This window comes from Heloderma suspectum, chromosome 9, assembly GCF_057233095.1.
Source record: "Heloderma suspectum isolate Gila_16-S chromosome 9, 16-S_ref, whole genome shotgun sequence".
NCBI lineage: Eukaryota > Metazoa > Chordata > Lepidosauria > Squamata > Helodermatidae > Heloderma > Heloderma suspectum.
Window position 1 is genome coordinate 22,113,618 of NC_139466.1, and position 1,153,433 is coordinate 23,267,050.

Consider the following 1,153,433-nt stretch of genomic DNA (forward strand, 5'->3'; position numbering starts at 1 on the left):
GTGAAGCCATAAGCTATGCCGTGCAGGGCCACCCAAGACGGACAGGTCATGGCAGAGAGTTCTGACAAAATGTGGTCCACTGGAGAAGGAAATGGCAACCCACTCCAGTATTCTTGCCAAGAAAACCCCATGGAACGTATCACAAGGCTAAAAGATATGACGCCGGAAGATGAGCCCCTCAGGTCGGAAGGTGTCCAATATGCTACTGGGGAAGAGCAGAGGGTATTTCCAAGTAGCGCCAGAAAGAGTGAAGCGGCTGGGCCAAACCCGAAAGGACACTCAGCTGTGGATGTGTCTGGTGGTGAAAAGAAAATCCGATGCTGTAAAGAACAATATTGTTTAGGAACCTGGAATGTCAGATCAATGAATCAAGGTAAGCTGGAGGTGGTCAAACATGAGATGGCAAGATTGAACATCGACATCTTGGGAATCAGCGAACTCAAATGGACAGGCATGGGCGAATTTAATTCAGGTGACCATCATATCTACTATTGTGGGCAAGAATCCCTGAGAAGAAATGGAGTAGCACTCATAGTCAACAAAAGGGTGGGAAAAGCAGTACTGGGGTACAATCTTAAAAATGATAGAATGATCTCAGTACGAATCCAAGGCAAACCATTCAACATCACAGTAATTCAAGTCTATGCCCCAACCACTGAGGCCGAAGAAGCTGAGGTTGATCGGTTCTATGAAGACCTACAACACCTTCTAGAACTAACACCAAAAAAAGATATCCTCTTCATCATAGGGGATTGGAATGCTAAAGTAGGAAGTCAAGAAATCACCGGGATAACAGGCAGGCATGGCCTTGGTGTACAAAATGAAGCAGGACAAAAGCTAATAGAGTTTTGCCAAGAGAACACGCTGATCATAGCAAACACTCTTTTCCAACAGCACAAGAGGCGACTCTACACATGGACGTCACCAGATGGTCAATATCGAAACCAGATTGATTATGTCCTTTGCAGCCAAAGATGGAGAAGCTCCATACAGTCAGTAAAAACAAGACCTGGAGCTGACTGTGACTCAGATCATGAGCTGCTTCTTGCAAAATTTCGGCTTAAATTGAAGAACGTCGGGAAAACCACTAAACCATTCAGGTATGACCTAAATCATATCCCTGATGAATATACAGTGGAGGTGAGGAATAGATTTCAGGGATTAGACCTGATAGACAGAGTGCCTGAGGAACTATGGACGGAGGTCCGTAACATTGTTCAGGAGGCAGCAACGAAATCCATCCCAAAGAAAAAGAAATGCAAGAAAGCAAAGTGGCTGTCTGATGAGGCTTTACAAGTAGCTCACGAAAGAAGGGAAGCGAAAAGCAAGGGAGAAAGGGGAAGATATACCCAACTGAACGCAGAGTTCCAGAGAATAGCAAGGAGAGACAAGAAGGCCTTCTTAAATGAACAATGCAAAGAAATCGAGGAAAACAACAGAATGGGAAAGACTAGAGATCTCTTCAAGAAAATTGGAGATCTCAAGGGAACGTTTTGTGCAAAGACGGGCATGATCAAGGACAAAGAAGGCAGGGACCTAACAGAAGCAGATGAGATTAAGAAGAGGTGGCAAGAATACACAGAAGAACTATACAGGAAAGATCTGAATGTCCCTGATAGCCATGATAGTGCGGTCACTGAACTTGAGCCGGACATCCTAGAGAGTGAAGTCAAGTGGGCCTTAGGAAGCATTAGTAACAACAAAGCTAGCGGAGATGACAGTATTCCAGCCGAACTATTTAAAATCCTAAAAGATGATGCTGTTAAAGTGCTGCATTCAATATGTCAACAAATCTGGAACACTCAACAGTGGCCACAAGACTGGAAAAGGTCAGTTTACATTCCAATTCCAAAGAAGGGCAACGCCAAAGAGTGTTCAAACTACCGCACAATTGCGCTCATTTCACATGCCAGCAAGGTGATGCTCAAAATCCTACAAGCTAGGCTTCAGCAGTATGCGAACCGAGAACTACCGGAAGTACAAGCTGGGTTTAGAAGAGGCAGAGGAACTAGAGATCAAATCGCCAACATTCGCTGCATCATGGAGAAAGCAAGAGAATTCCAGAAAAATGTCTATTTCTGCTTCATTGACTACGCTAAAGCCTTTGATTGTGTGGATCACAACAAACTGTGGCAAATTCTTAAAGTGATGGGAGTACCAGACCACCTGACCTGTCTCCTGAGAAACCTGTACGAGGGTCAAGAAGCAACAGTAAGAACCAGACATGGAACAACCAATTGGTTCAAAATTGGGAAAGGAGTACGACAAGGCTGCATATTGTCACCCTGCTTATTTAACTTATATGCAGAGTACATCATGAGAAATGCCGGGTTGGATGAATCAGAGGTCGGAATTAATATTGCTGGGAGAATTATCAACAACCTCCGATATGCAGACGATACCACCCTAATGGCAGAAAGCGAAGAGGATCTCAAGAGCCTCTTGTTGAGGGTGAAAGAGGAGAGTGCAAAAGCTGGTTTGAAACTCAACATTAAAAAAACTAAGATCATGGCATCTGGCCCCATCACTTCCTGGCATATCGAAGGGGAAGAAATGGAAGCAGTGACAGATTTTACTTTCTTGGGCTCCAAGATCACCGCAGATGGTGACTGTAGCCATGAAATTAAAAGACGCTTGCTCCTGGGGAGGAAAGCTATGGCCAACCTAGACAGCATAGTAAGAAGCAGAGACATCACCTTGCCGACAAAGGTCCGTCTAATCAAAGCTATGGTTTTCCCAGTAGTAATGTATGGCTGTGAGAGCTGGACTATAAGGAAGGCTGAGCGCCGAAGAATTGATGCTTTCGAACTGTGGTGCTGGAGAAGACTCTTACGAGTCCCCTGGACTGCAAGGAGGTCAAATCAGTCCATCCTAAAGGAAATCAACCCTGAGTGCTCATTGGAAGGACAGATAATGAAGCTGAAGCTCCAATATTTTGGCCACCTAATGCGAAGAGAAAACTCCCTGGAAAAGACCCTGATGCTGGGAAAGACTGAAGGCAAAAGGAGAAGGGGACGGCAGAGGATGAGATGGCTAGATAGCATCACGGATGCAATGAATATGAACTTGAGCACGCTCCGGGAGAGAGCGCAGGACAGGAAGGCCTGGCGTGCTATGGTCCATGGGGTCACGAAGAGTCGGACACGACTGAACGACTGAACAACAACAACAACAACCACCCAAAAGTTTTAATAATATAGAAGTGTTTACTGGAGTCTTTGCTCTTTGACTTCAGGAGGCATTCTGCAAACCACAGAAACCAAGATTAAGAACAAAATGCATTACTTATCTGCTTTCTTGCACACACCTGTGGGGAATTAGAGATCTCAGACACAGGAGGCCAGCCTTTTAAAACAGATTTTGCAGCCTGTCTCCAGCCCTTAATCACCCAGGATTGCTTTCAGAACAGTTAATATCATTTTTCCTCCAGTGATCCCTAGATCAGTAACTTTACTATTGACAGATTTGTTTAAGAATCAGCATGTAAACAGTGGGGTAGCCATGCCTTCCCCTGTACATGGTTTTCCTTAATGACAAAGCAAAAAGGGAGGGAGGAAGGATGAGCTCTGTTGACAATCTTTCATTAGCTTTACAAAAAGCTGAGGCAAGGGCACTTCTTTTCTTTTCTCAAGTGTTGAAAATTCAAACCTCTAAACAGCTGAGGAAACAAGAATTTTGATGAAAGCCAAGACTGTAGGAAAGATTAGCTGAAAGATCTTCCAAACCAGATAACTTTCAAAACAAAACCATATCAGGCAAGATAGCTTTTTAACAAGTTGTCAAAAAAAAAATTCTTAGAAGAGAAGTATGCCACAGAGTTTGCCACCAAATGTCACCTGGAGCAAAATGTCAAGGTGAATTTTGAGGTCCTTGCTTGAGCAAAGTATATGAGGAACTGCTATGGAAGAACAAAGAGTGAGTTTTGAGGTAGCTAAGAAAATGTCTTGTTGTTGTTGTTGTTCAGTCGTTCAGTCGTGTCCGACTCTTCGTGACCCCATGGACCATAGCACGCCAGGCCCTCCTGTCCTGCGCTCTCTCCCGGAGCGTGCTCAAGTTCATATTCATTGCATCCGTGATGCTATCTAGCCATCTCATCCTCTGCCGTCCCCTTCTCCTTTTGCCTTCAGTCTTTCCCAGCATCAGGGTCTTTTCCAGGGAGTTTTCTCTTCGCATTAGGTGGCCAAAATATTGGAGCTTCAGCTTCAGTATCTGTCCTTCCAATGAGCAGTCAGGGTTGATTTCCTTTAGGATGGACTGATTTGACCTCCTTGCAGTCCAGGGGACTCGTAAGAGTCTTCTCCAGCACCACAGTTCGAAAGCATCAATTCTTCGGCGCTCAGCCTTCCTTATAGTCCAGCTCTCACAGCCATACATTACTACTGGGAAAACCATAGCTTTGATTAGACGGACCTTTGTCGGCAAGGTGATGTCTCTGCTTCTTACTATGCTGTCTAGGTTGGCCATAGCTTTCCTCCCAAGGAGCAAGCGTCTTTTAATTTCATAGCTACAGTCACCGTCTGCGGTGATCTTGGAGCCCAAGAAAGTAAAATCTGTCACTGCTTCCATTTCTTCCCCTTCTATATGCCAGGAAGTGATGGGGCCAGATGACATGATCTTAGTTTTTTTAATGTTGAGTTTCAAACCAGCTTTTGCACTCTCCTCTTTCACCCTCAACAAGAGGCTCTTGAGATCCTCTTCGCTTTCTGCCATTAGGGTGGTATCGTCTGCATATCGGAGGTTGTTGATAATTCTCCCGGCAATCTTAATTCCGACCTCTGATTCATCCAACCCGGCGTTTCTCATGATGTACTCTGCATATAAGTTAAATAAGCAGGGTGACAATATGCAGCCTTGTCGTACTCCTTTCCCAATTTTGAACCAATCGGTTGTTCCATGTCTGGTTCTTACTGTTGCTTCTTGACCCTCGTACAGGTTTCTCAGGAGACAGGTCAGGTGGTCTGGTACTCCCATCACTTTAAGAATTTGCCACAGTTTGTTGTGATCCACACAATCAAAGGCTTTAGCGTAGTCAATGAAGCAGAAATAGACGTTTTTCTGGAATTCTCTTGCTTTCTCCATGATGCAGCGAATGTTGGCGATTTGATCTCTAGTTCCTCTGCCTCTTCTAAACCCAGCTTGTACTTCCGGTAGTTCTCGGTTCGCATACTGCTGAAGCCTAGCTTGTAGGATTTTGAGCATCACCTTGCTGGCATGTGAAATGAGCGCAATTGTGCGGTAGTTTGAACACTCTTTGGCGTTGCCCTTCTTTGGAATTGGAATGTAAACTGACCTTTTCCAGTCTTGTGGCCACTGTTGAGTGTTCCAGATTTGTTGGCATATTGAATGCAGCACTTTAACAGCATCATCTTTTAGGATTTTAAATAGCTTGGCTGGAATACTGTCATCTCCGCTAGCTTTGTTGTTACTAATGCTTCCTAAGGCCCACTTGACTTCACTCTCTAGGATGTCCGGCTCAAGTTCAGTGACCGCACTATCATGGCTATCAGGGACATTCAGATCTTTCCTGTATAGTTCTTCTGTGTATTCTTGCCACCTCTTCTTAATCTCATCTGCTTCTGTTAGGTCCCTGCCTTCTTTGTCCTTGATCATGCCCGTCTTTGCACAAAACGTTCCCTTGAGATCTCCAATTTTCTTGAAGAGATCTCTAGTCTTTCCCTTTCTGTTGTTTTCCTCGATTTCTTTGCATTGTTCATTTAAGAAGGCCTTCTTGTCTCTCCTTGCTATTCTCTGGAACTCTGCATTCAGTTGGGTATATCTTCCCCTTTCTCCTTTGCTTTTCGCTTCCCTTCTTTCGTGAGCTACTTGTAAAGCCTCATCAGACAGCCACTTGGCTTTCTTGCATTTCTTTTTCTTTGGGACGGATTTCGTTGCTGCCTCCTGAACAATGTTACGGACCTCCGTCCATAGTTCCTCAGGCACTCTGTCTATCAGGTCTAATCCCTGAAATCTATTCCTCACCTCCACTGTATATTCATCAGGGATATGATTTAGGTCATACCTGAAAGGTTTAGTGGTTTTCCCGATGTTCTTCAATTTAAGCCGAAATTTTGCAAGAAGCAGCTCATGATCTGAGCCACAGTCAGCTCCAGGTCTTGTTTTTACTGACTGTATGGAGCTTCTCCATCTTTGGCTGCAAAGGACATAATCAATCTGATTTCGATATTGACCATCTGGTGACGTCCATGTGTACAGTCGCCTCTTGTGCTGTTGGAAAAGAGTGTTTGCTATGATCAGCATGTTCTCTTGGCAAAACTCTATTAGCTTTTGTCCTGCTTCATTTTGTACACCAAGGCCATGCCTGCCTGTTATCCCGGTGATTTCTTGACTTCCTACTTTAGCATTCCAATCCCCTATGATGAAGAGGACATCTTTTTTTGGTGTTAGTTCTAGAAGGTGTTGTAGGTCTTCATAGAACCGATCAACCTCAGCTTCTTCGGCCTCAGTGGTTGGGGCATAGACTTGAATTACTGTGATGTTGAATGGTTTGCCTTGGATTCGTACTGAGATCATTCTATCATTTTTAAGATTGTACCCCAGTACTGCTTTTCCCACCCTTTTGTTGACTATGAGTGCTACTCCATTTCTTCTCAGGGATTCTTGCCCACAATAGTAGATATGATGGTCACCTGAATTAAATTCGCCCATGCCTGTCCATTTTAGTTCGCTGATTCCCAAGATGTCGATGTTCAATCTTGCCATCTCATGTTTGACCACCTCCAGCTTACCTTGATTCATTGATCTGACATTCCAGGTTCCTAAACAATATTGTTCTTTACAGCATCGGATTTTCTTTTCACCACCAGACACATCCACAGCTGAGTGTCCTTTCGGGTTTGGCCCAGCCGCTTCACTCTTTCTGGCGCTACTTGGAAATACCCTCTGCTCTTCCCCAGTAGCATATTGGACACCTTCCGACCTGAGGGGCTCATCTTCCGGCGTCATATCTTTTAGCCTTGTGATACGTTCCATGGGGTTTTCTTGGCAAGAATACTGGAGTGGGTTGCCATTTCCTTCTCCAGTGGACCACATTTTGTCAGAACTCTCCGCCATGACCTGTCCGTCTTGGGTGGCCCTGCACGGCATAGCTTATGGCTTCACTGAGTTACGCAAGCCCCTTCGCCACAACAAGGCAGTGATCCATGAAGGGGAAAATATCTTGTTGGGTGCTGGCATATCTAGGTTACTTTTAAAAGGCTACATTTAAGATTTTGACCACTCTGATGACACATTCTGCTGCTCCTTATGCCCAGACAGCATATTGATTGTGATTCTGCTGAAGTCCAAAATTCTTCTTCCAACAAGGCCTGCCTACTATGCTTAAAGTGGAGCTGACCATGATGGCCAAAGTACCCTTAACATGGAGAATCTATGACTGAATCTCCCAATTAGAGGTGTACCTATCAGTCCATATCTGCTCCATGTTGGTTTCATAGGTATTCAGTCGTAACCCTGTTTCATCTGATTTCTGCAGCATTCTGAAAATCTTTAAGAAATACATAAATATCTGCATTTTACTATGCAACTTTCTCCAACACATGCTTTTTGTACACATTCTATATGCATCTGTGGAACTCCCTGACTGTTGATGTCAGGCAGGCACCAATATTATTTTATTTTCAGTGCCTGCTGAAAACATTTTTATTTAAATAAGCCTTCCCTGACTAACCAGCCACAGTTTTATTGGCACAGTCTGATTTTAAAGGTTTTAATTCTGTATTTTGATGATAATGGTTTCTCTTTTTATTGTTCATAGCTTGGATATTTTATTGGATGTAGAGTGGTATAAAAATCTTGTGCATAAAATAAAAAATATACACATTTGTATCTGTCACTTTCCCTAACATACGTAATTTGTATGCATACTGTATATACAAAATATGCATGTTTCTGTGGTAGGAACAGTTTTACATACAGTTCTTGAACCAGTAACTGTATTACAAAATTTGGAGAAGTGAGGAATCTGAACTGCATTCCAATCTGCATATTGGTCTGGGAAGTGAAAATTGGGCCTGCCCTATCATAAGGCAGAGTGAGGCAGACACCTCAAGCAGCAGATGCTGTGGGGAGGGGCAGCAATGAGGTGCTAGAGGACAGAGCTATGCAGCCTGCCCTGTAGCCCCCAAGTTAGCAATGAGATGTTGTAGGACAGAGCTATGCAGCCTGCTCTGTAGCCCTCAAGCTAGCAATGAGGTGCTGGAGGACAGAGCTATGCAGCCTGCCCTGTAGCCCCCAAGCTAGCAATGAGGTGCTGGAGGACAGAGCTATGCAGCCTGCCCTGTAGCCCCCAAGCTAGCAATGAGGTGCTGGAGGACAGAGCTATGCAGCCTGCCCTGTAGCCCCCAAGCTAGCAATGAGGTGCTGGAGGACAGAGCTATGCAGCCTGCCCTGTAGCTCCCAAGCTAGCAATGAGGTGCTGGAGGACAGAGCTATGCAGCCTGCCCTGTAGCCCCCAAGCTAGCAATGAGGTGCTGGAGGACAGAGCTATGCAGCCTGCCCTGTAGCCCCAGGCTAGCAATGAGGTGCTGGAGGACAGAGAAATGCAGCCTGCCCTGTAGCCCCTAAGCTGTCCTGTATCCTCAGCTGTGGTGGAGGACACTGTCCCATGGGCAGAAAGCAGTTACCTCTCTGGTCATCTTCTATATGTGGAATGGGGCAGCCTTGCTATTACTAATATAAAGAGAAGAGGAGTGTCTATTTAATCACTGCTGCTGCCCACCAGCTCCAGCAGGGCATAGAGAAGAGAGCCCATCAGGGAGCACTTTGCCCTCAAACTGCAAACCAGCCCTGCTGGGGTAAATGTCCCAGATGGTGCACTGTTTTACTGATGCCCTCTGGGAATATTGCATCTCCAGTTGACCATTTTAGTGGCTTATGCAGCTAAGCCTAACCCCAAAGAAGTCCAAGTGGATGAAAAGCATCAGGACTATGCCAGAATAGTGTGTTTTTCATCAGTGTTGCTGTCTAGACACTCACTGCCTGAAGGGACGCACGTTTTTAGTAGCCCATTGTTAAAACATCGACCGCGAATCATGGCTGTAGCAAATGGAGAGGTCTGAACCATCCAAAGGCCCCAATGCACAAGCAGAGAATTAGGCTTAGGATGATTAAATATCCATAATAAAATAAAAAAGGAGAATGATCAGTCTAATTACAATAAAATGCTTTCCACGCAGGCACCTGCCTCCATTTCTCTTGGGCCCTGACTACAGACAGTCTTTTTGTTCAGAACAAATTCCTCTCAGGACCTGTTAAGAGTCAAGGAAAATTGGCCAAAGTTTCAATTCTAGGAATCAATCACTATACATTCTCTTGAAAGTACATGGCAATGGTATATAATTTGATAACAGCAAAAAGTTCAAGCCTAGCATTCTACATGACCTTCCCAGGCTGTTTCTGAAAGCATCCAGAAGCTGGAAGAATAGAATGCACCAGCTCCATGGAAAACAGTGAATGGTTGAAGAAATGGTCCTGATCCAGATATAGTTTTAGCACCACCTTTTCCCTAGGAAAGCTTTGCATTCACACACACACACACACACACACACCACCACCACCACCCCAAGAATCTTTGCAAATGGTGGTGGCACGCCACATCTTCATTTTCTCCTCATTGTGTTGGCTCGAATCCCACATGGCCCATTTCTAATACAACAGAATTATTCCCAAATTGTATTTCAGCTGCCATGGTTTCTGTATTTGGGAAAGCCTGAACATAATACAAAATTCACTGCCAAGTCTCTATGGCAACTTGAATTTTACATACAACGAGAGAGAGAGAGAGAGAGAGAGAGAGAGAACATGCAAGCATGCCCAGTGAGTCTCAGTTGTCTCCAGTGGTAGCTAAAACCACTGTTTTTCTGCAACTCAATCTGATAAAGAAGCTTCCACCTTTCTAATCAGTTTCTGTCTTGATCACTGTGACATTCCTACCCCTGGTTATATCTTCTTTAGCTTCCACTTGTTGAAACTGAAAAACAAACCCCACAGTATGTCTGCCTCCACTTTGGTCAATTGTCCTCACTTCACCCCCACCCATTTTGTTTTATTTTTGTTGTTGTTTTACTCTCTGGGTTAAAGAGACACCCAATATGCCTAATTGGTTCCTTCTACCCAGTACAGGAGAAGTAACAAGAAAACAAATTTTCTAAGTGTAGTGCAAACACCTGGGGCTTTGTATTAAAAACAAACAAATAAAATTTATGAAACACAAAAGAGTTATATATACTATTATTAATAAATCTATACTTGGCTCTAACTTACCTACCTACTCTACCCCTTCTAAATCCTATTCCAAAAACACTACTCACTCGATGTAGATTCTTCAGTCCCTAAGGCCCTATCTAACTGACTAACTGTCAGCTCTTTCCTTTTAAAAGCTCAGAATACACATACACACACACACACGCTCCCTTCCCACCTTTCACTCACTCACAAATGTTCTTTTAACCCTAACTTAACTGGGTTACACTTAACAGTACAAGCACATACATTAAGATAACAAACATATGTTACAATCACCATCATCCTTGTCCTTGAATCGTACTGTGCTCAGTGGGGGACATAACTCTGGAGAATGCTGTTAACTTGCCACCTCAAAACAGCATTGCAAGAAGTGTGTTATATGCATTTCTATACCTTTTGGGGTCACTGGGTTTGGGCAACTAGGTTTGCCAACCAGAGATTCTGGCAGCCAAACCAAAGCACCTTATTCTTTGTGCATCACTTGCCAGAGCAGAAATCAGCTTGCCCATTGTCTGCTCCACATCAGTCACCACCACAGATGACAAGAGAGAGTACTGCAGGTACTAGCTTAGCCGCGGGCCAAGAGTCACAAATAGCCTAGTATAAGGTTTCTCCTGGTCAAATAAAGCTGCTGAAATTCATTCATTCATTATATTTACATTCCACCCTTCTTCTTAGGATCTCAGAACACCATATGTTGTTTGTGTCCCCCTCCCTTTTTTTTCTTTCCATTCACTTTTATTTTATTTCAAAATAAAGCTTTAAAAAAGAAAGGCAACAGAACAAAGAACATACATAATAACATACCAAGATCCCTAAAGAAACAAAGAAATTCACTAATTGTAATTCTTAGTCTGTCACTAATAGGTTTGCGGAATATCTACAGTAAAACCATCTATAGAGGATCTCACTATCTAATAAAGGAATAAAAAATAAAAATTATACAGCATATAAAAGGAATGTGTGCGAGTGTGTATTATTTTGTAGGTATGTGTCTGTATTTATCAGAAAAAAATATAGGCAACGGTACTTGCTTGGAATTTGAAGAAATATTTGAAGGTCGTCAGCATACAAGATAAATGCAAATCATGGGCTGTGTTTCCATGACAATAGAAGGAGAAGCTAATGGAGGAGTACTGGATTTTTTAAAAGGAATCAGCTTTGCTGTGAGCAGGGTTCCACAAGCAGATTCTCCGGACCAGTAAAAATTGCTTCACAGAACATCCTTCCTGCTGGGGGTGGGGGTTGGAGTGACCATCATCTGACTGGCAGGGCTTCTCCTCCACCCCTCTTCTCTCCTTTCCCCTGAAAGTCCAGATACATCTGCATTTCAGAAGCAAGCCTCATTGAGCACAATGGGAGTTACTTCCAAGTAGACATGCATATGCTTGTGCTGGGAAATGGGGGGGAGAACACAAAGATGGAAACCAGCCCCCATTTTAACCCACAAGACTTCATTAGCCACAATGGGAGTTACTTCTGAGGAGACAGTAATGGGTTTGTTGTGGGAAAGAGAGCAGTAAACACAAAGACAGAAACCAGCCCCCATTTTAACCCACAGGATATCTATAACAAAGCTGTGAAGTACTTTCTTCCTAAGGCAATGAATCAGAGCCTCAAGATTGCACTTAATCACATTTAAAGAATTGGGCTTTAAAATGTGCCATTTCAGTTGAGGGGGTATCTCTGTAAGTTTTTATGTGGGCATTCAAAGGCAAGCCTCATTCAGCACAATGGGAGTTACTTCTGAGGAGACACGAATAGGTTTGTTGTAGGAAAGAGACAGAAACCAGCCCCCATTTTAATGCACAGGATCTCTATAAGGAAGCTGTGAAGTAGTTACTTCCTAAGGCAATTAATCAGAGCCTTGAGACCCTGATTAATTGCACTTAAGGAACTGGGCTTTAAAATGTGCCATGTCAATTGAGGGGTTTCTCTGTTATTTCTGTGGGCATTCAGAAGGCAAGCCTCATTCAGCACAATAGGAGGAAACACCCCTTGACTGGGGTCATGGTGAAAGGCACACCCCTGGGCAGGGCTAGCATACCCAAGCTAACTGCAGGGGTTGGGGCATGCAACAACCATACCGGGGAGAACCTGACTTAAGGAAAAGAATTGGACTTTAAGCAGTCTCAGGAAATCTGGTTTTTCCCTGATAAGCTCCGGGGTGGCTGCTGGATGGCTATGATGTCATGTATCCCTAATGACCTCAACACGCAGCCAGCTTGGAGTAAATCGCTGGTGGAAACACCCCCATGGTGGCATAATATATTTCTTAAAATTAGGATTTTTTACCCTTGCAGGAAACCTGTAAGAAAGCTCAGGCTTAAGGAGTAGCTATCCCTGTGCAGGCATTCACCTGCACAAAAAAGGGTAAAATTCACTTGAGACTAGAGCACCTTCTCCCCTACCAACCTGCCTAGTCGTGCTCCTGGTGGTTCTGAATGGATCTGAAGTCTGGAGTGCACCTGGAGTCGAGCCCTCAATGTCCTGGGCTCCCACACTGTAGGGATGGCGGAGAATTCCTGGAATCCATGGCAGAATGGCCTCCTGCCCCCCCTGCCCCCCCCCCGTGGAATCCCCTGGGATGGCACTTACCTGGGGCGGATGCAGCGGATTCAGCGGCAGCGGCAGATTCGGTGGTGGCAGGGGCGGTGGGGGCGGGGGTGAGGGCGGCGGGGGCGGTGGCAGCAGCGGGGGCGGTGGTCTCCTGGCCAGCCGTGGCCGGGCACAGCGTACACAAATGGCGGCAGCTATGGCAGCCACCATTTGCATTCGCTATTTTTTGCCGTTCTAGCCTACGTAAATATTTACGAATAATAGCGAATGCAAATGGCGGCCACCATAGCCGCCACCATTTGTGTACATGTTTTTTTTTTATTTTGCCATGATAGGCTACATAAATATTTATGTAGCCTATCATGGTTAAGTACAGGGACACAAACAGGGACATTTGCGTCCCTGCTGCCCAGCGGCCGGATGTCCGGCTGCGGGCGGAGCCGGCCGGTGGCTCCATGGAGCGCCTGCCCCCCATCAAAGATTTTGGGGAGAGGGATGGAGCGCCTCCCCCCACACCGCAAAGCAGATCCATGAAACAGTAAGTGACTTTCGTACATCCCTACCACACTGTGGAACTTCCTGACTGTTTATATCAGGCAGGCACCAAGGTTGTTTCGTTTGGGGCACCTTCTGAAGACTTTAAAAAAAATTAAAGAAGCCTTTCCCGATTGACCAGCCATGGTTTTATTTTTATTATCTGATTTAAAGTATTTTAATTCTCTTTTTTTATTTATTCATTTCTATACCAACCCATAGCTGAAACTCTCTGGATGGTTCACAAAGAGCAAAACCCATTAAAAGTACATTATATAAAGTGCAATTTTTAAACAGTCAATGAAAGACAATCCAGGACCTGATTAAAAACTCAATCCATGCTGCCAAATGCCTGAGAGAAGAGGACAGTTTTAACTGGGCACTGAAAAAATAACAATGTTGGTGCCAGGCAGGCCTCATTGGAGAGATCATTCCATAAATGGGGGGGGCACCACCAAGAAGGCTTTCTCCTTTGTTGCCACCCTCTGATCCTCCCTCGGAGGAGGCACCTGGAGGAGGGCCTTAGATGCCCAACATAGAGTACTGGTCAGTTCATGCCGGGAGAGGTGCTTGTTCAGGTATTGATTCTGATTCTATTTTCTTTCTTTTATCATTCGCTTCTTGGGAATCCTGTTGGATGCAGAATGGTATATCAATCTCATACAAACATACATACATACATCTCTGTCGGGTAGGTGCATGCACCGTATATCCCTGGACATGAAAGGTCCTCTAAAGACCTTCACACATTTGGCACTAAGATTTTGACCTATCCACAGGGAACCTGCTGAACGCATCTACAAACCCTCATCAGACTTCAGTGCTAAACACGTGAAGGTTTTTAGAGGAGCATACCCAGGGTTGCTGGGGTAGAGCTTGCACACACACACACCACACTTTTAGCCCTTGTGTAAGCAGGCTGAACACTTATGTACTGGCCCAAAGTGACTGGCCCAAAGTAAGCTTCATGGGGAATCAAACCCAGGTCTCCACCACTCCCAGGCACTCTAACCACTACGCCACACTGGCTCTAATAAAACAAGTACTGCTATATTTCCTATATTTATATATAGGAAGTTGCATCATAACAAATCAAGTCCATGATCCATGGACCTGATTTGTTATAATGCAACTTCCTATATATAAGTCATTGGTAATTGATCAGTTTATTCAATTTATATCTAGGGTAAGAAAAAGCAAAGAGCCTCGTGTGGCGCAGAGCGGTAGGCGGCAGTATTGCAACCGAAACTCTCCCCACGACCTGAGTTCGATCCCAGTGGAAGCTGGGTCCCGGGTAGCCGGCTCAGGTCGACTCAGCCTTCCATCCTTCCGAGGTCGGTAAAATTAGTACCCAGCTTGCTGGGGGAAAGGTAGTCACGACTGGGGAAGGCAATGGCAAACCACCCCGCTATAGTCTGCCATGAAAACGCCAGCGCAAGCAGCGTCCTTCTAGGGGCCAGCAATGACTCGGTGCTTGCACAGGAGGAACCTTCCAAGAAAAAGCAATGAATGTGCCAAGATCAGTTTAATCCATTAACAATCTCTGCTCTATATAGCTCAGTGGGGGGTTGTTGGGGGGGGTTGCAGACCAAATGCTGAACAAATCTTCAGTGTGCATTACTGCAAAGCCATTTACTGATCTGGTATTTTAGATGAGAACTGCAAGGAGTTCAAGCATCTAGACACCTGCATCTAATATACAGACGCACAGCAGTTGCTTGAGCATTCTGCAATGCACTTAGCAAATGACAAGCTATTATTTGAATCTTTATGAAATTGGCCCATAACAGCCAATTCTGTGGCATAGTTCAATCGTCACCCTACTGGAAGACCAAGCTGCCTATCACTAGAGTTAAATGTGCTTGTGTCAATTTCATTCTGTTTGAACCCAATATTAGGGTGTAAGTTAGAACAATGAATGGCTTGCATACACATGCCTTTCACACTGGGAGGAAAGGCCAAAAAAAAAAAAAAAAGTGGCAGAATGAAGTTATTTGCTAGGCAAGACATGAGTCTGGGCTGGGATTGCAAGGTTTCAGACTTTTGCTCTGAGAGGCTACTTTCAGAGGTCGTTCTCAGAGCAAGAAGATAAACTTCAGGGTAGTCGGTCCCCCTTCCAAATTAGGCTGCTGAGATGGAAGATTGCTTTGGTGGGATAATAGGGGTGCTTCCAGATAAGGCATTTATGATCCCATTGCCTTGCCTCATTCGCAGAATTTTACAAGGGGTCCAGATAATAACATCTTCCACTCATAACCCATCCCATGTTTTCCCACCACTTCTTCCATTGTTTTTTTCTTACAGAGAAATTGCACAAGACAGAATTTCTGCACAATGCCTTCTGATCGGTAGCGCTAGAATCTAATTTCTGCACGATGCCCCTCTATCTGGAAGCATCCCAGGAGTGGATGTTTGCATGACAAGACTGTGAGCTCAGGTCTAAGACTGAAAATCAGTTCCTGCCTGGACTGAGGATGTGCACTCTTTTTCCTGAATTCTAAGTGTACCTTCTCTCTATACTAAAGCACTATTTTGCACCTGGCTCTGACTGGTGGATCTCGCAGTACTGGGGCGTGGAGGACTAAATAGATCCTGAAGTCTGCCCACCCCTGTTCTAAGTGTTCTAGACTAGATGACACATGCCAGCCACTGGTTACTGTTGCACATCTAACTTACACTAACCACTGCACAGGAGTGCACATATCCTCAGTGTACAGACCTGCACATTGGACCAAACCTTTAAATATTTGTGTAACTCACATTAGTTTGGGGACAGCAATGTTATTAATGCAAAGCTGTGCCCTCTTTCAAGCCTTAGCTTTCAAATTTGCTGACATAATTATGAAACATGTACATTACTAAAACACATGCACACTATCCACTAAATGGTTCACAATCCCTGTTGACAGTTTTCTGAACTTGATAAATGCAACAAAATAGACTCAGACATATGACGTTTGTAAAAAGAATAACAAAGCTGCAGAAGAACAACCTTATTATCAACAAAAAAAATATGCATGACTAGAGAGGCATTAGAACACATGAGATGTCCATTGATGGATGTCTGTTAATCCAACATTACAGCAGATCTGAAAACCCCACACAACTTAATACACCATCGCAAATATTGAGCAGCATAATTCAACTGGGTTGCAGCATGCTGATATAACTTAGAAAATGATGTTTTCCCCCTTTTAAGATGTGTAAGGCATTTGCAACTAGATAACATGGGTAATGGTGTGTGTGCGCACACGCACATGCGTGCGTGTGCATGCGTGTGTGTGCATGTGAGTCATTTGGCCCCAGCGCCCTTGCTAAGAAAGCCACTATTTCACAAGTTCTAGAAACATATTTAGCCAATTACTTTCCAGTATATTTTTTATGGCAAAGTCAAGTTTATTTGGCACAAAATAAAAACCAGCCCTCTCTAAAGTGTTCTCTTAAAGATTACCAAGTATTTTTATTAGTAAAATGCATTTGCAGTGCCAAAAAATCATAATTTCAGCGCTTTCTCCCCCACTTAAAGCAAGCAAGTGACAAATAGTTCTATTACCTCATTTCTTTCTTGCTTCGTTTGACTAAACAAATGCCCTAGAGTAGGAACACTTACTTGCATAGAAAATATTAATCCATCTTTTTAAAAGAGCTCTTCAATAATCTTCCTAATTTTCTAATGCCAGAGTCACAGATGACTGTCCCCTATGGTGTTTGACTTTCCAAAAAAAAATTGATCAGGGTGTCCTTTGTGTCAGCTCCAACAATCCGATGAACTGAAAAACTGATAAAATATGTAATTGCCTACCTCTGTTTTAATGCTTTCCCTCTAATTCTCATTGAGTTTTTTTAAAACTTTAAAGCCCTTTATGGCATAGGATTGGTGTACCTCAAGGAGCGCTTGCTCCAGCACAAATCTGCCCAGATGGCAAGATCTTTCTTGAAGGCTCTTCTGTAGGTCCACCTACCACCAGAAGCAAGGCAGCAGGTGACCTGAGAGGGCTTTTTAGTGGTGACACTCCATCTTTGGACTGCCCTTCCAGCCAACATTAATTTTACTGTCTCTTTGGTGGCAGATGAAGACCTACAAATCCTGGGCAAATAAAAAGAGCTGTTTTAGCAAGCAGCAGCGTAGCTGCATTGCCCCTTTCTCTGGATGTATGTTCTATACATGGAGAACGCCTCAGTGGGGCTCTTCAATCCCAGTACCAGCAGTCAGCACCCTCGGACATTTGCTCAAGGACCAAGCCCTCTGAACAGCCCACCGGTCACCATCCCATCTCCTCTTCTCTTACATTGTTGAAGCAGGCACAAACAGCAACAGAGAAGTCAGTGTCACTGGCAGGAGCAGCTGCTGTGCCCACCATATTTATTTATTATTATTATTATTATTATTATTATTATTATTAAATTTATTAATCGCCCATCTGGCTGGTCACCCAGCCACCCTGGGTGATGTACAACATACAATAAAACAGTTTAAAACAATAAAATTCTACAATAAAAACATTTTCTAAAATACCCTAACCACCCCAAATGCCTGCCTGAACAGCCACGTTTTGAATGCACGACAGAAGCTCATTAAAGAGGGAGCATGGCGGATTGATTGATATGATTGAGTTGTACCCTGCCTTTCTACCAAAAACATGGCATCAAGGGGGCTAATCCCCCCACAGTGGAGACCTCACAGAGTGTCACTCTGGACTGACACTCTGAAGGGACCCCTGATTCATTTTAGGGAAATTAAAATGGTAGGTGCAGCGTTACCATGCTGGCAAAACAAGCTTTTTTGCTGCAGTGCTGGCACCTGTTTCAACACACTAAGAGGAGGCATCTGGAGTTCCTGGTGGCCTCACCTTCACTGCCTGGTGGAAGGATTTTGCCAGCTCTAGTGCTCTTGTTGCTGCCACGGGGAGAGACTTCACAGGCTCTGCCACCCGGTGTGTGTGGGGGAGTCTCTACTACTCACAGGGTGGGGAGCTTTAAATGGTGATGAGGGCACCACTCTGGAGAGGTGCTAATGGCTGTCAAACCTGCTGCCTGCCCTGGTCTCAATAATCCTTACAACTATCCTGTAAGGTTATCAGTATTATCCCCATAGTGTTCCTATATCAGTTTGTATGGCCACTGAGCTCATCATCTGGGTCCTTCCCCCAGGTTCTCCACCATCAGATTTGTGGCAGGTGACAACAGGAGAAAGCATTTTTTAGTGGTGGCCCCCTGTTTGGGGGATGCTTTGCCCAGGGAAGCCACTTTGATCTCTTTTAAGCCCCAAGCAAACATAAATTTGTTTTCTCAGGCTTTTAAACACTCTTCATTTCTCAACTTTATTATATTTTCTGTTATTTAAAGCAGATGTATGGTTTTATTCCAGTGCTTTAGACTTGCTCCTGCTTAAGTCTTGTGATTTTTTTATTTTGTACATTTGTGAATATGTTGAACATCCCATTGTTCTCGTATCTGAACTTGTTAGCCAGCCTGGAAAAACAAAATGGTTGTTGAAGGTGTAGAATCTCTTTCAAAAATGCAAAGTAATAAATAATGTAATCTTGCAGGAATCTTGTGCAAACTGAGGGATAGTGGCTGGCCTAAGACCACCTAGTGAGTTCCTGATGACATAGGTGGAATGTAACCTAGCCAGACTTCCTGGCTCACAGCTAGCCATTACAGTAGCTTGGATCCTAAGCCAGACCCATTTTTTCTGGTCTCTTCCCTACTTCCACTGTTCCTACACATATAAAGAAACTGCGGAAGCGTCCTTGAATTAGCCACTCTCCCACAACATCCTTGTCATCTGCACTTTGATTCAATGAGCTTTAGTGGAAGAACATTGCTCCTCTGAACTTATTTGAATACTAAAATTTAATCTTGGTCTGGCATTAAGAATGTATAAATAAGCAAAATTCAAGCTTGCCGAAGTTCTCCAAATTCCATCTCAAAGCTCATTCCCACTCAAGTCTGTATCAGATTGCGAGCTTTGTTGCTTTCTTTTCATATGAAAATCCATGTGTATTTCCCTGCATATTTTTTTCCAAATGTACATATCAGCTGTGCACATCTTTGAAATGTGTGCGTTCTTCTTTCCTTGATTAAAGCATATTTGTGAGCATTTTTCAAACATACGCAGTTTTTCACGCACATTTTTCAAATGTACACATGCTGTTAAACACATGTGGGGGGCTGAAAATCACATTGCAAATTCGGAAATGTACAGACTTCAGCTGCAGATTGTGTCCAAGTCAGTGAACTGGGTAAATCCTGATCAAAAATGAACTGGAACAAATTTCTCATACATTCCTAACTGGCTTCCTTTTGGTTCAGTCAAAGACATCTGCCAGACTGGCTGAAGTCAAGAGGCTTTTCTTTTCTCAAGTCACCAGGCTCTTTTTCAAGTGACAGACATCTCCGTCTGAGGCTGAGGGTGAGGGTATTTGCTCCCACTCCAATTGGTTTTCTTTTAATCACAACACTTGCTTTTCAAACACTGGCTTATCACTGCTTTTTGTCTCTTTCATTGTGATGCTTTTATCGCAAACTGTACTCTGCTCAAGAACTCCTCTCTTCACATTCACCCTGCAGCATGAGTAAGCTAAATTGCAATGCCAGGCAAAAGGCAACCTTCAGTGACCTTACCAGAATTAGAACTATACAGCGATTGTTCCAATGGCTGGCCTTGTGCTGTGGAATGGTTCTTACACTTTGGTGTGTAGGGTTTTTTTAATGGTTCTTTCTGCCAGCTGGCCTTAAAACAATATGCCTCATTCAGTTCTCTTTTTTTCCTGAGAAAATGTTTAATTAGAGCAAGACAGAATGTAAACTGCAGTCGTCTTCAGCTTGCAGAGTGCTACAATATAGATAATAGAGGTGTGCTCCCAACCCAAGATTCAACTCAGGCCACAATTTGATCCTTCGGAAAATGGTCACGTTCAGCTTGCACTGATTCAGAGGCCACCCACTTTGACTCAGCTACTGATCCTAAATCAAGATTTGGAAAACTGAAATGTCATGCTTCCCATTGACTATCACTGTAAATTTTAAAATGGCTATAAATATTTTCTCACTTGTCAGAATGCAATGTTATTTGCAGGCATGTAGCAGCCATATCGGGGGTCAGACTAAGTAGCCTCATGCAGTCTCATGCTTCATGTTCTTGCTGAGCTCTTTCTTCCTTGAATATATTGTTGTAAGCTGACGAGACACAGGAATTCCTTGTCTTGTGAAAGGTCATACAATTGTATATCTTGTTCTCTGCTGTTCTCTTCTGTTCTCTCCTTATCATGGCTACCCTATAACCCAGTTCTTGTATTATAAACAATGGTGCTAGGAGAAGAAATGTTAAGGACTGCAACCCCACATGGGAGGGGGAGGAGGAGCTGTTTCATATGTGTCACAATGTCTATAAAAACAATGTGCTGATGTATTTTGGGGCTTCTGGCTCTTTGGAAATGATTCCAGCCTTAAGCCCGCGCGTTAAATAAAGAATCTCTTTTTCCTTCACTCCGTGGTCTCTCTGACTCTGGGTTCTGCAACAGGCACAGTAGTCACTTAAGAGGGAATAAAGCCTGTCCAGATTCAAGGGGAAAAAATAGATGCAGGGGGTCTTTATATTACATGCCTTTATATGTTGTTTTATTTATTTTTTAAGGAAACTGCTGATAACATGTTTATATCTTGACAGAATTGGACGAAAATTGCAGAGTTAGTTGCCTCTTCAGAAGGGAATAAGCCAGCCACATTACAGAACTATAGCTGCAGAATGGTTGTGCAAGAGCACCCTTGACACCATTTGAGCATATCCTAAGAGAGGATGCACTTACACCTATGCTCCTTGTGGATCATTATTCTGAAAATTACCAACAGACTAGAGGTGTCCCTAAGCAAGACACCTGCAAAGTTTCAGAAGGATAGGTGCAGAAGTTTATGTGCAAGGGGAGTTCTCAAATTTGGAGGGGAAGTGATTTGCTTCCCTCCATAGCCACTGGTTGTTGGGGGGGTGTTTTAGGGAGGGGGTACAATTTGCATGAAAATGGCACACATCATTGAGATTTCCCTAGGCAAGAAACCTGAAAAGGTTTAGAAGAATAGGTGCAGGGGCTAGAGAGTTGTGATGCCTGAAAACCAGTTTAAGGCTCTCTTTTTTTCATAATGAAGCCTGGTGACATTTAGAATACTGGCCATCTGATGGTCCCATCCTTGCCCTCCCCAGGGCACAGTGATTGAGGAACCCATACATGCACTAGTACTGGAAGATGGACCTGTCAGTCCCTCAACCAAACTCCTCCTGCCCCCCCCCAGTCATGTGTTCAGAGAAACAAAATAAAAAGACTCAGTTTCAAAAGCAGAGATATCATCTGCATCTCCAAGCACCAATGGGTAATGAATTCTCATCCAGGGCCAGGTTTGCTTCTGGTCGTTTCAGAGGGAAACCCACCTTGGAAAGCACCAGAAATGGTCTGAAGGTAGCTAATGCCACACTGGTTTGATGCTTCAGCCAAATGCAATGCACATTCCTAATACATAGGGTTATGGGGAAAAATATAAATGCACATTTGTCATGTGTTATTAGTTCAATGTTCGAGAAGAGATGGGTCCCAGGATTTCATCACAGTGTAGAGCAACCTATGCCAACCTGGTACCCTCCAACACATCTACCCATGTTGGAGAAGGCTGCTCCAGAATGTCTTGGAAATGGAATCCAGGATGAATTACAAAAATGAAGAGATAGAATTATGCAGCTAAGTGCTGGCACCATTCTCATTGTTCTACAGTCCAAACACAAGAGCTTTGAGGCATAGTTTGCAGGGTGGCACAGGTGGATCTGTGCACTAGCCCAGACACTGGGTCAAGTTTAACTCCTAGCCCAAAAGGTCATAGAAACATATACCAAGTCAGACTATTATCCATATAGCCCAGTATTGTTTGTTATGACTGGCAGCATCTCCCCAGAGTTTCCCATCACCTGACCTGATCCCTTTAACTGGAAATTATGGTGATGGAACCTGGGACGTTCTGCATGCAAAGCATGTACTCCATCACTCAATTATGGCCCTTCACAGTGTGGTGTAGTGGTGAGAGTGTTGGCCTGGGAGCTGGGAGATCTGGGTTCTAGTCCCCACTCAGCCATAGAAGCTCACTGGGTGACTTTGGGCCAGTCACAGACTCTCAGCCCAACCTGCCTTGCAGGGTAGTTGTTGTGAGGATAAAATGGAGAGAAGGAGGAGGAGGAGAATGTAAGCTGCCTTGTGTTCCTTGCAAGAAGAAAAAAGGTGGGATATAAATGCAATCAATCAATCAGTCGATATCCTGTGGATTTCAGTGGCATACTACCTCTGGATATGGATGTTCCATTAAGCTCCCATGGGTAATCAGCTATCTTCCATCATAGTTGAATGTCCCCTTTAGTGATGCTTTTCTTTCTAAATATAGAGGCCCTGTTCTCTCAAGTTCCTTTTTTTCTTTTAATTTGCCAAAGTGGAGTACATCTTTATTTGCCATTCTATCAGACTGTCATTTATTACCAACAGTATTCATAGGACTTGGCAATAAACTGACAATTTCATTGGTACAATCATCCATAAAAGTCTGCTTTGCATCACTGCCTTAATGATGAGGAGTGTTGGGAAGAAGTGTACAAATGCAGGCATTGTCTGAGGGGTGGCGCACAACTGGGGTAAAAATGGCTAGTTATGACCATAGTAGGCCTGTTCAATATCATGGGTAAACCACAGCTGGCACAAGTTAGGGTTTGGGGCAAAAGACTAAAGTTTGTATACTATAAATGTACAAAACTATCCAAATCAGCACACAGATACACTTGTTGAAACAACAGTTGCATAGACCAGGAGTGTTGAACCTCTTTCAGCTGGAGGGCCAAATTCAGTTTTGGAGAAACTCTCGGGGGCCTCATTCCAGTAGTGAGCAGAGCTGAAGACAAAATGGGGCAGGACCAAAAACAAAGAGGTATGGGGCAAAAATAATATTTCAGTGTTTTAGAATGGGGAAAACTCCAAATGATCAGCATTTAGGGGAAAGGGGTGGAACTAGGGGAAAGGGGTGAGGTCATCTGGGGAACCCTGGAGGGCCAAATTGGAACCCCAGGCAGATCAGATTTGGCTCCTGAGACTGAGGTTTAGCACCCATGGCATAGACTAAGCCTATGCATCTGCAGTTTGTACATGTACGCTATCTTCACACCTTCACCCAAACATGTTTGTAGGGTGGGAAGAGGACCAGTACCAGAATCTTACTCCCCACCCCCATGTACAGCTTCTAAGGTCCTCCTCAGACCACCTCCTCCAAGGGAAGCTTGGAAGGCAGCAACGAGGGAGAGAGCCTTCTCAGTGGTGGCCCCCCGTCTGTGGAACAAGCTCCCCAATGAGGTCTGCCTGGCAACAACATTAATATCTTTTCAATGCCAGGTTAAGACCTCTCTCTTTTCCCAGGCATTTGGCAGCATGTGATGAGTTTTAATCAGTCCTGGATGTGTCGTTAGTTATGACTGACAGTTCAAAGTTGTTTTTAGTTATATGTTGTTTGTGTATATTGTCTGTGTGCTTTTATGTAAATGGCTTTTAAACTTTGTATATTGTATTTTAGTGTTTTAACTTCTGTAAACTGCCCAGAGAGCTTCGGCTATGAGGGGCCATAGAAATGGAAACAACAACAACAACAGTAATAATGTGTTAATTCAACATACTGTGAACAGTGCTTCTACACATCCATCTTTTATAGAAGGATAGGGCCGCGGTGGCTTAGTGGTTAAGACGCTGAACTGCAGACCGGAAGGTCGGCAGGGCAGCAGTTCGAGACCCGAGTGCCGCGTGAAGGAGTGAGCTCCCGTCTTCAGTCCCAGCTCCTGCCAACCTAGCAGTTCGAAAGCAAGAAATTGCAAGCAGATAAATATGTACCACTTCGGCAGGAAAGGTAGCAGCGTTCCGTGCACCTCAGTGTTCAGTCATGCCGGCCACATGACCACGGAAGCGTCTTCGGACAGCGCTGGTCCTTCAGCTCAGAAATGGAGATGAACACCACACCCTAGAGTTGGACATGACTGGCTGGGGACACCTTTACCTTTTTAGGAGTAACATGAACACAAGCTGAGAACACCTGGCTCACAACAAATGTAGGAGTTCCAGAAAATGAAATAAAGGGAGGAGGGAGGTGGTTCATATAGTACTCTTAATCTTTGTTTTGGATCTGGCATGAATTCTATGCAGCAAACTCATCTCCTGTTGAATTTCCTAGCTAACAAGGGCATAGAAGGTCCCACTAGAAATAGAGGCAGAAAGTGTACCACCATGATGTCACTTCTGTATTCCCAAGCATATTGCCCCCACTAAACACAGCTGTTCACCTATTTTCCCTTCCTAGACTAACATCCCACAACTGGATAGCAAAAGCAGAATCCCAATTGACCAGAAAAATGTCAAAAAAATTCAAGAACCCTATACATGTTATCTGCATCTCTGTATTCCGATTACAACTTTTCTCATGCTGAAAAAGCGTTGACAGTGTGTCTTCTCATCTCTTGAAAGTCAAAACAATGTTATCCCAGTTTCTGTTACAGTATCTTTTAAATTTTACATTATGTGTTTTGTCATGTGTCTGTCCTTTGGGACCTTGCAAATGGCTAACGTGTCCTCTTGGAAGCTTTTCAAGGGAAATCTTGCATTTATCAGTCAATACTGCTAAGAGTGCCAAAAGTATCATTGATCCAGAATATGTTAAATGCTGCCATATTTTACATGCTAGCTAACCATGTGTGCCCCATAAGTTCCTTTATAAAGAATCACCATTGAAGAATCATTGTATTATACAGTTTGTGACATATCAAGCTGCATGCAGCCCACTAGCCATGTGGGGGGGGGGGACAAAGGCACAGTTGCCCTCCTGTTTTTGCCTCTTGTGTGTGACTGCAGAAATGGGATTTGTTTATCCATGGCAGGCAACAACATATTCTGGGTCAGCCACAATAAGTCAAAGTTGTCTAGGTCATATCAAGCCTAAGAATTGACAGATCTGTCAATATTGGTCTCACCAAACTTGTCAGATTTTTAAAGTCAGGCTCATTCCATCCCACCCCTGCATGAGTTTGCAACTTTATTTTACTTTTAAAATATATCTGTACTTTGCACTTTTCTCCTGACGTAGACATTTTTGTGCACATTTTTTTAATGCACACACTTTTCCAGGCACTTTATATGGCTGAAATATGTATGCGCACTTAGATGTGTGTGTGCCTTTTTTTTCAAATATATGTATTTTGTGCACATTCTCTATTATGTTCATTTTTGCAAGCATTTTCCATGAGTTGAGCTGCATCAGAATGCTCAAGAAATTGAGAATTTCAGAACACAACTCTGAGCATCTCTACACCAGCCTAAAATCCAGCGTTTAAAATGGGGCTTTCTGCTTCTGTTTAAATGCAGGATCACAACAGACTCCCTGTACACATGCTTCCTTCCCCCTTATCTGAGTCTTCCATATGTTTCATTATACAGGCACTAGATGGTGCTGTGGTCTAGTGCCTCTTATTGTGGGTTTTACACTTTTCATGAGGGTACTCAAGAGTGGTAATTTCATAGCTCATTGCCTCCAATCTTTTTTAAAAATGGAATAAAGGTCATTTAGTGTGGGAGTTGCTCTGGAGGTTAATGACATCATCTAAAGTTCCCACAAACTTCCATGAGTAACCAAGCTCAATAGCAGGATAAAAGTTGTGTGTGAAGAAGCACTCTATCTTACCTCTCTGAAAGGCTCAGGAGGTACAAATGGACTAAATCCATGAACAAAAATTGCTGAAGCAAATGTCTCACCCACCCCTAATCAAACCTCATCTAAACCTTTTGCTGTGTCATCCACTTATATTGAAGGGCAGCACATATTTTTTTTTAAATAAAGTAATAAGGCTAGCATGATAATTTGCAACAACATCAAACAATCACATTAGGCTTTTGTTTTGCTAAGAGGCAAACATTTTGGGGGGATTCAGAAGCAATCTGAATTTTTACTCACATTGAGATTACACAAGTGAGTAAAAGTCAAAGATTTTATTAAAGAGCAGGCAAAATGATACAGAGAAACATAAAACACTGATAATGAGCAAGATAGCTTACTTCCCCATTCAGTTGTCAGGAGCTCCAGGTGAACAACAACAGAGAGACCCCAGTCAAACAGCCGGCACACAGCACCTCTATGGTCCATGTCTGTGTCGAAGCTCGCTGTGGGTAAGTCTCTGGTGACGTTTATCCCCAAATTCTCCTGTTGCTACATGCAGGGTTGAGGAGCACCCTAATTAACCACACCCGGGTGATGGCCAGATTCTGAGGTCTCATGATAGTCATACATTCTTGTACCACCCAAAAGATAAGGTAAAGCAAGTGGACAGTGGCCAATCTAACTGATTCAAGGTTGTACTCTCCCAAGCAGACAATTGACCTTGGAAAGCAAAGCCTCCAGCCTAGAGGCTTGAGAGCTCTTAAGGGCACTATCCTATGGCCTCTACACAGTGGCTAGACTGCCATAGAATTTTTTGTTTTCTGGGAACCAAGCTCGGAGCTGGACAGGGATACTTTCACTTAGATTCCTGCACTTAGCAGGGGGTTGGACTCAGTGGTCTTATGGGCCCTGTCCAACCCTACTATTCTATGCTTCTATGAGTTCGGTTCCCAGAAAACTGCCTCCACGCCCCAGCCCCCCCCATAGGTGGCTCAGTTTGTCCCCAGCTCTGCGCTCATAAGAAAGGGGGAAAGGGGGTGTTCCTGGGGGTGGGGAGGGGAGGGGAAAGTAGAAGCACCAGTACAACACTTCCGCTGTGCCAGTCAGCCTCCCAACCCCACCCCACCCCGCTCCAAGGCAGCCTGGGATAGACAGCCAACATCAGCTGTCTAGCCACAAATGCAGGGCTGCTGGAACACAGAGGAGAAGATACCCTCCTAGCTCCACCCACCTTGCATTGGATAGTTGGTCACCTCTAATTCCAATAGGATTGCACCCTAAGAGGGGCAGGCTTTTAAGGTTCTCAGGAAGATTCAGGCATGCAAGGAACAACTGTGGCACACCACTCTCTTATCTCCTCGAAATACAATGGTCTTCTGGTGCATTTCCTCTACAACTTTATCCACAAGATATTTGCACAAATATCAGTTCTTTTATCAGCAGCCAATAATAATGAATAGTTAGTCCTTTATTTTTCTGGGTGTGCTATCTCTTTTTCTTTTAACCTGTGAGGATGGTATGGGCATCAGCTACACCTATGCCAAGAAACAGACACCCTTGTGGGGTAGATATTCCCAAGTTTTCATATCTCTCCAAATGCAACATACACAAGCCCTGTGAAGATGGTAAAGAGGTGGTATGGGAGCATGTAACCAGCCTGAATAAACCCACATTTTCAGGACCAGTTGGGTTACATTCTACATTATGAAATGGACTTGTGGATGCTACTGTTAGGTGGATTTTCACCCAAACAGTGCTTACCAATGATTCTTCATCAACCTGAAAAGAAGTGACAAATGGGGTACTACAGGGTTATGCCCTTGGCCCAGAGTTGTTTTGCATCTTTATAAATGGAGAAGCCCCTTCATGGATCACTGCCTTGTTGTGGCGAAGGGGCTTGCATAACTCAGTGAAGCCATAAGCTATGCCGTGCAGGGCCACCCAAGACGGACAGGTCATGGCAGAGAGTTCTGACAAAATGTGGTCCACTGGAGAAGGAAATGGCAACCCACTCCAGTATTCTTGCCAAGAAAACCCCATGGAACGTATCACAAGGCTAAAAGAGATGACGCCGGAAGATGAGCCCCTCAGGTCGGAAGGCGTCCAATATGCTACTGGGGAAGAGCAGAGGGTATTTCCAAGTAGCGCCAGAAAGAGTGAAGCGGCTGGGCCAAACCCGAAAGGACACTCAGCTGTGGATGTGTCTGGTGGTGAAAAGAAAATCCGATGCTGTAAAGAACAATATTGTTTAGGAACCTGGAATGTCAGATCAATGAATCAAGGTAAGCTGGAGGTGGTCAAACATGAGATGGCAAGATTGAACATCGACATCTTGGGAATCAGCGAACTAAAATGGACAGGCATGGGCGAATTTAATTCAGGTGACCATCATATCTACTATTGTGGGCAAGAATCCCTTAGAAGAAATGGAGTAGCACTCATAGTCAACAAAAGGGTGGGAAAAGCTGTACTGGGGTACACTCTTAAAAATGATAGAATGATCTCAGTATGAATCCAAGGCAAACCATTCAACATCACAGTAATTCAAGTCTATGCCCCAACCACTGAGGCCGAAGAAGCTGAGGTTGATCGGTTCTATGAAGACCTACAACACCTTCTAGAACTAACACCAAAAAAAGATGTCCTCTTCACCATAGGGGATTGGAATGCTAAAGTAGGAAGTCAAGAAATCACCGGGATAACAGGCAGGCATGGCCTTGGTGTACAAAATGAAGCAGGACAAAAGCTAATAGAGTTTTGCCAAGAGAACATGCTGATCATAGCAAACACTCTTTTCCAACAGCACAAGAGGCGACTCTACACATGGACGTCACCAGATGGTCAATATCGAAATCAGATTGATTATGTCCTTTGCAGCCAAAGATGGAGAAGCTCCATACAGTCAGTAAAAACAAGACCTGGAGCTGACTGTGGCTCAGATCATGAGCTGCTTCTTGCAAAATTTCGGCTTAAATTGAAGAACGTCGGGAAAACCACTAAACCGTTCAGGTATGACCTAAATCATATCCCTGATGAATATACAGTGGAGGTGAGGAATAGATTTCAGGGATTAGACCTGACAGACAGAGTGCCTGAGGAACTATGGACGGAGGTCCGTAACATTGTTCAGGAGGCAGCAACGAAATCCGTCCCAAAGAAAAAGAAATGCAAGAAAGCCAAGTGGCTGTCTGATGAGGCTTTACAAGTAGCTCACGAAAGAAGGGAAGCGAAAAGCAAGGGAGAAAGGGGAAGATATACCCAACTGAATGCAGAGTTCCAGAGAATAGCAAGGAGAGACAAGAAGGCCTTCTTAAATGAACAATGCAAAGAAATTGAGGAAAACAACAGAATGGGAAAGACTAGAGATCTCTTCAAGAAAATTGGAGATCTCAAGGGAACGTTTTGTGCAAAGACGGGCATGATAAAGGACAAAGAAGGCAGGGACCTAACAGATGCAGATGAGATTAAGAAGAGGTGGCAAGAATACACAGAAGAACTATACAGGAAAGATCTGAATGTCCCTGATAGCCATGATAGTGCGGTCACTGAACTTTAGCCGGACATCCTCGAGAGTGAAGTCAAGTGGGCCTTAGGAAGCATTAGTAACAACAAAGCTAGCGGAGATGACAGTATTCCAGCTGAGCTATTTAAAACCCTAAAAGATGATGCTGTTAAAGTGCTGCATTCAATATGCCAACAAATCTGGAACACTCAACAGTGGCCACAAGACTGGAAAAGGTCAGTTTACATTCCAATTCCAAAGAAGGGCAACGCCAAAGAGTGTTCAAACTACCGCACAATTGCGCTCATTTCACATGCCAGCAAGGTGATGCTCAAAATCCTACAAGCTAGGCTTCAGCAGTATGAGAACCGAGAACTACCGGAAGTACAAGCTGGGTTTCAAAGAGGCAGAGGAACTAGAGATCAAATCGCCAACATTCGCCGCATCATGGAGAAAGCAAGAGAATTCCAGAAAAATGTCTATTTCTGCTTCATTGACTACGCTAAAGCCTTTGATTGTGTGGATCACAACAAACTGTGGCAAATTCTGAAAGTGATGGGAGTACCAGACCACCTTACCTGTCTCCTGAGAAACCTGTACGAGGGTCAAGAAGCAACAGTAAGAACCAGAGATGGAACAACCGATTGGTTCCAAATTGGGAAAGGAGTACGACAAGGCTGCATATTGTCACCCTGCTAATTTAACTTATATGCAGAGTACATCATGAGAAATGCCGGGTTGGATGAATCAGAGGTCGGAATTAAGATTGCTGGGAGAATTATCAACAACCTCCAATATGCAGACGATACCACCCTAATGGCAGAAAGCGAAGAGGATCTCAAGAGCCTCTTGTTGAGGGTGAAAGAGGAGAGTGCAAAAGCTGGTTTGAAACTCAACATTAAAAAAACGAAGATCATGTCATCTGGCCCTATCACTTCCTGGCATATAGAAGGGGAAGAAATGGAAGCAGTGACAGATTTTACTTTCTTGGGGTCCAAGATCACCGCAGACGGTGACTGTAGCCATGAAATTAAAAGACGCTTGCTCCTCGGGAGGAAAGCTATGGCCAACCTAGACAGCATAGTAAGAAGCAGAGACATCACCTTGCCGACAAAGGTCCGTCTAATCAAAGCTATGGTTTTCCCAGTAGTAATGTATGGCTGTGAGAGCTGGACTATAAGGAAGGCTGAGCGCCAAAGAATTGATGCTTTCGAACTGTGGTGCTGGAGAAGACTCTTACGAGTCCCCTGGACTGCAAGGAGGTCAAATCAGTCTTTTAATTTCATGGCTACAGTCACCATCTGCAGTGATCTTGGAGCCCAAGAATTAAAATCTGTCACTGCTTCCATTTCTTCCCCTTCTATATGCCAGGAAGTGATGGGGCCAGATGCCATGATCTTCGGTTTTTTAATGTTGAGTTTCAAGACAGCTTTTGCACTCTCCACTTTCACCCTCAACAAGAGGCTCTTGAGATCCTCTTCACTTTCTATCATTAGGGGGTATCGTCTGCATATCTGAGGTTGCTGATAATTCTCCCGGCAATCTTAATTCCGACCTGTGATTCATTCAACCCAGCATTTCTCATGATATACTCTACATATAAATTAAATAAGCAGGGCGACAACATACAGCCTTGTCGTACTCCTTTCCGAATTTTGAACCAATCGGTTGTTCCATGTCCAGTTCTTACTGTTGCTTCTTGTCCCTCGTACAGGTTTCTCAGGAGACAGGTAAGGTGGTCTGATACTCCCATCACTTTCAGAATTTGCCACAGTTTGTTGTGATCCACACAATCAAAGGCTTTAGCATAGTCAATGAAGCAGAAATAGATGCTTTTCTGGAATTCTCTAGCTTTCTCCATAACCCAGAGAATGTTAGCGATTTGATCTCTAGTTCCTCTGCCTCCTCGAAACCCAGCTTGTACTTCCAATAGTTCTCGGTTCACATCCTGCTGAAGCCTAGCTAGTAGGATTTTGAGCATCACCTTGCTGGCATGTGAAATGAGCGCAATTGTACGGTAGTTTGAACGCTCTTTGGCATTGCCCTTCTTTGGAATTGGAATGTAAACTGAACTTTTCCAGTCTTGTGGCCACTGTTGAGTGTTCCAGATTTGTTGGCATATTGAGTGCAGCACTTTAACAGCATCATCTTTTAGGATTTTAAATAGCTCAGCTGGAATACTGTCATCTCCTCTAGCTTTGTTGTTAGTAAGGCTTCCTAAGGCCCATGTCAAGGGCTCCTTGGAGGGCTCTCTCAGTCTAATCCAGTAGCCAAGTCCAGACACAGACAAAGGGATTCTTTTCAAAGCTTTATTCTTCTTTTACAACTTACAACTCTACAGGTAGCAACTAGATCTGAGCAGCAGCATCCCTATGCCCTAAGTTGGAACAGTTGGTCCCTGTTTGAAAAGCAATTACTGGCAGACCCCTGAATATAATGACTAGGGAGAATCCCTCCCCTTTTCCCTTGGATCCTCTGGGCGCAACCGTTCTTTGAGCGCCAACCGGGCGCTATGCCTCCTTTCCGCGCTCTCCATTTGGCGCTGCTCTCTGTGTCTGCGCCGCGCATCCAACCAGTCTGCTATCGGTGCTGGGTCACTCCCTGGACTGCTTTCTAATCTAGGAATGTGGGTGGGAGGAATCTCTGTCAGCTGCAGGCCCTGGGAAAAAGGGGCGCGCTCCTCTCCCAGGAGCGACTGCTCTTCCTCCGAATCAGAACTACTCTGGGATTCTATGGGCTCAGTGTCCACCCTGACATCCCACTTGACTTAACTCTCTAGGATGTCCGGCTCAAGTTCTGTGACCGCACTATCCTGGCTATCAGGGACATTAAGATCTTTCCTGTATAGTTCTTCTGTGTATTCTTTCCACCTCTTCTTAATCTCATCTGCTTCTGTTAGGTCCCTGCCTTCTTTGTCCTTTATCATGCCTGTCTTTGCACAAAACGTTCCCTTGATATCTCCGATTTTCTTGAAAAGATCTCTAGTCTTTCCCATTCTGTTGTTTTCCTCGATTTCTTTGCATTGTTCATTTAAGAAGGCCTTCTTGTCTCCCCTTGCTATTCTCTGGAACTCTGCATTCAGTTGGATATATCTTCCCCTTTCTCCCTTGCTTTTCACTTCCCTTCTTTCCTCAGCTACTTGTAAAGCCTCCTCAGACAGCCACTTTACTTTCTTGCATTTCTTTTTCTTTCGGATGGATTTCGTTGCTGCCTCCTGAACAGTGTTACGGACCTCCGTCCATAGTTCCTCAGGCACTCTGTCTATCAGGTCTAATCCCTGAAATCTATTCCTCACCTCCACTGTATATTCATCAGGGATATGATTTAGGTCATACCTGAATGCTTTAGTGGTTTTCCCTATGTTCCTCAATTTAAGCCAAAATTTTGCAAGAAGCAGCTCATGATCTGAGCCACAGTCAGCTCCAGGTCTTGTTTTTACTGACTGTATAGAGCTTCTCCATCTTTGGCTGCAAAGGACATAATCAATCTGATTTTGATATTGACCATCTGGTGATGTCCATGTGTAGAGTCGCCTCTTGTGCTGTTGGAAAGGAGTGTTTGCTATGATCAGCGTGTTCTCTTGGCAAAATTCTATTAGACTTTGTCCTGCTTCATTTTGTACACCAAGGCCATGCTTGCCTGTTATCCCAGTGATTTCTTGACTTCCTTCTGCAGCATTCCAATCCCCTATGATGAAGAGGACATCTTTTTTTGGTGTTAGTTCTAGAAGGTGTTGTAGGTCTTCATAGAACCGATCAACCTCAGCTTCCCCGGCCTCAGTGGTTGGGGCATAGACTTGAATTACTGTGGTGTGTTGAATGGTTTGCCTTGGATTCGTACTGAGATCATTCTATCGTTTTTGAGATTGTACCCCAGTACAATTGTACCCCACCCTTTTGTTGACTATGAGTGCAACTCCATTTCTTCTAAGGGATTCTTGCCCACAGTAGTAGATATAATGGTCACCTGAATTAAATTCGCCCATGCTTGTCCATTTGAGTTCGCTGATTCCCAAGATGTCGATGTTCAATCTTGCCATCTCATGTTTGACCACCTCCAGCTTACCTTGATTCATTGATCTGACATTCCAGGTTCCTAAACAATATTGTTCTTTACAGCATCAGATATTCTTTTCACCACCAGACACATCCGCAGCTGAGTGTCCTTTCGGCTTTGGCCCAGCCGCTTCACTCTTTCTGGTGCTACTTGGAAATTCCCTCTGCTCTTCCCCAGTAGTATATTGGACACCTTCTGACCTGAGGGGCTCATCTTCCGGCATCATATCTTTTAGCCTTGCGATACGTTCCATGGGGTTTTCTTGGCAAGAATACTGGAGTGGGTTGCCATTTCCTTCTCCAGTGGACCACATTTTGTCAGAACTCTCCACCATGACCTGTCTGTCTTGGGTGGCCCTGCACGGCATAGCTTATGGCTTCACTGAGTTATGCAAGCCCCTTCGCCACAACAAGGCAGTGATCCATGAAGGGGAAAGGAAAGGTTCTTCCTGTGCAAGCACCAGGTCATTACTGACCCCTAGAGGGATGCTGCTTGCACTGGCATTTTCATGGCAGACTATAATGGGGTGGTTTGCCAGTGCCTTCCCCAGTCATGACTACCTTTCCCCCAATGAGCTGGGTACTCATTTTACCGACCTTGGAAGGATGGAAGGCTGAGTCGACCTGAGCCGGCTACCCAAGACCCAGCTTCCTCTGTGATCGAACTCAGGTCATGGGGAGAGTTTCGGTTGCAGTACTGCCACCTATCACTCTGCACCACACGAGGCTCCCTGTTCTCCATGCATTCATCCAAAGGTCTGATTAGAGCCTATATGCACACACCTGTATATACATACCCTATGTAAGTACCATTGGGAACCCTGCCTTCTACAGACACAGCTGAACACTCACATGATCTGTTCAGCCCCTGGGGTGAATACATGGTGATCAGGAGCACGGACAGCAAGCATGACACCAGTTCCTCCGACATATGGGTTCACCTGACTACAGAAGATTCATCTTACACTGTTCGCACCATGAGAGCAATCAGATCAAAAGGAACTGGGAGAAAACGAAGCTGTATGCTTCAGTACATGTTATAAAGGTGGTATAGAAAAAAGTTTAATGGAGAGTTTCTCATTCATCCCTGGTAACCAACAGAAAAGTGACAAAAAGAAACAAAGCCCTATGAAGAGAGACTGAAAGAACTGGGCATGTTTAGCCTTGAGAAGAGAAGACTGAGGGGAGATATGATAGCGCTCTTCAAGTACTTGGAAGGCTGTCACAGAGAGGAAGGCCGGGATCTCTTCTCGATCATCCCAGAGTGCAGGACACGGAATCATGGGCTCAAGTTACAGGAAGCCAGATTCCGGCTGAACATCAGGAAAAACTTCCTGACTGTTCGAGCAATGCAACAAATGGAACCAATTACCTAGGGAGGTGGTGGTCTCCCCCACACTGGAGGCATTCAAGATGAGGCTGGACAGCCACCTGTCTGACTTGGATTCCTGCACTGAGCAGGGGGTTGGACTCGATGGCCTTGTAGGCCCCTTCCAACCCTACTATTTTATGATTCTATGAAATAGGCAAAACTGCATTTTTATCTGAAGCAATATGAAAACTTCCAGTTTTCCTAGAGCCTCTCAAGAGTTAGATTAAAAGGTCCATGAAACTCAAATGTTTCTATGCTTCACTAGCAATTTAAGTTAGTCTGATACATGGCTACTATAAATGGTGGGTGGCGCTTTGATCCCAAACTTACCTGGCAGTTTCCCATAGTCCTCTTCAGTCTTTGTTGCTCAGCATGACTAAAAACTCAGCTTCAGTTAAAGTATCTAGCTAACCCAGCAGGTGCTTTACTGAAGGCCAAAGAAGCGGACTCTTCTTGATTTATGCAGGCAGGAGCCAATCAGATTCCGTGTGGGCTGTGCCCAATCTAGAATCAGAAAACAGTGGCCACACCTCCTTTCTTTTTATTAAAAAGTCTCACTGCCAGCTAAACTTTGGTCCTATAAGGCTGGAATTCTGTGTTCATCATATAACTTTACTCCGAAACTATAGGAGTAAGACCAATTGAACTTAATGGGGTTTAACCAATTGAACTTAATGGGATTTAACCTGAGCAGGCATGAATAGGTTAGCACTATTATAAGTTCCTGGCTTGAGCATTTCTGGGTTGAATTCTGTTGCAGTTTCCCTCTTCACAGCTTAGTATTCCTCCCTGCAGTTGCTACCGCCAGCTTAGCCAGTTGATTGAAGTCTAATTAGTTCTCCTGAGGAAATACCCAAAGGCCTGCTGGAGAGAAACACAGCCCTACGAAGATTTACAGAGACCCCTGAAAGACAGATCTTGACATTTACTGTAATGCTAAATGGCCCAAATTGAAACAGCCATGTATGTCTAGCCCTGTTCATATGACAAGGTTTGGCCTCTGTGTATACAGTGGGAAGCAGCAGGCTGTCCCTGCCACTGTACGTGCATTCATGGGTACATCTGCAACAGACCTCTGCATGCATGCTAGTTGGAGCATAGGCGGTGCTCTATGCAATCAGGAACTCTAGAAACGCAGGGTTCCTTCCTGACCAGGTGGAGTGTGGCCTGTGCCCATATACTTGTACACACATAGGCACATAGCACACATACCCAGGAAAGCAAGGACAGCTGGAGGCATAGCCTGCCGCCTCCTGCCAACACACAACCACAATGTTCTTTGTGATTTTATTTTTTTTACAGGGAAATTTAATTTGATGGAGCTTTTCTGTTGCCCTAGGTGATGTTCAAACCCCCATAACTGTCCATGTGTTTCCTTCTGCCTACAGCTGTATTTCATATTCCAGGCTATTATTAAGGAAAGGAAAGAAATGTGCACAGTTATGTGACCTATTTGCTATTAATCTTCTACAATCACAAGGGAAGCACAAATTCAAGTCAAGGCAGAGCCTTTGGAACCAATAAGAGAACTGCAGAGAACAAGGAAGCTAGTTGAAGAAGTAATGAGAGCTGGGGAGGGGGGAATAGTTCGGTTGTCGTATCTCACAAGGCAAGATAAGGAAGAAAATAGATTAATTTCAGTCTAAGGAATTAGGGGAGGAACAGTGGCTGTTAACATATATATCAAGGGGGAAACTCCAGAGAGGGTGCAGGTTCATTAATAAATGAAGGGGAAGACAGAATTAAACTATTCTGAAAACGCCTGCGCTATTATACATCATTGTACCCTCAATTAGGAAGAACAAAAATTGAAGCATTTGCAATATACTTTTTCTTGTTTTTTTTTTAAAGGCCGTTCATGTAAAATGGGTGTGGAAGAATTCAAAAATCATGAAGGGGGAGAGAAATTCTTAAACTCCAATGACATTGGAACAACTGACTGGGGTATAAAATTTGCAATCCATTATTTATTCAGTATCTTTTTTTTAACTATCTGGAAGATGGACTATCGACTGGCAAGACAGCTATTCAGCTGCTCGTTAATTAAATGTGCATCTGATAACAAATTGTAAATCACTGCCCAGTGAAGACAAAGAAGTCATACAATAAGCTCTGGAAAAGGTTAGGAACAGATAGTAAACCAGATGAAAACATATACGCACACACCTGAGGGGGTGGAGGGGTACAGCCAAAACACTGCAATTAAATAATGCACAACAGAGAAGATTTTGAAAGGCAATAGCAGGCTGCTCCTAAGTTTCAGCTACAGTGTTTGGTTGAAAAGTTCACCATCCTAGTTGCATCCTTCCTGCTCCCCATCATACTCTATTATATTGCAAGAGATACTATTTCCACATTTGGATGCTATTATTTATGACACTTGGATCCTGTCCTTCCTGCACTGGTGTCAGGGTAGCGTCACATGAAGGTGACCCCACTTTATTGCTGCAACAATCCTGCAAGAATAGCTGACTCAATAAATACATAAAACTGAGAATAAAACTGCCAATATCATACTGCCCTTAAATAAATCTATAGTGCGACAGCGCTTAGAATGCTGTGGACAGTTCTGGTCACCACACCTTAAGAAGATATTGTCGAGTTGGAAAACATGAGATCAATGGGCTGCAGCAACTCCCCTATGAGGAAATAACAGCAGGGATGGTTTGGCTTAGAAAAAAGGAGAGTAAGGAGAGACATGATAGAGGCCTACAAAATTATGAATGGCGTGAAGAAAGTGGATAGGGGGACATTTTTCTCCCTCTCTCATTATACTAGAATCTGGGGCCATCCCATGAAGCTGAGTGGTGGGAGATTCGGGACAGATAAAAGGAAGGACTTCTTCACACAGTGCATAGTTAAATTATGGAATTCACTACCACAAGACATAGTGATGGCCACCCATTTGGATGGCTTTAAAAGGGGGTTAGACAAATTGCTGGAGGAGAAGGCTATCCATGGCTATTAGTCCTGATGGCTTTATGGTACCTCCAGTATCAGAAGCAGTATGGCTACATATGCCAGTTGCTGGGGAACATGGGCAGGAGGGTGCTGTTGCACTCATGTCCTGCTTGTGGGTTTCCCATGAGCAGCTGGCTGGCTACTGTGTGAGCAGAATGCTGGACTAGATGGACCCTTGGTCTGATCCAGCAGGGCTCTTATGTTCTTATGGTCGAGATTACGGAGTGAGCTGATTAGCTGAGCAGGGATTTAAACCCAGATGAAGAATGCCACATGAGGCCCGGAGGCATTCTTGGAAATAAAGATGGTGCTGGAGACCAGTGCTTCGCTTTGCAGCATGTCAGCCACCCAGTTAAAAAATAATAGTTAAACAAACCTTTAAAAATAAATTAAAAATCAGAAGGGGCACAGAGTGGGCACCAAAGAGGTGTCCATGAGTATCATGCTGGGACCCCAGGAGCAGACTGTACGAGCTCGATGGGAAAGTGGAATAAGGCAGGTTCTTATTCTCTGAGATTTTAGATGTATTTTTGTATAATGTGTGTGTGATTGTTTGTCACCTTTTGATTTCCTCCAGGAAAGAAAAGTGAAAGTATCATTTCAAAATAAATATTAAAGATACATTTTTGAAACATTCCGTTAGGATATTGAGGATTATTAGAGAGAGATAGTGAGAATTAGTGAGATTACTTAGTTATAATATTCTGCAGCACAGTCAAAAGTAATACCACTATGGGCATCTCTATACCAGCCTAAAGTCCTGCATTTAAAATGGGGATTTCTGCTTCCATTTTAAATGCAGGATCACAACGACTCCCTCTTTTAATGCACTTCATTTTTTCCCCTCCCCCTCTTCTCCCCCTATCTGAGTCTTCCATATCTTTCATTGACCTCACTCCTCTTCTTGCTGCTTTTCCTCTTTTCATGGAGGGAACTCTAGAGGAACACAACAGGGTAATGTGATAGCTCATTATCCGCCATCTATTTAAAAAGGGAACAACAAAGGTCATTTAGAGCAGGAGGCACCCTGGAGGGTCACGGCATCATGTAAAGAGCCCTCAAACTTCCCTGAAGGAGCAATCTCAATCGCAGGATAAAAGCTCCATGTGAAGAAAGCCCAAGTGCGAAATACGTAGCCTTTTAATTCATTTCACATTTTCACTTTTATTGTTTATTAAGTTTATATGTACTAGATTGTTCTCTTTTTTTCTAACCTTAGCCATGCATCATTTAAGGGCAGGTTAATCAATGTATGCACATTTTCTCCTGTCATTCTCTATCATCCATTTTAGCATCTCAAATAATTTGCTTTATTGTTCAGTATCTTAGGAAACAGTATATAAATTACAATAAGAGGGGTTGTCAGATGTGCACTACAGGAACAAATAGAATTCTGGCCACCGAGACAGTGAAACTGTTTGAATGAACACCTTAATTTACTTTATTTGATGATGGATGTACCTGGTGTTTCTTCCCTCCACTTTTAACTAAGAGATCACACCAGCAAAAATTCACAGAAATTTATTAGCTTTGAAAATACTATCTAGCTAGTAGCTAGCATTTCAGGTTAATGTCTAAAAAAATGCATCCCTGATTTAAAATAAAAATATATGAGCTTCTCAATGTGGGATAGTGGATAGAGTGTCAGACTATAATTAAGGACATAAGAAGAGCCCCGCTGGCCTGGATCAGATCAAAAGACCATCTACCCAGTATCCTGTTTGCTACAGTGGCCAACCAGATGCCTCTGGGAAACCAAGAAGCATAGAAGATTGGGGTTTAATAAATACCCATTTAGTGATGTTCCTGTCGATAGAACTACTGCTGGCATTCCAACATGGCATCCATGGGCAACAATATATTCATGAACACCTCCTTGGTGTCCATCAATCTCCCTCCCTCTCCTAATTTTTATTTTATTTCTTAACATTTCTTTTAATTTTAAAAAATGTTGCTGCTTTTTTAATGGGATGCTGCCATGCTGCAAAGCAAAGTGCTCACCTCCTACACCATCTTTATCTGGGTTCAAAAGAGTGGTTTTGAGTTTTGGATGTCAGACCCTGCCTCTGCCTTTTACTTAGGTCCTTGGGCAAGTTACTTTTCTATTAGTCCCACCAGTTTGCCTTCTGGGAAAGGAGTGTTTTGGGACCAGCCATGCCTACCATGGCAGCCACTTTGAGAGAGCACTCACAATACTCTTCCAAAATTCCAAATATGTCCACTAACCCAAAAAGTTTGAAGACCCCTATGTCTAGGATGCCAAAGCTTGAAACAGACACCTGGATAGGGGATAGGAGGGTAAGACCTAGCCCAGTCAAATTGCAAGCCTTTTTTTTTTTTTTGTCTTTAGCAAGCCCATCTCTACCACCCCTTCTCAGAGGTATGTTTTGCTTCAGAAAGGGAATTGGCTGCCTTTTTTCTGACCTTTCTCAGAAAAACATAAAAATAATGAAGGCTCTCATCTTTCCTGCCACCCCCCACCCCCAAGCATTCTTTGGGAAAGCACAACAACAATAACAACAACAACCATTTGCAAATTGAGCAGAGGTATGATCAAGTACCACCAGGACACATTTATGTATGTGTTTTGTCCTTTTTTATCAGGACAAAGAATATGGCTCCTGTGCAACTGAAGACAAAGGCATTGGTAGGGTGTAACTCGCAAGAGCAAGTCTCCTAGATCAGTGGTTGGGAACCTTTTCACTCTCAGGGGTGGCATGCAAGTGATAGGCAGAACCAGACCTAAATGTATATGGGACCACCTCTCTCTCTCTCTCTCTCTCTCTCTCTCTCTCTTTCTGACACCCCCTTCTCTCTTCCCTCTCTCTCTCTCTCCCTCTCCCCATTCCTTCCCATCTGAGAAAGTTAGGGATGGAGCATAGCTCAGTGGTAGAGCACTTGCTTTCCATGTAGAAGGTCTCGGACTCAATCCCTGGCATCCCCAGATAGTGGGGCTAGTAAAGAATCCTGCCTGAAAGCCTAAAGAGCACCTGCCAGTCAACGTTGACAGTACAGGGCTACATGGACCAATGGTCTGACACAGTTTAAGGCAGGTACCTATGTTCCTACCCAGTGGGCTGCCTGCAAAAGGTTGTCCCCACCCCTCAGCAGCAGAAATGGAGGCACCACAGAAGTTCCACGGAAGGGTAGCCTTGACCACACCCCAGGCCAACTCCCACCCCGCACTCAAGAGGGCGGCTCACCAGTGCTTCCTGCATCAACAGCGAAGGGAGGCACACGTGGGCCGAGCGGGGCGAAGGGGGCCTTCCAAGGGTGGGGGGCTGCAGTGGAGGAAGAAGGAAACAAGTGAGGGAGCAGCCAGCCAATAATGTGCAAATCCCCTCCCCTCATGTGCATTTTCATGCTTTAGCCTCTAGGGGAAATGCACATTCTCAGCTGGTGTTTTTTTTAATTTTATGAATTTTTCTACAACTAGATTTGTGTAAAATTCCAGAAAGTTTAAAAAAAAAAATGGGTCTGCAAGTCCAAGGAATCTGTGTGACTTGGGAAAAGCTGGTCCACTGGGGAATCCATGGGTCAGATTCATAGAAATCCAAACTCATTTAATTCCATCATGGATTTCTACGACATCCCTTACATACTCAAAGCATACACTCTATCCCAAGCTGTGGCCTCTTCCCTAATGTCACCTGTTCAGTACCAGTTCTGGGCTTGAATCCCTCCTGACACACATACAATATAGGCCAGTTATGGGAGCCAAGTGGCATCTAAAAGGCAAGCATGTACTGGGGGGGGGGGTCTCCCCTTCCATTCAGGAAAGCTCAGATTATGTATTCTGCACTGGCAGAGAAGAAAAACAAAAACCACACAAGCAGAAAAATCTGTTTTCTTGCTTCTGTGCAGCTTGGCTGACCACCACCCAATCGACATCCCATGATGACATCCTGCTCACCTACAGTGGAAGTCCTCTGTTTTCTTCAATTGAATGCACCACGGCTTTTTAAAACCACTGAATATAGTGACATCATCCTCATTTACAATATAAGTGACAAAGGCTAAGAGAGAGAGAGAGAGAGAGAGAACAAAGGAACAAAACAAAACCTCCATTCTCGATATCATTATCATCAATAACAACTTCACACTGAAGAAAGGCAGAATGAAATAGGCTTGGGATATATATTTCTTGATTGCCTCGATTTAAGGTAGTTTTGGTGCAGAGTTTGTACCCTTGCCTTGCTGAAAATGAATCAATACACTAGTTACAGCTTATGAAGCAGGGATCCCAGGCATTTATGATGAATAACCAGAAGATGCAAGGTAAACACTCAAAACACCTTCTAATTTAAATTCATGCTTTTCTAAGTGTATTCTCTCTAACTAGATTTATAGTGTGCAGCCTCTAGATTCCATTGCCAAAAAGGAATGGAGCAAAATTGGCCTGTGTAAAAGTACCTTTTCAGAAAGGGCTTTCCTTTCTTTCTTTCTTTCTTTCTTTCTTTCTTTCTTTTGGTGAATATAGACAACAGAGAACACTACCACATACACACACACACGATTTTTCACCAACATCCCCCTGATTTTTCATATCTGATGCACTGTGGATTTGCATGAGAAATTATCTTTACCAAGTGAAGAGATTTTACCAGGGCTGCTTCTGACATGTGGCTCCCATAACTTAATGGTTGTACAATTACTTGTATCATTCACATGATGCAGTGTGTGAACTCAATTGTATTTGTATTAAATGTGTTTCTTTTCATACCTTCTTGTGTTTTGCTAGATCCTTTCTGACCATTTTATTTTACACATATTGGATCGCTGCATAGCCTTTAGGCAAGACATAGACAGCAGCATAGACAACACATCCAATAAACGTGTTTTGCGGGTGAACGGAGGGGGGAAATAAAGAGATGAGACACAGATAGGTGGTATAAAAATTGGGCCACATTTATTGAAATAGACCAGATCTGCAAAGGGCAAACTAAGTGGGCAATTTCTCTAAGCCAGACTAGCCTGGCATTGTATCGGGTGAGACATTTGATGCCCGTGGAGTGGCACCTTTGATCGCCACCCCTCAAAACTGCACAATTTGTGGACGGGAGGCCTTCCCCTATCACACACACCCCTCAGACAGCAAAACTCTGAGTGGGTGAGGAGAGATGGTCTCAAGGGTAATCTGTATCTTCCAAAAAGGGAAGCAAAAGCCTGAGCTGGATGCCTCAGGCCTTACCAGTCACCAGAAATAGTGCCTCCAAATGTTCACCAACCCTATAGCCCACCAGAGGTGCCATCACATAACTGGCTATTTAAAATGTGGCTAAATCAGCCTAGGTGATTAAATAAAACCAAAACAACCTAAATTAACACCCAAACCCAACTTACAGTGTAAGGAGGCAAAAAGACACATAGCCAAAGCCAATCAGATGAGCCAAAATTCCTAATCGTCCCCCAAAGGATGACCAGCATAACCCATACTGCATATAGGGTGGGAGGGAGGGAGCCGTGCTTCAAAGAGAGAGAAGGGAGGGGCCCCTCACCCTAAAATGGCTGGTGAGCCCCTGCCCTCCCTGGTGGTGCCACTAAGGAACGCCAATGGCATTCCACTCATCTCTGCCTTGCAGTGGAGGCTGGTGGCTATGATATCAGTGGGGCTGTGTATCCACTTCAAGTTTCAGTCAGAACCAGCCAGAACTGTCCAGGGTGCTGAACCTATTTTGGAGGTAGAGTTTAGCACCTTGTATTGGGTTCAGCTACCAGCTTCCACTGGCATGTTCTCTGCCAGGGTCATGGAAAAGCTATGCTAATCATTAATGGAATATTTAATTATGCATGCATACCTGCTGGCTTTGTTATGCATTTCCCACGTTGCGGTTGCACAGTCATTTACATTAATGTAGATTCTGCCATCCTCTTCTTCTTGAAATAATCTTAAAGTCCAGCACAATATGTGAAACAGTAGGTTTCCATTTGCTTGCACAAAAAATATACGGTTGTGTTCTAATTAATTTGTTGGCCTGACGATTCTGGGTTGTCATTTTTTATATATAATATAATCTTAGGCAAACATTTATTTCCTATTATTAATTGACTAGTTGAAACATGCTCTAATACTAACCAGTGAAAATGCCACACACCTTGCAGAAGCTCCATTCATCTTCCCAGGCAACAGGTGAGCAAACGCTATGTCTGAAATGAACATTACAAGGGCACGAGGCTCAGTGTTAGCATGAAATCTTCCACAGTCAAATAAATTATCCAGTATGTTAATTAACTCTCATCTATATTCATGTCATTAGCGCTCATTTAGTCATAAACTGTTTGATCATTTAAATAATTAAATAGCCTTGATATGATTGAGCAAACAACAAGCCACCCAAGCGGATGCAAGAGACACCATGACAGTAACTGAACCATGCGGTCTGATTCCCTTCCAGCTAAAGCTCCCCCACCTCAGCTGTGGGGGAAATGAGCCAAATGCTAACTGGACCTGTCAGCCAAGTATTTCCTACAGTGAATCAGCATTGTCATTAATAGAATCTGGGCTCTGTTGCTTGCTCTTAATAATACATAATTATTAATTTCAACAAAATGTGAGCTTTTCATATCTATGGAGTAAAATACAACTACCCATATTTAGAGCCTCATGCCTGGTGTATGTCAGCCTTTCCCAACATAGTGCTTTCCAGATGGTTTGGATTACAACCCCAGCATTCCTTACATTGACGATGCTGTCTGGGACTGATGGAAGTCCAAAAATCTGGAGGGCATCAGGTTTGGGCAGGTTGGTGTATGTACATGGTGGAAGAAACATGTTCTTGTTTGTTTTGTTTTAAGGATGTTCCTGTTTTTATTGTTTTATTATTTTAAATTGTTGCGCACCAGCATGATGGCTTTGTAGAAAATAAGGCAACATATAAATATTAATAATAAATAAAATAAAATACATACATAGAGAAGTGACTAAAAACAAAGTTTGTTCATATCAGTATGAAATATGCTGATATTCTAAATTTCTAAAAGCACCAACATTATCTAACACAGTCCAGGGCTGGATTAATTATAATACTAAGTACAGGTGACAGATCCAGCAAATCCCAGGTAATGGTGTATTATGTGTCAGTGAGAAATGGGGACTCAGTTTACTCATACCAAAGTCTTCAGCTTATAGGCTAGCTTGATTATTCACCTATCAGAAGGCCAGGTCATTTTTTTTCCCCCATCCATTAAAGAATTAGTATTAATTTAATGGTCAAAAAGCCTGCTATCACTTGTTGGTTCAAGCTCCACAAAGTAAGAAACTTGGGCGCTTAGGCTGATGCCTTAACAGACATGACCTGTTATTAGTAACGATACTGTACAATTTTACAAATTATGCTTGCTTACAACTATATGCCATAGAGATGCCCTTGGTCCTCTTCTCACTGCTTAGTGAAGTGGAATGCCTAACAATACTAAGGATAACACAAAGTAGACAATAACAATACTTGCTGCATAACATATGAATGCATTTGTCTGGGCCCACAAATGCATGCAAATGTTGTATAGGCCCATGAATGCATGTAAATGCTTGAAAATGGGAAGGTGTGGCTTAGGAGAGAGGAACAGGAAGCTTAGAATATGTCTGACTTAGGGACAGATAGGGATGCTGCAGAAATCTTCTGTGGACTCAAATGAGGCTGGATTCCAAAAAAATCCGACCTCTGGAGTCCACACAGCAGACTGGCCACACTCACCTCTGTGTCCTCGAGAGTTCCCATGGGGCGGCTCTCCAACTTCCTAAAAAAACGCGATACGCTAATGGCAGCTGCCGTTACCTTATCCCAAGAAAATTACAGCTGTAAATGGCATATTGTACACCATCTATGGCCATAAAGCACTTGCTTTTACATAAATACAGCCATCTGCAGCTGTAATTTTCCTGCGTTGGTCTAATGGCAGCTGCCATTAGCCTATCATGTCTTTCAGAAAGCTGAAGAGCCAGTCCACCAACTCCGGCAGATGCAGCAGGGCTCTGGAGAAATCCACAGGGCCCCAAGCAGCCCAAATTTCCCTGCAGCGGAACACCACCCCCAGACTGGACGTTGGGGGATTTGCCCATCCCTTGGGACAGAGACATTCAAGTCCTTCATGTGACCCTGGCCCAATCAGAACCACCTAAGTGTAGCAACAAAGGAAGCTGCCTTATATCAGGACAGACTATTTGTCCTTCTAAGCAAGAATTATGTGCACTGATGGGCAGCAGCTGCCCAGTATCTTAGACAGAGGTCTTTCACGTCTCCTACAGAGATCATTAAACTACCATTTTTATTACTATTACTTTATTTCATTATTATCCTGCTTTTCTCCATATAGTAGACACAAGGCAGGTTGCAATTCCATGACTGGAGCATTAACTGGAGATGCCAGGGATTAAACCCAGAAACGTCTATGTGCAAAGCACCTTCTCTGCCAGTGACCTAAGGCTCTTCCATAAATGTGTCTGTGTACCGCACCAGCATATCCATTTGCCATGCTGCAAAGCAACTCTGCAACACTGGCCTAGCCTCACACATCCTGATGTTGTGTTTGTACAGCTATTTTTTTTTTTTATCTCCCATCCTCAGCAACTGAGTGCTAGAGAAAAACATTTCAGGATCAGGTTACTTGCTGCTTTGTTTGAAAATCCTCTTTTAAAGGTGACCTTTTCTAATTTTGCCTCCTGTTGCCCTTTATCACAGGAGTTTATGAAGTCTCTAAAGCTCACCAATTATTTTTCCATCTGTTTTGTGTATCGTAATCAGAGCTTTTAAAGACCATTGAGCTTGTACCTTTCTAAAGATGTATGTTATGAGATGGGATCGGGACAGGGAGAACAAAGACGAATCCAATAAAAGGATAATGGAAGTTTCCCCTGAACTCCTCTTCTATTTCACCCTGGCATGCCCAGTATAAAGGCAAGCAATTTCCCAATAGAGTTTTGAAAAGGTTCCATAAAGTGATGATTATTCCTTTTCTACTACTAAAGGCATCAACAGCACACTCATTTGACTCTTCAAGCACCATTAAATTAAACCCTTAACACTACTATAAAGTGTTACTAGCACATGCAATTATACATCTTGGGTGTTTATCAGTAGGGCTCTGCACATTTCAAAAACAATACCTCCACCAGGCCATCAAGCTAGTATTGCATCCGCAATGCACCGATGCAGCTCAAGATGTGACAGTGGAGAAAGAAAGGGCATTGCACAGCCATTACTAAGAATAGCCTATTGCAGTTTTGATGCCATTGAGAAATATAGCATTGTAACATTCAGAGGTCTAGGAAATAAAGTGTATCATTAAGCAGGTAAATACAGATCAATGGAATAGTGAGCTTATATAAAAATAAAAGACAGCGTTGTCGTTGATCATAATTATTTGCAAGGGAAAGGATAATTTTCAGCCATAGATTTGGAACTTAATTTTAAATTCTTTTTTGGACTGATTTCATGTGAAGCTTATATATATATATATATATATATATATATATATATAAAGGTAAAGGTGTCCCCAACCAGTCGCGTCCGACTCTAGGGTGCGGTGCTCATCCCCATTTCTAAGTTGAAGAGCCAGCGCTGTCTGAAGACGCTTCCGTGGTCATGTGGCCGGCATGACTGAACACCGAGGTGCACGGAACGCTGTTACTTTTCCTGCCGAGGCGGTACCTATTTATCTGCTTGCAATTTCTTGCTTTCAACTGCTAGGTTGGCAGGAGCTGGGACTGAAGACGGGAGCTCACTCCATCACACAGCACTCAGGTCTCGAACTGCTGACCTGCCGACCTTCCGGTCTGCAGTTCAGCATCTTAACCACTAAGCCACCGCGGCCCATATATATATATATATATATATATATATATATATACACACACACACACACACACACATATATATATATATATATATATATATATATATATATATATATAGTCCCATTACAATATGTGGAAGTTTAATCCCCAGTAAAACCATGAAAACTCCAATGCAGAAGCCTCGTCTTTCCTTCTAATGCACAATGTATTCCTGCTGATTTATGAACTTCTCTGACACTTGATTCTCACTTTGTCTCTGTTCACTTCTGGGAACTGGGTTCATGCATTTATTATCCAGATTCTGAAATTGCTGTTTATCATATTCTGATGAGTTCTAGGCTTACATTGCAAGTTTATCATATTACGACACAGCCCAGAGTGGTAAGATAATGAAAACACAGCACAATCTCATAAAGTAATACTGAGCATCAGGATTTGGGAGCAGGGGTTAAAATTATGCCTTTCAAACTAATATCTCAGTGTGTTATATTATATAGCTTGCATCTGATTTTTAGATAAGGTCAGAATAGACTGTGGTTTATGCCTATGATGGACAATTTTCTTGGGTCCCTTGCAATAAAAGAAAGAAGGTTGAAGAAGCTGGTTGCACTCAATATTTAATTATCAGTATGATGATTTGAGAGAAATGAGCCAACATCCTTTACATTTAGACTGGAATATGAAGGATAGTTGTTTTTTTAATCCCCCAGAGTGTTGAAGGCAGTATGAGAAAGACAATCCATGGTATATATATTCATCCCATTTTCACCACTGATAACCATGATCTGCAGGATTTAGATTGTTTCAAAAACCTTCAAAACCTCTTCAACCAGCAACAACAATGATAAGTTCTGTGCACATGTACCAAGGCCAACGATGTCTCTATTTTTTTGATTCTGAGAATTTTTGAATTCTCTTTGAAACTCCTCAGATGGGAATTGCACAGAAAGGTGAGAAGGGAGGATTCTCCTCCATATCAATTATTTTCTCAGGGATCTAGGAGGGACTAAGTCTTCTGAGCACCTGAACGAATATTAAGGGAGAAAGTGCTGCTGCAGACCACCCATCATGTAGGTCATACTTTTAAATCCATATTTAACAGTTGCCTCATTCCTGTTCTGTTTTAATAAGTTCCCAATCCTGCTTGCTATTCACTTTGTCATGAAATGTTCTATGGTTCCACATCATGGTGGCTGGCTAATGCACGACTGGAGTAACATAGTACCAGGCCATAGTTCTCCATCTGTCAAGGCTGAATCAGAAGCCAAGAGTTCTGTCAGGACTTAGTGGCAAAGCCAGAACTCAGAGCTCAAGGACACACAGAACATACCAGATAAGGTGGCCAGGTGTCCTACTTTACAAAGAACAGTTCTCTCTTTGAAGGGCTGTCAAAAGACAGTCCTATACTTGAAGCTGTCCTCTGTTTGATGGGATGCCCAGACCAAGTCTGGTTTAAAGTCAAAGAACCATAAGAAGGGAGAGCAGCCAGACCCTTGAAGTTGCCCATCAAGACTTAGTACCTGGAGTGCAGACTGAGCAGACAGACAAGTCACCTGGTAAATTATCCTCAGTATGGTGAAATGTATTGTATTCTATTTAAATTACAATTATTATCTCTAAATTTGAATTTCTACATATAAATTAGCATATGCAAATGTAATGCCAATTGGTGTTCTTTTTTGTCCTCCTTCTTTGTGATGCATTTCCTCTTTTGGGGCAATGCATAAGTCACTACCCTAACACCAGAGTCAGAAAGACCTTATTGCACAGGCAAGGTCTCAGCCCAAACAGGAATGTCTTTTTAGACCTTCCTATCTAGGAGGGCCTGGTGACTAGATTGAGGGGAGTGGAGAGTAGAGCCTGGGGATCCTTCATGGTCCCAGAAGATGTTCCAGTCTGAAGTTCTGTGACTCACCTGACAATTTGGTTAGACAAATTCCTGGAGGAGAAGGCTATCAATGGCTATTAGTCCTGATGGCTATATGCTACCTCCAGTATCAGAGTCAATATGGCTACATACACCAGCTGCTGGGGAACATGGGCAGGAGGGTGCTGTTGCACTCATGTCCTGCTTGTGGTTTTCCTGTGGACAACTGGTTGGCACTGTGTGAACTAGATGGACCCTTGGTGTGGTCTAGCATGGCTCTTCTTATGTTGTTGTGTTCTTACAGGGCAGCTGCATGCTGAACCAAGGGTTCACAGTTCTAGCCCTGGAAGCTCCTGATAAGATCCCAAGTAAATCTGGTGTCCTTTAGAACTCAGCATGAACACAAAGACATGAGAGCTGTTGCCTTTCAGCAAAACAGGGGATGCCAAGAATATACAGCAGAAAGCCATGTCGTCACACAAGCTCTGAGTGCCTATTTCAGGTCTTGTCATACATTACAATCTGGACAGCTTTAGGCCTCAGGCATATTGCATGCGTACTGCAAGGGAACATGAATTTATATACTTCATTCCCAGCCTGTACCTTTTTCTGCAGATAAAATAGGGCACTTCAATTTCCAGTGCTGTCAGATGGTATCATTTACAAGCATTCCATTCACTTAACACTAAAGAAAACCAGATCCCCACACTTTCCAGGACATTTCTGTGCAATGAGAAGTCAATCACAGCTGCTTTGCCACCAGGCCCTGGATAGCCACTCTCAGTGGTATGAGTAATAACATTCTAAGCTGCTTATCTAAGGGTAGAATTCAAATTGTGAACCTTTAGGACAGAATGACATTCTTCTGACAATCTGAACACAATATGAAGGATGTTTTTTTTAAAAAAACTATTAGAGGTGTAAATTTCTGGAATGGTCCTGATCAAACAATTGTATAGCAGGGAATTTCAGTAGCTTCAGGAAAATAAATTTATGAAAGTAAAGCCTACCATCAGATGCAATGTGTGGATTATGTGTGTCGAAAATGGATCGTCCTTCCCCCTTCACAATCAACACCACAAGGAGACAGAGCTTCAGGCTAATACGACAATGTTATTTTGCTGGAAACTAGCCTTTTTACAAATGCAGATTCCAGGAAACTCTCAGGCTACCTCAGCCCCCTAAAGAACTAATCTGTGATCCCTAATTAGAGGAGATGAACCTGAGGGTAGTGAAGTTGCCCACAGTTTGGGTGTGAACTTCATGGCCAGACTTGCTTTGCAGTGATGCCCCTCCCTCCTACATTGGCTTCCAAGAGTGGTTATCCTGGCTGAGCATCCCTAACTTCTCCTGCTTTGCTTTGTGATGTGCCCTAGTGTCTCTCAAGTCATGCCCCTCTTCCTCCTCCTCCGAAACTTGAGTTCTCATGGTGAAGGGAGGGGGAAGGGACATAGCCTGGGCCGTCAGTTTGTCTAAGTCTTTGGAGGAATCTCTCCCAGAATCTTGGCTCACTAGGGAGGCTCCCTCCCCCAGCCTCTGATCTAGCTGCTCCAACTCTGATTCAGAATCAGAGCTGTCCAACATCTCAAGGTGCTTGGACTTATCCCTGACTGTGTGTGTGTGTGTGTGTGTGCACGTGCACACGCATGTGCATGCGCACATGAACGCATGCTGAGGCTAATATGACTTGAATGGTTAATGTGCATAACAACCAGCCATTCTACACACTCACCATGCTTCATGGAGAATGTGCATATAATCTGTCCATGAACATGGAATTGTGTGCATTCTCTGGCCATTATGCATGATCTCCAACAGGTCTTGGGGAATGTGCATATGTAAACTGCATTTCACACATTCTCTGGCCATTGTGGATAATCCCCAACAGGCCTGGGGAATGTGCATATCCTCACTGCTTTTTGCACATTCTCCAGGCAATATGCACATTCTCTGGTCAATATCCATAGCCTCCAACAGTCTTTGAAGCCTGTGTATATCTCAACAGCATTTTGTACATTCTCTGGGCAATATGCATCGTCTCCAAGAAACCCTGAATGTCCATACTTCAGCATAATCTGATAATAATTTGTAATTTTCCCATGAATAAGCATGGTCTCCAAGTAACCTTAGAGAATGTGCAGAAATCAGCAGCGAAGAAAAGAGTTTTGTACATTGCTCATTCAGTATGCTTTCTCTGCAAGTGATGTTAGAGAATGTTCATAAATAACTACTAAATGTGAAATTAACCTGAAGGAATAATTCTACACACTGGTGCCTTCTAGAAATCAGTCTGGCTCTAAACACACACAGACTGAAAATAAAGTCAATCTCTGGGATTATAAAAAAAAAAAAAACTCAAATAAAGCTCTCTCAGTGGGTCTGATGGCCAGCTGGTTTCTCTCTCCTTCTGCCCTCAGTTTATGGCCTAGTCTACATATAGTAGAATGGGCTGTGCCTTTACAGATTGCAAATGGTTATTATATTTTAGATTGCTCAGGTTTGTGAAAACCCAAGTAGAAAAGGATCATAGCAGGGAGCATGCTGGATTAGAGCTCCCCACCCCCACCAACCCCCCCCCCCATGTGCTAGTTTTTTACTTGCAGATTTTTTTACGTGGAGGAGCATTAAAAAAAAAAAAAGGATTCCCCTTTTTTAAGACAGTCTACTCTCATGTCAGGATTCTATAATTTAATCCTTCTGCAGGTGTAGATGACAAAAATAAACAGCATTCCTGCATATGCTTTTGTGGACTATAGGCCACTTGATCAGAAGCATAGAGAGTTTCAGATTTAGATACCGTACCTTTGGCAGAGGGGGAGGCTTGAATCAGATATTATCATTATCATTATTATTATTGCTACATTAATATCCTGGTTCTTTTTTTCTCTTTCAAGGAACCCAAGGTGGCTTACAAGATCCTCCTCCTTGCCATTTTATCCTCACAGCAACTCTGTGAGATAGATTAGGCTCAGAATTAGTGACTGGCCCAAAGTCACCCGGTGAGTTTCATAGCCAAGTGGGGACTAGAACCCAGATCTCTCGGGTCCCAGTCCAACACTCTAACCACTACACCACACTGGCTCTCACCTCATGCCTACTTGGAACAAAGGAATTGTATCATACTAAATGTGTTAGTTGGCTTAGCTAGTGCCATGATGTTTGGATTATGAGCAACAACTACACTATGAATTGTTGTTGTTTATTCGGTCAGTCGCTTCCGACTCTTCATGACTTCATGGACCAGCCCACGCCAGAGCTTCCTGTCAGCCATCGCCATCCCCAGCTCCCCCAAGGTCGAGTCCGTCACCTCCAGAATATCATCCATCCATCTTGCCCTTGGTCGGTCCCTCTTCCTTCTGCCTTCCACTTTCCCTAGCATCAGCATCTTCTCCAGGAAGATCCTGTCTTCTCATGATGTGGCCAAAGTACTTCTGTTTTGCCTCTAAGATCATTCCCTCAAGTGAGCAGTCTGGCTTTCTTTCCTGGAATATGGACTGGTTTGATCTTCTTGCAGTCCAAGGCACTCTCTTGTGGAAATTCCCTGTTTCCTGCCTCCCAGCTGAGCAGAGCAGAGCAGAGCAAGCTGCTCCAGCTGGTCCAGGGACTACAGAAGCAGGCAAGCTCCCAGAGAGTGAGCGAACAGAGCGAGCGAACAGGGGGAGCAAACAGGAGTTGGCCAGGGGAGTTGCAGTGGTTGAAGAGACAAAGGAGACAAAGGAGACAGAGGCTAAGAGGTAAGTGGGTTGCGGGAAGCCCAGGGCGCTGCCCTTTATCCTTCTGACTGGCTGTGAGCTCACCAGGAGCTTCTGAGAGCTCCAACTGAATTGGAGGGGTGTGGCCTGAGTACTCCCAGCAGCTGACTGGGCGGGAAGCTTCAGTCTGTTTCCCGCCTCCCAGCTGAGCAGAGCAGAGCAAGCTGCTCCAGCTGGTCCAGGGACTACAGAAGCAGGCAAGCTCCCAGAGAGTGAGCGACCAGAGTGAGCGATCAGGGGGAGCAAACAGGAGTTGGCCAGGGGAGTTCGGCAGGGGAGGTCAAGGGGGAGGCCCCTAACATTTTTTTTTATTTTTTTTTACTAACTTTTTTTCATTTATTTGTCTTGTAACACACACTTCCACACCAGTGGGACTCTGCTTTTAACCTCTACTGAGTAGAGGAGCAGGCACAGGCTAGTCTAGAACAATCACAAAGCTAGACACAAAAAGGGAAAAGAGGCTATGGAAGGACAAGACTCTCCAGTGGTGGTGACCTGCAAGGTGTGTGCCATGTTTGTTTTCTTGCCTGAGAACAACATTGCCTACACCTGCAACAAGTGCAAGTTGATCACGCTGCTGGAGGAAAAAGTAAGTGGACTGGAGCGGCGACTGTCAACCCTCTGGGGAATAAGAGAACATGAAGAGTTCTTGGACAGAATGGGGGAACTACAGCAGCAAAGGGCAGACCAGAAGCTTGAAGAGCAACAGCAAGATGAGGCAGTGGGAAATGCTGAGGTGAAGAAAAATGGTATAGAGGATACTCCTTGGAAAACGGTGACAGTTAGGAGAAGAAGACCTAGATGCCACTCTGCACCAGTGGAAGCAGTGGAGCTGTGGAACCGATTCCAGGTACTTGCAGATGAGACTGGAGGACAGCCTGCAGAGGAAGAATCACAGGGGAACCTGCATGAGAGTGAGCAAGAGGCTAAAGGTCAGTCAAACAGAGGCGATGAAACCCAGGCCTACAAGAAGAAGAAGAGAAGAGTGGTAGTAGTGGGAGACTCCTTGCTGAGTGGGATCGAGACCCAAGTATGTCGCGAAGACCCGTGGACTCGCCAGGTATGTTGTCTCCCAGGAGGACAGATTAGAGACGTGACTGAAAGGTTGCCTGCACTCATAAAGCCCACTGACAGGTATCCCTTTCTTCTCATCCATGTGGGAACAAATGATACCGCCAAGCGGAGCTACGAAGAGATCACGTCAGACTTTGAAGCTTTGGGAAGGAAACTCAAGAACTTTGGGGCCCAGATAGTTTTCTCATCCATCCTTCCAGTAGTTAGAAGAGGGATAGAAAGGGAATGAAAAATACTCCGGGTGAATGACTGGCTACGAAGGTGGTGCCGACAAGAGAGATTTGGACTCTGGGACCACAGGCTATACTTCCTGGAAGATGGGCTGTTGGCTAGGGATGGGTTGCACCTCACAAAGGCTGGGAAGAATGTGTTTGGCCACAGCATGAAGAACTTCATCAGGAGGGCTTTAAACTGAATCCTACAGGGAAGGGAGATGTAATGTTGGGGGTAATGATGGACATAGGCGCATGCACTGCAATGGAGAGAACAGCTCTGATAGTGCCCAATAATAGTCTTCAGAAATATGTAGGAAGAAAGTCAGACTATGAAGCACATGGTCTTCGATGTCTATATACTAATGCCCAGAGTATGGGAAACAAACAGAACGAACTTGAACTCTTAATACAGGAGGGAAATTATGACTTGATAGGTATAACTGAGACTTGGTGGGATGACTCTCATGACTGGAATACAGCAGTTGAAGGATATAACTTTGTTCAAAAAGAACAGGAGGAACAGAAAGGGAGGTGGGGTTGCACTGTATGTGAAAAATACATATCTCTGCACAGAAATACAGGAGGAGGAGCTTGGTAGCCCCATCGAGAGCATCTGGGTTGAAATAAATGGAGCAAAGAATAAAAGGAACCTGGTGGTCGGAGTCTACTACCGGCCACCCAATCAAGGAGAAGACAAGGATGAAACTTTTGAAAAGCAAATAGCCAGTGTTTTAAGGAAGCATGATGTAGTAGTAATGGGGGACTTCAATTTCCCCGATATTTGTTGGGAGACAAATTCTGCAAAACATGGCCCCTCCAGGAAATTCCTGACTTGTGTGGCGGATCACTTCCTCCTACAGAAAGTAGAGGAAGGAACTAGAGGATCAGCTATCCTTGACTTGATCCTAATCAACAGAGATGACTTAGTGGATAAAGTAGCAGTTACAGGAACTCTGGGGGAAAGTGACCATGTTGTACTTGAGTTCTTGGTTCTAAGGGAAGCAAAAGCCGAGTGTAGTCAAACGCGTACCCTGGATTTTAGGAAAGCTGATTTTAATAAACTCAGAACAATGATCAGTAAGGTCCCATGGCAAGCAATGCTAGCGAGAAAAGCAGTCCAAGATGGGTGGGAACTTTTAAAAAAGGAAATTCTCAAGGCACAATCACAAACAATTCCAACAAGAAGAAAAGGTGGAAGACAACAGAAGAAGCCAATGTGGCTTCACAAAAAGCTTAGGGATGACCTGAAAACAAAAAAGGACACATATAGGAAGTGGAAAGAAGGCCGAGTAACAAAGGAAGAGTACAGGCAGGTAGCACAGAATTGCAGGGATGGCGTCAGGAAGGCTAAAGCGGAGAATGAGGTGAGGTTAGCGAGGGATGCTAAAAACAACAAAAAGGCTTTCTTCAGCTACGTGCATAGTAAAAGGCAGAGGAAAGAAATGGTTGTTCAGCTATTAAATAAGGATGTCAAAATGATAACAGATGACAAAGAAAAGGCAGAGGTGCTCAATTCCTACTTTGGCTCAGTCTTCTCCCAAAAGAGGGTCTATGACCCCCCTGGCAAAGGTGAAGTACAGGCTGAAGGGGCAGGATTGCAGCTTGAGATCGATGGGCATATGGTCAAGGAACACCTCATTACTTTGAATGAGTTCAAATCTCCAGGGCCAGATGAACTGCATCCTAGAGTCATAAAGGAACTGGCAGAAGAACTCTCAGAACCGCTGTCTATTCTCTTTGAGAAATCATGGAGGACGGGGGAAGTGCCAGATGACTGGAGGAGGGCTAACGTTGTCCCTATCTTCAAAAAGGGTAAAAAGGAGGAACCTGGGAACTACAGACCAGTCAGTCTGACATCAATCCCTGGGAAAATTCTGGAGCAGATCATAAAGCAATCCATCTGAAAGCACCTTGACAACAATGCCGTGATTCCTCGAAGCCAACGTGGATTTGTCAAAAACAAGTCCTGCCAGACAAATCTGATCTCATTTTTTGATCAAGTCACCTCCCTTGTAGACCGTGGGAATGCTGTAGACATCATATACCTCGACTTCAGCAAAGCTTTCGACAAAGTGCCCCATGATATCCTGATGAGCAAACTAGCTCAAAGAGGGCTAGATGAAACAACGATCCAGTGGATCCACAGTTGGCTACAGAATCGGACTCAAAGAGTGCTTATCAATGGGACCTTCTCAAGCTGGGGAGAGGTAGGGCTCAGTCCTGGGCCCAGTGCTCTTCAACATTTTTATTAATGACTTGGAGGAGGAGGTGCAGGGAATGCTGATCAAATTTGCAGATGACACAAAATTGGGAGGGATAGCTAATACTTTGGAAGACAGAAACAAAATTCAAAGTGATCTGGATAGACTGGAGTGCTGGGCAGAAAACAACAGAATGGCATTTAATAGGGACAAATGCCAAGTTCTGCACCTAGGAAAAAGAAACCAAATGCACAGTTACAAGATGGGGGATACGTGGCTCAACCACACTACGAGCGAGAAGGATCTTGGAATTGTTGTCGATCACAAGCTGAATATGAGCCAACAATGTGATGTGGCTGCAAAAAAGGCAAATGCTATTTTGGGCTGCATTCATAGAAGCATCACTTCCAAATCCCGGGAAGTACTAGTTCCCCTCTACTCAGCATTGGTTAGGCCTCATCTGGAGTACTGTGTCCAGTTCTGGGCACCACACTTTAAGAAGGATGCAGACAAACTGGAGAGGGTTCAAAGGAGGGCAACAAAGATGATCAGGGGACTGGAAACAAAGCCCTATGAAGAGAGATGGAAAGAACTGGGCATGTTTAGCCTTGAGAAGAGAAGACTGAGGGGAGATATGATAGCACTCTTCAAGTACTTGAAAGGTTGTCACAGAGAAGAAGGCCAGGATCTCTTCTTGATCATCCCAGAGTGCAGGACATGGAATCATGGGCTCAAGTTACAGGAAGCCAGATTCCAGCTGAACATCAGGAAAAACTTCCTGACTGTTAGAGCAATACGGCAATGGAACCAATCACCTGGGGAGGTGGTAGGCTCTCCCACACTGGAGGCCTTCAAGACGAGGCTGGACAGCCATTTGTCAGGGATGCTCTGACTTGGATTCCTGCATTGAGCAGGGGGTTGGACTCGATGGCCTTGTAGGCCCCTTCCAATCCTACTATTCTATGATTCTATGATTCTCAGAATTTTCCTCCAGCACCACAGTTCAAAAGCATCCATCTTCCTTCGCTCAGCCTTCCTTATGGTCCAGCTCTCGCAGCCATAGGTTACTACGGGGAATACCATTGCTTTAACTATGCAGACCTTTGTTGTCAGTGTGATGTCTCTGCTCTTCACTATTTTATCAAGATTTGTCATTGCTCTCCTCCCAAGAAGTAAACGTCTTCTGATTTCCTGGCTGAAGTCAGCATCTGCAGTAATCTTTGCCCCTAGAAAGACAAAGTCTGTCACTGCCTCCACGTTTTCTCCCTCTATTTGCCAGTTATCAATTGAGCTGGTTGCCATAATCTTGGTTTTTTTGAGGTTTAACTGCAACCCAGCATTTGCTCTTTCTTCTTTCACCTTCATCATGAGGTTCCTCAGCTCCTCCTCGCTTTCAGCCATCAGAGTGGTATCATCTGCATATCGGAGATTGTTAATGTTTCTTCCAGCGATTTTAACTCCAGCCTTGGCTTCATCAAGCCCAGCACATCGCATGATGTGTTCTGCGTACAGGTTGAATAGGTAGTGTGAGAGTATACAACCCTGCCATACTCCTTTCCCGACCCAATCTTAAACCAGTCCGTTGTTCCGTGGTCTGTTCTTACCGTTGCTGCTTGGTCATTATACAGATTCCTCAGGCGGCAGACAAGATGATTTGGTATCCCCATACCACCAAGCACTTGCCACAATTTGTTATGATCCACACAGTCAAAGGCTTTAGAATAGTCAATAAAACAGAAATAGATGTTTTTCTGAAATTCCCTGGCTTTCTCCATTATCCAGTGGATATTGGCAATTTGGTCTCTAGTTTCTCTGCCTTTTCGAAACCCAGCTTGTACATCTGGCAATTCTTGTTCCATGAATTTCTGGAGTCTACCTTGCAAGATCTTGAGCATTACCTTACTGGCATGTGAAATAAGTGCCACTGTTTGATAGTTCGAACATTCTTTGGTGCTTCCCTTTTTTGGTATGGGGATATAAGTCAATTTTTTCCAATCTGTTGGCCATTCTTGTGTTTTCCAAATTTGCTGGCATATGGCATGCATCACCTTGACGGCATCATCTTGCAAGATTTTAAACAGTTCAGCTGGGATACCGTCATCTCCTGCTGCCTTGTTATTAGCAATGCTTCTTAAGGCCCATTCCACCTCACTCTTCAGGATGTCTGGCTCTAGCTCACTGACCACACTGTCAAAACTATCCCCGATATTATTATCCTCCCTATACAGATCTTCCGTATATTCTTGTCACCTTTTCTTGATCTCTTCTGCTTCTGTTGGGTCCTTGCCATCTTTGTTTTTGATCATACCCATTTTTGCCTGGAATTTACCTCCAGTGTTTCTAATTTTCTGCAAGAGGTCTCACTCTCTTGTCCGTCCTATTCTATTATCTTCTTCCGCTTCTGTGCATTGCTTGTTTAAAAATAATTCCTTATCTCTTCTGGCTAACCTCTGGAATTTTGCAATTAATTGGGCATATCTCCCCCTATCACTGTTGCCTTTTGCTTTCCTTCTTTCTTGAGCTGCTTCCAGTGTCTCAGCAGACAGCCATCTTGCCTTCTTGGTTTTCTTTTACTTTGGGACATTTTTTTCTTGCCACCTCCTGAACAATGTTGCAAACTTGTGGCCATAGTTCTTCCGGGACCCTATCTACAAAATCTAGTCCCTTAAATCTATTCTTCACCTCCACTGATATTCATGAGGAATATTGGTGAGCTCATATCTAACTGATCTGTGGGTCTTCCCTATTCTCTTTAGTCTGATTTGAAATTGTGCAATAAGAAGTTCATGATCTGAACTACAATCAGCTCCAGGTCTTGTTTTTACCAACAGCATAGATGTCCGCCACCTTTGGCTACAAAGGATGTAGTCAATCTGATTTCAGTGTCGACCATCTGGTGAAGTTCATGTATAAAGTAGTCTTAGGTTGTTGGAAGGGAGTGTTTGTTATGCACAGTGAGTTGAATTGGCAAAATTCTATCAGCCTATGTCCTGCTTCATTTTGTTCTCCCAGACCATGCTTGCCTGTAATTCCAGGTGTTGTTTGACTACCCACCTTAGCATTCCAGTCCCCTGTAATGAAAATAACATCTTTTTCTGGCATACTATCCAGTAGGTGCTGCAGATCCTCATAGAACTGATCTACTTCCGCTTCTTCATCATCTGTGGTTGGGGTGTATATTTGGATCACTGTGATGTTAAATGGCTTACCCTGAATTCGAATTGAGATCATTCTGTCATTTTTTGGATTGTATCCAAGCACTGCTTTAGCCACTTTATTATTAATTATGAAGGCTACTCCATTTCTTCTGTGGTCCACAGTAGTAGATCTGACTGGTGGTCATTTGATGTGAAGTGGCCCATTCCAGTCCATTTCAGTTCACTGACACCCAAAATGTCTATATTTAATCTTGACATCTCCCCAATAACCACATCCAATTTGCCCTAGCTCATAGATCTTACATTCCAGGTTCCGATGGTGTGTTGATCTTTAGAACATCGGATTCGTCGTTCACCACCAGCACCATCGGCTGCTAGCCATCCTTTCAGCTTTGAGCTAGCTGCGTCATCACATCTGGGGCTAGTTGAATTTATCCTCTGTTCCTCCCCAGTAGCATTTTGACCATCTTCCGACCTGGGAGTCCCATCTTCCGATGGTATACTGACATATCTCTGGTTGTACTGATCCATTTAGTTTTCATGGCAAGAATACTGGGGTGGGTTGCCGTTTCCTTCCCCAGGGATCGTATTTAGGCTGACCTCTCTGCCATGACCTTCCTGTCTTGGGTGTCCCTTCACAGTTTAGCTCATGACATCATTGAGGTGCTCAAGCTCCAGCACCACAACAATGTAATGATCTCCTTTGCTGAAGGAGCAAATTCATACACTATGAATAGCCACTGCTAAGTACTTGCTGCATTTAATTTCCTTCTAACCCCCCTGTTTACATTGCTTCACCACCACCACAATATATTCTGTATATATAGTTGAAACTCTCCATAATATTTCATGTATCCAATGAAGTGGGCTATAGTCCACCAAAGCTTATGCCAGAATAAATTTGTAAGTCTTTAAGGTACCACTAAACTCCTTGTTGCTTTTCCCTTTCACTGACTTCCTGACTAGAGCCCCCAACACATATACCTATATATGTGTAGCAGGGCTTTTTTTTTGTTCACAAGATCTGGAACCCAGCTGTATGGAGGAGTGTGCATAGAGCTCTACATGTGGGAACTCCATCCAGGGATTCAATGAACACTTGTAGCCAGTATAGTGTAGTGGTATATTTTGAAGTCCAGGTACTCGTCATGACTGTGCCCATAGCCACACCCCAAGACAAGGCCAAAAATGCAAGCAGCTGTGTTGATCCATATCAACAAAACCATTCTAGCAGTTTTATCTCCACCAGGAGCAGGCCTTTTGTAAAGCTCATGGGTCTTACTTGTCCATTCAAGACCAAGCCATGCAAAATACTTCACTTTACTTATTTATTTATTTATTTATTTATTTGCAACATTTGTATACTGCTCCACATCTAAACATAGAATCAAGACTCATAGAATAGTAGGGTTGGAAGGGGCCTACAAGGCCATCGAGTCCAAACCCCTGCTCAATGCAGGAATCTAAATCAGAGCATCACTGACAAGAGGCTGCCCAGCCTCGTCTTGAATGCCTCCAATGTGGAACAGCCCCCCACCTCCCTAGGTAATGGGTTCCATTGTCAGATTCCATAAACAAATTCCATAGTTGTGAACAACAAGAGATAAAATGAACAAAAGATAAAAAGAAGGAAACATGATATTAAAATTATTCTTTAAAAAAAAAACACAGAGTGCCAATAAAAGCAACAAGGAGAAAGACACTGGCTGTTCAGAAAATTCATGTTCTCCCAGCAGCTGTGAGAATTGCAGCTAAGCCAGAGGAACAGGGGATTCTGAGGGTGGTGGCAGATGACATCAGCATCCCTGCTAATTAAAAAAAAGTACCACTGCTGCATCCCTGTGAGCCCTGCCTCCACTACATCACTGCTTGTAGTGGAAGAAGCAGAGCCTGCCACCTTCCCCTATGTGCCTTCATTAAATGCGCAACCTAAACACCTGAATGGGACACTGACAAACATTAACAGCACTACAGCACTGGGAAGTCCCAGATCATATTCCATTTGCATCTTACTGGGTTACACCTTATTTTATAGACAAGCTCTCTCATATTTCATCAGAGCGAGTAGTATCAATGTACCCAACCAGAAGTGGGAAGCTTCCCATGCAGGCAAACTCTTATGGTGCACTCTAGAGAAAGTTAGGCACACTTATACCCCATTGAAATCAATGGGACTGAAAGACCACAATACTCGATGTGATGGATTTCAGTGAAGGTAAAAACAAATTTGTTGCACTCTTAGAGTACAGATTGCTTTTCTTTGTTAAAAACAACCACCGCCATTATGTTTATTATAGTTCTCTTCACTACCTTGACCTTAAAATCAAATACATATTACAAAACAAGTCAGCAAAATAAGAGTAATCTAAAAATCTACTCCAGAGGGATAGCCCCGTTAGTCACTTACAGGAAAAACCTGAAATAAATCTGATGGTACCTTGAAGACTAACAGAGTTATTGTGACACCACCTTCAATGGGCTAGATCCATCTTTAACTGGAATATTATCCACAGTAGGATGGATAGGTAAGTAAGTAGGTAGGTAGATCACATGCATGAGTATAGAGTAGGGATGCTGGAGAAATTCAAGATGGACTAAAATGAGCTCGGATGTCTAAGAATCCAACCTGTGGAATCCACGCAGAGTGACCCCCTCAAGCCACGTGGAGTCCATGGACTTTCAGATTTCTTTTTTTACTTTCTTGAAATTTATGCATATATATTTGTAGGAAAATATGTAAGTTTCTGCTGATGAAACATTTAATGGAATGAGGGGCAATAGGCTAAATGTTATGTACGGAGGTAAATTATGTAAATACTTATGTAAATACTTATGTAATTATTTGCAGATTTTTCTCCATGACAAAAAAAAAAAAAACATCATCTGCATCCATCTGTGGGCAGATGATGGAACAAAAAGCACCTGACAATCCGCAAAACACAGACGAAGAGGATTTTACACAGTCCATACATCCCTAGTATAGAGTAGGGATAGGTAGCCTTTGGGGGTCTATTACCACATTAGGAAATTTCAGCAACTGTGATGGGCCCCACTACAAATGGGCGCCATGGAGGCAAGGCTAATCACAAAGTACAAGTAACCTGCCAAACAACTGTAGGCAAGGCAGAGGTAGAGCCTGAGCCACAACACACCAAACAATGTCTTCGAACCCACACTTCAGCCCCCTTTTTCTTTTGTTTTTCTCTTCTTTTTCTTAGTGGCTGGGTGCACTCCAGAGCAAAGCATCAGCCTGCAGCTGCCCATGGTCTTCATTCCCTAAGAATGTCTCTAAGCCCCATCATGTAACCCGAAGGCACATTAAGAAATGAAGATGACAGCAGCTGGAGGCCCTCACTTTACACAGAACTGATCCCAACTGCCAGTAAGAAAATGTGTTACTTTTAAAAAGAGGGTCGAGTAGGGCACCTTGGCAGGAACAAAGAAAGGTGCCTGGGGGCACACTGGTGCCCATGGGCACCACACTGCCTACCCCTGATATAGAGCTCTTCTACACAAGGCTGTTAATCCACTGTATCTACTTTTAGTTTCATCACAGGATGGAGATCTGAGCTCTACACAAAGAGCTTTTCCTTTCCTGCTGTTCTGCTCCATAACCTCTAACTGGCACTGTACTAGAGCAGAATAACACAATTACACAAGTAGGAAAATAAATTATCTTTCATTTTTTACAAATAATACTCCATTTTCCCCATTCTAATAAAGAAAAAGAAAAAAATTACAACTTCTTAAAGCAAAAAACAGAAGTGAAACTGGAGAGTCACAACATCATCTAAACGATCTGTAAACAACTATGAGTAAGGAATGATGTGTGCACAATAAATGCCTCATGTAAAAAAAGCTCATAGACAGAAAAACAGAGAGAACAACACATCCAGATGGCCATTAAATGCAAAAAAGAAAGAAAAAAGTATAGTCTGTGACCTTTCTATTGAAAGATCAAATGTAAGAGCATAAGGACAGTGGCAATGCACAATGGTAGTAAATGGCAATACCACAATCCTTCTGGCTTCATTATGCTAATTTAATACCTGTAATGGGAGGAGGAAAAAACCTTGGTACAGATGAGTCCTAATTGAGCTTTGATAAATTTGAGTTCAGCAACATCACACTGGAGCTTCCATTGGAAGAACTGTGGTTGCTGAATAGCTCTTCACTGTATATAACTTCCAGAGGGTGGGGTGCTGTTTTAAGGAACCAAATATATGGCATTTCCTGGAAATGTTTCACAAATGCACTGCTTTAGGAAAAAGAAGAAATGCATTCTCTCTTAAAAACAAACGAAACAAAATTGCCAGGCATCAAATTATGGAAACTGATCAGTATTTCAGGTATCACCTCCACCTTCAGGAGAGAATGACCATTATCATTACAAAATGCACATCTCAGTCAGACCATGGAGAGTTATGCCCCACCACACTTCAGCTATAGAAGGAAAGGTGATAAATACCTAAAAATATGCCATTCTTCAAAACAGGCATACAATGCCTCTACAGGATCAACACTTCCCAAATGAGCAGCTTTTTACGATTCTAGATCACTAAACAAAGTGAGAGTTGAACCATTTTCCAACATGTGTTAGCAATTTTAATCATGCTCTGCAATGACAGACCAAACAGTTCAGCAATCCATAAGCCTGTCAGCTCCAGAGGTCATTGTTCATCATTTATATTGCACTTTTGTTATGGAAAGTGCTTTACAATTCATCTTGTTTTATATTCCACATGAGCCATGTCATTATTATTCTCTACATTTTACATAAGGAAAAATAATTTGCATCTAATTTGTAAGTCACCCTGGGAACCTGTTGCAGAACAGCACATAAATCAAATTTTAAAAAATAATTCAATAAAGAGAACTGGGACAGATAACAACATGCATAAGCTCATTCATTTGCCCTAATGTGTGTGCAAGAGCTCCAATTAGGGAAAAGTCTATTTGCCCATTTTACTTTCATCCACACTCATTTTTTTTAATCTCCTGTTCTTTCCTTCTTGCATATAAAGAACTTTGCAAATTTCAGTCAATTCCTATTAAAAATGAACTAAAACAAAATTCTCACATATCTGCACTAGCCAATTTCAATAGGTACAGCTATTCCTGGCAGAGAAAGGACCATGATGTACCTGCCTGCCATACAGCTATCAAAGATGCCTGTCAGGGGGAAAAAAGAGAATTGGCAACCCTTATTCAACACCACAATAATGGCTGTATTAATGGGGATTCGAATCCAGACTTTTAAGAGCAAAGCATTCAAAGCCATGGGCCTGGAAGGACAGATCTGTCAGTTCCATTTTGTCCCACATTTGAATTTTTGAAATCTCAAGTTCTTTTTGTCTCAGATATGGAGAACATTGCTAATTTTTGTAAATTCTTAGCAAAACTGAACTGAAACAAAATTCTCACCCATCTATAGCTCCAATGTACATACAAGAAATCAGAGATTTCTTGGTGCGATGACACTTTAGAATACTATGTACAGTTCTGGTCACCGCACCTAAACAAAGATATGGTAGAACTGGAAAAAGTGCAGGAAAGGGCAACTAAAATGATCAAGGGGCTAGAGCAACTCCCCCATGAGGGAAGGTTACAATAGCTGGAATTGTTTAGCTTGGAAAAGGGTTTAGTAAGGGGAGACATGATAGAGATGTACAGAATTATGCATGGTGTAGAGAATGTGGATAGAGATACATTTTTCTCCCTCTCTCAAAATACTAGAACCCAGTAGGGTCATCCCATGAAGCTGATTGGTGGGAGATTCAGGACAGATGAAAGGAAGTACTTCTTCACACAGCGGATAGTTAAACTATGGAATTCACTACCACAGGACATAGTGATGGCCACCAATTTGGATAGCTTTAAAAGGGGGTTAGACAAGCTCCTGGAGGAGAAGACTATCAGTGGCTACTAGTCCTGACAACTATATGCTACTTCCAGTACCAGAAGCAGTGAGCCTATGTACACCAGTTGTTGGGTAACATAGGCAGGAGGGGGCTGTTGCACTCATGTTCTGCTTGTGGGTTTCCCGTGGGCAGCTGATTGGCCACTGTGTGAGCAGAATACTGGACTAGATGGACCCTTGGTTTGATCCAACATGGCTCTTCTTATTGTTACCTCTTTTAGCTCCTAATATCACACATTTGATTTCTGTTTCTTCTTCCTCAGTCATCTCAAAATCAACCTGTGTAGGTGATTTTTTAAAAAACAAAAGATCTCGAAAGAATAATTTGCATCTAAATGCAACAGGAGGGCAGGCAAGGCTGTAAAGCAGAATCATCGATCTGCAAGATTGAAAGAGACTTTTTTGTAAATACTTACTGAGGAAAAAGAGTATCTTACAACAGATCAGGTAGACTAATCTAGCAAAGAGAAAATGTAGCAATGTCTGTCTACCTTTGCATTTTGTGTTAATATCCCTTTTCCCTGCCCTCTGCATTTCTCTCTAGAGGCCAATCTTTAACTCCACGGTGTCTGCAGAATAATCTGGATCTGGCAGGCAGCCTACAGAAGAAATCCACCACATTGAATATTTATAGTCAAGATAATTCAACATTGTGTCAACCTGAAGGTTCTGTCATAATCTGGGAAATGTACATGCAATAGTCTGTGCTTGTTGCAGCCATGCATATGCTCACTGCCCCTAGTCGGGGTCAACTAAGCATGTGGTTTTCAGAAAGCAAATCCCTTCTGCTTTGCTTTTGCTTTTTTCTGGTGCAGTGATCAGAGCCCTGGGTTAGGGCAGGATGCCCAGCTAAGGTACTCAGAGGAAAGAGAGTAAGGACTGCACAGCCAGGCAACAAATCATCCATCTGCCATTGCTCAGCAGCTCACCTGACCCACAGCTGTTGCATCTGGCTCAACCTTCTCTGCCCTGGGACTATACAATGGCCTACATTCTTTCTGAGTGTGTGTGTGTGTGTGTGTGTGTGTGTGAGTAGTAGTAGTAGTGTGTTATTACAGTTGTGTTTGTGTGTTTGATTACAAATTGATTACAATCAAAATCAATTTGTAATTTATTATAATCAAATTTGTAATCAATTTGTAATGAAATCAGTTTTGTAATCAATTTGTAATCAAATTGTTGTAATCATTTGATTGTTGTTTGATTGTTGCAATATTTGATTTGATTGTTGCAATGTTACATTGCATACCACCTTGGACATTTACATGGGTCTCTGATGTTATTCACCACTTTCCTGTGCATGAGCATTGCCTGGCCACAAACTCATTGGTGTCCCCTTCATGCACCCAAGGCATTAGTGTGAACTGGCCTTTTGTCACTGTGTACCTTCCCTGTCCTGTTATTTTCTTGGAAACTGTTACTAGTGTGTTAACAGTATACAAGGTTATACCTTGCATCTAAACTACAGGGTCTCTATGGTGTTTTTTTAAAAAAAAAAATCATAATTATCTGATGACTTTAAACTCCCACTGAGATGATGCAAGACATTTATTAAGTTTCTGACAAGTTAATTATAAGGATGAAGAGAAGCCTTAGCTCCTGCTTTGAAAAGAACAACATTAAATAAATAAAGGAATGTGCATATATACCAGCCTGGGGAGGAATCTTTAACCCTAAGCAATTAGCAATCCAAATTCGATATTTTGGAACATGAGAGAAATAAGGAAGCTTAAATACTGATGCTGGTGGGGTGGGGAGGATGGGAATAGAGCTTGCCTTGCTGCTAGGTTACTGGATGCCTTTCTGTCCTGTTCCATCATCTCTACAAGGCAACAGCTTAAGCCAGAGAGGATACATGGTCAGATAGTGGCTTGAGCACGTTCAGGACCTTGGACAGAACTACAGGAGCTCAGATTCAGGACCATGGAGAACCATCCCGCAAGCAGGTTAGACAAGTTACCCCAGCACTGGCTTAGAGAACCTGACAGGGCACTATAACCAGGCCAGGATTGTCCTTCTGGGAGTTCCAGCTCCGTGAGTGCTGCATCTGGTTTTTTAAAACCACTGATGTCATCAGTGCCCCTTCATACAGTTGCTGGCTTCTTCTGGTGGTGAGGGTCTGGTTGGCAAATGCCTCCCTGCTCACTGGAGGAATCCAAGGCACTCCTCAATGTCAGAGGGTAGCGGTGCCCACGCTGCAGATGGGAGGACTGAGGCTGAAATAGCATAGCTTGCCTAAGGCCACCTAGAGACTTTATGGCAAAGGTGAAATTTGAACATGGGACTTACAGAGTCTTAGCTCTAGTCTCTTAGTCACTGTCTTTCTTATTCTCACATTTACTTCTGAGCAATGCATAAATTGCTCAGTGCATCTCATAATATAGGGATAGGCTGATTCTTACATTACCTGTGTGGTGGTGCTACACTCATATTGCTTGACACAGGAAACACAGGAGGTGGACAGATACTGTGGTTGCTTCCAGTGGTAGCTGGATTAAACCTAATGGGGGTGGGAGACTAGGGCAACCATGCAATCGGCTCACTCCACATGTCTCAAGCTTCCACGTGCCACCTGGAACATTGCAAAAAAAGCTATGGGACAGCAACAACCATTCCCTTGTAGGTCACATGTAAATGGAGACTCTCAAAGAGTAAATCGTTGAAAGGATGAGGTTAGAAGTGGGTTGCTGTCCTTAACATTTTGCTAAAACCACTGCATGCAAAGGAAACAAAGAGGTTTCATGTCTCCTTTAGCTCCTCACACAAGCTAGAACAAAACTACAAACATACAGCTCAGTGTTGATTTTACATTGCATGCAGCATATGTTGCTTTGTTTCACACAGTTATGATTGTATATTATACAAATTTGAATGCAAACATTACAAAAATGGGGACAAAGCAGCAATGTCAAGATCAGTGTAAACAATTGCACACTATAGTGTGAGTGCATGTGTGTTTTGAAAGATGAATAACCATGGCCATCAAAGAAATTATATCTTGAATAAGAAATCTCATAGAGAATGAGCATGATTCAATCTAATTCCACATGCTTACCCAGCAGAGTAAAGGCTACACAACAAAATTCACAATCTCTTCTTTTAAATGTGCCAACATAGACAGGATCTGAGGCCAGGGGTGGGAGGCACAACTACATAAAAAGGATAGAATGCTGTCAGCTAAGAAGAATTGGACTCCAGTGGTGCAGCTGGTGAAACCTGCCATGTTTGCAAGATTCTCTTCCCCACCGCGTTGAGATTTACGAATGCTTAGATATTGCAAACCTTCTGCAGGATATTATAAATGCCATCCATCTAAGTAAGTTCCTCAGAGGTGTGCAGTATTCACCTCCCCAAAAAACAATGTGCAGTTACTAAAACTAGAAACAATTTAAGGAGGTTTTAAATAACGATAGGTCAATCAATCTATTTCTGGTCCATGTCACTTTTGCATGCAGTCACCCCTAAGTCTGCTCTGTCCCATTTCTGCTTTAATAAGTGGGTGTTTTGTTTTGTTTTGTTTTTAAGTCTGCATAAAATTAATGTTTAAAATACAATTTTAAAATGCATTCTTTCTGTCTCTACCCAGTTAACAGCACAGCTACTGATGACGGCAGAAGCTGAAATGTTTAGCTAAAAATATACCCTTTAATACTGTCTTGATAGTCTTTCTATTTTTCATTCATATATATATCTATATTTGCACATACATACATATTATACACACACACACACACACACACACACAAACACACACAGGGCTTTCTCCTGTGTAGCCCCTGGCTATGGTATGTGCTTCCTCAAGAACTATGTTTGGCCTCCACTGAATTGCCCTTCGGAAAGTGTGTAAAGATAAACCTTTTCAATTTAGCTTTTTAAAAAGGTGTAGATGTTAATGTTTTATTTGGTTTTACTATTCTTGTTTTTATGTTGCAAGGTTTTATTGTTTTAATTTGTTGTTCATCCCCTTGATGGCTTTTTAGCAGATAAAGAGGTTTGTCCGGGTTCCTCTTATGACTGACCTGGACCCCCTGAGCAACTCCTTAAGGATCACTTGCCCCTTAAGAACCCCACTTTCCTTCTTTTAAACTTCCCCTTCCTAGTAATGGGAGATTAGGCAGTAGATGTGCAATGACTGACACATCAGACACTTGGGGTATAACCACAACAGTTTACTGTTAAATTTAAAGCAAGCAGTCACAACTGTAGGTATTTACACAATACAGCTGGGTGATATAAAAGGCCTTAAAAGAAAATAAAAGTTTCAAAATGCAAGTTCCTTTACCCTAGCTGTACTTAGACTCCTCTAGGCTGCTTCTTCCAGCTGCTTCTTCAGGCTCTGGTCTCCCAACAAGTGGCTCTCTCACTCTCTTTATATACCCCCCTCCCCCACAAAATGTACTGCTTCAAATCTGAAGAAATGAAACTTAATTGGGGAAATGAAAATGAAACTTAGCCAAGGAAATCAAACTACTCCTTTCAGGGATATCCCACCACCACCACCACCACCACCACTAAAAACTTCAGTCCTCTAAGGCTGACCTTTTTTTTTCCTTTTGCCTCTGTAGGCCTCAAACCTTCACAGAGGTATATAGATGTTAATAAATGAGGCATTCTCTTTCAAGGTGCACACTTCTAAACATAGTTCAATATGTTTTTGGCATCTGAGAACTGCATCAGAACACCTGGGAATTCTGGAATCCTGTAGAAAAATAAGTTCTATACAGTAGTCCAAGAGGCGTGGATCAGATCAGGTCACTTTGTATCAGAATTCCTCAAGCATCCCAAGTTTTAAAGTCAGTGGGTTTGATCTAGAGCAATGGTGCAATCCTATGCATGTCTACTCATAAGTAAGCCCACCAGGTTCAATGGGATTTACTCCCAGGGAAATGTATAGGATTGCAGCCTGTGTTGGTTGAACTAAGTTCCCAGTGAAATTAATGGGAGTTAAGTTAAATCATGACTGACTTGTCCTTTTGAATTCCAATTGAACCAGCATTCAACTGGTTTGGTCTGGATCCAAGCCAGTGTATTATTCACTCCATGAATGGTGAGTGGATTGTCCCCATTCCATTTCTTTATGAGTCTTTCGGTTTGCTCAGCCCTGTATTTTTATCCTCCTGAATTCCATTTTAACTAAAAGAATTTCTAAAATGAATTCCAGCATTAGAGCATGCACAGCTTTTCAGTTGCATATCCCCTCCCCCTTATAGATTTTCACACAAGCATTGATAAAATACTGCAAAAAAGGGGGGGATCTCAAACTGTTCATCAGCATTCTGGCATCAAGATGATTTTTGTGCTATGTTTTATGCACCGATGTGCTCTTGTGTGTTGATAAGAAATCACACAACAAGAATTGTAATATTACTGTTGTTGTTCAGTCGTTAAGTCATGTCCGACTCTTCGTGACCCCATGGACCCCATAGCACACCAGGCCTTCCTGTCCTCCACTCTCTCTCTGAGTGTGCTTAAGTTCATATTCATTGCATCAGTGATGCTATCTAGCCATCTCATCCTCTGCAGTCCCCTTCTCCTTTTGCCTTCAATCTTTCCCAGCATCAGGATCTTTTCCAGTGAGTAATACTACTGTACATACAAGCATATTAAGTTAGCTTTTTTGTAGTGTTTTATCCAGGGGTAGGCAAACTTTTTATGCCTGTGGGCACATTTATCCCCTTTTCCCAACCTGTCACTGCTTAATTTGTGCATGTTTTGACACTGACAGCTCAGGAAAAGGGGACCAGACCACCCACTTTGCAACCTGATCCTCAGGGACGTGTTGAATTGACACTTAGGGGTACCCCGCTTCCAATGCAAACTTGCCTGAGTCTCAAGCAAGTGCTTTTAACACAGATGTAACCTCCACCCCCTTTTCCTGGCTCCCATTCTCAGTAACCATGACAGCACTTCCCAAGAGAAGGAAGGCGGGGGCAGGGTGGAGACTGACAAGTTGTTTGACAAGTAGGGAATATGGATCTGCTGAGCTAAAGGAAGTAATGTGTGGAGAGGCTGAAACTGACAAGGATGTTGACAAGAGGGGAATATGCCTCTGCTGGGCTACATAGCGGACAGGCAGACCTGCAATCATGCAAAGTTGTGCAAGAGTGGCAATTATTTTTTTAAAAGCATTACGACAACTTTTGTACACATTTCATGATCCAAAAAAATAAAAATTTTAATATTGCACAAATTACAATTTGTACAAATGGCAGAACCCAGGGGGAATGTGCAAATTGCAGCCTTTTAACAACATGGAAATCCACGTATCGGCTCCACTCGCTAAAGAGTGAGTTGATACCAGCATAGGGAAACAGAATGAAATCTGCAGGGGCTGAACCAGAAAAAAAATCCATCAGGCTTCATCCCCCAGACATCCCTACTTCCAGGAGCAAATCTGGTGGTGGCAGAGGGGACTGCAAAGAAGGCCAGGGGGCATGCATGTCGCTCACGGACTGCATGTTGCCCACCCCTGTTCTAAATGATGGCAAAGACCAGACTGTGCTTTCATTCTGCTCTCTGGTCCCAGGGCAATTGGCAGAGTGATCTTTCTCATAGGAATCGGGAAAGCAGACTCTCTGTAGCTACTCCCTCTCTGGCCAATGGATGGGTCCAGGCTGATCTTCCCCTTGCACACTCATGCATCCGTAATGTGGTGGGGGAGGGAATCTAGAAATGAATGGAAAGAACAAAAACTATAGCAAAATATGTGCACAGTGCTCTGTTCAAACTCTGGACATAAGATAATGGAACAATCAAGAATCCTGAATGCATTGATTCCAATATGGAAACAAAGCCAAGTAATTTGGCACTCCAAAATCCAGTAAGGAATTCAGATGAAGAGAATTTCAAAGAAGTCCCTATTCTGTCTTTTTGGTTTTTTTTGCCCAAGAGTAAAGTGGCTTCTTCCAAGATAAAGGACTATTACACATCTCCAACATTTCACAGCTGAAAATAGGGCCACCCTTGTGGAGTTGTAACACCTTTGCCTGCACTCCATCCACCCACCCCCACTGTGCATTGCCAAGTGCCCTTTTCTAACTTTTGCACACTGTATTCACATACATGTGCCCTCCAGACATTTAGGAGTTCAGCTCCCATCAGCCCCAACCAGCATGGCCAGTGGTCATGAATCTTGGGAGTTGTAGTCCAAAACATCTGGAAGGTGCCCGTGTGAGTAAGAATGATGTAGGGTCTCAGGCTGATATTCTGGTGTTCATTGTCAGGGCAGCAGGTTACATCTCAGGGCCATCAGCTAGTCCAGTGTGCTAGACTAGCTAATGCATATCTGTTGGTGTTGGTGTTGGGTCACTATATCACACGTAGTTTTCACATGCAGCACCAACAATTACATCAGCCTTCCCCCAACCCAGCTTCTCCAGATGTGTTGGACTACAGTTCCCACATCCTAGGGAACTCCACCCAGTGGAGTTGCTTTATACCAGACTAAACATCCATCTAGACCAGTATTGTGTACTCTGACTGGGAGGATCTTCTCCAGGATTTCCAATAGAGGTCTTTCCCCATTACTTACTACTGTTCTTTCCTTTTTTTTTTTTTTGTAAAATCGGAGGCACCAAGGATTGAATATGGGACCTCTTGCATGCAAAATGTGTGCTGTTCCACTGAGCTATGGCCCCCTCCCCATTTCACCACCACACTCTCTGGAACTTGGCATCACAGCATTTGCAAGCACAGAACATACAAAGGACCCTTTGTGCAGTTCTTCCTCATTAGCTGGAACAGCTAATGCTTTTTTTCTTTCTTTCTCCAGCTGAAGAAGATGGTAGAGCAGGTAAACAAATTTACCAGGAGAAAACCATTGATTTGAGCTAATACCACTATTATTGTTTAGACAGTGCAACGTCCATTATATTTAATTACTTCTTAAATACATATCATCTTGGGAAGTGTCTGCACAATTCAGGTGGCTTTTTCTTCAGTGTAATACTCCTCCCCTGTGACCAGTTTAGTAGACACTCAACTGCTGCACAAGGGTGCTGACTAATAAGACAGCAGCTGCTACATTGAGCCTTCCAATACAGTATTGGAATTCGGAAGACAATAATTGATTTCATTTCTCTGACCTTGGTTGGTGAAATGGAAGCTGAAAGGTAAAAGTCTACCCTAATCAAGAATATTTATTTATTTATTTATTTATTTATTGCAATTCTGCCAGGACACGTTTTTACCAATCCATCCTGCAGAAAAGGGTGCCTTTTTCATGGAAGTCAAAATACTTGCAAAAAGGCTAGCAGCCCACAGGTGGCAGGGCTTAATTTCATCTGGATTGGTCTAGGAGTCTTCATCCAAACACTGTTCCAGGAAAGCCTGGGGTTCTTCAGAAGCTTATCGGAAGTTCTTCAATGGGAAGGTCACTGGAATGGCAATTCCTCGAAAGACAGCATGCACACTATGGTAGGTCTTCCCCTGCAATCCACAACTGGGGGGGGGGGCATTCAGATGTTTCCTATGGTAAATTCTTGGATTGTGTGAGGCAATGACAAAACCAAAACAGGCCTGCTTGCGCTAACTGGGAGTGCACCTTAGAATATGACCCCAGAATCCTTTACACCACTGCTGGCTCCAGGCTTGGTGGCAAGATGAACACAGTGGGGCCCCTCTCACTTCTGTCCCCACTGCCCACTTGCCCTCACCCTCCAATCTATAACAGATGCCCTGAGAGATAGTGCAAGTCAATTGAAGAGAGCAGCTACTTCTTCTCGCTCTAGCAGTTTCTGGCCCTGTTCAGACGCATCTAACCATGGTGCATGGTGGATACTGCTAACTACTGTGACTGTTACTGGCACACGTGCAGGTAGCCATGTTTCACACAGTGGTTAGACTAACCATTCTGTAACTACCCTCCCTCCCTCAGGAACCTGCAGTCCTCTGGATGGGCAGCCATGTATCACAGCAGCCTTTGCACTTTCGGCCATTTTGGTTCTTGGTGCTGTGTTGGCCATTTTGGTGCTTGGTGGCTACTCCTTCTTTGGCCACTCTTGCCATGGAGCACTAAGGCAGCTGTCAATTAACCATGGAGGAAGTTCAGACATCACGCTAAGCCATGGTAGAGCCCACTAACCATTTTGCAACAAGTGGCTGGGTGAACATGGTTTGTTGTTGTTCAGTTGTTAAGTCATGTCCGACTCTTCGTGACCCCATGGACCATAGCACGCCAGGCCTTCCTGTCCTCTGCTCTCTCCCAGAATGTGCTCAAGTTCATATTCTTTGCATCGGAGATGCTATCTACCCATCTCATCCTCTGCCATCCCCTTCTCCTTTTGCCTTCAATCTTGCCCAGCATCAGGGTCTTTTCCAGGGAGTTTTCTCTTCACATTAGGTGGCCAAAATATTGGAGCTTCAGCTTCAGTATCTGTCCTTCCAATGAGCACTCAGGGTTGATTTCCTTTAGGATGGACTGATTTGACCTCTTTGCAGTCCAGGGGACTCGTAAGAGTCTTCTCCAGCACCACAGTTCGAAAACATCGATTCTTCGGCGCTCAGCCTTCCTTATAGTCCAGCTCTCACAGTCATACGTTGCTACTGGGAAAAATATAGCTTTGATTATATGAACCTTTATCAGCAAGGTGATGTCTCTGCTTCTTACTATGCTGTCTAGGTTTGCCATCACTTTCCTCCCAAGGGGCAAGCGTCTTTTAATTTCAGGGCTACAGTCACCATTTGCCATGATCTTGGAGCCCAAGAAAATAAAATCTGTCACTGCTTCCATTTCTTCCCCTTCCATATGCCAGGAAGTGATGGGGCCACATGCCATGATCTTAGTTTTTTTTAATGTTGAGTTTCAAACCAGCTTTTGCACTCTCCACTTTCACCCTCAACAAGAGGCTCTCGAGATCCTCTTCGCTTTCTGCCATTCGGGTGGTATCGTCTGCATATCTGAGGTTGTTGGCAATCTTAATTCTGACCCGTGATTCATCCAACCCGGCATTTCTCATGATGTACTCCGCATATAAGTTAAATAAGCAAGGTGACAATATACAGCCTTGTCATACTCCTTTCCCAATTTTGAACCAATCGGTTGTTCCTGTTGCTTCTTGACCGTCATACAGGTTTCTCAGGAGACAGGTAAGGTGGTCTGGTACTCCCATCACTTTCAGAATTTGCCACAGTTTGTTGTGATCCACACAATCAAAGGCTTTAGCATAATCAATGATGCAGAAGTAGACATTTTTCTGGAATTCTCTTGCTTTGTCCATGATCCAGCGAACGTTGGCGATTTGATCTCTACTTCCTCTGCCTCTTCGAAACCCCGCTACCAGACTTGTATTTCTGGTAGTTCTCAGTTCACATGCTGCTGAAGCCTAGCTTGTAGGATTTTGAGCATAACCTTGCTGGCATGTGAAATGAGCGCAATTGTACGGTAGTTTGAGCACTCTTTGGCGTTGCCCTTCTTTGGAATTGGAATGTAAACTGACCTTTTCCAGTCTTGTGGCCACTGTTGAGTGTTCCAAATGTGTTGGCATATTGAGTGCAGCACTTTAACAGCATCATCTTTTAGGATTTTAAATAGCTCAGCTGGAATACTGTCATCTCTGCTAGCTTTGTTGTTACTAATGCTTCCTAAGGCCCACTTGACTTCACTCTCTAGGATGTCCGGCTCAAGTTCAGTGACCGCACTATCATGGCTATCAGGGACATTAAGATCTTTCCTGTATAGTTCTTCTGTGTATTCTTTTCACCTCTTCTTAATCTCATCTGCTTCTGTTAGGTCCCTGCCTTCTTTGTCCTTTATCATGCCTGTCTTTGTACAAAACATTCCCTTGCGATCTCCAATTTTCTTGAAAAGATTTCTAGTCTTTCCCATTCTATTGTTTTCCTCGATTTCTTTGCATTGTTCATTTAAGAAGGCCTTATTGTCTCTCCTTCCTATTCTCTGGAACTCTGCATTCAGTTGGATATATCTTCCCCTTTCTCCCTTGCTTTTCACTTCCCTTCTTTCCTCAGCTACTTGTGAAGCCTCATCAGACAGCCACGTGGCTTTCTTGCATTTCTTTTTCTTTGGGATGGATTGAGTTGCTGCGTCCTGAACAATGTTACGGACCTCTGTCCATAGTTCCTCAGGCACTCTGTCTATCAGGTCTAATCCCTTCAATCTATTCCTTACCTCCACTGTAAATTCATAAGGAATATGATTTAGGTCATACCTGAATGCTTTAGTGGTTTTCCCTACGCTCTTCAATTTAAGCCAAAATTTTGCAATAAGAAGCTTATGATCTGAGACACAGTCAGCTCCAGATCTTGTTTTTACTGACTGTATAGAGCTTCTCCATCTTTGGCTGCAAAGTATATAATCAATCTGATTTCGATATTGACCATCTGGTGATGTCCATGTGTAGAGTCACCTCATGTGCTGTTGGAAAAGAGTGTTTGCTATGATCAGCGTGTTCTCTTGGCAAAACTCTATTAGCCTTTGTCCTGCTTCATTTTGTACACCAAGGCCATGCTTGCCTGTTATCCCAGTGATTTCTGGACTTCCTACTTCAGCATTCCAATCCCCTATGATGAAAAGGACATCTTTTTTTGGTGTTAGTTCTAGAAGGTGTTGTAGGTCTTCATAGAACCGATCAACCCCAGCTTCTTCAGCCTCAGTGGTTGGGGCATAGACTTGAATTACTGTGATGTTGAATGGTTTGCCTTGGATTCATACTGAGATCATTCTATCGTTTTTGAGGTTGTACCCCAGTACTGCTTTTCCCACCCTTTTATTGACTATGAGTGCAACTCCATTTCTTGTAAGGGATTCTTGCCCACAGTCATAGATATGATGGTCACCTGAATTAAATTTGCCCATGCTTGTCCATTTTAGTTCACTGATTCCCAAGATGTCAATGTTCAATCTTGCCATCTCATGTTTGACCACCTCCAGCTTACCTTGATTCATTGAGCTGACATTCCAGGTTCCTAAACAATATTGTTCTTTACAGCATCGGATTTTCTTTTCACCACCAGACACATCCACAGCTGAGTGTCCTTTCGGCTTTGGCCCAGCCACTTCACTCTTTCTGGTGCTACTTGGAAATTCCCTCTGCTCTTCCCCAGTAGTATATTGGACACCTTCCGACCTGAGGGGCTCATCTTCCAGCGTCATATCTTTTAGCCTTGTGATACGTTCCATGGGGTTTTCTTGGCAAGAATACTGGAGTGGGTTGCCATTTCCTTCTCCAGTGGACCACATTTTGTCAGAAGTCTCTGCCATGACCTGTCCATCTTGGGTGGCCCTGCACGGCATAGCTTATGGCTTCATTGAGTTACGCAAGCCCCTTTGCCACATCAAGGCAGTGATCCATGAAGGGGGTGAACATGGTTAGTCCGTGGTTAATAAACCACCACAGTTGGGACAGATACCTGTTCAGAATCACACGAAGCCAACATGGTTAGCTTAAAACTCCTAACCTTCATGGCTTAGCATGATCTCTAAACAGGGCCACCATGTGCATGTTCCAAGAGGGCACATAAGCAGGCAGCAGCAAGGAGAAGCAGAGTGAGAAGGCTCTGGAGAGTGACATTGGGCCCCCTCCAGACATGACAGCATCAGCAGGTGCCCAGTAATACCTACCCCTGATGCTGGGGCCCTACTTTAAAAGAACTTACTGAGACTCCATGACAGACATGCAAGAGTTCCTAAGCCATTGAGTGGATGGAGAAAACATTCCCTAAGGGTATAACATTTGCAAAATATTTTCCTTTGAGGGCAGAAATGTGTGTTATGTGTAACATGGCTCCCTGAATCTTTTTAGGGGCAGGATTACTTCTGCACAATGCAACTACCACTCCAGCTTAAAAGGAAGACTGATGTGGGGTATGGAGGTGGGATTCTAAACAAGGGGGCTTCTCCTTGCTTCATTAATTTTGCACGCACGCACACACATACCACATGGGTATAAATATATGTGTTTCTGCATAGAAATAAGAAGGTTATTTATTTTTTAAAAGTTGTGTAAAAAACAACACCTCTAAAAAAAAAACATGTGTAGATCCATCTTAATTCAATGACCCATACGTCTTCAAAGTTCAGACTCAAATAAATTCAGATAGCTTAGCAGATCCAGAATTGAAAGCTCTCCAACCTGTATGTCTTTGGGTCATCACTATGTCAACCTGATTAGAACTTTCTTTTCTATCTTTTCAGTGTTCTTCTCTCTTGCCACCCTCCTTTCCTCCTTCAGCAGACAAGACACACATAATTCTATTCAAATGGCACTCTGTACCTGGCTTCTCCTTCAACATATTCTTCTGCACCAGAAAAAAATGGAACTATATATGCAATCTTAAACCCCCACCACTTTCATTCACATTATTATTATTACTACTCCTATTGCCATTTTCTAGCACAAAGCTGAGAATTATACCAATGTCAGTCCACTTTCCTTTCTGGGCCCATTATCCAAATTACCACATCTGCTTACATTATCCAGAATATCTCAAAAATGTCTTGAAAACCATCATTTGGGTATTTGTGATTCTTTCCCCCACCCCTTCTTAATGATGTTGCAAAGTCAATGCGACATTATGAGATGGGGAATTGGCATGAAGTAGAACTCTTGTGATCATCAGAAACTGGCACTTGGGTGATATGAAAAAGCCAAGAATGAATTTCGGCCAAAGGTTGATGAGACTCCCATAATTGGAGGCTCTGTTGTCTCAGAAACAAACTAAAAGTTCTACACAAATGCATCTAATGACTCCAGATGGTTTGCGGGGTTGGAAGGGGGATTGACTTTTTAAAAAAGCCATTGGGTTAGAGTGGCCACTTTTGCATTGCCAAAAAAGAGGAATTCTGTCACCCCAAAAGAGGACAGATTTGCATAGAGTATGTATATGCTAACTTACAGGTATAAATCCAAGCTTAGAAATAATTACTCTACTTTCAATAGAAATAGAACATATCTCACCATAGATATCTCATCAGGGAGACTCTGATCTGTGTCCCTGCTCATTCTGCTGTCTTGGTGGGCAAGGCCCCTGTTCTCCCTTCTTATAGCCCTTCATCTTTAAACTGGACTGGGATTGGTCAGCTGTTCAAATAAAGGATGCCTTGAAACAGAAGACCGCCCTCTGGCTGCCCTCCAAATAGAGGACTGTTCTCTAAAATAGAACATATGGCCACCCTCTTGGGGGGAATAATTTTGAACCATAGCTCAGAGGTAGTTGTGCATAAGGAAGGACCCAGGTTCAATCCCTAGTATCTCCAGCTCAAAGAGGACCAGTTAGCAGATGCTGGAAAGATCTCTACTAGAAGTTCTCAAGAACCACTACCACTTATAGTAGACAAAACCAGAGTAGATAGGCTATTGGTCTGACTCAGTATAAGGAAGTTCAATATATGTGTTCACCTTTGGGAAAAGTTAATATTGTATCAGCAAGGAGTGTTTTAGTAATGAAAATCCATCTTTGTTTATTTGGTTAAAATATGTCTGACCCGCCTTTCCTGATACTCAAGGCAGCTTGTTCACTTTCAGTGGAAATAACTTACCATCATGTAGCTCAAGAGTATACAAATTGTGACCCTTCAGATCTTTTGGCCTACTGCTCCCAATAGCCCTAGACAGCATAGCCAGTGGTGAAGGATAATTGGACTTATAGGCCTAATCATCTCGAGGGCCACAAATTGCAAACCCCTGCTATAGCTGTTGGGTCTGTGATGTGAACAGAGAAGATCATGCCCCAGTTTTTGCCTGTCCAAGTGCCTTCTGTCTTAACCATTTCTGAGAAATAAAAAGTGAAAGTTAATGGAAGAGGTTAGATGCAGCACCAGCTTGAAAACAATCCTGCAGTCTTACTAAAGGAAGGTGAGGTCCCCAGTCACACCCACAGGGCCTTTGTGTACAACTTGTACACAAAGTCATGGATACAAGGCCTTTGTGGACAACTTGTACTCACATTGAGCCTCTGTGTACAACTTTGTGTTGTATACAGAGCCTTAGTGTACAATTTGCCCACATGTCAGCTGTGGTTGGAATTTCTTCTTAATGCACAGGTGAAAAGTCAAGTGCAATCCCAATTTCCCCACCTCATTTTCACTCTCAGATTCAAGCTTTGCTTCACATCAAGCTATTTATCTGTCTAAATTCTAACATGATCTCAAATGTCTGCTATACAACAAAACTGAAAATGTTTGTAAAATTTCCCTTCCAGCACTCGCTGTCAGTGAAGCAAGGAAGTCTTTGCTAGCCCAGCACATTTTTGTTGTTGTTTTAGACCCGATTTGAGGCACTCATTTAAAAAGTTCTGTGGCACTTTTTAAAAGTTTGGGCTTCATTTTCAACTAATCAAGCTTGACTAAAATGGAAATAGCTTCAGAATCTGTATTCCTAACAGGAAGTAAAACAGTACGAGAGAAGAAAATGTCGCTGCGAGAAGCATACAAATGCTAAGTTTATTGATGCAAGAGAGGAGACTATGATTAAGTTGTTTAATGTACTATGCAAAGCAGTAGAACAGCTAGTTTAATATATTTAACCGGGAGAGTTAGAACACAGCTCGGAAGTGCATTTATAATTAAACCCAATGGTCTTAGCCATTTTATTGCCCAACCCAAACCCCCCTCAGCTGCAATTGTTTGCGTGCGCTCAATTCCCTTGGATGCTTTGTTTTGTTCCTGTGTTTACTTCTGGCAGTTTGGGGGGGATTGAAATGCAGAAGTTGTGCCTGAATAAATGAAGAATATGGCTTCAAACATGAGGTCCAGCTGGTTGAGCTCATGGCTTCTCCATTTTCACGACTACTTATGAAGCAGAGTTAGACAATTAGAATGAAGTTAATGAGGTCCTTGAACCCCAGGAGTTGGCACATCCCTTTGTTAGTTTATTACAATTACAGAGCTAGCCAAAACAGACACTTCTTTCAAAGTATTGGTAAGAATGGAAAACATGAAAGGCGATCAGATTCCTTCTTCCCATCACAAAGAGAGGTTTGCTTCTATTCACAGCTGCATGAACGTGTCATGGCTTTTTCAATCAACAGCTTCCGATAATCAAAAGAGGAAAGCAAAAAAAAGGAAGGAGCAGGAGCCAGTTAACGCTTCTTTCATTGTCATGATTTTCAGTACTGCCACTGACCTCAGGCGTCCCTAGCCTCCGTACTGCACGATCCGTTACTGTCAACACTAGATGTGTTTATTAAGGTTCTCTCATGGCTGGGTGATAGGCCGCAGTCCAGGATGAGCCAGGAGCTGGGAGCCAGGAGCCAGTGGTTGAAGACAATCAGAGTTGCAGAACAAGCAAGAATCAGAACCAATAGCAGACCAGGGACAAGCAGGAGCTAGAACCAAAGAGGAAGGAGAAGAATAGAGGAATCCACCAGAGCAAGTAAGACCTTGCTGCTCAGGCAAGCAAGGCCCAACTCAAAAGGAAGCCCTTTTATAGTTTTTCCTGTCCATACGGTCCAGTGGCTTGGGACCAGGCCATCTGAAAGACTGCCTTCTCCCATACAGATCTGCCTGGGTTTTAACATCTTCAGGAGAGGCCCTTTCCTTGGTACTGTCACCATCAGCAGTGTGTTTCGTGGAGGTGTGAGAGAGGGCCTTCTTCGTGGTGACTGCTCCCAGACTCTGGAACTCCCTGCCAAGAAAAGCTAGGTTTTCCTCTTGTCCTTTTGCCACCAGGAAAATATGTTTTGTTCAGGTAGGCCTTTGGCTGATCTATTGCTGGAGCAGGTAGTTTTAAATTGGTTGGTGGTGTTTACTTTTTTATTGCTTTTTTATTTTAAATGCTATGTTTTAATTAAGCTTTTCTTTTCTTTTGTTTTATTGTTAGCTGCCTGAGGCGCCATTCTTTGACAGAAAGGTGGGATAGAAGAAATTAAAATAACAATAACAGTAATAATGGTCAGTTTGGCCATTCCACCGTAGGCCTGAGGGAGCTGAACTGTCTAGGCCACATATGAGTAACCCACAGCCTGTGGGCCACATTAGACTCATCATGGCTGATTTAAATGCAGCCCACAGACCTTTTTCCCCACCAAGGAGTGTGCTGATTTGGTGCACTCCTTAGCCATGTCCAGTGCTAAACAGTGGGGCACGGGGGCTGGGGGAGATGAGATTGCTGAGATCCCATTATGCACTTCCCTTCCACCCACTCACTAGCTGGTTAGTGCTAGAAGCAGCTGAAGACTGCATTGATTGGCATGCTTAATGCCAGCACCAATCAGCTGGACAACAGGAAGAGGTGAGCAATAGAAGTATGTGTGTGTGAGGGGAAACTGTGTGTGAGGGGGGGAGGAGAAGGGGTTTCCAGGGCAACCCACCATCACATGCCTACTCCAACCTATCTGTGGCTTGCCACAAGAGGGCTAACCTATTCCTAAAATGGCTTCCATTGTAGGTGTGGCCCATCACAAAACACTCATTTCCCAGAAGGCAAACTACTGAGACTAAAAGAAAAGTAACTTTCCCAAAAAACCTAATTACAAGGCAGAGGTGAGGTCTTGGCTCCAAACACAAAACCACTCTTTTGAACCCAAATAAAGATGGCACTAGAGGACAAGACTTTGATGTGCAATATGCCAGTGTGCCAGCTAAAAAAATCAAATAAATCTTAAGAAATTAGGAGGGACAGGGAGCCTGGCAGGTGCCAAGAGCATCATGTTGAGTCTGTAGGCATCATATTGGTCTAGTCAGGCAACTGAGCTGTATTGTGAAATGTACGCATAACTTCAGTTCATTAAATCTTCTCTATTTACCTGAAAGCTAGGCTTTCAGAGAGATGGACATGATGGGCCAAACAGGCCCAGCCCTGATAACTGAGTGTACCCCTTTCACATGAAGATTTCATCACTAGTTGATGGCTGAAAACACCAGTGGCAGTGTCCATTCAACAACATGTGTGCTTGTGTTGGCAAGTTACTAAATATCAAATAGGCCATCTCCATTAATCCAGATGTTAATTATAGCTTCAAGAAGAGAGAGATTAGAAGAACTGATGGTTCTGATATGACTAGCAATGGATATGAGCTACATTATAGCTAAATTAATTACATTTATATCCAGCCTTTCTTCCCAGGAGATCAAAGCAGAAAATATGGTTATCTCCCCTCCCACTTTCATCTTCACAACTACTCTGTTATTTAGGTCAGGCTGACAGATAATGACTGGTCTATGGAAACCCAGTGGGCATCATTGCTGAGCGGTGTTTCAAACATAGGTCTCTCCCATCCCAGTCCAACCTGCTAACCACTGCACCACATTGGCTCGAAGTGGAGATGCAGCATTGTGTTGAGTACCGGACCTAGAGGCTTCTGGCTGGCCACAATTAGAAACAGTTCTTCTGCACTGAGCAGAATCTACGTGCCAGTTATCACAATGAAGTCATCTATTGATTTTTCAGAAACATTTGGCACAGTGGACCAGTCTTGCAAATAATCTGTTATGTTTTGTGATTACAATTCCATACAGACTACTTTTGAGAAGTGGGTTGAGTTCAAATGTATATGATACCCAGAATTCCCTGAACTGCATGCCAGTGGTGAGTTTAGTGCATAAAAAAATGGCCATGGGCATTCACTTTCTGCTGTAAGTTCCAGCTCTTGGAGAAGGTCTGGCTTGGGTGGAGATCCAGAAGAGCTATTTAAAAAGAAAGTCAAAAGGTATACTGTGCTGAACCCTGCTCTCTACTTTTGTGAAATTATTCACTCCCTGTGAAAGAAACATTTATTTTTCTTCCTCTTTCACAAGGGGAGGGAAAACTTTGAAGACATTTCTTATTGGAGGTGGGGTTTTCATTTAGTTTATTATGGGTACAAAGTGGCCAAGATGTCTTTTAAGTTTAAAAAAAAAATTACATCAACATCTCAGGAAGTGCTGCTGGACTGAATGCTTGTGTGTGAAGAGTTCCACTGCATGTGCAGTGTGGTTTAAAAGTAAAAGAAGAGCCGTGATGGCTGGGGAATGCTGGGAGTTGTAGGACCTTTTCCTGCCTAAACTTGCATAGGATTGCACTATTACAGTGTAATCCTATGGCCCCTAGACAGCCATAGGATCCTGGGTATTTCCCCCTCTGAGGCTTTAGACAGTGCTAACACTTCATGGAAATCCAAGTGGGTATTCCCCCTGCCTCACCTGCCATGGAAACCTCCTCAGCAGTGTCATCTCCTGAGGTTGGGGTCACAACTTTGGGAGGAGAGGAAATGGTATTTGGGGAGCAGGCACATAGGTAGGCATTGGAGAGGCCATAGATCCACTGGAACTACAAGCCTCTCAGTTCCCATTCCTGGCAGTGCAACTCACCTAGACAGGCCCAGAGGTCCACCTAGCAAGATAAAGAGGACTGAAAGGCAAAAATAACCTCTGTTGCTCCTTCCACCCTGCTGCTGGCAAGAGCCCACCAGGCTATCGGATACATCTGAAGCCTCTGAACTTGGAAGTTTCTCTAATTTGGGCAGCAATCCCATTGGACTGTGCCTTTTCAGAAGGGAAATGGAACCCCCCACCCAATAAGAAATGTCTGCAAAGTTCTCCCCCTCCCTCTCCTCTTTTGCAGGCAGTTTCATTTCTCCCCCACCCTCCATAAACTGTGGTGGGGAAAGGAAAGGAAATGTTTGGCACAGAATCAGTCAAAATATTCCAAGGCATCCATTCCAGCTTAGATGCAGAAATAACTAAACAGCAAACATTTTCTACTGGAGACAAGTGTTGTGAATGCAATTAGAATGTAAGAGCCCTGCTGGATCAGATGAAAGATCTGTAGAGGGCAACATTCCATTTCCAGCAGTGGCCACAGCCAGATGCCTTCAGAAAGCCTGCAAGCAAAGCAAGGCATGCCAAGTTTTACTTGCTGCCATTAACCCGTTTGGAGTTTCATTCACCCAATTCGGTCCTGAAATGCATTGTGGCAACTCTTTTATTTGAAGTGGAACATAAAACTCTGTGTTGAGTCTAATTAATCCAGTACTAAGTTCCATTTCTTTCTTTATTTCAATTCTAATAACTTGTTTTACAGTTTTAATTAAAGCATTACTATAATTAAAAGTCATCATTATTAATTAGTTCATTTTTTTAATTTCCCCACCCCGCCCCAATTATATTCAATTTTTCATATCCAGGGTTTTTTTTCCCCTTTTAAACTGTTAATGGCCTGCAGTTCCATTGCAGGTTTCCTGGAGGCAAGGCAAACTTGTGCCAACTCTCTGCATAACCTCAGTAATGCTCAGTCACTCAGAACCCCTCCATCTGGGTCTCCATCCATCCACAGAACCAGCTGCTCTGAACAAATGCATTTTCTACCTTGCCTGATGTGTCAAATACTTGAGATATATTACTACTATAATTAACCATTTTCCATCCAACAACAACAAAAAAAGAAACAGCCATCCATCTATAAACATAAACAGAACACCTGGTCAGATTCAGCATTTCTAGACATCAGAAGGGCTTTTTGCTTTCGGATGTCCTCAAAAGGAAATGCCAAATTCAAAAGCAAAAAGGGCAAGGAAAAAGATTGCCATCCTTTCTTTTTTCTTAGACACAGAGTAGATTCACCCAACCAACATCACATACCTTTATTTTTGCAGTCACCAAATGAAAGAAGTCAAAGGATGCAGGAATGTCTAATGTTAAAAATAGTACAACAAAATGATGGTGTCCCTGGACAACTACAACTGGGAGAATCTGCAACAACCTAGATTGCTGAAAGAGTATTGTGGCACATATCACATCACTCATTGGTGGCCCATTTGATACCTAATCTTGCTGACTACATTCACTGGGGGACACTGGGATAGGACACAGATAGACAAAAGTCACAACTAGAGAACAAGCCAATACCAAAGGAAATACCACCAACAGAGGCATTTCAGAATTCAAAACTTGTTCAAACAAAGTTCTACTGCAACTGGAATACCTCTTATACTCTTTCCTGGCTGGGAGGAGCCAATGGGTGGAGTCAGCCTGGAAGGTTCTTCACTGAGAACTTATTGCTACATAGGACAAAACTCAGAAGTTCCTCATCATGGTCAAGTACATAGATTAGAGATGGGACTGGGAAAAATATGATGGAAGAAGATAACATCAGGAAGTTTGGATGAACATGTCAGAGAACATGTGCCTTGACTTGTATGTGATCCTAAGATTAGGCTGGCCATGTTTCCTACTTTTCAGCAGAGAGTTGTCTATTTGAAGGCATTCTATATTTGAAGGGCTTCGTAGTCAAAGTCTGCTTCAAAGGAAAAGAACCACAAGAAGGGACACTAAGGACTTTGAAGTTGCTTACCTGGATAGTCACACTCTTCCCCATTATGGTGGGATGCCTTGTAATATTATGTAAATTATAGACATTATGAATTTGCATCAATTAGCTCATGCAAATGTTATGCAGATCTGTGTCCTCTTTTGTCCAATTTTTGGTGATTTGTGTCCTCTGTTTTGGTGATGGGTACATAGTCACCCTACCAAAGATTCCAGTTCAGGGATTGCTGTTATTCCAGTTGATGTTTAATGGTGCCTCAAAGAAGAGAGGATTGCATGAGCAGTTATCTCTGGATCTTGGTTTGTGTAGCTATTTTTACCAGCTGTTAGGTCATCTGGGAGCTATTCAAAATTGTCTTGGACCATCCATTAGGGAGTCAAATTCTATTGGAGCTAGTCTGGAAGCTGCAAATATGGAGGCCTCAAGTTGCACATGAAAATGGGAATTGATCACTCTCCCCTATCTGGGTAGGAGCTTGTGTGTATGTGTGTGTGTGTGTTTAATAGATGCCATTGAAGCTGCTACAGTAGAATGTAGTAGGCAACAGTAGAATGAGTGGCATTTTAGAAAGTCAAGAATATTTCAAGTAGGGATGTATGAAAGTCACTTACCTTGAACGAAATTTTATTCGCGGTGGGGGGGAGGCGCTCCATCCCTCCCCCCCAAATCCTGGCCGGCCGGGACGCAAATGGCGGCAGCCGTAGCCGCCGCCTTTTGTGTCCCTGCAGTCAGCCGTGATAGGCTACGTAAATGTTTACGTAGCCTATCACAGCTGAGTAAAAAAAAAAAACCAGCGCATACGCAAATGGCGGTGCCCATGGGCGCCGCCATTTGCGTTCCTTGTTTTGGCACGTCTAGTCTACATAAACATTTATGTAGACTACGGCGAAAATAAGGGGAACCCAAATAGCATAGCATCTACGCTATTTGCGTTCCCCTTATTTTCGCCGTAGTCTACGTAAATGTTTACGTAGACTAGACATGCTGAAATAAGGAACGCAAATGGCGGCGCCCATGGGCACCGCCATTTGCATATGCGCGGTTTTGTTTTGTTTTTTTTACTCAGCCGTGATAGGCTATGTAAACATTTATGCAGCCTATCACAGTGTTTTTTAAAAATCTAGCCGTGATAGGCTACGTAAATCTTTACGTAGCCTATCACGTTTTTGGGGGTGTGTGTTTTTTTTTTACTGGAAATGACGGCGGCGGCAGCCAGACGGAAGACCGGCCGCCGCAGCCGCCGCCGCTGAACCGCCGCCGCAGCCACTGCCGCCAGGAGGATTCGCCCAAGGTAAGTCCCGTCCTGGGGGGGGCGGCGGGGGCAGACCGTTTCTCCACCAATTTCACGGGTGCCAGCGCATTCGGCCTCCCCGAGATTCGTGGTGAAATTCTCTGACATCCCTAATTTCAAGAGGTGTGGGCCCCAATCATATCCATTTAATAGTACTAAGAAGATTGCACCTGATGTAACCCAGTTCAAGGCTACCCAATCAGTCCTCTAGCAAAAAGACAACCAGCTCAGTGTCCCAAATGACTCTGCTGGACCACACTTCATATACCGCTGTTAAAATACTGTACAATTGCATCACTGTTTTTCCTTCTATTCCAAACTAAAAACAAGAAATTCCTAACTTAATTAGTGGAGTTTCTTTCTTTCTTTTTCTTTTTTATAGCCATCAATAGGAAATACATTTTAACAGGCAGCAATAATAAATTAATAAGCAATTAAAGTAGATCTAATTTGTTAATGTGACATGTGCATAAAAAAGGGAAATGGAGGAGAAATATAACCATTGTTGTGAATCACCATACAGTTAATTAACAGTGGCTTATCGGGTGCACTCTGGCAGCCTAAAAATGTGGCTGCCACCGTATAGATACTTGGATTTTCTGACAGAAAATGTCCACCATTCTGCAAAATCTAAGCATATTGTTAAAGTCTAAAGTGAGAGGTCCTTGTGGCTATGGCCTTTGACTAGAACCGAATTAGATTCCCTAGTTCATGGGAAGTTCCCTTATACTAAGGCACACCATTGGTCCATTAGCTCATTACTGCCTGCGCTGATCATCAGTGGTTCCAGGATTCCAGGCAGGGATCTTTCCCAGCCCTAACTGGAGGTGCCATGAATTAAACCTGTGTCCATCTGCATGCAAAGGATGTGCTGTACCACTGAGCTGTGGGCAGAGGATGCATTGGGATCTACTGGTAGGGCCTTGGGTATTATGCAGTAGATCACTGAAAGTATCTTATTCCTTAATTCTATAAACTGTTATTTTGTGCCTCTCTCTCATTGATGAGCTCTGGATTCTTTTCTTTTTTAAAAAATCCACTATATACAAGCCTAATATCTGCCCACCTCTGCCATAGTCGGTTACTGCCACCAGAACAGGCCCATCTCCTACCAAATACTAGAAAAGAGCCTGGGAGTGAAATAAGACTGGATGTTGTTAAGAGAGCCTTGTAAAACATTGGATTAAGACTCCAACATCTTAATGTGGAGACCTGACTTAAAACCTCCACCCACTGAGTGACTTTGAACCAGTTACTCTTTCTCAGCCTAACCTATCTCAATGGCTTGTTTGACGATAAGAGGGGTGTGATCCAGATTGGTGATGTCATTGCAGGAGAGGGCAGGAATATAGGACATAGGAAGTTGCCTTATACTGACAGACCCTTGGTCCATCCAGCCCAGTATTATCAACACTAGCTGGCAGCAATGGCTGTCCAAGGTTTCAGGCAGGAATTTTTCTGGCCCTGCCAGGAGATGCCAGGGATCGAACCTGAGACCTTCTGCATGCAAAGCATGTGCTCCACCACTGAGCTATGGTCCCTTCCCTGTGCCATTTCCCCACAGAAAATCCCTTTCCCCCCTTCCCCGATCAAAGCTGCTATTTGCCTCAGTTCATTATGTTTGAAATTAAAATTGAGTCAAGTAGCAGCTTTGGTGGGGGAGGCAATATTTCATCAGGAAAAGGTGCATGGGAAAGCGATGGTCTTCATCTGGACTGGGGGCTCCTGCAGCTGCTTTTTGTAGAACAGTAGATGTTGCCAGCCTACACATGTTCTTTTTTATTATCATTGCATCCTCAAGATTCTTTTGACATCTCCTTTGAAGGATGTGTGATGGGTCCCAGACCATGACAGATTTTCTGCTCTGGCCAAAGCTTGTCAATGGCACATTCACGAAATCTGTTCTTGAAATCCCTCAGGTGCCATCAAGAGCAGCGGAACTCTGGCACTCCAGATGTTGTTGGATGACATCTCCCATCATTCCTTACCATTAGCCATGCTGACTGGGGCTGATAAGACATCAAGTCCAACAACATCTGGAGAAACAAAGATTCCCCACCCCTGCTCTAGGTTCAGGAGCCACTGCAAGTCCAAGTCATTACATCCAGCATCATTGGGCCAATAAAATCAGTTTAAAAGTGAAGTTAATGTGGGAGTAAGCCACTCCTGTTTGAAATGGCAGGCATGAACTAGAGCTGCACACAAATGGCCCCTTGAGATTCTCAACCTTGTTGGTGGGCAGAGAAATTGCAGGGACCATTTCACTCGACTTCTCCAGAGGGAGGGGGGAAATTCCAACAGTTTCTTGGTAACCATTCGCACTTCTTCCTTTTTCCCTAAGGGTTTTGTGGTCGGGGCCGGTGGCTCTGATTTCAGTGGGGCTGTGACTCCATTCTGGGTTTCTGTCAGAACCAGCCAGAACTCTAAAGGAGCTCTCCAAGGCAGTGAACCTAATTTGGGAATCTGCTGGTTCCGACTGAAACCCAGAATGGATTTACAGCCCCACCGGAATTGGAGCCACCAGCCTTCTCTGGGCTTTTGGTGCCCTTTGTTTTGCTTTGCTGGCTGGCACTGCAAGTGACAACAGTAGCCGTGTTGGCAGCCTGGCCACCAGTTTGCATCCTTCTCAATGCCCCTGGAGCTGGCATTGTTCCAGAGCACTGAGGGCAAAAATGTGGCTTATACACACACACACACAAACGGAACAGAATATTTGGAGAAAATTCTGCAAAGTGGCCCTCTTTTTTTTCTGGGAGGGGGATGAGAAAAATCTCAGAAATTCTTAGGAAAACGATCTAAGAAATTCTGGTTCAGCTTGTGTGCTAATTCTAGGGATGTATGAAAGTTCCGCCACGGATCTCAGGGAGGCCGAATGCCAGTGCATTCGGCCCCCCGAAATCGGTGGCGGAACAGCCCGCCACCCCCCCGCCACCCCCCAGGACGAGACTTACCTTGGGCGGATCTTCCTGGCAGTGGCGGCTCTGGCGGTGGCTCCGGCAGCGGTGCGGCGGCAGCGGCGGTGGCAGCCAGTCTTTTCTGCCATTTCCAGGTTAAAAAAAAACAAAAAAAACTAAAAAAAAGTGATAGGCTACGTAAAGATTTACGTAGCCTATCACAGCTAGATTTTTTTAAAAAAACCGTGATAGGCTACATAAATGTTTACGTAGCCTATCACGGCTGACTTAAAAAAAACAAAAAACGCGCATACGCAAATGGCGGCGGCCATGGCCGCCGCCATTTGCGTACGTGCGTTGTTGTTTTTGTTAAAATCAGCCGTGATAGGCTATGTAAACATTTACATAGCCTATCACGGCTGACTGCAGGGACGCAAACGGCGGTGGCTACGGCCGGATGTCTGGCTTCTGGCGGAGCCGGCTGGCGGCTCCGCAGAATCACTGCAGAGCACAGCCAGCCGGCCAGGATTCCGGGGGGGAGGAACGGAGCACCTCTCCCCCCGGCCAGGATTCTGGGGGGAGGGACGGAACGCCTCCCCCACACCATCAACATAATCTGCGGAAAGGTAAGTCACTTTCATACATCGCTAGCTAATTCACACTCAAGACCCATGGAGCTGCCTTTTCCTGGGACGCAGCCATAAGTTTATAGTGCACCAATCAAGGACCTTTGGCTGTATCACTGTCCTCCAGTGGAGGTGGGTGGCTCCAATTCCGGAGGGGCCGTGAATTTATTCTGGGGTTCAGTCAGAACCAGCCAGAAAACTAAAGGAGCTATCCAAGGTGCTGAACCCTATCCCCAAAATAGGTTCAGCACCTTGGGAACTGCTTTAGAGCACTGGCTGGTATATTCATAGCCCCAGCGAAATCATAGAATCATAGAATAGTAGGGTTGGAAGGGGCCTACAAGGCCATCAAGTCCAACCCCCTGCTCAGTGCAGGAATCCAAATCAGAGCATCCCTGACAGATGGCTGTCCAGCCTCATCTTGAATGCCTCCAGTGTGGGAGAGCCCACCACCTCCCCAGGGAATTGGTTCCATTGTCGTATTGCTCTAACAGTCAGGAAGTTTTTCCTGAAGTTCAGCTGGAATCTGGCTTCCTGTCACTTGAGCCCATTATTCCGTGTCCTGTACTCTGCATTGATTGAGAAGAGATCCTGGCCTTCCTCTCTGTGACAACCTTTCAAGCACTTGAAGAGTGCTATCAGAGTCACCAGCCTCCACTCTTCCCTTCCATGACTGATGGCTACCAGGTTGGCCATAGAAACCCTGTCCAAATGTCTGGAGACGGTGAGTGGCTGGATGGGGAGGAATAGGCTGAAGCTGAACCCTGACAAGACCGAGGTACTTTTGGTGGGAGACAAGAGGAGGCTGGGGGATGTTGACCTGGTGTTGAATGGGGTACAGCTACCCTTGAAAGACCAGGTCTGCAGCCTGGGGGTCATTTTGGACTCCCAGCTGTCCATGGAGGCTCAGGTGTCAGCTGTGAGCCGGACAGCACTGTATCAACTCCATCTGATACGGCGGCTGCGCCCCTTCCTTCCCGACCATCTGCTCCCATCGGTAGTACATGCCCTGGTCTCCTCTCGTTTAGACTATTGTAATGCGCTCTACGTGGGGTTACCCTTGAAGACGGTTGAGAAACTGCAGCTGGTACAGAACGCAGCGGCTCGCCTGATTAAAGGCAGCCGCCAGCGAGATCACATCACTCCAGTGCTGAAGGAGTTGCACTGGTTACCCGTTGTTTTCCGGGCCAAATTCAAGGTGTTGGTTTTGACCTTTAAAACCCTATATGGTTCCGGCCCAGCCTATCTTAAGGAGTGCCTCCAGCAGCACCAGACAGGCCGCTTAACAAGATCAGCCTCAGATGGCCTTCTCTCTGTCCCATCAGCCAGGACAGCTAGACTGGTAGGGACGGGGGAGAGGGCCTTTTCTGTGGTGGCCCCCACTCTGTGGAACTCCCTCCCTAGGGAACTCCGTCATGCCTCCTCTTTAATGAGCTTCCGTCATGCATTAAAAACGCTGTTGTTCAGGCAGGCATTTGGGGTGGGTTAGGGTATTTTAGAAAATGTTTTTATTGCAGAATTTTATTGTTTTAAACTGTTTTTATTGTATGTTGTACATCGCCCAGGGTGGCTGGGTGACCAGCCAGATGGGCGATTAATAAATTTAATAATAAAATAAAAAATTAATAAAATCTTGTGTTGGAGGCTGTTTCAGTTTACAAGGCCATACTGAATTCCATTTCTTTCTCAGTTCAAGCATCCCACCTGCCCTTTCTCCAAAGAGGCCCAAAACCAAACGCTGCAGTTTAAAAGTCAGCCTCCATCTTTCCACGGAGGCATTAGCATTCTATTCTCAACCACCTCCTCTCTTCAATATTACCTCAGATTAATTGGCAGTGTATAAAAGATGTTGCCAGGTTCACAATGGTAACCATGGTAGCCTTCATACTATCTGCACAATGCATACGTAATTCATTCCTCAAGAAAACATAATTAGAATGTAACATAACACAGTCTTTTAAAGCATCACTATGCTATGGAAGTCAAAGGGTGGGGGGGTGGGGGGGGTGATCTGCCGAACAAGGCTGCCCTTACTGAACAGTTTTATTTCAGCCAAGTCTTTTTCTGAACCATGATGCTGCAGCAAAGCGAACTTGCCAGGGGGTCCTCTCCGTCAGTTAAGCCATCCCACAGCCAAAAGGTGGCACTGTGGCACCTGTTATCAGTTTAGCATCATCATTCAGTCCACAGACCTCTGTTCAACCTGCTGCAGACTACAGCAGTCTCGCCTGGGCAAAGGTAACCATATATCATTAACCATTTTGCATAGCTGGTCCCCAATATTGTGTGGAGGGGGTCCCACGGAGCCTTCAATAGGGATGACACGAGCTTATCAGGAAGCTATTTCAAAAGAATAATTCTGTGTAACGATGAAAACAGCAAAGGCAAGAAAAGCAGGGATTGTAAATGGAAGGTTCCAGTGTTAGCGTCTCTGAAATCTGGCAGCCGATTCCCGAATTAAATGGGAGTTTTATCTCAAATAGAAACAATATTCAATCTTTGTGGATTCTGGTATGAACTTACCTGATCTGCGAGTCCTAGACTAACATGTAGATCATAACATAGTTATCCATCTCCTTTGTGCAGGCTGAATCTTCCAGTGCAGTTCATGTTTAAAAATGTATACTGTGGGAGAAATACATTTTGAGAAGTGTATTTAAATGCACATTTTTATGCAGCTTAATGCAAAATGGGAACTAGTTGCCAAAATATTTGAGAATGGCCTTATTATCAGTGAAGTCGGGATGGATTAGTCCATTTCCAGTCCATCTCAGTTCTGCATGTGTTCATTCATAAGTGCATTCTGGTCCATTTCTGCATCAATGTGATTTTTTTTTTTTAAATGCACAAAAATGAATTTAAGTTCAAATGTATTTTCATACTCATTTTATCCTAAAATATGTTTTGGGGTGTATTTTATCATACGATACACATTTTTGTTTTTTTCTTTTCTTTTCTTTTTTGTTTTGTTTTTTGTAGTTGATAACTGTATAGCAAAATTTGGGGAACCATGAAAACCAAAGGATAACTGCATTCAGATCCACATGTTAGGTTGTTTGCTTAAAAATGTGGATTGAACTCAATTCTTGAGCATCCCTACCATACAGGCAGGGTGCATAAGCAATTTAGAGATATCATCAACAGGTTTAAAAATCATCGGGATTATTATCTGTGCTGTTTTAACCTCCAGGTTCAGAGGCTATATTCCTCTGAAAATGAGTTACAATGCAGGCAGTGCAGACAATGGAAGTCGGTTGTTGCCTTCATGGCTTGCTATGGATTTCTTAGAGGCATCTGGTCACCAATGTGGATGGACCTAGAGTAAAGGATTCTAGACTTGATAAAGTTTTAGACTGTTCCAGGAGCAAAACTCTTCTTGCAAGGACCTATTAGTAGTTCTCAGTACAAAAAAATAAAATTTCAAATCATTTCAAGGAAGGTCCTTGCTGCAGACTCTTCTGGAGTCTTTGTTCCTTCCAGTCCTCTTGGTAAGACCAAGTAGCAAGCAAGAAAAAAAGGTGAGAGCAGAGAACATCTTCCCTTTCATCCCTTAATTAAACTGCAATAACACATGTGTAATTGTGACAGAGTGAAAGGAGTTTGGCAAATTATGAAGACGAGCATATTTTCTGTCCTAGTAATTGGGATGCATGTTCATTAATGATGATCTAATTGCCATAAAGTCAACAAATGATGCCCAAGTATTTGTTTTGTTTTCTTTTTCAGCTTTGCAGATTTGTTTATAAAGATCACTGGTTGTGAGCAGGATAATTGTCCATGTATAAGCAATTTCCATCACACACTTTTTGCTTGTTGGGTCATTCATAGACATTGTATTTCTCAATGGAACCATCAACTCCATCCACCAGAGATAACAACACATCAGTTGCAGCCTGGTGAGCATCTGAACTATGCCTAGGGGGCATTCTCAGGTGTGTGACACTATCAGTGCAATCTTATGAATGCTCATTCAGAAGTAAGTCTATCTGCATTCAGTTGAACTTTTTTCCCAAGCAGCCTAAGGACTGCAGCCTAAAATGTGCATTGGAGCCTCTTGCAGGTTACATTCAGGTATCATAGAAGAATGCTAGGCATGCAGAACATTTTTGTTCCAGCACATGCTTTGTTTTACATTCACATTAGGAGCCAATTTAAAGCAAGGAGATTCAAATGGGGGAATGAAATAATGCTGTTGCCAAAAATGTTAATTACCCATCTCAGAGTATGAATCTGGCCCACTCATAATGGTCAGCTACATTACGAATCATGTAACATTGTAACTCAGTGTGGGCTGTTAACTCAGCAAAGGTCTCGGGAAAGACTAAGGGCGTATATACTGGCTGTTCCTGATTCACTAGTTCTAGATGCGTCCGCATCTTCAATGGCTACAGATGGGTCTTCCTCCTCATGAGTAGACCTTTGGTCCATGTACACCCTTCCTCCTGAGTAAACCCTGGGCATAAGGGTCTTCTGGCAGCCAGGCAGGCGCTCTGACATCCTACTACAGGTGAGGCATCACTGCACTAGGACTGCTCAGGTTGCTCTCTGTCTTCTGTGGGTAGGAACAGGGTTTGCTGAAGAATCCCACTCCTTCTCCTCCAGAGAGCTATATCGTGGGCTTGGGTCAGCCCATGACAGCCATTTAACCCCAAAGTTCCTTTCTGGCTTGAATTGTAATATGGGCAAGGTTACCCTCCATTTACAGCTGCAATGGCATTGGCATCCCATGTCCAAGGACCCCTATGACATGCTGTTTACAGATACCTGATGGCTGTACTGGGGTCACAGGGGGTGCCCTGGGAAAATAACATTTCCCAGGATCCCTGGTTCCTAGGGCACTGTTGTTGCAGTGTTCAAGGGAGGGAAGGAGGGCAGACAAAGAGGCCTCCTATGAGGAATTCCTGCTGCCACTGCTCCCAGATAATGGACAAGGAAGATCCAGAAGGGCAGTTTTCAGCAGATGCTAGGTTCACAGTATGGAGGAGGTATTCAGATCCCATCATGTTCTCAATGGTGTCATTGGGAATCCAGTAGGATCCCAATTTTGGAACTGGGCTGGGTGGGCAGGAGCTAAATTCCATTAAAAAAAAAAAAAAGCTTGATTTGCCAAACCAAGCGCTGGATCAAGCCCATGGGAGTTCCTTATCACTAGAAAAGGACAACTGGATGGTAACATTTCAAGGCTTGTACAGTACATGGTTATTTAGGGTATGAAAAAGCAGATGAAATGTCAGAGGAGACATTTTGAAAGTGGTGATGGTATCAGTTTTCTACCACTGAAGACCACTCTGTAAGTGCTGGAATGGAACAATCTTTGTCTTTAGTTGTTACAGTTTTTGATCCTTCTGATCCAAGAAGAAACCAAAAGGTCCTGATCAAGATGGGGGGGGGGGAAGTCCCATAAAAACCAAAAGTGCAGATTTAAAAAAAAAAAATCAAGCCAAAATTCAAGAGACAGTTTCATTTTCAGCCAGGCAGTGAAGAAAACCATTTTGCCAAATATCCTACACCTTTTTTTTTTATGATAGCCACCATTTTCCCCCCATGCCCCAGAATGACAGAGGCAGCAATCCTATAGGCCCTAGAAAATGTCTGGGTGGGGGCATAGGATTTTTTTTATTATCCTGGTTCTGAGGTCGGAGACAGCACTCCAACCCCAGACCCAGGAGTCTGAGCTCCCCACCCCCTCCCCCTCACAGCCAGCATGAAGAGAACCACGCTGGCTTCGTCTCCAAGGTCACAAAAGTTAAACTCAGAAGGGAGGGAAGGAGGGAGGGTTCTGTGGGAGGCTGGCTTATGAAGAATCTTCCAGCCTCCTTCCCTCAAGCCTTCCACAGAGCCCCAGCTAGATGGGCAAGAAAGCCCATCTAGCAAAAATGCAGAGCAGGACGAGCATAGAGGCAAAGATTGCCTCCATGCTCCTCTCACTCTACAAAGGATGACCAGCAGGATCCAAGTTCAGAAGCTGACAGGCATCCCAATAGGATTTTCCCCCAAGGGATTTGTAGTATCTTCAGGCTACTGCCGGGGATCCAAAATGGCAGGTTCAGCTGCACAGAAGCTGTGCTATGACCAAACACAAAAATCCCATGGAGGGGGGGATGATGTTTCACTACTGCTGTTGCTAATTGTGTCCCCCCTGCCAAGAAACTACTGTAGAATTTGGCCTGCCCCAAAGAATATTCAGTTAAATCTCTCACCCCACCCTACTTCACTGTCCGCAAATATAGTGGACAATTTCAGGCACCTATTTTTTTCTCAGCCAGAAAGAAATCTCTAGCAATTCTTCGATTAATCAAGTTGATTAAAAAAAAAACTACATTACCAAATTCAAAACAATAGTGCATTAGAGCATAAGGAGAGCCATGCTGGAATAGACTAAAGGTCCATCTAGTCCAGCATTCTGTTCATACAGTGGCCAAGAATTCCATTTCCAATGGGAAGCCCACAAGTAGGATATGAGCACAATAGCACCCTCCTGCATACTGCCTCTGATGTTGGAGGATATATATATATATACACATACATACACACACACACATACACATAAATACATATACACACACACACATACATATATATATATATATATATATACACACACACACACACACACACATACTGTACGTATATGTATACGTATACGTATACATATACATATATCCAACATGACTATATATAGCCATTGAGAGCCTCATCATCCATGAATCTGTCCCCTTTTAAAACCATCCACATTGGTGGCCATCACTATATGTTGTTATTGCTAATTCCATAGTTTAAATATGTGCTGTGTGAAGTATAGAAACATAGAATCATAGAATAGTAGGGTTGGAAGGGGCCTATAAGACCGTGGAGTCCAACCCCCTGCTCAATGCAGGAATCTAAGTCAAAGCATCCCTGACAAGTGGCTGTCCAGCTTCTTCTAATGCCTCTGGTGTGAGAAAGCCCACTACCTCCCTAGGTAATTGGTTCCATTGCCATATTTCTCTAACAGGAAGTTTTTCCTGATGTTCAGACGGAATCTGGCTTCCTGTCACTTGAGCCCATGATTCTGTGTCCTGAACTCTGGGATGATCGAGAAGAGATCCTGGCCTTCCTCTCTGTGACAGCCTTTCAAGTACATGAAGAGCGCCATCCTATCTCCCCTCAGTCTTCTCTTCTCAAGGCTAAACATGCCCAGTTCTTTCAGTCTCTCTTCATAGGGCTTTGTTTCCCCTGATCATCTTTGTTGCCCTCCTCTGAACCCTCTCCAGCTTGCCTGCATCCTTCTTAAAGTGTGGTGCCCAGATATTATGAAGCACATTATGAATGCTCTGTTCCCATGGGTACATGGGACATATGGCATCCCGATGTACATCATCAAGAGAACACATTGCCACTTCTTGGCCCTTTGTGTTTGGCTGTGATACCAGAATACAAGCTGTTCCTGCAATGTTCAGAAGGTAGATTTTAACACATGTACCATTCCTTCCCTGGTATTCTAGCCCTGGCTGCAAAGTGTACCAATAACAGCACTGGATTTCAGTTATTCAGATTCAAGCAGGCAAAAACCTCAATATGATGCATGCTTAGTTAGAAGTCAACCCAATGGAGTTCAGTGGTATTTATGTCTAGTTAAGTTTGTGTAGGGATGCAGCCTAAATCTTCTAGTGTAGTGCAACATTCTTGAATGACTGCCAATGGTATAGAATGGGCAGGACAACAAGAGCCTTTTTTTTTTTTAATGGCACTAATGTGGTACCAATTATCCTTGAAAATTACCAGTAACAATGCCACCACTTTTGATAGTACAACACATATGCATAAAATATTTTTGAAAATATGTCCTTCATTCTTGATATATAATGCTTGATTGGGCAATTCATACTTTCCATTGTGTCCACTAATCATTATGTCCCTGAATAAAAAGAAAATGGAGAGGCTGGTAGGACCATGGATTCTGATAGAAACAAAACCCTACAAAGTGGAGGCTGGAGACTTCATGGTGCACAAGATACATCCAAAGAATAGATATTAGCAAATGGCAGTTTCATTCTCTGTGGTGTACAAAAGACTTCATACAGCAACAATTATGGAGAAAAGTTAAATGTCTCTTCAGTGCTTTGAGAAAAGTTGCATAAAAGAATATCTTGCAATAATGTATGCAAAGGCATAGATAGCAATACACAATTTAAGCTTCAGCAGCAAAAATTGTGAATTTGAATCATTTTTTCCCACTTGCCTCCCACACCATTCCCCTGATCAAGTCCTACATTCTCAAACAAAGACCTAAAATGTGTTGTGTACTGTGTAGCAAACAAACGCTTATCACAATCATGCTTAGAAATCCATTCTCTAATACAGAACAAAACCTTCTGGCCCATTATAACACCATCACTATCAGAGGCATTTTCAGCTCACTGAGTGCTGTGAAGAGCCGGGGGCGGGTGGGGGGGAGAGATGTTCCTATAAGTGCTGTGAAAAAGCTTTTACAATTGGTCCTTAAGGACCATCAAACTAGATAGGGAAGCTAGATGCAGGGCTGCCATTTGAAGCAACAGTAACATGTGGTCAAGTGTCTCAGGGCTTGAACTGGCTCTGTGCAGTGGATGGAGGACAACTACAAGCTATTCAGTCTAGAAGTTTGCCATAGCATCCCATGATCCTCCTGGACTCAGAGCTCAGGTGAGGCTGGAAGCGACGTAGTGTTACTGGGAGATATGAAGACCCACAGGTTTTTCTCAGACTGGGTAACTAGTTAGTGGGGGAGGCCACTCAGTTCTCCAGATTTCTGGCTTCAAGCCTGCCTTCTTCCCATGTGTCTCTGAGGTACTTTCCCACCCCTGGCCTGACCATCTAATACAGCCTTCCCTAACCTGGTGCCTTCCAGTTGCGTTGGACTGACATACTGGGAATTATGGGAGTTGTCCATTGTGGTCCAGCACATCTAAGAACATAAGAGGCATGCAAGATCAGACCAAGGTTCCATCCAGTCCAGCATTCTGTTCACACAGTGGCCAACCAGCTGCCCACAGGAAACCCACAAGCAGGGCATGAGTGCAACAGCACCTCCCACCCAGGTTCCCCAGCAATTGGTGTACATAGGCATACTGCCTCTGATACTGGAGGCAGCATGTAGCCATCAGGACTAGTAACCATTGATAGCCTTCTCCCCCATGGATTTGTCCAATCCCCTTTTAAAGCCATCCAAATCGGTGGCCATGACTACCTCTTGTGGTAGCAAATTCCATAGTTTAACTATATTAGTGCTGTGCCAAAAAAAAAAAAAATCCCATTCTCATTCAATTTGATAGAAAGGGAATTGCTTTCGAAAAGAAATTTAAAGGAGAAGAAAATTCAGAGAAATTCTCATGGGTTAGGTTATTTTGCTTACCTTACTTAAGAGGAGGCCAAGGCATGTGTACAAGTGTCCTGTCTTTCACTGTGCAAGCATCTCTGTGGCAGCCTGTAGCCTCCTCAGCTTCCCACATTTCAATCCAAGGCCAGGGGAAGACATAATAAAATCATTCCTCCTATAGGGCTTGTTCAGATCAGGAAGCACAGGCAGCCTGGGAGGCTGCAGAGCAATTGGAAGATGTGTAATAGGAAGAAAACACACACATGCATCACTTTTCACCACATCATAGTGATTAGGTAAGCATAAAAACACCACCAAAATAAATTATAAAATGCCCTGAGAATTATGTAGAAAAGTGGACTTAGGGTACAATCCTATGGCCACTAGACAATGTCTAGATGGCCATAGGATTTTTCAGTTCTAAGCTTGGTTCCCAGAAACCTCACTCCATGCCCCTTTCACGTGGGGATGGCAGAGAATTCCGCCACGGATCACGGTGAGGCCGAATGCCAGTGCAGTTGGCCCCCCGAAATCCGTGGTGGAAGGGCCTGCCCCCCCGCCCCCCCCACGGATCCCCCCCGGGATAAGACTCACCTGGGGTGGATCTTCTGGGCGGTGGCGGCTCCGGCGGCGGCGGTGGCCTGTCTTCCGATCAGATGCCGCCGCCGCCATTTCCACTCTGGTAAAAAGAAAGAAAGAAAGAAAGAAAGAAAGAAAGAAAGAAAGAAAGAAAGACAGACATGATAGGCTACATAAATATTTATGTAGCCTATCATGACCAGGTTTTTTTAAAAAAAAAAAAACGACGTGATAGGCTACGTAAATCTTTACGTAGCCTATCATGGCTGGGTGGGTTAAAAAAAAAAATGCATACGCAAATGGTGGCGGCTACAGCCGCCGCCATTTGCATTCCTTATTTTTGCCCTCTTAATCTACGTAAATATTTACGTAGACTATGACGGTGAAAATCAAGGGGAACGCAAATAGCGTAGCGGGCGCTATTTGCATCCCTTTTTGATTCCCCGTTTTAGCCTATGTAAATATTTACGTAGATTAAGAGGGCAAAAATAAGGAATGCAAATGGCGGCGGCTGTAGCCGCCGCCATTTGCGTATGCATTTTTTTTTTTAACCCACCCAGCCATGATAGGCTACGTAAAGATTTACGTAGCCTATCACGTCGTTTTTTTTAAAAAAAAAAACCTGGTCATGATAGGCTACATTTATTTATTTATTTATTAAATTTATTAATCGCCCATCTGACTGGTCACCCAGCCACTCTGGGCGATGTACAACCCACCATAAACAATTTAAAACAATAAAATTTCACCATAAATTTTTTTTTAAAAAAATACCCTAACCCACCCCTAATGCCTGCCTGAACAACCACGTTTTTAATGCACGACGGAAGCTCATTAAAGAGGGGGCATGTCGGAGTTCCCTAGGGAGGGAGTTCCACAGAGTGGGGGCCACCACAGAGAAGGCCCTCTCCCTCGTCCCCACCAGTCTAGCTGTCCTGGCTGATGGGACCGAGAGAAGGCCATCCGAGGCTGATCTTGTTAAGCGGCCTGTCTGGTGTTGCTGGAGGCGCTCCTTAAGATAGGCTGGGCCGGAACCATATAGGGTTTTAAAGGTCAAAACCAACACCTTGAATTTGGCCCGGAAAACAACTGGTAACCAGTGCAACTCCTTCAGCACTGGAGTGATGTGATCTCGCCGGCGGCTGCCTTTAATCAGGCGAGCCGCCGCGTTCTGTACCAGCTGCAGTTTCCGAACCGTCTTCAAGGGTAACCCCACGTAGAGCGCATTACAGTAGTCTAAACGAGAGGAGACCAGGGCATGTACTACCGATGGGAGCAGATGGTCGGGAAGGTAGGGGCGCAGCCGCCGTATCAGATGGAGTTGATACAGCGCTGTCCGGCTCACAGCTGACACCTGAGCCTCCATGGACAGCTGGAAGTCCAAAATGACCCCCAGGCTGCGGACCTGGTCTTTCAAGGGTAGCTGTACCCCATTCAACACCAGGTCAACATCCCCCAGCCTCCTCTTGTCTCCCACCAAAAGTACCTCGGTCTTGTCAGGGTTCAGCTTCAGCTTATTCCTCCCCATCCAGCCACTCACCGTCTCCAGACATTTGGACAGGGATTCTACGGCCAACCTTGGTGAAGATTTGAATGAGAGGTAGAGCTGAGTGTCATCCGCATATTGATGACACTGCACCCCAAACCTCCTGATGATAGCCCCCAGTGGCTTCACATAGATGTTAAATAGCATCGGGGAGAGGATGGAACCCTGTGGCACCCCACAAGTAAGTGGCCACGGGTCCAAAACCTCCTCTCCCAGTGCTACCCTCTGGTACCTGCCAGAGAGGAAGGACTGGAACCACCGCAATACAGTGTTTCCAATGCACAACCCCTCCAGGCGGTCCAGGAGGATACCGTGGTCAACGGTATCAAAAGCCGCTGAGAGGTCGAGGAGAACAAGGAAGGAGCATTCACCCCTATCCAGAGCCCTCCTCATATCATCCACCAAGGCGACCAAGGCCGTTTCTGTCCCATGCCCAGGCCTGAAGCCCGACTGAAATGGGTCTAGATAATCAGTTTCTTCCAAGTGTGCCTTCAACTGCACCGCCACCACCCGCTCAATCACCTTGCCCAAAAATGGCAGATTTGAGACTGGGCGAAAGTTGTTCAGAACTTGAGGATCCAAGAAGGGCTTCTTTAAGAGCGGTCTTATCACTGCCTCCTTGAGGGCTGATGGCATCACTCCCTCCTCAAGGGAGGCGTTCACCACCGCCTTGATCCCCTCACCCAGTCTCTCTCTGCAGCTCATAATGAGCCAAGATGGGCAAGGATCAAGTAAGCAGGTTGTTGGCCTTACAGATGAAAGCACCTTGTCCACTTCATCAGGAGGAAGAAGCTGGAACCGATCCCACAAAACCGGTTTGCCACAGGCCGCCTCTTGCTCACTAACTGTATCCACAGTATGCAGAGTAACACACCTAATCTGATCAATTTTATCTGCAAAGTGCCTTGCCAAAGCCTCACAGGAGGCCTTAGAATGCTCCAGGGGTTCCGGAGCCACAGGACCGACCAGGCTCCGGACCACTTGGAACAGCCTCCTGGGGCAGCACTCTGCAGACGCGATGGAGGCAGCATAATATTCCTTTTTTGCTGCCTTCACCGCCACGTGATAGGCTGAAGATATAGCTCTAGCCCGTGTCTGATCGTCTTTGGAGCGAGACTTCCGCCACCGGCGCTCTAGCCATCTCACCTCCTGTTTCAGAGCTCGTAACCGCGGATTGAACCATGGTGCAGTCCGAGCCCTGTTCAGGGGGAGAGGGTGTTTTGGAGCCACCCGATCTAATGCCCCAGTGATTGCGGCATTCCAGCCACCCACCAGGGTCTCGACCGAGTGGCCGTTGGCATGCCCCAGAGAATCCCCAAGCGCGTTCAGGAATCCATTTGGATCCATAAGACGCCTGGGGCGGACCATTTTAATGGGTCCTCCACCCCTGCGGAGGGGTTGTGGAACCAAGACGTCCAACATCACCAGATAGTGATCTGACCATGACAAGGGGGTGGTGGATATACCCCCGACTTCCAGATCACTCCCCGCTTCTCCAGAAACAAACACAAGGTCTAGTGCATGACTGGCTACATGGGTGGGCCCAGTTAGAATATGGTGCAGCTCCCAGGAGGCCATGGTCTCCATGAAGTCCCAAGGTGCTCCTGTGAGGATGGCCTCCGAATGTACGTTGAAGTCCCCCAACACCAGTAAATTAGGGGACTGTACACGCACATCAGAGACCACCTCAAGCACCTCGGCCAGGGAGTCAGTCGTGCAACGGGGTGGACGGTACACGAGCAGAATCCCCAGACTGCCCTTCGGGCCCAACCTCCAGTACATGCACTCAACAACCTTGGTCTCCCGGAGAGGGGGTCTGGTGAAGACCAAGGACTCTCGGTAGATAACAGCCACTCCCCCTCCCCGATCCCCAGCCCTCGGCTGCTGTGCATACGAAAATCCAGCTGGACACATGGCTGCAAGGGTTGGAGCAGCAGCCTCGGCCAGCCAGGTCTCCGTAATACATGCCAGGTCTGCACCCTCATCCAGGATCATGTCATGGATGAGGGAGGTTTTCTGGGTAACAGACCTGGCATTGCAGAGCAGCAAACGAAGGCCAGAAGATGGGGTCACGCCTCCCCCAGCCATCCTTTGGCTCTGGACAGGCCCGGAGCAGGGGACAGATACTACACATCTCTCCCTTGTTCCCCTTAGCTGGCATGGCCTGCCCCTAGCGCTCCGCCAGCGCCTGCCGCCCAGCCTCGGTATGTTCTGGCCCCCAACACTCCCCCCACTGCCTCCATCAGGTGGACACATGCCCCCTCGCTCCTGCCTATCAGGCAGGCTACCCACCCCTAAAAACACAACAAAATCCCCCCCAACAAAATAAAACAAACAAACAAAACAATTAAAATCCCCTTAAAAATGCCAGGCAGGAGTCCACAGGGAAGGCCTGGTGGCGGTGGTAGCGGCGACGGCGGCAGCAGGCCCAGTGGCTGCAAGCACGCCTCTTCCCCGGTGGTGGTGGTGGTGGCTTCTCCTGCAGGCCCTGGCTCTCCCAGGCCACCTCAGCCAGCCAGCTTATGTAGCCCCTCCAGGGAGGGGCAGGTGGAGCAGCACAGCTGGCTCGGTACCTGGGGGCCTACGTAAATATTTATGTAGATTAAGAGGGCAAAAATAAGGAATGCAAATGGCGGCGGCCATAGCCGCCACCATTTGCGTACGCGGTTTTGTTTGTTTTTTTTACCCAGAGCCCTCCACGGCCAGAAATCCGGCTGCGGACGACTCTGGCCTGGCCGGGCCTGGCCTGGCCTGGCCAGCTGCTCTGCGGAGCTGCCACGGAGCACAGCCGGCCACAGAGGATTCCGGAGGGGAGGAATGGAGCGCCTCCCCCCCGGCGAGGATTCTGGGGGGAGGGACAGAATGCCTCCCCCCCACCATCAACATAATCCACGAACAGGTAAGTGACTTTCGTACATCTCTACTTCCACGCCACCTCGTAACCAGTGCAGTTTGTCCCCGGCTCCACACTCATAAGAGCAGTGTGGAGCAAATGAAAAGGGGGCATTCCTGGGGGCAGAGAGGGGAGGAGATGGCAGAAGGATCATTACAATGCTTCCTATGTGCTGTCCAGCCTACACACACACACACACACACACACACTGACGTGCCCTGGCTAAACATATGAAATCAGCTGTCTAGCCACAAATGCAAGGCGGCCGGAGTGTGGAGGAGAGGATCCCTTCTATGCTCTGCCCACCATGCATTGGATAGTCTATCCCCATAGGATTGCACCCTTATAGTGGCAGCAGAAAAAAAACAAAAACCCTTAGGAAAAAAGGAAGAAGCTGTGCTACATCTCCTGCCAGTTGAGTCATTCATAAAAAAACTGTTGGAGAATTTCTCCTGCCCTTGGAAAAATTCAGTGAAATTGTCCCCCCAATTTCTCTGCCCACAAATACTCTGGAGAAATTTGAGAGGCCATTTGTGCACAGCTCTAAACTATATGCTGTGTGAAGAACCAGGTAGGTGAAGGCTGATCTAATGAGTCTGGTTTTGAGATGGGAGCCTCAAATGGACCAATAGACTTTAACCTAGAGTCCCAGCCAAGGCATGGACTAATCATTAAATAAGAATACTTTATGTCATCAAGTTTACACACAACAACACAGGCTTTGGGCTGATAATGAAACACCACAAACTCCAACTTAGAAAATCCCATATATGTCAGAACAACTTGAATGTCCCATATGCTTTTTTTCTTTTAGTTTTTAAAAAGACACCCTGTGTCTTTAATAAAAAAAAAGGTAAAGGTGTCCCCAACCAGTCGTGTCCGACTCTAGGGTGCGGTGCTCATCCCCGTTTCTAAGCCGAAGAGCCAGCGCTGTCTGAAGACGCTTCCGTGGTCATGTGGCCGGCATGACTGAACACCGAGGTGCACGGAGCGCTGTTACCTTTCCCGCCGAAGCGGCACCTATTTATCTACTTGCAATTTCTTGCTTTCGGACTGCTAGGTTGGCAGGAGCTGGGACTGAAGACGGGAGCTCACTCCGTCACGCGGCACTCGGGTCTCGAACTGCTGTCCTGCCAACCTTCCGGTCTGCAGTTCAGCGTCTTAACCACTAAGCCACCGCGGCCCCAATTGTCTTTAATAGACAATTGTCTTTAATAGACAAGTGTTAATCAGAAATGCCTTTATTTCTAGCCAATCTTTCTGGAGCATAAAATTGTAAACTTTATTCTCCCCAAGTCATCTGTATACAACAATGGAAAGGATGTTACAATCCTCCTACAAAAGGCTGTTTTGGAGAGTCTCAAAACACGGCACTATAAAACCTATCGATGTGCGCAGATGTTCTCATGCTATTGTTATTTGACTCCAGCTGTGTGCTTGATGCTAGAAAGAACCTAGATAAGGTTACCATGCCTTACATGGCAAGGCCAATATAAGTACTCCCATATCTTGTCTCTCACACTGAATGATCATCATCATTCCATTTGCATATGTGTAGCCATCTTTCATGTTTCTACTGGTCCACTTTTGCATCTAGGCATATAAAAACCACAGAAGGAAATGTGCATCTATTAAGGATGCTGTCTTCCTGCACACTGGGGTGACAGCCTAAAATATGGTCAGCATACAGGCAGAATGGATTGAGAGGTTGCTATGTGTTCTTTTTCTGCTGCACAGTTGGGTACTATATGCCCCAAGTTGTTGTTCAGTCGTTAAGTCATGTCCGACTCTTCGTGAACCCATGGACCATAGCATAGGACTTCCTGCCCTCTGCTCTCTCCCAGAGTGTGCTCAAATTCATATTCATTGCATCAGTGATGCTATCTAGCCATCTCATCCTCTGCCATCCCCTTCTCCTTTTGCCTTCAATCTTGCCCAGCATCAGGGTCTTTTCCAGTGACTTTTCTCTTCACATTAGGTGGCCAAAATATTTGAGCTTCAGCTTCAGTATCTGTCCTTCCAATGAGCAGTCAGGGTTGATTTCCTTTAGGTTGGACTGATTGGACCTCCTTGCAGTCCAGGGGACTCTTCTCCAGCACCACAATTAGAAGGCATTAATTCTTCGCCGCTCAGCCTTCCTTATAGTCCAGCTCTCACAGCCATACGTTACTAATGGGAAAACCATAGCTTTGATTAGACGGACCTTTGTTGGCAAGGTGATGTCCCTGCTTCTTACTATGCTGTCTAGGTGTGCATAGCTTTCCTCCCAAGGAGCAAACGTCTTTTAATTTCATGGCTACAGTCACCATTTGCCGTGATCTTGGAGCTCAAGAAAATAAAATCTGTCACTGCTTCCATTTCTTTCCCTTCTATATGCCAGGAAGTGATGGGGCCAGATGCCATGATTAGTTTTTTTAATGTTTAGTTTCAAACCAGCTTTTGCACTCTCCACTTTCACCCTCAACAAGAGGCTCTTTAGATCCTCTTCACTTTCTGCCATTAGGGTGGTATCGTCTGTGTATCTGAGGTTGTTGATAATTCTCCCGGCAATCTTAATTCTGACCTGTGATTCATCCAACCCGGCATTTCTCATGATGTACTCTGCATATAAATTAAATAAACAGGGTGACAATATACAGCCTTGTCGTACTCCTTTCCCAATTTGGAAACATTCGGTTGTTCCTGTTGCTTCTTGACCGTCGTACAGGTTTCTCAGGAGACAGGTAAGGTGGTCTGGTGCTCCCATCTCTTTCAGAATTTGCCACAGTTTGTTGTGATCCACACAATCAAAGGCTTTAGCGTAGTCAATGAAGCAGAAATAGAAGTTTTTCTGGAATTCTCTTGCTTTCTCCATGATCCAGCGAACGTTGGCGATTTGATCTCTACTTCCTCTGCCTCTTCGAAACCCCGCTTGTACTTCTGGTAGTTCTCGGTTCACATGCTACTGAAGCCTAGCTTGTAGAATTTTGAGCATCACCTTGCTGGCATGTGAAATGAGTGCAATTGTGTTGTACGGTAGTTTCAATGCTCTTTGGCGTTGCCCTTCTTTGGAACTGGAATGTAAACTGACCTTTTCCAGTCTTGTGGCCACTGTTGAGTGTTCCAAATGTGTTGGCATATTGAGTGCAGCACTTTAACAGCATCATCTTATAGGATTTTAAATAACTCAGCTGGAATACTGTCATCTCTGCTAGCTTTGTTGTTAGTAATGCTTCCTAAGGCCCACTTGATTTCACTCTCTAGGATATCCGGCTCAAGTTCAGTGACCGCACTATCATGGTTATCAGGGACATTAAGATCTTTCCTGTATATTTTTCTGTGTATTCTTTCCACCTCTTCTTAATCTCATCTGCTTCTGTGAGGTCCCTGCCTTCTTTGTCCTTTATCATGCCTGTCTTTGCACAAAATGTTCCCTTGATATCTCCAATTTTCTTGAAAAGATCTCTAGTCTTTCCCATTCTATTGTTTTCCTCGATTTCTTTGCATTGTTCATTTAAGAAGGCCTTCTTGTCTCTCCTTGCTATCCTCTGGAACTCTGCATTCAGTTGGATATATCTTCCCCTTTCTCCCTTGCTTTTTGCTTCTGTTCTTCCTCAGCTACTTGTAAAGCCTCATCAGACAGCCACTTGGCTTTCTTGCATTTCTTTTTCTTTGGGATGGATTGAGTTGCTGCCTCCTGAACAATGTTACGGACCTCCATCCATAGTTCCTCAGGCACTCTGTCAGGTCTAATCCCTTAAATCTATTCCTCACCTCCACTGTATATTCATAAGGGATATGATTTAGGTCATACCTGAATGCTTTAGTGGTTTTCCCTACGCTCTTCAATTTAAGCCAAAATTTTGCAAGAAGCAGCTCATGATCTGAGCCACAGTCAGCTCCAGGTCTTGTTTTTCTGACTGTATAGAGCTTCTCCATCTTTGGCTGCAAAGGACATAATCAATCTGATTTCGATACTGACCATCTGGTGATGTCCATGTGTAGAGTCGTCACTTGTGCTGTTGGAAAAGAGTGTTTGCTATGATCAGCATGTTCTCATGGCAAAACTCTATCAGCCTTTGTCCTGCTTCATTTTGTACACCAAGGCCATGCTTGCCTGTTATCCCGGTGATTTCTTGACTTCCTACTTTAGCATTCCAATCCCCTATGGTGAAGAGGACATCTTTTTTTGGTGTTAGTTCTAGAAGGTGTTGTAGGTCTTCATAGAACCGATCAACCTCAGCCTCAGTGGTTGGAGCATAGACTTGAATTACTGTGATGTTGAATGGTTTGCCTTGGATTCGTACTGAGATCATTCTATCGTTTTTGAGATGGTATCGCACAATTGTACCCCACCCTTTTGTTGACTATAAGTGCTACTCCATTTCTTCTAAGGGATTCTTGCCCACAGTAGTAGATATGATGGTCACCTGAATTAAATTCATCCATGCTTGTCCATTTTAGTTCGCTGATTCCCAAGATGTTGATGTTCAGTCTTGCCATCTCATGTTTGACCACCTCCAGCTTACCTTGATTCATTGATCTGACATTCCAGGTTCCTAAATAATATTGTTCTTTACAGCATCGGATTTTCTTTTCACTACCAGACACATCCACAGCTGAGTGTCCTTTCGGCTTTGGCCCACCCACTTCACTCTTTCTGGCACTACCCTCTGCTCTTCCCCAGTAGTATATTGGACGCCTTCCGACCTGAGGGGCTCATCTTCCAGCGTCATATCTTTTAGCCTTGTGATACATTCCATGGGGTTTTCTTGGCAAGAATACTGGAGTGGGTTGCCATTTCCTTCTCCAGTCGGCCACATTTTCTGAGAACTCTGCACCATGACCTGTCCGTCTTAGGTGGCCCTGCACAGCATAGCTTATGGCTTCACTGAGTTACGCAAGCCCCTTCGCCACAACAAGGCAGTGATCCATGAAGAGGATGCCCCAAGTACACATGGGAAAATGTAGTGTCTGTAACATGAACCTGGAAGAGTGATTTTTTTCCGTTATGCACTGCAGTTACTGTGGCAGTGTAAGAAATGCTACAAACTGCAGCAACTACTGCATTATCCTATTCTGGTTGTAAGGAATATATGGTGTCCAGCTAATATCTGTTAGAGTTCAGATAAGGGAACACAAGCAAACAGTTAAATTTAACTCCTTCCAAGTTTAACTACAGTACAAATTATATAAATGTGTTCTTAGTAATGACACAGAGAAAGAGTACCAAGTTAGTTCCCTACAAAGGAAAAGTATATATGCATGTACACACGCACAAGCACGCACGCACGCACACACACAAAAACTTAGGGAACTGCCCATTGGTCCATCTAGCCCAACAGCAGCTTTCCAGTGTTCTATATAGGGGTCTGTCTTAGCCATCACCTGATACCTGCTCTTTTTAACTGGAGATCATAGAATCATAGGGTTGGAAGGGGCCTACAAGACCATTGAGTCCAACCCCCTGCTCAATGCCAGAAGCCTGATTCACAGGCAGTCTCCCATCCAAGTATTAACCAGGGCTGACCCTGCTTAGCTTCTGAGATCAGATGAGATCAGGTGCATCCAGCCCTCATGGGGATGCCAGAGATTGAACCAGGTACCATCTGCATACAAACCATGAGTGTGCTAGGGCTCTTTCCACTACTAGAAAGTCACCCACCATTTTCTAGTAGTGCAGTAAAAGTCCCTTCAAGAATTAGGGGGCTTGAACCAGGAAACACATGTGGCTAGTAGGATAATTTCCTACTGTATTATCCTACTAGCCTACTGTATTATCATGGACACTGCTCCATGGAGCAGTCTTCAGGCACAGAAGGAAATACATGTCTGCAATATCAGCTTGTTACTGGCAATCATAAAGACACCTTGGGATTTTCCATGCCTATCATAAATACTAAGAGGTTGTCCTTCAGACTTTTCTTGTCAATAGAGCAGTACTTTCTGCTTCCTGAACTTCTATCAACAGGCTTGGAGGAAATAGACTCCAGGTCTAGATCTAGGTATATGAATGCATCCTCGGTAATGACACAGAGTAAGAGAATAAAGCTATGTTCCCCAAAGAGAGAGAGAGCTGTCTTATTCTGACCATATATGAACTACCCCCATCCACAGCATGGTCTTGGCATATTGTACCACTGCACCATCTAGATAATAATTATTATGTATTATGATTTATTACATTTCTATACTGCCCTATAGCAGAAGCTGTCTGGGTGGTTTACAAAGGTTAAAAGGTTAATTGGGTGGCAGGGGGCAACCAGCAATATAGCATCACCAAGAAACCATCATGCATCGGGAATCGGAAGCACTCCACAGTACCTAGCATTTCTTCCAGTCTTATAGCTTTGCCAGACCTTTCACACCAAGGTTTAGGCAGTCCCTACTAACTTTAATTATTAAGACTGGCCAGCCAATTAACACATTCTTAATCTCTTTTTTTTTGTTGTTATTGCTTAGGGAAAAGCAGATAAATATAATACTGGGAGGTATTTGGTAAGTCTTCTAATTGCTTATCAACATTTCTGAAATTCTGACATTCCCCAATAGGGTTTTATTATTCCACTTTCCATGCAGATCTGTTAAGTGGATTGCCCATTATCACACAGAGAGGTAATAGAATGTTGGCATCTTCTTGAAAAGAGTGTGCTAGCCTAAGTTCCTGTACTCTGCCTCTCACTGTTACCTACTGAGTGCATGATTACATCCATCCAATAGCAAGCCTCGACGAAACATTGGCCTGCCATGTAACTCTCTTTGCTCATGTAACTGGAAGGCAAGTTTATTTGCAAAAGGATCTTCAATCCATGCTTAATAGCCCCTATTAGTCCATCATCCTTACACGTGGCCTGACTTATTTTGAGGGGAGGGGGAGATTGCAATAGAGAGGCAACTGTCCTAGCTTTGAAAAGTGATGTGCCCAAGCACCTAGGAGTACCATCAGCCATCCCTCCCTCTTTTGAAAGGATGTAAGCAAAACCTTTTTTTTCTTTTTCTCTGTCCTGCAGTGCAGTGCACAAGGGAGCATTATCCTTCACATTTGCCTACAGCTAGTTAATTTTAGACCCTAGACCTAATTTCTTATTGAGGTCCCTTTAGATTGCCTTGTGTATTACTTCAGCTGTGAAGCATGCAACGGACATTTCTTCCCACCACTGTCACCACTCCCTGCTTTACAACTGTATCTGTTAAAATGTTTGCCGCACCTGATTACTCTAAGTATGTGCAGTTTTGCATGTTACTCTCACATAAATCATAGCACCATCCTGACTGCAGGTATAAGATGGAAATACTGTTACCCTGATGCCTTCATCATCTGGCACTCTTCACGAGGTCATCTGGGCACCTGCAGAAGTGGAGGACCTTGGATGTCCAACCTTAGGTGCACCATTGCATAACTAACACCTTTCAGTTTCTCCCTGAAGGGTTTAGTGTGGTTTTCATTCAAGACAGACTTATTTTTTGTAGGTTTTCCCCACTATGCATTTTTAATGTATATATTTTCAAATCTTTGGACACTGTAGAATGATGTTTGGAGAATGAGGAGTTCACACATGCACTCTTGCAGAGATTTGGTACCACTGGTGGAAGAGTCCAGCATAAAAATAGAAAGAACAGTGAGAATAACCTGATAATTTTGAGACACAGCAAGGTTTTATAAATTATTTCAGATCAGTTTCAAATATTACAGTATTCAAGGAAGAAGAAGAAAATAGAGACTGAGGATTTTAAAATGCGTTTTTATATTTTTAATTTTTAATTTTTTGTTTTGTTGTGTTATTTTTATTTGTTTTCCGTTGATAAAACCCATAATAAAAATGGAAAAAAATATTTCAGATCACTTCCTATGTTTATGAACATATTTGGGAGTAAATAAAAAATAAGACAGCCATGTTCTATACTCTTCAAAACAGCTAAATAATTTGGATTATTACTTGCAAGTCTGCAAGTCTTTGAAATACTCACAAGCTCTGATGTGCCTCAGAAAACATCCCCTAGAGTTTGGTCAGGTTATTATTTCAATTACTTATATGTGATCACCAGGGCACTTCAGACAACTCAAGCAAGACTGGAAATCTGTTACACATTTCTCTATGCTGGATGCTAAATAAGCTGTTTTTAAAAAGTGAACACCTAAGAGAACTGAATAGTACATGTAGCAATTAGCAAAACCAGCCTTTTCCCATACAGTCTATCATCACACAGAGCAATCCAAAGTGGGGCAAGGGAAGAGCAGAGCAGTTGTACACCAGTTGCTGGGGAACATGGGTGGGAGGGTGCTGTTGCACTCATGTCGTGCTTGTGGGTTCCTGGTAAGCCGCTCGTTGGCCACTGTGTGACAGAATGCGGGACTAGATGGACCTTTGATCTGATCCAGCATGGCTCTTCTATGTTCTTATGTTCTTAACTGATCTCCCAACACATCCCAAGCTCTTCTGGCTCATGCCGGCCAGACCAGAGGCTGGGGGTGGGGGTTCCACTGGGCTTTTCAGCCCAGTAGATCATCGTATTTCAAGTCTGCCAGCCCCATTGAAAGCAATGGGGTGGGAGAATCAGTCAACCAAGCCAAGTAGGTAATCATAACAAAATGGACAGAACACTGACTTCTAATTTATAACAGCTAACTTCCTGATGCTACTTTACCTCTTAAACTACAGGACACAGTTTTTATACTTTATGTATTTTATGAGGGTCCTTCTTTCCTAGGACTTCTCTTTCAACCTCCAATTTCTAATGTCCAGTCTGTGGGCCACAACAGAAAAGGCCCACTTCATTTCTCACGTTCATGATGTCAAGACATTTAGATTGGGGAAACCTATCATTCACTTTGGACTGGAGACTGTGCTTAATAAGAGCTTCTTAAACACAACTCTAGTCAAGTTGGGCATGAGGCAAGGTAAGGAAGAACCAAACTGAGGTGTTAGGAGGGGGTGGTGACAAGTAGGGTAGCCTACATGTGTCCACTTCACAGAAGATGGTGCTGTATTTGAAGGTGTCTTCTATTTGATGGATTGTCCAGTCCAAGTCCAATTTAACGATACAAAGTCATAAGAAGGGACAGTAGGGTTTTGAAAAGGATGTTTATTGAACAAAGCCAATATTTGCTCCTCTTGCAGACACCCTGAGCTCCCTTCTACCATCTCTCCATCATGACTCTTTCCCCCATCTTTGTACTGGAGCTGCATGAGCACAAGTGCTTCCAGAAATGGTATGACATCATTTCCTGTCTGATCAGAGCTCCATCTGATTGCTGCAATAGTAAAGAATGTCTGGCTTGTTACCTTACCCTACACAGGCCACTCTGCCTCCACCATAACAATACGCACATTTAGGATCAGGGTGTTCTATCAATGTGTAGATATTTGCTAATATACTAGCACTTGATTAATTTACCTTAATTTTGCAAAGCAATTTTTGTTCACATATTGGTGCTGCTACCTGGAATCATCTTTCCATGGGATTCAGTATCTGTTTGATGTCTAAGCCTATTAATACATACAGAGATGAAAAAGAAAAGTCAGTCATTTTATTGCATGAAGACACTGAGATAGTCCATTGTTCAGTTAATTAGGTCTATCATTTGAGGCATTTGGTGGAATCATAATCCACAGTTTCAAAGGCCATTCACATATATGATTTTACTGCTTCATTGTATACAGTGAAAAGTTCTTTCCAAATTAATCCTGGCATCAAACAGTTACTATTAAAAAAAAAAATGGGAAAAACTAGCCAGGATATTTTCCTGACTAAGACAGCTGAAATAAATGGGAACTGCACAGGAGAGCACTAAGTAGTGATGGGTGAGCTGTCCTAGGCTCAGCTCTGAGTGGGCTCATCTGAAATGAGCTAACTTGGGCCTCATCCTAATAAACCCCAAAACAGTTCATTTTAAGCTTGGGCCCACTGTAAGATAAGGTTCTGTTGTATTTGCACTAAGGTAATTGGAAACACAAAGAAGTCTGAAGAACTCCCAGTCCCCTTGTGAGCCCCACCCTCCTCTAGTGCTGTTTTCCTTAACTGACAATGGTGGCCATGATGAAGACTGCTACCTCAGTCTTGAGTCTTGCAGGAATGAGTCCTGCCAAAACCCTAGAGTCATGCAGGAACAGTTTGCTGGACAAAAAGATCCTTGGAATTGTAGTTTTCTAGGCCTTCTGTTTAGGAACATGGGAAACTGCCTTATAATGTTTGACAACATTGGTCCATTTTGCTCCGTATTTTCTACACTGACTGGCAGTGGCTCTCCTGGATTCACAGAGGAGTGTTTCCTAGTTGGGGATGCCATGGATTGAACCTGGGCTGGGACCATTTGCATGCAAATCTATTCCATGAAAAGCATGTACTCTGCCACTGAGATAAAGCTCTTCCCCTTCACTAATAAAGGCAAAGACACCCTGGGTAACTACATTTCCCAGAAGTTTTTTGCATCCACAATGCTGCTGCAGGGCCTAATGAAGGGTACAGCAGCAACCCTTCTCACTGCCACCCCCCAACTAGGTAAGTTCAAGTAGGAAAGGAGAAGGAGTGACTGTGAGGGCGGGGAGGGCTTTTGCAAATTAAATCTGAGTCAAACTGAAACTTCAGAATACTTAGCGCTTAGCTTGTAATTATCCTAAAAGTTTCAAATGAGGGAAGTTTGTCCTTCCAAACTCCAGCTGCACCACTCCTTCCTAGTGGATTGCAACCAGTAAGTACAGAGTTCAAACAATTCATTGGCTGGGATTATACATACTTGGTTTCGCATAACAGAAAACTACCCATCTTACTCTGCCCGGTAATTTATAGAACAATTTCCTTTAACAATATAACACGTACAGGACAAAGACAAGCTCCTCTTCAAAGAAGCTGGTTTTTTTACTACCAGCTCCTTACAGGCTTTCATATCAGAGCAAATACAAGCTTAAAGGGAGAGATGGAAAACTCACTTTGTCTGTTGATGCACCATTCAAGTGGTCCCAGACGTGCTACTACTAGTTCTGAGGAGTCCTACAAGGAAGAAAGAGAAAGCAGAAGTCTCTTCTTACAGCAATTCCTTCAGTATAACAGGTACTTGGGGGGTTATTTTATCTCCTTGGTTTTTTTTTTAACTCACGAAGTGGTTATACTCTTGGAGATTCATCTTATTTTGTGCCAACAGCATCAGAAGCAGGCTGGTGTGCATTACTTTGCATTCAATAGGGCACAAGCTTTCCTTGATATGGCTTTGTCAGATTTAATACTGAAACTGTCCTCTGACATACACACACCTAGGACATTATAATCAACATTAATCTGGGAGTTCAGAAAGAAAGAGACAACTGGTGTCCATGGTTTTGATATTTCAATCAATCAGATCCTGTTCTGTCTCCAGATCTACCAGTTGCCACCCAAGCTGTGGTGTTACACTGGTCCAAGAGATCTCCTTGCCTAAAAGCTTAAGCTTGGTATTCAGTAGCTGAACCTTAAAGGACCAGAAAACAGGAGCCCATTTCCCTGCATTGGCATATCCAGCCATGCTTGCAATCCTCCAAAACAGGATGGCTTTCAGATCACAATTTCTCCTTTTTATAGCTCTTATCCTGATCCTCCTGTAACTCGCATGATTGGATTAGTTGAGGCTCTTGTATGTAAGCTAAATAAACATGATATTCTGTTAAGTGAGCTACCTGCATGGCCACATCACAAAGACACTTACTGCACAAAAGCCATGATGACCTATTGAGCCCACACATCCCTAAATAAAATGCCCTTGAGAATGCTCCTAAAGAAGGACAAGTCTATTATGTACACTAATTGTCATAGCCCTGGACTTGGACAATGCTGTCTATCAAGAAATGGGTGATCAAGGAAATTCCAGACTTCAATCACTGGACAACCAACACCTTTGCAAGCCAGAAAGTCAGCTCTCTGTACATAACATGAAAAGAAGAGGGATGGTTCCCAACAACTTTTTTCAGAGTCCCGAACAAGTGAGCAATGTCTCTCAAAGCCGCAGGACAATACAAGTAAGCAAAACCTCTCAAAGCCATAGGGCCTCGACTAGCTATGCCTGACTAGAGGATCAGGCTGGCTGTAAGGGGTGGTGGAGACCACAGACCTTTTCTCCAATCACAGAACCAAGTGTACTGCTCCAAACACACACACACCCTTTTTTTTAGAGCCTTGGACATGCAAGCAATGCCTCTCAAAGCCACAGCCATGGCACCAGTGGCCCAAGCCTCTCCAAGAGGCACAGGATAAACTAGCTACATCTAGCTACAGGTGAGTAGGATGGCAGAAAAGGGCAACTAAACTGATCAAGGGGACAGAGTATCTCCCATATGAGGGAAGGTTACAACAGCTGGGATTGTTTAGCTTGGAAACAAGGAGGGTAAAGGGAGACATAATAGAGGTGTGCAAAATCATGCATGGTGTGGAGAATGTGAATAGGGAGACTTTTTTCTCCCACTCATACAATACTGGGGACATCCCATGAAGCTGACTGGTGGGAGATTCAGGACAGATAAAAAGAAGTAATTCACACAGCACACAGTCATGGAATTCGCTCCCACAGGATGGCCACCAATTTGGATGGCTTTAAAAGGGGGCTGGACATATTCCTGGAAGAAAAGGCTATCAATGGCTACTAGTCTTGATGGCTATGTGCTACCTCCAGTATCAGAGGCAGTATGCCCATATACACCAGTTGCTGGGGAACATGGACAGGAGGGTACTGTTGCACTCATGTCCTGCTAGTGGTTTCCTGGTTGACAGCTGGTTGGCCACTGTGTGAACAGAATGCTGGAGCCTGGACTAGATGGACCCTTAGTCTGATCCCACATGGCTCTTCTTATGTTCTTAGATCTAGTTTTCTCCACTTCCTGCCACCCCTTGGCTCTGCCTACCCTGTCTTCTAGACCACCAGCCCCAGTGGGTAGCAGCTGCCATTGATCCTATCCATGCATGAAGTCTTAATTGATTTTATTACTTCTGTTCTGCTTGGTAGTTTTATAGTCTTGTTACCTGTTAATTTTATTGTTATCTCAAGGTTGATGGGATGTGTTGTGCTGTTTTGATTAGATTGCACTTTTATGATTGTACAACACTCTGGAATCCATCAGGATGAAGGGCAGGGTAGGAATTTTGAAAATGAAATAAACATATTTAGAGTTCAGAAAGTGAACTATGCATTTTAAAATGAATAAATAGAGGTATGTTTCTGATGTTTCCTAGCAGAAGGCTTTTTCCCCTGCCCCGCTTGTATCCCTATGTTTGTTAGCTCAAGCAGAAAGCTTTCTCTCTTCCCCCTTTGTATCCCTTTGTTTGTTAGCTCAAGCTGATATCCCTGATTTTTTCCCCTCCATTTCAGCTGTTCCTTCCACCACCCAGCTCCAAATTGGTCTCTCACTCTTATTTACATACATGGAAGAGGAAGTGTTTGGAGCTAGGTCACAGGAGAGTCTGCTAATGCCATAGGAGTAAGAATGCTTTCATGTGGTGTACTGGTTAGAGTGCTGGACTAAGCCTGGGGAGATCTGGGTTCTAGGTCCCACTTGGCCATGAAGCTCACTAGGTGACTTCGGGACAGACACTGACTCTCAGACTAACCCACCTCACAGGGTTGTTGTGAGGATAAAATGGAAAGGAGGAGGATCATGTACATCAACTTGGGCTCCTTGGAGGAGGGAAGGTGGAATATAAATATGACGGATGGATGGATGGATGGATATGGAAGGAACTCAATGATGGGGAAGAGTCAGTGGATGGGGGGGACATAAAATCAGGCTAAGACCACAAGCAGGCCATGGGGATTATTTATTTATAGTATGTATATACTGCTGTGGGTTCCACCAGGGCCCTCAAAGCAATGTGCAATAAAATAATGACATTAAAAACAACAGCAACATTTGTTAAAACAAGCCAAATACAATTTTAAAACCAATGTCCTGGTGAAACAAAAATGGCTAGCCTGTAGAATTCCTTCCTGGAACTTTAATTCTCTAATCCTAACTAAGGCAAAAGTCACGAATGAGGTCTATTTTAGTCCCATGTTTCTGCTGCCAAAGCAGGGTAGGGATCGGATCAGACCTTCCTGTAATTTCACACTGATTAATTCTGCATGGCATCCAAGAACCTTAATCAAGGGAATTGCTTTGGGTTCCCTAGGAGAATAATTTTCACAAAGACAAATACATCTGAGTTCTCACCATCACCCCCTCCTAAAAAATATAATGGAGTTATCTTAGGCGGTAGAATGTCAGTAAATGCTATTTTTGAATGTGCAAGCTGCCATTCTAACTTTACATGTTCAAAAAATATTTTTTAAAAAAGTTCAGTGCTTGAATGCACACTGGAAGTCACATGTAGCCAGCACTGATATGGGGCAGAGTCTGGGGTACATTGAGAGAGCTGGAACTGCCCCTCAATCCAGACACGGGAACATCCATGTCACCACGAGTGCCTGCTTGTGGATATGAAGGACATGGAGAGAGGAGGTGCTTCCCCCCATAAATCTAGAGGCCATCCAATGAACATGATGGGCAGTAATTAGGGCAGACAAAAGGAGCCACTCCTTCACACTATGCAGAATTAACTTCTCTGCCACAAAGTGATAGCTACAGACTTAGGGCTAAACTACATGCTACATTAAATACATAGCATGTAGCTGAACCTCACCATTTTGTTTACTGTAGTGTAAGTACACAGGCCCCGATCAGGACCACTGTGAATGGTTAGGGGAAGACTAAACCTTTCCACCCAGCCACCTTTCCCCTAAAATATTTCCCACCACTACTACCACCACAGGACAACAAAAACAAAAACCTCCATTAGTGGCAGAGGAGGGTTTTTTCCCCGTCTTTTTTAGTCCCCACATGGAGGAAATGAAGTCTGGGGGAAAAGTGGCTGGGAGGGAGGCTTTAAACCTCCCCCACCTGTGCATGGTGGTCTCAGTCCAGGGGGCTATCTTCATGAGCTATTTAGCATGGAGGGAGAGCAGCTTGAGTTCCTTCCCTAACAGATGAAGTCATCACCAATCTGTTGCCAACCAGCTGCTTCCCTCTTCAAAAGCCACATTTTCTGAACTCCTTTTACTCTGACTTCTTTGCTGAAAGTGGATCCCTGGAGGTTTTACCACAGTGTGCCGTTCCCCCCCCCCAATTAAATCCTGGGCATGCCTCTGTGACCTGGCAGTGATGTGGTGAAGGACACCCCATTCCCTCTTGTTTCCCCAATGGAAATAGTTTTTCCCATTCCCATTGAGAAAATCCCCAGGGGCACAGCAGTGGGGTTGGACTTGATGGTCTTGTAGGCCCCTCCCAATACTACTATTCTGTGATTCTATGACCTCTCACATTACTGCAGTAGTGGGGACACTCTATCACCATATGTAGCCTGCTTTTAATCTTCAACATACCCCCCCTTCTGTGCATGTATACTCAGAAGTAAGAAATAAATCTTGTGCTCCTCGAGTGAAAGGGTTAAAGGCTAACTTTAGTAATTCGCCCTAAAGTGCTCTTTTGCTTCTCCAATGCTCTCTTAAATCACTATTGCAATGTTTTGTTTCTTTGATGTCCTGTGTAGTTTCTCTGCTGTAAAGTCATTTCTCTGTTGTTATGTAAAGTCCCTTCTCCACTTTATCGCTTTATCACAGTAATGATCTTTTGGGTTTATGGGAGCTTCTCGTTGTGACCAGGGAGAAGGCGAAAGGGGGGTTGGAAGCAATAGACAAATTCATGGGGGAAAATGGGGTGGGAGCAATAACTCTGCAGCAGATTGCAGGGATGCAGCAAAACTGGGGTGGGGGGAAGCTCTCAGAAGCCTTCAGATGCTGTACTGGAGAACTAGGAACTTTAGTTTCTCCAGGGAAATCTGCACACATGGGGAAAATTAATTGCTCTCCATTTATAATGTAGAAGCAGTGGGAAGCCTGGACAGGGGCAAGCCTCTCACATTGGTTGAGCAGCCCCTGCCAGTTTGATGACATTCAGTTTTACTCCCCCCACCCCACCCGGAAGTATGTTCCTTTCAAGTGCTGAAAACCAGATTTTAAAGGTAGGGTATACTTGGCTTATCTTGCTTCATGTGTCCCTGATAGACCAAAGCTGATTCCATGAAAATCTGGGTAATACTCCAACGCTCTTCTCATTCTGTTGTTGTCAAGATCCCCCCACCAGGAGTGGAACCTCCTGCAGGAAAAGCAGGTATTCTGTCACCCAGTTATATTCCATCCCATATTCATCCAAACCCGATACTCCTAATGGGATAGCCAAACCTCCATCTACAGCAGGAGTGGGGAGACTGTGGCCCTCCAGATGTTGTTGGACTACAACTCCCATCACCACTGAGCTTTGGCCATGCTGCCTCAGGATGATAGGACTTAGAGTCCAACAACATCTGGAGAGGCACATGTCCCGTCCCCCCTACCCAATCTATAGGAATTCTACAGGGGATGAAATATGTCTTTGCACATTCGTATACCAGGTGTCATTGCAATACACACCCTCTACCCACACACACAGACCACCTATCATAATGACAATGAAGCACAGGTGCTGGCATACATTATCTTCATCAGGTTTGAGCTCTCAACAAATGTATTACAGAAAAAGAATGAAAACAAATGCCTTTTCTTCCTTTATATTCTGAGGACACAATGCTTTCTGGAACGAACGAACAAACCAACGAACACTCTCTCTCTCTGTATGTAGATATTCCTCTCTCTCTCTCTTTTGCTTTTTTACTTCCTCTTGCTTTTGCTTCACAAGTTAGATCTTTCATTTCCCCTGACTTTCTTAGTAATGGAGTGCACAATCAAGTTCAAGCTGTGGGCAATGCAGGAGACATGAACAGTACTATTCCTCCATGTTGGAGCCATTATAGACAACAATAAACCAGACATGCCCAGTGAAATAATCCAATACTGTATCTCACAGCTGAAGTCATCCAGGAATTTGTATTAGGTAAGATCCGCAGGGAAGTGCTGTATTCAAAGGGAAAGCCATTTGGAAAGGGTTTTTTTTTTGTTCATCTGTATCCAATGCAAAGCTACAGAGACTCAATGTGCTGCTAATAGCATATTCAAAGCTTGCCTCTGATGCAGAGAGAAATCTGGCATGATTGTCCAGTCCAGCTGCCTGCGGTCAGCTGTGTTACACTTTGCAAATGAATTTTTAAAGTCATTTGCAGTAGGGAACAAAAATGGAATTAATTCAAAACTTCACAGACACATTAAGATGGTGGTTATGATGATGATGATTAATAAACTGCATTATTAGTTGCTTTTCCAACACTGACAACAAAATAATGTTTGAGGCAATGTACACATGATTAAACATTAGTTTGAAGTTTAGGGTAGGTCATTCAAATCTAGAAGGAGTTCATGTTACATTTGTTATTTCATACAAGGCAAAAAAGGGAACATTTATTTATTGCATTTATTTCACACTTTTCTCCAAGGAGCCATATCTGGATGTCCTCACAACAATTGAATGAGGTAGGTTAGGCTTGAGGAAAGTGACTGGCCCAAAGCATTTAATGATCTTTATGGAGGAGTGGGTCTTCCCAGTCTAAAAAGGTAAAGGTGTCCCCAACCAGGCGTGTCTGACTCTAGGGTGTGGTGCTCATCTCCATTTCTAAGCTGAAGAGCCAGCGCTGTCCGAAGAGCGAAGACGCTTCTGTGGTCACGTGGCCGGCATGACTGAACACCAAGGTGCACGGAACGCTGTTACCTTTCCTGCCGAAGCAGTACCTATTTATCTACTTGCAATTTCTTGCTTTCAAACTGCTAGGTTGGCAGAAGCTGGGACTGAAGACGGGAGCTCACTCCATCACGCAGCTCTCGGGTCTCTAACTGCTGTCCTTCCGACCTTCCAGTCTGCAGTTCAGCATCTTAACCACTAAGCCACCGCAGCCCTCTTCCCAGTCTAGCAGACCCCTTTTCCCTATATGTACCCAGTGAATCCCCAACATCTTCAGAAAAGGCCTTAACAGTCATTGCACAACCAACAGAATGCCTCCTGATAATATCATGAAAGTAGTCCTACTCTGTTGTGGGACCCTCCCTCTGGAGCATTCTCCTATGCCTGGTTATGCCTGGTTTGAGTGGCAGAAACTGTGGCAAGTTTCAAATGCCTTTTGAAAACATATTTGTTTACATAGGCTTTCTCTGGCCTGTAATGGACTATGAGATTATTGTTTCTGTTCTAATGTTTTTAAATTATTTATTTTTATATTTATTTTATATTGCTTTATTGTATTACATATGCATTAGCATAAATCACATAGACAGCAATCCTATAGTCCCTAGGCAAGCATCCCAGGGACTATAAGATGGCTCAGGATAGCACTCTGACCTTGAAGGGGGAGTCGGAGATCCAACCCCAGAGCCCTCCCCCTCGCAGCCATCATAGAGAGTACCACACTGGCTGCCTGTCTGAGGTTGGGAAAGCAACCTCAGAGGAGGAGGAAAGGGGGCGTTCTGGTGGGCAGGGAGGGGAGGAGACCAGAGAGGCCAGGATAGAAGTTATCCTGGGCCTCCTGCTGCCTCTTTCCTATCCCTCTGAAGCACCTTTCCTAGACAGGTTGGAAACCCCATCTAAAAGCAGAAAAGACAGAGAATTGGAAGGCAAATATCACCTCTCCCACTCCTCTCACCCTGCTGACTTAAGGCTGGCAAGGCATAGGGGTGGACGAAAGTCCCTTACCTGTCGTCGAAGGATGTTCGCGGTGGGGGGGAGGTGCTTCGTTGCTCCCCCTGCGAAGTTCAGGCCGGGGGGGGAGGCTTCCCGCCTCGTCCCGGCCGAAATTCAGGCCGGGGGGGATGCTTCCCGCCTCGCCCCGGCCGCGAACGCGAAAGTTTAAAAAAAAAAAAAAACGCCCCCTGATAGGCTACGTGACGATTCACGTAGCCTATCACGGCTAGATCTGCAAAGTCAGCCGTGATAGCGTTGCCCTTATTTTCGCCGTAGTCTACGTAAACATTTATGTAGACTACAGCGACCAAATAAGGAACGGGAATGGCGGCTCCCTATGGGGGCCGCCATTATCCGTACGCGCTTTTTTTTTTTTTTTTTTTAAAGTCACCCGTGATAGGCTACGTGACGATTGACGTAGCCTATCACGGCTGACTTTGCAAATCTAGCCGTGATAGGCTACGTGAATTGTCACGTAGCCTATCAGGGGGCTTTTTTTTTTTCCTTTGATTGCAATGGCGGCGGCGGCAGCCGGTCGAAAGACCGGCTGCCGCTCCCGCCCCGCTCGAACACCCGCCGAACACGTTGGCGCTTGGCCCCCCGAAGTTTCGGAGAGAAATTCTCCACCATCCCTAGCAAGGCATAGGAAACTTGGAAGCCTCTGAGTTCAGGAGCTTCCAAGAAGCAAGGGTGCAATTGATAGGACTGCACCCTTAGAGATTTTATTATATTAAGCAGTATATAGATGATGATGATGACAACAACGAATAGGCCTCAGTTGTAGTGTGACATTCCAATCCAAGCTTCCACAACCTGGCATCCTCCTTGATGTGTCAGCGTACAATTCTGATCGTCCTCAGCTAGTATGCCCATGCTGTTCAGGATTATGGGTGTTGTAGTCCAACATGTCTCCAAGGCACCAAGTTGGGTAAGAGTGCCCAAACCACTGCAACATACTGACCCTTAAATGGAAGGGTCTATATATAATGCAATTCTATGTAGAACATAGCAGGTAATTGATTTTATCACCATATTGATGGTCATACATAGCACATGCTATGCTGTGTATACATTCAGTGAAAAGCTAGGATTGGTTGTGGCTTTCTAGCATGTATAGCTTGCAAGTACCTATAGTGTAAGAAATGCATGTGATGTTTCACGCAATTATGAAACATGATCGCCGGCATGTGAGTCTTCCAAGCCCAAGTGTCTTCATGTGTAAAGTAGTCTGCATAACGTCCTTCTTGGAGTAATTCTTTTTCCATACATGCATCATGCATCCTAATCCTATCTATCTTGACTCAGCAGTACATCCCACACTTCCAGCACTCCCACGTGAGTGTGCATGAGATTGCAGCCTTGTTCTAAGGTGACTGCAAACATTACGTAGGAAGGGTTAACTTCCGCACTTTTACCTAGAACTTATTGTCATATTAATTGTTGACATGATAAACTTATCAAGGAGTTACTTCTTCTGAGATGTTTAGTTATGAAAGCATTCCTTCTAATATGTCCTATTCCATGGGATGATATCTGGCATTTACCAGCTGGTAAGCTCACAGAAGGAGGGAATACCTCAGTGATAGAGCATATTCTTCACTTGCCTAAGAACCTAGGTTCAATCTCTGGCATCTCCAGTTAATGTTCTTGCATCTTGCGTCATCCAGGATCAGCATCAGCAGTCCGCATCACCACACCCCTACAGGGGTCCACTGGTGCCTGCAGAACTTCACAGTCCTACTTCCATGGCTGGCCCAAGACTTTTTGCTGCCGGAGGCAAAGGACAAGATGGCACCCACCCCCATCCCACTAACAGAAGCCAACTGAACTGGCAGTTGAATTTCCTTTGATGCCGGTGATAAGACAGTATCTTTGACTTCAGCTAAGGGCAGCAGGATACCTTAGGGACACAGGGCAGACTGCCTGGTACACACAGCTGTGTCCTCCAACACTTTGCCACTACTTTGTGTCCCCAAGTATCTGCTGCCTGAGGCAGGTGCCTCATCCTGCCCTATGGTAGGACTGGCCCTGCCTTCTGCTCTTTTTGCTTGATAGCAGTGCTTGTTGTGATGCTCTCTCTAACCATACAAGCAATGACAAGAGTGAGGAGATGCAACAGCACCCTCCACTTAGAGAGTGCAAGCAACTGGGAAGTGGTGATGGTGAAAAATTAGATATTTTTCATTTGGGTTGTCTTTGGTGGCATGGGTGGGGATGAAGCATTTGTCCTTGTTAGAACTGATTTGTTTGAATTAATTGCATTCTAACAGAGGGGACATCTGTTGCATGTGTTTGAAGGCATGCTTGTTTAACTCCATCCTGAAAGACCTTCATCTTTGGGGAAGGCTGTAGCTCAGTGCTGGAGCACAGGATTTGCTTGAAGATGGTCCCAGGTTCATTTCCCTATACCTGATTCATTATGAGAACACTTCATGTGTGGAACATAGGGTGTTGCTGTATAAAGCATCACACTATTTGTTATTCTAGTTCAGTATTCTCTACTCTGACTGACAAGCAGCTACAGCCCAAGGTCTCAGACAGCGTTTTACCCCATGATCTTTTTAACTGGAGATGCCAATGATTGAACCTGGGACCTTTTGCATGCAAAGCATGTATTCTACCACTAAACTATAGCACAATCCCAAAGTTGAGTTGACTGTTCATTTTACAGATATCTGACAATGCTCATCTATCATTTTTTGCTTTCCAGGTTATTCTCTTTCTCTTTTGTTTTTACATTGATATTTGATTCCATAGTCTAGATTATTATTATTCTTTTATGATATATACCACTGTCAAGCTCAAGGGTTTGCCAAAAAAATCAAGCTTGTCCAGTAAATCTGGATGGTGGAAACTGACCTGGACCCACTGAGAAACTCCTTAAGGATCTCTTGCCTCCTTAAGAGTCCACCTTCCTTCTTTTAAACTTCCCCTTCCCAATAACATGGGGTTTAGGCTGTAGGCATGGGGTGATGGACACTCTAGACACAGGTTTAACCACAAACGTTTACTGGTAAATTAAAGCAAGCAAATCACAACTAAACGTATTTACACAGTAGAGCTGAGTGATACAAAAGGCATTCAGAGAAAATAAAAGTTGCAAAATCCAAGTTTCTTTACCCTAGCTATACTTAGACTTCTTCAGGCTACTTCTTCCTGCTCCCTCTTCAGGCTCTCGTCTCCCCAACTCTGCTCTTACTGGCTCTCTTGCTCTCTTTATATACTGACCTCCCTTAAAAACTGAAAGTACTCTTTCAGACCTGAAGAAATGAAACTTAACTGAGGAAATGTAACTGAAACTTAACAAGGGAAATGAAACTACTCCTCTCAGGGATACCCCCTCCCAACAACAACAAAAAACAAACCCAGGCCTCTAAGCCTGACCTTTTCCCCCCTTTGCCTCTGTAGGCCTCATACCTTCACACGGTCATATTTTTGTGTGCTTCACACTAGTTCCACTTTTTTCTCACCACATGACTACTGAGGTACAGTAGGGACAAATCTTCTTAACCACTCATGTGAGATTACTGAAATGCCTCTATGTGGGGTTGCCCTTAAAATGAACATGAAAACTCCAGCTGGGAAGCACAGAATGCTGCTGTCCATCCAGCTACTGACAGCCACTAGGTATGGTTTTCAAATCCAGGTAATAGTACCACATCTACAATGGCTACTAACTAGTTTTCAGACCAGTCAAGGTAATGGTTTTGACCTATTATGGCCTAAAGCAAGTGTGGGCAACAGTCACAAAGGAGTGACTTTTCCCAAGGTGTTCCAAGAGGAGAATACTGGAACTTTCCATCATCATCATCATCATCATCAACATCAATAATAATAATAATAATAATAATAATAATAATTTGATTTGTACCCCACCTTTCTGCCAAAAATGGCACTCAAGGTGACTTACACTATTAAAATTGATTAGAACAATAATGTATTGTATACATTAAAATACAATAAATCATACCAGTTACAGGGGGGGAATAAGAATTAAAAACAGCACCCAACCCAACTGCTCCATTTACAGGCCAAAGGCCTTCTTGAATAAAGTGGTATTTGCCTTCTGGCGGAAGGACAGCAAAGAGGGAGCAAACCTAGGTTTCGGGAGCTCCACAGTCTGGGAGTGGCCACTGAAAAGGCCCTCTCTTGGGTCACCACCAAATGTGCTTCTGAAGGTGGCAGTCTCAAAAGAAGGGTCTCTCCCACCTGTCTCCACTCCATCAACTTAATGGGCAAGCTAGAAGCAGAATAAAAACACCAATGTAGTTGCTGCAGTATCAAATCTGGAAGAGGTGACTAGAAATAAGGGAGGGGGTTCCAAAAAGGAAACAGAGTTGGACTAAGACAAGAGCACTCAGGTTCAAATTCCCACTCAGCTGAACCTCAGCAGGTGGCCATAGGCCAGTTATTCCCTCTCCCTCAGCCAACTCTACCTCATAGGGTTGATGTGAGAACAAAATGAGGGGAAGGGATCATATATGCTATCCTGACCTCCTGAAAAGGTGGGATACAATTGTAATATTATTTTTATAAACACAATGAATTCAGCCATTTCTCAAACTCAGAACAATGCCTTTGGCACTAATGAGTTATTAATACATTATATAGATCTGCTGCCTTACAGAACAGAGAGGCTGGGGGGGACGGGACTCTATGCTTATTTAAAGGCACTTATAATTTAAAATCATAATTAAGAAAACAAAATTGTCAAGAACATTTTAGCAGTGTGTGGAAGTTCCTCTTTTGATGTCCCTCATTTCTCTCACATTATTTCACACCTAATTGTGGTACTATCTGTTTTATTCTGTATCTTATTCTCTTATTCAGTGGTTTTTATTCCACACTGTCTTTCCCCTTCTGTTTTAAGTTCCTAATAAGCAGCTTGATGACAAGGAACTAGCACATGAAAGGTAAATAGGACTTAAATGTGTCAGTTAAATTGTGTGTGTGCGTGTGTACCTGGTATTTTTTTAAAAAAACTTACTTTTAAGAATTCCAATTCCCAAGGAACATTTGTAATTGGTTTAAATTTTTCTTTTTGATTACATAGGGCTGCTACAATTCCTGTTCACGTATTAAGGTAGTTCGGCAGGCTGGCTTCTCCTTACATCATATTTTAGGCATTTCTGCTTACAAATGACAGGGCTGTGTGAATGTACATATTTCCTGAACCTCCTCTCTGCATGATTTGGGGCCTCAGCAATTTTAGCAACATCCCCCCCACACACTAACTGTGATCTATGTATGGATGTCAGAGAATTCCGCCACAGATCTTGCTTTCGGCCCCCCGAAATCCATGGCAGAACGAAGCCCCCCCGCCCCCCACCCTGCGAAATGGGCCCGGAACAGAGCACCTACCTTCTGCCATCCGCGCTGACTTGCGAGTGGCGGCCGTTTGTGTGGCCGCCATTCGCTTCTTCCATGTAGCCGTGATAGGCTATGTAAATACTTACGTAGCCTATCACGGCTAATGCAGGGACGCCATTTGCGTCCCTGCAAAAGCCGTGATAGGCTACGTAAGTATTTACGTAGCCTATCACGGCAAAACGTAGGGAACGCAAATGGCGGCGGCTACGGTGGCCGCCATTTGCGTTCCCTTTTTTTTGCTGTTTTAGCCTACGTAAATATTTACGGCAAAAAAAAGGAGCGCAAATGGCTTAGTGGCCGCCATTTGTGTTCCTTTTTTTTTGCTGTAATAGCCTACGTAAATATTTACATAGGCTAAAATGGCAAAAAAACGGGAACGCAAATGGCGACCACCGTAGCTGCCGCCATTTGCATTCGCTGTTCCGTTTTGTTTTTTGCCGTGATAGGCTATGTAAATATTTATGTAGCCTATCATGGCAAAATACAGGGACGCAAATGGCGGCGGCTACGGCAGCCGCCATTTGTGTCCCTGCAGGCTGCCCAGTGGCCAGATGTCCGGCTGCGAGCGGCCCCGGCCGGCAGCTGCGCAGAATCTCCGCGGAGCGGAGCCTGATGGAGAGAATTTTGGGGGGAGGGATGGAGCGCCTCCCCCCCACCGTGAATGTCACCCTTCAAAAAGGTTAGTGACTTTCGTACATCCCTAGATCTATGCAACTGATTTTCAAGAAGAAGTTAAAGTGGAAAGCTAAACCTACAAAAGCTGTGTGCAGACAAGGCAGGGCTGGAGTCAGGGACAGGAACAGTGTCAAGGGTAGGCATGGTTGGGTACCTGCCAAGGGTCTACATCCAAGCAGGATCCCACTGACAAGACCCCCCTGGACCAGGGCCTTCTCTTCCCTACTGCAACTTGCTTGTTCATTAGGCATGTATGGATTGTGTAAAATCTGTTCTGTCTGTTTTCACAGATTGTCAAGCGCCTTTTGTTCCATTGTCTGCCCAATGATGGAAGTTGATTTTTTCAGAATTTGCACAAATTTCAGAATTTGCACAAATTTCAGAATTTGCACAAATTGCACATTTGTGCAAATGTGCAAATTTGCATGTGTGAAAATGCTCAAATCCCCCAAAATATGCATTTTTCTGCTTTAGCCCATGGGGGAAGTCCACATTTTTGCCCTTTTTTATTTTGCATATTTTTCTATGAAAAAAATTGTGCAAAATTCAGAGAAATTAGAAAACCAGTTCACAAGTCTATGGAACCTACCTGAAAACAAGGATGTATGAAAGTTCCGCCACGGATCTCGGGGAGACCGAATGCCAGCGCATTCGGCCCCCCGAAATCGGTGGCAGAACAGCCCTCCCCCCCACCCCCCCAGGACGAGACTTACTTTGGGCGGATCTTCCTGGCGGCGGCAGCTCCGGCGGCGGCTCCGGCGGCGGGGGGGCAGCGACGGCTGCGGCGGCCGGTCTTCCAACCGGCTGCCACCGCCACCATTTCCAGGTTAAAAAAAAACAAAAACAAAAAAAGTGATAGGCTACGTAAAGATTTACATAGCCTATCACAGCTAGATTTTTTTTAAAAAACACCGTGATAGGCTACGTAAATCTTCACGTAGCCTATCACGGCTGACTTTTAAAAAAAAAACGCGTGTATGCAAATGGCAGTGGCCATGGGCGCCGCCATTTGCTTTCCTTATTTTGGCACGTCTTAGTCTACGTAAATGTTTACGTAGACTAAGACGTGCCAAAATAAAGAACGCAAATGGCAAAGGCCATGGCCGCCGCCATTTGCATACACGCATTTTTTGTTTTTGTTTTAAATCAGCCATGATAGGCTACCTAAACATTTATGTAGCCTCTCACGGCTGACTGCACGGACACAAACAGCTAGCACGGACACAAACGGCCGGATGTCTGGCTGCTGGTGGAGCCGGCTGGCGGCTCTGCAGAATCGCTACGGAGCACAGCCGGCCAGCCAGGATTCCGGGGGGGAGGAACAGAGCGCCTCCTCCCCCCAGCCAGGATTCCAGGGAGAGGGACGGAACACCTCCCCCCCACCATCAATATAATCCGTGGAAAGGTAAGTCACTTTTGTACATCCCTACCTGAAAAGGGAAAAGCTGGTCCTCTGTGGAATCTGCAGGTCGAATACATGAAAATCCAAACTTGTTTGGTTCCATTGCAGATTCCTTCAACATCCCTATTGTTCATCTGCCTCTCCCTCTGGCCTAGACAACAGTGTTGGTGAGAAGGAGGAGCAGTAGAGGTCACAGCCTACTTGCTCACTGGCTCTCTGCCTATCAAGCAAGCAAGTGTTAGCAATGATGGAAAAGAGGAAAAGGAGCAATAGCAGCTGTGACAATGGTGTTGAGAAGATGGACTCACTGAGGGAGGGAGCCAGTTGAGGGTGTACTTGAAAATCTGGAGCCAGCACTGATCAGAGACCCCTTCACCATTGTAGATAATCCTCATTCTGTATTAGGGATGTACGAAAATCACTTACCTGTTCGCGGATTATGTTTATGGGGGGGGAGGCATTCCGTCCCTCCCCCCAGAATCCTGGACGGGGGGGAGGCACTCCGTTCCTCCCCCCTGGAATCCTCCATGGCCGGCTGTGCTACACGGCAGCTCTGCAGAGCAGCTGGCCAGGCCCAGCCAGCCCAGAGCTGTCCGCAACCGGATTTCCGGCCGCGGAGGGCTCGGGGGGGGGGAACTGCGTATGCAAATGGCGGCGGCTACAGCCGCCGCCATTTGCGTTCCTTATTTTTGACGTCTTAATCTACATAAATATTTACGTAGACTAAGACAGCGAAAATAAGGGGAACGCAAATAGCGTAGCAGATGTGGGGGGGTTGCAGTTTGTTTTTTTTTACCCAGTCGTTTTAGGCTACGTATGTTTCTACGTAGCCTAAAACGTCTGGGTAAAAAAAAAGCGTACGCAAATGGCAGCAGCCGTAGCCGCCGCCATTTGTGTATGCCTTTTTTTTTTTTTTTTACCCAGATGTTTTAGTCTACATAAAAACTTACATAGCCTATCACATGTGTGTAAAAAAAAACAAACTGCAAATGGCGGCGGTGGCAGCTGGTCGGAAGACCAGCCACCGCCGCCAAAGCCGCCGCCAGAGCTGCCGCCGTCCAGAAGATCCGCCCCAGGTAAGTCTCATCCCAGGGGGATCTGCGGGGGGGCAGGCCGTTCCGCCACAGATTTCAGGGGGCCGAATGCACTGGCATTCGGCCTCCTCGAGATCCGTGGCGGAATTCTCTGCCATCCCTATTCTGTATAGGGATGGCGGAGAATTCCGCCACGGATCTCAGTGAGACCCAATGCCATTGCATTTGGCCCCCTGAAATCCATGGCAGAATGAAGCACACACCCCGTCCCACCACCCTGCGAAAGGCCGCAAAATGGAGCACCTACCTGGTGCCATTCATGCTGCTTTGCGAATGGCGGCCACGTCTGCGGCCACCATTCGCGTCACGATTTTTGCCATGATAGGCTATGTAAATACTTATTTGCGTCCCTGTGGAGGCTATGTAGTGATAGGCTACGTAAATATTTATATAGTCTATCATGGGGGGAAAAAAGGGAACGCAAATGGCGGCCGCTGTAGCCACTGCCATTTGCGTTCCTTTTTTTTCACCATGATAGGCTATGTAAATATTTACGTAGCCTATCATGGCAAAAAAAGGGAACACAAATGGCGGCCACCATAGCTGCCGCCATTTGTGTTCCCTGTTTTTCACCATGATAGGCTATGTAAATATTTACATAGCCTACCACGGCAAAAAAAAAAAGGGATACAAATGGCGGCGGCTACAGTGGCCGCCATTTGCATCCCTGAGCAGCCCAGCAGCAGTCGGATGTCACTGCAGGCAGCCCTGACTGGCCAGCAGCTTTGTGGACTCACCGCGGAGTGGAGCCGGCCGGCGAGGATTTCCGGGGGAGGGACAGAGAGCCTCCCCCCCACCACGGATGTCACAAAACGAAACAGGTGAGTCATTTTGTACATCCCTATTTCTGTACTGCTGTCAGCTACCTTATTTTATGAATGGAAGTTGTATGAACCATATCCACCACTGAGAGCAGGCTTCAGAATATTAAGACCCCTTGGGCAAGATGTACCAATGAAGGCTAAGTAAGGGCAGCATACACAGACCAAAGAAGTGCCTTCAGGCAGGCAGTGGTACAGCTGGATCTGGACCTTGGGGCTGAAGTCATTTAAGAGAATGGAACCAATTAGCTAGGGAGGTGGTGGGCTCTCCCACACTGGAGGCATTCAAGATGAAGCTGGATGGCCATCTGTCAGGGATGCTCTGACTTGGACTCCTGTATTGAGCAGAGGGTTGGATGTGATGGTCTTATAGGCCCTTTCCAACCCCACTATTCTATGATTCTAAGTCCAGGGCCCTGCAGGCCAGCACCCGCCCACATGACCACCCCAAGAGCAGCAGTTGAAGAGGGCAGCAGGACAGCAGAAGCAAACTCCCATTTTATTCTTGCAGTTATGGTTGAACTGAATTTAAAATGCAAAACTGCACATGCTGAATATTATTCTTTTAATCATGGTTGGCAAACAGTGTTGCTGTTGTAACAAAAGAGGGATGCTTTAAAGCATGGATTGTGGTTGGAGGGGGGAAATAAAAATGTTAGTTGCGAGTTGTGTGATGCACAACCGAAGAAATGCATCTGGCCATCTAAAGTGCAATAATAAAAGCTGAGGTCAAACATGAGATTTATCTATATTTATTCACTCTGTATGACCCATAAGACCATTAGGTCCAGAGTCTAAAATTACATGGCACCACTGAAACTACAGACAGGCAGAGGGTGGTTGGAGGGGGGAAATACAAATGTTAGTTGTGTGCAGAAACCAGGCATTCTTTTCTTACTAGAACCGAAATGTCTACCAATGAAAGCCAGGTGCAAAGCAGTGAGTGGGGGTGGAGCCAAGTACAAAATTATGGCTCAGGGTGTGAAAGTACTTATGTATTGTACCCCCATGGGCCACATACCAAGCTTTGAACTTGTATATGCAGCCCATGTCTGAGTAGGGATGCTGGAGAAATTCGAGAAAGACTAAAATAAGCTGGGATTTCTACAAAACCAACCTGTGGAATCCACTGCAGAGTGACACCCCCCCTCCCCCAGGCCTTCCAGAGTCCATGGACTTTCAGATTTTAATTTATTTTTTTCCTTTCCCCAAATTTACACATATTTATTCATAGGAAAATCCACACTTTTCTGCTGAAGAAAAATTGAATGGAAAGGGGTACAATATGCTAAATGTTATGTACCAAGGTAAATTATGCAAATTCTTACAAACCCTCTTATGGGTAATTATTTGCATATATTTCCTCATGATGAAAAAAAATCACATCTATCTGTGAGAGGACAATGGGACAAAAGGTGCCTGACAATCTGTGGAACACAGGCAGAGCAACTTTTACACCATGGGGTATGTCCCTATGTCTGAGTTACTGCAGAGCAGAGACTCTCTAAAACTGGCTAGCAGAGCCACACGAAGACCTGGTCACAAGCAACCAATTAATGTGCATGTTTTGCACGTGGCAAACATGGATGCTGAGAAAGAACAGATTAGCATACAGCTAGCCATGGCAGAAAGAACAATACTTGCAATTCTACCCGTTATTTTTAAACTACCGGGAGTCTGAAATTCTTGCCTGCAGATCACATAAAAGACCAATCAATAGATCCCAATCTACCTTCTGCCTACCACTGCCTCTGAAGCCCATAAACACGCCCTGTGCCCCAGTATTCAGCCCGTGCTTTCACTCTTCCCTCACCTGTTCACTGGGTCCTAGGATGTTTCCAGATGAGGCTTTTATTGCACCATTCTGCTGCTTCGTTCATAGAATTTTACAGGGGGTCCAGGTGACATCATCTTCAACTTGTAACCCTCCTGTATTTTCCCACCATTTCCTCCATGTTCTCACCACAGAAAATCCATTAAGGAGGAAAAGATGGAATTGTTGCACAATGCCTTCTGATTTGTAGCACAAGGAGCTCTCCATCTGGAAGAATCCACAGTCTTGGGTCTGCTACAGTGAGATGCCCTGACTCCTATGCAATGCACAGATGACTTAGGAAGGCATGAAATAGTTTCCACTTTGTGCTAAACACTTAGGACTCATGAGCCATCTATGAGCCTCTGGATCCTAGTTTTTTTTTTTCCCCCAGCCCAATCACCATGGGTGCTAAACATGTTTGCTTTGATATGGAAGCAATGCTTTTCATTGTATATGAGTAAGTGCTCATAAATTAAACATGAGTTTAATTTATTTTTTATGTATTTATTAAATGTCTGTACCATCTCCACCCCCAATCACTAAAGCTCTCTAGGCAACAGTTCAAAAAACAGAGCTAAAAACATAAGAACATGAAACATAACATAAAAACCCACACACAATAAAAATGAATACAACATAAAACCAAAGTAATGCCAACAGCAGCACTAAGCTCTTAAAAAGCACAACGCCATTTTTTTTTAAGAAGGAAAGACTAAGAATCCTGGGAGAATAAAAAGAGGTCTTCACCTGGTGCTGAAAAGACTACAATGTAGGTACCAGGAAATTTTCTCCTAAGCGGATATTCAACAACAAGGGTGCCATCACCAAAAAGTCCCTTTAAAAAAAAGGATCTTTAAGTGGTTGCAAATGCTACACAGCAGAGAAAAGAACCATGGAGAAAGAGACAGGAGAAGCAGAGGCAAGTTTTCAGCAAGCCAATCAGACAGATTCATCAGCTATGATCCATGGGACATCCACTGAGGAATCAGGCAGAACAATACAGCTAATGAGCCAAGTTGGAAAAGGACATGGATGAAAAACAAGACAAAATTTCAAGAGGGAAGTCAAAAGCTCACTGACAAATGAAGATGTGTGTTGTTCTTAGAAAATAATGAAACTAGAAACAACATGTTAAAACTTGTTGCCATTCAACTCTAATCATAACCAGAGATTGAATATTGGCATGCACTCCAAAAAGGTCCAATGTGATAGAAGCCTGAGGCTCTAAGAGGAGAAGGAAAGGAGGAAAGGAACCACAGCAGCCAACTAGGGTGAAAGAGGCCCTGTTGGAGTTTCACGCTAAGCATGCCCATGGAGGGAGTTCCAAAGCTGGGATGCCTGCTCAGGAAAGGCCCTTTCTCTGGTAGACATTTGCCTAAACACCGATGGTGGCAAAAGCTGAAAAAAGGACTCCAACAATGATCTGAATTGACAGGGGGCTTCATAACAAACAGTAGGTTAGTAAATGAAAGAAAAATGCATTTTCAAATTGTCACCTTATATTGCTGCAACCTTTTCCTTTCCAAACTCATAACTGAAATTGGTAAATATTTGGATCCCTGCTGTCTAGCTCAGGGTCCATCTGCTTCAAGGCAGGAGGAAATGAGCTTCATTCCAGCCTATTAATTGAAGCTGATATTAATATTCACCATGAACTTCAATTTGATTAATTTCACAATTTGTATGGCACAAGTTCAAACTGAGGTATTTGTCCAGGAAAACAAAATAATTGGATTTGGTTGGATTTGGCTCATTTCAATGATTTTTAAATGTTTTAATTAAATAATAATAATCAACTCTTCTTTTTTTTTAGCTGAGAGAGGCATGTGTCCCAAGAATGCTGCTTATTTACTGCTAAGCATGACAATAGCTGCAGTCCTAAAAGCAATCACATATCTTGGGTTAACTGGAAAAGAAATTGGCAGCAATTTTGACAAGTTTTACTTGGAAGTATTTGTGGCAGAATCACTGCACTCCGATGCACCAATGTCTCCAGCTGCCAAAATTTGTTAGAATTAGAGTTTGTCTAGATGATCTATGGAGACAGCGTATTTTTCGAGATGGTTTCAATTTACCCTTAGTGAGAGTCAGCAGCCAAACAAGCCACATCCCTCTTTACTTCAAATAATAAAAAAATCATACTTTTCAAAGAGAACTCGATTGTCAAGAAAGAGAGTGTTTTGTTTATTTATTTATTTATTTATTTATTTTCTATACCACCCATTGGCTGAAGCTTTCTGGACCGTTCACAAAGCAAACTTATTCATTATCCTTATTAGACATTCACCTCACCTCATTCAGTGGGGGCACCCAGAAAAGGGCCTCTCAGGATGATTTTAGGAACCAAGCAGATATATCCTCAACTTGGGTTGACTAACCTAAGTCCCATTAATTTCAGTATGACTAGGTTTGGATATGACCCATATTTTTTTTCTGGTGAGCAGGAAAAGTCTGCCAGACTTGCAATCCATATCCACTTCCTGTTGGTTTTTGTCATGGTAGATTGTACCAATGATTGTAGTATATGGCTAACATCAACTAGAGACCAATAGGAGATTGTTGGACTCATGCTCCTACTGGTTATATAGAGAAGGGCTTTTTTCCCCTTCCTATCATATAATATTGTAACTTGGAGTCATCCAATAAAATTGATTGGCAGTAAATCCAGGGCAGACCAAAGAAAGAACATCTTCATACAGTGGATATATACAGACATAACATTAACCAATGGTTTAGCATTACAAGAATAAATCTAGCTCCCCCCCCCCTGAGTTTGCATGCTCTCCCCTACCCAACCCGCCCTCCTCTGGCATGGTTACAAGAAGGAGACTGAAAACTTCAACTTCTGTTTTAGATTAACTGCAATTGTGTGTGTCATCAAAACCCTAAATGGTGGCTAAGCTTAACTATGGTTAGTAAAAACAAGCCAGCTTCATAATCAATGATTTGAACTGGGCTTGTTTCCACCAAACATAATTCAGATTAACCATCATTTGTCTGATTTTGGATGACACAGCAAGTTCCAGTTGATCTAAAACACTTTTGAACCCCTCCTCGTGGCTGCACCGGGGGAGGAGGGGGAGCGTACAAGCCTGGAGCCAGGCCAGGCTAGTTCTTGCAATGCTAAACTACAGCTTAGTGTTATGTCTGAACCACCACAATGCATAATTCATTTATGGAGTTCAATGCCACAAGCTGTAGTGATGGCTATTAGTTTAGAGAACTGGACAAATTCATGAAAGAGGTTCTTAGCAGCAGCTATCAGCTATCCTAGGTGCCCTTACTGTTTATACTACTAGCAAACTCTTTCTCCAAGCACAAATACTTATGTAGCCAAAACAGCACCACACACACACACACACACACACACACGGGAGTTACCAACAGGTTTGGGGGAACCCCAAGTTTTGTGGAAGGACAAAAAACCTTTGCCCCCCAAAAATCCCTGAGGCAGGGACCAAAATAATCCTCCAAACAGCCCAATGCAGAAGGAATATGCTTGGTGGCTACAAAATGCTGGCTAACAGTTGGAGGGAGGAGAGGTGGAAAACCAGGGAGGAGGGGGAATTGGAATGGTATATCCTAGAAAAGGGCATGGCTGGTGGGCTAGTGCCCTGAACCGGAACACTCCACACTGCAACATTTTGTTGCGGATCCCACATGTAATATCTAAATAGAACTTCCATATTCAGATACATGGGCTACTGAATACCTGTTGCTGGGGGCGGGGGATACCATGGTGTAGATATGTTGGCTTCATGTTCTCCTTGTGGATTTCCGAAAAGTGTGTGGTTGGCCACTGTGGGAAGCAGAACGCTAGACTAGATGGACCTATATCTCATCCTATATATCTTTTATATATTCTTGTGGTGTCACTTGGTAGCAGTGATAGAAAGGGTGAGTGGCTTCCATCATGCAGGTGTGCAACTGTTGAATAGCCAGCAGCATCCAGTATGGGCTGATGATAGCATTAACTCACACTGGATTCTGCTGGCCAGAAGAACATAAGAAGTGAAATCCAGGATCAGGGGTCCACCTAGTCCAGCATTTTGTTCACACGGTGGCCAACCCACTGCCTCTGGAAAACCCACAAGCAAGATGTTAGTGCAGTAGCACCCTCCACTCATATTGCCCAGCAACTGTTGTACATAGGCATAATGACTCTGATACTGGAGGCAGCATACGTAGAACCATCACGACTAGTAGCCATTGATAGCTTTTTCCTCCATGAAATTGTCCAATCCCCTTTTAAAGCCATCCAAAACAGTGGCCATCATTACTCATTCAACAACCACATCCCTGTATTACTATTCTCAAAGCAACACCCACCTGAAAAGCCATGGGGGTCTCCCTACAACTTGGTCACCACCAAGAGGTGGCAGCTGCATACTACATTCAGTCAGCCCCTACATGAGCCACCACTGATTGTATCTCTAGGGTTCAGCAGACTGAGGAAAGCAGAAGCATTCCAAATAATTAAACCACAAGTCTTGTTGGCATCCAAGCCTGCAGTCCTTCTAGATGCAATATGCTCACGGTGAACGTGACAGCACTTTCCTCTCCAGCCTGTAGCAGAGCTCTCTCGGTGGTGGCACATCTCTCTGGAACTTTTTTCCAAACATGATCTGCTGTTGATGTCTTTGGACATCAAGTTAAAACAGTTCTGTAAGCAGTGCCAGCTCCAGGTTTTTGAGGGCACTTGGGAAAGGCACCATCAATGGGCCCCTTCCCTCAGTGAGTCTAATTCTCACTGCTATTGTCACTAGTTGGAGTCCACCAGGAAAAGAGCCTTCAGTGTGGTGGCCCCCTTCCAGTGGAATTCCCTTCTTCTGGAGGTCAGGCAGGTGCCAATGTTGTGTTCCTTCTGGTGCCTTCTTAAGACATAGTTATTTTGAGAGGCCTTCCTTGCATGACCAGCCATGGTTTATTAAATACAACCTTATTGGAATTTGTCTTTTTAAAAATTGTTTTGTTTTAACCTGGTGTTTTATTGTGTTATCTTTGTTGTTCACTGCTCTGAAATCTTCTGATGTGGTGCGATATATAAATATTGTAAATAAATAAATATATAAATAGTTGCTATTACTCCTCCTCCTCTTTCTAGTCATTGCTACCACTTGCTATCTTGATAGGCAGGAAGCCAGAGAGCAAGTAGACAGTGTCATCTACTGCTCCTTCTTCTCACCACCACTGTTGTCTGGGCCAGAGTGAAAAGCAGGTGAAGAAGTAGGTTGCAATGTTGAACAGGATGAGCAAGTCCAGGGGGCTTTTGTCAATGGGCCCCTGCTGGGGTGCAGGCCCTTGGCAGCTGCCTGATCATACCTACCTTTGATCCCAGTCCTGACTGTAAGTCTTCTATCCTGAATCTCCTTCAGTCAATATGAACATTGTTTCTGTGAGTCAAGCCCTGGTACCTGACGTGTAACATCTTTTTGTGTCAATAGCAAAGGAATTATGGGTGTTTAACTGTAACTCCAAAGTCTCAGATATTCTTGCTGCCACTCTAGTCTGTAATGGACTGCCAAGTGATTGCCAACCCCCCCCCCCCGTTTTTACTGTGAAAAGACTCATTGTTTCCAATCCCCATAGGAAAAAAGGAAGATAAAATAAAAGAGCATGTATACGGAAATATAGAGGTAAAAATCATAGTACAATTTATATTTACAACAGAAACACCTACAGCATTATCACTATTTTGAATGTAAAAACCTACCTTAGAAGCCAAATGTGTACATCATTTCCAGAGCGCCATATGGATACTGTCAAAGATTAGACTAATAGTACAATCATCTATCTAGTATTATGCCCATTAAAACTCTGGAATATGAAATTAAGTGGCTCCAAGTGTTACATTAAATATCAGACATTAAACTGCTTGAACTGAATTACAAAGCCTGCATATTTTAGAGGTCTAAGTAAAGAAGCCAGAGTTAGTGTGTGTGGTGTGTGTGTGTTATAATGCCTAAATGTTTTCTCCTTGTGTTCTTTTACCTATTAATTGCAGTACTGAATGACATCTATTTACAGCGGGAGATAAATGTGTATAATCTCATGGCAGTCTAGGTTCTTTCTCCTTTATTACTACCTTCTTTTATTACTTATTCACACAATAAGAGGTGCAGATTATTCAAGGTATGATATAATGATGGTTGTTAAAAGACTACACTGATGCAGAAGCTATGTTTACATAGAACAATTTATTCTACCATGAAAAAGCATATCAAGAAAATACACACACACACACACACCTGCAGTCTGGTGGAAGGAAGAAAATGTTTAACACATAATCCCTGGTCATAGCCAGGTTGTGCAGGCATATAGGTAATTTGCATATATTTGATTATTTTCCATAAATGGCTTTAACGGCTCCTCCCCCCCAAAAAAAATATACAGAATAATTTAAGTAAGTTTGACCCTTAGAACTCGAAATACTTTTCAAGCCCTTATTTAGTATACCTTCCATTAGCTGGAGTGCCTAAACTCAGTAATGGGCTGGATGAGAGCCAATAAACTGAATCCTGGCAAGATGGAAGCCCTGTGGATGAGTGGTTCCGGAGTCTGGGAGATAGGCTCACTGCCTGTTCTAGATGGTGGTGCACTCCCTCTGAAAGATCAGGTTCATAGTTTGGGGGTACTCCTAGATCCATCATTGTCGCTGGAGGCCCAAGTAGCCATGGTGGCTCAGAGTGCCTTTTACCAGCTGGTTCGCCAACTATGGCTTCTCCTGCATAGGAATAGTTTGGCCACAGTGGTACAGGTGTTAGTAACCTCAAGACTGGATTTCTGCAATGCGCTGTATGTGGGGCTGCCCTTAAGGCTGCCCCAGAAGCTGGAGCTAGTGCAGAATGCAGCAGCTTGGCTGCTGTCTGGAGCTGCCCCTTTCCATCAGGCAACTCCTTTTCTGAGGGAACAGCACTGGCTACCTTTTTGCTACCAGGCCAGGTTTAAGGTTTGGGTACTTGTGTACAAAGCCCTAAATTACTTGGGATCAGGATACTGGAGAGAGTGCCTTCTCCCTTACCAACTTTCCTGATCACTGAGGTCATCAGAGGGCATGCTCCTGGTGGTTCCACATGGACTTATAGCCCAACTGGAGTCCACCCAAAGGAGAGCCTTCAGTGTGGGGGCACCCTTTCTTTGGAACTCACTGCCCCTGGAGGTCAGGAAGGCCCCAACACTGTGTTGCTTTTGGTGCTGCCTGAAAACAGCTCTTTCTCAGGAAGCATTCCTTAACTAACCAACCACAGTTTTTATTGGCATTCTGTTTTTAAAGGAACAATTTTAATAATGGTGTTTTAATTCTTTTTATCTTTTTTACTTTCTTAATTCCTATGTTCACTGCTCCGGAATCTGTTTTAGATATGGCGCAGCATACAAATGCTATAAACAAATAAATAAGCAAGCAAGCAAGCTATTCAAGCTGCTGAACCTATTTGGGGGCTAGGGTTCAGCACCTTGGATAGCTCCTCTAGAGTTCTAACTGGGTCTCCCTGAATGGATTCACAGCCCCACCAAAATCAGAGCCACCAGTATCCACTGATGAAAGCCAGCTTCATACACCTGAACGGTTGTCATATAGAAGAGGGCAAAGATTCTGCTGCCTTTGAGGCTAGTACTACTAGATCTAATGGAATGGTAAGTTTTGGTTGAACATTAGAAGAAATGCCGTGACAGTAAGAGCAGTTCAACAATGGAACCAATTACCTAGAGGGGTTGTGGACTCTCCCTTGCTGGAGGTTTTCAAGCCGAGACTGGGCAGCCATCTGCTGGGTCTCCTCTAGTTCTGGATTTCCTGTATCAAGTATGGGGGTGGACCAGATGGCCTCCAAGTCCCCCTCCAACTCTAGGATTCTAAGTAATATTATTACCAAGAGCATTGTTCAATATGATCTAAATGTTTGTATTTGATATACAGAAGGCATTGCTAACCACTGGTGTAGTGGTAAATTTTGAAGTGCAAGTATCATGACAGTTGCCATAACCACATTCCCAAAGGAAAGTCCAAAAATGTGTCATCTGTGTTGATCCAGATCAACAAGCTAGTTCTAGTAGTTTTATCTCCACCAGGAGCAGGACTTTTGTAAAGCTAATGGGTCTTAATTGCCCATTCAAGACCAAGCCTCCCCAAAATCCTTTGCATTACAACAGGGAACAATATATTGTTGTTGGGAAAATTCATTTCCCCACCCCACCCTGCCCCAGCTACTGTGAAAATTGCAGCTAAACTCAGAGAGAAGCAGGAATTATGCTCCAAGTGGCAGATAAAGGTCCTTCACACTGCGCTTTTATCCTGCAAGTGAGATTGCTCTTTCACGGAAGTTTGCGGGCAATTTACATGACGCCATGACCCTCCACAGCGCCTCCTGCACTAAATGCCCTTTGTTCCATTTTTAAATAGATTGCAGATTACGAGCTACCCCGTTGTGTTCCACTTCAGTTTCCTCCGTGAAAAGAGGAAAAGTGGCAAGAAGAGGAGCGAGATCAGTGAAAGATAATGGAAGACTCCAATACAGCGAAAAGGAGATGGGGGAAGGGAAGGGGGAAAGGAAGCAAAGGCTGTCAGTTGTGATCCTGCATTTAAAACGGAAGCAGAAATCCCCGTTTTAAATGTAGGATTTTAGGCTGGTGTAGAGATGCCCTTGGTCAGTATCCCCACTAATCAAGATGCCCCAGCTCTTTGACCCTGATTCCACCACACCACTGTTGCTAACTGTCTGTCTCTGTGTCAGTGGAATAATGCTTTGCACCGCAAAAGGCCACCACTGCATCAGCATGGGTCTACAGGCCCAGTGGTGGAAAATTACAGAAACGCAGTTTGAACTGCCATGCTAATAAATGCACTGATTGTGCCTAAGTAATGTCCTATGGATCCCTCATTTAGTTTAGTTGGAGTCAGAGCAAATGAAAAACAAAATGAAAACACTCTGCAAAAGACATTAATGTGCAGCAATTCTAAAAATGCACATGCAATGACCCTAACAAGCGTAACTCAATAATCTAATGATATCTAAATGGTGAATGTAAGCTACATGCTTATTACAGTACACTTTCTTTATCTAGAAAATCAATACAGCATTAGCTTAAGGAAGCAGTTTCCCTCAGTATAGCTGCCAGCATTATTTTATCCCGATAAAATGTGCATTGATGCATTTCCACAGAATGGAATTTGGGTGCCCAAATTTACCATGCTCTGGCTAACCTTCAAGTCCCACATTACCCAAAATGTTTTGTCACTGTAATTCACCTCCACTGATGTTGCCCCCCAGGAACTTTGCAGGATGTTTTCCCAGATGCCACAAATCATGTATTTTGGTCTCCAATCCTCCATCAATGAATGGGTCTTAATGTAAGAGAGAAAACAGAGAAGAGAGACACTTATAAACAGAATGCACATTCCAATCAAGGTGGCTCATTCATTCCATTTACAAATGCAGCAAATTCAAATAATGTCCTTGGCATCCATTGTAAAACCACCTGAAGCTACAGCAATGTTTTTTGCAGCAATTCAAGAGGTAAACATTCGCAACACTCCTGAGCTCTGCTGTGTGCAGACCTATAGAATTGTTCTCGAACTCATTCACGTCATATACGCTTGGGTTAGAGAGCTGGAGCTCATGTGGAATACTGGAGAGCTTAAGGTAACAGAATGTTCAAGGAAGAGTTTTGCAAGCTCACTCAGGGGCTTCGTGCAAGCCTTTGGAAGGCATCCAGAAAACATAACCAGGCAAACATTGCATGCAATGAAGCTTGAGCTGTAGCTTTCTAACCATAACACAGAACAACAATCAGGATTGTTTAGTTGCTGTGGCTCAATTCTCATTATCCAGTTCCCAGAAATGAAACAGAAATGGGAACGAACCTTGGCTGCATATGCCAGCCTTCTCCAACCTGGGCTGATGCTGGGATAATGGGAGTTGTAGGCCCGCACATCTGGAGGCACCAAGATGTGGAAGAGCAATATATGAAATAAATATATTTTTCCTTCTATTAGTAAACCAAGAAGTTGAAAATGGGTTGCCCCCTGTTGTAAAATCCAACTCTCTATGGAGATGACGGTCCAGAGAGGGAAGCAGAGGTTGAAGAAAGCAGCAAGCTACATTCCATTCTTGATCATTCACACCAGAGAACACCCCTGACCAAGAATCTTTTAAAGCTCACTGTTAGAGGACACCGAAGGCCTCAGGCTCAATCATCAGCATATCCAGTTGAAAGGATTGCAGATAGCAGGGCTGGGAAAGACCCCTGCCTTATACCCTGAATTGGCACTGCCAGCCAGATCAGACAATATTTTTCATGGATAGACCAATTTCTGACCTGGTATCTGGTTATGCATTGTCACATGACCTTCTATGACTGATTATTGAAGGCTGTCACCAACTGCAGCCATTCCAGCAGGCTGAAGCAGTAGGAGATAAGATGGGAAGCAAGGCCATCACACCAGCCCAGCTGATAGACTAGTTGCTTTTTTTTCCCCTCTTCCCTCCCCATCCCTTTTTCCTTTTATGTTGTGTCTTTTTAGATGTAAGCCTGTAGGATCGACTCCGGGAGGCTTTTTGGCTGAGGAGTGGGCTAAACATTCTTGAAATAAATGAATGAATGAAGGTTGGATGGATGGATGTCCAAGAAATTTCTTGTAGAGTCACCAGGCTGGATATCTTCTAGCTCCTTTTTAGGCAAGAACTTTTTCTGGCAAGTATTCTGGATCCTTTTCTGACATCTGCTACATTGATGACTTGCAGTAGACTTGAGTTATTATGATACCCCTGCCCTGAAAGAGACATTCTTATGCCTAAAGCAAAAGAGATTTGGGCAGGTCTGTCCAATCTCTGCTGGAATCTGCAAGTAAAGACATTCTTCTCTCTGGGCTTCTTGTTCTGTTTCTGAACTGCTTCTCCACACCCCACCCAAACTACTTCCTCAAGGAATTACTGCAGCTTTTAGAGGGTGATAAATTAGACACAGCCCTTTAAAGCCTATAACTGGCAGTGGATTTTTTCTTTCCTCTCCTAAAGTCGAAAATCATCTGCCTTTGCATTTCCAGTCTTTTGGCAATGGGCTCTAGTAGATTAATATGCTGAGTCAACATGCCGTATTCCAAATTTGGCTCTTCTCTGCTGGGAAGAATGTTGATGAGTCTCTCTCTCTCTCTCTCTCTCTCTCTCTCTCTCGTGTGTGTGTGTGTGTGTGTGTGTGCACGCGTGCGCGTGCACGGGCCTGTGTGTGCACATGGAGCTGCTTTGTGACAGATCTGGCCAGCTTTCCCCACTAATGAAAGTCATTGTTTTGGATCCAATGGTTTAAAAATTCTTTCACCAAGGACAATCTGTCCCCATTAGATAGACATAACTCGCTTAGCCTGCCTGCCTGCCTGCCTGCCTGCCTGCCAGGCTATTACTTTTCTATTGTTATCTGACTACAGCCATCAACTCTATAGACACTGGAGTGATAAAAATGTGTCCAGCTGACACACAAGCTGATATCCAGCTGCCTTTAAGCTCCATAAATCTCCCCACCACCACCACCACTGCCTTCTTCTTTCTTTTTTTACAAGCGTAGCTAGCAGTGCTGGCTCTAGGATTCTTGAGACCATTTGGCAAATATCCTGTTCCTGCCAACCCTGAGTGGTATGCCTGGGGTTAACCATTGTATCAGTGAGACTGAGGAGCTGTCCAGCAATGCAAGGAGCAGATCCATAGAAAGGTTTGCCAAAGCAGAAGGAGAGCTGTTCAGTTAAGGAGTCAGAACTAAACCAGGATGCTGTTGCACCAGCAGCATCCAGCATTGAAACACTTCTCTAGTTCATAGAACCATAGGGTTGGAAGGGGCCTACAAGACCATTGAGTCCAACCCCCTGCTCATTGCAGGAAGCCTGATTCCCAGGCAGCCTCCCATCCAATACTAACCAGGGTTGACCCTGCTAAGCTTCCGAGATCAGACAAGATCGGGCACATCCAGCCTTTGCTTGATGTCATGGAATCATAGGGTTGGAAGGGGCCTACAAGACCATCAACTCCAGCCCCCTGCTCAGTGCAGGAAGCCTGATTCCCAGGCGGTCTCCCATCCAAGTACTAACCAGGGCTGACCCTGCTTAGCTTCTGAGTTCAGACAAGATCAGGTGCATCCAACCCCAGGCAGTTAGCAAGAGGTTTAATAGATGCCCTGCCCTTGGGACCCTAATATAATTAGGGTCCTATTTCTGACTGTGCTTAGGTCCTTGCTTCCTCCTCCTGAGTAGGACTCAGAGATGGAATGTCCCAGGTTCCTATGTACACTGTGCCTTCTGGTCTGAGTTTCAGCTTGGACTCCTTGCTAACTGTGGTCCTAGAGGTGATGGTGGAGGGTCTGGAGCTGAGAGATCTGACCAGTCAGGAGACATCAGTTTTCCCTAGCAGGCTTTCCACATGGGGTGACTTTCAGAGTGGCAGCCTCAGAATGTACAACAACTCTTCTTGGTCCCAGGATTTACCGGGGCCAGCAGTGGAGTTCTTTTCTCCCAAAGAGGAGGTCTTGCTTGGTTCTGGGCATGGGCTAGTCCTGACAACAAGTCATGCTCATTGGACCCCTTAATCTGGAAAATGTGGGGTGTACAAATTGAGAAAGTCATGCTGCCTCCAACTTTCATATGGGCTCCATGCTAAGCAAGGGTAGCATTGCTGTTGAAGCAGTGAGCTCTTCGCTGGGCTTAGGGCCCAGACAAATGGTCACTCTTGCCACCTTCTAGATTGGCCCTGATAGCTAGCATTTATATTGCACAGAATAAGAATAGCGCAGACAGGTTGACAATGGAGCCAATTACCTGTGGGGGGGATCATTCACCCTCAGTGGAGGTCTGCAGACAGAGACTGGTCAGCCATCTCCTGGGGATGCTCTAGGCCTGCATTTCTTGCATTGACAAGAGGGTTGGACTAAATGGTTTCTTAGGGTCAAACTACATGTTGTGTTAATTGCATAGCATATAGCTGGGACTTACCTTCTGTTTTCTCTAGAGTAAGTGTGCATAGGCCCCATTTGGATTGGGACCACTGCACACAAGAAGTGGAGAATTAAAACTCTACACACACATATACACACACCATTTGCTTCCCAAAATTCTCCCCCCACCCCACCCCTGTGTTTGAGGATTTAAAAAAAAGGGGGGAGCCTCCATTAGTATCAAACATTTGCTATGCTTTTATATGACATGTCTAAAAGGACAAAGATAGACAATCTTATGCTTGATTGTCCCTGGGAATGCAGTATATTCTCTGACCCTTTTTATCCTTTGTTCTCATATACTTTCATTGCATCTTAGCTGAAAGCATGCATTTTCCTCAAATGCTGCAAGCTTTGCTACATAACCCATTTATTTCTTCTGAAGTTCAAATGATTTTTTAAACCCCCTTATCCACACACACACTGATTTCTTCCCCAGAAAGACTTGGAAATATTATTATTTTTTGTACATCTGGTTTACCATTTGCATGGCTTGTTATCATAAACAGCTCTAATTCCCATTTAAACCTCAGCAGCACAATTTGCTAAATTCCACAAGCAAGACGCTTTTAAATACTCGAGCTGCTTAGATTGCTTGTACTCATCTCTTTGGTTTATTGTGTTCTTTAATCTCTTCAATACACTTCGCACTCGTGATACCATGCTCTGTGTCTCCATTCTGCTATATATTAATTAGCAGGAAAGGCCAAGATGAATAGATTCATATTGTGATAAACAATTTTCAACATGTTGCTATTTCCATCTTCTCAGGCCAATGTCTAATCTGGCACGCCTAAAGGTTCCTCACAGCAACTATTCTTTTATTGTAATGTTATTGGGGAAAATATTTAAAAAGGGAGAGGGAGAGGGAGAGGGAGGGAGGAAGGAAGGAAGGAAGGAAGGAAGGGAGGAAGGGAGGAAGGAAGGAAGGAAGGAAGGAAGGAAGGAAGGAAGGAAGGAAGGAAGAGTTCTCAAGCAAACCTCAATACAAATGGGAAGGGAAGTAGCGGGGAAGTGTGTAACAAAACAGGAAGAAAGGGAGAAACTGGTAAAGATTGCTATGCAATCTACCTTTGATGAATTTAGGAACACAGGAAGCTGCCTTATACTGAGTCAGACCAGTGTACCATCCAATTCAGTATTGTCTACAGCGACTGGCAGCAACTCTACAGAGCTTTGGAAAGGAGTCTTCCCCAACCCATCTTGGAGATGGCGGGGATTGAAAGTGGGATCTTCTGTACGCAAAGTATGTGCTCTCCCACTGAGCTACGTCCCTTCCTTCTCTCTGCATACTGGGGTTTTGGTTCTGCTTTACCAGAAATGTTTACTGGAGCAGAACCACGTGATACCACAATCCATGGTTCTTCCAGATTCCCAGAGGAGTGTTTATGAAATGTCACAAGAAATTAAAGTAAAGGTTATCTGCTTTAAACAAAAAATCCTGACTAGATTCTCCAAACAAGATCTTAAAAAAGAAAAAGAAACCTGCAGGAGCAGAATTGTGGGTTTTGGAAGGAAGGAAAGAAAGAAAAAGCTCCTGAGGACTGGTATGTTTTAATTGGACTCTGCCGTTCATCCCATTCAAAAGAACCCCTGGAAGCAGTGTAATTTCATCCCATCCATCCCATTCAAAAGAACCACTGGACAGGGCACTCCCTGCTGTTAAATTGGACAGGGAGTGCACTCTGCCGTTCTTCCCATTCAAAAGAACCCCTGGAAGCAGTAATTTCCTCTGTTTAGATCAGGGGTGGGCCACATGCAGAGTTTCAGCCCCTCTTGGGTCCCTGCCATGGGTGCTGCACCTCTGGATTTCCAGCAGAATTGCACTCCCCCACCACCTGCCAAACAGTGATTCTGCAGAGCAACTGGGTGTGTGATCCTTGCACACCATTCTCTACAAAAATGGTGATTCTCCTGGGAAACGGGGAGTGCAAGGACAACATGTCTTTTTTTTCCCCAGCAGAATCACTCGGAATCTGGCTGCACGGCCTCTTCCTGCACCAACAGGTGTGGGGGGTGCAGCCTACAGTGGGTTACTGGGAGCAATCCAGCGCTCCAACCCACCATAGTTGCCCACCCCTGGTTTAGATCAGTGTGCATAAACATCTACTCAATGTGCATAAACATCCCCTCCCTCTCAAACACATCTCCAAATAACACAAGTAACAATGGGTGTAGATCCCACCCACTCCTTAAGGACCCCTAAATTGCTAGTCCCCGTATTCTGACATAACTTTGAAAGTTTGGGAGAATAGCGCGAGCCGGGCTTAGCTGAGGAGCAGATATGTGAGTAAGGTATGTTTTCGGATCTCTGGCACACAAGGACAGTATGGTTCAACCCTTGGCTTTGCCTATATATAGGCAAGTATATCTCCCAGAGGTTTTCCCTAGGACTCATTGATGGAAGGCTGCAGTTAGCTGCTCCTGGTTTCTTACCTGTAGCACCACTTCGGTTCTCTTGAGTACAGGTGCTTACTTTGACATGGTAATGCTAAGTAACCAGCTGAATTTTCCGAATGTTCATTAGTAAGAAGAGACATTCTTGGATCAACTTAGATTACCCACAGTAAATAATATTATAGTATAACTGTGTTAACCTTCTGTTTACAAATTCAAGGGCTAAGTGTAGCGCTTAAGGAAACTTCATAAAGAAATTTGATTGTGTTAATCTGGGACATAATAGGGAATGGTTTCTATGCACATTATAAAGACTTTTAGGGAGTAATCCTATCTGGATCGACGGTTGCCTCTGAGCCCGGAGGGTGACTGCCTATCCAGTGCAGGGTGGGAGGAGTGGTGAGGAGCGGATCTCCTCCTTGCTCCCCCCACCCTGCTTTCACGGCTAGACAGCTGATTTTGGCTGTCTAGCTTTGGGACCTCGGATCACGGGAAACAGCAGCCGGACAACACTTAGGATGTGTTGTTCCGGCAGTTCCAACCTCTCTGCCCTGGCCTGCCAATGGGAACGACCTGTTTTTGCCACTCTGCACTGCTGATGCGAGCATGGAGCTCTGGGCTGATTTGTGCTGCCTACGAGGGAGCGCAGGAGGGGGGAGGGGTCAGTTCTCAGGGAACCAACCTCGGAGCGTGTGTTCCGAGGTCGCTTCCCGGGAACTGACCTATCCTACGGCCATCTAGCCTTTGACTAGCAGCCATAGGATTCCCCCCTTAGTGCACTTTGTGGTTTGTAACTTTAAGGGAATAGAATGTTTGCTGTAGAACCTTCAGATATACCTGTTTAACTCTCTTTTCAGACTCAAAGCCTCCCGTTCTACTTGTAGCATCTGATGAAGTGGGTTATAACCCATTAAGGGCGCAATCCTATGCAATCCTATGCATGCAACCAGCAATACTGGCTGGGGCATGCTGGGAGTTGCAGGCCTCTTCTCTGTCTAAACATGCACAAGATTGTGCCCTTAAGCACATATTAATTCCTTAAAATATCTGGACAACTAAAACAGTTAGTCTATACGTGTGCTACGCTTAACCCTTGAATATATATTACCCAGTTAATAATTGTTCCATAATATATATATTTAAAATAATGTTTATTTTACTTAAAACTTTTTTATCTCACCTGTCAATGCAAGATTATCAAGGTGGCTTACAATATTAGAATCATAGAATCATGGAATCATAGAAGAGTAGGGTTCGAAGGGGCCTACAAGGCCATCGAGTCCAACCCCCTGCTCAATGCAGGAATCCAAGTCAGAGCATCCCTGACAGATGGCTGTCCAGCCTCATCTTGAACGCCTCCAGGGTGGGACAGCCCACCACCTCCCCAGGTAATTGGTTCCATTGTCGTATTGCTCTTACAGTCAGGAGGTTTTTCTTGATGTTCAGCCGGAATCTGGCTTCCTGTCACTTGAGCCCATGATTCCATGTCCTGCACTCTGGGATGATCAAGAAGAGATCCTGGCCTTCTTCTCTGTGACAACCTTTCAAGTACTTGAAGAGTGCTATCATATCTCCCCTCAGTCTTCTCTTCTCAAGGCTAAACATGCCCAGTTCTTTCCATCTCTCTTCATAGGGCTTTGTTTCCAGTCCCCTGATCATCCCTCCTCTGAACCCTCTCCAGTTTGTCTGCATCCTTCTTAAAGTGTGGTGCCCAGAACTGGACACAGTACTCCAGATGAGGCCTAACCAGTGCTGAGTAGAGGGGAACTAGTACTTCCTGGGATTTGGAAGCTATACTTCTATTAATGCAGCCCAAAATAGCATTTGCCTTTTTTGCAGCCACATCACATTGTTGGCTCATATTCAGCTTGTGATCAACAACAATTCCAAGATCCTTCTCGCTTGTAGTGTGGTTGAGCCACGTATCCCCCATCTTGTAACTGTGCATTTGGGTTCTTTTTCCTAGGTGCAGAACTTGGCATTTATCCCTATTAAATGTCATTCTGTTGTTTTCTGCCCAGCGCTCCAGTCTATCCAGATCACTTTGAATTTTGTTTCTGTCTTCCAAAGAATTAGCTATCCCGCCCCATTTTGTGTCATCTGCAAATTTGATCAGCATTCCCTGCACCTCCTCCTCCAAGTCATTAATAAAAACATTGAAGAGCACTGGGTCCAGGACTGAGCCCTGCGGTACCCCACTCGTTATCTCTCCCCAGTTTGAGAAGGTCCCATTGATAAGCACTCTTTGAGTCCGATTCTGTAGCCAACTGTGGATCCACAGGATCGTTGTTTCATCTAGCCCACTTTGAGCTAGTTTGCTCATCAGGATATCATGGGGCACTTTGTCTAAAGCTTTGCTGAAGTCGAGGTATATGATGTCTACAGCATTCCCACAGTCTACAAGGGATGTTACTTGATCAAAAAATGAGATCAGATTTGTCTGGCAGGACTTGTTTTTGACAAATCTATGTTGGCTTCGAGAAATCACAGCATTGTTGTCAAGGTGCTTCCAGATGGATTCCTTTATCATCTGCTCCAGAATTTTCCCTGGGATTGATGTCAGACTGACTGGTCTGTAGTTCCCAGGTTCCTCCTTTTTACCCTTTTTGAAGATAGGGACAACGTTAGCCCTCCTCCAGTCATCTGGCACTTCCCCCGTCCTCCATGATTTCTCAAAGAGAATAGACAGCGGTTCTGAGAGTTCTTCTGCCAGTTCCTTTATGACTCTCGGATGCAGTTCATCTGGCCCTGGAGATTTGAACTCATTCAAAGTAATGAGGTGTTCCTTGACCATATGCCCATCGATCTCAAGCTGCAATCCTGCCCCTTCAGCCTGTACTTCACCTTTGCCAGGGGGGTCATAGACCCTCTTTTGGGAGAAGACTGAGCCAAAGTAGGAATTGAGCACCTCTGCCTTATCTTTGTCATCTCTTATCGTTTTGCCATCCTTATTTAATAGCTGAACAACCATTTCTTTCCTCTGCCTTTTACTATGCATGTAGGTGAAGAAAGCCTTTTTGTTGTTTTTAGCATCCCTTGCTAACCTCAGCTCATTCTCAGCTTTAGCCTTCCTGACGCCATCTCTGCAATTCTGTGCTATCTGCCTGTACTCTTCCTTTGTTACTTGACCTTCTTTCCACTTCCTATATGTGTCCTTTTTTGTTTTCAGGTCATCCCTAAGCTTTTTGTGAAGCCACATTGGCTTCTTCTGTTGTCTTCCACCTTTTCTTCTTGTTGGAATTGTTTGTGATTGTGCCTTGAGAATTTCCTTTTTTAAAAGCTCCCACCCATCTTGGACTCCTTTTCTCGTTAGCATCGCTTGCCATGGGACCTTACTGATAATTGTTCTGAGTTTATTAAAACCGGCTTTCCTAAAATCCAAGGTACGCATTTGACTACACTCAGCTTTTGCTTCCCTTAGAACCAAGAACTCAAGTACAACATGGTCGCTTTCCCCCAGAGTTCCTGTAGCTGCTACTTTATCCACTAAGTCATCTCTGTTAGTTAGGATCAAGTCAAGGATAGCCGATCCTCTAGTTCTTTCCTCTACTCTCTGTAGGAGGAAGTTATCCGTCACACAAGTCAGGAATTTCCTGGAGGGGCCATGTTTTGCAGAATTTGTCTCCCAACAAATATCGGGGAAATTGAAGTCCCCCATTTCTACTACATCATGCTTCCTTAAAACATTGGCTATTTGCTTTTCAAAAGTTTCATCCTCGTCTTCTCCTTGATTGGGTGGCCGGTAGTAGACTCCGACCACCAGGTTCCTTTTATTCTTTGCTCCATTTATTTCAACCCAGATGCTCTCGATGGGGCTACCAAGCTCATCCTCCTGTATTTCTGTGCAGAGATATGTATTTTTCACATACAGTGCAACCCCACCTCCCTTTCTGTTCCTCCTGTTCTTTTTGAACAAAGTTATATCCTTCAATTGCTGTATTCCAGTCATGAGAGTCATCCCACCAAGTCTCAGTTATACCTATCAAGTCATAATTTCCCTCTTGTATTAAGAGTTCAGATTTGTTCTGTTTGTTTCCCATACTCTGGGCATTAGTATATAGACATCGAATGACCATGTGCTTCATAGTCTGGCTTTCTTCCTACATGTGTCTGAAGACTATTATTGGGCGCTATCAGAGCTGTTCTCTCCACTGCAGTGCATGCGCCTACGTCCATTGTTGCCCCCAACATTACATCTCCCTTCCCCGTAGGATTCAGTTTAAAGCCCTCCTGATGAAGTTCTTCATGCTGTGGCCAAACACATTCTTCCCATCTTTTGTGAGGTGCAACCCGTCCCTAGCCAACAGCCCATCTTCCAGGAAGTATAGCCCGTGGTCCCAGAATCCAAATCTCTCTCGTCGGCACCACCTTCGTAGCCAGTCATTCACCCGGAGTATATTTCATTCCTTTTCTATCCCACTTCTAACTACTGGAAGGATGGATGAGAAAACTATCTGGGCCCCAAAGTTCTTGAGTTTCCTTCCCAAAGCTTCAAAGTCTGACATGATCTCTTCGTAGCTCCGCTTGGCGGTATCATTTGTTCCCACATGGATGAGAAGAAAGGGATACCTGTCAGTGGGCTTTATGAGTGCAGGCAACCTTTCAGTCACATCTCTAATCTGTCCTCCTGGGAGACAACATACCTGATGAGTCCACGGGTCTTCACGACATACTTGGGTCTCAATCCCACGCAGCAAGTAGTCTCCCACTACTACCACTCTTCTCTTCTTCTTCTTGTAGGCCTGGGTTTCATCGCCTCTGTTTGACTGACCTTCAGCTGCTTGCTCACTCTCATGCAGGTTCCCCTGTGATTCTTCCTCTGCAGGCTGTCCTCAAGTCTCATCCGCAAGTACCTGGAATCGGTTCCACAGCTCCACCGCTTCCACGGTTGCAGAGTGGCATCTAGGTCTTCTTCTCCTAACTGTCACCCTTTTCCAAGGAGTATCCTCTACTCCATTTTTCTTCACCTCAGCATTTCCCACTGCCTCATCTTGCTGTTGCTCTTCAAGCTTCTGGTCTTCCCTTTGCTGCTGTAGTTCCCCCATTCTGTCCAAGAACTCTTCGTGCTCTCTTATTCCCCGGAGGGTCGACAGTCGCCACTCCAGTCCACTTACTTTTTCTTCCAGCAGCGTGATCAACTTCACTTGTTGCAGGTGTAGGCCATGCTGTTTTCAGGCAAGAAAACAAACATTGCACACACCTTGCAGGTCACCACCTCTGGAGAGTCTTGTCCTTCCATAGCCTCTTTTCCCTTTTTGTGTCTAGCTTTGTGATTGTTCTAGACTAGCCTACTCAGTAGAGGTTAAAAGCAGAATCCCACTGGTGTGAAAGTGTGTGTTACAAGACAAATAAATGGGAAAAAGTTAGTTAAAAAAAATGTTAGGGGCCTCCCCCTTGACCTCCCCTGCCGAACTCCCCTGGCCAACTCCTGTTTGCTCCCCCTGTGCGCTCGCTCTGTTCGCTCGCTCTCTGGGAGCTTGCCTGCTTCTGTAGTCCCTGGACCAGCTGGAGCAGCTTGCTCTGCTCTGCTCTACTCAGCTGGGAGGCGGGAAACAGACTGAAGCTTCCCGTCCAGTCAGCTGCTGGGAGTACTCAGGCCACACCCATCCAATTCAGGTGGAGCTCTCAGAAGCACCTGGTGAGCTCACAGCCAATCAGAAGGATAAAGGGTAGCCCCCTGGACTTCCTGCAGCCCACTTACCTCTTAGCCTCCATCTCCTTTGTCTCCTCAACCACTGCAACTCCCCTGGCCAACTCCTGTTTGCTCCCCCTGTATTACACAATATACACTGAGCATCTACATCTTCAAATAAGCCAGAAATCAGGGGGTTCAGAAACTGGCAAGCTCACTCCATTACAAGCTCAAGAACCTGCACAATCACTTAACACAGATTAGTTTAGTTATCCCTTTATGTTCCACTTGTTGCACTCACAAAAGGGTGATGGAAAAGTAGAAAAAAGAACAGATCAGAGCCAGGAGGTTTAATAGTATTTTTGAATTAATAATCATCACGGGTCTTGCATCTGTGGCCGAAAATAGGTTCATATACCTTTGCCTTCTACCTGATCATTGCTGCCCCCAACTTCTTCTTTGCAGAGAAAGTAATTAGGGAAGAAAAATAGATGGTAGACTTTCTCTCTTTTGTTTTAAGCCATTTAAAAGTGAAATTAAATTGCACAGGAGGAGAATGAAAAATTGAGCAAGACTAAAAACGTTAACAAGGAAAGAGCATTAGAAGAACCAATTACAACCAATTATTTCATACAGTTAAAAAGACATCCACTTGTGCCTAATTAGCTTTTAGAGATGGTTCTTTTCTTGTTTGTTTTGTTCTTTGGAATTATAAAATGAACAGGTTTTAGCTAATATATATTTATTTTAAAATCTGCCATTAATGAAAAAGGCTAGCCGACATTATTAGGGAAATGGCTTAGGCTCTCAAGCCTGATCATATGTTGCCAGCAACAGCACAGGGGCCAAGGAGACATGGATTGGTTCCAGCAACAGTCATGCTAATGTCTGAAGCAGCACCTTTCCCTACTGTGCTCCCTGCTGGACAGCTGTCCTGGACATCCTGATCTCTGACCTTCTGGTCAGGGCCTCCCTGGTAAGGCAGAATTTTGAGGGTGGAGCAAGTAATGGGGTTACTTCCCAGACCAGCGTCAATCGCCTCTCTGTGTTAATGAAATTCTGCCCTGTCCTTCTTCCCTGGACAGAACTGAACAGGATGTCAAAGGAACAGGAGAACTGTATTGCTGGTCCTCTTCCTTGCAGTGCATATGTTAAATCTCTTTCAGGCCAAGGGCCAATTTCAATTTCAGAGAAGCTCCTGGGGGCTGCACTCTGTGGTGGAAAGGCTGGGGGGCAACGGTAGAAAATACCAGCCTATTTTAGCTTAACGCTTTTACTGCCAGTTACAAAGTCTTAGGAGAGGCATTTCAACCATTAAGAATGGGGTGAGGGTGAGGGGAGCAAAAGCCAGGAAACCACCAGACAATTGCTAGGCAGGAAAAGGAAATGGGTAGGGGGAAGAGGCATGGCCATTTGGGGAACCCGAGTGGGCCAGATCAGGACCCCAGGCAGGGTGGATTTGGGCTGCAGGTCTGAGGTTCAATACCTTCCCAAGACCAGCACCCTAAAAAATCATGCACTCAAGGAGGCCACAGGTTAACAGGAACCTGTACAATGTTCTTCCACCCACCCTTCTGTTCCGGACCCATTGAGATCACCTCCAAGGCCTCAGGAGCAGAGGCGGTGGCATGTCCAAGAAGAATCTCAGGACCAGAGGCAGAATCTCTATCTGACAGAATGAGGTCAGCTGTCCTCATGAGGACCGAGCAAGTCTCCCCACTTAATCCAGAGTATAGCCAGGAAGGGGCAGCAGAACCAGCTATAAAGCTGCTCACTTGGGGGCTGGCCATTGCCTTATCCTACTGTGCTACCTGCTGGATAGCTGTCCTGGACATCCTCATCTCTGACCCTCTGGACAGGGCTTCCCCAGTAAGGCAGAATTTTGAGCTACACATAGGGATGTAGTGGGCATCAAATACTGGGGTGGGGTCTGATGGACTCCCCCCCCTCCACTCAGCCCACCGGACTGGGATGCATGGAGATTAGAATGGTCCATTCACACCTCTAATCTTGCAGAAATGATGGCTTTACGGCCACCATTTGCATAAAAGACCTTTTATGCAGAATAATAAGCCACCATTTTTATGCAAAATGGTGGCTCGCTAGGGGACCAGGTTGCTGGGTGGAGCTCACCGGGCACTTGCCAGGCCGTCTAATGGCTCACATAGTGGGCAGTGGCAAGGGTTCAGCAAGTGCACAGCGAACGCAGGTGAGTCCGTCCATCCCTAGCTACACAGCAGGGGGGAAATACAGAAAACTAGATTGGTACAAAGGTTTATGTAAACAGAAACAAAGTTGCCAGCTTTGGACTATTGGAAGGCACCTTCCAATAGCCAAAAGGATTCTTGTGGTGTGTCATGAAGTTGCTAATGTTTGTAATGCCTTGTTTTAGAATACAAAATGTGGTAACTCAAAATGCCCATCATCAGTTGGAGATGCACACTATGACCCTCCTCCCCACCTAGTTCTTCTCCAGCTCATTGCAATCTGCGCCAAAGCAGAGCTACTCCCTCCTGCCACCCCAATTCACACACACATACTCACAGACAGAGTGACCACCCACTCATTTATCCTTTCCTCCCCTTATGTAGCTGTGGCACCAGCAGTGGCAGACATGCAAGGTAAGCCTCTCCATCTGAGCAGCAGCAACTGAATATGGAAGTAACAGCTGCTGCCAAGGAAAACCAACTGCTGCAGATGTACTCACATGGAGATAAAAGGGCAATGTTGGTATGTTCAGTGGCCTGCAAAAATCCATGTTAATTCCCTTGTGGTGTCACGTTCTTTACTGTCAGTGTGGAAACGAGCCCATAGAGCCCCAGAGCAGTTCTGATTCTGAGGAAGAACAGCAATCCGTGGGAGAGGAGCCCACTCATCCCTCACAGGCACAGCAGCTGGCAGAAATTCCTCCTGCCAGCATTCCTGGGATAGATAGTGACCCTAGCAGTGAGAGACCGCTGGAGGGGGGCTTGCTGGACGCTCAGCGCAGATGCAGGGAGTGACGACAGATGGAGGGCGCCGAAAGGAGGCTTTCCACTCGTTTGGCGTGCAAACAACAGTCGCGTCCCGAGGACCCAAGGGAAACAGGGAGGATCTCTCCCAAGCCCATAAGTTCAGGGTCTTCCCATGGTTCCCCTTCAAATGGGGACCAACTGCCTTACCTGGAGCTTAAGCTACTCTGCTATCTTTCCCCAGTGCTGTTCCTTGCTTAGTCACTAGTGATTAGTATCTGAAAAAGTAATAAAGGAATAAAGCCTTGGAAAGAATCCTCGTCATCTGTGACCTGAGTTGGCTATTGGAGGGGACTGAAAGAGGCAGCTAGGGAGCTCCTGTCAGCTTGGTCCCTGTTCCTCTTTCTCTCTCTCTCTCTCTGCTCCTACTGCCTCTGGAGGCTGCCATGGACTCGGCGGTGCAAGCTCTCGTGCAAGAGAACCAGGCTCTTCGTGATCAAGTGGCTCAACTGACAACTGCCATACAGAGTCTGCAAGCTGCAGTTGAATCCCCACCATCTCCAATTCCCCCCCCCCCATGCAGCAAGTGCCCGGTGGCTCTGCCAGAGAAGTTTTCTGGTGAGAAAGGACTTTTTCAGATTTTCCATGCCCAGTCGGAGCTGTACATGCGCCTACGACCTGAGGATTTCCTGACAGAACAGGTTCGTGTGGGCTTTATCATTAACCTACTTTCAGACGTGGCAGCTAGATGGGCTTTGGGACTTCTTCTTGCTAATGACCCCCTGCTTGGGGACTATCAAGGTTTCATCATGACAGTGATGGTCAGATTTTTCGGTGACCCCCTGCGCATACAGATGGCTTCTCGGGAGATTCACCGCCTCAGGCAGGGCAAGGACTCAGTTTCCACCTACGCGACCATTTTTCGCTTGCTGATGCAGGATTTACAGTGGAATGATGCCACGCTGGTGGCTCAGTTTTTGGATGGTTTGAACGACGAGATCTTGGATGAGTTGGCATGCATGCCTAGCCCGCCTACTTTGGAGGACCTCATCCAGACCTGCCTCCAGATAGATAGTCGGCTGGAGGGGTGCCAGCAGACCCAGAGGGGCGTCAGGGGCCGAGATTTCCCTCCTCCCATTCCCCCACGTTTCCTGCCCCCTCCCCCACCCCTGCAGTGGGGGCGGAGGAGACCCTGATGCAGCTGGGAGCTACCCAAGCCCCACTGTCGCCAGAGGAACTAGAGCGGCATGCAGAGCACTGATACTTTCAGTGTGGAAAGCTGAGACATTTTGCCAGAACCTGCTGCGCCAGACCCGCAGCCCCACGGCCTCCCCTTCCTCTCCTTCCTCCTCCTGGTCCCCAGGCCTGACTAGGCTGCCCCCCAAGCCTGTTGGAGGTCTCCAGTGTGGGGGTCGGTTCCCCACCAGGTGGGTTCCTTCTGCAACCCCCCCCCACCCTCCCATCTGCTATTGCATGTTCACCTCCACTCCTCCCAGTGGGGTGGGGTGGAGGCCCTAGCTTTAGTGGACTCTGGGGCTACGACCAGTTTCATGGATGAAACGTTCGCTCAGTTCCACAAGATTCCTACCCTGTCTCTTCCTGCCCCCTTGGCAATGGAGACCATCGATGGGCATCCTCTTTCTTCGGGCACAGTGACCCGGATTACAGCTCCGCTCATTCTGCACACCCAGTCCCCCATTGAGCAGATTCAGTTTCACTTGGCCAAGGTTCCCCAATACCTAATCGTGCTGGGTGTTTCCTGGCTCTCTAAGCATAATCCTCAGTTTTCTTGGGGGCTTCAGCAAGTGGAGTTTGCATCTCCCTACTGCCGGGAGCATTGCCTCCCAACCAAGGTGCCAGTCCCAGCCCAGGCCTTAACCCTTTCCTCCCCCTCCTTGTCTGCTTCTGGCAGTTCTTCAACTACTATGACCCTCCCAGAAAAGTATGCGGCTTTTCGGGATGTTTTCAACAAGAAGGAGGCTGACCAGCTCCCCCCTCACCGCCCTTTTGACTGTGCCATTAACCTCATTCCTGGGGCGACCATCCCTGCCAGCCAGCTGTATTTGATGTCAGAGCCAGAACTTCGAGCTCTGTGGGAGTTTTTGGACACAAACATCAGACGTGGCTTCATTCGCCCCTCCTCCCCCACCTGTGCCCCTACCATGTTTGTGCACAAAAAATTGGGACAACTCCACCCGGTGCACAACTTTAGAGCAGGGATGGCTGAGAATTCTGCCACAGATTCCAGTAAGGCCAGATTCTTTAGAATCCAGCCCCCCGGAATCTGTGGCGGAATGGCCTCCTGCCCCCCCCCCGCGGAATCTCCCCAGGATGGCACTTACCTGGGGAGGATGCACATAATAATACAAGTTAGACATAGAACTAGGTTGAATAATGCAAGGCTGCAAGGATGGCAATGGTGGCAGCAGCACCCCGGCCGCAGCTGACCAGGAGACCAGCCGCCACCGCTTATTATTCATTATTCAACCTAGTTCTATATCTAACTTGTATTATTATGTGCAATGGAATTATTCATTTTTGCACCAACTGTATATTCCATAAAGACTTCTATTTAAAACAAAAACAAACAAAAATCCAGACATATCCCACCAGTGCAGACTTCCTGATCACGTTGTGCTGAAATGAAGGAAGTCATCTTCTTGTTTTCTCGTATCTTCTTTAGAGGATTTTACTACTGTATCTCACCACAATAGAAGGAATGCATTATGGGAGGGTTGGGGGGGGGGGTTAAGGCCCAAGGATAGGTCTTTCTCACTCTCCTTTAAGTTTTATAAACTAGCACATTAAATCAGCTGTTAGAGCTAGTTGTAGAGACATCTTCCTCATCATACTTTCCCCCCAATGTTCACTAATGTCCTCATTTAATATCATGGAAGCCCTTCTGAGGATAGTTTTACATTTAGCCAGAATACACATTACTCTGACAATTTCCACCGAGACCAATTCTTCTAGTGGAGTTCTTGCATAAACAGTTTGTCCTCGACATGGAAGTATACCTATTAACATATTATGCCCCATTTTGCCATGAATAATCTGTCAGTCATGATGAAATTGCACTACAACCACCATCCTACAGAGAGGGAGAGGAAGAGAGAGAGAGAGATTGAGGGGGAAAGAGAGAGAGATTGAGAGAGAAAGAGAGAGAGAGAGAGAGATTGGGGGTGGGGGGATGAGATGCTCTGCTTTCTTGGAGAGGTTGTTTTGAAACCTGAAAAAATTAAGCAGAACCACAAAAGGATGCTGATAAAGGTTCCCCACCCCCCATTAAGATGGAATGTTTTGAAAGATGACCCATGAACTGCAATTCTGAGCCTGATATTTCTGTTACAGCTAAATGGGCATTTATCAAATGCTTATTAAGATGACTGCAGAACAAGGTGGAAAATGATAAATGCATCATGAAGAAGGATTGCATTTTGGCTTCCTCTAACGAAATAGCATTCATCAACACATCCCCCCTCCTTTCCAGCTACCCCCCCCATTTCCTGTTGGAAAGATGCCTCTGCAGGTAGTTTTCTGCTTAGTCATCCTATCAGATGAGATGTAAGAAATCAATACTCCTGTGGGGAAAATGAGTTGCTTCACATTTACATTTGTTTTCTCTCTCTTGCCCTTTCTTGCTGCTTCTATCCATTACCCCGCAATGCTTTCCAGATGAATACTGAGTACACCTCCAGTTAATGTATCCAAAGAATTGCTGGCCATTAACTTTCATTACCACTTTGGGTATTTAACCTGCACCTTCAGCTGGAAAGCAAGCAAAATAGAAAAAAATTCCTTCAAGTTGCTTGGATTATGAAGAGATTGGGGGCATTAATCTGCCATGTATATTCATTTTAAGAGAAACAGCTCAATTTAAAAAAAAAACCCACGTAATTGCCCATAATACATGGAGGTAATGATTATTTAGAGCAGTAACAGTCAACTGGTAGCTCATGGACTGGATCAAGCCCCTTCCTCCCAAAAAAACTTAGCAAGATGTAGCAAAAGTTTAGTTCAGATGTTCACTTGTAAGAAAAAGAAGTAATGAGTCTCTTGGTGTACCTTGTACAAAATGCTGTCATATTGCTTGCTACTTCATGCATTATGAAATTACAGGAGATCTTAAAGACTAAGTTATCTTAAAGACTGCCTGCTCCCATATGAACCATAGCTGGAAGCTCCCAAAGACACATAGCAGAATGCAGAACGCAAGAACACGACAGGCAAAGAACAAACAGGCAAGCTACTGTGAGAAATCCAAAGGTGCAGAGGACAGCAGCATATGCTCCTCCAACCATTCCTATTTACCAGGGAAATCCCCATTTTCTGGGATCTGTGCCTGGTAAATCACTGAGCTTGTTGTTATTTCCTTCGGGAGACATCTTGTTAAAGTATTTAGTGCACATTGCGAAAGACTGAATTTTTAATCTTGCCTCTAGCACACGTGCATACACAAACATGTGTATGAATTCTATGGCACCATGCAGTACGCAGCCAGACATTTTACGTGCTGCTGAAGTATATTTTGCAGTGAGGGTAACTTGCAAAATATCAATTATGTCGTGGGGGGGGGGTTCTATCAGTGTAGGTTACAGATTTTGGAGGGCCTATGGGCAAGACCCTCTCAGTAAGGGCCCCTTCTTCAGTGAGTCTACCATCTTAATCAGCATTGTCGCCAGCTACTCTTCTTCCTCACCATTCCTACCAGCTGCTCGCTTGCCAGGTAGAGAGCATATAAGCAGTGGCATCTATCGTTCCTCCTTCACACCACCACCTTTGTCTGGGCCCGAGAGAGGAGGGTGAACAAGCAGCCTTCAGTGGTGAAAAAGAGGAGCAGGTGCAGTGGACTCTTGCTGAGTAGGGCCCCTGCTGAGGCGTGGGCCCACAGCAGGCACCCAACCATGCTGACTTTTGATGCCCGTCCTATTTTCCATTATTACCTTTGACTGCAAGAACATGCACTATCCCGACTTTTAAATCAGTGGCAGACGGGTGATTGCAAAGTACATGAATACAGCAAGCAGCCCCAAAGTTAGGGAGGGGTGCTTGGGCACAGATCATTGCTGTGAGAATGGAAAGATTACAAATGTGTCCCTATTTTAGACTGTGAAATGCTGGAGGGTATGCAGTGCATTGTTGAATGCCTATACATGCCATCTGCTTTGCACGTGATGGAGCTCCATAAATAGAGGCATAGGAAACTGCCTTATATTGAGTCACACCATTGGTCTATCTAGACCAGGATTGTGGACACTGACTGGCAGCAGCTCTCTGGGGTTTGGGGCAGGATTTCTTCCCAGCTCTGCCTGGATTGAACCTGGAACTTCTGCATGCAAAGCATGTGCTCTACCAATTAGCTATGGACCTTCCCCTAGATATAAATAAATGCAACCCATGTATTTCTTAAAAGGCCCAATCTCTTCAGACAAAGTTATCTTGAATTCCAGAACTTCAGCCAAGGGAAAGCTGTTACAAAGTTCTAGCTAACACAATGGACACAAATTCATCACTGTGAAACAAGATCAGGCTTTGTTTAGTATGTATACACACACACACACAGAGAGAGAGAGAGAGAGAGAGAGATTGTTCAGACACATTAACACTTTTGGTCCCTTTTGGGGAATCCCAGTCAGGACTAATCTTCTTTACATTTCCCTAATGCTTCCCACTCCCACTCCCAAGAAGCTCTACCTTGAGACCAGCAAAGTCAGGCTTGTCTCTGGAAACCATGGTTGAATTAAATCCCTCCAAGGTATCTGTATACTCATATTGCTTTTTATATCAACCTCCTGTATTTCCTTCCAGACCAGAACTCCTGTAGGAAAGTAAGATTTCCATATCAAAATTCAAATCTAATATGCATAAATCAACACTGCTACAGTCTTTGGGACTAAAGACAGCACTGAGAAGACTGCCTCAAACATATGTCCCTTTGAGTTATCTTTCTTTGGATTTTGATATTTGGGCTTGAATATTACCCCCCAAAGCCTGTGATCTGTACAAAGCTAATTATATGCAGCTATTAAAGCAGATTGCATGAGATGCTAACAGTTGGAAAGGCCTAATGACCAGCTGGGATGGGAAATTTCTGTGTTGTCAAAGGGTAATTCTGCCAAGATTTTTATGCTATTTTATTTGCTACCAACATGAATACCTAAGCCCTGGTTTTAATGTATAATAAGCAATCATTTGGGACTCTGTTTTTACAAGGGGGGAGTGCCATAGTTTTGGCTTTACTTATGATTCTCCAATTTTAGAACTCTGAAGAAGTCGTGAAATTTTCTTCACCCCCACCCCACCACCACCACCATCAAGCCTGCATCTTCTTGGGATATGTAGCTGCCCATATGGTATACATTTCCATGCAATGATAGGGAAGTGGGTATTTTTGACTGCCAGTCATACAGACAAGGAAAGCTTCCTCTTCTTATACTATCCATGATTTCAAATCCATTTTTCAAGAAGACTCTCGAACTGCAAGACCAGTTTCAAAGCCAGTTTGAGGAGTTAGTGTGGTCCTGTGCATAGAGACAGCCAGACCTGGAGCAGGGAGACTGGGCTCACATCCCTCCATTTAGGCTGAGAGTCATATGCTCTCAGCCTAAACTACCTCATAGGGTTGTCATGAGGATAAAAGGGTTTAGCCCACATGTTTGCTGCTCTGGACACCTTGAAGGAAGGATAGGATGAAAATGTGGTGATGATTATGAAGATGAGACAGGGATAATGTGAAAACTATCCTTAAACATAAACATGAAAACTTGGCCCACATTGCAATCCAGACCTGAAAAAGTTGTGACCCACATCAGAAGCTGCCTTATACTACTGGTCCTGGTAGCCCAGTATTGTCAGCCCTGAGCTGGGTCGCATGACATGAGGTGACTAATTAGCCACAGAGGCTTGCTAACCACCCCGGTGCATGCCAGTCACATGCCAGCTCTTTTCCTTAAGTACCCTTGCCAGGCACAGTTGTTGTGACCTGCAAACAGAGGGAGGGCCGGTGAGTAGTTAACAAACCACCAGGAACCCACTTTCTCTCGTAGGGTTGCTAGGTGGCTTGTTAACCACCCCATCCACCCACCCTCACTGGGCTTGCATGTCACAACAACCTGCACCAGGTGAGGATAATTAGGGAAATGAGCTGGCATGTGACCAGCATGCACCGGGGTGGTTAACAAGCCACTGTGGCTAATTAACCACCCTCATGTCACGTGAACCAGGCCAGTAACTGGCAGCAACTCTCCATGGCTTCATGAAGGATTCCTTCCTGGCCCTGCCCTGGAATTGCTGGGGACTGGACCTGTGACCTTCTTCATGCAAAGCAGGAGCAATACCACTGAACTATGGCTCCCCCCCACCCATCTATTTAACATGGCCTCTCAGGTTCCCAATAAGCTTCCTCCTTTTGCTGCTGGCCTGGATTGTCAAGCATCTGGCAGGCCAATGACCCATAGCTGTCAGGCTACATTTAGTTTGATGGATCACAGGCCTGGTTTAAGTAAATAACTTGGTGGAATTTAGAAAGTAGACTGATGATTGGCCTTCACACTGAGAAACAGAAGGCCCTGATCCATCAGCAATCATGGGCATCTAGTCACACATTACATCAGTGTCCTTGGGTGCATTGGCATCTCCATGCTCCTTGAGCTAGTTCAGTGGGGCTCAGATAAGCATCATGATGTGTGCATATGCAGCTGTACATCCACATTGTCAATAAGTGTGACAGTGCATATATGGATCTCTCTTGCTGGATTGGACCAAAAGGTTCACAACATTAGTATGGGAAAACCAAGTTCTGGGGCCCTGTGCTGATCATGAAATATTTCCTGGGATCCAACAACTGTGGCTCCAGCTCAAAACTAAGCTCTGCTTGAGGAATGAAGGAAGTGCAACATGTTGGCAGCTCATGAGAGCCAGTGTGGTGTAGTGGCTAGAGCGTTGGACTGGGAGCTGGGAGATCCAGGTTCTAGTCCCCACTCAGCCATAGAAACTCACTGGGTGACTGTGGGCCAGTCACAGACTCTCAGCCCAACCTATCTTACAGGGTTGTTGTGGTAAGGATAGAATGGAAAGGAGGAAGATTATGTACGCCACCTTGGGTTCCTTAGGGAGGAAAAAAGGTGGGATATAAATGTAATAAATGAAATCAATGAATGAACGTTGATGGACATTTTATCAGCTCCCAGAAGAAGTGACTGTGTAGAATTCCATTCCAACCCATCATATAATATATGTATTTTAATGTTCTTCAATACAGAAAGCTTATGTACAGTCAAGCAGTAAAATATATCAAGAAATGGGATACACCATCTCCTCTACTTTTCAAGAAATACCTTTCTATCTTGGCAGCTCAAACTTTGGCTCACTGCCTTTGTCCGTCAAAGCAGGAGTACCATCTGTCTAACTTTTTTTTTTTCTTAAGGCCTTGCCAAGTCTGAAATCCAGACACTTGGTATGAGACACAAGAGAGAATATTTCAATTACATTTTGCCATCCAGACTGCTTAAGCTGCTGACTGACAGCAGTTGAAATCTGGACTGGCTAGCCAAATGTTTCCTAAAAGCAATACCTATATTGTTATCACAGTTCTCCGCCGCCGCCGCCACCAGAAAAAAAAGTTATTTCTGATTGCAAACTATTCCAGTACTGTTGATCATTATACTGCAAATACTATTACTGCTTGAACAAACTGGCTTAAATTGGCTGTCATTACAGTGAGTGCAAGTATTCTCACAGTATGCAACTAGCTTCCCAAAGGAGGCTCTTTTTGATTCTTCTTCAGTGTATGTGTCAAGAAAGGGCTGGACAGGCACCCCTTGGAGACTAGATGTTTGTAGCCAAAGAATTGGCTAGTTAGTTTAAATCAGTATATGTGAAATTCACCTCCTGCCCTCCATACACACATATGCACAAAGACTGCCAGAACCAGGTATAAAAGCACCACTGTATAAACAACCTTTAAATGAAAATATGAGAGAGAGAGAGAGAGAGAGAGATGCAAATCATGGTTATCTTACTTTCACACAAAAACTTAACTGAGATCAATTTTAAAAAAGTGCTTTTTACAAGTGCAGAAGAATTAAAATAATTACTTGAGGAGAAATCTGTCAAGACAATCACACAGCCCAAATGGTTTTCCAGTAGGACCTATTGGATAGGCCCCACTGAAATGAAATGAAACCTCTTCCTTCCCTCTGTCCAATGTGCAGCAGCTCTGAAAATAGCCCTTCACGCCTTATGTCCCTACAACACAAGGGGAGGCTACGAAAGAAGCGAGCTTTAAGATATATAGTTACAATCCATTTAATGAAGTCATCCTGCAAAACCAAAAGCCCATCAAACTTTCGACATAAAATCTATGCCTGCTTAAATCGAACGATTTTCAGTGCTCATTGTTAAGACGCTCTCTGCAATCCCTGAGTAATGTAAATTCATTTAAATTGTCATTTAATGAAACTGTTCCAATTTACATGTATAAATGGAAATAAGAATGACGCTGCGTTACCCTGACCGTGGTGAGATTTTTAGTAGTTAGCAAAGGTCAATGCACACATAAGCTTTTCCTAAGAAACATGAAAAGTGATACATTATTTGTTACACTTAGAACTTCATGATTTTACTGATATTAGCTGTAAGTGAGTTCCATTTTGTTACAAAAAACAGAAGGTACCAGTCTTTGCCCCTTTACAGGGTTTTGCCTTGTGATGAGAATAAGGCGGCCATATATGTGCCACTGTATTTGATGGCATCCTCTATGGAATGGGCTGTCTAGTCCAAGTACAGTTTCAAGATAAAGATCTATAAGAAGGGAGAGAGGGGAAAGCTTGGAGTTGCCCATCAACAGATGTTAGACTCTAGAAGACTAAGCAGGCACAGAGGTCACCTAGCCACAGTTTTCCCCACTATGGTGAGACACCTTACATTTCTATGCAAATCATAGTAATTATTTCTAAATGTGCACCTCTACATATAAGTCAGAATATGCAAGTGCTATGTGAACTGATGTCCTATTTGGTCCTCCTTTATGGTGATGCATTTTCTTTGGTGAGTGTGCTGGAAATTTTGGTGTCTTTGTAATATCTGTTTATTTGAAAAAATATATGTATTGAACACAGACAAGCACCCAGGCACATCATGGTAATCTGTAAAGCTGTTATCAGTTCCCCAAAGCAAACAGTATGTCTTTGGAGGCCCCCAGTACTATAAATCCTGCTTTCAAACCAGATGCAAAATCCAGACCTGCCTTTCCTTCCACATTTCAGCTCCAAAACTGCTACTTTTTCCTCTGCCACACACAGTTAGAACAAGTGCAGGTAGATTGCCCATTGAGAAAACTTCCCCAGGTATCTACTGCTGTTAAATAAATATCATCCCTGGCCATTAGGAAAGCCACCAGCTTAACAAAAGATGGTCCACTCAGCAGTTGGTACAATAATGTGATAGGAGAGACCATCTTTCTCTTACATTTATGTAAGAGATTTATAAGCTGCCTTTTAGGGAAAACTCTCCCAAGATGGCATACAAAATTTAAAACCACAGCACACAATAAAACAATGATAAAAACAACAAAACAATATGTCTTGTGGGGAAAAGGGGTTAGCTTTCACTAGATTCTTGTTTAGCCTGCTAGTCAGTGTGGTGAGATATTGGCATTTCATTAATGGCCAGTATTGATTGGTTGTATCATTTGATACACATGAGGATGCAAATCTGGAATAGAACTGAGGTGCTCCCAAACAGAGGGTTCCTTGTGCTAACAAAGGGCCAATCTACATTGCGCCCGCCATCGCAATGAATTTGGTGTCCCGTCAGGTTAAACACTCTCACATTAAAACATGATTATTCACACTCACCCATTTTCCCCATTGCAGTGCTTCATCGAATGCGCAAGCTCAGTTCACACTCGAGCGCTGTGCTGTTTTCCTGAGTGTTTTTGTCTGATCTCGAATGCTAAGCGGGGTCGACCCCAGTCAGTAATTGGATGGGCGACCACCTGGGAGTCAGGCTTCCTGCATTGAGCAGGGGGTTGTTCTATCCCTTCAAATGAGACTAAGTTTTACCCCCTCCTATCCCCCGCTCTGGATTTTTTTTTTAATTAAGGCGTTATCCTCGCAGAATCGGGGCTTCTCCACGATGTTTTTTTTTCTAATTCAGGCATGATCTTCAAAGATTCGAAGTTGTGAAGTTTGTTCCAGCCCTTTGCTTGTTGCTGAGGAAACAGGGGCTCCTGAGGAAGCTATGTGATCAGTAGCCAGAAGAAGACATGGGGCCATCAAGAGCTGTGATTGGACAGGAGGAAAATACAAACACCACCATATATAGACAGGTGGGGGAGGGAACTATGACCGGATATGGTAGCGAAGGTGGAAAATCAGAGCACATTAAGGGGAAATACCAGGATATTAGGGTATTGAAAGCGGGAGCATGAAAATGGGAAATTCCGGTTCCAGTTCAAGGCGGCTACTGCGTAGTGTGAAAGGAGGGCGGTGAAACCTCATTGGAAGCGAAAAAAGGCAGTAAGTGTAGATCCAGCCAAACAGAATACAATGTGCAGCTTTTCTGCCATTCCTTCCTTAACACATTTTTCTTCTGGTAAAAAAAACTGGTGAAAGAAGCAGTGGGAGAACACAGGTGGGCTACAAATGGAAGATGGTGTCTGGACACACACACACACACACACACACCAGTACAGTTCTAGAAATGAGCCTGGAAGCACCCTAGGTCTTTCTCACCTTTTCAGAGAACTCTTGAGGAAAACATAGGGTTCATAGAATCATGGAGTTGGAAGGTTCCTCTAAATTCATTTAGTCCAACCCCCTGCAGCTACAGCATCTCTGACAGACAGTTATCCACCTCCGCCACTTAAATGTCTCCAGCAAAGGAGAATCCCCACCTCTCAAGGCAGTCTGTTCCACGGCTGAACAGCTTTCGAGGAAGTTGCTCCTAATGTTTAGACAAAATCTGATTCCCTGCAATTTCTACCTGCTGGTTCTAGTCCTGCCCTCTGGAGGAACAGAGAACAAGTCTGCTCCATCTTCTGCCTGACAGCCTTTAAGGTATAAGGCTGCTATCATGCCTTCCCTTAATCTTCTCTTCTCCAGATTAAACATATCCAGCTCTTTCAACCATTTCCTCATAGGACTTGGTTTCCAGACCCCTCACCATCCTGGTTGCTCTTCTCTGGATGTACTCCAGCTTGTCAATGTCCTTCATGAAATGAGGTGCCCAAAAGTAGACACTCGGTTCTTCCAAGAGTTGTCCAAATGCCTGGAGTTATTGTGCCTGGATGAGATCCCTGCCAGCCATTCACTTGTCCCAGTCTCCCTGTCACTAGTTTCCTTCTTCCTTTTCCTTTCTCAAATTTACCTTCCAAGTAGGTGAGAAGGGAAAAGTGATAGAGAAGGCTTAGAATGGCAGAGGGTCCATCTTTAAGTTTGCAGCCTTCCATGCAACACAATGGAGATTTCTGAGCAACTAAAGTTTCCTAGTTTGCAAATGTTATGTATATTACTAGGACACCTCATAGAAAAGCATCTCAGCAATCTTAATGCAGCTACTGCCTGATATATCCACAATCTATATTGCTTTGCAATAAACTCCAAAGACTCCAGTATAGAGATGGATTAAATGCTTCAGCTTTACAGTGATAGTTACTCAATCTCAGAAACTGTTTATTGTATGCTACAAAGAAATAAACAACATCTTCTAATTATTAATTCATTTCCAAGGAGTCCTACTGACTAACATCACCTTTACGCACTACAGGATCATCATATCATGTTCAGCAAGTTCTATCATCCAATCTCAGACAGTAAAACAAATTTAATGAAATTGGGTGCCATTTATGTGATTGTGTGTGGGGAAGGTGTTTCCTACTTGGGGTGAGAAAGGCCTTAGAGAAGAGCAGTTCTCACTGGAATAGGCAGAAATGCCTATTGGGATACCATGTGACTCAGCTAGGTTGTCAGTTGATCTCCAGGAGCCTCATATGACTTTGTCAGCCTGAGCAACAGAAGCATGATATGGGTATGCTTTAGATGTGATCCAGGAACAGGTCTGGATAAGGGAAGTAACGAATGAGAAACTGCTGTGAAAGTCATCTTTGTCCAGGAAGCAGGTCCAATCCTAGCTATTGGATTTAAGCCTTGTTTCAGGCCAGGAGGAAAATGCTACTGTGGAAATTACTGTATTCTGCTGCCTTTCAATGCACAGTTGCTAAGCAAGGATAAGAAGCTTCCATGGAAGAAAATTTTGACATCGCACACATGTTCCAAATTCAATGTTCATTTTATATCTGGCACATAATTTAGATTCCCAATTATAGGTTTTTTTAAAAAAATGTGCAACCAGACACCAAATGTGTAGTTCTAAAAGAACATTTGTGCAGTTCAGAAATTCAAGTCATGCAAAAGTTGTTGTAAACAGTGACTGATAATAACAATGTGAAAAATAAAGCAAGTACAAACTGTTCTTTTTCCTCTTCACTCACACAGCCCTCCAAGCAACAAAGCAGCTCACTCAGGCAATCTTGGTGAACACACCAAAAGCACCAGAGAGGTCCAACTATCATAGAAGGCTATGTGCCTTTCAAGACAAAGCGACTAGTTAGGAACCAGGTAAGGGATTCGTACATCCCTAGCTCTGAGCTCGGTTCCCAGAAACCTGAGCTCCTGGTGACCAACCAAGAAAGAGATCTGGGGGTTGTGGTGGACAGCTCAATGAAAATGTCAACCCAGTGTGTGGCTGCTGTAAAAAACACAAAATCCATGTTAGGCATAATTAGAGAGGAATTGAGAATAAAACTGACAATATCATACTGCCTTTATATAAGTCTATGGTGCGACCACACTCAGGATACTAGTTCTGGTCACCACACCTAAAAAAAGATATTGTAGAGCTGGAAAAAGTGCAGAAAAGGGCAACTAAAATGATCAAGGGGCTGGAGCATCTCCCCTATGAGGGAGGGCTACAACAGCTGGGATTGTTTCACTTGGAAAAAGGAGGGTAAGGGGAGAGGTGTACAAAATTATGCATGGTGTGGAGAATGTGGATAAAGGGGAGACATTTTTCTCCCTCTCTCAAGATGCTAGAACCTGGGGTCATCCCATGAAGCTGATTGATGGGAGATTCAGGACAGATAAAAGGAAGGACTTCTTCACACAGCACATAGTTAAACTGTGGAATTTGCTCCCACAGGATGTAGTGATGGCCACCAATTTGGATGGCTTCAAAAGGGGGTTAGACAAATTCCTGGAGGAAAAGGCTATCAATGGCTAATAGTCAGGATGGCTATGTGCTACCTCCAGTGCCAGAGGCAGTGAGCCTATGTACATCCATTGCTGGGGAGCATGGATGGGAAGGTGCTCCTGTCCTCCTTGTGGGTTCCTGGCTGACAGCTGCTTGGCCACTGTGTTAACAGAATGCTGGACTAGATGGACCCTTGGTCTGATCCAGCATGGCTCTTCTTAAGTTGGTGTTCAACCTATTCTGGATAAGGTGGCACTCCCACTGCAGGAACATGTATGCAGCTTGGGGCTGTTCCTTGATCTAATGTTGTCACTGGAGACCCAAGTGGCTTTGCTGACTCAGAGCATGTTTTCCTAGAATCAGTTGGTTCACCAGCTTGTGGCCTTTTTTGGATAGGGATAACCTTGCCACAGTAATCCACATACTCTGGTAACCTCTAGGTTAGGCTACTGTAATGCATTATTCAGTGGGGCTGTTCTGGAAAATACTTCAGAAGCTTCAACTCGTATAGAATTTGGCTGCTAGAATTTGGCTGATTGGTTTACCTCAAGGGAGCAATGTTTTCCCAACTCTTAAGGAGTTACATTTGCTACCAAGCTGAGCCCAATTCAAGGTGCTGGTTATTACATGTAAAGCCTAAACAGCTTGAGGTCCAGGTATTTGCATGGACCCGCAGATCCAACTTCGTGGCTTCTCAGGCAGGCCCGATTCAGCTTGGGCTGATTCAGGGAGGCCCCAACCCAACTCAGCCCAGAACCTGAAGTGGGATCTGGATGGCCGAATCCCACTTTGCCCCCCCAATGCCCCCGTGTAGACCCCCAGCTCCCTACCTGGGCTGCCACCACCTCCTCCTCCTCCTCTGCCACTGCCACCTCCTCGACTGCCATCACCACCACTGCCTCCAGCTCCTGAGCCCTGGACATGCACCAGCTCTTGTTGTGGGGAGTCACCATTTTTAAAGGCCACAGTGGTGACGGCAGCAAGGATGACAGTGATGAGAGGCTCCGGTAAGGAGCTGGAGGCGCCGGTGCAGCTGGGCCAGGTTGCTAAAGCTCTGAAGTGCACCGAAGTGCTTTGGAGAGCCCCCAACCCACTTCGGGTCACTTCGTGCCCCCTCTGCTTTCACATCAGAAGGGGCCCAAAGAGGCCCGCTTTGACTTGGGCTTCAGGCTGAAGCAGTGCACAGCCCTACCATATAATCCTGCCTATGCATTTAGAACATCAGAAGAGGCCTCTTCTAGGTACCATCGGTGGGATGGGGGATATAGAAGAGAGGGTCTTCTCTGTGGTGGCACCCTGGCTTCCAAATGCCATCCTGTGACAGATACAATTGGTTCCAACTTTGTTTTCTTTTCAGCTCCAAGTCAAGATGTTCCTGTTTGTCCAGGTATTGTATACTTTAAATATGTGGACTGATTTGTTGTTTGGGATCCCTTGCAAATGAAGGACAACTCCCAGTTTTCTAAACAAAATTAATGAATAAATCCTTTCAAAGTTGAGTCTGACCCAGGACTCGGGACCAAGCCAATATTCAGAGCTAATGAACCCACAGAAACACACCAGAGCCACAAAGCTCTTGTTTCTCAGGCAATATCACAACCCAAACAGGAAGTCTTTTATAGCCCTTCTCATCTAGGAGGACTTAATGGCCTTCCTAGGTGGGCAGGACCAGTCCAGAGCAGGAGGAAAATGGTCTAAACTGCTGTTCTGATAGCTCACCACACAGGGCCACTAAACAGAGAACCAAATGCTCCCAGTAGTAGCCCCGTGCTATCATTCTCTTTTCTGTTTCAGTTTTTAGCTATTTTTCAACATGGTTCTCACTGCCACATGCAGAGGGTCAGGCTGCTGATTGCTTTCTGCCCCCCTCTCCTCCATCACCAACTCCATCCCCAAGTGGGGAGGCATGGATGGCTGTCCGGCTTACTCAGCTGATAGCCCTGACTGTGTCGTGCAACATTTCCAAGTTCCTGTTGGAAGATTAGTAGCTTCTAATGGCTCTCATTAGTTTATACGGCTACAGTCAGAGGCCATTAAGCTTCTGTTTCAGAATATAAAAGGAGCTCATAAAATGTTGGGGAAGTATTATTTAACTTAGCTTTATTTTTCATTACAGAAACACTGCAAACAAATTAATGTGTGAAACTTACAGAGGTCACCCAAAAGCTGAATTAAAGACAAAGGGGATGTGATGCTGTCGAAGTCAAGCATTTTGAAGTCCCTTTGGTTTTAGTGGAAGAGAGTAAAACAGGTGCTTAAAAGAATTCCCATTAAAATCTGTGGGGTTTAAAAAGAGCTTCACTTCAGCTGGATCAGATTCAGCAGCAACCAAAGTGTGCAATTTAGAAAAATGCTCTTTTGAGATCTTACCCATCCATACCCCAAAACTGACCCATATTCCACGTATGTACCTGAGTCCCAGCAAGCATCAGGACTTCCTGGGGACTCAGTAAGACACGGGTCACAGGCACATAGAGTGCCCATGTGTCCTCTTTTACAGAGGACTCTCCTCTATTTTGAAGATGTCCTCTATTTGAGGGTCTGTCCAGTCCAAGTCTTGTTTAAAGATAAGCTCTTCCCACCAGAAGGAAGAGCTGGCCCATCAACAGCATCTGGACAGCAGACTGAGCAAGACACACAGATCACCTGGTCACAGCCTCCCACACTATGGAGAGATGTGCTCCATTTCTATTTAAATGATAATTAATATATTAAATGTACAGGCCACCCAACTGGAAAATGCCCTTAGGGCCATTTATAATCATATGAAAACAGCAGCTAAAACAATAAATACTGCAATGGAAATATCAACATACTAAAATATTAAAACATTCAAAAAAATATTAAAGAACCAACAGTAAATGCAATAACCAAAGCAACTGATTAAAGATTAAATGCCTGCTGGAAGAGGAAGGCCTTAAGCTGACATCTAGATGTATATAGTGAAGATGCCAGGCGTATCTCCCTGGAAAGGGCATTCCATAGACAGAGAGCCACTACAGAGAAGTCTCTTTCCCTGGTAGCCACCCACTGTACCATTGTGGGTGGCAGGGCAGCACCGAGAGAAGGGCCTCCAAAGATGTCCTTAGCAATCAGGCACTGGATCAGTCCAAGGATCCACCTACTCCACCATCTTGTTTCCAGCTGTGGCTTTCAGGATGCCTCTGTGAAGTTCATAAGCAGAGGATGAAGGCAAAAGACCTTCCACGTGCTTTGCCCCCAGCAACTGATGTTTAGAGGTGCGCTACATTTGGATTTGGAGGTGTGTTTCACCCAATTTAAAGTGCTATTTTTAACATAGAAAGCCCTAAATTATTATTATTACTTATTAAATTTATCAATCGCCCATCTGGCCGGTCACCCAGCCACTCTGGGCAATGTACGAAGTATATAATAAAACAGTTTAAAACAATAAAATTCCACAGTAAAAACGTTTTCTAAAATACCCTAACCCATCCCAAATGTCAGGGTGGAAACTGAGCCCATAGAGCCCCAGAGCAGTTCTGATTCTGAGGAAGAGCAACAACGCGTGGGAGAGGAGCTCGCTCATCGCTCACAGGCACAGCGGCAGGGAGAGATTCCTCCTGCCTGCATTCCTGAGAGAGATAGTGACGCTGGCAGCGAGAGAGCGGGGGAGGGGGTCTTGCTGGATGCTCAGCGCAGACGCAGGGAGTGGCGCCAGATGGAGGGCGCTGAGAGGAGGCGCTCTGCCCGCTTGGCGCTAAAACAATGGTTGTGTCCCGAGGACCTATGGGTAAGAGGGAGGACCTCTCCATAGCCCATAAGTTCAGAGGTTTCCTGCTCTTCTCCTTCAAACCGGGACCAACTGCCTTACCTGGAGCTTAGGCTACTCTGCTAACTACCCCAGTGCAGTTCCTTGCTTAGTCGCTGGTGATTAGCATCTAAAAGAGTCATTAAGTTGTAAAGGAATAAAGCCTTGGAAAGAATCCTCTTTGTCTGTGTCTTGAGTTGGCTATTGGAGGGGACTGTAAGAGGCAGCTAGGGCGCTCCTGACACCAAATGCCTGCCTGAACAACCACGTTTTTAATGCTCGGAGGAAGCTCATTAAAGCAGGGGCCAGGTAACATGAAAGATCACTTTCTCCCATATGCACCTACCCAAACCTTAAGGTCTTCTTCTACTTCCCTGTTCCAAGTGCCCCCACCAAATGGCAGGACAGATGGCTACTATGGAGAGCTTTGGAACGGCCTTCCTAGAGAGGTTTGCCTGGCATTATCTCTATGGTCTATTTGGCAGCAGGTGAAGGCCTTTTTCTTCACCCAGGCTTTTAAAATAATGTATACTTTTAGTCTTGACCTCTCCGTTCAAAATCTATTCATTGTGTTCAGGGATGACATCAAGGGTAGGCATGGTTGAACACCTGGAGTTGCTCCTCCTCTTCTTCATTAGTGCAACCTGCTTGTTCACGTGCCTCTCACTCTGACCTAGACAACAGTGGTGATGAGAAGGAAAAGTGGTAGAAACCACTGCCTACCTGCTCTTTAGGAACATCTCTACACCAGCTTAAACTCCAGCATTTAAAATGAGGCTTTCTGCTTCCATTTTAAATGCAGGATCATGACAGACTCCCCTTACACGTACTTCCCCCCTTTCCTCCCTTATCTGAGTCTTCCCTATGTTTCATTATACAGTCACTAGATGGTGCTGCGGTCTAGCTCCTCTTCTTGTGGCTTTGCCTTTTTCATGAGGGAACTCAAGTGGAATTCAAATGCTATAATTTGATAGCTCATTATCTCCAATCATTTTTTTAAAAAAATGGAATAAAGGACATTTAGTGCAGGAGATGCCCTGGAGGTTGATGACATCATCTAAAAGGCCCATAAACTTCCATGAATAACCAATCTCAATAGCAGGATAAAAGCTCCACATGAAGAAGTCCTGGCTCTCTGCCTGTCAAGCAAGCAAGTGGTAGCAATTATGAGAAAGAAGAGGGGGAGCAATAATGGCTGATGACAATAGCAATGAGAATGTAGACTTACTGAGGAAAGTGTCCATTAAGGGTGTCTTGCCCAAGGGCCCTAGGAAACCTGGAATCAGTACTTAGTGTGTTTTAGTTGGAATAGCTTTGGTTGCTTTCTACTGCATTTTAATGTTGCATTTCTTTGTGACTTTCCCAGAGAACTTGTGTTATGGGGTGGCTATATAAATACAGTAATAAGTCAATAAATAAGGAAGTAAATAAGTAAGGTTCCATAGCTAACTGGTGTTGGTAGACCTATCTGCTGACTTAGTCAAATCTCTTTTAAACGCTGCCTCTAGGTCTCACATACATATTCCTTGCAAACACATAACAAAACCCAGATGGTTGCTTCTATTCCAGGTTCAAGAAGGGTAATTGGGGAGGGTTAAGGTGCTTCACCCTTTTCTGACCATTGCACTACAAACCCTCTCCTGAAAGCCACTTTTCTCACCTTTGGGAGTTTTTAGGAGACTAAAGTAGTCAACCCTCTGTTTCTCATCAAGGAGAGTTGTGCCTTTAAAACATCTTAGGTGCACAATGGAAAACATAATGTGTGAGCCTCATAGGTGTGTGCATGCATGTGTGTGTGGTTTAAGAAAAGGCTAAACGTTTTGCTTCTACAGTCTTCTGATAATATCTGGAGTGGAAGGGGGCATGCAAAAGTAATGTATTTAAAAGCAGCTGGAAGTGTTCTTTTCAAGCAAAAAATATCCTCCATTTTATTTTTTTAAATGCACAGGTTTCAGCAATGTAACCTCTGCTATGCAGGCTTCAAGGGGAGAAAAATGAAAGGTAACACATCCACCAATACTTTTGGTGCTGGAAAGATTAAAGTTCAACACTTCAGAGAAATCTCTTGCACACAGAAAGCATAACCTTTAAGTTTAATGCATGCAGCTGCCTTAGCAACTGGCATCAACAGGGAGGAAAAATGTTACTTAACTCCAAAATATTATATACTTGACAGTGGAACTAAATTGGGGCATTGAACAGAAAGAATAATTATAACAGGACATAGTGGTGGTGGAGGGCATCAAAAGCCAGTTGCCACAATTAGATACCAAGAGGGAATTTTAACTTTTATTCAGGATTGGCCTCCAAATGTCCCTGCTCACACCATCAAGCCTGCATTAGTTTGCAGCATTGACATATGATGAACTAGCGGGAGGGGGGTGAGTTGCTATCTAGGCTCAATGGCTGGCGTGAGAGATACAGAATGTCATCCCAAGAGGGGTGGTGAGGAAGCAAAGATGATAAAAGGAGGTCACTAGAATCAGTGTCCATTAGTGACATGTTGATACCTGATGTTCTAGCTATTTTTCTTCAGAGACCATGTTGGGGAAAATGTGTCCTAGTATCAAAGCAAGAGCAGGGTAAGGTCAGGAGTCCTGCCTGGCTTAAGTATCAAACTGGTCAAAAGTACCCAGTTCATTTCTCTTTGCCTGAGGGTTCTCTTTGACGGCAGAATTCAGGTGCCTGTGCAGACTGAACTCTTGGTAGTTTTATTAAAGGATGTCAGGTTTGATCTATAGGCAGCCATCCGAAGTGAGCTAGGAGTCAGGAGCTGTAGAATACAAGAAGCTACCTCATTCTGAGTCAGACCATTGGCCCATCTAGCCCAGTATTGTCAGCACTGACTGGCAGCAGCTATCAAGGGTTTCAGGCAGGATTTTTTCCTTGCCTTACCTGGAGAAGCCAGGGATCGAACCTAGGACCTTCTGCATGCAAAGCAGGCACTCAGTCACACTGAGCTATGGCCCCTCCCACAAAGCCAGTAATCAAGACCAAAGAACAAGTTAGAGTCAATGGTAAAACCAGGAGGCTGGAATAAGGAGTAAGCTGCAAAAGAGGATCAAAGAACTACCAAGGATACAAGAATACACCAGAACTCAGGAAGACTTTATTGCTCAAGCAGGCTCAACTGGAACAGGATGCCCTTTATACTGCATGGAAGGATCCAGTGACCACCTTGGGTGAGTGCAGGCACTCCAGGGTCTGAGCTGCTTCACTGAGAAGGCTGCCACTTGCATTTCAGTGAGAACTGCATATGGATCCAGGACCTCTGACAAAGTAAAGCCAATAGGAATATAGGAACATAGGAAGCTGCCTTATACTGAGTCAGACAATGGGTTCATCTAGCCCAGTATTGTTGACACTGGCTGGCAGCAATGGCTCTCCAGGGTTTCAGGCAGGATTCTTCCTAGCCCTACCTGGACATGCTGGGGATTGGACCAGGGACCTTCTGCTTGCAAAGCATGTACCACTGGGCTACAGCCCCTCCAACAATGGTAGTAGTAACTAGCAGCAACTACATTTATAGTAGTGGTTTTCATATTTATTAATTGATTGGCTGACTTCTATGCTGCCCTTCATCACAAGTTTCCAAGGTGGCTTACTGAATTAAAAAGAATGAAATGTAACAGTAGAGGAATACCCCGTTATAAAAACAAAACAAAAACAATGCAATAGCACTTCAGAAGGAAGATAAATTCCAGATCAAACTTTTCAAAAATAGTTAAAGCCTGGAAGAATCAAAAGGAGTTTTGCTTGGCACCAAAAAGATAATGGCATAGGTGGGCCTCCTGAAGGAGCGTAGTTCCACAACTAGAGAACCACAACTGAAAAGGCTCACTCCCTAGTACTGCCTATGTAAGTGAGGCACCAGTTCAGATTCCATCAACAGCTGAAGCCAGATTGGAATCTACTAGAAGGCAGGGTCTTATCTGTGTTGGCACATTCCTTGTGGAACACCACCCTTGCAAGAGAGGCCTGTCAGGGTAATTCCACTGGGATTTTAGGAAAGCAGCAAACTATTTAATTCTGCCAGGATGGGATTTGGGGGGGGGGGTGAGTAGAGACTGTGGGGTGCTGGATTCTTTTTCTGCTGCTGCTGCTATTACAGTTGTAGCTGTTTTTCTGAAGTGCTTAGCAATTTTACGTATATAAGCCAATTAGGGACAAACCGAACATGATTCCTGGAGATCCATGAAGAGTTCTCCCGTGAGAGTTGTTGTTGAAAGCAGCCATGGGGGAAAAGAAGCTAACCAGATCATGAGCAGTGCTGAAGGGCAGGGTTATTAAACGCTTTCTTCCCATGTCATTTTCTCAGTCTCCCCCATTTCCTATGAGCTTCATGGCTGAATGGGGATTTGAACCTGGGTGTCCCTATTCCTAGTCTGATATTTTACCCACTGCACCGCACTGGCTCTTTCTATAACAATATGGTCTGTTAAATATAAGATCCCTCACAGGCTTTGGGAGCCAAGTGGACACAAGGACATAAATTTGCAAATTATATATATACTATAACACACACACACACACACACACACAGAGAGAGAGAGAGAGAGAGAGAGACCCTGCAACAAGAACAGATCCAGTGCAATCTAGATCCCTTATTGCTCTCCTCTGAGTTATCTATGCCTTGTCAATGTCCTTCCTTAGTTATTTGATAACCAGAAGCGAGTATGCCTGACATCTTCACACTTGCTTGTTTTCAGCATCCATCTGTTAAACAAAGAAGCAATGCTCAGCTGAGGCAATCAAGGAAGACGCTGTAATGAAAAGGCTGCTTCCAGCTGAGAAGGAGTGAGTGTGAAATCTCTTCATAACCCACCCAGCCTTTTCTGAAAAAACTGGAGCCATTTTTGGCACACGTTCCCTTTTTCCAGAGACTCTCTTTGAGTTGTTGCCAACACATGCAGATCCAAGATCAAAGTGATGGAACATACAGCCCAAAATAGTTAACACCCCTCTCAAGGTCATCTTCAGTACACTTCCCTTTAATTAATTTGTTCCTAGATCACCAGGAAAAGGGACTAAAAAAAACACATTTCAGATACGTTCTATGACGCTCGACAGTCGCTTCTGAGAATGCTATTATTTCAGCAGCCAAGCAAATTAGCTTGCTTTGTCACAGTTCTGAAAAGCTGCATGGCTCTGTAGGATCCAAGGAGAAACAACCTCTGCTAAAATTGTCAGATGCACTGGGGTACCAGTTCCAGTGCAACAGGGCAGAACCGGAAAATAGCTCTAAATAACCAACTTCAGTGAAGTAAGAACAACTGGATCGTCTTCATGTCATGTGCAGCTGCCCTCCTTCCCTCCCTGGAGCCTATTTCTGGCATGGAAGAGGCCAACAATTCCTGTCATTAAGTGCCCATGCAATCGAACAAACATCTTTGCCTTCCTTCATCTGAGTATGTGCAAGTCTGCTTGCGTGCAGCACATATGTGCACATTTAGGTTTTAATCCCCCCCCCCTTAAAAAACAAAACCAGGGGAAATTTATCTTGCAGATTATATATTCATCATGGAAGTACTCTCTACCGCCTCAATTCCACGATGTCAATTGTCACTCTTGATGCTGGAGATGAAATGATACCATCTGTGAGAGGCAACTAACACAGGGAAATGAGTCATAGCCAGCTCTGGTGAAATAGCATATTCAGTCTGAGGCTGCAGAGAAAATTACTCAGGCAGGGCAATCAGAAAGGTAGCATGCTAGCAAATCGGTTCTTAATTTATACACAGGCAGTGTCTTTTTAACTTCAATGAGCGTGTCACCTGACAGACCTGCTACGCGCATCTGCAATTTTTATGATAGTTTTATGATACCTGCTAAGCACACCTGCACTTCAATGAGACATTTTGCCTGAGGGCGACAGAGCAGAAGGGCCAAGACTACCTTGGCAAAAATCAGAGGCAGGAGCAGTCAGACAAGTTCAGACTGAATGTAAACAATTAGCAGATCATTAACGGAGACTTAACCAGCCTTTGAAACCTTATCCTTTGAACAAGATTTTGAGCCAGCTCAATCAAAGAGCAGCTTTATCAACTTAAAGGATCAAGGATGTCAAAGAGAGAGGGAGGAAGGAAGGAGAGAGAGAAAGGGAATTATCAAATGCAAATTCTCTTTATAGGGATTTCCTCCTCCTCCTCCCTCTCCCCCCCCCCAGAAAATACAGCATTTTCTATATCCTGTTTCCAAATTTGGGATTGGATCCAGACTTAGTCATACTTTGAGTAGACTATGGGTTAGGCAACCTGGGGTAGTCTCCAATGTTAGTCCTACATAGAGTAGACCCATTGAAATAAATGAGACTTAAGTTAGTCAAAACTTACTTGTCACATTCATTTCAATAGGTCTACTCTACATAGGACTAACACTGGAGACTACCCCTGGTGCCCTCTAGTTGTTTTGAACTACAGCTCCCATAATCCTTTACCATTGGCCATGCTTTCTGGGGAGTTGTAGTCCAAAACATCTGGAGGGTGCTAGGTTGGAGCAGACACAATTAAATCAACAGGGCTGAGGTTAGCCATGACTGACTTAAGTGTCATTGATTCCAATGGGTCTACTGTAGGTATGGCCAAATCCGGATCCAACCATTCGTCAATTTGCATGAGTGTGGATGGGCAGGAAAAGCCGCTCAGGAAACAGTTTCTATCCAAACAAAGTTTTCAAAAACCTCTCACAATCCTGTGGCTGTAATATTTCTGAATAAAGACCAAAACCACATATCCTTGATTATTTATCTGGGCTTGAGAATAGACATCTCTAGGAAACTAGAGGAGGTTGCTTGTTCCCTTCAAAAAATCAATAGAACTGGCTTCCTTTTCAGTACGTTTAGAACCGAGTTATTGGTCACATTGATTTCTAACTAATCTATAGCTCAAGTCTATATGTAAATAGAACTGCAATAGAATAAAGAATGATTTGCACCAATGTGGTGTCCTGCACTCGTAAGCTGAGTAAATCCTTCATGTCCTGTTGCAATTCCATTCTAAAAGAGTATTAATAAGTATTACATATTTAGGGTTGTAATGGGATAGAGGACTCTCTCAGGGCTGAAACCAGGTATATGAATAATTCTTCAAGGCTGCACTCATTACCTTTCACCTTGGTCCAGTGCATCACCAAACCACTTTTGAACTGAAGGATGCATTTGGTGGCTGCTACTGGAACAGTTCCACGCTATAGCAGCACTGTGGTAGCCCTGGTCTAGCCAATGCCATCACAGGTCCTGATATTGCACATATGCAAGAGTCATTGTTGTTGTTGTTCAGTCGCTAAGTCATGTCCGACTCTTCGTGACCCCATGGACCATAGCACGCCAGGCCTTCCTGTCCTCCACTCTCTCCCAGAGCATGCTCAAGTTCATATTCATTGCATCGGTGATGCTATCTAGCCAGCTCATCCTCTGCCGTCCCCTTCTCCTCTGGCCTTCAATCTTGCCCAGCATCAGGGTCTTTTCCAGGGAGTTTTCTCTTTGCATTAGGTGACCAAAATATTTGAGCTTCAGCTTCAGTATCTCTCCTTCCAATGAGCAGTCAGGGTTGATTTCCTTTAGGGTTGACTGATTTGACCTCCTTGCAGTCCAGGGGACTCGTAAGAGTCTTCTCCAGCACCACAGTTCGAAAGCATCGATTCTTTGGTGCTCAGCCTTCCTTATAGTCCAGCTCTCTTGATTATAGGAACTTTTGTCAGCAAGGTGATGTCTCTGCTTCTTACTGTGCTGTCTAGGTGTGCCATAGCTTTCCTCCCAAGGAGCAAGTGTCTTTTAATTTCATGGCTACAGTCACCATCTGCCATGATCTTGGAGCCCAAGTAAGTAAAATCTGTCACTGCTTCCATTTCTTCCCCTTCTATATGCCAGAAAGTGATGGCGCCAGATGCCAAGATCATAGGTTTTTTTTATGTTGAGTATCAAACCAGCTTTAGCACTCTCCTCTTTCACCCTCAACAAGAGGCTCTTGAGATCATCTTCGCTTTCTGCCATTAGGGTGGTATTATCTGCATATCGGAGGTTGTTGATAATTCTCCTGGCAATCTTAATTCCGACCTGTGATTCATCTAACCCGGCGTTTCTCATGATGTACTCTGCATATAAATTAAATAAGCAGGGCGACAATATACAGCCTTGTCATACTCCTTTCCCAATTTGGAACCACTCGGTTGTTCCATGTCCGGTTCTTACTGTTGCTTCTTGACCCTCATACAGGTTTCTCAGGAGACAGGTAAGGTGGTCTGGTACTCCCATCTCTTTAAGAATTTGCCACAGTTTGTTGTGATCCACACAATCAAAGGCTGTAGTCAATGAAGCAGAAATAGACGTTTTTCTGGAATTCTCTTGCTTTCTCCATGATCCAGCGAATGTTGGCGATTTGATCTCTAGTTCCTCTGCCTCTTCGAAACCCCGCTTGTACTTCTGGTAGTTCTCAGTTCACAGGCTGCTGAAGCCTAGCTTGTAGGATTTTGAGCATCACCTTGCTGGCATGTGAAATGAGCGCAATTGTGCGGTAGTTTGAACACTCTTTGGCGTTGCCCTTCCTTGGAATTGGAATGTAAACTGACCTTTTCCAGTCTTGTGGCCACCGTTGAGTGTTCCAGATTTGTTGGCATATTGAGTGCAGCACTTTCACAGCATCATCTTTTAGGATTTTAAATAGCTCAGCTGGAATACTGTCATCTCCGCTAGCTTTGTGGTTAGTAATGCTTCCTAAGGCCCACTTGACTTCACTCTCGAGGATGTCCGGCTCAAGTTCAGTGACCGCACTATCATGGCTATCTGGGACATTAAGATCTTTCCTGTATAGTTCTTCTGTGTATTCTTTCCACCTCTTCTTAATCTCATCTGCTTCTGTTAGGTCCCTGCCTTCTTTGTCCTTTATCATGCCTGTCTTTGCACAAAACGTTCCCTTGAGATCTCCAATTTTCTTGAAGAGATCTCTAGTCTTTTCCATTCTATTGTTTTCCTCGATTTCTTTGCATTGTTCATTTAAGAAGGCCTTCTTGTCTCTCCTTGCTATCTTCTGGAACTCTGCATTCAGTTGGATATATCTTCCCCTTTCTCCCTTGCTTTTCGCTTCCCTTCTTTCCTCAGCTACTTGTAAAACCTCATCAGACAGCCACTTGGCTTTCTTGCATTTCTTTTTCTTTGGGATGGATTGAGTTGCTGCCAGATCTCCATCCATAGTTCCTCAGGCACTCTGTCTATCAGGTCTAATCCCTTAAATCTATTCCTCACCTCCACTGTATATTCATAAGGGATATGATTTAGGTCATACCTGAATGCTTTAGTGGTTTTCCCTATGTTCTTCAATTTCAGCCGAAATCTTCAGCCGAAATTTTGCAAGAAGCAGCTCATGATCTGAGCCACAGTCAGCTCCAGGTCTTGTTTTTACTGACTGTATAGAGCTTCCCCATCTTTGGCTGCAAAGGACATAATCAATCTGATTTCGATATTGACCATCTGGTGATGTCCATGTGTAGAGTCATCTCTTGTGCTGTTGGAAAAGAGTGTTTGCTATGATCAGCGTGTTCTCTTGGCAAAACTCTATTAGATTTTGTCCTGCTTTATTTTGTACACCAAGGCCATGCCTGCCTGTTATCCCCGTGATTTCTTGACTTCCTACTTTAGCATTCCAATCCCCTATGATGAAGAGGACATCTTTTTTTGGTGTTAGTTCTAGAAGGTGTGGTAGGTCTTCATAGAACCGATCAACCTCAGCTTCTTCGCCCTCAGTGGTTGGGGCATAGACTTGAATTATTGTGATGTTGAATGGTTTGCCTTGGATTCGTACTGAGATCATTCTATCATTTTTCAGATTGTACCCCAGTACTGCTTTTCCCACCCTTTTGTTAACTATGAGTGCTACTCCATTTCTTCTAAGGGATTCTTGCCCACAGTAGTAGATATGATGGTCACCTGAATTAAATTTGCCCATGCCTGTCCATTTGAGTTCGCTGATTCCCAAGATGTCGATGTTCAATCTTGCCATCTCATGTTTGACCACTCCAGCTTACCTTGATTCATTGATCTGACATTCGAGGTTCCTAAACAATATTGTTCTTTACAGCATCGGATTTTCTTTTCACCACCAGACACATCCGCAGCTGAGTGTCCTTTTGGCTTTGGCCCAGCCACTTCACTCTTTCTGGTGCTACTTGGAAATTCCCTCTGCTCTTCCCCAGTAGTATATCGGACACCTTCCGAGCTGAGGGTGTCATCTTCCAGCGTCATATCTTTTAGCCTTGTGATACGTTCCATGGGGTTTTCTTGGCAAGAATACTGGAATAGGTTGGCATTTCCTTCTCCAGTGGACCACATTTTGTCAGAACTCTCCACCATGACCTGTCCGTGTTGGGTGGCCCTGCACGGCATAGCTTATGGCTTCACTGAGTTACACAAGCCCCTTCGCCACAACAAGGCAGTGATCCATGAAGGGAAGAGTCATTGTAGGCCATCCTGAACACATTGAGCACAATCCAGAGGGAACCTCCTGCACAAGCGCTGTTGAAATAAATGGATGCCACTCAAGAGCACCACAGTAGTATCACTCTTGCATGGCTCCCTTTATTTCAATAGAACTTGTGCAAGCGAATTTCACACTGGAAAGTGACCTTTGGAGATGCCATGGTTCATAAGACTGAACTGTGTGCAGTGCTGGGGGTGGGGGGAATGCAACATGTAACATCTGAGGGCCTGAGGGGAGGCTTGTAAATACCTTTGGTCTTCAATGCCTCTGGTGTCTGCCATCAGGAGCCAAAAGCTGTGAGAGGCAGAAGCAGCCCAGGTGAGGAAGCCCTGGTTTGTAAGGTACTAATTTTGGCAGCCATTTCTGGGACAGGCTTATTTGTTTCTTTGGAGACTTGCTATAGCCCAGAGACTCAGCTGTAAAGGGCTTGCAGAGGGATGATGCTTCATATACTTTTGCCCCTTCTTAGTAACTCTTAACTCAATTCAAACTATATTATAAGCTCAAAGACTTTGGTAAGTAGGCAGGATGTAAATCCTTCAAATAAGTAAAGAATAATAAAATGATTGGGTTGGATCCAGAGTAATTTAGTTATCCTTGAGTCCAATGGGAATCAATGGAACTTAACATAGTTGTGACTAAATTTTCACCTAAATGAGACTTAGTCTGGAGAGCCAACCCAGTTTCATCGTCTCTGTAAAGGTTTCAATGTGCAAAGCACTTTGTTCCATTTCTCTTTAGACTACATTACTACCAACTACCTTAACAAGTCTTGACAGAAAATATAATAGCCTGTATCCATGTCTGAATCATTAAGGCAAGAGCATATCTGGCCCATTAGCAGTAGCAGTCAAGTGGCTTTGTAGCCTGCCATTAAGGTGCGGGACAAATGTTCTACATTTCTAAAGCGCTTTCAGGTAGGATCATAAAAGTAGCTGACCTATACCGATTTTCAGTCCCATGTTCCTGCTAAATTCTTTCCTGTAACTCTCCAATAGATTGGCTTTTCTTCACAATAGAATTGCTGAGTGTTTGGTCCTTACAGATGCTTACATTCTACTTAGCATCCCTTTCAAAATCACCTCTTGTCAGTAGGTTCTCAATATTCTCCCCTGCAACATGAGCATCTTCAGACAAAAGCCCTTCCCTAAAAATTTAAAAGACATTAGTCCAGTATCATATCAAGGGGGGATTAATGAGTCATTAAGAGCTTTGCCACTTGCCATTTCTTTGATTCCAAGGACCATTTCATAAATTAGATTGTAGATAGGGGGGTTCTGATGACCCCCCCATGCATTGAAAGAATGAGTGAGGGGGATCACAAGGCCCAATGGGTCAGTCCTACCTGCCATTTGTGCCATGAACACACATACACACCATCTACATGTTCAGCCATTGCCTGAAGGGCATGTTGTATACCGATGTACACTGAACTCTACATATCGAGCCCTTTCAGACACTGTCCCAATGCATGGACAGCAGGGAGGCATAGCCATGGCATGCATCAAGGGGTGGCGGCAGTCCATGTAACCCCACAACCCCTCATACATTCTTTCAACATGCGGTGGGTTGTCTGAACACAGACACACACCCTACTGTGACACATGTTTGCAGATGTGTGTATCATAAGATACAATGTGTGTATCATAAGTTACCAAGGAATTGGGATTGGTCAGAACACCTTGTGGCAGACTTGGGTTCATCAATGTTAAATTGAGAAGAACTGGGTACATATTGCTTTAATTAACATTTAAAGCTCTCCTACACTGAGTCAAACCATTGGACCATCTAGCTCAGAACCATTTACTTCAACTGGAAACAGCTCTCCAAAATATCAGGGAGATATGTTTCAGCCTCGCTACCTGAGATCCTTTTATCTGGAATGCTAAGGATGGAACCTGGGACCTTCTACATGCCAAACAAGGGCTCTCTGTGTGAACAAATGAGCCATTTGCTCCCACAACCCTATGGGCATACACATAGCAAACACACAGCATGCCTAAATAAGAATATAAGAAGAACTAGGGGTTTTAGAGGAATCTGGCTGTGGGGTAGAGCTCAGTGGGTTTTCGCCAGCTCAGCCCCCTAGACTCTGGCTCACAGATCCCTGAGCTCACCAGCCTCAGTGTGTGCCAAGTCAAGCAAGCTGTGGCTTCCAGCTTTTTTTTAATTTGCACAAATAGCAATTTGATCAAAATTATCGATATGAATACATAAAGAAATCACAATTTGCACAAAATCACGGCTGTAAATAGCTATTGAATAGCGCAATTTGTGTAAAATTGCAGGCGTAAATGGTCGTTTACACCTGCAATTTTGTGCAAATTGCACTATTTGTGGGTGCAATTTTGCGCAAATTGTGATTTCCATAAATATTCATTCCCAGGATTTTGTGCAAATCACAACTCGCAAATAAAACAAAAGGCAGGAAAGTTCCCAAATTTCAGGAACTGACCTGCCACTTAGCTCACAAATGCTCGCTGAGTCAGGGGTGCTGTGGGAATCCATTGAGATAGAAGCAAACAGGATTTCCCCATGACACCCATCCCTAAGAAGAACTGTACTGAAGTGAACCAAAGGTCCATCTAGTCTACCATCCTGTTTCACATGGGAAGCCGGCTAGCAGGGCACGAAGGCAATATCCCTTTTCTATTGTTTCTCCAGCAACTGGTATTCAGCGGTATACTCACTCTGGCCCTGGAAGTTCCATACAGCTATCATGAGTAGGAGCCAGAGATAGACCTAACCTGCATGAATTTCTCTAGCCTCTTTCAAAGCCATCTAAGTTCTAAAAGTGACCTACGTTTATTTTCACTGTTCTGTGCTTCTAACAGTTGTTTTGCCTCCCATATTTATCCTACTCCATGGCAAATTCCATAATCTCTACAAGACTCAAGCAAGAGAACATTGGGTTAGATGGCGGCTGAAGTGGTTCCAGAGGGCAGCGTGTTCAGAACCCCAGACAGAACTACAGGTACTGACTCAGAGACCATGGAGAGCAATGCTGCAGCTAGGTAAGACCACTTACCCCAGCACTGGCTTAGAGCAACTGGCAGCTCTACTTCCTCCAGTGCGCCATCTGATCTTTTAAAGGGCTGATGCCCTTTCGCACAGTTGCTGGCTTCTTCTGGGTGGCAGGGGTCTAGGGACTGAGGAACCAATTGGGGAATGTCCCCTAGGGCCTCCCTGGTCAGTGGAAGAGTCCAAGATCCACACCTTGGAGTCAGAGGGCAGCAGCACCTCCTGGGGATTGAGCAGACAGGGTGCAGGATTCATTGTGGAGGACCTCATTTGTGAAGGTCCAGGAACTGGTTCTGACTCCTTCTCCAAGTGCTACTAGAAACATCAGTCCCAGGGGCTCTCAGTCCTAGGCTGTGACAGTATCAGTGTATCTGCTATTAGAATGCTTCAGTCTAAAATGCCTTCCCCACGTCCTGAAAATAGCCCTTGGGGATTACTATGAGTTCAGTGCAGGCTGGTGGCTCCAATTTCAGTAGGGCTGTAAATCCATTCTGGGTTTCAGTCAGAACCAGCCAGAAATCTAAAGGAGCTCTCCAGGGTGCTGAACCCATTTGGGGCTATGGTTCAGCACTTTGAATAACTTCCATAGAGTTGTGGGTGGCTCTGACTGAAACCCAGAATGGAATCATAGCCCCACCAAAATCAGAGCCACCAAACTCCACTGCATAAGTCACACCTGGGAACATCGGAAGCTGCCTTATACTGAGTCAGCCCCTTGGTCCATCTAGCCCAGTGCTGTTGACACCGACTGGCAGTGTCTCTCAGAGGTTTCAGGCAGGATTCTTTTCTTGCCCTACCTGGAGAACCTGGGGATCGAACCCGGGACCTTCTGCATGAAAAGCATGTGCTCTATCACCCTGAGCTATGGCCTCTCCCTAAGGGGCCTTAGCTCCATGTACACTTGTACATGGAGCTGCAGTAAAGCAGAGAATCTGCCGGTGTCTTACACATAACCTCTGTTGGGGACGGGGAGTGGCAGTCCTGTCCCACATACTGCAGTGCAGTTTAAATTTTGGTTTTGTATGCTGGGGCTTTTGAATAACAAAGTCTATTATGCAGATTAAGCATCATGCCAAGTAGCTGTCAGATTCCACCCACAGGTCTGTAGAGTCATAAATGACATCTAAGGCACTGTGTCTGGTTATGCCTTTATAACTGCCAAATGCTTTGTGAATTCTGCACGGTGTACATAACTCCAGATAAAACCAGTAATAATAGAGGCAACACTTGATGCCCAGAGCTGGTTAATTCATTTTTCATTTGGGCTCTCCTTTGACTCTTCTACAGAGTCCATGGCCAATCACCAGGCCAAATCCATCTCAACAGAACACAGCACCACTTTCTAGGGATCCTCTTCTTTGATGTTGGGGAAGCTACAGGTGTGATAGCTATTAAAAATACAGGAGCACCTTTGAAGAGTGCATATTAAAAACCCAAAGTGGCAATGGAAGTTGCAGTAGCGTGGTGGGCCACATTTCTGAAACAAGTGAGAACTGCAACAAAATGCTCCAGTGTAGGAAGTTCTGTTTTACTCCGCCAGCCAGCCACACCTTTTTCCAGGGTACTCCATTCCATCCCCTGCCTCAATTAATCAGCACTCCATGGCTATTGAGCATGCTCAGACTTCTCTGGGAACTTTCAACACCCTGTAGGTTGCTTTTGTTTTCTCCAAAGACACTTTCTGTAATTCTGCAAATCTTGGGGTTCCCTTGAGCTTGCTTTTACCTCCCTTTTCAGTGTGGATGGTGCCATTTTGGCTATATAAAGATCCATACTCAGAGAAAGAACTCGCTGTTAGCATCCGGAATGAAATGTTCAGAGAAATTCAAAATCAGCCATCTTTTTAAAACTGAAAATGTTGACAATTTTCTAATTTTGATTTTAAAGGATACTTTAAAACTGGTATGCAGAGTCTCAGGCCTGGGGACCAAATCCAGCCCTCTGTCCTGCTTTGGCTGGGTAAGTCTCTAAGCTAGGCAAATGCAGTTTACCAGGCAAATATGGATTTTCCCAACAGAAGTCAGAGATATCGCCAAGGTCAAAAGAATGGAATATCAATCAAGTATAATCAGAGTTCCAAAAAGGCAATGTCAGGCAGAAGTTCAAAAGTCAATAACATGGAGTTTCAAACATGAGTCAAGATCAGGGTACAAGATACAGTAGCTGCAACAACAGTGTCGTTTCCAGGTGTGGCTAGGCTGAAACTGAAGGGTTTCAGCCAGAGCCTCCTGAGCCCCACCCAGGCCTCAGCTGTGGCTCATTACATACCTTACAGTTTATTCTTGAGGACTCTTCCTTTGTAATTGAGCCCTCCTTCTGAAAGGAGCCCTCCCAGCCTGCCTCTTCAGGTGACAATGTTCCTGGGGGTCAGAGGGTTGCTAAGACCCTGCCTCAGAGACAGAGACCCCTGTTTCTTGCAGGGAGGGGCCTGCAATCATCTCCCCTGAGGGCCCAGGCTCCTCCTGATCTTCTGACCTGGCCAGTTCTGGAGCACCCTTGAACTTTGGGAGCTCTACCTCCTCCTTTGAGGAGGATTTCTCCAGTGGAGGCATGACACCTTCTGTGGTTCCCCCGAGGGCCACACACCCTTTCCCTAGCTCTACCATCTTTCCTCTCACCGCCAATTGTTTGGTTGTTTCCCAGCTATTGTGCAGTTTTTTCCCCATTCTAAAAGGCTGAAATACCTCTTCTAAGGCTTAGTTACTGGCAGCAACTTGGCCCTGTCCACTACTGGAATGCAGACCCCAAAAGATTCTCCAAAATGGAATTCAGCCCTCAGGCTGAGATTCTGCACCCCTGCTTTAAAATATATGAAGTTGTCTTGTATTGGGTCAGACCACCATTCTATTTAACCCAATATTTCTACTCTGACCGACAGTGGCTCTTCAAGGTCTTGGGCATGGAGGATCTTTCCCAGTCCTAATACCTGAGCATCACCTTTAACTGGAGATGTTGGTGACTAAATGTGGGACTTCCTGCAAGCCATATACTCTACCACTGAGCTATTGCCCCTTCACTTCTGTCTTGTTGATGCATTTTTAACAAGCTGGTTTTCTTAAACCTTTAAATCCAACATCATTTAGAATGTGACTTCATGTATTTTTTAAATCAACCTTGAACAATAAATGAGGGTGTTTTACAAGCAATTTTAAATTAAGAGAATCATCTTTACTATGTTGCTTCCCAGTTCCATTTCCACTCTTCTCCAGCTGGTAACACGTATTCCGCACATACTTGTCCTCTCATAAGAAGCTGCCTTCTGCAAAGTCAGCTTGTTGGTCCATCTGGCTCAGTATTGTCTACGCCAGAGGTGGGCAGAAAGTAGACCTCCCAAAGTGTTTTTGTGATTTTTACTTCAACTCCCATAAGCCCTCCCAGCCCATGCTGGGAGTTGATGTCCAAAGCATCTAGAGATCTACTTCTTGCCTACCCCTGGTCTACACCAGTCTTCCTTGACTGAGTGCCTTCCACATGTGTTGAGAGTAGAACTCCCATCATCTCCAGCCAGCATGGGCATTGGCTATGATGATGGGGGTTGTAATCTAACAAAGCTGGAGAGTACCAGGCTGAGCAAGGTTGCTCTACCCATTGGCAGCAGATCTCCTGGGTCTCAAGCAGAAATATTTCCCAATCCCTAGCTGGAAGTGCTGGGGATTGAACCTCTGACCTTTTGCATACAAAACTGAACTACAGCCACTAAGCCCTATCTTCAACAGTCTTGGGATGGTTGGTTGGTTAGTATGAATACAGCATGAATAGGACTAATTCTCCAGGGAATGTGCAAGTCTCCCCAACTGCAAAAAAGGGGGGTTTCTACAAATGCATAATTTGCTCTCTTCAATGGAACTCTGATGCATCACTACCACCCTTCTTTCTTTTCTTTTTTAAACAAATCATGTCTTGCCATTATACAGGTTTTGTTTTCCTTTTTGGTCCCTACCTAGGCTTTGATTTCACCCCTTTTCCTAACAGATGGCTGCTGCTGCTGCGTAGATAAATTATCGCCTCGAACAAAGAATGAAGCTGTAGATTACTATCAAGGGAAGGAATTGAAGCCTCTCAAGGCAGAGTTATGTAAAATTCACATTTGTAACTAAAAAAAAATGAAAGATAGCTTCCAAAGGCTCACGCTTGCCATATCCAAAAGCCCCAATATTGTCGCCTCATCTCATAGCTGTATCCCTGCCATCCTCATATTTGTAATGCATTTGTTAAGTAGTGGATTATTTCCAAATGGAATATTATTGTTTGGCAGCAATGGGAAGCTAAGCATTTATCGACTTATTTCTGGATACAGCGGCCACTACACAAATAGAAAGAAATAGAGATTGTTACTGAATCAGGCAGTTGTGACCAGTGATTACTAGGTTTTGCATAGATCCAGGTTACTTTCCTCTCCAACTAAAATAAACTCTATCTCAGGGTTGTTGAGCCTCTTTCAGGTTCTTTCTCCTGTGTTGCTCCCAAACCCTGGAATGCTCTCTCTCTGGAGCTGTGACTCTCTGCATTCAGGAAGAGGGTCAAGATGTATCCGTGTAATTTGGCTTGTTAAAATTGTTATGATTCTAAGGTTGTTTTTAATGTTTTGTCATATTCATATTTGCTTTTCATTCTTGCTTTTTAAATTGTAGTAGACCATCTTGGTAGGTTCCAGTAAGGTGGTATAGAAATGCAATAAATAAATAGATGTCAGTCGGAGGACCAAATCCCATTTCAGAAAAGCTCTCAGGAGCCGCATTCCTGTAGTGGATGGGGCCAAAGGGAAAAGGGGTAGGAGCAAAAACAGCAGCATATTTTATCTTAAAGTTCTTGCTGCCAGTATCTAAGCCCAATGAGAGGCTTCTCAATCCTCCAGAATAGGCACAAAAGCCAAGAAACCACTGAACAATTGGTTGTTGGGGGGAAGAGGATGGGGCCAGAGGAAGGAGGTATGGCCATCTGTAGAACCTCAGATTGGGACCCCAGGTGGGCCAGATTTGCCTCCCCTCCCCACAAGGCCTGTTCTGTACCCCTGTTCTATCTGTGTAACAGTAGTTTTTAACCAAAGTGCAATATAGAGAGCAGAGGTAATACACAAAAAACCCACTGTTTCATATTTTAGTTAAGTCATAGGGTTGGAAGGGGCCTACAAGACCATCAAGTCCAACCCCCTGCTCAATGCAGGAAGCCTGATTCCCAGGTGGTCTCCCATCCAAGTACTAACCAGGGCTGACCCCTCTTAGCTTCCGAGATCGGGCGCATCCAGCCCTTAGAGACACAGTGTGATGTTATTTCATCAAAATGTATATTTGAAACATTAGTAACCCACTTTTCTATCCTTTAGAATCCATAAGGAAGCTTAAAAATAATATAAAACAAAGCAATTATGAATGTAGTGAAACAGCAGCACCATAAAAATAGCTGCAGATAAGGAACACAAATATTACCTCATAGGGAATATGGTCAAAGAACTGTGTAATGTCCCTAACGCCCTATGAAACAGTAGAATCTTAACCTGGGGTGTGAACCCTATCAGTGAGGGAATAAGGTTCTTTAATTTAATCCAGGGAGGAGGGAAGAAGCCAAAAATGTTTGGGGAAGGGCCATAGCTCAGTAGTAGACCACATGCTTTGCATGCAAGATGTCCCAGGTTCTACAGCAGAAGTTTCTTTTTTCCCCTGATGTTTTGATTCACTAAGGGTGCAATCCTATCCAGATAGTCACCAGCCTCCAAAATTGGAGGCTTCCGACTATCCTATGCAGGGCGGGAGATCCTCTCCTCCGTGCTCCAGCCACCTTGCTTTTTTGGCTAGATGGCTGATTTCGGCTGTCTAGCCACAGCTTCGGGGAGGGAAGGAGGTGAACAGCACAAAGGAAGCTGCATAAAGCAGCTTCCATGGTCTCCCCCCATCACACACACACACACACTCCCTGCCCCCCAGACCACCCCCTTTTCCCTGTCTCCACACTCTGTTTCCAAGAACCACACCAAATACAAGGGAGCAGAGAAAGGAGTGCAGTTTCTGGGAACTGTGTTCAGAGCCCTGGCTCCAACCTCAGTTCCCAGGAACCAAAAAATCCTATGGCCCTCTAGACACTGTCTAGTGGCCATAGGATTGCTTCCTAAAAGTGAAAAGCTACTACATCAATGCACCTTCAATAAATCAATTCTAAACTGACACTGAAGACATCTCACCAAATTTTCTTTATATTCTTTTCACAGATTTGTGACAGTTATTTGGAAGCTTGTTCTTTATTTAGGACACGTATTTACAATTTAGGAATTAAAAAAACATGGATTTATTCCTCTAAGGCTATAATCCTATGTAAGCGAAATCTCTGGGACTTACCTCTGAGTAAACACTTGTAGGATCAGCTTGTAAGTCAAGCCTTGGCTTCTCACTGATGTGCTAGCTTTCTACATGAAGGATATTTTTAATGACATTGGGCAGTATACAGTGGTGGCACAGTGATAATGCTAATGGCATTGTGCTAGCAGAAAGCAACACTAAAATAACATCATTACAGCTTGCTAGCACAAAGGGGGAAAGCGGTGGCTTGCTGCAGAATCATGACCTATTGTTTATTCATAATTATATTTCTATCCCACCGTTTTCTTCCAAAGAACCCAAGGTGCCTTACATGATCTTCCTCCTGTCCACTTTATACTCACCGCAACCCTGTGAGGTAGTTTAGGCTGAGAGTCGATGACTGGCCCAAACTCACCCAATGAGTTTCATGGCTGAGTGGGGACTAGAACCCAGATTTCCTGTCCCAGTCCAACACTCTAACATTACACCACACTAGTTCTCACAGACCTACCCCACAAACTTTAGGAAATGCCTCCTTGTTCTCACTCACAGCTTTACACACCTATCCATTAAAGATAGAAACTGAGTTTATCCTATATATTTAGCATGAGACCACCATACTACACATTTTTTAAAAAAATCCTGATTATAACAGTCTAGGGTGCCATAATATTGTGACTAACAATCATAGTTCACTACAGAACAGGCATAATTAAATGCAGCATTATTGCCTGACCTATGCCCTTTAGAAATTTGTTTAATAGCTCTCACTTTCTTGGTCATTTATCTCCCATTCCAGAATTTAACTGCATGGTTAAAATTAGATTATATATTACAGCATCAACAATGTGTAGCACAGAAATAAGCCTGATGGAGCCCTGATGTGATTGAAATAGGATTGTCATCATGCCCAAAGTCCTCAGAAGCACTTCGCTCCACTTCTCAAAGGCCTGCATACATCAGCCATATGCTTCTCAGCAAAATGTAGGGATGTACAAATCTCTTATCTGGTTCCATTCCAGGGTGTCCGGGGGGGGGGGAGGAGATCCATCCCTCCCCCCGGAATCCTCCCTGGCCAGCTCCACTCCGCAGCGACTCTGCAGGGAAGCAAATGGCGTCCGCTGTAGCCGCCGCCATTTGCGTCCCTGTCTTTCGCTGTGATAGGCTTTGTATATATTTATGCAGCCTATCACGGCAAAAAAAAAGGGAACGCAAATAGCAGCAGCTACGGTGGCCGCCATTTGCGTTCCCTTTTTTGCCATGATAGGCTATGTAAATATTTACGTAGCCTATCACGGCCTCCGCAGGCATGCAAATGGCGTCCCTGCATTAGCTGTGATAGGCTACGTAAGTATTTACGTAGCCTATCACGGCAATAATGAAGAAGCAAATGGCGGCCGCAGACGCGGCCACCATTCACAAAGCAGAGCGAGTGGCACCAGGTAGGTGCTCTGTTTCGCGCGCCTTTTGCGGGTTGGTGGGGCGGGGGGCTTCATTCCGCCACAGATTTTGGGGGGCTGAATGCACTGGCATTCGGCCTCACTGAGATCCGTGGCAGAATTCTCCAACATCCCTAGTGGCAGGTCCATAGAGCTGCTGACTGGGGCCGCACCCAGCCGGACCTCCATCCACTGCCAGGCAGCCGCCATTTGTGTCCCTGCATTAGCCGTGATAGGCTACGTAAATATATACGTAGCCTATCACGGCTAATGCAGGGACGCAAATGGCTGCCGCTATGCCATTTGCATCCCAGTGTTAGCTGTGATAGGCTACGTATATATTTACATAGCCTATCATGAAAAGAGCAGGGATGCAAATTGTGTAGTGGTTGCTATTTGCGTTTTTGCTGTGATAGGGTACGTAAATACTTACGTAGCCTATCACGGCTAAAGTAGCGAGGGAAATGGTGGCCACAGACCAGGGCCCCCATTCACGGCCACAGACAAGGGCAGTGGACGGCCTACAATAGATAGGATCCCTCCCGGGGAAGTTTTGTGGGGTGGGGTAGGGATTGCTCTGTTCCGTCACGGACTCCAGGGGGACAGATTCTAAAGAATCAGGCTTCACTGGAGTCCGTGGCAGAATTCTCTAACATCCCTAGCAAAATGCTAGGAAAATGATGGAAACATTGCGCTGTAAATCCCTGAGTGTGGTATCACAGCAGTATCAGGACCCTGCTTCCCCTTCTATCTAGGGCTGAACCAAAAATGGCCCCCACATTCACTGTGCCATTTGAGTAGTTTTGCCTGGGACCATTCAAACATATCATCACTTACCTACAGCCCATGTCCTGCTCTAAACTGAGTCCTGGCCTTTTGATAAGCAAATACAGGGATTAGGGATGTTGGAGAATTCCACCACGGACTCCAGTGAGTCCCCCAGACTACCTGGCAGAACAGACTACCCCCCTGCCATCCCCCAAAATCCCCCCAAGAACTGACCTACTTGGCAGCGGTGGCAGCTCCGGCTCCGGGTTGTCTTCCGGCCGCTGCCAGGCTGTGGCCATAAATGGCACCAGTTGCATCCCTCCCAAGCCATGATAGGCTATGTAGATACTTACGTAGCCTATCATGGCTTGGCAGGGACGAAAATGGTGGCCAGCATAGCGGCCGCCATTTGCAGCCGCAGCTTGGCAGTGGCCAGAAGTCCAGCTGTGGCCGGGAAGGATTCTGGGGGGGATGGATGGATTGCCTTCCCCCCACACCGCAGACTGCCAGCCGGAACGGGGTAAATGTTTTGCACACCCCTAACAGGGATGTATACAATAGAGTAGTCAATTTAGCAGGCAAATGGTCAAACACAGTTTAACAAACACATAGGGGTTTTTTCCCAAAGCAATGTCTGAGACACAGCCAAGGTTAAAAACCAGGAGATCACTCAAGTAAAAACACAGTCTGAAAGCAGAGACAGGTAGAAGTCCAGAGGTCAGTAACACAAAGGTCTAAACACACAGCAATATCAGAGAGGCTACAAAGACTAGAACTAAAGTTCAGACATTGCTTCCAGCAGCTCTGAAGTTACAAGTGAAAGCTGGTATAGCTAGAGCTACTACAGCCCCACCCAATGCTCAGCTGCATCACATTAGAGGCTTGTCAGATGTCTTCCCCATTAGGAGAGCCCAACTCATGAGTAGTCCTCTTCAGTAAATGAGCACTTCCTCACCCAGACAGTGAAGGATCTTAAGGTGCTGGCATTCTTGGAGGCTAGGTGATTGCCTCACATTCCTCTCTGCCTCAGAAGTTGAGCTCTCTGCCTCTCCAGGAGGCATGTCTAAAGGCATGACCCTTGATGGTCTCAGACCATCTTGGGTAGTGCCAGGGTCTTCTGAGGGGCCAGCTGGCTCTGAAAGTCCTGGCTCCTCCTCTGAAGTTGACTCCAGTGGCGGCATGACACCTGGGACCATGACAGCCCATCCTGGATAATGACACTTCCCTCTCACAGGTCTTGGGTGGTAGCCCTGTACTTACTTACAGACAGCTGCCCAACCTGCTACTCAGCAACAATAAACCATGTAACAGAGGTGCAGACACAGAAACCAGACACTGTGGCAGACCCAAATGCCAACTCTGTCTCCATGTCTAATCAAAACCTAATTATGTCAGCTACATTATCAGGAGTTCATACACCTGCCCATCTTCCAATGTGATATATGCCATTATCTGCCAGCAATGTCATACTGCATTCTACGTAGGACAAACAGGTGAGTCTCTATGCAAAAATGATTAAACAAAATGGTACTATTCAAAGAACAGGAGGGGGGACATTTCAGCCTTCCAGGACACTCTTGTCACTGACCTTAAGGTGGCCATTCTTGACCAAAGGAACTTCAAAGCCATATTCTAATGCAATATGGCTAAACTACTATTCATGAAGTGGTTCGACTCCATCTCCTGTAGCTTGAATAGAGACAAATGGGTTTTGTTTTGTTTTCCCCCATCAGTTCACCAATGCAAGGATGACTGTTTCATCACTCAACATTTTTTTTTGTTTTTGTTTACAGTGGCCACTGTTAATATGGTGATTATTGTTGGATAATAGCAACAACTCTGCATGCTTCCAGACATTAGGGGGCAATAGAAAATTTATTTATTATTTATTTATTTATTTAAAACATTTATATCCCACCCTATATCATTAGGATCTCAGGGAAGGTTACAGATAAAATCAATTTAGACACTATAAACAGCTAAAAACAAATTAAACCATTAAGCAAGCTAATACCAATTTAAAATCTAAAACAATAAACAGTTAAAACAGTGTGCTACTTTAGGGAAATGTCCTTGTTGTCTGATCAGTTCCTTTTTCCTGTTCCCTCCCCTTCTTCTTCATTCTTCCTTCTTCTTCTGCAATTAGCAAGTGCCATGTGCTCTTTCCAGAAAGGAAGCAAATAACCATATATTATGCCTTCACTTACTCATAAACCCAGCTTTGGGGGTGCATGTAGTTAAACAGTGTTAGCCTTCTCTTGGATGATGTGTATAAAAGCACTAATAAAGTAAGGGTGCAATCCTATGCATGTTTAGATGGAGAAAAGGCCTACAATTCCCAGTATGCCCCACCCAGGATTGTTTTGTTGCTGTTGTTTACTCGGTCAGTCGCTTCTGACTCTTCATGACTTCATGAACAACACCAGAGCTTCCTGTTGGCCATCGCCACCCCCAGCTCCCCCAAGGTCGAATCTGTCACCTCCAGAATATCATCCATCCACCTTACCCTTGGTTGGCCCCTCTTCCTTTTGCCTTCCACTTTCCCTAGCAACCCAGGATTGTGCCCTGAGTTTATTTGAATTCCTTTTAAACTGGCTGTAGCCTGTGTTGATCACCTCCATACTAAATGCTGTGTTGCCACGCTTTCCCCATATAAGGCACCTCTGCTGTAAGTCACACCAGACTTTACAAAAATTATCACTTTCTGAACATTCTTGCAATTCATTTCCTTCTGACCTCAGTTGTTTACAATCCCCCACCCCCAACCATGTGTGTATATGTACTTGTAACTCAGGATAATGCTTCATGCATCTGAGGATGTGAGGTGTAGTCCACAGAAGCTTCTGCTGTTATAAATTTGTTAATATTTAAGGTGCCACAAAGCTTTCTTTTTGCTACAACAGACTAACACTGCAACCCCTCTGGAAATTCCTCCAAATAAGGCTGGTTAATTGCTGTGGGTGGGGCAGCAGAAAATGGTCCAAGGGATAATGTCATCTCCCCAATAAGAGCTCATAAGTAGAGGGTGTTAGGCTCACACAGCACTTTGCATTCACTTCATCCATTGAAGATGCCACAGGAATCAAGTGCATACCTCCAGAGGTTTCCTACACCTAGCTAGTGAGGCAGACATCTGGAAAATTCATCCAGCTGCAGTGTACCATTGTCAACTGTCTCAAATAAGTCAGCTTCATTAGTCTAGCAGTACAAACAAATAGTGTCCATAGTGGGTGTTGACCACTCTCTTTCAACCAGCCCATCCTTCATTGTTTGCACCTGAAGGTTTTGCATGCAAAATACTTTTGTTTTGTTCCACTGTAGAGATCATTGGCAAACTGGCAAACTTAACTGGGAAGCTATCAGTGCCAGCACTATCCACATTTGTTGATTTGCTTAACTTTGAAATGATCAACAGCTCTTCTAACAATCCTAGAATGGCCATATTTTATGCTGTACCACTGTGAAAATGAAAATGTACACTTTGCATATTATTTTCTGTTAATGCTGCAACAATCTATCGTTTCTGAAAGGCACAAATGCTAACACATTTACCATGAAAAAATATGCAAAGAGATTGCAGTGGAAAATCAAGAGATAAGCTAATAATTTTTCCCCTTTTCTCATCAATGCGGCAAATAATTTGCACTGTACAACAACTTAAGTAACAAACAGGAATGGTAAAAAATAAATATGAATGTTAAGTCAACAGAGGCATTATTATGCCAACGTGTATGAACCATTAAGGGCATCTGTATGAAAATGGCTCCCTGTTCACTAGAGATCACCACTTGAGGCTCTCTACTTAATATGTTAACACAAGCAGAAGTGTGTGAATATTTCAGATGACAAATAGAATGAACTGTGGGTTTTGTCCACATTCAGTATGAATTGCCAAAGAATTAGAAGCATGCATTACTGGTGGATTCTGCCATTCATGAAAAGAACTCACGAGCCAAGAAATATTTTGGAAAAGAGCAGAGACATTTTGCGCCTCTGTGATCTCTTATCTTTTAAGAAACCTGAGCATTTTTTCTTAATTTAAAACACACTTAAGGAAAGTGCCACAATTCTATCAGCAGACAGAGTTTTCCTGAGATTTGTAGTGCAAATTTCCTGTTGACTGTTCAGGAACCTACTGTTTTGCAAGTGTCTATCCAATTATTTATAAACTTTTCACTTCTTTGCAGCATGTGTTTTAACTTTAAGCTCAGGAAACAGCAACTCAGGAAAAATAACCCTGACAGTAGGAATCAGTTCAAGACACTTTACTGCATAATGAATGGGGAATACACTAAGGATACAATCCAATAAGAGCTTCTCCTATGGAAACCTATTTGAAACTACGGAGAGTTGTGCTATGCTGTTGTGCAGCTGGTCCCATTAACTTAAATAGGGCTTGCACATCAGAAGCTCTCACTGAAAAGTATCTTGACTCTACAATAGGGAAGGCAACTCGTTGCAGTTTTGCTCAATTCCTAAAGTTGTTTTGCTGATATTTTTATCCCAAGGTTGAGTCAAAATGGCTTCAGGGACATAATTTGTGAAACAAGATCACCGCTCCTGCAAATATTTTGGAGAGCCTTGAAAATGGCGCAAAAAGTTTCTCCCATTCAAGGCACGAAGTATTGTCCTCAGTCTGATTTGGTTTCATGTTGTTGCTAAATAGCCAAATCTGACTGATTACATAGTGCCATGATGTTATCATGTAAGCTATATGCAGTGGTGTAATGGAGGCAGGGCCCACAGGGACGCAGCTGAGGCACTTCTTCATTAGCAGGGACTCTGATGTCATCTGCCACCCCCCTCAGAATTCCCTGTTCCCTCTGAGCTTAGCTGCGATCCTCACTGTAGCTGTCAGGGGAATGCATTTTCCAAGCAACATTATATTGTTCCATGTTGGAATGCAGAGTATTTGGGATGACTTGGTCTGGAGTGGGTAGTTAAGACCTATTCACTTTACCGAAGACGTGCTCCTGGTGGAGATGAAAACTCCTAGAACTGGTTTGTGGATATGCCTGAAATTTTTGGACTGCCCTTGAAGACTGTCACAATGAGCTCTTGCATTTCCAAATTTACCATTACACCAGTGTGTGTGTGTGTGTGTGTGTGTGTGTAGTTCAATCCAGCTGGGTGTGTGGACATTTCTGTTGGAGGGGGAGGTGGAAGATATAATGAAGGAGCTTAGGGAAGGCTAATGGGTAATGTTGGGGCACTAAGGGAGTGTGCAAGGAGGCTGTTTAAATGAGAAGGGATCTGTCCATGAGGGCTGAGTTGAGAGGGTAAAGCTTCCATAGAGTATCATATTTTGAAAACCTAAAATGTTTGTGTTTGAGTGAGTGAGTGAGTGAGTGAGTGAATGAGTGAAAAAGATTTTAACACCCCTGCCTTTTTTCTCAGATGTGACGTCCAACTGAAATACCACTGCCTTACTCTCCGCTGCACTGGTTTTGGATCCCAGTTGAAGGGTGCATATCTTACAAGATAAGGCGATGTGGCTGTGAGGGGGTGTGGCTGTGACTGTCACGAAGGGAACCTGAACTTCTGAATTTGCCACTACACTACTGACTATATGATCCCTCATTGCCTAGAATGCATAGCCAGCAAGAAAGAAGAATCCATCTTAAAAAATCCCCTTTTTGCATTGGAAATGTATGTTCATGAAAATTTGGCTAAGGCCTAGTTTATACATATAATTTTTGAAGTGATGCAAACCATTCAGTTCAATGGATACTGGGCTCATAAATCGTCATTAGAACCTAATTGGAATTTCCAACTTTTTTTTAACTTGCTTTCAACCTGTGCCAACACAAGGAAATCAATCAAGTGAAGCGTTTCCTGGCATAAAGACATGGAGAAAAGTTCAGCATCATCCTATCATTCTGCTGTTAAAAGCACGGGAACAGGGCCAGTAAAAAGAAGTTGGCAACTCTAGCAATACCACCCCCACCTCCGCAGATTAAAATGAGGTTCATGCTTACTTTGATTAAGAGAGCAGGCAGGATATTAGTTGAAGGACATTTTACATATAGAAGTTTTGTTTGTGTGGTGCCTTTCTCCAGAGGAACCAAACAGTTCACGACCTTTAGTGATGCAATAATCCCCAAAATGAGGGGCCACCTAAAGGGGAGAAAGATGTTTCATACTTAATATGGATTGAAATTTCATATATATATATATATATATATATATATATATATCCCCTAGCTCCAAGCTATTTCTCAGTGAACAGGAAAAAGAAAAAGCGGGTGGAGCTGGAAGGCACATTTAGGGTCATGACCAGCAACAAGAAATGAGAAAGGGGCCAAAGTTGATGCTGCTTCTGCCAGTGTTGCCCTTTCTGCAGCACAGAGGAATAATTCCACCTGAAATGAGTTTTTACGGGAAGATGAAATTAGATGTGATAGCTTGATTAAGTTCAATAACAAATTAGTTAGGATTGCATTTGTGCCAGGAATGCTAATTAGCCTCACCTGGGACTTTGGAGAAGGGTTCCAGGCATCCTTGATGTCCTACCTGACATTTGAAAAATGAATAAAATATTAAGCATAAATAACTCCTGCAGAAGGCAATTAAATCTGAAAATTATGGCAAAAAGTGCCATATTTCTTCACAGGTGAAACCACAGAGAGAGCCAGAAATAATAAATAGAATTCCCTTTTCAAATGTGATGATGAGAAACCAATGAGCTAGTTCACACATGTAGTGATGTGAACTAGTGTGAGCTAGTGTGATGAGCTAGTGTGATGTTTTCAAATGATGTGAAGCAATGTGGAAGTTCTATCGGTGGTATTCATTTATTTATTTAAAGGTTTTTTATCCCATTCAGAGCAGCTTACAATCAATCAGTAAACAAGACAGTTCCTGCCCATAGACTTACAATCTAAAAAAAGGCATGACACACAAGAAAAGGGGGATGAGGAGGGAAGAGAAAATTATAGATATATATGCACACGCTCACACACACTGGCACATTCAGACATGCCAGTCATCACTTAATGTTTTAATGATGGACATGAGAGTGTTCATCAAATGTATATAAAGGAAGTTTATGGGATTTTTTTTACCCCAGTGACTAGCAAATAGGAAAGAATCCATGTGTGAAACTTGTCCTGGTGCTTGCCCCAACAGGGACCACTTATACAGTTGCTCATGAGAAAGCCAGCAGTGGGAGGGGACAAGGAAGTGACCCACCTGCCCTGGGTTGTAACAGATGTCTTTTGCACATTTGTTATCTGACTCTGGATTCTTTGTAGGAAGTAGGAGCTTTATCATTAAAGTGCTACTACAAGGGCACACGAGATTTATGCAAAGATGTACACTACATTAACACTGCAGGCTTACTATGCATTAACACTGCAATCTTATGCAGGCTTATTTGTATTCAATGGGGCTTACTCCACAGAACAGGAACTGTGCCCTCAGGTTGTTAGTGGACTCCAACAGGCATCAACCAACATGACCAATGGTCACAGATGACGTAGTCCAACAACTGCTGGAGTCTGGAGGTTCCCCATTCCTGCCACAGAAAGCAATGGATGCTGGTGGCTCTGTGGGGAGGTGAATCTGCTCTGGGTTTCAGCCAGAACCCTAAAGGAGCTACCCACTGACATCAGAGCCACCAGCCTCCACTGACAGAAACTGTGTTCAGGATTGCAGTCTAAGTATGCACTGAGGGGTCAGTCAGCACTGGCAGGGTCCCAATGGCAGACTGCCCAGGGTCCCCAAAACCTGGAAGCGGATACAGAGATTTTCCTATGATTTCTCCCCAAATTGGTCAGCATAGGCTTCATCAAGCACCTCATTATCGATAACTCTTGCTACCGATTTAGTCATGGAGAGATTGTTCAAAGTGTCGACACCAGAGAGGATGAAACAAATTTGTGAGCAAGCCTCTTGCTTTTAAATAATTGCACCGTGATTAAAACAGCAAATGGCTCACATCACAAAGGACCCAGAAATGCCACCTCGCCAAAAATAACATCCAGAAATGTTATTTCGAATCTATATCTTGCACAGGCAGTGCGTGTTTCATTAATACATATTGTCAATTTAAACTGGAGTACCAAAGGAGTCTCAATGCTAGGGAGGTTAAATATATCTTGTGATTTGGCTGTGAGTTGGAGAATTGACCCTTTGCTGGATGTTGAACGTGCATCAAAAAGTTCTACACATAAAACTTGGACTGTGATTTGAAAATCTCACAGGGTTACTGCTAAGAAAACCCTACATATGTAACAGATTGGGCCTCAGACGTTTGCCATGTAATGGATTATAGTAAGTAGGAAAGGAAATCCAGAAAGCTTGATGGATATTAATTTGCATATTTTAGTGTGCTGGGTTATAAAAGTGTAGCAGAGAGAATGTACAATGTAAAGTAGTGTTATATTATGCTGTGCCATGGCTTGGTGGGGGTTAATACATTTGACTTATGTGGGTGTGCTCACCTTGACCAAGCTGGGTATTTAAGCCTAAGCCCTTATTTATTTATTTATTTATTTAGCACCAATGCACATGGCACTGTACATAATAAGAATAAAACAGCAGGTCCCTGCCACAAAGGTGGACATTCTAATAAAATCACAAAATAAAACCAAAAGGAAGGGAAGGGAATACACGAAAACGGGCACAGGAAAACACTACAGTACTAATATTCAACATTCCCCACAATAATAAAATCTAAATGGTAATTCTCTTTGGAAAAGAGAAAGGTTTTTAACTGAGTTTTAAAAGCAGTAATTGAATCAACAGTCCTCAAATACCCTGGAAGAGAATTCCAAGGGTGGTGACCATCAAGAGAGAATGGACAGAGCTGGGAAAGGGAAGAAGAAACCCTTGGACGGTTAAGAAGCATAGGGCAGATAGAGAACCCTTAGAGCAGACAGAGGAGGAAGAGTGTTTCTGTAGGTGCTGCTAGTTCTTGGGAGACTTTCAGTGAAAAGGAGCATTATGGGCAGAATGTGGCTGATTTCAATAAGGAACTAAGGGACAGTCCTAGCTTCTTGCAAGCTGTGATCTATTTTCTTGCCATCTGGAAGAAAGAGACTGCTGTACTGTTTCTGCTTGGGCCAGAAGCTGCTTTGTGTTTGAGGAGCTGAGAGAGCTGTTTTCAAGGAGTGAGAACCATGGCTGTTGCTAGGCCTAGACCATGGAGCCTTAATGTTAGTGTTATTTAATAGATTTATATACTGCTGACCATATCCAAAAATACTTAAAGTATCTGAATCTATTCCCTAGAGCAATGTTCTTCATTGCAAGCCCAATGGCAGCTCCCAGTCATCTCATGAGCAACTCTCTACCTCTCTCTCTCTCTCTTCTGTCATGCCCCGACTGGAGGAGTCCTCCTCAGAGGAGGAGCTAGAAGCCTAGAAGCCCAGGGTGCCCCAGCCCAGGGATTGCCACCAGACCCACAGGAGCCTGAACCCTCTGGGGAAGTCATTGCAGGGCCATCCCTGTCAGGAGAAAGGGAATCTGGATAGGGATGGCTTTGCAACACTTCCCCAGCGGGTTCAGGCTCCTGTGAGTCTGGTGGCAGTCCCTGGTCTGGGATACCCTGGGCTTCTAGGCCTCTAGTTCCTCTGAGGAGGAGGGCTCCTCCAGCCAGGGCATGACATCTTCATTCATTCATTCACTCACTCACACTTCCTCTCATTTTTCAGTAGTGCTCCCTTTCAACAGCTCCTTGCTCTCTAGCTTCAGCTTGTGATTTGCTTTAGCAGTAAGCTGGTAGCTGTGATCTGGGCTACCCAAAGAGACTTCAGGGTGGGCAGTCAGGAGACCTGCCACTTGAAGGCTGTAAGGTGGCTGGGTGGGGGTGGAGCAGAATGCAGAAGCATTCTGCCAGTGGCTGTGCTAAGGGAGGAGTCCAAGAGGCAAAGGAGCAATGTTAGCAGGCTAGCTGCATTGCTGCACTGCACAGGCACTGAAGGAGGAGAGGAAATGGAGTATGTGGGCGAGAGAGAAAGCAACATGGCCTTGCGCTGGGAGAGTTTGCAGCACCGAGAAGAGCAGAGCACTCTCTCGGTGATGAGAAAAGGATCTATCATGATCCAAAGAGCAAGTGAGCCTGTCAGAATTTGCCTGCCTGGTGACTGACTGACTGACTGACTGAGGTCTTGCTTGGATGACATGGAGGGGGTCGAGGAGGAGACACCCCCAAAGACCTCCAGCTGACTCTGGTGCATGGTATTGCTGCTTGACCAGGAATGCAGGAAGAGGAGAGGCCACCCATGGCCCAGGAAAGGCCCCCAGGTGGCCCTTAGTGGTAGTTTCTGGAGCCAAAGTGCCTCCAGTTTGAAAAATAGTGACTATCACCACCCTAGACTTGAGCATCCACTGGTGCTAATAGAAGCATTTTGTCCAGCTTAATTGCCATTCAGGTGATGACTTTCAAGGGGGATTGAAGCTGGGGAGGAAAGTGTTAACCCTCTCCTTCCCACATGGTGCAATATACACACACGCACGCACACACACACACACCTTGCATGGCAATTAAGCTTAAAAGAAAATGCTTCCATTGGAGCCAATAGAAAGGTTTTTTAAAAAAATAAAGTTTTAATTGCCAATCATGGGGAATTTCCATGGGGGTATGCACATTTTATGCAAATTCTTATGGGCTGGGTCCCAAATCTTAAGAGCCTAGCAACACCCCTGTCAAGATCCCATTCTACTGACCAGGATCTGGTGGCAGTTACAGAGCTGGTGTCCGCTGAGCCAATGCTGAGAGTGATTACACTTCTTCTTTTTTTAACTTTGTATTGCCCCGGCCGTAGGCTACTAAGATTTGGAGGTGCTGAGATAAGGATAAGCCAGATCCAGGTTTGCTTACAAGGAGACTTTATTGAGTACTTACAGCACACAGGCATACCCAATGGTTGGATCAGACAGCTTCTCTGAACACAGAGACAAGAGGTACAATGGGTCTTATACCATACATGTTAGCAGTGAGGCAGCATGACAGCAGCAAGCATTAATTAGCATTCATCTGCAACTTTCCCAGCATAGGCTAACAGCCCCATGTACAGAGGGGAAACAATCAGAACTTTCCCAGCACAGACACCTGTAAACATAGCCTAAACAGAGCCTCACTTCTCAGGCACTTCCTAGGCCCTGATAAGATAAACGGTAGCTCATTAGCATGGAATGTGCTGTGGTGGCAATATCGACCTTTGACTTACCAGCCAAGAGGCCCACTAGGAAGAGAATTGCACCAAAGCAGAAAGCATTATGGATCTCTAGGCCCCTCTAAAACTACTGGTGACTTGGTTACAGGCCTGGGGCCATTACATACTTTTGTAACTGGCTACTAGACTTTGCTTTGTGACCAATCCATCCATGGAAATTTGAGGAATTCTGCTATGCCATTCAGTTGTATTTAGTTACCCAGCAAAAGGTTCATTGGGATTGTCCTCACATGATATTCTACTGGGTTTCTGTTTAATGTGTTCTAATAAACCTCCTGTTAATTGACTTGCCCTTGGCCAGAAATTTGAGTACACCCTGGTTTGTAAGCAGTGAGACCCGGATTACACATATGGTGGAGGGTCTGTGCTTCATTGTGACATCTGTAGTTGGCTTCCAATGGGGGTCAAACATATTGGATAGTAAGTAATCCATGGTGCCAGCAGCCTCAGAGAAGATGTGACACTGGTGTGGGTCAATCTAGACAACTGACATGGGTAGTCAAGTTCAGACTCAATAGTGCAGGGTTCCCAACCTCATGGAGGCTTCTAAGCAAGTTCAGCCAAACATACAAAGTACCTCCCAGCAGACCTTTGGCCTCAATGCACAGTGGTCAGTGGTGGCACCAACAAGAACAGCGACGTTGGAGAGGTCGTAACACATGCAGTCCTCCACACTTTGTTTGAATGTATGAGAGGAAAACTTCTGAAGGTGACTTACTTCATTTCTAGAAAGCAAACCAGTGGAGAAACCAACCAGTTCACTAAACATTATCCTTCAAACCCCACTCAAAATCCACCTTTTCCTTAAATACTTCAGCACAAACCCTTCATCTTAATCCCCAATCAAAATGAACCCTAAGCACGTGTAACTAAACTGAATAGTTCTTCTCCCGTTTACCCTCACTTCCCTCCCCTGCCCCGCCCCGCCCCGCCCCATCACTGTTGCCTGTCATGTATCACATTTTAGATTTGCAGGCTCCTGGGGGCAGTGACCTGTCCTTTTATTTTTATTCTGTAAAATGTCATACACAATTATGGTGCTATATAATCTTCCCTGTGGAAAAACAAGTAGGAAATGCACTCCTGCAAAGTATGCTTTTGTGTACAGTACTGAAGTTAAACAACCTTGCATAGCCCCTAGGAGATATACCTGGCACATGATTTATTATTCATATCAACAATGAACAACCTACGAAGATCCCATAGGTCACTCGAAGCCTGCTTATTTGTAAACACGAACAGTTTCTGAAAGACTGGCTGTAGTTGATGAAATTGTATGAGAGATAAAGCCTATTCAGGCATTACAAAATGGGTTAAAATAAATATGTGAGAAGGAGCACTCCAACAGTGATCTCTCCTTCATTGCATTCAGTACCCTCTGCTCATGGAGGGTGACTTTGTGAAGAGGAGAGCCTCCTGTATCTGCGAAAGCTCTCCATGTGATTGAGAACATTGGAAAACCTGGAATCCATTTGTAGCCTTTCTTGTCTGAGAGGGCCCAATGGCCCCCCTGAATGGGGGGGGGGGAACCAGTCCATAACCTGAGAATAGTTCCCTGTCCAGCCTGATGCTCCAAATCAGCAGTTATTTGACTCACCACATGGGGCAGCAGTAGATGGAGCTGAGAGCTCCTGGTCGCAGGGGCCCTTGGTCCAAAGTTCATGCAGCCAGAAGCTTACTGTGAGGGCCGTCAACAAATAACTATTCCTCCACAGCTTCCTATCTGCAATACAGGGATAATGATAACCTGACCAAATTTATGGGGTTGTTGTAAGGATTACTGATATGTGTGGCATATTGTGAACCCTCAAAACCCACTATGTATGAATACTAAGTATTATCATCACCATTTTATCCTTGTGAGTAAATGAAGAGGCTCTGACATTATCAGTGGTTAAAGGGGCTTCTACAACTGTATTTATGACCTCATGCTGCCTTTACAACTCAAGTGATTTACGACCCAAATTAAGTATTGCTTGTACGTTTCACTGTTAGCATTTTAATTTGTGCCTTGTTAGGTTAAAGGTTATTAAAGAAAATAAAAAAGAATATGCTATGAACAGTTTCTAGCAGAGTGCAAGCAACAAAAGCCCATAAAACCCTCATATAAACAAAGCCATCCTAATGTTGTACTTTCAGGCTCTGAACACAGTAACCCATTACTTGTTTGCATTACACAGGCTGCTAAATCCTTCACAAAATATTGCCATACTTAAGGAAACAGTTCATTGTGTATTCTGCCCCAATTATGTGTATTAAAAGGAGCAGTTAGGCTGTTTAGTGAAAAGAATGAAATTAATGAGGTGTAATCATTGCGTTGCAAAATGAGTTTATTTTCCATTTATTTTAAGGTGGTTTTATCCCACTCATTAGGAGACAAATGTTTCAAGTGATTCCAGTATTATTTAAGTGCCTAAAAGCTGTCATGAGGTTAAAAGGAACGTTGAGATAATAGAATCCTCTTGCCCAAACACAGGAAAGGTTCATGGTTTAGCAGAGCCTTTTCAGGTGTGGAGGGAAGGGAACAAGATCAGCACTTCAGGTCATCCTGGGAGGATATTGTGGCTCTATGCTTTCAGTTCACCACAAGTGCTGGCCATGGCCACCAACTTGGATGGTTTTAAAAGGGGGTAGACAAATTCCTGGAAGAGGAGTCTATCAATGGCTGCTAGGCTTGATGGCTATGTGCTAGCCCTAGTACCAGAGGCAGTGTGCCATGTAAACCAGTTGCTGGGGAACATGGGCAGGAGGGTGCTGTTGCACTCATGTCCTGCTTGTGGGCTTCCCGTGAGCATCTGGTTTGCCACTGTGTGTACAGATGCTGGACTAGACAGACCCTTGGTCTGATCCAGCAGGGCTCTTACGTTATGTTCACCATATGCTTCGGATCTGGCTTTGGGGCAGATGTCCAAGGCCAGACTTATCAAAATGCAGCACAGCTGGCTACATTTTGAAGTAAATGGAATAATACACATTTGGGTTTTGCTTCTGTTTTGTTTTTCTTTACTCATTTATTTCTATATCACCCAATAGCCAAGGCTTTCTGGGCAGTTCGCAACAACTCACACACACACACAAACACACACACACACACACACAAAACAACCATGACATGATACACATCACGCAACATCACATAATACAACATTATAATAAAACACAAGCTAAACATCTTAACATACAAAATTTAAAACAATTTAAATAGCTAAAAACAATTTCAGTACACAATTTCAGTAACAGAGCTGTTCAAGACAGCAGACATAACATGCCATTAAATGGCTGGGAGGAGAGGGTAGTCTTAACCTGGCACCAAAAAGGTGACAGTGTTGGCGCCAGGTGGGCCACTGTGGGGAGTTCATTCAGAGTCGGGGGGCCACCACTAAGAAGGGCCTCTCCCATGTTGCCACCTTCTGAGCCTCCCTCAGAGGAGGCACTCAGAGGCAGACCCCAGATATTGATCATAGTGTCTTGGTAGGTTCATGTCAGGAGACATGAGCCATCTAAAAGCATGAACCATCTAAAGAGGCAGGGCCCTGTAAGACCATTAAATCCAGATTCTGAAATTACCTAACTGCACTGCTGGAAACTGGATAAGGTAGGCACTGTATTTATTTTAAGAAGTTATATGCCTCCCTTCAATATAAATATTTCAGCACCATTAAAACTGACAGTTTAAAGGCCTGGGGTGGTGGGGGGGGAAGAGATTGCCAAAAAGACAACAGAGTAGGCACTAAGTGAGCTTCCTTGGAGAGAGCATTGCATAGGTAGGATGCCACCACTGAGAAGACCCTTTCCCCCATCACCACCCACTTTGCTTCAGATGGAAAGGATTCTGAAGAGGATCTCAGTCGGCTTTTGAAGGGGATCGGAAAAGGATCTCAGAGTTGGAGAAAGTGAGCCTTCAAGTGACAAGACCATTTAGGGCAAGGGCGTAGAGGCTCAGGAACTAAATCTAGCCCTCTGGGGGTCCCTAAAAGGCCACACTCACTTCTCATGCTCCCACCCCCTTTCCCCCAACCACAGATCATTTGGTAGTTTTCTGGCTTTTGTACAATTTTCCCCCCATTCTAAAAGACTGAAATGCCTCTTCTAAGGCTCACTTACTGGCTGCAAGAGCTTTAAGCTAAAATGTGCTTGTATTTTTTATTTTTTTTTTTGTATTTTGACCTCACCCCCTTTGCCATCTGCCCTGCCTACTACTGAAATGTGGCTCCCAAGAACTTCTCCAGAATGGAAGCCAACCTGCTAAAAGAGGTCCTGCATCCCTGACTTAGGGCTTTAAACAGAAATATAATAAATATGTAGGCAACTGTCATTACAAGACCTAACTATGGTATCAAGAGCAATCTTGGATGGGGACAATCTTGTTTATTACATTTTTATCCCTATCTTTCCTCCAAGGAGCTCAGGGCAACTTACATTGTCTCCCCTCCCTGCAACCATTTTACCCTCAGAGCAACCCTGGTAGGTAGGTAGGTAGGTAAGCAGAGAGACAATCAACTGTCATCTTCATGGCTAAGCAGAAAACTGGAGATGAGACTCCCCCACCTTAAGTTCAAGACTGTACAATATACTGCTCTACCTCTCCAGCATGGCATCCTTGGGTACAGCAAATTGTTACACACCCCTCCCTTTGCTGAGTTGTAAACTGAAGGGCACAGCTAGACAGGGTTTAGGTTCCTTCATATTAGAGAGCCCTGAAGAATTATTATGTCGTTGTGATGTCCATTTTATTTACAAATACACGAGCGGCACAGATGTTCTTGGTGGCTGACCCTTAATTCTGGAGTTCCTTTCCCATTGAGATCTAATCCAAGTCTGTGGCTGTTTCCAGATGTGCAATTGCACTGCCTCGTTGACAGAATTTTACTGGGGTGCGGGGACTCTTCAATTTATAGCTCTCCTGTACTTTCCAACCACTTCCTCCAACTTACCAGAACAAAATCTGTTAAGGAAGAAAAGACAAAATAGCTGCACAATGACTTTTGATTCTTAGCACTACTCTGGAAGTATCCAAGGTGTCTTCAAAAAAAGGTGCAACCAAGAGTTTTTCATCTTGTTAGATTTAGGGGTGGAGGCAAGATTGCATTTACTTAGGAGTCTTGCGATTCATGTGACGTTAACCATACAAAAATATCATTATTATAGCGATTTGCATTTTTAAACCTGTACTTTCTCAGTGGAGCTCAGGACAGTATGCATGACCTCATAACAAGCCTGAGATTGTGAGTTATTGACTCAAGGTCACCCAGTGAGCTTGCTGAAAAATCCAATCAAAAGGATCTCAGACTGCAGGTTTGGGGCTGTAGGTTCAAGATTCTTGAAGGAAGAAAGGCGGTGGGTCCATAGGATGGAGGGAGAGTAAGTGCCACCATCCAGAGAAGAGCAGAAATCAAACTGGGAAACAAAACATTTAAGGAAAATCTCCTAACTGGAAGAAAAAATACTTGCAAAACTTCAAGTGTATTCTCCTGTGATGTGGGATTAAGAACACAATTCTGAATTATGTTGGATTTAGAGGTTAAGAAAAACAGGCTGTTAAAATGTATTACAACACATCAAGAGAAGAGCCACAATTCAGTAGAGCACATGCTTTGCAGGTTCAGTCACAGGTTCAGTCACAGGTTCAGTCACCAGCATCTCCAGTTAGAGAATCTCAGATGCTAGGACTGGGAAAGATACTCTCTGCCTGAGATCTTGGAGAGCCACTGACAGTCAGAATAGGTGATACTGGACTACATGGACCAATGATCTGGTTCTGTCAAGTCTGGGCCATAGACAGTAGTCTGAGGCAAACCAGGAACTGTGGGACAAGCCAGTAGTCAGAACAAAAGGACAAGCCAGAGATCAGGACCAAAGATACAGGAACACACTCAGAGCCCAGATAGCTCATCTGGAATAGGAAGTGCTTTAAACTTCTTCCTGTTTAGGAGGATCCAATGTCCAGCCTATTGGGAATATTGCAACCTCATCTGCAAGTTACTGGAAGAGGACAGTGTTACAGTTAGTTAATTCACAGGAATTTTGACCACAGCTAGCCTTAGGATGTCTATAGCCTACCATGTGGTTTCCAGTGACTGTTGCCCCTCCTCTCCCCCCGCCTTTCTCTCCTACATTGCTGGGAGCACATGTAGTTGCTCTTTCATTGCTGCCGTGGATCACAAAATGGACTGAATAAACTCTTTTGAAACTCTACGCTGTACTTCCATTGTATATACAAGAATATTTGTGAGTAAAACTGTTTTCTTTCCTTCGCTGAAGAAGAGCATGGTCTCTTTTTTATTCTAAGACAACCTGTGTGCATGTGGGACTGGTAAATGCTCATTCTGTTTTGCCTTTTGTTTTTTCTCTGCTAACTGCCTTTCTAACAGGAGGCATCATTACTAAATAATCCCATCATAGCCTAATTGGGCAGAGTCAGTCCAGGGCCTGAATGTACTTCACTGAGAAGGCTGCACGTACAATTCAGTGGCTCACCACACAGGGCAGCTGTCCACAGCAGGAATGAACAAACCTGTCAGTTTAGTTTTCTCTCAGTTTTTTCTTTCTTTCATTTTTACAGTCTTAAGTTTGGTTCATCCCTGTTTTGGGTTTTTTAAAGTCTGCATGAAAATGTTTATGCATTTTTGTGCACCTTGCTCCTAATGCACGTAGTTTTCTCTAATTTACACACTTTTGCAAGCAATTTTCCTAATATAATTCATTTTAACATCCTTTTCACCTATCTCTGCATTTTTGTATGCTTTTATGATGGGAGAACTCCACTGCAAAATTTGGAGAAGTATGAATTTCAATGGATAACTCTGTTTCAGTTCACGTATTGGTGCAAAAGTGTGAAATTAGTAAGTTTGCATTAAAATGCAAAGCCAACAAATTTCTCCTATATCCCTAGTCCACAGACCATGGCAGCTTCATCACAGCCACTATAACGGAATTGTTCTGTCTAGTACCCAGTTGGGAGACAATGAATCTCCCTTGCAGGTTCAATTCATTCTTCTGTCATACTGTAATTGTGGGTATTTTCTCCAGCTGCAGTCTTTTCTTCTTTATTTCTTCCCTTCTTCTCAAATTCCCAGCCTCTGATCTTCGCTTACCTACTCACAGACAGGTCCCTGCATAGCTGGCTTGGCTTAACAGAGTGACAGAAACATGACTTACAAGAGGAGCAAAAGGCTGCTGCCTCCATTTCATAGCCTAACCACCCATTCCTTTCCTGATAAAGCATAAACCAGTGGGAATATTCATCAGCATCCAGCCACCCTGAGCCCATAACTGATGCAAGCATTGCAGCTGCTGCAGTGCAAGACCAACCTGTCCTGTGTACTAATAACCAGCATTCTTTTGCTTTGAATGCTTCATACTGCAGTAGACAGTAAACAAGGAAAAAGAACATCAATAGCTTTCACCTGCGATGTGCAGGGGCCACTTACAGGTTCCATGTCCTTGTCAATAGGCAACTGAGAGATTTCCTTGGAACTGGATTGCAGACAGTAGCCTTAAAAATGATGGTGGGGAACAAAAGGAAGAAAGAAAAACCCAGAATGCTTATCTGGGAGGGAGAATAGGGCATTTTCTACTGCTCTTACTGGACCTGAATCGCTGACACAATTTAAAGCAGAAATTACATGTATCCCAGCATGCCCCAACCTCAGTCATGCTGAATTCAGTGTCAGATTTAAAGGCAAGCAATCCAGCCCACTGTGTGAGGCATTGGCTTGAGAGTGCCTGTCATGAGCAACCTTACTCACCAACTGAGACAAACAGAATACAAACAGCTCATATTGCATAAAGACGCACAGGGTTACGTATCCCAGCATGCAAAGTTACCAAGTTATATCAGACAAGGATAAATCACATATGCAAATTGTGCATCAAAATTATGAAATACAATGCAAAATAAGGGGTGCTATCCAATGTAGTTGCTCCATGGTGCTTCCATTCACAGAAGGAGAGTTGCGCTCACATGGTGACCTCATCTGCTTATGTGTGCAACTCTTCTTCTGTGACTATGCTGGATCCCACCCAAGGTATTCAGGTGCTGAACAAATCAAAGAGGTGTAAAAAATGCACTTTGTCTGGGATGCCAGATGGTCAAGGAACAGCTCATCATGCTTTAACCCTGGTTTATTTTCCTGGTTTGTTAAGTGGCATTAGCCCTGTTCAGGCATTCACCTGAACACGTGAGTGCTTGAAGTGCGTAGAGTTGGAACCATGCACACTGTCCCTGCCACCTCACTTCAGACCTTTGTGGGTTGAATCAGCAAAGTCTGAAAGGGAGTTCTATTCACTTTCACTTGAATGTTGAGTAGAACATAAGAAGAGCCCTGCTGGATCAGACAAAAGGTCCATCTAGTCCAGCATTCTGTTCACACAGTGGCCAGCCAGCTGTTGACCAGGAATCCACAAGCAGGACTTGAGTGCAACAGTACCCTTCCACCCATGCTCCCCAGCAACTGAGGTACATAAGCTTACTGCCTCTGATACTGGGGGTAGCATATAGCCATCAGGACTAGTAGCTATTGATAGCCTTCTCCTCCAGGTATTTATCTATCCCCCTTTTAAAGTCATCCAAACTGGTGGCCCTCACTACATCTTGAGGTAGCATAGTTTATCTATACACTGTGTGAAGAAGTACTTTCTGCCTTATCAGGGTTCCAAATCACGTGAAGAGTTCTACTCACATTCAAGCAAGTGTGAGTCGAACCCTTTCAGACCATGCCGATTCAACCTGAAAAATCTGAACTGAGATGAGTGGGGCTGGTGCACCTGGAGACATAGAAGGAAGGGCTGATATATGTGACCCCACCCTCTGCTCACTTTAAGCTCTCATGTGTTCAGGCGGATCCCTGAACAGGACTATAAAGCCAGTTGGATGCAATGTGGAACTTTGGATTAGTGCAAGGATCTTCATGCCAGTGGGAGGAGGGAAGGGACAATCATTAATTTGAACCAGACCAGTATTTGAGTTTATTTACAAATATAGAAGCTGAGTATAGGCAAGGGCAAGCTTAAGACTCCTAGGGTGCTTCCAAATGGAGGGCTCCTAATGTTAACAGCCAGATGGCACTGTGCCGCTGTTCCATATTTTCTTTTCTTTTTTGAAAATACTTTTTATTCTATTTTTTATCTTTATAAATGAAATAAACAGTACCAACAACCTAGTCATTATCTACAGTTTCCAACAATACAGTATTCTTAGGAGGACACAGCAATAACGAAAAAGAAAAGAAAACAGAAAACAGGAGAAGAAAAATGAAAAGGAAGAAGAAAGAAAGAAAGAAAGAAAGAAAGAAAGAAAATATAAAAAGTTACCTAAAAGAATTAAATTTAAACTCCATCACACACAAACTTCAAATACCATTCTTACTTAAAAGTTATACCTATAACATTGCCAATATTACAATTCAGTACAGCATAGATAATCAATCTTACATTTCAATATCATATCATCAATCTTATAGCAAGGGAGCAGGCCTACAATTCATTTCCAATAACCATATATTGCCCTTCAGTTAACAATTAACAATTTAACCAGCCAAAAATATTACTAATCAAAGTCTCATAATAATGATAGTAATAATAATAAAAAGGAAGGAAATTAAAAAGGATAAGTAATAATAATAACAAATCACTAATACATTTTATCCTATCTATATTTTAGATATTGTCATTTCTAAATCTATATATGAATGTATACATATCTATACACACACAAACAGGAATTTTATTATACAGTATATCATGTCTAATGTAAAAAAAAAAAGGAAGTAAGAAAAAGTGAGAGGGGGGCGGATATATGTAAATAGTCCTCAGCAGGATATTTGATATGATATTGCAGATTCATTTGTCTTGCCTGATTTCTCGCCTTGGTAAATTTCCTTCTTTTCTCAGCAATTTCTTTAGTGTAATCTGGAAATAACATAACTTTGTCTCGTGTTGGCCCCCAAAAAAGTTCTCCCACTTCTCTTGCCAAGTGCAAAATATGATTTTTTGTAGAAACTCTTGCAAATTGAACTATAACTGTATAGGCAGTCCCTTTGTTGCCACAAACTGGACCTGGGACATGGTATGCATGCTCAATATTGAGTAAATAATCAGATGGCAGAGCGAGTAGCTCATGCAGAAATTTATCCAAAAATTTAGACATACTTATATCAACAAGCAGATCTTTGATACCAAGGATGCGCAGATTTGCTCTATGAGTATATGCCTCCAGCTGGGAAATTCTCGCAGTCAGGATATTATGGGAGGCATGCATAGCCATCTCTTGCGCAGACACCTGGTCTTGGAGAGCATTAACGTTCAATTCCATCTTTTGCAAAGAGCTATTAATTAAATCCACAGCCCCTTGAAGGTTAGTAATAGAACCTTGGATTGTATCCAGCCTCTTAGCCTGTTCTGCTAATTGAGAAGACAAAGTTTTTATCAGAGCTAGCAACTCCTCTACAGCTCCGGCATCTCTAGAAACCTTTGCCAAGGGAGGGGTTGGGGGAGTTGGCGGTGGTCCCGCAGCTTTTTTCCTTCCCCTTGATGCTGCCATCCTCCTCTTCCATAAAGAAAGCAAGTAAGTATAATTACAAACAAACAGTCACTTCAACAGATTTTGCAGGTCCTCAGATATTGTTGGTATTTTTAATTTATAGATACTTTTGGAGCTCGGCGTCCCTGAAGTCTCCTAATTGCATAGAGTTTCAAAACAGCTTTGCGTAGATGACGCTCCGGAAAGCTGACCTTAGAGTCTTCTTGGCTTTTAAATCATTTCATGACAGCATATTGCAAAGTAAATTAATACAGCATACAGCAGGAGGAAAAAAGCATTTAGGTGGGTGGTGGACTTGGGTAGCAATTCTTGGTATAAGAATAAAGTTCTAGAGCAGGGGGAGGCAACATGATCCAGTAGGGGTTTTTTTTACTACAACTCCCATCAACCCCAGCCAGCATGGCTGGTGGTCAGGGATTATTGGGAGGATTCCTTTATTTTTGCTTTGAATATCTAAACCTGCAGAATAATTATAATAATAATCACACTGCCCTGATTCTTTCTTTTAACAGAAAGCTGTTGTTGTTGTTGTTCAGTCGTTCAGTCATGTCCGACTCTTCGTGACCCCAACAGAAAGCTGGGGTAGAAATAAATAATATGATTGGAATTCTTGCTCCCAATATTCAATGTACTAGTTAATACAAATGTACGCAAGCTTTCTCTGGGTTTCTATTTCTCAAAGTTTCAGTGGAAATGAGGATACTGGAGATCTGCCTTAAACTAGATTAGACTATTTATCCATTGAGCTCAGTATTGTCTACTCTGATTGACAGCATCTGTCCTACATCTCAGACAGAAAGATGTCTTCTGCATCCTCTGCTACCTGAGCTTTTTAACTGGAGAAGCCAGGGATTGAACCTGGGACTTTCTGCATGCAAATCAATGTTCTACCATCTCCCTATTTGGTCAAAGATGACATTCTGAAGGTCCTGGGCACAAACCACAAGTGAACTTAAGAACATCAGAAGAGCCCTGCTGGATCAGACCAAGGGTCTATCTAGTCCAGTATTCTGTTCACGGAGTGGCCAACCAGCTGCCTGTGGGAAACCCACAAGCAGGACATGAGTGCAACAGCACCCTCCCACCTGTCAGGGTGGAAACTGAGCCGATAGAACCCCAGAGCAGTTCTGATTCTGAGGAGGAACAGCAATCCATGGGAGAGGAGCTCGCTCATCTCTCACAGGCACAGCAGCTGGCAGAGATTCCTCCTGCCAGCATTCCTGGGATAGATAGTGACCCTGGCAGCGAGAGAGTGCTGGAGGGGGGCTTGCTGGATGCTCGACGCCGACACAGGGAGCGACGACAGATGGAGGGCGCGGAAAGGAGGCGTAGCGCTCGTTTGGCGCGCAAGCAATTGTCGCGTCCTGAGGACCCAAGGGAAAGAGGGAGGATCTCTCCCTAGCCCATAAGTTCAGGGTCTTCCCGTGATTCTCCTTCAAACGGGGACCTGCCTAACCTGGAGCATAAGCTACTCTGCTATCTTTCCCCAGTGCTGTTCCTTGCTTAGTAGCTGGTGATTAGCATCTGAAAGAGTCATTAGGTTGTAAAAGGATTAAAGCCTTGAAAAGAATCCTTTTGTCTGTGTCTTGAGTTGGCTATTGGAGTAGATTGTAAGAGGCAGCTAGGGTGCTCCTGACACCACCCATGTTCCCCAGCAACTGATGTACATAGGCTCACTGCCTCTGGTATTGGAGGTAGCACATAGCCATCAGGACTAGGAGCCATTGATAGCCTTCTCCTCCAGTCTCCTTTTAAAGCCATCCAAATTGGTGGCCATCACTCCCTTTGGGAGTGCATCATGCAGAGCAGCCTTCTCCAACCTGGAATCCTCCAGATGTTTGTTTGTTTGTTTGTTTGTTTGTTTGATGTGTACCCCCCTTTCTACCATAAAAAATAGCATTCAAGGCAGCTGTTTTGGATTTCAACTCCCATCAGCCCCAGCTCCCCAATGCTGGGAGTTGCAATCAAACATCTAGAGGGCATCAGAATGCCTACCTCTGAAATAAACTACGTTATCCCAGAAACTTCATAAGCCTCCTGTGGCCTCATTTGAAGGAAACAAAACTCTGGGTAACACTCATGCTCCTAGAGTTCTCACCACCACTCAGAGAACTGGGGTGCGAAGATGTAACAGTGCAGTTTATCACATCCCCTCTGCCCCTTGACCATTCATATATAGCTTCCTTAGGGGACCAGTTCCACACCAAAGATGGGCCTGGAGTCTGTTTCAATTTGTGCTAGTGCTCAAAGGTACTAGTTGCATCCTAGTACCAAACCCTGCAAGCTGGAACTGCCCCAAGAAAGCAATTAGCAGAGCAGAGCATCCTCAAAGAGCTGGTGGCATTGTTTACTTGGGCTTGCTGAAATAGTCATTAAACACCATAGCAACATGTGCTAAAAAGAGTGAGAGAGATGCTCCCTTTCTTTCCTTATTAAGTGTGTTTTGCACAAGTACATTAACTTTTTTGTTGTTCAGTCATTAAGTCGTGTCCGACTCTTCGTAACCCCATGGACCATAGCATGCCAGGCCTTCCTGTCCTCCGCTCTTTCCCGGAGTGTGCTCAAATTCATATTCATTGCATCGGTGATGCTATCTAGCCATCTCATCCTCTGCCATCCCCTTCTCCTATTGCCTTCAATCTTTCCCAGCATCAGGGTCTTTTCCAGGCAATTTTCTCTTTGCATTAGGTGGCCAAGATATTTGAGCTTCAGCTTCAGTATCTGTCCTTCCAATGAGCACTCAGGGTTGATTTCCTTTAGGATTGACTGATTTTGACCTCCGTGCAGTCCAGGGGACTCGTAAGAGTCTTCTCCAGCACCACAATTCGAAGGCATCAATTCTTCGGCGCTCAGCCTTCCTTATAGTCCAGCTCTCACAGCCATACGTTGCTACTGGGAAAACCACAGCTTTGATTAGACGGACCTTTGTCGGCAAGGTGATGTCTCTGCTTCTTACTATGCTGTCTAGGTTTGCCATAGCTTTCCTCCCAAGGAGCAAGCATCTTTTAATTTCATGGCTACAGTCACCATCTGCCATGATCTTGGAGCCCAAGAAAATAAAATCTGTCACTGCTTCCATTTCTTCCCCTCCTAAATGCCAGGAAGTGATGGGGCCAGATGCCATGATCTTCGTTTTTTTAATGTTGAGTTTCAAACCAGCTTTTGCACTCTCCACTTTCACCCTCAACAAGAGGCTCTTTAGATCCTCTTCGCTTTCTGCCATTAGGGTGGTATTGTCTGCATATATGAGGTTGTTGATAATTCTCCTGGCAATCTTAATTCCGACCTGTGATTCATCCAACCCGGCGTTTCTCATGATGTACTCTGCATATAAGTTAAATAAGCAGGGTGACAATATACAGCCTTGTCGTACTCCTTTCCCAATTTTGAACCAATCGGTTGTTCCATGTCCAGTTCTTACTGTTGCTTCTTGTCCCTCGTACAGGTTTCTCAGGAGACAGGTAAGGTGGTCTGGTACTCCCATCTCTTTAAGAATTTGCCACAGTTTGTTGTGATCCACACAATCAAAGGCTTTAGCGTAGTCAATGAAGCAGAAATAGACTTTTTCTGGAATTCTCTTGCTTTCTCCATGATCCAGAGAACGTTGGCAATTTGATCTCTAGTTCCTCTGCCTCTTCGAAACCCAGCTTGTACTTCCGGTAGTTCTCAGTTCACATGCTGCTGAAGCCTAGCTTGTAGGATTTTGAGCATCACCTTGCTGGCATGTGAAATGAGCGCAATTGTATGGTAGTTTGAGCACTCTTTGGCATTGCCCTTCTTTGGAATTGGAATGTAAACTGACCTTTTCCAGTCTTGTGGCCACTGTTGAGTGTTCCAAATTTGTTGGCATATTGAGTGCAGCACTTTCACAGCATCATCTTTTAGGATTTTAAATAGCTCAGCTGGAATACTGTCATCTCCGCTAGCTTTGTGGTTAGTAATGCTTCCTAAGGCCCACTTGACTTCACTCTCTAGGATGTCCGGCTCAAGTTCAGTGACCACACTATCATGGCTATCAGGGACATTAAGATCTTTCCTGTATAGTTCTTCTGTGTATTCTTTCCACCTCTTCTTAATCTCATCTGCTTCTGTTAGGTCCCTGCCTTCTTTGTCCTTTATCATGCCCATCTTTGCACAAAACGTTCCCTTGAGATCTCTGATTTTCTTGAAAAGATCTCTAGTCTTTCCCATTCTATTGTTTTCCTCGATTTCTTTGCATTGTTAATTTAAGAAGGCCTTCTTGTCTCTCCTTGCTATTCTCTGGAACTCTGCATTCAGTTGGATATATCTTCCCCTTTCTCCCTTGCTTTTCGCTTCCCTTCTTTCCTCAGCTACTTGTAAAGCCTCATCAGACAGCCACTTGACTTTCTTGCATTTCTTTTTCTTTGGGATGGATTGAGTTGCTGCCTCCTGAACAATGTCACGGACCTCTGTCCATAGTTCCTCAGGCACTCTGTCTATCAGGTCTAATCCCTGAAATCTATTCCTCACCTCCACTGTATATTCATAAGGGATATGATTGAGGTCATACCTGAATGCTTTAGTGGTTTTCCCTACGTTCTTCAATTTCAGCCGAAATTTTGCAAGAAGCAGCTCATGATCTGAACCACAGTCAGCTCCAGGTCTTGTTTTTACTGACTGTATAGAGCTTCTCCATCTTTAGCTGCAAAGTACATAATCAATCTGATTTTGATATTGACCATCTAGTGATATCCATGTGTAGAGTCGCCTCTTGTGCTGTTGGAAAAGAGTGTTTGCTATGATCAGCGTGTTCTCTTGGCAAAACTCTATTAGCCTTTGTCCTGCTTCATTTTGTACACCAAGGCCATGCTTGCCTGTTATCCCAGTGATTTCTTGACTTCCTACTTTAGCATTCCAATCCCCTATGATGAAGAGGACATCTTTTTTTGGTGTTAATTCTAGAAGGTGTTGTAGGTCTTCATAGAACCGATCAACCTCAGCTTCTTCGGCCTCAGTGGTTGGGGCATAGACTTGAATTACTGTGACATTGAATGGTTTGCCTTGGATTCGTACTGAGATCATTCTATCATTTTTGAGATTGTACCCCAGTACCCCAGTACTGCCTCGTGTGGCACAGAGTGGTAGGTGGCAGTATTGCAACCGAAACTCTCCCCACGACCTGAGTTCGATCCCAGTGGAAGCCGGGTCTCGGGTAGCTGGCTCAGGTCGACTAAGCCTTCCATCCTTCCGAGGTTGGTAAAATGAGTACCCAGCTTGCTGGGGGGAAGGTAGTCATGAGTGGGGAAGGCAATAGCAAACCACCCCACTATAGTCTGCCATGAAAATGCCAGCATAAGCAGTGTCCCTCTAGGGGTCAGTAATGACCCGGTGCTTGCACAGGAGTAACTGCTTTTCCCACCCTTTTGTTGACTATGAGTGCTACTCCATTTCTTCTAAGGGATTCTTGGCCACAGTAGTAGATATGATGGTCACCTGAATTAAATTCACCCGTGCTTGTCCATTTGAGTTCGCTGATTCCCAAGATGTCGATGTTCAGTCTTGCCATCTCATGTTTGAACACCTCCAGCTTATCTTGATTCATTGATCTTACATTCTAGGTTCCTAAACAATATTGTTCTTTACAGCATCAGATTTTCTTTTCACCACCAGACACATTCACAGCTGAGTGTCCTTTCGGCTTTGGCCCAGCTGCTTCACTCTTTCTGGCGCTACTTGGAAATACCCTCTGCCCTTCCCCAGTAGTATATTGGACACCTTCCGACCTGAGGGGCTCATCTTCTGGCATCGTATCTTTTAGCCTTGTGATATGTTCCATGGGGTTTTCTTGGCAAGAATACTGGAGTGGGTTGCCATTTTCTTCTCCAGTGGACCACATTTTGTCAGAACTCTCCACCATGACCTGTCCGTATTGGGTGGCCCTGCACGGCATAGCTTATGGCTTCACTGAGTTATGCAAGCCCCTTCGTCACAACAAGGCAGTGATCCATGAAGGGGACATTACCTTTAGCCTTTGCTTAATAAAAAAGAGCTTAACTGAAGGATGGAATTTTCATAGGCCACTTACAGGCCTTATTTATTCCCAGTATAATAAGCAGCAGTTTTTCTTCATGACGCTAGAATTCTAGCCCTGTGTGTGGCTTATATAAACACCCCAATTTGTGCAAGACATTTAGAGAGATTCCATGTGAACACAGTTGGTGCTGTGCTGTTTAACATTTGGATATCATCAAGGACCATTTTGCACATTACACGACCATAAACCATGGTTTGCCACTGCTTCTCAGAATACTGCAATCTATCCCTGCTACCTCATTAGTCTACCTGTGAGCTTTTCTACATGAGGAATTTGCTGTGTGCTCATCATTCCATACTCACAATTGTTTACAGGTTCTTTAGACAATGGCATGACCCTCCAGTTTTGCTTTTGTGTCTAAAGAGCACTTTTGGCTAGTTTTTTTGTTTGTTTGTTTTCTTTTTAGAGCGTGGAAAGTGCGGTATTATTTCTGAAAGTAAAGGAAAATGATTTTCCACATGTCATTGTGCTATTCCACTATGCCACAGTGCCACCTAGAGGTCATGTAGTGGAAAAGCAGGAAAGGAAATGCTTTTTGTGTAGTGCTCAGATCTAAGTTCTGCTCCATAACCTCCTACAGCTGGATGTGCCTGGCAAGCTGAACCTGAAGGTACATCGCTGAAGCCACAGGGATTGTTAAACTCAGAATGCAAAAGCAGCAGATGTCATCTCCCATCCTCCTCAGGATTCCCTGTTCCCTCTGAGCTTAACTGCAATCCTCACAGCAGCTCCCATCAGCAGGGGAGGAGGTGAATTTGCCCAACAAGAATATATTGATCCCTGTTGTAATGCTAAGTATTTTAGGGTGGTTTGGTCCTGAATGGACAATTAAGACCCATCAGCTCTACAAAAGACCTGCTCCTGGTGGAGATAAAACTACTAGAACTGGTTTATTGATATGGATCCACACAGATGCCTCATCTTTGGACTCTCCTTGGGGGTGTAGCTATGGGGACTGCCATGAGGAGCATCTGCACTTCAAAATTTACCACTACACCATTGGAGCTAGTCTCTGGACCACTCCTAGTGAATGGTCGAGGCTTAAAGAGATTGTGTATCTTTTCTTAATTCAAGCCACACTTCGTTGCTGGGTCTCCACTGGTATGACCTATTTTGTACATCTATGCTGAGTACAAGTCTGGCATATGTTCCAATTAAACAGTTGGCTCTTTTTGTTTCCTCCCCACATCCTTGTGTCCCCCCTCCTTCTCCCTCCAGTGGTGAGACAAACCTCCTTTTGCTGGTTCTCTAATTATTCTTTTATCTCTCTTTTTGGCATATGAAACAGGCAGAACATTCCATTCCTGTGACATGAAGGGCCCTTTACTCATAATGCGTTTAAAAATGCAAAGGCATTATAAGTACCTTCAATTTAGGCTAAATGCAAATTCCAAGTATTTATGCATACTCTATTTCCATTTAGTTAACATATCAGCTGAGCCATAGAGCCCTCATTCAGCAACTGAAATCATGAAAAGAAAAATACAATTAAACACAATTGCTAAAACCACAAGCACTAAACCCAAATACACAGCCCCATTAAAACACAAATAAATACATTCTGACCAGTCACCACATCTGGATCTTGCAGAAGAAGGGGAAACTGCTATGAAACCTAATTGACTATTTCATTATGTAGTCAGCTTGCCTAAGCAACTAAACCAAGGACACAATCCTGTGCATGTTTACACTAGAGTTGTACACAAGCGGCCTCTTGAAATTCTCTGCCTTACTTGTGGTAGGGATGTATGAAAAAGCCTTATCTTCAGACCGCCATGGGTCCACGGGGTGGGGGGAGGTGATCTGTCCCTCCCCCCTGGAATCCTTGCCGGCTGGCTTCGCTCCGTGGTGAGTCTGCAGAGCTGCCAGCCGGCTCTGGCTGCTGGTGGACTTCTGGCTGCTGGGACGCAAATGGCGTCCAGCATAGCGGACACCATTTGCATCCCTGCTCTTTGCCATGGTAGGCTACGTAAATATTTATGTAGCCTATCACAGCTAAAGCAAGGGCGCAAATGGCGTCCACTATGCTGGACGCCATTTGCAGTGGAGCAGCAGATGGCAGCGGATGGACCTCACGGGCCGGCGGCAGGTAGGTTCCATCCCAGGGGGATTTCGGGGGGGTGGGGGGTAGTCCGTTCCACCACAGACTCTGAGGAGGCAGATTCTTTAGAAACCATTGAGAATTTCCCCTCCTCCTGGAGAAATTCGGTGAAATTGTCTCCCAAATTTCTCTGCCCACAAGTTAGGGATGGCGGAGAAATCCACCACAGACTCCAATGATGCCAGATTCTTTAGAATCCAGCCCCCCGGAGTCCATGGCAGAAAGGACTGCTCCCCCCTGCCACCCCGCGAAGCCTGGTCAGGACGGACCCTACCTGGCGCCAGCCAGTCCGGGTCCGTCCTCTTCATTCCGCAGCCAGCCACTGCCAGGCTGTGGCCACAAATGGCATCCAGTGTAGTGGACACCATTTGCGTCCCTGCCCTTTGCAATTATTGACTACGAAAATATTTACATAGCCAATCACAAAAAGAGCAGGGATGCAAATGGCATCTGCTACTGCTACGCCATTTGCGTCCCTGCTCTTTTTGTGATTGGCTATGTAAATATTTACCTAGCCAATCCGGTAAAGGGCAGGGACGCAAATGGCATCCCCTACGCCAGATGCCATTTGCGGCCGCAGCCCAGCAGCAGATGGAAGTCCAGCTGCGGGGGGCCCCAGCCAGTGGCTCCGCGGTCTCGCTGCGGAGTGGAACCGGCCAGGGAAGTTTCCGGGAGGAGGGACGGATCGCCTTTCCCCACCAGCGGACCTCAGAGCGCAACGGTGAGTGGAGTTTGTACACCCCTAGTTTTGGAGTTTACCTTACCACAGCTAACTTCCCAGGCAGCCAGGCTGCCTGCAAGTCCTGATCTGAAAAAGCCCTATGGGAGGAATTACCTCATGGTGCCTTAAAGGGGGCTTTAATTGAAGCGTAGGAAGCTGAGGAGGCCACAGGCAGCCAGAGACATGATTGTACAATGAAAAAAAGGACACTTGTGCTCACTCCTCACTCAGCCACCTCCTAAGTAAGGTAAGCCGAAGAAACCCAAACCCAGCCCATTAGAATTTCTCCAAAATTTTCTTCACCATTGAAAATTGCTTTTTGGAAGCAATTTCTCTTCTATCAAATTGAATGAGAATAGTTGAAAAAAATGTGGGAGAAATTTTCAGCACAGCAATAGTTTAGACAGAAAAAAAAGGTATACAACTCCCAGCATTCCCCAGCCAGCATGGCTAGCTGGGGAATGCTGGGAGATATAGGACTTTTTCAGTCTAAACATGCATAGGATTGCACCCTAAGTAGACTGAGAACATGGTAGGCACGTAGAATTACAGTGGGGGAGGGAGGGGGGTTAGAGACTAGAGGTGGTAGAAAGATGGACAGTGTGGACAGATAGAAGAAAGAGAGCTAATGCCTTTTCTATCAGGACTCCTTTACCTTTCTGTGTGGCAGGCAGACATTGAATAGCTTTCCCCATTGATGCATCTCCATGCCAGGACAAGCGGCATCATTTGGACTTCTGCCTGTTACCAAAGTCTTGCCAGAGAAATAAAGAAATAAAAGATGTCAATCCCTGTGTGAGAAACATGGGCCAGATCTATACCTCGTGTCATATCAATCCATCTCATCATGGTGACGCTATATCCTCCTTGTGCATTTATACCTTACAGCGCACACAAGGACATCTATTGTGGTATTTGGGGTAATACAGAATAAAAAGTGAGAAATAACACTAGAAAAGCACTATATGGAATGCCTAACGTGCCCCAACAGTTGTCAGTGTGCTTCAATACCAATAAAAAGCACTAGAGTCCCTGTCCACCATCCTAATAATAGTGCAAGATTTGGGGCCCAGATACATCTAGTAGCCTCATTAAAGGCAGTGTTAGGATGGTTTCAGGGATAATAATTAGTGTTGTGCCGAATATCCCCCCCCCACTTTTTCAACCATTGTCATTCCATTTGATAGAAGAGAAATTGCCTTCAAAAAGAAATTCAATAGCGAAGAAATTTCTGAGAAATTCTCATGTGCTGGGTTCAGGTTTCTTGGGCTTACCTTACTTAGGAGGTGGCCAGGGAGTGCAAATGTCCTGTTATTCATCATATCTGGCAGCCTGTAGCTGCTTCAGCTTCCCAGACTTCAATTAAAGCCCCCTTTAAGGCACCATGAGGTAATTCCTCCCATAGGGCTTTTTCAGATCAGGACTTGCAGGCAGCCTGGAAGGCTATCTGCAATCAGCTAAGCTCAAAAACACCACAAAAATACATTATAAGACATCCTAAGTGGGGCAGAACAATGGAAGCCTCTTTCATGGGGGGGGGAGAAAAAATCAGGAAATTGGAGGACAGATTTTGGCAGAGCACTAACGCCACCTCATCCCTGGAACTGGACACAACACTGCCCCCACCTGCATTGCAGTGGACGCAAACTGGGGGCCGGCCTGCCAAGACAGTTGATGCTGCTGCAGCCCCAAAACCCCTCAGGAAAAAAGGAAGAAGCAATGGGGAGCCCTAGCTGTGAGAAATGGTTGAGAATTTCTTCTCCCCCTGGAGAGCTTCGGTGGAATTGTCTCCCAAATACCTCTGCCCACAAGCAAGGTGGGGAATTTCAAGAGGCCGTGTGCGCACAGCTCTAATAATAATCCAAATGAGCCCTGTGGGTATCTGTATTCCGCTATAGATCTATGCATGGTGGGAGAGGTGAGTCACAATCACACCAGCCAGCCATGCTTTCTCAATAACCCAGCAACACTGGGTGCAGAATGCACACACGCATGGCCCATATGTGTAGATAAGGGATGCAGAACCTCAAGGCTGAGGGCCAATTTCAGCCTTCCTGGGGGCCAAATCTGGCCCTCTAGGGTTCCCCAGATGGCCAGGCCCCCTTCCCCTGACCCTACACCATTTTCCCCAGCCACCAATAGTTTGGTGGTTTCCCAGCATTTGTGCATGTTCCCCAGGGCTGGCTCAAGACATTTTGCTGCCTGAAGACACCCCCTTCCATTCCACGTACAACAGCTAAATGGACTAGCAGTTGCATGTTTCTTAGGGGTGGACGAAAGTCCCTTACCTTTCGCCGAAGCTTGTTCGCAGTGGGGGGGAGGCGCTTCGCTGCTCCCCCCGCGAAGTTCAAGCCGGGGGGGGAGGCTTCCCGCCTCACCCCAGCCGAAATTCAGGCCGGGGGGGAGGCTTCCCGCCTCGCCCCGGCCGAAATTCAGGCCAGGGAGGAGGCTTCCCGCCTCGCCCGGCCTCGAACTCGAAAGTTAAAAAAAAAACAACCCGCCCCCGTGATAGGCTACGTGACGATTAACGTAGCCTATCACGGCTAGATCTGCAAAGTCAGCCATGATAGGCTACGTGACGATTTACGTAGCCTATCACGGCTGACTTTGCAAATCTAGCCATGATAGGCTACGTTAATCGTCACGTAGCCTATCACGGGGGCGTTTGTTTTGTTTTTTCTTTTCTTGGAATGGCGGCGGCGGCAGCCGGTAGAAAGACCAGCTGCCGCTCCCGCCCCGCACGAACAGCTGCCGAACCGCCGGCCGGACCCGCCGCCGGGAGGGACATTCGGCGAAGGTAAGTCCCGTCCCGGGGGGGGCGGGGGGCAGGGGGGCAGAGGATTTCTCCCTGAAACTTGTTCGGGGGGCCGAACACGTTGGCGCTCGGCCCCCCAAAGTTTCGGGGAGAAATTCTCCACCATCCCTAATGTTTCTTCAACATTGGCAACAAGACAGCATCTTCCATCACACCTGACAGCAGCAGGCTAGCTTAAGGGGTGCAGGGCAGGCTGTATGGCCCACAGCTCTCTCCTCCAACACCTTGTTGCCACCTCTCAGCATCTGCTGCCTGGGGCGACTGCCTCACAATGCCTAATGGGAGGGCCTGCCCTGAAGTTCCCCCCGCCCCATTCTAAAAGGTGGAAATTCCTCTCCTAAGGCTTGGTTACTGGCAGAAAGAGCTTTAAGCTAAAATATGCTGGTATTTTTGCCACCTCCCCTTTTGACTTTGGCCCCACCTACCACTGGAATGTGGCCGGCTGTAGCTTCTCCAAAATGGAATTCAGTCCTCTGGCTGGAAGAGGTTCAACACGCTTGGTGTAGACCCAAAATGCATAAGGTCCAGTTAAGCAATTTGTACAAAAATGGGGTGTACAGACTGAGCCACTGGAGCCTAATGTCACTGCTGCAGCTAGAACAAGGAGCCCACAGTTTTGTGCACAGCAGAACTGCAATGCAATGAGCCATCAGTTGAAGCCATCAACAGTCTGATGATGCCTTCAACTGTTTCTTTTTGCATCAGTCTGATCATCAAAGATCTATCTGTTTGAGAAACCATGAAGATTAAAATGCTCCTTTTCCTGTATTACTTGTGTAATTATTACACTAGTTTTGTGCCAAGTAGACAGGAAGAGACCACTTTATCAGTAGAAGCGCCTTCTTACTTGCCTTTTTTGGTAGCCACTACTGGTCCACTTACTTCTGGGTGTTTGACACAAGTTGCTTGTATCAACCATCCTTCATTTGGTGTGCTTCAAGTGACATTCTCCCTTAATCTCTTTTTTGCACCATCAGGCTAACCAAAGTTCCCTCACATTCTTCTTTCAAATGGCATACTTTTCACTATTTCTGTCACTTCTTTTTATAGAGTAGGTTGACCTGAAACCAACACTCGTTGTTGAACATGTCCTCAGTATTCCTTTAGTCAAGACCAGCAGGGGGGAAATCCTTTTCATCTGAAGACGGCTCAGACTTCTTTCAAATTCTGCTTTGAACTACCTCCAAATGTTTCAGACTTAGCCACCATGAGCCAACTTGTTCCTGAAGTTCTTTGCTCAAAAAACAGTGTTAACCTGCTTTCTGGAAGGTTATTTTATTTAAGAATATGCTTATATGATTTTGTAACCACTGCATGCCTGGATAAATCCAACTCCTGTCAACTTCAGGTCAAATGACAAGTTCCCTTCATCTCCTTCTGACAGGCTTTCAGCAAGAGCCATGCCATCCATGATGCTTTGCTTTTAATATGTCGACTGAACATAACAACTTCAAAACTAGTCATTCTGCAACCAAGTCAGCTGTAAACTTGAGTCTTTGCATTGATCTCACTAGTAGACTACCTGCATAAAACGGGAGTAAGCCCTAGTACATAACCCAGAATCTGATCCATTGGGGTTTCCTGACAAACAAATTGATATCAGTAGAGTTCCATGAGGAAAGATGGGAATTCACTGTCTTCTATTGTCAAAACAACCAGTAACTATGCTGTGTAGATACCTACAGAGATGTGCTTTGATGTACTTCAGGGATTCTTAATATCTTCACATTTAAGATGCACAAGTGATTATTTTGACCTGTGCATCTCTAATAACGTAATTCTATATGTGTCTACTCAGAAGATAGCCTCACTGAGTTCAATGGGACTTATTCCCAAGTAGGTGTGATAGGACTGCCGCCTAAATACCCTAGGACCAGGGTATCTGAAGATCCACCTTCTCCTATATTTCATGTATTTGTTTTGTTTAATGTGTTTATACCTTATCCTTCAATGCACTGTATTTCCTAGGCAGCCTATATATTATTTTAATAAAACAATAAAACACAAAATGTAAAACAACAAGAGACTGAGCAGTATAAAACACCCAAAGTTAAAGTTATTTGCAAATGTTCCAGGTAAGATCACCTTCACTGCCTATAATTAAGGGGAAACTAGATACATAGGTGCATGCTACATATCAAGCAAAGATCTATACATGTCTGTTCAGAAGTAAGTCCCACTGAGTTCAGTGGCCTTACTCCCAGACTAGTAGGTATAAGATTGCAACCTTAATTGGGAGTAAGATTCATTGAACACAATGAGACTTCCAACCAAGTAACATACATAGAAGTGCTCTGCATATCACCAGAGCAGGATTTGAAAGTTTCTCTCTCAAGAAACAGGAACAAATTGAAAGATTATTATATAGCTGCTTAGGATAAGACACTATATTTTCGCTAATCCTCACACCCGCACACATTCTTCTTGTTTCTGCCCTCTTCCTCACCTTCTATCTCTGGCTCTGATAATCTTGCTGCTACTACTTCTCATTTGTCCATCTGAAATGCATCCCCATATTATCCCTGACTTAATTCACAATATGCCAGTTAACAATACTGAGATTTAGATCTCATATCCTTTTTTCCTTTCTCATGCACGTGGGAGGGTGAATTATCCTAAGTGATTTCGGTTTAGTTTAATCAAATGCAAACACAGATTAATGAGGTTCTTCAAATCAAGATCTATGTAATATATTTTCTTTAATTTAAGCTTCTGTGGCCTTATAATATCAAGTGGCAATGATTAAATGCAGTGCAGAAGCACTTCATCATAGCTCAGTCCCTAAGCCCCCAAGCTACAAAAAAAAAAAAAAAGCCCCACCATCAGCCAGGCCTGTTCTAAAGCCCACACAGAAAAAAACTAAAAACCATAGGTTCTGCTAGCCAACTCTCTTCTTAGCTTGCAAGGAGAGAAAAGGTAGAGCGCTCAAACCCAAACACAAGCACCCAGCAGCAATATGAAATTTCTTTCATGTACCATCCAACTTTCTGAAGAAAATAGACCATGTGACGTGAGGGATGGGAAAAAAGCAACAGTAGCCCATTACAAAAAAGTAAAAATAGAGGATAGCATTTCCAGCCTCTGTTTGTCACATTCACAATATATATCTCCATCCTAGTTTGAATAGCAAATGAAGCATTGGCACAAAAAGCAGATTAGCTATAGCTTTCCTGTGTAATCAGCTGGTTATTGACTCACCTATGTTCTCTCTGTAACAGAGGTGTTGGACCTAAATAGAAATGTGCACAAACAGTAGGGTGCAATTTGCATGATTTACCCAAATTTCAGCTGCAATTTGCGTAAATTATGCAATTTGGGGTTGACATTTGTGTAGATCATGCAAATTGCACCCCACCATTGGAACACATTTCTATTTATGTAATTTTTTTTTTTTTTTTAAAGGAAAAATTTCCAGGTTTTCAGAAAAAGCCCTGTGGCTCGGGCCACAACTGTGAGCCAAGGTGGATGCTTGCTGGTAGTCCATAGAGACCTCAAAGGGCCAGATTCCACAGCAACAGACATCCCTAATTATGTGTTATTTCAGATTATATTTGTATCCTGGTATCCAGAAGGAGGAAACGGTTTAAACCCATTTTAAGAAATAAGTAAAATAATAATGTTCAATCCAACAAGCTCATTCCAGGAGGTCAGTAGTGAGTGTGATCCCAATTGCCCCCTACATGCATTCATAGGATAAACATCATGGCAAGGGGAAGGCCAGCTTAGTCCCATACACCAGCCAGAGAAAGGAACAGCTGCAGGGAGCTTGTTTCACCCTTCCCAGCCAGAAAGAACATCTATAAAAAAATTAAAACTAAGAATTGGTACTTGAGTTTTGCTTTTTCATCCTCTCTCCCAATCTCTTTTCCTTTTGTGTTGTGTTTTTTAGATTGTAAGCCAGAGAGCAGGGACTCTTCTTATTAATCTCTGTAACCCCTCTGGCTGAAGAGTGGCATAAAAAATGTTGTAAATAAATGACAGCGAAGCCATTGAAGGGGTATCACTCAATGGTAGAACACAAGCTTTGCATGCAGAAGGTCTGAGGTTCAACCCCTGGCATCCCCAGGTAGAGCTGGGAAAAACCCTGTCACAAACTCCCCAAAGCCTCTGCCCATCACATACGAAGCTAAATGGGGCGGTAGTTTGACTCTGTACAAGGCAACTTCCTTCATTCAGTGTTCCGTATCCTTCAGGTTATTTCCATATGCCAGGGAACTAAAAGCCGCTACATGCATCTAAAGTTGGATTAAAACACTCTGCTCACTATTCCACTCCACATTGCCTTATGGATCAGTATGCTTCCAAGTCATTAGACACAAGCATTTAACTCTGCAACACGTTACTGAAAAAACTTCTCTCCTGAAGTGCTGAACCCAAATTGGATGATCTTTATTGAAGGAGATTAATGCATCGGAGGAAAGGAGATTAACTCATGCAAACAAAGAATTTCCTCTGCTTTGTCAATAAATCCCCATAGCTTATTCATAACTGCGTTGCTAAAGAGGCACAAAGAGGAAGACATATCTCTCTCACTGCTTCGATACTGCACAGATGACCAGTGCCGAGGCAGGCAAGAGAGATGTTAAAAATGGCCACTGAATCAGTAATAAACTTATGAGGGCAGTGGGGTAAGAGATTTCTCCATGCATGAGAGAAAATGAAAACTTATCTGAAAAGGAATCACATGAATCTGGTAAAGACTAATCTGAAATGTTGTATTCAATTCCGACTGTTGCACTTGGAAGATGTTGTCCAGTAGGAAAAATCTATCTAGTGCAGCCTTTCCTAACCTGGTGCCCTCCAGATGTCTTGGACTACAACTCCCAGCATTCCTGACCATTAGCCATGCTGCCTGGGGCTGATGGAAGCTCAAATCCAAAACATCTGGAGAGCACTGGGTTGGGGAAGGCTGATCAAGTGAATGCTGAACTCAAGCAAATATTTTTTTTATTAGGGCCCAACTAGACCTGGCATTAATTGTGTCAAGGCAAGTAATGTGTATGTTTTTGTTATGTACATAGCAGCCATGGAAAAGACTCTGCAACACTGGAACCATGTTTTCCATGGCAGTGGGAAAGGAGAGTTTAATGCTTTGGGTAGTGCCCAATGTTAGTCCTACTTAGAGTGTATCCTTTGAAATGAATGGCACTTAAGTTAGTCAGGACTAACTTAAGATCCCTTTATTTCAATGGGTCTCGTCTAAGTAGAACGAACTTTGAATACTATCCTTTCTATCCCTGCTACAGTCCTGACAAAAATCTCCTCTCCAAAGCTGCTATTGACATTTCAGTGGAAGCCTGAAAATTCCCTCTCCCACATTTCCCTGTGGAGGCTATTCACATCATCCATTGCATCCAAGCAATTAAGGTCATATCTACAGCTTAGCCTTTAAACCAGCCTTCCCCAGCCTGGTGCCCTCCAGATGTTTTGGACCTCAACTCCCATAAGCCCCAGCTAACATGGCCAATGGTCAGGAATGCTGGGTGCTGTAGTCCAAATCATCTGGAGGGCACAAGGTTGGGGAAGACAGCCTGAGACTCCCGTATTTGACCCAGAAACTTTTGCTCATAACTCTGCAAGGGTCACACTGCACAGCTGGTAGGTTAAGTCACAATCCAGAGAGCATATATTACAATGAAACCAATCCTGCCTTAAGGGAGGGGCTGTAGCTCAATGCTAGAGAACCTGTTTTGGATGCAGATAGTCCCAGATTCAATCCCTGGCATCTCCAAATAAGGCTAGAAAAGAATCCTGTTGTAATGCTGTTTTAATATAATTTTAATTGTATTGTTGTTTAATTTTAACTTCTGTATATTTTCATATGTTTCAATTGTATATGTTTTAATTGTTGTAAGCCACCTTGTGTCTCAGTACTGGGGAAAAGGCAGGAAATCATCATCATCATCATCATCTGCCTGAAACCCTGGAGGGCCATTGCTGCCAGTCAGTGTTGACAATACTGGGCTAGATGGACCCACTGTCTGACTCGGTATAAGGCAACTTCCTATGTTCCTATATTGCGAGCGGAGATGGGTTAAAGAAGACGCAGACAACAAGCTTGGGTTGAAAATTGGGCCACATTTATTGAAATACCTGCAAAGGGGTAACTAGGACGGGCATCTAACTGTGTCAGCGGCTAGGTGGCACTTCTTGGGCGAAAACATACCCAGCCTGAGGGGTGGCGGTGATCTCGCCATCCCTCCGGACTGCCCCTTCTGGGGGAGGTAGACCTTCCGGTGTCACCCCCGACCCGGTGCCGCACAACACCTGGGTGAGGGAGTAGGGTTGGTCTCCCAGGCAACCCTTATCCCCCCGCCGAGCCGCACAACCCGTTCAGGGGGCCTCAGGCATCACCTGTCACCATAAGGTGCCTCTGCATGCACACCATCCCTACTTCCCTGTTTTTGCCCATCCTAGCCGCCAACTGGAATGTGACCGATGATAAAGACCATATTCCCATACAGGACACACTCGACCCGCAAAAACAGTGTGACGTAGGCAAAAAAGATGCACAGTAAATAGGCCAATCAAACTGTGAGCCAAAAATTCCTACATGGCTCCCAAAAGGGCAGCCGGTAAGAAAACCCACACTGTTTAGGGGAGGGTGGGAGGGAGCTGCGTCGAGCCAGAGAGCTGAGATCGGGAGGGGGAGCTGAGCTTAAGGCAGCTCAGCCTGCCCCTCCTTGCATGGTGGTGCCACTGGGGTGCACCAATCAGAGGCCCCTACGTCCTGTCACCCCACCCGCCTGCAATGGCCCCCCCTTTCAGCCAGACAAGCTGGCGCCGGGGTGAGGGCACTTGCGAGCGGAGATGGGTTAAAGAAGACGCAGACAACAAGCTTGGGTTGAAAATTGGGCCACATTTATTGAAATAGCTGCAAAGGGGTAACTAGGACGGGCATCTAACTGTGTCAGCGGCTAGCTGGCACTTCTTGGGCGAAAACACACCCAGCCGGAGGGGTGGCGGTGATCTCGCCATCCCTCCGGACTGCCCCTTCTGGGGGAGGTAGACCTTCCGGTGTCACCCCCGACCCGGTGCCGCACAACACCTGGGTGAGGGAGTAGGGTTGGTCTCCCAGGCAACCCTTATCCCCCCGCCGAGCCGCACAACCCGTTCAGGGGGCCTCAGGCATCACCTGTCACCATAAGGTGCCTCTGCATGCACACCATCCCTACTTCCCTGTTTTTGCCCATCCTAGCCGCCAACTGGAATGTGACCGATGATAAAGACCATATTCCCATACAGGACACACTCGACCCGCAAAAACAGTGTGACGTAGGCAAAAAAGATGCACAGTAAATAGGCCAATCAAACTGTGAGCCAAAAATTCCTACATGGCTCCCAAAAGGGCAGCCGGTAAGAAAACCCACACTGTTTAGGGGAGGGTGGGAGGGAGCTGCGTCGAGCCAGAGAGCTGAGATCGGGAGGGGGAGCTGAGCTTAAGGCAGCTCAGCCTGCCCCTCCTTGCATGGTGGTGCCACTGGGGTGCACCAATCAGAGGCCCCTACGTCCTGTCACCCCACCCGCCTGCAATGGCCCCCCCTTTCAGCCAGACAAGCTGGCGCCGGGGTGAGGGCACTTGCGAGCGGAGATGGGTTAAAGAAGACGCAGACAACAAGCTTGGGTTGAAAATTGGGCCACATTTATTGAAATACCTGCAAAGGGGTAACTAGGATGGGCATCTAACTGTGTTAGCAGCTAACTGGCACTTCTTGGGCGAAAACATACCCAGCCTGAGGGGTGGCAGTGATCTCGCCATCCCTCCGGACTGCCCCTTCTGGGGGAGGTAGACCTTCCGGTGTCACCCCCGACCCGGTGCCGCACAACACCTGGGTGAGTGAGTAGGGTTGGTCTCCCAGGCAACCCTTATCCCCCCGTCAAGCCGCACAACCCGTTCGGGGGGCCTCAGGCGTCACCTGTCACCATAAGGTGCCTCTGCATGCACACCATCCCTACTTTCCTGTTTTTGCCCGTCCTAGCCGCCACAGGAGTCACAAGCCTAGAGCTTGTGAAACTCCCCCCACCTGCGCAGAAGAACTTCCCGCAGGCCCCTTTGCAGATCAGACAGAAATATGTTAAATACTACATGAGACATGCGGACACAGTCCATCCTGTAACGCTCCCTCCATGTCCACAGAATTCCCTGGCGGGTGGTGCATCCATCACCTCATTCACATAGGCCATAAGCCATTTCTCTGTGCACTTTCAGACGTGCCCTGCCACTGGCAACATCATTCCATTCCTTCCCATTAATCCATGGGAGCAGTGAGGGCTGCAATAGGCTACTTCCGGCCAGGTATGCTGGACCACCTGCATCTCAACCAAGACCTGTTCGATCAGGTCCTCGCACAGCTTACAGCCGAAGTCATTCCTCTCAATGTGCAGCACCTGGACCTGTGGAGGAAGATTGACAAATTTTGGTGGAACAGAGTGAGGAGGGGACTCCCACCGTATGCCACGTCTGTGAAGCCACTGGATCTTAATGTGACGGAGTGACAAAAGCTGAAGTCTGAAGATGACATACAAGCCCTTCATGCAGCTCCATACATCATAACGTGCCCATGTAAGAGCACCCATACCAGCGTTAGGGGTGGACAAAAGTCCCTTACCTTTCGTCGAAGGTTGTTCACGGTGGGGGGGAGGTGCTTCGCTGCTCCCCCCGTGAAGTTCAGGCCGGAGGGGGAGGCTTCCCGCCTCGCCCCGGCCGAAATTCAGGCCGGGGGGAGGCTTCCCGCCTCACCCGGCCGCGAACTCGAAAGTTTAAAAAAAAAAAATGCCCCCGTGATAGGCTACATGACGATTAACGTAGCCTGTCACGGCTAGATCTGCAAAGTCAGCCGTGATAAACTACGTTAATCGTCATGTAGCCTATCACGGGTGACTTTAAAAAAAAAAAAAAGCGCGTACACTAATGGAGGCCCCCATAGGGAGCCGCCATTCGCGTTCCTTATTTGGTCGCTGTAGTCTACGTAAATGTTTACGTATGGGGGCCGCCATTATCCCTATGGGGGCCGCCATTATCCGTACGCGCTTTTTTTTTTAAGTCACCCGTGATAGGCTACGTGACGATTTACATAGCCTATCACGGCTGACTTTGCAAATCTAGCCGTGATAGGCTACGTTAATCGTCACGTAGCCTATCACGGGGGCGTTTGTCTGTTTTTTTCTTTTCTTGGAATGGCGGCGGCGGCAGCCGGTCGAAAGACCAGCTGCCGCTCCCGCCCCGCTCGAACACCCGCCGAACCACCGGCCAGACCCGCCGCCGGGAGGGACATTCGGCGAAGGTAAGTCCCGTCCCGGGGGGGGGGCGGGGGGGCGGAGGATTTCTCCCCGAAACTTGTTCTGGGGGCCGAACACGTTGGCGCTCAGCCCCCCGAAGTTTCGGGGAGAAATTCTTCGCCATCCCTAACCAGCGTACGATGATTCTGCTGGTCTAAGGAATAAGCACATAAGGGCAAGCAAAGCGAAAATTGTGTCAGGAAGAAGTGGACAACTCGTGAACTCAGGCTGGAATACTGTGAAGCCCCATTTTCTAACTGCCATAACATGCCTGAGAGAAACTTCAATTGCCTTTATGTCAACAGTAAGCTGTTGAAGTGATAAAACGGAGGCCTCTTCTCAGACCCACGGCATTCCCTAAATCCCATAAGGTGCCGACGGGGCATAACTCATTGACTTGCGTTTGGCCATGGGCCACTGCCGTGCCCTTGCCTTACCGATTAGTTTGATCAAAAAATACGTAAATGGGTTACATTGGGCCAGACCTGTACCTTGAAGCATATCAAAAGCCCTCCAGGACAAGTCGGCCTTGGGAGCCCAGACCAACCCTGAATTCCTAAGGGGGGGTTGAAGAAGGCCGTTAAGGCAGCTACGTGGAACAGGGAAACGTCTTACTGGAAAACTCCAATGGAGGGCCATTACCCCCGGAGCCCGAAAAGGGTATCCGTAGAGAGAGGGTGGCTAATTTACTAAAACAGGCAACTACTGTTTCCAATCCTATATTGCACGCCGAACCCTAATATCTGACATGGAGTCAGTGAATCCCACCATTGTGGGCTGGAAGGCTAAATGGCCAGCTTGCGACTTATGGTCCCAGATAGTCTGTTGTTCCTTAAGGAGGCGCAACACTGCGGCCCATGAACTATAGGTGAGGGCCATGAATCCTATCGCTGAAGCTTTGCCTAATGCGCGGCACACCCTACCTGCTCTGTTGCAGGCGGCTCCTGTACTGAGAGCCTTGGAATGCAGGATGGCTTGCTTGGCTTCAGTATCTCAGTCTCCCATAGTACTGCAAGGATGGGATCTGGACATGGAGCACCCGCAGGGCTAAGGCCCAGAAGACGTTGACCTAATTTCATGACAAGGCAATGACAATTGAGTTTGCCTAACCTGGCACATGGTGGACCCAGAACCAGATGTTGTAATACCGACTCTGGAGCGCGAACACACTGGCACATGCCATGACCCTCCGATCTCAGGAGGACGGAGAATGAATAATGTGGTCGTGTTGACATACCGAGGGGGGGGTTACTGACTTGACTATAAGGTCATCCAAAATGTGCTTGGCGGTGGCAGCCTCCACTCTACAGGCCACTCCCCACAGCACGATCGGACCTGCCCTAAGAGTCTGAAACCCCCTGGGGTAGCAGCGGAACCATGTTAATCCAGAGTCCATCTTTGAGGAGAGGCTCACGCCTCCGGAAGGAAGGTGCCTTTAAAGCCATACTAAGTTGAAGCCATGCCCATGGATACATGCGCACAGCAGAAGTGATCCTGGTTCGATGGTGCAGCGGCCGCAGTCCCAACACTGCCCAAACTGAGCTGGTGCGAGAAGGCACGGTCAGGGGCCGCTACCCGAACTGTGAGAAGCGGCTGCCCTACAATATCTTGCATGGCCCCCCAATGGAAAACCCTAAGACGATGTATAACTGCTTGGAGCTGTGCCCAAAGAACCTGAAAGTTGTCCTGGGGGGGCGAGAAAAACACCTAAGGGTATCAAATTGTTTTCACTGAATGTTGATGTGGGAGACAGGCCCTCAGCCTTTTGTGAGCTAAGGGACACCAAAGTAGCAGGAAGGGGAGCAATACTTGCGTTAGGTTAGAACAATGTCTTTGGACTCCATGTAGCACATGCCCATCAGGGACCCGTGGCTGGGATCCCAGACCAAGCCAGCTGCCTCATTGGAGAGGTGTATCGCACTGAGCACAGATGATCAGGGATCTCGTGTTTAACAGACTGGCCCTCAGGGAAGAAAGGTTATGAATCAGGATAAACTCCCTAGAGGGTTTCCTGGGCACCCTTTGAGAAGGGAGATCCCTAGAGTAGATAGCGGGGTGTGGAAAAAAGGGAGGGGGCTAAAACCCTTCTGCCAGCACTGCCTTGTTAACCTCTCAAGAACTTGTCGATGCCTGGAGAGGAGAAATGTTGCTAACGCGGTAAGGATGGCCTATGTTGACCTAGAGAAAGGGGGGAGGGGTCCCAGAACCTAGCATAAAGCCGTGTTACAAGTTAAGACGCGTTCCCCCAGTTGGGGTATCATCTTAAAGCCGGAGTAGCGGCGCAACCTAACTGGGCATGGGCAAACCAGAGCTTCCTACCGCCTCGGCCTTTCCAAGGGAGGCCCTACCATCCCCAGGCATTGGGCAAGAGGTGCACGAGTGCTGACTAGTACAAGGGAGCACACATGACGGAAATGGCACGTGTCCTGGGAGTATGTGCCCTTGGGGCTGTATTCATGCCGGAAGCGGCATGGGTTTCGGGAGCAGGAACCTTTGGAGCTGAACTCCCAGCACAGCCAGCAGTGCTGAATCCCTGGACCATAGGCCTGGTGGCTATTGCGGGCAACAGCTTGGCCAGGATGTGGCCGCTGTAGGACCTGTCGCCGAAGCCTGGCCTGGAAGGGGTCATAAATTGGAGCCAAAGGTCCTCGTCCTTCCGATCCCAGCACATGGAGGGGTCAATGGCGGCCCTCCATGGAAGGCCTCATCGTAGGCCAGCCATGCGCTCCCTTCATATTCAGTGTAAGCCCTGTATATTATGTCGAGGTACTTGGTGAGAACCCAAGCCCTCTCAGGGAATCTCTGTTGGAGGATGCCAGCATAAATTAAAAAACCTGGCAACCAGTTCGCCCAGGTGCGAGTCACCTTGCGAGCTTTGCTCCGCTCAGAATCCCGGTCATGGGTTCTATCTTTGTCACTGGGTTCAGGCTCGCGAAAAAGCAGGGCAAAGACATTGGTAAATTCACCCCGCAAAATCTTTTCTCTAGTGGCAATGGTTAAATGAAAACCAATAGGGGAGGAAGTAGCACCTGTGGGCATAGATCCTCGACCCAGGTTGGCACATGGGTCAACCGAGGACAACTGTGGGGCTAGCATGGGATGAGGTAGGGAAGCCAGGGGGTTGCTGGCCAACTGTGGGGCTAGCATGGGATGAGGTAGGGAAACCGGCGGACCCCTGCCAAACACTGGTGGAGGCAGCGTTAAACGGATGAGGCTGGAATAGTGGCCGGGCTGACATAGCAGCATCTCCTGCCAGTAACAGTAAAGGGAATGAGGCACCAGGCCCCAATGAACTGGGTGGGCTAGCCACCGGAGCAGTTGAACTAGGAGTTGACGCCGAGGCCACTGGCTGAGGAGTACTAACTGCGGGGGCTGGAGTAACTGAAGGAAATGGGAGAGGGGGGACTGGGCCGCCCTGCAGGGTAAACCACGGCACTCAACCCCAGGGGTTGATTTGACCCATGCCCGGCCAGGCGAATTGAGGTGCCAAAGCAGTCTCACCTGTATCAATCGTGGGCGTGCTCTGATCCCCAGCTGAGAAAACCAATGCTGCTGCTTACATACCTGGGGAAGATGAGGCCACAGAAGGGCGGAGCTCCACTGAAGGCGGTGAGCCTTCTGGAAGAGCCGAGGAAGAGGAGGTGGATGCCTCAATCGCGTCCAGGCGAGCTGAAATAGAAAGGAGCAGCGAGCGTTGGGTCTGCTGTCGCGTTCGCTTGGGCTGGACTGCCGAGGGTTTTTTAGGCCTGGCCGGGGGAGGGATCCCTGAGGAATGCTCAGCAACTTCCAACCGAGAAAGAATTGATGCCAATGGTCTGTGTCCTCATCAGCCTCAGAATCGGGTCTTGGCAGAGGTCTTTTGGGGAAGGGGGGAGGGGGGGAGGGGCCCTCCCCTTCCCTTTCTTACCACCTTGGCCCTTCTTGGGAGGCGTGATGCAGAAAGTGAGTTAAGGATGGGAACGCCACTACTATTGTTTAAATAGGAGATCAGCGCTCTAGAGGTGCGGCAGGTCTTTTTTTTTTTTTTAATGTGGAGCCGCACTTGAGCGCGGGTGCCCTCAGCCGAGGGCGCCCTGGCTCACACAAAGGCAGGCGCACAACAGGCAGCCGCAGCTGCTTCACAATTCAAGTAATTAATTAATTAATTAATTTTATTATTTTTAATTTTGGGGGGGGAGAAGTCCCAAGCCCCAGGCGGCGACTGGCTGGCGCGGACGCCTGCCGGAGGAAGGCGCTGGGGCAGGCACACCACCGTCGGGAGCGCCAGCGTACGGGCAGGTCAGTCGGCGCCGGCCAACACCGGTGCCATGCTGACTGCGCACTGCCGCCGCTCGTCTCCGAGACTTAGACCTCTGAGGCCGCAGCGGTGCACACAGCCGCGGCCAACAGAGGCCGGCGGGAAGGCAAGCCAAGAGGAGGCCGGCGGCCATAAGAACGGGCCAGCCGTCAGGCGGGGTGGCGAGCCGACTGGCAGGCCAGCCGGCAAATGGGCGGGGGGGCGGCGAGCAAGCGAGCGATGGACCGACCGGTGAGGAAGCGGGCGGGCGCGCACGCCACCCCCGCTCCCGCAGCGGAGAGCTACAGGCGGCGTGTGTGCGCCACCCCTGAATCACCCCCACAGACGAACGATCCCGAGCGCCTCATCTGGGCGCACACACCCGGAGTTGCCGACGGCGCTCGCGCCGAGGCAGGAAAGGCCATCCACGGGAGAAAGGGACTCGCACACGTGTGCCGCCGCCGGGGCAGGCGCGCTGAGCAACCAAGGGAGGCAGAGCTGGCAAGAGGGAGGGGGCGGCACGATATCACCAAAACTCCGGAGCCCCGGAGGTAGCTTCCGTCAGAGACTGGCCCCACGACACTCTCTGTAACGCCAGCAACATTGGCTCTCCTGACGGCTGGCAGGTGCCGCCCCAGAGGGAGCCGCGCTGGGGCGCGCAAGACACGCCGCAAGCATTGGCAACCCGATAGCCGCAGCGCGGGAAGAGAAGCTTTTGAGCGTGCAGAAGCACGCTGAGTCCAGGTGGCTGGAACGACCACGAAGCCAGTCTCCAGCAGGCAGGAGTCCCTTGTGGATTCCAGGCGAGTCTTTAGCTCTTACTAGCTGCGTCGAGCCAGAGAGCTGAGATCGGGAGGGGGAGCTGAGCTTAAGGCAGCTCAGCCTGCCCCTCCTTGCATGGTGGTGCCACTGGGGTGCACCAATCAAAGGCCCCTACGTCTTGTCACCCCACCCGCCCGCAATGCCCCCCCCCTTTCAGCCAGACAAGCTGGCGCCGGGGTGAGGGCACTTCCTACTGGTTTTTCCCTTTGTCAGGAGTTGCTGGATCCATGTGCAGCTCCCCCATGTGATGGGCCACTGAAATGCAAGCGCCACAATGAATATATGGAGGGGGAGCATAATAACACCCACTGCACACACACACACCCCACACAACTTGATTGTGCTTCCATGTACTAAGCCTGCATGTGGACTAGCTGCATGCATACAGGTTATTTCCTCATGATCAGGGACTCCACATTTTGCAAAGTACCAGACTGAGCTTGTACGTGCACACAGGCACAATCAACGTGTTTGTTGTCCCTATATTTTTGACATGTGCATACACAGCTTTAGGGTGTCTAAGGAGGACAGAGCTTCAGCAGTTCGACCTTGAGCAGTTACATAGAAGAAATAATTTCAGTAGGTACAGCTTTTCATCACCCCTATATGACAAGCTGCATCTACCAAAATCTCTTCTTTTCAGCATAAGGCAGTGGAGGCTGGTGGCTCCAATTTCAGAGGGACTGTAAATCCATTCTGGGTTTCAGTCAGAACCAGCCAGAACTCTAATAGAGCTATCAGAAGTTCTGAACCCTATCCCCAAAATAGGTTCATCACCTTGGATAGCGCCTATGTAACTCTGTGGACATCTGTATGGCATCACTACATAATACAGACCCTCATGGTTTGAAGAATCATATGCATCGTGAGTCCTACATTAGTACTAGTTTTTATGGCACTACATTAGACCCTTCTGGATCACAAACTGGTGCTTTATTCACACTGAGAGAGTTTGGTCAGTTAAAGCAGAATCATAACTGGGGGACTGGGGGAGTGAACTGGTGGATCATCCACCAGTTTCAAAGCCCTGTTGGGTCATGCTGGCCAGGGCAACAGTGGGGACTTACCTTTTGTTTCATGGGCCACAGTAGGGTTCTCGGGTGGCTTGTAAACCATGGCTAGGTGTGCACATCACAATAAGCTGCAGCAACAGCCAAGCAGCCAGAATATTCACAATGATGGTTGGCATGCACTGCAACCCGGCATGTTTTATTTAAGCCTCAGTGAATTCTGGTAGTCATGCGAACCAACCCATTGCCTTACCTGCCCTGTTTTCCATCCCTGTTTTCCATCCCAGCACCTAAAATTGGGCCTGGAAATGAATAGGCAGCCAAAATAACTAGTGCAGAATAAGCCTACCATGATCTCAATGCCTCTCTCCTAGCTGCTGCATTCTGTACCAGTTGAAGTTTGATATATGATAGCTATGATAGCTAAAAGGAGCCTCCACAAATACCAGGTGCTGGTAAAAAAATCTAGAAGGATGAATGAATTCATGCCCTGTTTGTGAGACTCCCAAAGGAAGCTGGTTGGCCATTGTTGGAATGCTCGACTACATGGTCATTGATCTGATCCAGAACGGAAATTTTTGTAGTTCTATTGTCCCAAGACTTCTAGTAATTATGAACAGTTCTTTGTCTATGAGCAAGGCTTTCTACAATCAACACACTTCACAAGATGTGCTCTAAAATTAACTAGCTCACGTAAAGTACTCTGTGAAGATGGTGATGAGAATAATAGATTTGCCCTTTAGGAAGTTAATTGTTTGGTATTCACCATTAGGCTTGGAAGGTGTGCATTAATAAGACATGGGACCACTCTTGGAATCATGAGAATGAGAAAAAAATATATTGAATAATTACCCCCTCAGTGAACACAGCCCAATATCTGCTCCTAATGAGGCAGGCATCCTGAAGAATAAGAAAACTATTGTGTTTAATTATATGATCAAATGCTTGCACAATACACATGCATTAGGGGGCCAATTAAGTTTATATGGACAACTTTAGCTATGGTATTTTGTAACACTTGAGAGCTTGACTTTGCAACCTTGGTGTTTCTTAATGGCTTTCAGCATCTTATTAAGAAGACATAACTTTAAAAGGTAAGTCAGTTACTGCCCGGTAGCTATCTGCGGCATTGAATCAGGCGAAAATAGCTTATGCGTGTCACCTGGCAAAGTCACTGTAAGAAACAAGATATCTTGCATTCCATTCACAGTTCCTTGGCTTAATTTGGGAAGGGGATGACAGCAACTTTTGACAGTAATGATATGTACAATGAGAGGAAGTGCAACATGTCTTGCATGTGTGCACATCATTAACATCTGAAGCCAAAACTAACATGGTGCAGCTACATAATATTATTAATCCCCTGTGAAGCAAATGCAGAGTAAAGTCCTCAGTTGGGCTATTAGTTACATGCATAAATACAGGAAGTGTGAATGTCACTTTTTGTGTTCACACATCAAAATACTATAATATTTCCTTGCTCTCAGAATCTCAGAACTACTTCCATGCACCTAGGTGATTATCATCTCCTTTAATCCCCTTATACTTGCAACCAAACACTGAAAGCCAGGTTCTGAGTTCCATGTGTGAATCAGCAAAACCAAACTTATTCAGGTTCCCTGAATTCCACACTGAAGCTTGTTCCAAGTTGTGTCCATATCAGATTATGAGCTTTGCTTTTTTTCTTTTTGCACAAATATTGAGATGTAAGTTCATGCACATTTTCCCAAATGTATGCAGGAATTGTGTGCATTTTTAAAATGTACACATTTTTCTCCTGTGGATTAAAAGGTGTGTACACAGTTTTCAAAATGTATACATACTTGGATGCATGTTTTTCAAACGTATGCATTTTTTGAACACATGTATTTTGTTCCATAAATCGTATCTCAAGCTTGGAAATGTACAGACTTCAACCACAGATTGCATTCGGGTTTCCATTCGAGAGTAGGATAGGCAAACTGGGTAAATTCTGGTCAAAAATGACTTGGAATGAATTTCTCATACATCCCTAGTTCTGGGAAGTTCTGAGGCTATATGGTTACAGGAATCAAACTAATCTGAGCCGCTGATTGGAAGAAGGCTGTGAATGCTAATAGAAGGAGCCAGTGTGGTGTAGTGGCTAGAGTGTTGGGCTGGGAGCCGGGAGATCCGGGTTCTAGTCCTCACTCAGCCTGGAAGCTCACTGGGTGACTTTGGGCCAGTCGCAGACTCTCAGCCCAACCTACCTCACAGGGTTGTTGTTGTGAGGATAAAATGGAGAGGAGGAGGATAATGTAAGCCACCTTGGGTTCCTTGCAAGAGGAAAAAAGGCGGGATATAAATGCAATAAATAAATATAAATAAATAAATAAGGAATCTAACAGTGGATTCCCACAATCCATTTTTTTCTACAGCAATATGAACTCTTGGGGGGCACATTATTATGGGGACTGGCCTAAATCCTTCCATTCTGGACAGTTTGATTCATCTCCCAATTGCATGTCAGTACAAATTGGACAGGCCTGAAAACCAATTATGTGAAATCACCTTTGAGTAGGTAGAGTAAAAGTGACAACGTAACTGGAAAGATTTTGTTGTAGTTGTTCTGGGAAAGTCAGTTCACACAGTATTCTTTGTGCGGTGCGATGAGTCTTACCTATGATGTGCAAAAAGCACAGGAAGCTGTGTTAATCCACTGGAAACATTCAAAAATCCACAACCTTCAAACATGTCACAAAGAACAGTGAGCAAGCTTTTGAGTTCTCCAGAACTCTTCATCAAGTTAGATGTTAAGCAAAACGGGGGAGGTGGGAGAAAAAGCAGACTACAGAAAAGTCTGCATGTAGCAGGCTGCAAGCCCCAACTCTGAAATAATATCAAAAGTGTGATTGTGCACCTGAGATGTAGTTGATAACAAACTCTAATTTTTTTCCCTTAAATATGGAAACTACCATTTAATTACTAACAAGTTCTTTCTCTCCAAGTCACTTGAGAAAATTGAAAAGGAAGCAAGTTCACATTGATGCAATCAGCCACTAGATGTCAGCAAAACTAATAGAGTACTTTACATTCCTGCAAGGCACATTTTCTTTCAGTGCATTTTGCCACTCCTCTGCAGCACGCAAAGCTACCCCTAAAAATATGAACATTTAGATATTTTAGTTGGCTCTATATCTCTCTTAATCAGAAAGGCAAAATTCATGTCATGATCTGAGTTCTCAAAAAGCAAAAACAATAAGAAAGGCAACTCACCATGCTAACTAATATAGCTAAATGCATCTATAATTTTAGTAAATGAAGGTGTAGGACAAAATCCTTTTTTCTGGTCGATAGCTCGTTTCACTACAACTAGGGTCAGTGGAGACTGACAGCTGAATCAATGTCAGTGTCAATGTGTAGCTCTGAGCTTAGAAATGGAAACCCACTGATAATATCACTGATATTCAGAGCATTTGTATGCAAAAACCAGGACATTGGAAGGGCAACTGATGGCACTTTTGAAGTAGTAAAAGGTAGTAAAATCTTTTATGTATAAGGACATGGCACACACAGTGACAGTTACTGAGAAAACTAATTGACCACCAATTTTCTCCATGATTAAATATAACCAGGTCATTATAGAACTGAAATACATTGCATATTGTTTTTACTGTCTGCTGATGTCATCGCATCCTGCACAACTCCCACCAGCATTGTGTAATCACTGGCCATATTCCAACAGATTCTAGTTATATGCAACTGCATGGCATGGTGTGTAACAAGAGGATGAAGGGGAAATGGATTCCCCTAAGTGCCTGGATTAATTAGAGCCCAAAACATTTTAATAACACAGTTTCCTTCTTCAGGGGCAATCTAAAACCAATATTTTTTAAAAAAAACACCACAACTTATAACTAAGCTTATGAATACTCATATATTATAAAGCAAGTCTGAAAATAGAATACATATTAAAACCATTTTTAAAAAAAGACTGGATAACTTATTGACAATAGCTACTACTGGAAAATATTTATATCATCCACGTTAAGCCTCTTAGGGCGCAATCCTCTCAAGATAGGCAGCCGCCTCCAAACTCAGAGGCGACCGCCTATCCAAAGCAAGGCAGGAGAGTCATGGGGGGGATCATTCCATCCGCACCTCTCCTGCCCTGCTATTTCTGCTAGATAGCTGTTTTGGGGTGTCTATCCATGGGGGGCCGACCAGGAGAGGAAGCTGCGTGTAACATAGGGTGTGTCGTACATGCAGCGCAGCTGTCCCCTCCCTGGAACACCCCCAGCCCTGTCCCTTTTCAGTCGCTCCATGCTCCGCTTCCGAGGAGGCAGCACAGACTTGGGGGGAGGTCAGTTTTCCGGGAACCAACCTCGGAGGGCAGGCTCCAAGGTCAGTTCCTGGAAAAGAGCACATCCTATGGCCCTCTAGACAGTGTCTAGTGGCCATAGGATTACTCCCTTAACATACAAACTGGTATGTTTGGAAGCACCTAGAAAAAGACTGAAAGACTGTGTGCACCACTTCAGGTCAAAGCCAGAGTTCCGAGGCAAAGCGGGGCACTTTGGGCCTTTTTGTGAGCTTCCAAGGCAAGGTGGAAATGGTGGCTCCCTGGAACAAGAAGACCATGCCGGCACACATCCCAAAGGCCCAGGAGCTGGAAGCAGTGGCAGTGGCAGTGGCAGTGACAGCGGCAACAATGGCTCCCTGGAACAGGAAGATGGCTGCTGGCCATCATCCCAAGGGCCCAGGGAAGGAGGTGGGGGGAGATTCAGCCATCCAAATCCCACTTTGGCTCCGGAGGCCAAAGTGGGTCGGGGGACCCCCGAATCAGCCTGAATCAGCCTCTGAGGTGGATCGGGGCATCCCTGCACAGCCCTACTGAAAACTTCCAAAGTTATATTAGCACTGACCTGAGTAAGAATGCTTCTCTAGAGTATTTCTGACACAAACTGAGGATGGAGCTAAAAAGTTTGCCTTTATAGGTACTAAAAGAATGCAGGTGTGAGAGGAAGAAACCAGTGTGTCTAGTTGGAGCAAACTTCTTCTTAGAAGAACTTAGAGATTTCTCCTGTTTTTCCAAAATGCATCAGGCTGTAATAAACTCAGGCAAACTTTTGAGAATCCATTTCTCCTTCACCTTCTTGTAACACCTAATGGGCCTGTATCCAAAGATGCATCCAGACAGTTCAATGGGTTTCAGACAAGCATCACAATGTGAATGTGAATGCAAATGTGTGCCTGCGTTGACTACACATGCATAAGCAGTCCTTCCCTACAAAGATCCAAGTGTTTGTAAAGTCACTGTTATGGGTTTGCCATCTGATTATTGTGAATAGGGGGCCTATCACTGTGGGTTTGCCTTAAAGCAATATCTGGCCAGACTCTTAGATTTGACAAAGCAATATTAATAGCCCAAGACATTCAGGTGATGTCTTTCAATAGGAGCTAATTGTTAGACGATTGCTTCTTGATACAGAAACACTCTGAAATGATCTGAATAAGTAAAAGCAATGAGAAAGGGATAGGGGGCATACTCCCCCGCCCCCAAGAGAGGATGATGTAATACTGGTCTGTGTGGGAAAAGAAACAATAGAAACTGTAGTTTTGAATCAGGGACTGAGACAGGGTTGGGGTGGTTTGTTAGCCATGGCAACAACCCACCCTGCAATGGGTTTGTATGTCACAACAATGGCCTCTGGCACACTTCACAATCCACTGTGTCTTAAATAAGGGAGACAAAGATCTGGAGACCAAGCCCTATGAGGAAAGGTTGAAGAAATTGGTTATATTTAACATAAAGAAGAGACAATTAAGAGGCAATACAATTGCCATCTTCAAATATCTGAAAGGTGGTCACACAGGTGATGGAGCAGACATGACCTATGTTACTCCAGAGGGTAGGAGCTGAACCAATGGGTTCAAATTACAAGAAAGGAGATTTTGACAAAACATTAGGAGGAACTTCCTGATGGTACAAGCTGTTCAACAGTAAAACAGACTGCCTCAAAAGACAGTAGGCTCTCCATCACTAGAGAGTTTTAAGCAGAGGGTAAATGGCCACCTATCAGGAATTTCCTGCATCAGCAGGGGGTTGGACTAGGTGATCATTGAGGTTCCTTCCAACTCTATGGGCTTTTCTACTTGAGGCATTCATTGTGCACTTGTCATTCCCTGCTCATGGTTGTTCATGGGTTCTTTAGATGACATCGTGACCCTCCAGTTTCGCTTCTGTATCCAAAAAGTACTTTCAATGAGTTTTTTTTAGAGCAGGGAAAATGTGGCATTTAATTGAGAAAACAAAAGAAAGCACCATTAAGTGTTGTGTATTTGTGCTATTCCACTATACCACAGTACCATCTACAGATCATATAGCAGAAAGGCAGGAAAGGAAACACTCTTCCTGTAGTGCTGGGGTCTCAATTCTGTGACGAAAGTGAAAGTAGATGCATCAGATTAACAGCTGATTAACAGCCTTGCATAGAAAAGCTCTATGATTCCATGATTATACTAACTCTATTTCTTACTCATGAGCCAGGAACTGGCTGAATGTTACAAGTGATTGCTCCTTTTACACAAAAGCTCTTTAAGCAGCCTTTTGTTAAACTTCGAAACTGGATCTGAAACAAATGAGATTTCACAACTTAGCACAGGGAGGAAAAATACAATACTGGAAACCATTCATAATCAGGATAATCCAGAGAAAATAGAGTTTTACGTTCCACTGAAATGAACAGCTTTTATGGGGGCTTTGCTTTTCCCGACTGTGGCCAATTGTCTCAATCCAGTGACATATGTGCACTCAGATGCCAGATGCATTGTGAGCTGATCAATGTGCATTACATAAAACAACAACACTGCATCAGTTCAGTTCCTTCCCTCAAAATTAATGGGAAAGCCATTCTTGCTATGAGAGTCCCAGACCAAATCAGGAGATTGGGTTTCACCCAAGGATATGGCCCCTTGCAGAATGGTGCCTGAGAAGACTCTATATATAATATATCTTGCCATCCTTTTGCAAGAAATTCAATGAAGTGATTTAAAACAATAAAAAATTACAAATATAAAAACAAATTGCAAATAAAAAATACACAAAAAAGTGGTCCCCAAAATCATAAGAGCAACAGGAGTTCTTACGCAGCACTCAACTACTACAAAAAGCCTTCCAAAAAAGCAACTTCTCTACCAAACAATGACTTGTGATGTAGTGAGGTGGAGGTCCGTGGGGAATAGGGTGTGTTTGATGACAGTGGTACCATGACCAACAAGGCACTCTTTCTCAGACCCACCAACCAGAACTCAGATGACATAGACACTTGCAAGAGGACCTCTGATGACAATCTAAGTGCTTCCCAACCTTGAGTCCCCATCATCTGTGACAACTGTGACAACTGAGGGAGAAGGAAACAATGGAATGTTTACCCCATTCTCCATTTTTCTTCCCCTTGACTTTACAGCTTCAGCTTCAGAATCTCCTGTAGGAGTTCGAGACAACAGAGGCAAATGGAAGAAGTATAACAAGGCATGTTACTTCACTGCACAATGCATCATTTCTCCCAGGGAAACTTTTATCTTACACTGAACCATGGAAGTAGATGGAGCACTCTGTATTCCTCACCCAAACAGAAGCCAAAGACAGCCAAACTTTCTAATTTCACTCTTGGAATGTGGAAAGAGCCAAACAGCTGCTTCATGTTTCTTTTATTTGTTCTAGCATTGGAGCTATTAATATTTGCTGTGCATCAGATGATGTGGAGTGCAGAAATAAAGTTTGGGCCTGGGGAATCTAAATTACTTTTGTACGCTGATGACATTTTGTTCACTGAACAAATTTCTTCCCTCAATTTATCCACTCAGTCTTTTAACAGATCATTTTGGCAGCATCCTTGGATACGAAATTAATTGGCCCACGACAGCATTATTCCCCATTTCACAGGGTGACTGGCATTTCTATCTTGTTTTGTCTTAGAGATTGCCTCTGATAAGATTAAATATCCAGCAATACAGTTAACCCCCAGGTTGAACTATTTAGTTCCCCAAAAAAACTTTGGACTCCTAATTATTCCCATCATATTGAACACTGGGGAGATTGCATTTATCATTGCTCAGGGAAGTTCATCTGGTAAAAACAGGGCCTGAGAACACCATTTGATTTTCTTATACATATGACCACCCCTTCTTGATTTCCCAAGTATCTACTGTGGAAAAGATGCAGAAGTTGTTCAGGATGCATCTAGAGCAGTCTCTCCCAACCTTGAGTCCCCAGATGTTGTACTACAACTCCCATCATGCCCAGCCACATGGTCTGTAGTGTAGCAACATCTGTGGACCCAAGGTTGGGAACCACTTAGATCAGCATCAGAGGTCCTCTTGGATGTGCCAATGTCCTCTGAGTTACAGCTGAGCTGTCTTGAAACCACATGAAGAGTTGATGGAGGTCAGGCTGCATGTTTGAGATGCTCTTCATGATTTCTCACAAAGGCATATATACCCCATTAAAGAGGTACTTTGGTTTTTCTTTATTTTCCTTGATTTTTGCACTTGGTCTGCATTTCAGACATATCTACACCACAGACTTAAACTAGTTCATCCGTCTTTCCTAGGAGCAATATATTTGGATAAGGGAGGCTAAGGATCTTTAACAGAGAATCCGAAGTACCTTCCTCAACTTAAACTTACCAGGATTTGGGGACGTGGGTTAAGCTTTAAAAAGGCTCTTTATGCTTGTTCTGTAAATATCCAAGAATTCATATGCCTTCCTGTGAACTGTGAGCTGACAGAGCTGCCCAGAAGAAGCAGAGCAAGACATGGAAGAAAAACCAAGGCAAGGGGAAAGCAGTGGTGGCAATGTTGTAACGGAATGAGAGCTTGCAAGGTTGAATTACTGGGACTTTTTGATTAGCAGGGATCATAGAATCATGGAATAGTAAGGTTGGAAGGGGCCTATAAGACCATCGAGTCCAACCCCCTGTTCAGTGCAGGAATCTAAGTCAGATCTATCCCTGACAGATGGATAATGACATCATCCCCCACCCCCCTCCCTCAGGCTTCCCTACTTCCCTGGAGTTTAGCTGCAATCCTCACAGTAGCTGGGGAAAAATGGATTTTCCTAGCAACATATGAGTTCTCACTGCTGTCATGCCTCTATTGGAATCTGAGGAGGAATTAGAGGCCCCAACAGAGGATGATGCCCAGTTCCTGCCAGGGCCCACACAGCCACAGGGGCCTGTGTCCCTGGAGAAGCCTGCTGAGCTCCTGGCCACCCAGGAAGAGGGGGACTCTGCCTCAAAGGAGGAGGCTGGGCACTTGCAGAGTCCCAGGGAGTGACAGCACCAGAGGAGGCAGGCCCAAAACAGGGACCCTCAATGAAGTGCCAGGCTGTGGCGGAGGGGCTCTTCATGAGGAGGGCTCTGACCAGAGAGCTCTAACATACTTCAGCTGAGCCCTGGGTGGGGCAGCAGACTCTGTTGTTAAAAGCCTTCAGTGTCCACCTAGCCAGTGTTGGAAACAACACCATTGCAGCAGCTCCAGTGCCTTGTAACTTGCCTCCCAGACATTGCCATGTGATTGATGCTCCATGATAATGACCCTTGGACTCCTTTGTGAGTCTGGTTCTAGACTGTGTAATCTATCTGACTGCCAAACTATGTTTTGACCTCTGCCTGTTCTTTTGACCACTGCTGCCTTAGCCTGACTCCACATGTCGGACTGCTTGCCTGTGCTTGACCATCTGACATATTGTTTATGTCCTTCTATTAGCTAGCAAAAAGCCAGGGCTCAGGTTAGAGTGGGACACCTGTTGTAATGCAAAGAATTTGGGGGTGGCTTGGACTTGGATGGGTAATTAAGACTTACTCCTTTTACAAAAAACCCAAAATACAACATATATTTCAGACAGAGAGTGGAAAGGAAAATGGGCAGGGCCTCATGACTAGACAAGCTAGCAGAAACAGCAATGAGATGGGTGGCAAGAGTTACCACCCTAAATAGCTAAGTACCTCCAGAGAAGGTGCAACTACGAGCGTTGATGGACTGAAAGTGGGTGGCCAAAGGGTAGACAGAGCTAATTTGGCCCAGCCCCACCTGGCATCTGTTTGCATTTCTGTTGATTGGAATCAACTTGTAAGTTATTGACTCCCTTCCCTTATTTGGGGAATGAGAGTGAAGAATATGGGAGCTGCCACTCTGACGCTAACGTTGGCTGCTTGGTTTTGGCAGAGAAAAAGTGTACACAGCAGCAACAGGAAACGTCTTATTTCCTTTCATGTTAGGGCAAATACAATGGCTGACGCAGACATGGATGACCTTGACATGATTCTAGATGAAACTTTATTAGCAATTTGTGTCAGGAAATCTAAGCTATGCCCCAGAAGAGTTTAAACCCACCAGTTCAATTCAGTGCTTGTTACTGTTTTTCTGATCATGAAGGAGCCACTCAGGGATGTCAAATTGCTAATAGAATATCTCTCCCACCCACTGGCAGCTTCATTATCAAATATTCTTCTCACATTTACATGCAAGGGACCTGTTTGATACACTGGGCATTCAGCACTGTGCATCAGAAATATAGATAATTTTTGCTTGGTAACCTGAGTATGTATTCATACAAGATGGAGGTACTGTTGGTAGGTGATATGTACGTCTAGTGGAGTCCAACCTGTCTTGGGTAGGGCCATGCAGCCCCCCCCCCCCAAAGGTAAGGGGGTATTCCTAGGTCCAGCTTTATCAATGGAGATCCAAGTCGCATGGAGTGTCTTCGACCAGCTAAGGCCCCTCCTGGACAGAGAGAGATAATCATCCATGCAATGGTAACTGATCATCCATGAAATGGTAACTTTCAAATTAGACTACAGCAATGCATTGTACGTAGGGCTACTTTTGAAGACTGTTCATAAACTTCCAATTAGTTCAAAATAAAGCTGTAACAAGTGGAACCTCTCCCCCACATTCTTAATTCTATTTTGGAACTGATCTAATTCTGAGCACAATTAAAACTGCTGAGAGGGCACCCAAAGGAACAACTGCCTCTATATAAGCCTGCCATGTTCTGAGATAATCATCCCAATTCCCTAATCCAGGTGCCCCACCATCAGAAATGAAACAGGTGGCAACTAAAAGAGAGAGCCTGCTTGGTGGTGGCACCTCATTTATGGAAATCGTTTCCCAGGGAGGCCCACCTGGTGTTTACTTTGCTATCTTTTCAGCACCCTTTTCCCCCAGGCTTTTCATTGTTAAATTGAGATGATTTTATTGCTGCCAGTATTTTTAACCCACTGTTTTGTGCTTTTTAAATTTTATCTCAGAATGTGTGTGTGTGTGTGTGGGGGGGGTTAATATGTAAGATGCCCTGAGAATATCGATATTGAAGGGTGGCATAGAACTGTAATAAACAATATCATAACACGTATGTTTTAGCCAGAGTTTATGGTTTTGAGATTACTAAAATTATGAAAACTTCAGCTAGGGATACCAATTGACCTACAAAAACCCAACCCTGGTCTGTTCATGTGCTGTTAAAAGCAAACTGATGTGCAGACATAAAAGGTCAGTAATAAACCTGGTTTGGATGACATGACGTGGCTTCTTGTGGGTTACTTAATCCAATGAGCTACAGCAGTCGCAGGCGCCACTTTGCATATCCAATCCCTGCTCAGGGGTTGTCATGTTGTGTGAACCCAGCAAGAGTAGGTTTTACACGGGTTAAACACCCCACACATAATTCATGATCTGTTCATGCTCTCCAGGTTTGTGCAATAAGAACTCCTGAGCAGGGGTTGGATGTGCAAAATGGCGTCTGCACACACGGTGGGCTGTCATATCATCCAAACCAACCCACAGGTCTTTTAAAACCAGGATTCCACAAATTCACCTGCCAGGTCATAACTGGCATCTGTATATTTTGACTGGGCAAGTGCCTGCCCCACTGCAGAGTGAAAGAAGGGCTAGGCAGCCTTCTCTAATCTGTGTCTTGTTCTGTGCGCCCTTGAAGCTCACAGGGGAAGCTGGAAGCATCTGATGTCAAGACAAGGCAAGAATAAAATAGGACCTTGGATAGCTCCAAGTGGGCCCTGCTGGCTGGAACTCTTGCCAATTAAAACAATAGGAGAATGTTATCTCAGCAGGGAGCTAAAACCAACTGAAGCCTTATGTAGGTTGATAAGACCTGTAGTGCAGTTGGCTCCACCCATCCTGGAGGAGCTGACTGGACCTGCAAAGGGCCTTTGTCTGATTTTGTAGCCTGAGACTTCTGTGAGGCTGGGGAGATAAAGGATGGGTCCCCAGGAGAACCTCTGAGCCAGAGGATGATGGCAAGACTGTGTCATCTGGCCAGGAGGGCCCTGAATAAGGAACTGACTGTTATACCACCAAGGTAGTAGCCTGTGCTTTGTACTGCACACTGGAAGGTCCAAAGGCTGGGGATGGGGGTTATGACACCCTAGTTCCCTCCATATGTTTTGGACTTAAACTCCCATCATCCCCATCCAGCATGGCCAATGGTCAGGAATGCAGGGAGCTATAGTCCAAAAACATCTAGAGGACACCAGGTGGGGGAATGCTGACATAGCACTTGGCTTGACCTAATGTTGGTTGGATGCACTTGAAAGCAGTGAGAACTCTGAAGCTCAGTAAGATCTGAGGGTTGTATACCTGCCTTTCTTGTTTCTGGAACTTGGGAGAGCGGGGTGGCTTGTTTCTTCAGTCATGCTGAATTTTGGAAGCAGACAGCCCTCCCTGCTTCTGAGTATCCTTGGGGCGCAGCACTTCAGGCAAGACCCCTCCCTTCCCCAAGTCAGGGTGTGGCAGGATTGGTGGCAATCACACATTGGACTGGTTATCAAGACCGGCCAGAATGTGTGGACCCCTGTTTAAAACATTACTGTAGATACATGGGACTTCACCATGCGCAGCGACCATGTGGCTGGGATAATGTATAAATGACCAAGCTGCATGGGTGGCAACCAAGGACCTTTCCTACAGGATTGGCATCCCCCCCACTTTCAGGGCAACTGCTCATGCAGTTAATTCATTTAAATATCATCCTAGCCCATGGGAGCCACTGGGTAGGATGCATGGGATAAGTGTTTCCCATGCAGCTGGGATAACATTCAAAGCAGGAGTGCAGAACCTCAGGCCTGGGGGCCAAATCCAGCCCTCCAGGGCAACTCCAGCCCTCTGGGGTTCCCCAGAAGGCCACACCCCTTTTCCTTGGCCCCACATCCTTTCTCCTGACCACCAATCGCCTGGTGGTTTCCCAGTGTTGGTGCAGTTTTCCCCCCATTCTAAAACGTTGCCATGCCCCTCCTAAGGCTTAGATACTGGCAGTACAAACTTTAAGCTAAAATAGGCTGGCATTTTTTTGTTTTCTGGCCCCACCCCTTTTGCCTTTGGCCCTGCCCACCACTGGAATATGGCTCCCAAGGGCTTCTCCAAAATGGAATTTGGCCCTTGGGGTGAAAGAGGCTCTGCACCCCTAATTTAAAGGGTCCTATTATTTCCTCCTATGACAAACTGGTGTGTCTGCACCTCTAACCCTGTGAGGTAGGCCAGCCTGCAAGATACCCTTTTGTTTGCACTGGGGATGGGGGCATATGCAGCTAATGTCTGAACATCAGGCTCAAACTAGGCAGGAGTTCCATTGCTGGAACTCCTAAACTCTTTCATTTCTTTTCTTTTTTTTAAACAGCCAATGGGCCATCAGTGTGGACTGGGACTCTGGGAGGAAGGGAGGGAGAGTTCTTGCCCTTCGCTCCTGTGCAGCAGCCCTGATCCAAGACACACAACATTTCCCAAAGCTACTATTAGTCAAGGAGAAGGAAATGTATCATCTTAAGAGCTTATACGCCTGTATGTTTTCCCTTCAGCAGCCATTATTATTAGTAGGAAAATGGTGCGGGGAGAGAGGGTTAACCTTCTCTCTACCCTGTCCCAGAGTCCTGGTCTGGGTCATTCCCTTCTGTGGCTGCAGTTGGTAAAGCAATAATATATTGTGAGTTACAGTCAAAGGATGTGTGCATCCTATCCAGATCCACCGACAAAGTTACAGAATCTTTCCTAATATAAACCCTGAGCCTAAAACTGGGGCACTCCAGAGAAGCAAAAACCCTGCCCTAATTAATCTATAAACCTCAGAATGATTTACCTGATGGCTTAATTAAACTCTACAATTAAAACACACAAACAAACAATCTAGTTGGGATGAATTCTCAGGAGAGATTTAGTTAAAAATCTGAGAAAATCTGCAGGTCTGTATTATAGCTATTAATCCATTTCTAATTAACAGTTCCAGAACCTTAGGATAGTTTTACAGAAGCCAAATTCAAATGGAATTTTACTATCTCTCTTAAACATATGAGGTGATCATAAGTAGTTCTGTAGCCTGTAATTATCGAGTTGAGATTTTTAGAACTTTTGAAAAAGAAAAAAGTGGCTGGCTGCCTAACCATTTCATAACGGTAAAGTACTTACAGATTAGAATTTAGTGCATATGTATCCCTCTTTTCCTAAGGAGTTCACAACAGCACAAAGGGAAGTTATCCTATTTTAAGCTCACAACAACCCTTTGAGGTTAGGGTGAGAGAGGTATCGCCAAGCTCACCCAGTGAGTCTCATGGCTAGATGGGGATTTAACCCCAGTCTCCTCAGCCTAATACTTCTCCATAATACAATGTTGCTTCTCTTTAAAGGTTTCCATTGTTCCTCTTTGCAATCCACCTTGTTCCAACTATGGTGGGATAACTACTCAGGCAACTGTTTTTGGAATTGGCTACTGAGTCCTCTTTTACTTGTCCTATCTCTTGTCTTGGAGCAGACAGCAGAACTAAGGCTACTGCTCTGGCTACTATTAAGGCTACTGTGAACAAACTGCTCAGTGGTTTCCATACTTTTGCATTTGAGAGTTCAGATTGTCCCTGTCATATGTAATGACTCTTTACTTAACAATGATCTTTCCACCAGCACAGCACTCAGCCCTCTCCAGCATCACCATGATAAATTTTTATGAGCGGCTTTGAAGAATGTTTTTTTTCTTCAATAAAAACTTCCTGGAAGTATTAAATACAGGTTTGGACACTTGAAACAAATGGTTTCATCTGTACCAAAGACAGCGTCTGTCACAAGGACTCAAAGGACCATTTTATATAAGTCTGAAATGTGGCTTCAGCCTCCTCCAGACAAAGACTCATAAGAAGTGAACAATTTCAGTACTGTTCGGAACTAATGAAAGTACACCGGGCAGCCCTTGGGAGAGTTAGAGCATCCCCAGTTCAGAAGCACTTTTGTGAGATCCAGCTGAAACGCCATCAGATTTATGGATATGTCAACTCCGTATATGTATTTTCAAACTGAGTATTAATATCAGGCAAGCACAGCACAGGATGCTTGGAATTATAACTGCTGAAACCAAGTGTAATGCTTGGCTTTCAGTGCAAACAACTTCTACTGAGATTTCTTAAACCAGGTATCAATTAAGTCATCTACCATGCAAATTAGTGGGAATTGTGAGGTATAGTGGTTAGAATGCTAGATTTGGACTGGAGAAACCTGAGTTTAAATCCCAGCCATGAAGCACACAGGGCCATCTTGTACTAGTCAACACAACCTAACCTACAACCCAACAGAGTTCTTGTGAGGAGAAAATGGGGAACGTTTGAAGCATGTGTGGGGAATTATCTGTAAACTGCTCTGAGCATCCCAGCTGGGCAGAAGAGATGGTACATATATTACTATGCAAATAAATAAATAAATCCTAAGCATGTCTACTCAAACGTAGGTCCTATTGAGAACATAAAAAGAGCTGTGCTGGATCAGATCAAAGGCCTACCTAGTCAAGCATTCTGTTCCCACAGTAGCAACCAGATGCCTCAATGGGAAACCCACCAACAGGACATGAATGCAATGGCACCCTCCTGCTGGTGTTCCCCAGCAACTGGTGTACATAGGCATATGCCTCTGATAGGTAGCATATAGCTACCAGGACTAATAGCCATTGATAGCCTTATCCTCCATGAATTTGTCTAAACCCCTTTTAAAGTCATCCAAGTTGGTGGCTATCACTACATCTTGTTGCAATGAATTCCATAATTTATGCACTGTGTGAAGAAGTACTTCCTTTAAACTGTCCTGAATCTCCCGCTGTTCAATTTAAATGGGTTCTAGCATTATGAGAGAGGGAGAAAAAACATCTCCATATCCACTTTCTCCACATAATTTTATCATGTCTCCCCTTACTCATCTTTAATTCATGCACTTAGGTGTCCATTGTTAGACTCATAGACAAAGAATGCATAGGAATGAATGATCAAAGCCTTTAATGTTGGACCCCCACAATATCCAGATCTTTGGAAAAGAAATTTTGGGAGTATGTGGAGAAACTCCTAGAATTATTAGGCATCCACTGCAGGTCCACCCCAGATGGCTGGAGGGTGGAACTACAGTTGTCACCCTGCCGGGATCAGGTGACAAAAGGAGCCAATGATATACCCTCTGACACTAGAACATTGCTGACTCTTGTCTGGCCCTTCCTTCTGGACAGCTCTTCATTCATAGATAGCATTTCCCTGCTTCATCAGCCAATGAACTGTCTGCTTACCTGTAGACTAAGAGGCTTACAGTAGCTATGTAAACCTTGGCGAGAATATCCCATAGCTATTTCTCTGCATACATGTACTTATATTTAGCAGTTGTGCTTATATTTTACCAGGCAATTACAAGGGGTACATGATTTTAAAAGTACTTAGACTTGATCCTCAGATGTGCACTTTAATTGACAAATACCCCATTAACTATTTTTCAAAGCAGACTTCTAAGCATTCCTATAATTGTGTTCTTGGTACTTAAGCGCATTCCATCAATACTTAATGACAGTGCTGGATTTTTATCATATGCTACATCGCGCTTTATTCTGATTGAGTCAAACCATTCAAACAAACATGTTCACATTGTTGGAAAACAAAACATTCTTGCTAATGGCAAGCATTTTTCATTGTTAGCCTTAGAAAGGAATTTCCCAAATAAATGAAAATACTTCAAGTACCACTTTTCACTCCAAGCAAGCTTTTAATCAATAAATGCAAATCCCAAGAAATGACCCACGGGGGCACGCTGGCTCTCTAAAAATTCTCAGTGGTGTCCTGATTAGCTTGTTGGAGGAAGCAGCAGCAGCAGGAAGTTGAAATAGTACAAAAACGTCAGCAAATCAAAGCATAAGGTACTCAGAGGATGCCTTTTCAATTTAAAAGCAATACGATAACTATGCATCAATATTCTATGGTTCCCAAATCATTCAGGACCACATGAAGCTATCTATGTACATTTGAACAGGCTGTTTCATCAAAGCAAAATTTGTACAGTTTAATTTTCTTTATCCAGAAGTAGCCATAAACCCCTGAAAGCTCATGTTCAAGGCCTGCAGGTTACCTCCATCTCCTGTTGTTTATCCCCAGGAATTGGTTCCCAAAGATTCAATTTAGCTATTTGTCAGGCTTCAGCAAGGGCCAGGTTCTGCATCATCATATCCTGAAACCAGGGGAAGGGAATCTGGCTGTTAGTCCAAAATAGGGTGGGTGGCCATATGTCCTATTTTGCAGTCCTCTACTTGGACGGCTCTCCACTGCAAGTCTGGATTAAAGATAGACCCATAAGAACATAAGAAGAGCCATGTTGGATCAGACCTAAGGCCTACCTAGTCCAGGATTCTGTTCCTACAGTGGTCAACCAGATGCCTGTGGGAACACCACAAACAGGACCTGAAGTAATATATAGCTATAATGACTAGTAGCCACTGACAGCCTTATCTTCCATGGATTTGTCTAATCCCACTTTAAACTCATCCAAGTTGGTGCCCATCACTACATCTTGTGGTAGCAAATGCCATAGTTTAACTGTACACTGTGTGAAGAAGTCCTTCCTTTTATCTGTCCTGAATGTCCCACCAATGACCTTCATAGGATGACCCCCTTGGGTTCAGTAATATGAGAGAGGGATAAAATGTCTTCCTATCTACTTTCTCCACATCGTGCATAATTTTGTGCACCTCTATCATGTCTCCCTTTACACACCTTTTTTCTAAGCTATTAGTCCTAAACATCGTGACCTTTCCTCACAGGGGAGATGCTCCAGCCCCTTGAGCATTTAGTTGCCCTGTACTCCACATTTTCATAAGAACATAAGAAGAGCCATGCTGGATCAGACCAGGGGTTCATCTAGTCCAGCATTCTGTTCACACAGCGGCCAACCAGCTGCCTGTGGGAAACCCACAAGCAGGACTTGTTCAATGGCACCCTCCCACCCATACTCCCCAGCAACTGGTGTACATAGGCTCACTGCCTCTGGTATCAGAGGTAGCACATAGCCATCAAGACTAGTAGCCATTGATAGCCTTTTCCTCCAGGAATTTGTGTAACCCACTTTTAAAGCCATCCAAATTGGTGGCCATCACTACATCCTGTGGGAGCGAATTCCATAGTTTAACTATGTGCTGTGTGTAGAAGCCCTTCCTTTTATCTGTCCTGAATCTCCCACCAATCAGCTTCATGGGATGACCCCAGGTTTGAGTATTTTGAGAGAGGCAGAAAAATGTCTCCCTATCCACATTCTCCACACCATGCATAATTTTGTACTCCTCTATCATGTCTCCCCTTACCTTTCCAATCCTTTCCAATCCTAATTCTTGAGGTGTGATGAACAGAACTGTACATATTATTCCAATTGTAGTCACACCATAGTTTTATAAAAGAGCAATATGATAGTGGCAGTTTTATTTTCAATTCTTTTCTAATTATGCCCAACATGGGATTTGCCTTTTTCACAGCAGCCACACACTGGGCCAATTTTTTCATCAAGATGTCCACCAGAACCCCAAAATCTCTTTCTTGGTCAGTCACCACTAGCTCAGATCCCATCAGTCTATATGTAAAGCTGGGACTTTTTGCCCCAGTTTGCATCACTTTACACTTGCTTACAAGAAGGTAAGAGCAAGAGCCTTGAAGTTGCCCATCTACCCTTAACTGCACCTGGACAGCAGACTGAACAGCAGGCACACAAGTTTTTGGAAGACAGCCAGGGCATGTCGCTATTCTCACATATAAAATAGACACCATTCCATAATTGAATATAGGAAGCTGCATAGACTATGGGTCCATCTAGCCCAGTATTCTCAACACTTACTGACAGCAGCTCTCCAAGGTTTCAGGCAGGAGTTTTTCCAGCCCTACCAGAAGACACCAGAAATTGAACCTGGAACCTTCTGTATGCAAGGCATGTGCTCTGCCACTGAGCCACAGTCCCTTCCTCATGCCACCACTGAGAAGGCCGTATGATTAGTGCTGATAGGTTTTATCTCCTTAATAGATGGTGCACAGAGCAGCAACTTCCCAGCTGAACTCAGGGAATAGGGAGGGGGAGAATATGGGCACTAGAGAAGACCATTGTGTAGCCTCTAATATTTTACAAGGAAAAGTAACCAGCAGGGCACTGCTGCAGAGGGAGGGGTTACCTTGGCTAGAATCCTTTAGCGGAGCAGTGGAAAAAGAGGCGCTCCCCAGAGAAAGAGTTAAAAGAGGATTTTAAAATGCTAAAAATTAAAAAGGTCACAAAATGGTATGGGCAAGGGAATGAAATAATTTATTAGGGGAAAGCAAGGCAGTGGTTCCCCAAGCAATCGAAATACTCCCGTGGAAAATCCTCAGTTGAAAAACCTCGAAACAACCCTATCCTCCCAACTTTTCTGACAGCTGGCATGGCTTGAAATCATATGCTTTTTCCCATATTTTCGATAAAAAAAATAAAAATGGCATAATTAACACTACATCTCTGGAGACAAGAGTTTCTTAAAGCTTTGGTTAGCGATTATTATTTCTGATGTAAAAGCAGACATTGTTAAAATATAATCCCAGCCATTTGTCTGCCAACATTAGTTAAGGAATGTACAAACCTCATTTTCAAGTGTGTTTTGTTTTCTTTAAAAAAAGTATCTACTCAGATGGATGAAGCCCTCTGGGAATGGGAAACTAAAAGAGGTTAAAATGTAAGGTGTACCTGAAAGGCAGCAAGTATCTTGCCACATTGGGTTAAGGAGGCCATGTGTCCTTCTTTACAGAGGACAGCCCGTTATCTGAAAGGCTGCGCTGCACAAATTCCAGTTTAAAGATAAAGAACCATAACAATTGCCTATCAACTGTTGCACCTGAACAGCAAACTGAACAGGCAGGCACACAGGTCTAGGGATGTTGGAGAAATCCACAATGGAATCAAATGAGTTCAGATTTTCATGAATCTGACCTGAGGATTCCACAGCAGACTGGCTTTCCCCTGTTGGATGGATTCTGCAGACTTGTGGACCAGTTCTCTAACTTTCCCCATTGTAGGAAAATATGCAAAATAAAAAACGCGGCCCAAAATGCACATTTCCCCTATAGGCTAAAGCATGAAAATGCACATTTAGGGGGAATTTGCACATTTTCGCATGTGCAAATTTGCACAACTGTGTTTGCACAAATGCAAATTCACACAAACTTGAAAACAAAAAATCTGATTCCAGCAGTGGGCGGACAACAGGACAAATGTAGGGGTGCACGAAAGCCACTTACCTGGTCTCGCAGCTTGCTTCGCGGTGGGGGGGAGGCGCTTCGCTGCTCCCCCCGAAGTTCAGGCCGGGGAGGAGGCTTCCCGCCTCGCCCGGCCAAAATTCAGGCCGGGGGGGAGGCTTCCCGCCTCGCCCGGCCGAAATTCAGGCCAGGGGTGAGGCTTCCCGCCTCTCCCGGCCGAAATTCAGGCCGGGGAGGAGGCGCCTCGCCTCGCCCGGCCGCGAAATAAAAAGTTAAAAAAAAAACGCCCCCGTGATAGGCTACGTGACGATTTACGTAGCCTATCACGGCTAGATCTGCAAAGTCAGCCGTGATAGGCTACGTTAATCATCACGTAGCCTACCACGGGTGACTTTAAAAAAAAAAAAAGCGCGTACGCAAATGGCGGCCCCCATAGGGAGCCGCCATTCGCGTTCCTTATTTCGTCGCTGTAGTCTACGTAAATCTTTACGTAGACTACAGCGAAAATAAGGGCAATGCAAATAGTGTTGCCCTTATTTTCGCTGTAGTCTATGTAATCTTTACGTAATCTCCCTATGGGGGCCGCCATTAGCCGTACGCGCTTTTTTTTTTTTTTTAAGTCACCCGTGATAGGCTACGTGACGATTTACGTAGCCTATCACGGCTGACTTTGCAAATCTAGCCGTGATAGGCTACGTTAATCGTCACGTAGCCTATCACGGGGGCGTTTTTTTTTTTTTACTTCTATTGGAATGGCGGCGGCGGCGGCAGCCTGTTGAAAGACCGGCTGCCGCCCCCGCCCCTGACGAAGACCTGCTGAACCGCCGCCGGGACCCGCCGCCAGGAGGGACATTCAGGAAAGGTAAGTCCCATCCCGGGGGGGGGGGGGGCGGAAAATTTCTCCCCGAAACTACTTCGGGGGGCCGAATACGTTGGCACTCGGCCCCCTGAAGTTTCGGGGAGAAATTCTCCCCCATCCCTACACAAATGGCACCTGACAATCTGTGAAACACAGGTGAAACAGATTTTACACTATCCATACATCCCTACACAGGTCACATGGTCACAGTCTTCCACACTATGGTGAGATGTACTATATTTTAAAATTATAATTATTTCTAAATGTGCACATATACATAGAAATCAGCATGCACAAATTTTATGCAAATATGTGTCCTCTTTTATCCTTCTTTTTGGTAGGGATGTACGAAAGTCACTTACCTGTGATGAAATTTGATTCGCGGTGGGAGGGAGGTGCCCCGTCCCTCCCCCCAAAATTCTGGCCAGGGGGGAGGCGCCCCATCCCTCCCCCCAAAATTCTGGCCGGGGGGGGAGGTGTCCCATCCCTCCCGCCGTGAATCCTGGATGGCTGGGACTGCAAATGGTGGCGGCTGTAGCCGCCGCCGTTTGCGTCCCTGCAGTCAGTCGTGATAGGCTACGTAAATGTCTACGTAGCCTATCACGGCTGAGTTAAAAAAAAAAAAAAAAACCGCGCATACACAAATGGCGGCGCCCATGGGCGCCGCCATTTGCGTATGTGTGTTTTTAGGTTTTTTTAACTCAGCTGTGATAGGCTACGTAAACATTTACATAGCCTATCACGGTATTTTTTAAAAATCTAGCCGTGATAGGCTACATAAATCTTTACGTAGCCTATCACGTTTGTTTTTTTTAACTTGGAAATGGCGGCGGCAGCAGCCGGTCGGAAGACCGGCCACCACAGCCGCCACCGCCACCGAACTGCCACCGAACCGCCACCAGAGCCGCTGCCGCCAGGGAGATTCGCCCAAGGTAAGTCCCGTCCCGGGGGGGGCGGGGGGGCAGACCGTTTCGCCACCAATTTCGGGGGACGAATGCTCTGGCATTTGGCTTCCCTGAGATTCATGGCGAAATTCTCTGACATCCCTACTTTTTGGTAATTCATAACTGGTACTCTGCGGTGATTCATTCAACACTCTGTGGCCAGTGAGCATGATTAATCTTTGTTGAGCTGTTTTCCCTTTTTAATTTTATTTTCTGACTCTTTTGTACTTCTGCAAGCCTTCCACACTATGAGGATCAGTTTTCTATTAGTATTATAGGGGCTGAAGGGGCATGGAAAACATGGATCCTTCTGGGATTTGAGGACCTTTGCTCCTTTCAGCTGCCAACTTGCCCTGGCAGTAAATGCATTTTGGGAGTCAGGTCATTTTTCCACTTATCCTCCATGAATTTGTCCAATCCCCTTTTAAAACTTTCCAAATTGCTGGCCATCGCTACATCTTGTGGAAGCAATTCCATAGCTTAACTATGTGCTGTGTGAAGAAGTCCTTGCTTTGGTCTATCCTGAATCTCCCACCAATCAGCTTCATGGGGTGACCCTGGGTTCTAGTATTAGGAGAGAGGGAGAAAAATGTCTCCCTATCCACATTTTCCATACCATGCATAGTTTTGTACACTTCTATCATGTCTCCCCTCACTCACCTCTAAACCATCCCATATGTCGTAACTTTTTCTCATAGGGGAGATGCTCCAGCCCTTTGACCATTTTATTTGCCCTTTTCTGCACTTTTTCTGACCCTACAATAACCTTTTTTCAGATGTGTAAGACAAAACCCAGTTACATCTACTATCCAGAACAGTCTGATAAAATATAATCAGGAGAAGGCCAGAGTAAGTCTTTTGGGCCTTCCTAAAACCCCGCAGTGTTGGGGTCTGATGGACCCCTGATGGCAGTGCATTCCAGAGGTGTGGGGCCACTGAGGAAATAGCGAGGAGGAGGAGGAGGAGAGGAGGAAGAGGAAGGAGGAGAGGGAGGAGGAGAGGAAGAGGAAGAAATACTACAGATAGTGAGAACAGTAAAATCCAAGTGAATATGCCTTTTGGACAGCACAACAGTAAAGTTTAAATCCTGGAATAAAATCCTTCAATAGAAAAGAAGAAGAGAAGGTGGGGGTGTGGAGAGACTTGGTCACTGAGTCCCAGTAGACAAGGTGTATGTACATTCTTAAGCTTCACACCTGTCTGACCCCTTCTTGTGAACAGAATTGAAATGACAGCCACAGGCTCCAGCAGCCTATGCAAGACTCCCTGTACATTGGCTTGCTAAGCTTTTCATTAAGTCTGAGATCTCTCTCACAGTAGGAGGTCATCCCTGGCACACTCCTGTGCCCACCTTTTTTTCTGAGGAAATACATTTATCACTTTCTCCAAGGGAGACTCTGCAGGATAGATGCAGCAAAACCGGTAAGATCTCTCCATGCCAATAATTCCCAAACCATCATGCTGCAGCACAGAGGTTTAGTGTAGCTTATTCCATTTTGATTTATTTCCATTTCCCCCACTCCACCCCCATATAAGCCACTTTCTTCATCTCAACAAAAAAGCAGCATATAAATAATAAAGTGAATTAAACAGAACAAGAATGCTGCAAGGAACAAATCAATTAATACCTAAGAGCTCTCAAGTGCCAAAGTATTCATGTACATACAGGCTGCCTGCTGTATCTCTACTATTTATTTATTTATTTATTTATTTATTTATTTATTTTAAAATGCCTTACCTGCTTTATAATTCACGAATTTTTAAGGTAGCTGACAATCTCTCCCAATATAGAAGTACTTAAATTGTTCCCAAAATACCGACCTTTAACAATAACCTTCAACAGCTAAGCAGTAAAAGCATCAATTTAAAGTCACAAATAAAACAGACAAAACACAACAGTGGAGGCAACAAAGAAGCATGGAGAGGGGGTTCCTCGGTTGCCATAAGTGGGCGAAGGGCCTTTTTTGTGCATGATGGGACCAGACTCTGGGGCATCAGGAGTCAGGCAAACACGTTTACATGGCAGCATCGCAGTCGTTTATGCCATTTAGGGCTTTACATGTTAAAACCAGCTCTGAATTGTGCCTGGAATGGACAAGCCACCACCAAAGTTACCTTAGAGTCTAAGTCAGAAGAACTGGTGAGAGGTATTTCAACCAGCCAGTCCCATTCAGTAATCTAAGTGCTATATTTTGAACTAATTTAAGTTGCTGAATAACCTTCAAAGGCAGCCCCATGTACACTGCACTGCAGTAGTCTAGTCATGAGTCACTGTTCTGGTCTTGCCTCTCTCCAACCAGCCTTTTCTGAGTGTGGGTAATTATGCTACATTAGCTGTAAACAGATAATTCAGTCATTCCTGGTGGAGGCAGCAGAATTACCCACCCTCAGTGGCAGTTTGTCCATTGTGTCACAGCAAAAGACCCAGCTCAGGACTGGTGTCCTTTCAGTAAAGAGAAAAATAAAATTCCTGCAAAATGTAGGAAATCCCAAACTAGAGCATCCCCAACAGAGGGCTGCCAAGCCTCTGCTTGAAGATCTCCAGTGGGGGGGGGGGCAACAACCCTCTAGATCAGGAGTGGGCAACATGCAGCCCATGAACCCCATGTGGCCCCTGCCGCCGCCACCCCAGTGCAGCCTTCCCACTCCCCATAGTTTTTATTTTTTAAATGGCATCCTTAGCAGCTACAGAGTGCCAAAACAGCCACATTTAACTTGTTTGTCTGTAGCCACTATAGAGCCACTAGCATAGGATGCCCTTTGGGGGCACGGTGGGGTGTGTGTGTGAAAACAATTCAAGGGGTAGATCAGCATTCCTGATCTGTGTTGATTAAACATGTGAAGAGGGAGAGTGCACTAGCCCCGTCAGTCTCATTGCCCACTACCCATGGAGCCAGGTGTCACGTTCCCTTGGCCCCCACCTTCCTCATGCACACACACAAGAAGAGAGGCTTCAGTCTCATGCCTTTAATTCACTATCAACAGGTTCATTACAGATGCAAATCTCTGAAGACTCTCAGGCTAAAAAGGAATAACAGCAGGGGATCCAAATGGGAGCTACGATGTTGCTAGCAGTTTGAACAGGGACTTGCTGGCTAGAATAACCTAGGGAGGGAAACCCCTCCCATCCAGTGATGCTCCCCTGCGTTGACCCTCACTTACCACCCACCAGATCGACTGTCTGAGCTCCGCTTCTAACTTTTCCCGCTTGGCTCTGTGCCACAGTCTAGCATCCCTCAGGTCACACCCCATGCTCTCCTCCTCCTCCTCCTGGATTCTCATGGGGGGGGGGGCTTCAGGCCCAGCCATCTAGGTGCTACGTTCCTGAGAGGCATGCCTATCAATATCTGAACTGGCTGGAGAAGATGCCTGCCCCGGTTCTTACTGTTCCCCTTCTGAATCTGAACTGCTAACTATCTCCATACGCTCAGAATCAGTCCTGACATCAGGCCTGGCACAAAGTCTCTTGCCACCTGATGAGAGAGAAGATGTCCCACTACAACCTCCCCACACCAAACCACGCTCCCCTTATGTTTACCTTTGTTGCCACCACATCAGCTCTAGGGAGAGCCATGCAGCCAAGAGAAGCGGCTGTGGGGCTCTCACAGGAGTCTGTGCAGGTCTCACAAGACATTGCAGGATTCTCACTGGAGATCTTTTTCCACCCATGCAAAGGGAGGAGAGGGCAGGTGTCCTGGTCTAATTGTATCTAGGCAAATACAAGGACCAATACAATACAGAAGTCAATTTAGCAGTTAAAGGCTAGATCTACACTAGTGCTTTTTATCAACATTGAAGTGCAATGGTAACTGTTGGAGCACATTACGTATTCTGTATACCACTTTTCTAGTGTTATTTCCCACTTTTTGTTCCGTATTATCCAAAATACCACAACAAATGTCATTGTGTGTGCGACGAAGTATAAACTCACAAGAGGGACACAGCATCACCATGATGAAATTGTAGCGATATGACACAAGGTGTAGATCTGGCCAAATAGTCAAGCACAGTTTTACCAAGCAAGAGAGGTCTCTGGCACAGCCAAGGTCAAAATCTGGGAGATCAGTCAAGTGGAAACACAGTCCAAAGGCAGAGTCAGGCAGGAGTCCAGGGGTCAGTAGCACAGAGGTCCAAACACAAGCCATGGTCAGGGTAACAGGAGACAAGCTGAAAATAAGACATTGTTTCCAACAATGACTAGACAGAATCTCAAGGCTCATATTGCTGGAGCTTCCTGAGCCCCAGCCATGGCTCAGCTGCAGTTTGTAAAAGGCCTTGCTCCCAAGGAGTCTCTTCCTCATGAGGAGTCCTCCTTTGCAATTGAGCACTTCTTAATTGGGCCCTACTGGCCTGTCTCTTGAGGTGACGGTACTCTCAGCGGTAGGTGGTCACTCAGCCTCCACCACAGAGGCAGACCTCCCCTTCTCCTGTGGGGATAGGCCCACAGTCATCTCCTCTGAGGGCCCAGGCTCTGTCAGATTTCCAGAGATGGGTGGCTCCTTGGTGCTATTCATCTCTAGGAGCCCTAGCTCCTCGGAGGAGGAGGATTCCTCCAGCAGGGGCATGACAGCAGGTGGCTGTTGTAGAGAGCTCTGCTGATCACTCCTTCACTGAGCAAATGCCACAGTGGGAGACAGGCTGGCAGGGCTCTCTAGAGCACCTACTGGAGGCTGTGGCAGTGGGCCCTCCTGGTGCAATTTCCCGCTTCTCCCACTCTGCCACCTGATGCGGGCACCTCACCCTGCTTCATGGGTGGGCTGGCCCTGCATGGAGGGCAACTTGGTAAAGACGAGAGCCTTCTATATCCATGGAAGCCCCTGACACAATTCAAAACACTGATTATCAGATCTAGGCAAAGTACTGAAGATGAGGTCCGACTAGTGCAGAATAAAGTGGAATTATTACTTCATATGACTTGGAAACATGATTCTGCCAATATCACAGTTGCCTTTTTTTGCAGCTGCAAAAACATTATATGAATTGAACTGCTATTTACTGTATACTTTACTCTAGAGAGGCAGTTTGCTTAGGATTTGCAAGTCTAGAGCACCCTTCTGTATGCCAGCAATGAGTCCTTGAAAAGCTGCCATTTCCCCATCACCATCCCCCATCTAACAACAGAAGTATTCCAACAGCCAGTGCTGTCCTTTGGGAAGGGTGATCTGGGCACTTGCTCTGGGCACTGAGTTGAAGGATGCACCAAGTTAAGCTCGGTGGGTTGTTGAGCATACTGCCAGGAGTGACCTAGGGTGAAAAAGGCAGTAAGCACCTTTCACTGTTTTTTGAAAGTGCTAGAGCTTGTTTCAAGACAAACTATGAAAATGAGCTTCCATCAATTAGGGTTAAATACTTTTTTTCCATTACTAGTTTGATGTCATTTGTTCTAGACAAAAATCAGCAGCTTTGCGTTGCTACGTTTTGCAATTCTGCACAAGCTGCACAACTTGGCAACCCTGCAAAACTGTCTGGGAGGGTGCTTGCCTCACCCAGGATGCTATTTATCTTAGGGTTGGCCCTGCCAAAATCCCTGCCTTTTAGGGCAGCAGTGACCACACACATTCCAGAATACTAGATTTGTTGACACTAGATAAGTGGAGGGAACTAAAGTGATATCCCTGCATGTCAAGGAATAAAAAGTTACACCAACACTGAAATCGAAATCGAATTCATGGCTTGTTTCAGTGAAAACTCCGCAGTTTCTCTGCTGCCTAGAGGGAAGCTTCTTTGTTCTCTAAACCATTTGATTTTGTTCTCTAAACGGTACAAGTCAGCTGCACTAAATTGGAAAGCTGCTGGGCCAGCAAATAAATAACAAGGATGGGGTTTTATCCCTGGGCAAAAAAAGGGCTTATAGCTTCAACGAACAGCTGGCAGCCTTAGTAGTAAACCAGGATGGCTGACAACTTGATCCTATAGTTTGCTGTGCAAAAATAAAATCAGAATAAGTTTGGGTTCCAAGGTTTTCATGCAAAGCACACATTCTAGTGTTGCACACTGGTGCAGCAATTCCGGCTAGCACCACACACTAGTGCAGCTGCTGTACTGAAAACCTGGCACAAGTCAGGTGTGAGCAGAGAGCAGGGTGGAGGAGGGCCCATCCACATTAACGGGGACTCATCCCTCCCCTCTGCTTTGTAACCATGCTCTGTTGTAATTGCACGTTGACTCAAAAGCATAAGTACTGTACCAAGTTCCAAGGCCCCTAACTGAAACAAAGGATGCTGACTTGTGATGCAATAATAATCAACTCAGTGATAATAAACTGAGTATAGAGGATATGGCAAGACTTAAGTGAGCTGTTTCCTTTCTGACAGACAAAAGAGTTAGATTTGATTATCAGTCAGGCCACATGAAAACAACCAATCAAGAATGGGTATATAATGTGGTGATGCATGACATCAAGACACATTGTACGATTCCAAACTACAGCTCTAAGATGCAGTTTGATATTACGCATGCGCGACAACCTGTATCCACAGAACGAGATCGTGAATTAAAGGAGAACTATCACCTGAGATGACAGATAAATTCATTACTTTCCAAGGAAATAACTAATTCACTTGGAGTAAGTTCACCCACCGCTAATGTTGACTAGGAACATACATTGGCTAACTGGCACCAGTGGAAAACCCTCCAACACTTGACAGCCAAATACAGGGACATGCTTAAAATATGTCATACCATGATTCACTGCCCAAGAGCCCCTACTCCAAATATTTCCCATTGCAGAACAGTCTACTGCACCATCTATCTGCTGTTTTCTTTTACTCTGCAATCGTCAAGCCTTTGGTTGCCCAGAATGCTTCCATTTGTCATGATTCTTAGAATAGTGGCTTCCTAAAATTTACACCACTGAGATTCTGATTTAGAATCTAATGTTGGACTTGATCTCTGGCCATGTGTGATTTCTAGCCTTGAGAGTGTCTCTCGAACAAAGCAACATGTCGGTAGCTTTGACCGAGGTGCCTGATCTATGGTGAAATTATAAATGTGTAAAGCTAAGTATCGTAATCTGTAGGCCTACACCCTACAGGGGGCAACACACAACAGCCCCCTGGAGTTGCTCCTCCTCTTCATCATTGCAACCTGCTTGTTCACCTGCCCAGACAATGGTGGTTGTGAGAAGGAGGAGCAGCAGATGCCACTGCCTATTTCAGCAATCCTGAGCACAATGCCCATGGGCACCATGGTGCCCATAGGCACCTCTAATGGTGCCCATGAAGGGGTCCCCAACATGGTGCCTAAATTTATTTTTATTTTTATTTTTCCCCATTTTTTTAATATGCATGCATTGATTTGTATGAAATGCATACAACTTTCTAAAAATCATACATAGGCTTCAACAAAAGTGGACCAAATATCCAAATAAGTATCCATTTGAAGATTGCGCCCATATGCCACCAGTTCAAATATGGAAAGCATTATAAGGTCCTCAATCCATTGCATTATAGGAGGTGAGTGTTTATTCTTCCAGTGTTGTCATATCAGTCTTTCAGCTGTCAAAGGAGTGCAGAGAATCCATTTACACTGACCATTTGTTAATTTCCATGAAGCAGGTAAATAATTTAAAATGTTGTGTACATCAGTGAATATTAAAGACTTCCAGTACAAAATTTAACTGTATAATAACTCCCCCACAAAAGAAGCAACTACTGGACATTGCCAAAATGTCTGTTTAGAAGAAGCATTAGTTGTATTGCACCACCAGCAATTAGCCAAAACAGACAATCCCTTCTTAAAGAGACATTCTGATGTCCAATAGAAACAAAACAAAAGTTTTCGCTGAATAAGACACATCCTAAGATCCAGAGACGCAAAAGGTAGATGCCAGAGTGGCAATCCACTGATTAGGCATTTTGTGGTGGTGCCCTCAGCAGTTTCTCAAATTCCCAAATATGCCCATGGGTCCAGAAAGGTTGGGAACTCCTGGCTTACTTGTTCACTTGCTCTCTGCCTGTCAAGCAAGCAAGCAAGCAAGCAAGCGGTAGCAACGATGAGGAAGAGGATGAGGAGCAACAGCAGCTGGAGACAATGGCAGTGAGAAGGTGGACTCACTGAGGAGGGGGGCCAATGAGGGTGTCTCACCCAGGAGAAAAAGGAAAGGTTCCTCCTGTGTAAGCACCGGGTCATTACTGACCCCTAGAAGGATGCCGCTTATGCTGGCATTTTCATGGCAGACTATAGTGGGGTGGTTTACCATTGCCTTCCCCAGTCATGACTACCTTTCCCCCAGCAAGCTAGGTACTCATTTTACCAACCTCAGAAGGATGGAAGGCTGAGTCGACCTGAGCCGGCTACCCAAGACCCAGCTTTCGCTGAGATCGACCTCAGGTCATGGGGAGAGTTTCGGTTGCAATACTGCTGCCTACCACTCTGTGCCACACAAGGCTCTCGCCCAAGGGCCCTCAAAAATCTAGAGCCAGCCAGGTCATCCCTGGGTCATCCCAGGTCATCCCAGCCAGGTCATCCCTCAAAAATCTAGAGCCAGCCAGGTCATCCCTGTAACCAGTGCTCTAACTACCCAACCCAAACTTTCATAAAGATTCAGCACTTGCTAGGTTTAAACAGTCTCTGCTGAAAACTGTGTCTAATTGCCTTTCAAAATTAATGAGTTATTGTTTGGGAAGCTCTGAAACTCTGCAAATTAGTGACATTAAGGAGTGCAATTGTTCTCAAGTAATTATTGATGAAGTCCTAATGGAACAGATTGACTGCTCAAGCACTGAAAGGCAAGATGCCTGTTAAGCAAGAGCTTCTCATGAAAAAGGGCTGCACATCCAGCATCGAAAGATGCAGTTGAGTCACACCAAATGGCAACACCTTCCAGTTTAGATACAACTGTCCAAAAGACCTGCAGGAAGACCAGGATGTAGCAACTCCTTCTAGACCTCCATAGCTTCTGTACTCTTTCTCCCCCCTTTGCAGACTCAATTATCACAATGTCTTTTAAAGCCCATATGGGTAATTCCCACTGATTACAACATCACCTACTGCTGAGAGCAAAGCTGATCCACAACAGGATCTGATGTTCTTAATCTTTGTCAGCACGCTAGCCCTGTCTCACAAGGGGTTTCTTTGCTTTTTCAGGTGAAAGGGAAAAGAGACTTTCAGGCTTAAGTACAGTTTGAAAATGGAGAGATTATTGTCCCTTGAAGATGATGAATAAATGATTCCAGAACCGGGGTGTGAGAGGGTGTTATCTCTTTTATTGTTTGTTTCTCTGGTGCTGCTATTGTTCTATGCCTCTAATTGGAATACCTGAAAGGGGCCCCAACAGAAATGGTCTCCAATTAAACAAACACAGACACACACATGGATATCTATCCCCATACATGTATAATGAGATGAGTAACAATAGATACAAGTGTTTACAGGGAAATTCTCTTTATTTCACTAACTGCTGATAAGTACAAACATTGAGGTCTTTGGGGAACAAGCTGGAAATGTACCATGCACAGTATTTATTGGATTTGCTGGGGCAGGGGGAGGGGGGATTGTCCAGCTCTGTGCCATGAAAACAGTTGTAGTGAAAAGAAAAGAAGAAACCTTTTTCAAGGCCCCGAATTAAAAGGGCATATATATGTATTCTTTTTAAAAAATCATATTTTTAGCTTTTATGGTGTGCTGAAGGTAGCTCATGTTGTAAAACGTTGAAACAATACACAGTTAAAAAAAAAAACAACATGACACACAGGGCAGAAAGTGGAGCAACTCATCATTAGTGACCTCACAAGCATTATCCTATAGTCAGCCTTTCCCCACCTGGTACCCTCCAGGTGGCAAATGGCCACGCTGGCTGAGATTTATGGGAGTTGAAGTCCCAACACATCCGGAGGGCACCAGGTTGAGGAAGGCAGCTGTAAGGGCCTGCACATTGCAATGATAATTGGACAGCCATGTTAAGGCACAATAAACTATGCATGCAAAAGTTTCCAGGTTCAGCCCCTGGCATCACCAGGTAGGGCTGGGGAAGTCCCTTGCCCAAAACCCTGGCAAGCCACTGCTACTCAGTGCAGACAGAACTGAGGTAGATGGATCAAAGGTCTGATTCAATTTAAGGCAACTTCTAATGTGAGATGAGTGGCAGATTCCCACAGGAGTGCAACCTGAAGGGAAGAAGTCTTTTAGGGTGCAGTCCTGGCAATGCTCATAACCCTCTGAACCCGGAGGCTTACAGTCATCCTATGCAGGGCAGGAGAAGTGGTGGAGGCAATCCTCACTTCTGCCACTCCTCTCACCCTGCATTTTCACTAGTCCGTCACTAGACGGACTTTTTTGCCCGTCTAGTGAAAATGTCTTGGAGGGGGAGAGGGAGGGAAGGAGGCAGGAGAAGCCTCAGGATAACTCATATCCTGGCCTCTCCAGACTCTTCCCCTCCCCGCCCATTGAAACACCCCTTTCTCCTCTTCTCCAAGGCCGAGTTCCTGACCTCGGAGAGCAGCCGACATGGTTCTTTCCACACCGGCTGCAAGAGGGAGGGGGTTGGAGCTCTGATTCCCAGCTCCGAGGTTGGAGTGCTGTCTCCGACCTTGGAACTGGAAATCCAAATTACCCTATGGCCCCTCTGATGCTATCTAGGGGTCATGGGATCATCCCCTTCGAAAATAAAATACTTATACAGTCTCTTGTAACAGAATCTGTCAATATTTGATGTTGATAATAGGGATGTCAGAGAATTTTGCCACAAATCTCGGGGAGGCCGAATGCCAGTGCATTCGGCCCCCCGAAATGGGTGGTGAAATGGTCTGCCCCCCCCCCGGGATGGGACTTACCTTGGGCGAATCTCCCTGGCGGCGGCGGCTCCAGCAGCGGTTCGGCAGTGGTTCGGCGGAGGTTCGGCGGCCGGTCTTCCGACCAGCTGCTGCCGCCACCATTTCCAAGTTAAAAAAAAAAAAATGTGATAGGCTACGTAAAGATTTACGTAGCCTATCACGACTAGATTTTTCAAAAATACCGTGATAGGCTACGTAAATGTTTACGTAGCCTATCACGGCTGAGTTAAAAAAAAAAACCGCGCGTACGCAAATGGCGGAGGCCATGGGCGCCGCCATTAACGTTCCTTATTTTGGCACGTCTAGTCTACGTAAACATTTACGTAGACTATGGCGAAAATAAGGGGAACGTAAATAACGTAGATGCTACGCTATTTGCGTTCCCCTTATTTTTGCCGTAGTCTATGTAAATGTTTACGTAGACTAGACGTGCCAAAATAAGGAACGCAAATGGCGCCAATCGGCACCGCCATTTACGTATGCGTGGGGTTTTTTAACTCAGCCATGATAGGCTACGTAAACATTTACGTAGCCTATCACGGCTGACTGCAGGGACGCAAACGGCGGCAGCTACGGCCACCGCCATTTGCAGACCCGGCCGGCCAGGATTCGCGGCGGGAGGGATGGGGCGCCTCCCCCCCAGCCAGAATTTCAGGGGGGAGGGACGGAGTGCCTCCCCCCCACCGCGAATCAAATTTCATAAAAGGTAAGTGACTTTCGTACATCCCTAATTGATAACAACATCTGTTTAACACAAGTTGTTTTCAAGCGACTGACAAAGATTTTCGCTTTTTTAATATACACATCTCTGCCCACCTGATACCCCTGTCTCAATGGAGGCACAGGTGGCTCCCACTGTAAACACATCACCAGGCCCCAGGATACCTTTTAGCCTATCCCTTGCAAATTATTCTCCTGTCTAAAAGGGAGAAGAGATACAAATCTTATTCAAAAGTGCTCCAGGCAGTTTTTGGAATTAACTTTTGAAACTGCAGAATAATAAGCTTCCATCCGATTCAAGGAATCTGGTTCTTCTTACCCTTCTGTTGCCTTAGATCTCTTAACAATTAAATTATTTTAAAAAGATGGACTTATCCCATTCGCTAGACTTTCCCTTGCCCCATGTTGGGGCTTTTAATGTACAACAAGGCATTTCATCAGCTACCTGACCTCTGTGTTTTTACTATGGTTCCCAAGTTCAGAGCTGACACTAAGTTCAGTGGGGCCCTGGACAAAGTACTCATCAGCCCCTGCACAGAGTGAACCCCACCCAAAGCTTTCAAGAGGGCACATAAGGAGAGGCGACAAAAAAGATGAGTGGCAGCAGTAAAAGCAATACGTGTCTAGGTGCTTTCTACTCCTTCAGCCAGTGCTCTAAAGAGAAGTGCTGAGCAAAGCAATTGCAGCTACCATCACTTCCTCATCCCCAATGCTTCTGGGGCCTCTCCCCTGATGCGTACGTACATCAGGTTCGGGCTCCCAGAGCCATTGAGGATATGGAAGATAGTGCAGGCTGCAGTGGTGCAGCTTAGCCTGGACCTTGCAACCGAAGTCCAGGGCCCTACAGCCCAGCCCCCAATAATCACCCAGAGAGCAGCAGGTAATGAGGGCAGCAGAAGCAAACTCCGTTATTATAGACATTTATAATCGGGGGTAGCCAGTTGTACAGATGTTCATGTTGTTATTTTTGCTTGAAATATATATTTGCCTTTTCTGCAACAAAATGGCTGTTAACAAGTAAATGTGTTTTACTTACTAACAAGTAAATGTGTTTAGCACCAGGGAAGCAGAAGCAAAATGTGTTTTATTCCTGTAGTCATGATAATGCTATGATTTAAAATGCAAAAACACACGTGCTCAGAGTTGGGGGGTGGGGTGGGGGTGTTATAGAAATTTCAGTTGTAATATGTTTATTATCCCATGATTTTATAAGCTATGCTATGTCTATTCTACCTCTGTGTAAGATTGCCATGCTAAACAAAGACACAGTGCCTTATCAGAGACTCAGGAATGCCAAAAAATGTATTTATGTTAGAGTACATGACTATCTCTCTGCTGCCTCTCTCTATGCATGCCTGAGTATATAAAAGGTGTTGTCTGTTTTCTGTCTCCTTCTCAGCTAGACAAAACCAGGTGAGGCAGTGACTGTTCTGAATCAGTGCCTGGGCACGGTAATGGACTGGATGAGGGCTAATAAACTGAAACTCAATCCAGACAAGACAGAGGTACTGTTAGTGGGTGGTTCGTCTGCCCGGCTAGGTGATATTCAACCTGTTCTGGAGGGGGTTGCACTCCCCCTAAAGGATCAGGTTCGTAGTTTGGGGGTGCTCTTGGATCCAGAACTGTCACTTGAGGCACAGGTGAACTCAGTGGCACGGAGCACTTTTTATCAGCTTAGGCTGGTATACCAACTACGCCCTTATCTGGACAGAGATAGCCTAGCTACAGTTATCCATGCTCTGATAACTTCTCGTCTGGATTACTGCAATGCATTATACGTGGGGCTGCCTTTGAAAACGGTCTGGAAACTTCAGCTGGTCCAAAATAGGGCAGCAAGATTGTTAACAGGGACTGGCCAGCGAGCTCATATTACGCCAGTACTTTTTCAGCTGCACTGGCTGCCAGTCCATTTCCGGGCCCAATTCAAAGTGCTGGTGTTAACATTCAAAGCCCTTAACGGCTTGGGGCCAGGTTACCTGAAGGATCGCCTCCTCCCATATGTGCCTGCCCAGACCTTAAGATCATCATCAGCGGCCCTTCTCCGTGAGCCCCTGCCAAAGGAAGTGAGGCGGGTGGCTACTAGGAGGAGGGCTTTTTCTGCTGTGGCACCCTGGCTCTGGAATGAGCTCCCTGGTGAGGTTCGCCTGGCGCATACATTGTATTCCTTTCGGCGCCAGGTGAAGACCTTTTTATTTTCCCAGGCATTTTAGCATTTTAGCTTTCTAAATTTTTATCTTTGCTGTTTTAAATCTGTATTTTAAACTCCTGCACTGCTGCTAGGTTTTATTGTGGTTGTATTGTTCTGTATATTTTAAATTGTTTTATTGTGTGTTGTTTGGATTTAATTTTTGTGAACCGCCCAGAGAGCTTCGGCTATTGGGTGGTATAGAAATAAATAAATAAATAAATAAATAAATAAATAAATAAATAAATACAGCACAAGTGTAAGATAGCCCCCAAAGACTTTGCCTATATAAACTTCTTGATCACATTACTGGATTGTGATCTTTGTTGGAGTGTTAGCCCCAAAGGTTGCCTTATTCTGCGGAATAAAACCGTGTTGGACCAGACCTCTGCCTCCTCTCATTCTTGGTAAACAAATTAGATAAGTCTACCAGGGATAGAACACCATTTTTGTAACAGGGGGAGGCAGGAGGGTTTAAAGTAGGGTTGGCAGATAGTTTTGTTGCTGTTGTTGTTCTAACTTACCAGGAATGTAGAAGCAGTTGTAAAGCATGGAATTGTGGTTCAAGGAAGGGAAGAAGGAAGAGTAACACACATGGTTGTCTGAAAGGGGCTTAAGTTAAATCCAGGGTCTAAAATTACCAAACTGCACCGCTGACGGGCTGCAAATACCTAATCCAGCCCTCCTCTTTACAGGGCTAGGCCAGGGAGACATGGGGGGAAAGCTAGCATCAGCTATGGGGGGCCTGGACATTTGCTACACCAGAGCTGATGCAGGGCCTGCTCCAGCTGAGCAATTACATCATAGCAAGTGGATGCAAAAGGAAATCATTCTGTTTTATATCAATTTTTGAATACACAAAGGTAGTACACTTTATGTACACTTCAGAAGGGTTTGTGCATTAATCACTTGGGTGAGTGCAGTAATCACTTGATAACTTGCACATAGGTCACTGCTAGCTTCAGAATGCTCCACTTTGAGAAGGCACATTGGTTAGCCTCATTTTTGTCCTTCCTCGCCATGTGGATGGTGAGAGCTGTAGTCCAACATAACTGGAGGGCACCAGGGTAAGGAAGGCTAGTTTGTCCATTTTGTTCTTGCAGCATGAACTGGACAGTAGGGGGTATCTCTACCTAGCTCCACCCCAAACTCTGCATTTAGCCACCTCCTGTTGCACTGAAAAATGGCCAGCATCCATCCTTCCCTTATCAAGGAGGACAGGAGCAACTGCAGGGACCACACCCATGAGTCCATAGATGGCTTCCAGCTTGGCCCAGCTCAGCTATGCTGCCTCCCATATGCCTGGAACAGTGGGGATGGAGGCAGCAAAAGAAGTTAGGAAGGCATGCAGGGGACAGGACCCCAAGGGGGAAAGGGTGGGGCTTCCATCCTTCAGGAAGGATAACATGTCCCCTCTCTGATCTTGTGGAGCAGGGAGAACAGATGAATGATGAGGAACTTAACCCTCTCTGGGATGCACCAAGCCAGATGTACTGATGTGGGGAAACCCTATTCCAGAACTAATGGGAAACCTATCTAACCTGCCCAGAGTGAGAAGTGGAGGGGATCTGACTCAAAACCCCTTGAGAATGAAAACATTTCTGGACTCTTTCCTTCTCTTTGTATTCAATTCTTTCTTTTGCTGCATCCGTTTGTAAAACAAGAAGCGCCACTCTAGCTGAAAAGCCACCGTTACGTGAACCTGACATCTGTGCTGGATTCTGCATAACTTAGCCCCTTGTGCACACAGCAATATGGGAGTTGCCTCTGAGACTCCTTCCTGGCTCTATGGAGTGAGTCACAGCTGCCCTGTAACACTTGCCATTTGTTTATATAAGCTCTATTGTGTATGAACAACTCCATTTACAGGCAACACCTATTATTATTTTAACAAAGTCCAAGGTCAGGGCCTCAAGTAGGAAGTCAAGAATCTCATGCCTGGCACGGAGACTTAGCTAAGTCAGCTGACCCTGAGACTCTGCATGCACGGACCTTCAAGTACAGAAGTATCAGGAGCCATGGGGGCTAGAACCAGGAACCAAGGACTCTATGAACAGCTTCCCCGTGTGGTGAGCTACTGGAACTACAGATAAGATCATCTTCCTGGGCAGTGAAGTATTCTCCGTTGCTGTGTTGGCCACACCCACCTAGAGGAAAGGCTTCCTGCTCTTCCTGTTGGGGCTGGTGGGTACTCCTAGGCTTCCTGTTTGGGCTCAGGCGTTGTCTTGGCAACGGCCTCTTCCTGGCACTAATGCATTACAGCATGTCCCTCAGCAATAACTCACTAGCATAACTGCTGGCTCCCCTCAGACAGCTGCCTACAACTGGGTGCCTGTGGATACCTTCCATGGTTCCCACCAGGCTTCTTGCCCCTCTTCTTATTTTTATTTTATTTCTTCAGATATCTTCAATTTATTTTTTTTTTTAACTGGAAGGCTGGGTATGCTGCAAAGTGAAGTGCTGCCCTCCGGTGCCATCTTTATTTGGGTTCAAAAGAGTGGCTTGATGCTTTGGAACTCAGACCCCGCCTCTGCCTTGTCATTAGATTCTTCGGCAGCTACGTCTCTTTTGGTCTCACCAGTTGGCCTTCTGGGAAATGGGTGCTTTGTGACTGGCCATGACCACCATAGCAGCCATTTTATGAATGGGCAAGCCTTGCTCTATGGCAGCCATTTTGTGACAGCACCCACAACACTGTCTCAAAATTCCAAATGGGTCCCTCGACCCAAAAAGGTTGGGAATCCCTGGCCTTAGCTCTGACCTGAATATGCAACATCAGGCTCCGAAGTTGGCAGGCAGTATGTCTCTGGATTGGCCAGGGTTGGTGTAAATATTAGGAGTCTCCTTTCTGTTCCTGCCTGCATGACAAAGCAATATCTTCTGCACTTCAGCCTTAAACTTGAGTCCTCCCAAGCCCCATCAACTGAGATCAGAGACTGGTACCACCTCCAGGTTTTTGAGGGCCCTTGGGCAAGACACTTTCAATGCCCCCCTTGCTCAATGAGTCCACCTTCTCACTGCCATTCTCTCCAGCTGCTATTGCTCCTCCTCTCTCTCATTGTTGCTACCTCTTGCATAATTGACAGAGAGCCAGTGAGCAAGCAGGCAGCGGCATCTACTGCTCTTCCTTCTCACCACCACCGTTGTCTGGGCCAGAGCAGGAGGCAGGTGAACAAGCAGGTTGCCAAGGTGAAGAGGTGCAAGTCCAGGGGGATCTTGTTAGTGGGCCCATGCTGCGGTGAGAGCACTGAGAGCCAGTGTGTGGTGTAGTGGCTAGAGTGTTGGACTGGGAGCCGGGAGATCCAGGTTCTAGTCCCCACTCGGCCATGGAAGCTCATGGGGTGACTTTGGGCCAGTCACAGACTCTCCGCCCAACCTACCTCACAGGGTTGTTGATGTGAGGATAGAATGGAGAGGAGGACGAGAATGTAAGCTGCCTTGGGTTCTTTGCAAGAGGGAAAAAGGCAGGATATAAATGCAATAAATAAATAAGCCATGCCTACCCTTTACACCAGCTCTATCAGAGACTCTTCCCTGAAAAACACCCATTTCAAGTTGGGATTTGTGGGTGGGACACCCATATAGCCTCATCCAGCTCCAGACAGGCCTTAGACTAATTTGCACATCTCTACATGTGTTCATTGCATATGTACAGTGCAAGGAACACCTGTTCCACATTTTAAATGTCATTAAGGAGTGGATCAGGTTTCTCAGCAAGATGTAATAGCAAAGTCTTGGGTATCTTAAACAAGCAATGTGTTTTAAGCGTACCTGCTGTGGTTACTTTTGACACCTTGTCATAACTTATCACAGTGTTACTGACACTGGCTGGTCACCCTGTCCCCTTTTATTAAGCTAAAGAATTTGTGCCTTTGGCATACATACATGGTAACTGGGCCCAGTTCATTGCTCATAACAATAGCAACTGTGCAGAAACAGTGAGAAATATAGGCTCAGTGACAAGACAAGACAAGACAAGACCAGACAAGACCAGACCTTTTCCATGATGGCCCCGTATCTGTGGAACTCCCACCCAAGGGATATACAATGGGCTCTGTGGTGTACCTGCCTGGGGTTCCACCTTTCTCCAGCCTCCATCTCTGAAGCTGAGGACCAAACCCCTCAGGAAACGCCTGCTTTCACTTTGGGACAGCTGTACCCACTGCCCCACAAGCTTCAGCCCTTTTACCCTCTCTGGGTTTTAGAGAAACCCAATATACTCAGTTGGTTCTCTCAACCCGGTACAGGAGAAATAACCAGGAAATATGTATATAATAATAATTGTAGTGTAAAATCAAGCAATATGTGGGAATTTGGATTTTGAAAAACAAGCCAATAACAATTTATTTAACACAAGAAGAGTTATCTGCTATTATCATTTATTAATACTTGGTCCTAACTTTCCAACCTATTCTACCCCTTCCAAAATCCTATACACAAACCCCACTAACTAAATGTTGTTTCCACAATCTCTAAACCCTATCTGACTAACTAACTTTCAGCTCATCCTTTATATAACAGAATCCTCTCTCACACACAAGCCCCTCCCACCTTTCATTCACTCTCTGGCATAAGCCTATCTTTCCTGGGTTATATTTAACAATAGAAAAACATACATAACACAACGGGCAGATGTTACAGGCTTCTACAGTAATAGCTTTTGAACAGGCCTTGCAAGTTGAAACCCCATTTATTTCTAGCTGCTTTGAGCTGAGATTCTGAGCTGCTTTTCTTAGTGCTGATGGTTTATATTGCTACTGCTTTTGAATTATTTTCTCTCAAATTATTTAAAGTACTTTTATATGAGTGTGCCGCTAGATGGTGAAATGTCTTAAACTGCTATTTTGTATGATTGCATTTTATTGGAATGGGATATTATAGTTTTATGATTTAAATTTTGTGCGTAAGCTGCCGTGAGAGGGTTTTTAACCTAAAAGTGGCACAGAAATATTTTAAATAAATAAAAATAAATATTTTAAAGACGTCATTTTGCTGCCTAAAACAAAGCACAAAATGTCACCCAACCCTGATGCTTGGGCTAACGGTACAAAAAGTCTTGTTGCACCATTTGGATATCAATTCCTTCATTCTTCTGACTCCCTAAATTCCACCGAGTTCTTTGCTGCAGGGTAGGTCTGCCCCTGTATAGGTTTTCTTTAGGGTGGCCACTTATGAATCGCAAAACAAGAGGAAATGCATCTCTCAAAAAGAGGACACCAATTTTTATTAAAATGTGCAGACGTTAATTTATATATGTAGATGCAGATTTAGAAACAATTCTTATAGTTTAAGTAGAACTGCAGCAAATCTCACCATACTGTGGAAGACTGTGACCAGGTGACCTGTGTGCCTGAGTGTTTGGTCTGCTGCCCGGGTGCTAACTGTTGATAAGCAACAGTTTTTATGGTTCTTTATCTTTAAATTGGAATGGAACAGGGCAGCCCTTCCAATAGAGGACGGTCCTCTGGAACACCTTCAAATAGAGAACCGTTGTCTGTAAAAGAGGACATGTAGCCACCCTAGTTCTCTTCAGGAATAATTATGTGATCTGAAACACAGAGGGATATGCAGCTGCTCCCCCTGCACAACTAAAAATGTGCTCCTAGTTTTGCAAACCATGCAGATCGTCTTCCAATCTGTTAGCAGAACAGATATGAAAAGCCAGTGACACCTCCTTCTGCGTCATAATCTTCTCTGAATCCTTCCATAGCACACACGATACAAATACAGAGCAAAAATAAATAAATATAGGTTTACAACCTGCTGGACAGAGGGGTTGGGGGAAACAATCTGCATGACTGCCCCATTTTTAAAATTATTGTTTCAACCCTACCAGTGTATTCCATTGCTCTGGTTTGCTGTTTCCTATAAAACCCAATGGCTTCAAAAGGGATGTAACCAAAGCTTACATAAAATGAATATTTGGCCCGGAAAGGTTTTCGTTTTGTAATTTTTATGTCTGGCGCTATCTTGCTGCAGCTTTCATTGGCATTGGTAATTGCTCTCCAGAGGCTATCGAAGCTAGCCGTGTTGCAATTATACTGCCATTGTACTACAACCGTATCTTGTTATCCTGTGTACTATAACTGTGTTTCTCGTTATTGGGGTGATCAACATGTCAGGTGTCCGGCTCCTCAGTTTTCCAGCAAATAATTTGGAAGCAGGATCTTAGAGCAATCTGTAATACCGTTTGTATTTAAAAAGGAAAAGAAAGAAAGAAAGAAAGAAAGAAAGAAAAGACACCCCACCCCAAGAAATGACATTACCATTTCAGAGTGTACAGCAGCAATGGTGAACAGATGTCCCTCCGAATCTTGTTGGACTACTACTCCCATCATCTTTCACCTTTGGCTATGCTGGCTGGGGCTGATAAGAGTTGCAGTCCAACCACATCTGGAGTGCCGCATGATCCCTACCCCTCGTGCAGAGGAGAACCAACCTGTGTTTAAAATGTGCGTGCAAACTTTCATGCAACACAGGGATCTTCTTCCAATGGGACATGTTTTAGCACTTGATGAGCCCTTTAGGCTGGCCTATCACTTCCAGATCTATTGCTCCTCATTTAATTTTCTATTTTATTTAATTAGGGTACAATCCCATGCTGGCTGGGGAATGCTGGGAGTTGTAGGACTTCCTTCTGTCTAAACATGCATAGGATTGTGCCCTTAGGCATTTATACTCCATTTTTCAAGGCAAAACACCTTTACAAAGCAACTTTCAATACAGTTAAAATGGAATAAATACAGTCTAAAACAAAAGCTTAAGGCTGCGATCTTATACACAGTTTCCTGAGAGTAAGTCCTTTTTATCTCAATGGAGCTTGCTACTAAGCAGACATGTATAGGATTGTACTGCAAATAAAAGAACAATACAATAAAAACAGTAACTGTCTAAAACAAGAGTCCAACAAGCATACAACAATCTACTATAAAAAGCCTTCCAAAACAGGAAGGTCTTCAGAGCACATCTAAAAACAGGAAGGGAAAGGGCTTGGTGAATCTCCATGGGGAATGAGCTCCACAAGTGTGTGGCCACCACTGAGAAGGCACTGTCTTCAAACCAATACCAATTTCAAGACTTGGGCAAGTTCATGTGGGCATAGGCGATCCCTGAGCCTGTCCCCAAACTGTTTCTACTCATCACAAATGCAAATTTAGTCATCAAAATGACTGCAACACACATCCCAAACCATCCTTGTCAAATCCAGCAACAATAGCTGCAAGCATGCCTCTGGAATACTGGCACGCTACTTGACATGTGGTATAAGCTTAACAAAACAAAACAAAAAAACATTCAGAACACGTTTCCCATCCAAACCAAACAATTTACAGTTGTCTGGAAAAAGGCACTGCAGAACAGAAAGCAAGCTATCATTTTGTTTGTGACATGCTGCAACCCAAGTGGTTTGATAGAACTCCATTTCAGAACTTTTGAACAAAAAAAAATGCGGGGAGAGGAAGACGGAGTGTCATTGCATTCATCACTCATTAGGATAATCCATCACCAATGCAGCAGCGAAAACAGACAACACTTGATCTTCTGATTGCCCCGATGGTTGAATGTGATTGATATCCCATCAGCCTGGGACAGGCTGTTGTCTTCTGCATTGTTCTAGTGAATTATGTAGAAAGATGACAAAAAGTTACCAATGAGGATGCCGTAAGAAGACAAGGTACATTATGGATTGAGGTGGATGGAATACAAGGTGATGGAAATCTAGTATTCAAGTATTCCTGGAGTGTATTGTCATCAGCAACATAGCAGTAAGCCCATTTGTGCCATATGAATAGGAAATTTCAGGTCCCTAAAATATTGTCTGTTCATACATCATGGACTTGCATTATTTATTGAAACTGTTTTCAGCACCAGAGCCCTGCTTGGTACTGCAGGAAGATTGTGTGAGCGTGGACTGCAGCAGCATATTAAGCTGGCAGAGGATGCATCGAGGACTCGGTCCATTGAGCATTGTGTATGCTCAGATGTCAAGGACTTCTTCAAGCATGGAAAGCAATAGGGAAGTCAGCAGCAGCATCCCTTGTGATTGGCTGTTAGCACAAGCTTTCTGGGTTGGGTAGGAGGCAGATAAATACCAGGAACCTGATCTGCATCAAGTCAACAGAGCAGTATCTTCTGTCTGCTTTACTTCTGGCCCAAGATTCATGTCTAAGACAGTGTACAAGTCCAAACTTGTACGCTGCCTCTGACATAGCAGGTGGCTCTTAGATTATGTTTCCCTGGGCAACCATGGCAGGGGAAGCACCCTATGTGAATCCTGGTGGAAGGTGGACCTGGCCACCTGTAACATGCTGGTGGAGGGTCATGAACCAGTACTCTCAGCAGTCAAGATCTAGAGCTTTATCTCCTCCATTGTCAGCACTCTGCTTCCATTGCAAGCCTGGCAGACTGGAGCTGTGTGAGTCAAGGGTGTTGTCTAGGCTGCACTGCATTCAGTCGGCTGACCCCAAGAGTCAATCCCTGTCTACCAAACGCTACAAAGCGGGGGTGTTGAACCTCAGGCCCGTGGGCTAAATCTGGCCCTTCAAGGATCCCTTTCCCCTGTGCCCACCCCCTTTTACCTGACTGCCTATCTTTGGTGGTTTCCTGGCTTTTGCACACCTCTTTTCCCTATTCTAGAAGTTGAAATGCCTCTCCTAAAGCTTGGTTACTGGCAGTAAGAACTTTAAGCTAAAATATGCTATTAAAAAAAAAAAAAAGCCCGTTTGTCTTCTACTCTGCCCACCAGTGGCATGTGGCCCCCATGGGCTTCTCTGAAACTGAACTTGGCTCAACGCCCTTGCTATAAAGCCACAGTCTCTGAGCTAGCCCCTTAGTCTGAGCAACATGTATCTTATGTGATGATACTGCCTAAGCTTCTATTCTTTCTGTTCCTTTTGCCCTGCTTGCTGACTCTGGCTCACTTGATCCTCTGTTGCTGCCTTGGACCATGACTCCTGCCTAGTTTGGATCATGCAAACTAAATTGAGAGCCATCCCTCTCCCCTGCCCTCCCTCTGGCCCCAGATGCTGCCTGGAGGCTAACGCTCGCTGAGGCCTGACACCACCTGGTTTGTAAGGCAAGAACAGAAACACGGAACGCCTGGTGGAAACATCTTGCTATCAGGGCTGGCCCTCCCATAAGGCAGGATGAATCCCCTGTTCAGGTGGCAGATCGAGAGGGGCGGCTGATTGCTTCCCCCACCCACACACACACTGAGAAGGCCCCCATGGGCACTGCCACTCCTGCTGCACCAGCCCCACTCATCTGCTGCAGCATATGTCACAGTGGGAGAGTGGCCAGCAGGGCTCCTTGGAGTAGCCGCCTCTCCCATGTCTCACTCTAAATACTCTACCAGAAAGATGAGGGGTGGAGACTGCTTGCTGTCAATGACCTGCAAGGTTTTAATCAGCATGTGCGCACACCCTGGCACACACCAGTCCACTCTTAAGCAGCCTTACAAGGGTCTTCATAATTGGTACAAGACTCCTCTCTCGCTGTCCTGCTGATGTTTGTCACTGTCTCTGAGCAGCTGTATAGTATGCAGCTGTGTGCCAAATGCAGAAGAAGCATCTGTCTTCACCTGTGAACTCCCCCTGCATTTGAAAACTTCTTGGATTCGAGAACACAAGTTAATTAATTCCAGGAGAAAACCCCTACTGCTTCCTCTCTTTTTTGTCAGCAGCTGTGAGCTTCTTCTTCTTTTTTGCTACAGCCCTAATAAGTTCAATTAAAAACTAAGACTAAAATCAAATTAAAATGACTTTCCTCATTATTGAACATCCTGCTATCCAGCTGTTCACAGTATTAGCATTAATCTGTTTCATATATGAAGCAAATTGCCATGTTCTTCGTAGTTGTCTGTGTCCCATTGTTAATGACTTGTGCATGGCGTTATGTCAGTTTTGCTTCCTGTTTTTGCTGCCTCCTCAGCTTACATAAATCTCCGTGAACAAGAATCATGAAACGAATCCACAGATCATTATTAGCTCTAATGTCTCCCTACCTGCCACTTTTCTCTTGAAACAGTGCTCCTGCTACAAAGCTGGTGTGGCCAGAAACCCAAAAGAAACCCAGACGAAGCAGAGCTCCAGTTAAAGTCTTTTCAAAATATATATTTTTAATGAACTCAAGTTATATCCCACGGATTGTCTAAGGGCACAAACCTATGGCTGCTAGGGAGCATCTGGACAGCCATAGGACTTTTCGGTTTATGGGAACCAAGAAATCCGGCTCCCCGTCCCCTCCCACACCACCTCGTAGGAGGCATAGTTCGTCCCCGACTCTGCACTCGGAAGAGCAGCATGGAGCAGCCATAAAGGGGGTGTTCCTGGGGGTGGGGAGGGGAGAAGACCACGAAGCAGCAGTACAATGCTTCCTATGTGCTGTTCGGCCTCTCCCCGCACCCCTACTCTGAGGCGCCTCGGTTAGACAGTAGAAATTGGCTGTCTAGCCACAAATGCAGGGCAGCCAGAGCGCAGAGGAAAAAATCCCCTCCACGCTCCACCCACCCTGCATTGGATAGTCGGCCACCTCCGAGTTCGGAGCAGCCAACTATCCCCATAGGATTATGCCCTAAAGAGATTTAAACGGAGCTAGTGCCATTGCCTGGCATCCTTGAACAGCTGCCAGGGGTTCACTGTGCCCTAGGGCTTCCATTCAAAAAATCCGTTCCAACAGCAGCACTGGATGAAAGGAGTGAGCTGCCACATTAATGCCCCACAATGTTCCTGCTGTGTTATTGTGGCATTCATGCCTATTTGCCAGTGAGAATACCTTTTAAATAAGGCCTTTTCCATAGCAGGCAACACCTTCCACCACGGACAGTAACGCTGCCACCAGGACCTCTACCTCAGGTCCAATACCTTTGCTTTGTGAGACGTGAGGACTCACTGGCTTTTATTCTGACCTATATTATTCGCTTTATTGCTTTACTCTTTTGTAATCGCAACCTGTGGGCATAGGATTTTATAAGACATAGAAATATTTATTATTAATAGCCTTAAGATTTTAAACAGTAAATTGTTGTTGTTCAGTCGTTCAGCCGTGTCCGACTCTTCGTGACCCCATGGACCAGAGCTTGCCAGGCCTTCCTGTCCTGCGCTCTCTCCCAGAGCGTGCTCAAGTTCATATTCATTGCATCCGTGATGCTATCCAGCCATCTCATCCTCTGCCGTCCCCTTCTCCTTTTGCCTTCAGTCTTTCCCAGCATCAGGGTCTTTTCCAGGGAGTTTTCTCTTCGCATTAGGTGGCCAAAATATTGGAGCTTCAGCTTCATTATCTGTCCTTCCAATGAGCAGTCAGGGTTGATTTCCTTTAGGATGGACTGATTTGACCTCACTGCAGTCCAGGGGACTCGTAAGACTTCTCCAGCACCACAGTTCAAAAGCATCAATTCTTCGGCGCTCAGCCTTCCTTATAGTCCAGCTCTCACAGCCATACATTACTACTGGGAAAACCATAGCTTTGATTAGACGGACCTTTGTCGGCAGGGTGATGTCTCTGCTTCTTACTATGCTGTCTAGGTTTGCCATAGCTTTCCTCCCCAGGAGCAAGCGTCTTTTAATTTCATGGCTACAGTCACCGTCTGCGGTGATCTTGGAGCCCAAGAAAGTAAAATCTGTCACTGCTTCCATTTCTTCCCCTTCTATATGCCAGGAAGTGATGGGGCCAGATGCCATGATTAGTTTTTGTAATGTTGAGTTTCAAACCAGCTTTTGCACTCTCCTCTTTCACCCTCAACAAGAGGCTCTTTAGATCCTCTTCACTTTCTGCCATTAGGGTGGTATCATCTGCATATCGGAGGTTATTGATAATTCTCCCAGCAATCTTAATTCCGACCTCTGATTCATCCAACCCGGCATTTCTCATGATGTACTCTGCATATAAGTTAAATAAGCAGGGTGACAATATGCAGCCTTGTCGTACTCCTTTCCCAATTTTGAACCAAGTCGCTTTAAAAGCCTCTCTCGCCCTCTCTCTCCTCTCCAACACACACACACTTAATTACCGCTTTAATCCTATACACACAACTCCTAGTCACTCCTAGTCACTTCACTATCTATCTCTTCACAATCTGTCTCTTCACAATCTCTCCCCTGTCCATTCCATATCGGTTCCCTGTCTATCCCTATCTAAACTCCACAGGCACAGCTCCCTGTTTATATATCACACACCATTTCATACCCCCATTCACTCAGCCAGTGATCTCATATATGCAAATACATCATTGTTCCTGTCACTCATACCACTCTCACTCTAGATCTACTTACCAGAAAACACAGTGTCATATCATTAATACACATATATAAACCCAGATTCATAACATATATACATGTGACCTCATAGTTATCACTCCGAGGCATTGTGGAAAATTAAAATACAGGTAGGCCCTGGATTGAAATGCCATTTGTCAACATCCAGAGAGACAATGAGTTCAGTCCAGAGGAACCTGCATGCCAAAGGAAGTTGCACATGGCTAAAGACCATGCATGATTCTTTGGTGTGGAGATATAATTGTTGCTGTATTAACATATATGAAGATAACACATTTGGACTCTCTTTGGGGGCATGGCTAGGGGGATTATCATGATGAGTGCCTGCACATCAAAATTTACAACTACTCAATGGTTTATGGTAAATTTTGAAGTGCGGGCACTCATCATGGGGGGTGAGGGTTGGGGAGAGAATAGCTTTGGGAAAACTTTGTGGAGGATATTTCTAATCTTCATTGGAATAAGTCCATGCAATTGGAATAAATCCTTGGATTCCACATTGCTCCAAGAAGAATGCATTAAACTTTGCTGAAGCCATCTACAGTAGTTGAATCCAAGCTGGTTTTCCTTCTGGGTTTCAGGATGCAGCTGAACAACATAAAGCCAAAAAAATTGTAACAGTTATTGAAGTATTTCCTTAACACTAACATGAGGAAAATAGGTTACCTGATATTATTTACAACTTTGCACTTTGGCCTGTTTACAAAGCGTGTTTCAGCGGCTGACAATGAGAATGCAGTCTGAGTTGTGAATGGCACAGCTGAACATCCGCCAGGAAATGAGCACTGTGTGGTTCAAAGGGCAACTTGCCAGACCATCCGCTCAGCTGCATCAGCAAAAGAATTGGAGGAAGAAGCTTTGCAAGACAGTAGGAGCTTGCCAAAAGCTCCGGGAACTCAAACAGGAGCAACTTTAAGCAATCGAGTCTATGGTGCAAAAGAGTGCAAAAGCTCCTATACTTTAATAGGGATGTACGAAAGGCACTTACCTTTCACGGATTATGTTTATGGTTGGGGGGGGAGGCATTCCGTCCCTCCCCCCAGAATCCTCACCGGGGGGGGAGGCACTCCGTACCTCCCCCCCCCCAGGAATCCTGGCTGGCCGGCTGTGCTCCGCAGGGATTCTGCAGAGCCGCTAGGGATATACGAAAATTCCGCCACGGATCTCGGGAAGGCCGAATGCCAGCGCATTCAGCCCCCCAAAATCGGTGGTGGAACGGCCCGCCCCCCCCGGGATGAGACTTACGTTGGGCGGATCTTCCTGGCGGCGGCGGCGGCGGCTCCGGCGGCAGTTCGGCGGTGGTGGCTGCAGCGGCCGGTCTTCCGACCGGCTGCCACCGCCGCCATTTCCAGTTAAAAAACACACACACACACAAAAAAAGTGATAGGCTACATAAAGATTTATGTAGCCTATCACAGCTAGGTTTTAAAAAAAAAACCGTGATAGGCTAGGTAAATGTTTACGTAGCCTATCACGCCTGACTTTAAAAAAACAAAAACAAAAAAGCGCGTACGCAAATGGCGGCGGCCACGGCCGCCACCATTTGCGTTCCTTATTTTGGCACATCTTAGTCTACATAAACATTTACGTAGACTAAGACAGCGAAAATAAGGGGAACGCAAATAGCGTAGACGCTACCTAGCCTATCATGTTTTTTTTTTTTTAACTGGAAATGGCAGCGGCAGCCGGTCGGAAGACCGGCCGCCGCCACCGCCGAACCACCATTGCCGCCGCCGCCGCCAGGAAGATCCGCCCAAGGTAAGTCTTGTCCGGGGGGGCGGGGGGGTCAGGCCGTTCTGCCACCGATTTCGGGGGGCCGAATGCGCTGGCATTCGGCATCCCTGAGATCCGTGGCGGAATTTTCGTACATCCCTATATACTTTTCATCCCAGAGGTAAATCCCCTGAATTAATTCAGTGAGGTTTAGCGATGGTAAAGGCATAAGATTTCAGCCTTAAAAAGAGGTCTTGATGCAGAAGTAAAGGAAAAGAAATGTCCTATGTTCTTGTTTCTGAACATGTTTGTTTCTAACAGGGAATCGGTTCAAGATGACTAGAGCATTAAAATGCCAGGCAGCCATGAGACTAGGGGTGCAATCCTATGGCCACTAGTCATTTCCTGGAGAAATGACCCTCTCCCATGCCACCTTGTAAGAAGCACAGATCAGCCCCACACTGGGAAGAGCAGTGCAGAGCAGCGAAAACAGGGCATTCTCAGGGGCGGGCTGGGGCAGGGAGGTTGGAAATGTCGGTACGACGCATCCTATGTGTCACTCGGCTGCCTGCTTCCTGCACCCTGAGGTCCCACAATGAGACAGCCAAAACTGGCTGTCTAGCCACAAAAGTAGGACAAGGGGAGCGAGGAGATCTGCGCCTCACCACTCCTCCCACCCTGCACTGGTTAGGTGGTTGCCCCCAGGGTAAGAGGCAACCGTAGATCCACATAGGATTGCTCCCTAAATGACCTACCCATTTGGTATTTCTGCCTTCAGCTGTAATGTTTATCCCAGCCTTCCACAACCTGGTCTTAATTCCACAACCTGAGGAATGACAGGAGTTTTGTCCAACACATCTGGAGTGCACCGGGTTGGGGAAGGCTGGTTTATCAGTAGAGCTCTAAGATTTCTGCTCAGATGGTTAACGATAATTTGTGGAACTTGCAACAAAATGTTGCAGTGTATCTTCACCCCTTCTGGGTTCCACTACCCAGCCGTTCCTCCACTACAGGATACTACGAACTGTAAGTGGCTCAAACAGACCAAATCTCCTCCCTGGCTGCCCACACACACACATGCAGCCCAGGTTTTCAAGTTCTATTTTCCAACTGACACTCAAGATGTCACGTCTCATCAGTATGTTCAGTCCTGGACATTGGGCAGTTTTTTGAGAGAGGGGTATCCTTTTGTTTTTTGAAAAAAGTGTACTTCTAGATACTTCAGGGTTCACCTAAACATTCTGATACCTTCTTCTTGTTCCTCAGTGGCCCTATTTTTGTTTCAGGCCTATCGGCGCTCAACCACCTGAGTTTGCTATTAGAGGGAACATGAGGATATCTCCTGGCAGGACAGGCTGTCTCATGAGGCAGGGTGAGACCCTTGTCTCAGCTAGCTGATTGGGGGAAGTGGAGGACTGGGGCCAGGAGTCCTGCCCACTTGGCTTGCATCACCTCCTGTTGCCCTTCCACCACAGCTGGCATTGCCACTAGCAACTGCATCCACATTTCGTCAGCCGAATTGACTAGCCATTGCCTACCCACCTGCCCAACCCTGAGCACCACTGCTTTTGCTACTGCAGCATTTCTTGCTGCAAGAATGTAGCCAGCAGCAGTGGGGATCTCTGGAGTGCCCACCCCTTGCTCACTTTGAAGAAGAGGTCCTTCCTCAGGATGAGGCATTATGGATGAGGTCGCATGAGAAAGCACCTGCACCACTGTGGCTTTACTGCAACTGCAGCAAATGCTGATCACAGTGACTTGCAATTGATAAAGATACCGTCTAAATTGTCTAAAATGTATAAAGGTGTTTCTAGAAAATGTTGGAAATGTGAAGACCAAGAGGGAACGTTTTATCATTTATGGTGGACTTGTAAAAAAGCTAAAACGTTTTGGAAATGAATACAGCCTTTAGCTCAAAGGATATTAAAGACTACTGTAGAACTAAAGCCAGAAACTTTTTTATTGGGACTAACAGATAAATATGTAAAAGAGAAGGGGGAACCCTCTTTCTCTACATGGCAACGGCTGCAAGGTTACTGTATGCACAAAAGTGGAAGAATGAAACAATACCAACTGTGAGCAAGTGGATCATGAAAATTATGGAACTGGCAGAGATGGCAAAACTTACTATTATAATTAAAGAAGGGTCAACAACTAAATTTATGTTAGATTGGAAATCTTTTATAGAATTTGTAGAAGAAATAGAGAAAAATGATATATATATATATGGATTTTGAACTTTGAGATGGTTGATTCTCTTTTTTCTGTTGTTGTTAAAATTAGGAGAAAGGAGATAATGTCTGTGAACTCAATGTATGATATACAACTAAGACAAGAACTAGAGAAAAATAATAATAAGCATTTGTTGTGTAAGGGGAGCCAAAGGTAGATATCTTATAATCTTAAGACATATTTTAGTGTATGTGTATTGTTGCTGTGTTTCTGTTTCTGTTGTTGTTGTGTTTTGTTTTTCTTTTTTTTCTTTTTAAAGACATCAAAAGAAAGGACCTCTTCCTTATAGCACACCACTGATGGTCAAGATGGCCCAGAAAGCCTGGGGGCACCTGTGCTAAAAGGAGGGGGAGTAGATGGAGAGGGGAGTTGGGTCTGCCCGCTCAGTCCATGCGGTGTCTTGCACAAGCCTTTTCTCTTGGTTGTTCTGCATCAGAAAGTCCCATGCTGCTAGAGATGTTGGAGAAATCCGGGAAGGAATAAAATGAGTTCAGATTTCTGTGAATCCAAACTGCAAATTCCACAGCAGACCAGCTTTTCCCAAGTTTCACAGATTCCAAGGATTTGCAGACTGTTTTTAAAACAAACTTTCTGGAATTTTATCCAAATTTAGTTATACAAAAATATGTAAAATAAAATAAAAAAACACTGGCTGAAAATGTGCATTTCCCCCATAGGCTAAAGCATGAAGATGCACATGGGGGGGGGGGATTTGTTCATTTGGGGGAGGGGTTGCACATTTTTGCAAGTGTGAATTTGCACAAATGCAAATCAAAAGTACATCTGTTAGGCATCGTAATCCTTGCTAGGCATGAAGAGGGCTAAGCATAGGGATGTATGAGAATTTCATTTCATCCAAACTTCATTCACAAATCATACAGACTTTGCAACTCCAAATATGAACAAGAGCATTTTTTCATTAAAAAATATCAGCACATCCCCAAACTTGCGATCGCATTTAAAAATGTGCATTTTTTGAAATGCACACTTTGAAAATCACATTTCAAAAAATACACATTTTCACACTTTAGTAAATGGGGAGAAATGCACATTTTTAAAAAAATGTGCACAGAAATGCACACTTTTCCTGTTCTAAATGTGCACTTTTCCTGTTCGGACAGAGAAAAAGCAGTTTGCGAACTTAAGCAGAACCGAGCTTCAAAGTGACCTTCTGAGAATTTCAGCGAGCTCAGACATCCCTGGCTTTCCCATACCTAGCTATGAGGCCTAGTCTCTGATATCTAATCAGGTTAGGTTCCAGTTAGGATATCCATCACGGCGAAATCTGGCCCTTTCAGGGCCCAGCAGACTCTCATGGCAGCCCTGGCTTGGCTGGCCTTTGGACAGACTCCTCTCTCAGGAGGATATATGGGGACACCGTGACAGAGGCCATGCCTAGGGATGCCAGCAGTCTTGGCTTCTCTCAGATGGGACAGGCACAATGTGTCCAACTCTGACAGCTGCATAACTTTTTTTGAAGGTGTCGCTATATCAAACCAAGGGCAAGTCTCACCCATGGAAAGCTAGGTCAATTCACTAGTATAAAATACCATGATAAAAGAACAAATATAATATTTAAAATCAGACTTTAAAATGTCAGCAATTTAAAATGCCTGGATAATTTTTTTTAAAAAAATTGCCTGGTGCCCAAAAGATTATAGGTTCTAGGCGAGCCTCTTTAGAGAGGGTGCAGTGGAGGCTGCTGGCTCCTATTTCAGTGGGGCTGAAAATCCACTCTGGGTTTCAGCCAGAACTAGTCAGAACTCTAAAGAAGCTATCCAAAGTGCTGAACCCATTTGGAGGCTAGAGTTCAGCACCTTGGATAGCTCCTTTAGAGTTGTGACTGGTACTGACTGAAACCCAGGGTGGATTCACGGTCCCACTGAAACAGGAGCCTCTAGCCTCCACTGGGTGGGGATTCCAGAATTGGGGCATCCGAGCTGCAAAGGCAGAGGAGAACATTTACTATTAATGATCACTTACTTGGGATTAGGGATGTGTGAAACCCCCTTACCTGGTGTAAGCAGGGGCCCACGGGGAGGGAGGCGATCCGTCCCTCCCCCCCCCTGGAATCCTCGCCAGCTGGCTCTGCTCCGCAGCAAGTCTGCGGAGCTGCCGGCCGGCTCCGAAGTGCCAGCAATACGGCTGCCATTGTCGTATCGCTGCCTGGGCGGATTGACTGCGGCACAGCCGCAAATGGCATCCAGGACGCCATTTGTGTCTGTGCTTTTAATTAATGCGGTAGGCTATGCAAATATCTGCGTAGCTTATCACGTAAAAGCAGGTACAATGGCGGCCATATCGCTGGCACTCTGGAGCTGGCCGGCAGGGAGGATCCGGCCGGTGAGGATTTCTCCAGGAGGCAGAGGTAAGTCTTCTGATTGTCAGGGTGGAAACTGAGCCCAGAGAGCCCCAGAGCAGTTCTGATTCTGAGGAGGAACAGGCTCAGCAATCTGTGGGAGTGGAGCCAGCTCATCCCTCACAGGCTCAGCACCTGGCAGAGATTCCTCCTGCTGGCATTCTAGAGATAGTTAGTGACCCGGGTAGTGAGGGAGTGCAGGAGGGGGGCTTCTTAGATGCTCGATGCAGATGCAAAGAGCGATGAGCGATGGAGGGGGCAGAAAGGAGGCATAGCACCCATTTGGTGCACAAGCAACAGCCGCCTCCCATGGACCCAAGGGAAAGAGGGAGGATCTCTCCCTAGCCCATAAGTTCTGGGTCTTCAAGTGACTCTCTTTCAAACGGGGATCAACTGCCTGCCTGAAGCTTAGGCCACACTGCTGTTCCTTGCTTTAGCTGCTGGTGATTAGCATCTGAAAGAGTCATTAAGTTGTATGGGATTAAAGCTTTGAAAAGAATTCCCTTTCGTCTGTGTCTTGAGTTGGCTGTTGGAATCTACTAAGAGAGGCCGCCAAGGCGTTCCTGACACCGATCCTCCACAGACTCAGGGGGGCGGATTCTTTTGAATCCAGCCTCACTGGGGTCCATGGAGGATTCCTCCTCCATCCTTACTTGGGATGATAAAATGAGATGTGTAAATAACTTTGCACTCTTACAGGACTGTCTAAGTAACAGGGAAGTGATCACAACACTTCTATATTAGAAAAATTCAAGAATGTTGGCTTGAACATTTTAGTTATATCCTCTTCCATATGCTTTCTTGTCTCAAAAATTGCTTGGGAAATGCATGTTCCAATACCATGGTTACTTCTCAACTCCCCCCCCCCCGACCCGACCCCCAAGGGACTATTTTAAAAGTGTTACTTTATCGCATCTAAACCAGATGGAGGCCTGACACTAACTTTTTGGTTTGTTACATCCAAACTTTATACTGGCATTTAGAGGTTCTTCCAGAACCTTATACATCCATATGTGTGAAGTGGTAGTAATGGTGATGGTAGCAGCAAACATTACAGTTACATGGTAGAAAATGATTTAACATAAACAGGAGCATACTAGGCAAGGAGCTGATCTAGTGTGAAATTTGAATTTCAGCTAGAATATAAAACTTCTGTAACAGGAGGCTTGAGATAACCGTTATGGGTTACTTAAAATGTAATTGGTTGCACTGTGCTCTGAGATTGCTTTTTCATGCACAGAGTTCGACATTTGCATATCCATATGGCAAAAAAGTATGTTATGGGGGAAATGGCAACACCCGGGAAAACTGGTTTAAGCAATCAAAGTCATAAATTCACGGTACGTAAATACAGAACAAGAAGCCCATAAATTTAAGCTGATTGTGCCTGATGAGATAAAATGCTATTATTTTTATGGTTCAAAAGTTCTCCCTTTTTACTTTCAGCAATGGCCTGTTTCCCCACCCTCCTGCTGCTATCAAGCTGGTATTCTTAAGTACCTGAGCACCAAAGGTACGAACAGTAACTTTGATTTAAACACTTCAAACAAGGCTGTGAGTGCCACCAATCACTTAAGCCAGAAGCATATCTTTATCTACTTTCTGTCAACAATAATGGCTCATGCTTAGAATAGCCTATTGAAAACGTCACTTCATCCGATGTCACCCCTTCCCCCCCCCCTTTTGAGCTTTGCAAAGCGGCTTCTTGCAGAATGATATTAATCACTGTTTGCTCCATGCAAGGCACCAGCAATAACTTGATTAGCTTGGTTATTTGATGTGCAGAACTGGAAAGAAGCAAATAAATGAAGCATCAGCTCACAGCATCTGCGCTCCCAGATAGGTCCGTGATTGGATTAATTGTCAAGGTGTATACCATTTCTCAACAACCATATTTGTCAAGGTAGTGAAAATTGTCTAATAGAATAATCGCTCTTACAAATAAACTGTGGCACACTCTATATCAATTGTCATTCTTCTGTCATTGTACAGCAGAAGCACTCCAGTGGAGTTCATACAGATCGCCGTTTTTATTACCTTCTTTGTCTATAGCTGTCAGGGCTGAGTCAACTTGAATCTAGACCTGGAGGATGTGTGCTCAGGTTAAGCGTCCTGCGTCCAAGGTGGCTTGACATGGAAGCTGGGCCTTGAAGGGCAGGAAGTACGAAGTGCTGCTATGGCAAACCTAGACAGAATAGTAAGAAGCAGAGACATCACCTTGCCGACAAAGGTCCGTCTAATCAAAGCTATGGTTTTCCCAGTAGTAATGTATGGCTGTGAGAGCTGGACTATAAGGAAGGATGAGCGCCGAAGAATTGATGCTTTCGAACTGTGGTGCTGGAGAAGACTCTTACATGTCCCCTGGACTGCAAGGAGGTCAAATCAGTCCATCCTAAAGGAAATCAACCCTGAGTGCTCATTGGAAGGACAGATGAAGCTGAAGCTCTAATATTTTGGCCACCTAATGCGAAGAGAAAAGTCACTGGAAAAGACCCTGATGCTGGGAAAGATTGAAGGCAAAAGGAGAAGGGGACGGCAGAGGATGAGATGGCTAGATAGCATCACTGATGCAATGAATATGAACTTGAGCACACTCCGGGAGACAGCGGAGGACAGGAAGGCCTGGTGTGCTATGGTCCATGGGGTCAAGAAGAGTCAGACATGACTTAACGACTGAACAACAACAAAACCAATGCAGAGGCATCATACAGCTTGCCAAGAATAGTATCAGGGCTAGCAGTGCAGGAGTGGTTGAATGGATGGTTGGTTCTCCCAACTTACTCAAGCTATAGGAAATGCCAGGGGCAGGCTTTTATTTTACTATTTATTTGTTTATAAAGTACTTAAAAAATTTTAAAAACCCCACAGACCATGCCCAGAGACTTACAGTCTAAGATAACGGAAGTTAATAGGTAAGTTTCATAGTGAGGAAAGAGTCATATGATGTTTCTGAAATATTCTATTTGCAAATATACAAACTGTACATAGGAGAGCAGGGAAGCATGCAGAAGTACAGTGCTATGCTGTGAAGCAGCATTAGTTCCCACAAGTCAACAACATGCACTTCAAATACTCCCAAGGGTTCCCTCATACCAGCCAACTGCACAATCTCAGATGTATTTCTCCTTTACTAGCCAAATTGCAAAACCATTTCTCTCCAGGTCTTACCTAAGCAGATGTTAATAGCTAACCAATTATTAAAGTCCATTATGTAAGCAAATTTCACTAGAATAAACCATAAGAGATGGTGAAATTTTGTATATCCAAAAATAATGCTTAACACAACTTGGTCTCAAGATTATGTGCCCTGTAAATATTGACTCTACAATACTGGAGTGCGTGTATGTGTGTGTGTGTGTGTGAGAGAGAGAGAGAGAGAGAAAGAGAGAGAGAGAGAGATTCTTGCCAGTTATATTACTATTTCAGTGGAGGCCTCATTTGATTTTGTTTGAATAAGGAAGTGTAATTATTTTATATGTATGAAATAGGTTATCAGGTTAGGAAACATAAAACTATCTTTTTTAAAATGACATTGAAACTAGTGATTAGCATTCGGGGTTCATGTTTTACTCTTCTATAGTTCTATAGTCATTAATAATTCAGGATTAATTATCTGAAAACTCAGAAATCTGATGAGTTTGAAATATACAACTACTTCAGGATGTAAGAAATGTGCAGGGATTTATCATTTATTTAGATTATCATAAAGGTCTTTCAAAACCCATCATGCAGAAAATGCCAAATCAAAGAAATTTAGGTCTGCATTTATTCTGCATCAAGCAAACAGGGAAAGTGACCAGTGTACAGAATGCCTTGTATACAGCAGCCTCCCTCAACCTGGTGCTCTCCAGATGTTTTCAACATCAGCTCCCATCAGCCTCAGCCAGTATAGCCAATGGTCAGGAATGCTGGGAGTTATAGCCTAAAACATCTGGAGGACACCAAATTGGGGAAGGCAGGTATAGGGAATATATTTCAACGTGTTGGTTTTAATCTTTAAAGCCCTAAATGGCTCAGGACATGGCTTTCTATGGGACCACCTGTCTTGTTATGAACCTAAACACAATAACCTTCCCAGTTAAGATTTGTAGGAGAGGCACTTTTGAGAACACCATTGTCTGCAGAGGCCTGTTTGTCGAGCACCTGTGCAAGGGATTTCTCCTGGGTTGCACCCAAATTATGGGATGCATTCACACAAGAACCACAAATGCTCCCAACTCTCTTGGCCTTTAGAAACTGTATCAAGATGCATCTTTTTAATTTAGCCCTTTAAAACACGTAGTTTTTAATATTGCAATGTTTTTACTTTTTCAATGTCCTTGTTTTTATTGTTGCAAGGTTGTTTTAAATTGTTGATCACTGTCTTTTAGCAAGTTAATATAAACATTAATCATAAATATTTCCATAAGCTCAGTGAATCTCCATATAATTGTCCTTTTCCCCATCTGAATGTATTTTCAGCAAAACATCAGGCTAAATTAGCCTACTGTAAAAATCAAGAAGCTAGTGTAAGTGTTAAACAGAAGATGGTGGACACTGACATGTTTTCTAAATAACAAAGAAAAATAATCTCTTAAAATCAATAGGATTCATTTTGTGTGGATTGCTTGCTTTTAAAGTTTCCTTTTAAGTAAATTTTCTTTTTAAGTTTATCAAAAGTTTAGCTTTAGCAAGAATCTTTTGGTTTTCGTTTAAAGGACAACAAAAGGAAAGAAAGGAAACTTTGCATTAAAGGTCAGGTCTTCAAAGACACATAAACACCATCACACCCTTCTTGCTGTTCCATACAATTTCTGCATATGCGTAAAATAAGACCTGTATATGGAGTTCACCTTTATACAGCACTACTCTGGCTCTGTCACCTCATAGCGAAGACAGAAAAATGAATTCTCTGAGGTGTTTCCTTGTATCCGCACATTGCTGTGGCCTGATTTATATACGTAAGATGTGTGCTATGTATAAAAGCCCTTACATGTTTTTTTAGCTGTGTTAGTCTGTTGCAGCAAAGGCAGCAAAGAACTGTGGCACCTTAAATACTAACACATATACTATGGCATAAGCTTTCGTGGACTGATGAAATGGACAGTGCCCACGAAAGCTTACTCCCAAAGCTGGCATCAAAGAGAGTTGCAACTCAAACCTGGAGTTGTTCCTCCTCTTCATCAATGCAACCTGCTTGTTTAGCTGCCTCTGGCTCTGGCCCAGACAACACTGGTGGTGATAAGAAGGAGGAGCAGTAGATGCCACTGCATACTTGCTGACTGGCTCTGCCTTGTAAGCAAGCAAATGAGAGCCGTGATGAGGAAGAGGATGAGGAGCAATAGCAGCTGGTGACAATGGCCGTGAGAAGGTAGACTCACTGAGGAAGGGAGCTCATTGAGGGAGTTCTTGTCCAAGGGCCCCGAAGTACCTGGAATTGGCTCTGTTTATGCCGTAATAAATGTGTTGGTCTCTAAGGCTGGTCTCTTTGTTGCCCACACATGTGTAAGAGTTGCCTGCATCCTTGGTGGTCACATTTAAGCACACCACATGGGCTGGCTCATGTGTAAAGATCGGGGGAAAAACAATTACATAAAAAGATAAAACCATCAAATCACAACCATAACATTTAACTACGGGATTAAAAAAACTGGCAAAAAAATGAATAAAACAAATACAAACGCAGAGTAGCATCAAGAATTTCAGATCCTAAACTCTAAAAATGTCAGCAGTGCTATAAATCCTTAAAGGATGTTGTGATTAAAGGTAAAAGGCTTGGGGAAATGAAAAGGTCATCAGCTGGTGTCCAATGGACCGAAGCATAGATATCAGATGAGCAGGGCCAGACCATGGCATTTGGCTGCCCGAGACAAAGGAAAAAATAACACCCCTCCCATTCCACATACAGAAGCTGACCAGAGCAATACAGTAGGTGAATCTTGCTTCAGCGTTGCTGATGGGACACTGTACGCCACCACACCTGGGAACAGCAAGCTAGTTTAGGGGGTACAAGACAGGTTGCGTCGCTCTGTCCTCCAACACCTCACTGTCCTCCAACACCTCACCCTCCCCAGCATCTGCTGCCAGAGGCAGCTACCTCACCGTACCTAATGATAGGGCCAGCCCTGCTGGAATGCCTGCTGGGGAGGGCATTCAATTACCAGAGTGCCAGGTCTGGAAAGGCCTTCTCCCTGTGTGGGGGAAACCTTTTCAAAATGAAGGGGGTGGGAGATTAAATACCCTATGTCAATTCTAGCTTGACTAGATCTCTTACCTGAAAAGTATGTTTGAGTGTTTTATCCTGCCAAATGACAGAATGGCATGCAAAACATGTGAAGTGGTCAAACAAAGAATGCTGTGCATTTTCCTACCACTTCAGTACCTAAACACACAATCTGTTCCTGGCACCAACAAATTAATTCCAGACTTTATGAGAACAGGCTACCTCCAGAATAAACTGAACATAAGGGATCTCCTTTTGTTTTTATCCAAAATATATAGGCACTTGCTTTGCTGTTTTGATGAAGCCTCAGCATTGTGGCACATGAACAAATTACACAATCAAGTTCAGATGTGGATGTGAGTGCTGTTAGACCTGAACCATCTAAGTATTATTATTTTTTAATTTAGTATATTTTTGTCCTCCCAGTAACAAGAGTTCTCTGGGCAGATTACGTGATATACCAAGCACAGATTGTTCTTCTGTTTGTTATTTTGTGTTTAACTCTCTCTCTCTCTCTCTCTCTCTCTCTTTCTCACACACACACACACACACACACACAACGTAAGCTTCAGACAATGAGCATAGCTCTGAAGACAGACAAAAAGCTTTCCCAGGAAGGACTTCAGTTTCTCCTGGCATACTTTCAGAGTATACTAGCTATTTCTTTGTTCATCTTTGGAATCAGAAAAAATACACATCAATAGGGTGACCGTGTCTGCTACTTTACAGAGGACAATCCTCTATTGGAACGCGCTATCTATCTGAAGTGCTGGTTTAAAGATAAAGAACCATAAAAAGAAAGAGCAGAGGCCTTAAAGTTCGCCAACAACAATGAGCAGCAGACCAAGCAGGCATGCAACCTATCACCATCTTCCCTGTTGTAGTGAAATGTGTTCTGTTTCTTCTGAATTATAGCAATTCCTTCTAAACTTGCATCAGTACCTATGCATTACCATATGCCAATTTTATTCAGACCTGTGTGTTCTTTTGCTCTCCTTTTTGGTGGTGCATTTTCTCTTTTTCGCTGATGCCTACGTGGCTACCGTACAGATCAATCCATCAATATATAGATCTCTCTGTCTCAGGGCTAAACGACAACTGACTTTAAAGTGCATTTTTTTAAAAAAATGCAAACTGGATCAGCCATATGGGAATGGTCATACTGGTCTACATTATGGGGCTAGAGGAGTTTGCTATCAATATGGAGCTAATGAAGATTTATACAAAACAAGTATTTTACTACTGCTACACTGGGTCCTTCCTGCTCTTTCTTGGCATTTGTGCAGTCATTTCCTACTGGAGGTTTCCTCAGTCTGTGTCTTCCCTCTGCCTCCCTGATTTATTATTCCTGTCTCCATTCCTATCTCACTTAGTTCCACCTCCACTGATACACCTTTCAGAACTGTTGCAAGGTTCAAGGTGCAATCCTATACACAGGTATCTGTGAGTAAGTCCCATTGAACTCAGTGGACTTCCAAAAGGCCTTTGACAAAGTCCCTCACCAAAGACTCCTGAGCATTAGTAAACATGAAATAAGAGGAGAGATCCTTTTATGGAACAGTGACTGATCAAAGAATAGAAAGCAGAGACAAGGAATAAATGCTCAATTCACCCAATGGAGGGATGTAAACAGTGGGTCCCACAGGGATCTGTACTGGGAAGGGATCAGTGATTTCCAATTTGTTCATAAATGATCTGAAATTAGAAGTGAGCAGTGACGTGGCCATGTTTGCACCCAATTATTTAGGGTGATTTAAAAAAAGGAATTGTGAAGAGCTCCAAAAGGTTCTCTCCAAACATGGTGAATAGGCATCAAAATAGCAAATACAGTTCAATGTAAGCAAATGTAAAGTGATGCACGTTGGGGTAAAAAATCGCAACTTCACGTATATACTGAAGGGATCTGAGCTAGGGGTGATTGACCTAGAAGGAGATGTTGTGGTTGTGGTTGTGGTGGACAACTCAATAAAAATGTTGAATCAATGTGCAGCTGCTGTAAAAAAGGCAAATTCCAGGTTAGGCATAGTTAGGAAAGGAATCAAAAATAAAACAGCCAATACCATACTGCCCTTCTACAAATCTATGGTATGACCACACTTGGAGTACTGTGAACAATTCTGATAATTGAACCTAAACAATGATACTGTAGAGTTGGAAAATGTGCACAAAAGGGCAACTAAAATGATCAGCTGGAGCAGATGACGAAAGGTTATAAAGTATTTGCCTGTTTAACTTAGAGAAAAGGCAAGTGAGGAGGGGAGACATGATAGAGGTGTACAAAATTATGCATGGTCTGCAGAAAGTGGATAGGGAGATAACTTTTCTTCCTCTCTCATAATACTAGAACACAGGGTCATCCCACAAAGATGATTGGTGGGAGATGCAGGACAGGTAAAAGGAAGGGCTTCTTCATACAGCACAGAGTTAAACTATGGAATTCACTTTGACAAGATGTAGTGATAGCCACCAATTTGGATGGCTTTAAAAGCAGATTGGACAAATTCATGGAGGAGAAGGCTATCAATGGATGTCCTCTCTTTTCCTGAAATTATTCCCCAATATCACTTCTTTTTTCTGTAATATCTTACTCATATGCTTTTTGTATGATATAAAATACTTAATGATTAATAGGAAAAGGGGGGGAAGAAAATGAAAACATAGTACTTTCAGATAGTTGTTGCTCAACACACTGCATTTAAATGTTTAGTCATCCAACATTTTTTATTTTTTTATTTAATTGCTGCTGCATCAACATTTTTTTTTCCATTCAAGTGCTTAATTTGGGAAGTGCTGCAATTAGGAAGCAGACAGTATTGCTTGGTTCCCTTCCCAAAATGCCAGTGAGATGCAGCTCAGCCCACTATGTTCGCTTTAAGCGTGCCAGTGAAATTCTTAATATAATTATTAGAAGCAGCTGTAGTATACCGTTAGCCTTCTGTGTTAGCACAAATGGCAAAGTTGTTTAGACTCTAACATTTAAATGAACCCATATGCAGCTGAACAAATAGGAATACCCCTCGCCATACATACACACACAAATAAACAAGTTTAATTTAATTGGGGACAGGGATGCTTTGCCAGCTGTTTCACAACACTGTTAACTTTGTATATATTGCCCTGCTTTTCTGTTTTGTTTTTATTAGAGTATCAGACTAGAACCAGGGAGACCTAGGTTCAAATTCTCATTCAGTCATTAAGCTCACTGGATGGCATGAATACATAAGAAAAGCTGTGCTATATCAGACCAAAGGCCTATCTAATCTAGCAATCTGTTCCCACAGGAGCCATCCAGATGCCTGCGGGAAGCCTACAGCAGGACATGAGCGGAACAGCACCATCTCACTCATGCTTGCCGGCGACTGGTATTAAGAGGCATACTGGGCAGTATCCAACACTGTCATTCCACAAACTGAAAGAGCACGAGTGGAGCTATGCTGAATCTTTCCATTGCACAAGTGGCTGCCCATTGTGCCTGCACAACCAGTTCAGCAAGCAGTTGTACAATGGGTTTCACACAACAGGTTGTGCTATGGGTTGCACAACCATAATGCACAGCTGCTTGCACAACCGTGTTTGTGCAAATATAACTTTTGTTAGATTCTTCTCTGGCACATAGTTCAGAACCTAGTTTCCGCTAGCACAACATCGTTTGCGCTAACAGAATGACACAGCTGAATACTGCCCACTTCCTCCAATACCGGAGATAATACATATCCTAACTAGCAGCCATTGATAGCTTTTATCCCCCATGCATTTGTCTAATCCCCCTTTAAAGCTGCCCATGTTATGAGAATGTGGAAACGTTCTTTTCAGGAAAGGCTTCAGATATATAGTTGGAAAGGGAAACATTTTTATGCACTGCAAGTAAGCTGTGTAACTTAGAGGCACAAAGGAGGAGAACGCAGAATGCTTTTACTTGCATCCATGGCAGTAGTTTGCCATGGATGCAAAGGGGAAGATGTAGAGATGGAAAATGGAAACTGATTTTAGTTCCAATAATAAGTGATACGTGACTTGATCGTTTTGGTTGCCTTTTTCTGCACCCTTTGCAGCTTTGCAGTATCCCTTTTGAGGTGTAATGAGCAGAAGTGTACACAGTATTCCAAGTGTGGTTGCCCCATAGATTTGTATAAAGGCATTATGATATTGGAGTCTTATTTTAGATTCCTTTCCTAATGATACCCAGCAGGGATTTCTTTTTCTTTTTCCCAGCAGCTGTACACTGGGTCATCACCAAGATGCCTTTCCTGGTCAGTCACCACTGGCTTAGACCCCATCAGTGTATATGAAGTTAGGATTTTTACCTCAATGTGCATCACTTGCTTACACTGAACAACATTTGCCATGTTAATGCCCATTTCTCCAGATAGGAGAGATCCTTTTGGAGCGCTTAACTATCAATTCTTGTTTTAACCACCCTAAATAATTTGGTGTTGTCATCAAACCTGGCCATCTCACTGCTTATCCCTAACTCCAGATCATTTTTGAACAAGTTTAAAAGCACTGGACCCAATACAGATTTTATTCATGGATCTCCTGCATAATATCTAATTTAGCCCTTAGATTCTTTAGAATTAAACAAAAGTAAATAGTCACTTTAAAAACAACAAGGAAATCCCCTCCCCACTCCAAAGTGGGAAGTTTGTAAAAATGTGCTTAGTTAACAGAAGCACTGTTTTACAGTTGCCCTTCCAATTTCTCACCCCCATCCTTTGATACTGCCAAACATCCTCTATTAAAAGAAACTTGTCATCTAAAACTTCCTAAACACATTCATAAATTTCATAGATGGTATTTCCCATTACATTGGTACACTTCTGAATAGAATTGTATTATCTCAATTAAAAGGGCAAAAATATATACAAGTGAAGAGGTATTTCTCTAACCTTGGATTTTCAGAAACCCGGTGACGGCTTTCTCTCTCTCAAACTTCCACAGTCTGACTTTCATGTCAGAATCTCTCCATCACAGTCTGTTAACTTCCATTTCTGCCTTTAAAAAATTCTTCGTTTCCTTTTCTCCAACTTTCACCTGAAGTGGCTGCATTATTGTTAATAGATATGCAAGGTGGAAAGGCCTGAAATACAGCTTTGCAGCATCTCAGTGAAAGGTCTTTAAAAGGGAAGATTAGCCACCAACTCCCCCATCTCCAAGTGTAATAACCTGGTTACTATTAATTACATCAATGTAGAATGCTAACTGTTCAGTACAACAGATATTTGTCCCTGGAAAGCAGTCAGACGTATAGAACATTTTTTTTTTAAAGAGACATGCAGCTGATAAGAGAATGCTACATACAATTTTAATTAATCAGCTGGTGACTTTATAGACAGTAATTGGGGCTGTTAGTCTACAATTTGCATTACTATAAAATTCTACATGCACTCAATTTCCCCTGTGATTGAAGCTGTACTTAGGCAAATTACAGTTCCAGCAACTGTTGGCTGAGGTGAAAGGAGCATCACTTGTGAAAGCCTCTAACAAATGAAGTTGAACCAGTTGTGTTCAATGATCGGCCAATATGGCGCTTAATGTCGCATATCCCAAGTTCTTTTATCCTGGAGAACCTCACTAAACTTACTCTTAGAAAAAAAAAGGTAAAGGTGTCCCCAACCAGGCGTGTTCGACTCTAGGGGGTGGTGCTCATCTCCATTTCTAAGCCGAAGAGCCAGCGCTGTCTGAAGACGCTTCTGTGGTCATGTGGCCGGCATGACTGAACACCGAGGTGCACGGAACGCTGTTACCTTTCCCGCCGAAGCGGTACCTATTTATCTACTTGCAATTTCTTGCTTTCGAACTGCTAGGTTGGCAGAAGCTGGGACTGAAGACGGGAGCTCACTCCGTCACGCAGCAATCGGGTCTTGAATTGTTGTCCTGCCGACCTTCCGGTCTGCAGTTCAGCGTCTTAACCACTAACCCACTGCGGCCCCACTCTTAGAAAAGCAAGAGGCAAATTTGCACATGCTAATTCATAGGCATAGTTGCAAGATTAGAAATAATAGCTATAATTTCACTAGAAATATAATGTACCTCACCATACTGGGGGAGACCCTGACCTGTGTGCCTGCTCAGTCTGTTGTCTTGGTGGGCAACGCCCCCGTTCTCCCTTCTTGTGGTCCTTTATCTTTAAGCTGGACTTGGGCTGGACACCTCTTCAAACGGAGGATCCCTTCAAAGAGCAGACTGTCCTCTGTAAAATAGGACATATGGCTACCCTGGTTGGAACCATCCAACAATATTGCCTTACTGTTATGGAGTGCATAGACTGAGATATATGAAAGACATTACATAATACACACTGTAAAAGAAAAAAAAAGGAATACTGAGGTGTGGAACATCTTTATTTTTTACGTCTTGGATGCAGGGTCATGCCACCCCCACCCCACCCCTTATCAGCAAAGCTATGGAGCAACTTTTTATTACAGCTTGGTTAAAATTTGGTTGAGTCTTCAGGGTTCAGATAAGAATTACTTCAGGGGCCAAGAACAGCTCTTAAGTCACTCTTCCTCTTGCTTCCTCTTTGCCTTTGCTTGAGTAATGGCGAATATGCATCACTGACAAATAATGGACGTGACTGAATTGCTCACTCTCCATAAACGAGTGCCATAATATGGAAGCTCCTTTAGCAACTTCTGTGGAGAGGGGGTAATTAATATTCATGTGCAGATAAGGGCTTTATTTATAAATAATGATTTTACAATGCATTTTATTCCTGAACTACTGCTATAAAATGGAAATTGCCTTCACAGCTGTTACAGAGTGCAGCATTAATAACCACATGTATATCTAATCCAAACTCCATATTATTGGCGAAATTCACTTCCCTTACGCATGACCCTCTGCTATATATGGAAATTAATTTCATGAGCAGTTTAAGGGCTTTGGTACTAATCAAGCGTCATAGTTTTGATTGTACTTTTATCTTGTTATGCTTCAGAGAGTTTATAGTCCGAAAATAATTTTTTTCTAGGTCTTGAAATAGATCTCCAGGAGAGAACCGGGAGGGAGTTATTAGGACATAAACGCTGCTTTTGTTCCCAGAAATAATTTTGTACCTAGTCACCAAAGTTCCCTTTGGTTAAACAAGCTGAGTCCTGGAGCCAGCCAAGATGACTCATAAGCAGCTTGTTAGCTCTATTTAGCAATAGAAAAGCCAGCAGTTGATTAGCTCAGCTTCAACAATAACCTATCTCTGTTGCTATGCAAAATGACAGGGGGAAGACAGTTTAACTATAAAGCTCACATTCAAGGAAACAATGTTCAGCTTTAAGATTGTCATATTATGCTTAGTTTCTCTGAGGGTTGTTTTGTTTTTGTTTTGTTTTTTTGGTTACCACCTTTTTAAAGGCAATCTAATAAATAAACATCTGATGTGTATTGGCTGGGTGACACATCTAGTTTATAATACTCTCTAATCTTTCCTACAAATAATAATCCACTATGTACAGCAGGGATGTATTTAGAGAATTGCTCGTCACACATATGGTTACTATAGGATATTAATTTCCCAAAATCAGCTTTTTAATTCTCTGCCTTATGAATACGTTGTTCTATTAAATACACAGGGCTGTTTTGTACAGATGCCATGGTGAATATTCAAGCCACGGTGGGCAGCTGCTGCTGCTTATCGTGACGTGTGAACCCAGGAGGGTGGTTTGTTGCCATGGTTAACAAGCCACCGCAGAACTCTACTGTAGCCCATGGGTACTAGGAGATTTAAGCCATGGTGGGTGCTGGCAATCATACGAATTGGGTCACAGACTTGGCTTTTCTTGGCTTGATTTCCAGAACAGTCCTGAGGAGCTCACATCTCTCTGGAGGAAAAAATAGCCTCATGTCTCTTCATCATCACAATTGCTTAACTTAGCTGATCCTCACAGCATGGTCTGAAGGATGGAGTTGGGAACAAGTCACAGCTTCTAGCTGTTATTGACAGCCTGTCATCCCTACCCTCTTCAGCTTTCATGCGTGACGTGTGAACCCGGGAGGGTGGTTTGTTGCCATGGTTAACAAGCCACCGCGGAACTCTACTGTAGCCCATGGGTACTAGGAGATTTAAGCAATGGTGGGTACACACCCCGCCACCAGTGCTCAATTTCTGGGTTGATATAGTCAGTTTGCTGTGATGCCCAAATGGGGAAAACCATGCTTCAGTTAGAGCACAGTTTGAAAGCACAGGCTTGGAAATTAACACTATGCATAGTTGCTCAATTTGGATGTAATGGAAAACTACAGTTACAGCAACCTAGAAATGGAATTGGCACACAAAAGGAAAGAAGGATAGGGTAGGAGTAAGCCTATAAGCCTATAGCATGTTCCTGATTCTCCAAACCATGGTGGATCCTATGTGGTTTGGAGGATCACTTAAACTGAGCTAATGAGGGTTAGTGGCCTATGGCTGCACAGTAGTGAAGGAAAGGCACTCAGTACATGTTCAAGAGTCCTCTGGTTGGGGCCAGCCCAGAACATTTTGCTGCCTGAAGGAAAGGATAAGATGGTACTAATGCTGTGCCAAAAATTTCTCCCACATTTTTTTTTTTTTTTTTACCATTCTCATTCAATTTGATAGAAGAGAAATTGCTTTGGAAAAGAAATTCAGTGGTGAAGAAATTTCGGAGAAATTCTCATGGGTTGGGTTTGGGTTTCTTGAGCTAACCTTACTTTGGAGGTGGCCAAGGAATGAGCACAAGTGTCCTGTTTTTTCATGTACAATCTTCTCTCTGGCAGCCTGTAGCCTCCTCAACTTCCTACACTTCAATTAAAGCCCAGTTTAAGGCACTATGAGGTAATTCCTCCCGTGGGGCTTTTTTAGATCGGGATGTGCAGGCAGCCTGGGAGGCCAGCTGTGATTAGGTAAGATCAAAAACACCACAGAAATACTTTATAAAACATCCCGCATGAGGCAGAACAAAGGAAGCCTCATTCATGGGGGGAGAAAGCCTGCAGGAAATTGGAGGAGAGATTTTGGCTCCATCTCATCCCTGGAGCTAGACACCACACTACCCCACCTGCATTGTGGTCGATGCAGTCTGGGGGGCAGCCTGCCAAGACAGCTGATGCCGTTGCAGCATAAAAACCTCTCCGACCCTTAGGGGGAAAAAAAGAAATAAGCTGTTCTACAAGCCCTGCCAATGGGGAGCCCTAGCTGGGAGAAACTGTTGAGAATTTCTCCTTCTCCTGGAGAAATCTGGTGAAATTGTCTCCTAGATTTATCTGCCCACAAGTAAAGTGGAGAATTTCAAGAGGCCATTTATGTACTAGTAATGTATGGCTGTGAGAGCTGGACTATAAGGAAGGCTGAGTGCCGAAGAATTGATGCTTTTGACCTGTGGTGCTGGAGAAGACTCTTACGAGTCCCCCGGACTGCAAAGAGGTCAAATCAGTCAATCCTAAAGGAAATCAACCCTGACTGCTCATTGGAAGGACAGATACTGAAGCTGAAGCTCAAATATTTTGGCCACCTAATGCGAAGAGAAAACCCACTGGAAAAGACCCTGATGCTGGGAAAGACTGAAGGCAAAAGGAGAAGGGGACGGCAGAGGATGAGATGGCTAGATAGCATCACTGATGCAATGAATATGAACTTGAGCACACTCCGGGAGAGAGCGGAGGACAGGAAGGCCTGGCGTGCTATGGTCCATGGGGTCACGAAGAGTCGGACACGACTGAACGACTGAACAACAACAACAGATGGCATTCCTTCCCATTCCACATATAGAAGCTGACAAGCCTGGGAGCTGAATCTTACTTGGACCCTGATGATGTGCAATCATCTTCAACATTGTACTTGAGAGCCACAGTCTTGCTTAGGGGATGCAGGACAAGATACAGAGCACACACAACTCAATCTTACCCTTGCCAATCCCTGCCCCCCCCCATCTGCCACCTCACTCTGCCTAACGGTAGGACCAGCCCACTTTCTGTTGTTATTGCAGATCTGTTCCAGGGCTGGGCCCTGGGATTTAAAAGAAGTTCTTGGGTGTAGTCCTGGTTCAGGTTTATCTTGCTGATTTAATATATCTTGAATAACAAGCCTCTAGAATCACCATGTGATCCATGATTAGTTTAACTCCAGGTCAGATGGTTTCCACTGGAACTGGTCACACTGCTTTGAACAACAGAGAGAGAGAAGATAAAATAATCTGCCAGGTTCAGAAGCAAGGACGCAAAGTCAGCCTTAAATACCTGCCCTGTCCTCACCCTCCTGAGCAGGCACAATGCCAGCGCTGCTGTTGCTGAACAGGCTTAACTCATGGACACAAAGGCGCTTCATGCTCTTCACTTATTTTAGGCCAGTGGAGGCTGGTGACTCCGATTTCAACGGTGCTGTGATTCCATTCTGGGTATCAGTCAGAACCAACCAGAACTCTAAAGAAGCTATTCAAGGTTCTGAACCCTAGTTCCAAAACAGGTTCAGCACCTTGGATAGCTCCTTGAGAGTTCTGGCTGGCTCAGACTAAAACCCAGAATGGAATCACAGCTCCATAGAAATCGGAGCAACCTGCCTCCGCTGCTTTAGGCAATGTTACATCTCACGCTTCCGTAGGACAAATGGTATTGTTGCTCCTCCGTGTAATGAGGCTGTGTGAATAAATTATGCCTGAAGAATTAATGTGGCAAATATCAAAGATGTGTATGTGTTTGCAAGAAAAACACAGAGAGAAAGATTTTAGTGTCAAAGAACAGGATGGGGATGAAAACTGTTATTCATCAGGAATTTTTAGAAGAGCAAGTAGGAGGGCCATGGATTTTGCTGTGCTCAGATCTTATTGGATTCAGCGGTGGGAAGGAGCTGATGTTCCAGTAGTATGGTAGCAAACATATTACTTCCTTGACAGCATGCTTGTGGACTCTTATGATGCATGAGCAACCTAAACATATATGGATTAACACAGATGCACTGCACTCTCTAGTGCCTTCACTGCCATCAGAAACTAATCTGTTTAAAGCTGCCACTGTCCTGAACTTTCCACTACTTTTGGAAGGGGGCATATAAAAGCTCCGCTTTTCTTTGCCCCTCATTTGCCCCAAGCACTGAGAAGTCCAGGGACCGTGCAATGGGGTTGTGTTTCCACAGATGAGAGACAGAACTAAGGGTTCTTTGTGATATCTGTTGATTTGCAAATAGTGTTTATTTATTTACTTACTTGCATTGTTTATACTCTGCCCTTTAGGCAAAAGAGCGCCCAGTGCTGCTTACAGAGATATGAAGGACAACAGCCCCTGCCCTCAGGCTTAAAATCTAAATTTAAGACACAAAACACAGGGAATAAGGGAGAGGGAGGGAGGGTTTATACAATTCAGATTGTTTAAAAGTCTGTTGGAAGAGAAAGTGATAGTGACATGTACTTCCTCTTCCTCTCCAGCCCGCACACGGCAGTTGGTTGGAATGGCCTCTGTGAGGGGAGGAGGCATCCAGTTCCTGCTTCATGAAGCAGCAGCAGCAGCAGCAGCAGCTGGTGATAAGGTGATGATCACAGTTCATCTGGCTGGCTGTGTTGTGCTCTTCTGCTCACCACCCGAGCCTATTGGGAGCAAGCAGGCTCCTAAAACAGGCAGCACGACTACTAATCTATAATCTCTATGTGGGGCTGCTGTTGGGGCTGGTTTGGAAGATGCAGCTAGTGTAGAATGCTGCAGCGAGGCTGTTGAATGAAGTGCCTTCTCATGCACACATAACATCTGTGTTGAAAGAGCTGCACTGGTTGCCAATTTGCTTTCTAGCCAGGTTCAGGGTATTATTGACATATAAAGCCCTAAACAACATTCGACCAGGTTACATGAAAGATTGGCTCCCTCTATATAGATCAGTTAGATCACTTCAATCTTCAGGGGAGGCCTTGCTGTCCATGCCACATCCTGCAGACTTCCATCTGGCAGCAACAAAGCAATGGGGCCTTTTCTGTGGTGGCACCCTTCCTCTGGAACGGTCTCCCCTCTGCGGCATTTCATGCACCAATGATCCTGTGCTTTCAATGATTCTTAAAAGCTAACTTGTTTACCCTGGCTTTTTCCAACCTTTAGCTTGTCTAAATGTTGTGTTTCTATAATGTATGACTTTATACTTTACTGTAAACCACTTCAGGATTTTTTAAAATTGGAAGTGGTATACAAATATTCTAAAACAAATAGAATAAATGATGTCATTTCAGTTTCCCAAAAAGCAACTGCAGCTCAAGGATGCTTTGTTTTTAATAACTGCAGCTAAAAACTCTCAGTTCCCTCCCTCCTACCATCTCTGTCTCCGTTCTGTACATTCAGACTGGAACCTTGCCAAATTCAGATTGATATCACACCCCAAAGCCTGGACAGAATATCCAGTCCTGTCCAGTCCACTAAGGGCCATTAAGGGAGCAATCCTATGGCTGCTAGTCAGCAGCTAGATGGCCATAGGATACGTCTGTTTCCAAGAACCGACCTCGGAGCCCACACTCCATAGGATTGTGCTCTCAAGCCATTTTGTTAAGATCATTCATCAGGTTTGTCTGGCAAAACCATGGATAGGTCTATTCAGGCTAACCCATACTGCCAACCATGTTAAGCTCTCCCTGCTTCTCCATCATTTAGCAGTGGTGGCTTTATAGCCTGATCCTAACAGACTGGCCCTATGAAGACTTAGGAGCTCATAAACCCATTGAGATCAGTGGACTCAGGCACACCCAACTCTGCATAAGAATGAAGTCCTCATATTACAGCCTAAATATGTGCAAAAACTTCCTTAGGTCTCTGGGGAATAGATCCAGTGCCATGGGAAACAGATTCAAAACTAGGGCCCCATGGGCCAAGACCATGGGGCCAACCATGCCTCCGGTTGCAGATCAGAGGTCTATAGTTAACGATGCAGCATATATTTTTTTATATCCAGAAGGTTATCAGGTTGCTTCTCCACATTCAGTTTACTGGCTGTGTCAGGGTTCCCCTTATGGCCTGGAACCCCTGAACAATTTCTTAAGGATCTCTTGCCTCCTTAAGAGTCCCACCTTCCTTCTTTTACCTTCCCCTTCCCAATAACATGGGGTCTAGGCTGTAGGCATGGGATGATTGACACTCTAGACACAGGGTTTAACCACAGCAGTTTACTGGTAAATTAAAGCAAGCAAATAACAACTAAAGGTGTTCACATAATAGAGCTGAGTGATACAAAAGTCATTAAGAGAAAATAAAAGTTGCAAAATGCAAGTTCCTTTACCCCAGCTATACTTTGACTTCTCCAGGCTGCTTCTTCCTGCTCACTCTTCAGGCTCTGGTCTTCCTGACTCTGATCTTCCTGGCTCTCTTGCTCTCTTTATATACCATCCTCCATCAAAACAAAAAGTACTGCTTTAAACCTGAAAAAATGACACTGAGAGGACAATCCTATGGGGAAGCCAAAACAAGGGCACAGCTAAATCCCAGAGGGGTAGCACCTTACAAACTTATAAGTGAACAAAATACCATCCAGCAAGAACTTACAGGCCTTGCATTAACAAAGACCACTGAGTGGCTGAAAAGGACCTCAGCTGCATATTTTAAACTAACCCCAAGCTTAGAAAGGGGGAATAAGATCTGCTTAAAGCAGGAAAAAGTGCAGGTTAGCTTCAGATTGGGCTCAGTTTAGGCATAGGGTTAGGTCTTAAACAGCAGTTTACCAAATAAGGCAAGTTTAAAGGTTCAGCATATTATTTCAGTTTTAAAAAATAACAAAGAAAAAGGATCCAGATCTTGCAAACCACAGCCTTCCCACATCACCTACCCATTGTCTGCTGTCCCCTCCAATGACCCATTGAATAAAGGATCCCCCCTCAATAGGTTTCCTATTCACTACTGTTAATAGTCCTCCTTCCTAAATAGTTAACACCATTCCCTGAGGGTGGGGGGCAATTGACCTATATTCCCAGTCACTAAAAACCAGTGCTGATCACACAGCCTCCCTTGCTTTTCAAACAAGGCCCTCAAATCAGATTCACTGCAGCAGCAACTGGGCCTATCCATATAAAGAGGCATGCTTTCACGGGAGCCAGTTCTCCAAGCACGAGGAGCCTCAGTGATAAAGCATCAGCAAATAAGCGAGTTAAGCAACTGTGTGAGTTTAGCAACAGGGCGAGGAAGCCAGGGCAGTCACTCTTTTGTCCCTATTCTGTACTCACAGTAAGTAACTATAAATAAATAACTAGAAACAATTTCCCCAACTTCTTGTAGTAAACAACCAAGTTTTCCAGGGAAAACACACCCAAATAAAAAACCAGTTATGAAGGTAGAAAGCCAGCATGGGGGTGGGGGCTATCCAGTGTATTGCACTGAATGCCACACGTACAACTATCTACCTGCTAGACTATCTCCCTACCTGTTGTGAGTCTGTGCTCAGTGAAATGAGCTCCTGGCTCTCAGGGAACAAGTGTGTTCCCTTGAGGCCAAGGTTGTTGACCTGGAGAAGCTAAGAGAGGCAGAGAAGTTGGTGGATGAGACCTTCAGGTATGAGATGTAAATGTTGTTGAACCAGCTGGAAACATTGATCACAGTGCTATGACATTTAATATATATTTAAGTGGAAAATTGCCCAGGAAGTCCAACATAGTCCCATTTGACTTCAAAAGAGGAAACTTCTCTAAAATGAGGGAACTGGTGAAAAGGAAGTTAAAAGGGGGAGTCAAGAGGATTAAATACCTTCAAAATGTTTGGAGATTACTCAAAATCACAATAATAGAAGCCTAGCTAAAATATATACCACAGGTTAGGCAAGGTAGCACCTAGTCCAAGAGGTCACCAGCATGGTTAATGAGCAGTGTTAAGGGAGCTATTAGAGAAAAGAGACCTTCCTTCAGAAAATGGAAGTCTTGCTCAAGTGAGGAAAACAAAACGCAGCACAAGCTTGCACAAAGGCGATGCAAGCAGGCAATAAGAGATGCAAATAAGCATTTTGAAGAGCATATAGCTGGCAACATCAAGGCCAACAATAAAGAATTCTTTAAATATATCAGAAGCAGGAAACCAGCTAGGGAAGCAGTTGGACCATTGGATGACAATGGAATTAAAGGAGTACTGAAGGAGGACAAGGAGATTGCAGAGAAGCTGAATGAATTCTTTTCATCCGTCTTCACTGCAGAAGATATAGGACAGATACCTGTGCCTGAACTGATGTTTTCAGGAAGGGAGTCTGAGGAACTAAGGCAAATAGTGGTGACAAAAGATGAAGTTCTCAACCTTAGTGATAAATTGAAAGCAAATAAATCACTGGGCCCAGGTGGTATCTGTCTTATTGTTCTCAAAGAACTCAAATATGAAATTGCTGATCTTCTAACCCAAATACCTAACATGTCTCTAAAATCAGCCTCTATACCAGAGGACTGGAAGATGGCCAATGTCACACCAATTTTCAAAAAGGAAGCCAGGGGGGATCCAGGAAATTACGGGCCAGTTAGCTTAACGTCTGTTCTGGGTAAATTGGTTGAAAGCATTACTGAAGATAAAATTAGTAAGCATATAGAAGGACAAGACCTGCTGAAAAAGAATCAACACAGCTTCCCCAAAGGTAAGTCCTGTCTCACTAACCTTTCAGAATTCTTTGAGAGTGTCAATAACCATGTAGACAGGGGTGATCCGGTAGACATTGTTTACTTGGCCTTCCAGAGGCTTTTGACAAAGTCAAAAGGTCAAAGAAGCCAAAGACTCCTCAGCAAACTTAACAGTCATGGAATAAGATGATAGGTCCTCTTATAGATCAGTAACTGGTTAAAGAACAGAAAGCAGAGAGTAGGAATAAGTGGTAAATTCTCCCAATAGAGGGAAGTAAATAGTGGGGTCCCACAGGGATCTGTATTAGGATCAATGCTTTTCAACCTGATCATAAATGACCTAGAATTAGGAGTAAGGCGTGATGGCCACCAATTTGGATGTCTTTAAAAGGGGGCTGGACAAATTCCTGGAGGAAAAGACTATCAGTGGCTCTTAGTCCTGATGGCTATGTGCTACCTCTAGTACCAGAGGCAGTGGGCCTATGTACACCAGTTGCTGGGGAACATGGGCAGGAGGGTGCTGTTGTGCTCATGCCCTGCTTGTGGGTTCCCGGTTGACAGCTGGTTGGCCACTGTGTGAACAGAACGCTGGACTAGATGGACCGTTGGCCTGATCCAGCATAGCTCTTCTTATGTTCTTATGGATAGTTGGCTGCCTCCCAACTCAGAGGTGGCTGACTACCCAATGCAAGGCAGGTGGAAAATGGAGGGGATCCTCTCCTCCTTGCTCCAGCCACCCTGCATTTGCGGCTAGACAGATGATTTTAGCTGTCTAGCCAGGGAGCATCGGAGCAGTGGAGGGAGGCTGGACGGTGCATAGAAAGTGTTTTAACAGCGCTTCCTTGGTGTCCTCCCCTCCCTGCCCCCAGGAACACCCCCTTTTCACCTGCTCTGTGCTGCTCTTATGAGCATGGAGCTGGGGACAAACTGTGCTGCTTATGAAGCAGCAGGGGAAGAGGCGGAGAGTGAGGTTTCTGGGAACTGAGCTCAGAGCCCCAGCTGGGTTCCCAGAAGCTGAAACCTCCTATGCCCATCTAGCCACTGTCTAGTGGCCATAGGATTGAGCCCTCAACTGGGGAAATGACAATGAAACTTAACCAAGGAAATGAAACTACTCCTCTCAGGGATACCCCCTCCCAAGAAAATAGTTAAGACCTCTAGGCTTCACCTTTTTCCTTGCTTCTGTAGGCCTCAAACCTTCACAGGCTGTAAACTACAATGGAACATTTTTGCCTGATTTTTTAAAATTGCCTGAATCAAGTTTGTTCAGGAGACCAAAGCTTCAGGAGAACTCCTATCCTCCAGGGCCAGCTTCTTTTTGGGAAATAGCTCTTTATAGTTGTGAGTTGGGAACATGCTGGTGTCTTCCGTGTAACAATCTGAAGCTGTAGATACACCCCCATGTGTACACACAGACCATATGTCATTCCCTCCTCCCTTTTGTTTTTAAAAGGGTGACTGAGAACATGAGTACAGCAAGCAGAACTAGAAGTTCTCAAACATTTTGGTTGCACATATGTGTTCAGAAGTGGTAGCTTCTGTGCTTGTGTACCCATCATTGTTGCTTGCTTAGAAAATGTTGCCTTCTGTGCAATCCTATATATGTCTACTCAGAAGACTCATTGAATTCAATAGGATGTACTCTCAGGTAAGTGTGCATAGGAATATAGCCTTAAAGAAGAACAGTAGAATGCAGATCCACAAAAATGTTTACTTCACTTAGGGAGCAATCCCATGGCCACTAGACAGCGGCTAGACGGCCATAGGATATGCTATTTTCCAGGAACCGACCTCCCCCCACTTTTGTGCTGCCTCCGAGGAAGCGCAGAACAGCCTCGTCCTCTGTGCTCGCAAGAGGAGCGTGGAGTGGCCAGAAATGGGTGTGGCCTGGGGCGTTCTGGGGCGGGGAGATCGTAACTGCCTATACGACACATCCTATGTGACTTACAGCAGCCTCCTTTCCCGCTGCGTCCTTCTGCAGCTAGACAGCCGTAATCGGCTCTCAAGCTGAAAAAGCAGGCAGGAGAGGCGCAGAGAGAATGAACCCCTCCGTGCTTCTCCTGCCCTGCTTTGGATAGGCGGTCGCCTCCGAGTTCAGAGGTGGGCAACTATCTAGATAGGATTGCTCCCTTAATATCACAATGTCTGAAACAGAGACAATTTAGAGCCACTACAATGTCTCAGCTGTGAAGAAAAGAGCAAAGGTAAACGTAGAAAATAAAGAATTGCAGGTTCTGAGGTCAATAGCCACTTTTCTTCTGTCCACATCCTCCAGTCGGTCTGAAGTCCAGGGATGGAAAAACGCTTCACACTCTTAGTTGCAATTTATGAATATTTCAAATGCCTAAGTGGAAACAGGTAGGGGTGCATGAAAGTCCCTTACCTGTCCTCGAAGCTTTTCGCGGTGGGGGGGAGGCGCTTCGCTGCCTATCACGGGGGCGTTTTTTTTTTTCTTTTATTGGAATGGCGGCGGCGGCGGCAGCAGGTCGAAAGACCGGCTGCCACTCCCGCCCCGGACGAAGACCCGCCGAACCGCCGGCCGGACCCGCCGCCGGGAGGGACATTTGCCAAAGGTAAGTCCCGTCCCGGGGGGGGTGCGGGGGGTGCCGAGAATTTCTCCCCGAAACTTGTTCGGGGGGCTGAACACGTTGGCGCTCGGCCCCCCGAAGTTTCGTAGAGAAATTCTCCGCCAACCCTAGAAACAGGACCTTTCAGAACACAGGGATGTGATCCAAAGAGTAGCTTACAGCTCAGTCCTATACATGCCTTGTGTTTAATGGGCTTATTCAAAGTGGAGTGGGCATAAATAGCATTGTAGCCTTAAACATGGCTACCTTTATTTTTTGTATACAGCCAGTGTGATTGTTACCTTTGTGTTTCTCTTTCAACAGCAAACCTCCTGTGGTGGACCATAATTTGCTCTCATGCCACACAATGTGTTATGCTATTCACACTTTTAAAAAAACATGTGCTTGAACTGGCCACTTTTATTTTGAAGAAAAGTAGGTGTGGGATGCTAATCAGGAACATACCTCCAGTCCAGATCAGGGCCCCATGACAGTTTCCTGCCAAAAATCAGTGAATAAGCCCTTCTCCAGCAGCTATAAGGTGTTGTTTACTGTAAACACCATGGGGGGGGGGTAGCAATGAGAGGAAGTTTCTACAGGAAACTTTTATGGCCTCCCAATCTGGCTTGGGAGCACTTACATTCTGAGCTGAGGTCCTGGATCAACTTCCTCTTCAAAACCAAAGTACCTAGTTTAACCAGACATTAAAAATTAATAACTTAACATTTAGTTTGGCCCACTTCATAACAACAAAAGAAGCTGCCTTAGTGGACCATTTGCCCATCTAGCCCATTATCATTCTGCTCCATCTTACTGCTCCTTGTATTACTTTTATTGTAATTTGAATTGTTTTTAATGTTGCTTTTAATACTGTATTTTAAATGTGATTTTAATATTTCTATGTGAACTGCTTAGGGATGTCATTATATTTAGCAGTATAATATCACAAATAAAATAATGATAAATAAATTATTGTCTGCTTTGATTGAGAAAAGGTCTTTCCTATCACTAGCTACCCGAACATTTTAAACTGAAGATGCCTGGGATTGAACCTGCAACCTTCCACATGCAAAGCAGGTGCTCTACTTGCAAAAATCTAGGGATGGACGAAAGTCCCTTACCTGGTCCCGCAGCTTGCTTCGCGGTGGGGGGGAGGCGCTCCGTTTCTCCCCCCGAAATTCTGACCGGGGGGGGAGGCGCCCTGTCCCTCCCCGCCGAAATTCTGGCCGGGGGGAGAGCCCCGTCTCCCCGGCCGCGAATCTCGTCTCCTGCCGGGACGCAAATGGTGGCAGCCGTAGCCGCCGCCGTTTGCGTCCCTGCAGTCAGCCGTGATAGGCTACGTAAATCCTTACGTAGCCTATCACGGCTGACTTTGGGGGGGGGAGTGCTATTTGCATTGCCCTTATTTTCACCGTAGTCTACGTAAATATTTACGTAGACTAGACGTGCCCAAACAAGGAACGCAAATTTGCATACGCGCTTCCCCCCCCCAAAGTCAGCCGTGATAGGTTACGTAAACTTTTACGTAGCCTATCATGGTGTTTTTTGAAAATCTAGCCATGTTAGGCTACATAAATCTTTACGTACCCTATCACGTTTGTTGGTTTGTTTGTTTTTTTCACTTGGAAATGGCGGCGGAGGCAGTCGGTCGGAAGACCAGCCGCTGCCGCTGCCGCAATGCCGCCGAACCGTCACCAGGAGCCGCTGCTGCGAGGGACATTCGCCGAAGGTAAGTCCCATCCTGGGGGGCGGGGCGGGGGGGGCGGACCATTTCTCCACCAATTTCGGGGGGCCGATGTCAGGGTGGACACTGAGCCCATAGAATCCCAGAGTAGTTCTGATTCTGAGGAAGAGCAGTCGCTCCTGGGAGAGGAGCGCGCTTCTCTTTCCCAGGACCAACAGCTGACGGAGATTCCTCCCACCAGCATTCCTAGTTTAGTTAGCAGTCCAGGGAGTGACCAAGTACAGATAGCAGACTTGGTGGATGCGCGACGCAGATGCAGAGAGAGGCGCCAGATGGAGGGCACGGAAAGGAGGCGTAATGCCAGGTTGGCGCACAAACAACGGCTGCGCCCAGAGGATCCAAGGGAAAAGGGGAGGGACTCTCCCTAGTCCTTAAGTTCAGGGGTCTGCCAGTAATTCCCTTTCAAACGGGGACCAACTGTTCCAACTTAGGGCATAGGTACTGTGCGGCTCAGATCTAGTTGCAATCGGTATAATTGTTAAGTTGTAAAAGAAGAATAAAGCTTTGAAAGGAATTCCTTTGTCTGTGTCTGGACTTGGCTACTGGATTAGACTGAGAGAGGCCTCCAAGGAGCCCTTGACAGCTGAATGCGTTGGCATTCGGCCCCCCGGAGATTCGTGGAGAAATTCTCTGACATCCCTACAAAAATCCTCCTCCCTTAAAGGTCCACTCAGCTCAGAAATAGTGTGCCAGGTGGAATGGGGATGCACATGGTGCTGTTCAAGAATTACATGTCCAGTTCCTTAAATGCATGCAAAGAGCTGCACATTTCTTTGGGTCATTCCTGACCCAGGCCTCCAGGTAAAGGATATTATCCTTAACCCAGCTAGAGACAGTTAACACTACAAGCTGGGGTAAGTTAAGCGCCTAGTAAGAAAGCACCATCAGTGATCATGTTTTTGTTCCTGTTTAAATAGGCACAGGACTATTTTTCCCCATTATGTGATTACTTATATGTCCTACTGTGTACCTGTGAAGGTCTGAGGCCTACAGAGTCAAGGAAAGGAAAAAGGTCAGGCCTGGAGGCCGGGGTTGTTGTTTTTTTGTTGGGAGGGGGGATCCCTGAGAGGAGTAGTTTCATTTCCCCAGTTAAGTTTCATTTCTTCAGGTTTGAAGCAGTACTTTTGTTTCCGAGGAGGAGGTTATATAAAGACAGCAAGAGAGCCAGAAAAAGCAGGGTCCAGAGAGACCAGAGCACGAAGAGGGGGTAGAAAGAACCAGCCTGAATACAGCACAGGTAAAGGAAGTTGTGTTTTGCAACTTTTATTTTCTCTTAATGCCTTTTGAATCACTCGTGTAAATACCTTTAGTTGTGATTTCCTTGCTTTAATTTACCAGTAAACTGTTGTGGTTGAACCCTGTGTCTGGAGTGTCAATCACCCCATGCCTATAGCCTAAACCCCATCGGAAAGGGGAAGGTAAAAGAAGGAAAGCGGGACTCTTAAGGAGGCAAAAGATCCTTGAGGAGCTTCTCGGGGGTCCAGGTCATAAGGGGAACCCTTATAGACAATGATCTCGCAGGCATTATTACTTTGTCTGTTGTAATATTGACTGTCTTATTTGGCCAAAATTGGTGCACCGAATTTTGAAATGCTAGGACAATAAAAATGTTATATAACATTTAACTACACCCCCCAACTGAACACACACACACACACACCAGTTATAGGAAAGAACAGCTTTATGGGACAGATATGGCTAGTATACATTTTAACCATTGCCAAATGTTGAAGGGCATGTTGTATTAGCATGACAAGACTTTGGCAGAGTTGATTGGCTGGCCATGTGTCTGAGGATGGCAGAATCTGGGAGACCCAGGACACTTTTCTGGTTGGGCTTTGTTCTTCAGCCTTTGCCTTAACCCAGTGGAGGCAGGTGCCTCTGATATCAGTGGGGCAGTGAATTTGTGCTGAGTTTCAGTCAAAACCAGTCAGAACTCTAAAGGAGCTATCCAAGGAGCTGAACTACTATGGCGTAAGTATAATTGATTTCTGCATTACTGACTTCTGAATAAATATGCTTAGGGGTGCATTATTAGAACTTCAGCCTGTAGCAGTATTCAGGAGTTCTGTTCCCACTTCTCATAAATCACTTCGGTGGAAAGACGGGAACTTTTTGTCAGCCTCTTGTAATGCTATATCCAATGAATCCTTGGTGATTCTTTGGCTGTTTCATGTGGTGAAGAAAAAGAATAGTTTAGAATAGTGAATAGTCACAGATCAATACACATTAATACAATGAAACCAATAGAAGTTAATATCACAAAGAACAAAGTTATTACATAATAAGAATGATTATGATTATGAGAGCCAGTGTAGTGTAGTGGTGAGAGTGACGGACTGGGAGCCGGGAGATCCGGGTTCTAGTCCCCACTTGGCCATGGAAGCTCACTGGGTGACTTTGGGCAAGTCACAGACTCTCAGCCCAACCTACCTCACAGGGTTGTTGTTGTGAGGATACAACAGTGAGGAGGAGGATAATGTAAGCCGCCTTGAGTTCCTTGCGAAAGGGAGAAAGGCGGGGTATAAATGCAATAAATAAATAAATAAATAAGAATGCAAATAAACTCACACAGGAGCCAAAAAGGAGTTCTTCTTAATTTGTACTGAGGATTACAAGCATGTATCTACCATTTTAGTGATGTGCATAGAGTCATCCCTTAAACAGAAAGATATTAGAGTTTCAGTGAGTCTTCTGGGAAGAGTTCTTAATAGAAACAGAATCAACCTCTCTCTGGGCTCCCTATACAAACTGCAGTATAAAAGAACAAGGCCAACAGATTCTATTTCTCCGATTCCACAAGGACAAAGTCACTCATTTGAGTAAAAACTTGCAAAATCGGCCCGTTAACAAAGCAAAAGGCAGCACATTAAAACGAGTGAGCATAAATTATCTCCTGTATTTGTAAACAGTTAATTTCTGCAAGTATGAAGCTACGGCAATTCCATAATTTGAGATATTACTAAAGGACAATGGAGAACTAGACTTATCAGCTACAATTCTCAGATGGTATAAATCTAGGGGTGCTTCCAGATGCAGCTTTTATTGTGCCATCACTCTGCCTCCAACATGGCATTTTATGGTGGATCCAGATGTCACCTTCCATTTGTTGTTACCCTCCTGCCTTCCCCACCATTGTTGTTATCTGTTTTTCTTAGCTAAAACAATCCACTAAGGAAGGAAAGATGAAACAACTGCACATTGCCTTTGGATTGGTAACGCTAGGAGCTGGTCATCTGGAAGGAAGCACTCTAGGTCTATTAACTTCTGGGTAAAAGAGAGCCAGGCCTTCTTTAGGCCACAATTAACCGCGATCTCAGGGTAGAAACCTTGCATAAAAATATTCTTTTCCATAACCCACATCCAACAACTGACAAAGGAATCGGAGAGCAACAAGTGAGTGTAACTCAATGGAACAGTGGGAAAGTCAGAACATTTATCCAAACTTTATGTTGAGTTGATTATATACTCACTACCAGATACATAGCCACATTAGCCACAGAGTGGTAAACTCAAAATATTTCTAAGAAAACTGGGTTGGATTCTGTCCAGTCAAGAGCTGATGCCAGGAAAACATATAGGAATACCAAAGATAACTTGAGCCAAAGACTTGGCTGTTTAAGCTTGAAAAGCTGATTTTACGGTCTTTAATAAGCTTTAGACCTTAGACTTCCTATAATTTATAATTAAACTTTTTACTTAGGGATGGATAACTCTGTCTCTTTCTCTTTCTATAATGTTCATATTTTTTTCAAGAACATGTGCTTTCCAACAATTTAAAATTTTATTTTTAAATTCTGCACTGAAATTATATGCATTTTTGAATGCAATCTCCTCTAATATACACATTTCGGGCAAGCCATTTCCCCTAATATATGCTTTTTTTGTACCGGGGAAAAAATGGGGTTGAGAGCTGCTTCTGCTGCCCACATGTAATTTGGCTAGATGTATGGTTAAACAAATATCTAATGAAAAATATTAAACATTTGTCTATAGAGGTTTTATTTAATTTGGACCACTTAGCACTTTCGGTGCAAAAACTAGCAGCAGCTCCATCTTCTGGCAGTGGTAGACTGCAAGGTCTTTGCACCATTTCTTTGATTCTCTCATAGGTCCCCTCATACCAGTTCATAGATGTATTTATTGGTTATCAAGCCTTATATAGTTTATGCCCTAAGATACACCCAGGAAACCCCCAAGATCTATCCTCAAGAGAGGACAATCAGAACAGCAATTACACTTGCAAATTATGGTTAAATCACTAGAAGCAATTAGTGCTTAGTGATTTCCACATTGTGTGCAATGAACACTGCTTCTAACCTTGGATTTAGCCTTTTTGTTTCCATATCAACAGAAATTATACTGCCCATGCATTGATGTTCTGCTTCATCAAACAGGAAATTAGCATCTTTAAAAGTCTGCATGTATTTGCCCCTAAAGCTTTTTTGAAAGCCTCTCCACAGAGAGCAGTTTCTGCTAGTCCTTTGAAACTTTCCCCTAAGCATTACCATGTGCAAGGATCATATCAAGATTAGCTGTAGGAACCATCAGTCTTAGCATGCCTTGGAAAACTGGGAGCTTGTGTAATTGCAGGGTCTGTCCAGAATGTAGATTTATGAAAATAGGAATGACTGTTTCATGAGCTGCCCAAAGTGTGAATCAGGGAACAGTTTATGTTACGCATTCCCTGGAAAGGAATAGGCAACCTGGGGCTTCTGAAAGTGTGTAAGGCAGGGGCGGCCCTCCCATGAAGCAGGGTGAATGCCTGCATCAGGGTTGGAGCCAGAGGAGCAGTGAACCTCTGCCCCAACAGGAGGACCTGCCTCTGCCCTGCCTCCTCCAGTGGGTGCTCTGGAGAGCCCCACCAGCTGTTCTCCTGTTGCGGCATTTGCTGCAGCAAAACAGCAGCTGGCAGGACTCTCTGGAGCAGCCACCCTCCCTCTGTTTCCCTCATTGAGTGCCCCCCTTCCCCTTACTTTTGCCACCACCTCATTGACTCTATGGAGAGCTGCATGGCAGGAAGAAGTGGCTGTGGCGCCATCGCCAAAAGCTGGGCATCCAGGTTCAAGGGCGAGTCCAGAAGTACACCCAAACTGTGAGCCTGAGTCTTCAGGGGGAGTGTAACCCAATTCAACACAGGCTGAATCCCTTTTTTGCTGATCTGCCTTTTGACTAACCAAGAGCACCTCTGCCTTGTCTTGATTAAGCTTCAAATTGTTTGCCCTCATCCAGCCCATTACCGACATCAGACACCAATTTAGAACAAAAAGAGCTTCCTTGAATTTGGATGGAAAGGAGAAAGAGTTGAAACCTCAAAACTCTGTAACTCTTTCACGCATATGTAAAATAGCATTTGGGATAAGATGGAACCCTGAGGGACACCACAGACCAACTGCTATGGTGTTGAACAGGAATCCCCCACCACCACCTTCTGAGATCGCCCTTCCAAGAAGGACAGGAGTCACTATATAACAGTGCCTCCTAGGCCCTTCTCAGACAGATGCCTCAGAAGGATAGCATGGTTGATGATATTGAAAGGTGCCAAGAGGTCCAGCAAAACCAATAGCGAAACACTCCCCCTGTCCAATTCCCTGGCATAGATCATCCACAAGACAACTAAAGCAGTCTCTGTCTCATAACCAGGCCTGAAGCCAGACTGAAATGTGTCTAGATAATCCACATCATAGAGAAATCCCTGGAGCTGAAAAGCTACCACCCGCTCCAGCACCTTGCCCAAGAATGGAGTATTAGAGATTGGGTGGAAATTATCTGATACAGTGGGGTTAAGGGAGGTATTTTTTTTAATCAAAGGTTTTACCACTGCCCCTTTTAGGCAAGACAGAACCACACCTTGCTGTAAAGATATGTTCACCACTCAGCCAGTTCCCCCACACCCCCAACTGCTTTCATAAGCCAGGAAAGGCAAAAGTCCAGCACACAAATGGTAGGCCTCTCTTCTCCATGGATCCTGCCCACAGCCTTGGGCTGTACAAATTGAAAAGTATCCATTGTAACTGGACAAGCAGGGGCCAAAGTTACATCCACCAGATCTATATCAACTATGTCATCCAAGTCAGCACAAATTTGATCGATTTTATCTGGAAAGTGTTGCAAAATTGGTCACTGCAGACTATCGAGTGGCCCACCTCCTCTTCTTGCAGGGTTGAGTGTAACAGGCCTCGGACCACCTGAAAAAGCTCCACTGGGTGACTCTGTGTGGACGCAACAGTGGTGATTTCTTCACTGCCCTCTTTGCTGCAGAGTAGGTTTTCAAATGAGCTGTATCTCATGTTTGATCAGACTTATTCTGAGTTAGATGAACATGGTCAATGTCCCACTTGTTTAATTGCTTGCATTGTCCTGAAAAACCAAGGGGCTCATTTGGCTTTGTGGGACAGGACACTCAGGAGCAACTGTGTCAACTGCCTGGGCCATTTCTCTTTTCCAGAGATCAACCAGGGCTCTGACAGAATTGCCTGCCAAGGTGACAAGAAAATCCCCAAGAGCCATCAGAAAACCATCCAGATCCATCAGTCTCCTGAGGGACACCGTCTTAACGAGCACCCCAACCCTGCAGAGGTTCCGATTCCCCAGTAAGTCTAAACTCCACCTGGTAGTAATCTGTCCATGACAACAGAACAATCGGAAGTTCCTCCACCCCAGATCACCATCATCCAATCCTACGTGGAAGGCCAGATCTAAAGTGTGACTTGCCGAATGAGTGGGGCCAGATATTAATTTGGACAGACCCATGGTGGCCATGGAGGCAGTGAAGTCCTGAGCCACTCCCAACAAGGTGGCTTGAGCACATATGTTGAAGTCCCCCCAGCACAACACACCACAGAGACTTCAGCAGCATCCCTGAGACCACCTTAGCTAGCTCAGAAAAGGAGACTGCTGAGCAGCTGGGTGAGTGGCACACCAACAGAATCTGTATTCTGTCCCACCTTCAGATACACATAGTGAAAGCTGGAAGACTACTGGATGGGGCACCTGGACAGGAGGACAGGATCACAATAGACCACTCTGACTTCGCCTCCCCACCCCCAGGTCTTGCTTGCTGCAACACAGAGAACCCAGATGGGCAAAGCTGGGAGAGATTTACTACACCAGTCTCATCCAACCAGATCTCTGTGATACCAGCCAGGCACAGTCATCCAGGTTCAAGTCCTAGATGGTGGTTGTTTTTCCATTCACCCATCATAGCACCATCATGACAGGAATAAAATTCAGTTTGCTTTTGTTACCCTGATTCTAAATACATTTAGGGTGCAACCCTATGCATGTTTAGACAGAAAAAAGTCCTACAACTCCCAGTATGCTCCAGCCAGCCATGGTGGGAATTCTAGGACTTGTTTTCTGTCTAAACATGCATAGGATTGTACCCTTACTTGGAAATAAGCACCATTTTTGTCATAGAAAAGGATAATAGATATTCAAAGTAAAAATAAAGAATGAGCATCTGTAACCATGTATGGGCTGCTGTCTAACTCTAAAGTGTTTACAAATAAGTAGGAAGGACGCTGCGGAGAACGGTGTGAGCCCTGGTGGGGCCCAGCATGCCTGTGCTGGCCCAGGTGCTGATGATGCAGGGCCTGTTTGTCACTTGCCCCATCACCTGCCACTCTCTGGATCATCATTGGGCTGGGGGTTGGCTGCAGGGGTCCTGGACTTTGGCTCTGAGGTGAAGCCCCAGCTGCACCACTGATCTAACATTGAAAGTGTTCTAAAGTTGCTTATTCTCCATTCCTTTTTCATCATGTCTCATAGACTGAAAGCCATTGTTACGCAATGATGGCATCTAAATGCAGCGATCAGATAAATAAAATGAAAAGCATGTATGACTGGGGATGGTTTGCTGCCAGGGCAAAAATGAGCATCTTTGAGGGTGCACCCAAGATGCACAGAACCTCCTACATGAAATTCATTGCCATGTAGAAAATTCATCGTGTGCCCAAAGAGGCACTCCATTGCAAGAAAATGCTTAACGAGAACACTTGGTGAGCAATCTTCACAAGACTAATGAGGTACAGCTTTAAACATTAAGTTCAAATCAGAGACACTTGATGTATGCCTAATTGTCAGCTGTGAGAAATTGTGGACAAAAAGTAATGCAGGCTTGTTTGTTGCCCCTGGCAAAAGCTCAAGGGAACTTTGTTAATCAACAGAATTAGTTGCCATCTCTGCCATAGAGTGCTGAACAGTAAAAACGTAATTTTATGCACTGCATAGTTAATAAAAATGAACGTTAAGTACCACAGTTTTATGATTGTTGTAACAAGACTGGTAGTCTGCCAGTGTCGTTACCTACTGTCGAAGTTAGCAAGTGGTGTTTACAGCTATCATACCCGTGAACATCAGTGGTTGTGAGGCCTACGAGAAATCTTTGTGCATCCGATCCTTGACTGCACAAAGCCCCTAAAAAGGGGGTTGAAGGTCAGCTTGGACAGAGCATGCTTTTTTTCTGGTGGAACTTACCAGAACTGAGTTCCGGCACCTTTTCTTCTGTCTGTCTGTCTGCCTGTCTATCATGTTTGTCCACTATTTTAATGCTCTTCATTAGACTTTAATCACCATCTACTCCTGAGGAAGCATAATCCAAGAGTTCCGAGCTTTTTCTCCGGAAAAAGAGCTTTTTCTCCAGAAAAAAAAGCACTGGGCCTATTCATGTATACGTGTGTGTGTGTGTGTGTGTGTGTGTGATTTCTACCTCAAAGGGGGCTTGTGGGTGAGGGGAGTTCATTTATTCATTACATTTCTATACCACCCAATAGCCAAATTCTCTGGGCAGTTTACAAAGATCGAAAACCTTAAAAATACAGTGTATGCATAATATAAACATACAAACAGAGCAGACGCACACATATCCAAACAATATCCCATGGCCTGATTAAAAACCTATCATATGCTGCCGAACACCTGGGAGCAGAGGAAGGTCTTAACCTGGCTCTGAAAAGATAACAACGTTGGCACCAGGCGAGCCTTGCTAGGGAGTTCATTCCTTAATTTGGGGGCTGCCACCGAGAAGGCCCTGTCCCTTGTTACCACCTTCATTTCTTTTATTATTTCTTTTATTATTTCTTTCATTTCTATGCCGCCCAATAGCCGAAGCTCTCTGGGCGGTTCACAAAAATTAAAACTAAACGGCACACAATATAAAATATATAGAACATTAAAACCACAATATAACAATACAACTAGAATAAAACCTAGCAGCAGTGCAGGAATTTAAAATACAGATTTAAAACAGCAAAGCTAAAAGTCTAGAAAAATAAAATGCTAAAATGCCTTGGAAAATAAAAAGGTCTTCACCTGGCGCCGAAAGGAATACGATGTAGGTGCCAGGCGAACCTCACTAGGGAGCTCATTCCACAGCCGGGATGCCACAGCAGAAAAAGCCCTCCTCCTAGTAGCCACCCGTCTCACTTCCTTTGGCAGGGGTTCACAGAGAAGGGCCGCTGAGGATGATTTTAAGGTCCGGGCAGGCACATATGGGAGGAGGTGATCCTTCAGCTAACCTTGCCCCAAGCCGTTAAGGGCTTTAAATGTTAATACCAGCACTTTGAATCGGGCCTGGAAATGGACTGGCAGCCAGTACAGCTGGAAAAGTACTGGCGTAATATGAGCTCGCTGGCCAGTCCCTGTTAACAATCTTGCTACCCTATTTTGGACCAGCTGAAGTTTCTGGACCGTTTTCAAAGCCAGCTCCACGTATAACGCATTGCAGTAATCCAGACGAGAAGTTATCAGAGCATGGATAACTGTAGCTAGGCTATCTCTCCAGATAAGGGCGTAGCTGGTATACCAGCCTAAGCTGATAAAAAGTGCTCCATGCCACTGAGTTCACCTGTGCCTCAAATGACAGTTCTGGGTCCATGAGCACCCCCAAACTATGAATGTGATACTTTAGGGGGAGTGCAACCCCCTCCAGAACAGGTTGAATATCACCTAGCCAGGCAGACGAACCACCCACTAACAGTACCTCCTGGACTGAGTTTCAGTTTATTTTATTGGCCCTCATCCAGTCCATTACCGTGCCCAGGCACTGGTTCAGAACAGCCACTGCCTCACCTGGGTGGGTTTGATGAGAAAGAGAGGTGGAGCTGGGTGTCATCCACATATTGATGGCACTTCACCCACACCTCCGGATAAGCTTCCCCAGCAGTTTCATGTAGATGTTAAACAGTGTGGGTGATAAAACAGCGCCCTGTGGAATCCCATGGCATAATTGCCATGGCACAGAGCAATAATCCCCCAGCACCACCTTCTGGAATCGGCCATCCAAGTAGGAGCGGAACTACTGTAGTGCAGTGCCTCCAACTCCTAACCCAGACAACCTATCCAGAAGGATACTATGGTCAATGGTATCGAAAGCCACTGAGAGGTCCAGGAGAATCAACAGGGTCACACTCCCCCTGTCCCTCTCCTGGCAGAGGTCATCCCACAGGGCGACCAAGGCAGTTTCCGTTCCAAAAACAGGCCTGAAGCCTGATGGAAATGGATCTAGATAATCCGTTTCATTCAAGAATGCCTGGAGCTCTCCTGCAACCACCCGCTCAAGCACCTTGCCCAGGAAGGGGATGTTGGCCACTGGCCTATAATTGTTAACATCCTCTGGGTCCAGGTTAGGCTTTTTTAGGAGTGGTCTGATTACCATCTCTTTTAAAGTGGCCAGCACTAGGGGTGCACGAAAGCCACTTACCTGGTCTCGCAGCTTGCTTCGCGGTGGGGGGGAGGTGCTTCGCTGCTCCCCCCGAAGTTCAGGCCGGGGGGGGGAGGCTTCCTGCCTCGCCCGGCCGAAATTCAGGCCAGGGAGGAGGCGCCTTCCCTCGCCCGGCCGCGAAATAAAAAGTTAAAAAAAAACCCGCCCCCGTGATAGGCTACGTGACGATTTACGTAGCCTATCACGGCTAGATCTGCAAAGTCAGCCGTGATAGGCTACGTTAATCATCACGTAGCCTATCACGGGTGACTTTAAAAAAAAAAAGCGAGTACGCAAATGGCGGCCCCCATAGGGAGCCGCCATTCGCGTTCCTTATTTGGTCGCTGTAGTCTACGTAAATCTTTACGTAGACTACGGCGAAAATAAGGGCAACGCAAATAGCATTGCCCTTATTTTCGCCGTAGTCTACGTAATCTTTACGTAGACTACAGCGACCAAATAAGGAACGGGAATGGCGGCTCCCTATGGGGGCCGCCATTAGCCGTACGTGCTTTTTTTTTTTTTAAAGTCACCCGTGGTAGGCTACGTGACGATTTACGTAGCCTATCACAGCTGACTTTGCAAATCTAGCCGTGATAGGCTATGTTAATCGTCACGTAGCCTATCACGGGGGCGTTTTTTTTGTTTTACTTTTATTGGAATGGCGGCGGCGGCAGCCGGTCGAAAGACTGGCTGCCGCCTCTGCCCCTGCCGAAGACCTGCCGAACCGCCGCTGGGACCCGCCGCCGGGAGGGACATTTGGGAAAGGTAAGTCCCATCCCGGGGGGGGGGTGCGGGGTGCGGGGGGTGGAGAATTTCTCCCCGAAACTTCGGGGGGCCGAGTGCCAACGTATTCGGCCCCCCGAAGTAGTTTCGGGGAGAAATTCTCCCCCATCCCTAGCCAGCACTACTCCCTCTCTCAAGGAGGAATTTACAATCTCCTGGACCCAGCCAGACATCCACTCCTTGTTTGATTTAATAAGCCATGAAGGGCAAGGGTCAAGCACACAAGTGGTTGATCGGACTTGGCCAAGCACCTTGTTCGCATCCTCAGGCCTCAATAACTGAAACTCATCCAATAAAACTGGACCAGATGGTGCTCTGAACGCCTCTACCAATGGAACTGCATTAATCGTGGTGTCCAATTCATGACAAATCTGAGCGACTTTATCTTCAAAGTGCCTTGCAAATTCATCACAGCCTGCCACTGAGGGTTCCACCGTGTCTCTCCCTGGCCCAGAATGTAACAGGCCGTGAACCACTTGGAAAATCTACACTGGACGACACTGAGAAGATGCAATGCTGGTGGAAAAAAACTGTCTTTTTGCCACCCTCACTGCCACAGAGTAGGCTCGATAGTGAGCTCTTACCTGTGTTTGGTCAGACTCAGCACCTGTTTTCCTCCACCTGCGTTCTAGCCGTCTCCCTTCTTGCTTCATTGCCCTCAGCTCAGGAGTATACCAAGGAGCTGGCTGGGCTCTGCTCAGAGGGATAGGGTGCTTGGGTGCGATCGTGTCAACTGCCCGAGTCATCTCTGCATTCCACAGAGCGACCTGGGCTTCGACAGGAGCACCAGCCATACCAGCAGGAAAATCCCCCAGAGCCCTCTGGAATCCATCGGAATCCATTAGCCTCTGGGGGCGGACCATTTTAATAGGTCCCCCACTCTTGCAGAGGGGGAAGTCTGCCAAGAGTCTAAACCTCAACAGGAAGTGATCTGAACATGACAAAGGGACAGATGTTAATTCCTCCACTTTCAGATCACCATCTTCCTGCCCAGTCAAGAAAACCAGATCAAGCGTGTGTCCTTTTATATGCTTTGGGCCAATGACATGTTGGGACAGCCCCATGGTTGTCATGGCGGCCATGAAGTCCTGAGCCGCCCTGGATACAGTGGCCTCGGCATGGAAGTTGAGATCCACCAGGACCATTATCCTAGGGGTCCTCAACTCCAAGTCCGAGACCACCTCCGTCAGCTCAGGCAGGGAGTCTGATGGGCAGTGGGGTGGGTGGTACACCAGCAGAATCCCTAATCTGTACCAGGTACCCAACACAAGGTACAAGCACTCAAGATCTGCACTTGAATGAGCAGGAAGCCTAGAGAGGGAGATTGAAGTCCTATAGACCATGGCAAGCCCCCTCCCCAACCCTCGAGTCAGTGTTGGTGCTGCACTGAGTACTCCCTTGGAGGAGGCACTGGGAGAAAGACCTTAGATGATGAGTGTAGTGTATAGTTGGTTCATGCTGGCGAGGCACTCCATCAGGTCACCTCCTTTCCCACCTTCCCATAGTTGGTGCCTGAACTCCATTACCCTCAGCCCAACTCTAGTACATAAAGTGAACCAGATGAAAAATGCCTAGGGAAACGGAGTACTGGTAGGAAGAAAGTACGGCTTACTTTTGTGTCTCTTTGATTATAAAATTAGGCATTCCCCACCCACTGATTTATAAATGAATGGGGCAGATCAAGTTCTTGAGAGCTGTTGAGCATGACACCCTCCATGGGCTCCCTCCCCTCAGTGAACCTACGTTCTCACGGCCATTGTGGCCAGCTACTATTGCTCCTCATCCTCTTTCCCATCATTGCTACTACTTGCTGGCTTGAGAGGCGGAGAGCCAGTGAGCAAGTAGGCAGCTGTTCTTCCTTTTCATCACCGCCATTGTCTGGGCCAGAGCAAGAGGCAGGTGAACAAGCAGGTTGCAGTGGTGAAGGGGAGGAGCAGGGGCTCTTGTTGGTGGGTCCCTACTCAGATGTGGGCCCTTGGCAGGTGCCACCCATGCCTATCCTTGATGCCAGCCCTGAGACAGATACTCTAAGATACGAGATTGCCTATTATGTCCAGTTTGGCCCCGAGGCTCTGGGAATCCTATTGGTGTATATGCCCCTTCCCCCCTCCCCCAAACATAAGGATTTTCCTTGCACCAGGGCTACCTTTGAGTCTGAGGGGCCCTGTAGTTCTATGTTCCTCCAAAGCTAGATTCCTTACTGGATCAGTAGAAGTTACAATCTGAAATAGTCAGATCTTCTACTAATTGCTTCAGTTGATATTACTTGCCACATCTTGACCCCCAGGCTGAAAATATTAGAGGATCTTTGTTTTTCTAAATTAATAACAACAACAACAACAATAATAATGATGCACCTCTCTTTTAGCAAAAGAGAGCCTGGCAAATAGATTCTCTGGCATATACCTTCAAAACCCATCTCAGCCTTGTAAGTTGTGCAAGAATAATGCATATGAGCGTATGTACAACAGTGCCTTTTTCTCATGAATGAGTAATCACAACCAGACATCATTTATCTAGAATTAGGGGAAACACTGCAAAGCAAGAGGGTGTGACTTCCAACAGGCGCCAAGTGAGCAACTGTGATGTTGGTAGCATTCTGGACGTTGGATATCTCTTTAGCTAATGAGTAGTTAGGACTTTATCTGTGGGGAGGAGGATGTGTTTACACTCTGGTAGTTCATTGTGGTGCAGTGAGTAGAATGCTGTATTGCAGTGTGAGAGATGCAATAAACAACAGAGCAAAAATAGTCCTTAACAATATGTACCATCAACAAAAGCCAAACTTGAGGAAAATATATACCTCCAACAATATTGTTTAATACCAATAAATACAAATGTTGTAACAATAAAACATGATACATATATCAGTGTATAAAAAATTAAAACCTGCATATATAGAACCTAAAAAATATAACATAATAGGCCAAATGTAACTTAGTTATTCCTTAATACCTAAGGGCGAAATCCTATGCATAGACAGAAAAAAAGTCCTACAACTCCCAGTATTCCCCAGCTAGCAATGCCAGCTGGGGAATGCTGGGAGTTGTGGGACTTCTTTTTTGTCTAAACATACATAGCATTGCACCATGGAGTATCTTGTATCACCCTTTCCCACTCCTTTTCTTAGGAACGGCAGTAATTCAACTGGTTCACGTTTTACCTGTCATAGGGAAAACATTTGGAAGGGTAGCTTTTTTAAATGTTGCAGCAAAAACAACAAAGTGTCTTGTGGCACCTTAAAGATTAACATATTCGTTATTTTTTATTTATTATTGCATTTTTATCCCAACGTTTTTCATCTTGCAAGGAGCCCTAGGCAGCTTACATAGTGCTTCTCCTCTCCATTTTATTCTCTCAACAACCCTGTGAGGTAGGTTAGGGGAGAGTCCATGACTGGCCCAAAGTCACCCAGTGAGCTTCATCGCTGAGTGGGGATTAGAACCTGGATTCCCCGAGTCCCAATCCAACACTCTAACTGTTACACTACACTGGCATAAGTTTTCATGGACTAGAATTCAATTAATCACATACATGAGGTGTTACCCTCGGTACACATATACACCCATGTGTGTAGAGGGGAAAAATATAAACAAATTCTGACAACTTAATTAAAGCTGAAGACTGCAATGCTATATTCATACTTACCATACACGTAACTTCCATTAAACTCAGTAGCACATAGTTCTGAATAAATATGCATAGGATTCCACTAAACACTGTAACCATTCACAACAGCAGTAATCGGTGATTACACAACTATTAGGAAGTTAATTAACACCAATAGTGGGACAGAAACCCATTTTCTCCATTCATGCCCAAACACACAGAATCAAACTATTAATAACTTCTAAACTTCTAAGTTTTCACACTGTGGTCTCCCTTTAGAATTTCTTTTGTTGGTGAGCCTTAACAAAAGGCTCCTCTGCTTCTAAACTATGAACTACACTGATGAGAAGCTTGGCCTGTTGAGTTCCTGCCTGTCTTGAAAAGAACAGGAACAGGGCAAGTTTGACGTCTGTGGTCACAGATTAAATTGCATGCATATTTCCCCTCCTGTTTCACCCTGATCCCCCTGGGCAACCACAAAGCCTGTGTCCCTGGAGCTGCGCTTGACAGATGTCACCCCCCCTCCCACCCCGGTCTGCCTATCTGTCTGCCTCTATCTTTCCACCTCCTCCTTAATCCACTCCTTTTTAGTGACCGCCCTCTCATTCCCAGTGTAGGCTGGTGGCTCCTATTTCAGTGGGGCGGCGTATCCGCTCTGGGTTTCAGCCAGAACTCTAAAGGAGCTATCCAACGTGCTGCACCCTATTTCCCCCCCTCCAAAAAAAATGGGCTCAGCACCTCGGAAAGCTCCTTTAGAGTCCTGACTGGTTCTGAGTGAAACCCAGGCCGGATGTACCGCCCCACTGAAATAGGAGCCACCAGCCTCCACTGCTCATTCCTCCCCCCCTCCCCATTTTTTTCCTTCTATCCGGGCACTCACTTCCGCCAGGCTTTTCCTTTTGCGCCTCACAATCTCTCTCTCTCTCTCTCTCTCCTAAGCCGAGCTCGCGGCCTTCTCAGCCTGGAGTGAGGGCAGCGGCGCGCTCTCGCGGCTTCAGCGCGCCGAGAGCGGCGCGCGCATGCGCACGGGGCGCCCGACGCCCGCCTTCCCTCATCCCTCGAGAGAGAGAGAGTGTCTCCGTTCCTCCCCCACTTCCCCTCTGTCGTTCTTCTCAGCTTCGGCGCGGCGCAGGAAGAGGGCGCATGCGTGGGGAGGCGGGCACGCGCGCGCCGAGCCGAGCCGAGCCCCCTGACAGGCTGAGCCGCGAGCGAGCGAGCGAGCGAGCGAGGCGGCCCCCAAAAGCGTCGCGAGGCGCTTCGGGCGGGCCGGGCGCCGCCTGAGCCCGTTGGGGCGCCCATGGGGAGGGCCTGAGGGCAGGCGGCGGCGGCGGCGGCATGGAGAACCAGGGAGCCGGCGGCGGCGAGGAAGCGCCGGGTAAGATGAACCCCAAGCGGGGCGTCGGCGGCGTCGGAGGAGGCGTCGGCGGCGTGGGGCGCGTCCCTGAGGACGAGAGCAAGAACAAGCCCAAGCTGGTGAGTGAGGCTGAGGGGCTGGGCTGGGCTGGGCTGGGGCGCGGGCGCGGGGTGGACGCGGGGCTGGGCTGCGCGGGGATGGCTGAGAGGAGAACGACCGAGCCACGGCGGCCCGGCGCCCCTGAGGGAGCCCGGCTCTGAGGGAGCCCGGCTGAGGGGAGATGCCCTAGCGGGCAGGCGAGGCGAGGCGGCCCTGCAGGGCGCGGCTGCGCGCACGGGGGCCGCCCCCGGGGGTGGCTCAGAAGGTGGCAGCCCCCGGGCGTGGGGCAGGGTCTCCCTCCTCCCCGGGCTTGGCCTGGAGGCTGTCGGCGCTGATCCCCCGGGAGGTTGTGGGAAGCCGTTCCGGAGACGGGGGCGGGATGGCATCGTGGAATCCCCCGCCGCTTCGGCCGCCCTTGGCAGCCCTCGCAAGCAGAGAGTTGCTCGAACCGGGTTGCTGAAGAGGCCCGCGTGCGTTGCAAGCTCACCTCACCGGCTCCGATTCCTGTGTCTCCTGACGTATGCTTGGCTTGCCAGCTGTTCTGATTGGCCCTTTTGCAGCGCCTTGCCACAGAGGCCTGGATTGCGAAGTGGCCCTGCTCCTGTGCCTTTTGTGGAAGCTCGAGCACGCCGGCGAAACTCGTGCTAGCATAGAGATAGAACAGTTGTTGGCTGCTGCAGATCAAGCTGCTGTTAATGGGCATAGCTGCTGGGGCTGGTTTAGAAGTTGGCAATTCTATTCAAACCATTCTCAAGAGGTGTGTGTGTGGGAGGGAGATAGAGATTACTAGTTTTGTCCACTATCCTGCTCTTGTGCCTTTCACAGAGGCTTGGATTTCCAGATTTGTTTTCTACATACTACTTATTGCGTCCTGACTTTTCCCCATGAAACTCAGGATAACGTACATGGCTCTCTCCTCTCCATATTAGTCTCACAGTAACCCTGTGATGTAGGTTAGGCTGAGAGGTAGTTTTGACTGGCCCAAGTTGACCCAGTAAACTTCATGGTTGGGTAGGGATTTGAACTGGGATCTTTTTTTGTCCTTCTTCAGCACTCTACACCATACTGGCTCTAAGTTGTGCTGACTGGTCTTTTTCTACAGAGGCTAACTGCTGTTGACTAGACTTGCTAGACATCGTTTTCCACAATGGCTTGTGATGCCGGTGCTTTGACTAGGCTTGCTCCTGTGCCTTTCCACAGAGGTTTGAGATGCAGAAATCAGCTGGTGATGCTTTTCATGGAGATGAACAGTTTCAGTTGTTCATTGTTGAAGGTCAGACTTCAGTTAAGTGACAACCGTGTAAGGGCAGAAGGAAAAGAGTATGCTGAATAGTGTTTTGTTTTTTTTTAAGAGATCTAGGTAGGGATGGCAACTCTTCAGTCGCCCTGCTCCTGTAAATTAAACAGCAGCCCAATAATATACAGAAATAGACAGATAGAAAAACAAACACATGGTAGTGTGGTAATACTTAAAGACTGACAAATGTTACTGTGGCATGAACTTTTGTGGGTGAGATCTTTTTTTTGTTACATTAAGCTATAATACATTTGTACAATACAAGATTCTCAGGTTGTTTTTGCCCTCTAACAAGCTCACATGACTTTTTCTGTAGAAACCAAACTGTTGAAGCTCTTCCTGTCACTTCCATGGTAGGAAAACCTTCATTTGCTACATTTCTGCATGTTAGGCAACAGGTAGACACAAGAATAGGTCCAGTAAAAAAGCTGGTAACCCTAGGCCTGCAGAGAATCATAGTAATGATACTTTCTCTTTGGGGAGAGGAGGGACAGGTTTGAGACAGGCTTCACAATCTGGTTACTACCTGTCATCTTTTCTTGACTTTCAATGGATGTAGTTTCTTCCTGGAGATGCAGTGCTTGGAAATGCTTCACCTGTTGATTCTTGGCATGGTATGTGGCTGTTAAATACATTGGAGCCCTACTGTGAAAAAGAAGGCAGCAACTGTACCCAGAAAGCTGTCATTTTTTTGACTTGGCAATGTTCCTTGACCTTGAATAGCCATCTCATAAGTTTTTAATAGTTGCGTGTTTTCTGTCACTGCAACTCCAGACCAAGATAAGCCACACTTGTTAAATTTCTGCTGGTTACACAACTGTTACAGATGCCTATCCAGGAATTTTAAAAGTGGCAACTGTGTTTTGGATTAGTGTGGGGTTGGCTTGGTGCTTAGTATGGTTTTGGCTATCCCAAGTTAAAGTGACTGTCTTGGGATGGCCTGGATGTAGGGGGTTATGTTGTCAAAGTAGGTGGTGATGGCTTTGCTGTGGCTTGGAGAACAAGCAGGGATTGCACTTGAGGTCAGAAGGGCTGGCTTAGAGTTAGGCTTCTGGTTAACACTTTTAAAATGTACAAACATTTTACATTTGCTTGTCAGAGTAAATGCAAAGTGAGAGTGGCTATGGGATTGGCATTTAGTGGTGTGGGCTGACATGACATTTTCTTGGTAGGTTACTATAGGCTGTGTTTGGGAAGAAAAGTGGAATAGGGTTTGAGTGGAGAAGGTTGGCTGTGACTTGCTCAGATACTGTTTCATTGGGGATGACAGGGTGCAGGAATATTAGAACAGTATTTCGCCTATATTTTAGCTCATAGAGGAAGAATTTATGGTAACTTCACTAGCAGTGACACATTCAGGGGGAGGAAAGGGGTGAAATAAGGAATTCTAGCCCATATCATGGTACACAAACAAGATCATGTCTTTTTATTTGATTATATATTTAAGATCTTCATGTACCACCCTCAATAATATTTATTCCAACTGTTTTACAATGTAGTTGAAAGCAAAACAGTAGTATGCAATAAACAAATTAAAGGTAATAAACATAATTGGCATAGTACACAAAATAGGAATTAAAACTAGTGATGGGCGAATTGCCTCTGAGTGAATTCTTTATTTGCCCTGAGAGTAACAAATTTGCCTATGTGAGCTCAGGCAGGAGTTCTCCTTTAATATGAAATCTTGTTCTGTGTTTTTGAGCATGTGCAATATCAAGGTGCATCTTGGGAGCTGTAGTTTGGAATTGTGTAGTGTGACATGACGTCATGCATCACCACATTATAGCTTCTTTCTGAATGGTTGGTTTCATATGGCCTGCCTTTGTGATGATGTCATATGATGTTTGTTTGCTGTTGCTGATTGCTGCTATGAAGATGGACCCCACAGAGTCCTCCTTGCGGAGCCAGAGCTGCGGTGTGGTGGTGTTGACTGCTGCAAGTAGGTTTGGGGGGGGGGTCTAGGTGTTAAGACCTAGACCTCCCCCCAAATTTAGTGGAGGATCTACTTTACTGCACATGCTCTGAAGCCTACATTCAGTTTGAAACTCAGTAGTAAAATAATACATCTGTGCTCATTATAAAGATGAGAATTATAAACAGACAAATTTTGACCAACAAGCTGAGAGAACATATGAACTAATTTGTAGTAATCATTATTCCTCATGGGAGGTATACATATACCTTAAGTATAAGCATAAACTGAAAGCATGAGAAACTCCACTTTGACCTCTCTCTAACCCAGGTATGGGCAACTTGTAGCCCTCCTAATGTTCTGGTATACAGCTCCTTTGAGCCTTCATTATTGGCAATGCCAGCTAAGGCTGATGGGAGCTATAGGTCAAAACATCTGGAGGGCCACAAGTTGCCTACTGTTGCTCTAACCTCTCTGTGTCTAGGTGATTAAGGCTTCAAATACTACATGAACTCAGGGGGGTACTTCTGAGTAGATATGTTTAGAATTGCATTGTTAGGTGCAATCCTAAACACACTTCAGGACTGACTTCTGAGCAAACATGCAGAGGATTGCACTGCAAATACACTGATTAATGCGTAAAGCTGTTTTATATTGCGCCAGCTATTCATCTAAACCAAGATGCCTGCTCTGATAGTGATTCTTTAAGGATAATACCATCCCTGTTACCTGAGATCTTTTTAGTGGAATATACCTGGGCTTGAACATAGGACTTTCTTTATAAGTGTCATCAGTGTACAGTATACACACCAGGGCAGCATGTAAATTTAGTCTAAAGGTTGTTTCATGTGTCTTTTTTTCTTTTGGTACAGCATTCCAAGTCATGATTTACACATATGGACAGTGATCATAAATAATGCTGTTTATATTGATTTTATGCTAGGGAATCTATTTCCTAGAATAGAAATACCAAATGAAGTCAACTTTAGAAAGACACCAAAAAAAAGGTGGCAGGAATGCTGACCATTGTGTTCTTCCAGGAGGGAAGGGAATCATAAACTATTTTCTCTCAGGCTTGATTAAGACTTGCAGCTCAATCCTCTGTTGAGTTAGGTATGCCTAATTCTTCATAAAATTGGGCTGTCAAAATGAGATGCTTCATGGAGCTCTCTGACAGCAATTTAAGTGTGGGTTGCCTAAGAGATGTAATTGAGGAATATGGGATGGCAGAGTCTTTTAAGGTTTGACCCTGTAGCACAAGCATTTAGGGCAGGGATGGGCAACTTGTGTCCCTCCAGATGTCTCAGTCTACAACTTCCGTCATCACTCATCATTGGCCATACTTGCCATCCCAGTTCAGGGCTAGAACCTCAGAGCAGGATAAAGGGTGCCAGGCCAGTCTTGACAATGGTAAGTGGCTATGTTTAGCCACTGTCTTGTGCCCAAGGATATTGCATTATGACACAGGTAACGTAGTGGTTAGTGTTGGACTAGGACTGGGGAGACCTAAATTCAAATCTTCACTTGAAGTCTTGAAGGTCACTGTGTGTCTTTAGGGCAGCCGCACTGTCAGCCTAGTCTACCTCACAGGGCTATTAGAATAAAATGGGAGAGAGAGAACCATGTTTTCCTTCTTGAGCTCTTGAAGGAAAGGTGGGATATAAATGTAATAAATCCCAGTAATCCCAACTGTGTCTGTGTGGTAGTACTAAAGGAAAGGATTTGTGTGCTAGGCTTGGGGTCTATGGGACCCAAGTTACATTTCATTTTGTGAGTAATCTTTTAAATAATGCTTTGATTTCCTGTACCAACATGTACAGCTGCCATTTCCTGCAACTGACTGCAACTGAAAGTTGTGGGTCATCACTTTTAATAGGAAATGTTTCATATATGGCTTGATACAAAGCTGTTTACATTCAGGTTTGAATTAAGCCAATCTTGGAAGTAAGAAATCAGTTTGGTGGCCATCCATCTTCTGATTTACGTGCTGGCCTAGTTGATTTTTCTCCTCTATTTCCCAGATCCTGCAGAACAACACTGCTAGGAAAAAGCAGTGTTGCATTGTTTCATCTACTAGCATCACTCTTGTTTGTTTATTTATTTTATTTGTACCCCCTTTCTACAGAACATGGCACTCAAAATGGCACCATGCATTACAGTGGCTTACAGAAACAATTAAAACTGATTAAAACAATACATTAAAATATTATTAAAAACAGCACCCAATCCTCCAGACCCACTTACAGGCTAAAGGCCTTCTTAAATAAAGTGTTCTTTGCTTGCTGGTGGAATGACAACAGAGAGGGAGACCCAAGCCTCCCTTGGGAGGGACTTGCATAGTCTGGGAGCAGTTACCAAGAAGCCCCTCTCTTGGGTCATCACCAAATGCACCTCTGAAGGTGGCGGTCTCGAAAGAAGGGCCTCTTCAGAAGATCTTAAGAACTAGGCAGGCTCATATGCGAGAAGGCGCTCCTATTTTATTTATTTATTTATTACATTTATATTCCACCTTTTTTCCTCCAAGGAACTCAAGGCGGCGTACATAATCCTCCTGCTCCTCCATTTTATCCTCACAACAACAACCCTGTGAGGTGGGTTGGGCTGAGAGTCTGTGATTGGCCAAAGTCACCCAGTGAGCTTCCATGGCCGAGTGCGGACTAGAACCCGGATCTCCCAAGTCCCAGTCCAGCACTCTAGCCACTACACCACACCGGCTCTCTTTCAGGGAGCTTGGTCCTGAAGGAACCCTATTATAGCCCTATTGAAGGAAAATCAGCCCAGCCCTATAAATGGGCTTGTGACATTAAATGGCTACTGGTCATTTGAGACTAGGAGAGAGAACCTTGAGAAAAGTTACTAAAGTTATACACTGCCTTATGTGAATAGTGGAGAGGCATGTAGAGTTTGGTACTTTACTGCTCAAATGGGAACAATTGCCATGTGTTTGAATAGGCAAGTGTCAAAATGTATGGATGAATACCAGACTATTTGCATTACTATCCTCAAAGTTGGAGCCCTTTTAATCAGTCCTTTTAATACTCAGAATTGTCATTATCAGATGATTCTGCATACCAAAACATAATGAAACTGACTTAATCTAATCTACATTCATGCCTGTTCTAAATTGCATATGTAGCTTTTACTGTAAACTCTGCCCAGGAAGAATGTATGTAACCTTCCAGACCATACTACCCCCATATTTTAGTAGTATGCTACTTTGGATGTTGTGCAGAAAAGCACCTGATAGTTAAGAATTACTCTGCCTTTAGAGTTCCATCTACATTAGTAACAACAACTGTTACATTAGCATTTTAACAATTTCTCTTTCCTATTCAAGCCTTATATATAAATGAATTTGTTAGAATAGTTCTCCCAGGAACAATTATACCATTCTACTTTCAGAGAAATTCTTCCCTTGATAAGGGGAGCCTGGTGTGTTTCAGACTGCACACCTGCAGCTTCATTTGCTCACCTTGCTCTTGACAACTTTTCCAGGCTGGACACAAAGCCTTACTTCTCAGTTGTTTAATGTGAGATGCGTTGACTGATTTTCTAACCTTTAAGACAGGAACCATTATTTATAAGAAACAGCAATGTAATGCTCATTCCAATCTAATCTATTTTGGTACGCCAAAAATTGTTTTCCAGGGAAATCATAAAGATTTGTCCAGCTGCTGGGGTATGTTGCATTGTAGTAACATAAAGGAGGAGCAGACAGTATATGTACTGGTTAGCTATAGTAAGCATACAAGCATAGACCTATGTCAGCCATCCCTACCCGAAGCTTATGATGTAAATTGTGGTGTGGTGTTGGCTACTGTCACGTTCCTACCTCCTCTCCCTTTGCAATCAACACATTCCAGGAAACAAGGCTTCAGGCTAACACTATTTTATTAGTTAAGGACAAGCTTCTTTACAAATGCTGATTCTAGGAAACTCTGACTGTATAGAACTAGCTAATCCACACATTTATGAATATCAATAGACGATACAAAGTGGAAGTTACTGAAGTTGCCAGCAGTCTGGGCATAAACTTTACAGCCAGACTTGCTTTGCAGGGATGCCCCTCCCTTAGGTTGGCTCCCTTCTATGTTGGCTTCCATGAGTGATCAGCCTGGCAGAGCGTCTGAGCCTCGCTCCTAACTTTACCCACTTCGTTCTGCGATGGACTGTACCATCCCTGAAGTCACGCCCCTCGCCCTCTTCCTCCACTGAAACTTGCATTCTCATGGTGGAGGAATGGGGGAGCAGTTCAGCCTGGGCCATCTGTGTGTCAAGGTCTTGGGAAGAAAGTCTCACCATATCTGGGCTCACTAGGGAGGGTGCCTCCCTCTGTTCTTGCTGTTCCCATCCTGATTCCGAATTTGAGCTGTCAGACATCTCCACACACTCAGATTCACTCCTGACAGCTACCCGAGTTGGAGTGTTAGGGTGAAATTTGCCTAACTTAAGGCACTATCCTGTGGACTGCACTATCACTCCTCAGAAGCCCATGAACTCTTGAGATTTCTGTGCCTTGCTGGGCTGAAGCTGGCAGGGCAGGAGGAGTGGCAGAGGTGATCTTTGCCCTCTCATCCTCCGGCCTTTAGGTTTTTGCTAGACTGGCTTTTTAGTCCATCTAGTGAGGCTGCTTTGGAAGGTGAGGGGAGGAGGTTGGAGGAGGCGAAGGATAAATTCTATCCTGGTCTCTCTGGTGTCCTCCTTCCCTACCTGCCAGAACATTCCCTTTCCGAGGTTGATTTCCCAACCTTGGAGAGCCAGCAATGCGGTTCTCCCCACACCAGCTATGAGGGGGTGAGGTGGGAGGATCTCTGAATTCCCCTTCCAAGGTTGGAGCACTGTCTCTGACCTTGGGGTGGGGGGGAATCCAAGCCATCATGTGGTCTCTGGGACACTCTCCCAGGGTCCATAGAATTGCTCTCATACTCTATCTTGTCAGAGTAGTTCTGTAAGTAGTAAGCATGTGGAGATCAGACAAAGCAGTTTCTCTTCCATTTTAAAAGGTATTGGAAATTAGAATTGAAATGAGATTTTGAGAAAGTTCTCAACTTGGATGGCTTCTCAAATCTGAAATCTCAAATGTTTGATTTTTTTAAGATCCAAAAGCAAAATTCAGTTCTGGTTTTATTTATTTATTTTTTTCATTTCTATACTGCCCAATAGCCGAAGCTCTCTGGGCAGTTCACAAAAATTAAAACCAAACAACACACAATAAAACAATTTAAAATATATAGAACATTAAAACCACAATATAACAATACAACCACAATAAAACCTACCAGCTGTGCAAGAGTTTAAAATACAGATTTAAAATAGCAAAGATAAAAATTTAGAAAGCTAAAATGCTAAAATGCCTGGGAAAATAAAAAGGTCTTCACCTGGCGCCGAAAGGAATACAATGTAGGCGCCAGGCGAACCTCACTAGGGAGCTCATTCCAGAGCCAGGGTGCCACAGCAGAAAAAGCCCTCCTTCTAGTAGCCACCTGCCTCACTTCCTTTGGCAGGGGCTCACGGAGAAGGGCTGCTGAGGATGATCTTAAGGTCCGGGCAGGCACATATGGGAGGAGGCGATCCTTCAGGTAACCTGGCCCCAAGCCGTTAAGGGCTTTGAATGTTAACACCAGCACTTTGAATCGGGCCCGGAAATGGACTGGCAGCCAGTGCAGCTGGAAAAGTACTGGCATAATATGAGCTCGTAGGCCAGTCCCTGTTAACAATCTTGCTGCCCTATTTTGGACCAGCTGAAGTTTCCGGACCGTTTTCAAAGGCAGCCCCACGTATAACGCATTGCAGTAATCCAGACGAGAAGTTATCAGAGCATGCATAACTGTAGCTAGGCTATCTCTGTCCAGATAAGGGCGTAGCTGGTATAACAGCCTAAGCTGATAAAAAGTGCTCCATGCCACTGAGTTCACCTGTGCCTCAAGTGACAGTTCTGGATCAAAACACTGCAGTTGCCTATGTGTCTGAGGATAAAGTTCGTTCAGTTTATTTTTGGCCTTATAACTGAAGAAGTTGTCCTGGCAACTGCCTTGCTCACAGTTTACAAGGTTGATAAGCTGCCAAACTAATTTTGTAAATTTTGGACCCACTTTATTCCCATCTCTTTATGTAGAAGTATCACTTCCCACAAACATAAGTCTCTGGCAGCCACCTTCACATCTCAAGGGAAGCTCAGTCTCTTCCTCTCTGGAGTCTTCTCAGGACCCAAATCCCTGACCCCGGTTGTATTGGGAATGAAAGGGAGGCCCTAAGGAGTTGGTGGTGGTAGGGATTGCAGGGCTCCTTTCTTTCTCAAAGAAAAGGTTCCTTCTTTCTTTGTCCCCCACTGTGAAGAATTGGTAATCTGCTTCTGTCCTGTGCCCGTCAGTTGATCCCCTGCCTTGTAAATTTTGCAGAGTGATCATTTTGTTATGGTTAATATTGTTTAATAATTCGGAACTGCACTTGCTGTAAGTATTGGCAGTGGTTACCTTTTTGTATGAAATTTTTATATTGCCTTTCTACAACATTTCTCAGGACACTGTATGGTTTGCAACCCTATTGCACTGTATTACAATATATTTAATTTAATGTAGGTTATGCTAAACTGGTCAAATTAGAATGTACTCTTTATCTTCATGTGGTTCCCATGCCTTGAGATTTTTTCTTTTTGGAAATGGGTTTTTATTCTCTTGGCATATTTGGTTTACATGTTTATATGCTATGCATTCGCTTGTTCGCTTAACCAGTTGTATATTTGTTGTTTTAAGGATTCAGATAAATTTGTATCTATGTATGCTAATAAAATTTATATTTTTAAAAATAGAATGTAACTGACTCTAGGGAGTATATTGTATACAGGATGTAGACTGAAGCGAGCGCAAATAGCGACTCTTTGGGGAATATTGCCATATGCTACTTCCCTGAAACAACTCCTTCATTTTTGCCTGTTACGCATGGAACTGCCTCCCAGAATGGCTCTGACTTCATATTTTGAATCCTCCCTCAAAACCCCACTTTTTCGGTGAAGGAATTCATTCTACTAACTTTATTCAGTAAACTTTGCTGAACTATCGCCTTAGTTTCTATCATCTCATTGATGATAATGCCTAAAATTGTTAGGAAGTGTATAAAATAAAATTAAAAAACCCTCAGGTCCTGCATGCAAGTAACATCAATTTCAAATAGAAAGCAAAGCAAATGTCTCTTTCCTAAAGCTGGAATTCCAAATAACGCTGTTCCAACACAGGAAATGAAGCAATGTGTTCTGCAATACATAGCTTGAATACTAGTGATTTGGACTGTGCATGAGGATAGCCCTAGCAAAAAATGTCTTAAAGCTTATTAGTCATGGTTTTATCATTTGGAAGCTATGTGCATGTCTTTAAGTATTTCAGGTGTGTTATATCTTTAAGGCTGTAAAACTGTAATCTGCCTGCACACATGTAGTACTAGGCAAAACTGCCTGTTCTGCTGAAATGCAAATCTTCAGTGTTTTAATTCTATAAGCTGTCACATGGCCAATAGCTATACAGGATTGGTTGCGAAGACTAGCTGTGCACAAAGGGTCTCTCAAAATTCTCCAGCCTATTTGTGGAAAGACAAATTGGGGGGACAATTTCACCAAATTTTTCCTAGGAGAGGAGAAATTTTCCAACATTTTCTCACAGATGGGGCTCACTATTGACAGGGGTTGTAGCACAGGTTCTTTCTTTTTCCTAAGGGTTTTTGGTTTATTGCACTGCTTCTGTATGTGGCAACAGCATCAACTGTGTGGAGCTTCCACTTATAGCTGAGGCAGAATCTGAGCCACATATCTGAGGCAGAATTTTGAATTTCTTCTGATCGTATTTTTGAGCTTACCTAATCACTGCGAGGTGCCCGAGGGTGCTGTGTGTGCTTTCTCTTTGTATTACACATCTTTCCATTGCTCTGCAGCCTCCCAGGCCACCTGCACTTTCTGAACTGAAAAAAAAAAAACCCCATAGGAGGAATTGCCTCATGATGTCTTCCTCATGATGGCTTTAACTGAAGTGCAGGAAGTTGAGGAGGCTACAGACTGCCACAGAGATTATTGTGCAATGACAGAAAGGACACTCATGCACGCTCTTCAGCCACCTCATAGGTGAGGTAAGCCCAAGAATCCCAAACCCAACCCATGTGAAATATCTCTGAAATGTCTTCTCCTTTGAATTTCTTTTTGAAAGCAATTTCTTTTCTATCAAATTGAATGAGAATGGTTGAAAAAACTGTGGGAGAAATTTTCAGCACAGCACTACTATTAAATGAAATACAGCTTGTGATCTGAGTTTACAAAAGATTTTGCTCATCCTGTAAATGACTCCCCTTTCCCTAGTACATCACCTACAACTTGAGAGTATCTTTAGGGTAGAGTTAACACTTGTTAACATTTTTGCTTTGGGATGGCTTGGGTGGTGTGTGACTGACCATAGCAGATCTGATGCTGGAAACATATTTTCATCCAGGTCAAATTGCCTAGTGGAGAACCTGGACTTCTTGGGATTTTTAACTTTATCTTGCATTGTGTGACTTATTGGTCTTGTTGGAAACATCAGAAGCTATTTGTTACATAGGGACCGTGTCACAGTGTACCTGGTTTCTGCTCGCACTACCTTGCGGACTGGATTGTGTAGGTTGATTGTATAACAGGTAGGTGCATGGATGTGGCAATTAATTGCGTACCCTTCCTTTGATCCCTCCCAAGTCTGATCCCATATGGTAAAGAAGAGAATCCCTGGATGTTGCACTGCTGGATTAGTGTAGGTTGGTATTACTGTTGTAGCAACATTAATGTCGATAGTATAGCCTTCCTAATGTGGTGCCCTCCAGATGTGTTGGTCTACAACTTCCAGCATCCCCCAGCCAGCTCTGCTAGGCGGGGGATGTTGGGTGCTGTAGACCAACACATCTGGAGTGCACCAGCTTGGGAAATGCTGATCTGCAGTGCAAAAATGAGTGAAGAGCATTCTGATGGGGATACATTAAAACAGGACTAGAGAGTTTTTGTTGTTCATTCGTTCAGTCGCTTCCGACTCTTCGTGACTTCATGGACCAGCCCACGCCAGAGCTTCCTGTCGGCCGTCGCCACCCCCAGCTCCCCCAGGGTTGAGTCCATCACCTCCAGAATATCATCCATCCATCTTGCCCTTGGTCGGCCCCTCTTCCTTTTGCCTTCTACTTTCCCTAGCATCAGCATCTTCTCCAGGGTATCCTGTCTTCTCATTATGTGGCCAAAGTACTTCAGTTTTGCCTGTAATATCATTCCCTCAAGTGAGCAGTCTGGCTTTCTTTCCTGGAGTATGGACTGGTTTGATGTTCTTGCAATTCAAGGCACTCTCAGAATTTTCCTCCAGCACCACAGTTCAAGATCATCTATCTTCCTTCGCTCAGCCTTCCTTATGGTCCAGCTCTCGCAGCCATAGGTTACTACGGGGAATACCATTGCTTTAACTATGCGGACCTTTGTTGTCAGTGTGATGTCTCTGCTCTTCACTGTTTTATCAAGATTTGTCATTGCTGTCCGCCAAGAAGTAAACGTCTTCTGATTTCCTGGCTGCAGTCAGCGTCTGCAGTAATCTTTGCACCTAGAAAGACAAAGTCTGTCACTGCCTCCACGTTTTCTCCCTCTATTTTTCAGTTCTCAATCAAGCTGGTTGCCATAATCTTGGTTTTTTTGAGGTTGAACTGCAACCCAGCTTTTGCACTTCCTCCTTTCACCTTGTCATAAGGTTCCTCAGCTCCTCCTCGCTTTCAGCCATCAAGGTGGTGTCATATCATATTTGAGATTGTTAACATTTCTTCCAGTGATTTTAACTCCAGCCTTGGCTTCATCAAGCCCAGCACGTCGCATGATGTGTTCTGCGTAAAGGATGAATAGGTAGGATGAGAGTATACAACCCTGCCATACTCCTTTCCCAATCTTAAACCAATCCGTTGATCCGTGGTCTGTTCTTACCGTTGCTACTTGGTCGTTATACAGATTAGTCAGGAGGCAGACAAGATGATTTGCTATCCCCATCCCACCAAGAACTTGCCACAATTTGTTATGATCCGCACAGTCAAAGGCTTTAGAATAGTCAATAAAACAGAAATAGATGTTTTTCTGAAACTCCCTGGCTTTCTCCACTATCCAGCAGATAATGGCAATTTGGTCTCTAGTTCCTCTGCCTTTTCTAAGCCCAGCTTGTACATCTGGCAATTCTCATTCCATGAATTGCTGGAGTCTACCTTGGAGTCAACCTTGCAAGATCTTGAGCATACTGGCATGTGAAATAAGTGCCACTGTTAGATAGTTTGAACTTTCTTTAGTGTTTTCCTTTTTTGGTATGGGGATATAAGTTGATTTTTTTCCAATCTGATGGCCATTCTTGTGTTTTCCAAATTTGCTGGCATGTGGCATGCATCACCTTGACAGCATCATCTTGCAAGATTTTAAACAGTTCAGCTGGGATACTGTCATCTCCTGCTGCCTTGTTATTAGCAATGCTTCTTAAGGCCCATTCAACCTCACTCTTCAGGATGTCTGGCTCTAGCTCACTGACCACACTGTCAAATCTGTCCCCGATATTATTATACTTCCTATACAGATCTTCTGTATATTCTTGCCACCTTTTCTTGATCTCTTCTGCTTCTGTTAGGTCCTTGCCATCTTTGTTTTTGATCATACCCATTTTTGCCTGGCATTTACCTCCGATGTTTCTAATTTTCTGGAAGAGGTCTCTTGTCCTTCCTATTTTACCTTCTTCCACTTCCATGCATTGCTTGTTTAAAAATAATTCCTTATCTTTTCTGGCTAACCTCTGGAATTTTGCATTTAATTGGGCATATCTCCCCCTGTCACTGTTGCCTTTTGCTTTCCTTCTTTCTTGGGCTGCTTCCAGTGTCTTAGCAGACAGCCATCTTGCCTTCTTGGTTTTCTTTTTCTTTGGGATGTTTTTTGTTGCCACATCCTGAACTGTCCATAGTTCTTCTGGGACCCTATCTACTAAATCTAGTCCCTTAAATCTATTCTTCACCTCCACTGCATATTCATGAGGAATATTAGTGAGCTCATATCTAACTGCTCTGTGGGTCTTCCCTATTCTCTTTAGTCTGATTTGAAATTGTGCAATAAGAAGTTCGTGATCTGAACTACAGTCAGCTCCAGGTCTTGTTTTTACCGACTGTATAGATGTCCTCCACCTTTGGCTGCAAAGGATGTAGTCAATCTGATTTCGGTGTCGACCATCTGGTGAAGTCCATGTATAAAGTTGTCTCTTAGGTTGTTGGAAGAGAGTGTTTGTTATGCACAGTGAGTTGTCTTGGCAAAATTCTATCAGCCTATGTCCTGCTTCATTTTGTTCTCCCAGACCATGCTTGCCTGTAATTCCAGGTGTCATTTGACTACCCACCTTAGCATTCCAGTCCTGTAATGAAAATAACATCTCTTTTTGGGGTATTATCCAGTAGGTGCTGCAGATCCTCATAGAACTAATCTGCTTCTGCTTCTTCAGCATCTGTGGTTGGGGCGTATATTTGGATCACTGGATTTTTTGGATCGTTTTTTGGATTGTATCCAAGCACTGCTTTAGCCACTTTATTATTAATTATGAAGGCTACTCCCTTTCCTCTTGTCCACAGTAGTAGATCTGGTGGTCATCTGATGTGAAGTGGCCCATTCCAGTCCATTTCAGTTCACTGACACCCAGAATGTTTATATTTAATCTTGACATCTCCCCAATAACCACATCCAAATTGCCCTGGTCATAGATCTTACATTCCAGGTTCCGATGGTGTGTTGATCTTTAGAACATTGGATTCGTTGTTCACCACCAGCACCGTCGGCCGCTAGCCATCCTTTCGGCTTTGAGCTAGCTGCGTCATCACATCTGGGGCTAGTTGAACTTATCCTCTGTTCCTCCCCAGTAGCATTTTGACCATCTTCCGACCTGGGAGTCCCATCTGCCGATGGTATACTGACATATCTCTGGTTGTACTGATCCATTTAGTTTTCACGGCAAGAATACCGGGGTGGGTTACTGTTACCTTCCCCAGGGATTGTATTTAGTCTGACCTCTCTGCCATGACCTTCCCGTCTTGGGTGTCCCTTCATGGTTTAGCTCATGGCATCATTGAGGTGCTCAAGCTCCAGCACCACGACAAGGTAACGATCTCCTTTGCTGGAGGGACTGCAACTTAAATGCCAATTATGATTGAACCCTACTCTCTTTATACATACTAAATTCATTTACTTTTTTGGTATTCAAATATTTCAGATCCGACAGTGTGCTTGGCTGATTTATAATAAATATGTGTTACTTACACTATGACATTTGTTGCTGAAGAAGCAAGCTGAAACATTTGTTTTCTCAGTTGATGCTGTGACTTCTCCATGAAGCCAATTCACGTATTTAGTTGAGTCATCGAGTTATTACTGTTCACTTGTGAATTGGTCCCAAGAGTACATGCAATATAATCTTTGAATTCTTCCTCAATACTGTAAAGTTAAAAACATAGCTAATATAACCCTGTCACACTGTGAAGACAGAACCTTCAAACTTGATAGCCTTATAATGTTGAAGCTGAACATGCTTCATAGCCAGGATGAGGAGGAAGCCAGCAAGCCTTTGGAAGATGGTGTGAAGTTATAGGAATGCTTGTTCTATTGTGTAGTGCTGTATTTCATTATTGTGATATGCATGATTGGTGATATTTTGCTCTAAACTGCAAGATTCCAGACATGCAAAATTATGGGTGTTCTGATACTGGTATTAACCACACCCTGGTTTTAACACAAATACCACTGACAAACTTAATAAACAAGAAGAGTGAAACTGGCACAACTTTTTAATGTAGGAATTGGCAGTGTGAATTATGCAAGATAATGATGTAGAAACTGCAGAATAACTCTCCTGCTCGTGACTTCACAATGCCAGTTTAGTTTGCTCACCTTTCATTTTCTTCCTCCTTTTGAGTGAATGGTTTTATTTTTAAAACAAGCAGTTGAGAGACTTTATAGTTCTGGCTTTCCAAATACACTATGTGGATCTTGCCAATAATGAATGTTCCCCAGTGCTCTTACAACGTTTTGCATTATCAGTCGGTGTCATTGTGTTGACATAATCTGTCACTTTGCATCTTCAAACTTGGATCAGACCACTACAACTGAAGAAATTCAATTGAAGAAAAATACAATTTAAATGTCTTAACAAACGCTACTTACTTTTGCCCTCTAATTTCATCATATGTTATTTTTAGATTAGGATGTTGTAACCATGAGTTCAGAGTGATAGTTCTTTATGGCAGAAACAAGTTGCAACTATTGCAAGTTGTGAACCTCAAAAGATGAAACAAAATCAGCCAGGCTGCTCCATTAAAAAAAAAAAAACACCTTACAAAACCCATAGTCAGGGAATATCTTTATTTAGACAAACTAAAATTGTGGGCAAGCATATGTTGTTCTTGTACCTGGGGGACTAGTAACTTGGGTTAATTAGTTATCCTGTGTCTTGGGGTGCACAGATCAGGCATGGTAGCTGGAAATGTGACCACAGCATATTCCTACCTCACCCAAGTCCATGGAACAAATTGGAGCTTTGGTGGCCACATCAAAAGACCCTGGGGAGGGCTGTAGTTCTGAAACATTTATCTAAGTAGATTTGAGAATAAAAAAAGGATAGACTAGGCTTGTAGTCCTATCCAGATGTACTTGGATTAAGTGCCAGTGAATTAGGATTGGGCTGCATATAGTCCATTATTTTGGTTTGGGGCTGCTTCAGTATTACTAAAGAATTTCTTAAGATGCATACAAATGACATTTTTCAAGCAAAGGTTCCCAATAATCATCTGAAACTCTTTTGGATGTGGATTTCAGAATGAAACTACATTGCAACATGCAGAACCACTGCCCCTTTGTACTTATCTCAAGGCAGAAGACTGAAGAGTCAGGCCTTCAGATAATAATGTAGGGCATAGTCACTGGGCTCCACTTCACTGGCAATGGATTCCTGTTTCAGCATAAATGTTTCAACATATGCAGTGGCAAACTAAATAGTTAAGCAAGGGAAAAAAACACATTGCTCTAGATAAGAAAGAAGTGAGTTTGTGCAAAACTGTTCACTAAGCACAACAAAACATGTATCACTTGCTACTGTGCTCTCAGCAATGGATTGACCATAGTAAACTTGGATAAGGGCACAACTTGTGATCAAAATTTGTTCTTTCATGTATCATTGTTGATTGGCTTTGTTGCAGCTGACATTAGCTTTATAGCATATTGGAACAGCAGCAACAAACAAACAATTGAGAATATAAATAAGCTCAAGCGGCCATTACAATGAATGTTAACTCTACTTGTTTCTCAGGCTAACATAAAATTACAGTTGTAATCTGGCAGTGTGTTTAAGGATGGGTAGTGCAAGCATTTATGTGTATTACAGAACATAATTGTTTTTGAAACTTTGGGACTTTATATGGAGGCTACTGTTTAGTTTCAGTTCTGTATATAAGCTGTTTAATAGAAAATGGGGAAATGTTTGGATTGTTGCACACTTCACAGTGTACAGAATGCTCTGCCATTTAAGTGTTTCAGCAAAACAACAATAAAGCAGGAGAGCATCTGAATAGACTGAACCAATATCAGGCACTTATTTACTCTGGTTTAACTTAATTTAGTGCTTGTGAGGTGTGCCAAATGGACAGCAGTGCAGATAAAGCCATCTGTCCCTTATAAGTGGGAAATAACATACAAAGGAAAATGGTGCTTTTCCAGTTCTAGTATGACTGCACTTTAATTAAAGCATGTCATAACCACCTGTGTAAGGGAACAAACTACACCTTTTTTTTTTTTTTACAATTACCCACCACATTTTTGGGTAAAACTCAACCACTGTCTATATTATATGGGTGTATGTTCAAAGCTTATTCATCGTCTTCAGCCTGGCAATTACAGAGAAACTGAAATGGTGGGAAAACTGCAGCATTTTCAATGTGGCAAGAAATGTGAGTCAAAGAGCTCTCTGCATGAATTTTGTGGCTCATTTTATTCTTTCCTCATTGCCATCAGAAAGCACACCAAGTTTAGAAAGAAATATGGACAAGAACTTACTAGGCATATTTTGAAGCATATCAGAGTATCCAAAGGTCCCATTCTAACAGCATGGTCCTATACATATAGCAAGTACACCTACCTGCTATACATCCTCTACATTTTTGTCTCCACCCTGACCCTCCTGCAGTTTGCACTCCTGTCAGTGCCATCAAATTTGGCAGTGGCAAAAAAGCAGCAGTTTGCTGCTGATTTTTGATGGTAATCTGCTACGGAAGGCTAAAGTCCAAAACTCTGGATGACCGCACTCAACAGTTTCATGTATATGTTGAACAGCATGGGGGACAAAACTGACCCTTGCAGAACCCCATACTGGACAATTCATGGGTCCGGGAGTCATTCCAGAAGGATACCATGGTGGATGGTATTGAAAGCCGCTGAGAGGTTAAGGAGAATCAACAGAGTCACATTCCCCCTGTCTGTCTCCCGACATAGGTCATTGTAGAGGGCGACCAGGGCTGTTTCCATGCCAAAACCCAGCCTGAACCCTGACTGAAATGAATCCAGATAATCGGTCTCATTCAAGAGAGTCTAGACCTGGCTTGCATACTCCTGAAATGAATATTTTTATAAGCTCTTACCTTCTATGTGACAAAAATTTGAAGACTGTTCATCAAGTTGAATGATGAATAGTAAAACCTAGTAAAAGCTTAGTATTGCTTTTTCAAACCTATGCTTTTTCTAAGGGATATAATTAGACCATTTGTTGTCATGTCAGTTACATAATTAGTGGCTAAGCAGAGTATAATCTCTGGTGATTTGTGTACAGTTCTGTTCTCCCATTCTTGTCCATGCGGCTTGGTGTTCTTAGAAACTGTAGGTGTGGTTTGTTCAGAAAAGCTGCCCAGCTCTTACCCACTATTGTGGCTTTCCATGTGTTGTTACTTGTTACTAGTTCTGTGGAGACTCCTAGTGGGCATTTGGAATTAATTCCATGTGGTTGTGTTCACAGCCACTGAATTTAACAAGATCAGACAAAATCTTATAAAACTTTTGTATGTGGGATGGGTTTACAGGTTAGTGATGTTCCATTGCTAGGGGTATTAGCAAATTCCTTCCACACTAACTGATTCATGCGTGCTACACAATATGAAATTTAAAAATGCATGCCATGTAAGTAGCAAATGAAAGCCAGAAAAGATAATGGAAACGTTCACATCTGCAGTCTCCCCCTGCCCCAAGTAAATAATAGACAAAATAATTTGTTTAGCTGCTACAATGGAAGGATATCTTTTCAGACCAAAGAATGCTGAAATCATGTTATAGTTTTAGATTGCAAGTTCAGGTCTTAAACTGAATGTTTTGCATAGAGAAATGGACAGTAGTTAGACAGGAACTATTGGTTTGCTTAATGTGATTTATTTCAGCATTTGCAGACATTCAATTATCAGAATAGTTAGGAAAAGTGGCAGCATGATCTGTTTTTCAGTAGTTTTTTGAATTGTAAGTTTTAGATCAAAGTTCTTAATTTCAGTTTTGCAATTAGAACAAGATTAGGGTTCAAATTATTAATGGAACTAAACCTCAGTAAAAGTCGTATTTCAGGGACACTAACTGCAATAATTGACTGGTTATAGCTTGAATTTGTATGTTTTCATATGGCAACATTGATTGAACACTAAAAACTTGTTTTCCTGTTACTGGAGAAGTTAATAGTTAAAAGCAAGAAAACACAAGTTTTATTGTAATGTCTTTTTTCCTTGTTTGCTAAAACGTGAAGTATCGATCTATGTACAGTTTAAATCAGTGTATAAAACATATCAGAATCTGTTGCTTAGATGAACAGCTTCATCCCTAATACATTTACTCAGAACTAATTACCAGAATTCAGTGGGATATACCTACTGGTAAGACAGTTCAGGACTAAGCTTAGAATCCAGCACAGGTTCCAAACTTACATCTGAAAAGTCTTTGCTTTGACGCAGAACTGTTATATGAAAAACTAGTATTGTGTTGGATGTATTTTCAAATGATTGAATTTTGAGCTCATGATCCATAATGCGGGAGAGAAGAATCTTAATTCCAGAATGTGTCAATCACTGCCATGTGTATATCTGAGAGAGTGCTATTCGAAGTAAACAAAACAAAAATCACTGAATGCATCTTGAGTGAGCCTAACTACCACTTGATAAGCGTAGCATATGCTGAAGTTTCATCCAGAATAGGTTTCAGAGAAAACGTTTCTATTAGCAATGTAAAAGGGTAGCCACTTAAGCAAAAGTTCCATTGAGTTATTATAGTTCTATGATAAATCATGGGAAGTATTTGTAACGATAGAGCTGCATCATATTTTGAAGGACTTTATGTTTTTTTACGTCCTCTACCATGTAAGTGTAAAAGATTATACTGACCAGGGATTACAAACTGGGTTTCTCTTCTTAAGGCAAGCAACTGTTCAAAAGACTTCGATGTCAGCGGGATCATTCTTCAAATTACAGAGTAAGGTTCTGCCAACAAAGACAGAGGTTGAAAAGAGGAGAAAGGCTAACCTTTATACACCCTTCATATCACCTGAGTGACAATATCACTCATTGTCAAACAAACAGCCAGAAAATTATTTATCCAAAACTTCTAATGAAGGCTGTCTTGCCCTTAGTGTCTCAACATTTATTTCAAATATCGTTTGGTTCTGAAATTTTCTTCATTGTTTTGGAGCACCTGGGTGATCAAAATGGTGTGGACCACAATGCCACTTAAACAGTTTATTTTGTTGGAGCCTGTTCCTCTTTATCTATAAATATTTTGGTTTGGGTTGAATTCAGGAAACATTTTACATTAATAGAATAAAGTACTTCAGTAAGATGTAATGCTTTGAATAAGCTTTTGCTCTTTGTTTCTCTGCCAACTCCAAGTTTTTATTCTCTTTATGTTTATACAGGCCTGTCTTGCTTGCTAATGGTTACAGCTAGAAAATTAAATATCAAATAGGTGGGATTGAAATGATGAGATAAGTGTCAAGAATAAGATTTTGAAATATGTGAAAAGAGGGGACTTTACATTAAATTTTAAAAGCATGTAGAGTAACACACTTTTCTTGTTTTCTTGATTTGAATAGAACCTTCAGATAAAAACTTTGGCAGATGATGTGGTAAGATTCTCATGCGCTGGGTTTGTATTTATCTCTAGTGCATGCTGCTTGTATTGCATAGGAGTAACTGTGGATAGTGAGACATGAACAGTATGAAGTGATCCACTGAATAATCTCTTAACTTCCATAAGGCCATGGCTCCTAACCTTGGGTTTCCTGATGATAATGGTCTACAACTCACATCATCCCAGGGCAGCATAGCCAATTGTGAGGGATGATGGGAGTTGAAGGCCAACAACAACCAGGAACTCAAAGTTGGGAACCACTGCATAAGGTGACGATTTTTAAAAGAGCTGATTTCCTACAGTTTGGCTTAAGAATCCTTTCTCCCATATCTATACCATCCCTATCCTGTTCATGGAGGGTTTGGGCACTTTCAACCCTGACACTCCCACAGACTTTCAGTTGTGGATGTGATTCCAGCAAGAGTCTTTCTCATTAGTAATATCACTAGTGCCTGTCTTTCTCATTAGTAATATCACATGTGACCCTGAAACACTCTAGACCAGTGGTGGCTGATCTTCCTGGAAAATGTACTACAAGTGAAATCCAGAATCTGAGATAGTACCAGCCCTCCACGCATTGGTGTGGTTTTTGCCTCTAATCTACTAAGGTGGGGTGCAGGCAGTTCTGTAATCTTGCTTGATTCTACATTGTATCCTGATCCATGAACTGCTTAGCTCGTATCAAAGTGTGCCACTAACATCTGCTGCCTGTACCATATGTGGCAAGTGTGGCACAGTTTGACCATCTATGGTCTAGTCTAGAGCATATTTTAATTTAAAAAATTGTATATTCAATTTAACAGATAATACACCTTGTCTCATTTGAAGAAGTTGACCATTGCTGCAATTTTGCACCCTACATGCATGGAGAGCAAGGTGGAAAGCAGTTCACATAGAGTCCTAGTATAATCTTTCCCTCACTTCCTGAACTGCATCCAGGGCCAAGCAATTCATTCCAGGCTGAATTTCTTCCTTGCCTCCCTTAGGAGCATCCAGCATTCTTTTCTTCCCCAGGCCCTTGTTATACAGGATACAATCAGGAGAAGTAGAGACTGTTGTTTTGTACTAATATGCAAACATGCATGCATTGCTGAAAGGGAAAAGAAATGGACTAAACCATTCTGTTTGCAATATTGAGCCTATTAATGTTACTATCAACGAATGCCTGTTAAACTTGCAAGTGGTCTGTCTAGAAGCAGTATAACAGCTAACTCGTTAGTATAATGATGAGCACTAAAAAAGAGACTGTACTTAAGCCCTATAATGACTTCTAAGATGCTTTGACTCAAGCCTTTCATGAGCAACATAAAATAATTCATCACTCTACCATTTTGAATATATCCAGTTTAAAAACCCTCCAGTGGAGAATTGGATGCGCTTGTTGTTGCTGTTGTTATTATTAATTTCATTTCTATGCTGGCCCGAGAGCCGAAGCTCTGTGGGCTGTTTACAGAACTATACATGATGTATACATATCCTATCAGGCAGGGCTGCATGTATGCTGTGATTCTGTGAATATATTCCACAAGTATTGAATCTAGTGTTGAGTACAGAATAGCATCCTCATTCTTAGTTTTTATTTTTTTTTTATAAATGAAGCTGGTTTCTAACTTGAAAGGCCCCAAAATAGGCTACAAAGAGAGAGGGTAATGTCTGCTGAAATCCCAATGAGGGATCCTGCTTTTCCTTATGACTAGGAGCAGAAGGAATGTATGCACAATAAGCATTTGCTCAGTTAGTATAATTCATACAAACTTAGTTAGCTTTTCTTCGCTCAAAACTGAAGTTAGTCATGCAGGTTTTGGAGACTCTGAACATACAAAAAGGCAACATGCAGCCCTGATTCTAGGCCAGTGATATCTATACTCCACATTATTTGGCCTAATGTTTCATCTATTTAAAGGCATGAATTGTAGGCTGTACTGTTGTGTAGAAAGATTTCATTTTTTGAGTGAGAAAACTCTGGTTATCTGAAAGAAAGCACTTAAAGTACAGTCTCAGAACTGTAGTTGTATGGCTTAACTAACTTTGGCATGAATATTGGTGTGGTCTTAGCATGTGAAGTAACGAGTAAATGTCTCTCTTATACAACAACACTTACAGAAAATATTTCTTTTCTTTATGCAGCGTGACAGAATAACCAGTTTTAGGAAATCAGGTGTCAAAAAGGAGAAACTTCTCATTCAACACCCCATTGACTCACAGCCCTCTATAAATGAATTGCCAGTGGCTCAGCCTCTGTTTGATGAACGTTCAATGAATTTATCAGAAAAAGAAGTTATGGACCTTTTTGAAAAAATGATGGTAAGGTTTTTGCTCGGTAGGCATGTATATGTATTATGAACAGTGCATAAAGAAAGACTTCTGTGTTACCATTGTTTTCATAACTATTAGTAGTTGAGCTTCTGAGCAAAACGATGAAACCTCACCCCAAGACAGATGCAGGCACTAATTAAGTAATGAAGGGGAGGGGATGGATTTGTGTATGAGCACTCCAACGTAAGTTTGAATTTGGGTAGGGGACTGGAAAACACATTTTAGTTGCTATGGGGGATGCTGTAAAAAATGGCCTCCCTGTAAGGTCTTCACATTCCCAGTGGCCAAGAGTGGTTGGTGGGTGGAAGACTCTTAGTGCATTAACAGCAAATCATGTGTTTGAGTGAATTTTGATATTTTGGCTGGAGAGCTGTTGTCACAGGAAGGCCATTTTCAGTGGGTTCCCTATTCCAACTCCAAGCACTGAAGTAACAGTCATAATACTTGTTTATGTTTACTGGACTAAATTAATCTTGAAGTAAAAATTTATCCTGAAAATTGAAGTCTCCAACCAGGTAAAGCCATCTTCTGTCAATTATTTCCTGACTGAAATTACAGTACACAGTATAGCCTTAAAAATTTTGGAAGCAAGATTGTAGAAGACCTGAAGGCTGCTTTGGCATAAACTGACCCGTTTTTATTTTAACCCGTTCCAGAGCCATGCTAGCCTGTTGCAGCAAAAACAAAGTGTTCTGTCCCCATAAAGACTAATGAATTTATTATGGCATAAACTTTGATGGATTACAGTCTACTTCATCAGATGCATGAAGTGTTATCCTGAGCTATATCAAGATAGGTTTATTTTTAAATCACACTACATTGGATATTTGGGTTAGCAACAGCTATTTTGTGAATGGGCACTGTTAATAACGTGCCTGGTCATCACACCTCAAAAGATACTGTAGAGGTGGAAAAAGTGCAGAAAAAGGCAACCAAAATAATCAAGAGGCTGGAGCAATTTCCCCATGAGGAAAGCTTAGAAAAGAGGTAAGGGGGAACATGATGGAGGTGTATAAAAGCATTCAGGGTGTGGAGAAAGTGGACAGGGAAATGTTTTCTCCCTCTCAGTACTAGAACTCAAGGTCACTTAATTAAGCTGAGTGGTGGGAGATTCAGGATAGATAAATGGAAGTGCTTCTTCACATAGCATATAGTTAAACGTAGCCACCCAGAGTGGCTGGGTGACCAGTCAGATGGGCGATTAATAAATTTAATATATAAATAAATAAATAAAACTATGAAATTGGCTTCTACAATATGTAGTAATGGCCATACACTTGGATGGTTTTAAAAGAGGATTAGACAGATTTATGGAGGATAAGGTTATCAATGGCTACTAGTCGTAATAGCTATATATTGCCTCCAGCTTCAGAGGCAGTATGCCTCTGAATATCAGCTGCTGGTGAGCATGAGCAGGAGGGTGCTGCTGCACTCATGTCCTGGTTGTGGGCTTCCCATCTGGGTGGCCATTGTGGGAACAGAATGTTGGACTAGATAGACCTTTGGTCTGATCCAGAAAGTATCTTCAATAGTACTTTCTGTGTTTCATTTCCCTCTAACCTCCCTGCTTACATCCCACCCACCCCCAACCATGTGTATATACTTGTAACGAAAATAACACGATGCCATAATACATTTGTTAGCCTTTAAGGTGCCACAAGACTCTGTTGTTTTTATTTTAGTGTAATTTTCTGTATTTGCTGTTTCAGACAATTTAAAAAATACAATCACCTATGCAAACATGGAAGCTAGATATAATTCTAGTGTTGAAATGGCAGTAGCGTAATTTCTTTATGTAGTCATCTTGGGACAGAGCACTACTTGCTTCTTTGCTGGAGATTCCAAAGTGGAAGGTTATTTGTCTTTGGCTCTTCAACAAGGGGCTATGTCAACTCACTTTTTCATGTTAACTTGTCATAATGTAGTAGAAATGCCATGTTTTAATCTGCAATTAATTCTTTAGGTAATTCATCATAATGTTTGACTTGATGCTTTATGCAAATAGCAGGCCACTTCCTTAACTGAAGTGCAAGGTCTTCTCTGAAAGTCAGTTGGAGTAGAATTCTTTGCACTTCCATATCCCACTTCACTTATTTTCTGCTTGCATATTGCAAAGCTGAAGAAACAGAGTACACTAAAAACAAATACTAGTATCTTCCCCTTCAAAATCCCTGTGCACGGTGCTTGAAAGTACAGACCCTGACATCTTTTAGTTAATAAAAGCAATATGATATTTTGGATGGGCTGCTTAAGTATGAAGTTTTTACTGTTATACCTTTTGTGTTCACCGTTCCGAAATCTGTTCTAGATATGGACCGGTATACAAATACCGTAAATAAATCCTGGTTTAAGTAGCTCTTAAAACTTGAATTTCAAGCTGTGTTTGTGTATACACAGATATAGATAATAAAAAAACCCATACCAAATGTTGACCATCACAAGGGAATATTAACATTTTTTCTTTCATGTCCAGTAAGTGTCCCAAAATACAGAGAATGCTAGATATGAGCAACATTTAATAGTTAGTGACACCATGGAACTCTGAAACTGCTTTTTAAACTCTCTAGCATTCAAAACAGCAATTTCGGGATTTGGTAGAGAACTTGCTTAAGAGAGCCTGAGGGGATAGGGATGGAATATATAGCCTAATAGCGAATTAACTGTATGTACCTCTCACACGACTTCTCCCAACTGCTTTCTGAATTCACTGGGGCTTCACTATGGACATCTGCCTAAAAGAAAACTCTTGGAAGAACGATTGATGCATATTCTAGCGATCACATAAATCTGGATCTTGTTACTCATATTTAACTTTTTGCCAGTGGCTTAATCCTGGGAAGCAATAAGTATAAATTATATGGAAGTTGAGTAAAAAAAATACCTGGAATAGTTTATTATAAACCTATAACCAAAAGACTTGGCATTAACTGTTCTGGAGATGTGCCTTTTTACTCTTATAATTCCCACCACTTCAAAATATGTTAGAAGAAAAGCCATAACAACGTTTTGGTGACTTACTGGAATGTTGCTGAAACTCAGACCAGTGGCTTATTAATTCCCTGAAAAACAAATTGCAAACAAACTGTGCATTGTGCTATATCACAGTGTGGGTGCGCTAATTCTCTTGCTTAGCTTTGTGTATGTGTGTAATCCCCCCCCCCCAACTATAAATGAAAAGAGTTTGAGGTGTGCATTAAAGCTGCTCCTATAAACTGATAGCTTATGATATGATGTAAAATAGCCTGTCTGGAGTAAACCAAGCATCCCTGTCTTTAAATGTAGAGCAATTCTTAGCACCTGTAGTCACAAAGATTAACTAAAACTATGCAATAATAATCCAGTCTTGGCAATGTTATGCCTATTTATTTACAGGAAGACATGAACTTGAATGAAGAACGAAAAGCTCCTTTACGGAATAAGGACTTGACCACAAAACGCGAGATGGTTGTCCAGTACATTTCTGCAACTGCCAAATCTGTAAGTAGGAAACCTCCCTCCAAAAGATAGGTCAGGTTAATACTCTTAACATCATTTGCAGTTTTCAACTTAAATCTTCAGATTTCTGCTTCAGTTCATCCTTCCTAGAGTGCTTACAAAGCTTTCTTCATAAAATCCTTTAAAATGCCTTCCACGATGGATAAAAGCCTTAATTAGAATGCATTACATATCTCACAACTGCTTGGTAATCTGAAACATGATGCTGTCCTTACTGTAAACCAATAAGTATCCTAAATCCACTGCTCCAGAATAAAAATCAAGGCTTTTCACAGTATCTCTCTCACAGTTAATAGCACAAACCTGGAGATGCTGATAGTAGTTTTAAAACAAGATAGAAAAGTATCTGAACTCTCAGACCATATTCTTTGCCACTGACTGATGTCCTATGCTCAGTACTATTGAAAATCAAGGCTGGAATCAAAGAACAGCATTGTCTCGTCTGTGCATGCAGTGTGGTTTCCGGATTCATTCATTCCAAGGGCAGTTCCACATGCTGCCTAATTGGACTATTTTACTAAATTACCTGATGCAACAAGGACAAACTTTTGCTTGTGCACTAGTTCCTCCACATGCTTTAAGGGCTCTTTGAATCCTGACCAATTCTTCTCTGATACAGAATAATGGCAAACAATTAACACCTGAAGAACTGGTGTTACTTTATTTCAATGACCTAAGCAAATGGTGTGCTTGCCTGGATTGAGTCTGTTGAATTCTAGTTGGAAGCTTTCCTTCCTATGAAATAAGTGGCTGCTTTTCAGAGGTTTAGGGCAATATGTACAGTTAAGCAGGCAACCTGTGTTCTACCTGTGGCGTTGTTCTAGTCATATTCCAAGACTGAAAGTGCTGCACTCTGTGTCATGTTCATAAAAATATGGTTAACTAAATGAATATTGGCTTTTCACATGCATCGAGAGAACTCCTAAAATGTTCTTAGGAACATAAGAAGCTGCCTTATATGGAGTCAGACCATTGGTCATCTAGGCCAGTACTGTCAACTTCGACTGGCGGCAGCTCTCCAGGGTTTCAGGCAGGATTCCTTCCTAGCCCTACCTGGGGATTGAACCGGGGAACTTCTGTGTGTGAACTTCTGTGTGCTCTGCCACTGAACCACGGCACTCTTTTTAGGTGAAATGTGACTGTGCTCAGGTTCTCCCTTAATAGAAGAGTAAGGAAGTATTTTTTTCACTGGGCATAAATTGTCTACTTGTTTGCTGTTCTGTTAACAGAAAGCAGTTAGAGTTTTTGTTTAAAACATCTGTTGAATGTGTGTATATTGGGCAAACTGACACCTTTGCTATGTTACTTGGAGAAGTGAGTGACACTAGTTCTTGAGATTATTTCTAAGTACAGGTACTTAGGATTTCAGCTTTAATACAATGTTATTGTATGTGTTTTTTTGTAAGGAATAGCTTCCTTTGCCCAGGATACGCTTCCTTAAAAACACAGGTAGCAGTTGCAGGGAAACACCCGAACTTCTAATTCATTTGTTCCTTTGTCTCCTATGGTACTCCTTTGCGAGATGCTGCTGAATATCTACTTAAGCTGCACATCATGGCACTTCCAGAACAGACTAGCTGCATGTTTTCTAATTTGCGTTGCTTTCCAAGGGCAGAAATATGTTTCAAGTGATAAGTGAAATTTGCCACCAGGCTAATTTCAGTAGAATTACATGATGCACATGGCTTTACTTTGAAATTCCAATGAATTTTACCCAATTTTGTACTCAGATTATTGTTCATAATAAAGTGCTTTGGGAAACATAAACTTGCATATTCAGTACTATTTTTCAAAGACCTAAAGGCAGAAATATAATCATTCTACATTACTAAATCAGAATGCAAAATGCAGATAACAGTACATGAATAATCATGTGTTGTATTAAAATGAAGTAGTAAATGAGATTATATTTGTGTTTGCCCACTTCGTTTATAAATGTGGAGCAGATGGGAGAGGACTTGTGAAGAAATGTAAATACATAGTTAACATGGAAGCAGTGTAGCAAAATACAAGCTTAAAACACACATAACTACAGTTATTTGCAATAACTTGTTTTACTTGTTCTCTTAACTGTCAAATGAAAATGTAGAGAATTCCAACTGCTTTATTTGCTAATCAGATCTCATGGATGTCCCTTTAAAAATTCAGAGTTGAAGGCATTACATCTTGCTCTGTGTAATGCAATCAGGCAATTCACAGCCTCATTAAAAGAAATTTTAGTATTATAGACTGACTTAATATTTGTTTGGACTTTATATAGCTTTAGGAGTATTATTGCTAAGGTTAATTAAAAAAATCATTTTTGGAATCTGTGTGGGGCGAGGTAACCTCAGACAAAATGTTAATAAAATATCCATCTGCAATTCACACAACTGAAAAAAAATAGTTTAAAGTCATAATTATGGCTCTGTTCCTGTTAACATTCATTAATATGCTTGTTGTTGTTCAGTCGTGTCCGACTCCTCATGACCCCATGGACCATAGCACGCCAGGCCTTCCTGTCCTGCGCGCTCTCCCGGTGCGTGCTCAAATCCATATTCATTGCATCGGTGATGCTATCTAGCCATCTCATCCTCTGCCGTCCCCTTCTCCTTTTGCCTTCAGTCTTTCCCAGCATCAGGGTCTTTTCCATAGAGTTTTCTCTTTGCATTAGGTGGCCAAAATATTTGAGCTTCAGCTTCAGTATCTGTCCTTCCAATGAGCAGTCAGGGTTGATTTCCTTTAGGATGGACTGATTTGACCTCTTTGCAGTCCGGGGGACTCGTAAGAGTCTTCTCCAGCACCACAGTTCGAAAGCATCAATTCTTCGGCATTCAGCCTTCCTTATAGTCCAGCTCTCACAGCCATACATTACTACTGGGAAAACCATAGCTTTGATTAGACGGACCTTTGTCGGCAAGGTGATGTCTCTGCTTCTTACTATGCTGTCTAGGTTTGCCAGAGCTTTCCTCCCAAGGAGCAAGCGTCGCTTAATGTCATGGCTACAGTCACCGTCTGCGGTGATCTTGGAGCCCAAGAAAGTAAAATCTGTCACTGCTTCCATTTCTTCCCCTTCTATATGCCAGGAAGTGATGGGGCCAGATGCCATGATTAGTTTTTTTAATGTTGAGTTTCAAACCAGCTTTTGCACTCTCCTCTTTCACCCTCAACAAGAGGCTCTTTAGATCCTCTTCGCTTTCTTCCATTAGGGTGGTATCATCTGAGTATCTGAGGTTGTTGATAATTCTCCCGGCAATCTTAATTCCGACCTGTGATTCATCCAACCCGGCGTTTCTCATGATGTACTCTGCATATAAGTTAAATAAGCAGGGCAACAATATTCAGCCTGGTTGTACCCAATTCTGAACCAATCGGTTGTCCCATGTCTGGTTCTTACTGTTGCTTCTTGACCCTTGTACAGGTTTCTCAGGAGACAGGTAAGGTGGTCTGGTACCCCCATCTCTTTAAGAATTTGCCACAGTTTGTTGTGGTCCACACAATCAAAGGCTTTAGCATAGTCAGTGAAGCAGAAATAGACATTTTTCTGGAATTCTCGTGCTTTCTCTATGATCCAGCGAACGTTGGCGATTTGATCTCTAGTTCCTTGGCCTCTTCGAAACCCAGCTTGTAATTCCGGTAGTTCTCGGTTCGCATACTGCTGAAGTCTGGCTTGTAGGATTTTGAGCATCACCTTGCTGGCATGTGAAATGAGCGCAATTGTATGGGAGTTTGAACACTCTTTGGCGTTGCCCTTCTTTGGAATTGGAATGTAAACTGACCTTTTCCAGTCTTGTGGCCACTGTTGAGTGTTCCAAATTTGTTGGCATATTGAGTGCAGCACTTTCACAGCATCATCTTTTAGGATTTTAAATAGCTCAGCTGGAATACTGTCATCTCCGCTAGCTTTGTTGTTACTAATGCTTCCTAAGGCCCACTTGATTTCACTCTCTAGGATGTCCGGCTTAAGTTCAGTGACGACACTATCATGGCTATCAGGGACATTAAGATCTTTCCTGTATAGTTCTTCTGTATATTCTTTCCACCTCTTCTTAATCTCATCTGCTTCTGTTAGGTCCCTGCCTTCTTTGTCCTTTATCATGCCCGTCTTTGCACAAAACGTTCCCTTGATATCTCCGATGTTCTTGAAGAGATCTCGAGTCTTTCCCATTCTGTTGTTTTCTTCAATTTCTTTGCATTGTTCATTTAAGAAGGCCTTCTTGTCTCTCCTTGCTATCCTCTGGAACTCTGCATTCAGTTGGATATATCTTCCCCTTTCTCCCTTACTTTTTGCTTCCCTTCTTTCCTCAGCTACTTGTAAAGCCTCATCAGACAGCCACTTTGCTTTCTTGCATTTCTTTTTCTTTGGGATGGATTTCATTGCTGCCTCCTGAACAATGTCACGGACCTCTGTCCATAGTTCCTCAGGCACTCTGTCTATCAGGTCTAATCCCTTAAATCTATTCCTCACCTCCACTGTATATTCATAAGGGATATGATTTAGGTCATACCTGAATGGTTTAGTAGTTTTCCCTACGTTTTTCAATTTAAGCCGAAATTTTGCAAGAAGCAGCTCATGATCTGAGCCACAGTCAGCTCCCCGTCTTGTTTTTACTGACTGTATAGAGCTTCTCCATCTTTGGCTGCAAAGGACACAATCAATCTGATTTCGATATTGACCATCTGGTGATGTCCATGTGTAGAGTCGCCTCTTGTGCTGTTGGAAAAGAGTGTTTGCTATGATCAGCGTGTTCTCTTGGCAAAACCCTATTAGCCTTTGTCCTGCTTCATTTTGTTCTCCAAGGCCATGCCTGCCTGTTATCCCGGTGATTTCTTGACTTCCTACTTTAGCATTCCAATCCCCTATGATGAAGAGGACATCTTTTTTTGGTGTTAGTTCTAGAAGGTGTTGGAGGTCTTCATAGAACTGATCAACCTCAGCTTCTTCGGCATCGGTGGTTGGGGCGTAGACTTGAATTACTGTGATGTTGAATGGTTTGCCTTGGATTCGTACTGAGATCATTCTGTCATTTTTAAGATTGTACCCCAGTACTGCTTTTCCCACCCTTTTGTTGACTATGAGTGCTACTCCATTTCTTCTAAGGGATTCTTGCCCACAGTGTTAGATATGATGGTCACCTGAATTAAATTCGCCCATGCCTGTCCATTTCAGTTCGCTGATTCCCAAGATGTCGATGTTCAATCTTGCCATCTCATGTTTGACCCCCTCCAGCTTATCTTGATGCATTGATCTTACATTCCAGGTTCCTAAACAATATTGTTCTTTACAGCATCAGATTTTCTTTTCACCACCAGACACATCCACAGCTGAGTGTCCTTTTGGCTTTGGCCCAGCCGTTTCACTCTTTCTGGCACTACTTGGAAATACCCTCTGCTCTTCCCCAGTAGTATATTGGACACCTTCCGACCTGAGGGACTCATTTTCCGGCATCATATCTTTTAACCTTGTGATATGTTCCATGGGGTTTCCTTGGCAAGAATACTGGAGTGGGTTGCCATTTCCTTCTCCAGTGGACCGCATTTTGTCAGAACTCTCTGCCATGACCTGTCCGTTTTGGGTGGCCCTGCACGGCATAGCTTATGGCTTCACTGAGTTACGCAAGCCCCTTCGCCACAGCAAGGCAGTGATCCGTGAAGGGGATTAATATGCTACTTTACTATAATAAGAAAAGGCAAACTGAGGATTTAAAATAAAATAAAATAAGGAAAAGTGAAATAAATGGGAAAAAATAAAAATACATTAAAATAGGTTGAAGACTGCAAAACACAACTTCTCCTACTCACCCAGGCCACCAGTTTAAAACAGTTTTTTTTTAAATAAAATTTCATTTAAGGTATTTACCTGTTAAAAAATTCTGAAGTAGTTTACAACAAATAAAAAAACCCAATAAAACATTACAAAAATACGCCCATATTACAGATTGCAATGCTTCGCTGCACCACTTCATTAATAATAGGGAAAAGCCAGGGTAAAGAAATACATTTTAAATACATGTCAAGATATGATTGTCAATCCCTGATGTATTGCAGAGGGGAGGTTATTCCAGAGGGTGGGTGCTACCAGGTAATTCAATTTAATATTAATATTTAATTTAGTAAATACACTCCAGAAAGCAAAGTCATGAACTGCTGAGCTGGTTGCTACAGTTGCTGTCGTGCTGCTTTTCACAAGTAGTTTCTATTTCCAGAGGACTCACAATCTGAGAAACAAAATAAGTAGTTCTAACAAAGTAAAACCCATTCCACTCTCTTGTCAGTCTGTCTGTTCAGACATGAGATCAAGTCTCAGAGATAGATCCTGTCTGTGCTGCTTCCCATCTCCCCTAGCACGTTTTGATTTGAGCAGCAGATTGGCTTAACCATTAAGTTGCTCTGTGCAGCCTTTAACAGAGGATTGGTCAATTGTGCCCATTATCAATGCCCCTTTCATGCAAAATTCTTGGTCCTGAGGAGCCAGATCAGGGCCATATATGAGAGCGAGGCAGAGCAGTCCCCTCGTGCTCTGTCTCACCGCGTCTATCTAAATCCGAAATACCAGTTGGTGCCCTTAGAACTATGGGGGAATGTTCTAAGCATACGGACCCACTGGGCATGCTCAGTGTCAATTACTGCAGAAAATGACACAGCTGAGAGAGATGGGAATGTGCATGCTTTGTGTGCTACTTGTAAATAGGTGGAGGTTGCTGATGGGGGGAGAGATGGTGGCGGGGGTGGGGTCACCACCCTACCCGCCCATAGAATCTGGCCACCTCTAGCTATCAGAATTAAATGGGCAGTGTTTCTAGCAAAATATCAGCTGTAAAGTTTCCCGCAAACTGTATCTTACTGACCAGCTAGGGTGCTGTTTCAAAACCAAAAAAATAAGAGGTTATGATGTGCAGTAGGTTTGCAGGCAGTTTTCACTATAGGCTTGTTACAGTGGCCTTGGTAACATAATCACTGGGGCTTAAATATAGCCTGTTGTTGGGTTATTTGAGGTTGTTTCCCCCACAGACAAAGCATGCCATCCGGGTTTGGATGACATAAGTTGTGCCCACGCGGGTAATTAGGCAAATGGTGTGTGGCGTGTGTTGGCACACGCCATGGTTTAAACAATCCACTGTGGCTTGTTCAAGCTGCAATGATTGTGCAAACTGGATCGATGGCTGAGTGATAAACCTGGAAAAAATCTAGACAAATACTACTAGGAGAAACTCTTTTGGTGGGTAGTTACTCTGTAACTGGAAAAGGGTGAACACAATCTAAGGATTGCTAGTTAAACCTGAAAAACCTTTGCCTAAATATCAAATAATAGTGAGAAACCTGTTGAAGTTCCAGAAATCCAGAGATAAATATGGAGTGCTTTTGTTCATTCTCTAGGCCAGGGGTAGGCAACCCTTTTGGACTGTGGACACACTTGCCAACTTGAGAAACTGTCCTGGGCCCCACCACACAGTGGGTATACTGCAGAGGAAAGCATTGGCTTGCAGCCACCTGCATTCTTCATTTCTTAAGAATGTCTCTGAGCCCTGTGTGTGGCCTGGAGGGATTCATGGGAAAAGAAGATGGGAGTAGCTATAGGCTCTCACTTTGCTTTTAAGTAATCCCAGATTCCAGGAAGGAATTTAGTTATTATAAAAAAAAAAAAAAGCAGGAGGGGTAGGGCATCTCGGAGGGCACCAAGAAAGGTGACTGAGAGTGCATTGGTGCCCACAGGTGCCATGTTGACTACCCCGGCTCCAGGCACTAATTCAGAATTATCTGCTTGCTTGTATCCAGGGCTAGTGTCAGCATCTGACATCTTCAGCAGCTGCTGTAGCCCCATTGCAGTGCTGGATGGCTGGGTCTGCAAGCCATCCTCCATTTTAATACCCACAGTGCTCCTGACATAGTGTCACTGTTGAGGACTGTGGGAAGTTGAAATGGAGGTCCCCACAGGGCAACCTGGCTGTAGTAATACTGATGCCAGCAGTTAAGTCCACCAGAGCGGGAGGAGCGGGGACACCCCCCCCCCCCAGGGATAGTTTGCCAGGCCTCCTTCCTCAAGCCACTACATTAGGGCAACAGCTTAAGAAACTGAAAAATCTCTGACATCGAGCAGCGCTGTTGACGTAACAGTATGGGCGATAGAACTGTAAACTGGATGTGTCCATGCCAATACTCCTATAGTTCATGGCCTTCTTGTATAATGGGAGAGAGGACAGAGAGAAGATAAACTGTATGCCCTTGAAAATCAGGCATTTGCAGAAATACTGTCTTTCTGCATCGCTTCCCCTATCTGGCCTTGGTCCCTTGTCATGAAGGTTTTTAAATTCTAGTGTGGGCTGGAAAAATAAGTGTTAGTTCATATCTTAAGGCAGAGGTGTCAAACCTCATTCAGCAGAGGGCTGAATTTAATTTAGGAGGAGCTCTCAGGGAGCTGCATTCCATTGATGGGTGTGGATGAAGGCAAAAGGGCATGGCCAAAATGCCAGCATATTGTAGCTTAAAGCTCTTATTGCCATTAACTAAGTCTTAATGGTATTTCACCCTTTTAGAATGGGAAACAAAATGCAAAAGACAGGAAGCCACCAAATGACCAGTGGTCGAACAAATGGGGTGGGGCTGTCTGGGGAACCCCATAGGACCAGATTTGGCTCTTGGCTGTGAGGTTCAACACCCCTGCCTTAAGGCTTTACTACTAACAGCTGTCATGTTCAAAGTAGAAATACTGTTCTACTCAGAAGTGCTATCTAATTAGCAACATTATTTTGTGGTCTGCTCTTTAGAAGCAGTTGGCAGGAGGTCTGCCATTAAGCTCCAGGTGCTATGGCAGTTCTGTGTTTAAGCAACCAAGTGGTTCAGTTGCACTATGCAACCTGTGGAGGAGGAGGTGAATAAGGAGTCTGGGCTGACCCATTTGTCCTTGATGCACTATCATAGTAGTCATTAGCGCACAGCACAATTTATGTTTAGCAGCCATGTCCAGCTTTGTTCTACTTTACCCAATATGCTGCTTGTAGCTGTTGTGGAACAAATACCTGATTACGCCATAAGAGCCATATAAAGAATAGGACTGGATTTCCCATCAGGTAGTGGATAATCACCTTCCTGGTGCTACTTGCTTATTCTCCATTGTCTATTCTTTGGTGCCTTGATTCAAAGTTGCATATTTCTGTACCGTGCCATGTCCTCAGGCGCTAGTACCAAGAGGACATAAAGGAGAACAACCCCTTCCCGGTCATAAACTCTTCAGTCTGATAATTCTAAAAACAACTTTCCACCTTGAGAGAAGGTATGAACATTATATGTAGTCAGTTCATCATTCTCTCATTTAGGCATTCAGATGCATTTAATTCAAGTGGAGGGACACCTAAAATTAAATCTGCGGACATCTACTTTGCTCATTGTTTTGTTGAAGAAGTACTGCTGGAATTTAGGTTTTTACTGCAGTAGGCAAATCTCTAACAGGCTATTCTCAAAATATATAATTTTGACTGCGGCTGTAAAAATGTATGCCGAATGATTTGGGCGTGTGTGTCTCGTTTTGCATGCACTAATATACAATATACCCTAGCTAAATAGGTCTTAATTTCTTCATATTAAAATATTATCAATGTGTACAATTAAAATGCTGTTTGAATTATCTGCTTTTACAGCTTCTTGAGATCTGTTTATGAATATTTTCTGAGGCTTACATTAAATATCTTTTAACAGTTACTAACTACTAAACACATGGCTTGTTGTGTGAAATGCTTCAGCTTACTCATTTTACTTTTTTTTTCTTCGCTATCTCTGCTCTCCGTTGATCACTGCATGCAGTTTATCGGATGTAAAGTTCCGGTGAGTATGAATGTAGTCTCTCATAACTTGCAGATGCATGATATAACAGAAGAAAAAAAAGTGGGTTGTTTGCCATTGCTTTATTTTATATTGGCCTCTTGCATGTTTCTTTAATCTGACAAAGCAGATAGATATTGTACTGTAATTCTGGCATGAAATTAGGACAATGAAATTAAATGTAAAGTCAGGATTTTATTCCAAACTTCCTAAACAAATCCACAACTTCTTGAATTCAGCTGAGGTCTTAAGTGGCAACATTGGGAGTATGGCTGGTGACTTCATTATGGCAAATCCAACAGTTTGAGGATGGAACTGACTCTGAAACAATAGTGAATTGCCTTTAATTGTGATATTTGGGTTGTTGTGGTCTAATGTGGGTGTGTATGTTGTAGGGAGCCAGAGGTCCACACATTTTCACTGGGCTTGGTAGCCTGAGAAAAATGACTTTCTTGCTTCTTACTCCAGAGGCAAAATAATTGCACTGCTTTTGTACTCCAAAACCCGGTTTGATGGAACAAAAAGTTAGGGTATGCGTGTGTGTTTGTATTACGTTTTGTAGCTACCCATCCTTTCTAACCCATAACCTTGACACTATTTGCAAGAGGCACCTTGCCTCTCTTCGTTGCCAGTTACCAGAATATACTCTTCCTAGAAATCATATCGCTGGATTTCTGGTAACCATATGGGTGGCTCCTTTTAGGGGCCCCAGGAACGTACAACAATGTACATTCCAGCCTAAAGGGGTGGAATGCGTGGAACCTATTAATTTCATTTTATTTGTAGCTTTAGTCCAGTGTTGCTGCATCAGATGTTGACCATGACACTCCAGTTACATTATGGTGTTTTCAGTGTTAAGTTCTAAAAATGGTAGTAATTTTGAAATCCCAAGAAGGTCTGTGCAATTTTAAGATCCCAAAAGCTGAGGTCAAACTGTAGTGAATGATGGAAGTGCTTTTTCTCATAAACTGTTTCACATACATTAGAAGTCTTGATGCAGTAGGGCAGATCTTAATTCCTTGTAGTTGATATTCTGTTAGCAGATTTATAAGGTGAATGTTCCATGGCATTAAGTCACAAGGCTTACCATTTCAGTCTGACTGGCAATGTCTGCTAGAGCTGGTTGTCTATAGCTCTTGCTCTTTATTCCCATTTCTCCCCTTAAATTACTTGGTGGTTTAAGGGGGATTTCAATAAAAAGTGAACTCAGATGGACATTGAACCAGTGCAGCAGGTTGGTGGGGTTACTCGGTAGATCTGCTGGTAGTGGAGCTGGAGCTGGCCTTAAGCATACCTTTTAAAACCAGAGACTTCACTAGCCAGCACAGATTCTATAGCCCTTAACCCGGGCTTAACTTAGATCCACTATTTCTTTTATGTGTTCAGACATTATGGGAAATTGAGTATGGGAGAGTTTCATTGGGAGAGTTTAACATAACAAAACATGGAAGTGGAACAATGAATATCTTCACACAGAATGTGCTACCAGACCATATCCTGGAAATAAAACTGGTTCAAAATGCATCCTTACTTGGAATAGCGGCAAAACCCTGCACTTGGAACATTTTCCTTCCAATTCTGAGCAGTCAGTTGCCTTACAAAAAAACAGGAAATAAAGATTTTAAATAGTGTTCTGTTTTTGTATGGTGAACTACTGGAATTGGCACTGGCATACAATTTCTCTTTGGCTTTATTCCTCTTGATACTTGTCCTAGAATGATGGTGTTACAGGTAGGTAGGGGTGTGTATGTGTGTGTGTGTGGTTGCTGTTGAGTATCAACTCCAATGTCCATGTATGTGGTTTCTGCCTTTCTACTGTCTTGCTGCCACTATCTGCTGCTTGTTTAAAACTAAGTCAGGCCAGCAGGACTCCTAGTGACTTAAATTTATTTACTTGGGAATTGGGGGAGTGGCAGCTAAGCTCCCAATTCCCTGCCAGTCAGCTTCAGCCTATTGTCTTTATCTCTCGTTAACTTAAAGCTGGTAGTGCAGAGGGAAACACAACCCTTTAGTGTTACAAGAATCCAGTCCAGCTCAGGAATCCAATTAAGTGTAAAAAGGGGAAAGAAGGTGAAAGGCAATGAGCATGAATAATAACAAAAATGAAATAAAATTCTACACCAGAGGAATCCAATACTGAGCAGCCTAATGTAGCAAGTGCTTACTTGAGGGTCAGTACAGTCGTTGAAATCTCTTGAGATGGTTGAAAGATAAGTGACAAATCCTAAGGAACAATATTCCATCTTTTCTGGAATCTAATCAGTAGAGTCTTGAGTGACAGCTGGGGAGCGATTAGCAAAGAAGATGTCCATGTAGGCAAGGGATGCTAGAGGAAAAGGCAAATTAATGGCAACAATCCCCTCTAGAAGGTGAGAAGTAGGACGGAGATTACTAGTCTTTTCCTGTCAGACAGCCACTTGGATTAAAAGGGGTGCTGGTTTGGTATGTGACTGGCAGGGCATCAGGAAATGATGTCTGCTATTCTAGCCAACTATGTGGAAGACTTCAAACTGCAGGCTTTCTAGGGTTATCAATGTGTGGCATCTGGTGCTAGAAACTGCATGCACATGCTGTTCGAATTATTCTTTATCTTGAACAAACAACTCCAAAGTAAGAAAATCAGTTGATTATAAAGGTTCATTGGACACCCTGCTTCTAGATGCAGGATCGGATTTGATTTTCTGCTGATATGAAGTACTAATTGTTTATAGCACCAAACTATCACTTTCAAATGAAAACTACTGTCCCTGTGAAGCTATAAAAATTGGGCAAATTCCAGCCAAATTTAGATAATTTAAAACTTAACAAATACTTAATCCTTTCAGTGAAAACAGTGAACTGAAGTATTCTGAATTTTGGCAAGATTTGACTTCTGCATTCACTGCCTTGGTCGCCCTGTGGGATGACCTCTGCTAGGAACGGGACAGGGGGAGTGTGACCCTATTGATTCTCCTAAACCTCTCACCTTTCGATACCATCAACCATGGTATCCTTCTGGATAGGATATCTGGGTTGGGAGTTGGAGGCATTGCACTTCAGTGGTTCTGCTCTTACTTGGATGGCTGATTCCAGAAGGTTGTGCTGGGGGATTATTGCTCTGTGCCTTCACAATTATGCCATGGGGGTCCACAGGACTCTATTTTATCCCCTATGCTGTTCAACATCTACATAAAACCACTGGGGGAAGTTATCCGGAGGTGTGGGCTGAGGTGCCATCAATATGTGGATGACACCCAGCTCTACCTCTTTTTCATCAAACCCAGGTGAGGCAGTGGCTATTCTGAATCAGTGCCTGTGCATGGTAATGGACTGGATGAGGGCCAATAAACTGAAACTCAATCCAGACAAGACGGAGGTACTGTTAGTGGGTGGTTCGTCTGTCCGGCTAGGTGATGTTCAACCTGTTCTGGAGGGGGTAGCACTCCCCCTAAAGGATCAGGTTCGTAGTTTGGGGTGCTCTTGAACCCAGAACTGTCATTTGGAGCACAGGTGAACTTAGTGGCATGGAGCACTTTTTATCAGCTTAGGCCAGTTTACCAACTACACCCTGGACAGAGATAGCCTAGGTACAATTATCCATGCTCTAGTAATCTCTTGTCTGGATCACTGCAATGCATTATATGTGGGGCTGCCTTTGGAAACGGTCTGGAAACTTAGCTAGTCCAAAATAGAGCAGCAAGATTGTTAACAGGGACTGGCCAACGAGATCACATTATGCCAGTACTTTTCCAGCCGCACTGGCTGCCAATCCATTTCTGGGCCCGATTCAGAGTGCTGGTTTTAACATCTGAAGCCCTTAACGGCTTGGGGCCAGGTTATCTGAAGGATCGCCTCCTCCCATTTGTCCCTGCCCAGACCCTAAGATCACCCTCAGCAGTCCTTTTCCATGAGCCCCTGCCAAAGGAATTGAGGCAGGTGGCTACCAGGAAGAGGGCCTTTTCTGGTATGGCACCTCGGTTGTGGAATGAGCTCCCTAGAGAGGTTTGCCCGGCACTTACATTGTACTCCTTCTGGTGCCAGGTGAACACCTTTTTATTCTCCCAGGATTTTAGTATTTTAGCTTCCTTGTCTTTTAGCTTTGGTGTTTCAAATCTGTATTTTAATTATCTGTATTGCTTCTAGGTTTTTATTCTGGTTGTACTGTTATATTATGGTTTTAAGCTTTCATATTTACAATCATGTGAAAAAGAAAGTACACCCTCTTTGAGTTCTATCATGGTCTTGCGTATCAGGACATAATAAAAATCATCTGGTCCTTAGCAGGTCTTAAAATTAGGTAAATGCAACCTTAGATGAACAACAACACATGGCATATTACACCGTGTCATTATTTATTTTACAGAAATAAAGCCAAAATGGAGAAGCCATGTGGAAAAACTAAGTACACCCTTACTGCTTCCATAGGTATGAAGAGGCTAAGTAGCAGCCAGGTGCTGCTAATCAAATGCCCTTGATCAGTTGATCAGCAAGTGTGACCACCTCTATAAAAGCTGAAGTCTCAGGAGTTTGCTGGTCTCGAGCATTCAGGTGTGTGTTAACACAATGCCAAAGAGTAAAGACATCAGCAATGATCTTAGAGAAGCAATTGTTGCTGCCCATCAATCTGGGAAGGGTTATAAGGCCATTTCCAAACAATTTAAAGTCTGTAATTTAAATTCTACAGTGAGGACGATTATTCACAAGTGGAGAACATTCAAGAGAGTTGCCAATCTTCCCAGGAGTGGATGTCCCAGCAAATTCACCCCAAGGGCAGACCATGGAATTGCTCAGAAAAATTGTAAAACATCCAAGAGTTACATCTCAGACTCTACAGGCCTCAGTTAGCATGTTAAATGTTAAAGTTCATGACTGTACAATTAGAAAAAGACTGAACAAGTATGGTTTGTTTGGAAGGGTTGCCAGGAGAAAGCCTCTTCTCTCTAAAAAGAACATGGTAGCTCGGCTTAGGTTTGCAAAGTTGCATCTGAGCAAATCACAAGACTTCTGGAACAATGTCCTTTGGACAGACGAGACCAAAGTAGAGATGTTTGGCCATAATGCACAGTGCCACGTTTGGCGAAAACCAAACACAGCATATCAGCACAAACATCTCATACCAACTGTCAAGCACGGTGGTGGAGGGGTGATGATTTGGGCTTGTTTTGCAGCCACAGGACCTGGGCACCTTGCAGTCATTGAGTCGACCATGACCACCTCTGTATAACAAAGAATTCTAGAGTCAAATGTGAGGCCATCTGTCCGACAGATAAAGCTTGGCCAAAATTGGGTCATGCAATGGGACAATGATCCCAAGCACACCAGCAAATCTACAACAGAATGGCTGGAAAAGAAAAGAATCAAGGTGTTGCAATGGCCCAGTCAAAGTCCAGACCTCAGCCTGATTGAAATGCTGTGGCGGGACCTTAAGAGAGCTGTGCATAAACAAATGCCTGCAAACCTCAATGAACTGAAGCAATGCTGTAAATAAGAGTGGGCCAAAATTCCTCCACAACGATGTGAGAGACTGATAAAGTCATACAGAAAACCATTACTTCAAGTTATTGCTGCTAAAGGTGGTTCTACGAGCTATTGAATCATAAGGTGTACTTAGTTTTTTACACATGGCTTCTCCATTTTGACTTTATTTCTGTAAATGAAATAATGACACGGTGTAATATGTCATGTGTTGTTCATCTGAGGTTGTATTGATCTAATTTTAAGACCTGCTAAGGACCAGATGATTTTTATTATGTCCTGAGAAGTGAAACCAAAGAACTCAAAGAGGGTGTACTTTCTTTTTCACATGACTGTTTATTGTTTTATGCTGTGCTTTGTGGTTTTAATTTTTGTGAACCACCCAGAGATCTTCAGATATTGGGTGGTATAGAAATGAAATAAATAAATACATTTTACAGTCTATGATTGCTCTGATTGTAGGTTGCTTTTGTGACTTCTGAGCCCGGGCACTCTAGGTTGTTTAGGGCTTAAGCAGCCCAAGGACAAAATTATAGGTTAACTCTGTGAACCGGTTCATCTGTCTTTTGTCTGTAGAATTAGTGAGAGGTAAAAGAGACAAAAACAGAAGTATATGTTGGGAAGAAGAGAGCAAAAGGGACAATGAAATGAGCAGATGGGATTTTTTTTTTTGCTTTTCTTTTGTTTCCTAAAGCAGTCCATCCTTGAGCTTGTGAGCTGTTTAGGGGCAGTGATAAACACATCTTTGAAATTGCTATAGCCCATGTGGTAGGGAGGGATAGAAGTCTAATGTTTTCTCTACTGGAAAGTGCAAGTTAGACTAACACAATGCCATGTTCAGACATAATGGCAGTGACCAGCAACAATCGTGGGTTAATTACCTCATGAATTGCAGGGATGCATGCTGCACATGAGCCTCTTTCAGTTTCCTGGAACAACCTATGAATGTGGCATTTGTAGGTTGTTTCCCTGACGTCCGAACCTAAGGACTTTGAGTTGTTTGTGGGTCAAAACCTCCCAACCTAACCCATGGCTTGCCACATTTGTGATTTCCAGGAAATCAGAAGCAGATCATTCCGGCAGAGTCCATACAAAGCTAAGGAGCTTTAGGAATTGCCTATTAATAATAACTAGTCTTCTGAGATAATCCAACTTTCTGCAATTTACCAAAACCACAGTGATAATTAATTCTCTTTGGTAAAGAGATGTTAGCTCATTCTTCAAGGTTTTGAGCATCATAGCCTTAAAGACTGATTAGCTGATACTTCAGTACTAGAATATCCTTGAATTATGTATCTTAGCTATTTTTCTAGCAATGCCACCACCAGGAAGATGAAATCTGCCAAAAGCTGTTTACCGTGGCTTTGTTATACAGTCGACAAGACATGCACTGAAGTTGTATTACAAATCAGAAAAGACGTCGAATCAGTATGCAGTCATTAAACTGTGGAGAAATACTTTTCTTAAATCACTATGGTTACAGTTGCAAATGTAAGTTCTCCCTCTTTTTGTTCATCTGTTCACAGCCCCGCAATTCATGGGTTAATTAACCCCAAAATTGCTGCCGGATACTGCTGTTAGGTCCAAACAGGGCCAATATGTATTCTTTTACTTTTTAATATTACCTATAAATGGAACATAGTGATTCACCACAGAAAAAGACTGAAACGTGTTTTAATAACTTGTATTCCAGGTTATACATTTTAATTGTAACAAAGATACTTCAGTGGAGCAGTCTGAGTAAACTTCATATGTTGTTGTTGTTGTTCAGTCGTTCAGTCGTGTCCGACTCTTCGTGACCCCATGGACCATAGCACGCCAGGCCTTCCTGTCCTGCGCTCTCTCCCGGAGCGTGCTCAAGTTCATATTCATTGCATCCGTGATGCTATCTAGCCATCTCATCCTCTGCCGTCCCCTTCTCCTTTTGCCTTCAGTCTTTCCCAGCATCAGGGTCTTTTCCAGGGAGTTTTCTCTTCGCATTAGGTGGCCAAAATATTGGAGCTTCAGCTTCATTATCTGTCCTTCCAATGAGCACTCAGGGTTGATTTCCCTTAGGATGGACTGATTTGACCTCCTTGCAGTCCAGGGGACTCGTAAGAGTCTTCTCCAGCACCACAGTTCGAAAGCATCAATTCTTCAGCGCTCAGCCTTCCTTGTAGTCCAGCTCTCACAGCCATACATTACTACTGGGAAAACCATAGCTTTGATTAGACGGACCTTTGTCGGCAAGGTGATGTCTCTGCTTCTTACTATGCTGTCTAGGTTTGCCAGAGCTTTCCTCCCAAGGAGCAAGCGTCTTTTAATTTCATGGCTACAGTCACCGTCTGCGGTGATCTTGGAGCCCAAGAAAGTAAAATCTGTCACTGCTTCCATTTCTTCCCCTTCTATATGCCAGGAAGTGATGGGGCCAGATGCCATGATCTTAGTTTTTTTAATGTTGAGTTTCAAACCAGCTTTTGCACTCTCCTCTTTCACCCTCAACAAGAGGCTCTTGAGATCCTCTTCGCTTTCTGCCATTCGGGTGGTATCGTCTGCATATCGGAGGTTGTTGATAATTCTCCCGGCAATCTTAATTCCGACCTCTGATTCATCCAACCCGGCATTTCTCATGATGTACTCTGCATATAAGTTAAATAAGCAGGGTGACAATATGCAGCCTTGTCGTATTCCTTTCCCAATTTTGAACCAATCGGTTGTTCCATCTCTGGTTCTTACTGTTGCTTCTTGACCCTCGTACAGGTTTCTCAGGAGACAGGTAAGGTGCAAGAGAATTCCAGAAAAACGTCTATTTCTGCTTCATTGACTACGCTAAAGCCTTTGATTGTGTGGATCACAACAAACTGTGGCAAATTCTTAAAGTGATGGGAGTACCAGACCACCTTACCTGTCTCCTGAGAAACCTGTACGAGGGTCAAGAAACTTCATATACAGTTCTTTAATTGTTTTGTTCCTTTACATACACGATTCCAGTTATAAAGAACTTAAATATTAAGCTGTTATATGCTCAAAAGATGAATTATTGCACATTAATATAAATATTCTCCTTACCATGTAAAATGAATATATGCCTATCCATTTTTGTATAATGTATTACAGATAAGCAATTAAATAATAAAGTTAGTGGCTGAATCACCTTTCATACTTCCCATGTCTGAATATTGTATTTTTTTTTTTTTAAGGACCAAGCTTTTGCACTTCATATTAGCATATCTATAGCAAAAGAAGATGAACAAAGTAATACTGATAGGTTGCTGCAAGTTAAAAGAATATTGGGAGACGGTAATCCTGTTAAGAATTATCCAGTATGAACTGTGGCTAGGAATTTGAATTCAGGTGAAAGTCTTTGAAAATAGATTTTCAAAGCATCTTTCAAGAATATCATTTTTTAAAGAATTCAAATGCTTCAATTATTACTGCATATTTTAAAAATAGGGGTATAATAGCAATTGGAAGGGTAGTGGTGGTTTGGGGTAGAGCATTTGTTCAAGGGGTATCCTGATCCCTTCTTTCACAGAATCATGCATGCATATATGACTTCAGAAAGTTGGTTTTGAGAAGCTGTTTCTGGCAACAACTAAGTTCATTTACATATTTCACGAAGCTGCTAAAATTCTTTGTGGGAGAAAACTCTAGCTCTGAAATGAAATCCTCTTTTTGCTTTTGGCAGTTCTTGATGATGATGCCAAAGGGTTTAGATCCTGAATACTTACAGTGATAAGTCTCAAACAAAGTAAAGGAATCTCCAGATATAGAAAACATTTCATGCAAATACATACGGCATATTTTAGGACCGTTTCCAAGGAAACGGTATAATGTAGAGTACTGATTTTTATAAAATAAACACCTTTCAGAAAACCATAGCATAGAATTATCTGGAGCTAAGGGCTTTACGTTAACTGTATGGTTGTGTCAGCATGTAATGCTAAGCGACAGTTTAGTACTACATGCATAAGCAGAAAGGAGCCCACACAAAACATTGGGATTGAGCACTCCACCCCTTACACTCTTCTTCCTTGCATGGCCTAGAGGAGGAATAAACTGGTATTCCATTCACTTTGCTTGATTCCTGGCTTGTTCTTATGTGTGAACCAGAAATGTGTTAAAAACAAAAAACAACTAGTCAGTTGCTAAACAGGTCAGCTTAACAATCCATGGTTTGTAGTTTAACAATTGGCTAGAGTTTATTTTAAACCATGGTTCCTGAGTGGCATGGGCAAAGTGATACTGAATGCTGGTTAATTTCTCATCCTAGGAGAAGGGAGTATGTGAGCCGAAGGCTCTTTTCTGCATGGGCATGTAGCATTAATCCATGGTTTAGCATTACATGTGAACCTTCCCAATGTTATGGCTGCTACTTCTGTGAGGTGGTGTCCTGCAGTGCTCCCTAAATGTTTGTTTGAATGGGGAGATTACTCACTAGAGCAGCACATATACAAAGTCTGTTTTAAAACACTGATGCAAAAGTGTCTAACGTGATGGTGCGGAAGCAGCAAACAAGCTCCTCATGTAATTTAAGAAGCACCCTTAGATGTTGGAAGACACCTACTTTTAAGTCACAGTTTCACAACCTGGCATTCTGCATTAAGCTCAAAATCAGTGTGTTAAAGGCTAGTGGTTGTGTGAATTGGACTTTAGCCATTCCTTATTAATTAGCTTAATCTGACTACTTTGTAAATTTTGACAGCCTTGATGAGGCATTGGTAGGACTTGTATAAATCAAAATACCTTAATCAGGCATGTCTAACTACTTAAAGATACACAAAAAGGATTAGCATGCTTGATGTGGTCCCTGATATAATTAACTACCAAACACATAGAAATCCTGTTAGAAATGCTATGGGTGAAAAGGAATGTGAAAAATGCCTGACCTGCCTTCATTAAATTCAGGCAGAGTCCATACAAAGCTAAGGAGCTTTAGGAATTGCCTATTAATAATAGCCAGTCTTCTCAGATAAGCCAACTTTCTGCAACTTACCAAAACCACAGTGATAATTCATTCCCTTTGGTAAAGAGATGTTAGCTCATTCTTCAAGGTTTTGAGCATCATAGCCTTAAAGACTGATTAGCTGATACTTCAGTACTAGAATATCCCTTGAATTCTGTAGCTTAGCTATTGTTCCAGCAATGCTACCACCAAAAAGATGAAATCTATCAAAAGCTCTATATCATGGCTTTGTTATACAGTGGACAAGACATGCACTTGAATTCTATTAAAAATCAGACAAAAGGGCATTGAATCAGCATGCAATCATTAAATTGTGGAGAAATATTTTTCTTAAATCACTACGGTTACAGTTGCAAATGTAAGTTCCCCCTTTTTTTGTTCATCTGTCCTTGTCCTATATTTTGGAAGAGAAATTAAATGCAAATTAGTTCATGATATTGATGCAGTTTACAATGCTATAAACAGGAAGTTTATAGCATCAGCTATAAATTGGCTAAGTTGAGAGAAATAATATGACTGGGTACATCAGTGATTTTCTGAACTGTGCCCCTTTGAACAATTATGCTACTATGTTGGATGCATTTCACATTCCATGCCAGTGTGTCATTGTTCTGCCCTCTCCAATTGATAGTCAGAAGGATTATGTTGATCAAAAGAGTAAGGACTCAAATTACCTAGTGTAGTCCACATCGTTTTGGGAGCATCTTAACAGCTTCACCACTGTCAATGAAGCATAGTCTATCCTTGGAGCATAGAGCCCTGCTGGATCAGATCAGAGGCCTGTCTAGTACAGCATTCTGTTCCCATAGTGGCCAGCTAGATGCCTGTGGGAAGCCCGCAAGCAGGACATGATTACAATAATAACCCCCAGCTCATGATCCCCAGCAACTGGTATTCAGAGGCATAGTGCCCCTGATGCTGGAAGTAATAGCCTCATGACTAGTAGCCATTGATAGTTGAGTGTTCCACGAGTTTGTCTAATCCTCTTTTAAAGCTGTCCAAGTTGGTTTCTATCACTGTACCTTGTGGTAGTATATTCTATAATCTACCTGTGTCCTGTGTGTCAGTCCTGAATCCCTCACTGTTCAGCTATATTAGATGACCCTGGGTTGAAGTATTATGAGATGGAGAAAAGCTTCTCCTTAACTTCTTCCTCCACATGATGGATAACTTTATAGACCTGTATCGTGTGAAAAGAAGGGTTTTCACTGGGATTAATTCAGCTATTCTGGAATTGCAGGATAAGCTGCCAGAACAATGCATATTTATTGACAAATATCTGAGAGCAGAGTGAAATTTCTACTCTCTATTTTAGTTCAGAAAACTAAATATAAGGTGATAAAAGTTTGGGCAACACTGGAATGCAAGAATGATTCCCTGACGTCCCTCAATACGTCTAGTTTTGGGGCCTCAGGAACTCCTTGGGAGAAGGTCAAGATTCAGTTGTAATAAGTAAGTATAAATCAGTAATTGTCTCTACCTACTATAGTGCAGGGCAGTTGGACTCTAAGACTATAAATTGAGATTGATCAGGTGTGTTTAGAGATTTATGCAGTTTACTGAACCCGATCTCTCTCAGCTTTACAGTCTCTAGCCATATTATCTCTAGCCATAAGAGGGGAGACGGCTAGAACGCAGGTGGAGGAAAACTTGTGCTGAGTCTGACCGAACTCAGGTAAGAGCCCACTATCGAGCCTACTCTGTGGCGGTGAGGGTGGCAAAGAGGCAGTTCTTTTCCACCAGCATTGCATCTTCTCAGTGTCGTCCGGCGGAGCTTTTCCGAGTGGTTCGCGGCCTGTTACATTCTGGGCCAGGGAGAGAGATGGTGGAACCCTCGGTAGCACGCTGTGACGAGTTTGCGCGGCACTTTGAGGATAAAGTCGCTCAGATTCGTCATGAATTGGACACCACCATTAATGCAGTTCCATTGGTAGAGGCGTTCAGAGCACCGTCTGGTCCAGTTTTATTGGATGAGTTTCAGTTACTGAGGCCTGAGGATGCAGACAAGGTGCTTGGCCAAGTCCGATCGACCACTTGTGTGCTTGACCCTTGCCCTTCATGGCTTATTAACTCAAACAAGGACGGGTTGTCCGGCTGGGTCCAGGAGGTTGTAAATTCCTCCTTGAGAGAGGGAGTGGTGCCTGCTGCTTTAAAAGAGGCAGTAATTAGACCACTCCTGAAAAAGCCTAACCTGGACCCAGAGGATGTTAACAATTATAGGCCAGTGGCCAACATCCCCTTCCTGGGCAAGGTGCTTGAGCGGGTGGTTGTAGGACAGCTCCAGGCACTCTTGAATGAAACGGATTATCTAGATCCATTTCAATTGGGCTTCAGGCCTGGTTTTGGAACGGAAACTGCCTTGGTCGCCCTGTGGGATGACCTCTGCCGGGAGAGGGACAGGGGGAGTGCGACCCTGTTGATTCTCCTGGACCTCTCAGCGGCTTTCGATACCATTGACCATGGTATCCTTCTGGATAGGTTGTCTGGGTTGGGAGTTGGAGGCACTGCACTACAGTGGTTCCGCTCCTACTTGGATGGCCGATTCCAGAAGGTGGTGCTGGGGGATTATTGCTCTGTGCCATGGCAATTGTGCCATGGGGTTCCACAGGGCTCTGTTCTATCCCCCATGCTGTTTAACATCTACATGAAACCGCTGGGAGAGGTTATCCGGAGGTGTGGGCTGAGGTGCCATCAATATGCGGATGACACCCAGCTCTACCTCTCTTTCTCATCAAAACCAGGTGAGGCAGTGGCTGTTCTGAACCAGTGCCTGGGCACGGTAATGGACTGGATGAGGGCTAATAAACTGAAACTCAATCCAGACAAGACGGAGGTACTGTTAGTGGGTGGTTCGTCTGCCCGGCTAGGTGATATTCAACCTGTTCTGGAGGGGGTTGCACTCCCCCTAAAGGATCTGGTTCGTAGTTTGGGGGTGCTCTTGGATCCAGAACTGTCACTTGAGGCACAGGTGAACTCAGTGGCACGGAGCACTTTTTATCAGCTTAGGCTGGTATACCAACTACGCCCTTATCTGGACAGAGATAGCCTAGCTACAGTTATCCATGCTCTGATAACTTCTCGTCTGGATTACTGCAATGCGTTATACGTGGGGCTGCCTTTGAAAACAGTCCGGAAACTTCAGCTGGTCCAAAATAGGGCAGCAAGATTGTTAACAGGGACTGGCCTGCGAGCTCATATTACGCCAGTACTTTTCCAGCTGCACTGGCTGCCAGTCCATTTCCGGGCCCGATTCAAAGTGCTGATGTTAACATTCAAAGCCCTTAACGGCTTGGGGCCAGGTTACCTGAAGGATCGCCTCCTCCCATATGTGCCTGCCCGGTCCTTAAGATCATCATCAGCGGCCCTTCTCCGTGAGCCCCTGCCAAAGGAAGTGAGGCGGGTGGCTACTAGGAGGAGGGCTTTTTCTGTTGTGGCACCCCGGGTCTGGAATGAGCTCCCTAGTGAGGTTCGCCTGGCGCCTACATTGTACTCCTTTCGGCGCCAGGTGAAGACCTTTTTATTTTCCCAGGCATTTTAGCTTTCTAAATTTTTATCTTTGCTGTGTTAAATCTGTATTTTAAACTCCTGTACTGCTGCTAGGTTTTATTGTGGTTGTATTGTTATATTGTGGTTTTAATGTTCTATATATTTTAAATTGTTTTATTGTGTGTTGTTTGGTTTTAGTTTTTGTGAACCGCCCAGAGAGCTTCGGCTATTGGGCGGTATAGAAATGAAATAAATAAAACAAATAAAATAAATAAAATCTGTTCAAGACTAGCACTCAATTAGCTTGATCAAGCAATCAGATATGAAAGTGATAAAAATTGAGCCTTTTATTTAGAATCATACCATAGTAGACATCAGGCATTAATTGTTAAGAAGAATCTCTTTAGACTTCACAACAGGATATGAATAATAGCCTTAAAAAATCAAATTACTGTACTTCTAGCTTAACTTCCTTATTTTAATAGTTATAGAGGATTAAATAAGGGAGGTACATAAAACATGATGTGGTAGATCTGTGATCAGGATTTCTTGTTGGTTTGTTTTAATTCAAATTAGCAGCCCTATATAGCTTTGATTGGAGAAGTGGTGTGGGGGGTAAGGGCTGGGGAGGAGGGGTTTCCTTCCTGTTGAATCTTTGATCTAAAGCAGGATAGGCAGACTTCAGGTTTGGTGGATCTAATTTGTTTTTGACTAGAACATCAAGAACCACCAACCAGCGCCTCAAGCAAAATGGTGGCACGCGGGTGGCTTCTACACTCTTAGAATTAAGAATCAGGCTGTCTTTGAGCAAATGCTCAGCCCAATAATTTGTTTTCAGGAAGAATTGATCTCAATTCTTTCACATACAAATCTACTTTTGGTCCTGCCCCCCAGCTTCCTTCATTTTAGCAACCTATTTTAGGAAAAAAAGGCCTTTGTGTTTTTTAAACCATTTAAAAATAACAGTTACTCTTGCTGTTTTCCCCATTATAATTCCCCCTGCAAGAAAGATAGTAACTTTGGCAGGGTGGGATTTAGATTGCAGAACGAGTTAAACACTCCCTGCTGTAGCACCACTTTCCAGTCAAAGGGGAAACAAAAACAAAAGGATGACATGAGATGAGGGATTTCCCATCTCGTGTCTAATTTGGCCCTTATTCTTACGCAGTTGCTGCTGCATTTAAAGTTATTTTGGATCTGGAGGAAAAAAAAGTTCAATTCTATCTCTTGGCAAACTGGCAGGATTGAGGCTAGCACTAGATGCACCTGATCTCGTCTGATCTCGGAAGCTAAGCAAGGTCAGCCCTGCTTAGTACTTGGATTGGAGATCACCTGGGAATCAGGCTTCCTGCATTGAGCAGGGGGTTGGATTTGATGGTCTTGTAGCCCCCTTCCAATTCTATGATTCTATGACCCCAGTAACCTAGAGTGGAGGTGGGGAAACTTTCTCAGCCTGAGAGCCAAATTCAAATGTGAGAAAGGTTTCAGGGGCTGCATTCTATTTGTGGGCAGGGCCAAAGGGGAAGTGGGTGTGGCCAAAATACAATTATTTCCCATTTCCAGCCTGGTCAGAAGCAAGCAGGACAAGGCTTTTGCATATCTGCTCAGAAGTAAGCAGGGGCAGCATGACAACTCACAAGTAAGCAAGGCAAGGCTCTTCATGTTTGTTCACAAATAAGCAGAACAAACCCAAGAAGTAAGCAGAACTGAATCACTCAGCAGCTTCCTTGCCAGGCTCCATTTCCTCTCCCAGCAGGGAAAAGCTCTTACCATATCCAGGGCTGCTTCCAGGCTCTGGAACTCCTTGTTGAGCGAGGTTGGGTTGGCTCCCTCGCAGTTCTGCTTCCACTGGCAGGCAATGACTTTTTTTATACAGGAAAACGTTTGGCATGTAAACCAGTCTGCTGCTGAGGGTTATTTTGTAATGGTTTGGTTGCTGTATATTCTATTGTTCATTGTGTTTTAAATTTATTTGTTTTATGTTATATTTTAATTAAGCCATCTTTAAATTCAATTTCATTACTGATAGCCACCTTGAGTGTCATTTTTAGTGGAAAGATGGAATATAATTTTAATAAAAATAAATAATTGTTTCTGATCAGCTTTTGACTGGAGGCAAGAGCTTTTCTCTGCAGGGGAGAGTGGGTGGGGCCTGGGTAAGAACCTAGAGGGTTGGATGGGGGAACCCCTGTGGGCTGTATCCAGCCAACAGGCTCCCTATCCCTGATCTAGGGGAAGATGGTAGATTTGTCTAAGACACCATAAGCTCTGTGGATCAGGTCCAGGTTTGGATGCCTTCATGCTGTGAAGTAAGATTAGCTGCTTTGAGGAGCAGGCCCTTTACTAAGATACCCTGAAGTTGAAGCAATAGCCACCATATTAAGTTTTTCATCTCCTTTGAAAAGCAGAAAGGGGAGAACAGCTCTGTCTTTAGTAGCTGAGTATTGTCTGCCACTGTTGTTGTTTTGGCTGCTTGCACTTTTTTAATAGCATTTTAGTAGCAGTTTTAGTTGAGATTTATGTAAGCTGCCTTGCACTTTGGAAAGGTGGTATACAAATACTTTAAATGAATTAGTTTATGCAAGAAACGTACCAGGCAGTAAGTCCATTGGTTCAGAAGGATAGCAGCAAGTAAAACAACATTTTTTTTCCCCAAGCCCTAGGACAGCCTTCCTGCCCAACTTGGCGCCTACTATATGTGTTGGACTACAACTCCCATCTCCCCCAGTCAGCAGGTTGGGGAAGGATGCCATCTAATTAGAATCATAATGTAAAAGTGGAGGAGAACTGGGGGGGGGGAAACAAGTGGGGTCTGTGGCAAAATGTTGCAGTGTAGTCTCACCTCCTTTATTCAGGGAGGGCTTGTCAGGGTTTAATCTTGTAAATATTTTTTCTTTTTTCTGCAAACCTTGGAGTTTCCACAAGGATGCTGATACTTCCCTCTTGTATATCAGTGGCCCTGTTTATGCCTCCTTTTCTGTTGGCACTCACTATATGAGTTTGCTGTTAGAGAGGGTGATGTCTCGTGCTCAGTGGGGCCACTCCTGGGCATAGCTCTGTTCCGGATGGGGCTGGACTGTGATGTTTGCTCACTTGCCTGAGGAGGTATTTTTTTAACAAAAAGACAGAGACAATGCCTTGAGATAGGAGCACTGACCTTTATCTGCATAGGAGATCCTATTTGTAAGAAAGCAAAAGAAGATCAAGAGGATAGGGAGCAAATAACAGTGATAGTTGTTTAGCTGAAACATTTGAGCAGATAAGCTGTTAAAGTGTTTTTCTCTAAATTCCTAGTAGGATTGGAGTCAGTCCTGTTGAGGCAGCCACATATCTGTGCGATATTGACAGAACCACCCCCTGCTGCTGCTTCCACCTTGGCTGTGGGCTCTTTCCCTTTGGCTTCTACTACCTCCTGCTCCATGTTTCACCAGCCATGTTAGGGGCTTTAACAGCAAAAAAGAGTCTCCCAGTTGCCCATCTGGCAACTCTTCTAGTCAGATGTTTTTTATGCAAAGGGTTTGCCCCATATTTTCAGTGCAGGATTGAAAGTTGTGAGAAGATATATATATAGCTCTTTCTATTTCAGACTAAGTTCTTCTGACTGCCCCCATTGTTGGGGCTGTAATATGGCAGTAACCACTGCCTATATGCTAGTGCAACTAGTTCCCTAAGGGATTCAGCCAGCAGGGATTATCTCTGAACTCTCTTGAAATTTGTTAGAAGAAAAAGCAGTTTACACCCATTGACCTAGACTGGCACCTGCATGTTTAAGTAATACAGTCTGCATCAGTATTCTCAATATTTCCAGTTTTGAATGAAGCCCTCTACTGGTGGCTTGTCCTGTAATAAGACAATATATTAATCACAGAAGCACATTCAGAGTGCCCTGAAGAGACAGTGGGGCCTTTAATAAAGATAATGTAATGGGAAGAGTACACTGGCCAGTATCACATATTTCACAGACTTTTTTATCACTGTGGAAGGATTTTATAGCTTAAGAGGAAGATAGTTAGTGGTTTGTCTTAGTGAAAGTTTGGACGCTATATGAGCTGGGAACTCTGAATGACTAGTGCTTGAGAGCAGATTCTGCATGATCCCAATGGCTTGTGTTGCCACACTCCACAATGTGGGTCTGGCCCTCACTGTATTAAGTGTGTCTAACATTTTAAAAGTCTGAGGTCTGTCCTATTGCAGCTTAAGTACCTCAAGCTGCTTTTCTTACCTATAAGATGGCAAAACACCAAAATCCTTGGAATTTTTGCAAGGAGTTGAAATAAAAACTTCAGCTGAACTAATGTAACCATGTATATGCAATGCATGACAGACACAGACACATTAAAAATCCATTACCATAAATAGTTGCTGTTATTGAAAACCACCATTTAGAAGGACTTGGTGATCCATAATGAACGAACTGAAAAGTTAAAAGCCTCATGGGCTTAAGTGACCGATGTAGTACCAAAGCAAAACAAGGTAAATTATAGAGCTATGTCTTGTTTTGCCAGAGGAGAAAGCAATTAACAGTAATCCAGACAGAGTGGAGAAGCCAATTTTCACTGCAGAATGCTAGGGGTTGTAATCAAGCTTTATTGATCACATAATTGGTATGGGTCATGAAAATGAAATTGTGGCAGAACAATTTAGGCTGATATCTGCCATGTGACAAAGCCAGCTACAAGTTTTGGGGAATTGTTTAGAACAAGTTTTATCCTGGCAAATACTTAAGGGTCTTAAGAGCTGAAATCCAAGCTTTAGTTATGTGTGCTAAACCGTGGTTAAACCATGCAAACTGGCTAAATCATGGTTTAAGAATGAGCCACAGTGAGCCCTGGATTTGCATGCTTCCTCTTTCCTTTCCTCCGATGTAGAAATAAGCAGGGTTTTACATTGCGGTTTGAAGTTGGCCTCTTTCCACTAACCATGGTTAAGACTAACCAGTTTGTTTTGGGTTAATAAAAATGGAAGCAAAAGTTCCTGAACGCATCTCCATAGCTACACTGATGTGCGTGTGTGCGCGCGCACGCACATGGCCAAGGCTCATCTAGGCTTGTTCTCAAAATGCTAAATTATGGTTTAGAATTATGTCTGAATCAGCAGGACACATGTTTAATGAGGAGAAAGCAGTTAAACAGTCAGATTTGAGGTCTGAAGATGAAAAGTTGATATAGTGAAGCAATTGGAGCATTTTGCTATGGTACAATTGAGATTCTATTTCTGACTGCAGAACAAGAAATTTCTTTAAAAAACAAAAATGTTCTGCAAATGGACTGATGATTTTTTATAACACTAAATATTTATTTTAATGCTTCACATTTGAATTTGACCGTTGGGTAGTAGATCTTCTGTACGTTTATTTTAGTAGTCCTAGCAGTGGAGTCCCCTTCATGGATCACTGCCTTGTTGTAGCGAAGGGGCGTGCGTAACTCAATGAAGCCATAAGCTATGCCGTGCAGGGCCACCCAAGACGGACAGGTCATGGTGGAGAGTTCTGACAAAATGTGGTCCACTGGAGAAGGAAATGGCAACCCACTCCAGTATTCTTGCCAAGAAAACCCCATGGAACGTATCACAAGGCTAAAAGAGATGATGCCGGAAGATGAGCCCCTCAGGTCGGAAGGTGTCCAATATACTACTGGGGAAGAGCAGAGGGTATTTCCAAGTAGTGCCAGAAAGAGTGAAGCGGCTGGGCCAAAGCTGAAAGGACACTCAGCTGTGGATGTGTCTGGTGGTGAAAAGAAAATCCGATGCTGTAAAGAACAATATTGTTTAGGAACCTGGAATGTCAGATCAATGAATCAAGGTAAGCTAGAGGTGGTCAAACATGAGATGGCAAGATTGAACATCAACATCTTGGGAATCAGCGAACTCAAATGGACAGGCATGGGCGAATTTAATTCAGGTGACCATCATATCTACTACTGTGGGCAAGAATCCCTTAGAAGAAATGGAGTAGCACTCATAGTCAACAAAAGGGTGGGAAAAGCAGTACTGGGGTACAATCTTAAAAACGATAGAATGATCTCAGTACAAATCCAAGGCAAACCATTCAACATCACAGTAATTCAGGTCTATGCCCCAACCACTGATGCCGAAGAAGCTGAGGTTGATGGGTTCTATGAAGACCTACAACACCTTCTAGAACTAACACCAAAAAAAGATGTCCTCTTCATCATAGGGGATTGGAATGCTAAAGTAGGAAATGAAGAAATCACCGGGATAACAGGCAGGCATGGCCTTGGTGTACAAAATGAAGCAGGACAAAAGCTAATAGAGTTTTGCCAAGAGAACACGCTGATCATAGCAAACACTTTTCCAACAGCACAAGAGACGACTCTACACATGGACATCACCAGATGGTCAATATCGAAATCAGATTGATTATGTCCTTTGCAGCCAAAGATGGAGAAGCTCTATACAGTCAGTAAAAACAATACCTGGAGCTGACTGTGGCTCAGATCATGAGCTTCTTGTTGCAAAATTTCAGCTTAAATTGAAGAACGTTGGGAAAACCACTAAACCATTTAGGTATGACCTAAATCATATCCCTTATGAATATACAGTGGAGGTGAGGAATAGCTTTAAGGGATTAGACCTGATAGACAGAGTGCCTGAGGAACTATGGATGGAGGTCCGTAACATTGTTCAGGAGGCAGCAACTCAATCCATCCCAAAGAAAAAGAAATGCAAGAAAGCCAAGTGGCTGTCTGATGAGGCTTTACAAGTAGCTGAAGAAAGAAGGGAAGCGAAAAGTAAGGGAGAAAGGGGAAGATATATCCAACTGAATGCAGAGTTCCAGAGAATAGCAAGGAGAGACAAGAAGGCCTTCTTAAATGAACAATGCAAAGAAATTGAGGAAAACAACAGAATGGGAAAGTGACCAGCCAGATGGGCGATTAATAAATTTAATAATAAATAAATAAAAATCTCAAGGGAACGTTTTGTGCAAAGACAGGCATGATAAAGGACAAAGAAGGCAGGGACCTAACAGAAGCAGATGAGATTAAGAAAAGGTGGCAAGAATACACAGAAGAACTATACAGGAAAGATCTTAATGTCCATGATAGCCATGATAGTGCGGTCAGTGAACTTGAGCCGGACATCCTCGAGAGTGAAGTCAAGTGGGCCTTAGGAAGCATTAGTAACAACAAAGCTAACGGAGATGACAGTATTCCATCTGAGCTATTTAAAATCCTAAATGCTGTTGATGCTGTTAAAGTGCTGCATTCAATATGCCAACAAATGTGGAACACTCAACAGTGGCCACAAGACTGGAAAAGGTCAGTTTACATTCCAATTCCAAAGAAGGGCAACGCCAAAGAGTGTTCAAACTACCGCACAATTGCGCTCATTTCACATGCCAGCAAGGTGATGCTCAACATCCGACAAGCTAGGCTTCAGCAGTATGCGAACCGAGAACTACCGGAAGTACAAGCTGGGTTTCGAAGAGGCAGAGGAACTAGAGATCAAATTGCCAACGTTCGCTGGATCATGGAGAAAGCAAGAGAAATCCAGAAAAACGTCTATTTCTGCTTCATTGACTACGCTAAAGCCTTTGTGTGGATCACAACAAACTGTGGCAAATTCTGAAAGTGATGGGAATACCAGACCACCTTACCTGTCTCCTGAGAAACCTGTATGAGGGTCAAGAAGCAACAGTAAGAACCAGATATGGAACAACCGAGTGGTTCAAAATTGGGAAAGGAGTATGACAAGGCTGCATATTGTCACCCTGCTTATTTAACTTATATGCAGAGTACATCATGAGAAACGCCAGGTTGGATGAATCACAGGTCGGAATTAAGATTGCCGGGAGAATTATCAACAACCTCAGATATGCAGACCATACCACCCTAATGGCAGAAAGCGAAGAGGATCTAAAGAGGCTCTTGTTGAGGGTGAAAGAGGAGAGTGCAAAAGCTGGTTTGAAACTCAACATTAAAAAAACTAAGATCATGGCATCTGGCCCCATCACTTCCTGGCATATAGAAGGGGAAGAAATGGAAGCAGTGACAGATTTTACTTTCTTGAGCTCCAAGATCACCGCAGATGGTGACTGTAGCCATGAAATTAAACGACGCTTGCTCCTTGGGAGGAAAGCTATGGCAAACCTAGACAGCATAGTAAGAAGCAGAGACATCACCTTGCCGACTAAGGTCCGTCTAATCAAAGCTATGGTTTTCCCAGTAGTAATGTATGGCTGTGGGAGCTGGACTATAAGGAAGGCTGAGCGCCGAAGAATTGATGCTTTCGAACTGTGGTGCTGGAGAAGACTCTTATGAGTCCCCTGGACTGCAATGAGGTCCAATCAGTCCATCCTAAAGGAAATCAACCCTGAGTGCTTATTGGAAGGACAGATACTGAAGCTGAAGCTCCAATATTTTGGCCACCTAATGCGAAGAGAAAACTCTCTGGAAAAGACCCTGATGCTGGGAAAGACTGAAGGCAAAAGGAGAAGGGGACGACAGAGGATGAGATGGCTAGATAGCATCACCGATGCAATGAATATGAACTTGAGCACACTCCGGGAGTAAGCGCAGGACAGGAAGGCCTGGCGTGCTATGGTCCATTGGGTCACGAAGAGTCGGACACGACTGAACGACTGAACAACAACAACAACAACAACAGCAGTGGAGTAGGTTTTGGACACATCACAGTTAAGAAATAAAATTGTAAATGAATGTTGATAAGAAAGCTTCATTTAAAAAAAGCACTGAATGTAGCATGAGCAGTATGGAAATCTATCTTTTTATAGATGGAAAGAAAATAAGATGACAGATGGGCCAACCAAATTGCTTTTGATTATGGGTATATTTCTGGTCAAAATCTGCTATGGCTAGTATTAGCTGTGATTTAGCTAGCTGGTTGTATACATACTCATTGGGCTGGTTCGCATGACATGCTGGGCTCACCAAAGGTTATTTAACCCATGATGAGCTGCAGTTCATGCTTGGCACTGTTTTGAATATCTAGAGTTAACCCAAAACAAACCCTAGCTGTAAATAACCCTAGTATAACCCTACAGCAAACCAGTTACCCCTAATGAGCCCAGTGTGTCGTGCAACCCAGGTCACAAGCTTTACAGAACATAGGCAAACTGTTTGAGTAGACAATGAAAGTTTTGGGGATTCCCCCCCCCCCCCCGAAAACCCATTTAACAGCAGATGAAGAGTATGGCTGAGCTCTTGGGGAATCTTGGGAGTACCTCTAAGATTTCTGCGACAGTAGAGATGATGTATCAGACCTAGTTACCCTTGTGCTGGGAACATAAGCTAGTGTCTTCTTGTATTTTTTGTATTTTTAATGGTTAATTATTCTACACTCATGATCTACCATTGTTAAAATCAATTAAAGTAGGTATTCTGCATGTGCAGAGTAGAAGAAATTGTTATTTTAAGAAAATACTTTGCTGTTTTTGTCTTCTTTTGATGTACGTAAAGCTTTTTTTGTAGCACATACCTGTAAAATGTTTTCCTCCAATTTTTATTACTGCTAATATTCAATTTTAGAGTGGTCTTTTTTGTATTTTTTTTCTAAAGTTTTACAATTTTCATTTATTTTCACATCAACCTTACGAAGCAAGTTTGGTGAAGAGAGTGACCTTTTAATTCTGTAATACCATTTTTACTGCTTTAATTTTTAAAATTAATTCAGGAGAGGGAAGACTGGAACAGATATATGAATTCTAAATATGGGAAAAATACATCTATGTTTTCTATATGGATTATGCAATATGAGTTTATTTGAACAAATATAGCAAAATAGCTGGTAGTGTGAGCTTTGAGCCAAGAAGTCCTTCAGTCTCAGCCCTCCTTGTGTAATATTGGAAAATGAATGCTGACCTACCTTACAAGGCTGTTTTGAATGATAATTTATGTGAATCACTTTGAACACATGACATTCACTAGAGAAATGCTAAGTGTTATATTTACTAAATATGCATTGTCAGTGCTAAAATAGACTCTCACTAAACTATTAATGGCTATGGCTTTTTAAAAAAGAGTGCACATTAGTTCTTGCTTTGGAAAACAAATTGAAAAATAATTTTCTTATAGTAAAGTGGGGTGAATGTTTTCAGAACTGCATGTCTTTAATGAAAAGAAATGAAGGCGTCTAACATTTGAGCTAAATAAGATGGAAAGTAATTATGAGGATGTTGACTCATTAGAAAGCACTACACTTCTTACCTGCTCATTCCTGCGTAGACACAGGCTTTTTGTAGAAGATGGAAATGGCTTTGCCTTAACAAGCATAGAGATGTACTTGTACTGATCTGAGCATGTGCAGAATTGCCATGAATTAGAATATTAGACAGTGGGCTTGTAAACCTTAAACTATCGTTTACTGTTATGTAAACAAGCTTGCGAGAGCTTCAGGTTTGCACACTCCCATCTCCTTCTTTGGTGCAGCTTCCACTTTTGTAATTGTAGCTCCCCATTATGTCTGAATGTGGGGAACTGTTTAAACTGTGGTTCAAACAAGTCAAGATAAAATTTGGATTCAGTTTGATTTTACAGTATGAAGAGGTACTGCACTTTGCAAGCATGGGACAATTACTATAATCAGTTGTTTGAACCACGCATGTTTGGCCATGGGAAATTGTGGTTGACATCCATTCAGCTAGCTTTTTATATTTTGAAAAATTCTGGCATAAATTAATATCTCATACAGTTCAGAACCACAATTGTCTGTCTGCATCCTTTCCCCACAACATTTAATTAGTTATGGAATGACCACTGCACTATGTGGTGATGGCCAGTGTCTTGGATTAGATAAGTCTTGTACTCACTCCTGGAGAGTGTTGTGTATGTATGTTGGAGAGCAGGATTTAACTTGATTTGATATAAAGTATTGAATCCCAGATGTCAGGCCCATACATTATAGTGACTACCTCTTGATGCTTCTGTTTTTTGTAATCCCTAAGGTTGAGTATGGAAAATACTCTGCCTTTCTCAGTCTTTGACGCGCTCTTAAATTTCTCTTCTGACTCCAGGAGGGCCTCTTCATCAGTTTAAAAAGTTGTTTGATGATACTTGCAGCAGCATTTTCAATACCTTGTCTGTTACTTTCTGTGTTGGTCAACCCTCCTTTGCTGTTCTTATTCTTTATACAGTTTTATTCTGGAAACTCTGGAAGGCTGGTTGTCTCCCATAGGGTGCTTGAAATATTTTTTTTAACTATCTTGTATGCTACTTTCATATTGACCCTGACTCTTAAACTACCTTCCAAGATGATGCTAGACTTATTACTTCAGCAGTGCAAAGTGGTAGTGAAGAGAAACAGGAATTTGGCTACACATGCATTATATAATGGGGATAAAAACAGTAGTTAATAGAAGTATAAAAAGATATACAATTATAATGGTACTTGAACACCAGATGCTAAATTTCAGTACAAACTTCTTACTGCTGTTGAAATGTTTGTATTGAACATGCATTTCATGTTTACTGTTCTAGATGATGAAGAAAGGGTATTAGCAAGTATTTAGGGAGGAACCACTTCCATCCACTTCATATAGTCTGTATTGGCATGGCTTTGTCCTTTGTGTCTGTATACTAGCATTTCAGTAGAAAAGCAGTTGATTCAATTCAGCATACATTCTTTTTGTTTTTTATTATATGCTCTTTAAGTTTGCTAAAAATGTAATCCACTCTGGCTACTTTGGGACAATCAAGTCTTGGCTTAATAAGACAGGATATGCATGAGCTTTGTGAACCAATATGCAGTCCCTTTGCTGTTCTTTGTGTAAGTGAATGGGCCAGGAAAACGCAGTTAATCATAGCTTCCTGTTATTTCAGAATCAGGAAACTATAGTTAATGCATTCCAAACAAGCCAGAATTCAGAAGCCAGCTTTAAACCTTGTCTTGATATCCTGAGTTGTTTGGAAGCCATTAACCATAGTTTCCCTGCTTGAAAATAACGGGAAACTATTATTAACTGTGGCTTCCTGGCTTCTTTTTCTACACACATGAATGAAGGACCAAAGAAGGAGCAAAGGAGCTGAGTATCAATATATAAAGCTTGTGCTTGTCCTCACTTATTAAGCTAGGATTTGTTCATCTGAAGTGGGTCACTATGTGATCTGATTTTTATTAGTAGTGAGATGTGAAAATGGTCAAAATTATGGTGACTTGCTTAGTGCAGTTCTTTGTGTATTTGCTTCTGCACATGTTGACTGGTGAGATGGTGTAGTGCTTGGTGATGGCTGCTATAATGTAGGCTTGGCTGTTTTCCAAGCTTATTGGAATCTTCTCTCTTCCCCTCTTCTCAAATGGATTATACTGCTGCTACAGAGGGAGATTTGTGAACCTTGAGAATTTAAAAACTTCCTAAACTTTCTCTACATTTCTCCTTTAAATTTTATATTGTATATATCCTAGCTACATTGTACCATTTTTATATATGTACTTTATCTGGGACATAAAAATAAAGGAAAGATTTAATATGTTTTTGATCACATTTGTGTTTTGGCTTATAAACAGGCTTAAGCTGAATCCCTCCCCCCCGATTGTTCATACCTGCATTTTTCAATGAGCTCGTGAAGGGAGGAAGAGGGGTTTCCTAACTCCTGTCAGTGTACGTAGGGACAAAAGGTTGTTCAGGCTGAACAACTCAGCAAAGGTTGCCACCACCCCTTACATCCAATTCAGCTTGAGCCAGGGCATTCTCAGACCTTAGTGCAGGACAGGAAGGCCTGGCGTGCTATGGTCCATGGGGTCACAAAGAGTCAGACACGACTTAACGACTGAACAACAACAACAGGATACCCTGAAGGCTTATGAAATAGGGGACTAAACTAGCAATCTCTGTTTCTAAGGCTTGAAACCTTAAACAGTAGCATTAACCAAGAGGAAGACTCTGGATTTAGTACAGAGGCAATTTAGAATGAAGCACACAGACAGCTGGCTAAAAAAGGTTTATTGGGGAAGAGGAAAAGGGAATACAAGATATACAAGAAACAGAGTAATATATAGAAACAGTACTTCAAGACAAAAGTAACTAAGCAACCTAAACCTATCTATACATACCTAAGCATGGATCTTCCAATTGGACAGGACCAAACGTAGATACTTTGAATCCAAGGCAAAGTCAAGCTGTAACCCCCCTGGTTATATGCTCAAGCCCCTGGCAACTCTAAAGTGATTTCTGTTAGCCAGTCACAGGCTGGCTGGAATAGTTTTCTCAGGCCCCTAAAGGGAGGTGAGGGTTCCCACAGGAATGCAACTGATCACTCTGTCCAACTAATCTGGCTTTGTTCAGACCTTGGGGCTAGAGGCATCATGAGATAACATACACACAGGCGGTTGACCCCACTACGTGCAGCCCCGGCCTTTGTAAAATGGGAGCTTTCAGACTGCTAGAACACAAAAAGAAAATGGAGTTCTTAATTCCTTCAGCTCCCTGACCAGAATGAGCTAAAACTTAGTTGAGTCCCTTATACTCTCTGCATTGTAGTCGATGTTAGCCAATAAGAAGACTCATTGAAATGAGTGGGACTTAATATTGGATACAACTCAGTATAAGACCTTTCTCTAGCCCATGTGTCTGGTAGGAGTTCTGTCCGCAGCCTCTACAGTCAGAAAAGGAAGACACTTACAGAGTACATAAAATGACTGTATGTAAGCTTTAGCTCATTCGGGTCGGGGAACTTCCTTCAACTTGGTGAGAACAAGCTCAGGGATTTTACACCTCTCTTGCCCTTAAGACTTGGGAAATTTTCTGAGTTGTTCCATCTCATCTAGTCTGAGGGACTGTACTACCCCCAAACCTTAAAAATCAGTCTTTGGGAACTTGTGTACAGTGTTGTGGACAAAAAGCATTGAAATACTTGAGATTGTCATGCTATTTGTTTAGCTGTTCACCACAAAGGTGCTTCTTCATCAAATGCTCAATTTTGTTCTGGAAATAAAAAGTCCTGAAACTTTGTACCAGCTCTACTTATAATTCTTAGCCATTAGACATTGGTGTGGCTGTTCTTTTGTTTGTTTGGAAGTTATTATTCCACAGAAAATTAATTATATTTTAATCACTCTATATTGTTTATAAGTTCATCATTTTCTGATCAGTTTGTGGGTAGAAATTTGTCAAATAGTTTTCTGAAATGCTTTCATACAACTTGAATGGTTAAATAGTTGGGATTTTTTTTTTTGTTACATCTTGAGCTCTTAAAGTATTACTTATAAGCTTCCATGCACTATTGTCTGAATCGTACTGTATAAGCTACCATAGTAGGGTGTTAAGACTTCACTACAGCAAAGAGTGACTTTTATATCACTTGGCATAGCACACAAATGTGTGAATGTCTTAGATTGATTTCATTAATTGAGCTTAGAGGTTAGATTGTAACTATCTACAGACTTACTGACAACAACGAAAAATGCTGAAGATCCCATTATATTGGCATGAAAAATATGTTTTTACTTCAGCACTAATTAGTTCAGTTTTGTGACTTTTGTGCTCCATAATCAGTGTTGAATATTTGCATTATGCAAACCCTTATGATCAATGAAGATATAAAAATGTGAAGTGGTACAGAGGTTAAATATGTACATGTTGCCATTCATAAAAAATGGCTTTGAACTCCGGTGCTTGCTTGCTCCGGTGTGGCTGTAATGGAGAGCCAACATTACAGTGGGTTTTCACCCTCTGATACAGCTTATAATGTAAAGGACAGAAGGGGAAAGAGCAGATATATGCTTGTGGGAGTGGGTTGTGATAGTTCAGCAATCAACAGACTGTTGATTGTTGCACTGATGTAGCCCTCCCTTTCTTTCTCTCTTTCTCATTCACACATGTGCATGCGCGCACGCTACTTGCTCTTTCACCCTCTCTTCCTCACGTTGTGAGCTGTATCATAGGGTGATGAAATAGTACTTTCTGATGTTGAGTCCCATCACTCATGTGGGACCAGTGTTACTAATTTGTGAAAAAGAAATGCTAAGTGAGGAGAGTCAACTCAGGACACTAGATTTGTGCATGTTGCTTTAACAGATTCTGGTTTTGCACTTAATGGCAGGCTTAAAAGAAAACAACATATCCCAAATCGCATTAGTACTGCTCACAATATAAACATCTCTACATATCCCAAAATTGAAGCAAAATTGATGTGTGCTACTGAACAAATTGATATTCATTTGAGTAGCTGTGACATCTTGATCAACATAAATCCATCTTTTCCTTATCAAATTCTGAATTGTGCTGTTCAGTTTTAGTGAATATTCAACAAAGCGATAGTTGCTGAATAAGAGAGGGAGGGCTGAAAAGTGGGTAAAAAGCACAAAACTCTGAAACCAAAACCAATAAAACCCACACAAGTAAATTTTACAGACATATATTAATCAAAGTCAATAAATATGATTGGAAGTATTCATATGCATACAAATTTAAATAACTAAGGCTACTTTCAAGTTGATTTCTTATGGTAATAAGAAGTAGAAATATTATTGTGTCAACTGATGTGACAACAGCCAAATTTGTTTATACACAGAATAGCTTTGGACATGTGCTTAAGCACACTCCGCATTGTTTGTATGCATTGTGCTTTTTGACACACATACAAACACATGTCCCAAGAACATATTTCTGATAGTTTCAAGTAGCATGTGTAAAGGAAGTTCACCACTAAACATGAACCTGAACGTGGAAACTCTGCCACTTTGCGAAGCGAGTGCAAGTCATTCAGTAGGCCACAATCCAACACAGAGTTAAGCTTGCTTCAGTCATTGGCCTTAAGCACACTTAGCTTTTCATTAGATTGGGGCATTTTTTCCTAATATACATACAAACAAGATTCATGCCTCTACATAATGTTTGCATGTTAAAACATGTATGTGGATGATTGTGTTTAAGAGTTGTATTGGAAATTGCCTTGAGCACAAGTGGAAGCGCAATTCAAAAATACATGTAGAGTTGACATCTATTGAGGTCTTTAAGTCTATTTAAGGGTTCCACCATTAAAGGTGGCCTAAAATAGTTTTAAATAAATAAATGTTTTACTTTTCATATCCCTTTTGTTTAATAACCAAATAGTAATAAAGCTATACAGAATATATAGACTATATAACTATATTTTATAATAAAATATAAGAACAATGTTTTCTTGCTTTAGCTTTAACAGCTGAGAAGGATTATTGTAGCTTAAACCTATACTGAATCTAGGTTTAGTATTTTAGATGTACATATATCAGTTTCCATCTGCTTTAGATCATTTTATTCTATGTATCTCTATATATTTGTTGAGAAAGAGATGAAGAAATGTGTTTGCTGTAGCCTATTTATTTTGAATCTGGTAAAGAAACTGTATATGCAGTCCTCCTGACCCTTATACATTAAATGGATCAGAAATGGGCAGCAGGATTGTGTATTCAGCCTCTCCTCTCTCGCATAAAATGTTCAAGGGTTACATTGGCATACACCTTAACTTTTCTAGAGCTTTGTCTTAAACAGGATTTGAAATGAAAGGTTTAAGCTGGTTTTACTTTTCTGCTTAATAGCAAACCCTGGTTGGAATTAATCATGACTGAGTTGGTTCCCATCTAACCTTTAACCCTGGTTAATGTTAGCAGAGGGAGTGTGTGTGTGTGTGTGTGAGAGAGAGAGAGAGAGAGAGAGAGAAGAAGGGAGCTTATGGGAATGACCTGCACAGTCCAACAGCCCATGGTCCTTATCCCTTAACAATGGTTAAAGAAGCATTATGTCTGCAGGTCACCCACAGTGATGCATGACTTTAGCTTCAGTGGACATGCAATTGGTGACAAGAGTGAAACCCGTAGATAAGAGGAAACATAGTCTCGCTTTTTGTTCTAATGTGTGTTCATCCAGAATACTCTTGTATTCTGGACTGTTTTAAAATTATAACATGTTCCTTTTCTTCCCCTATTAAGGGAGGCCTGAAAAATAGTAAACATGAGTGCACTCTGTCGTCCCAAGAATATGTCCATGAACTGCGGTCGGGTATCTCAGAGGAAAAACTTCTCAATTGCTTAGAGTCCTTGAGAGTATCTCTAACGAGCAATCCAGTAAGGTAAGTATTGAAAAATATTATCCAATGAAATTGTAGGTAGTGATTTGTAAAATATTATATGTCAAGAGATATGGAAGGATAGAATTACTAGATCCAAATCAAAGTGCCACATATGAGAGGGAATTAGGTTTTTTTTTTGATAGAACAGTATTATCATGGTCCAAGACCCTGACCCCTATCCTCAGAGGAGCCCCTGAGTTAATGGAACAGAGAGAGGTCTCTGCTACAGAAGGTTTCCAACTCCTTAGGACCTAGTTCCTTATGAAGGCCCCAGGGATCAGCCACTGCTGTGTGCAGAGGAGATCACATTTCCATTCTCAGATTCTGAGGGCTCCCATTATGAAGATGTCATCTCACTGGAGTCACTTCTGTGTTGTCACAGTCTGAGGCTACTGAAACAGACCATTTAAGAAAGAAGGCTGCGGTCAGTATGTAAGCGTGGTTCACCAGCCTGAAGGAAGCCAAAACCATATTTAAGGCTTCTTCATGATCTGCTGCTTGTTGGAGTATCATACAGGCAAGCTTCCAGCATCATTCAGAGCTCCCCGTGATGCAACTCTGTTTCCTTCCTCCCTGGGAAACCTGTCTCCTGCTTTGTCAGAATCTACTGAACCTGACTTGTCCCAAGTCCTTGCTATGAAGTGGACCTCATAATGCCCGATGATGCTAGGCTCTCACTTCAGCAGGGCTTGCTGGCTGAAACAGATTAAATATTTACTTAGACCTTTGGAAATTGTAGGTCATTGGAAAAAAAAATGCAGCTCCTATTTTGATTCCAGCAGCTGTTGTTCAAAAATGTCTTGCATGATAGATATTCTTGTGACTAAAGCACTTATGTAAAGATCTACTTCTGTTGAAAACATATTTGGAAGATGGACCTTTTCAACCTCTGATTTGAAGGGATTAATTCAGTTATTTATCTTTGGTAAATGAGACTATGGTTGAAAATAAGAGCTCCTGATGGATAGGCTGTAAAGGGTTCTGTATGTGCAGTCAAAGGGCCCATTTGCTAATAATATGGTCTAGTGGATTCAAAACCTATACTCATCCTGTAAATTTTGGCATTTTGGAACACATTGAACTGGGCTTGACAGTTATTAGGGATGCTCTGACTTGGATTCCTGCATTGAGCAGGGGGTTGGACTCGATGGCCTTGTAGGCCCCTTCCAACCCTACTATTCTATGATTCTGCTTTTTAGGATTGTTGTGAAAAGGTGCCCTGTATTAACAGGGATTTTAAAGGAGGTGGCCTATTCATACATACCTCCTTGCATGTCAAAAATGTGGAGAGGGCACACGGTCTGGTTTACTTGGTCTACTTGATCTTTAGAATTCTGTATAACACAACGGCTGGGTCCAGACCAAGTTAGTTGCACTTCTGTTCCATTGAAATCAATGTGAAAGTTTAGTCATAATGAACTTGGGACGCAGTACTATAACTTAGTCTGGATGCAACCCAGTGTGTTGCCACAAAGTTTTTTGGTCTTATCTTATCTTATCTTATCTTATCTTATCTTATCTTATCTTATCTATTTATTTATTTAAAGTATTTCAACCCTCTTCTTAAACTAAAAGGCTTCCAAAGGGGCTTAGAAAGATCAATAATGCTTCAGTTCCTGCCCTCTGTCTTAAAATCAAAGGCATGACACAAAAGGAAAAAGGACTGGATGGGAAGAGGATTCACATTCAGGCACCAGTTCTTAGTTGCAAAGTTCTTATCACAACAATGGAAGGACACAGTTCAAAGAGAGGAAGAGCCAAAAGTTGCTGGTCTCTCAGTTGACCCAGTGGAATGGTACTGGTTCCTATGTCTCTGCTTCATCATGATGGAATGACTGTTGGGTGACATTTGGGGCAGAGGCAAAGCCTGATGGAACTGGCTTTTCAGCAGAGCTGATAGTAGCCCTGCTTTCTGTCAGGAGCACCCTAGTGGCCTCTTTCAGTACACTCCAATAGCCAACTCAAGACACAGATGAAAGGATTCTTTTCAAGGCTTTAATCCTTTTACAACTTAATGACTCTTTCAGATGCTATCACCAACGACTAAGCAATGAACAGCAGAGTAGCCTATGCTCCGGGTAGGCAGTTGATCCCCGTTTGCAGGAGAATCACTTGAAGACCCTGAACTTATGGGCTAGGGAAAGATCCTCCCTCTTTCCCTTGGGTCCACAGGAGGCGGCCATTGCTTGCGCACCAAATGGGCGCTACGCCTCCTTTCCGTGCCCTCCATTGCTCGTCGCTCCCTGCATCTGCGTCGAGCGTCTAGCAAGCCCCCCTCCTGCACTTTCTCACTGCTAGGATCACTATCTATCTCAGGAATGCCGGCAGGAGGAATCTCTGCCAGCTGCTGTGCCTGTGAGGGATGAGCTGGCTCCTCTCCCACAGATTGCTGATCCTCCTCAGAATCAGAACTGCTCTGGGGTTCTATCGGCTCAGTTTCCACCCTGACACTTTCCTTTTCTTTCCATGTTGCAGCTTTATGGAGTGGCTCTTTGGCCTTGATGATAGGAACCTCCTCTTATATTTAAAGGGTTTGGAAGTAGCATGAAGTGTGAGCATTCTCACTATTTTATAATAAAGCTGATTGTGGTTGATAAAAGAATTGATGTGTCTGGCCTTTGGTATTTAGTATGCACGCAGAAAAATGAATTTATCACAACATATTTAACTGCAATGATGTAAATAGTATGAGTTCATTAAGGAGAGAAATCACACATCACATATTATGCAATGCATTAATGCATCTTCTGAGAAAGTGGAATCCTGGTAGTATTTATTTATTTCATTTCTATACCGCCCAATAGCCGAAGCTGTCAATAGTATAAATGTAACAGCATATTTATCATTATAGTGTTTCAGAGCTATAATGATAAATATAACATTTATTTTCATATGCATTATTAGTATTTATTCTTTGCAGCTGAAATAATAAAGTAGTGTTTGTCTAGGTTGCACAGGGAATACCTCTGTCAAACTAATAAAATTAAGAATACAAATACAGACATAACTGTGCTCCTGCCCTGAGAGGTGGTTTATAAATATCTTAAATAAATAAATATTTTGCATGCCCACAGACTTGTTGTGAAAATGTAGATGCATGTTGACATTCTGAAAATTTCCCTTCTTATTGAAAACAAAAATGGGATTCCATCTTTGGAGATGAGCTTAAAATGTGTGAGAGTATCTGGTGAAGTCTATGTTACAGGTAGCAAATGGTATATGGCATAGAGTAGCAAAGTACAGCATGTGGTGAGCCATGCACACATTGAGGCATTCCGTTCCCTTCTCTTGCACCTCCTTGGAACAAGTCAGGGATTCTATAGAACAGCATGTGATGTGATATAGGTGTCTGGGGCTAGGGCAATGGTGAGATTAATGGAAATGGGTGACCTGTGTGTGAACAGAAGTGCCTTCTGCTTGTGGAGGGGGCATTATGGAATTAAAGTCATTGGGTGGGGGTACACCTACTTGTCTCCAATGGCTATTGCATAGTTCCTTCAGGCACAACTGTTCTTAGTGCCATCCTTTCCCTTTGTTATATTCTCCCAGTGTTTTGGGAGCAATAATGGAGATTATTTGAAGATAAGTATCTTGGTGTTGGGCCTGGTTCCTCTGAGGTCGACAGTAGCAGAGGAGGGACAGTAAATAAGATTTCTTCTGAAAGAATAGTTCTCTCTTGCTCAGAACAGTAAAAAACAAAAACCTTTGTAGGAGACAGTTAGCCTTTTCTGATCTGTTGACATAAGGAGGTTTCCTTAAAAAATGTGGCTAGTCTTGTGTAAATCCACCCCCGCCCCTTTTGGCCAGAGCCAGATGGTGGCACTCAGGTTAAATTTTGAACTGCCATCCTTTAGTTCCCTGTTCAAGGCCCAACTTGCTTTGATTCCTGATAATCTGGCAGCAGAGTAAATTTTGGAAAATAACAAAATGCATGCAAATATGCAACATTTGGGTGGTTGAAGAAAAAAAAGTCTTAAGTTCTTTATATAAACATAGGTGACATTGACACAAGCTGTTTTCCTGCTCAGTAGCATTGTTCAAGTTCTGTTTACAAGAACCACCAGATATATTTTGTATTTCACACCACTGCATTTGTATCCAATTAAGGCATTCAGGGTCTGGCTTTGTATTGCTTGGCATTAATCCCTGTATTACACCATCATGTACAAGTAATGCATTACTTGTTCATGCTGATGCTAACAATGCAAGACACACATAATACTTAGAGAAAGTGTATCCAATCCAGCATGTTTCTGGGGACACTTGTCCTGCTGACCAAGGTAAAGTGAGAAAGGAAACTTAACGTGTAAACATGACCTTGATGTGTCTGCTCCACTGTAAAGGCAGAGATAGGTGAACGGAGTCCTTGGAGACCTTCTTTGAAAGATTCAAACTGTCTGAGTTGTTGAGACTACGGCTGTAACCCCATTTTCATGTTATTGTTGCCCCTGCCTATTAATTGCTCTTGCATTCATCTCCCAAATGAGTGTTATCTATTCTTTTGCGAGCTTTGTATCAAACTTTCTCCCCATTTTCCCATTGTGTTGTCACCTTTCGAGTCTTAATTGTCTTTTTAGTTAAATGGTGATGTTTGGGCTTATCTATTTCTTGGTACTCTCAGTTGCTGCTGTAGTTTCAATTGCTCTCTTTGTTGAGATGACTTTCAAATCTCCTTTTAACATCCAGTTGAATTCTGTATTATTGGGTTCTATCACTGCAAATATATTCATATTTTCAATTTCTCTATGTCTGAGCCAGAAAATAGATTCTGCTGTGGTTGAGACTGGAATTGTCTTTTCTCTTTGAATATATCTGAAGGTGAGGACATAAGAAGAAGGTGTCATGCTTTATTTGAATGCTCACAGTATCATGGTTGCATTTTTATTAATGGTGTAAGTTCCTTTTTTGTATTGTATTTTTCTGTGAGCTGCTCTGGGTTCTCTGAGAAGTACAGTGGCATTTACATATTTAAATATTACATAATAATGATATACGTGGTCACTTTTTTCCTCTCTTGCTTCCCTTGAGCCTTGTTTTTTATTTAAATGTTCAAACAGACATTTTTTTATACCAAAATGTGCATAAAATCTCAAATATCCCCTTCCTTCCCCACCTGTTACCTTCACCCACTCATTTAATTCAAGACACAGTTGGAAAAATAAAGGAAAGGGGAGCTGAGGTTAGGTGATTTATGGGCATGGTTGTTGTTGAATATAGAGCTAACATGTTGTTGGTTAAATGCCACACCCTTGACTCCATTCAAATTTCAAAGTATGACAGATTTACAGGTTTCAAGTAGTATGTTAAATAATTTGAATACCACAGTAGCCCTCAGAATCCATAGACATTGATACAATGTGATTTTCCATGTTGATAGCAGGTTTCCAAGGTTTAAGTTCAGGGCAATTTTCAGGCTGTGCTAGTAACATAGTTAATTCTCTGTTCCACCTTCCTCTGAAATGTAGCAGTAATAGGACTGGAATGCTTTGACTTAGATTTCTGCATTGAGCAGGGGGTTGGATTCAGTGGTCTTATAGGCCATGTCCAACCCTACTATACTATGATTCTGTCAGGACAGAATTCTACAGCATATGCCTACAATTCCACTTGATTCTTCACACTTCCAGCAGTGACTGTTGTTGGTAAGTCCAAGGTGATAAATTTGTCCAGAGAGCTCAGACAGCAATATTCTACTGAATTACTTGTAATCTTAAATCAAAAGAAGATATTTTAATGCTTAAATGTTCCCATGTTGGCCTGGGAGAATGAGATAGGGTATGTGATATGATACTCTTCATTGGACCAACTTCTCTGAATGACTGTGGTTTTGAGTTGTAGAAGTGGGTCTTGTGAAAGGAATGTCTATATCTACATGAATTCATGAATTTAAAATTTCTACCCCGCTTTCCAAGCTAAAAACCTCCCAGTACATGTTACAAAATCATTAAAAGCATACAAACAGCATTGCATTAACTCCCAAGACTGATACATAGATGTGAGATTATAAAAGCTTGATAAGCACAAATGACTCCCTCCTCTTAAAGGTAAATCCTGGTAAAACACCATGGATATTGTTTGATGGTAACCTTCTGGGGGAAGTGTTCTACAATTACAGCACCAATACCGAGAAGGCCCTGTCATTTGTGTCCTTGCAGATTTAATTTTCCATAGATATGAAAGCCAAGGCTCTTCAGAAGATATTGAAACATGAGGGAGGCTTGTATGGGTTTTCATTGCTAGTGCTATGAACGCCTTTGGATCTCTTCCATCTTGTTATTTGTTAGTCAATAGTGTTGTTAAATCTCATGAGCTCTTGTGTCTCCTCAGGATGCATATTCTGCAGTGTTTCATGGCGATCTTGAACCTAGATGGCTCTGGAGAGCCATCTAGTGACTTAGAGTTACATAACACCAAAAACTAAATACAGAAGAACAAAAAAGCACACTGTGCATCAAGTGCTGAAATACATTGATAATTCAGCATATGATGATTGCTCTTCCTTGATGTTGCTCATATGAATGCCAAAGTCTTAGGCTTTTTATCAAGAAAGGAGAGAAATGGCTGTAATAAAAAAAATACAAGCTTGCTGTAGGGCTCGGTTGATGAATGAGATTTCTGCCTGTTTGAAGCATTAATGGGATATTATTGAATGCTTGATGTGTTTAATACTCTGCTCATTTATCTTCTACTCAGAAACTCAGTCTTTAGATGTAGGATGTCTATGATTCTAAAAATGACAACAACAGTGCTTTAGTTGCGGAGTGTTGTAGGCGTCCACTTGGTTTACCTTTTGACCACTTAAATTTGTGTGGCAGTTCTCCTGCTTGGAGGATCAAAAGAACATAGGCTTTTGATTTTTGATTTACAATCATCAGGCTAATGCTTTGTGAAGAGAGAAAAAAATAGGAAAGAATTTGTATAAAACCCAAAAGATAGGAGTAATTATTGGGAGCTGAAATGCTGAGGGATTTAAATACATTCAAAAGATCGGATTTGCCTTGGCAGGTATGTTTTAGAAAATAAAAAATAAACTAAACTATGAGGTGGTTAAATTTATGTGTGCATAGTGCCCTCTGTGTACATGGTCATTTCCAAAGTAATATGAAAAAGAGGCAAGTCCCCAAGGAGCTTTAAATTTAAGTTTAAATTTTAACAGTTCTGTAGGTTATATATAAATGAATGTGTATAGGCTCCAGAGCTGTTAACATTTAAACTATAACTCCTGGGTGTTAGAAGGTATTAACTGACAATAAGATTTTTAGTTTTGCTTTTGTTCTCAAGAGCAGCATAAACTACATTGGGGTAGGCCCCAGTGCACCCCCGGACACCTTTCTTGATGCTTGCCAAGGTGCCCTATCCCTCCCATGTAAAAATAAAACACATTTTCTTAATGGCTGCTGGGATTGCTGTGAAATAGGTTTCTGTTAGTGCTGAAAACTGTGGGTTCAAATAAATTGTTTGGGGTGTTGGAGCTCAGATCCCACCTCTGCCTTGTACTCAGTCTTTTGGGCAGGTTACTTGTTCTTTGGCATATCTCCCATGGCAGCCATTTTGTGCTGGTACTCAGGACAGTTTCTGAAATTGCCAAATGTGCTCATGGCTCAAAAAGGTTGCCTTCCCCTAGATTACACTGTATAATTTCCCCACTATTCTTTGTTTCTCCATGTAGCTTTAAAATATCACTCATTTTATTTGATGTTCAGTGATTTGGACTAAGCTATAAGATTACAGCTGGGGATGGAACACAATGAGAAAAATGCAGTCTGTTGAATACCACACATATTCCTGAATATGCAACACCATAGCCTCTGGTGTTGCACAAGCTGTGACAGAGACATCGTGATGGGGTTTACATGATCAGTGCAGCTTGTGAGCACCATCCCGAATGTTCAAACTGTGACTGTGGCTTATTGTGTTGTCTGAACCTGGTGTGGGTGAGTTGTGCAAGGGTTAAATAACCCTTACAGAACCCATGGCCTGTTTCAGGGTTATGTGAGAGTTGTTTAACCCTCACACAGTTCACGCCTGCTGGGTTTGGATGACCCAACAAGCTGCGGTTGTGGCTTGAATATTCAAAGTGGCTGCTGGTATGTCCGAGCAGGCCCCATGACTAACATTGGACTACTTTGCATGAGACTAGTTGCCTCAGAAAATGCTTAGAATCCCACATGATTTTTTTGTTATGCCAAAAATCATAATTTGTGTGCAAAGTGCAAACTTCGTAAAAACATGTTTTGTTTTGTTTTTTACTCCACTGTGCATCTGTGTTGATGGCATAAGTAACTGATGGTTTCACATATCCCTAATCTTTCCTATCTGTATTATTTATTTGTTACATAGATTTACCTTCCATTGGGTTATCAAAGCGGTTTACAGAAATGATAAAAACATAAAATCTAACATTAAAATTACACTTTACCTTGCTTTATTAGTAGTGGCTAAAACGTTTTGGAAACTGCTTCAGAAATTTCATAGTTACTTAACTAGCATTTATGCAGTAATACCTACAAGGCTACTAAAGTTGGACAGTAGTCCAAAGGTACCAAAGAATCTGGAAAATGGAAACATAGCAAAAATAAAATTGTGGCAACCCAGTGTATTATCTGGTGTTTAAAAATTGCCAGATATTATTTGCTGATTATCCATCTAGTTACAATTCCTAAATAATGGAGAAGAAGTAGGAAAACTTAGCTTTATATTTACTGGCAAGCCACTCCATTTCAAAATTGCAGTTAGAAAAAAAAAGTTAATGTCAGAAAGCAAAGAAATGCTGCCTTTGATGTACAATGTAGATTCTATGGATCAGCAACTGGATGCCCAAGGAAGGGTATAATTTGGCTCTGTGAGAGGAGTATCAGCTGGCCACCAGGTGGCAGTCTGGAAGCAAATGTGGAGGGATGGTGGCTGTATTGGGGTTTGTTAACATTTTACTTTTGGGAATAAGAATGGAATCTTGATCCACCAACCTCTGTCTTGTTCTCAGAGCAGACTTCTAACAGAAATGGTTGAGGACCAAGGCACAGACTTTTCTCTTCAGCTCTCCTGACCCTTACATCACATAACTCCTTCTCTCCTTAGATCCTGCGCTATTTTGCTTTCAGCCAAATTCTTCCACTTCTCTCACTGCATCAAAACTGATTACCAGCATTTTATTGCTGACTTTTCCCTTCAACATTGATACCTTAGCTTCCTCGTCATTAGTGCATCTGTATGTGCCTGTGTTCCTGTATTTGTAGGTTGCAGCTTGATTGCAGTCTGCAGGTAGCCAGTATTTAGCAGGGATATACATTGGATTTGGACAAAACGGAAGCAGAATCAGGGCCATTCAGACTACTTCTAGTGTTTCCTGTAGCAAAATAGGCTTCCCTCTGAAGCAACCAGAACTGAAGCTGAGCCAGAACAAGGCTTCATTACCGATTCATGGTCAGAAACACAGATGTTCTGTTTACTCTCCAAATAGCATCTTTTGGTTTCGTTTCTCTAAATCACTGATGAGAAGGGGAAGCGAGGGAATGCAGTTGAGTGACCATCAGGCCCACCTTCTAATCTTAGGGCATGTTTTACCAGGTACTGTAGTCACTGTGCTTTGGGGGAGTGCAAGACAGGCTTCACAATGAAAAAAACTGAATTGGTTTTCACTCATCATAACTCCCTAGGCCCTGCACCTATCTTTCTGAAGCTTTGTAGGTTTCTTGCCTGGGGACACCTCTATGATGTATGCCATTTTTATTCAAATTGCCGTGGTGGCGGGAAACAAAAGATATAGCAGGTTTAAAATTTCCCATGATAATCTGTGGGAGGACCGAAGCATCGTATTTCCGAATCTTGGTTTGAGTTTGGTACCAAATTTAAAGAGAATGACATCTGGATCAGTCCAAGCAGAACTGGGTTGTTTCCAAAGCATTGAATTGGGGTCCAAGTCAAATCTGGGGGTTGGTGCCCACCTCTATTATTTAATCTCTACATGAGGGTGTAACTCCTATGCATTTCAACTTCAGCTGAAATTTGCTTGGTACAGCAAGAGTGTTTTTCTTTGTGGCATATTTTTGCCGTTCATTTGCTTTCCACTTGTCTCTGTGGATTTCAGACTGGGGTGTGTGGGTTGGGGGAGGGACATGTGGATAGCCCTGCGGCTGCATGAATTACTTTGTCGTCCCTTCCAATTCTCATAATTCAACACTGAACTGTACAGTAGAGAGCTGACTTCAGACACCAGCATCTCATTTAAGTCCATATTTGCTTATTGCCCACCATGGAATAGTTACCATACTGTCCGGGTTTGGATGATCAATGGGGGAAAAGAAGCCATCATGGCTTCACTCCCTGCCCTGTGTATGCCCCTTGTTTACATAAATACCTGTGCTGCAGCATGGTTGGCCTGTCGTGCGAACCAGGCACGCGGTGTGGCAGGGGTGGCTTCATACCATCCTACAACCCACGATGTGCAGTAGGGGTTGTAGGTTGGGTACGACGCTACCCCCACCACATTGTGCTCTGGGAACACACAACACGCTAACCCACACTGCAGTGCAAGTAATTATGTAAACAAAGGGGCGGGTGGGTGCGGGGGAGAAGCCACGATGGCTTCTTTTTCCCCCTACGATCGTTGGAACACCCCCACGATCTGAAGCAAAATTTTTATATATGAGCAATACTATGTTTCACTTATATGTGGATATGTGTATGGATATGTATACACATATATATCCAACTTGGTAGGGAAATTGTTTAGAGGAAGAGGATTTCCATGAAAAAACCCCAAACATTACATGTATGTTGCTCATGTTTTTGCTGAACAATTTTCTGACCTGACGTTATAAAATGAATTCAGGGAAATCTTTTTTACTCTGCTGCTTAGCAAGTTCTTAGTATCTTGGTATATTTTTCAGAGGACTTTCCTTAATATCAGAAGCCTTTATTTGTGTCATAGATGGCTGATGAAGAGAGCATTTTGGTGAGAGAGCTGTTAGAAGTTAATCTTTGGAGCTGCTATCCAGGAGCTCTTACAGTGAATGATACTTTTGGTTTACTTAAAAGCATGGTATACAATGAACATGTGCAAAAATAAAATATTTTTGAAATTAAGAATGTGCTTCTTGGGAATATAGTATCAGCATATTCCATCCCTGAATTGGCTGTGTGCACTGTTGCTTTCATTGAAATCTTGAATATAATGGCTTTCCTATTAATTACTATTGTGTGTGTGCGTGCGTGTGTGTGCAGGTTCAATATGTGCATGAACCCCATTGGAGCTCCTCTCCCTGCATCAGTCATTGGATCAGGTTGATTAACTTTGTATGTAATTTCATAAAAGAGCAAATGTGAAATAATCCCCCCCCTTTTTTTTTTTTTACAGTTGGGTTAACAATTTTGGACATGAAGGGCTTGGGCTTCTGTTGGATGTCCTTGAAAAGCTTCTGGACAAGAGACAGTAAGTACAGAAATTACAAGGAGAAGGAAGAGGGAGAGAAAAGATAGTTAATATAGTGCCTTCAGTTAACATTACTTTTTTTTTTTAAGGCAAGAAAGTATTGACAAGAAGAATCAGCATAAACTTATACAGTGCCTCAAAGCATTCATGAATAATAAGGTAAGAATTTCAATTCCTTTTGCTTTTCACTTTGGGTGAGTTCAGTATGAATGACTATTTAAAAAAAGAAGAAAGAAATTACTGCAATTAGGAAATGGACATTTGACCTACTATTGCCAATGCTTTGCCTATTTGCCTAGTTTACTACTTCTGTCAGAAGTGAAGAATTAAGAATAATGGGAAGGTAATTTCATCATCACCATGGCGATCACTCGTGACCGAGTAAGATTGTCTTCCAAAGATAGAGTCTGTATAGATAACTCTTAAAAAGGATTAGACAGATTAATAGAAGATAGGTCAGTCAACACATTAATCTCTAGCAGTGGGTCTGCAGGTGGCTGTAAAGGCCGATTCTGGATCTACACAGCCTCCTACAGTGAGGACACAGGTTTCCAGGTGGAAGGCGGTCATGGTGAGGGTTTGCTTGACGTGCCTTCTGCTGAGCTCGTTTCTCCCTTTCGCCCTGTACTCGTGCTTCTTCAGAGTCCATAGCGCCTTTAATATAGGCTGACCTCCAGTTGGAACGCTCATGAGTTAGAGCTTCCCAGTTCTCAGTCCTTATGTTACATTTTTTTAGATTAGCTTTAAGAACATCTTTAAATCTCTTTTGCTGTCCACCAATATTCCAATAATATTCTCTTTTGCTGTCCACCAATATTCCAATCACCAATAAGAGAGCCAGTGTGGTGTAGTGGTGAGAGTGTTGGATTGGGAGCCGGGAGATTCGGGTTCTAGTCCCCACTCGGCCATGGAAGCTCACTGGGTGACTTTGGGCCAGCCACACACTCTCAGCCCAACCTACCTCACAGGGTTGTTGTTGTGAGGATAAAATGGAGAGGAGGAGGAGAATGTAAGCCACCCTGGGTTCCTTGCAAGAGGAAAAAAGGCGGGATATAAATGCAATAAATAATAAATAAATAATATTCCGTTTTCCATTCATAAGTTGGGAATAGAGTAACCGCTTTGGAAGATGAAGGTAATTTATGGGTTACTTCATTGCTTGAAAAGTGTATAAAGTATGGTAAAGACTTTTCAGTTCTTGAATTTTCTGTAGTCTTTAAAAAATGAAAAAAAAAAAAGATTTGCATTTTGTATTTCCACTGAGATATGCATCCCGACATATCCTTTTCTCTGTTTTCTGCCCCAGTGTGCCTGCACATTGGGACCTATTTTGAAAATAATGAGTGACATGACAAAGATGCTATACTAAGCAAGGAATAGAATCTCAGATCTTGAATTTGCCATGCTTATGTTATATGCTACTTTCCTGGAACATTACCACAAAAACTTGGAACTTCCTGATGAAGATGTAGATAAAATAAAACAATGTTAGGTAGATAACAGGATATCATATGTAAATACATCTTGGACAGAGTTACTTAACTGGTACATATTAAACTGGTGTCCTATGAGGCAGATTATTAAGAACTTATGTAGCACAATAGTTTTTATGTAGTTCAAGTTGGTTATTGTGTATTTCCCACATTAATTATTTTTATGCCTCTTGACTTGATGATTGTGGCTGAAATGTACAACATAGGAAACGTATTAATTACTACCACTTACTGTATTAGGCATTTTAAAAGGTTGTCTTTTTGGAAACAGAAAATAAATAATGTATTTCTTGTACAGATGAAGCATTTAGGCTGCAGTCCTATTTACATTTTTTGTTGTTCAGTCCTGGAAGTATATCATGTTGAACTCTACAGTACAGACATGTGTAAGATTAGGCTGTTGCTGAATGTAGAAAGCCAAAAAATGGTTTTGGATTATTTCTTCATACGCTTACTATATTTTATGTAAAGCTGCCAATTAACATTGTTTTATGGGCAGCTAACAGCATAACATTATAAAATACAATTTTAAAGTACAATATCATAAAGTAACTATTTAGGACATAAAAAATTCTAGTATAAAAATTTCCAGAAAGAATAAAAGTAGATAACTAACAATATATCACGTATACAATGGGCCAAAACACTGAAACCACAGATTTTTAAAAGGCCTGGGAAAAGAAAGACGTCTATACTTTGTGCCAAAATAACCATAAAGAAGATGCCATGTGAGCATCTCTGGGGAATGCTTTCCATAATCAGGGTGCCACTGCCAGGCCCTCTCCCAGGTAGCCACCCATTTCAATTTATGGAGTGGGGACACCCAGAGCAGGGCCTCTAAGAGCAGGGTTCAGGTTAGTATGTATGGAAGAAGATGATCTTTCAGGTATCCTTGCCCCAAGTGAAAGGTTAAAACCAGCAGTTCGAATTCAACCCAGAAATTGGGAGTGAGAAGGTTAATGTATAGATTTTATTTTGGGATTATAATGGTTTAAGACTGTTGACATGCTGAAGTATATTTCTTTCAAAACATGGACACCCTCATTTGAGAGAAGTGTGTGTAGAGGGGAATCCCATAAAGCTTTTTTTTTTTTTAGTATGGATTGCAAAGAATTCTAGGAGATGAAAGAAGCCTTCTTTTACTTGCCAGAGCAATTGATCCAAAGCAACCAAACATGATGACTGAAACAGTAAAAATACTTTCTGCCATTTGTATTGTCGGAGAAGAGAATATGTAAGTAAAAACAAAAGATTTTCTTATTTAGACACTGATGGTTAACATAAATTCAGTTGTGTCTGTTCTCTTTCATTTGTTTCCCTTTGGCATTTTGCTACCAAAGAGACTTCAAGAGCTTTTCTGTGATTGGAACAAAACCACCCTTTTCATGGAGGATAAGGCTATCTGCTCCCTCCAGGATCAGAGGCAGCATACCTCTCAATACCAGTTGCTGGGGAAAAACAGCAGGAAGGGGTGATGCCCTTATTTGCTATGTGTGTAGGTTTCCTGGAGGCATCTCACTGGCCACTGTGGGAAATGGGATTCTGGATTAGATAGGCCTTTGGCGTGATCCAGTAGAGCTTTCCTTACATTCTTATTGTCTTCTCTTTTTTCTTATCTCCCTGTGAATTGTGGCTTGAGGCAGGAGCTGCCTTGCTGAGTGCAAAGAAAGAAAGGGCGGAACTGGGCAGAATTTGTCATGGGACAGGTAGAAGGGCTATGTCTTATTTTTATTGGTTATTTAAAATTATTTTAAAGCCATCTGTAAGGAAAACAGTGGCCTTCCATGGCATAATTAGGATCAGCACCCCATGATAACAAGTGTGTCACATGCAAAATGCATGTATATATGGGGCAGAAAAAACAGCCAGAAGTCCTTATGTCGGAGCAATTTTTACAGTTGGCCTGTCTACCTCTGAGCATATAAAATATCACTGTGAAGAAGGATTAAAATTAGATGTTTGGATCCTATGGTAAGTTAAGGAAGTTAACCAATAGACAATTGCCATCTTCTTCTCTCTGCAGTCACCTACATTCCACAAAAAGTGCTTTCCGGAGGACCTCTGCCTCATTTTGGTTGATTCTCACTTCTGCCAATTGCCTGCTGTGCCCCATCTCTCAATGGGTAAGTTTGCACGTAATGGCAAATCATGGGTTAATTGACCCACAATTTGCTGTGCATGAGCGGGAGCGAATGTGCTGCTTCCAGTCTGCTCCTCACTTTCGCTTTCTGTAAAAAACCTACGATCAGCACATTTGTAGGCTGTGAGTGTGATGTGTGAACCCTGAGCACTGGGTTGTTTAGGGGCTAAACAACCCAGCAGTTAAACCTACAGTGAACCATGGGATAACCACTGGGTTGCTTAGCAACGAAGCAACCCAGTGCTCTGGTTTTGCACGCTACACTAACAACCAACACAGGGCAATCGTAGGTTGTGTCCAGAAAATGGAAGTGAAGAGCATCTCGGACGCAGTGTGCTCACTCATTCCTGCTCATGCATGACAAATTGTGGGTAACCTACAGTTTGCTGTTAGGTGCGAACTGGTTCACTGTTCAGGAGGGCTTCCCAGCCCTCTGGAGAGGCTTTTTGCAGGGCAAAGGTGGTTGCAGAGAGGAAGACAGGATAGGACATTTTCCTTAAGTTAACATACCTTAGGATCCAAACCAATAGCATCTTAATTTTATTTAAAAATGGGAGGGGGAAGCAAGGACTTACTTCCTGTTTTTTTGTTTTTGTTTTCATCCTGTATTAATAGAAGGTTACATTTTTGGTGTGTGTTTGTTTTTAAATAAACGTCGTATGAAAAAGACAAAAATGCTTTTAAGGAGAAGTATAATATTTGATTTTTAAAAATAAAATACATGCATATATTATAATGTATAGCATTAAAACAATACATTTCTCTTGCAGTCTGGACAAAATTTTAGGAGCCATAACAATTGCAGCTGAGAGAAATAACGGAGAGAGGTTCTCTAACATTGTGGAGGGGCTTGAGAATCATGAAGCTTTGCAGTTACAGGTGGGATTCCTCAATTTCTGACTTGGATTATTAGATGATATCAGACTATTTTGTGTTTTAACAAATGTTGTGTAAGAAAAGCTTGTGTAAAAGGTGAAGTAGAAAGTTATGGTTATGGTGGTGGGTGAGTGGGTGTGTTAGGCACTCAAATAAACCATTGCCCCAAGGTATTATTTTTTTATTTTTTTAGTACAGAGCTTGATCTTTTTTAAGGCTCTGTGTAGCTGTGTTTGAAATGACATTCATACAGTTTTCCTTCCGTATCAAAATAGTGTTAAGAAGTTTGAAAAAATATTTGGAACAGCGCCGAGTAGTTCTGATGAACGTAATGCAGTTTCTCAAATTTCACTGTTTACTAAAATATGGACCATTTTTCTTCCCTCTGTGAAAATAGAGGATGGCAAAATAAATACTTGCATTTCTGTACACACAGCAATATACATGGCGAGAGTATATGTTTCTCTTACATGGAGAATATTTCAGTGTAATAAATGCCACATTTGAATTGGCACTGGATCATCTTGAATTCCAGAGACCTGTTTGTGCACAAATATGTGTACGGAGATCCTCCACTCATTCTGTGTGCTTTGGAACCCATGGCCTGTATGCAAGTTGTTGCCATTTGTATATGAATGATGGAGGCTATTGAATTTTTACCTAAGATGTTTCTTCATCTGAATAACTGTGGGAGCTCAGGTACAGTGAAAATAAAATTTCAAGTGGCTAGTTACTGTATCTGCTGTGTGGGGGTTTTCCCTCACATATTGTATATTGGCTTTGAATCATGACAGAGATAAAATCAAGTCCTGGAATACCATCTTGTGAATGATATAATGATTGAGTTCATGGCTTCTGCCCTGTAAGGTTAAGGCCGTAAGGCAAGAATTATTTTTGTAATCTTGACATGACAGTATGAAAACTCTGAGTGATAAAAAGAGCCAAAAGGAAAGATTATGTTCCATAAAAGGTCAAGGTTAGGCTGCAATGACATCCCCTTTCTTTGATAAATCCAAGTTGTGTTATGAGCAATATAATTACCAAGTTTGTTTTCTTAAGACATTGAGGAATCTAAAATAAAACATATTTTTATTACCTAGATGAAGCTAAAATCTCCAGATAATATAATAATATTTTTTGTATAAAAATGTTATGATAAATGCGAAGATTGTTTACAAATCCAAGAAATGGCCTTGGCAGTAAATACAATAAAACATTAGCCTTGATACCTGCTGAGGCTGATGTTTGGAAATATTAATATTTTTGTACAACCTTAGACCCATGTGTTAGACCCATTTTTAGTCCTAGTGGAGGATACTTGAGAAAGTCTCCTGTGTTTAAATTGAAAATTCTAGCCAGTTCACAGACAAGAGCATCACCATTAGTTTGATACAATACTGAGCAAGGGTAGAATGTTTATTGAAATTGTTCCTAACTACCCTTATTGTTTGTGTGACAAAACTTTTGTATCAGCTTGCTGTATATTACACTCTAGTTTCTTACTACTACTTTTAAGGGGACCACTGACAATGTATTTTAGTCATCTTACCCTTTGATCCTTGTGTCATGGTATTCTTATACCTTGCTTCAGAAGGCAAGGCATTGAACTAGAAAAAATGTAACGCCAAAGGATATATTATTTTCATTGCAGAACACACAAAGGATAAGAATGGTCTAAATATTGATTGCATTACATATGCTACCCATATGATATACTCAGTTATACTGATGCCACAGTGAATGTCTTTTAAAGATTTTCTGTGATTTTTATTATTTCTCTGATCCAAACTCCTTGACTGAAGGTACAACTGCAAGACTCATAAATTCATTTTGGACTGAAATGTTCTCTTTACCACTATTAATACCAGCAATTAAGCCAGAATTTCTTCTGGCAAAAACAATCACAACAGATGGCACCTTTTCTCTCTATTAATTTCCAATTGGACATGTACTTTGGCTTGTTCGGTCATGTCATAGTTGTAACATAACAAGGATCATTCAAGCAAGTATAATGACAATGTTATAGGCATGTATGGTATTGGAAAACTTTACGAGCTTGCAGCATTCCATATAGAAAAGCTACACTCTTTTCACAGTGTCCAGGCACAAATTTCATGTGTAACTTGCACTGCTACTAAAAACTAAAGGGGAGAATAATGGCACTTGAAGGATATATTTGTATTCGGTGTATGTTCTCTCCTTCCTATCAGAAACTATTGATTACCATTCTCTGTAAAATAAAGTTTTAGTTAGAATGTACATTTCCTTGTTTAGGAAGTTGTTTTCTCCAGTGTTTATTGCTTATGTGCATAGGGAAGGCTGATTCTAATAAGCTACTTTTACCATAATTTCTAATTACAGGCAGCTTGTATGCAGTTCATAAATGCCCTTGTCACTTCTCCTGAAGATCTTGATTTTAGGATACACTTGAGAAACGAATTTCTGCGTTGTGGGCTAAAGAAAATATTGCCAGTAAGTTATTTGCAGAAGAACTGCTAATGTACCGAATACCGTGCTTGCTTGCCTTATGATTATAAATCTTGCACAAGTCTTGCATACTGCGGCCAAGTGTGACTTTAATGGTTCTTTATAATTTTTAATCATTGTGAAATGGGAGGAAAATGCTAAAGCATTAAAATGTCCAATAATGGAAATTCATTTTAATTTCTTGACGAGTGGTTAGTTATATTCATTTGTGTTGATCTAGGGAATTTTTAATGTATATTGGCAAAATTAATAGAGTAATGAACTTGTGACATGAGAGACTCAATTTTTACATCTGCTTCGTCAGACTTTCCTGTTTGGAGTGACTGTCTTTCAGGCTGAGCTCCCTATCTTAAAATGACCTACAGGAAAGGATAAGCAAGATAAGGATATCAAAACCCTTTGCAATTGTGATAGTAAACATTCCTGTTGCATATACTGTTAAATTCAAGAAACAAGATAAAATAATTGTTTTGGTAAAAAAAGGTATATTGCATTTATATATTATATAAATATGTAAATGCACCACCAGTTAGAATTTGAAGCCCTTTACGTAAAAACCTTTAAAAACATCCTAAAATTAAAACAACAACACTTAACCATTTTAAGAGGAGGAACTACTAATATTGGGTCTCTTAAAATGACGTAGTAAATAAAAAGGAACACAGATGAAGACAGTAAATGATTTACACATTCAGTGGTTCAGTCCTGCAAAGGCATTGTTACAGTGAGTTAAGGATCCATGATAGCCGGTGATGACATAGTGCTGGTTCCTGGATCTAACGGATCTAACATGATAGATATAGTTATCAAATATGAGACAAGAGTTGATTATGCTTTTTCAGCTGTGCAACTAACCAGCTGGGTGGTTTTAAAATTCAGTCCACAATTCTGATGGCACACAATATGAAAAACTAAGGGAGCAATCCTACTGGGATAGGGGGCTGCCTATCATCCCCTCTGTGCTTCAGCTGCCCTGCATTTGCAGCCAGACAGTTGATTTTGGCTGTCTAGCCACGGGAAGGTGGAGTGGGGGAAGTGGCGACTGAATGACATGTTGGATGTGTCCTATTGGATTTCCGACTTCCCTTGACCGGAACACCCCCCGGAATGCCCCGTTTTTGCTGCTCTGCGCTCCTCTTCGGAGTGCAGTGCCGTTCCACAGTGCCTACAAGACAGTGTGGGAGGGGAGGTCGGTTCTCGGGGAACTGACCTATCCTGTGTTCGTCTAGCTGGTGACTAGCGGCCATAGGATTGCATCCTAAGTTGGTCGTGGCCATGATAAGTAGTTGATATCATTTTGAATCTAAACAAGGTGCAAAGGAAAAACGTTCCTAATTTGGGTGTAGCTTGTTAGTTGCACAGCTAAAAAAACATAATTAAATCTTGTCTCATGCTTGATAATGATATCTAGTTATCATGTTAGATCTGTTTATGTTAACTGCACTATAAGCATGCTGTTACTGCTACGTAAAGTAGTGATGAAACCTTGTAGGATATTGTAATTAGAGAGCTTCAGCTATTGGGTGGTATAGAAATAAATAAATAAATAACCATCTCAAATCTGTTTTCTCTCAGAAAGCTAAGGCGATAGAATAACCTCTTTTCTTATTAGTTAATCTAATGATCTTAAGAACAGAATAATAAATACTGCTGTAGTTTTACAGTATAAGTAGTGATCAGATTACTGCTTCTGTAAACACACTACCAAAATAAGGATTATGACTCTCAGGCCAATTTCTAAAGGATCCCATACAGTGGCCCTTTGCCCACATGTCAAACAGCAAACTGTTTTTTTCTTCTTCTTCTGGCTTGTTTCTGAAGCAGTTTGAGAAGTCTAAGAAGATGGGAACCAAAAATCTAACTCGATTTGTGCAAGCCCTCAGTGGGAATAGCAGTCTTTATTTTTTGCTGCTGATTCTCACTAGAAGAACTAAATACCATGTACTTACTTAATTTATGCTGTCCTCTCTGTTAATATAAAATCAAGATTTACTTTATTATACACTTTTTCCCCCTAAATGCAGCACTCCTAAACTGCATAGATAGTAGATGTGGAAATGACTATCCACAGCAAGCGCTCCTTGCAGCACGAGCCTTTGCATTTTAGTCTGTGGCTATAATTTTTCACAACGCTCTTTCACAACACTGAACACTTGGCATTTGATCAAGCAAATGCAGTAACTGTCTGAAACTTTATCACCTATTTTTCTTAAAATCTTTAGTGTTTTAAAATATTATGACCTCAGTCCTCTGGTGAATTATTTCACTGCTAACATAGGAAATATTTCTATTTAACCAGTATGTCCTTCCTTAAGGATTGTGGTAACAAAATGATTCCTTGAGGTGATTGGAACATTGTTTCTGTAAACAAAGCTTGCATAGACTATTTCTGAGGCCATTCAAATTTCCAGTCTTGAAAAAGAGATATTAGATAAGTAATCACATACATTCCGGGTAGCATATATAAACTCAAGACTGCAATTGAAACATTTTGTGTACAAGATGCCTGCTGCATCCTTTTCCCATGTCCCAGTTTGAATATACAAGTGGGACCTGCAACAAAATATTGCAGTGCGGAGTGGTCCTGTTCAGTGTTCCAGCTTCTTCAAGGATACTCTATTTTGTCATCGTCATCCCCCCAGCTGTTTTTGTAGTTTGCATACCATGGGTTATCTCAAGCCTGCTGATATCTCCATCTTCTGTGTGGATGGTGTTGCATTTGGAGAACTGGGTTTGATTTTAGTATATATATGATATGATGGAGCTAGCACACTTCTTCAAGTCATTGCATTCACCTCCAGTTCCATTTGTTCAGATAAATGATGTGGATGATCTATGGATGAAATTGTGTGATGTGATGACACAGTTGTGTGGCATGAAATGCTCCATTGTTTACCTCTGAATACTGTGTCTTCCCCATGGCAAAAAGGGAGCCACCGTGCTACTTTATGTTGTGCCTCTCCAGCAGTTAACAAACTGTTCACAGGAAGTTATTGGGATACTGTATACTTGCATCAAATTGTGACTGGGTACAAAATGGCTTGTGACAATAACAGTTATATAAAAAACATATCCCACTCCAGCATATTTATATGAGAAAAGTAGCATAGAAAAATAACAGGTTTTATGACTGAAAAGTTAGAATAGTTGTTTACTACAGAAGCAAAGAAGGGGCCGCGGTGGCTTAGTGGTTAAGACGCTGAACTGCAGACTGGAAGGTCGGCAGGACAGCAGTTCGAGGCCCGAGTGCCACGTGATGGAGTAAGCTCCCGTCTTCAGTCCCAGCTCCTGCCAACCTAGCAGTTCGAAAGCAAGAAATTGCAAGTAGATAAATAGGTACCGCTTCGGCGGGAAAGGTAACAGCGTTCCGTGCACCTCGGTGTTCAGTCATGCCGGCCACATGACCACGGAAGTGACTTTGGACAGCGCTGGCTCTTCGGCTTAGAAATGGAGATGAGCACCACACCCTAGAGTCGGACACGACTGGTTGGGGACACCTTTACCTTTTTACCTTTTTATAGAAGCAAAAGGTTTACTAAAAATACGGCTAAGAAAAAAAACATTTTTTTGGCTATAAAATTATCATTGACTTGAAAAGTAAAATTATATATTGTCTTTCTCAGTGCAACAGGGCAAGCTTGATTGGATTGCAGTAAATTCTAATTTTGAAAGATCATATAAGGATATAAGACCAAAAAACCCCTGTTGGTATTTAATTTATTATCTTCCTTGCATTATATAAAGTCCAATCAGGATAACAAGTTAGTAGTCAAGTTCATTTCCTAACCTTTGGCTTAATTTAGATTTTAATTTGAATGTTCAGTTAAGGGTCCACATTTTAATAAAGGAATATAGAAGTGTAAAGGGAAGGTGATAGGTTACTGCAGATAATCACTCACTCACTCATTTAATAAGCAGGAAATGAGTAGGTCTGATCAATTCCAGACTGGTTGTTGGGGACAACTATTGCACAGCCAGCTAGTGAAGCATCATGACTGACAGATGTTCACCCTTAATTAAATCTTTTATTACACAACTGCAGGGTCTCTCTTTTTAAAGCCTTGAAATAAGTATAACTTGGTGTTTTAGTTAAAAAAAAATATGTGGGGCAAATTGAACTAGTTATTAATATTTGTAAAGGTAGTTTTAGAGCATAAGGCTTATTGAGGTGGAACTAAGTTTATGTGCTTGATTGAAATTAGGGTCTCAATTATATCCTAACTATGTAAGTATCTATCTGTAAAAACTGAAATGGAGGGCTGATCCTGACGTCCAGTCTGAGAGCTGGATTGCCTTTCTGTGCCTTTTATTGAGGTTAACATCAGTATAAACCACCAGCTAAGCTTTACTTGTCAACAGGAAAATTTCAGAGTTAAGTAGATTGCATATATTTGCAAATTTAGAAAGAGAAGTTAATATTTCTGATTTTCCCAGTTGCACTAGAATTCATCGTAGACCAAGGTCCAATGGGCTTTATTGTAGGTGACTCTTGCTGTAAAAGCATCATGAGTGTATAACATGTTTATGTCATATAAATTGTTTTTGTTTATGCTAGTATTTACATAACATTAAATTGTTTCATTTTGTCTGCAAGAGGTTTGCTGACTTAGGCATATGCTTAATGTTGCAGATATCCTTATATATCTTTCTATTATCTGAAAAGGTGATGAGAGGTTCTTATTGCTGCATGGTTAAATGACTTATGGTCCTTTGATTTAGTTTATTCTCTTGCTATGCAAATCAGATAGTCATTATTCGATTCAGTGAGTTCTGTTCTCTCTGGCTAACTGTGGGCTCCGCATTGCTGACATTTTTGTTGTAGGCGCTACGTCTGGTCATCCTACTTCTTCTGTTATCGTCTTTGAATGTCCTCAGTTGTGATTATCGAATGTCTTTTGAAAGCTACAAGATAAAAGGGATCATAGTAAAAGAACTTCAAGGTGATATATTAATCCCAACAATCTCTAGTGTGGCATGCTTTAAAAGTTTGGATTTTTTTTTCTCTTAAACCCCCCCAATTTTTTTATGCATGTGCTTTTAATGTGTTACAGATAAATCATCTAGTATTTAAACGATAGCTGCACTTAGGAGAAAATGGTTCTATGTAGATGTAGAAGTACTATATAAAAACCAGACTTCAAACTTGTCATACTGTTCACCAAATGTATGTTTAAATGATACATACATTGTAATTTGCTGGAGGTATTTTGCAGTCATAAACAAAAGCTGGTTAAAATCAACTACTAAACCAATCTGGAATTCTTAACAGCCAATAATTATTCACAGTTAGCATTTAAGTAAAGGAGTAATATAGCTGCACCACATAGCCAACAGCATTTTAGAGCATAGTACCCTTCAACCATTCTTTTGTACATTTAGTCAGGGTGTTAAAGAATAGTTAGAGGAGTAGATATGATTCTTTCGTCTACCGGTGGGGTAGGATTCTGATTCATATTAGTGTGACTCTGAAACCAGAGGATTGTTCTGAATTTATGCAAGGTATAGGTTTGATCCTATACATCCACCCTGTAAGTGGAAGACTTGCATCTTGTAGGATCCATCACTGGAAGTGAAAGGTATTTTTGACATTGAGTGCCACCCCAGCACAGAGATTCATCTTGAGTAGGCTTGAGATATGAATTTGATATAGCTAATCTACTCATAGAATTTAAAACTTTAAATACCATCAACACCATTCTAAATATGGTCTGCTAAACTGTAAGCAGCACATGCAAAGAGCTTTGTGATCTGGATAGAGAGGTGCCACCATTACCTCATTTGAATGAGAACTGATCAAATTGAGATTGGAGGATTATGTGGATATGTGTATGAAGACTATGCAAAGGAAGATAGCACTTTATAGGGTTTTAGGTTGATTTTCCATGGAAAGGGCAAGGGCAAAATTCCTTCATTGGGCACACTTCTTGGAATAGACACAATTGTGGCAGCAGAGAAACAGCAGCAATTTAAACAGAATTCTGAACACGCCATACTTGGGACTGTTGTGCTTGAATATATCAATGTGCTTTATTCAGATGTTCTCAATATTACAGATAATTTGTGTTAGAATAGCTCAAATCCTTTAAGATGTTTCTTGACTGTTGTACTGGATCAAGTTTCTATTTTGTCTAGAAAGCTTTGAATTGTTTATGCCTATAAAATAATGTGATAATTATTGTCATACTGTCACTTTGACTCAGTCTGTACGTATCATATTGTGGTGAAATATATCAGTCTTAAACATACAGAGGATGGAAATGTATCTGCAACAGTTCTTCTGTTTGAAACTCAACATACAACTGGTTAGCTATGCTTAGTTGTACAGTAAGTATAGAAGAGATGGAAGTATGCCAATTAAATAAGTTTTAAGATAATTATTTGATTTATTTCATGGAATACTAGGATCTAAAAGAGAAGGAGAATGAAGAACTTGATATTCAGTTGAAAGTATTTGATGAAAACAAAGAAGAAGACTTAATTGAATTGGCTCACCGCCTCAATGACATCAAAGTAGAAATGGAATATCCTTTTTAAAGATGACATTGTTGTCCATAGAAATGGATGCTAGCAGAAAAAGGCATGGTTTTGGAATAAAGATGAGTTGATTAGAGAGCTTACAGAAAGAGGAAAACACTAGTAGAAGCTAAGAATAATGTAGAATCTTTTGACAAATATATAATGGAATAGCTTTAGACAATAAAGCTAGCTACTCTAATCTCATTATTTGGAGTGTGTGTGAAGTTGTAGAGGATGAACAACTAATACATGTGTTGACATCATTACTTAAAATTGAGCACAAGCCAGTTGGGGGGTGGTGATAAATCAGTCAAACACACATCAAACTTTTATTGAAACTTTCTCCCTTGATACTAAACATGCACAGTTAATGGAACAAATTACTGTTCTTCAGCTAAAGGGTATAGAGAGGAATTTCTGTTTAAGATGATTGTTTAAAAGTTCTGGAGATAAAATATAAAGGAGACTAGATGCCTAAGAATTGGATGTTGTACATTTCAGTCTTGCCAGTATTGCCCCCTTTGGTTTGCCAAGTCACTATGCTACAACGACAGTAGTAGTCACACCTGGCAGAATTCCCAGTCCCCAGTCCTCGGAACCCCCCTTGGCCGGTCCTTTCAGTGATTCACACACCCGCTCCCACTTTCCAATTTTGTTCCAGTTTTGTTTTCTACTTAGCTGTCCCTTTTTCAAAACACATGCCTTCATTATCTCCCCGCCCCAATTTCCTGCTTTTCAGCACACTGTCAACTCTGGCCCACAAAAAGCCACCTATCCTTTTTTGTGTTCCTCTCTCCATTCGTAGATCATAATGCCCCTTGTTCCATGTACTGTGAAGCTTTTTAGAGCATGCCCTCCTACTGCTTGGCCCTTCCTTGCCTCAGTTCCCATCTCTCTTTTTCTCAAGTATTATTCTTAATGTATTCTTTCAGTTTTTCCCTCAGTTCACTGCTTACTCTGTATCCTTCCTTCCCCCCTCCTTGTCTTTGGGCTGCATTTTCCTTAGCTTCCCTGTGTTTTGGGACTTCTTTTCAGCCTTAAACCTGCCTCCGTATGTGGTGTAATCGTTGTGAAACTGACGACTTTCCCCTTCCTCACAGTTTCATGTGCAAATTAACATTTTGTGTTGTCACATCACTAAACCGATAAGTGTTGGATGCTTCACTACCAGAAGAGCAATACGGTATAGACCTTTTTTTCCTGTCATGTATGTGTCCTGAGGGTTTTTTTTTGCCATTATGTGCTTTGATGATCCTTTTGAATTTTTTTTTTCTTTTGTAAGGATGATGTGATCTTGCTTTCTTTGTCAATTTTAATGTTTTATAAAAATATAAAAACAGAAAAATAGTTTGTAAATGCTATTGCTTTTGTTAAAAAGTTCTTGAAGGACTAAATGGCTATATGGTTAAGCATAATGAAAATGAGCCTAGTTTCCTCGCAGTCTCTGTTCCTTGACATGGTTGAACGGAGGATATTAGAAGCTGCTGCTTGCATTTTAGATGAATTACAGTTTACCATATAATCTGAACCCTAAACTGGTTAATTTTATGGTTAGTGAAAACAAGGCAGCTTCATAAACTATGGTTTGAAGTTGGCTTTTCCACTAATCATAGTTAAGATCAACCACAGCTTGTTCTGCTTTAGATTTCACAAAGGCTGCTGCTAATCAGAAGCAGAAGTGAAAGCTTCTGAACTCATTGTGGCCGTGCCAGAGAAGGAGGGGGAATATGTGCGCCCAGGGAGATGTTCTTGAAATGGTAAACTATGATTTAGCTTTAAGTCCAAACCAACTCATTAGCTTTTTATAGGTAAGTAATGAACATAACACTTATGTCCTTGCTAATAGAAATGGTTAGTTACTTGTTTTGGTCAGTTTTTGTCAATTTGTCTTTACCATATGATGAAAACATATGTGTCTAGAGGTAGTTTTGGGGTGGATGAGGGTGAACAAGGTGAGACTTAATCTAGACAAGATGGAAGTGCTGCGGTAGGCAGACTGTCTACCTTGGATAGACATTTACAACTAGTCTTAGATTGAGTTACATTTCCCTGAAGGGCCAAGTGTGCTACCTGGGGAAGCTCAGGTGATGTCCAGGAGTGCTTTTTACCAGCTTAGGTCTGCAGCTGGCATACCAGTCTATCTGGAGAGTTCTGACCTGGCCTTGGTTATCCATGCACTACTGACGTCTAGGCTGGACTACTGTAATGTGCTTTACATGGGGCTGCCTTTAAAGATGGTTCAGAAATTTCAGCTAACACAGAGTGCAGCCTCTTGAGTATTGGTGGGGTCTAGGTGATTGGAAAGTATGATACCTATACTGTACCAGTTCCACTGGTTCTTCTTCGTGGTCTCTGCACATCGCACATATGGACTCTTCACCTGTGTGGAGCCCCATTTGGGAACTTCTGTAACTGAGGATTTTTTTCTGGGACCCCCCCCCCATTCCAGTGCACATGTCCCTAGTGGGTTCCTCCCTGTTCCTTCAGTTTTCTTTCAACCACCATTGTAGTAGCCTCATAGGGAACTTCACTCATTGATCACTGTTCTGTGTGACTTTCCATCACGGTAAGGGGGTGCTCTCCTCAAGATTGCATTCCTGCACAAAGTGGTGTCTGAGTTATACTTGAATCAGGACATTGTACTCCTGGCTTTCTTTCAGTCTCCTTTTACTTTGCTTGAATTTACTCTTCATACCCTGGACTTTGGAAGGGCATTGGCTTTCTATAAATTGAGGACTGTGCCATTTCGTCAGTCCCCTTGCTTATTTGTGTGCAGCAAGGATTCCCACTGTCATTGCAGAGACTGTTGTCCTGGGTGGTCTATGCTATCAGGTTGGCATATGAATTAGCTGGCCTCAGTTCACTTGGCTCATGCCATGGCTATGTCAGTGGCATTTGGGAAAGGAATCTCCATTCCTGAATTTTGCAGAGCAGCAAACTGGTTGAAACCGTCAACCTTCATCAGCCATATCCAACTTGGTGTGTGGGCCAGAGCCGACTGCGGTTTCGTAGTTCTGTCTAGTGTCTTAAAGTATGACATCGACCCACCACCAGTAAGTCAGCTTGCTACTTGCCCAGATGTGTGATGCACTGAAACCACGAAGAAGAAACACAGTTTGGTTACCTGTAACTGGAGTTCTTTGAGTGGTCATCTGTGCATTTGCACAACCCACCCACCGTCCCTTCTTCAGTGTCAATATTTATGCTGGTACTGAGACTCTGCTTGGTTCTGAGGCTGCAGTGGGTGATCTCAAGCTGCGGGAGGGTTCCTGCCAAAAATTCCTCAGCTATAGAAGTTTCCTGAACAGGGTTCTGTGCAGGTTCAAAGCCCATATGTGTGAATGCACAGATGGCAACTTGAAGAACTACAGTTACAGGTAAGCAACCTGTCTTTGCCAGTGAATTTCTGATCACAAAGTAAATTTTAAGCTTTAAAGCAGCCTTCCCTGACTGGGTGTCCCCAAGATGTCTTGGACTACAACTCCCTTTATCCCCAGCCAGCAGGGATCCAGGGAGATTTCTGGATGCCAGTGAGGTTTTGGAGCTAGAAATATTGCTCTTTTTGTCCACTGTCATATACTGAATGGCAAAATATGGGCTTTAAGTTTGTGAGTTGTAGACAAACATTTCAGTGAGAATTATTAAAAATATTTAATATTTTTCTTGAATTGTTAGTTTGGAATCCAGAGAGATGCTTTAGACATACCCAAGGACTTGTGAGCACTAAGATTAGAGTCCAAAGCTCTGTTGGGAACATGGAACACATTTCAGGGCTCTTTGGGTTCTTCCAAAATGCAGAGTTATAATCTATTCCTGTAAAGCTATTTTGGCATTTCCTTGACATTCTTTGTACTGATGTGAATGAGGTTTACCACCTGCTGAATAACATGTTGAAAGAAACAACATCTGAAAACTACTTCCTATCCATTTTACAACATTTTCTACTCATAAGGAATGATTATTATGTCCGGTAAGTCAGCTATTTTTTGCTTTTCAGTTTAAAGTTTGGTGTTCGCGTATCAAGGTAACATTCTCCTTAATTGTGCATACAAGGTCAGGTGATCTTCTAATGAAATGACCCTTGCTGCATCCTTCTTACAAGGTAGAACATGTAGACAGGCACGTCTATCCTTAATAATCGACAGCTGCCACCACCGAGTTAATTATTCTAAATCTGGACATATGCAATCCAGATCTGTGGTATTCTTGATGAAAGCGGGACAGATCTTCCAGCTCCCTTTAAGGAACCAGCAATTGCATAAAAAAGAAAAAGAACACTAATTTCTGACCAACCTTAAACGGATACAATCTCTAAGCAAGTTCAGCAGTTATATAAATAACCGCATCCATAGTTATACCGGTGACTCCTCTGGAGGCTGAAGCAAGCAGTAATTTTCAGGGCCACCAGAGTCAAAGACATGTTCATGCTACTCCATTTTTATGATAATCTAATAGTAGGGAGGGTTAACTGGCATGGGGAAAAACAAGTATCCAATCAAATTGGATCCTGGGCTTTGTCAGCCTATATGCATTGCTCCCTTTTCTTGGATGGGGAAAAGATTTTTAAGGGGACAGAGAGTTAGGACTTTGCTTTATTAGAGATCTATTAGCAAAAGTGAGGTTATTTTGGAAAAGGGGTAAAGTAAAGGGTATATTCTTCAAAAACAAGAGAAACCAGTTGGAAACACACACACACACACACCATTTGGTTGCAGGCCTAGGGAACAATCCAGTCTACACAAAAAAAGATGGGGAACTTGTGGCCTTCCAGATGTTGGGTTCCCATCTGGATTGTTGTCTTTGAAGTGAGGCTAGTGTCAAAGTTTATCGGAACTGCAGTCCAAAAATATCTGGAAGGCCACAGGTTCCCCATCCCTGCTCTAGGCTCAATAGAACTTGGTTTCCTCTTCCCCTCAGGGAATTAGGGCATCTGTGCATGCCTTCCATATAGCCATCCAGACCTCCTCCTTGGCATGATGCAGGTTACTCATGCTCTGGAACACAGGGAGGAGCGGTTGGATGAAGATATGGGATTATCATACAGAACTCCTGTTCCTAGTAATAGTCTCTTCTGCTTCCTGTGGACGTACATTTAGGGGAGAAGAGGTAAGCAGTGTATTGATTGTAGGGGAATGCCCTGAATATGAATGTTGCACCTGTGCTGGATTGTGGCCCTAATAAAAACTAATTAACTAACAAAATAATTCAGTTGTCATATGTATGAAAATGGATGTACTCTTATTGGTTGTTAAGGGCATTGAAATGTTTCTTCCCTATTTTATGTGGAATTTATTAATTGTAAAAATAATTGTATTTTTTATATATATACTAGGCCTCAGTATTACAAGATAATAGAAGAATGTGTTTCACAAATAGTATTGCACTGTAGTGGCATGGATCCTGACTTCAAGTATAGGGGAAGGTTGGATGTAGACTTCACTCACCTTGTAGGTATGTTCATTTTAGCACTACATGTTTCAATGTTTTGGTAATTATTTAAGAACTATATTTTTATAAGATCACTGTTTGTCAGTATGGGTGCGATCCAGTCAAAGGTAAGCCATCTTAAATTCCATTGATTTTAATGATAGAAAGCAAAATCTATAGGACTAAAAGGGGCTTGGATTGTGGCCTAGGTTTTTAATCACTAGAATCCATGCCTGACATACATGTCCTATGTTTAATTGTATTAATAAACATATTCCTTGTGCATTCAGAAAATCTCTTGTTTCAGCATGTAACAAATTCTTGGTCAGGTGAGATCAGGGACTGATGCCTATGCATCAGAGCTGTAGGAGCAAGTCTAGTATGTTCAGCTTCAGCAGATTCGGTAGTATCATGCTGTGTTGTTATTTTTCTTTTGTTTTTCAATTTGTTAGTGTTTTGATACATTCTTACCATTTGTTAGTGAACCTGAATGGCAAAAATGGTAAAGATCAGTAAAGACGGGCATATGTGATTTTTTTAAATGTTACTGGACAGGAACATTTGTACCCTTTTCTCACTGAAAACTGGAGAAGTTTCAAAGGTTGATACATTTTGGTTTAATGGTTCATCAGAATTTTGGATCATAAATGCTTTGGGAGGAAAACCCTGTAATAAAACATTTTTCAGTTCGGGAAATCAAGAACTGTTTTTACCCAGTCAGCATCAAGTTGCTACAAAGTTGAATTTGAAATTCAAATTTTGGATTTTTGAAACTCTGTTGAACCTAGAAACGTTGAAGCTTTGAAAATGTTTGTTTATAGTCAAAAACAGTGATATAACTCATGTACATATTTGTCTTTTAAAGTGGAATTTATGTTAATCCTTATGGTTCGAATCCTTTTAGATAGCTGTGTGGACAAAGCAAAAGTAGAAGAAAGTGAGCAAAAAGCAACAGAGTTTTCCAAAAAGGTAGGCACAAAGGTAGTTCCTAGCACTGATAATATTTTGAAACTGTTGATCAGAGGAGATATGCCATTGATTTGTTTTCTATATTCAATAACTTGCTGTATTTTTTTTAAAAAAATCATATGCTTATTTCAAGGTTTAAGGCGCAATGTGGATAATTGGCAGCCTCTGAACTCGGAACTATCCAATGCAGGGTGGGAGGCCAGTGGAGGCGATCTTTGCCTCTGTGCTCCACCCACCCTGTCTTTCTGTTAGATGGGTGATTTCGCCTGTCTAGCAGCAGCACTTTGGAGGAGGAGGGAAGGAGACTGGGGCGGCCATAGGAAACAGGGTACTACAGTTCCCTTGGTATCCCCGCCCCCCCGCCCCTATTCCCCATCTCCACGCTGTTTTCTGAGCGCAGAGGTAGCCGGTGCTGTTTTCTCCATGCCGGCTCCTACAGGGCGGGGAGCATGGTTTCCTGGCTCCCAGGTCGGAGACGAACAATCCTATGGCCCCCCAGATATTGTTTAGGGGACATTGGATTGCTCTCTTAATGTTGCTATAACATTTATTTACATGAGATTGCAATTGTGCATGAACGTGGATGAGGCGATGGACACAAAGTTTGGAAAATTAGAGAGATACATATTTATATATATATCTATGTTTCACCAGTCTAGGAAGCCAATAGGCTTCTATTATTTTAGTAGATATATATAACACTTGTGTGAAAGTTGCAGTATTAAATTTGGAGATAGATGGATGAGTGTTTCAATTTGGTGATCATTGCAGTTTGATGAAGAGTTCACAGCTCGACAGGAGGCACAAGCTGAGCTTCAAAAGCAAGAAGAGAAAATCAAAGAAATGGAAGCTGAAATCCAACAGCTACGAACCCAGGTAATCTAAAAAGATGGACTTTACGCTCTGTCAAAATGAGTTCTAGTTTGGGCGAAGTAGAGAATTAATTTTGCTAGAATGAAAGAAAATTGCTAACAGCGTGTTAAGAATGAGTGGTAGGAGAAATGTTGCTTCAGTGTTTGAAGTGAGACAGAGTGATAGGTTCCTTCTATTCATCTGTAGATGAGCAGGTCATCTGAGAAGATGGTGTGGGCTGCTCACCTCCTACATACCCAGGGCAGAGGATGTGTAAATAATTTTATGTGGACTGTAAACACTACAGTGATTAAAACAAACTAACAGTTCTGAAAGTTGCAGCATGCCCATGAAACTTCATTTCCCACAAAAACTGCTCCTTTCATTTCAGTGAAGGTATCAGGTGTGTGTGTGTGTGCGTATGCGCGTGCATGCATGCATATATGTGTGTATGCACATATGTTCCTTCCACCTAAATGAACAGGGGACATGCACTTTGTGTTTTTATAGGACTTCAGATCAATATGACTTTGAAAAGAGATAGTGTACAAATATGCTTACTTATTGACAGTGGCTTTTGTGAGTTTTATGGCCCTTTTCAATCATTCTTTAAGCAATAGTCACTTCTGTAGCACTAAACCCCACCAACACTAGATGATCTTAGCTGCAAGGCATACAAATAAAAATGAAACACAAGACTCTTCTGTTTTTTAAGATTTTTTCCATAAGCAACTGCTAAGAGTGTATTACATGCATTTGGTTTTGTGAGTATGTTCATTTTGTTATATATTCCTTTAATGTGCTTTTTGGTTAGAAAGCTTATTTTAACTGATCTGGAAATAGGTATTACTTAAGGCATACAATGTCAGCTGTACATGAGCAATTTATATTTGATTCAGTTGCACCTAAAGGCTATTAGAGGAACTGTCTTCTAAATCTTTTGGTATTTTGAATGTAGTTGGAGATAGTTAATGGAGAAATTTTTGGTGGTTGTATTAATGCACTCAAATGCTTACTGAAAATTCCTAAGAAATACAATTTCTTTTATGCCATTATGTTAGCTGATACTTAGTGCCTATAGGATGCTAAGCATTCTAATGGACATAGAGGTAATGCTGGCTATGGTTCTCAGTTTACAGATTAAAAAAACTCCACAGAATAGATTTTGTCTCTAGTGTTGATGTTTTTAAGGGGACAGCTGAAAAATAAAGGTTTTAAAGCTTATCTATCTGTTAGTCTGCCAGTGAAAGTTCACTTGCTACAGTGGAATTTATTCTAGAAAGAGAACTCTGAGGAGTAGATTTCCAGTTGACGCCTTTTCATGCCAATGATGCTGCATTTTACTGTAAGGAGGGCATGCTGATGTTTGGGCCAGGCCCTCAAAGATCTTATGGTGTTAAAAGCTTCAATTGGTACAGATTATGAACTTCCCTCATGTTACCTTCCTAGTAGACATGAACGTTATTAAAAATCACAGCCAAGACCCAGATCTTTATCCTAATTTCCCAGCCCGTACAGTTAATATCATTTAGAAGATGGATTTTCTGAGGTAGTGAATATTTAAATATGGGAACCTTATGATGATAATTCGGTTTCAGCCAGTTGGCTTCCTTTCTAACAGTTCTTTGAATACCAGACAGATAAAAATATCTTAAACCGCTGGAATGTATTTTGTTAATGGACCTTTTTTCTTGTTTTCAAATGTCACTTCATTAATTCTCTTGATCTATTTTAATGTGAAGAATTTCTTACAGAAGTTACATATGGCGCTTAGTGCTTCTCACTGTAATGTAGTGCCAAAAATATAACCCATTCCTGTTAAATGACTCATACTGATTTGAAAATGATTTTTTCTCCCATGGTGTAAGACCACATTCTCTTTCATTATAGATTTCATCTCAGTGAAATCCTTTAATAATATGTAATAGAACACAGTTGAATGACCTTGCATACTTGAATGATCTGGGAGACATCCAGAATGTGAAGGTTGCCAGATTGCCATTTGAATTACACGTGCTAGGTTCCTCTGTTGATTGTTGTGTGAGCAGAATTTTTTCTGTTCTTCCTCGCTTCCCCTCAAATCAAAAACTTGTTTGTTTTGCAGGCTCCTGTATCTTCAAGTGGCTTACCATCAGCAGGGATGCCACCTCCACCACCCCCACCACCCCCTCTTCCAGGTGGTGTAGCCTTTGTTCCTCCTCCACCACCACCACCATTACCTGGTGCTTTACCACCTCCACCACCTCCTTTGCCTGGAGGGTCTATACCTCCTCCTCCTCCTCCACCACCACCTATGTTTGGAGGCCCTCCACCACCACCATTTCCTTTTGGTGGCATACCTCCTCTAGGAGCTGCACCAGCACTGCCTTTTGGGATGAAGCAGAAGAAAAAATACAACCCTGAAGTGTCTATGAAGAGAATCAACTGGGCAAAGGTATCTAAATGTGACATTGCAAACACTTTTCCTCACTTTTGTAATCTTAAATAGGAGAATAGCAGGGATGTTGTTCTTTAATATGAAAATGTTGGTATTTAATGTATGCCCATTATTGAGGCTACTTTTTCTATAGAGTGTCAATACATTAACACGTAAAGCTTCTTTATGGGGTGGGATAATCTTAAGGGTACTCATGTCTTGGAGTTGTGAAAACCATAGATAGTGGTATCCGTGCCTGTGTAAATGTGATTGGATCATTCCCATCTGGTGCGAGGAGACATCCATCATGGGTTAACTCCTCCCACTGCCCAAGACAAGCAAGAAGCATGTGAGCATGCTTTTTGCCTTGGTCCTGGCCTCTGTGGCCAGTTCGTTTTTTGCCTCTGCCCTGCACAGATCTTGTTCTAGTTTCTCTTTCAACAAACTCTCTACTCAGGCCTCTAATTCTCTTTTCCTATTATTTATCTCTACAAAGAGTATTTATCTCTACTGATTTTATCAGGGGGTCCATGGTATCCAGGCAAAGCTGACACCTGTGCCCCACATGATGCTGATGCCATTGCAGCAACCAACTCTTGCACAATGCAGCAAATCGAGACTGATCGCTGCAGATCCCTGCCCCCGCCCCAACGGGAAGATGCAGGATTACGTGTTCTCTCTTCTGTTCCTGCCCCATCTGAAACCAGTCAGGACATCAACCCAGAGGTCTTCTCCAGGCCACGTAAGCCATTCTGGGGACCCTCATAGTGGGAAGAGACCCTGTTTTGCCCATCCATTTCCCACCAAAAAAATATTTTTTATTTTACCAGGCTTGTAACACTTGAATTCTCAAGCATACTCAGCCATCCCCAGGGGGAGGAAATAGAGGTAAGGCAGGCCCCTTTGGATGCCCATACCTCTTCCTCAAGGAAAATGGCTAAACAAGTCCTCTCCACGCTTACCAAGATCAGAGGAAGGCTCATAGCTCAGTGGTTGAGCACATGCTTCGTATACAAAAGGTCCTGAGTTCAATTCCTGATACTTCCAAGTAGGGCTTCGAAAGACCCTTCTCTGTCTGACCACCTGGAAAGGTTCTGTAACTGGATGGACCAATGGTCTGAATTGTCATAAAGCATCTTTTAAGACCCTCAGTTCTCCACTAAAGGGAAACACTGTAAGTCTAAAAGAGTTTCACCATTTTGTTAGATACAACAGCACAGTTAGAAGGAGGGGAATGGTCTGATCTGGGTTCAGTGGAAGAACCTTCCAATGTAAGGTTGTTTAATAAGGATGACTTTCTTCCCATTCTCCCCAAAGCTATGGTGTCTTTACATATTGATTCCTTCACTCAAGAACTAGCCAAGCCTCCTTCTAGAAGTGATGCCTTGTTTCCAGAGCCAAAGCCAGCTAATTTTGAAATTCCTTTTCCTTTGTCTATTGAAAAACTGGTTAAAGCTGAAAGAAATGCCCTCCTCCAAAGCGGGAAGGCCTCCATCCTGGAATAAAGGTATTACTCTTTACCACAGGGAGTTATTGAAGAACTTAAGGTGTCTTTGGTTGATGCTGCTGTGGCAGCCTTATTCTCGGGAGCCATGAATCCTAAGTGCATTGAAGCAGCGTTAAGGCTCGTGAGGCCACTGCCTTGGTGCTTAGGGCTATCTTCCACAGCTACCTTTCTTTTCTCTAGGGCTACCATTCTTTGGGTAGAGGATATTATTAACAATAAGGAGTTAGATAGTTTCACCCTACCTAGGTGTTTATTAAAACTATATAAGATACCTTTATCTTATATGCCACACAGGATTCCATGATTTATGCGGCACGTTCCGTTGCTGCGACCACAACAGCAAGATGTTTACTCTGGTTAAAACACTGTAATATGGATGCTTATTCCAAAGGAAACCTAGCCACCATTCCCTTTGTAGGGTCCCAGCTCTTTGGAGAAGAGGCCCTTAAGAATATCTTAATGGAAACTAAAGACAAGAAGAAGACTATGCCCACTTCTTCTAAGAAAGACAAAAGGAAACCTAACAGGGCCCCTTCTTCCTTTTGTTCCCCTTCAGCTCTTCCTTTTGGCCTTGTAACTATAAGTTCTCAAAGCTTATCTGGTTCTGAATCAGATTCAGACCTCTACTCAGAGCAGAACAGGTCCCTCCCAGTCCTCCAAGACCTCTCTACAACAGTTCTGACTCTCTTCCTGAATGTGTGGGAAGAAGGCTACAACACTTCACACGTGGAAATAGACAACGCTAGACACCTGGACTCTAAACACGATTCAGCATGGAGATTTTCTGACGTTTCATTCCATTCACATTAGAAGGTTTCTTCCCTTTCTAGGTCTGTCCACAAGCAATACCTGATGCCTGCACTGATTGCTCATCTCCCAGAGATAGTGGCCATAGGACCCCCCCCCCCCCCAGCAACCGTCAAGGAGGCTCTACACCGGGGGGCCTTCCTATCCTCAGTAGGCCTCATGGAGGCATACCTCCATGTTCCCAAATACAGCACAGGGGATTTCTGAACTGTGTCTACATAGGGTACCACCACCAATACAGGAAAATGCCCTTCAGCCTAGCATCAGCACCAAGAGTCTTCTCCAAGCTCATGCTTGCAGTGGTAGCTCACCTCTGGCTCAAGGTCATTCACAGCTACCCTTATCTGGACAACGTTCTTCTGAGGTCCACACTACAGACAAAGGCCTGTTCAGATCTACAGATCATGCTGTCCTGTCTCCAGGACCATGGGTTCTTAATAAAATTCAGAAAGCGCCACCTTGAATCCTCCCAGTCTTTAATTCACTTGGGAATGGTTCTAGACACCTCCGAGTGCATAATACATTTAGCACCAGACAGAATCTCCAAACTCGGACAAGTAACAAAGCCCTCCCTCTGACCCACTCAGCAGACCTTATGTTCGTAACACAAGCCTTTGATTTTTAGCACAAGCCTCATGGTTTCCTGCCATGGACCAATTTACACTCCAGACCCCTTCAGTGGCTCCTCTTCCCGTTTGAAACCAAATCATTCACAGGCACCACATCAGGATCAACATACCTCACTCAATCAGAATATCCCCACTTCTGTGAAAAGCGCTATGAAACATATCAACAAGCACATTCTTTCAAGAGCCATGTCCCATAATAGTGATGACAAATGCTCATTGCTAGGACCATCCCATTCAGGATCTCTGGCCTCCTGAAGTCAAGCACCACAGTGTAAACTGGTTGGAGCTCTGCGCAATTCATCTCTCCATGAAACATTTTGCTCAACATGTAGGCCCTGGCCATTTTTAGTAGGAGCAGGCAACATGACGGCCTTAACCCTTAAAGTATCAGGGAGGGATGAAATCAAAATCCCTATACAAGGAAACCTCCTACATCCTCCTCTGGGCAGAACACAACATGCAGGGGACCCTCAATACAGAGACCAACTTTCTAAGATGACAATTGCTCAATCCCAGGGGATGGACTCTAGAGCTGACAACCTTTCAGCTTGGGCCAACCTTTGCCATAATTTTGGCCCACTTGGTGGACCTCTTCGCCTCCCCTTTCAACAACCAGGTGTCACACTTATTCTCCAGACATCTGGCTCCATTAGCAGAGGCCATGGATGTGCTCCACTCTAGTGCTCAGAGCTCCATTCTGGCCCCTGGAGCCAGAACCTATGGTCCTCTTAAATCCAGCTGGTGCAAACAGGCCCATAGTTCCTTTCCTCGAGGACTGATGTTTTTGCACAAGAACTGGTCTGGCATTTGGACCCAGACTAGCTGCATCTAGCCACTTGACTACTGAGCACAGCTCCTTCCTCTCACTAGGCTACTCTACAAAGGTAACTAACACCCTGTTGTCCTGCAGGAGATCGTCAACCAACCGAATATATGAAATAACTCGGAAGGTTTTTCTGTACTGGTGTAGCAGGAAGCATCTGGACTGTTAGACAGAATAAATCAAGGAATTGCATCTAGACATGGGACTCAGACTGGTCGTGCGTCTCAGTTAAGCTCTCTTCTTGTCTCTAGACCATTGAGGAACCTGCACCTTCAGTGATTCCTCAGAGGGCTGGCACTGCTCTGTCCTTCAGTTATATATTGCTTCCCAACTTGGGGTCTGTATGAAATAGTATCAATAAAACAATAAAAGATATAAACAGTAAAATTTGAACAAACTAGATGTAATAGTATCAGCTTATACCAGTTCCCTTGTTGAGCTGTTGAGAACTCAGTACATTTTCTCTCTCTCAAGGTGCTATTTCTCCCAGCTTTAACATTGGCCCAAAGGGTCAAAACTAGCTATACTCTTCATGAAGGATCATCTGTGTTCATTTAACAAGGACTCTGTCACTCTTCGGAGAGCTCACAGAATGTAAGAGCTCGTTCTCCCTTCTGCCCTAATCCCTCTTATCCCTCTGAGTGGGTTTGGCATGTTAGAGGACCAGCAAAAACTACCTTAAAATCACGGAGGACTTGACATTCCGATTCCCTGTTCGTTTCTTTCCATCCTACTGCTTTGGGAAAGAAGTTCTTTGGTACCAGCCTTGCTAGGTTGTTCAAGGCATGTATCTTTGCAGCCTATGAGGTTAAAAAGCTTCTTAAACCTGCACACCCCACAGCATACTCCACCAAGGCTGCTTCAGCAGTTTTCCTCTACTATCAGTTCTTTTAGTGGACATCTGTATGGCAGCTACTTGGTTCTTATATCACACATTCGTTATGTATTACAAACTGAACAAATATACTTCGGCTGAAACAGTCTTTGGACATAGAGTATTCCACCAGGTTCTCCCTCAAATTTAGGCTTTGGGGTCCACCTTATATGATGAATGTCGCCTTGCACTGGATGGGAATGGAAAGTTGGGTACTTACCATGAAGTTCCATTCCAATTTGCTGCACAGGAGACTTCCACACCACACCCTGTGGCAGGCTGAGCAGCCTTATTAGTTACATTTTTCTGAAGGGAATGTGCCAATCCCAAAGACATGGGGTTTTTGTTTTGTATCTTCAATTGTTTCTACATTTTCTTCCTTCTTTATATCCGGCTCCTCAATCACTACTTTGTCTAGAAGATTGGCTAGAAAAGAACTGGCTAGGAGGAGCCACAGAGGCCAGAACCAAGGCAAAAAGCCTGGTCACATGTTCCTTGCCTGCCCTGGGCAGTGGAAAGAGTTAACAAATGATGGATGTCTCCTGCCCACCAAATTGGAATGGAACTTCAGGATAAGTAGCCAGCTTTCCATTTTCCATCTGAATATGTTAAAAGGCTCCTTCATGGATCACTGCCTTGTTGTGGCGAAGGGGCTTGCGTAACTCAGTGAAGCCATAAGCTATGCCGTGCAGGGCTACCCAAGACGGACAGGTCATGGCAGAGAGTTCTGACAAAATGTGGTCCACTGGAGAAGGAAATGGCAACCCACTCCAGTATTCTTGCCAAGAAAACCGCATGGAACGTATCACAAGGCTAAAAGATATGATGCCAGAAGATGAGCCCCTCAGGTCGGAAGGTGTCCAATATACTACTGGGGAAGAGCAGAGGGAATTTCCAAGTAGCGCCAGAAAGAGTGAAGCATCTGGGCCAAAGCCGAAAGCACGCTCAGCTGTGGATGTGTCTGGTGGTGAAAAGAAAATCCGATGCTGTAAAGAACAATATTGTTTAGGAACCTGGAATGTCAGATCAATGAATCAAGGTAAGCTGGAGGTGGTCAAACATGAGATGGCAAGATTGAACATCGACATCTTGGGAACCAGCGAACTAACATGGACAATTAATTCAGGTGACCATCATATCTACTACTGTGGGCAAGAATCCCATAGAAGAAATGGAGTAGCACTCATAGTCAGCAAAAGGGTGGGAAAAGCAGTACTGGAGTACAATCTCAAAAACGACAGAATAATCTCAGTACGAATCCAAGGCAAACCATTCAACATCACAGTAATTCAAGTCTATGCCCCAACCACTGAGGCCAGGGAAGCTGAGGTTGATCGGTTCTATGAAGACCTACAACACCTTCTAGAACTAACACCAAAAAAAGATGTCCTCTTCATCATAGGGGATTGGAATGCTAAAGTAGGAAGTCAAGAAATCACCGGGATAACAGGCAAGCATGGCCTTGGTGTACAAAATGAAGCAGGACAAAGGCTAATAGAGTTTCGCCAAGAGAACACGCTGATCATAGCAAACACGCTTTTCCAACAGCACAAGAGGCGACTCTACACATGGGCATCACCAGATGGTCAATATCGAAATCAGATTGATTATGTCCTTTGCAGCCAAAGATGGAGAAGCTCTATACAGTCAGTAAAAACAAGATCTGGAGCTGACTGTGGCTCAGATTATGAGCTGCTTCTTGCAAAATTTTGGCTTAAATTGAAGAACGTAGGGAAAACCACTAAAGCATTCAGGTATGACCTAAATCATATCGCTTATGAATATACAGTGGAAGTGAGGAATAGATTTAAGGGATTAGACTTGATAGACAGAGTGCCTGAGGAACTATGGATGGAGGTCCGTAACATGGTTCAAGAGGCAGCAACTCAGTCCATCCCAAAGAAAAAGAAATGCAAGAAAGCAAAGTGGCTGTCTGATGGGGCTTTACAAGTAGCTGAGGAAAGAAGGGAAGCGAAAAGTAAGGGAGAAAGGGGAAGATATATCCAACTGAATGCAGAGTTTCAGAGGATACCAAGGAGAGACAAGAAGGCCTTCTTAAACGAACAATGCAAAGAAATCGAGGAAAACAATAGAGTGGGAAAGACTAGAGATCTTTTCAAGAAAATTGGAGATCTCAAGGGAATGTTTTATGCAAAGACGGGCATGATAAAGGACAAAGAAAGTGGGGACCTAAAAGAATACACAGAAGAACTATACAGGAAAGATCTGAATGTCCCTGATAGCCATGATAGTGTGGTCACTGAACTTGAGTCGGACATCCTAGAGAGTGAAGTCAAACGGGCCTTAGGAAGCCTTACTAACAACAAAGCTAGCGGAGATGACAGTATTCCAGCTGAGCTATTTAAGATCCTAAAAGATTATGCTGTGAAAGTGCTGCACTCAATATGCCAACAAATCTGGAACTCTCAACAGTGGCCACAAGACTGGAAAAGGCCAGTTTACATTCCAATTCCAAAGAAGGGCAATGCCAAAGAGTGTTCAAACTACCGTACAATTGCGCTCATTTCACATGCCAGCAAGGTGATGCTCAAAATCCTACAAGCTAGGCTTCAGCAGCATGGGAACCGAGAACTACTGGAAGTACAAGCTGGGTTTCGAAGAGGCAGAGGAACTAGAGATCAAATCGCCAACATTCACTGCATCATGGAGAAAGCAAGCGAAACGTCTATTTCTGCTTCATTGACTACGCTAAAGCCTTTGATTGTGTGGATCACAACAAACTGTGGCAAATTCTTAAAGGGATGGGAGTACCAGACCACCTTACCTGTCTCCTTAGAAACCTGTACGAGGGTCAAGAAGCAACAGTAAGAACCAGACATGGAACATCCGATTGTGGTTCAAAATTGGGAAAGGAGTATGACAAGGCTGTATATTGTCACCCTGCTTATTTAATTTATATGCAGAGTACATCATGAGAAACGCCGGGTTGGATGAATCACAGGTCGGAATTAAGATTGCCGGGAGAATTATCAACAACCTTTGATATGCAGACGATACCACCCGAATGGCAGAAAGCGAAGAGGATCTCAAGAGCCTCTTGTTGAAGGTGAAAGTGGAGAGTGCAAAAGCTGGGTTGAAACTCAACATTAAAAAAATTAAGATCATGGCATCTGGCGCCATCACTTCCTGGCATATAGAAGGGGAAGAAATGGAAGCAGTGACAGATTTTATTTTCTTGGGCTCTAAGATCACCACAGATGGTGACTGTAGCCATGAAATTAAAAGACCCTTGCTCCTTGGGAGGAAAGCTATGGCAAACCTAGACAGCATAGTAAGAAGCAGAGACATCACCTTGCTGACAAAGGTCCGTCTAATCAAAGCTATGGTTTTCCCAGTAGCTATGTATGGCTGTGAGAGCTGGACTATAAGGAAGGCTGAGCGCCGAAGAATCAATGCTTTTGAACTGTGGTGCTGGAGAAGACTCTTACGAGTCCCGTGGACTGCAAGGAGATCAAATCAGTCAATCCTAAAGGATATCAACCCTGAGTGCTCATTGGAAGGACAGATACTGAAGCTGAAGCTCCAATATTTTGGCCACCTAATGCGAAGTGAAAACTCTTTGGAAAAGACCCTGATGCTGGGAAAGATTGAAGGCAAATGGAGAAGGGGACGGGAGAGGATGAGATGGCTAGATAGCATCACCGATGCAATGAATATGAACTTGAGCACACTCTAGGAGAGAACGGAGGACAGGAAGGCCTGGTGTGCTATGGTCCATGGGATCACAAAGAGTCGGACATGACTTAACGACTGAACATCAACAGTGTTAAAAGGATGAAAGGTATAGGTGCAATAACAGCTTTTTAAAAATGTAATCATAAACAATTTTGGTTAGAAATAATTTTCATTATACCCATAATAAATGAAGGGAATTAACTGTTTTAGGCTGTCTGTAGTGGTCTATTTGGAAAAGGGGCTGTAATGTTGGTTTTAATAACATTTGTTTCACCATGAGATCATAGCATGGAATGCTTTCCTTAAAAAACTTTCCCACACGTTAAGTGCCTGTGAAAAATAAAATGGAGAATTTTTCTTCATTAGGCATTACAAGGCACCTTTGTTGCATGCTTTGTATGGATTTGTTTACTGTTTTGAGCTCTACTTCACTGATTTAGGTTCCATTTATGAATAGGTTTATTACTATTCATTCTACTCTAGTAGCTGAGCAGCAGGAAGCTGAATGATGTGCATGGTTTTATATAAGTTCAGGACAGGAATTTCATCTAATAAAATTTCTGAAGATAATGCTTTCTGAGGTTCATGTACATTATGAATGCATAGCACAATACAATACACTTAACATTCTGTCATACTTGCAATTCAGATGTATAAACACCATTTATTATTATCCTATTGGACATGACCAGAGAATTGCATTTGAATAGATCTTCATTTTATCTACACATGAAATTACTGTACAATATAGCAATATAACTCCAATGTACTGAGTTAGATTCTGAAGAGCAAACAAGAAATAGAATAGTAATAATAATCCTTTAGAACAAATTCTGTCTCCATTCTGTGGACTCTGGAAGAGAAAAGGACTTGGAACATTTTTGCACATACATTAAAAATATTGAAAGTTACACACTCTATCTAAGCTTATTGTACCACCTTTGTGAAGAAGGTATATATCTCCTCATGCTTGTCTTCGAAATTCTTGTTTCTTACTTGATGAGGAAGATTGGAAACTATGATTGCTGCTGCCATCATATCCTTAGCTTGCTTTTAGGGTATACAGATTTAATAATCTGCCTTTGTCATGCATTTTGTTTTATTTAAATTCATAACCTGCACAGTCCCTGAGCTCAGAATGGGTAGAACATAATCAGTTTTCTTTTCCTTTTAGGTTGAACCACAGGAAATATCAGAAAATTGTTTTTGGGTAAAAGCAAAAGAAGAAAAATTTGAAAATCCAGATCTGCTTGCAAAGCTGGCACTCACTTTCGCTACACAGATGAAGGGTAATTATTTTTCTTTTCTTCAGTGGTCTGTCAGTAATAGATATGTGAATTGCTGCTGTTAATGTTGTTATACAATCCTTGTGTGTGGTGCTTTAATGAGCACATAAGCAAAAAAGACAAGTTCTTACCCCAAGGATCATACCATCTAAAATTTGAGAGGTTGGGGTGGGAGAGGGGGAAGACAAAAGAGAATGAGAAAAGATGGAGGTGAGGTTGACAAGTGAAGACTAGAAGCAAGTTAGCTATACATACATAGGCGTAGTTTCTCTAGGTGATGCGTACTTTGAATCGAAGGGCTGAATTGGAGAGGTGAGTTTTGAGGAGCTATTTGAAACAAGGGACAAAGTATGCAGCATATAGGTCAGTGATCTGCACTGTTTTTCAGGCACCGTCCCCGAGGCCACTTGTGGGCTTTTCCCGGGCTGTGAGCCTCTCCCCTCCCCTCCCCTCCCCTCCCGCCCCTTCAAGTGGCAATGCTGTGCACCGGACTTGGCTGGAGGCCTTATGGAGCCTCTTCTCCACAGTCCCCTCCACGTGGTCCAAGCAAGGCCTCATCAGTCACTCACCAGGCAGGCAAATTCTGACAAGCTCACTTTTTCCTTTGACTGATGTGGTTCTTTTTCTCATCACTGAGAGAGTGCTCTGCTCTGTTCAGTGCTGCAAAATTTCCCAATGCATGTCTACATTAGTCTCTCTTGCATGCCCAATTATCAAGAGCGCCCTAGCTGCCTCTTTCAGTCTACTTCAATAGCTAACTCAAGACACAGACAAAAGGATTCTTTTCAAGGCTTTAATCCTTTTACAACCTAATGACTCTTTCAGATGCTAATCACCAGCGACTAAGAAAGGAACAGCACTGGGGAAAGATAGCGGAGTAGCCTATGCTCCAGGTTAGGCAGTTGGTCCCCGTTTGAAGGAAAATCACAGGAAGACCCTGAACTTATGGGCTAGGAAGAGATCCTCTCTCTTTCCCTTGGGTCCTCGGGACATGACCGTTGCTTGCTTGCCAAACGAGCGCTACACCTCCTTTCCACGCCCTCTAACTGTCGTCGCTCCCTGCGTCGGTGTCGAGCGTCCACCAAGCCCCCCTCCAGCACTCTCTCGCTGCCAGGGTCACTATCTATCTCAGGAATGCTGGCAGGAAGAATCTCTGCCAGCTGCTGTGCTTGTGAGAGATGAGCACGCTCCTCTCCCATGGATTGCTGTTCCTCCTAAGAATCAGAACTGCTCTGGGGTTCTATCAGCTCAGTTTCAACCCTGACACCAATGTCCCCTCCAGCGCCTGCACAGTGCACCACTGCAGCTAGCTAGTCATGTTGCTCTTTACCTCTTGGGCTCCTCCCCCACCACAACTAATTGGCTGATTGCTTCTGCATTCTCCTCTCCCCCACACACCTAACAAGCCCAGATGCCTCTTCTAGTAGTCCAGATCACAGTAGCTGGCACAACACTAAAGCAAATAAGGGGAAGCTAGAGCTCCTGTGGAGAGTGCACAGCTATTGCAGATAGAGACAGTTTGTGAATGAAAGAGAGAGAGCTGCACTTGAGGTTATTGGAAGCCACCAGTGGCCCTTGGGCCCTGCAGTGAAGTATAGGTATCCCAGGCATTAAGACAGCAAGAATAATAACACAGAGTCATGTAAGGGACCAGTAGACCTTCAAGTAGTTGAGCTTGAGGAGTAAAGATCTTGGGCACAAATATTTTGTGATATAAGGTAAAGGTAAGATGGGCAAGTCCATGGAGGGCTTTGAATGTTAGGGTGAAGAGTGAATGATGTATTTCATTCTCAAGGACAGAATAGAATCCTAGGCTTCTGCATTTGCATGACAATTAAAATAGCTGGAATGAGACCTTTATTTCCCCACTCCAGGATAGAGGACGTTAAGTGTCTTCTTGTATAGGTTCAAATTGGGTTTCTGAAATGATAAACAGATGCCAGAAATAGGTTTTAATAAGCTTTTACTGATATGAAGTACAGTGATTTCAAATTTGCTTATTTTAGCCTTTGGATACTAGTCATATTTTTGTGTAAATTGCATAGCAGCTTAGTAATTGTGCTTCTGGGCTGTGCTAGACATGAATTTTCTCTACTAAGCTAAGGCAAATAACTGTCAAGTGTTGTCAGGTTAGTTGCAGCATTGCTTTTCCAGTCAAATTCAGTTAAGAGATCTCTACTGAATGCAACAGTGATATATCAAACTCTAATTTAGGCCTAGTTTCTCTTGTCTCCCCCCATTTCCTGTGTTATATCCAAATCATCTTATACTTATTCCTGTCAAAAATGTAAATGGAGACATCACCAAATCCTTATTTGGAAGGTTTGTTTTGTTAGTTAAGTTATGAAGGATTAAATGATGACCATACATTAGTATTAACTCAGAATAAATAATTTAGGTGGTAATTGTTATGAAGGGAATCACAAGAAGTATAGCACTAACAGGTCTAATAAACTGATGGCCACAAAGGTGGCTCAATTAATGAAATGGTAATGAATTATTAAAAAGCCTTCAACATTAAAAGTACTGCCAAAAATAATTAGTGTTATAATGTTGATTAGTGCAGATGTTGGCTTGTCAGAGTTCAAGCTGTGACATGGAGTTGCTGGGATATCCCTTGGTGTTCAAATCTGCTTTTACTATTTCCTTAACCTTGTTTTAATCGCTCTTAATTTGGGTACATAGAAGTTCAGCATTATTTACTGACTTCTAAATGTTCATGCTTTAACTGCTGTGAAACAAGAATTGTAGAGTAGTTGAAATAATAAAATGTTAGCCATCTACAGGGTTTATAATTTTGTTACAATATACTATGTTGCAGTGGTTGACACCTGAGGGTTAAAGTTTGTGATAATTCCTAAGTGTGTGTTTCCTGTCCATATACTACTGTGTGACTATGTCTTCATTATGTGTCTCTTAAAGGGAAATCAGTAGTTCTGCCACCACATCAGGCAGAATTTTATGTTGCTTTCAGAAGGTGCAATTGTGCAAATGTAGAGGTACATTTATAGCCTGGTGAGTAGAAAAGAGGCAAAACCCTTGACTTTTCCCCTTAAGACAGTAAGCATGTTTGGGAACTATAGCTACCATGGTGTCGGTTATTTTGAAGTTGCATCTGTAGGTTTGTGTAGACAAGATGGTGATTGTCAGAACCCTTGACTTTTCCCCTTAAGACAGTAAGCATGTTTGGGAACGATAGCTACCATGGTGTCGGTTAATTTGAAGTTGCATCTGTAGGTTTGTGTAGACGAGATGGTGATTGATAGGTACCATTCGTTGTAATGTTGCTTCTTGAAAAGTCTGAAACCTAGTTCTGGCAAATGCTCTGATACATTTTCCTTTTGTTAGATACTATGAGGTGGAAATCTCACCCACCACCCTGCCTGAAGGGGAAATGTAAACCTTTGCACTTTGTTTTATGAAAGAGCATTGAAAGTGGAATCCAAATGAATGCAAGGTATTTTGCCTACCAAATATGTTAAATTTGCTCTTAACTCTCTGCAGTTGCCTTTAATTTTTGAAGTGACTTTAACCTCCCTAACCTACAGATTTACCATATCACATACCTAATTACTGAGCCAAAATACTGGATAAAAGAATTAGATAATTACTGACTGTAATGGGCCAGAACAGAAGTGGCCGAGATAGCACTACTGCAAAGTTGGGCTTTACTTTAGATATTCTGCACATTACACTCCCAGGATATGGGCCACCAGGCAGGTCTGGAAAGCAGTAGCCAACCAACTTCAATTTACCTAACTGCACATATTCAGCCCACTTATCTGGGGCAATCCACACATCTTGATAGTCAACAGAAAGTTAAATGTGGAAAACTTGAGTCGATATAGTTTATTTCTTGTCACAGCTCCTCACCAAAGAAAATGTGTTCAAGCCTTCGGAATGTAACAGGATGAATTTGGCTTACCTCCTACAGCAGCCTGGCAATATCTACAACTTAAGGATATGTCAACAATACGTTCATAACCCTAAAACAGGACATGGGTTATGCGAGGGTTGCTTAACCACTAAATTTTCCAATAGCTTTAAAATTAAAGCAATCCTTGACAGTTCCTAGAATCTGTTTGGAACCTCTAACTGAACTTATACCTGGGATACATCATCAAATCCAATAATTTTCTTTTCCGACAGTCTCATTATCTCCCTCATATCATTAAAACATTCTTCACAACATTCTTGACTTGACTTGTTAATAGCCACATTTATTAATTTTTTTGTCTGGATCACATATGATTCAGTATAGCTCTTCAATCAGACAAAATGTCTTGATCAGCCTGGAGGTAAAGTAACAGTAGTAGTTAAGGCTACTTTGATGCATAAGAGAACCTTTGATTCCCAGTTATATGCTTAGATTCCTCTGGTAGGAAGGCAATAGTGCCATATATCAACCATCTAGCACTGACGTGTTATTATGCTGGTAGTGAGTTTGAAAGGGGGAATGAACATTCTGTGTCAATAGATAATTGCGTAATTTTACTTTCTGTAAATCTGTAAATGACCAATGAAAAAAATGTTCATGGTGCTATTCTGTTTTGATTTTGAAAATAATAAGATTTGAGTGAAACCAGAGTTGTAATTATCAGGAATGGATGTAAAGTACAAAATGTGTTAGTCACAATAGGGCTAGCAAAGTTGACTGTTAAATGGCTTCTATTTAACTTACCATTCTTTTGATAATTGTTATCTGAGACACACTTCCTAATAACTGAGATTGGCTAAGTTCCAAGACGATGGAAAAGGTTGTCTAGCTTCTCGCATATTCACAAAACAGGCTGGTATTCTCATTAAGACATTTTTTCTCCTCTGAATAGTGTTTTGAGGAGCTAAAAGGAAGTAGAGACTTATTAGTGCCACTGTTGTTTAAATTTCTTTGGGTCTGTTGGATTGTAGAACACTTGTGTACAGCTGCAATGTGCCTAGAATTATAAGGTGTTCCTCATTTTACAAGAAAAATCTTGTTTGTTCATATGTCCTTGTATTTGATGGAGGAAAGATGCCTGCCAGAAAACACATAGTAATTATACGGTTGAGAACTATAATTGGTCAAGCTTTACAAGGATGTGTTCGCTGTATGTTATCAAACATGTGTTTCTGTGCTACCAGTGATGGTGTTACCAGCAGTTAAACAGGAATCTGTATTTTCCATAACATGTGAAATGACCGTGAGATAAGTGAGCAATGTGTAACAACTATTCTCATGGAGCTATGCTTTGGGGAAATTCTTTAAAAACAAAAGCAAAAACCAGATTGTCATCTTTCAATACAATGTAAATAATTGCAGAGGAGGAAAAAGTTGATGGGTACCTGAATTATATTTGACCTTATTAATTTTAATTGTAGATTATTTAATAAAAGCAACATTATGACTTTGCAGGCTACAATATTCTTCATCCTTTTAAATAATAACCTTGTGAAATGTCACATACTTTGCTATGTTGAAAGAGTGCTTGATGTATTTAAACCCTTCTTTGAAGGTCAATAATTCTATTAGACCCTTTTTGTCAGGATTATGTTGACAGAAATTAACTGTGTAGCCAAATTTTAACTGATCGTGTAACTTAAAAAAAACAACAGCTAGTAATTTGGCTGACCTAAAAGATAGAAGAGGGGACTATCAGTTATACATGGGTAGGGCCCTTAAGTCGTTTTTGTAATGAATGTTAGTTATTATTATTTTAATTGTTATTTTGTTATTGAATATATATTCAATATAGCAAGGGATTGTGTTATTAGGTTACGTTCTAATTATATTCTGAGTGGTATGTCCCACTTTTTTCTTTTTTATATATATTACCGAATGGCTGGTGATGGGTAAGCAATAAAGATTTGGATATAGTTTGTGAAAATTACCCATAATGTAACCAGGCAAGCAATTCAACTTTTGGCTAATACTGGTAGTGGCATAATATTTTTACTTTGGTTAAGTACAAAGCCATATCTTCTATATCTTTTCTCCCTTCAAGGAAACAAGGCCACCTAGATTGGAGAAGGCTCTGCCTCTGAGGCCTTGTTGAGTCCTGGAGGAGGTGAGGCTTCCCTCTCTAGCTCTAGTTAGACTTCCCGCCATGTAGCAAGATGCAAACTTCGTCCTTGACTCCTGCGGCCATGTGAGAGCTGATTTTTTTTTTTAAAAAAAGAGGAAATAAGAAAGACATGATAATAGGATCATGAAAACCAGTCTAGCCTTTCACCCTCCTGGTACATAGGAGGCTGCTCGAAATTATAGAAACATGTGGGAGAGCTGTCTCCCATTCCCTCCTTACTAGATTGGGAAGGGACTGGGACCACCGCAGCTAAACAGGAGCCCCTGCTCACTCTGGCTCCTTGGTGGATAAAGCCTTCCACACTGATGAGAGAGGGTGACAGATGAGCAGCAATCACTGCTACGTTCACACCCATAGGAAGGCAGACCTAGTGGCTGCAGCACTGGATGTGAACAGGACTACATGGCCTCCCCTGCAGCCATGGCACTGGCAAGTAGATTGCCCATAGGGCATTCCAAAGGGGGAGGAAAGGGGCCCTGTCATCCCCCCCCCCATTGCTGGGTGGGAGTGCGGGCAGGGAGAACAATCAGTGTTCTTCCTCTCCCTCCTCTTCTGGAGAACAAGTGCTTCTGAGGTTTCTGAAAGCTGTCCTAAAAATGGGAAATAATCCATCCATTAGGATCCATTGCCAGTTATTCCAAATCCCATCCCAACAGACTAGAAGCAGGTCCAGGGACAGGAGTTTCTGGGGGAGGCACAGCAGAACCTGTTCCCACTCCCATGGAAGGTTCTGCAGCAGAGGCTGAAACAAGCGGTACAGGTCCTGAGCCACATCCCAGTGTGCTTCCCATTCTAGTAGGCATCACTCCCCATCCACAAGAGGGAATACAGTAAGCTGCCTTATACTGAGCCATCTAGCCCAGTATTGTCGACACTGGCTGGCAGTGGCTCTCCAGAGTTTCAGAGAGGAGCTTTTCCTGCCCTACCTGGAGATGCTGGGGATCAAATTTGGGACCTTCTGCTTGCCAAGCTGTACCACTGAGCTGCAGTCCCTCTCAGGGTCCAGGGAGGGTCCAGGGAGGAGGGGGACTCTCAGAGAGCAACTGAAGGAGAAACCCTCACAAGGCAAAACAGACACCTTCTAGGTGTCTAGTCAAAACAGAGGTTGGCCATAGATACTGCAACAAGTTCTGCCTCCTATATGACGACTTGATGAAAGACCTGGCCATGCTAAAGTTCTGGTGGCGGCTCTCACGTCAAAGACACTCATGCTCTCAGATTTGAACAAGAGGCCAACAGAGCGGCACAAGAAGTGCCTGTAGGACATGAATGAAATTATGGTAGTTCTTCAGTATCTGGGTTTCCTGATAAACGAATGGAAGAGCAACCTGTCCCTGTCTCAGTTGCTTCTGCACCTGGGAGCGGTCCTCAGCACTACCCAGGACAGTACTTTCTTGTCACCAGAATGCCAGATCTCCGTAGCCCAACTGGATCAGCCCCTACAGCCCATCTGCAGCCGTGGTAGATCTTGGGGATGATAGTCTCCTGCCTGGATTCTGTCCAATGGGCAAGGCTCCATGCCAGGGCACACCAGACCTACGTACTCCATTCCAGAACACTCCAGACCTACCTACTGGACTTCCAGACAGACATCATGAGCAATCTTAATCCAGGAATTCCCCTGCCTGCTCAGGTTTGTCATTCCCTGGTTTGATGGACTCATGCCCTTCACCTAGCAAAGGGAGTACCCATTCAGGAACCAAGATAGATCACGCTGACAATGGCTGGGCTGGGATTACACTCAGGGCACATGGTTGGAGAAGGAAGCCCAGTTGAGCATCAACCTCATAGAGCTCAGAGCTGTTGGTTGTTGTTGTTGTTGTTCAGTCGTTAAGTCATGTCCGACTCTTCGTGACCCCATGGACCATAGCACGCCAGGCCTTCCTGTCCTCTGCTCTCTCCCGGAGTGTACTCAAGTTCATATTCATTGCATCTCAGAACTGTTTGCCTCATCATAAAACAGGGCTATAAATGGGGAGGGGGGTGAGATCCAGACTCCTGATAAAGGAAGCCATGGTTTTATTCCACTGAGCCCAATGTCACTTCGAATCCCTAATAGCAGAACACCTAAAATGTGCAAGCCAACTGGCTCAGTTGCCAGAATCTGAAAGGGCCCTGTCAGAGCAACAAACCTGGTCCTCAGTCTACACCTTCACCAGGAACTACAAGATCAATGTCTTTTCCTCGTCGGAGGAGGCCTTCGGCAAGCATATCCTCCTAGTTCATGTCCGGGCTCAGTACAAAGTGCTTGTTTTTACACTGAAAGCCCTTCATAGGGACAGGGATACCCAAGGGACTGTTTGTCTCCACATGTGTCTGCCTGTACTTTAACAAAGGCCTTTCTCCAGGTGTCCCCACCATCTGAGGTATGGTGGGTGGCTATAGGGGAAAGGAATGCTCGCTGCTGGGAGGTCCACTTGGCACCTTCTTTGATATTGTTTTAGTGCCAAGCAAAAACGTCTTGTATTTTCTCAGACTTTTTAATGCTTTGTATATTTCTTTAATGCCGCTTCATTCTGCTGACTGCTTTTATACTATTTTTTAATGTTGTATTTTTCCAGTGAAGAAAGATAGGGACACTGAAGAAATTAATTTTGTGTTCTATAGATCAGTAAAGGTAATAATTGGTACATAATACCCTTTAATAGCTGTGATGGTTTTTATATAAAGTTCCATTGCCACAGAAACAATAATTTCATTATTATTTTTTCCATTTCGTATAAGTTGTTTTCATTTATTTCCAGAAACTGGAATGCAATATTAAAGTATCCTTTTATCATAAATTTGTAGTGTTGCTGTTGTATACATTTCCTGTTGTTGTTGTTGTTGTTGTTGTTGTTGTTACTATTACTAGCATATTTGCATATTTAAATAAAATTTAAACTAGTAGTATGATCCATTGGTCACTTGACCATCTGTGACTGAAAGTGGGGCTATGTTCTTGAAAGTATGCTTGCTCTTAGAAATTGTGACTCATATAAATAGAAAAAGGAGGGTATCACCATTCTCTGGTTTTGCACATTTCTGTGGAAACAACTCCATGAGGTTTACCTGTTTGGTGCCTATCTATGTTATTATTGGCTTAAAGCGTTGAATGCCTTGCAACAAATTTAGATTTTAATGTTGTTGTCAGAGACATGACAATAAGCAGATGTCTCCAGGAGAAGAAGAATTTCATCATTACATTCATTTGCATCCAGAAATGTTCATGTGCAAACTTTTATTGAAAACTAGTAATCTAAATTCGTATAGGCTTTAGTTGCCTGTGTGAGCTTCAACAGGTAAATCTTTGCACAGGTGGAAGGTTCTGGAGCTAAAACATGAGTATCTTCATTCAGGAAAAAAGAACACCCCCCCCCCCCCCGGAAACGGTAGGTCCCTTCCCTGTGTGCACATAGCTTCCTCTGATTTAAGTGAAAGCTGCAAGAGGGCACAGCTGTGAACAAGGCTGGCTCTGAAGTTGCAAATGGATGTTAATCACAAGGGTGAAGTGCTTGCTGTGATCCAGGCACAGGCTTGGGAATGTGAAATCTCTAAAGGTGATTAATAGGAATAAAAGAATAAATAACCCTCCATTACAGTCTTCTGGGTTTCAAACTGCAGGTGGCTCTCTTGATCTTCTGATGAGCTCTTGTCGCTGGCCCAGATTTTTTTTTTAAAAAAAATACCCTCCTCTTACCCTATTATGTATGTGAATACCAGACAGAGGATAATGGTTTGAAAAGTGGCAGGCTAATCTTCAACGGGAGAATAGGGGACAGAAGCATGGCAGATAGGTATCCCACAAGATGCAGATATAACTAGATGAATATTTAGATAGCTTGTGTTAGCTGAGAAGCTGAGTGGTGATCAAATTGCTTATGTTTGTGGCTTTAGGACTGTGTCATTAAGTCATCAGCAGGAATTTATTGCTACAGTTGTAGTTTGTCTCAAGTTCTTTAAAAAAAAAGATGACATTGTATTTTAGTTTTAAATTGTAAATAGTTTTCTTGACAAAGTCTCTCAACACATAATGGGAGGGTAAATTAGGATCCCAGTTGAGAATTTTTAAAGTAATGGTGTTTGTAATTGTGCTATGTGTTGCCCCTTAATTATTTGGAGTTGTAATTGCTTGCTCAGCCAAAGAACAATTGTTTTAACATTGTGAATACATCTGAAGATGGTTAGAATACCACCTGAGTGTTTGTTTACTGGTTTACAACTTCGTTTTTTCAGTCCTGCCTGATGCATGCTTACTTGGAAGTAAGTTCCATTTCTTTCAGTGGGACGAGCTTTCAAGGAAGTATGCCTATAACATCATTTTGTGTGTGGACATATTTAACTTCAGTTATGTTAAAACTTGAAGTAAACAGCAAACAGTTGTGTAATAAACACTATATATAACAGAATTAACAGAATTGATCCCCTAGATGTTGAATCTTCATTCTCATTGAGCTTTCATAAGTACTTTTTTTATATATAAAGGAGTATGGATTGCAGATTGACCTTAAGAATGATAGATGTGGCTTTGCTGCAGCTGGGCTATTGTTCGAGAGATTCATTGTGTGGGCCTCCCAGGAATTGCTTGTATGTTCTTTCTTTTGTTTAAAGTTTTTGTCTGAGAAATCACTGTGCAAACACTAGCTGCTCAATAGCACCTGCTTCTGTTGCAGGGTGTGTGACTCTTTTTTTTAATTGAGAGAGCATCAGTAGCCATTTCATTCATCCTTACACAAAAGATAAGGAGCAGCATTCCACTGACGCCAAACCAAACCAATGCTTCCAGCAACGGTCTGTGCTTGTAAACATTGAGCTTGTTCTGGTTCATCTTTTATTCAACCAGCAATTGTACTGGGATCTGTTTTTCAAAGTAAAATAGCCACCTTAGGAATGTAGATTTATCATCTTAAAAGAGGAGACTAAGGACAAAGAGTTAATTTGACTATCTATCTATCTATCTATCTATCTATCTATCTATCTATCTATCTATCTCAGCAAGACAAAGTGACGTTTTTCAAGGTTAAATTTTTTCATTGAGTGTATTTCTTAAGGCATTGCCACAAGATGCCTTTCAAACTTGTAGAGTCTCATCTGGAAGTTTTTACTTTTGCATGCATTTGTTTGGAATGTTTGACAGGAAAGGGGGCTCTGGAAATTTACAGAACCACATTTGTGTTTCATAGCATTAAAGCTGATACAATAAGTGGGACTTACTGGCCCTCTTTGAACGTAATGCTAAACCACAGTTTACTGCTATGTGAACAAACCTGTTTGGACCTTGGCTCAAGCACTCCTCTGATACATGCTAGAGGAGAAGACTGGAAGCATCCCCCTTTGGATTTAAACTAACTGCAGTGGGAATAGTGCTTAATTTAACCCATGAGTTATTGAAACAAGCCAAAATCAACCCATTGTATCTGATTGTGAATTGTTTCGAGAAATCATAGTTTAAACTAACCACAGTTCCCTATTTGGACACAACGATAAACTGTGCTTCATTAAAACTTGGAAGCAGAAGGTGCCAGAGTAAGAGGAGGAGCACTCAAGCAAGCTCACTCAAGTAGTGCTAAACCACAGTTTAGCACTACTTTTAAATCAGGACATTATCTTAACATAAGTATTGGCCATTCTCCATGAAGCTTAAACTTCGACTCTTTTTACATGTTCACTTGCTGGCATGACTGTCACTGTCCTTACAGTTGCTCATATTCGAGTTTGGGAAAGTGTACAGACTTCCACTCATATGGTTACTTCCAACAGCATGGTTACAGAATATATAGATGATGCCTTGTCACTGTAGAAGTTCATCCGCTTCTGTGTTTCGTAAATATGCTGTCAGGAGCAGATGCATGGATAGAACCATATCCATATTTCCAGACAGCCATGGACAACTGTGCAGCAGTGGCAGACATACCAGAAAGAGAACAAGTCAAGGAAGACTTGCTCTTTGGTGTGTTACGAGGTAGGGACTGTTTCTGAGCCAAAAAATAGAGAAACAAGACCTATTGTATGTGTACTACCTGTATATATTGTAAATTGCCTGTATGGATTGTGACTATCATTAGAATTAAAGGGTTAGAGTACCTTATTTTGAGAGTATCATGATCTGTCTTTGAAAGAAAAGCTGGCCCTCCAGGACTGGCCTTGACTAACACTAGAGAGAAGGTGAAAGGGACTAGAACAAAAGCACAGTTATTAAATGAATTCATCTAATGCACTTGAGATTTCTCTGCTCAGTGTTAGTTCATCCTAACCATCTTCTGATACTTGTGAAGAATTAATTTGAGAGTGATCTTGGCCAGGTGGGAATGTTATCTTGGCTACTAAGGAACACTCTTTGTTTAATATTCTCCATGTTAAAATTAAGTAAGTGGTAGAGGTGAGGGGGAATGAGTGAGTTTGGGATTTACAATCACTGAAGAGGTGCCTCAGTATAACAGTGAGCACTATATTTTTCTCAACATTGTTGGTCTCAAAGGTCCCCATTAAACAGAATAAGAATTGCTGCTTCTCAGAACTTGTCAGATCCAGGGCATACAACCTGCATGCACAATTGAGGCACTAAGGACACTGGTCTTCCTTTGTGGTAACCTTGTTTATACATTTAGAGAACATATTGACTACTGTATGCATTATTTCTGCAGCAGAACCAGAGCTTTACTTGTAAAGATTTTGTAAGAAATACACAGGAGGAAGGAAGGAAGAGACTTTGGATTCTAAAATGTCTAATTCAGTCACCATGATACAGTGCTCAAATGAACTGTGGCAAATTTAATGAGCAATCGAGGACAGAGACACATGTACTGGACACACTGGGGAAAGAGATTACGTGTACAGGGACTAATTAGCATGAAATATGAATACATTCGTATAAGTAGTCTTGATCTATGGGCCTTCTATATTATAGGGAATGATATTTGAATGAGTTTAATAAAGAGAAATTCTGAACTTTGGAGTGTTTTAGAAAATTTTAAAATAGCACTTGAGGTTTTGGATTCCAGGAAACTTAAATTTTGTGGAGAAGGTTGTATAAGTGATGATCCAAATAAGAGATCAAACATAAATAACTCTTTTTCTAAAACAAGAACATATATATACATGGACTTCAACAATTTCAACTAATAAACATTAAAGTTAGAGTTACAGCCTAATTTATGTATGTTTTGCATCAGATATCAGGTATTCTTGTAGAAGTATAGAGAAGTATACTACTGAACCCTGTCACTATTTAGGCCATTTCCTTTCCTCTTCAGTTTTCCACCCTTCCATTCCTAAGGAGCAACTTTAGGATTATCAACAAAAATGGTAGGCAGCTGTGTTGGTCCATTGGAAAAAAAGTTGAAAAGCTGCGGTAGCATAATAATTCTATTAGGACAAACTAAAATGTCACGAATGAATTTCATGATAATTCATTACTTCATGGGGAAATGATAGTAAGATTTGTATTTGGTAGGAAGCAGTTGGGGATGGTAGCATGCCAGCTTGGTAGTATGGAATTGTCCTGACACAATTCATTCAGAGGAAGGAAGATGATAGTCATTGTGTTGATAATTGCACAGTTCATACAGTCAGGAAGAAAAATAAAATCAAAATCCATAAGGGAGGAAGAAACTGTAGAGAGCTCTGGTATACCAAATATGACTTTATTTTCCATGAAGGAAATAGGAATGCATTAGATTTTGTGACATGCATCCATTATCTAAAACCATACAAGCCATGTTTGTACATCAGTCAGCCATAAATCCTGGCTTAGTAAACCATGATGTGCATGAGCAGCGTGCTTGTGCATGCAGCCCGAATATCATGCTTTGCTCCTCCCCTTGGGCGAGCGGGTAAACAAACCTGGAAGCTGCAGTTCTGCATAGCTTCCCATTATGTCCAAAATGGGGCTATTTCTAATTGCTTTCAAACAAGCCAGGATTTCTAAGCCAACTTTAAAGAAGACTTTAAAGAAGATTGTTTGGTTTGCATACCTGCTTGCTCAAAGGGGGGAGCGAAGTGGGAGTGATTAGGCTGTGTACCATAGACATCTTGCTCATCACATCACAGTTCATTAAGTTAGGATTGATGGCTTACTGCAGGGGTAGGTAACATAGTGCTCGTGAGTACCAGTGTATCCCCAGAAACCAAGGTGCCCTACCTCTCCTACATCTAAAACAAACAAAAAATAGATTTACTTATCAGAAGCTGGAATCGCTTCAGAGTGAGATCCTCCAGCTGCTGTCATCCTCATGTCCTGTGAATGCCTCTGGGCTGCATGTTTGGGCTCAGAGACATTTTTAGGAAATGAAGACTAGAAAGGATGGATGTGTTGTGTGTGTGTGTGTGTGTGTGTGAGAGAGAGAGAGAGAGAGAGAGAGAGAGAAAGACTGCATCTATGGGTAGTGATTCAGTGTGAGCAAGAAAAAGATGGAGGCAATGAATTGGTTGGTAGAAGAGATGGGGAGAGAAAAAGTTTGCCTTTTGTGAAATAGATTTCTGTTGGTGCTGAAAACTGGGGATTTAAAGGAAGTGTTAGTGTGTTGTGGCTCAGACCCCATGTATGCCTTATATGCAGTTTTTTGGGCAGATTACTTGTCCTTTGTGACTAGCTATGCATTCCACGGCAGACATTTTGTGGTGGTGCCCATGACAGTTTCTCAAATTGCCAAATGTGCCCATGGGCCCAAAAAGTTTACCTACCCTTCTCTTACCATGACATGCAAATGTGGCCACAAAGACATTCTTCATAGTCCTGGAACATACTTTTGAAGATCTAAAATAATTAATAGCTTGGGTGCCAATATTTGAAAATCTTAAGGGGCAGGCTTTTATTGTTGCCTGATAAGAATGAGTGTATTAGTTAGCAATTTGTCTTTTTTGTTTTGAGATGCTATAAATTACTTGTGGGATATAGGTGGATATGAATCTAAACATACAATGCTAAATCACAATTCAGTATATATAGTGGAGTCATTTGGGTTTCTTCAAGTGCGTCACTAAGCACAAATCTTTTTCAACTGAAATCCGTTGGTAGAGTTGAGGCTTGTTTTTTGGACAGTTATATGTGAACCCATGTGAGGGATTAAATGTGAATAATCAAAGACAGCCGCTGCCGGTCAGTGTTTGATCTCGGAAGCTAAGCAGGGTCAGGCCTGGTTAGTACTTGGATGGGAGACTGCTTGGGAATACTGGGTGCTGTAGGCTTCCTGCATTGAGGAGGGGGTTGGACTTGATGGTCTTGTAGGCACCTTCCAACCCTACTATTCTATGATTCTATGATTTGAAATGCGATGAGGAAGTAAATGATTCTAAGATTTAAACAAATAGTGTTGAGACATTGCTGTAAGCTGGCAATCCTGGTGAAATAGATGGGTTTACATTTTTTTTTTTTTACTAACGATCTGTATATATTTTTATGTCTGTGATGGCCCCTTTCTTACTCCCCCCCCCACCTCATTGGTGGGGGGCAACAATATTGGGCAACAATAGAAACTTCTGGAAAACCATAATATCTCTAATCAGTCTAACTTTATGTCCTCATTCCACACGCGTATCAGAGCGAGAGTTCACTTTCAGAATACTAATTTTGGAATCATTGGCCAAAACCAACAGCAAAGCTGAATAAAAGACAGTTGGCAGACAGCTTCCAGTGCTTATAAGTGCACTGATTAGACAATTTGAGATAATATGATGGCATTTGTTTCGTACAAAAATACCTTGGCCTGTGCAACAAATGATTAAGCACAAGAAAACTATTCATAAGATGCCCATCATAACTATAGTAATCTTTTGTATGCTGTTGTCAGATTTTTTTTAGTCATTTAACTAAAACTGTTTCTGATCATCATTAGAGAAGAATGAGATACTGATGAATAATTTAGTGATTTATTACTTCTCACATTATTTATGTAATGTTGCTATAGCACTGAGTCTTCTGTGCCTGCATTAAAACAGCCACTGTATTGCCTCAGCACCTCTTTTAAATAAATGCAGCAGTTTGCTAATGAGTACTTTAACCAGCGTATTGAGTTTGTATCATAGTGAAACTGTGTTCGGGCATGGTGTATATTTGTCATACTCAGTTCCCTATGAAGTTATCAAGCTGAACTCAGCCTAGTGGAGTTTTATCTACTAAGTATATCCCCCCTCTCCACTTTTGTAATACAGCAGTGAGAACAAGAACTTACACTAGAGCCTCTCAAAAAAAATTCCTTTATGATGGTCAAAATGTGCAATAGATGTCTATCTTACAAATATTTAAATTATGATTGTCGGCAAAATACCAGATCAGATGGAGATGAAACCAGCAAGTGACTCTGGTGTTTTAAAGGGTCCAAAGTAGCATGTATCCTAAGATTTTAATCACATCTGAAGTGCCATAATTTTATGCCAATAAATTTAATTTGAACTTCAGTATTTACACACATTCCACTTCATTAAGTGGTAGATCCAGGAATGTCACTTCAAAATTTAGCTTCCTTTGGTTGAGAACCATTGCAGGCTTATGGTATGTTTGTGATGAATCTTTATTTGGAACTTATGAACAGAGCATAGTGGAAACAAATAAAATTTTGTAGTAGGCAGTAGAACTGCTAATCTTGAAAGAGATTACCAAAGCACCAGCACAGATCCCTGCAGATTTCAGGATACTTCTAGCCTGTTAACTCCAGCTCAGATCTCTCTGACTGTGTTTTTCTTGTTTCCTCTTCCCTCAAATTCAATCTGTTACTGTTTTTCTTTTCTGAAGGTATCACCTTCAGGAGGCCAGAGAAAGAGATTTACTAGCCATCAAAGAATATTAGTGTTTCATTAAATACACCCATAGTTGCCCATCAATAGGCCCATTCACAGTAATCAATCAATTTAGGAAGAGGTATTGTACTTCCATAGATGCCTCATTTTAACACAGTTTAAAACTGTGTTAAAAACAGGGGTTATTTCCAAAAGAAATAGCATATGAGAGCCAATGGATTAATTCTGAAGTTGGAAAATGTTTTGTTACTTTTTTGTGTGTTTTAAAAAATCAATTGGATTGGTATATGGCTAGTCAAGAAGCTAATACACTACAATCACAACATGTATTCTTTGCATATTTTGAAAATAAAAGCACCTAGGGAACAGTCACTCTTACCAAATCTTTATTTATTAGCAGTATTTATATACCACTTCTTATTTGAAACAAAATCTCCAAATGGTTTACAAAAGAATAAAAACAATCACATACACACAATGTGTATCATGAGGTAGGTTTAAAGATAGCCTATGATTGGGGAAAAGCTAAACTATACAGATACGATTTCAATAAATGCCTGAAATATGCCAATGTTGAAGTCTGATGTATTTCAACTTATAACTTGCAACTTACTGTAACTTGACCTGCTAATTTGATGTAACTTTCACTGTGAAAGTAGGAATATGTGTACAGCAGGATAAAACTTTCTGTTTTTCTTTTGCTCATGAGCGGTGAAGCTTATGCATCAGGACAGAATATTGAACTTAGCCTTTTCACTGCACTAGACAACTTTATTAAACAAGGAATCCCACACTTCTCTGCTTCCAGGAGCTCCAGTTTCCTGGCTTATAAGCCATAAAATCATTGAAGAAAACATATTTTCTCCCTGCAGATTCTTTGTAACATTGCAGGTGTAATCTTGGGGATAAGTAGAAAAAGCAGTTTCGATTTATAGGATCTGTATAACATCCCTATCCAGGTTAGTGACAAAGGACATTAAAACAAACAAACAAACCCCCTCCCCCCTGAACTCAGTTAAGGTTTCAAAATCAGCACCAACCTGTCCCCCATACCCCAAACAGGGTAAACATTATATTTAACCAAAATTAAACCCCTAGTGGCACGGCTAGGTAAATGTTGACCATTTTCAGATACTCTCTGATCTACATATACCCAGTAGGAGTGGGTGACTTCTAAAAGATGCATGAACATAAGTAAGTAAATTGCCCAGTAGCACAGAAAATGAGACATTTTACTGGACTTCATTAAGATATATTTAGACTGGACTTGAGTCTGTGTGGAAGAAAAATGGAAGTGCCATGGAAGTGCCATAGAATGAACTATTTTTATTTTCATGTATAGTGGCAGTGCAGACATCACTGTTTCCAGACTCTTAATAATGTTTAGGAGATAGGGAACTTGCTGTGGGCTTGCTTCCATGCAAATTTCCCTCTCCCTTTCATGATTTGCCTTGACAATAACGTAGCAGTATCTTTGGACCACACAATGTTAATTGTTACTAGGTTTAACCAGGGTTTAATATACTTCGAGGAGCTTAGAAAGGAAACTTGCAGCATTTCTAGTCTGTTTTAAGCTTACCAGATATGCTCTACTCTGTAATGTGAGGCTGTGGTTAAGAACTTAAGATGTTGTTGCATTTTGACAGTAGGGCTGCTTCCCAAATGGAATTTGGGCAAAAGTGAAGTGATGAGGGCTATCTTAGTGGCCTGGAAGATTAACCTAGAGGCCCGAGGAAGAAACAGTGAAGATCTAACAAAGTTGGCCCACTCAGAGGGCATTATAGAACAGGGAAAGGAAGACAAAATTTCCTTCAGTAGTTGCTCGGATTTATTCAGGTGGGCAGAATCCTTTTCAGAGCAAGAAACCCTGAAGGCATCTCCTTGAGGGAAATATTCTAAAATGTTTCATCCTTCCTTCCAGAAATAAGGCAATAACTTTTAGCATTCAAAAGGTATTGAATGTTAAAATCATAATAGCTCGATCCCTTCTCAAGTTGTTCCGTACCTTTTTATTTTGGTTTTTGAATAATTTGTACAATTAAGTTAATACTTCAAATAAAGTAATTTCAGGATCTGAGTCAGTAGCACACAGTTTTCTGCAGTAATACATAGATATATAAATAAATCAAAGTGCTGGTAGAGACCAGTAATTCAGAGATAGCTTTTCTGCTACAGTGGACTTCTTATGGGGATTTTGTGTTGCCATTTTTAGATTCTCTTAAATATTTGGTTGTTGGAATATTTTTAGATGATCACAGTAGCTTGCTTGCTTTATTTGTTTTATGTAGGCTGTATCTGTCTTTACTGCTATGGCTCAGTCCTTTTCTCTTGTGCATCTAACAGTACATCAGGTGACTTATGTGCCATCTAGTGGTCAGAGGCAAAATCACTGTTCCAGTTAAGTTCCGCCTTTGAAGCTCAGTTCTGCGGTTTTGCCTCACTGAAGTGGTCGTGGATTTGCCTCTCTGCATTCTCCTGACTCCCACCCCAGTTTAGCCAGCCTTTTCCTCTTGTGCCTCTGGCTCTGCCACTTGCTATGGGGAAAGCAAAGGGAAAGTCTGTTTCTGCCTGCAAGTCTCCTCATACACCTCGCCTGGCAGTCTCCTTGGGCTCTTCACAAGCTGCCTCTGCAGCCTCCATCAGTGACAGAAAGGCGATAATGGTGGCCGTTATTGACCTTCCTCCTGTTCGCGCTGAAACAGCTTGTCCATCTACACCTTATGAAAAAGCAAGCCTTTCTGTCACATCCAGAGCACCCTTTTCTCCATCTTTGGGACAGTTTTCCACAGCAGGGCTCAACGCAAGATTGAGTGCCCACAACGACATAGTCCTGGGTGGTCTGGAGTTGGGAGTCTGGGAGGAGGAAGAGGAGGACAAGGAGGGGGGAGCCTGGGCTTATACAGAAGCCCAGTTTTTGCTACGTTGTCTCCCAGGCGGTTGGCCAGAAGGAGCCTTAGGGCAGATGAAGATGATGGAGAGGCACACATGACTGGGAATTTGGGCAATCTGTTTTTGATGCAATCTTCCCTGGAGGAGTTCCAGGGGTTCACAGACCACCCTGTGGGAACAAGGGCATCATCCTCCAGGCCCATTGCTTTTTCCCACCAAAACTCTGTCAATCCCCTACAGTTAGGCAGCAATCTGGGGGAATCGGTTTCTATGGAAATTCCACCTTCTCTGCTACAGCGTTTGAAGGAGGCTTTCTTAGCTGACCTGGATAAGGATGCCTAGGTTCATTATCATCTTTTAATCCTTTCTATGTCTGCTACATCTAGAAATGTTGTGCAGCCCTCTGGTTCTCACCGAACATCACAGCAGTCTCCACAGGCTTCTTTAGCTCCAGCTTGAGACAGAATTCATATATCTCCAGATCTTCATGATGTGCCTAGGGGGAAGTTAAAAAGAAAACATCAAACCAACCCAAATCTGGACTCTCCTAACCCAGATGAGAATGAAGTGGACTTAATTGTCCTGAATGATGAGATGTGGAGTGGTGAGTCCAACCTCGAGGAGCCTGAGTCCTGTTGTGTATTTCAGGACTCCCATTATCTTCCCCTGTTAAGTAAATCTATGGCAGCCTTAGATTTGATTCCTTCAGAGGAAGCTTATCAGCCCTCTACTTCTAGGGTTGCAGTTGTCTGTCCTGATCATTGGCCCAAGACCAAAATGGTGGAGTTGTCTACTTTTATCCCAAAAGTGATTAGAGGTGAGTTGGATTTTCCTTTGCAGCACAAGAAATCCACCATTATTGCTAACAAACATTATGTTTTAGAGCAGCCTATTATTGTTCAAATTAAAGTCCCACTTATTGATGTGCTGGTGGCGGCTCTGGTGAATCGTGCTCTTCACCTGAAAGATATGGATGCTCAAGTAAACAGTTCAGGGCAAGCTGGATACTGGCTTGAAGAAGGCCCATGAAGCAGCATCCCTGTCTATTTGGGCGGCAGCTTCAGCAAATCCAGCCAAGAGGGAGATGGTGAAATTGGCCATCCAACAGCTACTAGATATTGTAGTGGTGGAATCAGTGCCTCTAGAAGAGAGTGGATTAGGGCTCTATTCTCATTTCTTTAAAGTCTCAAAGAAAGATGGGTCCTTAAGAGCTGTATTGAATCTCAAGTTTCTTAGTCACTTCATCCATTACTGCAGGTTCAGGATGGAGACTCTTCTGTCCATCAAATAAGCTCTTTGCCTTGGAGACTTCATGACTTCAGTGGACCTCAGAGAAACCTATCTCTGTGTTTGTATCTTCCTCAACCATTGGCATTACCTCAGTTTTGTCTTCAAGGGGTCCCCTTTTCAATACAGAGCCATGCCTTTTGGCCTAGCTTCGTGTCCCAGGATATTTACAAAGATCATGATCAGTTTGGTGACACATCTTCGCATGCAAAGGATCGCAATATACCCTTGCATCAACAATTTTCTCATCCATTCAGCCTCTCAGTATCAGGCAGTGGTTGACCTGTAGGTCATCCTGGCATGCCTCAAGGATTTTGGTTTTCTGGTTAACAATCAAAAGAATAATCTGCTCCCTTCTCACAGGAATCACAGCTCTATCACCAGAGAGGATCTCCAAAATTCAAGCTGCAATCAAATTGATTGCTTCAAGAAGGCAGCCAACCTATTGCTTCTAACGAAGGTTCTGGGCCTCATGGTGTTAACATTCTAGGTAACTCCTTGGACAAGACTTCATTTTCGTCGCTTACAATGGGCCCTACCTCCTTTCCAAAATGTCATAGCTTCAAGACGTCACTTGAACATTCATCTGTCTGGGACTGTTCGAGCTTCCTTCCACTGGTGGCTCTGTGCTGTTTGGAGAGGGGGTCCCGCTCCTGGATACCCCAAAACAGTGATTACATCAGATGCCTTTCTGGTTGGGAAGCTCTGTGGAAGGAGAGTATGGTTCAAAGAACCTGGTGCTCGGGTGAGTTGTAGCTTCCTATCCACCTACTAGAACTCTGGGTGGCCAGGCTAGCAGTTCAGCACTTCATGCAAATACTTCCTCTCAGATTGGGCCTCATCCGGATGGACAATGTCACAGCCAAAGAAAACATTGACCATCAGGGAGGAACCAAGGCTCCAGGCTTCCAGGTGGAGGTGGACTCCCTCCTTCTCTGGGCGGAACATCACCTAGAATCTCTTTCTGTGGAATACCTAAGTGATGGAGAGACTACTCAGGCCAACTGGGCAAGCAGGGGATGGCTAAACCAAGGAGAATGGATGCTTCACTCAGAAGTCTTCGAAGAGATAGTATACTGTTTCAGGAGAGTCCAGGTGGAGCTGTTTGTGTCAGAAGCCAGTCACCAGGTCAGCATCTCCAGCAGTAGAGATGATGGACGCCTTGTCTTCTCCATGGCCGACCAGGCTTCTGTAAGCTTTTCTACTGCTCCCTCTTCTCTCCAGCGTTCTGTGGAAGATGAAGGAAGCAAAGGCGAGACTCATTCTAGGGGCTCCCTTTTGGCTACGGAGACTCTGGGTTCCCAATCTGATCAATCTGGCAGTGGTTCCTTCTTGGCCCCTCCGTCTGTGGGGTGACTTGTTATCTCAAGGCCATCTCCTTCACCCAAACCCTGTGTGGCTTCAGTTACATGTCTGGAGATTGAAAGGAACCATTTTGCCAAAGCAGTCCTCTCTACTGTGGTAATCAAGACTATTTGAGACTGCCTACTCACAGAATTTACCAGAGTACATGGAAGATATTCTCCACTTGGTATACTAGGAAAAAGATTTTGGCTCAGAAAGCCAGAATCTCAGACCTTTTACCATTTTTGCAAGACGGGGACCGCGGTGGCTTAGTGGTTAAGACGCTGAACTGCAGACTGGAAGGTCGGCAGGTCAGCAGTTCGAGACCCGAGTGCTGCGTGACGGAGTGAGCTCCCGTCTTCAGTCCCAGCTTCTGCCAACCTAGCAGTTCGAAAGCAAGAAATTGCAAGTAGATAAATAGGTACCACCTTGGCGGGAAAGGTAACAGCGTTCCGTGCACCTCGGTGTTCAGTCATGCCGGCCACATGACCACGGAAGCGTCTTCGGACAGCGCTGGCTCTTCGGCTTAGAAACGGGGATGAGCACCGCACCCTAGAGTCAGACACGACTGGTTGGGGACACCTTTACCTTTTACCTTTTATGGCTATGGGACTCAAGCCTAATATGCTCAAGCATCAGGCTTCCACGCTATCTACTCTTTTGTCAGAAAAACCCAGATAGGTCCACGGACTCTCATCCTTTTCTTAAACAGTTCCTGCAAGGAGCTTTTTCAAAGTCACCTCCAGTTCAACAGAGTTTCCCTTCCTGGGATCTTCATAATTTCAGTACTTCAGAAGCCACCCTTAGAGCTCCTGAAAACAGTATTTCTCTGCTGTCTTTCAAGCTTTTATTCTTGGTGGCCATAACATCAGCCAGAAGAATCTCTGACATTAATGTCCTCTCTGTCGATAAATGCCTATGTGTCTTCTGTAAAGATGGAGTGGTGGTCCTTACTAACTCCTTTTTTCATCCTAAAGTCTGTCGTCTTTTCATTGTCAACAAGTAGTGTACAAAAATAAGATGAAGGATCTGAAATATTTGTGGCAAAAGTAATTGCTTTGAAGTTTCAGATAAATAGCTGAACTATGTGAGATACTTATTTCTTCCCTTCTTTTCATGTTTATCCCAGGTAAAGTTTGTGTATTTAATTAAAATGATTAAGACTATTTACAGGTGTTCTAGTACTATGAACACAAGCAAAGGGCTGAATGCGCCTGATCTCGTCTGATCTTGGAAGCTAAGGAGGGTCAGCCCTGGTTAGTACTTGGATGGGAGACCACCTAGGAATCAGGCTTCCTGCACTGAGCAGGGGGTTGGACTCGATGGTCTTGCGGGCCCCTTCCAACCCTATGATTCTATGATAATTTTAAAAATTGAGGATAAAGTAGAATTATTCATACACATTCTAAGCAGAATGCTTCTGGCTGAAGATGTTATATCACTGCAATAAGTAGCTCTTTGGACTGAGAGTTGTGTTTGATATGGTTGTAGTTTATGTTTTGCAACAACCTGAAAACCGGTCAAAAGAAGCTGGTTCCTCTTGCTTGTGAAGTTAATTAATGAATAATTTACAGAAACCTGTGAGATGAGTGGCCTTAAGGTTTGTGCTGGTTAAAAAGGATTAAGTCTCAGCAGCTTAACCTTTTGTTATTTTTAATAAACAAAATTTAAAAAATGGGAGATTTAAGCTTGCATTTTACTAATTGTGAACCTTACTAATTGTGCAAAATTGCTAATGGAGAAAGGCACCTTTGATTTCTAGACTTTATAACTCATGATTGCAGTTTAATAAAAATGGTTATAAAGTAAGCGGTAATAAAAAAACAAGGGATATATCTGTGTCTGCTTTCTGTTTTTACACAGGGATGTGTCTTTTCTTTTTCTGTTAAACTGAGAGCCTTACTTTAACATTTAATATCTTTAAATCAAAGAAGTGGTATTTCCTCATATTAGGTTAACTTCTAACTGATGAAAAATAAGCAGCACTATTTTCCTGGGTTCAGTTTGTTTAAGCTCATTTTTTTAAAGTTTCAAGCAACAGTTTGTAATAATATGTGTTGTGCTTTGTTCAGGTATACATGAATAATCTAAAGTTCACTTCATCAGGTTGGCTGATGAAGCAAGGTAATCTGGCATGCTTTTGATTTTGTTCTTAGTACAAAACAAACAAATTTTTGTTCTTGTTTGTTCAGTACTGACAAACAAATGTAAGATTACATCAATTCTTCTTACTTTTAATGGAGCTTTTGTATCTGGCAGGCTTTGATACAGTAACTTTTGATTTACGTTAATATCACAGTCTGAAAATGAATCCTTCTTTTGTAGGGGTGGGGTGGGGTACTTGCAGGATTGTTGGCTTTTATCATTACAGGGAGGATTGGAATGCAGCGGAGACACTTTATTTTCACTGCAGGAGCTGATAAATGTGCAATTTGCTTCCCTTCCAGGTGGCATCATATGTATGCGGTTAGATCACACATCTGTTGACTTAGATGGGAAAATGGGTGTGGCGAGCAGGTGCTTTGAAAATCTGGGATGAAAAAGTATTCCAGATTCATCCTGTATCATATAGCTTTCAGCAGGTAGGGGAATGTAGATAATGCTGTCAACAGCTTCTCTCCCCCCCCCCCCCCCGCTTGCCATTGTTCATCTTTGGAGCAGTGTTGAATGTGTTGCTAATTATTGTTGAGCAACTTAGTGGGTGGCTGCCACCAAAACTGAGCTGATCAACTTCCTAATATAACTTCCTCTGAGAAAGACCTGGTTGTAATATTAAAGAAATTCCAAGCAACTTCTAGAATGTTCTTAATTCTAGCTTCTTGTAGTTAGAAGTTTAACAATGCTCAGGCCATTTTGGTTAGTAGCTATTGGTAGACCAGTTATCTGATATTTTTTCCCCCTATTGCTTTTTAACATCTAGGTGTGCTATTTTCATGGTGATCCTGGCAGCAAATTATAGGAAATAATACTGGGTATGCCACTGCAGCTTCCTTTTGAGTGAAAGTAAAAATGAACAATGATAATGGTTTTTCAACTAGTAAACCCAGGAAAGAGCATGGAGTGTGATGATGAGGCTAGAGCATTTTAGTCAGCTCTGGAAGCATTTCCTATCATGTGGAAAGGAGTACTGATGATACATTCCCCATAGAGAAAGTGGCATGCTGGTTGTGGCTATGCGTGAATATGGTTATAAGTATTGAAATGTATATTAAAGAATATAATAAATAAAGCTAAGCCTAATTTAAATAGTGTCCACATCTTTCCTAATGGGGTTACCACATGTGAATTGTTAAGAAAAGTCATTTTCAGTTACTGGATGTATTCCAAACAATATGGTTGCAGGATTTTACCCCCCCCCCCCAAGGTAGAAAACTTTCAAGCAACAGTTGTCACACTTTCTTTTAAATTACATCATGCCTCCAATTTCTAACTTAACATTGTTTTACTTGATCAGAGGTTTTAGGTATGTTCACTTTGGGATGGTGTGTGTGTGTGTGTGTGTGTGTGAAGAAAAATAAAGAAAAGGGAAATGTAAATATATATGCAAGCAGGGATTAGTCTCTCAGTGCTGTTGAAACTTAACTGCCTATGTCAATCTCTTCTTAACTGTGTAGCAACAAATGTTTCTGAGGCAAGGCCATGCACTCACATCAGTTGTTGTGGTCAGTCTAATTGTCTTGCTTCAGTGATCACATAGAACATTCTTGCTTCTGTCTTTTGTGTAGTCTTCTGTTACTTGTCAAATCTCACCTTTTTCAGCTCACCCGTTCAAGGTTTCAGCTGAAGTGGGATCAATACTTGCCACTTCACAATTTCTGAAGTGATTAATTGCATTTAAATTATCTACCCATAGCAGCCTTTTAATGACACGTAGCTTTAGAAACTCACCTTCAACAAAATATTCTGTAAATGATGCTAGATTTCAGAGGTATTTTGTTAGCACTGAATTTGAGGAAGACATGTTTTAGCTGGATGGGAGAAATAAAGCACCTGGAGAAAAGCAATTTCGAATGATGAACAATGGTATCTATACCTTCCCTAAAAGACTTTGAAAGCAGGCTCTTCTATTGTGGAGTGTGTGCATTTGGGTTCCCTTCCACTGTATCACTTCAGAGTCAAGGCTTTTCACAGGGGATGCCTTCTTCCCCCCCCATTTAGGAACAGAACTTTTCTTTCCTTTAAGTTACCTAAAAAGAGTCAGAACTGAGCTCTAAGCAAAAGAAGGCAGAGCTCCATTCTGGTATGACCCAGGAGGAATTCTGTCATGAACAATTCCTTACTTGGGGATTTGGTTGCAGTGCAGCCCTTCATAACCTTGTACAAAACAGGCAGGGGGTCATATTGATTTTGCGAACTTTATTAGTTGTATAAAATAGATCTGTAACTATTGACCCCACTTGTGTTAGGTTTTAACAGTTACTGAAATAGTTCAGTTTAAAACATCACTTCTATACCGTTTGGGGGAAGAGGATAATAATGACATAGCTTAGGTATTAAATGGTGTAGAAGAATAATATCGTAACTCTTAATTGTATATCATCCTGAAAAAGAATATGATTGTCAAAGAGCATGAATGACTTTGTATCCTGGCAACCTAATGGGGGAGAGGGCAACCACTTAACTGCAGCATTGAATAATATTAAAAGACTAATAATTGTTAAAAAATACCTTTCTACTCCCTTATTTTTGAAAACCAAGAATTAAAATGCTATCTATTTTTCTTTTCATTTTCTGCATATACTACAAATGCTTCAGAATAGTGTTTGCCACTTCTTAATTAAGTGTGGGTAAAATGTTACGGCTGAGACGTTCTCAGAAGGTAATATGCTCATGTGTTAAATCCTGTGCTTTATAACTTTAGAACAAGTTTCAAATATGATAATCATCATGAGGACATTTAAATGGTGCTGTGCTGTCCTCCTGTTATATACTCTGTCTTCTTTTCTGCAGTTGCACTATGATTTCATCATAAAGTATTCAGTGCAGCTTGCCACATGTAGTATAAACTTCCTTTACATACCTATTGAGGTTGCAACAGGAACTCCATAATACATTTTGTTTTGTTACAAGCGCAGACACACTCACTCTTTTCTAGGGTATTTACTCCCTTTTACATCATTCTTCCTACATTTGGGGGTGGGAGTCATAACCACCAAGGGAAATGGGTTTGTGGTACTGGAATATGGATGGATGAGTTTTGATTTCTAGCAAGCTCTGTACCTGAAAGTTCAGGGCAGGCAAATTTTAGCAACATATATTAGTCCTCTAAAATTGAAAAACACACTAAAGAACTTTACTAATACTTGAACAATGATTATGGTCTTGTATTACTTTTAGCGTTTTGACTTTAGGGAGAGATTTCCAATTCTCCACCATAATTGTATGAATGGATTGGACCTTGGTTTTAGTGATAAATGCAAAGAATCCCTGCTTTATTAACTCCTCTTCTATCATTCATAGTAGCCTGTATTATATAGTACAGGAGTATTAGGGACTTTTCCCAGTGTGCTTTCCCAGAATAAGTATATTAATCACATCTTAGAAGCTGTAAAAGAGTGTACAGTCCTTGCATTTGTGGCATGGAAAAGGGGTTTGGAGGCCAAAACATTTCTTGCAATATTTCCAAATTATTTCGTCCTCCGCTTATTCTTTATATTTTTTCCTGGTTCTCTCCTCATCTGGTTGCAATTTCAGTAACATATTTTCTTTGAAAACTAACAATTCCTCTTCCTAGTAATAGTGATGCCATTATGTAATCTATTAGGTTGGCTATGTGATAATGTCACTGAGAGCAAATGAAGCCAATTGAGATTGAAGGCAGTGCTTCCTTAATATTGCATTTTCCTGCTTTGTGTTAACCTGTTTTGCCCTCGGTAACAATGTCAGTGTAACTAGGAGGAAGGGTTATTTTTCAAACTGAAAATGGCACCAAAGTTGCAGCTGACTGGGGCTGTGAAGAGATTCACTATAGGGTTGGTTGCCTGATAGTATCTCAGGAGGTGGGAAATACTTTCTGGAAAGAAATACAAAAGCAATAAAGGTCCCACTGAGAGATCTCTGAAAGGGAGGCACATTTCACAAGAGAAAACATTCACCAAAATGCACCCTCCCATTTTGGTTTAGCCTTAATTAATATAATTACATAAAAATGCAGAGTAAAGTGCACTAAAACCTCCACTTAGTGCAGATGTTCTCTTGATTCTCAGGATCATTTACTATTAAATAGGCAAAGCAAGCCTACAAGCCAGCTGAATCTGAAATTTTGCTTCTTGTTGAAACGGTGGAATAATAAGACTTTTGTTTATGGTAATGGATAGGCACTGTTCATAGCTGTTGTTTAACCCTGCACAAGACTCTATTAGTGGCAGTGTTAGTTCAAGAAGTATTTAGCAGTTCACAGTGTGACAAAGATAGTCCAGGATAACCGGGGCTGCCATCCAGATAATATCAAGCCATCTTGTGTTAAATGTTAGCAGATGTTTGACAAAATCACTCATCTCCCTGTCTAGTACAACTGTCTGATTTGGAGGCTTATTTCCATGTTAGGAAAGCAGTTGCTAATAGCAGTTCTTATAAATTTCCTGAATGTCGTTCCCTGTGACTACTTCTGCCTCATCTACCACAGCTGAAGGTTTAGCTTTACAAATATATCCTGTGAAATTAAACCGCTGTTCTCTCCCTAGTGGAACCAGAGCAGTCAGTGTAGGGGGATCAAAACATTGGCTTGTTCATTCATCAGCTTAGGTTAGGAAGGTGTTGTTTGACCCAAGGTGGTCTTTGCAGGTGATACCCCTGAGGGATCCAATCCCGTCCTCATAAAAGTAGATGACAGTCTCTTTGGTCAGGTGTGTGTTGTCTGGAGTTGATGTCATAGGGATCATAGTTTGAGAAGGAGGAAGGGAGATGTATCAATTAGCTTGGACTTCTAATAATCAAACTAGCACTGTTTGACTTGTGGAATGAGAATTCAGCAGGGATATGTGATTTCATACAGGCAACACCTCTGCCAAAACATATATCAATTGGCAGGGCAGAAAATCTACATCTGGAGGTGACTACATGTGTGGAAGCAAATCTCAGTCAGTAATGGTGACCTGGATGATACACCTCATAGGCTTTCCTGTGCATCAACAGTCTCTCTTGAGTTTCCTTGCTGTAACAGAAGTCGTTTGGAAATTAAGCCTTTTATTGGCATGACAGAGTGTAGTGATCTTAGTAATTGTAAATGTGTGATACTATTTTCTAAGAATCTGACAACCTAGGTAGAATTGGGGTGACTGGATGCTCCTGTATCTTGAGTTGCTGTACAACATGACAGGCAATTCTGACAGGGTGCAGCCTCTTGAGTAGGGGTGAGGTGTACCTTCTGAAAATACTTATTCTGGTTAACAATTAAAGTACCTTGCTCTCTACTATATCTTGTCACCACTGGTGTACAATATTTTCCTTTGTCCTAACATTAGAACAGTTAAATCATGCAGAGGTAATGCTTAATGGTGTTCAGTAATTGAGTTAATGATCAGGTGTGAGAGTACGTTAGGTATTTCACAGCTGTTAATTTTCAAAACCCATGTGTTTCCAAATTTTGGGATAGGCTAATAGTGAAATTTTACTTAATTAAGTCTCTGAACCATTACAGCTACCTTTTGGGTTTTCCATGTCACCAGAACAATTGGCTGTGTTTAATTTTTCTCTAAATTTCTGGTTTACTTTGGCTAATGTCATTGTTACTTGTGTGGGCATGAAGCAGGTGTCATAACAAAACTATTCTTTCAGGGGGATACATTAGAGTACAGGTGTAGGCAATGCAAGGATATAGCTACCTCTCAGCTGCAAATGTAGTACATAACATAAGAGTACAATGCAAAACAATCTCTTACAGCATGTTGCATCAGCTTTTCCTCCCCAGCTTTGATAAACAAATACGTTATTGCTCACAAAATAGATCACAGTATTAATGGAAAACAAAATCTTGGTTGCTCACCAACAGGTTTAATTTAGATCCTCTTTTTGATTTGTTTTGTTAAGCGTTTAACTCTACCTTTCCCAACACCTGAACCTCTTTTCATTTCCCTTGGCTGTGTTTTAAATTAACGAGTGTGTTCATAGAATAAATAAAATAGAGATCAGTATTGTGTAGTTGCAACCAGTAGGAGGCTCTAATGTGCTGAAGGTAAAAATTGTGGTAAGTTAACCCATTTGCTGCCTCAGAGGCAACCAGTAGATGGGAAAGGGTAGTACAGCTACGCATCACCCTCAAATAGCATCTGTTCGATTTGATTTGAAATAGTTCATTATCCAACAGCGGCCTTGTTTTAGCATGAACTTCTTTTTGATTCCAAAGCAAAGCTAAAATGTTACTGTGTGTGTTATCCTGTTTTCCACCATACACATACATGATTTCTTGGATCCTTGTTTATGTAATGATAAAAAGTATTAAGCACGTAACATCAAACGTTCTAAAGGTTTAAGCATAACCCAGGAGTAGAAATGTTGCTTCTGTTAAATATGTACATACTCATAAATGTCCTGTTTGTTTTGCAGTTAAAAAGGCAGTTGAGGATACTGAAGAAAAGAAGATAGCTATGCCTAAGAAGAGAGTTAAAGAGTTAAGACTGTTGGATGGGAAGACAGCACAGAATTTGTGTATGTAATATGTTGTTTCACTTTACATAATGCTTATCTAAGATCAAATTTTCAGGCTTTTCTATTGTCAGTAATTTGGTATTTTGCGGTAAACATACATAGTGAAATGTCTTGGTATGGAAGCTGTCTTGATGGCATTGTCATTACTAGCAGTACCTCCTTGGACTCCATAGCTTGAGGCAAGAGCTATAGGTGTTAATATTGTCTTGGGGAGCCTGTGACTCTGGACTTTGGTAGTAGTTGAAATTACTTCCAAGAATACTCTGGTTCCATAATGGAACAAGGGAGAGACCCGATTCATGGTTATGTCAAACTTGAGTGTTTTGCACTTACCTGGTACAAATTAAGCAGAGGTAAGTGTTTGATGCCTGCGTTATTGAGCATGGACATGTTCACAGCTTCCCATACTGAAAATACAACAGAGCTAATATGTAGGAGATATGGCAGTCATTTGTAGTGCCACAGAGATGGTTTCTATCTCATCAGGACCTGTGTTCATTTTTTCTTTTCTTTAGGCAGTCCAAGAATGGAAATATTAGAACTGTCCTCTCAACTTTGATAACTAAACTAGTTGGGGGACATAACAATTTCATGGACATATCAAAACTACATGAGCATTAAGTTGGAATAATGGTTGTTTGGACTTCTAACATATATTGTTGAAGTTATAGCCTCAGTAGCACAGCTCTCTGTAGTAACCATACATCTCAGTGGTAATCACAACCAACATGCTCCTTCCATGTGTAGAAACTGCTTGCACATTCTGTGTGTTTTTGACTGCATTTTAGAAATTTAGTTTTGTAAAATTTATTCACAGACATAAGAATAAAACATAGTGCCTCTGAACCTGGAGGTTCAGTGTAGTTACAGTGACTGTTTGCCATGATAGCTAAATGCACTCTTCTGGTTCAGTAGCCATATGCATCTTAATATTAGTTGCCTGGGGAGGACTATTGCTTTCATACCCTTTTTGTGAGCTTCTTGGAAGCATCTGGCTAGCCACTGTGGAAAACAGGATGCTGGAGTAAGTACACCTTTGGTTTAATCCAGAAGGGTTTCTTATAAAAGGTGAGGAGGAGGATAATGTAAGCCGCCTTGAGTTCCTTGCGAGAGGGAGAAAGGCGGGGTATAAATGCAATAAATAAATAAATAAATAAATAAATAAATAGCTCAGAAACCACTAGGCAAGTAAAATATGTCCTAAAATATCATTCACATCAGATTGGATTTTTTTTTTGAGGGATCTGAGTCATGTATTGTTGATCATAAAGGCCCATAACTCAGTTCTTGTTACTACATTTTCTTAAGAACGACTTCATATAAAACAGAGTTTGAATTGAATTTGGGCCTTGGTTCTGTTTAATACAAGAAATCACAGCTCATTTGAAGCCATTTCACCTACATTCCTCAAAGGCATTGCATAAAACTATCCTAGAATTTAATTTGACATAAGTGGATTTATAATATTTTTTTCTAAAACCATGGCTGTAACACATCAGAATATCCTCAGACTTCTATAATGCTGTTTAAGATGCTAAAGAATGTCTACATTAATATAGACCAGGGGTACAGACCGTCTTTCAGAAGCTCTCAGGGGCTGCATTCCAAGGATAGGGTAAAAAAACCAAAAGTACTAGCATATTTTAGCTTAAAGCTCCTACTGCCAGTAACTAAGCTTTCCAACCTTTTAGAATGGGCAAAAACTGCACAAAGTTGGGAAACCACAAGCCGGTGGTTGGGGAAAAGGGGGTGGTGGCCAGAGGAAGTGGCTGTGGCCTTCTGGGGAATCCCAGAGCTCTGGACTGGGGCTCCCGGAGTGCCAAATTTGGCCCCCTGGTCTGAGGTTCTGAGGACTGTTATAGATGGTACTTAGAACATTTCATTCTATAATTTTATTACATAAAAGACATCACTGAAATATTCAATTCAATGAATGTTTTTGGGTATAATGTATACTGATCTATGAAACTTTTAATGTAATAATATAAACACATGCAATCTACATTTGACTATAGTCTCAAATTATGGTGGTGTTTCCTTTCAGCTATTTTCCTGGGATCTTTCCGCATGCCTTATGAGGAAATAAAAAATATTATTTTAGAAGTAGATGAAGAAAAACTGAGTGAAGCATTGATTCAGGTAAGTTAGTATGGCATCTCTTTGAAGCAAAATTTCACTCTCTGGAAAGCTTTTTTTGGAAGACCTGTTGGCCTGCTATGTGGCAGAGAGATCATATACCCACTCCAGGAACATCAATTCTGAAACTGGGCTGCTTGTATGCCTTCAGTTTAGCACTATGAGCTAGATACATTCTGCTTTTGAGCCACTATGTTTTCCTCTTTGCTCATTTCAAATATTATTTGATTTATCTAGGTTTTTCTTCACCCTCTTGGGAAAGCTTCAGGCCACTTATAATATTTATAGAATAACATATGTACTAGACTTTTTGTGGCAAGGTCCAACACTTCATTACAAAGACGATACTGAAAATCTGTTGGGTAGAGATAAAGCAACAGATGTGTGTGTGTGTATATATATATATATATATATGTGTGTGTGTGTGTGTGTGTGTGTGTGTGTGTGTATATATATATATATATATATATATGCGCTCGAGGACCTCACATTTCAAGTGGCAATAGGGGATTGCACTTTCAGAGTAAAGTGTTTTTCTTTTATGCTTACCTCTTCAATAATCTTAAAGTGTAAAGCACTGAAAAGACAGCCAGCGTGGTATAGTGGTGAGAGTGTTGGACTGGGAGCTGGGAGATCTGGGTTCTAGTCCCCACTCGGCCATGGAAGCTTACTGGGTGACTTTGGGCCAGTCACAGACTCTCAGCTCAACCTACCTCACAAGGTTGTTGTTGTGAGGATAAAATGGAGCGAAGGAGGATAATGTAAGCCGCCTTGGGTTCCTTGCAAGAGGAAAAAAAGGCGGGATATAAATGCAATCAACCAATAAAAAAAACCAATTGAAGGAACATAAAGTAGCAGTGATCAAGAATAGTATAAAAGTTATTTTTTACTGTACTTATTATTATAATTCTTGGGCAAGTGACGCATAATGTGTTTGTACTCGATCCTTGCCCTTCCTGGCTTATAAAAGCTGCATGAGTGGAACTGGGTATGGGATTGTTACTGCATCAAGCTTGAAGGAGGCAGAGGTAAGACCTTTATTTTAAAAGAAGTTCTTCCAGAATTCCACTGTCTTCAGTTATTTTTGGACAAGGTGCTTGAGCATGTGGTGGCATCTCAGCTTCAGGTGTTCTTGGATGATGCCAGTTTTTCTAGATCTATTTCACATTTTCTAGATCTATTTCGGTTTGGCTTCAAACCTGGTTATGGGACAAAAACAGCCTCAGTCTGCAGCAGAAACTAGACTGGGGGAATGTCTTGCTGTTGTTTCTGCTGGACCTCTCAACAGCTTTCAGTACTATCAACCATGGTATTTTTTCAATTGCTTGGCTGGCTGGTGGGCACTGTTTTACAGTGGTTGCAGTCCTTCTTGGAGGGATTTTAAAGGTGCTGGGGGATTCTGAGAGGCTTCCATATTGTCCCCAATGCTATTCAATACCTACATGAAACTTCTGGGCAAGATTGATCAGGGTTTTGGAGTTCAGTGTTATCAATATGCAAGTGACATGTATCTCTGTCTCTTTGCATCTCAGTTTAAGGAAGCTGTTGAATTGGTGCTCCTGGTCAGTAGCAAGGCAGATTGGAAATTAAGGATTCAACCTGTTTTTGATGGGGTTACATTTCCCTTGGAGACCCAGATATCTAGTATGGGGTTTCTACTGGATCCAACCCTGTGCCTGGATAACTTCATCTCAGCAATGGCTAGGAGTACATTTGTACATCCGTGGCTGGTGCACCAACAGATTCGGCTATTGGGTGGTATAGAAATATAATAAACAATGAACAGACTGCACCCATTCCCAGATGTGTCTGATCTGTGGTAACACATGCCTTAGTTGCATTGTCATATGGAGCTGCTTTGGAATGATATTCGAAAACTTCAGCTGGTTCAGAGAGCTGCAGCCAGACTGTTGGCCACGGCCAGTTAGAAGGAACATATTATTCCTGTGTTATAACAGCTTCATTGACTACCAGTTTATTTATGGGCACAATTCAAAGTGCCAGTTTTGACCTATAAATACCTAAGTGGCTTAATACCAACCTAAAGGACCATCTTCTCCTGTACAAGCCTGCCTGAATCTTGAGAGCATTCAGAGAGGTCCTTTTCTCACTATTGCCATTTCTGAACTGTGTTTGGTAGGGATGCAAGAGGGTGTTTTGAGGAGCTGCACTTTAGCTCTGGAATTCCCTTACTAAGGAGGCTCACTTAGTCCTCTCTTTCTTGTCCTTTCATTGCCAAGCAAATGCTTTTTATTTAGACAGGTCTTTGGTCTATCAAGTGGATTTGTCTTTTATACTGCATGTTGTAACTGACTGCTGGCTTTTTGCATTTTGGTGCTTGATTGGTTTTTATCTATTCTTCCACTTTTATATTGTTATGTACTGATGTTATTTTGTGTTTGTTGTAATTTGTCATCTTGGGTGCTATGTGTCAAAAGGCAGGAAATAAATAAAATAATAAACAAAGGTTTCCTTTCAGAATTAGGAGATAATTAATTTTCAGTTAACCTTACATTTTCTTCTGGCAACAGTTTCTTTCATTGTGTGCATGTTAAATATAATTTTAAAAACTGAACTATATAATGAATTGGTATCTGAAGTCTGGGCATTTTGCAGCATAGCAAAAATTTAAAACTGGTGTCTGCTTAACAAAGTCCTGGAATATTTAACTTAAAAATGTCTAAAGTGAATTAACACAGCCTTTAGCCTTGTGTATTTCATCAGAAATTAGCATAGTCTAATTTAGGTCAAAAGTCTGAGTTTTAAAAGTGCAATTCCTAGCATGTTTACCAAGAAACAGCTCCTGGATTTGAGATTCCTAGCAGTGGGGATTATTTAAACAAATAAATGATGGGTTTTAACTTAATAGATGCCCTTATTTCCATGCTATACTCTAGCTGTATTGTTAGTTCTGTTCCAAAAGGTTGTCAACAAGGAATATTAATATGGTAACTCAATCATTATACTCTTATAAAAAGATTAATGTGAAAAATATTATGTGTATACCAATATGCAATAGAGAACCTTTAAAAAATGTCATAACATCTGAAAATAGAGAACCCATCTATGTCTCTTTACCTCAAGCTATGCCAGGCCATAGCTTAGTGGTAGAGCATGTGATTTACATGAAGGAATTCCATGGTTCAGTCTTTGGCATCTCCAGTTAGAGCTAGGAAATTCTCCTTCCTGAAGTCTTGGAAAGCTGCTTCCAGTGGATAAAATACTGAATTAGATGGACCAATGTTCTTCTGACTCTATATAAGAGAGCTTCCAGTGTTTCTACATTTTTGTAGAGCTCTGTTGAATCTGTGTTGTGTACAAAATACACACCAAAAAAGCACAAATAAATCCTTCACTCCTTATTTATACAACTGAACACCATCTATATAACTAGAAGGCTATTGAGATAGTTACTATGGAGTAGGAGCAGATTTACCTTAATTCCAGGTTGACACATTTTGGAATTTGTTTAATAGTTCATTTAATAGATGGAAGAAGCAGGATGCTCCTGGACTGTAGCATTTTTGAGAGTTATCTGTTTGCGCCTGACTGAAGCTTTTTAAAGTCTATATTGTTTTGGTGCTAAAAGTTATTACTGTGAGAGAACAGAACTAATGATATCAGCAGTGGATAGGTTTGTGTGTTACAATACCAAGCACCTGTCATTTTTTGTTTCTTTTTCTTTTATACAATGAACCGATTTGCCCAATCAAAATAAGCTACCTTGGAGGGGGAAACAACCCTCCAATAACCTGTGGGTTGTAGTAGAGCTATTGGAGGGTTGTTTCCCCCTCCAAAAGCCATGTCACCTGGGCTCAGATGACATGACAAGCCATGCCAGGATGGTGATTATGGAAATTGTGCCCGAGGTGCGATTTAAATAAGCTATTGTGACTTATTTTGATCGTGTGGTCAGTGTCTCACTTTAAGTGAGAACACATTTCTACTTTCTTTGTGGTTTGAATGTCCTTGTCCTATGTAATAATAGCAAAGCTCATTTTCCAAGTGCTGATCCTTATTTAGCCAAAAACACCATCCACACAGAGAGGGGGCAGGGGGTAGCAGCAGGCTTGCAGAAGTAGGGGGAAAAAAACTTGGGGGGAAAACTAAGGGGCAATCCAAAGAACAGCCCAATAAGAACTGAGCATACTCAGGGGCTGGCTGACGTGCGGAGCGGGGGGAATGGAATAGAGTATCCTGGAAGAAGGCATATCAGACTGGCTGGAACCCAAACAGGAACACTCCCTATTGCAACATGTTGTTGAAGATCGTGGTTGTGCATTGAAATTATCCCTGATAAAAACATGAATAAAATATGACAGTTTAGCTGTTGATTTCAGTGTAACATTAAGATTAAACAGTAATATTGACATAAGTGACTAGACTTTTGCCATATTTTTAAATAATTTACATCTAAAAAGACATGACAATATACAATGTAACAGTGACAAAATCCTACCCCAGACTTCAAATTTAAATAAATGAATACAGATGCTTAGATTTCAAATTTATCTCAACAAGGGCTCATGGCAACTAACACAAAAATCAGATATGCAATTAAATAATTATTCCTCAATAAATAATGATTAAAATACTAAAATGCAAGTGTCTTTATTATAAGTTACATTACACTTGCATAACCCTAGTCATTAGAAGTCAGTTTAGATTCAAATCAAAGGAAAACAAAAATTCTGCAGAGCTTCCAGAACATGTTCAGACTGTAACTTTGGTAAGTCTCTAAATGAGGAGTTCCACAGAACAGTATGGATTTGTTACAAGAAAATGTAACAATGGAGATGATATTAGGTAACAGTGGAATATAGGAGAAAAATTGATTGCAACAGTTTGTGTTTTTAGGGTGCAGTCCTATGCATGTTTAGACAGAAAAAAGTCCTACAGCTCCCAGCATTCCTTAGCCAGCTAGGAGTTGTAGGACATTTTTCTTTCTAAATGTGCATAGAATTGCGCCCTAAAGGAACTTAGGAACTGATAAAATCTGTTAAATTTTGTTTTCTCCTTTTGTTTGTTCATAGCCAAAAAATAAATAAAAAATACTTGAACTAATGTAATAAAACTCCTATTTAGAGTCTGGCTGTGGCTATACAGATTGATTGTGAAGGCACTCAAAAGTGTATCACTGCGTATCTCCCTTTTGTCATGTTAGTTTAGTAGATACTTCAAGGGAGAAGCTGCAAACTGGTTATGGTTCCCTCCTCCCTTCACAGAGGCTATTACAACCATTACTTTTTGATCAGGAGAGGAAGAAGTGAACTGTCACAATCACCACTTAAAAAAAAAAATAGGTTTTTTGTTCTTTTTTTTGTTCTTATTGACCCTATGTAATCTGTATCAGCCTTGGAGGCTGGAGAGTGGGATGGAAAATACTTAAATAAGTAAATGGGAGCAGCTCCCCCCCCCCCATTCTGAATTGTGAATAAGAAACACAGCTGCAAAATCCCTCTTCCTCCCTCACATTTAAGTGTGTGTTTGGGGTGCATGCACACACATATTTGGTACTTGGTACAAATATTTTGATATTTGGTACAGTCATCTACATTTATAAGATTGATGGTTATTACTAAAAGTGATATATGTAATATATTTACAATATGGGTACATAGAAGAAGCCTGAGCAAAAATAAAAAGTTGATTCATCAGCTGGAGTTCTGGTTAGCTGATTCCTTTTTCTGTTGCTTTATTTTTCCTTAGACATAGTGTTAGGGGGGCTGTCATAGCTCAGAGGTAGAGCACATGCTTTGGAATTGGAAGGTCAAGGTCCTATACCTGGCTTCTTCAGCTAAAAGGACCAGGTAGTAGATGATGGGAAGATCTCCTGCCTGAGATCCTCAAGAGCTGCTGCCAGTCAGAGCTGACAGTAGTGGGCTAGATGTATTACTAGTCTGACCTGGTGTAAATTAGCTTCCTATGGTACCTACGATGCCAGTAAGTATAACAAACTGTCCTAGACGCAAAATGGTTAGATATTCTAATTGGGAGTATATTGGCAATAGCTTTGTCTATGCAGTATTTGCTTGAATTTGACAAGGATCCAATCTGTGTACATTATGATAGATTCTCCATTATTAAACCTAAATGTGTCCAAGACCTGAGTGACTTAATGAGATGTTTTGAGATAAGAAAGAAAGGTTATGTTTTGGTATGCAAGAAAGGGCACTGTGGTTCGATATCTTTACTTAACTAACCTTTAAGTGTGCAATTAACATTTAAAGAAAATAAAGTTTGTGGAATGCTGTTGAATAATTTGCAGAAATGTGGAAAGTAGTTAAATGTCTCAGTTCTGTTTAACAGGCAGTTTTTTAACATCACAGTGCTGACATACCATAAAATTAGAGCTATGAGGCATGAAAGATTGAATATGAAGTGTACTTCACTGCTGTCACAAACACTTTCTTTTGGCTTTCCTGTCTAAAACAGGATCAGTAAGGTGCCACTTGAAATGTGATTTTCTGCAAAATATTGAACTATACTATCTGTTATGCTATGAATGTGTTGAGTTAATGGGTACATGTATGGAATGTATTTAAATTAGACCTGGGAACAACTGTCACATCTTCATTGTAATGAAAGTTGCTTGTTACTTCAAGGGCTTTAGCTGTTGTTTGCCCTATGCCTAGTTTTACAGACTAGTCTGTAATCTAATGACATTTCCATCTAGGTGTTATGTATGGAAACAGTGAAAATTTCTGGAAGCATTTTGCTACATAAGGATTAAAACCAAGCACACTTTATTTCCCACTGATGTTGGTTGCTCTTAAGTACATTTTAGCTTTTTGAGTATGGATACCACAGCTATCTCCACAGCGGAATGGAGATGAGAGGTTCGAAGCTAGTTGGCAGTTGAAATGTTAGGCAGTGATAGTTGACCATGATATGTGTGAAGGAAGGCTGGAACTAATACCAACCTCCCTGCAAGGTAGGCCAGACCAACTCAGGTCTCTGTCCCCAAATGATAACCCACTAGCCACCCTTGCTGGCCAGCCGGCACTGGACTTAGCACCAAGGTTTACCCAGAAGGAAGCACTCCCCACTCTAAGGTTGAATAAAGGTTTATTAAAAGGGAAAAGTTAAGGGTGGAGGGGAAAAGTAGAATAAAAGATTACATAAAGTATGACATTCAGAGAACCTTCAAGACAGTACAACTATGCAAAACAATAAAGCGCTGGCCACCTATACATTACTGAAGTAAGGGCCTCCCGGGACAGGATCCTTGCCAGCAGCCTAACACGGCAGAATACAGCTGGGAAGAAGGGAGACCATCACACCTTTGCCCAGACTTTTATTGCCCAGCCTTGGAAACCCTGGGCAGATTTCCCCCAGACAATCTTAGGCCTGGACTCCAAGCCTCTCACCCCACCCCAGAAGGGGCAGAGTTTTCGCACCAATCCAAGCTGTTATCACTGTCTAACCTTGAGCACCAGGGACTGGGAGTTACAGCGAGATAACTGTTCACAGGTGGTTATATCATACATGCTTTCTGGGCCTAGCTTGATGGCTAGAGAAAGCCAGCCCATTGTTCTTGACAATGCAGTAGCTTTTTCTTGCAGCTATGTGGTGATGAGGCAGTCTTCTGTTCCAATACGTAGTAGCAAAATAACTCATTATGGCCTCCTGTGGCAGGTGATGGTGAATTTCATTCTCACCAAGCATCACAGCACTTATAAGATTGCTTCACATTACTGAGATTGCAGGAGAAAGGAAACCCAGTAAATACCACATAAAAATGATGATAGATATACCCTCCAAGATACTCAATGTGGCATTTATTCCACTAACTTGAGTCTTTAGTTTCTTCCCCTATTGGATCGCACATTCACATAACAAATGTATTTTGAACATATCCATGTGGTAAACAGTGTGATATTTGAAGAAAATGACAGACATCTGCAAATATGGAGTGGGCAGACAGCTGGAAGTTGCAGCTGAACATGCTCATCCAGGCATATTCATTGTGGGTTTGCAGATGCATGTTTCCCTTGGAATATTTACAATTGACTGTATGACATATCGTGAACACATTTGCCTCATAAAGCACCAGGAGTCATTTTCAACCATGCTAGGAACTATGACAGTATGGCCTTCTTTGAGATGTTTAAAAATCAGCTCAGCCTATATTGACATAAAACATAGAGATGGTCTGGGCTATTCATGTTTCTCTATATCTTTGTTAGTGAGGGGGAAAGTCCATTGGTGAGAAGACTAAGAGTTGCTGTACAGTTGACCACATCCACCCCAGCAATGGATGTGGTCAACTGTCAGCTTACTCCCAACTGGATGTAAGATCAGCTTACTCCCAACTGGATGTAAATGTGTATTAACAACTCACTACTTTGTTCTGGCACTGTCAGACTGATCTTCCTCCTCTACCATATGCTACCAATCCTTTCCCCTTGAGTTTTTTTCCATTTAATTTCTAAGCCTGAGAGCAAGGCCTGAGCCTCATTTTCATTTATGCACAGTACCTGCCACCAAAACTGCATATTGAATTTAATTGATATGAGCCACTTTGGGAGACACTTTCCCCCTGAGAAGTGGGATAAAAATATAATAAATCAGTAAAATAAATCAGTGTTTTCTAAAGGATTGATTCTTCATAAATATGTAGTGGTTAGGCTGTGTTCCACTAACTAACCATGTATCCTTGCAAGATCTATCTGAAGGCTTTCAGTGCTGTTTGACCAAACCAAATTCCTCCAAAATATTTCCTAACTAATCAGCTTCAGTTAAAGGCTGCTGGACAAATAACAACAACAACAAAAATGTCTTCAGTGTCACTAGTAAAAGAAATCCCTGGTTTTCTAGCACCCTAAGATGTTTGCAATCATGTTTATTCATGTATTGTCTTACATTAATTATCCCAATATTTTGTTGATATTCACATTAGGCACATGACATGTAGTTATTTAACTGTAATGCATTTTTAAATTACTTTATACTTTGATGCAATACCATCAGAGGAACTACAGCTGAAAACACTATAGCTTATAGCTCAAACCCTGAAGGACATATGCAGGATTGGGGATACCACCCTGTATTCTGTATTTTGTGAGTAGCTCCTGGTTATTTCAAGTCCAATTTTGATTTATCCTGGAATAAAAATAGTTTCTATATCAAAGAAAAGCAAAAGCAAAGGGGTAAAATAGTAGTATCAACACATTATTTGATTAATGTCTTGGCACCAGTTGTATATGGGTGGGGGTACACTTTACCAGGGCCCATACATCTGGGGGCAGGGGGACAGCCCAGCCTTGAGACTAAATTGTAGATCATGCTTAAGGATATTTATGGAAATGTATTTTCCTGTCTGTATCTCATGGAGTCAACCAGAGGCAGTGTTAGAGAAAAACAAGCAACATTTTGAACAGTGAGTTGCTGGCCCAACAGCCTCTTCCCTAGAACAGAGAAAGTGTGTTTGTGCAGTTAAACTAGGGCTTGTTTTGAGATACAGTTTTGTGTTTCCATATGTGATATGCTCTCTCAAGAACTACCAGTCCATAATTCCTTGTGTATAGGCAGGAGGGAGAGACAGCTGGTGGGAGGGACAAAGCACCATAATAATCTCAAGCATAGTGAGCCAGTACTGCTGGTAACAGGCCCAAAATATATGTGAGTAAATATCTAGTTCACAGGAATCATGTTCCACCTTCTCTGAAAATTATTAGAATCTTTATTCGGAAGGAATGTTTTCAATGGAACTTGCAACCAGTAACATTTGTTTTACATTTCGTTCAGCCCTAAAAGGTGTGACTTATGTATCTGAAATATTCCTGAGAATTTTCCTCATGAAATATCAGATCTGAAAACAAAAATCTTGAAGTCTACTTTTGTAAAAGATTATGAACTACCCCTACTTATCTTATTAAATGGGATTTACAAAACAAACAACTCCTGCAACTAATTTTCAGTAAAGCCTGTATAGTACTACAAATTTTTAATGGTTTTTTGCACACTACCAGTGACTGTGGCAGAAACTGAAAAGTTACGGCAACCTAGGACTTGTAGGCATTCTGCTATGTGGCAAGAACTGGTAAGCCATTTAGCTATTTTGTCTCTTGAGTGTGTGAACTTGTTAGAGAAATTGACTTTGGGGAGATAATTCATGATTTTATCATGGAAAAAGCCAAGAAAACAAAACATTAGAGTACATGAGTCTATTTATAAAAATTTTGCTGCTGTGTCTGTGGCATTGATAGGATAATACCTTTATTAGGACCAACAAAGACAGTAAAAAAATAATCAGCAAGCTTTGAAGGATTCTACTTCAGGCTGGATGTTATATAAAACAAAAATAGCAAAAGGACTGTGTGTGTGTTTTGGGGCACAGTAGAGAAGTTCCAGTGTAAGCCATGGTGTGATTTCAGAAATCTAGAAAATGTAATTTCAGAATTAAAATAGAAACTTTCCTTTCATGACTCATGGTAGCCATGGGATAGGATTGTAGTATGCGTGTGGGAGGGGGGCATGTTACAAGTTTGTACTGTTGCCTGATCCCCAAAATTATGCTTGGGCCCTGGATGTGCAGAACTCTTCACCAAAACTCTTCAGAAGCATGACTTTGTTGAGAAAAGGCTGCTCACTTGAAAGTTTGATGTACAAAACCATTTACTAAGCTTTTTAACAGTATTGGATAAAGGTGTGTATATCTATGGTTGGGAAAGTTAATGCATCTAGCCAAATTTTGTTTTATTTATTAAGACCATAATAGCTAAACTGAAAATAATCTTTTGACATTATGATGCATTTTCTACTTAAGAAAAATAAAAAAGCTGTTCTAACTTTTGTAAGGTCAGCAATTATAATACTGTTGGAGAAGCTGCCTTATATATATTGGTTGGAGAAATGGTCTTATATTTGGTATGCTTTATTTTTTGTTGTCTAGTTTTTTTAAAAAGTATTTGATAAGAAGACAATACTCCTGATTTCTCTTCCTTACACTAGAATTTGGTTAAGAACCTCCCTGAACAGAAGGAGCTCAGTGCCTTAGCTGAACTGAAGAATGAATATGATGATCTCTGTGAACCAGAACAATTTGGAGTTGTGGTAAGTTCTATTTTGTGCAGTCAGCCTGTAATTAGCATGTGCTTTCTTTAAGGTGTTTCTCTGGATTCAACTACCACAGAAGTGTTAATAATACAGATGGCTTTGTTACCTATGCAGATTCCTTTCTGAAAACTAAACATTGTCCCCCTTCCCTGACAAGCCCCAGTACGGCTTGCAAGATCTCATTTCAAGATCAGGGTTAAAAAGGCAAGGAGACATTCTTTCCCTCTTTCCCAAAGAAGTCCACTCCAGGTGTTTCTTGCTTCCCTGCAGCAGCTCCCCTTGCACAGCCCAGTCTTTAGTTACTTCTCTTAATCCATCTTTTTTTTTTTTCTTTCTGCTTTGGAAAGTGAAGCCAGTTGCAAGCTGGGCTGGAGAATGGAGAAAGACTGCAGAGGTAGAGATGCTGAGGGAAGTAAAACCAAGGGTAGAAACTACTCTCTGCCTTTCAGTCAGTCAATTAATTTACAAAGCAAATCTTCCTCTTGTTCTTAAAACAAAACAACAACAACAACAACAACAACAAAAACCAACTACATTCCATTGAAATAAAGTGGCAGGAGTTTGTTGACTGGGAGACATTTGGAAGGAATATATTCTCAGGTTGATGGGTGGAGACTGGGGCTGCAAAGGTGGAAGATAGTTCTGGGGTAGGGAAGCAAAATAGACTGCATGGGGGATGCAGCTTTGGACATGGAGAGGGAGAAACTAAAACATAATGCTGACCAGCACCACAGAGGGAATGAAACTGGTATGGCCAGCCTCTCCTCCCAGTCCACCAGTTGGATCTGCAGTATAAAGGAAGAGAGGAGGAAGGGAACAAGCCCTTGCGAACACCATTTATAACTAAAGAATGTACTCTCTCCAGCCTTCTTCCCTGAGCATTTTTGCTCACCTGGTAGTGAGTGGGTATGTCTAAGGCTGATCATTACAGTAAAATGTATACTACTTCTCTTCAAATGAGTATGACCTTGAGTCAACATAGGTACATCATATTATGCTCTGGAGCGATAAATAATTGTTGGCTTAAAAACATTAAAAGACGGGCACCTTGCTCTTAAGTATGAGCTTCTAAATTGTTATAAACCACATCAAGGGTCCCTTTTGGGCAGTATAAAAATGAAATGCAGTATATACATTTTTTTTTATAAATACAGTATGAATGCTATCAGGATTGCTAACAATAAAAAATGGTAAAACAACCTACAATACAAGAGTTATTAAAAGGAGTGGATTCAAAAGCAGAACAGAAAGTAATATTTTCAGCTAATGTGGGTTTTTTTAAGCCTTCATGAGGGCTGAAAAGACATAGGTGTCAGCACCAGGCAATCCTCCCTTTGGAGAAGATTCTGTAAGTGGAACACGACAGCCTAAACCACCCATTCCCTGGTTGCCATCCCACTTACCCCTCCACACGCACATACCCTCTGATGACACTGAGAGAACAATGACACATAGACAGGTACGTCAGGGAGAAACTTATACAGAAAATCCTCCAAGTAGTTCACAACATACTAAAATCAGTACAGAATTTATCACCCCTAAAAGTGAAAATTAAAGTCTGCATACATAAACAGCAGTATACTAATTAAAAACAGCAACAAACACATGTGCCTACCACATCAGCTTCCTGAAATGGCCTTTGAGACAGTACTGCATTCACCACGTTCTAAAAACAATGGAATAAATTGTTGACGCTCCAGTTCATACTAAAGGTGCCTTTTTGCCTGCCAGCCAGAATAGCTATCAAATAATGAATGAGAAAAGTTAATTATGTATTGGCTTGGTGTCTTCTTTGCAAGTCATGCATTGACAGAAATGGATGCTTTGCTCCATGTAGAATCACTTTTTAACAAACGATCACATGACATGGATATACTCAAAATACATTTGCTGCATCAAGGTGAAAATGTTCTAACCCTGTGAGCACTGCTATATATTTCTTAGAGATGACACAAAATAAAGTAGTGACACATATGAGAAATACGAACTGTGACATGACTCTCTTCATATAACATATTTCTCTAACCACAGATGTTAGCTGCAGTTTTCATTATGGCCAAAATGCTTCCCATTTAAAGCTTGTGACCAAGAGTCAAGAAAAATGTAAAGCTACTAGGCAAGAATAATATATTGTTCATCTAACCCGCCCCCCCCCATATTAACAGATTTGTGTACAGTTATGTGATCTGAGTGAAGCAACTCAGCTTTTGTTTCTGTTACCTTGTAAGAAGCCTCTGTTTTCCGGGGTAGAAGGTTTATATTCCTTTAGGGCTACATTAAAGTCATGTGAACGTCTGTCCTTTGAAACAGAGTAGCCATACTTTAGTGTGGTCTCTTTGGATTCCTAGGGTGTCCCAACATTGAATACAGTATTATGCATTTGACCCTGAGTAGATTTCTCAGTCATTTAATAGTTCCTTCTTTTTGACCCTGTAGTTCAGACCAAAGCATTGGATAAGGTTGCTGGTTGTCTAAAACTACATCTTAAGCATTTGATTGATACTATAGTTTTCCAAATAATTGTCCACTTCAATATCCACAAGAACATAAGAAGAGCCATGGGTGAGAGGTGTTGTTGCGCTCATGCCCTGCTTGTGGGTTCCTGGTTAACAGCTGGTGGGCCACTGTGTGAACAGAATGCTGGACTAGATGGACCCTTGCTCTGATCCAGCAGGGCTCTTCTTATGTTTGGCTATTATGTTCTACCATGTGCCCCTGGCCTATTTCCTCCCCTTCTACATTTGGGCAATCAGAAAACTTTTTCATCCTCATCCCTTTGGGATGCTTCCCAGCTCCTGTCAGCTTTCCCTCAGGGTTTAGTTTGAAAGCTGCTCTGCCACTCTTTTTATGTTTAGCGCCAGCAGTCTGGTTCCATTTTGATTCAAGTGGAGCCTGTCCCTCTTGTACAGGCCCGGCTTGTCCCAAAATGTTCCCCAGTGCCTAACAAATCTGACCCCTCCTCCCAGCATTATTGTTCACAATCCATGTGAACAATAATTACTTCTGGGTAAGTATTTTGCCATCTTCAAGCCACACTAGTGTTCTTAAATATAGGCACTAAATTTTGAGGTAGGCGTGTGTGTGTGTGTGTGTGTGGGGAGTTGTTGTATGTATCTTTGTCCATACTTCAGACAACCAGAATGAATTGTATTCCATTCTTGCACATATCAAAAGTAATTCTTCTGGACTGAATAAAGATTTATCTGATGTCGATAATAGAGCACAGACTTCAGTGTAAAATGATTATGAACTAAATGCTTTGCCTGGGGCTGTGCTTTTTATTTTCAGCATCCAGTCTGATTTCTTCTCTGCCTCTGTATTACCATGTAATCCTTTTGCTTTGTGCTAAATTTCATTCTAATGCCCCTTTTCAGGAAACTGTGAAGCTTTCTTTCAACAGCTATTTCCACCCTTTTTTGTTTGAGATATATATATATTTGTTTATTTATACCCAGACCTTAAAAATGTGTTCATGGTATCGTAACTTGACAGAACTATCCTCCTTTAAATAAGAAACTAATCTTAGCACAACCAATTATTTTGTTCCATGTCCTGCCCTTTAGGAAGAATTACCTTGGATTAAGTTGTTCTATTTTTGGCTAGGGGAAGAAATTCCAACACTGTTAGGGGCAAACTACATGTTACATACACCTGTAGGTATTAGACATCCAATGCCTTCTTTTAAAAGGAATACAACTTTTGAGGGGATTATCAAGAGAGAAGAAGGGTGCAGGGGAAGTGAAGGGCACTTTACCATTTTCTCTCCTGCTGTGTCTACACTATAATATTTCATTTCATTTATTACATTTCTATACTGTCTAATAGCCAAAGCTCTCTGGGTGGTTTAAAAATATTTAAAACCTTAAAAATACGGTATTATGCATAGTATAAAAGCATTGAGCTACAGACCTATAAACAGAGCACACACACACACACATATACAAACAATGCCCCATGACCTGATTAAAAACCTGTCATATGCTGCCAAATGCCTGGGAGTAAAGGAAGATCTTAACTTGGTGCCGAAAAGATAACAATGTTGGCACCAGGTGGGACTCACTGGGAGTTGATTCCATAATTGGGGGGCCACCACTGAGAAGGCCCTCTGCCTTCTTTCCACCTTCTGAGCCTTCCCCAGAGGAGGCACCTGGAGGAGGGCCTTAGATGATAAGCATAGTCTATGGGTAGGTTCATACCAGGAGAAGTACGTCATCAAGTATTATGGTCCTGAGTCATGTAAAGCTTTATAAGTCAAAACCAGCACCTTGAGCTGGGTTTGGAAACATAAAGGCAGCCAGTGCAAGTGGACCAAAATTGGTGTTCTATGTTATATATATGTTTGGACCTTCTTGTACCTGTCATCAATCTGGCTGCTGCATTTTGCACAAGCTGCAGCTTCTGAACCATCTTCAAGGACAACCCCATGTAGAGTGCCTTGCAGTAATTTAACTTAGAGGTTACTGGAGTATAGACTAAAGCCAGCTTATCCCTGTCCAGATAGGAGCATAGCTGGGCCACCAACTGAAATTGGTAGAAAACACTTCGTGCCACTGAGGCCACCTGAGCCTCAAGTGACAAAGATCATTCCAGGAGAACCCCCAGTATACAAACCTGCTCCTTCAGGGGGAGTGCAACCCTATCCAGAACAACTCTGAACAACCTCCATCTGGCCAGATGAACCACCCACTAACAGCATCTCGGTCTTGGATGAATTGAGCTTCAGTTTTTTAGCCCTCATCCAGTCTGTTGTCATAGCCAAGCACCAATCTAGCACATCCACAGCCTCTCCTGATGAAGATGAAAAGGAGAAATTGAGCTGTGTGTTATCAGCATATTGATGACATCAGCATACTGATGACAATGCCCTCCAAAACTCTGGTATATCACAGAGCCATGGAAGCTCCACTTCGGAGAGGGTGCTCAGAAGCAATTGTGTCAAATGCCTGGATGGTTTCTGCATTTCATAGATTGAGCAGGGTTTCAGCAAGAGTGCTAGCCATATCTGCTGGACCCCCTCCCTTCCACCCAGAGCCCTATTAATGATGATGATGAAGAAAATACTACTACTATAACAACAGCTACTAATATAGAGAGCCATAAATATCATAGCTTTTCCCCGTGTTGGGTTTTGCTTGTATATTTTAAAGGCAGTTTATCCATAAGATTTCATTTTACATAGATGTGGAGGAAGAAAATTGTATGCAGTCTGCTGTTAAGATCAGTTTTCTGTGTACTGAATGTATGCGCACTTAGAGCTCTCTGCAAAATGCAGCTTCCTGAAGCATGCATATGTGTCAATATAGGTCAATATAGTGTCAATATGGGTGTGTACACTCCAAGTACATAACTATACACATGGCATACACTTTTCCATATACACATATAAGTAATGTACTCTTTGTCAGACAGCCCTGTAAGAGAGAGAAGTCCATTCTGTACACAAACATTTGACATTGGAAGATTAGATTCTGCTTAAAAAGTCCATTTAACATGGTTATGGAGATATCCCCATTCAGGTAACAATTATAGATAATAGTTTGGCTAAAAGTACTCTTATTTATAATAATCTCGATACTGCTATTAAGAAGAACAGGTTAAGAAGCAGAGGATGATTGAAAGGCTACCTTCTCTTTGAAGTTTTTATTTTCAGAATGTGTATACTCTTTGCATATACAAATTAGGTAAGTTAATTATTAATATAAGGTTTTAATTGGATAATCAATATACCCATCAAACCTAATAAAGGTCAGAATTAGATGTTCAGAATTCATTTAGAAAAGTCACAGTTTGTAATTAGGTTCCTTATTATAACAGACTAATTAGCTTAATATTCTTATTTGTGCATGAAAATTGGAGCATCACATTTTCATTTAGATGAAGCATTAAGATGAATTATATATTCAAATTAAGTACAGTTTTTGGAGGATCAAATGAAGTTTTGCATCTCATGCAAGAAAGATGTAATTTAATGATCAATAGCAAAGAGAAGTTGCCATCCTTTGCTGCCACAGTGTGCTGTCATATGTCTTAGAGATGAAAAACCAACCTGTTATTCTTAAAGCAAAACTGTTTCTGGTGAATCAGTGTGTGATATGTATATGTCAGTTACAGACTTCATCTGATATTACTTTCGAAACAACTCATGTAATCATCTTTCCGAACATCTTTTTTTTTTTTAAATAACAACAACTTTAAGTGGACCATTGCTATTTAGCATTTTTTATTTTATTATAGCATTTAAATATTTTATTTAGCACAGAGAGTGCATCAGGAGTTGTCATAATTGCATTGTGTAATAAGATGTGCTTATGTAGTAATATGAAAGTAGCAACTTTCTTTTGATAGACATAGCCATCAAAACCAAATCATTCCTGCCATAACATAGTGAATAAAATACAAATACCACATCAGCTCCAATCCATGTTGAGAAAAGGAAATAAAGTTGTAGAGGCATTACTGATAACTCCTGGATCAAAGTTTTGCAGATCTCCTCAAATGATAGAAAGAATTTGACTAGTTGAAAGCCTAAGATCACTGTTTTGTGATTCTCTGGTTTGTATGGAAAAGAATGCAACAGTCAAAGCCAATAAGGTGTAGTGGTTATTTAATCAACAATTCCTGACACATTTTGCTGATTTTCCTCATAGGAATTTACAAGAACACATTGTCCACAAATGTACAGTTTAACCATCACACACACACATACACACACACACGTGCGCGCGCGCACCCCCCCCCCCTCAAACAGTAACTATGAAGATATTTTGTGTGCTATATTTTCTCTGGGTTTTGATGTAGCCACCTATTTTTCTGGTGTCTGGTTGGTACTGCAGAACAAAAGCAAGCAAGAAGAAAATTGGTTGGATATGTTCAAGTCTAAAATGTTAGAAGCAAACTTTTGAAATATTCAGAACCCTCGTTAATCTGGGACACAGCTTGGACAAGTTAGGTTTTCTCAGTCTGGCTATGAACTCTGTTGTACATCAAACACCTTTAGACAACTTAATTACAGTAGGTTTTCACTTCATGTTGACTGAGAAATTAAAGCCCTTGGGGGAGAAAAGTAGTTGTCTGAATCTACTATCTTTTTGGGGCTGGGGGTGGAGGGGAAGGTCTGATTATTTTGGATGGTGAGAGGAGAACAACACTGTTTGGAAATCTTATAAGTAGCAAAAGCATAAATCTGTAAGAAACTCTGTAGGGAAATAAGGTACTTGTAACAGCTTTCAAAAGCTGTCATTAATCCCTCATTTTAATATAGTGTAGGATCAACTCAAAATAATGAAATTCCCTTGGTAGTGTTTTGATGGACAGTGACCTCATAATACAAATAAACCCTTGCATAATATGCAGTTGTGGTCAGTATCCCATAGCACTTTATGTAATGAATCATAAAATCAAAATGTAAAGCATCTGAAATGCAGCTGACAACTGTCACTAGTTTCAGTCAAATGGTTTTAGGTGCTTACATAGCTTAGTCTGGATATAATGCTATTGTGACACTAGAAGTTTTTAATAATTGTATCTGCCTGTGCCATTATTTGTGCACACCCAGTAACTATTACATTCCTACCAATCCATAGTGCTTGGCTGTGCAGTAACTTAAACATATATATAATGGATTCAACACCTTTCTTCTTTTTCTTTCCTAAACTAGTATGAGTGAAATAATATTCCTCCTGTGATCCAGATCACAAGAGACTTGTTTCTTCTGGTTTTCTACTTTTATTTAGTTGTTGTTGTTGCTGTTGTCGTTGTTGTCATCATCGTCATTGTTTTAAAAAGAATCCAAATGGTGTATCCTTGGAAAACTGTCACCTCAAATTATCATGGTGAAAGTGTTGAATGCGATAATCTGTCATAAATTGCAAAGTTAGCTTGTAACAGTGATGTGCACACACAGTGCAACTTGAAGTTTTTCTGTTGCAAAACTTGGGCTGCTATTGCATTGAAAACAGAATGGCTATCCTCCCAGTTCTTTTCTCGTGAGGTGTCCATGGTGGAAAATGAAAGAATTATTGAAGTAGGAATTGGAAACCCATGGCACCTGGGTTTAATCCAGGCCCCTGGATGGTGGGGCTTGGTGTACAAGTTGCCTGTCAGAGTTTCTTCTCTTTCCTTCCCCTTCTATAAACAGCAAGTTTTGGATAGCAGAGATGTTTGAAGAGAGCAAGAGGCATGTAGTCTCTGCATTAGAGAGCAGGAAAAGGGAACTATAGATACATTGTTCAGTGATTTGCAGGCAGGTAGGGGGTAGGGTTCCAACAGTAATAAAGCTTTGCGATAGACACTGTACTATGATTATATCAAAGTAAGAGATCCTGACTGCAGGCTTACAGTTTAAAAAGACAACACTATGAGAAAAGGAGAAAAAGTGAGGAAGGAGGAGAGATTAGAGGTCAAAGGCTTGGAGGAAGAGTTGTTTTCAGTACTTGCTTAAGTTGCTGAAGATAGGGAAATAAGGTGTGAACAGAGAAGGGATATATTTTCTGAAAGAGGAAACGTCTTCAGAATTAGTACATAGTATGTGTATGTGTGGCAATATTCCAGGTTCATAATTCTTACTTGAGTGCTAAAACTATTGTGTGTCAGCAGTACAGAAAGATGTGCTTCTACCAGTCGTAGTGAGCCAAAGTAGGATGGTTCGTTTAAGTTATTGAAATAGGATGCATATATGCAGGTGGCATATGTCTGGTTCTTTTAAAAAAATGTGGAGGTGTTGCAGGTCAGATGACAGCTTTGCAAAATGAAAAATGCTGTCAAGCTTATCAAGTTGTAAGAACCGATAGGTTTCATAGGGAATTATTTAGGAAGAGGAGGAGAGGAAAAATGTAATGGATCAAGAAAAGTTTTTAAACATGTCTGGTGGGTGGTGTGTTTTTTTTTCCTCCTTCTCTTCCTTCCTCCGCCACCCCATGCCTTTTTACAAACTTCTTTTGAAAGTGCTTTTAGTTTCAAAAGTGATTTGGAGAGCTGCTATTAAAGAAATTCAAATCCAAAGTCCACCTGGGCACACACAATTGGTTGCATATTTCCTTTGATTCTGGCCTTTGCAAAGCTGAATGCCACAGTGTTGTGGAAAAATAGGTACTTTATTTTATATGTTTGTGAATACTATCAATATGGAAAAAGAAATTATAATACAAAAATAAAATTGAAATACTATTGTTATGCTGTATTGCATGAAAAGTATATTTCAAGCTGTGTCCTACCTTGCAGATGAGCTCGGTGAAAATGTTACGGCCTCGCCTTAACGGCATCCTTTTCAAGCTTACATTTGAAGAGCACATAAACAATATCAAGCCTGGCATCATGGCAGTAACGATAGCCTGTGAAGAGCTGAAGAAGAGTGAAAGCTTTAGCAGACTGTTGGAACTTGTGCTGCTAATCGGAAACTACATGAATTCTGGCTCAAGAAATGCCCAGTCATTGGGCTTTAATATTAGCTTTCTTTGCAAGGTAAGCCTAAAGTGTATAAAGATACATTATTATAGTACTAATGCATCCTTCTGGGGACATTTGGGGACATTTCAGATGCAGGCTGAAGTGGATTTGTGTTGCCAAGGCTACCTTTAAAGTTGGGTCTGGTTCCTCAAGTAATATCCATACCAGGCTTCCCCAACCCACTGCCCTCCACATGTGTTGGGCTACAATTCCCATGATTGCCTATACTGTCTGAGGATGATGGGCCATGGCTGGGGACAATGTGAGTTGTAGTCCAGCATGTCTAAAGGGCATCAACTTGGGGAAGGCTGATCTATATTGTGATATTTCTTGACAGATATTTACCTGGGAATAATAGTTTATTTTATTTTATTACCCAAATTTACCTTGATACCTTTCCACAACTGTATCAAAGCGGTGAACATTAAAATGCAATGGCATCAAAACAACAATAAATATAACAATAAAACACACAATACAAAATTAACCAACAGTAAAACTGCACACTCAACTGTGCTACAAACCATAGCTGGTTGGGTCACACTTCAGGGAACATCTGTGTGAAGAGATGAGTTTTAAGAAGACATCTAAATTTCAGAACTGTGGGGAACAATTAAGACAGTTTACTTTAACGATATGATGTCACCTAATACTTCTTTCCTCTTACGCGGGTGACCCACTTATGTGAATAATGTGATGTAAGACAGGAGGTCACAGATTTCCACTGGGGAAACTTCACATGCTCTAAATGTATTTAATGAATATGAGGAACCACAACATCTTAGATCTGTCACACCACTTACTACTGTAGATCAGGGGTGGGTGGATGGTAGATCTCCAGATGTTTGGACTTCATCTCCAAGAAGCCCCTGCCAGCATGGCCAATGCACAGGAAGGCTGGGAGTTGAAGTCCAAAACATTGAGAGATATACTTTCTGTCCACTCCTGCTGTAGGTCAGGGGTGTGTGTGTGAGGAAAAAAAAGGGGGACAATACTAAGTACTTTGTTCTTGATGTGGTACACTGTGAGTACTGAAGGAGAAACACCTAAATTTCATTGAACATTATCCAATAGAGTTGCGACGGAAACATCATGTTGAAGTTGTTTTACATATATGTTCCTTTGTGTATATTGTGTGCTCATGTGTTTTTTATGTAAATGGTTTTTAATCTCTGTACATTGTATTTTTAATGTTTTTAATCTTTGTAAACCGCCCAGAGGCCTCCTGCTATTGGGTGGTATAGAAATGTAATAAATCATCATCATCGTCTTCCTGTGTGGCAACAACAGAATTAATAATAGCTCTAATACTGATTGGAAATTTACAGAGTTCTCTTAAATACAAATGAAATATACTTTGTATTACAGGTGAAGTAGTCTGCTCAAAATATTTTGCACAAATAATTGTGGAATCAAGATGTGGGGGTGAAGACAATAATTCTCAGAATATTTTTCTGAGTTTAATTATTTCCATTATATAATACATGAAAAACATGGTTAATTATAATCACTTCATGTGTCTGGGTTGTGTTTTGATTTAAAAGCAGCAACAACAGCGAACCTCACTGGGGGGGAAGGAATGGATTAAAACATAATTTGGAAGCACAAGTTATGAAAATGGTTACCATTTAAATCTTTTGTATTACCCAGAGATGCAACTTGGTTTATGACCCCCCACTCCCTAGTTTGGCAGCTCATACTGTTATAGATCCTGCCTTAATTCAGCTGCTTTTGAGAAACTGTATTAGCCCTCTGTGCTGATACAGGTCACTGCAATGACTCAGGTGTCTGCTAGAAGCCAAACTTTTATTATGAGGCTTACTCGAGATCCTAAGGGGGATCAAATTCCTTTCTGAGACCTCAGCAACCATCCCTGAAATATTTGAAGGAATAAAACAAACAACTTAGGGAGCAATCCTATGGCCGCTAGACAGTGGCTAGACAGCCATAGGATATGTTGTTTTCTGGGAACCGACCTCCCCCGACTTCCGTGCTGCCTTGGAAGCAGCGCAGAACATCCCCATCTTCCATGCTCACAAGAGGAGAGCGGAGCAGCCAGAAAGAGGCGTGGCTGGGGGTGCTCCGGGGCGGGGAGAGTGTAACTGCCTGTACGACACGATCCTATGTGTCGTACAGCAACCTCCTTCCCCACTCTGTCCTCCCATGGCTAGACAGCCGCGATCGGCTGTCTCGCTGAAAAAGCAGGGCAGGGGAAGTGTGGAGGGAGTGATCCCCTCTGTGCTTCTCCTGCCCTGCTTTGGATAAGCGGTTGCCTCTGGAAGCGGCCGCCTATCTAGATAGGATTGCTGCCTCAGTTATCGAAGTATTCCCTTGGCATTTTAACCATACTTGCTTGTGTAAACTGGTTCCTTTGGAATGCAAGAACAAATCATTCATAAATATTAATTTCGCAGAAGGAATGTTACAGCAACTTCCTATATTTGGGCCCTTTTTTCTGCTTGTCAAATAAGCATTCTTGTGTACATCAGACATGCAGCAAAACCTTTCCACCCAAAGGTTTTTGCCAACCAAGTAAAATTAAAATATTTTGGGAAATGCAGTTCTGTTGAAATAGTTGTTTTAAAGTGAATGGGAGAGATAAAGGTTCCTATATATCAAATAGGGTTTCCACTGAACAGTGAGAACACTGTCTAGAGATAAAACAGTGTTTTAAGCAGTGACACTTGACATTTGATTGTGGGAAGTAAATATATCCATATATCTGTGCTCTTGTATGTTGGATTTGATTGAAATTTGATTTTATTGTTTTAATATTACCATTCAAAGCTGCCTTGGGGACTGTAAAGTTGAAATGCAGGATGTACAGTCTTTAAATAATAATTGCAGACTCCCGATAAGTGAATCACAGTCTTTGTTTGAGCTCCTTCTTTATCCACTTATATTGTAAATGCATAAAGTAAGGTCAGTGGATCTTGCTTTTGGAGAGACCAGTGAGCTTTAGCAATCATCTAAGGATTCAGATAAGAACAATTCATTCTCTCTCTCTCTCTCTCTCTCTCTCTGAAAGACAGCTACATTATTTCAATGGTAGTCTGTGCTTATGTTGACCTAGGCTGAATCTATACATAGCAGTTTTACCATGGTCATACTGCAGTGATAACTATTGGTTCCCTTTGGTGTCATGTTCACCAGTAGTTATTATTGCAGTATGATAATGGTCAAACTGCTAAGTGTAGATAGAGCCCTGGTTCGCACAACATGACAACCCACCATGGCTTATTACCCATGGTGGCCTGCCTTCATGTCTGAACCTGGTGCAGTGTCCGTAGGGTGGCTTATTTTTCAAGAATAAACCACCCCGAGGACCCGTGGCTTGTTGTTGGGTTGTTCAGGGTGGCTTGTCATGATGTCTGAAACCAGCAGGGTGGGTTCTACATGGGTTCTTTGAAAGGGCTACAGAGGCACTCGGCAAGAGCAGTGAAAAACCTGACTGCTCCTCTGAGTGGCCTTCATTTCTCCAGCTCCCTCCTTGTCAAGCTCGGTGCTTCATTTGACAGCAACTGCCTTTATCCCCTTGTGAGTCAAGTTAGCTATGTGTATAAGTGTGATTGACTTGTATGTCGGTAAGTGTGCACACATACTCCAATTCGGGACCATGGCAATTCAGGAGGGGGGAATTTAAGCTTCCGCCTTTATATTCTCATGCCAAAATCCCTATTGGGAATTGCTAAAAAAAAAGAAAAGAAAAAAAGGTCTGTTTTTTTTCCTTTTTTTAGCCATTCCCCGTTGGCCGGGTGTGTGTGTTTCAGCATGAAAACAGGAAGGGGGGAAGTTTAAATCTCCTCCTCCCGAATTGCCATGATCTTTAATTGGGGGCACACATGTTTACCTAGAGATACGTCAATCATGCATACATGCATAGTTGTGCTAGGATGAGGAACAGCCTTCAAGGAGCAGCCCAGGAGGCTATTTAAAAGTGTTAAGAAAGAAAATAAAACAAACCCCTTAGCCATCTCATTCTAAAAAGTAATGTAAGCCTTCTCCACTCTGAAGATATGGCATAAGTAGGTCAATGCAGGTGTTTCACCAGGCCAAAAAAAGTGGGAAAAGGGGAGAGAATCTCCTCACAGCAGGAGTATAGAGTTGTGCTGCAAAGGCCCCTGGAATACATGCAAGGAGCAGGCAGGAGGAGTAAGCCACAACCAGCCTTGGAGAGGCCAATCATCTGTCAGTGCCATCATGGATTAGTGACTGAATCACCAACCCATGGTGGCTTGTTGTCAGGGTGGCTTATGATGACGTATGAACCAGCCTGTTGTGTATTCACAAAGTTTTATTTATCAAATGCATTTTATAATGTTGTTGTTGTTGTTGTTGTTGTTGTTGTTCAGTCGTTCAGTCGTGTCCGACTCTTCGTGACCCCATGGACCGTAGCACGCCAGGCCTTCCTGTCCTGCGCTCTCTCCCGGAGTGTGCTCAAGTCCATATTCATTGCATCGGTGATGCTATCTAGCCATCTCATCCTCTGCTGTCCCCTTCTCCTTTTGCCTTCAGTCTTTCCCAGCATCAGGGTCTTTTCCAGAGAGTTTTCTCTTCACATTAGGTGGCCAAAATATTTGCGCTTCAGCTTCAGTATCTGTCCTTCCAATGAGCACTCAGGGTTGATTTCCTTTAGGATGGACTGATTTGACCTCCTTGCAGTCCAGGGGACTCATAAGAGTCTTCTCCAGCACCACAGTTCGAAAGCATCAATTCTTCGGCGCTCAGCCTTCCTTATAGTCCAGCTCTCACAGCCATACATTACTACTGGGAAAACCATAGCTTTGATTAGATGGACCTTTGTCGGCAAGGTGATGTCTCTGCTTCTTACTATGCTGTCTAGGTTGGCCATAGCTTTCCTCCCAAGGAGCAAGCGTCTTTTAATTTCATGGCTACAGTCATCGTCTGCGGTGATCTTGGAGCCCAAGAAAATAAAATCTGTCACTGCTTCCATTTCTTCCCCTTCTATATGCCAGGAAGTAATGGGGCCAGATGCCATGATCTTAGTTTTTTTAATGTTGAGTTTCAAACCAGCTTTTGCACTCTCCTCTTTCACCCTCAACAAGAGGCTCTTGAGATCCTCTTCACTTTCTGCCATTAGGGTGGTATCGTCTGCATATCGGAGGTTGTTGATAATTCTCCCAGCAATCTTAATTCCGACCTGTGATTCATCCAACCCGGCATTTCTCATGATGTACTCTGCATATAAGTTAAATAAGCAGGGTGACAATATGCAGCCTTGTCGTACTCCTTTCCCAATTTTGAACCACTCGGTTGTTCCATGTCTGGTTCTTACTGTTGCTTCTTGACCCTCGTACAGGTTTCTCAGGAGACAGGTAAGGTGGTCTGGTACTCCCATCTCTTTCAGAATTTGCCACAGTTTGTTGTGATCCACACAATCAAAGGCTTTAGCGTAGTCAATGAAGCAGAAATAGACGTTTTTCTGGAATTCTCTTGCTTTCTCCATGATGCAGCGAATGTTGGTGATTTGATCTCTAGTTCCTCTGCCTCTTCGAAACCCAGCTTGTACTTCCGGTAGTTCTCGGTTCGCATACTGCTGAAGCCTAGCTTGTAGGATTTTGAGCATCACCTTGCTGGCATGTGAAATGAGCGCAATTGTGCGGTAGTTTGAACACTCTTTGGCGTTGCCCTTCTTTGGAATTGGAATGTAAACTGACCTTTTCCAGTCTTGCGGCCATTGTTGAGTATTCCAAATTTGTTGGCATATTGAATGCAGCACTTGAACAGCATCATCTTTTAGGATTTTAAATAGCTCAGCTGGAATACTGTCATCTCCACTAGCGTTGTTGTTAGTAATGCTTCCTAAAGCCCACTTGACTGCACTTTCTAGGATGTCCGACTCAAGTTCAGTGACCACACTATCATGGCTATCAGGGACATTCAGATCTTTCCTGTATAGTTCTTCTGTGTATTCCTTCCACCTCTTCTTAATCTCATCTGCTTCTGTTAGGTCCCTGCCTTCTTTGTCCTTTATCATGCCAGTCTTTGCACAAAACGTTCCCTTGAGATCTCTGATTTTCTTGAAGAGATCTCTATTCTTTCCCATTCTGTTGTTTTCCTCGATTTCTTTGCATTGTTCATTTAAGAAGGCCTTCTTGTCTCTCCTTGCTATTCTCTGGAACTCTGCATTCAGTTGGATATATCTTCCCCTTTCTCCCTTGCTTTTCGCTTCCCTTCTTTCCTCAGCTACTTGTAAAGCCTCATCAGACAGCCACTTGGCGTTCTTGCTTTTCTTTTTCTTTGGAATGGATTTTGTTGCTGCCTCCTGAACTTTGTTGCTGGGATATGATTTTGTTGCTGGGATATGATTTAGGTCATACCTGAATGCTTTAGTGGTTTTCCCTACGTTCTTCAATTTAAGCCGAAATTTTGCAAGAAGAAGCTCATGATCTGAGCCACAGTCAGCTCCAGGTCTTGTTTTTACTGACTGTATAGAGCTTCTCCATCTTTGGCTGCAAAGGACATAATCAATCTGATTTCGATATTGACCATCTGGTGATGTCCATGTGTAGAGTCGTCTCTTGTGCTGTTGGAAAAGAGTGTTTGCTATGATCAGCGTGTTCTCTTGGCAAAACTCTATTAGCCTTTGTCCTGCTTCATTTTGTACACCAAGGCCATGCTTGCCTGTTATCCCGGTGATTTCTTGACTTCCTACTTTAGCATTCCAATCCCCTATGATGAAGAGGACATCTTTTTTTGGTGTTAGTTCTAGAAGGTGTTGTAGGTCTTCATAGAACCCATCAACCTCAGCTTCTTCGGCCTCAGTGGTTGGGGCATAGACTTGAATTACTGTGATGTTGAATGGTTTGCCTTGGATTCATACTGAGATCATTCTATCGTTTTTAAGATTGTACCCCAGTACTGCTTTTCCCACCCTTTTGTTGACTATGAGTGCTACTCCATTTCTTCTAAGGGATTGTTGCCCATAATAGTAGATATGATGGTCACCTGAATTAAATTCGCCCATGCCTGTCCATTTTAGTTGGCTGATTCCCAAGATGTCGATGTTCAATCTTGCCATCTCATGTTTGACCACCTCCAACTTACCTTGATTCATTGATCTTACATTCCAGGTTCCTAAACAATATTGTTCTTTACAGCATCAGATTTTCTTTTCACCACCAGACACATCCACAGCTGAGTGTCCTTTCGGCTTTGGCCCAGCTGCTTCACTCTTTCTGGTGCTACTTGGAAATACCCTCTGCTCTTCCCCAGTAGTATATTGGACACCTTCCGACCTGAGGGGCTCATCTTCCGGCGTCATCTCTTTTAGCCTTGTGATACGTTCCATGGGGTTTTCTTGGCAAGAATACTGGAGTGGGTTGCCATTTCCTTCTCCAGTGGACCACATTTTGTCAGAACTCTCTGCCATGACCTGTCCGTCTTGGGTGGCCCTGCACGGCATAGCTTATGGCTTCACTGAGTTACACAAACCCTTCGCCACAACAAGGCAGTGATCCATGAAGGGGAGCCATACATTGCTACTGGGAAAACCATAGCTTTGATTTTACGGACCTTTGTTGGCAAGGTGATGTCTCTGCTTCTTACTATGCTGTCTAGGTTTGCCATCGCTTTCCTCCCAAGGAGCAAGCGTCTTTTAATTTCATGGCTACAGTCACCTTCTGTGGTGATCTTAGAGCCCAAGAAAATAAAAGCTGTCACTGCTTCCATTTCTTCCCCTTCTATATGCCAGGAAGTGATAGGGTTGATAATTCTCCCAGCAATCTTAATTCCGACCTGTGATTCATCCAACCCAGCGTTTCTCATGATGTACTCTGCATATAAATTAAATAAGCAGGGCAACAATATATATACAGTATACAGCCTTGTCATACTCCTTTCCCAATTTTGAACCAATCGGTTGTTCCATGTCCGGTTCTTACAGGTGCTTCTTGCCCCTCGTACAGGTTTCTCAGGAGACAGATAAGGTGGTCTGGTACTCCCATCTGTTTAAGAATTCGCCACAGTTTGTTGTGATCCACACAATCAAAGGCTTTAGCGTAGTCAATGAAGCAGAAATAGACATTTTTCTGGAATTCTCTTGCTTTCTCCATGATCCAGCGAATGTTGGCGATTTGATCTCTAGTTCCTCTGCCTCTTCGAAACCCAGCTTGTACTTCCGGTAGTTCTTGGTTCACATGCTGCTGAAGCCTATCTTGTAGGATTTTGAGCATAACCTTGCTGGCATGTGAAATGAGCACAATTGTACGGTAGTTTGAACACTCTTTGGCATTGCCCTTCTTTGGAATTGGAATGTAAACTGACCTTTTCCAGTCCTGTGGCCACTGTTGAGTGTTCCAGATTTGTTGGCATATTGAGTACAGCACTTTAACAGCATCATCTTTTTGGATCTTTAATAGCTCAGCTGGAATACTGTCATCTCCGCTAGCTTTGTTGTTAGTAATGCTTCCTAAGGCCCACTTGACTTCACTTTCTAGGATTTTCTGCTCAAGTTCAGTCACCGCACTATCATGGCTATCAGGGACATTCAGATGTTTCCTTTTATAAGTTCTTCTGTGTATTCTTTCCACCTCTTCTTAATCTCATCTGCTTCTGTTAGGTCCCTGCCTTCTTTGTCCTTTATCTCTGATATCTCTGATTTTCTTGAAGAGATCTCTAGTCTTTCCCATTCTATTGTTTTCTTCGATTTCTTTGCATTGTTCATTTAAGAAGGCCTTCTTGTCTCTCCTTGCTATTCTCTGGAAATCTGCATTCAGTTGGATATATCTTCCCCTTTCTCTCTTGCTTTTCACTTCCCTTCTTTCATCAGCTACTCATAAAGCCTCCTCAAACAGCCACTTTGCTTTCTTGCATTTCTTTTTCTTTGGGATGGATTTAATTGTTGCCTCCTGAACCATGTTACAGATCTCCGTCCATCGTTCCTCAGGCACTCTGTCTATCAGGTCTAATCCCTGAAATCTATTCGTCACCTCCACTGTATATTCATAAGGGATATGATTTAGGTCATACCTGACTGGTTTAGTAGTTTTCCCTACGTTCTTCAATTCAAGCCGAAATTTTGCAATAAGAAGCTCATGATCTGAGCCACAGTCAGCTCCAGGTCTTGTTTTTACTGACTGTATAGAGCTTCTCCATCTTTGGCTGCAAAGGACATAATCAATCTGATTTCGATATTGACCATCTGGTGATGGAGTCACCTCTTGTGCTGTTGGAAAAGAGTGTTTGCTGTGATCAGCGTGTTCTCTTGGCAAAACTCTATTAGCCTTTGTGCTGCTTCATTTTGTACACCAAGGCCATGTTTGCCTGTTATCCCGGTGATTTCTTGACTTCCTACTTTAGCATTCCAATCCCCTATGATGAAGAGGACATCTTTTTTTGGTGTTAGTTCTAGAAGGTGTTGTAGGTCTTCATAGAACCCATCAACCTCAGCTTCTTCGGCCTCAGTGGTTGGGGCATAGACTTGAATTACTGTGATGTTGAATGGTTTGCCTTGGATTCGTACTGAGATCATTCTATCATTTTTGAGATTGTACCCCAGTACTGCTTTTCCCACCCTTTTGTTGACTATGAGTGCTACTCCATTTCTCTTAAGGGATTCTTGCCCACAGTAGTAGATATAATGGTCACCTGAATTAAACTTGCCAATGCTTGTCCATTTTAGTTGGCTGATTCCCAAGATGTCGATGTTCAATCTCGCCATCTCATGTTTGACCACCTCCAGCTTGCCTTGATTCACTGATCTGACATTCCAGGTTCCTAAACAATATTGTTCTTTACAGCATCGGATTTTCTTTTCACCACCAGACACATCCACAGCTGAGTGTCCTTTCGGCTTTGGCCCAGCTGCTTCACTCTTTCTGGTGCTACTTGGAAATTGCCTCTGCTCTTCCCCAGTAGTATATTGGACACCTTCTGACCTGAGGGGCTCATCTTCCGGCATCATATCTTTTACCCTTGTGATATGTTCCATGGGGTTTTCTTGGCAAGAATACTGGAGTGGGTTGTCATTTCCTTCTCCAGTGGACCACATTTTGTCAGAACTCTCTGCCATGACCTGTCCGTCTTGGGTGGCCCTGCATGGCATAGCTTATCGCTTCACTGAGTTACGCAAGCCCTTCGCTACAACAAGGCAGTGATCCATGAAGGGGACATTTTGTAATAAGGCTAATTAAAAAGTCACAGCTCATAATCACTGAGATTTTTTTTTAATATAAACATCTGAATATAATTGTCAAATGATTAATATTAATAATAATCTCCAGCTTTTTCTCCCCCCACCTGTCCCTTTTGAATTCCATGTTACGGAACCAACAAGTGGTACTCTTATACTTTTTAAGGGTAAAAATCCCTACTTCTTTGTGGCCAACTACTGTATACAAATGGCTTGCCACATGGGTTGCATTGAAATCAGCAACCACAATACTGCTTGTTTGTGCAAATCTAGCCTTAGACATTTCTAGTCATGGAGCACTAGGGAAGGCCATCATTCAGTGGCAGTTGTAGAAATACATCCAGGAAATCATGTATTAAACCTGTCTAATTTTAGCTACAAAACTAATGTCTTTATGTTGATTGCAAATCCTTAAAAATGCATTATCTTTCCGGATGTTATATTGCAGCATGTGGCATTATTGGAGAAAGCAATGATTTGTAAACAACCCTTGGCAGAGAGCACAGAACTTAATTTTGCTTAAATAAAGGAGATCTGCATTAGAATTCATGTACTGTATCGAGGCTGGCAAGCAGGAGCAGTAGTTTTGATATATGCAGTGAAGCATTCATGATTGTTGATTTACTGAACAGTTAATGTTTATCCAAATATGATACAGAAAGAAGCAATGTTTGAATGAAAGAAAAAAAAACGCATTCACAGTCGGGAGCTTAGCAGATCTTGTTGGTAGCTTCAAAAAGTACATAGTTGAACTGATTAGGTACTGTTGAGCCCTTCCATAACTTATGCTTTCTTAATAGTTTTTCACTCTAACTCATGCTGGTGTGTTTTACACACACACACACACACACACACACGGAGAGGGGGGATCTGGGGACAGGCCACTAAGTTTATGTCTAGTTGCAGAACATCTAAATAGCCATCAGAGTATAGCTTGGTGCTCATGTAAACACCTCATCATGGTTAGGAAATCAGAAGTGTGCCGTGGTCTCATACACTTTATTCTTTCTTCCATCTGTGCAAATCCTGCCTTTCCCTTTTCAGATCCCACCATGGTGCATCATTGCATCTGCACTTATATTAATGGTAATCCTGCTTAGCTCTGAAGTCGAGCATGTAAATGTGTTACACACTCTTGTTGACAATTGTGGTTTGAAGGTAACTTTGGTTAGTGCACTCAGAGCAGACCGTGGTTAGGAGGTCAGGACCCCCCTCCCATTATGTTATCTGTAAATCTCAGTGAAACTGAGACATACTAGTATATGAAGTACAAGTGTTCAGAGGTTTTCTTGGCCAGTTAGTATTCTACTGAAGGCATTTGAGCTGCTTTTTTGTTGTTTATTCGGTCAGTTGCTTCCGACTCTTCATGACATCATGGACCAGCCCACGCCAGAGCTTCCTGTCAGTCGTCGCCACTCCCAGCTCCCCCAAGGTCGAGTCCGTCACCTCCAGAATATCATCCATCCATCTTGCCCTTGGTCGGCCCCTCTTCCTTTTGCCTTCCACTTTCCCTAGCATCAGCATCTTCTCCAGGGTATCCTGTCTTCTCATTATGTGGCCAGAGTACTTCAGTTTTGCCTCTAAGATCATTCCCTCCAGTGAGCAGTCTGGCTTTCTTTCCTGGAGTATGGACTGGTTTGATGTTCTTGCAGTCCAAGGCACTCTCAGAATTTTCCTCCAGAAACACAGTTCAAAAGCATCTATCTTCCTTCGCTCAGCCTTCCTTATGGTCCAGCTCTCGCAGCCAGAGGTTACTACGGGGAATACCATTGCTTTAACTATGCGGACCTTTGTTGTCAGTGTGATGTCTGTGCTCTTCACTATTTTATCAAGATTTGTCATTGCTCTCCTCCCAAGAAGTAAACGTCTTCTGATTTCCTGGCTGCAGTCAGCATCTGCAGTAATCTTTGCACCTAGAAAGACAAAGTCTGTCACTGCCTCCACGTTTTCTCCCTCTATTTTCCAGTTCTCAATCAAGCTGGTTGCCATAATCTTGGGTGTTTTTAGGTTTAACTGCAACCCAGCTTTTGCACTTTCTTCTTTCACCTTCGTCATGAGGTTCCTCAGGTCCTCCTCACTTTCAGCCATCAAAGTGTCATCATCTGCATATCGGAGATTGTTCATGTTTCTTCCAGCGATTTTAACTCCAGCCTTGGCTTCGTCAAGCCCAGCATGTTGCATGATGTGTTCTGCGTACAGGTTGAATAGGTAGGGTGAGAGTATACAACCCTGCCGTACTCCTTTCCCAATCTTAAACCAGTCCGTTGATCCTTGGTCTGTTCTTACCATTGCTACTTGGTCATTATACAGATTCCTCAGGAGGCAGACAAGATGACTTGGTATCCCCATCCCACCAAGAACTTGCCACAATTTGTTATGATCCACACAGTCAAAGGCTTTGGAATAGTCAATAAAACAGGAATAGATGTTTTTCTGAAACTCCCTGGCTTTCTCCATTATCCAGCAGATATTGGCAATTTGGTCTCTAGTTCCTCTGCCTTTTCTAAGCCCAGCTTGTACATCTGGCAGTTCTCTTTCCATGAATTGCTGGAGTCTACCTTGCAAGATCTTGAGCATTACTTTACTGGCATGTGAAATAAGTGCCACTGTTTGATAGTTTGAACATTCTTTGGTGCTTCCCTTTTTTTGGTATGGGGATATAAGTTGATTTTTTCCAATCTGTTGGCCATTCTTGTGTTTTCCAAATTTGCTGGCATATGGTATGCATCACCTTGACGGCATCATCTTGCAAGATTTTAAACAGTTCAGCTGGGATACTGTCATCTCCTGCTGCCTTGTTATTAGCAATCCTTCTTAAGGCCCATTCAACCTCTTCAGGATGTCTGGCTCTAGCTCACTGACCACACTGTCAAATCTACCCCCGATATTATTATCCTTCCTATACAGATCATCCGTATATTCTTGCCACCTTTTCTTGATCTCTTCTGCTTCTGTTAGGTCCTTGCCATCTTTGTTTTTGATCATACCCATTTTTGCCTGGAATTTATCTCCGATGTTTCTAATTTTCTGGAAGAGGTCTCTTGTCCTTCCTATTTTATCTTCTTCCACTTCCGTGCATTGCTTGTTTAAAAATAATTCCTTATCTTTTCTGGCTAACCTCTGGAATTTTGCATTTAATTGGGCATATCTCCCCCTGTCACTGTTGCCTTTGGTTTCCTTCTTTCTTGGGCTGCTTCCAGTGTCTCAGCAGACAGCCATCTTGCCTTCTTGGTTTTCTTTTTCTTTGGGACGTTTTTTGTTGCCGCCTCCTGAACAATGTTGCGAACTTCTGTCCATAGTTCTTCTGGGACCCTATCTACTAAATCTAGTCCCTTAAATCTATTCTTCACCTCCACTGCATATTCATGAGGAATATTAGTGAGCTCTTATCTAACCGATCTATGGGTCTTCCCTATTCTCTTTAGTCTGATTCTAAATTGTGCAATAAGAAGTTTGTGATCTGAACTACAATCAGCTCCAGGTCTTGTTTTTACCGACTGCATAGATGTCCGCCACCTTTGGCTACAAAGGATGTAGTCAACCTGATTTCAGTGTTGACCGTCTGGTGAAGTCCGTGTATAAAGTCGTCTCTTAGGTTGTTAGAAGAGAGTGTTTGTTATACACAGTGAGTTGTCTTGGCAAAATTCTATCAGCCTATGTCCTGCTTCATTTTGTTCTCCCAGACCATGCTTGCCTGTAATTCCAGGTGTCGTTTGACTACCCACCTTAGCATTCCAGTCTCCTGTAATGAAAATAAAATCTTTTTTTGGCGTACTATCCAGTAGGTGCTGCAGATCCTCATAGAACTGATCTACTTCTGCTTCTTCAGCATCTGTGGTTGGGGCATATATTTGGATCACTGTGATGTTAAATGGCTTACCCTGAATTCGAATTGAGATCATTCTGTCATTTTTTGGATTGTATCCAAGCACTGCTTTAGCCACTTCATTATTAATTACGAAGGCTACTCCATTTCTTTTGTAGTCCTCCTGTCCACAGTAGTAGATCTGGTGGTCATTTGATGTGAAGTGGCCCATTCCAGTCCATTTCAGTTCACTGACACCCAAAATGTCTATATTTAATCTTGACATCTCCCCAATAACCACATCCAATTTGCCCTGGCTCATAGATCTTACATTCCAGGTTCCTATGGTGTGTTGATCCTTAGAACATCGGATTCGTTGTTCACCACCAGCACCATCAGCTGCTAGCTGTCCTTTTGGCTTTGAGCTAGCTGCGTCATCACATCTGGGGCTAGTTGAACTTATCCTCTGTTCCTCCCCAGTAGCATTTTGATAATCTTCCGACCTGGGAGTCCCATTTTCCCATGGTATACCGACATATCTCTGGTTGTACTGATCCATTTAGTTTTCATGGCAAGAATACTGGGGTGGGTTGCCGTTTCCTTCCCCAGGGATCGTATTTAGTCTGACCTCTCTGCCATGACCTTCCCGTCTTGGGTGTCCCTTCACAGTTTAGCTCATGACGTCATTGAGGTGCTCAAGCTCCAGCACCACGACAAGGTAACAATCTCCTTTGCTGAAGTTGAGCTGCTTACAGTGCAGTATCGAAATGTCCTGGGAACGGTTCTTTCTTTCTTTCTGCCCACCCCCACCCCCACTTTCTTCTTCTCAAAAGAAATCCATTCAGCAGAATATTGTAATCAGCCGTATGCTGTATGTAAGATGAGACTGTAACCTAGCATATATTGCCTATAGAAGAAATGAGATACCCTAAGAGTTGCACAATGGGACCAAATAATGATAACCTTCTTTTGGGTGCCACTAGATTCAGAACAGGCCTCTATCCATTAGGAAGTCACCTGGGGGCATTCATTGCATCTGCTGAAGTGAGGAGAGTACCACCAGAATCATTTCTAACACTGAGGATGATTAATGATCGTTCTAACGTCCTCTTTATCTTTTTTGCAGATTCTCTTGTAAAGGGAAAAACTGAACAAAAAACAAACACTGTTCTAACTTGCATAAAATATCTGCCTAGAAAAAATAAAATAATAAAAAAGATATTTGCGTGCCTTTTGCTGCTGTTGACACTAGGTTGGATCCAGACTTATAGAATCATAGAATAGTATGGTTGGAAGGGGTCTGTAAGACCATCGAGTCCAACCCCCTGCTCCAAGTCAAAGCATCCCTGACAGATGACTGTCCAGCTTCATCTTGAATGCCTCCAGTATGGGAGAACCCACTACCTCCCTAGGTAATTGGTTCCATTGTTCTATTGCTCTAACAGGCAGGAAGTTTTTCCTGATGTTCAGCCAGAATCTGGCTTCCTGTAACTTCAGCACATTATTCCGTGTCCTGCACTCTGTGATGATCGAGAAGAGATCCTGGCCTTCCTCTCTGTGATAACCTTTCAAGTACTTGAAGAGCACTATCATATCTTCCCTCAGTCTTTTCTTCTCAAGGCTAAACATGCCCAGTTCTTTCAGTCTCTCCTCATAGGGCTTTGTTTTCAGTCCCCTAATCATCTTTGTTGCCCTCCTCTGAACCCTCTCCAGTTTGTCTGCATCCTTCTTGTGTGGTGCCCAGCACTGGACACAGTACTCCAGATGAGGCCTAACCAGTGCTGAGTAGAGGGGAACTAGTACTTCCCTGAATTTGGAAGCTATGCTTCTATTAATGCAGCCCAAAAGAGCATTTGCCTTTTTTGCAGCCATATCACATTGTTGGCTCATATTCAGCTTGTGATGGACAACAATTCCAAGAACCTTCTCACTTGTTGTGTTGTTGAGCCACGTATTCCTCATCTTGTAACTGTGCTTTTGGTTTCTTTTTCCTTAACAGACAAGACTTCAAGAAAGCTTACTAAAGAGGATGGTGTCTCCTATAGGGCTTAATTTAGGCATGACTCACTTGTCCCATTGATTTCAGTGGGCTTGAAAGTGTGACTAACTTAGTATGGATCCAACCCATTATGATTATTCTCTGATGAAGTTTTAACATTTAACTTCTGCATTGTAGAACTGGAAAGGGTAAAGAAAAGGGCAACCCAAATGATCAAGGGACTGGAGCAACTCCCCTAAAAGGGCAGGTTACAGCATTTGGGGCTTTTTAGCTTGAGAAAAGGCAAGGAGGGGGAGGGGCTGATGGTGGTTTATAAAGTTATGCATGGTGGAGGAAGTGGATAGAGTGAAGTGCTCCCCCCACCCCCCTCATAATATTAAAACACATGGTCATTTAACAACGGTGAATGGTGGTCATTAAAAAGGATGTAGTTCACACAGCACTTAGTTACACTACAGAATTCACTACAGAATTCGCTACTGCAAGATGAAGTGATGGCCTCTTTAGGGAGGATAAAGTTATCAGTGGCTACTAGTTGTGTTGACTGTTGAATTCTTCATTTCAGCTTCATATCTTGAAATCATCTTACACTATTTAGATTTATCCACCATTTTCAAACATGAAGGGCTGCCTCAGGAGAAGCAACAAAGTTTGCCCATCTTCTTAAACTGCATACCTTTATCTCATTTACAGTGCAATCCTATACATGTCTACTGAAAAGTAAGTCTCGTTTAGTTAAGTGGGGCTTACTCCCAAGTAAATGAGTATAGGTTTGGCGCTTTAGTGACAAAAAGGACATGAAACGACTTCTAGCATCCTGAAGGCAAAATAGATATATAGGAATTAATGCTTTAAAATGTTACAAAAAATTGAAGGACAAAAATGTTTTAAAACCACATTTTATGTTTGGTGTTACCTTGAAATGCAATTAATTTATATCTTGAAGCATATGCAAGAACATGTGTTGAAAATTTATTCTTTTAGGAAAAAAAGAAGAGAAGGAAAATGTATTTCTAAGAAATAACACATTTCCCTCCTTCTTTCTTCCCATTTGCAGATTAGAGATACAAAATCATCTGATCAAAAAACAACACTGTTGCATTTTCTGGCTGAAATTTGTGAAGAGAATTATCGGGACATCTTAAAATTCCCAGATGAACTTGAACATGTGGAGAGCGCAAGCAAAGGTATATGGAGGGATACGCTATTAACAGTACAATCCTATGCATAGTTGTAGAACTTTTTTCTGTCTAAACATGCATAGGATTGCACCCTAAGAGTATTTGTATCTACTAAGGTGTGGATAGTGCTTGGAACATTTTGTTTTAAATAGTAGGATTATGTAACCTGTAAACATTAATAATCCTCATGGATAGTCTCCCCCCTCCCCCTTTCTAGATGTTTATTGAACTAGGGAAAAGCAATAATTTGTTTTGCTATGAAGCTAAATGCAGTAATAATACAGCACATTACTGTGAAGTACTTTGAACTTTAGATGAGGAACCTTGTAACATCAGTGTCATGATAATATTCAGCTCATTAAGTACCTTGCAACCTTATTTTACTATCCGTATGTGCACACAGTGTTTTCCTGTATCTGTCTCAGAACTACTTAAATCAGAGCTTCTTATTGAAACTTGCAGATACATCTTAATTTTGTAGAACTTTTAAAAATGTCTAGGGAAGTACCTCTCTCTCTCTCTCTCTCTCTCTCTCGTGTGTGTGTATGTGTAGCAGTGTGTGTTTCGACTGTTTCAAAGAGGGCTGTTCAAGTATTAAAGAAGCAGGATAAAGTTGTCAAACTGCATTTTCTATCTTGCTGATATGTATTTGACCCATATTTATTAGTGATAATAATAAATTATCCACTCTCCAGTCCCCTGCAATGACTGGAGAGTGGAGCTGCACTGTTGCCCTCCATGTCACATGCCTGGGCTAGCCCCATCCCCTGACACACATCAGAAGAAGAGCCACTATATGTGAGCTTATGTATAGAGTCTTGTTTTCAGACATGCATGTGTCAGGTTGGGGTGAGGTTAGCCTGGATATGTGAGATTGGGGACAGCACCAGCAGCTCCTCAGCTATCAAGCAATACCCCTTTACATAAGTAACATGTGAGGGGGGCTTCTATGTTGGATTCAGGCTAGGTGTTGAACTTGGGGCCCATTGAAATCAATTGGATATGTTCGTTCTGACTTAAGTCCTATTGATTTCATTAGGAACCAAGTGAAGCTAACTTAGTTTGTATCAAACTCATTGTGTTCAATGAACTAAAAGCACTGGATCCAAAGCTGCCCCTGTGTTCATGGATGGAGCTTTCTGTTTGTGGAAGGGCTCTTTTGCAGCTCAAACTAAAACACTGTGTGAGAAAAGTGAAACTGAATCTAAAGATGGCATTTCCCATGTGCAACAATGTTTGCAATCCCCTGTGCAAGGATGAACATGAGTGATGCTATTAGAATCTATTACAGCACTGTATGATCTATCTATGAGTCTGCAGAATAGTGCGAGTGGCTATTCTTCTTCCAGTCACAGTGCTTTGATCCAAATCATAGTGCTCATAACTGCATATTCTGGAATCCAGATGTCAATTTTACCAGAATTCAGCAAAGATGTTGTCATTTGCCTAGTAATGATTTACCAAATATAATTTCTTTTCTGTTTTTTTTTAACTTATAAAAATTCTCTTTTCCAAAGCTTTACTGGTTTAGCAGACATGTTTGATAATTCCTTTATTGGTTTTGTCCTCTGGCTAACACTTCAAGTTGCAGCTTCGAGAATTTTTTTTTTTTTCGCAGTTTGATAAAAACCTCTAGTGTGTGAGAGGTCAGCTCAGGGGATTAAACCAAAAGGGTTGGTAAAGTCTAATTAAAACCATTGCATCAGTAGGAGGGGGAAAGATTTATTAATGGATCTGAAGTCCTTATTCCTAAGATTTGCATAAATCTGAAGCGGGTTTTGCTTCAGTTAAATTTGTTCCATTCCGGATAAAAGCTAGTTAAGTCTTCTATAAACAGCACTAACTGATAAGCGGCATAACTTATTGTATGCTTTAATAACTAAACTCAGGGCTTACGGACCTCTATACACTAATGGGCAAGAGGCATGGGCCTTATACATAAATTTTTCATAGATTTGATCAGGAAGGGTATTCGCTTGTTGGAAAAGTAACGTGTCTGGGAAGAGGGAAACATTGCTCTATTTTTGAAGGCGCTCCCATGCTGTTGTAGCTAATCATTCTGTTACATGCCAGGTGCCATGATCCTTTTCTTCATTAGAAGGAAGGAAAACTCATGTGAGAATGAGAATTCATGAATTTGTCAAGCACAATATTATATAACCCCAAGGTATTCAAGTTTCCCATTTTTATTTATTTAGATATTTGCATCTCCCTCTCATTTATAATACAGTTTTGTAAGGTGGCTTATGAGAAGTACATCGATAAAACAATAATCTATATAAAAGACAAACATACATGATAAAACAACAAAATGAAATGCAACAGATAAAAGCATCATCAGATCAATCTGTTCAGACTTAAAATACTTTTTAAAAGCCTGGGGAAATAAGAAGGTCTTTGCTTGATACTGAAAAGATAACTAGAGCACTAGTGAGCTTCCCTGGAGAGAGCATTTCACAAATGAGCAACACCACTGAGAAGGCCCTCTCTTCAGTGGCCATCCACCGTATGTACCTCATTTGGCAGAGGCACCTGGAGTGGAGGAGAGAGCTTCTGAAGATAACCTAAGTGAATGAACTCTTAGACTTCACACTATACTTCATGCCATTTATACAAAATTAATTGTATACATGTAAAGAAAAACAACATGTTTACTATGAACATTACAAATGACAAACTGCTTTATTCTGTGTGTGCTTTTCAGAGGGCTATAAAAAAACTGTGTTCATACATGGACAATCAGATTACAAAAAAAAGACAGCAAAGTTCTTATGCTTAAGATGTCACTTAAGAGCTGAACCAGCCTGTATTTGCAGAATGGAAATTGGATTTTAATATGAAAAGGTCAGGAGGATTGGGAGAGCAAATAATATGTTTCCTGGAATCTTCAATAATTTGCTGTTAATTCATAGCAAAATCTTTCATCTTATTAAAGTGCGAAGTTAGTTGCATATCTAAAAGCTTATTCAAGAGAAAAACTAAAATAACCAGACACATAATTATTTTCAGCCTTTTCTGGAAAATGTTAAGAAGATTTGCAAGAAAATGAAGATGAAGATGCTAACAATCCTACAGCTTGCTGTGCCAGTAGATAGATTTGTCAGACATAGTATTTCAGCCCAGAACCATAGCAGAACTATAGAAGCCATAACAAATCATGATGACATAGCAGTGTGCCTCAGGTATAGCGGTTCTTCTAATAGTGACAGAAATTATGTCAAAGTCAGGCCTCTGAGAAACAAGAGGGAGATATCACCATATTTAGAGGAACATTGAGGTTTGCAGAAGTACAACAAAACTTGAAAAGGGGTCCACCCCCCTGCCCAGTTCATTTAGGAATAAGCATGGTCAGTGGGCACCAGAAGCTATGAGATGTAGAGTGTCACTTGGAAAAGGAACATGTAAAACTGAGTAGAAGTGGGGGAAGGGGGATGAGAGTTAATTGGTTTGCTTGCATTTCTGCAGCTGATAGTATCCTATAGCTGTGCATAGCTGGCCAGTTAGCTGGAATCCTGAACAAGAGCACTTTTACAGAATATGGATATACTGCCAAAACAAAAATGCAGAACAGACTTGTTGTAGTATAGTTAAAAATCAGAGAATCATCTCCCAATAACTACTTTGATACTATTTGTGTGGTTAATCCTTGTTTTATTTTGCTTTTGTTCTTTTTCATTGGTTAATGGTTCACAGCAGATGACATTAAGCTTGATTCCTTCAGAATATATTGAATAAGGTGGTCATATTAGCAGTAAACATACAGGTTAGCTGTAACTGGTGATACATTGGTTTAAGTTGGAGTTAAGCTCATGCCTGTTCTTTGATTGTGAAGTATATTTGATATGACTGTTACCTTGACTTATGACATAGTCCATAGACTATGGACTGTTACCATGTCCATAGCCCGTGGGAGTACTAAAGCAGCCTTCCCAAACCTACTGTTCTCCATGTGTCTTGGGCTAACAGTTCCTAGCATTCCTGACCATTGGCCATCTTGGCTGGTGCACTGAAGTCAAAAACATCTGAATGCGCCAGGTTCAGGAAGAATGTGCTAAAGTAATTCATTGCCTATAACATATCCTTTTGCTTTTTAAAAATTTTATTTAAGTGGATTACTAATTGGGCAGCACATTTTAACCAATTGTCCTGAAGGTTAACAGAACCTAAAGCATTTTAAATCCTGACATGTGCATTCATGTATTTACATTATTCATAGAATAGATTTACACCTGTTAAAGCTTGAGGAATAGCATATAGACAGATTAAGGCTGCAATCCTATGCATATTTAGACAGAACACAAGTCCTAAAACTCCCAGCTTTCCCCAGCTCACTTACTGGGGAATGCTGGGAGTTATAGGACTTTTTTTCTGCCTAAACATGCATAGGATTGCAGCCTTAATCTGTCTATAGTTTTTCAATGTTTTAGTGCCTTTTGTATGTTTTATTTTATTGTATTATATATTTATTTAGCTGCCTTTCAAGATTGCAGTCTTTCCAAGGGGTTTATAGTATAAAACACCCATTATCTATTTAAATATAACAATATAATTCTTAAAATCAAAATCAACTTTAAATAGCAAATTTAAAATAGCCAGTTACAATAAAATACAATCTAAAATAAGCCAAATCCAACTAACCAACAGAAGGAACAGCATGTATAATAAAACCAGCTACCAATTCACTACTTAGCCATTTTCTAGGTGTTATATTTGGTCTGTATGCCCCTAAGCAGCTCACAACCAGGTTATGTAAAAGACCATCTTCTCCCATATAGGCTGCCCTGATCTTTATGTTCTGGAGGGGAGGGGTTTGCTTACTGCATCACTCCTACTGATGTCTGTTTGGTTATGGTGATGACCAGGAAAGAGATCTTGGAGTTGTGGTAGACAGCTCAATGAAGATGTCAACCCAGTGTGCAGCTGCTGTAAAAAAAAGGGCAAAGTCCATATTAGGCATAATTAGAAAAGGAATTGAGAATAAAACTGCCAGTATCATACTGCCCCTATACAAATCTGTGGTGCTGCCACACTTGGAATACTGTGTCCAGTTCTGGTCACCACACCTAAAAAAAGATATGGCTGTGTGCTACCTCCAGTACCAAAGACAGTGAGCCTATGTACACCAGTTGCTGGGGAACATGGGTGGGGGGTGCTGTTGCGCTCATGCCCTGCTTGTGGGTTCCCAGTCGACAGCTGGGTGGCCATTGTGCGAACAGAATGCTGGACTAGGTGGACCCTTGGTCTACTCCAGCATGGCTCTTCTTATGTTCTAATGGTGCAGAGAAGGGCCTTCTCCATTGTGGCATCCACAATGTGGAATGATCTCTCCATTGAGATCAAGTGGGCTCCTAGTGTGCTGCCAACTTAGAGCACATTCGTTTGCCTAGGTATTTTCCTGATTTGTAGTATTTTTAGCTACTCCGGATTATTTTGAATGAGATGTTTTACTATTGTATTACTGTTTTATTATTTTATTGTTCGGTTTTTTTACATTTTGTTAGGGTGTTTTTTTTTCCGAGAACCACTTTGGGATTTTTTAAAAAGATCAAGTGGTATATGTATTTTCTGAAATAAATCAATACATAAAAATCTTATAAGCCAGAGAAAACAAATATGTTTTTAAAGCCCTTTTAATAATGATAACGGATGAGGCCAGCCATATATTTCAGGAGGGAATTCTGTTGGATAGGGGCTACCACTGAAATGGCCCATCCAACAAGTAGGGCTTCTGAAGATGATCTCCTCCCTCAAAGAAAGGATCCCCTCTGCCTCAAATAAGCATTTATCACTTCTGTACTCCAAACTCCTAGCCCGGCCCTGACAGATTTTATATCCAAAATGGGTGAGGACATAGAGTAGGCCTCAATCCTCCCAAGATGTTTCCCCATGTCCTCAAGTTGCAGAAGCTGAAAAGTATATATAACAACAGGACCAGACAATACCCTAGCTACATGCAGCTCTGATTCTGTCAAAAATGTCCAAGTTGCTATGGATGCAAACTGTTTTTTCCACAAAATACAACACAAATTGATCACAGTGAGTCTTTGAGTCTTCTACATTCTGCACCATTGGATACAATCCAATATATTTAGATTTTATAATGGGCAAAAAGAGTGGTGGTATGGTTGGGCTTTTTTATAATTTGATTACATCTCCGAGTAGGCTGTATTTGGTAATTGTATGGCCCCTTATCTTTTCTACTATGGAGCCAGGGTACTGAATTATAAAACATTTAGGATAGTTTCTTTTCATGTGCTTACATTGTGGAGTACTGATTAACTGTCACAGTTGTTGAGTCATTATGTATTGAAATGCAAATGCAAAAAAAGACAGGAAGAGTCTGTTAAATGAGAAATGTTCAGTAAAGGACAATCAGTGGTGCATTGTCATGGAAGTGACATGGAAGATGACATCCACAGAGAAAACATGAGTGGACATTTCAGAGTTCCTTGGTGTATAGTGTCAGCAAAGAACTCCAAGGGTAGCTTATTTGTTCAATTTAAATTTTGATATATTCATGTACTGGCAGACTTCAAAGGATGCTCTGTTCAGTATAATTAAATGCTAATTAAGTTTAATTTTGTTGCTCTGAATGTACGGACGGTGCATAAAGACACCATAAGAAAGAGTAATATGTCAAATTTAAAATTGGATTTCAATTTCTCCATTTTGTGATACTGCTATGAAAATCCTCAAACAGTAAAATAAAGTGATTTGTGAGGTGGGGAGAAAATTATTCAGAAAACCTTTGAAAGTATTAGAAAGATATACTTTCTTCCCCATTCTTCCCCAATTCTGACATTTAAAAAAAATTCGTAGGAGAAGGTTAGCTGAACAAAAAGTACTTCTTGTACCAAGACACTTTTGCAATATCATTTATTGGCTAGCTGAGAAGACTAACTGGTTCTTGATAGTGAAAGGTCGGGTATGGGTTAAACTAGATATACTTGGATTAAATGTAACCCCCCATCCCTCCCCCTTTTTCTTTGACAAAATCACATACACACATGTATATGGTTAAACCTAGCTGCTAAGTAGGTTTTATTTCTTGACCAACAATTTTTTTGTTGGCCAACAATAATAACCCTGGGCTGATGTATGCTTCAACTTCCTGGCCATCCAGTGAATATGAATAATCTAACTAATTATTTCTCTGGTGTGTAGTGGTCAGAGCGTTCGGCTAGGGAGACCCAGGTTCTAGTCCCATCTAGGCCATGAAGCTCACTAGGTGACCTTTGGCCAGTCACTGACTCTCAGCCTGACCTATCTCACAGAGTTATTGTGATAATAAAATGGAAAGAAGCAGGATCGTGTACACTGCCGCGGGCTCCTTAGATGAAATGTAATAAATAAATAAATAAATGGATGAGGGAAGGAATTGCCTTTTTTCTCTATTATTTTACACACACACACACACAGCGCATTGAATGGGTTGCAAATCTTTTTTTTTTTTTTTCCTCCCACCTGTACTGCAGTGGTTGAATCACAGGGTGGCAGTACTATCTTTTGTGTTACCCCCTTTATCTACTGTTTTAAAATGCTCTGAAGGGGGCTGATTTGTTTCCAGTCGGCTGTGAATTCATTCCCACCTGCCTCTCTCCACCATGTCTCTTTGTGGCTATGTGCTTGTCTTGTCTCCAGTTCTACATTACTGTTTACTCAGGCTATCCAGATATACCCAAGCTACGTCCTCAGGAGGGATTTGTCTTTAGAAACATAGGAAGCTACCTTATACTGAGTCAGAGCCCAGTATTGTTGGCACTGACTGGCAGCAGCTGTCTAGGGTTTCAGGCAGGATTCTTTCCTAGCCCTACTTCGAGAAACCAGGAATTGAACCTGGGACCTTCTGGATGCAAAGCAGCTGTTCTATCACTGAGCTATGGCTAGCTGCCTGTGCCTGCTCTCCCCCCTGCCCCCCGGCACCACCGGCACCCCCGGCACCACCCCCCGGCACTTGGGCTGGTTAGGTACTCTTTCCTGTCATTCAGAGTTTCCTGCCGTACCAAAAGGGTCTTAGCTGACTAGTTGAGGGAACTTGCCAGCCAAGTGGAACAGCCATACTGCTTTGAAATTTAACTTGTAGGTCAAGAGAACCCTGACTTCAAGATGAGCACATCCCTGAATTCCAGAAGGCAATGTTGAGAACAGTGTTGGTTTGGGAGGAGCTCAGGTCCAATGGCCTTCAGGAACAACATAAAAGAGGGCTGGATTCTGTCTCTTTGGGCTGGTGACCCTGTTGAGCCAGAGGAGAACTTCTGTTACAGAAAAGGTGCTTAGACCTAGCTGGTCTCTTTGCTTTTTGACGGTCCAGAATGGAGATATGAAGACAACACATTCCTCAAAATTTCCTTCTGAAATTAACTAGGGATGTACGAAAATCACTTACCTGTTCGCGGATTATGCTTATGGTGGGGGGGAGGTGTTCTGTCCCTCCCCCCGGAATCCTGGACGGGGGGGGTGCTCCGTTCCTCCCCCCCACCCCGGGAATCCTCCCTGGCCGGCTGCAGCTGGCCAGGGCCAGCCAGGCCAGAGCCGTCTGCAGCCGGATTTCTGGCTGTGGAGGGCTCTGTGAACAAAAACAAACAAACCACTTACGCAAGTGGCGGCGGCTATGGCCGCCGCCATTTGCGTTCCTTATTTTTGACATCTTAATCTACGTAGACTAAGACGGCGAAAATAAGGGGAACGCAAATAGCGTAGTGGACGCTATTTGCGTTCCCCTTATTTTTGCCGTCTTAGTCTACGTAATTATTTACGTAGACTAAGACGGCCCAAAATAAGGAATGCAAATGGCGGCGGCCATAGCCGCCGCCATTTGCGTACACCTTTTTTTTTTACCTAGTCGTTTTAGGCTACGTAAGTTTTTACGTAGCCTAAAACGTCTGGGTTAAAAAAAAAAAAGGCATACGCAAATGGCGGGGGCCGTAGCTGCCACCATTTGCGTACCCCCTTTTTTTTTATGTAAAAACTTACGTAGCCTAAAACGACTAGGTAAAAAAACAACAACAAAAAACCCTGCAAATGGCAGTGGCGGCAGCCGGTCGGAAGACCGCCCGAAAGATCCGCCCCAGGTAAGTCTCGTCCCGGGGGGATGCGTGGGGGCATGGCGGGGGGTAGCAGGCCGTTCTGCCACAGATTTTGGGGGGCCGAATGCACTGGCATTCGGCCTCCCCAAGATCCGAGGCGGAATTCTCTGCCATCCCTAAAATTAACTGGGTGGCATGAGGAGACATTCCCAATCAGGGGGAAAAAAAATGAGACCACTGTGAATGTTATTTTGTCACAGTATGGAGATGTACTGCTGCAGAGATTTCACTGGTGAAGAGGAATTATACTACTGAAAGGAATAATCCATTCTGTGTCACTGTCATCCGTTGATATCCTGGGGCGGGGGGTTGGGTGAGCTCACCATTGAGGAGTTTTTTCCTTTTGGGATACTCATAAAATGACTGCAATTGATTCTTGCTCAAGTTGCTATGGCTGTGTAAATGTGCACTATGAATTAGTAGGAACATCCAGAAGAAGTGACAGTAATCTTTTAATTTCTTAAATTTGCCTTCTTACTGCAGTGCTTATTCTGGGTCATCCAGACTTTGTGTGCCTTGCTTTGAATGCTATAACGCTATAATTAAAAATAAATAAATACAACGTCACTATTAAATTAGGGCTTTTTGAACTGGAGTGCTGTGTTTTTCCTCTGTCTTTTTATGAATTGCATTAAGAAGAAACAGTGCTTTGACATCCCCCCCAATCCTGAAGTGCTAATTAAATTGTTCTGGAACGCTACTACACTGATTAGTTTTACACTGACAATTTTAATCCAGATGCATTTTAACAGGCTTTCTGATCAGAATACATCTGGCTTCTCATTATTTCTCCTAATTCAGTGAACAAATCCATTCCTAAGCATCTTGAAAATGCAAAGCTACGCAATTATATATATTTCATGGAAGTTTTATTAGTACCTTTATGAGGTTCTGAACAAAAGCATTCTCTTTTCCAAGGAGTCATGTGGTAAAATTAATTAATACAAGAGGTTTTATACCAGGCAGAAGGTTTTTTACCTTAAAAAAATTGCTACGTATTAAGGTGTTCAGAGTAAAATGTTAAATATTTTAGATATTAAAAAGCTGGTAATTGTCTGACTCCTTTAAAAATTTAGTAATTTCATAACTATTGTAGCATGGTTATATATCCACATGCCAAGACTTGTTGGTGGCTGTGCTATAATAATTTTATTTTTGTAGTGTCTTTCATTAGTAAATGCCCAAAGTTGGTTGCATAGTGGATCCTCTGCCCTCTCTAGAATACACAGCTGTTTACACTGGCAGATAAGTAGAATCTATATGGCAAAAGTCTTTCCTCTCTCTATTTGTAGTTACAAATTAAAAAATAATGGTTTGTTGTTTGGGATACATGTTCATATGACCAAACTTATGATCAACAAACTTACTGTTGGAATTCTGTTGGGCATACCCAAATCTCTGTTGCTTTTACTTGTGCAGTGATAGCTTTATTTATGTTATGTTATTTATTTCATTTCTATACCACCCAATAGCTGAAGCTCTCTGGGTGGTTCACAAAAATTAAAACCAAAAAGCACACAGTAAAACAGTATAAAATATAAAAGCATTCAAGCCACAATATAACAATACAACCAGAAAAAACCTAGCAGTAATGTAGAGATTTAAAATACAGATTTAAAACAGCAAAGGTAAAAGACTAGAAAGCTAAAATGCTAAAATGCCTGGGAAAATAAAAAGGTCTTCACCTGGTGCCGGAAGGAATACAATGTAGGTGCCAGGCGAACCTCAGCTCATTCCATAGCCGGGGTGCCACAGCAGAAAAGGCCCTCCTCCTTGTAGTCACCTGCCTCACTTCCTTTGGCAGGGGCTCACGGAGAAGGATCGCTGAGGATGATCTTAAGGTCCAGGCAGGCACGTATGGGAGGAGGCAATCCTTCAGCTGACCTTGCCCCAAGCTGTTAAGGGCTTTGAATGTTAATACCAGCACTTTGAATTGGGCCCAGAAATGAACTGGCAGCCAGTGCAGCTGGAAAAGTACTGGCTAAATGTGAGCTCGTTGGCCAGTCCCTGTTAACAATCCTGCTGCCCTAGTTTGGACTAGCTGAAGTTTCCGGACCCTTTTGAAAGCCAGCCCCACGTATAACGCATCGTAGTAATCCAGATGATAAGTTATCAGAGTATGGATAACTGTAGCTAGGCTACCTCTGTGCAGATAAGGGCGTAGTTGGTATACCAGCCTAAGCTGATAAAAAGTGCTCTGTGCCACTGAGTTCACCTGTGCCTCAAGTGACAGTTCTGGATCCAAGAGCACCCCAAACTATGAACCTGATCCTTTAGAGGGAGTGCAACCCCCTCCAGAAGGTTGAATATCACCTAGCCAGGCAGACGAACTACCCACTAACAATACCTCTGTCTTGTCTGGAGTGCATTTCAGTTTATTGGCCGTCATCAAGTCCATTACCGTGCCTAGGCACTGATTCAGAATAGCCACTGCCTCACCTGGTTTTGATGAGAAAGAGAGGTAGAGCTGGGTGTCATCCGCATATTGATGGCACCTCAACCCACACCTCCGGATAACCTCCCCCAGCGGTTTCATGTAGATGTTAAACAGCATGGGGGATAAAACAGAGCCCTGTGGAACCCTATGGCATAATTGCCATGGCACAAAGCAATAATCTCCCCAGCATTACCTTCTGGAATCAGCCATCCAAGTAGGAGCAGAACCACTCTAGTGCAGTGCCTCCAACTCCCAACCCAGACAACCTATCCAGAAGGATACCATGGTCGATGGTATCGAAAGCTGCTGAGAGGTCCAGGAGAAACAACAGGGTCACACTCCCGCTGTCCCACACCCGGCAGAGGTCATGCCACAGGGCGACCAAGGCAGTTTCCATTCTAAAACCAAGCCTGAAATCCGATTAAAATGGATCTAGATAATCCATTTCATTCAAGAGTGCCTGAAGCTGTCCTGCAACCACCCACTCAAGCATCTTGCCCAGGAAGGGGATGTTGGCCACTGGCCTATAATTGTTAACGTCCTCCGGGTCCAGGTTAGGCTTTTTCAGGAGTGGTCTGATTACTGCCTCTTTTAAAGAGGCTGGCACCACTCCCTCTCTCAAGGAAGAATTTACAACCTCCTGGACCCAGCCAGACATCCTCTCCTTGTTTGATGTAATAAGCCATGAAGTGCAAGGGTCAAGCACAGAAGTGGTCGATCGGACTTGGCCAAGCCCCTTGTCCGCATCCTCAGGCCTCAGTAACTGAAACTCATCCAATAAAACTGGACCAGATGGTGCTCGGAATGCCTCTCCCAATGGAACTGTGTTAATGGTGGTGTCCAATTCATGACGAATCTGAGCGACTTTGTCTTCAAAGTGCCATGCAAACTCATCACAATGTGCAACCGAGGGTTCCAAAGTCACTCTAGTTAAATGACTGTTGGAAGACTGAGGATATGTTTACTACCACTCTCTCCTCCCCGCTCTCAGTCTCATCCTTTAAACAGATAGTACAGTCAGTTTTGGAGTAGCCTGTTGCTGTTACTTTTCTGATAGGCAGAAATAGATGAGTCCTGTTCCAACTCAGTGCAATCTGGGATAGACACTATATTTCTTCTCAATATGAGGTCAAAGCAGAGAGGAAGAGCCGTAGGTTTATCCCCAGTGAAGGGAACCATACATAAATGACACACTATAACTTAAATAGCAGTAATGAAAAGCTATATTTAACAGCATTTGATTACTGAAGCTTTACACGTGAGCATTTCTTATACTGAGTGTGTTGCCTGTTGGTTTGCCACGATCCTGAGCTTCACCGGCTTTCTGTGGTACATGTTGCACATCCATGTAGGTGGTGACTACACACATGCTATTGATCTTCTAGTTTTTGATCATGCTTTATGAACAGGATGGCAGTGTGGAACTGACGTGGCCACTTAAGAAGTACAAACATTGTGAACTGGGTTCATGAAAGTAGGAAGACTGGGAAGAAGAGGTAAGGATGTCTTATGAGTGAAACCCATGATTTATGGAGATGTGCTTTATGTGATGTGAAACCTTCTGGTGCAGAAATTATAAAGGAGAAAAAATAATTTATCTGTTAGCTTCATCTAAAATTTTGTCCATATCATGGATGTTCTAGATGAAAACACAGTTCAGTAATTTGTATATACCACTTAAGTCTCCTTTTGAGTTGGCGGGGATATAGTGCTGTTGGAATTTGAATAAGTATTGACTTAATTCAGAGCCAGTATATGCATTAGGGGCCGTGGTGGCTTAGTGGTTAAGATGCTGAACTGCAGACCGGAAGGTTGGCAGGACAGCAGTTCGAGACGCGAGTGCTACGTGACGGAGTGGGCTCCCGTCTTCAGTCCCAGCTCCTGCCAACCTAGCAGTTCAAAAGCAAGAAATTGCAAGTAGATAAATAGGTACCGCTTCAGCGGGAAAGGTAACAGCGTTCCGTGCACCTCGGTGTTCAGTCATGCCGGACACATGACCATGGAAGCGCCTTTGGACAGTGCTGGCTCTTCGGCTTAGAAATGGAGATGAGCACCACACCCTAGAGTCGGACACGACTGGTTGGGGACACCTTTACTTTTTTTATATGCATCTTGCCAGTTTTGATTCTTACAGAAAAGTGGATTTTTTTCCTTTGTGTCTCTCTTCTATGAACATGTCCAGTTTGTTTTGTTTTGCTCTTCTCAGTTTTGTGTTGTAAAATTGATTACAGAGCTTGCTGTTAAAATGGGATTCTATTTAACTTATGCTCATTTTTCTAGTTCACTGCATGCTGTACAAACAGAAGACCACACAGCAATATAGATTTCATATAAACACTTGCTGTGTTTCATTTTAATTTCCTGGTAATACAGCAGCTCCAAATATAAATCATCTTATGAGAGCAGGAAACATTTCTCAGTAAATTATAAGTACTATGCATTTAATTTTGAAATTAAGTTTCATAGGGCATGTGTAGATGTGACACTGCCAGTTGTTGGCCATGGTGTCATTGCTCTCTCTGCCACCCTCTCTTTTCTAGGGTCCAAATATCACCTTCCTTGCCTTTTTTGGTTGCTATATCCCAAAGTTATATATTCTATTTTGTCAGTTCTCTTGATTACGGTTAGACCCATTCAGGTTAAAATACAAAGACACAAATATTAGGACACAAGGCTACAATTTCTTCAATTTAGCTAGTACAGTCAATCAGCTGTATGCATGACCATTATTTAAAGAATTAGCCACCTGTATATGTGGGACCTTATCTGATAGACAGTGGATTACTAATCTTTCATCTGGATGCCCTGGGAAGTTAATCAGAAGACAATAATTTATAAATTATTTTGTTACTTTAATTAATTAGACTAGTAGCCCATCCCACAAACCATAGTTTGAAGTTAGTTTGCAAACCATGGCTGGCAAATCATCTGTCGTTTGGCATAATGTCTGAATAGACAAGCCATAGTTGCATCTGTATCTCTGCCTTCAAAGGCCACTACACCATAGAAGTGGAAAAGAGAAACTGACAAGCAGATCTCAATCAGGATTGGCCTGATTGTACATTTGGAGGCTCAAATTATGATTTGGGTTCTAAACTATGATTAGGACAATCATGGTTTGGCTCGGTGTTTGAACTGATCTAAAAAAACAGGTTTTGGGGAAACTTGGGGGCAGAAATATTCCATAGTTTATGTAGATTATCATTAATGGTACTGTTCTTTGTGGCTTTTTTATGTTTTCAAAATACATGTTTGGGTATATTCCTCTGGTTATATGTGTGATCGAAAAGAAATAAAACAAAAGAGTCCTCTAGCAACTCTTAGAGTTTTTTCTACAGACTTAACAAGGCTACCTTTGTGGAATGCCTTACCTTAAAAATGCATTGTTTTTCACTGTGCTCAGTGTATCCTTGGAAAGTTTTCTCCTATTTGAAACATTCCATCAAGTAAGATCTTGGGAAAGAAAGCCCTACTCTGCAAACCATCAGTATGACCTGGTTCGCACGTAATGACAACCCAGAGTACAGGTTGAGTATGGGTTGTCGTTAAATTGTGGGTTGTTGTTGAATCGTGGTTTCTTGTTATGTGTGAACCCTGCATTATGGTATGTGTTGTTAACCATGAACAATCCAGAGCTTACAGCCCAACAACAAACCATAGGTCGTCTTCCTGGGCTGTTCATAGTTAACAATCCATAGTTAAACCATAGTGTAGGGTTTGCACCTAACAACCCATGCTCAACCTATACTTAGGGTTGCCCTTACATGTGAACCAGGCCTGACAAGACCGAGGTACTTTTGGTAAGAGACAAGAGGAGGCTGGGGGATGTTGACCTGGTGTTGAATGGGGTACGGCTACCCTTGAAAGACCAGGTCTGCAGCCTTGGGGTCATTTTGGACTCCCAGCTGTCCATGGAGGCTCAGGTGTCAGCTGTGAGCCGGACAGCGCTGTATCAACTCCATCTGATACGGCGGCTGCGCCCCTTCCTTCCCGACCATCTTCTCCCATCGGTAGTACATGCCCTGGTCTCCTCTCGTTTAGACTACTGTAATGCACTCTACGTGGGGTTACCCTTGAAGACTGTTCGGAAACTGCAGCTGGTACAGAACGTGGCGGCTCGCCTGATTAGGGCAGCTGCTGGCGAGATCACATCACTCCAGTGCTGAAGGAGTTGCACTGGTTACCAGTTGTTTTCCAGGCCAAATTCAAGGTGTTGGTTTCGACCTTTAAAACCCTATATGGTTGCGGCCCAGCCTATCTTAAGGAGCGCCTCCAGCAGCACCAGACAGGCCGCTTAACAAGATCAGCCTTGGATGGCCTTCTCTCTGTCCCATCAGCCAGGACAGCTAGACTGGTGGAGACGAGGGAGAGGGCCTTTTCTGTGGTGGCCCCCACTCTGCGGAACTCCCTCACTAGGGAACTCCGTCATGCCCCCTCTTTAATGAGCTTCCGTCATGCATTAAAAATGTGGCTGTTCAGGCAGGCATTTGGGGTGGGTTAGGGTATTTTAGAAAATGTTTTTATTGTAGAATTTTATTGTTTTAAACTGTTTTTATTGTATGTTGTGCATCGCCCAGGGTGGCTGGGTGACCAGCCAGATGGGTGATTGATAAATTTAATAATAAATAAATAAATAAATAAATAAATAAATAAAAGAAGTAAAATTTGTTGTGATTCAGAGTGGGATACTTTTCAGCTATGGTAGCACAGTTGTGGGGTTTCTTTCCCATAGTGGTCCATCACCCTCCAATCTTACGTATATTCAGAAGGCAATGTGAAGATTAAAAAAAAATCAGATAAGTATATTTGAGGTAGCTTGTTTTATTATTTTCTTCTGATTTTGAGGGATAGATTAATTGCTTTGTCTTTTATTAAGTTTATGTTGTTTTAGTGAGTTACATTTCAGGATTTATGATTACAGTGCTCATGAGTCTCTCACTACCATAAACTATTAGTTAATGTGGATTATTTTTTTTGTCCTTGCACAATCTATGAAATGCCTGTCTGCCTATCTCTCTTTTAAGTCATTTGGCAGGTTTTAGCTTCTGGAACATTTCAAACTCTGTCTACATGTATCCATTTGGGTTGAATTAGCTTAATCTTGCTTGAATCTGGATAGCATTGATAAGCAATTTGAAGGACTTCAAGTTAAAACAGTTGAAAGAATGTTACTTCTAGGACTTTATCTTCTTCCTCCTCCTCCTTTGGCCTACTTGTATCTTGTTAAGTTGCTAAATCTCCATGAACGTAGCAGGGGTATTATACTTCTCGGATCTTAATTTTGCTGTAAGGCTGTTCCATGCCAAAATAAGCTACCACAATTTATTTCCTGTTCCCATTGCCTGGCACTGTTTGATAACCTTGAGTTTATAAGTCAACTTGAGATATTGTAGAGCATATGGATAAAATACAAGGTAACTCCTATGTACCCCTTGCTTTACTCATTGGAGGAACACATGAAATAACCCCAATTCTAGGTAATATTTTAACACAGTTGTTCCTCTCCCCAACCCCAATTATTTCCCTTAGGTTGGAACTGGATAAAGCTGTCTTTTGTGAATATAATGGTAACTAGTTTTGTTTGTTTATCCATTCATTTTTGTTTATCTTGATCTTATTTAGGAAAACATATCCTACCATTCCATATCATAGATACCAAAAGGGAGCTAACAATATAAGACCCCCCTTATTTAAAAGCAATCAACAAATACATCAAAAACAACTAAAACAAGACCTAATGCTGACACAAGGGCAGCTGAAATACAGATCAAGCCAAATGAAATTAAATGTGTGCTGTAATAAAGGAGTCATAGAATCATAGAATCATAGAATAGTAGGGTTGGAAGGGGCCTACAAGGCCATCGAGTCCAACCCCCTGCTCAATGCAGGAAAGGGGCTAGATAGAGTCTTCCTACGGTGGTGAAAAAACAACAAGAAAGGGGCTAGGTAGATTTCCCAGGGCAGGGACCTTCACAAAATCTTCCTGACAAACTTCTTCAGGGTTTGAGGTGGGATATGCAAAAGAGTCTGAGCTGAGTTTAGAGGATGGGATGAGGATGCTGAAAACAGTTAAACCAGTTATAATAGTTAGGGAATTGCAATACAATTTGAAAGATGGGTAAAGTGAGGAAATGACCTGGTTGGTGGAAAAAGGGGATCACAGAAGGTGCATTTTTTAGTGCTTTATTAATAACATTGTCTGCATTTTTCCCTAAGCCAGTTCTTTTGCTTGCCTTCCACCCCAACTATTTTTAATACACTCTGAGTTGTGGCCAGCTTACTATTTATTTAATCAATCTATCTGTTCATTGAAATATTTCTATACCATCTAGGTCAGCCTTAATATGCATGGGGCACATTAACTTATACCCAAGCAGTTTCTTTGTTTCCACACAGTGCAAAATGAGATATTTATCGTTTTATTAATCGGTTGTAGAATTTGAAGGGACTAGGAGAATCTGCTATCCTGCATTCCCTATCCTCCATTCAGCCTATGCCTATGGCACAATGTGGCTTGGATTGCAGTGATCAAGTATATAGTAGAAAGCTGCTTTACAGAGAACTCACTGAAATGAGTAAAGAATATGCTGCAAAGGGGGGGGGGGAACAAAACAATAATAAAAACAAACAAACAAACAGGGTAACTAGCCATTCTACTAATCCCAAGTTTGCTTTCCTTAAAATATGACATACAAAATGCTGTGGATCAGCATAGCCCTACCTTCACCAAACTGTATGCTTTTTGAATGCAGTAACATGTCACAGAGCCAGCGTAGTGTAGTGGCTAGAGTGTTGGACTGGGAGCCGGGAGATCTAGTCCCCACTTGGCCATGGAAGTTCACTGGGTGACTTTGGGCCTGTCACAGACTCCCAGTCCAACCTATCTTGCAGGGTTGTTGTTGTGAGGATAAAATGGAGAGGAGGAGGGGGATAATGTAAGCCGCCTTTGGTGCCTTACAAGAGGAGAAAAGGCAGGATATAAATGCAATAAATAAATAAAAATAATTAAGAAGCAATGGGTGTTGCTTAGTATTAAAGCATCAACCAATATTGGGCTCAGTAATGTATGTATATAATCAAAATTTGGGTGCCTGAGTTGGGTGGAATCTATCTCCGCTGTGTCAACCTGTTCAGCAGCAGTAGAGGCTTGAGGGCTGGCAAAGTGGTGTTGCTGTGATCTATAAGAATTCTATCTCATTCTCCAGGTATCTTGTCCAGTAGGGTTCCTGTTTTGACTGATTGTGTCTTATGTTGAGCAATTGGGACAGATTGCCCAGCACATTCTGCTGGTGTATTGCACACCCTGTTGCCTGGCATGCTGTCTGCCTGAGGTGGTGTGGAGGCCCCCCCCAGATGTTAGTCTTGGGGGACCTCAATATTCATGCCAAGATTTACTTGGCAGGGGCAGCACACAGCTTCATGGCTACTATGGCAGACATGGTGAGGCTTTCTCAACATGTTATTGTCCCAATCCATGTAGCAGGACACATTCTTGACTTTTGTTTTCTCAATCGGACGGAGAGTTTGGTGGTGTGAGAGTGAAGGATTTTACTATTAACACCTTGTCATGGTCATATTACTTCCTGTTGAGGCTTTTCCTTGCTGCAGTTTTGGAAGACCAGTTAGGATGATCTGCCCCAGGAGGCTTTTGGAATCCACTCGACCTTGGAGAGTTTCCAGCTTGCACTTCTGTTAATGGCCTGGTTACTTTATGGAATGCAGAGATGACTCTGGCAGTTATTTATATATTTATTTATTTCAAATATTTATGCCATCCCCAAGAGATGTAAAAAAAAGAAATGAGAAAGAAATGAGAATGTACAATTTATGGGTTATCACAGTTGAACAGGTGTCCAGCATTACTTTGTGAAGCTGTTGTGCTGTCATAAACTATGGTATCAATCAAAAGTAGCCTTGAAGAGGAAGTTCTTCAAAGCATACCTAAATGCTAGAGTAGAACAGGTAATGTGTAGGCCTGTTAGAAATGTAGGTCTACTGGAAGAGAGTTCCAAAGACTTTGAACAACCACGTAGAAGGCCCTGTCTTCTGCATGCAGACATTGCTGATCTTAACAGTGGGTACCCGAGAAGAACTCCCTTAGTTGATACTATCACACCTAGGCACCCTGTTTCTGCTGAGCAGAGCCTGGTCAAATCCTAGATATTCCGGAGAGCTGAGGGCAATGAAGCTAGGAAGACACAAGTGGCACAAGATGCCTAGTGAATCTGATAAAACAGTAAGTCAGTTATCAATTCTACTCAGTGGCTGTGTATTGACAAATAACCAGTTTCTTTCTGACGCCATTGCATCCTTACAGTGCTATCAGCAGGACTTTTCTTGAGTGGTTTTGAGTGTTCTGCAATCTGGCCCATCTAGTCATGTTCCAGAACCATCATAGTCCCCCTGTGGCACATTTACAAAAGAGATTGAGGATCACATCACTCACTTTTGTCATGATTTAACAACCAACTCAGTTTTTGCTTTTCATCTAATTCAGATGAAGTTGTGGAAATGTTAAATCAGTGAGGGCTAATAAATTGCAACTCACGCCAGACAAGGCAAATGTACTGTAGGTAAGTGGTTCATCTGCCCAAGCAAGTGATGGTCATCTTGTGCTAGACAGGGTTGTGCTGTCCTTAAAATAACAGGTTTGTAGGTTGGGGGTGTTTCTTGATCCATCCTTATTACTAGAACTACACATTGCTTCTGTGTCTCAGGGTCTCTTCACCAGCTTAGGCTTCTATGCCAGCCATGACCCTATCTGGACAGAGGTAGATAGGCCTCAGTTATCCATGCTCAGGTAGCCTCCAGGTTAGACTACTGTAATGTGCTAGATGTGACTTTGAAGAATGTTTAGAAACTAATTAGTGCAGAATGCAACTATATATCAACAGCACTGGCTCCCAGTCTGTTTCCAGGCATAATTCAAAATGCTGGTTATGACTTTTAGTAGCCTTCATAGCTTAGTACTAGTGTATCTGTAGGAGCACCTGTCTCCATATTTACCTACTCATACACTGACATCCTTAATGGAGGGCCTCCTGTGGGTGCCTCTGCCATCTGAGATGGCACAGGTGGTTACTAGAGAGAGTGACTTCTTCATTGTGGCACCCTAGTTGTCCTTTTTTATTTTCCAAGCAAATACCATTTTTTTAAATTTTCCCAAGCTTATTACATGCAATTTTAATTCTGCTAACGGTTTTATCTACTTTTTATAGTTTGGTGACCTTTAGTTTATTATATATTTTGTATTTACATTTTAATTGTTTAAAGGCACAGTCCTATGGCCACTAGAGAGCAGCTAGACGGCCATAGGATTGATCAGTTCCCAGGAACCAACCTCGGAGCCTGTGCTCTGAGGTCAGTTCCCAGGGAACTGCCTCCCCACCCCTCTCCTACTGCCTCATAGAACCATAGAATCATAGAATAGTAGGGTTGGAAGGGGCCCATAAGACCATTGAGTCCAACCCCCTGCTCAGTGCAGGACAAGTCAAAGCATCCCTGACAGATGGCTGTCCAGTTTCATCTTGAATGCCTCCAGTATGGGAGAGCCCTCCCTAGGTAATTGGTTCCATTGTTGTATTGCTCTAACAGTCAGGAAGTTTTACCTGATGTTCAGCCGAAATCTGGCTTCCTGTCACTTGAGCCCATGATTCTGTGTCCTGCACTCTGGGATGATCGAGAAGAGATCCTGGCCTTCCTCTCTGTGACAACCTTTCACGTACTTGAAGAGCGCTATCCTATCTCCCCTCAGTCTTCTCAAGGCTAAACATGCCCAGTTCTTTCCGTCTCTCCTCATAGGGCTTTGTTTCCAGTCCCCTGATCATCTGTGTTGCCCTTCTCTGAACCTCGTAGGTGGCGCAGATCGTCCCTAGGCTCTGTGTTTGTAAGAGCAGCATGGAGCGGGGTAAAAGGGGGTGTTCCTGGGGGCAGGGAGTGTAGAAGTGCTGGTATGACACTTCCTATGCACCTTCCTGCCTCCCCACCCTGCATTCTGATATCCTGTGGCTAGACAGCTGAAATCAGCTGTCTAGCTGCAAATGCAGGGTGGCTGGAATGTGGAGGAGAGGATCCCCTCCACGATCCTCCCGCTGTGATTGGATAGGCAGTAACCTCCAAGTTCGGAGGCGGCCACCTATCCCAATAGGATTGCGCCCTTATTCTTTCAGTAAGCACTGGGATTTTAACTGAGGGGCAGTATAAAAATGTAAAAAAATAAATAAATGTGCAACCATGGTAACTTTTAACACCAAGATTGTTCAGGGCTTTGTGAATATAAAACTATGGGATATGTATATTTTATAGAGATATTCGTGCCACACTCATCTCCCCACTGATGAATCAGTTTCCGGGATGTACAGGACAACAATATACCTACGTATTGTCTGACACTAATTCGACATTTACATATAGTGTCGCCAAATTTTTTGCGGCCACGATAGGTGTTGGAAGAAGGATGCTGAGGGAGCTCGGACTTACCTAGCTGGATGAAAGACAAAGTCTGTAGAGTAATGCCACTCACCCAATATGGCTGATACGCATTATATTAGTACTACACTGTGTTGAAGTGTCTATTAATTTAATTGGGGATATATGGCTGATAATTTTAATGTAGTTCCTTTTTTGAGCTGGTCTTTGACCGTAATAAAATTTTATTTTATTCTATTCTAAACTATGGGATATAATCCAGGATCATGAAATTCAAGAAGAGTTTTGCTATTGACATGAATATGATGTAGATTGTCCTTATAAATTCAATAGTGTGTTAATCAACACTATTTTCTTATTTAATGCTCCTTGGATTTAAATTGTATTAAAAAGGAGGAGAGATACATTCCTTAGAAACCTAGAGACTTCAGACACAGAAAATACATATTCATAAATAATACATGATATATAGAAAAAAAGGAGATAATTAATTTTTAAAGTTTGCTGATATAAGTATGCCTGTATTTTTGTTCATTAACAACACTTTTTCTTTCTAACTGAAATGAGTTTCTGAAAGTAGCCTAAGGTAAATTCTAAGACTGTCAGTTCCACTCCAAAGCATTGCATTGCATTTGTTATGTGTGAATCCCACTTTGTTTGAAGATTTTAAAAGAAGTCACTTTACTTGTCAGATAATGTGCTCAGTACTTACTGTCTCATTTTTAGGGGACAGGGTGAAGAGAATGCCCTTTATCTATGCTTGGTTGCCCCTTCTCTTCTTCCAGCCTAGAAATACTTGGATGCTTAGGAGTTAATACATTGGTTTTGTACCACTTGTGCTAACATTTTGTACAACTTGTGCTTGTCACCTCCTGTCTTTTAAAAAAGATAGGGTGAGACCTGAATTAGTGTGCTATGCAAACTCTGATAAGAGAGGAAACAAGGAGTATAGTGACTTACTTTATATTTTAGCAAGATAATAGCGTGGATTAAGCTGGTACGTGGCAAAATAGAAAGTCTGCACAATACTTTATTGCATAAATTGAAGTAAGAACTAAAATTCAATTATTCTACTACACCCCTATCTCCCAGGTTAGTCAAGTTTAAGCTCTATGTGGAACTAAGTATGTGTAACCCCCAGCCATCTTCTGGGAAAGTTAAAAAATATATGTATTTGGAGGAAACACACTTAGATTTACTGTGTGTGTGTGTGTGTTCATCATCTCACAAACGCTCTGGCCACTATGTACCAGGTAGAGGCCAAATAATTGCCTGACTGCCTGCCTTGCCCTGGCCTGCCCTGCCCGCCTGCCTGCTTTTTGTTTGTTTGTAGAGGAGATAGGGAACTTTGTGTTGCCACTTCTGCTATGCTGAAGCAATAGCATAGCATTTGAATGGTTTGGTGGTAAAAGTAAGCTAACATCTGTTATGACTGTGAGTTGTATTTTATTACTTAGCACACGTTTATCCTGTCCTTTCTCCAGAGAGTTCAGAATTGCCCTTCCTTTTTCAGTCTTCCCAATAGCCCTGTGAATTGGGCTAGATTAAGAGAGAGTGATTGGAGCAAGGTAACCCAGTAAGCTTTGTGACTGAGTAAGGGATTGAATCTTGGTCTGCCAAGTTTTAACCCAGTACTATAGCCACTAAACCATACTAGCTATGTATAACTACACTGAAATTAGTTTCTTGCCTCCATCTTGTTTGGAAAAGTAACAACATGCTTAGATCTAAACTTAAATCTTTAGTTTTAAAGATTTCAGTCAGGGTTCAGGCCAGTTTTTGGCCCAGAAACAGCCTTGGTCACCCTGTATGATGACCTATGTCTGGAGAAAGACAGGGGGAGTGTGACCCTGTTGATTCTCCTTGATCTCTTGGTGGCTTTCAGTACCATCAACCATGCTATCCTTCGGGGACGGCTCTCTGAGCTGGGAGTGGGAGGCACTGCATTGCGGTGGTTTTGCTCCTACTTGGAGGGTCGGCTCTAGAAGGTGGTGCTTGGGGAACACTGCTTGGGCCCGTGGATTGTCCAATATGGGGTTCCGTAGGGGTCAGTTTTGTCTCGCATGCTGTTCAACATCTACATGAAACTGTTGAGTGTGGTCATGTGGAGTTTGGAGGCATGTTGTCATCGGTATGCTGATGAAAAGGAGCTCTATTTCTCCTTTTCATCTTCTTCAAGTGAGGTCGTGGATGTGCTGAATCAGTGCCTTGCTGCGACAATGAACTGGATGAGGGCTAATAAACTGAAGCTCAACAGCATCTCAGACAAGACTGAGATGCTGTTGGTGGGTGGTTTTTCTGACCGGATGGAGGGTGTTCAACCTGTTCTGGATGGGGTTGCACTCCCCCTGAAGGCTCAGGTCTCTAGTTTGGGTGTCCTCCTGGAACTATCTTTGTCACTTGAGGCTCAGGTGGCCTCAGTGGCATGGAGTGCCTTCAACCAACTTTGGTTGGTGGCCCAGCTATGCCCCTGGACAGTGATAACATGGCTTCAGTTATCTGTGCTCTGGTAACCTCCATGTTAGATTACTGCAATAGACTATATGTGGGGCTGCCTTTGAAGATGGTTTGGAAGCTGCAGCTTGTGCAAAATGCAGCGACCAGATTGATAACAGGGACCAGAAGGTCTGAACATATAAGCCCAACTCTGAGCCGCCTGCACTGGCTGCCTATATGCTTCCGAGCTCAATCCAAGGTGCTGGTTATAAAGCCCTACGTGGCTTGGGACCACAATACCTGACAGCATGCCTCTCCCGAAATGAACCTACCCGTATGTAGGGATGGATGAAAGTCCCTTACCTGGTCCCACAGCTTGCTTCGCGGTGGGGGGGAGGCGCTCCGTCCCTCCCCCTGAAATTCTGGGCGGGGTGGGAGGCGCCCCATCCCACCCCACCGAAATTCTGGCTGGGGGGGAGGCGCCCCATCCCTCCCTGCCAAAATTATGGCCGGGGGGGAGCGCCCCGTCTCCCTGGCTGCGAATCCCGTCTCCTGCCGGGATGCAAATGGCGGCGGCCATAGCCACCGCCGTTTGCGTCCCTGCAATCAGCCGTGATAGGCTACGTAAATCCTTACGTAGCCTATCATGGCTGACTTTGGGGGGGGAAGCGCGTATGCAAATGGCGGCGCCCATGGGCGCTTTTTTTTCCCCCCCAAAGTCAGCCGTGATAGGCTACGTAAGGATTTACGTAGCCTATCACGGTGTTTTTTGAAAATCTAGCCGTGATAGGCTACGTAAATCTTTACGTAGCCTATCACGTTTGTTGTTGTTGTTTTTTTACTGGGAAATGGCGGTGGCCGGGAGCCGCCAGGGACATTCGACAAAGGTAAGTCCCATTCCGGGGGGTGGCGGGGGGGTGTGGCGGACCGTTTCTCCACCAATTTCGGGGGTCCTAATGCGTTGGCATTCGGCCTCCCAGAGATTCGTGGAGAAATTCTCCGACATCCCTACCCATATGCTACGTTCAAGATCTAAGGTCCTCCTCCGAGTGCCTCCTCCAAAGGAAGCATGGAAGGCAGCAACAAGGGAGACGGCCTTCTCAGTGGTGCCCCCCCCCCACCTGTGGAGCAAGCTGTCTGATGAGGTCTGCTTGGCGTCAACAGTATTATCTTTTCAGCTCCGGGAAACCTATCTCGTTTCCCTGGCAGTTGGCAGCATATGATGAGTTTTAATTGGTCCTGGATGTGTCTTTAGTTATGACTGACAGTTCAAAGTTGTTTTTAGTTATATGTGGTTGTGTATATTTTTATTAATGACTTTTTTATTAATGACTTGGAGGAGGAGGTACAGGGAATGCTGATCAAATTTGCAGATGACACAAAATTGGACGAGATAGCTAATACCCTGGAAAGACAGAAACAAAATTCAAAGTGATCTTGATAGACTGGAGTGCTGGGCAGAAAACAACAGAATGACATTTAATAGGGGTAAATGCCAATTTCTGCACCTAGGAAAAAGAAACCAAATGCACAGTTACAAGATGAGGGATACGTGGCTCAACAACACTACAAGTGAGAAGGTTCTTGGAATTGTTGTCTATCACAAACTGAATATGAGCCAACAATGTCATGTGGCTGCAAAAAAGGCAAATGCTCTTTTGGGCTGCATTAATAGAAGCATAGTTTCCAAATCCCGGGAAGTACTAGTTCCCCTCTACTCAGCACTGGTTAGGCCTCATCTGGAGTACTGTGTCCAGTTCTGGGTGCCACACTTTAAGAAGGATGCAGACAAATTGGAGAGGGTACAGAGGAGGGCAACAAAGATGATCAGGGGACTGGAAACAAAGCCCTATGAAGAGAGACAGAAAGAACTGGGCATGTTTAGCCTTGAGAAGAGAAGACTGAGGGGAGATATGATAGCGCTGTTCAAGTACTTGAAAGGTTGTCACAGAGAGGAAGGCCAGGATCTCTTCTCGATCATCCCAGAGTGCAGGACACGGAATCATGGGCTCAAGTGACAGGAAGCCAGATTCCGGCTGAACATCAGGAAAAACTTCCTGACTGTTAGAGCAATATGACAATGGAACCAATTACCTAGGGAGGTAGTGGGCTCTCCCACACTGGAGGCGTTCAAGATGAGGCTGGACAGCCATCTGTCAGGGATGCTCTGACTTGGATTCCCGCGTTGAGCAGGGGTTGGACTCCATGGCCTTATAGGCCCCTTCCAACCCTACTATTCTATGAGTCTATGATTCTATATTGTGTGCTTTTTTGTAAATGGCTTTTAAACTTTTTATATTTTATTTAATGTTTTAACTTCTGTAAACTGCCCAGAGAGTTTTGGCTATGGGGCTGTATAGAAACGTTAATAGCAATAACAACAACAATCTGTAGGGTGTACTAGTCTGCTCCAACAGTGAGCTATAATCTGTCTTGCTTGTTAGAGCTTGCTTTTTCTTTTTTCACTGTTCTAAGCAACTTCCATTCTAACTTCCTGTTCTTGATTTTGTTTGTTTGTTTATTTCCTTCTGAATGTATGCTGTATAATGGTGTTTGCTATCTGTTGTTCTTGTAAAGGATTTTAAAATGCAGTTCTCTGTGTGAGACTGACTGATTTTCTCAGCAATCAAGCCCTATGCTAGCACATCTTAGAAGTTGAAGAAACCATTTTTCCTTCCCACCCCCACCCCAAACCAGCATGTAGTGTTATCTGGTAAAATCTGTTTCCCTGTGTTTGTTTTCTCCCCTCCGCCTTTTAAAATTTTGGTTTACTGAGGGAGGATAGAAAACACTGGTTCAAGCCCTGTTTTATTTATTTATATTATTTCAGGTTCTTATATCCTACCGGTCCTCCAAAAGGAGCACAGAGCAGTTTACAATAGTGATAAAACATATACCAATAAAGCAACCATACAGTCATACTTTGACACTAAAATTATTAAAACAATAATACAACAGTAATAATCTGACCTAAACCCAACCAATGAGGAGACAAATGCTTGTGTAAATAAAAAGGTACATATTACCTTAGCTTACATATTAATATAGTCACAGGAGGGGCTAATTGCACCTCTCCTGGGAGGGAGTTCCACAAATGGGTGGCCACCACTTGGAAAACACATATTAAACATAGGTCACACACTTATTAATAATGCTAATTCTAGAGATGGCCCATAGTACATGTTTTGATCAGGTAGCAGGTGATGGGAAATACCTCTGCCTATGACACTGGAGAGCCACTACCAGATTAGACAATACTGGGCTTGATGGGTCAGTGTCTGACCCAGTATTAGGCAGCTTCATGTGCCCATAGATGTCCCAGTTGAAATGGCCACAGGGCTCATAGAGGTTAGACTCCCCTAGCCAACATAACTGTCAACTTTTCCCCATCTTTCTGTTAATCGATAGGGAGACTAGTGGGAAATATATTCTCATGATTAGACTGTTTCCCCTTTTTCATGACTTTGTGAGACCTGGGCATGATAGGGAAAATGAAAAAGATTCCACTCAGCTCTGTTCACATGACCCCAAGATCTGACTCTGAGCAGAATAGACAGAGGTTTGCCCTTGTTGATCCATAGGGTGTTTGCATGCTGTTTGCATTCATCATTTCTCACCATTACTGCATGTGTGATTAGGCACAGATGCAAAAAACTGATGGAAGAGGGTCGGTTGCAACGGTGCTGGGGTGAATGGGTGGAGGATCGAAGTTAGGTAGTTCAGTGTTATGGGACATTACTGGGTGAATGCAGGATTTGATCTGTACCTACTAGGATTTGTTTTTAAGACATTTGCTATGTCTCATTTCTTAAGGACACAAAAAATAGGTGAGAGCTTCCCACTGAAATTCCAAGATATCTATGAATATTTATCCTTTCATTATCTTGTATGTATGCATGTAGGTAAAATGATTTTAAATAGCTGTAGGCTGTCTTCTTAAGAACAACAAAATGCTGGATTTCAATTTTCATATTTGATGTAAGCCAGACTGTTAATGTGATGGGACTGACAGTCAGATGACATCGTTTGCAGCATTGTCCAAAGTAGCGGCTAATTAACAGCTTGGGATTTAAATGCTACAGCTTTTGAATTTAATGGGGTATATTGTACTTTCCACCAATGTAGTGAATTGGCTGAAACAGCCTGTGATTACCATTAGGGCAGCTAGTAGCTTGAGGCTTGCTTGGAAAGTTCATTTTAAGCATTTGACAGGGATGAGGAGATTAGTTCCATCTGAACTGCAAATAATCTTTGACTGGAAGTTGGGTACTCTTAAAGGTAGGTAGTTGGAGGGGGGGACGAGACCTTAATGTGATGTAAATTATATGACAGAGTTGCTGGTGTTCATTTGTTCATCATTCTGCAGTATATGGAACACTCAATGCTGCCATCCATCAAAAGAATATTCAGAAAATGTCACACCAATGAGGTGCCAGTAGCAGTCCTACATGTAGTCTGTTCCTGATTTATAGAAGGCTTGTTTATTACTATGTAGAAATGAATAAGGGAAAAAGTCAGCAACTTGTGCCATATTTTCTAAGCAATGTAAGGCCAGTTCACAGGATCAGTTCAAGTGGATAAAGATTATCATATCAAAGCTTGCCCTGTTCTTTGCTCTACTGGTAAGAAAGCAGGTGATCCTTGATAGCAGCTTCACATGATCACCCAGTCAGTGATTAGTGGCTATCAAAAGAGAATCATGTCATGAATTCACCATGAACAGCTTAATATTTTAGCCCCCACCATTATGTTGTACAGATAGGGATGCGGCAGAAAATAGAAAAAGAAAATACAAGAATAAAATTCACAGATGTTCTTTGTGTCCGGTGTGGTTATGCAGTCTTGTATCTTAATGATTCACCTGGTAGCCATAGACCAGGAATTCCACATAGCTGAGTTTCCACATAGCTGAGTTTCCATTCTAGCTCCTTTCTCCATGGCTGATATGGAAGGATAGATTTGTTCTGTCCCTCCACCACAGTCCTCTTGATAGAAGACATTTTTTAACCAGCCTATTAAGAGGCTAACTAGTAGCCTCCAGCTAGTAGCCTGGATTTCCATGCTGGTTGTGGAGGAGGGATCTTCTTTTCTTATGCAGCCAGCATGGAAATGCAGGCTAGGATTTTGGGAGGAGGGTGGGCAGGCCAGTAACTTTTGTGGATTTATTTGCAAGTCTGCATTGGTATACAAATGTTTTTGACTTTTCAGCTCATTGCATGTAAGTTGTTGTTCAGTCGTTAAGTCATGTCCGACTCTTCATGACCCCATGGACCATAACACGCCAGGCCTTCCTGTCCTCCGTTCTCTCCCGGAGTTTGCTCAAGTTCATATTCATTGCATCGGTGATGCTATCTCGCTATCTCATCCTCCGCCATCCCCTTCTCCTTTTGCCTTCAATCTTTCCCAGCATCAGAGTCTTTTCTAGTGAGTTTTCTCTTCGCATTAGGTGGCCAAAATATTTGAGCTTCAGCTTCAGTATCTGTCCTTCCAATGAGCACTCAGGGTTGATTTCCTTTAGGATGGACTGATTTGACCTCCTTGCAGTCCAGGGGACACGTAAGAGTCTTCTCCAGCACCACAGTTCGAAAGCATCAATTCTTCGGCACTCAGCCTTCCTTATAGTCCAGCTCTCACAGCCATACATTACTACTGGGAAAACCATAGCACGGACCTTTGTCGGCAAGGTGATGTCTCTGCTTCTTACTATGCTGTCTAGGTTGGCCATAGCTTTCCTCCCAAGGAGCAAGCGTCTTTTAATGTCATGGCTACAGTCACCGTCTGCGGTGATCTTGGAGCCCAAGAAAATAAAATCTGTCACTGCTTCCATTTCTTCCCCTTCTATGTGCCAGGAAGTGATGGGACCAGATGCCATGATCTTCGTTTTTTTAATGTTGAGTTTCAAACCAGCTTTTGCACTCTCCTCTTTCACCCTCAACAAGAGGCTCTTTAGATCCTCTTCGCTTTCTGCCATTGGGGTGGTATCGTCTGCATATCTGAGGTTGTTGATAATTCTCCCGGCAGTCTTTAATTCCGACCTGTGATTCATCCAACCCAGCGTTTTGCATGATGTACTCTGCATATAAGTTAAATAAGCTGGGCGACAATATGCAGCCTTGTCGTACTCCTTTCCCAGTTTTGAACCACTCGGTTGTTCCATGTCTGGTTCTTACTGTTGCTTCTTGACCCTTGTACAGGTTTCTCAGGAGACAGGTAAGGTGGTCTGGTACTCCCGTCTCTTTAAGGATTTGCCAGAGCTTGTTGTCAAAGGCTTTAGCGTAGTCAATGAAGCAGAAATAGATGTTTTTCTGGAATTCTCTTGCTTTCTCCATGATGCAGCGAATGTTGGCGATTTGATCTCTAGTTCTTCTGCCTCTTCGAAACCCAGCTTGTACTTCCGGTAGTTCTCGGTTCACATGCTGCTGAAGCCTATCTTGTAGGATTTTGAGCATCACCTTGCTGGCATGTGAAATGAGCGCAATTGTGCGGTAGTTTGAACACTCTTTGGCGTTGCCCTTCTTTGGAATTGGAATGTAAACTGATGTTTTCCAGTCTTGTGGCCACTGTTGAGTGTTCCAAATTTGTTGGCATATTGAGCGCAGCACTCTAACAGCATCATCTTTTAGGATTTTAAATAGCTCAGCTGGAATACTGTCATCTCCGCTAGCTTTGTTGTTAGTAATGCTTGCTAAGGCCCACTTGACTTCAATCTCTAGGATGTCTGGCTCAAGTTCAGTGGCCGCACTATCATGGCTATCAGGGACATTAAGATCTTTCCTGTATAGTTCTTCTGTGTATTCTTTCCACCTCTTCTTAATCTCATCTGCTTCTGTTAGGTGCCTGCCTTTTTTGCCCTTTATCATGCCCGTCTTTGCACAAAACGTTCCCTTGATATCCCTGATTTTCTTGAAAAGATCTCTAGTCTTTCCCATTCTATTGTTTTCCTCCATTTCTTTGCATTGTTCATTTAAGAAGGCCTTCTTGCCTCTCCTTGCTGTTCTCTGGAAATCTGCATTCAGTTGGATATATCTTCCCCTTTCTCCCTTGCTTTTCGCTTCCCTTCTTTCCTCAGCTACTTGTAAAGCCTCCTCAGACAGCCACTTTGCTTTCTTGCATTTCTTTTTCTTTGGGATGGATTGAGTTGCTGCCTCCTGAACAATGTTACGGACCTCCGTCCATAGTTCCTCAGGCACTTTGTCTATCAGGTCTAATCCCTTAAATCTATTCCTCACCTCCACTGTATATTCATAAGGGATATGATTTAGGTCATACCTGAATGGTTTAGTGGTTTTCCCTACGTTCTTCAATTTAAGCCGAAATGTTGCAAGAAGCAGCTCATGATCTGAGCCACAGTCAGCTCCAGGTCTTGTTTTTACTGACTGTAAAATCACCCTTTACTGATTCTTCTCCATCTTTAGCTGCAAAGGACATAATCAATCTGATTTCGATATTGACCATCTGGTGATGTCCATGTGTAGAGTCGCCTCTTCTGCTGTTGGAAAAGAGTGTTTGCTATGATCAGTGTGTTCTCTTGGCAAATCTCTATTAGCCTTTGTCCTGCTTCATTTTGTACTCCAAGGCCATGCTTGTCTGTTATCCCGGTGATTTCTTGACTTCCTACTTCAGCATTCCAATCCCCTATGATGAAGAGGACACTTTTTTTGGTGTTAGTTCTAATAGGTGTTGTAGGTCTTCTTAGAACCCATCAACCTCAGCTTCTTCGGCATCAGTGGTTGGGGCATAGACTTGAATTACTGTGATGTTGAATGGTTTGCCTTGGATTCGTACTGAGATCATTCTTTCGTTTTTGAGATTGTACGCCAGTACTGCTTTTCCTATCCTTTTATTGACTATGAGTGCTACTCCATTTCTTCTAAGGGATTGTTGCCTATAATAGTAAATATGATGGTCACCTGAATTAAAATCACCCATGCTTGTCCATTTTGGTTCACTGATTCCCAAGATGTTGATGTTCAATCTTGCCATCTCATGTTTGACCACCTCAGGCTTACCTTGATTCATTGATCTTACATTCCAGGTTCCTAAACAATATTGTTCTTTACAGCATCGGATTTTCCTTTCACCACCAGACAAGACACATCCACAGCTGAGTGCCGTTTTGGCTTTGGCCCAGCCGCTTCACTGTTTCTGGCGCTACTTGGAAATTCCCTCTGCTCTTCCCCAGTAGTATATTGGACACCTTCCAACCTGAAGGGCTCATCTTCCGGCGTCATCTCTTTTAGCCTTGTGATACGTTCCATGGGGTTTTCTTGGCAAGAATACTGGAGTGGGTTGCCATTTCCTTCTCCAGTGGACCACATTTTGTCAGAACTCTCTGCCGTGACCTGTCCGTCTTGGGTGGCCCTGCATGGCATAGCTTATGGCTTCACTTAGTTACGCAAGCCCCTTTGCCACAACAAGGCAGTGATCCACGAAGGGCATGTATATTATATTGCATATATATTATAGCAGAAATTCTTATAAAATTTGTATCAATATTGCAGTGTTGCAGATAAGAAGGTGGATCCAGAAGACTCAGATAGAGAAGCCACCAAGTGGTCGAGGAGAGATTTCAGGTGGTTTTCAGGCTTAATGTTCACATTAATCCAGCATATAATACCTCGAGTGCACACTCTTAATAGGAAGGATGTGTTGGCATGTTCAATGCCTTCCCTTACTAACATCTCTGTACTTGTGCTGTGAGCGCTTCTTCATATAGTGGCATAATTCTTCCAAGTATTCCATATGCTGATATGGGGAAAAAATATTTTTGAGTTCTTCCCCATGCAAAGCCAAAAAAATATGTATATAATGATTTGTATATTAAATATTAGCATGTCAAGATAAGTTAGAATTCTTTTCTTTGACATACTAATTTTCCTTTGGCTTGAATTCCATCCTTTCCCAATGTAGGGGTGTCCACTTCTCAATATGAAACACTCTCATGGCAGCTTACAATTAATAAAAATAATAATAAAAATAAAAATGAAGTGCAACAGTCAAATAGTGGCCCTGTTCAGATATCACACTAAGCCATGATGGTTAGGAGTTTGAGCTAAGCATGTTGGCTTAGCGTGACGTCTGAATATGCATCTGTCCCAACCATGGTGGTTTATTAACCATGAACTAACCACATTCACTAACCACTTGCTGCAAGATGGTTAGTGGGCTCTACCATGGCTTAGTGTGACATCTGAACAGCCTCCATGGTTAATTGACAGCTTCCATAAAGCTCTGTGGCAAGACTGGCCAAAGAAGGAGTAGCTGCCCATGCCTGAATGGCAGATGTCTATGGTCAGGATCTGCCTGGTAGCAAATGATGCGGCAGCAGTAAATGATGCAGCTGCCGCAACCCCGCCAATACTCTGCCCCCGGCAACAGCCCACTGCATGCCAGCAGAGAAGCGAGCATACAACTGTGGCTCACAGCCACTTGTGCCCTGGCTTGCCGCTGCCATTGGCACGCTATGGGCATGTCCAGGCATTGCTGTGTGTAATTTGTGCATTCTGTCTTCAAATTTAAAGTTAGCTCTTCTGCTGATGATCTTTTGCTGTTTATTTTGAAATGCCAGATGTCAGTTCCAGCTTTGATGAAATTGATTAGTACTTTTGGTGATTTGTCTGGCTGTTCAATTAATTGAGAGCCAGTGTGGTGTAGTGGTAAGAGTGTTGGACTGGGAGCTGGGAGATCCGGGTTCTAGTCCCCACTCAGCCATGGAAGCTCACTGGGTGACTTTGGGCCAGTCACACACTCTCAGCCCAACCTACCTCACAGGGTTGTTGTTGTGAGGATAAAATGGAGAGGAGGGGGATAATGTAAGCCGCCTTGGGTTCCTTGCAAGAGGAAAAAAGGCGGGATATAAATGCAATAATAAATAAATAAATAATAAATAAATAAATTGGTCAAAGTCGGAAATAATGCCAATTAGAGATAGGGTATACTCTAGTCTATTAACCAATTGGCAATTTCGACAGTGCCCAGAGTTTATTACTTTTTTGGGAATAATTATCCCTAGAGATATATCTTAAATTATTAAATTAAATTTAAATAAGTTGATTAACAATATTTCATGAGATATAGATAGATAGGCATCTTTAAAGTTATGGGGCAAGGTAAATGGGTTAAGTTTAATACACTTAAGTATTTATGCATTTATTTATTTATTTATTTCTTCTTCTGGGATGCCTTGCTGGGATGGGACTTGGTGGTACTGTTTTACAGTGGCTCCATTCCTTCCTAGCGGGGCGAACTCAGAAGGTGGTGTTGGGAGATGCCTGTTCGACTCCGTGGCCGTTAGCTTGCAGGGTCCCTCAGGGAACTGTTCTGTCCCCCATGCTATTTAATATTTACATGAAACTGCTGGGAGAAGTTGTCCGGAGTTTTGGAGTTCATTGCCACCAATATGCTGATGATGCCCAGCTCCACTAATCCTTTCCACCAGATTCCAAGGAAGCTGTTTCTGACCATAACCAGTGTTTGGCATCAGTAAAGGACTGGATGAGGGAGAACAAATTGAAACTTAATCCAGAGAAGACAGAGGTGCTCCTGGTCAGTCAAAAGGCAGATCAGGGAATAGGGATTCATCCTGTTTTGGATGGGGTTACACTCCCTCTGAAGACTCAGGTTCACAGTTTGGGGGTGCTCCTGGATTCAGCCCTAAGCCTGCACTCTCGGGTTTCAGCGGTGGCCAGGAGTGCTTTTGCACAGTTAAAACTAGTGCGCCAACTGTGCCTGTTTCTGGAGATGTCTGATCCGGCCACAGTGACACATGCCTTAGTTACATCCTGTTTGGATTACTGCAACACGCTCTATGTGGGGCTGCCTATGAAGAGTGTTCGGAAACTGCAGTTGGTTCAAAGAGCTGCTGCCAGACTGTTAACTGGGGCTAGTTACAGGGAGCATACAACTCCCTCATTAAAACAGCTTCACTGACTTCCAGTCTGTTTCCAGGCACAATTCAAAGTGCTGGCTATGACCTATAAAGCCCTATACAGCTCCGGTCCAGGTTATCTGAAAGACTGTATCGTCCCTTATCAACCTGCCTGTGTCCTGAGATCTGGGGAGGCCCTCTCACAGTCCCACCACTGTCGCTGGCACGTTTGGTGGGAACCTGGGAGAAGACCTTCTCGGTGGCTACCCCATGGCTGTGGAACACCCTTCCCAGGGACTCAGGGAGGCTAGGATGGCTCCTTCCTTGATGTGTTTCCAGAGGCAGACTAAAACATCCTTGTTCCAGCAAGCCTTTGGGACATAGTTGGAACCTGGGGGTAAGCTGCTAAAATGCTGTTTTAAAATGCTGTTTTAATGTTTTAATATAATTTTAATTATATTGTTTATTTTATATTTTAACTTTTGTATATTTTCATATGTTTTAATTGTATATGTTTTAATTTTTGTAAGCCACCTTGTGTCCCAGTACTGGGGAAAAGGAGGAGAATAATAATAATAATAATAATAATAATAATTCATTTCTAATTGGAATGCCCTATTTTGTCTAACCAATGGACTGCCATTTTGGTGTCTGTATCTTAGGGATGTCAGAGAATTCCGCCACAGATCTCGGTGAGGCCGAATGCCAGTGCATTCGGCCCCCTGAACTCCGTGGCAGAACGGCCTGCCACCCCCCGCCCCCCTGTGGATCCCCCCCGGGACAAGACTTACCTGGGGCAGATGTTCCGGACAGCGGCGGCTCCAGCGGTGGCTTCGGCGGCGGCAGCTGGTCTTCTGACCGGCCGCGGCTGCCGCCATTTCCAGTCTGTTTCCCCCCCCCCATTCGTGATTGGCTACATAAAGACTTACGTAGCCTATCACATCTGGGTTAAAAAACAAAACGCGTACGCAAATGGCGGCGGCTACAGCCGCCGCCATTTGCATTCCTTATTTTTGGCCGTCTTAGTCTACATAAATATTTACGTGGACTAAGACGAAGACAAGAAAGGGGAACGCAAATAGCGTAGTGGACGCTACTTGCGTTCCCCCTTATTTTCACCATCTTAGTCTACGTAAATATTTACGTAGAGTAAGACGGTGAAAATAAAGGGGAACGCAAATAGTGTCCGCTACGCTATTTGCGTTCCCCTTTCTTGTCTTCGTCTTAGTCCACGTAAATATTTACGTAGACTAAGACGGCCAAAAATAAGGAATGCAAATGGCGGCGGCTGTAGCCGCCACCATTTGCATATGCGTTTTTTTTTTTAACCCAGACGTGATAGGCTACGTAAGTCTTTACATAGCCTATCACGGCTGAATTCAGGGACGCAAACGGCAGCAGCTACAGCCGCCGCCATTTGCATCCCTGCTAGCCAGCAGCTGGATGTCTGGCTGCTGACGGAGCCGGCCGGCGGCTCCATGGAATCCCCGCAGAGCGGAGCTGGCCGGCGAGGATTCCGGGGGGAGGGACGGAGCACCTCCTCCCCCCAGCGGAACCCGACAGAGCCAGGTAAGCGGGGTTTCATACACCCCTACTGTATCTGATATCTCTATAGACCTCTGGTTATGACTTATATAACAAAATGTTTTGTTTCGGGTTTACTAGATACCGCAGTGCCTCTTTAACAAAGGTTTGTCAAACCCGGCTAATTGTTCAAGGTGTAATGCAGTGAATGCTTCTTTTATTCATATGTTTTGAAAATGCCCAATAGTTGCCTCTTTTTGGGAAGAAGTTATCATACGGATAAACTTTGTATTGGAAAGCTCTTTAATATTTACTAATGTACACGCTCTCTTAAACTATTTACCTGCCTTTTGGAACATAACACACAGTCAGCGTAAATGGAAACTCGCAATAAAAAATGGATAAACACAATGTGACTACAGAGGCAGAATGGACTGTGTCGCTGTGCCTGCCACGGCATACATGGTTGGTAGAAGTGACGCAAGCTGATTCCTGATGTCCGCCTATGTCTGTTGGTGCTGCAGGGGACACTTGAATGCGCTGTGTATTGGGGCAGTGGATTATGGTGGTGAACAGTGATTCTAGGCCTCCAGAATGGGAAAGATGGATCTCAGACCATATGAGTCCATGCTGCAGGACGTGCTGGGGGCTGTGTGCCATGGCACAGGGGCAGCAGACTGCTGAACCGCTGAACACCAAAACAGCTGGCAGCACCAAACACCAAAATGGCAGACAGAGCAAAGGCTGCTGGGATGCATGGCTGCCCATGCGGAGGACTGCAGGTTCCTGTGGGAGGAAGGGTGGTTAGAGAATGGTTAGTTTAAACATGCAGCGGAACATGGTTACCTGCACATGTGGCAGTAGCACTTGCAATGGTTAGCAGTAACCACCATACACCATGGTTATCCTGACCACCCTTTCCTAATGTGCGCCTGAACAGGACCAATGAGAAAACCACAAAAATTAGCCATTTAAGATAGCAGCTAGAAACCAACAACAATCTTAATTACCATTAAAAGCAGGAAATAACAGGACAGACTTCACCTGGCACCAAAAAGATAACAAGGGTGGTTCTAGGCAAACATGTTTAGGAAAAGAGTTCCATAGTCAAAGGCAGGCCTAAGTAAAATGCATTAGTTACCTGTCTTAGATATTAATAGAGCATGGATAACTCTGGCCAAACCATTTTTCCCCAAGAAGGGACAATGTTGGCTCACCAGTCAAAGTCACCTATCATAGTTTCTTTCATTCGTGTGCTTCTCATAAGGAGGCAGTTTGAAATCAGAAACTAAATAAGTTTATACTTCTGTGGCCCACCACTGCAAGTGCATATCATGATATGTTATCACTCTTCTGCATAATGTCAGGCTGAGTCTGTTCCATTTGTACTGAGGATATGTAGCACATATTAATACTATATTACTGTTTATGAACTACAATCAGTACTCTTACACAGGAAAATAAAGTGATACTTGCTTTATTTCAGACTGATTTTGAAAGCACATTTTTAGAAAATTAAAATGAGCTGCCAAAGAGATTTTTCCTTGAACACCATATTTCTTTGGCAGCAGAGTTTTCAAGCTGAATGTTATAGATAACTGTGAAATGCAAATACTTCCATCTTGTTTCACAGCTATCGTTATGAAGAAGAAGAAGAAGAGGTGGTGTACCCATTAAGATAAATTATGTGCTGCTTGGACAACAAAACTAGGAAAAGAAATGGAAACTTGCCCAGTAAAAGCTCAGCATTCGGGGAATCTATTGTGACATCTTTTGACTAAAGAGAGCAAAGAGAATGTATGTCTACATTCAGCTGTACTTTTTTAAATTTTAGATAACTGATAAAAAGCTGAGTTTGATAATATTATATTAGGGTTCCAGAGGTTTGGGTAACATAATGGAGTTGCAATGAGCATTCAGAACATGAAATGTGGAGATGAAATGTGTGGAGATTACTTCATATTAATTTTGGTTGTACTGTTGTGCAAGGGTGCGCATTGTAAATTGATTCATAATTGTTGTTTTCACACAAACAGGGAAGCTGCTGATATATTAAATGCAGTCTAGAATTTCTCATGAATTGTTCTTTGTTGGGAGAAGGCACCTAAAAAGGCCCTTCATTCTGGCCTTTGGCAGTGATCCTTTCTTTAGTGTTTTCCTCCACCATTGAAATTCTGACCAAACCATGTGCACTCTGGCCTTGTGACAGCTGGTACATAGACAGGCATAGATTGAAAGAGGGACTTATTTCCTCTACCTGGTCTGTATGTTACCACACTGGACAAAGAAGTAGCTTGTTTAGATTATCAATTACCTTGTAGTCCAGAAGATGGGCGGCAAGAGCCCTCCAAGCTTTCACAAGCCACAGAGTGAGTGATTGACAGATCAGCTGTTATCTACAGTCTGTTTCATCCAGATTGTTTCACCTCCCCCCAAATGTATTATTGCTTATGTACCGGCAGGCTGAAAGGTTCTTCAGCAAATCTCTACCCTTTACACTATATCCCAAAGTCTGGATTTATGCCTGATACTTGACAGAAAATATTAAACCACTAGAATACAATTCTTTTCAAAAAACCTCTTTAGATTAGGTATATTTGAGGGGAAAATACATTTGGTACTTGCTGTCTTTTGAGGCTGCCTTGGAAGAAAACCAAAAGCACTGTGAGCCTTGTCACAGCCTATAAACCTCTAGAGAGTGGCAACATTAGCTCTTCTCTGTTTTTCCATGAGAGCTAAAAAGAACATGAAAGGCACTAATGAAGTAGAAGCCTAATATTTTCATTGATCTCATGTGGGTGAATGTAAGAACCTAGCCTATTAAAAGAGACAGCTACCAAGGGAGCACAATTGCACTTAATATGGGGATTGGAGAAAACTGAAAGAAATTGTAGGAAAAATTTGCTGTGTCAGTGTCTGCATAAAGCATGTCTGAGTAGTATAGAGATGCTCTCATATATTCTCTTTCCCCGGTGCTTCATATAGTTATACATCAGTTGCTTTACCTCAGGGCTGGAATAGACAGGCAACTAAGAAGTCCCATGGGAAATCCAAGAGCTCAGTCTGTGCCTGAAGAACAAGTTGTTCAGACTGAGCAACAGGCCCACAGTCTGCAGGTTTTTAAGCCCAAGTGGAGCTCTGTTGGCCCTTGTGTCACATGGCCTCTTGAAACTCCGCTCCCTGGCAATGTTGCTACAGTGCAATAAAGAGCAGACCAGCAGTTTGTTTCTATATCAAGCCTCCGCAGTGGTGCAGAGAATAAGGTGGGTGAGTCCTGCTGCAGGAGTCTCTAGTTTGAAACCCCTGGCACTCTTCACTTTTTCTACTAGAATTCCCATCATTCTCCTTCAGCTTCAAAAATAAAATCTTTCCAGTGCAAGTTTTTCACTCCCAGCTTAATGAACAATATTCTATTTTTAAACACACATTAACACTGTCAATTTTAATTTGCCTTTCCCCTTGCCAGTGCATGTGTTCTAAATGGTGCAGTGCCTTTGCAGCACACAATTGCCTTCAGTATGCAGTTAAATTAAGTTGTCAACCTGTTTTTAATTATTAGTCTGTCTCTCACTTTATTAAGTTAAATTAGAAGTGCATTTGTCTTGTCAGAGTAGGAAGGCCTTGTCTTTTCAGTAAGCTTAATGTACAGGCAGTGTTGTTTTAATACATTAATTTAGGGCGCAATCCTAAATAAATATTCAATAACATACAATAAAAATAGATAGCAATAAAAACTGCAGCCCAGAGACTAAGGAAAGGGCAGCAAAAACAAGTGAGTCTTCAGAGCCTTCCTTAAGACCTGCAAAGAAGCAGCCTGATGAACCTCTGATGGAAGCTTATTCCAGAAGTGTGGAGCCACTACTGAAAAGCCTCTCTCCATTATATTCACCTGCCTAACTGCCCGTGGCAGTGAGTAGGTGATAACAACTTCTGCTGATAACCTTGAGAGTGTGGGCAGGCTGGTTTGGTAGAAGGCGGTCTTTTAAATTACTTGGGTCCAAACCATTTAGGGCTTTAAAAGTTAAAAACAGCACTTTAGATTGGGCACCGAATCACACTGGCAGCCAATGATGTCACATGAAAGACCACCCAGCTCTCACTATAATCAGGCAGTTGCATTTTATACTTCTGTCCCAAAAAATGATGGGATAGGAATTGTATTTGATGAACTTCTTGCTCCTCACTATACATACCTTGTCTGATAAATACTCATATTTGGAGGTTTTATTCAGTGGTAAAGTGTTTTCAGGAATGTTTGGAAATTTGTTCTGCAAATGGTTAGGAACGTTCTGCTGGTCTCCACCCTAAACTATATAATTGGCAGATTAGATGCATTAAGTGCTGGAGGGCAGAGCCTGCATTTGTAGAAGTAAAAAGAATGCAGAGCGGGTATTTCTAGGCAAGAATCACCAGGCAGGTTGGAGTGTGATAACACTTCCAATAGTAGATACTGCTCCTGAATCTGCTGCTCCCTGCACCTAGGATAATCTCCATCTTGGAGCCTACCTGGAAGGGGAAAATGGTTACAAGTGCCCTTGGTAGTGTCATTGTAAGGAATAATCAGTGCGTAGGGGGAAGCAACCATCTCCTTACCCATTGATTCTCCTCAGCAAGCCCCCACATTCGCTTTCTTTACAAGCAAACATGTATTTGCTTCATAGTTGTCCTCCAACCTGGAGAACCTCATATTTCACTTTTTAATGGCACATTCTAGACACTTCAGTTACCCAGAGGTTTGGGGGAGTATGTGTGCAGTGTCTGCTTCAGGTTCAGTGAGTAAAGAGGTAATTTTTGTTGGAGAAGTTGGAGCAGTCATTCTTTGTTCAGCTTCTCTGAGCGGCCTTTTTTCAGACCTGATTAAAGATCCACAGCTTTGCAATTGCTGAAACATTTACAAGCTGTGCAGATTGAATGAACTCTCACAAGTGTGTGAGTGTGAGTAAGAGAGATGCTGATGATCTGGTTTTGTGATTGTATTTGTTTTTTTGCTTATTTACCATGGTTGAGAAATTGCTCAATGTTCCAAACAGAGAGAGCCCTGGTGACAAAGCTCACTTGTAAATAAAAACATTAAAACGTGTTGTTTAAAAGTGTGTATGTGATATTCTGCAGATTGGTAGGAAATGTACTGTTTCATTGTGTTTGCTAATGAAAATCTGCAATATTTTTAAATAACTGGATAGAACATCAAAACTGGCATAGTGTTTGGGAATTAAAGGGATTATGGCTTTTGCTATGTTAAATTTAATGCCTGCATCTGTGACCATTCTGTGAAATATAGTGTCTGAAAATTGTTGTTCTCCCTTAAAATTAAGAACCACCTTCATGCTTCAGAGCAACTCCCATCATGCCGCTATTCCAGTAAATCACTAGTGTTCTGTGCCTATAACAGTCTGTGTGAGCACATTAGTAGAAGGAAATTAGGTACATCAAACACAATAGAGTTAAAGAAAATCGCTTGTGTATCTCAGATGTCATAAGGTTCACTGGCAGAGGTCTGAATATTGAACAATGTAGTGATTTATCATACAAGAAAATGTACTACTTTGAATTCTAAAGCAGAGGACAGTAAAGGAGATGGGGTGAATTTTGTGAACTGTTCTTTTGATATTGGTATGGTTTTTGGCCTGAGGCTGCCTTTGACCATTTTACCAGTAGTGTGTATGCACTGCACATCTTAGTTTCTGATTATGGAATTGCTTACATAACTCAGTAATAGTAGAATGAAATACTGACTGTCTTCCTTAGTTGATGATTATGCTTTTAAGGAGGGGTCCAAGCTGGCACAACCAGCTGCTTCCCTTGTGCATGGGAGCTTTTAACCCTCCCCAACTCCCTTTAAGTGACACCTCCCTCCCAAAGTCCTCTGGAGTGGCCCCCCGTAATGTACATGGGGATACCATCTGAAGGCATTTTGCCTTGCCCTCCTTCCCATGTGTGAGTAGGTGGGAGGTGGTGCTGCAGGTAGGTCTCACCCTAAATTTGCAAAGGTGAAAAATGAAATGTATGGATAAGTTGTTCCATTAGCTATGTGATTCACCAACAGTAAGCACTATTTTGCTTTGCTTTTGTCCTTTTCGTTGCTCATTTTAAAATTCCGAGTGATGCTTGACCTCCCTTCTTGATCTGGCTATAAAATGGAATGATCGACCTAGCAGTGCATTCTTTTAAAGAGTTGAAAGTTTGCATAATAATCCAGTTCAGCACTTGATTTTTACAAGAACCCATTTTATAATTTGAAGTTGTAAATATATTTTTTGCCTCTCATCCTAGCTGCCTGACATGTTAAATTATTAAAATGATTTTGCATGTTAAAATATTTAATATAGTAAGATTATTAATATTATACAGTACATTCAAATTATTTTTTGTCACTGCTATGTTTATGATTGTATAAACCTTGACAGTATGCCAAAAAAAAGTCAATTTATATCATTATTTTTATACAAATGCAGGGGAAGCTCTTCAATTTGTGGCTTGTTAAATGTAGACCAGGCACAAGGGGCACCATGAGTTGCCAGGCCATGAGTTGTTGGCAGGGTTGTTGGACACCGTTGCTTCATTTGACAGTCTTAGAGTAAAAAACTTTGCAAGTTGCCTCATTAATATCCATTCTAGCCCCAGTTGATTAGACATATGGATGTATAAGAAGTAGCCCTTCTCAGCCCATCTCTTCTGTGGAGATACTGCATTATCTAGACTTAGTGTTGTGATCTAGTGCTGTGCATAACAATTCACATACCATAGTTACTGAAGAAATAGAGGCTGTCACCACTGATCATGGAAGGGTCAACATCCTGTGGTATAATTGTGTCTTGCTATCTTTCCCCCTTGGCTTCTTTGATGGTCTGCTGTCCTTAGGTCACTGTCTGTGATTACGTTTCCAGCTTTCACCGTTTCCACCTGACTTTTAGCTAGTCAGCAAGTCTGCACACATCACACCACCACTAACTTGGTATTGCTTCAGAATCTGAAAAGCTCACAGGAATGCAGCAGTCACTCAGTGTACCTTCTTCCCATTGAAAAGTTTCAGAGAGGGTGATACACCAACATTTGTAAACGGTATTGTTGCATGAAGGAACAGGAAGAAACCTCTGCTGGCTCATGGCTTCAGATGTGAACTTCTAAGGTTCACCAGTCTCTGTTCCACAGAGCGTTCTTCTTTCTCAAACTGGATTGATAAATTTTCTGTTTCATTTTCTATAGATTATACTGTTATTGCAGCATAGACCTTTTGCACATTCCCTTCCCATTAAGTATGATCTCACAATGTCAGTTTATTTATTTCTTAGAGTGAATGACTCATGAAGTTCTGATGAATCCAGAAGCCTCCTTGGGATAGATTGGTTATGAAATACTCTGTATCTTCAAATTTGTTCTGTTCCTCCTGGCAAAGTAAATGGGCAGGGCAGTGTGAAACTAGGTGCAGAGTTTTCTCTATCTTTGACAGAGCGAGATAGTTCTGCAAAGATAAACTCCTAAAATGGAAAAAACTAACAATCACACAAAGACATGATCAGCATTTTGTATGTGTCTGATTTAACGGTGTACTTTCTTCTTGCTTGTACCTTTTTATTGTTTAAGGGTTTTTATAAAAGAAAATCCTAAAGTGCTTAATTAAATAGCACTACAGTCTGAGTGGTAACCTTTTTTAGTGGAAGATTTTTTTTCATTCTGGACATGTGAATTGGCCCTACATTGCAGAATCCATGTAGCAAGAAACATTTGTTTTATTTTCCCATATATCCCAGACTATAGGAATAGTATTTCTGATGAACTGCCCCAGAAAGAGAGAGAATCTGAAATACATTAACACAGAAGACAAAGTAGCTAGTAAACAGTGTAAGGGGAAGAAGGATACGTCATTCTCCGAGGTTCTGTAAGGACTGGAAGGAAAACAAAAATTCAAAGACATTGTGTTTAATATAGGGCTAGAACCTTATGTAATCTGATCATACTTTTGGGATCAAATCACCTCTGTGTTTGACTGTGGTGTCCTCTTTATTGATTCTGCACAATACCTAAATTTGAAACCTCCTTTATAAAGGCAAACTTATTGATGTTGAAAATAACTCCTGTTCTGCATACAAACTACCTAGAAATAGTAGTGTGTACACATTTTTCCAAGTAGCGCCAGAAAGAGTGAAGCGGCTGGGCCAAAGCCGAAAGGACACTCAGCTGTGGATGTGTCTGGTAGTGAAAAGAAAATCCGATGCTGTAAAGAACAATATTGTTTAGGAACCTGGAATGTAAGATCAATGAATCAAGGTAAGCTGGAGGTTGTCAAACATGAGATGGCAAGATTGAACATCGACATCTTGGGAATCAGCGAACTAAAATGGACAGGCATGGGCGAATTTAATTCAGGTGACCATTATATCTACTACTATGGGCAAGAATCTCTTAGTCGAAATGGAGTAGCACTCATAGTCAGTAAAAGTGTGGGAAAAGCAGTTCTGGGGTACAATCTCAAAAACGATAGAATGATCTCAGTACGAATCCAAGGCAAACCATTCAACATCACAGTAATTCAAGTCTATGCCCCAACTACTGAGTCCAAAGAAGCTGAGGTTGATCGGTTCTATGAAGACCTACAACACCTTCTAGAACTAACACCAAAAAAAGATGTCCTTTTCATCATAAGGGATTGGAATGCTAAAGTAGGAAGTCAAGAAATCACCGGGATAACAGGCAAGCATGGCCTTGGTGTACAAAATGAAGAAGGACAAAGGCTAATAGAGTTTTGCCAAGAGAACATGCTGATCATAGCAAACACTCTTTTCCAACAGCACAAGAGTCGACTCGACACATGGACATCACCAGATGGTCAGTATCGAAATCAGATTGATTATGTATTTTGCAGCCAAAGATGGAGAACCTCCATACAGTTAGTAAAAACAAGACCTGGAGCTGACTGTGGCTCAGATCATGAGCTGCTTCTTGCAAAATTTCGGCTTAAATTGAAGAACGTAGGGAAAACCACTAAAGCATTCAGGTATGACCTAAATCATATCCCTTATGAATATACAGTGGAGGTGAGGAATAGATTTCAGGGATTAGACCTGATAGACAGAGTGCCTGAGGAACTATGGACGGAGGTCTGTAACATTGTTCAGGAGGCAGCAACAAAATCCATCCCAAAGAAAAAGAAACGCAAGAAAGCCAAGTGGCTGTCTGATGAGGCTTTACAAGTAGCTGAGGAAAGAAGGGAAGCGAAAAGCAAGGGAGAAAGGGGAAGATATATCCAACTGAATGCAGAGTTCCAGAGAATAGCAAGGAGAGACAAGAAGGCCTTCTTAAATGAACAATGCAAAGAAATGGAGGAAAACAATAGAATGGGAAAGACTAGATATCTTTTCAAGAAAATCAGGGATATCAAGGGAACGTTTTGTGCAAAGACGGGCATGATAAAGGACAAAGAAGGCAGGGACCTAACAGAAGCAGATGAGATTAAGAAGAGGTGGCAAGAATACACAGAAGAACTATACAGGAAAGATCTTAATGTCCCTGATAGCCATAATAGTGCAGTCACTGAACTTGAGCCGGACATCCTAGAGAGTGAAGTCAAGTGGGCCTTAGGAAGGATTACTAACAGCAAAGCTAGCGGAGATGACAGTATTCCAGCTGAGCTATTTAAAATCCTAAAAGATGATGCTGTTAAAAGTGCTGTACTCAATATGCCAACAAATTTGGAACACTCAACAGTGGCCACAAGACTGGAAAAGGTCAGTTTACATTCCAATTCCAAAGAAGGGCAATGCCAAAGAGTGTTCAAACTACCGTACAATTGCGCTCCTTTCACATGCCAGCAAGATTATGCTCAAAATCCTACAAGCTAGGCTTCAGCAGTATGTGAACTGAGAACTACTGGAAGTACAAGCTGGGTTTCGAAGAGGCAGAGATCAAATCGCCAACATTCGCTGGATCATGGAGAAAGCAAGAGAATTCCAGAAAAACGTCTATTTCTGCTTCATTGACTACGCTAAAGCCTTTGATTGTGTGGATCACAACAAACTCTGGCAAATTCTGAAAGAGATGGGGGTACCAGACCACCTTACCTGTCTCCTGAGAATCCTGTACGAGGGTTAAGAAGCAACAGTAAGAACCGGACATGGAACAACTGATTGGTTCAAAATTGGGAAAGGAGTACGACAAGGCTGCATATTGTCACCCTGCATATTTAAATTATATGCAGCATACATAATGAGAAACGCCGGGTTGGGTGAATCACAGGTCGGAATTAAGATTGCCGGGAGAATTATGAACAACCTCAGATACTGTCAGGGTGGACACCGAGCCCATAGAACCTCAGAGCAGTTCTGATTCTGAGGAGGAACAGCCGTCCATGGGAGAGGAGCGTGCTTATCCCTCCCAGGCCCTGCAGCTGGCAGAGATTCCTCCTGCCAGCATTCCAGACATAGATAGTGGACCTGGCAGTGAAAGAGTGCAGGAGGAGGGCTGGCTGGATGCTCGACGCAGACGCAAAACGCGACGAGCTATGGAGGGTGCAGAAAGGAGGCGTAGCGCCCATTTGGCACGCAAACAACGGTCGCGTCCAGAGGACCCAAGGGAAAAGGGGAGGGACTCTCCCTAGCCCATAAATTCAGGGTCTGCAAGTGATTCTCATTCAAACGGGGACCAACTGTTTCGAACCCGGGGCATAGGTTACTCTGCTGTTCATAGCTTAGTCGCTGGTGATAGAGTTATTAAGTTGTAAAAGGAATAAAGCCTTGAAAAGAATCATTTGTCTGTGTCTGGAGCTGGCTACTGGAGTAGACTGAAAGACGCCGGCTAGGGCCCCCTGACAGATACGCAGACGATACCACCCTAATGGCAGAAGGCGAAGAGGATCTAAAGAGCCTCTTGTTGAGGGTGAAAGTGGAGAGTGCAAAAGCTGGTTTGAAACTCAACATTAAAAAAACGAAGATCATGGCATCTGGCCCCATCACTTCCTGGCATATAGAAGGGGAAGAAATGGAAGCAGTGACAGATTTTATTTTCTTGGGCTCCGAGATCACCGCAGACGGTGACTGTAGCCATGACATTAAAAGACGCTTGCTCCTTGGGAGGAAAGCTATGGCCAACCTAGACAGCATAGTAAGAAGCAGAGACATCACCTTGCCGACAAAGGTCCGTATAATCAAAGCTATGGTTTTCCCAGTAGTAATGTATGGCTGTGAGAGCTGGACTATAAGGAAAGCTGAGGGCCGAAGAATCGATGCTTTCGAACTGTGGTGCTTGAGAAGGCTCTTACATGTCCCCTGGACTACAAGGAGGTCAAATCAGTCAATCCTAAAGAAAATCAACCCTGAGTGCTCATTAGAAGGACAGATACTGAAGCTGAAGCTCCAATATTTTGGCCACCTAATGCGAAGAGAAAACTCCCTGGAAAAGACCCTGATGCTGGGAAAGATTGATGGCAAAAGGAGAAAGGGATGGCAGAGGATGAAATGGCTAGATAGCATCACTGATGCAATGAATATGAATTTGAGCACACTCCAGGAGAGAGCGGAGGACAGGAAGGCCTGGCGTGCTATGGTCCATGGGGTCACGAAAGAGTCGGACATGACTTAACGACTGAACAACAACAACAACAACATTTTATTTATTTAATACATTTATGTCCTGCCCTTCCTCCAAAGAGCTTAGGATATGGTGGTTCTTTGCTCCCCCATTCACCTTCGTAACAACTCTGTGAAGTAGGTCAGGCTAGAGAAATTGGTCCAAGGTCACCCGGTGAATTTAATGGCTGAGTGGAGATTTGAACCCAGATTTCTCCAGTCTTAATTCAACACCTGAACTGTTAGACCATGCTGGACTAGAACAAAAATTTAAAATATTGAAGTGTGTGTGTACATTCCCCCACCTCACCCCACATGAGGCAATTTCATGGGGTCAAGTATGTGACATTTACATTTTCTCCATGAGGAGTTATTAAAGGGGAAATGTTTACAAATAGCAGAGTTGTAAGACAAGACAGCATTCTCTTTGTATCTTCCCATCAAGAGAGACATTTAACATAGGACACTATCATAACATGTTATGGTTTGAAGCAAATTGATTCTGTCTTGTTGCTGAGCATGTTTAACAGAATTCTTGCTTACATAGCACGTGACATGCCTTAATGTGCCTCCTATTTGATTGTACTGGGTGGGGGAAGATACTTGCATTTTGTTGCTTTATTGCTAATATCTTCTTTCCCCTTGTTTACTAGAGAACCACTATAGAAATGTTAAACCATTTTAGGAGTTCAAACTGGGTGTAATCAGTGCAGTAATGAAAATTTACACTTGGAATACTAGAAATTGGCCTTCTGCTGTTACAAGGAGAGTAAGAACTTTAGCTGATGTTGGTGTGAAATATATATAACTGCCAACAGAGTCCTAACATGTTCAGTTAGAAGTTGTGTTCATGGACTTAAAGCCCCTTCAAGATGAAAACACCAATTAGATTCTGTGGTACGTTCTACTAGCCAGCTCCCTAGAGTCTATCCTTCAGGGTGCTTTCCAGTAAATTTTCAACAATCTGAGCAATGCCATTTTTTCCATGTCTCTTGGAAATTGGTTTCATGGCCTAATTGGTGTAATTTTCTTGAGGGGAAAAAAAAGTGCACCTATCATTTTTAAAGTACATAATTAGTTCAAATATTTGCTAGTCTGTTGCTGGAAGCCTGTAGAATTCACAAATATATATTAGATAATGTTTATGTATTAAAGCATTTAATTTTAATATGTGTTAAATAGGTTGCAAAAGCAATTATTGTTGTCATTAGACTGCTTGGTTTGAGGTGCAGAAATGCACAGATCAGCCAACACTAAAATGTGTGGCTCAGCAGATTCATTATATTTCTTCCATTGTCATCCTTGGGAAAGCGATTTATGTCCTGTTAACACTGGTGTGGTTTAGATACAACTCCAAACCATGGTTCAGTATTATAGAAATGAGTTTGCATGCACCCCCCTCCCCTTCCCCTCATTCACACCAATTATTTACAAACTGTTTTGATGTATTCATTGTTTGTATTGTATCTAAACAGCATTGCCCTCCAAACCAGGATTTCAAGGCCAGGGGGAGGCAAGAGCAGACCAACACAGGCCTTATTCCCATGCTCCCAAACCATGGCTTAGTGTATATTATAACCTAGGAATAGACAACAAGACAGTGTATCCAGTGTTCCAGGATTACTGGAATAGTAGTCAAAAACATCTGGAGGGCACCAGTTTGCTTATCTCTGGTATAAACCAACTTTTTGTATTCTGCTTTCTCTGTAGGTCTTTCAGTTTTACTATAACAATACGTAGTTCAGCATTGTTGACCATTATAGCAGTATATAAGATATACAGGCCTTGACAATAATCTTTTCCTCACTCTCCAGTATTTTTCTACCTTTGGAGTACTAGTGTCAACAGATGCCTGTAGTCATTGCAGTTTTATATATCCTAACATGGGCTCCCATTTCTGCCACAGGGGTGGCAGGGGTAACATTTTATTGTTTCCTTAAATACTCAGCATTGACCCTAACAACCTTTCAGGAAGGACTCAGGACCAGAGCGCTCATGTGAGATAAATTGACAGCACAGATAATCTGGGGGAGGAAGATGTTTTTCCATCCTGCCTCTTCTTTCTCTCTGCAGGCTATTTGTGCAGCCATAATGCTTAAGAGTCTAGTAAATGACTTGTCTAGGCAAAGAAATGAGGCTTATGACCTTTCCCATATTCCAGGCACTCACAAGGATGAATTGCTCCCTAAACAATCATCTGTTTAAAACCTAGTTATGAATTATTTGTGCTTATATGACATGATAAAGAGAAAATTACAGTGTGACAGGAATCCTTAACCTGTCTTTCATCATCATCAGGGTTGTGTTCTGGCATTCATGGCCATTCAATCAATTTTCAGGGTGTGTGTAGAAACATACTAGTAAATCCAGTTGTATTTAGTTAGCACAGACACGTTCCAGGCTGCCACCGCAAAACCCTCCTCTGTTTATAGCTATCAAAGTTAGGGGTGTACGGACTGTGTAAAATCCGCTCCATCTGTATTTTGCAGATTGTCAGGTGCCTTTTGTTCTGTTGTCTGCCCACAGACAGATGTGAATATTTTTTTCATCATGTGGAAAAATATGCAAATAATTACATAAGTATTTACATAATTTTCCTTAGTATGTAATATTTAGCGTGTTGTCCCCATTCCATTCAAAGTTTCCTCAGCAGAAGCGTACATATTTTCCTATGAATTTATATGCGTAAATTTCAGGAAAGTGAAAAAAATCATCCGGAAGTCCATGGACTCCACGATACCTGAGGGGGTTGCTCTGCAGCGGATTCCGCAGGTTGGATTCTTAGAAATCTGAGCTCATTCTGCTCTGTCTTTAATTTCTCCAGCATCCCTAATCAAAGTTAATACTAATGAATTTGACTTAACCTTCATGAATTTGTCTAATCGCCCCACCTACCCACTTCAAGGCATTGCGACTTAACAAACAAACTACAAAGAACAACTAATTGTGAGAATATGTTTGTAGCGATGATTGTGTTTGGGGAGGAAGCACTCACTTTTATTTGTACTGAATTTATTGCTTGAAAATGTATTGCAAGATCCAGAATTCTAGTATATGATGTGTGAATGAGAGAATAATTCACCTCAGACTAATTTTTCTGTGTGGTTTATATTATATTATAAACATTTATCATAGCCACCATCCCAATTTCCATTTTCTGTACTAAGAGTGCAGTCTTCTAGAGTGGCCGGGTAGAGTCGCTGGGTAGCTGGCCAGATGGCATCTAATAATAAATAAACAAACAAATAAATTTTATGCATGTTTAGAAGAAAAAACCTACACTTCTCAGCATGCCCCAGTCAGCCATAGCATTGCACCCTAAATGCACCCTGTTGGGATAGTCGACCGCCTCCGAACTCAGAGGTGACCGCCTATCCAATGCAGGGCAGGAGAAGCATGGAGCGGACCATCTCCTCTGCACTTCAGCTGCCCTGCATTTACAGCTAGACAACCGATTTCAGCTGTCTAGCCATGGGACCTCGGAGCATGGGAAGTGGCAGCTGGACGACACATAGGATGTGTCGTACTGGGATTTCCAACTTCCCCGACACGCCCCCTGGAATGCCCCATTTTTGCCACTCTGCGCACCTCTTCCGAGTGCGGGGCCATTCTGTGTTGCCTATGAGGCAGCCTGGGAGGGGGTGGAGGCCAGTTCTCAGGGAACTGGCCTCTGGAATTGACCTATCCGTCTAGCTGCTGACTAGGATTGTGCCCTTAAGCTTCTTAAGCCTGCCTTAAACTTCTTGAGCCTTTCTTCAAAGAAATCTCTGTGATAATTTCAATAGCTCTTGTTCTACATTCTCTAACTTTTATGATATCAGTTTTGTGATGAGATGACTGAAACTGCACAAAATGTTCTAAATTTTGTGATATGTATTGATACTATTGATAATGGCATTGGCACTGTTGGTTTATTTTAAATTAACATCATTTTAAATTAATAATTCTTAGTACTGAATGTGTCTTTGTCACTGCAGCAGAACAGTGAACTGACATATTCAGCAAGCTTCATGTATGATTTCCAAATTTCTTTCCTGGGTAGCTATTGCCAGTGTATTTGTATTTATTTGTGTGTATTTGTATTTATTTATATTTGAAGTTGGGATGTTACTTTTTGGTCCAAATATGTGTCAGTTTGTAATAACACAGCAGTTTCCCTATTTTGCCTCAGGCCTACTAAAGTGCAGTTTACAACATGATTATCAAGACCTGCATAGAATTGACGTTGGACATTTCTTTAGATGCTGCTGGGTGTATAATTTTTACAGGATCATTTTGCTGTGGTAAATGGAAGTTTGGGATGTTTTTTGTCTTGCTTTTAGAATAAACACCAGGTGCTTTTTGTATGTGTATGTGTGAGCCATATTGTTCATACAATATGGGCTATTTAACAATATAGGTACTTACTGATTACAGTTGTGATTGTGGAAAACATTGTCAGTGGCACATTTTCTTCTTTGCTGTGTTCACAGGAATACTATTCAGACTTTGTCATTTGCATTCTGCCTTTGTTGATACTTGTGCAAGAGTCAAGGTGCATTTATAGCTTCCAGTCACCTAGGATATCAAAGTTGTTAACTTTCATAACCATTTTTCTCATTTGAATTGTCATTACCAGGAGCCTGGGTATGGGTGGGAGAAGCAAGTGGGTGCACCATTCCTTTTCCTTGTGTGTTTTGAGGTTGTTAAGGTGGCTAACAAAGCAACATCTCTGAGAAAACATTTCTCTTTACCACCAAATACTTTTTTGTTCTTGTTTTCTTTGATATTGCTTTTAGTTCCTACCATAAGTTAAAATGCCAGCCATGGAAAAAGGTTGTTTTTTATTTGTACACATGCATATGTGCACACTTCCAGGATTTTAGGAAATAGGTTTTGCTTCAAGTATAATATCCTCAGTCATCTGGAAGACAAACTTATTCTTGGTTTTCTCCTGTTACATGCCATCGACATCATAGAAGGTCAGTGACATACGCCAGAACATATCACATTAGAGACCTCTCTGCTGCATATGTTCAGAGTAGAAGACAGAATCCATCGACTCATGAGTTTAGGCAAAGCTTCATCAAAGTATTTTGGATTAGAACTAATATTACATTGCTTTTCATGATGTGTGTGAACCTTTGTATCCCTAAATTATCTGGGTATTTGTGGTAGCAGATTGTTTAACTTAACTTTCTAAAAAGTATTTGTATATGTAGAAAAGAAGTATTTCCCCTTTTCCGAGCTTAAAATCCAACTCCCCTGCTTTGAAGGAGGAATAAGCATGTTCATACAGTCAAATGATATCAGGATCCACTAATAGCTTAATTTTATTATTAGGGCATGTTTGTAAGGTCTGGCTGGGGAATGCTGGGAGTTGCAGGAGTTTTTTCTGTCTAAATATGCATAGGATTGTGCCCGAAGAGGCTTGATGTCTCTGGTAGGGGAAATTGTAAAATAGAAATAAGTTACCTAAATATAGTATCCCCATAGTGGAGTGGTAGGAAATAGAGTTCCTAGTGCGTTGCTACTGTGTAAAAGGTAGTCACTTAAAGCAGTAATTTTCTTGGCATTATGAAAAGAATTTCTAAAGAACTGGAAGATGTGGTGGTGAGACAAAACAATTTTTAATTTAATTTTTTAATTTAATTTAACAACTTCTCAATTCACTTAAAAAAAATACATTTCTGGTCACATTTCAGAACAATGGCAAACATAATACATGCAGAAAAAATCTCAATAAATAAAAACAGTCTTGGATAGGAAGACAACGTATCAACTTTTTCTAAATCTTGTTTTTAATTTTGGTTACATTGCTTTGATAGTAATAAAAAAAATCAGGGATGGAAAATGTGTACGGTGAAAAATCTCAACAAGGTGTAATGCAGCCCCCAAATCATAAAGTATTAAGTTAAATGGGGTAATTTGTTATTGTTCATTTATGCAATGAATAATAGCCCCACGTGTAGCACGTTACAGTAGTATATCCTGGATGTTACCACATCAATTACTGTGGGCAGAAGAGATAAATTAATAAAAGGTGTTCTGTGTGCCTCAGAGGTTACTTTGGGCCTCTAGTGACAGTCCTAGAAAATACAAATGTCCCTAGACTTTGAAACAGATCTTTTAGTAGGAGTGCAATCCCATCTAGAACAAGCTGAACTATATCTGTTGAAAAGTAAAGGGAAAAGAAGATGCATAAATTCTGATCCTGTCTCACCAGTGTGTAAAGAACTGTACTGGCTTCCAGTCTCTTTGCAACTCTGCATAAATGGATGATAACCTGTTTAATCTAATTATGATTTCCCCTCTTAATACTTGTGATGTTGCTCTGGGACTACAGAGCTGAATGGAAGCACACACTGGACTCACTAGCCAGGAGGCCAAGTGCCACTGGGAGGCTGCACAACCTGCCTCCCAGAAAGAATAGTGTGGTAAGAGGAAGACCAGCTTGGCCCCTTCCATCAACCAGTGAGGGAGCAGCTGCAGGAACCTTTCTTCCCCACTTCCTGCTCGGAAAAATATTTGGCTCCAATTGCCAGTTGCTTTGGGAATGCAGAACCAAAGGGAAACATGCTCCAGAGCCATGCATTAGCCGGAAGACAAAGGACTGTTTGTGTGAGAGAGAGAGAATTTGATTGAAAGGCAGAGTATATATCTTCAAAATAAATAAGAAAATCAGTGTGCCTGGTAGAACTCATTTCTCTATCTCTCATCAAATAAGCTTGTTGTTGTTGTTGCTGCTGCTGCTGCTGCTGCTCTTTCTCTTCCACCTCTTCGGAAAAGGAATAATTGAAATTAAAAGGTAAATATAGTCTAATTAAAGTAACATTAAATAACATCAAGGGATGTATTAAAAAGGGTGTGCTATAGTTTGCATGTGTGTTCATTTATGTATTGTAATTTGTATTACCTATTTTTTAAAAAAAATTGTTTAAGGTCTGGAGGAAAGAAGCTGCAATAGATACAGGCCTATATAGATCTGGATATTGTAGCAGCAGGGGGAAAAACACACACTCTTTTGCAGTCTCTCTTTAAATCATTTACATAACCAGTTGTATGTATTACTGAGATAGAATCTTTTTGAACCTTGGTTTCTGTTTAATCTACAAATTAGATTTAAAGGAATGAAATATTAGCATTTCTATCAATAAATTTGAATAGAAATAGATTAATTTCAACTAATGGCAGAATAAAATGGTGACATTCCCACATTAACCATGATGATTTCATATATTATATTATATATTCTCACTTATTTCATGAAGAGTAGAACTTTTATGAGCAGTAATTCAGACAAATGAGAGCACATTTTAATGGAATTATCTTCACTGCCTTCACGGATATTATTTCTGACACTGCTTTTCTTCCTTACACCCAAATTTGGTTTCTCAGTTATCATATTTTCCTTTAGTTTCAGCTCAAAGTCTTAAGAGCAACCTCGATTCCATGGAACATCAAATACAGCGTTTGGAAAATGATATAAAAAAGTTCCTCAAAACAGAAGATCCACATGATAAATTTGTTGAAAAGATGATCATATCCTTTGTGCAGTGATAACACTATTGTTTGGTTTGCTAGTAAAATATGTAAATTACATTATAGTCACATTATAGTCAATTTTATGTAGTTTTACAGTTAACATGGCACATCTTTTGCATGACAAATATCAAAGCAATTAAACCTTGGCCATAACATAATTGAATGTATTGCCCCATTTTTGTAGCTAAGGATGTATAATCAAGTTACACCAAGAATATTTGAAATGTTCGCATCTTGAAACAGAATTAGAGAACCATATTGTTATTGCCTTAAAGTGAACTGTAAATCTCTTAACTATTATTTTTATACTCCCATATTTGGGAGTATGAGGGGGGACACACTAAACTAAATATCTGAAGTTGTGGTTTTTCTTTGGTTTTCAAGAACCACCTGTTTCTCCCATAGAAATTGATATGAAAGCCAATGAAATTGGTGGTTACAAAGGAATTGAGTGAAGCCCTTTCCCTCCTTTACTAAGAGATACTCCCACAATGTTTAGACAAGAATTATCACCCATACGTGGGACTGTATAGTGACTAAGGATGGCGGAGAATTCTGCCACAGATTTCAGTGAAGCCGAATGCACTGGCATTCAGCCCCCTGAAATCCGTGGAGGAACGGCCTCCCACCCCCTGCAGATTCCCCCCCAGGACGAAGCTTACCTGGGGCAGATGTTCTGTCGGCGGCGGCTCCAGCGGCAGCAGCTGGACTTTTGACTGGCTGCCGGGGCCGCCATTTGCATCTGCTGTTTGCCGTGATAGGCTACGTAAGTATTTACGTAGCCTATCATGGCAAGCAAAAAAACAACAAAAAACAGCATACGCAAATGGCGGTGGCTACGGTGGCTGCCATTTGCATTCCCTATTTTCCGCCATAATAGCCTACGTAAATATTTACGTAGGCTAAAACGGCAAAAAATAGGGAACGCAAATAGCGGCTGCTGTAGCCGCTGCCATTTGCGTACGCTGTTGGTTTTTTTTTGCCTGCCATGATAGGCTATGTAAATACTTCCTTATGTAGCCTATAACAGCAGCCTGGCTGGACACAAATGGTGGCCGCTACGGCGGCCGCCATTTGCGTCCACAGCAGCCAGTCCGCGGCCAGAAGTCCGGCTGCGCACAGCCCTGGCCGGCTGCTCCGCGGAGCTGGCCAGGCAGGATTCTGGAGGGGAGGACCGGATCTCTTCCCCCGCCCTGTCGAGGATTCTGGGGGGAGGGATGGAGCGCCTCCCCCCCCACGAATCACATCCGCCTAAAGGTAAGTGACTTTCATACATCCCTAATAGTGACTATATATCAAGCGATAACGTATGACAGTGCCCATGAAGTTGACTTTTACTGTGTCAGACTGCTGGTCTGCTACTGTGTTCTCTGATTGGTGGTTGGCTCTCCAGGGACTATGCAGGAATCTTTTGCAGCCCAGCTGGAAAGATTATTAAAGGTGTCAGAAATTGAACCATGGACATTCAGCATGCCAAACTTGTGCTCCATTGCTGAGTTGCAACTCCTCCCCATACAACCGTGTCAGAAGCCTGTGATATCTGTCTTAGTAGCAAAAAGAACTTTACAATGACTTCATTTATTCATTTATTCATTTAAAATTATATAAAATGATCTTCATCCGTATGAATACCAGGGCAGTATCCAATAATACCCCTTCATGGATCACTGCCTTGTTGTGGCGAAGGGGCTTGCGTAACTCAGTGAAGCCATAAGCTATGCTGTGCAGGGCCACCCAAGACGGACAGGTCATGGCAGAGAGTTCTGACAAAATGTGGTCCACTGGAGAAGGAAATGGCAACCCACTCCAGTATTCTTGCCAAGAAAACCCCATGGAACGTATCACAAGGCAAAAAGATATGACGCCAGAAGATGAGCCCCTCAGGTCGGAAGGTGTCCAATATACTACTGGGGAAGAGCAGAGGGTATTTCCAAGTAGCGCCAGAAAGAGTGAAGCGGCTGGGACAAAGCCGAAAGGACACTCAGCTGTGGATGTGTCTGGTGGTGAAAAGAAAATCCGATGCTGTAAAGAACAATATTGTTTAGGAACCTGGAATGTCAGATCAATGAATCAAGGTAAGCTAGAGGTGGTCAAACATGAGATGGCAAGATTGAACATCGACATCTTGGGAATCAGCAAACTAAAATGGACAGGCATGGGCGAATTTAATTCAGGTGACCATCATATCTACTACTGTGGGCAAGAATCCCGTAGAAGAAATGGAGTAGCACTCATAGTCAAGAAAAGGGTGGGAAAAGCAGTACTGGGGTACAATCTTAAAAACAATAGAATGATCTCAGTACGAATCCAAGGCAAACCATTCAACATCACAGTAATTCAAGTCTTTGCCCCAACCACTGATGCCGAAGAAGCGGAGGTTGATCGGTTCTATGAAGACCTACAACACCTTCTAGAACTCACACCAAAAAAAGATGTCCTCTTCATCATAGGGGATTGGAATGCTAAAGTAGGAAGTCAAGAAATCACCGGGATAACAGGCAAACATGGCCTTGGTGTACAAAATGAAGCAGGACAAAGGCTAATAGAGTTTTGCCAAGAGAACACGCTGATCATAGCAAACACGCTTTTCCAACAGCACAAGAGGCGACTCTACACATGGACATCACCAGATGGTCAATATCGAAATCAGATTGATTATGTCCTTTGCAGCCAAAGATGGTGAAGCTCTATACAGTCAGTCAAAACAAGACCTGGAGCTGACTGTGGCTCAGATCATGAGCTTCTTGTTGCAAAATTTCGGCTTAAATTGAAGAATGTAGGGAAAACCACTAAACCATTCAGGTATGACCTAAATCATATCCCTTATGAATATACAGTGGAGGTGAGGAATAGATTTCAGGGATTAGACCTGATAGACAGAGTGCCTGAGGAACTATGGACAGAAGTCCGTAACATTGTTCAGGAGGCAGCAACTCAATCCATCCCAAAGAAAAAGAAATGCAAGAAAGCCAAGTGGCTTTCTGATGCAGCTTTATAAGTAGCTGAGGAAAGAAGGGAAACGAAAAGCAAGGGAGAAAGGGGAAGATATATCCAACTGAATGCAGAGTTCCAGAGAATAGCAAGGAGAGAGAAGAAGGCCTTCTTAAATGAACAATGCAAAGAAATCGAGGAAAACAACAGAATGGGAAAGTCTAGAGATCTCTTCAAGAAAATCAGAGATCTCAAGGGAACGTTTTGTGCAAAGACGGGCATGATAAAGGACAAAGAAGGCAGGGACCTAACAGAAGCAGATGAGATTAAGAAGAGGTGGCAAGAATACACAGAAGAACTATACAGGAAAGATCTGAATGTCCCTGATAGCCATGATAGTGAGGTCACTGAACTTGAGCCAGACATCCTCGAGAGTGAAGTCAAGTGGGCCTTAGGAAGCATTAGTAACAACAAAGCTAGCGGAGATGACAGTATTCCAGCTGAGCTATTTAAAATCCTAAAAGGTGATGCTGTTAAAGTGCTGCACTCAATATGTCAACAAATTTGGAACACTCAACAATGGCCGCAAGACTGGAAAAGATCAGTTTACATTCCAATTCCAAAGAAGGGCAACGCCAAAGAGTGTTCAAACTACCGCACAATTGCGCTCATTTCACATGCCAGCAAGGTGATGCTTAAAATTCTACAAGCTAGGCTTCAGCAGTATGCGAACCGAGAACTACCGGAAGTACAAGCGGGGTTTCGAAGAGGCAGAGGAACTAGAGATCAAATCGCCAACATTCGCTGCATCATGGAGAAAGCAAGAGAATTCCAGAAAAAGTCTATTTCTGCTTCATTGACTACGCTAAAGCCTTTGATTGTGTGGATCACAACAAACTGTGGCAAATTCTGAAAGTGATGGGAGTACCAGACCACCTTACCTGTCTCCTGAGAAACCTGTACGAGGGTCAAGAAGCAACTGTAAGTACCAGACATGGAACAACCGATTGGTTCAAAATTGGGAAAGGAGTACGACAAGGCTGCATATTGTCACCCTGCTTATTTAACTTATATGCAGAGTACATCATGAGAAACGCCGGGTTGGATGAATCACAGGTCAGAATTAAGATTGCTGGGAGAATTATCAACAACCTCAGATATGCAGACGATACCACCCTAATGGCAGAAAGCGAAGAGGATCTCAAGAGCCTCTTGTTGAGGGTGAAAGAGGAGAGTGCAAAAGCTGGTTTGAAACTCAACATTAAAAAAAAGGAGATCATGGCATCTGGCCCCATCACTTCCTGGCATATAGAAGGGGAAGAAATGGAAGCAGTGACAGATTTTACTTTCTTGGGCTCCAAGATCACCACAGACGGTGACTGTAGCCATGAAATTAAAAGACGCTTGCTCCTTGGGAGGAAAGCTATGGCAAACCTAGACAGCATAGTAAGAAGCAGAGATATCACCTTGCTGACAAAGGTCCATCTAATCAAAGCTATGGTTTTCCCAGTAGTAATGTATGGCTGTGAGAGCTGGACTATAAGGAAGGCTGAGTGCCGAAGAATTGATGCTTTCGAACTGTGGTGCTGGAGAAGACTCTTACGTGTCCCCTGGACTACAAGGAGGTCCAATCAGTCAATCCTAAAGGAAATCAACCCTGAGTGCTCATTGGAAGGACAGATACTGAAGCTGAAGCTCAAATATTTTGGCCACCTAATGTGAAGAGAAAACTCTCTGGAAAAGACCCTGATGCTGGGAAAGACTGAAGACAAAAGGAGAAGGGGACAGCAGAGGATGAGATGGCTAGATAGCATCACCGATGCAATGAATATGAACTTGAGCACACTCCGGGAGAGAGCGCAGGACAGGAAGGCCTGGCGTGTTATGGTCTATGGGGTCACGAAGAGTCGGACACGACTGAACGACTGAGCAACAATCCAATAATATGACTATTGATAGTTATGTAAACACAAAATACAATAAAAATGATAGAATATGATCTTGAAAACAAATAAGGGGGAAGCAATGCAGTAACTCAAACAGCTGAACTTAAAATGCCTGGGCAAAATTTTAACATGGCACTGGGAGGATTGCAGTGTCTGCACAAATGTATTTCAAAAGGGAGGACATCCCATTATCAGGATGCCAAAGCAGATTTTTTTTGGGTCAAATAATGTATTGAAGGTTGTTGGAGATGCTGTAAATCTTAAGAAACAGACAGGCTGATATAGGGAAATATAGACTAATATAGGGAGGTTGCCGAAATTTTCGAGGGGAGGGGCAGCACACGAGGCCAAGGATTGTGCAAATAATTCTAAATCATAGTTTAGCTTTTTTATCAAACAGGAAAATGGGGATGTAGAAAAATGCTCTTCATTGTGTGGATCGACACTACAGACCACTGGTTTGCCATATGATGCAGCTCGTCATTTTCCCCAAAGAATAACAGTTATAGGTAAGTAACCATTTCCCTTTTACTTTCAAAAATAAGTATTCAGTTTCTGAAAAATACATCCCACGCAGTTGTATAGTTGGGAGATGACTATTTCTTGGTTTAGACACTGACCTGGTTTGCAGATAATGGCAACCCATGGTTTAATTATCATGGTTAGTTGAACCATGGGTCATTATGTGCAAACCCAGAACTGTTGATTAACTATGGGTCATTACCCACAAACAGCCCACAAAGGGAACCCATGGTTTGTTGGGTTATTTAAACCATGGGTTGTCATTATGTGTGAACCCAGAATCGTGGGTTATTCATGGGTTGTTTCGCCAGGTTGCATAGGCAGTGGGCAAAAGCAGTAAAAAAACACACAACCCAGCTTCTTTACATGCCAGTAATGCAGTGCCACAAAGGCAGTTGGGATACCAGGGGGGCAGGGGGAGTGGATGAAGAAGGAGGGAAACAACCCAGGGCCTGGGAAATCAAAGCAAGGTCTGTTCGATTGTCTGCCAGAGGAACCCTGGGTAGGGCTTTAAATAAACCATGGATTAGCATTACATGCAAACCAATGTAATATTAAACTGTGGTTTAGTGTTACAGTCATGAACTTCAGCTATGGTTTAGTGTTACAGGCATGAGCCTCAGGCTCGTGTGTTTCCCCTCGCTTCTCCTCTGACATGGCCATGAGAAGCAAAATGAAAGCTATTGTGTCCATTTCCTATTAACCACAATTTATTCTTAAATTTGAACCCCAAACCGAGGTTAATCATAACTATAGCTTAGAGAAACAGGGTGCGTGCTAGTAATTCTACATCCTAATTAAGCATTAAGGCCAGTGAGGCTATTTCCTCCTACACTTCCTCTTTCAAAGTAAACCATAGTTTGCTGATATCTGAAGTGGACAAACTACAGCTTGATTGTGTTTTCCAGTATTGTAATATGCAAGACATGTTCTTGATTAGGATGTAATAATTACTATGATTTGCCAGTGAAAGAAAACTCAACAAGAGGAAGGAAGGAGATGAGGGAACGTTCCACCCTGAGGCTTGTTCATGTACAGTAGGTCTGGACAGAGCTTAAATTGTTTTCTGTTATTTGAACAAGTCTTTCTCCGATATGAGAAGATTACACTCAAGTCTGATTGAAATTGTGTGTATTGCACACAACTGTGTATGTGGATTTCTCATAATTAAGTTCCCATGTTCTTTCATTGGTGAAGTTGAAAGAAGATTTTTAATGTGGTTCATTATAGCCGGTGATACCTGTTCTTCCCTTTTGTTTTTAGTTTATTGTGTATTCCTTGTATTGATCAAAATCACAGTATTTCAGTCATGCACTTGGAGAGAAGTATAGCTGTATGGCATGAGTCTTATGCTGGTAGTACTGAAAGTGACAACTACTTTTCATTACTTTGTGGCAGTCCAGGGTAGAACCACCCCTGCCATCTGTCAATTTCGAAACTTTGCTACAAAAGAAATAATGTAAGAGCTTCTTACTATTTCAACACAGTTGCTTCCTTTTCATACATCATGATTTGAACTGTATGCAATGGCAACCCAGCTAATAAAACAGCTTTACTTAATTGTAGTTCTCCACATTTAAAAAGTAGTGTGAAGTGCAGGTATTTGTAATTTTTTTAAAAAAAGCTTTCTTGGTTTTATAGTTTCCTGTAAGCTTTAAACATGCCATGACAATAAAAAAAAGGCAAATTAGTCAGGTTGATAAGTTTGTCAAAAAAACTACTGTTCTAGCTAAGAGTTCAGGCATTACAAGTGACATATTACCTTGAGTTCCTTTGCCTGTTTTGAAGTTATATTTGTGTGGTATCAAATTACAGTGCATAATTGAGCTTTCAGCTTACCACCATAGAGAAACAATATTTATTGTATTACAATATTTTCTGTAGAAATACTTATAACAAGTTTTAGGGAGCAATCCTATGGCTGCTAGACAGCAGCTAGGTGGCCATAGGATATCTTGTTTTCCAGGAACCGACCTCAGAGCCTGCATTCCGAGGTCAGTTCCCGGGGAACTGACCTCCCCCCACTTCCTCGCTGCCTGTGCGGAACAGCCCCATCCTCCATACTCTCAAGAGGAGTGCGGGGTGGCCGAGAAGGGGCGTGTCTGGGGGCGTTTCAGGGCAGGGAGGGTGGAAATGCCTGTACGTCACATCCAATGTGTCTTGCAGCAGCCTCCTGCCCCGCTCCGCCCTCTGCGGCTAGACAGCTGCAATCGGCTGTCTAGCTGAAAATGCAGGACAGGAGAAACGTGGAGGGGATGATCCCCTCGATGCCTCTCCTGCCCTGCATTGGATAGGCAATCGCCTCTGAGTTCAGAGGTGGCTGCCTATCTGGATAGGATTGCACCCTTAATAATCTATTTTATGAACAAATGTAATACTTTTTGCATCCCACCAGCCAAACCCAGTCCTCCAGATGTATGACAGCCCACTAGGGATTCAAGAAACTACCTTGTTTTGCTGGCTGACGGCAAACATCTGGTAGACCACAATCCATAAAATACTTTTACGAACAAATGTAACGCATGAGCTGTGAGATCATTTACTGTAATGTCCTTCATTTCAGTTCCACATTTTCCCGTATCCAAGATCCTAGTAATTGCTCATGCATGTTAACTAAGATTTCATAGCTAGCATATGCTTACTGGCATGAATTCATGCTTGTGGATGGATGGGACAGCTAGCAAAATCTGTCTTTGAGTGAAGTCCAAGGAGAGCAGAAACTTTTGAGGCATCCAGTGCCTTAAATACTAATGAACCTGGGGGACCTCCTTTGCTCCAATCCTCAGTTGTGTTGCTGATGCGTCTTAAAGGACTCCTTCAGCAACTAGTGTACAATTCTTTATCTTGAATTTGTTTTCAGTACATGTCTCGTGATTCTGGTAAAGACATTGCATCTATCAGGAATGCTAAATTTGGGTAGACGTCTCATTAAATTTGGGTAGCATGTCATTACTCCTTCTACTCCTCTTTGCTAACAGAAGCCTCGGGATAAGTAGGGGGTAAGTCTGAGGGCCCAGCATCCAGTGCGCAGTAGTCAAAGATGCAGCTTTTCCCCCTCTTCTGTGTTTGCCTTCCATTCCATCCTTGTAGCATAGAATGTAACAGTCAGGCATACGAAGGAAAGGTTGGGCAGCTATGTCATCAGTCAGTGAGAGATCCTAATTAAGCATTAATTATGTTCATTATACACAGAAAGAAAGGAAGAAAACTAGTTCAATTCAGACAGTATAATTTTTATTAAGTCTAATGTTAGCATACATTTGATAATCTGACAAGCACAAGGAATTTGTTTTGGAATTCAGTGATTTAACTCAGGTCTGTGTGTATCAGAAAACTTTCTCTGAGCAGTGCAGGGTTTTCAGTTTTGCTACTTAGAGAAAGAGGAGCTGAGGAGGAAATAGCCTGTCCAGTTAGCTCCTAAGAGGCAGACACAGAGTTCCCACCTCTATCCAAAGGAATAGGATTTTCTACTGGTCAGGTGTGTCTGAAAGACTTCCTCTGGGGTGGTCTTTATATAAATACGGCAAAACCCGCAATGCTGTTGACTCCTTGACTGGAGTGACTGAAAAGATAAGAGGATCTTCCCTACTGCTGGGTAGGAAGTTTGAGTCCCTGTGTCAGACTCTTACATCTTCTGTTCATATAGAATAGATCAGTTTTTTATTGGGCCTGAAATTTAATCTTAAAAGTAAGTAAGTAGTTGCTGACAGGAAGCTCTGGCGTGGGATGGTCCATGAAGTCATGAAGAGTCGGAAGCGACTGAGCGAATAAACAACAACAAGTAAGTAGTCAAAAATGTTATTTTTCTGTTTAAGGATTGTTCTTCACAGTGGTCAATAGGGGCTTCCTTGGATGGACAGGGTATTTGGCAAAATAGAGCAGGTGCCAGTTCTCTTTTAGGGAGATTAGTTCCCCTTCCTCAGTGCCTGGGAGTTTAAAATTTGTGGGTACTGAAGATGTTTATGATAGTGGTACTTCCTGGTCTGACTCTGGAAGCTCTGGAAAAGTCTTCGTCAGGTAGACTCAGGACTTGAATTGAATCCTAAGTATGATAAAAGGAACTCCCAGAATCGTATGTATGTATGTATGTATGTATGTATGTATGTATTTATTTATTTATTTATTTTATTTTATTTCAAGTATTTAAAACTTGCTGTTCTTTTGACATGGCACCCAGAGCAGCTTACATGAGATTAGAAACAAGATAGTCTCTGCCCTCAGGCATACAATCTAATATACGTATATGTGAGAAAAGAAGGATGAGAAGGGAAGAAGGAAACAAACAAATGTATGCACCAGTAGTTACTGACGATTTTTAAATAATGATCAGCTTCAATAGAAACAGTTCAGGGAGAAGAAGAACCAAATGGGACTGATTTCTCAGCTGAACTGATGAAGTTGCTATGCTGCCCATCTCTTCTTTGCTGCAGCCTGATGGAATGGAATGATAGTAATGACTATTATTTATTTTTATTCAAACATATTTTGCTGTCGAAAAACTGTAATATCTGAGCTGGTCTGTATTCATTCATTCATTTGTACCACACCTTTCTACCAAAAAATGACACTCGGGGCATGCCAGGGTTTGTTGAAATGCTGTGACGGTGGAATTCATTTGAGGAAATTATCCATCTGGAACCTGCAACATCCCCCTCAGTTCTACTTGGAGTCACTGGTTCATGGGGTGCTGTTAAGAGGAGATAAACCAGTGCCTGGGCTGTACCACTTAAGACTGCTGATGAGGGTGCACTTGGTGGAAGGTTCCCCCATGAAATAAAAGTTTCCCACACATAGGAAACCAGTGTGTATTAAGGGAATGCTTAGGCTGTGATTGGGGAGGTTTAGACTAGAACTGTTGCTCCCTGAAATCTAGCTCTGTGTGTATCAGCTTTCCCCAACCTAAGTACCCTACAGATACTTTGGACTACAACTCCCATCATCCCTGACCATTGTCCATGCTAGTTGGAGCCAATGAGAGCTGTAGTCTAAAATGTATGGGGGCACCAGGTTGGGGATGGCTAAGATATATAATTCCTTCATGTAACCCCCATCTGCAACTTAAAGCAATACATCTCAGACTCAGGTTTACCATCTCAGTGATAGGTGGCATTGAAGACTTCTGTGAAACTGGCTTGTAATATTCTACTATAATTTGTTTTTAGCAAGGGTTATACAGAAATGCAGTCAGAAGCTAGTTGATTCTAGTTTTAGGTTAGGAAACAGAATGGAAAGAAAATGCTTCCCAGGATGTTTCAGTTCAGTGATTCTTTGTTGACATGTGGGTCACCTCACAATTTTCCTATTTAACTTTGTAACTGTTCCTGGATTGTACTGTGCAGGTATGCTCCTATCCTGTGAATAGAAGCTCAATTATGGTTTGCCACCAGGATCTTGGCAATTTCTTCCTGCTTTTCTGCTTGAGCAAACTGTTCTTTTAATAAAGCTTCTTCTCAAATCTGCCTGGAAAGATTCAACACTGAGAAGTCTAGCTCTGATAATTTTAAAAAAGAAAAGCAATTTCAGAGCCTTGCAAACTTGGCTTTGACTCCTTATATTGTTCTCTTTTTCTGCAGGTAATTAAGGCATTTTAAAATGAAAGCCCTCTGCATTTTGTATCAGTATGTTACAGATGGTTGGTTATTCTTCATTATTGTCACCAAAGTGTGACTGTTTGTCCACATGGGATAGGGAACTATATTAAATGGTGAGGACCTGTTACTTTGTGTTTCTTTTAAAGTAAAAGGCATAATGTTATAAAGGAACTTGCTATTAGGTTGTCACAGAACCTGATAGCTGATATGAGTAAGGCTGTAATCCTATACACAGTTACCATGGAATAAGCCACATTGAACGCTATAGAATTTACTTATGAGTAGACATGCATCAGATTGAACTGTAAATTAATTTATTGAGAACTAGTCGAACATATGCTGGATCACACCGAGTACCTATAGAGTCTAGCATTCTGTTCCCACAATGGCCAACCAGATGTCTATGGAAAACCCACAAGCAGGATATGAGTGCCATTAGCACCTCCTGCTCGTGTTCCCCAGGAATTGGCATACAAAGACATACTGCCTCTGACACTGGATGGAATATACAGCCATCTTGGCTAGGAGCCATTGATAGCCTTTTCCTCCCTTAATTTGTCTGATTCCCTCTTAACACCATCCAAGTTGTGGTGGCTTGTTGTTGTGAATTCCATAGTCTAACGATGCACTGTGTGAAGAAGTATTTCCTTTTATATGTCCTGAATCTGTCAGCACTCCGCTTCATTAGATGACTCTGGGTTCTATTATTATGAAAGAGAGAAAACACTTCTCCCTATCCACTTTCTCTACACAATGCATACATTTATACACATCTATCATGTCCCCCCTTACTTGGCATTTTTCTAAGCTAAAAGCCCCAACTGTTGTAATCTTTCCTCACAGATGAGTTGCTTCAGCCATTTCGACTGACCATTCGGATTGCCTTTTTCTGCACCTTCTCCAGGTCTACAATACTCTTTTTGTAGTGTGATGACCAGAATTATACATAGCATTATGATAGTTGTAATTTTATTTCTGAACATTTCCTAATGATCCACAACATGGAATTTGCCTTTTTCAAAGCAACTTCACACTTGGTCATCGTTCTCAGCAAGCTATCCACTTCACCACCAAGTTTCCTTTCCTGGACCCTTTCCTAGTTAGACACATGTATTGCTCATGTGTTTCAGAACAAACTAGGATCCACCAATGAGGTCACTGCCTTTCCCCTCATTATTATATCATCTAAAGGTATTGTAACATCAATTGCATTAAGAGAGTCAAATGTTTTGTGATTTCGACATAATTTTATAATTGTTTCAATTTTCATAATCGTTTAGCCAAAACAAAACATGAGGCTTGAATGGTGTCCATAGAATAGAAAGCCAAAACTCTTAAATAAAACTGTAGGATTTAGGGTTTTTTGCACTAACAACCATTCTGTCAGTCCTTTAATTGATCATATAATATATTTTTGGATAATGTTGAAAATCTAATATGATGTCGAAACTGCTGTTTTATTTTCAAGAAAGGAAAAAAAACCCTGTTTTGGATCATCCAAAAGGGCGACAGAGGTCTGGCTTTGCCTAATATGTAGAAATCCAAAGGTTAATCAAAACAAGGAGTAGGATTTATCTTTAGAAAATTTATTCTACCTATGTAATGGGAAACAACTAGAAAAGCTGAATCCCTAACACTCTGTGTATAGTTTACACCATATTTGAAATAGTAACTTGATTTGTTTCTGATGCAAACATTATTTTAGCTAAAATGTAAAACCACTGATAACTGAGTATACATGGGCAAAGTCACGTTAACTACTATGCCATTTCAGGTGACAAAACTGATTTATGGAACCTTAGAAGCAGTAGATTTTATAACTGTTTTTGTTGTTGCGAGTACTGATGGTCATTTTTCATTTTTCTAGTGTTATTATGTTCTCCATATACATTAATATGTCTGAGTATATGTTTTGTAAGCTGCTTTGAGCTTCTCCTTTTTGGAAGGGAAAATTGGGCTAGCTGTCAGCCCTGATGCTGAGACCATCAGCACTATATAGCGCAGTGGAAGAAGGCTTCAGGACAGTGGGAAACAAAGAAAGAAAAAATCTTTTGTGAGTCCCAAATTACACTAAAAGGCTTCCGTCAGCAATGCTGGAACCCCAAAGAGTGCAAATAATTTTCCCAGTCTTGTTAGTATTTAAATGCAAGGTGCCCAGTCCTCTCCTTGATAAAGCGCACCATAGCATTAGCAGTATTAATAAGCCATTTGATTGTCAACTAACTATGGTGGCCTTATCACCATTATGACTTGTAGGTGGAGACATATTTACAATTTCTAAGACTTGGCTTCAAATACATGAAACAGTGCAGCCGTACCCCTGAGCTGGGGGGGGGGGAGTGAGGGGGGGATTCCTTTGCCAAAGAACCATGCAACTGTTACTTGCTCTGCCTTAATGAGCTTGCTGCATCATGTGCCTATATCACATGTCCGAAAGGGTTTGTACTCACATTTCTCCTAGTCATCAGCTTTATTGTTTAGCCAGCAAGCTATAACAGTATGCTTTTTGTTTCTCCAACCATAGTCCCTTGCATCACATGACAAACTAATGTAGAAAGTCAAGGAAGTTTCAAGAGCAATTAGCAATCAAGCTAATTGAAGGGAAAAGGTTAAAAAAAATATCACTGGGCATTCTCAAGCATTTTGGAGTGTCTAAAATAGCTATCTGAATCCAAGTCCACATTTTTAAGAATTTGGGCAAGCATGCTACATGGAATTTCCCTGACCCTTGGAATGTTGGAATGTTCCTCAACAGTTCTTTGAGATCAGAGGTGGGCTCTTTGATTAACATATTCTAAAGCACTTTCATGGACCACATGAAGGTGCTTTAAAAGGACCTTCACAGAATTATTGGATTGAAACTAAAGGCTCCGTTTCTTTAAGGGAATGAGTCTTCCTCCAACAGAAGGAGGGATCCTTTGGATCCAACCCATTATAAATCAAACACATAGGGAGATATATAGTTGGAGCATTGTGTTGCAATAGAGTTTGAATCTGAAATATTCAGCGATCGGTACTTCCCCCTTTCAAGTGTTAAGAAGTACCTCTATACAGAATCCATCTAGCACTTTTCTTATTTAATATGGTATTTCAGTGGAGAAGGCCATCTTTTACTAACTTCTGGGAAGACTGTGCTTTAGAATATGTTCAGTTTTTTAATGTTGGTAATAATGCAGTGATGTAATCCTCATCTCGTTTAGACCTGACTGCAAAGGGAAATGTGCTGTGCATAAGTGACATCTCAACATATTTTAAGTGAATTATTTCTCCATAATGAGCTTTGAGGAAATCCCAGGTGTTGATAGCTGATGGGGTGTAAATGTCATTAACATTCTGTCAGTGCTCCTTATCAGTGTGTTAATGATGCCCTCATGATCAGATACACTGAGCCCTCCTCCTGGAGTAAAGCTTTCACTAACAGATATGTCAGGATAAGGAGGCTTCCCCCCATGCCACTTGGTAGGTAGATTTGGAGGCGGGGGGATGTTTCTTCCCACTCCCAAACTTGAAAGTGAAATAGAAGTAGAAACCTTCAGGAAAAAGGGATGGTATTTAATATCATAAATGTAGATTGTAAAATTTGCTAGGGACATTTTTCACTCTTATTCTTGCTGTATAAAATGTACACCCTAGTCTTTCATTTTCCCTTTGCACACAAATGTGTTGTTGTTGTTTATTTGTTTAGTCGCTTCCGACTCTTTGTGACTTCATGGACCAGCCCATGCCAGAGGTTCCTGTCAGCCGTCGCCACCCCCAGCTCCTCCAAGTCCGTCACCTCCAGAATATCATCCATCCATCTTGCCCTTGGTTGGCCCCTCTTCCTTTGCCTTCCACTTTCCCTAGCATCAGCATCTTCTCCAGGGTATCCTGTCTTCTCATTATGTGGCCAAATGTGTTACCCTGATCTAAAAGAGTTCACCTGGAGCAACCAAGCTTGTGCAGATGGAATCCTGGCAAAATAGCGCAGAACCCTGTCAATCAGCCTTAAAGAGGGTTTTGTGTTTTTTTAAGAATATTGAAAGCTTTCTTCAGGAGTGGGCTGTGTGTGCATGCACACATGAATATCTCTGCAGTTAATAGAATGCTGAGTTTTTAAAACAAACAACTTTCTGCTGGAACACCCATTTCACTCCTGTAGACTCATAAAAATAGTATATCAGTATGACTGGCGGTGTGAGGCCTCAAACCCCAGGTAACTTTAAGTTAAAAACAACAACAAACTAAAAATAACAACACAAGCACAAAAGTAGCAGATAAAATACAGTTAAAAGTCAGAGTTTGAAATACACACACACACACACAGCACACAACTGCTTTGTGACAAGATACCAATTTTTTTTAGTTGTTTTTTAACTTTTGTAAATCACCTACAAAACCTTGGATGTACAGCAGTTGAGAAATGTTTTAAATAAATACATCACCCAATCTAAGCAATCTGTACTTTGTTTAGAGTATAGTACTCTACTTTGTGTATATACTTGAATTCACTAAATAACATCAACAAATCCCACACAAAATACTGTTGTCATCATAGCAGAAATTGTTATAACTTATAGCTTCTCCTAGACTGGTTAAACAAAGATATGTTAGGAAGTACAGAAAGTATGTGAAATGAAAATATTAAAGTGGCAACACTTGTCTCAGCTTACTTACTCATCTTGTTATATAATTTAATTTCATGTTTGTTTGCTTTTTACTGTGTAATTGAAAAGAGGAACAGGTGGTCACTTGAAATTAAATCAATTAGAATGTTATGGCTTGGTCTCCTATCGTTACAGTAATTTACTTGCTTAGGGGGAAAAAAAACCCACTTAAGTAGAGGTACAAGAGGAGGAATAGGAAGGAAAAGCAGCAAGGACTGGAAGTATGGAACAAGATAGTCAAGGAAGGGTATGTGAACATTTTAAGGGATCCTAGCCAAGGAAGGGTAAACAGGTGATACCGTGATAGTAGTGGTGAGGGGAGAACTTCACCTTGGACAAGAATATTCCTGGTTTTAATTTTAGAGTTATTTGGCACAAATATTAGGAGAAGAAATGGTTTCTAACTTAATTTCAATGCAATTCTAATGGCAAAGGCAAGTGTAGACATATCCGTCACAGTTGCATGACAAAACAATGAAATTAAGATGTATTTAGGTAAGATTTAACAATGTTGTGCTGTGAGAATAGCTAACAGTGTAGGTTCTTGCAAAGCTCATTGCCTCTTGTTTCTTTGCTTTCCTCCCCTTGTGAAACTCTGGAGACAGTATAATTGTGTAGTTAAATTAAGAGACACAAGATTTGTCAGCTATGATTATGTATATCATCCAGTAGGAAATAGAATTTTCTCCCACATCTGAGCTCTGTCTTTTTATCAAGCACACTTTTCTTACACACTTCATTCCTTCAAGAGAGCAGTATCTGTGTAAAAAAATATGTGCAAGTACATACTTCCTGCAGTAATGCATTGTGGATTAGAGTGATTAACAACATTTTGATCCACTAAAAAACAAAACCCAATTAGTTGGGCAGCAGATGTTTGTTTTTTTTAAATATATATTTGAATACAAGTACTTATAAAAAGTGCAGATGAAGAGTGCTTATTTATTATTAATACTTATATACCACTTAATATGACAATATTAAAACCATAACTTAAATTACACAATTAAAAACAATTTCAACTACAATAACAATGAAGGCAATAACATCCCCCTCCCCCGAAAACAGAGCAGCAGCATGATTAATTACAGTTACTTACAAGCCAGAGAAAGCCTGCTTAAACAAGTGTGTTTTTAGGAGACAATTAAAACTTACCACATTTTCTGCCTCCCCAACTGCACAGGGGAAGGTGTTCCAGTGGGTGGGTGCTACTGCTGAGAAGGCCCGCTTCTGAGATGTTATGTGGTGACATCCTTCTGGTTGTGGAACAACCAATGAGGCCTCCTCTGAAAATCTTTAATTTCAGCTGGGTATATATAGGGGCAGGTGTTCTGCGAGGTATCCTGCTCCCAAGTCGTTTAGGGCTTTGTATGTCAACAAAATAACCTTGAACATAGCCTGGTAGTTAATAAGCAGCCAGTGCAGTTCTTTTAACACAGGTGTAATGTGAACATGGCTGGGTGCCCCACTAAGCACCCTAGCTGCTGCATTCTGCACTAGCCGCAGCTTCTGAATCAGGTGGAAGGGCATCCCCACATAGAGTACATTACAGTAATGTAGTTGTAAGGTTACCAGTGCATGAACTACAATGGCTAGGCTAGCCCTATCCAGGAACGTCCACAGTTGGCTCACCATCTGAAGTAGGTAATAAGTGCTCTTCCAGAACAGGTAAACAACCCGTTTCCAAGAGCTGGGAACCACCCATCTATAAGGTGTAAGTCTTAAAAGGATTCGATTTCAATTTATTGGCCCTTATCTAGCCTATGATTGCATCCAGGCGCCAGTTCAGAACGTGCACGGCCTCTCCTGACTCAGACATTAGAGAGAAATATGGCTGGGTGACATCACATACTGATGACACCTTGCCCCAACTTTCCTAATGTCTGCTCCCAGTGGCTTCATATAGATGTTGAACAACACTGGGAACAAAACAGTGCCCTGTGGCACCCCATAGTTCAACTGCTAGGAGGCTGAGGCACAATCACCCAAAATTAATATCTGGAACTGACTCTGTAAGTAAGAGCTGAACCACCATAAAACGGTGCCCCCAACTCATGGAGATGGTTCAGGAGGATACCGTGGTTGATATCAAAATCTTCTGAGAGATTTAGAAGTAACAGGGCCGCACACCTCGTTCCTCTCCCTAAAAAAGTTATCCATCAGGACGACAAAGGCCTGAACCAAGAGTGGAATGTATCTGCTAAGATTATGCTGGTTGTAAGAGCTAGCTGTAAGATCTCTAAAAACATTCTCTAGAAACAAAATGTCCTCCATTTGGAATCTTTCTTTCTTTCTTTCTTTCTTTCTTTCTTTCTTTCTTTCTTTCTTTCTTTCTTTCTTGTCATATGCAAATATAGATAGATTTATTCGGGCAACAGCTAGATAAATGATCCCAAAGAAAGGAAGGTTTTGTGTGCAGAAGGAAATAACTTGTAACGTCTTATGTGCAACATTCTACATTCTAGATGGGAACAAGCAGATGCAACCCAGTCCTTACTGCACAACAACCCAGAGTTTTTAAAACGCTGCTGTATTATTATTATTATTATTACTCGCCTTTTCCCCAGTACTGAGACACAAGGCAGCTTACAAAAATTAAAACATGTATCTCTCCCACCGCAAGTGGGAGCAGCTAAACCACCCAGGCATCCTCCATCCCTTGGTTCTTTAGCATTGTGACTAAATCTGGACCTCTGGCTTGTCTCTTCCCCAACAAGCCAGATAAATAACTCAAGAACAAACCATGGGTTATTTCTAGGTGGCAGGGTGTGTGTGGTGGAGCAAGAGGTCTGGGTTCAGATACAACACAACCCTGGGTAGCTTAGTCGTGTGCACCAGCATGCATCCTCTTTTTAAAAAATTGTGGGTTGTTGTGATGTGAACTGGGCCTATGGCAACAATGTCTACAGCGCACATGTCTACAGCACACAGAGGAAATTTACAGAAGGGGCTGGTTAATTTAGATTGCTCAGTATGCGTTGTGCACATGTGCAGTCTGCTAAATAGGCAAATGCACAGTGCAATCTGAAGTAATAGGCCGCTTTGCAGATTTTTCTTCCATCGATTTCCATGAATCTACTGTAGGTATGACTAAGCCTGGATCCAACCCATTGTGCTGTAAGGGGCAAACGGTCAGACTTCGGTGAGGTTCACATTGCTATCATCCATAAAGTTAATCGAGAGATCTTGGGCCAGTCACTATTTGTCAGTGTAACCTACCTTACAGGGCTGTTGTGAGGATAAAAAAGGATATCTCCCATGTATGCTCCCTTGACATTCTTGGAGGAGGTGAGAGATATCAATGTTATACATAATCAAAACCTAATCCACCATTCTCTCTATTTTTGGTAAGAGGCTAACTTTATTTCCTTTTCGATTGAGTTACTAGCCTGGTCGATCAGTGCAATAATACCAATATAGTAACGCTTTCAACAAGGCATTGTATTTGTAAGGATTTGTAGCTGGTTGATGGACTGTAGTCAAAGAGTACTAACCAATGGCTTCTCATCAACCTGGAGAGAAGTAACTAGGGATGTCAGAGAAATTCGCTGCGGATTCAAATGAGGCCAGATTCTTTGGAATCCAGCCTCAGGAATCCGCAGCAGATCGGAACCACTTACCTCCGCTCCAGGAGGACTGGAGGCAGAATGGCACTCGGCTGCTTCTTGCCAGCCAGAGCCGTTCGCCTCCTCCCTGTCCCTGCCGATTTCCATGTCTTAAAAAAAAAAAAAAGGCCATCGGGAGGATGTGCCCATAGATTTATAAGCAAATAGAGTCATGAATCTTGCGTATAAGTCTATATGACCATAGGCTTATATGCAAGATTCATAGCTCTACTTTGCGTATAAGTCTATGGGCACATCCTCCCGATCGCCTTTTTCTTTTTTTTAAAGACATGGCAATCGGCAGAGACAGGGAGGAGGTGAACAGCTCTGACTGGCAGGAGGGAAGGTAAGCGCCCCCAAGCCAGTTCCCCCCCCCCCCGAATCCGAGCGGAGCGGAATCGCTCTGGAGAATTCCAGGGGGGAGGAATGGATCGCCTCCCCCCCCATGTATTCCCCACCGGAACAGATGGTGGGGAATTCGTACACCCCTAGAAGTAACAAGTGCAGTGCTGAAGGTTTCTCTCCTGGGCCCAGTGTTGTTCAATATCTTTAGAAATGACTGGGATGAAGGAATATAGAGAATGCTCACCAAATATGGAGAAGACACAAAACTAGTTGTTGTTCAGTCAAGTTGTGTCCGACTCTTCGTGACCCCATGGACCATAGCACGCCAGGCCTTCCTGTCCTGCGCTCTCTCCCAGAGTGTGCTCAAGTTCATATTCATTGCATCGGTGATGCTATCTAGCCATCTCATCCTCTGCCGTCCCCTTCTCCTTTTGCTTTCGATCCTTCCCAGCATCAGGGTCTTTTCCAGGGAGTTTTCTCTTCGCATTAGGTGGCCAAAATATTTGAGCTTCAGTATCTGTCCTTCCAATGAGCACTCAGGGTTGATTTCCTTTAGGATGGACTGATTGGACCTCCTTGCAGTCCAGGGGACTCGTAAGAGTCTTGTCCAGCACATGGAGCTGCCTAATTATCTTGCAAATCAACACCAGTTGCAGTCCAAGTATTAAGCTTCTTTTTGTGGAAACATAACAAATTCTTACAAATGCCTGTTTACAGGAATCCACTTGTTAGGGATTCAGGGAGTTGAACTGATGCCAGGTGGACAAAAATAAATTTTATGTCCTTAATATCTAATTTGAACTGGTTTGCCTTGCTTGCATGTGCAGTGTAGCATAGCCCAGGTAAGCACTGTGCTGGCACATAGTGCACAGGTAATGCTGAGAGTCCCACTTAAATGACACATCAGGTGCATTCAATACCACACAGACAAGTTCTTCTCACTTCTCAGCATATTTAAATCAAGTCTTGGGACTGTGAGTGCACAGGTCACCAAGCCTTCTTCAGGCAGAAATGAACAGGGGATGTGCAATTTGGAGCCTCACTGTAATTAACTGGTCATATGGATTGGATAGTCCTGGTATCAGTACTAAGAACTTGGCATCCTTTCCATGTCTCATCAACAGAGCAGTACTTCCTGCCTTCTGCACTCTAGACTATAGTTGTCCTTGCCATAGTTTTAGCCTTCCTCTCAAGGTTAAGTCCCAACTGCACTTCAAACCCAAACTGAGCTCCAATAACTGACTGCAGGGATTGGGCACTGGAGAACATTCAACCGAAGATTGCATTCAAATAAATGAGAACATGGTCCCAATACCATCTTCTCATTGCTGGAAGGATTTTAGTGGTCATGTAGCAGTTAAAGCCACAAGAACCATTCCAGAAACAAAACCAGATAATGGAACCTAAATAAGAGACTGCCTGCTCCTGTACTTCCTACTGCAATGTCTAAGATTTGCCAAGAATGATCTACTGAATTACTAACAACTGCTGCTAGTTGGCTGCTAATTTTTAAAGGGATACTTCATTGAGTGATCCCGGGCAATCAGTGATCATCGTGTCAGATAGCCAATCGGGAAGCACAAAACAAAAATCTCATAGAACACAAGTCAAATGTTGCAAAAAATACACAATTTGCAAAAAAAGGAAGAAGACGTAATTTTGCAAAGAGGACAATTGAATAACTTTAATAGGTATATAAAGGTGTTGTCACTTTTCCCCCCATACAAACGCACGCGCGCGCACACACACGACAACGTTCCCCATCCCTTTCTTTGCTGGATACTTATTCTTCAAATAATTTACAGAATTATTACATATGAAATGTTGCTAGCAATTCAACTACACATAGAAATTGATTAAGTAGTAAGATAAACTCAACTAGAACTTTTAATTTATAGATATGTTTTGTGTACTTCCACATGACAAATGCCAGAGGGAGTTAGATTCTATATTCTGCTTAGAATCTATAACCTGATTTTAAACATATTATCTTATTTTAAACCTATATTAAAATGTTGCTATAACGAAGAAAGAAAAAAATGAAATAAAAAATTAGGGTGAGTGTGAAAAACACAGCACGAACATATGTTCTGGAACACTTTATTCATTCAAGGTGGTTTGCAATTATAAAAGTATGTAGTCCCCACCTCCAAAAACTAGTTCAAAATTATGCCTGGATTCGTTTAAATCAAAGTTAACTATAGTTACATATTACACCAAACTGAGGGGGGGGGGGAGCTGTGTGTAACCCTGGCCCCTGGAGATTTATTTATTTATTTATTGAATTTCTTAATTGCCCGTCTGGCCGGTCACCCGGCCACTCTGGGCAATGTACAGCAATACAATTTTAAAACGATAAAATTCTACTTTAAAACATCTTATTTCTAAAAATACCCTAACCCATCCCAAATGCCTGCCTGAACAACCACATTTTTAATGCATTGCGGAAGCTCATTAAAGAGGGAGCATGGAGGAGTTCCCTAGGGCGGGAGTTCCACACAGTGGGGGCCACCACAGAGAATGACCTCTCCCTCGTCCACACCAGCCTAGCTGTCCTGGCTGATGGGACAGAGAGAAGGCCATCCAAGGCTGATCTTGTTAAGCGGCCTGTCTGGTGTTGCTGGATCCACACTGGATATCATTCACTCAGTTGTAGTATAAACACCACACAGCTACAACCATAACTAATGCAAACGCATATCTAGTTAACATTCAGATGCACCAGATCATTTAATATCTGTATATCTGACCGCAGGCATTGTGAGGAATGTAACTCCATAAGCATAATATCTTCTGGGCCAAAATGCAAGGAAAGAAGCTCTGATAAGAAACTCATCTCAACTTTCTTATATATCTGTTTTCTTGGAGAGTACAGGTGTGTTGTTGTTGTTGTTGTTTAAAAACAGTACAGTAGTTGCTCCTACTGTGCTTAGCTTGAAGTGCTTTGGAATATTCAATAAGATTTAAGTTTATGCGGGAAGAGAATGCGTGGATAAGATGAGGAACAAGGACAGGCTGGGCAAGATGAAGCACAGGCAAAGGGGAAATGAAGCAAATGATAATTTATGTAGCCTGTGCAGTAGCAAGGGAGAGGGGTAAGGAGAAGGGCTTACCATTTATTACAAAAAAACTCAGCTACAGGCCCAGATAGAGGGGGTGATTTAAAAACTGCCTATGGACACATTCCAAGCAAAACCTTAGAGGTAAGTGCGATTTATATATAGAAACATAGAGTTGGAAGAAACCTCAAAGATCATGTAGTCCTACCCCTGCTGATGTAGGAAATCCATTACCACAGCAGAGGCTGGATGACCAACACTAACAAAGGAGAGTCCACCACCATCGGCCACAGACTGTTACACTGTCAAACAGTTCATATCAACAGGAAGATCTTTCCGATGTTTAATCTGAATTCCTTTTCTTGTAATTCTTGTAATTCAGGTCCTACCCTCCAGAGGAAAAGAAAATAAATTCCTTCCAATGTCTACATGACAGCCCATCAAATATTTGAAGGTGGCTATCACAGTGCCTCTTCAGTGTCTCTTCTCTAGAATAAACACTTGAAACTCCTTTCATCAAAGGACTTAGTCTCTGGGCCTCTCTCCATCTTTGTTGCCCTTCTCTAGACATGTTCCACTTTGTTGATAGGCTTCACAAACTGTGGTGCCAAGAACGAGATACAGCACTCTAGGCGAGGTTTGAAAAAAAGCAGAATAGAATGCTACCATGACTTCCCACTATCCGGACACCATACCATGTAGTGTAGAATGAGCCTTTATGCTAGTTCATTGCTGATTTAACCCATAGGTTGTTGAATTCTGGGTTGTTGTGATTTACAAACCCAGCCACACTAATAAACCATGGTTTGTTAACCGTGAACAATCCAGAAAAAGAACCCATGGTTTGTTGTTGCATTGTGTATTCTGGGTTATTTAACACATGGGTTACCATTACGAAGAAGCTGAGGTTGATCGGTTCTATGAAGACCTACAACACCTTCTAGAACTAACACCAAAAAAAGATGTCCTCTTCATCATAGGGGATTGGAATGCTAAAGTAGGAAGTCAAGAAATCACCGGAATAACAGGCAAGCATGGCCTTGGTGTACAAAATGAAGCAGGACAAAGGCTAAGAGAGTTTTGTGAAGAGAACACGCTGATCATAGCAAACACTCTTTTCCAACAGCACAAGAGGCGACTCTACACATGGACATCACTAGATGGTCAATATCGAAATCAGATTGATTATGTCCTTTGCAGCCAAAGATGGAGAAGCTCTATACAGTCAGTAAAAACAAGACCTGGAGCTGACTGTGGCTCAGATCATGAGCTTCTTATTGCAAAATTTCGGCTTAAATTGAAGAACGTAGGGAAAACCACTAAAGCATTCAGGTATGACCTAAATCATATCCCAGCAACAAAATCATATCCCAGCAACAAAGTTCAGGAGGCAGCAACAAAATCCATTCCAAAGAAAAAGAAATGCAAGAAAGCCAAGTGGCTGTCTGATGAGGCTTAACAAGTAGCTGAAGAAAGAAGGGAAGCGAAAAGCAAGGGAGAAAGGGCAAGATATATCCATCTGAATGCAGAGTTCCAGAGAATAGCACGGAGAGACAAGAAGGCCTTTTAAATGAACAATGCAAAGAAATCGAGGAAAACAATAGAATGAGAAAGACTAGAGATCTCTTCAAGAAAATTGGAGATCTCAAAGGAACATTTTGTGCAAAGACGGGCATGATAAAGGACAAAGAAGACAGGGACCTAACAGAAGCAGATGAGATTAAGAAGAGGTGGAAAGAATTCACAGAAGAACTATGCAGGAAAGATCTTAAAGTTCCTGATAGCCATGATAGTGCGGTCACTGAACTTCAGCCGGACATCCTAGAGAGTGAAGGATAGGAAGGCCTGGCGAGCGGAGGACAGGAAGGCCTGGCGTGCTATGGTTCATGGGGTCACGAAGACTCGGACACGACTTAACGACTGAACAAAAATGTGACATCCATGCACATTTTGAATCTCAAAATAATTAGAGTTTGGAGGACGCATTACATGAGTTCTGGTAAGATCTTGTAGTAAAGGTTGCCCATTCTTGCTATCTGCTTTGCCATCTTTGTTGCATGGATTTAATACGTGGAGATAATTGTGTCTTTATTAATTTCTTTATGCAGCACTTGAAATCTTTAAAAGCTAACACTGTGCGTGATCACTAAACCCCTGTGGTGAACTAAGGATGTGTCCGCGCATATGTTATAGTATCTTTGTGTTCTTGTTAAGAAGGAAGGCAGTTGTAGAAAACAGGGTGCAGTGTTCCTTCCTTCCTTCCTTCCTTTCTTTCTTTCTTTCTTTCTTTCTTTCTTTCTTTGGAAGATTCAGATTCCTTTATTTGCATCAGCCATAGGCCTTTGCATTTAAAATATAATGTACAAAGGATAAAAGCAGGATTACAATTGTTTGAAGTTACCCAGATTAGATTCTAAAAATTTACATCAAGCACAAATGCCAAAATTAATAGACAATCCTTTTCACATAAAAACAAACACCTAAACAGATAAACTTCTGATCAATCGAAGGAGCTATGTAAAATTAAGACTCAGATAAAACAATAGCTCTCATTTTAATAGCACCTGCTAAAAAATTTGCAGTCTTTGCTGCCACCAGGTTATTTTGATCTGTGAGAAGAAAAGGCACAGAAGCAATAACTGACCGCCCTGGAATAGATAACAGTAGTGGAATAATCACCTCTTTCCTCAGATCTCTATAAAAATACAAAATAATAATACACAAGCTACTGTTTCAATACTGCCATCACTACATGGGCATACATGGTTTTGTAATGGGATTATTTAAAATCGGTCATCAAATACAACTGATGGCAGTATATTCATTCTTGCGTTAGTTAAAGCTTGTCTAATTTATAACTTTTAAGTTTTGCAAATAAGGTGGTGGTGTGTCAAAAAGACTGGGTGGAAACTGATCATATCATGGACAGAATTTTCTTATAGTGGTCAAATTGTTCTGTCATTCAATATCATGGAGGTCCTGTCTAATTAAATCTTAGTTCTGTAGTTCTGTTAATAAGTACAAAGTTCCATTCACTTACATAAAGATTAATTTTGTGCTTTGAAGAATTCCATCCAAAATGTAACCATCAGAGGTAATAATAATACATGGAAATGTATTTTGCAGTCTCCCTGAACAGAATGTTACATCTTAAGGTGCATTAGTTTTAAATTAAATATGCAGATAGGGAGAACTCTAATGCAGTTGTTTGGTTCTCTCTCTGCCCCCCACCCCAGCTGCCCCATTAATAATTTCTGTTACTGTAGCTTACTTTAAACCTGCATATAACTAATCAGAAGAGATTCTCAGTACTGAGGAAGCCATTTCAAATGTCTAGCAATGTAGTGAGCGTGTTACTAGAAGATGATTTGCAATTTTAAACTAGATTTATTATGAAAATAATCTTTTCATATGGGATATGCTGCATGGTATAGAGAGAGTGGGCTGCATTCAACATTATGTAAGCAAACGGCTCACACAACAGGACTTTCATTTTACTCCCCCGCCCCCTGCCCCTGGTATACCCTGTGTCTCCCGAAATGTGCTCCGGAGGCTCCCAATCATCTCTAACAGATTTAGGTAGAGGTTGCAGAGAGGAGCAGGAATCTGTTCCGTGAGTGGATGCCATTCTGCTGGTGAACAGACCCTATTGAATACAATCCAGTGGACAGAGATTTTTTTGCCTAATCTGCTTGAATTTGACATTGCCCAGTCCAGTCCTGAGAAGGTATACATATGAATCTGGTCATGGTGCGCTGCTTTCTGGAGGCATCTGACTGGCTGCAGAATGTCAGACTAGATGGATCTTTTGGACTGTTCTGTTATGCACTTTTTCTCCTACATTTGACCATATATTTCTTTACCCCAAATATACTAGGTTGGTTTGGACCGAAAGCAAACCACAGTTTAGTGTTCTGTGAATAGCCTCAGGTTCACACACTCCATTCTCTTCCCTTCTTCCATCACATCCTTCCACACAGTTTAATCACAGTTTGAAATTCTAGGACCAATAATAATTTGTTGGTTTGGATGTAATGGCAAACTATAGTTTTCTTTGCAATGGAAAGGAAATGGAGCATTTGAAGGAGGAAGATGGGAGAAGGAGACATTGGAGCATGTAAGCCCAAGGTAATGTTATTATAACGAAATCAACTCCCCATCAATTCGGTCTTCCTGCTACATGTAGGTTGTATTACAAACTTGTTGCTTATGATGAATTATAAACACAATCTCCTTACATGTAGTGTGAACTGGCCCATAACCTTGACTTTGAAGAGTAGAGAGTCAGTTGTCTAAGGAACATGGGACTGTGATCCCACACTTTGGTTGCTACCTCTTTCAAAAATATTAAAGTCAAATTCAGACCCCTAGCCAGGGGAATCACTAAAACTTCTGTTTGTGATGCATGTTGGGACTGCAGAAACATATGCATTATCAATCACATGGCTTGTTCTCAATTTATAGAGACCTCTTTTACATTGTCCTGTGACCTTCTAGCTAACTGTGAGTAAAAAACCTATGCTAGCATGAAACCTTTTCTGGAAAAGGTGAATTGGAGATACCAGATGGTTTCCTGCTAGACTCAGCACTGATCTAGATTTTCACAAAGCTATCTAGAAGAGGTGCAGGACCATGGGTATTATTTCTAGTCAATTATCTATGTGGTTTCTTCATGCTTGCCAGCCAGTCCTACTGTGGGGAATGTCTGGGAGCAAAAGAAGACTTCCTTAAAAATATGAGTAAACAGAGAGGGGTTTACTCCCCCTGTTTAGGGGACTTGTATGGCTGCCTGCCTGTTAGTTTACATGCAAGCTTGTGAAAAAAATACTTGCCAAGCATGATGTCTTGTTAATATGATTGGTCAAAACATGTGGGGTTCCCCTACCCTCTTTTTTTCTGCAGTACTTCATAGACTGAAATACCTCTACTGGACCTAAAAAAGAAAGAAAGGTAACGGACAGCAATATGTTATTACCCCGGGTTATTTAATATGGTACTTTGTGGATCCTATGTTGGGTCCAACTGTATTTAAGACCTTTATATGAGATCTGCAGGAAAAGCTAAAGAGAACTTTAATTAAATTCACAGATAATAAATTTGTATGTAATACAAACAGTAGGGTAGATAGAGCAATAATAGGGAGCCTAGGGAGAGTTGAAACATGGACATGGAATAATGAAATATGAAGTTGAATCTAAAAATTGCCCATGTAAACCCCAGAGCAAATATTACAGAACTAGGGGTGGACGAAAGTCCCTTACCTGTCCTCGAAGGACGTTCGCGGTGGGGGGGAGGCGCTTCGTTGCTCCCCCCGCGAAGTTCAGGCCGGGGGGGAGGCTTCCCGCCTCGCCCGGCCGAAATTCAGGCCGGGGAGGAGGCTTCCCGCCTCGCCCGGCCGCGAACGCGAAAGTTAAAAAAAAAAAAAAAAGCCCCCCGATAGGCTGCGTGACAATTCACGTAGCCTATCATGGCTAGATATATAGAACATTAAAACCACAATATAACAATACAACCACAATAAAACCTAGCGGCAGTACAGGAATTTAAAATACAGATTTAAAACAGCAAAGATAAAAATTTAGAAAGCTAAAATGCTAAAATGCCTGGGAAAACAAAAAGGTCTTCACCTGGCGCCGAAAGGAGTACAATGTAGGCGCCAGGCGAACCTCACTAGGGAGCTCATTCCAGAGCCGGGGTGCCACAACAGAAAAAGCCCTCCTCCTAGTAGCCACCCGCCTCACTTCCTTTGGCAGGGGCTCACGGAGAAGGGCCGCTGATGATGATCTTAAGGTCCGGGCAGGCATATATGGGAGGAGGCGATCCTTCAGGTAACCTGGTCCCAAGCCGTTAAGGGCTTTGAATGTTAACACCAGCACTTTGAATCGGGCCCGGAAATGGACTGGCAGCCAGTGCAGCTGGAAAAGTACTGGCGTAATATGAGCTCGCAGGCCAGTCCTTGTTAACAATCTTGCTGCCCTATTTTGGACCAGCTGAAGTTTCCGGACCGTTTTCAAAGCCAGCCCCATGTATAACGCATTGCAGTAATCCAGATGAGAAGTTATCAGAGCATGGATAACTGTAGCTAGGCTATCTCTGTCCAGATAAGGGCGTAGTTGGTATACCAGCCTAAGCTGATAAAAAGTGCTCCGTGCCACTGAGTTCACCTGTCCCTCAAGTGACAGTTCTGGATCCAAGAGCACCCCCAAACTACGAACCTGATCCTTTAGGGGGAGTGCAACCCCCTCCAGAACAGGTTGAATATCACCTAGCCGGGCAGACGAACCACCCACTAACAGTACCTCCGTCTTGTCTGGATTGAGTTTCAGTTTATTGGCCCTCATCCAGTCCATTACCGTGCCCAGGCACTGATTCAGAACAGCCACTGCCTCACCTGGTTTTGATGAGAAAGAGAGGTAGAGCTGGGTGTCATCTGCATATTGATAGCACCTCAGCCCACACCTCCGGATAACCTCCCCCAGCGGTTTCATGTAGATGTTAAACAGCATGGGGGATAAAATAGAGCCCTGTGAACCCCATGGCACAACTGCCATGGCACAGAGCAAAAATCCCCCAGCACCACCTTCCGGAATCGGCCATCCAAGTAGGAGCGAAACCACTGTAGTGCAGTGCCTCCAACTCCTAACCCAGACGGATACCATGGTCGCTGGTATCGAAAGCCGCTGAGAGTTCCAGGAGAATCAACAGGGTCACACTCCCCCTGTCCCTCTCCCGGCAGAGGTCATCCCACAGTTTTGCAGTTTCCATTCCAAAACCAGTCCTGAAGCCCGATTGAAATGGATCTAGATAATCCGTTTCATTCAAGAGTGCCTGGAGCTGTCCTACAACCACCTGCTCAAGCACCTTGCCCAGGAAGGGGATGTTGGCCACTGGCCTATAATTGTTAACATCCTCTGGGTCCAGGTTAGGCTTTTTCAGGAGTGGTGTAATTACTGCCTCTTTTAAAGCGGCAGGCACCACTCCCTCTCTCAAGGAGGAATTTACAACCTCCTGGACCCAGCCGGACAACCCCTCCTTGTTTGATTTAATAAGCCATGAAGGGCAAGGGTCAAGCACACAAGTGGTCGATCGGACTTGGCCAAGCATCTTGTCCGCATCCTCAGGCCTCAATAACTGAAACTCATCCAATAAAACTGGACCAGACGGTGCTCTGAACGCCTCTACCAATGGAACTGCATTAATGGTGGTGTCCAATTCATGACGAATCTGAGCGACTTTATCTTCAAAGGGCTGTGCAAACTTGTCACAGCATGCTACCGAGGGTTCCACCGTGTCTCTCCCTGGCCCAGAATGTAACAGGCCGCGAACCACTCGGAAAAGCTCCGCTGGACGACACTGAGAAGATGCAATGCTGGTGGAAAAGAACTGTCTCTTTGCCACCCTCACCGCCACAGAGTAGGCTCGATAGTAGGCTCTTACCTGTGTTCGGTCAGACTCAGCACGAGTTTTCCTCCACCTGCGTTCTAGCCGTCTCCCCTCTTGCTTCATTGCTCCGGTGTATACCAAGGAGCTGGCCAGGCTCTGCTCAGAGGGAGAGGGTGCTTGGGCACGATCGTGTCAACCGCCCGAGTCATCTCTGCATTCCACAGAGCGACCTGGGCTTCGACAGGAGCACCAGCCATACCAGCAGGAAAATCCCCCAGAGCCCTCTGGAATCCATCGGAATCCATTAATCTCCGGGGGCTAGTAGAACTAGTAGGATGATGTTTACATTAAGCAGGATTTCTGAGAGCTGTAAAAAGTTGCATGGAAGTCAGTTCACAATCAGACTAAATGTGTTACTACCCTGCAGGACATGTTCTGGTTTTGGAAGTATTAAATCAGCTTAAATAAATCCATACTATGAATATTTTCTGTGTCCTTTAACATTATTCTGTTGAAAGGTTATCGTATCTCATACTTAAAAAAAATTACTATTACTATTTTGTAAAGAATATGCCAGTATACCACATGGGGGAGTGTGCACTTCAGGGACAGCATCTTGTATTTCTGTTTCTTCAGTACAGAACTATGTGCATGTGTGTGTGCGGGGGGGGGGGGATGAAAGGAATTTGAATAGGAGAAGCTGTAAAAAGGTTTAAGCGGCTCAACAAATGGTTATGAAATTCAGACAGAAAGCACGTAACTATCCTCATTGGTGCAACAATAAGTGAAAGGTAGATAGCAGTCTCTGTGCATTTAGATGCTAAAGCCCCCAAATGTACCTTTTATTTGATGTTCCTTTTCCCCTGTACAAAGTAGATTATACATATATATATATATATATATATATATATATATATATAATGAGAAGAAATTTAAAGCAGAAGAATCCAGGCTAAACTGTTTTTCCCCAGGGTTCTGGTTGGTAGGAAGTTCTTCTAAAGGGCTTTAATCAAAACGGAGTTATACCATGAGTTCCATCATGTGTATTCTAACAAGTTATATAATAAAATGTTAGCGAGATCAGAATAGTGAGGTCTAGCTGTTGTGTTGCATCTCTTTCAAATGGGCATTTTTCATATTTTCTACCCTCAGGGAAATACTTTCTCAACAGTTTTTCTAGCGTGTTTGCTATGGACTAGTGCTCATTAGAGCATATTCTAGGGAGCATGCTCAGTTCATGCAGCACATCTGCCAAGCCTGTTGGGGCTCACCATCTCCCCACATTGGAAGCTCCCTTACACTGAGTCAGACTATTGGCCCATTTAGCCCAGTATTATTGATGCTGACTGGCAACAGCTCTTCTGGGTTTCAGGCAGGAATTGTGCCAGCCCTACCTAGAGATGCTGGGGATTGAGCCTGGGATCGTCTTCATGCAAAGTATATGCTCTACACACGTCCCGTCCCTCCTAGTCTTCCATTACTGGCTTGTCTTCCATTACTGATTTTCTCAACGAGGAACTCCTGATTAGCTTCTAAAGAATGCCAGGGTTCCTGGGAACGGTTTCACTTATAACATTAGAAGGTTGCACATTGCAAATAATTATTAGATTCTTACAGGATAAGAAAGGTCCGCCAGTAGTTTGCTCATTTTAAAGATTTCTGTGTTCTCTTATTAGTGAGGGGTTTGTTTGCTTGTTTGTTACACTAGAAGAATCAGTATGTAACACTTAAAAAACAAAACAAACAAAACCCACTTTACATATATAGTTAGTAACTTGTGCTGCCTGCAGCCCATCTTGGAAAAGAAGAGAAAGCGTGAACCAGTAGACAAATTCCTCTGGTAACGATTCTGGAAGAACTAGATACCCCCTCCTTGGCAGTTAAGGCATACAATTGACATATGACGTTGTTTAATTAACAACATTTACATGTGCAGTGACAGGTAGGTTGTATTTTTTGTTGTTTTAAATAGACTGGAAAGCACATTCCAACAAACAAAACAATTCAGAACCTGTTGGACTCCCTGAAGCCTCATAAATATGTAGCTGGCTGCACTTTATATCCCTCCATCCCCAAGATGCTAAATAGAATTAAGGCTCTTTTGCTGATTTGCACTTAGCAACGAGCATTTTACAGATACATCTAGAATATTTTTATACGTTAAAAGGTATAAAATTAATGAATGATAAAATGTTTTCATTTTATTATTCCTCTTCTAAGTGGGATGATGTTTTATATCTTTATATGGTGCCTTTTAAATGAAAAAATCTAAAGTAAAACTAGTTTCCTTCTTAGTGTATTATCTTTTTGCATTTAATGGCTTTATTGAGTTTTACATTCTATCCTAAAGCGCAGATAAAGCATTTCCTGTAATTAAAATAAAATAAAACAATTCTCATGCAAGGGAGTGGACTTTTAGATACTCTTAACCCCTAATGGAATTTTTGAGTAAGTTAGTTAATATTTCTGTTATATCCTTTCAGTGCACAGTAGATTTTCAATCCTGCATTGTTGCTGTTTTTAATTTTTTTAAAGGACTAAAGTGACCAACAGGACAGTCATCAGAAAAAGGAGGGCCAGTTGTTTGGAATATTGGGATTGTGGTTTTCTATGTTGTTTGACACAAAGTTGTTCTGCTAGTTGCCGATAATTCACACAAGTGTGGTAGAAGTGAGCAAATACTCACACACACCCTCCGGTGTAATACAGATTGTCACGTTCATGGGGAACTGGTCCATTTGAACCATTCACCCCATGCATACTGCTTGCCACTGAAACACCTCCTAGGTGTGGGTTAAGTCATGGAGTGCAAAATTGCAGTTAATGGTCATCTTGAATTATGTGCATGGCTTATAAGGATGTTGCAGCATGGGAAGGGAAAACCAAAACAGCTACCCACATGTAGTGTGTTTATGTGAATTGGCCCTTAACGTGACACAAAACCACTGATTTTGAATTCTCCCATAGTAGCTTTATGTCTCACACTGCTTCACACCATCTTATCTTACAAGGAAGTCTGCTTAAAACATTCCTTGCCCATTTGTCTGAGTTAAAGGTTACTTGAACAGACAAGGGTTATTGTTCCCATGGTAATCTTGTTCATATGAAACACTTGTTTTGTGTGGCATAATGGAATTGCTCTGCTGGGGTCTTGCTGTTAAAAGCATTAAGGAAACATCTACCCAAGGTAATGTTCAGGGCAAAGATATATCCCTCAATTCTGTAATGTATCTACTGTGGAATAGATAGTGGTGAGTATGGGGAAGCACTCACTTCAGCACTTATCGGTATTGATCTCAATAGAAATCAGTCAGATGCTCCTAGCTTCCTATAGGTTGGGAATGTAAATATAGTAGAACTGCATAAGTGGCTTGAATATCAGCATTATGTTTTTAACTAATTATCTGCTCATTTTTATCAACTTTATTGGATAGACTGGTTAAACATGTCATGTTAAATGGGTTTTTGTGTCTAATATACAGCTTTTTTAAATACATTTTTTTTCAGCTGGGAAGGGCTGATAATCAGAGCAGGTGTGGAGGTGGAATTTAACCCTTCATCCTCTGCTTCCATTTAGCCTTTGCTTTGGGGGGAAATCCCCTTTTAGCACCACACCTACCCTGATCTCATTAATTAGCATCCCTAGCTGATGAAATTTTGGATTTTTTTTTAATAAAGATTCTTCCATATCATGTGTAGTTTGGCTCTGAATCATAAATTGCATATTTATAGTCTTGAGATTATTAGCTGATTGAGTGGAATGTAGAAGTTGCATCTGGGGCAAGGTCTAATAAGAGTGTGTGTATTTGTGTTTTCAAGCAGCACATATTTCACCTCTCAGATAAATCTTTGCTAATTAAAACCAAATGAAATAGAGGACTGGATCATCAAATGGAGAGCCAAAACAGTGTGCGTTTCTATTTAGGACATCCGACTCTGCTTATATGACCTCTATGTGTTAACCTAATAGATTCAATTTTGACATAGAATGCCTATACTGAAAATAGGAAAAGACTCACAATTGCAAGGCTACATATAGTTGTTATATTTAGTACAGACTCGGTTAAATTCTATTTAGAGTAGACCCATTGAAATGAATGGGTCTTAAGTTAGTTATGATTTAAGTTAAAGCCACATTAATTTTAATGGGTCTACTCTAACTAGGACTAATGGATTTTACAAAGATGAAGTAACACCTTCCTTTTTAACATCTGCAGCAATACATTCTCCCTTGATGTATTGTTAACCAACATAATGTACCTCCTGTGTGTGTGTGTGTGTTCTCATAATGTATGGTCATGTGTTCTTGAGTGTTGTTATGCAGATTCTCAGCACCTCCTTGTCAAATGATAGAATGTCTTGCTCACATACCATACAATAAAATCTGCTACTTTCCACTTGTTTAACTTGTCAGTAGTAGAATAAATGTTTTGCATGTATTTTATTTATTTATTTATTTATTTCTATACCACCCAATAGCCAAAGCTCTCTGGGCGGTTCACAAGCTCTCTGGGCGGTTCACATTAAAGTATAATGTATAAGAACATTATACTTTAATGTATAAAGTTCCAGTCGCTCTCCAGTTAAAAGGATCTTGGATTTCAGAGTTTAGGAAAGAAAGACCCCTTCAATATATAATAAGGATGGCTACCAATCACTATTGGCCTTGCTAAACCATTTATTTGACCCACTTTTATGCCTTCATGTAGTTTGGAGGTATCCTACCAGAAAATACTGGCGCATGACCAGGAGAATGTATTGATCCTGAAGCTGTATTGGTTACCGACATTTCTCCTCCCTCCCTATATCATGGTATACCTTTCTCCCTGTGCCAGCCTTCCCCAAACTGTTGCCCTCCATATGTGTTGGACTATAGTATGACTGGCTGGGGGATTCTGTGAGTTGTAGTCCAACATATTTGAAGGGCAACAGGTTGGGGAACGCTGCCCTATGCCATGGTACCAGATGCTGTATGGTTCTATGGATGGTATGTGTGGCAGGCTAAGATATTGGAAACAAAAGTCCATCAACCCAGAGCAAAAATTGGTAGATGCCCCGTTCCTTCTTCATGGTTATGATTCTGTGCCACAGAGTGGGCTGTAGCTGCCACACCACTTCCTGAACTGCTTCAGAAGAAGGTACTATAGCACCTACATCTGATTGTAGATAGTGAACCGAGCCCATTTGGAAGAAGAATGTGGTGAAGTGCATATGAAAATTGACTGGCTTGATTGACAAAGACACTGGTTGAAGAAGCAATCGGGTCTTGTTCCCAAATTGTTTGGTTTGGGTGCCAGATCCTTGGGATTTTTAGTAAGGAATTTGATGGCATAATGATTATGTTTAATTAATGTGAAAGCACTATAAATAAAATTAAAATAAATAAATAAATAAATATGCAGAATTAAGTTGCAAGCCATATCATAAATACTTGTTTTGCTTGAACTACTTGTATTTCACTTGCTGTTTTTAAGTTTTTTGTATTTATTGTGGGATTTTTTTAAACCTAATTTACTCTCCAGGGAAGTACACTAGAGATCTATTATTTTTACAATATTCCTTGTTCAATTAATTCTTTGCTGCCGTGTCTTCTTATGTGTGTATGAATAGAGATTACTGTTAACTGTGGCCACCGCTAAAACTGAATTTGAGTGAAATTTGAATTTCAAAGGCTGCTTGAACCTAATGTTTGTTTTTAGTGCTATGACAGAAAAACTATATTTTTATAATTTCAAACCAGTTATAACAAAACAATTTGAGTATCCATTTTAAGGCATTCAAATTCTTTGAATGGTATGTACAGGAGAGGGATGTCTTTTAAGGAATGACCATATTTAACTTTTTTTTACACACTGGATATAGCACAATAAATCTCTGGGTTATTTGCTATGCCTTGTAAATTGTTACTTAGAAAATTTGAGAGGAAAGGAGTGGGAGGAATCCCGTTCTCCTAGGCAGTCAGCAACATTCTCCTAATGTTAAAGTCAATGTTAAAGCCAATCCCTGGCGGTGGCGGCTGCTGCTGCTGCTGCTGTTGTTGTTTCTGTGTTGTTAGTGTAGCTTACAAATAGACATGAGAGAAGCTAACAATCTGACAGTAACTCTCCTGGATATCGTCAAGTATAGAGTCAGCTCTTTAGCATGTCAACAGGACCGGGCACTTGCATAAAGCATACTATATATATTAATGAAGTCAATAAGATACAAGATTCCTGAGGCAGATTTTTAAAATATATATTTATACGTGAAAGCAGTAAGCCTGGATGAAAATACCGCTAGGCTACTTATTTGTGTAAATTTAAATTTAATCTGCCTCTTACCTCACATCATTACTTTTGTGTCCTAGGAGCACCCATGTGGGCTGATTTGAAGCAGACTCACAGTAGGGATGTATACCAAACAGCCTTACACTAAGACATGTAATAATCCTTTTATTTATTTAGGGCACAATCCTATGCATGTTTAGACCAAAAGAAGTCCTGTAATTCCCAGCATGCCCCAGCCAGTATGGCTGGCTGAAGGGATGCTGGGAGTTGTAGGACTTTTTTCGGTCTAAACATGCATAGGATTGTGCCTTTAGAAAGGTATTTATTTATTTAGTATCCCACCCACCCCTGCTTTTGTCAAAGCAGCCATTTTGACAATACCAAGAGAGGGGCTTTCCAGCCTATACTAGTGTTTTGCAGCTTCCTGAAATACTTTAAATAGAAACTTTATGGTTTCATAAATGCAATCCATAAGCTCTACCATTTAGTTACAGCCCATATTTAAGTGTTTTGGAGATGGTAAAGAACGCTACATACACTGAACAAAAATATTAATATGTTTGCTACTTTCCCATGAAAGCTTATTCATCTGGCTGGGGACGGGGAGTGTTTTATACAAGGTTCTATTTAAAACCTTTGATGGAAGAATGAAACAAAATGTTTCCTTCCAAGGATTGGCTTTGGGCATTGATGAACTGTGCAAAAACAGCTGCTTAAACTGTTCATTTTTATTTCTTTGAATGATGATGTGTTACCATAGGATACTTCACCATTCTATGGAAACAGCAGAGAGCCTCCAGTGATGAGAAATTATTTCTAAAATAAACAAAACCCATCGTTTTATGACTGATCTTTATTCTTTCATATTTCAGTGGTGATTGCCAAAAGGTCACCAGCCTCTTAAATTAAAGTGTTTCGTACAGTTCTTACTTTGAAACTTCAAATATTGGAGATGTAATTCATTGTTTAACGGTATGTGTTTAAACTCTTCAGGCTTCTTTTTCAATCTTTTCCCCTGTTACTGGTGGGTGGCATTAAGTATGCATAATCTATCCAATACCCTCTCCTCTCATCTTATAATATCCAAAATCATGTTCAACCATATATGAAAAGATAGAAAATGAGAGAACATGGCTAATGGACAGATTATACAGATTTCCTTCTAGATACCCAAGTGCGTTTTACTGCCCCTTCTTCTGTCTTACACAGAAATCTGCTTCTGCAAAGCACTAGGAAAATTTTTTTATCCAATGCAGAAATCCTGTTTGTGCTCCAACACCACTGAAATGTATTCTGAAATATTAGGCCGATTATCATGAAGAGATAATGACACTGAAAAGAAAAGAGAGTTTCTCTCACATACAAGAGAGTGTATGGTGAATTTCCAAGAGACAGAGCACTGTACAATCTAGGCATGTTGATTGTTTCAATTCCAATATTGGAATTTTAATCCCCAAGGAAAGAAATTCCTTTGAGAGAATTGAACATTAACTCTTAGAGTCTCTTCCGCATCTCCACACCCACAATATGTCAGTAGATAACATGGAGCATTTGTAATGTTGGAACTTGCTTTCAATCTGCCATATATCTAAGAACTTAGTGCATGTAATCTTCATTGTGACCCAAGTGTATCTGCCACTGCACTTCAACCATCTCCTTTACTCTTCCGAGTTTAGTATTTTTCTTTAGAGGATTAAGGTGTAACAGACTTTTCAATTTGCTGAGACATACTAGGTAACCAAATAAAAGTCACAATCAAGAGAACTGTGCTACTAACTCTTCATGCTCTGTAGGGTGTATATACTATGGTATTAATTGTTCTGCCCTGTATCTTTCCCCTACCACCACTCTGTGGAAAGCTGTTCCCTGTGTTTCATGGCGAGCAACATTGGGAACTCAGCTGTCAAAAGCAAATTGTCATACAACACGATGCTATATCTCAAAGTGTGGGGGATTGCAAAATTCATCTTGGGTACACCCAAGCCCTTAGAAACAAAGGACTTTTCTGAATTGTGGCCTGAGTACATCTTTTTACTCTTACTCTCATTAATACAGGGGTTTTTGGGGGTGGGTGGGGACAGCAAGCATAATAGCCTGCAAAAGTTTTAAAGCTTCAGTTTTCCAGTTCCAATAATTATGTAGGTTCTTTAAATTTTCATGTTTATTAAGGTATCAGACAAATCCTCAAGAAAACTCTGGACTTTTTCCTCAAACGGTGCAGCTGTAAATGCTATAATTTCAATGAATTTTGAGACAATGTGAAGAAAACAGAGAAGTGAGTGCATGTATTTGTGTGGTGTTCACTACTCTGGTTACAGCAAACTTTTCCCTTCAGTCTGCTCAGATATTGTTATATATAAATTCGGATTTAATAAAAGTTAAGTGATTATCTGTTTGCATTAACAGGAGATGACAAATGAAATTTGACTTAGGAAATTTAGGATCATTTCAAGAGCATTTTCACAAATATTTCAAGATATTTTAACTACTTTAAGAGATAACTGGAATACAAATTAGGTATATTTGTGTTTTTATTCAATATTGATAAGCAGGAGAAAAAGTCTTCTCTTATAATGTTTGAAGAGTTACCTTGCTGGTTTTACTTTTGCTTTAACATGCACAACATAAGCTTTGGAAGAGTTTGGTTGTCTAAATTAAAGGTTTACAATTTAAAGGAAAATATTACATAATTACCACTAGCCCAAGCTTATGTGTTAGCCCCAACCTGCAGAAGAATATGGTTTGCGCTGAAAGAAGAAGTGAAAGTATAGCTGCATGTAGATTCATTTTTAACTGAACATGGTTTATGAGACTGTAGAATGTATGGAGCAGAAGTTAAGGCAGAAACTTTTAACTTGGAACTTCTGTGCTTCTGGGTGGAAGAATAAAATCATAAGCACCTTTACTGTTGTTTTAAACTGAAGATTTTTTTACTTCCAGAATTATTAATCAAAATAATACAGAATAGAGATAGATGGCAGTGCAAATTCCTGGCAGAATTAAGAAGACGGAGACTGTAATGTCTGTTGTCCTGAATTAGTTGGGCTCTATTACAGCCCAGTGAGGAGGTTCAGAGGGGGTTGGAGGCAAGTGAAGGTGCTGACACATCCCTGTTCCTCTTTATTCTCTCCCCCCCCCAAACCCATCTTCAGAAGATGATCCGGAGCCTCCTGAGCTGGATGTCCCTGGGAAACAAGTCGCTTCAAGAAGGTCCTGGGTGAGAGGGCTTCAGGTTTTCCCCCTTGAAAGGTGGAAAACTCTTATCCAGGGGTAGGGGGGGGGGTGCTGAGCCACTACGCAGCCTCCAATAATGCTGGTTCCTGAAAGTACAGGCTAAGACCGTGACCAGGTGAAGGAGTGTCTGCTTGCAGTAAAAGACTGCTCATGAGGAAAGGCCTCCTCCAGAGGGCTTGTGATGAACTTCAGCTAGGACTTCAGTGGGGCTCTGGGAGTTCGTGCTATATAAGCCTTCAGTTCTAGTCTAGCCACTGTTGGAACAACATCTTACTACAAGCCTTGAACCCTTGTTTCCCTGACCTTGCTGTGTGACTGAACCACTGTATTATTGACCTTTGGACTACTGTCTGACTCTGCTTCTAGGACTGTGTATGTGCTTTATTGCTTACCTATGTTTGGACCTTGGCCACACCTTAGACCTTTCTTTTGGAACTCTGTTTCTCTTCTGTTAATATCGAGCTTTTGACCATTGCCTGTTTACAAACTGTTCCTGCCTCGAAATGCCTTCTTGCTGAATTGATATTACTGTGCTCAACCTTTTGCTTATTTACTGACTTGCTATTGGATTTGCCCTAACACATGAGTCTGACCCAGTCATAGCAGGACAGTTCTGGATCAGATCAGCTTCCAGTTTTTTGAAAATCAAACATCTTATTCAGATTCAGATTCATTGGGATTGAAACACTACAGTGCAATGTTTTGTGAAAATCCCTTATGAAGCAACAATTTCCCCAAGTATATATATAGAGCCTTGTATCCTCTCATTTTTATTATTTTTCTTTTATTCTGTTTTTTGAAAACCTCAATCTTCTCTTGGATTAATATTACTTTCATCTCTGTTCCCTTTATGTGAGTCTCATGAAAATCTGTTTCAGAACAACAATAGCCCCTTTCAGTCGTTCCTCCTACAAGCAATTACATTTGTGAGGTGGAGAGGTCGCTGCTGTTATGTCCTCTCCTGGTCCTTGACATCCATTTGTTTGGCTGAAGGTCTAAAGCAGGGATCTATGCATGCAACCTCCCCGCATGATTTAGAATATTGCATGATCTGGATTCTAAATTGCAAAGGGAGCCTATGCTCTCCAGACGTTCAGCCCCAAAACTTGAATGATGGGGGAGCAGACAGGGGGAACGCTGGTGGTGGCCAGCAGGCACAGTTTTACTCTCTCTTTCTCTCTTCATACAGTTTTAATCTCATGGAAAGAAATTATTAAAGGGGGTTAATGTTATCAAGCTGACCCTAGATATCTGGGGAGGAACCTAGTCCCCTTCATATTAAACCTAAAATAAAATGAAAATCTTGGGGTCTGATTTTTCTTATTACATTTTCTAGGCCATCTTGAAAATGGATAGAATTTGGATCCACCATTATATATAACTAAGGAAGAACCATTTATATTTGATAGTTCATGTTCAGGACAGTTCCATGGCAGTTGTTCATTAGTAAAATAAACATTAGCATCCGTACCATAAACATTAGAAAATGCACCAGAATGTTTCTCTAAATGATTTGTTCTATCTGCCTTGTAGATAAATACAAACATGTACCTGCCCAGAGGTGCTTTGTGTGTCACAGTATGGTTGTGTAGTAGGTTTGGGCCAGCTGTTTCTCTAACAAGGATGGTTAATTATCCAACTAATTATTGGTCAATAGTGACCAATAAAATAGCTGGTTTTAGGGTATACCACTTCGATGGATTGGGCTATCTAATACAAATGAGTGCAGGCTATCATCTATTGCAGTTCTGATCAACGACCAGAAGGTGTAAGTCAGGGGTGGGCAGAAAGGAGATCTCCAGATGTTTTGGACTTCAGCTCCCAGTGATCATTGGTCATGATGGCAGGGGTTTCTGGAAGTTGAAATCCAGACATCTTGAGATCTACCTACTTCCCATCCCTGGTATAGGTGACTGGGAATAGTCAAAATGGGAGTGAGAAAGTAGGTTCTACTTTGAAACAAAATATATTTTAGTTACTATGGCAAAACTGGGTGTCAATTGGTAGAAGTGGCTAAGTTGGCTAATGATAAATACACTATCTAATTCAGGCTAGCGAGAAAATGCTTTTATGAACCTTGGGTCCCTGCTTGCCCGGGTTCTGTAAGGGGGCTGTTTGTGACTCTGCCGGGACAGGGTAGAAGATACACCCCAGTTGAGTAGCCACCAACAGCAGATCGCTCCCTGCAGCTGGAGCATGGGACAGGTTACCCCCCCTGCCCCCATACATAGGTCAGACCAGAGTGGCCATGTTGACTGGAGTGGCTGTGATAGCTAATGGTAAATTCACATCTAGTTCATGGGCAGTGAGAAAATGTTTTTGAGAAGTAGCCATATTTGTTTATTTAAAATGTAGCATTAGCTAAATCCATATCAGAGTGTTTGAGTGTTCTTTCCCCATTCCAGTACTTATAAGGTTGTGTTTTTATTTCGGATGGGTTTGTTGAAAGTATACCTTATGCTGCTCATGTGATTAGAGTTTATTATAGCTAATCATTTTCTTTTCTAGTAAAGGATGAACATGTCACATACCAACATATTGCTGGTGCCTTTATAGCAGCATTCATCTATGTTGCCACAGATACAAAGAGATGGGGAGAGCCCAAACATAACTTCTTTTCAGAAAACAGTTGGTAAGGGGATAAATTGAAGCAGCATAGGTTAGCTGCTTCGATGGCCCAGTTTGCATGATCAAAACAAGCCACTGTGGCTTATTTAAATCAGCAGCATGGGCTGTTGTTAAATTATTTAGGGGTTTTTTTTCTGTCAGGAATGAATCTCGGTGTGTGGAGATGCCTGGCAGCTCAGATTCAGAATGGGAACAGCCAGAACAGAGGGAGGCAACCTCCCCAGTGAGCCTAGATATGGCAAGACTTTCTTCCCAGGACCTTGACACACAGATGGCACAGGCTGAATGGCTCCCTCATTCCTCCACCATGAGAACGCAAGTTGAGGTGGAGGAAGAGTGTGTGGGGGGAGACAAAGGCGTGACTTGAGAGACGCAATTTTCCATCGCAGAGCGAAGCGGGAAAAGTTAGGGTCAGCGCTAAGGCGCTCCGCTAGGTTGGCCACTTGTGATAGCCAACATAGGAGGGAGGCACCCTAAGGAAGGGGCATCCCTGTGAAGCTAGTCTGGCCATGAAGTTCTTGCCCAGACTGCTGGCAACTCTCCTAACTTCGCATCCTCTATTGATATTCGTAGATAATGTGGATTAGCTGGTTCATAGCAGTTGGACTAGCTTCATTGGTTAATGAAGCTAGTCATTAACAAATAAAGTAGCAAAAAGGGCAAAAAGGAGGAACCTGGGAACTACAGACCAGTCAGTCTGATATCAATCCCTGGGAAAATTCTGGAGCAGATTATAAAGCAATCAGTCTGTAAGCACCTTGAAAACAATGCAGTGAAGCCAACATGGATTTGTCAAGAACAAATCCCACTAGACTAATCTGATCTCATTTTTTGATCAAGTCACCTCCATTGTGGACTGTGGGAATGCTGTGGACATCATATACCTCGACTTCAGCAAAGCTTTCAACAAAGTGCCCCATGATCTCCTGATGAGCAAACTAGCTAAAAGCGGGCTAGATGAAACAAAAATCAGGTGGATCCACAGTTGGCTACAGAATCAGACTCAAAGAGCTCTTATCAATGGGACCTTCTCAAACTGGGGAGAGGTAACGAGTGGGGTACCGCAGGGCTCAGTCCTGGGCCCAGTGCTCTTCAACATTTGTATTAATGACTTGGAGAAGGAGGTGCAGGGAATGCTGATCAAATTTGCAGATGACACTAAATTGGGCGGGATAGCTAATACTTTGGAAGACAGAAACAAAATTCAAAGTGATCTGGTTAGACTGGAGCGCTGGGCAGAAAACAACAGAATGACATTTAATAGGGATAAATGCCAAGTTCTGCACCTAGGGAAAACGAAACCAAATGCACAGTTACAAGATGGGGAATACTTGGCTCACTAATACTACAAGTGAGAAGGATCTTGGAATTGTTGTCGATCACAAGCTGAATATGAGCCAACAATGTGATGTGGCTGCAAAAAAGGCAAATGCTGTTTTGGGCTGCATTAATAGAAGTATAGCTTCCAAATCCTGTGAAGTACTAGTTCCCATCTCCTCAGCATTGGTTAGGCCTCATCTGGAGTACTGTGTCCAGTTCTGGGCACTGTATTTTAAGAAGGATGCAGACAAACTGTAGAGGGTTCAGAGGAGGACATTGAAGATGATCAGGGGACTGGAAACAAAGCCGTATGAGGAGAGACTGAAAGAACTGGGCATGTTTAGCCTTGAAAAGAGAAGACTCAGGGGAGATATGATGGCGCTCTTCAAGTACTTGAAAGGTTGTTGCAGAGAGGAAGGGCAGGATCTCTTCTTGATCATCCCAGAATGCAGGACACAGAATGATGGGCTCATGTTACAGGAAGCCAGATTCCAGCTGAACATCAGGAAAAACATCCTGACTGTTAGACTAATACGAGAATGGAACCAATTATTTAGGGAGGTGGTGGGCTCTCCCACACTGGAGGCATTCAAGATGAAGCTGGACAGCCACTTGTCAGGGATGCTTTGACTTGGATTCCTGCACTGAGCAGGGCGTTGGACGCGATGGTCTTGTAGACCCCTTCAAACCCTACCAATCTATGATTCCATGATAGTGTTAGCCTGGAGCTTTGTTTCCTGGAGTGTGTTGATTGCGAAGGAAGAGAACAGAGGAACGTGACATTTTTCCCCTCAAGCCATGCCGTCCAGGTTCGGACAACACAACAAGCTGTGCCTGGGTGGGTAATTAGGCTAATAGTGTCCCGCACATCCCACCAATTTAAACAAGCCACCATAGCTTGGGTTATTTAAGCCATGGCTTTTGATTGTGTGAACTGGCCCTATATGTTCTTTATGAGTAAAGTTAAATACAGCTTATTCAGTGAAGAATAACACTACAACAGAACATGAGTTATTTGAGAGTTGTTTAACCCGCAAAGAACCCCTGCAACCCCCATTCGGATATACACAGGAAACCATGGCAACCCCCCTCCCGCCAGGGGTGGAATATTCAAAATAGGCATGTGCCACAAGTCACTGTGGCTTAAATAAGCCTCAGTGGGCTGTAGTGATCATGTGAACCAGCCCAACATGTGTGTGATAGATGATCCTCTGGTAATGGCAGCAACCACTGAACAACCAGAAGAATGATGCCTCATCTAATATTTTTACCTAACTGGGTACTTTTTAGCCACCCAGTTTCTGAAGTCATATGTGTGCTAAGTCAGTAACAGTAGCTGGGGAAGAACATCCACAAACAGTAGAAAATGTGATCCCAGTGAGGGGTGGGGGGAGATCTCTGGTTTATTTTCTTTTGTTGCCCCTCTCTTCCCAAGAGCTGAACTAATTTATGTAGATCAGTTGACTAGGATGATTCACCAACAATAGCATCATACTGCCAAGATGAAAAATTTATATGGGTGACTTGCAGTTTTGTGAGGCTATAAGCAGAGCTGCCTTTTGGCAGTGCTTGCCATTTGAGCTGGCTGCAACTTGCAAAGTGACAAGCATGTGATTGATACTGCATACCCCTTTCATAACTACAGCAGGCACCAAGGTGCACTGACTATACCAGATATTATATAAATAAATTCTCTCTCTCTCTCTCTCTCTATATATATATATATATATACATACATACACACACATCATCCCACCCTGTCTCCTCAGAAGCAGCATTTTAGCGACTCAGATAACGTTGTGATAGATTATAGGTTGAGATGTTGTGGCTTACGTCCATTCAGGACACTTCACATTTGAACCTAGGTGTCCCAGATGTAGGCTCAACACTCTAGCCAATGGATGGTAATGGCGCTCATATATTTACTCCTTCACATTCGAAGGAATCATTTTCCATAACTATGGTAAGGCTTGATCAGAAATCAAGGGATCAGAAATCATATGACTTGGGAAACATCATGAACATAATTGCTTTTTACTTGTTTTAAACTTTGCCACTGTCACTTGAAAACTGCATTTTCCTGTTAAATAAGAGCTAGGATTTTTAGTCAGAGCATGAACAGTGTTGTAACACATTCCATGTAGCCTACAGCCTATTCTACAAATGTTATTAAGTTGCAAAAAAAGTAGAGCTGCAAAAAAGTAGAGCTGTTTTGCCCGGACTATTAATTAAGCCTCATGACTTTGCAGTTGTCACCTACAGTGGTCTGTGTATTTTCATCTATATGGAAAAAAATGTAGTGAGATTTACCAGATTAAATGGATTTACTTGGATGTTATTTTCTCTTGATAGTGATAAAGTGGCAATATGCACTGTAAACACGTTGTTGTTACAATTGGATGAATGGGAGTCAACATCTTTGTTGCTAATATTGATTGGGTGCGGGGAGGGGTGCCACCCAAAACTGCAGTTGTCCATCAGTTATACCTATAAAATGACAGTAGCAAAACTCAAGAGTACCTTAAAGACAGGGATGGAAACCTGTGGACCTTGGCCTAGTTTCATGAAGCCCTTGACCTAATTTCAAAATCCCTCTGAAAGTGATCAGTTCAGATCTCAGGCAAGAACGATCTGTCCATCCCTCCAGCAGCTGGTGGGTAGGGAGGGGGAGAGAGGGAGAAAAGAGAGTGGCAGAAAGAGAGAAAATGGGTTGCCCCTCCTACTTTTGGCTTTGACCCCACCCACCACCAGCATGTGGCCCCAACAGATTATCCCCAAGAGAAGCTGTCCCCTTAGGTACCCCATCCCTGCTTTTATGGAAGAACTCCCACCCATTGATTTTACAAAGAGAGAGTGAGAAATGGCCATCCTTGCAGACATTTACTTGAGGCCAGTGGTAGAACAGTTAGGCTCTTAACTAGGCCTAAAAGATCAGGAAGAGGCCACCGAATTTCACACTTCCTCCCTCTAGCTCCTTCGCCCTTGCAGACTGATTGACCCACAGGCATATTACATCTAACTGTCATTGAGCTTGGTTAACACAAAATCAGGGACTCCTCAGTGGTAGCCTTTAAAACTGAAGAGCCCAATCTGCAAATTATGGGCCATTGGATGTTACATTTGCATTGACCCTCAATCAGCTCTTGGTCCCTGCAGTATAAAAGACCACCATTTCTTCAGTTCTCCACTTCTAGATGTACAAACCCAATTTATGTGGGGGATATTCATGGTCATAACTGATAAGTGACCTAGTGGTTCCACTTCACTGAATTATGCCTGTTTGTATGAACTAGTAATTGTGTTAACCTGACTTCCTAGCAAGGCCTTAATGATCTGACAAATGCACAAGTTTGTCAAAGTGCCCTAATTTCACGTAATCCACACAATATCTTAATCTGTTTGTGGGAATAATTTCTACGTTTAGGTATCAAATGCAATGTTGGAATTACCATCAGGTTTCCTATTTATTTCTAACTTTCTGCCATGCTTCATCCTGTAAGTCTCTGAACTTTAGGAGGAGTGGTTTCTTCTTTGATTGCAGACCACCAATTGTATTGAAAATTGGCATTGTTCATAAACAGCCAAATTGTTGTGCAGCAGGCTGGATCAAATTATTTTTCTGATCAATCATGTGGCATTTATTGTAATCATGTTTTTCCCCTTCATATGTTTTGGTGACTACTCCACATTGGAGAGGAAATTAAAGTTTCCCCCAGCTTCACTAAACCTGTTGGCAGCTCTCCAGTTTAGGATGGCACTAATTTGACATCAAGTTCTAATATCAGACTGTTTACCATGACCTTACTAGCTCATTTCCTGGTTATTTCTTTTGCTTGGCATAGAGTCTTGCATGACACAGCCTACTGAGCCATATGTGTGGATAGTTGCTTCCAAAGTTAATGTCAGTTGCTTCCAAAGTAATGTCTCATCTCCTAATGAACATCTTTGGGGTCCGTTAGGTTAAAAAAAATACTTGTCTTATTAGCACTGGGGTAGCAGTTTGCCTTACCACGCAAGTTCTTATTATGAAACAGATTCTCAAATGGCTTATCAGGATATGTGTGAACATTTGTGGATGAACAGGCGGAAAACTTGAGGTGAGTGTGTAGAAATATGCCCTGTGTGACAAAACATGGTCAGTTAAACTGTGTAGATAAGCAATGCACTAACGGACTGAATGTATCCATAATTACTCAGAAGTTAGCAACTCTGAGTTCAATGGGGCTTCCTCCTAGGGAAGTGTATCTAGGATTGCAGCCTAAGAGTTCAAAACTGTTTTTAAACTGTAGTGCAAGAAGTGATAGTTTTTGGCCACAGGGAAAGATACTTGCAAGAAAACAACCTTCCTTATCTCTGGAAACTGAGGCAGACTAAGGCTGTGGCCCTAACCTCGGGCATTTGGATCTAATTTCCATTGAAACAGTGGTTCTTTCTTACAAGTAACTGATAAACATACAGGTGCAACAAATGTAACCTTAATTACATGGGTGATTTTGTTCCACTGTCTGGGTTGTTGCCTTGGTGCAAGTCTTTGTCTCCCCTGCTCTGGCATTGTGAGTTGTTCATTTGTCACATTCCAGAAGAGGAGTCAATGAAGAAGCAAACAGTATCAACATGAAACAATTTGTTACAGCATACAATGACCTTTCCTTTGGGAGCCTCTAGAAAACTGGAGCATGGACCCTTTTCAGTTGCTATCAGGTCTCCTTGAAAGGCAAATTCCTGTAAAATTATGTGTTGAAGGTGGTACTTGGCCTTTCTCTTTGTTCAAAAATCTCGCTCATATAGTTGATGGGAGAATCTAAATGACATGCATATATTTTACCCTTCTGAGGGATACAAGTGCTGCACACAGTAAGCAATACATGCATAGTGTAGACCTGTTAAGCATGGCATAGCCTTGAAAAATGTTTTGAATATGTATTTTGGTTTTATGAGAATTATCACTTTTGTTTATGACCACACAACTTCTTTCTTTAAAATCTCACAGTCTTCCAGTTGCAAAGAAAACTATGACATCATGTTGGTGGTTTGGGGAATCTGGAGGGTGCCTTGTGAGGGCCAAGGTGTCAATTCTGGGTCATAGGTAGCTAAAAGTGCAGGGTATTGGAGATAAAAGTACAGCAGAGTGGAAGTGGTGCTTAAAGGAAAGTACTGTTGCAGTTCTAGCAATAGCTCTGGATAGAAAGCAGACTGGGAAACAGGCAGGGAAAGCTGGGAAGTGTAGGTACTTGGAAAGCAAGGCCAGAATCTGGCCAGCTGCTGAGGGAACCTTCAGTTTTGGTAGGGGCAAGAGAGGCCAATCGGTTGTCTAGGTGGAAATATGTTTGGACCTTGGGAAGATAATATAATTTTTTCAACATTTTCTCTGAAGTCTCGAGTAGCTTGTCACAAGGTGGCCCCTGGTTTTACTCCTGATAGTTCCTCACACAAGGGCTTTGTGGTCTTTTATGCAGCTTGTAAACCCTTTTTGTGGTCCTGGCCCCTCCTGTTCTTGTCCATGCCTGCTAGAGTTATTCCATAGCCAAAATATTTTGACATCTATGAGAATTCAATAAGAATAAATTGTGCACAGTTAGGCACAGTTACAGTTGTTACAAACTATGATGTCAAATTATAATTTGGGTCACTTTAGCAATATTTGGGGAGGGGGTATGCACTACGTTTGTCAAAAGTAAGTGTTGTTGTTGCGGGTTTTCCCCCCCTATGCGTCCCTGTTGTTGAAAGATGATTCCTCCTAAACTGTCTAATCACAGCCTTTCCCTGCCAGTTGCTTTCATTTTGAGTTGGTAGCAGGGAGCATTTTGTACCTGGCCGCCTTCTCATTTGTGTACTTTCTTCACTATTAATTTGAGCCCACTTGGTGGAGTTGCCTGTGCATTAATATTCAGGAGCTCTCGGATGTTCATTGAGCAGGCATGAATCTTGGCTGCTTCATGTGAAAGCAAATGTTTCCCTGATTTAGCATTTGTATTTGAATACATGTTGCATTGCATAGAGTCCTTAGATTGTTTTGAAGGCCAAACTTTGTTATTATTATTTTTGCATTACTTTATATCCTGGATTAATTCCAAATGTTATTTCACAATAGATCAGGGGCATTAACACAAGTTGAGAATTAGAAGCTTCCTTGAGGAATGTTAAAGCATTGCCTTAACTCAGAGCATTTGAAGAACAATATACCCTGAAATTATAGCCCCTGTTTTTGTTGAATGTTTTAAAGTTTCAACACTTCCTAACCAGGACTTTAACATACCAGTAAAAATTAGCTATAAATGTAAACCACAGAGACACTACTTATTCCTATATCTTCAGAATAGCTTTGGCAAATAATTCCTTCCTTCCCCATCCTGTAACATAGAAAGTCACATTCGTAGGTAAGAGCCAAACTACACATTATGGTGAAAATATGTGAATGCATCTTCTTTCTTTTTAATCCCCACCCACCAAGCAGCCCTGGCCCACCCAATCTGGATCAAGATAATGAGAGGAGAAATTTAACTTCCTCCCAACATGTTTTCTCAATGGAAATCACCCCCCAGCCCCTGCTAGTACAAAAACATACATATGTTGCATGTGTGTTGGGGGGGGGGGATTTTCATCTGGAGAAACATGCAGGAAAAATTAAATTCCCTTCCCCATGGTCCTGACTGGGGACACCACAGTCAGGACCATGGGGAGGGGAGATTTAGTTTTCCATCACTATTTTCCTGATGAAAATCCCTTCCCCTCACAACATAAGTATATTTTTGCTATTTTTCAAAATAGCAGGTTGGTAGGGTATTTTCCCTATGGTCTTGACTGGGGACCCCACAGCTGCTGTTGGAAAACAAGGAGATGGAGATACATTTATGAGACTTCTTTGTGACATTGTACAACCCTAAAACTCTTGAGAATAAAAGTCTGCTTTAATATAAAATTAAATGAAGCAACTGGAAGAACCTTTAACATCAGTGTATGAGCATGTCACAACATAATGTACTTTAATACAAGGTGTGAAGGATTGCTGGAACTAATTCCAACCCTCCTGCAAGGTAGGACCGCTCTGGAACTAATTCCAAATCTCCTGTAAGGTAGGACTGGCCAAACCCAGCCTTCAAGTCCCCCAAACCTCCTAGGCCAAGATGTACTGAAATTAGCATGGAGGCTATGGAGAAGGAATCACACCAACTAAAGGTTGGATAAAGGTTTATTTAGGTAAAAAGATGTGGAGGGAAAGGGAAGAATGGAAGTAGCAGATTATACAAGAGGGTGCAAAGCCAGATTACTTAAACCAAAAAACCCTTCATACATAGAGAGCCTTGTAACCACACGCCCAAGCAAAATAGAGCTACTTAGGCTATCCTTAAACATACTTAAGTATGGGCCTCCCAGGATAGTATCAGCCATCAGCAGGTCTGAGAACCACCAGAATGAAGGGAGACGACACATCTTCACCTCAGCCCCCCTTTTAAGGCCCAGTCCTGGCAACCCAGGGCAAATTTCCCTTAGCCAGTCACCAGCTCAGTGGACTGCCACTGCCTCTGAAGAGGCTGAAACTCTCAACCAAACCCAGCTGTTATCATTTCCCCAATTAACAAGTACTGTACCTGGCCTTGAGCAAAGGGTTGAGGAACTTCTAGATAACACCCAATTCCAGGTGGTTACATCAGACATGACAGCATGGCCTAATCTGATGATGGAAAGCAGGCCAACGTTCTTGACACAAGGGTGGACAGAAGATATGTTGGGATCTACTGGTAGATCTCTGAGTGGTTTACAGTAGATTGGCAAGGTTTGTTGCCTCCCAGTTCATTAATAACAGCCAGAAATCAGAACAGTCAAACCAGAACATTTTTTGTGAACTGCCCAGAGAGCTTCGGCTATTGGGCGGTATAGAAATGAAATGAAATAACTAACTAACTAACTAACTAACTAACTATGACCTGGTTTGCACATGGGTGAATTTCCTTGTGGGGCTTCTTCTTGTGGCAGGGGCTGTCATTTCGAATATTCAAGCCGCTATGGGGATGTGCTGTAGCTTGACATTATGCTGATGTTGTAGCAACAAGAAGCCCCTCATGGAAATTTGCTGGCCATGCTTCTCGTTACATACAAACTGGGCTAAAATGACTTTTTCCTCCTAAATTAGGAAATAACCAAACCAAGTGGGGTATCCTGGAGTAGAATTTTGTCTAAAAGAGAACCAAATTCCTAGGCTCAGAATGTGCTTAGAGGTACCCTGTTTAATGTTAAGTCCTTTCACATGGCTCTGGTTGGTGGATCTTGGGGTTCTACTAAAATATGAAGTAGATCTGACAAGCCTGAAGACTTCCCACCCTGCCTTAATACAATTCAGTCTGGATTCCTGTGTAGGCTTGCTTGGGAGAAAGTTGCTTCAAATTAAGTAGCACTTACTTCCAAATAAACCTCCATAAACAATTGGACTGTTAGGGTCACAGTTTGCCAAGGCTTGCCAACCCATTTTAAAAAGTTCTGATAACATTCCAAACTGTAATTTCTACATGGAACGAACACCTCTAATGACAACTATGGAACGAGCACACACCTAGGGACCAGCCATATGTACAGTTGTGTTAGGGAGCAATCCTATGCCCCTAGACAGAGGCCATAGGATAGTTCGGATTCCTGGAGCCGAGGTTGGAGTCAGGAATCTGAGCTCCCTGCCCCCTCCCCCTTGCAACCTGCACAAAGAGAATGCAAAGATGACCTCAGAGAGAAGGGAAGGGAGGTGAGTGGGGAGGGGACTGGGGAGGCTGGTTTATGCTGTATCCCCAGGACTCCTCACCCTTCTTCCCTCCCACCCCACAGAGCCCCAGCTAGATGGGCAAAAAAGCCCACTCATCTCACTCTGCATTGGGATGGTAATAAGCCTCCTTAATGAACAATGTGTTAAAAGAAATTGTTTGTAAGAAGTGGTGGTAGTGGTGGGGATAGTTAGGTTTAGGAATTTGGAGTTAAGATTTAAACCATGATATCACTATAAGAAGATCTGAGGTAATGGGCTGGTTCACATGACATAACAGCCCACCATGGCTTAATTTAGCTGTGGGGCTCGTAGCATGCCTGGCACCCGTCTTACTGTGGCTTGTCATGTTGTGTGATGGCTTGTTGGGAGTGTGCCGCAACCCACCAGCAGCCTATGGGTTCTCTGAGGGTTGCTGCCCACTCCAAAACGTCATGCTGCCTGACATGGCAAGCTGCATCGGTGAAGGCAATTCCACTGGCACATGCAATGGGGGGAATGAGCCACTGTGGCAAAGGAATATTATGGAACATTATGCAAAATAGCAAAAAAGGAATATTATGCTGCCTCCATCGCGTCTGCAGAGTGCTGCCCCAGGAGGCTGTTCCAAGTGGTCCGGAGCCTGGTCGGTCCTGTGGCTCCGGAACCACTGGAGCATTCTAAGGCCTCCTGTGAGGCTTTGGCAAGGCACTTTGCAGATAAAATTGATCAGATTAGGTGTGTTACTCTGCACACTGTGGATACAGTTAGTGAGCAAGAGGCGGCCTGTGGCAAACCGGTTTTGTGGGATCGGTTCCAGCTTCTTCCTCCTGATGAAGTGGACAAGGTGCTTTCATCTGTAAGGCCGACCACCTGCTTACTTGATCCTTGCCCATCTTGGCTCATTATGAGCTGCAGAGAGAGACTGGGTGAGGGGATCAAGGCGGTGGTGAACGCCTCCCTTGAGGAGGGAGTGATGCCATCAGCCCTCAAGGAGGCAGTGATAAGACCGCTCTTAAAGAAGCCCTCTTTGGATCCTCAAGTTCTGAACAACTTTCGCCCAGTCTCAAATCTGCCATTTTTGGGCAAGATGATTGAGCGGGTGGTGGCGGTGCAGTTGAAGGCACACTTGGAAGAAACTGATTATCTAGAGCCATTTCAGTCGGGCTTCAGGCCTGGGCATGGGACAGAAACGGCCTTGGTCGCCTTGGTGGATGATATGAGGAGGGCTCTGGATAGGGGTGAATCCTCCTTCCTTGTTCTCCTCGACCTCTCAGCGGCTTTTGATACCGTTGACCACGGTATCCTCCTGGACCGCCTGGAGGGGTTGGGCATTGGAGACACTGTATTGCGGTGGTTCCGGTCCTTCCTCTCCGGCAGGTACCAGAGGGTAGCACTGGGAGAGGAGGTTTCGGACCCGTGGCCACTTACTTGTGGGGTGCCACAGGGTTCCATCCTCTCCCCGATGCTATTTAACATCTATATGAAGCCACTGGGGGCTATCATCAGAAGGTTTGGGGTGCAGTGTCATCAATATGTGGATGACACGCAGCTCTACCTCTCATTCAAATCTTCACCAAGGTTGGCCGTAGAATCCCTGTCCAAATGTCTGGAGACGGTGAGTGGCTGGATGGGGAGGAATAAGCTGAAGCTGAACCCTGACAAGACCGAGGTACTTTTGGTGGGAGACAAGAGGAGGCTGGGGGATGTTGACCTGGTGTTGAATGGGGTACGGCTACCCTTGAAAGACCAGGTCCGCAGCCTGGGGGTCATTTTGGACTCCCAGCTGTCCATGGAGGCTCAGGTGTCAGCTGTGAGCCGGACAGCGCTGTATCAACTCCATCTGATACAGCGGCTGTGCCCCTTCCTTCCCGACCATCTGCTCCCATCGGTAGTACATGCCCTGGTCTCCTCTCGTTTAGACTACTGTAATGCGCTGTACGTGGGGTTACCCTTGAAGACGGTTCGGAAGCTGCAGCTGGTACAGAACGCGGCGGCTCGCCTGATTAAAGGCAACCGCCGGCGAGATCACATCACTCCAGTTCTGAAGGAGTTGCACTGGTTACCAGTTGTTTTCCGGGCCAAATTCAAGGTGTTGGTTTTGACCTTTAAAACCCTATATGGTTGCGGCCCAGCCTATCTTAAGGAGCGCCTCCAGCAACACCAGACAGGCCGCTTAACAAGATCAGCCTCAGATGGCCTTCTCTCTATCCCATCAGCCAGGACAGCTAGACTGGTGGGGACGAGGGAGAGGGCCTTCTCTGTGGTGGCCCCCACTCTGTGGAACTCCCTCCCTAGGGAACTCCATCATGCCCCCTCTTTAATGAGCTTCCGTCGTGCATTAAAAACGTGGTTGTTCAGGCAGGCATTTGGGGTGGGTTAGGGTATTTAAAAAAAAAAAAATTATGGTAAAATTTTATTGTTTTAAATTGTTTTATGGTGGGTTGTACATCGCCCAGAGTGGCTGGGTGACCAGTCAGATGGGCGATTAATAAATTTAATAAATAAATAAAAAAAAATAAATTTCCCCCACTGTGTTCGTGTGAACCCAGTCAATCTATGTAAAGCATTCTGGGCACTTTAAACTCATATAATATGTGTGTGTGTGGACGCACACGCACTTGCATGCTTGTGTTTGTGTGGCACAGGGCAGATGGATTTCTGCAAGGGGCAGGGTGCAGGTCACCCCCCCCCCCCGCCCACACACACACACACACACACACACACCTTCTACTCAAGATTTATTCATGTATTTTTTGTTAATGAAAGAGCTAGATAGCCAAGGTCTTATTTCATACTAACATAGCATATGTCAATGGTTGTCCTTTGCTTGTGTTTTACTTTGTTATTATAATAGCAAGCTACTCTTTAAAGAGTAATATTTATTCATACTATTATTTCCCTCCACTACTGCATTTTGCTGTTTGTAGCCACAGTTATTTATGCTCTGCAATAGTTATGAGCATTTTCATTGGAAAGCTACTCTACTCAAAGTTGTAGACCTTTCTCTCTCTCTCCTTTTCCTTCCCTACCACTGGCAGCACACATGATTAATAGCCATCCAGTTGTGCTGTTGTGTTTACCATCAAATATGCAGTAAATTAATAAAGCATAGATATTACTTGGCTCTAAAATGAATTATTTCTAATTGCAGCTCTAGCAGAATTATTATATTAGCAGAATTATTGTACAGTGCTATGTTATTATGTGTTGCCATTTCCAAGCAGAAGAAATGATGATGTCTAACTGTTCTCTTTTCATTGAGTTCTCTTCCTTCTTCATTGTTCCTTCCAGCTACTAAAGAAAACTGCTGTAAATTTGCAGAGTATCTCTGGATTTAATAGTTTACACAAAGCCAGAAGACAGACTTGGGAGATGCATATTGCAAAGTGATTGTCCTCCTTTAATAGTAGCACCATGTCATCTTACAACTGCTCCCAAGTGTGTTTAATTCATAATGGGATCACTGTGCATCAGTTTTTAAAAACACTTGCAAAACATCATTTCCTATAGAACATCATGAAGTACATTATGTGAAAGATAAAAGTTTAAATTTCCTTCATATGTTCCCTTTAAATTAGTTCTATCATCAGTTCTCTGGAAGCTGTTCATTTGTCGCCTTCCTCTTCATTTCAATGATGGTGCCAGTTTATACCATCAGTTTAGTCTCTAGTCTTTCACTCTGTGCTGACAGTGGTAGGCTGCCTGCTATGAAGAATGCCCCATCTTTCCCCCCACGTTATTCCATTCATATCTTCATTGTCCACAGGTTTTATAGAGCACTGTATTCTTTGTTCCACTTAATTTAGAAACCAGGATAACTTTGACCAGCTTCCTACATTTTTAATTATGCTTTAAGAGTCTCTAAATGTAAGTTGAGAGCTCCTGACCAAGGCATGTTAGCTAACTCCACTTTATCACTTGTAGGAGATAACCAGTGGTAATTGGTAATGAGAGAAGAATCCTTTCTTTGCTTTTATGGATGCATCTATAGGAGGTCAACAAGTGTGCTTTGTAGGTCTCCCCTTTTAGAACCACATCCTATTGAAGAACTGAAAATGTTGTAAAATTTGATAACATATGGAAGGCAATAGCATGCACATACACACCGTTTTTGTTTCAAATGTCTGAAATGTATATACATTTTCTGCATCTTCAACACTGTCCAGGGCAGTTTACACACACAGTAGAAACTCCTCCTTTTTTACTCTTGTTCTATATGCATTGCAATCATCACATTTGATTTGATTTATATAGAAGATATTTGTGTTTCACATCACCTGAAGACCTATTGGGCATATGGCAAATAATAATGTCTTTTTATCTTTGTAACCTGCCTTGGCAGCCTTTTCCACTAAAGGGCAGGATAAAAATGCTATAAAATAAATACGTAAATAATAAACATTAGAGATAAATAAATGAAATCGTCCCTCCCCAATCCTCCATGTTGGGCTCTCCAACTATTTGTTTTCCTGTTCATTCTCTCTCCCCACCCCCACCAAATTTTGAGAAGCACCCATTTTCTGTTGTTTGCTGGAATGCAGTTCTATGACTGTTGCAGGTATAGTCAGACAACTGGCAGGTGGATGAGGTGTCAGTAGGGAGTTGTGGGAAGGAGATATTCTCTTCCCTCTCAGGATTGACTTATGTCTTCTTTCACCATATATGATTATATCCTGTTGGTTCCAAGGCAGCCCTTTGATTCAGGAGCATTGGGATATTGTCACTATTGTGAGTGAGGCTTGAACAATGGTGTAACAAATCCAACCTTCTCCCTTCTCTCTTTTCTGGAAATATATTTTAACAAAGAATATTGCCAGGCAATCTACATTTGTACAACCCTTCCAGGCTAACTCAACTTGTGTAAAAGAGGTACTGTAGAAATCACCTGGGAGGATGCATGAGCAGGTCCTCCCAAGCGATTGATTAGACAGTTTCAAGACAGGCCTTTCTGAGAACTGCCCAGCCTCATAAAAATACTGTGGGTCTTTGAGATTTTCCTTTGTGTCCAGCTGGTCCAGTTGGCAAAGAGTGAAGCCAACCCTGACTTAGCGCCCAGGTGTGTCTTCTCCCTTCCCCCACCTGAAAACTCTTTTGGGGAATGATTCTTAGGTTCCTGATAAGTTTTAGTTAGCTAATGTTAATGGGTTTTTTCAAAGCAACTGACTATTTCATAACTACTCTTCACTTGGTTCTTTAAGAAATACATTGGATTTGAAACCAAAGTTGATTTGATTCTCTTGCATAGCCTGAACATTAGCCTACCCATGCACTGGGCTGCTTGGCAAGTTTGCTAGCGTGGTTCTTAATGAGTTTAAAGGAAGCTCTGAAACAGGGATCTATCTTTCTCCACATATAAAAGTCATAGGTCTGTATTGTCATATAGGCAGATTAAAGGACATTAAAAATAGATGTGAGTGGTGGCAGCACTACCTCAGAGGAATACAGACAAGAGAATGTCTTACAGCCTGTTGTCACAGATGCAAATAGTTGTGAGAAGAGAGACATAAGAAGACAGATGCAGCCTATCACCTTCCATTCTGTATGGGTTTTCCAGTCTGTTGTAGGTAAGAGCTTATGGATTTGCTTGCTCAATTGCAGACATATTGAACATTATATCAATAATATTCATTTTCTTTATAGAGTACATGTTTAGAGTGCTTAAACTGTTTCACTATGTTGTTATTTTAATGATATGTGCAGAAAGCAATCCTGTAAGGTTGGTCCACATATTTGTCTCCATATTAAAGATGTGAGGTTCAATTCACAGATAACCTGAGAAATGAATGAGCAGTTTTGAGTTTGTAGCCCAGCTGTTAAGCTTTATGACTTTCAAACAACAGTTGTGCCTTTTCCAATTAAAAACACAGTACAACTCCATTAAAATTAATGGATGGTGGATTAATAATAGTATAATATTAATAATGTTGCTAAAGATGTGCATGATAGTACTAATGTTGTAAAGGTGTGTATTAATCTGAATGCCTATCTTAAAGATCTGTTTTAAGTCTAGTGATGTTTTAACCAATGTAACAATTTACTGTCTCTTTTACTTTTGCCAGTCACCTAATACTTTGAAAGGCACTGTGGGTGGTGTCAAGAAAAGGCTCATTCAGTTATTGTCTAGACCAGAGCTTTCCAAACTTTTCATGTTGGTGACACACTTTTTAGACATGCATCATTTCGCGACACAGTAATTCAGTTTTACTAGCAAACCAGAGGTTAAACTAACCCATTATAAGAGATAACGGACACATACATAAATTGTAATAACGAAATGTATGGGGACACAACACATCTCATGAAAATATTTCATTTATATTTTTAAAAATATATGATTTGTAAGATAATAATGTACATTGTTGTCATTTATGAGTAACCGTATGTAAATATGTTCAAGAGAAACGCCAGGTTGGATGAATCACACATTGGAATTAAGTTTGCCGGGAAAATTATCAACAACCTCAGATACTCAGACGATACCATCCTAATGGCAGAAAGCGAAGAGGATCTAAAGAGCCTCTTGTTGAGGGTGAAAGTGGAGAGTGCTAAAATCATGGCATCTGGCCCCATCACTTCCTGGCATATAGAAGGGGAAGAAATGGAAGCAGTGACAGATTTTATTTTCTTGGGCTCCAAGATCACCGCAGACGGTGACTATAGCCATGAAATTAAAAGACGCTTGCTCCTGGGGAGGAAAGCTATGGCCAACCTAGACAGCATAGTAAGAAGCAGAGATATCACCTTGCCGACAAAGGTCCGTATAATCAAAGCTATGGTTTTCCCAGTAGTAACGTATGGCTGTGAGAGCTAGACTATAAGGAAGGCTGAGTGCCGAAGAATTGATGCTTTCGAACTGTGGTGCTGGAGGTCAAATCAGTCCATCCTAAAGGAAATCAACCCTGAGTGCTCATTGGAAGGACAGATACTGAAGCTGAAGCTCCAATATTTTGGCCACCTAATGCGAAGAGAAAACTCCCTGGAAAAGACCCTGATGCTGGGCAAGACTGAAGGCAAAAGGAGAAGGGGATGGCAGAGGATGAGATGGCTAGATAGCATCACCGATGCAATGAATATGAACTTGAGCACACTCCAGGAGAGAGCGGAGGACAGGAAGGCCTGGCATGCTATGGTCCATGGGGTCACGAAGAGTCGGACACGACTTAACGACTGAACAACCAAATGAGGTTGATGGGATGAACACAGCTTTTCAATATTTGGTGGAATATTAGATAAAGACACTCACATTTCGTCATCAAGCATTTTTAAGCTTCCACGTTTCAGTGTCAAGGATTGTTTTCATTACCAGAAAACAAGGGGACAAGGATTGTTTTAATTACCAGAAAATGTGAACCCCAGTTTCATATAATCTTTATTGTATAAACGAGGCTTGGAAATTTTTCCCTTCCACTTCTTACATACTAATACAGGCCGTTCAACAGTTGATTCTTGCGTAGTTTCCTCTATAGCGGCTACATTTTGTTCATCACAAACGTCATCTTCACCAGCTTTCCTTCTTAATTGGAAACATATCCATTTTATGGGTAATTCAACAGCAATTTAATGATTAAATCTATGCGAATTTATTTTTAGGTTTTAGCATTAACTAAATATGAAAATAACAGGACTGTTTTTAGCGCTTATCTTTCTCTGTTTTTTCTTATGAAAATAACAGCACCTGTGCTCCACTCCCAGAGTGATAAAGTGAGATAAAGATAGGAATCAGGACCAGGAGAAAATGTGAAAAATAAACAAAATTAACTAAAGTATTTACAATACTATTAGGACACATAGGTCCAGGTAGGAGCTCAGCTGCAAAAACACATGAAGTAGAGAAGCAAAAGTCCAACAAAAGTGGTGTAAATATATATGTCTCACGACAAGGCTATATTACTGCAAATATTTGCAATGTCCAGAGTCCAGTTCCAGCACTCTCCAGCGGTACACTGCCGGTGGGTGTTCAATCCATGATTACAGCAGAGTAAAAATACAAATAAATGGCAGAAATCAAATTATAAGTGCCACGTGGTGGGTGGCTTGCTTTTTGCCACATTGGGTTTGGGAGGATGGCCTCTCTTCAGCCAGCAGCAGGTTGGGTGATAGCCTGCAGCTGCGCTTGCCTGGGTGATTGGGAGCACGCTGATTCCGAGGCTTCTGGCCTCCACTGAGCTCTGTTCCGATTGGCCAAGATGGCGGATGGCCCGCTCGGTGCATTCCCAGTCCAGGACCTCCGGGGGACTCCGCTCAGCACAGCTGAGAGTTGTGGGTCATGTAAATCACAACTAATCGCTCTGTTAAAGGAGTATCCAACGAGAATTCCAAATCCTCCACACTCCTCATGCAGCCAGCATTACCACATTCCTCGCCGTACCGCTGCTAAGCCTTAGCTGCTTTAACATTAGCTGCTTTAGGAAGTTCCGGGGGAGGGGCCAAGGGAAGCAAACACGAGTAAGGGAGCTCCGCAGTGCCCTTCTGCACAATAATCTGCATTTCGCGCAACACACCTACACACTGCCGCCGACACACTAATGTGTCACGGCGCACAGTTTGGAAAGCTCTGGTCTAGACAGTGGACTGCCATCCAAAACTGGAAGACCACATATGCAGGCAGAGACAGATAATTTCAGTTGCTTTTATAAATGTAGCTTGGCTGGTTATGTTCAGAGGACTTCATTCAGAATATAGGAAAATTAAATAAGTATCTGCCGTTTATTACACACACACACACATGCTATCACAAAATCATCTAAGTCACTTTTTTCAAGTGCATTGCTTCATGGATTGTAAAATGTAACAACTGTCTTTTGATCCATATGTCATAAAGTGTATAACAACACCTGTTTACCTGGAACAACCTTGTAACAGCTGTAAAAACCCAGTGATTCCATCTCTGCATTTCTAAATTTCTGTCAAGCAGCTGGTTTTCACTAACCTAAAGCCAGCTATAGGTTGGTTGATTATTTAATTTTATTTTAGAAGGAAAACAAAAACCATGTACTGTCATTCCTTAAAAGTTCAAGGCAGGTAACAATCATAAAATACAATAAATCATCAAAACAAAAAGAATAATTATATAGTAGCTAAAACCAACAAAAATGCATATAATTCAGCATCAAAAACAATCAAGATATCAATTCAGGACAACAAAAAAACAGCCTACATGAAAAAGAATTATGTATGGACATATTTCAAAAATAGTAGAGTGAGCAAAATGACAACAGAATTAAACAAACAAACAAACCTTACAGCCCAAAAGCTTTCCTGAAAAGGAAGGTCTTTACTTTATGGCAGAAGGCCATTAAAGAGGGAGCAAGAGAGGGAATTCCAGAGGGAGGGAATTCCAGAGCCTGGGTGCGTTCACAGAGAAGGCCCCCTCTCCAGTTCAACCAGATGTGCGTATGTTGTGCTAAGGCAGTCTCCCCCAACCTGGTACCCTCCAGATATTTTGGACTACAACTGCCAGGATTCTTGACCATTGGCTATGTTGGCTGGGTCTGATGGGAACTGATGTCCAAAACACCCGGAGAGCACCTGGTTGGGGAACACTGTGCTAAGGTCATGTTGGCAACGGATCATCTTTAGAGTGTAATATTACAAGCTGATATTAAACATAGATCCATATACAACCGAATTGTCAGATACAATTCTTTAAATGTTAATTACTTCTCACAGTTCTTTACACAACTTCCTCTTGCTGAATGCTTTGCATGCTCACCTGACAATTGGTTTTCACTTCCCATATAATAAGCAGAGAAGGTAATAGTTTGGAATTGAAGTAGGTTCAGTAAGAAGTGAGTGAACAAGTGAGAGTCCCCTGTTGTTCCTCCACAAAGAGTGGGCGGGGCGGAGGGGAAGGATCCTAATGCAGCAAATACATGACATTTGGAATGGCAGTTCCTTGATAGTTGAATCAGTCTGTTAATCAAAGCCTCACTTGCCTATTCCTTAGCAGACAACAGAGATAATATCATTATAGATGCATTTCTATATCTTATGGTGTAGGTTTTTGCAGCTTGTGCTAGCCCAGTGAGGTTTTTGTTTATATTTTCTTTTAACCGCTCAGAACCATGCTGTATTGTTGTTTATTGCTTTTTCATTCTTCCTGGAGAGAGCTCAGAGCAACACACATGGTTCCCACCTGTGAGGTAGGTTCAGCTGAGGGAGGTAGTGACTTGCCCAAGGTAATTGAGTAAGCTTTGTGGCTGAGCAGAGGTCTGAACTCAGGTCTCCCTAGTCTAATTTCAGCAGCCTAACACAACATCCTAAACTGCTTTTGAAACTCTCTTGAGATGTAGGCATGATATAAGGTGGGGTGAGCCTCTATTTTGAGGAAATACAAGTTCAAAACATGTTTAGTCTCATGGAACTAGTTTCATACTCCCCCCCCCCACCCTTTTTAAGCTGAAAACTTGATAGCAGGTTAAAATTAAGAAGGGGATTGTTTTTGTTTTTCTTGAAATGGCTTGATATAATTCTTCAGGTTAAACTAAAACAACTTTAAATGTGTGCTCCATTGTTTTCCCTCTGAACACTAATTTTAGGAGCTGCTGCCATTTCCACTGAGATAGCAGTTAACACGAAAGTGGCTGGTAGTGGCTACTTGGCATGATGGCTATGTATTCTCTTCAGTATCAAAATTAGTATGGCTCTGTATGCCAATTGCTGGGGAATATTAATGGGAGGATGCTGTTACACTCATATCCTGCTTTGTAGGCCTCCCCTAGGCATCTGGCTAGCCACTGAGTGAACAGAGTGCTGGACTAGATAAGTCACATCCCAACTATGAGATAACACAACTCTGGTGCATACCTTAGTATAAATACATCCTGTGTCTATATATCTATCAATTTATCTAGTGTATGTCTCTCTGTATAATGTGTGTATCTATACGTCAGATATATAGATACAAAGACATAGGAAATCGTTTGTTAAATCTTTGGTGCATCTCCAGACAAATGTTGGCAGAAATATGGAGGTGCCCAGGAAAATGTGCCACTGGGTGAGTTGCCTTGATTCTGGGTGCAGCATACACTGAACATCAATGTGTCCAGGGCTAAAGCCACCACTTTAATACCATCATGCAGCCTGCTATTGGCTAAGGAACTCAAGTTACATTTTGTGGAATCTTTTTAATTAAATGATGCATTTATTGAATTTCGAGCAGAAGAATAGGAAATGTATGCCTTAATTATTCTCTTAATAAAATGTTAACCTTTAGTTGCATTCACATTGTTATAGAAGTTTAACTTCTGTATGAAATCACTTCCTTCCACTTCAGGTGACAGTTACACAATTTGTAACTAAAACTGTTGTGAAGGTCAAGTAGATCTTGGGTTGATTTCCAATCCTCTTCAATTACTAATAAAAAGGTATAGTGTGCTCATTATAACTGAATAGTGGCACTTGGAACAATGTTACGTGTCCCTTGCTTAATTTTAGTTCATTAAACAGAACGCACAGTAATATTCAACCAACAGCATTGAAGAAGTTCCTGTGGAACAATTATCACTACTGCCAACTACCCTCCCCCATTTAATTGTGTAAGCTGTTTTTCAGAAGTTTTGTTCTGACTCTCAGTTACCTTTGCTAGTAGGATTAGGCCCTTATAACATTTTAAGTACAAATGCCATTGCTCTGCCTTTCACATGTTAGGCTTCTCTACTTGTACTCAAAACAGCTCCAGTAATGCAGCTTCATAGGATTAGAGCGACAACTCCCAGAATTGTCTGTGCAGTTTATGTGTCTTGTATTTGTACCTCAACATTCGGATGCTCAGTGTCATGTATAAACTGCTGGTGTCTGCACATACAATATTAGCATGTTAAGGATCCATGGCCTTGGAAATATATGATGGTGATTTGCTAATGATGCATGTTCATATGCTAGCAACGCATATAAATTATATATGCTACATAATTTATATGTGACACTGAGCATATGGGACTCTGTATAGATACATTTAAACATATTGATATATGCTTTACATACAAGGGCACAATGGTATCGAGATAGATTCTGAAGTTGGAGGTGACCACTTATCCAATGCGGGGCAGCTAAAGCACGGAGGAGAGGATTCTCTCCATGTCCCAGCTGCCCTGCAGTTTGCCTTAGATGCCAACTTCAGACGTCTAAGCGTGGCTTTCGGGGAGGGGGCAGGAACGGGCCTGGAGACCACATAGGAAGCTGTCTAAAACAGCTTCCGTGGTCTCATCCCTGCCCCTGGGAATCCCTCATTTTCGCCCTTTCCATGCTATGACAAGGAGCGGGGGGGAGCACGGTTTCCCTGCTCCGAGCTCATAGCTCTGTCTACGAGCTCAGGCAGGAAACCAAAAAATCATATCTCCCCCAGATGCTGTCTAGGGCACATAGGATTGCTTTCTCAATGCCTCATTTAAACTGGGACCAAAGTGCGACTGGACTTGCTTAAACAGGTGCTTTGTCTCTACACAGTAGAAGTTCAGGAGTATGTTTCTTGCACAGTTGTTTAGAGTATCTCTATGTAGTTCAGCCTTTATGGCTGGCATGAATTCCTATTTGATAAAACCTGACATTCTTGCAATAGTTTTTGCTATTGCCTGTTTTAAAGCAGGACTTAATTTTAAAAAAACTTCACTAATTTTATCAGAATATTTCAACTGCAGTCTGTTTTACTGTACAGACATCAAACTGGAAACTTTTTTAAAAAATATGATAAGTATCCCCAGGTTATCACATGTTAATAACAAAAGTTTGATCCTAGGAGGGATTGTTTCTCAGTATAACTGTCTGGAGATTGTGAATTTACTGTGGTGATTCTCCACCAGTCTCCTTAAATATTTATTTATTCTTTGCTGAGTCCTATAATATGAAACACCGATGCAATGAATATGGACTTGAGCACACTCCGGGAGAGAGCGCAGGACAGGAAGGCCTGGTGTGCTATGGTCCATGGGGTCACGAAGAGTCGGACACGACTGAACGACTGAACAACAACAACAATAATATGAAAATCAGTTCTTCATGATAAGCACAGAACTTTGCTTCTGGTCTCATGGGTAAAAAATTGTATTTGTATAGATGGTGTTTCAGTCTCATAACATACAGTGCTGTCTGTTTTGCTCATCTTTGGACCTATGCTTCACAGGTCCAGTATTCTAGTCTTCCGCACATTTATCAAGATCAGCCTCAAGGAGCACAAGTCAAGTAGTGCTACGCTTCAACAACCAGAAGTTTTGCAGGAAGCACAGTTGGGTCAAGCAGGTATGAAGCACAAGGATCCCTATCTTCCTGGGAAAGTTTATTCCTCTTGAAGCATGTGGAAATATATAAAGCATGTTTTTTATATAAAGTCTTCAATTAACAAAGGCAATAGTTAAGTAGGAGGAGGATTACTTTTAGGTGATAGACCAGTCTCACTTTTTTTCTGTTGCTTTGCTACTCATTTCATTCAAATGTCCTTAACTCGAAGATTACAGCTTTGCTAAGAGTGCCAGAGAACAGTATGAAAAGTTATCCAACATGCACAACAACATGACCAAGTTATATGAAAATCTGGGAGACTATTTCTCTTTCGATCCCAAAGCTGTGAGTGTTGAGGAATTCTTTGGAGATCTCAGTGCATTCCGGACACTGTTCTTGGTAAGTAGAAATGAACCACTATTCTCCCTTTCCCATATACTTTTTAATATGCTTACTTATATGACAGTTGTGCTGCTTTCCTAGTGCATGCTCTCGCACATTTTGTATCATAGGTAGTACAGGCCATTAATGGAGACAGGTCTCTATGATGGATTTAATATATTCAAGCAGACTGTTTTTTCACCCTACCGTCCAATATTCTAATTTTTCCCTTGAAAAATTGGGTGTTGAATTTACCATAGTGTTTCCGGCGGTGGGGGGTTAAATGTGAAAAACGGGTGGGAAACCTCCAGCCCATGGGGCCTCCCCTCCACCCCCTCACTGCAATTAGGCTTTTAAAAAATCCTCTGGTGTCAATGGATGGTTTTTAAACCCTAATTGCTATACAGGGGGTTGGTGCTGACCCTCACCTCCCTGAGTGCTGTGATCCCCTGTCAAAAAATCTCTGCCCAGCTGCAGTTGGTGCCAGTGGAAGCTTTTTTTAAAAGCCTGATTTGCTGCATGGAAGGACATTTCAGGGAGGAGTGTGCTTGTATGTGTGCGCACACAATTAGTGTGTATATGTCTGTGTGTAAGAATTAATGTGTGTGTTATGTGTGAGAATGCATCTGTAGGTGTATGAAAGAGAGAGTGTGGGATGACCCAACCCAGTTTTTCAAGGGGTCCCATCCTCTGGCATGTGGCCCCTGAAAGGTTCCCCCAAAGGGAATGTAGCCCTCAGATTGAAAAGGTTTCCCACTTCTGCTGTAAAAGCTATATAAAATATGTATTCAGATGCCTGTGATGAGGTGACAGTGATGACCTATTAGTGATATCTTCTCAGGACTGCTTAAACTGTGCATGCCCAGGATGTGCATACTGTGTACTTCTGCACTTAAGCCCCATTTGAAGTCCTAGTAGGATTTATGCATGGATTTGATTGCATCCACACAATTTCTCACATGCACTTCAATTTGCATGTGGTTCTTCCATTTTGGGCTCTTCAACCTATTAAAACGCATGGCAAAGACAACTGGAGCGCTGTGTATATCTCTCAGCATGCACAGGGCTCTGTATCAGGGCACTGGTATTACTTGCAGTAATGGAAGAACTATTGGAATTGGATCCAAAGACCTAATTACAAGTGTGTAAGCACTTCTAGAAGGGATGAAAGGTTCTGATTTCCATCAGTTCTCTCTTCCAGATGCTGCCTTCCATGCTACATCCCACTCTATTTCCAGTGGTGCCTGATCCTCAGATATGGGTTGGGGTGTGGTGTTGTTGCTAGGCAGTAAAGCATGAAGAAGGAGGCAGGAAATCTCCTTCTACAAATAGAACTCCACTTACAATTCTTAGGATCCAACCCATTGTGTGTTTCTCTTGTTTTTTCACATGCATCAGTTCCCCCTCCCTGCCATAGCTGTCTCATATATGTATATAAAATACTTGTAAGAGAGAGTGTCCCCCCTCCTTCTCTTTCACTTTCTCTCTTCTTAAATTGGTTTCTTGCTGATGTCTTTCCCAGTGGCTGCCTGTGGGTTGTAATTAACTGCATCAGGAGGAATGGGTGGAAAAATCACATGGGCCAGAATATGATGCTTACCTTCAGGGAGTATTCAAATTGCCTAGAATTATCATACTGCTCAGCCATATGCCATATAGTTTGTAGTGCATGGATCCATATTGCCAGCAGCAAGCCTTAATCTGTTGGGTAACTATCAGCAGTTTGTGTGTGCCTAGGCTGCAAACAGTTATCTGACTGTAACTTTACTACATGGAGTTTTATTTTATTGTAAATTCTTAACTACAGCAACTTTAAAAACATTTAGTAGGTTAAAACAGAACATCTTTCTAATGCATTTTTACAAATCTGTTGTAGTAATAGGAAAGTACTGCTAACACATTCACATTCATCTACAAAACAAAGTGCCCTTGTTTTCTGTGTCTTCACTTTTATACATAAACATAAAATTAAATTGAAATCAAGTTACAAAAGTTAGAAGTACTTGAAACTACACGATCTGTCTACTTAGCACATCTGTAAAAATGAGGCTTGGCTGTTGGTTAGTAGGTAACATGTACCTACAGTTCAGATTAACTCTTCATACTACCTCGCTATGATGCATTGGTAAATGTTTTTTTTCCATTGTGTTACCACATTAGAAGCATAACTATGTCTGGTCATTGTGGGGCAACTGGGTTGTTATAAAGGAGCATACAGAAATAATTTGCTGTCGGGTAACTCGCATGGCACTCTTTTCTTCATATGTGCACATTGTGACTGTGCTTGTTTATTCTGTTCTTTCTCCATAGAGGTTGGATTACATAGTTACCTGTGGTGAGCTAGTTGAATGAATAATCCAGTTACACTTTACAGCTATATAGAAACTGGATAAATTCTGGCTATGTTGATGTCTTGGGAAGTCAGGGTAGATTTTACAGTATTATACAGGCAAGGCACAAGTCAGAAACAAAATTTAATGCGGAAGTGGCAGATTAATTATGAGTTGAAGTAGATTTATCTCAGTATTGATCGGTGCCTTTTCCTACTTCTCCCAGTGATGTTCCCCATGCCAGTTCCAGATGTCATGTTTCCTTTATAGTACTGTGTGTGTGTGTCTGTGTGTACTTATCTTGTGAAGACTCAAACAATTTGTATTTCAGGGAGGAAATCCCTGAAATTCAGGACATAATTCAATAAGTAGTGTCTACACAGATCTTTTATGATTGGGGGTGAACAAATAATGTGATTCACATAGAAATGATCTGCACATACCCCAGAGCAAAAGTGTCCCCTGCACTTTATACTTTTGCAGTCCACATTGCAAAGGGACTATGTTCTGATTGGTTTACTTAACTCCAGGATATTGGATGGCTTATTGTTCCTGGCTGCTGAATGCAAAATCTCTGAGAGAATATAACCCAAAGCTGTATAGTTCACCTTTAGATAATGTATAAAAATGACATGAAGAAATGGTAAATATGTCGTTTCCTATAACTTAGGAAATCACACTTCAATTGTAGTATTTAGGCATATTCAAAGAACATTAGCTGAATATCACCAGAGGGAAGAGTGGAAAGTGCAAACACAACCACTGTTTCATTTATCCAAGCTTTTTTATTCAATTGATCGTGTACCCACTTCCAGATATATAGCCACATTACCCATACAGGTGGTAGACAAAAAGTATTTCTAAGTTTGGACCCTTCTCAGTTAAGAGTTGAAGTCAGAAATCCATATAGGAACATCCAAAGCAGGTGGTGGCAAAGACTTGGCTTTGTAAGCTTGAACATATTGAGTAGAAAGTCTAGAACGGCCACCTTGTGTAAAACAACCACCACCACCTTGAGAAGATCTGTTGGCTGCAATTAGCAGAATCAGTTACCTGATTTTGTTGTTCAAATCAGGACACTGTATTTTGAACTGAATGCCTAATTGGGCCCATTCCTTTTCTTTCTCTTATTCTATCTCTAAACCTACGGTTACTTTGAAGTCATGTTATCATAGTCCTAGTATAATGCATGTTTTGTGCAGGTTCTCTCCCCCTGCCCCCCCCCCCCGATAGATCTCTGTACGTATAGATATAGACAGTTGTTTTTTATAGATGCATAAAATTATAGATGTATGTAGTCAGTATATTCTATGTTGGCATTTAACAAACTTAATTGCGGTTTTTTTTATGAAGGGTGGGGGAAGTAGCTATACATTATGTCTTGCTATTTCCAGAAAGGTGTTTTTTTTTAATCTTAAGGTCTGGAACAAATGCATATATTTCTAATGGTTACTTCCAATGTAAATGTTAAATATATATCAGAGGGAGAACACATGTTCTGTAACAGTATCTTGGTTTAAATGTTAGCTGTAATGAAATAAGGCTTCAAAAGCTGATAAAACAATGCCTAAAAAGATAGATCAATCTTCAAAAGGATTTTAGAGATACCCAACCATTCCCAGTTTGGCTAAAAATGTGTCGAAAGTTTGACTTGTTTCCCAGTGGCGTATTCTGGGTTTCAGAAGTTATGATGATGTATGGAAGATTTTGTAGGGTTAAAAAAAAATCCAAAACAATCAGTGATTGAAGAAGAAAACTAACTTCTATTCTTCTGATCAAAGCATTGTGAGTGACTTGAAAACAAGAAAAATCCCTTTGCGTCTTACAGTTCCTCCTCACATATGATTTTCCAGCAAAATGTTCCCTATAAATAAGTTATTATCACATTATCAAGAAGCATCAGAAGAAAGGAAGTTATAAAGAAGGCTGTATGGATAGTACAGGCTCTGACCTTTCTCAGTTGCTTTGTGAGCTGCTACAGGTATTGATTATCATCAAAATGGTTTCCTTCCTTCAGGACAGAAATACTTGCTACTCTGGAAAGGGCACTTACTTCTATGAACCTGACTTGTTTATTTTCTTCTGTTTCTTCTTCTTGCTGTTTTATAATCTTGTCTGTGAATTACTTTCTCATATCTCAAATAACCTCTGAATGTATAATTATGTATAAATTGTATATCACCACAGGCTTGGTTGCGTGCTTGAGAAATGACACCTTTTGTCTTTAGAAGGGACATCATTCCATAGATAATGATGCTGTCTGTGTTACTATATATAGTCAAATACATCTGGGTGCCCCCTGCCCAGCATTCTGTATTCATTGTTGTATTAGGATTTCTTCATTTAGATATTTGAATTTCAACTCATTTAACTCCCTAGTCATCTCTCTTTCTCCTATGAAAGAATAACGTTTGAGGTTATAACTTCTCTTTTCCTGAAGATCCTCTCACGCAGTTACTCTTTTCAGGCCTACTTCCCACCCCTATATTAGCACGTTTGTGCATAATGAATGGAGCTTAGTCCCTTGGAACAGTAGAAATTGGATAAAGGATAGACTGCTACAGTTATCGAAGTAATTCTATAGCTGTATGTATTGACACATACGGTGGGGCCGCGGTGGCTTAGTGGTTAAGACTCTGAACTGCAGACCGGAAGGTCGGCAGGACAGCAGTTCGAGACCCGAGTGCCGCGTGATGGAGTGAGCTCCCATCTTCAGTCCCAGCTCCTGCCAACCTAGCAGTTCGAAAGCAAGAAATTGCAAGTAGATAAATAGGTACCGCTTCGGCGGGAAAGGTAACAGTGTTCCGTGCACCTCGGTGTTCAGTCGTGCCGGCCACATGACCACAGAAGCGTCTTCGGACAGCGCTGGCTCTTCGGCTTAGAAATGGAGATGGGTACCACCCCCTAGAGTCGGACACGAGTGGCTGCGGACACCTTTACCTTTACGTATTGACACATTATGAACATCACACACATTATACCATAGCACATGTAAAAATGTAGCCAAAGGTGTGTGTGTGGCGTAGAGGTGGTAGTGGGGGGCTAGGTGGAATGATTTAAAAAATATGTTTAAACATAAATCAGCAGCATGGCTGCAGTCCAACCTGGTAAACCTTCATAGAAAGTCAAATAAGTAAATAATCACATAAAGTAACCCTTCAAACGTACTTAAATAAACCACCTCAAACAATTTTGAAGAGGCAGGATATAAATTGGCTGAATAAGTAAAATGTAGTGAAAACTTAGGGAAGGTAGACATGAAAGGTTAGTGAAATCCTGAATGAGAAACACAGAAAGGGAGATTGCTTGCAATCAGTTAATTAATTAATTAATTACATTTCTATACTGCCCAGTAGCTGAAACTCTTTGGGAGGTTCACAACAATTAAATTGGTATATAATGTAGCGTACACATTTTGAATGAGATTGCTTTGTATGATGAGGTTTTTATCCTAGGAAATGCATGAAGGAAAGATAATAGTGGAATGTTATCCCTGCCTTTTGGTCTAGACTACATGCAAGGTAGGTACTAGAAGGAAATATCCATTCCAGTATTCAGTTCTGCAGGTGGTATGTTGGTGCTCAAGCAAATCTCATTCCAGCAGACCTTCCTTCCCACTCAGTTGTATAGCTTTTGCTGACTACAAATTCCATTTTATGTTTCATTAGGATATGACAAAGAAGTAAAAAAAAAAAAAAATACACCTTCCATCCCAGAGTTAAATGCACAATAAACATTGAAGCTGAAATACTTAGTTTATCATTTGGCAATGCAGACAGATGGTCTTCTGTGAAAGATGTTCAAAAACTAAGCTGCTGTTTTATGTCAACAACAGACATTGATTGTGAGTCAATCAGCATATGGAGGGTTTGCTTTGGGTTACTTTGCAGGATGAAGTTTGGCTGTTTCTGCTACAAATCAGATAGTAAACCATTTATACATTTTAATATCAGAGTCAATTCATTATGATTCTCAATGTTGTAATGCAGTTCTCATAATAGAACTTCATGCCTTGCCAACATCAAAATTTAGGAGTCTAACTGTAGCAATAAAACACATTTTGTTATAAGCTTAGGTTGTGCACCTTCTTTAGTTAATGAAGACAATACTGGTCTGTTGAACTTACTGCGTTCTATTTGTAATTTTCTGTAGAGTTTCACTGTTATTCCTAAAGTCATCTGTCTTCTATAGGGAAGCGTTCTTGTGCTCAGTCTATTTCTGCAGGTCTCATGCCATTGTTCTCCACATAGTCTTGTCCATCTTGTATGCTTTGAATGTGAATGAATTCATCTTGTCCTTTTCTGATAGATGGATGTGTATGCCTGAAGTCACAGGGAAAAACCATAATGCCATATAGGAACATAGCTAATGTAATGGTTGCTCTGAGCACCCATGCCTGACAGAGAAGCGTAAAGATATTTATAAACTTAGGACTGTCCCAACATAGGGACACCATCCACTCTAAGCTGCTTTATACCAGGTCGGAATATTTGCCTGACAAGCCCAGTACTGTCTATTTTGACTAGCAGTGGGTTGCCTAAAGTGCTAGGCAGGGGTCCGCTCCCAGCCCTGCTTTATGATCCTCTTAACTGAAGATGACAGGGACTGAACATGGACTTCTTGCACACAAAACATGTGTTCTATTTTTTTTTTAATTCCAACTAACTGTCAAACGAACAAAAACCGTATTGAATTTAAATCTAGTTATTGACAGAAGGTAGTACATTTAATATCCCCCCTTTACTTTACAGACAAAACTTTAGGTGGAATCCATTAACTACTTGGAGGTTTTCTTTATGGTTCTTTATAAGAACAATTTGTGTTTAATCTCTTTTCCATATGTCCTTGATTTGTATATAGAATAAAATCATGCTATATTTTATAAAAATCAGTTATTTTGCCTTTCCTTTCAGTTAATTGCGTTTGGTATGTCAGTTTTTTTCTGCCATGGATATTTGCCACAGCACCATGTACCAAGGCTCCAATATTAGAAGTTCTGCAGTTTTCCATCTTTTAACTATTACCCACTAAGCTGTATGCAAAGCATGTGTTCTGCTAATGAGCTATGATCCCTCCCTGGTGAAAGATACAAAGGACAATCCATGGAGGTGTGGATTGCAGTCTTCATCTTTCCCTATTCCATTTATTTATTTTATTTATATCCCGCCTTTTTTCCTCTTGCAAGGAACCCAAGGCGGCTTACATTATCCTCCATGCCTGAAAGACACCTCTATTTTAAAGAAAATACCAACCACACATTTCCATCAGATACTGCTGAAAGCACCAGTCGTTCCTTTTACTGATCTGTGACAGAGGTGGTCAGCATAATCATCAACATGCCAAAAAAACATAACACAGGTGATGGCAAAGATAATATTTACGTTTTGAATTTCCGCTTGAGATTTTAAAAAAATCTTTTAATAATACTCAAACTATGGGTTTTGCAAGTTGCTAATGTACTGGTATTCTGCAATTTAAGGCAACCACTATTATTCTCTAAGAGCCCTAGAGGTCCTATGTGTACAGTTAAAGAAGGATGATGTTGATAGTCAATCTTGGGAGTTACTAGCTATCTAAAATTCTACAGTCAATACTGCTGCAATTTCACATGTGTTTAGCACTAGTAGTGTAGGAGGTGTTATGTCTAATGTAGAATTGAGATGACTCCCTCCAGGAGGGGTTATAGGTCACCTTAGACAGAATAGACAGATGAGGAAGAGAGGACAGGACAGGTGGCTTTCAAACTGTTGTCCTGGCAATTCTGATGTTCCTTAGAAGCTTATCAGGAATTCACTAAGGTTATCAGTAACTGCAAACAAGTCAAGAAGGGCAGCTTGATCCTCCTCTACAATATCCAGCCATTGTAGGATTGTACATGGGAATTCTAGGCCATATACTCAGAAAATACAAGATAATGGTGCCAGCTCATATGAGCTAGTATGTGCCCTTATAGCATGTTCCAGAATCCTCCACAATGCACAAGAGTTCCATGCCAGACACACAGCAGTTCTTTGTCAGATAAGTTGGTGTTAAAGAGCTTCCCTGTAGTGGAAAGCGTGAAGTATCTGTTCTACATGGTAGTGAGGATGTGGTAGGTACAAATCAGGTGGCAGTAGAAGATTAGACAAAGTAAGTTTAGGGAAATGCTTTGTCTTGAGGAGGCACCAGGAGGAAGACAGAAGAGTTTGATGAATTGAGAAGGGGATGCTGTTGCATTTGGTGCATAGAACATTGCAAATGAGCCAGTGTTAAGAGAAAGTGTACAGAAGGCAATGAGAAGAGGTACAGGTTAAAGACCGCAATATACTCAGGGGTACCAAGACCTTTTTAAAATATGAAGACCTCTAATATTTAAGGCAAAGCAGTCTAACACAGCTGTTCACCCATTAAGCCAAGGATAGGGAACCTCCAGCCCATGGAGGTTCCACACCTGGCCTGCAGAGGTTTGGGCTCGGCTTGCAGAGGTTTGGGATCTGCCTCCTCCTCTGCCCAAGCCCCACTAGTCTTGGAGGCTAGTACAGGCATGGGGAAAAGATGTGGAAAGGAATCTCCTTTTTACATCTGATCTGTGATTGTCCCCAATGAGAGGGCAAGCAGTGCAAAGGGGAATCTCTTTGTTATCTGATCACAGATTGGAAATAACTAGGATTCTGGCTGAGTGCACACAGCTTGTCCCTCACCTGCCCCAGCAAACAAGGCTGGCAATGCACTCAGATGGCAGTTTCAGGAGTCGGCTTAGTCCCAACCATGGGGCTCAGCCACCCCCTGTCTGAGTGCATTCTGCTTGTCCCTCACCTTCCCCAAGTGGGGAAAGCGAGGGCCAAGCAAAGCTGACTCCCCAGCCAGAGACCTAATGACATTGGGATGGATGCCCCTGATGTCATGCATGGAGCCCCGCTCTCTGACGTAATCTGGGCTGTGGCAGGTCTGGGGGAGCAAACCTCCCCTCAGAACCAATATGATTCCCCACTGCTGCATTAAACTGTGCTTCTGTGTTTATGCCTTGGCTATTATTATTATTTCCCCTTCATGGATCACTGTCTTGTTGTGGCGAAGGGGCTTGCGTAACTCAGTGAAGCCATAAGCTATGCCGTGCAGGGCCACCCAAGATGGACAGGTCATGGCAGAGAGTTCTGACAAAATGTGGTCCACTGGAGAAGGAAATGGCAAACCACTCCAGTATTCTTGCCGAGAAAACCCCATGGAACGTATCACAAGGCTAAAAGAGATGATGCCGGAAGATGAGCCCCTCAGGTCGGAAGGTGTCCAATATGCTACTGGGGAAGAGCAGAGGGTATTTCCAAGTAGTGCCAGAAAGAGTGAAGCGGCTGGGCCAAACCCAAAAGGACACTCAGCTGTGGATGTGTCTGGTGGTGAAAAGAAAATCCGATGCTGTAAAGAACAATATTGTTTAGGAACCTGGAATGTCAGATCAATGAATCAAGGTAAGCTGGAGGTGGTCAAACATGAGATGGCAAGATTGAACATCGACATCTTGGGAATCAGCGAACTCAAATGGACAGGCATGGGCAAATTTAATTCAGGTGACCATCATATCTACTATTCTGGGCAAGAATCCCTTAGAAGAAATGGAGTAGCACTCATAGTCAACAAAAGGGTGGGAAAAGCAGTACTGGGGTACAATCTTAAAAATGATAGAATGATCTCAGTACGAATCCAAGGCAAACCATTCAACATCACAGTAATTCAAGTCTATGCCCCAACCACTGAGGCCGAAGAAGCTGAGGTTGATCGGTTCTATGAAGACCTACAACACCTTCTAGAACTAACACCAAAAAAAGATGTCCTCTTCATCATAGGGGATTGGAATGCTAAAGTAGGAAGTCAAGAAATCACCGGGATAACAGGCAGGCATGGCCTTGGTGTACAAAATGAAGCAGGGCAAAAGCTAATAGAGTTTTGCCAAGAGAACATGCTGATCATAGCAAACACTCTTTTCCAACAGCACAAGAGGCGACTCTACACATGGACGTCACCAGATGGTCAATATCGAAATCAGATTGATTATGTCCTTTGCAGCCAAAGATGGAGAAGCTCCATACAGTCAGTAAAAACAAGACCTGGAGCTGACTGTGGCTCAGATCATGAGCTGCTTCTTGCAAAATTTTGGCTGAAATTGAAGAACATCGGGAAAACCACTAAACCGTTCAGGTATAACCTAAATCATATCCCTGATGAATATACAGTGGAGGTGAGGAATAGATTTCAGGGATTAGACCTGATAGACAGAGTGCCTGAGGAACTATGGACGGAGGTCCGTAACATTGTTCAGGAGGCAGCAACTCAATCCATCCCAAAGAAAAAGAAATGCAAGAAAGCAAAGTGGCTGTCTGATGAGGCTTTACAAGTAGCTCATGAAAGAAGGGAAGCGAAAAGCAAGGGAGAAAGGGGAAGATATACCCAACTGAATGCAGAGTTCCAGAGAATAGCAAGGAGAGACAAGAAGGCCTTCTTAAATGAACAATGCAAAGAAATCGAGGAAAACAACAGAATGGGAAAGACTCGAGATCTCTTCAAGAAAATTGGAGATCTCAAGGGAACGTTTGGTGCAAAGACGGGCATGATAAAGGACAAAGAAGGCAGGGACCTAACAGAAGCAGATGAGATTAAGAAGAGGTGGCAAGAATACACAGAAGAACTATACAGGAAAGATCTGAATGTCCCTGATAGCCATGATAGTGCGATCACTGAACTTGAGCCGGACATCCTAGAGAGTGAAGTCAAGTGGGCCTTAGGAAGCATTAGTAACAACAAAGCTAGCGGAGATGACAGTATTCCAGCCGAGCTATTTAAAATACTAAAAGATGATGCTGTTAAAGTGCTGCATTCAATATGCCAACAAATCTGGAACACTCAACAGTGGCCACAAGACTGGAAAAGGTCAGTTTACATTCCAATTCCAAAGAAGGGCAATGCCAAAGAGTGTTCAAACTACCGCACAATTGCGCTCACTTCACATGCCAGCAAGGTGATGCTCAAAATCCTACAAGCTAGGCTTCAGCAGTATGCGAACCGAGAACTACCGGAAGTACAAGCTGGGTTTAGAAGAGGCAGAGGAACTAGAGGCAGAGGAACAAATCGCCAACATTCGCTGCATCATGGAGAAAGCAAGAGAATTCCAGAAAAACGTCTATTTCTGCTTCATTGACTATGCTAAAGCCTTTGATTGTGTGGATCACAACAAACTGTGGCAAATTCTGAAAGTGATGGGAGTACCAGACCACCTTACCTGTCTCCTGAGAAACCTGTACGAGGGTCAAGAAGCAACAGTAAGAACCAGACATGGAACAACCGATTGGTTCCAAATTGGGAAAGGAGTACGACAAGGCTGCATATTGTCACCCTGCTTATTTAACTTATATGCAGAGTACATCATGAGAAATGCCGGGTTGGATGAATCAGAGGTCAGAATTAAGATTGCTGGGAGAATTATGAACAACCTCTGATATGCAGACGATACCACCCTAATGGCAGAAATCGAAGAGGATCTCAAGAGGCTCTTGTTGAGGGTGAAAGAGGAGAGTGCAAAAGCTGGTTTGAAACTCAACATTAAAAAAACTAAGATCATGGCATCTGGCCTCATTACTTCCTGGCATATAGAAGGGGAAGAAATGGAAGCAGTGACAGATTTTACTTTCTTGGGCTCCAAGATCACCGCAGACGGTGACTGTAGCCATGAAATTAAAAGACGCTTGCTCCTTGGGAGGAAAGCTATGGCCAACCTAGACAGCATAGTAAGAAGCAGAGACATCACCTTGCCGACAAAGGTCCGTCTAATCAAAGCTATGGTTTTCCCAGTAGTAATGTATGGCTGTGAGAGCTGGACTATAAGGAAGGCTGAGCGCCAAAGAACTGATGCTTTCGAACTGTGGTGCTGGAGAAGACTCTTACGAGTGCCCTGGACTGCAAGGAGGTCAAATCAGTCCATCCTAAAGGAAATCAACCCTGAGTGCTCATTGGAAGGACAGATAATGAAGCTGAAGCTCCAATATTTTGGCCACCTAATGCGAAGAGAAAACTCCCTGGAAAAGACCCTGATGCTGGGAAGGACTGAAGGCAAAAGGAGAAGGGGACGGCAGAGGATGAGATGGCTAGATAGCATCACGGATGCAATGAATATGAACTTGAGCATGCTCCGGGAGAGAGCGCAGGACAGGAAGGCCTGGCGTGCTATGGTCCATGGGGTCACGAAGAGTCCGACACGACTGAATGACTGAACAACAACAACAATTATTATTATTTATCGTATGGCACATTTACATCGCATTACAATAAAAACATAGAGCATAATAAATATGAAATGTAAAATATAAAATATAGACAGGAATATTACAAACATATGTCTCTGTTACAGATATAGTTTTTTACTTCAGTTGTCACAGCAGAGTCTCCATTGCAGGCTTGGTTTTGACACTTTGTCACTATATGTTGGATAGTTTGTTTTTCAGCCCCACAGTCACAATGTGATAATGTTGTTTTGCCTCATTTATAAAGGGCATATGCACATCTACCATGACCCATGTGAATTTGGTTCAAGGTTGTCCATATTGCACGGAGCTGGTCAAATCCAGGTGGTTTTTCCAAGATGCAGGGCAAGCTTCGGCATTGTGGGGGCAGTTTCCTAGCCAATGTTGTTTCCACGTGTTGTGGATATTGAAATCATCTTCTAGAAGAGCTTTAGCAGTAGAAATGTCTGGATGTCTCAATCTTAACCTGTTTCGCTCCAAGTAGGTTACGTCATTTAATATTGGTAGCTGGAGAATGTCAGTAATCTTCCGGTATTCTTGAAGAAGGGAGCTCTTTTGTCTTGCATCCAGAGGTGGTATATGTCGCAAAACAGGCAGCCAGTATGTGGGAGTAGATCGTATCATCCCACTAACAATATGCATTGACTCATGCAGTTGTGTATTGATCTTTCTCGAGTGCAGACTATTAAGCCACACTGGGGCACAGTACTCTGCTGCTGAGTAAACCAGACTGAGTGCGGTTGTTCTCAGCGTATCCGCTGTTGAGCCCCAGCTAGTGCCGCATAGTTTGTGTAGAATGTTATTTCTACTTCTCAGTTTGGAAGCAGTCTTCATCAAGTGTTGTTTATAGGAAAGTGTCCTATCCATTGTGACTCCAAGATATTTGGGATGCATGTTGTGATTGAGCCGGTTTCCCTTAAATTGAACGTTGAGCTCTCTGCCTGCTGATCTCTTACAAAGGTGGAAGCATGTTACTTCTGTCTTTGTTGGATTGGGCTGTAACCTCCACTTACAGAAATATTTATCCAGTATGTCTAGGTCAGAAGAGAGGACATCTTCAGTTGTCTCAAAGGATTTATGTTGTGTGGCTTTAGCCCAATCATCCATGTAGCCAAACTTCGACTTTGTGTGTGGTATGTCAGCTATGTATAGATTGAAAAGGAGAGGTGCAAGAACCGAACCTTGTGGTAGTCTGTTGTTTAAAATTTTAGGGACGCTAGTATCCTCTCCTATAGTCACAGAGAAAGTTCTTCCAGCAAGCCTAAGTCAGGTAGTTTTTCAGCATGAGGTTACTTGTATTAATTTATAAAGTAGTCCATGTCTCCACACTGTATCATATGCTGCACTTAAATCTATAAAAGCAACTGATGTTTTTTGCTTCGCCTGATATCCTGCTTCTATATAGGTTGTTAGTGAAAGCACTTGGTCAGCGCAGCTTCGTGCGGGGTGAAATCCAGCTTGTTCCACTGGAATTATCTGGAGTATCTTCTGGCTGATTCCTTGGCTATGCACTACTGTGATTCCATCTAGCCATTTCCTTTTTTCTTTCCTGCTTGTGACTCTTGCAAGGTGAAATTTTTTTCAGATTGGACTATTAACTACTGTCCAACTCTTCTAGTGACATTTGGACCATATTTCTTTATTTATAAATGAATGAATATTGATGATCCTCCATCTAACTAAAATGGTCAATATGAAACAAGTGTTCAATGCATCTGTAAAACTCATTTAATGTTAAACTATTCCTGGTCAACAATAGGGATGTATGAGAATTTCATTTTTACTTGCAAAAGATGCAAGCATACCCCGTTCAAAGTTTTGAATGCGAGTACGAGCATGTGTCTGCCGAAAATAATCACAAATCACTGAACACATGTTCACATTCATCTCATCCCAAATTCCCAGTTCAATTTGTACAGATTTTCTAATTTGAGCAAATTTCCGCAGTAGACCAAATCAGACCCACTTTATTCTGCAGAGGAAATTTGTGCAAATTTGGGGAGATTTGCACAAATATCCCATTCAACCTCTGCTCAATTTGCGCAACCTCTGCTCCATTTGTGCAAAGTGAACAGCAAACACGAACGGGAATCGGGCACAAGACGAGCAGTGAGATGATGTTCAGAGGGTCCTAGTGATCTTCAACATCATTAGTTTTCCCATCCCTAGTCAATAAACATTATTTGCTTAATTATCAAATGTTAGGAGTCTCTGGAAAATGACATGATCTGAAGGTTTTCGTACTAAGGTTGGTAGGTGACTATGATAAAAATAGAATGATTAAGAATGAGAGGCACATTTCAACAAAAATTCCTACTGGAAGATATCAAGTCTGAAGCATTACCTTTATCATTGGAAAACACCACAGAGCTCACAATCCAATGTATTTTTAAACTTCCCAAATCCCTTGTTAGTGAGGCTTGTCTAAGTTGTCAAAGTTAGTGTTACAAATCCTCCAGTGGCAGTTATCAAAAGAAGGATTTGGGGGGGGGGGAGGCAAGAAGCATCTCTTAAAACAAATGTAGTTAAAATCTGAGAGATGGGTGGGGCTAGAGCACAGTATGAGCCTCCTATTAGCCTAGTAGAAAAGTGAGGATTTTTTTTTTATTACAGCAATGAAAATCTCCCTTGCATATCATCTCTAATCGCTAATAAAAGCAGTGGCATTTGGCAGGGGCAATGTCCCTCGTGGTTTTTAATGGTTACTGCCTGGAGGCCAAGAGACCAATGGTTTGCAGTTGTGGCTTTGTGTGAAGGAAATCTGTTCACTGATTAAAATGACTTGTTGTCATGCTTTCAGTGATAAATGTCCAGAATGACTGGGGACAATGAAGTGCCAATGCAATAATGTCTCCTGCATGGTTTCATTGAAAATAGAGACTGAATAAGAACACAGTTTGTACAATTGTCATGCATTTCAGTGGGGCTTGCACAGAATTTTCTAATGGTTGTATCCCAAATTGGTGTGAATTATTATTATTAGTTTCACATTCATTTTTATGTGGCAGAATCACCATAAAGTGATGTCCACTCAGTCATTTTAGTGGTAAATCTTTTCTCTAAATAAACCCAGTTTGGTGAAAACATGTATTGGGGAAAACGTGTATTCTCCTAGTTTTAAGAAATTTGGTTTGGGATCCATTCTTTCAAAAGTAGATAATCACATAAGCATTATATATGCTGCAAACACTTCTTATGAATAGAATTGATGTTCTGGTTAGTCACTGATTCTTAACATCTGTTAATTAATTTGTTGCATCAGTATTTCCCTTTCTCTTCTGTTTTCTCTCAGATCTCCTTAGCATTCATTACAGTGAAGTCACTTTGTGATTAGAGTATTACTTGTCTTTTCTACTTTATGTTGTCAGTGTCTCCAATCTGTATGGTGGATATATTTTTATAAATAATTCCAGCAGCAACTGACGGGACTTTCAAAGGCAACTGCACAACACTGGAGAAAAATTATCATGTGTTCTTTGCGAACTGTTTGAAGCTGGAGGTCTTTCTAGAAGTGAGATAATACACAAGTAACTAACTTTGAAGAATCTGCAATGAAGCCACCAAACAGCATGGTAGCCATTACATTTGATCATTACTTGTCTCTGGGCTAGGTTTTAAAAATAATCTTAAATATGGAATCCTAATTCTTTCATCTTCCAACCTGTTGACCTGGCATGATGCCAGCATCTGTGCTGTCTTGGAAAGAAAGTGTTGTTTTTCTTTCTTTTAAATAAATAATGCTAAGTAACAGCAAACTAAACTACCTCAAAGTTGCAATTTCTTCAGAATCTTTGAACGACTTAAATGTTTGCATAGTTTTCCCTCTTCAAATTTGTCTCAAATGGAAAGTGAAGATACCTATTATTTTTGTAAGAGCCCAGGTGCTCATCCTAATTCTCCACTCTGAACCACTTATGGGCTGACTATATACATTTAACAGATAATACAGTTTTGTGTTGAAATAATGTTGAATTCATAGCATTTAAGGATAGGCAGCTTCCATATTGTGTTTGGGTGTCTTTCATTTAATCATCTGAGCTGTTTTTAGTTCTTTTGACTTTTTGGAAGAAAAAAAACCATGCGAAGTCTGAACAGGCTTGTGTGTGTTTTTTTAAGTCCATATTTAGCTCATTAAGACCTCTGCTTAATTGCTTTGCCATATTGCTGCTGCCTTAGCAGTTATCTGCCAGTTAGTGAAGCTCATTTCCCTACTGAATTTATCACAATAGCTTGGCTTGCCAGGAATCAGAATCCTTTATGGCATCTTTCAGAAGTTCCATGTCAAACTTGATGCTTCTGCACAAGCCTCAAGACTGAGTGTAAACAGGATTTGTCTCTGTTTTTACACCCACCTACTGGGAAGTACATCGTTTGCTTGCTGCTTTGGATACCACTTTGAGTTTTTGTTTGTTTGTTTTACTTGCCATTGAAACAAGAAATGATTTGAATATGTAATTCAGTCCAAGGAGGTAAAGGTGTATTTCGCTGCATAAGGAGAGATTTTTTAAAACAATCTTCTACCAGAACTAGGTGAAGAACTGCCTAGAAACTGTGAACTCTGGCCCTCCATATGTTGTACATTAACTTCCTATTAATCAAGAGTTAATTGTAGTAATGAGCCATGACAGGAAATACATTTTTCCTCATCTTAAAACTTCAGAAGCTGCCCCCAGCACAGTTGTTAGGCAAATTTAATGGAAAGCTTTTGAGACCACAGCCAGTCTTCATTTAGCAGTGAATGACTGCTTTGTAACCAACTGCATCTTTAATATCCAAGGAGATTTCCAGATTAGTCAGTTTCTTTCTTCTTTCTAATAGTTTATCTCAGAGATTCTCTTAACAAACCTGAAAAAATGTATAGTATGCAGTAAACTCATTAGTGCTTTTTTTTTTTTTAATCTTCTTAGGGATGCTAAGCAGCAAAGCCAACTCTTCTGAATGTGAGATAGCTACTTATGTGAATCCTAGTAGAAATAAGGAGGAGCATGGAAACTTGCTTCTAACTCCAGCCAGCTACTGCTGTACAAGATAATGTATATCTCAAGGAACTAATTTCCCAAACAAAAGAGTCAGTTCTTTCTTCGGCCAAACTCAAACCAGCTGTCAGCTAATTTTTACACAAAGAACTAAAGCTTATTTCAGTTTTGTTTCAGCCTCTGTCGTTATCTTATTTATTTTTTTCATTAAGGAAATACCTTTATTTGATATAATGAGCAGATAAAATTCTGATACCATGTCAGAATGCTGTCTTTTTGGGGCATCAAATGCCCCCCCCCCAAACACACACACACTACTTTGTAGTGTTTTTAATCCCTTCTCACCCTTACCCAATTACATATAATTGTTTTCTTAAATGAGTTGGTGTTGTAGCCTCAGCAACCTTGTCTACTTAAGCCGTTCTGTTTGTTCATTATTATTCCCCCCCCCCGCGCGCATGAAAAGGGTTCCTTGCATCTCTCTAAACGTGTTGTTTTTCTTTTTCTTTTTCATTTAAACCCTTTTCTCCTAGCATCCTGGCTAGAAAATGGAAATTTATCAGGAGACTTCATCTACTTTAATAATCTCTTTTTAATGTAATCCCACAGAAGACAACTGCTACATCAAACATGCTCATTTGGCCTATGTCATGCATCTCCCATTTCCCTTTCTATAATGTAATCCATGATTTCACGTGTTTCTTTAAAAGTTATTTCTTTACAAAGGAAAATGTTCTTGCTATAGGATAATTATATTCACACACACACATGCACAGACCTTTAAAATGAAGAGGGGAAGATTTACACTGTAGAGAACAGAAACTTTCATGAGATACTATGCAATTTTAGGCCAAGCTTGATATTACAGTAAATGCTGCTGCGAAAATGGATCCTGTTAAGTGTTACTCACCACACCCCATCCTCTGTAAAATTTAGTGAGTGGAAAGGCACATTTGGATCAAAGCCATAGTCCGAACCTAATATATTCCATACTGCAACAACATATCATTCTCTGCTCTTCCTATTATTTTCTAGGCATGTCAAAGTTTAATTTTGTCCTATAAGGCTCTAGGAGAGCAATCCTATGGGGACAGATGGTCACCTCCAAACCTGGAGACGACCGCCTATCCACTGCAGGGTGGGAGGAGTGGTGAGGAGCACATCTCCTCCATGCTCCCGCTGCCCTGATTTCACGGCTAGAGAGTCGATTTCAGCTGTCTAGCTGCGGGACTTCGGAATGTGGGGTGCAGAGGCTGGATGACACATCGGAAGTGTCGTACCAGCACGTCCAACCTCCCCAGCCTGCCCCCAGGAATGCCCCATTTCCCCCACTCCCTGCTGCTCTTCCGAACGCAGAGAGTGGAGCCGATCTGCGCTGCCTACACGGCGGTGCGGGAGGGGGTGCAAATCGGTTCTCTGAGAACCGACCTCAGAGCATGGGCTCCGAGGTCGGTTCCTGGGAACTGACCAGTCCTATGGCCACCTAGCCATAGGATTTGGCCCTAATTGACTTTGCTACCTTCTGTGTCTAGGGAGTCATCTCTTCTTCCTCCTCTATTTTAGAAGTAAGAAAGTGCTCTCAGTGATACCAGTTCAGACAGAACAATTTAAAAAAAGAGGTGACCTCTTTGATTTCCACATGTTGGTGGAACTTTCTTCCTCTTGAATGTTTTGTCAAGCATCTTGGTTGGTCCCAGAAAGGGGATATAGAGTTACAATAAATAAATAGGATTCACATCGGCATGTATGATACATCCTGGCTTGGTGATGAAATTATAAACTGCCTGTGATGAAAAGTATGGGTCTTAGAAAAGCCTTATCTGTTGTGTTTGATTTGTAATAAGTTTATTCATACATGCAGCACATGTTACTGCAGTCCTCAGTATAACGTACTCATCTGCATGAACTCACCCTAATATATTACTCAAGAGGTCTCTGTTATCTGTTCCCAAGCTTTGTTTTCTGCCACTATATAAAAAGACTTAGGAAACATTGAAGGTAGTTAGAACAACTTTTGTGGGGTTGTGCCCCTGCAACATCTAGAAGAGAACAAAATTTCCCCTCATGTCAGTGGGATCTGTGATAACTGGCTGCATTCACATACACTCTAGTTTTGTGCTACATGAATGAATCTTCAGATATAAAATTTACTATAGTTTAATGAATGAACCTTGGGCTCATTACCCTCTTCCCCTCTCCTCTTCCGGCGTCAGAAGCTTTTGCTTTTGCTTTCCAGATAACCATAGTTTGTTCTTATGCCTAGGCCTTGCCAAACCATAGTTTGTTTGTGTTGTCTAAACAAGCTGATTTCAAACAGACACTACTGTTAACACAAACAACAATTCTTAATTTGTACATAAAGGCAAAGTTATCAGTAGCATCACATGGTGGATCTCCTTATGGACTGTACCTTTTTAGATTGCAGGGTGAGTGAATTTGCTCATTCATATAGAAGGTGACTTTGCTCATTCATATATAAGAAATCCTTGCCCTTTTAGAACTAGCATCTCAGAACAAACCTAAGTTAAAACTCCTCCATGAGGGATTCTGAACAGCATCTGATTTTGAAACTTCCATATTAGCAGTATTTCCCAAAGATAATAGAAGAATGCTATCTAATTTAGGGTGCTCGGAGGGGGGGGGGTCTGGAAAAAGATCAGGAGTTGAAGTCATTTACTATGCATTTAATTTCAGTCAGTAGAAAATATAACCTTGTTTCGGAGAAAGCACTTAGTATCACCAAGTTATACCATTTAAAATCACTCAAAAGCCATGTGGAACAAAAAAGTTTTTTAATGGTCTCACTAAAACTTAACAAAGAAGGGGTGAGTCTAATCTCCTTAGGAAGAGAGTTTCACAATTGGGGTACTACCATAGATAAGGCCCTGTCCCATGTTCCCATGAACCTAGGTTTTCTTCGTGGTGGGACATGGGCCTCCAAAGCAGACATTAATCTACCCTGGCACAAACCATTTAGAACCAGTATGTGAATTATGCCCAGAAATACATTTGCAGCTATTGCAGTTGGTACAAGATTGATACAATAGGTGTGCACCAAAAAGCAATCTGGAAGACATATTTTGCACTAGTTGCAGTTTCTGAACAGTCTTAATGGACAGTTACATGGATCACTATGGCCAGATCTGCCATCACCAGGAAGTGGTACAACTGGTGCACCGGCCAAATATCCTTGCCACAGTAGCCACCTGATCCTCCAGGAGCAATGTCAGGTCCAGAAGTACTTCTGTGAATGCAATCCTTCAGAGACAGTGCAACCCCATCCAGAACAAGCTTGTACCCCCAATATTGGATTCTTGGTGGCTTTAAAAGAAGTTTAGTGACCAACAAAACATCCATGTTAAGATTGTTTAGATGTGGGATGAGGTTCAGTCATTCACTGCATCAAGAGAATGGTCCGGGATTTCAACAGCATCTTTGGCATCACTTGAAAAAGAAAGATAGAAGTGTGTCTTACCAATGTTCAGTATTAATTATGTATGAAATATATTGAAGAAGTGAAATGTATTTAATTAATTAAAATCTTTCTTGGCTTCCTTCAGAGCAAGAGCCCTCCCAAGGCAGCATACAATAATAAAACTCATAATAAAAACAGATGCAGTAATAAAAACAAGAAAAACAGTAAAAATGCAATAAAAAAGAGCAACAGAGCAAACATTCTAAAAACAAACAAACAACAACATAAAATAAAACTTACAACAGACTAGTGCAACTACAACCCAATCTGATAACACATAATCAGGGGAAGGCCAGAGTAAAGAAGTAAATTTTCAGGGCCTTTTAGAAAGGCCTTCTGTCATGTGGACACCTGCCTAAACTGCTCTCACAGGTGAGCAAATGAGAAGGGCCCCTCTTGCTGATCTTAAAGTGTGGGCAGGCTGATATGGTTGAACTTTTCTGATGACTATGCTTAAAGTCTGATGTACGCTCCTCTCATCTCTAACATCCTGCTAAATGCTGTACATGTGTTTGTAGCTTTCACCTTGTTTGTCAGTAATTTGGAGTAGCCAATGTTGTTGATATGGAATGAATTGTTTGTTATAATTTGTTTACTGAGTTTTCAGTAATGCTGAAAGAGGTGATTTGAAGCAATAAGTGTTTTGTGGAGGAAGCAACAAAATCGGCTTAAAAGATTTGGGAATAAGAAGCCAAAATAGGAGATTGTGGGACTCTTTGCATGACATGACAGCCAACCATGGGTTATTTAACCAACGGTGAGACTGTGGTGCATGTGGGGTGCATGCAGCTGCCATTTTGCATATCCAACCCCCACTTGGAGGTGTTGTGTCATGTGAAGCAACCCTTGCATAACCCTAAACAGACCACAGTTGGTTAACCCTCGCATAACCCATGCTCTCTGGGTTTGTACGACATGACAACACCTGAGTGGGGGTTGGATATGCAAAGTGGCGCCCATGGGCATTTCAGCTCATTGTGGGTTAAATAAACCATGACAAGCCACACCATGTCATGCGAATCAGTTCAGAGTGTGTGTGTGCGCGCGCGCACACACACGACAAAGGCTAATTACTAGCTAACAAGTGCAAAAAGGATGCAAACATTTGAATGGACAATGAATCTTCATCCACTCTTTTTCTGTTGTGTCAGTCTGTTTTAGATTCTCTGCCTCACAAACTCTGAGAGTCTTTGTGAATTTGCTTTTTTTGTTTAAAGGTATGGTATGGTGTCTAGCAATTTTAGTTATGAAAGTATCATGATGAAAAGGTACTTTGGCTTATGAAAATATGGGTCCCAAAATACGGTACATTATAAAATGTCCCCCTGAATCACCAAAGGCCCTTCTCTCAGTCTCACCACTGTCACTGGCATGTTTGGTGGGAACCCGGGAGAAGGCCTTCTCGGTGGCTGCCCCACAGCTGTGGAACACCCTTCCCAGGGAGGCTAGGATGGCTCCCTCCTTGATGTGTTTCGGAGGCAGACTAAAACATTCTTGTTCCAGCAGGCCTTTGGGACTTAGTTGGAACCTGAGGGTAAACTGCTAAAATGCTGTTTTAAAATGCAGCTTTAATGTTTTAATATAATTTTAATTATATTGTTGTTTAATTTTATATTTTAACTTTTGTATATTTTCATGTTTTAATTGTATATGTTTTAATCTTTATAAGCCGCCTTGTGTCCCAGTACTGGGAAAAAGGCGGAGTATAAATAAATATAATAACAACAACAACTTGTCATCTCTTAGCTTTCACTAGTGTTCATGTTTCATGACTCCCATTCTCTTGATCTAGTTTCCAAAGATCCAGCATGTTTGTGACTACCGGGTGATATCAGTGGTAAAGATGGTGCTCAGCAATCCTGTGAGGAATGTATGTTGTTGTGCCACATTATAAGGCACCACATAGTTGAAATCTTAATGTAAGGTGATGGAGCTATTTTCTATATCTTTTTTTAAAGCCTCCAAGACAGCAGCCTGCCTAAAGTTATCCCTCTTTTGGAATAAATTATCCAACTGTAGAATGGAAAGTTACTCTTCCCCTGCCCACCCCGGTCAAGAACTTTGCTTTGTTTGTTTATAATGTATACAGTATGTAACAATTACTTTTTAGAACCCTGTTGTGTTACCATGGGTTACGCATGTCAGCACTGTTCTATCAAAGTTATCTGCCGCGTTATTTACAATCTTCAGTGTACATTTCTAGGTGAATTATTGACATTGAAGCATTAACTGGGGAGAGGAAAGTTAGGTAGATTCAAGGGTCTTGTTGTTAATTTAGGGTTATTAATGGTGATCCCAATCAGGATAACTTAGGATGCATGATTTCAATGCCCATTATTAAAATAAAATATGAAAAACCAGATGACCCCCAGGGTTTTTTTGGACTGAATCCAGTGGTTACCTTCCTCCATAGGAAGAAAACCATTGGATGCAACAACCCTTTGTTGTCAGGCTTTGAGGAGGGGGCGGGGGAGATAGGTGTGACAGCTTTTGGAAGTAAAGCTGATGAAGTGAGGAACAGGGACTTGTCTCTCTTTGCATCCTCCTAGTGAGACTTTCAACATAGAGAGGTTGAACATTAAGTTTGATTTGGAAAACAGCAAAAATGTTTCATTTTGTTGCACTTGTTATGTTTCTGGGCTGGTTTGTTTTTGTGGTTTAATTGTTTTGATTGATTGTTAGCTGACACAAAAGCCTTTGTTTGCTGACTGCTGGATTAAAAGTTATTAAAATGAATTAGATAACTTTGTGTCTGAATGCCAGCTGCTATGTTCTGAGTTAGCCCAACTTTCTAACAGTCATCAAGGAAGCCCCGCATACAGCAGTCAAAATGTTGAGGTTACAAAGGCACAAAGATCAGGAGCTAATCTGTTTTGGAAAGAGAGTTTTGCTGTGGTCCCCAGTGACGGAATGTTGAAAAGTGTCCCATGTCCAAAGTGTAATTGGAAATTCCAAGTTCAGGAAAAGCATCATATGGCCCCAGAGGTTTGTGACTAGAGAAGCTGAACTCTGTGTATGAAACTGTATCATTCCAAGATTGCAAGGCCTGCTGAACATTATTTTAATTTAATTTAGCTTCAGTTTGTTAATCTTCCTCCAGCTCCACAATATGACCCAAAACTCTAGAATGCTAGGCCTGGCTCTTTTTACTTCACACACCATGGTTGGCTTGAGTGGTCTAGGTAAATCACAGAGCTTGCTTCAAATGTATCTGACATTATGTACATGGGCAGACTGGAATCTTGGCTTCACGTGTTCTCTATTCCCTCTCTCTCCTTCCCTGCCATGCCACAATGTCTTAACTTCAGGTTTCTAAGCAGACAGTATGGTTTCTTCAAACCAAGGAAACTGTGGTTTGAGCCAGGTTAGATGAGTTCTCAGAAGAAAGTTAAGAAATTGCAGTGTGATAATGGAAAATAGTCACCTGGCAGGATCCAGACCATAAGAGTATTTATGTGCCATTTTTGTTCATTTAGAAAAGCTTAATTCCAGGAGATGAAAGGCAGTGGTTTTCAGCAAAAAGCACATAAGTGTTTGAAAGGAGTTGAGAAGGAGGTTGGTCAGGATTATCAGCCCAATTCCTAAAGATGTGGTCATTTCTGCACATACAGGCATGTGGTGTATTGCTCCTTTAAGAGAACTGTAGGAAATTCTCATCTAGCAAATGTTAAAGTAAAATCAATAAAGGCTCCCGCAGTGCTTGATAGTTCTTGCCTGAGAGTGGTTGTTGAATGTATTGGTCATCTTAATAAATGTTGGTGGTTATAGAAGATTTAGGTGTCCTGAGATTTATCTAAATTCAACAGATATTGCATAGTTTCAGAAGCCAGTTTGAATTTCTTCTCAGTAGTGGGCAACAAACATTAAGGTAAAGGTAAAGGTGTCCCCAACCAGTCGTGTGCGACTCTAGGGTGTGGTGCTCATCTCCATGTCTAAGCCGAAGAGCCAGCACTGTCCGAAGACGCTTCTGTGGTCATGTGTTCATGACTGAACACCGAGGTGCACAGAACGCTGTTACCTTTCCCACCAAAGCAGTACCTATTTATCTACTTGCAATTTCTTGCTTTCGAACTGCTAGGTTGGCAGAAGCTGGGACTGAAGACGGGAGCTCACTCTGTCACGCAGCACTCGGATCTCGAACTGCTGTCCTGCCGACCTTCTGTTCTGCAGTTCAGCATCTTAACCGCTAAGCCACCGCGGCCCACAAGGGCTATTACTTGTATTCTGATTTCAAATTAATGTTTGTGTTAATTTGAGCAAACTTAGCAGACACAGAATAAGAGGACAGGTCCTTTTATGGATCAGTAACTGATTAAAGAACAGCAAGCATGGAGTAGGAATAAATGGTAAATTCTCCGAATGGAAGGAAGTAAATAGCGTGGTCCCACAGGGATCTGTATTCAGACCAGTGCTTTTTGACCTGTTCATAAATTATCTGGAATTAGGAGTGATCAGTGAAGTGGCTAAGTTTGCGGATGACACCAAATTATTTAGGGTGGTTAAAACATAAAGGGATTGTAAAGAGCTCCAAAAGGATCTCTCCAAACTGGGAGAATAGGCATCTAAATGGCAAATGCGGTTCAATGTAAGCAAGTGTAAAGTGATGTATGTTGGGGCAAAAAATCCCAACTTTACATATACGGTGATGGGATCTGAGCTAGCGGTGACCAACTAGGAAACAGATCTTGTGGTTGTGGTGGATAGCTCAATGAAGATGTCAACCCAGTGGCTGCTGTAAAAAAAAAAAAAAAAAAAGGCAAACTCAATGTTAGGCATAATTAGAAAGAGAACTGAGAATAAAACTGTCAATATCATACTAGCCCTGTACAAATATATGGTGTGACCACACTTGGAATACTATGTACAGTTCTGGTCACACCTAAAAAAGGGTATTGTAGACCTCAAAAAAATGCAGAAAAGGGCAACTCAGATGATCAGGGGGCTGGAGCATCTCCCCTATGAGAGAAGGTTACAACAGCTGGGATTGTTTAGCTTGGAAAAAAGGAGGGTAAGGGGAAACATGATAGAAGTCTACAAAATTATGTATGGTCCCTTTCTCAAAATACTAGAACCCAGGGTCATCCTATGAAGCTGACTGGTGGGAGATTCAGGATCGATGAAAGGAAGAACTTCTTCACACAGTGCATAGTTAAACTATGGGATTTGCTACCACAGAATGTACTGATGGCTGCCAATTTGGATGGCTTTAATAGGGAGTTGGACAAATTCTTGGAGGAAAAGGCTATCAATGGCTACTAGTCTTGATGTCCATGTGTACCTCCAGTACCAGAGGCAGTGAGCCTATGTACACCATTTGCTGGGGAACATGGATGGGAGGGTGCAGTTGCGCTCATGCCCTGCTTGTGGGTTCCCAGTCAACAGCTGGTTGTCCACTGTGTGAACAGAATGCTGGACTAGATGGGCCCTTAGTCTGATCCTGCATGGCTCTTCATATGTTCTTATGTTGTAAGATAAGGAGGTAGCAATCCTATGGCCCCTAGACAGTGTCTGGGAGGCCATAGGATATTTTAGATTCCTGGATATAAGCGCTCCAACCTCGGGTCCAGGAATCCGTGCTCCCTGCCCCCTCCCCTTGCAGCCGACATGGAGAGAACCACGCAGCTGCCTCTCAGAGGTCGCAAAAGTGACCTCTGAGAGGGAGTAAAGAGGCTGTTCCTGTGGGCAGAGCAGGGAGGGCTATACTGTATCCCCAGGCTTTCCTTCCCTGCTTCCCTCCCCCTCTGCAGTGCCCAAGCTATTTTATTTATTAATTACATTTATATGCTGCCTTTTTTCCTCCTTGAGGAGCCCAAGGTAGCATACATGCTCCTCCTCCTCTCCATTTTATCCTCGCAACAACAACCCTGTGAGGTAGATTGGGATGAGAGTCTGTGACTGGTCCAGAGTCACCCCGTGAACTTCTATGGCCAAGTGGGGACTAGAACCCGGACCTCCTGACTCCCAGTCTGACACTCTAGCCAATACACCAAACTGGCCCATCTAGCTAAAATGCACAGTGGGAGGAGCAGCAGAGGCAGTGATTGCCTCCACTGCTCCTTCCGCTCTGCCCTGGATGCTCGTAAGCCTCTGAGTTCAGAGGCTTACGAGCATCGGGCACAGGTGTCATAGGATTGCACCCTTAGACACATTCTGGATGAAAACTAACTGATGTCAACAGGATTTCCTTTGAAAAGACACCAAACGTTTCTGTTGGTTTAATGTTTTATCAAATGTAAGAGCTTTTTGAAGAAAGACATTTGCGTTGTAAAGATTTTTCATTTCATTTCATCTATTATATTTCTGTGCAACACCTTAGCTGAAGCTCTGTACATTTCGAAGTCTCTACATTAAAAGCAGTTAAGATTCAGAGGATGCATATATTCTAAGGCGTGTATGAATTGCTACGTATTATTTTCTTTACTTTAGACACCTGCTAAAGTAGATTAATATTGAGTTGAGCGGGCACAGTGGAATTAAAATGTAGTGCTTTAGTTTATCCAAACTTGATAAGGGACTTGTTCACCTGCTTGGGATGTCATCCTTTAATAATTTTATAACATAGGTATTTCTTTAATTTCCAACTCTCTGGCCTGGCCTAATTTGTAACTCAGAAATGTATAGGCTGCAAGGTGGAGAAGGATGGTGGTATTATTATTATTATTATCATCATCATCATCATCATCAGTGTTATTAGTATTATTATTATTTTTAAGAAAATGGATATTCACTCGGTGCTTTCAAAGGTGACATGAATTTTTCTCCAGGCAACTAAAAACATAAATGAAGTCTGTACACAAACAAAGTTCCTTCAATTTGTTGTGCATCAGTAATGGAAGAATCCTATGTTTCACATTCCTAATTCAGGAAGCACTGAAGGAAAACCACAAGAGAAGAGAGATGGAGGAGAAGATTAAGAGAGCCAAGCTTGCAAAAGAGAAAGCGGAACGTGAGAAACTGGAACGGCAACAGAAGAAGAAACAACTGATTGACATGAATAAAGGTAAGGCAGCATTTTATTTACTTACTTATTTATTTATTACATTTATATCCCACCTTTTTTCCTCCTTAAGGAACCCAAGACGGCATACATAATCTTCCTCCTCCCCCATTTTATCCTCACAACAACCACCCTGTGGGGGCCTAAAGTCACCCCATGAGCTTCCATGGCTGAGTGGGGACTAGAACCCAGATCTCCTGACTGTCCAACACTCTAGCCACTACACCACACTGGCTCTCAGCATTTGCAGTAGTGGTGTGGATAAAGACAAGTTCTGATCAAGTCAGGACCACTTTCAGTAGTAAAAATACTTAGTTGCTTTATTAAAAGTGGAGAAACAGAGACAGCATTTCCAGAGATCTTCACCATGTCTGGTTATATGCCTTCTGCCACTGCCATTTAATACATGTTACCTTTTTTTAGGCAGTGTGTGTTGAGTTATTGAATTGTTTTCATTTGGTACAATTAAATGTTTTTTTAATGGGTTTACATTTTGAAAATATCCTTTTATATGATGATGATGATGATAATGATGATGTAAATTGTGAGTGGCACTGTTCAGACATCATGCTAAACCACGATGTTTAGCGTTTTTGAGCTAACCGTGATGGCTTAGTGTGATGTCTGAACGGTGTTTTTCCCAACCCTGGTGGTTTATTAACCATGGACTAACCATGCTCACTAACTACTTGCTGCCGCATGGTTAGTGGCCCTAACCATGGCTTAGTGTGATGTCCAAACAGGCCTCTGTGGTTACCTGCGAGTGCTACCTTAGAGCTTCACAGCAAGAGCGGCCGAAATCAGCCCAGCTGCTCCTGCCAGCGCTCCAGATCTCCATGGTCAATCTGCCTAGCAACACATGACATGGCAACTGAGAGCCAGCCTCCTCGCTGTCTGTGGCTGCCCACTGTATGAAAATTGGAGAAGAGCATGGGGAAAAATGATGCTCTCAGTCCCATGCCACTGTTATTGGCACAGTAACCTTGAGCACTTAGCACTCCCAGGCACAAGCACCTGTGTCCACTGCAATAAGGGAAAACATCTCTGCCCGCTTGGCAGCTGGCCAAGCAGTGTCATCCCTGCCTCAAATGGCACACCTGCCCCCAAACCTGAACCCCCCCCAACCCCCATGAAATGATCGCCCACAGCTGCTGTGGCACCAAGCCTCAAGATGACTTCTGGCTGCTGCTGTAGCACAAAGCACCAAAATGGCCACCCTCAGCAGCTTCCTCTACTGTGGTCACTGTGATGCATGGCAGCCTGTCTGGAGGACTGCAGAGTTTAGTGGTAACCATGGTGGTTAGTGAATGGGTAGGCTACATGCTGCGGGCCATGGTTACCTTCATATTCAGCAGGGATTCTCACAGTGGTTAGCGCTAACCACCCTTCCCCAATGTGTGTCTGAACAGGGCTAGTGTGTGGCAGTTAATATCTTTCCTCTGCGGCTTGGAGGCTCTCCACTGTAGATAGATCCTCTCTCAACAGTACTTTTTTATGAGCTGCAAAAACTGGTTCAGCTGTGTTACAAAGTGACAGTTGGATATGATAAAAGAAAGCCGTATGTTGAACATTCTGTTTAGCTGAAATGATACTATATTGTGTGTGAGGGCATTAAATGAGAGAAGGTACAAGAAGGAAAGGAGAGGAAGAATCGGTAGGCTCCTAATATCTTTGCTGTGCAGAGCTCCAGTAGACTGTGGAAATGCATGCTTTATTTTCCATCCTTTTGGATCCTGAAAGAGAGAAGAAAGATGGCACAAATATGAATTAGGTTAAATGAGAGATTACTTCACCCTGAAGTTTGCTTTCTCCCTTCTGTGATCATTTCAGTTCTGTTGTGAGGCTGAGTTTAATCCGTCCCAATCATAAAACATATAAAAATGCTCATGTGTCTGTGGCTTGTCTTTTCTACCGAGTGAGCAAAGCTGACAGGATTCAGTCCTAGCAAAGATAACAGTATTTCACTCTTGACAAATATTATGTAATATGCCAAGTTGTATTTGTTGTGTATTAGAACAAACCATATAATTATGGTGAATTGAGGTAGCAGGGCTGTTCAGGACTTGAACCAATTAGATGTGCCTTAAAATCAAAGCACTGCGTGTTGAAGTGACCTTTTTATAATCTTAGAAGAAGGCAGTATCCTAGATTCTTAATCTGATATTGTACAAAGCAGTTTCTGGTGTGTTGCTTGACTCAAGACTTCAGTTTAACTTCTTAAAAAGTGAGTGCATGCACACGTATCCACATTATGTCCTGATGCCCTAGCTTTTGCCTTCTGCTTGTTTTCTCTTTCCTAGTTTTGAGGACATTTTGACATATCAGCCTTTGGGGCACTTTGATATGTTGCTGCATAATCAAACTTTTCTCCATTGCAAGGTACAATTTTAAGACTCTTTCTCCTAATAGATTCAAGTCCTGATCAGTCCGCCTGTGTCAGTTCACCCTAAGAAAGTAGCAGTTGCAATATAAACAAATTATTTTCAAATACAGTTTGCCTTGCTCACTCCTGTGTACATTGCCATAGTTAAAATTGCAACTGACAGAGATGGAATTTTCATTTAACATGCTTCTAGCAGAAATGGAATTTTCATTTTAGATTTCGATTATCATACTTCAAAACACTTTGGATACTCTGCTTCCTTTGTTGACTATGATTACTTTATTTTTTTCCTAATGAGTTATTTTTGTTCTGGTCTTTCTTTCCCCCTTGATTATAATTGTGCATTGTGCTAGTACTTTAAGCACACTAATATACATTCCTATGCTTTAGTTATCTTAGAGCATATGATTTATTCACTTAGCACATCCTGTGTTGTTGTTTTTTATTATTATAGATTCTTTTAGGGTGCAGTCCTGTGGATGTTTAGACAGAAAACATTCTACATCTCACAGCATTCCCCAGCCAGCTTAGGATTGCACCTTAGAAGGTTAAGACTTTAGGGGTGCAATCCTATGAGAACCGCACCTGATGCTCGTAAGCCTCCGAACTCGGAGGCTTTCGAGCATCCAGTGCAGAGTGGGGGTGGAGGCGATGGTTGCTTCCACCATTCCTTCTGCTCTGCATTTTAGCTAGATGGGCTTTTTGTATCAGAGGGAGAGGGAAGGAGGCTGGAGAGGCCATGCGATAGCTTCTCGCCTCCCAGTCTTCTCTCCTTCCTGCCCACTATGGAACACCCCTCTCCAAGGTCACAGAGAGAACTGTGCTGACTGCAACAGGGAGGGGCACGGATTCCTGGATCTGAGATTACAGTGCTGTCACCAACCTTCGATCCAGGAATCCAGAATATCCTATGGCCCCTGGTCACTGTCTAGCAGCCATAGGATTGCTCCTTAGGTTTACTTTGCTAATGTGCTACATTTCCTTGCACTAAACTTGTAGATGGATATGTTATCCTGCTGGTATGTAATTGGGGAAAATTATTCATGGGGAGGGAGCAATCATAGTCCCAACTCTGAAATAAGCCTGTGTTACTAGCACTGCTGGGAGACAATCTATATTTGGACCATCTACAAGTTGTAGTTTTGTTCAAACTCATAGTTTGAATTATGGCAACAATTTTGGGAACATACAGAACTATTAACATAGCTTCTTTCCTTTAACACAAATGTATATTCTATCTGATTATATGCCAGTAGTGACATTTGTGGGTATGTAACTCAACATTCAAAACAATGTATTTATGAAATTTCTTATATGGATGTAAAACGGAGTGTGAGAAAAACACTAAAGACAAAGAGCCTTTTAAGAAAAGCAAATTCTACAGCAACAATTTTGATGCAAGTGTTATTTAATCAGAAGCGGTTTCGGTCTTCATTATATCTGATTACCATGGCAATTAAAATCACCTGTTAACTAGCAGTACAAGAATAAAGGGAAGAATGAGCTGCCTCAGTCACAATTAGTATTGAATTAATTGTTTTGAAAGGTATACTAACATTCCCTTAACGCAGATGAAGATAATAGAGTGGAGTTTATTACTGAGGGGTTGACGGCTATCTCAGATGTCAAGGTATTTTGCTTCTGAAAACACATTAGTATCCCAGTAGCTGAATCATAAGTCACTTAATAAGCTCATATCTATTAATATTCAAAATTATATTATTGTTAATAGCTCCATTGTACTTCACAGAATGACTGTAATACTGTCATGAATGTTTAACAGTCTGGTGCAAAGAGACCCCATTTGCTGCTACATTTGTAAGTCAGTGTAGTTTCCATTTACAGATTCATGTAACTGATTTGCAACAGATTCAAAATTTTCTTGGGTCACAAACATGTGGTTTATCAGTAGCGAACCAGTCATGTAAATAGGTGCACCATGCCCCTAAACTGTGTGGTTTATCAGAGTCTGATTGTCACATGCATGGACCTCGCTTGATTTCTCTGCACTCAGTTACTGTACACTTGATGACTGGCAGCTGTATGTGGGAACTGACTCCATGGAAAGAAAAATTGTGGTGGGCCATCTCAGATACAAGTCGTTATTTATAAGCATGCATCTATGAACCATCCCAAATTCATTGCTCAAATAGGTTTCCTAGTGGCATGGTGAGCTGTTGCTCTGGCTGCTTGGTGAAAACATTTTACTCCTTCACTGCAGAGTCACTATGGTCCCAGTTATTTGCATACCAACATGTTAATTGGCCCATAGTCTGTGCCTTTTAAGATGGACAGTACAGTGGACATATAAAAGAATTGCTTCGTTCCCCAAGCATTGCATACCCTTCATCAATTGTTCGGCTAGACACTCCTTGAAATACCTGCTCTCTTCTTGTGGCACATTGCAATCTAGATTGTATAATTCTGTTTAATCCTGCCTCTGAGTACAGAACTGGATTTAAATTGGTTTTTGATTTCTTGCATTTGTAAAAAATTCTGTACAAGGTAAAAATTATGATATCTTGGCTCTCATAAAAATTTTGAGAGCCAAGATGACTAACCACTGCCATGGTAATGATGACTAACCATAGTCATCTGATTCTGTATCCCAATATAAGTGAATATTTTTACATATGAAAATAGCCTTATAACGCTCCTGGGAAATAATCAAGGTTAGGAGTAAGTTGTATGTACTCTTGAAGGAAGGTAACGAAGCAGTAGATTGCATCTTTATTGAACCACAAAAGATGTTAGTTCCTCATACTTTCTAGTGCAGAGTTTCCATTGAAAGTTCTGTCCCTTTGTTCATTTCTGTCTGTGTAACTTTCAGTTATAGCTCTCCTGAGAAGGCTTCTCACTAATCACTAACTCCTGAAGGAGGCCTGACACACCTGTTTCATGTTCATCTCCCTTTCCTTTCATGCAGGTTGACAGTAAAGTGCCACATACTTTCTCTGTGAGGGAAAACTTTGATATGTCCATGAAATGACATGAAGTGCCTTCACTAAATGGTGGAAACCTATCTTTTGGCAGTATTTCTCTTCACTTTTAAAAACATCTTAGATAAATTCAACAATACTTGTACACATTTCATCATAAGCTTTCTTGGCACTCCTTTCTGCATGCAGAACTGTAAGCCTGCACTTATTTTGGGGTCCTGAAAAATCTTCTGTTTTTGCTTATTGTTTAAGAATGTAAAAACAAGTAGGGGTGTGTGTGTGTGTGTGAGAGAGAGAAAGAGAGAGAGAGAGAGAGAGCGTGTGAGCGAGCGCTGGCAGTCCACAAAACTTGTCTTCATGGGGCAAGTTGTGCAAGGTTACATTAAGGTGACACCATAAACTAAACAGTAATGGACAGAAAGTGGCAGTCACCTGAGATATAAAATCCAGAGCAGTGCTTCATTTAAAAAATAATGTTACAGACTAAATGCTTTACATCTAGGTCAGTGAAAAGTAATTCTTCCCTCTATTGGCTATCATTGTGACATTTTCCTAATAAAAACTGAGAACTTTGAGCAATATCAGAGGGAAACAGACAAGTGAAAGTGCCCTTTGCAACTGTACAAGTTTCTTCTAATTAAAGACAGACTCTGAAGCTTTGACTCCAGTTTCTATTGAAGAATTCAATTTGATAGTATACCATAAAATCTTTATAAGATGCCTCCTCTTCTTCAGACTACAAATTTTTTATATTTATTAATCATTCTTGTAATCCTTTTTGTTCAAGCAGAGATTCTTTAATTAAGTGGCCTGCTGTAAGAAGCTGTGATCAGTTACATTTACACCAAGTGAAGAATAATACTGAATAGGATTATCCATAGATAGAGCATTTCTATATTCTAACTCACTCCCTTTGTTGTTTATTTGTGATTTACCCTAGAAGTAGAATGGTGTACTCTAACAATTTATAGAAACTGTTGGCTGAGTTCTTTTTCTCATATTACTTTAAAAGATATGGGTGGATTCTAAAAATCAACAACTACAATCTTAAAATGCATTCAAATGATTATTTATTTATTTCATTTCTATACCGCCCAATAGCCGAAGCTCTCTGGGCGGTTCACAAAAATTAAAACCAAACAACACACAATAAAACAATTTAAAATATATAGAACATTAAAACCACAATATAACAATACAACCACAATAAAACCTAGCAGCAGTGCAGGAGTTTAAAATACAGATTTAAAACAGCAAAGCTAAAAATTTAGAAAGCTAAAATGCTAAAATGCCTGGGAAAATAAAAAGGTCTTCACCTGGCGCCGAAAGGAATAGAATGTAGGTGCCAGGCGAACCTCACTAGGGAGCTCATTCCAGAGCCGGCGTGCCACAGCAGAAAAAGCCCTCCTCCTAGTAGTCACCCGCCTCACTTCCTTTGGCAGGGGCTCATGGAGAAGGGCCGCTGAGGATGATCTTAAGGTCCAGGCAGGCACATATGGGAGGAGGCAATCCTTCAGATAACCTGGCCTCAAGCCGTTAAGGGCTTTGAATGTTAACACTAGCACTTTGAATCGGGCCCGGAAATGGACTGGCAGCCAGTGCAGCTGGAAAAGTACTGGCGTAATATGAGCTCGTAGGCCAGTCCCTCTTAACAATCTTGCTGCCCTATTTTGGACCAGCTGAAGTTTCCGGACCGTTTTCAAAGCCAGCCCCACGTATAACGCATTGCAGTAATTCAGACGAGAAGTTATCAGCGTATGGATAACTGTAGCTAGGCTATCTCTGTCCAGATAAGGGCGTAGTTGGTATACCAGCCTAAGCTGATAAAAAGTGCTTCGTGCCACTGAGTTCACCTGTGCCTCAAGTGACAGTTCTGGATCCAAGAGCACCCCCAAACTACGAACCAGATCCTTTAGGGGGAGTGCAACCCCCTCCAGAACAGGTTGAATATCACCTAGCCGGGCAGACAAACCACCCACTAACAGTACCTCCGTCTTGTCTGGATTGAGTTTCAGTTTATTGGCCCTCATCCAGTCCATTACCGTGCCCAGGCACTGATTCAGAACAACCACTGCCTCACCTGGTTTTGATGAGAAAGAGAGGTAGAGCTGGGTGTCATCCGCATATTGATGGCACCTCAGCCTACACCTCCGGATAACCTCCCCCAGCGGTTTCATGTAGATGTTAAACAGCATGGGGGATAAAATAGAGCCCTGTGAACCCCGTGGCACAATTGCCATGGCACAGAGCAATAATCCCCCAGCACCACCTTCTGGAATCGGCCATCCAGGTAGGAGTGGAACCACTGTAGTGCAGTGCCTCCAACTCCCAACCCAGACAACCATGGTCGATGGTATCGAAAGCCGCTGAGAGGTCCAGGAGAATCAACAGGGTCGCACTCCCCCTGTCCCTCTCCCGGCAGAGGTCATCCCATTTGGTTAGTTATGCCAAACAGATATGGCTGCTTCTAGAAGTAGTTTAAACTTTGTACATCATCTGAAAACAGTCCAGTGACAGTTGTCGTAATGCTATCCAAAGTGTATAGAATAATTTTCAACATTTCCGTGGAATTGTGAAGGCGGAACAAGTATCAAAGGCTATATACCATGCAAAGTAAACTTTAGTTTTGTTCATTGCAGCTTCTTGTTCTGTGATTTGAGATGATTTACTTGATGAGAGAGAAATATTGTGAGCTATTAGAAATCTAGTTACCTCTGTAACCCTGCAGGTTCAAGCAGGCCTTTTCTCAAGCATCGTCATGAATATTAATTTCCTGCTTTTGCAAGTCCCACAATACCCCCATATAAAATTATTGGTGCAAGGGATTACATATGTGCAAAAACATTGCTAATAGAGGCATGAAATGGAGGGTAGCATGATAATAATCTAATCTCTGTTCAGAAGTCTGTGTGTGCAGCAGCTCAATTCTTATTGCTTCTGCTGCTGCTTTAAAATAGCTGATTCCTTAGTATGCTCCTGCTGAGTTAAGATAGGATGGGCCACAGAGCTTTCAGAATCTGACGGAATCAAGATCATACAAAGGATATTGGTCCCGAAGCCCAAAAGACAAAATAATTGGCAAAGATGACTGGATGCACATTCTCTGTGGTACCATAGTCTCAAAGGGGAGGATGTTATGCTAAAAGGCACAGATATGAAAGAGAAGTCTGTTTTCAGTCAATAACACCAAAGTTGCAAGGGGTCTATGGTGAGATTTGCCTTTCTTGTGTCATTGTAAATATGAAGATGAAGTTATGTGCAGAAAAGCAAGCATGGCCACCCAGTGTGAGTTCTGGTATACAGTCCTTTAAGGGGAAAAATAGCCTTTGAAGGAAGATCAGTCAAGTAATGCTGGAAGAATTCAAGCACTGATATGATTTGACTGCTCTTCTTAGGTGTATTGGACTATGTTGCTTTTGTGACTTAGATATAACACAAACATAGCTTCTAGTTTGGAAGACAATTTGGCTGTCTCTCATAATTTGTATTACACTATGAAACCATATGAGTCTTGCTTCAGGCTTCTTCAGCCATTGAAAATAAAACAAAGTGTTTTGAAATGGACCATAGAGCTTGCCCTTCACTTCTCAGTCTCTTGGTAGGGAAATGGCAGTCCTTAGCCTAATCCAACAGACAAGAACAGCACATACCCACTCACTATTTCCTGTGTAGAAGAAAAAGGAAATAAAAGGAACACAATTGTTGAATTGGACCAAGGTATAGAAGGAACCAAGGTGCCCATATATGGGGAGGAATAGCACACACTTCCTCTCAACCATAAGTTTTCTGGTACTTGTGAAAAAAACTACCACCAACAGATAAGGATAATGATTTTCACATAAATGCAGTCTAGTAATGATGGGGTTGAATTCTTCATAGTTATGCATTATCTGTATGGCCAGATATAAATTGCAATTCCAAGAAGGTAAAGAAATTATTTTGGATTCTCTCCAAGACAGGATGTTAGCTAATGCCTATCACTTGAATATCTTGATGAGACCTGGAGTTTGCTATCTTATTTTTGTTTTTGTAAAAATATCTCTATTCTGCCCTTCAACATCAGTTTCTACGATGGTTTCCTAGCCTTGGTATCTGACCTTATGTATAATTTACATACTGTGCATAATTAAAGCTGTGGGGGGGGGGTACTCTGTGCCACTTTCCTTGTAGTGAATGTCTTTTGATTAATTTACAAAGGCATCCACAGGCTGGCACTCTACCCCTGTACTGCTAATATCATAGCCCAAATCTGTATCAATATATTAAACATGGCCATTTTCTTGTCATGCTGGGGAGACAGTCAGTATTTTTGTCATTCATTCGTCTATAATTTGATGAGGTAATTTTCATGGTCAGAACATATAGGGGGCATAGACCAAGATTAGGAGTTCCCTTTCTACCCAGACTGGTGCAAATTAATTATTTTACAACTGTTACCTATAACATCATAGGTAATCCAATCTTGAACCTACATCACAGGCCGTGCAATTTTGTGTACAGTGTCTCATCTTTGGTTACTCTCCTGATCCCTATGCCCTTACTTCCTTTTTGTCTGCACCTATGGATTAGTGTTCTGCATAATTGACATTAATTCTTGCTTTCAAAACTTAATGAAAAACAAGCCAAGAAGAAGAGCATAGATCCATTCTGAAAGATGCCCTTGGGATAATGCTGAGCATTTCAATTAAGCTATTCCTGCAAAAGAAGACCTTGACCAACATTGACGATGATGCTGGTGGTGGTGATGAAAAGTGTTGATGTTTTTAAATAAACCATTTCTGCATCTTGCCAACTCTTTCTCATTCTGTTAATCCGATCTCAGAGTTGTGTAAAATGATCATAAACAATCTGCTAATTTGTTATGTAAGCAAGCCTTCTCCCCTATTTTATACTCTGATATGAGATATGTGTTAACTTATTTGCACTGGCACAACTTGCTCTGTTTTAATTAAAAAGTTAATATTATTCACTATATTCTTGAAGATAAATGTTTCCTAGAAAATCTGGTGCTCAAGGTTGTTTGTTCAGCATACAGAAGACATTTAGCAATTGAAAATGTAGCCAACCGTCATTTCAGATGACTGGAATCCATGTGGTAGCCACTCAAAAGCTCCCGTGCAGTATCAATAAATGTTATGGCAGGTGGTAGCCTGTAGCCTATGGCCACATACAGTTAAGCCCTTTGTTACCACCTCTCTGCTGTACTTGACTTCCAAGCAGCTAACCAGGTGTGGTAGTGTTGAACAGCATAGCTGTAGGCGACAAATGACCATTCCTTCATGGATCACTGCCTTGTTGTGGCGAAGGGGCTTACGTAACTCAGTGAAGCCGTAAGCTATGCTGTGCAGGGCCACCCAAGGTGGACAGGTCATGGCAGAGAGTTCTGACAAAATGTGGTCTACTGGAGAAGGAAATGGCAACCCACTCCAGTATTCTTGCCAAGAAAACCCCATGGAACGTATCACAAGGTTAAAAGATATGACGCCGGAAGATGAGACCCTCAGGTCGGAAGGTGTCCAATATACTACTGAGGAAGAGCAGAGGGTATTTCCAAGTAGCGCCAGAAAGAGTGAAGCGGCTGGGCCAAAGCCGAAAGGACACTCAGCTGTGGATGTGTCTGGTGGTGAAAAGAAAATCTGATGCTGTAAAGAACAATATTGTTTAGGAACCTGGAATGTCAGATCAATGAATCAAGGTAAGCTGGAGGTGGTCAAACATGAGATGGCAAGATTGAACATCGACATCTTGGGAATCAGCAAACTAAAATGGACAGGCATGGGCGAATTTAATTCAGGTGACCATCATATCTACTACTGTGGGCAAGAATCTCTGAGAAGAAATGGAGTAGCACTCATAGTCAACAAAAGGGTGGGAAAAGCAGTACTGGGGTACAATCTTAAAAATGATAGAATGATCTCAGTACGAATCCAAGGCAAACCATTCAACATCACAGTAATTCAAGTCTATGTCCCAACCACTGATGCCGAAGAAGCTGAGGATCGGTTCTGTGAAGACCTACAACACCTTCTAGAACTAACACCAAAAAAAGATGTCCTCTTCATCATAGGGGATTGGAATGCTAAAGTAGGAAATCAAGAAATCACCGGGATAACAGGCAGGCATGGCCTGGGTGTACAAAATGAAGCAGGACAAAAGCTAATAGAGTTTTGCCAAGAGAACATGCTGATCATAGCAAACACTCTTTTCCAACAGCACAAGAGATGACTCTACACATGGACATCACCAGAAGGTCAATATCGAAATCAGATTGATTATGCCCTTTGCAGCCAAAGATGGAGAAGCTCTATACAGTCAGTCAAAACAAGACCTGGAGCTGACTGTGGCTCAGATCATGAGCTTCTTATTGCAAAATTTCGGCTTAAATTGAAGAACGTCGGGAAAACCACTAAAGCATTCAGGTATGACCTAAATCGTATCCCTTATGAATATACAGTGGAGGTGAGGAATAGATTTAAGGGATTAGACCTGATAGACAGAGTGCCTGAGGAACTATGGACGGAGGTCCGTAACATTGTTCAGGAGGCAGCAACTCAATCCATCCCAAAGAAAAAGAAATGCAAGAAAGCCAAGTGGCTGTCTGATGAGGCTTTACAAGTAGCTGAAGAAAGAAGGGAAGCGAAAAGCAAGGGAGAAAGGGGAAGATATATCCAACTGAATGCAGAGTTCCAGAGAATAGCAAGGAGAGACAAGAAGGCCTTCTTAAATGAACAATGTAAAGAAATCGAGGAAAACAACAGAATGGGAAAGACTCGAGATCTCTTCAAGAAAATTGGAGATCTCAAGGGAACGTTTGGTGCAAAGACGGGCATGATAAAGGACAAAGAAGGCAGGGACCTAACAGAAGCAGATGAGATTAAGAAGAGGTGGCAAGAGTACACAGAAGAACTATACAGGAACGATCTGAATGTCCCTGATAGCCATGATAGTGCGGTCACTGAACTTGAGCCGGACATCCTCGAGAGTGAAGTCAAGTGGGCCTTAGGAAGCATTAGTAACAACAAAGCTAGCGGAGATGACAGCATTCCAGCTGAGCTATTTAAAATCCTAAAAGATGATGCTGTGAAAGTGCTGCACTCAATATGCCAACAAATCTGGAACACTCAACAGTGGCCACAAGACTGGAAAAGGTCAGTTTACATTCCACTTCCAAAGAAGGGCAACGCCAAAGAGTGTTCAAACTACCGCACAATTGTGCTCATTTCACATGCCAGCAAGATGTTGCTCAAAATCCTACAAGCTAGGCTTCAGCAGTATGCGAACCGAGAACTACCGGAAGTACAAGCTGGGTTTCGAAGAGGCAGAGGAACTAGAGATCAAATCGCCAACGTTCGCTGGATCATGGAGAAAGCAATAGAATTCCAGAAAAACGTCTATTTCTGCTTCATTGACTACGCTAAAGCCTTTGATTGTGTGGATCACAACAAATTGTGGCAAATTCTTAAAGTGATGGGAGTACCAGACCACCTTACCTGTCTCTTGAGAAACCTGTACAAGGGTCAAGAAGCAACAGCAAGAACCAGACATGGAACAACTGATTGGTTCAAAATTGGGAAAGGAGTACGACAAGTCTGCATATTGTCACCCTGCTTATCTAACTTATATGCAGAGTACATCATGAGAAACGCCGGGTTGGATGAATCAGAGGTCGGAATTAAGATTGCTGGGAGAATTATCAACAACCTCCGATATGTAGACGATACCACCCTAATGGCAGAAAGCGAAGAGGATCTCAAGAGCCTCTTGTTGAGGGTGAAAGAGGAGAGTGCAAAAGCTGGTTTGAAACTCAACATTAAAAAAACTAAGATCATGGCATCTGGCCCCATCACTTCCTGGCATACAGAAGGGGAAGAAATGGAAGCAGTGACAGATTTTACTTTCTTGGGCTCCAAGATCACCGCAGACGGTGACTGTAGCCATGAAATTAAAAGACGCTTGCTCCTTGGGAGGAAAGCTATGGCAAACCTAGACAGCATAGTAAGAAGCAGAGACATCACCTTGCCAACAAAGGTCCATCTAATCAAAGCTATGGTTTTCCCAGTAGTAATGTATGGCTGTGAGAGCTGGACTATAAGGAAGGCTGAGCGCCGAAGAATTGATGCTTTCGAACTGTGGTGCTGGAGAAGACTCCTACGAGTGCCCTGGACTGCAAGGAGGTCAAACCAGTCCATACTAAAGGAAATCAACCCTGAGTGCTCATTGGAAGGACAGATACTGAAGCTGAAGCTCCAGTATTTTGGCCACCTAATGCGAAGAGAAAACTCTCTGGAAAAGACCCTGATGCTGGGAAAGACTGAAGGCAAAAGGAGAAGGGGACGACAGAGGATGTGATGGCTAGATAGCATCACCGATGCAATGAATATGAACTTGAGCACACTCCGGGAGGGAGCGCAGGACAGGAGGGCCTGGCGTGCTATGGTCCATGGGGTCACGAAGAGTCGGACACGACTGAACAACAACAACAAATGACCTCCTCCCCTTGTGCTTATAAGTGCCACATTAACTTGTGCACATTAGCTACTGTGTGGCTGCCTACTGCTTCAACCCATTTAAATTATGATGTAGAAACTCTAACCAAAGTACATGATGAAAAAGACAGTGTGCAACAAAATGACTTCATAATGAACTAAACACGATCCCTTGTAGGTGAAGTTTTTTCTCTTGCCTGAGGGTATGGAGGGAGGTATTTTTGAGCATACAGAGTCTTCATGAAAAGTGAGGTAACAAATCCCCAAAGCTGTAAATCGCTTTAACCCTTCTGCTATTGAAATGAAAAGAGAAGAAAAAAAGAGAGCAGAATATTCCAATATTTCTTCAGTTTTATTTGTACTTCAGTTCGTAAAGTTGTTAAAGTAAGTATGAACAAAACATAGGACAGATTGTCATTTTCTAAAAACCACATTGCTTTTCCAGTGGATTTATACTCATTCGGGGGATTTTTCAGAAGTACTCGCCAGGTGTCAAATTAGATGTAGCCCAGGGCTAGCAGCTGTTGGGTGGTGATGTCATTTTATTCCGTGCCAGTACATGCTGCTGTCATCTGCTTGTGAGAGAGATCAGGCTAAAGTATAGCAAAGGAGCTGTAATAGACCGCAGACCATGTTGGAATCTATAACTGCTGGTGCATGAGTAAAAGTTTACAATGTGCAAATATTTTCCCCAGTATTTTAGTTAATTCTAAGTTCTACCTCCAAAAATATCTTATCACTTCATTACCACATTTTTGCACCAAAAATCAAAATGAATGTTTAGGGACATTTTTAAGTGACATTGTTAGTATGAGCAGATTCTGGATACAGTTGTTGTAATGTTGTACATTACACCTTTGGGTTTGGGGGTGGCTGATGTGTTGGACCTGTGATGGGAGGCATTTAACCTGTGTGTATAATCCATTACTGAGTTCACTACAGCATTGGTGGATCTGGACCCATAATGTAAGGAGGGCTGAACCCAGAATCCAGTGGCAACATCATTATTTAGTTGTCATATTTAAGGGGGGGGGGGTCAGAAATAGTAAAACAAAGAGATGGACATAGAGTGTGTGTGTGTGTGTGGCCCCCATATTGCATATTGAGGTTAAAGGTGAGCCTAAGACTACAATATCAAGACAGCTGTTGTTTGTGTATGAATGCTGCAGAACGTTATGATGGCTGTTGAAGTTGTTACAAAATTCAAAAGCGAAGTCTGTTTCTGTCAAGATTAATATATCAGCCATAACCCTAGATATAACAGAAGTGTGATGGCACATTCTTTTCATAAGTATTTTTTTCTTCAAGGTGGCCCATTAAACATTTTATATAGAGACCATAAGTGTCCCCACTGTTTAACAATGGGCTTGTCACTCTCAGTGACATTTTGGCAAGAAGTTATTTAAGTCAATGAGCATTGGAATATGTCTAGGCCAGGTTTTGTTCTTCTCCCTACTGCTTGAATTATAAGAGGGCAGGCAGAGATGGACAGTTTTGGATTTCAGTGAAAGGTTGAGAACTACATAAAAAGAGGAACTTATAAAATAATATTTTTATATAGTCTGACTGTAATAGCTACTGCTGCTTCTAACTGAATGAAGAGGCCTTTTACATTTATCACTGTGTCAAATGTGTTAACTGTAAAGGGAATCAAAATTACTTTGCATTAAATGCAGATGCTTTGCTGAGGTTTTGTGATTTTCTTGGAGAACTGCTTATAAAAGTGTCTTGAGAATGAAATCTTAAAGTCTTGGTCAGCAACTAGATTTGCTGAGGATTGTTTTGAAGTAGAAATGGAGTATCTTACTGCCCCACCACATGCACAACCTTCTAACTGTCTTGAAGAGCCTTCGTGCACCACAGTTGCTAGTTACCACCCCTTCCATTCCCTCTCCCTTTCTTGCTAACACAGAGCAAATGTTTCTGGCAAAGGATAAGGAAAGGGGAGTGGAATGACAATTGATGGTCCATGTGGCATCACTTGGGGGGTGATGTCTGATAATTCCTCCCAATTTTAGGTAAGGCAATTAGGAAAAATTCAAAATACTGGGGAAAGGTGCTGCTAAGCTTTTAGCTTTACTGTTTTATTGAAAAGAACCCTGAACTAAAGATTGTGTTTTTCCATTAATGACAAAAAAAAATTATCCTAAGGCTTAAGCTTAACTGTATAAATTTTTAATTTTGTAAAGCCGCCTTGAGTCCCAGTATTGGGAAAAAGGTGGGATAAAAATATAATAATCATAATCATAATGGAATAGCATAGTTTCTGTTGTTGTCCTTTCGGTTGAAAATCTGCCAAATTTCCTTTGTTATCCTTGGTTTTCTCTCAGCCTTTAGCTTTCATCCTGGTGAGGTGTTTCTTTAGGTTGATTTAGCAATCTATAAACTATGTTGATCATTGACTACCCTAAAGCCTTTGATTGTGTGGATCACAACAAACTGTGGCAAATTCTGAAAGAGATGGGGGTACCAGACCACCTTACCTGTCTCCTGAGAAACCTGTACGAGGGTCAAGAAGCAACAGTAAGAACCAGACATGGAACAACTGATTGGTTCAAAATTGGGAAAGGAGTATGACAAGGCTGCATATTGTCGCCCTGCTTATTTATATGCAGAGTACATCATGAGAAACGCCGGGTTGGATGGATCGCAGGTCGGAATTAAGATTGCCAGGAGAATAATCAACAACCTCAGATACGCAGATGATACCACCCTAATGGCAGAAAGCAAAGAGGATCTCAAGACCCTCTTGTTGAGGGTGAAAGTGGAGAGTGCAAAGCTGGTTTGAAACTCAACATTAAAAAAACGAAGATCATGGCATCTGGCCCCATCACTTCCTGGCATATAGAAGGGGAAGAAATGGAAGCAGTGAGAGATTTTATTTTCTTGGGCTCCAAGATGACCGCAGACTGTGACTTTAGCCATGAAATTAAAAGACACTTGCTCCTTGGGAGGAAAGCTATGGCAAATCTAGACAGCATAGTAAGAAGCCTTGCTGACAAAGGTCCGTCTAATCAAAGCTATGGTTTTCCCAGTAGTAACATATGGCTGTGAGAGCTGGACTATAAGGAAGGCTGAGCGCCGAAGAATTGATGCTTTTGAACTGTGGTGCTGGAGAAGACTCTTACGAGTCCCCTGGACTGCAAGGAGGTGAAATCAGTCCATCCTAAAGGAAATCAACCCTGAGTGCTCATTGGAAGGACAGATACTGAAGCTGAAGCTCCAATATTTTGGCCACCTAATGCGAAGAGACCCCTTCATGGATCACTGCCTTGTTGTGGCGAAGGGGCTTGCGTAACTCAGTGAAGCCATAAGCTATGCCGTGCAGGGCCACCCAAGACGGACAGGTCATGGCAGAGAGTTCTGACAAAATGTGGTCCACTGGAGAAGGAAATGGCAACCCACTCCAGTATTCTTGCCAAGAAAACCCCATTGAACGTATCACAAGGCTAAAAGATATGACGCCGGAAGATGAGCCCCTCAGGTCGGAAGGTGTCCTATATGCTACTGGGGAAGAGCAGAGGGTATTTCCAAGTAGCGCCAGAAAGAGTGAAGCGGCTGGGCCAAAGCCAAAAGGACACTCAGCTGTGTCTGGTGGTGAAAAGAAAATCCGATGCTGTAAAGAACAATATTGTTTAGGAACCTGGAATGTCAGATCAATGAATCAAGGTAAGCTGGAGGTGGTCAAACATGAGATGGCAAGATTGAACATCGACATCTTGGGAATCAGCGAACTAATATGGACAGGCATGGGCGAATTTAATTCAGGTGACCATCATATCTACTATTGTGGGCAAGAATCCCTTAGAAGAAATGGAGTAGCACTCGTAGTCAACAAAAGGGTGGGAAAAGCAGTACTGGGGTACAATCTTAAAAATGATAGAATGATCTCAGTACGAATCCAAGGCAAACCATTCAACATCACAGTAATTCAAGTCTATGCCCCAACCACTGAGGCCGAAGAAGCTGAGGTTGATCGGTTCTATGAAGACCTACAACACCTTCTAGAACTAACACCAAAAAAAAGATGTCCTCTTCATCATAGGGGATTGGAATGCTAAAGTAGGAAATCAAGAAATCACTGGGATAACAGGCAGGCATGGCCTTGGTGTACAAAATGAAGCAGGACAAAAGCTAATAGAGTTTTGCCAAGAGAACATGCTGATCATAGCAAACACTCTTTTCCAACAGCACAAGAGGCGACTCTACACATGGACGTCACCAGATGGTCAATATCGAAATCAGATTGATTATGCCCTTTGCAGCCAAAGATGGAGAAGCTCCATACAGTCAGTAAAAACAAGACCTGGAGCTGACTGTGGCTCAGATCATGAGCTGCTTCTTGCAAAATTTCGTCTTAAATTGAAGAACGTCGGGAAAACCACTAAACCGTTCAGGTATGACCTAAATCATATCCTTGATGAATATACAGTATTCATCAGTGGAGGTGAGGAATAGATTTCAGGGATTAGACCTGATAGACAGAGTGCCTGAGGAACTATGGACGGAGGTCCGTAACATTGTTCAGGAGGCAGCAACTCAATCCATCCCAAAGAAAAAGAAATGCAAGAAAGCCAAGTGGCTGTCTGATGAGGCTTTACAAGTAGCTCACGAAAGAAGGGAAGCGAAAAGCAAGGGAGAAAGGGGAAGATATACCCAACTGAATGCAGAGTTCCAGAGAATAGCAAGGAGAGACAAGAAGGCCTTCTTAAATGAACAATGCAAAGAAATTGAGGAAAACAACAGAATGGGAAAGACTAGAGATCTCTTCAAGAAAATTGGAGATCTCAAGGGAACGTTTTGTGCAAAGACGGGCATGATAAAGGACAAAGAAGGCAGGGACCTAACAGAAGCAGATGAGATTAAGAAGAGGTGGCAAGAATACACAGAAGAACTATACAGGAAAGATCTGAATGTCCCTGATAGCCATGATAGTGCGGTCACTGAACTTGAGCCGGACATCCTAGAGAGTGAAGTCAAGCGGGCCTTTGGAAGCATTAGTAACAACAAAGCTAGCGGAGATGACAGTATTCCAGCCGAGCTATTTAAAATCCTAAAAGATGATGCTGTTAAAGTGCTGCATTCAATATGTCAACAAATCTGGAACACTCAACAGTGGCCACAAGACTGGAAAAGGTCAGTTTACATTCCACTTCCAAAGAAGGGCAACGCCAAAGAGTGTTCAAACTACCGCACAATTGCGCTCATTTCACATGCCAGCAAGGTGATGCTCAAAATCCTACAAGCTAGGCTTCAGCAGTATGCGAACCGAGAACTACCGGAAGTACAAGCTGGGTTTCGAAGAGGCAGAGGAACTAGAGATCAAATCGCCAACATTCGCTGCATCATGGAGAAAGCAAGAGAATTCCAGAAAAACGTCTATTTCTGCTTCATTGACTACGCTAAAGCCTTTGATTGTGTGGATCACAACAAACTGTGGCAAATTCTTAAACTGATGGGAGTACCAGACCACCTTACCTGTCTCCTGAGAAACCTGTACGAGGGTCAAGAAGCAACAGTAAGAACCAAAGATGGAACAACCGATTGGTTCAAAATTGGGAAAGGAGTACGACAAGGCTACATATTGTCACCCTGCTTATTTAACTTATATGCAGAGTACATCATGAGAAATGCCGGGTTGGATGAATCAGAGGTCGGAATTAAGATTGCTGGGAGAATTATCAACAACCTCCGATATGCAGACGATACCACCCTAATGGCAGAAAGCGAAGAGGATCTCAAGAGCCTCTTGTTGAGGGTGAAAGAGGAGAGTGCAAAAGCTGGTTTGAAACTCAACATTAAAAAAACGAAGATCATGGCATCTGGCCCCATCACTTCCTGGCATATAGAAGGGGAAGAAATGGAAGCAGTGACAGATTTTACTTTCTTGGGCTCCAAGATCACCGCAGACGGTGACTGTAGCCATGAAATTAAAAGACGCTTGCTCCTGGGGAGGAAAGCTATGGCCAACCTAGACAGCATAGTAAGAAGCAGAGACATCACCTTGCCAACAAAGGTCCGTCTAATCAAAGCTATGGTTTTCCCAGTAGTAATGTATGGCTGTGAGAGCTGGACTATAAGGAAGGCTGAGCGCCGAAGAATTGATGCTTTCGAACTGTGGTGCTGGAGAAGACTCTTACGAGTGCCCTGGACTGCAAGGAGGTCATATCAGTCCATCCTAAAGGAAATCAACCCTGAGTGCTCATTGGAAGGACAGATAATGAAGCTGAAGCTCCAATATTTTGGCCACCTAATGCGAAGAGAAAACTCCCTGGAAAAGACCCTGATGCTGGGAAAGACTGAAGGCAAAAGGAGAAGGGGACGGCAGAGGATGAGATGGCTAGATAGCATCACGGATGCAATGAATATGAACTTGAGCACGCTCCGGGAGAGAGCGCAGGACAGGAAGGCCTGGCGTGCTATGGTCCATGGGGTCACGAAGAGTCGGACACGACTGAACGACTGAACAACAACAACAATGCGAAGAGAAAACTCTCTGGAAAAGACCCTGATGCTGAGCAAGACTGAAGGCAAAAGGAGAAGGGGATGGCAGAGGATGAGATGGCTAGATAGCATCACTGATGCAATGAATATGGACTTGAGCGTGTTCCGGGAGAGAGCGGAGGACAGGAAGGCCTGGTGTGCTATGGTCCATGGGGTCACGAAGAGTCGGACACGACTGAACGACTGAACAACAACAGCAACAACAAACTATGTTGAAATTGTTTGATTCCCAGCTTTTACAAATACCTCAGAAACACATGCTATATGAAGCTAGTGCCGACTGTTCCGATAAAACATATTTCTAAAAAGCAAAGATGGTTCAATCTTTTGTGCTGCTCCTGAGATGGATTAAATGTCAGATCTGTATGGTTATCCATGTAGGTTTGCAAACTTAGTGTGCTTGAGGAATGCTATGCCTGTTCTACACCATTAACATCTTGTTCAGTTCATGCCCAAATTGTAATAAATTATCATTGGGTATGTAGCCGAGCAGAGTGTTTTGTGTCTTTGAATCAGCTGAGTTGTGTAGCTATGAACTGGGAAATGCGACTTTAAGAGAACAACGTTTAGCAACAAGGTGTTGAGGCAGTAGAGTGGGATTCATTTGGTGTTGATGTGACTGGTTTATCAAAGTACTTCTATCATTTAGCCCTCAGTCATTTCCCCCTTTTTTGCTTTTTAAAATATACCAGAAGACATTTGAAGCATTCAATAGAAAATCACTTTGCAGAGGACCGGTAGTTAGTCTAAAATGTACACTTAAATGAATATTACATTTCCATATATTTTTTTAAAGATGGAATGGAGTAATTCAACATTTTTAAAGATAGAACAGCATAATTCAACATTATTTCATTCCTAGCTACCATTTATGAGAAGATAAGTACAAATTGCAACTGCAGATTCTGAGGACATTGTGCTGAAACAGCAGCTCATAGCAGAAGTATAAGAGTGGCCTTATCCCTTCAGGAGTACTTTGATTCTGGGCAAATGCAGACAGCCATTTACCACACTGTGTATGTAAGCTGCTCTACCATATTGTTCTGCTCAGTACCATATTTCTGTTTCCCAACTTCTGTAGATTTCTGTTGATAATATGCTAAAATTATCGGTATGAATTGGCAGGATGATGCAAATGACAATTTCTTGGTTTCATACTCGCCTTAATAAGTAACCACTTGCTAAATCATCATCTGTATTCACCCACAGTTAACAGTCCAAAGAGAGGATGTTTCTTCTAAACCATGTGCTTACCTTAATTATGTGGCAGAGAAAACAGGTGGGAATTAAAAGTAGCATAAATTAATCCATCCCAAATGCAGTTACTCAGCAGTCTTCAGATGGAAACATCAGCCCAGTATTCAAAATGATCAGTGATGTTTGGCTATAGGAATTGTACACAAAACTACAAAAAGAACTTGGAGTTACCCAGGCTGAATGGTTTAGAGAACGTATTGACAATATTGAAGCCAAATCAAGAATCTAATAAAAGAATGAGAATTTGGCAAGGATGTGATACTTGTGGGGATGATGTGCCGAGTTTAGGAGGAGAGGGAGTTCACTGATGGTTGTGCAGCCATGGAACACATCTGACAGTGCTGTCATTTCCAACCTGCTGATCATCTTCTTGCGTTTTTGTGCTGTGCCATCATCAGATGCTTGGAAGAGAGTAGGCAATAGCACTTCTGTATTTTTTTCAGGCAGCCTGTTAGTAGTCCAGTGAATGCTGGGAGGGGTGTTGGATATGCGCATAAAGGAGTTGTAATAAAGTTAATGACTGGGTTCACACGATCAAGGAAGGAAAATAAGCCATCATAGCTTATCCCCCGAACCCCCCCCCCCGGTGTGCCTGTTGTATTACCATAATTATCTTTGCCAGGTGTTGTTTGATGTGTCGTTCGAATCCTGCGAGAGTGTATATAAACCACTCTAGAACCCATGGCTTCTAGGCTTGTGGGGTGGTTTGTAGCCCACCCTCTCTGCGCACCCTCACCAGGTTCAAATGATTCAATAAACAGCACCTGGAGAGTGTAATTATGGTAATGATGCGGTGAACAACTGGCACGTGTGGAGTAGGAAAATAAACTACGATGGCTTATTTTCCTTCCCCAATTGTGCGAACCAGCCAATGTCTTTGATCCAGAGTCCAACTTCTACTATATTTAAAAGAATTCAAACAGAATCATAACCCACTTGAGTATCTATGAGCATATTCTAGGGTTATTTTCTTGCTCTTTTACATTACGTGCTCTGACATGTAGAATGCCAGCTTCATGCAAACCCAGTCATTAACTTCATTTCAACTCTTTTACCCATATCAAACACCACTCCCAGCACTTACTTTTTTCTCCCAGTTGCATTGATTTTCAACTTCACTGAAGTTTGGTACTTGCTGAAACTAAAGGACCTAAAGGACACGCCTTTAGAAAAAACATGCAGGTACAGTCGTCTGAGGACTGCACCTTTTGAAAAGCCTAGTGTGAAATCCCCTGTTTGAATGCTTCTTGCTGTCATAAAATCCCTTTCCATGAAAAGCTAGTATATCAGGTAGGAGGGATCTAGTATAGCCTTCTCCATGATAACGTTAGTTTCCTAACTAGTCTTATGGAAGGGTTTTGTTTTCATTCTGCATTTTGGCACAGAGTGAGCATTCAAACATGCAATTTCACCTGTTTTCTAAAATAGCTCACTTTGTCCTATAAAAGCTGTATTACATACTTTTCTGAAGGTGTAGGTCACCTCTCTGTTTCAAATTGGGACTGTCTGGCACAGGGAGAGTTGTAGTATTTTGACTCAAACACGTTAATGTTGTAGTGTATCATGATAAAGAACAAGGAAATGCTGTAGTGATGGAGGAGTGTGTATGTTTTATGTGTTTCTAGATATTTCTAGAGTTCCTATTAGAAATATTTGCATATTCCTATTTGCATGCATATGCCACAATTCTGCATGCAGGCATGCATGTTTAAAATCTGTGGATCTTAAATGTATATAACTGAAAGCAGGGCTGGAGCCTTTGTGTATACTTCTGTTATGTAGCATTCCTCTCGCTAAATGGTGTTCAGGGTGCTAGATATAACAATAATCAAATACATTAAGTCATATTAAAATAATGTAATGTTATATGGCCTTAATCTCTTATGACATTGTATTTGATTATAGACAAGGTGTAGGCAAGGAAAACCACTGTCAACCTTTATTTCTTGCTTCAGCGTATGTAGTGAGCTTCTGCAGTTGAGACTGTAATGTGATTATGGGTAAAATAAGCACCATGGCTCTTTGGTCCTCTACTAACTTATAGCTCCTCATGCCCTGTATGTCTTGCATTATTACATGCTGATACAAGCCCTTATTAACAGAACAAATTGAAACATGAAGTTAGACATGCAAATAAATAATACACGTATAATTAAATAAATCAGTCCCATAATGTGCTAGGGATGCAAACAATTTTAAGCCCCAAGCACTCACTACTTTAAGTGGTGAATTAGTTTCTGCCTGTGGTTTTTTAGAATGTTAAGCTTCCTTTCAGTGATACTCCCGTTACAGGTTCTGTATCCAAATAAAGAAAGTTTAGTATAATCATGTCTGATTGAAGAATTAAAATGTGTCTGTGTGTGGGAGGTGGCAGGAGGGGGAGAAAACAGTTGTATAACATTTGATGTCATACTTAAGATAGGTAGATGCTTGCAACTGCTTTCCCACTTCTGTGGACGTGGCAGATACTTGCATTTTGTTTGCTCCTGTGGATGTTTGTGTGCTATTGAAATGAATGGCAAAATAACATGGTAGAGCTCTCCATCTGCATTAAATGACAGTGAAGTCTCTGGTCTTTCTTAAAACTTACAGGTAGTTAACTTGGTGCTGATATACTATCAAATTACTTCATGTGCATCAGTTCTGCTAAAAGGGCTTGCCAGGTTCTTGCTTAGAGATCTTCATAAAGACCTTAAGAGTGTGACAGCAGCTGCAGATCAGCACCCGCTTATTTGCATATGGAACATGTCATCGATAATACATAAGACAAGGTCTTAAAAGTCAGAAGAACAGCTAGTGACATTGATATCAATTGTACTTAATAGACCTCATAAGGAAACTAGTCAATGTTATCACATGAAACTGACAGCTGTCATTACAGTACAATACATGTCTTTAATGTAGTGGCTTTATGTAAATGTGACCCTGGTTTTGCTTTCCATATTTTTCCTTCTGTTATAGCCTGAATTGCAAAGAGATTAATTTTACTTCCTTTACTATTCACAGAGGGTGACGAGACCGGAGTGATGGATAATCTTCTTGAGGCACTGCAATCTGGGGCAGCATTCAGGGATCGCAGGAAACGAATGCCAAGAACTCAGGGTAGGACATTTATTGAATCGTTTGGGAGGAAATATATCTAGAGTTCAAAGTCAGGGATTGGACGTCTATTTAGGGAACACTTTTATGAGTTTCAGTGGAAATCTTTTTTGGCTCAGGTGTGAAATCTCAGAAGGGCATATTTATATGCAATTACAAGTTTTAATATGGTAATTGTAATAATTGTAGACTGCAAAGAAAAAAAGCACAAGAGGCTCCCATTGGGCCAGCATGTCACAATAACCCACAATGGGTTGTTCTAGGATTATCCAAGATTTGTTTAACCTTCAAATAACCCACGATGCCTAGGTTCACGCAGCATGACAAACCATGGTGTACCCCCACTGCAGCTTGCATATTCAAAATGGCAGCCAGTCCACATCTTGCAGTCCTGTAGGTGAATTAACCCACAGTGGCTTACTGTGATGTGCAAAGTCACAGTGTTTGATACAGCATTAAATAAATATAAATCAACACTCTGTAACTTGTGGAACATCATTGAAACCATCAGTATAATTACATTGACTGAAGTCCTTAGACACTGGGAACTGTGAATCCTAATGTTTATTATTGTTTCCCATTTTGTATTGCTGGTTGCACTATATCAGCAGTCTGCATATTTTTATTTAAAATATATAGTCTGCTTTATGTATTTATGTCAAGTGGCTACTGGCCCAGGACTAGTCTGAAAAGCAGACTTTTATTGGATTTCCTTACATTTCCTATCTTAAAAAAACAAGCATCTTATGAGGGGGCATGGTGGGAAAGCATAATACAACCTTCATGGGAAAGAGAAGAAAAGATTTGAAGGTGAAAGAGGAATTAGCTGGAGAGTCTATAGTCTGGCTGGAGGCACAAATGGGAGAAATGGGGGAATGGGGAGAGGAAATGAAGAGGGCTAATAGCAAATATTCAAAGCCAGTGAGGAAAACAAGTAGAGATGATATGTAAATTTCCTTGGGTATTAAAATATGTAGACAGGAGTAAAGATGTGGTGCTTCCATTTAAGGATTAAGAGATTAAGCTCTGCAGGTAGATATCGTAGCCACTAGCTCTAACTCACAATGGGTACATTCTATGGTAACTCCTTCATGTTGAAAGTTAGATTTAAAAATGTTGACAGATGCAAAACACTTTAGTTTCAGCATTTTTCACAACTTGACATGATTCCATCTATTTATTTATTTATATATATATATGAGAGAAAAATGTATGTCTAGATGTATTTCATAACTCTTAAATTATTTTTTTATAGTATGGTCTTCTGAAAGTTATGGTCTTGATGATAACTCTTGCCTCCAGAACTAAAAATGGAATTGCCTCTCTCTGTCTCTGTCTGTCTGTCTGTCTGTCTGTCTCTCTCTCTCTCTCTCTCTCACACACACACACACACACACAATTTGTCACTGGCAATACTATACTGACACTTTATTTTACATTGGTATTTTGAGTTCTCCTGAATAAAATTGTGAAAGTATATATAGTGGGAGAGAAACCCTTGCCCATTGCTATATTTGTTTAAGATATTAATTTTAGTAAAGTACACACTAACACAGAGATCTAGCTGAGTTGGTTCAAATATAATGCTAAACCCTGGTGACATGTGTGCAAGTAATGATGAACCTCAGGCTCCCCTTTGGCCTTCCCTCATGTTCTGTGACTAGAAGTATCTGGTTTGCGGCAGATCATAGGCTACTGTTTCATCCAAACCTGGCAAATGATGGTTTAAGCAGCTCTTAATTTACTTGCAAACCACAGTTTGTTTTCCACAAACCAGGATCAGAAACATATCATTATGGTGCATGCGTGAGAGGGGGGAAGGCGGTTGTGGACGAACCCCAAAGACCCGTGATGGCACGTGTGTTTGTGACACAGGGATGGGAGGTATAATGTACCACCTGAATAAAACAATAGATTGAATTGTACATTCTAAAAGATCCTAATAGAACAGCAATTTCATGCCTCCCTATCCCAGGAGACCCATTGTTTGGTCCTCGTGTAGTTAGCCTCATTGGTCATAGTTTGGATGGAGAAAGTTGCCTCCATCTTGTTTCAGCTCCTGAAAGTGCAAAGAATTTTAACCATGGGACAATTGGTACAGGCTTCTTATGCGATCTTGCAAAATCATAGACTGTCAACAAATTTGATTATTTCAGAAGATTATCAAGAGTCCTCTGGGAGGTGCAACTGAATCCAGTTTCAATTTATGGAAATTGTATTAGCTAAAATGTTTTTGATAGGTACATATATAAGACAGAATGCTCCGTGGTGTAAAGGAGAATTTTCTTTGATGAGACAAGGAAGTATGTTTCATTTAGCTTCCTTACTGTCTAATCTGTTTATGCCATCTGGTATTTTCACAAATGGTCTATATGCATAAATTCAGATAAGTTGTAGTATTGATCCCACCATAATGTATTGTAAATGTCATTGATTACTCTGTACGTTTTAAAGATGTGTTATGTCAAAACCCAGGAGCTTCACATGCAGGTGCCCATAAAGAAGTGTGCACATCATGTTTTGTATGTACTTATTATACTGTGTAACCTGCCCTATAGTATCCCAGTATAGATTGTTAAGTCTTATAGCTTCCTCACATTCTGTACATACACAATACAGAATGCAGCAAGATCAGATGCAACTCAGGAGAACAGGTTTCTTGTATAAACTGCTAAACTTCCCCCTCTAAGTCCGTACTGTTTCTTGCATGACAGTAGGAGAAAGCGTAAGAGGGAAGGCTGCCCTCTGGAGACCCGGTGACCTTCCTCAAAGAGATTGAGGTTAGTGTGGTAGCATATACTGCATCATACTGTTTGTCTGTAGCAGCAAAGCTGAGCCAACACATAGACTTCATGTTGTATCTCTGTTTCAAGTGTACACTGAATAAGATACAGCAAACAAATTCTGCATTTTAAAAAAGATGTTTATTTTGTGTATGCAGCAAAGACATCCTGTTTGGAAAACTATAATTTTAATTGAACTGATTATAATTCAGTGTGGTTGAACAAAATTTCTGCCTGTGTAGCCTATAAAAATAAAAAAATGCCTCCTTAAATATTCATTGGCTATGATAATACATTTTAATGAATTGCTTGTGAACAAAGTTTTCACTCAGCCACTGCACATCTGCACTAAATACATTTTAAATCACACCGGCACTGTAATCTTAAGTGGTAACACCTCTCCCACCCTTTCTCCTTATGTAAAATTTTTTTGTTTTTAAAGGAGGGAGTAATTTAAATATAGAATCTGAATCTTCTATACATTTCTTTCCTTAAAAGGCAGTAATTTAATGTTTCAGTGATAAAGTTTCAATGTAATGACATGCCTGTTACTTTAACAATTCTGCCAGTGTCCTGTCATAGCTGAAACTGTTAAAGGGACACATTTTGAACAGCATCCATCACTCTTTCACCAATTATCCATGACCTTTTATCCTAGCCTCAGGCTATGAGATTATAAGACAAGACCGATTCTGAAATACATCCCCTCTAATATTAGCTTAAGCGATTTTTTTTCTGCATAGCTAACTGTTCTATTAGAGGGTTTTTTTTACTTTGTACTAAGCTGCTAAATCTTTTACTATAGAATTAAATTTCTAGAAACGTTAATAGCTACTGCCCTTTTAGGAGTGTCCTAGTTCAGAAATATTGCAGCTGCATTGTTACTACGTGCCATCATCCCCCCCGCCCTTTCTTGCTGCAGAGAAGTTACAGCTTTGAGGTATATGCATAGCTGTTTAGTTTTTAACTCTAAATCTGTAGTGTAAACGTCAACTATTTTAGTCTGGACTGAGATGTATTATCTAAATAATTTTTTTCAGTACTATACACAATACTTTGGCACATTATCCTGCAGCATATAAATATGAGGCAGAACAATTTAAAAAGTGTCTAGTGTACTTGATTTACTTGAGGAATTTATTCCCACCTTCATAGTTTGTTTTAACAAATGGAGAGTAGGAATCTGTCTTGTAATGCCTAAATGTATTTGGTTCTCAAGAACATGGCAACAATAGAATATTGTACCATTATTCTGTTCTAAAGGTATAATCATATGCACTAGGGGTTTGCACCAAACACAAGATTCCATTTGGACCTTGATTCAGTGATTTGAAAACAGCCCAGTTCAACTTGGAGCAATTTGGTGATCACCTGTTTCGACTCGGAGGCTGAATCCAAAGAGATTTGGAAAACTGAAGCTTCATGCCTTCCATTGGTTAGCATGGGAAATCCACATTTGGATGTTGTTTACAAGCCCAGTAGTCCCTTATGAAGGGATGAAGCCTACCATATTTCAGACAAATAGGTACAGGGAAAGTTGTGCTAAGTGCCTTTACCAAACACACACACACGTGTGTGTGTGTGTGTGTGTGTGTGTGTGTTTAAGGGAAATGCCAATAACTTTTTTTCCTTGGTAGAACTGGATGTCCTACAGTCCTAGTGGCCCCTTCAGAGGGGATCAAGTCTGCCAAATTTTAGTTGAATAAGTGCCGTGTGTGTGTGTGTGTGTGTGCACGCGCGCGCATGCATGTGTGTTCGTGCAAGAGCAGCCTACAGTTTGGGAGTTTCAAAAAAAAGTAAAAGTTGTGTTTATCCTCCTACATTTTTTGTGGGCAGTTATTATGAAAATGACAGAATAGAGGTGGCCCTAGCTAAGAAACCTGCAATATGTCAGAAGGATTGGTGCCGTGTTTTTTTGTGGAAGGGAAGTAGGAAGGGGGGAGTGATTTGCTTCCCCTTCCCACTCTCTGTGGTTTTGTGTGGGATGGGGGAGGGGGAAGAGAGAGAGAATTTGTATGAAAATAGCATACACCGTAGAGCTGTACCTAGGTAAGAAATCTCCAAATTTTCAGAAAGATAAGTGAGGGGCTAGGGATTTATGAGAAATCAAAAACACTTAAAATTTGGTGGGGGGGTTTCACAGTTGGCACTAAAATCACAGAAAGTACAATAAGGCAACAGTGTATGATAGACGTAGAGCATACAGTGGCAGAAGGCAGAAGACTTGGAACAGCTGGCATTTTTCAAGCAAACACCCAGTGCTACATTGTCCTGAGGAGATGAACCCTGCCAAATAACTGGCCTCCAACATCTCACTGATACAACTGGTGATTTGTGGTGGCATTAGAAACTGCCATATCATGGCCCCATGCTTACTGTACCCCATTTCCTCCCTAGTGGCCTGTCTAACCCTCTGCTTCTTGGGGTGGTGGGGGAGAGGGTAGGCCGAGAGGAAGAATTTTCATACTCTGACATGCTAACTTTGCCCATGCCACCTGACATCTCTTCCCATGACAGGACAGACTGGTGCTGTCTTCTCAAGTGAAGGAGCAGACATAGGAAGCTGCCTCATACTGAGTCAAACCATTACTTCATCCAGCCCTGTACTGTTGACACTGACTAGCAGCAGCTCTCCAGAGTTTAGGCAGGATTTTTTTCCAGCCCTGCCTGGGACCTTCTGCATGCAAAGCATGTGCTCCGCTACTGAGGTACAGCCCCTACAGTAGTGGTATAGTGCCCTGGTTGCATCTTCCTGCTCAGATATTTTCTGCTGTGCAGGCAAGTAGCATAGTTAAGATCTGTGGCCACCTCAGAGTTGTCCCAAACCATGATCTGCCCCTTTGTTGGTGACCCAGAACCACCACCTAAACTCTAGGTCTCTGCCAACACAACAGAAGTAGTGGGTGCATCCTGTGGTAGTGACTCAACCACATCTTCTGGGGAAACTCAGTGTCTAGCACACTGTCCTTCCCTGCATCTACCATCCATGGAGCTCGCACTGACAGGGGTTCAGTCATGCTGCTTCTCCTTCTCCCTCCACAAATAGAACCCTCTTTGCCATGGAAGGGGGCTGACTCCCACTAATCACTGGCCCTGGAGCTGGGATGAACCTGCTATGTCTACTCCAGTGTGTGGGTCCTGTCTGCTGCAAACAATGGACCTTGGGATGGGACTCAGTTGGACATGGCCAATGCCAGGAGGAACACTTCCGGCCCTATCTCTACTACCTCCTCTACTACCTCTTCTCCCAGCTGCATGAGATTTACTACTACCATGAACTGGTTTCACGTGCAGAACACTAAATAAATGATGGCACAGTAGGGGAACTCACTCAGAACTGTGTGTGTGTGCATGTGTGTGTAAAATAAAATTAACACATACCCAAACTAAGGAAGAGAAAGCACCAAAGAACAACTAAGTGAGACAGAACAGTGAATAAGTAAGTTGCTGACACTCACACACTACTAAGAGAACACAGAACTTAATTTGATTCAAAATAAAACCTCTAGGGTAAAAAAAACACGGGGAGGACACTGGATACTAGTTCCTCAAGACAAAAAATACTGCAGCAAAATGAGAGTTAGTAACTGCTGGAAGAAGGGTAATGTCGATTGATTGCTTGACAGGAAACAAATTAAAAATTGGGAAAAGAACTGGTTGGAATAAGGAAGGGTGATGAAGATGAGGGATGATGAATTGGAACTTTGGACTGGAATCAGAAATGATAATGTATACAAAACTCCCCTCCCTCTCTGTAACTGAGTGGCTAACTACACAATAATACAGGGGTCCCCAACCTTTTTGGGCCCATGGGCACATTTGGGAATTTGAGACCATGCTGTGGGCACCACCACAAAAGTGGATAGCCACTTTGGTGTCTACCTGTCACATCTATGGATCATAGGCTGCATCTTATTCAGCAAAAACTTTTGTGTTTATTGGACAGTGCAATGTCTCTTTAATAAGGGTTTATCTAATTTGGCTAATTGCTGATGGTGCAATACAGCTAACACTGCTTTTAAACATATATTTTGGCAACGTCCAGTGGTTGCTTCTTTTGGGGAGGAGGTTGTTACAGAGATAAGTGTTGTACTGGAACAGTCTTTAATATTCACTGATGTACACACTCCTTTAAATTATTTACCTGCTTAATGGAAATTAACGAACAGTCAGCATAAATGGATTCTCTGCAGCCTTTTAAAAGCTGAAAGACTGATATTACAACATTGGAATAATAAACACTCACTTCCTATAATGCAATCGATTGAGGACCTTACAATTCTTTCAATATTTGAACAGGTAGCATATAGGCACTACCTTCAAATGGATACTTTGCTGAAACCCATGTATAATTGCTAGGACGTTCTGTGCATATCATACAAATCCATGCATGAAATACTAAAAAAATGGGGAAAATACAAAAGTATTTTGTAATTTTTTAAAAAACGGGTGCCCACAGGCATCACGTTGGGGACCCATTCATAGGCACCATTGGAGGTGCCTGTGGGTGCCATGGTATCCCTGGATACTGCGTTGGGAACCCCTGCAATAATAGGTCACTCACAGCAGTGCGTGTGTATGAAATAAAATTATTAATACAACACAGAGAGAGAGAGAAAAATAAAACTACTGATATACTACAAATAAAAACTCGGTGAGACAGAAAATTGAAGTAGTAGTAGTAACAACAACGTTATATAATTATTATATAAATTGCTGACACAGTATTAAAAGGAAAGAGAACACAGAACTTGCTTCAAAATAAAGCCTATCCTAGAAAACTAAGTCCAAAATGGGGGAAAGATAGGTAAGGAAGGTGTCTCTGACCTGGTTCACACAACACAACAGCCCACCATGGGTTAATTTACCCCTGGGGGCTGTTGCATCTACCAGGCACCCAGCTTGCCATGGATTGTGATGTCATGCAAACCTAGATGGCCGGGACTGTTTGAGGTTTAGACAACCTGCAAATAACCCTAAAACAAGCCATGGGTTATTTGAGAGTTGTCTAATCCTCAAACAATCCCTGCCGCCTGGCTTCACATGACACGACAACCCACAGCAAGCCGGGCACCCGCAGGCACCATTCCCAGCATGATGCAACGGCCCCCATGGGTAAATTGTTGGCTTTTATTGTTGTTTTTATTGTTTTTATGTTTTTATCTGTTTTAATATTTTAACTGTTTTTATGTATTTTATTGTTGTAAGCTACCTTGGGAAGGCTTCTGCCCTGAAAGGCAGCCAAGAAATATTTTAAATAAATAAATAAAATCAGCCCACTTTCTATACAGCTAAATTCTAACTAAAGACAAAAAAGACAGACTAGGCTGACACAAACAAACAACAGCAAGAACAACTGAAACATAAGAATAAGAGGGGTGGTGGTGAATTCAATTAATGAATAGAGTAGATTTGGAATGGAAAAGGAAAGTTTAGGACTGAAAGCTTGAATAAAGTTGATTAGTTTAAGAATGAGAATTGAAGGATAAAGAAATCAGGAAGGCACACAAGGCACAGAACAAGCAACTCCTCTTCTATCACTTAAAAGCTCTTCAAATTTTGCTCAGAACGAGACCCCAACTGTTCCCTGTGATTAAGAGATAGACCTGTCAATCACTCAACTCCTCTCCCTACCCCTCATGCCACCCTGATATGTGTTGTGCCTCCATTTGAGATGGAGGAAGACACAGAATGCCTCAGCCTGAGAATGTTTGGGGAAGGGCCCAGCACATGGGCAGGCAGAAGACATCTGCAGCTCGACCCAGCCTGCCTCACTTATCAATCAGCTTCTGCATAAAAGACAAGCTTCAAACCCAGTTCAGGTGCTGGAAGAAATTGCTAATGCTCATCCTTAGCAGAAACATTCTTGCCAGCTCCTGGACCTGGCTCTGATTATTCTCAAACCCAGAACGACTATTCTTCAGAGCATCCCTATATCTGGTTTTATTTTCCTTGGCTTCAGACTGATACTCTTGGCTTCTTGACCTTGAACTATTTAATGACTAACGCTAGGGGATGCTTATTGCTCAACTCGAGTAATTTGCGACAATATGGATCCTCTCATTATGTATGTGCAGGCAGTTTCTGAACTGGGGCTTATGCATAAATGCTTTAAAATGTCATAATAGATAATAACCTACCCAGTTTTGTGGCTCAAGGGGCAGTATCCAACAATGTCATTCCACAAACTCAAATAGCGTCAGCAGAGCTCCGCTGAATCTTTCCATTGTGCAAGTGGTTGCCCATTACACTTGCACAACAAGTTGTGAAACAACAAATGTTATGTTTGTGCAAGCACAGTTGCACTTGCAGTTGTACATTATGCTTGTGCAACCCATTGTACAACCAGATTGCACACGCATAATGCACAAATGCTTCTGCAGCTGCTTCTGCAAACATAAGTTTAGTTAGATTCTTCTCTTACGCATAGTTCAGAACCTAGTTTCTGCTAGTGCAACATCATTTCCACTAATGGAATGACACAGTTGGAAGCTGTCCAAGATAACCAAATTCTTGTCCTACTTGCATATTGCTGGTAGGTAAGCTGCACTTAAGAATGACTGAACCTCTCCCGTTTACATGCTCAGAACTAGCTGCTTAAAATTGGTTGCTTTAAAGAAGGGGATAAAAACTGTGGTCTGCTGAAAACCAGTCAATTGTATTTCCATATTTTATAGGAATATGATACATATTGTCATGTATCTGAGTTTTTGAATTAACATTTCTTCTTCAAATAATAAAGAAGAGTTCTGTATTCCTTCAAGGATTAAGATGTTTATTACTGCATAAGCTTTCACAGGGTAAAGCCCATTTTGTCAAATGTAATTTATATTTGCATTCAAAATTGTTTGTTGTTTAGTAATTGCTTTAGTCAGAGACCCCCATAAAATGTCCCAAGGTAATCTGAAAACCTATATTTGTTCACTAAATTGCTTTTACTTCTCATGCAGTTTATTTTATAATTGTTCTAATGCAAGTAATAACTAAATGATGTATCTTAGTAGAGTTGGTTGTAAGCAACAATCTCAGCACAGAAGTATTTATTTTGCCTATCAAGCAATCATCATTGTGAAGGAGAAAATCTAAAAATAGATCAACAGCATTCAGAGCCAATGATTTGGCTGAAAAATTTCTATCACCATTATTGACTTGAGAAATAGTTTGTTGGGAGAGTTCCAAGGAGGATCCAGGTAATGATCTCTTGGGTATGTTTTAGTATAAGGCATTGTGCCTTAGAAACAAAGGATTAGACAGCCCCTGTCAATCCTATTAGTCTGTGAAACTCTACCAAAGTTAATGCATTGGTGTGGTAATGGTATTGGTAAAGGCCAATAAGCTGACATGCAATCCAGAGAAGACAGAGGTATTGTTAGTAGGTGGTTCATTGACTTAGGTGAGTGGTGTTCAGCCTGTTGTGGAGTTGGTTGTACTTCCCTAAATGATCAAATATGTAGTTTGTGAGGTGCTCCATAATCCATCATTGTAACTGAAAGTGCAGGTCATTTTTCACACATTTGTTGTTCAGTCGTTCAGTCGTGTCCGACTCTTCGTGACCCCATGGACCATAGCATGCCAGGCCTTCCTGTCCTGAAGCACTCCCAGAGTGTGCTCAAGTTCATATTCATTGCATCGGTGATGCTATCTAGCCATCTCATCCTCTGTCGTCCCCTTCTCCTTTTGCCTTCAGTCTTTCCCAGCATCAGGGTCTTTTCCAGAGAGTTTTCTCTTCGCATTAGGTGGCCAAAATATTTGAGCTTCAGCTTCAGTATCTGTCCTTCCAATGAGCACTCAGTGTTGATTTCCTTTAGGATGGACTGATTTGACCTCATTGCAGTCCAGGGGACTCGTACGACTTCTCCAGCACCACAGTTCAAAAGCATCGATTCTTCGGCGCTCAGCCTTCCTTATAGTCCAGCTCTCACAGCCATACATTACTACTGGGAAAACCATAGCTTTGATTAGACGGACCTTTGTCGGCAAGGTGATGTCTCTGCTTCTTACTATGCTGTCTAGGTTTGCCATAGCTTTCCTCCCAAGGAGCAAGCGTCTTTTAATTTCATGGCTACAGTCACCGTCTGCGGTGATCTTGGAGCCCAAGAAAGTAAAAACTGTCACTGCTTCCATTTCTTCCCCTTCTATATGCCAGGAAGTGATGGGGCCAGATGCCATGATCTTTGTTTTTTTAATGTTGAGTTTCAAACCAGATTTTGCACTCTCCTCTTTCACCCTCAACAAGAGGCTCGTTAGATCCTCTTCACTTTCTGCCATTAGGGTGGTATTGTCTGCATATCAGAGGTTGTTGATAATTCTCCCAGCAATCTTAATTCCGACCTGTGATTCATCCAACCCGGCATTCTCATGATGTACTCTGCATATAAGTTAAATAAGCAGGGCGACAATATGCAGCCTTGTCGTACTCCTTTCCCAATTTTGAACCACTCGGTTGTTCCATGTCTGGTTCTTACTGTTGCTTCTTGACTCTCGTACAGGTTTCTCAGGAGACAGGTAAGGTGGTCTGGTACTCCCATCACTTTAAGAATTTGCCACAGTTTGTTGTGATCGACACAATCAAAGGCTTTAGCGTAGTCAATGAAGCAGAAATAGACGTTTTTCTGGAATTCTCTTGCTTTCTCCATGATCCAGCAAACGTTGGCGATTTGATCTCTAGTTCCTCTGCCTCTTCGAAAGCCTGCTTGTACTTCTGGTAGTTCTCGGTTCGCATACTGCTGAAGCCTAGCTTGTAGGATTTTGAGCATCACTTTGCTGGCATGTGAAATGAGTGCAATTGTGCGGTAGTTTGAACACTCTTTGGCATTGCCCTTCTTTGGAAGTGGAATGTAAACTGACCTTTTCCAGTCTTGCGGCCATTGTTGAGTGTTCCAGATTTGTTGGCATATGGAATGCAGCACTTTAACAGCATCATCTTTTAGGATTTTAAATAGCTCAGCTGGAATACTGTCGTCTCCGCTAACTTTGTTGTTACTAATGCTTCCTAAGGCCCACTTGACTTCACTCTCGAGGATGTCCGGCTCAAGTTCAGTGGCCGCACTATCATGGCTATCAGGAACATTAAGATCTTTCCTGTATAGTTCTTCTGTGTATTCTTTCCACCTCTTCTTAATCTCATCTGCTTCTGTTAGGTCCCTGCCTTCTTTGTCTTTTATCATGCCCGTCTTTGCACAAAACGTTCCCTTGAGATCTCCGATTTTCTTGAAGAGATCTCGAGTCTTTCCCATTCTATTGTTTTCCTCGATTTCTTTGCATTGTTCATTTAAGAAGGCCTTCTTGTCTCTCCTTGCTATTCTCTGGAACTCTGCATTTAGTTGGATATATCTTCCCCTTTCTCCCTTGCTTTTTGCTTCCCTTCTTTCTTCAGCTACTTGTAAAGCTTCATCAGACAGCCGCTTGGCTTTCTTGCATTTCTTTTTCTTTGGGATGGATTGAGTTGCTGCCTCCTGAACAATGTTACGGACCTCCGTCCATAGTTCCTCAGGCACTCTGTCTATCATGTCTAATCCCTGAAATCTATTCCTCACCTGCACTGTATATTCATAAGGGATATGATTTAGGTCATACCTGAATGGTTTAGTGGTTTTCCCTACGTTCTTCAATTTAAGCTGAAATTTTGCAAGAAGCAGCTCATGATCTGAGCCATGTATAGAGCTTCTCCATCTTTGGCTGCAAAGGGCATAATCAATCTGATTTCGATATTGACCATCTGGTGATGTCCATGTGTAGACTCGCCTCTTATGCTGTTGGAAAAGAGTGTTTGCTATAATCAGCATGTTCTCCTGGCAAAACTCTATTAGATTTTGTCCTGCTTCATTTTGTGCACCAAGGCCATGCCTGCCTGTTATCCCAGTGATTTCTTGACTTCCTACTTTAGCATTCCAATCCCCTATGATGAAGAGGACATCTTTTTTTGGTGTTAGTTCTAGAAGGTGTTGTAGGTCTTCATAGAACCGATCAACCTCAGCTTCTTTGGCATCAGTGGTTGGGGCATAGACTTGAATTACTGTGATGTTGAATGGTTTGCCTTGGATTCGTACTGAGATCATTCTATCGTTTTTAAGATTGTACCCCTGTACTGCTTTTCCCACCCTTTTGTTGACTATGAGTGCTACTCCATTTCTTCTAAGGGATTCTTGCCCACAGTAGTAGATATGATGGTCACCTAAATTAAATTCGCCCATGCCTGTCCATTTTAGTTTGCTGATTCCCAAGATGTCGATGTTCAATCTTGCCATCTCATGTTTGACCACCTCTAGCTTACCTTGATTCATTGATCTGACATTCCAGGTTCCTAAACAATATTGTTCTTTACAGCATCAGATTTTCTTTTCACCACCAGACACATCCACAGCTGAGTGTCCTTTCGGCATTGGCCCAGCTGCTTCACTCTTTCTGGCGCTACTTGGAAATACCGTCTGCTCTTCCCCAGTAGTATATTGGACACCTTCTGACCTGAGGGTCTCATCTTCCGGCGTCATCTCTTTTAGCCTTGTGATACGTTCCATGGGGTTTTCTTGGCAAGAATACTGGAGTGGGTTGCCATTTCCTTCTCCAGTGGTCCACATTTTGTCAGAACTCTCTGCCATGACCTGTCCGTGTTGGGTGGCCCTGCACGGCATAGCTTATGGCTTCACCTTTTATCTGCTTAGGCTGATACACGAACTATGAACTTACCTGGAGAGGGATAGTCTGGCTTCACTTATCCATGCCCTAGTAACCTCCTATTTGGACAGCTACGGTGCATTATATATGCAATTCCCTTTGAAGATGGTCTAGAAACTTCAGTTAGGTGAGAACACAGCTACTAGATTACAGCAGTGAGTCCAATGCCAGTGCATTGCTATCTTCACTGGCTCCTGATCTGTTTCCTGCTCCAATTCAAAATGCTGTTTTTTTTTTTACCATTAAAGCTATTAATCTAGGGGAAATATTGGTTCTGGGCAAGCACAGGGCCAAATTGGTTCTGGGCAAGCACAGAAAAGCCTCATAACAGCACGGGAGGGTGGAGGGGAAATCCTTGCCTCTTATATATTTATTTATTTATTTTCTATACTGCCCAATAGCCAAACCTTTTGGTCAATTTACAAAAGATTGGAACCATAAAAACACAGTGCCCTACCTTCACCTTAAAATCTTCCTAGGCCCTTTTCCAGTTATTCAGTGAGTTGCCAAGGTGGCAACAGAGGAAAAGGTCTTGATGTTATTTCAGTGCCAGATCAAGACTTGCCACCCCCCTTGAGCTTTTAATATTCCTACTTTAAATTGCTTTTCCCTGGGGTTTGTTTTTATGCTGTTTTTATTTTATTAATTATTTATCTATTTTAGTCCTTGTTGTAAGCTGCCCTGACACCATGGTTATCGGGCAGTATATAAATATATATTTTAAATAAAATAAAATAAAGTTGTTAGGAATTTTATCAGAAGAATCTTTAAGTAAATAAATCCCAACAGTAAACAAACGGTAAACAAACCTTTAAGAAAGCAAACCCCATTTTCTTCTACAACCAACTGTATCACAAGACTTTAGAACCATTCTGTCAGTTGTCAGTGTTCACCTGCATCCAGCTGGTCACCTGACCACAGTCTGGTTTAGACAGAAAGAAGAGAGTGAGTTGGATATAGTCACCATATTTATGGTATCAGCTTCTAGATTTCCAGATTATCTTTCCCTTAGCTGACATAGAATCAACAGGAGAGCGACACAAACTGGAACCCTGCGGGAACCTACAAAAGATGTTTCATGATTAAGCTGCCAAGCAGCTTAAAGTAGATTCACAGTTCAGTGGGGAGGTGTGTCCACAATCTGGGTTGCTACCGTTACTTCATCTATTAACATGTTTCTACAGCTGTTGACATTAGAGGCTGTGTTTGTGCTGAGTGAAGCTTAAAACAAAGAAAATATGTGTTCAGTATGTGTAAATGGTGATGGAGAGGAGACATTATTTTCTTTTAGACATATTATGGTATATACTAAGTATCATGTAAGCTGCTTTCAACTATATTGTCATTGTATTGACTACCCTGGAGCACAATGCACATTAATTAGGAAAAACGAAGCTATTTGGCAAATTCTCTTTAGTGGAAGCCATGTTAGGATAGCATTATATGAACTAATTTATCTTCTAAAGCACTTGTTTTTATTACTAATTTCAATTTAACCGCTCTCCATTTTTACTGTGCATTATCAATTCCCCCAAAATGGTGCATCAGAAAACAACATACATATGGCAAGTAAGTTTTTTGCCCCAAATATTTAACCAGAAGCATTTCTTCCCAACCTCAGACTTGAAATGTAGCTAATTATGCTCTCCATTAAGTAAGTTTTCTTAGTAAGTTTTCTATCTTCATAATCACTATATTTGTTTCATATGTGTCTCCATTTTACTGAGGTTTTGTCTCACATGCTTGTGCCTCAAACACTAGTGAACCATCAAAATCCATCTCTCCATCTCCAACATCCCCGACTTACTTCTCGGCACACATGCATAGGATTGTACTGTGAGTGCTCCTTTTAGTTCCCATAGGTAACAGAACATGAGGCTATTCTAAATTTCTTTGCTGATTGCTTCTCAGCCTACAAAGATGTAAGTCAATCTAGTGCCAGTTAATCTCATATGCCCAGTTATCAAAACCATAGCACGGGTGTGTGTGTGTGTGTGTGAGAGAGAGAGAGAGAGAGAGAGAGAGAAACACAATTTTCAAGGTGATAAACTCCATAATATCCAATTGGCATTTTAAAATTACTAAGATATTTATTTATTTACAATGTTTATATACCACTCCACATCAAAGATTTCGGAGCCATGAACAACAAGATATAATAATAATAAAACATCATATTAAAACAAAACATTTAAAAGCAACAGATTCTGAACTTAATAAACAGTGGCTGGTCACTCAAGGAAGGCCTCTCAAAATAATGGTGTCTTCAGGAGGCGCTGAAAGCAATACAACATTGGTGCCTGTCTGACCTCCAAAGGCAGGGAGTTCCACAGGAAGGGGGCCACTACACTGAAGGCTCTTTTCCTGGTGGACTCCACCTGGGCCATGGGTCCCCACCAGGGACATGCCCTCTGATGACCCCAGTGACTAGGCAGGTTGGTAAGGGAGAAGATGCTCTCTCAGGTATCCTTGTCCCAAGTTGTTTAGGGCTTTGTACTCTAGTACTAATACCTTAAACCTGGCCCGATAGCGAATATGAAAATGCATGAAATCTCTGGCCCTTGACAGATGCTTCCTTCCTTGACACAATTGTATGTGGAAATTTTTTGTTTTGTTAAAGGATGTTGAATTCAGGTAGGAAAGAGAAGGAAATCAGTTAAAGGAATTGAATGAAATTCAGAAATGTGTTAACATACACAACAGGAGACTGTTTAGCATTTTCCGAATTGTAAATAAGTTTAATAACATCAGGACTGTTACCCTCTTCTTCACAGATGAGATTTAAAATTAAAAAGTGAAATGCTACAATTGGAGATGATATGTGTAGGTAAGTAATCAGGCAAAGTGTATTAGGGAAGAATAAAACCAAACAACTCTATAACATCTGCAAACAAGTGTAAAATTTTAAATGAGCCTAGCTGTTAGGTGCTATCCACTTCCTCAGCTATATTTATCATGCAGTCATTTACCAGACAGAACATACAACACTGAGCAAAATGAAGCAATGGTCTGTTTTCGTATAAGCCAGCTTCACATATTCATGTGACAACACCCTTAGTGTAAAATCCAACTGGTACCATCAGCAGGCAGACTCCTGACAGCAGAACAGCTCCCCAAAATCTGATCCAAAGGGTTGAGAGATCCTCAGGAACAGATTTCAGGGGGGCTGCAGGGCAGGGGAAGGGAAGTTCTATTTCATGAGCAGAAGTCCATTCGCACAACAGTGGAAGTCACCCTTAGGCTGTTACTTCGACATCATACCCCTAAAATTGGGATGACCCTGCCTGAATCACTTATATCATTTTTGAATTTGTCTAAGAACTAGGAAGTAGTTGAAAGAACGGTTTCATTTAAACACTAAAATTAAAAACGTAAAAGTACCACAGCCTTATGCAGTCTCTCTGTTTTCTCAAGCATCCATTTTTTTCTGTTTGAAGCAGAAGTTTTGCAAACATTTTCTGCCTTGAGTATTTCAAGTCTTATTTCAAATGCTCAATTTCAAATGACTACAGGCTTTAGATCTTTAACATTATGTATATAGATAAATTAGCAATCATGTGGCATTGCCATTATCTGGCAGTGTCTTGTGTCCCCATTGTGTATGGTAGCATGGGTAGTGTTGCTGAAATGTGTTTATCATAATGGAAAATAGTTGTGCAGCTGCACATCTTGTACTGATCATGTGCTAAAGCCTTTTGTGTGTCTGTCCTGGTAAGAATCTCAAGTCCTCAAATCAGCATGCCAAATCCACAGTATTAGAACTGTTGTGTTGTGGTCTTAACTCTGAATTTGTTGTCATTGAGATCTCTCTCTGCCCCTCTTTCTCCATCTCATAACGAAATATGTAGTCGTGCTGCAAGCAGAAGGCCTCTTTGCTCTAGGCTTATGATGCCGATTTCCTGTTTTTCAGCTCAACATTGGCTCCATTCTATCCTTTTTCGTTTAATTTGCTAATTAAATCTGCTTAATTTTAACAGAATTCATTTTTATCCTTGGACATTGTGTCTGTTGGAATGGTGCCATGAATTTATTATCATGAACTATAGCAAATCTCAATTTATGATATTCTCATACCCCTTCTCTGTAAATGTAAGGACAGCCAAGTTTATGCACACATGCTGCTCCTTAGATCTAGAAAGTGGAGATGTCTATTATGCTGCAACATTTAATCAAGCCTATTTGATGAAAGACCTAGTTCATTAAAAATGCCCCCATTTATGCTTCATTTTAGAACAAATACTTCCTTCTCCCCCCCCCCCCAATTCTCTGAGTGTCATTTCTCTTCCTCCTGTGGGGCAAAAGGGTAGAAAAAAATTGTTTGATCCAGATGTGGAAGCTTATGGGGAATTTCCCTCCAAAGAAAATAGTAGCTTCAGAAGAGGGATTTTCCTCAGCAAAGGAAGAAAGGGTTAAATTCTCTCTCCATGCTTGCTCTGATCCCATTAAGTATCAGCCTGCTCCCCCAGCTGATGCAATTTGCATTTTTAAAACCTGCCCATTAGTTTGCCCCTAAGACTAGTCATCACACTGGCCACCTCTGAGTAGGCTGTAAGATTGTATTTCTGCAAATTTCCTTAGGAGCAGGACTAATTCAGAAAGCATATTATTTTCCCTCAAAACTCTTGTTTTTGTTTATGTACAGATTGAGCAAATTTAATTGATTAAAACTCATACAATTAATTGACCTGAGATTGCTTTAATTGAGTGGCAGCCTTAATTTCCAAAATCTTCACAGCCTTCTAGCTCCACTTATAATTCAAAATGTCTTCCATGGTGTTCAGAACCCCTAGGGACAGTTCATCATCAGAATGCAGTCCCCCACCCCCATCCCAAATCCATCTTCCAATCTTCGTTTATAGGGTACACATGAAACTAGGTGGATCAAAAAACATACTGGCATATATTTTAATGCCATATATTATTTAAGAAAGATACCTATGAGTCACACACACAAAATGTTTAAAAAATATTGCTTCAACCACCTGGTTTGTAAAACATTGAAGGACTCCTGTTTCTAGCAAGTCTCCTTCTTTAGCAAAATTAAGAAGTGTAGGAAACCTTTCACTGTCATCTTCGTAGCAACTATATCTGTAACAGGTCGTTCAGTCGTGTCCGACTCTTCGTGACCCCATGGACCATAGCACGCTAGGCCTTCCTGTCCTGTGCTCGCTCCCGGAGTGTGCTCAAGTTCATATTCATTGCATCAGTGATACTATCTAGCCATCTCATCCTCTGCCGTCCCCTTCTCCTTTTGCCTTCAGTCTTTCCCAGCATCAGGGTCTTTTCCAGAGAGTTTTCTCTTCGCATTAGGTGGCCAAAATATTGGAGCTTCAGCTTCAGCATCTGTCCTTCCAATGAGCAGTCAGGGTTGATTTCCTTTAGGATGGACTGATTTGACCTCCTTGCAGTCCAGGGGACTCGTAAGAGTCTTCTCCAGCACCACAGTTCGAAAGCATCAATTCTTCGGCGCTCAGCCTTCCTTATAGTCCAGCTCTCACAGCCATACATTGCTACTGGGAAAACCATAGCTTTGATTAGACGGACCTTTGTCAGCAAGGTGATGTCTCTGCTTCTTACTGTGCTGTCTCGGTTTGCCATAGCTTTCCTCCCAAGGAGCAAGCGTCTTTTAATTTCATGGCTACAGTCACCGTCTGCAGTGGTCTTGGAGCCCAGGAAAGTAAAATCTGTCACTGCTTCCATTTCTTCCCCTTCTATATGCCAGGAAGTGATGGGGCCAGATGCCATGATCTTAGTTTTTTTAATGTTGAGTTTCAAACCAGCTTTTGCACTCTCCTCTTTCACCCTCAACAAGAGGCTCTTGAGATCCTCTTCGCTTTCTGCCATTAGGGTGGTATCGTCTGCATATCGGAGGTTGTTGATAATTCTCCCGGCAATCTTAATTCCGACCTGTGATTCATCCAACCCAGCATTTCTCATGATGTACTCTGCATATAAGTTAAATAAGCAGGGTGACAATATGCAGCCTTGTCATACTCCTTTCCCAATTTTGAACCACTCGGTTGTTCCATGTCTGGTTCTCACTGTTGCTTCTTGACCCTCGTACAGGTTTCTCAGGAGACAGGTAAGGTGGTCTGGTACCCCCATCTCTTTCAGAATTTGCCACAGTTTGTTGTGATCCACACAATCAAAGGCTTTAGCGTAGTCAATGAAGCAGAAATAGACGTTTTTCTGGAATTCTCTTGCTTTCTCCATGATGCAGCGAAAGTTGGCGATTTGATCTCTAGTTCCTCTGCCTCTTCGAAACCCAGCTTGTACTTCCGGTAGTTCTCGGTTCGCATACTGCTGAAGCCTAGCTTGTAGGATTTTGAGCATCACCTTGCTGGCATGTGAAATGAGCGCAATTGTGCGGTAGTTTGAACACTCTTTGGCGTTGCCCTTCTTTGGAATTGGAATGTAAACTGACCTTTTCCAGTCTTGCGGCCATTGTTGAGTGTTCCAGATTTGTTGGCATATTGAATGCAGCACTTTAACAGCATCATCTTTTAGGATTTTAAATAGCTCAGCTGGAAGACTGTCATCTCCGCTAGCTTTGTTGTTACTAATGCTTCCTAAGGCCCACTTGACTTCACTCTCGAGGATGTCCGGCTCAAGTTCAGTGACCGTACTCTCCTGGCTATCAGGGACTTTAAGATCTTTCCTGTATAGTTCGTCTGTGTATTCTTTCCACCTCTTCTTAATCTCATCTGCTTATGTTAGGTCCCTGCCTTCTTTGTCCTTTATCATGCCCGTCTTTGCACAAAATGTTCCCTTGAGATCTCCGATTTTCTTGAAGAGATCTCGAGTCTTTCCCATTCTGTTGTTTTCCTCCATTTCTTTGCATTGTTCATTTAAGAAGGCCTTCTTGTCTCTCCTTGCTATTCTCTGGAACTCTGCATTCAGTTGGATATATCTTCCCCTTTATCCCTTGCTTTTTGCTTCCCTTCTTTCTTCAGCTACTTGTAAAGCCTCACCAGACAGCCACTTGGCTTTCTTGCATTTCTTTTTCTTTGGGATGGATTGAGTTGCTGCCTCCTGAACAATGTTACGGACCTCCGTCCATAGTTCCTCAGGCACTCTGTCTATCAGGTCTAATCCCTGTAATCTATTCCTTACCTCTACTGTATATTCATAAGGGATATGATTTAGGTCATACCCGAATGGTTTAGTGGTTTTCCCTACGTTCTTCAATTTAAGCTGAAATTTTGCAACAAGAAGCTCATGATCTGATTTGTTTATTTATTTATTTATTTTATTTCATTTCTATACCGCCCAATCGCCGAAGCTCTCTGGGCGGTTCACAAAAATTAAAACCAAAAACACAGAATAAAACAATTTAAATTATATGGAACATTAAAACCACAATATAATAATACAACCACAATAAAACCTAGCAGCAGTACAGGAGTTTAAAATACAGATTTAAAACAGCAAATATAAAAATTTAGAAAGCTAAAATGCTAAAATGCCTGGGAAAACAAAAAGGTCTTCACCTGGCGCCGAAAGGAGTACAATGTAGGTGCCAGGCGAACCTCACTAGGGAGCTCATTCCAGAGCCGGCGTGCCACAACAGAAAAAGCCCTCCTCCTAGTAGCCACCCGCCTCACTTCCTTTGGCAGGGGCTCACGGAGAAGGGCCGCTGAGGATGATCTTAAGGTCCGGGCAGGCACATATGGGAGGAGGCGATCCTTCAGGTAACCTGGCCCCAAGCCGTTAAGGGCTTTGAATGTTAACACCAGCACTTTGAATCGGGCCCGGAAATGGACTGGCAGCCAGTGCAGCTGGAAAAGTACTGGTGTAATATGAGCTCGTAGGCCAGTCCCTGTTAACAATCTTGCTGCCCTATTTTGGACCAGCTGAAGTTTCCGGACCATTTTCAAAGCCAGCCCCACGTATAACGCATTGCAGTAATCCAGACGAGAAGTTATCAGAGCATGGATAACTGTAGCTAGGCTATCTTTGTCCAGATAAGGGCATAGCTGGTATACCAGCCTAAGCTGATAAAAAGTGCTCCGTGCCACTGAGTTCACCTGTGCCTCAAGTGACAGTTCTGGATCCAAGAGCACCCCCAAACTACGAACCAAATCCTTTAGGGGGAGTGCAACCCCCTCCAGAACAGGTTGAATATCACCTAGCCGGGCAGACGAACCACCCACTAACAGTACCTCCGTCTTGTCTGGATTGAGTTTCAGTTTATTGGCTCTCATCCAGTCCATTACCGTGCCGAGGCACTGATTCAGAGCAGCCACTGCCTTACCTGGTTTTGATGAGAAAGAGAGGTAGAGCTGGGTGTCATCTGCATATTGATGGCACCTCAGCCCACACCTCCGGATAACCTCCCCCAGCGGTTTCATGTAGATGTTAAACAGCATGGGGGATAAAATAGAGCCCTGTGGAACCCCATGGCACAGTTGCCATGGCACAGAGCAATAATCCCCCAGCACCACCTTCTGGAATCAGCCATCCAAGTAGGAGCAGAACCACTGTAGTGCAGTGCCTCCAACTCCTAACCCAGACAACCTATCCAGAAGGATACCATGGTCGCTGGTATCAAAAGCCGCTGAGAGGTCCAGGAGAATCAACAGGGTCGCACTCCCTCTGTCCGTCTCCTGGCAGAGGTCATCCCACAGGGCGACCAAGGCAGTTTCCGTTCCAAAACCAGGCCTGAAGCCCGATTGGAATGGATCTAGATAATCCGTTTCATTCAAGAGTGCCTGGAGCTGTCCTACAACCACCTGCTCAAGCACCTTGCCCAGGAAGGGGATGTTGGCCACTGGCCTATAATTGTTAACATCCTCTGGGTCCAGGTTAGGCTTTTTCAGGAGTGGTCTAATTACTGCCTCTTTTAAAGCGGCAGGCACCACTCCCTCTCTCAAGGAGGAATTTACAACCTCCTGGACCCAGCCAGACAACCCCTCTGTGTTTGATTTAATAAGCCATGAAGGGCAAGGGTCAAACACACAAGGGGTCAATCGAACTTGGCCAAGCACCTTGTCCGCATCCTCAGGCCTCAATAACTGAAACTCATCCAATAAAACTGGACCAGATGGTGCTCTGAACGCCTCTACCAATGGAACTGCATTAATGGTGGTGTCCAATTCATGACGAATCTGAGCAACTTTATCCTCAAAGGGCCGTGCAAACTTGTCACAGCGTGCTACCGAGGGTTCCACCGTGTCTCTCCCTGGCCCAGAATGTAACAGGCCGCGAACCACTTGGAAAAGCTCCGCTGGACAACACTGAGAAGATGCAATGCTGGTGGAAAAGAACTGTCTCTTTGCCACCCTCACCACCACAGAGTAGGCTCGATAGTGGGCTCTTACCTGTGTTCGGTCAGACTCAGCACGAGTTTTCCTCCACCTGCGTTCTAGCCGTCTCCCCTCTTGCTTCATTGCCCTCAGCTCAGGTGTATACCAAGGAGCTGGCCGGGCTCTGCTCAGAGGGAGAGGGCGCTTGGGCACGATCGTGTCAACCGCCCGAGTCGTCTCTGCATTCCACAGAGCGACCTGGGCTTCGACAGGCGCACCAGCCATACCAGCAGGAAAATCCCCCAGAGCCCTCTGGAATCCATCAGAATCCATTAATCTCCAGGGGCGGACCATTTTAATAGGTCCCCCACCCTTGCAGAGGGGAAAGGCCTCCTGGAGTCTAAACCTCAGCAGGAAGTGATCTGACCATGACAAAGGGACAGATGTTAATTCCTCCACTTTCAGATCACCATCCACCTGCCCAGTTGAGAAAACCAGATCAAGCATGTGTCCTTTTATATGCGTTGGGCCGATGACATGTTGGGACAGCCCCATGGTTGTCATGGCCACATCTGAGCCACAGTCAGCTCCAGGTCTTGTTTTTACTGACTGTATAGAGCTTCTCCATCTTTGGCTGCAAAGGACATAATCAATCTGATTTCGATATTGACCATCTGGTGATGTCCATGTGTAGAGTCGCCTCTTGTGCTGTTGGAAAAGAGTGTTTGCTATGATCAGCGTGTTCTCTTGGCAAAACCCTATTAGCCTTTGTCCTGCTTCATTTTGTTCTCCAAGGCCATGCCTGCCTGTTATCCTGGTGATTTCTTGACTTCCTACTTTAGCATTCCAATCCCCTATGATGAAGAGGACATCTTTTTTTGGTGTTAGTTCTAGAAGGTGTTGTAGGTCTTCATAGAACCGATCAACCTCAGCTTCTTCGGCCTCAGTGGTTGGGGCATAGACTTGAATTACTGTGATGTTGAATGGTTTGCCTTGGATTCGTACTGAGATCATTCTATCGTTTTTAAGATTGTACCCCAGTACTGCTTTTCCCACCCTTTTGTTGACTATGAGTGCTACTCCATTTCTTCTAAGGGATTCTTGCCCACAGTAGTAGATATAATGGTCACCTGAATTAAATTCGCCCATGCCTATCCATTTTAGTTCGCTGATTCCCAAGATGTCGATGTTCAATCTTGCCATCTCATGTTTGACCACCTCCAGACTACCTTGATTCATTGATCTGACATTCCAGGTTCCTAAACAATATTGTTCTTTACAGCATCAGATTTTCTTTTCACCACCAGACACATCCACAGCTGAGTGTCCTTTCGGCTTTGGCCCAGCCGCTTCACTCTTTCTGGCGCTACTTGGAAATACCCTCTGCTCTTCCCCAGTAGTATATTGGACGCCTTCCGACCTGAGGGGCTCATCTTCCGGCATCATCTCTTTTAGCCTTGTGATACGTTCCATGGGGTTTTCTTGGCAAGAATACTGGAGTGGGTTGCCATTTCCTTCTCCAGTGGACCACATTTTGTCAGAACTCTCTGCCGTGACCTGTCCGTCTTGGGTGGCCCTGCATGGCATAGCTTATGGCTTCACTGAGTTATGCAAGCCCTTTCGCCACAACAAGGCAGTGATCCATGAAGGGGTCTGTAACAGGTATTCACATTTTATTGATTTGGCCCTAACTTTCAATTGTTTTTATACCTCTGCTCAGTATCAGTGTCCAGTATTTAATCCTGAACAGCTTTACCTGTCTATTTCCGTGTCCTGAAACACAGTGTTTTCTGGGCTTGTCATATTGAGAATTCCATATAAAAATATGATACAGTACTCATTCATAAAATAGTTTCCATATCATTTATTGAGAATATGAAACAGCCACTTAGCAAGCTACATTAAAGCAATACTAGTGAAGATTTCTTCAAATTAACAAGATTCAAATTTATTGGTCTAATCAAAATGGATATACAGTACGTGTGTGTATTAGGTACTCTAGATTTGTGGTATGACATTTATCAGCTGGAAGAAATATATTTTAAATGATGAGGGGGTATTTGAACATTGTGAATCAGTTTTGTGTTAGACATTTCCCCCCACATTTGAGTGATACCCCTTAACCTACAAATTCTTTGTCAAAGAAAAAGCAGTAGGGAAAACATATTGTATTGCATTATAATACCTAAAAGGAAATGGAAGTGTGCATAGCTAGAATTGTAGCAAATAGCCCAAGGCCAACCGTCTTTTATTAGAAACATAAATATTAACACTAACATGATGATTTTGTGACACAAGGGGAACATTTGTATTATGCCATATATATCATTCAGTGATGAGAGACAGCAGAAGTGAGGAACAATGCATCCTGCAGAGTACTCAAAATTCTCATTCAGTCAGTCATTCTCATTATGTGTTTGAAGTTCAAGGTTGGATAGATCTTTCTTACTGTTAGCATGCACTGTACTATTTTATTTCAAATGTATCATATTATGCCAATTTAAACAGTTCTGTGTGCTCCTGTATCTTAGTAAAGCCCACTATGCCTTAACATGGAAAATGCACATACCAAAATCAACAGCTCAGGGCCCCTTGAATCAGGGGCCTAGAATGTTTCATAACCAAGCAGGGCTGGTGCCATAAGCCTACGTCGTCTAATACCTGCTCAGACCTACTGCCAACCCTTGTACACCAGTAGGCCTACTACTTCTTCCCATAACTGCTTGTTCACTCCTTGCTATGGCTGCAAGCAGTGACAGGAGAAAGAAGAATTAACATCCTCCACTTGCCTGATCCCTCTGTGCAATCATGTGAATTGGGCCCACAGGAAGAGGGTATGTGGATGGGCAGTGGTGAGGATATGAACCCACTCTGGGGTTGGGCACCTTGCCCAAGGGATCCCTTAAAGCCTGGAGCTGTCACAAATTTGTAGTTACAAAATCTACATGGAAATTCTGCTGCTTAAAAAAATACTTAGATGAACATAAAAAGTTATGAAAATCTATGCTGTCTATGAGCACATAAATGAAACTCCACCCTTTTTCATCAACTTACCCCACAATTTGTGACCCATTAGTCTGAATGTAATCTACAAGATCACTGGGGGCTTGATAAACCTTCTGTTTTTTTCTGCCTACTGGGCTTGCATAAGCAGGAGTTTGTCAAGCATGTGGTAGTCCAAAATGTATGGCTGATAGTCCATGTTTGGCTTAGTGGGGAACAGATGTGCAGACAAGTAAATTCTTGTTGCACTCATAATGCATTTGAAAGAATTGCAAAGTGATATACTTCCATGTAGTCTACATAGAACAGATAGCAGAGGTGCTGACCTACCATTATAAGGCTTTTTTTTTTTCTTTTTGGACATGTGATGTTCTGTTTCAACATGTTATAGAGAAGTGATGGGATTGCCACAGGGAGTCTCTCCTCTGTTTTCCTGCCTCACCTCTCTTTTCAAATGTCCGTTTGTTGATGGTATGGTCAATCTTCTTGACAGCCTGCAACAAGTTTCAGGACATTCAGAACTGTGCCATGCCAATAAATTAATCATCCTACACTTGCTTGCATCTTTCCTGTTTATCTGAATCTTCTCCATTAATCCGATATTATTCTAGGATTTTTTAAAACAAAAATGAGAGAAAAACTTATAGTCACAATATTTCTGTTTTGTCATTAAAAGCTTAGAATCTAATTCCATCCATTCCTGCATCATCCATGCTTGACACACATTTCACATTTTTCAGCATTGAGAATTAAGCTTTGCAACCTTTGTATGATGTTGCATATCACTTCATTAAATGAGTCTTCACTGAAAATTTACTGTGGGTTTATTTTCTGGCATTTTCAGTGTGACACTCTAATTGCCAAAAGAAAACAGTGGAGGACTTCTATTTGCTTGAACTCCCCCCATCTTCACTGTTCTATTTATAACCAGATGTCAATCCATTCACCCAACACCTTCCTAAAGTCACTTGTCTTATTTTTTTTCTTTGATAGACTAGTTCAAATAACTAAAGGATAAATGATCCACAAAAAGAAAAAGAAACATCTTTTAAACCATTCCAGAAGTGAGTTTCTAGTAAGTGAACTTGATTGTAATGTTAATGTTATTTTCGTAGCAATTTTCATATTGTTCAGATGCAAGCGTCCATTACTGATGATAGTGTTCAGAAGATTGCTGTGTCCACATCCATCTCACTCTCCACGAGGAGCAGCAACGTGAAATTAATATTTTAGTTTTACATTTGCTTTCATGGAACATATAATCCCAAGCTATCAGCATCTTGTTGTCATCCGGAAATGATACATTTCACTTTCCTTAAAGACAGATTCTAGGCTTTTATCCTGAAATGCTCTGAAGCTCTTTAACCATCATTGCAATAGATTCTTCTGAATTCCTTTCTTTGGTTCTGTACTAGTGCAGATATTTAATGTTTTAAAACAACTGGATCCTTTTCCAAGTAGTGATAAGGACTTCTGCCCTGAAAGACAGCCAGGAAATATTTTAAATAATTTAAGAGAGCAATCCTATGGCCCCTAGATAGGGTTAGTGCTCTGACTTTGGACCAAGGAGTCTGAGCTCCCTGTCCCCTCCCCCACCCCCTCGCAGCTGTGGAGAGAACTGCACCAGCTACCTCTCCAAGGTCAAAAAGGGTGACCTCAGAGGGAAGGGAAAGGGGGCGTGCTGTTCGGCAGGAAGGGAAGCTTACACAGTATTCCCAGGCCTCTCCAGGGGGAAGGGACTCAACTGAGAGAGTAGCTTATAGCTCTGACTTGGATTCCTGCATTGAGCAGGGGGTTGGACTCGATGGCCTTGTAGGCCCCTTCCAACCCTACTATTTTATGATTCTATGGCAGGCTTGCAATGTCCTCCACTGTCAAGAGGTGAAATGTTCACTGTTATACATACCCATGCGAAACAGAATGGCATTATTTCAGATTCTGCCAGTAAGTAATGTTGTAGTTTTGAAACATGTCCAAAAGGAAGGCGTTTTTTATTAAGTATTTAAAAAGGACATTGACTGTAGTGTTATAGGAACAAATCATAACAAGTGACAGGAATATCTTCAGGCATGTAGTGACTTTAGTTCTGTATCCTTTCAGCATAGTTTGTGTTGTTTAGTGTTCAGAGTTCCAAAAGCTCTGTGATTGTCAAAGCAAATAATGCACTTTATGAGGTTCCTCTAGCAGTAGGGTTATCACAGAGTCACAGTCCTTTGAGGAAGCTTGCTGTGCAGCAGGAGTTAATTTTATTTTAAAAACATGTCTGGAATATTTAGGGTTGGTTCATAGTACCGTTGTGGTGTGTTTTCTGCTGCCTTGTCATTGATATTCAGTGCAGAGCAGTCATACCTGCAGCTGCTAACCATGTAGATTGAAGAGATCGGGTGGAAAGTTCATACTTGCACTATAGGTTTTTAATTTCAAAAAATTGAGGCATCATTGTATAAAAGCCAGTAGAAATTATTTATATTCTTCAGTCATGTGTTCCCGTAATGTAGTGTTCTCCCCTCATCTTATGAAAGAGCATCATTGTCTGAGAGTGGCCACCAGAAATGTTTAACATTCATTATTGATCTCTCATCTTGCTCCATAAAAAAGGAGTGTAGAATATTCAGTGACACTGAATGAAAGAAAAGTTCATTTCTTTTCATAAGCTGCCATCTGCAGAGTGCAGAATAAACAGTATAACTATGCAGTTATTTAAGTTCAAAGCAAAATAGCGTACTGAATTATATGACATGTTTTCTGTTTGTTTCTTACACATTGTATTATATGGCATAGAGACATTTTTAGTAGTTTTATAAGTAGCAAATTCTTAACAATGTCTACCTTTTGTCCAACTATAAAAACAGTTTTATCTGTTTGACTTGAAATATTCTGTCCAGCACACCATGAACACTAAATAAATATGTAGCAGCATCAATACTTACACTTTCCATTTCTAGTGGAGTACACATTTCACCATTTTCATTTTGGTGTTACATTTGGAGGACTGTGTTTGGTAACTAAACTTTTGCCATTGTTCTGTGTTCCTTCACATTAGGGGTTGGGGTCGTGTGTTTGTGATTAATCTTTTTTTCTTTTCTTACGTTGGACCGCCTCACATGTTATGCAGTTTATGTCATGTATGTTATGGGAGACACTTTTGTGTAGGAATTAACTTGATACATATCTGTAGCTTTTGCTATGTGATGACCCAACATATATGAACATGGAGGTGTGCAGACTTGTTGGGAAGACATGGCCAGTATTTTTTTCAGATATGCCTAAAACCAAATCCTGTGTGTTTCTGTGGAATCATGTGGCTGGTTTTCTATAGAGTTCAGTAGCTGAAAGTGAAAATGGTTAAGACTTTAGATCCAGCTACTACACCTCCATGGTTGTGTGTTTTCTCATCAAGTAATTATTTCATGAAATTTGAAAACATTTATTCTAAGATAATATATCATATTGCTTTGATGTCTGGACCCCCCCATTGCATTGATGCATCGGCTTTCCAAAGAAAAGGGCCAGATTGAGTTATTTTCATCTACGTATTTTTTGTCAGTTGAGAACCAGTATTCTACACGAGGAACCCACAAGGAATTGTGGGGGGAATAACTCTCCTTCAAAGACTCTCCTTCCAATAATCAAGGCTGTGATTGGGCTTTAGAGGAAGTGCAACATGGAGTGATGTATCTGAGCCCAAATCCTCTACTCCCTTTAGCAGCAAAGGGATATCTCAATCTCCTTATTCCTGATCTGGTTCTTGGGGGAAAGGGAGTTGGGCTCATACACAGTATACCATAGGTACTGCTTCTCTGCCAAGATGTTCTGCTTTGCAGATACATGTCTAGATATGCAGAATTATAGTTTGAGAGAACATAAAGCATTTTCTTGCTGCTGAGGCCAAAAGGATATATATAACTCATATGTGAACATTTACCTATTTCAGTCATCCTAGTTTTTTTTTGCAATCTTATTTACAAAGAATAATAAGTGGAGAAAGAAAGAAAGAAAGAAAGAAAGAAAGAAAGAAAGAAAGAGAGAGAGAGAGAGAGAGAGAAAGAAAGAAAGAAAGAAAGAAAGAAAGAAAGAAAGAAAGAAAAAATAGCCACTGGCACTGTTTTATGAACGCTTGCACAGGAGTTTGGGCAAGAGTTCACATGATGCTACAATGTGTTCTTTTGCAGTTCTCACACTACCACACTAACAAGATCTTGAGCAAGCAGAATAACAAATTTGGTTGTAATTTCATTTTTTTCTGATGCAATGCTTGGTGTGTGATGCATAAAATATCCTTTCTTTGAGCAGAACACATCTGCATACAGAAGGGCATGGATCCAACCATACATGTTTAGTGATTGCTTTTACCATAGAACTTTGTAAACCCACAATACAAATAAAAAAGAATGTAAGTAAACACAACTTCATAACATTTTCTATACAGTGTCTGTAACATTTGTTTTAACAAACTGTTCCCAAGTTTTGCCAGATGCTTAGGAAAAGGATATCACTGCTTGAATAGTTTTCACACATTTGTCTGCTAGCAAATATTTTAATTTCTGAGAAATGGATGGGGGATGAGAGAGAACAGAGAGTGGGGCTTTCATTCATTTCATAAGTTGGGCATATAAGCTGCACCCTATTACTTTGTAGAGAATGTTCACCCATCCTTAGAAGCAGATGAAAGTCTTGGAGCTGGTTTCGATACAATTTCCTTCCAAACCCATGGGAACAGTTTGGAAATGTCCTGCCATTGAATTTGTCTGCAGCTAAATTCAGAAAGATTACTTCAAAAATTGTCATTACATATAATAATGAAGGTGGAAACATAGAAACATTAATAACTGCTGGCTCCTACTCCTTGGTAACATTTGAAATCCTTTACTCAATTTGTAGTAAGAGATTGTAGTAAGACATGTGGCACTAACTCCTTAGTGACAAGAATACAAGACAGGAAGAAATACTGAAAGACAGAAAACCATGGAAGGTTTATGAAGTTTGCTTGCAGAAAGTCATGCAAAGTTTATGATGTGTTTTTTTTTCCCCAGAAGTTGTTCTCCTAAACAACAACATGGCAAACAGAAGTTATCCAGAAGTCACTAAAGGCACAATGTATTTGTTCTACTATGGAACTCACTGCTATGGGAATCACACACACACACACACACACACACACACTTCATGTGCTTTTAAATGTGTTTAAACTAAGACCTGGCTGTTTTACATCCACTTTTACCAATTAATTTGAAATTGGATCAGACCTTTAAAATTGTATGTTTTAAGTTGTTGGCTGTTCATTTTAGATAGTATGTTTTTATAGTTTTATACTCATTTTCTATTTTATAATGATATGTTTATATGACTTTGTTATAATTATATCATGTGAACCCTTTTGTGAGGGCTGTATGGCCCTTAAAGGTGACATAAATAAATAAGACACATTTCTGCTCTAATAACAGGTGTGTTCTTTGAGAAAAAAACAAACTGATCTTGACTTTAAAAAAAACAACCCCACAATGTCAGTATGTCTAGGGTTCCTATAACCCAACTCTTCAACATTTGTGGATTGATTTTGCTCTAAAGATTCTAATTGCTCAAGTAGATATGTCCTGCACAGTGCTTGAAGAAAGAGGTTGAAACTAATTAGTACTTAGCATTATAGAACAGGGAAAAAAAATTAAATCAGGCGGCATTAATATTAAATCCAGACTGCTGTGAAAATACTTCTTTAGTTATGGAGATTTTTGAAGGAAGGACAAGCTAAACCAAACTCATAATGCTATTAATATTCTTCTATACCCATCTAATAAGCTTATCAGGTTGCTTCTTCATGGTCTGTGATATTACCTTCTCCCTTTAGTTAATAAATTCTCTAATATATGCACTGAGTATCTTGTTGGCAATATATGCATAAATATTACAATCTTTTAACTTTATTTACTTAATTATCCTCTAGGAAAGCTGGGATTGCAACTTTGTCTTACAAAAAGTTAGTCCACCAACATGCACACTTGTCCTTACAGTCTTTGGAGAATCATCTAGGCTGCAGCAACATAATATTAATCAATTTTATCGCATTTTTCATCACACAAAAAATCTTTATACTCAATTCATGTATCCACAGAACCACCTTGCAAAGTAGGTTAGGATGTAACTTGCCTGAAGTGATCCAGTAAGCTTCATCGTCGAGCAGACATTTGAATTTGGGTCACCTCTATCTCAAATCAACTGAACCACTGTATTCACCACATTGGTTCACATTAGTCCTGTTCTGCTTTATAATTCTTGCTAACATTTTCCACTTTCCCATCTCTAGCTCCTTATGCAGGTAACAAGACTAATGCACACTAAAACACTAATAAAATGTAATACTACCATTACCACAGTCACAGAAAAGAGGTATTCCAGAAAACACTTGGGTTCTGACTTTGGTGATCTTCTCTGGTGGATGGAGTTCCAGAGTTGAGGAACAGCCATCAAGCATAATTATTTTTCTGTCCTTGTAGACTGTGGTGAAGTGGGTTAAGAACATAAGAGCAGCCATGCTGGATGAGACCAAAGCCCTGTCTAGTCCAGCATTCTGTTTCCACAGTGGCCAAGCAGCGGCCTGTGGGAAAACCACAAACTGGACATGAGCTCAACAGAACCTTCCCACTCGTGTTCCCCAGCAAGTGGTATTGAAAGGCATGCTGGAGGTAATATCCAGCCATCATGATTAATAGGCATCGATAGCCTTATCTTCTATGAATTTGTTTAATCCCCTTATAAAACTGCCCAAGCTGGTAGTCATCACTACATTCTATGGTAGCGAATTCTATAGTTTAACTATGTCCTGTGTAAAGAAGTGCTTTATCTGTCCTGAATCGCCTACCGTTAAGCTTCATTGTATTACCCAGTGTCCTAGTATTATGAGAGAGGAAGAAAAACTTTGTAAGAAAAGTCTTGCTTGATCAGTCCAAACACTTATATAGCCCAGCATTCTGTTTCCCACAGTGGCCAACCAGATGACCATACGAAGCCCACAAGCAGGACGTGAAGGCAATAGTGCTTTCCTGTTGTTCCCAGCAATTGGTATTCAGAGGTGTGCTGCCATTGGTAGCTTTATGTTCCATGAATTTTCTCCTCCCCTTTTAAATCCATCCACACTGGTGGCCATCACCAACTTAACTATGTGCTGTGTGAAGAAGTACTTCCTTTTGTTTGCCCCTGGATCTCCCACTCTTCAGCTTCATTTGCTGATTGGGATCTAGTATTACATGAAATAAATGTCTCCCTATCCATTTTATCCGCATCATGCATAATGTTATAAAGCTTATTCCAGGCCCCCCCTTACTTGCTTAACCCCCCACCCTCTGATGGTAACAACTGGTACGGTTCATAAGGGAAAGGGTTGTTTCTAACCCTTTGATGTTCTTTTCAAAACCGTACTGAGAGTTGTGCATCACTGTGAAAAATATGAAGCCAGTATTAAGGCTGTACTGTTAGCTTTCTAATTCATAGGCACATACCACTAGCCATAGTGAGCACAGAAATTATTTCATAAATGGTATTTCTTAGTTGATCTTTTCTGGGGGGGGTTGGTATAAGCCTTTTAAAAAAGCCAAATAACAAAACATTAATAGAGAGGGGGTTGTACATTTTTTGTGGCCACTATATATTTGTAATTTGCCTTCTAGCATGCTAGCACTCACTGCTGATCTTTTACAAACATTGCAGGAAAGATCAGGTCCAAGGATGTGGCACAAACCACTAAAGACTTGTGAAGCTGAAATTCTAAACAGTCAGAATTTGATTTAGAAGGGAATGGGTACGAAGATCCAACTGTATACATAATAACAAATGGCATAGTAAAGGAAATTGGAAAAATCTTATACTTTCTTATGAGAATGTGGAAATATTTCTTTGTGAAAAGACCAGATATATAGTTGGAAAGGGAAGGGAAACATTATTATGTACCTCAAGTAACCTGTGCACCTCACAGGCACAAAGGAGGAAAATGCAGGCGCGGGAAGAGGCAAAAATGGAGTTTGGTAACCCTAATTCAGCACCACTAACATGTGAATACTCGGAGAATCAAACCCAGATTTTTTTAAGAGAAGTCTGTCTTGAAGAATGAATCTGCCAGTTTCACTTTCCCCCACGTTCACTTTTTTTTAAAAAAATTGCATATCCTTTCCATCCCATTTGTGAAGAAATGTGCAAAGCTTGGTAAGTTCTTATCAGAAAACAAGCCAAATGAATTTTTTTTCCAGTTCCTAGTCCTGTGCTACCTGGCCTAGGCTTTACATGACAGGCTTGGAATCCTTATGTCTGCCACAAATCTGGTGTGTTTCAAATACCCTATGGACATCAAATGCCCATCAGCCTACAGCTCTCTTTGACAATATGTTTGCTTGTAGGGTAAATAGAAATAATGATTCATAGATTGCAACTCACCTTGAGTTCCTGTGATAGGGCAGGGTAGTCACAGCAATAATATTCTCAACTGCAGTAACCAATTTTCTGTTTCCGTGTACAAATGTGTACACACACACATTTCTTATTTAAAATCTCGCCTCAGGGAAGGCCATAGGTTGGGGTAGAGTACACCCTTTTGCATGCTTTTGCTTTGCATGCAAAAGATCCCGTTTGCAATCTCTGGCACCACCAGTGAAAAGGATCAGGTAGTAGGTGATTGGAAGCACCTCTGCCTGAGATACCGGCCAGTTGCTGCCAGAATACACAGTACCGTATAGATGGCCTTTAAAAAAAATCAACTTCTGCACATTAAATATGTAAAACTGAGCACTTTGCCTTGCTTATTTGTAATAAGATACTATGAGCCAATAATAGGCAAGGTTTCCAATTGTAATTTTACTGAGATTTTTTGAAATATATTATGTTGTTGTTGTTCAGTCGTTCAGTCGTGTCCGACTCTTCATGACCCCATGGACCATAGCACGCCAGGCCTTCCTGTCCTGCGCTCTCTCCCAGAGCGTGCTCAAGTTCATATTCATTGCATCCGTGATGCTATCTAGCCATCTCATCCTCTGCTGTCCCCTTCTCCTTTTGCCTTCAGTCTTTCCCAGCATCAGGGTCTTTTCCAGGGAGTTTTCTCTTCGCATTAGGTGGCCAAAATATTGGAGCTTCAGCTTCATTATCTGTCCTTCCAATGAGCACTCAGGCTTGATTTCCTTTAGGATGGACTGATTTGACCTCCTTGCAGTCCAGGGGACTCGTAAAAGTCTTCTCCAGCACCACAGTTCGAAAGCATCAATTCTTCGGCGCTCAGCCTTCCTTATAGTCCAGCTCTCACAGCCATACATTACTACTGGGAAAACCATAGCTTTGATTAGACGGACCTTTGTCGGCAAGGTGATGTCTCTGCTTCTTACTATGCTGTCTAGGTTGGCCATAGCTTTCCTCCCCAGGAGCAAGCGTCTTTTAATTTCATGGCTACAGTCACCGTCTGCGGTGATCTTGGAGCCCAAGAAAGTAAAATCTGTCACTGCTTCCATTTCTTCCCCTTCTATATGCCAGGAAGTGATGGGGCCAGATGCCATGATCTTCGTTTTTTTAATGTTGAGTTTCAAACCAGCTTTTGCACTCTCCTCTTTCACCCTCAACAAGAGGCTCTTGAGATCCTCTTCGCTTTCTGCCATTAGGGTGGTATCGTCTGCATATCGGAGGTTGTTGATAATTCTCCCAGCAAGCTTAATTCCGACCTCTGATTCATCCAACCCGGCATTTCTCATGATGTACTCTGCATATAAGTTAAATAACAGGGTCACAATATGCAGCCTTGTCGTACTCCTTTCCCAATTTTGAACCAATCGGTTGTTCCATGTCTGGTTCTTACTGTTGCTTCTTGACCCTCGTTCAAGTTTCTCAGGAGACAGGTAAGGTGGTCTGGTACTCCCATCACTTTCAGAATTTGCCACAGTTTGTTGTGATCCACACAATCAAAGGCTTTAGCATAGTCAATGAAGCAGAAATAGACGTTTTTCTGGAATTCTCTTGCTTTCTCCATGATGCAGCGAATGTTGGCGATTTGATCTCTAGTTCCTCTGCCTCTTCGAAACCCAGCTTGTACTTCCGGTAGTTCTCGGTTCGCATACTGCTGAAGCCTAGCTTGTAGGATTTTGAGCATCACCATGCTGGCATGTGAAATGAGCGCAATTGTGCGGTAGTTTGAACACTCTTTGGCGTTGCCCTTCTTTGGAATTGGAATGTAAACTGACCTTTTCCAGTCTTGCGGCCACTGTTGAGTGTTCCAGATTTGTTGGCATATTGAATGCAGCACTTTAACAGCATCATCTTTTAGGATTTTAAATAGCTCGGCTAGAATACTGTCATCTCCGCTAGCTTTGTTGTTACTAATGCTTCCTAAGGCCCACTTGACTTCACTCTCTAGGATGTCCGGCTCAAGTTCAGTGACCGCACTATCATGGCTATCAGGGACATTCAGATCTTTCCTGTATAGTTCTTCTGTGTATTCTTGCCACCTCTTCTTAATCTCATCTGCTTCTGTTAGGTCCCTGCCTTCTTTGTCCTTTATCATGCCCGTCTTTGCACAAAACGTTCCCTTGAGATCTCCAATTTTCTTGAAGAGATCTCGAGTCTTTCCCATTCTGTTGTTTTCCTCGATTTCTTTGCATTGTTCATTTAAGAAGGCCTTCTTGTCTCTCCTTGCTATTCTCTGGAACTCTGCATTCAGTTGTGTATATCTTCCCCTTTCTCCCTTGCTTTTCGCTTCCCTTCTTTCTTCAGCTACTTGTAAAGCCTCATCAGACAGCCACTTGGCTTTCTTGCATTTCTTTTTCTTTGGGATGGATTGAGTTGCTGCCTCCTGAACAATGTTACGGACCTCCGTCCATAGTTCCTCAGGCACTCTGTCTCTCAGGTCTAATCCCTGAAATCTATTCCTCACCTCCACTGTATATTCATCAGGGATATGACTTAGGTCATACCTGAACGGTTTAGTGGTTTTCCCGACGTTCTTCAATTTAAGCCGAAATTTTGCAAGAAGCAGCTCATGATCTGAGCCACAGTCAGCTCCAGGTCTTGTTTTTACTGACTGTATGGAGCTTCTCCATCTTTGGCTGCAAAGGACATAATCAATCTGATTTCGATATTGACCATCTGGTGATGTCCATGTGTAGAGTCGCCTCTTGTGCTGTTGGAAAAGAGTGTTTGCTATGATCAGCATGTTCTCTTGGCAAAACTCTATTAGCTTTTGCCCTGCTTCATTTTGTACACCAAGGCCATGCCTGCCTGTTATCCCGGTGATTTCTTGACTTCCTACTTTAGCATTCCAATCCCCTATGATGGAGAGGACATCTTTTTTTGGTGTTAGTTCTAGAAGGTGTTGTAGGTCTTCATAGAACCGATCAACCTCAGCTTCTTCGGCCTCAGTGGTTGGGGCATAGACTTGAATTACTGTGATGTTGAATGGTTTGCCTTGGATTCGTACTGAGATCATTCTATCATTTTTAAGATTGTACCCCAGTACTGCTTTTCCCACCCTTTTGTTGACTATGAGTGCTACTCCATTTCTTCTAAGGGATTCTTGCCCACAATAGTAGATATGATAGTCACCTGAATTAAATTCGCCCATGCCTGTCCATTTGAGTTCGCTGATTCCCAAGATGTCGATGTTCAATCTTGCCATCTCATGTTTGACCACCTCCAGCTTACCTTGATTCATTGATCTGACATTCCAGGTTCCTAAACAATATTGTTCTTTACAGCATCGGATTTTCTTTTCACCACCAGACACATCCACAGCTGAGTGTCCTTTCGGCTTTGGCCCAGCTGCTTCACTCTTTCTGGCGCTACTTGGAAATACCCTCTGCTCTTCCCCAGTAGTATATTGGACACCTTCCGACCTGAGGGGCTCATCTTCCGGCGTCATCTCTTTTAGCCTTGTGATACGTTCCATGGGGTTTTCTTGGCAAGAATACTGGAGTGGGTTGCCATTTCCTTCTCCAGTGGACCACATTTTGTCAGAACTCTCTGCCATGACCTGTCCGTCTTGGGTGGCCCTGCACGGCATAGCTTATGGCTTCACTGAGTTACGCAAGCCCCTTCGCCACAACAAGGCAGTGATCCATGAAGGGGAATATATTATGTACCTTAGCTAAAATAGCTATTTAACATATAATTTATATGTTAAACTTGTTTCATATTTAACTCAAGGTGTGTTACTTGAAATGTTTCCAACAGAATACATTGGTAGAAAAATCAATTCGACAGTATCCCTGCGGGAGGTTGGCCTTCATCAAATGTTTACAGTAGATTTTGTAGCCCTCGACACTGCCGTCATTCCATAAATTGGAATTGCATGACTGATCATTTAATAATAAATTAACATTTATTAGTATGGAATTTTGATTGCAAAGCTTGTATTTAGTAGGCTTTGTGTATGCACTATAAACTTAGGTTAGTATGTTATATTACCACCATGTTTTATAAGCAATAGAATTATGCCTTCCAAGCATTCTTGTGGATTCAGCCACATTGTTTTTGGTCAATCAGGAAATTAGGTTATCAAATAAGAACATTAATCATAGTCAAGGTATTTGTGTTTTGTTTTGTTTTTATACTTACATTGGTTAGATATCCTGAAGATACTCAGTTTCTTGTCTCCTTGGCCATGAGCGTCTCAGTGATTTAAAGCAGCCTCTTTATGCCAAAGTCTGCTTTCTTTTCAAGTGTCATCCATTTCAATAAGCTTCCTGAAAAGGACTCTGACCAAAATGTTCATTCCCTGTCCTACTGAATGACACCTGGACATAAAATAAACTTACATATAATGGAATAGATGATCTAAGCGTTCTGTTTGAACAGAGTGCAATTATATGAATATTTATTAACTACTGAATGAAAATGGTTCCTAATACTAAGGGACATCTATGTCATAGGAAATAAAGGCTTGTCACTTGGGATAGCCCTATTTTGCTTGAGTAGCTGGAAACATGTCTGAACAGTAGAGTGATATTAATTAATGAACTCTTGTTTGCAGGATTTTGTGGACTCCGTAGGTCCCACACTGCATAGGGCTGTAAAGGGGAGAAATCTCTTTATCTCTCTCAAGTATACTTGAAAGGGGATGAGAATACATGTATATCTTGTTCAAAAATGTGTGTGATGGACCACTGCCTCCTTATATTGGTATATGCCAATCATATCTTGTTATTGTAGCACTATAAGCTATTTGTTATAGCAAGCAAGTTGTTTCTTCAAAACTCAGGTTTGACTTGTGCCCACTGGTTCTGCAGCTGGTGTTTCATTTTATTTTTTAAATGTTACTGCACCATTACAGTAGTAATGAACATGGTGAGAAGGTTGTAGGCTCTGGCAGAAACATGTGGAAGGGAGGGAGAGGACTCACAATCCCATATTGGCATGTATGGAGATCAGTTCCAAGCTCACACCATACACTGGCAGGCATCCATTTCACTGTTGTCAATAGGAAGAAAGGGAGATGGCTTCTGGGCATGTCTTTTGAAAATTATGGAGCAGCATTTGCACATAGAGAAGGGTTGTATTTGAACCGCTCCTATTCCAGGAAGCCTGATAACCGTATGAAACTATGAAAATGTAATATGGAAACTGAGATCTAGGAATGTATTAACTAAGCAGTGCTCAGTGGTAACAAAAACAAAACATACAGCAAAAACATGATGATGATGATGATGATGATGATGATGAAAATGGCAGCGACAATTAACAGGACTAGCAAGTACATTAGAAGCTAGTGATTATGTATGTACTGGGGAAGGAATGGGTAATGTGTTAGTCCATGTGGTAGCAACTGTAGTACTGGGCCTAGGGGAACAGGGGGAAGACCTTGTCAACTGAGATTAAGGCCAAACGTTTATGAATTGCACCTGCATACTTAAATAGTTACTGAAACATTTATCTTTAAACATATGGGCAGAAAATGATGTGCTTGCGCTGGCTTTTTGCTAGTGGGTTTGACCTACTCTGAGCAGCATTAGCTTTTTATTTCCTATAATGTATTTCCTTCTTTCACAGGCTAATGAACATGATGTTACCCTTTTCTGACTTCCTATTCCTAAAGATTCAGCATGGCCACTCCTCTTTGAATTTGGAAAAGTAATGTAACAGCAGCAAAAGAAAGGCCCTTAGATAGTTAAGAGGAAACTGGCTTACCTTTACTACACTTAACTTTGTTACTAATTCTAGAGGGGTAGCTTTCTTTTATGTTATGGAATAAATAACAAATAAATATATCCTACCTTTTAGAAAATTTTCTTACAAGGTGGCTTACAAAAATATATAAATCAAACAATTTATAACAATATAAAAAGATCAGTTGAAACTAAATGCATAGTCACAATAAAATTAAACAGTGGTTGCTAGTATTAACATTAAAACAGCACTCAGCCAAAATTAGTAACACCAGAATAACAACAGCCCTAGTAAAATCCTGAAAATTATGAAAAGACAGTGGTAAACAAATGTTCAATACATTATTATTATTATTATTATTATTATTATTACTATTTATTTATTTCTATACCACCCAGTAGCTGAGGCTGTCTGGGCAGTTCACAACAATTCACAAAAAAATAGAAAAACTACAACATTATAATGCAACATTATACTAAAATGTCTATTTTTTTAAAGATACAACACTAAAAATAATTAAATAGTTTAAAATCTATTTCAGCACACAATTTCAATAACAGACCTGTTCAAGACAGCTGACATAAGTGCCCCCATCATATGCCATTAAATGCCTGGGAGTAGAGGGCAGTCTTAACCTGGCACCAGAAAGTTGACAGTGTTGGCAACAGGTGGGCATCAGTGGAGTCAGGGAGCCACCACTGAGAAGGCCCTCTCCCTTGTTGCCACCTTCCAAGCCTCCCTTGTAGTGTCCAGGTAAGTTTAGTTTCGTTTAAAAATTTATTGGACACCTTTCAGGGTAGAAGCTCTCCCAAGGTGGTTCACAGCAATAAAATATATAAAAACAGTTAAAATATTAAAAGCTTAAAAAAACATAAACACAATAAAATAGCAATAAAAGCAACAATAAAAGCCGACAATAAAAGCAACAACAGCAGCATCAATAGCAACAATAACAATCACATCAAGAGAAGGCCACAGTAAAATAATACGTTTCAAGACCTTCTTAAAAGCCTGCAGTGACGGAGCATGGCGGACTTCCAATGGCAACTTGTTCCAAAGGTGTGGAGCCACCGTAGAGAAGGTCTTCTTGTGTGTGGTCACCCACCTAACTGCTCTCATGGGTGGGCAGGTGAGAAGGGCCTCTCTTTCTGATCTTAAAGTGTGGGCAGGCTAATATGGGTGAAGGCAGTCCTTCAAGTAACTTGGTCCCAAATCATTTAAGGCTTTAAAGGTCAAATGACATTTCAGCCCAAACCTCCTGATGACTTCTCCCAGCAGTTTCATGTAGAGGTTAAAAAACATGAGGGACAAGATAAAACCTGGCACCCCACCAGCTAATGGCCACAGGGTGGAACTGAAGTCCCCCAGCACCACCTTCTGAGAGCGCTTCTCCAGAAAGGACCAGAACCACTTTAAAACTGTGCCTCCCAAGCCCAATCCAGATAAATGATCCAGAAGGATACCATGATCAATGGTATCGAAAGCTGCTGAGAGGTCCAGAAGAACCAACAAGGTTGCACTCCCCTCATCCATTCCCCAGCGTAGGTCATCAACCAGGGTGACCAAGACTGTTTCTGTCCCATAACCAGGTCTGAAACCTGATTGGAATGAATCTTGGTAATCTGTCTCATCCAAATTGGCTTGAGTTGTGAGGCCACTGCACGCTCCAGCACCTTGCCCAAGAATGGTAAATTTGACACAGGGTGGTAGTTATCTGAAACCATGAGATCTAAATTTGGTTTCTTCAATAACATCCCCATCATAGCTTCTTTCAAAGCTGCAGGGACCTCACCGTCCCTCATGGAGACATTTACTAGCTCAGAGGTCCAGATATCCAGCCCAGCTCTGGCAAATTTCACAAGCCAAGGTGGACAAGGGTCTAAAGGGCAAGTTCATGTCAGGAGAGACGTTCCATCAGGCATTGCGGTCCCGAGCCATGTAAGCCTTTATAGGCTAAAATCAACGCCTTGAATCAGGCGTGGAAGCATACAGGCAGCCAATGCAAGTGAGCCAGAATTGGTCTTATGTGCTCAGACCTTCTGATCCCAGTTATTAATCTGGCTGCTGCATTTTGCACGAGCTACAGTTTCTAGACAGTTTCCAAGGGCAGCCCCATGTAGAGTGCATAGATGACTGAAGCCAGGTTATCCCTATCCAGATAGGGACATAGCTGGGCCCCTAGCTGAAGCTGGTAGAAGGCATTCTGTGCTATCGAGGCCACCTGACCCTCAAATGATAGAGCTGGCTCCAGTAGAACCTCCCAGGAGCTACGAACCTGCTCCTTCAAGGGGACTGCAACCCCATCCAGAACAGGTTGAACACCTTCCATTAAAGGCTTAAAGGCCTATAATGATAGAACCTATTGAATCCCAATTGCAATACAGTTCTACAAATGTGCAGCCACTTCTGAAAATGCCCTCTCCCTTGTGCTCACAGTCATAATTGCTTTCACAGGTGGATGGACACACATGCCAGGCCTTGGAAGAAAATCTCAGTGTGTGGGCAGGCTGAAATGGGTGAAGGCAGTCCTTCAAGTAATACAGCCCCAAACCTTTAAAAATTAGTATCAGCATGTTAAATTCGGCCTGGAAAGACACTGGCAACCTACATAATGGGTACATTGTAGGTGTCACATCTTCTGACCTCCAGGCAGCCACATTTTTCACCAGTGTCTGAACCATCTTTAAAGACAGCTCCCATAGAGTACGTCATGCTAGTCTAGCCGGGATGTTACTAGTAGGGGTGTACAAAACCCCGCTTACCTGGGTCCGCCAGGTTCCGCTGGGGGGGGAGGCGCTCTGTCCCTCCCCCTGGAATTCTGGCCGGCCAGCTCTGCTCCGCGGGGAGTCTGCGGAGCTGCCGGCCAGCTCCTCCAGCAGCCGGACATTCGGCTGCTGGCTAACAGGGATGCAAATGGCGGCGGCTGTAGCCGCTGCCGTTTGCGTCCCTGAATTCAGCCGTGATAAGCTACGTAAAGACTTACATAGCCTATCACATCTGGGTTAAAAAAAAAAAAAAGTGTACACAAATGTCGGCGGCTACGGCCTCCGCCATATGCGTTCCTTATTTTTGGCTGTCTTAGTTTACATAAATATTTACGTAGACTAAGACAAAGACAAGAAAGGGGAACGCAAATAGTGTAGCGGATGCTATTTGCGTTCCCCTTTATTTTCACCTTCTTACTCTACGTAAATACGTAGACTAAGACGGCGAAAATAAGGGGGAACGCAAATAGCATCTGCTACGCTATTTGTGTTCCCCCTTATTTTCTCTGTCTTAGTCTACGTAAATATTTACATAGACTAAGACGGCCAAAAATAAGGAACGCAAATGGCGGCGGCTGTAGCCACCGCCATTTGCGTACGCGTTTTGTTTTTTTTTCAACCCAGACGTGATAGGCTATGTAAGTCTTTACGTAGCCTATCACGAATGGGGAAAAGAAAAAGAAAAAACAGACTGCAAATGGCGGCGGTGGCAGCAGCCGGTCGGAAGACCAGCGGCCGCTGCCGCCGAAGCTGCCGCTGGAGCTGCCGCCGTCCGGAACATCCTTCCCAGGTAAGTCTCGTCCTGGGGGGGATCCGCGGGGGGCGGCAGGCCGTTCCGCCATGGAGTTCGGGGGGCCGAATGCACTGGCATTCGGCCTCACCGAGATCCGTAGCGGAATTCTCTGACATCCCTAGTTACTAGTGCATGGATAAGTGAGGCAACGTCCGTCCTCTCCAGATAGAGTTGCACTTGGTGTACCAGCCTAAGCTGGTAAGAAGCAGTCCTGGCTGCCACCGCCACCTGAGCCTCTGTCATTGGTGACAAGTCCAGGACAATTCCCAAACTGTGACCTTGGTACTTCAAAGGAAGTGCAGTTCTGTTTAAGATTGGTTGCAAATGTCCATCTGGAGTAGGCTGTTTGTGCACAGCTGTTTGTGGCAACAGAAACAACAGAGAATCTTTTATTTTGAGGACTAACACACTTATTATGGTATAAGCTTTCATGCACTAGAATCCACATAATCTAATGGAGTGGATTCGACTCCATGAAAGCTTATGCCAGTGAGTGGTAGTCAGGACTATACGCACCTGGGGAGTGATGTACAAATTTGGGGGGAAATGGGAGGTATTTGGGTTTGGGGTAAACTCTTCTGGTCTCATGTAATTGTTTCTGATAGCCAACAGAGAATTGTTCATATGCTGCTCACTCTCCCCTGAGGATAAAATCCTAAAACCTAGATTTCTGCCCAGGCCCCTAAAAAAAGTGGTGCACACACTGAAGGGGAATTAAACAGGAATGTTCAAGCCCTGCTTGGGACAAAATAAAAAAAATCAATATTTCTCCATCCATTTATGTATTTATTTTGTAATTTAGTGCTAGTTATATCTTGCCCTTCATAAAATATCCCAGGGTGGATAACAATGATAATAAGAACAGCCAGTAATAAATTAGATTTTTTTAAATAAAATCAATACATAGTAGAGAAAACAAATAAATAGTCTCTTACAATGAGATGTAGGCTTCAATCTTATATGCACTTGCCTGAGAGTAAGTCCCACTGAATTCAGTGAAACATACTTCTGAATAAACATGGATAGGATTGTACTAGAAGTATGTGTGATAAGCTTCCAGAAACATAAAAAAAAGGGCGGCGGCGCGGGAGGGAGAGTTATTGTAATACAACAAAGACGGGAGAGAGAGAAAAGTGGCAATCAAGCGCAAATAAACCTAACATTAAGGAGTTGGCTGATGGCTGTCAGGCACAAGGTCTCGTTGAATGTATGCCTGATATTTGTGCATCATATTTATATATTATAAATATATCTATATATTATAAATATACCTATATATTAGAATAAACTTGAGCACACTCCGGAAGAGTGGAGCACAGGAAGGCCTGGCGTGCTATGGTCCATGGGGTCACATAGAGTCAGACACGACTGAACAACAACAACAACCTTGTCTGGAGTGCTGTTTTTAGGTCCTGATATTTTACTTGTGGCTGGAGCATTTGATGATAGTTGCATACTTGGTGGAGAGTAGTGGATTAAAAGTTAAGAACCACTGATTTATGCCATAATGAATACGTTAGCCTTTAAGGTACCACAATACATCTTGTTAGTTTTGGTACTGATGTAACACTTAGCAGTTAAGATTAGTAGGGCATTAGTCGAACAAATTTGCATTCCAGAAGTGATGGGGTAGGGGAAACAGAGTGTGTGATCCTGCAGCATTAGCATGGAATCCCAGTTGGGAGTGCTGCATAAGCAGTGGCCCTGTATTGTTTTGTCTGTGAGATTGATGCACATGACCACAAGCTGGCTTTGGGGGCAATTTTTTGCATGGTGGCTCATCTTGTGAAATCTCTGGTGCCTCCTAACGCAGATTATACCAGTTCGTTTGCATGTTCCTTTGTTTTTAACTTAGGGCTGCTTACTTGAGGCCCTGCTGCTCCACTTATCTTAAAACCCTTTCTTCTGCTGCTTCTGCTTCTCCCCCTCTGACTCCTCGTCCTTCTCCACATGGCATTAAGCATACTAATATATGCTATCCCATATCAGTGCAGTTCACAGCTCAACACAGCTTTGAATGTTTATCTTTCTAATAAACTTGTATGATTTTTTAAAATTGAAATACTTTATCAGAAGTGGCACTGTTGCTTTTCTCATTGATATTTCAATGGGTGGGATAATACATAGAAACTTCTTTTCCGTTGTTAAAGGGATGGACTTTGAATGGTCTTTAGGACATTGCATTTTTAAGAGATTAAATGCCACTATTCAAATGATCTAAGTTCAGTGGCTTTTGCTAAGCACAGGAGACTTGACACAGAAACTTCAGTCTCTGTTTTTTTTCATTGTTTCTCAGCATGAACATTGTTACGTTATGTAACAGGAAGCCAGCCCATTGGATATGGCTTCCACAGACCTGCTTTTATATTCATCTGTGACTAGTTCTGTCTCTCAAGAACCATAACTTCCTATTGGCATAGGTGGACTAGGATTGAGCTGAACAAAGCATTCTAAAATACCTCTTGATTTTACTTGGTTTCATCATTTATACAATGGGAAAATGTCAGATGCTTATAAATGTTTCTGCAACCTGCGTGTCTGCATGTGGCTTTATTGTCCATGGCAAAAAAGCACCCGCACATCCACATTTAATTAATGCAAATTATGCCTCTTTTGGCAGTATACTCAAGAATATGTAAATGTAACCTTGCTTTTGTAAAGCCAGCAGTTTATGTGACAAATAAGTCCGGCTATGCAACATACTGTGTTTTTATAGGCGAGCATAACACGAAAGACTGTCTAAGCAACTGTCTTTGTAAGAGAGAAAAAAGATGTATGTGGTTTTAGCTGAATACAGGTCCTTTTGATTCCATTATAATCCAGGCCATCTGTGGATATTATTTTGTTTGAGAAGAAAGGGATGAGCTTCTTCAAAAATGTATGGTATTGCTCCAAGCTTGTGAAGGAATGAGTTGAAATCAACCAGTTGTTTATGAAAAAAGCCATCTTAACGTCAGTTCCAGTTGATTGTTTATTAGAAGCTGAAACCCAAGATTTCATCTCTTCAGTCACACAGCTGACTAGAGAATCAGCCTTACTGGAGTGATACCTGCTATCTCTGGAAGAACATAAGAAGAGCCATGCTGGATCAGACTAAAGGTCCATCTTGTCCAGGAACCTGTTCACACAGTGGCCAACCACTGCCTGTGGGAAACCCATAAGTAGGACATGAGTGCAATAGTACCCTCCTAGTTGTGTTCTCCAGCAACTGGTGTATACAGGAATAGTGCCTCTGATACAGGAGGTAGCATATAGCCTTCAGGACTAGTAGCCATTGATAGCCTTATCCTCCATGAATTTGTCTAACCCCCTTTTAAAAGAATCCAAATTGGTGGCTATTGCTACATCTTGTGGTAGTGAATTCCGTAGTTTGACTAAGGGCAGTGTGAATAAGTACTTCCTTTTATCTGTCCTGAATCTGTCACCAATCATCTTCAAGGGAGGACCCCAGTTTCTAATTTTATGAGAGAGGGGGGGGAAAGGGAGGTGGAGATGATAAATACAAGCAATATGTGAGAAAGTTCAGTGTAGATATTAGTAGAATAATAGGTGGGAGGCATTTAATAAATTAGCCAGGAAAAAATAACTCGTTTCAGATATTTTTAGCTTAAGGACTAATATCAACTTACTTTTAATTTTTTTCCTTTTTTTTGCAAATCATTCATGGCGGGGGTGGGCAACATGCAGCCAGTGGGCTGTATGTGCCCCCTTGATCTTCAGTACAGCACCACTGCCAAAGTTTTGTGGTGAAGCAGCAAAGCAATTGGTGATGTGACACAATGGAGACTAAAAAGGGACACATATAGCTTTTAAACAAGAAAGTGCAAACTATTTAGACATACAGGCAAATTATAATTTGCACTAAACTGAAAAGTGAGGCTTCACAAACCTGACCAGAGCATTACTCAACATTGACCAGGGTTGGATGACATACTGCAGCTTGTCATGGATAATTTATTTAACCCATGCATAACCCACACTTGCCAGGTTCACACAATACCAGAAACCCCAAGCAAGGATTACATATTCAAAATGGCATCTGATGCAGCTGATCAATACGTTTGGAAATTTGTCTGGTTATTCAATTACTTGGTCAAAATCCAATCCAGTTGGAGATACTATATCCCATAGTGTGTTAGCAGGCTGGAAATTTTGATGTTGCCCAGATGTTATCTCTTACCTTGGAATACTTAATCCCAGAGATATATCTCAAATGATTAAACTTAATTTGAATAAACTGATTAATAAGTTTTCTTGGGATTTATATAGATGGGCATCTTTAAAGCTGAGTTTGTGGGGAAAGGTAAATACACTCAAGATGAATATATACCTCAGATTGTTGATGTTATATGAGGCATTCCTTTATCTATACTGGGCAAATATTTACAGAAAAACAGTGCTTTGTTTCATACATTTGGGGTTGGGGGGGGTTCCTCTCAGCCACATTTATTTTTAAAGATGAAGCTTCCAATTAAAGAAGGTGGATTTGGTTTTCCAGATCTGGCTTTATGTCATCGGGCTTATCTGTTGACTCGTATGGAATTTTGGTCTTTCGCGCTTACATTGGATCTTCCACCTTGCTCAGTTCTGGAATCTTTTTATCTGGTTCCGCTCTCTAAATGGGTGGCATTAGGTTCTAGGCATACAAGTACAGATAGAGTTTCTCCCACAGTTTCTACTGTTAGAGATGTGTGGTATATAATGTCACATCAATTATACTTTGATATCATGCTAAACTGACTCTATGGGGCAATCCAAATCTAAAAATTGTGGCAGACATGGACAGATTTTACATTGGATTAACTGGTGGGAGTTGATGATGAGTTCTTGTTGCTTTCTATCCTGTGTGCCAAATATGACTTGCCAGCTATAGCTGAATGCCAGTACTTGCAATTACTATATTTGTTATTTTCCAGGTTTGGCCTGGCCATTTGTACAACATCAGTCTCCATTGTTATTGGAAGCACTTACTGAGGGTGGTCAGGCAAAGCACCCCATGATCCATGTCTATACATACTTGTTATTGGTGAATAAATTCAATATACACCTCGGTTCTCCAACATGGCACCCACAGGTGCCATGGTGCCTTCAAGGATCTCCAAGCTTACCCACAAAGCTCTCCATTCCCTTCCCCATTCAATTAAAATAATAAAATAATAAAATAAACCCTTTGGGAAATGTTAGGGCAGTCTTTCTCTTCCTTTCTTGCCTCACTATTTTTACCCCCCCCCATCTCTGTAGCTCACTGTTTCTCCCCCTCCCCAGCCCCTAGCCTTGCTCTTTCTTTCCCTTCTACCCCTTTGCCTTGCTATTTCCCTCCCAGCCCCTAACCTCATTATTTCTCCCCCACCCTCGCCACCTCTTGAGCTCACTTTTGACTAGTCAGGCCCTCACAGCAGCCATTATGTGACTAGCCACGTCCTCTGTGGGAGCCATTTTATCGTGGTGACCTCAGCAGTTTCTCAAATGCCCGAGTGTGCCCCAGGTCCAAAAAGGTTGGGAACTCCTAATATATAGGTTTTTAAGCAAGAATGGAATAGGGAACTGGATTGTCCCATTTTGCCTAATCAATGGATCGCTGCTTTGCGTCTGTGGATCTGAGGTTGCATCTCATTCAGCAAAAAGTTTTATTTCATGTCTGTTAGACACCGCAACATCTTTTTAATAAGGTTTTGTCTAAATCACTGAATTGCTGGCAGTGCAATGCAGCTAATGCTTCTTTTAAACATTTGTTTTGGTAATGTCCAGTAGTGGTTTCTTTTTGGTTGGAAGTTATTATACAGATATATTTTGTACTGGAAGTGTCTTTAATATTCGCTGGTGTACATACTTTTTAAAATTATCTACCTGCTTTCTTGGAAATTAACAAATTGTCAGCATAAATGGATTTTTGACAGCCAAAAGACTTATATTACAACACTGGATGGATAAACGCCAACCTCCTATAATGCAATGGACTGAGGACCTTATAATGCTTTCAGTATTTGAATGGGTGGCGTACCTTTGAATGGATACTTATTTGGATATATGGTCTGCTTTTGTTGAAGCTTATGTATCATTGCTAGAAAGTTGCATTTATATATATATATATATATATATATATATATATATATGCATTTCATATATATTCATTGCTATGTATGAATAGCAATACAAATCTATGTATGTATATTATAAATAACTGAAAAAATATAAAAAAGAAATAGTGGCAAATTATAATTTGCATTAAACTGAAAAGCAAGGCTTCACAAACTTGACCAGAGTATTACACAATATCGTACAGGTTTGGATGACATGCCGCAGCTCGTCATGGGTTATTTGATCTGTTTTAGGGTTATGCGAGGGTTGTTTAACCCTCACATAACCCACACTTGCGGGTTTGCATGACATGACAACGCCCGAGCAGGGGTTGCATATTCAAAATGGCAGTCGCATGCATTGCAGCCTTACCATGGGTTAAATAACCCACAGTGGGCTGTCATATCGTACAAACAGCCCCATTGTGTGTGCTACACAGAATTCAGTAGACAAGGGGTACTTCCTGGCAAGCAGGGGAGGCTATTGTTGTTGTTGTTGTTGTTGTTGTTCAGTCGTTCAGTCGTGTCCGACTCTTCGTGACCCCATGGACCATAGCACGCCAGGCCTTCCTGTCCTGCGCTCTCTCCCGGAGCGTGCTCAAGTTCATATTCATTGCATCAGTGATGCTATCTAGCCATCTCATCCTCTGCCGTCCCCTTCTCCTTTTGCCTTCAGTCTTTCCCAGCATCAGGGTCTTTTCCAGGGAGTTTTCTCTTCGCATTAGGTGGCCAAAATATTGGAGCTTCAGCTTCATTATCTGTCCTTCCAATGAGCACTCAGGGTTGATTTCCTTTAGGATGGACTGATTTGACCTCCTTGCAGTCCAGGGGACTCGTAAGAGTCTTCTCCAGCACCACAGTTCGAAAGCATCAATTCTTCGGCGCTCAGCCTTCCTTATAGTCCAGCTCTCACAGCCATACATTACTACTGGGAAAACCATAGCTTTGATTAGACGGACCTTTGTCGGCAAGGTGATGTCTCTGCTTCTTACTATGCTGTCTAGGTTGGCCATAGCTTTCCTCCCAAGGAGCAAGCGTCTTTTAATTTCATGGCTACAGTCACCGTCTGCGGTGATCTTGGAGCCCAAGAAAGTAAAATCTGTCACTGCTTCCATTTCTTCCCCTTCTATATGCCAGGAAGTGATAGGGCCAGATGCCATGATCTTAGTTTTTTTAATGTTGAGTTTCAAACCAGCTTTTGCACTCTCCTCTTTCACCCTCAACAAGAGGCTCTTGAGATCCTCTTCGCTTTCTGCCATTAGGGTGGTATCGTCTGCATATCGGAGGTTGTTGATAATTCTCCCGGCAATCTTAATTCCGACCTGTGATTCATCCAACCCGGCATTTCTCATGATGTACTCTGCATATAAGTTAAATAAGCAGGGTGACAATATGCAGCCTTGTCGTACTCCTTTCCCAATTTTGAACCACTCGGTTGTTCCATGTCTGGTTTTTACTGTTGCTTCTTGACCCTCGTACAGGTTTCTCAGGAGACGGGTAAGGTGGTCTGGTACTCCCATCACTTTCAGAATTTGCCACAGTTTGTTGTGATCCACACAATCAAAGGCTTTAGCGTAGTCAATGAAGCAGAAATAGACGTTTTTCTGGAATTCTCTTGCTTTCTCCATGATCCAGCGAATGTTGGCGATTTGATCTCTAGTTCCTCTGCCTCTTCGAAACCCAGCTTGTACTTCCGGTAGTTCTCGGTTCGCATACTGCTGAAGCCTAGCTTGTAGGATTTTGAGCATCACCTTGCTGGCATGTGAAATGAGCGCAATTGTGCGGTAGTTTGAACACTCTTTGGCGTTGCCCTTCTTTGGAATTGGAATGTAAACTGACCTTTTCCAGTCTTGTGGCCACTGTTGAGTGTTCCAGATTTGTTGGCATATTGAATGCAGCACTTGAACAGCATCATCTTTTAGGATTTTAAATAGCTCGGCTGAAATACCGTCATCTCCGCTAGCTTTGTTGTTACTAATGCTTCCTAAGGCCCACTTGACTTCACTCTCTAGGATGTCTGGCTCAAGTTCAGTGACCGCACTATCATGGCTATCAGGGACATTCAGATCTTTCCTGTATAGTTCTTCTGTGTATTCTTGCCACCTCTTCTTAATCTCATCTGCTTCTGTTAGGTCCCTGCCTTCTTTGTCCTTTATCATGCCCGTCTTTGCACAAAACGTTCCCTTGAGATCTCCAATTTTCTTGAAGAGATCTCTAGTCTTTCCCATTCTGTTGTTTTCCTCGATTTCTTTGCATTGTTCATTTAAGAAGGCCTTCTTGTCTCTCCTTGCTATTCTCTGGAACTCTGCATTCAGTTGGGTATATCTTCCCCTTTCTCCCTTGCTTTTCGCTTCCCTTCTTTCCTCAGCTACTTGTAAAGCCTCCTCAGACAGCCACTTGGCTTTCTTGCATTTCTTTTTCTTTGGGACGGATTTTGTTGCTGCCTCCTGAACAATGTTACGGACCTCCGTCCATAGTTCCTCAGGCACTCTGTCTGTCAGGTCTAATCCCTGAAATCTATTCCTCACCTCCACTGTATATTCAGAAGGGATATGACTGAGGTCATACCTGAATGGTTTAGTGGTTTTCCCGACGTTCTTCAATTTAAGCCGAAATTTTGCAAGAAGCAGCTCATGATCTGAGCCACAGTCAGCTCCAGGTCTTGTTTTTACTGACTGTATGGAGCTTCTCCATCTTTGGCTGCAAAGGACATAATCAATCTGATTTCTATATTGACCATCTGGTGACGTCCATGTGTAGAGTCGCCTCTTGTGCTGTTGGAAAAGAGTGTTTGCTATGATCAGCATGTTCTCTTGGCAAAACTCTATTAGCTTTTGTCCTGCTTCATTTTGTACACCAAGGCCATGCCTGCCTGTTATCCCGGTGATTTCTTGACTTCCTACTTTAGCATTCCAATCCCCTATGATGAAGAGGACATCTTTTTTTGGTGTTAGTTAGTTAGGGGAGGTTAAGTTGCATTTATATATATATATATATATATATATATATATATATATGCATTTCATATATATTCATTGCTATGTATGAATAGCAATACAAATCTATGTATGTATATTATAAATAACTGAAAAAATATAAAAAAGAAATAGTGGCAAATTATAATTTGCATTAAACTGAAAAGCAAGGCTTCACAAACTTGACCAGAGTATTACACAATATCGTACAGGTTTGGATGACATGCCGCAGCTCGTCATGGGTTATTTGATCTGTTTTAGGGTTATGCGAGGGTTGTTTAACCCTCACATAACCCACACTTGCGGGTTTGCATGACATGACAACGCCCGAGCAGGGGTTGCATATTCAAAATGGCAGTCGCATGCATTGCAGCCTTACCATGGGTTAAATAACCCACAGTGGGCTGTCATATCGTACAAACAGCCCCATTGTGTGTGCTACACAGAATTCAGTAGACAAGGGGTACTTCCTGGCAAGCAGGGGAGGCTATTACTTGAGGCCAAAACTGAGCCAGCTTTGTCTCTGCAGCCCTACTCACCTAACATCTTGAATAGGATGTGCTAGAAAGCAGAGGTTAAATAACAGACAAAATCATGTTTGTCAATCAAATGGTAATTGACAGTGCATACTACCAGGGGGTGGGGGTAGTATTTAAGTAAAAGTATAAATGATCAATGGCTTTGCATTGTCAGCACTAAGTATTTAGTGGTATTTGGGAGGGTGTGTTCACAGTGCTTGCCCATAACGTTCCTGCTTCTACTTTCAAATTTAGGAATGTTGCAATTCACATGCATAAGGTTATAAAAAGAATCTTAAGAAAATCTGTATTCTAGTATTAGGGTGGAAACTGAGCCGATAGAGCCCCAGAGCAGTTCTGATTCTGAGGGGGAACAGCAATCTGTGGGAGAGAAGCTCGCTCATCTCTCACAGGCACAGCAGCTGGCAGAGATTCCTCCTGCCAGCATTCCTGGGATAGATAGGGACCCTGGCAGCGAGAGAGCGCTGGAGGGGGGCTTGCTGGACGCTTGGTGCAGATGCAGGGAGCGACGACAGATGGAGGGCGCCAAAAGGAGGCATTCTGCTTGTTGGGGCTCAAACAACAGCCGTGTCCCGAGGACCCAAGAGAAATAGGGAGGATCTCTCCCTAGCCTATAAGTTCAGGGTCTTCCCGTGATTCTCTTTCAAATGGGGACCAACTGCCTTACCTGAAGCTTAGGCTACTCAGCTATCTTTCCCCAGGGCTGTTCCTTGCTTTGGTGCTAGCGGCTAGTACTCTGAAAGAGTCATAAAGTAAAAAAGGAATAAAGTCTTGGTAAGAATTCCTCATCGTCTGTGTCCTGAGTTGGCTATTGGTAGGGTCTGCAAGAGGCAGCTAGGGTGCTCCTGACATCTAGGCCATGGCCATAGAAAGAAATTACTAGCTGTAGAGTTGGAATTATTTCAGTAGAACAGACAGTACAACCATTTCTTGCATGGTCACTGGATTCTACATTTCAGTGCTGATCATGACACAGAATTTGATGAAGTGAATTAACTCCAGAGCTTTCTGAATGTGTATCTCAGACTTGCTGAATTGGTAGCAACTTCCATTTATGTTGCTGCGTTATGTAACATATTCTCCTCAAGATATTTCTGCAAATCATTCGGAGTCTGCATACGCAACACCTCCTCTTGCATATCCCTTGAAGCACTACTGTCAGGTGGGGAGAAAGATGAGATGAGTGGGACATTTCTCTTCATATAGTTGTCATATAAATATTTCTAAAGCACCCACCTAAAATTAATAACATATTCTGCTTTCAGAGCAAAAACTTATGTCAAATACAAAAGCGATGACAGATCACATTGGCTTAATTTTCTCTGTAATAGGACCAGCCGGATCTGTTTCACATCTAAGCTCTTTAAAAGGTTTTTTTTTTAATGTAAGTATCTATCCCTTCACTGTTGTACCTTCCAGCAAAAATTCTGTATTCCCTAAAATTGGGGGAGGTGGAGGGACCCACCAGACCGCTAAGCAATTTATTTCTTTTTAGCACGTCAATCCCAAAGATTCTGAGAGCAATTTACAATATAATTACAATTACGGTCTGGGCCAGAAATATTGGAACAAGGATAACTGTTTTGGCATTTGGCCTCTGTACACCACCACATTGAAGTTTGTTTGTTTGTTTGTTTGTTTATTTATTTACAATATTTATATACCGCTCCTCATCAGAAGATTTCGGAGCGGTGAACAACTTAAGAATAAAACAATGGTTAAAAGAGTTTAAAAAGTTAAAACATTTTTAAAAAGACAAATCCCAGCGAAGTGGAATTCAACTACCCACGGCTGGTCATGCAAGGAAGGCCTCTTGAAAGAACAACGTCTTCAGGAGGCGCCGGAAAGAACACAATGTTGGCGCCTGCCTGACCTCTAAAGGCAGGGAGTTCCACAGGAAGGGGGCCACCACACCGAAGGCTCTTCTCCTGGTAGACTCCATCCGGGCCATAGGTCCATGTGGAACCACCAGGAACATGCCCTCTGATGACCTCAGTGACCGGGCAGGTTGGTAGGGAAGGAAGTGCTCTCTCAGGTATTCTGGTCCCAAGTTGTTTAGGGCTTTGTACATTGGTACTAATACCTTAAACCTGGCCCGGTAGCAAATAGGCAGCCAATGCAGTTCCCTCAGCAAAGCAGTTACACACTGAAAAGGGGCGGCTTCTGACAACAGCCGAGCTGCTGCATTCTGCACTAGCTCCAGCTTCCGGACCAGCCTTAAGGGCAGCCCCACATAGAGTGCATTGCAATAATCCAGTCTTGAGGTTACTAATGCCTGTACCACCGTGGTCAAGCTATCCCTGTCTAGGAGAGGCCGTAGCTGACAAACCAGCCGAAGCTGGTAAAAGGCACTCGGAGCTGCCGCGAAAAGTTGAAAGGAAACACACCCAGATGGGAGCGAAGTCAAGACTTTCAGCTGTAATTCAAGGGGTTTGACAAAAGTGGGACACTACCCATTCAGGAAGTACATCCAGTGGCATACACACACACACATCATTGGTAGCTCATAAGTAATGGAAGGAATGGCTGACAAGCAGCTGCATGGCCAGGTGGGGCCTGTTTCCTGGGTACCCCATGACCAATCAAGCAGATAAAAGGCCTAGAGGTGGTTCTGAGTGTTACATTTGCATTTGGTAGCCGTTCACTGGAACTCCCAACATGAGGTCCAAAGAGGTAAAGGAGGCCATCATTAGGCTGAGGAAACAAAATAAACCCATCAGAGGGATAGCAAAAACATTGGGAGTGGCCAACACAACAGTTTGGAACATCCTGAAAAAGAAGGAATTAACTGGCAAGCTCAGCAACAGCAAAAGGCCTAGGAGAACACGGAAGACAACTAAAGTGGATGACCGCAGAATTCTGCTCATGGTGAAGAGGAACCCTTTCACAACATCTAGCCAGGTCAAGAACACTCTTGCGGAGGTAGGCATGTCATTGTCAACATCTACAGTCAAGAGACAGCTTTATGAATGTAAATACAGAGGCTTCACAACAAGGTGCAAATCATTGGCAACACTCAAGAACAGAAAGGCCAGATTAGCCTTTGCCAGCAAACACCTAAAAAAGCCTGCCCAGTTCTGAAATAAGATTCTTTGGAATGATGAAACCAAGATTAACTTGTACCAGAATGATGGGAAGAGAAAAGTATGGAGAAGGAAAGGAACAGCTCATGATCCAAAGCATGCCATATCATCTGTCCACCATGGTGGAGGCAGTGTTATGGCATGGGCATGTATGGCTGCCAATGGAACAGGGCCACTGGTGTTTATTGATGACCTGACTGCTGATAAAAGCAGCAGGATGAATTCTGAAGTGTACAGGGCTATACTTACTGCTCAGATTCAGCTGACTGCTGCCAAACTGATAGGATGCTGCTTCATATTGCAGATGGATAATTACCCAAAACATACAGCAAAAGCTAATCCAGAGTTTCTCAAGGCAAAGAAGTGGGATGTTCTTCAATGGCCAAGTCAGTCACCTAATCTCAACCCAATAGAGCATGCTTTTCACTTACTGAAGACAAGCCTGAAGGCAGAAAGACCCACAAACAAGCAGCAGCTGAAGGCAGCTGCAGTAAAGGCCTAGCAAAGCATCTCGAGGGAGGAGACTCAGCATTTGGTCATGTCCATGGGTTCCAGACTTCAGGCAGTAACTGACTGCAAAGGATTTTCATCCAGGTATTAAAGGTGACCCTTAAGTTTGAAACGATGTTGGTTTGTTCCATTACTTATGAGCCACCAACAATGGGGGGGGGGGATGCCACTGGCTGTCCTTCCTGAATGGTTAGTGCCCCACTTTTGTCAAACCCCTTGAATTACAACTGAAAGTCCTGACTTTGCTCCCATCTGGTTGTGTTTCCTTTCAACTTCAACATGGTGGTGTACAGAGGCCAACTGCCAAAACAGTTATCCTTGTTCCAGTATTTCTGGCCCTGACTGTATAATAAAAGCAATAAACAAAATAAGAAAATTATTAACTCAGCAAGCAGTTTAACCAGTAAAAAACAGAATTAAAACAACAAATCTAAATTGTGTGGATGGGAGGGCAGCAAAGAAAAAAGGATTTTACCAGGTGCGAAAAAGATTCTAAGCCTACTGGGGAAGGGAATTTGAAAGCCAGATGCCACCACTGAAAAGACCCTATCTCCACCAAATGATCACTCCCTTCACTGCCAACAGCAGTAGATCCTGTATAAGGGCCTATGAGCTGATCTTAATACAGGGACAGTCTTCTGTGAGTGGACAAGTTATAGGAGATGATCATTGGGGATCATTGGTATGTATAAATTTACCCCAAAGCAAGAAATTGTGCACTAAAAAAGAATGGGTTAAGAAAAAGAAAAAGGTTACAACAGCTGGGATTGTTTAGCCTGGAAAAAAGGAGGGTAAGAGGAAACATGATAGAGGTCTACAAAATTATGCATGGTGTGGAGAATGTGGATAGGGAGACATTTTTTCTCCCACTCTCAAAATACTAGAACCCAGGGTCATCCTATGAAGCTGAGTGGTGGGAAATTCAGGACAGATAAAAGGAAGTACTTCGTCACACAGCGCATAGTTAAACTTTGGAATTCGCTACCACAGGAAGTAGTGATGGCCACCAGTTTGGATGGCTTTAAAAGGGGGGTAGACAAATTCCCAGAGGAAAAGGCTATCAATGGCTACTAGTCTTAATGGCTATGTACCAGAAGCAGGGAGCCTATGTACACCAGTTGCTATGGAACATGGATGGGAAGGTGCTGTTGCTCTCACGCCTTGCTTGTGGATCCCTGGTTGTCAGCTGGTTGGCCACTGTGTGAACAGAATGCTGGACTAGATGGACCCTTGGTCTGATCCAGCATGGCTCGTCTTATGTTCTTAATGCAATGGCAGCCTGGCTTTCATTTATTTTTGCTTTATGTTACTCTGCTTATCTTGTTATACTGACTAGTCATTCTGTATTCCCTGTCTCCCTTCTTAGGTTGATTTTGATATGAAACAGCCTGTGTGTGTGAATTTCCTAATTTCTTCCTCACTGCTCTTGCTGGCCATGTTTCCTACTTTTCAGATGACAGTCCGCTATTTGAGGGGCTGTCATTCCTCTTTCTGAGGAGCTGTCCAGTCCAAGTCCAGTTTAAAATTAAAGAACCACAACAGTGAGAGCAGGGGCCTTGAACTTGCCCATTAACAGTTAGCACCTTGACAGCCAACTGAGCAGCCTCACAGCTCACCTTGTTACAGTTTTCCTACTGTAGCAAGATCTCTTTCATTTCTATTTAAGTTTGCAGCTCTACGTATAAATTTGCTTATGCAAATCCATGTCCTCTTTTCTCTTTTTGGTGCTTCATTTCTTCTTCTTTTCATGATGTACAAGTGGCCACCCTACCATTGCTCACACGCCTGCCCTCTAGATTAAGTGACCAAATGACAGCAGCAAGGAATAGCACTTCTTACACCGCTGACTTGTTTTTTTGTTGTTCAGTCGTTAAGTCGTGTCCGACTCTCTCTAGTATATCTCTACCCATGCTTTGTTGCTGTTTCTGTAGTCTGTAAAGTATAACTTATGGATCTCATCTGGTTGAAATCTGTAGGCCACAGTTAATTCTGAAACTCATGGATCACACTGTGGATAAAATGCACAAATACCACTGCACATATTTTCACAGAACAGGGAGAGGAAAATACAAGTCCTAAGTGTTTTTAATTAGTTCTATATGCCCAAGGACACTTTAGGTTTGTGTTTCTTGAACAGCAGCTCTGCATGCTTCATGGAAAACCTCTTTTGAAACTAAAAAGGAGCTCTAAAAGCAGTTTGTGATATGGCACTGGGACATGCTGTTCAAAGAGGGGAAAGTGAAAAATCCTATTAGCATGCCCAAGCCCTTGAGCACATCTAAAGTAATTTTTCTGAATTATGCCCTATATCTAAAATGTTTCTCAAATTACTTCTTGACCTGACTTTTCTTAGTACCCCTTTATATTTAGTTTGCCAGAGTTAAAAAAAAAATCCACTTTAAATAAATTCTACTTGCCTTTTATAATACTACTGACTATTCTGGGATCCTTTTGGATTTATTTGTACCATTTCTCATTAGTGGTATACATTTTATTTAAACATTTATTATATTAAATTACCTCCAAGCTTCATGAAGGGATTTGATCTTCTTAATGGCACTTTTGATATTTCATTGAAATTCAGTATATCTGTATTGGATTTTCAGGACATTTTCCCATTCCCATAAATATTAAATTTGATAGCATAGTGGTCTCTGTTTTCAAGTGTTTCAGTCATGCTTGCATTTTGACCTAGAACCTAGCTTCTGTCTTGAATTCAAATCAAGCCTCACATTATCTTGTTGGTACTATAGATAACTACAGTAGACGATACAACTTTGACTTTCTGTTGTGATCCACATTTATACTTGGCAATCAATTTGAGAGTAGTTGAAGCCTTCCAATTTTAACTTTCCAAATCCTCTCAAAACCTAGTTTTCAGGTACACAAGATAGTCCTGAATTACCAGGATGTTTTGTATCCCAGCTACCAGGAAAAGGGGGAGCAAATGAGATAGTTTAGAAAGCAAGGTTCAGAAACTATGTCCTGGTTCACACGTAACAACAACCCGGAGTATGAGTTGAGTATGAGTTGTCGTTGAATCATGGGTTGAATTGTGGGTTGTTACCACTACAGTTTGCCTTGGATTTGTACTGAGATCATTCTGTCATTTTTAAGATTGTACCCCAGTACTGCTTTTCCCACCCTTTTGTTGACTATGAGTGCTACTCCATTTCTTCTAAGGGATTCTTGCCCACAATAGTAGATATGATGGTCACCTGAATTAAATTCGCCCATGCTTGTCCATTTTAGTTTGCTGATTCCCAAGATGTTGATGTTCAGTCTTGCCATCTCATGTTTGACCACCTCCAGCTTACCTTGATTCATTGATCTGACATTCCAGGTTCCTAAACAATATTGTTCTTTACAGCATCGGATTTTCTTTTCACCACCAGACACATCCACAGCTGAGTGTCCTTTCGGGTTTGGCCCAGCCGCTTCACTCTTTCTGGTGCTACTTGGAAATACCCTCTGCTCTTCCCCAGTAGTATATTGGACACCTTCCGACCTGAGGGGCTCATCTTCTGGCGTCATATCTTTTTGCCTTGTGATACGTTCCATGGGGTTTTCTTGGCAAGAATACTGGAGTGGGTTGCCATTTCCTTCTCCAGTGGACCACATTTTGTCAGAACTCTCTGCCATGACCTGTCCGTCTTGGGTGGTCCTGCACGGCATAGCTTATGGCTTCACTGAGTTACGCAAGCCCCTTCGCCACAACAAGGCAGTGATCCATGAAGCTGAGGAAAGAAGGGAAGCGAAAAGCAAGGGAGAAAGGGGAAGATATATCCAACTGAATGCGGAGTTCCAGAGAATAGCAAGGAGAGACAAGAAGGCCTTCTTAAATGAACAATGCAAAGAAATCGAGGAAAACAACAGAATGGGAAAGACTAGAGATCTCTTCAAGAAAATCGGAGATCTCAAAGGAACGTTTTGTGCAAAGACAGGCATGATAAAGGACAAAGAAGGCAGGGTCCTAACAGAAGCAGATGAGATTAAGAAGAGGTGGAAAGAATACACAGAAGAACTATACAGGAAAGATCTTAATGTCCCTGATAGCCATGATAGTGCGGTCACTGAACTTGAGCCAGACATCCTCGAGAGTGAAGTCAAGTGGGCCTTAGGAAGCATTAGTAACAACAAAGCTAGCGGAGATTACAGTATTCCAGTTGAGCTATTTAAAATACTAAAAGATTATGCTGTTAAAGTGTTGCATTCAATATGCCAACAAATTTGGAACACTCAACAATGGCCACAAGACTGGAAAAGGTCAGTTTACATTCCACTTCCAAAGAAAGGCAATGCCAAAGAGTGTTCAAACTACCGCACAATTGCGCTCATTTCACATGCCAGCAAGGTGTTGCTCAAAATCCTACAAGCTAGGCTTCAGCAGTATGCGAACCGAGAACTACCGGAAGTACAATCTGGGTTTCGAAGAGGCAGAGGAACTAGAGATCAAATCGCCAACATTCGCTGCATCATGGAGAAAGCAAGAGAATTCCAGAAAAACGTCTATTTCTGCTTCATTGACTACGCTAAAGCCTTTGATTGTGTGGATCACAACAAACTCTGGCAAATTCTGAAAGTGATGGGAGTACCAGACCACCTTACCTGTCTCCTGAGAAACTTGAACGAGGGTAAAGAAGCAACAGTAAGAACCAGACATGGAACAACCGAGTGGTTCAAAATTGGGAAAGGAGTATGACAAGGCTGCATATTGTCGTCCTGCTTATTTAACTTATATGCAGAGTACATCATGAGAAACGCCGGGTTGGATGAATCACAGGTCGGAATTAAGATTGCTGGGAGAATTATCAACAACCTCCAATATGCAGACGATACCACCCTAATGGCAGAAAGCGAAGAGGATCTCAAGAGGCTCTTGTTGAGGGTGAAAGAGGAGAGTGCAAAAGCTGGTTTGAAACTCAACATTAAAAAAACGAAGATCATGGCATCTGGCCCTATCACTTCCTGGCATATAGAAGGGGAAGAAATGGAAGCAGTGACAGATTTTATTTTCTTGGGCTCCATGATCACTGCAGACGGTGACTGTAGCCATGAAATTAAAAGACGCTTGCTCCTTGGGAGGAAAGCTATGGCAAACCTAGACAGCATAGTAAGAAGCAGAGACGTCACCTTGCCGACAAAGGTCCATCTAATCAAAGCTATGGTTTTCCCAGTAGTAATGTATGGCTGTGAGAGCTGGACTATAAGGAAGGCTGAGCGCCGAAGAATTGATGCTTTCGAACTGTGGTGCTGGAGAAGTCTCTTACGAGTCCCCTGGACTGCAAGGAGGTCAAATCAGTTAATCCTAAAGGAAATCAACCCTGAGTGCTCATTGGAAGGACAGATACTGAAGCTGAAGCTCAAATATTTTGGCTACCTAATGCGAAGAGAAAACTCTCTGGAAAAGACCCTGATGCTGGGAAAGACTGAAGGCAAAAGGAGAAGGGGACGGCAGAGGATGAGATGGCTAGATAGCATCACCGATGCAATGAATATGAACTTGAGCACACTCCGGGAGAGAGCGCAGGACAGGAAGGCCTGGCGTGCTATGGTCCATTGGGTCATGAAGAGTCGGACACAACTGAACGACTGAACAACAACAACCACTACAGTTTAACATTGACTGGATTCATACAACATGACAACCCACAGTCAAGGCGGAATATGGTTTGAGCGTGGGTTGTCGTTGAACTGTAGGTTGTTGTTGAAACATGGGTTGTTGTGTTGTGTAAACCCAGCAGTTCTAACAAACCATGGTTTGTTAATCACAAGCCATCCACAGTTTACAACCCAACAGCAAGCCATGGGTTCCCTTCTTGGGTTGTTCATGGTTAACAGACCATGGTTTGTTAGCACGGCAGGGTTCACACAACATGACAACCCACAGTTCAGTGGCAACCCACACTCAACTGTGACTGTGTGTTGTCATGTTGTGTAAACCCAGCTTATGAGTTGTTAACCATGAACAACCCATAGTTCACAACAGCAAACAACAACAAATCATGGGTTCTCTTCCTGAGTTTTTCATGCTTAACAACCCATAGTTAAACCATAACGTAGGGTTCACATTTAACGGCAACCCACAATTCAACCACAACCCATATTGAACTCATACTCTGGGTTGTTGTTCAATCAGGCCTATGACTTGTAGATGGAGTAAAATTTGAATGTGCCATTTTTCATGTAAGGGCTGCCAACTGATAAACCACTTGAATTAAAATAAATATTACAATACCCAATACATGTAATATTTGAAAGATATTCAGTGAAGTCATAGTTCTCTCTGTGTGTTTGGAAAATGATTTTAAATTCATTTCCAATCAGAAGGTAAAGTTTACTTATATAATTGGCACCAATTTAAAAAAGAAAGGTTTAAAATATTTTTTAAGATTATATCTGCATTAAACTTGTATAAACAGTTAGTCAACCAGAACAATTCATTGTTTGCATATAAGAGGATAAATTATTCAAAGAACTAGCTACAACTCCTAGCAACGTGGGCATTAAATGTTTTGTTTTTGTTTTTAAGGGGAGAAATACTTCATTTAACTGGGATTGTGTTTTGTAATGCAACGAGTGGAAAACAATTGAATTATCATATGCTGCAGGAGTAAAGAATACTAAGTGGAACCAGTGAGTGGTGTTGCTGTACTGCAGTGTTTCCTCAGAGGCCAAAGCAATCCAAAAAGGAGGTCAGCAGGACATGCCTATATAGCTATAATGGGTTCTCTGTACCATTTTTCTGTTGTGACTTTGGCTCCAGAAAGGTGAAACTTAAAAAAAAGAAAGAAAAGAAATCAGCATCTGACAAAGTGCAGCTGCAGACAGCAAGGGGAAGAGTTTGGCCAAGTGACAAGACTCTGAGAAACATCTATAAAACAAAAAAAAGACCCCCCCCCAACTCTTCCATTACCAAAGACAAATCAAAGCTGAAAGTTTGCTTTGCCTGTTGTCATTCATTGCCATTCATATTTAGAAAGCAGACTGCTGTGATAATTGATTTGATGGTCCAGCTTGAGTGGAAGCACTTCTGGGCATAGCAGGCCTCAGAGATGCCAAAAAAGAAGAAAAGGTGGGAATGAAATAATGCACTACTTTCTCCTTAGAGGCATGTGGCCCAGTTTTGAGAGAAGAAAAACATGCTTTAGAGGACAGGGTTGGGGGGAGAGAAATCCTTAAGAACTTGGTAATAAAATACAAAAATGACCATATACCCTCAGTTGGATAAAAATAGGCATTCAAACAGAGACAATGAGAGTACATATTTTACTGGCAGGTGAATAATGGAAGAATGCTGTGGAAATAATCTGATTTTTAACGGACCTAGTCCACAGGAGTACTTTTTTCTTTTTTTATTTGCTATTCTTTGTTGAAGGACAAAACTGGTTCCCCTTTTGTAAAGGCTTTTAACTTTTCTTAAAGCTGTTCAGAATGGAATTAATAGCTGAGAAGCCAGGGGAAAAATAAAACAATAATTGAGTCTGAAAGGCAATGTAAACCCAGGATTATATGAGCACCTATTGAGTTTATTTACTTGGAGCAATATTTGATAATGTAGCTTGTCTCTGTTTGTGTCTGAAGGGTGGTGTTCACCCGTACCCCCCTGCTGATATGAATAAATTTAAAAGCTAAAATGCCAGATGAGGGGGAAATAGATAAAATACGTACTCAATTCAGTACTGACCTCTTAATCACAATGGCTAGCCGAACCATTTGCCCTGTCATCAATTCAGAAAATGTAGCAAAACCAGATAAAAAATGTGAGCTGTCACAACTCAAATTGTAATCGGAGTCTGTTTATCTTCAGATAATTTACTTTCTAGTACGAGTAATGTGGTCTTTTAACTTTGTTGAGCTTTCTTTGTCTTTCTCTTCCTTTTCTTAGTCCAATGTATAATTGCAATTGTGAGACAAGGTTGAGGTAAGGGGTGCAAGAGGGCTCACAAACTAAGCTAATACAAGTCTATGAATATGCTGGCCCTTGTTCAAATGTAAATACTGCTACTTCTAAAAGTACACTTTTTGTCTGCTATAGAAAGGAGATAATAGGCATTGTGAGCACAAAGCAACCCAACCAGCTAAAAGAAACTGAAGAAAAGGACCACTGTAAGAGTTGTTTAGAAAGATGGTACACTTTTTTATCTTCGATACTTTCCTCCAAATTAAAAGCTATAAAATGAATAAAGTCTTTCCATTAGGGAACACCATATTAGCCAAAAGTATTGCTAGCTACAAAAACGATTGGTAGCTCTAACACAAGGTGTATCCTTCTAGAGACTTATTTCTCCTTCATGTTCCTTAGTGATATTCAGCATCAATAATGTCCACTTGACTTACCAAGCCATTAAATCCAGATCACAAAGATGTTCTTGAGGGCTTTTCTTCCTTTTCGGATTCACTGATGTCTGAACTTGACGTTTTCCCCAAGTCTACCTCTTCCAATCAACTTCATATTGCTGTACATAGATATAACAAAATACTACAGTAGACTTGGTTCATAATTCTGGAACTTTCTTCTGGATGCCACCCTCTGATTATGACTGCAGTTCAATGTCCAAGAACTAGTATGTATCTGGAAGTTCTTCTCCGTGGTCTCTGTGCATCTCACTTATGGGCTCTGCACCTGCACAAAGCCTCTGTTTTGGAAACTTCTATAGCTGAGAAACACTGTTTTTGGCGGGAACCCTCCCCCACCATCCCACTGTACATGTCTGAGTGGGTTCCCGCCGGTCTCCTCAGTTCCCCCTTGACTGCCATTGCAGCTACCTCTTCGGGAACGTTGTCCATTTGGTTAGGACTTGAGGTTTCTCTTCTTTTTTGTCTTTTACTCTTTTTCTCTTTTTCTCTTGCTATCTTAAAAAAAAAGTCGTAGTTAGAATAGTCAGGTGTTTTTTTTCCGTCTTATTGACGTATGGCACTGAAGGCCTTCTTCAGAAAGTTCATCCGCTTGGCAGCAAATCGCCACCATCGGATCATCTTTCTTTATGCCTTCTTTGTCTTCAGGAGGCTCATGTCATGGAGACTTGCCACCATTGTCAATCTTTCTCCAAGCAAGCTCGTAAAAATCATTCGGATCAATTGAAGGCAATTCTGTGGCAAAAAGCTCTTCAAGTAGTGGACATCCAGAAGCCCGAATCTCATTTGGGGACCTCAGGAGCTAAGAAGAAACCAAGATCTGAATAAGCCTCTCCCCCTCGATCTTCCTCATAAATGGAGAGAGTACACCCACCTATGCCTGGCCATTCACTGGTAGTTTCGGTAGCTAAGAAAATCTCCAAAAAGGCCAAGCGCCCCAAGCCGGCAATGGAGACTGTGCCTAAGAAAAAGAAAAAAAAGAGGTTAAAAAGTTTCCTCCAAGATCATCGGAGTCGGGGATACCTCCTCCCCCTCCTCTTTTAAACTCACTGATCCCGACATTGCCTTTGGTACCGACTGCCACTGTACCATTGGATCCTCCGTCTATGGTCTCAGAAGGGGGGATTAGAGATCTTTCCCCCATTTGGCATCAACCCGAACTCAGCCCTCTGGACCGATGCTCTCAATCGCCAGGATCACAATGCTGTGATTGAGGATTACAATTCTCTTGATAAGGAAGACCACCACTTCCCACAGTTCATGAGGATCCTGCCTCTCAGTTGCAGCCACCCCTTCGTTGCTATGACGAAGAATATCGCAGTAGACATGGTTCCCCTCAACAGGAGTGGGATCAATACTCGGGTTGGTCCATGCCTCCTCTAAGGTCATAGCAATGTGATGAATGAAGAAATTAAATTATGATCTGTACTATGATCGTGCAAGGTACTTAGGAGCAGCTTGTCCTCAACGTAGATCGTGGCCATCAGCCTCAGTTTCACACCCATCAGATACTGATGTTTTTCAGCAACCACCTCCAGTGTCTCTGTGCCTGACTTCTTTGCAATTGGCTAAAGACAGCATGGATCGGGTCCTCCCCAAATTGTACCTTGCCAACTCCACCTGTACAGGAGCAGAGTGAGCAAATAAAGGTCACTGATCGGACGAAACTATCTCAGGATTCAGTAGAGGACTATCAGATTCCTCATCTTATTCCTCTGTCCTGCTGTCTGTTTCGTCTCCTGATGATGTGGTAGGTGCCTGAGACAGACCTTCCCCTTCAGAGGATATGGGCCATTTTTTGGCACACGTTTTATGAATGGTGCAGGCATTATGAATAGAAATGCACCAGGCAACAGAAAAGGTCCAGGTCTCAATCTTTGATAACAGTGTATTCCAAGTCTTCAAATAGCGATCCAGTAGTGAACTGGTAGCAATCCAGTTTCTGCAAACTCTCCTTCAAATGGTGAAGCAAACATGGTCTGCCCTGTCTTCTATGGCTCCCATGTCAAAGAGATTGGAGTCTATTTATAAAGTGCAAGAGAAGGATGCCACATTCCCTTTCTCACACCCACGGCCCAATTCAGTAATAGTTGAATCAGCTCAGGGTCAGTCTCAAAGGTCTCATACATCTCCAGTGGATAAAGAAGGTCATAGACTTGATCTTATGGTCAAAGATTCTAGGACTCTGTGTTGCAAACTACCAAGACATGACGTTCCATTATCAATTATTTTTGTGGGAGAAGATGGGTTCCCTATGCACTTACCTGCTGGAAGATCAGAGAGTATTGGCCAGAGTGTTCCAATCCAAAGTGGTTCGACTTTCATGTCAGCAAATCATTACCACAGATCATCAGGCGGATTCTTGCACGAAGTCAATGGTGGGCTCAGTTGCACTAAGGCATCACACGTGGCTCCGGTCCACAGGATTAACACCTGAGGCCCGTTGTAGAATTGAAAACTTACTGTCTGACAGAGAGAGTCGATGTAATTCTGAGACGGATGACCAAATGAATTCTGTACAGAAAGCCAGAACAACAGAAAAAAAAAAAAGATGGGAATTGGGCAACCTCAACAGCAACAATCGTATCGACCTTCTTGCTGGTTTAGACATCAACTTTCATACTTTCAGAAACAAGCTGCAGACCGTACTCCTTGGTACCAGCCGCAACAGCAAAGAAAGCAATACTTCCCTGCAATACCCTTGCCAACTATACTAAGCCTGAGAACTCCTCCAAGTGGCATCTTTGACTCTGCCCCGGCTCAAGTTGATCAGCATCTCCCTGCCTTGCAGTTTCACGATCATCTTTTTTTCTTCCTTCCTACTTGGTGTGTGATAACATTGGATCAATGGGTGCTGGCTATTGTTCATCGCAGATGCAAGATCGAATTCGATACTCTCCCTCTAGTAGGAATCATACGAGTGACCCCACTGTCAGTAGCGTTACATCTAGAAACCAAGTCCCTCCTTCAGAAGGAAGCCATCCAGTGTATTTCTCCCATTCAGAAGAATGGGCGTTTTTTTTCTCCCGCTACTTCACAGACCCGAAAAGGGACGCCGGACTGCGCTCCATTTTGGAACTACAGAAATTGAACGAGTTTATCACACCCAAGAAATTCAGGATGACTACACTTTCACTGATTCTCCCCCTCCTTCAGAAAGGCATCTGGTTTGCAGTGGTGGATCTCAAGGTTGCTTATTTCCACATAGCAGTCGAAGAGTCATTCTGGAGGTTCTTTTGCTTCGCCTTAGGACTGGATGTGTTCCAGTTCCGGGTGCTACCTTTCAGCTTTGCAACAGCACCAAGAATGTTCACAAAATGCATAGCAATAGTTTGCACATATCTCTGACTCAAGGGCAATGAAGTTTACCCGTATTTAGATGACTGGCTCCTGGTCGACATGTCCAAATAAGCCATGAGACATTCTATCATGGTTATTCAGAACCTTCTTGATGCTCTGGGACTTTGCCTCAACGAGGAGGAATCAAGCTTATTATCTTCTCAAACTATAAAGTTCATTGGGGCACTCTTGGACACCACGACAGGCTGTGCTTATCTTCCTTGGGACCATGTAGTTCAATTGATTCAAATGCCAAGCCCCTGTACATGTTTCAGGACACACATTTCGGGACACACATGTTTCTGCTCACAACATCCAATGCCTGTTGGGACATACGGCAGCAATGGTGTCTGTAGTGGAGTGGGTGCAATTGAGAATGCGACCCTTGCAAAACTGGTTTATCCAGGTTTTCCACAATGAGACCGACACTCGTCGAACCCGATTCATGATCATGGACCATATTGCTCAATCTCTCCTCTGGTGGATGGATCCCAACAATCTCAATCATGACATTCCTTTTCTAGAACCCTCGCCATCTCGAATCCTCACCATCGATGCCTCCCTAGATGGGTGGGGAACTCATTGTGGGCATCTACAAATCCAAGGTTGATGGTCATCAGTGGAGCATCAGGCTCACATAAATGTTTTGGAGCTCCTTGCAGTATGGAAGGCTCTACGGGATTTTGCAACTTACCTCAGGGGCAGACACGTTCAAATTCTAACAGACAACACTTCCGTTCTTTGTCACCTCAGCAAGCAAGGGGGCACTCACTCATCCAAGCTAGTGGAGCTCATCCTCAAAATTTACGATTGGATTGTCCCCATGGGCATACACATCACAGCATTTCACATCGCAGGGAAAGAACATTTTGGCAGATTTGCTCAGTCGTATCTTCCAAACATCTCAGAAGTGGGAACTATCTCCAGTCATCCTATGCAGGATCTTTCAGAGGTGCCCTTCAGTGGACTTGTTTGCAAGCCCTTTGAATGCAGTGTGCAGGATGTTCTGTTCAAGAGCAGGAGTAGAGCGTTGGTCTTTGGGAGATGCTTTTCTCCTTCATTGGAGTGGAGGCTTTTTCTATCTCTTTCCTCCATTTCCTCTGTTACTGAGAGTGATAGCAAAGATCAAGGAGGAGGGTACCAATCTTTGTTGACAGCTCCATGGTGGCAGATACAACTGTGGTTCATAGTTCTGTCAGGCATGGGCAAGGGCAGTTTCATTCATCTTCCACCCGTAAGGAGTCTGATCTCCCAGGTTCGGGGGGAGAATCAGGCACCTGGACATACATACATTGAAGCTGACGGTGTGGAGGATCTTTTCATGGGACTGAGGAGATTGGTGCCTTCTCTGATTCAACAAGTATTGGACGCTGCAAGAAGACTGGCTACCCGTCACTCTTATAATAGTAAATTGGCAACTTTCCGGAAGTTTGCAGAATCTAATGGTTTCTCCCCTTTGTCGTGTTAGATTTCGGATATTTTGTCATTCCTTCACCACTTGTTTAAAAAGGGGCTTAAGTATTTGTCCATTAGCGTTTTATGTGGTGGCAGTATCAGTGATGAGAGGTTGGATACAAGAATCTTCGGTGTTTACACATCCTCTCACGAAACAGTTCTTGCACGGACTAAGGAATTTGATTCCCCCTGTTAGAAGGATGGCGCCAGAACAGGATCTCTCTTTAGTACTACAGACTTTGATGTCGAAGCCATTTGAGTCAATGGCTGCGATTGACATCAGGTTACTTTCTTGGAAAGTAGCTTTCTTGGAAGCCATCACTTCAGCTAGGAGGGTATGTGAGTTGTGTGCTTTCTGTATCGACACACCATTCACTGTGTTTCACAAAGACAAGATTATCCTTCGACCTGACATCTCTTTCCTACTGAAGGTGGTGTGAAATTTTCATGTTAACCAGCCCGTGATCCTTCCAGCCTTCTTCTCATCCCCCTCCTCAGACTTGGAGAGATGTCTTCACAATCTCGATGCCCACAGGGCACTGGCTTTTTGCAAAGCCTGAACTGAACCTTTTTGTAAATCGCAAAGATTAATCATTTGCTATGGAGGACCCAATAAAGGCTATCCATGTCATCCCAAAGGCTGGCTGCTTGGATAACCCAGACTATAAAATTGCTGTATATTGCTGTATATTGCTGTATATTGCTGGTCAAAACATGTTGCTTCGAATCAGAGCACACTCGACGAGAGCCATGTTGACGTCTGCAGCATTCAGTAGAGGGGTATCTTTGCAGCATCTATGTAAGGCTGCTACGTGGGCTACCCCATCTACTTTTGTGAATCCTTACAAGTTAGATGTGCATGCAAGGATTGCACATTTGGAAGAGCTGTATTGTTGACAGTATTATGATGCACCTACCCACACCAGTAAGTTGACTTGTTGATCTCTCATATGTGTGATGCACAGAGACCACGAAGAAGAAAAGCAGGTTTCTTACCTGTAACTGTAGTTCTTCGAGTGGTCATCTGTACATTCACACAACCCACCCACTGTCCCCTCTTTGGTATCAGTGTCTTGTTGATATTGATACCAAGAATCATAGAATAGTAGGGTTGGAAGGGGCCTTGGCCATCGAGTCCAACTCCAAGGAAAGAGTTTTCCTCGGAGCCAAGACTGTATATGCGGTCTCAAGGAACTGAAGAGAACGGCAGGAACCCACCCAGATATGCACAGTGGGACGGTGGGGGACAGTTCCCGCCAAAAACAGCATTCCTCAGCTATAGAAGTTTCCCAAAGAGAGGCTCCACACAGGCACAGAGCCCATATGTGTGAATGCACAGATGACCACTCGAAGACAGTTAGTTAGTTAGTTAGTTACAGGTAAGCAACCTGCCTTTACTTTAGCTCCCAAAGTAGTAAGTTCTGCCAACATTTTCCTGTTCCAGCTTAGGAGATGTTTGGGGAGAGAGAGAGAGAGAGAGAGAGAGAGAGATCAAGTTGGGTGTGTGTTTCTATATCTATATATTTAGACAGACAGACAGACAGACAGACATGGTATTCATAGCTAGCTGAAGATGTGGAAAGGGAGTTGGTTTGATTTTTTTGTGAGGATAGTACTGTTTGTTTGTTTTTCCTTGGCTGCTAACACTTAATTGAATAAGCAGATAATTACAAGACTGCTCTAAGGCTGGTATGCAAAACATGTGGCCTGCAGGTGCCCCCCAAGCCCTTCCAGGCAGCCCCCAAGAGCCTTAGCATCTGCTGCTGCTGGGAAAAAAAGAAAAGATAAATGCTCCAGGAATGGGCTCTATGGTTCCTGCCATAGAAGCCTCATCTCCAAAGTGCCCTAAGAAACAGTGCTCAAAGGTTTTTGTCTGCTTCTCAGGACCCTCCTAGGAAGTTCTAAAAATGAGGCTGCTGTAGCAGGAACCATAGAGCCCATTCCTAGAAGGTTTTTCCTTTTTTTTTCCTGGCTGCAGCAGATGCTGGGGGTCGTGGGGGTTGCCTAGTTTGTGTGTGTGTTTTCTTTTTTCAGTGGTGGGAAGAGTTAAAAGTGTGTGTATGTATGTGTGGGGAAAGTGTGTGGTGTGTGTGAGTGACTTGGGGGGGAAATGAGTGGAGGTAGTTTTTGTGTGTAAAGGGTGACATAATGGGGCCCTGGCCCATGGCAGATTACTCCAAGTGAATGTAGGATAAATTACCCACCTGTCTTAAACTGAAGGGTTAAAAAAAAAAAAGACTGTATACATCACAAGCACACTTGGAGTGAGTCAGTGAATGCTGTGTGTGAGTTGTATGTGAATGTGTATATGTATATGTGTGAGTGTATGAACGCTTGTGCACCCCTGCTCTAAGGACTGATTCATACAGACAAGTTCACCACTTGATTGACTCAGATACAATGTTTTTCTGAGGAATCAGTACACACATTCAGTTTCAAGACATTAAGTGTAGAGAAATTATGTGACATTTAAGCATGTGTGAACAAGCTCCAAGTGCCCCTGAAGAAATCTTGTCAAGATAAGATGCCCTGAAATTCCCCACTATTTGTGGAAGGGGGGGGGAGCAAGAAATAAGAGCATCTGATCCACCTATCTTGTATACGAAAGCTTTCTCTTCGGCATTTTGTGATATTGTTTGGCTTCTGACACTTCTATCATTTTTAGATATCCCACTTCCTAATTTATAACCAGAAAAACAAGTAACCATTTTCTAGATCCCTAGATTTAGCTGTGTTCTTTCATTTTAATATATGTGTCAGAGTTGGCCCAGGATGAGTGTACAGACAGTTCAGGAACTGGCAAGGCAGTAAAAGAAAATCAATATATAACATTGTAACAAATGAATTATTCTTTTATTTATATTCTGCCTGTGTTCAGTAGAACTGAAGATGGCATATATAGGGGTTTCCCAGCAGTCTTCCATCCAGGCACTGTTCAGACCTACACGTGCTCCATCTTTGCCTTCAGACCATAGCGCTGGCCATGGGTTTAGGTATATACCACTGCTTTTTTAAAGAATCAGTGCTTGTTCACTCCTTTTTAAATTAATGCACTCACCTATTAAGCCAGGGATTCTGCACATGAACCAGGATCACTCCAAAATATAAGGCCTTTTAGTCATGACAGATATGTAGCTAACAACTGAAAATGGGTTTTCCACTTTTTCAGTTGTATATCAGTCGGTGTTATAAGATCCGTTTGCCACACTCTTCCCTTCATGCTCTGCATGCACCCATAAAATCATGTATTCTATACTCAGGAAGAAGCCAAGACAGCTGGGCGGAGGAAATATTTCAATATCTCTATGTCTAGGCAGACAGACAGTCAGACAGATAGACTAGCCATTTGTGTAAGATAAATATGGCTCATTTGATAGGGATCTCAAGCTTTTCCTTTGTCACAGTGACTGGGTTCACACCATACAACAACCCACACTCAAGTTTGAGTGTGGATTGATGTCAGGGTGGAAACTGAGCCGATAGAACCCCAGAGCAGTTCTGATTCTGAGGAGGATCAGCAATCCGTGGGAGAGGAGCCAGCTCATCCCTCACAGGCACAGCAGCTGGCAGAGGTTCCTCCTGCCGGCATTCCTGAGATAGATAGCGATCCTAACAGTGAGAAAGTGTGGGAGGGGGCTTGCTAGACGCTCGACGCAGGGAGTGACGAGTGATGGAGGGCGCGGAAAGGAGGCGTAGCACCCGTTTGGCGCGCAAGCAACGGCCGCCTCCCGTGGACCCAAGGGAAAGAGGGAGGATCTCTCCCTAGCCCATAAGTTCAGGGTCTTCAAGTGATTCTCCTTCAAACGGGGACCAACTGCCTACCCGGAGCATAGGCTACTCTGCTGTTCATTGCTTAGTTGCTGGTGAATAGCCTCTGAAAGAGTCATTAAGTTATAAAAGGATTAAAGCCTTGAAAAAAATCCTTTCATCTGTGTCTTGAGTTGGCTATTGAAGTGTACTGAAAGAGGCCGCTAGGGCGCTCCTGACAGCTGAGTAGGTTGTCGTTGAACCATGGGTTGTTGTGTTGTGTGAATCCAGCCATGCTTACAAACCATAGTTTGTTAACCATGAAGAACCAACAAAGAGAACCCATGGTTTATTGTTGTGCTGTGAACTGTGAGTTGTTTATGGTTAACACCTATGGGGTTTTAGCGCAGCAGGGTTCACACAACACAACAACCCATGGTTCAATGACAACCCATACTCAACCCATACTCAGCCTGGAGTGTGGTTTGTTGTATTGTATGAATCCAGTCAGTGTCTCAATGAACTGAGTAGTCTTTTAAAAATAGGATAAATCTGTGGTGACTTACAGTCGAAATGTCTCTTGGCAAGAAAGGATAAATGTTGTTGCTGTGTACTGGCTAGAAGTGCCAAACATTTCTCATAGATCACAGATCATAGAATAGTAGGGTTGGAAGGGGCCTATAAGACCATCAAGTCCAACCCCTGCTCAATGCAGGAATCCAAGTCAAAGCATCCCTGAGAGATGGCTGTCCAGCCTCATCTTGAATGCCTCCAGTGTGGGAGAGCCCACTACCTCCCTAGGTAATTGGTTCCATTGTCCTATTCCTGTAACAGTCAGGAAGTTTTTCCTGATATTCAGTCGGGATCTGGCTTCCTGTAACTTGAGTCCATTATTCTGTGTCCTGCACTCTGGGATGATCGAGAAGAGATCCTGGCATTCCTCCCTGTGACAACCTTTCAAGTACTTGAGGAGCGCTACCATGTCTCCCCTCAGTCTCCTCTTCTCAAGGCTAAACAGGCCCAGTTCTTTCAGTCTCTCTTCATAGGGCTTTGTTTCCAGTCCCCTGATCATCTTTGTTCCCCTCCTCTGAACCCTCTCCAGTTTGTCTGCATCTTTCTTAAAGTGTGGTGCCCAGAACTGGACACAGTACTCCAGGTGAGGCCTAACCAGTGCTGAGTAGAGGGGAACTAGTACTTCCCAGGATTTGGAAGCTATGCTTCTGTTAATGCAGCCCAAAATAGAATTTGCCTTTTTTGCAGCTACATCACATTGTTGGCTCATATTCAGCTTGTGATCTGCAACAATTCCAAGATCCTTCTCGCTTGTTGAGCCAAGTATCCCCCATCTTGTAACTGTGCATTTGGTTTCTTTTTCCTAGGTGCAGAACTTGGCATTTAATCCCTATTAAATTTCATTCTGTTGTTTTCAGCCCAGCACTGCAGCCTATCAAGATCACTTTGAATTTTGTTTCTGTCTTCCAGGGTATTAGCTCTCCCAACCCAAGAAACTATCTTCTTTTGAAGGAATGTTTATCACCTCTCTGTTGTGGGACAGTTAGGTGTGCTGAATTTAGATGGAAGGGACTCTGGTTCAAAACCTCTTTCAACGAAGAAGCTTGGGAAGTACTTTTGAACAAGTCTCTATCTTGCATCCCAACCCATCTCATAACATTTTACTGAGGACAAGCATAATTTTAAAGCATGAAATACAGGGCAAATCACTACCAATTAGCATTTCAGAACAACCTTCAACATGTCATAGCATAGATGTCATAATCCAAAATATTGTATTTGTTGTGATGTGGTTGAACTTACACCTAGCCATGTGCATAGACCAACATTTGTATGTCTGTACAGCAAGGCTTTTCATCCACTAGATTTGAACATAAATCTCCAGAAATGGAAAGCTAATCATTTTTGCCCCATCATGATGCCCAATATTCTCTAAATGATATCAGCTCAAAGTCCCCTGCTACAATATCTATAGCCCAAGCTTTTCTTTCACTTCACTATAAGTCACCAATGTGTGGAAAGCTTTTATAAAAATACATTTTGTGTAATATGCTGTGTTTGCCAAGTGAGAAATCCTGTAATATTGGTAGATATAAACCGTTAAAACTTTATGGGCTGACCTGCCTATATCACACAATGTTAAGTCTTCAGCAGTTGAAAATAGAAACTAAATAGCAGTTTGAGTTAAATTTCGTACTTTTACTCTGGTGAAAACAAATTCTACCCCACACACACCTGCTCAGGATATCTCCTTTTCTCCACTTTCTCCATTTCAGAATGATTCTCATTGAAAGTCATGAGTGATCCTAGTAATTTTCATTTCAGAGTGCTCACAATACTAACTTTATACAAGCAACTTCAAAAAGTATACATTGGGGAATATGAGAGTTATAGGTCTGGTTCACATGATCACCTTGTTTAAGCCACGGCACATGCCAGTGTGTGCTGGGTGCCATTTGCCTAAATACCCACCTGCCTGGGTATAGCATGTTGTGGCATCTGAACCTGGGTGGCATGGGTTTTTGGGTGGGGGACTACCCTCAAATAGCCCAACAACAGGCCATGGGTTATTTGAGAGTTGTTCCCCTCAAACAAGCCATGTCACCTGGGTTCGGACAACATGACAAACTGTGCCTGGCACATGCCGCAGCTTGAACAAGCCACTGTGGCTTGTTTAAGCTGTGGTGATCGTGAGAACCAGCTGAGATGGTACACGTTTAAACATAAATAATTCTGAAAAATGATCACAAGGTAATTAGAGCAAACATGCAGGAACTCACTTCTTCCACCCTCCTAAAAATTATTATTTAATCACTCAATCCTATATATGTTTATGCCTACTTCATGGATTGAGGCTTGCTTCTTGGTTTAGTGTTCACAGGATTACAGTCTAAAGTACCTCAACAAACAAAGCACCTTTTATTTATTTATTTTTCAGTATCCTACCCCTTGCTAAAGTGATTAATACAGGAAAATCAGGATTTCTGTATGGTTTAGTGGAATATTTATGATTGATTTAAGCATACTGCAGTAAATCAGTATTCCTGTTTGTTTTAACTAATATTTCCTAAGGGACTCCAATTAAATAAATGATCCCAAAAAGGTCATTTATATTTGCTCAGGGATAAAACAAACAAACAAACTTTAAATAACAGGACCACACATCCATCTACCTAACCCATGCCATTATTTCAACCAGCTTCTGGAATTACAGTTTCATAAGCAGTTTGCCATGTGTTCTGGGCAGGGATGTACGAAAGTGACTTACCTTCTCAAGAAATTGATTCGCGGTGGGGGGGAGGCGCTCCGTCTCTCCCCCCCAAAATTCTGGCCGGGGGGGGAGGCGCTCCGTCCCTCCCCCCCAAATCCTGGCTGGCCGGGTGCGCAAATGAGTAAAACAAAAAACAAAAACGCGCGTACGCAAATGGCGGCGTCCATGGGCGCCACCATTTGCGTTCCTTATTTTGGCACGTGTAGTCTACGTGAACATTTACGTAGACTATGGCGAAAATAAGGGGAACGCAAATAGCGTAGACGCTACGCTATTTGCGTTCCCCTTATTTTCGCCATAGTCTACGTAAATGTTTACGTAGACTACACGTGCCAAAATAAGGAACGCAAATGGCAGCGCCCATGGGTGCTGCCATTTGCATTTGCGCGGGGGGGGGTTGTGTTTTTTTTACTCAGCCGTGATAGGCTATGTAAACATTTACGTAGCCTATCATGTTTTGGGGGGTTTTTTTAAACTTGGAAATGGCGGCGGTGGCAGCCGGTCAGAAGACCGGCCGCCGCTGAACCGCTGCCGGAGAAGCCGCTGCCAGGAGGATTCGCCCAAGGTAAGTCCCGTCCCGGGGGGGGGGGGGGACAGACCTTTTCGCCACCGATTTCAGGGGGCCGAATGCGCTGACATTCGGCCTCCCCGAGATTCGTGGCGAAATTCTCTGACATCCCTAGTTCTGGGGGAGAGGGAACTGCTGCTTAACAAACACTATACTCCTCAGGAATGCCTGGAAGTAGGCTTTCAATTTGTTTAAACTCATTCATGAGATTCCAAAATGAATACCTTGTACGACTGAATACAGTCAAGGTACAGTTGCTGTTACATTTTCTGTTCTTTCCTTGCAAGCACACACAACTATTCCTGGTATTGCATTGATTGATTGGGGAAGCGGCCCTAGTAAGCATGGCAGGTCTGTGTGATAATTTGAGTTTCCACAATCACAAGAAGCTTCTTGATCAGGTGGTATAACATTATTTGTTTTATTTGTATCCTGCTAATCCTCCAAGTAGTTTAGAGCTTTTTGTGTGGGGGTGGGGGTTGCCTTACAAAACCTCTGTGAAGTAGGTTAGACTGTGAATTGTTCAAGGCTCTTTGGTGAACTTTTCTAGCTGAATAAGAATTTGTACCTGAGTGCCAACACTCTAGGTACTGTGTCACAATCACTAGGTTCACACAACATAACAACCCACACCCAAGGTTGAATATGGGTTGAGTGTGGGTTGTCATTGAACCATGAGTTGTCGTTGAACTGTGAGCTTTCGTTGATCTACGAACAACCCACAGTTCACAACCCAACAATAAACCATGGGTTCTCTTCATGGATTGTGATTAACAAACGATGGTTTGTTAGCGCAGCTGGATTCACATAATACAATAGCCCACGCTTCAACAATAACCCACAGTTCAACAACAACCCACATTCAACCTATATTCAACCTTGAGTGTGGGTTGTTGTTGTTGTTGTTGTTCAGTCGTTAAGTTGTGTCCGACTCTTCGTGACCCCATGGACCATAGAATGCCAGGCCTTCCTGTCCTCTGCTCTCTCCCAGAGTGTGCTCAAGTTCATATTCATTGCATCGGTGATGCTATCTAGCCATCTCATCCTCTGCCGTCCCTTTCTCCTTTGGCCTTCAATTTTTCCCAGCATCAGGGTCTTTTCCAGTGACTTTTCTCTTCGCATTAGGTGGCCAAAATATTGGAGCTTCAGTTTCAGTATCTGTCCTTCCAATGAGCACTCAGGGTTGATTTCCTTTAGGATGGACTGATTTGACCTCCTTGCAGTCCAGGGGACTCGTAAGAGTCTTCTCCAGCACCACAGTTCGAAAGCATCAATTCTTCGGTGCTCAGCCTTCCTTATAGTCCAGCTCTCACAGCCATACATTACTACTGGGAAAACCATAGCTTTGATTATGTGGACCTTTGTCGGCAAGGTGACGTCTCTGCTTCTTACTAAGCTGTCTAGGTTTGCCATAGCTTTCCTCCCAAGGAGCAAGCGTCTTTTAATTTCATGGCTATAGTCACCATCTGCGGTGATCTTGGAGCACAAGAAAATAAAATCTGTCACTGATTCCATTTCTTCCCCTTCTGTATGCCAGGAAGTGATGGGGCCAGATGCCATGCTCTTCGTCTTTTTAATGTTGAGTTTCAAACCAGCTTTTGCACTCTCCTCTTTCACCCTCAACAAGAGGCTCTTTAGATCCTCTTCGCTTTCTGCCATTAGGGTGGTATCATCTGCGTATCTGAGGTTGTTGATAATTCTCCCAGCAATCTTAATTCTGACCTGTGATTCATCCAACCCGGCGTTTCTCATGATGTACTCTGCATATAAGTTAAATAAGCAGGGTGACAATATGCAGCCTTGTCGTACTCCTTTCCCAATTTGGAACCACTCGGTTGTTCCATGTCTGGTTCTTACTGTTGCTTCTTGACCCTCGTACAGGTTTCTCAGGAGACAGGTAAGGTGGTCTGGTACTCCCATCACTTTCAGAATTTGCCAGAGTTTGTTGTGATCCACACAATCAAAGGCTTTAGCATAGTCAATGAAGCAGAAATAGATGTTTTTCTGGAACTCAGTGGCTGACTTCAGACAATCAGTGGGGGGAACAATGCAGCATTAGTTGTTTGCCCCGCCTCCGCATGCACTTGAGCAGGATTACCCTAATTACCCATGCCACGGGTTGCCGTGTCATCTGAACCCGGCGTGCGGCACAGGTGTAATTTATTTTGACCTGCCCTACAACACACACCTTGCAGTATGGGTTGCAGGGTGGGTGAAAAGGTAGTACGCCCACAGCACGCACCGGGTTCCGATGACACAGCAACCCACGATGTGGCATGGGTAATTAGGGCCATCCCGGTCATGTGACCGGCATGCACAGTGGTGGAGGAAACAACTGACACTGTATTGTTTCCCCTGCTGATCGTCCGAACTCAGCCACTGAGTAGACAAAACACAACCCACACTCAAGGTTGAACACACACACTACGTAGATACACACAGAATACATACTGATACCCAGACTAATAACAAACTCAGTACTTCAGAATACCAGCACCAAGAAAAATAGGGAGGTATCAGATTCTGGGGAACACCAAGATTTGCAGAACTTCTGAAAGAATGAGAATTAAAAACACTTTTTAGGGCAAAGGAAAAAGCAATCCAAAACAGCCCAAGAGGGACTGAGCATGCTCAGTGGGCACAGAATGCTCACTGACTGTAGGAAGGGGAGAAACTGATTGGAAGTGGAATTGAATGGAGTTAATCCAGACAAGAGCACTCCACACTACAACATTTTGTGGCAGGTTTACAGAAGCATTTTTTCCACCACCATAACCTTTATATGAGAAGGTGTTTATATGCATTATTCTACTATATTGCAAAAGAGACTTCCTTACATTGTTTTGTTTTGTTTTTGATTTGAAACAGGAAATTCACTTTCCCTAACCTGGAGAACTGAATGGAGAGCATATAACATTTATTGTTTGTTTTTCTTTACTATTTAAGGGTTATTATTTTTGTTTAAGTATCTTAAAGTCTTGCTATTAAGAAAAAAGTGTGTGTGTGTGTGTGTTGTGGGGGGGGGACGGGACTGATGTTTCTGGAATCTTAAACAAAATCAAGAACTATAAAAGTTTGCCATCTTCAAAGTGTTCTTAGACTTTTATACTTCCAAGGACATTTTTGTTCTCATTATTTTCCCACTTCCACTCTTGCATATGTTCAGTCCAACTGAAACATAGCTGTAGGTACAGGTTCTTATTCAGTGATTTTCTTAAAGTGCTCTGAGGCACAAATACTGCTGCCCCACCTGTAAATGCTTTGGCCATTAATTAACAGAGGGACGGTTCTGCACCCCCATTTGCAAATGTTGAACTGCCCATCAAGTAAAATGAATTAGGTCAGTCCACCCCTACAGAAGCTTCATGAGCCATCAGAGCAGGCTCTGAATAGGGAGAATATTCTGTCCTTGACTTCCCGGCATTCATTTTACACAAGGATAATATATGTCATTGACAGTTCCCCCTAAATGCCAGCATTTGGCTTTTTTATGGTTAATCCAAACAATAAAGCAACAATATATTACTTCCTTTTGTCCAGAGTAATGCTTGGAATATTAACTCTTGATCTTCATAGAAACCATATTAGTTTGTAATTTATTGCAGGCTTTAAACTCAACCCACTATTTGCTCGTTATAACTTCACATAGTCTAGTAGTATGTCATACCAAAAAAGTTTCTTCCATAACTGTTTCAAAACTATAATCTTACTTTGTTTTGGTTTGTTTTTTAAAAAAATGTTTTCTGAAGAGTAGGTCTGAAACTTACAGTCCTTTTGTTTTTAAGCCGCTGCGAATCATCCTGTAGAAGAGATGTTACTACACTTGATTAAGCAGGCAAAGGTGTCAAAAGGGTGCCAAAATGCTGTTAAATATTACTTGAAAGTGTGTGCAAATACACTACTGGAGGAATTGTACAATGTTCTCTGAACATTAAATCTGCAATGGACTTTTTTTTTTCCTCACTGAATACCTTCTACCTTGTATCCCTAGTGAAACTGAATTTGTATAGCCTTAGGATGTATATTTCACATCCCGTTTGTTCTTCTTTTTCAAAAATGAAAGGAAATAAAGTCCTTTCCGATTCCAATGACTTTCTACTGAGGTCATGCACGTTTAAGATTCTTTCTCTTTTTAATGCATTGTGTTTTGTCTCAAGCAGCACTTCTCTTAGTTGTGCAACATTAAGTTAAACAACCTGATTGTGTTTCCTTGAGGGTGGGGAAATAAATGCCCTTTAGCAGATTACACTGTACTAGCAAAACGATGACATAGCTATAGTCTCTGACATACCAAGCCTCCCCAGATTAAGGCAAAACAATTTTATGTTTCCCAAATTGTATGGAGACAGGCCTTCAATACCCCTGTTGAAGGGTCAGGAATGGGAAGAAAAAAGAGCCATTTAGGCAGTTTAGATATGCAGGCTTCCTTGAAGTCATTCGTATTAGCTCTCAAGGAGCCAATTAATACCCACACTCTCTTTGTTAGTTAGAATTCTGCGTGAAATGCTGACAAAGGGGGTGAGGATAAGTTTCAATAGAGGAGCAGCAGTAGCAGGGCTCATTTGAAAAAAGATCCAAAACAATAACAGAATATGTAGGTCAGTATATCAGTATTTTGCTACATTGAGTCTCTGGCATGCTGATTTTCTATATGCAGAATGATTTTGGTAAGGAGGGTCATTCAGTCATGTGAGCTTGCAGTCTGAAATGCTACAGCCCAGGTGTAGGTTTACCACTTAAGTGAGAACTAGGCTAGAGTTCAACATGGAAGATATGGGATGTTTTATATTCTGTGAATGATTTAAAGTTCTGTAAGGGAAACTCACTGGGGACATTGGTATTGTAGCTACTTTATTGTGATCCTCGATGATTAGAATTTTGTTTTAGAATTGCTCTTCATTTGCAAAAGTTAACATTGTATGTCATCGTATCATTAGTAAAGGAACATATGTCATCTTGTTAATCCTGAGCTTCAGGAAAGTCCATGCTTTTAAGCATATGTAATAGTTAGCAAGGTTTTAAGCTGCCGTATGCTCTCTAGGGCTCAAGTGTGGTAGTTTCGGGAGAGAAAAATCACCTGCCTGAAAAGATATCAAGAAGTCAGGCTATCCTCTTGCACTATAATGTGCTCCTTCACTAATTAAATAGATAGAGATTGATTTTGGGTATCACACGTCATCTTGCATCTATACTACTGACTAGTGGCAAAACATTTGCCAATTGGGATGGTGGAGGGGCAGGGCGGGCTATGATTTCTCTTTAACACAATATTCAAACTCCTCAAGCAGACATAAATTACTGGAGGCTGATCTGGAAATATAAACAATAAAGATTTGATCATCAGTGTTTTATTTTCCTTCCATTTTTGTATGCAAACTTATGTTGCCAGATCCTGTTTTATGTGGCTAAGATAACGTTAAGCCTTGTATCAGAGAGAAGCTGTGCTGAATAGCAGGGATTCTGCTTTTTTCTCTCTTTCTCTCAGTAGAGGCATTGACCTTAAAGGGACTCAGTCTCATCCATGACACTGGGAAATCCACATGAACATAATTTTAGTGTGTAGATGTCATAATGTGTGCTGATTTTTTCAGTGATCTTGAAACGTGCATAGATCTTGATCCATGAATGTTCTGACATATCCAGATTGTGATCTACAAGTCTTGAAACATGATAGAAAAGTAGGTTGACCAGGCATAGGAATTCATATGATTTGTACAAAATGGCAAGAAATCAACTTCCATATTAATTTTGATTTATAAAGTGATATCATGTCAATTGGCTGTTAAGTGCATATTGACATTTATGTGGTGAGGAGAGTTTCAGAAGCTGGGAAGATTTTCTGTTCTTGGTCTAATCATCTAATCAGAGTTATCATTCTACAAGTTCTCCAAAGTTACAGTGGCAGGTGAAACAAGAACATCAGAGCAGAACTAAGTGACTGTAGATAATAATTTAAAACTGTCTCAAAGCTTGTATATAATGGAAAGGGAAACCTTATGGGGAATTTGCACAAATACTGTAAAGAACAAACCATTACACTGCATAAAGCAATGTAAAAATGCAAACATAGTTGTTTCACTTGACTAACCTCCTAGAACTTGCATGTATAAAATACATGAGTCACTAAATGTTTTATTTAGGGAAACAGTAGGACACATAGTGAGTACATGTATGGTTTTTTGTCAAATACATAAAATCATTAGCGTTGTGTCTTGGCTGTTATATATCTAATACATTTTAGACAGAAAATTATTATATTTTATTGCTTCATCATCATTCGGAACAGCGACTGTTGTGGTGTAATTAACCATCCAAAGTAATGAATTCTAAATTGCATTTTCAATTACTTGTAACTAAAATTATCTTGAACTAAAAATAATCATTTTGGTCCCATAGACAGCTTCTCTGCTTTATCACTGTTGTTGTACTAGAGCTTTAGATTAGGGTAACTTAGTTTTTAAATTAAATGTCAAATATAATTTGCCAGTGGAAACATGAAGTGTAGCCGGCTGTATTATGGGGTGGGAAAAGCTAGCTCAGCATTCCTTCCTATTGATAAATACATCAAATCAGCTTTTTGCCTGATTAGGTCGTATTTGGAAAAATATTAAATGCAGTTTTACATATACATGCATGCATACTCTGCTTATAAATGTAGAAAATAAACTGTACCTAAGGCTAAGATTTTGTCACAGCTGTCAGAGGACTAATGGATTCCATAATTTCAATTTTTATTAAATTTGAATGAGTTTTGGCATTTTTGTGATTTTTGCTATTATATTTGACACTTTGGAAAATCTGTATGTAGGTTTATGTTTCTTATTGGGCTACAGATGAAGAGGTGTGTTTGGAATCCTGACAGGGATCACCACTAATCTTGGGGGTCATGGAAGGCTAATAATTTTGAGTTGTGAATGAGCTTTAATTCCAGAAAACTCCTCATATTAGCCCACCTATGTCGCCTCCTATTTGGAAGGTTTGAGTATGTGTTTCCCCATATAACATTAAGTGAAACCAGAGGGAAAATGAATATTGGTTGATGTCAGCTTTCATGACTGTGGTGCCTAGAAAGAGTTAATTGTTGATGTTGCCAAAGCTAATAATACTGACTGGTCTGTTCCTAGGAAGGGAACTTGGAGAGAGAAAAGAACAAACAATAAATGTGATCTCTGAACTGGCCCAAAGTACATCCAAGCACCCTTAAATTGGCCTATGTAAATGCAACTTGACTGGTAAAAATGTGATATTCTGGTCACTTCAGTGACCAAATGGGGGTTGTATATCACTCCCCCCCTCTAAAAAAATATCCAGAAGCAGGGTGTATGTATATTTTATACATCTTGATCCAGCAGTTTCAATGCACATTTGATATGTATACATGGAGCTTTGCATATCAGAGATTGTCCTGTTATGGACATCTCTTGTGTTATACTACAGTATATGTGGGCAGCAGAGCCTTTGATAAATTTAACCAGTCCAGTGTTTTAATTTAATAGAATGGCCACACCTCAGTGTTCTACTTTGGCAGAAGTGTATATCCTATTTCCAAATCACAGCCTTCCATTTCATAATCTCTGCTAAATCAATGAAATCTTTATATTTATTTTATGTATTACATTTCTATATCACCCAACAGCTAAAGCTCTTCGAGTGGTTCACACCCATTAGAACCATAAAATACAACGTGATAAAATATAATATAAAAGTTTAAAACTACAGTATAAAATAAAAATAAAACCTAGCAGCAGTGCAAAGATTTAAAATGCAGTAACAGATGTAAAACGACAGAAATGGAAAAACTAAAATGTGTGGGAAAATAAGATCTTTACCTGGCGCAGAAAAGAGCACAATGTAGGCGCCAGGTGAGTGTCTCTGGGAAGCTTGTTCCACAACTGGGATGCCACAACAGAAGGGGCTCTCTTCTTAGTAGCCACCCATCCCACTTCATTTGGCAGTGGTTCTTGGAGAAGGACAGCTGAAGATGATCTTGGGGTTCAGGCAGATATATATATATAGGAGACTTATAAATTGTGTACTCATTTATTCCTGTGTTTTGACTATTCCTTCCAGGCATCTGGACAAATAAATGTATATCTAAGTGTAGAAGCAGAAGAATGTTAATCTAGATTGATTTCCCAATCCTAAAACCACATATGAGCTTTTATGGTCCCATTGACCTCAGTAAGATCTATAATTTCAGGATTACAAGATATTAGTGAGAAAGTAGAAGGAAAAATTGTGTGTGTGTTGTTTTGTTTTTAAAGAATTTAATGCCTCTAGATAGCTATAGGATTTTAAATCTGGCATTCTTGTCAGTTCCAAGTACATGTTTAACCTTGTGTAAATTAACATGTGCTCTAGCATAGATTTATTCCTCCAGGTAGCAAGGCAGTAAGGTATTTCTTTTTCTCATCCAGTGAGATTATTCATCCATTGAAAAGAAATTTCCATTTACAGTTCCCTAGAATGAAGTTTAAATGGAGTGGCTAGCATTTCCAAACCATAGCCTTTTCGCCTTTAATCTGCTACAAGAAACATTAACTTTCACTTCTGTTAAAGAAGAAATAGTAACACACTGCTCCTAAAATTATATTTGGGTATGTGAAAGACAATTCTAAACACAGAGCTGTTCACCATCACTCATGAAACAGGTATCAGCTGACCCTTCCTCATTGACTCTGCCCCTCATTGGCAGTTACGTTGCCTCTATCAGCCTAATGTGGATTTTAAGCCCATCTGGGAAGGATCTTGTTATGTTGATATTCTGGATAGTGCCAGCCATGCTACTCAAGCTAAAATATTATTAGCAGCTGTAGGTTGTTCATTAATTCTATTTGATGGACAACTCCTATAGTCTATTTCATTTTTTTAAAGAGCTGCACATTGCACTCCTACATTGTGAAAAGGTCTCTGCTTGTGTACTTTTCCTCCCACATATTTTATTCTCAGTTTATTCTGTTTTGTCCCATGTGTACTCAGAATTTATGTCATTTGCCTTTTTTCATTCGAGGCTGGTCATTTACTTTCATCAGTTAATGTCCACTACAGAGAAACATAAAACTGAAATATAGCCAACAGGATATTCTTAAGGATAAAATATTCCAGAAGCTGAGTAAATCTACCAATCTGATTTGTACAATGAGCCACAAATAGAAATTCCATTCACAATTGTATCTGGCTGTACATAAATAACCAAAAGCTACATGATATGGGGCGGGGGGGGGGGTGAGAGGAGTCTCAAAATTGATTATATTTCCAACTGTTAATGTAGAGCATATATGACATGAGATTCCTAGTGGACTCTAGACTGCATTATATATATTTTTTAGCCTAGACCATGATTTAGGATATATGGTTAGTATTCTAGACATTCTGAAAATGCAAAGTGTATGGGATTGTACCATGCTCTGAGCACGCATGCATACACATGTGCAAACCTTTACCTATGTTTGCCATAATGAATTCCAACAGGTGGCATGGTGCCTTTTGATACAGAGCTGGATATTGTAGTCCTTCATAGGGCCCACATGTTGTTTAATATAAACCTGTTGTAGACATGTTAGAAATGTTTGATAAAAACTATGGTGTCACTGGTGTGTTAAGAAATGAAGGGAAGTAGAAGTCTTCAAGTGTTGAGCTAGTAAAGTTATCAGCAAAATCACAAAGTTCTAAATTGTATACTTGTGGTGGTAATTCCAGTGACCCTGGCCATTATTAGAAATATTTTCAGATTTCCTCACCCTCTGGAAAAAAAGAAAAGAACCATGATGGTGCACACTTTGAACAAGCACCTGAATGCAGAATTAAAACTTCAATCTGAACTAGTTCAGACTCAAAACCTAATGTTAATTTTTGCTGAACAGAAGCAGATAAGAAAATGCATTTACTGTACATCATATGTGAAAGAGATTGGCAGTAGACAACCACTAACAGAATGTGCATTCCAATATCTCAGGCATCCTTGGGGAGAGGTCTCCAGATAAAATAATTGCCTAATGTTGCATGGAGCACACGTTCAAGCAAAACATCCTTGCAGAAGCTATAAAAATTGTAAGGTTTGGACACGGTGGAGAAGATATGGAAGGAATGCATGAACAGTTGGAATGCCAGAATGTTAGTGACCCTTAATGAGTAAATATGTATTGACCAGTTTCTTTGTGATATAGCATGATTATGAAAAACATTGCAATATGGATCGCTCATCATCTGGAGGTATTTGCTGTGCAGACAGCCTACTGTGATGCATCTCATTCATTCTGCTCTCTGGTTATGGTGTACTGCAACCTGGACTGTGTGAACTTATTGGTAAAAACTAGTGTGTGGGTTGGTTCTGTGTCTGTATGTGATGGGGTTACACGGTAGTGTTTTGGCAGACATAAGTATTGCAAGATTTGCTGTGCTTATTTTACAAAGGCTGTTTCAGTATTGAAGTTTTATATGCATATATTTTGAATTCTCAGCAGCAGCAAGCCATTCAGCCTCTACTCCTTGAAATTGTTAAGCTAAAATACCAGGAATCAAGTATATATCTTAGCCAAAACTCACTCCAGGAATGTTGAATACGAACATTCTTTGTATGAGGTTGCATCCTGAAAGGTAGTGGTAGAAACATTTTTAATGCTTTTGTCTGGGTTCCCCTTATGACCTGGACCCTCTGAACAACTCCTTAGGGATCTCTTGCCTCTTTAAGAGTCCCACTTTCCTTCTTTTAAACTTCCCCTTCCCAATGACATGAGGTTTAGGCTGTAGATGGGTGATTGGCACTTCAGGCTCCTGGGTGTTAACCACAACACTTTACTGGTAAATTAAAGCAAGCAACGTACAACTAAAGGTATTTACAGAATATCGCTGAGTGATACAAAAGGCATTCAAAGAAAATAAAGGTTGCAAAAACTCAAGTTCGTCTACCCTAGCTGCACTTAGACTTCTCCAGGCTGCTTCTTCATGCTCTGGTCTTTCTGACACTCTCTGGTCTTCCTCTCTCTGGTCTCCCTCTCACTGGATCTCTCTCCCATTATATCCCCTCCTTCCCCAAAACTGAAAGTACTGTTTCAAACCTGGAGAAATGAAACCTAACTCAGTAAAATGAAACTTAACCAGGGAAATGAAACTACACTTCTCAGTGCCCCCCCCCCAAAAAAACCCAGGCCTCTCAGCCTAACCTTTTCACGTTGCCTCTATAGGCCTCAAACCTTCACAGCCTTATTTTGGTTATTTGAAACATTGTAAGAGTTTTTCAAGGTTTGCTGCTTTATATATTCTTCTTCTTTATTATCAAAGTGCCCCATTGAACTTTCTGCATTCTCTTTACTTGACTTTCTACCTCAGTCTTAGATACTTATCTGGAAAAGTATTGGCAGAAGCAACATAGGCTGTCAGGGCCCAGCCCCAGTGCTGTATTGAGCCCTATAGTTTACAATCAGAATCTGATCAGAAGTGGTCCAGAAGGGTTTGGGACCCAGTTCAGTAGTGAGAAGCCCAAGGCCTAAGAGTTTGGCAGTGCCTAGTTATTCATGTTCTGCCAACCTAGCAGTTCGAAAGCAAGAAATTGCAAGTAGATAAATAGGTACTGCTTCGGCGGGAAAGGTAACAGCGTTCCGTGCACCTCGGTGTTCAGTCATGCCGGCCACATGGCTACGGAAGCGTCTTTGGACAGCGCTGGCTCTTCGGCTTAGAAATGGAGATGAGCACCACACCCTAGAGTCGGGCACGACTGGTTGGGGACACCTTTACCTTTTAGTTATTCATGTAATGGCAAGAGGAAAGGAGGCTGGTTTGGGCCTAATCAACCTGTGGAATGTCAGGATAAATGTGAGCTTATCTCTGTCAGTTTTCTCAGAGGAAAGCAGGGGGGAATGAGTCACTTCTGTCCAACTGCTACTTTTAGACTTTGAATGTCACGGCTATAGTTAAGGAAGCTAACAGCCTCTCCATGAGAAACTAGCAGAAGGGGCGGGGGGGTTCAGAGGTGTCACACAGGTTGAAACATCAACTCAAGAGGTGGAACAGTGTCACCTTGTTTAGCATAGGGCTTGTTTATAAGCTAAAATCCACTGTCAGTTGCTTCATCAAGAGATGTGTTATTGCAGCCCCACCCCTGCAATAAGCCAATTCCCAGGCTGGGAGCCTTTGCTGAGAACATTGTCTTCATTGTGCATCGTTACCATCCAGCGTTTACTGCCTGTAACCCTTCGTGTTTGGGACTTCCCTCCGTCTGAGCTGGGAGAAACACGTCTCACCTCAACTTTAGTCTGTTTCACCTGATTTGTCTGTGAAACCTAGAACCCTGTCTATTTGAACTGTGAATCAGTAAGAACCTGCCATTGAATGTATTCTTTTCATAGACCCTGAAGTCTTTATGGGTTCCTTATCTTCATCTTTGATAGCCTAGATCATTTTGGGGCTTCAATAGCCCATAACTGCCCTGCTGGTTTGGACAGATCATGACTGTTAGATTTTCCTATGCCTTGACCCATGTCAAGGAGAGACCAAAGTGGAAGCTATGGTCATCTCAATATCTACTTCTGTGGGTTTACTTTGGACTTACTCTTGAACCTATGTTTTGACTTTTGGATTTGGTAGGCCTGGACTCATGTAGCATGGAGATACTAATGAAAAATTCAAGGTTGGACTAAATCTCTGTGTGTGTGGTTATATCTAAGTCTTTATCTAGAACCCTTGTCTTTGATTGCCTGGGATGCTTTATGCCAGAAATCATTTGAACCTCTTGCCCTGTACTCAGAACCGTAGAGATTGCAATGGGGAAATCAAGTTGTATTGATCTCTGACATTGTTATAGTTATTAGCTTTTGACTGTTCTTTGAACTAAGTAATGAGCCCATGGTTAATTATCATCAGCTATATGATTCCTACAGAGAATTGCAACCATTAAGCTTTTGTCATGAGAGCTAAGGAGCTCATCTATGAAACCTGATTTTGTTAGCAATAAAAGTTGTCTCTGTTTCTGGTGTGTTCACTTGCCAGAATATATTTGTGCCAAAAGATGGGCACATGACATAGGCCTACATTCCATAAGTCACTGTTAGTAGGAATGAAGCCAAAAATAGTATCTAGCAGGCCGCTAAATATGAGAGAATCTACTTTTAACAGCAAACTCCTAGAAAATGGAAAAGGTAGAAATGTACTATATAAATGGGATAATGTTCATGATTTCTACCACAGCACCAGCATTGTATTTGTGGGTAAAACCCACAGTAATCAAATTCTGATTGACTTTAGAAACACCCTAGGATGTTTCACTGTTACTCTTGATTAATACTTCTATATGGGTAAATTGGAGCCTCATGTGGTGCAGAGTGGTAGGCGGCAGTAGTGCAACTGAAACTCTCCCCACGACCTGAGTTTGATCCCAGCGGAAGTTGGTTTTCGGATATCCGGCTCAGGTCGACTCAGCCCTCCATCCTTCTGTGGTCGGTAAAATGAGTACCCAGCTTGCTGGGGGAAAGGTAGTTAGGACTGGGGAAGGCAATGGCAAACCACCCTGCTATACAGTCTGCCAGGAAAACGCCGAGGAAAAAAAAACGGCGTCCCTCTAGGGGTCAGTAATGACTCAGTGCTTGCAGAAGAGGAACCTTTCTTTTTCTATGGGTAAATTGCCTAAACATTGTAATTTACAAAGAATAAATACTATATTCCAGCCTTTCCTAACTTGGTGCCTTCCAGGTGTTGTGATGTCAGCTCCCATCAGCCCAAGTCAAGCTGGCTAATGATCAGAAATGCTCAGAGTTGTAGTCCAAAGCATCCGGAGGGTACCATGTTGGGGAAGGCTGTTCTAGCCAGTTTTGCAGGACCTGCATCATCAGCTAATAATGCCATGAATATTTAGTTATATAACTTGATTAAAGATTATAAAGATTAAGAGGGAAAACATATCTGAAATAAGAAACTGATTTATCCACACTGTATTTTCTCAGGAGTAGGTACAATCTGTAATACATCGAGAAACCTTAAGGCACACCTCCTGCATAAGGTCTATTTCAGGGAGTTTTTTGTACATACTTGAGTCCATGTGGTCCTCACAAGCTCTGCACAACCTGAGCTGAACTCATACTGGCCCTCTTGTGGGGCCAGCAAGACCCAGTATATGATGTTGGCAAGAATTTATCCAACACCGTATCATACTTCTCCCTGCATTTATACTTCTCTCTGCATTGCTGACACATATTGCCTAGAGCTAATCTTCTGAAGTAAAAATGTCCTTGTTTCTGGTTAACTGAACTAGACCATTACCTTGTTGGTTGCTCTGAGGTATAAAAATACTATTTTTTATCATATAACAACTGCTGGTTTGAGTTTTTTCACATTTTCCATGTTTTCTTCTTTTTCCAACAGTACATCATCAGTGACTTTATAATTAGTCTATGCCAGATTAGGATTTTATTCCAGCCCTGGATTCCTTTCAGGATCTGCTAGAAAAGACTGCCAGAACAGCACTTTCCATCATCCTGGGTTGGCAGGATTTGCAGCATTTTCCAAAGCTTCCATTAGTGGCTGTAGTTGTGTCAGACAAGGGCAGGCTTTTCAGGACCAAACAAGTCCCCTTTTGCTCCTAAAAGTTAGCTAAGAAATATCAGTTGTTCTCAAATTTGAGAAATCTCAAATTTTAGGTAGGAAATAACCATCAGAGGAGGACAAGTTCTCTTATGGATCAGTAACTGATTAAAGAACAGAAATCAGGGAGTAGGAATAAATCATTCGCAATGGAGGAATATAAAAAGTGGGATCTCCAAGGTTCTGTATTGGGTCCAGTAAATTATTTGGAGTTAGAGTTGAGTAGTGAAGTGGCCAAGTTTGTGGATGGCACCAAGTTAGTCATGGTGGTGAAAGTGAAAATTTTGCAAAGATTTCCAAAAGGACATCTCCAAACTAAGTGACCAGGCAACAAAATTGCAAATCAGTGCAACATATACATTAACATATATGAGCTGGTGGTGCCTGATCAGGAAAGAGATCTAGTTGTGGTGGGTAATGAAAACGTTCACCGAATATGCAGCAACTGTGAAAAAGGCAAATCCCATGTTAGGGATAATTAAGAAAAGGATTGAGAATAAAACTGTCAATATTTTAATGCCTTGATATAAATCTATGATGCAACCACACTTAGAATACTGTATACAGATCTGCTCGCTACATCTCAAAAAGTATATTGTAGCGCTTGAAAAGGTGTAGAAAAAGGAAATCCAAATGATCAGGAAGCTGGAGCAACTCCCCTATGAGGAAAGGTTACAAGTTACCTAACTGCTCTGCTGGGCAAGCTAATCTGTTGAAAGAGGAGAATCCTCCCAAGATAAGTGTTGGGGGCAGCTTGATATGCTCAGCAGGTAACATGAGGAGATGGCCCATTCACATTTTACAGCAGTTCAGGAAGATAGAAGTAAAGGTGAAAATTGGGGAAAGCCTTTCTCTTTAGTCCTCGTAAACAGGATCCATTACACCGGAAATTCCAGCTGGGGTACTAGGAAGATGTGACAGTTCTCTGAAATTGAGAAACTACGTACTGGGCTATAGAGAGGAGGTTTTGTAAAGTGACAGGCATTTTACATTTACATTAAAGCCTTCCCCACAACATCATTTTGGCCTTTTTGGTTTAGAAAAAAAATGTGAGTAAGGGGGACAAGATAGCCATTTATAGAACTATGCATGGTATGGAGAATGTGAATAGAGAGGATTTTTCCCTCTCTCACAACACTAGAACTGGGGGTCATCCAATGGAGCTGAATAGCAGGAGATTCAGGACAGACAAAAAGAAGTATATCTTCACATAGTGCATAGTTAAAAGATGATTTTCATAGTAGTTAAACAATGGAATTCGCTGCCACAAGATGTAATGGCCAGCAGTTCAGATGGCGTTAAAAGGGGAACAGACAAATCCATGGAAGATAAGTTATAAATGGATAGTAGTCATGGAAGATAAGGTTATAAATGGATAGTGGTCAGGCTGTCCAGGGAGCAGGGGCAGTTTGCTCCAGAACCTGCAAAGCAACCCCCCCCACACACACACACACACACACACCAGCTCCTGTACATACCCAGCCCTGCAACATTACTTACCAGACCCCTACACCACATAGACCCTTTTAGGGGGCAGTGGCAGGACACCCAGTATCATATATTTAGGTTGTGGAGGATCATAGCTTGGTAGTAAACCATGAAGAAGGCACCAGGCATCTCTAGTGTAAAGATACCTCAGGAATCAGAGCTGAGAAAGCTACTGCCTGTCAGATTGGACTATTCTGGGCTACATGGTCTGATTTGGAAAAGTGTAACACCTTATATCTGTCTATGCAAAGTTGGTCTATTTTTCTTTATTTCAAGTAATAGCACACCAAGGCAGTGTTTAATTTGTTTTGTTTTGTTTCATTCTTTCTGTCTTGCCACAGAAAAGGGTGAAGACATGTTTTAAATGAGACAGGTTGATGTCCTATAAAGAGCTAATACATTGTTAATGTGGCACTTCAGAGAATAAAAAGGAGTCAACACTGTAAGGAGCCATGAATGTCTGAGTTTCCATTGCAATATCATCAGAAATTGCTAGGAATTCTTCCCGTCGTGGCTTCTCACACATTTTGTGGATAGGACACTACTGTGTGACCTGAAATGGTATCCACATGCTGAATGGATGATCAGAAATAGGATATAGGTTTTTCAGTATAAATATGGCTCCAGTTTCGAGTAAAATAAAATCACTTCACCATGAAAAATTAGTCTTGAAGGCTACATTATTCATTTCGTGAAGCATAATTCTTCTTATGGTGGCGATGGTTCTTAATTGTCAGTTGTATTTACTTAGCATTGATTTGCCGTATTTGTTAATTAAAATCCCATGCATTAATACGTGCTGCAGATGGCTAAGGAATGTGTAGCTTTCACGATCATTCAAAATATACTTGCATTTTTCTCATTTGTTTAAAGTACTGTCTTTTCATACATAAAGTAATAATTATGCATAAAGAAAAGAAAAACTGTCCAGCCTCTTTCCAGCTAAGAGAACAGGAATCATTTAATTGTATCTTAGCTAAAGGGTCAAAATAGTCCACTATTGGAAAACAATTCCAATCCTAATAACAAATGAGTGTTTAGTTAATACCTGGTGGCTAATAGTGGGTTTGAAGGAATTTAATATAGTTCTTTGATTGGAGTCTGGACTTATTTCTCCTAGACTGAAATGCAATCAGTATATTTGACTGAATAGAAAAGTCAGACTCAATTAAGACATCACATCAAACCATGGTTTGTGCTAACTATAGGTTAGTACCCAAGTCATGGTTTCAGCTTCCAAACGTACAAGCAAACAATGATCTAGAACATTTATTTGTTTGTTTGTTTATTTATTTATTTGAGCTATTTTTAACCTGCCCTTTAGGGTTTATTTACCCTCATCTAGTCTATTACTGACATCAGTTTAGAACCAGAACAGCTTCCTTGGATTTGGATGGAAAGGAGAGATAGAGTTGGGTGTCAACAGCATACTGGTGGCATCAAACCCCAAAACTGCAGACAATAGCATGGGATACAAGATGGAACCCTAAAGGACCTTCTGAGATCTCCCTTCCAAGAAGGACCAGAGCACCGCATAGGAGTGCCTACCAGTCCCACCTCAGACAGATGCCTCAGAAGGGTATCATGGTCAGTGGTATCAACAGGTCCAGCAGAACTCAGAGGAACACACTCCCCTTGTCCAACTCCCTGTGTAGATCATCTACCAAGGTGACCAAATCAGTCTTTGTTCCATAACCAGGCCTGAAGCCAGTTTGAAATGGATCTAGATAATCCGTTTCCCCCAGAAACCCCTGGAGTATGGCCTCAGATGCTGGTCTTAAAGCATGGGCACCCTCATACAGGTGTATACAGTTGTTCAGATAATGTGATAATGTGCCCCCAAACTATTTAGGGCCTTAAAGGCCAAAACCACCCCAGAAATTAACAGTCATCCATTCTAAACAATACGAATAAGAGTAATATGATATGAGTGCCTAGCTCCCACAAGTGTTCTAGCTGCTGCATTCTGTACTAGCTGCTGTTTCTGAATTGTCTTCAAGGGCAGCTCCATATTACAGTAAACTAATCTGAACATAACCAAGGCATGTGTCACTGTAGCAAAGTCAGCTTTCTCAAGATAGGTCTGCAGCTACCAAATCAGCCTATTTTATCAGATATTACTGAATACTTGAATCCTGAGAGCCTAATCTCATATACTGTTTCTTTGGCCTTTAAAACATCTTTTTCATATATGGTTTGGCCAAAACCTGCCATGCAGGCAGTCTTTCCTGTCAAATACATACTTCAGCAGGATGTCATTTATATGCCCCAGTCTGCTTTTTTGTAATAAAACTCATTGGTATTAACTAAAATGAAAACTAAAATACAGAATCAATTATTTAATGCATATGTAATTGTTCTGGGGTTTGCTCACTTTATAGAGCAACCTGTGAGATTCAAGTGGCTTGGATAGAAGTGAATTGTGCTCAAATAGTTGTAAAATCTTTCTGATAGCAAAGACAAAACTGAAGAAAAAAAATCAATGCACAAGTTGTATGATTTCTGCATCTCCATTTTCTCAACCATCTTTAGTTTTGATGTATTTCCCTATGGAGAGTGGAAGCTACAAACTTACATACATTCACTTAAACCAAGCCATTTTAGTGACTAGAAGCTAGACTGTGTATGGAGTGGGTGTGGGGGATGTTTAAAAAATACAAGCAGTAATGTAAGCGGGTTGAATTTAGAGGGTACCTTGTCATACTTGTTCTTAAACTGAAAACTGGTCTCTGATATAATCAGCAAAGCTTATTGTTAAATACTTTGGCTTATTTATTTACTCCTTCCGCTATACTTAGGCATAAATTACAAAACATCTCCTGTCCTAAATCTGCCCTGCTTCCCCATGTGCTAAGTGAACAATAAGCATCCCATTTAGTGAATTTCATTGTGTATTTTCCACAGTCACCACCACTGATTTAGCCAAACTGTGCCAGTCCTTTTCTCTGATTGACACAGGTATCATAGAAAATGAAATGGACATGGACTTGTAGCAGTCACGTCTTGTGAACAAAAATATTTAGGAGTAGGGTAGCGCACACCTTGGTAAAGAGGAATCCACGGTCTTACTTCCTCACCATAACTGTTTTGAATGAGAACAGAATAGTAATTAAAAGCATTTCATTAAACTTTTGTTTAAACTGAATTAGCTATTGGAATGACTGTGGCTTCCCCCTCCCCCCTTCTTGTTCTAAATGCATTTCCGTCTCATCTGATACTGGTTATAAGATTAAAATGAATCCCAAATTCTGACTGGGTCCAATGTAACTGTTTTGAATATCAGTGGAACATACATATAATTATTTTTTCAAGTGTTCCACAAGTTAATTAGTTGGCATGTGACATTTGGAGATCCTATTGACTAATACAAACCTGGCTTTAAATCAATGAATTAAAAATAATTATTATATTTTAATGTTGATGAAATGTTCATTTCTCTTTTTGCCCAAGGGTGGTAGTCTTTCAACAAAAAAATGTTATAACTTCCATGTGTATAATATAAACCTTTTGTGCTGTACATATTGAAGCATGCATTTTTGTTTTGTTTTGCATTTACTAAAGTTGTTCAAACTTAAAAAATAAGTCACTTTTCCCAAGGGAGAATGCCTAAACTAACATTCACCACTCATTCATTATTCTGCATAATGTTGTGTCTTAAATATATATGTTAAGACCACTTTATGTTGTCTGAGCTATCATTTACACTTGCGTCGTAATTCCTAAGGGCTATCTGCTGTTCATTAAATCTTGATTTTCTGTCATGAGAAATTAATAAACTGGTCTTTTAAGTGAATTTAAAGGCAAGGGGGGGAATGAGCTCAACTATTTGAATAGCATCTCAGTGTTAAACTTCACATTTGATTTTGAGTTTAATTATAATTAAGATTGGGAATCGCATTCAGTGCACAAATCTTTCTGGTTTTCCCCCCTATATTTTCTTCCTTTCTGTCTTGATATTGAACCAGTTTCCAGCTCTTCGAAATATTTTACTATATTTTTGAATGCAGATTACACCTCTTTTTTCAACTGCATGTACACTGTAAACACTAAAATCTAAGCAAATTTAACACAGTACTAAAGGTAATGATGTATGTGAATGGTGTTTATCTGTATATAGTTTTGCTGGAGACTGCCATTCACTTTGTTGGCTCTAAAGACATTACATGTTACTATTTTTCAGTAACCACTTTTTATTCATTAGATTCCTTTTGTTTTGTTACATTTCAGTTTCCTTATGGAAAGATAAATTAAATTGGCTACACCTAGAATACTGTATACAGTTCTAGTTATCATACCTAAAACAGGATATTGTAGAACTAGAAAAAGTCCAGAAAAGGGCATCTAAAATGATCAAGGGCTAGAACAATTCCCCTATGAATTGCAAGTTTACAAGATCTGGGATTGTTTAGCTTAGAAAAAAGATGAGTAAGGGGAGACATGGTTTCTCTCTACATGAAGCTAAAATCCCACAACTTTACCAGGGATTCTCCTTCCAGATTTCTTGTGAGATTACAATCGGTTCCTTTCCACGTGGTGTTTTCCTTTTCTTTTTTTTCTTTCTGGACAAGTTCTATAGGTTTCATTATACAACCACTAAATGGCACTGTGCTGTTGCTACAATAAAGCACCATTTCAACAGTACACCATAGATTTACCACAGTTCATAGCAGGAGGAGGGAAAATGCTGGACTTTCGTCGTCATGAAAAAAGCGCAGTAAAGCTTGCAAAGAGCGGAAGGTGCCCTGGAGGATGACAACATAGTGTATACGACCCATGGATGACCAGTCACTAGTGCATGATGAATGCCTTGTGTAGAAATGACCATGATAGGGGTGTACAAAATTATGCATGGTGTGGACATTTTTATGTTCTCTCCCAATACTAGAATCCAGGGTCATCCAATGAAACTGCTTGGTTAGAGATTCAGGACAGAGAAAATGAAGTTTTACTTCACACAGTGCATAATTAAACTATAGAATTTATTTCTACAAGGTGTAGTGATGGCCACCACTTTGGATGGCTTTAAAAGGGGATTGGACGAATTATGGAGGAGAAGGTTGTCAATGGCTACTAGTCCTATATGCTACCTCCAGTATCAGAGGCAGTATGCCTATATACACCAGTTGCTGGGGAACATGGGTGGGAGGGTGGTGTTGCACTCATGTCCTGCTTGTGGGTTTCCCATGGGCAACTGGTTGGCTACCGTGTGAACAGAATGCTGGATGAAATGGACCCTTGGTCTGATCCAGCATGGCTCTTCTTACGTTCTTACACACATCTTAATAAATAAGTAGTATTTAAATTTATATTATGTATATCATTATTCTTTTAAATAATAAATGAAAATAATTTCTCATAATACTCACTTTTTAATATAGCATAGCTTCCAGAAACAAAAGCTTAAAATCAATACTTTTGTGCACATAATGGCTTCCACTTTTATTGACAGCACATGGAGTTTCACTCCTTTTTTAGAAAGTGATCCTCATAATAATCATTTACAACGATGAGGCATGTCCCTTTCCCTTTCTTCAAACTCTTTCCTATGAAAGAAAGGTTTACTTCACTGCGCTGCTTTATGCATAAATAAAACCCTATGTTTTTGTTGGAATTATCTGATTGGGGAGAAAAGCCTTTTCAGGAAATACAGTAATGCCTTTAAAATCCTCAGCAGAGAGTGAAAGCAATTCTGTTTATTGAGTCCTTATTTGGTGTCATGAGTATGTTGATCACACCCAACTATTTCTCCTTTCGATCTAATTAGATATAAAGGAGAGGTAGAGTTGGATGTCATCAGATACTGATTAAGAATTTAAAACAGCTTAAATCCAAGGAAGCTGTTCAAGTTCAAAATCAGTGTCTGATGTCGGTAATGGACTGGTTAGGGGCAAAAAACTGAAGCTTAATCCAGACAAATCAGAGGTGCCCCGGTCAGTCAAAAGGCACATCAGGGAATAGAGACTCAATCTGACTTAGGTGGAGTTACACTCCCCTTGAAGACTGAGGTTTGTAGTTTGGATGCACTCCCAAATTCATCCCTGAACCTGGGGGCCCAGGTTTTGGTGGTAGCCTGGAATATGTTTGCATTGCTAAGGCAGTTAGTTGCACCCATTCCTGGAAATGTCATCTAGCCATGGCAAGACATACTTAGATACATCCTGTTTGGACTATTGTAAGCCCCTATGTGGGGCTGCCTTTGAAAAGTGTTCAGGAACTTCAACTGGTCCAGAATGTTGCAGCCAGACTACTGACCTGAGCCAGACTAAGGAGCAGGTGATTCCCATATTACATACAACATCATCACTGGCTATTGGTCGATTTCTGGCTAACATTCAAAGTTCTTGTTATGACCTACAAAGCCCTACACCACCTGAGACCATAGTATTTGAAAGACCACAGTCTTCCATATGAGCCTTTCAAGTTTTCAAGATCTTTGGGAGAGGCCCTTCACTTTGTCCTGCTATCATCAGGGGTACACTTGGTAGGAATGCGAGAGAAGGCCTTCTTTGTGGCTGCTCTCACGCTCTGGAAGCTCCTGCAAAGGGAGGCCAAGCTAGCTCTTGTCTTTGCTTTTTATCCACCAGCAGGTAAAGACATTCTTATTCAGACAGGCTTTTGGCCTTTGAAATGACTTGTCAGTTGCTGAAATATATTTTAAGTGTGGGTTCTGTTTGTTTATTTATTTTAATTTTATTGATGTGTTTAACTGACTGGCTTTCATGTTCTGAATATAAATTTGTATTTTATCTTTTATTTTATTGTTACCCACTTCGAGCGCCATTTGTAGTCAAAAGGTAGGATATAAGTTTAATAAAGAAATACAATACATTCCTCCCCCACCCCCAAAATTCATTTGAGGCCCTTCCTGCTATCCACCTGCTCTGCTCCACCTCGCCCCAGCTTAGTACACTGCAGTCCTCTGGAATTGCGTTTGCTAGTACAAAATATAGGCAATTAAATCTTAAGACTACATCCACATTTATAAATGTTAAGGTTTTCTTTTACTTCATCATGAAGTATCTCCAAAGATGGAACAGAATCAGCTTTCTGACCCACCAGCCATCAGGTGACTCATCCAAAGCAACCTATAAAGTTCTAGTCAACTCCATTCAACACATCTTCCAGGTTTTAGCATTTTAGTAGAAACATTAAAGGTGTCACTGAAATTTGGCCACCTAATAAAGCGGGACTAAAAATAATTCTAAATAAATTAATTAAATTAACCTATACTTCCTGACGGTTGCCATCTTCAGCTCTGAATGAACTTCAGAGATCACAATTCAAAGCTGTATGTTGAGTGAAATAGATTTGAAGAGTTCAGGATTAATGCTTTCCTCAGTCAGTCTAAAGGATTGATAAAGGTTTATTTTACTCCATTTTATTTATCCATGTAATCATGTTTTCAGGGTATTATCTTCATCATCCCACCTTTCATGAAACAAATCCTTCCAAGGAGAATTATGAGTAACGTTTAAATATATTAGTAGCAAACAATATTAACATATAAAAAATCATCAGGAACCTTTGCACAAGGCACTTGATGGTAAATGGCCCTGTGCTATGGGGGAGGAGTGCACAGCTGGCAGTACATAGCCCACTGCCAAACTGCATATTCAAATGCACAGCCGAAAAGTATTCACCTTTCTATACTTTTTTGGGAACAGCCTAATGTTACTTTCAACTAATATGGTGGGGTTTGTGGGGGCGGGGGTACGCATTGAGTACAGTTGACTTCAAGCCATGAAGAGTACTACTGAGGGCTGTTTTTACTCTCTTTTACATAATTATCTTGGTATGAAGTTCATCTTAATTGCTCTGTTTAGAAAAGAACTACATAAAATCATGCTTAATCTCTTATTCCAGAGTAAGCGTTTATCAGGCCAAAAACAGATGAGGCATTGAAAGCTCATCTGTTATATGGGCTTTGTGTTAAATATGATGATATCACTTCCAAAGAACCACTCCTCCCCAGTTAATATTTGCCATTGAGGTGTGCCTAATAATAATGTTGATTCTACAGGGGCTTAAAGCTTATGAAGCAGCACAAACTATTTTTGTCATGGAACTTCAGCTGTGTGTCCACACAACGATTCTGTAATAGGCAACTTCCACTTTTGCTGGAGAGTCCAAGAATTCCTTTAGCACAGCTTATCTCTCAAAGTCTAAAAAGGCAATTGGTTTGAGTTAACCTTCATACCAATTAACACTTTCATCAGTCTGCCTGTTTATTAGAGGATCCGCTAAGTGCAGTGTATGCTTCCTGAGGGCAATTTTCTCAGTCAAGTTACAGTTCATTTGGTTCATACTATATTACAACCAAAATTTCAAATTTAATTCACAATACATAGTACACAGTCTGAATTATAAAGACCGTACAGTTATTCTCCTGTCAATTTTGCTAGCTTAATGAATGTCTGGGCTGGGTTGCACAACAGTTAATTAATTCTAACAAATTGTAAGTGAGCCTTTTATACTTCCACACCAAGACAATCCAAACACTTTCTTTTGGCAATGTTTATTATTGCCTTTCCCTGGTTTGGAGTTGAATGTGTTACTGAATTCTGCCCCAGAATTAGCATTGCAAATATTGTGGACAAATCATTGCCTGATTACATTATTTTACTTTACTTAAGGGGAGTTCCTTACAGCTAAGATTTCTTGCAAGTCTAGATTGAAATTAATGCTAAGAGATGCACTACAATTCTGAGTAGTAATAAGCCAATCAAGCACAATTCTGACCTGATTAAGAATATATTTGCATTAACATCTTCGATGAAGGCTCTTTAAAATCACTCTTACTCAGCTACTATTTGAATCAATCTTACAGGTTGTTTATTTATATGAACGATCCGCCCTTTTTTGCATGTTGTTGTCTTTTTCTTAGACCTGGGCTAAAGAGATTGGTCTTTGGTAGAAGTGCTTCAAACTGTCCAGCTGGACAGACACGGGTATGTCAGGAGGTTAAACTTGACTGGTATCAGCTTACCGGTAGGAAATGTCATCTCCTTCCTAGATCCATAACATACCACATACCACAAATACAAGGGTTAGTGCTGGAGTACTGGAAAGCAATTTTAAACAACCACTTGCACAAATTGCAATGAAAAGAGAGAAGACAGAAAAGCAAGCCACTTTGTAACATTTGAACTGGCACTTAGAGCCAAACTAGATGAGATGACAGAGCTCCATTATCAGATCTCTTTCTTTAAATCTTGTAAAAAGCATCCACAGCCCTCCCCCCCCCCTCCAAAATGTAGAACAGGACAGTAGTGCTGGAACGGGGGAGCATTAATCCATTTTCTGTTTTCTTGATGAACATCACCATGCCTCATAAAGCTGCTATTTGCCCTGTTGGGGTAAACTTATGCCAAAAACCAGTGGTATACATCCTGAAATTCTGATCTGATTCCATCATTGTACTGTTTATAGGTTCATAGGCCACAGAAGCTCAGGTCACAAATTGCTTGATTTTTAATGTGCCAGAGAACTTTCTTGGTTTTACTCATATCTATTTTATACAGATGTGAGGAACCTGTGGCCTTCCAGATGTTGTTGGGCTGCAATTCCTGTCAGCCGCAACCAGCATAACCAATGGTTAGTGATAGGAGTTGTAGTCCAACAAAATCTGAAGGGCCACATGTTCACCACCCTTGATTTAAGAGGAAGTGTAATCAGTGGTTTGTTTAACTTTGATAACATTTCAGGAGATGTAGAATTCAGAAAGTCCCAAACATCTAGGGACCATCTAAACATGCCTTAGTATTTGGTGCAAATATTTTGTATGCAGAATTACCATTAACACCCACTAGTATAATTCCAGAGGGGGCGGATTTCTATTTTGATGAATCTAAATAGCAAAGTGAGAAGTTAAAATATCACCAATATTACCAATTTAACAAGAATCTCTCTAATTTAAAATCAGGGCATTTGCACCTCTATCTCCTCTTCCACTTATCTTTCCTCTCACATTAAATTTACTTATACCAAAAACAACATGTGAGCAAGGGAGCTGCAAGACTCTCAAACTGGTTCCTAAAAATTGGTGGCATGGATATGCACAATCGTTTCACATGGCTCTTAGCTGAGCATGTATTTCGCTGAGTTTCATCCATTTTGATTCCTTCAGTCATATAAAGGCTCTGCTCACTCCATATGCTAGAGCAGTGGTCCCCAACCTTTTTTGCACCAGGGACCAGTCTCGTGGAAGACAATTTCCACGGACCGGGGGCGGGAGGTTTCGCGGGCAGACTTCTGGCCACCGGAACACAAATGGCATCCTCATAGTGGACACCATTTGCATCCCTGTTCTTTGCAGTAATAGGCTACGTAAAGATTTACGTAGCCTATTTTGGGTCCATAGCAATTTCAAAATGTATTTGATTAAAATGTGTTACATATCATTATTAATAAAGTTTGCAAGATAACTTCCCACGAATTGAGCCCATTTTTCTCCTGAGGCCTTGCCAGAGCTCTGAAGTAAAACAATTATGGTGTGTACCCAAAGGTTCAGTGGGATGCTTAAGAGAAAGCTATGCAAGCCCAAAAGTGCAACTAAACAGTTTAGTAATGAACAAATTGAAAGGTCACTTAGCATTGTGATTACCATATGTTCATCTGGAGCTGCTCAGTGCCACTTCTACAATCCCCTCATAACCCAGAAACAGGAATATTAAAATAGTCTTTATGAGCCTTCTCCCACTGGCTCCTATAAAACAAATATCCGACTTTCCTTACAAATATAAATAGCTATGCCACCCTAGCCTTTTCTCTGCATACACGCACTACCAACTGAAAGTAGTTACCTTCCCCAAGAGGGTTCATGGCAGGAAGCCTCAGAAAAGCATCGAAGATTTAAAAAAAAAAAACATCTATAGAAATAGAATGAGAGAAACATGTGGCTATGCCCATGATTGTTCTGTTACATAGTGACAACAATAACAACAGGTTGACTCCTGTGTGGTCCTAGACATGCAGAAATGGGAGCATCATAAGGCAAGATTATTGACACCAATCCTGTCAAAAGAACTTGAATGCTACAGTGACTGGTCTGGGAGGTAGAATGGGGGATGGCCGAGAAGATGGGGAAAGACAGTAGAACTAAGCACTTTAACCACAGTGCTGTTATCCATCTAAAGGTGTTGCTGTGCCTGAGATACAAAGATATTTTGTAGCCACCTGTGAACCATGACTGATTTAAAAAAAATATGAGACTTGGTTTTGAGAAGCATGTTGAACCAGCTTACAGGAATTAAATCACAAACAGCTATTTGCTATCTTAATTGTTTGGGTAACACATGCATCCAGATGTGTTTAGATAATATTCGCTTCATTAAAAAAAAAAAGCCAACATATTTGGAATTCTGTACTTTCCTCCTCCTAAGTTCTGTATCTATTATTTTCCAACATTCTCCCTTTTACATTTCTAAGAAAGTAATCGACAAGCAAGCAGTGACATAGTTAGAGCAATTTTCACTGATGTACGTATGTTTGGGGAAATACCCGAGATTTAGATCAAGGCCTCTGCATAATTTATGAAGAGAAGTTGTATAGAAGATGCATATTACAGTGTGTGTTTTTCAGAGATTCCCTAGTCACATTTGTCTGTTTTCTTCACTGCTGTATTTTGATAAAGAGTTTTGCTGTATTTTGATGAAGTAGGATATTGAATGTCAGTTACTGAAAAGAGGTGCAGAGGTACCAATATTAAGCTTGGAAGTTTCAACCAAATTCTATTTAAGATAATTTAAAATTGCAACTCAAGTGTATTCTACCAAAACGTAGGCTATCAAGATAATATACTATTAACTTTTATATTTATTTAGTTTGTTGTTTTGTTTGTCATATTAAAAAGTTAGGTCAAGGAGAAAATGAGAATGCTACTAATGGATGGGGCTGGGGGCTGGGTTATTCATGATAAATAGCCACAAAAATAATTGAAATATGCCAGAGAAGGAAAGGAAACTACTTTAACTAAGAACAGCAAGAAGTAGCAAAATATATCAATATTTCCAATGAATATAATTGATAAATGGAAGAACTAAGACTTATCCAAAATATTGTTAATGGAATTGCAGCCCATACATCTGGCTGCCCAAGGTAAATCGTAAGCAGCTGTTCCATTGTGTCTTCACTGACAGTTGGCTGGTGCCAGCTCCTCACACCAGATGACCAAACTCCGTTTTCTCTGCTGCCAATATCATGTCCTTCCAACCATACTGATCTTTCTTGTTATGCTTCCTGGTGCCAGATGCCCAAATACCCATGCCTCATCACTAAGCAGGTCCCTCTCTCCTCATTCCCAGTCTCACTTCTATCTCCCTCACTCACGAGGTAGGATTTCTTTGTAAAAGTACTATTAGTAAGGCACAGTTACGATGCTGCTTTCCTCCTTCAACTGCACTCCCAAGTGGCTAGGTCCAGGTTAGTGGATGAGCTGGCCCATATGTAATGCCACCGCAGGGCAACATATGCAGGTATGGGAATGGAACACTGCATTTCAAAGCAATGTTTGGATATTAAATAATGTCCTTGGAAGTTTAATACTATTTTGTTATTAGTAAATAAGAGAGAAAAAACCTCTATACGAGAGTTTTCTTTCTTTGGGAAACAGAAACAGTGGGCCATCTGGCACAATCTCTGCAGACCACAGTGGTCTGCAGCAATTGTGTTTGTATATACGAGTGTGTGTCTGGCTTTGGCCAATCTCATTGGGGACCATATGCCAACAGTGAGATAGCCCCGCCCAAGTTTTTGTTTTGTTCTTTATTGTTATACTGGTTGTCTAGTGCAGGGGTGGGGAACTTTTTTGGACCAAAGGCTGAATTCTCTGGGTAAGCACATCACAGGCCACAGGCCAGCGCTGGGTAAGACCACCTCACTGTTGATATGTGCCCCCCCCCCACACAAAACATATGCACACCTCCTTAAAATGACGCCCTTTCACCAGCAGTTAGGCTTTTTTAAAGCCTCTATTGTCATCAGTGGAGGCTTGTTAAAGCCTGATTGCACCATTGGAGTGTGGGGAGTGATTTTCAAAGCAGAGACTACAGTCAGGGCCAGTATCAAGAGTAGTCATGGTTGGGTACCTGCCAAGGACCCACATCCTTTCAAGGGCCCACTGACAACAGCCCCCTGGAATTGTTCCACCTCTTCACCATTGCAACATGGTTACTTCACCTGCCTCTTACTCTAGCCCAGACAATGGTGGTGGTGAGAAGGAGGAGCAGTAGATGCCACTTCCTAGTTGCTTGCTGTCTCCCTGCCTGTCAAGCAAGTAAGTGGTAGCAATGATGAGTAAGAGGATGAGGAACAATAGCATCTGGTGACAATGATGGTGAGCAGGTAGACTCACTGAATGAGGAGGCCCATTGAGCCCCAAGGGCCCTCAAAAACAGAGCCAACACTCATCACAGTGTTGGGGAGAGTTAGGCCTTCCCACTCCAGCAGGATCCCTCACCCCAAAATGCCTCCGCGCTCCAATTAGGGTTTTTTTAAACAGCCTTCATTACAATCCCTGAATGCCACCGGGGGTGGGACTTATATGTTGATCAGCAGTCAGAGCTAAGAGATTTTCAGAGATACAGCACTAGGGATATCAAATGAAAAGGTCTCTAGGGATACTGAACAAAATTAGAACATTTAACTTACCTAGCAACAGGAAATATATATATCCCACACTACTGTGCTACTATTGTGACTATGGCAGAATGACTTGGGCCTTAACTTCAGTTTTAATTTTTGCATTTCCCTGTTTATAAATTTTCCTTCGGTGTTGTTGTTAACATATTGGAGAGAAATTCTTTTATTATTTAAAGTTGTTTGGAGACAACTTAAAGGGGAAGTCTGTAACTCAGTGTGTGGCGCAAATGCTTTACATGCAAAAAGTTCCAGGTTCAGTCCCCGACATCTCCAGTTAAGACTGGGAAAAACTCCTGTCTGAAACCCTGGGGAGCCACTGCCCGCCCGTCGATGTAGACAAAACTGAGCTTGATGGACCAATAATTTGACTTGGTATATGGCAGTGTCTAATATTCCTATGATATTTCTTGGTTGCTTAAAATAGAGCCATGGAAGTAAAACCTGGCCTGCAAATTAACCAACGAGTCTTGGGTAATGCAGCCAGAGTGTCTTGGGTTAAGATTGTAGGTGGTATAATAGCAGTGCTTGTCATACAAAAAGCTCTAGAACATCTCTAGCACTTATTCAGCATTTTTAAGACTACCTTTGATTCTGTGTGCAATTCAAGTCTCAGAGTCAGTTATAGCATGACACCAGCACCTGACATAAACAACAACAAGTAGAAACTGTAGATGTTTTGTATTTGAGAGTATAAATCATAAATGATTAACCCTCTCACCGACACCGCCTAGGGCCAATTTTATACGTTGAAGAGGATAAAGACGTTTTCATAGTCTGTATTAATTACTTCAGGTGGAGTTGCATTTCTAAGTACTCCCCAAAAGAAATCCTTGCACATAGGAGAACAGTGTATTGGAGAAAGGCTAGTCTAAAACCTTCTCACTGACAGAACTAGCTTTCAGTATGCAAAGAGTTTTTACCACAGAGGAACATTCGTACATCCAAGTTGCCATTGCAGCCCAAAATGGTCTGCTCTTGGAAAATCTTTACTATTTGATTCTACTGAAAATATAAACTAGTCTTAGTGACTGAAGGATGGTCCTGGATAGATACCAGAAACTGAGAAGTGATGGCAAACTGTTTGGGGCGTAAGTAATTTAGCGGCAAAGGGGTAAGTCATGTACTGACATTTCAGTGAAAGGCCGAACATTTAAGAACCTGCTGAGAAAGTATCAAACATTATTAGATATATTAGAAAGTATCTATTAGTGTACTTTATGGCCGAATGCATGCTCTCAGTGCTTCTATTGATATTAATAGTTCATTTAGAGTCAGAAGAAGAATTAATATCTTGTGAGTTCATAAAACAGAGTTCTCATTTAACACACTCATCTGTCACTCAGCTAAAATTACATTGGAAATTGACTGAAACTGAAAGTCAGGATTGTGGAAGTAGAAAACAGAATGTAGTACAGACTCCACAGAATGTCAAAATGCAAAAACGTCTGACACAGGCAGCAGCAAAGTTAACCTTGGTACTGACTGGTCCGCTGTTACTTCCATTAGTGGCAATACATTTTGTAAGAATTTTTGGTGTTAGAAAGCTCGAAGTTCTGGCATCAAGGGATTTGAAGCTGCCACTCAGTTTTCTACATCTCTCTTGCCCAGGCACTTGGATGAGCATTTCACAGTTTTGTATTGCTTTGATATGGAATGCCCCTGGGTACAGTGGTACTGACAGAGGACATTGTGCCCTAGTGCCAGTCTCTGTGGTCAGATATGGAGGAGGAGTGGGTGGTATTTTCTGGCTTTCATTTAACTATAGATTGAATTGTGATGGAAAGAGGAAATCTTCAGAAGAAACTTACTAGAAATAACAGGCAACCAGTACTAGCGGGGTAAAGGCATCTTCCAAATATCATGCCTTCATAATTTTCTGTTCAGTTTAATAAACAAAGCCTTATTTTTTTAGCAACTTGTTTACGGGATCCAGAACTTCAGCCATACGTCTTGTGCAAATCCCCCCACACACACACACACATGCAAACATACACTGTGAGTTTCGAGAACATATGCTGCTGACCCCCAAAACCCATTATAGAATATAATGGAAATGGGATGCATTCAAGTGTTTATCGTCAGAAGCTGCTGCACTCCTGTGAAAATAGGTATAGAGGAAATCAGTGAAATGCATATAATTCATCCAGAAGCTTACAATGAGTCATTTGGAACTAATCTATTTTTGCATGCATTGGCAAGAAAATTAAGCGTGATTTTAAGATTGGTAATCACTGGGGTGTGTGTGTGTAATATTGCAAGTATTTCCAAGTTGCTATTCTCTTATTCTGATCAGATCACATAAAGAGGATTCAAAGTCAGTGACTTTACCAAATGGTGCTGCATGCACATCACCATCCTGGCTTTCAAGATTCTGTTCTGTTCCAAAGAAAAACTGGCTAGTATCTGATACACAGCTAACATTTTCTTTATTACATTTATTAGGTTGATTCTTTTTTAAAAAAAAATCCTGTTGTTTCTTTCAAAGAAGTCTGAGTGAATGAAAATCCTATGTCTATCTCCTATACAGACTTAGACCTACTTGACTTCCTAGAAAAATCTACATTGGGTTATTTCCTATCACTCTCTAAACCAGGGTAGTCAAGCAAAAGGCCCCAGAGGCCTTTTGGGAGCCTACATGTATTCTGGAGCATCCGTACCACATCGTGGATCATTTCAGTCGTGGATCAAGCATGAGGCGGGTGGCTACTAGGAGGAGGGCTTTTTCTGCTGTGGCACCCCGGCTCTGGAATGAGCTCCCTAGTGAGGTTCGCCTGGCACCTACATTGTATTCCTTTCGGCGCCAGGTGAAGACCTTTTTATTTTCCCAGGCATGTTAGTATTTTAGCTTTCTAAACTTTTAGCTTTGCTGTTTTAAAAATTTGTATGTTAAACTCCTGCACTGCTGCTAGGTTTTATTGTGGTTGTAGTGTTATATTGTGGTTTTAATGTTCTATATATTTTAAATTGTTTTATTGTGTGTTGCTTGGTTTTAATTTTTGTGAACCGCCCAGACAGCTTCGGCTATTGGGCGGTATATAAATAAATAAATAAATAAATAAATATCATTTCACAGTTGCACATCTCAACATTTCATCTGGGGGTAGCATAGTTGTCAACGAATGTGGAATTTGCTATTTTCAAGCATTTCCCCCACCCCCAGTCATGGGGGGGTGTCTTTGTCCATGTGCAGAAAGACTATTCTGAATCAACCCTGAGCTGGTGAGAGTAGTCATTGTTCCACCAAAACAGAGACAGAGAGATCTAGTAGCATGCAAGGGGCTATGTTCATATCATGATTTGAAATGTTTGTTTTGTCTTCCAAATTATTCTTAAGCCCTTTAAACAAGGAATAGTTTCTCATTTGTAACTTATAGAGCCTTTTGTCACAAATAATTTATAGGTGAAGACACATAGAATATTTATTATTTCCCAGTAGCTAGACATAGTGGGGGAACTACAGCTAAATTACATGACTACCTAACCAGCCCACACAGGATTTCTTCTTTAATGTTAGGTGATGAAGTCACTGGGCACGCACTAATGATTGTTCGTTGTACCAGCCACTCACACAAGAAAGATGCAGTTCTCAATTTTCTAATAGCATATTCAATTCCATTTAAATATTGCAAACTGCTGAATCGCAAATGTTAGGCTAGGCATGAATAAACAATGTTGATATTTTATTCTAAAAATAATAATTATGGAAATGCTGCCTTTATTGTATTATTTAAAATATTTCATTTTACTTGTAGACTACAGGCTACTGCAGAGTTGCCACTTTTTTTGGGGGGGGGACAGAAGTTGTTTCTGGGGCATAAAAAATACAAAAGGGATTCTATTGCAGGGATATGGGGGAAAGTTATTTGCTTTTGACAGGGTCTGTCAGTAAGTGTCAGCTGGAAAGAAAAGCGCTCTAGCCAGTTTCTTTGAAATGGTGGTAAAAAAAAGCTCAGAAGAGTACGATCCAGCTCCCATTATACATATAAAAATACCCGTCTTTTGTAGAACTATCCTCTATCCCCCTCCCAACTTTGAATTCATTGCATTCATAGTATGCACTATATGAAAAGAATAAAACATATGTGCATGGATGACTAACTTCTGGTATTTAAACTGCCAGCTGCTAAAAGTGATTGGGTGTCTTGCTGAAGCAAATACATTTTTACACCCATCCTTGATAAAATATTGTAAGGAATAGCCAAAAAGCTTTCCCTTGGACTTTCATCTAGCAGCCTTTATATTATTATTGCAGCCTTGTGAAGGAATCAGTATTGACTCCTGTCAGGCACCTTTGGGTAGGAGGTGAAGAGCTTTCTCTCATGGCTTTCTGTGTGTTTTGTCAAATCTGGTACTTTCAGCTGAAGGGCAAAGCGATAGCTGATGTCAGGAAATGCCTTCAAACACTCACTGGTGCTGGTCTCCTGTGACTTACTTAAAAAAAAAAAAAGAGGAAGAGAGGGAGAAAGAATCAGATTGGGTTGTAAAATGATGACAATCTAACTGGACATAAACACGTTTATTGCAGGCTCAGCAGCCACTGCATATCATTAGAGAAAGAAGGCGGGGGCGGGGAGGTACTCTGATGTCAGATATTCTTTTAAGGACAAATGCGTCCAGATGAGAAGATACTAACTTGATGGCAGTTTAAGATTAAAAACCCATTACTGTTTTTCTTCCACTCATGTTGCCTTGAACTAAAAGTTTTTAATGGCTAATGCAAACTGAAAATAATAGCGCCAGGAATTACAAATATTTGAGGGCTGGTAAAATTTGGAGGTTCTTCTGGTTTGTGTTATGTGCCAGAGGGGGGTTTAATACAGTGACACCAGTCATGCCCAAAAGGTTATGTGTATGTTGTAACGTAAAATAGGAAGGCACAAATCACTTTTGTGTAGCACTTGTTATGTAGCGACAGCTTCATCTTGAAATAATTGCTTGCTTACATAACTTTCCACTTAAATAGTGCTGATCTACACATACAGCAGAATGAGGTGGTAAATGGACTGCACCACTTTAGATTACGGATGGATGTTTATATTTTAAAGTGCTGTCCTATGGTAAACATTCTCTGCAAATAGAAAACTAGCATGGTCAGCACAAGATAACCTTTCTCCTGCTGTGCTAGTTTTCTGTTTTCAGGGAGTTTATTATCTGCAGTGATACAATCCATTATACCACCTCATTCTTCTGCATGTGTTGAGACCAGTTCCATAGTTTTATCACAGTTATGGGTAATAAAAGGTAAGTTGCTTTATATGTCAACTGAGCAAGGAGTCATCCATGTACTTGATGTTTTCTTATGTATTTTTTATTGACAGTGTCAGATTTGTTTGCTTTGTGAATGCTTTTTGCAGTTTTTAATATTTGACATGTTAAAAAGTGGAGGACTTCTAGGGATAAATGCCCAAAGCAATGCATGAGGTTTTGCCAAAGATATTTCAAGCCAGGCTGTCTTCCAGTGAGTATTCTGTGTGTGTTGAGTAGCTGAGAGATTGGGGAAGGTGCTTCAAAATCAGGTTTTCACTCAGAGCATCAGTTGGGCCATTTGAAATAGCAAAAACAAATGGAGGGGAGCACAAAGATTGTAACCAAACTTTGAAAACAAGAGGTAAGCCTCAAACTGTTGCGGGATGGAAAAATTATTAGAAAAAGGACATTGCCCAATGAAATTTCTTCCTCAAGGACATAATGAGTTGTCCTGTTTCAAAAGATGTTTTGCCTAGATTCACACAGAATGTTTCTCTTTTTTCTAAAAAGGAGAAATCATAATTATTGCTTTTAAAGTGGACATTTGGTCAGCATGTGTCAATCAAGTGAATGAATTCTCCATTTAGCATAAGTGTAGTTTTGCTTCTCTTCTTACACTTTTTTGGCTAATTGTGCCAAAAAATTACCATAATCTATTCCTATTTCACTTCCTTCAAGATTGTGCTTGTTTATAGGCATATGTAACCTAGCATAGAAGCAAGATATCTTATAGCATTGTTGCTAATATTTGCATTGTTGCACCCTGCTCCTACCACTATGGGATTATATTTATTTACTTATTTACTTTAAAACAATTTTTACCCCACTCTTTGGAACTACCAGAGTGTCTTATGTTAGATCTGAAAGACAGTCCCTGCCTCAGGCTTACAATCTAAACGACATGACACAAAAGGAAAATGGGATGGGGAGGGAAGAGGGAAACCTGCAAACTCAGGTAACCAATTCTTAAAGTAACCAAGTTCTTATTATGACCAATGTGAATAGATAAAGATCGGGAAGAGCAGCAGCCGGATGGAATGGCTGCTGCCTGAATTACTCATATATCAATTTCCATTCCATCTTAAGCCTTTCTAACCCCAGCCCTTTCATAAATAAATTTATTAAACAAGAACATCCCTAACCAAACAACACTCCCTAGCCAAAATGTCCTCCTGTCCATTACTGTTCTACTCCCTTCTCTCCTACCCCAAACCCAAATAGCCTTGGCTTATACATCAATCACATTTCCATCCCATCACCTTCTTTCTCTTCTCTATCCCAAACCATCCCTTTGCCTTTCTCTTGTCCATTTGGTATCAAATCAAAACCAACGCTATCATAGATATTGTCACCAGAAGCTACTGAAACGGCAAGTCTCATAGCCACTACAACTAGTTTCTAGTATAATGTTTGTTTGCTGATGAACAGTTTGTGTGGTAGTCATATATGGAGATAATTCACTGCTCACCCAGTGTGAATAAAACTGGGCTACCACTCATGTCTGAGTGAGACATGATAGGGAGCATATTTTAGTTTAAACAGAAAAGGAATTTCAGTGCAGTACAACATAGGAACTACCACAATGCAAAGCAGTATCATAGACCTGAACTGTCTCCAAGCTCAGATACCTTACAGAAGCCATTTTTTTAAGTGTGTGTGTTTGGGGGGGGTATCTCCCATGGAGCACTTTCAGTTGTCCCATTTAGTTTCAGACAAATCAGAAATTCGTGTCCTAAACGTTTCACTAGTCAGAATAATTAAACTGATCAGATCTGGGAGTACTGGAAGGAAAATAATGGGGTCATTGAAGCATTGAAGCTCTAATGGGAACCTGAATTTATTCAGATATCAAATCTAATAATTGCTCTACACCTGTATACACAGTCCCATAGAGCAAATTCACATTAAAGGTTTAGTGGAACAGTTTCAGTGCTACACTCCAAAGGGATTTGATCCTGTCGCACCTCCACCCCTCAAACCCAGCTTTGTTTGTTTTTCTTCATCAGCTTTTATTTGTGGGGTCTGTTGTATTTTAATGGCATATTCAATCTTCATTCATAGATATGCAAACATTAGGAGAACATTGCATGCATTACATTAGTAATATGGATTGGTTTTTATCTCATTGTTAGAACAGAAAACAGGAGGTAGCACACCATTGCGGTTTATACAGACGTTCAGTTACAGGGGGCAATATTTCTGAATTCTTCCTCTCCCCTCAAAGTCAGCTAGCAAAAATACTCAAAGTTGGTGGAAAGTGAAATGCAAATGCTTAGACTGGTATTTCATAGAGATCCTGGTTTGAATACTGTGTGGGAAGACAAACCTCATAAGAATGTGAAGGTAGAGAATCCACACTAACTTAGCTTGTTCACTGAAACCAATTCAGGTCTCTTCACAAGCACACATCTCTGTATATTGTAAGATCTGGGCTGGTTCTTGGGCTTGCTTACTGGCATTTATTACTTGAATTCCTGCATTCATCTGAACACAGGAGTTTCCAGTGTCATCTATTCTCCCCATAGTGAGGAGAGTGAGAAAGGAAAGCCAAATTCCCTCACCTCACAGCATGTAGAGATGAGGGCAGGAAGTAACATCCAACAGGCCATAAGAGTTAAAAATGTGCTCAGTGCAATATAAAATGTGAATATGATGCAGCCTCTTCCCAGAATGCTTACAGTCAACATGTGGACAAGGTGCAGTGGTGTGGCAAGGAACTGAAGATGTGTGATAGGAACAAGAAGAGGGTTGAGGAGCAAATGAAGCTCGAGATGGTTCAGAAAAGGCTTTGCTGAAGAACCGGTGTCTTGAGGTAGTACTGAAAAGAGGATACAGAACTGATTTGATTAACCAAGCCAGAAGGCAGCACCGGAGTCTGTTCTAAGTATAAAGAGGGATGTGGCTTGAGTTATAGAGATGGTACTGGAAGAAGGCAAAAATACTGATCAGAAATATTCTAGTCAGCAGAGGCCATGAAGGAGAGGAAATATATTTATAAGAGAGGTCTGCATATGCTGAAATAGAAGATACAGTGGAAGGGTCCATCAGGAAGAAAATAACTAGAGCACAGACAAAGACTTCAGCTGGGATTTTGAAAATGATGAAGAAGAAAAAGGGGTTAGCAGCTTTTGGGAGCAAACAAAAAAGCTGTGTGCTTCTGATGGGCGAACTAAATGCATAGCATGCCCATCAGAACGCCACATGTAATAAAGCCCCAGTGGCCTCTTCTCCACTGTAAAATGGCCTTAGGAGCAGACAGTTTGCATCAGGAATAGACAGGATGGAAAGGAGGGCTAACTCTTACTTTAAGTCTCTTTTCTTCAAGCTTCCCCAGGGACTATTGTAATGATCTGCAAAATTCAGAGATCATTTTTAATATTTAATTTTTGTACATTTTAGAAGTAAATCTCATTGTTTGTAAGACTCATTGGAGGCTATACCTAGGTAAGTGTATGTAGGATCGTAGCCAAAAAAATACTATTGAAGGTTTAACTCGGACAGGCAATAAATCACTAAATATAGGTCCATGATCCTCTCAGCCTCCACAGACCTAATGTCTGCTTCCATTCCCAGTATTCTTCTGAGTTCCAACCCTCCTCCTTCTCAGCTGGTAAAAAAGCAGGGCAGGGAGATAACATTTCCCAGCTGAAACCAAAACGAAGTCTGTCAATCAGGGAAATTAGTGGAATGACCTCAAACTGTGTGATATTTTCCAGTTCTGTTCATTTATCTGAATTATATCCTACCTTTCTACCAAAAATGGCACTCAAGGCAGTTTGGCTTTTTATTTATTTGGTGTATTTATATACTACTTTTCAACCAAAAATTCTCAAGTAATTTACATAGTAAAAGATGGCTTACAAACATGTTCTAATAAGAAGCATGCTGTTTAGGTGTTAATCAACATCTGTGCTTCTCACATCACTAAATGCAGGTGGAGGGGAACACATCCCCTGACCATAACTGGTTACCGTTCAATTCAGTAGGTATAGATTTAGCTGAATCTTCATCCTACTGTGTTCAGTGAAATGCTTATGTAATAACAAGAATATAAAAATAAATGTTCTTGTACTGTTGAAATAAAAACTAATAAAGATGACGTGATTGAATTCTAACATCAAGTTATTCTCACTACACCCTTTATTTCAAAATGTGTCTCTGTGCACCAGCCGCCTGATACAGCAGCTTTTTCATTGTCCTTTCTGTCCCATCCCCTTCGTTAACTTTCTCAGCTGGGAGTTGAAAATCAAAACGAGACACAGAATGACTGTATGGCTCTGCTTGTGTTGGCAAAAAGACCTATTTTCCTGTGTGATTTTAAAGGCCAATTACCCTTGGAGAAAGGGAGAGAAAAGATTGATTTGTCTTGTAACCCTTCAGGCAGGCATATGGTAGTGTCTCAGAATAATTCTTAGCATGGCTATGGTCATAGAAATGGAAGAGCTTTCAATCATTTCAAAAGTGTTCTCCCAAGTGGTGGCATTTTTGACGGAAGTTAAATTTGGAGATTATATATACATATATATATTCAAATGTTCTTTTCCTTTTAAAAAAATTAAGCTTGAGAGGATTTTGACTTTCAGAGGGAAAGTCATGGTGGTTATGATGTAAAGCTACTTTAGAGAGCAATCCTGTGGCCCCTAGACAAAATTCTGGTGGGCCATAGGATACTTTGGATTCCTGGATCCAAGGTCGGAGACAGTGCTCCGACCTCAGACCCAGGAGTCCAAGCTGCCCTCCCCCTCTCAGCCAGAACAGAGAGAACTACACCGGCTGCCTCTCCGAGATCGTAAAGGTGACCTTAAAGAGGACAGAATGGGGGCTTCCCCATGGGTGGGGAGGGGAAGAGACTGGGGAAGCAGGGATACAAGCTATCCCCAGCCTTCCCTCCCCTTCCCCAATACCTCAGCTACATGGGTGAAAACGCCCACCTAGCTAAAATTCAGAGCTGGGGAGTGCTGAGGCAATCACCCCCGCCTCTCCTCCCACTCTGCATTGGATGGTCGTAAGCCTCAGAATTTGGAGGCTTATGGCCATCCCCATAAGATTGCGCCCTCAAAGATGAAAATAAACTAAAAGTTATTCTGCAGTCCTATTCATACTTGCATAGACACTTTATTTGTATACTGCCTTTCTGTACAAGCTACACTCAAAACACTTCACAGCAAAGCATTATTTATTTATTTATTTATTTTAAATATTTCTAGGCTGCCTTTCAGAAGCCCTCCCAAGGTGGCTTACAACAATAAAATACATAAAAACAAAATATTTAAAGTGATAAAAATATAAAAACAATAAAAGCAACAGTAAAAGCTAACAATAAAACCAATAACGATGTTAAAAGCAGCAACAGCGATGTTAACGACAGCAACAATAGCACTCATATCAGTAGAAGGCTAAGGTAAAATAATATGTTTTCAAGGCCTTCTTAAAAGTCTGCAATGATGGAGCATGGCGGATCTCCGATGGCAGCTTGTTCCAAAGTTATGGGGCCACTGCAGAGAAGGCCCTCTCACATGTGGTCACCAATCTGACCGCTCTCACAGGTGAGCAAATGAGAAGGTTTTTTCGATCTTAAAGTACGGGCAGGCCAGTATGGGTGTAGGCGTTCCTTCAAGTAACTTAGTCCCAAACCATTTAAGGCTTTAAAGGTTAAAACCAGCGCTTCGAATTGGGCCCGGAAACGCACTGGTAATCAATGCAGCTGGCACAGTATAGGCGTTATATGATCGAATCACCTCACCCCCACCAATACTTGGGCAGCCACATTCTGCACAAGCTGGAGTTTCTGAATCATCTTCGGAGGCAGCCCCATGTATAGCACATTACAGTAGTAGTATTTTATTATTACTATTTTATTATTACATTTCTATACCGCCTCATAGCCAAGCTCTCTTTTATCCGAAGCATAAAAACAACACATGCACATGCATTACATTGTTATCCATGTGACACAAAGTAAGCATGGATAAGATCAGGGTTTAAAGCTAGCGAATCCTTGCTGGATTTAATTAACATTGTAAATAACGGGCGTGGGAGGTTTCTTTGCAGTTTGGAGCAAAAAGGATGATGAAAAAGTGTTGTATCAGACAAGAGCATAAAGAGATATTAGGAATAAGGGCTACAGTGAGAATAACAAGTTAGAAACCAATCATATCCTCCTTACTATGTTTTTAATTCAACAACAGAATAATATTTCTTTTTATATTCTGGATATTTCATTAAACTAGCACAACAACTGGGAATTTCTATTCTGTAAACTAATTGTAATCCTACCATTTATGTAGGTGGACAGAATCCAGATGTAGGTGGACAAAGCACTTCTTATTTTCTAAAATCATTATTTATTTGACAAATTTTTATGCCGCTCCTCAGCCAAAAAGGAACCGAGAGCAGCTTACATATAATCAATTATATATAATCAATTAAACAAGGCAGTCCCTGCCTGTGGGCTTACAATCTAAAAAGGCACAACACACAAGGAAAAGGAATGAGAAGGGAAGAGGGGAGAAATTATTTTTTTCAGCAGGGCTGGTGAATGGCCCTGATCTCTCTGTGATCTCCCTAAACTCAGCCTGCTGGAATGGCTGCTGGTGGTGACAGTTGAGGGAGGACGAGCCTTCATGAGTAGGGATGTACGAAAGTCACTTACCTGTTCGCAGATTATGTTGATGGTGGGGGGAGGCGTTCCGTCCCTCCCCCCGGAATCCTCCGTGGCAGCTCTGCGGAGCAGCCGGCCAGGCCCAGCCAGGCCAGAGCTGTCTGCAGCCGGATTTCTGGCCGCGGAGGGCTCTGGGTAAAAAAAAAACCAAAAAAACCCATGTACGCAAATGGCGGCTACGGCCACCGCTATTTGCATTCCTTCTTTTTGGCCGTCTTAATCTACGTAAATATTTACGTAGACTATGACAGCGAAAATAAGGGGAATGCAAATTGCGTAGCGGGCGCTATTTGCATCCCTTTTTGATTCGCCGTTTTAGCCTACGTAAATATTTACGTAAGCTAAAACGGGGAATCAAAAAGGGACGCAAATAGCGCCCGCTACACTATTTGCGTTCCCCTTTATTTTCGCCATCATAGTCTACGTAAATATTTACGTAGATTAAGAGGGCGAAAATAAGGAACGTAAATGGCGGTGGCCGTAGCCGCCGCCATTTGCGTACGCGGTTGTTGTTTTTTTAACCCACCCAGCCATGATAGGCTACATAAAGATTTACGTAGCCTATCACGTTGTGTGTTTTTTTAAAAAAACCTAGTCATGATAGGCTACGTAAATCTTTACGTAGCCCATCACGTCTTTCTTTTTCTTTCTTTCTTTTTTTTACAAGAGTGGAAATGGCGGTGGTGGCAGCCGGTCGGAAGACCAGCCGCCGCCGCCAAAGCCACCGCCGGAGCCGCCGCCACCCGGAAGATCCGCCCCAGGTGAGTCTCGTCCTGGGGGGGATCCGCGGGGGGGCGGGGGATGGCAGGCCGTTCCGCCACGGAGTTCGTGGGGCCGAATGCACTGGCATTCAGCCTCACCGTGATCCGTGGCGGAATTCTCTGTCATCCCTATTCGTGAGTGAGGTCTTCAGCAGGGCTGATGAATGGCCCTGCTGCCCCTCTCATCTCCCTCAATTCAATGATACCTTTATGACTGAAATCTGAAAGCAAACAATGAAAACAGTCTTCAGGCTTAGGGCAAGGCAAATTTTGGCAAAAATTCATCACAGATTGTGGAGCTACTCTTAGGTATTGTATTGGCATAACTGGTGATTCTAGGAAAGAAAAAGCATTAAAGAACAGTCAGCATGCCACCCAGTGGCCTATCTTCAGGCTGTAAAGGACTCTAGGACACCTATTGCAAGGTTGTTTCTGAAGCTTTAAATATAGGTCCTTAAGCATATTTGAACTCAAGGTTCTTTTAGGATTCAGTAAGGGTGACTGCAGAGTGATAAATATTTCATTCTTTCACTCCCTAGTTAAGATTACTGGAATGCACTCTATGTGGGGCTGCCCTTGAAAACAGTCCTTAAACTTCCACTGGTCCAGATGTGGCCAGGAGAGTTCTAGGAGGGGCCAGAAGATTGGAGCGTATTACTTCAGCTGTGTTTGGTCCCAATTTCTGATGGCCTGGGGATAGGATACCTCAGAACAGTGTTCTCCCATGTCATCTTCTCTGGGAACTCTCTTCCACTGTGGAAGCCCTCCTTTGTGTTCCTTTAACATCTGAGGTATGGCAGTGAGGGGATGAGTTTTGTTTTATCATGAGCCACCTTGACTACACTTCAGTGTAGAAAGGTGTGATAAAAATAATTTAAATAAACGTTTATATGACTATTCATATTAGAGGTGTTGAAGACTGAGCTAGGAGATTATATATGGATTTATTTTGGTTTGTAGCCCACTCTAGTCTAACAGCTTGAGGAAGGTTGCAAAACCTCACTAGTGTTAAAAATATAGCTAGGTTGAAAAGATGTTCATCTTTCCAACCTAACTGTATTTTTTAACACTTCGGTGTAACATTTGAGCCTGCTTCAACAAACCACAATGGTAACTTCCCTAAACTTGACCTTATCTAATGCAGCACCCCATAGATTATCACCCAGACTGCATGCTGGGAGGTTGTGTAACTTGATCTTTTTCTGAGTTCTCATTACAAAGGAAACTAATCCCAATAAATGTCATCTTAAGTCAGTTCTAAAAGGTCACGTTCAGATTTATTTTGCTGTGTATTATTAGGAGGCCTTATTCAAACTTTTATACTTAAAGAAATAGTTGGAGTTTAAAAGTCTAATTAGCCAAAAGAAAGAATGCCAGTGCTTTATACCTCAAGGAGAATGCATTCAGAAATCTCTTTTCAGTCTCTCTGTCTGTTAGAAATTTAATAAATCAGCAAGATACAATTCTGGGTTCTGTTGTATTGATCTGCAAGTTCAGAGGAGATAATGAGAAAATTGGTTGCTAGTCCTAAGGAATGGAATATGGATTACTTGTCTTGGAATACTTTCTGATCTCGATTTATCCACAGATGGTCTTAAGACTCACCAAAGAGCTCAAAGCCAGCTCCCCTCTTACTCTCAAGTCTATGTGTCAAACCCCCCCCCCCCAGTTTTCTGTTCAGACTTTTCCCATTTGTGATGTTGGAATGTGAACAGTGAAGAGAAAGCAGTGACAGAGCACAGATTTCATTGTAATTAATCAATTTACTGTTTGAAGCCATAAAAATCTCAGCAGCTTTCAGAAAGTGGAGCCCATCTGGACCCCATCTCTCATGGTTTTGAAATGCATGTTTACTATATGGGGCAAACAAATCCAAAATCCAGTGCATTTTGAACAAATGTTGTCTGCAGTCCCAAGCAGCAGCATGACAATGTCTCCAACAAAACTGAATATAGTTAAGCCATAGTTCCTCCCACAGTTGCCAAGTTGGCCTAAGATGCCCTGAAGTGCAGCACCGGCAGGATAGCATGTGCAGGTACATGCATGCACGCTCACAACATTATGAATTCACCAAAATGATGGCCTCTTCTACAGGCAGGAGCTCTTAGTAAAGCATCTTTCTCGGAAAAGGAACTATCCACCCTCATCTCCTGTAATGGATTCCTTGTCAGAACTAGCTTCAGACAAATATGTCAGTTCAAAAGAGGGATAAGGCAGAAAAATAAGAGTGCAAGATAGCAAGGGACAAAGCACTTGGTGTCAGGGAGCAGGAGTGAGGTCTATCCCATTGTTCAGGCCAAAAAAAACAGGCTTGACAGAGACCTGTTATATAGGTCAAGGCTTGTCAGATGACCTGCTTTGGTCCATTAGCCATTCATGTACCTTGCTGGTCTCTCAGTTCCATCCTTTGGCCAGTGCTCAGTGCAGCACAAAGATTGAATCCTATCAGCCCTAGCCAGCATAACTAATGGAGAAGGATGATGGGAATTGTGGGCCAAAACATCTGGAGGCCACAAGTTGCCCAACCTTCTCTAGGCTTACTCAGTCTATTTTAACTATTCAAAATCCTCTTCAAGACTAAACATAGTTAGATTACAAGTCCACTCAAACCGATCTACGTCATTGTTTTGGGTAACCTGGGCGAGGGACAATTAGCATTACCTACTCCTGCCCATCTCTCCGTTCCTAAATTGAGCCACCTATGATGCAAACTACTTTACCTGTCAACAGCAGCTTACAGTTTACATGCAAAATAATCATAATTGCAATGAGAGTAATGTTTAAGTGATAAAAGGTATCTCTTCTCTGCTCAATCTTTTCTATTCTTACAATCCATCGTTTTATCTAAACTGAGTTTTATATTTGCTTGACAATGACTGCCTGAGACAGAGAAGACTGTAGACTTAACTGTTAATAAGAAGGTGAAAGCCAGTGTCACCATATACTGTACAAGGTAGAGGATTTAAAAAAAAAAAAAAGCTAGCATTAAAATTCCTGCTTAGCCACAGACTACATATGTTGCTTTGGACAGATGGGGACCTTTGGTGACCAGTAGAAATGAGAGTAGCATGACCTCACAAGGCTGAGTACATGGTGTCATTGCCACTTCTCATCCCACATGAATAAGCATGAAAGCTATGACAAATATTGTAAAACACGTTGTACACTAAATGTGCTAAACAAACTATTGTTTAAAGAAGTTCTGAATTATTTCAGTTGACCAACAGCTTGTTGTTGTTCAGTCGTTCAGTCGTGTCCGACTCTTCGTGACCCCATGGACCATAGCACGCCAGGCCTTCCTGTCCTGCGCACTCTCCCGGAGTGTGCTCAGGTTCATATTCATTGCATCGGTGATGCTATCTAGCCATCTCATCCTCTGCCGTCCCCTTCTCCTTTTGCCTTCAGTCTTTCCCAGCATCAGGGTCTTTTCCAGTGACTTTTCTCTTCGCATTAGGTGGCCAAAATATTGGAGCTTCAGCTTCAGTATCTGTCCTTCCAATGAGCACTCAGGGTTGATTTCCTTTAGGATGGACTGATTTGACCTCCTTGCAGTCCAGGGGACTCATAAGAGTCTTCTCCAGCACCACAGTTCGAAAGCATCAATTCTTCGGCGCTCAGCCTTCCTTATAGTCCAGCTCTCACAGCCATACATTACTACTGGGAAAACCATAGCTTTGATTAGACTGACCTTAGTTGGCAAGGTGATGTCTCTGCTTCTTACTATGCTGTCTAGGTTGGCCATAGCTTTCCTCCCAAGGAGCAAGCATCTTTTAATTTCATGGCTACGTCTGCAGTGATCTTGGAGCCCAAGAAAGTAAAATCTGTCACTGCTTCCAATTCTTCCCCTTCTATATGCCAGGAAGTGATAGGGCCAGATGCCATGATCTTCGTTTTTTTAATGTTGAGTTTCAAACCAGCTTTTGCACTCTCCTCTTTCACCCTCAACAAGAGCCTCTTTAGATCCTCTTCACTTTCTGCCATTAGGGTGGTATCGTCTGCATATCGGAGGTTGTTGATAATTCTCCCAGCAATCTTAATTCCGACCTCTGATTCATCCAACCCGGCATTTCTCATGATGTACTCTGCATATAAGTTAAATAAGCAGGGTGACAATATGCAGCCTTGTCGTACTCCTTTCCCAATTTGGAACCACTCGGTTGTTCCATGTCCGGTTCTTACAGTTGCTTCTTGACCCTCGTACAGGTTTCTCAGGAGACAGGTAAGGTGGTCTGGTACTCCCATCACTTTAAGAATTTTCCACAGTTTGTTGTGATCCACACAATCAAAGGCTTTAGCGTAGTCAATGAAGCAGAAATAGACATTTTTCTGGAATTCTCTTGCTTTCTCCATGATGCAGCGAATGTTGGCGATGTGATCTCTAGTTCCTCTGCCTCTTCGAAACCCCGCTTGTACTTCCAGTAGTTCTTGGTTCGCATACTGCTGAAGCCTAGCTTGTAGGATTTTGAGCATCACCTTGCTGGCATGTGAAATGAGCGCAATTGTGCGGTAGTTTGAACACTCTTTGGCGTTGCCCTTCTTTGGAATTGGAATGTAAACTGACCTTTTCCAGTCTTGCGGCCATTGCTGAGTGTTCCAAATTTGTTGACATATTGAATGCAGCACTTGAACAGCATCATCTTTTAGGATTTTAAATAGCTCAGCTGGAATACTGTCATCTCCGCTAGCTTTGTTGTTACTAATGCTTCCTAAGGCCCACTTGACTTCACTCTCTAGGATGTCCAGCTCAAGTTCAGTGACCGCACTATCATGGCTACCAAGGACATTACTATCATGGCTATCAAGGACATTAAGATCTTTCCTGTATAGTTCTTCTGTGTATTCTTTCCACCTCTTCTTAATCTCATCTGCTTCTGTTATGTCCCTGCCTTCTTTGTCCTTTATCATGCCCGTCTTTGCACAAAACGTTCCCTTGAGATCTCCAATTTTCTTGAAGAGATCTCTAGTCTTTCCCATTCTGTTGTTTTCCTCGATTTCCTTGCATTGTTCATTTAAGAAGGCCTTCTTGTCTCTCCTTGCTATTCTCTGGAACTCTGCATTCAGTTGGATATATCTTCCCCTTTCTCCCTTGTTTTTCGCTTCCCTTCTTTCCTCAGCTACTTGTAAAGCCTCATCAGACAGCCACTTGGCTTTCTTGCATTTCTTTTTCTTTGGGATGGATTGAGTTGCTGCCTCCTGAACAATGTTACGGACCTCCGTCCATAGTTCCTCAGGCACTCTGTCTATCAGGTCTAATCCCTGAAATCTATTCGTCACCTCCACTGTATATTCTTAAGGGATATGATTTAGGTCATACCTGAATGGTTTAGTGGTTTTCCCTACGTTCTTCAATTTCAGCCAAAATTTTGCAAGAAGCAGCTCATGATCTGAGCCACAGTCAGCTCCAGGTCTTGTTTTTACTGACTGTATGGAGCTTCTCCATCTTTGGCTGCAAAGGACATAATCAATCTGATTTCAATATTGACCATCTGGTGATGTCCATGTGTAGAGTCGTCTCTTGTGCTGTTGGAAAAGAGTGTTTGCTATGATTAGCGTGTTCTCTTGGCAAAACTCTATTGACCAACAGCTATGCAATAACAAAAAGAACGCATTAGTGAAATATGGACTAATGCGTTCTTTTTGTTATTGACCAACAGCTATGCAATAACAAAAAGAACGCATTAGTGAAATATGGAGCTGCCCCATTCTTGTAAAGATTTGAATCGTAGATTAAGAAGGGAACAAAAGGATATTTGGTTCAACATTTTTTCCCATTTACCCCCACCTTCCCTTTCTCCCAAGACCAGATTTTACAGGGCAGATGAATGACTATCACAAGCAGAGAGTGGGTATCGTATGTGCAGCTGTCTGCGGAGTAAATGCATCCAGAGAAAGCCAAGAGAGAAAGCCAAGCAACAAAACATGGGAAAGTCTATTTCCCTGGACTCTAAGCCAGTTTGATGTGTGGTGAAAATTTTGTTTGAACCTTAAATACTGAGATTTGCCAAATGCTATGCATGCACAAATTCAACAAGTCTTCTCAAGCAGCACTTTACTCTCAAGCAGCACTTTACTGTTATGAATGCTCACAACATCTTGCCCCTTCCCCCCAGTTATGGCAGTCTCTCTAATGCCCCCCAAAAGGCTGCACAGGGATGGGAGCCTCTGTGGCACTAGTTCACCTTACTGCAAACTTTACCTAGTGAGTAGTTCTTAAAGGAACAGGAACATTTTCAGGGGCTATAGCTCAGGGTGATAGAGCCCCTGCTTTACATGCAGAAGGTCCCAGGTTCTATCCCTAGCTTCTCCAGGTAGGGTGAGGAAAGAATCCTGCCTGAAACCCTGGAGAGCCACTGCCAGTCAGTGTCGACAATACTGGGCTAGATGGACCCATGGTCTGACTCAGTATAAGGCAGCTTCCTGTGTAGCATGGTGCAGAAGCAACTACAGCTGCTTCAGGGATGTGAATGGATGACTGCTGTCCAGTGTGTCATGATTTTCTGCATACAGTACAATGTTTAATCCCTCCCACCGCTGGAAGAATTATTTTGTGGTTTGCTAGGCAAAGTTGTTTTTCCTGTTAGCTATTGTAAAATAAGCTGGGTAGCCAAATCAACTAAGATTTGCAGACCAAGATCAGCTGACTTTGCCTCAATTTGAATATTTTTCACTTCTGCTTAGAAACCAGAAGGTGCCACTGCACTTATGCCATGCACTCTTCCAGTTTTGCTTTTTCCCTCTGGTTTTTGAAGCTATTTTAATCCCTTAAAATGGCTTTAAGCAGAAAATGAAACATACTTGTGTGTCTCTTGTCTGCCGTGTTTAGGTTTTGTAAAGCTTATGTAGTAGTAAAGTTCCCTGGAATTGTATGAATACTGTCCCATGGGTCTTACATAAAAACTAGATATGTATCTCATTAGGCTTTTCCAGTGAGCAAAGTTTTAAATGAAGGAACAAATAAATATTTGATGCAAATGCTTTCATTGCCTCCCAAAGGTACAGGCCATACAAATATCTTTACAAGGGTGTTTTCTCCCCATCTCCTTTGCTGTTTCAACAAAATTACTCTAATAAGGTGGAGTTTTAGCAATGCTTTTTTATTGCTAAAGAAGCATCAGCTTCTTATTTTATGTGTTCATTTACATTCACTCTGCCAGTATTTTTTTTACTTAAAGTTTAGATATTGTTCTATTGTGACAGCATTTGAAATGATTTCTCTACCACAGTTCTGGGAAACATAAAATGAAAGCAGTACTCCCTGGACCCTTAATTCTATTAATTCTTTAGGAAATATGGGACCATAAGCCACTTTTCTATTACAGTCAGCTCACATTACCTTCCTCTCTCATATGTATGTATGTATATCCTCCTATTCTTCCTTTTAGATTACTGGTAAGCAAAGTATGGCCCAAAAGCCACATTCTGGGAGACAAGGCTTTTTTTTTTTCCTCTTGGTCTGTTCAGCAGGGGCTACTTACGTCTCCCATTCATTGCAGTGGGACTTGTGTAGGAGAACATCCAGTTGGATTGATCCCTTAGTCTCTAAGATGCTGTTAAGTCTGACTATGTCCCCCAGATTTTATTTGTTAAGCCTATATGACTGCTGCTGCTTCTTGTGTGCGATATAAGACTTGGCTTAGGTAATACCTCTACATTAAGGGCATGGCTGCAAACTATGTATCCTGTCATGGGGGACGGTATAGTAGAACAGTGTGAACTCCCACATCTTCCCTCTTCCCTGGATGTTTTATTTCTCTCAGGCTTCCTAAAATTGCTCTTAAGGGTACTTCTACAAGTTGATGCTAAGAACACTTTTTTTTCCCTCTGTGCACCACTTCTAAATGTTGTTAAGGCAATACAGAAAGGGGTTGTTTTTTTTAAAGCTGTTTTAAAATTAGGTAGCAAGTTTTGGCCGATGCAACTTTGGTCATTCAATTTACAGACAGGGGAAATTAAAATAGTGCTATGTCTCTCAAGAAATGTCCTTAGCTTTTAAGGCCAGAGAATGAAATATGCAAGCTCTGTAGAAGAAGTGAAAGCAAAGCAAACTCTTTATCTTCATTAAGGGAAGATTGTTGCAAAATGATTGCTATGTGGGAATTTGAAGTCATCTTATAGATTGAAAAGTTCCAGCCTCATGAATGACCTAAGTCTTAGAACCCTAGAGGTGGTATCTTTCACAGAGGAGCAGTTCTGAGCTAAGTAAATCTTCCCTCGCAGGCATCTGCTGAGCTAGAAATGCACTCTGGAGTATTGATGTCTTTTAGCTGTTACAAGAACAACAGTCATCCCTGACAAAGCTTGCAAATGAATGAAGGCAGTTACATTGTATTTGCATATTGGATGTAATATATTCATTGCATTTCTATCTTGGCACATTTTATTACAATATCAAAATGAGCTCTAAGTGGGTTTTACAATTAAAATAAAAGTCTGCACTCAGTTTGGTGTGTTACATTATGTTCTTTTCTGACTTTTTTTTTTAAAAAAAGCTTCCATTATATAGGGATTTTTTAAAAAATCATCCAGAATAACAGAAGTGGCACATTAAGTGACCACATCTGTCTGTATATGTTCCTGAAATTTTCAGCTAAAATTAATTAAGGGATTGCACTGTTTAAATGTTCATTGCATAGGTACTTTTAAAACTTATCAAACATGTGCTTCATTAATACATTTTAATATAATGCATTGCTTTATTGTTTTAAATAATTGTTTTCAATCAATATTGTTTACAGTCAAACATTAGGTAGAGAAATGTTGGCAGAAAGGTAAAAGGAGGTAATAAAGTCCACTACAGGACTTGCTCAAGTCGCATACACACAAAGCCCTGGCATGTAGAATATACATCTTGCAGGGCGTGAGAGCTAACCCCACCACTATTCAAAGCACTTTCTATGAGAACTAAGAATTATGTAACTAAATGCTAACATCAGGCACCTACCAAGGCCGACACATCAGCAGGAGGGCTACTCCTGACTATCACAGCCCCTTGGCCTGGCTGTTGGTCCTCCTTGTCATTGTCACGTACTCAACTTCTTTATCCCTGTGGCCCAGAGAAAAACACAAGCATGGGAGAGATGAAAAGGAGAAACTACTATCACTGCAGCCTCACTCACCAACCATTTTCTCTGGGGTTGGGGCCATAGGGAAAGGGAGGTAATGGTGGTGAGGAGGAAGATGAAGATGAAGCCCTCTTGCCTAAGGGCTCTCCAAAAGCTGGAGTCAGCTCTGCTATTTGCCATGAAACAGGAGTGGACATCAAAGACATAACATAATCCTAAGTGAATGTAATCCTAAATGGTGCCACCCAAGTCCTAGCGCATTATATGAGTGTTGTCAGACCAACTGGATACAGTGACCACAGTGTTATCAGATTTAATATATATTTAAGTGGAAAAGGAAGTCCAAGGAAGTCCAACACAGTCACATTTGACTTCAAAAGAGGAAACTCCTCTAAAATGAGGGAACTGGTAAAAAGGAGAAGTGAAACTGCTTGAAAAGGGGGACTTGAGAGGATTGAATATCTTCAAAATACTTGGTGGCTACTCAAAACCACAGTAATAGCTCAGCTAGAATGTATACCTCAGGTCAGAAAAGGTGGCACCAAGTCCAAGACATCACCACTATGGTTAACAAGCAGTGTCAAGGAAGCTATTAGAGAAAAGAAGGCTTCCTTCAGAAAATGGAAGCCTTGCCCAAATGAGAACAAAAAGGAACACAAACTTGCATGCAAGTGGACAATAAGAGATACAAATAAGCATTTTCAGGAGCATATTTCTAACAACATCAAGGCCAACAATAAGGAATTCTTTAAATATATCAGAAGCAGGAAACCAGCAAGGGAGGCAGTGAAACCACTGAATGACAATGGAGTTAAAAGGAGGATGAGGAGAAGCTGAATGTATTCTTTTAATCTGTCTTAACTGCAGAAGGTGCAGGACAGATACCTGTGCTTGAGCTGATGTTTCAGGAAGGGAGTCTTAGGAACTGAGGCAAATAGTGGTGACAAAAGATGAAGTTTCTTGACCATATTGACAAAGTGAAAGATAATATATCACCAGGACCAGATAGTATCCACCCTACAGTTCTTAAAGAACTCAAAAGCAAAATTACTGATCTTTTAACAAAAGTATGTAATGTCCCAAAGATCACCCTCTGTCCTAGAGGACTGGAGAACAGCAAATGTATTGTCATTTTTTAAAAAAGGGAGCTTGGGGGCAGGATCTGGAAAATTACAGGCCAGTTAGTTTAACTTCTGTTCTGGGTAAATCTGTGAAAGGTATTATTAAAGATAACATTAGGAAACGTATAGTACGACAAGCCCTGCTGAAAAAGAATCATCGTGGCTTCTGCAAAGGTAAGTCCTGTCTCACTAACCTTTCAGAGTTATTTGAGAATGTCAATAATGTGTGGACAGGGATGATCTGGTAGGCACCATTTACTTTGACTTCCAAAAGGACTTTGACAAAATCCTTCACAAGTTTAGTAGTCAGGCCTAAAAGGAGAGGCCTTCTTGTGGATCAGTAACTAGTTAAAGAACAGAAAGCAGAACATAGGGATAAATGGTAAACTCTCCCAATGGAGGGATATAAGCAGTGGAGTCCCACAAGGATCTGTATTGGGACATATTTCCAACTTGTCCATAAGTGATCTGGAATTAGGAGTGAGCAGTAAAATGCCCAAGTATGTGGAGGACACCAAATTATTTTGGATAGTTAAAACAAAGAGGGATTTCAGAGATCTCCAAGAGGATCTCTCTGAACTGGGAGAATGGGCATGAGAATGGCAAATGCAGTTCAAAGTAAGCAAGTGTAAACTGATGCACATTGAGGCAAAAAATCCTAGCATCACATATACACTGATGGATCTGAGCTAGCAGCGACTGATCAAGAAAAGGCCTGGTAGACAGCGCAATGAAAATGTTGACCCAGTGTGCAACTACTGCGACAAATTTAATTGCATAATTAGGAAAGGAATCAAAAATAAAACAGCCAGTATCATACTGCCTTTCTACAACTCTGTGGTGCGACCACACATGGAATACTATGTACAGTTTCGGTCACCACACCTAAAAAAGGATGCTGTAGAGTTGGAAAAAATAAAGGGCAAGTAAAATGATCAAGAGGCTGGAGCAACCCCCCTATGAAGAAAGGTTACAATGTCTGGAACTGTTCAGATTAGAAAAAAGGCAAGTAAGGGGAGACATGATAGAGGTGTACAAAATTATGCATGATATAGATTAAGTGGATAGTGAGACATTCCCCCCCCCCTTAATACTAAAACCCAGGATGATCCTATTAAGTTGATTGGCGGGAGATTCAGGACAGATAAAAGGAAGTACTTCTTCACACAATGAATAGTTGAACGATGGAATTCACTACCACAAGGGGATGGCAACCAATTTGGATGGCTTTAAAAGGGGATTAGACAAATTAATGGAGGATGAGGTTATCAGTCTTGACAGCTATATGCTACCTCCAGTATCAGAGGTGATATGCCTGTGTCCTGCTTGTGGGTTTCCCGTGGACAGCTGGTTGGCCACTGTGGGAACATGTGAACATGGGATCCATCATGGCTCTTATGTTCTAAAGACAGAATTGCATTTATGGGACTGTTATTTGGAGTTCTCAAACTTTAGGTTAATTGTTGAGTCTGTAATACAGCTTCAGTGGTTTGTCAGGCATTGGGAGGGTAAGCCATAGAACCTACAGCTTTAGGATCACTAGCAGGTTGCAACGCAGCCTTTCTGCTTTGCATAAAAAGGGGTGGTGGTGTCACAAGATCTTAATTGCCACTCTGATGCATTTAAATTTTGTGTCAGTTAACATGGACAAATTTTGTTTTTGTTGTTGTTCAGTCGTTCAGTCGTGTCCGACTCTTCGTGACCCCATGGACCATAGCACGCCAGGCCTTCCTGTCCTGCGCTGTCTCCCAGAGCGTGCTCAAGTTCATATTCATTGCATCGGTGATCGGACAAATTACTTTAAAATAATTCCTCAACCATTATTTTTGTGCTTCAGAGATGAGTAATAGATATCCAATTCTCCACACACCCTTTTTCCTCCATATATTTCCCAAATATATGTCTGGGATCTGTTTCTCAGCTGGGGATGTTTCTATTTACAACTTTATAGTTTGAAGAGATTTTCTTAACTCCTATTTGCTCCTGCTGAACCATTTCTTCTGTGGTATTACTGTTTCTAGGGTCAGCAAATGTCACTGTTCTTTCTGTGTGCCTTCTTGCTTTTTGTTTTAAATTCCTGCTTAGCCACTTTGAACAGATATTAGCTACAACAGATAAAACTGGATATGCCAAATAAGTCTTTTTGAAGCAACTTGTACTCTATTGTGTGCTGAAAGCAAGTGTTTGCTGTACTTCCAGGATATCTAGCCACAAGACTAAATAAATAAAATTCAAGAAAATTTTGGTGCCTGGAGACATTTGTCTGCTGTGCCCCCTCAGCCTCCAAAATCTTCCTCTAAGCTGGAAAGAAACAACACATAGGACTTCAGATTTGTTAAAAACACAGATGTGTATATATACACACACACACACACACACCATCCTCTTGTTCTCTAGCCTCCTGCCATTTGAGTACATAAACACATAAGAAGAGCCATGTTGGATCAGACCAAGGGTCCATCTAATCCAGTATTCTGCTCACACAGTGGCCAACCAGCTGCCCATGGGAGACCACAAGCAGGACATGAGTGCAACAGCACCCTCCTGCCCATGTTCCTCAGTAACTGGTGTTCATAGGCATATAGCCATCAGGACTAGTAGCCATTGATAGCTTTCTCCTCCATGTCCAATCCCCTTTTAAAGCCATCCAAAGTGGTGGCCATCACTGTGTCTTGTAGTAGTGAATTCCATAGTTTATTCCCTCCATGAAGAAGTCCTTCCTTTTATCTGTCCTGAATCTCCCACCAGTCAGCTTTATGGGATGACTCCAGGATTGGGGTGACCCCATTTATGAGTTCTCTACTTGTTTGACTACATTCACAGCAGAGTAGCTCCTTACTGCAGTACCAAGGAGTTGTGCTTGGCCATGGATACGATGGTTGTGTGTCCTGAAGGTGAGATCCAACCTTATCAATACTAGATTATTCTGTGAGCAGAAATGAGGGCACCTCTCATCTGCAGCACATGACATGCTTTTGGAGAACCATGCATTAAATCATTTGAAAACTGTTTTTGGCTTGGGTTTTGTACATACTTAAACAGAAGATAATTAATTCAGCAACTTACCAGTCAAAGTGCAGATGGCATTTAAATTTGATTACAATATGAATCTTCAAACACTGTTGCTTGTGCACAATTTAGGATGTTTTTTATATGATGAATTTGCACTGAAAATAATATTTGGCATATATTCTTAGGGTGGGGATGTTCCTGTCTCTATAAACAAATGATCGAGTCAGTTTCATATGCTGCAAGATGTTGAGTAATCAGTTCTTCTTACCGTACCAGCTACTTCACTGATAATGACAGCCAAATTGCTAATTGAGAACTTCACAGTATTTTGTGCTATCAAATTAAACTAAACATGAGAACTCAGTATTAGTAAGGTCATTCACATGTAATTGTGGTTGAGTTCCAGGACACTGTACAAGATCACAAGAGATTAAAGGAAGAGTTTCATGGGTCTTTGGTTTCTTTACTTTTTTATGCGATTTTCTTTTCAGTAATGCAAGATTTATGTGTTCTATGGAGATTAGCAACACAATCAGTATGCTTTCTCAACCTGTTATACTTTCCTGTTGCTAATGTTAACACTCAGTCTAACCCTCGTTTTTAATTGTGACATTCATTGTACATATTCCGTTAACTGCATTTAAAAAAAAAAAAAGGTTTCACTCCAAGTCCTTCAAAATATACCTTTTTTTTCCTCTTGGAAATTAAAATAGACACACACACACACACACACATGAGGACAAATTGCAGGATCACAGGCTAGGAGTCTCTCCCCAGTCAGTGATGCACTTTTCCACCTCCCATTTCTTCAACAATCTAAACATTTTAAATACAACAGCAAATCTTCATTATAACAACACCACAGGAATTGCAGGTGTTAATTAAAAATTCAGTAGTTTGGTTTTGCATTCTGTCAATAGCATAATCCCAAAGAGAATATCCTCTAGCTGTTTGCACCAGACGTTATGTAATCTCCTGAACTTTCCAGTGGTTTTACTGAGATTGTACATCCTGGGCTACTCATCCCTCTTCTAGGATTTCTCCATGTAGCAGTTCACTGTTTTAATGGCTGCTATAAATATGATATGATTTCATCCCATCATGATGGGAATGGTGCATTTGGAGGAATGGTCACCAACTCACACCAGAGTTTACATTTCCAGGATTACTGCAAAGATCTTGCTGTGTCTACATCAGCCTTCCACAACCTAGTGCCTTCAAGATGTTTTAGACTTCAAATCCCATCAGCCCCTGCCAACAAGGCCAATGGTCAGGAATGCTGGGAATTGTAGTCCAAAACATCTGGAGGGCACCAGGTTGGAAAAGGCTGGTCTACATGATTGCCTCCAAAATGTTTGCATGGGATTTTGTTCCCTCCACAATATTTGTGAGGGAGCCTTCAAAATACGTTATGCAAATTGGACTCATGTTCACCAGTTCCTACTGGACCTATTTAGCACAGCTTGTGGGCTTTACAGAAGGGGTTGGGCCAGTTGACAGATGTAGCAGAATCAGGGGTCTGTGTCTTTTCTGTGCATAGTTGAATGTGGAGATCTTAGAAGCAAACTTTGTTTTACAGAGATTTCAGCATCAGGAAAAGGGGAAAGAGCATCCAAAATGGTACGGAGGAAATTATCCATGAATTCTCAAATTCTTGTTGTGGTTGTTTATTCAGAAGTAGATGGGAAAAACTACTACATATATTAGTTTTTAAGCAGATAGAAAATCTACTAATCTGTTAGTTCTTATCCACTTGTTGCACCAAATATTTAACTCTTTTCTCGATATCTGTCATTCATCTATCTCCAGAGAGCTGCTGTTTGCGATGCAGTGTAAGCTAATGTCTACATCAACCTAGAATTTTACCCATATCATCTGGATTTTACTGGTCAAATAAGATGCTAAGGAAATCTGAGGAAACTGTGTGTGTGTGTGTGTGTGTGTGTGTATTTCAATCACAGCCGGCCTTCCTCACAATTGTGCTTTGAGCATTGTCAGGGTTCCCCTTATGACCTAGACTCCCTAAGTAACTCCTTAAAGTTCTCTTGCGTCCTTAAGAGTCCCACCTTCTTTTAAACTTCCCCTTCCCAATAACATGGGGTTTAGGCTATAGATGTGGGGTGATTGGCACTTCAGACACCTGGGTGTTAAACACAACAGTTTACTGGTTAATTAAAGCAAGCAAATTACAACTAAAGGTATTTACAGAATAGAGCTGAGTGATACAAATGACATTAAAAGAAAATAAAGGCTGCAAAAATGCACGTTTCTCTACCCTAGCTGCACAAGACTTCTCCAGGCTGTTTCTTCCTGCTCTCTTTTCATGCTCTGGTCTTCCTCCCGCCCTCTCTCCCTCCTGCCCTCTCTCTCTCTCTCTCTCTCTCTCTCTGGTCTTTCTCTCTCATTGGCTCTTTCTCCCTTTTTATCCTCTCCTTCCCCAAAACCAAAAGCAATGTTTAAAAACTGGAGAAATGATATCTAACTCAGGAAAATGAAACTTAACTGTGGAAATGAAACTACTCCTCTCAGGGATACCCCCTCCCAACAAAAAAAACCCAGGCCTCTAGGCCTGATCTTATTCTTTTCCTTGCCTCTGTAGGCCTCAAACCTTCATAAGTGTATTGGGCTCTTAGCCCAAGATGGGCTTTTCGTGAAATAAGATTATTCATTGTAATAATTGCCATGTAAGAATAGTTCATACTGAAGTTGCTGTTCATATTGTTAATATCATTCATCCAGGGGAAATGCAGGAAGTGGTTTATTTACTTGTACTAAATTGAATATCTTATCTCATTTTATCAGATGGTGTGTGTGTGAGTATGAGAATGAGAGAGAGAGAGAGAGAGGAATAGTCTTTTTCTCATCCGCATCTACTGTATGTAAGGGCTGGTGAATTTCTCTTACATCAAAAGGATGATATTCCTTTTTCCTTCCCAGAGCAACTGGGCATAGAGGCTTCTTTATATAGTAACACTTACCCCAGCATTTTAGTTGTCACCTGCTATTTCCAAGGGGAGAGTGCTGCAGAATTCTTCCAATGCTTTTATCACCCCAGCTTCTCCGATCAGGAAAGCAATTTATTGCTGATTGCAGAACTCTTGAACTCCGCCTGGCAGCTGCACTCTGAAATTTCTCTGATCCATCCTCCTAGTAATTTATTTATATATTCCTTTGAAATTATTTTTGGGACTCCTTGAAAACCTCTTGACATTGCAATACCCATGTTTTAAAATCTTATACTGTTGTTTCTTTCTCCTTTTATATTCCAGATAACAAACGAGTAACTTTGGAAAGGTCACGTTCCCGCCACAATGGAACTATCACAGCAGTATGAATCTCCCCAATGCCAAAGAACTGGAAAGGTGTTTTATTTACTTTAAATGGAGACATGGTGAAAAGAGAGTGCGAAGAGCAACAATGATCAGAAATGAATTTTAAATGAATTCCAGGGACTAACAACCAGAAGAATAAATATGTATTTTACAAATGTCATTGTGCAAAAACAAAACCCTTACTGTATATTATTAACAAAATTCTCGAGAGATGTAAACAGTGTTCAAATATAAGGTTCTGCCTCTTCTTCTTTAGTATTACTTGTGGTTGTTAAGCTGGCAACTAAGACCGAAAACTACCACGTTTTGTGCAGCTCCCATGAATTTGTGGATTGTGCCTAAAGTGTGGAGAACTATGTATATGAATTAATACGGCTAAGGTATATATTTGCTGTTAAAATGAATAGCATCAAAAGATCAGGTCAACTAAAGAGGACAGGAGTTCATTGATAGTTCTTATTTTGACATGCAAGGAAAAAATAAAAATTTGCATATTAATGAATTCAGATATGAGCTGATATATCACACATCATAAGAGACCTTTTTGTAAGCTTGAGAAAGCACTGTATAGCCCCATCAATTTCCTTAGGATCTTATCTCAAGTTTTAAGCATGATGGATTCAGCTATTTTGGTTGCAGTTAAACTTTATCACAAATGTGCAGCCTCAGTGGTAGAAAGATATATAGCTTCTTATCACTGCAAAAAGAAAAAGAAAAAAAAAGAATGAGAACATAGGATTATACCAAAGTTAAACTATATCATTTTCAGAATATGTTTTTAACTATATTTAAAGATGTATTTTCTAATTATGCACTTATATAAACTTTATACAGATATTTTGAGGAAAAATGCTTGCCTATTTTGATGGTTCCAAAATTCCTTTGCCTTTGTTCAAGCTTTCAAAGACATAGTCTACTAATATGAAGGTAATCAAAATTGGATGCTCAAGGTACTTCCAAACGTACTCTAGAAAAGTTGTGATAACCCATGTTGAGATGGCCTACATGGTGGGCTAAAATAATAACAGCAGGGAGAGAGTGAGAGGAACATACAGTCTAACATTCTTTGCAGATCACTCCCTTTGGACCATTTTGACCCATATCACATTTTGATCACCCCAAAGGCCATCGACATGAGTCAGTTGAGAATGCCACATGTTTTGTAATGCACTGTAAAACTTGCTCTACTGCACTTCCTGTATATATGTGTGTGTGTATTTCAGGAGGATGGGGAAATGTTTCTTAGAATGGAATACCCTTTCATTACTGATGGTGATTAGAGAGACACTATTAGATGTGCAAAAAATACCTTACAGCATTTATTCTGACCAGTGAGTTTACAAGAGCTGTGTTAGTGAGGCACTGGTGGGGAGCATTGAATGCACTGCAACAAAGGATTCTGTAGGATGGAGGCTAGGGTGGTATTCAAAACACAGGCACGTCAGGAACAGAGTCATCAATTCTTTGCTCAGTGTCTTTAACAAGAAGTTTCATAACCATTACCATATGCAGCAAGGGCTAAAATCCTCATGGTAGCCTAAGTTATCACAGAAAACCACTTCCACTATAGTTTTCCATTAAGTATATTTCTGGGCCTCTCAAGAAAACCATATCACAAGAAATCTACAACAGTGACCTTGTCTGCCACTAGGAGGCATCCATTAGGGAGAAGGCGATTTTCAGCGATACTCCTTTCCTGCTACAGCTCCCAATACCACATTCTGCTCTGCAGAGTCCCCCAACCCTACAGTGCACATCCGGGGGGAGCACAGGGGACTCACTGAAAATCACTGCCTTCCCCATTCTGCTGATGGATGTCCCATCAACAGCGGGATACTAGTTGGATACCACCTATTGTTTTCCCAGCTCAAGGGAGGGGAAATTGTTAATGTGAAGAGTTAAGAGTAAAACGTGGGATTTTATCCTCACAGCAGCCCCATATTGTAGGTTAGACAGAAATGACAGCTGCCCATGGTCACCCTGTGTGGCAGCTAAAGAGGCAGACCTGCTCTTCCAGAAGTGACACTCTAGCAACTGTCTATTTTTCCAGTGCAATGTTGGGTGGGGTGGGTTGTCTAGATGTAGTGTTATATGTATGGAAGGGATAGGATGTTTTGCATTTATTCCACTGAAATATTCTTAGCCGCTGCTCATCTCCTGCATTCTATATTTGGTGCATATTATATTTTTAAAAAATAAGTTGCTCTTTTTGTTCATGTTGTGTTTTATTTGGGGGTCCAGGAGAGAATGGAACCAACCTGTTTGGGTAGGCAGCAGCCTTTGGGTTCATAGTCTACATTCTGTGGCTACTTAAGACTCATCTATCTGGATCTGGGCTGCTTACAAGTTTAAATTCATGGAGAGAAAAGACCTTGAGGTCCTTCTCATATCCCCGATGAAGTAGAAAAACTCCCGAATTTCAAAGGGCTTGATTAAGGCCTATGGGTTCATAGGAATATGATGCTAGCCTACCAAACTGGATGCTTGATATATTGCCACAGATCTTTCTAATGAACACAAATGGTTTTAGTACAAAGAACAAATATTTTGCAGTTACCTCCTGCTCTATAAGAATTTATTAATATGTGTAAGGTAAACAATTACTTTTTAAATTACCCATCTAATCTATATTTTCTCATTCATGTGTTTAGAGTCAAAACATGTTTAAATACAAAAAGCCAAAATGGTAACTCATTTGGATGAGCAAAGTGTTAATTTTCTAATGTATAGTAATTTAAAACAATGCATTGAAACTCAAGAGATGACATCAGTAATTTGCTAGAATTTAGAAGACAAAACGTTAAAGCAATTATCAGAGCATCTGTGAACATATCCTTCTTAACATACTACAGATATTTTTATTGTAGCATTAATTATTATGACTGCTGCATTTTTCATTTCCTGACATTTTGTTTTTGAGCAGCCTAGTAGTTGGCAAGTGAAGATTTTAAAGAACCACATTCTGACAAAAAGCAAATCCAAAAGACCCCTAAAGATATTATAATATTTCAATTTTACCAGCCCAGTCATTTTATTCCATGTTTGAAACATTTATTTTGTGTAAGTTAATGGACATGTTTCTTAATAAATTAAAAAATGGGTAGAAAAAGATAATATTGTAAATACAGGGTGCTTGTATTTATAAAGTCTGAAAAGTATTTTCTGAATTTTATGTTGGGTCACGGAATTGTTTGATAGCTTTTTATTCTCTTTGAAAATGCAGATTTAAAAAAAACCCTTGCTCTCATTATTATGGTTCCCACTCCTGTTAATGTTTACCTGGTAACCTAGTAAATGTGTAGTCTGGAAGTCATAGCACCTTTTCCTGAACTGCACTTGCCTTATTTTCTAATATTAATATTTCTAATATTATTTTCTAATATTAAGAGGAAAACATTATATATCTTCCATTCCTTTGCAAAAGCTTCCCAACGATTGAATTATTTTAAGTGCTAGTCATTGCTTAGAGTCAGTTCCTGCTGCTCGTAAGAATGTGCAATGCATTTTATGTAAAATTTAATATGCTATGATCCTGCAATTGCTCTTGCCCTGCCGGGGAGTGACATCTTAAATGTTAACATCTTTTAGTCAATATACAAGATAAAAATAAAACCTGGCCAAAAATAAAGCCTTTTTAGGCAAAGCCACTTATTTTTAAATTAAACCACTATGAAGAATTTCTGAATAAGCCATTTTTAACAGCAAACCCCATATGTGTGTGTGTGTGTGTGTGTATATGTTTGTGTGTGTGTGTGTGTATATATATATATATGTGTGTGTGTGTGTGTGTGTGTGTGTGTGTATATATATATATATATATATATATATGTAGACAATGGTGAGTGAAGCTTGCTTGTTTCTGCTGACCACTATTTACCAGCTTATCACAAATATGCATAAATGTTATATGCTTGAACATTTAGCTGTTGCATCTGCATATATACAAGTGTATGTACTACCTCAGAGTGCAATTTAGCTATATACAGATTCCCTCATCTTCCCCTCCTCCCCCACAAAAGCTAGCTCAGTAGAAAAAAGAAGACATAGGCCAAAATAGACAATACACTGGTGATCTGTGATTGGATCTCCAGGGCCCCTGAATTCAGTTGAAGCACAGAGGCTTAACTTTTCCCCACATTGTGTTCCCAATCTAAATCCTCCTGAGAAATACTGAAAATATAATAACACCTTCCATTGCTGTTTGTCCTGTTAGGAATATACCCATATGTTTTCCCTAACAGGACAAAGAACAGTTTGGGGAGAAGGTTAGAATTCAGGAAAATTACAAGGGGACAGGTTTAAAAACCCCAGCGCTGTGCTCCTGGTCCTATTTGAATCCTCCCCATGAACGCTTTAAGAAAAAAATAAGAGATGGGAGATCAAGTTATCAATCTTCATCTCATCTTATTTGGCCCATAGGAACTTAACAGTGTCTTTGGGGTCACAATCTTTCTTTAATGTAACCAGATAGTTTCTGTGGACCACCCAGAGAGCTTCAGCTATTGGACAGTATAGAAATGTAACAAATAAATACATTTGAGTTTGATCATTTGTTCCTAAAGTCTTCATGCAACTAGGAACAAGTTCAGCTGATACTTCTGCAGTTGTGAGAGCCCTACCAACTGTCCTCTAGTGGGCTCTCCTTTACTACCCATAATACCGGAGCCAGGAGCTCACAGGCTTTGGTGCCTCATCATCTGCTATCTGGTGGCTCTTTTTCCAGCAGACTGCAAAATTTACTGCAGCCACAACTTGTGCCTTCTGGTTCACAAATTGTTCTTGCACACTCAGGACACAAGCAACAAAAAAGTTATCCAAACAATCTCTAGTTAGTTAGGTTTTGGGGTAAATAAGAAAACTAGATAATTTTGCTACATACACCATTATAGACACCTCTAAGTATCTAGGGAATCTAAGTTTTAGTAGAAATGTGTAGGCTCCCTTTTGAAGAAAAAGAAGAAAATAAGGTAATTGAAGGTAATTTCAATAATACACTGTTATGGTCAAGTCCATCCTAAGACTAAATGTCCCACCATTCTCTCACAGTGCAGCTCTTGCCTCTCTTACCATAAGCAACTTCAGCAACCCTTTGAGATGAGGTCAGAGATGCAGGAAGGCCCATGATCTTTCAGGCTCACTCAAACGTACCCAAATTGGGCCTGTGGCAGGTCAGGTTAAAGCCTTTGCCCTAAGTATTTGCAGAGTATTACAGATAAGTGCAAAAAGTTAACCTACCCACCCATCTTCATGTATTTGTAGCCACAGGGCAACTGTATGATAGCTCTTCCAAAGCAAATACTGCTTAACTACAGAAGACTACTTGTACCCTTCTTAGTTAAAAACAAAAAATGGTAACCCTATAACATCCCCTACAGCAGATATCAAAAACTTTCAATTGTTACAGTTATTTAACTTGCACTTTAAATAAAAAAGCAACATTAATATTAAATTATGGAAGGGTGGAATAACAGCGCAGCTTTGTATTCACCATGTACAAAGTCGAAGAACAGGTAAAAAAGAAGAAAGGTACCCATGACAATTATTCCCATACCTTCAGTAAGAACCTGCCTCATTTATGCTTTGATCTAAGCACCACTGTGTAGCTGGAATGTCTAGCATATTATTGACACTTGTCAGGATGTAGTTAGCTATTTAATAAAATAAGCTGTAGAGACTTCTCTATGGTGTGTGCCATAGTGTCTTTTTATTTTATTAGATCTTATAAGTTCAAATAACTACATTTCACTTTTATAACATTTGCAGGCCCTTGTAAAAGTAAAAACAAAATTTCACAAGTACTCCTCCACTCTTAGCCTCCCTCTGCAGCACCAGAAACTAGAAATTTAGCAGCATATATAGAAAATCACTTACTCCACTACCACCACTGTCTTGTGCACACACTAATCACTAATATTTATAATACTGTTCCACCCATGAAAGCCTCACTGTCAATACGGAACTAAAGTGTGCTAAGGCACGTGAACTCTATTCTATATAGCATATATAGTATGTGTGTGCAAAGAGATACTGATCACTTTACTGCTGTTCTACTACTTACAGATGTGCCAGTTAAGATTATGGAAATGATAACCTGAGTGATAGCAGCAATATGTGTGGTGTTCCCCAAGTCTATTTCCTATTATGCCTATGGGGCTGTTCACACAACACACTAACCCACACTCAGTGGCTGAGTGTGAGTTGTTTTGAATTGTGGGTTGTTTGTTGAACTGTGGGTTTGCATGTTTGAACACAGCCAAGGTAGCATGTTAACCATGCAGTGTGGGCTGTTCATCACCCTGAACAACCCAACAACAAACCATGGGGTCTCAAGGTGGCTTGTTCAAGAAAATAAGCCACACTGCATGGTTAACAAGCCACCCTGGCTGTGTTCAGACAACACAACAATCCACGGTTCAGAAACAAGTCACAGTTCAAGACCACTGAGTGTGGGTTAGTATGTTGTGTGAATAGCCCGTATGAGTTATTTCTGGAGTTAACTTCACTTTCAGGCAAGACAACATCCCAGATCATTCACCACTATAGAAGGCAAAGGAAAAAATTGGTGGGGTAGCTCTATGTAACTTCCCCACCCCTTCCTGTCTCATTTTGAACAGGGCTGCCTAAACATTTAATGGATGTCTGAAAGCATCTTTCACCCTCTGGGATACTTAATATTTCCCAGATCTGAATATATATTCTGAAATGATTTCAACTAGCAGTGTTATTCAGATATTACAAAACACAAAATATTATCTCCTACCTGGTTATCTTAATTCCAGCTCCAACATCCGATCAGATGAGCCCTGCTGAAGCATTTGTCTCCACGTATTCTCAGAATGTGTGGAGGGAGGGGATGGGCCATGCATGTTTGCCCCACTCCCAATGCCCTTGTCCCCTTCAGCGGCAGCCTCAGATCTTCCCAGGCTGTGTGGAAAATCTAAAGGACGAACCTTTGGTCATTTGGGGGCGGAACTAGCATGCATTCCACTCCTCCCTCCATGTGTTCTGGGAGAACACCTGAACAGGGCTATATTTAGGCTGTAATCTAGTGCAAATTATCTTCAGTTAGGTTTCATTTATTTCAATGCAAGTTAACTGCATAATTCTGTATTGGATGGTAGCATTCAATATTTTAGATTTGGATATCAAATGTACACTATAAGTGTAATGCAATAGAAGGCTTAAAACCTTTCCGTATAATACCAACTTTATTGCAAAGTAAGACTGTTTTTGGTGATTTCAGAGCTTGGTCATCAGTTGATCTAAACTTTGTTACAACAAAAACTCTATTTGTTTTGAACTATCTTGTGTTTATTTAATACCTCTTGAATGTTATCACTTTGAAGTACCTCTGCTATAAAATTCTGTTTTGGGGGAGGGTGGGATGGGTGTTTGTTTTTTACTCTGAAGTGTCAGATATATTTGTTTGAAATGGGCAGGGAGAATGCCTTCTGTAATAGCTACTTTAAAAAAAATCTGGGATATTATATTCTCTTTAAACTGTCAATACTTGGTGGTACAAATTAAAAATGTAACAATATCATGCAGTCATTGAGCACATTAAAATCAGTCTGTTTTATTTCAAATATATTGAGTTGATTAAGGTATTGTGACAAACATAAAATTAACAAGATCATTACTGTTCATATTTTCAAACCATTTATGTCACTTAATTAATTAATAAAATTGGCCTGGTAACCCAATGGGAAACATTTTTGCCTGGGCCCAATTTGAGAGGAGGGTTTACAGGGATATCTTGGAGAATGAGGGGCACCATGGAGGTTGAAGCTGAGTATTTCTTGAGTCCTGGGTGCATTGTCTCCCAGCAACCACCCATTCATTCAGATAAAAAGCCAGTGTGCTTTTTTATAAAAGATAAAAGAGCCAGTCTGGTGTAGTGGCTAGATTGTTGGACTGTCGGGAGATCCGGGTTCTAGTCCCCACTCAGCCATGGAAGCTCATGGGGTGACTGCAGGCCAGTCACAGACTCTCAGCCCAACCTACCTCACAGGTTTGTTGTGAGGATAAAATGGAGAGGAGGAGGATTATGCATGCCTCCTTGGGTTCCTTAAAGAGGAAAAAAGGTGAGATATAAATGAAATAAATAAATAAATATCATGACCATGGAAACCAGCAACCAGATCCCAGTTGTGCACCAGACAAGCTACTGCAGACTCCCATTGCTATCCCCAAATGTTGCTTCTTACAGGTCACATCAAAGTTAGTAGCTTAGAGTCTTCCTTTTCACGAAAGTTGACATTCCCTGGATTTCCTAGAATTTTTCCAGAACTGAGGCTTTAAAAACAAGGTCCCATGAGGCCTGGCTGGGAAAGGATGGAATCTGATGTTGTTTAAGCCCCTTGGTTGAAAACCAAAATTTGTAAGTACAGGCCTCTCCTTTCCAGCTCCTAGCACTCCTGCAATGCTCTAGGTCACTAGTTGCTTCCCAGAACTTATTGCCCTCCCAAAAAATTCTGTTCTGCTCTTGACCTCAACCCCATTGTCAAGTGCAATGTTGAGGTGCACCACAATCTCTATATCATGCCTGTGTTTGGCACAATACAGAGCCTACTGCTGGTGCTATATATAATACAGGAGTGGGCAGACTTCAGGCCGGTGGGATCTACTTAGTTTTTCATTAAAACCAGAGCCTGGTATTAAAAAGCACAGGAATTTGTTTTGAGCATCAGAAGCGCATAGAGCGCAGAGACTTTCCACACAAAAATCCACTTCTGGTGATCCCAAGTTTATTTCAGCACTATGTGGGCTGGTTCACAGAATTACAAGCACGATTTGCATTATCGCCACCCAGCTGCAGCTTATTGTGTCATCTGAACCCGGGTGGCATAAAGAACCTTCAAATAACCCTACAATAGCTCATGGGGTTAAGCCACAGTAACTTACGATGGTGCAAACTGGGTGTGTGTGTGTTTGGGCATGGGGTGGGAGTAATTTTGTGGCTGCTATTGTTAAACAAGTGGGAATCAGAAATCATGGCCATTCTACTGCAAATCATCCAGAGATCTACCAGCAGATCCAGACCAGCTTTCTGCCCACTTCTGCTGTAATGCAAGCTTAATTGTATGCATTATAATAGTATTAGTGGCCATGTTACTTTGACAGCATCCAGGAGCAAGCTTGGTAGCTGAACTAGCAACAAGTGGAAACTGTCACCTAGAAGAACAAGTAGCCAAGAAGTCTAATGTTATGCAGATCATTACAAAAAATAAACACATCTGAGCTGGCCTTTAATGATCAATGCCTTGATTATCTGTTGTTTTTTATTCTCTCAACAGCTGCAAAACCTGACACTTTATTTTGCCAGGAGACCTACAAGATAGTTTATGTGAAATCTTTCAAGTTGCTTGATGTGCCTACAGTCATCTGCCGATATTTCACACCCATGTAAAAGTGATGCTCAGTTTTGTTGACAGTTGAATAGTATGCTGGTGGAGAACCCTTGTGGCAAAGTATTTCAAAAGCCTGGCTTTCCTTTTGCATTCTTTTGATGTCTCTCAACCCAAAGAGCTGTCATTGGAGATGGTACTGCCAAGGTTGATAAAGTCCCAAATATTGTTCCTCAGCTTTAAAATGCCCTATGATAATAAACAACTTAGCATTTGCAGTTGATAAAGCCCAGCTAGAAGATGGAATCATTAGTCTCTCAGTTTTTCTGAAAACAGGTCATAAATCCAATGCATGTCACTCTTTTAGGGCTAAGTAGACAGCCTGCCAAAGAAGCTGCACACATGTTCTTGTAGGAATTAAGAACTGCCTTGCTGGATTAGATAAGAGGCCCTTTGAGGAATGGTCTGTTTCAGAACACGGGTAAACATTTGTTATGGGTTGCAAAGGTGATTATCCACCTGGCCCTGTTGCATCACAAGGTCAACTTCTTGCTCTATCCACTATCCAGCAGAAGAATTTTACTGTTATCGTTCCTGTGGGATTTGGTTCTCCTTCTGGGTGACAACAACAAAGACGTTCAGTCGTTAAGTCGTGTCCAACTCTTCGTGACCCCATGGACCGTAGCACGCCAGGCCTTCCTGTCCTCCACTCTCTCCCGGAGTGTGCTCAAGTTCATATTCATTGCACTGGTGATGCTATCTAGCCATCTCATCCTCTGCCATCCCCTTCTCCTTTTGCCTTCAATCCTTCCCAGTATCAGGGTCTTTTCCAGGGAGTTTTCTCTTCGCATTTGGTGGCCAAAATATTGGAGCTTCAGCTTCAGAATCTGTCCTTCCAATGAGCACTCAGGGTTGATTTCCTTTAGGATTGACTGATTTGACCTCCTTGCAGTCCAGGGGACACGTAAGAGTTTTCTCCAGCACCACAGTTCAAAAGCATAAATTCTTCGGCACTCAGCCTTCCTTATAGTCCAGCTCTCATAGCCATATGTTACTACTGGGAAAACCATAGCTTTGATTATGCGGACCTTTGTTGGCAATGTGATATCTCTGCTTCTTACTATGCTGTCTAGGTTTGCCCTAGCTTTCCTCCCAAGGAGCAAGTGTCTTTTAATTTCATGGCTACAGTCACCGTCTCTGGTGATCTTGGAGCCCAAGAAAATAAAATATGTCACTGCTTCCATTTCTTCCCCTTCTATATGCCAGGAAGTGATGGGGCCAGATGCCATGATCTTCGTTTTTTTAATGTTGAGTTTCAAACCAGCTTTTGCACTCTCCACTTTCACCCTCAACAAGAGGCTCTTTAGATCCTCTTCGCTTTCTGCCATTAGGGTGGTATCGTCCGCGTATCTGAGGTTGTTGATAATTCTCCCAGCAATCTTAATTCTTAATTTGTTGGCATATTGAGTGCAGCACTTTAACAGCATCATCTTTTAGGATTTTAAATAGCTCAGCTGGAATACTGTCATCTCTGCTAGCTTTGTTGTTAGTAAGGCCCACTTGACTTCACTCTGTAGGATGTCCGGCTCAAGTTCAGCGACCGCAGTATTATGGCTATCAGGGACATTAAGATCTTTCCTGTATAGTTCTTCTGTGTATTCTTTTCACCTCTTCTTAATCTCATGTGCTTCTGTTAGATCCCTGCCTTCTTTGTCTTTTATCATGCTCGTCTTTGCACAAAACATTCCCTTGATATCTCCGATTTTCTTGAAAAGATCTCTAGTCTTTCCCATTCTATTATTTTCCTCGATTTCTTTGCATTGTTCATTTAAGAAGGCCTTCTTGTCTCTCCTTGCTTTTCTCTGGAACTCTGCATTCAGTTGGATATATCTTCCCCTTTCCCCTTTGCTTTTCACTTCCCTTCTTTCCTCAGCTACTTGTAAAGCCTCATCAGACAGCCACTTGGCTTTCTTGCATTTCTTTTTCTTTGGGATGGATTGAGTTGCTGCCTCCTTAACCATGTTACAGATCTCCGTCCATCGTTCCTCAGGCACTCTGTCTCTCAGGTCTAATCCCTGAAATCTATTCCTCACCTCCACTGTATATTCATAAGGGATATGATTGAGGTCATACCTGAATGGTTTAGTGGTTTTCCCTACGTTCTTCAATTTCAGCCGAAATTTTGCAAGAAGCAGCTCATGATCTGAGCCACAGGCAGCTCCAGGTCTTGTTTTGACTGACTGTATAGAGCTTCTCCATCTTTGGCTGCAAAGGACATAATCAATCTGATTTCGATATTGACCATCTGGTGATGTCCATGTGTAGAGTCGTCTCTTGTGCTGTTGGAAAAGAGTGTTTGCTATGATCAGCGTGTTCTCTTGGCAAAACTCTATTAGCCTTTGCCCTGCTTCATTTTGTACACCAAGGCCATGCTTGCCTGTTATCCCGGTGATTTCTTGACTTCCTACTTTAGCATTCCAATCCCTTATGATGAAAAGGACATCTTTTTTTGGTGTTAGTTCTAGAAGGTGTTATAGGTCTTCATAGAACTGATCAACCTCAGCTTCTTCGGCCTCAGTGGTTGGGGCATAGACTTGAATTACTGTGATGTTGAATGGTTTGCCTTGGATTCGTACTGAGATCATTTTGTCATTTTTGAGATTGTACCCCAGTACTGCTTTTCCCACCCTTTTATTAACTATGAGTGCTACTCCATTTCTTCTAAGGTATTCTTGCCCACAGTAGTAGATATGATGGTCACCTGAATTAAATTCACCCATGCTTGTCCATTTTAGTTTGCTGATTCCCAAGATGTCGATGTTCAATCTTGCCATCTCATGTTTGACCACCTCCAGCTTACCTTGATTCATTGATCTGACATTCCAGGTTCCTAAACAATATTGTTCTTTACAGCATCGGATTTTCTTTTCACCACCAGACACATCCACAGCTGAGTGTCCTTTCGGCTTTGGCCCAGCCGCTTCACTCTTTCTGGCGCTACTTGGAAATTCCCTCTGCTCTTCCCCAGTAGTATATTGGACACCTTCCAACCTGAGGGGCTCATCTTCTGGCTCATCTTCTGGCATCATATCTTTTTGCCTTGTGATACGTTCCATGGGGTTTTCTTGGCAAGAATACTGGAGTGGGTTGCCATTTCCTTCTCCAGTGGACCACATTTTGTCAGAACTCTCCACCATGACCTGTCCGTCTTGGGTGGCCCTGCACGGCATAGCTTATGACTTCACTGAGTTACGCAAGCCCTTTCACCACAACAAGACAGTGATCCTTGAAGGGGACAACAAAGGTGAAAAGGACATAATTTCAAATGGGAATCATACCCTTATGCCTACAGACACAAGGGCTAAAACTGGAGAGGGAGGGTGCATGCATGTAAGCCCCCCCCCCCATATTCCAGGGCATGTGAGCTGCATATTTACCATGAAGTGCTAGAAACGTTCCTAAGCACATTCAGCTGAAGAAACCTCCACATGGTTGAGAACCATCAGGGTTCTTGATTGCATCAATGCTTCTAAGCATATCCAGTCAAACACACTGAGGAACCCTTTTTAGACCTTTGCCTTGAATGCCCAAAGGTTTTTAGAAGGGCCTGTGTGCCCAGGGATGTTGGGGGCATGGCTTGTGTGTGTGCCGACTTCCCCTTGCACAGTTTTAGTCCTTGGGTATGCAGGCCAACACTAATCTCAAATGAGGATCTGATACTTGGAAGTGCTGCTGCTACCATTTTTGCAGAAATTATTTTCATCCCAGCAGGAAGTCCCTTTGCAAACCTATGTGCCATATTACTGAACAAAGTAATATATTTAGGGTGAATGTGGGCCATGGTCAAATGAGCCGTCCCACTACCACTAATAACACATCCAATTGCTAACTGACAGAAATATCCTGTGGTGAGCATAATGTACCAAAATGAATTGTTAATGTAACGTGTAAAAGCTGCCAGTCTGGTTGAAAATTGCAGCCCCTATAATTACTGGTTTGTTTCCATATTTCAGAGAGGCTGGCAAAGACGGTGGTTCTTTGGATGAGCCGCCTTTAGTAGTACAAGTTCCTACTGCGTTAGATCCCCTGGGAAACATATTGGCCAATTTCCATCATTAGGCAGTCTGCATAACTATTTTTGTCCCCACAATGCTATTCATTTGAGCACAATTCCAAGCCGTGGAACAAAATGTGGAGTGAGAACTGGTACGAGAAATGTATTTCAGGAGGAAGTATAAGAAAAACCTGGCCTATCACACTGATTTGCATTTGCAATTTGCAATGAAAATGCCTCCAAGGATCCTATTACTGTATTAATTCACATCAGATGTGTAAACTCTCCAGAGATACAATCAGAGCCTGAACTATATGCAAGAGTCTGTTGCGCATGATATTCCATGTGATCGTAATGTCTTCTATATTGATTGACTCATATCCTTGCTCCTTGGAAACAGCAGCTAATCTTAAAGAGCTGTAGCAGCTGCTGGGATGTGATTTCTGTATGATGGAGTGAAGCTTATTCAGCAATCTTGTGATGATTAAGGTAATAAGGGTAATTTATTGCCTCTTCTGTCTTAGCAATACCTCAAGCCAAAACACAAAACCACTGCTAGGTGAAAGAAGAACCAGTGGAAAGCCAGTGGATAGTGAAGGGCACCAAGTCTCTTATTAGTGATGCACACAGGAATAGGTAGTTGATTTGTAATTTATGAAAGAGCTTTTGTAAGTATGAAGATGGTTACACCTCGGCATATGGCAACTATTACAAGCCAAATATGGGGGCTGGTACTTTTGTAACACTGGAGTCAGCTGTGAGCATGGTAGCCTAGCACCATGCTGAAGGAGCTTAACAAAGTGATGATAGAAGCACAGCCTGTGGCTTACCATCAAAGGGGGTCTTTGACAGACAGACAGACAGACAGACAGACAGACAGACAGACAGACAGACAGACGAAAGGATAAGTACCATGGCCCAGACCGGGATGGGTGGAGGGGCAGAGAAGCAGAAGCATATGGTCAGGTCCACCTAGCTCAGGAGAGGGCAACCTGTGACCCTAAGCCCAGTTTCATGTGGCCCTCAGCCTAATTTCAAAAGCCCTCTGCAAGCCCTCTCAGTTCACACCTTTGGAAAGAGTGATCTGGCCCATCCCCAGCAGCCCGCTTGGTGAGGGGGAAGGGGGAGTGAGAGGAAGAGAAAATGGGGTCAGAAAAGGAGAAAAGAGTGTGGCAGAAAGAGAGGAAAAGGACTCCACCCACTTTTGGCTTTGGACCTGCCTACCAGTGGCTTCAGCCCCACCTACTGCCACATGCAGTCCCTGATAGAGTACCCCAAGGTAATGTGGCCCTCGACCAAAAAAATGACTGCCTGCTCTTGACTTAGCTAAAGCAAAAGTGTCTGCAAGAGTGTAGTATTGCTTCTGTACTGCAACATCACCCACCTATGCCTGATGTGACTCACCTTCATACATTTGAGACACAGCATCAAAATATAAAATGAAGAAGTGGTATTTTAAAAAGCGTTACTTCTCTGCTAACTGGCACAAGAACATGCCATATACAGCCAGAGTGGGCAGAGCCTATCCTAAGATACTTTAACTGAAAATGCTAGAGAAGCCTTTCCCAACCTGGTGCCCTCCAGATGTTTTGGAATACAACTCCCAGCTTTCCCAACCACTGGCCATGCTTGTTGGGCCTGATGTCAGTTGAAGTCCAAAAATCAGGTTGGGGAGGACTGCTAGAGGTTGTACCTGGAGCCACCTACATACAAAGCTCTGAGCTATGATAATATTATACTTAGCATCTACCTCTTCATTTTAATAAAATGCTATGCAATATGGATTAACTGCATGCAAATTAAAATAGTCAAATTTTGGCTGCTCAGTCTTCTCATTATGCCCAGTTTATGGTAAGCTGCACCAACAAGCTATCCGGTATTCACTACATCTCTAATGTGCCTTCTCATTTTGATACTTACGATGAACCTAACTATGAACATATGGGATGTAGAAGTTTAATCAAATGCAATGGCTGTCCTCAGAGTCGCTTCATAAATATTTATTCTTAGAACATATTGCCTCATTACGTAATACCAATTTCATAATTACTTCATTAAAGAGTACTTATGCTCTGGGATGCTTTAACCTTTATTTGGGGGAAAGTAATGAGAGACTTGGAATTTTGAATTGGCAGGGATCAGAGTTTTTAAAAGTTATAGAAGTACCACATTCCTAACATGAATCCTATTCTAAAGACCTCCAAACATCATGGAGACCTGTCGGATAGATGTGCAAGCATCTGCTGCATCAAAGTGCAGAGTGGCATCTTTCAAAAATGGACATTCAACATCCATTGTCAAGATGAAATGTTCAACCTTGGACATCTGATCCTTAACACTTGGCATTGGTCCCTTAAGGTTGCAATCACATGGTCCCTAGGATAGCATCTCCAGAGCCACTGAATAGTTTGGGTTTCCCCCTCCAAGACAAGTCCAATTCTTGGAAGGGGCCATCTGACCTCAGATACCCCTCCCACCCCAGAAACTGCTGCTCTCCTCACCTCTCCAAAATTGGCAGAGGCAAATAGGGATAGATCAGGCAATGTGTCATGGGTGGATTGGGGAAGACTTTGGATGCATAGGAGCCAAAGCTTTCCCAGTCCCCAGACACACACCTGACACCAGGGTTGTGTGGATGGGGGGTGTATGCCAGCCCTGGAACTGGCATACATCATTTCTCTCCTTCCTGGTTGCAGTTGGAGGAAAAGCATAAAAAACAAAACCCTGAACATGAAGGGAGGAAACCACCACTCCCCCCTCCCTTCTGCCTGCCTGCATGAGCCCAGGAGGACTTTGGACATGATGATTTGTAATGTCCACCTTCAGATCTCCCAGAGAAGTAGGGAATGCTGGAGAAATTAGAGAATGCTGGAGAAATTAGAGACAGACTAAAATGAGCTTGGATTTCTAAGAATCTGACCTGTGGAATCCGCTGCAGAGCGACCCCCTCAGGCCATGCAGAGTCTGTGGGCTTTCAGTTTTTTGTGTTTGTTTTTACTTTCCTGAAATTTATGCATATTTATTTGTAGGAAAATACCAGGTTTCTGCTGAGGAAAAGTTGAATGGAATGGGGGACAATATACTAAATGTTATGTACTAAGGTAAATTATGTAAATTGTTATGAAACCTCTTCCATAATTATTTGTGTACTTTTCCACATGACGAAAAAAAATTCTCATCCATCTGTGAGTGGACAACAGAACAAAAGGCACCTGACAATCCATGAAACACGAGTGGATTTTACACAGTCCGCACGTCTCAACTGGAAGCAAGTATTGCTCTTTAAGTTATGGAGAGAGCAATCCTAAGATCCTTGGAAGAGTGTCCTGGGGACCATAGGATTGTTCACAGTCCCCCTCCTGAAGCAGTAGATGCTGGTATGACTTTGGAAGGGGGACTCTGAGTTCCAGTCCCCTGCTTCCACCCTCTCATAGCCACTACAGAAAGAACCATGATGCTGCTTCCGGAGGTCACACATGCAGCCTTGGAGGGACAGAAAAAGTGGTGTTCCAGTGGGTGGGGATGGCAGGGGAAGGGACAAGCCAGGATATAAGCAATCCCATGCTCCAGCCCAGCTCCCACCAGCATGCCATCTCTAGACTGGCTCAAAGGCCCATCTAGAGGAAAAGTATTTAAATGGAGGATGGAGAGGTGAAAATACCCTCCATCACTCCTCCACAACAGCCTGGCAGGGCACTGGATATGCAGAAGCCTCTGAGATCAGAGGTTTCTTTCTAAGGTCCTGATGTTTCGGGCTTCAACTGCCATCAGGCCCAACAAGCATGGCCAGTGGTTGGGAAAGCTGGGAGTTGTATTCTAAAACATCTGGAGGGCTAAATCCGTATATATGGAAACCAATTCCAAAGAAAAAAACTACTTTGCTTTAGAGGATGCATGCTTGCATCTCTACAAAAATTATCTTAGAAGAGACCCTACCCTTCTGTCACACATAGGCGCGAATGTCTCCTTTAATAAGGCACTTGCTACCTGTAGGTTGTACTGAAACAAATAATACATTGCCTGGCCACAGTCACCCATGCCCTGGTAACTTCTGGGTTGGATTACTGCAATGCACTTTACATGGGACTGCCATTGAAGGCAGTTTGGAAACTGCCACTAGCCCAGAACACTGTGTCTAGACTGCTCACAGGGTGAAGAGATCGTATCTCGCCTGCATTGAACCAGCTCCAGTGGCTCCCAGTAAGTTTCCAAACTCAGTTCCAAACTACCAGACCAGCTCCTTTTTCCAGCCTAGCACTTGTAGCTGGAGACCAACTTTGATATTTGATGTACAGGATACTTAGAGAAGATCAATTCTATATATGTTACACTTACTAGCCATTTATAGAACTCACAAGTCTTATGAATCAGGATCTCAGCATTATTCTAATGTCTTCATGTCATGGTGACATTTTTCCCCCTTTGTACCAGCTAAATGTTTCACTTTAGGATATAGATAGAATTTCCCCTTTGTGTTGGTATCATCACTTTATTACAGTCATAAGACCGTTAAAATACAAAAACACAGCAGAACTCAAAAAATGCAATTTATCCAATTAAGCAAATACAGTCAGTCAGTTGAGCTCTTATATACACAGTGATTAGAAAAACATTAGCCACTTGTTCAGTACTTTGTAGGACCTTATCTGATAGACAAGCCATTACCAATCTTGTGTAAGTAAATATGGCAGACAATTGGGAGCTTGTAGTAAAATCCTATTTTGCCCTTTGTTGTTCAGCAGAAAATCTGGATGAAGGAGACTGGCCAACATCTGTACAGGCATAATTGTCTCATTAAGCCACCTCAGTTATGTTTATATGTAGGTCATTTATCAATTGGTCCAGTCATGCTTTGAATGGAAGAGCAGTTGCCGGAGTACCATTTGAGGAAGTGGTCAACCTGCATTCTGTTGATCAACTTTTTCCCTTTGTGGCCAGCATTATGTAGCTTCAGCTTCTGCTTCATAACCCCTTGCAAACTTGAGTTAATGTGACCTATTATTTTAATGTTTCAAACAGGTTGTTTCACTTGACAGATCAGATTACTGTGAAAAACACCCACCCACTTGGTTTGCATGTAACAACAAGCCACTGAAGCCACACTGTGGATGAATTTCCCTGCATGGTTTCTCATTGTGGCAGCGTTCACCATTTTCAATATTCGAGCTGCGTCAGGAGCACACTTTAGTTTGTTGTTATGTGCCAACCTGGTGAGGGTGACCAGTTGAGGTAATTAACAAGCCACTTGCAAACCTAACATAGCCCATGTGTTCTGGGTGGCTTGTCAACCACCTCAACAACCCACCCTCATCAGGTTCGCACATAAGGACAAGCTACGGTGTGTCCCCGCCATAGCTCGAATATTCAAAATGGCAGTGGCCACCCAGTGAGAAGCTCTGCATGGAAATTCACCCATGGTGGCTTCTTGTTATGTGTGAACCAGGCCATCACATTTCTGAAGTATCTCATTATAAACATACTCTTAATTTTTTACCAATATTGTCATTTTTCTCATAAACTATCATGTATCATATTTGCTTTCTGTGACTGAAACATTTATCATTTTTAAAATATACGTTATGTAGAGAAAGTTGATAGAGAGAAGTCCTTCTCTCATGATACTAAAACTCAGAAACATCCAATGAAACTGAGATCAAACTCTATTATTCACACAACATGTATTGGTAATTCACTGCCAAAAATGTCCACTAGTTTTGATGGTTTAAAAGGGGGATTAGAAAAATTAATGGGGGAGAGGACTGTTAATAGTTATTAGTTATGATGGCTATGCTACTGAATACCTGCATTTGGGCTCTCTAGAGGTATCTGTTTGGCCACTGGAAGCAGGATGCTGCGCTATGTAGAAGGTCTCTGGTTCAATCTGCAGCATCTTCAGGTAGGGCTGGAAAAAATCCTGCCCTGAAACATTGGAGAGCTGTTGCCAGTCAGTGTTGGCAATATTGGGCTAGATGGACCAAGGGTCTGAGTCAGTATAAGGCAGCTTTCTATGTTTCCATGATTAGACAGACCTGATACAGCATGTCCTTTCTTATCAATCAGTAATCAATCAATCAATCACTGTATTTGTATATTGCTTTTCCATACATGGTATGCTCAAAGTGGTTCACAACAGCATGATGAAAAAAATTACATTCCTATCCATATTAAAGAAAAGTCATGAAGGACCAGGAACAACGGAATGGAACAACCTTGGTTGTTATAGAAATCTGCTTATAGAATCTGCTTATAGAAATCTGTGGGACTCATGAAAAAGAGAAGACAATAAAGGAATGAAACAGGATGAATTAATATATTGCCCTGGAATAGAAATAGAAAATAAAGGCGAGGAGAAGAAGAATCTTGAAACTGTTTGAGCTGGGGGAGGGATTGGGGAGGGATCTTGAATTAATATTAATGTGTTTTTTGTAATTTCTTTTTTGGGGGGAAATAAAATATATAAAAATTATACAGAGACGTCAAAAAAAGAATAATTTTATAACAAGTACATCATAAAACATCAATATCGAAACCATGAATAATTCCATTACCAACAAAAACAAAATGGAATGCCCGCTGACCTTGTAGTTTGTAGCTGCATCAGAGTGTAGCCTTTTAAAGATCTTCACAGAGAGGCAGGGCCAGTTGTTAATCCCAGATGTTAATAGGAACAGGATGAAACGCCCTCTGGCCTAGATGGCAAACAGTAGGTAGCAGAACTCTCTCCTCTGGTGATGGTGAAAAAAGCAGCAGCAGGAAGCCCTTTTGAACCTGTACAGAGGGAGGTAATGCCAGTCCCTGGTATTGGTAGGAAAAGGGTAAAACACCCTCTGGCCTTGATGGCAAGTAGGTAGCCTACTTATGTTCTTATGAATCTACTGCCTGAAATACTTTTACCTGCATATACCAGGGATCAAACTTGGTACCTTGTGCGGACAATGCATATGCCCTCTGTCCCAGAGCTATGCCTCTTACATTCACAGGCCTGCAATCCAGCCCTATGTGCCCAGGTACATAGGAATGCAGCCCTGAATTCTTCATGTTATATACAGGCAACGTACATTACGGCAGAGATTCATCAACAGAGGTTCACCGACAATATTAAAACCGCTTTCAAATTCTATTTAGGTTGAGTAAGAGGCATCTTTTTTCTAAGCTACATAATTTCTAAAGGAGAACTAAGTTTATTATTAAAGTGGAACCCTTTTGTTGCCCAGTGACAGTCATATATGCCTTCTTCCTATGCGGTCAAATTAAATATGAGATGGCTGGTAGGATTCATTTAGATACTTACTTCTTCCTTTAAACTGGCATTCTTCCAAGATATCATATTCCTGATATTAATCATGTGTTTTAATAGTTATGACACATGAAAAAGGGGTCAGGGTTAAGTGATTCTGCAAAAATTCAGGTGCTTTCAAGGCCCTCTGAAATTGCCCTTGTGCTTGGCACCTAAATTGTTCCTCTCTCTTAAAGCATTATTTATAGTGCCATGGCCACTTTAACAGAGTACCAAATCACAAGAGGCATAATCCCTTTCACATAAAGAAAAAGGACCGCTCTGAAGGATAAACTTCCTCATTTCAGTGGCTTTCGGCCAACTGGATAATGAAAACCTATTACATCTCTTTGCTTTTGTGTTAGGGGGCCAAACATACTAAGTGTAAAATACAGCAGTGTTCTTTACACCTAAGAAATTACACTTCTGCATAAGGATGTCAGAATGTGCAGAACCAGACCCTTTCTAGGCTTCCCACACACATCCTCAGCTGTTGTCCCCAACCAACCCAAATTCCCCTTGACATTTGCTTTAGGGGGAATGTGGTAGCAACTCTATTTTAACAAAAGCCAACATTTCCTGTCCATTAGGAGCAACCAGGGCTGGCATCACTGGGCACCTGCTGAGGCCCCCACATGCCTATGCCCCCCTGCCACCCCCAGAACCACTCACTGGAGCCTCCTGGTCCTACAGCAATGTGCTGTTATCCATTTCCCCAGGCTGTGAGAAGTTCCAGGGGCAGTACTGTCTGGGTTTGCTTTGCATTGGGTGAGAGAATATTGGAGACTTGCAGCATTTATAAATATACGAGCAGGGCGTAAGTGGAGGAAAACAGCAAGCACACCTACGAGGAAGCGGATCAGCTAGAGCAGATGCCCAGATAGGAGCCCTGCATGCTCAAGGTGCCTTTGGACAACTCACTGCTCTCTTTGGTTGCTTGCATGCTAGCAGACCAGGCTCCAGGTTTGAGGAGGCCCTGGGCAAAGTGTCTTCTGGTGGGCCTCTTGCTCGGTCACTGAGCCTTTGCAGGCTCACCTGGCTACAGTGGCAGTGCTCTGATCAGCAGCATCATGCAACTCAAGTCTCGCCACCGTTTGAATTTTCAACATTCAGTGGGAAAATAAATGGGTGGCTGCAATATGAAACTCACTTACTAGGGAGTAAGCCCCATTGGCGGCAGTAGTACTTACTTCCCAGTATACATGCATATGATTGTGCTGCTAGAAACAGGAAAACTGAGCAAATAGCCAGGCGATATCCCTCCTTCAATGGCTAGTGCCTGAATAACACTGTGCAGAACATACTGTAACACTATTTCTGTACTCTGTATTTTTTGTACCTTCCCCAACCTGGGTCCCTCCAGGTGCTTTACAACCCCCATCAGCCCCAGGTGCTTTACAACCCCCATCAGCCCCAGCCAGCATGGCCAATGCTTGTGCGTGACGAGAGTTGTAGTCCAAAATAACTGGAGGGGACCAGGTCGGGGATAGCTGATCTATTCTAATCTCAGCACTGCTCCAACCAACCCAAGCCCCCAGTTCAATTCCTTCCATGGAGAAGGAAACCAGAAGGATGAAAACATTTTCTTTAAGGGATGCCAGATAGAACATTTTCTTTAAGGGATGCTGGTGGCAACCGCCTCACTCCTACCTGAAAGCATCATTAGCTGACCTCCTTCGATCCTGCTACAGGTTGGTGGCTTGGATCTGTATGATCCCCTGTTTCTCTCCCAACTTATACCCATTCCATTCTATTCTACAACTGGGATCTTTGATTTTGTGTGTCTCCCCCCCCCCCCATAATGGCTCTTATTCCCCTTCAAAGAAAACTCTATGGATTTGGCAGGATTCCTTGCCTCTGAAGTCTCCGCAGTAGGAAGCAAATCTTATTTCCAATGTGTCATCTGTGCACAGTATTTGAAAACAGTGTTTTTGTTTAAAAACACCGGTATTTTTAAGTCTAATATAGGGGTGGTTAGGCATTTTGCTGATGGAGTGACGGTATCTGTAAGGCATCACACCACAGCCAAGAACCCACTGAAACTCTTAATAAGGTGTACTCGCTGCAGCTCATAGCAGTTTTGTATAAAGGCTGCCACTGTTAACAGAGATGTAAGAAAAATATTGGGGAGAGCAGCCAAAAGGAGAGAAGCAGATTCTTCGACCTCTTCTTTTGCAGTTGGAGAAAACCACACTGTTTATGTGAGGTGGAGCAGTCTGGGACAATCAGCTTGAACAGTCATGGTTTCTATTGGCCACGCTGTGTAATGACCATTTCTCTGGGCAGCCCACTGCAAACACCTACTGGATAACATGTTAGTATACTGCTTGCAAGTATACATGCAAGCAGCAAGGCCCTCTTCCTGGCCTGGCATTACCACCCAACACTCTTAGGTAGCTGCTGGGTCCCCAGGGCCCATCAATGGCTAGTGGTCATGATGGCTATATACTACCTCCAGTATCATAGGCAGTATGCCTATGTTGGGGAACATGGGTATGAAGGTGTTATTGCACTCATATCCTACTTGTCAGTTTCCCACAGGCAGCTGGCTGGCTGCTATATGAACAGAACGCTGGACTGTATAGACCCTTGGTCTGATCCAGCAGAGCTCTTCTTACGTTCTTAATGACATGGGCCTCCTTTAAACTCACATTTTTGTTGGTGCTCCAGCAAGGACCAGGCTGCTGGATCCGGGATCCACTGTCACATTATTTTCCCCCAGTACCCTGGAGCAATGCTACATTGGGGGAACTCATTCGGAATTTAAAATGGTAGCAGCTCCCAGACCCATTGGGACCCATTGGATGACGTCTGCTCCTGCCTGATGCTGCTCTGCCAGGTAAGCTCACCAGGGGAGTAAGCCTGGAGCTGGCCCTTCTGCCAGTACCATATCACAGTACCATACGAGCCACTCTCCCTGCCCCCACTGTGAGCCACATTGCTGGAGAGTGTGTGAATGAAGTAACCACATGGGCAGACCATGTGGGCAGACCATGGGGAGAGGGACTGCACTGCAAGTTTGTACTGAACTCCCCCCCCCCAAATGATGCTTGGGCCATTACTTCAGAGAATTGCTGTGAGGATAAGAGAGGGAATTGTCTGCCACCCTGGGCTCCTTGGAAGAAGTGTGGGATAAAGAGGATTAACTAATTATAACAAGCCACACTACACAGTCGTATGAGTGTATTTGTAACATTATCTGTGCCTTCCTATCATTGCTGGCTTACACTTACATTTAAAGTGAAGAATAAATGATCAGGAGTGACATTGCTGTTCATGTGTCTTCACCTGGCTGGTCAGCAGGGCCGGGTGTAAAACTGCAAAGGGCTGGATCACCATTTCCCCAAGTCCCATCCCAACACCATTTTACCAGATTCATTGCCTTGCCTTCCCTCAACTGCACTGGGGTCAGTTCCGGACAAAATTTGCACAGCTGCTTTGGGTATTCCCAGCGAAGGGATGCTACTTCTGCTCATATAACAGTCTGCGCCTCTTGTCAGCCTGTCTCAGAGGAGTCTGCCATAAGCAGGTGCAGCTGCGCAGGCATCCATTTGCGGAAAGGAGCAGATCCTGGCTCAAAAAGAATTTGGCAGCGCACGGTATTACTTTAGCACGTGTCCGTGCTTCATGCTGTCTTGCCCTTGAGGAAGAGAATAATTCTATGTTGCACACAGGTGCAGCTGGTGATTTATTTATTTTTTAAAGCATGTAGCTCTTTGGATCCTTGCATGGGATTGAAATAGGCAAGACACCAAGAGACTTCTATTGAAATCGCTGTAGGATGAGATCTACAATGACAGCTTTTCAGTCACCCAGTAGATGGAGAAATGAATGAATACTCCCTGTCCGCTTGAGAAATTTTGACTGCTAGTTATCAGTGGGCCCAGTCATATTCCATGCTGCAGAAGCTCACATGTTCCAGTCCAATTTGATGCTATACTCAGTATAAATTGATAAACATGCCTTTGGACTATAAGTTGGTCTGTTAGGTTGGGTGCTGTTTATAGTCTGGTTTTAATTGTGTTTTTAATGCATTAGTTTTATCATTGTTTCTGTATGTCTGTCTGTCCATCCATCTATTTATCTATCTATCCATCCATCCTACTACTTAGTTATTTATTTAAGATCCTATGATTGTAAGCCACCTTGCATGCCATTATCTTGGTAGAAAAGTGGGGTACAAATAAAATCAATCAGTCAATGGAGGGAGCAATCCTATGGCCCCTAGACAGAGGCTGGGGAGGCCAGAAGATATTTCAGATCCCTGAATGTGAGCTCCCCTCCCCCTGATGGCTGGTGCAGAGAGAACTGTACTGGCTGCATCTCCGAGCTCCCAAAATCAACCTCAGAGAGGAGGGCAAGGCAGCATGCCGATGGGTGGGAGGGAACTGGGAGGACCAGCTTATTATGTATCCTCAGGCCTCCCCAGCCTCCTTCCCTCCTGCTCTGACACACCCCAGCTAGATGGGTGAAAAAGCCCGTCTAGCCAGCTACAGAGTGGGAGGATATCCTACCCTTCCTTGTAAGGAACTGAAGGTGGCTACAAGTACACAGGTTGTGACTTTGTTCACTCATGTTTGCATGCAGGGGAGTTTTGATTTTCATATTTGAGCTATTTCACATGTGCACACACACATACCTGTCATGGAGAATGTTATCTGTTCAAGCTTGCCTTCTGAATGTTCAAACATGAGCTCAATTTCACACTAAAGGTTTCTCTCATGCAAATAAGGTAGTCAAATAACAGCATGTTGATCTGTGTGGATGGAGTCATGAATGGGATCTCTCCAGAGCCTACAACAGCTTTCGTCAACCTGGCCATGTGTTGTTCAACACATCTGGGGGACACCAGGTTGGAAAAGGCTGGCCTGCTAGGTTGCATTCTGGTGTCCTTGTGCCAGAAGGCTGATTCTCTTCCTGGAGAAAAGAAGTCTCCCTTCTCCTAATGATGGTTCCAAACTATGTGTTGGCTAATGATGGCAGGAGGGGGAAAAAATCCCTCTTCAAAAGGGTGGATTCAGATAACCATATTTGGCCTGAGGCTGCTGATCAGCATTTCTAATCTGAAGGCAACCACAGAGAGAAGTTAACACCTTGCAGTTTGGCAGCAGCTTGGCTCCTAAGATTAAGTTAACTTAAAGAAGCTTGCAGATGGCAAGTTTCCCTGCCTCTCCCTCTTCCTGCAGGCCCCTGAAGTCTCTCTGGAGGGTCAATGATCAGGAGGGAAGGAGGGCTGGGAAACTCCTTCTGTGAACTTCTTTAAGGTAAGTTAACCTGGGATCCAAGCCCAGTATGGATTGATCCCCCTTCCCCCTCAGACCTCCATGCCCCCTCACCTATTGTTCAGAGCTCCCCCCCCCAAGAGGCTCTTTGAAGGTGATGGTGGTTGCAGGGGAGGAGGGAATGGGAAACTTTTCTTCTGTGAACTTCCTTAAGTTAACTTACCTCAGGATCCAAGCCAGTGAATGGAGGTGGAGGGAAAAAACCCTGGAATGGCTGTCAGTGGGGATAGGATGGCGAAATGCGGTGAAGAGGACAGGGCTCCTATACATCATTTACTAGTTGGAGAATTGTTTGAGAAGTCTTACCCCCGGAATGCCAAGTTATTTTTGTACCTACCTGCTAAATTTCAAATGCTGGAGAGAACGTGAAGTAGGATTTCGGATATTGTTGATCCAAGCATGCAGGAAGGCACAAGGGAGGAAATGGTCTTTAAGATATCCTGGCCACAGACCATGCAGGAGTTCAAATTGTGAATCCTCTGCACAATTAATATAATGCCCCACCCCAGCTCTTATAGAGGAAATAAAATTGCCTGCCTTCTGCAATACCTATAACCTTTCTGTTCCCCTGCGACTGCTGCAAAAACTGCGAGTGGTGTGCGCAGTGGCTGTTTCCTTCTGTCAGAGCACATCAACCTTCCAAGTTAATGCATAACTTTCCTTCTTCCTCCCAGCTCTACCTTTTTTTACCTCCATCACAACCTTTGTTTTGGGTCACTGAGCCTGACATCCTCTCTTGTTATTGGAGTTTTACAGTTCATCAACTAAAAAAGGCCCTCCAGTTCTTAGCACAGATGTGGCAGACAAGCCATATTTAAGGACTCATTCTATACATAAACTGAGCCACTGTGGCAGAAGGTGAGCAAAATGGCATTTGGAAAGAGACTGATGATGTGCAGAAATGCTTCAGAGATCTTTATCTTTTTTTACACTTCTAGTCTCATCTAGGATTTCCAGTTATTTTTGGTAGCAATGACCAGGTGCTGCAAAGGCATGTGCTGGATTCAAAATTCCCCCAAATCCCTTCATTCTCGAAAGTGTCCAGCAGTACTTTTAAGGCTAACACATTTGCTGTACCATGCACTTTGATAAGCTTTCCTGGCCATTTTGTAAGATTATTTAGCTAGTCAACTGCTTGGTTGTTTATATTAAGAACATAAGGAGGGCCAAGTTGAATCAGAGAAAAAGCCTATCTAGTCCAGCATTCTTTTCACGCAGTGGCCATCCAGGTGTCTATGGGAAGGCCACAAGCAGGACATGAGTGCAACAGCACCCACCCAGTTGTGTTTCCCAACAACTGGTATTCTGAGGCACACTGCCCCCAATACTGGGGGTAATATACAGCCATCATGACAAGTAGCCATTGATAATTTTATCCTCCATGAATTTGTCTAATCCGCTTTTAAAGCCATCCAAGTTGGTGACCATCACTCCATCTTGTGGAAGCAAATTCTGTAGTTTGACTATGCGCTTTGTGAAGAAGTACTTGCTACTTCCTTTATTTGTTCTGAATCTACCACCGTTCAGCTTCATGAGTAGTATAGCCATGCAATAAAAAATACAAATAAGGGATTTTTTGATCAGCTGAGACTGGTAAAAGTGCATCTGAAGGAAAGTGTGATCTTTGTCCTGTCTAAGGGACAAACTAGACCTTCACGTAATACGTAGAATACAGCTACCTACTTGTTTACATTCTAACAGGGGCAGGGAGGCAGTCTTTATCAGGGATTCAGCATGCAGGGAGTGGAGGCATATCTCTCCCTCCTCAGCACCATCGGGGAGAAAATCCCCCCTTCCAAACTGTGCTAGGAGCCTTAGAAAAACAAGTTCCCTTTGACGCCAATGCTACCTTTTTTCCTAAGTGTTCTAGCCACATGGAAGAATTTTTGTTGCAATCTCATGAAGGAAGAAATAAGCCTCCCCTCCCCATGTGGTGAACTCCCATAAGTATTGCCCCCCCACACACCTGTAATTAATTAAAATAGAAACAGATGTAGCTTCACATATGCATTAAATGTCATGTGTAGCTTGGCCCTTAAATAAAGATTTCTTTCCAACTTGAAAGTCTGCATACTCTTTCACTGACAAGTCAAGCTAAGTAGTTTTGGTCGCTGTTCTGTGTATCTCACCACAGATACAGAAAAGATGAGCAGAAAATCTTCCTTGGATCAACTCCAAGGTCAAGATGGCAACTGCTTTCCATAGCCAGATAGAACTGTGGGGGAATTCATGTTCAAGGTAATCTTTGATGGGAAATTTGGCAAAGAACAATCCAAAATTCTGACACCAGAACAATTTGAAAAGATGCAGTTAGGTGGTTGGAACAAGAACAGTGAACAGAGATCAAGGCACCATCTCCAGTCTGTTACAAATGAGGTTAAATCAAGGTCTGACACTCCCTGTCTCAAGGGCCCTCTTTCTCCATATTGGGAACAACAACGCCCTGGTGAGACCTTCACAACATCTTGGCAGTCTTTTTGCTTGGCTGTGAAACAAACAAGGATTTACAAGGAGAAATGTGAATAAGATAGAATGTGCCAGCCATCAATCACCCTAATCAGCTTGCTTATATTTTATTTGTCTAAATTTCCCTGCAGCCATTTATCATGTCATGCTTCTGCATTATAATAAATGTAGGGCTGGGTATTGCCCTTAACAATTCACCCAATCCCACAGAGCTCACCAAAGGGTCTGGGTTGATGCCAACACATGCCTAATCATCTTAATCACAGGAAAGAGAATCCATGATACCAAAGTTAATCACAGCTCAACTGACAAACTGACACATTACAAGAGAAAAAAGGGGGGAAAAGCACAAGCAACACATAACTGAAATGTACAAATAAATAAATAACAAGACTAGCATCTCAAAAATATAGCACTGTTGACTCCTTCAGAGTGTTTGACGAACTCGTAACACTTAGCTGGGTAAAGCTGGACTTCACTAAGCAACAAAGGCAACAGCATTAACAAAACACATAAACAAAACCAAATTTGCTCTGCCTCTAATTCTTTGCTTTAAAAAAAAGGGGGGGGAGGCACGAAATTGGGCAATAGAAGGAGATGGATATGTGGGGACAGGGGAGCTTCAAATGTTCTCAGCCCCATTGGCTTACAAAGTATTGGGACAGACAGGGTCTTCTCCATGACGGCACCTAAAATCTGGAATTCCTTTACTCAAAAGGACCATGGGACTCATTCCTTCTCTATTTTCCAGCAAAAACTATTCTTTTTTGCCAATTTTTTTTATGACTGAGGATGTTGTCTTTGTGCTTGATATTTACCACTTTGCTATTTTGTATATTTGGATTTTATTGTTTTGTATTTGGATAGTTATTTTTTATTTCATTGTTGTAATTGTAATTTAACTCAGTGTGTATTGATTTGGGGGCATTTTAGCCCCAAAGCAACACAGAAATAAACTTTAACTTTTAACCCAATGTCTCATAGAATGGTAAACCTGGGAATGAGCCCTAGTAGCAACATACTCCTTCTTGAAACCATACTGACTATACTGTCTCACCACAGCTCAGAACGAAATAAACCCTTTCCCTTCGGTGTCATCCGTGGTATGAGTGGAAGTTAATGTACAGACAAGCTTGTACTTTTTCAGGCTGTTGCTATATATGCCCTCTGAATGACTTCCATCTCTGCAGAGCTGTTCTTTGTCACTCACTGCTTAGCACAGTAGCTTATTTTGCAGCATTTCTTAAGCTTCTATGCTTCCCCATTCAAAAGAATGTGGGAATTTTACCATTTTATGGCTGTTGAAGGGAGTACCAAGGTAGTGTTATTTACTATGCCATACCATCCCCATAGGTTGTAATAAGGTATTAATTTGCTTTATGGTTTAGAAGGGAAAGAGGATTATGAGTTTAGACTTAAAAAAAATGCCTCTGTGAAAAGCCACGCAAGACCTAACGAACCACACATGACAGATCGCACCATCTCCCCATTTCCCAATCCTCAAGTCATTGTTCCATTAAATCTCACTAAATCATCACATCTATGTACTTGATTATTGTATGCTAGCTTCCTTCGCTGTCAGCATTAAAGTGACCATAATTCCTCAAAACTGAATGCATGACCTTGATGTTTGTCCTGTTGAGTGTACGAAAAGAAGCTTCGGTCGTGCTCTCTAATCAGTCACTGAAATGTATGGTTGCTTCAGTCATCTGCTCAGAAATAAGGCCTCACAACTAGGGCTGTTGGAGAAATCCTCAACAGAACCAAATGCGTTTGGATTTTGATGAATCTGAGCAGCAGACTGTACAGCAGACTGGCTTTCCCCTGTCTGCTGACTTTTAGACCATTTTTCTAACTTTCCCAATGTTGTGCAAATTTCATCATAGAGAAATATGCAAAAAATAAAAACACCATCCCCAAATACGCATTTCTCCACAGGCTAAAGTGTGAAAATCCACATTTGGGGGGATTGTGTGCATTTGTGCATGTGCAAATTTGTGCAAATTCACATTTGTGTAAACTTGGGAATAAAAAAAATCCGATTCTGTCAATGAACAGACTGTGGGAAAAAGGGCACGTGACCATCATCGAAACACAGACAGAATGGATTTTACACAATCTACACAGTGCTACTCACAGCTCATGATGCAGGGGAACCAATAATGATTGTTCATTACTTGGAGTACAAATCAAGTCTTGGAATCCTGTATGTGACATACAGCTGTGTAAAGTTAAATTCTATCTCACCACACCAGTGAAGAGTGCAGAGATGATCATTCTGAAGCGAAAGTTGCACTGGGGCAGGGATGTGGAACCACTGGCCTGCAGACCTAATCCAGCAGCCTCCAAGCCCCAAGCCCCAGAGGAATCGTTGCTGTTACCTGTAATCTGAGATCCGAGATAACAGCAGAGATGGAGGTGGCGGGGGACCTGGCCAGCACTGGAAAGAGCCGCCGCTCTTCCTGGGTCCAGCTGAATGGCTTTGGGCAGCACAAACTGCCCCCCACAGAGATGGCACAGGAAAAGCCAGGGACTCGGTTGGTGCCAGGAGAAGCAGCCACTCTTTCCAGCACTGGCCAAGTCCTTTCGTGCAATGCATGGAGCCAGGAACATTGCCAGTGCCAGGACGAGCAGCTGTGCCTCCCAGAGCCAGCCAAGTCCTTTTCTCCTTCCTGGGAGAGGCACGGAACTTCATGTCTCTCCCAGTGCAGAGAAAAAGCAAAATCGGTGGGGCAATGATGTCAGTGCAGATGGCCATCATCATCCAGTCCATGGAGGGTCTGGTGGGGGGTGATTCAGCCCCCACTTACTTTGTTTATTTGTTTATTAGTTTATTATTTATTACATTTATATCCCACCATTTTTCCTCTTTAAGGAACCCAAGGCGGCTTACATTATCCTCCTCCTCTCCATTTTATCCTACAACAACAACCCTGTGAGGTGGGTTGGGCTGAGAGTGTGTGACTGGCCCAAAGTCACCCAGTGAGCTTCCATGGCCGAGTGGGGACTAGAACCTGGATCTCCTGATGCCCACATGCTAGAACAGTTCTGCACTCCTAGTGTCAATTGTGACACCCCCAGTCTTTTCATAGGAGTGCTTCTGGAGAAATAGGCAAGAGGTGAGGTCCCTTTAGATTTTAGTGATTCTAGCAGAAGTGTATGCAGAAAAAACATTACATCATTTGAAGATGCGTGGGTGGGGCAGTCCTGCCAGGTAGGGATGTTAGAGAATTCCGCCACGGACTCCAATGAGGAGTCCATGGCGGAACGAACCACCCACCTCTGGCACCCCGAGAAGTTGCCGGGGACCACCCGCCAGGTCCAGTCCATCCGCTGCCATCCTGCGAAAGAAAATGGTGTCCGGCGTAGCGGACGCCATTTACGTAGGGATGTACGAAAGTCACTTACCTTTTCGAAGGGTGACATTTGTGGTGGGGGGGAGGTGCTCCGTACCTCCCCCCGAAATCCTACCCTGGCCAGCTCTGCTCCGCGGCGATTCCGCGGAGCTGCCGGCTGGGTGCATCCGCACGGCAGGTCTGCGGCCGCCATTTGCGTCCCTTCGCTGAGCCGTGATAGGCTACGTAAATATTTACGTAGCCTATCACAGCTCAGCGAAGGGATGCAAATGGCGGCTGCTACGCCATTTGCATCCCTGCTCTGAGCCTTGATAGGTTACGTAGATACTTGATAGGCTATGTAGATACCAGGGCCAGAGCTTCCACTGCTGCTGGAGCTGCCAGAGCCACAGCCAGGTAGGCTCCGTTTCGCGGGGCTTTCGTGGGGTGGTGGGGCGGGTTGCTCCATTCCGCCATGAATTCCGGGGGGTCAAATTCACTGGAATTCGGCCTCCCTGGGATCCGTGGCAGAATTCTCTAACATCCCTACATTTACGTCCCTGCTTTTTGCCATGATAGGCTATGTAAATCTTTATGTAGCCTATGATGGCAAAGAGCAGAGACTAGGGATGTCAGAGAATTCCGCCATGGATCTCGGTGAGGCCGAATGCCAGTGCATTTGGCCCCCTGAAATCTGTGGCGGAACGGCCTGCCGCTGTCAAGGGCTCCTTGGAGGCCTCTCTCAGTCTAATCCAGTAGCCAAGTCCAGACACAGACAAAGGGATTCCTTTCAAAGCTTTATTCTTCTTTTACAACTTAACAACTCTACAGGTAGCAACTAGATCTGAGCAGCAGAGTACCTATGCCCTAAGTTGAAACAGTTGGTCCCCGTTTGAAAGGGAATTACTGGCAGACCCCTGAACTTAAGGACTAGGGAGAGTCCCTCCCCTTTTCCCTCGGATCCTCTGGGCGCAGCCTTTGTTTGCGCGCCAACCGGGCACTACGCCTCCTTTCCATGCCCTCCATCTGCCGCCACGCTCTGAGTCTGCGTCGCGCATCCACCAAGTCTGCTATCTGTGCTCGGTCACTCCCTGGACTGCTTTCTAATCTAGGAATGCTGGTGGGAGGAATCTCTGTCAGCTGTGAGCCCTGGGAAAGAGGAGCGTGCTCCTCTCCCAGGAGCGACTGCTCTTCCTCAGAATCATAACTACTCTGGGATTCTATGGGCTCAGTGTCCACCCTGACAGCCCCCCCGTGGATCCCCCTCAGGACGAGACTTACCTGGGGCGGACCTTCTGGGCGGCGGCGGCTCTGGCAGTGGCTCCGGTGGCGGCTCCGGTGAAGGCGGCGGCGGCGGCCAGTGTTCTGACTGGCTGCCGCCGCCGCCATTTCCAGGCTTGTGGGAAAAAAAAAAAGATGTGATAGGCTACGTAAAGATTTACATAGCCTTTTATGGCTAGGTTTAAAAAAAAAGAAAAAAAAGACGTGATAGGCTATGTAAATCTTTATGTAGCCTATCATGGTTGGGGGTGGGTTTTAAAAAAAACAACGTGTATGCAAATGGCGGCAGCTACAGCTGCTGCCATTTGCGTTCCTTCTTTTTGGCCGTCTTAATCTACATAAATATTTACGTAGACTATGACGGCGAAAATCAAGGGGAACGTAAATAGCGTAGCGGGCACTATTTGCGTCCCTTTTTCATTCACCGTTTTAGCCTACATAAATCTTTACGTAGGCTAAAACGGGGAATCAAAAGGGGATGCAAATGGCACCCACTACACTATTTGCGTTCCCCTTGATTTTCGCCGTCATAGTCTACGTAAATATTTACGTAGATTAAGATGGTAAAAAGAAGGAACGCAAATGGCGGCGGCTGTAGCTGCTGCCATTTGCGTTCCCGTTGTTTTTTTGTTTTTTGTTTTACCCAGAGCCCTCCGTGGCCGGAAATCCGGCTGCGGACGGCTCTGGCCTGGCCGGGCCAGGCCTGGCCGGCTGCTCCGCGGAGCTGCCGTGGAGCACAGCGGGCCGTTCGAGGATTCCGGGGGGAGGAACGGAGCACCTCCCCCCTGGCCAGGATTCCGGGGGGAGGGACGGAACGCCTCCCCCCCACCATCAACATAATCCGCGAAAGGTAAGTCACTTTCGTACATCCCTAGCAGGGACACAAATAGCTACGCCAGACGCCATTTTCTTTCACAGAACGGCAGCAGACCTGTTCTTTGCAGTAATAGGCTATGTAAATCTTTACATAGCCTATCACGTCAAAAAGCAGGGACACAAATAGCATCCGCTATGCCATTTGTGTCCCTGCTCTTTGCCATGATAGGTTACGTAAAGATTTACGTAAAGGCTACGTAAAGAATAACATCTGCTATGCCATTTGCGTCCCAGTGGCTGGAAGTCCGCCAGCGGCCTGAGCTGGCCGGCAAGCTCCACGGACTTGCTGCAGAGTGGAGCGGAGCCGGCCAGCGAGGATTCTGGGGGGAGGGACAGATTGCTTCCCCCCCCGTGTGGACCCCCCACAGACTCCAGGTAAGGGGGTTTTGTACATCCCTACTGCCAGAAGATCTGGAGATTTCCAATGTTGAGTCTCCAACATATCCAAAGCCCTGCGAAACTCCTACTGGCAGCACAGAAGTAAGGGAGAAAGGGGGTGGCGATTAGGGATGTATGGATTGTGTGAAAGCTGTTCTATCTGTGTTTCACAGATTGTCAGGCACCTTGCATTCCATCAGCCCATCCACAGACTCAGATTTTGTTTGTTTCCATATTTGCGCAAATGTGCATTTGCGAAATTTGCATGTGCAAAAATGCACAAATGCTCCAAAATGTGAATTTTCATGTTTTAGCCTATGGGGAAATGCACATTTTTGGCCGGGCTTTTTATCTGCGTATTTTTTCTATGGCAAAATTTACGCAATATCTGGACAGTTAGAAAAATGGTCTGCAAGTTAGTGGAATCTGCCCGATGGTGGAAAAGCTGGTCTGCTGCAGAATCTGCTGGTTGGATTCATAAAAATCCAAACTCATTTGGTACCATTGTGAATTTCTCCAACATCCCTAGTGGTGACTGATTATTTACACCAGTTCCAGGGCTGGCATAAATTTCTCCCATGTTAGGGGTGCATCTGGAGATTGGGAGAACTTTGGATCCTGGAAACAAGATGCTAAACTACAGCTTGCTCATACTTACCATGTCATCCAACCATTTCTAGGTGCTCCATGTCTAAAAGAATTGGTTTAGAATGGTTAAGGTTTTGTCAGAAGGTTTATTTTGCCAAGATATAGCCCAGTCTTGCTTTATGAATGTGTCTGTCATGGGAGAGAGTGTTCTACATTTTTTCTACCATCCACCAACAACTAAAATTCTTTCTGAATCAACCATAATACTCAGAAAACAGCTACCATACACACACACACACACACACACACATATACATACATACATACATACACATTTATGAACTCTACAATTTTTGGAAGCTGACGAATCATTGTAGCCAACAATATGTCACAAAACTTGTTTTCATATACTGGATTCATACCACTTTTAACTATCATGGCTTTTCAGAAAAAAAAAAAAAAACCCTGGGAACTGGACTTTGGTCAGGTCCTGAGAATTGTTACAGATTCCCCCTCCTGCTTTCATCATCTATCGTATTTATATCCCACCTTTCCATCAGTATACTCAAGTTGGCTAACAGAATTACCATTGCTCAAAACAGTTTCAACATTTCTATACACAGCAAACTTAAAAATCAGTAGCCATGTTGACCCATGGGAAAAATAATATCCAAAATCTGAAGTAGGGCAATACTTTTATTAGGACTGACCTACTGTCACAAAATAGTGAACATTCTTTTGATTTCTTCAGAACTCTTAACCAGTCTGGAAGTTAAGCAAAACAGAGCATGTGGCGGGGGAGAGAGAAAGTTGGCATAACATTAAAGTTACGAAGTCAGCAGTTATAACAAAATGGAATTCTGGAAGAGTTGTGCAGACTTAATTAGGTTGGCTTATGTGAGGTGCTAATGGATTTCAGGTTGCACTGATAGCTGCTAGGATGAAGAAACAATCACAGAACAATATAACGATATAAAATCTAGCAGTTACATGGATCAATCTAAAGCACTAAGTGGAACACACTCGTTACTTGGGAGGTAGTAAACAGAAGTGGAGATAAACTACATAGCCTTTACCTTAGCAAATCTGGATATTAATTTTAGGTGATTGTGAAGGTTTGAGGCCTAGTATAGAGGCAAAGGGGGAAAGGGTCAGGCTTAGAAGCCTGGAGTTTTCTGTTGGAAGGGGGCAACCCTGAGACGAATAGTTTCATTTCTCCGGTTAAGTGTCAGTTTCATTTCTCCACTTAAATTTCATTTCTTCAGATTTGAAGCAGGACTTTTGGTTTTGAGAGACGAGGGTATATAAAGAGAGTGAAAGAGTCAGTAAGAGCAGAGACAGCCAGAGCCTGAAGTGAGAGCAGAGTCTGAAGAGTGAGCAGGAAGAAGCACCCAAAAAAGTATAAGGACAGCTAGGGTAGAAGAACTTGCATTTTGCAACTTTTATTTTCTTTTAATGCCTTTTGTATCACTCAGCAATATTGTGTAAATACATTTAGTTGTAATTTATTTGCAACTTTAAATCTACCCTATGCCTAGAGTGTCAGTCACCCCACATCTACAGCCTAAACCCCATCTTACTGGGAAGGGGAAGTTTAAAAGAAGGAAGGTGGAAGTCTTAAGGAGGCAAGAGATCTTTAAGGAGTTGTTCAGGGGGTCCAGGTCAAAAGGGGAACCTTGACAGTGATGAACTAGGTAAAAAGAAGAGGGAAGATGGACTCTTGATGGTGAGTTGGGTGCAAAGCTCCTTTGGCTGCCATGACTTGAACATCTTCCAGTATTGGCAGCAGTGATGGAAAATGGATAGGTAGCTCCTTCAGCCCTCTGCCCTCCACCATTTCTGAGAGTTAGGAGAGATCCTGGCATCAGCACCTGGCATGACTGGGCAAATGCCAGGACCACTGGGGCTGACAAGAGGATTTTTAATATATTTAAAATGTGTGTGCGCGTGTATTTTAAGGCCAGAGCTGAAAGGGGAAGTGTCAACCTGGACACAGATTTGAATAAAATTTGCATGTGCTAATTTATATATAGAGAGATGCAAATGTAGAAACAATGGCCATAATTCAAATAGCAATACAATACATCTACCCACAGGGGGAAGGACTGACCAGGTGACCCGTGTGCCTGCCTACTCAGTCTGCTGTCAGGTGCTAAACGTGGGTGGGCAACTGCAAGACCCCTCACTTCTTAGGGTTCTGCATCTTTAAACCAGATTCCTTCAGACAGAGGATGCCTTCATATAGAGGACTGTACTCTCACAGCTCTTCAAGTAGAGAACTGTGCTCTGTAAAGTAGGAAAAAGTGCAGAAAAGGGCAACTAAAATGATCAAGGGGCTGGACCAACTCCCCTATGAGGGAAGGTTATGAGGGATTGATTAGCTTGGAGAAAAGGTGAGTAAGGGGAGACATGATAGAGGTGTACAAAATTATGCACGGTGTGAAGAAAGTGGATAGGGAGACATTTTTTCTCCCTCTCTCATAATACTAGACCCCAATGGGGTCATCCCATGAAGCTGGTTTTTGGGAGATTCAGGACAGATAAAAGGAAGGACTTCTCCACAGAGCACATAGTTAAACTATGGAATTCGCTCCCACAAGACATAGTGATGGCCTCCAATTTGGATGACTTTAAAACGGTTGTAACTTGTATGCGACCTCCAATATCAGGGGCTAGATGCCTTTGTATACCAGTTGCTGGGAAAAATAGGTGGGGGGGGGCTGTTGCACCCATGTCTTCCATGTGAGTTTCCTATAGGCAGCTGGTTGGCCACCATATGAACAGAATGGTGGACCAGATGGACCCTTGGTCCAGCATGGCCCTTCTTATGTTCTTAGGGCACATAGTCACCTTCTGGGGGCACTGCAGAGCCCTCCAGACTGGTGGATCTCCCAGGGCTGGGTCCTTGCTCGAAAGGATAAAAGTGCCTGGGCCTAGAATCTTGAAAGGGGAAGTGCTGGTCTGGGCAGCTCTGCGGTGGCCTCTCCCTGCGGCTTGTACCTGCTGTTGCCTTCCTCGCAAGGGAAGTACTTGCAAGAAGGCTAGATGATGAACCTCACCCAGGACACTGTCAAACCTGGTGTCAGGCAGTGGTGTAATGGTGTATCTTGAACTACAGTTGCTCATCATGACATCCCCATAGCCATGCCCCCAAGGAGAGACTAAAAATTCAAGCAGCTATGCTGATCCTTATCAACAAATGAGTTCTAGCCATTTTATTTCCAACAGAAGAAGGTCTTTTGTAAAGCTAATGGGTCTTAATTGCCCATTCCAGACTAAGCCAGAAACATTCTTTGTCCCCACGAGCCCTGGCTCTGTTACACCACTGGTGATTTGCCTGGTTAGCGGTCTATCTCCAGCAGGGATGTTGGATGGAGAACTGGGCTTCTTAGCCCCTCATTCTATGCAGAGTTACTTTTTCCAGAGTACCCTGGAAAAAGGAAATAAATGCTCGAATTTGTAGGAGGGATATGCCCTCAGTTTCTGCAGGAGCACTGACAAATGGTCATTTTTGCAGCCCGTTATGTGCCTACAGAATTGCAAGATCCATAGGCTATTTATATCCAAAAGGCACTTGCTACAGAAAGACAGAGTGGGGAATAAGAAAGTAGAGAGAAAATGTTTGTGCAATGGAGTAGCACGGAGATACAGATTGAAGAACACCCAGGTAATGCTACAAACAGGGGATGAGTGCATACAACAAGGCCATTGAACCTGGAAAGAGTGTAAAGCATCCTGCTGATGAGCTGAATTTAAAAGTGCTAATTCTATTCTGCAGGGTAGTGGAGAAAGACCTCCGCCTCTTTGTTTATTTCTCACAAAGAAGCTGTTTATAGAATAACTTCTTAAGTGGTTGCAAGGAGGTTTTTGGCACCTTGAGGGAGCCAAGATGTTGGGGAATAAAGTTTGCAAAGCTCCTGCAGCTCCTGTTCTGGCTGAATAGAAATATTTCCTTTTTTAACAAAGTAAAGTGAAGACAGAAGCACCACTTTGCTATCAAGAGCTGCTATATAATACCGAACTACAAATCAGGGAGTCCTTAGTTCAAATTCTGTCTCTGCTTTGAACTCTCAAGATGTCCTTAGGCAAGTCCCTCTCTTTCTCAGGTGCAATTTACCCTTTGCGATTTGGGGAAAATAACACTGACCTATCTTACAGTCCTTTTGAAAGGAGTCCAAGATAATGTATGTGAAGTGCTTGAACACTTGATCATGCTTGTAACAGTTAATTTTTTAGGCCTGGTTTGCATGTAATGACAACCCAGAGTATGGGTTGTCACTGAATCATGGGTTGTCGTAATGTGCAAGCCCTAGTTTAACTAGGGGTTGTTAACTATGAACAACTGAGAAAGAGAACCCTTGGTTTGTTGTTGGGTTGTGAACTCTGGCTTGTTCATGGTTAACAACCCAGAGTTGAACCATAATGCAGGGTTTGCATGTAACAAGAACCCATGATTCAATGACAACCTGTGATTCAACCTGTACTCTGGGTTATTGTTATGTTTGAACCAGGTCTGTGGTTGCAATCTTATACACAGTTACCTGGGAGTAAGCCCTGTTGAACTCAGTGGAGCGTACTTCTGAGTAGACATGCACTGTTAGCGATGCTGTCTTATTTGGGACATTAACCTTTGAAATGGGTGATTTATGAACATGTCCTAAAGTCACATGGGGACTCTTAGAGCAGAGGAAGGCTTGAGACTGCTGTGCAAACAGCTGACTAACTCAGCAGACTGAAGTGGTGTTTTATGCCAGACCTCATTCAGTGGCTTACATATTCATGAACACAAAATCTTTATAGTGCAATAAGTTTGTTAGTTCATTTTATTTATGAAAAAAACCTAGGCTGGCTGAGACCAGGGTGATTGTAGTCCTTATAATATATATTTAAAATATTTTAAAGCTGGAGTTTAGGGCCAAACCCTCACAAAACAACTTTCAGCATATTAACATAAAATCACAATAAAACAAAAGCATAAAACATTTTTAAAAGTGCAAAAGCAGCACAAAAGGCAGCAATAAAGATCAATAATAAAATAGCAGCAAAACAAGAATAGCAATATCCAGTTCACCAGCACAATATCAGTAAAATGAATAAAATAATTCAGCACAAGAACTATTAGCAGCAGCAAAATATACTCATGAAGAAAGAACTATTTGGAACAAACAGGTATTTAATGCCTGCTTGAAGGCTTGCAATGATGGGGCCATATGAACCTACATTGGAATAGAATTCCATAAACTTGGGGCCAACACCAAAAAGGCCCTCTAGGACTAGAAAGATCTGGGTTCAGTCCCCCATGAACATGAAGCTCACTGTGTGACCTTAGGCCAGCCTCCACCTTTCATCCTGACCTATCTCACTGGGCTGTTGTGAGGATAGCATTGGGAGAGGAAAAGCAGAGCAATCTACCCTGCTCTGAGGTCACTGGAAGACAGCTGGGATAAACATGGAATAAATATTATATGGATCTCCACTGGGTGTGTTTATGCATGCAATTCATTTCAATTCAAAATTCTACCCTTTCCAAAGTCTTGGAACAAACAATGTTACTGCTATAGTATATTCTACTAAAGCTCTACTAATTCAGCAGCCCCAAATAAAATAGTCTCGGAACACACTGAAAATGCTTAAGTTTTCACAAGCAGCAACCAAAAAGCAATGCTCTGCATGGCCTTGCTGACTGGACATGGCAGACATAGTGGTTGATTCTGAAGCTGATTCTGAAGATCCTGAAAAAAGAGACATGGCAGAGGAGGAGAGTATGTTAGTGTGGTTTTACTGTGGGTCAATGGCCATTTTGAAATTGGCAATGAGCTGCCCTCCTGATGATGGGATTATTTAGTAATGATGCATCCTGTTAGAAACACAGTTAGCAGAGAAAAACAAAATGGCAAAACAGAATGAGCTTTTACCAGTCCCACATGTTCACAGGCTTAGCCCAATAAAGGAGAACACACCTTTCTTTGGTGAAGAAAAGGTGAAATGGTTTTACTCACAAATAAACGTACACATACAATGCAGGTACAGTGTAGAGTTTCAAAACGAGTTTGTTCATTCCATTTTGTGTCCCATTACACCAGCAGGAGTGAGAGTGCAAACACACATGCCCCCAGCAATGGTGGAAGTCAGAGAGGGGGTGGGGGAGGAAGAGCAAAGGGAAGAAATCACAGGAAACCACATTGTAGGCTATAGAGATCCTAAGGCTAGTTGTGGTCAACATTCCCATGAACTAACTAACTGCAACACTGCCCCCTTCCAGTAATTTGCAGATGAGGTTGCAATATTCCCAACACTGCTAAACCCTAAAGCTTGGGTGCAGAACACCAGCCGGCTGGCCTATTCCAATCTGCCAGATTCCTCAGTCTGACCCATGGAGTCTTCTTGAGTTCCTCCAGGGAAGCATGGCTTGGTGGATTCCCCCCAGAGGAATCCCCACAGTTAACAGCAGAGTTGCAGGTGGTGGGGAATTGTTCAGTGCTAGGGAGACTTGGCACCGCTCTTCCCATTCAATGGGAAAGGTGAGAGGCATGCAGAAGAGGCACGAAACTCAGCCATGGCTCCAGAAGCCACCCCTCCTGGTGCTGCCCGAATCTGTTGTTCATGAACTGCTTGTCATCTCCATTGGGGTGCCAAGTGTCTCTTTCTTCATGCAGCATGGAGAGAGTGAAAATGGGTGTGGCAATTATGTCAGTGGGCATGACCACACCTACTGGCATTGGTGGGGCCATGGAACCATTCTGGGTTTCACTCTAAACCAGTTAGATCTCCAAAGGAGCTATCCAAGGTGCTGAACCCTTCCCCACAAAAGGTTCTGCGCATTGGATAACTCCTTTAGAGTACTGGCTAATTCCGACTGAAACCCATACTGGATTCACAGCCCCACTGAAATCGGAGCCACCAGCCTCCACTGATTGACATCATCTAGTCTACAGAGGGACTGGTGGAAGGCAATTCTCCACCATCACCACTACAATTTTGTTCTGCACCCCTGCCCTTTGGGGTGGGACCAGTGGTAGAGAACTGCATCCTCTACTATGGTCCCAGGTTCAATCCCTGGCATCTCCAGTTAAAAACAAAAACAAAAACAGATTAGGTAGCCATTCTGAATCAGTGCCTGGGCACAGTAATGGACTGGATGAGGGCCAATAAACTGAGACTCAATCCAGACAAGACACAAGATGGAGGTACTGTTAGTTGGTGGTTCGTCTTCCCAGCTAGGTGACGTTCAACCCATTCTGGCTGGGGTTGCACTCCCTGTAAAGGATCAGGTTCATAGTTTGGGGGTGCTCTTGGACCCAGAATGATCACCTGAGGCACAGGTGGACTCGGTGGCATAGAGCACCTTTTATCGGCTTAGGCTGATATACCAACTATGCCCTTATCTGAACTCGAGATGGACGGATTCCCTCCCTTCTGGTCCATGGGGAATCTGCCTGCAGGGGGGAGGCGATCCGTTCCTCCCCCTGGAATCCTCTTCGGCCAGCTCTGCTCTGCAGCGATTCCGCGGAGCCGCTGGCCAGCTCCAAAGCACCAGCGATACGGCCGCCATGCCATATCGCTGGCTGAAGGGGACTGACTGCGGGCGCAAATGGCATCCAGGATGCCATTTGCGGCCGTAAATACCTTAGTTTAAGGTAAATGCAGCCGTAAATGGCTGCATTTAGCTTAAACTAAGACCTTTATGGCCGCAAATGGCATCCTGGACACCATTTGCATCCGCAGTCAGTCCCCTTCAGCCAGTGATAAGGCATGGCGGCCGTATCGCTGGCAATGTGGAGCTGGAGGATCTGTCCGAAGACGATTCTGCAGGGAGGCGGAGGTAAGTGTTCCGTTCCACCATGGACTCGGGTGTGTGTGTGTATTCTTTAGAATTCAGCCTCATTGGAGTCTGTGTCTGTGGCGGAATTCTCCGCCATCCCTAATCTGAACAGAGATAACCTAGCTACAGCGATCCATGTACTGATAACCTCTCATCTGGATTAGTGCAATGAGTTATACTCATGGGGTTGCCTTTGAAAATGATCTGGAAACTTCAGCTGGTCCAAAACAAGGCAGTGAGATTGTTGACAGGGACTGGCCAACGAGATCATATTATGCCAGTAATTTCCCAGTTGCACCGGCTGTCAGTCAATGTCCAGCTCTGATTCAAACAAAGTGCTGGTATTACCATTCAGAGCCCTAAACGGCTTGGCGCCAGGTTATTGGAAGGATCATCTCCTCCCAGATGTACCTGCCCAGACCCTAAGATCATCTTCAGGGATCCTTCTGTGGGAGCCCCTGCCAAAGGAGGTGAGGCGGGTGGCTACCAGGAAGAGGTCCTGCTGTGGCACCCCAGCTGTGGAATGAGCTCCCTAGAGAGGTTCACCTGGCACCCATGTTGTACTCCTTTTGGTGTCAGGTGAAGACCCCCCCCCCCATTTTAGCATTCTAGTCTTTTTGCTCTGTTGTTTTAAATCTGTATTTAAAATCTCTGCATTGCTGCTAGGTTTTATTCTGGTTGTACTTTTATATTGTAGTTTTAAGCTTTTAATTGTAAATTGTTTTGCACTTGTACCTTGAGGTTTTAATTTTTGTGAACCACCCAGAGAGCTTTGGCTATGGGGCAGTATAGAAATGTAATAAATAAATAAATAAATAAATAAATATCAGGTGGCATGTTATGGGAACTATCCATTCCTGCCTGAGAGCCTAGAAAGCTGCTGTGGCCCCAGCTTCCCCAAGCCGATGTCCCGCAGATGTTTTTGACCAACTCTCATCATCTCCAGCCAGCATGGCCAATGGTTGGGAATGCTGCAAATTGTAGTCCAAAACATCTGGAGGGCACCAAGTTGGGGAAGGTTGAAGGAGACAATGCTAGACAAATAGTCTGACCTGGTATAAGGCACTATGATAATTTTCAGGGCACCTAAAGACACCACAGATTATAAAACACAGCAGATTCTTACATGTGTTTTACACTCTGCCTTCTCCGTACTGTGACAGTCCCCCGCCCCCGCCCCTATACACATATGCACAAAACCCAAAGAGAAATCAAATCAGGCAGAGATTTAAGAGAGTCATACAAGAAACCCAATCAAATCATTGCAGAAGGTGGGTCCCAGGGGGATTGCCCGAGAGTTGCTCTCACTTCTGATTGAGTTAGCTCGTCCGCAAACAAAATAAATATGGAATTGCATTTGCTTTGGCAGAATACAGGTGAAATGCGCATTGACACGCGATGCTTAATTTAGGGGGATGAGATTCTGACTCCACCACCTCAAGCAAGTGCTCGCTCTTCCCAGTCATGCAGCTACTTAAAATGAAAAAGAAAAGCAAAAAATAGCACACTTTCCTTTGTTCATTTGAGGCCTAACTTTCTTTCATTCTGCTAAGAAAACAAAAACAAGAATCCAGTAGAATTCAGTCAGTACGACCGGTTGGGAGCTGGAACAAGCACTCCCTTTGGAAAGTTTCACATGCCAGATTTTTGTAGGCATTTAGACTTTGATATGGATATAGGACTGAAGCCTGAGAACCAGCAGAAAGGGACTTTCTTAGCATCTCTTCCCATTTGCCGTACCCACCATTTCCCTGAAAAGTCTCTCTGGTGGTTTGTGGGACTCTCTTGAATAGCACATGGAAAGGGGTGCAGGGGGAAAGGGGAATTTTCCCAAATCAAATGGAGGGACTTTGCGCATACCTGCTGTACAATAGCCTATACTACTCAGGAGAGTCTCTTGACCATCTGTCGAGGCTTTGGGAGGGTGTGACGATGCAAGGGACAGGAAAGGACTGTAAAGCCCCATTCCATAAGCTACGCAGGATACATGCCACAGTATTATGTAAAGCATGCACACAGTCTGCAACACACAGAGGAGAAATAAGGGAACTCATGATATGATGACAACCCATCACATGATGAGAATTTCTTATTAAGACTGAGACAAAATGGGGAGGCTGTTTTTATGAACACTTTGGCAGAGATGAAAAGCATCCTCCTGCACACCCCAACAATAGAAATTTTGGGGGAGTAGATGATAGTGGTGGGGAAATGTTTGGCTACTTAGCCTTGTGATTATAAATGAAAAACAGATTCAACTACATGTCAATATCAGTGAGGGCGTATGAAGTCAATTCAGAGTGGCCAATTCTTTCTGTATGGCATTGCCTTCACTCAGAATTGGCTCAGTTTGCTGTGAGTAGCATTGTCTCATAGTTTCATCTGATGAGCAATATAACATCATGACATCATGATGTCATCATTCTTACTATACGATCCCTGATACTACTGGTGCAATCCAAGCCAAAGAAGCCCTTAAGAATGGTGTCAAAGCAGCTGAACAAAGTAGTAACAACAACTACTAAGAGCTACAAACAGAATGAAAACAATCACACATTTTAATAGGCTAGGGGCGGGACATTTTGACCAAAAGCTATTTGTCACAAATAATGACCCCAGTGAATGGTTGCTGTAATCTTTTATATGCCATAGCCAAGTGTGTGGGGAAACTTTCCATAAGGATGCTAAAACCCATATCGAGCCTAATGTGTAGTCCAGTACTGAAGCACATTCATTTGACATTCTGAGAAAATTCTACATAATTAGGCCAGAGCAGGGGCAGCAATTTGACCTTGGCCGTGCTCTGAAGAGTATTTGGCTTAATGGGTAATCCAGTCCGCCTTTTAAACTGTAATTGGTCACATGCAACCATGGAAGAAAGTATGCACACTACTGCCGTACATAACTGTGGTGCAAACCAGGCCTTTTGGATTTCAGATGTGGTGGTTCAAATCCCGACAGCATGCATTGCATGCAAACCCTGAACATTTTCTCCCACCTCACACTCTTCTTCCAATGCTTTCTTGCCTAAACACATTGCAGGAGAGGAAGGCACCACAAAGGCAGCACTGCATGAATACATGCCTGACGCAGCCTGAAATGCACACACAGCCTGCACTATTTCTTCTAAGGAAAAAGGAGCATATGGGCCACTCTCCTCTACAGGACTGATTTTGCTCATTGTCGAAATGCGGCTACCTGTGGGAAGGAACACAGCAGCTGTTTGCTATCACACCGCACTGCAGTTTAGAACAGGAAATGAAAAACACCCTCTATGGAGCACACTAAAGTGGTTCTGGCAGCCCACTGGTGGATCTTTAAAATGAAAGCTTAGCGTCTGAAGAATCTGAACCTGTGATGAAATTCCTGAGAATGTTTCAGAAACTGCATTCGACTTCCATCTCTAGAGAGGGAGAGGAAGCGGCCGCGACGACAGCTTGAACAATATTCTGAAGTGTGGAATAGCTCAGAACCCTTCCATTCATTGAGCCAAAACATTAACTCTGATGCCATGTCAACTTTGTACTCCCCAAAGCAGGTGGCAACTTCTCTTATGGGAGGTGCAAGCAGTCACTGGGAAGGTAAGCATTTATTTCTCCCTGCTGCCTAATATGGTATTTCACATTATTAATGATTAATTTATACTGCCATGGACCATGCTATGCTGCTATTCAAAGCTTTTTACCTTTGGCATGGCAGGATTCCAAACAATGAACCCAGTTAATGGGTCATCTTGAGAGAGATTGTTTCGGTCATTTGGATGGTCAGCTCATACGTCCACGCATAGAAGGAAGGAAGGAGGAAGTTATGGAATAGGTTACTTGGAAAGGGGAGGCAGTTTTGAATTTGGTGGGAGAAGATAAAACAGTTCTGAGTGTGGGAGCTGTTTGGGAATAGTTGCTAAGAGGTTGCTGGCTAGCAGTAATGATATCACCACAGTTCATAATAACCTGTCTTGAAATACCAATTTGTTTTGTACCTAACACTCAACTGCATTATAAATCAAGCAACATTTTTACCCCCAACTTCTTTGGTTCTGAATGTCATCTAAGCACCTTCCGCCCGACTTGGCCCCCTGGAACACCACCAGCAGCAGCATCTCAGGCACCAGGAACCTTGGGAAATATAGTATGAACATCCAGAGCCCTGGGAACTACACATCCATTTGCTGGGAAAATAGCTTAGGGTGCAATCCTATGGCCACTAGACTGTGGCTAGATGGCCATAGGAGTTTTCATTTTTCGGGAACCGACCTCAGAGCCAGCAGTCCGAGGTCGGTTCCCAGAAAACTGCCTCCCTGCCGCCTTATAGGCAGTGCAGTTTGTCCCTGGCTCCACGCTTGGAAGAGCAGCATGGACAAGGGGGGAAAGGGGCATTCCTGGAGGCAGGGAAGGGAGGGGATGGCAAAAGCACCAGTACAATGCTTCCTATGCACCATCTGGCCTCCCTTCCCACTCTGAGCTGCCCCGGCTAGACAGCCAAAATTGGCTGTCTAGCCGTGAATGCAGGGCGGTTGGACCATGGAACAGAAGATCCCCTCCGCACTCCACCCACACTACATTAGATAGTTGGTCGCCTCTGAGTTCGGAGGCAGCCGTCTATCCCCATAGGATTGCACTCTCCATTTGCTAAGTCCAATTCTAAATTGATTTGAGGACAGTTGACCCCTAACTAGTCTAGCAGAAGCAGCTTTTAAGATCTTAAGTGCAAGCACTGCCTCCACGCATGTCTATTTGCTTCCCACCTACTCTACCTGTATATTTCTAAACATATGTATATTAGCAAAAAACCACATTGCTCCAACAGGGAAAACCATAGAATTGTTATCATTGTGGTTATTTTAGCCACCATGGTCTACGGCATGTGGAGCAGCTTGGAAATCCAAATAACTAAGGCCGCATTCCTAAGCATGGCTATTGAGGAGTAAGTCACCCCAAACTTTGCAGCAATAAACATATTTGGAATGGCGACTCACTGTAAATATCAACCTAAAGGTTAGACAGGTGATCCATGTGATGATTATCTTATCCCCAGCTTCCTTCCCCATTGATTTGCCTGAAAGCTGAATAACAGCAAAAATGACAGAGATTCCAAAAAAGACAAGTGTTGTTAAAATACACAGGAACAGATTAAAATTCACTGAAAGACACATACACACAAGATAGGTAGACTAACAACTGAGTAATTTCAAAATATATTTAGTGCTAAACGTTTTGGCTTCTGCCCTAATCAGTAGCTGTGATGTTAAATGGATACCAAGAGTGGTAGTTTGGAATGCTGGGAGACGAAAATTCCAAAGAAGAAAAAAACAGAGGCCTGAATGGTATAAAAGTTATGAATTGTCCTCAAGGTTAAAACCATATGAGCTAAGAATTCTGAGTCTGTAGATTCAGAAATTTTCCTTTCTATTGTATGCACAGATATTCTCCTCCTGATGTGAGATTGTTGGGAATATTGCAAGTTACTGGAAGGGGCAGGGTTAGTTCTTGGGAATTTTGACCACAGGTAGCCTAAGGATCCCCTTCATGGATCACTGCCTTGTTGTGGCGAAGGGGCTTGCGTAACTCAGTGAAGCCATAAGCTATGCCGTGCAGGGCCACCCAAGACGGACAGGTCATGGCAGACAGTTCTGACAAAATGTGGTCCACTGGAGAAGGAAATGGCAACCCACTCCAGTATTCTTGCCAAGAAAACCCCATGGAACGTATCACAAGGCTAAAAGAGATGATGCCGGAAGATGAGCCCCTCAGGTCGGAAGGTGTCCAATATACTACTGGGGAAGAGCAGACGGTATTTCCACGTAGCGCCAGAAAGAGTGAAGCGGCTGGGCCAAAGCCGAAAGGACACTCAGCTGTGGATGTGTCTGGTGGTGAAAAGAAAATCCGATGCTGTAAAGAACAATATTGTTTAGGAACCTGGAATGTTAGATCAATGAATCAAGGTAAGCTGGAGGTGGTCAAACATGAGATGGCAAGATTGAACATCGACATCTTGGGAATCAGTGAACTAAAATGGACAGGAATGGGTGAATTTAATTCAGGTGACCATCATATCTACTATTGTGGGCAAGAATCCCTTAGAAGAAATGGAGTAGCACTCATAGTCAAGAAAAGGGTGGGAAAAGCAGTACTGGGGTACAATCTTAAAAATGATAGAATGATCTCAGTACGAATCCAAGGCAAACCATTCAACATCACAGTAATTCAAGTCTATGCCCCAACCACTGATGCCGAAGAAGCTGAGGTTGATCGGTTCTATAAAGACCTCCAACACCTTCTAGAACTAACACCAAAAAAAGATGTCCTCTTCATCATAAGGGACTGGAATGCTAAAGTAGGAAGTCAAGAAATCACTGGGATAATAGGCAGGCATGGCCTTGGTGTACAAAATAAAGCAGGACAAAGGCTAATAGGGTTTTGCCAAGAGAACACGCTGATCATAGCAAACACTCTTTTCCAACAGCACAAGAGACGACTCTACACATGGACATCACCAGATGGTCAATATCGAAATCAGATTGTTTATGTACTTTGCAGCCAAAGATGGAGAAGCTCCATACAGTCAGTCAAAACAAGACCTGGAGCTGACTGTGGCTCAGATCATGAGCTGCTTCTTGCAAAATTTTGGCTGAAATTGAAGAATGTAGGGAAAACCACTAAACCATTCAGGTATGACCTAAATCATATTCCTTATGAATATACAGTGGAGGTGAGGAATAGATTTAAGGGATTAGACCTGATAGACAGAGTGCCTGAGGAACTATGGACGGAGGTCCGTAACATTGTTCAGGAGGCAGCAACTCAATCCATCCCAAAGAAAAAGAAATGCAAGAAAGCCAAGTGGCTGTCTGATGAGGCTTTACAAGTAGCTGAGGAAAGAAGGGAAGCAAAAAGCAAGGGAGAAAGGGGAAGATATATCCAACTGAATGCAGAGTTCCAGAGAATAGCAAGGAGAGACAAGAAGGCCTTCTTAAATGAACAATGTGAGGAAATTGAGGAAAACAACAGAATGGGAAAGACTAGAGATCTCTTCAAGAAAATTGGAGATCTCAAGGGAATGTTTTGTGCAAAGACGGACATGATAAAGGACAAAGAAGGCAGGGACCTCACAGAAGCAGATGAGATTAAGAAGAGGTGGAAAGAATACACAGAAGAACTATTCAGGAAAGATCTTAATGTCCTTGATAGCCATGATAGTAATGTCCTCGATAGCCATGATAGTGCGGTCACTGAACTTGAGCCGGACATCCTCAAGAGTGAAGTCAAGTGGGCCTTAGTAAGCATTAGTAACAACAAAGCTAGAGGAGATGACAGTATTCCAGCTGAGCTATTTAAAATCCTAAAAGATGATGCTGTTCAAGTGCTGCATTCAATATGCCAACAAATTTGGAACACTCAGCAATGGCCGCAAGACTGGAAAAGGTCAGTTTACATTCCAATTCTAAAGAAGGGCAACGCCAAAGAGTGTTCAAACTACCGCACAATTGCGCTCATTTCACATGCCAGCAAGGTGATGCTCAAAATCCTACAAGATAGGCTTCAGCAGTATGCAAACCGAGAACTACCGGAAGTACAAGCTGTGTTTCGAAGAGGCAGAGAAACTAGAGATCAAATCGCCAACATTCGCTGCATCATGGAGAAAGCAAGAGAATTCCAGAAAAAGTCTATTTCTGCTTCATTGACTACGCTAAAGCCTTTGATTGTGTGGATCACAACAAACTCTGGCAAATTCTTAAAGTGATGGGAGTACCAGACCACCTTACCTGTCTCCTGAGAAACCTGTACAAGGGTCAAGAAGCAACAGTAAGAACCGGACATGGAACAACCGATTGGTTCAAAATTGAGAAAGGAGTACGACAAGGCTGCATATTGTCACCCTGCTTATTTAACTTATATGCAGAGTACATCATGAGAAACGCCGGGTTGGATGAATCACAGGTCAGAATTAAGATTGCTGGGAGAATTATCAACAACCTCCGATATGCAGACGATACCACCCTAATGGCAGAAAGTGAAGAGGATCTAAAGAGGCTCTTGTTGAGGGTGAAAGAGGAGAGTGCAAAAGCTGGTTTGAAACTCAACATTAAAAAAACGAAGATCATGGCATCTGGCCCTATCACTTCCTGGCATATAGAAGGGGAAGAAATGGAAGCAGTGACAGATTTTACTTTCTTGGGCTCCAAGATCACCGCAGACGGTGACTGTAGCCATGAAATTAAAAGATGCTTGCTCCTTGGGAGGAAAGCTATGGCAAACCTAGACAGCATAGTAAGAAGCAGAGACATCGCCTTGCCAACAAAGGTCCGTCTAATCAAAGCTATGGTTTTCCCAGTAGCAATGTATGGCTGTGAGAGCTGGACTATAAGGAAGGCTGAGCGCCGAAGAATTGATGCTTTCGAACTGTGGTGCTGGAGAAGACTCTTACGAGTCCCCTGGACTGCAAGGAAGTCCAATCAGTCAATCCTAAAGGAAATCAACCCTGAGTGCTCATTGGAAGGACAGATACTGAAGCTGAAGCTCAAATATTTTGGCCACCTAATGCGAAGAGAAAACTCTCTGGAAAAGACCCTGATGCTGGGAAAGACTGAAGGCAAAAGGAGAAGGGGACGGCAGAGGATGAGATGGCTAGATAGCATCACCGATGCAATGAATATGAACCTGAGCACACTCCGGGAGAGTGCGCAGGACAGGAAGGCCTGGTGTGCTACTGCTATGGTCCATGGGGTCACGAACAGTCGGACACGACTGAACGACTGAACAACAACAAAGCCTTAGGATCTCTATAGTCTACAGTGTGGTTTCCTGTGCTCCTCCCCTTGCTTCCTGCACCCCTCTCTGACCTTCTCTGGTGCTGGGTGAATGCATGTCTGCTCTCTCTCCTGCCAGTGTTATAGAACACATAGAAGTGGACTGAACAAACTTTGTCTGAAACTATGTGCTGTACCTGCATTTTTATGCAAGAAACTGTGAGTAAACCATTTTACCTTTTCTTCACTAAAGAAGGGAGTGGTCTCTGTTGTTGTTGTTTTTTTTTTAGCCTTGTGTGCATGTGGGCCTGGTAAACACTCATTCTGTTCTGCCTTTTATTTTCCTTTGCTAACTATCTTTTTAAAAGAAGGAAGCAATACCAAATAATTCCCATCAATGATCGCATTGAAAAAACATTGCATTTATTAGTGACATGATCCTACCAACAAATCATGCAAACTCCCTTCTTTCCAGCTACCCACTGGAAGGGGTAACTAGACCAACAATCAGGCATTCCTCTAATATGACTGGACTATTGAGAGTCATTGTAGTGAAGTGGTTAGAATGTCTGGCTAGGACCAGGGAGTCCCAGGTTCATTTCCCCACTTAGTCATAACGTTCATTGGGAGACCTTCGGCAAGACAATATCTCTCAGTCTAACCTACCTAAATGGTTGTTATGAGGATAAGAGGGGGAGGAGGAACCATGTATGGTACCCTGAATTACTTGAATGAAGGGTGGGATAAAAATGAAATAGGTAAGAAATAACTTGACCTTATCCAGCCTTAGCTTATGTCTAAAAGTTTGTGGCAGTAGCTGGATCTCACCCATTCCTTTGCCTGTGCAGAGTTTTCCCTTCCTACACAGTTAATGTGGATATCCTTGGAGTTCGGGGAAGGCACACACTATGTAGGACAGGAAGGCCTGGCGTGCTATGGTCCATGGGGTCACGAAGAGTCGGACACGACTGAACGACTGAACAACAACAACAACACACTATGTGCTGTTTTGTGCATGTATACCTATGAGGCACCATGTAATCAGCACAATTGTTGCCAATGTAATGTAACACACAGTCAAATAAGAGGACAGCAAGATAATATTTTCGAGATGAAACAGTGGTTTAATGTATACATTTCTTTCTGTGGTTTCTGAAGGATCACATTCCTTTAAACAATAATAATTCAGGTAACAGAAATTCTAAGCATTCACCTTACCACCCACACAGAGAAATGTATTACTGCATAAAGGTTGCATTAAAAATAAATACAAACTAAATGCACAAAGTTATTCTGCCAAGGATAGTCACCATTGTAATGTCAAAGACGGATGTAGGGAAAATATTGGAAGATAAGCGAATGAGTAAACAAATGAAAAAAACGAACCCCTATTTGCAAATAAGCTTGTTTGGAAAGATGTTGAGTGACAGCTGCATGCCATTAAAAAAACGCAGATAAAATAAATCTCAACTTTTGTGCTCAGAAAGATATATGGAATCTCTCTTTCTGGCAATACTTAGCTTTATCATACATATACAGTATTGCCATGTTTACCCACAAACTTTCTTTTTCTTTATTCTTTTACGAAGCAATCCTATGGGGATAGGCAGCCACCTACAAACTCAGAGGTGACCGCCTATCCAGTGCAGGGTGGGTGGAGTGCACAGTTCTTCACCTTCACACTCCAGCCACCCTGCATTCGTGGCGAGATGGCCAATTTTGGCTATCTAGCCACAGCATTTTGGAGCAGGGGCGGGGGGCAGCCAGACAACACATAGGGAATATTGTACTGGCCCTTCCGAGGTCCCCGCACCTCACCTCCCCAGGAATGCCCCCTTTCCTCCCACTCCGTGTAGCTCTTATGAGCGTGGTACCCGGGATGATCCGTACTACCTATGAGGTGGGGGGGAGGGGGGGGAGGCAGTTTTCTGGGAACTGACCTCTGAGCACGGGCTCTGAGGTCGGTTCCCGAAAATGGAATAATCCTATGGCCGTCCAGCCACTGTCTAGCGGCCATAGGATCGCGCCCTTAGTGCTGCAATACCACCATGTTTAAAGGCACAGTTCAAAATGGACTTGACAGCAGGAGCTTTGTTTTGAACTACAGACATCTCTGATCTGGTGCTAAGTTTCTGGTGGTTGTTCTGATGGCTCATGATACCCACATAACCTGAAGGACATGAGGTTGAGAAGAGATACCTCTTCTCAAAACAGAGCATCTACATAGGAAACACAGGAAGCTGTCTTCTACTGAATCAGACCCTTGGTCCATGTAGCCCAGTATTGCCAACACTGACTGGCAGCAGCTCTCCAGGGTTTCAGGCAGGAATTTTCCCAGCCCAACCTGGAGATGCTGGGGATTGAACCTGGGACCTTCTGCATGCAAAGGATGTATTCTACTATTGAGTCATGGGCTCTCCCTCTATTAGATTACCTTCAAATGTCTTGATGTTCTATAAGCCTATGCAGAATTTAGGCTAGCTGAGAGCAAGATCCAGCTACAAATCCCATGCTAGTCTTGGATGCTGTATTTCTGTCTTAAGTGTGGAAGAGGCCACGACCAGTACAGGAGGAAGACCCTGTTGCATGGGTGTTCACTCCATTCAAATGGTTCTTGCACATATATCTTGATTATTGCTAAAGTAGGAGTTCATTTCTTGTCCTATGGACTGGGAGGGGTCACCAAACTGGGAACAAGCAGAATTATGCCCCTTCTCCCAACCCCCATTGCATCTGGCCTTGTGGGGAGGCAGGGCACTACAGAAGCACATGTTGTCTGCACATATGTAAACAGCATGGGGCAGGAGGGCTTATAAGCCCAGCACCCATCCCTCACCAGCCGCGTATGAATAATCTAAGCTCTCACCTATCCTGTGTCCTCCTGTGTAGGAGCAGGCAGTTGTGGAAGGGCTGAGCAGGAATCTTTTGCCTGGTGACCAGATTGGCAAGAGGGAAATGGCGCAACTTTTTCCCCTACTCTACACTGTTTCTCAAGGGGATTGGCAGCTAGTGTGGTGTTGTACCTAAATAGTTTAAGCAAGCCAGTCACAACAGCAGTGCAATGCAGGAGAGTATACTGTAAAGTAGGGATTGTCCATCACTGGGAAATCTAGTTCTTTTTTGGGCTCATTGGAGTTCTACGGCATGTACAACTTGCTTTGTATTTGAACTCTGAGCTATGGGCTTTTCCTAGAACTCTCGTAACTTTGTTGCACATTTTTTGGCAAGTACAGCAATTTGCGCAAATTTCTGAGGAATTTGTGCAAATCTCTAAGCAACTTGTGCAAATTTCTGAGCGATGTGTGCAACTTGCTCAGAAATTTGTGCAAATTGTGGAACTTACAAACACATACAAAATGACCAGAAAATCCATGAACTGGCTCGACTCACTGCAGACCAAGTTGGGCACCGCAGTGGGAATGGGGACAAAGTCTGATGGGCCGAACCTAGGAAAACTCATTGAATTCCACCACTAACCCCCAATAGTTTTCTCTGACATCCCTATTCTAAAGGCATCACTGATAAGCACTCAGAAGTACTGGGATGGAGAAAGAAGATTCCCTAGACAAAGGAATCTTTTGGGGGCTTGCCTGGATCACACTCTCAGAGTCTTGGATGGGTAGCAGTGCTAGAAGCCCTCCCTCAACATCAGAAAGGTGTAGCCAGTTCTGCAACTAACAAATTTTAAACTCTGTACTTAATAGTCATATAGGGGGCCCCTTTAGACAGCCATATCGATTACTTCAGTTGTGAAGTTGTGACTTACATTTGTCTGCCCCAGCCACAACTGTCATTCCATGTTTTACAACTGTTTCTATATACCTGACATGTTAGAGCAAACCAAAACAACTGTCTGCCAACCATGATTAAAAATACACTAATACCCTGAGCATGTTCAGTTTCAGATTTTAAACTCACTCATAACACCATCATGTGTTACAGGAATCACATGGATTTGCTTCTGCTGCCCTGATGGTAAACACATTTACTTGGCAATAGACACCATTTTGATGTAGAAAAGGATAATATATTTTAAAAGTAACATGGGCATTTGTAACCATGAACATGCCCAGGCAGCTGCCCCAGACTATAAAATCTTTATAAAAATAAGAAGGGAGGATACCAGAGCAACATTAGCCCAGGTGGGACCTGGCATACCCATGCCAACCCAGGTGCTGACTTCAGGCCTGTTTGCCACTGCCCCATCATGTGCCTCTCTCTGGGTAGTCATCTGCCCCTGTCGTGGAGCCTGGATTTTGTCCCTGAGGACCAGCCCTGGCTGCACCACTGGATGTAGCATAATGGCATAGAAGCAGGCACTAAACTGTTTCCAGCTCAGGGCAAGGTCAGTCTTGCTAAGTAGGGTTAGTTAATAGTTTCAAGATCACTCCTGCCTTAGCCAGTTTCTACACAGCTTATACCTACGATTGTACAGATTTTGTAAACTCTGTTCCATCTGCATTTTATGGATTGTCAGGTGCCCTTCGTTCCAGCTTCTGCTCATTGGCGGAATCAGATCTTTTCCAGTTTCCTGGATTTGTGCAAATTCGCGAAAATGTGCAAATCCCCCCAAACGCTCAGCCTCCTCCAATGCATATTCTCATGTTGAGGAATGCACATTTTTGGCCGGTTTTTAATTGTATGTATTTTTCTGTGACTAAGTTTGTGTAAAATTCCAGAAAATAAAACAAAACAAAACACCCAGTCCAGAAGTCCACAGATTCCATGCGATTCGGGAAAAGCCAGTCCGCTGTGGAATCTGTGGGTTGGAGTCATAGCAGTCTGAACTCATTTGATTCCATTGTGGATTTCTCCAACATCTCTACTTATACCACTCATAACAGTTCACCACTGTTACAAGTTAATAAAGCAGTGGGCCCTAGTTAACCCAATGGAAGTGTCTTGCCTCTTTATTCCAGGTGTGAGCACAGCTATGGATGTAGGAAGCTGCCTTATACAGGATCAGACCGTTGGTTCATCTAGCCCAGTATTGTTGACATGGACCGCTAGTAGGTCTCCAGGGTTTCAGGCAGGATTCTTTCCTAGCCCTACCTGGAGATGCTGGGGATCAAACCTGGGACCTTCTGCATGCAAAGCAAGGGCTCTCCCACTGAGTTACAGCCCCTTCCTGACTGCTTGGTTCACTCCACAATATTTGGCAGCAGCACCAAATGAATACATTGTTTTCCAGCAAACCTCTGGAGTGGATTGCAAAATTGTAGGGAGGAACTCAGAGTGACCTGGAGACATACCCATCACCTATTGGATTAAACAATAGAGAATAAATTGCAACTTCATAATAATACAAGTTCTGTATACATGTGGAATTATTTTCTACTTTACAAGATAGTGAAACATACAATGGATTTTTTTATTATTTCTAGAAATAGAATTCTTAACATTGCCAAGGCTCTGAAAAGTTTCCATGATTGTGGCAGCATAACTTTACATAATAAGTGACTATTGCATCTTTTCTGTACCTATTTTTTTTGGAGGTTTCGATCAGGCAGGACGACCATAGCAGCTGCTTTGCTGAATGGAATCAGAAATAGAGCTTGTTACAAAATTGGGAGTAGCCGCTTAGAAATCCCATTTGTTAGAAAGCTATTTTTTCTCCTTGTGGAGTTCTTGAAAGGCTACCATGAGAACAAGGAGGGGAAAGAAAGAAAGAAAGAAAGAAAGAAAGAAAGAAGAGATTGCAGGGGGGTGCCCTTTAACGGATTGCCACAGTTCACAGATACAATGTTTTGGGGGCAATTTCTGTCTGTGTGCCTAAATACAATAATCTTGATCCACTAAAGAATCACTGAGATCATGGCTGGCAATGGAAGAATCATTACATCAGTGTTGAAAAGTACTGATAAAAAATACTAAACTATTGGGAGGTGCCACCACTGTAATACAGCCAAAGGGGCAGTTAGCAATCTGAAGCCTTGCACAACCAACACACAAGTGAACATCGGAAAATTACTGCAAAAGAAAGCTGCCTTCTACCAGGTCAGTTTATTTGTCTATCTAGCTCAGTATTGTATCTGAATGGAAATGGCTCCCCAGGGTCCAAAGCAGAGGTCTCTCCCATCAGCTGCTAGTTGATCCTTTCAACCAGGGCAGTCAGGTATTGAACCAGGAGACTTCCTCATGCAAAGCATGTGCGCTACCACTGAACTATGGTCCATTGCCAAATCAATCAATGCTGAGGAGATGGCACCAGCAGACCACCAGAGCACAGTTTTGTTATCCCAGAAGAGTCACAGCAATCTTCTTTTCAGATGTTCTGGGGATGAAGGAACTCCACATTGCCAATGAACACATGTATGCTAAGAAGCAGAAACACACATATCACATTGCTTGGGTTGGATCTAGATTTAGTCATACTTAAGTAGACCCACCAAAATTTCAATACAATCAGTACAATAAAGCTTGTATTGAAATTTCAGTGGGTGTACTCTAAGTATGGATCCAACCCCTTGTGTATGTGTAGGCATTTCTCCACTGAATCAGGAACCCCAGAAAGGCATGTTTCAGACATGCAATGGAATGGCCTGGTTCACATGACACAGCAACCCAGGGTTTGTATTGCATGACACAGTATGTTGGTGCATGCTTCCCTGTTGCTCCTGCTGTTGGTCATTGCATCTCTGAACCAGGGCCTCTGCCCCAAGAAGCCAGAAAAACAACCCATGGTTTGTTGTTGGGTTATTTCTCTGGATTGTTGGGGGAGAGACAAGACAGAGGTCCATGTTCAAATGCAACAACAAGTAACCCAGGGATGGAACATCTCTGGCTTATTGAGCTGCTCACAGTGAGAGCTATCAGGTAGCATGCATCAGCACACGCATTCATTCATTCATTCATTCATTCATTACATTTCTATAGTGCCCAACAGCTGAAGCTCTCTGGGTGTTTTACAAAGATGAGAAACCATGAAGAATACATTATGTGGAGGCTGGTGGCTCTGATGTCAGTGGGGCAGTGAATCTACTCTGGGTTTCAGTCAGAACCAGCCAGAGCTCAAAAAGAGCTATCCAAGCTCCTTTAGACTTCTGACTGGTTCTGACTGGAACCCAGAGCGGTTCCACTGCCCCGTGACACCAGAGCCTCCAGCCTCCTGTGCATGGTATACAAACCCATTTACATACAAACATAGAAACAGACAGCGCACACACGCGGTCACAATAGCCCAGGATTGCCACCCCCCCCCAAGTCACTGTGTGTATGGCAAGGGGCGGGGTGTGTGTGTGGAGACTGCTGCCCCAACGTATGTGCTGAGCCGCCTCTAGAGTCCAATGAGACCAAAGGGGCTCTGATCATATACAGATATGAGAGCACCAATCTTCAGAATCATCATGGTAGAAGGATGAATGGGTGAATCTGTCAGTTTCATTTGCTCCGACATTCATTAATAAAGCACAACAAAAAGGTTATTTCCATTCCATTTATGGGGGGGGGGGAGTGAATTTGGATAAGTCCTCATTTTAAAAAAGAAAACAAACAAAATTCTTACCCATAAGCACCAACCAAATTCAGAAGGTATAGCTCTACCCAGTACGGAGAGGATTATGTTGTATCTGCCTCCCAGCTAGCTGTTAAAGGATGAGAAGTCTGTCAGAAAAAAACAGGTGGCAACCTTAATTCAGCATTATGAACATGGTTGAATGCACAAGGATTCAACTCCAGGCTTCTAAGAGATAAGCCCCCAAAGCCCTGAACTGGGATGGAGGGACCTGCCAGTTTTGCTTTCTCCCACATTTGAATTTATTTTAAATGTCAAGTTATTTCTGTCCAGTTTATAAAGGTATTTTGCTAAATAATAATTTAAAACCCCCAAATGAAATTCTCGCCCATCTCTAGCTGGAAATTTGTGACCCAATTACCAGGTGCTGTTGTTAAGCCAACCTACTCCTTTGTTTAAGAGACCATAACTTAGCAGTAAGAAAATATCATTTACTTCTTTATTATTTTTATTACACTCAACTTTGGTGGGTTGACAGCAGGCAAGAGATGGAACATGCCCATGCTATCTACTTCTCTTATTTTTGCTTTAAACACATAGGCCTGAAGATTATGATGTTTATACATTTTTAAATCAATGAAGATTGCCTCTATGCTTTGAGCTTGCGGGAGGCTAAGGACCCCAGGACAACTCTTGCCAATTTGAGTCTTCTGGTACCCAGAGGTAAGGCTCACAACTCTGGAATGTCTTTCGCACCCTGCTTTAGCCCAAGGTCTTCCAGCTCTGAATTCTGACCAGGCTACATTAACAGAAAGAGGTGTGTTGAGGCCAGTCCATACAATCAGCAGTATCAAGTACTGTATAAAAGATTATAATGACTGTACTGTATCAGGCTGCAGGTGCATTTGGGATGCATGTTTGAATGTGTGTGTGCATTTTAAAAATTGCCCTGTACAGGGAAAAAAAAACACCAACGGTCCCTGAACATTTCTCCTTGGCCTACTGGGTTCACATAGATCAGGGATGGGGAATTTCTTTCAGCCCAAGGACAGAATTAAATTTTGGAGAAGCTCTCAGGGGGCACATTCCAGTGGCGGGCAGGGTCAAAGGTAAAAAGGGCCCCAAATAGCTGCATATTTTAACTTAAAGCTCTTAGGAGAGGCATTTCAACTGTTTAGAACCGTTTAGAACCGTTTAGAACCGTTTAGAATGGGGGGAAACTGCACAAGACCCAGGAAATCAAACAATAAGTGCTTGGGAAAAGGGTGTGTGGCCATCCTGGGAACTCTGGAGGGGATGCCAGGAAAGCTGGTTTTGGCCCCCAAGCCTGAGATTCCCCATTCCTGACACAGACAGACATAAACAGGGGGAAGTGGGGTAGATGGTAGAGATGTTGAAGAATTCTGTTCAGTCCACAATGTTAAGCAAATCAACCTAACTTGCACTTCCAGGACTAATACACAGACCTGGATTCTGTACTTCTCTGAATTTTGTGATGCAGTCCTCAGCTCAAAAGTGCATACAAAAATCTGTGTTTTAAGGGGAAATGTGTATAAAACTGTATATTTCAGGGGGAAATGCATATAGTTCAATGCTAATTTGCATGCTTTTTTTTAAAAAAAAAATACAGAAAATAAGATGGAAGGGACTTACATGGGAAACTTTCACAGAATGCAAATAGAATAATCTATCCATTCCTAGTAGACCATAAGACCAAGTGTTTAAGGGAGCAGGGACCTTTGGTTAGTTGTGGATGGCAGACCCAAAGGAGTGAAGATCACAGGCTAAGATGTGTCAGGATAGATGGGCAGAAAAAAAGAGGCAGCTTTGAAGCTAAAGTCAAAGAATTTGTGCTGCTTCCCAGGAGGACACGTAGCAAGCTGCCTTACAGCATGTCAGACCATCAGTTGTTCCAGCTCAGTACTGTCTACACCAGGGGCATTGAACCTCTTTCAGCCTGAGGGCTGCATTGCACAAACTGGCCTTGGTGTGCTTGTGGAAAGGTGATGTTGCTGAGGAGGTGTGATGTGTAATCCATGTCCCAGTCGTTTTGAGGGGCTTCATTCTATAATCTCCCAACTATTTTAAGCAGTGGAAATGAACAGTAACCTTGCCAACACATTTACACAGCTCAGAAAGCAGAGTGGTATATGTGGTTGAAGCCAATAGATACAACATGCAGCTGCCTGTTTCTAGGCTCTTTCCCCTGCTGTTCTTTGCTAAGTCAACGTAAGAATTAAATATAAAAACTGGATGGGTCAGTGCACAGATAGGGAGAAAGGAGCTGCCAGGTTTTCAGCCATGGAAGGTTTGTTCCCTGCTCCCTTTAAAGTTCCGTTTGGTTTTTATTTATTGCAGTTGTATCCCTCTCTTCCTCCATGGAGTTCGGGGTGATGAACATGGTGTTATCCCATTTTATCTTCAAAATAGCACTATAAAGTAGTTTAAACAGAGTGAGTGACTTGCCTCAGATCACCGCTTGAGCTCCATGGCTGAACAGGGATTTTAGTTTACTCTCCCTGGTTCAACTTGATCCTATATAGCATGCAAGCTATCAGTGTTTCTAAAGGCATAAGTTGGTCCCAGCTGACCCACAGACATGGGCCAGTATGGGATTTGGATGCAGAATTCCACTGTGGTGTGGGAAACATTTTTCTCCCTCTCTCACACCACTGAAACTCTGGGTCATACAATGGCATTTATTAGCAGGAAAAACAAAAGGAAGTACTTCTTCATGCAATGCACAATTCATTTAAGGAATTCTATGTCATGTAAGGTGTAGTGATAGACATAGCTTTAAAAGGGAACTGAGCAAAAATTCATGGCGGAAAAGCGTATCAATGGCCACTAGTCATGATGGGTATAATACCACCATATTCAGAGGTAATATGCCACTCAGTCCCAGTTCTGGGGGGTGGAGGGAGCAGCAGCATGGGCAAGCTGTTTCCTTCATGGCTTTCTCGTGGCTACTGTGGGAAGTTCTGGCCAAATCTTGCAGAGCTCTTCCTATATTCTTACACACACCATAAGCAAAAGCACCCCACCCCCAACAGACAAAGTAATCCTTTTCTGGCTTTAGGAAAACATGTCTGGAGAGTGTTTGGATTTTACTTTTAGCAAGATGATTTCTTTAGAGTAAATTAATGAATGAGATAATTCCCACTGGCTCGCCTTCACCTTTAAATTTATATATACTAGGTCTGTTGAATGGGGTTACAGAAGGGTGGATTCACACAAGCGTTGTTTATGAGTTGACATCCTGGTGGGTATCTATAGCAGATACACGATCATAGACCAAAGACAGTCATTGCTGGCCCTCCTGCAGGTGTCCTCATTTTTGTTTCTGCTTTTATGACTTTATGTATTCGGGGGTGTTACTACTGCTGTTATCACCATTCCTGTATAACAGTGTGGTTTTTCATGCTTATTTGCTGTTTTTATTGTAATGATGTTTTTGATACTTTGTTAGATACCCTGGTTATCAGCAGTAGCAAAAAGGTGGCATATAAAATTTGCTGGTTTGCAAATTTTAAAATTGCTCCAGGTGCTTTTCCCAAATGTGATGTTCAGTGGGCATTGACAAGGAGCAAGGCTCTCTCAGTAGTGTTGCAACTCTGTGGAACGCTTTCCCTACAGAGGTTTGTCAAGGGCCCAACCCTCTACTCTTTTAGGTGGCTGGCTGACATCTTGCTTTTTCAGAAGCTTTTGGCTGATATGGCTTAGTGTAGCCTTCTCCAACTGGGTCCTCCTGAGCTGTGTTGGCCAACAACTGCTACCATTGCTGGGTTGTTGCTCATTGATGATATGTTTGAGTAATTTTGGCTGGGAGCCATAGGTAACAACAATTGGTGTTCCGTAATTTTCTCTTCTATGTCTGTCCTCTAGTAAAATATTCCTGGGTAGCAATTCCCACTTAGCAATCTGGGTTCCCCGCCCCCCCTTCATTGTTGTTTGAGAAATGTCTGATCTAAATCCTTAAGTTGTGAGTCTCTGTCCAAGGAGTCTGAACAGATACAGCTGTATCATAGGGCTTGGCTGTGGACAATGGTTTCTGTGATGTGTTCTGGTGGAAGCTGGAAGCATGTAAGTATGTATAGTGGTCAGTCAGTCTCTGATATAAGGTAATGCTTATATGTCAATTATATTGTTGCACACTAGTGTAGATGATACATTAAGTACAATAAATAAATAAGGATCTACAAGTTGGTTGGCCCTAATCTGTTTCATTACCACCACAACTACCTTCTATTTAAGAGGAGAAAAATGGAAGGCACACACACACACACACACACAAACACACACGGAGGGAGGGAGGGAGGGAGAGCGAGCGAGCGAGAGAGCGCACCATACATGAGAGGGGGGGATTAAAAGGCAATGGGTCCTTGTTAGAAATTGGGGTTAAAAGGTGGGTGTTGGTTCTGAATAGGTTAAAGAACAGATAGTTTTGACATGTGTCCAAATCACCACTCAACTAAATCACTGATCAGCTCACTTTGGAGATTTTTTGGGATGTTTTGTAATCCTGAAATGTGTGAAACCACTCACAAGACTGGTTCAGGACATCAAGCCTACTTGGAGGAGCAAATCCATGTCGACTTTGGTACATTTAAAAGGACAGTTTAAAGTGGGCCTCAGGAGCATTCAAAGTGATGATCCCATAGATAATCAGAATATGTTACCTGGCGTTTATTTACTCTCAGGCTAAGCATCTGGGCAGGTGCAGCAACATGAGTCTCCTTAAGGCTGCAGCCTTAATACATCCAGGGTGGGCAACTTAGTTCCCTCCTGATGTTTCAGACTGCAGCTCCCTTTATCCCTCATCATTGGCCATGCTGTCTGGGGCTTATGGGAATTGTAGTCAGTGGGGCTATGAATCCATTCTGGGTTCTAGTCAGAACCAGTCATAACTCTACAGGAGCTATCCAAGGTGCTGAACCCATTTTGGGGATAGGGTTCAGCACTATGTATAGCTCCTTTAGAGTTCTGGCTGGTTCTGACTAAAACCCAGAATGGATTTATAGTACCACCAAAATGGGGGCTACCAGCCTCAACTGGTTGTAGTCCAAAACATCTGGAAGGTACTAGGTTGCCTAACCCTGTAAAACACATTTTTCTGGGAGGAAGTCCCTTTGACCCCAATAGTCAGCAGGTATAGAATTGTGCTGCAACTCTCAATCTGCCATCAGCACCTGTCTGCTGGTTTCTTAAAGCTTCCATCCTTTGCCTATCGATATTCTGAATCCAGCAAGCCTGCTTGCCCTTGATGGATAACTTTTACTAGCACATGGTGTTTGATCAAGAGGAATGACAGCTGAGCAAGAAGGCCATAAAAATTGAGAAATTTATGTCCAAATTTTAGTCTCCATTAAACCAGTGTAAAACTAGGTGGAAATCCACGGCACGGGGGGGAGGGGGAGATGATGGAGGTTCTCTGGCTTCATTCCATGGTAACCACTATAGATTTTCAGCCTATCAGAAAAGGGAATATAAATTGCATGGAGAACATCTATCATGCTAAGGTGTGAATGGAACAAATAAACTGAGCACAAACTCTGCCTTGGGTGGGTTTTGTTGTGCGTATTTTTAAATACATGGGCTGTTCTTGTGCTCTTATGCATTAAGCATAAAAAGGGTGGCAGAGCAACTTCTAAACTAAACCCTGGGGGAAAGCTGGCAGGAGCTGGGGAAGCATCCAGTTTGTGTTAAACCATCCCAAAGGGATGAAGATGAACATATTTTTGATCGCCCAAATGTAGAAGGGAAATAGGCCAGAAGTACACAGTAGAACATAATGGCCAATCAAAGGGGTCAACATCCCATAGCAAAAGATGCATATACCAAGGGCATCTGGGCAGGGATACTGTGTATAGGTGTTTTTATGCAAATGTTAGAACCATCGAAGCCAAAATGGGAAAGCTGGAGTGCTTGATTTTAAAGGAAAACCTGGATATAGTGGGCATTACAGAAACCTGGAGGAGTGGAAAGAACCAATGGGAAATGGTCAACTCTGGATAGAAACTCTATAGGAATGACAAGGAAGGGCACACTGGGGGAGATGTTGCTCTGTACACCAAAGAGGGCATAGTATTTTAGCACTTTAGCTTTCTAAATTTTTAGCTTTGCTGTTTTAAATCTGTATTTTAAACTCCTGCACTGCTGCTATGTTTTATTGTGGTTGTATTGTTACGTTGTGGTTTTAATGTTCTATATATTTTAAATTGTTTTATTGTGTGTTGTTTTGTTTTAATTTTTGTGAACCGCCCAGAGAGCTTTGGCTATTGGGCAGTATAGAAATGAAATGAATAAATAAAAAAATAAATAGTGTCGAGTAGACTAGAACACCTAAAAGGGGTAGGCTCTTCCACAGAAGCACTGTGGGTGACAATGCCAGGCTCCAAAACTATTTTAGTGCTAGGTACATGCTATTGTCCCCCAGACCAGAATGCTCAGAGTGACCTTGAGAGGGAAAACGAAATCAGGGAGGCCTCCAAACAAGGAAGTGTTGTAATAATGGGCAACTTCAATTACCCCCACATTGATTGGATAAATGCACGTTCCAGCCATTGTGAAGGGGTTAAATTTCTTGATGCCCTAAATGATTGTGCCCTAGAACAGTTGGCCATGGAACCGACCAGAGGGGAGGTGACCTTGGGTTCCATCCTAAGGCATGTCGCCCAGGTCCTAATACGAGACGTTAATGTTGTTGAACCAGTTGGAAACGGTGATCACAGTGTGATCAAATTTAATATATATTTCAGTGGAAAATTGCCCAGGAAGTCCAACACAGTCCCATTTGACTTCAAAAGAGGAAACTAAATTGTGGGGTCCCACAGGGGTCTGTATTAGGACCAATGCTTTTCAACCTGTTCATAAATGACCTGGAATTAGGAGTGAGCAGTGAAATGGCCAAGTTTGCAGATGACACCAAATTATTTAGGACGATTAAAACAAAAAGAGATGGTGAAAAGCTCCAAAAAGATCTCCCCAGACTGGGTGAATGGGCATCTAAATGGCAAATGCAGGTCAATGTAAGCAAGTGTAAAGTGATGCACGTTGGGGCAAAAAATCCCAACTTCAAGTATAGCCTGATGGGATCTGAGCTAGTGGTGACTGACCAGGAAAGAGATCTTGGGGTTGTGGTGGACAGCTCAATGAAGATGTCAACCCAATGTGTGGCCACTGTAAAAAAGGCAAACTCCGTGTTAGGCATAATTAGAAAAGGAATTGAAAATAAAACTGCCAATATCATACTGCCCCTATACAAATCTGTGGTGTGACCACACTTGGAATACTGTGCACAGTTCTGGTCACATCTAAAAAAAGATATTGTAGAGCTGGAAAAGTGCATAAAAGGGCAACTCAAATGTTCAAGGGGCTGGAACATCTCCCCTGTGAGAGAAGGTTACATCAGCTGGGATTGTTCAGCTTGGAAAAAATGAGAGTAAGGGGAAACATGATAGAGGGCTACAAAATTATGCATGGTGTGGAGAATGTGGACCAGGAGACATTTTTCTCCCATTCTCAAAATACTAGAACCTGGGGTCATCCTATGAAGTTGATTAGTAGGAGATTCAGGACAGATAAAAGGAAGGACTTCTTCATACAATGCATAGCTAAACTATGGAATTTGCTCCCACAGGATGTAGTGATGGCCACCAATTTGGATAGCTTTAAAAGGGTGTTGGACAAATTCCTGGAGGAAAAGGCCATCAATGGCTACTAGTTTCAATAGCTATGTGCTACCTCCAGTACCAGAGGCAGTGAACATATCTGCAGCAGTTGCTGGGGAACATGGGTGGGAGGGTGCTATTGCACTCATGCCCTGCTTGTGGTTTCCTGGTTGACAGCTGGTTGGCCACTGCATGAACAGAATGTTGGACTAGATGGACCCTTGATCTGATCAAGTATGGCTGTTCTTATGTTCTTGGGTTCTAGGTGGCTTGTTAACCACAGTTACAAGCCACCCAGCCTGGGATCACATGATAAACCACGGTAACTGCTGACTGTGGCTTGAACATTCGCAATGGTGGGCAGCACGTAGCACAAGCCATCGTGGATTATTTAAGCCACACTGCCAGTCGCTGATCATACAAACCCAATGGGGCTGTTCATACAACATGCTAACTCACACTCTGTGGTTGAGTGTGGGTTGTTGAATTGTTTGTTCATGGATTGTTTGTTGAACCATGGGTTAGTGTGTTGTCTGAACCCAGAACATTTTCTGCAGGATGGCTTGTTGACCACCCTGAACAAACCAACAACGAACAAACCATGGGTTCTCAAGGTGGCTTGTTTGAGAAAAATAAGCCAAACTTCATGGTTAACAAGCCACCCTGTGAAAAATGTCATGGGTTTCAATAATATGTTAACTCATGGTTCAACAACAACCCACACTCAACTGCTGAGTGTGGGTTAGTGTGTTGTGTGAACCCATGGATATTTAGCAGGGGAAAGGAAGACTTGGGAGTACAGACAGAGGGTGTAGTTTAAGGGCCATGGGAGACCCAAGATTTTAGTTCCTTCTGTACAGAAACAGTAAGAGCAGCTGCTCCCATATTCATCTCAGAAGCTATGGCAGAATGGGGTGATTTGTCTTTTCCACTGCATCCTTGTGCTCTCCCATCTTCCCTTTGGCTAGCCTTCTCTTCAGACAAGGGAAGGGGAGAAACAGAGCGACTGCAGGCGCTGTTGTCATGGCACTGAACTTTATCACCTTCTTCCTGCCAGATGGCACACTCCAAGTTTCAAACCGGGGGCTCTTTTCCGAGCATGCCTGTAGCTGTGCATCTCTGAAAACGGCTGGGGATTCTGATAGGAGCTTTGCCTTGTTCCTATGCCAACGTCGTCTGCATTGATAGAGGCAGCCACTTGCTGTGCCAAGATGGAAAACCCTGGAAGCCCCCGGCAGGGACCAATTTTCACAAGCTGTGGAAGATTGTCATTGTCAAGCTCCAGTTGTGAGATTTTTTTTAAAAAAGAGGAAGCTAGAGGCCAGCATTATTAGGAACATGGTTCCCTTTTGCACAATAGAGAATGGAGAATTCAAGACAGAGGTGAGAGTAAAAAGCTTGCACAAGCACTGAAATTTCCCTTGTCCTGCCCTGATCACCTTTAGGATGCAATGGATATGTCTGTGGGTTTTGATGGTAAAAGGAAATGCCTAAACACAGGTACAGATAATGATCTCAGATAAAGTGACAGCTTCCTGAATAGCACGGACCTGCCAAAGAAAAAAAGGGGGGAAAGGGACTTGCGCAAGGATACTTGCACAGAAAAATGAAGTAAGTACAATAGACTTGCCTTTTACAAATAACCCAGCACCATGTGCAATAGCAAGCCAGTCAGCTCTTTGAAAAGGAATGATGCTCACTCAAGCTAGGTCTTGAACTAATGTGAATTATTTGGAAATTTCTTAATCACCTCCTTCCATGCCATATTTTTTCATGATCCTATATTCACGGGGTTCTACTTTTCTGCCAGTTAGTTTTTTCTGTCTCCCCCGTTGCAAATACAGCCTAGTATGTCTGTCTAACATTTCCATTAGAGAGAGATCAAATTATCCATTTGGCTTTTGGTTTAAGCTGCCTAACATGTTCACTTTCGGCTGTTTCTTAATTAGATTTCCTACTACCTCTTGCCCTAAATACCATCCAGTGCATTATAATTCTACTACACCTTTCCAACAACCTGCTTTGTACAATCTCCTCTTCTCCTCCCCACTGTCATATCCTACCAGGCACCATCTTGATGAATAAATTATCAAGATTGTTCTACAAGAAATGTGTTGTGTGGTATGTGACCTCTTTTAAGCCTGAGATTTAGTCAAGAATCCCATATTAGTATTAAATGAGCTGTTCGTGTGCCAAGGTATTGTACCAGAAGTTCCATCTGATCATGTGCCATTCTCCCTGTCTTTGTCTTTTCATTCATCATTTTCAAGACACAATGAGAAACAGATAGCAAATTTTTAAAAGGCAGAGATCTAAAATTGGAATCACTGTAGCTTTCCAATTGAAGCAAATCCATCAGGTTTAAAGCAACAAACATTATTATTCATTATTTCGGTAATGCCGTCAATGTGGGTAGTGCTTTAGCAGTAGTAGTAACTTTATTGCTTGGAGCCAGAGGCCACCACAATGCACATAAAGAGAAGAAAACACTACTGCCACTATATATATATATATATATATATACACACACACACAGACACACTCACACACACACACACACACATATACACACACACATCCAATAGAAACATCCCCACCCAAGCATTTTGGGATTTGGCACATTGCTGCCAAGGCAAATATTGCTACCTGGACAATAGTAAAAACATCAGTGCCTGAAAGAGGAGGACAGATTTGATCTAAAGGGGGTCTGTTTCACAGGGACTGGAGAATAATGGCAAGACATATATGCCTAGGATGGTCATAGAGGCAGCATCTTTGGAAATAGTGGGAAACATCTTTGAACTCACCAAACCCACTAATACAAAATCTTTGGTTGTCTCGAGTATTATCGAATCTCCCCTCCAAAAAAGCAGGAGAAATACATTGGTAATGGTGTGAATGATTGTCTTAAGTGGGCCACAGTAAGAGTTATAAAGTAGCTCTTCAGACGAAATGACATCTTAAATGGTGGGTACCAACAGGAATAAGACATCTGTGACATTGTAACCATATGCAACTGCTTAGAATAAAAAAAATAATTGTTTTCTTTAAGCATCTGCTTAACTCTATCAGAAGCAAAGGAGGGTAAAGATTCATTATTCTGGTAACACCATCAATGTGGGTAGTGGCTTAGAGCAGTGGTTCCAAATAACTCCCATCACCACTGATGATAGGCTATGCTGGCTATGATGGCAGTTGTAGTCCAACATCATCTGGGGGCCCAAGGTTGGGGGCCAATGCAGGCAGCTCTGGGCTTGAGGAGTTTGCAATCTAACATTTCACACAGGGAGGGGAAGATGCAGGTGAGAACAAACAGGAGTATAATGTGTATTCAGTTCAGTTATATTTAGGTTTTGTTTCAGTAACAAAAGAAGGCTAATGCTCTATTCAGTTACTTGGTACCTGTGGGTACCAAATGCAGCCAGCTAACTCCGCCCCCTAGACACTGATGCATATGCCAACCATGCCCCCTGGCTATCAACCCCCCTTCATACCAATGCTGATGGCACATTGCCCAGGAGTTTGGCCAGCAAGCACATCAGAGTCTAGTGGGCTGGACTAGCCAGGAGTATATTCATTACCCCCAGGCAGCCAATTACTGAACTGGACTTAAGGGGTTGCCCCAAATGATTCACAGAAAACAGGTTTTGAAGAGAGATTTAAAGGAAGAGAAAGAAGTGATATCACAGGAATTTTGGCATATGGGTTCCATGCAGTCCTGGGGCCTAGCTCTGTGACAGGCTGCAGTTGGGGACTAATTCTAGCAAAGGCAGAGGAGGGTGAAATGGGACAAAGGCGTAAGATTTGGTTAGGCACTGGATCCGACGAATTCAGAAGATTGGCTAGAGGTACCAGATGAGGCCAGTCAATCTGAGGCTGAGCTGTTACTCCATCTGATGAGTTACTCAGACCAAGGAGCACAGCTTGGAGCAAGAGTTATACAGAGCCAGCTAGCATCCTACCAGTTCCACCTGATAGTTCACATAATCCTGACTGGACTGAAGAGTGGCAGTTCTGGCCTCTAGCCATAGCAGCAGTGGTGCTGCAGCATTACAAAGATTGGGCTGGTAATGCCTCTGCCTTCAAGCTTTCTCACTGGCTGATGGTGCAAAGGAATAAAGCACCTGGGCGCTTGGCTGCCTGAGTCCAGGTCCAAGTCTCCCAATGCCTTAGAGAAGAAGGGGCAAGAATTACTATTAGTATCACTTCCAAAGGAAGCTCAGAAAATAGCAACAAGGGAGAGGGCTTTCTCAGTGGTGGCCCCCCAATTATGCTCTTCCTACTGAGGTCTGCCTGGCACCAACATTGCTGTTGTTCCGACACTAAGTTAAGACTGGCCTCTACTCCCAGGTATTTAACAGCATAAGATAAGGTCAGTTGTTAAATAGGATAATGTCAGTTGTTTTTATCAGGTCCAGTATCTTATAATAACTGTTTTCGGCTGTTTTAAATTGTTTTAAAATTTTGTATGTTAAAGATTTTATATTATGTTTTTATCAACTTGTATTTGTGGCTTGTAATTTTTGTGAACTGCCCAGATAGATGATGATGATATAATTACAATATTTAATCTGCCTAATAACAAACAAATATCTCAGCAGATTACAAAAAGCTAAAAAGAATAAAATATGAATACAAGGAAGTGAGGAAGCAAGGAAAAAAGGGTGGAGAAGTTTAAGGGAAAAGGAGGCCTTTAGATGATGAGAAGTTTGTGCTAGATTCAGGAGGGGACAGGAAGCCCTCCATCTGTACACATCCCACTGTATACCTGCACCAGTTCTATGTTCTCCCAGCACATTAAATAATAATAGCAAAACAACACAGACACCAGCACTACACCACGAATCCCAATTCAAGTATTTGATTTATTTATTTTTTGCCTTTGAACATGTCCTATTTGAAAAGAAATTTACTCGCCACTGAAGAAACACATTCCACTGTGTGAACTGCAAAGCTTGACAAAGGATTATGAAATATTGACACAATGCAAATATAAAACTACAATTCCCGCTGACATTTTGCGCCAATTACAGTGTTAAGACAATGGTGGCAAGGGGAGATGGGACACTTTGAGCTCCCCAAAAGGAAAAAGTATTGAAGTGTGTATGTGTGCAGGACTGGCTGTAGGGTGGAGGGACAGACTGAAAGTGACGGGAAGAAAAAGGAATGAATGAGTGTGCAATGTGAGTGTATGTGTGATGTCTGGGTGGTGATTGCTGAGCTATTCACAAAAGAAAGAGGATAGAGACAGAGACAGACAGACAACTGGGAAAATGACTTTGTTTCAAGATGTAACTTTCTGTTATGTACCTTCATAGATATATTGGGCAGACTGCAAAATTAGCTGTGTGTCAATGGAATTTTATCTGTGGCATTGAATGAAAAACCAATCCAGCCTTTAACCCAGCAGGAGCTTGACACCCTGTTCCAGACAATTTGGCTGAATACAAAGATTTCTTTTCATCTCTCTTTCCTCTATTAGCTACAGCTCTCCAATAGATGGGTGCTTGGTGAGTATCCCAGCAAGCCCAGACACTAAACAAGACAAGATCCAATCTGGAGAAGACACTGAAAAGACTAGGATGATAACTCTGGGATTCTGTGGGCAAAGCTAAAAAAACCTTCCCCCCTACAATGGACTCAACACTTGAGTTAAATTTCTGTCTTGTAAACAGAGCAAATATATATATATATATTTCTGACAAACTTCCAAAATAGACTACGTCGTGTATGCACATATGTGTCTATCCATAATCTTCATGCAGTGCAATTTTGATTGATGAAGTTGAACTTACACTGTGTTTCAACAGGGGGTTAACAGCAGGGGGTGGGGATGGGGGGGCTTTGCAAACTATTACCAAAAAAAGCTCTGAAAACAGAAACTTCCCTAGCTGTTTTAGCTAACAGTGTTGTACTGTAATTGGTGGGAGATACAGGACAGATAAAAGGACAGAGTTCTTCACACAGTGCATCCTTAAATTATGGAATTCACTACCATAAGACATAGTGATAGCCAACCATTTGGATGGATTTAAAAGGGGGTTAGACAAATTCCTGGAGGAGAAGGCTCTGTGCCTTCCAGTCATGATGGCTATATCTACCTCTAGTATTAGAGGGAGTATGCCTATGTACAGCAGTTGCTGGCGAACATGGGTGGGAGGGTGCACTCATGTCCTGCTTGTGGGTTTCCTGTGGGCAGCTGGTTGGCCACTGTGTGAACAGAACGCTGCACTAGGACCCTTGGTCTGATCCAGCATGGCTTTTCTTATGTTCTTACTAATGGACATAGAAACACATAGGAGACTTCGCTTACTCAAAGCATCTTTTGAAAAGCATGGGATGGAGGGCACACTTGTAATCCTACCCCTCCTTGAAACTAACGGTGGTGGTGGCGAATTAGATAGGCCAGCTCTGGGCCTGATCCACACCCCTCTTGGGGGAACAGAAGGGCTTTGGATTCAGAAGATCCAAAGCTGCCTCCAACCAATCCCTGGCAGGTTTGGGGGCCTACCTACCACCAGCAGAAACACTGCTGCTGGTAGTTTTTTACTTGCAGAGCTTCCTGCAGCTGTAATGGGAGCCCCCAGGGCAGATGCAGACCCACTACTGGCAGAGTTCCTCTTTGCTAGCAGATGGGCACATCTACCACATCCTAACAGTATCATCTGACTGAATCCAGGACACACACACACACACCACACACACAAAAGCCCCAAACCAATATGCTCAGTTCTCTGAGGGACAGGGAAATCTGGCCCATTTTCACCCTCACCAATCCAATTTGTTTTTCACTCCATAAAAAAAGAATAAATGTTTCCTTCCCACATCTCCAGACTTTAATGTCACTCAGTAATATCAGTCATATAGACAAACGTGTTTTGTGGCCACACAAGTATGCTTCAGTAGGGTGAGCTAGCAAATTACCACCACCAGTTTAACAGAAAACCTTGCAGCTATTGAACGGTAGAGCACAGCATCAGCCAAAGTAGTGAACCTACACTTACATGGCTTTACTCTCCCAGGACTCTTCCCTTTTCATTTAGTGCGCAAAACCAAACCTCAGAATTATGTACTTCACCTCTCTCCCTGAATGAAACAGTTATAATAAGGGAAATCATTTCCCATTGTTCCCAGAAGGGTATGGTGCATGTCACCAATTATACATGTGTCATTAATCACAGAACAAGGACTTCTAAAAACCTCCAAGCCACAGAGCATTTCAAGAGGACTTGCTCAAAGAAACCAGAGGTTAGTGGGGTGACTGAGAATCAAATTCAGCACCAAAAATATGCATTTGCAAAACCAAGGGCGCTCCAGTTGAGGCTTTTATTGTGCAACCACACTGCCTTGTTTGCAGAATTTTACAGGGTGCCAGACGCTGACGGCATCCATTTGTAACCCTCCTGTGACCGAGAAAATCCGTTAAGAAGGAAAGAAGGAATCGCAGCACAGTATTTTTTGATTGACAGCACTAGGAGCTGTCCATTCAGAAGCACCCCGAGACTTTGGTGACTCAGATTCACCAGAGCACCATCCCATGTTGTTCTCTTTCACAAACATGGGCTTCAGCAGAGCATTTATGCTTTATTTAATTAAAATATCTTTATACTGCTTTCCCACTAGATGGCCCTCACAGAAGCCAATGACATCCATTAATAGAACAATTTAAACAGTAATAAAACAATTGCCTTCAGACTGATGAGTGGCATACTCTGGCTTCTGCCATCAGCCAGGGAACCTAGGACCACTGGGAATCTGTAACGCCTGCTTCCTGGGATGAACGTCTTGGCAAGGGGGAGACCAGTCAGGTCCCATCCATCAGACAGAGGGGGAGGACCTACAGGTGGCTTGCTTTGCCCCTCCCTGCCAGAAAGAACACTCTGTCCCAACTGCCAGTTGCCCTGGGAATGCAGGGTGGAGGAAGAGCTGCCGGGGTGTGCGTGAGAGATTGGGAGGGACAGAAATAGAAGTTGGGGGGTGGGGAAGGTTGTAATAATACAACCTATTGTAAGTTTCCTCAAAAGGCAGGGTATAAATTGTGTGTGTGTGCACGTGCACACACACACACACACGCACACACACACCTCACAGATTTACAGTTGGTTCAAATAGAACAAACAAAAGACGTCAATATGCTTGACAAAAGGGAAAATTTCTGCATCTACAGATTCAGAGCTCTTAGTCCAAATGGCCTTAATCTGGAGGATGATTAATAAGCATTACACCAATCATACCTCTTTTTTTCTCCTAAGGAACTTTCATCTCCAGGCATTCCAAAGTACCAGTCCTGATACCCAGTTAACAGCACAGCTACTGATGAGGGCAGAAGCCAAAATGTTTAGCTTAACATATATTTTTAATATTCTGTTAGTCTTTCTATCTTTCTTATACATTTTACCTTAAGACTGACTGCATCCACAGTGGATCCAGAGTCTCCTTGTTGCTTTGCCGCTTTACATCAACCCCCACCCCCCAAATTCAGATTTATATACTGCTTTCCTCAAAAGTATCGAAGTGGTGAACATAAAATAAAAAAGTGTCCCCAGCCAGTCGTGTCCGACTCTAGGGTGTGGTGTTCAACTCAATTTCTAAGCCGAAGAGCCAGCGCTGTCCGAAGACACTTCCATGGTCATGTGGCCGGCATGACTGAACACCGAGGTGCACGGAACGCTGTTACCTTTCCCGCCGAGGCGGTACCTATTTATCTACTTGCAATTTCTTGCTTTTGAACTGCTAGGTTGGCAGAAGCTGGGACTGAAGACGGGAGCTCACTCCGTCACGCAGCACTCGGGTCTCGAACTGCTGACCTGCCGACCTTCCAGTCTGCAGTTCAGCGTCTTAACCACTAAGCCACCGCGGCCCTGAACATAAAATACAATGGCATAAAGCTAACCCTAAATACAACAATAAAAACAACACAATACACTTGATCAGTAATAAAACCACACACACTACTGTGTGCTACAAACCCCTGCTGGCTGGGTCATGCTTTAGGGAAAGCTTCTGCAAAGAGATGAGTTTTCAGCGTCTGAAATAGGGATGTGAGAATCAACCCCCGTCCGGGTTCTCCGGGTGCCCGCCCAACCCTGCCCCCACTTGCCGCTCCCCAGACACGCTCGAGAGCCTCCTGCGCTTGAGGAGCACCTCGCACTCACATTCTGTATGCATTTGTGTATGCATTTTGTGCATACACAAATAAGTGCATTTGCAAATATGTGCATTTTTGCGCATATGCAAATATGCGCATTTTTGCAATCACCATTTTATTTTTCAAAAAATGGCAACCACAGAGCTTGAGGAGGCTGCTGGGGTGAGTGTGGGCCACTTGCTGGGTGTGGGCAGGGGGGAATGGGGGCAAGGGCTTGGTGAGCGGGGCTCAGGTGTGCAGGCAGGGGCGGTTCCGCTGGATTCCTGGACAGAAGCAGGCACCTGCACCATCCTTAGTCTAAACATTAGAACTGTGGGAGCCTAGATAATATCAATTGGTAAAGTGTTTCAGAGGGTGGGTGCCCAATATATCAACACACACACATACACACGCACATGCGTGCACACACACACAGCCATCACTACAGTAAGACCAACCAGCCAAACAAATCTGTAAAAACAGCATATCCACTACCCTACGCCAAATGCCTATTTGAAAACCCTGTTTTTGTTGCTCCTTGAAATGTCGATAGGGTGGTCTTTCTAGGGTGGGTGTTCAACAGCTTAGGGTATATGTGTAATTCAATGAAAATACGTGTTTCAAGCAGGCCGTTAAAAGGGTTTCCAAATACAAAAGATGACAATGGATATTGTCATCTTTTGTATTTGGAAACCTTTTTAATGGATAATGGATATCGGTATTAAAAATTACATTCCTGAAAATTCCTAATGTTTTAAATCATAATTTAAACCCTCTCACTCCAACACTAGCCCCTCCCCAATATCTCCCAATAATGCAAATCCTGATTAGATCATGATACTGCCTTCAAGAAACAAAATCAATGAAATGGAAAGAAATGGAGATAACACACAGGAGTGCCTTGCAAGGGAGGTTAAACACAAAGAGGAGATTTTGATTTGACAAACAATCTTATACAATACCAATCAACATTTTATTTGTACGAAATGACTTCATTCCATGGGTTAATGAGATCGATGATTGGCCATGCTTAATGGGTATTAAGATAATGCATTGAAATATCTCAGGTTTACAACCCAAAATTGATAATCTCAGCTATTTTAAGTACATAGGTTCAATACCATCAACTCCCCCCAGCCTTAAGTGCTAATAAATGCTTTAAACCACAAGCATAGATGCCACTTGACAATTAAATGAGATACAGAATTAAATTCTTTACATACATTGCAGAAGGCTCCTTGGAATAAACCTGAAAATGACCCTCGGTTATCAAAGTCATTGGATTCTTAGCAATTAAAATATTGACATAGATGTATCTACATGGGCTTTCTCTGGCCCCTAGATGGAAATGCTAATAAGATGGAGAAAGAGCAAGGGTTTTTGAAGTTATGCAGCATATTTTGGGATTTTAGTGGCCTGGAGAATGCAGCAAGTCTGCATGATGAAGGCAGAACAGTTTACAAAGTACAAGAAAACATCTCCCTGCCCCAACAGGCTTACAATCTAAAATTTGACACAGGGGAGAGAAATGGAAACAGGAGTAAACAGTAGAAGAATAGGAGTATATTTCAGACACCTGTATGTAAGCTTTGTTACTGTAGGGGAGGGGTGGGGAACCTTAGGTCTGGGGGCCAAATCTGGCCCTCTGCGATTCTGCAGAAGGCCAGGCCCCCTTTCCCTGGCCACACATCCTTTGCCTCAACCACCAAATGTCTGGCAGTTTCCTGCCCTTTGTGCAGTTTTTCCTCCATTCTAAAAGTTTGAAATGCCTCTCCTAATACTTGGTTACTGGCAGTAAGATGTTTAAGCTACAATATCCTGGTATTTTTGTATTTTTGGCCCCACCCACCCCTGGAATGTGGTTCCCAAAGGCTTCTCCAAGACTGAATTTGGCACTCCGGCTGGAAGAGGTTCCATACCCCTGCTGGAAGGTATGGCAATTAAGGGGCCATGTGAAAAGTTTCATTGAAAAGTAGGATTTGGGAAGGCATTTGAAGTGGCACCACTCTGCCCTTTCAGTCTACTAATCACAGTCTACTAATCACTTACCTCTGTGCAAGAACAATTTGACCTCCTCATAGATTGTAAGACATAGCTGTTTTGGGTGCTTTGCATGGAGCTTACCAATACAGCCATTAAATAAATCTAGCCAGTGGAGGCTGGTGGCTCCTATTTTGGTGGGGCCACACTTCCTTTCTGGGTTTCAGTCAGAACTGTAAAGGAGCTATCCAAGGTACTGCACCCTATTACCAAAGTGGGTTAAGCATCTTGTATGGCTCCTTTAGAGTTCTGGCTGGTTGTGACTGAAACCCAGAATGGATGCATAGCCCCACCGAAATTGGAGTCACTGGCCTCCGCTGAATCCAGCCATAAGGGTGCTTGACAAGTATGGCGCAAATGGGTGGGAATCGCAAAACCTCTAGATGGGAGTGGCTGTGGAACAAATGTGCTTCCTGAAAGATCCTTTCAAGAGACACATTGACAGTGGTCCATTTGCCTTTCCAGAAAGCAGTCAAGATGGCAAGTTAATAAGAATGTGAGAAACACCTGCTTTCTACCAGGTCAAACTATTTCCTCATCCAGGCCAGTGTTATCAACTCTGACTGGCAGTAATTCTCCAGGGTCTCAGGCAGAGGTCTTCCCCATCACTTACTACTCCCTGATCCTTTTAACTGGAGATACCAGATCTTCCGCATGCAAAACATGTGCTCAGGTATACAGTTGTTCCCTCCCCCCAGGAGCTGTATAACATTTACATGAAACACAGCAACTCACTAATTCTTTTCCTGCAAGTAGAACTGTGATCAAGCTTATTTTTAAACAACATCTTCATTAAAATTTGATCAGGTTAATGGAAGCCAGGCAGGTAAATTTGCTTTGGGGGCCAAATCGCTCCCTCCTTTCCTAGGGAACCCAAATGAACAATGCTATTTCCCTTCTACCTTTCATTATACTGTCCTCTTCTTGCAAGGTTGAAAGACCTATTTCCTGTCATATGGCTCCTCCCATGTAATTCTCCAAGCCAGGCTCATATAATTTATATATGAAATCTCACAATCTGACAGGTTGTTAAGCTCAACTGGAAACCACTTTCTTGCTGCACAATCTCTTATGAATATCTTCTGTTCCATTGTCTTAGACGAAGCCGTGCCCATGTGAAGCATAACAATCAACAATGGGTTCTATTGAAAAAAACACTGCTTGGACCTCACAGTTGCACCAGGGTATTTATCAGTTTCCTTCATGGGAAAAAAAAAAAAAACCTATTTGCTGGAAAAATTCAATTTTAACTAGAACCAATGCATTTCAAATTCCCACGCAGATTGGGACCACCTTGGTTGGTATTCATTACCTTCTTATATTATACTGGTTCTCCACAGTCTGCCTTATTTCAAAAGTGACATAGAGGAAAAGAAGAGGGGGGGGCAGTAGGTTATGAACCAGTTGCTGGCTTTCACAAAAATAATGAGATTTTCTTACCATTTTGGTCATTCCACATTGCCTGGAATGCCTTTGGCTTGTCAAAACTCTCCTTTTCTGGACTGCTACCACATCAGCTTTAAATGGCAGCTGTGAATATGATAATGATGACCTAGGAAGTTGGGTAGAGAATAAGATAGTGGTAGTATTTGGGCCAAGCAAACAAGGAACAGGTTGGCATGCATGTAACACAATCAGAAATTAAAACTTTGCAGGAGAATTTTAACATTAGTGAAGGGAGTAGAGGGGATTGCCCAAACTCCCTGCAGTGTGGGCAGGGACTAACCATTGCCTGGGTTTTGCCACCACCCCTTAACATCCACCTCAGCCTGAGCCAGGCAACTCTCCAACCTTTCAGAACACACTTAGGGCACAGAAATAAGGATCCAAGCCAGCACCCTCTATTTCAAGCCCCCGAAACCTAAAACTTTACCCTGTAACAATTAGCCAAACAGAAAGCCCTGAATTTAGTATTGGAGTTGACCTGGAAGAAAGCACACACAGCAATAAAGATAGAAATTAAATTTATTTATGTAGGGGAAAGGGATAAAAAGGTGTACAGAGATGAGAGAAAACCTTTGGAACAATGCTCCAGGCAAAAATAAAGCAATACCTCACTCTATCCTATACATTACCCAAGCACGCGTCTCCCAGTTGGACAGGGCCCAATCCAGTATCCGAAGAATCACAAGCCTGGAAGCAAGTAAAGCATAAAGACAGGAATGAAGTCAAAGGGCTTTATACCTCCTTAGCCAATCCGTAGCTGGCTGAATAATTTCTTCAGGCTTTCAGGAGGGTGTGTGTGTGTGTGTGTAAAGTTCTCCCAGCATCCCAGCTGAAGTCATTCAGTTTCATTTGGCAAGAGTTCCACTCTGGCCTTGATGGGCTTAGAGACTAGAAGAACATGTGATAACACACGCAGGTGGTTTAATGAGTGTGTGCAGGCCCTCCTCATGAAATGGAGCTTCTTTACAGACAGCTAAATCTCAAAAAGAAAATGGATGTCTTGACAAGATTCCTCAGCTTTCTCCCATTTCAAAAACTTAATTATACTGTTGTGTTCTTGATAAAAAGTTGAGACGTGAAGAACTAGGAAAAGAAAACCTAGGCATAATGAAAAACAGCAACAGCATTTGCCATCTATTTCTTTGCTCTCCCCACCTTGTTTCTTTTATACCTGAAAATTTAGGATGGGGAAATTATCCAAAGCAATGGAAATGGCCTGGAATACATACAAGGTACCTTTATGTAGGATAGCCACATATGAGTATTTATACATAAGATTCTGCCTCCACAGAAATGACTCCTGTGTCAGAATGTACATTAATATATTTAGAGAGGAGAGAGTGGCCCTGTTCACATGCAGAGCCGTGATGGTTAGGGAATTTCTGCTAACCAGTGGCGTCGTGAGGGGTGGGGGAACGACACTAGTGCTGTGCCAAAGCCCACCTGCCCTTTCACAACCTCTTTATTTTCCTGTGATAGAGGCAGTTGTTTTTCTGCCTCTGTCATTGGGATGTTGAGAATTTCTCCAAAATTTCTCAGGGTGCAGGGCTTGAGTGCTTACCTTACTGGAAGGAGGTGGCAGAAGGGCTCCAGTGTGCTCTTTTACCATCCTCCCCCACATAAATTTGGTCCTGTTTAACCTCAGAACCTGCACCAAATGGGTCCGAAGCATCCCAGTGGGTAACCAAGCTAATCCCAACAGACAAACATTACTACAGAGAAAATTGTAAATTGAAATCTATTTAAGGCTTTATTTCAGATAAATACAAAATATAAAGAAAGTGGCATGGTGGTTATATGAGCATTAGAAACTTTCTACAGGCAAAGAGAATACAACAAAAATAGAAGATCAAATAAAAGAATTGCAATTGCCAAAGCTGCTGATATTATGAATTTGGCTAATAGGACAATGGCTTGAGCTGCCTTCTAACATTGTTATGACTCCTTCTTCCAACTTTCTCCTGTTTACTGCTTGCAGTTTAAAGCTAACTAAAACAAACTAAACGGAATGAAAACATAAGTTTTAACCCTCCCGTTACTTCCTCCTGTACCTTCCTTTACTATATAAAAGCTACGCTAAAGCATTATTAAGTTCCTCTAGGCATGTGAAGAACAGAGTTAGGAGTTAGAGTGAAAGAGAAAACCCAAGACTTGGAAATAATTCCAAATCCCATCTTCAGAAATATCTCCCAAGTCTCAAGTTCAGAAATAATTCTAAGTCCCATACTCAGAAATAATTTTAAGTTCTACTTTCAGAAAATACTCTAAGTCCTAACCTCAGAAAATACTCTAAGATTTGTCAAGGTTTGAGTGGTAGATGGGAAAAAGAATTCTGACCACACAGGCCAATCCACACTTGCAAATGCCTTGTTTATTATTCGGTCAGGAAAAGAGATAGCTGCAGCGGATCTACCTTCATACACACAGATATAAAGACGAACGAACACTTTCACATGGTGCTTTGCACTTTTTATACTTGACATTCATCACAGGCTGTTCTTTCTATTGCTTCCCCTCCCATTCTTGTGACCTTTAGACAATGCAATGCAACTCTTTAAGAATCAACAATACGGTGGTTTCCAGTTGCATAGGAAATAGCTTAACCACAAACTCTATAGGAAACTGCAGAAACCCACAAACGACATCCTGTTCTTTTCCACCTTTTCTCCAAGCAAAAGCCTTTCAATAAGCATTCTGCCTTGCATTCTTGCCCTAATCTTGTTATGACTGATAACTTAAAATGGAGTCTCTTTGGCCAAAGCTGGATGTCCATTACAGCCACGACACTTCCAGAGTCTAAAGAGGTCCATAATTATCCAAACCCTTGGGTTTAGTGGCAAGGCAGAAAGAGCGAAGTGAAGTAGCAGCAGCAGCAGGAACGGGAACAAGAGCAGAAATGAATTCTCACTACCTGTGCTTTTATACACTTGCTCTTGTCAAAGGTGGGGCCCCCAAGGAGTAATGAAACAGCCATCCTCCAATCAAAACAGGGTGCAGGTGGTTAGAGCATTCACTCACCAATCAGAACTAAGGTGTCTCATCTATCTTCCACAATCTCACGTGTTTGGGGAACATATCTGGCATGACTACAAATGGCTTACTTTGAAATGTCCCAAAATGTGGCCCAAAGTCTGCCATCTGGGCATGTTATCTTGATTGATGCATTTCTCCCTGGTACGTCTTCTTTGAACTCACGGTCATTTTGGGCCATATCTGCCCAAACACCTCTTCCCAACTGTCTCTCGTGCTCAGGGCTACAGCTTCCCCCACCCAACTAGCATCAAGTAAGGACACTCCCTTATCAGCAGGTGTACACCACAAGATGTCAAAACAATACTTTTCCTCCTCTTAGTTGGCCTCTCAGCATGCTCATTTCTGCTGTTCATCTCACTCATACAGTCTGCCAGCACAACATGGCCTTGAACAAGCTCTGTGAAGCTGCTTGTAAAGACAGCTGCATTTTTCTCCCTTACAAAGGCAGACCTGCAAAATCTTAGTTCAAGTCTCAGCTAGTGAAATTACATCAGTTAGCATAAAAACCTCAAGGTCTTCTTGCCCATGGGTCAAGAGTCTGGAATATAAAACTGATTCTTAAATACGAGTCTGGGGTCTTTTAGGGGCTCTTCTTGTAGGTCTCCCCTCACTCAGGTCATTCAACCATTCCAGTTCAAATTAGCCACCTTCAGTCTTAGTTAGCAATGTTATTTAACCCCTTTAGTACCAGATTACCCCCCCCCCCTTCTGTCCTCGCAGCCTCTCTGGCTGCTTGAGCTTTTCGGAAAGCTCTGGAGGACTTAGCCAGGACTTCCTCCCTTGGGGCTTTCCAATGCTGCTGCCTACTGAGTACCTGAAAGCCAAGAGGGGCATTATTTTTATTTTGCTTTATTGTTATTAAAAGTCCTTTTTAACAACAACCACAAGACGACAACAACTGCTCTCTCAGCTTTGAGGCACTCAGCAGGCAACAGCACTGAAAAGCCTCAAGGGAGGAAGTCCTTGCTCTCCAGGGGTCTTTCTGAGAAACTCAGGCAGCTGGAGAGGCTGTAAGGACAGAAAGGTCAGGGACAGTAAAAGAAAGAGCACACACACCCTTCTGCCACCTCTTTAGAGTAAGGTAAGTTCTAAAGCCCTGCACCCTGTGAAATTTCTTCAAAATTCTCACCCCTTCCCACAATTTTCAGGTGCCGTTCCCCCCTGGCCAGCAGATGGTCAAAAATAAATACATAGGTGAAAAAAATTCAGCACAGTACTAAAGAAAACCATGTTCCCTGTGGTTAGTAAGCCACCCCCACTAATCACCCTTGTTAAGGGGGTTACGGTGTCATCTGGGGTGCTCCCCGGTGGTTAAAACGGGCTCTGGAGGACTGCCAGGCCACAAGTTCCCTGGCTACAGCATCCACCACTGTGGGTGATGCTCTAGCTGCCACAGACTTTCTCTATGGTCATGTGGCCATTTCAGATGCCAGAGCAGCCTCCCGGAGCCTGTTCATGCTGCAGAGGATGTCGGGATGCTTGGTAATCACACCAGGAAGATTGCCAGGTAACCATGGAGGGGAGGAGTGTAGCGGAACCGTGCAGCGCCGCATGGTTCCTGGTTGTGTGATGGGTGCATGCATTGTTGTTTCACTAACCCCCCCCCTGCAGTTACCCTACTCATACTCCCCCCATGCGTGTCTGAACATGACCAGTGTGAAACTGCAAATTCAGATTTCCTTGACAGGTTTGGCAGCAGGGTCCCTCAAATATGGTTGCCAGGCAGGCTTTTGATTCTGGAAAGTATCAGGAAAAGTTTCCAATATACTCCTCAAGAGGGGGCAGCCATTGGGGAAGAACCATATAGCTCAGCAGTAGTGCACTTCATGTTATTATTGCTATTGTTGTTTTGTTGTTATTGTTATTAATATACTGGCTTAAGGCACAATCCTATGCATGTTTAGACAGAAAAAGGTCCTACATTCTGGTTTGGGAACGTTGGGAGTTGTAGGACTTTTTTCTGTCTAAACATGCATAGGATTGTGCCTTTATTTGCTAAAAAGCCATCATGGTGGTATGCAACAATTTAAAACAATAAAACCTTAACACAGTGTTAACCCCCCTAAGAACATTAGAAACAGCAAAACATTAAAACTACATAATTTTAAAAGTCTAAATAAAAAAGATACATCTTTTTAATCCAAGAGAGTTGGGGCCAATCATAGTTCTTGAGGGAGCACATTCTACGGTTTGGGAGCAACACATGACTCTTTCATGTGCGCCCAACAAAATGTGTCTCTGCAGGTGATGGTGTCCTCAATACCTGGGTCTTTGTAGGCCGAACCTGGGCCTGATTGAACTTGGGTATCTGTACGCAGCAAGACCCACATTCAGTTCTAGCATTTCCAGGATCATTTGAGGAGAAACACTCTTCATGCCTGTGATTCTGAAAGCCACTGACAGTCAGAGTAGACAAATAGCCTGACCTGATATGGTTAGGGTGCCAGTAAAATAGGAACAAAGAATCTGCCTCTTTCAACACAGGAAGGAGGAAACCGCCTCTTTCAAAATGGCACTGGTTGCATCTTGTGCTGAGACAGACAGCACCAGTGCCATGGGAGGAGAAAGGTTTGCTACACATGTCACTCACCTTCCTTCCCCTGTAAAACTCTCTTGTGGGTACAAGATGAATACACTTACTTTGCTTCTATGGAGTGTGCCTTGGCTTATTTGTATCTTGGGCTCATTATTTATTTATCATACTTCTATGCCACTTATTATGTCATGTTATTTTTATATTGTTTTTATATACAGACATGGTGCCTAGCAATGGCAGGGGAGGGGGGCAAGTGAGGCTGCATTCCGATGCAGAATTTACTTGAGAGAAGGACCAATCAACACTTACTGCTTAGGACTTACTGCTGAGTAAACATGCTGCAGGAGAGCATGTTTGCTGTGGTTCTTTGCAGTTGTTATTGTACCCTTCTCTGAAAGCTGATGCATGTGTTTTTTAAAGGAGTAGAAAAACGTTTTAAATAAATACATTTGTTTGGCAGACAGAGAAGGCTGAAGGATTTTTCTTTCCCTCTTACGGTATGGTGAGAAACTAAGCAAAACACCTTCATTTTCTGCTTAAAATACATACCCGGGGCTGGGGTGGGGTAACTGAGGGAAGGTGGCAGGGCTTGTGTGAGTTCTGAGGCAGTCAGGGAGGGGCCACAGCGAAGGAACAGTGCCGCGTGTGCTGAGTAAAGCAAGCCTGTGCAGCTTTTGATGCCAGCCGTGAACATTCTCATGCATTTCCCGCACGTGGCTGGCCTGAATTCTTATTGGTGAAGAACAAGAGGAGTCTTGCATCAGGTCCTTGCCTAGAAAAGGAAGCTTCCTGCTTGGCCTTCTTGTGGAGAAAGGGGGAGTGACAAGAGTGGGGAAGAGGAAAGAGACACCTTGCTCTCGCTCTCCTTGCCCCCCCCCCCAGCCATGTCTTGCCTTGCTGGGCTGATGATGGTCAAGATGGTCAAGGCTCTCCTGAGTCTCTGGAGAGTTGTTGTCAGTCAGTGTAGACCAGAGGTGGGCAGACATCAGGCTTGTCAGATTTACATTGTTCTTCTACGGCAGGGTTGGGCAGCCTCAGGGTTGGGGGCTAAATCCAGCCATCCTGGGGTTCCAATCTGGCCCTCTGGTGTTCCCCAGATAACCATTTCCCCTGGCCCCATCCCCCCCCAATCACTAAGCATTTAGTGGTTTCCCAGCTTTTGCGCAGTTCTTTTCTCCCATACTAGAAGGCTGAAATGCCACTCCTAGGGCTTAGTTACTGGTAGGAAGCATTGGCATTTTTGGCCCCATCCCTTCTGCCCTACACGCTTTGCCTTCAGTCCCACTGGAATGGGGCCCCTGAGAGTCCCCACTCAGTCATGAAGTTCACTGGGTGATTTGGGGCCAGTCACAGACTCTCAGCCCAACCTACCTCACAGAGTTGTTGTTATGAGGATAAAATGGAGAGGAGGAGGATCACGTACACCGCCTTGGGTTCCTTAAGGAGGAAAAAAGGTGGGATAAATGTAATAAATAAATAATAAACAATTAGAATTAGAATTAAAGAATAGTGTACCTCTGAGCAAATTTTGACCCTAGGAATTTGTTTTCAGTACCAGAACTGTATTGAGCTCCTTTCACACAAAAGTCCACTCCTAGTTGCTGTAAGCTTTCTTCATTTCAGCAGCCTAATTTTGGTGGAAAAAATCATTTTGTTGTTGCAACTTTCAAATGGTCAGAAACCCTTGCTGATCTACTGCAAATCACTTGGAGAACTACCAGTAGATCCATATCTATTTTCTGCCCATCCCTGAAGTAGACAATACTGGGATAGAAGGACAAATACACTAATCCAAGGGCATAGTCTGAAGGCACAGGAGGCAGCCATCTTGCTGAAGCTAACCAGGTTTGGGTCTGGTCAGTGCTTGGAGGGGAGACCACCTGGGAACCCCATGCAGCCACCTTGAGTTCCATAATGGAAGAAAGGTGGGATATAAATGTAAATAAATCTCAGCACTTTATAACTATAGAACAGAATGGGGAGTGGTTTGGAGACTAGAAAAGGGAAAATACAGTATGTCCTTTTCCCCTTCCTTCCTTCCTTCCCTTCTTTCTTCCTGTATAGTACCTCATGACATTCATATCATGAATATACCTCATGACATCCCCTTCATCACCCTAACTACCACCAACAACCTCCGGGATACTTAAACTGTTAGGATCTTGAACAGGAAAATTCCTTCTTCTCCCATGACCTGCACTTTCCTTTTTTCCTGAACTGACATTTCAACATTCCGTACCTTCTAGAAGCTCACCTATTGTTTATCAGGTATGTTATTCAGGTTTTAAAAACACATTTCCTTCTAAATAAAATAAATAAATACTTCTCCATACCTAGCGAGCCCCCCCTGAGTATGTGGACATCATTACCTTATTTTGGGGTGGCCCTCTTTTACTTCCAAACGGATTAGCACTCAGCTATCTGAGTTTGCTATTAGAGGGAAAGATACATTTTATTGACTTGCCATTGCAATCTGGCTGAAATTCACAATTTCTGCAGAATGGTGAATCATCCAGGATTATCAACAGGCAATCTCATGTGATTCAGGACAGTTGGAGAGCAAGAAGCTTATGCTGTAATAAATTTGTTACTCTTTCAAGTCTTTGTTCTCTTGCGTGAAGAGAACCTCAGTGTTCCACAATGATGATGATGACTAACATTTAATCCTTCCTCTTGCAAGGAACCCAAGGAGGCTTATGTGGTCCCCCTCCTCTCCATTTTATCCTCACAACAACCTTGTAAGGTAGGTTAGGCTGAGAGCCAGTGACTGGCCCAATGTCACCCAGTGAGCTTCATGGCCAAGTGGGAACTAGAACCTGGGTCTTCCGAGTCCCAGTACAACAATCTAACCATCACACCAGGGTGGCTTATTGAATAAATAAGATATGATAAGCAATGGGGAAGTAAGTGGATAGGAGAGAACAGCCCCGATCTGCCTCATAGATGTTCAGAAAGAGGATTTCCAGCTTTCCAAAGCTGCTAGGACAGACTTCCCCCACCCTGGACCCCATTCAGATGTTTGGGGTTACAACTCCATCATTCCTAGCCAGCATGGCTGGGTGTCAGATATGATAGGAGTTGTACTCCAACACATCTGGAGGGATGCTGATCAAGGAAGGCTGCTGTAGGAGCATGAAGTGAACATGAAAATAACTTGGACTCCTAGTCCAAGACTCCTTGGACTCCTAGAAGCCCAGCAATTTGTATCTATGCATCATTACTTGTGCCAGCTAAGACATATCACTGTAGATTCTAGACATATCCTGCTTCCTCTGCTATACTAGTACAAACAGCAACAAACAAACCCCTCAATAGTGTAAGCCTCTTCAGTGGTTTCAAAGGCTCCCTGAATAGGCTGAGTAGCATTGTTAAGAGGACCAGAATCTGTCAAAGGACCAGGAAGTCATTTGCAAAGTTCTGGGATTTGCTCCCCGTATTGTTCATTAGTTGCTAGATTTGGCTGCCCAGCTAATTTTGCTCCATTCAGTTCCTGGCCACACTGATAGAAGGAGGGGAAAACTGTGTTGCTTGGCTCCATGGCACGTGCAGCCATCAATTTAATTTGGCAGCTTCTGAAGGGGGCAAAATGATTGTCAGGAAGAAATTTACAGGAACTATTAAGTCACTTAGTAAAATTAGCAGTCTTTGGCCATCACAACCAAATTGATTTTTCTCCTTTTATCTTCTCCTTTCCCTCTGTATGCAAACAAACATGTCCTCTGTAAATATACATCACAACAGAGTGACAGCCACTCAGCAACCAAAACAATTTACCCACAAAATCCATCATTCAGTTCATTACAGGGTGTCTAACAACTGCAGGTTTGGCATTTGGGACTACAAGAGACAGGGAGCTCTCCATGCATATTGCTGCTACATAAGAAAGCCGGGGGTGGGGGGAATGACCTGAAAGGATGCCCTCTTCTTGGCTTCCTCTTTGATGTTCCTGGTCCTCTCCCCCACTCCCAATTAGGGATGTCCAGGTTTTGTGAAATCTGTCCTGTGTCTGTTTTGTGGAATGCGCAGCATTGTTCGTTCTGGTGACTGTTCACAGACAGATTTGAATTTTTTTTCTGGTATGCAGAAAAATATGTAAATAATTCTGTAAGAAGGCTTGCAACAATTCACATAATTATTTGTAGTACATAACATTTCATGTATGTAGTACATAACATTTCATGTATGTGCCCCCCATTCCATTCAACCTTTTCCCAAATATATTTTCCAAAAAGGCATATGTTTCAGCAGAAATGTCTGCATTTTACAATGTATGTTGTTGTTGTTGTTCAGTCGTTAAGTTGTGTCCGACTCTTCGTGACCCCATGGACCATAGCATGCCAGGCCTTCCTGTCCTGCGCTCTCCCAGAGTGTGCTCAAGTTCATATTCATTGCATCGATGATGCTATCTAGCCATTTCATCCTCTGCCATCCCCTTCTCCTTTTGCCTTCAGTCTTTCCCAGCATCAGGGTCTTTTCCAGGGAGTTTTCTCTTCGCATTAGGTGGCCAAAATATTGGAGCTTCAGCTTCAGTATCTGTCCTTCCAATGAGCACTCAGGGTTGATTTCCTTTAGTGTTGACTGATTTGACCTCCTTGCAGTCCAGGGGACTTGTAAGAGTCTTCTCCAGCACCACAGTTTGAAGGCATCAATTCTTCGGCGCTCAGCCTTCCTTATAGTCCAGCTCTCACAGACATACGTTACTACTGGGAAAACCATAGCTTTGATTAGACGGACCTTTGTCAGCAAGGTGATGTCTCTGCTTCTTACTATGCTGTCTAGGTTTGCCATAGCTTTCCTCCCAAGGAGCAAGCGTCTTTTAATTTCATGGCTACAGTCACCATCTGCAGTGATCTTGGAGCCCAAGAAAATAAAATCTGTCACTGCTTCCATTTCTTCCCCTTCTATATGCCAGGAAGTGATGGGGCTAGATGCCATGATCTTAGTTTTTTTAATGTTGAGTTTCAAACCAGCTTTTGCACTCTCCACTTTCACCCTCAACAAGAGGCTCTTTAGATCCTCTTCGCTTTCTGCCATTAGGGTGGTATCATCTGCATATCTGAGGTTGTTGATAATTCTCCCAGCAATTTTAATTCCGACCTGTGATTCATCCAACCCGGGGTTTCTCATGATGTACTCTGCATATAAGTTAAATAAGCAGGGCAACAATATACAGCCTTGTCATACTCCTTTCCCAATTTTGAACCAATCGTTGTTCCATGTCCAGTTCTTACTGTTGCTTCTTGTCCCTTGTACAGGTTTCTCAGGAGACAGGTAAGGTGGTCTGGTACTCCCATCTCTTTAAGAATTTGCCACAGTTTGTTGTGATCCACACAATCAAAGGCTTTAGCGTAATAAAATAAGCAGAAATAGATGTTTTTCTGGAATTCTCTTGCTTTCTCCATGATCCAGTGAATGTTGGCAATTTGATCTCTAGTTCCTCTGCCTCTTCGAAATCCAGCTTGTACTTCTGGTAGTTCTCGGTTCACATACTGCTGAAGCCTAGCTTGTAGGATTTTGAGCATAACCTCGGGATGTCAGAGAATTCCACCATGGATCTCGGGGAGGCCGAATGCCAGCGCATTTGGCACCCTGAAATCGTTGGTGGAACGGTCTGCCCCCCCCCCCCCCGGGATGGGACTTACCTTGGGCGGATCTTCCTGGCGGCAGCGGCTCGGTGGCGGCTTGGCGCTGCCGCCATTTCCAGTTAAAAAAACAAACAAACAAAAAAACCTGATAGGCTACGTAAAGATTTATGTAGCCTATCACAGCTAGATTTTTAAAAAACACCATGATAGGCTACGTAATTGTTTACGTAGCCTATCACGGCTGATTTAAAAGAAAAAAAAACACGCGTGTACACAATTTGCGTTCCTCTTATTTTCGCCGTCTTAGTCTATGTAAATGTTTACGTAGACTAAGATGTGCCAAAATAAGGAACGCAAATGGCGGCGCCCATGGGCACCGCCATTTGCGTACGCGCATTTTTTTCTTTTAAATCAGCTGTGATAGGCTACGTAAACATTTACGTAGCCTATCACGGCTGACTGCAGAGACACAAACGACGGTGGCTACGGCCGCTGCCATTTGCGTCCCTGCTAGCCAGCAGCCGGATGTCCGGCCGCTGGCGGAGCCGGCCGGCGGCTCCGCAGAATCCCTGCGGAGCTGAGCCGGCCGGCCAGGATTCGGGGGGGAGGGACGGAGCGCCTCCCCCCCCAGCCAGAATTTTTGGGGGAGGGATGGAGCGCCTCCCCCCCACCACAAATGTCACCCTTCAAAAAGGTAAGTGACTGTCGTACATCTCTAGCATAACCTTGCTGGCATGTGAAATGAGCGCAATTGTACGGTAGTTTGAACACTCTTTGGCATTGTCCTTCTTTGGGACTGGAATGTAAACTGACCTTTTCCAGTCTTGTGGCCACTGTTGAGTGTTCCAAATTTGTTGGCATATTGAGTGCAGCACTTTAACAGCATCATCTTTTAGGATCTTAAATAGCTCAGCTGGAATACTGTCATCTCCGCTAGCTTTGTTGTTACTGATGCTTCCTAAGGCCCACTTGACTTCACTCTCTAGGATGTCCGGCTCAAGTTCAGTGACCGCACTATCCTGGCTATCAGGGACATTCAGATCTTTCCTGTATAGTTCTTCTGTGTATTCTTGCCACCTCTTCTTAATCTTATCTGCTTCTATTAGGTCCCTGCCTTCTTTGTCCTTTATCATGCCCGTTTTTGCACAAAATGTTCCCTTGAGAACTCTGATTTTCTTGAAAAGATCTCTAGTCTTTCCCATTCTATTGTTTTCCTCCATTTCTTTGCATTGTTCGTTTAAGAAGGCCTTCTTGTCTCTCCTTGCTATTCTCTGGAACTCTGCATTCAGTTGGATATATCTTCCCCTTTCTCCCTTGCTTTTCGCTTCCCTTCTTTCCTCAGCTACTTGTAAAGCCTCATCAGACAGCCGCTTTGCTTTCTTGCATTTCTTTTTCTTTGGGATGGATTGAGTTGCTGCCTCCTGGACAATGCTACAGACCTCTGTCCATAGTTCCTCAGGCACTCTGTCTATCAGGTCTAATCCCTGAAATCTATTCCTCACCTCCACTGTATATTCATAAGGGATATGATTTAGGTCATACCTGAATGGTTTAGTAGTTTTCCCTACGTTCTTCAATATAAGCCGAAATTTTGCAATAAGAAGCTCATGATCTGAGCCACAGTCAGCTCCAGGTCTTGTTTTTACTGACTGTAAAGAGTTTCTCCATCTTTGGCTGCAAAGTACATAATCAATCTGATTTCGATATTGACCACCTGGTGATGTCCATGTGTAGAGTCGCCTCTTGTGCTGTTGGAAAAGAGTGTTTGCTATGATCAGCGTGTTGTCTTGGCAAAACTCTATTAGCCTTTGTCCTGCTTCATTTTGTACACCAAAGCCATGCTTGCCTGTTATCCCGGTGATTTCTTGACTTCCTACTTTAGCATTCCAATCCCCTATGATGAAAAGGACATCTTTTTTTGGTGTTAGTTCTAGAAGGTGTTGTAGGTCTTCATAGAACCGATCAACCTCAGCTTCTTTGGCCTCAGTGGTTGGGGCATAGACTTGAATTACTGTGATGTTGAATGGTTTGCCTTGGATTTGTACTGAGATCATTCTATTGTTTTTGAGATTGTACCCCAGAACTGCTTTTCCCACCCTTTCATTGACTATGAGTGCTATTTCATTTCTTCTATGGGATTCTTGCCCACAGTAGTAGATATAGTGGTCACCTGAATTAAATTCGCCCATGCTTGTCCATTTTGGTTCATTGATTCCCAAGATGTCGATGTTCAATCTTGCCATCTCATGTTTGACCACCTCCAGCTTACCTTGATTCATTGATCTTACATTCCAGGTTCCTAAACAATATTGTTCTTTACAGCATCGGATTTTCTTTTCACCACCAGACACATCCACAGCTGAGTGTCCTTTTGGCTTTGGCCCAGCCACTTCACTCTTTCTGGTGCTACTTGGAAATTCCCTCTGCTCTTCCCCAGTAGTATATTGGACACCTTCCGACCTGAGGGGCTCATCTTCCGGCGTCATCTCTTTTAGCCTTGTGATACATTCCATGGGGTTTTCTTGGCAAGAATACTGGAGTGGGTTGCCATTTCCTTCTCCAGTGGACCACATTTTGTCAGAACTCTCTGCCATGACCTGTCCGTCTTGGGTGGCCCTGCACGGCATAGCTTATGGCTTCACTGAGTTACGCAAGCCCCTTCGCCACAACAAGGCAGTGATCCATAAAGGTTTACAATGAATACATTTGTCTAAATTTCAGGAAAGTAAAAATAAGGTCTGAAAGTCCATGGACTCCGCATGGCCCGAGGAGGCCAGTCTGCAGCAGATTCCATGGATGGGATTCTTAGAAATCTGAACCATTTTAATTCATCTCAGATTTCTCCAGCATCCCTATTCTCAATTTTACTGGTTACTGTTGCTTTCACTCTCTTCTGTTCAGTTCCACAGAGAGAAGGAGCTGTCAGTGGCTGGATTAAGAGTAGGGATGTACGAAACAACTTACCTGTTTTGTTTCGTGACATCCGCGGTGGGGGGGAGGCGCTCCATCCCTCCCCCTGAAATCCTTGCTGGGTGGCTCCGCTCCGTGGCAAGTCAGTGGAGCCGCTGGCTGGGGCTGCCTTCAGCGATATCCGGCCATTGCTGGGCTGCGCAGGGACGCAAATGGCAGCCACCATAGCCACCGCTATTTGCGTCCCTTTTTTTTGCCGTGATAGGCTACGTAAAAAGAGACAAAAGTCAAAGGACGTGCATTATCAGATGATTTTCAATTTGGAGTGCAATATCATTCAGAGCAAAATGCTTTTAATGCTACTCAATGAACCATTTTCATTCTTATTTCCATCATTTCATACTAAAGGTCAGCATGTATCAGGATGGACTGCTAAATGTCCAGACCTGGGGGATGGGAGGGATAAAATGCTTTTCAGACATTTTCTTGTATGCATTACATCTTCTCTAAAGTAACTGCAAATATACCAACACTTCCACAAACTCAGAAAGAATAAAGGAACGCAAGACAGATAAAAGGACTAATGTTATGCAGGGGGATTTACTCATGAATAGATTGACTCATGCACTAGCCTCTTGCTTGGAAATTGGAATGCCACACTGGTTCTTTATACAAAGGGAGACACACTTATGGCCTGGTATGCCAACATGAGTACAGATCATGAGCCTTGTTTTGGAGACTGATAACCAGAACTTGAGAGATGCCATTCTTTACTGGCACAGCAAGGCTGCATTGAGGGAGATGAGAAGGGGAAGCAGAGGCATTCCACCAGCCCTGCCAAAAGACTTAATTCACCCCCTTCTCTCCCCTCCCCATTTGCTTTTCCTTGTGTGTCGTCTCTTTTAGATTGTAAGCTGGTGGGCAGGGACTGTCTTCTTTTAATTTGCAAGCCACCCCAGGAGACTTTTTGGCTGAGGAGCAGGATAGAAATACTCCAAATAAATACATGAAATAAATCTGAATGAAAGTTTCGCATTTACTGAAGGCACTTGAACAGTGGAGGCTGGTGGCTCCTATGTCAGTGGGGCAGGGAATTTGCTCCAGGTTTCAGTCAGAACTCTGAAGGAGCTGTCCAAGGTCCTGAACCCTATCCCCCAAATAGGTTCAGCATCTTCGATAGCTCCCTCAGAGTTCTGACAGGTTCTGACTGAAACCCAGAGCAGATTCACCGCCCCACTGATATAGGAGCCACCAGCCTTCGCTGCCCTTGAGATTTCCTGGTTAATCTCAGAGTTGTCTCACATTCCCCTCCTTAAAAAAGAAAGTATAACTAGTTAGTACCAATAAGCACAGATTTTATGATGTTTACTATACACTTTGCTCCATATATTAATAAAGTGTTAAGTATTAGTATATAGCCAAAAGGCCAAAATGGGAAAGGAGAGGAGAGGAGAGGGCCTCTACTGACATTTAAGACGCCCTACCCTTGCAGGAGAAAAGTGACACTCTTAAAACCAGCCCCGGCTATCAATTACTGTATGCATTCATGCTTCCCTCACACTACTGGGAAACATGACTCATGGAAAAGGGCAGCCAACATGAAACATGACTCATGGAAAAGGGCAGCCAACATGAAACATGACTCACGGAAAAGGGCAGCCAACATGAAACATGACTCATGGAAAAGGGCAGCCAACATGAAACATGACTCATGGAAAAGGGCAGCCAACATGAAACATGACTCATGGAAAAGGGCAGCCAACATGAGATGCTGCCTTATACTGAGTCAGACCATTGGTCCATTTCACTCAGCATGATCCGCACTGTCTGGCACCAGCTGTCCAGGGGTTCAGACCAGGCTCTTTCTTGACCCTATCTAGAGATACCTGAGATGGTTGCATGCACACCATGTGCTCTACCACTGAGGTACAACTTCTCTCCCAAACCATGTACATTTGCTTTGTCGAGAACAAGGACCCTGGTGAATACTTTGAGGGATACAAGCCAGGCTGACCAAGCTTACCTAGCCCCGGTCCCTCATACAGTCAATTCAGCCTCAGAGGAACTGAAGCCCATGGCAATTTGATTCCAGCATCTTCTGTCTCTGTCATTTCAGGGGCTCCCAGAATGATTGAGGAGACTAGAGTACTTTGGGGTGAGAGACAGACTGTGGCTTGTCACTACAATTGATTCAAAAGCCACCACCATTGTTTCGGGATGGTGCTGTTGCACTCATGTCCTGCTTGGCTGGTTGGTTGGTTGGCCACTGTGTGGACAGAACGCTGGACTAGATGGACCTTTGCCTGATCCAGCATGGCTCTTCTTGCATTCCTGTGTTTTGAGACTGCAGAAAGACTAAGCCCACACAGCCTCCCCCACTTCTATCCCTAAAATGACTGGTACAGCAAGACTCCTCTCCTGTCTCCTCCCCTTCATGCCCTCTCTGTTCAGGCTGGGAGAAGGAAGCATTCTGTATGCTGCAGGGTTTGGGGCTAACTTCTGAAGCACAGCCCACAGATGCTTCCTTCCCTAAAGCTGAAATGCAAAAGATGTGAAGAGGAGGTGTGAGTGAGTAGTAGGCAAGAAAAGGAAGAGAAGTGGGAAAGGAGCCAGAGGGGGCAGAAGAAAAAAGAGTAGGAGGTGATAAGGGAAGGAGCAGAAGGAGAGGGGAGCAGGAAGAGTGGAAGAGCCAGAGGAGAGAAAGGTTAAGCAAAAGGTTCTTCTTTCTCTTGTTGCCTTCTCCCATCATCACCACTTCCAGTTGCCTGCATGTGTCTTTCTCTCTGTGTGTCTCTGTGTGAGCATGTGTATGATATTGTTATGTGTTTGGGGTCAGTCTATATTACCTCCAGAGGTACCTTACCATTCAGTGCTGCTGAGTACAAAGAGGCTAAGGATTTTCCCCAATGTAGTCTTTTGGGGAAGTCACCCAGATGTTATCTTGAATTGGTAACCTTTGCTCTACAAGGCCTGAGGGGGTAGGAGGAAATGGATCTGGGGGAAGAGTGAATCTGAGATGAAAGGAGACCAGCTTTTGACTTGCAGAAGAAGATTGCTGGGCAGTGGAGAGGGAGCAGGGATTGCTTGGAGTGGTGATGTTGTTGGCCTTCATCCTGAACACAGTGTAAATAAACCTCTATAGAAGAAACACCACAAGTCTCCAGTGCCCTCCTTCCAGGAAATTGAAGTCTGTGTAAGCGCTGAAGCCCCTGCACGTTCTCTCCCTCTCAGGACTGGAGTGCAGGAGTGTAACAATATGTAATTTTGATATGCAATTTCCAACTCCCTAAGTGTTAAGAAGTTCCAGGAACTTAGTTTTCTTTGGATGAGTGAGCAGTAAAGATTTAAGATGTCTTTGTAATACTTGCATTGTCTACAAATATGCGAGCAGAACATAGGTGGAGGAGAACACCAGTACTCCTACAGGAGAAGAGATCCATCACCCCACATCACCATGGAGATAGACCCTGTACCTTAACTCTGTCCCTGTCTCTGCAAAGCTGTCAACAAAGGTTTCACACATATTAAACACGTCTGGCCAGCTAGAGAGGTTCACCTTCTCACTTCTCCCATCAGTGGTATCTCATCCAAAAATGCAGACAGATTCCCATTTCCCAGAGAGCTGGAGACCATCTCCTAACCATGAATTTTAATTTTTCCAGCCCTAGCTGGTGATGCTGCCAGGGATCAAGCCTGGGACTTCTACATGCAAAGCAGGTGCCCTACCACTGAGCCACGGACACACAAACAGGATGAAAATAAGGGTTGGGGAACTTTAAAAACATTTTGATATAGCACGGAAATTAAACCCAAGATTTAAAAGGTAAGTTAAATTTAGTTAAAGCTGTCCATAACATTAAAAGAATGGGTGGGGGATGTTGAAAGAAGCTGCAAAATAAAATAAGGAATTAATAAACCATGAACAAGCTAAATGTAAGGTCAGAGGTGAAAGGGACAGAGAGTTACTCTGCAAACCTTTTAATTATCACTGCTGCAGCTCAGACTTTATTTTTTTTCTGTCTTGGGTCTGCTGGTAGGTGGCCAGTACAAACACCATGTCTAATGTTCACAGAAACCAATAAAACATCTTGAAGTGCACAGACTGCCTTCCTTCCGGCTGTGCAGCAGCTTTTAAACCAGTGTTTTATGTAATAATCCTTTGTAGGAATGTGGGGAGAGGAAATTAAGGTGCAAAAATTTAATAAAAATCCAATTTTCTGAAGCATTTGAGATGAATAAAATGGAGCCCCGCAACTGGTTCTCATTATGTTATGAGAAGTCCTTTATCACTGCTTCCTCCCTTATACACAATCTCAAATCATGTTTAGCACAACTGTGGCATTTTCAAGAATCAGAGCCCTCTGCAGATGAGAGAGAGGCAAGTTCCTTTGAGGTTCACCTTTCCTTGCAGGAAATATGGTGAGATTTTCAGTGCTTCTGGTCAGCAATGACAGTTGAACCTCTGTAATTATAATTATATATAAATAATTATATATGGTTAAGCTGCACTTAAACAACATACTTGCAACCCTGCACCGACCCCCAAGAAACCACTTCTTTCATGAGCACAGTTACTAACAAAACTTATTGCACTGGGCATGCACTTCTATTAATGTGGTTTATTTAAATGACTTTTTTTTTAAAGGATATCATATGCAATATGTAGGGAAAACTACAACGGACCTAAGAACAAGATTCTGTAATCACAAATCTGTGATTCTTCCCAAAATAACAAAAACAAACCAGGCACAGCCTGTTGCAGGACATTCCAACTCTCCTGCACATAGTCTCTCAGATTTACAGTTGCTTCCAACAGAACAAACAAAAACACCAGTGCGCTTGACAAAAATGGAAATTTCTGGATCTTTAGACTGAGAACTCTTAGTCCAAATGGATTTAATCTGGAGGACAATTCTTAGGCACTATACCACTCATACTTCTGTTTTTTCTCCTAAGGAACTTTCATCTTCAGGCCTTCCGAACTGCCACTCCTGATACCTGTTTAACAGCACAGCTACTGAGGGAGGAAGCCAAAATGTTTAGCTTAAAATGTATTTTTGAATACTCTGTTGTTAGTCTTTCTATCCTTTCTTCAGCCCTGGTTAGTACTTGGGTGGGAGACCGCCTGGGAATCAGGCTTCCTGCACTGAGCAGGGGGCTGGACTCGATGTCTTGTAGGCCCCTTCCAACCCTATGATTCCATGATGTCAAGCAAAGGGCTGAATGTGCCCGATCTCATCTGATCTTGGAAGCTAAGCAGGGTCAGCCATCTTGGTTAGAACTTGGATGGGAGACTGCCTGGGAATCAGGCTTCCTGCACTGAGCAGGGGGTTAGACTCGACGGTCTTGTAGTCCCTTCCAACCCTATGAGTCTATGAGTTCTCTTTCCTTGCTGTTATTTTATAAAGGTTGGAGTTCATCAAAATTATAACGATGCTGCAACTCAGTTAAGAAAGTATTTATATACTATTGATAGCCTTTCCTGGCACTGGTATGCACCGAGAAGCCAACAAAATTCAATGATAGCACAGTAAATGTAAAAAGCAGCACCACAAATTATGGTTATCAGGGAGAAACAAAAGCAAACATTCAGATATCTAAGCCAAAGGCATGATAAAACCATGTTGTTTTTACCAGATGTTCTCCTTTGGGCTTCCCAGGGAAGTAAGTTCTAACACCTGCATGCCAATTGGAGAAGTCCCTGTCTTGTATACCCACAAGGCCCTTGTGATGGTGAGACATGGAACAGGGGTTCTGCTGAAGACCAGGGTGAGTGTGATCCTGTGTACAGTCCTTTATATCAGGGTTGCACAGACTTCAGGCTTGTGTAATCTACTTTTTTTTTTTACTAGAACTCCCAAGATCCACCAACCTGAACCAGCCGGAAAATACATAGAGTTAAAGAACTCTGAGTCCAGGAATTTGTTTCAAGTCATACACTAGTGGATGGGGCTCCACCAAATGGAGCTCACAATTCTTCCACACAAAAATCCACTCCTTTCTTCATACAGCAGCATAATTTAGGGAAGCCTTCCCCAACCTGGTGTCCTCCAGATGTGTTGGACTACACCTCCCAGAATGCCCCACATCTGAAGAGCACCAAGTTGGGGAAGACTGTGTATTTGTTGCTGCTGCTGTTGAACAATTAGGTATCAGAAATAGTTTCTGATGTATTTCAGATAACCCAGAGATCTACCAGTAAAACCCGATCTACCTTGTGCCCACCCCTGCTTTAAATAACCTAGTTCCAAACTATTTAAGACTTTAAAACGTAGTAACTAATACTTGGAATTGGGCTTGGGAACAGCCTGGGAACCAATGACATTGGTAGAGCAACCAGAGCTACATGATCCAAAAGAACAGCCCAAGCAGAACTCTACCACACAAAATAAGCAACCTAGTGCAATCAGCTTTAGGAACTGAAATATTAATAAAAAGCAACTTAAAATTTAATATTGGAGAATGGAAAAACTTTAGTAAGGAAGAATGTCTAGATGCTGACCAACCATGTCTGACTTAAGTGCTAACAGTTACCTGTCCTGGGCACCACACTTTAAGAATGATGTAGACAAACTGGAATAGGGCCAGAGAAGGGTAGTGGAGATGGGCCACGGGTATAGAAAACTAGTTCTGTGAGGAGTTGAAGGAAATGCATATGTATAGCTTGAAGAAGAAAAGACTGAAGGAGACATGATAGCATTCTTCAAATACTTGAAGGGCTGTCACATTAAAGAGACCAAATGCTTGTTCTTTGCAATCCCAGAGCTCTTCTACATGAGGCGGTTAATCACTGTATCTACTTTTGGTTTCATCACAGAATTGAGATCCTAGTTCTACAAAAGGAGCTTTTCTTTTCCTGGTTGTCTGCTACATAACCTCTAGGTGGTGCTGTTCCATAGTGGATTATCACAATTACACAAGTAGGAAAATACCTTTTCTTTCATTTTCAGAAATTACTCCAGTCCATTTTCCCCAATCTAAAAAAATCCAGGAAAGTGCTCTTAAAAAAATCAGAAGCATAACTGGGGGATCACAATGTCATCTGAAGAACCTTTAAACAACCATGAATAAGGAATCACAAGCACACAATAAATGCCTCGTGTAGAAAAAGCTCACTGAGGCAGAATAAGATCTAATGTGGTAAGTTACAGGAAGATAGGTTTTGGTTGAACATTAGGAGAAACTTCTTAGTGGTAAAAACAGTTTGGCAGTGGAACCAGTTACTGGGGCCAGGGTGTGTGTGTTGTCCCCTGCTGGAGGTCTTCAAGCAGAGGGCATCTGCTGAGGATGCTCTAGCTCCAGATGTCCATCATTGAGCAGGATGTTGGACTAGTTCAGGGGTGTTGAACCTCTTTCAGCCTGACGGCTGAATTTAATTTCAGAAGCTCTCAGGGGGTCCAAAGGCAAAAAGGAGCCAAAGGCCAAAGGGCCACAGCCAAAATACAAACGATACCCTCATATATGATGGAATTATCTAGTAATGATGCCTCCTGTTAGAAAGGCAATTAGTAGGGAAAAACAAAAGGCAAAACAGAATGAGTGTTTAGCAGTCCCACATGCACACAGGCTATCTCAAAATAATAAAAGGAAACCACACCTTCTTCAGTGAAAGAAAGAAAACAGTTTTGCTCACAAATCTTCTTGCATATACAATGTAGGAACAGCGTAGCGTTCAAAAAGTATGTTCAGTCCATTTTGTCTTCCATTACACCAGCTGCAGTGAGAGAGCAAACACACATGCTCCCAGCAATGGTGGAAGTCAGAGAGAGAGAGGGAAGGAAGGGGAGGAGCAAAAGGAAAAAAATCACAGGAAACCACATTGTAGGCTATAGACTTCTTAAGGCTAGCTGTGGTCAATTCCCATGAACTAAGTAACTGCAACACTGCCCCCTTCCAGTAACTTGCAGACAAGGCTGCAATATTCCCAACAATATATTTGCTTAAAGTTCTTATTGGCAGTCACTAAGCCTTAGGAGAGGCATTTCAACCTTTTAGAATGGGGGGGAAACTGCAAAACCAAATCACCAAATGATCAGTGGTTGGAGGTAAGGGATGGAACCAGGGAAATGGGGCATGGCTATCTGGGGAACCCCGGAGGGTTGGATTGGGACCCCAGGTGGGCCAGATTTGATCCGCAGGCCTGAGATTTGACACCCCTGAATTATATGAATTATAAGACCCCTCCAAATCTATCTATAATTCTAATTCCAATCCCTCTTTTCATCCCTCCCTATCAGTGCGTTGGAATAACATGCCATTACAATGATGTTTTAATATCTACACCCTCCCATGTTCCTCACACCCCCTATTACTCATTCATTTTAAATATTTCACTTGATTTGAATGTTGTTCTTTGACAGCTAAGTATGTAAATCACTGATCACATTTCTTTTGGCCGTTAATGGAGCTTTTCAATAAAAAATGCAACTCAGATCAGCTGCTTACACTCTAAGTAAATGACAGCTCTTCTAATCAGATTACAAGTAGGAGGGGGAGAAAGCCCGTTGAGATTTTATTGAGTAACAAGCTGTTTGAGTTTTGATTCCACTAGGAATAGAAATTAACAGCGCTAATAAATGTTCCTGCTAAGTGGCTGCATGCAAAACATTCCATGCAAAATGGAATATAGAACAAAAAGGAACTTAGACTATTTTTTTTAAAGGATGTTTTTCTGATTTGCAAAATCCAGTTTCTGTTTCTGTGCCAGCACTCTGGGTTGAACACCCATAAAGCAGATGAGTCACAGAAAACTAAGAGATTTGCCAGCAGAGAAGCAAGCAAGCTTAAAAATAATCACTTTAATGTAGTAACCTGCAAGCACAACATGGTAATCTAATTTTTATAAGCAAACCGTTAGTGAAACAGCACCCTGATGGTTAAAGATGCTTTTTCTTCTTCTTCTTCCAGAGTTATTATCTGGATCACACGAGGGCCTGACAGAATGCCAGTGACAAGTTATGCTAAGTTGCATCTCTGTCAAGATGTGAAAATGCTTTCAATCACCACCTCCAAAATATGTTTGCGCCTTTAAAGAACTCATTTCTTTGCCACCATAGTTGCAAACTGCGTAGCTCTGGGCATTTGTTAGACTTCTTTATGCACTGTTGGAGGTCATGACGTTACAAGGGCTTGACACAGATTTTGTGTGGCAATCATTGCTAACCACAGAAACCTCCACCTTGGGGGGGAAATAATAAATGCAAGAGCTGCACCACTGTGCAAAGGCCAGAAAAATAACAGATTGCTAACTAATACATACAGCCTCACTTTAATGAAGATGTAGAGCAGAGATGGACAACTTGTGGCCCTTCAGATGTTTTGGCCTACAACTCCCATCAGCACTCACCATTGGTATCCTAGCTAGGGCTCATGGGAGTTATAGGCCAAAACATCTGGCGGCCTGAATTTGCCCACCCCTGACATAGAGCAAAATTATCTGCTGAAGATCTAACAGAGCTGATGCTGCATTATAGAGAGCCATAAACCTGCTATTAATTTCCCAGGACTAGTTTACAATTCTTTCTCATCCTCTTATTTATTTATGTATTACATATTTCTATACCACCCAATAGCTGAAGCTCTTTGGACAGTTCACAACAATGAAAATCACAAAATTCATCATAAAATACAATATAAAATGTAAAACCTAAAATATAACAGTACAAACCAAAATAAAACCTAGCAGCAAAATGCAGAGATTTAAAATACAATAACAGATTTAAAGCAGCAGAGCTAAAAGACTAAGATGCCTGAGAAAATATAAAGGTCTTCACCTGTTGCCAGAAAGAGCATGATGTAGGTGCCTAGGCCAGTGTCTCTGGGATGCTCATTCCACAACGGGGGTGCCACACCAGAAAAGGCCCTCTTCTTGGTAGCCACCAGCCTCACTTCCTTTGGCAGGTCATCCTGGAGAAGACTGCTGAAGATGATCTTAGGGTCTGGGCAGGTACATATGGGAGGAGACTCTTCCTCTTGTTCTTCATCTCCCTCTTCTTCCTCCTCTGAATGAGACTCGGAAATATTTTTCCCTCCACAAACTGGCTCCATACCCAACATTTTCTGACAATAAGGACAAGTGAGACCTTCAACAAAATGTTGAATTATGGAGTGGTCCTGTTCAAGGTTCTAGGCTAGCCATGCCCTTTCCCAGGGGACTCCATTCCACCCCCACCCCCCACCCCAGTTTTCCATTTTCTTCCTCCAGTAGTCACCTAGCATGCTCTTTAGGCTATTTTGGGTTCCCTCCCATTGCAGTTTTTATTCCTAAAGCTTGGGGTTCCCCCTCAGCATGGTGATACACCCCTCTTTTGCATAGATGGTATGATGGTGCCTTTTTGGACCATCACACAGAGAACTACAATCACTATTAGTATGTATGATGAATGCTTTACAGCAGAATTCAAATTTTGCGGGTGGGTTCTCAACCTGGCAAGAAGCACTAGCACCATTTCTCATTATTAGCTCGTACATGACATGTTCAAAGGTCCATACCATGAGCCTCTTTATAGGACATATGCTAAGTGACTCAAGATGCGTGTAAGGGTAATTTAATATAATTTGATTTACTTCTCCTTCTTGGTTTTAAATAGGAGCATATAAACCAACTCACACCTACCTAATCCCCCCGCCCCATCCCTGACAATATCTTCTCATTGCACAGATGTCTGGGAAGCACAAGGAGTGTACTCTCCACAATGAATCTGCAGTATCATAGGGAAGCTTAGCCTGGCAGACTGTAAGCAGGGAGCTTAGGGTACAAAATAGCATGCAAAAACCATGCAGGTGTTTAGTTGAGAGCAAACATGAACTAATCAAACATTGAAAGAACCAGCTGGTATACACACTAGAAATAGGAGCAGAAAAACTCCATCCAATTTCCAGTGAGAACAGAAATAAACACTTAAAAAATATGTCAAGAGTAGTTGCACAGCCAAATTAGGCAGAAGCGTTGCCTATTTTCTTGTGCGAAGTATAAACACAGACAATGCTGTTATGTTTTCCTCCACCATTCCTCTACATTACTCTAATGTAGAGAAACACCTCCAGCAATGGCTATGAAATATTTTGGAGCAGTTCTAATACAGGTCATCACACCTTTATATGGCAGTTTTGTATTGAAGTCTATCCACCAATCTGATGTTGCTGTATTGACGTTGTCCCAACACATCTTAGGACTTCAGCTCAGCAAACCTTACAACACAATCCTGTTTATGTTTACTCAGAAGCAAATTGGGGGTTGGACTCAATGGGCTTGTAGGCCCCTTCCAACCCTACTATTCTATTCTATTCTATTCTATTCTATTCTATTCTACTCTATTCTACTCTATTCTATGAAATCCCACTCTATTCAATGGGGCTTTCTCCCAGGTAAGTGTATGTATGGCAAGCGCAAGCCACACTCCAATTGCGTACTGCTCGGGGTTGAGAGTTCAAAACCCAAAGAAGCACTCTAGGATTAAACAGCTTTCGAACCATAAGTAATGTATGACTTTAATGTATGACCACTTCAGAGTCCTGCATCATCTCTGTACAATATGCTGACATGTTAGTTCTCTGTATTAGGTGAGACCTGCTAGATGCCACAGCGTTGCTTGGGTGTCATGATAATGTGATGCGCCTGTGATGACTTTGTGTGGCAGCCAGCCAGCTCCTTTGTTCTTCACTGCTGTTTTATCCCTCACAGTTCAGTTTCCCTTTAGGCCCCAGCCAACGTACCCAGAAAACAAGGAACCTCAGGCAGCAAGAAGTTCTTGCGCTCATCATCTGGCTGTTCCAGAATTGGCTGTCTTAACAGAGGTGACTTCACAGTGTTAAAGTGATTATGTGAATGAATTGCACCTAAATGTATCTACTTTCAGCTGCAAATGCTTACTTGGCAGGAAGCCCCATTCATTTCAGAGTAAACTAGCACAGGGTTAGGTTTCTAACAATGATACAATTATTTATTTTACTTCAGTCCCAATGACTACTAGTAATTATGGTGATGTATTTCCTGAGGATTAGAGGCAATATGTCTGGATACCAGTTGAAGGAGGTACATGAGCAAGAGGGTGCTATTGCATTCATGTCTTACTTGTGGGCTTCCCATAGGCATCTGGTGAGCCACTGTGGGAACAAGATGGTGGACTAGAGAGGCCTTTGATCTAATCTAGTATGGCTCTTCTTACATTCTTTTTAAAGGCCTATGATAGTTTAGGTATCTCCTAGTGATGCTGATTTGGCATCTATCTATCTATCTATCTATCTATCTATCTATCTATCTATCTATCTATCATCTGTCATCTTCTATACTGCCCAGTAGCTGAAGCTCTCTGGGCAGTTCACAAAAATTAAAATTGCAGCATATAACAAAATAAAATATGAAAACTTAAAACCACATTAAAATAATACAACCAAAATAAAACATAGCAGCAATGCAGAGATTTAAAATACAGAATTAAAACACCAGAGTTCGAAGTCTAGGAAGCTAAAATGCTAAAATACTGGGAGAATAAAAAGATCTTCACCTGGTGCAGGAAGGAGTACAATGTAGGCACCAGATGAACCTCTCTAGGGAGCTTGTTCCATAGCTGGGGTGCCGCAGCAGAAAAGGCCCTCTTCCTGGTAGCTACTTCCTTTGGCAGGGGCTCATGGAGTAGGGATGTACGAAAGTCACTTACCTTTCCGTGGATTATGTTCATGGTGGGGAGGGAGGCGTTCCGTCCCTCCTGCCAGAATCCTCGATGGGGGGGGAGGCGATCCGTTCCTCCCCCCCCCCGGAATCCTCGACAGTCGGCTGTGCTCCACGGCGGCTCTGTGGAGCAGCTGGCTAGGCCCAGGCCAGAGCTGTCCGCAGCCAGATTTCCGGCCGTGGAGGGCTCTGGGTAAAACAACAACAACACCGTGTACGCAAATGGCGGTGGCTACGGCCGCCGCCATTTGTGTTCCTTATTTTTCGCCTTTTTGGGATGAAGGTGCAAGTTATCAGTCCTCAAAACAAACAAACAAACAAACAAACAAACAAAAAACATTTCATTTGGTGATCACTCAGTCTTTGCTACTCGTAAGTTTATAAACCTCTATTATTCCCTCTTCTGGCCATCTTTCTCTCTTTAAAACCATAGAGAGATAACCACCTTAGTCTTATAGAAAAAGTGCAATTGATTTGAACAATGAGGGAGAAGCAACAGAAACGTGCAATTAGTGGAATGTGAAAGGAGACAGGTGAGGGTATGATAAGAAATGGAAAGAGGATAATCAAAGAGGACGAGTGCAATCCATGTTTAAGTTCTGGTAGACTGGTGGGAAGTAGGGACATGTCCTTCTTAGTAGTGGCCCATGTCTTGTGGAATTCCAGCCCAAGAGATGTGCAGTTGGCTTCCTCAGCTTCCCCTCCCCCTTTTAAATGCTTTTAAAAGGCCTTGAAAACCCATCTTTTCAAATGGCTTTTAACTGATGCATGTTATTGGTCATGTTGCAATTTTGTTGATGCTTTATTGCTGCAGCTTGGGAAATGTTTTTATACTGGCTAAATGATATTGTCATACATTGCTGGAGGGGGTTGGGGGGTATTCTATAATATTATATCATTGCATTTTTATTTGTATACTTGTATTTTGTTCGTTGCCTTGGGCTGGCCTTTTGGTGCAGGAAGGTGGCTCATAACTATTGAAATAAAAATTAATCAATAAATCTCTTCTCATCTGTTTGGTCTGATAATGAAGACTCACAAATAGGGATGTATGGATTGTGTAAAATCTGTTCCGTCTGTGTTTCAGAGATTGTCAGACGCTTTTCGTTCTGTCATTCGCATATTGCCAGAATCTGATTTTTAAAATTTCTGAATCTGTGCAACTCACACATGCAAAAATGCAGAAATTCCCCCCACTGAGCATTTTCACACTTTAGTCTATGGGGGAAATGTGCATTTTGGCCTATTTTTTTTAATTTTTTTTGGTATATTTTTCTATGTCAAGATTTGTGCAAAATTCAGGAAAGTTAGAAAAACGGTCTGCAAGTCCGCGGAATCTGCCCTACAGGGGGACAGCCAGTTTGCTGCAGAATCCGCATATCAGATTCATGAAAATCCAAACTCATATGGTTCCGTTGCAGATTTCTCCAACATCCCTACTCACAAACAGCCCTTGTGCCTACCAGGCATTGCAGCAGCAGCACCGATACATATGCTGCATCCAATGGCTGATTTTCAGATCCACTCCATTGGCTTCAGTTTGCAAACTTTGCACTAGCTAAGATGTAAATTTAATACTGGGCTGTGCTCTGCATTCTGAAAGCTTCCCAGATCTCCATGAAAATTAATTTTGTCTGTGTGTATGTTTTAAGGAAATGGCATGTAAATTGGTCTACCATTCTTCATCCTGAGAGCTTCCCTTAACAAATCACCTCATTGTTGGTAGCTTATGGATCTGCAGTGCCTGTGTCAGGAAGTCAGACCATCAGAAACATCTCTGCATGCTAATGCAAGGAAGGAAACGGAGCACGGACAATTGCAATAAATGGGCAATAATAATGAGTGATTAGATTTTTAGGTCATCTATAGTTTCTCCCGTCCAAGGATCCTGAAGCACTTTGCAGACAGTAATGGGTTATGACTCAAATGATTTCCTGTGGAAAGGCGTCTATCCCCATTTTACATGCCGGACCAAGCTTACCTTTTCTCCTCCCCACAGCACACTGTCTCCAAGATCTAATTTGTTAGATATAACCATGTTTCTTTGTGTGGAAAAGCAGCCCTGGAAGAAGACGGTTTTTCCAAATTATTTTGCAGATATAATTATAATGCACAAGATATTTGCAGTTAGAGCATCCTGGCCACCTCTTTGGGTTCCCTTTCAATGTAGCTCCTGGCCTACAATTCCTCAGTTTCCAAAGTTCCTTTCCTGGGCACTTCATAAGAAGACCCCTGCTGGATCAGACTCAGGGTTTATCTAGTCCAGCATTTTGTTCACAAATTGGCCAGCCAGATGCCTATGGGAAATCCACAAGCAGGACATGAGTGCAACAGCACCTTCCCACCCATGTTCTCCAGCAACTGGTGTAGTACATAACATACTTCCACCCCTTCCAACGGCACGCATATCCTTCCAGGTTTGTTAATGAGATATATCCCTCAGTGAAAGCTGAACATTCACTTTTCTCACAGAAGTGAAACTGTTTGTCAACATCCCAGGGGCCATAGGATTGTTCAGATATCTGCTTCTGAGGGTGAGGGTGGTCAGTTACATATCACCAGAAAAAAAGATGTTGAATTGCACAACATTTGCATATGGTGATTTTTATATATCGACACAACTGTGGAAATAATCACTATAATTTAAATAGAAATACAGTAAATCTCACCATAGCACATAAAGTCATGACAAGGTGACCTGTGTGCCTGTCTGCTCAGTCTGCTGTCCAGGTGCTAACAGTTGATGAGCAACTTCAAGGCCCCATTTGCTTGTCCGTCTTCTGATCCTTTAACTTTAAACTAGACTAGGGCTGGGCAGCACTTCCAAAATTGGACTGTCCTCTGTCAGCCCTTCAAATAGAGGACTGTCCTCTGTAAAGTAGGGTATATAGCCACCCTAAGGGGGTGTTGCAGAGTTGTTCAGAGTGGTGCTTCTCATAGGAACATCGGAAGCTGCCATATACTGAGTCAGAGCATGGGTCCATGTAGCCCAGTATTGTTGACACTGACTGGCAGAGATGGCTGTCCATGGTTTCAAGCAGGATTCTTTCCTACCCTACCTGGAAATGCCTGGGATTGAACCTGGAACCTTCTGCATGCAAAGCATGTGCTTCACCACTGAGCTATGGCCCCTTCCCTTCCCCCAAGGCTGGGTCCATGCTTGAAAGGATAAAAATGCCTGGGCCCAGGATACTGAGGGCAGAGCAAGAGGTCCACCCTTGAAGAGGGAGATCTGACCTTGGAACCCTGCTCCCTTCCTCCACAGAAACCTCCACATCTCATACCTCCCCAGTGTTGGAGCTCCAGCTTCAGGAGAGGTAAAAAGACAGTGGACCAAGTGCGGCATGGATGGATCTACAGGACCCAAAGCACTCCTGGTCCCCAAACATGCCCCCAGCAAAGAGTTTAAATGTACACCAGCCCTGGAACTCTCATTGCTTGCCGGCTCCTCCACCACTTTCAATTCACTTGCATGAACCTTGCAGGGTTTTTGATCTGTCAGATCCTCCAATGTTCAAGCTCTCTGGATCTTCAGCTAGGATTACACTGTAAATAAGGTAAAGTTAAAATATAATAAGAAGAAAAAGGAGAAAGTTCCTTACTTGTTAAAGCAGGGGTGGGGAAACTCTTTTCTGTCAAGGGCCCCATTCCCTCAGGAGGAATTTGTCAGGGCTTGCATGCTTGTGGTGGCCACAAGCATGCAGACAGAAAATGCATCACCCAAAAGAGGCCAAAGGAGGACACCTATTTTCATAAAATGTGCATATGCCAATTTATAGCTGCAAATTTAGAAATTGTTATTATTATTTAAATAGAAATACAGTAATCTCAACATAGTGTGGAAGACTGTGACCAGGTGACCTGCTCAATCTACTGTCCAGGTGCTGTTGGTGGCCAGCTTCAAGGCCCCTGCTCTTCCTTCTGATGGCTCTTTATCTTTGAACCAGACTGGGACTGGTCAGCCCTTCAAACAGAGGACACCTTCAAAATAGAAGGCAGTGCTCTGGCAGCCCATCACATAAAGACTGTCGTCCTCTGTAAAAGAGGACACATGGCCACCCGGTGGAAAGGGCCAAAATCAGTGGTGGGTGGGCTCAGAGTTAAAAGTGGGCAGGGCCAACCCTCTCCTCTCCTCTCTTCTCTCTGTGTCATGCCCCTTTCTCTCTCTCATTCTACCCCCTCCCTCTTCCTCCCTGCCCAATGGCCTGTCAGGGCAGGGAGAGACAGGTCACTCTTGCCAGGATGGATGATCACTTCCAGAAGATGTCTGAATAACATTTGGCTGAAGGCTGCAGGCGGCTCACCCTTTTGCTTAATGTTTGTAGCAACTGTAACAGCCAACTTGTATGTATGGAGTGCACTATCCTTCAGCCAGAATTATTCTGACATCTTTAATCTTTTAAGGCTGAAGACACACAGTGTTCGTTTTACTGCATGCTGTGCTCTGAATACTTGGGAAAAAGCATCTGGTGCCTGACTTGAACGCTCCTCCCCTTAGGTGATTCCCCATTCTCATACATGTGCTCCCATGGACATTAACTCAGCCACATTTTGAAAACCACTCTCCCTGAATTTAAGGCTGGGCCTTCGGTTCTTTTCCTGCCTCAGCACACTAGATATAGCAAGGACGTTGGGTGGTTTACATACCTACTATTCATTGACTTTCCAGCTCATTTCTATTCTTCTTAGGGTGAAGTGGGTAGGTCAATCTGGCTTCTATTGAAGCCTCAACCCTTTGAAAGGAGATAATTTTCTACAAGAAATAAATTAGGATTTGTTTCCCAAGAAGGGCTTCAATCTAACCTTTCTACGGCATCAGTGCTTGCCATCAACTTATCTTCCTTGGCCAGGGATTTCATATCTGTGTTAAGTTCAGGTAAACAAGGCAGGAGTGGCACAAGTAAACAAGAGAGCAAAATGCTACCTCTTAACAGCAGCTTCTCAAAACCAAGGAGGGTAGCTGCTAGCAATGACCCCCCCCCCCCGCTTTTAGAATATACTCTGAACAGTGGCACTGTCAGGCTTGAAGGGTCACTGAGCAAGATGATATGTAAGCCCCTCCCTGCACCACCATCTCTCCCTCCCCTCCACCACTGCAATGGACACTCACTCTCCTGGATTAAAAATAAAGAAACAAACAAGGAAGGAATGTGAAAAACAGAAAAAGGGAACTGTTCCTTCCTTTGCACTGTTTAGTACATTGTGGGGGAGAGGACATAAATGCTCCCCTTTTCTTTTGTTCAATGAAAAAGGAAGCCATTTCTCCCCTCCTGCCTGCTTATCAGGTGGCAGAAGGAAATGAACAGGTCCCTGTACCTTCTTTTCTTTTATTGTAGCTAGAAGGTGGGGAACAATCCAGGCAGTGTGGAAAGAGACCAGTGGCGGTGCCTTACTGGTGCCTGCAATGTATTTTCTTTCTTTCTTTCTTTCTTTCTTTCTTTCTTTCTTTCTTTCTTTCTTTCTTTCTTTCTTTTAAACAATTCTTTACAGGGTGAGCAGGCTGGCTACTGTGGAGCAAAGCTCCAGACACTCACATCCACCATCTTCAATTCCTAGAGTGCCTTTTGTTTTGTTTAAAAAGGAAATACGTTGTAGCAACTGCTGCTGCTATGTTCACTCTTGTAAGTGACATCACTGACTTCAGGTGCCTGGTTCAGAGAAAACAATGGAAGAGGTTAATGTAAGTCACCTTGGGTTCCTTGCAAAAGGAAAAAAAGGTGGGATATAAATGCAATAAATAAATTATTCCCCCACGTTTTTGCCATTGAGGGATTCCTTGTTACAACAGTGTTAGTGTCAGTTGTTAATATTGACTGGGCTCGCACAGCACAGTAAACCACACTCAGTGGTTGAGTGTGAGTTGTTGAAGCGTGGGTTGTTTGTTGAATTGTTGGTTAGCACATTGTCTGAACTCTGCCAGTGTGGCTTGTTAACCATGCAGTGTGGCTTATTTTCTTGAACAAGCAACCTTGAGAACCCATGGTTTGTTGCTGGGTTGTTCAGAGTGGTTAACATGCCACACTGCATGATTAACAAGCCACCCTGCAGAAAATGTCCTGGGTTCAGACAACATGCTAAGCCATGGTTGGACAACAACTCACGGTTCAACAATAACCCACACTCAGCCACTGAATGTGGGTTAGCGTGCTGTCTGAACCCGCCAGCATCTCTAGAAGTTGAAGCTCTGAACAGGCAGTGGGTGCACCTTGTTTATAGTGCATAGGCCTATGAACATCAGCAGGAAAACACGAAGGACCAAATCAGGTGTGATGTTAAGGGTATCTTTGCATTTAATATGTAATTTTAAAAAATGCAAAGAGACATTTGCTAGGAATGGTGGCAGTTGATCATTATCAGGATTGGAGGGTGTTTTGTTTTTTTAACCATAGGTTGTTGTTGTTCAGTCGTTCAGTCGTGTCCGACTCTTCGTGACCCCATGGACCATAGCACGCCAGGCCTTCCTGTCCTGCGCTCTCTCCCGGAGCGTGCTCAAGTTCATATTCATTGCATCGGTGATGCTATCTAGCCATCTCATCCTCTGCCGTCCCCTTCTCCTTTTGCCCTCAGTCTTTCCCAGCATCAGGGTCTTTTCCAGGGAGTTTTCTCTTCGCATTAGGTGGCCAAAATACTGGAGCTTCAGCTTCATTATCTGTCCTTCCAATGAGCACTCAGGCTTGATTTCCTTTAGGATGGACTGATTTGACCTCCTTGCAGTCCAGGGGACTCATAAGAGTCCTCTCCAGCACCACAGTTCGAAAGCATCAACTCTTCGGCGCTCAGCCTTCCTTATAGTCCAGCTCTCACAGCCATACATTACTACTGGGAAAACCATAGCCCTGATTAGATGGACCTTTGTCGGCAAGGTGATGTCTCTGCTTCTCACTATGCCGTCTAGGTTGGCCATAGCTTTCCTCCCTAGGAGCAAGCGTCCCCTAATTTCATGGCTACAGTCACTGTCTGCGGTGATCTTGGAGCCCAAGAAAGTAAAATCTGTCACTGCTTCCATTTCTTCCCCTTCTATATGCCAGGAAGTGATGGGGCCAGATGCCATGATCTTAGTTTTTTTAATGTTGAGTTTCAAACCAGCTTTTGCACTCTCCTCTTTCACCCTCAACAAGAGGCTCTTGAGATCCTCTTCGCTTTCTGCCATTAGGGTGGTATCGTCTGCATATCGGAGGTTGTTGATAATTCTCCCAGCAATCTTAATTCCGACCTCTGATTCATCCAACCCGGCATTTCTCATGATGTACTCTGCATATAAGTTAAATAAGCAGGGTGACAATATGCAGCCTTGTCGTACTCCTTTCCCAATTTTGAACCAATCGGTTGTTCCATGTCTGGTTCTTACTGTTGCTTCTTGACCCTCGTACAGGTTTCTCAGGAGACAGGTAAGGTGGTCTGGTACTCCCATCACTTTCAGAATTTGCCACAGTTTGTTGTGATCCACACAATCAAAGGCTTTAGCATAAACTTAATAGTTTTCATCACGTTCTTGCACCTGTGCCTTCCACAAAGAAATTAAAAAGGTAAACCATGACATATACCTGGAAAAACTTCCCAGGCTCAACTTTTGCTTGACTGGCTGCTGTTAAAGGAACACAGCTACTGAGACAAAGATGGGAACCAGGAAAATATTAAAGAAAAAAGTGCAGGATTGACACTTTCTTTTTTCTGGCAATGCCCCATGTCTTTAATAATGGCATGAAAGGCAGGTATTCAATAAAGGAAGTTTCCTCCATCCCCAGGCTTTGAAATGATGCCACTTCATTGTTTCTGCTTGACTTTCCTGGATCCATGCCTAGAACAAGGTGGCAACCCTAGGAGAGTGCCTTTGAGCAGGGGTTGGACAGATGTCTGGCTTATGGGATCTATTTCAGTGCTATCATTTTGTACAATGATGCTGAAGTCCACCAAACAGAAACAAACACAAATCAGTGGCTTAGGGCACGGGGTCAATTATCACCTACTTATCAACTGATAATTTATAATCAATTATCATCAGCTATACCATAGGTGTAGGACTTTCAGCCTGCAGGCCTAATCTGGCCCACAGTGGTTCCACCTTCAGCCCTTGGAGGCTTGTGCCACCTCTGCTGGCCCTGCCTCCTTGGTGCTTCAAGCCCCATCCCCTCCATAAGCCCCACCCCTGCCAGGGGTTGTTAAGGAGGCAGGGAGAGGAATCCCCACTGTTATCTTTGATCTGTTATCACAGTGGAGATTCCCTTGCGCTACTTCACTGCTTTGCTTTGCCCACCCCACTTCCTTCTGCCATTGTGCTTCCTTCCCCCATAGTGCTTGTTGTCTGGGATCTAGCTGTGAAATCCCAGATGTGAGTTACTAGAGATCAGGGTTTGTAACAGATCACTGTAAAACTGGCTAGCAGAGCTGAACAAAGACAGGGTCAAAAGAAATCAGTTCGTTACTACAGATGAGAAACACTAAGGCTGAGAGCTAAGCAAATTAGCATAAGGCCAGCCATGGCAGAGTGTTCCCCCCCCCTTGCACTTTTACTTGTCCTGGGTGTCAGAAGCCCTTGGAGATCTGCTACAAATAATAGTCATCTTTGGTCCTGGAAAGGTCCTTTGTGGGGTACGCATTTTTTGTCTCCCCGGGAAGTTTGGAAATCATTGAATAGACTGCATATGGGTGTAACAAGATCCAGAGACACTCTGAATAAATGGGGTTATCCGGTGATCTCTGCCCTATGTGACTGCGGAGACTTGCAGACAACAACACATATGTATACTTGCCCTTTGTGCCCTGACCAATGTACACATGAGGACATTATGACAGCACGACAGATCGCAATTAATGTTGCTAGTTTTGGGGCAAGATTTGTCTAATTTTTATATATTTTAACGTTTACATTTTATATTTTAAATGTTATGTGTTATAGTATGTTTTTTAATTGTGATGCTTCTGACACGAATAAATAAAATAGATCTGCTACAAATGTCCCAAAGATCTACCAGCAGATCCTGATCTACCTTGTCCACCCCTGCCTTTCAGCATCTATAGCCCTACTGAATTTCAGGCCAGAAATATAACTTCCAAAAAAGGTTCAAAAGTCTGAGTGTGCTCATAATCAATATTTCTTCATAGGAAGTGCCCTTGTGTTTATCTCCAACCTTTCTCAAGGCTGCACTTGCCAAAATTCCCTTTCTTTGAAGCTATTAATGATACAGGAACTTTGCATTAGGTCATCCTAGTTGTATACCTGGCTTCACATATCAGTCTTATAAGAAGTGCAATGAGCAAGGAATCCTAACTTGAAGAATGATATTATTGCATCCATTCACTTCCTGTGCTGAGGCACTTCAAACTTTTGATAAAGTTCCAACAAAGTACAGTTGCCTATATTTTTCCTGATTAATACACACAAACATACAAAATGGCATACACCAGCACACACTCCTTTTTATGTGTTGTAGAACTTGTATTTTTTTTTTTTTAATTTCCATTAGGTACTGAGTTCCTTCTTAGGCCGTTTTATTGTAGATGTTCCATAAACACATCAGTTATAGACTAAGATTTATAATTAGTGAATTCCTTTGCTTCTTTGGTGATTTTGATGTATTACTATACATTTTCTTCTTTTTGTTGCCTTTATTTTGTTAACCATCATTTCAAAAGAAAATACATTTCATTATAAAAGAACACGGTGCATCAGAGTCATGGGGAACAGGAATGGGAAGCAGATGCAAGCCGATCGGAATCTCAGCTCCATGTTCAAGGTCTTAATATTTCCAGTCAATTTGGGAATTCCCTCACTTAGTTCTATTACACTGAAATTTAAAATGTCGATTACTACAGAGTCCTCTGAGTTCCACCTAGCACCTGTTTTAAGGGCACATTCCTTTGCTGATGAATGACCCACATTTCATGTAGTGATTGGCCATTAATCATGATAAGGAATAAGCCTAACGAGTCATACATCCGATGTACCACTGTTTTACCAGCTTAGACTTGAAAGAGTCTATTAATTTCACTATATTCAAGACAAAAGAAGACCGAGAAAGTTTCCTCTTCTGATGGGCCATTTCCTTGAGGACTTCATGGAAATCATGTTCATTCCAGATACACCTCTTTTTTTTTGCCTTGTGTGTGTGTGTGTGTGGGGGGGGGGCGTCCACAAAGTTTCAATCTCTGGCATCTCCAAGAAGGGCTAGAAAAGATCCCTCTATGAAACCCAGGAGAACTGCTGTCTGTCTGTGTGGGCAATACAGAGCTAGATGGACCAATGAATTGATTTAGTACAAGGCAACTTCCTATTTTCCAAGGCCCCAATTCTGTGTACCCTTCCATAAAGGCAGATCCTGAAATACCCTTGACTAAAATGGTCCCATTTTTTATTTTGTTATGCCTGTATTACAGCCGGAACTACTAAGCAAACCAAATCTCCTGCAAGAGTTATTTTCTGAAGTGTCAAGATGAAATTTGCAGCAATAGAAGAGAAATACTTTCATAGGTAGGTTACAGCAAACAAGGAAATAATTGCAGTGGCTATTTCTCTAAATAGTCTGACTTGGGAGAAGCATGCCGTCACAGATTTTTTAAAGGGAGAGGCCTGCAGGTTGAATTTCCCAAACCTGTAACTAAAATTCATTTCCTTTCTAAAACCATTTTGTCAGGAGAGCATGTAATAGCCCCATAAGTAGTGCCTGTCTTCTAAAGTTGTATTACATTTCTCTACTTTGTAGGCTTGTGGAAACGATGTGACTTTTATCAAACAGTTACAGCACTTGTATGTATAGATTTGAAGTTTCGACACAGGAAGCTTCCTAGGGTTGTGTGTTCAGAATCCCCTCCTGATGAAATGGGTGGACTAAGCCAGACATGTGGAAAACAGGACAAGATATGCAGAACTCTTATGTTCTCCTTTTTTGTGCAGGCTGAGAAACAGAGTTCAGCTGAAGAGTAGAGAAGGCAGTGAAAAGGCCAAACCCACGTCTAGAATCAATGAATGATGGCCATTGAAAGTCAGTCCTAATAACAAGGTTGCACTGTGAGTGGGTGGCTACTAGTCTTGATGGCTATGTGCTACCTCCAGTACCAAAGGCAGTGAGCCTATGTATACCAGTTGCTGGGGAACATGGGTGGGAAGGTGCTGCTGTGCTCATTCTCTGCTTGTGGATTCCTGGGGGCTGAAGCACCTTCCCTATGAAGAAAGGCCCACTTGGGCCTTTTTAGCTTAGAAAGACAGGGGTTAAGGGGAGATATGGTAGAAATTTATAAAAATTTCCATGGTATGTAGGAAACTGTCCATAGTGGTGGATAAAAAGACATTTTCCCCTTTCTCATAATAGGCAACCTGGTGCCCGCCAAATGTTTTGGACTACAACTCCCAGAATCCCTACCTACTGGCCATGCTAATGGGGGCTTATGGGAGTTGTATTCCAATACATTTGGAGGGCACCAGATTGTCTCCCCTGGTAGTAGGGTCATTCAACTGATTGGCAGGAGATTAAGGACAGACAAAAGCAATTTACTTCACACAGCACAAAATTAATTTGTAGAATTTGTTGCCAGAAGATTTGGTGATGACCATTAGAGCAGAGGGCTTTAAGTGGGGGTTAGACATATTAGTGAAGTGCAACTCCATTAGTGGCTACTAGCCATTGATGGCTATTTATGTCCTCCATGTTAGGTATTTCAAATTTAAATGTTCAGTTCTGTTAAATCCATTCCATCTGTGTTCCATGGATTGCTTTGCATCTTTTGTCCCATTGTCGGGTCATTCACAGAATCGGATTTGTTTTAGGGATGTACGGCAATTTTGTTCAATTTGCGCAACTGCACATTAGTGCTAATGCACACTTGCACTAGTGTGCATTTGCACAAGTACGAATTTGTGAAAAAAAAAAACCCAAAGTAAAAAACTGCTCTGCAAGTCCATGGAATCTGCACAATTCAGAAAAGGCTGATTCGCTGTGGAATCCATAATTCAGATTCACAGAAATACCAATGCATTTGAATCTGTTGCAGATTTCTCTGACATCCTTACTCCAAGTTCAGAGGCAGCATGCCTCCAAATACCAGCTGCTGAGATTTAGAGTAGGAGACAGCAATTAGATTCCTGTCTTGAGAAGGAGGTTGGACTCGATGGCCTTGTAGGCCCCTTCCAACCCTACTATTCTTTGATTCTATGATTCTAATTGGCTTCATGTCCTGCTTTAAGGACAACAGGTGGCTGTCCTCATAAGCATCAGGGCTTGATATATTCTCCTTTCTATGGCAACTCCTTGTACACACACCCCAGTGCTGCTCCTGAGTGTTGGGGACCTTTCTAGAGGGGCATCTGATGCAGGCAAAGGAGCTGCAGATGGAAGAGAAAATAGCTAGTCTCCCTTAGGCATGCTGAAGTGCTTCAGGCATGTGAATGGGCTTCTTTGGTTCCCTGCCAGTGGTTTCCTTTCCTTTCCTTTTTATCCTCATGCGAAATTTCACCATTTTCATTTTTAAACAGAGAGTGGCACAATGTATCCCATTGTTCCAATTTTCAACACTTGTTTTAGCAATGGCTCCTCTCCCTCTCGATCTGTTTGTTAGGTGCTCTGTAAAAAAAACTATCACCATGGTACCTAAGCCTTCTCCCATTAAAGGAACACTATTTTCACTGCTTACTTAGCAACACTGACAATAGCCTCCAGCAGCAGTGAAGCAAGCTGACTTCGTGGCATTTTGCAAGATGAATTCTTCAACACCCCGGTATGTTTTCTCCTTGTGCTATTCCTTTGCAAAAGATGCAGCCTTGGAAAAGATGCTTCCTCGTCAGTGACTACTGATGCTGTCACTGTGCACATGCCGCAGCTATGGATCAGCGGGTACACTCTGTACCTTTGCATGCCAAGAAGAGTAAAATCAATTTCTGCCTTGAAAAGGTGGAACTAGTGTTGCAGAAGATCTGCACAGAGTTCCCAGGTGCTCTAGGGTACCGGTGACGTGATGAGGGCATTCACTAAAATTTGACATAGGAACGAGTGTCTGCTTGAGTGCCAAGTGATGTAGTGCAAAGGAGACACTGCTCCGGAAAGGGAAAAAAGGTAGAAAACACTCTCTTGTATTACTTCATTCATCTAGATTTCTATTTCTCTGTTAATAACCTCCCTAAAAAAAAAAAACACCTTAATCAGCATCTATCTACACCTTGGGCACCATATTTACTTTCTTATTTAGTTTAATCTGTTTATATCGTTTAGAAATGACTTCATTGTTGTACTTTTATACTGTCTTTATATTTGTTGTCAGCCACCTTGGAAGCAGTACTCCATTCTGCCCAACAGGCACGTGAAGAAATACAGTCCATTCTATCATCTGTCTGTCTGTCTGTCTGTCTGTCTGTCTGTCTGTCTGTCTGTCTAATCATACCTTGACTTATCTTGCAGGCTTAGGATACATAAAGGTGGTAAAGGTGTCCCCAACCAGTCATATCTGACTCTAGGGTGCGGTGCTCATCCCCGTTTCTAAGCCGAAGAGCCAGCGCTGTCTGAAGGTGCTTCCGTGATCATGTGGCCAGCATGACTGGACACCGAGGTGCACGGAACGCCGTTACCTTTCCCGCCGAGGCAGTACCTATTTATCTACTTGCAATTTCTTGCTTTCGAACTGCTAGGTTGGCAGAAGCTGGGACTGAAGACGGGAGCTCACTCCGTCACGTGGCACTCAGGTCTCGAACTGCTGACCTGCCGACCTTCCAGTCTGCAGTTCAGCGTCTTAACCACTAAGCCGCCGCGGTCAAGGATACATAGCCACATATTTTTCAGTATCTATCTCTGTTCCTCAAAGACTCATAGTTCCCAACCTTGGCTCCTTAGATGTTGCTGGATTACAGCTCCCATAATTCCTGACCATTAGCCATACTGGCTGGGGTTAGGGAGTTGGGAACCACTGGTCTAAAGTTTGGATGGCTTATTGAAACAAAGACAGGTAAACACAAGAGAGTGCATAATAATTATTTTTCTACTCACTCACATTTTCTTGTTCCTGTGGGACAAATGTTCAAACCTCCATGCTTTCCATGCATAAGGTCCTATATTCAAGAGCTGATATCTCCAGTTATTTATTTATTTTATTTAAATAATATATATCACTCCTTTCAATCTGACAACATGCAATTAAAAGATGTCAGGTAGCAGGGCTGGTAAAGGATCTTGCCTGGGATTTTGCAGAGCCCTGATGGTGAAAGAAGACAATAATGGGTTAGACTGCTTAATGGTTAAAGGTGGCTCTATATATTTGTATGGCCTAATAGCCTTTCATGATGCTATTAGTATTTTTTAAAAACAAACAGTTTAGAAAAGAACAGGATAAATTGTTCTAAAATCATAGGGTAAAAATTTCAGCCCCTTTTTTCTAAATATGAGTTTAAAGCCACCATTTAATGTCTGTAAAATTTCTTAAAGTGTATTAGGTACTGCACATACTAGATACTGCATGATCTAAACATCAGCAGCTGAAGGCTGATTCACACTTCAAATGGCCTGTGTTACCAACAGCCTTCATGGGTGCAAGGCAATAAACTTGGATGCTGCAAGTAGCCAGTTTGTTTGTTTTTTTTTTGCTTCTTTTGTGATATTTGCATATTGACTGTTGTGGATAAGTGTCCTGAACTGGCAGCAGGTTTGAGAATATTATCGATATCCAATGGTATATGATGATGCACAGAATTGATTTAGATCTGTGTTAAACTGGGGGACATGATGTGCAGCGGTGAATAATAAGACGCATGTGATATAAAAATATGAAGTGGATCATAAGACAAAAATCACACATTCACTTTTGCAGATAAGTGTCCCCAGTAGGCAATACCAGTGCACAGAAAGGTAAAAATACCTGCAGAAACAAAATACAGGTGTCGCAGAGAATGAATTCACTAGCATTGGTCACTACTTACCATACAAAAATAGGTGTGATGCATAGTTATTTTAAAAACTCTGGGTCTCTGTTATAATGACTTCATGGGCAAAACAATCCAAAGATGGTGGGGAAGGGGAAATTCATGTCAGAGGACTTGCTACCTCCCAAACCATATCAGGATTGAGTCAGCAGGGCAGAAATTGATGGGTGGCTAGAGGAAAGATACGTTTGCCAGCACTAGGGCTGCTGTACTTTCTGGGACCCCCATTCTGGGTGTGTGTCAGGGCCATGGGATGGAACACACCCTTTTTTTGTCAGTACCACCAACAGCAGAGTGGCAAAGCCACCAGATGTTTCTGTGACAGCAAGAAGGCTGCTTATAAGACAGGATCTCCCTCAGCCCCTGCAGATCTCTGTCACCATCCTATGCCCTTCCAGTGGACCACAGGATAGTGCCCTAATATACATTTTAAAATGTCCTGGTGTGTAGCAAGTCACATGTAGTCTTTAAAACTGTAGAGGTAAGTTAAAATAGACCAAAAATAGAATAAATAAACCAAATTAAAAACACAGTAAGAATCCCTGGGAGGAAGGGAGGGGACCCAGTTCCCAGCTTTTCCAGTTAAAAAGAATCTCATGCAATAGAGCTGGGAAATACTTCTGCCTGAAACATTAGAGAAGTGCTGCCAGTACCGGATTTTTGATACAAGACAATTTCATACGGTCTGAATTAGAATGCAAATGATCTAGTCCAAGCCCTAGAAACAAAATACCATACCACCCTGCTGCATTGAGATCTTCAAAGGAGGTCCTTCTCAGTGCACTATTGTTAGGAGAAGTGCACTCTTCCTCTATGAAACATAAAGCCTTCTCTGTGGTGGCATCAACTCTCTCTATTTTTTTCAGCACTGAATTAAAACTTCCTTGTTCTCCTGGGGATTTTGACGAGAGCTTTGAAATTTTGCAACTTTGAATGTGAATTAAATTTATTATCTAAACTGATTTTTTAGATTGTTTGTAATCTGCTGGTTTTATGGTTTTTATGCCTGTTTAATTTTTACAGTTATGTTATATTGTTTTTTGTTTTATTTGCACTGCCCTACATAAGAACATAAGAAGAGCCCTGCTGGATCAGACCAAGGGTACATGTAGTCCAGCATTCTGTTCACACAGTGGCTAACCAGCTGTCAATCAGGAAACCACAAGCAGGACACAAGTGCAACAGCATCCTCCTGCCCATGTTCCCCAGCAACCAGTGTACATAGACATACCGCCTTACAAGAAGTAGCACATGGCCCTCACACCTACTAGCCATTGATAGACTTCTCCAGGAATTTGTCTAACCCTCTTTTAAAGCCATCCAAGTTGGCGGCCATCACTACATCTTGTGGTAGCGAATTCCATCATTTAACTATGTCCTGGCATCACTTTTGGTGATGAAGGAGCAGTATAGAAAATTTAAAAATGTAATGAATAAAATAAATTCAAGAAATAAGCTAGCGAGACAGACAGACTGTTTACTGTTTTGGGAAATCATCTTTGGATATAGATTCGGTCACTACTCGTCTTCTGTAGGTTTCCTTCAAGATTTCCCCAAGAGAGCTGTCCATGGTGCTTACATTAAAAAGTATTGCTTTGCTTTCCCTTTTCATATACATTAGAATGGAATTTTTTTTTCAAGTTTAATGTTACAAGGCCTTATCTTTCCTATTTTAGCTGGAGGAATTTTTGGGTGAGTCAGATATTAATATTTAAAGCTCTTACTGAAAAAGTGCTGGTGAATATATATATATATATATATATGCTTTTCTCCTAAGTGTTTGAATTAAAAATACATTTTTCAAAAGTTTGTGGCAAGTAAAGTTTTCAAGAGAATGTTCAAGACTTCAGGGCCTAATTCCTAGTCACTTTTAATAAACTAAAAGGATAGGTTTATTTTTCTTCTCTTTCCCACATAAAAGTCCTACATTCCTAGCCCAGCCTTTGAAAGGCAATTGAACTGGAGTTCCTGGAATGCATTTATTTTTATATAGATGTACAAGGGAACTGCAATGGGCAGGGGGCTCAGCCTGCCTTCTCTCTCAAAGCAATAAGTGGAGGAGGGAAGTGGTGGTGGTGAGAGGTTTGGTAGGGCAACTCCCAACCTGAGTGGTTTGACCCCCTTCCCACATGCCGGACTGCTGACCCTAAAGCTGACACTGTAGTGCAGTAGTGGGGAACCTCTTTCAAACCAAAGAATGCTAAGGATTTTAGACAGCTCTGGTTGCTCTTCTTGTTAGAATGGGATGCAATGTCTGTGTGGTTAGAATTTAAATGCTTGTTGAGAATCATGGCTGCAGCCCTTTCAAATGTCACTTTGTGGTGTCCAGTCATTTGTATTATGCCTTTGAACACCCATCCGTGTGAGACCTAGCATACAATTCCAAACTGTTCTTGTGCTGTGGAAGGTATAGTTCTGCATAGTGATCAGTATAATGGCTGGCCATATGCTTGAAAGAGTTCAGTTCACTTCCAGGCTTCCAGCAGCTGAAGTGGTTGAGGGAAACTGAAGTTAATGTCTATGTGTCTCCAGTAGTCTTCTGCCATGGAGTTGCTGAGGAGAATGGACAGTCTCTTATTTAGCCTTTGTTTTTGAATTTGAATAAGGTGCTATAGCAAAATAACAGAAACATAACCACTTCTCCTTGATGTATTCATCTCTAGATATTATGGCAAGCACATTTCCAATTCTGTAGCAATCATTATTTCAGATTACATTGTAACATAACAAACAATGGAACTAATGTACCGTACGAACTCCAGGTGCAGACAACGCAGCATGGCCAGAAGTCCCAATCAGCTTGTGATGATATCCAGCAGTTTCAGCAAAGAATGTGCTAGAGCGTACAAATAAGCTGCTACCTCACCTGACCTCAGCCCCCTTTGGCCTGCACATTTATGGGGAGTTGGCAGGGCAAAAAACCATTGGTGAAGATGGGGGTGAATGTAGGGGGAAAATTAGCTACTACTTACAGTTATGAGGTGGGGGTAGTTTTCTTTTCTTAGCTGGTTTGTCTGAGAGTTTGGCTGTCTTTTTGAAAATACAGCATGATGAGAAGAAGTGGCCCTGGGGACAATGCTACATAATCACATAGTGTAGTTCCCATTCTGCTTCCTGTCTGGGCATTTCTACACTAGCCTAAAATCCTGCATTTAAAACAGGGCTTTCTGCTTCCATTTTAAATGCAGGATCACAACTGACTCCCTTTACATGCGCTCCCTTTCTCCCACCCCCTTCCCCCTCCTTCTCCCCACATCTGAGTCTTCCATTATCTTCCATTGATCTTGCTCCTTTTCTTGCCGCTTTAACTCTTTTGTTGGAGGAAACTGAAGCAGAACACAGTGGGGTAATTTGATAGCTCATTATTTGCAATCTATTTAAAAACAGAACAAAGGGCATTTAGTGCAGGAGGGTCATGGCAGGGTCACTGCATCATGTAAAGAGCCCACAGACTTCCGTGAAGGAGCAATCTCAATAGCAGACTAAAAGCCCAGTGTGAAGGAGCCTTCTGCCTGCTCCACTTTCAAAATGGCACCCAGGTTGCCAAGCTCTCAGCCAAGCCATGGAATGGCTTTTTAAAAAGCATTAAAGGAAAAAGAAAAGAAAAAGAAAACCAAAACTTGTCACTGTAAGGAATAGCTGATTTCCCCCACTTGATAGTAAAGTGATTTTTCCCTACCCTACTGGAAAGTCTCTTATATATCTCCCCACCCTCTGCACCTTCACAAGGGGATGAAGGTTACGTGAAGGTGTGTGTGTGCGTGTGTGTGTGTGGGGGTTAGCCTTGCTATACTTTTCAGTGATGTGAAATCTAGATTCTTCAGCAGAAGCTGCTAAAGTGAGGAGGAAATGAGCTGGTACTTCACCACACCTCATCCCTTTTTAAAGTTCCCATGGTTCCTGATGTTCCTAGGAGGGATGCCAGGGCCCAAGGGAGCTACATTTCCCATGGCTCATGAAGCCCTTGACATTGCTGTAGTAGTGTCTAGAAGCTAATGAAGCCCCCGCCCTGAATTGCTGCTGCTACCACTAGATAAGTTTGGATGGGAAAGGGAAAAGTGCCCAGTAGTGAGGAGCACTCATGGTGGCCGAACTCATTATGGACCAAAGCTGAACTTTCAAGGGGTCTGGACTTGGTTTGTAATAAGCTCGGGGGTGGGGGTGGGGGGGAGGAACTCAGGGAGTTTGTTTCTGAATCTCCCAATTCCCAACTTTGCTACTATCACTAATTATTATGATAGTATACAAGGACTGTGAAAGAAGACAAAATGTGCTGTTAATGTTACATATTGCCCCAAATCTACCATCTGAATTCTAAACACATTAATTTGAAAGGTAGGCAAACAGAGAGGCGGTGTGGGTTCTAGTCCCCACTGAGCCATGAAGCTCCCTGGGTGACTTTGGACCAGTCACTGAGCCTCAGCCTAACCTACCTCACAGGGTTGTTGAGAAGATAAAATGGAGAGGAGGAGGAACATGTAAGCCAGCTTGGGTTCCTTGCAAGAGGAAAAAATGGTGGGATATAAATTTAATCATAAATAAATAAGTAAAGCTACTAAGATCACTGGGATTACTTAGATCTGGAATGCAAGTTTGGAACCTCTCTTTAAGAAGAAACAAATTCTTTTCTCAATACCTCACCCGCCACAAGTGGATTCAAAGTGTAACTTTGCATTCCTTTCATCACAGATTTTGGTAAACCTATGGCGCCTATGTTGGGGATAATTCTGAGGTGAATTCACATTGAAATTTAGGGACAGTACACACACTCAACCAGATGGAGATGCTATTACTTTGTACATATACTTCAGATCGTGTGCTACACACCTCAAACCAGCCCTGAAACTCATATTCATTTCTGTAAATGAGCTCAGTAGGTGTTTTAGCAATGGTTTCACTGAGTTTGACATGGATATCGAATGTATAGTTACATTCATTGTAACCTACCCCAAGTCTGTGGAATGGGGTGGGATATACATTTAAACAAATACATATATTTAGGGTTTTTTAAAAAATCATACACTTGATCAAATAGGGGTCAAATAGGGGAGGGATTGTTGGCTTTGCAGAATATGAAATAGAATGGGTTACTTTTTCAGAGCATTTTATTTCCCCCCTCCTTTTAAACATGAAAATAAGAACAAGTTTGGTGTTCAAACCCCTTTCGTTTTCCAGGTTTCTAATGCAGCTGCCTCACTAGAAGCATAAAATCTTTCCCCCATTGATCAGCCTTCTATTCATTCTCTGTATTTGTAACATAAGCAGGGACCAACCTATTGCCTGCAGCCCACACAAAAGGGACTATGAACTCATGAATTAACTATGTAAAACTGCTTCACTGTCCATCTTGTTCCACTGTCTTCCTGACAGCTCACAGTTTTTGAATGAAAATGTAAAGAACCCCCCCCCCCCACACACACACACACCGCCATGCACACACAGTACTTTTGGCTTTCAGCCCATATTCAAATGGGAGATTTTGCTTTCATGCTTTGGGTTCATTTCACGATTAGCAGCTGTACATTCCAGGGCCTTAACCGTTGTTTCTCCCCACAACTAAATCAAATCATTTACACTCTACCCAAAATCTTTGCCCTGTAATGTTTTTAAATACTGATACAGGAGACAATGGGGTTCAAGGGAGGTTGGCCATGCCTCTTAGTCTGAGGTCATTGTTATTTCATGGCATTAAGCATGGCATATATTTGCTACACTTAATAGGACTGGAAAACGTTTCTCCCCCCTGTCCCCCTCCTCTCCCCAATGGCTTTCATAAACAATGGATCTCCAGAATAAGCGTCTAAAATCAAATGCTTTTCCAGCTGCACATGGGATGTGTCATGACAAATTGCTAAGCGGTTGAATGTAGCTGAAGGATTAAAAACAAAAGCAACAAAACAACCCTATGCATTCATAGCTGGAACTTGGAAACCTCTTGGAGATTTCACAGAAAAGAAACTCCACAAAGGGGAGGGGGTAAGGTGGATGCCTGTAGTTTTCCACAATGCTGGTAGTCATCACCCCTGATATGTATCCCCACTAAAAGCAACTGTGCTTAGCATGGGGTGGTTTATAGTGTTACAAGAGAGACCTGGAGTCAGTACTGCAGCAAGGTAACCTTCAGCCCTGGACTTCGGAACATAAGAACATGAAAAGGCATGCTGGATCAGATCAAGGGTCCATCCAGTCCAGCATTCTGTTCACACAGTGGCCAACCAGCTGCCCATGGGAAATGCACAAGCAGGATATGACTGCAACAGCACCCTCCCAACCATGTTCCCCAGTGATTGCTGTACATAGGCATACTGCCTCTGATACTGGAGGTAGAATATAGCCATCAGGACTAGTAGCCAGTGATGGCCTTCTCCTCCAGGAATTTGCCTAACCCCCTTTTAAAGGTATCCAAATTGGTGGCCATCACTACATTCTGCGGTGGCAAATTCCATAGTTTGACTATGCACTGAAGTCCTTCCTTTGATCTGTCCTGAATCTCCCACCAATCAGCTTCATGGGATGACCCCAGGTTCTAGGTTCTAGTATTAGGAGAGAGGGAGAAAAAATGTCTCCCTCTCCACTTTCTCCACACCATGCATAATTTTGTACACCTTAAGACTTAATGGTCTTATGCCCCCCCCCCTTTAGACAGTTACATGTATTACTTCAGTCATGTATTTGCATTGCCCTTATTCAGTATTTGCATTGCCCTTATTTTCGCCGTAGTCTACGTAAACATTTACGTAGACTACAGCGACTAAATAAGGAACGCGAATGGTGGCTCCCTATGGGGGCCACCATTAGCGTACGCGCTTTTTTTTTTTTTTAAGTCACCCGTGATAGGCTACGTGACGATTGACGTAGCCTATCACGGCTGACTTTGCAGATCTAGCCGTGATAGGCTACGTGAATCGTCACGTAGCGTTTTTTTTTTTTTTTTTTTAAACTTTCGCGTTCACGGCCGGGCGAGGCGGGAAACCTCCTCCCCGGCCTGAATTTCGGCTGGGCGAGGCGGGAAGCCTCCCCCCCGGCCTGAACTTCGGGGGGGGACCAGCAAAGCGCCTCCCCCCCACCGCGAACGTCCTTCAAGGACAGGTAAGTGACTTTCATCCACCCCTAAGCAAAACAACAACCAAACTATTTTCCAGCTGTAATAAAAGAGTCATTCTCTGAACATGGGCAGTTTTACATGTTAAACCCACTTCAGTCATAGTGCCATCATGACTACAGGAATAAAACGGAGTTTGCCAGATGAGTGCTGACCTGTTTGCAACTGCTGCCATCACCTGCCACTCTCTGGGTGGTCATTTGGGTCTCTGCAGCTGCAGGGCAGTGGGGCCCTAGATTTCAGCCCCAAAGTGCATCCTTACATGCCCCACTGTGTGGAGTGCTCATGTTTAGGGTTCCATCCAGCTAGCAAGCCACACCCCCTGCACCAACAGTCAGTCAAGATTCCATCTCCACTGAGCATGCTCAGTCCTGGGGTTTCCACCCCTTATATTTTTCCCCTAAATGTTTTTCCCTTTGGACTTCAGCAAACCTTAGGATTTTCGCAAGCCTGAGGGTACTTCCTTATTATGCATGGATGGCATCATTGGGTGCTACATGAGGTTCTGTTGCAGAAATCAGAGTCAGAGAGACCACGGAGTGAAGGAAAAAGAGTTTTTCTTTATTTAACGCGCGGGCTTTATGGCTGGAATAACTTCCAAAGTGCCAAAAAGCCCCGAAGTACATCAGCAAATTGTTTTTATAGATATTGTGACACACAGGCAAAATCTCCCCTGCCCCTTTCTGTGTGGTTTTGCAGTATTTAGCATTTCCTCTTCTAGCACCATTGTTTATAGCCCAGGAAATTGGTTATAGGACATGATAAGCAGAGAACATGATAAACAACTCTGACCTTAGCCTTGTTGACAAGATAAGAAATTCCTGCATCTTTTCAGCTAGCAAAATGTATTCGAGGGAGAAAGAGCTCAGCAAAAACATGAGGCATGAGGCTACTTAGTCTGACCCTCTACAGTTCCACCCTTGGAGAATGAGTTCACTATTAGTATCTAGGTTTTATTTTTTTCTTTGGTTACTGTAATCATAGTTGTAGGACGCAGGGGAAAACGTCTAAATTCGACTGCAGTTCTTTTTTACTTTATTATTTATCATGAAATTTTATTTTATTTTGAAATAAAGTTAACAAAATAAAGGCAACAAAAAGAAGAGAACATACATAATAATAAATCAAAATAGCTAAAGAAACAAAGGAATTCACTAATTATAAATCTTAGACTAGAACTGATATGCTTATGGAACATCTACAATATAATGACCTAAGTAGGAGCTCAGTACCTAATGAAAGTAAAAATACAAGTTATACAACATATAAAAGGAGCATGTGCAAGTGTATGCCATTTTCTGTGTTTGTGTGTATTAATCAGAAAAAAACATATAGGCAACTCTACTTTGTTGGAACTTTATCAAAAGTTTGAAGTCCCTCAGCACAGGAAATGAATGGAAAACAGGGTGCCATATTATTCTTCAAGTTAGGATTCGATTCTTTGCTTGCTGCACTGGCTAAGTAAGTTTAGACATACTCATAGACTCCCAAATTGTATTAATCCACTGCTCTTTAGTTGGTTGCTTTGGAGACTTCCAGTTACATACTATACATTGATTGATTGATTGATTGATTGATTGATTGCATTTATACCCTGCCTTTTTTCCTCTTGCAAGGAACCCAAGGCAGCTTACGTTATTCTCCTCCTCTCCATTTTATTCTCACAACAACAACCCTGTGAGGTGGGTTGGGCTGAGAGTCTGTGACTGGCCCAAAGTCACCCAGTGAGCTTCCATGGCCAAGTGGGGACTAGAACCCGGATCTCCCAGCTCTTAGTCCAGCACTCTTGCCACTGCACCACACTGGTTCTACATAACCTTGCAGCTGTATACAATTGCTTAAGAAGGTCCTTATGCAGCAATCCAGGATCACTGGCCTTTTCTTTAGTACTGATATCATTGCTGGTTATAGATTTGTGTAAGATGCAGTCTCTCCGAGTGGGCCTTTCCTCTGACCGCTGCTACATTCCCTGCCCATTCCCTTGCCTTCTCACTCTGGGGGCCCAATCCGTACCACTGGCTTGAAGGAAAGTGAAAGCTGCTTCTGCTCCTCCTCCTTGCTGTTGTTGCTGTTTGGACTCTTGGAGAGGGTGGTAGAACAGGCACCAACAGCAAGGAGAGGGGCTGGCTGGGACATCTGGGGATCAAGAGTTGGCCCGCACTGGTGTGTGGAGCTCCTCATGTGCCCAACAGTGCTGACTTCTGGTGCCAGCCCTCATTCAGGGACATAAGAATACGCTTACATTCTACCTGTGGCATGGGAGCCACCACAATACCTTCTTTCTGCACCACTCAGGAAATAAAAGAAGTCCCTGGCCATGTGGGAGAAACCCCACACTTGGGGCTCTCCCCTGATTCCGGTGTTGACCCAAGTTCTCGGACAGCTCTGGTGGTGTAGGAATGAGACACATTTCCTCAGCTTCCATGCTAGTTGTGTAGTGCAAGGAAGGGGCATCAGGGCTCTATGCAGCAGCAAGAGATTCAAGACAGGGAGGGAGTGGGAATGAAAAGCCATGGATGTGAGAACTTATTCGAAATTAACTTCTACTTTTCAAGCAGCTGGAATTGAATCCTCATCCAAATTCAGTTTCATTTTGAAGGGCTCCAGCCTGTTACACAGACAACAAAGCTTGAGTATTAATGTGTCGAGCTGGGATCTTTGCACTCTGTCAAACGTGAAAGGGAAGTGTGATGAACTAATTTATTTTAAACTAAGCATAGCATGAGAGATGCACACTGGTGGTTCACACCTAAATGTTGTGCTTGGTTTTGTTGTTGTTGAAATGGTGATTTGTGTCTAGCTTTGGCTTTCTTGGTTTGATTTATTTATCTATTTGAATTAAGCTGGGATCCAAAGAGCTACTTTAGGCATACCCTAGATGTGACCAATGAATTTTTTTTTATTGCCACTGCCGTCTTTGAACACAACCCTCTTTGAACAGTAGGCCTCCATGCCTTCACCAGTGACTTTTGAAAGCTGCTTCAGTGGCTTTCTATATGCCATTGGGGGTGGGCAAGTCTGCTGTTTCAGACACCCAACCCCAAAGCCCTCTTACAAAGATAAGAAGTGATCTGCTGGATCAGACCCAAGGCCCATCTGGTTTTGCTACAAATTTTTGATACAGCTATACACTCTGCTGTACTGATTATCAGAGATAGGGGTGTACAAGAATTTTGTTTCAGTTTGCTAAACATCAGAACTTGCAAACCCGAACATGAACACGAGCACATTTTTTCAGGCAAAGCTTGCATATCCCCGAGCTTGTGATTGCATTAGAAAAAAAGGCATTCATTAGAAAAATGTGCACTTGAAAAATGTGCATTTTGTAAAAATAAAAATGCACATTTTGAAAAAAGAAGGAAAAAAGTGCATTTGAAAAAAGAGTGCATTTTCACACTTTAGTCAATGGGGGAAAAGTGTGCATTTGGGTGTGCATTTTTTTAAAAAATGCAGACCCAAATGTGCACTTTGCTTGTTCAAACAATAACAAAAATCTTGCACATGCGAATGGGAACGAGGTGAACAGAGCTTCGAGGTGGAAGCTGGAGAATATTGGTGAGCTTGATCCTCGCTGATTCCCCCACCCCTAACCAGGGATTCTTGCACTCTGTGCATAATAAGCACATGTCTTGCAACTGCAAGCAATAGTATTGAGTGTGGGTGTGTGTGTATCTATCTATCTCAATCCCTATGCAATAGTACTGGTCCTTATGTAGCCAAAACAGTGCAATCCACACACAAGAGGGAGGCAGCAGCAGCAGGCTTGGAGGAACCTTAAAGTTTGCAGAAGTACAAAGAACCTTTTGGTAAAAAAAATCCCCTAAGGGAGCAATCCTATGGCTGCTAGTCAATGGCTAGATGGCCATAGGATATGTGGTTTTCCAGGAACCAACCTCGGAGACTGCACTCCAAGGTCGGTTCCTGAAGAACTGACCTTCCCCTTCTCCTGCGCTGCCTGGCAGGCAGTGTGGAACAGCCCCGTGCTCCACGTTCAGAAGAGGACTGCAGAGAGGCCAAAACGGGGCATTCCAGGGGGAGTTCTGGGGCGGGGAAGGCAGAAATGCTGGTATGACACATTCTAAGTGTCATCTGGCAGTCTCCTCCTCCACTCTGCCTTCTTGTGGCTAGACAGCCAAAATCGGCTATCTAGCCACAAATGCAGGGCAGGAGAAGTGTGGAGGGAATGATCCCCTCCATGCTTCTCCTCCCGTGCATTGGATAGGTGGTCGCCTCCGAGTTTGGAGGTGGCCACCTATCCCCATAGGATTGTGCCCTAAGGGGGAGAAACCCATCTCTCAATAGCCCAATGAGCACTGAGAATGTTCAATGACACAGAATACTGACTGTTGGAGAAAAGAACTGGAAAACCAGGTGTGAATGGAATGGAATATCTTGGTGGAGGGCACTGAACAGGAACATTCCACACTACAACTTTTTTTTTTTTTTTTCAGGTCCCACTTATTTGCCCACTTGTAATAGTACAGTAGCAATTTAAATCCTGGTGAATTATAAAGGTACTTTCTAGAACAAGGAGGATAAGGACTATCCAGCATGGTTCACATGGGGGAAGAATATCCTACTCAACTGTCACACTGCATTGAAGGTAGCTGGCATATCATTTTATCCCCTTCTCTACCACTGTGTGGTTGGTGGCACCAGAGGGACTGAATCCAAACAGAGAAATTCTCCCATCTCTTTGCTACAACAATATTTCATGAGGCATCTGGCTGTTTCTCTACTTAAGAAAGCCTTCCTTTACCCACAGCAGAAAAGAGTCTCTCCCTCCTGCCTTGCATTTTGGTAATAAACAATTGGTGTGTCATTTTGCATTACGTCACACCACATGCCAAAATGCAGAGTGACATCTTGTACCCTAAAGGTATTTCAACATATCTTATCAGAACTGGGGGGGGGGGAGCATTCTCTCTCTCTCTCTCTCTCTCTCTTTCTCATGTCAGTAGTTGTTCTTTCTTTAATACCTCTTCATTTCAATAAAGCAAGGACAAACAGCTAGTCACACTGGCCAAGCACAATGCCTATTTGCTAAATTCTTTTCTTTAATAAAAAGAAGGGAACTGTGATAGTAAGAGAAAAGGAGCCAGTTAATCTAGTAGGCTGCAAAGGAGAAAGGGAGAAAAACGTCCACATTTGCCAGACACGAGAGCCTGAGGAGAGATTAATTAAAGTCAATGGAGAATTTAAAAGCGAGAAAATACAGGGCAACATGAAATCATCGCAGGAAGCTAGAGGGGCCCAGTGCCAGTCAACATTAATTTGTGGGATGGGATATGTCAGGAATGGAAAACAAGATTTGGCAGCTAATAGGAACTGGTCTTGGGCATCTATTCAGGCCAGGGAAGAAATGATGGCTGTAGCTTTGGCTTTGGGCTCACAGCACTCATTTGCCAGCCTTAGGTGACTTCCTCACCAAGGAATCTCATTATCCCCATCTTGTCCATCTATCCTTTCTTTTTTCTTTTCTTTTTTTAAAGATGCATTGCTGTCATTGAGTCCAACATTCCAGCTGTCGTTCTTTGTTCATCGAACTTTTTCTTGAGGGAAGATACAGAGCAGGTGGAAGGAAGGTGAGCTCCCTTGGTTCAAGGGCAGGGATGGAGCCAGGGAACAATCTTGTGGCTCAAAGGAGCACCCAGCAGAGTGAACCAGGGCAGTCTGTTGCATGCTACTAATAGGATAACGGCAGGGTGGGATCCAGAGTTTACTTGCTTTTCAAACATCAGCAGCAAGACTCCTGCACTGAGCAGGGGGCTGGACTGGATGGTCTTATAGGGCCCATCCATCCCTACTATTCTATGATTCTATGATTCTAAGACCTTGTAAGGAGGAAGCATCAGTGTGGGGAGGTGTCATTTAACTACAGTGTGGTATAGCGGTTAGAGCGTTGGGCAGGGAGTCGGGAGATCTGTGTTCTAGTCCCCACTCGGCCATGGAAGCTCGCTGGGTGACTTTGGGCCAGTCACAGACTCCCTCAGCCCATCTATCCTTTCTTTTTTCTTTTCTTTTTTTTAAAGCTGCATTGCTGTCATTTAGTCCAACATTGTTGTGAGGATAAAATAGAGAGGAGGAGGATTGTGTATGCTGCCTTGGGTTCCTTAAGGAGGAAAAAAGGAGAGATATAAATGTAATAAACCAACCAACCAACAAACAAACTCTTACTCTACCTGCCACACTGCTGATAAAAATGGCCTCTCTGAAGCTGCTGTTTGCATTTCAATGAAAGCTCCTATTGGTGCCAATGAAGGCCTTCCTTGAAATGCAAATAGCAGCTTCAGAGAGGCCATTTTTGTTGGCACATGGTAGGGAAAGAAAGATGTAAACTTCCCCTAGTCCTTTTCCGCAATTCCAAGGTTGCTTAGGCTTCCCTGCAGCTGCTTTTTTTTTTTTAAATGTGCATGTTGATTGCACTCATGCAGCAAACGTCATGTCTTCAATGGCCCTGAATGCCTTCATCTCGACTGCCTGCAACTGTCTTGCTGGCAAAGAAAAACAACTTATGGCAATGGTGCAGGTCCAGCACCTACACTAACAATCTCTCCATCATCTCTAGTTTGGCCTTGTTGAGATGCGGGAGAGGGCCTTCCCCATAGTGGCACCCAGGCTCTGGAACTAGGGAAACTCAGTTTGCCATCTCTGAGACTTTTCTCTTCTGGTGGCATTTGACTTGCCAGGTTCTTGTTGTTTTAATCTCCCTGTTTTTTTTTTGCTTGTGACATTGTACCTGCTATCTTTTATCTCCTTTGTTTTGCTTGAGATATAGTTTTTATTATTATGATGATGATGCCTTAATTGTTTTAGGGCACAATCCTATGGCCTCTAGACAGCAGCTAGATGGCCATAGGGTTGTTTGGTTCCTGGGAACTGCCCTCAGAGCCCATACTCCTAGGTCAGTTCCCAGAAAACCACCTCCCCACCTTGTAGGTGGTGGAGATCATCCCTGGGCTCTGTGCTCAGAAGAGCAGCATGGAGCAGGGCAAAAGGGGGCATTCCTGGGGGTGGGGAGGGGCAGGGAGTGCAGAAGTGCTGTTAGGATGCTTCCTATGTGTCGTCCAACCTCCCTCCCCCCCACCGCTCCAAAATCCCAGAGCTAGACAGCCAAAATCAGCCATCTAGCCAAGAATCCCCTCTGTGTTCCCCATTCCCTGCATTGGATAGGTGATTGCCTCCAAGTTTGGAGGCAGCCACCTATCCAGATTGGATTGCTCCCTCCAGGACTTGAGTGTTTTTAAAGGAAAGGTGGTGTAAAAATACATATAATAAATAAATGTACCATGGAACACTCTGCCCATGATCACGTAATCAAGTGTGCATAACTATCTTGTACTCTGCAGTTGCATTCCAGACTGTAGATTCATGTGTATAAAAAGAGAGGGCGAGAAAAAAAACAGCAACAAGTTGCATGAGCAGTTCTCTGCCCAACATGTTTTCACCTCTGCTGTGACAACTTCTTGCCATTCAAAGCACCAAGACAGCTGGCGTGGAAAAAAAGAGAGAGTCAAAGTTTACCTTCTCCCTCCAGCCAAAATATGGCATCCTCCACCTGAGACCACAAAGGGACAGAACTTCTTAGTGACTTTCAAATCAAATGTGCATGCAAAGAAAATCCCACACACACATTACAATGTGGAATTCTGACAGCGAAGTAATGTTTGTCCTCCTAAGCTACATGTAGGCTATTTTATTTTATTTTTAAAAGGGAAGAAATAGTTTGAAATAAATAGTTAGTTTTAAGAGTAATTTGGGAAGAAGATGACAATTAAGGCTGCAATCCTGTACACACTTACCTGAGAGTAAGACCCATTGAATGCAGTGGGTCTTACTTCTGAGTAGACATGCATAAGATTTCACATTATGCTATTATGGGCAACCACACTTAGAATACTGTGTACAGATCTGGGCACTGCACATAAAAAAGAAGAAGAAAAAGATACTATAGAGTTGGAAAAAGTGCAGAAAAGGGGAACTAAAATGATCAAGGGGTTGGAACATCTCCACTATGAGGAAAGTTACAACAGCTAAGATTGTTTAGCTTGGAAAAGGAGTGAGTAAAGGGAGATGTGATAGAGGTGTACGGAATCATACATGGTATGGAAAAAGTGCATAGGGAGACAGTTCTCTCTCTCTGACATAATACTAAAATCCAGGGGTCATCCCATGAAGCTGATTGGTGGAAGATTCAGGACAGATGAAAGGAAAGACTTTACACAGCATTTAGTTAAACTATGGAATTCGCTACCACAAGATGTAGCGATGGTAACCAATTTGGACAGCTTTAAAAGGGGCTTAGACAAATTCATGAGGAGAAGACTAGCAATGGCTACTAGTCCTGATGGCTATATGCTACCTTCAGTGTCAGAGGCAGTTTGTACACCAGTTGCTGGAGAACATGGGCAGGAGGGTGCTGTTGCACTCACATCCTGCTTGTGGGTTTCCTATGGGCAGCTGGTAGGCTGATGTGTGAACAGAATGCTGGACTGGATGGACTCTGGGTCTGATCCAGCATGGCTCTTCTTATGTTCTTATGAATGTTGCTTGAATTATAAGTGTTGCATATGGTTGCATCCTTCAGAGTAGCAACACTGTATCTCCTTCTCTCTCCAGTAACGTCTAGGAATTTGAAGCACATGATGGAATGCCACAGCGCTTCACATTTGCCTAGCCCTGCTCCACTTCATTTGCAGCTGTGTGTGACAGCAAGGCCTAGTTCATGGAATAGGTGATCAAGAATGAGCTCCAGTGAGCTCTGAGCTTGTGCAACCTCCTCTTCTCTCTTCCTTCACACTAGAGGAGGAGAGTGAATGCAGTACAGTGTTACATACAAGCTCAGAGCATGTTGGTTTATTCTAACCAAAGTTGGTTAAAAAAACCAAAAAAACAGGAACTGAAGTGTTGGTTTAACACAGGTTTGTTTCCCCTAACATAACAAACCATAGTTCACAGAGTTTGGACATAACATGGAATTATAGATCGTCCTAAAGCAGCATTTCTCCAACTGTGGGGTGGAGACAATGAGTGGGTTTCAGCCCACTTTCAGGTGGGCTTCAGAGCTAGTTCCCATCCAGTACCTCCAGCAGGAGGGAGGGATGAAAGAACCCAGCAGTGTGGGAGGGGAGATTACAAGTTAAGTGTGAAAGGACAAGGGGAGTAGAAATGAGAGGAGATAAGTAAGAATACCTTGAGAGGTATGTGTGAGTGATGGTAGTGGAGGAAAACAATATAAAATAAAAAGTTCTCCACTTAGAGTCTCTGGGTCAGCAAATGCTGCCTGAAATGGGGAGACTGAGTCGTGATACTACCAGAGTAAAGTTAAGAGCTACACTTAATTTGAGGATAGTTGATGTATGAAACTCCCTGCTACAAGGAAAACACTCTGGAAAAGAATTTAACTATTTCAAAAGAGGGATTAGAAATCAATATAAAGCTATATCAGCAACTGCCAGCTAATAATGCCAAACTCTGCCTCCATCGGCTGCCATTTTGTGACTGCCTCCACCCCTGCATTACTATTTTGTGAGCAGTGGGCCACAATCATTTTCACTTCTCTCAAAGAGCCCTGAAGATAGAAAGTTTGAGAACCCCTGTTCTAAGGTCAACGGTGGAAGCACACAGCCTCCTCCTCTCGTGTGTGAAGGAGGAGGAGGATGAGTGCACATGATGGACCCAAGTCAGACATTTTGGATGAACAGACACTACTGGGGCGAGGTGAGAAATGGCAGCCCCATGACTCATGTAACATCTGGTTCCATGCTAAAGTGAGACCTGACAGAGAATTATACAATTATGTATAACAATACGAAGAGAGTGGGGAGAGACATGTTTTTCTCCATCTTTCATAATACTAGAACTCAGGATCATGTAAGTCAGGGCTAACAAAAAATAATATTTCTTCACCACAGTGCACTATTCATTGAGTACATTCACCACCATAAGATGTGGTGATTGCCATAAGGATTGGACAGCCACTGACAACTTCCTTTGGGGGGGGGGGATAGCAACTTTGAGGGAGCAATTTTCATTGAGATTGAGGTGCAGGGGAAAAATAATATATTCCTCCTTCTCTTGCAATCCTGATTGCCCCACTCTACAGCTGTTTAATTTAAACACTTAAACAAAAATGCAGCTAAGCATTTCACATAATGCCTTATAGCCCCATTGATTCTCTTCCACCCTGCCAATTCCGTTGTGCAGGCTACCCCTATCGCTTGTGCAATGGCGATTTAGCACTTCCAGGGCAACCCAAAATGAGCAGAAATACTTGTTTCTGGAAGAAGGACGGTAAGCAGAGCTCACATAAGGGAGGTCCACTGACCTGCCTCCTTCTAGAAACAAACATTCCCATTCCTTTCAGGGCTTCCCCTAGGAAGCACGAAATCTCCCTGGTGTAAGTGGTGGGTCCTGCTTGTGCAACAGAACTAGCAGGACCCACCTCCGATGGAAGGAAATCAGCAGGGCATAAAGGATTGGTGGGGGGTGTAAGAGCCCCTTTGGACTCTGACCTCCCTACATATTTTTAATTATTACAATGCTTGATTGCCCAGATTTTTTGTTTTTTGTTTACCTTCACAATAACTTACAGATATAAAAACCCTAAAAACTGTCTCTTAACTGGAGATGCCAAGGCTTGAACCTGGGACCATATGCATGCAAAGTATGTGCTCTATCACTCCATTGGTAGTGGACCTTGCCTAGAGGCTCTCGTCCATTTGTGGTGGGGTCTGATAGGCCCATGATGCTCCATGAGAGTAGAAGCTCACAGGGGTTCTGGCTTATTATTTAAGTCTGTGCCAAATCATTCTCATCTACCAACTCCAAGAGTATCAAAAGAAAATGTGACAGTGGAACTTAAGCTTAATCATATCTCTGCTTGCTTCCCATTAACAGGTATCATGTGTGAAAAATAGCCTCCATCCACGACAAACATTTCACACAATTGTGCTGTCACATGCTAATTGCAATTATCACATGAAGGGGGAAAAAAAATTGACCTACTTACATCACAGATTAAATTGATTTAGGGACAGTTTGCGCACTCACTGACTTTCTCCTACACTTAAACAGCTGTAGCCTTCCTTGGCTCTGTGTGTCCTTCCAATCAGGGAAAAGCTAATGCAGTTTGGACTGTCAACAGATGCAAGGTACAGCTGTTCCCATGTTCATGGCTGAGGAAAAAAAAATCACATCTGTGACCACAAAAATGCTTGCCAGTTATCTACATCAGCAGTTTGGTTCATGCTAAGGTGCCCTCATGCGATTATTGTGCCATGGCTGCTCATGTGTAGAGGAAATCACAGTGGATGCAACAGCCCTTACATTTGGCAACATCTCACCATGCACTTCCAGTCTGCTGAAACGTTCAGTAAGGAGAGATGAGTGGCTTGCTTCTCAATGCCCAGTAGCTATCCAGCAGCATGAGCAACTTCCTCAGAGGCTGCAAAATTTGACACAAACATTCTGTAAGCCCCTCCATTTCCCAGAAGGCTACACTATGCTGTCTCATCTTCTTTTTGGCCCATTGTCAGTGCCTTTGCATCCACATCTCACTTAGTTGGACTGCCAGGCTCTGTAGCGTGCTATTCTTCCTTGTTTTCACCTAGATGACACTCACCACTTTCTTTCTGTCCATTCCACTAAGATTGTCTCTGACTTTGGAACATGTCAATCAATTATTAAATGAGGCGGGGGTGGTGGTGGGGAGAAGAAAGCCACCACAATACTACAGACCATCTTAGCAGGTCTGACAGAAAAAGATTCAGTCTTGTCAGGTTCTTTCCTGAAATTCATCTCTTCTGTCTGTCAGTCTGATTATTTATTTATTTACAATGTTTATATACTGCTCCACATCAGAAGATTTTGAAGCGGTGAACAACACAGTAAAAGAATAAAACAGCAGGTTAAAAGAGTTAAAACATTTAACTGCTGTTACCCTTGATAACCTGAATTGCTAGACAATACCAGTCCGGTGTGTATACTGAACACTGGACTGTTTCAAGGTAGACTTTAGGAACACCGGAAATTGCCTTCTACCAGGTCAGAAAGTTTTGTCCATCAAGTCCAGTGTTGTCACTTCTTCCAGCCAGCCCTGCTCACTTCCAGTGATGGAGCTGGATTAGGAGAAAACAGCTTAAAGCTGCAAACGCAGATCACAGCAAGTAAAAGTGAGTGAAGTGGTGGGTTTCACTCCCCCCTCCATGGGTGCTTCTTTTCATGCAAAGAATAGACTATCATCAATCCCATTTCATATGTACATGGAAAAGACACATGGATAACACCCACACACACAGAGACACACTGCTGCCCTGTCACATCTAATTTGACCTCAAGGGCCAAAAACAGACATTACTTTAAATCTGTGTCTAGCAACTATGTCTTTTAAAATGTTGACTCTAGAGTAGGTGCAGGGCCCCAATTCAGATTAGGACCCTAGCATGGGGGTAGGGAGGGTTTAATCATCTGGATCAGGCCCTCTGCACCTACTCTAGAGTAAAAGGAACAAAAGATGTAAGTGCTAGACACAGATTTCAAGTAATGTCTACTTTGGCCCTCAGCTTCATGGCTGGGTGACTATTTCAACCTTGGGCTTCTCTAGGTCAAATGTGCTATGCACTGTAGTTCACTGGCTTTTGAAAGATACTGGGGCTCAGGCCTCCTTAGAGATCAGCCTGCCCTCTTCCTATTGGACCTCTGAACTTCCTGGAAGGTCCATGCCTTGGTATAGTATGCTTTGCTTGCAAAAGACCCCAAAGTCAATCTCCAGCATTTCCAGTTAAATAGGTAGGTAGGCAGTGATGTGAAAGACATCTACCTGAGACTCTGGGGAGTCTTTGCCAGTCAGAATAGACCATCCATCACTAACCCAGATGTTTTGAATACTAACTCCCATCAGCCCCAGATCACCTTGGTCAATGGACAGAGATTATGGGAGTTGCAGGCATAAACATCTGGAGGGACCAGGCTGCAGAAGTCTGAAGTAACCGTGGGATAGATGGCCTGTAATCTGATTCAGTAGGAGGCAACCTTCTATCCTTGCTTGCACTAGAAACTGTGCTGCTGATGCACCTTCAAACATTCTCTGTAGTGTATAAAGGGGGTGGAAGAATGTTGATTGTGATCTACCATTTGATAGCAGGGCTATTCTAGGTTAATCTCATAGGCAGCCCAGGAAAGAAAGGTGTGTGTGTGTGGGGGGGAAGCACAAGCCATTACCTCAAGGTGCTGAGGACACCTTGAAGCAGAGGCTTCCAATGCTCCATCAGCTCGTAAAGGAAGTGAAAAAGCCCACCTTCTGAAAATCAGCTGGAAGGGGGGCAAAATCCACCCCCACCAAGGCCCCTTGGGCAACAGGGTCCTTGGTGGTGGGGGGTGGGTGGACTTTGGCAGCGGGGCTTTTTTCTCACCCCATGCAAATGAATGAAGAAATGGCTCCATTCAAAAAGAGGAGCGAAAGAGAGCAAGAGACGAGAGAGAGAGAAAGAAAGAAAGAAAGAGCCAGAGAGAGAGGGGAAGAGAAAGAAAGGGGAATCAGAGAGGGGCAGAGAGACAAAGAGACAGATGGAAGGAAGTAAGGTAGGAAGGAAGGAAGGGGGAAAAAAGAAAGAGGAGAAAGAGAGAGAGGGGAAAGAAAAACCAGCCAGAGAGACACACACACACACAGAGAAGCCAGAGTGGGTAGGATTCATGCACATACACAGATAAGGGGATGCTTCTAACATTTTTGTTATCCCCCCCCTGCCAGCAGTCAATTTGTGATGATGCCCAGGACACGTTTTCAAAATGTCAAACATATTCATGGGGCCAAAAAGGTTGGAGAGCTCCGTCCTATAATACTATCGTAGTCATATTCCGTTTATGTCCATTTATCAATCTCTACTGATCAACTGTGCATGTGTGTCTGTGTGTGTGTGGAAAATGTTCAGCTGTGTGGGTTCATTGCTAACAGGCATTTTTTAAAAAAATTTCTCAGTGTTTGTACTAACTGTGGCGGTAGGTGACCTTGCTGCACTTCTTGGGACAGGCAAATGAGATAAATATTGGGTTCCCCCTTTCCTTTGAAGCTGGGGTCACAGAAGAAATGAATAGACTGAGGGGTAATGGAAGAGGGATTGATTTGGGGCAGGATCTGGATGAGTAATGTCTTTGAGGGGAAGCTGGATTGCTGGGAGGATATTTGGGAAATTAATGAATTAAAGATGAAATTAGCTTATTTAGAGGTGATTTATTGATGGGGTTATATTTGGGAGGAAAACTAATTGGCTTGCTTCTTCTATTAATTATTTGTTTTATATTTGCATACACACACACACATTTTGTGACAGGCTCTTCCAAGAGTCACAATTTCATGTCTTATTTATTTATTTATTTTTTCATTTCATTTCATTTCTATACTGCCCAATAGCTGAAGCTCTCTGGGCGGTTCACAAAAATTAAAATCATAAAGCACACAATAAAACAATATAAAATATAAAAACATTAAAACCACAATATAACAATACAACCAGAATAAAACCAGAATAAAGCCTAGCAGCAATGCAGAGATTTAAAATACAGATTTAAAACAGCAAAGCTAAAAGTCTAGAAAGCTAAAATGCTAAAATGCCTGGGAGAATAAAAGGTCTTCACCTGGTGTCAGAAGGAATACAATGTAGGTGCCAGGCGAACCTCACTAGGGCGCTCCTTCCACAGAGCAATGACACAGAGCAATAATCTCCCAGCACCACCTTCTGGAATCGGCCATCCAAGTAGGAGTGGAACCACTGCAGTGCAGTGCCCCCAGCTCCCAACCCAGACAACCTAACCAGAAGGATACCATGGTTGATGGTAACGATGGTATGTCTGGCTTCACCCTCAAGTCACTGTTTTACAACTGGCTCTGGCAGGTAGATCTCAAGACCTGGCAAAAACAATAAACAAAAGTAGATCCCATAAACCCACAGTCTGTCCACCCCTGGTGCATAGGACATTAAAAAACAACACCAGACTAAGGTTGTGCTGTGCTTCTCCCTTCCTGAATTTTCACTAGCTGCATCAAAACTCTTTTGGCCTCACACGTAGTTCATCAGATGTTTTGCCTGAAGAGGCATCTTCAAATTCATTTTCGATTTTGCTGCAGGTGCAATTTGGAGGCAGCCATTTCCAGATATGCAAATACCCTTGGAGAACTTTTACTGGTCTTATTGGAACACTTTAGGATTACCCTTGGAATTCTCCAGATGTTTCTCTGAAGAGAAAGCTCCAGATTCATCTCCAGAACTACTTCAAAAATAATTTTGCTTTAGGTGACATTTTGGTAGCAACCCAAAAAGCACTTGCAACTTTCAGCCTGGCATCAGTGAAGGTTGATAAACTCTGACAAGCCATAAGAGAGAGAGAGAGAGAGAGAGAGAGAGAGAGAAGCCAAGAGCTGAATTTCCTCCTTATCTAAACAAAAACGGCGAAGGCAGGAAACACTACTATAAAAAGACATGCAGAGCCTGTTGCAGGTGCATGGAAAAGCTAAGTGCTCGGATGCCATCTGCACCTGTCTAATTACAGAGTTCAATGGGGAAATCCAAAAGCATCTTTGTCGCCTGATCCCAAAATGAGCAGGTTCCATCTTCTCAAGCACTGGAGGAGGATTGTAGTGAATGATCCATTTGAAACGTCAAGTCTGGTCCCTTTATGAAACCTGGTGCTTGCTGGCAGGGCAACAGCCAAAACATCTGAATGCCAGGGATGTACAGATGTTTGCTCACTGAGGCTTCAGAACACATTGTAAACAGTTGTTGGAATGAAAGAGAAGATGGTGCTGTCTTTTTACAATTATAAAGTGGGGGAAACAAGAGGGTCTTGCCAAAAGGTCTTACAACTCAGGAAGGCAGAACCAGTGGTTATATGGATTGAAGAATTAGGATCTCTGCTAGTTATGTTTGGGAAAGCCACAATGACTGCTAGTATGATGTAATGCTTAGAGTGTTGGACTGGGACTCGGGAGATCTGGGTTTGAGTCCCCATTTGTCCATGAAGCTCACTGGGTGACTTTGGGCCTGTCGTTGGCTCTCAGCCTCACCTACCTCACAGGGTTATTATGAGGGTAAAATGGAGAGGAGGAGGGTCATGTAAGCCGCCTTGTGTTCCTTGAAAGAGGAAAAAAGATGGGATATACATGTAATAATATATAAAATAAAATAAATGAAGGTTTTCATTGTATTTATATGCTGGGTTGTTATTCATTTATTTTTTAAAATACTGATGGCATAACCCTGTGAGCTGGTATTTTCAGGCAATGGGTGGATTCAGGTCTGGACTAACTTGTAGCATAGAGACGGGCAAGCTGCCCCCCTTGGCTTGGCTTGGAAATATTTTTCAAAACAAATACTTCCACTGGGTAATGGCTTGGTTAGTTCCTGAACCAATTTCAATTCACCAGCTTTCCCGGGTGCAGCACTGGAAAGCAGCCCCTGATCACATGGATGGTCAGGGTCTCCATCTCTTTGCATAGGAGCTGGTTTCCAAAGCTTTACCTGGGCAAAACTGCTGCTGGGAAGCAAAACCTGCAGGGAATCCTTGGGAGAAAAGAGTCTCCTGCAAGTGCATGCGTGTGGGGGATTGCTGACTGCCCCCCAACACCCGGGAGCAGTCTTCCTGGTTGCAGCCCTTCAAAACAGGGATGAACAAGAAAGTCTTTTCCAGCTTGGATTTTAATTCAAGATGGAGAAGAATTTGGTGACCTCTAATATGCATTACCAAGTCCCCATAGTTTCCAGTCCTAGCCTCTGCCATGAACTCAGTAGGTATCCTTAAGCAAGCCCCAAATGCTCAGTCACAGTTCCCCATCTGAAATGCAGAGATATTAATATTACATTATCTATTTCTAATAATAGAATAACTATTTATTTATAATTTATTTATATTTATTTCTTGCCCTTCCTCGTAAGGAACCCAGGGAAGCTAACAGCCGCAACGCAACACATGAACATCATTAAAACTGTAACTGTAAAATTACAAATACACAATGACGTACCCAAAAACCATCAGTACAGCACCAGAAAAAAAAATAAAGCACACGCCTAAACCCGCAAAGCTTGTAGGAGTAAATATGTCTTCAACTGAATGACAACAGCCATCCAAAGGGAGTTTCATAGGGAGTTCCATATTATTCCATAATAATATAATAATATAATATAATAATATAATATCTGCCTACCTTACAAGACTGTTGTAAAGATTACAAGAAGGTAAGCCCTCAAAAGCACTAAAGAAATACTAAGGGAGCAATCCTATGGCCACTAGTCAGTGGCCAGATGGCCATAGGATAGGTTGGTTCCCAGGAACTGACTTCAGAGCCCATGCTCTGAGGTCAGTTCCCTGAGAACCGACTTCCACCCCCTTCCACTCTGCCTTGTAGCACTCCGTGCTCAGAAGAGGAGTGTGGAGCAGCAAAAATGGGGCATTCCTGGGGTGTGTTGGGGAGGGGAAGTCGGAAATGCCGGTACAACACATCCTACGTGTTATCTGGCTGCCGCTTCCTGCGCTCTGAGGTCCCATGGCTAGACAGCTGAAATCGGCTGTTTAGCCATAAATGCAGGGTGGCTGAAGCACAGAGGGGATGATCCCCTCCGTGCTTCTCCTGCCCTGCATTGGATAGGCAGTCTCCTCCAAGTTCGGAGGCAGCCGCCTATCCCAAAACCCTGCAGTCAGCATGTGACCTCTGACAGATCTTATTTGTGTAGAGGTAATTGTCTCCATCTAATAATAACCTCATTGTTATTAGCTAGAGCTCTTATGGGGGTGGGGGCTGTAGCTCAGTGGCAGAGCAAATGCTTTGTATGTAGAAGGTCCCACACTCAAGCCCCAGCATCTCTAGGTAGAGCTAGGAAAGAATCCTGCCTGAAATCCTGGAGATCCAGTCAGTGTCGACAATACTGGACTAGATAAGCCAATAGTCTGACTCAATGGGCTGTTCACACAACACGCTAACCCACACTCAGTGGTTTAGTGTGGGTTGTTTTGAACCGTGGGTTGTTTGTTGAAACGTAGGTTATCATGTTGTCTGAATGCAGCCAGGGTGGCTTGTTAACTATGCCGTGTGGCTTATTTTTCTCAAACAAGCCACCTTGAGAACCCATGGTTTGTTGCTGGGTTGTTCAGAGTGGTTAACAAGCCACCCTGGCTGCGTTCAGATAACACAGTCACCCACCCTGTGGAGAACATGCTGTGTTCAGACAACACAAAAACCCATGGTTCAACAAACAATCCACAGTTCACAACAAGCCACACTCAGCCACTGAGTGTAGCTGAGCGTGTTGTGTGAACAGCCCTACTATAAGGCAGCATCCTATGTTCCTAATCTTAATGAGACGTAACACAAGTGCAGCACTGAAATACCCAGAGATCTTCATGTTATGTTATATCCTGCTAATCTTTACTCTCACCCCATTAAAGTAGGCTAACATTGTTACTGAGAGTGTGCAGAGTGGGCAGGGAGTAACCCACTGGATGTCACAATGAAGGGGGGGTTGAACATGGTTGTCCAAACTCACAGCTTATTCTCTTAACCACCACCCGAAGGTCTGTGACTGGAGCCTGGAAGGATGGCAGGGGCTGTGACCTGTCAAAAGCTGCAAGTGGAAATCAATACATCCTCAACTCCAGAGCTTGCTCTTAAGGTTTGTCTGCCCTAGGCAAAAATGTGGGATTCCTTTCTTTCCCTACTGTATGGGCATGAGATGTTTTGCAGCTCCAGGCAAATTTATTTTACAGTTGTTGCTGCTGTTCATTACTATAATATGAGATGTTCAGGCTTGTTTGATTGTAGTCTTGTTGATCACATAACCTTTTAAAGGACCTGTAGGTGACCTGTGCAGTTCCATTCACATCTTTTACAGCTTTATGGACATTCAACAGGTCTTCTTTTGAAAAGCCAAGAAAATTATGATTTTTTTAAAAATGCAAAGAAATAACAACAACAATGACGTTATGGATATACCAGCAAAGTCTTGTTTGCTATGGCAAATAAAAATTGCAAGGGAGAAGAAAAAGTAATTCCACCCGACGAAGGAAATCTATCTTAATATCATTCATACAGCAATAAATAGCATTAAGTGAGCCAATCCAAACATAGATCATGCAACCCTAAACCACTTGGAGACGCAAGATAGATTTTGTCCCAGTCAAATAAATCACTTATTTTCTAAGGGAGCAATATTTACAGCAGTGGAAGGGGAACAAATTAACACTATTTTCAGAACAGAAAAGGCCCAAGGGTAGAATTAAGAAGTATAGACGCATCGATCCCCACACGCATACCCTTTATTTATTTTTTTTATTAATGAGAACCTACAAATCCACTGTTTTACTGAATTGGAGTTGTATAAAGGAAAGCAAGAAAATAGCATTCCCAGTCTCTTCCTTGGTTTTCTTAAATAGGGTTTGCCCATTCTGACCAGCTTATTTGCCTGCAGGCTGCAGCTACCTGCTGTTGATGTAATGGATGATGATGACTTCATGAAACTTAGGTAGGAACTCCATACCCTCCAACATATTTCACCGATGAACACAAGGACACTTGGGTTTATTTGAAAACATACGAAAGTTATCTGAGACGTCCTTCTTCATTAAATACTCTTCTCTGCTTGTTGTGGGTAGCTGGCTGGCCACTGTGTGAACAGAATGCTGGGCTGGATAGACCATTGCTCTGATCCAGCATGGCTCTTCCTCTGTTCTTATGTATATTGTATTCATTTATACTGTGACAGTATAAATGAATACTGTTCTGCCCTGTTCTGAGGCAGGGCAGGGAGGCTTGGCATACTACCTTCCAGTGGGTCTCCTCCCAAACCAGACATAGTTGGCTACCCTTTGCAGTGTTCCTTTGATAAGTGCCAGGTGGCTTCCATTTAACTGTCCTACAATGTTTTGGAGCGACCCTATTTCAGGTGCAATGTGGGAAATTTAGTGGCTGCCTGGCACTGGGCACTGTAAATAAGGGTCAGGGCAGACATTGGCAGTGAGCCCTTCCAGGAGCACTGATTTTGGAAGCAGGGTATTTTAGTAAACTAACCATTAAAACACACACATTATGTTTAACAGACTGACCCGGGGGCCACCTTCATGAGCAATTTAGTGTGAAGTTAGAGCAGTTTGAGTTCCTTCACGGCAGATGACATCATCACCAATCTGCTGCCAACCAGCCGCTTCCCTCTTGAAAAGCTGCATTTTCTGAAACTCCTTTTACTCTGACTGCATGACACGACAGCCCATTATGAGTTAATTTACCCTCAAGGAGCTGCAGTGTGTACTGGCCACCATTATGAATATGCAACTCCTGGCAGGTGGTTGCTGTGGCTTGTTGTATCAGACAAACCTGGCCAGTGGGGGGCTGTTTGAGGGCTAAACAACCCCCACGTAACCCAAGGTCTGTTTTAGGGTTATGCAAGGATTGTTTATACCTCAAATAACTCCTACCAGCTGGGTTCACGTGACACAATAAGCCACAGCAACTCCCGAATGGTCATAATGGCAGCTGGCATGCGCCATGGCTCCTTGAGAGTAAATTAACCCATGATGGGCTGTTATGACATGCAACTGGCCCAATGAATGCTTGTAATCCATTGTATGATTATTGCAAGTGTCCATAGGATTGCAGGCTTTGGTAAAACAGGAGGTGTTATCTCAGTTCTCTTTCATGCCAGGATAAGTAATCATGGGTGCACTGTCATGTGCACTTACTTTGGAGTAAGCCCATTTAACTCCATGGACTTAAAAACATGTGCTTATAATCACTTGGTGACAATCTTAATAGAATTTGGAGAATTTATCCCATCACCAATTGACTATGATAGGTATATTTAAAACAATTGTTTTTAATGGTAGTCTCTTTGGAAATTTGCTATAAATGAAAAAGTGAAAAAGTATAAACACATAAAGAAGAATAATCCATTTTTTAAATGCAGTTTCATGCTGCCATAGGTTTGCGACTTGTGTTGGGTCTTTGCCCACCCCTTTTCTTTCTCTTTAACCCACATGTGTTTTATCATTTTGTCATGAGCTTAAAATGGAGACAAGACAGATGCATTGGAAGAATGCACATGAAAGAATGGCACAAGAATGGCACAAGAATGGCACAAGAATGGTTGTGTGGGACAAACTGGACATGCTGGAGAATTTTGTTTGGTCTGCTTTTGGCAGTGAACTGACATGATTTGCACCTCCCAAAGCCATGTGCACGTCAGAACACAGTTATCCTTCGCATTTCACACTTCCCTGAATTTTGCAATACACTTTCAACTTTAAAATTGTAACCAAAATGGGTATACAGATGTGCACTGTATAAAAATGTATTTTACGACAAGATGTATATAAAATGCATGCTAATTGTCATGCAGCCCCCCCACCAATCCCTTCCAACCCCTTTACAGATTAATGTGGAAATGGAGCAGACTTGAGAAATCAATGTATGTGAAACTTGAGAAGGATTGAAAACAGACTGATACATCCATTCCTAGTCCAAATTTATTTAGTGAAGTGGTATTATGCAGTTTCCTACTTCCAACCTGAGGGATATGGCTCAACTTCATTCTTATTTCGAAGGTTAATCTTTGAAACCATAAGGGATGGATTGCTTAAAGTGAAAAAAGAAGAGTGAATGGTTTCTGAGGTTGTTGGCACTCATGGCCTGCAGGTCACAATAATCTGGCCTCCAAACTACATCTCTTTCTTATACCTGCAGGACGGCTATTATTTGGGGGGAAGGGTGTCATTCATCCTAGTTCTGAGCCTTGTTCTATCCCTAGTTTGCTTTGTTGACTGTCTGAACTAATTAGTGCTGAATGCAAGTCCTTGTTACCACGTATGAGACTCTGGATAAGTGACAAGCCTTTGTGCAGAGAAGAACACTTAATACCACAGATGCGAATCCTTTCTTTTTGTAACTCACTGTTTTGTCTTGTCTGCATTTGGCATCCCACAGAACGAACGTCTAACAACCTTACACATGCTGAGCAAAATCTATTTGAAACTGTCCCTGTCTTCAAGCATACAAAAAGATATCATCTGGATGTTTTTCTCTGTAGACTATGATCTGGCATTCCTGAACTGGCTTGTTTTCAACCTATTTCCTTCACTGAAACAATGCCTGAATTATATTATTGAAAAAAAGAATAGACTCCCAGTTCCATTTCTATCTCTTTTTCCCACATTTTCTCTTCTTACTTGCTTTTTTTCTTTTAACAAATATGAAATGGCAAAAAAGGGAAGAGATCTAGGAAACAGCTTTGGAAAGGAATGAAGAAAGTCAGAATATGAAGTATTTCAGGGAAAAGGGAGTAAAGAGGCAGATGACAAGAGCAGGGATTAAAACAAAGCATAACTTTATTAAAGGAACATGACAATAATGTATGAGCTGTCAAGACCAGCATGGAAAAGGTTGAGATATATAGGGAGTCTGGCACGGACCATCCTCTGATATGTGCCTCTGGCATACCTCAGCTTACTCAGATAAATTACCCATTTTCCTTGTGGGGAGAGGTGGCTGCAAGGTATCTATCCTATTGGAGTTCTTTATAACCTGTGCTCATTGCAACATACCTTCTGTACCTCAAACACCAATCCCACCCACAGGCTGTCTTTCATTTCAGCTGAGATGGCCATCACAGGCCATCTTAAACACTACAGCTGGTGTTTCCCCCACAGTGACATTGGTCCTCTTGCCACCTTGCATTGGCTCCCCTCCCCTGCAAAAAAAATGGAATCCCATTTGCTGTTGTTCTTAAACAGATGTCTCAAAGATGGGAATGATATCACCCTTCCACATAGGAATATAGGAAGATGCCTTATACTGAGTCAGAACATTGGTCCCTCTAGCCTAGTATTACCAACACTGACTGGTGGTGACTTTCCAGGATTTCAGGTGGGATTCATCCCTAGCCTTACTTGGAGAAGCTGGGCATTGAACCTGGGACCTTCTGCATGAAAAGCAGGTGCTCTACCACTGAGCTATGGCCCCTCACCTACACAGATGATACTACACCTGGCTGCTAAATTTCTGTAGTTCCCTGCCTGGCAATAGGCCTGCCTACTTACTTTCCCTCTTGCCTGTCATCCTCACAGCCCTTCAACACATTGTCCTGAAGAACAATTCCAACCAATCTATTCTATCCCTGGGAAACACATCCCTCAAGACCTTGCTTATCATGTCAAGCTTAAATACTTCCCTTTCCATTTAAATCACTTCACACAAGTTAGATCACATTGGACCAGATTGAGACTCTCTCACATGAGAACATTTGACAGAAGGGGGGTGGGTTGGGGGCAAAATCAGGGGGTTGGGGAACAACAGTGACTGGTGGTCCTTTGTCCTCTACAGGAGGTTCATCTTTCTATATAGCCCATTTGGTTAATGCCCCCCATCCCCTGAATGATATGAGATCTGGTGAGGTGGAGGAAATCTATCATTATTTGTGGTACTACCCATTATATAGAGATGGGGTCATGTTATGTATCAAGTTTTGTTATTTGCAATGGTTGCTTTTTAAAATTAGACAGAATTATGTATTATCATATTTATTAGTGGTGGAGATTATCTGATTTGACCATTTATTGTGAATTTGCTCTCCTCCCTGCACCCCATTCTTCATTCTGCTTTGTGATGACCTTTGGTTTTAAGCAGTTAAAGATGGATTAACATTAGATCATGACATAGCATCATTCCAGACCATACTGATCTCCAGAGGCTGCAAAACTGGCAAGGCATTTCAGCCCTACAGTACACGCAGCTGAGAGAGCTGTTCCTGTGTCTTGACTCACTGTTGATGGAGCAACAATCACAGATGGTGATGTCAGGATTGATTCTGAGCATATGAGATAGCAGTTCAGATTAAGAAGGGGAACAGCCAGGACCGGGGGAGGCATCTTCCCGAGCGGGTTCAGATATGGATAGGTGTGCTTCTCAGGATGCTAACACCCAGATGGCTGGGCCTAAAGCCCCCCCCCCCCATAAGAACCCAGGAGGAGAAGGAGAAGGAGGAGGATGGCATGGTGTGTAACTTGAGGGAAGCTAGACTGTGGTGCAGAGCAAAGTGGGAAAAGTTAGAAGTGGAGCTCAGACAGTTGGCAGTGCATGAGGGTCAACGTAGGGGAGCTTCATTGGAAGGGACGGGCCTCCCTCCCTAAATTATTCTAGCCAGCAAGTTCTTGTTTCAAACTGCTGGCAACATCTTAGCTCCCATTTGGATCCCGCATTGTCATTCGTAAATGAAGCAGCTGTATTCCTTTGTAGCCTGAGAGTCTTCGAAGATTTGCATCTGTAATGAAGCTGTTGATAGGGAATTGAAGGCATGAGACTGAAGCCTCTGTTCTTGTGTGTGCGCATGAGGAAGGAGGGGGCCAAGAGAACATGACAGGTACTACAGCATTTCTTGAACTGAACCAAAGGATGCTGTCCCACTGACTGATACCTGGCCAAATCCCAGCACTAGCCTACTGTTGACAATTGCATGACTTTGAGACCCAAACACAAGACTGTGCCCCACAGATCCAGCTCCCGGAATGCCTCCCAGATCCATCTCCCAGTGATAAGAAACCTCAACAAGAAAAGTATGAACGAGAACTAAAATATGGCTTTCTCTGTCCCCCATGGAACTGTGAAAGACTACACTATGAGTTACACTTGCAACTTTTTCATTTAAAATGTGTTGCTTGCATGTATTTCCAGGTATTTAAAAAGTTTTAGTTGCTAATTGGATGAACCACAGGAATCAAAATAATTAACTAGACTTTTTCCCCCTTCAAGAAGTACAGGAACACCTCAGCCAAAGCTGAAATCCCCTACATGATCTTATACAATAGTAAGTCCCAGAGAAAACAAGGGGACTTCTGAAACAGTATCACTGAAGGAAGCAACAACTCAAGGAACACTATTTATTTGTTAGTCTATTTGTTTATTGGGGTTGCTTTCTATCATTTCAATGCAGAAAGCATACTGCATTAAAAATGAACCAGATACAGTTATGTGGAGACTGTTTCTGTCCCCTCCAACACATAACAATTCTCTGTAATATTGTATGCTCCCCCACCCCGAAACCCAGTTCTCCTTAAGTTATTGTGGCTATTCTCATCAGCTTTCATCACATCACACTCCTTTGAGTGCTGGTGATTCAGTGGTCTATGTCATGGTCTCTGGCCTTGATCCTGGTTCAGAGAGTGATTCTGAGATGGAGGAGAAATCATCCAGTGAGCCATCATCTGTCACCCTGGGACCTTTCAGGCCAGAGGATGTGGCTTTATCAGACCCCCTATCAATGCAGTCCTCACCACCCTCATGCTGGAGGAGCCAGTAACTGCAGAATCAGGCAATGGCCCTTTAAGAGGCAGATTGCTCTTCAGAGGGGGTGGGATTAACAGAAGGGCCAGATCAGGTAGCCTTTTTAAAGCCTTAGAAGACCTCTGCTTGCTGCTGAGACAACAGCTCTTCCTGAATGAGCTCCAGCCAGCATAGATCTGTCCAGGGTTTTGCCTGACTACTTCATTGGACTTGGCTCTGTTTTGCCCATCTAGTAAGTGCAATGCCTTCACATCAGCTCCCCTGGGAACCTTGAACTGAGCTGGACAGAACAGTATATTGCCTGGCTGCTCACACTTTACTCCCTTCCCTAAGGGTGGCAGCAACCCTATGCACAGTTACCCAGGAGTAGCCCCACTGAACTCAGTATGACATTTCTGAGGACACTGTACATAGGATTGTGTATTCATTTGCTGACATATGTCTGCTTCATTGTTAAAGGTCTCTGTCTTAAATATGACATAATCTTATTCTTATGGCATTACCACCTAATTGAAAAGGTGGTTTATGAAGGAATTCATCTCCATCAGGGCATCCAGGTCAAGTGAGGGTAGATCCATCTGGCTTTGCTGTGTAATAGTCCTGATATTATATTAGTACATCAAAATGACTGGCTGGAACTACCCATGCATCACATTCACAATGTAGTAGGAATGAGGTAATAAACCCCCTGAGCTGGTAGAAGGGGCAGTAGTATTTCAGACTGCAACTGAGAGACATTTTAAAGTACATTCCTATGCAAAAAAAAAAAAAAAGCAAAAAGGAACCTGAGGGCAGGGAACTCCCTGAAAGTATAAAATGAGGCATGGGTCAGAACCCTTCTATCAGAGGAGCTAGTTTTCTACTTGCAAGGAATTTGCTTTAACACAGAGGAGCTTTTAAAAACAGTATGTCTTATGTATAGTACAGACTTAACCTGATAAAATAATTTTCTAATAATGCAGGGATGGGCAGAGTTTATGGAAATCCCAGCACTCTCAGAAAAATCAGTTTCCAGATTCTTTGGGAGGGGACATGATTCTTTGGGAGGGAAAACTGTTTTTTTTTTTTTTTTTTTAAGCCAACAGAATACATGTTTAGTATAGTTTGTTCTTAGAACATCCAGCTTCAATAGGGTGGCATCTGGAAAGCCTGTTGTTCATGTGGGAGGTGTTTCTGTTCATGCAACCAGGAGGGGTCTCTTATTTCTGCTTATTCCCCTCCCCAGCAGCCGAGCTCTTAATATTCCATGTGCCACATCCCACATAGCTCCAAAGGGAACTTTAACTGACAGGTGTGGCTTGGTGTGTGTGTGTGTGTGTGTGTGTGTGTGTGTGTGTTATTGGTAAGGAGGAAGCAGGTGAGCTCTTGTCACGGATGGCTCAGAGAACAAGTGTATTATTGTTTCTCCAAAACAAGAACACAATAGAGTAGACACATGACTGACTCCATCCATATAGAACTAAGTTTAGTGCCACCTAGTGACTAAATTACATAAGTATACTATCCACATAACACCCTTGCACAAGCAATTTATAGTTCTTTGGATCCCACATGTTGCATTTTGGGAAGACTGAGATATATAGGTAGGCTTGGAATCAATAACAAAATACATTTTTTAAAAAAAATATGCCAAACTGAAAGGTTTGCTCTCTGCACAAAAATTCTTAGTGCTGGCATGACATCAAATGTGACATAAAGAAGATGCGGGCAGGTTTCCCTTCACCTTTTCATCTAATGCATCTTAGTGCCAATCCTGCTACTCTGGGCTTATTCTCCCTAGAATCAGAGCTGCTAACAGAAAATGTATTATCCAAAGAAAGGGTTTTCTTGCAAAGTAAGCAAATGTGCTGTTGGCTAAGAAGGCTGGAGCTCTGGCGATTTGCAAACTGATCTGGGAATCAGCTCCTCGCCAGAGTTGGAACAAGCAAATATTGTGTGAGTGCTCATGCTTAAAACCACATGAAAGGGCTCTAATTCTACATCATGCTGGACTGGGCACTGGCAAAATAATGGCCAGATGCTATTAAACATGTTTATTTTAACTGATTAAAAAGGAGCAAAGAAATGTACTTAGATGGGTTTGGGGAATGTTTTCCAACCGTAAACCAAATTCTAAAATAAAACGGGGTAGTTTAATGAGCCAAAATAAAGTCATGTGTGTTCTGTTCAGAAGAGCACTTATGTTTGCTTCCCTGGATCAGTTTTTGTTTGAAAAACCTCATGGGGCATTTTTTTACCTCACTACATTAAAACTGGCTGGGACAAAAAAAAGCACCCTGAAGGCAAAATTCAATAGATTTTTGGGGTGTTCTTTGTGTACAAAAATAACACTGTAATTGATAAGTGGCTGAAATGGGGGGGGGGCATTGCTTAGTACTGTGCAGGTGATAATTGCTGGGAATATTGCAGTCGCATCTGCAAGTTACTGGAAGGGGCAGTATTGCAGTTAGATAATTCAAGGGAAAGTTGACAACAGCTAAACTTAGGATCTCTATCACCTGCAGTGTGGTTTCCTGTGATTGCTTTTTTTTGCTCCCCCCTTCCTCCCCCCTTGACTTCCACCATTGCTGGGAGCACATATGCTTGTGCTCTTGGTCTGCCAGTGTAACGGCACACAAAATGGTCTGAACAAACTGTTTTGAAAGTCTATGATGTACCTGCATTGTATATGCAAGAATATTGGTGAGTAGAACTCTTTTCTTTCACTGAAGAAGGGTGTGGATTCCTTTTAGTATTTTGAGATAGCTTGTGTGCATGTGGGACTGGTAAACACTCATTCTGTTTTGCCTCCCCCCCCCTCTGCTAATTGCCTTTCTATCAGGAGGCATCATTACTAGATAATCCCATCAATAATGTTCTAGAAGGACTGTGCTGTAGGTCTCTGTAAAGGACATTCTGTAATGAAAATTGCACCTAGGATCTCATACTTCAGGTGAGGTCAAGGTGGGGTAAGTTCTTACAGCCAGTTTACAAGGCCATCCAAGGTTTAGACTAGCTGGATGCAAAGAATAAGCAAGAATCCAGGCAAGGGCAATCCACAGGCAAGGTCACAAGGTAGTCCAAGATCTAAGACAGCAAGGTCCAATTAGAGAGCTAATATCCTTAGGGGAGGGGTTGCGGCTCAGCGGGAAGGGCTGTGGCTCAGTGATAGAGCACCTACTTTGCATGCAGAAGGTTCCAGTTCCAATCCCTGGAATCTCCAGGTAGGGAAGGAAAAACTCCTGGAGAGTTACTGCCAATCAATGTCAACATTACTGGGCTAGATGGACTCATGGTCTGACTCTGTATAAGGCAGCTTCCTATGTTCTATATTCCTATCCAGGCAAGGGCAAGTCCAAACAGTGTCACAAGGCATTCCAATGTCAAACACAAGGGGCCCCAGTGGGGCAAGGGTTAGACCGACTGGGGGTCCCCAATACAGCATCCAGGGGTACCATGGTGCCCACAGACATCTCCAATGGTGTTTGTGAATGGGTCCCCAATGTGGTGCCCATGGGCACCCACATTTTTCATTTTTTTGGTGTGCTTTCCATTTTTTAAATATTTAATACAAGGATTTGTATGAAACACATAGACCCTTCTAGCAATTATACATGGGTTTCAGCAAAATTTGACCAAATATATAAATAAGTATCCATTTGAAGGTGGTGTCTATATGCCACCTGTTCAAATATTGAAAGCATTGTAAAGTCCTTAATCCATTGCATTATAGGAAGTGAGTGTTTATTCTTCCAATGTTGTAATTTCAGTCTTTTAGCTGTCAAAAGGGTGCAGAGTATCCATTTACACTGACCATTTGTTAATTTCCAAGAAGCAGGTAAATAATTTAAAAGAGCATGTACATCTGTGAATATTAAAGACTGTTCCAGTACAAAATTTATCTCTGTAATAACCTCCTCCCCCAAAGAAGCAACTACTGGACATTGGCAGAACATATGTTTAAAAGAATCATTAGCTGTATTTCACCACCAGCAATTAGCTAAACTAGACAATCCCTTATTAAAGAGACGTTGCACTATCCAATAGACACAAAAGTTTTTGCTGAATAAGACACAACCTAAGATCCATAGACATGACAGGTAGACACCAAAGTGGCAACCCGCTGGTTAAGCATTTTGTGGTGGTGCCCACAGCATCATCTCAAATTCCAAATGGGCCCACGGGGCCAAAAAGATTGGGGACCCCTGAGTTAGACAATCAAGGAGAATACAAGCAAGGTCCAGAGCTGGTACACAGACCTTGTTCTAGAAATTCCCCCTGCCAAAGGCTGAGGCTTATAAGTCTGAGCTCCCAGAGTCCCACCTGTAGATCATCATACCTCAGCTCATTAGAGGCCTTCCAGTAGAAGTCTTACTCATGAGAGGGGCCTTGCTCATGAAAAGACTGTTACTCCTGGGGAATCTTCCTTTGCAAGCAGGTACTCTTTCACCTGCCTACTTCCCTCATCTGTATCTTTAGTCACCAGTGTTCCCAAGGGCTAAGTAGTGGCTCAGCATCCCCTTCTGCCTCAGGAGTTAAGCTCTCTGCCTCTCGAGGAAGCAGAACTGAAGCCATCTCCCCCAAGGGCCCAGGACTGTCTTGGGCAGCTCAGGCATCCTCTGAAGCAGCTTGTTCCCTAGGGATATCGCTCGGGCTTTGAGGAATCTAGAACTTCCTCTGATGAGGAATCTCTCAGGGGAGCCATGACACAGGGTAGCATTTTACCCACCAGCGTTGAAGAAGGCAACTCATCACACGCAGACAAAGCATCCAAACTTATTTCTTCATCCCTTTGGGGTTTATTCTTATATATTCTTCAAGATGTGCACAAACGTGGGGTATTTCCTGTAGTAGGTGGACCAGGATTAATAACATTTAGCCACATTAATTGTACAACAAGGGGAGAGAGCATAAAAAGAGAGAGTTCCAGCAAACTTGTGCCTAATGAATAACTCAGCAGAAAAAGCTGTCAGGAAAAGGGGAAAAAAGGACATCTCTGAGTGTCTGCTTTCAGAGATGAGTTTTCTGTTAAGGCTGTGTGATATGAACCCACACAAGTAGGGATATCAGAGAATTCCGCCACGGATCTTGGGGAGGCTGAATGCCAGTGCATTCGGCCCCCCAAAATCTGTGGCGGAACAGCCTGCCCCCCGCCCCCCCACGGATCCCCCCTGGGACGAGACTTACCTGGGGCGGATCTTCCGGGCGGCAGCGGCTCCGGTGGCGGCTTCGGCAGCGGCGGCTGGTCTTCCAACCGGCTGCCACCGCCGCCATTTCCAGGCTTGTGGGAAAAAAAAAAAGACGTGATAGGCTATGTAAAGATTTATGTAGCTTATCATGGTTGGGGGTGGGTTTAAAAAAAACCACGCGTATGTAAATGGCGGCGGCTACGGCCGCCATTTGCGTTCCTTATTTTTACCGTCTTAATCTACGTAAATATTTACGTAGACTATGATGGCGAAAATAAAGAGGAACGCAAATAGCATAGCGGGCGCTTTTTGCGTCCCCTTTTGATTCTCCATTTTAGCCTACGTAAAGATTTACGTAGGCTAAAATGGTGAATGAAAAGGGGACGCAAATAGCGCCCGCTACGCTATTTGCGTTCCCCTTTTTTTTCGCCGTCATAGTCTATGTAAATATTTATGTAGATTAAGACGGCCAAAAAGAAGGAACGCAAATGGCGGTGGCCGTAGCCGCTGCCATTTGCGTACGTGGTGTTTTGTTTTTGTTTTTTTTACCCAGAGCCCTCCGCGGCCGGAAATCCGGCTATGGACGGCTCTGGCCGGGCTGGGCTGGGCCTGGCCAGCTGCTCCCCGGAGCTGCCATGGAGCACAGCCGGCCGTTCGAGGATTCCAAGGGGAGGAACAGAGCGCCTCCCCCCCGGCCAGGATTCCAGGGGGAGGAACAGAGCGCCTCCCCCCCGGCCAGGATTCTGGGGGGAGGGACAGAACGCCTCCCCCCACCATCAACATCCGCGAAAGGTAAGTCACTTTCGTACATCCCTACACACAAGACATCCATTAATCGCGGTTTGCATACGGGGTTGCCAAATCTCGCATTTTGGCCCTGAGACTTAGGATTTGGAGCCCATTCTCAGAGTTGGGCCAAATGACATGTTACATTAGAATGAAAAGAAATCAGAGCCCAGGAACATGTTTTGAGTGCCAGAACTGAATGGAGGTCACAGTCCTCCCACACAAAAATTCACTCCTGATTACCACAGGTATTCTTCTTTTCAGCAGTATAATTTAGGAAGGGGAGTCTTTTTGTTGCTGGTATTGCCAAATATCTGGGTGTCAGAACCCCTTGCTAATCTACTGCTGATCATTCAGAGATCTACTAGTAGTTCCAGATCTACCTTCTGCCCACCTCTGGTTTATGGACTTAGTAGGAGCAATGTAGAAAGAAAGAACACAGTGTATGACCTGTAATGGTTGCTGCCCCACTCAGGGCATCTCTACAACAGCTTAAAATCCTGCATTTAAAACAGGGCTTTCTGCTTCTGTTTTAAATGCTGGATCACAACTGGCTCCTTTACACATTCTTCCTTTCCCCCCTCCATCTCCCTGTAGCTGAGTCATTCATTATCTTTCATTGATCTCACTCCTCTTCTTGATGCTTTAACTCTTTTCATGAAGGAAACTGAACCGGAACACAAAGGGGTAATTTGATAGCTCATTACCTGCAATCTATTTAAAAATGGAACAAAGGGCATTTAGTGCAGGAGACGCCTTGGATGGTCACAGCAGGGTCATGGTGTCATGTAAAGAGCTTGCAAACATCCGTGAATGAGCAATCTCAATTGCAGGATGAAAGGTCTGTGTGAAGGAGCCCTCAGTCTTTGTGTGATAACACTGTTTGTGAACATTGGGTAGGGAAGGTTGAGATGAGAAATTGTGTAAGGTTCCTTCTTCTTCCTCTTCCTCCCTCATTTCCTCCTCCTCCTGGGAATACCAATTTAAGTAGAAATAATCAATTATCATGCGTGGTTTCTTAAATAACTGCTTGTATCCCCTTTTATAGCAACTTGATAGCAATTGGGTGGACAATCATACTGGCACAGGAATGTTAAACAACGATGGCTTTTATATAGGCCCTTAGGGCAATAAAGGTAATGGTGCTCCTTAAAACCTGAAGGCCTTTCCACTGGGAAAGTTTCTGAAGCACTAGTGACCTGTGCTTTCCACATATTGACATTTGCGTGTGCCAGAAAGAGTTTTAAAAGCCCCTAATGGCAGAGGAAAAGAAGCCATTAAAAAAGAGAGAGCTTTGTTTTTACATGCCAGGATAGACTGCTAGTATTCCAGCTGGCTGCTTGGACCAATTACAAAATATGCTTGTTGGGAGGGGTGCAGCGGGGTGGCGGGGGGGGGGGGAGATCCAAAACATTGCAGCAAATGAAGACAAGATGGAGGTAGTGTCCTCACCCTATGAAATGGGCTACAGATATTGCAAAGAAGTGTTTCATTGTGTCTTAGCCCAGCTGCGGCCATTGAACGCTGGAACTGCCTGAGCTGAGCTGTAGAAGCAATGTGGACAGTGGAATGAGGTGTATGGGAGACATGATGGAGTGGGGGATGACTTTGGTTGGGCATGCTGTTAAGGTTTTTCTGCCCAAAGCGAATGACCTCTAGGTGGCTCCCCCCCACCGCCCCTTATGTGTGTAGCTACTAGCTTACAGTCAAGTTGCTTGGTTTGGGTGAAAGGCCTGGGATTCTCTCTATGTCCTTTGCAGTCCTCTCTGTTCCTCTTTTCTGTGCCAAATGAATAGAAAAACTGAGTAACTGATGAGGAATAAATATGCACCTTCCAAATGTAAACTAATACATTTAATTTGCACAACTGACTAGTCTGATGATCACAGGACGTGGGCGTCCTGGATGAAAAATTTGGCAATGGGGTCAGTACAGGAAAAGCGGTTTTGACTCCAGATAATTTGTTTGGGTGGCATAGAAGAAAAGGGCTGGCAAAGACCACAACTGGCAGAACAAGGATTTGTTCTCCCCCTGCTGCCCCTGGCCAGGCAGTTATTGGCAGGGACTGGCCTTAGGCCTGCTGACTAGGAAGTTGCCTTCCTCCCAACTAGTTTCACTGGCTCCAGATTGCAGGGTTGGGAGCTAGGAGAGAGAGAGAGGAGGGGCAGTATTTCTATATGCTTGTCCCATTGATTCCAATAGGATTTAAGTGCAGCTTAGGTTTAGTTGGATCCATGGGTTTGTGCATTTGTTTTGGGAATTGTCCTAGCTAGACACGAAGCCCAGGAGAAGTAGACTGAGCAACGGCACTCACTATGAGTCATGCTAAGCAAGGACGGAGTCAAGGAGAGCACACTACATTAACTGCTGGCTGGAGCATTCTCCCATGAGGAGCTGTTGTCCCAGCAAAGAGCTGCAGTCAATTGAAGCTGTAAGAAGGCTGGCAGAGCCTGGTTTTTCAGAGGCTCCACCCCTGCTGGATGCTGACTGCAGTTCTTAAAGGGCCAGTGCCTGCTTCTGCAGTCTCTCATTCCCATACAGCTGAAGGACAGATGAAGCCGCAGGGGACGCATCCTCGGTGTCAGATGATGCGAGAATGGTGTCCCCTGGCTAAGAACATATAGAAGGTGTGCTGAGGGCTCCTGCTGAAGTGGGGTGACCAGTGACCCATCTGAATCAGAGTCTTCCTTGGGGTAGTGCAAAGCCTCAGAACCAGGTGGCATGACAGGAAGCGTTTCAAGCAACCATATTCAGAAATTCATTTGATGCTTTTAAGTGGCATCTTCTAGCTCACTTTGTGTCTAAATCTCTGCTCAAAATATGCATACTTTAAAAAATGGGTCTGATAAAGCCTTTTTCTGTTTTCCCAATCTTCTAAGAATATATAGTTAAGATGGGATTAAATGACATGAGTAAGGATGTAAGAGAACTATGGAAGTTCTAACGAGGTCCTTGTGGATGGCATAATGACCTGCAGAGAGTCTTGTGGCAGATAATGAGGTACAGACAAACAATAAATCACATTTTTGCTACATTGTTAAGCATCAGGTCACCACCAGATCTTGACAATTGGCTGCAATGATCGGTACTTAGAAAGCCTATGATTCAGTTTCCAGGAGATACCGGTGACAGGTGCTGTAAGGCAAATGCTGCTTTAGCCTACCAAGAAATTATTCTTGAAAGAAATTTGTCTCTCACCTGAGGGATAATTACCTGCTGTACCTGGAAATGCTTCATTCCAAATTACAGTGGACTTGACTGCTCAGGTCATTTCATTCCGTGTGCTTATGCACACATTCCATATTTGTTAACTCCTGGGATTCAAAGGTGGGGTTATGGAGAGGTAGGTGAAGGGAAAGACAGTGGACAGGAATGTATAAAACTTTCAAGCTTGATTGGACTGTCCCTGCACAGGAGGATGAAGCAGCTGTTCAGGACAAGGCTAAGGACAGGCAACTTGTCAGTTTTACTTTCCCCTGCATTCAATTCTTTTTAAATCTTAAATTCTTTTTCTCCCAAATATGAAGAAGTTCCTGAATTTTGCTAAGTTCTTCTCAAAAACTAACAAATGAAATTCTTATCATCTGCACTGGCCAAATGCAATAGGTACAGCTATTCCCAGCCTGGAGAGGAGCATGATGCTATCTGCCTGCCATGCAACCTTCAAAGATGAGGAGCATGTAAAAAAGAAGAAGTGGCAATCCTGGTTCAGCACTAAAATGGTTAAATACACAGGGATTCGTTTGTCTTTTAAGAGACAAACACTCAAAGCCCCTGGCCCAGATGGACAAATCAGTCTGTTTTGGTTTTTCCCATCTTCAGTGTTCTTAAATCTCAAGTTCTTTTTGCCCCGAATTTGGAGAATTTTGCAAATTTTGGTAAATTCTTATCAAAACCAAATGGAAAAAAAATTCTCACCCATTCCTAGATGATGGGCACAATTCAAGCTGCTATTCTGGAAACAGGAGGTGAGTCCAGTCCCTTGTGCTTCTCCCTGTTTTCTGCCAGGGTGGAAGACCATTTTGCACATTACACAGAAGCAATCCTGGGTTTGCTGTCCAGTATATATACACACCAACCCAAGAAGGAGCTGCAACCAAACATAGCTTCTTGGCTTGTACACCTGTGTGATGCACATATTTACAGACATGTAAGACTCTGGCTAAATTGATCCAAAGCTCCATCTTGTGATCCCATGTCAGTAGGAGCCCATAGGGTTCAGTGCAAGACAGCAAAGCTCCTAGTGAGCCACTTGATCCAATAAGGTCTGAAGCCTTCTAATTTATAGTGCAGACACCACCACCCAGACCCCACCCCTTGCCACAAGATGGAAGCCTTAAAGAGACAGGACTTTGGTCTGGAACCTAGCATTCTTCCATCTCTCCAACAGCTCATGCTGGGTGTGCAGCCATCAGCTCCATGGAATGTAGAGCTCCTGGAGAAGGGTGTGCTAGCCCAGTGCTGAAGCTAGGTTGGGGCCACAGATGTTGGTCCAGGCTCAGACTTGTTGGTCTCTGGCATCTCAGACTTGTGAGGATGTCTCTGATTCCAAAGTGGTGTTTGGAGCCAGACCTTCCTCTGTTGGCACCACTGGTTCTTCAACCTTTGAGTCCATTTTCATTTCACTGCTGGACTCCAGGGTCATGACAACCATCCTATTTCTCACACTGTCCAGGAATCCATAAACCCGGTATAAAGGCAAAATCCCTCTCCCATTGTTCATATCCCAGCAACTACTATTCAGAAGAATACTGCTATTGAAATACCATCTGGTTTTATCCAATGAAACCATTGGTAGACCAATCCTCAATGAATTTGTCTTTTACCCTTTTAAATACATCTAAGCTGGTGGCCATCACCCTGTCCTGTGGCACAGAATTCCATATATGTAATTACATTACATACATAATATATATGTAGCCACCGCTTCAAAATCTTTTTGATGTGGAGTAGTATATAAATATTGTAAACAAACTAATATTGGTAGTTGGTATTCATTCAGTATCTGGCTGCTGATAAAATCTCATATGAAACTGGCCCAAACCATCAAGACATTTGCCACACCCATGCTTTGCATTTTTAGCCCTACACTGAAAACTTCTTAAGAGTAAACTTTGTGTGTATGTGTGTGTGTGTGTAAGTGTGTGAAAAGAGAATGTGTGAAGTGAAGTGTGAAAATGTGTCTCAGAATTTTCTGTGATCTTCCAAGTGGTTCTGAAGCATCCAGCCTTATCTAGCATAGAACTGCAAATGTGCACCTCAAAAAAAGATATTGTAGAGCTGGAGAAAGTGTAGAAAGGAGCTGGAGCAATTTCTCTAAGAAGAAAGGTTACAACATTTGGGGCTTTCTAGCTAAGAAAAAAAGGCAAGTAAATGGCCGGGGCGGGGGGGGGGGGCACACATGATAGAGGTGTATACAATTTTGCATGGTGTGGTGAAAGTGGATAGGAATATATTTTCCTCCCTCTCTCATAATACTAGAACCTGGGGTCACCCAGTGAAGATGAATGTTGGGAGATTTAGGACAGACAAAAGGAAGTACTTCTTCACACAGAGCATAGTCGAACTATGGAATTTGCTACCACAGGATATAGTGATGGCTGCCAACTTGGATGGCTTTAAAAGGGTAATAGCCAAATTCACGGATGATATATTATTCATGACTGTGATTAGACATGACTGCCGTATATTATCTCCGGTATCAAAGGCGGTATGGCTCTTGTGGACTTTCCATAGTTTGCTACTATGAGAACAGAATTCTGGACTAAAAAGGCCTTTGGTCTGATCCAGCACAGCTTTTCTTATACTACATGTCCTGTGTCAAGGCTAGTCAAGCACTTTATGGAAGTGACAGAATGAATGGGGGGAGTTACTCCCATGCAAGCATTTACTTTATTTCCTTAAGCCCATTTCACATGTTAGGAATTAGGTGCAAAGATGTGTGTGGATATGCTTCTCACCGACGTCACTCAACAGGCATTGAATGTCTTGCTCGCCTGATTCACTGCCTGGCTGGTTGCCGGCTTAGATTAGATGCCTGCTCAGGTTTCCCCCCTTTGCAGATCTTTCAATAAATGTGGCCCAATTTGAACACCATATTTCTGTCTTGGCATCCTCCCCCTTTCATTCGCCACTTCCTGTTTCTCCAAAAGTGTGAATGAGCCCTATACAACCTTCTCAAACCTAAAAGTAGGGAAACGACGGTATAAAAAAACCCCTTTTTAAAATCTATTTATCAGTGTTAAGAACAATCAAGAGAACATCTAGAATTTTAGTAGCTGGCTCTTGCTTAACACCGAGATCCATATCCAGTCCAATGCTTTTCAAATGGCGTCCATAAAGTGATATTAGAGTAGCAGTCAGAGAAAATTGCTTTACAGCTTCACAGTGCCTATATTTCATGAACACCTTGTTCCCTCCCCAAATGTTTGCCTTTTGCCATCTAGCTTTATACTTCCTTCAAAATAAAGCACTATACTATTTTTGTAAGATTTTTTGTTTTAACAGTGTCCTTGAAGGTGTTGTCAAGGTGGTTGACACTTCCTAGGAACATTTTAATGCGACAGTGACATTGAATTGTACAAGCTCGGGATACATCTGTACCCTTTGTACTTCATTCTGAACAAATCCAGCATGGGGTGGGGCAGTTAAGGCTATTTTGATGAATGGACTCTATTCCGTCTTTGTTATTTTAGAGAACACAGAGGCCGGTATTAGCCAGGAAACTGTGCTATTGCATTTAAATTACATCTTTTCCCAGCCTTTTCTTAAAAGGGGGAGAAAAATACTCCCAGCTTGCTATGCTTTGACAAGAAGTCATCATTTGTGTAGTGACTGGAGGAAAAATGTCCCTGTTAAGGAGAAATGACTGCAATAAAGAGGTCTGTTTCATTCGCCGTCACCCAAACTGATCTTTTGAGTCATAAATTTTGATTCTGCTAATCTGCCCAAATCCATTTTTCTCAACAACTGATGCAACCCCAAGTTACCAGCTAAAAGAGTGTCTTGTTGGGAATCAAATCTCAATGGATTCAATCAATTGGACCATGTAGTTATTCTGTTAGGAGTGCTGAATCTAGTAGAGGATAATAATGATATGGAAATGTCATGAAACTTATTAGCAGCAACCAAAATAATTGCCAGTAATTGGAAAAATAAAAATAAAAGCCCATCTTACTGTTAGATTGGTTTCATAAGATTTGTGGCATTACATGTATGACAAAACTATTATTCATCTCAGAGAAAGGAGACAACTGAGACATCAAATTTCCTATAAATTGGATTTTATTGGGTTCATTTTGGAATAATGTTTGGTCCATATACTAATTTCTGCCAACCTAGCAGTTCGAAAGCAAGAAATTGCAAGTAGATAAATAGGCACCGCCTCGGCGGGAAAGGTGTCAGCGTTCCGTGCACCTCGGTGTTCAGTCATGCCGGCCACGTGACCACGGAAGCGTCTTCGGACAGCGCTGGCTCTTCGGCTTAGAAACGGGGATGAGCACCGCACCCTAGAGTCGGACACGACTGGCTGGGGACACCTTTACCTTTACCTTTTACCCATATACTAATAATAATTAATAATATAATCCAAATGCAGAATTAATTTAATGAAGTAGTGTTTTATAATTTGCAATCTCTCTGTTACCTATAAAAAAATTGCTTTGCTTGAAAAGCTGGCATTGTACCCATACGTTTCTGTAAGTTTTTATTCTAACAGTCCAGTTCATAGGAACATAGGAAGCTGCCTTATTCTGAATCAGACCATCTCGCCCAGTATTGTCAACACATCCACCGAAATTGGATCCACCAGCCTCCACTGGTTCAGTTCCCACCGACTGGCAGCATTTCTCCAGGGTTTCAGGCAGGATTCTTTCCTAGCCCTACCTGGAGATGCCAGGGATAGAACCGGGGACCTTCTCCATGCAAAGCAGGGGCTCTACCATTGAGCTACAGCCCTTTGTTGGGTAGCATTGCAGAGAAAGACTCCTGCCTGAAGCCCTGGGCGATTGAGGCCAATCAGAGTGCTTGGTAGTAGACTAGAGGTACACTTTATCTGGCTCCCTAGAAGGGAGCTTCTTATTGGTTTATCAGTGGCTACTAAGAAACTAAGGAATCACTATATGCAAATGTAGTTTACCTCTGATTACCAGGCAAACAGGGAATGCCTTTCACCATCCTTCCCTGCTTGCAAGATGTATGGCTGACCAATGTATACACATAATGTATGTATGTATGCACCGATGTATTGAAATGCTTTTTGGGGTGAAGAGGCATGGCTATTTTGCAGGCAGAAATTCACTGATACAGTTACTGCTCAGCATGCAATTACAGCAGGGGTGGGGAACCTGTTTCAGCCTGAGGCTGAAGTCAAGTTTGGAGAAGTTCTCAAAGGCTGCATTTCAAGGCTGGATGGGGCCAAAGGGAAAAAGGGTGGGGCCACCCCAGTATGTGTGTGTGTGTGTGTATATAATAATAATAATAATAATAATAATAATAATAATAATAATAATTTCTATACCGCCCAGTAGCCAAAGTTCTCTGGGCGGTTTATGAAGATTAAAAACATTAAAAATACAGTATACAGAGGTTAAAAGCCATTTACATAAGAAACACACGAGCAGACAACATACACAAGAGAACATATATCTAAAACAACTTCAAGACAAGCAGTCTCGAGCAAACAACCATAACCATAAGACAATCCAGGATCGATTAAAACTTATATGCTGCCAAATGCTTGGGAGAAGAGAAAGGTCTTGACCTGGTGCCAAAAAGATAACAATATTGGCACTAGGCGGGCCTCATTGGGGAGATTATTCCATAATTGGGGGGCCACCACTGAGAAGGCCCTCTCCCTTGTTATTTATTTTAGCTTAAAGCTGTTACTGCCAGTCACTAAGCTTTAGGAGAGGCATTTCAAACTTTTAGAAGGGGGAAAAAATGTGCAAAAGCTGGGAAACCACCAAACGATCAACAATTGGGGGAAAGGGGTTGGGGCCAGAGGAAGGGTGCTTGGCCATCTGGAGAGCCCCACAGGGTGGGATTGGGACCCCAGGAGGGTCTGATTAGGACCCCAGGAGGGTCTGATAAGGCCCACTAGCCTGAGGTTCCTTACCCCTGAGATGCAGTGATGGGCAAAACAGTTAAATTTGTACTTGTTATGCAGCAATTAAAAATACAAGAGGTCCAACCACTGTAACTCTAGGCTGAGCACTCTCAGAGAGCAATAAGGGCTACAAAGGCCTTTTGTTTGTTTGATCAAGCAGAACAGTTCTTGTGTTTCAATGCTTTGCTGGAGCCCACCTGGGTTTGCTTGCAGATACCTATTTTATTTTATTACATTTTTATGCTGCCCAATTGTCAAGGCACTCTGGGCAGTTCACAATTAAAACCATAAAATACAGCATGAAAAGACACAATATAAAGCTTTAACGGTACCATGTAAAACCAAAATAAAACCCAGCAGCCGTTACAGCCCTGGGAAAGCCTTTGCAAAAAGGTGTATTTTCAGGAGGCATTTAAAAGATGTTACGTTTTCTGCCTCCTGAACTCCCTGAGGAAAGGTTTTCCAGAGGGTGGGTGCCACTACAGAGAAGGCCCGCCATTGAGGTTTTTCATGGCGACATTCTGTTCATTTTGGAATGACCACCCTGACCTCCTCTGAAGGTCTTAGATATCTGCCTGTAAATGTGGATGTAGGAATTTAAACATCTGTAAGACACCCCCTCCAAATAATAAAAATAAAAAGATCCAAGGGACATACATGTGACTATGCTAAATTCTGATATTATATCTATGGAGGATTCAGTTTAATCTCAGAACATTTGCTAGTTTAAAATGAACAGGTGGCAGATGAAGTACTGGGAAAGGTGGCAGAGGAACAACATAGGAGAGATGTGCATGGCTGGCAAAGCAATGCTGCAGCAAATACAGTCCATGGGGAAAATGACAAGCTTTGCCTCAGTGGCAGAGCTGTAGAATCTGACAAAGGAACAATGACTTGAAAGCCATCTGTTAGTGACCAGAAAAATGAGGGCAGAGCTTCTGAACAGTCATACAGGAAGAGAGAACTGACTACCAAGTATCAACAAAGGGTAATTGCAAATGGCAGAGTACTGTGCTTGCAAGGGAAAAGTGCCCGTCCCGCTCTCCCCTGGGAATCCATTGATGCCTGCTTTTATTTAACAGCTTTTATTTTTTTAGAAAAAGAAATTATATGGAAGAACTCAACAGAACCTTAATTACACTTGTCACTGCAAATTCAAGCCAGTGTTGTGGACTTATTGGTAAAATAACATGCTTGAGAGGAAATTGGAATGGAATAACATGGCCAAAATTGAAGATGGGTTTGAAAAATAATCGCAAAGCCAAACCTTGTGGGTATATCTACACTGCAAAAATTACATCGGGTTTATTCCATTAAAGATAGCAATCCTATCATCCTTTGTCAAGGTTCCATTTAAAACCTGGACCCCCTGAGCAACTCCTTAAGGATCTCAGGCATGGTCTGAAGGCACACGAGACAGCCACCTTGCTGAAGCTAAGCAGGTCTGGGTCTGGTCAGTGCTTGGAGGAGAGACCACCTGGGAACCACATGTAGCCACCCTGAGTTCCATGATGGAAGAAAGGTGGGATATAAATGAAATAAATAAATCTCTTGCCTCCTTAAGAGTCCCACCTTCCTTCTTTTAAAATTCCCCTTCCCAGTAATGTGGGATTTAGGCTGTAGATGTGGGGTGACTGACACTCTGGACACAGGGTTTGACCACAACAGTTTACTGGTAAATTAAAACAAACAAATCACAACTAAAGGTATTTACATAATAGAGCTGAGTGATACAAAAGGCATAAAAAAAATAAAAGTTGCAAAATGTGAGTTCCTTTATGCTAGCTGTCTTCAGACTTTTCTAGGCTGCTGCTTCCTGCTCACTCTTCAGACTCTGCTCTCACTGCAGCCTCTGGCTGTCTCTCTTTTTCTTGCTCTGGCTGCAGCCTGGTCTTTCTCTCTCTTACTGGCTCCCTCCCTCTCTTTATATATCCTCCTCCCTCAAAACCGAAAATATTGCTTCAAACCTGAAGAAATGAATCTCAAGTGGAGAAATGAAACTGACACTAATCTGGAGAAATGAAACTACTCTTCTAAGGGTTACCCCCTCTCAACAGAATACTCCAGGCCTCTAGGCCTGACTTTCCCCTTCTTTGCCTCTGTAGGCCACAAGCCTTCACACCCCTAGTAAGCATCCAAGGGGCCATAGTATGCTGAGGATTTCCCCCTTCGAGGCTATAGGAAGCTCCAACCTTAGAAGGAGAGGTCCAAGTGTGGCTTTCACCCACCCACCAAGCCCCTACCAGCTGCTGCAGAAAGCTTTGTGGCAGGTCCCCTTCCTGAGCTCAGAGCTCCAACCTCAGGAAGAGGAAGAAGGAGGAGGAGAGCGTATCAGTAGGTGGGGAGGGGAGAGGCTCTGGATCCACCAGAACCAATGGCCTCTCAGTCAGTTCCTGACTCTGGCAGCAAGCATGAGTTAGGCTCAGAGGCCTGTTTAACACTGGATGCACTAAAGGGAGATGGAGAGGCTAAAAAAGTGTCTGTCATTTCTCCTGCCCTTTTGGGCTCTTGTCAGCAGGGTTTAGGATACTCTGTCCTCTGGGCCATACACCCCTAGGACTGCAGCCACAGTTTCATAGTGTCAGAGACATGCACAGAACTCCATTTCCCAGGGTTCTCTGGGAAGAGGGAATGACTATTAGTTCAGTTTCAACTTGTTTTATGCCTATGCCCTTAATGGGAAACAGACTATCAGAAAGTTGTTGCACTGAAGATGATTCAGGATGACATTCAAGATAGAGAGATAATTACATACGGAGTTGCAGCAGGGTTATCAAATGAAGATAGCATTTCTTTTGTGCAAAATGAAAAGGAGAAAAAAAGCAACCCTGTCAGCTGTGAGGGAAGAGGTTAAAATATAGGATATTATATGTTGAAGGCTACATAAAGCTGAGGGCACATCAACATGGCCTTCCACTATACTTATGTATCTGTCTTCCTTTCATGTTAGATCTTCCAACTTGGTTGGCATGCCCTGAATATTTGAAGAACTTCCTATCAGGAATGCATTTATTTATTTATTTATTTATTTATTTGGTATGACAATGAGGGAGAAAAATAGAGATACGCTTTGTGGCATCCAAGTTTCAAAGTTGTTTTCTGGGTTATAGAAATGCAAAATGAAATAAAAATTGCATTTGTTTTGAAGGAAATGTTACAGAAATTCATCAGGGGAAGTGGGTGGGGGTGGGAAATTGCGCTGTCAACCCCTCTTCCTCTTGGCGTATTTGTTTTGCTCGCTAAGACGATGCTATGAACTGCTTGTTTTCTTAGCACAATCATGCACCTGTTTTTAATCTGTCAAGTATTGGAAGGATGCTTCAGTTTGCAGAAGGGTTTTTTTTGTTGTTGTTGCTTTCTCTTTTGTTTCTAAGTTTAGGGGAGAGCAATGATGTGATTAGAAAACCGAGAGGTGGTACCATGAGGATGAAACAAGTCCAAGTTGCTAAAATCAGAATTAAGAGACAGTAGCTCTTTTCTCTTACTTTACTTTCTGATCTATTATCATGTAGTGGTTAGACTGCTGGATGAGGATAACTGCAGGTTCAAATCCCCACACAGCCATGAAGCTGTCTGGGTGATGTTGGGCCAGATATTATTTGTGGGGGTTGGAACCGATGTTAAAAACACTTAACCTATTTTTTTTAAAGGAACTCTATACTTTTGGGGAGGATAAGAACGTTAGTGGCCCTCCAATTTTCTTTATGTAATTGACGGTTGGGGAGGGAAAAAAGAGATTAACTGTGTGTGTGTGTGTGTGGATATTTAGTACATCTAAAAATGTTTTCAAACACAATAGGACGTAAGAAAAAAAAACCCCTCTATGCTGGGGAAGGGAGGACAACATTTATTTTTGTCTTGAAAGGTCCAAACCCCCTATGGTCTGCTCCGAGAGGACCAGCTGAATCCATGGTCTGCTCCACGAGGGAGAATGAGCGATGTCTGAGATTGCTAGGATTCTCCGGATGTTGTTTTGCTGCCCGTCTCATGACCGATTCCATTTGCGAGCGGAGATGGGTCAAAGAAGATGGAGACAACAAGCTTGGATTGAAAATTGGGCCACATTTATTGAAATATTTGCAAAGGGGTAACTAGGACGGGCATCTAACTGTGTCAGCGTCTAGCTGACACTTCTAGGGTGAAAACACACCCAGCCTGAGGGGTGGTGGTGATCTCGCCATCCCTCCGGACTGCCCCTTCTGGGGCAGGTAGACCTTCCGGTGTCACCCCCAACCCGGTGCCGCAAAACACCTGGGTGAGTGAGTAGGGTTGGTCTCCCAGGCAACCCTTATCCCCCCGCCGAGCCGCACAACCCGTTCGGGGGGCCTCAGACGTCACCTGTCACCATAAGGTGCCTCTGCGTGCACACCATCCCTACTCCCTTTCCTGTTTTGCCCGTCCTAGCCGCCACAGGAGTCACAAGCCTATTGCTTGTGAAACTCCCCCCACCTGCGCAGAAGAACTTCCCGCAGGCCCCTTTGCAGATCGGCCAAAAATAAGTCGTTGCCTATGTCTGACAGGTGGACTCTGTCCTGCCTGTAAAGCTCCCTCCTAGTCCAATGGATTCCTTGGTGGTTGATATAACCGTCACCATGCTCAGACAACCCATGTGCCAATTCTCTGTTCACTTTGCGCTGGGCCCGTTCCATGGCCGCATTGCTCTGCGCCCTCCACATGATTCTCGGGAGCATTGAGGACCATAATATGGTCACCCCCGGCCAACGATGTCGGATCGTCTGCAGATCAGCCAATGCCTGCTCAATCAAGACCTTTCCAGGCTTGTAGCTCAGGTCGTTCCCTCCTAGGTGCAGCACCAGGACCTGTGGAGGGAAACTGACCAAACCTCATTGAAAGAGTGTGGGAAGAAGACTGTCCCAACGCATACCCCGTCGGCCGAGCCATTGTATTGCCACCTGTTGGGGAAACTGCAGCCGGGATCTGAAGGCCGACGTAGAAGCTCTGCGGGCAGCCCAAAAAAACCATACTGTGCCCACAAATGAGCACCTGTACTGGCGTCGGTCGAATCCCATCTAAATAAAACATTGGGGAAGGCGAAGAGAATCATCATGAAGCATCAGGCAACTTGCGAATGTAAGAGTGGAAGGCCCTGGAGCGCCGTCTCCCTACCGCCTTCACTTGCTTGGAAGAAAAGCCTATGGCAGCTGCCATAGAGGCCGCCCCAATACGGAATGAGTGAGTCCCAAAACGATAATGCCCCAGACCCAGTGTGGTCAAGGCTAACTTGGTGACTGCCCAAAATTGGAACTTTGTCAGTGGTGAACCATCAGCATGGCAAAATAGGGGACCCTCCTTTGCCCCGCTATGCTCAAAGAAAGCCTGCAAGGCCCTGACAGGGCATAACTTGTCAGCCTGAGCCTGGTTAAGGGTCACCAATGTTCCCTTGCCTGACTGATCAGTTTTTGACCATCGAATATGGAGGTGAATCAGGTTAGAATGGATCAGGATATTGGAACACCCTCCCGGTGGTGTCGGATTTGGATGCCCAGACCAGTTCTGAAATCCTAAGGGCCCCAACAAAGGCTGTTAAGGCTGCAGCGTGAAAGAGGGAGGCTTCGTATGGAGAAGAGCAAATGGAGGGCCACAATGCCCGAAGCCCTATAAGAATAAATGGCGACAAAGGATGTCTGGAGTCTGGCAGGGCGGGAGACATCCGTGCCCAGCCTTGCACAGCCTTCCTGATTCGGAAATCTGAGGTAGAGTCCTCCACCCCTCGCACTTTGGCCCAGAAGGCCAAAGAGGCGAGCTTCCCCGAAATAGTCCTAGCAGATAGTCCCTTATTATGCAGATGTAAACAGAATTGTAACAAGTGGTCAACAGGTAAGGGCCGCACATCCTGCAACTGCAGTCCACACCTGAAGGCGCTAAACTCTCTACCTGCTTTCTCGTAGGCAGCTCTAGTGCTGGGGGCTATAGAATTCAGGATAGCGTGTTCGACTTGAGAGCGCCAATCTCCCACAGTTCGTCTGGCATGGGGTCTGGCAGCGGATGTGCCCATGGAGCCAACGCACGGAACCGGTCGATCTGGTTTCGTGACAAAGCATCGGCTACAGGGTTCCTCAGACCCGGCACGTGGCGGGCATGGAACCATATGTTGTGGCATAGGCATTGGAGGGTAAATGCTCTAACTAACTCCATAACCCTTTGGTTTCTGGAGGATAAAGTATTAATGACGTGCACTACCGCCAAATTGTCACACCAAAAGAGAGCGACAGAGTTGGCCATCAATTCTGCCCAAATATGTACAGCCACGTAAATGGGGAAGAATTCCAGGAAGGTGAGGTCACGACAGATACTGCCGGCAGCCCAGCTCTCTGGCCACTGGCCCCGGCACCACCGGTTTCGCCAAATTAGCCCAAAGCCAAAGGTGCCAGCTGCATCCGAATGGATCTGCATGTCGGCTCGTAGAAGTAACTCACGCCTCCAAAAGGAGATGCCATTAAAGTCTCTCAAAAATTTAAGCCATACTCGCAGGTCCATGTGCATAGCGGAGGTGACTCTGGTGCGATGATGCGGTAGTCGAAGACCCCGCATTGCCCAGCTGAGCCGTCGCAGGAATGCGCGGCCAGGGAGCCACTACCCTACAATCGAAGTTCAAATGGCCAACCATCTCTTGGAGGGCTGTAAGGGAGACTTTACGAAGGTGCAAGATGGATTGGATCTTATTCCTAAGTACCAGCAATTTATCAAGAGGGAGACGAGAACACTGTGCGAGGGTATCAAGCTCGATCCCTAAGAACGTCAAAGTAACAGCTGGGCCCTCTGTCTTCTCGTGTGCCAAAGGGACACCTAAATCTGAGGGAAGGGATATGAATGCCTTAATCAGGTCAGAGCATTGACTACCGTCCCCGGGTCCAGCAAACAAGAAGTCATCCAAATAATGAACCACATCGCCACAGCCCGTCTTATCCCATATGGCCCATTCCAGAAAGGTACTAAATGTTTCAAACATGGCGCAAGAAATGGAGCATCCTATAGGGAGGGCGCGGTCAATGTAAAATTTGTCCTGGAAGGAAAATCCCAGCAAATCAAAGTCCAGAGGATTGATAGGCAAAATGCGAAAAGCGGATTTGATATCACATTTTCCCATCAATGCCCCGCGGCCCAGGGCTCTTATCATGGCTACCGCAGTGTCGAAGGAAGTGTAATGCACGGAGCATAGGGAATCTGGGATTTCATCGTTAACAGACTGACCTTTGGGGAAAGAGAGGTCATGAATTAACCTGAACTCACTGGGCGATTTCTTGGGGATAATTCCCAAAGGGGAAATCCGCAGGTTGGGTAGCGGGGGCGAGGGAAAGGGGCCGATGACCCGACCTGACTGAACTTCTTTGTTAATTTTGTCTTGCACTAAGCGCCGCATGCTAAGAACAGACCGGTGGTCAAATACGGCTTTCGCAGACCCATAAAGGGGATCCTGAAACCCAGTGTAAAGCCGCGTTCCAAGTAGATCGCTGCCCGACAATTTGGGTAACGCCTTAGAAGTTGAAGGAGCGGAAGAATCTTAACTGGGCTGGGACCCTTTGTGAGGGGCAGGGTGCCCACCGCCATGTTTTCTGCCACCACGGCCATCCCTTGGGGAACCTCTCCAACCTCTGGCTCTCGGGCAGGAGGAGCAGGAGTGTTGACCGCCACAAAGAGAGCACTTGTGTCGGAAACGGCATGGGTTTCGGGAGCAGGAACCTTTGGAGCTGAACTCCCAGCACAGCCAGCGGTGTTGAACCCCTGGACCTGCAATAGGCCTAATGGCTATTGCAGGCGACAGCTTGGCCAGGATGTGGCCGCTGTCGGACCTGTTGCCGAAGCCTGGCCTAGAAGGGGTCATGAATTGGAGCCAAAGGTCCTGGTCCTTCAGATCCCAGCGCATGGAGGGATCAATGGTGGCCCTCCTACGAAAGGCTTCATCGTAGGCCAGCCATGCACTCCCTTCATATTCGGTGTAAGCCCTGTATATTATGTCAAGGTATTTGGTGAGAACCCAAGCCCTCTCAGGGAATCTCTGTTGGAGGATGCCAGCGTAAATTAAAAAACCTGGCAACCAGTTCGCCCATGTGCGAGGCACTTTGAGGGCTTTGCTCCGCTCAGGACCTCGGTCTCGGGACCTATCTTTATCACTGGGTTCGGGCTCATGAAAGAGCAGGGCAAATACATCAGTAAATTCACCCCGCATAATTTTTTCTCTGGTGGCAATGGTTAAGTGAAAACCAATAGGGGAGGAAGTAGCACCAGTGGGCATAGATCCTCTACTCAGGTTGGCGCATGTGTCGATCGCGGACAACTGTGGGGCTAGGATAGGGTTGGCGGAGAATTTCTCCCCGAAACTTCGGGGGGCCGAGCGCCAACGTGTTCGGCCCCCTGAACAAGTTTCGGGGAGAAATTCTCCACACCCCCTGCCCCCAGCACCCCCCCCCGGGACGGGACTTACCTTTCCCGAATGTCCCTCCCGGCGGCAGGTCCCGGCGGCGGTTCGTCGGGTCTTCGTCAGGGGCGGGGGCGGCAGCCGATCTTTCGACCGGCTGCCGCCACCGCCATTCCAATAAAAGTAAAAAAAAAAAAACGCCCCCGTGATAGGCTACGTGACGATTAACGTAGCCTATCACGGCTAGATTTGCAAAGTCAGCCATGATAGGCTACGTAAATCGTCACGTAGCCTATCACGGGTGACTTTTTTTTTTAAAAAAAGCGCGTACGCAAATGGCGGCCCCCATAGGGAGCCGCCATTCCCGTTCCTTATTTGGTCGCTGTAGTCTACGTAAAGATTACGTAGACTACGGCGAAAATAAGGGCAACGTTATTTGCGTTGCCCTTATTTTCGCCGTAGTCTACGTAAAGATTTACGTAGACTACAGCGACCAAATAAGGAACGCGAATGGCGGCTCCCTATGGGGGCCGCCATTTGCGTACGCGCTTTTTTTTTTTTTAAGTCACCCGTGATAGGCTACGTGACGATTTACGTAGCCTATCACGGCTGACTTTGCAGATCTATCCATGATAGGCTACGTTAATCGTCACGTAGCCTATCACGGGGGCGTTTTTTCTTTTCTTTTCTTGGAATGGCGGCGGCGCCGCTCCCGCCCCGCATGAACACCCGCCAAACCGCCGGCTGGACCCGCCGCCAGGAGGGACATTCGGCGAAGGTAAGTCCCGTCCCGGGGGGGTGGGTGCGGGGTGCGGGGTGTGTGTAGAGGATTTCTCCCCGAAACTTCTTCGGGGGGCCGAACACGTTGGTGCTCGGCCCCCTGAAGTTTCGGGGAGAAATTCTCCGCCATCCCTAGGCCGGCCCCCATTTTTGCAGAGGTATATGCCTGGTAAGTTATAGTTATCCCATCATCAAGTTCAACTATATATGAAGACAAGGATGTGTACTGAAAATGAAGCTATCTCTTTGTGGTCTCTCTCATGGAGAAACAAACAAATACTGACATTTTTAGCCTGCAATCCTATGCTTGCTGAACTTGGACAGAAAAAGGTCCCATCATCTTCCAGCCACTTTGGCTGGTTGAAGAAGGGATGCTGGGAACTGCGTTGTTTTTCCCTGTACAACCACATACATAGGATTATGCGGGCCTGGCTACTACAACTCATATTACACTGACTCACTGTCCATTTCCAGGGAAATGCTGCTGCTGCCGGTCTCTGCAGTGCACACAGGGGGACTGGCACCAGCCCAGCAGCAACAGGGCCAGCCTCTCGGTGTCGTCTTCCTTCTTCATGTAGTGATTGCTGAATTTTTGCACCCCACCCACCCCACTTTCTACCAAGACATTGGCACTCCAGTCAACTCATGAGCAAGTGTTCATCTGAGACCTTGGAGATCTGGGTATAGTCCACTCAGCCATGGAAGCTCGCTGGGTGACTTTGGCCCAGTCAGAAAGCCCCAGCCTACCTCAGTGTTGTTGTTGTGAGCATTAAATGGAGAGGAAGAGGCTAATGTGAGCCGCCTTGGGTTCCTTGCGCTAGGAAAAAAGGTAGCATTTATGCAATGCATCACTAGAATGAACAGATACCATGGCATTGCAAATGTAGAAGTGGGGTGACTAGAAGTGCAATCCTGTGCATGTTTACAGAAGTCCAACAGTCCCCATCACACCAAAACTGTCAGTACTGTATAATCTGCCTCCCTAATTATCCCCTCATCATTAGACCTTGTGGTGGGAGGACAGAATCAGTGGTCCTTATGGTAGTGGGGATGGTGATAGACAGATCAGTGACTGTGGTTTTGTTCACTCACCACATATATAAAGGCATTCATTCTGTTACTGTGACATCCCACAGCTGCGCATCGTGCCTTGCTGGTGGAGGAGGCACTGAGGGCCGCGGAGAGGGAGAGGACAGAGTAGGAGGAGGAGGAAGAGGAAGAGCCAGCAGCAAGAGGAGCAGCATCTGTGGAGGAAGGCCTCCCTTCTTCCACAGATGAAGCCCCTCCTCTTGTGATCCTATGATGTCCGGATGCTCAGAAAGCCAGGGAGTTCAGAAAAACATCTATTTTATTGACTCTTCTAACGCCTTTGACTGTGTGGTTTAGTGGCTAGAGTGTTGGACTGGGAGTTGGGAGATCCGGGTTCTAGTCCCCGCTCAGCCATGGAAGCTCACTGGGTGACTTTGGGCCAGTCACACACTCTCAGCCCAACCTACCTCACAGGGTTGTTGTTGTGAGGATAAAATGGAGAGGTGGAGGATAATGTACACCGCCTTGGGTTCCTTAAGGAGGAAAAAAGACGGGATATAAATGTAATAAATAAAATAAATAAAATAAGTAAGTTCTTGGTGGTATGGGGATACCAGGTCATCTTGTCTGCCTCCTGAGGAATCTGTATAATGACCAAGCAGCAATGGTAAGAACAGACCACGGAACAACGGACTGGTTTAAGATTGGGAAAGGAGTACGGCAGGGTTGTATACTCTCACCCTACCTATTCAACTTGTATGCAGAACACATCATGCGACGTGCTGGGCTTGATGAAGCCAAGGCTGGAAGAAACATGAGCAATCTCCGATATGCAGATGATATCACTTTGATGGCTGAAAGCGAGGAGGAGCTGAGGAACCTCATGACGAAGGTGAAAGAAGAAAGTGCAAAAGCTGGGTTGCAGTTAAACCTCAAAAAAACCAAGATTGTGGCAACCGGCTTGATTGATAACTGGCAAATAGAGGGAGAAAACGTGGAGGCAGTGACAGACTTTGTCTTTCTAGGCTCAAAGATTACTGCAGACGCTGACTGCAGCCAGAAAATCAGAAGACGTTTACATCTTGGGAGGACAGCAATTACAAATCTTGATAAAATAGTAAAGAGCAGAGATATCACACTGACGACAAAGGTCTGCATAGTTAAAGCAATGGTATTCCCTGTAGTAACCTCTGGCTGCGAGAGCTGGACCATAAGGAAGTCTGAGCGAAGGAAGATAGATGCTTTTGAACTGTGGTGCTGGAGGAAAATTCTGAGAGTGCCTTGGACTGCAAGAAGATCAAACCAGTCCATACTCCAGGAAAGAAAGCCAGACTGCTCACTTGAGGAAATGATATTAAAGGCAAAACTGAAGTACTTTGGCCACATCATGAGAAGACCCTGGAGAAGATGCTGATGCTAGGGAAAGTGGAAGGCAAAAGGAAGAGGGGCCGACCAAGGGCAAGATGGATGGATGATATTCTGGAGGTGACAGACTCGACCTTGGGGGAGCTGGGGGTGGCGACGGCCAACAGGAAGCTCTGGTGTGGGCTGGTCCATGAAGTCATGGAGAGTCGGAAGCAACTGACCGAATAAACAACAACAACAACAATCAGCAGAAGAGAATTTAATGACTATTTCACACACTCTGAATGTGTTGTCTAGAAAATCAAAATGCCTTGTCACCCCCATTGTGAGTTCCCACTCCACACGAGATTATGGGACATTTTCCCCCATGAGGTTTGTTTGCCCATTCCATTGCTCGTCTCCACTGGTTGGTGAAAACCTTCCTGTTCTGGCACTGGCAAGCTTTTGTCTTGTTGGACAAATTAGGTTTTATATGATGAACCCTCTTTAGGGCTTTTTAATCTGCTAAACCTGTTTGTATATCTGCTGAGAACTGCTTTTATATTGTTTTATTTTGGAGTGTGGTGTTTTGATGGTTGCAAACTGCATGGAGTAACGTGAATGTATTGGGAAGCTCGGATATAATAAATCATTGATTGAATGAACAAACGAACATCGCATTGGCTGCCGTTCGCTGTGGCGTGCAAACTCACATCATAAGTACGCCATGTGACATGTTTCAGGTTACATTCCCATAGGGGTGGACGAAAGTCACTTACCTTTCCTCGAAAAAAAAGGTAAGCTCGGCCCCGCGAAGTTTCGGGGAGAAATTCTCCGCCAACCCTACATTCCCATTACTTGAGAAAGAAGGGGAAGATCACAGCCTCACAGTCTCCACCACTTTTGGCTACGGAGGCAAACCCACATATTCTCTGGGGCATATGCTCAAAAGAAGGCCCAGCTATTTATTGCTGCCCTCCAGGCTGTGTCTCAGTGGTAGAGCACTGGATTTGTATGCAGAAGGCCTTTATAGGTGTAGATTTAAGGTGTAGGTGTAAGGCTTTTTAGGTGTAGATTTAAAATATCTTCATTAAGATTGCAATCTATACACACTTAAGCTCAGTGGAACTTTCTTCTAAGTAGACACATTTGGGTTGCATATTTGGATGGGGGAGAAATTTGTTCAGTTCTCATGCTAATGAAAACTTACCAACTTTCACACTTTTGAACCATATGCTGACTGAAACCCAGTTATCAAAATTCACATTTCTCAGAATTGATTGATTAATTCAAAGGTTTATATCCCACCCTTCTAATGCATTCATATTACTTTTGGCCCATTTGAGGGAGGAATGTTTCTTTATATAGGGATGTCTATAAACAAAATAGGTTTACTAAAATTTAAAAATAGTATCCATGATTAATTGGCCTATGCATATTTTAATGTTAATTATTTTTAAATGTAAGTATTTATAAAATTGACACCTACCATTTTAAAAGAGGCATTTCCCCTTCACTCTCGCACTTCACTGTCACACTTGGGTGCTTCTACAAAGATGGCACCTTCTGTGACACATGCACTCATCATATAAGAACTTGGACACAATCCTATGCATACATCAGTGATAGTAAGCCTTACTGATATAGTGGAACTAACCTTTGAGTAAATGTGCATAGGAATGAACTCTTAACAGTGCAATCCTAGGCAGGTTTATTCAGACATGAATCTCACTGAGTACACTGAGATGAACAGGGCAATGCTATATGTCTACACAACAGTTAGTCCCCTTGAATTCAGTGGGGCTTATTCCCAGGAAACTAGGTACCAGATTGTAACCTCAGTCTCAATAAAGTGTGCACAGCATTGTAGTCAAAGGGTTTTAAAAAAAAATCAGTTGATATCCCTACTTTTTATACATTTTGTATGAAATGACCCAGTTTCTCACCAACCCCATCTGAATTTGCAACATAGTGGAAGGAAAAATCATGCTTTGAATTAGAGCTAAACATTTTGGGGAAGTGATTTTCAAACCAATACTTCTAAATTTGAAGTTGCTTACAAATTTTTTTGGGAGGGGAAGATTTTATTGCAATATATTTTCAGTCTGACTTTATATTCCAAACCTGCTTCATTTCCATTGCCTTAATAGTGCCAGCATTCTCCATCCCTGGGGCCCAGCTCTTGCTGAACCAGGTTCAATCGGATTTAAGAAGCATCTCTATCATAATGTATCCTGTTCTGTACACAACAGTGAGTTATGTTAGAGATGCTAAGAAACAGACCTTTTGTTTTCCCCTGCAAGGAGTAGTGTGGTTTCTAGACTATAATTGGATAGTTTGAAATGTTGACATTTTTCCCATTTTGACAGCCAAATCAATGTTATTGAAAGCCGTTTGTAGGCGTTCATGACAGCCTCAGGATTAATACTGCTAGCCTGTCTCAAAATGGCTGCTGTTTATAGGCAGGTAAAATAGTAATGGGATTCTGCGGGTGAATTTAGGGATGCTTTAAGTAGATAGTAAAACAACTGCTGCCAATAACTAGGGGCAGGATCCAACAAGCTCTTTTGCAGTGCATCCTCCATTCATTTCGCTCAAACTTCATTGAAAGAATTTGAAGATAAAGTGGTGCTGATGCTCATTGTAATGAACCTGCAAGCCCTCTTCTTTTATTATGTATGTATGTATTTATTTAATGGATTTGTACCCCACCCACCTTTCCCAAAAACAGTCAAGGCAGCTTACAGAAAGCATAAAACATACCCTAAGATAAACCACACGAAGACTACAAAATAAAATAAATGTATTGCAGTAGCAGAGACAGAAATTCAGATAAAATTCCAATAAAGAGCTAGAGAAATAGAAACAGCAGCGGTAAACACATATATGCTAACACACTGAATTAAAAGCCTGGATAAATATATGCTTCTTCATGAGGGAAAAGATATAACTGAAATTGTATTTATTTATTTATTTACAATATTTGTATACCACACCATATCAAGAACAGATTTTGGAGCAGTGAACACAAGAGATAAAACAGTAGAAGGATAAAAAGATTAAAACGCTAGATTAAAATTATGCTATTTTAAAAATAGAACACCAATAGAAATCGTGACTGGTCAATTAAGGAATGCCTCCTGGAACAGTTCTGTTTTCAGGTAGGGATGTACGAAAGTCACTTACCTGTACCGAAATTTGATTCGTGGTGGGGGGGAGGCGCTCCGTCCCTCCCCCGAAATTCTGGCCGGGGGGGAGGTGCCCTGTCCCTCCCCCCCGAAATTCTGGCCGGGGGTGAGGTGCCCCGTCCCTCCTGCTGCGAATCCTGGCTGGCCGGGAACGCAAATGGCGGCGGCCGTAGCCTATCACGGCTGAGTAAAAAAAAACAAAACCAAAAACTGCACATACGCAAATGGCGGCACCCATGGGCACCGCCATTATTTTGGTACGTCTAGTCTATGTAAACATTTACGTAGACTATGGCAAAAATAAGGGGAATACAAATAGTGTAGCGTCTATGCTATTTGCATTCCCCTTATTTTCGCCGTGGTCTACGTAAATGTTTACGTAGACTAGACATGCCAAAATAAGGAACGCAAATGGCGGTGCCCATGGGCGCCGCCATTTGCGTACATGCGGTTTTTTTTTTTTTGCTCAGCTGTGATAGGCTACGTAAACATTTACATAGCCTATCATGGTGCTTTTTAAAAATCTAGCCGTGATAGGCTACGTAAATCTTTACGTAGCCTATCACTTTTTTTTTTTTTACTGGAAATGGCGGCGGCGGCAGCCGGTCGGAAGACCGGCCGCTGCCGCCGCCGCACCGCCACTGCTCCGCTGCTGGAGCCGCCGCCGCCAGGGAGATTCACCCAAGGTAAGTCCCGTTTACCACCGATTTCGGGGGGCCGAATGCGCTGGCATTCGGCCTCCCCAAGATCCATGGCAAAATTCTCTGACATCCCTATTTTCAGGAGGTGCCAGAAACAGCACAGTGTTGGTGCCTGCCTGACCTCCAGGGGCAGGGAATTCCAAAGAAAGGGGGCTGCCACACTGAAGGCTCTTCTCCTGGTGGACTCCAATTGGGCCATAGGTCCATATGGAACCACCAGGAGCAAGCCTTCCAATGACCTCAGTGACTGGGAAGGTTGGCAAGGGAGAAGGTGCTCTTTCAGGTATCCTGGTCCCAAGTTCCAACTGAAGTAGAAAGGACATACCCGTTGTCACAAGGTGAACTGAAGTAAGGAGGGTGTTTCACAAATACGATGCCACCACAGAGATGGTTTATTCTCCTTTCCCTACACACCAAACTTCAATAGGGAAGGGAAGCCAGAGAAGGGTCTTACCAGCCAGTTCATATGGAAGCAGAAAGTCTACCCTGGTCCCAAGCGGTATGTCAGCCCCTTGAATTGGGCTCAGAAATGTAGGGGAAGTGAGTGAAGTTGTTACTTCTAGAGCAGGGGTGGGCACTCCAGATATTTTGGCCTACTACTCCCATCAGCCCTAATCAGGGTGACCATGTGTCCTCTTTTACAGAGGACAGTCTTCTATTTGAAGGGCTGCCAGAGGACTGTCCACTATTTTGAAGGCATCCTGTGTTTGAAGGACTATCTGGTCCAAAACTGGCCTAAAGATAAAGAACCATTGGAAGGGAGAGCAGGGGCCTTGGAGGAGCCCATCAACAGTTAGCAACTGAACAGTAGACTGAACATGGCACACAGGTCACCTGGTCACAGTTGTCCACACTAAGGTGAGATGCACTGTATTTCTATTTAAATTACAATAATTTTCTAAAGTTGCATTTATGCATATATATTATCATATACATTTTTTTTGCAGATAGATGCCCTCTCTTTTGGGTGATGCATGTCCTCTTTTTTTGGCAATTCGGAAGTGGATACCTTAATAGCCAATGGTGAGGGATGATGAGATTTGTAGGCCAAAACATCTGGAGGGTCACAAGTTGCCCATCTCTGATCTAGAGTTATGAGCAAATGGCCTCTCAAATGCCCCACACTGAGAGGACCATTTCATCAAATGACTCCAGGGGGAGGAGAAATTCTCCAATGGGTTCTTAGGGATGGAGCTCAATATTAGCAGTGACAGCAGCACAGCTTCTTTCTTTTTCCAACGCTGCTGCTGTTGTTGTTCTTGCTGCTGCAGCAAGTGGCAGTACAAGCAACTGTGTTGTGATGAGCTCTTTGGAGGTATCCAAGCAAAGGCTGGATAACCTTTTGTCAGGAACGTTTTAAACTGGATGGCCTAAATAGCCACTTCCAACTCTGTGATTCTATTATTCTGTAATCTGGGTTGGGCCCATAGTTTGTGTGTAGGAAAGGGTCAAAGCTCCCTCATTCCCCCATGCTAGGGTCATAATCTGGATTGGGTACCTCCACACCTGCTCTACAGTAAAAATAAAAGAGATGTAGCTGCTAGCTATGGCTCTCTTCACACCTTGGTTTTTAGCAGGATTGTTCTTCCTTAATCACTGGTGTTTGCGGGAGTTTTAAACAAATATTTACATAGGCTATTATGGCAAAAAAAAAGGGGAATGCAAATAGCGTAGTGGGCGCTATTTGTGTTCCTTTTTTTCCTGCCGTTTTAGCCTACGTAAATATTTACGTGGGCTAAAACGGTGAAAAATAGGGAACGCAAGTGGTGGCTGCCATAGCCACCGCCATTTGCATATGCCGTTTTTTTTTTTTTTTTTGCCTGCCATGATAGGCTACATAAATACCTATGTAGCCTATCACAGCAGCCTGGCTGGATGCAAATGGCAGCCGCTATGGCGGCCACCATTTGAGTCCACACCAGCCAGTCCACGGCTGGAACTCCGGCTGCGGATGGCCCTGGCCAGCTGCTCTGCGGAGCCGCTGCGGAGCGGAGCCGGCCGGGCAGGATTCCAGGGGGGAGGACCGGATTGCCTCCCCCCCCGTCGAGGATTCCGGGTGGAGGGACGAAACGCCTCCCCCCCACTGCGAATCAATCCGCGAAAAGGTAAGTGACTTTTGTACATCCCTAATTTTCTGTGCTTGAGACTGAAATCACCATTTCCCCCCTGTGTATTTCCCCTTTAGTGCTTTGTCCCACTTTGTGTGGGTGTGTGCTAGGGGGTGTTGCTGGGTGGTGTTGAATAACATTGTCATGACAACAAATTGGTGGGAGGCTAGTGGCAGGTCACTCAGCACACTTCCAGTGATCGTTTCTGCCTCTCTCCCATTGGGCAGTTGAACTGTAAAGTGGTTAACCATCCCAAATGCTTCTCCGAGATCCCCCTGAACACAGAAATGCTTACTTCTGAGTAAACTCATTGACTGTAAGGCTTTGCTTTCCTAGGAGTAAGTGCCATTGAAATCTGCGTGGCTTGCTCCTGAGTAGGCATGCATAGGAATGCATTGTATGCCTACTTAGAGTAGCACTCTTAAGGTCTCCCATCCCCCTCAATGCATTTACTTTGAACCTCCCCCTCCCATTGACTTCACTGACTGCTTCTTCTCCCTTTTATTCACCAGATTGATGGGCTTTTTTCCTCCTAGGGTGAACGGGGGAGTCTCCCTTCTCAGCCACTCAGGAGAAAGGCTTGACAGTTAGGATTTCAGTGGGTATTAAAAGTGCCTTTTCTCCTCCCCTGAATAAATTCATCATGCAGAGCTTGGAATGATTGATTTTAGTGGTTTTGTTTTTGTGTGTGGAGTTGTTTTAGATAAGGCAGTAATGCTGAGGTCTTCCATAGTACTCCCTCCCACTAGCCAGCCACCATCTCTTCTCCTAGCCCATCTTGCAGGGTCTTTGGGAAGCCAGAATAAGGGGGAAGAGCAGCAACAGCACCGGGGGTGGGGAGAAAGCCAGCCATGATCACTTCTCCTAGCCCACCTTGCAGGGTCTTTGGGAAGCCAGAATAAGGGGGAAGAGCAGCAACAGCACAGGGTGGGGGGTGGGGAAGCAAGCCGGGTCTAGTGAAGGTGTCCTCCATGAAGCGGTTGGGGGCTGCTAGGGATGGCGTGGTGCATTGACCGTATACAAGTCTGTTTGTGGATTTCTTACTTCTGTAGTTGGGAAGCCATAAATTGGTATACCCCTCAAATTCATTAGTGCAAGCAATATACTGCATTTAATTCCATCATACACTGACATATTTAGCAGAGAAGGACTAGCAGCACCAGCAACCTTGGGGTAAGCTACCGAGAAGACTGTCTCTCCCTTGCCCCAAAGTTGGAGGAAGGAGGGAGGCAGAGGACCAGCTCCCATAGCCTGCTATCCAGATCACTAGAAGGGCTTTCAACTTCCCTCCTGCTGTGGAGGAGTGGAGGGATGGGCGGAACCATCAATCATGCTACAGGAACCAATGATCAGGGGAGGGGAGGGGAGGGGAGGAGCGTGGGGCCAGCAGCCCTTTTCTGTCCTGATTGTTCGGTGCAGCTCCACCCAGCCATGGAAAGATATAGAGCAGGGGCACGCACTATGAGAGATGCCTGTATACAGGGCCAGTCTAAATCCCAGAAAGGATCTGGAATCAAAAGGACCAGTTTGTAGTGGGATAAATGCCAGGTGTGAAGACAGCCACAGTCTTTAATATCTGTTCAATGGGATTTACTCTCCAGGAAGTGTGTTTAGAATTGCAACCTTAATTGTGTTGTGTTGTTGTATGTAAAAAAAAAAAAAAAGTAAAAAAAAAGTTTTTCCAGTTGCACTCAAGGCAACAAAGGCAGAGAAGCATAGTTATACTTTGAAAAGACACACACACACACAGAGAGAGAGAGAGAGAGATGTATGTGCTTGAACACCAGAAAATTTTGTCTTTCCTCTAGGCTTGCTAAAGGAAGAGTTGCAGTATGCTCTTAAGCAAAAACACCTTGCAATTTATCTAGTAGTTATACAAATTTGTACTGGTTTAGAGAGGTAAAAGATATAGCACCACCAATCTCTTTCATATGTGGGCAAGGAACAGAGGATCTCCCACCCTCCCTCCTCACATCAGAATGCAGGAAATGTCTTTATGCACCTGTGGAAGTCTGATTGTCTCCAGCATCCTATGGGTTAATAAGATACAGCACCAAATTATTTGGGGTTGGCTCCCTTGAAATTAGAAACTCTTGTCAGGAAAATGTTCCACCGTCCTATTTTAAAGGGAGTCATTAGAGCATGTGTAACCTTTCCCTGTAAGCAGTAATGAAAGGTGGTTGGCAGTTCTAGGTTCAGTCAGTTTATTCATGCATCTGAGCTTTTTAAAATGCTTGTGCATTTTTTTTAAAAAACCCTCTTTTATGCCCTTAGCTATAACATATTCTGGGCTGTCGTTGTCAGAAAATCCCCCTATAAGATCTTAAGAGCCTGGGCTCATGACATTAATATTGTTGAAGATGAAAATACAGCTTCATGATCATTTTATTTCTCCCTCTGCTTTTATCTGTAGGAGAGGAAAAAAAAACAAAACTGGAAGCAGTGTAGCATCCACAACAGGAGAAATTATGTCACTTTATCTCCGAAAAGTGCACAGCTGACTGACTGAATAACCTGCACAGATAATATGCTAATAAAATGGATCTGGACTGTATAAAATTGGATTGGCCATAAACGGCTTCCTGAAGGGAAAAAAAAGGCTTGGCTTTGCAGAAGACTATCTACGTGAGACTCCCCCCCCCCCCACTTAACAAGAAATTCATTGTAATTAAAATAAAAATGAAATAGCTTTCAGTATCTTCTCCACAGAGAGTTTATCAAGGCAATAGTCGACCTATTTGAAGACTGGCAATTTGTATCCAATAAGATATTTATGCAAATATGTCTATTATTTCCCCAAGCAGGAAGAGCCACATCTTTTTATTGCATTTTCCCCTACTCTCTTTCTTTCATAATAGAAATTCATAGGTAATGAATAATCTCTGGATTCAGAGAAGAGATAATTTAAATTATCCTGTGTTTAGCAGCTAAGGTGGCTTAAAGGTTAAGGGAGCTTTTGGCTGAGGGAATTCACTGGGTCACTGTTTTGCACTTTTGAGATCTGGAGATTCTCGTACTGTCAGCATAATGTGTTTATGCTGTGTTTGGAAGAGTGAGCGGTTACCTGCAGGAGAGCTGTAGAATAATAGTTTCTATGGATGCTAGAAAATATTGCTTGTGCCCTCCCTCTGAACAGCAGGACTTTGTGCCCAGTGAAGGATGAGACATGGACAAGCATCAGTGGCTAGTTGCACTGGTCTTGTGCAGCCAAGCCGAAGAGGAAGAAGTGACTGGCCAGGTATAAAGAGCCAGTTGCCCATCCCAATTTCTGTCTGATTCAGTTTGGCGCTTGGCCCACCCTCCTGCTTTTCAGTGCCAGATTAGCCTGTGCCTGCTGCTAATCTGGCACTAATATGGCTAATTTGGCCCTAACGCTGAGTTGGAGATTAGATAGATAGATAGATAGATAGATAGATAGATAGATAGATAGATTTAAAAACTTTAAACCCATGTTTGCCTTGGAATGACCTTCTGTCTCTGTCTCTCTCTCTCTCTCTCTCTCTCTCTCTCTCTCTCACACACACACACACACACACCCCTCTGTACTGTTAGATTGATGAATGTGATACCATTGTTGTTGCTGTTATTACACAGCTTTTACAGCAGCCTTCCCCAACCTGGTCCCCTCCAGATATTTTGGACTTCAACTCCCATCAGCCTCAGCCAGCATGGCTGATGGTCAGGAATGCTGGGAGCTGTAGGAGCTTTAGAGCAGGGGTGTTGATTTTCCTTCAGCAGGAAGGTTGAAATTTCAGAGCAGCTTTCAGAAGCGGCATTCCAGTGGTGGGCGGGGCTGAAGGCCAAAGGGGGCAGGCCAAAGGGCGGAGTCAGAATATTTTTAAAAACACACATCCAGTTTATTCTTGCTTAAAGCCCTTACTGCCAGGAACAAAGCCTTGGGAGAGGTATTCCAATCTTTTAGGATGGGGAAAACACTGCACAAAAGCTGGAAAACCACCAATTGGTACTCAGGCAGAAAGGGGGGTTGCCATTTGAGGAACACTGGAGAGCCTGATTGGGACCCCAGGCAGGCTAGTTTTGGCCACTGGGCCTGGGGTTCTGCATCCTGGCTTTACAGAGTGCAAGATGACAACTCCGTCCCCTGAGGAATTTACAATCTAAAATTCGGCACAGGGGAAATGATAGAGGAAGATGAGGGAAGTGGAGACAGTGGGTAAAAGGGAAGCAATACATAAGAACATTAGAGGAGCCATGCTGAATCATACCAAGAGTCTATCGAATCCAGCATTCTGTTCACACTTTGGCCAACCAGTGGTTGACCAGGAACTCACAAGCAGGGCTTGAGTGCAACAGCACCCTCCCCCCATGTTCCCCAGCAACTGGTGTACATAGGCTCACTGCCTCTGGTACTGGAGGTAGCACATAGCCATCAAGACTAGTAGCCATTGATAGCCTTTTCCTCCAAGAATTTGTCCAGCCCCCTTTGTTCAACCCCCTTTTAAAGCCATTCAAATTGGTGGCCATCACTACATCCTGTGGTAGCGAATTCCATAGTTCAGCTATGCGCTGTGTGAAGAAGTCCTTCCTTCTTGTGTCCTGCTTCCATTGCTCATCCTTAAGGTTAGGCACAGGCTGTGTCACACTAGGGGAAGGGTAGGTAATGTGGTGCCTGTGGCCACCAGTGTACCCTCAGACACCTTTCTTGGCGCCCACTGAAGTGCCCTATCCCTCCCCCTTTAAAATTTTTTCTTACTGGCAGCTAGGATGGCTTCAAAGCAAAGTAAGGGCCTCTAGCTGTTCCCATCTTCTTTTCCCTTTAATGCCTTTGGGACACACATGGGGCTCAGAGGAGTTCTTAGGAAATGAAGACAACAGGCTGATCCTTTAATCTGCAGCTCACCCTTTTTGTAGAGGTGCTCAGGACAGTTTCTCGAAATGCCAAATGCACCCATGGGCTCCAGAAGTTTGCCTACCCCTGCACTAGGGGATGGGACCAACTAGGGGGCTGTGCCAAAGACTTCATGGAACAGTGGGATTTGCGGAAGCATTGAATGTTAACTAGATAAATTAATTGATCACAACTGGTGTGAACAGGGTGGGTATGTAGGGATTAAGAGATTAAGTGATTAAAACATGGCAAATGTTGGCAGGACAGACCTTCTGTGAGATTTAGTTCTCAAAGGCAGCAGTTCACTGGTTCTCAGTAATGATAATCGGCATAGAAGGTGGGACATTTAGCCTGTTGCATCACATATATTGGGCTGAAGTGGAGGTGATGAGTACACATCTTGGCACCACTGGAAAAAGACATACTGGGAAGGGCCAGAGGAATTGCTTGTGCCTTCCTAGGGCTGGTCCATCTCACAAGTACAGGCTACGCTAGTCCTAAAGAATCCCTGACAGATTCCTGTCCAAAGACGGAGGAAACAGGTCTCCTCTAAAAAGCAACAGGAATGGGTGGGGAAGGTGATCTCTGTTTCTAGAAGTTCCAGGATGCAGTGTGGTGTCATTTTAATATTTTACAGAAGGCACCTATGATCAATTCTGCTTGAGCAATCTTGCCCCAGGATGAGGAGAGACCTGAATCATGAGTATTATATTTGGGACAACGAGGGAAATCAGACATCAGCATGGCATCCAACATATCAGTGTTCAATAGGAAGAACAACTGGGGCTTGGAATGAAATGTTGCAGTGTGGAGTACTCCTGTTCAGGGTTCCAGCCAGCCAACCAGCCATGCTCTCTTCCAGCATACCCCATTCCGTTCCCCATTCCTGTTGGTTTTCCAGTCTCCCCTCCAACAGTCAGTCATGTTTTGGAGGGCATGGGGTTCTCCCCCTTAGATGTTTATTTCCTGAAATATTTCTTGTATTTTTGTACATCTTGGGTTTCCCCAGACCTGATGATATTTCCTTCTTGTGCATGGGTGTTTTTGTTTTGGCTGCATATGGACTGGGATTCAGAGGTCACTATCCAGCAGTGTCATTCCATTAGTGCAGATGACATTGCGCTGGTGGAAACTAGGTTCTCAACTATGCGCAAGAGAAGAATCCAACCAAAGTTATGTTTGTGCAAGTGCGGATGTGCAGGCAGTTGCGCATTATACTTGTGCAACCGTTGTATAACCAGTTGTACATTCTGCTTGTGCAAACTTTTGTGCAATTGGTTGCTCATTCTGCTTGTGCAACCTGTCGTACCACTGGCTGTGCAACTGCTTGCACAATGGGCAACTGCTTGGGCAATGGAGAGATTCAGTGCAGCTCTGCTAGCGCTATTTGAGTTTGCAGAATGACACCATTGGATACTGCCCATTGAATTGAGATCAGTATTAGTATATATGATATTTGCAGCCTGGTCATTTACATGTTTACTCAAACAGTCAAACTAGATGTGTCGACGACTGCATGCTTGCATTTCCATTAAAAAACCCACCTTTTTAAAAGCATTGATCCAGATTGGAATCATGGCACAGAGAGAGGGGTAAACTGCTGGTACACACTGTTTTTCCAATGAAAATCACCCCATTTCTTTCAATATTTTTTCCCCTCCTGGGGCAAATTGCATTGTGGGATGTAGGATATTTTTCTTATCAGGAAAATGGCTTTCTTCCTCTTTCTTTTTTAAATGTTAAGAGAAGATGGAAATGCAGTCACATATTTCTCATTATGACTAGTTTGGTAAAGAGGTTTGCCACTCTTGCATAAGATGGAGTGTTCATCCCACAATACGTCATCATGGCTTCAGTCTCGGTGGCTTACTGGTTAAGACGCTGAACTGCAGACCGGAAGGTTGGCAGGACAGCAGTTCAAGACCCGAGTGCTGCGTGACGGAGTGAGCTCCCATCTTCAGTCCCAGCTCCTGCCAACCTAGCAGTTCAAAAGCAAGAAATTGCAAGTAGATAAATAGGTACTGCCTCGGTGGGAAAGGTAACAGCATTCCGTGCACCTCGGTGTTCAGTCATGCCGGCCACATGACCACGGAAGCGTCTTCGGACAGCGCTGGCTCTTCGGCTTAGAAATGGAGATGAGCACCACCCCCTAGAGTCAGACACGACTGGTTGGGGACACCTTTACCTTTACCTTTTTACTTTGGAGGAAACCACACTGAACTGAGTGAACTTACTTCCCACACTCCCAAAGGCACAAACAGGCACTGTGTTTTATGTAGGGACCAGGATGGAGAAATAGAGACCACTGGAATACATGCATTGCATTATTTCTACAAATCAGCAAGGCCAATCTAATAAGTATCAAGCGGGTCACCAGGTATTATCACACCAATAATGCTGACTGTGTTGTCATGAGTTTTTGGCAGTGGATAAAATGGATTCTGGATATGGGGAAAGTTTAAGGAGAAGTTGCTGTAACACATTTCTTATCCCAAACATCTATTTCTCAGCCCAGATTTGAGTATTCCCTTTTTTCTTTCTTTTTGGATGGTTTTAAGAGGCTCTTGCTTCATCATGCACAAATCTCATTACAATTAATCTCCTGCGACAGAAATTCCTGTATCGTTAGACAACTGCTCTGGGTTTTGATAGTCTGTATCTATTTCAGTTTTATTGCCCCGTGGAATGAAATGGAGGAAGATGGTCCTCTGTAGCCACAAATCAATGGAGAAGTCTCTGATCAACTGCCATGAGGTTCACTCAGATAACTAAAATATTTCTGTGCTCTTGGCAGCCTCCCTGGCAGGAAACAATCCATTAGGGTTTGAAGAGATGAGAACAGATAAAAGTTAGGCAGGATGTAAAATTATCCCATCTCTTGCATTCAGACTGATAAAATTGCTGTGTCTGGATGAAGAGCTTGCTGGTAGATCTCCAAAGTCCTCCTCAAAAAAATGATTTCCAGTTAGGCCCACTTTGTGTAGTTTCACACTGAGAACAGAGATTTGTGTGTTTGTTGCCAGCACTATGGTGGGGGCAAGCAGGAACACAGAGTGTTGTGTGTTGTTCCTCCAACGTTTCAACATTTTATGAGCATACAAGTATATACTTTTACACTTATAAAGCCCCTATTCTTACAGCAAAGGTCATTTTCTGATCCTGATGGCAGGTTGTGCACTGTGTGGTTGCCTTAGTGTTTTTTGTGTGTGTGTATAGTTCTATAGTCAATCTACAGCTGCCCCACTATCAGGCCTGGGCCATGGGAAGCAATCTGAGCTGGGCCAAGAACTAGAAGCTGTGGGATCATCCAGTATTCAGGACTGATACTAAGTTGGGACCACAGGACAAATGATGAGGCAGGATTGGGGAGCAAACCAGAATTCATGACAGAAGGACAAACTAGGAGGCAGGATCAAGAACAAGCCAGGAGTCAGGATTGAGGAGCAAGCCAGAAGTTAGGAACAAAAAATAACCAATGATACAGCATGTCAAAGCTCAGGTAGAACTTGTTTCTCAAGCAAGGCTCAGCTGATAAAGGTAGCCTCTTAAACTCCTTCCTGTCCAGGAAGATCCAGTGTCCAGCCCTAGTGGGTTGACTCAGTCTATGCCTCAAGAAGATACTTTGATGAGAAGCTGCAGGTCAGTGGTTCACTCACCACACATGGGAGAGGCACACACATCCAGAAAGTCCTGATTCTCACAAAGAGGTTTCATCTCCAAGTTGTAACAAAAACATGGGAAGGCAGCCAGGCAGAGGCCTACCTCTTACTGTGTCTGGGCTTCAGATTGGGAGGTCGGGGTTCACATGACTGAATTTATTTATTAATGCACTTCTGTTCAAACATCACATCAAATCACTGAATTATAGAGTTGGAAGAGACCTTGGGGGTCATCTAGCCCAAACCTCTGCTCAATCCAGGATCTGCAATGTAAGAATTTTGCAACTATAGCAACTCTGACAGATCTGTCTAGCCCCTGCTTAAATACCTGGAGAGGCCACCAGCTCCCAAGACTACTGTCAAACATCTTACATGCGAGTTTCTCCTGTGCAGCTGGTTGGCCACTGTGTGAACAGAATGCTGGACTAGATGGACCCTTGGTCTGATCCAGCAGGGCTCTCATATTCTGAAAACAGAACCGATTAGGGCGTGGAAGCCTGAGAAAATGCTCCACCCCTGGGAGGCAAAAAGAAATTGTTATCTACCTATTCCTCCATGGAACAGAGGGAGGCATGCATGGTTCTCCCTCCACATTTCATAGTTGCAACAACCCTGCGAGGTTGGTTAGGTTTCAAGAGAGTGACTGGCCCAGGTTCACCCAGAAAGCTTCAGGGTTGAGTGGGTATCTGATACAGGGTCTTCTCAGTCCTACTCAGACACTCCAACCATCACACTTTGGTGGCTCAGATGGGGGATAAAAAAGGGGAACAAGTGGCTCCTGAATTTAAGAACATTATTCTTCAGGGGATATTCATCTAAGAGGCTTCTTTTCATGTACAGGGAATATAAATGGAGTTGGGGGTATATTTAAATACCCCCCCAAATATTGAAAAATCTCATGGATGCGTATCGGGCACCACTGAATAAATCTCCCATAAAATGTGGGCACTTCCCTTCCAAAAACAATCCCAACCATTTGAAAGAGAAGAGAACAAAAGTGCTAGTTAAAAATATCACAGCTGTTGAGTAGCCTGTTACAGCCATTAGTTATTCTGCCAGATCTCCAGATTTGTTGTTCTTCGTGTATGGCATTTTTTTTGTGGGTGGTTATTTTGTGTATTTTTTTGGGTGCAGGAGTGACATATTAGGATTGCAAGAAGTAGTTGAAGGAAAGCTGTGTAGATAAAATGTGGGCTGCAGCAGCTGAGCGAAAAACACATTAAGCATTTTGTACCTCGCTGCAGAGAGAGTTAAAATAAACCTTTCCGCTAGCTGCCACTACTAAAATTATGTGCTAACATTTGCACCGAATTTCTCACCTTCAGAATTCAGAATATCTGGAGACTCAATCATGTGACTGATTTTTTTAAATAGAAGATCGAAACATTGGTAGAATGTGGATGTGTTCACATTTTAAAGGATTTTATGTGAAATAACAGATGAATTGGGAGAGGATTCTTCGCATATGTTACAGGATGTGGAAGTAAGAACACTTCCTCCCCCTGCTTTGCTCTTTCTTACAAAGCGTAAAACAGCCTACCCAACGAGAGTCACTCCAGATGTTTTGGACTACAACTCCCACCAGCTGCTGCCAGCAAAGGACAAAGGTAAAGGCTGATGGGAGTTGTAGGCCAAAACATCTGGAGAAACCTAGGTTGGGGAAGGCTGGTATAAAACATCCATGGCTGACAGCCAATTCCTAAGACTTCTTTTAAAGGGGCTAAATACAGGTCTACTGTGGATCCACCTAGTCCAGGGATGGGTAGTGTCCAGGGCTTGAGGGGCTGTAATGCCCCACAGAAACCTGCTAGGGCTGCACATCTCCCCTGCTACCCCTGGAAGTGGCTGCCACTGAAATTCCAGCATGCAAGGATTTGGGTTACTGCATTTTGCTAGTGTAGATGGGTCAGAATTTAATTTGATTCACTGTTGATATGAACCAACCAAAATCCACAAATTTCTACATAAACAGGATAGAAATAATTTGAAATTTCTTTTAAATGACTCTGTCAAAACTGACAGATTCATCCATTCCTACCTTTCCCCCAAAGCTCTTCTTAGGGGGCTTCCGGACAGAGGCTCCTAGCACTAGCAATTAAACGGCATTGTGCAGCTGTTCCATCTATTTTTCCTTAACAGTTTTTATGCATTAAGGAAAAGATCAAAGAAGCAGTAAGAAAACATAGGAGGGTCACAAGTAGAAGATAATGTCGACTGGACTGCCCCCACCCCTGTAAACCTCTGTGAATGGGGCAGGTGATGGGGCTATAAAAGCCTCATTTAGAAGCACCCGTAGTAGTAGTAGTAGTTCTTCTTCTTCTTCTTCTTCTTCTTCTTCTTCTTCTTCTTCTTCTTCTTCTTCTTCTTCTTCTTCTTCTTCTTCTCTTTCTCCTTCTTCTCCCTCCTCCTCCTCCTCCTCCTCCTTTTCTTTCTTTCTTTCTTTCTTTCTCAGCAAAACTGATCTTTTACTTCAGCTTATAAAGCTGGACAGTTCTGAACATTCTGCAGCTAACCACTTCCCTCAGTAGATAACCGGGGACCATAAGTTTATTATGTCAGCTCAGCCAATGGGTGCCAGCCAGTGGGTGCTGCCTGAAAATACTTTGGGATATTATAATACTAGCAAACAGATCTGGCTTTGCCTGGGCAGGGATAGCCCTTACATTGACAAGCAAATATGCCCCCATTCTAACCTTGCTTACAAATTCTACTGAGCAGCAGGCCTCTCATTCTGACAACTCATTCTGACAACTCTCATGCTCCTACCATTAACACAGGTGTAGAACTGTGTCCCTTGGCCTACTAATCTCCCCTGGCTTCAAACTAAATTGACTACAAAACTATGCAATGGTTAGGGAAATCTGCCTCTAGTGACTGAAAATGTTGGAGGGGGCAGTCCACTCCATTCCTCCCAGCAAGCGGCAGGCCCATACATCTGCACATACAGTTTGAAGCCTCTCCTCTGGCTGCAAGCTGTATAGGCTGCAAAGTTAAGTGCTTGTTATGGAGGTCTGCCCCTAGTGGCTGAAGATGTACCTCATATTGATAGCCATATTGACACATTGGACACCTTTAAATTAATTAAAATTAATTAATGCATTAAAAAAACAAAATCACCCTGAGTTGCACACCCCTTGGTTCTCCTTGCTATGCATGCCAACTTTCAGGTGTCCAGGTTTCACTGCCTTGGAGCTGTGGTTGTGACAGACAGACAGACAGACATCCTTTTTTATTATTATAGATACAATGAAAATTCAGTTATCCTTAAACCCTTGAAATGGAGCAGGCTAAACACCAACATTTCCCATGATGACTAACTAGTATCTCCCCCCAAAAGAAAGAAAGATGCCATTTACAGTAGAATTCTTATCAGTCTGTACAAGTCAGAAGGGAAAGAAGAATTGCCGATATATCCTTGCATTGGGTCTATGGCCTTGAGAATTGCATTTGACTTCATTCTGTACTCATCTCTGCTGTCTTTGGACTTAAAAAACAAACTGAGTGTGTTTGACCTGCAACCCTGTCTGTTGTCTGAGTATTGTTGGAGCTTAGACAAAGCACAGAGCAGAATGAAATACCAACGATGCTGCATTATACAGTTCCTTTCCACCTCCTGTGTTTAGCTATTCATATATACCAAAGGATTGTTACAGTGTTCTGAGTTTTAGGAGATATCTTGAATTTCTTCACTGATACTCTCATTTTTGTTCTTTTATTCTTTCTCTCCCTCCCTCACCCCCTGTTTCTTTTAGGCTAGCTTGGCTTTTTAATGCAATAACCATCTTCATATCTTAATCAACCAGAAATTGAATTATCTATGCAACTAGACTGGTGTGTGACCCATGTTTTTCTAGCAAACGTATGGTGTGAAAATCCATGGGGAATACCTATTCAATTTTAGGTTCCACTTGAGTACACCGCAATATGGTGGATATGATTTCAGTCTTAACGATAAAGAAATGGTAAAAAGTGGTAGAAGTTGAGGGAAGGTGGAGGGAACCCTATTTGAACCTACTTAAAAAGACTCCATTTAAACCATACAGAAGGAGCCAGATGGCAAAATCTTTTTTAGAGTGGCCTCAAATGGAGCATATTTAACATAGGACATTCTTGAAGGGCATATGCAGATAATATCTTCAGGGAACTGGGGAGAGATATCACATTTTTATAACTGGGTCTGGTCTACACAAGCAGAGGAATGAAGTTGTAGATTTTTCAGTTGACAGAATGAACTGTACCACTTCAGATGGCAGTGAGGTGGCATTGCTAGTGTCTGGAGGTAGACATCTCAATACGTACCAGAAGGGAATCCAAGTCTTCCTGTCTATGTCTGGGCAAAAAGGTAAAACCCAACAGGAAGAGCAAAGCCAAGAAAAATAACAAGCTGAACCTCCAGGGAAGGAGGAAGCCCACTTCCCAGATGCTTAGCACCACACTCCTGGCACCCAGGGTGGTCAGGCCAGTTAAACTGGAGGGAACATCACTTAAACTGGAGTAGTGGTAAACATTCCCAAGACTTGCCCAGCTGTGATGACAGAAGTTCCTCTTGCCCTGAGCTGAAGGAAAGGAAGGGCTTTGGCATCTGAGAGCTAGGGCCAGCCCTATCATTAGGCAGAGTAAAGCAGTCGCCTCAGGTGTCAGATGCTGGGAGGTGGCAGCAAGGTATTGGAGGAAAGACCTGTGTGCCATGTGGCCTGCTGTGCATGCCCTAAGCTAGCCAACTGCCCTCAGGTGCAGTGGAGGATGATGTTCCATCATCAGTGTTGAAGACAGATTCATCTGCCAGTCCATTTAGCATCTGTGCATGGAATGGGAAGGGATTCCATCACGTTCTTCACCTCAGGTAGCAAAATGTCTTGAGCCAACCATGCTGAGAAGAGAACTATGGCCAGGTCAAAACTGTTTCCTCTGAGGTACCCCCACATCACAAGTGCTCAAAATGCAAGAAAGCTATGCTTTTGTTTTGCCTCATTTTTATCAACATAGGAAAAAGGGCATTTGTACCTGTGGCTATGTTGGCTTCTTTATGAAGCATAAACTACACATACAATCAAAGAATCATAGAATAGTAGGGTTGGAAGGGGTCTACAAGGCCATTGCATCCAACCCCCTGCTCAATGCAGGAATCCAAGTCAGAGTGTAGTATGTTACACAGGGCAACATACTACATTAAACTGTTAACCTTTCACCATATAAAAGAGGCTTGTAGCTAAATTAAATAATATCCAATGATGGGTTTGAATAACAACAACAACAACAACAACAACAACAACAATACCAGAGTTTCTAATATGGTCATTATTATCCACACAGTCTTAGGAGTAGAGAGCATAAATCTAAATTTTTAAAGAAATGTTGCTTCATTGCTGTTCTTAGAGGTTATGCACTATAGGGAATGTATTAATACACAAATAAAAGATTCAGTGATCTCATGAACTCTGCTTGTTAACCAGCTTGAAAGTATGTTGGAAGTATGTTGTAAGAATAAAAAGAACGACCAATGATAAAACAGTGTTCCAAAACACAGAACAAATTGGCTGTTAGTAATGTTGATATACAGATGACCTCTAGGCATCTATGAATAGGTTTGAATGCTGCACTGTCCATTAAAATCTGCTCCCATTTTGTGAATACATTTATGCAGTCCCTTTAATAATGCAGCAGTCCTATTAAATACTACTCCTAGAGGGTACATTGCTTTTCCAGTTCATCCACAGGAGGGAGAAGGTGCTGAAAGGGACCACCAAAATGAACATGTGGTTGGAGCACTTTTCCTATGAAGAAGCATTTGGAACTTTTTAGTTCAGATAGAAAGAGTAAGGGAGAGGTTTATGACATTATGCATGGCGTGGAAAATAAGAATAGATAGAGGATTTTCACTCTTTCTGTCTCTCTCTCTCTCTCTCTCTCTCTCTCATAATGCAACAACTCAGGGTCATTTAATGAAATTGATTGGCAGTAGGTTCCAGATAGGCAAGAGAAAGTACTTCTTTACACAACATCTAATTATGGAATCCGCTGTTGCACATTGTGGTTAAACCCACTGGCTTAGATGGCTTCCAAAGGGGATTAGACTAGAAAAATTCATCGCTGACAAATCTATTGATGGCTACTCATCATGATGGCTAAATGGACCTTCCATGTTCAGAGGCAGTAGAATTGCTGGGGATGGGGAGCTATTAATATAATATGTAAGCCTTTTCCAGTCATTCTTCTCCTATGTGATCACAATTGGCATGTGGGGAGAGTGGGGGTACTGAATTTGGGGATGCTGCCCTCTCTATCATGTCGCCATTTGCCCCATCCCCTGCCATATACATGTTGCGGGGCGGGGGGAGATCTGCTGAATATGAGTAGGATCCTCATGTAATTTAGAACCCAGCATGTTCAGGATCCTCATGCATTTCCATTGCCCTCTACTCATGGGGGGAAACTTTCTGAAGAAACGAGCCTGCTGTATCCATGGATGCTCTTGTCTTCACACAATTTTGAATGCTGGAAAATCAGCCACAGAACACCTGAATAGGGCTCATGAGCAGGACTTTTGTAAGCTAAAGGGTCTTAATTGTCCATTTGAGACAAAGCCACCCCAAACTACTTTGCATTATAACAGGAATAGCTCACAGCAATATTGTTGCTGAGAAAATCTCTTTCCCCACCAGCTACTGTGAGGATTACTGTGAAGCTTCAAGGGAATAGGAAAGCTTGAGGGGGGAGGCAGATGACATTATCATCCCTGCTAATCAAAGCGACCTGGTACCTCAACCCTGTGAACCCTGGTTCCACTTCAACACTGGAGATTTGACCGTCCCCCTTTCTCATTGGCACTACCAGTACCACCCATATTTGCCTCATCCATTGAATGGGAACTCTCATTTCCCTTTCAGAAGCATTACAGTTTATCAACTTTCTATTTGCTTTGATGTTAGCATATTGACTAACCTTTCATGACATCACAGCAGCTCAGCCAATAGTTGCAGAGCGTTGTAGGTATCATGTTCACTACCCTCAGCTTTCTAGGAGGGTTGTCCTTTAGGGATGTCCATTGCCAGGAAATCTGGCCCTTTGGGGGATCGATGGATTTCTGCAGAGCCTTCAACTTGGCTTGTATTTGCGTCATGAGTTAAGCTAGGGATTTCTTCCTGAAATCCGGGAACTTTTTCGGGAGTGGTGTGTGTGTATGTGTGTGTGTGTGTGTGTGAGAGAGAGAAAAGCAATTCACACACATTGTGGCCACAATTTGTACAAATAATACGAATTACAGCTGCATTTTGTGTAATTTACACAAATTGCAGCTGCAGTTTGCGCAAATTACTTTTTACACAAATAATTAAAAAATGGAAGTCTGCGAACTGGCCTGACTTGATGTAGATCGAGTTGGGCCAGCTGATGGGAAAGTGAGCTGAAGTCTGCTGGGCTGAGCTGATTAAAGCTTGGCGAGCTTCACTCCCTGGATGGATTCTTCTGACATCCCTGTCCTGTAAAGCTGGGAGTCAGAAGGGATGAAGGATGTCTGTAGCCATCAAAAGAAAGGCCTCTAGTTGTTCAGACTGGCAAAGGAGCAACGTTAACCCAGAGATGGCAGCAGAGGTCAGGGAATACCACTTCATCTGCTCTAAGTTATTGCTAAAAGGGGTCTTTCACCTTGCCTGGTGCGGCTTATCAGCCTGTGGTTTCTCTTTGGCCAGTGCTAGGTGGTGAGAGACAGGCTCAATCCTTATGTCAGGTCACCAGTTCAAGACTGATCACCAGATCAAGCTCTGATGGGAGTGAAATTAAGGGTGTACATTTAAATCAATAAACAATGGGATGACCAGTGGAGGCTGGTGACTCCAATTTTGGTGAGACTACAAATCCATGCTGGGCTTCTGTCAGAACCAATCAGAACTCTAAAAAGCTATCCAAGGTACTGAAACTTTTTGGGGGATTTGGTTCAGCACCTTGGATAGCTTCTTTAGCATTCTGGCTGGTTCTGACTAAAACCCAGAATGGATTCACAGCCCCACCGAAAGCAGAGCCACCAGCCTCCACTGGGGATGATGTGTGTCTGTCAGTATAAAATGGTCTATGTGTTTGTTGGATTGCAGATTTGGCTGTATCCTAGCATTACGTATTTTATTAATGCCTAGGTTTCATACCAGAAAGCTTCATGCAAGGTTAGCACTAATGACTTAACTATAAGCGATTATTACTTAGAGATGCTTGGTTCTCTCTTTAAAAGAATAATGGGCCTGATAATGGAGTTTTCTCACAATTCCCATGTTAGCCAAGTTGCTGGTAAACCTCTAATCTATATTTGAATAGAATCTCTCTAATAATAATAACAATAAGAAGAATAAGAATAATGTCATCACTATAACGTGTCAAGCTAATGAACACATTTTTAAAAATGTGTTTTCTTGTTTAAGAAAAATGTATTAGTTTGCTCCCTTCCTTACTAACTTTCCTGCTGTGGAATTCTTGAAAGCTGGCAAATTTTAGCCATTTAATATGAACCTTGAATAGAAACCACAAATTTGCTTCAGCAATCCACACAAAGTGATCTTTCTTCTCTCCTCCCCCCCATTCAGATTACACCTGCTGGGATGTATTTTGGTAATGCACTCCATAGGTATGTTCCCTTAAGTGTAGTTTCCTTGTCTGAAAAATGACCTCCTTTTTGTAACTTGTATTTTGCAGTGAAGTAATTCTAAGAATGCCTTTAGCATAATCCAGTCAAGGAGGAGTTGATCATGATGGGTAACAGTGAAGTACAGGAAAGACTTATTGTGAATAGAGTCAGAAAGAACAGGTTTGTCGTTTGGAAGTGCTCTTGGATCCAGTCTTCCTGATGTGCAGACTGAGGCATCTCGCCAGGAGCATGGGTCATCAGCTTTGGGGGATTCACAAATTATGCCCCTTCCTGGGAGAGAGGGGCTTGTCTGCTGTTGTAGATGCCCTGGTAACCTCAGTGGTACAGCTAGGCAATTTTAGATGCTGGACTTAAGGTTTTATGGGGGTCCTGTTTAGATGGCTGTGTGTATAACCTCATTTGTGAAGCACACAGCTAACAGTTCTAACTGTCCCCCATTCCATGTTTTAAAAGTGCTTCTATATTACTTATATGTTAGAGCACCCCCTCCCCCTAGTAGCCAGCCCTGATTTAAAAAATAATAATACTCAGAACACATGCAGTTTTGCAATTTAAACTCACTTAAATCATAGCACCATGGATTTATTTTTTTACATTTCTATACTGCCCAATAGCCGAAGCTTTCTGGGTGGTCACCATCATGACTACAGAAATAAAATGGGGTTTACTTCTGATGCTCTCAGCACTGCCCATTCTCTGGGTTGTCTATGCCCACTGTACCAATATGGCCTGGGCTATCCTGGGTCTGACAGTCTCCATGCCCTATATATAGTAGTTTAAAATTATGGTCTACCAACCACATGCATATAGAAAAAAAGAATAGACAAATCTAAAGCACATATTGAAAAAATAGTACATAAAAGTTAAGAGCGAAATCATAAAACAATTATAGAGGGTCTGGTCCAGATGGCTACATTTAAAAATTTAGCAACTTGCTCTGTGATTGAAATGTTAGAACCCTCAAGTAAAATAAACAGCAATGACTCTAAGGGCCATTAAGGAAAAGATTGTGTAATAGGGTAAATCAAAGTTTTTCTAGGCCCTTGATAAAAATTACCGTTGAAGAAGACATACAGAACAGACTCCACCTCTTCATTGTTGCAGGGGAAACAACTGTTGTTAACTGAAATTTTATTATATCTACCATCTAGGGGATTAGAGGGTAGAGCCAGAGAAAAAGCTCTCCTATATTTGGGGATAAACAACCAAGTGTGTGTGTGTGTGTGATTAACTGCATCCTTCTGGGATCCGGAACAAACTTGTCTGAAGTGGTGCTTGATGCTTACAAATCTCTCTCTCTCTCTCTCTCTGTGTGTGTGTGTGTGTGTTGGTAGGTATTCCACACCCATTCAAACAGCTGAGGTCACTAGAGCTTAATCTACCTTTTGTCTGCAAAATAGGGTTGAAAATGTTTGATTGAATAACTGTGGGCCCCATGCTGGGACCAGAGGTCAGAGCTGCTTTGGGGCCAAGGTTGAAATATAATGGACTCGAGTTGAGTCATGGTAATTGGCAGAGTTCATAAGAAAGTGGTGGATTGTAGGCAGAGCCAAGAAAAAGCCTAACAGCTTGCAACAGACAGTGCAAAATCTGCCCGGACCATGAGCAGGTCCTGCCTGTCTTGTGGGCTGAAGATGGGGTCAGCAACAAACCTTTTTCCCAAGGTTAATTTTGAAGTTTACTCCCTATTGATTACCCATTGATGTGGCTTTGCTGGTTGGCAACATTATTAGGAAGTAAGTATATGGAAAAGGGGTGTCATCACATAAAAATAGCTTCATGTTTAATCGTTTTAAATTTGTATCCCACTCACTTAGAAATATCTATGGAGGGTAGGGTAGAGACCTGGCTATCGTCATGGCTAGTAGATTTGACTGTTGTGATGCATTATATGTGGGGTTGGCAGGCACTGGTGCAGGGAAATAGTGCTTGACTTGAAGGGCTCCCAGTTTCAGCCCCAGGGTGGTTGAAACCCAGGAACTGATGCTCTACCCAGACAGGTGCATTGGAGTAGTTTAGGGGTGGGCCATAGCTCAGTGGCAGAATAGCTGCTTTGCATGCAGAAGGTCCCAGGTCCAATCTCTCGCATCTCCAGCTAAAAGAACTGGGTAGCTGGTGACATGGAAGACCTCTCTGTCTGAGATGCGGAGGAGGCACTGGTAGTCTGGTTAGACAATACTGGTCTACAGAGGCAAATAGCCTGACCTGGTATAAGGCAGCTTCTTGTGTATAAACTTGCAGTCTTCTGCTTTGATGCAGGTGGGAGAGATGTAATCCCATCATGGGGAAAAAATACTGTGTGTGTGTGTGTGTGTGTGTGTGTGTGTGTGACAATGCTTAGAATGTGGCTAGTACAATCATGTACTATACTAATATATATATATTTTTTTAAATGTAGGAATTCATCATGCTGTGTTGTGTCAACAAAAATGGAGCTCTTTTCTATTCCTTCTGGCTGTTCAAGGAACTGTCGGCATAACGAGAATGTCACATGCAAGAATGTCAGCTCTTAGTGAGGCTTTTGAGAGTATTTCAATTTTAGAGGATGGTTGAAGGCAAAAATGGTAAGACTTCACAGTAAACTGGATAGAATGCCCACCTTTTAAATTTGTTTTAAAAATAATGTTTCTATCTGTCAGATTGATGAAGAGCATCTTGAAAACATGTCTGCCATGAGCAAGCATACGAACAGCAAAGAAAGCAAACAGCAAAAACACAAACAAACAAAGAACACCCCTCTATGGTTTCTGTCTCTCTCTTCCCCCTCCCCATGGTTTCTTAGCCAATCTTTTGAGTCAGGGTCTCTTATATAAACCCATGATGTTATCCTTTGGGTTTGAAAATGATGTGGATAACCCCCCCCCCACACACACACACACACTTCACAATAATTAAATTCCATTTTTTATTTTATTTAATCATCTCACACTTGTAATAAGTACTTTGCTAATGTGATACTGGAGCCACATAGACCCAATAAAGTAATAGGTTTGGGTTTTAAAAAGAAAATATATTTGACTCCAAATTAATGTAAGAAGAAAGGTAATTGCGTATTGTACAGGGATAGAAGTATACAAGGATAGTATCTGGAGCCCGTAATGATGGTATCTGGTGATGATGGTATCTGGAGCCCGTAATGATCCCTGTGTTCAGTCGTATGGGGTTGCTTAGCTTTCCCCCTCTATACCGTATTAATGCACTTTCTCCTTCAATTCTTTGAGGCAGAAATAAAACAAAATACCAAATGGTTAGCACTTCCTTATCATAAATGCTGCATCAACATAAAACAGCTCTTGCAATGTTAAATGAGAGGTTTCATTAGGCTGGAGTCATTATATCCTACAATATCATAGGTATGCAGCATTTCATTTCTCTCCCCCATTTACTGTTTTAGTGAAATCCCCAAACACACAGAAATACACACACACACACACACACACACACACCAGAGAGAGAGAGAGAATAAGAGGGAGGGAGGGAGATCTTAAGTACAGAGAAATCCACCCTTTGTTATAGGATAATACATGGATCATGAAGTGTCAGGTGTTAGGGGAGAACATTTTACATACCTTCTCATCCCTTAGGTGATCAGTTATAACCCAGGGTGTAATATATTGCATTTCTGAAATGCTTAAAGTATTTCACAGATATTATTACATCAATCCTTACAACAATCCTAATGTAGGCCATTTTGTTGTTGTTGTTCAGTCGTTCAGTCGTGTCCGACTCTTCGTGACCCCATGGACCATAGCACGCCAGGCCTTCCTGTCCTGCGCTCTCTCCCGGAGCGTGCTCAAGTTCATATTCATTGCATCAGTGATGCTATCTAGCCATCTCATCCTCTGCCATCCCCTTCTCCTTTTGCCTTCAGTCTTTCCCAGCATCAGGGTCTTTTCCAGGGAGTTTTCTCTTCGCATTAGGTGGCCAAAATATTGGAGCTTTAGCTTCAGTATCTGTCCTTCCAATGAGCACTCAGGGCTGATTTCCTTTAGGATGGACTGATTTGACCTCCTTGCAGTCCAGGGGACTCATAAGAGTCTTCTCCAGCACCACAGTTCGAAAGCATCAATTCTTCGGCGCTCAGCCTTCCTTATAGTCCAGCTCTCACAGCCATACGTTACTACTGGGAAAACCATAGCTTTGATTAGACGGACCTTTGTCGGCAAGGTGATGTCTCTGCTTCTTACTATGCTGTCTAGGTTGGCCATAGCTTTCCTCCCAAGGAGCAAGCGTCTTTTAATTTCATGGCTACAGTCACCGTCTGCGGTGATCTTGGAGCCCAAGAAAGTAAAATCTGTCACTGCTTCCATTTCTTCCCCTTATATGCTAGGAAGTGATAGGGCCAGATGCCATGATCTTAGTTTTTTTAATGTTGAGTTTCAAACCAGCTTTTGCACTCTCCTCTTTCACCCTCAACAAGAGGCTCTTGAGATCCTCTTCGCTTTCTGCCATTAGGGTAGTATCGTCTGCATACCAGAGGTTGTTGATAATTCTCCTGGCAATCTTAATTCCGACCTCTGATTCATCCAACCCGGCATTTCTCATGATGTACTCTGCATATAAGTTAAATAAGCAGGGTGACAATATGCAGCCTTGTCGTACTCCTTTCCCAATTTTGAACCACTCGGTTGTTCCATGTCTGGTTCTGACTGTTGCTTCTTGACCCTCGTACAGGTTTCTCAGGAGACAGGTAAGGTGGTCTGGTACTCCCATCACTTTAAGAATTTGCCACAGTTTGTTGTGATCCACACAATCAAAGGCTTTAGCGTAGTCAATGAAGCAGAAATAGACGTTTTTCTGGAATTCTCTTGCTTTCTCCATGATGCAGCGAATGTTGGCGATTTGATCTCTAGTTCCTCTGCCTCTTCGAAACCCAGCTTGTACTTCCGGTAGTTCTCGGTTCGCATACTGCTGAAGCCTAGCTTGTAGGATTTTGAGCATCACCTTGCTGGCATGTGAAATGAGCGCAATTGTGCGGTAGTTTGAACACTCTTTGGCGTTGCCCTTCTTTGGAATTGGAATGTAAACTGACCTTTTCCAGTCTTGTGGCCACTGTTGAGTGTTCCAGATTTGCTGGCATATTGAATGCAGCACTTTAACAGCATCATCTTTTAGGATTTTAAATAGCTCGGCTGGAATACTGTCATCTCCACTAGCTTTGTTGTTACTAATGCTTCCTAAGGCCCACTTGACTTCACTCTCTAGGATGTCCGGCTCAAGTTCAGTGACCGCATTATCATGGCTATCAGGGACATTCAGATCTTTCCTGTATAGTTCTTCTGTGTATTCTTGCCACCTCTTCTTAATCTCATCTGCTTCTGTTAGGTCCCTGCCTTCTTTGTCCTTTATCATGCCCATCTTTGCACAAAACGTTCCCTTGAGATCTGCAATTTTCTTGAAGAGATCTCTAGTCTTTCCCATTCTGTTGTTTTCCTCGATTTCTTTGCATTGTTCATTTAAGAAGGCCTTCTTGTCTCTCCTTGCTATTCTCTGGAACTCTGCATTCAGTTGGGTATATCTTCCCCTTTCTCCTTTGCTTTTCACTTCCCTTCTTTCCTCAGCTACTTGTAAAGCCTCATCAGACAGCCACTTGGCTTTCTTGCATTTCTTTTTCTTTGGGACGGATTTCGTTGCTGCCTCCTGAACAATGTTACGGACCTCCGTCCATAGTTCCTCAGGCACTCTGTCTATCAGGTCTAATCCCTGAAATCTATTCCTCACCTCCACTGTATATTCATCAGGGATATGATTTAGGTCATACCTGAAAGGTTTAGTGGCTTTCCCTACATTCTTCAATTTAAGCCGAAATTTTGCAAGAAGCAGCTCATGATCTGAGCCACAGTCAGCTCCAGGTCTTGTTTTTACTGACTGTATGGGGCTTCTCCATCTTTGGCTGCAAAGGACATAATCAATCTGATTTCGATATTGACCATCTGGTGACGTCCATGTGTAGAGTCGCCTCTTGTGCTGTTGGAAAAGAGTGTTTGCTGTGATCAGCATGTTCTCTTGGCAAAACTCTATTAGCTTTTGTCCTGCTTCATTTTGTACACCAAGGCCATGCCTGCCTGTTATCCCGGTGATTTCTTGACTTCCTACTTTAGCATTCCAATCCCCTATGATGAAGAGGACATCTTTTTTGGGTGTTAGTTCTAGAAGGTGTTGTAGGTCTTCATAGAACCGATCAACCTCAGCTTCTTCGTAAAGTATTGTATCAGATTGGTTGGTTCATGCCTTACATAGTGAAAAAATAGGGCAAATTCTTGGCCTGCAAAAGTGGAGTGGCACTTTCAGGGGTGGGCAAGAGAAATTATCCCATTTCTTTTGGTCTCCTTTGGGTGTAAGGGACTTCAGTAGGACAGCTTTCTTTCTTTCTTTCTTTCTTTCTTTCTTTCTTTCTTTCTTTCTTTCTTTCGTGTGAACAGTTTTTGTCACTGCAGGAAAGTGCCCTCTGCCTACTGGGGAAACTTTGTCCCACAATACATCTGAGTGCCAACTACCTATTCTTCAAATCATAAATAATAAATGCAGATGTTTCTTTCTTTTTTTAAAAAACCTGCTTCCCCTTGGGGGTGGGGGTGGAATTTGGCGATGAAAACAGGAGGGTGAGGTTTAAATCCCCCCTCCTGGAGTGCCACGGTCCCAATCCAAATCAGGGCTGTCTTGCACTGAGGTAATTCAATCATCCAAAGCTCTGCTATGCATGATTTGAAGAACATGCAAGTTTGGCCTTGACATAGCATCCTTCAGGCCTCACAATGCACTGGGTACACTTCATTGTCCCACAATGCATATTAGAAAGGATGCTATATCACAAGATGGCCCTAAATAGGAGAAAGATTGCTGCTTCCACTTTCCCACAGTGACAAAACTTTAAAGGTTCAGAAAGAAAGAAAGAAAGAAAGAAAGAAAGAAAGAGGAAGAAAGAGATTGTACTATGACTACTGATAAAAATATAAGTCCCCTGCCACCAAAAGTGATCAGAAAGTCTGGGGAGTTTTTCCAAATCATGTGCTGAAAACATCCTACTCAGAACTTTCAGCACAGTCTGAGGAAATTCCTGTTTACTGTGGCATGTGCACACACAGCACAAAACTGCAACCAGCCTGATCCTCTGTTGTACATTGTGTTCAAAATGTAATGGGCCACCTTGCATGACCAACTCCAGCTCCTTAGCCCATGCATTTCTATAATGCAGATTTCTGTCACGTGTGTTCATGATGACTTAGATCCAACGAGCCATACACCAAACAGGTTCGGGGGCTCATGTCTGGGTTTCATGTTTTGGTTTATTGCTCACCAGTCCAGCAGTTGAAACTTATTTCAATGAAGGCTGCTTCTACTACACTTGAGGGCAGCAGGTTTGCTGAAGGAATGCAGGGCAGGCTGTATGGTGCACATACAACGCTGTCCCCCCATACTTCCCCCCCCACTCCCTGCACTGGACTTGCTGCTCGAGGTGACCCCCTCACTCTTCCTAATCAGGTAGCCAAATATCCTACTTTATGGAGAACAGTCCTCTATTTGAAGGGCTATCAGAGGACAGTCCTCTATGTGAAGGTGTCCTTTCTTGGAAGGATTGTCTAGTCCAAGTCTGGTTCAAAGATAAAGAGACTTAAGAAGGAAGAGCTTCAGGGAACTTGGACTTGCCCAGCAAGGGTTAGCTTAAGAAGGAAGAGCTTCAGGGAACTTGGACTTGCCCAGCAAGGGTTAGCTTAAGAAGGAAGAGCTTCAGGGAACTTGGACTTGCCCAGCAAGGGTTAGCTTAAGAAGGAAGAGCTTCAGGGAACTTGGACTTGCCCAGCAAGGGTTAGCTTAAGAAGGAAGAGCTTCAGGGAACTTGGACTTGCCCAGCAAGGGTTAGCTTAAGAAGGAAGAGCTTCAGGGAACTTGGACTTGCCCAGCAAGGGTTAGCTTAAGAAGGAAGAGCTTCAGGGAACTTGGACTTGCCCAGCAAGGGTTAGCTTAAGAAGGAAGAGCTTCAGGGAACTTGGACTTGCCCAGCAAGGGTTAGCTTAAGAAGGAAGAGCTTCAGGGAACTTGGACTTGCCCAGCAAGGGTTAGCTTAAGAAGGAAGAGCTTCAGGGAACTTGGACTTGCCCAGCAAGGGTTAGCTTAAGAAGGAAGAGCTTCAGGGAACTTGGACTTGCCCAGCAAGGGTTAGCTTAAGAAGGAAGAGCTTCAGGGAACTTGGACTTGCCCAGCAAGGGTTAGCTCTTGGACAGGAGACTGAGTGGGCACACAGGTCACTTAGTCACAGGCATTCTCACTATGGTGAGATGTTTTGTACTTCTGTTTAAGCAATATGGATTTATTCTAAATTTGCATCTCTACGTGTAAATGAGCACATACAAATTTTATGCAATTTGGTGTCCCCCCCTTTTGGTGACACGTTTCCCCTTTTGGGGGTGAGGTGTAAAAGGCCACCCTACTGCCTAACGATAGGGCCGGTCTCGAGAGGTAACAATAGAAGCTGTCTTGGGATGCTGAGTGCCTCTCTCTGGGAATCTGATATGGGGCAGTGTGGAGTAGTGGTTAGCCTGTTGAACTAGCATTGGGGAGATCTGTGTTCAAGTTCCAGCTTAACCATGGATTCACTGAGTGACCCTGGGCCAGTCACTATCTGTCAGCCTCACCTTCCACTTAGGGTTGTTGTGAGGATATAATAAGGGGGTACAGCACCTTGAGCTCCTTAGAGAAAAGGTGGGATATAAAAGTAATGCTATTTGCCTCCACCTCTGCTCTACTTGTATTTGTAAATAAACAAATTATTACAAAAAAGCTACTAGTCTCCGGTGATCTCTCCTCCAAAAAGAAGTCACAGTCAGGTAGCCCTGCCTCTGGAACTTCTCATCATTGAGGAGTGTGTAAGAAGATTAAGAAACTCCTTTGGGCATATGTAAGCCCAAATGCTGAGCTCTTTGAATCCTGCCCTATATTTTCAAATGCATATGCAAAACATTTTACGTGTACATATAAAGTGCCTAATGTGTGAAGTATCCCTCAGGCCTAGGCTTTTTTAAACCTTGGTGGCTTTATATATCAATGACTTCATTACTGAAGAATTTTCAGCAGAAGTGAGGTTTCTTCGCAACAAAATTGTGCATTCACAAAGAAGTGGCTTTTGCATTTCAGTCTCTGCAGGGGGATTGAGAGGAGGGGGGAAGCCTGAGTATCTATGACAAGCAAACCTCTTTTTAATCTGAGAAAATGTGACAAGCTGAATGCAGAAGTAAAACTGTGTTACCCGTGGAAGGAAATGTGGCAGTCATGCATCACCAATTGAACTGTGGGTTCATAGAGCAAAAAAAATACCAGGCCCTAGATAGAAACTGATAGAGAGCATGACCCTGATTTATTTCCCTTTTGAGGCACAGCTATGAAACTGCATCAGGGAAGATTTTCATAGCCCATATTAATAATCTATCATTTGCAGGCATTCAAATGAATTCAGATATTTGAATCCACTCCATCAGGATGACAAACATATCGAGGGATGAGAAGTCATTTGTTTCTTGCTTAAATGAGCTGGTGATTGGAAATGTCACAGTAAGGTTCACACTGATGGCAATGTTGCTGAAACCATTCTCTCCCCCTCACCCCCCCCTCACCTATCATTAAAAAGTTTGATTATTTGCATCTCACATTAAACAGCAAATACTTGAAGGCAGACAAAATTAAACACCTTGGAAGCACATGTCTGCTACTGTGCAGAAATGGGACCTGTGTGGAGTGGAGTAGAGATGCATCAGGTGATGCCACTCCATTCATGCAACGATGTTCTGATATTGACAGTGGTGTAGTAGTAAATTCTGATGTGCAGGTGCTCATCATGACAGCCCACATAACCACACCCCAAGGATTGTCCAAACTTGCAGGCAGCTATGTTGATCCATATCAACAAACCAGTTCTTGGAGTTTTGAGGCAGTATCCAACAGTGTCATTCTGCAAACTCAAATAGTAGTAGCGGAATTCTGCCTAAACTTTCCATCACACAGGAGGTTGCCCATTACGCTTGTACAACTGATGGTGCGAGCCATTGTGCAAGTGGAATGTGGAACATGTTGCACAGTGAATTGCACAATAGGTTGCACAAGCATAATGCACAACTGCTTTTGCAACTGCATTTGCACATATGTAACTTTAATTGGATTTTTGCGCAAAGTTTCTGCTAGCCCAAAGTCATTTGCACTAATGGAATGACACAGTTTGACACAGATGGATACTGCCCTTCATCTGCTAGGAGCAGGTCTTTTGTCAAGCTAGCTGATCTTAATTGCCTATTCGTGACCAACCTAAGCCAAATACTTCACTTTACAACAAGGAACACTATATTGTTGCTGGGAAAATTCATTTTCCTGCAGCTACTGTTAGGTTTGCAACTTATGCTCAGAGGAACAGGGAGGTCTGAGGGGTGGTGGTGGTGGCAGATGACATCAGCATCCCTGCTGATAAAAAAATGCTAGCACTATGTCCCTATGAGCCCTGGTGCCACTAGACCACTGGATGTTGGATAACAGGTGTTGCATCCAAATGTCCACTTCCTCCGACAGAAGGAACATCTCCAAGAAGAAGTGTTCTTCTAGTATATGGAAAGCACAGGTATACTTTATGTTTCAGCTGACATCGACGCTGAAATTCAGCATCGCCTGAGCTCTGTGAGTGTAGCATTCTCCCAAATGAAGCGTAAAGTGTTCGAGGATCGGGACATTCGCAGGAAGACTAAAATGCTTGTTTACAAAGCCATTGTACTACCGACCTTGCTGTACGCCTGTGAAACATGGACCATCTATAAACACCACTTCCAACTTCTCGAAAGATTCCATCAACGCTGCCTCTGAAAAATTCTGCAAATTACTTGGGAAAACAGACAGACTAATGTCAGCGTACTGGAAGAAGCAAAGATCACCATCATTGAAACAATGATTCTCCAACATCAACTTCGCTGGACCCGCCATGTTGTTCGAATGTGTGATCATCGTCTCCCAAAGCAGCTACTTTATTCCCAACTTATGAATGGAAAATGGAATATTGGTGGACAGCAAAAGATGTTCTCAAAGCTAATCTAAAAAAATGTAACATAAGCATTGAGAACTGGAAAACTCTAACCCATGAGCGTTCCAACTGGAGGTCAGTCTATATTAAAGGCGCTATGGACTTTGAAGAAGCACAAGTACAGGGCGAAAGGGAGAAATGAGCTTAATGGAAGGCACATCAAGCAAACCCTCACCGTGACCGCCTTCTACCTGGAAACCTATGTCCTCACTGTGGGAGGCTGTGCGGATCCAGAATGGGCCTTCACAGCCACCTGCAGACCCACTGCTAAGACTCTACTCTTGGAAGACAATCTTACTCGGTCACGAGTGATCGCCATGATGATGATGATGACTTTATGTTTTTTAAAATATGCATGTAAAACATTTTACATGTTACATGGTCCTCAGGTCCAAGCTTTCAGTCCTGGGTGGGTTTATAGATCAATGGCTTTATTCCTGAAGCATTTCCTGGAATGTTTGATTTCTTTCCAACAAAATCCCACATTCACAAAAGTGGCTTTCATACTTTGGTCTCTGCAGGGGAGTTAAAAAAAAGAAGAAGATAGAGAATATATGACAAGCAAATCTCTTTTTAATGTGAGCAAATTTGACAAGCTGAATGCAGGGGCAAAACTGCATTACCTATGGAAGGAAATGCAACATTCATGCACTGCCTGTCAAGCAACTGGCCCCTAGATAAAAACTGAAAAAGACCATGGCCCTTATTTATTTCTTTTTTGATGCACAACTTTGAGACTAAGCCAGGTGAGATATTTATAAAGCCTATTAATAATCTATTATTCAAATGAGCTCAGACATTTTATTCAGCATGAAGACAGCTAGAAATGGATGCCAACTGAATCCTCATAGGTTACACTATAAATGCACAAAGTGGGATGCTGCTGAGAAGGGAACCCAGGAGGATGATACCACCACTCCAACATGGTCATCAACAAGAGTTTATCTGTAAGTAATGCTCACCATGGGGATTGGCATCCCCATGGTGAGTTCCCCCCACCCCACCCATACACGGTATCAACCTTTTTGAAGCCAAGGACCACATGCCATTTTCCTTGGAGGAAAGTGGTTGGGTTGGGGAACCACATACTTGCAGTGGGAAGGAGCTATTTATTTACTTGCTATACTTTCAAACAGCCCAATAACCAACATTCTCTAGGTGGTGTACGATGCATTAAAAATATACAGTACAAATATTAAAACAAAAGAAATAAAAAAGCAAAAAGTAAAGCAAAGATAAAGCCAGCAGCAAGATAAATAAATAAATAAAAATGAAATGATTATAGCATCATGAAACCAGATTAAAACCAGAAGCGGAATGGAGTATTAAAAGCACTAAAAGCGGTTCTTAAAATGCCTGGGAGAATAAAAAAGTTCTTCATCTGGAACCATATTTAAGACCATAATGTAAGCACCGGCGGGGGGCATGTGGGGGATGGATCTTCACGACAATAGAATTAGAAGCGCGTTGGAATACTATCCTGATTTTCATGGAATTGGCTTTGGTCCGTCAGGGACTCAGGAAGCAAGAAAAGCTGCATGTACCGTACCTTTAAAATCCTGTTTTCATGGGTGACACAGTGCTTGAAAAGACCATACCTCTGGGTTGGGTGGGTGGAGTGGAACTAAGGACATCAACAGGGCAGAGGCTGCTCAACGAATGAGAGAGGCTTGTTTCCTGGCCCATGGCCAGGCTCCTGCCCCCCCCTGCTCTACTACAGTATTATGAATGGAGAGTAACTAATTCACAATTCTCTAGAAACAACCCAATTATCCAGTCCAGCATCTGAAGACGCCCTATGAAAGCAGCCCCCCACCAATTTTGCCCTATTGCAGCAAACTGTCATAGAGTTATAGCTTCCATCACCCCACTTCCTCCTTCTTTGGGCACTTTCTCCCTGCTCACAATGACAGGCTCCCTTGATCCCAAGACCTCGCCATATCACTACTGTATCAGAGTATCACAGAGTATCACTCGCCATATCACTTATGTATCAGAGAAGTGACTTTACACAATATTGGGGAAGTGAAGTAATGCAAACATCAGAGAAGTGCATAATCACTAGGGATGTACGAAACTCACTTACCTTTGCTCCGTCCCTCCCCGCGGAATCCTCGACGGGGGGGGAGGCGATCCAGTCCTCCCCCCCTGGAATCCTTGACAGCTGGCTCCACTCCGCGGCCAGGCCGCGGAGCAGCTGGCCAGGCCCATCCGCAGCCAGATTTCCAGCCGTGCACAGCCTGGTGCGGATGCAAATGGCGGCCGCCGTAGTGGCCGCCATTTGAGTCCAGCTAGACAGCCATGATAGGCTACGAAAGAATTTACGTAGCCTATTACGGCTAACATCAAAACAAATAAACAAACCCGCAGAGTACGCAAATGACGGCGGCTACAGCAGCCGCCATTTGTGTTCCCTATTTTTCGCCGACTTATCTTACGTAAATATTTACGTAAGATAAAATGGTGAAAAAAAGGGGAAAGTACATAGCGTAGTGGATGCTATTTGCGTTCCTTTATTTTTCGCCGTTCTGGCCTAGGTAAATATTTACGTAGGCTAGAATGGCGAAAAATAAAGGAACGCAAATAGCATCCAATATGCTATTTGCTTTCCCCTTTTCCCCCCACTGTTTTATCTTACGTAAATATTGACGTAAGATAAGTCAGCGAAAAATAGGGAAGGCAAATGGTGGCTGCCACAGCCGCCGCCATTTGCGTATGCTGCGTGTTTTTTTTTTTTACGTTAGCCGTGATAGGCTACGTAAATTCTTATGTAGCCTATCATGGTCCAAGGACAGTAATGGCAGTGGCAGCTGGCCAGTAGACCAGCCGCCGCCTTCGGAGCCGCCGCATCTGCCACCGCCGCATCCACCGCTGCCGCCACATCTGCCCCAGGTAAGTGCTGTCCCAGGGGGATTCCACAGGGGGGCGTTGCGCCACGGATTCTGGGGGGCTGGATTCTAAAGAATCCGGCTTCACTGGAATCCGTGGTGGAATTCTCCACCATCCCTAATAATCACTGAGGCTACTCGCTCCCACTGGCAAAAAGGAAGTGCAGGGCGATTCTGAAAGCTCGAAAGAGCACTCTGAGGCTTTGATGTGTTGGAAAGGCAGGGAAATTACTTTCGTTACCTAGGTTACTGAGGGTAGGGCCAGGTGAAAGACACACCCCTAGGAACACCCTGATCATACTGAATTTAAAGCTGAGGGATGAGCACACAGCAGGTGAACTGCAGGGAAGCAGAATTCAAGACAAAAAATGGAGTAAAAGTACTCAGCAAAAATGTGGCTTCCCCACAGCTAAACTCTGGGGTGGCTGCAGAGTGGCCACAATGTCATGTGTCCTTGACAACTTTAAGCCACAGCGGCATCGGAGAAAACCTCCCATGTAGGTGGGCCCCAGGTGAGACTCTCTGGGAAGAGCATTCCAGAAACAGGGTGCCACCTCTGAAAAGGCTCCCTCTCATAGCCACTCACCCTGCCTCATTTGGCAGGGGTACCTGGAGGAGGGCCTTAGATGATTATTTTAATGTCCAGGTAGGTAAATATGGGTGATCAGGTGGGAAGCTGAAAGTGAGCATGACTGGAGCAAGAAGTGGGCAAACATATCCCCTTTCCCCCTTCTCTCTCCATTTTCTCCCCCCACACACACATCCCTTTTAAAATAAACAATTGAATCCTACCCACAAAGGACACTTCAACTGATAAAAATGCCACTACCTATTTCTTGACAGGTGTGGGTTGGAGTGAAAGTATTACACTTGTTCTACAATATCAGTATCAGTAATGAATTTGCTTCAGAACCAGCCCTACCATTACGTAGAGTGAGGTGGTTGCCTCTGGTGGCAGTTGCTGGGGATGGTGCAGCTGAAGTCTTCCCATCCATTCCCTCCTCCTGACCTGGTGCTCCAGCAGTGCTGTTGCTTGCCTGTTTCTGGCCTGGTCCAATTGCCTTGCCTTCTCCCACTATGAAGCAGAGAGTGCCTTTGGGAGAGGGCCCTGACCAAATGAGTAGGCAGAAAGGCACCATCCCAGGGCACACACTCCAGCGAGCATTGAGCATGCCCATGTGAAGTAAATTGGATTGAGTCATGTAAAAAAAAAGGTAAAGATGTCCCCAACCAGTCGTGTCTGACTCTAGGGTGTGGTGCTCATCTCCATTTCTAAGCTGAAGAGCCAGCGCTGTCCGAAGGCGCTTCCGCGGTCATGTGGCCGGCATGACTGAACACCGAGGTGCACGGAACGCTGTTACCTTTCCCGCCGAAGCGGTACCTATTTATCTACTTGCAATTTCTTGCTTTCGCACTGCTAGGTTGGCAGGAGCTGGGACTGAAGACGGGAGCTCACTCCGTCATGCGGCACTCGGGTCTCAAACTGCTGTCCTGCCGACCTTCTGGTCTGCAGTTCCGCGTCTTAACCACTAAGCCACCACGGCCCCATTGAGTCGTGTAGATCAGGTTAAAGTGAGTCGAGTCGCAGTAAGTCAGAATAAAGCCAGTTCACTACTGGCTTAGTCTAGGCAGAGTCAGGCAAGCAGCAGTCAGGATCACAGACAGCACCCCAGTGTGCTCAGTTAGTTAAGCCAGAAAGGGATGTTGGCTCAGCAAATGCGTGCAATCAATGGATGCCTTAATGGCTCCATCCCTGCTGAATGCTGGGCGCATGGCTGTTTCTGCAGCCTCATGCTCCTGTGTCACTGAAAGACAGGAGAAGCTGGAGGGATATCATCCTCTCTGAGTCAGAGGTTGAGGGGAGGAACACATCCTCAGGCCCAAAAGATATAGAATGGGGGTGCTGAGGGCTCCTCCTGAAGTGGGGTGACCTGTGACCCATTGAATGCAAGTGCTACTCAGGGTGATGCTGGCACAGGGACCATGACAGTACATATGAAGTATTAGCCCTTTAAAGATCCTAGGAGCTATTGACATGTAACAGGATTGCAACAAGCTTTGCCTGAGGAAAGCCATTTTTGCATTGCAAATCAACACCAATTATTATATATGTTACAAGTTCGGAGAAGAAATGCCAAGGGGATGTTAGGATTTCTGCAAACTTCCTGTATGAAGGTGGAACAACTGCTTATAATTTCTAGAGGTCTGTTAGTCTTTTTTTGGTGATGGCAGTGGAACAAATGATGAAAAAACTGCAATAAATGACTAGGTTCAAAGCTGAATACATAAGGCATGGAACACATCATGTTTAAAATCAATGACATGGTGTCCAAGGGTGATTTCTGTTGTTATATTGCAATCACCTTGCAGCTCAAAACTCAATGTACCAAAGAACAAAGCAGGCTAAACAAAACATGGACATCCTGGAGTGGGTGGTGGGTGGGTGGGATAAAGTCCAAAGGTCATTAATAGTTAATAGAATTTGTAACAATAGTTGACCTTTTTACTGATTCCAGAATGGAATATATTTTTTAAAAAATATGGAAGAGCCAATTAAAATGCATTCATTGATAATCCATTAAAGGTCATTTTCACTGCTCTGAAGTGAATCACCAAGATTCTAGAGTTATTATGGCTTGATTGAGCAGAATGAACACGGAATTTGCTGATGATCACCAGGCTTAATATGGGGTGGAGGGAGAAATCCCAATCTTATTTGTTCTGTGTGTTTTCATGCTAACTTTCCTCTTTGAGAAATAATTCTGCATCTTTTCTGTACTGCATTTCAAAATGGCTGCTGGGGAATTATAAGGTGAACTGGGTTATGTAGTAGACTGAGACCTTTTTTTTTATTGACCTGTCTCTTTGTATCTGTCAATCTGAACACTTATGTGCACTGGGCAAATGGCAAAAGGCACAGTCCATTAAGCGGTGAGCACCCCCCACCTCATTCGTTTCACTGGGTTTCATGCAGGCATCTCAGACAAGGATCATTTGAAATAAGTAGAGGTTTAATAGCTGCAGTGCTTAGTGAATGGTGTCCTTGACTCCTCAGTGATAAAGCAGATTGCTCATTTCCCCGAAGGTCTGATTTTACAAGAAGGAAGCCCCTTACAAATTCACCCTATGGAAACAATAGAAGTTAATTGCTACATTTAGGTTTGTTGGTTGTTGTTTTTAATATAAGTAAATAATAGTTGGTAGCTAGGGAGCTATGGGAAGTTAGTAACATGAAGCCCAGTCCTATGCATATATACTCAGAGAAGTAAGCCCTACTATGTTCAAGTAATTGCATAGGATTGCAGTATTAGTTAGTAGCTAAGATTTTGTAGTAGGCATTATAAAATCCTTGAGGATAGTGGCAATAGTGGTGGTCAGAGCTGTATCTTATACTACTTTAATGCATCATACATAAGACTCCCTTCGAAGACTGTTGGGGAATTGAAGTTAGTTCAGAATATGGGCTGGAAGCCTGGAACTGGATTGTGGGAACTGAGACTGATGAATGAGAACACATCTCATCCCTGCTTCAACAATTCTATTGGCTTCTGTTTGATTTTCAGGAACAATTCAGAATGCCAGTGGTTTTGAAGCCCCACACAGCTTGGGAACTCCATACCTGACGGACTGTCTTTTCCCGCATGTATCTGACCACACACTATGACCTTCAGCAGAGGTTCTTCTGCAAATATTCCTGCTTTCCAAATTTCCGCAGGTGAAGACCAGTGCAAAAGCTTTTGGTACCCCATCTTTAGAACACTCTCCTTAGCAGGAAGGCTCACCTGGTGCCACTTTCGGCATTGTTCCAGTGCCAGGGACTTTATTTTTAAATAAATTTAATAAATAAATTATAAATTTATCTTTATATACTGTCATTTTAACCTGCTTTTTGTAAGCTGCCCCCCTATATATATATTGAAGGGTGGTGTATAATTTCATAAAACAAATACAAACATGCATACACATTAATATATGCGTACATATTCCTGGTGAAAGAAAATACAAATGTTACACCAAGGAACCCAATTATGCAAATTTGTATATACTTGTTTATTTTGCATCATTCATGTTGTTTCTGTTGGCCACAGGGAGAGGCAAGGAGGTATTCAGAACATTAAAGCACCATCCTCTGACCACGGCATGGTTTGTTCAGTCCATGTCTGGGCTCATATATCTTCTAGGGATGTCAGAGAATTCCTCCACGGATCTTGGTGAGGCCAAATGCCAGTGCATTCGGCCCCCCGAAATCCATGGCGGAATGAAGCCCCCGCCCCCCCACGAAAGGCGCGCGAAACAGATCACTTACCTGCTGCCGTCCGCGCTGACTTGCGAATGGCGGCCGCCCTGCGGCTGCCATTTGCTTCTTCATCATAGCCGTGATAGGCTACCTAAGTATTTACGTAGCCTATCACGGCAAGCAAAAACCCCCCAACAACAACAGTGTATGCAAATGGTAGCGGCTACAGTGGCCACCATTTGCGTATGCTGTTTGTTTTTTTGCTTGCCTATCATGGCAGCTTCGCTGGACACAAATGGCGTCCGCTATGGCGGCCGCCATTTGCGTCCGCAGCAGCCCATCCGCGGCCGGAACTCTGGTTGCGGACAGCCCTGGCCAGCGGATCCATGGAGCTGCCATGGAGTGGAGCCGGCCCAGGTAGGATTCTGGGGGGATGGACGGAGCACCTCCCCCCACCGTGAATTTAAGCTGCGAAAAGGTAAGTGACTTTCGTACATCCCATTTATACAGTCACAAGGAGTAGGAATTTCCAGTTAAAACAGAATGCGATTCTCTGCTTCCAAAATGATCCACTTGTGTGTGCAAGCATGGATGTTTCACAGTCCCTTCCCAACTATGATTCATAGTTGGGTTACTGCAAAATGACTTTCCCCAATTTACCACTCCTTTCATAGAGCTTGAACTAGGGATGTCAGAGAATTCCGCGACGGATCTCGGTGAGGCCGAATGCACTGGCAGTGTATTCCCCGAAAACTGTTGTGGAACAAAGCCCCTGCCCCCAAACCCACAAAAGGCTCATGGGACGAAGTGCCCGCTGCCCCACCCCATGAAAGGCACTCAAAACGGAGCACTTACCTCCTCCAGTCTGCGCTGCTGTGCGAATGGTGGCCGTTCTGTGGCCGCCATTCACTTCCTCCTTCAGCCCTGATAGGCTACGTAAATACTTACGTAGCCTATCACGGCTAATGCAGGGACGCCATTTGCGTCCCTGCGGAAGGTGTGATAGGCTACGTAAGTAGTTACGTAGCCTATCATGGCAGGGGGAGGGGAAACCCCAGCGTACGCAAATGGCGGTAGCTGCCGCCATTTGCGTACGCTGGGGATTTTTCCCCCCGGCCGTGATAGGCTACGTAAATATTTATGTAGCCTATCATGGCAAGGGGAAAAAAACCCCAGCCTATGCAAATGCTGGGGTTTTCCCCCTGCCATGTGCTGGGGTTTTCCCCCTGCCGTGATAGGCTACATAAATATTTACGTAGCCCATCATGGCTCACTACAGGGATGCAAATGATGGCGGCTACGACATCTGCCATTTGTGTCCCTGAAGGGTTGCCCAGCAGCCGGATGTCCAGCTGCGGGCGGCCAGGATTCCAGGGGGAGGCACGGAGTGCCTCCCCCACGGTGAGGATTCCGGGGGGAGGGACGGAGCGCCTCCCTCCACCTGTGGAACCCGGCGGAGCCAGGTAAGTGGGGTTTCGTACACCCCTAGCTTGAACTGGGGAATTTTTATAAATGAGGCAAAAATAATCAGATTGGTCCATTAGCAGGGAGGAATGTCTGCTTATTGTTTCTTTCTTTACTTTTTCATGTAACATGGAGAGTGGTGGCTTTCTGTTCTGTTTCAGCATGTGAGCCCTGTTGCAGTGAGAGCTTAGCATCATCAGGCACTATGAGATGAGATCCAGTTCACAGTGAGGACTTCTAACCAAGTAGGACTCAGATGTCCCAAAGAAAAAGGAAACAGAGCAGTACTCCAACAGTGCTGCAGTTGGAAACCCAACAAGCTTGCTCCAACAAGCAGCAGTTTGTTGCTCCAACAAGCAGCAGACTGTGCCTGAACCTGGTTTTGCCTACTTTTAGGCTGGTTTGCCCCACCTCCCTTTTGACTGGGACCTTTTCTTTTAAAGGGGCCTGGTCTGTTTCAGCAGCCTCAGACTGTGATGATACAGAAGTGGTTGCAGCATAGTGGTATCATCATAGCTAGAGTCCCAGAATCCAAGGACACCAATGCAGCCTTCTCTGGATACAGGGGAGCTGGTCCCTGGGGCTTTCTTGGGGAACTAGGTTCTAAGGAGGTGAGAACCTCATGACACTCTTCTATAACTGATCCCTCTCCCTGACTCCTTAAATCAGAAGGTTTGTGTGAGTGAAGTGATGTACTTAGCTGGCTGGCCAGCTGCATGTGTTGCTATAGTAGCTATAGCTGCATAGAGCTCTGGTCACTTCTGATCTGCTGGCTAAGAATGTTGCTTCCACCCTCCTCCAGACAAGGAAGGAGGATAGGAAGGAAGGAAGCAACCACTATTCCATGCACTATAAATAAGATAAAGAAAAGATTGTCTCCCCCACCAAACCAATTTGATCATTTTTGCTCAGCACTGAAAATCACCCCTCTATTTCGGTGTGTGTGTGTGTGCATGTGGAGATTTTCAGGCCCTTCACCCTAATTCACTGAAGCAGCCTGGCTTGGTAAATGGAGTAACAACCCTAGTTCAAAGCATTTAAAAAGTTTTACGATAGTGTAATTCCCGAATATAAAAACTGCTTTTCCTTTTTGTATGTGAACATGTATCAATTTCAGCTCCATTCAATTGCCTCTGGTGCGCTCTCTCTCTCTCTCTCTCTCTCTCTCTCACTCTCTCTCTCTCTCTCTCTCACACACACACACACATACACACACACACACACGCACGCACACTTTTGTATTAAACACATGTAATGAAAGCATGATTCATTTCATGCAGGGCATTTAAAGTAGAGAAGCTGCTTTCCCTGCCTCCCATTTGCCCAATCCACTTTTCTTCCTGTGGAGCTCTAAATGTGTGTTTGGAAAACCAAACATAAGGAGCTCAGTAATAGAGCACATGCACTGCATACAGAAAGTCCAGGTCTAAGCCCCAGCATCTCCAAACAGGACTGAGAAAGATTCCTTTCTGAAAACCTGCCAGTCACTGTAGACAATATGGAGCTAGACTGTGACCAAAGGTCTGAATCTCTGTAAGACAGCTTCTTACATTACTTAATAGCCTTTTTTTCCTGTAGCAGAAAAAAAAAACAACCCACCACCTTGAAAGCCATTTTAATAACCTATAAATTATAGTTTTAATGGACCGTGTACTCAACACCACTCATGAGTTACAACCACTTTAGGAGTTCCTATTTATTCAAGAGGGATTAAAATCAAACAGGCTACAGGCTATTTGATAGACAGTGGTGATGGAAATTGCTTTTGCTTCATTTACGAATATCCATATGAAGAGTTTTGTTTGGGGATTATCCAAGCCACGTCCACATGTCTTTTTGATGCTGACACTGTCCTCCAAAAAGAGGTGAGAAAAGGAAAGATGGGTGTCAGCTTGTCTCTTCCATTTAGGACACCGGTCCTGCCACCAGGATCTATCTAGCCACTACAGAAGGAGAGGAGGACAGCTGGGTAAACACAACACCCTTGGACACTGTTCACAACTGCTGTTTCATTCCAACAGTCTTGGCTTAGAAACATAGGAATATAGCTGCCTTATACTGAGTCAAACCCTTGGCCCAATCTAGCCCAGTATTGTCAACACTGACTGGCAGCAGCAGCAATCCAGAGTTTCAAGCAAGAGTTTTTCCAGCCCTACCTGGAGATGCTGGGGGGCTTCTGCATGCAAAGCAGGTGCTCTAGCTTTGAGCTATGGCCCTTTCTACAGCCCTATTTATCATTATCACAGGTCTCAATGTTCCACCCTCTTGCCATCAGCCCACACACACAGTTCCTCCTAAATATGAATGGTACTGTTTTGGCTTTATAAGGACTGGTGCGCAGAGAATTGAGATCACTATTAGTATAAATTATTATTATTTTTTAATGAATAAGTTGGGGCTTAATTGCACACATTTGCATGTAACCTGAATTTTGCCTTCCCCTGGAGGGGCAATCCCTCTTCAAATAAGAACTGACCACAGGACAGATGCTCTCTCTTTGGAGGCAGTTGTAGAACGTCACTCCTCCTCTCCCAGCTATTATGCTGCTACGTGGTGAAAGCCATTGATCTTGGGCTCATTTTCCTCTCCCTTTGCAACATGGGGGCTTCTAGTGGCAAGGGGGTAAGCAGGTCAGATGAATTGCCACAAAGCATGGGAAGGCATAAGGAGTTGATGGGGAAATGTGGAGTCTGGCACGGTAAACCGTGAAGGCTCTAAGCGAACAATGACAGCTCCCTGCTTTTTCTTTTGAAGGGTGAAATGCTCAGGAATAAACGTTCAAATAAGAGCTTTTCTCCCCCTCACAGCATAAATTAGCAGAAAGAAATGTGTTTTTGCTGGTCTTTGAGATGTATGTGTTATAGCTCTGTGTATTTTTTTCCCCTACAGGGCTGACAGGAGTGTGGCTGATTTGTCGGTAACAAAAACATTGGCCAGGATCCAAAACATTTCAGATGGCATCTTTTAGTAAAACCATGTGGGTAAGGTAGCAGTCTTTTTGCATTTATTCCACATCAGAGTTCAATCATTGCTTTGTTCATGATGACTGATGGCACAATGAGGGATGGGAAGATGAGACATTGATTCATGGTTGATGGCATCTGACTGGGCACTCCTAGTTTCAAATCCCCACTGAGCTGCAATGCCCATGGAGTGAGCCTGAATTAGTCATGATCTGTCTAACCTACCTCTTGGGCTGTTGTTAAGGGAAGAAAAGGGCAGGGGAGCCATGCTGCCTTTCTTAAGTTCTTTTGACGTAGGCTTGTATAAAAAGGCAGTAAATACATAAGTGGGATGTGTAAGATCCTAGTAAATGGCATGAGTAAGACCTCAGAACGTCTACTAGAAGGGCCAAGAAAGACCCCCTGTCTATGTCTGTGGAGAGCTAGTTCAGGGGTGCTGAACCAAACTGAAGTGAGGCCCTGAATTACCTCCCCCTACTAGCCCTTCTGTGGGCCAGATAACATCAGTGGGTATGGCCCCGCCCACTGACATCATCACTCTGCCCCTGCCCATTTTGCCTTTCTCCATGCTGAGAGAGGCACCATGTTCTATGCCTCTCTCAGTGGCCTCTCTACACTTTCTCTTAGATAAAGGACTCAGCCAGGACTGGGAGGAGCAGCCCCTGGCTTCATGCTGCATGTTAGGCATGCACCACCTGCATGTCTGATCACCTATTATCTCCAATCTCAGATCAGAGATAACAGTGGGGATTCCTCCTGGAGAAATTCCTTCATGTCAAACTTCCACAAGCCATATTAGACCTTTGGGCCAGAGGGTCCACATCCCTGAGCTAGATGAACCAATGGTCTCACTCAGAATAAGGCAACTTCATACCGTAGCAGTAATCCAGTCTTGAAGTTACTAGCACCTGTACCACTGTGGCCAAGCTACCCTGTCAAGCAGAGGCCATAGCTGATGAACCAGCCAAAGCTGGTAGAAGACACTCCAAGCTGCCATGGCCACTGGACCCTCCAGCAACAGTGTGGTGTATCCCCGGACTACGAACCTGATCTTTCAGAGGCAGTCCAACCTCATCCAGAACAGGCAATGAGCCTATCTCCTGGACCCGGAACCACTCACCCACAGGACTTTCATCTTGCCAGGTTTCAGTTTTGGTTTATTGGCCCTCATCCAGCCTATTACTGAGTCTAGGCACTGATCCAGGACTTGCACAGCCTCACCTGGTTCAGAATGTCACAGGGAGATACAGCTGTGTGTCATCAGCGAACTGATGGTACTTGACTCCAAATTCCCTAGTGACCATTCCCAGCAGCTTCATATAGATGTTGAACAATGTTGGTGACAAGATGGAACCCTGAGGAATCCCATGGCTCAACTGCCAAGGGTCCAAGGAATGGTCACCCAATGTTACTGTCTGAAATTGGCCCTGCAGGTAAGACTGGAACCACTGTAATACAGTGCCTCCAATGCCCATCCTGCAGAGTCAATCCAGGAGGATACCATGGTTGATGGTATCAAAAGCCTATGAGAGATTGAGCAGAATTAACAGGGTTGCACCTCCCCGTCCCTCTTCCTCTCTCATTAAAAATGTTGGAAGTGTTCCAAGGTGTGCTAGACTCCATGGCCACCATGGTTTGGGGAAACTGCCAAAATCGAGCTTGCTGAAACCATGGCAGCACTCAAAGACACAACACCATTTATAGAACATACTTCCACCAGAATCCTATCCTCCGGTGACAGAAGATGCTGAACACAGCCCACCAATCAATCACCTTTTGGCTTGTGCCCTGCCAGATGCCTGACCGCCCTTCAATTTATTAATTCCCTATTAAGTAGCAAACACAGGAGATTTTATCAAACTCCTGGTCAACTGCCATACTGCATTCAGTATGAGGAGTCACAAGCTGATGTGTAAGGATTGCTGACCTAACCACATCTTGAAGGTTTTTCCCGGTGGATGTGACAGAAGAACACATATGCAAGATTCCTGCAGTCATGAAATTCTCTTCCGTGTTGGAGAATCACCATATCCTTAAGTCTAAAATTATCTTGGAAATTTTCATTTGATCTGGGCTGGATTTTGGGAGTAACTAAACTCATCTTGGGTAGATGAAAAGTTGATATCTGGAGACTGCATGACTCTCAGTTGAACATGTGAACAATCTCCAATGGAAGATGTGCTTGCAGGTAATGTGAGATGATAAGAAAGCTCCATCTGTGGTGTTTAATTTGCAATGGCTACTCCAACCCATGAGCCTTTGAAGCCTCCCTATGTCACTAGGTGCCCCTATCCCACCTGGTCCAGCAGTGGCAGTTGCAGTCTTATCTCCCTCCCTAGCACCCGGCAAGAGACTCATGCTCTATCCCTGCTGCATGTTCCAGGGACCCCAAGGTGCTTCAGACATTTATGTGGATAGCAAGAACACAAAGGGCATGTAGTTTCCAGGGTGCCTTAGTTCCATGCAAATGATTGGGTACCTTAGGAAAATTACATTACCTAGGGTCCCTGGCACTTGGGATGCTGTTTTAGCAGTGTTCCAGCAGGCACCAAGAAAATAAGGAAGAGCTATTTGTAAAAGCCATGGTTGTTGCTGGTACCACTGCTGCCAGGCCAAGTAAGTGAGAAGGTGGAAGAGAGGAGGTTCTTCTCTAGCAGGAGAACTGGAAGGGCTGTAATGCTCATGCTGGAATGAAAATCAGTATCATAAGTTGCCAGCATTTGTATTCCGAATCAGGATATTATGAATCTGGGCGACATCCCTAAGGATGGCCAATAGCAATTCTATTTGTGAATAGTTGTAAAAAGCCATAAAATAGATTGGATTCTGAGGGCCTCTGTTGCTCTCCAGATCTTGGTAAGCATCCCTTCTCCACAACCAACCTCACCTCCAAAATGAGATATTGCTCCCAACAGGGAGGGAGTCCCTTTCTTACTCGCCCAATTTCTCTCTTTACTGGTGAAGATATACAAGGGCTTCCATTTATCTCAGCAACCAGACTGTGTCATAGCAAATGTAAAGGCGGCATTATATCCAGCAGGTGACATTCTGATATTGTCTGCTTCTGAAGAACCCTGAATGATTTCAATGTTATCATGATATACAGAACCCTGAGGAGGAACATTGTCTGCTGTGGTATAATGCATTTAAAATAGATGTTTTATAGAGCTGGCTGAATTATTCATTTCCAATAAATTATTGGGCAGATTTAGACCTTTCCATTCTGTTTGTGAATTGCTCATGAATTAGTCTCAAACCTCCTGGAGTAGCTGCAGTGTTGATTGGTACTTATGAAAATTAGATTTCACCTGTGGATCTGTTTTAAGAATGGTTGCTGCTTTGTTACCTGTGGGCATTTTAAATGGCACCAAGACTGAATTATTTCATTTCTCCTTTCCCTCTTCACTTTGGATGAGTGAAAGTCTAGGAATAATGACAACAACAAAATACTTTTGAGAGATAAATCATCATGGGGCATGTCTGCAAAACAACATGTGCTGCTTCATAAGTAACAAAACAAACTGGCTTTCTAACTGTGTTCCAGGGAACCCTGGAGTTCCTTTAAAACTGAGCAGGAAGGGATTCCCCCAAAAGATGTTTAGTCATGGCAGACAAACTTCCCTGAAACTTGGGGAACCTCAAGTCCCAATCCAGCCCTGCAGGGTTCCTCTGATGGCCATGCCCCTTGCCCTGGCCTCACCTCCTTCACCTCAACTGCTCATTGTTGATGGTTTCCTGGCTTTTGTGCAGTTTTCTCCCCCATTCTAAAAGGTCGAAATGCCTCTCCTAAGGCTTAGATACTGGCAGTGAGAGCTTCAATCTACAATATGTTGGTGTTGTTTTTATATCTTTAGCTCCACCCTTTTTGCCTTCAGCCTTGCCCACCACTAGAAAGTGGCCCCCGAGAGCTCCATGAAATCGAATTCCGCCCACAGGCTGAAAATGGTTCCTCGCCTGTGTTTGAAAGATAGCTTGCTCACCATTGCCGATCTTCTCCTCCAATGTGGGAGTAACTGGGGTATGTTTTAGGGCATACTCTCAGTTTACATTAGGGCTTGGCATAAAAAAATAAAATAAAATAAATCTCCAGATTTTTGGGACCTAAGTTTTGCAGACATGCCCCATGATGATTTATCCCCCTAAAATCTTTTGTTGTTGTCATTATTTCTAGACTTTCACACAGGTAACAAAGCAGCAACCATTCTTAAAACAGACCCATAGGTGAAATCTAATTTTCATAAGTACCAATCAACACTACAGCTACTCCAGGAGGTTTGAGACTAATTCATGAACTGGTAAATTGTAGGGGATGGGTGGGAATTTGTCTTTTTCAGAAGGATGGGCATATATTTTGAAGGTGGGGGCATGAAACTCACCAGTGCTCTGACTGGCTCCTTGCTGCTGGGGAGTCATGACGTAGCATCATTCTGAGGGGCTTTCCAGTAAAGGAAAAAATGTCAGCCAGCAGCTGCAAGGAACCAGGAAGAGCATTGGTGGGTTTTGCACCCTAGCCCGTGAAATTCACTCCAGCTTTGCCTGATGATCCTCTCCTTCAAATTCAGGTCCAGTTACTCAGTTTTGAGTATTTTCAGACCAGGGTTGGTTCACACAGGACAATGACGAAGTCCAGCAAGCATTGTCCAGGACTGTTGTACATCTCCTTTACTTCATGTGAATGGAAGGTTTGGCTTCAGAATTGTGAACATGTGAACTGGCTGAACACCCTTCTGGCCTCAGTAGGATTACACTGTGCTTTGGGATCAAGGGGAGGAGAAAGATGGAGGAAGGAGAAGAGCTGGACATATAGGAAAAGACATAATGATCAACTGAGGGTTCTGGGGAGGTCTTGATGGTTTAACATTTTATGTTCACTGCTTTGATACCTCTGTGGAAAGCAGTATATAAATCTGAGTAATTAATACAAAAAGTACATTTTGAAAACCATTATACTATCGATATGTCAACAGTCAATATTGCAAACAACACTGGGAAATACAGATCCAAAGAGCTTCTTATGCATCCACAATTTATTTAGGAGTAGGCAACATATTTTATTTATTTATTTCATTTCTATACTGCCCAATAGCCAAAGCTCTCTGCGTGGTTCACAAAAATTAAATCCAAACAACACACAATAAAACAATTTACCACAATATAACAATACAATCACAATAAAACCTAGCAGCAGTGCAGGAATTTAAAATAAAGATGTAAAACAACAAAGCTAAAAGTCTAGAAAGCTAAAATGCTAAAATGCCTGGGAAAATAAAAAGGTCTTCGCTGAAAGGAATACAATGTAGGTGCCAGGCGAACCTCACTAGGGAGCTCATTCCACAGCCGGGGTGCCACAGCAGAAGAAGCCCTCCTCCTAGTAACCATTGGCCTCACTTCCTTTGGCAGGGGCTCATGGAGAAGGGCTGCTGAGCTGAGGATGATCTTACAGTCTGGGCAGGGACATATGGGAGGAGGTGATCCTTCAGATAACCTGGCCCCAAGCTGTTAAGGGCTTTAAATGTTAATACCAGCACTTTGAATCGGGCCCGGAAATGGACTGGCAGTGTGTGCAGCCGAAAAAGTACTGGCGTAATATGAGCTCGCTGGCCAGTCCCTGTTAACAATCTTGCTGCCCTATTTTGGACCAGCTGACCGTACAGTATTTCCGGACCGTATTCAAAGTAGGGATGTCAGAGAATTTCGCCACGAATCTCGGGGAGGCCGAATGCCAGCGCATTCGGCCCCCCGAAATCGGTGGGAAAATGGTCTGCCCCCCCACCCCCCTGGGACGGGACTTACCTTGTGCAAATGTCCCTGGCGGTGGCGGCGGCTCCGGCGGCAGTTTGGCGGCGGTGGCCAGTCTTCCAACCAGCTGCTGCCACTGCCATTTCCAGTAAAAAAAAAACAACCAAAAAAAAGTGATAGGCTACGTAAACATTTATGTAGCCTATCATGGCTAGATTTTAAAAAAATACCGTGATAGGCTATGTAAATGTTTACGTAGCCTATCACGGCTGAGTAAAACCAAACCAAACCAAACCGCACATACGCAAATGGCGGCGCCCATGGGCGCCGCCATTTGCGTTCCTTATTTTGACATGTGTAGTCTACGTAAAGATTTATGTAGACTATGGCGAAAATAAGGGGAACACAAATACCGTAGCGTCTACGCTATTTGCGTTCCCCTTATTTTCACTGTAGTCTACGTAAATGTAAATAAGGAACACAAATGGCGGCGCCCATGGGTGCCGCCATTTGCATACGCACGGTTTTTTTTTTTTACTCAGCCGTGATAGGCTACATAAACATTTACGTAGCCTATCATGGCTGATTGCAGGGACGCAAATGGCGGCGGCTATGGCCGCCGCCATTTGCGTTCCCGGCCAGCCAGGATTCGCAGTGGGAGGGACGAGAAGCCTCTCCCCCGGCCAGAATTTCGGGGGGAGGGATGGAGTGCCTCCCCACCACCGCGAATCAAATTTCGGGCAAGGTAAGGGACTTTCGTACATCCCTAATTCAAAGGCAGCCCCACATATAATGCATTGCAGTAATCCAGATGAAAAGTTATCAGATCACTGTAGCTAGGCTATCTCTGTCCAGATAAGGGCGTAGTTGGTATACCAGCCTAAGCTGATAAAAAGTGCTCCGTGCCACTGAGTTCACCTGTGCCTCAAGTGACAGTTCTGGATCCAAGAGCACCCCCAAACTACGAACCTGATCCTTTAGCAACCCCCTCCAGAACAGGTTGAATATCACCTAGCCGGGCAGATGAACCACCCACTAACAGTACCTCCGTCTTGTCTGGATTGAGTTTCAGTTTATTGGCTCTCATCCAGTCCATTACCGTGCCCAGGCACTGATTCAGAACAGCCACTGCCTCACCTGGTTTTGATGAGAAAGAGAGGTAGAGCTGGGTGTCATCCGCATATTGATGGCACCTCAGCCTACACCTCCGGATAACCTCCCCCAGCGGTTTCATGTAGATGTTAAACAGCATGAGGGATAAAATAGAGCCCTGTGGAACCCCAAGGCACAATTGCTATGGCACAGAGCAATAATCCCCCAGCACCACCTTCTGGAATCGGCCATCCAAGTAGGAGCGGAACCACTGTAGTGCAGTGCCTCCAACTCCCAACCCAGACAACCTATCCAGAAGGATACCATGGTCGATGGTATCGAAAGCCGCTGAGAGGTCCAGGAGAATCAACAGGGTCGCACTCCCCCTGTCCCACTCCCATAGTGCCCCGGAACCTTTGTGACTAGCCGCATCTCAAATGGCAGCTATTTTGTTGCAGTGTCCATAGCAATTTCACATTGCCAAATATGCCCAGGGCCCCAAAAAGTTGTCTACCCCTGATTTATTTGGTGCATATGCCAGGGACCTCCCTTACCTTTCCAACTGCAGCTTGCTGCACTCCTGAATCTTTCCCCATTTCAGGGTCAGGGGAGGGTTATCCCCTTATATTTCAGCTAGTTTTAATTAGGCTGCATTGGAAGGGAGCAGTGGAGGGCTCAGAGGCTCTATTCTACATGCAAAATTCCTTGCTTGGCACTTTGGGTTCTAGCCAGAATCACTTACAGTGCAATCCGCTGCGTATTTATTCAGATGTAAGTCCCATTGAATTGGATTACTACCAATGAAATGTGCATAAGACTGCAGCCTTAAAAAGAAAAAGAAAAAAGCTGTTCCTCTAGCCCAGGAATAATACATGGTCCACACCCTTAATTGATGAGGAAAAGGCTGGATGTGCCTGATCTCATCTGATCTCGGAAGCTAAGCAGGCTCAGCCCTGGTTAGTACTTGGATGGGAGACCGCCTGGGAATCAGGCTTCCTGCATTGAGCAGGGGGCTGGAGTTGATGGTCTTGTAGGCCCCTTCCAACCCTATGATTCCATGACATCAAGCAAAGGCTGGATGTGCCCGATCTTGTCTGATCTCGGAAGCTTAGCAGGGTCAGCCCTGGTTAGTATTGGATGGGAGGCTGCCTGGGAATCAGGCTTCCTGCACTGAGCAGGGGGTTGGACTCGATGGTCTTGCAGGCCCCTTCCAACCCTATGATTCTGTGATTCTATGAACTGGGCCAAAGCAGTCCTTTCACAAATGCCGAATGCAGTCTTCCCTTAAAGGTCTCACTAGTGCACTGATTCCATGATTCAATCGCTCTTTTTAAAAAATGTTTGCACACTGTTATTTGTGAAACAGAGACAAATGAACCAGATTTACATGGTGCTCTGGTGAATAAAAAATGTACAATGTTTTCTGAGAATGAGTGCAAGAACCCCATTAGATGGGTTAACTGATTTTGAATTAACATTGACATTCATTTTCATAGTAATAAAAGAGGAGTTTGACTGAGGAATCCTACGCTCACACTAGAATTCGAGATATACTGACATTACTCCATCTAGAATGGCCATCCCATCCAGTGCATGTTCAGCCCAGGAGAGAGGAGGAAAAACATACAACAGGAAAATATAAAAACAGAGGAAAATGGCAGACATGCCCCTAATGTTCCTGGGAAAGCTACCTGTCACCACCAGTTGGAGACTATGCCGCCACACTGACACCCACATGCAACCCCCACACAAAGACAGCCAATGAACTCATGATGATGGGAACATGCCCCAGCACACACCTCTGCATCACTGCACAAAGCCCTCTAATCCTTGTTTGAAAGTTTTCCTCACTCTTACTGACATTCCTCCCACTCTCCCATTCCATGTCAGAAATAGTGCCCCTAAAGGGACACCAGAGTAGTCATCCATGAATGAGAAGAAGAGGAGCCAAACACAAAAAAGAACACAAGACAACCGTGAGATGAGTAGTGATGTTGGAGAATTCCACCACAGACTCCAGTGAGGCCGGATTCTTTAGAATCTGCCCCCCCCCGGAGTCCATGGTGGAACGGCCTCCCCCCGCCACCAACCCCCAAATCCCCCCGGACCTACCTGGCGGTGGATGTGGCGGTGGCGGCTCTGGCTCATCTTCCGGCCGCTGCGGCTACAAATGGCGGCCTTCATATCGGCCGCCATTTGCATCCCTGCCTTTTGCCATGATAGGCTATGTAAATACTTACATAGCCTATCACAGCCTAGTGCAAGGACGTAAATGGCAGCCGCTACGACAGCAGCCATTTGCGGCCGCAGCAGCCCAGCAGTGGCCGGAAGTCCAGCCAGCCCAGGCCAGCAGCTCTGCAGCCTTGCCGTGGAGCGGAGCTGGCTGGGGAGGATTCTGAGGGGAGGGATGGATCGCCTCCCCCCCACCATGGATACCCCAGACCGGGACAAGGTAAGGGATTTGTACATCCCTAGAGATGAGTTTCTTACCCCAAGTCCTCTGTATCATATGTTTAATTGACAATTGACAGGTGATGGTGGTGAGGGTGAGGGTGAGGAGAGACTTAACCCTCCCCTCACAGTGTGCAATTCCCAATGTGAATTGTGCTTACATGACAGTAAAAAGTAAGACAAGCCTCAGCTACATGGTACATGATTAGCATAATGCGTAGAAGTGTTAGCCCTTACTCAGAAGTGTTCTGTGTCTTCAAATTCCCTTTGTTTTCATTGTGAATTGAGATCATGCAACCTCTTGCAGGCTTTGGCTTCTAAATTTGCAAATTGTCAGCTTTAATATCACTTTGACCTTTTTAATATTCTGTGTTTAGACGGTTTTTCATTCTACAGGATTTTATAAACTGAAGAAGATGCTACAAAATACAAGATGCCCATGTGTCTGTTTGTATTTGGAACTACGGGTGGGTGGGGGGAACCTGAAGAGGTATTAGAACATGGTTTAGTCATTTGGCAGGCGATAATTGTTACAGCAGTCCAAATGTAATCATCTCTAATTATATCATCTTCATATTGTTAGTTAAGCTGTTCCTTACCCTGATTCTGTTGCTGCGGACTTCTAAGCAAGTGTGCTTATGTTTGTAACTGGGCAACCAGATTCTCTTCAACAGTTTAGCTGAGCTGACATGACATAAGGAGCAGTTTGCTTTTCACCATGGCAATTAAAACAGCACCTAATATTTGTCATGTGGGGCAAAGATAGCTCCCTCGCTCTACCTAAACTTCCCATCTCAATATTGATTTTGAACATTTTTTAACCTGCTGTATAAGAACACAAGAGCCATGCTGGATCAGACCAAGGGTCCATCTAGTCCATCATTCTGCTTCCACAGTGGCCAACCAGGTGCCCATGGGTAACTCACAAGCTGGACATGAGCGCAATAGCACCCTTCCATTTGTGCGCCCCAGCAACTGGTATACAAAGGCACACTGCCTCCGATACTGGAGGTAATAGGTAGCCATCAGAAGCCATTGATAGCCTTATTCTCCATGAATTTGTCTAATCCCCTTTTAGTGAATTCACTAGTGGTAGTGAATTCCATAGTTCTGTCCTCCCAACAACCCCATGAAGTAGGTCAGGCTGAAAGTGAAACATAATGACTGGCTCAAGGTCATCCACTCAGTTTTGTGGCTGAACAATGATTTGGACCCAGATCTACCCCACTCTACACTTAGTACCCTAGACACTACATCATACGGGCTTACTGCAACTCCCATTACTCAGGGGAGGCTGGCAGATCCAATTTCGGTGAGGCTGTGAATCCATTCTGGGATTTAGTTACAACCAGCCAAAAGTTTAAAGAAGTTATCCAAGGTGCTAGACCTTATCCCCCAAATGGGTCCAGCACCTTGGTAGCTCCTTTAGACTTCTGGCTGGTTGTAACTAAAACCAAGAATGGAGAGACACCATCCAGCTGTGAGTAGGGATGGCAGAGAATTCCACCACGGATCTTGGTGAGGCCGAATGCCAGTGCATTCAGCCCCCCAAAATCTGTGGTGGAATGGCCTGCCCCCCGCCCCCCCAGATCCCCCCCAGGACGAGACTTACCTGGGGTGGATCTTCCGGGCGGCGGCGGCTCCGGTGGCTGGTCTTCCGACTGGCTGCCACCGCCATTTGCAGTCTGGAGGTGTTTTTTTTTTTTTTACAAGATGTGATAGGCTACATAAAGACTATCACGTCTGGCTTAAAAAACACACACGTGCGTACGCAAATGGCGGCGGCTACAGCCGCTGCCATTTGCATTCCTTATTTTGGCCTGACTTAGTCTACGTAAATATTTATGTAGACTAAGATGGCGAAAATAAGGGGAATGCAAATAGCATAGCGGATGCTATTTGCATTCCCCCTTATTTTCATAAATACGTAAAATATTTACATAGACTAAGAGGGCCAAAAATAAGGAACGCAAATGGCGGTGGCCGTAGCATGTTGTTTTTTTTTAAAAGCCAGATGTGATAGGCTACGTAAGCCTTTACATAGCCTATCACAGCTGACTACAGGGACGGAAATGGCGGCGGCTATGGCCGCCGCCATTTGCGTCCCTGCTAGCCGGCGGCCGGATGACTGGCTGCTGGCGCAGCTGGCCGGCGGCTCCATGGAATCCCCGCGGAGCGGAGCTGGCCAGCCAGGATTCCGGGGGGAGGGACGGAGTGCCTCCCCCCCCCCAGCGGAACCCGGCGGAGCCAGGTAAGGGCACTTTCATACATCCCTAGCTGTGAGCCCTGCAGGACCTGGACCCTGTTTCTCTGCCTGGCTCTTTCCACATGGCCCCTACCTGACTCCAGCTAGAAAGGCTGCCTGCTGCTTGAGGTACCAGAGACCACCTAGCTGTGAGTGCTTCAGGATCTGGACCCTGTTCCTCTGCCTGGCTTTCTGGTGGCCCGAATATGTGCCTGGGATGGAGGATATTGGGCCAATTGGGGGGACCTTGGGGGGGCAATCAGTGTAGTTACAAGTAGAGGGAGATATGGTGTTGTGAGGAAGACTTGCCAGGTAAGGGGAACATGGCCCAGACAGTTAATGGCCATTCTGTGTTCAGTTCTGGTCCTGCACCCGCAGGTTTGATGGTTGCCCTATCAGCCTGCCTTCTGGTCTATGGATGCTGCTTTTAAATGCCAGATTGGTTTAGAATAAGGCCCCCCTTATCTATGACTTAATAGTGGATGAGGCGGCTGATCTGGCATGTATAACTGAGACCTGGGTGGGTGAGCAGGGAGGAGTCAGTCTCTCCCAGTTATGCCTACCAGGGTATTTGGTCCAGCATCAGGGAAGGCTTGAAGGCCAGGGAGGGGGTGTTGCTGTGGTCTATAGGAATTCCATCTCTCTCTGCAGGTTCCCTGCCCATGTGACTACTGGTCTGGAGTGTTTGCACCTTGTGTTGGGTCAGCAGGACAGATTAGGGATTCTGTTGGTTTACTGCCCACCTCAACTGCCTAGGTGAGCTGATGGAGGTGGTCTCGGGTGTGCTGCTGAGATCCCTCCAACTGTTGGTTCTGGGGTCGTCAACATTCGTGCTGAGGGCACGTTGTCTGGGGTGGCTCAGGATTTCATGCTTTCCATGACAGCCATGGGACTGTCCCAATATGTCATTGGCCCAACACATGTAGAGGGCCATACTCTAGACCTGGTTTTCTCTACTGGACATGGAAATGATGATCTGAAGGTTGGGGACTTTGTATCAGTCCCTTTGTCATGGTCAACCTTGAACCGAATTCACATGGGTCATGGTAGATGTGCAGATGCCCTTTATAAATGGGGCAAAACAACATCATCAAATTGTGATTGTGGGGCTGAAAAACAAACTATCCAACATATAGTGACAAAGTGTCAAAACCAAGCCTGCAATGGAGACTTTGCTGTGACAACTGAAGTAAAAAAACTATATCTGTAACCTAGACATACGTTCGTAATATTCCTGTCTATATTTATATTTTACATTTCATATTTATTATGCTCTATGTTTTTATTGTAATGTGATGTAAATGTGCCATATGATAGATAAATAAATAAATAAATAATGTCATGGTCAGATCACTGCCTGATGAGGTTTAGACTTACAGCAGCTTTTCCCCTCTGCAAAGATGGGGGACCTATTAAGATGGTCTGCTCCCAGAGGCTAATGGATCCAGATAATTTCCAGAGAGCTCCGGGAGGGGGGGTCCAGCTGGTATGGAGGGCACTCCTGTTGAAGCCCTGGTTGATCTGTGGAATGCAGAAATGACCTGGGCAGTTGACGCAATCACTTCTGAGTCCCCTTTCCAGAGTAGAGCTCATACGGCTCTGTGGTATATTCCAGAGCTGAGAGTGATGAAACAAAAATAGGAGACAGCTTGAGTGCAGGTGGAGAAAAACTCCTCCTAGTGGATGCAATCGAACCCTGGTACATACCTATGGCCAGGTACATTCAAAGGCAGTGAGAGTGGCAAGGAAAAAATATTTTACTGCCTCTATTCAGTCATCCATATGCTGCTGTCCACCAGAGCTTTTTAGAGTTGTCCAGGGCCTTTCACATTCTGGCCCTAAGGACACTATGGAACCATCTGAGGCCTGCTGTAATGCACTGACCAGGCACTTCCAGAATAAAATCTCTTGCATCTGCCAGGACTTAGACTCCAGTATTACTGCAGATGAATCTGGTATGGTATCCAGAGCACAGTCCTGTCCAGTTTTCTTGGATGAGTTTCAGTTGGTACAGTTCGAGGATGTGGACAGGATGCCTGGACAGGTTCATGCAACCACTTCCATATTGGATCTAGGGATGGCGGAGAATTTCTCCCCGAAACTTCGGGGGGCCGAGCGCCAACGTGTTCGGCCCCCTGAACAAGTTTCGGGGAGAAATCCTCCGAACCCCCCTGCCCCCCGCACCCCCCCTGCGACGGGACTTACCTTCGCCGAATGTCGCTCCCGGCGGCGGGTCCGGCCGGCGGTTCGGTGGGTATTCGAGCGGGGTGGGAGTGGCAGCTGGTCTTTCGACCGGCTGCCACCGCCGCCATTGCAATAAAAGAAAAAAAATGCCCCCTGATAGGCTACGTGACGATTAACGTAGCCTATCATGGCTAGATTTGCAAAGTCAGCCGTGATAGGCTACGTCAATCGTCACGTAGTCTATCACGGGTGACTTAAAAAAGAAAAGAAAAAAAAGTGCATACGGATAATGGTGGCCCCCATAGGGAGCCGCCATTCCTGTTCCTTATTTGGTCGCCGTAGTCTACGTAAAGATTTACGTAGACTACAGCGACCAAATAAGGAACGTGAATGGCGGCTCCCTATGGGGGCCGCCATTAGCGTACGCGCTTTTTTTTTTTTTTAAGTCACCCGTGATAGGCTACGTGATGATTGACGTAGCCTATCACGGCTGACTTTGCAGATCTAGCCATGATAGGCTACGTTAATCGTCACGTAGCCTATCAGGGGGCATTTTTTTTTTTAAAAAAACTTTCGCGTTCGCGGCCGGGCGAGGCGGGGAGCCTCCTCCCCGGCCTGAATTTTGGCCGGGGCGAGGTGGGAAGCCTCCCCACCGGCCTGAATTTCGGCCAGGGCGAGGCGGGAAGCCTCCCCCCCAGCCTGAACTTTGCGGGGGGAGCAGCGAAGCGCCTCCCCCCCACCGCGAACATCCTTCGAGAACAGGTAAGGGACTTTCGTTCACCCCTAATTTGATCCTTGCCCTTCTTGGCTAATAAAAACTAGCAGGGAGGGAACAACTGGCTGGGCTAGGGATTAATGCCTCCTTGCAAGTGGGAGTGGTCCTGGGCTGCCTGAAAGAGGCGGTGGTGAGACCACTCCTGAAGAAATCCTCCCTAGACCTAGAAAACCTTAATAATTATAGGCCAGTTGCAAATGTTCCATTCCTGGGCAAGGTCCTTGAGTGAGTGGTTGCCAACCAGCTCTAGGTACTCTTGGATGAGACTGATTATCTGGATCCATTTCAATTGGGGTTCAGGCCAGATTTTGGCCCAGAAATAGCCTTGGTTGGCCTGTATGATGACCTATGTTGGCAGAAAGACAGGGGGAATGTGACCCTGTTGATTCTCCTTGATCTCTCGGCAGCTTTCGATACCATCAACCATGGTATCCTTCTAGGATGGCTGTCTGAGCTGGGAGTGGGAGGCACTGTATTGCAGTGGTTTCTCTCCTACTTGGAGGGTTGGCTCCAGAAGGTGGTACTTGGGGAACACTGCTCAAACCCCTGGATTCTCCAATATGGTGCTCCACAGGGGTCAGTTTTGTCCCCCATGCTGTTCAACAGCTACATGGAACTGCTGATTGCAGTCATCCGGAGTTTTGGAGTGCATTGTCACTGGTATGCTGATGGCATGCAGCTTGATTTCTCCTTTTCCTCTTCTAGGTGAGGTTGTGGATGTGCTAAATCAGTGCCTGGCTATGACAATGGACTGGATGAGGGCTAATAAACTGAAACTCAGTCCAGACAAGACTGAGATGCTGTTGGTGGGTGGCCCTTCTGACCGGATGGAGGGTGCTCAACCTGTTCTCGATGGGGTTGCACTCCCCCTGGAGGACCAGGTTCATAGCTTGGGGGTTCCCCTTGAGCCATCTTTGTCACTTGAGGCTCAGGTGGCCCCTGTGGCACAGAGTGCCTTCTACCAACTTTGGTTGGTGGCCCAGCTACAGCCCTATCTGGACAGGGATAACTAGGGATGGGCAGATCACTTACCCCATTCCGGTTGGGGGGGTCTGCAGGGGTGGGGAAGCGATCCATCCCTCCCCCCAGAATCCGTCCGGGCTGGCTCCGCTCTGTGGTGATCCTGTGGAGCCAGCCGCTGGCTCCGCAACGCTGGCAATACGACCGGCTGCCATTGCTGTGTTGTATCACTGTGCTGAGTCTGGATGCAAATGGCATCCACTACACCACTTGTGTCCCTGTTTTCACGTGATAGGCTATGCAAATTATATTTATGTAGATATTTATGTAGCCTATCTTGTGAAAAAACAGGGATGCAAATGGCGTAGTGGGCACCATCTGGGGCCGTACAGCTGTTAGATTAACCTAAATGCAGCCGTAAATGGCTGCATTTAGGCTAATCTAACAGCTTTACAGCTGCAAATGGTGCCCACTATGCCATTTGTGTTCAGACTGAGCACAGCGATACAGCACGGCAATGGTGGCCGGCTGTATCACCAGCGATGTGGAGCTGGTGGCTGGCTCCGCAGGATCACCGCACGGAGGAGCTCACCGGGACGGATTCCGGAGGGGAGCAGAGGTGAATGTTCCATTCCGCCATGGACCCCAATGTGGCCGGATTCTTGTAATCTGGCCTCATTGGGGTCTGTGGTGGAATTCTCCAACATCCCTAGGGATAATCTGGCTTCAGCTGTCTATGCTCTGGTAACCTCCAAGTTAGATTACTGCAACACACTCTATGTGGGGCTGCCTTTGAAGACAGTTCAGAAGCTGCAGCTCATGCAAAATGCAGTGGTCAGATTGCTAACAGGGATCAGAAGGTCTGAACGTATAAGCCTGACCCTGGGCTGCTTGCACTGGCTGCCTTTATGCTTCCGAGATCAATTCAAGGTGCTGGTTTTAACCTATAAAGCCCTACATGGCTTGGGACTGCAATACCTGATGGCACAGCTCTCCTGAAATGGTTAACCCATACACTACATTCAGCATCTAAGGTCCTCTTCCTAGTGCCTCCTCCAAGGGAAGCTTGGAAGGCAGTAATGAGAGAGATGGCCTTTTCAGTGGTGGTCCCCCCATCTGTTGAACAAGTTGTCTGATGACGTTCACCTGGCACCAACATTATAATCTTTTTGGCACCAGATTAAGACCTATCTCTTTTCCCAGGCATTTGGCAGCACAGGTTGAGTTTTAATCATTCCTGGATGTGTCTTTAGTTATGACTGATAGTTCAATGTTGTTGTTAGTTATATGTTGTTTGTGTATATTGTCTGTGTGATATTATGTGCTTTTTTTGTAAATGGCTTTTAAACTTTTTTTAATTGTATTTGATGTTTTAACTTCTGCAAACCACCCAGAGAGCTTCAGTTATGGGGTGGTACAGAAATGCAATGAATAAGTAAGTAAGTAAGTAAATAAATAAATAAATCTCTGCCCCACTGAAATTAGATCCACCAGCCTTCCCTGCCATTACTGTTTATTTATTTACAATATTTATATACCACTCCACATTAAAGCAGCAGTTTATTAAGTTCAAAATCTGTTTCTTTTAAAATGTCTCAATTGTTTTAATACGGTGTTTTATTCTTTTATCTTGGACTGGTGAACAAGATAAAAGAATAAAACACCATATTAAAACAATTGAGACATTTTAAAAGAAACAGATTTTGAACTTAGTAAACTGCTGCTGGTCACTCAAGGAAGGCCTCTCAAAATAACAGGAGTCGCCAAAAGCAGCACAACCTTGGTGCCTGTCTGACCTCCTCCAAAGGCAGGGAGTTCCACAGGAAGGGGGCCACTACACTGAAGGCTCTTTTCCTGGTGAATTCCAGACAGTCCATGTGGAACCACCAGGGACATACCCTCTGATGACCTCAGTGACCAGGCAGGTTGGGAAAGGAGAAGGCACTCTCTCAGGTATCCTGGTCCCAAGTTGTTTAGGGCTTTGTACACTAGTACGAATACCTTAAATCTGGCCCGGTAGCGAATAGGCAGCCTATTCTGTTGAGCCACTGAACACCCCTGAAGCTGACCCTTCCAGATCCATATCCTCCTCAAAGCAGTTCATCCTGGAAGCATTTCTCTGCTTCATAGCTTGTTTGATATGTGAAACTCCAAACTAACTTGGTTTCATTCATGATGAAAAGAACCTTGCTTCCAGGAGATAATTCTGATATTACTATCTAGATATATCTCTATATTTAAAAGCCAGTTTGTAACATACTGTCCAGTGGAGGTTGGTGGCTCTGATTTCAGTGGAGCTGTGAATCCATTCTGGGTTTCCGTCAGAACCAGACAGAACTCTGAGGGAGCTATCCAAGGTGCTGAACCTATTTTGGTTCTGGCTGATTCTGATTGAAACCCAGAATGGATTCACAACTCCTCTGAAATCAAACTCCTCAGCCTCCAATGAATCTGTCATGCTTTAGTAAATGTTAATGGTAAAATGGTAAATGGTAAATGGTTAACCCTCTTGCGTGCTGCAACCCCCTTGAAAAATCACCTTCCTTCATGGCAATTAGCCTTTTTTAAAAGCCTCCATTGGCACCAATGGAAGCTTTTAAAAGCCTAATTGCTGTGCAAGGGTATGTGGGTCTGAGGAGAAATATAGGGATAGAGAGAATGGGACAGAGAGAGAGAGAGAGAAAGAAAGAATGAAAATGTGAAAGAGGGATGGAGAGAAAGAATAAGAGGGTTCTACCCTTAAAGGCAGCCTAATATTAAAATAAAATCAAATACAAATAAATAAATACATAAACAAACAAACAAATAAATAAATAAATAAAATGGAACAGCTGCAGATTTAGAATTATTATAGTCTAAAGTAGCTGAGCAGTGTGCCCAAGTGTCATGTTTTTCATTGTACATCTCTCAGGAAGACTTTGGCCTTCCTCACTTCAGTTAAAGCCCAGACCCAGAGGAAGACATCATGAGGTAATCCCTCCCACAGGGCTTTTTAAGATCAGGAAGTGCAGGCAGCCTGGGAGGCTGCGGAGCAATGGAGAAATGTGTAATAACACATACGCAGCACCCTTGGACGCTTCATGGTGATTAGGTGAGCTCAAAAATTAATGATAAAACACCTCAAGAATGAGGCAGAATGATGTAAGCTTCTTTCATGGGGGAAGAAAGTGTTCAGAAAACTGAAGGACAGATTTTGGCTCAGCACTAGCTTCGCCTCTCCCTGGTGCTAGACACAACACTGCCCCTTTCACATCTACATTGTGTTGGATACAGAATGGCTGCCATCCTGGTCACAGAGTTGGTGCTGTTGCCGCTCGCAGTGGCGGCACAACCCCCCCCCCAATCCCCTCATGAAAAAAAAGAAGCTGTTCTACAACCTCTGCCAATGGTGAGCCCTACCTGTGAGAAACTGTTGAGTATTTCTCCTCCCTCTGGAGAAATTCAGTGAAATTGTCCTTTCATTTTTTTAATGGCCCGTTGTTCACAGCTCTAATCTAAACAGAAATACGATACATCTCACCATGGTGAGGAAGACTGTGACCAGGTGAACTCTGTGCCTGTTCAGTCTGTTGTCCAGTTGCTAAATGTTGATAGGCAAATCCAAGGCCCCAGGACTCTCCTTTCTTGTGATTCTTTCTCTTTATGCTGGACGTGGACTGGACAGCCTTTCTAATAGAAGCCACCTTCAAATAGAGTGCTGTCCTCTGACAACCATTCAGATAGAGGACTGTCTTCTGTAAAGTAGGACATATGGCCACCCTATCTCTCCTCCAGTCACTTTCACTCAATGCATGCATTTTGTATTCAGCTGATGCCTTTTAAATTTACATTGATAATGCTGGCTTCATTTTGCGCAGTAAACATGTATCATTTCCAGTGGGTCAGAACCCCAGTGCTGCCATATTATGGGATGGACATATTCATTTACTATGTCTGACATCAGGAAGTAGTTGCTCACATATCACTAGCAATGGTACTTATTGGGATTAAGAACTGCCTCCATCTAAAAGTCACAGATTTATATATAATTCAATAATGAGACGTTCCCTCCCAACCACCCACCCAATGGAAAATCTATGTGACAAAAACTTTTAAGATTATAAGGCTGCCAGATTAATTGTGATCTGCTCATTCAATAATTTCTCTCTGCTATACTGCCAGAAGAGAAACTTGAGGATTTATGGCTTACGTAGAAAGTTTTAGTATTTATCTGAGGGGCTGAATTAGATGGGGTGGTGGTAGCTAAGAATAAAATGGAATTAACTTATAGATGGGCACCTTGATCAAGCTAAGGAGATCTGTGCCAGTTACCTGGGTTCTGCATGTGTATTACTGTCTGGATAAGGAGTTATACACATAGATCTGATGTGCGTCAGCTGTTCATTGCAATGTGCATCTAGACTACAATCCCATGCACGTTTTCTTGGGAATAAGCCTCACTGAGCTCAGAGGGACTTACATCTGAGTAAACATGATAGGATTGGGCTGCCAAGTGTGGATAGTGACCATTTATTCACTAATTAAAATATTTATATTTCAATTTTTGATCCTAAAAGAGCCCCTCCCCAGAGCAAACAACGAACATAGTTAAAAACCAATAAAAACCAATCATTAAAATAAGCAATAAAATGAAACAGTAACAAATCAATAAATAACACAGACAGCAGTAGTAATTAACTCAGAGCTGAAGTTGTTCAAGCCCCAGGAAGAGCTCTAATCAGCTGTGAACAAAAACAAAAAAGAGCAAGAAGAAATTTCACCACTAACTTGAAACTTTCTAGGTGGGTAGTTTATACGGAGCTTTTCCATATCCTAACTTCTGGTTCCCCACAGACAGTAAATTCCTTGTACTAGAACACTAGACTAGAGCCTATCGACTCTATGCTGTACATGGGCTTCATCACATGGAGCTTTTATCCTGTGATCAAGATTGCTCCTTCACGGAAATTTGCGGACTCTTTACATGATGCCGTGACCCTGCTGTGACCCTCTTGCACTAAATGCCCTTTGTTCCGTTTTTAAATAGATCGCAGATAATGAGCTATCAAATTACCCCATTGTGTTCTGCTTGAGTTCCCTCTGTGAAAAGAGGAAAAGCAACAAGAAGAGGAGCGAGAGCAATGAAAGATAACGGAAGACTCAGATATGGGGAGAAGGGGTAGGGGGAAGGACGCTCATGTTAAGGGAGTTAGTTGTGATCCTGCATTTAAAACGGAAGCAGAAAACCTCGTTTTAAATGTAGGAGTTTAGGCTGGTGTAGGAATGCCCCATGATAGCTCCACAAGGTGGAGTTCTGTAACCAAGTCCTGTAGCTTGGCCAATCTATATTATAAATAGCAAACACTTCCTGCTGTAACATTTAGGAGCACTCACTAGCACTGTACAGGTATTCACCTACACATGTAAGGGTGAAAACTGTGTAGGGAGGCAAGGACACAATGCAAGCCCTGCCCCCAATGTCCTTGGGCATGTAGGCTCCTCAAAAGACCTTTTTGGGTTGGGCAGTTGAATGTGGTAAGAAGCCTCACCTTTTGTTCAGCTGAATGACGTGAGACACTTCAGCAGGACTGGAAACACTACTTTATCAGCAGTGGTGTAGTGGTAAATTTTGAAGCGCAGGGCCCGCCCCAAATCCTTTGCTACCTGAGGCAAATGACAAGATGGCACCTTCCCCCCACTCCCCTTTCCATTTACAAAGCTGACCAGATGGGCAGTTGAACTTTCCTTCAACTCTGGTGATAGGGTAGCATCTTCCACTGCACCTGAGAGCATCTTAGGAGGTGCAGATCAGGTCCACATGTGACATACAGCACTATCCATCCCATGTCCCTCAGCATCTGTTGCCTGAGGTGGCCGCTTCACTCTGCCTCATGGTAGGGCCCTGGGCACTCATCACTTACAATTCCCAGAGCCACACCCCCAAGGAGAGCTCTAACATTCAGGCAGCTGTGATGATCCATATCAACAAACCACTTCTTGCAGTTTTCATCTCCACCAGGAGCAGGGTTTTTTATGTTTTGATTTTGGTAAAACTTAATTGCTCATTCAAGAGCAAGCTACTCCCCAAATACTTTGCACTACAACAGGGAACAATATATTGTTACTGGGAAATTTAATTTTCCCCCAGCTAATGTGATGATTGCAGAGGGAATCAAGAAATTCTGAGATTACATCATCATCCCTACAAGTAAAAAAGTGCTGTTGTTGCGTCCCTGGGAGCCCTGGCTCCACTATACTACTGCTGATCAGAGTTGCTGATTGAGTAGGGGCTTCTATGCCTGAACATGAGTAGAAACTCTTTGCTTAGCTTCCTGTGCAACCTGGGAAAGTCTTTAGAATTTGCCTAGGAATGCTGGAACTTGTGTGTGTCCCCCAATCTCCCTCCACAGTTTTAGCCAACATGTATGCAGGTGGATGTCTACAAAAGGCTACTGTGCCAAAGACATCTAGCAGAGGTAGGGAAGATTTTTTATCATAAGACCATAAGAAGATCTATTCTGGATCAGACCAAGGGTTCATCTTGTCCAGCATCCTGTTCACACAGTGGCCAGTCAGCTGTTGATGGGAAACCCACAAGGAGGACATGAGTGTAACAGCACCCTCCTGCCCATGTTCTCCAGCAACTAGTGTACACAGGCATACTGCCTCTGATACTGGAGGCAGCACAGAGCCATCAGGTCTAGTAGCCATTGATAGCCTTCTCCTCCAGGAATTCATCTAACCCTCTTTTAAAGCCATCCAAATTGGTCTTGTGATAGTGAATTTCATAGTTTGACTATGCACTGTGTGAAGAAGCCTTTCCTTTTATCCATCCTGAATCTGACACCATTCAGCTTCCTCAGATGACCCTGGGTTCTAGTATTATGAGAGGGGGAGAAAAATGTTCCCCTTTCCGCAGTCTCCACTCCATGCATAATTATGTACACCTGTATCCTCACCTAGCAGAGGTAGGGAGGACATCTAGCAGAGGTGTTCCTGCATCATGTAGAGAGTGCTCTTGGATCACAGACTGAGAGAACTCACCTCAGTGGCCTCCCCTAGGGATGGATCTGTCAGTTTGTTTCCTCCCCTAATTGATTTTTTTTTTAAAAAAAATATCTGAAGTTCTTTCCATTCCATTTATGAAGAAATTTGCACATTTTAGCAAGTCCTTAAAAAAACAAATGAAAACAAAATTCTTACCCATCTGCAGGGATGTACGAAAGTCACTTACCTTTCACGGATTTTGTTGATGGTGGTGGGGGGAGGCGTTCCGTCCCTCCCCCCGGAATCCTTGATGGGGGGGGAGGTGATCCGTTCCTCCCCCCCGGAATCCTCTGTGGCCGGCTGTGCTCCGCAGCAGCTCTGCGGAGCAGCCGGCCAGGCCCAGCCTAGCCCAGCCCAGAGCCATCTGCAGCTGGATTTCCGGCCGCGGAGGGCTCTGGGAAAAAACAAACCTCGTATGCAAATGGCGGCGGCTATGGCCGCCGCCATTTGCGTTCCTTATTTTTGGCCATCTTAATCTACATAAATATTTACTTAGACTATGACGGCGAAAATAAAGGGGAACGCAAATAGCGTAGCGGGTGCTATTTGCGTCCCTTTTTGATTCACGGTTTTAGCCTACGTAAATATTTACATAGGCTAAAACAGTGAATCAAAAAGGGACGCAAATAGTGCCCGCTACGCTATTTGCATTCCCTTTTATTTTCGCTGTCATAGTTTACGTAAATATTTACGTAGATTAAGACGGCCAAAAATAAGGAACACAAATGGCGGCGGCCATAGCCGCCGCCATTTGCTTACGCGGGTTTTTTTTTTAACTCAGCCATGATAGGCTACGTAAATCTTTACGTAGCCTATCACATCATTTTTTTTTAACCCAGCCATTATAGGCTATGTAAATCTTTACATAGCCTATCATGTTATTTTTTGTTTTTGTTTTTTTTACAAGACAAATGGCGGCGGTGGCAGCCGGTCGGAAGACCAGCCACCACAGCCACTGCAGCAGCCGCTGCAGCCGCCGCCGCCCGGAAGATCCGCCCCAGGTAAGTCTCGTCCCGGGGGGGATACGTGGGGGGGGGCAGGGGGTGGCAGGCCGTTCCGCCACAAATTTCGGGGGGCTGAATGCACTGGCATTCGGACTCGTCGAGATCCGGGGTGGAATTCTTTGACATCCCTACCCATCTGCACTGGCCAAATTCAATAGATGCTGCGATTCCCAGCATGTAGAACTAGCCTGCCATGTAGCAGTTAAAGCTGACAAACCCTAATTGAATACCACAAACTAGCTTGAATACACAGGGATTCAAAGCCAAACTCTTAAGAGCTAAGCCCTCGAGAAGCCCTCTGCCTGAATTGTTGAATCTGTCAGCTTTGCTTTTCCTCACATTCAAGTTTTAAAAAAACAAAACAAAAACTCTTAAGCTCTTTGCATCCTGTTTACGAAGAAATATGTGAATTTTGGTAAGTTCTCATCAAAAACTTTGAACTGAAGCAAATTTTTGACCATCTCTGTCTTCTCCCTGGTAATGTGTAGCTCTAAGCTAGCCAGCGTCCACCTTTACTTCTCATGGAAGGCAAATATGCATTTTGTGAAGGAGTTCTTTCCTTTGGTAGTCTTGAACCTACTGGGCTAACATAGGAATAAGGAAAACTACCATGAGCCGTGCTCTTTTGCCATTTGCTCTGCAAAGCTGGATAGTGTTCGAATGACATTTTCTCTCTCTCTCTCTCTCTCCTTGACATATCATCTCTCTTACATCAGTCATATACATTGGTGTCAGAGCCCTTTTGCTTTTTCTTGGATTGCTTCAGGCTGCTTTAGTATTCATTTTTCATAGGATTTCTTTTTGATTCTCCTTCCCTCCTTCCCATCACCCTTTTCTCTGACTTTAATTAAGCTCCTGAGCCTTGTGGATTTGGACAGTCTTTATTAAAAATAATAAATGGGCATTTTTTTTGGAGTCTCTCCAATAGTACTTGCAATCTCCCATAGGTTCAGAGAGGAAGCTATTGCATCTGATCAGAATGAAGATGAGTTTAGAAGGTAAGCCTGAGATCATATATTTCAACGCGTCTTCAACATCTGAACTGACCATTCAGTTCAGTTAAACACAATGAAGTTAAAACATTCTTCTGCCAAGGGATAGACATACAACTTTTGTCTAAAGTAACAACAGCTGCAGCAGCAAAACTGCTAAAGTAGTGTAAGGAGTGGTAGATGTAGACAAGAAACCTGGGTTCAAGTCTCTGTGCAGCCATAAAATTCACTGTGTAACTAACTTTGGGCCAGTCACCATCTCTAACCTAGGGCACAGTCCTGTGGGACCTACCTTTGGGATCTACCTTTCGGATACTCATAATCAGGCTGTGAACTTGGAGGCTTATGAGTATCCAGTGCAGAGCAGGAGGTGAGGTGGACATGATTGTCACCTCCCTGTGCCTTCTGCTTTGCATTTCAGCTACACCGGCTTTTTCAAGACCTGCCTGGCACCAACATTGCTATCCTTTTGGCACCAGGTCAAGATTTGTCTCTTTTCCCAGGCATTTGGCAGCATGTGATGAGTTTTAATCAATCCTGGATTCATTTAATGGTTTGGCTGATTTCTGATTGCTCTAAGTCATTTGTTTATATATGTTGTCTCTGTGTATAGTGTCTATTGTATGTTTTTTTTTAATGCATATTACATTTTTAATTTTTTTAAATCTTTGTTAAGCACCCTGAGAACTTTGCCTATTGGGCAGTATAACAGTGTAAATAATAATAATAATAATAATAATAATAATAATAATAGCAGCAGCAGCAGCTGAGGTGTCATGGAGAGGAAGGGAAGGAGGCTGGAGAGACCCCAGGATATGATGTAAGCTGGCCTCCCCAATCCCCTCTCCTCCCTGCCCACAGGAATAAGCTCTTCTGTGGCCTTAGAGAGGCAGCCAGTGCAGTTTTCTCCAACCTCAGATCTGGGAATCTGAAATATCCTATGACGCCCAGGTCGAGGGGGCATAGGATTGCTCCCCTAATCTATCTCACAGAGTTGTTGTGAGGAGAAACTGGGGATGGGGGCATATATGTTGCCCTGAGCTTCCTGAAAGGACTATGAAATTAAAACAAATAAAAATGGATATGATATTTAGATAGCACCATGAATGTACATGTAATTTACAGAGTAACAAATAACAGGTCTGTGCTCCAAGGAGCTTAAAACCTATAGTGAAGTCTGGCTTCCACCTTAGTTTTGGGACTGAAATGGCCTTGGATGGTGTACACCAGGGGGCTAGACAGAGAGTGTGTGTCTCTGTTGGTTCCGATGAATCTCTTAGCAACTTTCAATACTTTCCAACATACAGAGGTGTAGTGGAGCTAGGGCTCACAGGGATGCAGTGCTGACACGTTTTTATTAGCAGGGTACCATATTTCAGTGGCTCTGGTCCTGCCTGGAGCACAGATTCCAGAAGATGGTGGTGGTGGTGGGGACCCCTGCTTGTTGCCTTGGACTTTGGCTGACAGCATCTTGCAAGGTTCCATCTTGTCCCCTAGGAAATTCAACATCTACATGATGAAACCACTGAGAGAGATCATCTGGTGGTCTGGAGTTGGTTGATATCAATATCTGAATCTGGATGACACACAATTCTATATTTCCTTTTCATCTCAATTGGGGAGGCTGTGGAAGTTCTCAACTGCTGTCTCGGGTTGATGGGGTGGATATACGTGAACAAACTGAGACTGAGCCCAGGCAGAGCATCTCTTGGTCAGAAAGTCAACCAACTTTCTGATCAAGACAGAACGTCTCTTGGTCAGAAAGTCAACCAACCCCATGAGAGGGTTTCCACTTGCTCTGTGTGGGATTTCACTCCCTTTGAAAAATCAGGTCCAGAGATTGGGTCGGGAGCACTCCTGGCTATGGGCAGGAACACACACCAGCCACAGCCCTTCAGGAAAGTGCAGATCTTATTACATACCAAATGCCTTTGTTACATTTAGCCTACAGTCCTAGAGTAAGTCTCATTGGACTCAGTTGGGACTCTCTCTTTTAAAAAATAGACATGTAAGATTATGCTTTTAGACTGGATTGTAACATGTTCTTCTGTGTGGGGCTGCCCATGAAGATTGGTTTGGGGAGCATAGCACTCCCTTGCTGTATCAGATACACAGAGCATTTCTTGGGCTCCTTGGAAGAAAAGCAGGATACACATGTAAGAAACAAGCAAACATATTTCTGGGCCTAATTCTCCCCATTGAAGTCTCAAATAGCTTGGGACCACAACACATATAAGACCACTTCTACTCACACAAATCTGTGCATCCACAAGGAAATTTGATGAGGCCCTTCTGTGCATTCTGTTGCCTTCTGAAGCACAGCTGGTGGAGATGTATGATGACATATTTTCTTTTGTGGCACCCAGAATGTGATACTCTCTGCCCAGCAAAACTGCTTATTTGTCAGTGTTCTGCTATTGAGTGAAGCCTCTCTCTCTCTCTCTCTCTCTCACACACACACACACACACACACTCACATGCATTTTATCTGTGTTTCAGTAGCATTTGTGGCCTTGAGTGTTTCCATTTGGGAACTAGAAAGGTAGAGTATCAGTTTTCTAATGTATTCATTAAATAATCTCCAACAGGAAAAGAAGAGTATGAGTTGGGTGGCAGAAAAGATAAGACTAACAAACAGGAAAAAAGAGAAGAATGCAAGAGGCACATTTGTGTAGCTGGATCCTATGCATGTTAGGCATAATTAGAAAAGGAATCGAAAATAAATCTGCCCCTATACATATCTATGGTGTGGTGTGACCACACTTGTCCAGTTATGGTCACCACACCTAAAAAAAGATATTGTAGAGCTGGAAAAAGTACAGAAAAGGGCAACTGAAATGATCAAGGGTCTGGAGCATCTTCCCTATGAGAGAAGGTTACAGCAGCTGGGATTGTTTAGCTGGGAAAAAAGGAAGGTAAGGGGACATGATAGAGGTCTACAAAATCATGCATGATGCAGAGAATGTGGATAAGGAGACATTTTTCTCCCTTTCTCAAAATGCTAGAATCTAGGGATGTACGAAAGTGACTTACCTTTTCACGGATTCTGTTCATGGTGGGGGGGAGGTGTTCCATCCCTCCCCCTGGAATCCTTGATGGGGGGGAGGCAATCCGGTCTTCCCCCCCGGAATCCTCGATGGCCGGCTGTGCTCCGCGGCGGCTCTGCGGAGCAGCCGGCCAGGCCCAGGCCAGGGCCGTCTGCAGCTGGATTTCCGGCCGCGGAGAGCTCTGGGTAAAAAAAAAAAAGTGTACGCAAATGGCGGCAGCTATGGCTGCTGCCATTTGCGTTCCTTATTTTTCGCCATCTTAGTCTACGTCAATATTTACGTAGACTAAGATGAAGAAAAGAAAGGGGAACGCAAATAGCATAGTGGGCGCTATTTGCGTTGCCCTTTCTTTTCTTCGTCTAAGTCTACGTAAATATTGACGTAGACTAAGACGGCGAAAAATAAGGAACACAAATGGCGGCGGCCGTAGCAACCGCCATTTGCGTACGCGTTTTTTTTTTTAAACCCAGATGTGATACGCTACGTAAGTCTTTATGTAGCCTAACACGTCTATGGGGAAAAAAAGAGAAAAAGACACAGATTGCAAATGGCGGCGGCGGCGGCAGCCGGTCGGAAGACTAGCCGCCGCTGCCACCACCAAAGCTGCCACTGGAGCCGCCACTGTCCGGAACATCCGCTCCAGGTAAGTCTCGTCCTGGGGGGGATCCGCAGGGGGAGGGGGGGTGGCAGGCTGTTCCGCGATGGATTTCAGGGGGCTGAATGCACTGGCATTTGGCCTCACCGAGATCTGTCGCAGAATTCTCTGACATCCCTACTAGAATCCAATGGGGTCATCCTATGAAGCTGATTGGTGGGAGATTCAGGACAGATAAAAGGAAAGACTTCTTCACTAGGGATGTATGAAAGTCACTTACCTTTTCGACGGGGTGATTCGCAGTGGGGGGGAGGCGCTCTGCACCTCCCCCCGAAATCCTGATCCGGCCGGCTCCACTCTGCGGAGATTCCACGGAGCTGCTGGCCAGGGCTGCCCACAGCTGGACATCCGGCCTCTGGGCAGCCTTCCGGAAAAAAACCCCACGTACGCAAATGGCAGTGGCTACGGCGGCCGCCATTTGTGTTCCCTTTTTTTTGCTGTTTTAGCCTACATAAATATGTACGTAAGCTATTACGGTGAAAAAAAGGGGAACACAAATAGCATAGTGGGCGCCATTTGCGTTCCTTTTTTCCCTGCCGTTTTAGCCTATGTAAATATTTACGTAAGCTATTACGACAAAAAAAAGGAATGCAAATAGCACCCACTATGCTATTTGTGTTCCCCTTTTTTCGCTGTAATAACTTACGTAAATATTTACGTAGGCTAAAGCAGCGAAAAAAAGGGAATGCAAATGGCAGCCGCCGTAGCCGCCGCCATTTGCGTGGCGGTTTTGTTTTTTGTTTTTGCTTGCCGTGATAGGCTACGTAAGTATTTACGTAGCCTATCACGGAAAAGGCAGCTATGCAAATGGCGTGGTGGCCGCCTTTTGAGTCCGCAGCAGCCAGACGAGAGACCAGCTGCCACTGCCGCCGCTGGAGCCGCCGCTGGAGCTGTCGCCGCCGGAACCTCTGCCCCAGGTAAGCTTTCATCCCGGGGGGGATTCCGCGGGGGGGGCAGGGGGCGGGAGACCGTTCCGCCATGGGTTTTAGGGGGCTGAATGCCAGTGCATTCGGCCTCACTGAAATCTGTGGCGGAATTCTCTGCCATCCCTATTCTTCACACAGCTCATAAAGTATGGAACTCGCTACCACAGGATGTGGTGATGGCCACTAATTTGGATGGCTTTAAAAGGGGGTTGGACAAATTCCTGGAGGAAAAGTCTATCAATGGCTGCTAGTCTTGATGGCTATGTGCTACCTCCAGAACCAGAGGCAGTACTCCAGTTGCTGGGAAACATGGGTGAGAGGGTGAGTTGCGCTCATGCCCTGCTTGTGGGTTCCTGGTCGACAGCTGGTTGGCCCCTATGTGAACAAAATGCTGGACTAGATGGACCCTTGGTCTGATCCAGCATGGCTCTTCTTATGCTCTTATGTTTACTCAGAAGTAAGTCCCACTAAGTCCAAAGGGGCTTACTCCCAAGTAAGTGTGAATAGCATTGCAATGTTAGGCTTCATTTCAGTTGAGAAGGACTAAAGGCCAAACTACATGGGACATTATTCATGAGGTTTGCCCTTCAGTGCAAGATTTTTCTTTCACAAATAGCCAGTGCTGTGTGTGACACACACACACACAGACACACAGAAAGCTGGATTGGGACCATAGTGTGTGGGGAATTAAACCTTCCTTCTACCCTCTGCTCCTACTATTGGCATGGTGGGGGAAAGCTCCCATTAGAGTGAAAGGGAACTCCCCCTGGCCTCCCCTGCAAAAAGCAGGTGTGGAATCCTTAATCCAGATCAGGAACACAGAGGCAGAAAAACACACTAAAGTTCACCTCTCCCACAGCATGTTCCTGATTGAGGTCCCTATTTGTGAAAGAAAAAGTCTTACACTCAGGGGCATATGACACGCATAATGTCAAGTGAAATTTGCTCCTAAAGGTTTGAGCCAAAGGATTCATAGAAGAGGTGCTTTTGAGCAAGGATTTGAAGTAAGTAGGAGACAATGTGCTTCTGGTAGGTTTTTGTTCTTGTTTTTTTGTTTTTGAAAACTGGATAATAATTCCTCCCAAATGGGTGTTCTAAGTGTAATCCTTTTAGAATAAAAATAGACAATGAATTAAATAATGTCAAAGCACAGAAGCCTACAAATAAGCATCTAGACCATCTAGACTCTGCGACAAGTGGCTGGGGATTTAGAAATGTTGCGCCCAAAGCTCTCCTGAAACTGTTGAAATCTTGACCCTTTGTTCTTATTAAACGGCTTTTAAAACAACATTCGTGGAGTGCAGACTGTGCTCCCAACAGCCCCTCGCATTCATTAATGCACAGTGTGATGTGGCTGTAAGAACTCCTCAAGAAACGATTCATTGGTACTGAACAAAGGTGCACATCATAACTGACTGCCCACCCCCACGCCCACCCCCCTGTGTGGCAACAACCTCTTTCAAGAGAAAAAAAAATACACACAATGATGTATGTATGGACTGATGTGCAATTGTTCATTTTGAAGCATGGACTTCGTGCGACGCTGTGTGTGTGCATCTGGCTGAGACAAAAATTATCACGGGAGAAATTCTGGCTCAAAATGTGTGTGTGTGTGTGTGTGTGTGTGTGATGATTTCAGGAGCTTCCAAAACTGGGGAGCAATTTTGGGAGGGTAAGAATCTTGGAGAGACTCATGCATAGTGGCGCCTACCATTGGCAGTGGATGGCAGTTGTGGTTAAAAAAAAAAATGTTTTAATTTTATTTATTTATTTGGGATGATTTTTTTTAGCCTGCTTTTAAGGGTGAAGCCCTCTCATGCATAAAAACCTATGAACAGATTCAACAAAAATGAGTAATATTCAATAAAAACCCATACAAACAGAAATTACCAATAAAACCAGCAACCTAAAAACTTAGGGAAAGGCCAGAGAAAAGAAATAGGTCTTCAGAGCTCTCCTGAAGACTTGCAAAAAAGGGGCCTGATGAACTGCCTATGGAAGCTGATTCCAGGGGTGTGGGGCCATCACTCAGAAGGCTCTCTCCCCTTATCCTCTCCAGCCTAACTACTCTTGGTGGCAGGCAAGTGAGAAGGGCCTCTGTTGATGACCTCAGAGGGTGGGCAGGCTAGTATGGGAGAAGGTAGTCCTTCAAGTAACTTTGGCCCAACCCATTTAAGTCTTTAAGTGTGTTTAGACAGAAAAAAACTCCCAGCATGCTGGGGAATGTTGGGCATTGTAGGACTTTTTTTCTGTCTAAACATGCATAGGATCATGCCCTAAGGATCAAAACCAACACATTAAATGGGGCTCGGAAATGCACTGGCACCCACACTTTTAAAAGGACTCTTGCTGCCTGCTGCTAATCAAAAGCCCTCACCCCCCACCCCCAACTCACCACCTACAGATCAGGTGGCTCCCCCCCACACCCCCAGGGAGTGTACGTGTCATTGTTGCCCAGCCCTAAAATGAATTCTCCCATCAAATTTAAAAACACCCATTCCATTTAATACTGGCTAGTCTCTATCTCCATGAAGCAAAGATGTCAATGACGCAGACTTTATAAGGCTGCAGTACCTATACCCACTTACCTAGGAATAAGTCCCATTGAATTTACTTACTTACATAGTGTTGCACTGTATGGTATAGTATATTAAATGGGTGATACAACAGCTTGTATGAAAGTACTCTGAGGATCGTAGTACATGTGACCTTAAACATGTCTTTGCATCTAGTGTGCAAGGTATGTTTTTAATATATTTTTATTTTATCTTTATAAATGAAATAAACAATAGCAAAATTACCAACAACCTGATCAATACTACAATTTCCCAACAATACAATATTCTGATGAGGACACCACAGTAACAAAGAGAGAAGGAAAAAGAAAAGAAAAAAGGAAAAGGGAGGAGAAAAGGAAGTGAAGAAAATAGAAGATTCTTTCCCCTTCCTTCCTCCTCTCCCTCTCCCTCCCCTTTAAAGAATTAAGTTTAAACTCCAATACCCCCCCCCCCGGCCTCTGATGCCATTCTATTTTAAAAACTATATCTATAACCTTAACAATCTTACAGTTTAATAAACAACCTTACATTTCAATATCATATCACCAATCTTATATCAAAGAAACAGGTCTACAACTCATTCCCAGAACCCTATATTATTATTAATAATAATAATAATAATAATAATAATAATAATAATATAGTGTTATATAATAATAAAACTTAATATAAACCTTCAACAGTCAGTAATATATTTTATACTAACTATATTATCTATTTTGAAATAAAAATATAAAAAAGCAAGAAAAAACAAAAGATGAAAGAGAGTAAACAAATATATGTATAATAATTTATCTTCTGAGCTAGCCTGGATCATGTAGACTAAATACAAACAGTTATCAAAGCTTGTTTAAAGATTCCAGTTCATGGAGTTGTAACAGAATTCTCACGCATTTTTACATTCAGCCATGCCACCACCATTTCATGATTTTGAAACTTCTTCAACTGACCTTCAGACACAATACAAAGTGTAGCAGGATATTTTAAATAATATTGTAAGTTCATTTGTTTTGCCATTTTTTTTGCTTTGATAATTTGCCTTATTTTATTCACCACCTCTTTGATGTAGTCTGGAAATAACATAACTTTATCTTGTTTCCAGGAAAGGCTTCCACCCTCTCTTGCCAAACGCAGGATATAATGCTTTGTAGAGACTTTTACAAATTGAACTATGATGTGTAATTAGTCCCTTTAGCATTTGGCACACAAAATGTCTGCTCAATATCAAGTAAATAATCAGATGGTATAGGGAGTATCTCATGCAAAACTTTTATCCACAAAAATAGGCAATTTTACATCATTAGACAGATTTTTAATCCGAATAATACATACATTGGATCTCCTTGTGAAAGCCTCCAGTTGAGAAATTCTATCAGAGGCATTTTTAAAACAAATTTGTGTCGTAGTTTCATTTCCTGCCACTCGGTCTTCTAGCTCATTAATTTTCATCTCCATTTTTTGCCATGATGCATTAATTAAATCTACAGCTCCTTGCAAGGCAGTGATGGAATTTTGGATTAAATCCAACTTTTGGCTGTGTGCAAGATATTTTTAAATGCAAATTGCTTCAGCGGTTTGTTGTTATGTGTGAACCCAGCCAGGGTGGATTGTTAGGGTGGTTAACAAACTACCCAGAACCCATGGCCCGTTTTAGGGTTGTGGGTGGTTTGTTAACCACTCTAAGAACGCACTCTGGCCGGGTTCACATGGAATGACAAGCTGCAGCCCCCACCCACCCTGGCAGTGGCTTGCATTTTAAAAATGTCGGGAAGCACACGATGACAACTTCCAGGGGGAAATTAACCCATAGTGTCTTGTCGTTATGTGCAAGTCACCCATTGAAAGATGGCACTTTGTTCCAGGAGAGCATGACACCAAGCCATCCTGTCATTATGTAATGCCTTTGAATTTGGCTTTGATTAATTCTCTGCTTTCACTGTTTCCTGATTAAGTTCATGGTCCAAACCCCCCTCCTTTGGACATATGCAAAGTGAGTGGATACACCACCGTTTTCTTCCGGCTGTGATTTCTGTTCTTGCCATTAGTATCAAGGTGGCTTTTCTGGAGTCAAAGGGCTGAATGGATGCTTCTGTAATGAGGGTGGCCTCAGAAACCTCACTGCATGCATGGAGCTCATTCTATAACCCTTTGTCTTGTCTTGGGAGCCAACTGTCTATATGTATGTATGCATGTATGTGGGTATTTTATTACATTTATATCCCACCTTTTTTCTTCTTGCAAAGACCTCAGTGTGGCTTACACGGTCCTCCTCTTTCTCTTCTCCATTTTACCCTCACAAAAACCCTGTGAGGTATGCTAGGCTGAAAGTCAGTGACTGTCCCAAAGTCACCCAGTGAGTTCATGGCCGAGTGTGGACTAGAACCTAGATCTCCTGACTCCCAGTCCAACACTCTAACCACTACACCACAGTGGCTTTTGATAGTTCAATGCCTATCAAAGATTGAGATGCATGGGGAATGCCCACTGGAATCTTGGAAGCTGAAGAGGAACTGAAACAGAAAAGAAAAAGAAGCTTTGCTTTTGTGCTCAGTTTCTTGTCCTTCTCCCATGTTTACTTTATCATGGCTTCTGGCCTCATGGCCTAGTTCTCCTCAGTCTCTACTGCCCTCTCTCGTGCTTTGTCTAATATTTACCTCAAATGTTCCATTTGCTTGAAAAAATTGGACCTTGCAGACAAATAAATTAACCAAAAGGAGACGATGCATACATGTCTGCATGCTTTGCATCACATAATCTGGTTGAATTATATTGGTTTCCTTAATGCTATATAATGGTTAATAATGAGCAGGCCCAACCTGAGCCTAAATTGCTAGAACACAACATGACACCATTTTAGAACTGTTCTGCCTGACACCTGGATGATTCCATGCACGTAAATGGTTGTAGTTTATTTATTTTTTAAATGGTTAGTAGAACTTAATTGTTGATATGCCTTTCTTTCTTTTTTCTTTGTTCAGCATCTGGCACATCTCGTTTAGATGCGTAATAAATGTCAGAGAGTTGAGATTTATCTTGGATTTCCTTGGGAGTTTTGCTGCTGCAGACATAATTTATGGAGCAACTGTGTTTTTCTGCAAGGCTTCATTGTGCTGTTACTCACACCACATGCATCTTAGCCCATGGTGCGATCGCAAAGCGAAAGCTCCATTGCTCAGGTCCCTGTCCTCCTGCTCTCCTCCCACTATTCACATTATCAAAGAACCATACCCCCTATTGCTCAAGCGGAACAAGGGTCCATTGGTTACAAAAGAGATACAGACAGATTTTTAAAAGGCCATGATAAGGGAAATGTATTCAAAATTGACCTGATTATGATATCAATGCCTTTTCTTTAGTGATGAGAATGGCAGGTAGCCATTTTGATCCATAGACAAGCGCCAATCCAGCCCCTCTGGGATTCCCTTCCCCTGGCCACACCTCCTTTCCCCCAACCACTGATTGGTGATTTCCCAATTTTGTTCAGCCCCCCCCCCCGCCCCAGCCAATTCTAAAAGTTTGAAATGCCTCTCCTAAGGCTTAGTTACTGGAAGGAAGCTAAACTATGCTAGTTTTTTTGGTACCTTGGGCCATGTCCCTTTTGCTTTTGACCCCACCACTTTTACTTTTGACCCCACCATTTTTTTTTATTAGCAGCAGTAAGGAAACCAAATGCAGGTTGTGGCCAGACATACACACTTCTGAGAATAAAACATACATAAAATAGAGCCTATCCTACACAGAGAATAAAACGTACAAAATCCTAAGTCTTGAGGTAGGCCAGATAAGCTTGTCTAAGCTTATCGGGTCCCAGGGCATAGTCTAAAGGCAAATGAGGCAGCGACCTTGCTGAAGCTAAGCAGGTTTGGGTGTGGTCAGTGCTTGGAGGGAAGACTACCTGGGAACAACAGGTGGACACCTTTACCTTGAGTTCCATGATGGAAGAAAGGTGGGATATAAATGTAATAAATAAATAAATAAGCTGGGCAGCCTTGACTGCAAATTTAGCCATATTAAACATTATAAACCTCTCTGGGCTGGACAATAGGTGTTGAATCTTATCCATATCACTGAATGTAGGGATCTTTGGTACAAGATTCTGCAAATATTCAGACCCACTCACTCCTGGGGTGTGGCCCCCTAGAGCTTTTCAAAATGGAATTTGGTCCTCCGGTTGAAAGAGATTCTGCACTCCTGCATTAAACGATATACAAATAGAAGAAAAGGGTAATACATTTATTAGCCTAGGGTGTGGTTTGAATCATAGAATCATAGTATCATAGAATGGAAGGGTTGGAAGGGGCCTACAAGGCCATCGAGTCCAACCCCCTGCTCAATGCAGGAATCCAAGTCAGAGCATCCCCGACAGGTGGCTGTCCAGCCTCATCTTGAATGCCTCCATTGTGGGAGAGCCCACTACCTACCTAGGTAATTGGTTCCACTGCTGTATTGCTCTAACAGTCAGGAAGTTTTTCCTGATGTTCAGCCAGAATCTGGCTTTCTGTCACTTGAGCCCATTATTCCGTGTCCTGCACTCTGGGATGATCAAGAAGAGATCCTGGCCTTCCTCTCTGTGACAACCTTTCAAGTACTTGAAGAGCGCTATCATATCTCCCCTCAGTCTTCTCAAGGCTAAACATGCCCAGTTCTTTCCATCTCTCCTCATAGGGCTTTGTTTCCAGTCCCCTGATCATCTTTGTTGCCCTCCTCTGAACCCTCCCCAGTTTGTTTGCATTCTTCTTAAAGTGTGGTGCCCAGAACTGGACACAGTACTCCAGATGAGGCCTAACCAGTGCTGAGTAGAGGGGAACTAGTACCTCCCTGGATTTGGAAGCTATGCTTCTATAAATGCAACCCAAAATAGCATTTGCCTTCTTTGCAGCCACATCACATTGTTGCCTCATATTCAGCTTGTGATCGACAACAATTCCAAGATCCTTCTCGCTTGTAGTGTTGTTGAGTCACATATCCCCCATCTTGTAACTGTGCATTTGTTTTCTTTTTCCTAGGTGCAGAACTTGGCATTTATCCCTATTAAATGTCATTCTGTTGTTTTCTGCCCAGCGCTCCAGTCTATCCAGATCACTTTGAATTTTGTTTCTGTCTTCCAAAGTATTAGCTATCCCGCCCAATTTTGTGTCATCTGCAAATTTGATCAGCATTCCCTGCACCTCCTCCTCCTCCAAGTCATTAATAAAAATGTGGAAAAGCACTGGGCCCAGGACTGAACCCTGCAGTACCCTGCTTGTTACCTCTCCCCAGTTTGAGAAGGTCCCATTGATAAGCACTCTTTGAGTCCGATTCTGTAGCCAACTGTGGATCCACCGGATCATTGTTTCATCTAGCCCACTTTGAGCTAGTTTGCTCATCTGGATATCATGGGGCACTTGGTCGAAAGCTTTGCTGAAGTCGAGGTATATGATGTCTACAGCATTCCCACGGTCCACAAGGGAGGTGAAATGATCAAAAAATGAGATCAGATTCGTCTGGCAGGATTTGTTATTGACAAATCTATGTTAGCTTTGAGTAATCACTTCACTGCATTGTTTTCAAGGTGCTTACAGATGGATTGCTTTATCATCTCAGCTTTAGCCTTCCTGACACCATCCTTCAATTCTGTGCTACCTGCCTGTACTCTTCCTTTGTTACTTGGCCTTTTTTCCACTTCCTATATGTGTCCTTTTTTGTTTTCAGGTCATCCCTAAGCTTTTGGTGAAGCCACATTGGCTTCTTCTGTTCTCTTCCACCTTTTTCCTTGTTGGAATTGTTTGCAATTGTGCCTTGAGAATTTCCTTTTTTAAAAGCTCCCACCCATTTTGGACTCCTTTTCTTGTTAGAGTCGCTTGCAATGGGACCTTACTGATCATTGTTTTGAGTTTATTAAAATCAGCTTTCCTAAAATCCAGGGTATGCGTTTGACTACACTCGGCTTCTGCTTCCCTTAGAACCAAGAACTCAAGTACAACATGGTTGCTTTCCCCCAGAGTTCCTGTAACTGCTACTTTCTCCACTAAGCCATCTCTGTTGGTTAGGATCAAGTCAAGGATAGCCAATCCTCTAGTTCCTTCCTCTACTTTCTGTACGAGGAAGTTATCCGCCAAACAAGTCAGGAATTTCCTGGAGGGGCCATGTTTTGCAGAATTTGTTTCCCAACAAATATCGGGGAAATTGACATCCCCCATTACTACTACATCATGCTTCCTTAAAACGTTGGCTATTTGCTTTTCAAAAGTTTCATCCTTGTCTTCTCCTTGATTGGGTGGCCGGTAGTAGACTCCGACCACCAGGTTCCTTTTATTCTTTGTGCCATTTATTTTTATCCAGATGCTCTCGATGGGGCTACCAAGCTCCTCCTCCTGTATTTCTGTGCAGAGATATGTATTTTTCACATACAGTGCAAGCCCACCTCCCTTTCTGTTCCTCCTGTTCTTTTTGAACAAGTTATATCCTTCAATTGCTGTATTCCAGTCATGAGAGTCATCCCACCAAGTCTCAGTTATACCTCTCAAGTCATAATTTCCCTCCTGTATTAAGAGTTCAAGTTCGTTCTGTTTGTTTCCCATACTCTGGGCATTAGTATATAGATATCGAAGACCAGGTGCTTCATAGTCTGGCTTTCTTCTTACATGTGTATGAAGACTATTATTGGGGGCTATTAGAACTGTTCTCTCTGTTGCAGTGCATGAGCCTACGTCCATTATTATCCCCAACTTTACATCTCCCTTCCCCGCAGGATTCAGTTTAAAGCCCTCCTGATGAAGTTCTTCATGCTGTGGCCAAACACATTCTTCCCATCCTTTGTGAGGTGCAACCCATCCCTTGCCAACAGCCCATCTTCCAAGAAGTATAGCCCATGGTCCCAGAATCCAAATCTCTCTCGTCAGCACCACCTTCGTAGCACCTTGAAAGCAGCTGATGCAGTTTTCTGAAGTTAAGCAGGTCTTGATCTGGTCAGTGCCAGGATGAAAGACTGCCTGGGAACATCATCATGGGCAAAGAAGATGATCAATAAGACCTTTAGGAGAGACTGAAAGAACTGGACATGTTTACCCTTGAGAAGAGAAGATTGAGGGAGATAGAATAACGCTCTTCAAGTACTTGAAAGGTTGTCACAGAGAGGAAGGCCAGGATTTTTTCTTGATCATCCCAGAGTGCAGGACATGGAATAATGGGCTCAAGTTACAGGAAGCCAGATTCTGGCTGAACATCAGGAAAATCTTCCTGACTGTTAGAGCAATATGACATTGGAATGACTTACCTAGGGGGGTAGTGGGCTCTCCCACACTAGAGGCATTCAAGATGAAGCTGGACAGCCATCTGTCAGTAATGCTTTGACTTGGATTCCTGCACTGACCAGGGGGTTGGACTTGGTGGTCTTATAGGACTCTTCTATGAATCTATATAATTCTATCATCATCATCATCGTCACCATCATCATCATCAGATTTATATCCTGCCTTTTTTTCCTCTTGCAAGGAATGCAAGGTGGCTTACATGACCCTCCTCCTCTCCTTTTCATCATCACAACAACCCTGTGAGGTAGGTTAAGCTGAGAGTCAGTGATTGGCCCAAACTCACCCAGTGAGTTTCATGGCAAAGTGGCAACTAGAATCTGGACCTCCCAAGTCCCAATCCAACACTCTAACTACTACACCACACTGGCTCTCTTATTGTATGCCAACCTCATGTATACCAACTTGAGTTTCATCTGGGAGGAAATATTACCATCACATGCCCTGAGGGTGCATTGAAACTGGTGGCTTTTACAGATGCTGATCAGAATGCAGAGGATTTTTTTTTCAACACTGTGGCTAACACAAATAATTGCTCTGCAATATTTTTTTTCCTAACGGAACGCTTCCATTATTACACATCAATGAGCCTTATGCTCATTGTGTTATTACAAAGAAGGGTTGCCTCTTCTTTGTTGCCTCCTCCCAACTCCACTTGTGCTTCCATCTCATTTTACACACTGTATAATGTATTGTTTACATGGATGGCAACATAAAAAATAATCTATTGGAATGTAATGTTGCAGTTATGCTTACTGTATGGTTAATTTCATAATGTGCTTATTCACTGTACCCGTACTTGAGATGCATTCTGCCGGGAAGAAAGCTCTTATCTGGGCAGTTGCAACTCACCTTACTAGGCAATTAAGCAAGCAGCATGAACACATTTTTCTCTTGTGGTGCAAAAGTGCATCCCAGCATCATAAACTAAATTTGTGTCTAGGGATGTCAGAGAATTTCGCCACGAATCTCAGGGAGGCCGAATGCCAGCGCATTTGGCCCCCCGAAATCGGTGGCGAAACGGTCTGCCCCCTGCCCCCCTGGGACGGGACTTACCTTGGGCGAATCTCCCTGGCGGCGGCGGATCCGGCAGTGGTTCGGCGGTGGTTCGGCGGCGGCGGCTACGGTGGCCAGTCTTCCGAGCGGCTGCTGCCGCCGCCATTTCCAAGTTTTTTAAAAAAAACCGTGATAGGCTACGTAAACATTTACGTAGCCTATCACAGCTAGATTTCTAAAAAATACCATGATAGGCTACGTAAATGTTTACGTAGCCTATCACGGCTGAGTAAAAAACAAACAAACAAACCGTGCGTACGCAAATGGCGGCGCCCATGGGCGCCGCCATTTGCATTCCTTATTTTGGCACGTCTAGTCTACGTAAACATTTACATAGACTATGGTGAAAATAAGGGGAACGCAAATAGCGTAGCGTCTACGCTATTTGCGTTCCCCTTATTTTCGCCGTAGTCTACGTAAATGTTTACATAGACTAGACATGCCAAAATAAGGAACGCAAATGGTGGCACCCATGGGCACCGCCATTTGCGTACACACGGTTTTGGTTTTTTTTTTTAACTCAGCTGTGATAGGCTACGTAAACAGCCTATCATGGCTGACTGCAGGGACGCAAATGGCGGCGGCTACGGCCGCCACCATTTGCAGACCCAGTCGGCCAGGATTCGCGGCGGGAGGGACGGGGCACCCCCCCAGCCAGAATTTGGGGGGGGAGGGACGGGATGCCTCCCCCCCCACGAATCAAATTTCGTAAAAGGTAAGTGACTTTCGTACATCCCTATTTGTGTCATTTATGTGGAGGGTGGTGCTTCAAAGGTCTGGGGATGAGCAAAAGTCTTTCCATCTTTGCAACTCATCTCAACCTTCTACATGCTGCCCCCCCCCACTTCATTATTAGGAATAGGGGAGAATTTTGTTCAGTACATACTTTTGAGTAAGCCATCTTAAGTTACACTGCCTGGACAGATAGGAGGATTGGAACACAGCTATCCTTTGGACTGCATACTTCTCCAGGTTTTGTGATGCCATTCTTGGCTCCAATATTGCATACTGAAATGCACTTTTTAGCGGGAGATGCATACAAAAATGTATGCAATACACCAGGGTGACCAAAGCAGTCTGAATACTGAACATTGGCTTTAAGATGGATTGAAAGGGATCTAGATAACCTGTTTCACCCAGATGTGCCTGGAGCTGATCTGACTAGTACTACCATGGCCAAGAATGGAGGATTGGATACTGTTTTAAGTTTCAAGACAAGGCTTACCTTTCATCCCTCTTCCCAATAGACACTGGCTGGTGGTTGATCTCCCCTCCCCTCCCCTCCCCTCAGAACTCTCTCTGTGTGGTGGTATTTCATTATTGGGGATTATTGGGTACAGGAAGGTCAGCCGCCAGTCAGCAGCTGCAACTTGGATGTCCAGTTGCTGGGGAACATGGGTGCTGTTGCACTAGTGTCCTGCTAGAGGTTTCCTGGTTGACAGCTGGTTGGCCACTGTGTGAACAGAATGTTGGACAAGATGGACCCTTGGTCTGATCCAAAATGGCTCTTCTTATGTTCTTATATCCCCCTGAAATGTTGGCCAAAATGTTCCGTCATAGCACCACCCATGAAAAGGGTAGTAAAACATGAAATAAACAGACTGGAATAGTTCAGCATGGCCCTTACATTTTACATATGCATGTGTGTTCATGTGTTAGAGTTAACATGGAATTTCAAACACTGAACCTGCTGTAGAAATTTTAAGAGAAGATAGATTTAATAACATTTATGTGTACCTTCTCTGCTCAGTACATACTTTCTCATCCCCACCCAGCTGTGCCATTTTGGTAAATCAGGCTGGACAGTACCTGATATCATATCTGCCTGTTTCTTGAAAGGCATCTTGAAAGGCAACACTAGAAAGGTATTTTTAGTGTTTGGGATTAAGGTCTAAACACCATGCTGATGAAACACAGCCAGAATAGCCATTAATATGACTTAAAAAAACCCAAAACTGTTCTTCAAGAACATAATTACAAAATGACAAAAATTATACAAGTGTCCTAAGGATGCAAGCATCCCATGAATATTTATCAAAAATAATTACAGGAAAATTCTTTCATTAAAATATAAATTGGATTAATTAGCCAAGAATCGTAATTCTTCTTCAAAGTGCTTCTGCATACACTTCATTCTTGTTACTTTTAATGGTTTGATATTCAGTTAAAAATTTAAGGGTTGCTCCTAGGGGCTGGGTGAGGAAAAAATCTGATTAAGTTCCCCAGATTCTTGGCCAAGGAGGAAGCAAGACAGCCATATCTGGCTATGATGGAGGGCTGGATACTGTCTGATATATCTCCATTATTGTGCCTAGATAAGGAACGTAATGGCTTGGAATGAAAAGGAGGATTTGCCAGGCCCTGGTTATCTTTGATTTGATATGCAGCCTCTGAGAACAATGAAGCTCAGTCTCTACTGATTCTCTAATTCTGAGGGTGGATTCAGACAACCTGTTTATATGAGAGAGCTGTCTTTCCACTGAGCGTTACAGATAGGGCTGAGCCAAAATTTCTCAGAAGACATTCTTCTGAGAACATTTTTGAGATTGTTTTTCTTTTTCTCATCCACCTAGAAAAGAACACCCCTTTTCAAGTATCCTCCACTATTTATTTATTTATTTATTTTTGTGGCTGCTATTTTTACCCCACAATGCCCTGGAATAACACTAGCTCTTGGGTATTGTGGAATATGCAAAATGCTGGCCAGAGTTGCTGCTTGCAGCAGGAGCAGGAGGAGAAAAAATGAACAAACAAGAAACACCTTAGGAAAAAAGAAGGAATCTGTATTACTGCCATTCCTAATAATGATGAGCCCCATATTCAAGCAACTGTTGGAGAATGGAGAAATTCCCTATGGAGAAATTTCCCTATGGAGAAATTCAGTGAAATGATTCCCCTACAAAATAAAATGATACCCGTCCCAGTGAAATGATCCCCCCCCCATTTTGAGAGGTAATTTGTGTACAATTCTAGTTACAGCTCTCTACAGCCAATATCTATGGCCAAGTTGGTCAGCCAAGTTTTCCCTAAATGTCAATCCTGTTGAAGGGGCCAGTGACAGTTCTAAGACAAGTCAGGGGGTGGAGTCTGGGGAAAGAACTAAAGGAACAATTGGTAGAACATTGGTGGAGCCAACCTGTCAGTAAGGATGTAGGAGAATTTTATTTCAGTTCGCAAATCACCCAAATGTGCCCCATTGACAATGCTGAATTTGAATGGGAGTGCATTAAAAAAAAAAAAAGTTCACACATTCCTAAATTTGCAATCATGTTTGAAAAATGCATATTATCACCATACAAGTGGGACATGCAGCACAATTTCACAGTTTATACCCAGCCCTTAAAGACAGAACGCTCTTGACTTGTTCAGGGTTCCACAGGAGCCTTGTAGTCTTGCTCAGGCTTAGTGCAAGAAGGGGGCATTTCCAGTAGGGGATGAAAATAATACCTTTCCCCCTTCCTCTCTGGAGCCCTGCTATGCTATATACTGCTATAGAGCTTCCAACCTGGAACACAAACATAAAATAGCCATATAGTGGGGGTAGCGGGTTCTAGAGAGTAGGAAGGGGGAAAGCTGCCCTTTTTATTTTACTTTCTCCTATATTGTGCAGGAGGGGGTTAACTTCACAGAACACATTCCCCTTCCAAGATACTCACAATAAGCTGCTGGAGGCTTGAGAAGGCAAATTTCCTCTTTCGTCTCTCCTCCACATTCCCTTCATCTGAACTGACAGTTCCTTTTAGACCCTCTCTTTCTAGGCTCAACTGCCATCAATGTTCTGTAAGTTCTGGGACCCCACAGGTGCTTGTCAGGTGATGTTTGTTTGTTTTAATTTACAAACTTATATACTTCTGCATAGCCAGGGAGTCCCCTAAGTATCTATTAACCTTGCCATCATTTTTGAATGCCCCCCTTTTGCTTCCAAACCAATGGGCACTCAACCAATTCACTATCCACATTAGAGGGAATGATTGCAGGGGCAAGGTTGAGACTAAAGAAGTGACTTGCCTTGGGCTATAGTTGGTTCATGGCAGAGGAGAGATTTGGAACGGGGACTTCCAGACTTCACAGGTACATTTCTTATCCATGAACTTTGTTTAAATGATGTTTAATAACATCTCAGGTAAACCTCTGTCAAGATGAATTCAGATTACCATCCATTTCTGAGAGAGGTTGACACCAGAGGTGTTTCATGTGCCCTATGTTAACCTGCTTAGAAATGCAGAAATTTATTTTGATTCAAAATTTACTGTTAAGCAAAACAACAACAACAGCAACAACCCCAAACCCACCCTTGGAGTATGTTGCAGATGGTTGCTAACTTGCCAGTGTATTCAGTGGAGCGTGCATTTCCAATCCGCTGAAACTCCGCTTTGTAGTTTGTACTCAAGAGACTTCTAGAGTAACGAGGAGTGATAGTATGCATGGGTATTGGGTACATGAGCAAACGCATGATATGCAGAGTATATGTTAGGCCTCACCTTCATCTCATAGCAAATAGAATCAAAGGGGTGTGTGTGAGAGAATTGATGTCCCCAGGGAAGTTCTTTATCGTATAAGTGCCATAGATAATCAATCGTGGGCAGTTCAAAATCTTAATCTGGACTGTAATATGAAGATTTCTCAAGTTATTTTAGACTGGCAGCAGCCCTCACTAGAACAATATGAGAGATCTGGGCTATTCAGAACAGGTTATGTACAGGACCCTGCCCGGCCTTTGAAATTATGTGGGTCCTGGCGAAAAACCTCTTAAGTCTTTTCTTGAATCTCCTGAGATGTTTCCAGGCTGGCCCTGTACCAGCCTTCCTCAACCTGGTATCTTCCAGCTGTGTGGGGCAGTCACTCCAATCATGCCCAGCCATTCCCATGCTGGTTGGGAATGATGGGAGTTGCAATCTAACACAACTAGAGGGCACCAGGTTGGGGAAGGCTGCCCTAGAGCAAATGGCCTCTCTGCCTGAGGGATGTCTTCAGAACTCTGTCATCATATGTTCAATGACTGGATGCATAATCTAGGGATGTAGAGCCCAGGACTTCTGCTCAAAGTCCTACCCTGCTGACATGATTTGTAACTCAGTCCAGCACTACAGACAGTTGCCTGGGTTTACCTGACCAAAAAAGCAGGGCTGAATTACATTTTGGAGAAGTTCTTGGAGGCCACATTTCCATAGTGGGTGGGGCAAAAGGGGCCAAGCAAAGTAGGTATGGGAGAACCAGGGATACTCAAGGTTGCCAAAATTTCCCAAACTTTACTTCAAAGCATAGTTCAGCTTGGTCGCGTTCTCATTTGCAACCTGCTTTTTTGGTTGATTCAAATGGGGAAAGTGCATTTTGAATGAGAAAAAGTGCACATTTTTCAAAAAGTGTGCATTTTCCTCCCATTGACTAAAGTAGTGCATTTTTAAAGTTGAGATTAAGAAGAGGTGGAAAGAATACACAGAATAACTATACAGGAAAGATCTGAATGTCCCTGATAGCCATGATAGTGCGGTCACTGAAATTGAGCCGGACATCCTAGAGAGTGAAGTCAAGTGGGCCTTAGGAAACATTAGTAACAACAAAGCTAGCGGAGATGACAGTATTCTAGCTGAGCTATTTAAAATCCTAAAAGATGATGCTGTGAAAGTGCTGCACTCAATATGCCAACTAATTTGGAACACTCAACAGTGGCCACAAGACTGGAAAAGGTCAGTTTACATTCCAGTTCCAAAGAAGGGCAATGCCAAAGAGTGTTCAAACTACCGTACAATTGTGCTCATTTCACATGCCAGCAAGGTGATGCTCAAAATCCTACAAGCTAGGCTTCAGCAGTATGCGAACCGACAACTACCAGAAGTACAAGCTGGGTTTCGAAGAGGCAGAGGAGGAACTAGAGATCAAATCGCCAACATTCGCTGCATCATGGAGAAAGCAAGAAAATTCCAGAAAAACATCTATTTCTGCTTCATTGACTACACTAAAGCCTTTGATTGTGTGGATCACAACAAACTGTGGCAAATTCTTAAAGAGATGGGAGTACCAGACCACCTTACCTGTCTCCTGAGAAACCTGTACGAGAGTGAAGAAGCAACAGTAAGAACCAGACATGGAACAACCGATTGGTTCCAAATTGGGAAAGGAGTACGACAAGGCTGCATATTGTCACCCTGCTTATTTAACTTATATACAGAGTACATCATGAGAAATGCCAGGTTGGACGAATCACAGGTCGGAATTAAGATTGCCGGGAGAATTATCAACAACCTCAGATATGCAGACGATACCACCTTAATGGCAGAAAGCAAAGAGGATCTAAAGAGCCTCTTGTTGAGGGTGAAAGAGGAGAGTGCAAAAGCTGGTTTGAAACTCAGCATTAAAAAAACTAAGATCATAGAATAGAATCATAGAATAGTAGGGTTGGAAGGGGCCTACAAGGCCATCGAGTCCAACCCCCTGCTCAATGTAGGAATCCAAGTCAGAGCATCCCTGACAGATGGCTGTCCAGCCTTTTCTTGAACACCTCCAGCATGGGAGAGCCCACCACCTTCCTAGGTAATTGGTTCCATTGTCGTATTGCTCTAACAGTCAGGAAGTTTTTCCTGATGTTCAGCCGGAATCTGGCTTCCTGTAACTTCAGCCCATTATTTCATGTCTTGCATTCTGGGATGATCAAGAAGAGATCCTGGCCTTCTTCTCTGTGACAACCTTTCAAGTACTTGAAGAGGGCTATCGTATCTCCCCTCAGTCTTCTCTTCTCAAGGCTAAACATGCCCAGTTCTTTCAGTCTCTCTTCATAGGGCTTTGTATCCAGTCCCCTGATCATCTTTGTTGCCCTCCTCTGAACCCTCTCCAGTTTGTCTGCATCCTTCTTAAAGTGTGGTGCCCAGAACTGGACACAGTACTCCAGATGAGGCCTAACCAATGCTGAGTAGAGGGGAACTAGTACTTCCTGGGATTTGGAAGCTATGCTTTTATTAATGCAGCCCAAAATAGCATTTGCGTTTTTTGCAGCCACATCACATTGTTGGATCATATTCAGCTTGTGATCGACAACAATTACAAGATCTTTCTCGCTTGTAGTGTGGTTGAGCCACGTATCCCCCATCTTGTAACTGTGCATTTGTTTTCTTTTTCCTAGGTGCAGAAGCAGAACTTGGCATTTATCCCTATTAAATGTCATTCTGTTGTTTTCTGCCCAGCACTCCAGTCTATCCAGATCACTTTGAATTTTGTTTCTGTCTTCCAAAGTATTAGCTATTCCGCCCAATTTTGTGTCATCTGCAAATTTGATCAGCATTCCTTGCACCTCCTCCTCCAAGTCATTAATAAAAATGTGGAAGAGCACTGGGCCCAGGACTGAGCCCTGTGGCACCCCACTCGTTACCTCTCCCCAGTTTGAGAAGGTCCCATTGATAAGCACTCTTTGAGTCCGATTCTGTAGCCAACTGTGGATCCACCGGATCGTTGTTTCATCAAGCCCACTTTGAGCTAGTTTGTTCATCAGGATATCATGGGGCACTTCGTCGAAAGCTTTGCTGAAGTCGAGGTATATGGTGTCTACAGCATTCCCATGGTCTACAAGGGAGGTTACTTGATCAAAAAATGAGATCAGATTTGTCTGGCAGGACTTGTTTTTGACAAATCCATGTTGGCTTCGAGTAATCACTGCATTGTTGTCAAGGTGCTTCCAGATGGATTGCTTTATCATCCGCTCCAGAATTTTCCCTGGGATTGATGTCAGACTGACTCGTCTGTAGTTCCCAGGTTCCTCCTTTTTACCCTTTTTGAAGATAGGGACAACATTAGTCCTCCTCCAGTCATCTGGCACTTCCCCCGTCCTCCACGATTTCTCAAAGAGAATAGACAGCGGTTCTGAGAGTTCTTCTGCCAGTTCCTTTATTACTCTAGGATGCAGTTCATCTGGCCCTGGATATTTGAACTCATTCAAAGTCATTAGGTGTTCCTTGATCATATGCCTATCGATCTCAAGCTGCAATCCTGCCCCTTCAGCCTGCACTTTGCCTTTGCCAGGGGGGTCATAGACCCTCTTTTGGGAGAAGACTGAGCCAAAGTAGGAATTGAGCACCTCTGCCTTTTCTTTGTCATCTGTTATCATTTTGCCATCCTTATTTAATAGCTGAACAACCATTTCTTTCCTCTGCCTTTTACTATGCACATAGCTGAAGAAAGCCTTTTTGTTGTTTTAGCATCCCTCACTAACCTCAGCTCATTCTCAGCTTTAGCCTTCCTGACACCATCCCTGCAATTCTGTGCTACCTGCCTGTACTCTTCCTTTGTTACTTGGCCTTCTTTCCACTTCCTATATGTGTCCTTTTTTGTTTTCAGGTCATCCCTAAGCTTTTGGTGAAGCCACATTGGCTTCTTCTGTTGTCTTCCACCTTTTCTTCTTGTTGGAATCATTTTTGATTGTGCCTTGAGAATTTCCTTTTTTAAAAGCTCCCACCCATCTTGGACTCCTTTTCTCGCTAGCATCACTTGCCATGGGACCTTACTGATCATTGTACTGAGTTTATTAAAATCAGCTTTCCTAAAATCCAGGGTACGTGTTTGACTACACTCGGCTTTTGCTTCCCTTAGAACCAAGAACTCAAGTACAACATGGTCGCTTTCCCCCAGAGTTCCTGTAACTGCTACTTTATCCACTAAGTCATCTCTGTTGGTTAGGATCAAGTCCAGGATAGCCGATCCTCTAGTTCCTTCCTCTACTTTCTGTAGGAGGAAGTTATCTGCCACACATCATGGCATCTGGCCCCATGACTTCCTGGCATATAGAAGGGGAAGAAATGGAAGCTGTGACAGATTTTACTTTCTTGGGCTCCAAGATCACCACCAACGGTGACTGTAACCATGAAATTAAAAGACGCTTGCTTCTTGGGAGGAAAGCGATGGCAAACCTAGACAGCATAGTAAGAAGCAGAGACATTACCTTGCTGACAAAGTTCCGTCTAATCAAAGCTATGGTTTTCCCAGTAGTAATGTATGGCTATGAGAGGTGGACTATAAGGAAGGCTGAGCACCGAAGAATTGATGCTTTTGAACTGTGGTGCTGGAGAAGATTCTTACGAGTCCCCTGGACTGCAAGGAGGTCACATCAGTCCATCCTAAAGGAAATCAACCCTGAGTGAAGGACAGAGATACTGATGCTGAAGCTCAAATATTTTGGCCACCTAATGCGAAGAGAAAAGTCACTGGAAAAGACCCTGATGCTGGGCAAGACTGAAGGCAAAAGGAGAAGGGGATGGCAGAGAATGAGATGGCTAGATAGCATCACTGATGCAATGAATATGAACTTGAGCACACTCCGGGAGAGAGCGGAGGACAGGAAGGCCTGGCGTGCTATGGTCCATGGGGTCATGAAGAGTTAGACACAACTTAATGACTGAACAACAACAACAATGTTTGAAGTCATGGCTTTCTTAATGTGTGCATGCATTTTTAAAAGTACACCCCCCCAATTAAAGGGTGAAAATGCACTTTTAAAAATGCACAATTTTAATTTTTTTTAAGTGTGCATTTTTAAAGTTGTGCATTTTTAAGTTCTGCATTTCTTAATCTGTGCATGTTTAAAGTGTTTGTGTGTGTGTGTAAGTGCATATTTTGCAAACATAAATGCAAGTTTGGGAATTTGTGAACATTTTTGGAGAACGTGTGCTCCCCTTTGCATTTGGGTTTCTGAGCGTGGTATTTTCAAGTGATTTGCAAACAAACTGAAAGAAAAGTCTTGTACATCCGTAGACCAAAAGGAGAAGGGGCAAGGCCAAAAATACCTCCCTCCCGCATATTTTAGCATATTCCCCTTTTAGAATGAGGGGAAAAACTGCACAAAAGCTGTGAAACCACCGGACAATTAGTGGTTTGGGGAAAGGGGCTGGGGCCCGGGGAAGTTGGTGTGGCCATCTCAGGAAGCCCAGGCATTCTGGTTTTGGCTCCCAGGCCTGAGGCACTGCACTCCTGCTCTAAAGCCAGCCACAGATATTTCTGCCAGAGAAGGATCCTCAAAATTCATTTATAATTGGGCCAGAGTCAGACACTGACATGGCTTCCTGCTCTTGAGCTCATTGGAGATTCTGCTTTGCTTGGCAGATGCTTGCTGGTCTGGGAGCTTACAGTATCCTTGGGCCCTCAACATATGGCCCAGTTACATCAATTTGCTGTGGAACAGACAGCATTTCCACTTTTATGCCATCCATCTAAGTAGCAGTTCTCTCTGGGCAAAGTCAAGTGACAATCCGGTGCTGTGCTCAACCCTTCCCTGAGAAACGTCATTAATCTTGTCAGAATTCCTCTGACTTGCTTTGAAATTCAGGTGTATTGCCTGAGGAGGGCCCTACAGATTAATTCCAAATGTTTCTTTGAGTGGGATTTCAGTGGTGGCACCCTTAAAGAGCTGAGCTCACGGGTCTGCCCGCCCCCAACCCCAAGGATTGTGAGGAGTGCAAAATAGGGAGGTTAGCAAAGTTTGCTTGAGCTAGGCTCAGGTATGAACAATGAATAATTGCTGCAGCCCTGGGAAGAACTTCATCTCTTGACTTGATAAGAAGAAGCTGGCTAGCTGTGCTAGATGCTAGAATTGGAAGGCAGACTTCCAATATCACTGCGGCATATGACGTGGGTTTGACCTATAGCGACTTCTTTCTGGTTGAACATTAGTGCTCACATACATTTTATTCTTGAAGAAATGGTGATAATTGTGGATGCTCATGCACTTTTGAATTATATTCCTGTGATGTGGGGATTAACAGATGGGTAGCAAAAGTGGACTTTGAGAGCCCCGTTGCAAAGAGACTCATATTTCAAGCTTGGAAGGAAAAACTCCCACCACCTATTATTTAATGCTCTCAAGATGCTCTTGCTTCATTTGGACATACAGTACATCCACATGGGAAAAACTAGGGATATACGAAAGTCACTTACCTTTTACGAAATTTGATTTGCGGTGGGGGGGAGGCGCTCCATCCCTCCCCCTGAAATTCTGGCTGGGGGGGAGGCGTCCTGTCCCTCCCCTCAAAAATTCTGGCCGGGGGGGGAGGCGCCCCGTCCCTCCCACCACGAATCCTGGCCAGCCGGGTCTGTAAATGGCGGCGGCCATAGCCGCCGCCGTTTGCATCCCTGCAGTCAGACGTGATAGGCTACATAAATCTTTACATAGCCTATCATGGCTGAGTTAAAAACAAAAAACAAAACCGCGCGTACGCAAATGGTGGCACCCATGGGAGCCGCCATTTGCATTCTTTATTTTGGCATGTCTAGTCTACATAAACATTTACGTAGACTACGTCGAAAATATGGGGAACGCAAATAGCGTAGCGTCTACGCTATTGGAGTTCCCCTTATTTTCGCCGTAGTCTACGTAAATGTTTACGTAGACTAGACGTGCCAAAAATAGAAAGCAAATGGCGGCACCCATGGGCGCCGCCATTTGCGTACGCGCGTTTTTTTTTTAAACTCAGCTGTGATAGGCTATGTAAATCTTTACGTAGCCTATCACGTTTTTTTTTTTAACTTGGAAATGGCGGCGGCAGCAGCTGATCAGAAGACCGGCCGCCGCTGCCAAACCGCCGCCGAACGACCGCCGGAGCCACCGCCGGACCCACCGCCGCCAGGTAGATTCGCCCAAGGTAAGTTCCGTCCTGGGGGGTGGCGAGGGGTGGTGGCAGACCGTTTTGCTGCCGATTTTCAGGGGCCAAATGCACAGGCATTCGGCCTCCCCAAGTTTCTTGCTGAAATTCTCTGACATCCCTAGGAAAAACTGAAGTGGAGTTAAAGGAATGATGTCAATCTCTTCAGCATTCTAAAGCACTGTATATATTTGTTGTTCAGTTGTTAAGTCGTGTCTGACTCTTCGTGACCCCATGGACCATAGCATGCCAGGCCTTCCTGCCCTCCGCTCTCTCCCGGAGTGTGCTCAAGTTCATATTCATTGCATTGGTGATGCTATCTAGCCATCTCATCCTCTGCCGTCCCCTTCTTCTTTTACCTTCAATCTTTCCCAGCATCAGTGACTTTTCCAGTGACTTTTCTCTTCACATTTGGTGGCCAAAATATTGGAGCTTCAGTTTCAGTATCTGTCCTTCCAATGAGCAGTCAGGGTTGATTTCCTTTAGGATTGATGATTTGACCTCCTTGCAGTCCAGGGGACTCGTAAGAGACTTCTTCAGCACCACAGTTCGAAAGCATCAATTCTTTAGCACTCAGCCTTCCTTATAGTCCAGCTCTCACAGCTATACGTTACTAATGGGAAAACCATAGCTTTGATTATGCAGACCTTTGTTGGCAAGGTGATGTCTCTGCTTCTTACTATGCTGTCTAGGTTTGCCATCACTTTCCTCCCAAGGAGCAAGCGTCTTTTCATTTCATGGCTACAGTCACCGTTGGTGGTGATCTTGGAGCCCAAGAAAGTAAAATCTGTCACTGCTTCCATTTCTTCCCCTTCTATATGCCAGGAAGTGATGGGGCCAGATGCCATGATCTTCGTTTTTGTAATGTTGAGTTTCAAACCAGCTTTTGCATTCTCCTCTTTCACCCTCAACAAGAGGCTCTTTAGATCCTCTTCACTTTCTGCCATTAGGGTGGTATCATCTACATATCGGAGGTTGTTGATAATTCTCCCAGCAATCTTAATTCCGACCTGTGATTCATCCAACCCGGCGTTTCTCATGATGTACTCTGCATATAAGTTAAATAAGCAGGGCGACAATATACAGACGTGTCGTACTCCTTTCCCAATTTTGAACCAATCGGTTGTTCCATGTCTGGTTCTTACTGTTGCTTCTTGGCCCTCGTACAGGTTTCTCAGGAGACAGGTAAGGTGGTCTGGTACTCCCATCACTTTAAGAATTTGCCACAGTTTGTTGTGATCCACACAATCAAAGGCTTTAGCATAGTCAATGAAGCAGAAATAGATGTTTTTCTGGAATTCTCTTGCTTTCTCCATGATCCAGCATATGTTGGTGATTTGATCTCTGACTCTTCAAAATCCTGCATGTACTTCCGGCAGTTCTCGGTTCACATGCTGCTGAAGCCTAGCTTGTAGGATTTTGAGCATAACCTTGCTGACATGTGAAATGAGCACAATTGTACGGTAGTTTGAACACTCTTTGTCATTGCCCTTCTTTGGGATTGGAATGTAAACTGACCTTTTCCAGTCTTGTGGCCACTGTTGAGTGTTCCAAATTTGTTGGCATATTGAGTGCAGCACTTCAACAGCATCATCTTTTAGGATTTTAAATCGCTCAGCTGGAATACTGTCATCTCCGCTAGCTTTGTTGTTAGTAATGCTTCCTAAGGCCCACTTGACTTCACTCTCTAGGATGTCCGGCTCAAGTTCAGTGACTGCACTATCATGGCTATCAGGGATGTTCAGATCTTTCCTGTATAGTTCTTCTGTGTATTCTTGCCACCTCTTCTTAATCTCATCTGCTTCTGCTAGGTCCCTGCCTTCTTTGTCCTTTATCATGCCCATCTTTGCACAAAACGTTCCCTTGAGATCTCTGATTTTCTTGAAAAGATCTCTAGTCTTTCCCATTCTATTGTTTTCCTTGATTTGTTTGCATTGTTCATTTAAGAAGGCCTTCTTGTCTCTCCTTGCTTTTCTCTGGAACTCTGCATTCAGTTGGATATATCTTCTCCTTTTCCCTTTGCTTTTCACTTCCCTTCTTTACTCAGCTACTTGTAAAGCCTCATCAGAAAGCAACTTTGCTTTCTTGCATTTTCTTTTTCTTTGGGATGGATTTAGTTGCTGCCTCCTGAACAATGTTATGGACCTCCATCCATAATTCCTCAGGCACTCTGTATATCAGGTCTAATCCCTTAAATGTATTCGTCACCTCCACTGTATATTCATAAGGGATATGATTTAGGTCATACCTGAACAATTTAGTGGTTTTCCCTACATAGGGATGTACGAAAGTGACTTACCTTTCGTGGATTATGTTGATGGTGGGGGGGAGGCGTTCCGTCCCTCCCCCCGGAATCCTGGCCGGGGGGGAGGTGCTCCGTTCCTCCCCCCGGAATCCTTGAACAGCCGGCTGTGCTCCGCGGCAGCTCTGCGGAGCATCCGGCCAGGCCCGGCCCCGCCTGGCCTGGCCAGGCCAGAGCCATCTGCAGCGGGATTTCTGGCTGTGGAGGGCTCTGGGTAAAAAAACACAAAACACAAAAAACAAAAACCGCGTACGCAAATGGTGGCGGCTACGGCTGCTGCCATTTGCATTCCTTCTTTTTGGCCGTCTTAATCTATGTAAATTTTTACGTAGACTATGATGGCGAAAATAAAGGGGAATGCAAATAGCATAGCGGGCGCTATTTGCATCCCATTTTGATTCCCCGTTTTAGCCTACGTAAATCTTTACGTAGGCTAAAACGATGAATCAAAAGGGGACGCAAATAGCGCCCACTACGCTATTTGTGTTCCCCTTTATTTTTGCTGTCATGGTCTACGTAAATATTTATGTAGATTAAGACGGTAAAAAGAAGGAACGCAAATGGCGGCGGCCATAGCCGCCGCCATTTGCGTACGCATTTTTTTTTTACCCACCCAGCCATGATAGGCTACATAAAGATTTACATAGCCTATCACGTCTTTTTTTTTTTTAAACCTAGCCATGATAGGCTATGTAAATCTTTACGTAGCCTATCACGTCTTTTTTTTTTTTTACACAAGGCAAGCCTGGAAATGGCAGCGGCGGCAGCCGGTCAGATGACAGGCCGCTACTGAAGCCGCCGCCGATGCTGCTGCTGGAGCTGCTGCCGCCCAGAAGATCCGCCCCAGGTGAGTCTCATCCTGGGGGGGATCTGCGGGGGGCGGGGGTGTGGCAGGCCATTCCACCACGGTTTTCGGGGGGCCAAATGCACTGGCATTCGGCCTCACCGAGATCCATGGCGGAATTCTCTGACATCGCTATCCCTACGTTCTTCTGTTTAAGGTGAAATTTTGCAACCAGAAGCTCATGATTTCAGCCACCAGGTCTTGTTTTTACTGACTGTATAGAGCTTCTCCATCTTTGGCTGCAAAGTACATAATCAATCTGATTTCAATATTCACCATCTGGTGATGTCCATGTGTAGAGTCACCTCTTGTGCTGTTGGAAAAGAGTGTTTGCTATGATCAGCGTGTTCTCTTGACAAAACTCTATTAGCCTTTGTTCTGCTTCATTTTGTACACCAAGGCCATGCTTGCCTGTTATGCCGGTTATTTCTTGACTTCCTACTTTAGCATTCCAACCCCCTATGATGAAAAGGACATCTTTTTTTGGTGTTAGTTCTCGAAGGTGTTGTAGGTCTTCATAGAACCGATCAACCTCATCTTCTTCGGCCTCAGTGGTTGGGGCATAGACTTGAATTACTGTGATGTTGAATGGTTTGCCTTGGATTCACACTGAGATAATTCTGTTCTTTTTGAGATTGTACCCCAGACCTGCTTTTCTCTCCCTTTTATTGACTATGAGTGCTACTCCGTTTCTTCTAAGGGATTCTTGCCCACAGTAGTAGATATAGTGGTCACCTGAATTAAATTCGCCCATGCTTGTCCATTTTAGTTCGCTGATTCCCAAGATATCGATGTTCAATCTTGCTATCTCATGTTTGACCACCTCCAGCTTACCTTGATTCATTGATCTTACATTCCAGGTTCCTAAACAATATTGTTCTTTATAGCATCAGATTTTCTTTTCACCACCAGACACATCCACAGCTGAGTGTCCTTTCGGCTTTGGCCCAGCTGCTTCACTCTTTCTGGCGCTACTTGGAAATTCCCTCTGCTCTTCCCCAGGAGTGTATTGGACAACTTCTGACCTGAGGAGCTCATCTTCCAGCATCATATTGTACTTTCATCATGTTTGTTAATAGACACATTGCTACAAAGCCTCAATTATTCATTCAGGGTTCCCTCATCAGAGGCAAATGATTCTGTAAAGATAACTACAAAGTTCCCACCACAAGGAAAATTATGAAACAGTATTACTTTCAGAAAAGCATTCCCCCTTCAACATTTGCAAACCTATATCTGGGCAATGGAGCTAACATGTATATACAGCAAGGCAAGGCAACCTGATACCTCCCAGAGGTTTTGGACTACAAGTCTCAGAATCCCGGACCATTACATATTCTGGCTGAAGCCTATGGAAGTTGAAACACAAAACAGCTGGAGGGCACCAGCTTGCCAGTCCCTGATATATACCACTGTGACTTTCAAATTCCACTTATTGTAGATTGATCTTTATTAGGTTGGGCCAAATAATTATAAGTGTTTATCTCCTCCCCATGGTCCTACCACTATCTCTTCAGATAATGTTACCATCTGCATGCTGGGATAGAATATCTGGCATATCTGTAAACATTCTTAATGGCTTCTGGTCCCTTGGAATCCATTGAATCTGTGATCAAGAAGAGCCTGGCCTCAGTTATACACACCCTGGTAACACCCAGAACTGACTATGGTTATATGTTGTAGTATGGATGCCTTTGAATACCACTTGTAAACTGCAGCCTGGTAGAGGATATAGTTCCTTGGCTCTTGACTGGGGCTGGCCATTGGGAATGTACCTCACCAGTGCTTAAAGCAGTCCAGATCTGACCCTCATAGGGTCCCAGTCCAGCTCTCTGGGTTTCCCAGAAGGCCATGCCCCCTTCCCCTGTTTACAACACCTTCCCTAGACCACCAATCATTTGATGGTTTCTGGCTTGTGCAATCCCTCCCCCCTCTAAAGGGTTTAAATGCCTCTCGTAAGGCTTAGTTAATGGCAGTATGAGCTTTAAGCTACAAAATGCCAGTATTTTTGTAGTTTTGGTCCTGCCCCTCTGCCTGCTCACTACTGGAATGTGTCCCCTGAGAGCTTGTCTGAAACTGAATTCAGTCCACAGGCTGAAAGAGGTTCACCACCCCTGGCTTAAAGAAATTCACTGTCTGCCAGTCCATTTCCTACAAAAATTTAAAATGTATTTATCTTTAAAGCAATATGTGGCTTGGGCAGACTAAAAGTCAATTAACAAACAAACAGGGTTCTGTCCCTTTGTGGTGAAATTGTCATGTAAAAAGAATTGTGTAAACTTGACCTTAAACTCCCCCACCTTTAGGGATGTACGAAAGTCACTTACCTTTGCAGAGCTTGGATTCATGGTGGGGGGGAGGCGCTCCCTCCCTCCCCCCGGAATCCTCCCTGGGCCGGCTCTGCTCCATGGCAGCTCCGCGGAGCCGCCAGCCAGGGCGATCCACAGCCGGAGTTCCGGCCGCGGACGGGCTGCTGCAGACGCAAATGGCAGCCTCCGTAGTGGCCGCCATTTGCGTTCTGCAAAGCTGCCATGATAGGCTATGTAAGTATTTACGTAGCCTATCACGGAAAGCCCCCAAAACCTTCCACAGTGTACGCAAATGGCGGTGGCTATGGCAGCCGCCATTTGTGTTCCCTATTTTTAGCCGTTTTAGCCTACGTAAATATTTACGTAGGCTATTACAGCGAAAAACAAGGGGAACGCAAATAACGTAGTGGGTGCCATTTGCTTTCCTCCCCCCCCGTTTTACAGAACGCAAATAGCGCCCACTACGCTATTTGCATTCCCCTTGTTTTCGCTGTAATAGCCTACGCAAATATTTACGTAACAGCTAAAAATAGGTAACAGCTAAAACTGCTAAAAATAGGGAATACAAATGGCGGCCGCCATAGCCGCCACCATTTGCATACGCTGTTTTTTTTGGGGGGGGGGCTTGCCGTGATAGGCTACGTAAATACTTACGTAGCCTATCACGGCCTCCACAGGGATGCAAAAGGCATCCCTGCATTAGCCATGATAGGCTACGTAAGTATTTACGTAGCCTATCACGGCTATGATGAAGAAGCGAATGGTGGCTGCAGGGCGGCTGCCATTCGCAAGTCAGCGCGGATGGCAGCAGGTAAGTGCTCCATTTCTCATGCCTTTCGTGGGTTGGGCGGGGCGGGGGATTCGTTCTGCCACGGATTTCAGGGGGCCGAATGCACTGGCATTCGGCCTCACCGAGATCCGTGGCGGAATTCTCTGACATTCCTACCCACCTTAGTAATGGAGCTTAACCACAAAATATAGTTTTTGAGTTGAAAGTTCCTCCTTTTATCAAACTAAACTTGTGTATGTGTGTTTTCAATGATATCTCTGTTATATAATAGATTCCTCTATATTATTTTTCCTGCTGTTGTATTTTCCTCACCATTGTTATTTCATTAAAAATGTCCAGATACCTACAACTGAAATACAAGGCTAGAAGAATGTCCTGTATTTACTGGGAAGCCAGCCAAAAGGCAGAGTTTGATATGAAACTCCGGTGTTGCACCATTTTATAGCTTTGCCTCTTGTTCGTAAATGTGATCAAATCAAAGGGGTGAACACATTAAAAAGGGTCAATAGGGAACAGAAATAGTGATAAAATGGTATCCTCTAAAGGCACAAGCCTTGCAGGAGTTTGGAGGAATATCACAGGATATTCCAGCTGAGTAAAGGGGAAAGGAGAGAATCTAGTGTGAATTTATATTGCAGACAATATAATTAATATCACATGTCATCTGTATATATTTGTTGGGGATGAGTTCCTTAGGTTCACTCTGCCTTGCATTTCTAAAGTTAATTCTGGGATTGGAGCATGCATGTTTGGGAGCAGCTTTCATTTCCTTCACCTCCTTTGCATCTTCCCTGACCCCATGTTACCAATGTGTATTGAAACCCCCCCAAAACAAAACACTGCCAGGTTGCATACTCTTAAATAATTGCATCAAGATAATGACTTGTACTGGATTTTAATGATGTTCAAGGTCCGCTCATATGCATTGGTAATGAACCGAATGAACGTGAAGGAATTCCACTCCTTCCCCCAACATCAAAGTGTGTGTGTGTGTGTTGGTGTTGGTGGAGGGTTGTACAGCATTGTATATGGCCCTTATGCGAGGCAGGTAAGTTACTGTGCATCTGCATGCTTGCAGGAATGGGGAGAGAGGCTAAGGAAGAGCTGTTGAGCTCAGCATCCACCTCTTGCTGGCCCTATTCATATTGCACACAGAAGGCCCTAGATTTATTTCTTTCTTTCTTTCTTTCTTTCTTTCTTTCTTTCTTTCTTTCTTTCTTTCTTTCTTTCAAGTTTCCTTTCAAAAATAAAAAAAACCCTCCATAGCCACCTACTTTGTTAGAAGAAAAAAAATCTGTCAAAGTTTTGGAGGGGGGAAAGGTGTTGCAGAAAGGTTTCCTCAAAAGCTTATGCAGTTGCTCCTCAGTTCCTTACAAAAAACCATCTGGTAAGAGATATTCTTTTCTTTTCTTTTGCTTTGCTACTCTAATAGATCCCATATTATCAAATGCCGTAATGCTCAGGCATCCACACCTGCCCTATGTTCTCTGTGTTCGCCCATTCTCTTTGTGCTGCTTTTGATATGCTCAGATATACTTCTGGTGGCATATATCAGAGGCAGAGGAGTTCAGGCATCCACACATAGGGACAAAAGTCACCCATGAAGTTTCACAGCTTAACAAGAAGCTTCCATTAGATCCAACTCTTTTCCTATTTCACAGCCCCCAAACTCAAACCATCTTAGAAAAGGACTAAGCACATTCATACTCAGGAAACTGATTTTGTCAAGAGTGGCATGGCCTTGATCATTGCTTATCGGGTATTCTTTATTCCCCCTAGAGACTTCAGATTCAGCTGTTTTTCAGCCTGAATGTACAAACAGTATTATCAGGAAGTATGCTTCTACATGTGACAATAGCATGGGAGCAGCCATGTTTGAAACCGAAAGTGGATATAAGAAAGAAAATTGAGGTCTTCTCTATCTCTGTATGTAGTTGCAAGCAACCTATTTGAATAGACTAAATTGATTCCTGTTTTGTCTAAATTACTTTCTCTATCTGTCTTTTGATGACTGATAGCTACCTATTACTGGACAGACCCCAACAGCTTTGATGTGGGATGAAGGAAATAGTTTAGCAATTTGCATTCAGCCAAAGAAGAAGACACAAGCAGAAAGTCACAAAAACTTGTGTTTCCAGGACCAGAAATATGAGTTTAAGTGGCTTGTAATGGTCACTTCAAATATGGTGGGCATTTGGGGGGTAGGTGGAGAATGAGCTCAGAAATCAATTCAGATTGGCTTGAAAATAAGCCAAGCTATTTCCTGATCTTGGGGGGGGGGGGAAGCTTGGCTTCTTAAGAACGTAAGAAGAACCCTGCTGGATCATTCATACATACATTCCATTCCATTCCATTCCTATACCACACAATAACCAAACCTCTTTGGGTGGTTTACACAAATTAAGAACCTTAAAAAGTATACTATTGTACATAATATAAATATCATGTCCATATAAACAGACAACACACACACACACACACACACACACACACACACACACTTTTAACAAAAAACAGTAAGACATCTTAAGACCATATTAAAAATCTTATCATATGCTGCCAAATGCCTGAAAGTAGAGGAAGGACTTAACCTGGTGCTGAAAATAATTTCCCCAGGCGGGTCTCACTGGGGAGATCATTCCATAATTGGGGGGCCACCACTGAGAAGACCCTCTTCCTTGTTGCCACCTTCTGAACCTCCCTTGAAGGAGGCAGTTGGAGGAAAGACTTAGATTATGAGCATAGTATATAGATAGGGACATGCTGGGAGAGGCATTCCATCAGGATCAGACCAAAGGCCTATTTAGTCCAGCATTCTGCTCCCACAGTGGCCAACCAGATGCCCATGGGAAGCCCATAAGAAGGACACAAGCACAACAGCACCCTCCTGCTCATTTCCCCCAGCACCTGGTATACAGAGGCACACGGCCTCTCATACTGGAGGTAAGGTATACAGTGTCTATGTGTGGGGTGGTGGTGGTGGTGGAATGTGCTGATGCTGCTGAAGTCATTATATCTACATGGTCAGATTCTTAAGATGGTGTGGAGAAGGAGGCACAGACCTGAATGGATTAGATCTCATGCAAGTTTCAGGTAACAACTAGGACTGTTGGGGCAAACATGTAATGGATTATTTCCCCTGATTGATTGATTGATTGATTGATTGCATTTATACCCTGCCTTTTTCCCTCTTGCAAGGAACCCAAGGAAGCTTACATTATCCTCCTCCTCTCCATTTTATCATCACAACAACAACCCTGTGAGGTGGGTTGGGCTGAGAGTGTGTGACTGGCCCAAAGTCACCCAGTGAGCTTCCATGGCCGAGTGGGAACTAGAACCCGGATCTCCCAGCTCCTAGTCCAACACTCTTGTCATATTTTGAAAATATGAAATCCAGTGTCTACTCAGATTTCTCCCCAACTGTAGGCAAAACAGTTTCTTGGTACACAGAAAAATAAAGTAAAAAGACACAGCAGCCCTGGGCAAAGCTGGGGATTTAGCTAGTTTTTTTTTTTTAAGTCAATAGAAGCCGAATTCAGTAGCATTACCTAATGGGTAAAGACTAAAGAGTAAAGGCCCAGATGGTAGATATTTATGTATTCCTTCCAGTTGTAGACTGATTTACAGGTTGTTTGGCAAAGAACTTTGCCAGGGCAAGACCTGTTGCAACAATCATCCAGGATTTTGATGAAGGTTTTGGAGTTAGAATTTGCAGCAGAAAGCTGAATGTTACAATGTCAGCACTTTGGGGTCCTCCCTGTGGAGATGGGGCTCTCTGGATCATCTGGCAGAAGGAAGCATTGGAAGCACCATGCAGCTGTGTCTGTCCTTCTCTGGAGAGGGAAGAGACATTCTCCTGAGAAAGCCACAGCTGCCTTGCCCCCATGATAAAATGCACATCTGAACAACTCAATTTCCAGCTGCCATAACAATGCATTTTGGAAACTGCCATCAGACCAGACTCCTGTCACATTATGCAGGGATTACATCAGACAGATAGTTTGAGGAGCAAGTCAAATGCATGGCAAGCAGCAACAGCTATGGACCTTTCTTTATTATTCTTTGCTCAGAAGAAGCAAGCCTGCTATGTTTGGAATTTCTTGCAGTTCCTCCTTTTAGCGAGGATATTCAGTGGTGTCTCCCAACTTGAAACTGTTTCAAGTTCAAGGCCAATGTATATGTCCCTCCCAAAATCAAATCTGATAAAGCCTTTCCTGACTTGGTACAGAGGCATTTAGAATCTCTGCATAATTAACATGTAGAGTGAGGAACAGGATCACACTCCCTCCCACACCACTCTCAACCACCATGCATTCCTCCAAAGGTCTGAATAGAGCCTCTTGTACAAGCTGTATGTGCATGCAGGTTTTTTCTGTATAGCTGGGAACTTGAAAAAAGCTGGGTCCCCAGTTGCACATATCATTGTACATGCATAGGCTCTGTTAAGACCTTTCAATGAATGCATGGGGATCCATATTGGGGCACCAGGCAAGATCCCAGTCCCCCCCCCCCATGCATTCACCAAAACTCTGAAGAGGATACTGGGTGAAGATTATGATGGCAGGGCTCAAATTATGGGGGAGGAGGGGCTTTTTGGGGGGGTGCTTCAATCCACGAGACCCAACCTGTCAGGGTGGACACTGAGCCCATAGAATCCCAGAGTAGTTCTGATTCTGAGGAAGAGGAGTAGCTCCTGGGAGAGGAGCACACTCGTCTTTCCCAGGGCCAACAGCTGACGGAGATTCCTTCCACCAGCATTCCTAGCTTAGATAGCAGTCCTGGGAGTGACAGAGCACAGGAAGCAGACTTGATGGACACACGACGCCAACGCAGAGAGTGGCGCCAAATGGAGGGTGCGGAAAGGAGGCATAGTGCCCGGTTGGCGCGCAAACAACGGTTGCGCGCAGAGGATCCAAGGGAAAAGGGGAGGGACTCTCCCTAGCCCTTAAGTTCAGGGTCTGCCAGTGATTCCCTTTCAAATGGGGACCAACTGTTCCAACTTAGGGCATAGGTACTCTGCTGCTCATATCTAGTTGCTAACAGTAGAGTTGTTAAGTTGTAAAAGAGGAATATAGCTTTGAAAATAATCCCTTTGTCTGTGTCTGGACTTGGCTACTGGATTAGACTGAGAAAGGCCTCCAAGGAGCCCTTGACAATTTTAGCCAAATCATAGCACCCCTGTAGCCTTCTGAAGCATTAAGTAAGGGGACTGTCACAAATGTAAGAGGTCCAGATCATCAATAATGTAACGGTAAATGCTGAAGTGCAGACACTCATCATGGCAGTCTCCCCCATAGCCACACCCCCAAGGAGAATCCCAAAACACAGTCAGCTGTGTGGATCCATATCAACAAACCAGTCCTAGCCATTTTCATCTCCACCAGGAGCAGGTCTTTGGGAAAGCTAATGGGTCTTAACTGCCCATTCAAGGCGAAGCCACCACAAAATGCATTACAACATGGAACAACATATTGATGCTGGGAAAATTCTCTCTTTCCTCCCTCCCCCCCAGATTTTGTGAGGACTACAGTTTAGTTCAGGGGGAACAGGTAATTCTAAGGGGGGGGGCAGACAACATTATCATCTTTGCTAAGAAAAACATGGTGCCACTGCAAGACCTGGCTCCACTACACCATGGAGGACTGCTTTTGCCCTCCCACAGTAAGATGAGTCCTGGATTATGGTGAGGGGAAGGGGAAGGGGGTTTGAATTCTTCCCTCTCCAAATAGACTGCATATAAAAGATGTCAAGGGGAAGGGTGGCAGCATTCAAACATGACACCCACCACTCTGAAGTTATACAGTCCTGGGAGCAGGGGGCAGCATTAGCACTTAGCTTCAGTTGATCGTATAAATTGGCACTGAGAAATTTCGATGGAATAAAATGGCGCCTGCAGAAAAGAAGTTGATGGGTGTGTGTGTGCGGTGATGATGATGATTTTCATTTCTGTGCCACCCGATAGCCAAAGCTCTCCCAGTGGCTAACAAAAATTAAAACCCTAAAACACATGATAAAAAACATAATTATCAGAGGAATGCAGAAAGGAAAGCTCCCTTTTCGTTAGTGGAGAGCTAGGCACTAAAGGCAAATCATCATCGTCGTCATCAGATAACACATAGTTCACTCCCACAGAATCCAATCTTTGCTTCTTTCCGTATGAGTTCCACTCTGTAAATTACATAGCTTGGAAGTGTCTACGGGGTTTTTAACATCACTTTAACTTAGTTCACTGTGAGTCAAAATTCTGTTTCTCTGAGGAAAACTGAGGGCCTGAAAGCAGCATTAAATTTTCTAAATAAGAGGCATTAGATTTGTGTAATAAAAAGGCCCCTGGGATCATCTATGCTTCATTCCCCCCTCAGTAGTCTCTCATCTTGGAATGGACCTCTGAGTCAGATGGAAGATCTTTACAATCATTAAATCAGATTGACAGGCACTGCCTTGAGACAATAGAAGCACTCCTTTTCCTGCAGTGCACCTTTGCCTTCTCATCCCAAAAGAGTGGTACAAGGGTACCATTACCCAAAACTTGACATATTATTTGCATAGCAGGAAAATCCAGCTAATTAAGAGAGAGAGAGAGAGAGAGAGAAGAAGAAGAAGAAGAAGAAGAAGAAGAGGAAGAAGAAGAGGAAGAAGAAGAGGAAGAGGAAGAAGAGGAGGAGAGGTGACAAAATGGGGAACTGTTATTTTTATTAAAGTTTAGCAGATGATATTTATTGCTGGGATTCACTGTACTGATGGTAGAACTATATTGTGATTGGTCTTCTTTACTGTTGGTCTTGTTTACTGAATTGGGATTGGTCAGTGGGGTCTGGAGAGCAGTTATGACAGCTGGAAGGCAGAGATGGAGGGGAAAAGGAATTAGATGTCTTTGTGCTGGTTCATTATTTTACTTGGCTTGGAAAGAATCTGAATCACTGTTACTGTTACTTAATAAGAAAAGAAACACACTGTTATTTATCCAGCGTGGCTTAGTGGAAGTCAGTGCTCATGGGAACTGGTAATTTATACAGCAGCAACACTGTTGACCTGGCATTCTCAGAGGGTACAGGATAAACTAGGAGGGCAGAATTTCAGACCTGGGGACAAAATCTGGCCCACATGGGGTCCTAATAGGGCCTTCCTGGGCTCCCTAGATAGCCCAATCTCTTCCTCTGGCCCCACTCTCTTTCCCATCCCCCACCAAGTTGGGGAAGGCTTCAACAGATGTGATCACACACACACACACACACACACATTCAAGACCCAGACATGGATGGATGTGGTCTGGGTGTGCTTCCCTTCAGCTCTGCATTCCAAGGACAACTTGCAGTTGGAGCTGAGTGTCCATTCTGGCAGTGATGGGGGGTGTAATCACCCTGCAGCTGCTCCTTTTCTGGCTAATGGTTGAAGCCAGGCTGGTCTCCCCTTGGAGGAAGCCTTGCTTGCATAGAGGTGTTGGAACTGATCTATAAGCCCTCATTCCTCTGGTCCCCTCAGTTCTGTAGTCACAGGGCAACTGGCAGTTGGACCAATGTTCTTTCTGGTTGGGGGGGGTGAGAAATCACACTCCCTGCAGCTACTCATTCTTTGGCCAGAGGGAGGCAAGTGGTACCTCCATGGAGCTCTTTACCAACTGCAGATAAAAGAATGTGCTTTCCTTCTGCTCTGCAGTCCAAAGGCAAAGAGCAGTTGGACCTGAGCATCCCTTCTGGAAGGGAGGGGGAACTACATTCCATGCAGGTTAATCCAATAGAGGATAAGGGGTGGTAGGTGAGTAACATTTAGCTGTGTTTTAATTGGATTTGAATGGGATATTGTATAACTTTGTATTCCGTCATCACCTGCTCCATGCATTCTGGCTGAAGTTATGGGGTTATGGATATATGAGAAATTCATTTCAGTCCTTTTTTTTTTTTTACCAGAATTTATCCAGTTTGCACCTCCCAGTACTGATCATGGACCCTAACACAACCTGTGCTTGAACTCCATACATTTCCAAGCTTGCAATGCAATTCGTGGAACAACAACAGAAGCCTTCCAAACTGTGTACATTTGAAAACATACATGAAAAAAAAATGCATACGTTTGAAAAATGTGCACAAATGCTTTAAGCAATGGGAGGAAAATGCATTATGTTTCAAAAATTCTGCACAATTGAGACAGACATTTGGAATAATGCACACAAAAATATGAGCAGATTTTTGTGTGAAAAACAAACAAACAAAAAATAAAACCCGGTGCTCACAATCTGATATGGACACGAGCTGAAATGGGGTTCAAGGAGGAATTTGGAGAACCTTGACAAGTTTCAGTTTTGCTGATTCAGAGATCCCTAGGTAGGGTGGACTATGCATTCAAATCAACAATAAGGGAATAAATTAAAATGCTGCTTGAAAAATAGGTGCCGAAGAGTTTTGGAGATATATCTGAAATGACATGACTTTAGCCTCAGGTTCCCCCTTCTCCAGACATGATCTCTTGCATGACAGACATAAACATATTTGTAGGGAAATGCTGAACCCTACTGATTTATCCATTCTGGGGATCAAGAGGAGGCGCTGCAGTCCAGAGCTGTCAATCTGTCAACTTTTTACAAGCAGCAAATCTACATTAAAATACTTTTTCATATAGATGAAAAAGATTCATGCTGACGGTTATGGATGCTGCTGGCATTCCTTGCATCGAGAATGGGGGTGGGTAGAATGGACTCAAATTGTTTGATGTTTGCAGGGTATAGAAGAGGGAGTGGTGTTTTTGCCATGAAATACAAATCCTTCCTGTGCATGCACCTGCTCTCTTTCTACTGTAAGCCACTGCTCACTCCACAAAACGCATAATTAACGATCACAGGATGAGGTGATGGGCATTAGCTTATATGATTAGACAAATCTATCCACCTAAGATTTTTAGGCTGTCCTTCAGTACAACTATGAGGAAGCATAAAACTAAGATAATAAAACATCAATATAAAATTCAAGTGAGACCGATTCAGGATTGTAGCCGCACTATTCCATTTCCCCCCTTGCTTGCTTTTTTGCCCCTGTGCTGGAGATGTGGAAGACCTATAGCAATCTCGAGGAGTTAGTTGTGAACAACAATTGCTCCTTTCACAACTAGATGTCTTTTTGGGCCTTTAAGTAACCAGCTATGCTTGTTCTTTTTTAAGGGATGTTGGAGGAATCTGGTTTGGGGGTTGAGCTTGATGAGCTTTCATTGGCTTGCCCCTCCCCCTCAACTTTGGTTCGTCTTCTGCCACCTGGCCCGACCCAGCCTGCAGCAAGTCAGGTCAGCCATGGGATTTTCGGTGTTTTTAATTTGCACAAATTACAGCTGCATTTTGCACAAATGTGAACAATTTGCAGGATCTGGGGAAATTATGACTGCAACTTGCACAAATTGAGCAATTTTGGCTGTAATTTGCACAAATTATGCAAATGGCGATCCTAATTTATGCAAATTACACACATCTGTACAAATGATGGCTGATACAGAAGATATATAGGCAAAAGGTCCTCAGAGTTCAGGGGAAAATATGCAGTTCAGTTTCCAAAATCAAGCTGAATTGGGCATGCCATGGAACTCTGGTGAGCCCCGAAACGGCTGGACTTCCCAGTGACTGACATCCCTATTTTTTTAAATTATTTTTCAGAGTTAGCTATCTGTCTGAGATGGTACAACTTGGGAGTTTAGTGTTTACCTTTAGGTAGGGATGTACGAATGTCACTTACCTTTTGACGAAATGTGATTCGAGGTGGGGGGGAGGCGCCCCGTTCCTCCCCCTGAAATTCTGGCAAGGGGGGAGGCGCCCCGTCCCTCCCCCCGAAATTCTGGCTGCCGCCAGGGAGATTCGCCCAAGGTAAGTCCCGTCCCGGGGGGGGGCGGGGGGGCAGACTGTTTCGCCACCGATTTCAGGGGGCCGAATGCGCTGGCATTCGGCCTCCCCGAGATTCATGGTGAAATTCTCTGACATCCCTACCTTTAAGTAGTCCTTGGTGGGATTTCAAGGTTGACCACTTATAAAGGGAGTATCTGGGATGGTCATGTAGTTATCTATCCTGACTTTTTGCCATGTGCTAAGGTTAATCATCTCAATTTGCAAGAATGTATAAACATTGTCAAAGCTATTGGAGTATAACCAGAACACAGGTGAGATTAACGTGGGCATAACTGTACATAAGTCCCTGGAAGACTTCCAATGGAAAACCTCGACATAGACCTGGATTGCAGGAGGTGCTATGTATCTAGTATTTGCAGGAGTCTATCTGTTGCCATTCTCTGAGGGGCTCCCGGTGAATGAAGGGACTCATAATCTTGCTCTGTAGTTTATTCTTGATTAATAAAATATCTTTAGCCTTCACCCATTAGTGTGTTCATTATTTCTGAATCCTAAAAAGTAACTATTGCCTCTTGGCCACACAGTCCCTCACCCATAACAGCAAGCAGTCCACATCCTCTGAGCATGCACTGTCTTCTGCAAGGGTTTATTCCTAAATATTTTTGTACTTCTGCAAGCCTTGGGGTTCCCCCAAGACTTCTGATGCCTCCCTCTTGTGCATGGGTGGTGCCATTTTGGCTAAATAAACATTGACACTCACAGCCCGAACCTCAGAAAGAGAGGGAATAATGATACACTCTGTGCTTAAACAAAATAAGGGCTTAAACATTCCCCAGCCACCCATGCTGGCTGGGGAATGCTGGGAGTTGTAGGACCTTTTTCTGTATAAGCATGCAGAGGATTTCACCCTAAGCCATTTTTAAATACAATGGTTTGCTTAATGTGTTTTGCTTATTCTTGGGGTTTGATTATAACATGGCTTAGACAAGGTACCATTTACAGAGGTAGTTTTCTATAATAATTTTTCTATTATATAATTCTATTTACTGTCACGAAATCTGTGGCTGATAACTTTGCTGTCTTAGACAACACTACAGTACACTGCAGAAGAAAATTCAAAATCATTCCTGGTATTGCTTACTCTGCAGTATTCTCACATGTTTAAAAATAAATAAATGGGACAGCATATGAGAATTTCTTGTGGTGGGTAATCTGACATTAATTTTGTTACATCTGAACCCATGTAAGGAAGTGATCAGGGTTGCACCTCAATCTCCAAATATTCAAGGGTACAGTTTGAATGGAGAACTATGCATGCACACTCAAAGATGTGTAAACTCTTATATATCCAACCGAAGACCCTCCATATTCTAGAATATGCATTGGGCACACATTTGGACATATATGCCTAGGCTTCAGGCAAATAATACTCTTGAACTCATGGAAGTTGGGAGTAAAATTAGTGGGTTGCATCCAAATGAATATCAGAAAAGAACTTAGGTTACAAATAATATTCTGATCTGCAGGTGGCAACCTTCTCAGTGAAGTACCTTCAGACCAGTGGCTCCTATTTCAGTGGGGTGTTGAATCCATTCTCAGGCCCAATCAGAACTCTAAAGGAGCTATCCAAGGTGCTGAACCCATTTTGGAGATAGGGTTCAGCACTTGGGATAGCTCCTTTGGAATTCTCACTGATTCTGACTGAAAGCCAGAGTAGCTTTACTGCCCCACTGAAATACAATCCACCAGCCTTCACTGTTTCAGACACTGGACTGACTCTGCCCACTCAGGCTAGCCATTGATCCTCATATTCAGGAAGGAATAGAACAGGGCTTCTTGTTTCAGCTGAGTCTTGCTCAAGCAGCAGAATCTTTCTGAGCTCTGGCATGTTCCTGCATCTTTTTATTCTTTTATTCTTTGGTCCTGCCTCCTGATTTGCTCTTTGGTCCGGCCTCCTGGCTTCCTCCTTGAGCCCGCCTCCTGGTTTGCTCTTTGGGTCCTGACTTATTCTTTGCACCTGACCTCTGGCTTTTCCCACAGCTTCTGGTTCCCAGTTCCTGGCTTCTCCTAGGCTGCTGTCCATGCCCAGCCCTGAGTTTGTGCATTCTGTTATCCTGGTGTGCAGAATCCTATATAATTAAATCAAACCCTCTCAACTCTTTCTTAATGGGATTTAAAACCAATGCAAAGTGCAGTAGCAAATGAAGCTATCCAGAAACTCATGTCACAATTAATTTTTGTAATAACATATTTCTGTAAACACATTGATTGACTTTTGGTTTTGGTCAACGCTAAGATGCATTGTCCCTTCATGTAAGTATTGGTCTTGGCCTCAATCAATATCTTTCTTACAGTTCAATGCGTGGTGAGTTTGGCTTCAACAGGAGTCAATATTTACTTAATGTGTTGTGTTGTGTACTTGTCCCAGATTCAGAGTTTTCTTTATATTTTCTTTCCACCCCTGCCATTGAGTGTATAGCTCAGTGGTTACCCACATTCATCAGATTGTGTTTCTTCATTCCCTCTCTTCAGAATTGGCTTCAAATTCAATAGAACTATGATATTCTTCCACATTAACTGCTCAATCCTGTTCACTTTAATCAAACTACTAGTTTCACTGATTACATTGAAACTTCTTGCATGAGTAAATCAAGCACTACCTGGTCCTTTACAAGTAGCATCCCCACTCCTGTTTAGAAGAGCTATAGTTTAAAAAAAGCCAATTCGTTCTTTCGTTGGTTCAGCTTAGGCTTGTGATTTCAGTGGACTAATACAAATCCATTGGTTGGCTATATATCAGACACTAATCCATTAGCACTGTGCTGTTTTGCATGTTGCAGCACATGGAAACTGCACAGATGTACAAGCAAGCCATGTGCTCCTCATTCTTGACAGTACCATTTCATTATATTAACTGTATAATTTTGAAAGCAATGAGATATGATCTTGCTAAGTATTGAGAATAACCCTTATCATTCACCTGCTTCTCCAGATTCTTTTTATCAGGTTTAGAAGGGTGGTGAACATTTCCCCACCATTTGGCAGGGCAATAGTTATTGATTTATTACATTTATAACCTGTATTAGAATGCTGCATTAGAATGTTGGGCTAGATGGAGTCTTGGTTTGATCCAGCATGGCTCTTCTTATGTTCTTATAGCCTTCTTTTCTTCCATGATAAACCAGAAGACAGCGTACATAGGGTTTCCAGGTGGTCTCCTATCTAGGTGGTCTCCTATCTCCTATCTCCTATAAAACAGAAGGCAGTGTACATAAGATTTCCAGGTGGTCTCCTATCCAGGTGGTCTCCCATCTCCTATAAAACAGAAGGCAGTGTACATAGGGTTTCCAGGTGGTCTCCTATCCAGGTGGTCTCCCATCTCCTATTAAACAGAAGGCAGTGTTCATGGGGTTTCTAGGTGGTCTCCTATCCAGGCATTGACTAGACCCTGACCCACTTAGCTTCAGCCTGGTTATTGCATTATGTACCTTCAGATCATGCCCTGGAACTGATACAGCCAACTTCCTTACTGAATAGATACATACAAACCATGATGAGTAACACAACAAAGTAAGTGGTCTATTTCCAAGGTTGGCTTCCACACTTTAATCTTTGGTTATTTATGTCAGAAAAAAGCATTTATATTGATAGGGGTTCCAATGCGGCACTACACAGTTCCTAGCATGTCCCATGCCATTCCCCAGTCTGCTCCTCACTCTTTGCAAATACAGTGGTATCAATAGAAGAACCACCAAGAAGCTGGATTTAATCTATTGTCTCTCACCTGCTGCTGGCTATCATTTTAACACAGTGGGCAGGAAACAAGAAGAGGAGTTGCAAGGTATATTTATTTCCCAAAGCAAAAAGCATGCATTGTTGTACGTGGTGATCATACTCCCAGTATTATATGCTTTCCAAAACTTTAAAAGAGGGCCAGTTTGTTTGGGGGCCCAAATCCAGACCCTTCAGTTCACAGTCCTCAGGGTCAACAGCCTGAGCTTGAAGCTGGAGGATCTAGCGACCAGTGCAGGAGCAGAAGGTACCATATTGACCAGGCAAAGGCAGAAGGCTTGGGTCCTAGTGTTTGTACAAGGCTTGGCCAATCTGGAAGCTTCATACTGCCAATCAATCACAGGACCCAGAGAATTGTGCATACACAGTTCTGAGTAGCTTCCGAGGCCGATTCCCAAACTCTGCAATTTCCCTACCACACCACCATTCTTTACAGCAGCTTTTCCAACCTTGTGTCAACCCACATTTTGGACAGCAATTCCTGTCAGTCCAAGCTAGCAGCCCAAACATCATGGATGATGGATGTTGTAGTACAAACCATCTGGAGGGCTCCATAATGGCTGTTCTAGAGTCTGACATCTGGTTTGACTCAAGTTTGGAACCAGCACAGACCATGGAAGAAGCAGATAACCAATGGTTACCCCACTGTCTATTTCTGCCACCTCTGAGAGTGCAGGAGGTCACCAGACTCCAAAGTGTGGACAAGCTGGGGGGCGGGGGGGGGACCAATGTGGACTTGATGGTAAGAGCCAGGGCTTGACCAGGACCAATATGGGATCGGTCCAGCAGAATGTAATGCTGGGTCAGCAAAGGTAGGTAGAGGCAACTAGCAGATACTGAGGAGTTTTACAGTGGATGCCCATCCCATCCCACCTCTTCCTGAAACTCAAGCAGGGCCCTGTTTTGGACCATGCATTCATGCTTGCCTCTTCCTCCCTAACAGGGCTGAGGGAAGGAGGACTCAGGATGCACCAAACAGGCACCATGTCTCTGGGGCTGGGATATGGCATGGGCCCATCAACATCACCTCTGCTCCTTCAGCTGTGGAGGTGACAGTGGAGGCCTGGAGCAGGGGTGAAGGTTCCTTCAAGGGGTATTACACTACTTACTATCAAAGCCTCCTGGGGTCATTTGGAGGAGTGGTCTCAGGATATCCCTCAGGGGGTTATAACTCCCAGTGGCCCCAGTATGAGTTTGGGATCACATCAATATTTTACTCTACCCCTTCGGAGGAGGTCTCAATCTCTCATCTGGTTAGGGAGGTGGGCACAGAGGGGTCTCAGACATGCCAGTAAAAATGCCTTTGCAACAACCCCTGTACTGATGCTGGCATGAAATATACAATGTCACTCCAAGTGCCAGGACTGGAAGTTCCTGTGCCAGTTTTGTAGATAAAACTATTGGTAAAATAACATCCATAGAATGCACATCTGCAAGAAAAAAATCTTATTCCTCCTTCATTTTAGAATTCTGCCTGCATTCTATATCTGTATGAAGCATTTATTGAAATGGGATATCATTGGGTAAAGCACTGAAAAGTACATTTGTCATTTCTCTTGTATCCGCAAGAACCATATATCAGAATAGACTCAGCTGTATTCCACATTATTTTCATAAATAAATATACAGGTTATTGATAATACATGCATACATCTTTGAGCTTTGTCACATCAAATGCAGCAAATAGATTGTCCAATATATTTACTCCATGTGTGTGTGTGTGTGTGTGTGTAGGAAATATATTATAATCAATTAATCAATTGTTGAATGAGTTGTGGGGGATTTTGTAGAAATGCTGTCAGGAAGATGACATCTTCTTGCAAATATCTTTTTATGGTTGAAATGAATCTGTTATATTAAAAACACCATCTAGCTTTAGTTCTTGTTCCCATAGTTTTTGCAATCATATGCTGTACTTGCTTTCAGAGCAGTGGCAAAGAAAATATTACTCCTTGGGATCTGGTCTTGCTTACGCTGAAATCAATATCCACAAGGTAAGCCAAACACTTCCATAGCTTTTGAACTTTCAGTCTTCAGAAAACTCCTTGAATTGTGGGCTGGTTTGGACATAACGCCAAACGAGAGTTAGTGCAGGGACAGGCAAGGTGTGACCCATGGGCTGCACAACACACACTGTCCCCCTACTAGGGATGTTGGAGAAATTTGCAACAGAATCAAAAGACTTCAGGTTTCTATGAATCTGACCCATGGATTCTGCAGCAGACCAGATTTTCCCAAGTCACACAGATTCCATGGACTTGCAGACCATTTTTTTTTACTTTCCAGAATTTTATGCCCATTTAGCCACATAAAAATGTGTGTGTGTGTGTGTGTGTGTATTCTCTCTCTCTCTCTCTCTCTCACACACACACACACACACACACCCCAGCTGGAAATGAACATTTCCGCCATAGGCTAAATGCACATTTGGGGGGGATGGACACTTGGAGGGATTTGCATGTTTTTGCAACTGCGAATTCGCACTAATTTGGGAAATTGGAAAAAAATCTAATCCTACCAATGAACTGATGATGGCATGAAAGGCACCTGACAATCAATGAAACACAGACAGAATAGATTTTACAAAATCCATGCATCCCTATTCCCAACCCCCTGAATTCAGTAAAAAATAATTTTGGGGTGGGAAAAATGGCATGTGTAGTCACTGTACAGCTCTAAAGGGTCAAAAATAGCTTGAGAATAAGCTAGTTTTGGCCCTTTTGGTGCTCTATAGCCGTTACAGATGCCATCTCTTATTTTTAATTAATTGCAAGGAGGTGCCAAACATTGCCCCCTGTCCTCTCACAGTTACACACCCCTAGTTTAGTGTAACGAGAACAAGCTTAGCCTACACCCAGGCTCACATGCTCCATTCCTTCCTGCTCCAGAGCAACCACAAGGAAGAGCTTGGAAGCTTTCGTTTCTGTTTTTGATTGACTGCAGCTTGCTGTATTGTGCAAACTATGCTTAGTGAAAACAAGCCAACTTCAAAGCTTAGTTTAGAAACCTGCCTCCTTTTGATTAACTATAATTTGGGGTTCAGATGACCCTCTAAACTCTGAGTAATCTAAAATGGAAACGGAAGCTTTGGATCACCTCCTCACAGCCACACTGTAGGAGGAGAGGAGGGTTTGCAAGCCCAGTGGAAAAGTAGACTTCTTCTCATAATGCTAAACCATGGTGTTATGTTCAAACTCAGCCAAACTCAGTTCAAACTTTTCTGAATCTCCAATGCAACCCCTGCACATTGCAAATGATTCTGGGACATGTTATAGGATGCCCATTCAGTTTATACGTGGTGCTTGCTAGACCTCTTAGCACTAGCTAAGTGCTAAGTACCCCTCAAACTGAGTGTGTGCATATCCTTCAATCAGGCCCATGGCCAGAAATACTATGGCGGTGGTGGGTAGCTAAGGAGTCAGGGAATCACTGCAGAATAGCCAGAGCATAGATCAGGTAGTCTAACCTAATATATGTAAAGCTATTTAATTGCATTACTTTTTAGTGAGCAATAGGATATAATGTTGCTTGCATGCTTTTCCTTGTATCTCCACAAGGATGAATACTCCCTTTAAAAAATAATAGTGAGAAACTTTGCTTAAAAAAAACAAAACCTGAAAGTGTAGAGAGAGGGCATGGAACATCCCAGGATGGCAGTCCTCAGTGTATGTATGAACCTGTCTTATACGAGATCAGACTATTTATTTGTCTAGCCCATTATTGTCTAGTCTGACTGGCGGCAACCCTCCTGGACCCCCCATAGAGGTATTCCCTAACACATGCTAACTGATCTTTATTAATCTGGACATGCCAGGGATCAAAACTGGGATTTTTGGGATTTGCTCTACCATTGAGCATCCTAATCCATAGCAATCTCCATCACTGAGAAGAGATGATGACCCAAACAAGATGGTGGGAGACAAGCTCAGGACTGCTTGAGCCAGCTGCATGCTGGAATGAGGTCAGGACCCTGGACAGAAACAAGGGTGCCTGGTCAGAATGGCATAGCAATAGGTTTAGAACCATGGTCAGCAATCAGGAAGCTGAGAGCTGTGGAACAATTTCCTTCCTGCTGTAATACACCAGTAAAAAGACCCGTATCCTTTGGTGCAGGTGTTGATGCCTTTTAGGCAGCAGGGTTTGAGACTGTGGAGGTGAGTGGAAGCTCAGCCTCTGCAGGACTTTGTTACTCCATTGTGAAGGTTTGAGGCCTACAGAGGCAAGGAAAGGTAAAAATATCAGGCCTAGAGGCCTGGGTTTTTTTTTTTTGGGGGGGGAAGGGGGTATCCCAGACAGGAATAGTTCCATTTCCCCAGTTAAGTTTCATTTCTTCAGGTTTGAAACAGTACTTTCAGTTTTGAGGGAGGAGGGTATATAAAGAGAGCAAGAGAGCCAGTAAGAGCAGAGTCAGGGAGACTAGAGCATAAAGATGGAGTAGAAATAACCAGCCTGGAGAAGTCTACTACAGCTAGGGCAAAGAAACTTGCATTTTGCAACTTCTCTTAAGGCCTTAAAAAAACCACTTAGCTCTATTGTGTAAATACCTGCACTTGTGATTTGCTTGCTTTAATTTATCAGTAATCTGTTGTAGTTAAACCCCATGTCCAGAGTGTTAATCACCCCATGCCTACAACCTAAACTTCATGCTATTGGAAAGGGGAAGGTAAAAGAAGGAAGGTGGGACTCTTAAGGAGGCAAGAGATCCTTAAGGATTTGTTCAGGGGGTCCAGGTCACAAGGGGAATCCTGACATCCATAGAGGAGTCATTAGTCTATTCCTTAGTGCCCAGAGGCAAAGGTATACTCTTGGGGTTTGGAGGACTAGATCTAGAGTCTGGTGCCAGTAGGTCTTCTTGGGATGGATCAGGAAGTGGGTCCACCTCCTCCTTGGAGCCAGTATTGATGTAGGACTTGGAGTCTAAGTTCTCTTGATCCAGGGCCATGACACTAGGCTTGAATGCACCAAAATGCTTCTATACCTCCACACTGGAGAAGAAGACCGTGATGAGCAAACTGCTTTTCAGGAAAGCTTGATCATCATTATTGATATTCAAATGGAGGACATACTGAAACATTTCTAAGAGAACCTAGAGTTCACCAGAAAACTAACTGAAAACCACAGATGTCATTTATGGAAAATTATCCTTCTTTGCATTGCTTTCATGAGATATGTCTGCATAATACCTATAAATAGCAATGTGTGACATTTTTGAAGACAGGAGAACAGGTATAACATATTAAATATTGTTTAGGAACTTGGTTGCATCCTCCTTTTTAAAAAGTATCATACCATTTTGTAGCTCAGATGGTTCTTTTCTTGATGCACATTCTTGGAATAATTGGAGGAGCGGGGAGGCACTCAACCTTCTGTTTTTGATAGCAATTTCTTATTATTTGCGATTTCCTTCCTTCCCTTAATTTTCCACCTGGGTAGACAGCAGTTCAAGGAGGTCAACTAAATTATTGGTTCAACACTCAGATATATAAACTGTGATTCTTCTTGGTCCTAGACACGATTTCTTTAAGCATGGGTCATCTAATCAACAGCAAAAGCAACAGCAGCAGCAGCAGCAGCAAAACAACAACAACAACAACAACATAAAGATGATAATAACACCAACAAAACTAGCAACACCACCACTGCAAATAGATTGTTATGCTAGGCTAAGCAGATAACTCATGTGCTGTCTCTTGGAATCTATTTTAATAAAACAACTTTAACTTCAATTTAGAGTTGACTTTCCCCGTGCTGATGATACTGCTGACACTCAGGTCCTAAATGTTTCCAGGTCTAGCCAGTATAAATATGCCAAGACTTAGATCAGTTGTAATCTGCTTTCTGGTCTTTAGTTTAGTCATTTTAGTTGTTTCGACTTATCTGATCCTTGCTAGAAGAAGGATCCTTGCTAACTATGAATCCTTGCTAACTATGAATCCTATATTGTTAATAAATACAGTAAAATCATACCATTATTTGATGCAGTCCTTTTTCATAAGCTTCTTGACATATGATTCTTCCTCTTCCTATGGCCAGCCATTTTTGTATTGAGCAGGCCAGATAGTTTTGGAAGTTGCCTCCTTTAAAGGCTTGCATTTGCTTTCTGATTCCTTTGCCTTAGGACATTGGTTGTGCTGTCACTAAGTACCACTTTTGTTTTATTTTTCTTTTGGAAGTTGGGCTCTTCCTTTTGGAGGGCCTATGTTATATACTTTAATGCTGTCTTCTGGTACTAGGTGTCACTCTTGGTGACTTTTGCCCATTATTAAAGAATAGTGTTGAGTACTCCTAAGCAGTCCCATCCAGAGAGGGCTCATATATTTAAACAAAATCCACAAGAATGTTCTGACAAAGCCAGGGTACTGACTACAGAAAAATAACAACATACTGATTCTGTGTTGTTGTTCAGTCGTTAAGCCATGTCCGACTCTTTGTGACCCCATGGACCATAGCATGCCAGGCCTTCCTGTCCTCCGCTCTCTCCCGGAGTGTGCTCAAGTTCATATTCATTGCAGCGGTGATACTATCTAGCCATCTCATCCTCTGCCGTCCCCTTCTCCTCTTGCCTTCAATCTTTCCCAGCATCAGGGACTTTTCCAGGGACTTTTCTCTTCGCATTGATTCTGCTGACTGGGTTCCATATTTGGATCTGGTTGCTTAACATTTATTCTTGTCCTTTGTATGTATTCACAATGCTTTTTTCTTGCTTTGCATTGTTTTTCCTTTAGTATTCTGTTTTATATAAGAAATTAACATAGCATTCCTTTTTTTATCTGTTTTTCATTTTTACACTCTTATTCCTTTATACTGAAAGTAACCTCCAGTCCAAACAAATTGTCATTTTGCTTTGTTGTTTACTCCCCCCTCCCCTTTGAGGTCTTTTTCTTTCTTTCATTGGTTTGAATGTGATGTTGAAAATTCAAACCATCACTATTATGTATTGACAGGAGTCAGCAGAAGATGCTGCTTCACCCTAATGATCCTGGATTCCTGCATAAACACTTTCTTAAGCAATTGTATACAACTGCAAAGTTATGTATAGCATGTAACTGGAAGTCTCTAAAACAACCAAGTAGAGAGCAGTGAATTAATAAAATTTGGGAGACTATGAGATTGTATAAACTTACTCAGCAAGTGCAGTGGGCAAGGAATCCTAACTCAAAGAATGGTATTTATAGAACCATGATTTCCATTAATTTCATATGCTAAAGCACTTCAAACTGTTACTAAAGTTCCAACTATGGATGTCATAGAAATCTGCAACAGAACCAAATGAGTTTGAATTTTCATGAATCTGACCTGTGGATTCTGCAGTAGACTGGCTTTTCCCCTGTTAGAGGGCTCTACAGATTTGTGGAAGGCTTTTCTAACTTTCCTAAGTTTTGCACAAATTCTGTTGTAGAAAAATATGCCACCCCCCACCCCAACCAAAAATCCTTAGCCAAAAATGTGTATTTTGCCCATAGGCTAAAGTGTGAAAATGCACATTTCATGGGATTTGTGCATCTTTGCATGTGTAAAACGGCGCATTTATGCATTTGCGGATTTGTGCAAATTCAGAAACTAAAAAGAAATCCATTTCTGGTGATGGGCGCACGACAGAATGAAAGGTGCCTGACAATCTGGAAAAAAAAAAGATGTACGGATTGTGTAAAATCCATTCCATTTGTAGTTCCAAACAATTATGGTTGCCTATATTTTTTTCTGATTAATACATACTTACACACAAAATGACATTCACTTGCACACACTCCTTTTATATGCTGCATTGAGCTCCTACTTAGGCTGTTTTACTGTAGAGGTTCCATATGCATATCAGTTAAAGACTAAGATTTATAATAAGTGAGTTCTCTTGTTTCTTTAGTGATTTCAATTCATTGTTATGTACATTCTTCTTTTTGTTGCCTTTATTTTGTTAACTTTATTTCAAAATAAAATAACATTTCATGATATAAAAGGAGTCTGTTGTTCTTCTTTCATCATATCTCAGAGAGTAGTTTTTTTAATTTTTTTTAAAAAATTAATCATTATTTCTCAAAAAACCACCTCCCCCAAATGTCAGCAGCCTCATGATTACAGTGCATAGGCACTCAGTAATGCTTTATTGTCGCCAAAAGTGTAAAGGTTTGTTGTAAAAATTCCAATTAGAGAAGGAAGGCCTACTACACCTATTGGTTTCAGAGTTTAGAGTCAGAATCAAGAAGAATGTAATTGCTTCTTTTCTTTCCATTGCTTGCTAGTTGCTCTGTAATAATTGTGCTCTATAGTGTAGAAAGGAATTATTTTGATATTATATATTTATTTATTTCTTTAATCGTTCAAAGCCTGCATGCCAATGGATCATAGTTCATCCACGGAGATAAATTTACAATGTTTTTAGAAATGATTTCTTTCTTGTGAACTTGAAAAAGGTAATCTTTCTTCCTCTTTCCTATTACACAGGTTCTAGTGCAGCGGCCTTTAAAATGTTGACAGTGTTGCAAGGAAATAAATGGGTGCAGCTGCTGCTTTGGGGTGCTGTGTAGAGAACTTTGTTTCAGTTCAATTTTGATAATTTATTAAATTCGTAAAGGACCAAAAAACAAAAAAACCCAAATCCCTGAGATTAAAACAAACAAACAAACAAATGTGGGGAAGCCTGAAACTGACAAATTGGTCAATCCAGGCCCAGGGCCATGAGTGCTTTTCTCTTCAAATTCTGGGGTTGAATCCTGTGCATTCAGCTATGTTAGTGCTTAACTAGGGTGGCCACCACTTTTTTCTGATATATTCCTCATCTTCCACAGCTACATGGTCCTCTCAATGCTGGAAATAGCTGTACCTATTGAATTTGGGTGGTGCCGATGGGTGAAAATTTTATTTCAGTTGGTTTTACAAAGTTCCTCATATTTGGGAAAGAAAGCACTTGATTTTTAAAAAATTGAATGCGGTAGAAAGTGAAACTGATACATTCATCCATCCCTAGTGCTGAATACTATTAGTATTAATTACACTACTAGTAGTACCACTACTAGTAGTACTAGTAGTAGCAGCTATCAAGCAGGCTGCTAATAATTCTGGGCAAGGAGAAGCCAAGTGGCTGTTAGTCTCAGCTGAGCCAATTGAGTGAGCTGTGATGGTTCACCTCTTTCTTTGTTGCAGCCAGGTAGAATGGACGTTGATGGAGACAGTTCTTGGAGGAGGAGCCATCTGGCATTCGGTTCCAGCTGACTTGAATGCCAACTCTCTCAGACTGGGAAGTCCTCAACACTGATATGGGATATGTGGGAGGTTTGCTATGACTATACTTTGACTAAAGCTGGTTTGGGAGCTGGTTGTGGCTACTTTATTGGGAGGGGAAGGCCCTTTTGCATGTTCTAGGGGGTATTACTTCTGTCCCCCCCCCCCCGTTATATAGCTTGTATTCTGGAAGCATAGTTACATACTGGACTACCACTGGAATTCTCCCTTCCTCTAACTGAGGAGTTTACAAGCATACCAAGGGGAGTGTTCTATGAACACATGGCTTGTCCCATTTGCAGACCTACATTTCTGATTGGCACTACAAGGTCACCATCTTCTAATCTGCTATGGCTTCCTTTGTGCTGGAGGACAGGCCACTGTCACAAAGCAGGATTTATGTCCAAGGTTTTGGTGGGAAGATAAAGTAATCCTCCTCCTCCTCCAGAGTGTTTAGCCTTTGTGCCCCCTATTGCAAATGCAGACTAATGTTCTTGGTTGGCATATTCAGATGTGCCCCCAGAACCTCTGAAAAAAGAGGTAAAAACCGTGTGGTGCTATTTTCATTTAACTTTAAGATGACTCTTCTTCACATGCTGGTCTCCAGGTGGAAATTGCCACCTGGGTAGGGATGTCAGAGAATTCTGCCATGGATCTCAGTGAGGCCGAATGCCAGTGCATTCGGTCCCCCAAAATCCATGGCGGAACGAAGGCCCCCCGCCCCCCACGAAATGAGCCCGGAACAGAGCACCTACCTGCTGCTGTCTGCGCTGACTTGCGAATGGCATCTGCGTCCGCCATTCACTTCTTCCATGTAGCCATGATAGGCTACGTAAATACTTACATAGCCTATCACGGCTAATGCAGGGATGCCATTTGCATCCCTGTGGAAGCCGTGATAGGCTATGTAAGTATTTACGTAGCCTATCACGGCAAAACTAAGGGAACGCAAATGGCGGCTACGGCGGCTGCCACCTGCGTTCCCTTTTTTTTTTGCTGTTTTAGCCTATGTAGATATTTACGTAGGCCATTATGGCAAAAAAAAAAAAGGAATGCAAATGGTGTAGTGGCCACCATTTGTGTTCCTTTTTTTTTTTTTTGCCATAATAGCCTATGTAAATATTTACGTAGGCTAAAACGGCAAAAAAAAAAAAAGGAACGCAAATGGTGGCGGCCGTAGCTGCTGCCATTTGCATTCGCTGTTTTTTTTGTTGCCATGATAGGCTATGTAAATATTTACATAGCCTATCACGGCAAAATACAGGGATGCAAATGGCTGTGGCTATGGCAGCGTCCATTTGTGTCCCTGCAGGCTGCCCAGCAGCCGGATGTCTGGCTGTGGGTGGCCCTGGCTGGTGGCTCTGTGGAATTTCCACGGAGTGGAGCCGGCCAGAGAGAATTTTGGGGGGAGGGACGGAGCGCCTACTCCCCACCATGAATGTCACCTTTCAAAAAGGTAAGTGACTTTCGTACATCCCTACACCTGGGTAGCTGCTTTAGATAAAAAGAAGACCCCCCCCAAAAAAAAAACTAAAGGAAACAAATCATTAAGGGAAAACTTCATGTGATTAACATCATGTGAATCAAAGTAAGTGTGTGTGTGTGTGTGTGTGTGTGTATGTGTGTGTGTGTGAGAGAGATTCATCCCATGGTGGCTTTACCACTTCAGCTCTTCATCTAAATCTGCCTCCAATTCATCTGAGACCCACTCTACAATAAATAATCACATCCTATATTCCACCACACTGAGAATAGTTTTTATGAACAAGCTTTGACACACAGAAAAAATCCATTATATAGTAAACTGTCTCTACCATAGACTGAACCACCCAAATACCCCCAGAAGAACCTTTAAAAATGCTGGCATAAGACCCTCATCATGTATATGTGTTTTCTATCACTCTGCATTGGCATTCCTATAGTGCTACAATATTTAATTGATTCATGGTTAGATTAATAGACCCTTTAAACTGTTCAGATTTGGATCCAAACACCTTCAGTTTGCATTGGAATAAAAATTTCCCATTCTGATGTATACTGTAGGTGCGGGGGGGGGGGCATGATCAGGATTGCAGCAGTGGGCAAAAAGTTAAAGGCCTCCTGTTTGGGCCCTGATCTGGATCAGGGACCTCACACCTGCAATTTAGTTTTCAAATGACAACCACACAATTGCTAGTTGTATGATTGGTATCTCATCAAATTTGGCCCTAAGCCAAGTAGCCCAGGAGGCTGGAACTTCAAAATCCTGTAACCTTCCTGCTAGCAACGAACAAGTACAAGGATATAAATGTGGGCACCTTTCTTGGATAACAATTAATGTTTGATTAAGTGTTTGCAGAAAATTGACAATATTGTAACATGAAGCTGAGGGTTCTCAACTCAAGGCTTGTCTTATCCATTTTCTTGACATTTCTTGAATCAGTTTTCCATCACAGGGTCAGGGGAAAACCTTTTTTTGCCAGTTAGTGGCAATATTTCACTTAGCTCCTATAAAACCAGATGAAATAAAGTTGGACTGAATTTTAGCCTTTCATGTTGTCTGGTCAGATTTACTTCCCAGGGTAACATGCATCACAAATATAATCTTTGAAATCTGTAAGTGATAGATGCAATCTGTGAAGGAAACCAGCTGAAGGGCAGCTGTTTCATATCCTGTATGGTACCTCTGTCTCTCTGAACTGCTTTAATGGCTACCCAGAATTTTAATGTCAACCACAGTATCTAGTTTGTTACCTTTTTCCTAACAAGACATGCTTTTGTGATTCAACCTTGGCTGCAATGCAGAGGGGTGAGTGTATGGACCCACATTTTGGGGTTGAAGCCCCCTCTCTTCAGCTTTGTGGGTATGCATGCATGCAGAGTGGGGGGATAAGATAAAGAAGCTCTCCTGAAACCATTGGGTGCTTAGGTGTACAGTGTGTGCACCATGCATCCAGACCACAGCCACAGAAGGAAATACGGGGCCACAATGAAAATATGTCAAGTACATGAATCTATTGGAAACCAAACTAAGGGCATGGATCTCAGCTGATAGACACTGTTTCAAAGTTGGTTTGATGAGATGAGGATTGCTGAGAGCATCCTATTTGGCCAAGACAGAACAGTGTTGTCTGTTGAACCTTAACTACTGAGTTCAGGCTCACCACCAGCACTGGATAACACCAGTGCATTATTTGCAAGGTTATACAGACTCCTTGGGCAGAGCTCTTAATGCAGGCCTATAGCACAGCTTCTCCTAATTTAAGGGAAGAAAAGGAAGGGAAGTTGACTTCTCAAGGGACAATATACAGTTAATTCACAGTACCTAAATATAACACAAGGACCATATCTCCATCAGCAGTGTGATCTGGCAGCTAAAATGCAATGCAATTCTAGGGTTCATCAACAGAAGTACGGAATTAATCATGAGAAGTAATGGAATCACACTATTCTGCTTTGGTCCAACCTCACCTGGAGTACTGTGTCCAATTTCTGGGCACCACACCATAGTTTAACAATGATAATTGACAAATGGGAACATGTCCAGAGGAGGGGGATGAAGATGGTGATCAAACCCTTTGAGGAAAGGTTGAAGGAGTTGGGTATGTTCAGCCTGGAGAAGTGATGATTAAGTGGCAATATGTTAGTGATTTGTTTTTTGTTGCACCGGAGAGTTGGACCTGAACAAATGGGTACAAATTACAAGAAAAAAAGGATTTAGGCTAAATGATAGGAAGAACTTCCTGATAGTATACACTGTTCAGCAATGGAACAGACTTCCTTGGAAGGTAGTGGACTCTCTTTCATTAGAAGTTTTTAAGCAGAGGTTGAATGGCCAACAGTCAGGGATATTGTGGTGTTGGATTTACTGCACTGTGGCAACAGGTTGGACTAGCTGACCTTTGGGTTGTCTTCCAATTCTATAATTCCAGAACTGGACTGTGTATTCTCCAACTCAGTATCCCCTGAGGTCAGCTGCTGATGCAGGGCACTAGAATTTGATATGCAACCTGCAGGAGGTATGACTTTGTTGACTAAGCAAGCTAAAATGTTTCCTAGGGGTTGATTTCATAGACCTATTCCTTTTTGGTGCCTGATGGACATTGTGCTTTTGGGAACACAGAGACAATGGCCTAGCAAGCTGAATTTACATCAGTCCTAGCCAATTGACAGGCTCCAGACAATTGCATTGGCTCAAGTTGTACACTGCTACTCCTTTCTGCTCCTGAAGAGGGCTCTGCACTCAGAGTCCATAGTTCCAATAAACCAAGGAGTTTTCTAGGCTTGGTCCAACAACTGACTATGAAGATCTGGAGTCTCTCATACTTCCAGACACCCATGAAGATCCACTGCATTTTCTTCCTAGACTGAAAAAATAAAAGAAATATAGGTTACAATAATGTTCACAACATTTCAAGTTGCAAATGTACATACTGAGTGTGAATATATGCATGCAGTTTTGCATAGATTTCTAACCAGAGAGGTAAGAGGAAAGTCTTGTAATTCTTTGCTTAATGTTTGTATGAATGTGTCCCAGGTGAAGAGAAAGAGGTATAGCCACAGATTTCAGCCATTAAAGATTGCCAGTGCCTTAAATTCTTGGTTTTGCCACCTGGGAAAATATTTGTGCAAACATTAGTAACTGAGAATGTATGGAGATTTCTGACCTCCCTGGTTAGAAATCTTTCATTAAGAGTAAATATGCACCTCCTCACCTGTAAACTTCCACCTTAGTATATAGTTCAGAAGAGAATTCAATTCAGCACAAGTTATGTCTAATTTAGCACAGTGTGCCTGTGTTTGTGTGTTATGTGGATGCTAGCAGTGGAAGCTGGTGGCTCTGATTTCAGTGGGGCTGTGAATCCATTCTGGGTTTCAGTCAGAACCAACCAGAACTCTAAAGGAGCTATCCAAAGTGCTGAACCTATTTTGGGGAAAGGGTGAAGTGCCTTGGATAGCTCCTTTCGAGTTCTGGCTAGTTCTGACTGAAACGTAGGCTGAATCTACACACAGCAGTTATACCATTATCATACCATTATCATAACTATTGGTGCCCATTGGTGTCATGCGTACCAATAGTTACAATAACAGTATGATACACATACCTGCTATGTGTAGATTCAGCCTCAGAATGGATTCACAGCTCCACTGAAATTGGAGCCACCAGCCTCCACTGGACTCTGATGTCAGGAGCTGTAAGGCCTAAATTAGGAGCCCTGGAAGACAGGCATCAATTTCCTATTCCCTGTGTTATTGGGGTATTTCCCCACCCCTAGCCCTCCGGCAGTTACTGTTATCTTTGTGTGTATACTTCAAAGAAAAGAAAATCTGTGTTGAGCAAGACAAGGAAGAATGGTTGGAAAATAATGTCTTCATCCCAGGCTTCCTCGACTCACCCCCCCCCCCAATGATGCAGTCTTTAAAGTCTACACTTAAAGTAATTACAGGGAAGGAAATAATAATTCCATTTCCAGAATTGGCTTTTTAGTGTAACCAGTTTTTTTGCTTGTTCCCCCTGCTCCCCTCAAAAGGAGTGTTTAAATCCTCATTACAGGCATTCTGGGTCAAATGCATCCATGATTAATTCTGTCCATTTTGCTGCTTCCCAGTTTCTTTTGTGCTAGGTAGAGCTGTAATTGGCTCAATTTTTTTCAAGCCTGACATCTCCATATAATTTATTTCCCTCCTTTGCAAAGAAATTACTTTTTTTCCCCTTGACTACCAACTAACTCACCCACCCACTTCTGGGGTCGCCAAGGGGGTTAGGTGAGCAGTCAGGATGCATAGAGTATATGGACAGCCTTGGTGCAACAGGTAGTCCTGTTATTTCCAATCTTATTTGTGAACTTTATATTGTACGAGAGAAATATAATCTTCTGTAATCTTTTCCTTGTACCTGCCTTTCCAAACCACTTTCTTGTTCTCATTGCAGCATCTATGGGTGGCATTGCAACAGTGCTCTGAGAATTATAAACATCACAGCTCCTTTTCAAAGATTTTTTTTTTGAGAGTTAGAACCATTCAGGGAAACTTGCCATTTATTGTTATTCTTCTGTGTTTTTATTGTTCATACCAGTCTCACAGCTGCCTTATTGAACAACACTGGTGTGTAGCATCTAGACATTACTCTATTCAATCTTCACTCATCATAAGTAGTTCTGGAGATTGTGCCAAAAGATACTGTAGCCATCAATCTTTGGTTGCAGACCACATGATGTCATATACTCAGTATTATCTCTGATGGCTTCCCATGACTTTAAATATGGAAGCTATTTATATTGTTTTGGCCTGGTTTTCCTTGAAGCAGAGCAGAATTGCCCGAGACATTCCACTACTTCTCTCCAAAACTGTTTTGCTTGGGAGCTTCACTCCTGTAGATCCCCCCTCCCACTTTAACTGCATATTTTGGTTTAGGTAAACTTGGCAGCAGCTTAGAGATGCATCCCGCCATCTCCTAGTACAGCCTTCCCCAACCTGGTGCCCTCCAAACATTTTAATCTTCAAATCCCATCAGTCCCAGCCAGCATGGCCAATGGTCAGGAATTCTGGGAGATGTAGTCCCAAACATCTGAAGGGAACCAGGTTAAGGAAGGCTGTCTTACTGCAAGACAAGAACTAGCAGCCAGAAAGCTGTTTCTCCATCTGTACTGGAAGAAATTGGGTAGGAATAGGGCTGTGCCTGTTCCACCATAACCACTCCCTAGTATTTCTGCTGCCAACTTCCTTCAGAACGGAGATGACGGAGCTGGTTGTGAAGTCTCTAGTCTGGTGAGAAGATCCCACATAAGAATGCTTTATTCTTGGATATATAGAGTGCTTGATATTCTCACCTGTACATCTCCAAGTTATGTGGCTCAGAAAATGGCAAGATGACAGTGTAACACATGACTAGGACATGGCTGATTTTAGCTGGAATTAGAATAACTGGGAATGCTACTGAGAAATTGCTAACCTACCTCTCTCAAAGAAATATGTGATGTCTTTCTATAAAATGCAAAGGGGAGAACCATTGAACAGATTTCATGATACATAAGTAAGAATAGGGATTGTATTAAAGAGAAGATACCAAGACACAAGCAGGCCCAGAATTAATTATGGCTAATTCATATCAAGAACAAATTGGCAAAGTGGTCTGAATAATACTGAAAGAAGAATGCAGAGTTAATGCCCATCACTCAAGGTCAAGGGTTATTTGAGGAATTACTTTATTACTTAAGGTCAAAGGTGTGCCTAGAGTTTGCTTATCAGTTTATGGTTGAGAATTAATGCACAATAAATATTGTATAAGCTATACACTATCACATCTGAAATACTGATATTTAGAAAAGTTTATATAATTATTTTTAAGTAGAAAATTTTGAGATGGGAGTTGTTTTTCCTCAAAGATAGGATTTAGAATCAGTCTTGATATATATTAACCATAAGGCTTTTTGTGTTTTAATCCCATTGGAATTTTTGAGGAGTTAAGACTGAGATCAGATATATGGGATAGTAAACAATCAAGTAATGCTGCAGAAGGTGCATAAATGTGTTGTGATATTTTCAGCATATCAACTTCTTAACAGCCAGAAGCTCACCAGTGTCTGAGTTAGGGATGTCAGAGAACTCCGCCATGGAACTTGGTGAGGCTGAATGCCAGTGCATTCAGCCCCCCTGAACTCCATGGCAGAATGGCCTGCCACCCCCCCGCGCCCCGCGGATCCCCCCCGGGATGAGACTTACCTGGGGCGGATGTTCCGGACGGCAGCGGCTCCAGCGGCGGCTTCGGCGGT

General features: G+C 42.9%; 1 protein-coding gene across 20 annotated transcripts; it reads left to right on the forward strand.

The window, feature by feature from the left end:
- The first annotated feature begins 345,739 nt into the window (after positions 1-345,739).
- Positions 345,740-848,865, forward strand: DIAPH2 (diaphanous related formin 2). Of its 20 annotated transcripts, none has more exons than XM_084813809.1 (29): positions 345,740-346,013; positions 367,346-367,378; positions 369,511-369,687; positions 373,072-373,176; positions 382,972-382,992; positions 413,756-413,895; positions 425,252-425,326; positions 425,416-425,485; positions 427,917-428,053; positions 429,730-429,838; positions 432,197-432,307; positions 438,725-438,843; positions 442,692-442,808; positions 444,171-444,289; positions 445,170-445,234; positions 446,006-446,110; positions 448,191-448,520; positions 458,013-458,127; positions 488,964-489,065; positions 491,110-491,204; positions 502,158-502,259; positions 511,482-511,721; positions 528,721-528,850; positions 584,580-584,703; positions 650,357-650,522; positions 678,418-678,553; positions 703,126-703,221; positions 705,933-705,998; positions 839,367-848,864. In XM_084813809.1, exons 1-28 carry the CDS (start codon positions 345,876-345,878, stop codon positions 705,995-705,997), a joined length of 3,342 nt encoding a protein of 1,113 aa, XP_084669935.1. In that variant the 5' UTR covers positions 345,740-345,875; the 3' UTR covers position 705,998; positions 839,367-848,864. The 20 variants fall into 20 exon arrangements, 10 of the variants coding, with proteins under 10 accessions (XP_084669935.1, XP_084669937.1, XP_084669942.1 ...); XM_084813811.1 differs by lacking the exon at positions 705,933-705,998 and adding an exon at positions 837,677-837,717; XM_084813816.1 differs by lacking the exons at positions 382,972-382,992; positions 705,933-705,998 and adding an exon at positions 366,674-366,729 and having other exon boundaries at positions 839,367-848,865.
- Positions 848,866-1,153,433: the final 304,568 nt, after the last annotated feature.

Bases quoted from the DNA above. Each gene is read 5' to 3' on its own strand.
- DIAPH2 (XM_084813809.1), top strand. From the start codon at position 345,876: ATGGAGAACCAGGGAGCCGGCGGCGGCGAGGAAGCGCCGGGTAAGATG. The intron at 367,379-369,510 runs GTAAGATTCTCA...TTCTTTATGCAG, and splicing joins AAACTTTGGCAGATGATGTG to CGTGACAGAATAACCAGTTT. The intron at 425,327-425,415 runs GTAAGTACAGAA...TTTTTTTTTAAG, and splicing joins AAGCTTCTGGACAAGAGACA to GCAAGAAAGTATTGACAAGA.